This window comes from Sinohyriopsis cumingii, chromosome 3, assembly GCF_028554795.1.
Source record: "Sinohyriopsis cumingii isolate HCF-2022 chromosome 3, ASM2855479v2, whole genome shotgun sequence".
Taxonomy (NCBI): Eukaryota; Metazoa; Mollusca; class Bivalvia; order Unionida; family Unionidae; genus Sinohyriopsis; species Sinohyriopsis cumingii.
This window is the reverse complement of record NC_142963.1, coordinates 80,317,978-81,471,410: the sequence shown is the minus strand read 5'-3', so window position 1 is coordinate 81,471,410 and position 1,153,433 is coordinate 80,317,978. Positions and strand designations below refer to the sequence as shown.

The 1,153,433-nt window shown below is 35.5% G+C and overlaps 15 protein-coding genes and 1 long non-coding RNA gene across 25 annotated transcripts in view; 7 read left to right on the top strand and 9 right to left on the bottom strand.

The window, feature by feature from the left end:
* Nucleotides 1-10,672: 10,672 nt before the first annotated feature.
* LOC149803196 (phenazine biosynthesis-like domain-containing protein 1) lies at nt 10,673-39,668 on the bottom strand. Of its 2 annotated transcripts, none has more exons than XM_089952817.1 (9): nt 39,271-39,668; nt 31,346-31,451; nt 28,525-28,623; nt 26,615-26,724; nt 23,834-23,863; nt 15,641-15,729; nt 14,736-14,929; nt 14,310-14,372; nt 10,673-11,066 (listed from the first exon to the last, which is right to left on the bottom strand). In XM_089952817.1, the coding sequence occupies exons 1-9, from the start codon at nt 39,388-39,390 to the stop codon at nt 10,957-10,959; spliced, it is 921 nt and encodes a 306-aa protein (XP_089808943.1). In that variant the 5' UTR covers nt 39,391-39,668; the 3' UTR covers nt 10,673-10,956. The 2 variants fall into 2 exon arrangements, with proteins under 2 accessions (XP_089808943.1, XP_089808944.1); XM_089952818.1 differs by lacking the exon at nt 39,271-39,668 and adding an exon at nt 38,844-38,973.
* Nucleotides 39,669-153,962: 114,294 nt separating this feature from the next.
* LOC149803195 (uncharacterized) lies at nt 153,963-161,208 on the bottom strand. 2 transcript variants are annotated; one of them, XM_089952816.1, is made up of 2 exons: nt 161,077-161,208; nt 153,963-157,215 (listed from the first exon to the last, which is right to left on the bottom strand). In XM_089952816.1, the coding sequence occupies exons 1-2, from the start codon at nt 161,174-161,176 to the stop codon at nt 157,061-157,063; spliced, it is 255 nt and encodes an 84-aa protein (XP_089808942.1). In that variant the 5' UTR covers nt 161,177-161,208; the 3' UTR covers nt 153,963-157,060. The 2 variants fall into 2 exon arrangements, with proteins under 2 accessions (XP_089808942.1, XP_089808941.1); XM_089952815.1 differs by lacking the exon at nt 161,077-161,208 and adding an exon at nt 158,552-160,048.
* Nucleotides 161,209-206,647: 45,439 nt separating this feature from the next.
* On the bottom strand, nt 206,648-702,276 carry LOC149803185 (uncharacterized). The gene is made up of 2 exons (XR_016420152.1): nt 701,458-702,276; nt 206,648-207,796 (listed from the first exon to the last, which is right to left on the bottom strand). It is a non-coding gene; the product is annotated as an uncharacterized LOC149803185 (long non-coding RNA).
* Nucleotides 208,266-218,734, bottom strand: LOC149803194 (uncharacterized). The gene is made up of 3 exons (XM_089952814.1): nt 218,537-218,734; nt 210,509-210,679; nt 208,266-210,128 (listed from the first exon to the last, which is right to left on the bottom strand). Exons 2-3 carry the CDS (start codon nt 210,677-210,679, stop codon nt 209,220-209,222), a joined length of 1,080 nt encoding a protein of 359 aa, XP_089808940.1. The 5' UTR covers nt 218,537-218,734; the 3' UTR covers nt 208,266-209,219.
* Nucleotides 286,259-346,494, top strand: LOC149803193 (transcription factor A, mitochondrial-like). The gene is made up of 7 exons (XM_089952813.1): nt 286,259-286,362; nt 294,932-295,062; nt 305,284-305,354; nt 310,414-310,575; nt 322,839-322,946; nt 323,850-323,906; nt 339,567-346,494. Exons 1-7 carry the CDS (start codon nt 286,286-286,288, stop codon nt 339,738-339,740), a joined length of 780 nt encoding a protein of 259 aa, XP_089808939.1. The 5' UTR covers nt 286,259-286,285; the 3' UTR covers nt 339,741-346,494.
* LOC149803192 (uncharacterized) lies at nt 349,772-383,038 on the bottom strand. Its single transcript, XM_089952812.1, has 4 exons — nt 382,934-383,038; nt 379,379-379,770; nt 378,510-378,575; nt 349,772-356,638 (listed from the first exon to the last, which is right to left on the bottom strand). Exons 1-4 carry the CDS (start codon nt 383,031-383,033, stop codon nt 356,465-356,467), a joined length of 732 nt encoding a protein of 243 aa, XP_089808938.1. The 5' UTR covers nt 383,034-383,038; the 3' UTR covers nt 349,772-356,464.
* Nucleotides 383,225-442,434, top strand: LOC149803191 (mitochondrial coenzyme A transporter SLC25A16-like). 2 transcript variants are annotated; one of them, XR_016420151.1, is made up of 9 exons: nt 383,225-383,562; nt 396,398-396,490; nt 398,105-398,238; nt 399,822-399,888; nt 403,824-404,012; nt 411,417-411,579; nt 413,622-413,693; nt 420,602-420,902; nt 437,359-442,434. XR_016420151.1 is itself a non-coding variant. In XM_089952811.1 (8 exons), the coding sequence occupies exons 1-8, from the start codon at nt 383,502-383,504 to the stop codon at nt 420,771-420,773; spliced, it is 951 nt and encodes a 316-aa protein (XP_089808937.1). In that variant the 5' UTR covers nt 383,225-383,501; the 3' UTR covers nt 420,774-429,380. The 2 variants fall into 2 exon arrangements, 1 of the variants encoding a protein (XP_089808937.1); XM_089952811.1 differs by lacking the exon at nt 437,359-442,434 and having other exon boundaries at nt 420,602-429,380.
* Nucleotides 456,479-502,588, top strand: LOC149803190 (carboxypeptidase E-like). The gene is made up of 9 exons (XM_089952806.1): nt 456,479-457,001; nt 457,913-458,121; nt 463,770-463,931; nt 480,408-480,571; nt 485,024-485,154; nt 489,378-489,517; nt 492,117-492,252; nt 494,637-494,890; nt 495,636-502,588. The coding sequence occupies exons 1-9, from the start codon at nt 456,698-456,700 to the stop codon at nt 495,675-495,677; spliced, it is 1,542 nt and encodes a 513-aa protein (XP_089808932.1). The 5' UTR covers nt 456,479-456,697; the 3' UTR covers nt 495,678-502,588.
* Nucleotides 507,000-601,724, bottom strand: LOC149803187 (mitotic spindle assembly checkpoint protein MAD1-like). Of its 2 annotated transcripts, none has more exons than XM_089952804.1 (17): nt 601,604-601,724; nt 599,189-599,395; nt 589,715-589,872; nt 570,782-570,964; nt 568,695-568,819; nt 567,664-567,745; nt 557,609-557,739; nt 552,628-552,742; nt 546,153-546,211; nt 544,297-544,383; nt 535,610-535,754; nt 534,651-534,845; nt 528,841-528,926; nt 526,266-526,356; nt 516,916-517,138; nt 514,329-514,519; nt 507,000-510,187 (listed from the first exon to the last, which is right to left on the bottom strand). In XM_089952804.1, exons 2-17 carry the CDS (start codon nt 599,364-599,366, stop codon nt 510,029-510,031), a joined length of 2,208 nt encoding a protein of 735 aa, XP_089808930.1. In that variant the 5' UTR covers nt 599,367-599,395; nt 601,604-601,724; the 3' UTR covers nt 507,000-510,028. The 2 variants fall into 2 exon arrangements, with proteins under 2 accessions (XP_089808930.1, XP_089808931.1); XM_089952805.1 differs by having other exon boundaries at nt 601,626-601,655.
* On the bottom strand, nt 592,615-599,164 carry LOC149803188 (uncharacterized). Of its 2 annotated transcripts, XM_089952810.1 has the most exons (4): nt 598,740-599,164; nt 598,242-598,475; nt 597,884-598,028; nt 592,615-596,303 (listed from the first exon to the last, which is right to left on the bottom strand). In XM_089952810.1, exons 2-4 carry the CDS (start codon nt 598,436-598,438, stop codon nt 596,295-596,297), a joined length of 351 nt encoding a protein of 116 aa, XP_089808936.1. In that variant the 5' UTR covers nt 598,439-598,475; nt 598,740-599,164; the 3' UTR covers nt 592,615-596,294. The 2 variants fall into 2 exon arrangements, with proteins under 2 accessions (XP_089808936.1, XP_089808935.1); XM_089952809.1 differs by having other exon boundaries at nt 592,615-598,028.
* LOC149803189 (uncharacterized) lies at nt 597,077-597,715 on the top strand. The gene has a single exon (XM_089952807.1). It carries the CDS (start codon nt 597,077-597,079, stop codon nt 597,713-597,715), a length of 639 nt encoding a protein of 212 aa, XP_089808933.1.
* Nucleotides 616,621-694,642, bottom strand: LOC149803186 (uncharacterized). Of its 2 annotated transcripts, XM_089952801.1 has the most exons (9): nt 694,452-694,642; nt 694,268-694,370; nt 682,742-682,861; nt 673,049-673,185; nt 646,391-651,658; nt 630,588-630,681; nt 628,147-628,196; nt 626,858-626,908; nt 616,621-624,791 (listed from the first exon to the last, which is right to left on the bottom strand). In XM_089952801.1, exons 1-8 carry the CDS (start codon nt 694,542-694,544, stop codon nt 626,864-626,866), a joined length of 5,910 nt encoding a protein of 1,969 aa, XP_089808927.1. In that variant the 5' UTR covers nt 694,545-694,642; the 3' UTR covers nt 616,621-624,791; nt 626,858-626,863. The 2 variants fall into 2 exon arrangements, with proteins under 2 accessions (XP_089808927.1, XP_089808928.1); XM_089952802.1 differs by lacking the exon at nt 682,742-682,861.
* Nucleotides 702,277-710,266: 7,990 nt separating the features above from the next.
* On the top strand, nt 710,267-761,642 carry LOC149803184 (uncharacterized). Of its 3 annotated transcripts, XM_089952798.1 has the most exons (8): nt 710,267-710,397; nt 731,482-731,832; nt 735,167-735,490; nt 736,710-736,778; nt 740,221-740,358; nt 741,876-741,986; nt 749,508-749,653; nt 751,059-761,642. In XM_089952798.1, the coding sequence occupies exons 1-8, from the start codon at nt 710,322-710,324 to the stop codon at nt 751,155-751,157; spliced, it is 1,314 nt and encodes a 437-aa protein (XP_089808924.1). In that variant the 5' UTR covers nt 710,267-710,321; the 3' UTR covers nt 751,158-761,642. The 3 variants fall into 3 exon arrangements, with proteins under 3 accessions (XP_089808924.1, XP_089808926.1, XP_089808925.1); XM_089952800.1 differs by lacking the exon at nt 735,167-735,490; XM_089952799.1 differs by lacking the exon at nt 741,876-741,986.
* Nucleotides 761,643-816,737: 55,095 nt separating this feature from the next.
* Nucleotides 816,738-872,794, top strand: LOC149803183 (synaptotagmin-1-like). Of its 2 annotated transcripts, none has more exons than XM_089952797.1 (8): nt 816,738-817,186; nt 846,454-846,625; nt 849,856-850,062; nt 851,417-851,547; nt 856,667-856,800; nt 862,933-863,094; nt 863,645-863,765; nt 869,502-872,794. In XM_089952797.1, the coding sequence occupies exons 1-8, from the start codon at nt 817,090-817,092 to the stop codon at nt 869,834-869,836; spliced, it is 1,359 nt and encodes a 452-aa protein (XP_089808923.1). In that variant the 5' UTR covers nt 816,738-817,089; the 3' UTR covers nt 869,837-872,794. The 2 variants fall into 2 exon arrangements, with proteins under 2 accessions (XP_089808923.1, XP_089808922.1); XM_089952796.1 differs by having other exon boundaries at nt 849,853-850,062.
* Nucleotides 872,795-888,312: 15,518 nt separating this feature from the next.
* LOC149803182 (GLIPR1-like protein 1) lies at nt 888,313-905,683 on the top strand. The gene is made up of 8 exons (XM_089951351.1): nt 888,313-888,368; nt 889,319-889,469; nt 893,143-893,367; nt 896,150-896,262; nt 899,471-899,562; nt 902,854-902,994; nt 903,369-903,488; nt 905,555-905,683. Exons 2-7 carry the CDS (start codon nt 889,329-889,331, stop codon nt 903,485-903,487), a joined length of 831 nt encoding a protein of 276 aa, XP_089807477.1. The 5' UTR covers nt 888,313-888,368; nt 889,319-889,328; the 3' UTR covers nt 903,488; nt 905,555-905,683.
* Nucleotides 905,684-946,999: 41,316 nt separating this feature from the next.
* LOC149803181 (cadherin-23-like) overlaps nt 947,000-1,153,433 on the bottom strand; it is a 287,768-nt gene continuing 81,334 nt past the window's right edge. Inside the window, exons 18-77 of the mRNA XM_089953899.1 lie at nt 1,148,566-1,148,737; nt 1,147,968-1,148,079; nt 1,146,939-1,147,060; nt 1,146,450-1,146,568; nt 1,139,706-1,139,884; nt 1,136,805-1,137,037; nt 1,135,250-1,135,458; nt 1,122,642-1,122,777; nt 1,117,885-1,117,958; nt 1,111,574-1,111,661; nt 1,107,736-1,107,864; nt 1,095,588-1,095,649; nt 1,094,770-1,095,022; nt 1,092,046-1,092,273; nt 1,090,992-1,091,080; nt 1,085,443-1,085,614; nt 1,084,135-1,084,246; nt 1,077,327-1,077,445; nt 1,076,114-1,076,235; nt 1,073,255-1,073,427; nt 1,072,587-1,072,822; nt 1,070,329-1,070,494; nt 1,067,703-1,067,839; nt 1,064,887-1,066,140; nt 1,061,889-1,061,996; nt 1,060,129-1,060,269; nt 1,049,819-1,049,941; nt 1,047,100-1,047,225; nt 1,046,477-1,046,570; nt 1,042,736-1,042,860; nt 1,041,558-1,041,648; nt 1,036,718-1,036,860; nt 1,034,440-1,034,574; nt 1,031,989-1,032,157; nt 1,029,985-1,030,103; nt 1,025,961-1,026,179; nt 1,024,363-1,024,461; nt 1,018,799-1,018,918; nt 1,014,856-1,015,026; nt 1,012,758-1,013,010; nt 1,012,172-1,012,438; nt 1,007,669-1,008,283; nt 1,004,431-1,004,543; nt 999,572-999,682; nt 998,642-998,816; nt 994,799-994,893; nt 985,108-985,245; nt 984,292-984,394; nt 977,607-977,861; nt 975,983-976,122; nt 971,590-971,755; nt 967,765-967,923; nt 965,696-965,829; nt 960,646-960,843; nt 959,824-959,912; nt 958,868-958,963; nt 954,060-954,128; nt 951,220-951,420; nt 950,437-950,577; nt 947,000-949,739 (exon numbers count right to left, since the gene is read on the bottom strand). Coding sequence (XP_089810025.1) covers nt 949,094-949,739; nt 950,437-950,577; nt 951,220-951,420; nt 954,060-954,128; nt 958,868-958,963; nt 959,824-959,912; nt 960,646-960,843; nt 965,696-965,829; nt 967,765-967,923; nt 971,590-971,755; nt 975,983-976,122; nt 977,607-977,861; nt 984,292-984,394; nt 985,108-985,245; nt 994,799-994,893; nt 998,642-998,816; nt 999,572-999,682; nt 1,004,431-1,004,543; nt 1,007,669-1,008,283; nt 1,012,172-1,012,438; nt 1,012,758-1,013,010; nt 1,014,856-1,015,026; nt 1,018,799-1,018,918; nt 1,024,363-1,024,461; nt 1,025,961-1,026,179; nt 1,029,985-1,030,103; nt 1,031,989-1,032,157; nt 1,034,440-1,034,574; nt 1,036,718-1,036,860; nt 1,041,558-1,041,648; nt 1,042,736-1,042,860; nt 1,046,477-1,046,570; nt 1,047,100-1,047,225; nt 1,049,819-1,049,941; nt 1,060,129-1,060,269; nt 1,061,889-1,061,996; nt 1,064,887-1,066,140; nt 1,067,703-1,067,839; nt 1,070,329-1,070,494; nt 1,072,587-1,072,822; nt 1,073,255-1,073,427; nt 1,076,114-1,076,235; nt 1,077,327-1,077,445; nt 1,084,135-1,084,246; nt 1,085,443-1,085,614; nt 1,090,992-1,091,080; nt 1,092,046-1,092,273; nt 1,094,770-1,095,022; nt 1,095,588-1,095,649; nt 1,107,736-1,107,864; nt 1,111,574-1,111,661; nt 1,117,885-1,117,958; nt 1,122,642-1,122,777; nt 1,135,250-1,135,458; nt 1,136,805-1,137,037; nt 1,139,706-1,139,884; nt 1,146,450-1,146,568; nt 1,146,939-1,147,060; nt 1,147,968-1,148,079; nt 1,148,566-1,148,737 — 10,843 coding nt within the window. The 3' untranslated portion in view covers nt 947,000-949,093. The remainder of the gene's footprint in view (nt 949,740-950,436; nt 950,578-951,219; nt 951,421-954,059; nt 954,129-958,867; nt 958,964-959,823; nt 959,913-960,645; nt 960,844-965,695; nt 965,830-967,764; nt 967,924-971,589; nt 971,756-975,982; nt 976,123-977,606; nt 977,862-984,291; nt 984,395-985,107; nt 985,246-994,798; nt 994,894-998,641; nt 998,817-999,571; nt 999,683-1,004,430; nt 1,004,544-1,007,668; nt 1,008,284-1,012,171; nt 1,012,439-1,012,757; nt 1,013,011-1,014,855; nt 1,015,027-1,018,798; nt 1,018,919-1,024,362; nt 1,024,462-1,025,960; nt 1,026,180-1,029,984; nt 1,030,104-1,031,988; nt 1,032,158-1,034,439; nt 1,034,575-1,036,717; nt 1,036,861-1,041,557; nt 1,041,649-1,042,735; nt 1,042,861-1,046,476; nt 1,046,571-1,047,099; nt 1,047,226-1,049,818; nt 1,049,942-1,060,128; nt 1,060,270-1,061,888; nt 1,061,997-1,064,886; nt 1,066,141-1,067,702; nt 1,067,840-1,070,328; nt 1,070,495-1,072,586; nt 1,072,823-1,073,254; nt 1,073,428-1,076,113; nt 1,076,236-1,077,326; nt 1,077,446-1,084,134; nt 1,084,247-1,085,442; nt 1,085,615-1,090,991; nt 1,091,081-1,092,045; nt 1,092,274-1,094,769; nt 1,095,023-1,095,587; nt 1,095,650-1,107,735; nt 1,107,865-1,111,573; nt 1,111,662-1,117,884; nt 1,117,959-1,122,641; nt 1,122,778-1,135,249; nt 1,135,459-1,136,804; nt 1,137,038-1,139,705; nt 1,139,885-1,146,449; nt 1,146,569-1,146,938; nt 1,147,061-1,147,967; nt 1,148,080-1,148,565; nt 1,148,738-1,153,433) is intronic.

The following is a 1,153,433-nucleotide window of genomic DNA, read 5'->3' as shown; positions in this document are numbered from 1 at the left end:
TTTAATTATATGTGTTGAAGCTTGTCGGCCTGGTCTGCATTGCCATAAAGTTGTATATTCGAGAAGTATCAATCGCGCATGTCCCGCATTTCCAGGTCAGTATCCTTATCCCATATCTGTATCACTGGACATGTACCACACAATAGACTTTGAAGCATTTTAGTCCACACGATTCTATTTGTTTTCAAGGCATCCATGTACAAGTGTACTTCGTGCTGACTTTTAATGAATGATCATAAGATCAATTTAAATAAATAAATAAATAGATAAATAAATAAATAGATAAATAAATAAATAAATAAATAAATAAATAAAACAAACCAATTCATAGTGAAATTGAGAGTTTCGAAATTTGATAATGAATACATATTCAGCTTCACAATATTCAGGTCACATATGTATTGCACATGCGCTGTGATATTTCCAATCGAAAAGAGACGAGCCTGATCAATTGGAGAATCAGACAAATACTTTCCCTTAAGAAATGAATGAATCTCGTAGTAGATAGTAATACCACAAGAACAAATTGACAATGATAATTATAGTTTTTTCGAGAATTGCTTTCCATGAATTTTTTCCTGTATTCATGGATTTTACAAAATTATTCATAATTTTAGATATATATTTTCTCTGTAGTCCGTTGTCAGGTAAATTCAGGCAAGAACAATAGACGTGTCTGTTGTTACTGTCACTGAGTTTGCTGTTGAAATTTTACTATTGGATTGCTTTGACGATTCTATTGTTATCCTCTCTATAATGGAAACATTCTGCTGAATCAGTTGTTTTCCTAATATGAAGTGGAAATCCGAATGATTAAAACCAACAACCAGTCTATAGTTACCGTATTAATTTCACCATTAGGATGCAAAGAGAATACATAAACTTTGGACTTTTCGACAGAAATTTTTTAAACAAATGGCTATTTTTTATGCCCAAAGACATATTAGGTTGTAAATTGCTTAAATGTAAATTTATCTCTGCATAAGAGCGCGTCGTCTGTATCTCCGATTTATTCAGTTCGATGAAATTTTTCAACGGCGTCTATGTTGTCATGAACTGATTGACATGTACTTACGAAATCGAGGGAATAAGTTGATTAAGTCGCGCGTTTTAGATACTAATGTCAATAAATGAATGACATTTAGGATTAGAAAAAGAAACCAAGTTATGCTGAATCACATAACCCATGCCCATATTGTTATATGGCAAACAATAATACAATCTCATCTTGTGTAATGTGGAGATACACTGCATACAAATAGAGCAAACGTTTCCCTTCGTGAACATACGGTTATCTGCGTTGTCACACGAATCGTCTTTGTCTTCTGCTTTGACTTCTATTTTCAAGTCGTCGTTATATTGTTTTGGGTTTAATTACATTTTGTTCAGCGCAAGATTAGCTATATACGGCGGCCAGTGTAACGCATATAAGCAAAAAGTACCAAAGACGAAAATTAATACCTGTACTTCACTAGCTCAAAGGTCAATATCTACACCAGTAAAGTAATTCGATGCTGCATAATATGTGTTATACAATCCCATATCATATTTGCATATATTGTGGTCTACAGTTAAGTGCATGAGAGTTCAGACACGTGATAGTGCCAGCTTTCTATATTCTAAATTCTTGCAGCAGAAAGCATGGCATTGCAAAATGATTTATATTTTTTTATTTATCTAGACGCTATGACAAGATTGGCATCTATACCAGACAAAACGGCCTTTTCTACAAAGGCTGCAAGATATCTTCGTGACTTAATTTATAAATTGTCTCCCATATGCTAGACTTCATATTGATGCACTTGTGCCTGACTTTCCGAGTTAGCGTTGTCTGAAATATGCAAAATTCAGAAGAACTGCAAATCAACTGTCATTATTTGACACGCATTATCGTTTCTTTTTAACAGTGAGATTCAGTAATAAAAATTTTAAAAAATTATTTTGGTATTCAGCTAATTTATAGTTTGCCTACTTACCGCAGAAAGATTATCATAAGTTTCTAAAAATTATATCAAAAAGTTCATATCGCTTTCATAAGTATTATTTGTTTATTTACTTATTTATTCATTATTTCTTATATATATATATATGGGGGGTGTCTATCACTATAAGTTTTCTAGGAAAACAATACCTTCACACCTGGTTAATATGCAAAGAACTAAATCATTATTACAAGAAGAGAATTTGGTAACTAACGTTCAGTGGATGTGGTTTAGAATGATATAACGAACATGCTGCGACAGATTTCCTAACTGTAGCGAAGTTACACTAGGTATTTGCCAGAAAGATTTTAAAAAATGCACTGTGGTTGACCTGTAAACAACAAAGTTATAAATGTATATATAATTAAAGTAGGTCACTATAAAGTTAAGCTGCCGCTAGTGGATTACAGTAGTGCAATGAAATCTTTGACCACACAGTAAAAGTACAGAATTGCTAGCAAGACCAAGCACGGTCAACAACCTTCATCAATGTAAGACAAGAAAAGTAGGTCACTGTAACCTATATTCAGCAATGATAGTTGAGAATGATGCAAAACATACCCTAATTCAGTTCTATTAGCATAATATACGTGTAGCTGGAGATTTGCCCGAAAGACAGAACATTACCCTCGGGATCAGTGTTCAGTTTCTTTCCCCTCTGGTGGTTGGAGCATCATCTGATGATTACCCTAAGTAAGTTCCATGAGGAAATTTTGTAAACAGCTAGTAACAATGGCTGTAAAACGTATCCAATAACAACCTGACTGCAGAAGACGCAGGCTTCAGCGATGAAGCAAAAGATTTCCGGTACTTCGCATGAGTTAGCTAAAGACAGATCAGCTAAACATTGAATAAAGAACTGCTGGTAGCGCATAACAATCACGAAACCAATCTTTGTCGATTTATCGATAGTCATAAACTTCATATCTCAGTATATCAGACGATGATATATCTTGACATTCATGGATCATTATTAATTGTTTTGTTTGCTGATGATGGAATGTTCTCCAAGTCAGCCTGTCATGAACTTGAACAGTACTTATGGCATCCATTTTTGATCATATCTTCATAGGGTACCATTAATAACAGAGGTCAAGGGCGTATGCCGCTCTCGACCGTGCCTATTAAGGCCAAAATTGGTTTCAAAAGTCAAATGAGAGTAAATTTTCGCATAATTATGAATTAATCAGTTCATCATTGTAACGATGTGAATCAAAATTGCAAAGGAAAATGTATAAACTGTTACGTGTTTTTTCGGTGATAATTGATTGTGTACAGTATCGAAGACATAGACTTACCGTATGTACTCACTTATAAGTCGAATGTAACTGCAAACAACACAGACATCTATATATTGTCGTATAATGAACCAGCTGATCAAGCCTATGTTGTTTGTTCTACTGATTACTCCTAATAATTATATAGACATAGATGTGCCGGCAGATCTCGGTCTATAGAGTTGGCAGTTGGATTTGGCTTAGAAGTAAGCACAGACGGTTCTAAAAGTAATGAATTCGAGAGATGTGCTTTCTGAATATTTATCCAGGTTCTAATAATACAGTTGGAACTCTTACTATAGTTTTGAAATAAAACTGCATTTTAATCACTGAAACAGTAATACGCTAAATGATACTGAAGGCGATTTTTTCATCATTCAAAAACAATGTTCGTAATAAAATAGTAAGAGGATCAAAAAAATCTCGCCTCGCTTGGTTGTGCATTGTAATATGAACTGTCAGAAAAAAATTTCAAAATCTCATATATCGGGTTTACTCTGTATCTTGGCAAACAGTATGAAAATCATGTCACTTTCTTTGTTTCCTAACAAACAGAATGAAAATCATTTCACGTTTCTTGTTTGTATCCTGACAAACAGAATAAAAATGCTTTCACTTTCCTTGTCCGCATCCTATCTTGTTCCGTGTCAGTATCCTGTCTCGTTCTTTGTCTGTATCCTGACAAACAGGATGAAAATGCTTTCACTTTCCTTGTCTGTATCCTGTCATGTGCCCTGTCTATACCCTGACAAACAGGATGAAAATCCTGTCACGTGACTTGTCTGTATCCTGTCACGTGACTTGTCTGTATCCTGACCAACAGGATGAAAATCCTGTCTCTATCCTTGTCTGTATTCTGTCACGTTCTTTTTCTGTATCTTGACAAACAGGATGACAATCATTTTCACTTTCCTAGTCTGCATGCTGACAACCAAATGAAAATCCTTTCACGTTCTTGTCTGTATCCTGATAAACAGGTTGAAAATCCTTTCACTTTCATAGTCTATATGTATCCTGTCACGTTCCTTGTCTGAATCCTGACTAACAATATGATAATCCCCTCACTTTCCTTGTCTGTATCCCGCCAAACAAAATTAAAATCCTGTTACTTTCCTTGTCTCTATCCAGTCACGTTCCTTTCTGTATACTGTCACTTTCCGTTTTTTGCGGGGGGGGGGGGGGGCAGAGCATGCAATATTTTTGGCTTTGCCTATGTTTACAGTCAAGTAAATCAAACATAAAGGTAGGTTAGCAAGTACTTAGCCCAACCCTAAACCCACACATATAGAAACAAATAAACTGCAATAACTCTTAATCTAAATTGTTTTCTTTCTTAAAAATACAAAACAAATAATTTAAAAAAATAAAAAATTATTAATTATTTTTCTAGGGCACGAAAATCCTACAACATGAAATTAAGGACACTGACATCTTTTCCCACTGCAAGGTGACCGCAGATTATCTGCAGTACAACAAACGCAACTGCACTAAGGCACAGCCTCTCTTCGAGGCAGTAACAACAATTAGAACACCTAGATAAGACCCAAAAAACTAGAATATATAAGGTGGTCTAAAAAGCCCAAAACCACCAGGCCCCGCTTCACAAGGCGGCAAAGTCTATCAAGATAGGAAAACTTATTATAACCCTAAAAGTAATACCTATAAGGTGGTCGAAACCCAAAGGACCAACAGGCCCGGCTGCACAATCCGGCAACCAAATACCTAGCGAAACCAGTTAGGACCCTAAACATAAGAATATATGAGGTCCAAACCCCAAGGACCATGAAATCAGACGCAATAGATAAGTTTAAATAACCTACAAACTATCACTGGTGCGGTACTATCTTTAATAAAGAGAAAGGAAATGTTGTTAACCACTATTCTTTCATTGCACGGTATGAGAGTAGAAAATTTGCTGGACATATCTAGGTCCCAAGATTTGCTTTCCCGTCATGCTATGTTCGATGATCAATTTTTATCTTTAAACAAGACTAATAATTTTTATTTAAAAAAAACTACCAGTGTAATCTCGTATTGATTTTAAAACCCATCAGCAAATAATACTCCGTATCATCTGAACACCTATTTTGTTTTTAATTACGTTATTGAATCGTTTGTACGAATTATCATGAATCTAATGTCACAACAGTCAGTCAGAATTAGCATCCCGTTAACATTTATAACTTTTCAACCGCTCGATATATTTATGTGTTAGTCCCGTATTGCAAATCAATATTACCGTCACGTTTCATTACCAAAGCGTGAACAATTTGCTCACTGAAAAGTACAAATGTTCTTTCAAACTCTTACTACGGAAGAATAGAAGGAACATAAATATATTTCTAGGTGGCTAATGAATCATGTCAGCCAAGTGAGACATTTTGAATGTGTCAAGGAAGCTGGAAACCTCACAGAAAACTTAAATCTGACAAATTTGATAGCCAGTCAAATTGTTGTCAGGCTAACGTCAAGTTTCAAATATATTTTTAGTTTAACGTTTGAATTTGGTCGAATAGCTTTTTCTCTGTCAGTAATTTAATTTCGTTTAAATTTGCAGTTAGAATTTACACTTATAAATCACGTCTAAAACATACACTTTTATATTTACTAATACTGAGGAAAATAACCAACATTGAACAGGTCTTGACAAAGTAACAGGCGTATTTGTTTCAAGAGGTAGCACACACGTCACTTGAAATTCAAGGTCGAGAAAGTGAGTGGGGTGGTATTTGCATTGGAACACTATCCATAAGCATCCACGAATGAGCAATAAAACAATTTCAGATTTTTTTAAAAAACAACATATACTAGTTTCATCACCGCATGTACGTGAACACATCTTCTGCAACTAGCATAGTTTCTACATACTTTTTTCTTGATATGCCTCAGGAGGAAATTACACGGAAGACACATCAGTATGAATGTATTGTACACAACAAATTATCTTTTAAAACCAGATTTGTACTAATTTTTTAGAACCAGTCCGTAAATAAAACGGGGAAGTTTATAAGCCGTCGTTGAAAGTGAGTTTTGAAATTCGTCAAGTTCAAAATTTTCGTTACTCTATATGTGATATCTTGAATAAAAAGTTGACATACGAAATTAAAAATTCTAAGTCAACTATTAAGGTCAGCAGATTTTATCCGCTACACAAAATATATTGAAAAACTTGCAATGAGATGGAACAATTGTAAAGAAATCTGATACTGACATCATCGAGTTTAAAATGAAGGTAATTAATATTGAACTTTGTCAAAGTAATTTACCCTCAGCACCACAAAAGCGGTCAAGAGTAAACTGAACTCTTTCTATACGTATAGCATTCGACTGGAATTATTTATTTCGTTTTGATCATAATTATTAGTTCCGGTTCAGTGCTTCGTTCCAGTTCAGTAGCCACGAATGTAGTCCCAGTCTATTTTAGAGCATTTTTTTTCTTCTTCTCGTATTCTTTAGATGGTGATACAAGAGTTAGATTTAGGCATTTCATGATGTTGCCTTAACGGTAAATGTTTAGTCTTTAGAAGATGAGTATTATGGTGTGGTTGAATGTCTGTATTTCGGCGGCAGTGCACAGTGAGTAATGAGGCAGTGGCAGTGAAATCTGTGACACAACATACCGTGCTTTGTTATATGATCGACATGAGATGGACGAAAGGTCATTCACCTTAGTTAAAACTAAATAAATGAAGGCATAAAAATCTATACTTTTTAAAGTGATCAAGTATATCATTTATATTCATAGCTGCAGGAAAAATTCTAAAGTACTGCTAATAGATTCGACTGTTCACATAATACTAATAAATGTCGATGGAAGGGTGATATTTATGTCCATTGTGAGTATGGTACTAAACATCCTGCTCTCAAAAATCTAGATATTTTTATTCATTCGATTTTATTTGCTTTGTCTGCCAAATGATAATTTACACTGACATCTGAAACGTTTCAAAACAAGCAAGGTAAATATACAAGGGAAATTACTAATAGGAATAATAATGTGCTTAAATATGAGTTGTCTCCCTTGACATATGAAAATACTTTCAGTGGCATTAAATTTTGCTACTTTTAGTAACACCAAATAACTACTATTAGTAATGATAACTACATGTTGAGGAGGAAAAACTACACTAAGTCGTCAAGCCAAAAATGAGTTCACTTTAACTGTGTACATCATGATACATATCTTTATTTGCTTGCGAGTTGATATACTTTTAAAAAACACCTCGTTTGAAACATCTATTTATCTATTTATTTATTTATTTCACTTTTTCACTCAACTTCATTCAATGGAACAATGCCTCCCCTTTACCCCTCAAATGCAAATACCTTAGAATCAAATCTTCTCATGCAAAGAGTAATGAAAGGAGATAACAATGTAAAAGTACTCTATGACACAATATATGAATCTGCACTTGAATGAAAACAAGAGGATAAATAATTACAAATACGAAATTACTCGTTATTCACAAAATTAAACTTCATTTTGCAAACAAGCATTTCAACTATAGTGTACTCAGAAAGAGGAATAAAGATGCGAGTTATAAATTACAATAATAAACAGATGTTACTTTTTACTAAGGAGTTTTAATTAGACCAAAGAAATAAAACAGTGGCCATAAGGCATACATGATATAAACATTCAACGTAGCTGACCAGTGACTAATTTTCCCTAATTAGAGGACACAGAGACAATCAAATCAAAAATGTATTTCTTTAATTTAATCTACTCCATCAAGTGTTAATTTAGTCCATGTCTTTTTTTTTTATATACATTTAGACATTTTAGAAAACTGTCCAGTGACATAACAAATGATCACCTTTGTTAAAGATACATTCAGTACATAAAAAGTTGTTTACCTATGATAAAGTAGGGCTCCTTTGTTGTTATCTTGGAGGCAAAAACTATTTATGTTTTAAACAAAGAGTTAAGAATTTGCAGAGTCAAATTGTTCTTCGTTAACATTGTCTTAATGGACTGCGGAGGAGATGATAGATTTACCCCACCCATACCCCCAAGTGAAACCCCACTATTCCCAAGGTGTTTACAGTTCCTTGAAGGTTACTGGGCAGAAATTATTATCATACTTCAAAGCACACCTGGCACAAGGGCAAGGAAAACGATGCAACAGCCTTGGGACACACACTTTCAGGCAATGCATTTTTTGGCTTGGGGCCCCTTGCTCATCAGTTGCTGCCTTGGGCCAACAACATTTTAAAGGTCTTTCTACCCGGATGCTTTCTGTCAAATTTGGTCAAATTCTGTTCACACTTTTTGAAGTCATTGAAAGGGTTTTTGCTACATCCTTCTCTCCAGTCGACCTTCCAGACATGTTTGCAAATTTCTTCCGTGACAAAGTACAAACCATTAGAGATAAGCTTGACACCACAATTTCAACTGATTCGTCACCATACAGTTGGGATACAGAATTTGAGTGGCAACCATTAGCAGCATTTCAACCTGTCTCTATGGATTTCGTGCGTACAATCCTGATGAAGAGTGCACCAAAGTCATGTGAACTTGATCCAAATCCAACATCACTAGATCCAGTATTGCCTTCACTAACTGTATTAATACCTCTCTCTCATCAGGGGAATTCCCATCATTTTTCAAAACTGCATTGTAAAGCCTCTGCTGAAAAAACCAACACTAGACCATAAGGATTTAAAGAACTACCGCCCAGTTTCTAATCTCCCATTCATATCAAAAATCTTAGTAAAGGTTGTTCTATCCCAGCTTGTATCTCATCTGAATTCAAACAGTCTTTTTAGCAATGTACAATCTGCATATCGCCCTTGCCACAGTACTGAAACTACTCTTCTAAAAGTAGTTAATGGCATTCTCTCTGCGTTGGATAGCGGAAAGAATACAGTCCTCACCCTCCTTGATTTGTCTGCAGCATTTGACACAATAGACCATAATATATTACTTCACCATCTCCAGCATGTATTTGGCATTCATGATACAGCCTTACTGTGGTTCAAGTCCTACTTGGTCAACAGGATACAAATTGTATCTGCAAATGGAATACACTCCAGCCCAGTTGATCTATGTTGTGTTGTTCCACAGGGGTCTGTTCTTGGACCTGTTCTCTTCATTCTGTACACTCAGTCGCTCTCAAGTGTCATAGATCATCATCCAGTGTCTCACCTATTGTACGCTGATGACACCCAAATATACAAATCTAGCCACCCGACTGAAGTTGATGCTACCATCCAAGGTATAGAGAGTACATTTCTGATGTGAAATCATGGATGACATGTAACAAGCTGCAGATGAATGATGATAAAACTGAGGCCATTCTGATCACAACACAAAGACTTTCTCATTCACATCATTTACCTCAAACAATAAATATCAGGAACACCAACATTAAATTCAAACAATCATTATGAAACCTAGGTGTTACTCTGGACAGTACTCTCACACTGCACCAACATGTCATGAACATATGCAAGGTTGCATATCTTGAGCTGAGACACATCAGCTCAATTCACAAATATCTTTCAGTTGATGCCACTAAAACACTTATGTGTTCATTAGTACTTTCAAGACTGGACTATTGTAGCTCAATTATGTCTGGTTCATCTCAATATCTGCTCCAGAAACTTCAAAAAGTTCAAAATACAGCTGCTTAGATCATACTTAGAGTACCACGATCAGAGCACACCTCCCCTCTGCTCTGTACCCTACACTGGCTATCCATTCGATCCAGAATCAAACACAAAATTTGTTCTCTATGCTACGTTTCAATGTCTGACTCTAGTCCAACATACCTATCCGACCTCACCCATGTGTACACACCAGCAAGATACTTATGCTCCTCTTCTGACAATCGTATACTCATTATTCCCACTATGAAAACAAAGTCACATGGACCATTCTTTTGCATACCACGGCCGAGCAACGTGGAATGAATTGCCCACCGAACTTAGACACAGTGATCCCATTTAAGAGGGCTCTCAAAACTCACTTATTTCAACTGCAAGAATAAACTTAAAGACCTAATGTTTCCTACCTTAAATATTCTCAGCATGTTTTTTTAATGTTTTCTAATTTCGTTGTGTTTGTTTTTGTAATAATATGTTATATATTATATGTTTTTTATCTTATAGGTGTTGTCTAATGTTGTAAAGTACTTAGAGTTTCTTAAGATTAGGCGCTATACAAAGTCCTCATTATTGTTATTATTATTACTAACAGTGGCCATATTTGACAGTGGATCAGACTCATTTGAACAAATTTTAAAGTTTTTTTTAAACCAGGATGCTGTTTGTCAAAATTTGGTCAAAAGAGGGTGTTGAGAAGACATTTAAAGTAGCAACTGTTGATGGATGCACAACACAACACAGACACAGGTCCATACCATAATCTCATTTTGGCATTACCACAAAGGCAAACTGAAAACAACAATGCCAAGTTGGTTTGATTTTTATTATAGTGACATATGCATGAAATACATTATAATATGTTACAAAGCACAAATGATAATTAGCACCTAACCTCATGGACCTACAAGTTACTTTAACTTTACACAAAAATCTGCCTGTTTCTATTTTAAGACACAAAACACTACTTATAATCCTTTCCTGCCTTGATCAATTAAAAGAAACATAATTTCCAGATCAAAATATAAACTTATTTAAATTTGCAATGTTTGTAACATTCTGCATATTTAAGCACTTCACTTTCCTACACATCATATGTATACATGCCCTGTGAGAAAAATGTTAGCTCTTCCCATGAGTTTGACCCGGTCTCCTTGAATCTTGATTCTTATATCACCCCCACGTGCTGAGCACTGTCGAGCTGCAAAGTAATTCATAACACAGCATTAAGTATTTCTGAAACTACATGCATTACTCAGTGACATGGCAACTGCACAAACTACCCCTGCAACTGAGGGGGAGGGGGAGACAAGACCCAGGCTTAATAGGGGCCCAAACATCCCATCAGACTTCTTTGTTAATTGAAATGTGCACCACAATTAAATTTTGCAGAAAAGCATTGATGGGTTATGATTTCTTGTTACGCCACTGCTATTACTGTAACATAATCAGGACAGGCCGACAGATTTTGGAAGAGAAGTGTACATTTGTCTATATTTAAGATGATAATCATTAAAATCAATATAAATAACACAAAAATCAAGGTACATATAATTTAACACAGAAACTACCCTGGGATATTTTTAAAACAAACTAAGCCATGCAGGCAAACTTTCAAAAGCAAACAAAGTTTATTATATCAATGTAAATTCCTTGATGAAAAAAAAAAAATCCGCATTCCAAGACTATCCATCCATATATCTGAAACTACAATGAACAATCTAGATAATACTGAAAAATCTGTACATACTGTCAGCCTGACACGACCATATCAGAAGCATGGCTGCATGTATTACTGTAGTATCATTTATTTTTGTTGGGCTAAATTTTTGTGGTTTTGTATATAAAAAAGGCATTTTTATGGATACTTAAATTCGTAGTTTTTCCTGTCAAAGTTTGCATATTAGTAGGTATTTAATTTTATGGTTTAACCTCTACAAATACCCAAGATAAAGAATACAAAAAAATAAAAGCAAATGGCAGTCACTTTAATGTTTAAAGCAATACTACCACATGTATGAGCACAAATCAAAGACCTGGCAAGTTCAATACTTACACCATGTTTTCGACCAAGCAAATAACATCAGTCGAAGCCAACAACACTAAAACAATACTTCCATCTATATGAGCACAAATAAAACACCTGTCAATATTAATCACTTTCGCCATGTTTTCGTTTGTGTGCTCAACATCAAAGGAAACCGATGCAGCCAACAACACTAGCCCAGTTGGTTATTAAAGAAGAATTAAAGTCACACTTCCACGAGTGGTATGCTACACAGTCATGGATGCCATGATGGAAAAAGATGTTACTGGTGATAATCAGTGCACAGTATTAGTAAACCTTGCAACCTCATTAATTAGGCCAATCCACACTGAATGGATAATTGATGCTCACGCGACAATGAGTGAAAGATCAGACCTAATTATCAGTGGTTTTGAGAAAGCTGGACTTGTTTAATTCAGTAATTTGGGGATTATTTACCTGAGAAGCATTTGTGAGTACCATGAGACTAGACTGACACAATGTTGATACAGTGGCTTTGTCCAAAAATCTGTGAATGTGTGAGCTTTAATACTCTGCTGTAATTAGTGTATATACATAATGTTTCATTAATAAAAGTGTTTCAAGAAATAGTTATAGTATTTTACAGGATTGTTGTTTTGCATGCATAAAATGAAATGTGCTTTCAAAAGGATTTAAATGTTTCAACAACAGTTGTACTCAAATGAAGGATTGATTTGAATAAGTATTAAATTTAATTTTCATATACTGTTATTTTGTAATATTCTTTTCTTTCATTTTCAGTATTACTATTGTGTGAATGGTTATGTTTTTTCTCTATGTTTTCTCTAACCTTACTTACCTCACTTATCGATTTAAGGAAGTGAGTGTAAAATTACAGCTATCAAATACCTTATTGAACGTGTGCAATGAGACAATAGAAAATGACTTATAATTCTTGCTTCAAATGGTAAAAATAAAACAATAAAACAAATACATGTAAAAGCTAATGTTTAATTATCAGATTACAGTAATGACCTGGATTTATCAAATACCAGTAGCTGTGGTAATCTCTAGGAATGAAACACTGTAAGAAAACCGGGGGAGGGGGGCATCATCCTATGTGGCTCATTTTTTGTTGGGGATTTAAATTTGTGGTTCAGGACAACAAAAACCATGAAAATTGGACCCCCCATGAAAACTGATGTTACTACAGTATTACTGTGCTATTATTATGTACTACAAATCAAATAACAGAAAGCACAACAGAAATGTCCAATTTAACTAATGCTGTTTTTGCCACAAGTTTGTGACCCTGGAGTGTGCATTAGCTGTTCAAGTCAGGGCTGCTGTTCACATGATGGTTTACTTAACTTTTTTAAATACCCACACAACAGAGACTTTTACGATGGCAAAGGCAATGCAAAAACTTGGTTATAATACAGGCACTCCTTATACCTTCTTAGGAAAAATAAATCAAATGGGCAACTGTACAGAATGATATTTTTCAATGAAATATTTAAAAATAAAAGTAAAACTCTTTGTTATTCAATAACATTAAAACAAATCTTATAAAAATTCACCACATGTGTAAATATGGTAATTCTATCAAAAGTCAGAAAGAAAAAAAGATTTAAAAATGTATCTTAGTTTTCTTCTTTGATATTTTTGTCTCATTGTTTAGTTGTAGTTCATATGCATGTAAAAGAAATGAAATACATTACAGATGCAAATATAAAAAATATAATACATATAAAAATATAATAATACAAAAAATGACACATATTGGTATAATTTTCACATTCCAATCTTACATCATGTGGCATTTATTTCAGGGGCACAAACCATGGATGTATTTCCAGAAACAGACAAATCTTGATACAGTTGTGAAAATGGTAGCGGGCAAAGAATTTGGCGAGTTTATAAACTATGAATGAATTAAGCAGATATAATTAAACACTTTCTATTGTGAGCTAAATAGTTTCACACAATATTAAAATACAAGTGTTCCTATTCACAGTAAGGGCACAAACCATGTCAGGTCAAGGATATAATTACACTGTATTTATAACTGTAATTGAACATCACTATTACGGTGTAATTGTAATTATAACTGAACAGTCATAACTTTTGAGTAACTGAAAATGTAACTGTTATTGAAATCTGCAAGCCACTCAAAAGCAGTTCCTGGGACACAATCAGTAAACTGCATCACGTTATCATGGCACTTGGGAGATGAGGGAGGTTAAAGTACAATGCGTTACTGTGGAGGCAGGGGTTAATAAGTTAATGCAGGTAAATCTATCCTAAATAATCCATGCATATTCTTAATATATTTACAAGTTGTTTCTGATCTTGACCATATAAGACAGATGTTTACTGAAATTATTATGTGTGCGTTATGGTGGGTTATTACATTTTTTACATACAGAAACTTACCATAGAGCAAGGATTTCTTCAAATGACGTCCCCAGTAATCGGCCAAAACAGTATGTGCGGAGCCTGAAATATTTGAATGAAATGACTTGTTAGCAATCTTCACATGTTTTACATAGATAACACTGTTGTCTTGTACATCATTAATCATAATTCTTGTAATATAGTTCCTATTTTATTTTAATCATCCAAAGAATGTGACATTCATATTTCTTATTTTGCTCACCGTTCCACAAAATAATGCTGAAAATTTAAGGTAGAAAACTTTACAATTGTATTTTCCAATATGATTCATTTCTTCTTTCACATTCGAGTTTCTTGGCAATTATCTTGGTTGTATGACACATTAACTGGCATTGTGATTCTATGGTATGACGCATAAATGAAAATATCTGATTATGAGATCAAAAAAAGTAAGTGCAATACAACCTGTCACTGGGTCCTCAGGGATGCCAACCCACGGTGCAAAGTATCTGGATACAAAATCATACATATTTCCATGTTTGTCAAAGGAACCATTGTTTTCAGAACCCTTTAGTGTCACGATGACTCCTTTTATCTTCCCAGTACATTCATGAGCCATAAGTAACTTTGTATCGATTTTCATTTCCTCGAGTGCTGACCTTATATTGAAAAAAGGACATCCACATATGTAATGATTCTTAGTCAATTTAGTCTGGGTAGATTTATAGGGGTTTGGGGGGGGGGGTCAAGGTGTTCAACTAACTTTATTTCTTTCAGTTAAAATAATATGCAGTAAAATGAAGATATAATTCTCCATTTTAAGCAAAACAAACACAACCTGATCTAAAAACTGTATTCCTGGGGAACGAGGGAATTCAGGATCCATCCCGATTATTTTCATTACATGCAGCTTAAAAAAACTTGATCCATAGGGAGCTAGACAATACATAGAGTAATGTTTGGCTTTATCACAGATAGCTTCCCTTCAATGCATGAAGAGAGTTTATGTCTCTTTTGATACCAAAGGTAGGACAGGAAGATGCCAACCACCAATACATTTTCCTAATTTTACAGCATACACTGTTGTCAGATACAGACCGTGCCTTAATTACTATGGTTGAGCAACTTGCACTTATACAGTTCACTGAAGGAAATTTGTATAATATACTAATATATCAATAGTCTTTTAAGCTGAGACCAAAATTATATGTCATCATTGCAACAAGTGCTGAAAAATGTCTGAGAGGCATATACAAGCAAAACAAGACTAAATAAATTTACATTGCTGTATTATTTCTATTTCTTCCTAAGATCAGGAAAAGTATAAATGCCATGGATGTGTGCACAAAAGATTGGATGTATTTTGATACCTGGATGTTTCATCTTTTAGTCGAACCAGCAGTTTCTTTGTGGTTGGGGAATATTCCACATCAAAAATAATGGAAGCATCACAAATCTCCTGCATAAAATGTCCTGGATTAGGGCTTTTAAAAAATCCTAGATTAAAAGTATTTACTGAATATATGGCATAAATGTTTTAAAATTTTAAAAAGAGACAGTTTACAAAATAATGTATGATGCATTCTATAATAACAGAAAAATTGCTTGTTTCTGGAAACTTAATCTACGTGGACATGTTGTTACTTTATTTCAGCTTTTCAGTTTTAGCATGTTTCAAAATGAAGAATGTCAATTTTGACACCTAAATCGCTTGTAATATGTGTGAAATGATTAAATGTATAGGTGATTATATAATATTGTATAGGTGATTTTATATATATATATATATATATATATATATATATATATATATATATATATATATATATATATATATATATATATATATATTACATAATCAACATTCATGTTTTTCATCTGGTGATTTAACAATAAAAAACATCAGCTGACATATATTTACCATGCAATTCATTTTGAACAAGATACAAGATAAAGCCAGAGCAATAAGGACTATTTTCTTTGATATTTGCAAGGCTTTTGACTGAGTCTGGCATAAAGGGTTGCTTTCAGAATAAAACAATAGAGGTATCCTCTGAAATTTGTTAACATGGAAGTGATGAATAAAACACAATAATCAAATTTAACCTGGTAAAATCTTAAAAGCACATATGTTATAAAAATGACTGATCCAGATCTTTAAAGTCTCATTATTATCAATAAATTTTGGGTTAAAAATTGGAAACAATCTACTGCTACAGTGGACCATGATGACCTCCACGATACCTACACCAATTCACATAAATGATTCTCTGCTAGCACTAATAACATGACACACATTCAGTGCACTGGAATTAAATGAAAACTCCCAATTTTGCTGCAGGTAAAGAAAAGCCCCAGTATGCTTCATTATAAGACTCTTGGTGCCAATATAACCATTCATTCAGAGGGTGTAGTGACAAGATTTTCAAGATGGTCATCATGGCAGCCATACTAGATGTATGATTGGCACCAATTTCTATTCAGGACCAACTAGGTATCATAAGAAGTCTATTGTTGAACACCATATGTTGGTACATGTATCACCATCCATTTGAGAGGTGCAAAGATAATATTTTCAAGATGACAACTATGGGGGCCATTCTGAGGTCCAATTTCTATGATTCTCATTTAGGATGAACTATACATCATAAGAATTCTTCTGATGAAAACCCCTTGTCAAAATGACTTGTCGATTAAGAGCAGCAACAAGATTTTGATTTAGGACAAAAAACACAGCTTAAGAAGTCTCCTGGTGAATACCCATGCTGATATGACTTTGTTTTCGAGGAGTAGCACAAGATTTTTCAAGCTGGCCACTGTGACGGCCATACTAGATATCCAAGCAATATCATTTTCATTTAGGACCAACTAGACAATGGGATGAACGTGTTTGTAGAATTTCATGGCAATAGTGCAGATAGTTTTGAAGGAGCACTGATAACAAACGTGTCCTAATGAACAAATGACGAACAACAGACCATCTCATAAGGTTACCTGGTACATGACCAGTAGAGCTACATCTTATACTGGCTCATTTGAATTATGAATCACATGATATCATGACAAAATAAAATATTTACTGTCCAAAGAGCTATATAACACAGGTTGTTTATACAACAAATTTCACCTTTAATCCAGATAAGACTAAATGAAAATGGAACCAGATCCACCATTCTACATTATACATTGTCAAAACAAAGCTACACAATATTGCTCAGCACAAACATTTGGACATTATCTTAGGAAGCTGAAAATTCAAAATAGATCATTTATCTTATTGACCACAAACACTTTAAACAAAGCTGAAATCACATGTCTAAACATAATGAATATACATTTACAACAAGAAAATTGCCAGTTGCAGCATGGCTGGATAACAAACCATGAATACTGAACTGCAAAATTCATTTTTATTTTTGGGATACCATAATACTTCAAGATTGTTTGGTTCATTAAAAACAAACACATCCAAACACCAACGTATGTGACTCTAACAACAATAGTGCCTGCGAAAATGACATGATCACAAACCCTAATCCCTATTAACCCTTTACCTCATGCAAGCGTCTTTGGTCACTCTACTCCATTTGCATGGAAGCGCCTTTTGACGCCTTTACTCCATTCGCATGGAAGCGCCTTTTGATGCCTGCTGTAAACATCAGCCATTTTGAGCTGTTTTTTGTAGCGCCACCTTCGGGGAAAACCCCCCATTCGATACTACAGTCATTTCTGCAAATGACAATTACGTCAGATCACATGGTCACTGTTTATGCACTGGTTGATATCTGCTATTTAAAGTAACTGGGTCATAATCTCCACTCTCCAAAACGGTGGTCGCGGATTTCATTCAGTACTTACGAAGTTTTCATGATTAGAATCACAACTATGAAAGATTCAATAACTTTGGTAAAGGCTCTGATATTGATGAAGGCAGCAATTAGTTTTTATAAATTATCAAATTCAGATGACTTAGTGATGTTGATGCAGATGAAAAACTTGTAAATTTTGAGTGAGAGAAATGGCAGCTATGGTTGGTCACACGGCCTCACTGACATGACGGTGAATGAGTTCTCTCAAGATTCTGAAGCACATACAAAATTCTTCCGTGAAAAATAATTACACAGCTATAACAATTGGACTTTACTCTTAAATTTTTCTACATATAATAGATGTGTACCAAAAATGTAAAATGGTTAAAATGGCTGTTAAACGTAACATACTCTACATTGCTTAACAGTTCACAGGCAGGCTTATGCATATCGAGTCAACTAGGTAACAGGTGTTCTATTTATAGTGTAACTATTCTCTATCAGGTAAAGGGTTATCAAAAGAAGTGGAGTTCAATGTAGAAGCACAAATTTCTGAACCATAAAATATAGGCTACACTTACCTAGGTTTTTTTGTGGTTTAATTATGGCTCTAGTACTTCTCATCACACAGTTATACACCAAAACTTAAATCATTCCACTGGTAATTGAGCCTGAGAAAATGTCCTAATTAATTTGCCTCATTTTCAGTGAAAGGTGAAGTGACCGTTCCCGTGGCCTAAGTGGTTAGTGTGTCTGCCTCAGATGCAGGAGGTCACGGGTTCGAACCCCGGCTAAGTCATACCAAAGACAAGACATAAAAATGGTACTAGCAGCTGCCTCTCATGGCGCTAGACGTTAAGAGGTCAGTGTTCAGACTGGTCAACCTGGTGTCAGGATAATGTGACTGGGTGGGACATGATGCTACATGTCTGCAACATGATGCCCAAGTGCTGGACAGCACTATAAACTACCACACTGCAGACATCGTAGAGATATGAATGAAAAAAGCTATGTTAAAAATCCAAAACACACACACACACACACACACACACACAAACTCTCTGAAAAAATAACCTTAATGTAAACTATAAACTAGGAGAGTGGAGCTCAATGCAAAGGTAACCGGACAAAGAAATAAAGGTCATTGTGACTTAGTTTTCACTGACGGCTGCAGTACTCTTCATCATGCAACTGCATACCAAGTCACGTGACTGTAATAGTTGCCAAACAATTAACTCAATGCAAAGCTCGGCATAAATCACTGGACTTTAAAATAAAGATCACAGAGGCTGTCAAGGAATTGTGTATATCTATTGTGTATGTGTACTTGGAATAAAATGTACTCAGGTTTCGTTTCTGAGTACACAGATACCCAAGGGTGGTTTATGTATATTTATATCATACATTATTTCAATGTAGTGAGTTTGGTTCACTCCTTGCTGCACAAGCGAAGTGCTTATGATGGGAAAACCATTACATCATGAGCACAGGTACTACATTGCCTATGTACATATAGGCTCATAGTAGAAGCCAACTTTACATTATAAGTAAGTGTCCACTTTATGGCACATATCTCCAGCTGTAGAGGTATGTGAATTGTTTATATCTACATATGTTATATGATAGAATTATTTTGTTCTGTTCTAATATTTAATGCATTTTTTTAGATAGTTCCGAGTAAGGCAATGTTAGATTTATTATAGTCTGTTTTCAAATTAACCAGTATGTAACTGGACAGAACGATTGCATTCACTTAAATGTTGGCTGTATAATGAGGGACAAGAGAATGTTACTATAACGTTATGTAAGATTCTAACTGTCAGATGCAGATTCATATACAAACCTGATTATCGTGATAATCGTGTGCAGTAGTCCCATTGAAGTAATTAACTCCATGTTTGCACATGCATAATGTTTGTCATTGCAATTTATACAGTACTGTGTCACATGTGTTACATGGTTTTAGGATTTGTATTTTCAGCTGTTCATGTTCATGTTTGTGTGTTTCTTTTTTTGACGTTTGCCATCGTTTGGCTGTGAGGACAGATGATGTGTTTGTCATGGTTTATCCAGTCTGTTTGATCTGCCTGTATTGGGCAAAATGGCAGCTGTAGAGCTGTCGCTGCTGTCCGGTTTGGAGCTGAGATATGTCTGAAATGTGTTGTTGGTGACGTGAAAACCATCGTGTGACTGTTCATGTTGGATGTGTGTTGGGCCACTGTAGAGCCATTGGGGTTCATGTTGTCAGCTGTGGAACTATGTGTTAGATGGGTGTTTTTAGCAGTGTTGCTGGTTTGGATGTCAAGTGGTGGTTCTTTGTGACTTGATATGTACCTTGTGTGCTGCTGTCAGTGGTGGCATTGGTTTGGAGGTAGATTGTGGTTATCTCAGGTTGAGGAACCATGGCTCTGGGACCACTGGGCTCGCAGGGTCTAAGGGAGCCATGAGTAGGGTGGAAGGAGTGGGTCATTCTTGGCAACTCCTTGACCATTCAACAGTGGTGGGACTGAAGGTACCATGTGCGTGTCATTTGGATACCACAGTTTATCCCCCACCTTTGTGTTACATATCATTATCACTACTCAAGCACATAAACCACCATCATAGCAACAAGATCAAAAATACTATCATTATAGCTATCTGAGCTAATGTCATTATTGCTACACCTCTCCATCAATAATCTGTGCACAACGGGACCGCAAACATAGACTGCACTATAAGCGAGGTGCGAGTTACCGAGGGACCTCCAAAAATTGAAGAAGAAAAAAATGGCTTTTACATTGAGAAAACCATGGGGAAGAAGCGGCATTAGGGAACTGGGCTGTTTATTGACTGAACCCTCATTTTACAATCACGTTGATAATAATTTTTAATAACGCGCTTTTTCTAATGAAGTTCTTCATTATTCTGTTTAAATAACATTTATTTTCAAAATGTCCAACTTATAAAAGATCGTTCCAACTGGTTTCAACAACCATCATGGGTATGTGAAAAAAATCTGTGTATTACATCACTGCTTTTTGTTTTCTTGATGTGTCTGGTTCCCGTACTGGTGTTTAGTATTATCCTGCCAAATCGGGAGTCCATAGAGCAGGGAACTGGACTAACTGTTGCTACACCTCCAAAGGGGCCCAGTGTGGCTGAGTGGTCTAAAGTGCTCTCCGTTACAGATCACTGCCATCTCACCTCTGTCTGCATATGTTCAAATCGCGGATTCGGCTAATGTGGGTATGTGAGAAAGCTTGCCAGTAGCTTCTCGTGGGTCGGTGGTTCTTTCCAGGGTTTTCCTCCACCATTAATACTGGCCACCATGTATAGCCTATTGTGTGCTGAAAAATGGCGTTAAACCCTACAGCTACACCTCCAAAGAAGATTCCTTTTTTTTTTTCAAAAACACATGACATTTATTCATGACACAATCGTCTACGTTGAAACTCAATTTTTGTATTGCTCACTTAGTACAACATTGATGTTGTGACTTCAGTGGAATTAATAATGAAACGTCTTATCATCCTAGAGGTTTTCTCTAAGTGCCAGTTCAAGAATTCTCTGAAACTCACTTGCTCACAATGGTTCGTATCTGTGAAAGCAAGCTCTTTATTTTATGAAGTATTCATTTCACATAGCTAACTTGTTATGAAAGAGTCGGTTAATTTAAGGTAGTTTATGTTACATACACAATAACATTTATAAGTGTTCGATTGATCAAATGAAGTGCATTCACCCAACATATGAGTAGGGCTGCTAAATTTTAAATTTGTATGATTTTTTGTGCCTTTTAACTTTTCTTTTATTCCACCTTCTTTATTTGATTTAAAAGACACAATAAACATTATAATACAAAGGATACCAGCTTTTAATACAGTGCAACAATACAACAAATACTTCCGGAAGTCAGTTATCATAACACAGTCAGCACTTAATTAGGTTCTCAGAGAAACGCTCATGGACATGGCTGTTGCAGTAGATCGACGCATTTTACATTTAATTACAAGAGAACACATTGCATTTATGATGATTACATTTAAACGGAACTAAATGATAGAACTAGAACACAAATTTCAATTGATAAAAAAATTAGTTCATTTGTTTTTATTTATTAAAGTACTGCCTCCACTCGGCATAAGTGACATTTTCATTGATCAAAATTTCCATACATATCGTTAATTGCAATGTGCTAGGAATGTCGTTTGGAAAGAAAATGTAAAAATTTGTATTGCTTATTTTTAAATTTGATATTTCAAAGTGTTAAAATTAAAATTTCCAGGTCCTATCTACCATTTTCGATAATAAAACGAAAGATAGATCAAAGTTTCTGTTACCGATTCTGATTGCAATTTTCTTTAAGTTCAACAAATAGGGATCAATTTTGGGGGTATTTTTTGGTTTAAAAAATGGGATCCATGCCTGACCCAGTGTTATAAGCAGGTTCGCGAGTTATCAAGGGAGTGGTGTAATTAAGCAAACAACTTTTTTGCTATTGTTAACATCATTATTGCTGTCTGACCAAGTCTTTGTTACATGTGTGTGAAATCTATCATTTGTGTGAACTTCTTTATCATTATTTATTTGTAAAATCATAATCATTAGTTTCATTTTCAAAATCAATTGTCACTATTTGAGTGAAAGCTTGTGATTGGCTGTATGAATCATTTATCATTATCTGAATGATAACTTACGGTTTACATGATTCATCATTATTTGAGTGGAATCATATTGTTTGAGTCATTTTCTTGGTTTCTTTTTGCATTTAATTTTTTATTTTATCTCATTTCATAATTCGTTCCAGTTAGGAAATGTTTTATTTATATCAGATATTTAACTCGGCACACATCGTTATGTTAAATGTCCAATATTTTGATTTTGTATGCGCACGAGTTGGATATGGGTTCTTTCTACCTTCAAATCATTCATAAATAAACATCGTGTTTTTTGCCATTGTTTGTATTCTTTGTTATAATTTGACCCCAACCCAGTGATCTCGTTACAGAGAATAAACATTGTATTTTTTTACCATCGTTAGTGTTCTTTGTTATAATTCAACCCCAACCCAGTGACATTGTTACAGAGAACAAACATTGTATTTTTTACCATCGTTAGTGTTCTTTCTTATAATCCGACCCCAACCCAGTGATATTGTTACAGAGAATAAACACTGTATTGGGTTCTTTCTACCTTCAAATCATTCATAAATAAACATTGTGTTTTTTACCATTGTTTGTGTTCTTTGTTATAATTCGACCCCAACCCAGTGATCTTGTTACAGAGAATAAACATTGTATTTTTTACCATCGTTAGTGTTCTTTGTTATAATCCGACCCCAACCTGGTGATACTGTTACAGAGTCTTCATTTTTGCTAAAAGGTGCACTAATCCATCTGACACATTTAAACACTCACATGCAAGTCTCTGAACCAAGTCCAACCCTTAGAAAAATAAACTGAGCTTAAGATAAAAGAACAAATCAGTAAACCATGAATATTGGTCAGTGACGTTGTTTTAAATGATAGCTATGATACTCTTCATAATGCACTTATATACCAAATCATGTGACATCTATGGATTATTTTTGTACCAATGACCTAATCAAAACTGTAATTTCTGTGGTGATGCCCAACACACAGATGTATGTACAGGTATCATCAATTCATAAGGCATGATTGCTTTGCAATTTGGCCAATTACAACAAAAATCTTTTATATGGTGTAATTCAGTGAGTATATATTGTATTATATGCTACTAATGGAATCTTACCTTCAACAATTCTTTGATTTCATTCCAGTCCTGCAAAAACAAATATCATTTATTACATACAATTTACCATGCACACCATATCCATCCAAAATGTATCAACATTCATACCTATCTACCACTGTATCCATCCATCAAGAGTTCATACATATTTATGCTGTGTGTTATGTACCACATGAAATATAAGATACAAAAAGTTTGATTTATTGTCAGAGTTATGTGTATAATACACTAGCTCTATATTTTACCAACATGACATAATAAAGTATATCATAATTCAACAGATAGTACATATTTACATTCAAACACATCTAATCATTACGCTGCCAAAAGTAACAGCAGATTAAAAAAAGAAATGTGGTTCCTAATATTTAGTTGATAACTCATATCTACTCCAAGGAATTACACACAGTCCTCACAAGGCAAAAATGGGGGGGGGGGGCGGCGAGTGACAGAGTGGTCTAAAGCGCTCTCCATTACAGATCACTGCCATCTCACCTCCAACTGCGTGGGTTCGATTCTCGGATTCAGCCAATGTGGGTATGTGAGAAAGCTTGCCAGTAGCTTCTCGTGGGTCGGTAGTTCTTTCCAGGGTTTTCCCAGGTTCTTCCTCCACCATTAATACTGGCCGCCACGTATAGCCTATCATGTGCTGAAAAATGGCGTTAAACCCTACAACAACAACAGCAAAAATTTCTGATGGTTTGCTCACATCCCATTAGCTGCAAACTAGGCAGTCAGTATTTTGCTCTCATTTTGTTGAAGAGATATTAAATTATTTAGATCTTTATGATGTAAGAAATGGTGTTGTCATCAGCATAACTATACAATGTTGTTTGTTTTGTGAAGTAGAATATGTCAATTATATAAATAGTAAATATCAAAGGTCCTAATAGTAAGTCTTTGAGTATGCATTTAAATCCGAGTTACTGTATGAGGATCCAGTTTATTGTGTTGTTTCAGTTATACAAACAGTTTCATAGTTCAGACTGATACTATATGCTTTCATTTTTTTGATGATGAGACTCTGCAAAAGACTGTCGAAAATCGTGGACAGGCTCATTAATATTCAACCCACACTTAAGCCTTTATCCAGGGTGCCCCTCCAGCCTTCCACCAGTTCACTGGACTTATTTGACATCCATACCCTGTTCTAAAAGCAGACAGAAAGTGACAAAAGTTTCAAAATACAACTGGAACTGATTTACATAATGCCTTTCAAAAACTTTGGAAGTGCAAGGTATCATGCTGACTGGTCTGAACTTGCCCTTGTCATACAGTAAAATAAAATGTAAACTAGGGTTCCTTGTGTTTCTCTAAACAATCTGGAAATTTCCTTTTCTCAATACAAGTATTAAAAAGTATGCTAACTTCTAAGCAAAAAGCTGGTACACATAATTTCAACATTTTAGGGGGTATGTTATTACATATCAAATTCTTTTTATCAAGGCCTTTCATAACTTTGAGAACTTGTTCTGGCAGTATATGTTTCAATGTGAAAATTGGATATCTTTCACAATGTTAATTGTCATGAATAGCTTGTATGCTAGTGTGATCAGTAATATTATCTAGGAGTTTATCTGACCCAATGGTTTTTGTAGTCTTCATCTGACCTAATGGTATCTGCAATGTTCATCTGACCTAATGGTTTTTGTAATACTAATTTGACCCAATGGTCTTTGTAATACATGTACTAATTTGACCCAATGGTTTTTGTAATACTAACTTAACCAAATGGTTTTCATAATATTAATTTCATCCAATGATTTTTGCTTTGTTCATTTGATTCAATGGTACTTGCAATGTTCATTTAACCCAATGGTGACTGTAATGTTAATTTGACCCAATGGTTTTTGCCAATATCATTTGACCCACTGGTGTTTCCAATGTTCATTTGTCCCAATGGTTTTTGGGATGTTTGTTTGACCCAACACTTATTTGCAATTCATTTGACATTTGACCCAACGCTTTTTGCAATGTTCATTTGACACATTGGTATTTGCAGTGTTCATTCAACTCAAGTGTTTTTGCAATGTTCATTTGTCCCAACAGTTCTTGCAGTGTTCATTCTACCTAATGGTTTTTGCAATGTTTATTCAACTCAAGCATTTCTGTAATGTTAATTTGACCCAACGGTTTTTGTAATGTTAATGCAATACTCTCTGAAAATTTCAGACATTAGTTTGGTCAGTAATCTGATCAAACTCATTCAAATGAAGTTACTGTCTGCCCTTTTATTTTTGGTTGAAAAACAAAAAATTTTATTGTAGGCCAAAAGTTCTTAGATTTAGAGCCACCAATGCACATTTCAAAGAAATGAAGTTGGATTGTCTTCCAAGTATAATGACAAAATTTCTTTGGCGGGGAGGGTAGAATTGCTGTAACTTTTCCAGACTCATTATTTCTTTTTTAATTTTGTTAATGGGCCATGCACTTTTTATATATAGCTTTTCTTAGGTTCACTTTTCATGTAAAAAGGTAGGTCTTGGGGTTTGCGGGGGAAGGGGTTGCTTTCTTTAAAGCATAATTAATAACCTCCAATAGCTGCCTTTCAGAAGACTAATATTTATCATCAATTTAACTGAAATAATATATACTAGGGAATGAAAGAACTCTTTAAAATAGCAAGAAGGGCTTCCTGTGACACTTGTTAACTTGAATGCATCGAAGATTGATCACTGGGTTTGACTGCTTTCAATATGTATAAGAGCATAGTTATGATCACTTACCAGACATACATCTTCTTGCTAATATCTCAAAAGTACGAAGCATCCAAGCACTAACCTGTTTCTGGGTAGGATTGAGAGGAAAATCAAGTGATATGACCTCATCCTCCTGGCTGACAATCAATGGTCCACTCTTGGAATCAAAAGTAATATCGGAAGATTTGTTTTCTTCAGACAAAAAAGAAAAGAAAAAACTTCATGAAGTTCATGAAAACATGGCTTAATTTTTTCTATCATAAAGGACATAAATTTGATAACTATATGAATTATCAATCAGTTTACTGTAATCAACTGTGCAAAAGTCTTATTTTCCAGAGGAGTGAATATCAGTCTATGTAGATCACCTTAGCTTAGCTATTACAAGAAAATAGTCTGTATTACAAGGTTGAAAAGTGTTTTACAGTTCAAGGTAGGAAGGTAGATGTGTGTGTATGTCTGTGTGTGAGATCTGGATTAGATAGAGTGTGTGCGAGTGTGAGATTTGGAATAGATAGATAGAGTGTGTGTGTGTGTGTGTGATTTGGATTTTTAACCTAGCTTTAACAATTTTTCAGTCATATTGCTATGATATCTGCAGTGTGGCAGGTTATAGTGATGTCTAGCACTGGGACATCATGCCACAGACATGTAGCATGATGTCCCACCCAGTCATATTATCCTGACACCAGTACAACCAGTCATAACACTAACCTCATAATGCTGAGCACCAAGTGAAGCAGCTGTTAGTACCATTTTTGTAAGTCTTTGGTATGACTCAGTCAGGGATCGAACCCACGACCTCCCACATCCAGGGCAGATGCTCTAACCACTAGGTCAACAGTGCAGTCGAGAAAGAGAGACAGAGAAAAAGAGAGAGAGACAGATAGACTGAAAGAGATGAAAGTGCCCATTTTCCACATTCCAGCTGAAGCATTACAGCCTTTTGAACTAAAGAGAAAGAACAAAAGGACCAGAAATGCGTCATATTGACCAGTGGTGGCATAAATGGTGTAGGGGTGGGTCAGAGCGGGCATTTACCCCAGGTGAAAGGCAAAGGCATGCCACTGAGCTTTTCCTGTTTATTGTTGGGGGTTTTTGCAGCTGAAATTGTCATAGTATGTTATCTTAATTTAACAGGGACAATTCTTCACAAAATTTATACTTTGGAGAAGTTAGGGAGAGAGGTTGGCAACTAACATGAAAACTATTCTCTGTAGAAAAGTAGAGGGCCATTATAAAGCCATGTTTGAGGTACCAATAGAAAAAAATTATCCTTTGCTAATATAATGTTAATGAAAGGCTATGTTTTAAGTCAGAAACAAAAGCACTAAGAGAAGAAAAAAAATCATAGAAAATACTGAAATATGAACTGAGCCCAACAAAATCTGGATGCAATTAAAAATCAAAAGTTATACTAAACAGATGACATAACTCCATTAATACCTTTTGAAAATTACTGAAAAATGAATCTGAGCCAGCTCTTTGAAATATAAAGTAAATTACCAAATTAGCATTCGATCATGGAGTCCTTCAAAAGCCACTGAGCAGAAAGGAAATTATGATGCAATTGAAGGACATAGTGTCAAGTCAAACGGGTTCTAACTCCATAAACCTTCAGTTGGAAAATGCTGAAAATTGAACTGTACCTAGACTTATTAATGCAAAGATTTGTACAAAATTTGGTTTGAATTCATCATTTAAAAATGAATGACAAGTTCACATGACAAGATAGTACAGAATGGACAATGTAAGTAATACTTCATGTCTCTACCCTATGACATGAAAAAAGAAAGAAAGAAAAAACTCTGGCTTATTAATAATTCAACAAGGTGTTTTCAAGATATCTTGCAAAACAAATAAATTATCATGAAACAGATGGGAATTTCTATACACATTTAGTGTTCTGGACAAATATATATTTTTTTAAATAGTTATTTAAAAAACCCTATGCCTACTGCTTTCTACAACTGTCAATAACTATACATTTACCATATATATTAAAAAGTACTGCTGCAGATGCCAGGGTTGCATGACCACAAAGCGGAACTTCATTGGTAGGAGTGAACCAACGCAACGAGAATCTGTCTGCTGTAAAAAGAAGATGTAGCAAGTATAAATAGTGTTAACGCCACTGTCCTTATAAACCTTGTATTTACATACAAATATGAAATTAAAGATCTCAATGCCTTTAGGCTGACTACAAAAAGTTATTAGAACATACCAGTCAATTTACAAAGTGAAGTCATACCAGACCAGGATGTTAGCCTTTGGTACTAAAATTTTATTTTAGCCTTACTTTGTCAATAACAGCCTTGTGGCAAGGAAATCACTTCTCACATCAGACCTAGTTTCAATTCTACAGTCATCATGAATAAAAGTCTGTTATCTACCATCCAATGTCTTCATCTCTAAAGAGTGTGCGATCCCATATGTGACTTGCAAGGACTGTTAATGCCTGAAAATTGCAGTGAACGCTAACAATCAAGAAGCTACTACAATCCCAAATATAAAAAAAACATAAGGTGCCAAACAAGTTTCATGCAGGTTTTATTACACTGTGATTAGATGCAATGGAGCGAGTACTCCACCATTGTTGTATTGTATCAAGGATTCAGTTGTGGTGTTCCTTAAATCACTCCAGGGCAGCGCAAAATGGATCCAGCAAAGGCTTGCCTCACCTGCAAACAAGATTATGACCCACAATGACATCAGTGAGATTTCCATGGTGACACACTGCTGGATAAGTGAAGGAGCATTCAGTTCCAACAATATGCATGATCACACTCACATCACTTGAGTACAGAGGAGCTGCACACAGCACATGCAACCTATAGCTATGAATCTCCCCAGCAAGACAAGAATTTGTGCTTCATAAACGTGTACAGGCATGATGGATATTTAATCATGGAACAAGTCGCAACAGCATCATACACATACCACCAAACAACACAAATAACTACGAGTCATTTTGACTGGTCCATCAGCAGTTCATCGACTCTATAGTTTTTCAACTCCAGCCTGGATTATCTCATGATCAACTTTATGGTGAGATCTAACGATGGCTTTATGGTCACTCATTCAAAAAGTGGAGCCAAAGATGGAACGCTTAATTTGCTTATGCACAAAGGAATCTACCCATTCAAGAACATCAATAAGTGAGAATCTGTTGCCTGCACCAATCAATGTCATCCATTCATTGTCTCTAAGGTATTACCAATGATGACTGCATACATGTGAACAATGTCTGGTCCGTGTTTGGTTGTTGAAATCTCAGTGATTACCACAACTTGTTTTTGTGCAAGAATGTGCAGGAAGATATTTATGACGATTACATGGCAGTTGTACCAGTTAAAGGAAGTTAATTGGTTATAAGTGCATGGGTGTCTTGTACCCAGGCCAGCCTGCCAAGCATTGCACTACAGGATCACATTATTAATATGACCTTGGAAGTAATCGATGCAAGAAAATCATCAAAGCAGAACAGCACCTATGAAATGAAATCACCAAGATAAGTGCAGCACTCACAAAATATAAATGCATGTGTTTGCAGTCACAGATGTGATTGGTGGACTCGCCGTAGTAACTCTTGGCACTACAGGATTCACAACTACAGTGACACCAGTGACATAAGCACACCAATACGATCTGATGTATATATTGATGGTAACAGATGCTGGAAAATAATTTCATTACAACTGCATTTGTGAAATGAAGAAAACTCAGCATAAATTACCAAGCTTTATTTTATGCTAGGCCATGAATTGCTAGATTTTCCAAAATAAATTAATTGTAATAATTTACTGGAGTGAAATTCAATAAATATTTTCACTGTGCATCAAGAATATGATAACCATGAAATTCAAAGTTATTCTTAGACTTGTACGTGGCCAAGGGGTAAACTGCCACCTCCCAGTGAAGACATCTCTAGTTCAAATCCAACAAGGTGCAATTTTTTATTTTTGATGTGCTATTTTACACTGAATTTGGAAAGAGAATTATGTAACGGTTTTTATTTTCTGTGCAAATCATCATTAAACACATTAGGACATACACATTAAACCGCTGACAACACGCAGAATCCAGTAGGAAATTTGCTACTTCAATCTGTTATGCAGTAAATCTTGCTAGCCAATATGTTTGAGCATAAAATAAAAAGAATAAAATGAAAATTTGCTCGCTGCAAGTGAATAATGGATATTTCATCTCATGGGTTCGAACTTTTACTGACTTTTTTCACCCACTTGATCATATATCCATTATTCATTCATTTCAAGCAAATATCCACTATTTATTCAGCAGCCATCAAAGACAGAATGGTTACCAGAGCCACGTTTCAGACAGTGTAGGCGGAAATAGAAAACTTCCGACAACTCAACGCACAAATATGAAATGCTATCACCATTGCAGTACCAAAAGAGACAAGTGGTTTACAGGCAGTAAACATCAAGTAAAGTCTCAAGCAGAGTTTTCACTTTTCATAAACTTGCAAGGTAAAAAGGATTAATACATGGGGTAAAGAAGGCACTGGTCCATACCAGCAAATCCAGTTTCAAAACCTTATTTTACCTTCTTCAATCACAAACTTGGTATTAACTGATACAAGTCACTGTCTAAAACTGGTCCATAATAATACTTTCAGCAAAGCTGGAATATTTCATGATTAGCAAAATCCTGCCCCAAATTACAACTATTAGTGTGTCTTTGTTTTCAATTCCTTTTCTCTTTCACCAAGGTAACTGCTCCAATCCACCATTATAATTAACAAATACACACACAAACATGTACTTCAGAAGATAACTAGGAAACATACAATTTTCAAATGTGGGCTGTTTATCCTGTGGACTGAGTTGGATATAGACCGTTTCTGACAGGTTCATCTCTGCTGCCAACCTCTGCATCTGGGACTCAGACAACACCTGTATAAATGGATATACTTTTTTATTATTCTCCACTTTGCCAGTATTTACTCTGAATCTAAGAAAGATGAGGGAAAAAACCAATGAAAGTTCCAACACACACACATACCTATTGTACAGGGGGCCCCAAGTGGCTGAGTGGTCTAAAGCACTCACTGTTCTGGATCACTGCCATCTCACCTCTGTCTGCCAGCTAACATGGGTACGTGAGTGGGTCAGTGTTTCTTCCCAGGGTTCTTCCTCCACCACTTATACTGGTCACCATTATACTGGTCACCATATATATATATATATATATATATATATATATATATATATATATATATATATACATGTATTGGGTAAAATGATTTGCTTGTGGGCCTAACACCATTTTTTCAGTGCATGATAGACTTTATGTGGCAACCAGTACACTTGATGAAGGAAGAACCCACAGGAAGCCACTGGCAAGCTTTCTCACATGCCTATGTTGGCCAAACCCACACTCAAACATGCATGCATGCACAGAGGTGAGATATCGGTGATCTCTAAAGGCATGCAGCTAAGATCACTCTGCCACCCAGGACCCAACAAAATAAATAAATAAATAAACAAATAGATAAATAAATAATGCAATCATTACCTCTGTAAACAACTGTTTTTCAAAATGAATTAATTTAACTGAGGTACAAACATGAACCTGACAGAATATAATTAGCTGTTTGGATTCTCCAGCTTTTATGTTGTTCCTCTGGAACCTCTTCTTGTTGATTTTGAGTCTCTGGCATCCTAATATATCTGATTGCTGCACAGCACTGATGAGTATTAAAATTTTGTGGAACAATTACACAGTTTTTTTCAATAAATAACACACGGAACTTTTAATTGATGCCTATTTTTATATTTCACAACCAATTCCTCTTCTTACTGCTATTGAGCTATCTACACTGTAACAAAGAATTGTTGTGATGCAATCTGCCAAGTAAATGTGTCAAAAGTTGTACTTGTGATTGAGTCTGTAGTCATTGTCAATTATGATAGCGTTGATTTTCTGCCGCTGTCCATAAAAGAGAGCAGCCATTGTTCTTCAGCGAGTGATGGTGACATTACTTGCATAAACAATGAAAGTTTTGTCAGAATCACATTTCCTTCAACTCCTTCAGCTGGCCAGATAGCATCTGTGTCCATGGATTTTCGAATCAAAACTGTATGTTTTGCACCGAAGATAACCTTTCAAACATTTCTGCAGAAACCAAAGATATTTGACAGTGATACTGCACAACTAAATCTTCCCTAAGCATCAATTTGATTTTTACGTGCTGCAAATCCCAGATTAAATTTGCATTTACAAAGAATAAACTTTCAACATCAGCTTCGTCAGCCACAGCAGTAACCTTTTTGGGGCGCCGAAAAGTATAAGGTCTGCCATCAGCATGATCAACAGGATCTTTTGCAAACATCACTGATGGACCAGGAGACCGTGAATAATCATCGCTGTATTGGGATAACCCCAATATCATTGTAGCAACATCAACATCACAAACCTCAATTTCCCAACCATCAATAATATCGTGCACTGTTAATGCCATAATTCCGTTATTAACAAACCCACCCTGCATGTCACCATAAGAATTGCCATCTGTTTTTAAAAGTCTACCCTGAAATTCAATAAATGCTTCAGCAGGTAAGAAATATCAGCTTGTATCCTGAACTTGTATTTCGATTTGAATATGTTGGTTTTGTTGTCGTGCTTCATAAGAATAATACTGATAATCACGCATCGATTCATCTTTGTGAACTGGCACATCCATGTCAATGGCTGGATCAGATACATGCTTGAACATTTTATTATAATTGTTATCGTCTAACACAATGACTGCTTCCTGCTATCAGACTAGCAGTTATTTTTTCTTTTTCTGACAAGGGGACACCTGCCAACTTTGCTAATTTTTTATTTTCAGCAAGATTTATTATTTTACTGACATTTGAAGGCATCACTTCTGTGTTGGGTAATTTTACCTGCAGCGGTTTTCATCGCATTAATCATGCTAGTCTGTCCTTGATTGCAGAAAATGCATTACCAGCAACATCACCAACACCTTTATCTCAAACAACATCAATAGCTTTCATTGATAATTGTTTTGCAATAGGTACTGCTTTTGGGGCTATCCTTCTGAATAGACCATGAACAACATCACCAAACATAACTTTATACGTAGGTAATCGTGAATTTATCACCCTGACCATTACAGGTCCACACTGAGCATTATGTATGATCATCTTATTTTCTTGTCATACACTCAGTCACTATGATAATCATCAACAATTTCATCCATGAGAGACCGATAAACATTAATGTCCATGATACCGCCTGTAAATAATCATTGAGAAATATCAGCTGCTTCATTAATAATTTCTGGGGAATTATTACCGGCTCATATTCCACCAATCAAAATTTCTAGTCGATCAACATCAGCAAGGACATTGCTGGAACAGGGTTTATCAAGGCCACCATTGGAGAAACCACTTCCAGTTGTTTCTTCTGCTTCTTTCTTACTTGATAAAGAACATAATTCCCTCCTTTGTCCAATTTCTTTAGATACTAAATCTTTTTGTTTTCTTTCTCATTAAACCTCTTTAAGTTTTAACTTCATTTCTTTTTCCTTTCGTTTGATGTTTCAAGTTGCTGCTCCATTTCTTCATATCTTTGTCTCCTTTAATGATTTACTAGTTCCATATACTCATCTAATTTCTGGTTAAAAATGTTAAACTGATTAATATCTCTTGTCATATCTAATCAGCGGAGTATTAGTAGTAATGCGATATACACCCTAATCAAATCGACAGATCTCATAGCTCTAACATATTCAGATTTTACATATTTATCTCTTTCATAATATCCAAATGTGGCCATATTAATTATTTGGTCTTTGTCCTTGATAGCGGCAATACATTCACGTGTGAATTTATCTGTAAATTCTAAATCTTGGCAGATGTTGTGGCTGATCTTCATGTTGTGGTTGAGGAGGTTGCTGGGGTGGTGGAAGACGGCCAGTAATATCAACAGGCAATGTTTCAAGAGCTTTTTGAACCACCTCAGTTGCTGTTACAATTTTCTTTGATGGTTCAACAATGGGTTTAAATAACTGTTCTGTAAGTTCTGCAAATTCTACCTGAGACTCCTGACACTCTTGTAATTTTTGCTTGACAAAATCATGGACTGGTATATATTTTTTAACTGCCTATAGTCAGTCTCAAGCTAATCTAGCTGTGTGAGATTCCATTACTGATATAATAATGATTTAATTACTCACACACCACAGAAGCAGGAAGGGTGTGACTAAAAATGTGTGTCCGACAGGTATACAAACACACATACAAATTTCAAAACATGAGCGACAAAGATAAAGTAACAAAATGAGCTAACCCAATTAAAGAAAATCTTGGTTGGTTAGAGGCTTAAGTTTGACATTATTAACCTTGCTTTTTCAAGGAAGACTTTGTTCCAAAATTGGTCTCTTCAACCTCCCTGCTGCTGCAGTCATGTGACTACCAGAGATTAACCAATCTTTCTTTATTGGGAATAGTCATGAACATATGCAAGTCAGATCAAAGGTTTGCCTTGTTTCTGTATCTTTAACGAAAACTCACATAACACTGGTATTTTCATAATGAGAAATCTTGTCAGTGGGCTTCAATGCAGATGTCGAGTATATTATGAGAAATCTTGTCAGTGGGCTCCAATGCAGATGTCGAGTATATTATGAGAAATCTTGTCAGTGGGCTTCAATGCAGATGTCGAGTGTATTATGAGAAATCTTGTCAGTGGGCTTCAATGCAGATGTCGAGTATATTGTTTTCTTTTTGGATATAATCATTCATTAATGCCTAACACGACAGAATAAATAAATAATTATCTTGGATAATTTTGCAATTCATGTACATGTGATCTTCAAATACAAATGTAAACATATCATGATGGATCTTCATTGATACTGCTAACAATAGTTTCAAAAGAAGCATGAATAAATAATGCAATCCATAGACAGAGATTGATAGAACTTTTTTTTCTTATACAGTAGTAAATTCTGACCTTCAAAACTGGTCTTTTTTACACACCTCTTAATTGAGACCAGCTGTCTTGAGGGACCAATTTTTGTTGGCCATAGGAGTGGTCTCACAAGACAGGTGTTAACAATGACAATGAAGTTGCAGTTAATAATGTACATGGTAATAATTTTCTTGTTATGTATTATGTAAATTTGGCAAATTAAGGAAACTTTATTAAGGTTAAAGTATGTTTAGAGTCCAAGTAGCCTCCAAAATTGATATTATGCAATTTATGACTATGACTCCTGCATGCAAGAAATCAACAGTAGGTTTTTCTTAAGTAAAGTAAAACATTATGCAAGTACATGCACAGCAGCAGTGTATATAACCATATGAAAAAGAATTATCCCCTTTAAATTAAAATTGCTTTTGTTTATTTACAGGCTACATATCTCTGGGAGTGACATAAATGTGATTATAAATGATATTAGGATATATGAATTTATTGTACAGAATTATGTATATTAGATTAAATAAGTGCATCATATTTTATTATGCAGAGAGTGTGGTGACTTCATGCTTTTAATGACTAGGTTTTATTTTGATGTATCATCAGTCCTTTTTGAGATGATATTATATCCCATTCTAGCGTCATGTATGTCATTATCTAATCACACTGCTTCCTGTCAGCTGTCAAGTTTCACTAACTATGCATACCTATTAATGTACCTGTTTAACTGGTCTGTTAAAAATATGCACAAGTACAAATCAGTGGTCATGTGCAAGAGATTAGAACTAGGGCAACAATTATAACACAGTGAGAACTGGCATTCTACCAGTGAAATGGCCACACTTCTCTAACTAGTGTAGCAGGGTAATTTGTAACTGAAGTAAGGCTATGGGGTTAAGATAATTAAATGTGTTAATATAGTTTATATATTCAGACACACAAAAAGTAGATAAATTGAAAAAAGTGGTAGAAAATTACTCGTTGGTCCAATATTTAATGATGTCAGATTCATATTCAAAATGGACGTTTGATGGAAAAACGATACATTCTGATTACTCTGCTCTGATGGATATATTCTGTTTTGGTATTGTCACCGCAAGCTCCAGGTCAAGTCAAGTTATCACTGAATAAAAGACCCTACCTGGTACTGTATCTAAAACTTCATAAAATTAATCAAAAAATTTCACAAACCATTAAAGTGAGCCACAAGCTATAATAATTTTAAAGTGGACCGTATGCATTTGATCACTCACCCACCCACCCAATGGGTCAATTACCTTGTACAGTTACAACTTCAAGGTAAATTCTTAACTTGTAATAGATCAAACCTGAAATATTAACAGATAGCTGCCATTTGGCCCACCTCAGTTGTTTACAAAACAAGCACTGACCAAGAAATTGTGAATGTATGTTTTTTTCCTTTGCAACTTATGTCAATCAAATAGATGAAATAGCTGAAGTGGTCTGATAAACAGAGTTTTTTTATTTTGCAATGACATTTGCTATAAATTACTGCACCACATACATCCTGGGCATATTTTTGTCTCTCAGAAATAGCCCAGGTAGTGAAAGGGGACTTGCAATGATAAAACTATAGCCATGTTGTCAAATGGGTCTTCCTTGAAGGGTGAGCTGGGTCTAAGGGTGAGCTGGGTCAAACCTCCAAGATCATTTTCAGTCAGTAAATATTTCAATCATTTGTGTTGAATATTGTGTTTGTTCACATATAAGTCTCATTTTCTCCTGAGAAATCCTTAAACATATTATTACATACAAAATTATGTTTACAAATTATGACACTTCCAACAGTGGATTGCTAAATCAAGCCTGGAAGATTATACCATCTTTTATACTTAGAAAGCCTTGACCTTTCATTGGTTAACTGAATGAGTCCTATACACATTAATATGTATAAAAAAAAACAGAATGCCATCAACTTATCATTGTCTGTATTAAAAGATCTCCATCCTTTTTACAGGACATGTTCAAAAATACCTACAAGACCATTCATACTGCATACCCATTGTGCTTATATCTTGCAAAATAATGCAATTTTTTTAATTATGCTGCCCTCTTCTAAATATTAGTCTGTCTCGTACTTTAAAAGATATGCATAATAAGAAAAACTATCCACTGGTGAGATGTCATCAACATGGCAACAACAGGTATATAGCTAGAACTGGTAGGGCCTTATTTCCTCTTACCTTGCGATGTAGAAGTGTTCATTAAATAAAATTAGGAGAGCAATATCGATTGTACTCAGCGCTGTTTATAAGATATTACAGGAAAGCATTTGACAGTGATCATGTAGGTATAAGTCATTGTGCACACTAGGGATCATCTCAAAACAGTTCATTTTGGCTAAATTGAGCAAGTGGGTTGCATTTTATGGCATGCCAACATGAAACTGTTTGTATGGCATCACATAGGACTAAAATTATTGATTACGGCCACATCTCATTTTCAACAATGAAAGGAAGTAAAACAACAAATTAAAAAAAAACTTTCCCAATTTTCTTATTTAAAAATATAACCTGTACAAACATTATACAACTGTTAAAATACAGTAAGATTCTCTTCCGTGTCATTTTCAGCAATGTCAACATTTTTGTTGAGGTATTCCATCAGATAAAATAACCTAGACACTAGTGCTCAGTTACCTGCTGCTGCAACAAGACTGATCCATTGGTCATATGCATGTAAGTATATTGATGTTAATTTCAAGACAGACTTTTTAATAGCTAAGATGTTGTAAATGTCAACATGGTCCACAAAGTAGGGGTACTAATATAAGCATTGAAAATATCGGCATGGTCCACAAAGTAGGGGTACTAATATAAGTCTTGTAAATGTCGATATGGTCCACAAAGTAGGGTACTAATATAAGTCTTGTAAATGTTGATATGGTCCACAAAGTTGGGGTACTAATAAAAGTAATAACGTAATAGCCTTTTTATGTAAAGAATGATGCATCTCATCCCCCCAACAACAAATTTTTTTAATAAATAATATTGGAAGCATTTATTTCAATTCTTTGTATACTTTTCAGCAATAATCATGGAAGCATATTTCTCATCAAGGCTTCATTCAGATGAATGCACTTAAGTTTTACATAAAATTCACCCCCTCTCTGGGCAGCTTGTATCCCTCCTATTGCAGTCAGAAATAATAAATTGCTGAATTAAATGGCTAAGTGTCTTGCATATATTTAACGCTGCCTAGAGGGCATGTGAAAAAACTTTAGACTGGAGGCTAGACCAAGTTGTTATCCGCCTTTTATTTCTGAATGGTGGCAGATAACAACGTCTACATTTTAGTCAGTCAGATAGCTTCCTACTAATTAATAAATTTACTTTAACTAGGGCCTATCCTTTGTATCCTGGCGGTAAGCATAATCCATCTTTTATTGATCCATTGCGTTAAATCGTTTAGAACATTCACTTTCTGTCACAACAAAACGTGTATTGAACGTTTGTTGACCTCGTACGGAAAACATCCTGTCCCAAAGGTAACAGTAAGAGGTCGAAAAGGTATAGCTAAGTCCATATCACCGGGATCTGACTAATGTATGGACATTAAGAACGCGTTTGCTTTGGGGTGATGCTTCTTTCCGCCTCCAGTCATGTCACACAAAGATATATATTTTATTTTATTTTTAAATTAAAAAACCGTACAACAACTTCTTGGAGCAGCCAGCCCCACATCCTTAAAAATAAGGTCCCTTACAATTACAATGATTCATCGGGCTTGATATCAGACGACAAAATAAGATCAACTTACAATATTCTTAGGAACAGGACAAACAGCTGCTGGGTTTCCTCTGAATGCCTCGTCAGTGAAAGCATGTACAACATACATCGGCAGTTTTGTTTTACAAACGAAGTCCACCATAGTAGCCATTTGGTCCGCTTCTTTGTGATGGCTAGGTCTTGCAACTCTCTTTGTGTTATGCAAATGCTGTTCACCTAACCCAGGTATAAAACTAACTGCAAACGTGACCGTTCCTCAAGACCGATTCTATTTGTTTAAGACGAGGTGTTCAAGATCATTTCGGCCCAAAAACAGTTGTGCCCGGGACCGTCCGTCGGGATGCTTCTGTCCACTGTAAACCGGCGCGATTCATCCAACCGTATAATATAGACAGTATAAACAGGGCCGGATTAAGATTATGGGGCGAGGGGGCTTACGGTGCTACTGTCGCTCAGCTGTTATCTCAATACGTGTGTGTGTGTGTGTGTAGGGCGTTGATCTCACTGGGATGGATGAGTCAGTTTACAATAAAATTCTAGATGATACGTTTGAACTTACTTTATTTTTAAGCAGGCTCCCCTATATAACGAATTGAAATATACAGTATAGTTCTTGTTTTTGTTCCAAATGCAATATTCAGCCTATCAAATTATATTGGCGGCTTTTTACATTTTTAAATGGTCGTCTAATTTCTTCATTTTGCATTCTTATTTGACTTTAAAAATTGCCGTTATCTTTAGTACTTTCTCGACAATGTGAGATTACAGATAATGTCTATAAAAAAATATATATCAAAGTTTAATTTCATTGGGCGAAAACGTTGCGTATTGTTTTCATTGTGGTTTGGTGTTTTTTTTTTTTTTTTTGACGTCTTTAGAAAAAGACTATCCCAGAAAACATTCAGCCAGTTTCCAACAAACAGAATAAAATTATATTTGGGGCACTTTTTGCATCTTAATTATCACAAAAATAAGGTAGGCCTTCGTTCCAACCCTCCATTACAGACAAAAATTAAGACCACAGGATGGATATACATAGCACTGTGGCCCATGGCTATTACGAACCCTGCAGGAGTTTAGTGACATGTAAGAGGGTCGATTTTACGAGATGGTCTATCCCATCAAACATTTTGATTTTTTAATGATGAATGGTCAGCTTAGTTTCATTTTACTTTTATTTAATTTTGCCATGGGCGAAAATTATATTTCAGTACTAAAAACATTATTATTGTTATTACAAAATACATTGGGATACTTGATCAACTTCATTCCCAACAGTCATTTTTGACATCGCTCTAGTAATTGCATAAGCTGAGTACGAATCAGGGATTTCATTTTTAATAGGATTATTGTTGTCCAAAAAAAGTATTGTCAGTCACAAGTGGATTAACCACAACCTTGTCTCTAGTTTAGTCATTGCCTAGCATAAATGAACACCTTTAATGGTCAAAGAATATAAGCGCCGATAGTCACTGGTCCAGAAACTAACTCTGACGACAAATTAACATTATGAAGTGGAATTTAAATAAAACCACACTCTTCTCTCTGAATAACAACACTCTCATTATAAAAAGACTTCTCAGACAAAGGCAAAATACCTGATAATAAGAGACTCTGTCAAGCTCCAGTGTCTTTAATATTTTCGTAGGAATAGGATTGGCCGAATCACCAATATAGGATATAGAACCTTTCGACATGAATGGTTCATAATTATCCGTTAAAAAAAAATAATAATCTGACTGGTGTTTGTTTGAACCCAACAATGTATTGTTTCCAAGACATGGCCATGACCTTCACGTCATTGAAACCACATCATTTGTAACAACTCTGTTATGTTCTGTTGCTTATTTTTTTAACTTAAAGCAACAAGAAATAGAATGGCCTATTTTCTTTCAATAGGTCCACTTAGGAAGAGATAAGGATTCCTGATCGGTTTTATCAGATGTTTGATTCTTATTAGTGGTGCCAGATTGAAATTTGTCAGTACTCGCTTGAGACTGAGAGGTTACTTTTAACCATCTGCTGAGAGGGCACCGTATTGACAAATGAAACTTTGTGAATCAGGGAACAGTTGTCAGCTGCACGAGCAGCGTTTTCCAAAGTGGCTACATGGTCTTGATAAAGGTATGTCTTGACGTCACTACGGACGCAATCATTGAACTCTTTGACTAATATGAGTTGTCTCAGTTTGTCATAGTTTTTATCAATCCTTTTAGATGCTCACCACCTGTCAAACAGTCGTTCTTTCTCCATAGCAAACTCGACATGAGTTTCGCTATTCTCCTTCTTGCAATTTCGAAACCTCCGTCGATATAAGACCATGGAAAGTTCCAGCTGCAAAGAGCTCTTCGAGATTACTAACAAGCTAATGTCAAGGAACAAATTTACACCACTTTCAACTACTTTCTCTCCAGTCGACCTTCCGGACATGTTTGCAAATTTCTTTCGTGACAAAGTACACACCATTAGAGATAAGCCTTACACCACAATTTCAATTGACTCGTCGTCACCATACAGTTGGGATACAGAATTTGAGAGGCAACCATTAGCAGCATTTGAACCTGTCTCTATAGATTTCGTACTTACAATCGTGATGAAGAGTGCACCAAGATCATATGAACTTGATCCAATTCCAACATCACTGATGCTTGAGTGCTTAGACCCAGTATTGCCTTCACTAACTGATGTTATTAATACCCCACTCTCATCAGGGGAATTCCCATCATTTTTCAAAACTGCCATTGTAAAGCCTCAGCTGAAAAAACCAACACTAGACCATAAGGATTTAAAGAACTACCGCCCAGTTTCTAATCTTCCATTCATATCAAAAGTCTTAGAAAAGGTTGTTCTGTCCCAACTTGTATCTCATCTGAATTCAAACAGTCTTTTTAGCAATGTACAATCTGCATATCACCCTTGCCACAGTACTGAAACTACTCTTCTAAAAGTAGTTAATGACATTCTCTCTGCGTTGGATAGCAGAAAGATTACAGTCCTCACCCTCCTTGGTTTATCTGCAGCATTTGACACAATAGACCATAATATATTACTTCACCGTCTCCAGCATGTATTTGGCATTCATGATACAGCCTTACTGTGGTTCAAGTCCTACATGGTCAACAGGACACAAATTGTATCTGATAATGGAATACACTCCAGCCCAGTTGATCTATGTTGTGTTGTTTCACAGGGGTCTGTTCTTGGACCTGTTCTCTTCATTCTGTACACTCAGTCGCTCTCAAGTGTCATAGATCACCATCCAGTGTCTCACCAATTGTACGCTGATGACACCCAAATATACAAATCTAGCCACCTGACTGAAGTTGATGCTACCATCCAAGGTGTAGAGAGGTGCATTTCTGATGTGAAATCATGGATGACATGTAACAAGCTGCAGATGAATGATGATAAAACTGAGGCCATTCTGATCACAACACAAAGACTTTCTCATTCACATCCTTTACCGCAAACAATAAATATCAGCAACACCAACATTAAATTCACACAATCAGTACGAAACCTAGGTGTTACTCTGGACAGTACTCTCACATTGCACCAACATGTCATGAACATATGCAAGGCTGCATATCTTGAGCTGAGACGCATCAGCTCAATTCGCAGATATATTTCAGTTGATGCCACTAAAACACTTGTGTGTTCATTAGTACTTTCAAGACTGGACTATTGTAACACAATTCTGTCTGGTTCATCTCAATATCTGCTCCAGAAACTTCAAAAAGTTCAAAACACAGCTGCTCGGATCATACTTAGAGTACCACGATCAGAGCACACCTCCCTGCTGCTCTGTACCCTACACTGGCTATCCATTCGATCCAGAATCAAACACAAAATTTGTTCTCTGTGCTACGTTTCACTGTCGGACTCTAGTCCAGCATACCTATCCGACCTCACCCATGCGTACACACCAGCAAGATACTTACGCTCCTCTTCTGACAATTGTATACTCATTATTCCTACTATGAAAACCAAGTCATATGGACAGCGTTCTTTTGCATAACAGGGCCCAGCAACGTGGAATGAATTGCCCACTGAACTTAGACACAAAGACACAGTGATCACATTCAAGACGGCTCTCAAAACTCACTTATTTCGACTGCAAGAACAAACTTAAAGACCTAATAATGTTTCCTACCTTAAATATGCTCAGCATGTTTTTTAATGTTTTCTAATTTGATGGTGTTTGTTTTTGAAATCATATCATTATATGTTTTTATCAAATAGGTGTTGTCTAATGTTGTAAAGCGCTTAGAGCTTCTAAAGATTAGGCGCTATACAAAGTCCTCATTATTATTACTATCATTATTATTATTATTATTATTATTATTATTATTATTTTCCTCAGGTACCATCTCATAAATATTCACGATACATTTCCTGATCAAACTATGACCAGCACTTGCTTCTACTGACAGTAAAGTGTACATTTCACGACCTTTACCAATAAGTACACTCTGCTCTAATTGCCATTTTAAATTCTCAGCTATTTATTTTTCAAATTGTGAAAAATATTGATCTACTTCTTTTTTTTCTTTGAAAAGGTTGCTAATCTAATATTTTGTGACATTAAAAATGAACTTTCGTGAGTGGGGTATTTTATATTTGCCAGTCATAATTATTTTAACTTTAATTGCATTTCTTTGTTCTTTTGTTTTTAATTCAATCTCTCTGCCCTTTTGTGTCTGCATCTCCATATCCCGTTATTCCCTTTCTCTTTCTTTTGTTTCATCTTACATCTGCAATTTCATCTGCATCTCTCTTTCTTCTGTCTAAATTTGTCACTCTCTTTGCGTTTTCTTAATTTGCCTCTTTTTATTTTTCCTGTGTTTATCTCTCTCTCTCTCTTTATCCTACATTTTCATTTGCATTTTCGTTTCCATTTCTTTTTCTTCATTTTGAATTTTCATTTGCCTATCTCTGTTCTCTTTCTGAAACTCGAGGTTTCTTAAATCCAATTCATTCTTGTATTTTCATTTCGATTCCAGAACTTGCAAGTTAAACCCAGATGGAGACTTACTAATCCAACCCAAATCACTTTTATCCAGAATATTCTTTTTTACCAAATATGGAACCAAAATGTTTTTATTTATTGTTTTAACAAAGATCTCTTTGCCTTTGAGAGATAAAATATATCTGGCAAGTAAAAACAATCCATCTTTTTTCAAAGACTAGCCGTTCCTGGATAGGATTTTAAATAGAGTTCTCCACTTTAGATGACATTGTGAAAACTTATTGATTTCACTATACCAAAACTTCCGAAATGAATTTTTATAAATGTTAATGAAAAAATTTCAATTCCTCTTAAATATTCTGAAATTCCTATCCAGGTTGAGACCCCAAGTTCTTTTACGACTCTATGGCCATAAACTAAGTAACAAAAAGAAGTAATACCAACAAGGCTTGTCAAATTTAAGGAATAATTTAATTATCAATGTTATAAAATGAAACTGTGAGAGGAACGTATATTATTATTAATGTGAAACCAAAATAACCCTAAAAATGTTACATTTAAGTTAAATTTCACAACCGTAAATGTACTGGTACGCCAAGAATCGTGACGTTGCCAAAATGACGTTGTCCAAAACTCCTTTGAATAATTCACAATAGTTCTAGAATAATATTATAGTTTCAGAAATGAGTACTTTATATTTCCACTGAGGAGTCCAAACAACTGGGGTTTCTTTTCTCTCAAATAATATTTAAGTACAACATAAAACATGTCTGCAGGTTGATGTCGCAACAGGATCACAAGAAATAAAAATGACTCCAAAATAGGAATGAATCCGATTGCTCAATTGTCTCCTTATATACACATTCAAGAGTCTATTAGGATTATATATGTCGCAATGTACCTCACGTGCCAGATTGTACTACTCAATTTGATATTTCAAAATACATATTTATGTGATCTAACTCATTCAATATGAATAAACTTAATCCAGAATATTATCTGACCGATCAGCCCATTAGGAAAAGGGTGAATCTCGTCAAGATATTTACTAATAATTGTATTATTACTAACTGCCAAGACATACGTAATCATCTATTGATAGAGCATATGCTTTTTTACACTCTTATTATTCCGATAACAGACCCTAATCACATAGGCAAAATCTAGCAGAAGATAATCACTACATTGTACAGTCATGAATGCAAATTATAAAACTTGGAGTTGCCTCGTGGGCACCTATAACGTAACCCCGCGACTGGGATTTGCTTGACTCAGTCCCAATCCCAACGTAGAATATTTTTCTCACCCAATATTTTCCTTCAAAATAAAATGAACTCTTCATTAGTGTAATATAGTTCACGTGCAAATGTTTTCATACGGCTTCATTAATACAAATATGGGGGCCCCTAGTGGCCGAGTGTTCTAAAGTGCTCTCCGTTACGGATCACTGTAACCCCGCGACTGGGATTTGCTTGTCTCGGTCCCAATCCCAACGTATATTATTTTTCTCACCCAATATTTTCCTTTAAAATAAAATGAACTCTTCACTAGTGTAATATAGTTCACGTGCAAATGTTTTCATGCGACTCATTAATACAAATGTGGGGGCCCCGAGTGGCCGAGTGGTCTAAAGCGCCCTCCGTTACGGATCACTGCCATCACCTCTTTCTGCGTGGGTTCGAGTCTCGCATTCAGCCTATTTTGGTATGTGATAAAGCTTGTCAGTAGCTTCTCGTGGGTCGGTGGTTCTTTCTGGGGTTTTCCCGGGTTCTTCTTCCACCATTAATACTGGCCGCCATGTATAGCCTATCGTGTGCTGTAAAATGGCGTTAAACTCTACAACAACAACAACAACAATACAAATATGTCAGTGAGTGCTGTGGTGTGACTGTTGCATTCGAAGTACACAGTTTATAAGCATGAGCAAAGAAAAACAACATAAGATCCCGCATAGCAATTAGGTATTATCATATTTAATATATGATGTTATTTAAAATTGAGAATAAATAATTAATATTTGCTACAAGAAATTGTTTTATTTTCAACAGTTCTAATTTTGGAAAGTTATGTTGTAAATAACTCAGCTTTACTGTAGTTATACTTAGTACAAGCTGTAACGAAGAGTAACATGTTGCATTAGATTATTCATGGGTAATTAGTGATCTGTGTCACTATTGTACATAGCTCTCCTTTTCTTTGCAGGGGGTGGAACTGTTTGTGACATACATTGGACATATCCTCATGAGATCTTGGTATCACCACCTAACTGTTACACAGCATCAGTGATGATCCAACTATTCCGCCTTGTTACAAATACCAGGCCAGACCTGAAAAGAATTTTAGAAAACGTATAATTTCAAAGATCACAAAATTGTCGGCAAATAAAGCTAGATATGGGTATTTCACAATGTCAATAAATGTGAAAGTACGTGAGAGACATTATTATTCAAATAGAGACGATCGCATGTGTTAACAATGAATATGTATTAAAGTGACTATTTATCCCCAAATATAGATTAGGTTTCAAGCAGTATGTTTATCAAAGCAACTTCAGCTACTTACAGATTAAATAACTAAATTTTGTGAGAGTTTCTAGATTTGTTGAAGTTACAAGTTTAACTACTTGTAGACAATGCATTAATTTACTGTCATCGTTTTATGAAATACAGTTGCAGAGAGGGTAAACATACAAGAATTTCAGACCGAAATAAAGCTTCCTACGGGGGGTAAAAAAAATATCAGGGTCAATAACACTAAGGTGGGGATTGTAAATATACCAATATTTCAGACCGAAATAAAGATTCCTACGACTGGTGAAAAAATACAAGCCTCTAATCGGGTTATATTTTGTGCGTCAAATATATTTACTTGTGTCGACATTGTTTGTGTGACCTGACAGAGTCAATAGTGTGAGAAAGGTGACAGGTCCAAGACTTTTATCGAGACCTCACATTATCGTCTACTACGAGATTATTAATACATCCATCGACAGCATCCACAGATGGAGCTTCATAAGTATTGGTAATAAAGTCAATAATATCGTTACCTTTGTCGTCCATAGAATTTGCAAAACTTTGGTAGCGCTGGATGATGCTTGAATGGTTCATGCTTTTTTTTGTCGCTGAGAAATCAATGATATCCATGTTGTACTAATATAATACATAATACAAATTTATATTGTGTTAGATACAGAGTCCCCACCCCCACCAATGGATTAACAATAATAACAACGAGGAATAAGAAACGTGCATTTACAGTCAAGTGTGTAAAATGTGGTAGAAAATACAAATTTATCTCTTATAAAACAGGTGGAGATATCGCTGCTTCGCCTGGGAAAATTGCCAGGGGTTCCATGGGCTAAGTATCCTGGTAAAAAGTATCTTCCTGGATATAATTTTTGTGGTCCTGGAACGCGACTTGTTATCCAACTCGATGAGCGAAATCAATCTGGAGAGCATCCAACAAATGCGACTGATCAAGCGTGCCACGTTCATGATGTCGCTTTTAAAAATAAGGATTTACAAGAACGACATACTGCGGACGAGGACGTGGACGTGAAATTGTTACACAGGTTAAAGTCTGTAAAGAAAGAAATATGTGAGAATCGCTTGCTAATTTTTTGGGAAGATCTGCGATGAAAAGTAAAGTTGTGCTAGGGGATGTTAATCAGTCGGCCGATTATTATTATTATTATTATTGAATCGATTTATTATAGCCTGTTACGGGGTACAAAAGTTGCAAACAATAACATACAACACAAAGTATATTCCCAGCCAATTTTTAATGTTCACCCAAGCTAGGGCTCAAGACGACTGTTCTTTACAGAGAAAAATTCTTTAGTTTTACACCAGGGCAATAGTTTATCAAAACAACTGTGATGACAAATGCAGACTCCAACTCCAATGGGTCAGAATCTTTATCAGTATCAGATGTGAACTAGGTAGAATTTGTTTCTAACATTACCATATCTGACCGCTTAAAATCCTTTAAACTAAAACTACCATGTACACCACTGTCTCTTGTCTTAATGATAATCCATATTTATACAATAAATTGGAGGGAAATGTTAAGCATTAATATGACGGCAACACCTTCCCCCTTAAGAGAAAACTAGTTTTCGAACAAAAGTATAAAGGATGGATAAGCAAGATCGAAGGGTTAATATTTGGCTATATACAGTTCTATGGAATTACCTTACTTCAGAAAATTTAAACGTTCTAGCATCTCCCTGGCAATTAGAGTTCTATCAGATAGCATACGGTGCAAGTATTCAATGACTCGCTAAATATTTCCATATTCCGAGTACAACATTTAGCACAACATCTAAAACAAACATTTTGGATACACTTAAAATCAAACTGATCTGCATTACGAAAGTACTTCATTAGTACACAAGCTATAATACACATCATCATATGGGTCTTAATTCAGATAAGTCCAACAAGAATGAACACTAAAACACATAGTCTTAGACTCCAGCACGTGACAATCCATCAGCATTTGCATTCTCTGCTCCCCGACGGTGTTTGATCGTGAACTCATATGGTTGCAGACACAGGGACCATCTCAGAAGCCGTTGGTTTTCTTCCTTTGTTTTGGCTTCGCCAAGTTAGTGGGTTACGGTCAGTTTCAACACTGAATGGAGCACCACACAAGTAGTAGTGAAGAGATTATATCGCCCATACTATCGCAATGCATTCTTTCTCAATTGTAGAATAATTCTGCTCCCTGGGCAATAGTTTGCGGCTGAGATATGCTATCGGATGTTCGTCGTTATTGTCATTGTACTGACTCAAAACAGCTCCAATGCTCGCATCACTTGCATCCGTTTGCAGTACAAATGGGCGTTCAAAAACAGGATTGATCAAGATAGGTGCCTTTATAAGTGCATTCTTTAAGTCACTGAATGACTTAACAGCTGTCTCATCCCATGTAATACGATTTGGCTGACCCTTCCTTGTCAAAATACAAAGCGGAGCCGAGAGCTCAGCGAAATTCCTGATGAATTTTCTATAATAGCCCACCATTCCTAGAAAGGATCGAACCTCTTTCTTTGTTGTCGGGAGTGGGAAGTCAACCATAGCTTTGACTTTGCCATGGTCTGGTTTAATTTGCCCTCTGCCAACAACGTGACCAAGGCAAACAATAGTATCCTTTCTAATGTCACACTTAGAAGGTCTAACTGTCAGATTGTTTTCTCGCAATCTCTCCAAGACTGCTTGTAGATCCTGAAGGTGGTCATCCCAGGTCTCACTATAAATAATGATGTCATCAAAGTAAGATGCAACATTATGTAATTTGGCCAGCAACAGGTCCATCATGCGCGAAAATGTAGCAGGTGATGTTTTCATCCCGAAAGGCATAACGGTAAATTCATAAAGTCCAAAGGGTGTCACAAAAGCAGATTTCTCCTGCGCTTCTTTTGACAGATGTACCTGCCAGTAACCTTTGGTCATATCGAATTTGCTAATATATTTTGCATTTCACAACTTCTCAAAAAGTTCGTCTATCCTTGGTGTAGGATAGGCATCAAAGAGTGTGACGTTGTTCAATTTTCGGTAATCAACACAAAGTCGCAGACTTCCATCTTTCTTTTGAACAAGTACAATTGGTGAACTCCATGGACTTGTAGATGGTTTTATCAATTCTTGCTGTAACATTTCGTCTACTTAGCTCTGACTTAAGCCCTTTTGCATGGGGAATACGATAGGGTTTCTGCGTGATTGGAATGTCTGTTGTTGTTCGACTGTTGTGAGTGATCAAGTTGGTTTTGCCTGGTTTTGAAGTTAGCACGTCTTCAAACTCTGAGCATAATTTTCGCACCTGTTCTCGCTGTTCTTTCATCAGTCTACCATTCAGACTGATTTTGTTCAAACTCTCCATGTCGGCCAGTGGGAAGTCAATTCGTTCTCCTCCATCAAATTCATCACACACAGTTGCTGATAACAGTACAGCTCTCTTGTAGGGTCCCTTCCAGTGAGCTTTCATCTTCGATGCATCAGATGGCAACAAAACTAGGACCTCATCTCCCGGCCTAAATTCCCTTTTAGTAGCATTTTTGTCGTGCCATGATTTAACTTTCTTGTGACACTCTGTCAGATTTTCTTTCACTAACTCACTTACATCAATCAATCTCTGACGAATCGAAAGCACGTGTTCTACAACTGACTTATGCGCCTCACCCTCACCGGTGAATAGATCCTTAAGAATCTCCATCGGCCCTCTTACTGGCCAACCATACAGCAGCTCAAACGGCGAAAACTCAGTTGCTTCATGTGGTACCTCCCTATAGCAAAATAGTGCGTAAGGCAGCATCACATCCCAGTCTTCACCGTTCGTGGAACACAGTTTCTTCAAGACAGCTTTGAGTGTGCTATTCAATCTTTCGACCTTTCCATTGGATTGTGGCCTGTAAGGAGAAGTTGTGATCCCCTTGATGTTCAACATGTTGTAGAGTTCTTTCAGAAGTGTACTTGTGAAGTTGGTACCTTGGTCTGTAAGGATAATCCTAGGTATACCAACCCGACTAAATAGGCCAATTAAGGCGTTGGCCACTGTTTTGACATCAATGTCATTCAAAGGAAATGCTTCCGGATACCTGGTAGCTTCATCTACTATGTTTAGTATATATTTGTTCCCCGCCTTTGTGCGCTGAAGTGGGCCAATGATATCCATCGCAATCTTGACAAAAGGGTCAGACACAATTGTTGGACACACCATTGGAGCTTTCTCCTTTCCTGTTCTCCTTGCTGTCTTTTGACAGATGTCACAGGCCTGACAGTGCCTCTGAATATCCCCAAACATTCCTGGCCAATAAAATGCGGTTGTTATTCTTGCTTTCGTTTTCTCCCTTCCTAGATGACCAGCAAGCGGTCTATCATGTGCCAACTCCATCACTGCTTGACATAACTGCTTTGGCAAAACTAATTGGATTCCATATTTTTCTCCATCCGACGACTTCCACTTCCGTTTTAAAATTCCATGCTCCCAGAAAAATGCATTGTCCACGCCTTCTACTTCACTTGCAGATGACAGGGCCTTTTCTCTCACTCCAGCCAGTGAGCTGTCATTTTTTTGATACTGAGAAATTAATTCCACATTAACATCGTGCAGCTGATCAAGCGACAAGTTCTTGTCATCAACCTCATCTTCACGATGGATGTCATCCTCATCCTCATCAGGACCATGATCACTATCTTCGTCCGAAAATAGCCTATCTAGATGCACGTCATCCAATTCATGGGATCGGACCCCACATTCTTTTATTTTCCTTTCACTTTCTTCAGCACCCTCTTTCTGCGCTCTTGCCTGGTTCCTCGTTACTACCATAGTCCTTTTTTTCCTACGTAGAATGCCCATACCCAGCAGCGCTTGCCAAGTCAGATACCAGTCCAACCTGGACATGACCCTTGTAGTATGGCGTGTCTATTTCTACTATGGCTAATTTCGCCTCAAAAGGCTGTCCAATGGCAGTGTAGAGTGTCAGGTTCTGTCCTTCAAGGATACATGACTTATCGACAAGGTCCTCGCGTATCAAGGTCATTTCTGCACCTGTATCTTTAACAAATAATACTTCCTTGTTGTTCACTGTTCCCGGTACATTTATTAACCATTCACCAATGGTATTCTGGACAAAGTAGGTTGCTTGATTTTGTTGTTTTCTGCTGGGACAGTCACGCAAAACATGACCCTTCTGGTGACATTTATAGCATTTTTTGTCTCCATAGGAATTTTCTATCAAACCAGTTTTCTTGAACTGAGGTGAACTTGATGCTTGGTTATTTGCTTGTTGTCGGCTGTGCTTAGGGTCGAACTTGCTGTCAATGATGGGCACAACATAATCCTCAGCAGCATCGACAACAGAGCCATTGCCTTTATTGCGCCTTATCCACTGGGCCTGCACTGGTGGGAGAGCCTTCAAGAAGTATTCATCTGCTAAACATATATGTGGATCACGACTATCAATGAACCGTATTAAATACTGCTCTATACGTGCCATCAGACCTCTGTATGTTTCATTAGCATCCCTTCTTATGCTAACTAACTGGCTAAAATATTCATGAGGTCTTTTCCCAAACCTATCTATCAGAGCCTTTCTTAGCTCAACATAGCTTTTACTTGTTTGCTGTGCTACCTCTCTTGCCTCCCCTGTTAGCAGCGTTCTCAGTTACAGGGTTTTCATGTCTTCGCCCCATTTGGTGCTATCAGCCACGGCGTCAAATTCTGAGAGAAATGTAAGAATGTCTTCATTCGCTTGATGATTGTAAGTCTGAAGCTTGACTTTGAATGGGAGGCTGTCATTCTTTTTATCTATGTCTTTCTGATGTTTCACTCTCTCTATCTCTAACTCCAGCTCTTTAAGTTTAAGACTGTGCTCCATTCGCAACTTCTCCCTTTCAAGGTCTAATTTTTGTCTCTCAATTGCACATTCCCTCTCTAACTGTAACCGGTCACGTTCAGTTTGCTTGTTGGTGTCCTTGGATGTTTTTAGTTTGCTCTGTGTTTTCTTTAGTTTTCTTACCGGATGCTCTTCCTCTATTTCCATGTCATATGGTTCTTCACCACTGAAGCCTCCCTCAATATCTGTGAATTGCATCAAATTTGTTTGTTGTTTCCGTCTGGTTCTATCCCTTGCAATGCTGTGCTCTTCAACAATCGCTCCTACTTCCTCATCGATAACGCTACCTTGGGTCGTCATTTCAATCCTTATTTTGTTTATCCTTGGCTTAACAGTAATCACACCCACACAAAGTTACATAGTATATCCAATAGCAATTTGCAGCTACACTACTCAGACAAAACCTTGGTACTTGTGCTGTTTCAACGTTACTGTCAAATTTCCAACAACTTTGCTATCCCACCGCTGCCACCAAATTTGTTACGGGGTACAAAAGTTGCAAACAATAACATCCAACACAAAGTATATTCCCAGCCAATTTTTAATATTCACCCAAGCTAGGGCTCTAGACGACTGTTCTTTACAGAGAACAATTGTTTAGTTTTACACCAGGGCAATAATTTATCAAAACAACTGTGATGACAAATGCAGACTCCAACTCCAATGGGTCAGAATATTTATTAGTATCAGATGTGAACTAGGTAGAATTTGTTTCTAACATTACCATATCTGACCGCTTAAAATCCTTTAAACTAAAACTACCATGTACACCACTGTCTCTTGTCTTAATGATAATCCATATTTATACAATAAATTGGAGGGAAATGTTAAGCATTAATATGACGGCAACATAGCCCAATAGGGTATTGGAGGGGTACAACGGCGGTTAGTAAACTTGCTGATGCAGCAGGAGTTGCACGTTCTGTTGCTGAAGATTGGTTAGCACGACTGGCAATATGGCAAATATCCACCACCAAGACAAATTCAGTATGCACATTTTGATGTTAGCACTCCCATTGAGGTTCATTAGGCAGATATTTTGTTTTTACCACATGATACTATTAAAACTGGTAGACGTCAATCGTACACATACAAATACACGTTGACTGTCGTTGACGTTGCAAGTAGATGTTAAGAAACAGATCCTATACAAAAAAGATAGCAACTGAAATTGCAACCGCGTTTGTACAAATTTATTAACGAGGTCCACAAGGTGGTCTACGACGGCCAGAGTCACTACAAGTTAATCCCGACAAAGAATATATTGGTGCAGTAGCATCTCTGATGAAACAACATAACATCAAAATCAGACGAGGGCACACCGCAAGTCATCGAGATCAAGCAATCGTTGAGCTATTATCTATCGAACACTTGTTGAGCGATTGTTTGGCTATCAGTACACGTAGGAAATCTCCCTTAACAAAGTTCAGGCGGACAAGAAATCTCATGAATGGGTTGCAAGACTACAAAGTATGATAGCTGCGTTAAATAATGAAATTACTCGCGTATTTCGTATGAAACCTACCAATGCAATCACAAAAACATATACCAATACAACGACATGGCTCTTTCTCAAAACAGCCAGTACTAGGTAATGTGACTGTCAGATATTTATATGAACCTGGTGAACCTGAAGGTGGTAAAATCGGGCAACTGATCATATAATGTTCAGCGTGGCAAGATCCACTGGTAGACCTGCAATATACATACTAGATTCACCTGCTCCTCAACGTGGATTTGTACGTGAACAATTACAAATATTTTTAGAAGATACACAATTACCACCGCCTTCACTTTTGTGAAATCAGGGCCCCCGGGCCCCGACGTCGGTTACATTCAAGACAGGTCAGTATCACATTTTCGCGTGTGTGACCAAGACTACTATTAATTCTATCCAAGGTAAACTGTCTTGGATTACTATTCGAATACTGTCACAACATTACTTTTTACAGCTCGCAAAATGATTATTATTTTTTCTTTATGCTGTTAAAGTGTATCACGAACTACCTTTCTACTTGAAAATATAAGATCAGCAGGGCTCCACATATTCCTAAAATCATTCATACGAGTTTCTGGAATTACTTCAGGCATTATTTCACGCTGTATTATATCTGGCTGAAGTCTGATTAATTTTTCAAACTCCCTTAATTCAGGATCGGTAACACTGGACAACAAATTTTTACAAAAGTCATGTTACTGAAATAAAATTAGTCAATTGTTATCAATTTTTATGTGCTGAACACGAATATGACAGTCAAATTGCAAAATTGGCTCTAGTTTTTTTGTAATCTGCAAGAAATTAATGTTTACATAACGAAATGCATTCCAATGGTAAAAGGTCAACTGTAATAGCCTACCTATAAAAAATCAAGTCATTGACTACATCTTAGATTTCTTCGCCTGTCTCTTGTACAGCTGTTCGGGAGCATCTCTGAGGAGTGTCCAGCAGTAGTCAGCCAGCATTGTAGTGGACCATTTTCCCTGGTATCTTTGTTCCATTGTTGCGATATCTTGATGAAAACGTTCGCCGTGTTCATCACTAACAATACCACAGTTGCTAGGAAAGAAATCCAAATGGGAATGAAGGAAGTGAATCTTTAGAGACATATTGCAGCCAAGTTTCTTATACTTCATCAACATGTCTTCTACTAGTTCCTTATAGTTTTCTGCCCTAACATTTCCGAGGAAGTTTGTAGAAACTAGGCGAAAAGCATTCCATGCTTGTTTCGCGTCACCTTCCAGCAAGTTGTTGAACCGGTCATCTTTGAAAAGCTCTCGAATCTGAGGACCCACAAAAACTCCCTCTTTAATCTTTGCTTCGCTGAGTCGAGGGAATTTTTCATGCAGGTATCGGAATGCTGGCAAAGTCCGGTCAATGGCTTTCACGAAGTTCTTCATCAAACCTAGTTTGATGTGAAGGGGTGGTAGCAAGATTTTCTGAGCCTCAACCAGAGCTGGGTGTTGGATATTCTTCTCTCCAATGGCTACATTCTGCCTGTGAGTCCATTCCTTCCTCATGTAGTGCATTTCCCTTGCTCGGCTATCCCACTCGCATAAGAAACACATGTATTTTGTATATCCTTGCTGCAGTCCCATTAAAAGGGCAACTACCTTCAAATCACCACAGAGGTGCCAGCTGTACTTGTTATACTCAATGGAATTCAGTAGCTGCCTTAAGTTATCGTATGTCTCTTTCATGTGGACAGCATACGCTACTGGAATAGATGGAAGAATGTTTCCATTGTGCAAAAGCACAGCCTTGAGACTCAGTTTCGAAGAGTCCACAAATAGTCTCCATTCTTGTGGGTCATGAGTGATTTTTAAAGCATTCATGAGGCCCTCAATATCGGAACAGAATATCAGATTACTTTCCTTTCTGAAGAAAGGCTCCAATTGCTGGTGGCGCTTTCGATATGCAGTAATTGTGACATCTTCTTCTAGAAGATTCCATTGTTGGAGTCTTGATCCTAGCAATTCTGCCTTGTTCTTTGATAAGTCCAAATCACGAATCAGGTCATTTAGTTCTTCCTGTGTTATTCTGTGTGGGGTTGATGATGCACCACAGTGAAAATCTGGATCACTGCATGCTGATGGACCAGGAGAAGAACAGGTCGACTCACCTTTGTCTTCGTCAGATGAATCAAGAGAATATTCTGCTGGAGGTTCTGGAATAGGAAGTCCCTCACCATGTGGAACTGGTCTCAATGCAGACGGAATGTTTGGGTAGACTATTCTCGACTTCTTTCGCTTCGTTATTCCGCCGGAAAGAGGAGGAACCAAGCAGAAGTAACAGTCATTTAGGTGGTTGCTTGGTTCTCTCCACACCATTGGGACTGCAAACGGCATTGATGACCTTTTGCAATTCAACCACTGTGAAAGCTGTGTTGTACATGTAGCACAGCATATATGCGGAGCCCAAGGCTTGTCTTGGTCACCAACCTTGCATCCGAAGTAAAGATGATATGCCTTCTTCACTTGAGAATTGATACTTTTCTTCTGGTTGGCAAATGTCACTTCCCCACAAATATAGCAAAAATTGTCCGCGGTATTAACACACTTTCGAGGCATTACTGTTCTTTATTGTACGTAAATGGATAAAATAATAAGTTTTATGTAACAGTAGCTTGAACTGTCTCGCACAACGTCTAAAATATTTTAAATGCTGAACCTATCTGATTGGGCTTTATATAGTACACTGCTTACGTCAGCTTCAGCAGCCGCCTGGCATTAGTATAATAGGCCTACACATGTATAGTACACTGCTGACGTCAACTTACTTCAGCAGCCGCATGGCATTAGTATTGCATTGCATCAGAAAATGATGCAATCAACTGTGGATGATGTGAGCATGATGGTATTATGCAATGTTACATCATTATTCCGGATGTTGCTGCAGTCCTACTGGAGAAATTTACACAGTGAAACATAGAAAATGAGGTATATGAATATCTTCAAAACGAGAGCCAATACAAATTTTTCACGGTTATATTCGTGTTCGGCACACCAAAATACTACAGATTAGGGCCTTTTCAAGTCAGTAATGATTTCACTGTTGACCAGTGTAATCGTTAGATATTTCCTCATAATAATCTACAAACGATTTTAGCCATTCATGCGGAGATCTTTGAACAAAAGATGGTGGTTGACCATGATCGCCACGCATAATAATAACAGTATTCCGAGTCGATAACCAATCAAGAATATTTTTAAAATATCTTGCGACACTGTGCTTATTTCATCCCAAATAATGAGCTTGGGAATGTATTTTTGTTACATAATCTTTCATTCATCTCCTTTCCATCTTAAGAAACTGTGATAAGTTTGAGATTTAACTCCATGTTCGCTCGTTTCTCTGGCGAGCCGATGAGTTGGAGTTAACACAACCATTTTTGAACAACTATTCAGAAATAATTCAATCGCATGCAAGACAAAGTTTCTGAGAAAGGAAGTATACGTCAAAAAGGGACCCGCTCCAGGGTCGTGAAATAATAAAATGCAAATAGTAATGAGCAACCCCTGAACAAGAATAATAAATACTTTGTTTCTTCAAAATTCTTTTTCATTTGTTACAGAAAAACAAACACCCACACTGTAGGGGATACGGAAACTCACTGAAGCCTTTAAAAGTGACAACAAATAAAACAGTATACAGCTCACCTTTCGTAAAATAACTCTGATAAACGGTCCAGCTATTGTGGAACGTTATCAATGGATTATTGATGGGTATGACTAAAATATGCAGTGAAAAAATTGAACGCAATGGAAATAAATAATCAATGGAAATTAGTTTTGTTTTTAATTGTTTCATTAAAAAATCAAAAGAAGCTTTTATTCATCAGAATTATACACATGTTTGAAGTGCACAACAGAAAATATAATTAATTTTCAAACCTGAAGATAATAATTGTATGAAACGTGCCCTTTTGAGAAAGTATGCAATTGTCGGAAGCAAATGGAAACTATCGCATTCAAAATTGTTCATTGCTGAATTTTTGGAATAGTATAAAGCTTTAACTTACGCAGTGGAAATTATCTATTATATTTTTTTAATGATTGGTTTGATTAAGGAAGGTTAACAGAAGGATTTCATCATCAGGTGAATATTCTAAGCAGTTTGCATAATATAGAACATCATCGTTAATGAAGGTCCATAACTTGCTTACTTAAATAAAATGCTACTTTCAACATTCAGTTTAACTCTATGGGGGGGGGGTATATCTGTTGTTATTTTTGTTGATTTGCCAAGGAATTTTGTGTTCACTATTTTATTATTCCTAAATTATCTTCTACATTTTTTTTAAACTTTCAATTACAAGAATCTGCAGAGGTTATTCACATACCCATTGATATATGATTTTATCCATTATACCTAACAATTATACATTAATTACTTTATCGCGCATTTATTTACGGCTTTTAATTGGAAAGTTGGCCATGGCGCGAGATATAATTTCATCCACTTCGTTCTGTTTTGCAATGAGTGATTGTCGACCAGAGGCAATACCTAGATGAAATGCTACTACGCAACCTCCATACAATAACGCGCTCGAAAAGAAAGGGCAGATAATGAGGTTTCCGAAAGAGGCTATAGGAATGGTTTGAGCTATACTGGGTTATAAACAATGAAAATAACCGCAGATATCTGATTTTTAGTTTATTACATTTAGATGAACGAGTTTACAGCATCAGTATGGCTTGTCAGGCAGAAATGTGGAGGAGGAGTGTCACTCAAAAGAATACAAAATAAGTTGTGTTCTTTTAACAAAAAATATTTTATAGCTTTATTAACATTGACAAATATTCGAATTCTATCCGAATACAAAAATTGCATATACTTCAGAAGTTCATTTGCAACATGTGCGTGTATCCTTTACCAAAATAAACTCCTCACTTCGTCCTCAACTGTGGTGAGTCCCGCGGCTCTAGATCTTGCAGACGACCGATCTAATCTGTTCTTGCTTGACTCTACTGTCCTTCTGCCCTCATCTATCAAGCTGGCAGCTGAATCCAATCCATTCGTGTCGGCTGCTAGATTCGTTAGAATGTCACCGAGCATAGGGTTCAAGCTTACCCGCCTTGTCATTTTATCGGAAGGTTTGCAAGAATTTTAATAATGTCATTAAAAATAAATAGAATTAAGTCATGCAGCACAGTACTACTGTGTGTTAAAATAAGAGTAAGATCAATACTTTCAGCAGAGATGCACTCGTATTTACGCTCATCGTGATACGAGAAACGAGAGACAACAACAAGCAGCCTGCTTGCTTAAAAATAATACACGCCGTTTTACAAGAGAGATCTATAGCGAGGAAATTCATTCTCGACCTGTGAATGAAATGCATAAAAGGTGCCTCACAACTGAATACACGAATATCTTACTACTCGATATTATTTTTAATTATTAAAGAGAGTATTTTCATCGTGAGATGTAAGTTTTAACACAAACATAACATTTCACTATACAAAAATGTCAATTCTGACAAGCATAATGAAAGGTCCAACCACCGCTGTGTATTTCAGCAGATGCAATCTAAAAACTCGACATCCGAACTGGAACATTCAACTTGAATGTGAATCACATGTTAAATTGAAATTCTCAACATATGACTTTAACATTTCAACAACCGCTGTCTAATTCAACAGACTGGACATCGAAATCTCAACCATCTCTGTGAAATTCAACAGATGAAATCTAATTACTCGACATACGAATGGGACTTTTTACACGAACAGTTTCATTCAACACGTGAATTAAGAATTCTCGACATATAACATTGACATTTCACAAACCGCCATGTAATTCAAACGACACAATCTTAAATCTCGACAATGTAAATGGAACTTTCAACCATTACTGTGTAACTGAACAGATACCATCTAAAATCTCGATCTAGAAAATAAAATTGAACTTTAAGCACAAGAAATTTGATTCACCACGTGAAAATTGAATTATCGACACATGATATTAATATTTCAACAACCGCTGTGTAATTCAAAAGATAAAATATCGAAATCTCAACAAACGCTGTGCAATTAAACAAATAAAGCCTCAATACTCGACATATCCAATGGAACTTTCAACACAAACAATTTGATTCAACACTTGAATTAGGAATTCTCGACGTACGACATTGAAATTTCAGCCGCTGCTGTGTAATTCAAAGAGCACAATCTAAAACCTCGACCTGAAAAATGAAATAGAACTTCTAAGTACATGTAATTTGATTCATATGAGATCAGTGTGAGAGTTTTCAAGTTTGTGGCCTTGTCAGTGTACTCAAAATGAGAAATTAAAGAACCATTAACCACCCCCACCACTCCTGTGAAAAGTACTGACAGGACGCAGTAAAAATTGTTTCCCGGTATTGGTTTTTCAGTACTGAACTCTCAAATGTCTCCAAATCCGCTTTAATCATATATTAATCACAAGTAACTTCCTAGACAAACTTTCTGCTAAATTTTGTTCATATGCTATGGGACATTTTTTGGATAGAATGTACTGTAAACAAAGCAGTGTGTCACTTTTGTGACAGCATGGTATTAATACACACGGGAAATTACTCTATAATCCTCAGTGTCTAAAGACCAAACAATATTTTTGTTAATTCGGTGCGAAAATTAATAAACCTCAGCACAGGATCTCCACCTAAGTGGAAGTATATGCACAAAAATGTATAGGGAATACATTCGTGAACCATAATTAAATGCACCACATTTAATATTTCTTTTTAGCAGAACGTGTTTGCTTTCGCTGATTATGAAATGTCAGCCGAAAATTAGATACGAAACTTACGAACTGCGTGAATTTTGTCTGCCGGGATAAAGTTGCGCTCCTGTGAAATGAGCTTTATTTTACTTGGAGATATTGTGTTTGAGACTCTACTATAGATACATTCCTTCATTAATCTGAGAACAGTGATGGATGCGAAAGTAAAGTCCTACTTACCATTAACTTGGTTCAACTTAGGAAATATGTTCCAAAGAAGAATTATCATAAGTCCACACCAATCGAATACATTTTCCACTCATTTTCAAAATATCCTGACTATGCGGCACACACGTTAACGGCGAAATGTGATTGAATCAAAGGGTATTACTTAAATAGCATCCATGCATCTGGTTCATGGTGTTATCCCTTGAGCCAATCATATTACGTTGCAAAGGAGCGTAATTTTGTCCCGGCGGGCAAAACGCACAAAATTCGTACGTTTCGAAGCCCGTAAGTTCAGTTTGGTGCAGCTCAAAAAAATTAATGATGACTTGATGAATAGAAAAATATTTAAGGAGTAAAAACAAGCCATAGATTATGATCGTGTGCCTTCAAAAACGGAAGTAGCAGAAAGAAATCGAGGGTCAAGCGTTGAACGAAGTTTTTGGAAGTTACTTACCTTAATTCTTTGGGGCCCTGAGTGGCCGAGAGACCTAAGGCACTCACCGTTACGGATCACTACCATCTCACCTCTGCGTGCGTTCGAGTCTCGGGTTCGGCTAATGTGGTTATGTGAGAAAGCTTGCCAGTAGCTTCTCGTGAGTCAGTGGTTGTTTCTGCTGTTTTCCCGGGTTCTTCATCCACTATTAATACTGGCCGCTATGTATAGCCTATCTTGTGCTGAAAGGGGTGTTAAACGTTACAACAACAACATTATCTCTTTTATTGTATGATGGTCAGGGTCCTACGTCAAAACGGGTCATGGGATTAATCTGAGGTAATTTTGTCACTCGGTATGACTTCCTTCCGATTATTGCCTTTTTTTTCAACATCAAGCTCACGTCACGCACCTGTGGTCGAAGCCATTCGACTCGCAGCGGAAAGAGAAGATAAAATTCCCAATAAGTCACACGCAGACGGAATTATTTGCACATGTTCAGTAAAATCCAAGGCCTCTAGTGTGTTCAAGATTGCAGAATACAACTTGGGAATGTTTTGCCTAAGTCTTCTAATACGAGTCGCCCTAATGAAGGAAACTATAGGGTGCGATATGTACATGACGTCATTTGGTAAAAAAAAAAAAAAGATCCTTGTATATGCACTGGAAGCTACTTTAGTATATGCCAGATGTGTATTTGGTCATTGGTAGCAAGGCCCGAATGCGTTCCTATTGAAACACTTTGGCATAAACCGTTTTATATATGCCTGCTAATTGTTCTTCGGTGAAATGTGCCTGCATTTCAGAAGGTAAATAAAGTCAGGAACATAAGTGGCTTGTTCAAGAAAACAAATCACTAATGAAGACAGACAGACATGTTTTGATGGTTCGGACTCATATCGTCCCTGTTAGAAAGTTATTTTATTTTCCTCCCCTTTTTCCGAAAAGTTTTAATTATAATTTGGGGTAATATATACTTCCATCTGCATACACGATATTTTTTTTATTGTTTTCGTGTCACGATTTTTTTTATAATTGTATTGATTCCTGCCCGGGATCGATCATACTGTTCTGTGTATGCTTTGTGTGCTATAATGTTATGGTGTTGCTTTGGTGTTCAAGTTAGGACTAGCCTTTGAATGATTTTAATCTTTCTTTAGTTGTTGCTTATTTTGTTATAAAAATGAAAGAATACTTACATCTAATATATGTGGCAATATTTCCCGGACTCAGATACCGAAATTCTTTTCAAAAATATGGCGAGACCCGAGTTCTATACAAATGAACACATGCATTTTCTCTCTTTATATATTTATGTTCGTTACATCCATTTCAATCCTTCTCAGGGGCTTCACACTCCCTGTCATTTTCTCCGGTGGTATTTCTTTTCAGTAGATGGGGCATGACCAGGTATTAGCGTTTGTATACTAGTCATTCTGTACTTGTTTCAATTTAAATATATATAAATAATAAGTAAACAAAAGGAAGAAAATTCAAACAGATTATAGTAGTATATATGTTGATAGGTGTGTGTCACGTTTGCTCAGCCCCAGTTACTAAGTCGTGTATAAACTAAGGTATTATTACAAGCCATCTTAACATTGCCGCAGGCTAGAGTTAATCTCTTACGCAAGGTTACTGTGACCAGAGAGAAGACCCGACATCTTGATCGGCACAGGCTTTCGATCGAGCGATTTACCACCTATGTGTTACAGCTTAGTCCTAAGATCATAGGAACCCGCGAGGAACGGGGCGTGTTCTAAATCCGTCCCCACATGGACAGACAGCGAGAAGGACTTTGTCCGCTAAATTTCATTGGATCGGGTTAAAGCGGCACCCAGTTGGAATTGGAATAGAGGGCTTGATAACACTTTTGATCCGAATTATAAATTCTAACTAGCAAGCGAAAATTTAGTCTCTCCTAGGAAGATTGTTGAGCAAAATAGGATTACTCCGAGGAAGCCACTCGTAATTTGGCGGTAAAACTTAGAGAAGAAATTTGAAGGAAAAATAAAGCTTCGTAAAGGTCAGTAAATTATTTGTTCAATTTTTGCAGAATATTAAAGCATTGTAATTGTAATTATGTGTAGTATGTATAGTTAATTAATTTGATCGTTTAGTACGTAGAAGTACCTTTGTAGTGTTTAATTTGCATGCGTATTTAGAAATGAGCTTGAGTATTGTGTAGAAAATTATGTAGATTGTTAGTTTGTTGTCAGAATTAATTTTGTAATTCGCTTTTAGGTTGCTTCGTAGTAAACTAGTGTATTTCTGCTTGTGATATATTAGATTTTTCACATGCTTGAATTGTGAATTGGGAAAATGATTGAAGTGTGTAAGATTAGTTAATATGGATGTATGGATATATTAGAGCATGGATATTTGAATATTTGTGTACTTTGTATGAGTTGTAATGTAAAGAAATGCGCCTGATTGTTGTGATATTATTTAGTATAATGGGATTGATGTATGTATGAGAAGTAATCGATACCGTGCTTTTATTACGATGTTGTTTTACCATCCAAGAACGTATGAGTATTTCGACGTGAATGAATGCGTGACCGAAGAAATTTAATTGCCGTTATCTGATAATAGGCTGGGTGTAGTGTGAGATGAGAGGGTTATGGAAAAAATTGTACGTCCTTGTTTTCACAGGAAGCTTTTGTGGGACAGAACTTCCGGTTCAGTTAAGTCCAGAGTCTCTCTGAGGATAGATGGAAGTGAGACTAGCAAAGCAGTCGAAGTCGACACGTCTAGTCGGTATAGAGAGTCGAGGCAGAGGAGGGGGAGGAGGAAAAGGAGTCGAGGAAGAGAAAGCGTAGAAAGAGGAGGAGTATAGAGAAGTCGATAAGGAGAAGAAATTTGAAGAAAGTCGGGAGGAAGAGGAGAAGGAGTTGGGGGAATAGGAGAGAAGAATACACAGATGAATAGAATACAAGGACAGATGGAAAGCTATCTCACACTACTAATCAAATGATGCAATAGGCTATCACAGGATCGAGCCAAAGGAGAGAACTTGGGAAATTTGAATCATTTGCTATTGAATTGTTATTAAATTGTTATTCGTTGAATTTCACTTTTGTATATTCATTCATTTAACAGTCGGAATTGCTGACTGGGGGCTTTACATCTATCTTTCACTAATTAACTTCCAACCAAACTCTAGCCTGGGTGGGACTTCTGTAATAACTTAAATAGTATATTGGGAGCCCTACCCCAACCATAACACCTACCACACTAGCGGTATAACAACCCGTCACATCACAGTGTATCTATTATGATATTTAGCGAAATTTGTTGGTTTCTATTTGTTTGTGAGTGTTTTTGTTCCCCTTTTAAATTTTTGTACTGAAAGTCCACGTTTCCGTGTTTGCGATTTTTATCGACTCCCCCGCAGGCCTGGTCTATCTCGCGTTAGTCACGTAACGTAGCCCGGCAGGGTCAACGTCTATTACTTCCTGCAAAACGACGGATCCCTGTAGTCATTTATTTTCCTTTTTAGTTCCGAAAGTGAGTGTTAAATCTAGGGTTAGTGAAAGTAAATTGTATAATTTTCACTTTTTGTGTATATATTTTATTGTTATTTGGTTTGCTTCGCCAATCAATAAATTGTCAGAGGAGCCTTTAAACCCCTTCGATTGTTAATTTTTAAATATAACACAGCTGAACGCTTTTTCCCACTCATTAGGTGGGATACATGTCTACTTACTTCACCATTTATGTTCCTTCCTTGGTTCGCCTTTTAGGACACATTAAAGAACAGGGAGGCCGCACGTCTAAGGGACACCATCCTGAAGGGATGACGCTCTGGGCCCCTTTTCCTATAAAGGTCCTTCATTGGTCACCTTGGTTAATAGGATACGTGAATTCCCTATTTAGTCTCTGATCAGAATAAAAATATGTTATGAAAATAAAAGTGGAGTAATTTGTATTACATATGTTCCCCTCTGTTTTTATATATTGTGTATATGTTAAGACTATATTATTTGCTTATAGTACGGCTGAATGTCATTTTCTATTCCTTCATTGGCTCTCCTTTCAAGACATATAGAGAGAAGGTTGGCCAGCGTGATTAAGCGACACCATCCAGAAGGGATGACGCTCTGGTCCACTTCTCCTATAGAGGACCTTCCTGTGTCACTTCTTCTATTAGGAATCTTGAAATTGTATTGTAAATTGCCAAAACAAACAGGACAGGTTATGTGTCATGAAAGTTGTATTTTTATGTTCTGTTGTACTTTTGTAACAAGCTACTCTGCATTTATATATAAATACGAATAAGTATATATTAAAATGAATATTGAATTGAAAATGTCATTATAGTATTATAAGTTTGCTTCTAGTTCTGTTTTTATTGTGGTAACTATGTTACAGTCTAGCATAGCCTTTATTATAAAATTAAAACCATATTTTCATTATTTGCTATTTTGCCTAAATCAAGTAGATTTTTTTCATGTGATTTGCCATTTTTCTGGAATTTTTTTTTTTGTTTGATCAAATCTCTATCTTGCTTATTTCTATTAGAATATAAAATCACGTGTCTTTTTGTAAAAGTCCTCTGTTTGCATTTTGGGCATTTAGGCATTAGTCGGATAATGTGTCGACGTATGGTTGTTTCAACCTGTTATTCATACGTCGTATGTTTAAGCAGCATGCTTTGCTGTTTGCTCGTCTGTGTTGTCGACCATTTTGTCCATATGTGTTTCCATTTGGCGTCTGCATTCTGTTGTTGCACTTTAATTGTTATTTTACGAATTGTTTTGTTCTTTCTCCACTAGCTTTTACGAAAAGGCGGAGAGAGAGAGAGAAGAAGAAAGAAGTTCAAGGCACTTGATGATGTTGAAAATACAGCTACATGTTGGGGAAGCTTGGCATGAGAGAGTACACGGGTCGAACTGCAAAGACAAAGCCTGTTTGAGCTTCTGGCCAGCAAAACTTTATTGAAATACTCAACATGTAAACTTACATTTCAATATCAAACTACAACAAGCTCAATTTTCGGATATAAGAAATACATATAAAACTACGATATTCTTTCATTTACCAACATCATACTTGTACAACAACTGCCTTTTTAGAATGTAATACAGATAATTAAATATCGAATAAATTCACGATAGCAAAACAATCTAAAATTCAATATTTCAGACTAGTACCGTAATTGAAATATATTTTACTGAATTAATTCTAAAATGTCAACATATTACACTCTATTATATGAAGAGTATTTTATTTCTAAATTAACTATTACTGAGTATGAAGTTGGTAGCGAACGTTGCTTTTACTATAATCAATAATATAATTATAAGTAAATATGAGTTCTTCAAACAGTTAAACTTTCTAATACATTATGTTAAATAATAGTAAAGAAATATTAAAATGATCTAATGTTTAAACATACTGATGTTAGGTTAACATCTTAACACTAAAAATTCTTATAACACTAAAAAGTCTTATACTATGAAAAATTGTACATAGACGGTTGTCTTGCCTGCAAAGACAAAGCCTGTTTGAGCTTCTGGCCAGCAAAACTGATGTCAGCCCGTGGCTGGGGTTTTTATACCAGTTTCTTAGGACAACGCCAAATATGGCGCGCTCCTAGCTCCCTGCGTTGGCCAGAATCTCAAGTGAGGCTTCGTAGTCTCTTACAGATTATCGTCACGATCTATGTACGTCATTAGACGACAATTCTACAACGTCTGCGCGATTAGTAATAGCTTATGATTTTTCTAGGTTTCCGCAATGCGGTACTTTACATGTAGTTTTTCTTTGTGTGCCGACTTTAGGATACAAGGGAAATGTATGTATAGACGGTTCGTACTTGATCATAAGAGCGCAATCTGTATTAAGTAGTATATAATTGTAACACGAATAAATGGATTCAATCTCAATATATTTTAGTAGAAAATTGCTTCCAATATAATTTATCAACTTAAGAGAAAATGTCAATCTTGTTACTTGTACTAAAAAATTCTGTCCTAATAGTTATATTTCTTGCGAAATCTTGTATAATAGCATTATGTATCTTAGCATTTTCTTCTGTTTTCCTTAAAATTTCTTTTCTCTATATTTAAGAATTATATCTTTTATATAGGATAATTTCCTTGCAGATTCTATCAATTTTAGTATCTTCTTATTTCTGTATATCTTCAAATTATTTTTTCAGTGTGAAGCCTAACCAATGGAAATATAGTGCTTCCGTGCATGAGCTGGGCAATTCTTTAATGATCCTATCCTATTAATAATATGTGCTATTCTATGTTTCAAAGAAGGAATGTCTATACCTACTTAATTCTCACTGTTGTATAAATATTCTCTTGGAAGATAACGCAGTTTCCCTCGCCAAATGAAATGTATTACTTTCTTATCTAAAGCTTCTAATAATGTATTCTCAAACTCTTCGATCTTAATATATTATTTATGTGTGTGTGTGTGTGTGTGTGTGTGTGTGTGTGTGTGCAACCTACATTACGTCAAGTGATGACATATTTCAAATTTGAATGATTCTTTCTGCTGCATTTGTTGTGTTTTCATAGTTGCTTGTCTTGACATTTGTCCAAACAAATTTCCTAGCACTTGGACTTTAGATTTATTGGGGGGGGGGGGGTAGACTATGGAGATTGCCCCTCCGGTTTGCTATCCAAAAGATCTCTGTTTTGTCATGAATAATCCTTGACCATGATGCTTTTCCTAAGTCACCGAATACTTTTCCTAAGTGATTCAACGAGTATTGATCTCTTATAAAGTTCGAACTATCGTCAGCGTGGTATAACATTTTTATTTCTTCTTGCAAATTGGGCATTTTAACACCTTTGATATTGATATTGTTACTTATCTTTATCCATATAACTTCTGTTGCTATCATGTTTAATAGCATGGACAGGGGGCATCTCTGTCTCACTGACAGCGCTATGTCAAATTATTTTGTTAGCGCTCCATTTACATGTACTTTGAAATATATATTTTTATATGATTTTTTAGTCCATGTACGGAAGTTGTGTCCGATGTCAAATTTCTCTAAGGCTTCTCCTACGTAATTTTAGCTCCAGTCTGTCAAAAGTGTTTTATTGATCAAAGAGCATTTGTGCTCCATTTTCCCCCTTTTTTCTAAAAATCTATAACTGTTTGTATATTTAATGTGTTGTTTTATTGCTTCTGCCCTTTTCGCCACAACTCTGTTTTTTTTCTACTACTCTACCTGCTAGTATGTGGCTCAGAATTTTATAATCTATGTTTAATAATGATATTTGCCTCCAATTTTTTAATATAACTGACCTATATAATTTTTATAATTCCGTCTTTCATTGGATTTGCCATCCCACCCCACCCACCTAGTAATAAATTATTATATAGAGAATACAGAATATGCAGTAGTAGTCTGATAAAGGTTTCATAGAATTCTGCTGTGATACCATCCGTATCCGGTGACTTCCCCTTTTTTAAGATTTTAATCGCTTCTTCTATTTCTAGACCACTAGAATACTTACGTTCATTTCCGGAAGGTAGTAGTAAGTCGGAGCAGAGGTATGTCAGTTGCTTTATAGCGTCGGTTTCGTAATCCCAATGGTTACTTATCTTATCAGTAGCCCAAGACCCCCGGAGTCAGCTGCCTGGGTGTGTCCTTGGGAAAGACACTCAACTCCCATTTCCTCTGCATGATGTAGCTGATAATGTCGACCAACAGAAAACAATCTTCACCTGCAACACACACAGCACCCCACCCACCCCCCAAAAAAAGAACAAGGCTACAATCGTTTGGTTACCTGTTGTAAGGGAGGTAGGTCATGCAGGCATATTGAAAAAATGCAAGGTAGATAACTGCACCTGGTCGTGGATTAACACAACGTTCTTTTATTCTCTCGACAAACATGAACGATGTAGGAGAATGTGACTATATATGTAAAAACTTCAGGCTTATTCGTCGACATAGGTTTTATCTTAGAAATGCCGTTACCTCCATCTTAATAAAGGCAGGCATGCATCGGCTGTGTTTTTTGCATTATTCTTTTGCGACCTAATACACTTTGCCGTTAAACACTGATATAAAATCCTAACTTTTGCTAATGCGACAAGGAAATAACTGAATTTTGCTTTTGAAAATGCTAGAACGTTTTGAATAGATAAATAAAATCCACTAAGCCCGATACTTAGGTAGCTATGGATCTCGGTACTGTACCCCAGTATATCCTACAAAGATGTCGATAGAGTCACATGTGTAAAACAAAACTGAATGTATGTAATATTATTTTCTAGTCATTTCTAACAAAAGCACAATAGTTTAGAGTAAATTTGTACGAAGATGTAAAGCCATATTGCTCAATTATATCTTCATTTGCTTTCCTTTGTCATTTTTTTTCCCACTTGCAGCTTTTGTACGTTTAAACCTTCCTGAATTGTAACTATATCATCTTTATTTTTCTCAGTTTCTAAGTTGGTACTTCATTGTGATATTGTGACTTAAATAAGTCTTTCCTTCCAAAAAATAAAATGAAAATTGTAATTTCGTCAGACTTGTTTTGTTTATTTATAACTATTATAAAAACTGCTGTAAAAATTAAAAATATACTGTATGTATAACTATATCATTCAGTCAACTAATATAACTTTTATATTTAGTTATGGGGTATGGCAATTTCCTTCAAGCAAGAATTTTTTTTTTTTTTTTTTCTTCATTTAACTCAAGATAAATGTCTCAACTAATATAATTGATATAATAGTATAATATGTTCTTTTTTCCAGAATTTAGAGCAAGATTATATTTCAAGTTATTTGAAAGTTGGGTCCTTTTTTCAGAACAAATCCCAGTGCTGTCGTATCAAATGGAACTGTGATTTATCAGTTTGTCTACAAAAGGATGATAACTTATCTTGTCTAGTGTTCATTTTGTGTAAACGAACATTTGTCAATAATACTCTTTGAAAAACTTGAAGGTGAATCGGTAGTTTTAATGCATTTATATTTCCATTTTAAAAAATTCCAATCAACCTTTTCATTTTCATTCCTCTCTTTTTTTTTGTGTAGGACCGTATATGAGTCTTCTAATTTATGTTGCCTGAAATACTCTTTAACTATACGTACATTATCCGTACATTGCAAAAAAGTTTGTTCTGCATGAATAAATATTTCATAAGTAAGGTAATCAGTTAAATAATGCTAATGAAATCATTGTTATTAATGAAATCAGCAACTGCCTTTACTCAACGATTATATAAATGTATGTAGAAAATGTTGTAACCACAATGATCCAGCAAGTAACACTTGCCGTGACTCAGCAATGCCTATTTCAGTATGGACTAGGCCTTTTATAAAACTGTACAGACAGATGAACGGGCTGGTTGTGTTTATTGGGTTTTACATTCAAGAGATAAGAAATCGTACATCTTCTTAATCTTGAGATCGCATTCTCGTCGTTTACAACTAAACTTAATGAAAATGATCAACAGTGCAAATTAAAACAACTTTGTCTAATACGTGACCTCGTCATAACCTGACGATTTTGGTTGATGGGTCATGGGTCAAACAGGTGTGGTTCTGCTCGCTGCGCCGGAAAATATTCACCACAAGTTACAATACCCAGACATATTGTTCCCAGGTGGTGAAGTGTCTAATTTAACCGCGCCAACTTGCCTAGACCCCACCTGTTCGCAAAGCAGATTGATGTAAATATCGTCCCATCTTGGTGACAGCTGGATAAAAGTGTATTGACGCGAGAAATTGCTGTCGTTAATCACCCCTCGTACAGTCAACAGTTCCAAACCTCGTCACTGCTAAAGTTCCCTTTTTAATTACGAGTAAACCAGTCAACCCATTTTTTTAAAAAAAAATCCTCGATACGATGTTGCACGAACCTAAGGAAAAGTCCTATTCAAACAACATGAAATACAGTTTAATCAAGGACGTCATTTCAGCTTTTTTCGGGGGGGGGGAAGCAAAACTTGATGGGGGGGGGGGCAAACCTTGATGGGGGGGGGGGGCAAAACTTAACAGGTTTGTTAATTTTCGTATATAGGTAACATCCATTTTACATTTTACAGCACATGCAAATTCGGGGGAGGGCATGCCCCCCCCCCCCCCCAATGACGTCCCTGAGTCAACCCTATATTAAACACCGCATCTTTTATGAGGCCACAGGTCTAAAGATACCATTACATTTGATTATAAACTTGATCCTTAAGTTTTTCCAAAAGAAAAACTGTCTCATAGGACAACCTGTCTTAAGATATCATTTGTTTGGTGTACTTGCATTTTAATTGGTACCATATAGCCAGTACTGTGCTGCTGTACTATTAAACTCTATGCATAAATGTAAACATCGTACGATGGTCGAGTTTAGACTTTGAATGTACAGCGAAAGTCGAAATGGCGAAAACAATCAATATCATGGCAGAGTCTAAATATCAAGCTTATGCAGACAGCTTACAGTTATTCTGGCGGTGATGGGTTGGTATCGCGTTTGAACTAGCTGTTGAAACACACGATGAATGGATAGTATGTCCCTACTTTTGTTTCGATAAGTAGGACTGTTCTGGTATTAATTGTTGAACCATTTCGAAGTTTACCTATAAATGAAAATTTTAGTTAGTAATGAAACAGGTTTTGTTTTTACTCTTGCAATAGTTGGAAAACTGACTCAAAGGAAATTAAGCAATTTGTCAGTAAAGTATCTCTCTTTGTGTGTCCACGACTTTGTGTGTACGGTCGGTCCCATTAACAACAGGTAGGGCTCGACATGACACTTCCCTTTCTTATAACTTGTCTTACGCAGCCATTTGAAAGGCAGACCATTTAATTTTCGGCGAGGGTAGGGGATTGGGAATTTTATGAAGAAAAAATTCCAACCCCCAAACAGCTTGGGAACAAAAAATTATCGGATTATTTGTGTAAAAGACCCACAAGAATAAATTATATCCCACCCCATTTTTCTAAAAATGTTTGCACTCTCCCATCATTTGCTAGTTAAAGGGTACCATTTTTTCTTATATTAAGGACTAAATATAGGAGAAGTTTGGTCAGCTAAAGATGCACCATGAACGAACTTCTGCAAACCTACAGTGTAACATTTACAGTGCATTGCGATTTTGCGAACCTCATTTTTTAACAATGGGGAGCGGGTAACATTTTTTGTGGCTAGGTAGGAAGTTTCCTCTCTTTTTGTATGTTAGTCTCACATCTCGGCAACTGTGACATGCAGTCCGATTATAATCGAGATCAACTTATAAAAAGTAGAACTGACATACATCGATAAAGGTTTGTGTTCTGCCGACGAACGAAATTCCCAGTCGACCTTTTTCTTACAACCTATCAGATAATGTGTTGCATTTCATGTTTGAGAGAGCTATCGTTAGCAACGATTCGTTTCAAATGACGTTTCACTTTAATAAATCTGAAAGCTGTGATTTAATTGGTGAATCGAAAGGTCAGCAGAACAGTACCATCAGATCTCCGTTATGTCGGAGTTCTGTAGTTTAGTCGGATTTCTGTGAAGGTACACCAACGATTATTCATCAAAGAACAGACAATCCATTGAGCATAACGTAATTGTACCCCGACTGACCATCCGACCTTTTCATTTACACTTATTTCAGGATTTTTTAAAGTTGTTTTTTCCCTATCTCAATAACTGACTGTTGCATAACCTCCTTTAAAAAGAAAATATAAAACCACAAACTCGCTCAGGTGGGACTAAGCTGGGTCTGCTTTATATTTAGCTGTGATTCAGTCTAGTTATCCCTACAGTGATACTCCACGATGAATCCATCCACACAACTGATAGATGATAGAAAGAATGTTGACAGTCCCACTCCAGTTTACATTTGAACTGAAGATGATTTATTGATTTCTAACCGCTACTGCTACAAATATAGCTATAGTTCATTTTGGTTGCCCTTTCAAACAGAAATTTGTCAAGATTGCAGCGGTACAAAGGAAAAAAATTACACACAAGTTTTGAAATGAGACTTCTTCCTGCCTGAACAACGTCGCCGCTTAAAACAGCTCTTGTCATCTTCACTCAATCATCACATCACCGGCTCCAGTAATTAAATAATCTAAAGTCAACATTAAATCAATTCGGTATTTACCCTTCAGAACTTTGAATTCGGTGGTGAACACAGCTCTTTTATCGACACTTTTTGTTGTTGCTAGTTTTGATGAGAATGTATCTTAAATTGCAGTTTAAATTATTATTTTGATTTCTCGACATTGCTTTTATTTCGACATTGAATATTGTTACACGATAGAAAGAGTTAGCAAGATGATTTTACTGTCAGGAAACAAGACGCGATTTCATGTGATACTGAACACGAAAATTGTTAAAGTGGTTAACGTTTTGCTTTTAGATCAGAAAACGTGGTTTTGGGAAGAAACAAAATCATACAGACAGACGGACAAACAGGCATGGAAACAGACTTAGAGTTGGTATGCGAATTAGAGGTAGTGCATTGGTTTATGACAACGTCAGTTTGACATTGTTCAACAGTGTTGTAACAGTCCTGCCAGCGGCCATCAAAGCCTCGTTAATATCGGTTCCGCTCTTCAGCGAAGAAAATTCAATAAAATGCCGAAGAACAAAAGAGAAATATAGATTAGTTATTGATATTTGCTTCCAACTCTACCATATGGTACAGAGCTAACAAAACCCTATTCGACCATCTGTTCCAATAAGCGGAACAAACACATTGAATCCGATATTGCTCCGTCGGCTATGTTGAGGTCAAATAAAAGACTTGTGTATTCCTTGTTATTGATTAATCCCACTACTACTACAGCATGTCACATCAAATGTTTGATAAATCCGTTTTTGCCCAGCAACATTGCAAAGACTGAGTTGAGAACTAGACTAATTCTCTCTCTCTCTCTCTCTCTCTCTCTCATGCTAATTTTCGGTTCCAACTAAGAAAAGATATTAAACAGGAGTAAAAAAAAATATCTCCCATTATGGACATCTTGAGTATAAATATTATATATCTACTTATTCATCCTGGGCGAACATGATTGCAAAAAAGATTCGGGGGGGGGGGGGCTATGGAACTAATGATCCTTTTTCCAAGAGTGATGTCCCTTTGCATCAGGTCTGCTGGTCAGTCGGGGTAGAATTACGTTATGCTCAATGAAATGTCTATTTATCACCCTAAAAATATTAAAGAAAAAAATTAAAAGATATATCCAGTCTCAATTTACAGTGGTCACAAACTTTTATACAGCATACATAAAATCTGCACTATTTACACATTTTACCGTCAAAATTCCTCATATTTGAAGACTGTTTGCTCCGAATTACCTATAACCTTTGGAGCTCTTTAGTACTTAGAAAGCAGCATTGCGAGTAATGTGTCGATACATCTATTGCAAAGGTTTTAATGCGCATAATAGCAATTTAGCTTCGGGCAGTCACGAATTCGTCCGTAATTTCAACCTACAACATTCAACCGTGCATTGGTCTCATTATAAAGATGAGTGATACAACGTAATCTAATCAACAGCTGGGCGCGCATTGATCATGTTCTGTATTTCCTTCTGGTCAGAAACTGGCAGCAGAAACTGGTTTAACTTTTCTGCAGACGACTTTTGTGGTTGATAAAGAAACGTGGACAATTTTCTGCCTGTGCACCGCAAACTTTGATTCGTGAGGTCGATATATATACTATTACACGGAATAATTATCCCACTTGGACTATGCAAGCATGATTCGATGATTGGCTGCGGTCCAAATCAAGGAAATTTTCATTACTGTATTTTACACACACACAATAATAGGATTCAGCAACACTTAAGCCACATCCCTCCCTATCCAATGAGCGAGACTACCGATAGTTCTTCAGAAAATAAATTTTAAAAATTCATCATTAAGAACAGTCCTCCTTTTTTACACATCAAAATTCACACTATTTATGTAATTCATTTGAGTCATTACATTAGTCTTTCAAATTAATACAACCCTGCAAGAAGTATGAATCTATGATAAACCCTATGGGCCACAGTTCATATGGAAACAATACGTTGAAATAAACTGATATAATCAAATTCATTATTTTAAGCTCGATAGTGGTCATAGGCCAGAAGAATTTAAACAATGGCTTTCTGTCACCCTTCTGTCACAGTTTTGTTATCACTACTCCTGAGCTACTTGGAGAATTGCCACCAACTTTTAGAGCAGTGGTTCCCAACCCCAAGGTTCGCGAGAAAGTTCTGGAATCTCCCCATTTTTTTAACAAATTTTGTAGGGTGGCAAAACTTATCAAAATGTGGAAATGGGTTCATGAGGCTCAAACAAATATTTTGTATGTTCGCAACCAAACAAAGGCTGGGAATTACAGTTTTAGAGACACATTCATCGCAAGGTCTAGTTGGTCCTAAATGAAAAGGCTGCACCTCGGACGTCCAATATGGCCACCAAGGCAGACATTTTTAAAAAGAAGATTTTGTATTTCACTACTACTCCATCCCCACTACTCATAAACGGATGGGTCATATCGACATGGTATTTTCAATTAAAGACTCCGTATGATGCCTACTTCGTCCTAAATAAAAATGGTGCCGATCTGACAGCCGATATATCTGCCAGGGCGGCCAATTTGAAAAGTCTTTTATCATTTCTCCTGAACGGATGGTTGTATTGACATGGAGTTTTTCACTAAAAGACCTTGCATGATGTCTAGATGAAAATAGTGCTGATTCACAACAGCATTTTGAAAATCTTGTTATCGCTACTAAACACGGGGCTATCAATAAAATACTCCATTTCATGTCTTGCAGGTCCTAACTGAAAATAGTGCCAACACAGCTGCCATGGAGGCCTATTTGACAACCTTATTGATACTTCTCCTAATGGCTCCTAGTTGGTCTTAAACGAAAACGGTGCGATCCGACATCCGAAATGATCGCCATGGCCAGTGCCGGATTAAACCCTGTGGAGGCCCTTAGGCAGTCGAAATCTTTTAATCTTTTAATTTTACCAACCAACAATTTTAATAAACCAATTTTATTACACAATTTTATTATCGCGGTGCCCCTAAAAGGCGTGGTGAACATAGGCCGGTGCCTACTCTGCCTAGTTGGTAATCCGGCACTGGCCATGGCAGCCATCTTGAATGTTTTGTTATTACAACTCCTTCTGAACAGTTGGTCATATCAACATGGGGTTTTCAGACTTGCTAAGATATTTAGTTGGTCTTAAATGAAATTGCCCGATATAACTTCCACTATGGCCGCTATGTTGAACATCTTGAAAATCTTGTTGTAGCTACTTCTCCTAAATGAATAGTTATACTGACATCGGTTTTTACTATTAGCCTTATTTTCATATCTCAAGTTGGTCTTGAATTTTAAAACAAAATGGCGCTGATCAAGTTTCTAACAAGATGGTCATGGTGGATATCTTGAAAATCTTGTTATCGCTAGTCCATTGTTTCAGAAATGGCCATACTGAAATGACACACTTCTTTCTATGTGTTGTTAGTCCTAAATGAAAACTATACCAATATAATCTCCCTAAATTTGGCAAATCTGTTACAAGCAACCGATATTGTTTTAAAAACTACTTTATTATAATGTATAATTGTTACTATATTAAAATGACGTTGCATTGACCGCCATCCCGAAAATGTTTTGCACGGATTCTTCTTCTCAGTGGGTGTTCGTATCGACATGCGTTGTCACCAATAAACACTAGAACAATACGCAGCTAGTTCTAATAAAAAATGGTGATAATCTGACCTCCAACATTCACCATATCTATCTCGAAAATTTGTATTGACTACACATGTATGAATGGTGTCATTAACATGGGGTTTTCATTAACACACTTCTTGCAGTACTGGGAAAGTTTGGAATGAAAATGGTACATACATTATCGCCAACATATCCACACTTTTATTAAGTTTGACAACCAGATCTAATTGACCTTTGATTCAAGTCAAAGGACACTGGTTGCATATTTTTTGTGTGCTTCTCTGAGCTTATGAATACAGAGACTTGTATATCTGCAAGTAAAAATTTACTAGACTTTGTATTTAGTTGAATTCCAATGGAGGGGGTGATAGAAATCCGACCTTGACATCAAGGTCAAAGATCATGACTCAAGTTTTCAACTGTGCTGGCTTCTAAGCATGATAGCCTAAACAATTATGTATGCACTCTGATTATTTAACCCAGTTTGTGCATATATTTGAATAATACACTGAATGCTGCAACTAAGATATCCCCCATAGAAAATATTACTTAAATAGTTAAGCCAACTTAGCATGTGGTTATATCACAGCATTGTGTGAGACAATCTGAGCAATCTTCCATCCATGATATCTAGTTCAAGGTCAAAGGCCATGACACGGAATTTTGTACTGCACTTATGTGTATCTTTTGTGCGTATTAATCCAAACATGGCGTATTAATCCAAACATAAGAAAATAGTTTTGTTACCAAATTTAGTATGTTGGATGTTTTTTCACGAATATCAAAGATGGTTTCGGTAATGTGCATTTAAAAAGAAGAAAAGGTCTTATCTTGGATTCCTGAAAGTTCTTTCTCAGCAGTAAAGTGTCGGTCCCTTGGAGGGACTAGGATTGTGTGTTTGTTTGGTTTTAGCATGTACTCTTTCAGTAAAACTTGCGTATGAAAAAAAACATCATTAGACTTCTGGACACGGATAGAATTTGCAAAATGCAAAATCCATAAAGAGTATGCATGAGTCAAATACTGTTGTTGTTATTATTATCTTGTGAAAATCAAGCCTCGTAAACCTGTGGACTGTAAGCATGTCTATGTCCAATCAACAGGGGCATTGTAACATGAATTAAATGGAGGTCGAAGGGATCAGCTGTAAATAACTAACGTTGTCCTGAACTGTCACTTCGCAATTGTTCGCGATAACCGTTCTGTCATATATGTCACTGCCTGTAACTACTTTTGACACGAAACTGTAATTTGAGACTTAATCTCCATGTCACATTGTTACGAAATAATCACTCACAGTGGAAACGTGTTTTAGGTCATTAGGTAAGCATTTCTTTCTTTTGGTGAACGTTGATTTAAAATGTTTCAATATCGATTGGAAGTTATTCCAAAGAATGGAAACAAATCGAAATCCTACTAATCGTTTTTGCATTACTTTGCTATGTTATTCTGTAAAAAGTATCCATGCCTCTGTTGTTTCATACACTTTTAACTAATTTCTCGGTTCTTTTCTTTTCAAAGAGCCTGCTCCCTTGCGCAGGCGAATTAAGGCCCGTGCATGCGTTTATAACGTAGCAGACATAATCTGCATTTGAAGACATAAACTAAGAACATTATGAAATGATCGGGTTAAAGACGGAAGGTTAGTATGATTAAACAAGGAAAACAACGAGGACAGTGTTGACCTGCCAGTTTCCGATGTTAAATAATCATAATTACGACAGTCTTTTTCAGCGAGACCATCAAGTCGCTCCGACTGGCAAAAGATCTCACTGATTTACACGAACGTTTGATTGAACTAAACTTCTGGACACAGGTGTGAACGCAAAGCTGTGATTGGATGAAAATGTTTTAAGCGGGGCAGGGGTTGGAGGGTTGATACTAGATGACTACTTTCAAAAATCTGAGATATGAAAGTCACAATTTTTTCATTTTAAGCACAAGACGTAGATAACTGATTTATTCATAATATAATTTTATAAAAATATTTCCTTGACAATATGTGCCTTTTTTCATTTTGCAAGTCTGAGTAAATATTCAGTCACAACATTTGATTGAACTTTTATTGATAACTAAAAATGCGACACCATATTTGCAAATATTACATTTTAAAATATAATAAAATCAGCAAGTAAAAGCTGTTCGTGAAAGCAAATCACGTAATTGAATAGTTTTTTCCCACAAATTTAAAAAATGGCAACGCCGTCGAAATATTTTGTAAAGTTTTCAAAAGAATTTCGCCCAACGTTGAATGTTGATGTTGCTATAGGAACAGCTTACAAGCCGTTGATTGTAAAGGTATTCGCTGATCTTGATAATAATCGACAACACTGTCATCCCTTTCCACCAACAGAAGAAAAAAAACATCAAATGCAAAATAAGTGTAGATCAACATGTTGAAAATATTGTACATTCACCAGAAGTCCGCATTCAGAACGTCCTCGTCCTAAGAGGCGCAAATAACAGTCATATAACATGATAGCCTTCAGTCATATAACATGATAGACTTCAGTCATATAACATGATAGACTTCAGTCATATAACATGATAGACTTCAGTCATATAACATGATAGGCTTCAGTCATATAACATGATAGACTTCAGTCATATAACATGATAGACTTCAGTCATATAACATGATAGGCTTTTTAAAAATAGCACTTGCCATTTTAACAATCAATCAAAAATATCCGCATGTTCATTTTTTTGTGCATATTATTCGTTAAACTTTGTAATGAAAAAACCTTAAGAAGTCATTCGGTTTCAGTTGTCTGCATGTATTGCTTGCATTGATGTTAGTGATGAAACGTCAGCTTTGCATGAAGTTATTTTAACCTTAAGAAAAAAAATACGCACGGTTTTCAGGGCAGTTCAAAATGACCATTCTTTACATCTTAATTTTTTGTTTGTTTGTTTGTCGGGAGGGTGGGATTTTTGTTTGTTTGTTTGTTTGTTTTTTTTTTGTTTTGTTTTTTTTTTTGGTTTTTTTTTTTTTTTTTCTATGCGATGAAAATGACAGAACTTTCCGTTTGTAAAAGTCCAGCCAGTCACAGACGTAACTTCACTCATAATATCCCGGACTTTTCCCTACTGAGGGTACAGTCATTTTGTTAATGTTAAGATATGATGTAGTTTTCTTATGGCGATAACTTTATTACATTCGAGGTGATTTTCATGGTTCATAAATCTAAGATACTCCAACTGCATTTTGTAATGTGCCCAATTCATTTTCTCTACAACGATTCTCCATATTTAGGATTCGTGCCTTCGTATGCATCAAACTTAACGTGACAGCGGCTTGGTGACGCAACTGACTCGTATTTCCTACAATTAAATCGTGAACTTTTCTAATACTTACTGTTTCTATGAAATATAAAAAGTTAGATTCACTGAAATGTTTAAACTGATACCCGTCCAAACTTAAAACCATCAACGTGACAAAACTGGAACGTTTGTGTCACCACAGTCAACGTAGACTTTTCAAACGGCTTTAATAAACCAATCCACCCCACCCACATGTCTCCGGTTACAGCAATGGTAATTGCTCCTGGGGTGGAAAGCAGCAATGAATAGGGTATTATGTCGTATGAAGCCATAAAGCCTGGAAAACCGAGACGTAAGAACAGTGAGTATCTGCAGTGGGATTGGATCCGAAACGGAATAGATTTCATGCCTGCGCAAGAGTTTGAGATTTGGAATTAAGGAAGAAAACTTGAGGGGAGAAAATCTCTTCTGATTTAGAATGATTTGTGAAATTAATTTTAAAAAATTCTTATTGTGTTTATAGTACATTATACAGTAATGTTTCGTTCAGTTTGATCTCTTTTAAAAATATATCAGAAAAAAATCATTTCATTTAGGACTACGCCTTTCGCTCCACTTTTTTTTACATTATTTACACTGACATATAAACATGTGTTCTTTTGTTTTACCACCACTTTATTTAAGATATTGTAATACAAAACCTAACGAGAGATCATACGACCATAAAAAGTCTGAAAACGTAATCACAGAACTGTATGCACATGGGACTTTTTAATAGGCAACTTCAGTAATTTATCTATAGATTCTGTATCAATGAAAAGGACATTACCTTTGCATTTCATTATCAAATTAAAATGAATTGTGTCTTGAACAATAATATCTTCTGATAAATCTACCTATATTTTCGGCACACGTAGGTAACTAAAGGATAAAGATAACCACGTGTCTTTAAAACCTTCGTGGTAAGCTTAGTTAATCTTCCATCGCACTTGGAATGGCACCATTTTCACATAATCCTTTGATATTTTAAATAAAGGGCTTCTTTGGTTATTTTAAAACAATGAACTTTGAACCTTTAATACTGAGACTCAAAAGAAAAGATTTTAAACCTTCTAAATATATGTGTGTGTGTATTTTTGTATGTAGCGGACATGGATTCGATTCTCCGTAGAGTACGAATTAAAAATTCTCTAACCTGTATGATGTGTGTGTGATTAGCATTTTTAACGTAGCTTCAACAATATTTCAGTCATATATATATATATATATATATATATATATATATATATATATATATATATATATATATATATATATATATGAGACCATTTGTAGCTTCTAGCTTCGTCTAAAGCACATTGAACAATTAAAATTAAATCAGTACCTTGGCCTAATGTTTACTTATACCTTGTACCCAGACGATCAAACAAGACTAAACCTGAAGATATTTACCCATTGTAAGGATTTGTCACTTGTTTCACGCCTTGGCTTAGCTTTCAACAGGTGTTCGAGCGATCGACAATAGGGCGCGGCGCGATGTTTTGGAATTAGTATGTTAATAGCATTTGCCAAAATAAAATCGAACGCCATAGCTTTAAGTACCCAGACATTCTGGAACCACCAAAGAGGGCATGTCAGTTCAACTTGAACACCGGTGCAAAGGAATTACAATTTGAAAAAGCCAGGTTTGTAAGCAGTGGTGTGAAACGAGATGGCTTACCGACAAACGGCAACGCTCAGCCGTTTGGTGAATGTCAAAATATGACATAAATTACGCTAGTGTATCTATGAATCGTATCTTATTGGTAAATCAAGTGCGCTCGTTGTGTTAAGGAATAAATAAGTCAAAACAACAACAAAAGCGGGCCTTCCTTTACTTCTCAATAACAGGGATAGCAGTTTGCATCGAATATCAAAGAAATATTTTCGGCCAACAAGACCTAATGGCAGGGTTTGTAATCTTACAAATGTTTTCAAGGTAGATACAAAATATTGCTGGCGTTAAGATAAATATGATATTTTTCTTTTGTCAAGACATAGGCAATTTAAACGGTAAATCATTAAATTCTGATACTCCTTTTTGAGAAGTAAAGTGGGTTTTTTATCATCAGCAATGGCACGTACAGCGCAAACAGCACGAAAGTCCACCGGACCCAAGAAGTGAAGATGAAACACGAAACCAGAATGATGTTTTGAAAAACAAATGGAAAACTTTACAAACCTACAGGGGGCCCCGAGTGGCCGAGTGGTCTAAAGCGCTCTCCGTTACGGATCACTGCCATCTCACCTCTGTCTGCGTGGGTTCGAGTCTCGAATTCAACCAATGTGGGTATGTGAGAAAGTTTGCTAGTAGCTTCTCGTGGGTCGGTGGTTCTTTCCAGGGATTTTCCCGGGTCCTTCCTCCACCATTAATACTGGCCGCCATGTATAGCCTATCGTGTGCTGAAAAATGGCGTTAAACCCTACAACAACAACAACAAACCTACAGGATACAAATTCACAATTTAACAAGAGAAAAGAATATTTTGCAACTTTTGGGAAAAACATAGCACGAGCGGCACGCATTGCACGAGAAAGATGGCGTCAAATAAGGAATCTTCCGAACTAGAGAAATACTTTAACACCAAGCGGATTGAGACAGAAAATGGAGATGTTAAAGAATGCACATGCAAAGAAGGCACACAAGAGATAGACGTCTCAATGATACCTCTAAGAAATAGATCAAGCTGTTCAAGAATATTAGTAGCATTAGAACTATACAATAAGGACTTCAGTGACATGGCAGACTCTTTTAAACAGGAAAGGTTTTAAAGGATGGATCTTAAGACCGAAGGGGAACAAGCCCATACTACCTTATGAAGAAATGGAAATTGCAGGGGAAAAGGCACTAATAAAAGAACCGGAACCAGTACGAAGAAAAATCAAAACGAGGACAGCGGAATTACATCTATCTGATATTTCCATGGAGATTCCCTTTGATGCAACGGTTAAACGTTTTGAGGAAAAATTGAAAACTAAAGTAATAAACGCAAGAATGGACATTATCCCTCTGACTTCCATCAAAAACGGAGTAAGGCTTCTAGAAATATTAAAGAAAGATGTACCGAAGATAGAACCAGCATTTTTCTTACATGGTTTCCTAACCATGTTGTTATATAACGGCTGTATATACAATCGGAAATACAATAGATGTGGAACCGCAGGACACACTCCACACAATTGTCCAACCAACAAAGAAGAAAAACAGAAAGAAGGCTCAGGAAAGACAAGGCATCCAAACCAAAGACAAATGGATCAACAGAAACAACAACAAACACAAGAAACACCTCCGAAAGAACAATAGAATATCCAACCAGAGAAGGAAACAAGGACACAATCCAGTGGCAAGGAAGTAATAAGTTCAACAACCAAACAGACACATATACAAGAAGAAAGAAGAATACAAATGGTACAAGGATCAACGAAATAGGCCATAAAGGCAACCAAAGTAAAGGGAATGCTAAATAGAACATCATCACCAGCACTAACATCAACAATGACTTCACCGCAAACAAGAGTAAAAACAACTATGGAGGGAATGGAGCAGGAGTTAAATAAAACACCACCAACAACAACATCAACAAAAACGACACCACCGCAAACAAGAAGAGAATCTTATACCAGAACAGTATTACAGATGATGGAGGAATCCATGCCACCACAGAGAACAACCAAGAAAAACAAAAACAGCAAAGAACCAAAACTACTAGAAGAAAACAATCAAGCGACAAGAATACCACAAATGGGAAGGAGAGAAACAGAACACAACGTCATTTCCGGTTGCTTCCTCTATAGGTGGGAAATTGTAACTAAGGGGGCGCTCACCAATTAATATGTACTTTAGAGAGAGTGACGTATGTAAGGTGAAGTAGTTTGCATTTAAAACATGCACAATGGAGAGAATGTTGGCATACCTATATGCTACAGTAATGTAATGTAGATGATATTTCTTTGGATATTGTACTTTTGGAAATTTTACATGATTTAAGCACACTGCTAACTAAAATGACTGCTCCCTTGTGTTAAAAAATCAGCCTGAATTAGTCTAAAGTACACTATACATAGCAGCTATTAAAATAGGGAAAATGAATTTTGCCAGACTAGACAATACCAGCTTCTGAAAGTGCAATAAATGAATTACCAAATATGTAAAATGTAAAAAAAAAAGTTATCGACTCTTTTTTATACAATTTACCTCTGAAGTTCAGGAAGTGAAAATGACCAAGTGGAGCTAGCACTTTTTTGAAAGATTCACATTTGAAGTAAGTCCAAGCTGTATACTCTATAACCCATAGTACACCCACCAATCATACATCAAAATAAAGGGAATTAAAGGTTCTTTTAATTATACCTAAGATATACAAGGTCTTTTTTAAATAGCCAGTATAACCAGTGAGGTAAGCCGTGGAAATTCTTTTTCTTTAAAATCTTAAAATGGAAAATTGCGAAACTGTATAGCGCCACCTAAGGTGAAGTAACAGCGTTGTATACTTCTATTTCAAGTTATTAAATTATTATTTCTTCTTTACACTTGATAATGTTTTTTGTTCTTTTTGTGCGAGTATAACTAGTTTTAATCATGTAATGCAAATCTGATATAAATATGAAAAATTTTGAGTATGACCGGTGACCTTTAAGGGAAAAGAAGAAAAGAAGAGAAAAGAGAAACTCAGGAAAAGGGGGAAAAAGATGCAGAAGGCAAAGAAGACTACGAGATGATGCAGAAATATTTTCTTGAAAATGATGAATATCTAGAATTAAAAAAATAATAGTATCATATATACTTTATAAAAAAACAAAAACAATTATAGCAAGTATAGCAACACATACAATAACACCAAAATGATAAAATTAAGCTTCGGCAATAATACAGTTAGGGCAAGGGGACTTCTGTGCTGGTCTGAAAAGTTCAAATAAAGGAGACCACCCCACCCCCCAAAAAATCAAATAAAAAGTAAATCATTAAAAAAACATAATGTAATGGTAAATGTCTGGACGGTACTTCTCAAAAGGGCAAAAAGGGAAATCGTTCACTTTACATGAAAATGGACGAACTCTCGACATGTAAAAAATACAATAATTATGCACTTGGTTTTTAACTCATATTTCACAATATCTTGTAGCTACACGAATCGTCGTCCTTAGAGATAAAGTGGCTGATTCAAGATAAAATCTATACTCCCCTACATTAACAACATAAATTATTGACAGAAAAGGTATCGTAACCCTCGTCTCATAGTATAATCATATAGTCTTTATAACCGCCATTGCATACAAGTGGATTTTGCAGAGTTACAAAAGGCAAATTAGGCAAAGTTTTACATTTCTAAATGATACTTATTTAAAATAGACAAGAACAACACGTAATTTAAAATTATCGCATACACACTAGATTATAATTAATATTTGCCTGCATACTAAATGATAATTAACTTTCGCCTACTCAGTGAGAGTTAACTATCATCTAAACACTAAAATGATAATTAGTATTCGCCTAAAGAATAAATGATAATTAACATTCGCCTAAACATTACATTATATGTGACATTCGCCTAAACACTGCATCATAATTAACATTTATATAAATAATGCCTGATAATTAGCATTCGCCTAAAGAATAAATGATAACTAACATTCGCCTAAACACTAAAATGATAATTAGCATTCGCCTAAACACTGCATCATAATTAACATTCGCCTAAACACTGAAATGATAATTAGCATTCGCCTGAACACTGCATCATAATTAGCATTCGCCTAAACACTAAAATGATAATAAGCATTCGCCTAAACACTGCATCATAATTAACATTCGCCTAAACACTAAAATGATAATTAGCATTCGCCTGAACACTGCATCATAATTAAGATTCGCCTAAACACTAAAATGATAATTAGCATTCGCCTGAACATTGCATCATAATTAACATTCGCCTAAACACTAAAATGATAATTAGCATTCGCCTAAACACTGCATCATAATTAACATTAGCCTAAACACTGAAATGATAATTAGCATTCGCCTAAACACTGCATCATAATTAACATTCGCCTAAACACTAAAATGATAATTAGCATTCGCCTAAACACTGCATCATAATTAACATTCGCCTAAACACTAAAATGATAATTAGCATTCACCTGAACACTGCATCATAATTAACATTCGCCTAAACACTAAAATGATAATTAGCATTCGCCTAAACACTGCGTCCCAATTAATATTTACCTAACTAATACATGATAATTAGCATTCGCCTAAACACTACATGGTCATCAACATTCGCCTAAACACTAAAATGATAATTAAACATTCGCCTAATCACCAAAATTATAATTAACAAGGGTTTTAGTTGGACCTTGGATGAAATATTAGAGAATGCTCTGATACTTGTTGCACTTACAATTTTCTTCAAACTCGGAAATCGGCTGCATTCGCAGGTTGTCCATAGTTAAGCACAAAATAAACATCAAATCCCAATATGTTTGCAAATAATAATCAAACTGCTGGATTCTTCAATAAGCTTTTTATTTTTCGTTAATTGTGCGAATTTCTGTTTTGAATCAAGTTTTACGAATTAATTTATCAATTCTTGTCCATTAATCTAAATTAACGTAAGTTAGCTCTATTTGTCTTATTCCTATACAATATCCAAAACAACAAACCGAGGCTAACAGCAAGTCTGGAGAAATCGGCTTCATGTTGGTCCTATTTTCAGTGAAATCTAAATTTAAAACTTGTGTACTCGCTCATAAGTCCAGTACAACTGCAAACAACATAGAACTTGACCTGCCGTCGCATCATGCGCTGGCAGATCGGGGTTTATGCTGTATTGTTCTACTTATCACTCCTAACATACTGCACAGACCCCTATCTGCCGGCACATTGTGTGACGACAGATTGGGGTTTGTGCAGTATGCAACTGCACTCAAGTTATAAGTCAGAATATACGGTAATGCACATAACCAGCAAAAGCGATGTGTAATCAATTGCTCTGAATTTAAGCGATGCTGTGTAAAAAGAGACCAGTTACTCAAAACTGCATGACTGCCATTAACAATTCGTATGCCTATCTTTAGCTCTCGATCTAATGAAGAACTATCTGCCTGCAATTTAAGTCAGGAGAATGATTTGATATTTATGCACCGAATAATGGTCGTATGTGCATGTGTCAAAAAGGTTCATTGCGAACCAAGACTTTAGGAAAGCACGAACGATTGACACTATTGAAGACAGAGCAGGGGCATCATCGCTTAATTTACAGAAGACCTCAGAACGAAAATTCTTCAAAAAATATATTCGTTTACCGGCAATCTGTGTCTATATGGTATAGGGCTTTTCGTGCGCAGAGAGAGAGAGAGAGAGAGAGAGAGAGATTAAAATCTCAATTCAACTCTCTCTCTCTCTCTCTCTCTCTCTCTCTGATGCTAGGTATATACAATCTTTAAGGCCAATATACTCCATCATATTATGTGTTATTTCATATTTTCTCTGTCATTAAAATCGCTCAAAGCAAAACCAGGCAGTTTCTCTTTATTCGTGCAATACTTTTTATTCGTGTATTACAATTGAGAGGTTGTAATGGTTTCCGCCCGATGCATTCCTTATAACACATTATTTCATCGTTCGTGCAATGATTACTTCTCAAATGCTGAGAAGACGATACGACATCTATATTTCTTTTAGTTAAGAAAAGCAAGATAATATCAGTTTTGAAATACTGCAGGCAAAACTTGAAAACCCTGCTTGTAACTTAGACTATGACAATTTGTTCAGTTTTAAATAAACATAACACGGGGTGTTTGGCTGGGATCTTATTCTTAAATTGACGACGCGCCGTCGAAAGTGACATAATAGGAAATGGCATCCCACCTGGGTTAGGTCTAATTTACGGCTGACACTGTCGAAGCTCTCAAGCTGCAACACGCATACTAATCTTTAAAGGTGATGTCCCAGTTACCTTACAGATGCGGTGATAATTACTTTTTAAATTATTTATCGAAAATGATCTCTTTCCATTTAAATTTGACATGTAGGAAAAAAGCTACCCTAGTTAATTCATGCTGAGGCAGCACTCTCTTACCTGAGAAACTAATATTCATTTCATTGGCTAAGCAGAATTTTTTTCTCCATACAAGTAACCCCGCCATATCCTTATCGATTTAAACGTTGATTTGAATAATATCGTTTTTGATTGTATGTTTTCAGATTACCTTTGACCCTAGAGAACTGTTGACAGCATCTGTACTTACGCAACGTGTGACATTTCTAGGGATCAAACATATTAACTTTCTAAGGCGATTGGTTTGCTTTTATGTAATTAATGCCATCTTTTTCATCACATGCAGTGCTATACATGGTGACCAATATATTGTGGTCGAGGAAAAACTTTGGAAGAATCACCGACCCACTGGAAGCTATATTGACAAACTTTCTGGCATACCCACATTGGTCAAGCCGAGACTCGACCTAATATGGACGGAGGTGAGTGATTTGTAAAGGGAATCGCCTTTTCTAAATCAGGCCCTAGTTCGATTTTTTCTATTGTATAACAAAAAAAGGTCGAAGCGGGTCGTGTAACCCAAGTTGAAGTAGATAGGACAGTTTCGAAAATCGGTCCCTTGCTCAATTTTTTCTTAATTTAAGTGTATGGTGTGACTTTTTCAGATAATACTGTTTAGTATTTAAAAATATGGATATAAAAATGTTTCTGGCTTGTGTTGTTCTTGAAATTGATGTGAAGTATGTACGCCACCCATAATTACCTTATAATATGTAGACAGTGAAATACCAACAGTCGACCAGAAAGAAAGCTAGCCACCCATAACAGTAGCTTTGAGGATTCAAGGCAAGTAGAATATATCAAAGACTGTCGGGATAGCAACTAATTTGAATTGCATCAATCTGTGTAGTGCACAATGATTATAAGAATTACCACCTCGGGATTTGGTTTGTGTTTGCCTTCAGGCGTTAAAAATGCAGGTATAAGTTTTAAGTGCACAAACTTCTTTTCCAAGAACTGTCATTGACTTGCCAGGTCAAGTGATTAATATCCTTATGTTTTGTTTTATTATGGCTATCAAAATATATGGGCCTTTTTTACCTCACTTGTGTATCTTACTTTGTTAATTATTTTTATATTAGGTAGGTGAATGCGGCGATAAATTTGTACATAAAAACTGTCCCTTGCACCTTGAGGCTATTTCTTTCGGACAAAATTATGTCTTAGATAAATGTCGGCGCAGTGATTTACATAAAAACTCATGCATATTTTTTCGCCAGAAATTTCTACGCCAAAAAAATTCCAGTCAGTTTGATGTCTTTATCATTCGATTGACTGTTGGATTGATCAAAAAGTTAAAACTGCAGCAACAACAAAAATTCGATTATTTGTAACTTGTCAGTAACTCCTTGTTTCGTAAATATCTTGAGTGGTTAGAATGGCAGCGATCGCCATACATTCTAGGTTTGTGTGGCACACTACAGCTTCGTATTTTGCAGTGGGTTGGTTTTTAGAAAAATAAGTTCCCAGTTTTACCTAATTGGTTATACTGTCTTTTTATATAGAGAAGATCTTGTTTATCTTAGTAAATGTTAAAAGAACGTAATTCCCTTTATGTTGATGTATAATTGATGGGTCTGATTTGGTTTACTTGGCCTTACTTCGGATGTGCACCTATCACAAGAATGCTAGCTCCTCTTGGTCATTTTCGCCTCTTGGACTGCATATGTAAATTAGTAAACAAATTTGATCAAAAACTTTTTCTTCTTACATATTTTTTTTATAATTCATTCATTGCACTTTCAGAATCTGGTATTGTTTATTATGGCAAAATCCGTTTTCTCTTTTCTAATAACTGCTAAAGAGAGCGTACTTTAGACTAATTCGGGCTGACTTCTCGAGCACATTGGAGCAACCATCTTGGTTAGCTGTGTGTTTAGGTCTTGTACAGTTTTCACAAGTACAATAACCAAAGACATTTCAGCCAAAGAACATGAAAGTAACATAGAGGTACGCAACATTCTCTCCACTGTGCATGTTGTAAAGGCAAATATCACCTTACACTTGTCACTCTCTCAGAAGTAGACCGCCCTCATGAAGACCACATACGTATTAGTACTGTATGATTTAATTTTGGTTTTAAAGTTGAAACATTTATGTCGCAAGCATCAAAACAGTCTATTTACATTAGTATCAAAGTCCCACACAAGCCCAGCCCCCCCCCCCCATTCCACCTCCAAGATGAAATGTGAGCTATTTTATAAATGCACATTGCATTTCATCAACGTAACTTCCAATATTTTAGTGAAAGCCATGAACATTAAACTTGGCACAATTATTCCTGAGATGTCACTAATACATCTTACTGTTTGACCAGGGATGGAACAGATCAGGTTCATGGAGATGAAAGGTAAAGGTTAAAATGTTTGCTTATTCTGTTAACACTAGTATATGGAAGAAAGGGGATCTGCCTTGTCATCCTCTTTCCTTAATTTCCCCACATTTTAATGAAAAGGAACTTTTCGCCTTGTTTTGCTGTAACTTGACGCAACAGTTTTAAATTTAAGGCTGACTTTACTCTTGTGCTCTAAAAGTTCAAATTTGCCCTATAATAAAAATCATTGCACACACAAAACTGCCAAAGGGCATATTGTGTAAATCAAGAACATACTAAGCATCATTAGCTTATTTTCATGCATAACATAAATGATAATGAGCTGTTTTGTTGAGAACATCATACATCATGACATGAAAATAAGAAAATAAATTGCAGAAATTTTCATATTTGTTTTAAGGTGGTACTCTACGGTATCGTATTTTGCATAGGATTATATGTTAGGCATTGTTAAAATATCTTTGAATTCCATTTATTTTGGTGCATGATTGATGGATGCAATTTGGGTTATAGATTATACAGCTTGGTCTTACCTGAAAAGTGGACCTGTGAAGGAGAAAAATTGCTAGCTCTGCTCGGTCATTTCACTTCTTGGACTTCACGGATAATTTAGAAAATAAGAGCCGGTAACTTTTTTACTTTTTATATATTTGGTAATTCATTCATTGCACTTTCAGAAACGTGTGTCTAATCTGCCAAAAATTTGTTTTTCCTATTTTAATAACCGCTAAAGATACTGTACTTTAAACTACTTCAGGCTGATTTTCTTTTTCTCTGAAAACATGGGAGCAGCCATTTTGGTTAGCATTGTGTTTAGATAATATACAATTTCCACAAGTACAATATCCAACTAAATTTCAGCCATAGAACATGATACTGACATACGCCAACAATTTCTACCTCTACTGTGTATGTTGCATGTTGCAAAAGCAAACAATTTCACCGTACACCTGTCTCTGTCAGAAATAGATAATATCTGCATAGCGCCCACAATATCAATAATTGACCTCGAAGTTGCAAGTGAGGCTGGGGTTCTATCATCGGACTGTAATGATTGGTCGGTTTCGTTAACATGGATATCAATGTAGTCTGTATGAGATCACAATAACGCATTATATAACTTAATGTTGGCATGTAGACACTGACAGTCTCGTCTAATACTGCTGCATACTCTATGCATCATGTATATGATTTACTTTTTCATTTAAATGACGTTAAAGGTGAATTATATTACACATTTCTGTGACATCGTTTGCGAACAACTTCGTTTAAAAACACGAACATAGCAAACGTAGGTGCAGGCATTCCCGGCACCGCTATGTGCGCGGATGTGACGTATCACTAGGCCAAATAAATCTCTAAAGTAGGGATTATGCTGCGGGGAATTTGCAATTTGATTATTAAATAAACAGCGATCAACACGGTCATCGATAAATCGAGACTAAAGAAGAAAACAAATGGTGACAATTTTGGGAATTGTGAAAATACTGCGCATATGCGAGACCTGTGTATATTTTCGAATTTGTATATTATATAAACGAGACTGAGAGAAAAATACATCAGATCTATACTTTTAGTCAAAATTATTGCTTCACTATGCGATTAATTGTAATGATGTATGTACATTTGTGACGTCTGCGCCGGTAAGCTTGTAACGTTATCAACCCTGCACGCCGTAACCGCAAGTAAAGAATTTCTTATTTTTTCATCCAACATATTAGGCAAAACTTCTACACTAAAGCCATTGTAGAAAAAAGATCGCAGAAAAAAAGCTACCTAAAAATTACGTGTGATCCAATTATCAAGTTATAGGGTTTTCTCTTTACAACCAAATTTACAGTATTGTAGCAGAGGCATCATCCTTCCAAAGGGGGGTAACTATTGCGATCAGTATGCTCATACAAGTTTGAAAGTTTACAATGTCATCAATCGTTTGATTGTAGAAAATGTAAGTGTAGCATAAAATCCAAGGTAAAATAACCAAGCAAATTTTAAAATTATAATAAATCTGAACAAGTGGTTTCAAAAACTGAATTCAAACAAACTGATCTAGGTAAGTAAGATCAAAATTTTCGTTCTCCGTAGTTTTTTTTGGCTGCAGATTGGAGTCCAAACTACCTAAAAACGTAACGGATATTAATGGACATTTCCAAAATATTGTTTTATTTCTATTCGCAAAAAGGCCACATTTTTACAACATGGTATGGAAACCCGTTTAACTTAAACGAGTCGGTTACATAAAGAAAAAGTTAAAGACCTTTCCAGCTGATTCAATGAAGCAATACTTACAACGTGCACGTGCCTTATTACAACTAATTAAATGTGTCGCGGGGTGCCAGTACACTGTATGTATGTGACGTCAATGTAAGTCATCTTTGCTATATATTTTTTGTCTCTGCTATTGGTTATAGTTCTACTGAGTCAAATATTAGTAAGAAGGTGAAACCAGCGATGTAAAGCAAGCAGGACCGTTACCGAGCTCTCCTTCCCACTAATGACAGCCAACCATTCAACTGTAGGGACCTTTATGGACCCACAGATTGAGGACAAACTATCAGGGTTCCTTGAATCCATAAAAGCCTGGGGGAGGTGGCACCATCCCCTTCCTCAGGAACAACTAGCAGGCTGCGGTGCAGTCAGAAAAAGTGGCACATGCACAATTGTGCGCACGCCACTATATTAAACTCAACAACAAAAAGAAGTGAAGGGATACATTTTCTGTCATAATTTCAAGCTATTGCAACAAATGTTTAAGTGTTAATAACATACATATCAAATAATACTTTGACCTTCTTGTGTAACATTGCAAGTTTTCTTGTTTCAACGCTTATCTTTGTTCTTATTTCACAACAAGCTTCCTGTTTGATTAAATTGTACTATGGAAATACTGAATACTGATATATGGTCTATACTCGCGTACAAGTCTGGTTCAACTGCAAACAACATAGACCCTGTTCTGCATCACATTATGGGACGACAGTTCTGGTTCTATATCATTTGATTTTCTGTTTAATCTCAATAAACTTCGTAGAACCAGAACTGCCGGTGGTATGCAGTTGGATCAGACTTACCAGTTAGTAAATACGGTACCGTAGACGTCATCATGTACGCTGATTAGTGGCCTATATGCCAAAAAAGATATGTACAAACCACCATACTAATTAATATTCGAAACCTGAAGTGCTTAAATAAATAAATAAATAAAATAAATAAATAAATAAATAAATAAATAAATAAATAAATAGGAAGGCTTTGCATTAGCGTAAATAAATACAAGTTTTACATAGAAAACAAAAAGAACAAAAAATCTTTATTATGTTGAAGGTTAAATTACATGCAATACATTTTTGTTTCAATGGCTTTGTTAATATATGGGCCCTTTTAATGTAATATTAAGTTTAATAATAATAATAATAATAATAATAATAATAATAATAATAATATATGTAAAGGAAAAATAAAAATGCTTTAAAGTATTTTATTGAATATATTTGTGAATCACTCTTATATACTGTAACGTCACCCTCTTAGTAAGAGGGGTGGTTAATTGGATTTGGCTGGTTTTATCTAGAGGATTACCTCCTTCGGTGGGAGTGAAAAAAAAAAAAATAGAATTTCAACAGAGAACTGAGCAAGAATACTTTTAAGAAATAAAGCAATACGAGCCCCCTTAGACAAGAAAAATAACAAATTTAATCAAAACAAATTAAATGCGGCAATTCCAATTCAATCTAAATTATCTCAACAGAATTTAATAGCAGAGTCCAATTTGAAATTTTTCTATCATAATAACGAGTGGTGAAAAGAGAGTAATGTCCATGACTGATTGCATCACCTTTCTCCCCTTGATCGTGTATCAACGTCTTCATGTTTCCTCGAGCCTTCCCATTCTCTACGCTTCACCCCTTCCTGGTCTTCCTAGTCCTTTGTCCTGAACTCGTCACTCCTTTTTCTTTGGACTTCCGTCTTCAGAATGTCCAGTCTCTCCCCAGAAAGCTGTTCCGTAATGATGTTCCCTTTCAGAACTTGTGCGTCCTAGCACTAAACCCTGTCTTTCTCACAAGACAGCCACCTGGTCCCTTTCTTATTTAACGAGGAAAGCACTATTCTTTTTATGCTTCCTCCGGGGTCAAAACTACTCTTCTCTTCAGGAAATTATGACTAAAGAATTCAGACTAAGGTCGTCACTTTAAATTCTCATTGCTTTTAAAGTGTACGCCTTAATTTACTCTGCCCAATCGTAGGTAGCGGTTCCTAAATTTTCCCCAAGATAACAATTTCTTCCGTCCGATTTAGACAGCCTAATAATCTGTGAACTACGGGGTATATCAATTTCCCTTTGAAAATGATAATTTGACATGGGTTCCTATCAAGCGGTTATGGTTGGTAGCTCAAATGTTTACATTCTCAGGACAGCGTAGCAATGCCCTTTCTCAGATCTCACTCAGTCATAAATTTTAGCCATTCAAGTTTTAACACTGACACGTGGGGAGAAAAGAAGAAATGTCGAGGTGACTCTTCAGAAAGACTTTTCTGGCTTAAATGCGATAACATTTTAGTGCTCAATGCATTCAACATTAAGGTTCAATACAATTCAAAATTCGACACTTTACATATACCATTGGGTTACGCTGTTAGATCTTCACTTTTAGTTCCATATACTAATATAAAAAAGAGACAAACTGATAAGCATAGACTGATAGTGTGTGTGTGTGTGTGTGTGTGTGTGTGTGTGTGTGTGTGTGTGTGTGATTCGCATTGTTAACGTAGCTTTAAAAATATTTCAGTCATATCGCTACGATGTCTGCAATGTGATAGTTTATAATGGTTCTAGCACTGAGCATCATACTACAGATATGTAGCATCAAGTACCACCCAGTAACATTATCCTGACACCAGGCCAATCAGTCATAACACTAACCTCTTAATTCTAAGTTCCTAGCGAGGCAGCTGTTAGTACCATATTTATGTCGTTGGTATGACTAGCCGGGGTTCAAACCTCCCGCATCCGATGCGGACACTCTAACCACTAGACCACTGGGGCAGTCCATATACTGACAGCAATGGTGACTAACGGATGACATATAGAGAGATTACCAAGTACAACTTCATGCCCCCACATACATACATACATACATACATGCATGCATGCATGCATGCATGCATACATACATACATACATACATACATACATACATACATACATACATACATACATACGTGTTTATGTGTGTGTGTGTGTGTGTGTGTCTTGTGGTTATTGTATTGGGGTTGTAAAATTAGGAATAATTTGTACCTAATAAAGACTCGATTTCATTATGGAAATGTCAATGTGAAATCGAGTTAAACAAGCAGAAATAAATATCCCACCGTTAATGTGTTCAAAATATACATGTCTTTGTTTGGTACTCTGCTTATGTAAACCCACTAATATAGTTTTAACAGGCTATATATATATATTTTTTAAAGAATGCCATGATCTTCAACATATTATTTTTTTTTCGTTTTGGTTTAGTTTTATGTGTCTAACGCCATCTTTCAGCACATGATAGGCTATGCATTGCGGCTAGTGTGTTTTGGTGGAGGAAGAAGCCTGGAAGACCCCTGGAAGCTACTCGTTAGTTTTCTCTCGAGCCCACGCTGACAATGGTGAAACGTGAGCGATCTGTTCACGTGGTCGCCCAAGGCCACGCGGACACCTGGGGACTCCAACATTCAACATATTTAAGTTTAATGGAATTCCAGCAGAAAAATAACAAAGAAAAAGCGCACAAGCTGACATTGTCTGTGTGTATTTCCCATAGTAGCTCTTCCACAATAGTCAATATAAAATAATAGCCTTTGTCAATGGCATATATCTTTTTTTTTTTTTTTTGGCCATTTGAGGAATGTTTGTAATGTCAACCAGAGAATGAATGTAGTTGTACATGATACATTACATGGTTTCCTCAGTTTGCCTACAGATCTTTCGAAAATCGGAATTATCTTATTATACTTTATTCATGGATTTTCTGGACAAACCAACAGGTGGAAATATTTGCACTTCACACGGATAACTGTAGATTACCAATGACTAAAATGTTCCTACAATACAGACAAAAGTTCAAAAGGTGTTGTGGGAGGTGGAAGAACATGCACTTTGTAGCATATATTTACCTTCTGTGGATATCTGCAAAAAGTATTATATAAAATATTTGTACAAAAATTAAATCAATTTTATATAAGCAGCATACAGTAGCACTCCAACGTTCGTGCATACTTTTATCTACTCTTTTATCTTGTAATTGTTTCTGGCGAAATAACTTCAGAAGTTTACGTGAACTAAATACAGTTCGCTCATGGCTTTAAAATACTAATATCTTGATAGAGTTTTACTGATGATTTCTCGTCTGTTTTAATATCTTAGCCCTGAGAAATTCGTCTCTTCTGGACCTATAAGAAAAAAATTATTGCCAGATCACTTAGTTATTTTGAATCTATTGTCATATTTCAATAGAAGTATTGGTGTAAACCAGCACTGATTAATGCCAATCTGAATGCAGTCATTCTCTTGTTCGTCTGTCTGTCCGATGATCTTATATATCTTATATTTAATATGCCAAGCAATTTGTATTTTGGTATATCGCTGAAAAACACGTTGTGCTCTTATTATTGCTTCGATATAGTCTTTAGTGTGTTCGTATTGCGTCAGATAACCACCTATCAATCAATCAATACAATCCAGTTGATAATTGTCTCCATCTATTCCACTATTTAATTATGTTGATTTTGGGTTGTTGCTGTTCTTTGTTGTTGTTGTTGTTGTTTTGTATCTTGAATGTAAACCACCAAAACATTTAGGCATTTTGGCAAAATGATGAATTCATTAGAATATTTGTGTGTTACAGGAATTCTGGAATTGATTAAATTAAGTAAGATAAAGTTAATATTTATTTGGGGTTTTTTGTCTGTTTTTTTTAAAGTAAAAGGTGCCGTTGAACGCCACAAAAACAACAATGTAGCTGACGGCACCTACCTGTAATACAACCTGTCTTACGAGGTCAACCAACCAGCACTTTTCCAATATATTTCCTTTCTTTATGTATTAAACAGAGTGTGTATCTCTGCCAGTCTGTCTTTGGCACATACACTTTGTCTTTATGTATTAAACAGAGTGTGTATCTCTGCCAGTCTGTCTTTGGCACATACACTTTGTCTTTATGTATTAAACAGAGTGTGTATCTCTGCCAGTCTGTCTTTGGCACATACACTTTGTCTTTATGTATTAAACAGAGTGTGTATTTCTGCCAGTCTGTCTTTGGCACATACACTTTGTCTTTATGTATTAAACAGAGTGTGTATCTCTGCCAGTCTGTCTTTGGCACATACACTTTGTCTTTATGTATTAAACAGAGTGTGTATCTCTGCCAGTCTGTCTTTGGCACATACACTTTGTCTTTATGTATTAAACAGAGTGTGTATTTCTGCCAGTCTGTCTTTGGCACATACACTTTGTCTTTATGTATTAAACAGAGTGTGTATCTCTGCCAGTCTGTCTTTGGCACATACACTTTGTCTTTATGTATTAAACAGAGTGTGTATCTCTGCCAGTCTGTCTTTGGCATATACACTTTGTCTTTTTTCTTGCATATAATCTCATCTAACGAAACATATTAATTAAAACTAGATAAACGAATATGTCTTAACCTTATGAACATGTATGTATGTATGTATGTGTGTATGTGTGTGTGTATGTATGTATGTATGTATGTATGTATGTATGTATGTATGTATGTATGTATGTATGTATCTATGTATGTATGGATGTATGGATGTATGTATGAATGTATGTATGTATGTATGTGTGTGTGTATGTGTGTGTGTGTATGTATGTATGTATGTATGCATGCATGCATGTATGTGTGTGTGTATGTATGTATGTATGTATGTGTGTATGTATGTATGTATATGTGTGTGTATGTATGTATGTATGTATGCATATGTGTGTGTGTGTGTATGTATGTATGTATGTATGACACAGACAGACAGACATATATATATTTCATCGTGTGTTACAAAAAGACGATGTGTTAACAAGTGGTTTTGTTTCTCCGCTAATCATGCACGATATGTAAAATACATTAACCTTTTTTACCAATCAGTCGGGAAAGTTTCTACCTGTTATAGGGACGGACAATTTAATTTTCGGAGAGATTGCGCTTTTCTTGAATATATAAAAATTCTTACTTTGTATCGCTAACAGAGTGTCGCGTAAGTGTATAGGCAACACATGTTTAAATAGTTGTGCAACCAAAAGAAGGGTTGGCGTCGGAACACGACAATTTTCAGTAAAATGTGCAGTTTTAGATAAGAAAGTCCAGATCCACATATCTAAAAACAATGAGATCGGACTGCATAAAGTACTGTACATACAGGTTTGAAAAGTGACCAGAAACTGGAGTATTAAAAAAAAAAAAAAAAAAAAAAAAAAAAAAAAAAAAAAAAAATTTTCACTTTTAAGCACTGAACCTATGAAAATAAATACATAAAACTAATTTAATTAGAACCCAACAATACCTATGCCGCTATTGGTTAAGAATATGTTTCTTAATAAGACTGGTTACGTCAACACCAAGAATAATGAGCAATCAATTTGTTACATTATCAGTTCAAATTTATTTCTAAGCTGGGGGGGGGGTGCGAGTGGCCGAGTGGTCTAAAGCGTTCTCTGTTACGGATCACTGCCATCTCACCTCTGTCTGCGTGGGTTCGAGTCTAGGATGTAGGTATGTGAGAAAGCTTGCCAGTAGCTTCTCGTTGGTCGGTGGTTATTCCGGGGGTTTTCCCGGGTTCTTCCTCCACCATAAATACTGGCCGTCATGCATAGCCTATCGTGTGCTGAAAAATGGCGTTAAACCCCACAACAACAACATTTCTAGACTGAAAATGAGTCATGATAAATGCATACTTTCAAAACGTCTTATACATGTACAAAACCTACTGAATCTTGCGTAAAATCAATTTTAAAATTTTCGAACGAAATCATTTGCATTATGACAACACTAATATGGCAGTATTGTGAATTTTCTCTCGTTTAAGCTCTCATCCCCGTTGTAAGTAGTTCAGTGATTCAACAAAGAAAAGAAAAAACAACACGAGGAAATGTTTGTTACACGAACGTCATCCGTGAGGGAAATGATTCGACTGACAGGTGGCGCCAGCTTGTACATCTTCCATTACCGTAATTACCCCGTATTTACGTCCGAGCTTTATTGTCATTATTTACAACATGTTTACCGTATATACCTTGAAATGAAAACCGAATTATATACCTTTGTAACATATTATCAGTAAAGGGACATTTTCATTGCTGTTTTAATCAGCTTTCAATGGATAATGTTGGTCATAATAGGCATTGCGTGCGTATTAAATGATTTTATTGATATTTTTCATTATTTTTTCTCCCACTTCGCTATCAGATTTTTTTTGTGTCTAACAATTAGCATCATTAAATTAAATTCTATCATTTACAGAATACCAAAAAATCATGTTCAGAATATCATTACAAACAGCAATCAGCAATCAATACGACATGCCAGCATGCCTGAGATCATGCGAGATCGGTAGCAAGATCACGTTATAAAACTAAGTCTTTATTTGTCGAGTAGGATTGGTGTCTGGGAATCAGTTGTACAATTTCAATAAAGCAAAATATGTCAAGTGAATTTTTTAATTCAGAGATCGTTCTACATGTTTTTCATAGCTTCAACGTCATTTTTTGTACAGCCATGATTGATTTTCATGCCGAGACACTTTGCACAATTCGGTGAAGATTTATCCAGCAGGATTTGGTTATATAGAAGTTATCACAGTGTTTGTTATGTTTTAACAATAGTCATTGAGGGATGGATTAATGAATAACCCGTTTAATAAAAAGGGAGGGGGGCTTGAATGTTCAAACGATATTATGTAAAGTCTTCCTGCAACAATGCTCCCTTTCCAACTGGATCATAATTTTATTGACTTTTGAAGAACAATAAAGTAAGTATTCCCGCTGGCCACGCTGCATAACTAACCAATGGATTCTTCAATGCATTAAGTCAAATTCTATTTTTAATAAACTAATATTATTGATACCATAGGGATCTTTTGTCAAATAGATATAATGCATCCCCCTCCCAAAAAGTTTAGTAAATCTACCTTGTTTCTCCCGCCCACCACTTAGATCACTTCGTCTGTTCCAAGACGTTTGCCGTATATACTCACTTGTAAGATAAGTTCAACTGCAAACTGCACAGACCCAAAGCAGCCGTCGCATAATGCGCCGGCAGATCTGGGTCTGTTTAGCTTTTTAGGAGTAATCAGTAGAACAAAAATCAATGACTCAGATATATAGGATAAGGCAGATCCGAATCGTTGTTGTTTTCAGTTTGACACGACGTATAAGCGATAGTAGATGGTATATAATGTAAGCGTGAAAAGTATGTATTTCGATAAGTCATCATTGCTGTTCATTCCGCAAAACTTTTTTTGGTTTTAAAATACGTTCTTTTTGTTCACCTAAACATATGACTACATCTAAGCATGGGTTTTTATGCGGCAAAGATATCTACTTCCCGTGTGTCCCGAGGGCATCGACAGCAAAATAGCCACTCCGTGCACACCCTCAATTCTTTTGTTGTTGTTCTTTGTTTTTTTTTTCTTTTTTTGGGGAGGGTGCTCTCCCTGGTTGATCTTCTCAGACCATTTAGGGAGGCCCTCCTGCCCTACTTGTGGTTGTATGTGCTATATTTTTCTCTTTATTTATATTTTTCCACTTTTATATGAGTTTCATGTTATAATATTTGTACACATTTATATTTAGTATTGATTTATTTGTTATTTTTGTTTGTAATTTTTTGTTTTAAATTTTTTTAAAAATTTTTTATATATTTTTGTATACATATTGTATTTATTTTTTATTTTTTTTAATTATTTTTGTGTGTGAATAAGATGAAAATTCTATTCAAAGTATTCGTCGTCTTCCAGAAGGTAGGTTTCGTTCATTTTTGCCTCTTCTCTCTTTTGTCTCTTTAATGCTCTCTTTCTACGTCTGTCTCTGTTTAATTCTTCTTCCAGTGGTGTTGTTGGCTTTGGGTCTTTTGATGTTTCCGTTATGGTTTCCCGGTTATCCGAATTATCTTCTGGACAATCTACATAATCTTCCAGATATATTTCTATCTCATTTTGCATTGTTTCCCTCTTTTGTGTTTTTTCCCCGTTGTTTGTCTTTTGGCTACTCTGCTCTGGTTTTGTTTCCTTGTTGTATGTTTCCCTAAAATTTTCGTTCATGTTAGCTTCCAGATATTTTTCTATCTCATTTTGCATTGTTTCCGTTGTTTTTGTATTTTTGCTACTCTGCTCTGGTTTTGTTTCCAAATTTCCTTGTTGTATGTTTCTCTTCTTCATAATTGACGCTGTATATTTCTTTTGTTTCTTTTGAAGTACTTCTACTGGTTTTCCTGCTACTTGTTGTTGTGCCTTCTGTTGTTGTTGCTGGGTTTGTTTTTGTACTAACTGGTGTTTTTGTTAGTCCTGTTGTTTTAAACTCTTAGTTTCTTGCTTTTCTTGTTGTTTTAAACGCTGTGTCTCTTGTTATCGTTGCTGTTGTTGGAATTTCCTTTGTCCATTTTGTTGCCTTTGTTGTTGTTTTGTTCTTCTACATGGTGTTGGCGTTCCTGATCACTTTGTATGTGTTGTTGTTGTTGTGTTTTTCCTTGTTGTTGTTTTTGTTCTTGTTGTTGTTGTTGGAGTATTGTTTGTCCTTGGTGTTGATGTTCCTGATCCTGTTGGTGTTGTTGTGTTTCCCCTTGTTGTTGTTGTTGTTGTTCTTGTTGCCTTATAGTCGGGAAGATTTCCATCGTAGTTGTGTATACTTGTTCTGTGTTCGTTAACTGGTTTTTCCCCGGGGTTTTGGGGCATTTATGTGGGGTGTACCCTGTCTCCTCACATCTGGTGCACTTCCGGTGGTATATACATCCCTTATACCAAGCTTTCGTCAGAAAACCATGTAAGTAGAAGGCTCTTTTGATCCCTCTTAGTTTTGTTTTTTGAATTTCCTGTATTCTGATGCCGTTGTATATGGAGAATCCTAAAACCGTTGCCAGTCTAGATTTTTCTATCCTCATACCGAAATCTTTTTGGAAATAGGCGACAGTTTCTTCCAGTAGTATTTCCATGGCGATATCCGATCAATGGAGTTCTCCTGTCTGTTTCTTGATCGTTTTTAGAATTGGTGCTGGGTCTTTAACTATTACAGTCTCTCCCGAAATACTTATTTCTCCAGAATGTAATACCGGCAATTTGCCTCTCGGTCGTATTATGTATCCCTCATATCCTTTCCTGTTGATGGAGTAAATTTGTTCTAAAATGTCCGGATTCCTAATTTTTAGGGCTACTATTACTGTGGACGAAGTAGGAACTCTTTCTCTCGGTATGTGTCTCATATCTAATTCCTGGGTACCTTCCTGATACCTGCATTCAAGATATGGCCCTTCTTCAGTCTCAATTCTTCTTGTTTTAAAAAAGATTTCTAGTTTCCTTATTGCGTTGTGACCCTCCGCCATGTTTTCTCGTTTTCCTTGCTCGTGAGTTGTATTCACTGTCTGTTTTCTTCTTCTGTATTTTTTGTGAATTCTTGTTTATGGTATTATACTGACGTATATAATTCCATCGATTCTGTATATCTATCTTGAGAGTTAGTGAGCTGCCTTGGTTGCCAATTTAAAGAGCGACAAAATCCACGTGTTGACTGTTTGGTGTTCCTACGAGTCTTGTTTTCATTCATTCATCAATTTCATAAAAAGGTAATGTCAACCGTAAATTCGAGGTATCCATCTAAAACGTCACTCACAGATTATCGAACGGTTAACTTGAATGTATTTGGGCATTGTGCTCCTCGTAGGACGCGCTTTCTATCTCCTAGAAACCTCACTCCACCACAAGTTATATCTTCAATAATTTGTAGATACGCACTGTTTTTGTTGTTCGTCTCTATTTCGAAAGGAATTTGCAAATTTAATGGATATGTATAACATTTTAAGCTTGAAGCGCTAGGTCAAACGCTTTGATTTTTATTTTACCAATTTTATTCGTCAAAATTCAGCACAAGATTATTTCAATTTCAACTCAAAATGATGAGACTGACACACAGGCAGTAAGCTGTTTACCCAAGTAATCTGTGGAGCATCTATGTACTAATTAAAACGCCGTTTTGGGACTAATCTCGGCTGTCATCATTCGCAGCATCGAGATCAATCCTGCAGATCATACCTTTACTGTATGCCGATAACTGCCATTTTGGACAACATCGGCTATCTTCGAAACCAAGATTGACAGAGACGTTGCAAATGCATCGATGTTTTTTTTTCACTTCTTTTTTTTTCGTTCGCATCTTCTCATTTAATCCTACAATCAGCCAAAATGCAGAAATAGCAGAGATGGTCCAAATATATTGCGGTGTTTATTCCGACGACAGTTTCACCTAAAAAATGTTATTCTTTGGCAAATTATTGCGAACACGCATCTGTGGCATATTTGTGTCTTGCAGAAATAGCCATGGTGATCCGAATAGGTTGTCATAATGGTGACTCGGAACACTCTGCTATAATCAGGGCTGCCCTGGCTTGTTGGAGACTGGTTCCATTGCATAAGTGCTACACTATGCAAATTGTTATACAGAGGAAACAACGACCGAGAAAGAATGGCATTGCCAAAGTTTTAGAGTAAAATTATATTTGTATGCGCATTGACACAGTATCATTTAAATGCTTGTCTCCTTCAGATGTTAGGAAATCAGTCCACATATTATACACCGATTCCCCACCCCCACCCCATAAAAAGATTCCATAACCCTTATAAAATGTAATCTTTTAGATTACAATACATACCTTTGAAAAGGGTCGGCAGCGTGCAAGATGTATTGTAAATTGCATGTGTTTGTGTAAGGTCATTGTCATACTTTTCAAGGCATCAAAGAACTTCCCTGTTCTGGAGCTAACTGGGTCATGAAAGCATAAACAGGTGTTTTAATAACAAATTCATTTTGCTTTAAATAAAAACAGTTTCCAAACTGATGCGCTTCATGGAGACATCAGGAAGGGCAGTTGAAAAGGAGATGAAAGTGTGTGACATGACATGAACAGCCATCAATATATAGTCCGCAGACCGGCAGCAGTGGTACTCTCTTGTTGAAGCCTTATGTGCCGCCTGAGACATGAGATTGAATGACTGAATGAATTTAACAAACGATATTCACAAAAGGTTGGGAAATTCCGATTGCTAAATCATGTCTTTACATATGTTCCAGTTGAAAGTACTGACCAAAGAGAAAGGGAAATGCAACATGTCTTTTCTAATTCAGTTAGTGAATTGACGACATGCACCTTTCTGTCAACTTTATTAAACGAATAGATTAGTATTCAACGCAATCTCGACACATGAACATGATTGGGCCGCGTATTCTCAAAATACCTTAAGCACAAACGCAACATTTATCTGTAATCAATGATTTTGTATTCAGCTTAATATATTTAAAAAAAGACTAAAAATGATACTTTCAAAACATGATTCTTGCACTGAGTCCTAAAAAGAATATGCCTGTGTGATCTATCCAATCGAATAGTCAAGAAAACACATGTGTGGCTACTATTTTTGTAATATAACAGAATGTGTTCTACATAAGAATACTCTTTTATGTTTGCTGGAAATAAACGCGCCCGTAATGCAGTTTTACATGTGCATACTCTGGTGCAGCTCGTGCACATCGAACCACTGATTACTGAAACCAAGATGTCGATAGGTTTTACGCGTCTGCATTAAATGTCATATATTAACCAGTTAGCACAGAACAACACTCAGCCTCAGAACAAACATGAAAGTGTTTATTAACGCATGACACAGACGTAAACGCGTCATTTCTCAATATTCAAGACAGGGAGATGTAGAGGAACTATATTCATCCTTTGACCTCAAAATTGTCGCAATCTTAACTTTTTCTGCATGTATTGTTAACTTTGTAGTACATGTTGTGCGATAAGCAGTTTCCCTATGCCCTTTGCTAAAAATATTTCAAGTTAAAACATAATTTAAACACATCACGCAAATAAGAAAATTAGGGGGAAAAAAGAAATCACAGAGAACTGCTGCAACTTTCAGATAAGAATCTATTTTGAACGCGATTTAACCAGCGTAGTAGGTGTAGGTCAACCGAATGTGCGTCACATAAAACAGGTGGCGTTTCAGGAATGTACGAGATATCCAAAGGTCAAAAAAGCACTACTGTGGTCAGTCGAAGTGGAATTGGACTAACTAGAAGGTGCTTCCCGGGCCACCTACTGACTTGTTTTATGGCAGATACAGCTGGTCTGTTAAACGATAACCACTGAGCAATAAAAACAAATAATTGCCGAGGAGATGCACTTGAGATACAATGGGATTTATTATGGCGGGAAAATCCATGCCTTCGATTGCGACCATCTGGGGAATAGCTACAGAAACCCACAGCTAAATTCACGGCCTTATTTCATTACGTTTTGCTTTCGTTCATTACATTTTTGGCGTCCTTTCCATTAATTTGCATTTCTTACTCTTCTAAAAGTTGACATAAAACAAGAATTTTCTAATTTTAATCAAAACAAGTAGGAATATGTGCGAAACATTGAAGGGTAAGTGGATACATTTATACTGACGTCATGAAAATCTACAAAAGTTTTCAGATCAATACGTACTTTTGGAGTATATCACTAAAGGGTCTGTAAATATGCTTCTCGGTTTGGGGTTTTCTCTAATATTATAAACTTTAAACCTTATTGAAACGCTTAAAATAGCATGCAGTTTAATGGTGATGCTAATATACATTTATAGCTAAGGGAGCAACCAATTCATTTGGTGGGAGGGGTGCTGAGATTTTCTTTCCGACCAGAATGCTATTTTCCTTTTCACTGTTCGACTAAACTGATGGATGGAGCGAGATCCATTTTTTATATTAAAAAAATCCGAGCAAAGGAATTTTATTCAAGGTTTATGTTGGTCGGAATTTTTTTTCCCAAGATATAAAAAGTATGTTTTTCTCTGCTTTAAGCACAATATAATTCTTTTTTCAGCTAAACCAGTTGATGGAATATTAACCTTTTTTTCTAAAATCATAGGAAAGAAGGTCATTTCGTTCGTACTGAAGGCCCGGATCATTTTTTTATTAAAAACCCGACAATATCCCACACCCATACCCACAAAATAAATTGTTGTTGTTGTTGTGGGGTTTAACGCCATTTTTCAGCACACGATTTGTTTTGATGAGGCTATACATGGCGGCCAGCATTAATGGTGGAGGAAGAATCCGGGAAAACCCCGGAAAGAACCACAGACCCACGAGAAGCTACTAGCAAGCTTTCTCACATACCCACATTGGCCGAATCCGAGTCTCGAACCCATGCATTAAATGATCGGTTCTTGAGGATAAAAATTTCAACAAATGTGTGAAAAATGATTTTTCAAGTCCACTGCACCATGTGATTTTTTTTCATTCGTATACAAAGCGACAAAACTGCATCTGCAAATATTTATTGGCTCAGTATAGGAACATGCGTTATTTTTTCCTACAGATTATATATCTACCGAAATAATAAACAATCTAAGCAAACACAACTTCTGCTACTACTGTTACCTTCAGGACCACCAGCGACACCACAACCACTAATATTGTTTTATTTTTCTTTTATTCACTTCAGTCAAGTAAGTCAATGAAAATAAGAGTCGTCGTCCTTTTTGTTTATTTGTCATGGATCTTCAAACGCAACTTTTTCATTACATTTGAGAAAAACGCATCATAGCCGTACGGAGTCCAAGCTACGAAGAACGGATTTAAAGATAATTCTTGATACAAATGCAGAGGTTTTTTACATCTCACTCTGTGAAATTCTGTACTGCTGACGTGGCCGCGGGTGATACACAGAACACGTGCATTTTATACTTAGTCTTTTTCTAGTACAATGCTGTTTATGCCATTTCTACCGCTGCTGATTTTTTACATTGTGGCTTCTTCAATTACCACAGGACTCTGACGTTAGATCGTGTTAAAATTCTTTGGATTGTACCCTCTATAATAAAGACACGGACAGACAGTCACCATATTATTTCCCTTCTCGAAGAATCATTTCGAATGACATTTCATACCGTTCCAACAGATTTCTCGCCTTTTCAGCGAATATATTCTCACATGCTTATTTGGATTCATTCGTTTTAGGCGTCACGTGACAGTGAAAGTGGAATGACATCTCTTGCCATTTCTTGCCTCATTAGACGTAATCTCTGGCTCTTTTTGATCAAAATGATGAGCACACCAATTTTAGCGAGTTGCTATTTTTTATGTATAATTAGTTGCTCCTTTCTTCTAAAAGCAGAGTAAGAGTAAATTTCTCAAACTATTTTGAGGCATAAATATTTTCTAAACAAAATCTCAGGTCTCTCGTAGATAATTAAATGGTCGGTACATATGTAAAGTGTACGATCCGAAATGAGAAGCAAACACAATACTAACGTCAAGATCCTCTGGCTATTATTACGGCTAATACTACTTCAACTTACAACTGCCGCTGCCAATAATACAGCTGCTGCTACTTCTACTACAATCACAACAACTTTACTACTAAAAGCACTAAGGCCACAACAAAGTAACATCTACTAGGACACAACTACTATTTCTATTGTCGCAACGGCATATGCTGTGCTGTACTTTTTCTTCATATCTTCCTTGCAATCTTGCAATACACTTTTTTTTTTTTTACCCTTTACGTATACAAATATGGCAAATACTTTTCGATGATTACTATCTAGTTGTTTGTGGCGAGAGAGAATGAAACGAGGTGGCAAAAACCATAATCTTTACCACCATACTCCAGACACATCTGTTACCCTACATGTACGATAAAACAATATGGCGTTATGCCTTGGAGCAGTTTAATTACAGGTCTACGCCAAAATGGCGCCGAACTGGCGGTGGAATGCATGTAAAAGCAGCGCCGTGTAACAGGTGTTTTACGTTAGCATAATATGATCCTTCGATAATTAGAAAGCGGTGGAAATAGTCCCAGTCAAATGCTCTGAAAAGAGATAAGCTCAGTGGTCGACATTAATTTGATTAACTGTTGCCCGTATGATGAGGGAAAACACTTAGCATATCTGGGTCATGATTACACAGAAACATTCGTGAACCTTGGAAATCTGGGGAAAAAAAACAGCAATACATATAACTGTTTAAAATAACTACGCACTTATCTAGCATATGCATGAGATAATTTACCAAAACAATAGGAATGTATTGACAGTTTCAAGTTGTTTTGGTTTCCGTGACGACGTAAGTTTCCATTTATTAATATTTATACCCCAAAAATACAATTCTAAAGAGAAGACTCATTTGATGTCAGCCAATGGAATCGTAATCAATTTGTTCCCATGGTTACAAAAAACAAAAAACAATAAAGATATACATGCGAAATCGCACTAGGGTCTAAATTTATTCCAGTGGTAAATATTGTTCGATTCCTTTTTCAGTTGTATTACATTAAAAGGTATTATAAAACCGATACAGGACGCGCATCCCCCTCTAAAAGATGACCAAATTGCAAAAACAACCTGTTTCCTTCAATTTGATAAAATCTGCGACCTTATTCAGATAATATTACCAATATGTGTCCTCAGAGAAACAACTTTTTTCCTCTCTTTTCTTCGTGTATCTAAAATTAACATGCATCGTGCTTTTGTTTATTTTGTAGAATACCCCCTTTTAGCTTAGTAATTTGGACTCTAATGTTTCGAAAATAGAAACATCTTTTGATCTAACCTATAGTAAATATCACACATTTCTAACATCCGTTTCTTCTTTCAAATTCACTCTTTAAGCTTATGTAAATACAGAAAATTAAATACTGATATCTCAGTGAAGTCATATCGCTAATTTTTACCCTTACTTCAGATCAGTTACAACCCGATGTTTTGAAAACATGGAAACCTGGCAATCGTACTACCACTCTTTCCCATTATTCTCCCTAGCACAGATGGTACCTGACCTCCCTTACACTTGTTAACAAACCTAAACTGCATTCAACAATGCTATATCTTGTTCTATGCTCTCGACATACTGGGGTCCGTGCGGCGCCAGGTTGCTCGTAATGATCGCGATAATTAGAAACTGGAGGCCATGTTGAAGCACCGGGGCAGAACACACACACACACATACACACACCGGCGCGGATTGGAGTTGAGGCATCAGGTTTCTCAGTGTACAAATAGCTACATAGATGTGAAGTAGTTATCACTTTTATCCCTCAACGCCTGCAAATAATAAACATACTATCGCAAGGTTTATCCAGATATTTTCGTTGTCGTGCGTTAAGTGATTTTTATTCAGTAATTAGTATTTGCTTAGATGTAAAATATAACATCTTAGCATCTTGCTATATAATCGCTTTTTGAAGTAGATTGTCTTAATTTTTTTTTTTTCATATTTAAATTGACCAATATTTAAACATTCCAAACAAAGAGATCATGTACAAATGGACGAAAGTTTGTTCCACCCTATTACTATCGTCCAAGATTCGATATTTTGCCACGAGGCGAATTGATTATGCGTATGCTATCAAGCCTTCCAGAATATATCGACAGTATAGAACACTGGTTTTAAATATTGATTGCTGTGGAAAGCAAGTAAATAGTTCCTCTATAATTTTTGAAGTTAATGTGGAGACTATTTCATTCTGCCCGACTGTACATGCGTGCGTAAGTGTGTGCTGAATATAATTTTTATCAGTCCAAGAAGGGAAAGATTCTACCAAAGAAGATGTGCTTGAAAATGATAGGAGGGTGGAGGGAGTAAGGAGAGTATTGAATTCCAGGGAAGAAAAGGATGAAGACAGCAATCTGCTTTGCTGCAGATTCTTACTTTAAACAAGTCTCTCAGAAACAAAATATTGTATACTTTTTATAATATAGCTTGTAATTTCAGTCTCCTCTGGGAGTGAAGTGACCAATATGAATGGGCGAATTTTTCAAACTACATGTTTTTTTAATGGAACACTTTACTCCCAGACAAATTAGGCTCGATACATTATATTTTCACACGCTCGGTATAAATCGGATTTTGTTCAGACACAGTCGCAGACGCAACGGCTGCGTTTCAATTGGGCAGATTTATTCATATTAGAAATCAGCGGAAATTAGTTCTAACAGCGACGGACATAAAACATTAGTTAAAATATCAAAGGGGACTGTTTACTCCTTTCAACTGACCAAATACATAACTTAAACATGAAGGTGTATATATATGTATTTTATTAATTACAGGAGCAATTCGTCTATTTTAATACATTAAACACCAGGGACGTCATTTCAGCTTTATTCAGGGCAAATGCGCCCCCCCCCCCTTCCAATGACGTCCCTGTTAAACACCCCCGGTCCACTGAACTCCACTCCACTCCCAATCACCGCTACCAGCTTCATATATACGAAGGTTAATAAAAGTCGCATATCCGAGCGACCACAAGCTGAGAGTACTTGTGCACACGTGCCTACACAAAATATTTTACTAATATTTCAAACTGCAAAATGTACGGAAACATACGATTATGTTTTCTATGAAGTCCTCACCATCACTAAAACGATAGCAAGGGTTAAAAGCCCGCATATCTGAACTAAATGCGTGTCACCAGGACAGATCGGTTCAACGCGTTTCGGTGTATGTTGTATCAGAATTTAACAGCGATACTAATTCTTCCTTAAAATATTATGATCAAGACGCTGTGAGTTTCGTATCAGCAATACATTACCATTGCGGTTTCGGATAATAAAATATGAAAACAAGAGTTATTTTTACATTATTTATATAAATTATGATATTTGACAGTGTGTAATGTCTCTGTGATAAATTTATATAATTCATACCCTTCATAGTCAAATAACAGTATCGTCTCAAAAAGAATAATTTACAGAAACTATGGTGACAGATTACTACAATTAACCAGTAAAGTGTTACCAATCGGTCTCTAGGAAGGAGGGAGGGAAGCTATTTTGAAAGATACTTTCTGTAGATACTCAAATTTATTGATTGATTAGTTTGTCGTATATACTTAAGTACAGTCTTATATGTCTTTAATGTCACTGCTTGTAATAGGCCACCTTAAACTGCTTGTGAGAGACCACTTTAACACTATCTAATATGTCTTTAATGATACTGCTTGTAACAGACCACCTTAAATACAGTCCAATATGTTTTAATGTCACTGTTTGCAATAGGCCACCTTAAATACAGTCTAATATGTCTTTAATGTCACTGCTTGTGAGAGACCACCTTAAACACTATCTAATATGTCTTTAATGATACTGCTTGTAAACAGACCACCTTAAATACAGTCATATGTTTTTAATGTCACTGTTTACAGTAGGCCACATCAAATACAGTCTAATATGTCTTTAATGTCACTGCTTGTGAGGGACCACCTTTAATAATGTATAATGTCTTTAATATCACTGCTTGTAATACGCCACCTTAAATACTGTCAAATATGTCTTTAATGTCGCTGCTTGTAATAGGCCACGTCAAATACAGTCTAACATGTCTTTAATGTCACTGCTTGTGAGGGACCACAATACAGTCTAATAGGTCTTTAGTATCAAGTGCTTCTAATAGGCTACCTTAAATACTGTCTAACATGTATTTAATCTCGTTGCTTGTAACAGACCACCTTAAATACAGTCTAATATGTCTTTAGTATCACTGCTATTAATATGCTACCTTAAATACAGTATAATGTCTTTAATATCACTGCTTGTAAGAGACCACCTTAGATACAGTCTAATATGTCTTTAATGTCATTGCTTGTAATAGGCCACATCAAATACAGTCTAATATGTCTTTAATGTCACTGCTTGTAATAGGCCACCTTAAATACTATCTAATATGTCTTTAATGTCACTGCTTGTAATAGGCCACCTTAAATGCTCTCTAATATATTTTTAATGCCACTGCTTGTAACAGACCACCTTAAATACTGTCTAGTATATATTTAATGTCGCTGCTTGTAATAGACCACCGTAAATACAGTCTAATATGTCTTTAATGTCATTGCTTGTAATAGACCACCTTAAATACTGTTTAATATCTCTTTAATGTCACTGCTTGTAATAAGTCACATCAAATACAGTCTAATGTCTTTAATGTCACTGCTTGTAATAGGCCACCTTAAATACTGTCTAATATGTCTTTAGTATCACTGCTTGTAACAGACCATCTTAAATACAGTCTAATATGTCTTTAATGTCACTGCTTGTAATATGCCACATTAAATACAGTCTAATATGTCCTACTTGGTCAACAGGACACAAATTGTATCTGCAAATGGGATACACTCCAGCCCAGTTGAGCTATGTCGTGGTGTTCCATAAGGGTCTGTTCTTGGACCTGTTGTCTTCGTTCTGTACACTCAGTCGCTCTCAAGTATCTTATATCATCATTCAGCGTCTCACCAATTGTACGCTGATGACACCCAAATATACAAATCTAGCCACCCAACTGAAGTTGATGCTACCATCCAAGGTGTAGAGAGGTGCATTTCTGATGTGAAATCATGGATGACATGTAACAAGCTGCAGATGAATGATGATAAAACTGAGGCCATTCTGGTCACAACACAAAGACTTTCTCAGTCACATCCTTTACCTCAAACAATAAATATCAGCAACACCAACATTAAATTCACACAATCATTACGAAACCTAGAGTGTTACTCTGGACAGTACTCTCATATTGCACCAACATGTCATGAACATATGCAAGGCTGCATATCTTGAGCTGATAGGCATCGGCTCAGTTCGCAAATATCTTTCAGTTGGTGCCACTAAAACACTTGTGTGTTCATTAGTACTTTCAAGACTGGACTATTGTAAATCAATTATGTCTGGTTCATCTCAATATCTGCTCCAGAAACTTCAAAAACTTCAAAACACAGCTGCTCGGATCATACTTATAATACCACGATCAGAGCACACCTCCCCGCTGCTCTGTACCCTACACTGGCTATCCATTCGATCCAGAATCAAACACAAAATTTATTCTCTGTGCTACATTTCACTGTCGGACTCTAGTCCAACATACCTATCCGACCACACCCATGCGTACACACCAGCAAGATACTTACGCTCCTCTTCTGACAATCGTATGCTCATTATTCCCACTATGAAAACAAAGTCATATGGACAGCGTTCTTTTGCATAACAGGGCCCATCAACGTGGAATGAATTGCCCACTGAACTTAGACACAAAGACACAGTGATCACATTCAAGAGGGCTCTCAAAACTCACTTATTTCGACTGAAAGAACAAACTTAAAGACCTAATAATATTTCCTACCTTAAATAGTCTCAGCATGTTTGTTAATGTTTTCAAATTTCATGGTTTTTGTTTTTGTAATCATATCATTATATGTTTGTTTTTTTTCTTATAGGTGTTGTCTAATGTTGTAAAGCGCTTAGAGCTTCTAAAGATTAGGCGCTATACAAAGTCCTCATTATTATTATTATTATTATTATTATGATTATATATCTTTAATGTTACTGCTTGTAACAGACCACCTTAATACAGTTTAATATGTCTTTAATATCACTGCTTGTAATAGGCCACATTAAATACAGTCAAAATGTATATAATTTCACTGCTTGTAACATGCCATCTTAAATAATGTCTAACATGTCTTTAATATCACTGCTTGTGACAGACCACCTCAAATACAGTCTAATATGTCTTTAATGTCATTGCCTGTAACAGACCACCTTATATACGGTCTAATATATATTTAATATCACTGCTTGTAACAGACCACCTTAAATACAATCAAATATGTCTTTATTTTCACTGCTTGTAACAGACCACCTTATATACGGTCTAATATATATTTAATATTACTGCTTGTAATAGTTCAACTTAAATACAGTCTAATATGTCTTTAATATCACTGCTTGTGACAGACCACCTCAAATACAGTCTAATATGTCTTTAATGTCATTGCTTGTAACAGACCACCTTATATACGGTCTAATATATATTTAATATCACTGCTTGTAACAGACCACCTTAAATACAATCAAATATGTCTTTATTTTCACTACTTGTAATAGGCCATCTTAAATACTGTCTAACATGTCTTTAATATCACTGCTTGTGACAGACCACCTTAAATACAGTTTAATGTCTTTAATGTCATTGCTTGTAACAGGCCACCTTAAATACAGTCTATGTCTTTAATGTCACTGCTTGTAACAAACCACCTTAAATACAGTCTAATATATCTTTAATGTCACTGCTTGTAACAGACCACCTTAAATACTGTCTAATATGTCTTTAATGTCACTGCTTGTAATAGGCCACCTTAAATACAGTCAAATATATCTTTAATGTCACTGCTTGTAACAGACCACCATAAATACAGTCTAATATATCTTTAATGTCATTGCTTGTGTGAGACCACCTTAAATGCTGTCTAATATGTCTTTAGTATCACTGCTTGTAATAGGCCACCTTAAATACAGTCAAATATATCTTTAATGTCACTGCTTGTAACAGACCACCATAAATACAGTCTAATATATCTTTAATGTCATTGCTTGTGTGAGACCACCTTAAATGCTGTCTAATATGTCTTTAGTATCACTGCTTGTAATAGGCCACCTTAAATACAGTCAGATATATCTTTAATGTCACTGCTTGAAAGAGACCACCTGTCCTAAGAAAACACTAAATCTGATTCTGTATTTGACCCCTTTAATATTCCAAAGAATGTGTGAAAAACAAAATCAGGCAAGAAGTGTTCGGTATTTGTTCATATTCCAAAGAACGTGTGAAAAACAAAATCTGGCAATAAGTGTTCGGTATTTGTTCATAACTTGTTTGACACAGTCTGAGACAATGCTTGATCAGTCACTGCTCCTATTTAACGTATCGTTCCAATCAACCGGTCTGTTTTCGAAGCGACAATTAAGACAGGTATGTCTGTATATATGACTCTTTGATGAGAATTACTTTATTTTATTTTTTGCACGAGGTAGAAACACTATCCGCATTAAACAACCTTTGGAGCTTGAGTTCGAGTTTAGGATTTAGTGTTAACCATTAAAAAAAGCTTACTTTTTTAAAGTCTATTTTGACTGGATAAACGTGAAAATCAATTTTATAGTCAGGCTGAATTTTATGTTCCCGATGCATTTTATGTTCCTGTCAGAGAAAAAGCTGGTAGAACTTTTCCCACAACTTTCCCCCCTGTCTTGCACAAGAGACATCAACGATACAAATGCATTGATTTCTTGTACATTCGGAATATTTGAAATAGTTATAGTGGGTGTTTCTAACATTAATTAATGTTACTATGTAGGTGACAGTTTTACAAGAACGTATATTTTATTATTTGAAAGGCAACCTGCATGTTTGGTTATTACGTGGAACGATCTTTTAATGATTTGTTAAACAAGACGCCTTTTTGCGCTAAATTCAGAAAAGAATTAGATTTGTGGGGTTCTAATCTTTTTTAATTTGGATTTACACTGAGGAAAAAAAATTGTTATTCAGAGTTCCTTTAGAATGGTTAGTGATTTTTCGTTCTACCTAAAAACTATAACTCTATATTAATGTTTAATTTATTATAAGGAACATTTTTTTAAACACAGATTAATCTTTTTCTGAGCAATTGAATTAAAACTAAGATACCCTTAGACCGATAAATCAGTTGCATACCTGTAATGATATTAGCTGGTGTTTTAGGAGATGAGATCGCTTATTCATTAAAACCTGCAAACATCTTCAGACAATTTTATCTGCACACATTATTGCACATTTTATACACGTTCCGGTACTTCCCACTTTCGTTGAGATACCGTCCGCTGAAGGGTTCTTTTGGCGATAGGTACATAATATCTCCGGATCAATTTCTATGTTTGGCGACTTGTAAATCCAGGCGGAATAGCACAACCCTCTGTCTTGTGGCCATTTTTGTTTCGCGCTAGATATTGATGTTACCAATAATTGTAAGTATTTAAATTGTACTCAGGTGTGTTCAAGAAGGTTTGTCATGCATCAGACTTGCACGTTTTAATAAACAGTGACATATTTGGAGGAGCAGATTTATTGGACTATGATACCCTTTTCAGTCTAAGTGGTCAAAGTCAACGATACACGACAAAGATGTGAAATTGTGCAGATTTTTTTTTTTATACAAACAACAGAGACCTTGCAATATTCTTTTATACAACTATTTACCTTAAGGGATAAAATAGCCACATTCAACTTATTTTGACAAGTTCTGCATTGAAAATGTACTTATAAAGAGTTTGCATTACAAGACTTAAATAGTTGCATTGTTGAGCCTTTTGAAATGGCACCATTTCGTGTACCTTAGTTTCTGATCAATACTTTTAAAAATGAGTCTTGGCATGGTCTCATTTCTATTGAAAGCATTTTTAATTTAATGTTTTCATTGTAGATAGGTGCATAATAAAACAACTATAGCGTATGGTCTTCAAAGCATTGTAACGGGTAGGTACATGTACGTGCAAAATATTGGTTTCTCACGCACACTTTTGTCTGCATAACAACAAAAAATAGTGTTACAGCTAGGTCGTTCGTTACTTTCAGTATGTCACGGAATTGTATAAATCCATTTATTTATTAAATACATGTACTCGGGTTTCGTTTCTTGTGTACAACGATACCCGAGGGTGATTTATGTATATTGTACAATATTTCCAAACAGTGAGTTCGGTTCATCCTATGCCACACGTGCGAAATGCTTTCGATGGAAAAAACTGAATACTTCCAGCGCCTCACCGTAAGACTAAATCTTCACATTACGGAACGTCTTGTCAGTGAGCGGTTTACTCATTGTTGATTACGGAATACAACACAAATGGTCTACACCACAAACAGGCAATTTGCCAGAAAAAAATGAACCACCAATTCACCAAATGGAGCGAATACGGATTCTGATTTAAGACAAAGGACTTAATACCTTATTTAATCATGAAATGGAACGAATACGGACTTCAGATTCAAGACAATACTTGCACAGTTATTTATGGAAAATTCAATTCAAAATAACGGACTACAAAATCGTATGATTACGAAATGGATTACCAACAAAAATTTTTATTACGAAATGGCTACAATTTATGGACTACAAATGAACATTCTTGATTACGGAATGCAAAACAAATGGACTACAATATAAACAAGCAATTTGCCAGAATTCTTACTATTTCTGTACTAATCACAAACATGCAAACACCAAACAGACGTGCTCATATTAGTCACATTATTTATTTATTTGTACTAAAGAATTACTCTCAAAACTGCCCGAATTACATTAGACTTGTCTCGAAATAACTCCTAAAATATATATTTGTTACTCTAATTTCACCAGATTTACTATTAATTGCCATAACTCGAATTTCCTAAACAAATACCTACATACGGTGTAAAAAGAATCTAATCCAATGTAATAAATCTTTCAATTATATTTGAATATACACGCACAGCAAAAACTATGGGGCCAAAAAATCACATGATATGTCCCTTTTGTTTTCATCATTTTACTATTTGAGTAAAATACCTCAGTTTTCACTATTTGAGTGAATTCATTTGTACTATTTGAGTAAAACGCATCATTCTTTTCGTCGTGTGAAATTACTGTGAAATCATTCACCTTTGTCCTTGTACTTTGTAAGGTCATTTATTTGTATTTTCATTTGTCCAATATTTGGATCTTATACACGCACGTATTAATCATAATTCTTTTCTCATTCAAGTCATTTATCATTAAACATTGTATATATATATATATATATATATATATATATATATATATATATATATATATATATATATATATATATATATATCACCATCAAAAGTTTTCTGTTATAAATCCGAAATTCAACCTGGTTATCTTGTTACACAGTAATTGTTACACTTCGTATTATATCCCATTTCAAAACAATGGCATAAAACGTCCACTGTGCAGACACATGCACAAAAGACTTAAAATAAAACAAGAAAAAACACTGGATGATCTCCTGCTTTGAACCAATTATATATATCAAAGAAAGTTCAGTAATATTTTAAATATTTTCATTAGTTTCTAATAAGAATAGGATTAATAATAAGAAGAAGAATACAAGAGGAACAACTACAATTTAATGACGAATCCCTTAAGTTTAGTAGTCCTATATGAAACCCTAAATGAGGCTTTTTTACTGTTGGGTTCTGACGTATATACGGTTTTCATATCTTTCCTGTTTTAGTATTGCATTATACACTCACTGACCCTAGTGTATATGAATGTTTGCAAAACAGTAAACCATAGCTTGACCAACACAAAACTACTTTATTTCATGATATTGTAAACATTTAAAAAATCACCAAATTACTTGAACACGTGTGCACCCTCTACTCACTGTAATATTTCACTTTTATATTTTCCATACCTGAAAATACTGAAGTAAAGTCTTTATTGGATCTGGATGACAAATTGCTTTTATGTTCACAATAATATTGTTCTGTTGTTCTATTTAGGTTTCCATACTTTATATATATATATATATATATATATATATATATATATATATATATATATATATATATATATATATATATATATATATATATATATATATATATATATATATATATATATGTAACATGTATACTATCTTAATACGTAAAGATTGAGTGATATAGAAGTACTATGAGGTTATTTCTGAGTCGGAATTATTATTTTTAAAATAATTTCACTACTCTACTCTGAGGTTTCGTCACATCAAACAAGTATTTAAGGCAATATAATACGTATGTTTTTACATTAGTAATCATTTAAAATGAAATTTTAAAAACCTGTGTAATAAAAATTCAACTCTTTGATCACCAAGGCTCGAATGTGATAGACATTTATGAACTAATTTCATAAATTTTTATTTCAAATGCGTGCTCGTGTACTATCATTTATTTGTGCAACTTCGATATGAAACATTGTTCGGATGACAGTCAACGACTTGAGAAAAATATCTTATCATGGGTTTGTCACTGTCATTGAGACGCCTTATTGTCTGTGTGACCTTTAAAGACCTTGATACATACATAGCTACAAAATAAATGTAAACAAGTGGAATACAACAAACATGTTAATCTTCGTACAGAATGTAGTCTTGTTTTTACACTTTACTGTTTTAGTTGCTGCACTGACAGCAGTACCACAAAGAGGCCAGGGCTCAACTTAAGTCATATTCTCGTTTAATATATGAATCTTCCATAAAGAAAGTGTCCTCTTGTAGCCGAGTGGTCTGAGACACTCGACTTCACTATCTCACCTCTGATTGCCTGAGTTCGTGGAAAAGGGTTGCCTGCAGCGTCCCATGGGTCGGTGATTCTTCCCGGGATTCTATCTCTTTCTTTCTCAATTAAATATAGTGGCCGTCATGTATGATTTCTATTAAGCGGAGAAATAACGTTAAAACCATAATAACAATATCTCAAAAAATGAAACCGTTACCATTATAATCTTTGGTAACGTGAATATGGTAATTTTTTACGTGACGTCATTTTGTGATCACTTATCTCGTTGTTCCGATCAAGAACTTAATCGTTAAATGTTATCAACTGATCTATGTATGAGCTCGTTCTAAATGTATCTTATGACATTTATTCCATTGATTATACTGATACAGTGACTATACTGATACCTTGATTATATAGGTATGTTGACTGTACGGAGGCATTGATGATACTGATATACTGACTATACTGATGCATTGACTATACTGAAACACTGACTATATTGATACATTGACTATACAGTACACTGGTTATTTAGATATACTGACTATGCTGATATTTTGATTACATAGATATGTTGACTATTCAGATGCATTGACTATATTGATACATTGACCATACGAATACCATGATGATATAGATTGATTGACTTTACGGATGCATTTAGTATACTGATGAATTGACTATTTGGTTTCTATACCTTTCTATTCGAGGTTAATATCTGGATAGTATACCTTTCTGTTGTGAGACTAATATTTGGTTAGTATACCTTTCTATTGTGGGACTAACATTTTGTGAGTGTACCTTTCTGTTGTGAGACTAATATTGGCTAGTATACCTTTCTATTCGAGACTAATATTAGATGGTATACCTTTCTGTTGGAAGACTAATATTTGGTTAGTATACTTTTCTATTGTAAGACTAATATTTGGTTAGTATACCTTTCTGTTTTGAGACTAAAGTTTGGTGAGTATACCTTTTTGTTGAGAAACTAATATTCGGTTTGTATACCTTTCTGTTGTGAGACTAAAATTGTATGCCTTTCTGTTGTGAGGCTAATATTTGGTGAGTATGCCTTTCTGTTGTGAGACTAATATTTGGTGAGTATGCCTTTCTGTTGTGAGACTAATATTTGGTGAGTACGCCTTTCTGTTGTGAGACTAATATTTGGTGAGTATGCCTTTCTGTTGTGAGACTAACATTTGGTTAGTATTCAGAGCATTTTTATCATGAAGCTGTTTGCTCCACACAGGTTTGTAAAAATTTTGATTTTTTTAAAGAGTGTTTACCAAACTCAGGGACCTGATCTTGACTTTATAACTCGTGTATCCTTCTTTTCATGTGAAGCACAGCAAATTCATACGGCACCTACAGCGACCGTCAAGCCTAACGTTATAGCCAATATTGGCATAGGGAACGCATTTAAGACATATAATTAAAATTCTTCTATGTTCGGTCATCCTCAAATAAATGCACTCCATTCTGCGTTGATGTTCTACTGTCAGAACCATTGACAAAAATGTCAGCTGGTGTAGGCGCCTTTTATACGTGGCTTATGGTAAAAATCAGGAAACTGTTAGCTATGAGATGCTTTTACAGTATTCTCTGTTTACGGAATTAGAGCACTATTTTAAAATTTATTTTCACAAATTTACTTCTTTGCGATGTTACTCCACAGTATCTTTAAAATGAATAATTTCAAACAAGATTTTTGTCATTACACTAGAACTTGTTAAAACTTTATGTGTTTGTATCGCACATCTTTTTTCTATACTTCTTAAAAATTACTATAAGCTTTTACTTAGTAACGTGCGTTCTACACTCATGGTTTTCTTAGTCCATCTTTCACTTTCACGAGGACATTCGTTAACTTCAGTTATAGTCTAGTTTAACGTTTCACCTTTTGTTTTAATAATGATATGGCGAGAGTCCTTCAAGCCATTTAATTGAAAAGTTCTTTGAAGCTGACTTTTTTCTAAAATTTCAAAATAAAATTTCTTCCTACTCTTGTGATAGCTAAATGGCAAAGATATATGTCAGCCAGTAAAGACACATTCGCAAGAGGCTTCAGCAAAACCCAAAATTACCAAATTAAACACCTGCAGAATCCTTAAATGTTAAGAGCATTCAAGTACATATCACCACTGTCTGGATGACCTACTAACTAGATGACATCTGAGAAATCGTTACCATCATTTTTTGTTTTTGAGTATTTAAGATCTAATTTCATGAAAACATGTTCATTCCTTTTCCGATTAATGCAAATTTAGAGAGGCTGAATAAACCCTAATAAACAATCTGCAAATGTCAGAAGCAGATATCCTCGTCTTGTTTAATTTTTTCTGTTTGCTGTCAGTATTTTCCCTTAACAGCAAAAATGTATATCTTTAACATATAAACTAGTTTGTGTCACCTACTCAAAAAAAGCTATTAAGACGGGATACAGTGAATCTTGATTGAAAATACACTCACTATAGAAGTTAACATCATCACAGATTTGAGTTAACGTCATATGTCGGTACCTGCAAGATATCTCTCAGACGGGCACCAACCGATCTATCGTTGGAGCCGAGATTATCACTCCTCCTCAACAACTTTCGCTTCCTTTATAACACCTATTCGAAACTCGAAATTAAGTTCAATATATATTAAATTCTATTTAATTTTGGCCATAAATGGTTATGTTATGTCCCATGAGATTTGTATACGACCCTACCTGGATGTCAGAGCATTAGACGGTATTCAGACCTGAATTTTCCGATACGTTATAGTGAGCCTGTACGTGATGCCCACATGGACAGCAACGGTACTGGCCAACGGTCCATCAGTAATTTAATACCTTAACGTTTCACACTAATAACTTCATTGTTGCCAAGCTCACATCAACACTTTTTTCGGGCGGACGATAAAAAAAATTCCAGCTAAGATCTCACGTAAAGGTTCCAAGGGGATCCTAAATTTGCACTAGACTGAATGTATCCCGACTACATGACTACACGCTCGATTAAAATCCGATCAGACAAATCTCGGAAATTATGAATAATAGCTTCCATTGAAGAGTTCCAGAGCTTATATTTTTGCGACCTTGATATATCACCAGTCGATTTTGAGAATAATTATGACTGAATTTATTAATACGAAAGCAAACGACACCACGCACAAAACAGAATTTAGTATTACATCAACGCGCTTCTAGATAAGAAAGATACTGAAAAAAGCCTGTATAGCAATAACGTGATTGCACATATAATTGAGGGTTTTTCTTCCATCCTATATACTCGTTTATAAAGATTACTACAAAACATGCTGGGTTAAACAAATAACCTTAAAAACAAGGTAATGTTAAAACTGCGCATATTAATGAGGCGATTTAGCACAAAATTTCATGAATGCAAGTTACGTCGAATTCTGAATGTTCTGAATATGTATGTATGTATCCTTAACAAAAATATATACGTGCTTTATAGGAATGAGCTGTTATCTAGTCACGTGAACGTCTCACTTGACTACAGTTTCTAATTATAAACATCTTTGATGAAACTTGGTATCGTGGCTTATATCGATATGGTCCTTAACATTAAAATCTATATACATTAATGCTGTAATGTGAGACACGATTTGATGGGCTTGTTGTTAAGCAACAGGCGTTTTGAAATGCTTAAACTTTAATTAATCATGTTGTATCGGTTTGTTCTCAAACAAATGAAGTGGGTAAAGAAAGCATCTGGACTGTTTTGAAGACATGCTTTTGCAGTTGACAGCAAAAAGAATAGTGCCCATTTTCTAGGCAAAGTTAAGGTTCCTGTGCTGCAGTACTTCATAGAGATAACAGTCAACTCCGATCCCTCTGTAAAGAAAACTTGACTGGATCGCATTTCAAGTATATAATGACATAAAATTAATAGCAGCTACATTTGTCTTTTTTCACTTTTAAAGTCTTACATATATTTATATGTATCGTCTTTGTCTGGTTTCCTTAAATTTCACAGCGTCGAATTTGTCCTTTCCATGAGAGTTTATCCCCTGTCTTGTGCGAGCTGAATGTAAACCACTCAAGTCAATGTCGTCTCCTTGTTCAGATGTTGATCGGAAAGAATGGAATAATATCGATCGATATATTAGGTCCGAAATTGCCTCGAAACTTAGCTGTCTTCTCCCTGAATAAACTGCCAAAAATAAATTAATGTAGCAAACCGATGAATTTAAGAATGTTTTGGTTTTCCGTACTTAAAATTTAAAATTCAAAATATGGGTGCAAGCTGTTCTCTGATCTGGCCTTTCCGTTTTGGCTTTCTAGTATCCTAGATATTACATTACAAGAAGGGAGTTTAGGTTTTCCTTTCACGGTTTATATTTTCATTCAACCCTTGATTAAGTGTCAACCTTGTGTAATGTTGTTGGCTTGTTCTGTATATATATATATATATATATATATATATATATATATATATATATATATATATATATATATATATATATATATATATATATATATATATATATATATATATATATATATTCCTTTGGAAACTGGTCAGTAACTTTCGAGATTATGCGAAAATTATTTTGTCAACACTTATAAATGTGAGATTTCCATGGCTTCATGACGTTAAGGTTCTACTCTACCCAAATATTTGTAAAAACATGGTAATTTGTTTTTATTTAAACGTATAAAATGTAACTTACACATGACGAAATCTTTGACTTATATTTTAAACATAGGCAATCTATTTTAAATCATTAAATCACGGCGATGGACATACGATAGATCATACCATGATTACAACTTTTTGAGAAGAGTATGCAATCATAATTCTAAAAGACGTTATAATCTTAACACATTTAGCCTTTTCCGTTCCATGTCAGAAAGACTCGGTTGTAAATAGTCACTATTTTAAACACCCCTTAAGCTTCACATACACCAGTATCGCACTTCCGGTGCTCCTGAAACTGGAGATAACTATTATCCTCCAGTTTAATGAAAGTGCACTAATTTTATTTATTTTCTCACGACGTACAACGCCGATGTGAAGCTACCAACCAACCTCTGTAGGTCAGTAAACCGTTCCGGTGGCCTAGTGGTTAGAGCGTCCGCCTCGGATGCGAGAGGTCGTGGGTTCCATCCCCAGCCGAGTCATACAAACTACTTACAAAAATGGCACTAACAGCTGCCTCGTTTGGCGCTCAACATTTAGAGGTTAGTGTTAGGATTGGTCGGCCTGGTGTCAAGCTACTGTGACTGGGTAGGACATCATGCTACGTGTCTACGGTATGATGCCCCAGTGCTAGACATCACTATAAACTGCAACACTGCAGACATCGTAGCGATATTACTAAAACATTGTTAAAGCTACGTTGAAACTCCAAGTCACACACACACACACACACACACACACACACTGTATGTCAGTGGGAAGTTGCCAAAGTAGCCTTTATGGAATTGACGTCACTATTGTGTCAATGATGTCAGTGATTAACCAGCGAGCTCTCAAGTCCATGTTTGTTATTACATCGCAATAATTTAAATATTGTCACAACGAGATGCCATGTCATCGCCCCCAATCGAAATGTAACCAAAGTTTAGTACTAATGAAACCAAATGATTTCTTTAATGTTTATAATTCAAATGTGAAAGGAATCATATTAGCAAAAAATAAAAGGGCAAGAATTTTACTCATTTTCAAACGTTGTCGAGTGTAATCTTCAACACCTATTATCACATCATGCCGGATATTTGTCCGCCAAAGGTTTACCAGCTGTAGTTGCTGACGATTTCCTCCGAATCTCTGACCTATATATATTGCTGTTCTATACTATAATTGCAACATATTGTGGTATGTGCCACTTTATGTTTAGAAATACCGTGGTATACAGAGGTATACAATTTTGCGTGGTACCCGTCTCTAACATACGTACATATACGTGCATACTTTAGATTAAAATATACGCAAGATATACATAAGGATTTTGGAGATAGGCAGATGGTAGATAATTATTAAGATTTATTATTTGCCTTGCTTTTGTTGTTATTGTTGTCGTTGCCCATATTATTCTTATAAAGTCTTGTAAATCGCTTAGAAAATAATATTAGAGAAACCCAATGGCGTAGTTGCACGTGTACAGTAAATAGGGGCACGTGCATTAGCAGATAGGGTCACGTGCATTTTGTCGCACCGTTTTGCACTTGGCATGACCCCACGGTCCCACCTGGTCTCCAAGCCACTGGGAAAACCAATAACAAAACCTAGTCTATAAATTCGTTGGTGGTGGAAAAGTAAAGTTCGGATAGGGCCTGAAATTGAACCTTCTTTGGGGAAAAGCAGCTAGTGAATCGATTAAATGTGATTATACTTTTATTTTATTTTCACAGTTATTAAAATTACTTATGTTATATTTCGATGGCAGACGGAATATTTCGCGGATTATTAAAATGACCACATTGCTGCATACATATGTTACATAACTATGAATGCGTAACATTCCTATCTAGATAGGTTAACATATTGCAATCTTGGCTAGCGAAGATAGCTTATCTTTCGGTATTGGTTTTCGTCCGTACGCACCTAAAAGATGAATCCAAATGCAAACAACATAGACATTGATTTGCGTTCGTATCATGCGCAGGCAGATCACAGTCCTTGTTGTTTGTTCTACTGATTACTCCTAACAAACTGTACAGACCCAGTTCAGCTGGCGCATTATGCCACGACAGATCTGAGTCTGAGTAGTTTGTAGTTAACTAGACTTATAAGTGAGTAAAGACGGTTAGCCAAAATGTGAAGTTCCAATTTATATCAGTCCAACTCGAATTTGCATTTTAAACTTGTTAAATTTAAATTATCTGGCGTCTAAATGGATTAGAAATAATATAAAAAAAAACAGAAAACGGCTTTCAGTTCGAAAAGAAGCTCCGAAATACAAATAGTAAGGATTAGCAAAGTTTGATTATTATTATTATTATTATTATTATTATCATCATCATTATTATTGTGGTTGTTGTGGTTGTCGTTGTCGTTGTTTCCCTTGACTGAGTTTTATAAATCTTTTCTTATATTAGGCGATTCAAGATATATGGCAAGTCTTTCTAAAAAAATTGTTTTGGTTTTACAAACTACAGAAACATTTATATCTCCTTTTTATTCTGTATGGAAAAAAAATCGGAAACCAATATGTCACATACAGTGATACTAATTACCTTTGTCCTGACAAACACGAGACGTGAAATATCGTGCTTTGTTGTTGATATACCTGTACAAATAGGTTATTCGTTTCTTTTAAATAGCGCTGCACCTCCAAAACCCGCTCTCGATCAAGATCACCTTTATTCAGCCCTTCGGTGTAAGGAGGGACATCTAAACACCTGTCAACACTCTATGGCGCCAATGTTCTGTATTAATCGTCACGGCTTCTTAGCTCCAACTGTCCAATATCGTATATATATCACGATAAAAGTTTACAGGATTCAGACCAAAATACACTGAAATGAAAGGTTCAACATCAAACAAAAAAGCCCATAGCTTCATTACAGACCGTGCTTAAGCAGTGCATATATACGGATGTAAAGATAAGACAAATAATTGGTCAGTGACATCGGTTTAATTTAAATTTGGAATAGATGGTTTACATAAATGAAACAAGCTTTTTAAGGGCACTCTTCGGTAACATTCAAGAGTTAAAGTATGTAGCACCTGGCTACAGGTAAGATGTTGAGCTTTTTTTGTTCCATGTGGGTGTGGTGTTATGCCGAGCACGTGAAGAAGCCCATAGAACACTAAATTTATTTCAATCACGAGCTCGGGTCATTGAAAGAAGATACCGTCTGCTGAAACATAAAAGCATACAAGTTGTTTAGATTTGAAGGGTCTTTAATAATGTAAGATGTTTTGGGCAAGTCAGGTGGTATTCCTCTTCTTCATGATTGATAAAGGTATAATTAGGTAATGGCTGGGTTTTTTTATATGTAGGACGACAAAATCTGATACTCTAGGAAATAATGACTGATACTCGGTTATGCGGCATGATGTATCGTGTAACAAATGACGGCTCGTGAGACGAGAGTTGTTACAGTGGCATTGATTATTCTGAATGCAGCGAGCAAAAATATACATTTCCACTTTACAGTTTCACTTATATTTAGGACCGACCATTTATTATTATTTTATTTTTTGAGGGATTGGGGAAAATATTTTTGCTCTTAGTCGTAGAAACAAAGAACAACTGATAACCATTTATTACCATTACATCAGTTTAACAATACATTATATTGAAAGAAAAAACACCCTGGTTCGGAAGAAAATCCTCCTCCTCCTCCCTTTGTCCCTTCCCACATACACCAACCAAAATGTTCAATCCCTTAGTCATGCAACCTATGCTTACCTTATAATGCTTAAAAGTCTATTACGGAATAGAATCGTATAACTTTTTAACCCTTTCTCTTTTATCTTTCAAAAACGACTAAAAGAAGAAGCAACAAAAGACAAAGTCTAACTATTTTGGGCATTCTCTGTTTAATTTTGAAGGGACCTTCAGAGTTTCTTTTTGTAGAGCACGAGAAAGGAGACTTGTATTCGCCATTCTCAGACCCGGCCCTAGGATGTGCGAGGCCCAAGGCAGCAAGCAATGAGCGCGGGGCCAAAGCAAAATAAAAAATTAAAAAATACTGCATTGTTGAGAAGCGCGGGGCCCAGTGTGGTTGCCTCGTTCGCCTTGCCTTAGGGCCGGCCTGGCCAATCTTATCCCAGTGAATGAGCCTACCTTCTCAATATTAAATGTTTTAGCCAATAAATTATTACGAAATAAACAAAACCATCAAGCTCCGATTAAATTTCTAACATCACCAGTATTTCTTGTGGTTATTGTTAAATCCTACAAAAAGAATTTATGTATGGCTACAGTTTTTATAATATTCCGGGTGACCGAGTTGGTCTCGCCTCTACAGATTACTCACTCATCGAGTCTCGGCGCGACCATCGTGGATATTTGAAAGCTTGCCAGTACATTCCGGTGGGTGGGTGGTTCTTCTCTGGGTCTTCCCATGCTCTTCTTCCACTAAATATACTGGCGGCCATGTGTATATCACTGAGCGGCCGAGTGGTCTAAAACGCTCACCATTCCGGATCACTGCCATTTCACTGCTGTCTGCGTGGGCTCGAGTCTCATGCTCGGCTAACGTTGGTACGTGATTAAGCTTGCCAGTAGCTTCTTGTGGGTCTGTAATTTCCGGGGTTTTACAGGGTTCTTCCTCCACCAGTTATACTGACCGTCATGTATAGCCTGTCTTGTGCTGAAAATGGCGTTAAACCCTACAACAATAGCAACAACAATTAAATCCGACAAAACCAAGATAAAACCGGTTGATTACTTGAGTTAAGAAAGTTTTACTGTCTTTTTTTTTTCATTTACTAGCTTGACGCTTTGATACATAGGGTAAGAAAAGGCTCGGAAGTATTACTTGCTTAATGCAGCTTCCTTCCAACAGTCCTTGGCCAAAAACAGAACGTGTCAAGTCAATAGCACTCAGGTGTGTTCTACAAGCACTGTACTAACATTGTAGTTGTTACATTTCTTTCACATAAGATGTACAAGAGATAGTGTTTAAGAACAACAGTTTACTTGAAGTGTTTTCTCCAAAACATACTATATTTTAATGATTAAACAGCAACAAAAGCTTAGATGGACGATTTACTATTGTTATCGATGATAAATAAAAAAAGTTTGAACATATGGGCTCGTATTGTTGCTTACAATTTTGCCAATACAAGCTCCTGAATCGAAAAACAAGTCAAGAAAGACATCTCTAATATAATTCGTGGCTATATAAAACTATATTCTGAACTAATTTTGTTCAACGTGGCACAATATGACCTCGGAATGGGAACAATTGTACCATGAGTCCTCAGAACACAATTATCCTTCCTATATAACCCCTACATTTGTTTCTCAGTTCTTAACATTAAATTGTGCCCAAATCCTAATAAATCATATCTTAATCCAAAATATCTTCAAATGTGAACTAAATGTCATGTTCTTGTGATGGGTCAGCCGTCATTTGTTTTGAGAGACTGGACGGTAAACAAAACAGCATGCAGTAGGTCAGATTTCACTTCTGGAGCAGAAAAAATGCCTCATTACTCAATGTGCACTGTCGCTAAAATACACATACAACCATGCCGTAACGATCATATTCTCGAGAATAAACCATTTCCTTTAAATAAGAACCAAGAATGCCTAAATATAAGGCACGCATCACCACAAAAATGAGAGGAATAAATGCTCTAAACGCAGACTGGGACTACATTAGCGAGTACCAAATCTGAAGTTATAATTGTGACCTATCATGCCAACTTATTTACAGCCGATTTCAGTCATACTTTTATATTCGCATGCCACACGTATTTCATCTTTCCTCACGAATTCTTTTTGAATTCATAGCAAACAAGATGTGTGATAACTCAGAAAATGTGTAGTTTTGGTGTTCCACAGGGTGCAAGTTTTGGACCATTTGCCTTTGATAAGCAAAAAGTAAATTTGCTAAGCTTTCCTTAATGATAGGACTTTTTGAATGCAATAAAAACTTCATTGTAATTCAAGATAATTTGTATCTGAAAATATGTTTTAAATAGAAAGACACTGATCAATTAAAGTGTAATAGAATTTAGAAAACTCAATTTTGACGCAAAATTAAATTTTCAAGGAAAAAGAAACTGAAAACTTTTAGACGCCAAAGCTGACTAATGACTGGTATTTAAAACAAGTGGTAGTATGGATCTGTACAACATATAACATTTTGTCCAGGGTTAGGAACGCAAGATAGCTCACTGTGATTTTTGTGGCAAATTCAGATATGCCTGTTAAAATGTATATAAATGTACACACTCAAGAACAATGACTAATTATATGTTCCACATTTATTCTGTCAGGCCTTATGACAGCTTTTAGTATAAATAATAGTGCACTAAAATTTCCCATTTTGATGGTCCAGTACCGTGTTTAATATATAAAACAAAATTGATGCGTTTCAATGTCAACAGCTACAAAAGGCGCAAATGTAATCGGAAAATACAGCTCAGGGAGGTTCTGTCTCACTGAACAGTAGTGACTGTCTCTCTCATGAAGACCTAAGTTATGTCATTAAGGTGATATTTATCAGTGTGATAGTATGAGCTAATCCTAGTAACTTGTGGCGGGTACATTGGACAAGTCTTAATGAGACTTTGGTATCACCACTGTAGAGCATCCAAGCCAAACCAAAACTTCCATATTGTTCGAAATACCCGGCTAATTAAAAATAAATATAACATATTTTATTTAATCTTATAAGTCAGTGAGCTGTAGCTAAAAGATGTGAAAATGAGGTGGATTCAAACACAGAGGAAGAAAAAATTGACATAGCGACATTCAGAAATGTGAAGCGATGGGCATGTATTGAAGTGACTATTCATCCCCAAAACACACGAGATTTCTATAAACACGTTTATCAGATTATCATCAGCAATTTACCGGTTAAATAAATAATACGGTAAACTAACTATCACAAAGTTTAAGGCAATGTGGGGAATGATTTTGGATCATTGGTGCAATAATTAGTATATAACAGTATAAAAGGAAGTTAAGTGAAAATGAACTAAACTACTAAACTAAAAGACAGCACCATAAGTAAGCTAATTCATTATGCAAATAATAATTTGGGATATTTCAAATGAATATAGCCAATTATGTGCCTCACCAATAAATCCTATATCATCATGTGAAATTCTGATTCCCAAAATTGGTAAACAGAGATGCACATTTACGTATGTGGGACATTTACAAAGTACTTTATTAAGATGAACTGTGCTAACGTAATTCAAACGTTTAAACATTTCAAGTTTATTTTTAGGAGCGTCAGTTAACAATTATTAAATATTAGATAAAATCGTTCATTAGAATGTGATATAAGGGGTTGGTACAAAACCGCACACATAGTAAAAGTACTAAATTAAAATATATTATCACACATATGCAAATTCATGATGGAAATAACATTTGGGATATTTTAAGCGTATACAGCTAAATATGTGCCTTACAGATCAAATTTACTGACAGTGAGATCCAATATAATTACTCAATGCGAAATTCTGATCCAAGACATTTTGAAATAAATGGGGCTATGTTGCCATGTTTCTGTCAATTGTGGAAGATAATTCTTTTTAAAAGAATCTAGCCTAATGTTCAGATTGTCAGTTAACAATTATTATTATTAGTAATTAATAATGCATAAAGCATAATGGTTCATTAGAATGGGATATTAGTTTACGCCACAATGCCGAAAAGTGTCAATCAATGTCTTCGCCAATATGAAAAATAAAATACAGTACATTTTGTTTTAGATCTACATTATTTGGATGGTTTCTTACATCAAAGGTAAGTAGGCTTTGGGGAATGTACCTTTTATCTCTTTGACCTATATTTCTTTTGACATTTTTTATTCTCTGACAGTTTAAAATGACTTAGTAGACATCCTGAGTAAGCTCTACTGTAGAAGTTTCATTTCCATCCTTTCATCAGTACCATATAACTATGTTTATCAACAATTACTGAAAGCCATACAAGCAAATACGTCTTCTTTATATAACCACCCCATTATAAACACATAAATTAACTACTTGGACCCATAATAAATAGTGCAAATGACCAAAGGGCACAGTATCAACTAGAAAGATGTCTTCGTGTATTCTGAATAAAGATACCATTGTGACTTGGAAAAATATTTTCTCTGATAGAATTTTAATATTTTTCATAATCTGAACTTTTATATGGTGTAGTAATACATGCATGACCATAATTATGAATGTCATCACCATATATATTATAAATATAAACATATTTGCAAAATTGGAAATATTAAACTTTTTAAGAAAATTCATGAAAAATATAATGTTTAATTTGACAATTTTAATTTTAAATTAATATACACAAACTTTAAATTTCATGCAACTACCTTTACTAATAAAATTCCTATTTAAATTATAAATGTTCTGACCAAGTCATTGACAGACATGAGATCATGATTATTTTTCGTATATAGTTTCTACGTTTGTTTGTCAATATTGAACTTTTCCAGTGTGCCCAAATGCAGATAAATCTTATTCTAAACTCTCTTCAAAGATGAACTAACGGTAAAGTTTTTGTCATAGGTTTAGCGGTATGTTTCAGAGGCTGGATTATAAACAAAAAGCGAGAGGTGCGACAAACATTTCACTTCCAGACCAGCAACATGCCTCTTTCTTCACTTTCGAAAATTACAAACACACAACCATACCAGCATGCACATATTCTAAAGAATAAACACTTTCGTTTAAATAACTATCCAGAATGCCCAAAATCTATCGCATGCATTGCCACCAAAATCAAAGGAAAATATACTCTAAAAATAGACTGGGATTATATTCATGGGTACTGAACCGGAAGTAACAATTATGACCTTAGTCCATCAGAATATTGTCTGCCTTTTCTGTCTTAACATGTGTGGTGTACTCCGCCATAGGCTAATCGCCAAACACATCAAACTGATCTGTATTTCCATAACCACTTCCGATGTGTTTTCGTGTCCTGACGGAAATGGTCAAGTGATGTTCCGATCGACGAACTGAGTTGTAAAATATGTTGCACAGGAAGTATTCTTTACAGCCACCTTTCGCAACATCAACCATAATGTCAACAGTTACAATGTATAACAAGATCATCAAAGTATATAGGCCTAATGTCAAATAGTCGCTTTTCTGTTTTCTTTATATGTATCGTTATAATGTATCATATCATCCACCGAGTCGATATAGAGCCCTTCGTTAATTCTTGATTCCACGTCAAACCGAAGCTAACGTCAGGATAGTCAGCTCATATGACAGGTATTGATTAACAGTGACGACATCGAGTTAGTAAAGAAATTAAACGAAAATAAACAAAACTGCTTGTCTGGGAGAGCTATTGTCTTAATATTGGAGGTTACTGGACAGTTCTGCTCTGCTTTTCTGGTTTTCAATCTGAAAACGTGGACGTCTTTTACTCGGCATCGTTGCACCAGAGGCCTAAATTCCTTAAGCATCCTTCTGAGGTGTACATTGGATATTTGCTTTTTTATTTATCTTTTATTAAGAAAGTGCCCTATGCTCAGCATATCTGGACTCTGACGTTTATCATTTAATGATGCAGAAAAACAAAACAAGTCATCCTTGAGTAGCGACATTTAATGAGATCAACACTTCTAAATCATACCACATATACTTGGTTTTCTTGAAAATAACGTTCAGAACTGACGCATCTCTGTGGAATGACGCTTTCTGTTCAAATTTTATTTTGATTCCTCAGTACTCTTTCTGTCCAATAAACAAATAAGCATAAGAGTTAGGTCATAAAGTGTTGCTAAAAATTATTTTTGAAGACAAGAAACAGCCTTGCAAAATAGTATTTTAAACTAACTTTAGCAACGACCTTTTTCCAAAATACATTTGGTATCGCGATTTATTCTGTTATTTCATATTTTTTCTTATCATGATTGTGTGAATGTAAACGTTAGTAACTTGCTTCCCACAAAAAGATTGTTACTTGATGAAAGGGACCGCTTAGGTGGCCTAAGTGGTTAGAGTGTCCACCTGAGATGCGGAAGGTCGTGGGTTCGAACCCCGGTCGAGTCATACCAAAGACTTATAAGAAGTGTACTAGCAACTTCCTCGCTAGGCACTCAGCATGAATAGTTTAGTGTTAGGACTGATTGTCCCCTGGTGTCACGATAATGTGACAGGGTGGGACGTGATGCTACATGTTTGTGGTATGATGCCCCAGTGCTAGACATCACTATAAACTGCAGACATCGCAGCAATATGACTGAAAAATTGTTATGTCTACGTTAATAATCTAATTCTCTCTATCTATCTATCTATCTATCTATCTATCTCTCTCTCACATACACACATACATACATGCATACATACATACATACATACGTACATACATACATACATACATACATACATACATACATACATACATACATACATACATACATACAAGCATGCATACATTCATGTCTTTGAATGGACATACATACATACATACATCCATCCATCCATCCATCCATCCATCCATCCATACATACATACATACATACATACATACATACATACATACATATTATCATTGCGAAAGATCGTCCACTACACTGCTGCAGAATATGTCTGTGTCAAAGATGTTTTGTACATAGTTGTTTTATATATAACACTGGTCAACAGTGAAATCATTACTGACTTGAAAAGGCCCTAATCTGTAGTATTTTGGTGTGCCGAACACGAATATAACCGTGAAAAATTTGTATTGGCTCTCGTTTTGAAGATATTCATATACCTCATTTTCTATGTTTCACTGTGTAAATTTCTCCAGTAGGACTGCAGCAACATCCGGAATAATGATGTAACATTGCATAATACCATCATGCTCACATCATCCACAGTTGATTGCATCATTTTCTGATGCAATGCAATACTAATGCCATGCGGCTGCTGAAGTAAGTTGACGTCAGCAGTGTACTATACATGTGTAGGCCTATTATACTAATGCCAGGCGGCTGCTGAAGCTGACGTAAGCAGTGTACTATATAAAGCCCAATCAGATAGGTTCAGCATTTAAAATATTTTAGACGTTGTGCGAGACAGTTCAAGCTACTGTTACATAAAACTTATTATTTTATCCATTTACGTACAATAAAGAACAGTAATGCCTCGAAAGTGTGTTAATACCGCGGACAATTTTTGCTATATTTGTGGGGAAGTGACATTTACCAACCAGAAGAAAAGTATCAATTCTCAAGTGAAGAAGGCATATCATCTTTACTTCGGATGCAAGGTTGGTGACCAAGACAAGCATTGGGCTCCGCATATATGCTGTGCTACATGTACAACACAGCTTTCACAGTGGTTGAATTGCAAAAGGTCATCAATGCCGTTTGCAGTCCCAATGGTGTGGAGAGAGCCAAGCAACCACCTAAATGACTGTTACTTCTGCTTGGTTCCTCCTCTTTCCGGCGGAATAACGAAGCGAAAGAAGTCGAGAATAGTCTACCCAAACATTCCGTCTGCATTGAGACCAGTTCCACATGGTGAGGGACTTCCTATTCCAGAACCTCCAGCAGAATATTCTCTTGATTCATCTGACGAAGACAAAGGTGAGTCGACCTGTTCTTCTCCTGGTCCATCAGCATGCAGTGATCCAGATTTTCACTGTGGTGCATCATCAACCCCACACAGAATAACACAGGAAGAACTAAATGACCTGATTCGTGATTTGGACTTATCAAAGAACAAGGCAGAATTGCTAGGATCAAGACTCCAACAATGGAATCTTCTAGAAGAAGATGTCACAATTACTGCATATCGAAAGCGCCACCAGCAATTGGAGCCTTTCTTCAGAAAGGAAAGTAATCTGATATTCTGTTCCGATATTGAGGGCCTCATGAATGCTTTAAAAATCACTCATGACCCACAAGAATGGAGACTATTTGTGGACTCTTCGAAACTGAGTCTCAAGGCTGTGCTTTTGCACAATGGAAACATTCTTCCATCTATTCCAGTAGCGTATGCTGTCCACATGAAAGAGACATACGATAACTTAAGGCAGCTACTGAATTCCATTGAGTATAACAAGTACAGCTGGCACCTCTGTGGTGATTTGAAGGTAGTTGCCCTTTTAATGGGACTGCAGCAAGGATATACAAAATACATGTGTTTCTTATGCGAGTGGGATAGCCGAGCAAGGGAAATGCACTACATGAGGAAGGAATGGACTCACAGGCAGAATGTAGCCATTGGAGAGAAGAATATCCAACACCCAGCTCTGGTTGAGGCTCAGAAAATCTTGCTACCACCCCTTCACATCAAACTAGGTTTGATGAAGAACTTCGTGAAAGCCATTGACCGGACTTTGCCAGCATTCCGATACCTGCATGAAAAATTCCCTCGACTCAGCGAAGCAAAGATTAAAGAGGGAGTTTTTGTGGGTCCTCAGATTCGAGAGCTTTTCAAAGATGACCGGTTCAACAACTTGCTGGAAGGTGACGCGAAACAAGCATGGAATGCTTTTCGCCTAGTTTCTACAAACTTCCTCGGAAATGTTAGGGCAGAAAACTATAAGGAACTAGTAGAAGACATGTTGATGAAGTATAAGAAACTTGGCTGCAATATGTCTCTAAAGATTCACTTCCTTCATTCCCATTTGGATTTCTTTCCTAGCAACTGTGGTATTGTTAGTGATGAACACGGCGAACGTTTTCATCAAGATATCGCAACAATGGAACAAAGATACCAGGGAAAATGGTCCACTACAATGCTGGCTGACTACTGCTGGACACTCCTCAGAGATGCTCCCGAACAGCTGTACAAGAGACAGGCGAAGAAATCTAAGATGTAGTCAATGACTTGATTTTTTATAGGTAGGCTATTACAGTTGACCTTTTACTATTGGAATGCATTTCGTTATGTAAACATTAATTTCTTGCAGATTACAAAAAAACTAGAGCCAATTTTGCAATTTGACTGTCATATTCGTGTTCAGCACATAAAAATTGATAAGAATTGACTAATTTTATTTCAGTAACATGACTTTTGTAAAAATTTGTTGTCCAGTGTAATCAAAAGAAGACTGGATGACGAAACAAATATGTTTTGATGTCGTAACCATTAAATTTGCACTACCATTAATTCTTGTTTGTGTATGTGGATGAACCTTGCTAATGGTGAAAAGAAATATATTAACTTTAGAGAATTCGACAAAATTACTCTCATAAAAGGACCAAGCCGAACCATGTTGCGGGTCACAAGTCCATAAGCACACGCAACATGACATGGCTATTGAACTAAAATACATACGTCTTGTTCAAGTGTTGCTGATGAAGACTCCGAAAAGGATGTCATAAAGTTTTCATAAAAGAAAACTTTACCAAATTGTACTAATGGTATCTGAATTTTAGCAATCATGGTTTTTACTTGTTATGATTGGACATTTTCTTTGAATGGAAATTTTCTTTGAAGGGACATTTTCTTTGAATGGACATTTCTTTGAAATATAACTTTTTTTTATCAGATTGGTGTCAAAAGAGGCAAATAACAAATAACAAGTACTTAACTGAAAGTAAACAAATGATGAACATAAACATATAATGATCTATGTTATTATTATTCATCAGTGCGAAAACCTTGGTGTTTGCAATTGACTTGTAAGATCATACAATAAAAACTGTGATTACTTCTACTCTGCGATTCAGATAAACAGATAATAACAAGCATATGAAGACAAATAATGAGTTGTCATCATTTATTTACATTAGTCAATTCCGCTTGTATGCCTAGCCTCGGGACCGGACCCAAGCTATGCATATAAACGGAGTATGCATTTAAATGGAATTCATGTATATTTACAATATAAAATTGGACCATACTTTCGCTATGCACTTAAGCGATCTATGCAATTAAGCGATATGCATTTAAGTGGGGCATACATATTAAGCTCAGTGTACACTTGTTTCTACTTTACAGTGTGAATAACATTTTAGCCTCTGAAGATTTTACTTACAAAACATTTAAGCAAATAAGTTTTACGGAGCGGTTCAAGCGGTCTACACTCGCAAACCAAGTGGTATTCCGTTTTAAGATCGGTCTACACTCGCAAACAAAGTGGTAATCCGAATAAAGATCATTGCTACTATTTTGTAAAAATGGTGGAACTAAATTAGGACAGATGCAAATATATATATATATATATATATATATATATATATATATATATATATATATATATATATATATATATATATATATATATATATATATATATATATATATATATATATATATATATATATATATATATATTGTAGATGGTTACTGTTATGTAACAGTGGTGGAACGGAATAGGAACAGATAAAGATATAGTGTAGATCGTTATTGTTATGTAACTGGTAGAACTGATTAGGGACAGATGGATATATACGATAGATGGTTACTGTTATGTAAAAGTGGTGGAGCTGAATAGGGACAGATGGATATATACTGTAGATGGTTACTGTTATGTAACAGTGGTGAAACGGAATAGGAACAGATAAAGATATACTGTAGATCATTCCTGTTATGTAACTGGTAGAACTGATTAGGGACAGATGGATATATACGATAGATGGTTACTGTTATGTAAATGTTGTTGTTGTTGTTATTGTGGGGTTTAACGCCATTTATCAGCACGCGATAGGCTATACATGTCGGCCAGTATTAATGGTGGAGGAAGAACCCGGGAAAACGCCGGAAAGAACCACCGACCCACGAGAAGCTACTGGCAAGCTTTCTCACATACCCACATTGGCTGAATCCTAGACTCGAACCGCCGCAGACAGAGGTGAGATGGCAGTGATCCGTAACGAAGAGCGCTTTAGACCACTCGGCCACTCGGGGCCCCCTGTTATGTAAAAGTGGTGGAACTTATTAGGGACAGATATATATATATATATATATATATATATATATATATATATATATATATATATATATATATATATATATATATATATATATATATATATATATATATATATATATATATATATATATATATATATATATATATATAGATGTTACTGTTATGCAAAAGTGGTAGAACAGAATAGAGACAGATGGATATGTACTGTAGATGATTACTGTTATCTAAAAGTGGCGAAACAGAATAGGGACAGATAAATATATACTGTAGATTTTTATTGTTATGCAAAAGTGGTGAAACAGAATAGGGACAGATGGATATATGTGATAGATGGCTACTGTTATGTAAAAGTGGTGGAACAAAAAAGGAACAGATGGATATATACTGTAGATGATTACTGTTATGTAAACGTGGTGGAACTTATTAGGGACAGATAGATATATACTGTAGATGGTTACTGTTATGCAAAAGTGGTAGAACAGAATAGAGGTAGATGGATATGTACTGTAGATGGTTACTGTCATGTAAAAGTGGTGGAACTGATTATGGAAAGATGGATATGTACTGTAGATGGTTACTGTCATGTAAAAGTGGTGGAACTGATTATGGAAAGATGGATATGTACTGTAGATGGTTACTGTCATTCAAAATTGGTGGAGAATGTAAATTATGAAATGTATTTTGTACATTTATAACATATTCTCAGATCCTTGTACAATGTGTGTTGATGTTAAAACAATGTATCATGAATTGTGTATTAATATTTATAATCAATGTAGAGTCCTATTATATTTCAAGACCTAAGAATTTCACGCTGTGAGTTTACTCTTTGGAAGCAATAGCGGAAACGTACATTCGTAACCCAAACTTTAAGATTTGTTGGTACTGAATTTTAATATATACTTAGCAATTTTTAGAAACGAAGTGTATTTTGAAAATGTCACCAGGTATAGTTTCAAAAATAAAGTGGTTTTACATCATCTTTGGATTCTCAGTAAATCGCTATATTTTCTTGCATGCTCTAAAAACTTGTATTGTCCTCTGTGAAAACTGCCATCGTCAGTTTAATTCTGGCAATAAAATATATTACTTTGTGCTTTGTTTAAAGAAAACACCATAAACGACACACCATACACTTAATTAAATCGTAAGAATTTCACGCACAATTAGAGCATAGACTTTCACATTTATGGTACAAGAATTTGTCTCTTTTTTTGGGACATAGAATCTTTCACATTTATGGTGCATAGAATTTTCTGTCCACATAGAGATGTCTTATTTTATTTTGTCACTAAAACATAACTATCGAAATAAATAAAGATATATTTTACATTTAGCTAAACGTTGTGCAATATTTAGCTAAACTTTGTCCAATGCTGTTTATAGCTATGTGTCTTGCGAAGCTGACACCCACTCCCCTGCCTTCAAGAATTGTTATATGTATGAAATTGAACGCTTTACGATTCCACATAAACAATGTCGCCTCAGACACAGCACGTTAATTAATACTGCCTCCTTGCCGACGGGGTCCCCCGGATGGCAGAGTGGTCTAAAACGCTACCTGTACCGATCACTGCCATCTCGCTTCTGTCCGCCTGTGCTCGATTCTCGGGCTCGGCCTATATGAGTCTGTGAGAAAGCTTGTCAGTAGCTTTCCATGGGTCGGTGGTTCTTCTCGGAGTTTTCCAAGGTTCTTCCTCTATCAGTTATGCTGGGCGCCATGTATATACTATCATGTGCTGAAAAATGGTGCTAGACCCAAAACAACAAACAACAACAATAACTTCTTACCGGTTATGAAACTTGCATATCATTCAGCCCTATGATTAGCCCATTAGAAACCTTTATGTAGAATTTTGTTTTATTTTTTCATTTCTACTGTAACCTGGCTGGTCGTAGGGGCGCCACTAATGACTTTGCGAAAACGTATCTCCATTTTGCCGTGTTCTCCACTGCTCTTTGATTTTATATTCCTATCTATTATTCTGTCTTTTGCTTTTATTTCACTGTGCCCTATATAAATGTCTTTGACATGTCAGATGAGAGTGAGACGTGACCATACCATCTTAGTTTGCGTGTATTAACATGATGAAAAGATCATCATATGGTCCAATTGCAGCTTGGATTCTAATTCGTGCCTCCTCATTAGAGACGTGGTCTAAGTGCGAGATTTTCAGGACCCTTCGATAACATCTCATCTTCTAAGGATGGATTCTTGTCTCTAGTTCTGCCGTCAAGGTCCAAATCTCTCAGGCATACATGGATATGGACATGACGAGGGAGCGCATAGGCTTGATCTTGGACCCAAACGAAATGTTACTCTCCTTGGAAAAAGGCTTTAGCCTATACAGTGTAGCTGTTGTTTGCACAGTTCTGGAAAGAACCTTCGGTTTTGAACTTTCATCAGAGGTTATAGCACCAAGATACTTGAAGCTAGTTAATGTGTCCAGTTTCTGTCCATTCACCTTATTTCCTTTTGGATACCGCTCGGGTTGTTTGTCATTAGCTGTTGTTGCTTTTTTTCAGCGCTATTCTCCATCCCATACCTTAGTCATGTTTGGTCGAGACGGTTCACTAAGGTTTCCAGTTCAACTCCTGCTATGCCACCAATACCATCAGAGAAGCGCATTGTGGTGATTGTTCTGCCTCCACCACTGACAGTGCCCTCATGGTCTTCCAAGACATTGGACATGACCCTTTCCAGGTAGAGGTTGTAGAGAGTGGATGAGAGAAGGCACCCTTTTCTGACTCCGACTGTGGTTCAGAACCAATCTCCTATAATCTCCTAAAGTGCCATTAACTAGAACTGCGCTAGTCGCCTTGACATACAAGATTTATATGGTGCTGATTAGATTTGCTTTTATGTTGTATCTCTGCATGATGGCCATTATGGCGTGCCCCTGTCGAAAGCCTTCTTGAAGTCAATGAAGATATGATGGAGATCCCGTTGATGCTGCTGCCAATCCTTTTCAAAGGATTCTAAGATAAAAGATCTGTTCTATAGTACTACGTCCTACTCTGGAACCTGCCTGTTCTTCAGCAATGATGTACTCTGTTTGGGGTTTCATTCTGTTGAGAATGATCATAATCAGAACCTTGCTTGGGTGACTGATGAGGATGATTGTTAGGTAGTTCTGGCACATCTGTAGATTCCTTTTCTTAGGAAGAGTGGTGATCACGGACCGGGTCCATGGGGTGAATCATTCTCCTGTTTGCTACAGTTTGTTGCAGGATGATGTGAGGACATCTATCATGAACGTTCCTTCTGCTTGAACAAGTTATGCTAGTATGTTATCAACCCAAGCTGATTTCCTTTTATTTAGCGTCATTACTGCCTCTACTTCTTCTCTGAGGATCGGGTGGTCAGCCTCTGTTGTGGCCAGTGGGAAGTTTAGTACAGCTTGATCTACAGAAGTCTCCCGGCTGTAAAGCTCTTAACAGTATTCTGTCCGTCTTTTAAGAATCTCTTGATCTCCTGTGGGAGTCTTACCAGACTTGTCCTGGATCGTGGTAGATCGCCCTTGTTTTTTCTGTTGTCAGGTCTTTCACCAATATGTATGCCTTTTTACTGTTATTCTGGTTCAGGCTATTCCTTATATTGTTCCTCTATCCAGCGTCCCTTCGCTTTCTTCAAGTTCTTCTGAATCCTGTTGTTAATCTGCCTGTATTTGTCTGCTCCTTCGTGGTCTTCTCGCTTCCTCCACAAATTTCTTTTCACATCAAAAGTCTATGATATCTCCTTTGAGCCAGGGCTTCTTTATCTTCCGATGCTTGCCAAGATCTTATTGGATGTGGCTAATACTGCCGTGTTGAAGATGGTGATCAAGGAGTCTATGCTTATTTCTTTAGCAGCGAGCATTGTGAGTGGTACAAATTTGCCGCCTATTGCTGCATCATATGCTTGTGCCACGCTTGGATCTTTACGTTTTTCAAGTTCAAACCTGAGAATATCTTGGTTTCTTGGATGGCGCTGTCACTGGTAACCCGGGCTGTGACCACTCCCGTATCAGAACTCTGTCCATTATCATATCCCCATCCCTGGCGTATCATAGGCAGCTGCTACCTATATGTATGTATGTATGTATGTATGTATGTATGTATGTATGTATGTATGTATGTATGTATGTTTGTATGTATGTATGTATGTATGTATGTATGTATGTATGTATGTATGTATGTATGTATGTATGTATCATCGTGCACAATATTTATATGCTTCCCAACTCCGTGGTCTGAAAAACGTGAGTAAATACGAAAAAATAGTTTTTAACAATAGCCCGACGGCGACAAATGTGATTCAAAGATTCTTAAAAGATACAATGTAGCTGCATAAGTGCCAAATTATTATGAAGCTGATTTATGGTCAGTGTCGGATTACCAAATAGGCAGAGTAGGCACCGGCCTAGGGGCCCGACGACGACGGATCAAAATAATATTGATAAAACGTATTAGGAGATAATTTGCGAGATGGCCCCAAGATTTCGACTGTCTAACGGCCAAAGGGCCTCCACGGAGTTTAATCCGGCACTGTTTATGGTGAACTTCTTCCCAGGCGGAGATTTATACGCCTACTAATAAACACGGTATGGGTTTAAAACATAGGGGTCAAACTGTGAGAATATTCAATGAAAAATGTTAAATATATCCCAACATAAATGTGTAAAGGTTTCCAAGGTAAGTGATACAGCTCCAAGCTGGAAACTGCTGACTAGTTTTAAGGTAATGACACTCACGAAAATACTTAATGACCGACGGCTACTTGTTGATACGACGGGTTAGCTTCCTACAGTGTTTTGCAATTTTTCTTTATGGCCGCAGACTGATAACGCTGTCAAAGTTCTTATATCACGTGTTTAGGCTCGAACAAACAGCAACACAAGAAAAAGTGAAAACAACAAGCTTTGAAAAATTTAACAAATAATTTATTTCCCTGGAAAAAATACTGTAAAAAATGAAGGAAAACAAATAAGAACTTAGGTTTTAAGAATAAAAACCCAAAATTATCAAAGAATAATCCACAAATACAATTTTTGAAGTTCTAATAATGAAATGTTCTAATGAATTCAAGTTCGAGTCCCGACGAAGAATCCAAGATGGATGGAGATGACGTATACAGTATCCTTTACGGTATTGGAATGTCTATAGTTCTGTTTTATTCACAAATAATAATCCGGTGTTGGAAATCCGAATAAAACTTTTTTAAGAAATGTCTTAGTTCAGGAATTCTTTATGAGCACACATACATTTCGAGGAAAAAAGAGTTAATCCTTTTGAATCCAAATAATTCAAAATAACTCCAAACTGACACAACAAAAGAACACCTTGACACCAAGTGGCTTAAGCCCAGCCCGAGATTATTTCTCTAAGACAATGGTTTAAAACCTGAATACTTTGCAAAACAGATGCCCAGATGATGGTCGCGTGATCATGTTTACATCACGTACTCTCAACGTGGCCCTGACTAAAACCGGTAATTTTACTCTAAGAATAAAATTTTTAAAGTTTTTTGCTTCACTAAAAACTATTTACAAGTCGAGGGTCACGTATACTGCATCTATCTCACTCTTATTATTCCAAGAATAAAAAAATTATAAAAAAAATTTTATGGAAAAAAGTATTGAGTTCCTAATAAACAGCACTACATTATTTTGATATATAATAAAATTAAAAATAAAAAGATTTTAAAACTTTCAAACAATTAAAACATAAATCAAATATACATAACAAAGTGTATACTACTAAGATAACGTGAATTGACAAAATATAACATGTCGGTTTTGAAACATTACAATATTTGATGCGTTGTAGCCATTGTACATATAAACCCTTGCAAATATTGCAGAGTATATGGCTTGTGTACTATATTCATTGTTTATGCTCATCTTCTCAAGTTGATATCCTTTGTCATTATGTACAGATTGCTTGTAATGTAACCCCTTTACAACAATGTATCGGATTCTGATTATTGGCAGAAAAGAGACGGGAGAAAAGCAATAGATACAGAAATTTTTTAAAGTGTGCATGTAAATGTATGCTATAAAATATACATAATTCATATTTATGGAGAAGCAAATTCAGATGTGATACAGTTTTTCCTAAACCTGATCAGACAGCAGTTACATAAACTGATATAAGTGGACCACATAATAGGTCATATAAAGTGAGAATTAACGAATAAACATGTCTGTCAAATGAAAATTAGCATCATTACTTCAGTCCATGGTCCATAATAAATTGGCTGTCAAACGTTTCCCATTCACTACTTATGTATGCAATGTATTTTTCGACGTTAAAATGATATTTACGTATCTTTTTAAAATATGACAAATTATGTCAGTCCCTAATATATGTACTATTTTAAAAAGTTGCTTTGCAAAAATAGAAGTAAATTTATTACAGAATAGGTTATTGTTTTGCACATTCCGCCTGAGTTAACTCTCTGAGTCTTAATTTTTTTTAATGGGGGATTAGGATGTGGTAAGTGGTTGGTGGAGGCATGAACGGCCTTTTGGGGTGGCAAGTGGGGCAACCGTCCCAGGCTCCGCTCTTGAGGGGACCCCGCGCTTTAGGCCTAAGGTCGTCCTTATGAGTTTGTCAAGCTATATTCTCCGGTAAATTGGAAACGTTGACACAGGCCGCACGTAATGCACGCAAATTATTGTTCTTAATTCGTGCTTTCATGATATTTGAAAAATAACAATAATAATCAGTTTATTAGGCCAAAGGCATTGTCGTCATGTTCTTATCTCGAATTTTTTAAAGCATGCAACATACACAGAGAATTAAGATGATTTGAGACAGATTACATTTTTTTAAAGTGAAGGATATGTAGTTAAGGTTCTGAGCAAAATATTAAATTGCATTCATTTAGGAACTGGGCTCTTTGTAAATTTTTATAGAAGCATCAAAAATGTATTCCAAGTACCTTTTCATCCATATTTTCTTCTATTACCAATGGAAATCAGTCTCCATTATTTTCAATTAATTTTACATCAAACATGTTGCATTCTTTTTAATATTTTTAATAGTAGTGTGTGCCAAAATATTTTTTAAAGGTTGAAGTAAATTGCAATTGCAATTTGATTTGGTAAAAGAAATTAACAAAATTAAGCCTTTCTAAGATAGCTATACTTGTTATCAAGTCTATATTTCAAAATTTTGTTCAGTAACGAGCTTGCTTCATTGTAAAAGAAAATTTACAATTTCTCCAATTTTGATGGAAAAATTAAGAATCTGAATATTCTCTAAAATAGATAAAAACTCTAAAGTAGATGAAAACTCAAAAAGAGATAAAACTCTAAAATAGATAAACTTACACCCAAGAAAAAAAATTCATTGCTGTCCAGTTAAGTTTTTATTCTGGACAATATTTCAATTTGTTCCCTGTTCCTGCTTCAAAGTCATACCGCTGCTTTTTTTTCCCTCACTATTAATACTAAAATCTTAGAAATGTAAAGTACTGATACAAAATCTCAGAGGCAGATTTAAATAGCATTTCTGAACAATCAACCTTACGTTAAGTGACGCACAGTCTGCATGTTGAGAAATAACGCGAATTGCACCACCAACACATTTCTTTAATGTTCTTAACTTTTCTTATGATAAGAACTATATATATATATATATATATATATATATATATATATATATATATATATATATATATATATATATATATATTAGCATGGTTGACAGCAAACTAAATGAAGATTTGTTACGTGTTATGAAATAGATGTTTGACAGTAAACTTTGTTTACATTGACAGAAAACTTGGCTTACATTGACAGAAAACTTGGCTTACATTGACAGAAAACCCAGTTAATGATTATCTGCTCTGCACAACAAGCAGTCAGATGTAGAGAATTTTGTATTTTGATACAATAGTACAAAAAGTGGAACTGTTACGTGTGCCAATTGATATATATTCTTTTAAAAAATACTAAATATTGGTCCATTCGAGTTTTACAAAGTCGGTGAACCAGGATAAAGTATAAATATTCTCCAAGTTACGGCTTTTCTTTGCTCTTTCTTCCCTCAGTTTTTACTTTGTCACGTACTTTGTTTTGTATTTTTCCGAATTACTCGAATTATCAATGTTAATAAATATTATTTTCATGCGCTTTTATACTTTTAGAATCAAGTCATCCGATTTAAAACCCAAAACCCCTTTTAACAGTATTTAAAAAACAGGAATTATATAGTATATCATCTCAAAGATATGTACCGTAGTATATGTACTGCGCTTCGTGACAAGGATAACATGAGTATCGTCATATGAAATGTCTCCAAAGCAATTTGATCGATAACTTCTCTACTGCGGCTGGCGTACCACATGACTCTGCTTTAGATCCATTAGTTATTTAGTGTGTATACTAACGATATAGGCGACGACCTCTTGAGAACGTCGAGGCTCTTTGCTGATGACAGCTCACTGTCGTATTCATTAAATGATGCTTACGAAATCGACTTTGTACTGAACACAGATTTACGAAGAATGACGGTTTGTCAAGGCAGTGGTTAGTTGACTAAATTCCAACTAAAACCGACGTATTGTTGTTATTCACGCGTTAGCTAGACCCGGTTTTTCCTTACCTAAAATTCAAAAACGAAATCATCTCTTTTGATGACTTATATAAACATCTTGGTGTAACTGTCAGTAGTCTAGGCAAATAGACGAAACATAATGATGACATATTTATGTCGAGCTCAAAACTGACGACTGTCTTGAAAATACTGAATTATAAATTTAGCCGAACGAAGTTAGAAAGGATAAATTTTACATACATCCGCCCCTTACTAAAATATGCTGATGTTGTGTGGGATGGTTGCTTGGCTGAAGACTCCCTTAAATTAGGAAAATAATAATTCAAGGCAGGGAGAACTATGACTGCTCGTACTAGAAGCGTTTCGAGTCGCAAGATTTATGAAGAAACTATCTGGTCTACCTAAGCAATGTTTCATGTTACTTTCATACAATTTTTTGTGTCTCTTCTTATCTTGTTGACCTTCTACCACCACTGTTTTGGTGAGACCTAGCTAATCGTATAAATAGGAATAATTTTAATCGACTTAATGCCAGACTCGAAATAAGTATTAATATATTCCTACACTCTAATGTTCAAGTTTGGAACTCGCTCAAATAAAATGTGAAAGTAACTATTCTATCTTCAGAAGTAAACTACAGGCTAAGACAACACATATTAAATTATATATTCTACAGACTAACATTAGAAATAATTGTAGTGTTTATATAATGATTAATATTCAAAACATTTTAGAGCTAAAACAGTACGTGCTTGTCATGATGATATAGAAAATGTATACCGTTATATATTTACTTGCAAATACTATATTGAACGCCGTACGAAATTAGTTCAAAATTTAATTCTTCGCCATATGCTAGCTACTACAAATAATTTGTTATTTGGATCATCTAGTTTTACAAAGAATGTTAATATTCGCTTATTTAACTTGTACAAACAGATATTAAAGACATGAAAATGTTTTACGTAATTAAGGAGTATTCAAAATTTAATTTCTGTACTCAATTAATTACTGCCATATTGATAAAGAAAGACATGATGATCTTCACTTGTAGCCAGTGTATTCATTTTTGTGTATCCACCCTTGATCAGTTTATGCTGCAATCATCCTCATAGTCACTTTGCCGGCGCCCTGTTGCGGAGAAACTATCCAGCTTACAGACAAAAGCACTCGTTGGATTTTTAATGTCAAAGACAATATGCATCATCTCTTTTTACCACTCTTAAATTATGCAAATTATGGATTATATTAATTTATTTTATTTTTTAAAAACTGTGTTTACTTTCATGGTCTTAAATAAATTTGCGCCTAGAGTATCATCATGTATTTAAGTTTGCAGGAACCATTACCACAATGAATACATGTTCAAGAGAAAAGAATGATTTATACCTATCAAAAGTTGGAACAGAGTGAAAATTTGCTCCTAGACAAGGAAGAAAAGTGAGAAAAATAAAAAGTATACAAGGGGACAAACGCCTCTTATAAAATAGATTATATGAGCTATTTTGTAAAAAGTATATATATTTTTTAAAGTTAAAACATCCATCATCATTGCACTGAAATTTGATATTTGGAATGTTCACTGGAAGGTAGTCACAGTCTGTAAGCCATCAATCATATGTAAGCGATGTTTATTTCAAGAGAGTAAATTTCAATCTGAGGTAAAACATGTCGAAGCATAAAGAACATTTTAGTTATCATTTTGAAAGAAACTGCAAGTTTGTTTCTTCACAACCATTTGTAATTAAATTCATTTGAGACTTGTACTGGTAAATATATTACCATATATATTAGTTTATTAGTCGAATCCAACTGCAAGTAAAGATCCTACTCTGTCGTAGCAAAATGAACCAGCAGAGCAGGGTCTATGTTGTTTGTTCTACTGATTATTCCTATAATTAAAAAAAATTCACAGACCAAGATATGACTGTGCTTTATGCGACTGCATATCTGGGTCTGTGCAGTTTGAAGTAGGGCTCGTCTTATACAAACCATCTTATTATCCTTGTACACCTCATGTTAATAATGACCTCGTTTATCGGAAGCATTTCAAACTTTTAGAAATTTCATAAAACCATGCAACTCAAAAAATCTCTTTGACAAACAGTTTTATGCAATTTCTGCTCTGTAATTAAATGCAAGGCGTAACATTAACATTTTGTCTTTTGGCCAAGAGATTTACACACAAGGAAACAAATATAATCGGACATATCGACCTATCCAAAGATTTATGTCCTTAAAAAAATTTGAAAAAGAGTACAAACTCCATTTGCTGATGACAGTACCTCTGACAGACCTTCTATGCCTGTAATTGGGATAAATTTGCTTGTGCGACAGGCCCGTTGGCGACATGGTTAATGATAGAATTTTCGAATGATTGATTGTTTCAAAAGGCAAGTAAAGTCAAAGCTTGCTTCTGTCCCACAAGATGTCTTAAGTTTTTCCTGTGTTTTAATTTAAAATTCTAAAATTGGCACCCAGCAAAGATTCAACCTTAACACCTGTCAAGCACTCTAACATACCGTCCCAACCTTCTATTCATTATAATTTATGCTCTATAGCTGTGCATGTGATTCTTTGTTTTTATGTGTGTTTAGGACATGAACACTTTTACAACAAAGATAAAGACGATATAACCACGGTGATGAAGAAGGATAATGGCGATATCTCTCACTTTATTATCGAAGCCATCCCTGGAATAAATGAACCAGAAGTCGATTTTATTTACCAATACTCAGCGAGTTTCCATAGAGTTTTTTTGGGATAATTTTAATGACGAACATAATCTAGAAACAGTGTTAGGTTTGTTCTTGTTCTGTCTTGTTTTCTCCTCTCATGAAAAGCATCAAGACATTTCTTTCCAATCGTCCGAACCTGAATAATACAAAACCAATGAAAGGATCCGAGTAGACCGGTTGTTTTCACCTACCGGAAAGAAGTCTTTGACACATATGGTAAAATTATGGATTTCTTCATTCCATTCCTCTGGGTTTCCTAAAGGGTGGGAGTGGAGATTGAGAAGCAAGACATCTACATCAGCTTGCTCCAATGTTTATACACAGTACAATATAATTACAATTTATTCTAAATCTGAGTTATCTCGATTTTGCATCAGATGACGCTTGACAGCTCATTTTTAAAAAGAATAATAGTGAAGTTAAACATTTGTTTTCCGAACGGGAGAATGCATTATCAGACAAATGTATAAGACTTACATGATGTATAAGTGGTTGATATGATACGGCCTCTTCTTCCTAAACTAGACTTAAGGGTAAAATAAGAAGAAACATTTAAGCCATTATTTTTCGACTTCAGTACAAATGGGGGCCTGCGTGGGTTCGAGTCTAGGATTCGGCCAATGTGGGTATGTATGTGAGAAAGCTTGCCAGTAGCTTCTCGTGGGTCGGTGAATCTTCCCGGGAAATTAGGTTGCACGTGCGAAGTTATTGAGATTTCTTTGATTCCAATCCTGGAACAAGTAGAGGTTTCATTGAGATTTCTTTGATTCCAATCCTGGAACAAGTAGAGGTTTCTGTAGTTAAATTGTAATGTTGCATTAGCAAAGCTTAAGGGATTTTCGTTTTTCAAAGGAGCTCTCTAGCGCCGACCGAGTACTGGTAGGAATTTCAATTCAGTCCAGGACAGGAGAGAAATAATATCATGACGGCCATGATACATATTTTTAAAGCCAGTATATACGAATATACGATTACGGTTATATATATATATATATATATATATATATATATATATATATATATATATATATATATATATATATATATATATATATATATATATATATATATGCACGAGTCCTGCATTGACCTCTCAGCTTTCCAAGACTCATTTTGGACCTCATGTCTCATCAGCGGCGTAGCAACCATCTAAGCAACTTCGTAACTGGCGGGAGGGGTACAGGGGCGGGCCTAGTGGTGACCTGAAATCTTCATTACAAGAAAAATTATTGTAATAGGGTCCCATAATTAAGTTTTGCCACTGTTTTCCAACGTTTCTTTAATCTGCAGGTTGTAACAAATCCACGTTGATTCAATATAAGTTTACCGCAGGAAGCGACTGCAATGCATTTAATTCAATAGGCAAGTTTAAGTTCTGGTTTTATTTATCTCCCCCTTGAGACTGTTATGTCTGCCAATTTTTTTGACCAACTTTCCTTAGCATTGTATGTCAAGCAGAAAAAACGGACTTATCCTGCATATATTATTAGTTGGAAATTTTGAGCAAGAGGCCAAAGCAGGTGTGTTATCATTCACCTGTCGAATAACCAAATGAGTAATCTGGATCAGTAGGATGCTCTCTGTGTATTAAAAAAAGCCTCAAAATCAACTGATTGCATGTGCTTTGATAACATTTGTTTCCAGATGTTTCTATATTTGTAACTTCATCTTTATTTGATAATAAATCAACAACATTTGTCCCATACCTAAATACTTTTATGTCAGGATGATGCCAAAATTGGGGGGGGGGGGGGGTAATAAAGTTGCTAATGTAACTTTGTTCTTTTAACAATACCTGACGGCATGTCGGCATCATTGGAATAAATTTGTAAGGTCTTAAAACAATGATATTTTCTGTCAAATTATACTGAGCTTATTTTGAGAAGTTCATTAATTTTCTGTTTTCAGTAACATCAAACGTATATGAGAACGGACCGGCATAATTTGAGCAAATCTGAAAGCTCTTTATGCCAGTGTGATTTCTGCCAAATCTGGTAAACGTCTGTCGAATGCTTTGTTTTCTTTTCTTTCTTTTTTTTCTCTTTTTTCTTTCTTATTAGTTATTTAATTCTTTTACTTTGGGTAATTGTTGCCATATTGCAACGCTAATTAACATATTTTTATAACTAAACATGAATATCTTTAAGCCATAATGATTTCAATGAAATTTGGTCAAACTTTTTGCTGAGTGATTTTGAGAAGTGGTTGTTTTACTGGAGATTTATCTTCAGTTTTTATTAACAACGGCCATATTCGATTGCAGAATGACATCGGTTGTATCAATTTGAAAGGCCTTTATACCACGATGCTTCATGTTTAATTCTGCCAAATTCTTTTTAACAGTTTTAAATAAGTCAATTTAACGTTTTCTATTTTTAGTAAAGGTGGCCACGTCTGATGATGGATCGGCATCATTTGTTTGTGCCATACTTTCTTTTATACTTGCTCAAATTGTGCTCAGTGGCTTTTGGGAAGAAGTTGCTTAAACTCTTATCGATTTTTCTTAACAGTGGCCACATTTTATGAAGAATCGGCGTCATTTGCAAAAATTTCAAGGACGTTTATACCAGATAGATAATCTTGTCGGTTTACTTTTTATTTTGAAAGACTTTTAACAAGAAGTCTTTTCAAGATTGTTCGATTCGATAATGCTATTTTGTCAGGATATCTGCCAAATCTGGGCAAATTCTATTGAGAAGTTGCTCCCAAGAAGCTCAAGACGATTCAACATCATTTGTACCAAAATCTATCTTGTTTCTTGAAGTACTTTATATGCAAAATAAAATTCCTGTTCTCCTTTAAAATATACCGAGCTGAATTAACGAAAATTACCGTGAAAACTAATGGAGTTAGAATGTCCAAAAATGACAGATTGCATTGCCTCCCATGTACTACGTAGTACGAAAATAGAACATCAAGTTAAACTATACGTTTGCAGATTGTGAGCAAAAACAGAAACAAAGGAATATTTTTCCTTAAATTTGTATTTTCGTGTAATTATTACTTGATTACAAAAATATAATATAACAAGAAAAGGAAAGACGCAGAAAAGGGGTCTACCGAAACGAAAAGGAAAGACGCAGAAAAAGGGGTCTACGGAAACGAAATGAAAACAGAATTAAGACATATCTTTTAGGCAAGAGAATGAGAAAGAGAGATATCTTCATATAGATGTAAACACATATCTGTATTAATCATCTACTTAATTGATTTATGACGGAAAAATCAGAGAAGCATGTAGTCTCCATGTTAGCTAGTTCTGTTTTAGTAATGCGTCACTTCCGCATATCAGCGGTAGGTAAGACCTTCTCTAAGTTTTGTATGAGTCATACTTTAAACGAAATTATTCGTAAACTGCAATAGAAATTCACCATAACAACGAATTTAGGTTTCAGGTATAGACAATAAAAAAACTCAGTGTAAACAGAAAACACCATATTTAATCTTATAGTGGTTCTAAAGAGGAATTCACTTAATTTTTTAAAAGAAGGCTGCCATGTCATGACGGATCGGCAATTAATCTTATAGTGGTTCTAAAACAGAATTCATTCATTTTTTTTTTTCAATGAAGGCGGCCATGTCATGACGGATCGGCAATTAATCTTATAGTGGTTCTAAATGAAGGCTGCCATGTCATGACGGATCGGCAATTAATCTTATAGTGGTTCTAAAGCAGAATTCATTCAATTTTTTAAATGAAGGCTGCCATATGTCATGACGGATCGGCACTGTGTGCACACTTAAAAGACCTAGGCCAGGATCCTTCCAGACAAGTTTAGTTTAAATTGGTCAAGTGATTTTTGTAAAGCTAAAATTATGAATTGATAACGGATTCAGAACGCACGAAGGACACAAGGCCATGTTATAAACTCACTTGGCACTATGACCAGATGCGTTCAATTGGTGCCGTCTTGATTTCAGTACAGAGACTGTCTGAAATCATTTAATGTCATGGTATCTGGACTTTTGTGCCCATTTAATTGCTATGTAAGGATGACGCAAAAGATGTTGAAAGTTTTTATGAAGCTTAATACATTAACTAAATGATATTTATTGATTCTTCCGAAAATTATGATAATGGTCCAATTATCAACTGAATAATCTTCCGTTTGTTTTCTTGAAGCTTGTGTGTTTAAATGCATCATAAAAAGGTACTGGCTTTTCAACACTGTGACAATGCAACCCGATCAAAAGTCTTATTTTATCCTACACCACACCCCAAGAAAATCCACAATGGTCAATATTAAGTTTGCAGTAACTGCTAACCTGGATGGGTCAGCAACTACAACGATCACAATCTGAAGCCACTGTCGGTGTGTATTTACCTATGTATGTACGATAGCGAGATGAAGATAAAGAAATCAAAGCTAGGGCTAATGTAAACATATGCAGTGCACGACAGACAGTCAGACAGATAGATCAACTGACAGACAGCAGATAGGTGAAAGTTAAGATTAATCGATGCTATGACCAACGTGAATGTAGGTAATGCACCAAGAGAAACAGATTGAGAGCTAGACAGACATACATACAGATAGATTAAAACCAAGGTAAATCAATGTTGTGACGATTGCGAACACAAGTAATGCAACAACGATGAGTACGAGAAACATAATCGAAAATAAATACAGTAATGAAAAATTCCAGCGTAATTCTTATCCCATTTTTTGAATTCAAAGGTCCATTAACAGAAAGTTCAGATATCTATAGACCACACCTGTTAAATCCAAATAGGTAAAATCCAAGATGAAACAATCTGATTAAAATAGGATCTCCACTGTCCTACTTAAGCAGTCACATAAGACTGTAGGTATCTGATTTTAATTAGACTGCGATGAAACATCATGCTTCAATAAAACGGAACTAAAACTGTTTACACTGGTAACTGGGGCATTCTGCAGTTTTAAGACTCAGGGTCCTGTTAGAAAAAGATATTTTGTAACTAACATACACCAACTATTAGAGTAAATTATTTATATTTTGTAAAATGAAAAATATTTTTCTACCCATGAGGGCATCTAGTGCTATAAATACAGAAAGCATCTGCATTTTGAAATGCAATGCTTCCTGTGTCCAAAAATGTTCAATAAAATAAAATTAAATAAATAAGGCAATACGATAGCTATTGAATGACTACATCGCCTCTATTATAATAAAGGAAAAGATTTCCGAAGATCTGGTACTTAGTATTTCATCTTTCATTAAAATTTAATAGAGATAAAAACTAAAGGGACACAACGGGTAAATAAACCTAACAAAATTATCTTGCATATTATCCACCAATTTTTACGATTTACCAAGTAAAGTCCTTATTATTTCTTATCTATTAACAATATTCTTAATAATTTCATTTTATTTTCTTTCAAGCAAGACCGTTCCGGTGGCTTAAGCGTCCGCCTTGGATGAGGAACGACTGGTCGCTGGTGTCAGGATAATGCGACTGAGTAGGACATGATATGTCTGCGGCATGATGACCCAGTGCTAGTCATCACTATGAACTGCCACGCTGCAAACATCCTACCGATATGACTAAAATTATTACGGCTACATTAAACACACACACACACACACACATTCAAGCAAACAGTGTTTCTATGGTACTGATCGTTCATTGAAACGAAAAAAAAAAAAAAAAAAGAGCTCCCAAAACGGATAGTGGAAAAGAAAATAAACCCGCTTGCTCTGATTTGTATGGAGAAAAAAAAACTAATTATATTCGTAATATTAGTAAGGAAATAAAATATCTAGAGGTAAAGAAAATCTTGGTTGTAAGGACAATCCTTCCCCCACATTACATGATAAAATGGTCAGTGATCAGGTAGTGAAAAAATGATTGTTACATGAACAATGAGCGTGACACCAAATCTTCAAATGCTTAAACTTACATAATTTGGCCAAGCGAGCCAAAATAAACTAGCACGGTCTACCTAAATCAGAATACATTGGTAGTTTGTTGAAACACAAGAAGAACCGTGTCTAGCACATTTTTAGTGAGGAGGCGGGAGGCAATATTTTCCAGTCTGTAAAGTGCAGCAGTAATAGCGTGTCGAGTTCTATAAATAGTTCAATATGGCGTCCGACCATCTGGAGCTGCCGATAATGATCTGCGGAATCCCGCTCGCTCTCGAGGCTGTTTGTGAGATAACAGGTTCCTTGGCTCAACTTCTATCCCTAACCACAGCAGCAAGTTGTTGTGCCGGATTGGCGTTTGCCCGTATGCTGCAGAAAAATCGACAGCAGTATTGAAGAAAAAAATTTGCAGCATACAATATCGTACATGTTTCTACGAATCAGAGCTAAATTTAGAGGTTACAATGGTTTTGACGAATATTAACTATCGCCTCAAAAGTACGATTAGAAATGATTAACTGTATTTCATCAAATAAAATACCCTACGAGAAGTATACTTTTTTCTTCTTCAGAAATTGGAAGATCGTGCAAATGCATAACAATGATTAGAGGAATTATTTAACATTTTTAAAATAATAAACCGGTTGAATCAATTCTACAATTATTCTTTTCTGATGCAATTTATTCAACCACGAAAATCTGTAACAGTTTGAAAATTAAATAAAATGGACTTTTAATAAAAAGATTCGTGGGAAATTAACATGTGATTTAAACTGGTGTTAGTAAACAGTTTCTAACTTGAACCACTTTTGCCACTGAAAATTATAAAAGTATCATTCGCAAAATACTAACATTTTTAACCTTGCACAAAAATAATATTAAGAACAAAAATATACACTGCTAGCGTGAGGTGTGCTGTTAGTGCACGAGGAAAAGAATATAATCGACAAATCTTAAAGCACTTGTCGAAAATATAGCAATAAATAAAATTGTGACCAAAAAAAAATCAGATACTTGAATGAATATGCATTTCAATAAGGAATCTGTAACTCATTGCAAAGAAACAAGAGGAAATTGTGCATTTATTAAGTCAACATGTCAAGTGTAACTTATTAATACTAAACAAATCAATATCGCCAGCACTTGTCAGTGTTATATTTTCTATTCAACATATTCAAGACGCTTGATCGATGTACACTGTTTCCTAAGAAATAAAGAAATCGCTGCATAAAAGGTATTTACTGCATACATTAAAGATGCGGGTGTTTTGTACTGTGTTTTCGTTTACGGTTCAACTTAAAAATATCATCATAAGACAAATTCAGATAACATAAAAAAAATTACTTAAAATGTGGAATTGTACTCCCGTGAACTTTTATGACATATCTAATAGACAATACCGATTCATTGAGGACTGCGTCAAAATAAGATAAAATATAGCACAATCTTAATGAAAAACGTTAAACATTTATTAATAGTTCCCCTCAAGAATTCTCATATTTCCTCCTAGAACATGATACACAATTACACACACGAAGCAACATGTGAAAATGCTGTTTGTATGTAAATTATGTACTCGATAGTTTTTTTTAAATTCCTTTTTTTGGTATAAAATTGACACTAAATACTCTATAAATATGTTCCTTGAAATGAAAATTGCACAATACCCTACATGTACACACTCGGCAATGTCGTTAGTGAGTACCTGTCAAGATCGATGTCCCAATATTCCTCATGATCTGTGGTGCTTGCAAGATTGTTGTCACCAGTCGATACACAATCATGTTCAATCGATCTATTAGAGGTAAATTATCACAGATATAGAAGCTGGCACTGAAATTATTCGCCTATCAACATATATTATCTTAATGACAAAATCACAAATGAGACATAATTGATAAAGAGGATGAATGCCCTTTCCATTCAATTTTAATGTCTTCTCCTAGCCTTTCCCTCAGTTTGAATTGTCCGAGTGCAGTTGTCAACACACTCTGCAAAAGACAACCCTGTTTTCTCGTCGTCCGTAAGGCAGGTTAATGCATTAATATAACTACAAGCAATTCGCAATATGGCTAATTTTGACAGTTTCTGGTTATACGAATAAGAGGGCACTGCTCGCCTAAGACTATCGAATGCTGCACTAATTGTATGTACTCTAGATCTCTCCCTGGCATTAGCTTCCACTCGCCTTTCCCTGGTCATATTTTTGTAATTTTTCCGAGGACGTTTCCCATCTTTTACTGAATCGGGTGAAAGTGACTCCTGAGAATTCGACTCCTTTTCGGAAAGGTCATGTCCATAAAGTGATAAATCCCTGGGCCTTTGTGAATTTGTAGGATTAATTCCACTGAGTTCGGGCAATCTATGAACACCGTCACTTCCCGGAAAACTTCCTGGAATTCCATTGTAATAAAAGTTCGGAATAAAACAATGTGGAGTCCTGAATCCCGGATAAATCAATGTATTTTGATGCAACACATGTGCGTCATCTTTATTACTTCCACTAGGAGAGGAACACTCATCCGAGGCAGACTTTCCAACCGGAGAATCCGGTGGATTTTCCTGAGACCTATCTGACAGACTTTCATCACTTTTAACACTATCTGAACATGCACTTCCAGGGCTGTCCGGACAGAAACGCTTAATACTAAAATCTGTCCTCTTTTTCGGCTCACTCAATTTTCTTTTATTTTTCCGTGGTGTGTCAAGAGGGGAATGGTCTAAGTCCCTCCCATAATCCTCTCTGGTAGGGGACGGGAGCGAATCCTCCGGGGAGGGCACGCTGTATTCACAGGTGGATGTTAACACTGACATATCCCACAGCGAAATAAATACTTGCTCTAAGTGTTAGTAGTGATTGTGAAGGGCTTAGCGCGAACGTGTTTACATTGGCAGGCCGCGCCAAGTCGTCTGCCAGATGTTAAGTGTTAAAGAATTCCTCGGATGCGTGTTATTTATTGACTAATCTCATTCAGATGACTATCTTTCACACAAGCAATTGAGGCCATATAAAAATAAGCCGCACCACCCGTTGACTCTGATCCATGTGACATGGTCCGGTCCCGTTCTACACGAATACTTGTAGCAGACGACAGAAAGATCTACTCGCTAATGTAAAATAATTAGAATATGAAAATTGGAAAGCGAGCGATTTTTTATATCCATTTATAGGGCCCCACATTAGTAAGAGCACCAGGTGGTGAAGTGAAGGCTTTCCACTCGTTCTTAACAAATTCAATATGTGATTGTTCGCACACTGCAATACACGGGACGGTCTACTACAAAATAAAGGGGTGACAGTAGTTTAAGCAGTCCTTCAGATATCACGTTGTTAGCTATCGAAATTAAACGTTTAAACAACAAGTGGTAAAAGTAACGCGTTGTAGATTGATTTATATATGTATCAGCCATTTAGCCTCTTTATGAAAATGTAACCGCGTTTTTGTGATTTATAGAACCACAATGTTCTAATTATTTTGATACCTTTCTTGAATTCGTGTTAAGTCTGCATACATCATTTTGCATTAAATTCCAATTATTTTATTGTTGCTTCTTACATGAAATGTTAACAAGTAAAAAAACGTTTTGTGGAGCTTTCTTTATCAAAAACGTATTACACTGAGTATCACTTAAAATTAGTTTCGTAACGAAACTTCGAATTATACAGGACTAATTTAATGATTCCATCACCCCATCCGTGCACACAGACAAACACTACACACACACACACACAAATGATTTATTCGGTTGAACCTAACTCCAATTTCATGTCCTTTTACTTCATTATGTTGCAAATTGCAAGCACAACGTAATTACGACAGTGCGTCGCCAGCGATGGGTCGCCGCCAAATTATGATCTGCTATTAACATTAATACCGCCTTCAGATGTCAGGGCGAGCATGTACCTATATAACACCGCTGCAACAAACCGCCTCGGCAAGTGGAACAATCAAATTAGCCGAATTACTATTTGCAAGTGTAAGGTTTTAATAAAGAGCTTGTTTTTGAAAAAGAAAAGGAAAAAAAATGAACAATCTTCCTTCTACTGCTAGATAACGGTTTTCAGTTCTAAAGATTTGCTGTTGAGTAGTATACAAACCAATCGATTTATCAAACCACCCGACGATCTCCCAGTTCGAGGCGCCTTTTTATCGCCATAGGCTTTGATCCTATCTCGAAAGGGGGAATATACCTGGCGGTTACTCGTCACGGTTAACGTTTAATAAGTACCTTTTGAATCCAATATTGCCTCTGGTTTCTTGTCTTCACCCAATTCACACCTCCTCCTATAAAAATCTGTTGACCGCGCACGGCGCCGCACTGTCTGCATACCTGTTAGTAGACAGAAGTGCACAATGCGGCTTGTTTATTCTGGGGGCTCACAATGCGGACAAAACCCTCTTCGAGTAGAGATTACGTTAGCGAAAATATTTCTCAACAATTATTCTGATGAGAAAACCTCTCAATACATCTTAAGCAAGCTAATCACCTGTACTTTCTTCAAAAGTTTTTGTGAACATTTAAGCAATTTCATAAATCTCCCCTTGACGGCCCTCCGGATTTAATCATGTTTTATGGAGTTGTCGCCAGGTGTGAATCTCGTAGGTGAAAGAGGATCAGCGATCTTAAATACCGCCCTCCGTCGCCTAATGTGATTGTACTTCATGAAAAGTTGTGTTCACTTCTTAGGTTTTGACATCTATACCGCACACTAGTTTGCACAATTGGGGACAATCTATTTTAAGTTTGCCTTTTTTAAATTTGAAAATCAAACTATACTTTTCACGTGTGTAGTAAGAATATATAAAAAATGAAATTGTGATAAAATACATATTTTTGTTGAAGATGAGTGTTTTTGAAAGTCAATGATTTATTCAAAATTAAAGATGAATTTAATACAAGTGTTAATTCAGCAGTGTGTATATGTGCATGTGTGTGTTTGCGAATTTTGTTCTAGATTGCATGAATGGGAGGTTATGACAGTAACAAAGTACAAGACACCCGATTTTTCCATTCATTTCCTCAACCACCTTTAGCTGTCATTTGAGGAGCTTTGTCCTTTCAGTTTTTGAAGTCTGCAATGAAATAATAAGTTAATTTTTGGGTTCCATATTTTGGAAATTATCTATCTTAGCAGACCAGAATAAGATTAAACATTCTGTTCAACATCACACTTTGGAGAGAAAAGGAATAATTAAATAAAAATAAGATTATGGAGAAGAAAAAAATTGCGTTCCTTATAGGGCAAAACAGATTACAGCTAAAACCGACGAAACATGACAACCGAAAGACGATGATGACGGTGAAAAAAATTAACAAAACACTGAGCTTTGAAATTAGTAATGATTGCAATATATGAAGATCCATAACGCCCAATTTGTTTTAGATATAAGCAAATATGTACCTCTTCCCGCTGTTATCTTTTGCGTGTGCGTGTGATTTGGAGTTTTAACGTAGCTTTAAAAAAAATTCAGTCATATCGCTACGATATGGTAATATTGTGATGTCTAGCAGTGGAGCATCATGCCACAGACATGTAGCATCATGTCCCACCCAGTCACATTATCCTGACACGAGGCCAACCAGTCCTAACACAAACCCCTTAAAGCTGAGCGCCTAGCGAAGCAGATATTAGTAACAGTTTTATAAATCTTTGGTATGAAGCGGGCGGGGTTTGAACCCGCGACCTCCCGCATCCGTATGTATGTATGTATGTATGTATGTATGTATGTATGTATGTACTATTATTTTTATTATTATTACAAAGAATTGTTTCATGTTTACATTGATCAAAGGTGTCGGGTAAACAAAATTTCCATTTGTAAAATAAGTAAGTAAATTAGATAGTGGGTACAAAAAAAAAACTGTAAAAACTTATCTGAATGTTTTCGGCACTTTTAATTTTAATGTACAAACAAAATAATTTGCTTTATGTTCATGTTTGCAATGGTTCTCATTGGAAACTTTTTTGGCCTGACTCTTTCTGATCATGTTCGACATATTTTTTATTGAGACTGATCTGTCATTATTTGATTGACAAAATTATTTAAAATTTATAAATGCACTGTAAGACATGTATGTTTTGAAAATAGTCACAAAAACTGTGGATTTTTTTTAATTAAAAAAGCCCGGTACCAATACTAGTATTTTGGGTGTTGGAGGAGTTTCGGAGAGTCAAATTGTCTGCATGGGCACCTTTAAACATATTTTGCCTTACATCCGTAAAACTTAAATGCTGACCAATACGTGTTTGCCCCTTCCCCTCCCCTTGTTAATTCTGCGGGCGCCCCTGATTGTCTGTCTAGTATATTGAGATTATTACAGATTCTGTACTTGAATATATGTTGTTGTTTTTTTTTTCTTTTGTATGTCTCAAGAGAGGAATTACTGGTACTGGAAGAAGATGAAAGATAATTATGTTCAACGTCCGCCATTACACTGCAACAGTTACAGCACGAACATCAGTTTCCCTTACTTGCAAGTTTTGCCTTTGTAAATGTTGTGCAGTATGGATAAAGGATGAGCTTGCCTACACCAAGAGAGTCGATTACGCTGCCATATCAGGGGTCCTTCTCGCCTCGATACTTGATCTTGATATAGTACAATATCGACAGCCACCTGTGCGCTGCATTACGACATATAATCAATACTACCGTTCTCACCGTGGTGAGAGACTACAGCCTCTGTCAAAATTACGTTTACTCAACGCTTAAAACCGCCTGGAATAATTAGGCAGGATATAAAGACTAAATCTAAAAAGGGGGTTAGGAGCAGGACTTTTTTTTTGTTTAAAGAGCTCTTAAAATTTAATACATTTCAATTTATAAACCATTTTTAAACATTATTCTTAGCGTTATGTTTATATAACTGACTTGATGCTCCAAGGATTAATGAAGGGACGGATTCCGAAATATAGTTGGCGTGGGGGGTGGAGGTGGGTGAGCAAGTAGGCAAGGAGTATGTGGGATGGAAATCCTGGTGGAGACCCAGGGTGTGAAGCCGCTGGAAGCTGATGCATTTTAAGAGTTTTTATGGGATGGTTTTTGAACAATTTAACAGTACATGGGTACCCGCACATAGGGGTACGTTGAGGGGGAGGAGGAGGGGGCACTAGCCTCACCTCTACCTCAGGTTTCACCACTAAACATGTTTTGGCAACTTAATAGCTGACCACAACATGTTTATCCAACCCCAGAAAATAATCCAGCGGGCGCCTCTGTAAACTGTAAAGAAAACTTTGGGGGCGGGGTATGCCAACCAAATCTCCGGATAAAAGTTTGGTTCTCCTGTCTAGCTCCGTCTCAGGATCTTCGGATTTGTATTTTTTAAAAATTAAATCCTCCGGGTTTTAGGTTCAGGTTAAAGCGTGGGTTTATGATAATAAATTTGATTGGATTAACGTATTTTCATCAACCAATCAACACTTCAGATATATGTTTGGAGGCGATTTTGGATTTCCTGTACACACAATAGGTAATTTTTAAATTATTATTACTAACAATAAAATCAACAAATAGTTATGATTACTTTATCAACATATCGTCAAGCCTACCAAATCTCCAGATAAAATCCAGATACAAAATAAAATCTCTGGATTTCTTACCAAAGACTTTTGGCAGGCCTCAGTGGCGTCACTAGGGGAGGGGTACGGGGGTGTGGACCACACCGAGTGACACCATCAGAGGGGTGACACCAAAATGATATTACTAAGGATTCTGCACATATATATGGAAGGAGGTTCATGGGGGTGACACCATGAGTTACCGCACTGGGTGACACCAACCATAGTGACGCACCTGGCAGGCCTGGAGGGGGAGAGTGGGGGGTAGCTGGTGTAACATTAGTTGTTTCAATTGTTTACATTTCTACAAGGCCACTATTTCTTAACCAATCGCAAATTCATGAAACTCTTTTCTGTACGTTTATGAGGTCTTTCATCTAGCACAACGTCATTGCGGCACATATATCAGCCGCAGGTTATAACTGCGCTAACTTTCGTGACAACCATACTTTTAAACACAATAGTTATTTATAATGACGGACGAATTTGGGGCTTTCAGAAATGGGATGTTAAAGACAAAATTTAAACAGAAACCTGTACATTTGATCTTTAAAGAAACACATAACTTTTACAATAATGGAAAACTAGACTTTTTATAAAACATATAGAAAAATTCGTGAATCGTTTCTCTGCTTGAGCCATGTTTTTTGCTTTGCAAGTAGTGACACTGCTCATTTCCGGGTATATTATTGGGGTTGCGGGGGGGGGGGGGGTCAAAGTTAAGCGTAAAATAAATCGAACTGAATTTGTAAATCGTGTAAATTTTTGTCCTTTCTTGATGCAAACACAACTTCATACAAGCTTTCATCTATATTCTATGTTTTAAAAAATAACCAGGCACAAAACTGCTTTAACATCCAACGCAATACTGTCAAAGGAACCAGATTACGCCAGAAAAACGGTCTTCCATCATTAAAATTTACTGACCTCCGAACTTCAAATTTTACGAACATTTCTTATCTCAACATGACGTGTGCGAGAAGTTCATCTACGACACTCTTTCATATCGGTCAAAAGCAGTGTTGTTGGGGGGGGGGGGGCTGTCAGAGGTTTATGGTCATTGGTATCATATTACACCGTACTTTTAAAGGACTGATTTCGATGGTACTTCTCGCCCCAAGAATATTAAATCCATACATTGATATATATCATTTAAAAAAATTTGAGCTTGAGTTTCAGTTTCAGATTCAAGGACGATTTTAGGCATAAGCTAAACAAGCTACAGCTTAGGGCCTCTCAGTCTGAAGGGGCCTCTCAAAATATCATAATTTTTTCAGAGCCTTATTCTATATTAACACTCACCAAATAGGACCTCTAGAGCTTCCCATCGCTTAGTCCGAGTTTCCTCTGACCCTTGCCATCGCATTTTTGATATTTGGATACTTATGTTGGGTTGTAGGGTAAGAGTCCATTACCTATCGAAAAGTTGGAATTCGCCGACACCATTTGGTGTGGGGTAGCCGCTTACTAGCCGGCCCAGCAAACATGAACCACCTTTCATCGAGATATATCTGCATCAAATCAATAGGAATATGATTTATTTTCTCAGAAATTGCGATCATAGCATTCGTTATGTCTTTAATCTGCTGACAGACGAGACCAAATTTCATTGTTGTTGAAATTGGACCTAGATCTGGCCATTTGCATTCCTAGTCACGTGACTACACATCTTCGCAACCTACGGATGCTATGCTCACGATTTCTTACAAAATAAAATCATTTTCCTATCAATTTCTTACAGGTATATCTTGATGAAAAGGTCGTTCGAGTTTGCTGGGCCGGCTGTTAAAATCGAGATTTTTAACTGCCTTTCGCGTGCCACACAAAACCTCTTGACGAGCCACCTTGTGGCACGCGGCACCGACTCCAGACATACATCAGTCACCTTTTGTACAATTCGATCCTATGCCAGATATAGTTTGTGTTACTGTTGGAGATAGAATCATCCTGAATTTTATATTTGTATCTAATCCTTTTAACTGTATTTATATTATGGCACTGAAATGATCAGTAGGGCGCACTTCTGGAAGATGGATGTTACTTCGTGTTGGTTAAAAATTTTTAAAAACTATCACTAATCAAATTTTTTCATTACCAGTGAATATGGTGTCGATATATATATATATATATATATATATATATATATATATATATATATATATATATATATATATATATATATATATATATATATATATATATATATATATATATATTCTGTACTTAAGCTATTTGTTATGCATCATCAACATGGAACAAAAACTTGCGATACAGCTTCGGATTTAGTCAATTTCTTCAAATACATCTCACGTGCTTCCTTTAATCGTAAAACTTATCTGTGTGAATTGGTTTCGTTTATGGCAAAATTATTTCAACGGCACCCTTACCTTATAAGCATGAACTTAAAACAAAATAAAAAAAAACGAATTGCTGAGATGTGCACTAAACGCGAAGAAAATATTATTAGAAAACTTATTTCAGTAATTCTTTCTTTTTCAGAATAATACATATCAATAATGACGCTAAAGTCTGAAATTTAAATTTTAAAATGTGAAGTGATTTTGTCTACAGTGCCTTTAAAGACTTTTTCGAAAATGACAATGATTTTCCATTCGTTGTATTTTTTTTTAAACATGAAGGGTTTATTCTTGTTTAAGGACTAAATTTTCCAGTTGTCAATTTTCCGTTAGAAGATTCATATTTAAATTTTCAAAAGACAACTTTATATTCCTCTCATCTGTCACCTTCATTTTCATAAAACCGGCTTGATGCACGCGTTGACTACACATCAATAATCTTTCCCTGCATCACTTGTGCTATATCGCTCTTCGTTCATTGACAGGTGCGATGTCAGGCATATATTGCAGATGCGCCCACTCAGGAAATCGGTTGCTTTTACTTTGTTTGCCGGGTTTTGTTTCAATTTATTTCGAGTGGCATTACCTTTAGAAAATTCATGCCACCAGATGTTTCTTTGATATCGACGATCTTAATATTTGGCCCGGTGCATATAATTGAGCCGCGTATTGTTCTCGCGCGGGTAAACACCTGGTGCCATAATGAAAAGTACACAATGAAGATGGTGCTGATGGGATTTTCAAATCAACTTGGCGCACGTGATCATATGCAGATGATGTTCTTTATGTGCAGCAACCATTTCGTTTACCGTATATGTAATCGTATTTAAGGCTGTTTTGTGTTGTCAAAATGTTCGCTATTTCATCGCTATCGAAGATTCGCGCATTGAAACTTCCGCCTTAACTTATATGTTATATAAACTCTGTGTGGTAATTTTTTTTTGCGGTTTTATAAATTTGGCACCGAAATGTTAGAAACTTAGTCTCTTCGAAAACTGTCAAAGTATGGTACTTGCAAAAAGAAGTGACGCCATTTTAACAACGAACATTTTCTTGAGAGCTTTTTCAGGTAAATTGACAACCAGACTAAAAAGAATATCCCCTCGTCATTATGGAAAGTACATGTTTATTGACTGGCCTTCAGTGTTAACATATAACAATAATCAAGTCGTCTAATTAATTCAAACTGTGCATTATTCTGAAACAGTATTGCAAGTAACAGCGCTGTCCATAACGGCATCGTATGATTTGCATTGGTGTGTGTGTGTGTGTGTGTGTGTGTGTGTGTGTGTGATATGGATTTTTAATGTAGCCTTTATATATAAAAATTCAGTCAAATCGCTACGATGTCTGCTGCGTGGCAGTTTATAGTGATGTCTAGCACTGGGGCATCAAACCGCAGGCATGTAGCATGATGTCCCACCCAGTCACTTTATCCTGACACGAGGCCGACCAGTCCTAACACTGCTATTACCCTTTTTATACGTCGTGGGTATGAATGGGCTGGGGTTCGAACCCGCGACCTCCCACATCCGAGGCGGAGTCTCTAACCACTAGGGCACCGGAACGGTGACTTGCACTGGAGCAATGAAATGTACAGTTCTAACACAACGTAAACTGAACTAAAATAAAGTGTCTAGCTAATTTCATTCCAAATGTGCCTGATTTTAGGGCAACCTCTCAGTTAAAAATAGTATGCATGTCATATTCATTTTCAACAGGCTCAAAAAACAGATCGCGAACAAAAGAATTATTGTCGCTCTTAATAATAAGCATAGATGTCTTTTGTTTCGAAAACCCATCTCTTCCGTCAAGAAGGTAAACCAGCACGAGCCTTTTGCTAAATCAGAGAGAAAACTCGAACCATACATTGATAGACCTTCATGTAAAATGTACGTGTGATGCCCTCCAAAGAAAATAAATCATCGGTCCATGATTATTACACGTATATGACTTATCACACCCTCTCCACAAGGTATGCGATTTTTTCTGCTTCTATGTCATCTTATGTTACGTGTTTAGGCTCGAATTACCAGTAAGAAAAGAAGAGTGAAAACAACAAGCTTTGAAAAATTTAAAAAATAATTTATTTCCTTGGAAAAATATTGTAAAAATGAAGAAAAAAAAAGAACTTTTGTAAGAATCATATCAAAAACTAATTCAAGAATAATCCACGAATTAAATTTTAGAAGTCCTAATAATGAAATCTTTTAAGGAATTCAAGTTCGAGTCCTGAGGAAATATCCAAGATGGAAGGCGACTACGTATACTGTATCGTTTGTGGTGTTGTAAGGTCTACAGTTCTGTGTTATTCGCAAACAGTAATCCGGTGTTTGAATTAATGAAATGTCTCTGTCCAAGAATTATGTATGAGCACTCATATATTTCCACAAAAAATCAATTATCCTTTAGAATCCAAATAATTCGAATAAAAATTAAATGTAACTCCAACTGACACAACAGACACTTTCCAGTGTAAGGTAAAAGCCTTGACTGAGAGATATCTCTACAAAAATGATTATACAGTAACTTGAAACGCAAAACAAATTCCCGGATAAGGGTCAACATTCCAGAACCATCCAGAAGTATTTACGTATAAAAGCACGTAAACACCTTGACAAAAACCAATCATTTTACTTTAAGAATAGGATAAAATAAAAAGTTGCTTACTTCTCTCACTGATTTCTGATAAAATTCCTAGTAAACAAAATTACATTATTTTTTGACATGTAATGAAATTAAAAATAAAAGATTTTAAAACTTACAAACAATTAAATTAAATCAAATATACGTAACAAGCATCTGCACGTGATTTTTAGACATGTCATGGACGTGGCAAATTGTAAATTTGGTTGTTGAACGCGGATATGTGTGATGTCGTGTTATCCAGTCAATCACTGGAATTTAGAGGATAATCCCCCCAAAAGGGGTAAGAGAACTTCGTGTTAACTTCAAGATAATTTTACATCTTAACGGCATGACTTATCGGATTAATCATAAATTGTTATATAGATACCTTTATTTGAAGACAAAGCATCAGTAAACAAATGTTAACGTGACAATTACATTGATTGTCGTAAATCTTTGATGGATACTATGTTTAGAAAATTCTTTAAGTGTTTCATTATGTTTCAGTCGTGCAATCATTTGCATTTTATTGGTACATTGGAACAGTTTCAAACGCAGATACGTTTAAATGCAAAGTACTTAACGTCTAAACTAAATTATTCATATTTTGATCTTTCTATGGTAACGATTAAACCTAAGGTAAGCAAATGTTCTGATGCTCATACAGCAAGTTAGGACTACTTTATTAAGGAAAAACAAGCCAAGACAAGACACCAATATCGTTGTAATGTTCCAGTCTTTTAAAGGGATACAATTATAGATTTATACAATGACTGATTCCTCTGCATCATCCACAATGGACCTTTCCTTCCTTGTGATTTCGACATTGTAAAATATCATATCCATGTACATTGTTCTGCGAATGCATGACAATCTGTATACTACACAAGATGTCCATTACATTATGTATGAAACTTATCACGATGACATATGACAATCCTCACCTTTGTTTTATATTTTTAGCGGTGAGCTCTTCTGTATAAAAGAAACAGTTGGCGCATCTACGCAGGCATCATCGAGTTCCCTACATATTCCGCCGAAGACCCTGCAAACAGCAACGTCTTCCAAACTACTGAACAGAAATAAACCTGTTATAACTACTCAGCAGAAAGAAAGGGAGAGTTGTTTCTAGCCAAACAAGAATACCATTCATTTGTCAATCCAGCATTTTCAAACTCGTGTAGACCGCTCCCGTTGAACTCATAAAGATCCTTGCCTCACGCAGACGTGTTGAACCGATCGCGAAATATCATGCTGAAAATCTGGTCATCGCATTTTATAGCGCCTTCCTTACTTCCGGTGTAGCATAAACTATTCGGCATATCAAAGTCACTGAAGTCATTAAAACACTGAAGAACATTGCACACATCTCTTCCAAAATTCTGTAAATATCTTAGTTATGGAGCTCATGAATATGCGGTTGTGATCGGAATTCTAAACGCACATTAACCTTTTATATCTGATTCCTTTAGATCATAATCCAGAGGTCAGTGACATTGATTGTTTGTCTTGGCACTGATTGCTACCTAATTTAAGGTGGCAGGGGCCAGTTTCGTAAATTGGCTTCTGGTAAATTTCTTAACTTAAGGATATTGTGTGACTTTTTCAGCTCTTATTGTATATCAATTAAAGATATGGATATATTTGTGAACTAGGTGTTTCGGGTTTGTGTTGTTCTTAAAATTGATGTCAGCATGTACACCTTTCATAGTTACTCTGCAGTATGTAGATAGTGAAATACCACTAGAAGAAGAGCTAGCTTCCCGTAGCAGTAAACACGAGGGTTCGGGGCAAGTGGAATATCTCAAAAAACGGCTTGGATGACAACTATTTTCACTTGCATCAGCCTGTTTAGTACTCACTGTTTTGCAGAATTAGCATCTTGGAAAAGGGATTGCGTTTGCACTGTGCGCATCACACGGTTTCAAAAATGACACTCGAACGTGAAAATTGCAGGTATAAATTTGGGATTGGGGTGCACAAACTTCTTCTATGAACTGCCATTTACTTCTCTGGTCAAGTGGATAATATTCTTATGCATTGATTTAATATAGGTATAAAAAATATGGACCTCTTTGCCTTCAATTGTGTATTTTATTTTTTTACGATTTTTTTATATATACATCGGGCCGGTGATTGCACAATTAAATTTGTGCATAAAACCTGGCCCGTGCTCCCTAAACTTATTTAAATTCCCAAGACGAATGACTATAAATATTGTCAAAACTCTACTGTGATGATGGCGTCTAGTCGCTGATAAAAAAAAAAATGGCCAGATTTCCTATGTGTAAAGGAGTGCCTATATATTTATTCCGAAGCTTTGCGATAAAATATCTTGATTTGTTTCAACAGCGTAGAAAGATTGGTGAGCTTTGACCCCGTTCAGACGACGTGATAGAGTTTGTTTGCTATTATCATCTGGCGAAACAACTCTTCTATGCCTTTTCATTTTGCAAAGACGAATGCATCTTAATGAAAACTACCAATTGACAGTTATTCAAATTTAAACATATTTCAAGTTTGATCACATGAACGGTAGACATACATGTTGACAATAATGTCACTTAACATGGTAATAGGTTTATACGTACAAAAATTACGACATTTCTTATGATGTAGTGGTCCGGCGCCAAAAAATGGATGTTTAGTATATATCAAGCAAATTTGATCTATTAATTTTATGTTTTATGATATTTAAAAAAAAAATATACAAGAAGCAATGTGAAAAATAAGTAATGACTTGTTGAAACCCCCTATATATAGAGCACCGCATCTGCTGGGTGTGATGAAAAGGGAAATAACTCGTGTACAGTCTTATAGGTGCTTGCAACTCCAGAAAAGACCACCACCAACCCTCTACTGCGTCTTTGCGATGTTTGATAAGAAATTCACACATGTTACTTCTCGTTCCCAACGTCAACATGTGGAGGTATTTGGATGCGTTCTATCTAATCACGAGTCTACCAGCAAGTAGTGCAATGCGTGCGACAGGTTTACATAGGTAACCTTACTAAGGGGTGATGTTCATGTCTACCTGTATGTACCATGGAGTCATTCACTAAAAATTATCTTCTTTTATCATAGAATGTAGGACTAGTTGTTATGGATAGGGCCAGGTCATTGGTCCTGTAGGATTGCAGGATAATTTGAGGACTTTCAAACACTGGCAATAACTCTATAGAAATGGTGAGCGGTCACTCGGAATTTCGTACATGCAATGCAATGCAGTTCGGTGTTTCTTCGAACCTAATAGCGTTTGTCCTACTTAGCCGATTAATTTCAAAACATTCCCATACAATTTTGGAATTGTTAAACACAAAAACGGCACCCAGTACAATGATATCAAACTAGATGATAAATTGTGAAAATGAATTCAAGTTATGGAGATAAAACAGGAAATTGGTTGTTAAGCTGTCAAATATATGCAACTGACTGCGAAAACCTACCAATTTTTACTACGGCAAAATAATTACTGATTCGTTACGTATGCTCAAAACGTTATCAAGATATTATGAGGGAATGGTTGTTGTTGTTGTTGTTTTGGGTTTAACACCATTTCTCAACCAAGAAAGGATATACATAGCGGCCAGTAGAACTGGTGGAGGAAGAACCCTAGAAAGCCTCGGTAAGAACCACATACCCACGGGAAGCTACTGGCAAACTTTCTCACATACTCATATTGGCTGAACCCGAGACTCAAACCCACGCGGAAAGAGGTGAGATGGCAGTGATCGGTAAAGGCGAGCGCTTTAATAGACCACTCAGCCACCCGTCAATAGGATTTCTCTATTTCTCTCAAAGCTTACTAAAATCTGCCAAAACTCCGAACCACTTTGGGGGCGCTCACCAGCTATTATGTACTTTTGAGAGAGTGACGTATGTAAGGTGAAGTTGTTTGCATGTAAAACATGCACAGTGGAGAGGATGTTGGCATACCTCTATGCTACTTTGATGTAATGTGGCTGACATTTCTTTGGATATTGTACTTTTGGAAACTGTCCATGATCTAAGCACACTGCTAACTAAAATGAATGATCCCTTGTGCTCAACAAATTAGCCTGAATTAGTCTAAAGTACGCTATCTTTAGCACCTATTACAATAAGGAAAATAAATTTTGTCAGACTAGACAATACCAGTTTCTGAAAGTGCAATGAATAAATTACCAAATATATAAAATGTGAAATAAGTTAACGGCTCTTATTTTTACAATTTACCTCTAACGTTCAAGAAGTGAAAATGACCAAGTGGAGGTAGCAGTATTTTTAAAGATGCACATCTGGAGGAAGGCCAAGCTGTATGCTCTATAACCCATATTACACCCATCAATCATACACCAAAATGAAGGGAATTAAAGGTTCTTTGAATTATACCTAAAATATACAAAGTCTTTTTCAAACTGCCAGTATAACCAGTGAGAAAATCTGGGGAAATTCTTTTTCTCTAAAATTTAAACTATGCAAAATATGAAACTGCCGAGTGCCACCTTTAAACCGATTGACGACTTGTCACTTAATCAGCAACATCACGCTAAGGACTTTTTCTTTTTTCAAAGGCGAAGAGCTTAAGAATATGGCGACATTTTATGCATCGGAATAATCGACACTTCCTTACAAGAGCGCTAAGAAGGCAAATTTTGCAATGTATAATGTAACTCATTTTATATGCATTTTATATTTATTGAGACCGATTGCTCAGATGCAGTTCGTTTTCCTTTAACAAAAATGTCTTAGAAAGAAATTGGCTATATATTCCCTACATGTTATTCTCGTCCAAAACTTTCCACTATCTTCGGCTTCAAATAAATCATATATTAATTAAAATTATCGTCCTAGACAGTCTTATACCTGACATATTCTTTTAAATTCTTCACTGTAAATACAACAACGTGCCATGGGTCACTGATTTAAATTCCGGAACAGCATCAGTGAATGATTATTGTACACTGCTAAAATACACAATCAGACAACAACACATTTATTCTTAAGAATAAACAATTACCAAGAATTACTACCTCCAAGCCAACGATCAACACCAAAAAAAGAGGGAAAAAATAAACTGCTACTTCATTTATGGGAACTGACCCGGAAGTAATAAGTGTGATACGAGTCCAGATGAGATCCATTACTTGAAGCGGGTTATTGTCATTTTCTTTTCAATATCAGCTGATCATCACTACCCCGTTAACTAACTATACACGCGTAAGAAGCGGCAAGCGGGCATAAAATCACGGAAATAAAAATAAAAAAGATTATTCCGGGAACACCGATCTCTTATTTATTTAGTCAACCTTTCTATTGATTAATGCTGTGAGATGGTCCAATTTCGTCGTGCACACCATGCTATTTACAGCGGGCTTGCAGAATGTGTCGTAAGGAGGTACTCTTTCAGAAGAAAAAAAAGACCAAAAACACTCGTATGCAACAAACCAAATGTAATAAATATGACCATAAGGTGCTCCCTAACGTATACTTAAACAAAAGTATACAAAGTTTCGAAATATGTTATATTATATGCCAAATGCGGTATAGAAAGTATAGAATGTGAGACGAAACGGAATCTTATTCTCAGTAGAAAGATGGAACCTGCTACACATTTTACAAGAAAGCAGTATCCAACACAATTCATATTCATATACGCACAATTTTAGCTGTACTCATTTAGTTATTCATTGATTTATATGGCTATCATATGGTATTTGTCAAAAATGGCAACTAATTCTCCGTATAAGTACATATAAATTTCTTTGCTAGTACATAAATATTTAGGAATCGTATAATGATTCCGTATGTATAGCATGTAAATCTAATTATTCTAATTGGTATATTTTTGTATTTCTCTGTGAATTTGTTTTAAATGTTTATGATGCAAATTATATAGACCAAAATAGCGTGTGTGTGTGTGTGTGTGTGTGTGTGTGATTTTGATTTTTAACGTAACTTTAACAATTCTTTAGTCATATTACTACGATGTCTGCAGTGTAACAGTTTATAGTGATGTCTAGCACTGGGGCATCGTGCCGCAGACATATAGCATTATGTCCCTCCCAGTCACATTATCCTGACAACAGGCCGACCAGTCATACACTAACCTCTTAATGCTGAGGGGGCCCGAGTGGTCGAGTGGTCTAAAGCGCTCACCGTTACGGATCATTGCCATCTCACCTCTATCTGCGTGGGTTCGAGTCTCGGATTCGGCCAATGTGGGTATGTGAGAAAGCTTGCCAGTAGCTTCTCGAGGGTCGGTGGTTCTTTCCGGTGATTTCCCGGTTTCTTCCGCCGCCATTAATACTGGCCGCCATGTATAGCCTATCGTGTGCTGAAAAATGGCATTAAACCCTACAACAACAACAATCTTAATGCTGAGCACCAAGCGAGGCAGCTGTTAGTACCATTTTTGTAAGTCTTTGGTATGACTTGGCCGGGGATCGAACCCACGACCTCCAGCATCCGAGACGGACGCTCTAACCACTAGGCCACCGACCAAAATAGTAATGTAACAAGCCAGAGGTTTAAAATAAGTTAGTTCATAAAGGACTGACCATTTCATTCTCACAGGGGTGGATGGTGGTGGTGGTGGGGTATATTCTTTCGAGCAGTGATATTTTTTTTTCTTTTAATTTTCTTTCACTTGAAGATAATTTTTAAAACCACTAAAACCAGTAAAATGGATTGTTATGAGTTGCTCAAAATCAGAGCAATAATATTTTTGAAGCTATCTTAGAGTCGGGACAAAACATTCAGGTCCCCTCCAATTAAATGGTCTGTCACTTAGTTCACATGAACACCAAGCGGAAAAGACAATGCCAAATACATTCCTTGAGTTCGTATCAGTCATTGTTTCCCCTATGTGTCCAAGAATCATATGACAAATTAATTGCAGTGGAGTAACAAGAAATTCTGGAGCCACGTACCAAATAAGTCTAAAAAGATTTTTATTCTTCTGCCTCCTTCCCTTTTGCTTGGGCCGTTGATACGTCACTTAATTCATTTTCACTGAAGGGTTATATAAGCTACGCTAATACCACAAATATCTTTCTTCAAATCAAAGTAAGGAAGACACATTTACTTGACCGCTCCGATGGTATAAGTGGTTAAAGCGTTCGCTTCGGATGCAGCAGGTCGTTGGTTCGAACCCCAGCCAAGTCATATCCAAAGGATTATCAAATGGTACTAGCAGCTGCCTCGTTTGGCGCTCAGCATTAAGACGTTAGTGCTAGGACTAATCAACCTGGTGTCAGGATAATGCGTCTGAGTCGGGCATGATGCTAAATGCCTTTGGCATAATGTCCTAGTGCTGGACATCACTGTAAGCTGGCACACTGCAGACGTCGTAGTGATATGACTAAAAATGTTAAAGCTATGTTAAAACTTCAAATCACACACACACACACACACACACACACACACACACACACACTTGTTGACTGATTTCGCAACTGAATGTTTTTTCTTACTTTACATTGATTCATCAATACACAATTCTAAGCTAAGACCAATAAGTACTTCGGGTTACGTAGCACGAAACAAGACCCAAACATCTTATGCACAGACTTATTCATATCTTTAATTACTAAACACTTAAAAGCGAGAATACCTTTTTAAAAAATCCATATATTAACAAATCTGATAGGAACCTTTTCGCGAAATACAAACATGGAACCATTTTAAAACTAATTCAGGGCAGTCTTTTATGAAATTAATCCAAGGGTCCATTTTAAGAAATTAAACCATGGGACCTGTTTGCAAAACTATGGGATCATTTAAACAAACTAATCCATGGGACCATTTTACGAAACTAACTCATGGGTCCGTGTTACCAAAGTAATCGATGGATCCACTTTAAGAAACTAATCGAAAGGCCCATTGTACCAAACTGACCTTATGGGCCATTTAACGAAACGAACTCGTGGAATCAATGTTCGAAACAAATCCATAGTGTACTAAACGTATTCATGGTAGCATTTCATAAATCTAATCCATGCTAATATAAAGTCCTACAGTTTCATATTTTGCATAGGGTTAGATTTGTAAAGAAAACTAATTCCCAGGTTTTCCTCACTGGTTATACCGGCCATTTAACATTAAAAGACCCTTCATATCTTAGGTACTGTTAAAATAAGTTTTAATTCGCTTTAATTTGGTGTATGATTGGTGTGTGTCATTTAGGTTATCGAGCGTACAACTTGGCCTTACTTCAGATGTGTACCTATAAAAAAAATGCTAGCTACTCTCGGTCATTTTCACTTCCAGACCTTTAGAGGTAAATTGTAAAAAAGAAAAAAGAGACGATAACTTTTCTTTTACTGTTTATATATTTTGTAATTCATTCGTTGGACTTTCAGAAGCTGGTATTGTCTAATATGGAAAAAAATTCGTGTTCCTTATTTTAATAACTGCTAAAGGTAGGGTACTACTAATTCAGGCAGATTTTTGAGTGCATGGGACCAGTCACATTGGTTAACTGCATATAATTTCCGTAATTAAAATATTAAAAGAAATTTTAGCCTCAGTACATGAAAGTAAGGTATAGGTATGCCAACATTTTCTCCACGGTGCATGTTACAAATGCAAACCGCTTTACCTTACACCTGTCACTATCTCAGAAGTTCATAATGTCTGTAGAGCACACCCATAAACACGTATTCAGAGCGGCACATGTACCTAATAACTATTGGGAAATATCTTCAAAACGTCAATTCCACATGTTCAAACAAATAATTACTAACATCCATTAAAAAAACAATAAACCGTTACGAAAATGAAAATAGTGGATGCCCGCCGTTTTGTTTTAGTGTGTCAGACAAAAGTAAAGAAAGCGTTAAATAGGTATGCCAATTAGTATTGATAGGTAGGTGGGTATATATGTACATCTCTCTTTCGTTCTGTGTCCTCACATATTGCTATATTTTGTATTGTATTTATTATTTTATTGTTCAGCTAATCTTTTCATCGCTGTACAAAAAAGCACACAAGTGGACGACTTATAGATACACAGAGGGTAAGATGAAACAGCGTAATAAACAGGTAGGGACGAAAAGCAGGCTGTCAGACGTAAGACTTACGCAGATATAGTTTTGAGTATGATTTAATTTTACCCATTGCTTGCTGCCTTGGGCCCCGCATGCTGTCTTAAGACCCGCACATCCTAAGGCCGGGCCTAGTCCCGTGATGATACTAAACATTTACGATTAGGGATCGACAATTTGGTGGTAGTGGGGGATGCATTTTGTTTCCAACCAGGTTAATTTTTTTCCCATTTTGCCTCAAAATAAATATTAAAAACTAATATGATGGATGGAATAGGTAGCTTGGGCTTTTTGTCTACAAATTAGAGGAAGGGTAATTTTTCAAGCTATATGGGGGACAGAATTTATTCTCTTAAAGAAATAAAATTGTCCCTCTCCCAAAACACACAGCCCGAAAATTAAATTTTCGTTTTCTTACAACCACATAGCAAGAAATTCTGTCCCTCCCCCAACACGCAAAACTTAAATTCAGGGCCCACACCCAATATTTAAAAAAAGTTCTTCGATACCAGCTTTGGATATGGTTCCCCTTCCCGCCGCTCCCATATAAGCAAAATGAATCTGTCCATGTGCCAGATAAGACAAGGAAAAATTAGTTAATGTAACAGAAAGGTCAGAAAAATATCCATGCTGTATTTCTTCGAGTGCTTTTGCATCAGAAATGATGCATTCAACTGGAGAACAACCATAAGGATGATGCGAAAGCACTCGAAGGAATAAAGCAAGGATGTTTTTCTGATCTTCCGTTATATTAACTAATCAATCTCTCTCTCTCTCTCTCTCTCTCTCTCTCTCTCTCTCTCTGGCTTTTAACTATCGTTAGTGTATTCTAATACACCCCCACCCCCACCCCCATGCATCTTTCGCTTCACAATTGACTTGTGTTTTTTAACGATATAAAATTATATACACATGCCGTAAAATTATGTCAGCAATTTTTGAGATGGCAAATGATAAGAAAACAATCACCACCATCGGCCGGATTTGAGAGGCCCCAAGCCTTACGGACTGGGTCATTTTGATGTGTTATCACACAGGATTGATTATTTTGTTATCAAACCTTGTTAGTGTACAAGTTAGTTCCAGGTGTTGTATGAGAGGCCAAGTTCACAGGGAGGTGAGCTCTGCGATAAGCCTAGGCATACACTACTACCCTTTTACATGTCCCCTCACCAGTCTCTGTTAAGTTTAAGACCTAGACTGGGCAAATATTTGACTTTTATGACTATAGTTTAACAGCAAGATTGTTGTTTCACTATTTGTATCAGATCAATAGCATTAATTTTGCTACTTATGCAGAGTACCTTTCATACGAAGATCTGATGAACCTTTGCCAAAGATGCTTTTATGTGAATAATTATGGTAACAGTGCCTGATCCAACTCTTTAACTCATGCTGCAAACTGTGTGGCCAGGTGGTTGCCTTAGTCAACCGTAAATACCAGCAAATAAGTACCCATACCTATACCAATCTTGAAACCCCTTTATCTCAATAGAAAATTTCTTATGTTTATACTTGAGGTGAACACCCAATATAGCTTCCAACACATATTTCATGACAAATTTGGTGATATCTGCGGGTGATTTAGTGCTTTCGTATCTTCATTATGTTGCACTATATGGCGTTCACCTAGTGTGTGTATTATTTCTTTCATATCGTCTTCAGTTAGACGTAGGTCACCTGAGATAAGATAAACATGTCGGCCGCAGTAACGACATAACTTCGTACCAATCGGGACAGCCTCTGTCTTATGTCAAGCAATATCAAACGTCGGATTTTCCAACGTTAGCGAAAATAAATAAATAAATAAATAAATAAATAAAAACTACAAAATTATCGCGAAACAAAGCAACAAAGCCTAAGAACGCGCGCGTGTGTGTGTATGATTTGGATTTGTAAAATTATTTTTGAAATTTTTCAGTCATATCGCTACGATGTCTGCAGTGTGGCAGTTTATAGTGATGTCTAGCACTGGGGCATCATGCCGCAGACATGCAGCATCATGTCCCACCCAGTCACATAGGCCGACTAGTCCAAACCCTAACTCTTAATGCTGAGCGCCAAGCGAGGCAGCTGCTAGTACCATTTTTATAAGTATTTGGGATGACTCGGCCGGGATTCAAACCCGCGTCCGAGGCGAACGCTCTAACCACATAGACCACCCGAGTGGTCCACAGCCTAAGATATGTACATTGAACTTACATGGACTAAATAGCATGTCAATTTGACATAATCAAGATAATAAATATATTATTAAGTGAGTTATCTTTCGATTTTTTAAAAAGTAGTTCTCATTAACACAGCGTTTTAGTATTTCGTCACGTGATCATGTCCAATACTGATCACAGTGGGTTACCTCCCCTTAAATTTCAGATTATGTCACTGTGGTTGCGAGTTAAAATCTACTAAAAACTTGCAGAAAGAACCAGTCGCGATTTGGCTGTGCTTTCGAACGTATTTGCCAAACGAAACGGATAAAATAAAAGGTTAAATCTTAATATTGCAGATCTAGCAAACTTCATAAGTTCCGCCGCTTTTCTATTTAGACACTATGGTTGTGCTCTACATTTCATATTAATCATCTTTTTAAAGAAAAGAACAAAAATTCCCAGGATTTTTCCTCACTGAATATACTGGCTATTTAAAAAAATTGCACATCTTTGTTATTGTATATATATTTTTTATTCCCTATATTTTGTTGTATGATGGATGGGTATATTTTGGGTTATAGAGTACACAACTAAGTCTCACTTTAGATGTGCGCTTATCAAAAATCTGCCCGGTCCACCATGTCAATCCCACTTCCTTGACTTTACATGTAAATTGTAAAAAAGTAGTACGAATAACATCTTTACAATTTATATATTTGTACTTCATTCATTGCACTTTCATACGATGTTTATTTTCTAGTCTGACAAAATTCTTTTCCCCTATTTTAATGACTGCTAAATGTACTGTACTTTAGACTAACTTAGACTGAGTTCTCGAGCACGTGGGAGCATTAATTTTAGTTACCTGGATGCTTAGGTCATGTACAGTTTCCGCAAGTACAATATCTAAACCAATTTCAGTCACATCACATTATAGTAACATAGAAGTATGCCAATATTCTCTCCATTATGCATATTCCAAATGCAAACAACTTAACTTTACACTTGTCACCCTCTCAAAAGTTCACTATATCTGTAGAGCGCCTCCTATGGGACTACATTTGGACATAGGACACAATTAATTTTACTAATTGTTCTCTACATTTGTTTCTCAGTACTGACCTTTCCACTGTGTGACAATCAATACAAATCATATGTTAATCTAAAATACCTTCAAAGATGACTTCACGGTGAAGTTCTCGTCAAAGGTTAACCTGCTCTTTTTTTAGATGCTGAACTGTCAACATAGCAGCATGTAAACAGAACACAGATTTCACTTCCGGATCATCACCAAGGCCTTATTATTCACTGTGCACTGTCGCCGAAATACACACATACAACAACACCCTGAGCTCATATTATCAACAATAAACAGTTACCTTTAAATCCCTACCAAAAATGCATAAATAAAACTCTTCTATCACCACCAAAATGAGAGAGGAAAAAATGTTCTAAAAATAGACTAGAACTACTTTTCGTGGGTACTGAACTGGAAGTATTAATTGTGAACCGATTCCATTTCTCCTTTTGGACTACATTCAAGATTTACTGACCTCCAAAACCGAAGAGCTTGATGACGTGGCAACACTACGCACCTTAGAAACTGAAGATTAGACCAGGGGTCTCAAACACGCGGCCCGCCAAGCCGTATCCAGTGGTCCGCAAAACGATTGGCGTCACAAGGTCTCATGAGAGATAACAAAGGTGGTGCGGCCCTTGGACCATCGAAAATGCCCTCATTCGGCCCTCAGGGTGGTTTGAGGTTGAGATCCCTGGATTAGACAATGGAAGTACTCCAATGAGCGTAGTTAGTCAATTTTATGTTTTAACAAAAATACATGTTTAACATATTTGTACGTTTTTTTTTTTACAAATATCATATATAAATTAAGACATATATTAGAACGACTTTATTAAGTCGACATAACAAAATAGATAAACTGCCAATTGTTTGAACCTATTTTATTAGACTTTAAATCACAATTACTTTTCCTATATTGGCTCTGCATTTGTAGTACTGAACTTACCATTGCGTCTAAATATTAACAAATCTCAAGCTAATCTGAAATACATGTGAACTCAGGGTGAGGTTCTTGTCATAGGTTATCCGACATTTTTTAAGAGGCTGGATTCTAAACAACGTGCAATGGGTCACAGATTTCACTTCCGGATCAGCATCATTGCCTCATTACTCACTGTACAGTATCGGCAAAATATAGACAGACAACCACTGCATAGTGATCATATTCTAAAGATTAGACAATTACCTTTAAATAATACTAAGAATGCCTTAATCTAACATTCTCTCGAGAGAAAAATGCTCTAACAATAGACCGAAACTCGATTAGTGGATACTAAACCGAAAGTAATAAATGTTTCCTGAGTCCTATCACCCCAAATTATTTATGGCCAAATTTAAAGAAACGTTTATATTTGCATGTTCCAGCTATTTCAACTTTACACACTGTGTCCCTTTTAATTTCTTAGCAAAAGAAAGTGTTTGACAGCAGTCAGAAAGTTTGTAATGCTCGTATTGCACACTGTTAAAGTTTCGGTCCAGATGCTCTTGCTACGATAAAACTAAATTCGTTATATCTTCCTTAATAATAGGCGTTTTTCAATGCAGTAAATTCCTAATTGTAATTCAAGATAATATCTATCTGCAAATTTGTTTAAATTTAAAACATTGATAAATTAAATTTTAACAGACTTTTAAATGTAGAAAACTAAATTTTAATGTGAATTAAATTTTCGTAAAGTTGTAAAATGCAAACAGACAAATTTTAGCTTGCAAGGCTGACTAAAATATAATAGTTAAAGCAAGTGGTGGATTTTTTCTGCACACCTTATAACATTTTTTCTAGAAATAGTGAAGTAATATAGCTGAGGTATGTTTAAAGCAAATTGCAATATGCCTGTTAAAATGCATATAGTGTACACACTAAAGAAACGACGACAAGCGCTACATTCCACATTTATTGTGTCAAATGCTCAGTCAGTTGTTAGTATAAATAATAATGTACTCAAATTTCCCATTTTTATGGTACCATTACTATGGCAGAAATGGTGCAGAGTGGTAGATATAGCGCTGTTGTAATTAAGCGTATTTATGTCTCCAAAAAGGAAAACAGAATCGCTAAGACAAAAAAAATGGCATTTCAGAACGAGACTGACCATCGGGTAAAACGGTTTATTGCATGGAATGGGGCCATCCATAACTGACGTCACGCGATTTAGGCCGATTTTTTACGCGCCCCCCGTCACACATTTTTTAAAGAAATTCCTTCCCCTCGTCACAAATGTGTGACCCCCTCCCCCTAGGTGCGTGACGTCATTTATGGACGGTCCCAATGGCGTTGTTTTTGACGTCATATGCAGTGTAGTAATGATTACACAGTCGAAGTTTTTAAAGACAAAGGGGAGAGAATGCTCCAATTGAACCTGGGGCTCTCGGTGGCAAAGTGGCCAAAGGCACTCGCCTTTACAGATCACTCACATCTCACCTCTTTTCGCGTGGATTAGTGTCTTGGATCGACCACGTGGTATGTGAGAAAGCTTGTCAGGAGCTTTTCGCGTGTTCGTGGTTTTTCCTCCGCAAATTATAATGGACGCAATGTATGGCTTGTCGTGTGCTGAAAAATGGCGTTAAATCTCACAAAACCCCAAACCGACCGAACATTGCACTTGCATTTGGAAGCAGATACCACTATTACTACTTTGACTGCTACCGATACTGCTACAGTAGTAGCAGTTCCAGTTGTTATTTTATTTTGTTTTTGACCAGGAGGTCAAAGGAGTTGAACATGTTGCCAAAATCTCTCTCTCTCTCTCTCTCTCGTAAGTGAATACAGGCGTCTCATTTTTCAAGTTGATATAACGGTTTATTCATGTCTCTCGAGTAATATATCCGATTGTCTTTGTTGCACAATGCAACCTCGTTGCCTTTGCCGCATAATGCAACTCCTGATTTCATGACTTCCTGTTGAGACTCCCGACTCAAATATTAATCTTATTTTTGTATCCTTTTTGTTTTTGCATTCCTCTGTTTGTTAATCATATTTATTGTAAAATTATATTACAGACTTTGCTTTCCAAATGAAGAGGTATCTGTTTGTTTTACGTATTATTGGAAGATTGATTTCAATATTTTTAAACCTTAATGAGCGCTCTTGTAGCCCTACAAGACATACAAATGTTGGACAATGTGCTTGATCTATATAATACTACTGCATTATCCCCTAGTTCTGTATTTTCTACACGATTTCATGGCAAGCCGTCGTGACTCATTTGGTTATGCGGTTGTGCTCGTGACCAAAATTGTCCGAACTCCATTCACAGATCGGCTATAGTGATGTATCCTTGGGCAAGGCGAATTTTGCCAAGAAAGCCTCGACTTCGGGAATCAGTTTTTGCAGTTTGGCCAAATAATCCTTTTAGTTTTTAATGGATGAACCTTGCGCTTTATTGTTAACACCTGTATTAGTATTAGTAATAGTGTTGGTAGTAGCAGTTGTAGTGGTCGTGTTGTTGCTGCTACTGCATTTGTTTTTGTGTTTTTTTTTCTCCCTCCATTATAGCAGCTGTTCGACTCATCGGCCTATATACAGACAACTCTTGCAAAGTAATGTCGTTTTCCAAGAGTTAATTCCCTTAAATTATTACGCAGAAGAACAAAACCCACCATACTTAAATTATTAACTCGCGCGTTTATGATGGTCCCATGAATTATATCGTGCTTCACTAATATGATGGAAGTCTCACGGCTTTTTTTTTTAAAGATGAATTAACATAATGAATCATTTAGTTAATGAGCGAAATATTTTATTTTTAAAAGGGGTTGAAAGGAGCACTGTTCTATACATATCATGAATCTGAGTTTGCATTGTTTTTGTTCGTGTGTTTCAAAATGTCGAAAACATTCGATGTTATAGATGTCTCTGCTTAGAAATTACATAGCGATTTCCTCGTCTAAAACTAGCGATTGACTACTTATAATATGGCCACGTCAAGTCTCAAAGTGTTAGTCCGAAACGAACGGCAGACTTCATGAGAGTGTATATTAGTGTATGCCGTTTATTCTTGTGATAATAAAAAATTATTTACTGCTATCGCGAATGGGTGAAAGAGTTTATATTGATAGTAATACGCAGTCTCCTAGGGGTTAAGTAGTTTTGATTGGTTGTCTTAGAACAATATATAAAGCAGATTATTTGTTGTAAGGGTCCTTTCAAACTATGATGGAGTGAAAGTACTTGTTTTTCATTCGTCAAGAACAATGTAATGAAAAACTTATTTTCTCAAGGAATACTCATCTCACATACGTCCTTGTACAATATTACATCCATTGTCTGTCAACTCACCCGTACAGACAGGGTGGAATCTGAGATCAATAGTTGCACACAAAGCATAGGTCATGGAGTTCCATCACATTTAGATTGGTTTGGAAATACCGTGATTTTGTTTTAAGGTGCACATATGTCAAGTTTGATAAAAAAAATTCTTCATCTCTAAAATAAAAATGCTAAATACATTACAATCTAATGATAATTGTTTCTGCAAAGGACCCTGATCAATTTAAACTCATTAGTTGTGATAACTAAAGAGAATTGTGTTTCAAATCATGGCTACAGTGGCCCAGTTTTATTGTGTAAAATGTTTTCAGTCTAAGATATAGTCATAGTGTCACTTTTTTATAGCAATAGGCGAGGAGGTAGTGGAATCAGGGCCAATACTCTCATCACATTTATGTTTTAAAAGTAGGTCATAGTGATCAGTATTTGTGTCAGATACGTTCCTATTACCATTCCAACATAATTTTGATATTAGTAGTTGTATACGTTTGAAAAGGAAAAGTTCAGCTTTGACTGGAAGTATGGACTCAAGTATTTAGCGATTTTGAATCGACATTCCGAAAATAGGCTATATTGACCCAATTTTGGTTTGAAAAATGACCATCATAAGTTGCACTCTTAGTAAAACTTTAATTGAAGTAGGTTAGGTCTTAGCAATATCGCTTGGATACAATACAGAGGTACTTGTTAATAAATTCTGCAAAAGAGAATACAGTGACACAATTTTTATGCGCATTATATGTTCACTCCAGTATGTATTCAGTGCAAGTTTTAAAATTGATGTTTTAATACATACGAGTTACAGCCCATATAGGAAGGATGGCCACTTATTTATAGCAAATTTCAATATACACTGAAAATAAGGTCTCAACAACCTAGCTCTGCCAAGCATTACGTATTCATCCTAAAGTTTCAGTGTAGGCTTGGTGGCAATAGATGGAAAGGTAATGGAAACGGAGCCCAGACTCAATTTAAAAATAATTTAAAAATTCTCAATAAATCCTGTTACGTAGGTCACTGGCAATTTTGGTGCACAGCACATGCTCATCTCAAGTTCACAGATAGTGTAAGTGTTATGTTAACAAGTGAAGTTAATATAGGAGTTATTGCATACACAAGGATGACAGACGAACAGAAGGACAAAGTAAATTCCATACACCTTCCACGTACTGACATGACGGTATAAAAAGGAAATACCTTTAAAAGGCCACAATTTTTTAATAATGGTCAATATTTAAGAATTTATTATTTTTCAAAAACTGAAGTGATACGTATATGGGGTTATGAAACATACTTATAAAAAACGCAGTTCACAGAGGTCCAAGTGGGCATGAGACTCAGAGATGGTTCACTTGACTTACATTCGACGAAAATCCAAATATAACAACAAACGCGCAGGGTAAACAAGGTTTAAAAGGCATTTCTACCCTGGTTACATTAAGCTCTGCAAATAGTTTATCGGTCTACATGTTGTCCAAAAATGTAAAAATCAAATGTATAGACTTTTAATTAATTTGCCAAGTATTTTTAAACACGTCAAAATGTATTTTCCACCTGGTTGATGTAACAAGACTCCCTGGAAGCGACTGAAATGAATGTCCAGGAATCCAAGATAAAATCGGAGCAATATTAAGAATTTTTAGACGGCCGCCATCCATGTCGAATATAAGATTGGAATATTTTTTATTTAAAACCAACTATATTTCTTAAGAAATATATTGCGAAGACCGTATGTTAATATGACCACATGTCAAGGAAAAGTAGTGATAACATGAGTTTCCAGACGGCCATCATGGCGACCATACTGAACGTAAGATCGGAAACATTCTCGTTTAGAACAAATACGATATTTTAAGAAGTCTTTTGGTGCAAACCTATGTCAATATGATCCATATACGGGGAGCAGCGATAACAAGATTTTGAAGTTGTCCTATCGGATGTCACATCGGCATCATTCTCCTTCAATATCAACTTGACACCAAAGAATGTCTTCTAGTGAAAACCATAGGTCTGTATAACTTCCTGTTGAGGTCAAAATGGTGGTTATGGAGGATATTTGAGAGGTCAGATCGGCACAGTTTTCATTTAGGACCAACGAAAATAACACGACGTCTTCTCTTGAAAATCAGATTACAATGTGAACATCCGCTTGGGAGGAGTAGCGAAAACAAGAGTTTCAAGATGGCTCACATTTCGACCATATTGGATAAAAATGACAAATTTTCGGTGAAGTGTATATTTCCGTTGATGGTGTATAACTATCTTTCATTTTATTTTGTCAACTGTTTAAGTTTTCGTTTGGAAGAAATCTTATAGTAAATGATGTCACACTATAGATTAAAACACCTGACAGAGACTTGGAAGTTTTAGCAGCTTTAGCATCTACACAATTTTCATACCTCTTTTCTGGTTGTTTCTTTTCTAACTCTTCACAACGCCGTCCCTTTGTATCTTCGATTTTTAGTTGCCTTGTTAAATTTTTGTGTGTACTCTTTCGATTCTGGATCACAATTCGTTTTCTAACTATTCTTGTATATTTGATCGCTATTTAAGTAACTGAAAACAAATGCAGGCAGTGATGAAGATTTTAAAACGAAAGAACTTGAAATTCTTGCAAACGAAGATGATTATTTAGTCGATACGAACTCCCGAAACAGAACTGTTTATCTGCCTGGTAGTTTTGCAAAGCGAAATATTACGTGTTAACAGCAACAAAAACAGGCTATAATTAAAATCGAAATTTAATTAAAGACATTAATGGCAAATTCAGTTTATAAAGTGACAGCTGGCTTTGGAAGCAAATGTGCAAGAGGGTCTTATATAGATAGTAAGAGTGAAATATGAATCAAATCTAGTAGAAGATACAATCATGTAGTTTATGTAAAGATCTCCCATGACGGTGGTACAAAACATTTAGCAGCTAGTACAATAGATAGAAATCTAAGAGAATCTGCTTTGGCAGCAAATAAAAAGGTAAGGATGTAGCAAACCAGAATATACTTCCGCTGTAACAGATGACTTTTCAATAGGTTAAAAAGGCTTCGAGACACAGAAGAAAAACAGAGCTTGGTACAACACAAGCTAAATATCCGATTTAACCATAAGTTACAATCAGACAATCAACACAAGCACATGAAGAAAAAGTTGCAAATAGTAATAGACACAAATTAGCCGTTTGATGCAAAGTGTATTAGACACAAATTAGCAGTTTGATGCAAATAGTAATAGACACAAATTATCCGTTTGATGCAAATAACAATAGACACAAATTAGCCGTTTGATGCAAACAATAATAGACACAAATTAGCCGTTTGATGCAAATAGTAATAAACACAACTGAGCAGTTTGATGCAGGTAGTAACAGACACGATTGAGCCGTTTGATGCACATAGTAATAGACACAAATTAGCCGTTTGATGCAAATAGTAATAGACACAAATTAGCCGTTTGATGCAAATAGTAATAAACACAACTGAGCCGTTTGATGCAAAATAGTAATAGACACAGAAGCGCCGTTTAATGCAAATAATGTTAGACACAAATGATTCGTTTATTGAACATATAAGACAAGCTGAAGCTATAATTTACGATTATTACGAAAAAAACATTCAAGGCGGAGAACGTCCACGTTCAGAGAAAAGAGTATTCACTACGCAAGAGAAAAGGAATACGTTACCTAGGAGCTGTAGAAGTTGTCAAATATAAAACGGAGTTCATGAAACTTGATGCTGGAATGGTCGGAAAATATACTGAAGAAGTAACAAGTGACAACATCAAGGAAATATACACAACAAAGGCTGCGTTGAAAGAACAATGGGAAACGGTTGAAAATATAAAAAGCTCAAGTAGATGGGCATTTAACTCGTATGGAGGGCAATTTTAGAGAAAGTATTGGCAGAATCAATTCAAAAGTGAGGGGAAAATGTTATTGTGTGAGAATGTGAGACTGGTATCCAAAGCTGTAGCGACATCTATCACTATATTGTCAATTGGTTTATCTGTAGTAAATATTATAAGGAGTGTTGTATTCTCCACTTATTCCACCTCACCATCTCCACATACTCCAGCTTACCATCTCCTCTAATTCCACCCACTCCAACCTCTCCAAATCCAGGCGAATGCTTTTCAGACAGAATCAACTAAGTTTTAAAAATTAGTCGATTATTTACTTGAATTAGGCACAAAGCAACCGAAGTAATAATTGATACTGTCAATGACGTAATAAACTGATTTCATGGGTGCTGAAAAAATGTTTCTCTTCTAGCTGAACATGCTATTTTACTTGATGAAGCAGTAGTGGGTTTGTTACTGCACTGTTGATCAAATGTTTAAATAATTGAACTAGCGGTAGTAAGGCTGGTAATCTATTTAAAAGAGTAAACGATAACAGCTCACAGAGCCTTAGAATATGAATATATTATTTTTTTTCTTGGCTTGGTTGTTGAGTGATCAGACATTGTCATTTCAACGTCTGAGAGTCTAATAGAATCGACTGAAATAAAAAATACAAACCGCAGAGCCCGTGCGAATCGCAACTTTTCTCGAAGAGACGCGCCTTGTGAGTGAGTGATATCGTCGTAATATTGACATCGTGGTCTTTCTTCTCACATCGTGGTCTTTCTTCTCCACATAATTATTACGCACTTTGTCTTCTCTTTTGTCTTCTACAATTTGTTGTTGTGCTGGCACTGACTGTTACCATGATTCTGAATACCGTATGTTTTGCTACGTTGAACGGGGTCATTAGATTTCTGTCAATTATTTTTGAATTTGAACGATGCTACTGTTCCAACGATTATTTATATGTTATTCGGTATCAGAAATATACCGTCACAACCTATAGCACAGGCCAATTTCACCTTATTATCTCTTATCTTTTGTTGGAAACGTGTGATATTTTAATCTTGATCTTTATTAACTATTGAACAGTGTCTAATACAAGCCGTGCTACTTGGTTCGTTCTGAATTTGTGTATCTAAACACAGATTGTCATGGTTTCATAATTATTCATGGTACCAACTTTTGTCGATCTCTTGGTTGCTCCGAATCTAGATAAAAATAATTTTAACAAATATAAAATGAACCATGTATGATACAGAAAGGATGCAAAATAATCCGCCATCACCTTACTGATCTTTTTTTCTTGTGATCACAGAATCTCATGTATTTGTTAATTTAACATGATTTCTGTTTTAAAATGTTATCTCTTTCACTTGTTTATTTTATTCTGACCCTTTTATTTGAAAACAACATTTATTAAACGATTATGAAGTATTTCATGTCATGAGTGACTTTTTTTCTCTCAGCAAATTGCATTAAATGCAATCATTTATTGTTGTAATGTAAATATGTGTTATTTCAATAAAGATTGTGCTTTTCATGTTGGAATTGCAAAACCACTCGCATTGCTCAACGCATTTATTCTTATATTCTAAATCGTCAAATTTAGACTCAGTTGCATTGATACAAGGTGTGCTTGAGCAAGCAAGATTCCTTTCTGCTGACAGTATCAATTGAAGAACACGTGCTTCTTGCAAAAAGCTGTTGCAGCAAATTTTTATGTAATGACGTGTGCAAACCCAGAGAACAGACAGTAAAAAGGGTTTGAACCCCGACGTCAGACGGAAACTGAAAAAGTGTATAGTCAGCAATTATACGATGAGCAGCGCCAATAGTAGCCTAATATCCGTGTATGGTATAAGCGATATGCGGCTCTGCCTAAGTAGGTCGTTGCGTCAGACTCCTGAGGTAAGAAACTATCTGTATTTGTAGGAGTTTCTTTAATGTAGCAATCAAGGGATTTTAATGTTCTAAGACGTTATGGAGATGTGTTTTGGTAGCAATATAGGGATTTTAATGTTTTAAGGCGGTAGGGAAATGTGTTTTGGTAGCAATATAGGGATTTTAATGTTTTAAGGCGGTAGAGAAATGTGTTTTGGTAGCAATATAGGGATTTTAATGTTTTAAGGTCTCACTGGACAGTTTATCTGGTGAATTTTCATCCGACAATGACCAATTACAGAAAAATGAGAATAATTTTACACTGAAGATACAAAAAAAAAAACTAATGATTTTTGTAGAAAGCATACATTTGAGATTTTGACTGCAGTAATCAGGTTAATTCCTGATGCAACTGGTGGTTTCTATACTGAACCAACACTGCCACCAACCCCTAAATTTTACATTCATTTTTGACAAGAAATAGCTATTTTGAATATTTTTCTGTGACAAGGCAGCTAGAAGAATCAGTATGTGCCTTATGCATGAATAAAGTTCACTAGTACTCTAACAAATTAGCATACTTTTCATCACCCCTCAACCATCTAGATTTTTTAAATATTTACCTCTGTAGCAGACACACATAAATACGTAAGCCAAGTCGGTATCTCATTTGCAGCCCAAGTTACGCATTTGATCTTCAATGCTCATCTAACTGTGACAATTATTTTGTAGATAAGTATTTTACTTAAATCTAAACCACATTATAGATTTAGCTTATGTGTAAATTTTATAAATGCTAGGCTTGTGATAATTAGGTTCATGCCTTCTATCTTAAAAATTAGGGGGGTGTCAAAATACGAAACTATCCAGTGAGACCTTAAGACGTTAGGGAGATGTTTTTGGTAGCAATATAGGAATTTTAATGTTTTGGTAACAATTCAATCTTATATCGACACGTTTAAAACATTTTTGTATTCGTTCAATATTCTTTTATTATTCTTTATTTTCATGTATTGAAAAGTTAAATTATATTAAGAATTTATATTTATCTGTAATCGTAGAATTAACTATTGTAAAGACGAGTTCACTAGCAACTTCATGATCAGAATAATATTTTATCATTTTAGGTCAAAATTTAGTAAAATACTTATCTACAAAATAATTGTTGCATTAGTCTGAAATATTGAATTTTGAAGCATTCTGGCTATCGTTAATTTACTCAATATTTCATTATTTATAGTATATTATATAAAACACACAGAAATTCCAGAATTGTATGAAGTTGGTAAACTTGAAGCATTATTGCAATTTTATATGCATTTCTTATATCTAAATTGTAAGGTTTATGTAGATGTATTTCTATATCTAGAATGTAATTCATTATATCAATAATTTCAATAAAGTTAGTCCCGTCAAACTCATGAGATTTATCTTTATTACGATTGATTCCAGACCTATATCTGCCTTCCCCAATAAGGTAGATACGATCTACACTGTTAGAGGTGACACCTACAGAAAGTATCAGTTCTTTCCCACTCTGAGTCAAAACAGTTTATAACCAGACTTCATGGGGCGAAAGACATTTCATTGAAAGTGATGGGAATTATCTCATATCATTTACAGTGTTACAGTTTACACTTATGTATATGCATACGTTAACTGTTGGTTACACCCACGGCCGAAGGATAGAGAGAAAAGACAGTAAAGTATTTAAGAACGGATATTATTGAAAATTAAAGAAATAATAACGAAATTATTTACGAACGTTAGATTTAATGTTTTTGTTGTTGCTGTTGTTTTCATATTGATCTTCCATTATATTTGGTGATATAAATGTGGACCTACTTACTGTATGTAAGATATTACAAAATGTAAAATTCAGTAATATTAAATAATCTAACAAATATCATTCAACAGCCGACCAGAAGTACATAAAGAAGACCATCTCTCTTAAACCTGATATTTAGTTTCAAATTCGAAAAATATTAGAAAAAGCGGTGTTTTTAGAAATATCAGACTATTATGACATCGTTAAAGTGGATTTTCAGATTAAACAAACTTATTTTTGTAAGACATGGTTACATTCTGGTGCATCGAAATTACTGGACAAGCTTTAACTTACATGCTAATTAAAATCATTACTGTGCGTCCACGTGATCAATCTTGGTACGACGTCATATTAAGAAAATTCAGTAAATAAAGAGACAGGGATAAAAGTCACGTTAGAGACAGGAATAACAGTCACGTTACGGACAAACATTCACTATAAATTATATATTTATAAGAAACTTTAAAAAAGTTAATAAACAACGAAAACATTTGTGGACAAGATTCAAACTTTAAACTTTACTTTCTAAAATTCGAAACAATACAGGAAGATTTCAGTTCGGTTCCTCTTCTGATTGTGAAACAAAGAAAATGATTGAAACAAACTAGTTTTTGTTTAAAGAATATCGAAAAAGCAATGACTGAATGACCATTTTGCTACAGACTTTGTCAATGATAATAGGGAATTTTAAAACCTCCAAAATTGTATCGTAATGACAAAACTTTTGACCATGTACAAATTGGAGAACAAGATATCTATGATGTCACCATGTCACTGTCGCTTGACAAGGAGGCAGATATAGATTTTAACAGAGACTGCTCAAGCGAGTCTAAAATTATATTATCAAACCCCTCGTACTTCTCCTTAATAGATCTTTAAATCATAGAAAGTTTCTTATTCTATGGAAAATAGCCGATACCAATTTTTTTGGAATAAACATTTGCCATAGAATTATCCCCAAACATCTTATCTGCGGGTGAAGGATTTTTGAAAGAAATGTACTTATGCTTTTATTTACAAAATTTTGAACGAAAATAAACCTTATTTAGAAGTTACAGTCAGGGTTTCAACCGAACAATTAAAACGTATACCAAATGATTGACATTCGTTATCATATTACACATGTGGTAAAAACGCAAACTTAATCTGTATTAGATTGCGACATATCTCAAACATTTGATCGCGTTTTGCGCAAAGGATTGTTGCACATACGTTGAGAATATGAGGTCAGAGGAAACATACTAAACTCCTATCATGATAATTTATCAGCATGAAGGCAATGGGTTCTTTTAAATTTATGATGCAGCGTGTATGAAATGCATTCGAGGAGGAGTCATACAAGGATCCGTACTTGGTCCATTATTTTTCTTATCTATATTAATGATACTGCAGAAGGTTTGTCTAGTATAAGAAGATTACTGGAGGACGACATTTCTGTGTCTTACATTTCGACATATAATAATATCACTGAATACCAAATGAACCAAGATCTAGTGAGATTACAGAAATGGATAAACCAATGGTTGGTGTCTTCAAATTCATTTTTTTCGCACAAAAAAAAGAAAAAAGAATCCGTATTATTCCAAATGTTCCACGTACTCAAATATCTCATCCTAAGCTACAGATAATGTACCCATTGTTTTTGTAGGTAACCAAAAAACTTTTAAAAAACTCTGATGATGGAAGCTGGCGAAACCAACTTGAAGTTCTTATTTTGAAAAACATAAATAACGATTGGAATAATGAGACTTCCCAAGTTTAAAATTAATATTCACTAAACCAAATATAAAGCAAGGTTTAGATTATGCCGATGGCGTATGGGATGGGTGGAACACGGCCAAATCTAGTCGATCTGAAAATTTACAAGAGGAAACAACATAAATTGTAACATGATGGTGTGTGTACTTGTGTAGCGGATCTCCCACCCACCTCACAGCGTAACTATCATATTCCGCGTCTTATATTGTAGGACTGTGAATCCAATTGATATAATGATATTAGTCTTTGAACCTCCTCCTCCTAATACATATACCCATTTACCTATAGTTTTAAATTCATTTGTAATGTTCTGCGTTGAAAGTGCTGTAGCCAAAATGTTCTCGGCAGATTTTGAGTTTCCCAGCTCTTATTTTTCAAATTTAGTCAAATCAAGAGTTGTTTATATTCAGAAAAATAGCAAATATGTCTTATTTGATTCTATTTCGGTTAAAAGGCGTGCAGTTTGCATGCCTTCCCGTTCAGTGTTTACGTTAGTTACTTTGCACGTGACTATATTTATATAGTTTAGCATAAAGTAGTTCTCCGTACAGTTTATACCGAACTAAACTCAACTGGTTTTGTATCACATGATTATGTTCTGACCAATGGAAATCTTCCCTTCGTTTATTAATTGATGCAACTGCAAATATTTAAGTTATCAAGGTTTCTAAGGTAGATATTGTAAAAACTGTAGAGCATTTTGGGGCCTCTTTATTGAATCGATATGATGCTTTGAAGCTTACGTGTTGTTGGTCCATCGGTTTCGGAGAGTTGTATGACAATGTTCATCTTAGAGAACACGCTTACCTATCACGACTCCCCAGCCCACGAACCTCTGACGCAGCTTCCGCGCAAGAGAAGCGAAGCTTCCACGCAGACACACGCCTGTAAAAAAATTCTCCAGCGGAGAAAAGTTATGGAAGCTAGAATGGGTTCTCAATTGGGGAGTCGAGATAAGTAACTGTTGTCTTAAACGCCCATTATGATACTACTATATATATGGCAATAATTATACGGTACAGAAGACAAAATACTGTCTGATTTAATCGGGTTTAATCCAGTTTACTTCTTGCTGAATGCTAGAGCACTCACATATATCTAGCCAGCAAATTTACAAGAGTGCGAGCACTGTCATATGCACAGCCGTAATAGGAAATATCTCAAACGTTTGAATTATCAGTGCATCATTTTGGATTTGCCTCCATGTGCATGGGAACGAATCGACGCCAAATAGATCGTCCTATTTTTAATTTTCAGATGCTCTAGAAATGTCATTCTTTATCTACTGTCAGTTATTTAAAAAGCATTTCCAAACTTTTAAATGGACCTTCCTATATGTTTCTAGTGGGAAAAGGCAGTTGAAAGATCATAATATTGACTCCCTGGGAATCACGGACCCAGGACCTCAATATAAATGAGAATATTTACCACCCAATAAATCCAAACTACAGAATAAAGGACCACATGCAATTAATTCTAGTTCTGATCACATTCGTGTTATTTTCTGTGTATCATGGGCTAATTAACCTCAACCAGAGGACTATGACTCAAAACCTAAGTGATAACAAGATATGATACGAGCTATGCGATAAGTTAACAAGTGTTCCAAATGTAAGTTCGTCAAGAAATTATATGCAAATTGTAATGACGATGGTTTTCCTCCCATAACGTCGACGAAAGTAGCTATTCACTTCGACCAAATGCTGTCTGTATTCTTTAATTTAGACTGCTTGGAGAAACCCTGCCATTCTAATGTTTCCTTGTATTGTGTAATTCTAGCTGACATTGGGGTGTTCCTGTATTGGCCATAGATAGAAAGATAAGTGACATAATTGCCTCAGATACTTTTATAGTATGATAGACGGGTCGTATTTCAGAACGGGTCATGGGGTAATCTGAGGCAATTTTGTCATTCGGTATGATTTTTTGAAGTTTATTTACATGATGGAGCAGTTATTTAAGTCACGCCACTCATTACGTTTCAGAAAGATGCATTTTACAAAGAGAAAACAGACTGCCTCCAAACATTCAGATTCATCTTATATTCTAGAAGGATATAAAATGCAGACGAAAGATGGGATTCGGAGTGGACTACCCTTGGCTGGCGAATAAATTATGAAAGAGACGGTGGTTTGATGAAAACGGAAAACTTTCTTTCCTATCAAGTCTACACGTTCTAAGAATGCGATTTGATTTTTTTCTTCATCTCTTTTCTTTTGTTATGTATAGCATAACACTGATCATTGTGAAGTAAAGACATACCTAATAGAATATGCACATACACGAGACGTAGGCCCCTTCAGAGGTTGACAGAGGCCCAGACTACTTTGACAGTTTGAGGCCCAATGATCATAATTATATTGAAATTTGGAAATGAATCGAATGCCAAAACCAGCCCGTAAAATTTATTACATAAAGATTTGAAAGACAACTAAGTACGCAAAGATGGTATTTAAGAGTTATAAAAATAACTGGTAAGAAAACGAGGCCACTTAGGGGTTGCGGTACGGCCAAAACTCCCATCTCCTCCTCCTCTGATTTGGCCTGACGAGAGGTGTCACACACACACACACACACACACACACACATCAATTTCCTTTGCAATGTTGGAGTCTCATAATTAATAATTGCTCGATATTTCAGTGAATCGGAAAAAAAAGTTTGCTGGTATTATAAATACTCGGGAGGACAGCAGAGGGTTCTAAAAGATAACTCCACTAGTTATTACTGATAGTGAGTTATTTCTACTGATGGAGAACACATAAAAGAACCCCATTATATATCGTCAATTAACAAGTCAAGCCACCATGATCTAACTTTCCATAAATATTATTAAGTACCTTACCATTTGACCATTGACCGTTTTTCTAAATTATTTGTATTGCAAGATGGTACATATTACAATTCATCTAATTTGCCCTATACAGAGGTTCTAATCGTAATCTTATGAAATTTCAATTTTCTTTTTACTCTTTACTTTACAAAACTTCATTCAAAATAATAATAAATATTATTTACCTGGTAATGGAGAATATTCTTTCTTTCATATGGGGAACATTAGGTTCTTGTTTAATCCAATCATGGGGATGTATTTTTTGTGTGCTTGTTTCTCTATTGCACAAATTTTAAAATGTGCCGAACGAAACGCAGGCTTGATGTAATAAGCGATAGCATCATATGATTTCATCATTATGTTTGTGGTCATGATATGCTTTTTTTCTTGATAATTTTGAATCCATATTGAATGCTGAAACTGTTTGAATTGAGTGTGTTTAGTTGGTTTTTGCAAATGGCCTTATATTTTTTTTTTTTTTGTATAGGTTTATGCATATAACCCTACACAAACTCTCTTGTAAATTTTCCCAGTGCTTATATATGACTGAAATAACATATGCTTAAACAAAATATTGGGGAAAAAAAAACTTGACACGTAAGCTACCATCCTAAGTTTTGTTCAAGTTTTAAATTCTTTCCAGTTATGTAGCTCCTCATAACAACGCATACTCAACCATTAACTCATTAGATGACTTTGTTATTTTGCTCAACATCAACTCTGTTTTTATATTAATACGCACAAATATTATTTATTATTTGTTCCAGATCTTGACGTGATAACTTTACATATCTCGTTTTATCAAAATATCGATACAATTAAAACTTTCGTGTTGGGAACAAGTTAGGTCACGCTCCAATAAATAATACATTTAAAATACTCTTGTAGTCTAAAATGCTATGTTTCATCACAAATACAACAATTGGGGTGAAAATAAGTGGTCACTCACAGATAGAGAATGGACGATGGAGGCAATGCAATTTTTTTCTCTCAGCCAGACGAGCCTATTCTCAGATTCCCGGGGCTCAAGAACTCCATTTACCTACAATCGTTGCTCCTGGAGCTCACGAATTCCGCTTACCTACATCCATTGCTCCTTGCACACTGTCGGGCTTGTGAATAATTCGTGAAGCAATTCGATGGATTTGATTAGATTCTTCTCAAATTGCTCTGAGACGTATAATTGCTTCCCTAACTGCTTGGTGACGCTATAATAGGGTTAGATAAAAGATTAGCCAATCAAAATGTACTGCTAAGATGTTTTTATCTAGTACTGTTTTGTCTACAGTTCTTTGTTGCTCCACAGACAATACTATTCCGGTGTTTCAATTCCGAATAAATTTCAAAGAAATGTCTTTGTCCAAAAATTCTGTATGAGCACTCAAATATTTCCAGGAAAACAAATTAATCTTTTAGAATCCAAATAATTTTAATAGAAATTAAAATGTATATCCAAACTAGTCACAACAAAACGAACACTTTGACATCAAATGTTTAAACGTCCAACTGACTAAATTCTCTATAGACATCGGTATAAAACCTGAATGCTGCGCAAAACAGATGCCCGATGAGGGTCAACCCTCCAGTAAAACCAGAATTTCTAGAACATCGTAGAAGCTATTTACATCCAAAGTCAATTAGTTCCAGTCAGCCTCGATTTCACTATTATCAATTCCATATTGCGAATGAATAATAAAAAAGAAATTGTTTACTTGATTCTCGATCAAGGTCAGGAACTAGGTCAGCATAAGGATACAAAGTTCTTTTTTTAGGTGTTTTCGACAGAACAGTCAGATCAAACTAATTTCTGGAAAATATCAAATTCCAGTAAACAAAATTACATTACTTTAACATGCAATACAAACTTCTTTTTTAAACTTAAAGACAATTAAATTAAGTCAAGTATAAATTAAATTAAATATACCTAACACAATACATCTTTTTTGCTCCATGGACATCCTATCCGTCTTTAGTGAGATGGATTTTATAGTATCTGCATAAGATACTTTTTATAGGGTCGAAACAAAATAGATTTGTGCAAATTTACATTATTAATTTAAGGAGCTTAAGTTAAGAGAGATACTTCGTGGAGCAATGTTTGAAGAAAAAATTTCGTAAATTTTGCTTGAATTTGTTTTGTTTTTCTGTCTGATGTAAAATGTCGAAAAATCGTGAAATAAAGATTTTATTACGTACCTATCGATTTTCTACCCAAGAATGAGCCAGAATTTTAGGAAGACTATAGTGGAGTTTTCTGATCCATTATTACCATACTCTCAAAGGAGGCTGGAACTCCTTTTCTTAGTTACAACTGAACGAGCGTGAATGACTACCGATTTGACGGAGCTTCACCTGGCATATAAATGGAAATGAGTAGCCTCCTCTATAACAAATCTGTATCATCTTGTTGCAACAAATGTCTAATCCCGCTGCAAATAACTGTCAAACAATGATGTCAATCCTAGAACATTTCCCATCTGAGCCTCTCAGAATAGTTAAAACGCTATCAGCTGCCCTGGATATAAACTTTTATAGTCGTTACAATCATTTAATCTTCCATTTGATAAATGCACAATGGCTGTAAATCATATATATGGTTATCCTGCCCCCTTGCGTCGAAGAACTCCTGTTATTAACAGTGATAGTAGTAAAATTAAGTGACTATTATTACACACCTTTCGTTTATAAAACTGATATTCATGCGGGTAATGGCTTAACATGAAATTTGTTTCAACAAAAGTTGCAATGTTAAACAATTTCTTGTTTTTAAGTTAAGTGTTGGATTTTATTAATTTATATGAAAACGTATAGGTATATAACAAAACTGTCAGTATCATAGTAATTCGATCTTGATTGCCGGATCACGTCTTGTTGTCTGTTTTCATCATTGTAAATTCGGATCGCGGATCGCAATGATCCGGATTTTCTGATGATGACATCTAGACGTGATCTTGTAATCAAGATCGCATTACTGTGGCAATATTATATATGCATTCACTGTAAAAAACAAAGGTAAAAACAAACAACAAATACAAAAGGGCCAACAATCGCCTTGAAAAGATGTTCCAGTTTAGACGTACGTAGGGGTTTCCCCGTCTAAAAATAGAGCATTACCATAAGTAGAATGGTCACATGACGCCTCCATGCGTAGTCTGAGAGGCGAATAGCAGTTATCGGTAGATCTCGAGATGCTTTCACTTTAATTCCTAAGGTAGTAAAAGATAATTTGCTAATGCAGCCGATGGAATGAACTGTTTAAATACACAGTAATATATTCTCCAGTGAGTAAAGCAGTAAAATACATCAAGTAAAAGTAACTCGTGGTCGTAATGGCCGACCGTTGTCGCTAACAGGCCCGGCCCTAGGGCAAAGCGAACGAGGAAACCGCCTTGGGCCCTGCGCTTTCAAGCAATGCATTTATTTATTTTTTTTTTGGCTTGGGGACCCGCGCTCATCGCTTGCTGCCCTGGGCCACGCACATCCTAGGGCCGGACCTGGCTGCTAAACTGGCCATGCCAAAGTCTAGAATTGACTACTATGCATTTATGCAGGCCAACAGGCGGAATCGGGTCACAATTAATACTTCCAGTTCAGTACCCACGAATGTAGTTTCTAGTCTATTTTTAGAACATTTTCACCTCTCTCATTTTGGTGGTGATAGAAGAGTTTTATTTATGCTTTTTTGGTAGGGATTTAAAGGTAATTGTTTATTCTTGAGAATATGAGCTCAGGGTGTTGTTGTCTGTGTGTATTTCGGCGACAGTGCACAGTGAGTAATAAGGCCTTGGTGATGATCCGGAAGTGAAATCTGTGTTCTGTTTACATGCTGCTATGTTGACAGTCCAGCATCTCAAAAAAGAGTAGGTCAACCTTTGACGAGAACTTCACCGTGAAGTCATCTTTGAAGGTATTTTAGATTAACATATGATTTGTATTGATTGTTACACAGTGGAAAGGTCAGTACTGAGAAACAAATGTAGAGAACATATGGTAAAATTAATTGTGTTCTATGCCCAGGCAAGACGTTTTTCTACAAAATTTCCTGCTGGAGTATTCTTAGCACAGTCCTTTAAAGGCATATCCAATTATAGGCGTGAAAGAAGAGCATCATGTTTTATTTCGATTGAATATGTGTTTCATGGAATATTTTACTCTTCTTAAACGAAGGCATTGCCGGCCTAGGTAAGCAGGGATATGAATATTTAGCAATTGGAATAACACTTGGCCATTTCTGTCGAAGCCGAAAATAACCTGGAGTATTGCACGTTTGTCACATTCAAAATTATTTACAGGAAAGATATTAATAAATCTTGCCTATTCTGCCTGCACCCTTAACTTCAGGAAAACATTTTACATCGATTTGATCATTCATAACTTCTAGGACAATCATATCAAATGCATGCTGATAGCTGCCGCTCGGACCGCCTCGGTTATTTGTTAAACAAGGAATGACCGAGAAATTGCGACTGCATCGAAATATGTTTTCATTTCGCAGCTTTTTAGTCAATCAAATCATTGAAATAACCTGTGCGGTCAGAATATATTGGGTTTCATTTTTGTAAAGAAATTTCTGGAGATCAAAATGTATGATTTTTCTGTAAATTACGATGCCGACATACATCCAGGGCACATATTTCTCTCGCAGAAATAGCATAGGGGGTCTGAATGCGGTATGTACGATCACTGCGCCTGGCAGTATCCAAGTTTCTCTCAGATGTAGAAAAAGGAGCAAGCGAGGTTCTGAGTGAATGCAGAAAAGTGGAATTCGTTAGCCCTATATATCTGATGAAGAAGTGTTCCAAACTATCGTGCAGATTCAACTCTGTTACAGTTTTCAGCTGAATGATTTTATAATTTTGAAATTCTAATGTAACAAAAATCTTGATCACCCACTGAAAATTTGCTAAAGTTTTATTAAGACAGCTGTACTGTATTTGTCTTGTCGAAAAGGTTGGGACCGCGGATGACATTTCAGACCAACTTTAAAACAAATGAAAACTGCATCAATGCGCTGAAAATAATTTAATTAACAACAACAACACAAAAGAAGACAACAACAAAGACAAGTCATATATTATGCACGTACTAAAGATGGTTTCATCGCGAACGATACTGGTGTTACATGTAAAAATGTAGTTATGCAAGTAACTTTACTAGCGGACAAAGTGAGTTCGTTTTGAACAGTTCGGTATGGACTCAGCTCGCCTTCTAAACGCCAAGGTCCTCGCACTGTTAAAATTGCCATCAAATTGTCAAGTGCTTTTTCGCAAGGTCGGCTACAACATCGAAGCTGATTTCCGGAGAGTTGACTGTTTCAGTATTTTGTGTTGAATTTATTGTTTAAATTTGTAAAAGTTTTCATTTTTCCTGTTTTATTTGTTTATTTATTTATTTATTTATTTATTTATTTATTTATTATCATTATTATTGTTATTATTGTTATTATTATTATTATTAAAAAATATGTTCTCAAATTACGATCCAGTCGACAGTAAGAGGTGAGTATTTAAAGGAGGTCACCACTGCGAGGGTGGGGAGTGGGATTTTTATTTTTATTTTTAAAAAATCCAATTCTCAGACATAAATATATATATATATATATATATATATATATATATATATATATATATATATATATATATATATATATATATATATATATATATATATATATATATATATATATATATATATATATATATATATATATATTACTCCCTCTGAGCGAGCCCATAGCTCGAGGCGCTCTTTTTGCGGCCTACTTTAGACATGTCTGGCAGGCAACGATCACCTTAATTGGCCATGTTAAGCTAAGGGCGACATTACGTTGATCTACATTTTGCGATCTCTGCGTTGTATTAGACATGACCTTGGTATTAGCCTACACTTCTACATTTAGTTTGATACAGTGTTCCAGGAGAGACCAGTCTGTTTTATTCTACTGACTCATCACAACCACAAATCATCAAGTCCTTCCCGACTGTGTTTGCTTTTTATTCTTTTGTTATAGGTTGCGTAACATATCAGTCGAAGGAGGAATGGCAAGATACAATTGGAGCAAAATGTTTCTCTCTCTCTCTCTCTCTCTCTCTCTCTCTCTCTCTCTCTCTCTCTCTCTCTCTCTCTATATATATATATATATATATATATATATATATATATATATATATATATATATATATATATATATATATATATATATATATATATATATATATGGGATAATTATTCACTTTAATAAGGGCCCATTGATTCACATTCCTTAATGTAACTATGCCAAGTTTCTTTTATTTTTTACTGTGATTACACATTTAGTGCTATTTTAAAATCTCCATATCTATCATTTTTTAAATTCATTTGACTACATCTTATTGATCTGTTAGATTAAATGAAACAAATTGTATTTTTTTTAGGTCTAGCCTGGTATCTGGTGGATGAGTTAGATTAGTTTTGAAACTCTCCCGTAGTCAGGTGGTGATACTAAGGTTTCATTAATACATGTCCAATTTACCCGTCATAAGTTACCAGGATTACTTAATACTACGGAGCTTATATGTAACACATTAAATACATGGCTTAGATCTTCATATGAGAGATAAGCACCCTTGTTCAGCAGCGTAGAGCTACCCCTCACCCGGAGCTGTGTTTTCCTATTACATTGTCACCTTTTGTAACTATTGAGACTGAAACACAAAAATCAGTTTCGCTATAAAGCATGATACTGGTATTATAAAAATGGGAAACTGTATTGCTCTATTATTTGTACCTAACACAATAAACGTAAGACATAGCACTTGCCCTCGGTTTTGTCTTTTTAGTGTTCACATCTATATTCATTAAAAAAAAACATTTGTAATTTGCTTACAAAATCGCTGTGAGTTATCTTGCTTCACTGTCACTGAGCATCATGTTATAAATTATACAGACCTAAGCTACCGCTTACTTTAAATACCATTTATTATTCAACTTTGCTGCGTAAAATTTGAAGTTTTAACTTTTGAATTTTGTAATTAAAAATATTGAAAATATTAAGTTAGCGGTAAAAATGTATTTATCCAAAATGTAAATGATTATTTAAGATTCGAATAAAATTTAATTTATATTTTTTTTTAAAAACAGATTGTCAGTTAGAAATTATATTGTATTATAATATAAATTTTACTGTATTTAAAAATTCCAATAATTATGGAAGATATAGCAAATTTTGTTATGGTATATCAAGAGCATTTGGCCCAAAACTTGCACCCTGTGCAACACCAGCACTACGTACCTTCTGACACCTGTCACACACGTTGCTTGCATTTAAATTAAGATTAAAAACAACTTCGTGTACAAGTTGCAGTAGGTGTGTCATGAAAATATCAAAGTTTGACTAAACTTGGCCATAAATAATTCGGTCTGATAGGGCTCGGATCACAGTCAAATCTTCCAGTTCCGTAACCACGAATACAGTCTACCTTTAGAACATTTTTTTCCTCGCTCATTTTGGTGGTGATACAAGAGATAGATTTAAGCATTCTTAAGACCGATTTAAAGATAATTGTTTATTCCTTCGAATATGAACATTATGATATGATTGTTTGTGCGTATTTCAGCAACTGTGCACAGTGAGTATTGGGGCATTAATTCTGATCCGGAAGTGAAATATGTGCCTCAATGCACATTGCTTTGTTTACAGTCCAGTCTCTCAAAAGAAATGCCGTATAACCTTTGACAGAAAATTGAGCTTTGGTTCATCTTTGAAGATTAGCATATAATTTATTAGGATTTGGACACAGAGAAAGTTCAATACTAAGAAATAAATGTAGAGAAAATAACTGTGATCTGAATCTAAACAGAAAAACAAAACTGGAGTGAGCACAATGTGATGCTTACGCTGGACTATGTCATATACTCTGTGACCTATGTTACTCTGCTTATATCATGTGTTACCACTCCGGTGGCCTAGTGGTTAGAGCGTCCGCCTCGGATACGGGAGATCGTGGGTTAGATCCCTGGCCGAGTCATACCAAAGACTTACAAAAATGGTACTAATAGCTGCCTCGCTTGGCGCTCGGCATTAAGAGGTTAGTGTTAGGACTGGTCGGCCTGGTGTCAGGATAATGTTACTGGGTTGGGCATCATGCTACAGCAAATCATAAGGGATGCGTGGATTTTCGTCTGTGTCCAAATGATGACACACGCAAAGTAATCCAACAAAATTGTTTGGATATATATCCTTTATGACTCTCACAAAACGGCGGAACACGTTATACATATATACATTAAAAATAGCATGGCTTTTAAAGTGTTGGTAGAAATCAATTTGATACACCAGTACTATTGTTATATCAAACTGTTATCCCCCCCCCCACCCATGGCGCAATAAAACGCATATATAAACATTTTTTGCAACTGTGTTCTGTCCATTCTAGGCCTATAGATCGATATTAATTTAACATGTGTCCCCTCCTCTCTCATGCACAAGGGACAAAATACGCAGAAATCTGAAGTGAGAGATAAAAAAAGAATTTGGGCTGGATGAAAACGTTGAAACTGGACTTACACCAAGTAACCAACAAGAATATGATTCGTCCTAACGGTATGCGTGCACTTTCCTTGGGATTTATTTACAATATTTATATAATCAATGATACAAAATTGCAACATCCTGTCGAACAATACGGTACATTTCTTGATGACAAGGCACGCATACTGTAATGTATTTACTGATTTGTTGTCGTTGTTTATTAAACTTATTATAATGATCTAAAAATAGATTATTCTCAATTAAATATGAAAGTCTGTCTTTGTCATCCTAGCAGCCATCATTACATATGAAATACAAGTTTGAAATGGGTTCAGATTTACAGAATCATGCAAAGAGAAAAAGAAAAAATACGAGTACTAAAACTAAAAATGTGTAGACAAAAACCATGCAAAAGTGTAAAGTGGCTCAGCTAGTCATGCTCATTTTAAACTTTTAGGATACTCCTTGCTACACAAACAGGTATCTTCACACCATAGTGTTCATGATCGTCTCATGCCACGGGCAATAATCCGCTACGCTCCTTTAATCACCCGTCGTTTCTGTGCTGAGATTTCCTCTTTCCTCACGAGTCTGCATTAAAAAAACATTGTCTTCGGCAACACGTTTCCTACGCACCAGTTTAATGACTGATAAACTTTTGTGCTTGGAAAGTATACTTTGATCAAATCATTCTAAAAAGCTTGAAAGAACACGTTGGGTCACAAGGGCGAAAAAAATTTACTTGCGCTCTCAAGTTCATTCATATTCGTGAAAAACAACGCAATCTCTGCACAGGCAGCCATGGTTGATGAAGCTGCGTAGCGAATTATCTTCCGTGGCTTGTAACAACGAGTGCTCATCAATGTGTGTGTGTGTGTGTGTGTGTGTGTGTGTGCATGCATGCGTGCTTGGGTATGTGTGTGTATTTTAGAATTTTAACATAGCTTTAATAAATTTAGTCATATCGCTACGATGTTTGTAGTAATTGTGTAACACTAGGGCATCATGCTGCAGACATATGGCATCATGTCCCACCCAATCACATTATCCTGACACGAGGCCGACCAGTCCCAGTACTAACCTCTTAATGCTGAACGATGCAGCTGCTAGTACCATTCTTATTATTCTTTGGTATTACTTGGCCGCGGTTCGAACCTGAGACCTCTCGCATATAACCAGTGTTCGTCCATTCAATCCATGGTGGTCACTGATGTTATAGATTAGTAATCTGAACTTTACGACATCTTTTGACGGTTAATTCAACGCTAAATATGAATCTTTTGGACTCAGTACGTTTGGTGCGGTGAAGTTTTGAAAACTAACAAAATTTAAGTCCTTTTATTCTTGTGGACGTTGATTAACTATTTAAACCTATTTGTAATTAAAATAATGTATTATATATGCTCCTATCAGTAAAATTAATTACATTGTAAAAAAAAGTTTCCGTTGTGATCATTTGAAATCATATGGACAAATACGAATTGTAATGACAAAGATGTACACATAAACCTCAATCCTGGGATGGTATACTTATTGTGTCTAGATCAAATAAATCTGCCTGGATTTTAAAACATTTCTTGAAAACTGTTGACAACTAATCATGAGTTTAGCGACAAGGCATAACATCTTCACACATGTGTGCTTTGATTAAGCGTAAAGAATCATGTACTATAATTATACAGTATAATGCTGCTATGAAAGGTTTCTCTTGAGATAATGCACTTTTATTTCCAGAAACAGATACAAAAATAGTAAATGTTCATAACGCCATATATAACTCAGTTCAAAAGGTGTCTTTTTGTTTTTTTTATATTTATTTTTAAAGAGTGCTCTGTCTTTATACCTTAAAACATTTGCGAAGATAACACACTCCCTTCTTAGTTTATGAAATCCAAAAGGCCCTATAGAAACAGTTCTCAAAAGCCCGGGAGAAGCACATTTCGTCTTGGAGAAAATGCACCTACAGAAATCTGCGAGATAACAGAATGCAGCACTTCGATGAGATGTCGGTTTTCCTTTTGGCACATCGTGTATTGATTGACTCATAAATCTAAAACACTTCTAAAATTGATAAATAATCCTGGAATATATGTGTTAAAAGGTGATGTGAATTTAAATCGATCAATTTTCCTTCATCGGAAAAGTGTATGAGGAGCTGAAACCCAACTATCTTCAAGTTCAGGTGATTCCTTTCGGATTTCGATTTAACACATGCTTAGTACGTTGGTTTAGTGTATGCTCTCTTTATTTACTATGTAGCTCCATGCAAATGTAGATCCCTACCAGCGATGGCGTCGACGGGTATAATTAACAATAATACAGTGCATGGTCCAACTAGAGTTTTCTTTACATTGATATATTCAGGTAAATTTAGCCGCACACGTGGACGTTTTTATAAAACTGTTGTATCATTATGTGATTGGAAGAGAGAAGCATTGCTTCGAATTAAAACGCAGTAGTTTTGACTGCTGAAAGTTTCTTGGGAAGTTCAGTCGACGAGACATTTCTTTAACTTCTTCAGGAACAAAAAAAAATCATTATTTTAGAGTCTCTTCGAAAGAATAAAAAGCGACTAAATACCGTAAACAACCACAACTATCTCCAATGGACATAGTGTTTAAAAACAGAAATGTTAGTACCTCATACGTTATCTATCTCCTCCATAAAATGTAACTGAATAAAAAAACAATCACAGGAGTAAAAAAAGTCAGGAGACCAGGATTTCTTCTACTGGAAGAATTGTTCTGACACATACACATGCACATTTGGCTGTCATCATCTCCTTCAAACATTTTTAATTTCAAATCACTGCTTGCACCGCCATATAAGTGTATAAGAGATTTCTTACAGACACATAAACACGAACTCATCGTTCCTCCATTTTGAACTGACATGAATCTGAAATTATCGTTGTTATTCGTTGTCTGTGAATCTGAAAAACCGGGAACCACTGGACTGGGATACAGATGCTGATGATCGTCTACATCTGGGTCCATGTCAGGTTTCTGAATCTTCTTTATATCGTTTTTAACATCCTTAACATCCCCCGGAAGTGTTTTGTGTTTTCCTATCTCGATGTCATCATATCCGATTGCAACGTCAGCACAACCGTAAAATTGTTCTTGGGGTCCGCAGCCGACACAACTTTGACCAGTTTTTTTATCCGTACCCCAGCTATTTCCCGCGTTGTACTTCCACTGAAACACGCAAGCTCTGCAAACAACATTTAATGGTAATACTAAATTAATATTAAACTTTTGATATCCAACATCCGGAGGAACGATAAAACGTGTTTCGCCGTTTTCTGCGAGTCGTAAAGGATATTTATCCAAACAATTTTGTTGGATTACTTTGCGTGGGTCATCATTTGGACACAGACGAAATTCCATGTATCCCTTATGATTTGCTGTCAGCTCTACAACAACTGTGATGACCTCTCCAGGTGTGTACTTTCGGACTATTATTCCATTGGCAAATTTTCCACCCGGCTCATTATCACGTGGGCCTTGCCACGGATCGCCACATACACCACATTTTCCACCATTCTGTTCCCACTGAACCTGCAAAGAATTTCATAATAGCAAAATTGAATCTGCTACTTTTACCAGTTACTCAGTTACTCGACTTATTATTTATGCCATTACGCAGTATTTTGTAAGTAGCTGTTATTTTATAGATGCAAATGAAAATGCAAAACTGTTTTGCGCTTGACACAGTATTTCTTCCCTTTCTAGTCTGAATTCTTGAAGCAACCACATTCTGGCGACCATTATTGTGATTCGGGTAACTACATCTTTCATATAATAGCTATAATATAATTAGCAACATTACATAAATATGTCGTCATCATAACATTTGTAAGAATAATCACACACATATACACACATTTATTATTGTTGTTGTTATTATTATTATTATTATTATTATTATTATTATTTACTTGCACTCCTCCACAGTAGACTTGGTTGTCATCATAGTTTGGCGGGTTGGGAAAGCCATAACGCCACATGCTGGATCTAGATGGTGGATCCAGCAGACGACCATGACCCGAGCTCAAATCGAGGTAGGTGATTACTATAAATCCGAGAATTTCCGCTATTTTCCAGAACATCTGCAAAATGAAAAGCACAGTAACAGTGAAATGTTGAAAACTCAAACTTGGCTGTAAATTTTGTTGATAATTAAAACTCGTATGAGTGACTACTGATTTTACATCACAGCCTCACATAACTGGAACACGTACTTTAAACGTTCATTCTTAGATGTAGACATTTTTTTTTTGTTTGTCTTACATATCATTATCTGACTTAAGATAAACTTGTATAGTCCTAGCAATGGTGGGATCAGGGAGGCTGCTAACGTCTGTTGACAAGAACAAGCGTAAATATCCAGTGAAGAAATCGTGCTTGGAGCATCTCTAAATCATTAAAAGACATGCAAAACACCAACGTTAAATTATTTCCAAAACTGCAACTGTCCCATCAGATCATCTGTTCTAAGATAAAATAATATGAGGTTTACTGTCATCGAAACAAGAAAGCGCGTCTTTTTCTTTTTTTTAAAACTTGGTGGCCCTCAAATAGTGACGGCTTGAGGGGAGTCGGGGCCATTGTTCCTTAGCGCCAGGCATAGGGACTGCCTCTGAGAGCTTTTATAAGATGAAATTTTCATAATATTTCACTTCACCTTAGTAAAACGGGGGCAATTATTGACAACACGTATATTTAAGAGCGGGTTAGGGAAGGATGGAGGTTGCTAACTGATAAAAAAAAAACTGTTCTATGTGGCAAAGTAGGGGCGCCACTAAAGAACATTGCCCCCGGGAGTATCGAACCCTCGTGCCGCCACTGCCCTCAAGAAATTGTGTTAGTAAACATGCAATGCCCAGAACAACTACAAATTCTCCGCATTACAGCCCAATATTGACCTGACTGCGCATGGGATGATCCCTATGTCAAATTACGAGGTTTATTTATTTTCGCAGTGACCGAGTCCAGCAAATCATCTGACCGAACGTGTTTGTCCTTAACAAAATGTGTATTGACCATTAATATACCCCCCCCAACACACACAAAATCCCTGCCACTTTGTACAGTCATTCAAACTTCTTTCGATGGATGACAGTCTCAGTTGAGAAATTTATTTCTCAGTCTAAAAGGACTCCTATGAGAAAGTGGCATTTGAAATCTTGATGTCGTATGTCGAGAAATCCAATATCACGTGTTGGACCAAGTTGCATGTCCTTAAATTTCCGTTTTCTAGATCGAGATTTTAGATTTTATATGTTGAATTATACAGTAGTAGTTTAAAGTTCTATTTCCTATGTCGAAGTTTTGCAGTGTATAGTTTGAATTACACAGCCGTGGTTGAAATTTCAGTATTTTATGTCGAGAATCCCTAATTCATAAGTTGTATGTAACTGTTTGAGATGAAAGTTACATTTCATATGGCGAATATTTAGATTTCATCTGTTGAATTTCACAGCAACGAGAAGCAACCTCCTTGTTTGAAAATAACGCGGTCCGTTCACGAGAGCGACCTCTAGCAAAGAAATTCATAGTAATTCTCGACCTATGAATGGCAACTTTCAAACTGTCAATGAATGAAATGTAATGACGCCTCATACTTAAATACCCGAATGATGTATCGAAATATTCGATATTATTTTTAATTGTTAAAGTGAACATTGTGTAATACCAACACATCATTTCAAAACAGAAAAAACACAATTCTGACAAGCACAGCAAAATGTCCAATCACCGCTCTGTAATTTAACAGATGCAATCTAAAAACTCAACATATGAAATGAACTTTCAACATAATCACTGTGATTCAACATGATAAGTTAAAACTCTCGACATATGACATTAAAATTCCAACAACCGCCGTGTAATTCAGAAGATACAATCTAAAAACTCGACACTGGACATCGAATTTTCAACCAGCGATGAAACATATGAAATGGAACTTTCAACATAAACTCTTTGAACCAATACATGAATTGGGAATTTTCAACATATGCCATTGAAATTTCAACCACCGCCGTGCACTTCAAGCGACACAATCTAAAACATCGACATAGAAAATATAACTTTTAAGCACTACTGTTTAATTCAACAAATACAACCTAAAATCTCGACCTAGAAAATGGAACTTTAACGACAAACAGTTTTGATACAACACGTGAACTTCGAATTCTGGACATACGACACTAAAATTTCAACGGCAACGTTCTGATTGGACCAGCCTTTGTCCGCTACGGCGCCTCATACGATTGAATCGGATCTGATATTTGATACTACATTCAGTTTGAATTAAGCCATATAACACATACTCTGTGTTTTCGCCTCCTGTTTCATATATACCTTCAAAAGATAGTTTCTCACATTACGATTTCTCATATCAGCAACTTCTTCCTCTCAGTTCGTCCATTCTTTTGTAGATCATCCAGGTAACTTACACTAGTTTTTGTATTTGTTTCTACACAACCTGTTTCCTGTAATCCTTTGCTTATGTCGGTCATACTTTTATGCAGCGCAAGGTATTGACCAGTAACAAATGACAATGGCTTTTAACCAAAAAACCTTAGAGTTTCTGTCTTTCAGACGATTTGTTCGTTTCACGGACAGTTACATACGGTTTCGAGAGTTCGTAATTGACAACTCGCAAAGATTCCAGCTTTTTCTAAACGGTATATACATGTACAATTTATTTTACAGCTGCAGTGGCATATAGAACACCTATATATATCTATGCTGTGGTCAGTATGGTCAGTTTGGACCGGACACTGCTTCTATATAGAACTCCTCATTCTCTGCAAAACGTCGCACGGAACAATACAACTACTTTAAACAGAGTGTTACGGATAAATATAAACAGTTAATACTCTCTAGTTCATATGTGGTGGTAGATTTTATTTCTGATATGAAGAAATACAGTACACGAAATGAATCTATAACATAGACCTTGATACCAAGTAAATAACTTCTAGCAATGTGCAGGTAGTATTGTTTCTGACTGGTTGGATGAAAGAGATGGTGCAATAGTAATATTATGAATTTTGACGTAAAATATTAAAGTTAGCAGCATCTTCAACTGTATCTCAGTTAAGCACGATTTCATATCTGATAAGTGTCTCCGCCTCCTTAATATCATCTCAACGTCTTCTCACAACATTTCCCCCCTCCTTGATATCATCTCAACATCTATTCACAACATGTTTTCCCTCTTTAATATCATCTCAACATCTACTCATATTTTCCCATCACCCCATCCTTAGCATTATCTCAGTATGTACTCATATATTCCCATCACCCCATCCTTAGTATTATTTCAACATGTACTCACAACATTTCCCCTCTTTAATATAATCTCAACATGTACTCACATTTTCTCCTCTTTAACATTATCTCAATGTCTACTCACAACATTTTCCCCTTTTTAATATTATCTCAACGTCTACTCACAACATTTTCCCCTCCTAAATATCATCTCAACATCTACTCACAACATTTCCCCTCTTTAATATTATCTCAACGTCTACTCACAACATTTCCCCCTCCTAAATATCATCTCACCATCTACTCACAATATTTTTTAATATAATCTCAATATCTACCCAGAACATTTTCCCCTCCTAAATATCATCTCAACATCTACTCACAACATTTTTTCCTCTTTAATATCATGTTTACTCACAACATTTTTAATTTCATCTCAACATCTACTCACAACATTTTCTCCTCTTTGATATAATCTCAACATCTACTCACCTTTTCCCCTCTTTAATATCATCGCAACATCTACTCACAACATTTTCTCTTCTTTAATATAATCTCAGTATCTACTCACAACATATTTCCGCTCTTTAATATCATCTCAACATGATTGGATGGGCACTTGCGAAATTCATTGTGTTAAAACCCCAATTCCAACTCTAAATCGAAATGTAATGTCTAAAAAAAAGCACCACCACCCCCCCAACAAGTCCAGCTCCAGACTGAAGCCAGATCAGTATTGCCCCGTGGTTCTTTTTCATTCCCATTCACATACGCGAGTATGCGCTCCTTGTTTCAGGGCCTGGACCCACATTTAGGGGGGTTGAATCAACAATATAAGACCGTTCTGATGACTGCACTTAAATGCATATCGCTTAATTGCATATATCGCTTAAGTGCATAGCGAAAGTATGGTCCCATTTTATATTGTAAATATACATGAATTCCGCTTACATGCATACTCCGTTTATATGCACAGCTTGGGTCCGGTCCCGAGGCTAGGCATATAAGCGGAGTTGACTATAATAATCGCTATAATATCCAAACAACCGAAGATTCCATTCTAAAGTTTAAAAGAAATGGACAAAAAGTTTAAAAGAAATGGAAAACACAATGTGCATGGTCATACCTCTGTTATTGTAATAAGTATGCTTTAGAAAATGAAAAGAAACAAATGGATTTGTAAACAAAATCTCGTGTGCTCCGTACGCTGCATAAAAGCTATTTGTTTTCATAGAAACTGCCTTGCAGATGAAAACATTTACCTACCTTTTTATGCTCATAGTTCGAGCATTTAGGACATCACTGTGTGTTTATTTTGGGGATTTTAAAAAATCAAACACCAAAGTTATTGAAAACGTGTAAATTATTTAACACAAAATTCGAACAACGCAAGCAATTACTTTTCTGTTCGAATCGTTGAAGGTCTTGACGTATTTACTCAGCAGAGACAGTTCCCTAGTCGTTGCATTGTAACATAAACTATTTACTAATTCTTCGTACTATAAAAGTGACTAAATACATGTAAAAAATATGTTTCCAAGTGTAATCAGTCTTGTATAATTAGATTCAGAACCTTAATTTTTGTAAGTATGTCATCTGTTTATCTGAACTGGAAATTATTTTAAAAAAGACTGCTTGTTGTACCATATTTGTGCAGAACAGAACTAAACAGAACTTTATTTCTAAGATCAGGTCCAACAATATATGCTTTAGAATGTACAGAAATTATTAACGCCTGTACAGTAGAGGATACCGTACACTATAGAACAGGGTAGAAAGAGATATATTCTGAACGATATTTTAAAAAATTATATCACAAAATGGAAAGAAAATAATTCTAATAGAAATAACTATTTTGAATTAATATGGGAACATACTAATTTGAATATGAATTGTAAAAAAAAATCATAAAGTCAAAAGTACCTTAACGTTTTATGCTATTTAGCTAGATTTTAATAGCATTTTGTTTCTTATGCTTCTATAAGTTCCTTAATTGCTAATAAATCGAGCTCATCTTTTTTGGTCTACAGAAAACCACAAAAATCGAAATGAATGAAACTAACAAAGTATGGGCACACCAGTCTGTTTTGTAAGCCCAAGCATTCACAAATAAAAAACTTATTTCATTGCTTACTTTATTAAGATCGACTTCATTTGTTGCATTGTTCTATTTCAAGGACGCATTGAAAGAGGAAGTCATTTGAAAGAGGTAGTCATTTGAAAGAGGTAGTCATTTAAATGAGGTAGTCATTTGAAAGAGGTAGTCATTTGAAAGAGGTAGTCATTTGAAAGAGGTAGTCATTTGAAAGAGATAGTCATTTAAATGAGGTAGTCATTTGAAAGAGGTAGTCATTTGCAATATTCTCTTTATGACATCTATGTGCTGATCCAGCTGTCCGCATGTAAGAAAGTCAGACTGGGGACTACAAGGTTTTGTTTGTTTTCTTGGTGACAGTCAAGGGAATCACCTGGGTGAACTTGTTAACCCTGGAAAAAAGAGATTATCGACTACTAACTGACCCCAAAACCCCATTTACGTGCATCTGTGTATATTGATACGAGCTTTTTTGCCTCATGTTACCGTCTCAGGTGCATGCTGCTAATTAATGCAATCAATGTAAAGGCCTCACGCCGCTCTTGTTTGTGGAGTGTAAACTGTACAGTAACCCTAGGCAATGACCTGGTCTAATTAGCAGGGGCACCCATCCGATGTACACGATTGAACTGGATTTGATACTGGATCCTAACTTTAGTTTTTATTAATCTACTAATGTATCGGTGTTTTCACCTTTCCTTTCATGTATGCCCCCCACCCCTCAAAAAAACCCCTCAGATTATTTCTCATACTATTATCTTCTCATAAACAAACTTCTTCCAATTTTACCTTCTCATTCTGTCATTAAGCTAGAAGAAGAAAAAATATATTAGTTTTTGTACTAGTTTCTATGTTCTGTGTGTCTTTTTTTTTTTTAAAATTAGACCAAACCTGCTTCATGAAGCTCTGTAAATCCCTGTTGATGTCGACCAGACTGTTGTTTGCATTGCATCTTATTGTCCACTAACAATCTTAACACCGACTGCTAACACCAAAAACTTACATTTTCATAAGGTTTTTGTTCCTTCACAGGCAGACATTACAACTTATGTTAACCATGCGTTGTTCAAGAGTAAAGCGAGTCCAGTACCAATAACATATACAGTTAAGAAACTGTCGATCGAGCAAATGAAAAGAGATTAATGCGTTCACATCATAGATCTAAAGGTAACGATAAAATTCAAATTCCTGTAAATAGAATAGCCAAACAAAGATTAATTAGTGTAACATCTAAAAGCAACTTTTAAACCAGTTAATCGAATATTCGAACAAACCAATGAATATAAATAACATCTATAGTTAACTAATGATTTATATGGTATAATTTCATATCATTCTCCATAAATCTTGACATGGTACGATCATGTACTAAATAATCTAGCACTGCAGTTGGCTTGTTTATAATTATCAGTTACGAAGAGGTGCTGTGCATTTTTTCGGATCCTATCGTGTACTGTGTACAGCTGCCATTTTTACGTTATTTCTAAATATCAGCAATGTATTTGTCATGTTTTAACACTTTTCTCTATGAATCACTTACACTGTAGGTAGAAGAATATGTCAAATAATAAATTAGTGTTATCTGGTGATCATTCATAAATGACAAGTTTTATGTACATTTGCATTTCATATGTGTATAGCACACGCACTAATTCCTTGAGAAACATGTATATAGGCGTTTGAACTTGAATAAACATCAGATGATGGTGACTAATAAATGCATGTCGGTGTATTACAATATTCAAAATCTACAATATATGTCAGTACAAGTATATTCGAACACAACTATTTAGCAAACTCACACAGTACGAGATCAATGAAAAATCACACAATGAACATTCTCAAGATGACGTAAGAAAATATTTCGTACATGTTCATCTTATTCATACACACGAGAGATTTTTAATTTTAACTTTCGTTATGTCACCATGCCAATTAAAAGCGTTAAAAACCCACTGTATACAGTCATTTCCGTTATGACATATTGCATATAAATTCCATACATTTCCCTGAAATTGTCGATACAGTTTTGTCAAATATCTACCTACCTACATACTAACCCACTGTGTATATTTTACCCTGACACATTCCTTGTTGCAGAATGACAGAATACAGTATATAAAATTAGCAATTAGTAAATAAATTTCATTTCGACAGACTGAATAACAAGTTTACTTTGAGCCCAAGTCATAAATGTAGAAGTTTTGAAACTGCGTACAATTTTGAATTTACTTGAAGTTTCAAGACTAAATATATCAGAGATATTATTACACGAAATTATAGCTAACTTGATCAAATGCAATGTTTATGAAATTTCAGCGTAGGTCAATCTATGATTTAAAAACACTTTAAGATAAGAATATCCAAGATGTTTATACAAGTACAGCAAATCTATTCAGCATTTCACGACATTTAATAATAAACTACATAGTTTAACGTTGGAACAGAGCAAATAAAAACAAATCCAATATATTTATAAATATACGTATATCGTTTCTAAAATGCTTTCCCTCGGCTCTTTAATAATAGTGTCGCAGGTGTGAGTAAGACATAACATAACTGTATAGCTTATTACACGGGCAGCTAGCCTTACCTTATGCTAGGGAAAGTTGCTCGTCTGTCTTTCACTTTAACCCTCTCTCAACCGAATTAAGACGTCAGTGAAATACAGGGTATCCTTCATCACAAGTATAGTCTGTTTAATTTTGTCATCACTATGTTTTTGAACTATGAGTCAAGTTAGGGATCATCCGTTATAATGTCATGTCATTGCCAGTCATGAATTCTCGGGATAGCCACATCGCCGCGAGGATAAGCGTGGTTTGACATACGTCACTATGCAATGAGCTTCACACTGTTGAATTTCTACGTGAGGGTCTGAACAATGAAGTAATAAAAAGGATGCCGTTAAAATTAAGTGAAGTGTAAGCTTGCATGTCTTCGATAATTTTCTGGTTCAAGACTTTAAATCAGTTTTTTTGTTGTTTTTTTAAAAGTGTAATATATGCATAAATAAGATACAATAATTTCAGAACAAACATTTAAGACTAGAAAACCCTCATTAGCCGAAGGATTGAATTGTTGTATGTCTACTTGTTAACATGCTTTGCAAAGAACTGCTTATGCATATAGACCGGAATCTGCCATTAAGTTATTGCAGTCAAAGTTGTCTTGAAAGACCACTGTTTTGGAAGACCACCTGTCATGAAAGATCAGGCCTTGCTTGCACAGACTGGCCGTTTTACGTGATGTGACGACCTCTAACAAGTGACCGCCTGTTTGAGACATCGCTTTTTAGTGGCACCAGTCGTTGTCTCTCAACGCAGAATTTCATTGTGTTGTTATTATTGTTGCTATCCGTCTTCTGCTTTTTCTTCTTCTTCTTCTTCTCTTTCTCCTCCTTCTTCTTCTTCTTCTTATTATTATTATTATTGTTATTAATTTCGGGATATAACTTCCTGTTTTAGTTTATAACACTATTTATTTTAGTTAACGATTCAATTTCGGAAACCTGTTCTAAACTGTACAACGAAACCAGCTTTCAAATATCTTCTTCAAACACGATCTCTTGCATACAGTGCAAGAGATCGTGTTTGAAGAAGATATTTGAAAGATGAAATATTCCAAACGATGAATTGAGACACCAAAAAAAAAAAAAAAATGCAACAAACAGCTAATACCGTTATTGCAGATTCATATCCTGGGTGATGTTTGCATTCTACCGTCATATTATTAAAGTGTTCACTTCTAACTTAGATCATGTACATTGTTATCAATAAAAATTACCAAAAGTTTTTCGTTTTCCCAGCTTAATATCTGTCTTCATATTTACCACTTTCGTATTTGAGATGCACCATTAACCAGTTACAAAGTGTAATATGATAAATATTTGTAACATTTGACGAAATATTCCAAACGATGAATTTTCTAAGCAGTATTTTCTTTTGGCCATTGTTTACTTTTTATTTTCTTGTTCTAAACTTTAATCGGAACTCAAGAATGTAAAATGCAAAAGTGTTTCAGATCTTCAATTTTTTTAAAATTTCATTCGTGATAGCGGGAGGGTCGCTGTCGTAGTAAATTTTGTGCAGTCACATTTTTAGAACTCAAAACCGTCATAATAGGTGTGTGGTTTACATAAATTGCATTCAGGTAAGATTAAACATGCAAGAAATTTTTGTAAAACAAAAACACCAATCGATGAATAGAGATGAGGACGTTTGAAAACATGAAAAAGTATATCAGTACGAAGTTCCAGTGTGACTGGAAATGCTCGACAAACGGGAAACGTCTCAAGGAACACAAAGCCGAGACATGAACATACGCGGACAGAGGTGAGATATATGCGATGGGAAAAGGCGAGCTAGCGTCTTAGACCATTCGGACACCCGTGGTCGCTGCTGGAATGGAAAAAGAAAAGACCAATGACATTGTGCTATTCAATAATATAGTTATATCTGAAACTTTTTAGTGATATTATCTGGTAAAATGTTTTCAGTTTTGTGGCCGCCGAGAGAGAGAGAGAGAGCAGGTGAAATATATTTTTGTGAGATCGTAATTTTAATCCACGAGAAAATGACTGTCGTCAGCAAAATCAACGCAAAGTCAAGAATTTGTGGGAAATTCCTCCTGTTGCGTTTCAGCCTGTTAAAGCGATAATCTCGCAAATCGTTCTACGGTTTTATGGGGTTATATAATTCACACTAAAGGTGGACAATTACATAAAGTGTATTGCTTTGTTAATAAAGTATATTTGCCTAGTAGGCAAGGTGGCAACATCTAAGTAACAAAGTGAATGTCACTTCTACCACGTAAATCATGTACTCCTGCACAAATATCCCGTAGGGTAGTAATAAAATCTAAAATGGCTTGCAACGTTTCTTAATAAAAGACCAAATGCCTGCTTGGGTCGAGTAATACATTGTTTAACTGAGGATGCACGGTGACCCACAAGTGACCCATCTACATATTATCTTAGGATATAAAGTTACATTCATTTACAATAGGTCAACGGTGATTCGGAGTGTCCGTGTGCCATACAAGTATGAAAATGCGCTGAATGTATTTGAAAACCAAACTATTTCAATATGCCTTTCCTAACCGCTGTATTATGCAGAAGACAATAGAAAACACAAACAATAAACCCCCCCCACACACACACACTGAACAATCCAACAATTACATGATGCGATAGAGAGGCAAAACTATGAAAAAGCAAGCAAGACTAATACAAAATTAAAGTAGAAAAGTGATTATTAGCTACATATCTAAGTGTGCTAACAGTTAATTATTTAGAATAAAGAGCCAAGTACAACCGAATACGTAGTATATTCAAAATGGGCAGTAAAGCATATAAATACTTAGTTAACTATATCTTGAGCTGAACTTCAGTTGACTTTATTTCTAGTATGGCTTTTCTTGTTTATTCTTTTCCCGAAGTCAGTCCTTTCCTCAGAATCCTGGATCGCACAGAGCTTGCACGGCAGGCGGAAATGACGTTTTTATCGACAAATCATAACTTTTGGTTGATATTTGATGCGACTCCTATTGTTGTTATTGTTGATCTTCTTCTTCTTCTTCTTCTTCTTCTTCTTATTATTATTATTATTATTATTATTATTGTTATTATTGTTGTTGTTGTTGTTGTTGTTGTTGTTGTTGCGGCACTAACATACTATGGTTAATTCAGATTAACCATAAGTGTGAGTTAAAACTAATTGATTAGAAAAATTTTAAGTGCTTAAAATAAAATATTTAGCTTCACTAGAAGATGAAAGGCGGTCCCGAGTGGCTAGTGTTCTAAAGCGCTCACCCTTCCGGATCACTGCTGTCTCACCTCTGTCTGCGTGGGTTCGAGTCTAAGGCTCGGCTAATATGGGTATGTGAGAAAGCTTGACAGTAGCTTCTCGTGGGTCGATGGTTCTTCGCGGGGTTTTCCAAGAGTTCTTCCTCGACCTGTTATACTGGCCGCCATATGCTGAAAAAAGGCGTTAAACCTACAACAAGAACAACAACAAGAAGAAGATGAAAGTAAACAACATCCAAAGTTATGTTTGAGTTCAACATGTAATCCCAGAATTATCTTCTACGCAAAAAAAAAACAGCATCAGGTGCTGCTGGATATACTGATATCGGTAAATACTAAATTAATCCGTCAAGGCGAAAAGTTGTATCGGTAAACACCGAAGTGATCCGACAAGGCTAAATCTTTGGAGTAAGAAAAAAAGAAATATTTTATTAATTAATGAAAGCGGTATATGTAAATTTTTGAGGCATGTCTACTTAGATTTGATTTAAATACCGATAAATATGTTAGTGCATATTGACCAATGTTATAAATATGCTCTTAATCAGGGGTCTCAAGCACGCGGCCCGCCAAGCTGTATCCTGTGGCCCGCAAAATGATTGGCGTCACAAGGTATCAGGAGAGATGACAAAGGTGGTGCGGTCCTTGGGCCATCGAAAATGCCCTCATGCAGCCTTCAAGGTGCTCTGAGTTTGAGACCCTTGATCTAGTTTTACCTGTGGCGACGGATTGGTTTTGCATGTACAATAATACAGGTGTAAGACTTTCAACATATAATTGATATCAGATGCGCCCACAGTTAAGATGTGATGTGATGTGATTTGGATTTTAACGTAACTTTAAAAAATTTTCAGTCATATCGTTACGATGTCTGCAGTGTGGCAGTTTATAGTCTAGCACTGGGGCATAATGACGCAGACATGTAACATGATGTCCCACCCAGTCACATTATCCTGACACCAGGCCGACCAGTCCTAACACTAACCTTTTAATGCTGAGCGACAGGCGAGGTAAATGCTGAGCAACAAACGAGGCAGCTATTAGTACCATTTTTGTAAGTCTTTGGTATGACTCGGCCGGTGATGGAACCCACGACCTCCCTCATCCGAGGCGGACGCTCTAACCACTAGGCCACCGGAGTGGTTGCCCACAGTTAAGAATACTATACTTTAAATACACCGTGTAAGCATCACCTCCTAAACAGCAACTATACGCGCACATTTTGCTGAAAGATCCGTACAGCTGGTGCGGTTAGCATAGAATCACTCTTCATTGTTTGGGTATACGCATGAAATAAACTATACTGTCAAACCTGATATCTTAGTATTTACCTTATAACATAAAGAAAGCCACTTTGAGTAGGCAGGTGGTATTTTTCGGACTATGATAATCCTTGATAAGGACAGCACAGAGTAAATTCACAAAATTCTATTTTTAACGATCTCAGCTACATAGTTTTTAACATAAACAACTAATAAAATTATTACGAATTCTATTACTATCACCGCTGCTGCTACTACGACAAACTACTACTACTACTGGCATAAGTAACTCAAACGCCGTTTATATATTTAAACTGTATATACATAGCAAACTGCTTTCCTCGAGTTTAATATTGCTATAAATGTTGCCATGGAAACAATTTAAAAGAGGTTGACATGAATATTGGCAAAATAGAAAATCAGTGTAGTATGATGCTTTATGTAGAAATTTCATCACGATACTTTTAATTTGATGCTTTATGTAGACATTTCATGACGGCACTGCTAATTTGATGTGTGATTTAGATATGTCATCAAAGTACTCTTAATTTGATGCTTTATGTAGAAATTTCATCACGGCACTGTTAATTTGAGGTATGATTTAGAAATTTCATTCAAGTACTGTTAATTTTGATGCTTTCTGTAGAAATTTCACGAAGCTACTGTTTATTGGATGCTTTATGTAGAAATTTCATCGAAGTACTGTTAATTTGATGCTTTATGTAGAAATTTCATCACGGTACTGTTAATTTGAGGTATGATTTAGAAATTTCATTAAAGTACTGTTAATTTGATGCTTTATGTAGTAATTTCATCACGGTACTGTTAATTTGAGGTATGATTTAGAAATTTCATCAAAGTACTGTTAATTTGATGCTTTATGTAGAAATTTCATCACGGTACTGTTAATTTGAGGTATGATTTAGAAATTTCATTAAAGTACTGTTTATTTGATGCTTTATGTAGAAATTTCATCTAGCTATTGTCAATTTGATGCTTTATGTAGAAATTTCATCACAGTACTGTTAATTTGATGCTTTATGTAGAAATTTCATCAAGCTACTGTTAATTTGATGTGTGATTTAGAAATTTCATCAAAGTACTGTTAATTTGATGCTTTATGTAGAAATTTCATCACGACACTGTTAATTTGATGTGTGATTTAGAAATTTCATCACAGTACTGTTAATTTGATGCTTTATGTAGAAATTTCATGAAGCTACTGTTAATTTGATGCTTTATGTAGAAATTTCATCATAGTACTGTTAATTTGATGCTTTATGTAGAAATTTCATCAAGCTACTGTTAATTTGATGCTTTATGTAGAAATTTCTTCAAAGTACTGTTAAGTTGATGAGTGTTGTTAATTTCATCGGTTAGGAAAGCAAATATTTAAATTTTCTCAAGTTGTTGTATTTTCAACCATATTTGCTGGTACATAAAACTCATTTTGTCCAATATACTATTGCAGGTTTCCTTAAAATTGGTAAAATGCTGTGTGGGGTGAGGTGTCTGCCTTGGTTGGTTAGTTGATTTATGTACAAAGTTGTTTGAATGTTTTTTGTGTGTTTACGTCTTTTTTAAACTTTGGTAACGAATGTCGTTTTCGATGGCATCGGTTGTATAAATTGTAAAGGTTTTCAGGATGAAATGCTTTCTGTAAAAGTTGGTCAAATTCCTGGAGGCGTTGTTCTTATTTTAGAAGAAATTACTAAATAAGTTTACATCTTTAGTAAGAGAAGCAATATTTAATGGCAGATTACCTAGTTTGATACAGACTTAGACACTTTTCATGCCATGATTCTTTCTTAGAGTTTTTATCATATTCTGTAAAACGGTTTATGAAAAGTCACTGAAAGGGGTTGTTAGTAACAGCGCCCATGTTTGCCAAACAGGCGCCATTTGTATACATTTGTATCGGCATTATTTATACAAATCAGAAAGTCATTCATGTCTTGATGTTTCACATCAAATTTGGTCAAAGACTGTTGAGCGCCTTTTTAGAATAACATAGATATTTGTTGTTTATTTTAGTAACAGCGGCCATATTGATGGTGGATTAGCATCATTTGAACAAACTTGGAACTGCCGTCATGCCATGGTGCGTGTCGTCAAATTTGGTAAAATTATTTTAAGCGTTTGTATGTAAAGAAGTCGTTTCAAGATTTTCGTATTATTTTTAACGGTCACATTAGATGGCAGATTGGCATAGTAATTTGGTAAAAGTGAAATGCGTTTTTTCTTCAAATAGTCTTTGAAAGAGTTGTGCTGTTGACCATATTTGATGGGAAATTGGCATCATTTAGAAAAGAAAAATGTAAGTCTTCTATTTAAAACGTGGTTCAAATTTTGGATTTTGGTCAGCGTCAATGAAACACATTTGAAAAGCCCCGCTGCAATGATGATTCTTTAGCGTTTAGTCAAACTGGTCAAGCTGTTTTTGCAAAATTGTGAATAACAATTGTGAACAAACAGTACAAAATGGGCAATGGATGACACACGACGTACACAAGCTAATATTAAAAGCTCATTTAGCTTCAAGGCCAGGTTAGCTAAAACCGCATGACTTCTCATTGACAAATATATTACACATTCATGTCTGTAGAGCGTAACTCAAAACCCGTTTACATTTTCATTAAGAGAATTTGGTACACATATCTAGGCGGAACCCATTTCAGAACGTTTACGAAACGTAATTCATGTCAAGCCTGTATTCTATATGAAAAAATTTCCAAAGTTAACACTTCTTTTGCGTTGTCGCGGAAACGTGAAGCAATTTCTGAGAAGTTGGTCCTTTCCAGATGATGAGGATAATGACGATAACAATCTTAGTAGATAACAACTACATAGTTATTATTGTCTATCTTCCTGAGTTTACCCGAAATTCGAAAGCAACGATACAGTGTTCCGTATTTTCTGTGTCACTTGGCCAATTCTGTACCCGCAGGTACTGTAGCAGATGACACTTGTCACTGTCTCGACACGTGATATTTGGAGCAATAAGAGGTCACGCCGCGTGCTGAACTTTGTTAATTTTTCATAATGACACAATATCCTCGAGCGATTTTGGTCGACAATGTCTTTACATTAGTGTCACAACCATTTTAACGTTCATTCATTTGCTGTTTTATACACACCGCTGCGATGGCAAAATAGGGAATATTGCTTTGTTGCTGCCCATCCATCCGCATTTAATTCAGTACAGCCGAACGTCTATACGTCGGTACGTCCGCCTCGAAGCTGTTTAGGCGCGACATTACTAATTAGTTAGTAAATATATGCCAACATATTATTAGCAAAATAATAGATGGGATATGATCGAGCAAGAGATCATTGTCGCATAAATAAGGTAATGTGATGTATACGAAACGTTATACGAGTCATTTGGTAGGATTTGTAACGTTCACTGAAGTGAACATCATACAAACTTCATATTAAGAATTGATTGCAGGACTACAGCAAATATGTAGATATTAAAATTGTTTATTTTATAACATGCGACTGGTTAATTGTCGCCTCGGCAGTTGAGAATAAAACCCTTGATGCCACACGCAGGTATCGGACACCAATGATATGAGATTATAATCTTTAACTAAATGTTTGTTCATGTGATGGTTGGGAGCCACAGTAGTTCAGCTGGTAGAGCATTAGCATCATAATACAATTATCGTGGGTTAGATATCCATTCATAACAGCCCGGGTCGGCTACTAAGATACGCGTAAATCCCATTTCGCTGGCATGCTAAAGCTAACAACATTTCCCATTTTTCTGCGCGTTCACTTAATTTAAACTCAATAGTTCGATCATATATATATATATATATATATATATATATATATATATATATATATATATATATATATATATGTATATATATATATATACTTGCCGTTCTTGCTATACAACTGAGAGTGCGAGGATACGCACAAAAAATTTAACAGTTACCATTTGATCTAGGGTTACGAGACTAGAGTGAGACAGCAACCCAATTTTTAATTATCTTCTCGTGTACGACGTTATTGCTTCGCCATACTCGCGGAAACTGCATTTGGGAACATCCCAGGAACACTTGTAATTTTAAAATTAGTTAGGTAGTCAGTAGTTAATGGGGGCGATATAACGTCATTGGGAAAATACATTACGGACCCCCTTGGGCCGTATAGCGTCAAGACTTTTCAGATCACCCTGGGCACGATTAGCGTTAAGATGAATTGAAGATGGGAAAATATTGGGCCTGTATAGCGACATGGGAAAGTGTGGTTGTGGTATATGGACAATAGGAAAGGAACAGGTGAGGGGACGTCACGGTACTGGAGATTGGTAACAATGTAGCAAGGGGCTGACCTCAATTGGGCGGAACACTGGCAACAAAATGCTGCAAGTGGCTGATCTGAATACGCACTACCCTAGGTTGAGACAAATACAGTAGAGACATAGACATAAATAACACTAATAATATACTATCCACCCAGAGGGAAGAGGGGAAAAACAACACTCTACTATCCACACAGAAGGGAAGGGTAAAAAAATCAAATATCTACTATAAAGATACTCAAATATTTACTATCAAAAACCGCAACATCTACTATTTTCACAAATGTACTCGCACGCATACCAACACACACTCTACTATCCACACAAATGTAGGCTAAAGCATACAAGCCCCAAATATACTATCCACACACGGGAAGATGAAAATAAAAGACAAAATATACTTTCCACACAGAGGGAAGAGGGGAAAAAAGCCCAAATATGCTATCCACACAAACTTACGCGAACGCATACAAACCCCAAATGTACTATCCACACACGGAAGAGGACAAAAAAAACCCAAACCAAACCATAAATATACTATCCACACAGAGGGAATATGGAGAAAAAAAAGAATATACTATCCACACAAACGTACCCGAACGCATTCAAACTCCAAATATACTATCTACACACGGAAGAGGACAACCCCCCCAAACCTAAAATATGTTATCTACATAGAGGGAAGAGGAAGAAGAGTGTGTGTGTGTGTGTGTGGGGAAAAAACACGAATATACTATCCATACAAACGTACGCGAACGCATGGAAACCCCAAATATACTATCAACACACGGGAAGAGGATAAAAAACAAACCCAAAATATACTATCCACACACAGGAAGAAGAATAAAAAAATATACTGTCCGCACAAAGGTTACGCGAACGCATACAAACACACACTCTACTACAAACACAAAATATATTATTCACACACGGGAAGGAGAAAAAACCCACAATATCTACCATAACACATGGTAAGAAGAAAAAAAACAAATATACTATCCACACAAACGTACGCTAACACACACACACACACACACTAACACACACACACACACCACAGAGGGAAGAAGAAAAACAAACCCAAAACATGCTATCCACACAGAAGGGAGGGAAAACAAACCTAAAATATACTATCCACACAGAAGGGAGGAAAACAAACCCCAAATATATTATCCACACACGGGAAGAGGAAAACACAAACCCGAAATGTACAATCCGCACAGAGGGAAGGGGAAAAAATTCAAACGCACACTCTCCTATCCAAACAGAAGAGAAGCGTAAAAAATATCTACTATAAAAATACCCCAATATTTACTATCCAAAAACCCCAAGATCTACTATTCCCACAAACGTACGCGAACACACACACACACACACACACACACACACACACACACACACCATTAAAAGGGCTAGTGCTTAATCACACTACTCCACACTCACACAAATTGGCAACATGATGAATCTCTTTACTAGCGTTCTGGTTAGCTCTGAGAACGGTTGAATTTTTTTAAAACTTCAGATGTACCCGGTTAATGGTGACATCTCCCAGGCCGGGCACCACATATACAGAGAGTGGAGCCAGCTTGAATGGCCTCATCATCTCATTTTTCACTTTGAGGGACAGTGAAGGCTTCTCTCCTCCTATTCCACACTTGTGGATGCTGCCTCCTTAACTCCTGCAGACACTGAGGCTCCCGCTCTTGAGTCTGCCTCTCCAATTCTTGGTCACATTTCTCTATTTGTGGGACCACAGGTCTCTGTGCTGGTAGTGGCTGTGGTGCTTGTCTCTGTGGAGATGTCCTCACCATCAGATTGACTCCACAGCTCTGCCTTAGCATCAAGTGAGGCAGGATAATTTCTTTCTTTTCCTTTTCCTCTTCTTTCTTCTTCTACTCCTCCTCTTCTTCAAGCCTTGCACTTTCCTGGATTGCCTCCTTGGCCAGCGTATCCAGGTGGCGCCTGGCATACTCCAGTTGCATCTGAAGCTCCAATAATTTGCTGACTCTACTCATCTTGAATGCTAACGAGTGAACGCTGGGAAGCCAGACTAACAAGCGTTTCCCTTTATTTTTGTCAAGCATGGACATGAAGGAAAACATACCCATGATACCAAAACTTGCAAGACCCATATCATTGCCAAAACAAATCAGGAAAGCAAGGACCTAAAATAAAAACACTCACGTCGACATTTATTACTTACAAACACATACACACTATCTGACAAGAAAGAAAAACGAAATGTTGATTGGCACACTTCTATTATTTTTTGGACATAAAACAAAGAAACGAATTGCTTATAGACGCACAAATTAATATGAAATAGGATCTTGTTTCTAGATTATTGAGTTAGCCCTAAAAAGGGTATATTTTGTGGACAAAGATTATGACAATCTTTCATCGTCTAAGATTGCGTCCCAGTCTGGCGGCAGGCTTTCCCACAGGATAAGGTCTGCTTCTTCGGAAAGAGAAGGAGAACTCTTTCGTGTCTACACGGCAGTCGACAATACTCCTTCTGGTTCCTGGCTGGTGATGTTGCTGCTGTTCTCTATGCTCTCTTTGCTTCTGAAGTCTGTACTTCTACGTCCATTCTTCTTTCTCCTTTTCAACATTCTGACATTATCTATCTCTTCATGTCTGGGTATCAGTCTTTGTCTGACACGATGCAAATGCAATGAAGCTTCGTTCAACTTGGCTAGTCTTGAACACATCTTCATGGAAGGATGAGTCAACGATGGATGATCAGACTGTTTTTGTTGAATTGAAGTAATATCGATTTTGCCCGTTAGGGCATGCTCGACATTTACTCCAGCACAGCTGGATTTTTAATTGCTCCTGGGGGAAGGAATTAGTGCCTCATCCCCCAGGCATTTATGTGTTCAAGGAACACTTATTAATTTGGCCATCAGACTGTGGGACTAATTAGACCCTAACGACCTGAATGTAGGGTCGCCATGAGTGAGAATGAACCCAAAGCGCGCTCATGACTGAAATGTTGGAATTCAGTTGCGATTGAACGCAGCAGGTGTCAACCCAAGCAGTATGTAACGTCCACTACGATTGGTCGGCAGCGATGACGTCACATTAGGACACCTGTTTTTTGATGGTCCCACATTCCGTCAATGGTACGATATCCGAGTGAGGTCAAGAAGATGGGCATCGGAAAGCCAGCCATGGATGTTGTGTACTCCCAAAAAACGCCAGCCCATACTTATTTCAAATCTAGTCCAGTTTGCTAATGGACAATAAAAATGACAATAGTGTGCAAGCCACATGTGCAACTGTTTAAATCAAATAAGTCTTTACATTTTGAAAAAATAATTCATTCAAAGTTGGAATTTAGTGTACAAAGTGTACATTCGATATACTAATTAAATTAGGTTACTAAAAATAGAGATATTATCAAAAGCAGTGTCCAGCCAAATGGGAACTGCATGACGCCCTACGGCAATTTGTTAGGCACTCGATCTTTTTAATTTGAGTGATCCCGGGGTTCTCATATGTAATCAGCACATGATTTACAGTGCTGCTATCACTCAGTCCCAATACATCAGTGATCCCACTCTTGAAAGGGCCTCTCCTGAGGGATCCAAACCGCGACCGGACTGCTCCTTCCCAGCCTGGTAGGTAATGGCTAGTATACTTGGAGTGTAAGGTCACCCTTTTACATCAGCAGTACTCCACTATTATTCAATAGTAGAGACCTTTGACAAAATAGGTATTATCGGCCAGCTTTCTTTGTTCTTCCGTAATTCTACAGGTCCCCGTGCTCGCTCATGCCGCATGAATTTTATGGACCTAATGCAACTTGACAAAGTACCAGTCTGAGGCTCTGAAGAAAAGGACCCCTAAATGGCGCCGTAGAAACCTGATTCCATCCATCCCCAAGATATAGTTTTCCGGTGAAGTGGTTTAGCAATACTCATTTCCGTCACGGGCAAACAACTTAGTCCTTGTATTGCTGGTGGCTGGAGACTGCCTTGCTTTATATGGTTCAAGCGCGGACGTGATAGAAATCAGGGTTGGTAGACATTGTGGTCAACGACAAAGTAAAAGTGACAGAGAGAATGAGACATCGTAGTCGATTAGCGTGGTTTTCTGGAGTACATACGTGTCCTAACGGCACAGTACCGTCTCTAGCACTCTTGATGACACCAACTGTAAATTTTTTATTTCGTCTTGCAATGTTTCTTTTTCGTGGTAGGTTTTGAATCGAAGGGATGTCAGCTTCCATGTCACAGAAGATAGAAAGACACAGAAAAAAACAGATATTTCAAAGAAAAGGTCACAGAAAGAGTGGTGACTCCAAAAAGAAAATTATTTTGTATGGGTACAGAACATTTATTCACTTACATACACGAACTCTACGACTTGTGCTTTGATCCAAGCAGTATCCATTTAACACATGCCAATTGGAAATGTAACAAACATATTTACAAGTTACGTACATGTTCATCTGTATATAGCATTGCAAAGTACTTTACACATTTCTCATTACTCAACACGTTTAATTTTTAAACTCCCAAATCCCATTTACACTATGATCTCTCCATACTTCAGAGTCCTTTTACAAATCAATGTATCATTCTTATATTCCTCACGTTTATCCGTGTAAAGTCTCTACATATTTCCTTTCCGTGTGCTGCTTTATCCACATGTAAAGCCATAAACTTTCGCTGTCTTTTCTCTTCCACCTTTCAGTTGAAAACACTTTAGATTCACTCAGCTTCACATCAAAAAAGGTACTGTTAAACTCTGATACAATTATTGAATTAACCTCAAATTCTAACATCTACTTCCTCATCTTCTTCACAAAACAAATACTCAGCCTCATTCTGCTTCTGCTCCATTGCGCGCACGTTGAAGTAAATCTTCACAGAACATAATATATATACAAACTTCTCCAGTAAATTCAATAGGATACCTGGAGAGAATATCACGCTGTATTTGAGCTGTCAAATCTGTTCTTGACAAGTACAGGCTTCAAAAGAAAGTTCTAACAAATATGAATCGATTATATTTGTTCACTGGATCTGCCTTTCTCCTATGCAAATCTTGGCTAAGATCATCTTTATTCACTAGCTTGGACTTCTCCTCTCCCCTTGACATGTAATCAAACTTGTAGATAAAATCTTGTATTTCCATTGGTAAGCTTTTGATATCACCAGTTACATTCCTATCACGTAATGCAACTTTCTCTCCAATCCAGTTCACGTCAATTCCAAGGAAGCTAACCGGGCAGTGACCAAAATGCCTAAAAACTCTCACTCAGATATATCCCATATTTGTTTTAAAAACCCAGTTCTTGGTCCTAGAAAAGGATTTTTAAAAATTACAATTCATATCTTAGGAGAAAAAATCACTTCATATACAACGCTTACATTTACATTTAATAAAAGAATGCCATTTTCTTGCACGCTACATTAAATATTCGTTTATAAGAAAAAGCTAAAACAAACAAGAAACAAACAAACAAATAGGACAAAGTTCATGTTTCTCTCTTTGTCCGTCACACATGTTGTTTAAAATCTGGTCAGCTACCACTTGGGTTCCAACGTAAATGTTTCTATCATGTTTTAGTGTTCGTTTAACCAACAAGCTACACAAATCGTCTTAAGCATCCAAAGTCACTAAAGTTTTTACGAATCTTTTCTTCATGTAGTAGCGAGTGAGATGTATCGAGATGAAACCATAAAGCTCAGAATGAGTGTCTCGTGCACATTTAAAGGAGCCACCATAATGTCTTTGTAGGTACTGTTCGTAATGAGTCCACAATGAATCGGCTCATAAACGAAATCCCAGAAAGGAAGTCACTAAGACGCACACCACACGTCAACCCCAATTCATGGGACACGGTTCTCGTAATAAGTGTTGGTAATCCTTCACCGTTTGAATACTCTCATTGATTTCCTTCCATGGAATCTGTTGTAACACCACTGATATCGGCCGTGGCATGGTTGTCTGTTTTCATACCTCTTTTTTGTCGGAGGCAATAAGTGTACTTTCTGCACAGAGATGAGCGTACTCCAGTGGGGAATGTAAATGGTTTAGTCACTAACTTGCACATCACACTCCGTTCAAAAGTTTCCACTTGAACTACGTTTTCGTTATGTAAAAGATTTTGGTAAGCCTCTAACTCTTCCTCTGGAATTCGTTGCAGTAATTCTACATTGTAGCAAAAAGAATGAGTCACAACAAACCAATCCTTCTCACCCACGTCCAGTTTAACAATGTCTGACCACTGGAACACGTTCATCTGAATCAGCCATCTTATAGCATTCAGGCACCAGTGGTTTCAACATTAATGACGTAACGGAAGCAATTGTTCTTTTCGTTGAACTTGTATCTTGACCAGCTCTCGGTAAATGCGTTCTCTCAGCTCCACAGGAAAACCATGAATGTTGTCTTGTAAAGTATCCATGATCATGTCAGTCAGTATTTATATCCATGTTGGGGTCGCTACTAATTGTCCTGATTTTAATTAATATGTTCTCCTAGAGCGAAAGTAGAGGACATAGTGAGTAATTTCTGACCACTGTCATTCAGGGTAACTGTCAAGAATGCTAATAAAATCTTCTGATGTAAACGGTATAAAGCTATATAATCGGACGAACGCAGACTTGATCCAGAAAAATCTGACGAGTTTGTTGACTTTTGTCAATTTAATATTTGTGAATTTCTCGACAAAAAAGTTCCTCAGTCACCAATTGAGATTTTGCTCTGGCTAGTCCGTGCCAAACTTCCTTGTAGATCTTCTCTTGCAATTCGTTTGGTAATCGTTGAATATTATTTTTAATGGAGTTTAAATACTTGTCTAGGTTTGACTCCTAGCCAAGCTGGTTTCTTAAACGAAATGGTATGCCACGTCACTGACTAGGGTCCCACTAAAGGTAGGTAGTGACTTTGCGGAGACCACTGAGCATATTCCAGGTAAGCCGAATCGTTCTGCTCCCACTCGTGAAGTGACACACCGCAACTGAAGCACTTGACCTTTTCCCCTTAGCTTAAGTAGAAAAATCAGACTCTGGCTAATTCTTCGGGGGGTAGATCCTCCCATATGTTTAGTCCTTTTTCCTTGGAACGTTTGAAACCGACTTTCAAAGTTGCAGTATTCCGGCAACCGCACAGGGAACGAATATATTCGTCTTTCACAGGCTCATTTCGATGAGAGTACTGTGAAATCCACAGATGTTTGCTCATTTTTGGATGACATCCGTAGGTTGATAGACGCATGGTCTCGCGTGGAGGATGACATTGACAACGAAAAACAGTAAATAGTCCACGATAACGAGTAGCATCGCTTTCGCATCAGTCAGGTTTGACACGCACACCATCACTTTCCATGGTAGGTATGGTAGTAGTAGTAGTCATAGCAAAGTTCCCATGATGTAATACTGAATCTCTGCGGTCACAGCGTACGGCATCTCTGCAGTCGGAAGGTACAGCATCGCACTCCACTTAAGAATCTCCAAACTTGAATAATATCAGTTTAAAAATATTCATCTTTCTCGAGTGACTTTGGTAGTTACAATGAACTATCGGTCTTTGACGTTTTCCTCTTTCATGCTGATCAATATCGACGTGTCTGTACGGTAAAGTGAAGTGGTTGGGAAGTCATACTTGCTTCTGGTACACGATTTGATATACAGTTTGTTCTCTACTGACTAACTCCATAGTAGTTGATGTAATCGATCCAGAGAGCTCCAAGGAATGGATAAAGTGCAAGTTTGAGTCGCCCGAACATCTGAGACCGTATCTGCTATAATCACAGGATGTTACACCTCAGCTCTTTTAAAGACTAGAAAGAATTACCTCAAATGCCTAAGGCTTGATAATCAATTTCAATAAAGATTCAATGAATACACAAACACGTTCCGTTTGCCCACCGTTCTAAAAGACCACTCGAATATTACCTAATTAAGATCATATATACAAATCGGTCACACTGATCTGGTATTATTTTATTCTCTTTTTGGAAAGGTTATGTACACGATATAAACTAAATTCTAAAACAGCACACAATTTGAAAAATTTCAACAATTTTAGCGTGATCCTAATTACTATACATGGCTAACAGACAATTGGTTGTAGCGAACAGCCCAAAATATATGTCTGGGCAGAATTTTATTGATAGTACATCCTTGGTGTCGTGGAAGGATCGCACTGCCGCTTGGGGTCTCCAACCGGACTTCTTCTTTCCCTCTTCCAGACATGCCAATTAAGTAGTATACTTTGCATACATTAAAGAATAGCGTGGATAGTTGCTACCCATTTGACGAGTAATTAAGCAGTGTGCGGTGTGCACATTCATTTGATTCCGGTTTAGCATGCCTTACATGCATGGCCGATAAAGGTCTCATATTCAAGCTAAGTTAGCAAGTAACAGTCGTACCGTTCATAGTCAATAGTGATTACACGAAGAATAGATAGCCAGCACTGCAAAGTGGGAAATTAAAAATTTGCCATGAATCCATTGGACTGGGCGCAACACCTCTTACACCGTGTGGAAGAACTATACATTTGTTCCCACACGAGTCACACGAATATTACGTCGTTATAAACACTGAAGACCTTTATGAGAGATATCATCAGTGAAGATGTGAAGAAGATAATGAGGTTGTGGGCAGAGGAGATAAAAGAAACGAAGCGTCAGAAGAGAGAACGGGGCTCTTCTCGATACCAACCTGATGAAGATCCAGCAGAAATTTAGAAGAAGGGGCCATCCAGGCTGGATCCCAGAGGCAGAATACTGGTGGTGGGGAGGAAGCCAACGAGCCTATTTGGAAGCTAGTGATCTCCACCAAGATAGGTTGGATGAAACGATATGCGATCTGCGGCGCCCGACCTAGGAGGTGCAGTGGTCACTTGGGAAGCATGCTGTGAGAAACCTGCAACGAACCTTTTCAGGGTCATCCAGATCTCTTAAGAAGAGATATACTAATCTTATTTGCCAAGACAACTATGAGTTTTGTGTATGTATGTGTTTGTTCGTATATGTTATTGCCAACTTAAATTGTAAACCTCCTTTTACCCTTTCTTTTTTGATAGCGTGTATGTATGTATGTATGTATGTATGTATGTATGTAGCAGCAGAGAGGGTGAACAGACCACTTAAGGGAATGGTCACCCTTGTGTTTAGACCAAAAAAAACAGTGACCCTTCATAGAGGTCAATACCACGTCTACGATTATTGTTTGTCCCAAACAGAATTGTAGACGAACCCTCTCTGCTGCTATCAATCTTGGGAATCTTCATCTGAATCATGGGAATCTTTTGTTTTGTTCTTCAAGTAATATTCAAGTTCTGATGGTGGTTTTTCTATTTTTGGATTTATGTTCTTTCTTTTTCTGTAATAGTTCATCAAACTTCTGTATCGATCTCCACCGCAATTTTTACAAATCTGATATAATCCTCTAACGCCGTTGTTACATCCAACACAACTTCGTGAACCAGCATGAGGATTTTTCTTTAAAATATAATTATGTTTTTTACAATATTCTCCACGACACCTTTTGTTGCATTTATCTGTTGTTCCTTGAATTAACCACGCACAGTTATTCATTATATTAATGATATCTGTTTAATTAAATTTACACCCTCTCTGCTGATATCAATTAAAAAATTGTTATATTTAAAATAATGGTACATCCAGAATCTCATACTGCAAGAATGGCACGAGAACGATTAGAAGCAATTAAAAAATTTCTTCCTGTCAGAGACTCATTTAGAAAAAATCTACAAGCGCAGCAAGAAGCACAAGTTGAGTACGAAGAAGAAACTAAAAAACTGTTTAAACCCGTCACTGCAGCTACTGAAAAGGTTACAGCTGTCATCAAAGAAGATCTTCTTCCGGTATCAAAACAAACAGCAGAACAAACTGAAAAAATAGCAAGAAGAACTAAACAGACAAAGAAGATTTTACGAGATCTTCCACCTGGCATAGCCAGGGAAATAGCTGCGGCTCAACCTCCACCTGTTGGCGAAGAAATACTTGAAAGTATTGGAAAACTTCGTACTGAAGTCGCCGACGTGCAACAAGAACATGCACCTGAACCCGAACTAGTAGAAAAAAACTTAGAATTGATTGCAAAATTTAGGAAGGGAGTTGTTGAAGAAATTAGAAATTCTAAAAGAGAAAAATTACCCGAAGCAATATTAAATATACTATTTAATAAATCTAGTATTTTAAAACCCCATTATGAAAAAGTAAATGATGATAATCTTATTAAATATATATATCGCGTATATTACAACAAAAAACAAGCTAAAGGTCAAGAATATAAAATTATTAATGAAGAAGTAAAAAGACTTTATAGAGAGAGACTGAAACAACAAGAACAACTCGCCCAGCAGAAACTTCCTCCACCTTTACAACAAATAGAACAACAGCAATTGATGTTGAAACCATCTAGAGAGAAAAGGAAGCAGATGGCAAAGGAAATGAAGCAAAAAGCAGAAGAAAAATGGAAACAACAAGAAGAAATATTTAGAGATATAGAAACTAAACAACAGGAGAAATTACGTTCACTGGGTAAAGAAAGAGATCCTGACGATGATCCTCCAAGCGCTGTAGGAAGTGGGTTCCTGACTACATCAGAAGGAAATAATTTTATTTGTCCTGATAATATCCTCAATGACGTGTCACGGTTAGAAGTTCTCATAGGAGGAAAACGTGCCGGAAATAATTCACCAGAAATAATTAATGAAGCAGCTGATATTTGTCGGCGATTATTTCAAGGTGGTATCATGGATATCGGAGTTTACCGAGAACTTGTCGATGAACTTGTTGATGACTAATTGTTAGATAAATGGTAAATTAAAAAAGATGATCATACATAATAATCATCGTAAACCTGTACAGGTCAGAGCGGTGAACTCACGATTACCAATCTACAGAGCTACTTACGGAGATGGACTTGGTGATGTTGTGCGGGGATTATTCACAAGGATAGCTCCAAAAGCAGCACCCGTTGCAAAACAAATATCGATGAAAGCTATCGATATTGTTCGTGAAAAAGCTCCTGGAGCAATTGTCAATGTTGCTGGTAAGGCGTTTTCGGCAATCAAAGAAAGACTAGCACGATTATTGCGACGAAAACAACAACCACCAGTGAAACTGGCAAGTACTGAAATTATGCCCGCAGACGTAAGTAAAATAATAAATCAGGCTGCAAATCAAAAACTAGCGGAATTATCTGAAGAGGCAGAAAGAAATATAACATCAAATTTGATAGATCAAAGACTCAGTGAATCAGGAAATAATATTTCAAGCATGATATCAGGAAGTGGAGTGTCCAAACACGGTTTTCGTGTTAGACGAAAATAATTATAATAAAATGTTTAAACGTGAATCCGATGAAGCATTTGATATGGAGGCACCTGTCCTTAAAGATGAATCGGTACGTGATTATCAGTTTTATTCTTATGAGGCACGAATACCAGATCAATGTGGAAGAATTGAACTACAAGTTCATAATACAAGTAGATACTTTTTACCCGCTGAGGCTTTTCTTGAGGTAGAAGGTACAATTATAAAAACGGATGACACTAATTACGGAGGTGCAGTAAAAGTTGGTTTTGTCAACAATGGGATTATGGCGTTGTTTGATAGCGCCACTTATATGATCGATGGAACAAATATTGAATCGATTCAGAAAGATGTAGACGTTGCTACAACAATAATAGGATTAGCAAGATATTCTGATGATTATACAAGATCAAGCAGGTCCTACAATGATGTTTGTGAAAGATAACTCCAATAACCCTGAAAGCGATCCGTATAATATAAGACGACCAAGAAATTTTGCCAATAACGCTGATGCTGATGTGGCCCCAGTGGTTCATGGTTCTAGCGAAAATTTCAACTTGGGATTTGCAGCACGTAGAAGTATGTTACTAGGAGACAATAGAAGATTTTCATGTACAATTCCACTATCACATATTTTTGGATTTTGTAGAAATTTTAGAAAGGTTATTTTTGGAGCTAGACACACGGTTGTTCTTGTGCGAAAAGGTGATGATAACGATGCTCTGTGGAGACCTGTTGGTGATGCTGGTAAAGTAATATTGTCTAAACTTTCACTGTGGATGCCGGTAATGACTTCAACGATCGCAGTAGAACAAAAATTAATTTCTTTCACGGACACTGGTGGTAAATCCTTATTGTCATGGTTAACAACAAGCACAGATAGTATGCAAACTAACGTTAACGGTCAGTTCACATGGCATATAGCATCACAACAGGGTGTTTCTGCACCGCGACATATTTTTGTTGCTTTTCAGGAAACTAATCGATTAGGCTCACAAGTTCACTCTCATATGATATTTGATAAACTAGGTATCACAGATATTTCTTTACGGATAAACGGACAACAAGAACCAACAGAAAATATACAACTAAATTATGAGCAGAATCGTATAGGACGTGCATATCATCGTTTAATGTCATTCATGGGACGTGATCAAAATGTTGATACTGGATTGCAAATATCACAATATGATTTCGGAACTTTGTATCCGATTTATTATTTTTCACTGGAACATCTTGATCTATCAAAACAATCTGTCGTTGATGTACATCTTAAAGCAACATTGAATACAGGTGGTGCTAATTATAGAGCAATCGCGGTCATACTCAGCGATAAAGCCATGTTACTTGAAGGTGGTAGTGGTCGAATGAGAGTCGTTGATGCACCAGTGGAAAATCTCTAATTATTCAGAAAAATATTATTTATATAAAAATGTCGTATAGTCATGTTAATGTTACTCTGACTCCCGGTCAGGTCAAAAAGCTTCAATCAAAAACCACCAGCAAATGCGGAACTAAAATATCACTAAAACGAGATCAGATGGGTGGTGGTCCAAACAAATTATCGTTGACAAATAATCAGATTAAACATTTCAATAAAGCCCTAGAATCAAAAACTGGAGTTCAATTACGTCTTTCTCCGAGCGCCATCAAAGACATGGTTAAAACGGGTGGTATATTTCCACTTCTTGAGGATATTTCAGCGTTAATAGCTCTGCCGCTCCAGCCGTAACAAAAGCAGCCGCGTTAGGTGCTGTTGGAACAGCTGCTGGAATGGCTCTAAAGAAAGCAACTGGTGGACGATATAGCAAAAAAAAGGGACGCGGTCTAAGATTACCGGGATCTCGCTGGAGAAGCGGTCTGAGGCTCCCACGTTAGATGTTCCAGCATCAAATTTTGATTTACTTGATGCTGCTAAACGATTAAAAATAAAAACCTTTAGAGGTGTTTTTATGCGAGATCAATTACTAAAACAACCAAACAAACTCGAAACAGGTATTATTAATCTAGACTCGACTTCAGGACCCGGTACTCATTGGGTATCATACGCGGTTGATCCACGTGGAATCGTTTATTTTGATTCATACGGGTTAGCACCACTCCACGCAAGAACCAGAGGTTCCAAAGTTTGGTATTCAACGCTACCCACACAAACAATGACAGATCCGCCAATATGCGGCCGTGAAGTAATTAATGTACTCGACGCTATATCAAAATCATCCAAACCGCCACATAAAGTTGTGCATGATTATACAAGCAACCAATTCGTTGCGCGTAAAGCGTTTTAAATAGATCTTGGATCTTAAAATATAATGGTTGATATTTACGGAAGAAGATCTTCCCGGGTTAAGAGAAAATCCGGCGATGTTGATCTGTCGAAGTATGCGACTAAAGATGAACTCGCTGATATCATGAGCCTGGCTGGAGTTGATCCAGATGAGGTCGTTATTTTTCAAGATCGATATGGTAAACTAAAAACGAGTAATATCAGATGGAATGATATAGTTCGACGAGTACTTGGTGCAGCTACAGATAATATTCCTGTGTTTACTGACGGTGGTAGAATCAGAGATTCAAGTGTATCGTTTACAACCATCAGAGATGAAATTGCAAGAAGCGTTGCTAATCGCGTGAAAAATACCGGTGACACAATGACGGGTGAACTCAGCATGAACGGAAATAAAATAGTAGTTTTAAGAGATCCAACATCCGACGAAGATGCAGCAACAAAAAAAAATACGTCGACAACGTAGATAGTAAATTATCCACGTTGCGGGTCGAGTATGACGTTCACGTGGGCGCTTTTGCAAGATTTCGCAGAAACCATCAAAGAACCGCAGAAGAATTCTTCGGCACTCCGCACTCCGTTGACATAAATCTCGCTGATATCAATACGAACGTCGACACGATCAAACGAACACAGCAAGACATCGTAGCGGAGATTCCTGAGATCGTTAATAAAACCAATTTGATTAAAATTTCAGCCGGAATAACTCCTGGGCATATCACAAACATCGTAAGCACTGTATCATCGGGATTCGCAACATGGTCGCAGCAAAATAAAACCATCAAATATACCGCAACAATCACTGGCGTGTACAGGTTGTCTGTGTTCAGTGCTGCGCGATTTGAGATATTTACAACGTATCCATGGCGTCATTCAACGGATAGGTTTTCCGGAGTTGTATCTGTTATATTAAATAGCGGAACTGAAGAAATATTTATCCTGGAAGCAGATGATAAGAAATTAACCGCAACATCTTATTGGTGGTGTTTGGAATTTGTAGCTGAAACACCTCAATTGGTTACTGCATAAAAATATATGGACGGTGCACAATACAGATACAATCAAGCGCGTGAATGGCAGGCGGCGCTAAAAGATGAAGTCGAACAATATACAGTAAAAGTACAAAAATATCGACGACGATTAGTTATCGTTGATGTGATTGTTTATTCAGTAGCCGCCGTTGTTGCTGGAGCAGGTGTTATATCAGCGGTGACAATGATGGCACCAGCAGCCGTAACTATTTGTATTTCAGCAGCAACAACGATTGCAGGTGTGCTTAATATCATCACAAAAAAAATATGCACCTGCATGAATGAAAAATTATCTGATTACATGATAAGATTGCATACAGCGACGGTCGCATACTCGAAGTTATCCTCGTTGTTATCAGCGAGTCTCAGTGATGGAACTATATCTGATGTCGAGTTTTCAATGATGACTAAAATATACGACGAAGGTATCGGTATTAAAGATACAAGTACTAATAATGACAGAATTACTCCAGCAGATCGTGACTAACACAACTCCGCCAAAGATAACGATGATCTCGGTAAGTTCAACTAATCCTGAATTTAGTATTAACTTTCCTACTGCAATTCCAGTAAAAGAAATAGCATTAGCTCAATTACGGGTATATTACAGCTGGCCAAATATCAGATCAAAATCATTTAATGGTACACCAGCAAATAATTTGCTTGTATTTGCTAACAAGAACAAACCAGATGGTACTCCTGACTGGATAGATGTTGGAATACCCACTGGCAGTTATGAGATCGAACAAATCAATGAGGAATTTCAACGTAGAATAAAATCAATAACCGGAAAAGAAGCAAAAATATCAATTAACGTTCATGAACCGACGCTGTCCTCGACGGTTGAGATACATTCTCCTGATTATGCCGTTGATATTTATCAATCCACGATAAGATCCGTACTAGGTTGGCCGGATGTTCCCCCCGTGTATGAAGGACCACCAGAACCGAAAAAATCTGATTTTACGTCAACAAGTAGCTCTCGTCACGAAGTTACAATGAGATATCTTTGGTGGTGGTGGCGTGGACCTCGAACTTGGGATGATAGTTTGGATGATTTAATTGGTTATGGTGGTGACATATTTTCAGCTTTACCAGAAGATAAAACCCCTGGCCATATTCATGAACACGAAATTGAAAGAACTATTGACGTTTCCAATCTTGATCATAAAGATCAACTAAATAAACTACGTGAACGTCTCACTGAGTATCTTTTCGATATAACATCTCACGAGACACGAGGGGAAATTATCAAACAAATAGAAATTCTGAATTATATCGCAGAAGCTATGGAACGCACTCACAACAAAATTATAGACATAATTTTAAAATCATCTCCTGCTCCAAAAAAGTTTTTAATTGATAAATATAAAATCAAGGAATCTGATATACCGACGTTCAAATTTCCCGATTATGACCCGGACGCTCGGAGAAAATCTGTCAATGATGTCATTGATGAAAATTTTCCTAAAATACTCGATGCGTGGAAAAAACTAACACCACCTCCAACTGTTCTCAGACATAATAATGATCCACACGGCGGCGGCAGGCACATATCTCCGGGAATCGTTAATATAACCAGCACGATTGTGGTCAATCTGGTTTGTGACGTAGTCGATGGCAGCTATCAAATAGACCTCGGAAAATCAAATCAGGCTCAACAAGGATACATCCTATATACATTTACACCACAAGTTCCCCCTGGAAGTTTAATCGTGCAAGAACCAACTAATCCTGTGTATCTGCGGTGTCACAATAATATGTTAACACGAATAAATTTTAAGCTCACAGACCACCTTAATCGCTTAATTGACATGCGTGGAGAAGAGCTTGTGATAAATCTGTATGTGGAATCTTAATTAATCCAGTAAATGTTATATAATGTACCAGCACGTGATTGTTTTTATACACTTGAAAAACGCCATCAGAACAGTGTTTTCAAAACACAGAGCAATTTAGTTATTGATGAATACGGAAGCGAGAACAGTTAGATGAGCTCCGCCGAGATCATCTGTAGAGAGATCAGATTCTAAATTATACACACTCCTGTATTAAAGTCGATCAACTTAAAAAAATAAATAAATATAATCACTGATGGGATAAATTAATCAATTTTGTACAATCTGATGGGGTGGTTGGTACTGAAAATTGCACAAATCAATCAGTTGCTAATTCTGATGGGGTGGTTGGTACTGAAAATTACATAAATCAATCAGTTTTCCAAAAAATACTACCAAAAAAAATATTGTATTATTATTCTGAAATATTTTTATTATTATTCTGAAATGTTTTATTTTTTTGTGAATCAATCTGATGGGGTAATTGGTACTGAAATTTATGCAAATCAATCAGTGTGCTAATTCTGATGGGGGTGGTTGCTACTCAAAAGTATGCAAATTAATCAGTTTTCCAAAAAATATTTGTAAATTAATTCTGATGTGATATACAGTGAGGGAAATTATATTACTACTCAGTCGTTACCCGCTGACATAATTTTTCTTAAGTATCTTTTGCGGGTACTGATTGTTTTTTTTTTTTTTGTTTTGTATTCGCTGGATAATTCCGACCTGATCTTTTCTATTGCAACAGAAAGAGGAATAAATTCATTTACTTGATCATCGTTCACCATAGCCAGTGACTGAAACATAGCTGCCTGAATCCGCTTTATGAACTTATATTGAGATGATAGAACATACTTATTTTCATTTTTAAGTTCTTTTAACGTTTCAAAATCAGATATTATTTTTTCAGGATTTAGTTCATCAGATATATTAATTCCGTTTTCTTCTAGTTTTTTAATAGCAGAAATAATGTCTTTCATATTTTCATGGTTCATTATATAATATGTAAATCTTTAAAATAAAAAAAATTATCCCTGAACCCCCTATCGAGTCTTTAGCGAGTTCAAGGTACAGGTACATGAAACACTACCCCGCTATGAGAGCCCCTAACCCGTCAAACAACGGTCTAGAGGCCCAAGAGGGCGTGTTTGGTGAAGATATACAATGAAATGGGTATGTACAATGAAATGGGTATGTACAATGAAATGGATATATACAATGAAATGGGTATATACAATAAATGAATGACGGCACAAACATATATTATGAAACGAGTTTTTTTTTAAAGTTCATTAAGTATCAATGAAATGGGTATGTACAATGAAATGGGTATGTACAATGAATGAAGGACATTACAAACATATATTATGAAACAAGTTTTTTAGCAAGTTCATTAAGTTTGAAATGAAATATATACAATGAATAATTGACGGCACAAAGATATACGCTCAGCAAAAACCCACCAACAATAATCAAGCCCGTGGGTGATACGAAAATATGTATCAACCACCGGTTGATACGTGATTGAGTTTTGCTGAGCGGGGGGATCTGGCGGAGCCCCCAATTATTATAAAAATCGCAATTATGCGCAAACCACCGACATGTTGTCAGCCATGGGGATTCGATCCTGGACCGCGAGCGTCAGAGTCCAATACGATGCCGATTGAGCTATCAAATCTTGTTACAAACATATGCTTCGGAAGTTAATATATAGCTAATAGTCATTAAAAAGGAACTAATTTCGAATAATACAATTCTGAATTCAAGAAATACGTTTGTATGATACATTTTTACGAAACAAAGCTAAATTAAGGAATTTCCTATTTACTATACCACGCCATGTATGATAGAACATCCGGTCTAGATCATCTAATTGCTAGACTGGTCAAAGGGAGTTTACTCGATAAATAAATAATCACACATACATACACAATCTCGCATTATATTTCTGCACTGAACAAGGAAAATGCACTGATTTTTAATTCCAAACACTATCGTGGACCTATGAGTCAGTATATTGCCACACGATACAGACTATACATGTCGGTTTTCTGTAGGTTAGATGTAATGATGACCTTGAGAAAGGCAGATAGCTTCCATTTCCTCAGCATAATATAGCCAGTTATGTGTTAAAGATGCTGTCAAAACCAACAAAACAAAACAAAACAAACCATTATGGTCAGTAGGGAGAATAACCTGTCTGTGTCTATGTGTTGCGCTGTTCTAATAGGGCAGAAAAATACACGAACTGTAAGTTAGAAATCTGTAATGCATACTGTATCCACCAGGCATCACAGACCTTGGATGTTGTGTATGATTATGACCATAAATTACCTCCCTTTCGTGAGTCAAAAAATAAGTAGTATAATAATGACAATTTCTGACCCCAAAAAATTAGATATAATTCGAGGTGGTGATGATAGTTAACAGTACTGAAAGGTGATTTTCTGCTTATATTTTTTGAGAAAGCAGATCTGGTTATATTTTCTGCTACTTTTTGCACTGAATATGAGTGAATATCAAAGTATTTCGCAGCAGAACATATCGAACGAAATATAATTGCTTCGCCAGTTTCTGTGTTTGTGGAATTTACCGCCCTCTTTCCGATTGTTTTACATCTTCCAGTATTACCACATGCAGAGTTCACGCTTTGTGTGACAACACGAAGGTTGGATAAGAAGTTGTTCTGAGGATCCCCGTCAACATGATCAATAACAAGACCATCTTTGATCACTCCGAAGAAACACTCATACGTGAATCGATGACACAGATATCTTTTCTTCCCAACTGTAAATCTAAGATAGCCAGTATTAGAAACAACGCCAACCGGTCTCTTCAACCTGCAGTGTCTGATGACACCATTACGATCTGATTCATAGTTTGTTATTGTGGGATGTGGGACAAATATATTTTGCTCCATATATGCAATAATATTATTTGTTCAAATCATTGTTTGTCTGAAATCTTGATATATAATCCTCCACGGATTTTATAGCGTTTTCACTATTATTAATTTTTTTGTCATAATATCTTTTAAGTTCTCTGAACCGTTTTCCACCGCACTTTCCACATAATCCTGTTTTTCCTCGCACTCCAATACCACATCGCAGACACGGTATTGGTCCTAGACTTCCTCGTCGTATACTTTGTAAGTGCATCCAACAAAATTCCTTTCTGCAGGATTTGTTGCATCGATTTACTGAGCCGATCATCAACCATTTGCATTGAGACATTGTATATATATAATTTTCTTTATTTAAATATTTGTTTTAATTATATGAATGAGTTTGAGAGATTATCCCAAACTAGGCCTGTTAAATATAAATTCAACCTCGACAGATTATCTCCAGACTTGCCAGTACGAGATCTGGTTGATCCGAAAAATAAAAGTTTGATCAATAAAATTCACGACGCCAAGAAAGAATTTTACACGGATGGTGCATCTCATACATGGTCAACGTTCAAGATTATACGCAATACTGTCAAGGACGCCACAATGAATGACAAGCGAGCGGCAACTATCATTAACTACATCGCTGTGATTGAGGGCAATCAAAAATATTTCTTCAGAGTAAAATTTATTGTATTAACAGAAACAGGTAGTTGGATTATCCGTGACAAATATGATCCTGTCCTTGGCAATAATAAAATTGCCATATTAAGTAAACATTCCAGACCGGGTCTATTGACGGGTATTGACAAACCGTATTATGAGCGAGCGTATCCTGTAACAGCGGTTATTTATGGAATCTATGAGATAAATAAAAAACCCAACGTTGATAAACTGACACCCATGAAATTTTCAAGGTTAAATTGTGTAGCCGAGCGAGTAATAGAACACTTTACAAACGCGATGCTTGGAAATGGATTAACTGATTTAAGACGTAAAAAAATAAACTCGTGGGCTGATTCAGTTAAGGATACCGGTGCTACAATAAAAGATGTTGTTGAGTTAGGAAAAATATTAAAATTTCCAATAACCGTAGCAACAATAACGGGAGAAGTACTGTACGAATCAAAATATAAATCGAAAGGAGCTTCAATAAATATTATTGATCATAACGCGCACGCATGGACCAGCGCAGTAACAATATTTCCACGTGATCGAACTATTAGATTTTACCCACCAGATAATTCTGGGGCAGATATGTTTGATTTTATCAACGAAATAAGTAAAAACGATCCTGTATCGGTATGGTTATTTAAAAGTAATGAGGAAGGTGAATTTGATCAGTTTGTTAGATCAAACGGTGAAATATATCGCACAGAATCTCTCCACGACGAGAAGAAACATCTCGCGGAGAAGTTTTTAGAGTGCAAGCACTCCGCGGAAAATACTGACAAATTACTAACTAATTGCTTTACCGTTCCATCTGTTGTGGCTCATTTCGCTAGAGAAAGAAATTCATGGAAACCAACACGATTTGATTTACTTGAAGATGTACGCGTAAGTTGCGTCGAATACGGACATGACGGATTGTGGAATACCAAATATAATTACAACGATGTTATTTCGGTTGATATGGTTGCATGTTATCCAGGAAGTTTTCTAGGATACGGAGATTGTTCTGTATACTTTAAAAGATTCGGTCACCCTACAAACGAGATGACGCGAGTGGCAATTAATGGACCATTACCTGATTTTGATCTGACTGGATTCGCTTGTGTTGAATCATTCGAGCTTAAGGAAAATCTTCACAAGATTTGTTATGTTTGGTTTGGCAGACATTTTTGCGAAAAACGTTGGGCGCCTATAGTTTTATTACGATATATGCTAGATTGTGCGGCACTGACATCGTTGGTGGTTAGTGAGGCAATTATATCATATCACGCGCAGACCGAAGTTTGGCTGCCCATGCCAGATTCTATCAGTGTTGATGAAGTTATTAGCGAGGTTAAAGAAAAATGTCCTGATGTTTCCGAAGATGATATTATCAAAGAAGCTCCTAAAATTCTCGAGATTAAACTCAAAACCGCAAAAGATCTCGGTAGAAAAATTATAGGTAAATTTACTCAGGGTGGTGCATATGATCATAAAAGACATCACACACGATTAATTTTAGATGATGCCGAGTACGATTTTATAATTGCTGATACAACAGCGAGAAATATATTTGTAAATCGAGAAAGTGTTTATTTATCCGACGGAACAAAATTGGGTACGATCGTTAGTTACATAAATGATATCTCCCCACAGTATACTCATCTAAGATCTTCCATGATGGCTTATGTTTCTATAAATTTATTATCGATGATTAATAGATTTCCTGAGACCGCAGTCAGAGTCGCAACAGATTCGTTTTATATTTCGAGTAAATATTTAGAGTCTGTTATGAAATTTACAAGTAATGATGAACGATGGAGTTCGTGGAGAATAAAAAAGGAAATATTACACAATTATACAGAATCAGCAGATGTTCCGATGAGACATTTTTATCGTAAGGGTAATAAAATATCAGAAATGTCGAAAGCGCCATCGTTGAGTGATCCAATAACTAGATATAAGACAGTATATCTCAATGGACCTGGTGGATGCGGCAAGACGACTCGAGCGATTAATGTTTTTAGAAATTCAGATATGATCGTGCTGACACCCACACATAGACTTGCACGGGAGATGAAACAACGGCAAGTACAATCGTGCACGTATCATAGTTTCTTTCGGTGGCGCGGGGATACATGGACTCCTGAACGAATGGGAGAAAAGTATATACCTAAAATAATTATTTGGGACGAGATATGTACGGTGTCATTGGATACATTAAAAATGTTTCTTGATTGGTTGTTGACGAAAAATACCGCTGTGGTGGTGTGTGGCGATCATGGTCAACCGCCGTCTTTTGTTGGACCATCTCCACATGATTGGTTAAAAAATTTCGTTGATTATTACGAAGAAATAGACGATGATCATAGAGCTCTCGATCCAAATTTAAAGGAATTTAACAAATTAACCAGATTACAATCAAACAAAATTCAGTGTGAAATAATACGCGGAGTAATCTCAGAGACCTCAATGAGTGATTTTTTGAATTTATGGAGACCCAACGATTTGATCGTAGCAAGCAGAAAAATAGTCAGAGACGATTTACAACAGCAGTTATTTCAGCTGCATAAAGAAAAATATTCAGAATTACCCGTACCGTTATGTTACAGACCATCAGATACACGAAAACAGAATATTAATGTTGATATTCCAGGACAGACTGAGAATCAAAATCTCGTATTAAATGATATTGTCGCTGTTGATATCAATGTGGTCGAAGATGCATTACACGCTGACAAGTCTCCATGGGTGTTGGGATACGCTATGACGATCCAGTCGTCTCAGGGATTAACTATTTCTGACACACGAGTCTGGATTGTAGACGATCACATCGAGTGGTCAAATTTAGTCTATTTAGCGGTATCGAGGGTCAGAAATATATCTCAATTACGTAGAATTATAATTCCTGAAATCGTTAATAAATGTAACGTCATTGATGATGATATAACAAGAAAAAAATTAATCCGATACAAACAATCTGATAAAAAAAATAAACGCGACTTTGATCTTGATGTTGAATTTATTATTGAGTTAAAACAGCAGCAGAATAATCATTGCGCAAGTTGCAATTGTATAATGCTGTGGAGGTATTCGAGTAATGTTTCAAGACAATTTACCGTAGACAGAAAAGATAATAGTCGCGGTCATACACGAGAAAATACCATGTTGACCTGTCTTGAGTGTAATCGACGTCGGGGTGCAGGCACCCTTGGCGCTAGTGCTAGTTAAGTGATCGCGGTGGTAATTGTGTATCCGTGGGGATTATTTGTAGTTGCTCACGTACAAATCCACGTTGAGGAGCAGCCGAATCTAATCTGTAGATTGCAGGTCTACCTGGCGATCTTGTCACGGTGGATATTTTGTGTATGGTAACACTCCAAATAGGATCAGTTGCTCTCGCGTTACCACCTTCAAGTTCACCCGGTTCATATAAATATCTAACTGTAACATCACCCAATATTTTTTGTTTTTCAGTACCTTTTCGTTGTATTGGTATATTTTTTTGTGACTGCGCTAATGGGTTTCATGTTGGTTGTTCGTGTAATCTCGCTATTTAATGCAGCTATCACGCTTGGTAATCTTGCAACCCATTCGCGAGATCTTTTATCTTGAATAAATTCCTTAGCATATTGATATCCAAATAACCGCTCAGCAAGTGTTCGATTAAATCGCTCAACAATTGCCTGATCACGGTGAATTGCAGTATGACCTAGTCGTATTTTGGTATTATGTCGTTTCATCAACGATGATACTGGACCAAGAAATTCCTTACCAGGTTCAACCTGTAGCAGCTGTGGCCATCGCAGACCACTTTGTGGTCCACCACCTCGTTGATAAATTCGTTCAAACGCATCGGCTACTTCAGATGATGTTTTCGTTGATAGCGGTTCTGCCTCTTTATATCTACTTGCAACATCAACTACAGTTAACGCGTACTTGTACGTTTTTCCACGCACAGTATCATGTGGTAAAAACAGAATATCAGCTTGATGAACTTCATTAGGAACACTGACATCGAAATACGCGTACTGAATTCGTTTCGGTGGTGGTAGATAAATTTGCCATATTGCCTGTTTGGATAACCACGCGCTAGCAGTAGAATGTTTAACCGCTGCTGCATCAGCGAGTTTACCAATTGCTGCTTTGCCTCTCCAATATCCTCTTGGTGAATAATAAATTAATTCCATTATTAATTACCAGCCCCAAACGCTAATTTACTTTTCATCGCGGATCTTACTAACCAATTAGCTAATGATTCTCTGATATTTTTATTTTTTATGGAATTTAACGCGTGAATTAATTTCACATCTGCAATATGCCTATGTTGTAGATCTTTATTTTTATAAGCCACATCATGAACGTGACAAGCTCGATCAATAGCGTTTACTGGTTCCTCGCCTGGTTTTGGTTGATCTTGATTATCGAGCCTGATATCGAGTCGAGTACCAGGACCGCAATAACTATATCCTGGTAGATTTTTTTCTCCTGGGTATTTAGCCCATGGAGTACCCGGAAACTTTGACATCAAATTAGCAATATCACCACCGCGCTTATTAGGTAAAAACGAAAATTTCTTTCTACCGCACACAGAACATTTTCCACCATACGCTATTTTTTTATTTTTTGTTATAACTGTAGCTAAATCAGTAGTCGGAGTTTTAACTCTACAGCGTAAACAATATAAATTCATGTTATAATATATATGGATATAATTGATTTCTCAGCAACTCGGCAGCGAGAACCTGTTAAGCATCATCCTGCGTTACCTAATTCCATCAGAATGATTATCATAGGACCATCTGGATCGGGTAAGACGCAGTTATTACTTAATCTGATAATGAGATGGTTGAAATGGGATAAATTATATTTGGTAGCACCATCCGCTGATGATCAACGATGTTATGAAGTATTAAAAGATTTCAACGAAAATGCAAGATTACTGGACGAAGATAATGATGTTATAGAGTTTATAACAGATATTGATGAAGCACCGTCCGTTGATTTTTTAGACGGATTTATTAATAATTTAGTTGTGTATGATGATGTGATGCTGGATAAACAATCAAATCCAGCCAGGATATTTTCTCGCGGCAGACATAAAAATACAGATGTTATCTATGTTACTCAACGATATACACAAATACCAAAAGTAATCAGGGACAACTGTAATATTTTAGTTGTGTTTAATGGCGTAGACACACATACGCTGCGAAATATTCATCAAACCTGGTGCAGCGGTGACATGGATATAATTAAATTCAAAAATTTCTTTTCACGAGCGCAAGCTACTCCGCATGGATTTATAACAATAAATTTACATGATCCTAGAACAAGATATCGTGTGGGTCTTGATAAAATATTTGGATAAATTAATAAATTTAATTAAACATATATCATTAATATAATGAACAACTGTGCGTGGTTAATTCAAGGAACAACAGATAAATGCAACAAAAGGTGTCGTGGAGAATATTGTAAAAAACATAATTATATTTTAAAGAAAAATCCTCATGCTGGTTCACGAAGTTGTGTTGGATGCAACAACGGCGTTAGAGGATTATATCAGATTTGTAAAAATTGCGGTGGAGATCGATACAGAAGTTTGATGAACTATTACAGAAAAAGAAAGAACATAAATCCAAAAATAGAAAAACCACCATCAGAACTTGAATATTACTTGAAGAACAAAACAAAAGATTCCCATGATTCAGATGAAGATTCCCAAGATTGATAGCAGCAGAGAGGGTTCGTCTACAATTCTGTTTGGGACAAACAATAATCGTAGACGTGGTATTGACCTCTATGAAGGGTCACTGTTTTTTTTGGTCTAAACACAAGGGTGACCATTCCCTTAGGTGGTCTGTTCACCCTCTCTGCTGCTTATGTACGTGCGTACGTACGTACGCACGCATGCATGCATGCATGCATGCATGCATGTATGTATGTATGTATGTATGTATGTATGTATGTATGTATGTATGTATGTATGTCTGTATGTATGTATGTATGTATGTATGAATGTATGTATGTATGTAAGGGTATATTACTGTGTCTATAGACCGCTCAGTTGGCTTAGTGGTTAGAGCGTCCGTCTCGGATGCGGAAGGTCGTGGGTTCCATCCCCAGCCTAGTCATTCCATAGACTTACAAAAATGGTACTAACACCTACCTCGCTTGTCGCTCAGCATTAAAAGGTTAGTGTTAGGACTGTTCGGCCTGGTGTCAGGATAATGTGACTGCGTGGGACATGATGCTACATGTCTGCGACGTGATGCACCAGTGCTAGGTATCACCATAAACTGCCACACTGTAGATAGTGTAGCAATATGACTGATTTTTTTAAAAGCTACGTTAAAAATCTAAATCACACACATAATGTATCTATAAACACACCCTTGTCCTTCCTTGTATGAGTGATTATATGTTTGTGTATGAAAATGTGTCTGTTCAATCCAGTTGATTAACTTCGTACCCCTCTTGTGCGATGGTATCTTGCTATGTTTCTTTCAAAATATGTGTATCAAAACTTCCTACCCTTTTCGTTGGATAGTATGGGTGTGTGTTTGGATAGTTATACATAAGCGAGTGCTGGATTGTATATGTGGTGTGTTCGTTTAGCGTATGTGATGGGTTGGATTGTAAATGTTTGTGTGCGAGTGTGTGTGTGTGTGTGTGTGTGTGTGTGTGAATTATACTAAGAAAAATTAAATATTACCATTCCTGTTTCATTCAATAAAATTTCTGACCCCAAGTGTCATCTCCATGTCAGTCAATGGACCACTTTATCATAGGATTTCCGTATGGCCCCATTCCAGTATTTTTATGGCCACAACTATTACAGGTTGATCCTGGCAAAGAATTTCTTGGTCCAGTATCATCGTTGATGAAGCAACATAATGTCAAAATACGACGAGGACACACTGCAATTCATCGTGATCAGGCAACTGTTGAACGATTTAATCGAACACTTGCCCAACGGTTATTTGGATATCAATACGCGAAGGAATTCATTCAAGATAAAAGATCTCGCGAATGAGTTGCAAGATTACCAAATGTGAACTGCTCCTCAACGTGGATTTGTACGTGAACAACTACAAATAATTCGCGAAGACACTCAATTACCACCGCAATCACTTAACTAGCATCCCTACGTCGATTACATTCAAGACAGGTCAGCATTGTGTTTTCTCGTGTATGACCAAGATGGGTATCTTTCCTATCTACGGTAAATTGTCTTGGATCATTTTTCAGATACCGCCATAACATTATACAATTACAACTCGCACAGTGATTATTCTGCTGTTGTTTCAGCGTATTAATAAATTCAGCGTCAAGATCAAAGTCGCGTTTATTTTTTTATCGCACTGTTTATAACCAGCTAATTTTTTTCTTATAATGTCACCGTCAATATCATCATCATTGATCACTGACTCGTTCATGATAATCCTTCGTAGTTGAGATATTCTTCTAACTCTAGATACTGCGAGATAAACCAAATTTGACCACTCGATACGATCATCGACGATCCAAACAACTGTATCAGTAATAGTTAATCCTTGAGATGAATGAATCGTCATCGTGTATCCTAGCGTCCACGGGGATTTATTTGTTTTTAGCGCATCTTCAACAACATTGACATCAACTGCGACAATATCATTCAACATTAAATTCTGTTTCTCGGTCTGTCCTGCTATATCAACGTCAATATTTTGTCGTCGTGTATCTGCTGGTCGATAACATAATGACACTGGCAACGTTGGAAACTTTTCTCGTTGTAACTGAAACAATTCCCGTTGAAGTGTATCTCTGACTATCTTTCTACTTGCAACTATCAAATCGTTTGGTCTCCACGCGCGCAAAAAGTCGTTCATGGGTGTTTCTGAAATCACTTCACGCATTACTTCACATTGAATTTTATTCGACTGTAGTCTGATTAATTTTTTAAACTCCCTTAATTCTGGATCAAGTGTTCTATGATCATCAGTCACTTCGAAGTGGTCAACAAAATCTTTCAGCCAATCATGTGGAGACGGTCCAACAAAAGGTGGTGGTTGACCGTGATCGCCACACATTATCACAGCAGTATTTCTTGTTAATAGCCAATCAAGAAATGTTTTTAATGTTTCTAACGGTACTGTACATATTTCATCCCAAACGATAATCCTCGGAATATATTTCTCACCCATCCTTGAAGAAGTCCAAGCATCACCCTTCCATCGGAAGAAGCTGTGATAAGTACACGATTGTACTCCTCGTTGTTTCATCTCTCGCGCGAGTCTATGTGTAGGAGTTAAAACAATCATATCTGAGTTCTGAAATAATTCGATTGCTCGGGTCGTCTTACCAGAACCCCCTGGTCCGTTCAGATAAACCGTTTTATTTCTGGTTATTGGATCGTACACCGATGGTGCAGAAGATAGCTTTAGTGTTTGATATTTTTTACAATAAATATCTTTGATCGTAACATCAGCGGATTCGGAATAATCGAGTATGTTTTCTTTTTTTATTCTCCACGAACCCCACTGTGCACAAGTATCGATATGTAGTTGTTCTAACAATCCTGAATATATTTTATTGATATAAAACGAGTCCGTGGCAACTCTGACAGCAAACTTAGAAACCTTATTTATCATCGATAATAGATTTATCGAAACATATGCGAGCATCGATGATCTTAAATGAGTATACTGAGGTGACTCACCGTCCATGTAGCTCACGATTGTGTCTAGTTTAGTTCCATTTGACAAGAAAGCTATTTCTCGACTTATAAACGTGTTTTTCTTCGTTGTATCAGCGATTATAAAATCTAACTCAGCATCGTCCATGATCAATCTTGCACAATGTCGTTTATGATCGTATGATCCTCCTTGAGTGAACTTGCCAATTATTTTTCTGCCAAAATCTTTCATAATTTTATTCTCGTAATCTGTTTTATCCGGATTTTCATCATCAGAATACTGTTTTTGTTGTGGTAACCAAACTTCAGTTTGTTTCCGATATGATATAATTGCTTCGCTGATCGTCAACGATATTAACATCGCACAATCAAACATATACCGTAACAGTACTATTGGTGCCCACATTTTTTCTGAAAAATGTTTTCCAAACCAAACATAACAAATTGGATGAAGTCCCATAGCAAGCTCGAATGACTCGATACGAGTGAATCCAGTCAGATCAAAATCCGGTAATGGTCCATTTATTGATACTCGTGTCGTTTCATGCGTCGGATGACCGAATCGCTCAAAGTACACAGAACAATCTCCGTACCCGAGAAAACTTCCGGGATAACACGCGACCATATCAACCGAAATAACATCTCTGTGATCGTATTTAGTATTCCATAATCCACCGTGTCCGTATTCGACACAACTGGATATTATGTCATTGAGAAAATCAAATCTAGTTGGTTTCCACGAATTTTTCTTTCTAGCAAAATGAGCCGCAACTGACGGAACAGTAAAACAGTTGCTCAATAGTTCGTCAGTATCATCAGTATATTGCAGTGCAAGATTTTTCATTTTTTAGTGGAGAAGATCTTTTCGATAAATAACGCCATTAGGTCGTACAAACTGATCAAATTTATTTTTTTCTTCCACGTATGATTCGCCGTTAGAACTCTGAAATAACCATACTGACACAGGATCGTCTTTACTTATTTCGTTAATAAAATCAAACATGTCTCCGCGGTAAATTTTAACAGTTCGATTTCGTGAAACACTGTTACTGCGCTAGTCCATGCGTGTGCGTTATGATCAATAATTTCGATCGAAGCACCTTTTGATTTATATTTTGATTCAAACAATATTTCTCCTGTATCGTCGCTACGGTTATTGGGAACTTTAGTTTTTTTCCTAGTTCAGCCACATATTTGATTGACGCCCAGGTATCTTTAACCATTTCTCCCCATGTGTTTATTATTGTACGTCTTTTATCCGTTAAGCCTTTTCTACGAGTCGAAACTGTAAAATGTTCTATTACTCGTTCAGCCACACAGCTTATTTTTGAAAATTTCATCGGCGCCAGTTTATCAACGTTGGGTTTTTCATTTATCACATAGATTCCATAAATAACTGCTGTTACAGGATACGCTCGCTCATAATACGGCCTGTCAATGCCAGTCAATAGACCTGGTTTAGAATCTTTACTTAGTACGACAGTTTTTTCACCCTTGTGTATAGGATCATATTTGTCACGGATAATCCAATCACCTGTTTCTGTTAGCACGACAAAATTTTATTCTGAAAAGATATTTGCGATTATCAATGTAGTTAATGATAGTTGCTGCTCGTTCGTCATTCATCATAGCGTCGATGACACCGTTGTGTATAATCTTGAACGTTGACCATACATGAAATGCACCATCTGTGTGAAATTCTTTCTTGGCGCCGTGAATTTTATTAATCAAACTTTTATTTTTCGGATCAACCAGATCTCGCATCGGTAGGTCGGGAGATATTCTGTCGAGATTAAATTTATCTGCGCTCCAGGGCTTGATTCGGGACAATCTATCGAACTCGCTCATATTATATTTCAAACACGTATTTAAATGAAAAATATTATATATAATGTCTCAATGCAAATGGTTGATGATCGGTTCATTGACTCGCTGTTATAAATCCTGTAAAAACGAATTCTGCGGACAACACTTGCAGAGCGTTCACCGTGGAAGCTTAGGACCAATACCGTGCCTGCGATGTGGTGTTGGAGTACGAGGAAAAACACAATTATGTTCACGCTGTGGTGGAGAAAGATACAGAGAACTTAAAAGATATTATGATTAAAAAGATAATGACAGTGACAGATCTATAAAATCCGTAGAGGACTATCTAACTAAGTTTTCAGGCAAATTATGATTTAAACAAATACTATTACTATATAAATGGAGCAAAATATAAACGAGTTTGTGAAGCATCCTATAATAACGAAATACGAGGCAAATCTTAATGGGGTGATCAGAAATTGCAGGTTGAAGAGACCAATTGGTGTTATTAGTAATAATGGTTATCTCCAGTTTAATGCTGGGAATAAAAGATATTACTGTCATCGTTTCGTATTCGAATGTTTCTTTGGGGTGATTAAAGACGGTCTTGTGATCGATCATATTAACGGAATGAAACTTAATAATAATTTCTAATCTTCAGGCTATCACACAAAGCGAGAACTCTGCACGGGGAGGGACAGGTAAAAATGAAAAACAGTTGCAAATAGAGCGATTAAATCTGTCAATGTAGAGACCGGCGCCGAGATGATATTTCAGTCAGTGAACGCGGCTGGAAAATATTTTGATATTAACTCGCGTATGGTAAAATATATTGCAGATAAGAGAACGAAATCATCATTTTCATACCGGTTTGGAAACTGGATTTCGTTCTCTTATATTCCATTGGTGTTAGATACAGATAACTCTGCCGCAATTGTGTAAAAGTCAATGATGGAGATAAATCGTCAAATTACCTCGAATTATATTTATTAACTATTTATTTAATATTTGGGTCTATAGTATACGAGCAGACTACTTACCTGAAGAAGGGGGATAACTCCGTTGAATATACACATGTAATTGAGTTACTTCCCTTTGACCGTCTTTACGATCGTAAGCGGAAAATTGCTGTAATACATCTATCTCAAAATTGCGATGTATTTTAACCATCTACGTCGTGATTAATTACTCGTAGAAGGATATTCGTGGTTTCTAACTTACAAACAGAAAAAATAACTTGCAGTTACATTGTATAATAGCAGATCCGTTGCAGAGATACATTTATCATTTTGATGATGAGGAAAAACTCCCCCATTATGGTTTTTTTCGGGTTCCTCCACTATATATACTGGCCTTATATGCTGTGTTTTTGCTTCTAAACTTACTAGTGTGCGGTGGCATAGGGCCGCCTCTAAACTTGTTAGGCTGCGGTGGCAAAAATTGAACTTTCCTGACCAACTACCCACATATAGTTTTTGGCACTATATATAGGGGGAAGTGATTTTGGGGACCTCGCCTCTAAACTTGCTAGGCTGCGGTTGTAATCTAGAAGTTATGGGGTTTAATGTTGTGTTTTGCCTCTAAACTTGCTAGGCTGCGGTGGCAATCTAGAAGTTATGGGGTTTAATGTTGTGTTTTGCCTCTAAACTTGCTAGGCTGCGCTGGCAATCTAGAAGTTATGGGGTTTAATGTTGTGTTTTGCCTCTAAACGTGCTAGGCTGCGGTGCAGACTAGGAGTTATGGGGTTGTACTGTCTTTATATGTATCCTTGAACTTGCTAGGCTGCGGTGGCAGACTAGGAGTTATGGGATTTATATGTATCCTCTAAACTTACTAGAATGCGATGGCAATCTAGGAGTTTATATGGGGATTTATGCCCTTGAACTCGTAGAATGCGGTGGCAAGCTACGAGTTCTGGGTTGTGCTGTCCTTATATGTATCCTCTAAACTTACTAGAATGCGATGGTAATCTAGGAGTTTATACGGGGATTTATGCCCTTGAACTCGTAGATTGCGGTGGCAAGCTACGAGTTCTGGGTTGTGCTGTCCTTATATGTGCCCTTGAACTCGTAGAATGCGGTGGCAAGCTACGAGTTCTGGGCTGCTCACCAAATACACCCTCTTGAGCCTCTAGGCCGTTGTTTGACGGGTTAGGGGCTCTCATAGGGGGTTGTGTTTCGTGTGCCCACTGAACTCGTAGAATGCGATGGCAAGCTACGAGTTCTGGGTTGTGCTGTCCTTGTCTATCCTAGAATGTGATGGCAAACTAGAAGTTTATTTTGTTTAGTTAATATAAAAATAGAATAATAAACTACATATCAGAATAAAAAAATATTTCTGAATATAATAATTATTGCAGCACTGATTGATTTATATGATTTTAAGTACCAACCACCCCATCAGAATCAACAAACTGATCGATTTGTACCAAACCACCCCATCAATTTCTGAATAAATAAAATATATCAGATCATAATAATTATTTTAGAATAAATAAAATATTTCTGAAAAATCATTCAGATTTCACATACAGATTCACTATCAATTCCTCTCCCCTCAGGTCAATTAAGTGTCCAAGGTGGTCAGTTAGTTTAAAATTTATTCGTGTTAACAGGATTGGTTGGTACTTGCACGATCAAATCCCCAGGGGGTACTTGTGGTGTGAACGTGTATAAAATGTATCCTTGTTGAGCCTGATTTGACTTTCCAAGATCTATTTGATAGCTGCCATCGATCACATCACAAACGAGATTAACCGCGATTGTCGATGTTATATTAACGATTCCTGGTGAAACATGTCTGCCGCCGCCGTATGGATCATTGTCATGTTTGAGAACAAGCGTAGGTGGGGCTATTTTTCTCCATGATTCGATGATTTTAGGAAAATTTTTATCAATAATTTTTTTAGTTCATCTTTTTTAAATGTTGGTACCACAAATGTAAAATCTTTATCTTCATATTCTTTTTCTGTTATTCTGTAATAATTGATAAATGGCTTTCTAGGGCGGGAGAAAGGAAGAACACGAGCAGCTCTCTCTACCTTGCATGATTAAGTACTTCCCTAATGAAAGTTTCATTAACGTAATTATAATCTGATTCCAATTGATTTAGATGTTTTATTGACTCAATGATCTGTTGTTTTATATCATCATTATAATGTTGCGATAACGACAAAAACAGATTTTGTATATTATCGATTTTCATAAACCTCCAAATATCTTATTTCACCACTAAAAGTATAAACTTCATATGCACTGGTTCCATTCCACGGATACAAATTTCGGCATTTAGGAGTTGTTATAAATTTCTTTTCATTTATTGTAAAATCATCCCGACGTGGTTCTGGTGGTCCATGATATTTTGGCGCAATGTCAGGCCAACCTAGTACTGATCTTATCGATGATTGATAAATATCAACGGCGTAATCAGGTGAATGTATCTCAGTCGTTGCTGATAGCGTCTGCTCATGAACTTTAATTTATATTTTTGCTTCTTTTCCCGTTATTGATTTCATTCTACGCGCAAATTCTTCATTGATCTCTTCAATCTCATAACTGCCAGTTGATATTCCAACAACGACCCAGTCAGGTGTTCTATCATCTTTATTTTTATTAGAAAATACAAGCGATTTATTTGCTGGTGTATCATTAAATAATTTCGAACTGATATTTGGCCAACTGTGATATACTCGTAATTGCGCTAGTGCAATTTCTTTTACTGGAATCGCAGTTGGAAAACTGACGTTAAATTCGGGATTAGTCGAACTTACTGAGATCATCGCTGTTTTCAGCGGAGTTGTGTTTGTCACGATCTGCTGGAGTAGCTCTAGTGATGTCATTATTTAATATATTTGTGCTTTTAATACCAACACAGTTGTATATTTTAATCATTTCTGTAAACTCAAAATCAGATATAATTCTATCATTAAGACCTGTTGATAATAACGAAGATAACTTCGAGTATGCTACCGTCGCAGTGTGCAACTTTATCATGTAATCGGATAATTTTTTATTCGTGCAAGTACTTATCTTTTTTGCAATGATATTTAGCACACCTGCAATTGATGTTGTAGCTGAAATACAGATTGTTACGGCTACTGGCGCCATCATTGTTATCGTTGATAATAATACGCCGGTGGACACAACATCAGCGGATACTGAATAAACGATTACGTCAACGATAACTAGTCGTCGTCGATATTTCTTTATTTTTACCGCATATTGTTCGACTTGATTTTTTAAGTTCGTTTGCCATTCAAGTGCTTGATTGTACCTGTACGATGCTGAGGAACTCGTTATATTTTATGCAGTAAATAATTGAGGTGTTTCAGCTACAAATTCTAGACACCACCAGAAAGATGTTGCGGTTAATTTCTTATCAGCTGCTTCCAGGATAAATATTTCTTCGCTTCCGCTATTTAATATGATAGACACAACTCCAGAAAACTTGTCGGTGAAATGATGCCATGGGTACGTTGTGAAAATCTCGAATTTTGCTGCACTGAACACAGACAGCCAGTGACTGTTGCGGTATATTTGATAGTTTTATTTTGCTGTGACCATGTTGCGAATCCAGATGATACTGTGTATACGATATTGGTAATATGCACGGGAGTTACTCCGGCTGGACTTTTAATCAGACTAATTTTGTTAACGATATCAGGAATTCCACTTACGACATCTTCTAATGTTTTTTTAGTTGTGTCTAGGTTAGTTTTGATATCAGAAAGTTTTATGTCAACGGCGTGCGGAGTGCCGAAGAATTTATCTATGGATTCATCGGTTTTCTGAAAATTTCTTCGAAATCTTCCAAAAGCGCCTACGTGCACATCATACTCTGCCAGCAACGTGGATAATTTACCGCCAACGGAATTGTAGTTGACGTCGACGTATTTTTTCGTCGCGGCATCTTCGTCGGATGTTGGATCTCTTAACACTACTATCTTGTTTCCGTTCATGCTGAGTTCACCTGTCATTGTGTCGCCGGTGTTTCTTACACGATTAGCAACACTTTTTGCAATTTCATCTCTGATAGTTATAACTGATATACTTGAATCCCTGATTCTACCGCCGTCAGTAAACACAGGAATGTTATCCGTGACCGCACCGAGTACTCGTCGAATTATATCATTCCATTTGATGTTGCTCGTTTTTGGTTTTCCGTATCGGTCCTGAAAAATAACAACCTCATCTGGGTCAACTCCAGCCAGGTTCATAATATCAGCGAGTTCATCTTTAGTCGCGTACTTCGACAAATCAATGTCGGATTTTTTTTTCTTACTGGTACAAGAAGATCTTCCGTAGATATCAACCATTATAATTTAAGATCTGTTCAAAACGAATCGGTTACTTGTATAATCATGCACGACTTTATGAGGTGCCGCGAAGGACTTTGATATAGCGTCGAGTACATTAATTACTTCACTGCCGCATATTGGCGGATCCGTCATTATTTGTGTTGGTAGCGTTGAATACCAAACCGCTGCGTGAAGTGGCGCGACATACTTGATAAACTCACGAGGTGGAGCTAACCCATACGAATCGAAATAAACGATTCCACGTGGATCAATTGCGTATGCGGTCCAATGAGTACCAGGTCCTGAATTATCATCGAGATTAATAATACCTGTTTCAGCGCTGTTTGGTTGGTCCGGTAATTGATCTCGCATAAAAACACCTCTGAAGTTTTTTATTTTTAGTTGTTTAACAGCATCAAGTAAATCAAAATGTGATGCTGGAATAATTAACGAAGTGATCCTGGAAGCCTCAGACCTCTTCCCCAACGAGATCCCGGTAATCTTATTCCTGTCCCTCTTTTCTTAATTTCTTTAGAGCCATTCCAGCAGCGGTTCCAACAGCACCTAATGCGGCTGCTTTTTCTACGGCAGGTGCCGCTGCAGCAATTAATGCTGGAATAGCCGCGAGAAGTGGAAAAATACCGCCTGTTTTAATTGAGTCTTTAACTGCACCCGCAGAGAGATCAAGTTTGACACCTGTCTTTGATTGATTAGCGCTGTTGAAATGTTTAAGTTGACGTTCTGATAATGATAATTTATTTTGACCACCCATGATCTGATCTCGCTTTAGTGATAATTTCTTTCCGCAATTTTTTGCTGAATTTGATTGAAGGTTTTTAATCTGACCAGGAGTCAGACTGACACTAACGTGATGATATGGCATTTTATGATAATACTCGCCATTTTCCAAATGGTGATTAAAGATTTTCCACTGGTGCATCAATAACCCTCATTCGACCACTACCACCTTCAAGTAACATCGCTTTGTCACTGAGTATAACCGCGATTGCTCTGTAGGTGCCGCGAATAAGGGGTGGATCAGCTATATCAGGAGGAGGGTCAGTAACACGAGCTCGAAAGTGTATATCAACAACAGATTGCTTGGATAAATCAAGATGCTCCAGCGAAAAGTAATAAATCGGATACAGATTTGTAAAATCTAACTGTGATATTTGCAGCCCAGTATCCACATTTTGATTACGTCCCATAAATGACATCAAACGATGATATGCACGCGCTACGTGATTTTGACCAAAATTTAACAATATATCTTCAGCTGGTTCTTGATGTCCATTTATCCGCAAGGAAACTTCATCAACTCCAAGTTTCTCAAATATCAGATGTGAACGTTCTTGTATTCGTCCGATCATTATTTTGCAGCGCAATAAAAATATGTCGTGGCGCAGAAACACCTTGCTGTGATGCTATATTCCATGTGAATAAACCATTAACATTACTTTGAACACCATCTGTGGTTACTGTTAACCATGATAGCAATGATTTACCGCCTTGATCCGTAAAAGAGAGTAATTTTTGTTCTTCAGCAATAGATGGAATCATTACTGGCATCCACAATGAAAGTTTCGTTATATTTACTTTACAAGCATCAGCAACACCAACACCTCGCCAGATTGCATCATTATCATCACCTTTTCTTACGAGCACAACTGTGTGTTTAGCTCCAAAGATGACCTTTCTAACATTTCTGCAAAATCCAAAGATGTGAGACAATGGAATCGCACACGAAACATTTCTATTATCTCCTGACAACGCTGCTCGGCGTGTTGCAAACCCTAAGTTGTAAGTCGCATGAACACTTTTTATAATATCAAAAGCAGCACCTGGTCTGGCTGTATATTCAGGACCATCAGCAACTGGTTGTGGATCAACTGCAGTACCTACTGGTGTCCGTAATTTAACATATTGAACATGATCAGCGTTGTTGGTAATATCTTTAGCAAACATCATTGTTGGACCAGCTGATCTTGTGTAATCATCAGAATATCTCGCTAAACCAATTACTGTTGTAGCAACATCAACATCATTCTGAATTGATTCAATATTTTTTCCATCAATCATGTATGTGGCGCTATCAAACAGCGCCATAATCCCGTTGTTGACGAAACCAACTCGCAAATTGGCATCATATGGCGTATTAGCCGCAACATTCGTTACAAGTTCACCTTCTACTTCAATAAACGCCTCAGCGGGTAAGAAATATCTACTTGTATCCTGAACCTGTAATTCGATTCTCCCCCGCTGATTTGGTTGTCTTGCGTCATAGGAATAAAATTGATAATCACGTACTGATTCATCTTTGAGGACCGGTGCATCCATGTCAAATGCTGGGTCGGACATACGCTTGAACATTTTATTATAATTATCAATTTTCCAAATGGTGATCTAAATTATCGTTGAAGACCACTTCCCGCCATTAAATTTGCAGTTATATTTCTTTCTGCTTCTTCAGATAATCCCGTTTGTTTTTGATTTGCGGCTTGATTTATTATTTTACTGACATTTGCAGGCATAACTTCAGTGCTGGCCAGTTTCATTGGTTGCTGCTGTTTTCTTCGTACTAATCGAGCTGGTCTGTCCTTGACAGTCGAGAACGCTTTACTAGCAAGATTACCAATAGCGCCAGGAATTTTATCACGAACAACCTCAATAGCCTTCATCCCTAATTGTTTTGCAATCGGTATTGCTTTTGGAGCCATCCTTCTAAATAGACCCTGAACAACATCACCAAGTCCATCTCCGTAAATTGTTTTGTAATTTGGCAGTCGTGAGTTTACTACCCTGACCATGATTGGTCCACGTTGAGCAGTGTGTATAATCATTTTTATATACTGATTAATTAATTGTTTAGTCGCTGTGATAATCATCAGCAATTTCATCTATAAGAGAACGATAAATGCTACGATCCATAATACCGCCTTGAAATAATCTTCGACAAATATCAAATATTTCATTAACAATTTCTGAAGAATTATTTCCAGCTCGTTTTCCTCCAATCAGTATTTCTAGTCGTTCTACATCAGAAAGAACACTGTTAGGACAGGCAATAAGACCACTCCCCAAACCGCTTCCAGTAGCGTCAGGAGGATCATCATCAAGATCTTCCTTTTTAGAATCTTTTTTACTTAATAAAGAGACAATTTCTTTTTCCGTTCAGTCTCTCTCTCAATCAATTCTTCTTTTATTTGTCTCGCTCTTTCTTTTTCTTGTTCCATTTCTGCCAGCCTCCGTTCCCTTTCTCTTTTTAACTCTTCAATTGACTCCCGCCTCGATGGAGAAGATTGTTGTTGTTCTATCTGTTGCAGAGGTGGAGAAAGTTGATAGGAAGGCTCTTGCTGTTGTTCTATTTGTTCCAGCCTCTCTCTAAGTCTTTTTATTTTCTCAAAAAGTGTATTGTATTTACGATCATTACGCTTTACCTGTTTTATGTTGTAATATATACGATATACCCATTTAATAAAAATATCATTTTTTATTTTTTCATAACCCGATTTTAAAATACTAGGTTTATTAAAAATACTAGTTAATATTTTTTCAGGTAAATAATCTTCTTCAGTATTTATAATTTCTCTGATAAATTCTTCATTAAATTTTTTGATTAATTCAGTGTTTTCTGTTATTGGTTTATATGCAAATTCTTTTTTCACGTCGGCGATTTCAGTACGAACTTTACTAGTACCTTCAAGTATTTCTTCATCGACGGGTTGAGGTTGAGCTGCAGCTATTTCATTTGGAAGATCTCGTAAAATCTTTTTTGTTTTCTTGGTTCTTTCTTCTATTTTTTTAGTCTGCGCAGCAGTTTGTTTTAATACTTGAAGAATACCCTTCTTCTTTTTCTTCTCCTCGTCCTCGTCATCCTCATCATCCTTAAAATCTCCCCATACAGCTTTTTTAGTAATTGTTGTAATAGGTTTAAATAACTGTTCTGTGCCTTCTGTAAATTCAACTTGGGCTTCTTTTCGTTCTTGCAATTTTTGTCTAACGGAATCACGAACAGGAAGAAATGTTTTGATTGCTTTTAGTCTCTCTCGAGCTAATCTAGCAGTGTGAGATTCCTTGGCTGGTGGCATTATTAATATGATAATTTTTAATTGATAGCAGCAGAGGGGGCGGGGACCTCTGGTATGTAAACACAACTCTCGGTCAGGTTAGTAGTGACCTTATTTTTTTTTATTTCGGAAGAAGCTTATATTTTAAGCAAATTAGGTTTCAGACAAGTGGTCTGTTCGCCCCCTCTGCTGCTCATTCTCCTTTATAGATGAAACGCAAGTAGTATAAGGGGTGAGATTAGCGACAATGGGAATTAGCATTAAAAACACCCCCTGGGTAAGATTAGCGACAATGGAATTTTAACATTAACCACCCTGGGTAAGATTAGCGACAATGGAAATTTAACATGGGCAAAAAACCCTGGGTAAGATTAGCGACAATGGAATTTAACATTGGAGAAAGGAAGAAAAGGAAATATTGAGATTAGCGACAAAGGCATTCGAACAATGGAAAAAAAATATCGATTCTAGGGACAAAGGCAATTGAACATGGGGAATAGAGTTTGGGTCTGTCTAGGGACAAGGGGAATTGAACATGGGAATAGAGTTTGGGTTTGTCTAGGGACAAAGGGGAATTGAACATGTTAGGACAAAAACTACTTTACGGACAAGGGGAATTGAACATGAGATTTTTTTTTTTAAATTTTTTTTAAATTTAAATTTAAATTTAAATTTAAAAAAAGGGGTAGGCAATTGAAAAGTCATTTTCTTTTCGAGAAATATGGGTGGCCCTGAAAAGGGCCTTTGGTTTTTCTTCTTCTTCTTCTGCTTCTAATTTCTTCTTTTTCTCCACCAACTTCTTATTTTCTCTCCTACACTCTTTTTCTTCTTTTTTTTCTCCTCCTCTTCTTTCTTCTTCTCTTCCTCCTCTTCTTTCGTCCTCTTCTCATTTTCTTCTTCTTTTTCAATTTTTTCATTCCATTTTCGTATTCTTATCCTTTCCTCTTCATCCTCCTTCTCCTCCTTTATCTCTTTCATGACACCACTTATTATGTACTTTACTTTTCTTAAGTTATTAATTTCCATCTTTAGTCGATGGGGACTATAGGAATAGTGGTCTTCATTGAGTCTCACTAACATCTGCTCCATTATTCCTAAATTGTCTAAAACGTCTTGTAATTTTTGCATTTTGTCAAGGTGGTTCGAAGCCATCTTCTTTGTAGAATGGTTTGAACGACGAATACTGTGGGTTCTTATACGAAACGCGCGGACGTGAAGGAAAACATCCCCCCTAAGACATAAAATTGATCTTACCTAGATCATGACCAAACAACGCGCGAACGTGAAGGAAAACATCCCCTACTTTTCACATTTCATATAATATACTATCCACATAAGTGAAGCAACAATAAACAAACCCCAAATCTACTATTTACACACGCAAATCATTAAAACAAAATCCATAATCTACTATCCACACAATCGTACGTGAGCGGTTACAAAACCCAAACTATACTCTCCACATACGCTAAGAAACAATAAACAAAATCCATAATCTACTATCCACACAATCGTACGTGAGCGGTTACAAAACCCAAACTATACTCTTCACATACGCTAAGAAACAATAAAGAAACCCATAATCTACCATTCACACAAACTTACGTGAGCAGTTGCAAACACAAACACATACACTCGCACTATGAAAAAAGAGTTAGTGTTCATATTCACACTACTCTACCTACACACACACACACACACACACACACACACACACACACACACACACACACACACACACACACACACACACACACACACACACACACACACACACATTGGCAAATTGATGGTTATTTCTTTTCTAGAGTATTGGGTAGCCCTGAAAAGGGCTGTTTTTTTTAACTTCATGGACACCTGGTTAATGGTGGCACCTTCCAGGCCTGGCGCCACATACACATCTTGTTCCCCAGTTGCTTTTTACTTTTTTGGGGGAGAGAGCAGAGGCAGGATATGTGGCTTCAAAATCCCAATTTTCGGTTTCTGGGATTCTGAAATTTCTTCTTCTTTTCTCCTTTTCCTCCTCCTCTTCTTTGTATCTTCTCTCCTCCTCTTCTTTGTATCTTCTCTCCTCTTCTTTGTATCTTCTTTCCTCCTCTTCTTTGTATCTTCTCTCCTCCTCTTCTTTATTTCTTCCTTCCTCCTCCTCTCTCATCCTTCCTTCTTCCACAATGGCCTCCGCGGCCAGTTCGTTCAACAGGCGCCTGGCATATTCCAGATGCACATGAAGTTCCAACAGTTTCGCCAGTCTCGTGTTCATTCTGGTGTTGATCAAGCAACAAGGGTAGCTGGACTGCCGAACGAGTTTCAATTTATACTAAAACTGCGGACGTGAAGGAAAACATCCCCCTAAAAAACATAAAATTGATCTTACCTAGATCATGACCAGAAAACAACGCGCGGACCTAAAAGAAACACTCACTTTTTTATACTACCCATTCCTATTCTAAAAAATTTTTTCATTAATCACTCCAATATACTATTCACATACGCAAAGCAATCCAATCAAACCCCCCCCCAAATCTACTCTCCCCACACCTCAAACAGCCAAAAAAAACATGATCTTAATCTACTATCCACACCAACGTACGTGAGATGTTACAAACACAAACACACAAACACATACCCTCACACTATAAAAAAGAGTTAGTGTTTATATTCACACTACTCTACCTACACACATTGGCAAATCGATTGTTATTTCTTTTCTAGAGTATTGGGGTAGCCCTGAAAAGGGCTGTTTTTTTTTTGGTTTTTTTTTTGTTTGCTATGGCAATCTTTTAGTTTCTAAGAATGCGATGTCCTCTGAGGATAGACTTTCTGGCGATAGGTCTGCTTCTTAGGAAAGAGAAGAAGAACTCTTTGGTGTCGATACGACAATCGACAAAGCCTCTCTCAGGTTCAGGTTCCTGCTGCTGTTGCTGCTGCTGTTGTTGTTGTTGTTGCTGCTGTCTCTGAAGTCTGTACTTCTCTGTCCATTCTTCTTTCTCCCTGTTCACTTCTTCTCTGAAGAGTTCTTCTATCAAGTCTTCGGTGACTTTTAGCATTCTCACATTCTCTATTTCTTCTGGCTTCGGTATCAGACTGTGTCTGACCCTATGCAAATTCACGTAGGCTTCGTTCAGCTTAGCTAGTTTGGAGCACATCTTCGTAGGAGGATGAGTCGACAATGCATGGTTAGACTGGAAACAACCCAATTCTTAAAGTCAAAGCGCGGACTTGAAGGAAAACATCCCTCCACGGTTTTCGAGCCGCAATGTTCAATGAGTGTCATGAGAAGGATAGTAAGAAGTCAAAGAGCATGAATCAAACATTCTTATAGCCAAACAAATCACAAAGGCATTTTTTCAAAACACATCATTTATTATTCAAAAATCACTTAACACTAACCAACAACTCTAACATTTTTTAACAATAATCCAACAATATAACATCAAACATTTTTTCAATTTACACTCTACTGTAAACAGGGTTGGCAACGTTGTGAATGAAATTGTGATTTCCACTGTTGCAAGTCTTTGAGTCATGGATGGACACTACGTTTCCTAGCTTAAGACAACAAAATAAGCATACTAGTCACAAAATCAACGATTTACTTTCTCATCGTTTCTAGAAAAATCACGATCAAAATAAGTCACTAAATGTTCTTTTGCTGATAATAAGTGATCAATTTCGATCTCGACTTTCTCTTTGAATTTGTCAAAGAGGGATTTGATGTAATGGATGTCTCGAGTCGTTAATGGAGGACAGAAATGTTCACGCAAGTCTTTATACCACCAACGTAACACGTCTTTTTTAAACAGACTCCAAGCTTCGTCCAGATATTCGTTGAATTTTTCTTCTTGACTGATGTTTTGACATCCATAGTAATCATGCTTCATCCATGTCGTAATTGTGTCTGCCAGGTATGTAGCACAGTAGGAGACCAATTGCTGTTCTTGTTCTGGACATCTCGACTTGATCACGATGTCCTTTTCGTCTTTGTGTTGGGATTCTCCTTCCACGGTCTCCTCACATTCCATCTTCAAAGTTTCTCCACTAGGTAAAGAGGGATAACAGTCTTCCATAGCTTCTAGTAATCTAGAATGACTTCTCTCAAACTGTTGATTTCTATGGTATTATCGAATTCTGCGTACAGGATGACGTTCACTGTCTCGTCCAGTGGCTTTGCAAACTGAAGTTCCACACGAATCTGGCCAGATTTTATAGGGTGGAAATGTCCCTCGTCGCTGCCTTGGTCTGGAGTGAAATCGAAAGCCCACAAAGAGTAGCCTCCTCCATAATCCTCGTACGTAATGCCGTGACTGGTGTTGGTTCCTAACTGTCCCGTGGCTTCGTACAGCGACAAGTACGACCTCAAATAATTCTTCTTGTCAAAGTTAGGTTCGAAAGGTCGGGTACACAAGGTCTTGCCATCGCGACTGAATTCGATCTTGGACACGTCAAAGTGTTGAAAGTAGAAAGGATTTTTAGCGATAGCTCCGTTGAAGGCTGTATTCTCGACCATACCAACAATCAAACGTTTGGGTAACTGTCCTTGGAACAGATGATCTTCAATCATGGATCGCTGTCCCCTAGGAATGGTGAAGGTTTTCACTTCTCCGCGTCGGATCGGATACTTGGCGGTCGGTCTGCTCAACGTCTGACTGATGTCGTTTCCCACTTTAGGTAACACTTCCACACGGCGTACGTAGAGTCTGGCTTCTTGGATTTTGGTTTTGTAATTATCGTCACTATCAGCTATTAAATGCAAAGCGGCACTGCTCCGATTCAGTCTCAGGCGGACATCCACCCCGTTCAGCAAATATTTTTCTTGCAACCACATGTCCAAATGCAAACGATCCATCAGTTCTAAACTGTGTCCGTCTTTGATTCTGTCTCTTCGTTCTATAAATCCCGCATTGTGGTCTTTGGCTGTATCAGTTTTGAATGTTTCAAATTCGCCTACATCGTCAGCTTCCCATACCACACAGGCATTGAGATGAGTGTTCTTGACGTCTATTCCGTACGTCAAGAGATTTTCCAGGTACGCTCGATAAGGGTAAGTATCCATGCTGCTACTGACTAGTTTGTTATTCAAGTACAAGTCCACTCCGCTAAACAAGGAATGCATGAAATTGTTGACGGGAGCTACTGGCTCAGTGTCTATAGCATTTCCATCCTTATCTTGAACTTTGACTTTCAAGTACAAGTAACTGCTATTCAAATCGATGTAATCTTCGGGCTGTCCTTTGATTTCAAACTCGATGGGAGCGAAATCGGTCAATGAGGAGACGGGATGAAATTCCACCCATTGGGATTCTTGCATGGTCATCATGGTGGGTGGCATGGCAAACAGATCCAGTTCCGTCTTGGAACAGGCGCAAGACTCTCGGTGCATCATTTTTTTTGTTGCTGTGTCTCAATAATCGAAAACGTCTAAGTCTCGAACGGTTCTTCTTTTCTTTGCCTTTCTAGCTTGAAGTCTGGTGAAAGGGTGTTTTCTTCGTCGTCTCTTTCTGCCTTGTCCTTGCTGAATGCCTGACTCGGTAGCGTGCAGGGCATTTATAGGTGTTTCGCGTCGGCCCAAAAGGTCTTTGCCTGTTTGCAGCAAGACATTTTTGCCTGCCCTCATGAAGGCTTCTTTAGGGTTTTGTTTGCCGATGATGACATTTTGGAGAAATTCTTTGCCTTGCGTCAGTGCGGCATCTTTCAAGGCGTGCAATCCGCGTGTCACCATCGGTTTCAACACTGGGGCCACCGAACGAAAGGCCGATTTTAACATATCTCCTAAACCGTGTCCTCGCTGTCGAGCAACCCATCGATACACTGGATACATGACTTACGAGTCGTGAGAGAACCGTTTTCGAAAATGGAGTTTCACCGTGACTTTTCCTTTGGTGAATGGAATATTTTGTCCCAAATCTCCTTTTATAGCAATGTTGACCGTGTCCAAATACGACTTGCTGACAGGCAAATAATGAGGATGTACAAATTCCCGGTGGACGTGGTAAGTGTTTCCACCTTCCTGGTCACTGGTTGTGGTACTATCCACTTTGAAAGGAATGACACGCAGTAACGGCACAGAGGTGTGTCCAACCACGTTATACTCCACCACATCGGAGTACACGAACATCAAATTCAGTCCTTGGTTCAGTTCTACACGGAATCGAAAAAACTTGTAAAATTCCGTATTGCTGTTGATCTTCGGTTTAAAATTTGGAGCCATTTTTGTGTCTCCACCTAAAATATCAAACAAGTCACGATTAAAACTGATGGACAACGTTTGGGTATCCTGAAATTTCATCAGTAAGCGACGAGCCACTTTATGGTACTCCAGGGTGACACTTTTTTGACTCTGTTCAGGGCTTTGCCAAAGGCTAACTCGAACCTGGAAGTAATGGTGTCCACCAAATGTTGACCACTAAAATAAAACCCTGCCGGAATTTTCAAGGTGTAGATATTGAAGGGTGAATTGTTGGATGGTCTTGTGTCCCCTGAAAACCCGATGTCATTCATGACTTCTTGTAATTGTTGGTTCAGGATTTCGACCTCAAAAGTGTTTTGCTTTTCGGTGATGTTTTGGATTTGTGTAGGGTGAATCATTTCTACCAAAGCCACTTCCCAATGGGCTTCGTGATCTAAGGGGATGGCTTGAGGTAATTTGGCCGTGTAACAGCACAACGTGTTGTTGGGGAACACCTCCATGGAACTGTCACTGGGTAAGGTCAAGTAAAATTGGTTTTGGTGACTCATAATTCCAGAGTTCTGTGGCTGTCCGAGGGGTTACTGGACGTCAGAGGCGTGTCTCCGCCCAAAATGAGGTTCTGGTTGTGATTGTTGTTGGAGTGGTGACTGGCACTGGCACTGGACACAAGGTTCCCGTGGTTCCCGTTCGAGGAGAATTTCAGGGAGGGATTGGGAAGCAGGTAACCGATGCAACTGCTCAATAAAATGGTCCACAATTGTTTGTCTCCTTGTTGCAAACTCAAATTGGCGATGGCTGCCCCGATGACACAATACACCACGAAGATTTGGCAGAAAAAGACGATTTGCGTTTTAGGCACACGTTCTCCACACCACACACACAAGGGTTGTTTTTGTAAATCTTGCACAGAAGAACTAGGTGAAGGAGGAGTGGTCGACGTAGCTGCGTCTGTGTGAAAGGGCATGATGGTCACTTCTTTTTATAGTCGATGACTTGCGAAGCGTCGATCCAAGAATTAAAACTGGGTGGATATCCTTTCCAACGTACTTTGACTTCTTTGACACGTCGTTTGCCCACTTTACGGGTTCTGCGTTCGAGAATGCTTTCGATGTCGTACACGTCGTCTTCTTTTTTGGTGACACGTTGTAACTCGGGCAAATAAAACGTTCCTTTGAGCACTTCTCCGTTCATGTCTTCCAATTTATAGACGGCAGGATGACGGCCATGCACTCGTCCAGTGATGCGAAACAATTCGGTCGTCCAGTTAGGTAAGTAACCTTTGTCGAAAGTGCGTTTGGTTTTGCCAATGCGCACCCAATCTCCTACGGCCAACTCTCCACTTTTCTTGGGGACAGCCCTCGTCGGGGACGTACCAAAGAGGCGCTCAAACACCAACACTTCGTTGTCGGGAGTCACGTCTTGCGGGGCACGTCCGATGCTTCGATGGTAAGATTGGTTGTACACTTGCACCAGGTGCGGTAAGATGTCGATGTACTTCAGAGTGTGGTGATGCGTAAAATATTTCCACATGCGTTCTTTCAAAGTGCGTTGAAAACGTTCCACGATGCTGGCTTTGGTTTCGGGATTCTCGGTGGTAAAAAAATGAATGTCACGTTTCTTTTAATTCTTTTTGGAAAGCTTGGTTCAGAAATTCGGTGCCTTTGTCCGTTTGCCATCGAAGAGGGTGACGGCCACTTTGTTTCAACACTCGTTGCAGGGCTCGCACTAACTCGCTGCTTGATTTGGAAGTCAAGGGCACGACCCAGGCAAATTTGGAAAAGACGTCGATGACACAAAACAAATATTTGTAGCCGCGATTGTAGCTGGCCAAATGAGAGACATCGGCTAAATCGTCTTGCCATTGATGATCGATGCCTTCCACTCGGGTGCGACTTCTGGCAAACTTGCGTCGAATGGGTTTGTGTAAAGTGTAGGTAGCTTGTTCTTGTAACCATCCTTGCACTTGAGGTAAACGGAGACTTTTCAGTCGCGTTTTGGCAGCACGATACAATTTTTGAACTCCTGCGTAACCTGCAGGATGGGAGGGATCGTAGTAAATGCTGGCTAAGACTTTTTCCATTTTTTGTGTTGGTTGGTGTGTTAATAAGACACCCACTCTTGGAGGATGCTACTCTTTTTCTCTTGGGGTATTTTCTTGGATTGCAATGCTTTGCGTGTGCGACCGGCAATAGGTGTTGAAGAGGAGGATGTCTGAGCCGGGGATATCGGTTCTTGTTTCACTTCTGTCTTCACTTCTGTCTTCACTTTCTTTTTCTCTTGTGATGAAGAAGGGGTGGCCATCATCTTTTTAATCCATCCAATTCTGGAGGTAGGTGGTGTTGTTAACTTGCGTACTTTTTCTGGTGGAGTTTGAAACCCTTCCTCTTCTTCTTCTCCTTTTTCTGTCTTGTTCACCGGTACTGGTGGTACTGGTACTGGTACTGGTGTTGGACTTTTCATCAAGGTCTTAAAATCTTTTAGAGTGGGTAAAGCTGTTTCGTCTAAAGCTTTCTGGTGAAAGAGTTGCAGTCGTTGCAAGAGTTGACCGTACTTTTGCGATTTTTCTGTTTCGGACAAATCTTGGCGATCCATCAAGGACTGCAATTCGTGTTGTAACTGGGACATCTCGCTTAAATGGGGATTGGGAGGTAAATGCGGGGTGCGTTGTTCTTGCCACCGATGGTATTCCATCCATCGTTTGTAAGGCACTAAAGCTAGTTTTCGTCCTTCCATGGGGTTGTCAGGGGTCGATTCTGAAATCTTGGGACTTCCGAGGGCCTTTTTATCTTGCTCCCACCAGTCCTCCCAACATGGTTCCCAAGACTCCTTTCAGTATGGGGCCTAACAAGAGAGGTAAAATGCCTCCACGTTGGACCAACATCTTCTTTTTTTGACGAATCGGAATTTTCTTTCGAACCATTTGGCGAAGAACGTGACGATGTTTGCTTAAGCATTGTTTCTGGTGTTTGGACAAAGGGATCGTGCCTTTCAAGACGTTCAAACAACATTCGCACACGGTATCGATGACCTCTTTGGAGGCCGATTGAATGAGTTTTTTTCGTAGAGGTGGAGAAGCTTTGGACGGGACAGATAACATGTCCACATGTTTGATTAAACGTGGTGGTAGTCCTTTTCTTTTCTTTCCTTGGGGTTTTCTGGAGGGTGACATCTTTGAGTCTTCAGGAGCACCAAAAAACACTGATACCCTACTTGGTCACACACCTTTTTTATACTGGAACGCGTCGCCACTGATTGTCTTTACGTCGTGTCAATTTGAGGACAGGCATGACAAGTCGTGCAGGGGTACGTAACGGACTAAATCGAGCCAGTTCTTGCTTGGACAAATCCAGTAAACTTTGTAACATGCCCGATCTTTCTTGGACTTTGATTTTGGGAGAAGGTACTTTGTGAGCAGCAGCCACTGCCACTAAATTGGAGGGTCCTACCACTGGGGAAGTAATTTTTGGGGTCATCAACGGAGAAGTTCTTGGTGTGATCAACGTCTCCAAGTACTCTTCAGTTCTTGGTGTCATCAACGGAGAAGTGGATGAACGTGAAGCTGCCGGAGATGCGGTCACCGCCGTGGCAGGTCGTGGTTTGCGAGTGTAAAGTTGCGTCCTGGCCGAAGTGCCTCTCTTGCGACTAGTTTTCTTTTGTGGACTTTTCTTTTTCTGGGGACTTTTTCTCTGTTTCTTTTTCTGGGGGCTTCTTTCCTTTTTCTGGGGTGGTGTCTGGTCAGAGGAGGGTCCCGCCACTGGAGAAGTTCTTCTTGGGGACCTGGTCTTTTTCTTCTTCTTGGGGCTTCGTTGGACTTTTTTCTTGGGGAGAAGTTTGGAGGCATTAGGATCCCATCTTAAGAGAGAGCGAATGATGACCCCTCCTAGAGTACCGCTCCCTCCAGGTTTCAAAATGATTTGTTTTTTGGTTTGAGTGTCGATGCGGGGATCGGCCAGTTGGACCAAAGCGACTTTGTTTCGATCGAAAAAGCGTTTGGTTTGATGAGGATTCTGAATGATTCCTTGGAGTAATTGACGTGCCGTCACCGTGAACCATCGTAAGACTTCTTTGAGACTAGCTTCTAAGACACGAGCTCGTATTTGTGGATTTTTTTCTCGACTGATGCCATACAAGGCACGAATCAATTTGACGGGAAGATGCGACTGAAGGGACGTCATGTTGACGCTGTGTGAGACAGACGAAAAGGGTCTGAGGTTTTTATAGATTTTTTTTGTGGAGTGAAATGGAGTCGAGGACGGAGACGTGTACAGGACAGGCCCTCCGTCTTGGCACCAGTGGTGAAACAAGTGGGTACGAAATCGCAAATCCTCGGGGGTCGTAGGTTTCAAATCGACGAGTAAATAGGCGTGTGGAGTTTGAGTGGCATCGTCGTACGCCTGAGTCAGCCAAGGCGTTCCTAACTGTTTGGCTAAGACTTGCACTTACGATTTATCTCGAGGGCTTTTAAACAAGACCACGTAATGCGCATTGAGACTGATGGTGCGATGGGCTTTACTTTGTTGAAACAAATTTTGGGTGATGTAAACGACACTGGCATTACGGTGATGCCCTTTGCGCGTGAACCACAGTTTAATTTCTTCTTCGTCTTCTCCTAACATGTCGTCAAAAATGACCAAATGGGTTAGACGGGAGTCAGAGACGATGCCGTCGTCTTCTTTAGGAATGCCTTCCACAAACACGATGGAATCGCCTTGACTTTCTCGCAAGAGGCTGTACGCCGATTGCCACTCTTTGTAACACCACACGATCCGTTGAGGTGGCCGATCGATCAAATGATGTTTATGTTCGATCAAACGTTTGACGAATTCGGTTTTGCCTGAACCGCTAGGTCCAGCAATGAGCATGTTAAAGGGATGGCGAAGATACAAAGCCTCCCAACTGGCACGATCTAAGTGTTCGTCGATGACTTTGACAGTAGAGGAAGAGGGAGCAGAGACAGCAGAGGTAGCCATAGTGTGAGAAATGTCACTTGTGACACGAAAACAAACAAGACAAGAGTTTATATACTTTTTTTCAGAACACGTTTATTGAATGTTTCAAACATGAATACGAAAGACAAAAATACATAAAAGCCAAAGGCTTAAGTATAAGGATAAAAGGCACATGATAACCATTAACGTGGAATAAACACAAATGTCTGTACAACATGTTTTGGGTAATGTTCTAACCAGTTCTATAGTAGGGGGTAAGGTCACACAAGTGTCCTCCCGAAAGGGTCTTTCAGGCCTGTCCACGACAGTCCCGTCCTGGGTGACGGGTTCTTCTGGCACCGTCACTAACACAGGTTGAAAAGTCGCAAGGCTCACAATCGCATTCCACTTCAGAAGCCCCACACTTGAATTGTGCCTGTGTAAACTTGTTTTGTGTTTCTCTGAAAGTATTCATCTTGTTCGCTCGGTCTTGGTAGTCACAATGAACTATCGATCTTGCCTAGGGTTTCTTTTTATATACAGACCAATACCGACGTGTCCATACGGTAAGGTGAAATGATTGCGAAGTCGCACTCGCTTCTGGTACACGATTTGATAGACTTTTTCCAAGGGTCGACTGACGATGTGGTGAGTGGGTAAACGTACAATTTTGTTCGGTTGATAGGTGGTCACTTTAAAGTTTGCATCCTCTCCCGATTGCAAGGCTTCTCTCAATACCCCAAAGTTCACCACACGACTGGTACGATAATTCAGAGTCAATCCTTTCACTTTACACGTCGTGTGCAATTCTCCTTGTTAGTCCCTGTATTCGTAGCCGTAATTTTTGGGACCACCACTGACGAAACTTAGAATCTTGTCGTCGGGATGTTCGTCTGTCCAGGCTCCTAAACGGTCTCCTTCGATGTCAGGGTGCTGTTGACTCGGGTGATGGATGTAAATGCAACTGTCCGTGTCAAAGTACAGGACACGTTCCCCTAACAGTTCTAAAGCTTCGTACAATTTTAAGCGAGCAAGAGCTGTCACGTAAGCCGCAATGATGACATTTCCAAAGGGGTCGTCTTGTACAAAGTCCAGATCTTCTTCGTAATTGACCAAGATCAAATCCTCGCGAACGACGTCCACGTGTTTCATGTATTTGGTTTTGTCGTGAATCATCTGAAAGTAGCGGGAAGGTTCTGTCAAATATTCCGTCTTGGGTAAACACGGTCGTTGTGCCATTTTACCCCACAAGCAATTTAACATCACTTTGGCAAACGACCGCCTGCCTTCGTTTTTCTCGATATGGTCTAAATAGATGCCTTCTTGTTCATAGTATTTCTCTTTGAATGTCTTTTCGTCTTCGGAAGTGTGACACCAGGAAGGATAGCCGCTGGCTTCTTGCTTCAGTTTCAAAAAGGCATCCACGTAGTCGGCGAAAATGCCTTTCTGACTGGGGTCACCCTTGTGGTATTGTTGTGTCTTGGGAAAGTGACAAATTTCGTACACTTCTAACAGTTGGTATCCCATGTCCAGAGCTTTGAACAATTCTACGCTGATCCAGGTTCCCGTCAAGGCACGTTCTTCCTGGGTGTGCTGACAAGGTTGGTCTTGGTTGCACGTTTCGGCACAAGTACAGCACAATGGAAACATCAGTTTGCCTTGACAATGGTGAGGTAAGACGGGATGGTATAGGTTCGTGGGAGGCAAAACTTTACACTTGATCAAGCCTTCGTATTGTCGAATGTTTTTCAGGTCGATGTGTTCCGTGAACAATTGCGGGTGCCCTGCAGGAAAGGGACAATATTTGCACACGTAAGGATACAGCGAACACACGTCCAAGTATTTGATTTCTTCTCCTTTCTCTTCGTCGGCTTGGTACAGCAAACAGGTGGCATTGGTCCTTCCTCCGTACAAACTATCCCTCGGGTTTAGGGGGTCCATCAGCTTGTAACTTTCCACGGCACGTTTAAACTCGGGATCGGTTTTCATACGGTGATCGTACTCGTGTTCCCACATTTCCACCACTTGGCATCCTTGCTGTTCTAACTTTAGGCGTCGCTGAAAGTGTCCTCGTACAAGTCTTCCATGGTCCGTTGTAAAAACTGATTTTTAGTGCTACGATCAGGGTAACAGACGGGACATCCGTGAAATAAGGAACCGTTAAACTCGTACACGATCTTGGGGTTTTCTAAGTCCCAGCCATCTACCGAATACGTTCCGATGGTCTTTTCGCCTCCTCCGTTGCGGGCATGCTGAATCCATTTGTCTTCCTTGTCGCACAAGTAATGTAACCAACGTAGGGCTTTGACCGAGTATTGACGTTTGACATAGTGGTCGTTTGAGGACTGATGACAGCCACGGTGTTTTCAGGCATGAATCGTTGTCGATACACTAAGGAACACGCTTTGGCAATGGTGCAAGCTTCTTTCAAAGGATCGACCCCTCCGTGTTCCATGAACAGTTCTCGAAATTTTCCACAGCAACGCCGTAAAATGTCCACGTCAGAACGACAATACTTTAGCATTTCTTCCTGAAAGTCGAAAGGGTCGGAGGCGTGAGTCTGGTACCAAGCGTAGAAAGCTTATCGTTGTTCGGTACGCATGTTGGCGGTGTCGTAATAGTGAGCCTCAGGCAAATGGGGTAGAACGGCGTGTTGATTGGCTTCCGTATTGAAAAAGTGAGGAAAATAACCTTTAGCCATTTCTGTCATTCCAAACGTTTTAGGCATTCGACTCAAAGGCATGGCCAAGTAACTCATCGAATCTTTAAACTGCACTTGTCCCACTTGCATGAAAATGATTTTGGCTCCGTTCAAAGTGACTTTAGGACGTTCGGTGCCATGTTCCGTATAGTACCTCAAAAGAATCTGTCCATCGTATCCGGAGAAATTGTGAGCCATCACCGTGGCATGACGATGACAATCTCCGTAACGTTCGATGTCCTCTTGGCTCCACGTCTTGTCGATGGGATCTAAGACCCATTGGGCAAAATCGGCTAACGTGTTCGGTCCTCGAAAGATTTTTTCACGCCCTCCGGGAATCTTGCTGCAGTGAGGGCAATGACTGAAGATAGGTTCTTGAATGCACTTCTCGCACGCTCGATGAGCCACGCAGAAATTAGGAATGTGAATGCCAGTCTCTTGCATGCATTCGAAATCGAAAAAGATGCAATTGCCTTTCTTCTTGTGACCGTCCTCTTTCTCTGGTGGGGGTTGGTATTTTTGCACGTAGCATTGGTGTTCCAAGTCCACGATGTGGTGACAAATGTGACATTTTTTCTTTCCTGAACATACGTGTGCCTTGGTATTATTGGTACGTAGGCCTTTTCGACACGTAGGGCACAATCTCAGCAGTTGACAAGCACATTTCTGCTGTGAACCTTGCGTCTTCAGATGTTGTTGGTAACAGGCAGGGCTGACAAACGTGCGCAGACAAGCAGGACATTGTACTCTTTCTTGTCCTTCGCTCAGACAGGGTGGAGAGGCCAAACATCCTGGGCATTTCCATCCGCAATGTTTGTGTTGCTCTCGATTGTTATAACCATAGTCACATTTCTCACAGTAATAACTGTATCCCAGGAATCCAGTGATAGTGGTAATGGTATCGAAATGGTCATCGTGATAATAGACATGAATGTATTTTCCGTCCTTAAAGTCTTTCCCTCGAAACAACAGAGGTGCGCGCATTTCTTGAGGGTGCACTTTCAAGGTGTAGAGTGGAGCTAGGACATCTTGCAATTTCTGCATCTCAGGAATGCCACAGGGTGTGTCTTTGGACAGTCCGGCTTGTTGTAACAGGAGTTCTGCTTCGTTTCGTTGTTTGGCTCGGTCGGATCGTTGAATAGTTTTCCAGGCTCTTTTCCATTCTACCGTGTCGTTCTTGTTGGCATAGGTTCGTCCCACCACGATGGCTCGGGCTAAACACATCTGGTCTTGAGAATTGTGAATTTGGACGAGACTCTTTTTGGTGTTGCGAAGGTCGTTCACCAATAACACCTTATTGCGTTGTCCGGTCCCTTGAGGAGGAGAGACGTGGGCCATTTTCAGTGTGGCTTTACCATCGGTGATGTCAAACTGGTCATTAGATTGTTGTACGTGTTGAATCTTGTCCATGACTTTGGAAGGGGTTAGTTCTGCGGGTCTGCTAAACTCGATCCAAACAGGGGATTTCAAGCTGTCGTGATCTATGGATAGTGTCAAGCGATCGTCTTCTTTGGGTTGACATTGTCGCTTGAGTGAGGTGAGCAAAGAATCCCACATCTCGGTGATAAACCCTTCTTCTTTCTCCAATGGTACGTCGGACTTGAAATCTTTAAACTTCACTGTGTAGGTGTAAGCCGTGGTTCTAAATTTTCTAGAGGAGCGCTTTTCCGTCTCTCGAATGTAATAGTACTTTTCAGGGTTGACTAAGAGTGGTGAACTTTGTTTAGAGGGTTCGGATTCTGGTTCACTCATGTCCTCTTCAAAATCACTGGCATGAATTTGTGCCAAGACTTCAGCTCTGGTACGAGGCGATAGATCACGTTTCTGCCTCTTATTTTCTTCTTCTTCTTTCTTCTCGAATGAATAGGATCGTTTCATCTTGAGTGCAATACGTCAAATGACTCAAGTTTAAACACCATAGACTAATTTATAGTCATGGCAAACCAGCGTATATAAAAAGGGTGTGTGTCTTGTCCTTTCACTATTCATTTCACTCTCAAACCGAGCACAACGATGGAAGAGACTACCCAGATGGAACGTTTCATCAGAGCTTTGCGAGGGGTCATTAGAAAATTCTCTTCAGACCAGCCGACGGACTACTCTCCTTCCTTTCGAGATAAAAGTCAAGATACTTGCTATATCTGTCAGAAGAAAGGGCATTGGTCTTCAGAGTGTCCAGACCGTCAAAAAAGAACAAAAACAGGGGCTAGAAAAGACAAAAGTCAAGATACCTGTTATTATTGTCAAGAAAAAGGACATTGGTCTCCAGATTGCCCAAAAAAGAAACAAGAGGAGTCAGAAGAAAAGAGGGATTCTTCAGAAGAAGAGAGAGATTCTTGAGAGGAAGAAAGCAGCCAGGTGAAGAAAAGAAGAAGGGAAGAAAGTGAGGAGGAAGAGGAGTAAAAGACTGTGACGGTGAAGAAAATGAAAAAAAAGAGAGAGTAAAAAAAGAAACAGAAGAAGTGAATGTAATTTATAAAGTGTTCTGTTGTGAATTGTGAATTGGATTGTAACTATGGAGAAAAGAATACATTAATTATATAAGGTAAGTGTCTTTGAGTTTTGATTTTAAAATAAGAAGCTACACTCACGCACTCATACACAGACATGTACTATAAGGGTAAAATGTTTTTTTTTGTTGTTGATTTTTGAGTTATTGGCAAATTGAAAGGCTATCTCTTTTCGAGAGAAGTGGGTGGCCCTGAAAAGGGCCTTTTTTGGTGTAGGGGTGAGTGTAAGCAATCAACTTTAACTGTATTAAGCCTTTGCCACGGCCGAGGCCTACTTCTGATGATGATGATTGGGTTGAAATCACTAAGGGTGGTACGATAGGCTTAGTCACAGGGTTGGCGTGTTTAGCTCGGGAAGGTCGTATTCTCTTCGGTCGTGATAAAGAAGTCTGATACATTTGTTTCAGACTTCTTAACTCCGCTAAAATGTCCAACAGTACCGTAGCCGTTTGATTTTCACCCTCTTGTTTCTTTGCTGCTACTTCTTCTTGTTGTTGTTTTTTTCTTACCTCTTCTTGTTGCTGTTGCTGTAGGAGAAAAGCTTGTTCCGTTTCCTTTTGTCGTTGCATAAATTTCTCCAATTCTTCTTTCTGTCTCTGTCTAAAATTCTCCACTTGCGGTAATGAAGAATGAGACGAAGGTTCCGGAACAAATTCTTGCGAGGTAAGAAAATCCACAAAATCCCAATGTACCTCTTCTGAAAGTAAGTCCGGGTTCCCTTGGGCGGTCTCCACTGCTGGTGCACCCCAATGGATCGTTTTCTGAGTTTCCGTCATGTTGAATCACTGTCGCATAGATTGACAGCACACAGGCGCTAGCGAATCTATATAGACCACATGACGTCACAGACTGCTCTCTTCGGATTGGATGCGGACTGCCTGAATTTTGTAACGCGTGTTTGGATTAGTGAATGAACTCAATCCGTTTCAATCCTTCCTCTACCTATAAATAAGCGCAGTTCACTGCATTGATTCACCTGTTCTCGTCGCCTCACGATGTGGACCACAGTTGAATCATCCAGCCTTGTGTCTTCAATGATGTTTAGGACGGACATGCTCATGTATGTCCGGTCCAAGTGGACTGTTGTTGATAGGACAGATACTAGTCTATGGATGAGAAGAGTTTACATAGAAAGACAAGGATGCCTCAAGAGGGTACTTGTGTATGGACCTGCAGTTAGAAGGAGTTTAAGAAGAAGAAGATGTGACAGATGCCGTCTATGTTAATATTAATATTAACATAAATCCAAAGGCCCTTTTCAGGGCCACCCACATTTCTCGAAAAGAGATAGCCTTTCGATTGCCTACCCCTTTATAAAAATTTAAAAAAAAAAAATCCCATGTTCAATTCCCCTTGTCCCTAAAGTAGTTTTTTTTTTTCTAACATGTTCAATTCCCCTTTGTCCCTAGACAAACCCAAACTCTATTCCCATGTTCAATTCCCCTTGTCCCTAGACAGACCCAAACTCTATTCCCCATGTTCAATTGCCTTTGTCCCTAGAATCGATATTTTTTTTTCCATTGTTCGAATGCCTTTGTCGCTAATCTCAATATTTCCTTTTTTTTCCTTTCTCCAATGTTAAATTCCATTGTCGCTAATCTTACCCAGGGTTTTTTGCCCATGTTAAATTTCCATTGTCGCTAATCTTACCCAGGGTGGTTAATGTTAAATTTCCATTGTCGCTAATCTTACCCAGGGGGTGTTTTTAATGCTAATTCCCATTGTCGCTAATCTCACCCCTTATACTACTAACGCAACTGAAATTGCACATCGCTTGAAGCGAACATGACGAACATACCAACGTGTCTGACTTTGTTTCAGTTATTCACAACCCAAGGGCAGCTTTGAAATTCTTTCCATACAGTAATAAAAGTTGGAATATTGGATACAAAAAGGAAAGATAACATCCTCAACAGAAAAATATAATTGGCAAGCTTAGCAAGTTGTTCGGGGTGGGTGGGGTGCAATATCAATATTCGTAATTATTTCGATGCCATTAAAATATTTTTAAAAGTAATACCTTGCCTAAGAGAACGAACCGTAATCGTCACACCGTAGCATGACTGTAAGGACAGAAGTTCCAAAGCAATCCCGAACAAGTAATTGTGAATCGAATGTCAGAAAATCAGGGTGATACCATTTCTGAAGGCAATGTTGGTTTTCTACGAAGAATATTAATATTGCACACATACCCACCAAGAAAATACTTTGCCATCCTTGCCTAATATTTAATTGGTTAATTTCATTTCTCTGTTATTACTGTACTTTCTTAATGCAGTGATAGAATTTCAAATGCCTCTGTTGTTTGTTATATACTGTAATACTTGTTTATCTTTGAATCGTCTTTATTAGACATTTATTCTAGATGCCTTCCTCAGAAATTTATTTTTACGTCGTATTGCAGGGTAGCTACGATATCGTAGCCTCATTGAGACAGGAGCAGGGGTACTAATATTAGTACTAATTGCTGGGTACAAAATTGTGGTCGGGGTAGGGGGAATAAGTTCCTGGGGAAGGTAGATGTGCCGAAAAAGCCAAAAAACGAGAGTTGGTTAAGAATAAGAAAATTAGTTATTTATTACCCTGTGAGAAATTATGTTTTTTTTTAAATATATTTTTTACATTATCATGTTTTTTTTAATTTAAATTTGCATATTATGCTGAAACATATTTTCATTCATAAAATAATTTTAGTTAATTATCAGATCATATGCACCAGGTTGAAATGAAACCAGTCCGTATTTGCATCCAACCAGTCTGAGTTTGGCGCCAAGAAATGTTTCAGTTTTCGATTACAACGTCAATATATATAAAACAGTTAATTTTTAAACCATTCATGCTACGATGCGCACGGTAAAGAGTAAAAACATAATATTTTAAGTTCATATTGTTATATAAGTCAATTGTTAAATACGGATGGAATGCTCAAGTACATGTGTAACCTTTTTTGACTGGAGCTTAGCGGTCACCTAATTTCGATAAACATAGGATTTTCCATATTTATGACATATTTAATGAAACGATTTAAATATAAACAATTTACTAGCATACTTTACATTTTTCTCACGCATGTGATTTGTACGCTTGATCATGTCAGTCAAACAGTGTTTATTTCGGTCATGATGTCCACACGCAAGGACTGCTTTTTAAACGAAGAAACCAGTTTTCGGCTGTGCCTGCCGGAGTTTTTATGAAATCAAACAACAGCAACAACAGATATGTAACAAAAAGAAATTCACTCATACGGCAAGTTAAGGTCTTTCCAACCACGATAACATTTTGAGAGAGACACGATGTCGAACCATTTGGCAGAGCTAAAAAATGAAAGCATATAACCCAAATTTGCAAAGACTATCAATGCTGATCACTTGAATAAACACATTGAATTCTAGCTGTTGGACCCTAACTCACCATCAACTTTACTAAATACTTTTCGGTTTAAGATTAGTTGCACTTTGGGGTATGGTAGTTGGTTCCTCATCATTTTGTTCCAAAGATATGTATGATTTGAAACCTTTTTGATAAACGTTATGTAGCACATTTGTAATTCATTTTCTAAATCCTTAAGTGATGTTTGGAACATTTGCATTTTATTGTATACCATATTTAGAAAAATAGTATCAAGATATTGGGACCTATTTTGTTTTGAGGAAGAAAAGAAAGTAATCTGATTACTTAATTAGTAAATTAAAGAATAGCAAGGTAAAGCCTTGAGATTTGTTATAATTTAACATCACAAAGGTAAGGCATTGAGATTTGTTATAGTTGTAACATCACAAAGATATGGTATTGAGATTTGTTATAGTTCTAATATCACAAAGGTATGGTATTGAGATTTGTTATAGTTCTAATATCACAAAGGTATGGTACTGAGATTTGTTATAGTTCTAATATCACAAAGGTATGGTATTGAGATTTGTTACAGTTCTAATATTTCAAAGGTATGGCATTGAGATTTGTTATAGTTGTAACATCACAAAGGTATGGCATTGAGATTTGTTATAGTTCTAATATCACAAAGGTATGGTATTGAGATTTGTTATAGTTCTAATATCACAAAGGTATGGTATTGAGATTTGTTATAGTTCTAATATCACAAAGGTATGGTATTGAGATTTGTTACAGTTCTAATATCACAAAGGTATGGTATTGAGATTTGTTATAGTTCTTATATCACAAAGGTATGGTATTGAGAACTGTTATAGTTGTAACATCACAAAGGTAAGGGCTTGAGATTTGTTATAGTTGTAATATCACAAAGGTAAGGGCTTGAGATTTGTTATAGTTGTAATATCACAAAGGTAAGGGCTTGAGATTTGTTATAGTTGTAATATCACAAAGGTAAGGGCTTGAGATTTGTTATAGTTGTAATATCACAAAGGTAAGGGCTTGAGATTTGTTATAGTTGTAATATCACAAAGGTAAGGGCTTGAGATTTGTTATAGTTGTAATATCACAAAGGTAAGGGCTTGAGATTTGTTATAGTTGTAATATCACAAAGGTAAGGGCTTGAGATTTGTTATAGTTGTAATATCACAAAGGTAAGGGCTTGAGATTTGTTATAGTTGTAATATCACAAAGGTAAGGGCTTGAGATTTGTTATAGTTGTAATATCACAAAGGTAAGGGCTTGAGATTTGTTATAGTTGTAATATCACAAAGGTAAGGGCTTGAGATTTGCTATAGTTGTAATATCACAAAGGTAAGGGCTTGAGATTTGTTATAGTTGTAATATCACAAAGGTAAGGGCTTGAGATTTGTTATAGTTGTAATATCACAAAGGTATGGTATTGAGATTTGTTATAGTTGTAATATCACAAAGGTAAGGGCTTGAGATTTGTTATAGTTGTAATATCACAAAGGTATGGTATTGAGATTTGTTATAGTTGTAATATCACAAAGGTAAGGGCTTGAGATTTGTTATAGTTGTAATATCACAAAGGTAAGGGCTTGAGATTTGTTATAGTTGTAATATCACAAAGGTATGGTATTGAGATTTGTTATAGTTGTAATATCACAAAGGTAAGGGCTTGAGATTTGTTATAGTTGTAATATCACAAAGGTATGGTATTGAGATTTGTTATAGTTGTAATATCACAAAGGTAAGGGCTTGAGATTTGTTATAGTTGTAATATCACAAAGGTAAGGGCTTGAGATTTGTTATAGTTGTAATATCACAAAGGTATGGTATTGAGATTTGTTATAGTTGTAAAGGTATGGCATTGAGAACTGTTATTGTTGTAACATTACAAACAATCACAATCATGGTTTTCATTTGTTTATTAAAATATTCAGTATTTCACAATGAATTAGCATTGGCAATCTGATGACATATTATGGCAACACAGCATTATATACATAATGTTCTGAATTATTGAATGGAAAAAAAATATCGTTATTGGGACTCCCAAGTTTTAGGGTTGGGATTGTGGAACTTTTTCCAGGAAAGGATTCCTGGACTGCAACATTAGAAAGCCTATATAGAATGCTGTTGTCATGAGAAGTGGTTTGCAGATAAATAGTTGAGGCAAATGGGTATGTGAGAAAGCTTGCCAGTAGCTTCTCGTGGGTCGGTGTTTCTTCCTGAGGTTTTCCCGGGTTCTTCCTCCACCATTGATACTGGCCGCCATGCATAGCCTATCGTGTGCTGAAAATTGGTGTTCAACCCACAACAACAACAACAACTACAACTGTACTGTGCATTTAGGAAATGAAAATAAGAATTGAAAGCATTGACAATGGGGACATTACCTCTGCATTGAGATTCCACAGGAAATGACTGGGGGGACATTACCTCTGCATTGAGATTCCACAGGAAATGACTGTGGGGACATTACCTCTGCATTGAGATTCCACAGGAAATGACAGTGGGGACATTACCTCTGTGCATTAAGGGTCCCCGAGTGGTCTGAAGCGCTCTCATTTACGGATCACTGCCATCTCACCTCTGTCTGCGTGGGTTTGAGTCACGGATTCTACCAGTGTGGGTATGTGAGAAAGCTTGCCAGTAGCTTCTCTTAGGTCGATGGTTCTTTCTGGGGTTTCCACCATTAATACTGCCATGTATAGCCTATCTTGTGCTGAAAAATGGCGTTAAACCCCACAACAATAACATCAACCTCTGTGCATTGAGATGGAGTGGTACAATAGTCTGATCAAGTCTAAGAATCTTTAAAGTGACCAAAATAAAAAAAAATAAAAAAAATTCTTCAGCTGCTAAAATCATTCACCCATGATGGAGCTTTATGTATTCACTACTATTCATTCATGTGTTTATTTGTTTTTTCTTTACACTCAGTTATACTCCAAATATCATGGACCCTGTTGTGTATGCATTTATGAAAGTTAGTATGTGATTGCATTTCAATGAATGTAACTTCACCTTACCCAAACTCTAGGTCATTGTAACATACTTTTTATGAGTGAGATAAGTTTTTAGCATTTCATTAATTACATCCTGAATACATTAAATCAATTTTTAACATGAAAATTAGTATTTGGATGGATCTAAATTATCTTGAGCATATCAACACATGCCAATACAACCAAATATTTATGCTTGGGTATTTTTTAATATGCCCACCATCGCTGTCCATCGCTTTGTTTCTAATTTTCGATGCAATGATATCGGTTATCCTCCATCTGTGGTTTATGTGGATGACTTGCATCCAGTTTAAGAAAGAACTTGATTGATTTTGAGTTCACTAGTGTCAAGGTCACCCACTGGAAGAAGGAAAACCGTTTCCACACAATAACTCAAGTTCTCCACCATCTACAGTTATGAAATTTCTATATTGAATTGCTCATGGGGTAATAATATACCCCGGGACATCAGGAGCAGATTAAAAAAGGTCAAGGTGACTGAGAGAAGGTAAACAGTTTATAATAATATACAATCAGGAAATATCTGCTGTTACCAAACTTTCAGGATAGTTTGTACATGGGGGGGGGATACGGATTTCCATCCTAAAAGGTCAGTCACAATTTAATTGTTTTTATATAACAGACCAGATCAACATGGTTGATACGGCATTAGGTAAGAAGGCTATTGATTTTAGGGGTCACGAGTTCAAAGGTCATAGTTACTTTTAAAAATAAAATTGGTTTCAGCACAGAAATTTCACATCTACATAGGGTGAGATGATACAATTTTTGCTGCATATCGATACAATTCATGATACTGTCTTGAACTCCCCTACACTTAGTCAAGTACTTACGATAGGGGAGGGTTAATGTTTAGGGCAGGCAGTAATCACTCAAAAGACAAACAACAAAAAATACACGAATCATATTAGATTTATTGACATTTAACACTAATAATACACACACACACACACTCACACACAAACACACATTCTCACTAACACTACGTCATGTGATGATAATAAAATATTGAATTAATTGAGATTAATAAACTTATTCAAGTCCTGTTATTCAGTTCGCTTTCATTTGTACAGTTCTACAGTTTATTATCAATACACATTCATAGATACATGGTTCATAATACATTGTATTATCAATACATATTGACAGATACATGGCATAGAAACATGGCTTTTAATACAATGTTTTATCATTACACATTTACATACATGGCTTAGAAACATTGTTTATAATACAATGTGTTATCAATAAATATTGACAGAAACATTGCTTATAATACAGTGTATTGTCAGTGCATATTGACAGATACATGGCTTAGAAACATTGCTTATAATACAGTGTATTATCAATACACATTGACATATACATGGCTTAGAAACATGGCTTACAATGCAATGTTTTATCATTACACATTGACATACATGGCTTAGAAACATTGTTTATAATACAATGTGTTATCAATACACATTGAGAGTAACATGGCTTAGAAACATTGCTTATAATACAGTGTATTATCAATACACATTGTCAGAAACATGGCTTATAATACTTTGTACATGTATTATCAATATACATTGACAGATACATAGTTTATAAAAATGGCTTATAATACAGTGTATTATCAATACATATTGAGAGATATGTTACACAGCATATAATACAGTGTATTGTCAACTTAATGGTCTTTTTTTAATACACATTGACAGTAACATGGCTTAGAAACATTGCTTATAATACAGTGTATTATCAATACACATTGTGAGATATGTTACACAGCATATAATACAGTGTATTGTCAACTTAATGGTCTTTTTTCATCTTTAGAAGGCCTGTCGGTGGTATGTTGTGCACATTTATCTGTTGATATATTAGTTGTATTTCCTGTATGCAGATTACAGATATGCATAGACCTAGCTATTTATCTGCCATTGTCATCCATGACAAGAAACAAATATACTTTCAAACAGACTACCTATTGTCAGTGATTTTAATTCAGCTTTTGAAGTCCTTTCAGGCTGGTCTAGTTGATAAAATGCATAACTCGTCTTGATCACCATGACCTTTGTTTTCTACTGCATGAATGTTTTAAAAACCTCCTATTACCAATTTCATGTCTTCACTTGGAAGACATTACAGTATTATGTTCAACAAGAAGTTCATCTTAAACCTGTCCAAGTTTGTGAGTAGGGATGAATACCTGTGAAATATTTTGCACTGTTCTTCCTGCAGATACAAAACAACTGCTGTGTCCACAGGCACTTGTTTTTGTTAGTGAAGAAGGAAAACAACTCCCACTCAAGTTATGTGACAAAAGTTAAAATGTATGCAAGGTGATAAACTTGTGCAGTTTGAAATTGCCACTTTGCTGATTCTGTGCTAATTTTATTTATCCTGTCAACAAATTCAGTCATGGATAAAATATCCCACCATAAGAAAGCTATTCCAGATTTGCTCCCCATGCAGTATTTATACACTGTACTTTAGGGATTGTTTAATAACCACTTTTTCACCATGTTGCTCTGTTGCTTTGCCAATACTTTCTCTGTGTAATGCAGTGAATAAGCTACATTCAGTTCTGATAAGTGGTTATTGTTTACCTTGACTGGAACAACCAATATACAGCAATCAGAATTCAATTTAACATTATTCACTGCGAGACAAAGGAGGTATAGCCGTCAAACTTAGACCCAAGTAAACAAGATGAGAATCATCAGCTTAACTTCACTTAAAAATGGTTATTAAATGATGAGTTCACTACTTCATTATACATGGATAACACATTCGGAATGTTTCCTTTATGATGGTCATGCAGCTAGGATGAGATAATTTAATTGGAATGTCTCCTTTATGTTGGACATGCAGCTAGGATGCAAACATTTAATTGGAATGTCTCCTTTATGATGGATATGCAGCTAGGATGAGAAAATCTATTTGGAATGTCTCCTTTATGATGGACATGCAGCTAGGATGAGAAAATCTGTTTGGAATGTCTCCTTTATGATGGACATACAACTAGGATGAGATAATTTAATTGGAATGTCTCCTTTATGCTGAACATGCAGCTAGGATGAGAACATTTAATTGGAATGTCTCCTTTATGATGGACATGCAGCTAGGATGAGGACATTTAATTGGAATGTCTCCTTTATGATGGACATGCAGCTAGGATGAGAACATTTAATTGGAATGTCTCCTTTATGATGGACATGCAGCTAGGATGAGGACATTTAATTAGAATGTCTCCTTTATGATGGACATGCAGCTAGGATGAGAACATTTAATTGGAATGTCTCCTTTATGATGGTCATGCAGCTAGGATGAGATAATTTAATTGGAATGTCTCCTTTATGTTGGACATGCAGCTACGATGCAAACATTTAATTGGAATGTCTCCTTTATGATGGATATGCAGCTAGGATGAGAAAATCTATTTGGAATGTCTCCTTTATGATGGACATGCAGCTAGGATGAGAAAATCTATTTGGAATGTCTCCTTTATGATGGACATACAACTAGGATGAGATAATTTAATTGGAATGTCTCCTTTATGCTGAACATGCAGCTAGGATGAGAACATTTAATTGGAATGTCTCCTTTATGATGGACATGCAGCTAGGATGAGAACATTTAATTGGAATGTCTCCTTTATGATGGACATGCAGCTAGGATGAGAACATTTAATTGGAATGTCTCCTTTATGATGGACATGCAGCTAGGATGAGGACATTTAATTGGAATGTCTCCTTTATGATGGACATGCAGCTAGGATGAGATAATTTAACTGGAATCGACAAGATGGTGGGGGACAATATGAACTGTGTCACTTTGTGTTATTTTGTATAAGGTGAGCTGGTGTTGGCAGTTCAGTTTTGGTTTTCTTTTTTACTGACAAAAATGAGTGCATATGCCTGCAACATCTGTCTCAGATGAATTCTTAATTTACAGCAGTGGTTCAAACTCAATCGCTCAGCGGGCCAAAACTCAAATCACACGTAAGGTTGCGGGCCGAACAGGATAAACATTCAATAAGTGGAAAATTAAACCTTTTTTAAACATTAATATAAATTAAAACAGAAAAAAAGTTTTAATAATAAAAAATCATTGGCATACCCATTTTCGCTCTTATGCCAATTTGTCAGAGCTGGATGTTTGGCAAGGCTGCTAATTAGGGAATTTGATTTGCACTTTATATCGCAGGGCCATTAAAAAACATTTTTGCCTAAAATTCTCTCTCAGGCCGGATATAATTGTACGCCGGGCCTGATGTGGCCTGTGGGCCTTGAGTTTGACACATGTGATTTACAGAATAAAAAGGTAAATGACTAATATTATGACTGCTGAATATTAAAGCAACTGTATAGGGTAAGTATTGCAGTAGCTGATTCATACCTCTTGTATCAATATATTTTTCAGCATGGCAAAAATATCGATGAATCTTTCTACCCCAATTATTTATATTAAGGACTACTAAATATGTATTGCGTGTGTGTTTAATCTGTGATTCACAGTACTCTTGTTATTTTTAGCTATTATAGACCGTATAGCACCTACAGTTGAGGATGCAGATGCATATCAAATGAAGCAATTATAGAGTATCAGAACTATGTCATTTTGGCTTGATTTTAACACTTAAGTGAGTTTTGTGTTTTAATTTGCATTTTAAGTTTATATGCAGATTTGTTATTTCTTGGCACAGTTTTTATTTTTTTATTTAATTTCATGTTTGTTTATTTCAAGGTCAGCATTTTTGAAAAGTAGAAATCATTAATTTTACTAATACCTTTGAAGTGTGTACAGACATGATATAAATGTTTGATTTATAAATAATGCAGGAGTGTACCAATTATTTGAACTTATCTTAGATTTTTTTTGGCCAGAAAGTCTGTCATCTGGATAATATCTTAATAGGAATTTAGAATTTTGGGGACATGATGCAAGTTTATAAAGTGAACAATTCATATAATTTGTGTTCAACCGTATTAATGATAACATCATCCTGTTTAACAGTCTGTTAATAGCATATTTCAATCTGCATTCAGACCATATGTGGATTTTGTACGACAGCTTGCCACGAGTAAAAGTGAGCTTCCTACACCACCAAAGAGATCACCTGGAAAGTTCTTGCTGTTTTTACAAGATAAAAGAGAGCAAATTGTTGCTGAAAATCCAGGTTTGCATTTAGCAAAAAAAATTCTTCCAAAAGATTATATGTAGATTATGCTTTGGATGTGTTATTTTTTCTTCTTTATTCGTTTTACATTTTTACATTTAACAGTATTAAATCATAAAATAAAAATTGATGTGTGTGTGTGTGTGTGTGTGTGATTTAGAATTGTAATGTAGCTTTAACAGTTTTTGTCACATCACTGTGATGTATGCAGTGTCTGTTCATAGTGATGTCCAGCACTGGGTCATCATGCTGCATACATGTAGCATCATGTTCCACTCAGTCACATTATCCTGACACCAGGCCAACCAGTCCTAACACTAACTTCTTAATGCTGAGTGCCTAGTGAGGCAGCTGCTATTATCATTTTTATAAGTCTTTGGTATGACTCAATTGGGATTCAGACCTGTGACCTGCAGCATCTGAGGTGGATGCTCTAACCACTTAGGCCACTGGAGTGGTCAATATAAACTGAAGTTTATTGTGAGAGACAATAGCATTAAGTGTAAAATGGAGAAGTCTGTTGTTATTTTGAGGGCACATCTGACCAGAATTTATAATTGGTCTGATTTATTCATGTATGACCATCATGCTCCATACGGCTTTAAAGAATCCTTGAATTTTAGGGGTGGCCTTGAAAACTTTCACAAAGTTTCATAAAAGCTGGTTTTGTCTGTGAAAAGTCTTTGAATTTCTCCTTTTTTAATATTTTCCCTGATCTAATTAACATTAGGAATATAAGCCTGCTACCTCCAGAATCCAGCTTTTCTAAAAGATAAAAATTTGTTTTCTGTCTGTATCATTTAAACAAAGGGCAGCAAATCATGACCATCATCTTCCCATGCCACTGCTAGGTATTGTCAGTTTATAACCTTTGCATCCATCTACAACACTGTACAGAACAAACCTCACATTATCCAAGTCCTTGTTTGTGAAAGTTTCGATTTAATTGGACTAATATTGATTCATAAACTTGTAGTATACAATATTATTTTTATTTTGCAGATATTTTTGTGTAATGTATCACTTTCTTGAACTTTGTCTTTTTAGACCATATAGTACCACATGCCATTGTTGATGCATGATGACTTTCAGGTGTTTTGTATGCTGTCTTGATTTCATGTGCTCTCTATTTTGCCAATTATTTAATGAAGTATTAACACGCTGACATATTTTATCTATTATTTTATTGTTTTCTGAAACATGTCTTCAGAATGTACTAAAGCATGAAATACAAGGCAAGGGAAGACATGCATTAGTTCTTCCTGGTGTGTACAATATGTAATTCCTCTTTGCCTTGCACCATGTGCAGTTTGTGGTCTGACAACACATTGTCTGCCATTCTGCAAAATTCAGCAAAAGGCAAAGAGATGAGGCATAAGGCAAGCAAGAACAGTACAGATGTACTAAGTATACATCTGAATACAGAACCATGACTTAAGCAGATTTGGGGACGAAGAATGCAGATATGTTGCAGTCACAATTGGATATGACAGCCTTTCAGCAACATATGCATTGAATGGTACAGGCAGCATAGTTCCTGAATTCAGACCAAATTTAACCTCTCTTGTCATATTTCACTCATGTAGATAATTTGGATACATTGGGGGATTGTTCCCCCATTATTTGACAACCCAACGAGTGTAAGTCTCCCCAGCAGATCCAAGCTTGGCGTTTGGGCCTATAAGATTGGGCGCATTAGGTATTTTTTGAGTCCAGTATGTATTACCAAGTCGCTGTCTGGCACTGTCCAGGCTCTCTAAATCTGGACTTTATAATGGGGAGTTAATAATAGATCTAAATGTTTAGCCAGACCTATGGCTTTGTATATTTATAAGGCTTGGAATCTTAGTGAAAGATCCATCTGTGTAGCCAAGCTGACAGTTACACATATAGATTGGGAAGAGGGTTGTTAGAGGAAAATCCATATCTCCATCCATATTTCAGGCAATGCTGGTATGAAAGCTGTGAACTGCAGCTTCTAAATGTCACACAATTGCATTGACCATTCTCCTGACTAACCAGCCTGTTCGCCCAGGTGCAACAAAATTGCCTGGCAGAACTGGCTATTCCTGTTTTCACTGTGTACCCACAGGGTATTAGCAGTAATTTATTTAGGGATGATGGTCTCCGAGCATCATTTATGTCAGAATTGAAGAAGACAAGGGCAAAGATTATTCACACAGTAAGTGTGAAGATACTTCTGAGCAGCAGCTTTTCTTGGATCTGACCTTGGAGAGAGAGTTTAGTTTTAAGGCTGCTGTCAAAGAAAAATATTTTGTTGGCTTTATAATGCCCATCACCCCTTACCACCATGCATGACTATAAAGTCAAGTGTTGGTCGACATCAACAATAGGAAGAGTCTCCTTTTCCTCAGTCAGCAAAACTCAAGGAGATTAACAATCGGCTATCCAAACTTACATGACCTGTGGAATGTTAAAGGCTTCTTTTCGGAGAGAGGCAGGTACCTTGTACATTCTTGTTATGCTGACACAGGACACATTCCATCATCTACCATAATGAACTCTTGATGCTGGATATGAATGTGACAGCAGTCTGCCCCATTATTTTATAAGGTGATTAAGAATGTATTTCTTACTACATTGAAGTTGGTTTGAAATGTTGTTGCCTTGTCTTTGATGCAGGATCTGGCCTCATGAGAGATTTTCTGACTGGTGGAAAAATCAGCAAACCATCATGCATGGGAGTCCATGTCCCAAATTGTTTGGGTCACTAACAGAGCTACTCACCATACAATGGATAACGCATTGACTGTCGCTGCCAACCCTGATTTTGATCTGCCATGGTGAATGTTTATATGCTGAATCACTACAACTGAATCACACCCTACCTTTAAGAAGGAATCCATTTGACTCCACATTCCTGTTTGGAGGCAAAATTGAAGAAGTTTGAAGGCATGTAGCTAAGGAACTGCCCCTTCATCTGGCTATCCTACACATGACTTTGTTTAGAATCCCTCCTTCCATGCCACATCGGAGGGGTGGAGGCAAGTGTCTGAATGGTCTAAAGCGCTCACTGTCACAGATCATTGCCATTTCACCTTTGTCTGCAAGGGTTTGAGTCTTGGGTTTGGCCATTATGGGTATGTGAAAAAGCTTGCCAGTATGGGGCTGTCCATTTAGTACATACGCATGGAGGAGGGTTAACCCAAATGCATACGCTTACATATGGTATGGGGGAAGTCTTCTGATAATGTAAGTACGCATAGGAAACGGGGGGGGGGGGGGGCAAAACCTCGATAATAATTTGTCTAATACATAACATGTTCGACTGGGTTCAGTCGCCATTTGAATTTTAGCGGATATTAGACAAACTTGTTAAAGTTATGCAGCTTATTTCTTTGATGCAGCCAGACATTCAATGTTGGTGGACTTTTTGTTTTATTAAACATGGTAATATTATTAATCCTTGATCATTTCTGCATGGATTAAGTCTATGCCATTTTATAGAATTTGGGGTTGTGTGTGTGTCAAGCGTACATACACAGTTGGGGGGTGGTGTAAAAAATGTATGAATGTGTACAGGGAGGGGGAAAGGAATCAAGCTTTTGCCAGATTTTTGCATAGATACTAAATGGATGACCCCTAGCTTCTCATGGTTTGGTAGTTCTTTCTGGGGTTTTCCCCATTTCTTCCTCCACCGTTTATACTGGCTGCCATGGATAGCCTATCTTTTGCTGAAAAATGGCGTTAAACCCTTCAACAGCAACAGCAGCCACAGTGGAGGGATGACCGGCAATCCAGGCAAATTGCATTTTTATGCTCCAAGGGTTGTTCAAGTTTCAGCCTTGTGCCAGCAGACAATAGCCAAATCACTCTATGAGGCAGTTTTACAGGGGAGGTAAAAAAATTAATTTTCTACCCCCAATCCTCCTGTATCTCGATGCTGACTTCACCCCCTACCACCCATAGACAGCTTACTGGTAGGCTTCAGACTCCTGGTGTTCCAATTACATTGGGTCAGCATATTCTCACAAATTGGATGAATGACCCAAGTCATTTGATAGGGGCTTTGGAGTTTGTTTATCCACCCCACCCCCTTTCTTCTCTCATTTCGAATGGATGTACCATCAGATTGGCAGAAGGACATATGCTTCAGCAGTAGATACAGTCACTGACTGACAAATGGACAGTGTAAGACAGCAACAAGTTCCTAAGTTTTATTCACACTTTATCAAAGATGTCAGCTGTAAATTAAGACTGATGAATTCATTCTTATGCTAAAGTTCAGTATGGAGACTGAGGTGAATCAGACTTCCCATTCGTAGGGACTTGTATGCAATTAGCCTCGATCTCACTGATGCTGAATTTCATGTCCCTATTCATAATTTGTTAGGGAAGTTTCTTTGGTTTACTTACACCAACAAAGTTGACATGTTTTTGAATCCTTCCAGTTAGTCTAAATAGCAGCCTCTTGGTCTCCACCGAAATAGCGGATCGTATCAGCATCCTCTATATCAATGGCAGCATATCTGAACAATCTGAAAAACAACATATGATAAGTGCTATTCTCCTCACCGGAAGAAACAATTTTCTATCCCTTTGAATCATCTCGGTTTTCAGGTGAACGGGGAAAGAATCCAACCATAATGCATCCCATTGTTTTGTCAACCTTGGTATAGAGTTGGTTATAATCTCAACCTTGTATGTTTTCATCAAACTTGTAGAGCCTGTTTCCATCAAGACTTTGATTTCAGTGAGATCATGTCACATTGGGTTGCCATTATATGCACCTGTTACAAATGACCAGTGACTGAATGTTGCCTCTTTTCCAGTCCACATAAACAAGAATTCAGTATCATGAACAATTCCTGTGCCAGTGTTTCAACCATGTTTAACTCATGACAGGTTTTCCCTTGGAGAAACCCGACAGGATCTGACTGTATGAACAGCTATTCAGCCTGTTCATGGCAAGGTGCCCACCTTTGTCTCACCGGTCCTGGACTCAGAAGCTTGGGCCATTTTGTGATGTGATTAGTTGTGAGGGGGTTATGGGCCCCCTCAGTGTACTAAAATTAATACAAAAAATATGGGGTCACAATTGAAAGATTATTCTTATAACCCCTCAGATGGGATGAGTCCCAAGTAAATGGTCTACTCGAGTTAGCAATAGATGGCCAAACCAAATCTTCTCATGCAGCCAAGGTCATAAGTGTCCAGACTGTCTTCTTTTTCATACTTGGTTGTTATCGAGACAGCTTTTTGAGAGAGAACTCAAACCTTTGATTGTGAAGAAAGCCTTGATAAAGGGGCATGTTTTCAGGGACTGGTACAGAGTCAATACCATTGTCCCTTGATTGCCTTGATCCTTCATCTACCCGATTTTTTTCTCTTTTTCAATGAAGGGAAGACTGGCCAACGTTACCGTAAAAAATTACAACTCCATATCTTACACATTCAGGCACCATGGCAGAGGAGATATCGATCATGACAAAGATCTGGCCTACTAGCCAATCTTGAATTAATAGACCAAAACCTCTCGCCCTGTTTTAGACTGCTCCAGTGGCCTAGTGGTTAGAGCGTCTGCCTTGGAAGTGGTAGGTCATGAGTTTGAACCCCAGCCGAATCAGACCAAAGATTTACAAAAATTGTACTAACAGCTGCCTCACTAGGTGCTCAGCATTAAGAGGTTAGTGTTATGACTGTTCGGCCTGGTGTCAGGATAATGTGACTGGGTGGGACATCATGTTACATGTCTGTGGCATGATGCCCCAGTGTTAGACATCACTATAAACGGCCACACTGCAGACATCGTAGTTATTTTATGATCAATAGACCAAAACCCCTTGCCCTGTTTTATGATCAATAGACCAAAACCCCTCGCCCTGTTTTACACTTCTCCAGTTGCCTAGTGGTTAGAGCGTCTGCCTTGGAAGTGGTAGGTCATGGATTCGAACCCCAGCCGAATCAGACCATAGATTTACAAAAATGGTATTAACAGCTGCCTCACTAGGTGCTCAGCAGTAAGAGGTTAGTGTTTGGACTATTTGGGGGAATGTATTCAAATAACAAAGCCAATTTTATAATAAATTATGTTTCTCCAAAAATATGTCCCTAGTCAAATTGTTTGAAGACCCTCTCATCAACCCAGCTATGTGAGCATCCTTGTTAGTTTTTTGCTCAGCTTAAAAATAGTGACACTTGGTGGAGGCAAGAGAAGGTAATATGTAGTAGTTACTGCTTTTTGTATGATATAGACAGAAAAGACAAATTTTCACCTTTTAGTACAGATATGATTTTTCTCCGTTTTAAAGCAGAATTCCACTTTTCTCCTGACCTGAATCAGATTTTTCTTGATATAGTCCATTTTTTAAATATATATTCTCTGATCCAGTTTTTTAAAACAGTCTGTCTGCTCCCGTTCCGCAACGACCCTTGTAAATTATTCATTCCATATATTAGTTTGCACACGACTCTTATAAAGATTATTCATTTTGGTCGAAGGTTTAAATTCATCCAGTGAATCTTCGGTTAATGGAAACTGATGGCAATGGAAAGAAGAAGCATGCTTGCAAAACATGGTGTCCCGAGTTGAGAGAGACCATGACACGAAAAGTTTAGATAAAGGTTTAAAAATCGTATGGAAATGGTAATGGCCGGCACGAAATTTGGCGGAAATTTAATTGATCACTTGATAAGAAAACTGAACGCTAGAGGACTGGCATTTTGTGACCTCTGCAATAAAGATCTGAATTACGGTAATCGCGGTTGGAAGAGTTTGGAACAGCACCTACGTGAGAAGCTGCATTTGGAAAAATTGAAGCTCAGAAGGCATCTGGAAAAAGTGCAGTTAATTACAATAAGAAGAAAGATTTCTTGCATGAGAGAACAGATGTGGCCCTCTGTCATAATATGCGCACAGCGTGTCGCCAGTACAAGGACTAGCTTGAAAGGAGAAAGGCTCTCATTGAGAAGGAAAAGAAACAATTGCACATTGAGCCAAAAAGGACAATGGTGACAGAAAGGAAGGCTAAAGTTTATTTTATGATCATAAGTTGCACCAGGAGCAGTTTTTTATGAGTGTAAAATGCGTTTTTAATGAAGGGCCTTTGGCCTCCATGACTCCCGGATCAGGGGTGCTGACCCTCAAGACCCAGTTAGGGGAGGACCCCCAAACCCCCCTTAACATGTTTTCAGCTTTTTTTTATGGAAGACCAAAATCATGTCTGTTTGTAGGACTGCATATCGGAGGTATCAGGTTTATATTCCAGATCTTAATGTGATTGGACAAGTATCCTCAGGGAAACGTAATTTACTATAAAATTTGCTTTATTGGCAAACTGATGTTTTTTCCTTCAAAAATCCCTTCAGTTTATCTTGTGGGATTACAAACCATTACAACACAATCAGTATGTTTTGCATTCTAAATTTTTGTTATTTGCATATTTTACAAAAATAATCAATTCATAAAATGGGTTAAAAATGGGTTGGATCAAATGACACATGACTTGAATATTTGCCTTTTGCACTAGTGGCATGTTTAAAAAATTGTCTGTTTTTTTCCTCTCCATTTTTACCTATTCTTGCAGTGATAGCCAATGTAACATGTATAGAAAGTTCAGTTTCTCTAAGAACAAATTCTCCTTGAACACTTTTTAAAGTCCACGAAAAGGTTTTGAAAAACAACTTGCTGCAGCTTTGCAAACCAAGGTCATATAAATTGTAAATTTTTAATTTTTCAGTGAAAACAATAATTAAATTCCAGATGCTTTGCAGTTTACATGTCATCCATTTTATTAATGTAGAAAAGGTATGTAGTTTTACCTTTGTCCATCCATCCTTCTGGTTATGTTTTGTGTTGAAGTCTCAGTGATGTCATATTTATGTTCCATGAACATTCTTCTAGTTTTTGCAGTTTTTTGTGCTCTGGAGAAAAACCTTTCAACTTGTGTTGTCAGTGTCATTATTTTGAGAAGCATTCTTATGATTCCATCCCTCCATCTGTCCTTTCTGAACATACTTTAAATCCTGTTACAATGCATGTAAGCCAAAATTGCAGTGTGAGTACATGTTGAAATAAATGTTTGTTTTACAGTTAAACTTAGTCATTGTGATACACATATTTTTGGTTTTTATATTTGTGTTTTACCCCAAAAATTAGACTCTACACCTTTTTGTTGCCAACATTATAATGGTGGTGCATCATGGAACCAGTAAGTATTGTATATACTCTCTTATAAATCAACTTGACTAAGTCACACCCACCTCCAATTTTAATGCTACCAAAGGCCAATTTCTCTTTAACATTCCTTTAAGTCAGATGTATTTTGTAAGATAAATAAAAATAAATGTAAAATACAGCTATATTAATGAATGCAATGGGTTACTAAGAAGTTGATAACTTACGATTTGTCCATCTTTGCATAATAAAATCCATTAAAATCATAATGCTCGACATTTTAAATCTATGGATTCAGTTATAGGTCACGTACTGGTGTAGAAATTGTAGTTCAGAATGATCCAGTTCACAATATCCATATGTTAATTCCATATATCTTACACATAAGTAGAAAGTTAAGTCCACATATTTACACATTGTTATGAACCACAGTATCCTATATATGTCGATATCTAATATCATCTCATACAAAGTCAAAGAATTCATCACCCTTCCGAACTCCTCTATATTGTCATCTAGTCATGGTGAATATCATCCAGCTCCATTTCTTTGGCTTCACTGTCCTCTGCAGTGCTTTTATATAGACTTAGCATGGGCTCTGTAAGTAACACTTTGATCATACAGCCTGTGAAGTCCATTAAAAGATGCAACTATACATGTGTCAACTGTGCAAGATCACATGGAGTTCAGATAACCTTCTTTTAATTGCCACTAAGCAAGTATCACAGCCACTTAGGGCAGATATACTCTAATTTCAGATTCCAAATCTGCCAATTCTGATTTCTTTGGTTTAAATGTGATTTCCTGGGTTTCCTCAATCTTTATAGCAATTTCCAGCTTCTGTAACACAATTTTTTAGCTGTTTGCGGTTTTCTGAAAACATTTAATGGAAAGCACTAAAGCACACAGATGATGTACATATGCTTAAGTCTGTAATTGAAAATGGCATTGAAGTCAAATCATTGGCAGATATTTTCAGTGAAATAGAGTGAAGAATTTTCCTTAATAGCAATTTCTAAATGTTCATTATTATGCATTTTTCAAGAGTTGTAGAAAATAGTTTTGATCACATGGGAGAGGCAACAATGTAAAGCATGCATCTATGGATAAACAAGAAATTTTGAAGCAGAGTCAGACCTGCTAAAACTTGCGATTTTGCTGTAAGTCTTAGAAAATAAAAGTAGGAAGGGATACAGTTATGTTTATTGTACATCATGTCTTGATTTGACTGTGTCTTGTGGCAGGAGATATGATTTCTGTTGTTGTGTGAAATGAAAGCAAAAAAATCCAAGAATTATGTTGAGGTAAGAGATAGCAAAAAGTCATTGAGCAGCATAGGGGTTGGAACTGAAGTTTTTGCAATTGTACTAGAGGTAAATTTGGTCTCTCTGTACTTTACAGACCGCTCAGATGAACTTTGCTGGTAATTCAGTTTGGAATACCAGACATTTTTAACATTCATTTTCCAACTTGACAATAGTAGTACATGTACATGATATTTTGTTACACCTTCTTTTACCTATAATATTTTCAAATTATTAAAATCCAAATAACTGAAGATACAGGTATTGTGTATTTAATGCCATCATGAATAAGATAAAAATAGTGCATATTATATGTGCATTTTTGAATGGAAAAAGTGGCATGAAAACATAAAAAAGATATAAATATTAGAATTTACAATAGTTGTATGAACTGTAAATATCAGATTTCCAATATTACCCCTAGGTTTATAAAAAAAAGAAATGTATGTCACACTTGCACAACAACCCCTACTCTGCATGAATCACATATTCAGTTAAAAAAAGGTTGACTGTAAGCGAGAATATATGGTACTGCCCACCAAATGTATGTCACTTTGACCTATATCCTGGAATTGTTTAGAATTGTTTCAGAAATACTTATTCATACCAGAGAGACATTGCTATCTTGTGAACTCAATATTAATTGTAGAAAACCTAGTAGAAAGCTTTGTACTTTAAGGGGTGTGGATGATTATATGATTGTATATTTCAGTAGCTAAATTGGATGTTGAAATGAAGACAACTCAGGTTTGTTTTTCCGATCTTTTTGTATTAATTCAGGTAAGAAGATGACAGAGTTGGCAAAAATAGCAGGTGCCATGTGGAAAATGTTAGATGAAAAAGAAAAAAAGGTTTGTTCAATTTTGTTGATTCCAATTATGCTTGAGAACCTTTTTTAATATATTTACTCTTATCTCATTTGCTCTTATCTCATCTGCCCATTTGCTCTTATCTCATCCGCTCATTTGCTCTTATCTCATCTGCACTGAGAAAACATTATTTTTATGCCAAAATTTGATGAAGTTTCGATGTAGAGAAAATTTATGGGAAAGAAGCACACAGAGGTATATGCGTCTTTGCAGATACCATGATTAGGCTAGAAATGTTTGCCTTAGTCGGTGTAGGTAGGGATGATGTTGGTTGCTATGGTTCTGTGTTTTATGGCACAGCACATAAGTAACGTTTTGTAGCTTATTGTAGGCTATTTTGTGCCAAAGCAGTTGGTGTAAAGTACCTTGCCAAAGGACATGCAACTGTAGGCAGCCAGGGCTGTTCATTGGTAGGATTCTGACCCATACCCTTTTTGGTAACAAGACTGGCATGCTAATCACTGAGCAACCATTGCTTTTGCCACTGATGACACATGGGAAACCACAGTGGGCCTATTTATAGCCTCAGAGATCACAACTTGGGGAGATGATGATATGCTGTATATTGACATATTCATTGTACTGATTTTAATGACATTTCTACTTGAATATTTTGCACCAAAAAAAACTTAGGCAACTCTTTTGAATGTAATGTGTGCTGATGACTTTACATCTTTGCTGTGGTTGAACAGTTTATCTTGTCTGTGACAATTTTCATAAATTTAGTGGTCACTACAAACTGAAAATTGAAAGAACCTATGAGCTATAATCCTTCTGTGAAAACAATAGTACCCCACAGGGTTTAACATGGTGTAAAATCACTTGCCCAGGTGGGAAGGTTCACACAAAACCTTGCCCTTACTGATTCATTAATTGCCCATCTTTAAAATAAAGCCACATATCATGTTTCCACCTTTTAGAAATGATCTTTATTAGTATTTTTCATATTTTCTCCACATACATTTTTTCCCCCTGGAATTTATCTTCTTTTGTTTTTCTATGGGCTTTTGATAAAGAAAGTCCACATGAAAATCATGCCATTATCTAACATAGCTGACCAACAAATGTAAACATTGGTTGCTTGTAAGTATTTTCATAAAGTTCTGTTACTGTATTTAATCATTTATAAGTCATTTTGATTATAAGTTGACAGCCCCCTCATTTTAGGGCTGCAAAAAGAGGTTTGCTAAGACTCCTATAAGTCAAGGTGGGTTTTTTCTCTCAAGTCAAATCTGTCGGTGGTCAGTGAGTCGGAGCTACAGTTGGGGAAAGTTAAACAAGTCAAACTGGATAGATGGAAAGACAGATAGGACAAATAAAGACAAAACTAATGTAGAATAAATACATTTGTATTATTTAGTTGAATATATACAAATAAATTGACAACTTACAATTCGTCAGTCCATTTAAAAAATAAATCTTTGCATTGAATTATATGTGATATACGGGTATAAACTTTCGTCACCATTAGCCTTGGAAGTGGAAAGGACCTTCAGTGTTATGGCATTTCCGGTGACATCATGCACATTTTGACACTGCTCTGGAACCCACTCATTCAGACCAAACTCCCAATTTGCAGGAGGGCTTTCCATTGTTTGAATTTTCTTAGGTGTCTGGCACTATCAACTAGAACTGACTTTTTCTTGCGCCAGTCATGCACCTGTTTCTCTGACACAACAAAATTCAGGTTTTGCTCTGTGGACTTAGAATATGCCCAGTGTGTACCCTCAAAAATGTAAAAAGCAACTAATGGTGGTTTATGTTACTGTGCTGGAATCATGACTGAAGGTTGCAGGTTTGAATCCTACTAACAGATCAGCCTTGGTTTGGCAATGGGCAATACAGTTTACTGCCATTGCTTAAGCACATAATGACCTTGCTGTGCCTTAAAGCATCAAGAACAAAAAATAGTTGGTCCTGAATGAAAATGGTGCTGCTCAGACACCCAGTAAAGCCGCCACAGTGGACAGCTTGAAAAACTCGTTAAAACTACTTCTGAATGAATATTCATAGTAGTCAGTGGATTTCACTGAAAGTCTTCTTATGCTGATTTTTGTAAATAAAAATGATGCCAAACTGACTTACAATATGACTGCCATTATGAAGCTTAGATCTACCGTAACAGCTATGCCTGCGAGCATTTCTCTGAGAACCTAATTAAGTGCCGACTGTGTTTTGATAACTGACATGAGGAAATATTTGTTGTATTGTTGCACTGAATTAAAAGCTGGCCTCCTTTGTATTATCACATTAATTATGTCTTTTGAATAAGAGGTGGAATAAAAGAAAAGTTAAAAGGCACGAAAATCCTAAAATTATTCAGCCTTGGTCGTATGTTGGGTGAACTCATTTCATTTGATCAGTTGAACACTTATAATGTTATTGTGTATGTAACATAAACTACCTTAAATTAACCAACTCTTTCATAACTGTGATCAAAGATAGCAAGGCAGCCAAGTGAAATGAATACTTCGTAAAATGAAGAGCTTGATTTCACAGATTCAGACCATTATGGGCAAGTGAGTTTCAGAGGATTCTTGAACTGGCACTTGGAGACATCCTCAAGGATGATAAGTTTCATCATTATTTCCAATGAAATCTCGACATCAATATTGTACTAATTGAACAATACAAAAAATTGAGTTCGACGTAGATGATTGTCTCATAAAATAAATCTCGCTTGTTTTTGAAAAAAAAGGAATCTTCTTTGGTGGTGTATCAACAGTTATTCAAGTTCCCTGCTCTGGGGACACCTGATTTGGCAGGGTACTATTTAACATCACTATGGGAACCAGACTCCTCAAGAAAATAAAAAGCAGTGACATAATACAGAGATTTTTCGCATACACTTGATGGTTGTTGAAACTGGTTAGAACAATCTTTCACATACTGGACATTTTGAAAATAAATTTTATTTAAACAGAATAATGAACACTTCATTAGAAAAAGCGTGTTATTAAAAATTATTATCAACGTGATTGTAAAATGAGGATAGTCATTAAACAGCCCAGTTCCCTAATGCCGCTCCTCCCCCACGGTTTTCTTGATGTCAAAAAGTGGATTTAAAAAAAAAATTGAGGTCCCTCAGTAACTTGCGCCCTTGCTTATAGTGCTGTCTATAGTTGTGGACCCCGTTGTACACAAGTTATTGAGGGAGAGATGTAGCTTGATGCAATTCAGAATAGTTGTCATCCAAGCCGTTTTTGATATATTCTACTTGCCTTAAACCCATGTGTCTCCTGCTCTGGGTGACTAGCTCTACTTCCTAGCTGACAAATGGTATTTAACTGGCTACATATTGTGCAGTGACTATGGGAGGTGGACATGCCTCACATCAGTTTCAAGAACAACATGAGCCTGAAACACCTAGTTTACAAATACATGTATATCCATCTCTTTAAATATTACACAATAATAGCTCAAAAACCTTCACCATATCCTTAAGTTAAGAAATTTGCCTGGGGCCGATATGCAAAACTGGCCCCTGCCACCTCATCCCTTTTGACCCTGGGATCAAGGTCACATTTTATGGTTAAGCTTTGATCAGGGGCTTGATGTGCAGGTTGTAGCGTTCAGGTTTTATGTGTGTAAGTTTGTTTGAACCTCTGTTTTGAAAATGTCATGGAAATATGCAATTTTTTGGTGTCATGATGTAAACAAGAACTCCATATTTGTAATAAGTCAGTGATGTAATAGAATACATTTTTTAGTTTTACCAGTATTTACCACAATGCCATTGCATGTGCACCACTTGTCCAGTTTGTTTAAGGCATTCTGTAAAGAAATTTCAAGTTCATGCTTTGTGTTTTGGATGTCTGACAATGTTGTGTCATCTGCATAGAGATCTGTAGATGATATTGAGTCCCTTAGTAACAGTGGTAGGTCATTAAAAATAAAATAAATAGTGATGGACCTAGAATTTAGCCTTTTGGTACTCCATATCTAATTGTTCCAGGTTCCGACAGAACATTATTTATATAAACATGTTGCGTTCTCTCAATTAAGTATGAAGTAAACCATCTAACAGTGTTTTCATCACATTGGTAGATTTTCAATTTCTTCAAAAGGCTTTCATGATCCACCATGTCAAAATCTTTCCTGAGATCTACAAATACAGATCCTATTATTTGACCTTGGTCAAGTGCTTGAAGCCATTTATCAGTTAGGGAGATAAAGGCAGTCTCACATGAATGTTTATGTCTAAAGCCTGATTGATTAGGGTGTAACAGCGAGTGTTTGGTTAAATATGACATGAATGAGTTCATGGACATGTTTTTCAATCAATTTTGACGAGTTTAGTACTATTGAGATTGGTTGGTGATTATCAGCATCATCCTATGAACCAGATTTGATTTATGAATAGGAGTTACTTTTGCAGTTTTGCATATTTTGGGGACAGATGATGTTGCAATAGTTAAATTGATTATGAATGTTATACTGTCTAAAATAGCAGAGGCAGAAGATTTAATGAGTCATGGACCAATCTGATCAATTCCTGTAGCTTTCTTGGTATCAAGTTCACTGAGACATTTTTTAACAAAGATTTTTTTATACTGGTGGGATAGAGAAACAGACCTTCTTAGAGATTTTGCTGCTGCAGAATTTTTTCAGTTCATTAAAGTTGTTTTCTATCACTGTTTCTTTTAATTTTGTGGTAATATTGGTGAAAAAATCATTGAAAACATTTGCAATGTTAGTGTCATCAGTGACTATGGTGTCATTTACCAAAAGTGAGTGAATTTTATTTGGACGATCTTTGTGTGTTCCTCCAGTGAGTTCATTGAAGACTTTCCAAATGGAGTTTGTTTTGCTCTTTTTTTTTTAAAGCAATGATTGATAATACATTTTTTTTATAGCTTTTAATCATACTTTTTACTTTATTTCTCCATACTTTATATTGTGGATGTTTTCCCATAGCCCCGAATTGGTCTTGTGTTTTCATAGCATCTAGGATTTCAGTAGTAAGCTAATTAGGTTGGTAATATGCACTTTGATGATGTCATGATGTTCAAAAAGTGATGTATGAACATTTTATTTTCAGGTTTATGAGGAAAAGGATCAGAAAAGAAAACAGGAATATGCCGAGGAGTATGAAGTGTATATGGGATCCTTGACACAGAACCAAAAGAAACAACTGCAAGAGGAACAAAATCAGAAAATATTGAGACGGAAACAAAAGAGACTAAACATTGTACTTAAAAAGGTTTGTTGAATTTTCAGCAGTGATAATTTATTTCATTTGTTCTTTTTCTTATGGAATGTAGCTCTACTGGTCATTAACCAGAAGTGCTTATGAGATGGCCTGTCATCCGTCCGTCCATTAACACAAGTTTATCATTGCTATTCCTTCTGAACTACTTGAGAATTGCCATGAAACTTTACACACACACTCATCCCAAGGTCTAGGGGCCCTTTAATGGCTGAGTGGTCTAAATTGCTCACTGTTCCAGATAAATGTCATCTCACCTCTCTCTGTGTGGGTTTGAGTCCAAGGCTCGGCTAGCGTGGGAAAGCCTGCCAGTAGCTTCTCGTGGGTCGGTGGTTCTTCCTTGGGTTTTCCAGTTTTCTTCCTCCACCAGTTATACTGGCCGCCATGTGTAGCCTATCTTGTGCTGAAAAATGGCATTAAACCCTAGAACAACAATCATCCCAAGGTCTAGCTGGTCCTAAAAATGGTGCTGGGACATCCAATATGGCCACTTCAGAAGCCATCTTGAAAATCTTGCTGTTGCTGAGATGGTCATATCAACATAAGCCTTTCAGTAAAAGACTTCTTATAATGTCTAGTTGGTCCGAAATGAAAATAGTGCCAATATGGCATTAGTATTGAAAATCTTGTTAATGTTACTCCTGAATTGAAAGTCTTATCAAAATGTGGTTTTCATCAGAAGACTTCTTTTGATATCTTGTTGGTCCTTAAAAAAATGGTGTTGATTGGATATCTAATGTGGCTACCATGGTGGCCATCTTTAAAATTTTGTCGCTGCTTCTTCTCCGGAATGGAAGTTTATATTAACATGGGGTTTTCATTTTAAAAAAACTTGTATAGCTCTTTAGTTGGTCCAAAATAAAAATATTTCCAACACAACTTTCAGTGTGGCAGCCGTCTTCTTTTTATTGCTATTTCTTCAGAGTGGAAAATAATTAACATGATTTTTAACCAAAGATTTCTTATGATGTGTAGTTTGTCCTGAATGAAAATGCTGGGACATTAAGTGTTACTCCACAGTGATCATCTTGAAAATATGTTTTTATACTTTATCACTATTACATAGCTTACCTTTCGGGGATGGAATTGCTCTTGCCTGTATTACAAAAGTGCATTCTCCCATAGATGAACCATTTCAGTTGAGTTCTGGAATGTTTCAGACTGTAGAACACAGACACAGTTTGTTCCCCCACCAGATGTCACTGGCATGTGTGCAGTAGCCATCATCTATTGTGGATTCCATTTGTATTGGTTAATTTCAATTGCTCTGCAGAATAATTTGCCTTTAACATGTGTCTTAAATGTGCATAAGGCATCTTACTACAGTTTTTCTATAGTCTAGAATTTTATACATGTTATACCTATGATGCATTTTGTTGGTTAAATTAGAGAGCTTATAAGAAATTATTGTTACAGTTTGCAGCATTACTCTTTAAATATCATCCCTGCTCCAGCAATCAGGTGTTTCATGTTATTATTCCAGATTCTTGGGTAGGTATTCTCTCCCATTTCACTATTTGATTGTGATCTCTATTTCAGTTATTTGATCTTAATTTTTTTTTTTAAACTGAGGTAAAATGATTAATTGATTATATGGTATTTTGGTTTTTAGGTTTGTAGAAGGGGATCACACATCACACTTTCTTTTTGTGTATCTAGGTAGGCACACACTATTGCTTCACTTACATTGCGCTGAGATGGCACTCTACTTGACTCCACTCATTTTAGTCCTTACTATTATATTTTGCTATTTATAATAATCAAGATTAAATATTGTTGTGTTAGTAAATTGTGCTTGACCACAAATAGCACACATCCATTATTATCACTAGAGTGAGTTCGAGATTGCTCTTTGTCCTTTACTGTATAATTGTTGTCAGTACTCTTGTGGCAATATTGAACTTTAAAATGTTTATGTACAGGTCTCACATCACTCAGCCATTGTTATTATACCCTACATGCAGGTTGGGTATTACTATTAATATATAATCAAAATGATACATTTTTAATTCATTTTTTCTGACATTTTCTTTGCAAAACAATATGTCTAAACAGAGAGGGGGAAATGTGTATGAAAAAAAATGCCTCACGGGATAGCCACCTCACCTGCCTTTCTTGTAACAATTGCAGACAGACAGATAGATGTCTGATCTGCTGCATTTGGTGAGATGAACTTTGACCATGACAGAGAATCTGTGTATTTATTATACATGAGGAAGAAAGCCTTTCTCTTCATTTCATTACTCCGATTCCTTCAATGAGTCCCTAAGGTCTGAGAGGGGAAGATTAGCTCTTTGGCACAGAAAGGCACTCCTTGATCCCAGGAGCATATTGGATCATATTTTGAGATGCTAAATGCCCATGGATACCTGCCAGTTGAACCGACGAGGGAGGACCGACTAGGGTTAGGTATAGGGCCCATCTCAAGGGAGGAAATATCAGTTTAATGGAGAGCAAATCACCCCATCCCCTGGAGGAAGTTGCAGTACCTTCTCAGAGCCCATATGGTGATGGGTAAATCAATAAATCCTAATAGGGTAGAGTTCAGTTCTAGCGATAAAATATCTACAGATCATAGTCGCCTTACCAGTCAGTGGCAGTTAATTGGGCACCAATCAGTGGTGTTCAGGTATAGGACACCGATCATTGGTACACCTATAATGTGGGGACAGATTGGATTGATCTCACCTCCAGGCTATTCTTTAACCTTGTGGGTAGTGGGATCTGTGTACATGCACCAAATAACGGTAGAGATCACCATACGCCCTTTTCTTTTAATCTCAACTAATCCCTGTGTAATGTCCTTCCATCTTATGCCCCACCATGGGCATCAGGGCCTCGGCTGCACTGCAGGGGTGATGTTGCCTGTTGTGACCCTACATCACCCTGTCACAAATCGGAGTCAGAAATGAAGGAGGGAGGCAGGTCAAGAAACATTCTCATCCTCTAGCTGAGTCTGCCACTAGAGACAGCCCCTCATGATGAGTTGTAGGTCAAGGATCTCCTCCCCCTCCCCCTACATCTTCCCAGCACCAGAGTGACCTGAGATCACAAAGTCCTGTCAGAGATTTTAGGTGAATACAGTTGTGGAGGAGATCCATGCACATCACTGAGGTGATCTTGTGTCAGCAACTGTTTCTGATAGAACTTTGATCAAACTTGTTTATAAGCCTTGTACAGTATGACCCTGCTATAGTGCGCTCTGTTATGACACGAATTTGGATATAACACGGTTGTCGTGTAGCTCCCGAAATTTCATATACATGTATTTTTCTTGTATACACAAAAAAAATATCTTTCTTACAAGTACAAAATAAACCCATAAAAACTTTATTGTCATTTGGGGGAAGAGATCGCGTATGAATAATACAAGACGATTGTGGCGTGGCTCCTGAAATTTTATATGTATTTTTCTCATTAAAGGTACAAAAAATAACGCAGAAAAAGTTTATTCTGGGACCACGTAGGTCTTCGCCAATGTTGCAAACTTGGATTGTTTTTCCTAATTGGCGACAAAACATACCTTGTGGCGATATATTTTTTTATTGGCGACGTTGTTGGCTGTTTAAACTTTTATATACAACCATCAGTTTGGAGTCCAGGAATTCAGAGGCCCCTGAAAGGAAGCTGCAAACTTGATATAAAATGCACTGAAATTTATCTATTATTACATAAACAAATTCTTTGTCCATATCGGCAAATGGCTCTAAACAGTGCATTGTTATATTATAATCCACTTATCTTGACATCTAGCATGAGTACTGTATGTTGTGAAATATCCGCTTTTTTGGTAATGGAGATCAACCAGATGAGGTATTATCTCGTAATCTATCTTTCATAGGATTTTTGGTCGCTTGCTAGTAATTAATATATTTACAAAGACTGACATTTGTATGTCAGTGGTAAGTAAAATTCCTTCTTTTTTTTCACTCAAAATTAAATCCTTCAGAACACTCATGTTTTCTGTAATAATCCCTATCATCAAACCAGAACACCTGTCTCTATCATCCGTTGACCCTTTGTTAATTACGCTGCTACCACAAATGAAAAAAAAAATAATAAAAAAATAAAAACTACATTTTACTTATTGGTTTATTCAGTAGGCATGGAGGGACAGTAAATGGAATAGTCCAAACGACGGCCAATTCCTTTTCAAAAATATACCTAGATAAAAAAAAGTTTGCTGAAATTTCAAAGGAAACAGATTACTTTTGAAGCACTGATTGATATGAAAATTTACTCAGCAAATGGAGAAAATAAATCAGTCTCAGTCATGCAATACAATTGTTTGATGTTGCCAACACAATAAGAAATGGGCATTTGTTTGCTTCTCCAAAGCTGTCCTTTAGCGATGACTTCAATAACTCATGCACCCTTCATCAAAGGAAGCTGACTACAATCTTTCAGTAAAAACAAAGAACTTTTCATAAAAGGAAGTCAGTACCAAACTTAAATAAAAGTGATGGAATCTGATGGATTTTTGCATTTTCCAATGTGACTGGAACACGTTAACTGTGTTGTGAAAGTTTCTTTTTTGTAGGGAAAAAGTTTATGCTTTCGAACACTACCAGTGGCGGCTTCGAACACTAACTTTTACTAACTTGGGACGTACTGAAAAGTAAATGTGCTTCGTCATTCGTTACGTGATTGTGCTATGCTTTTCCACTGAATTCAGACCAATATGACCTGTGACAAAACTGTTGAATATTTTAAAGCTCTATGTGTACATATTTTTGTTGGAATCACTTGTATTGTTAATTTAATGTATATGATGAGCTTCGCGGGTGAGTACACGGTGTTCATACTATTCATGCTATACACAAGACGTATATATAAACAGTATTCATGGTTCTCTAAATAAAGTAAACTATTATACATGTCTTCTGTTTTCACTACATGTGTATTTCTCATTTAATATGCATCAATTTAAGATGGTAACTTTGCCGATGAAGCACATATTTTACCACCTGCATTTATTACCTACACTCACCCCGCAATTTTTTTTTTGGGTACAGTAGTCCCCCTCTTGAACGGCCCCCCTGACCAGTGGCCACCCGCTCCTTACGGCCAGAATCCGTTGGCACCGACGAGTTTGTGTTCAAAAGTACCCCTCGCGAAAGGCCACCTGGCTAACGCGACCAGCGGCCAGCATGTTAGTGTAATAATTTTTAAATTTACCCCTCACAAGCAGCCGCATTTTATTCGAATATGTATCCAGAACCAGTATTTTATTCATAACGTGTGTTAAGTAATCTGATTTCTGTTTCCCCGATGTCAGGTTTTCGTTGCTGAAAGAAGTGTTGAGTAAAGTACATTTACCACTAAAGTTAATATTATATCATTTACGCCTCACGAGAAGCCAAATTTATTCCATAAAAACCGAGAAAGACTCAACTTTTAATCGATACAAAAGGGTACGTACATGTAATCCAATTAGCCTTACTGCTGTGTTATCATAAGATGTCCGGTTTAGTCACTGATAATTGTTAAAATTACAATTATTGAACAGTAGTAACAGCTGAGAAGTGGCAGTATCGATGTGCAATACCGAAGTCAGCAGGAAATGGCTTGGTAGCCTTTATGGCTTCCCTTAGTAAGATGTTGAGCTTGTTCACTTTGATAATCAGTGGCTATTACTACTGACAATAATTGTCAAAATTATGAACCCTAACGGCCGCGAGGTCAAATCTGCTTGATGTTAATGGTACATATCGAAGCCGTTTTGGCTTCTCTCACTTAGTGTAAAGAAATGTATAAAAACAGTAGGGTACCAGACTGCGACTAACGAATCACGTGACAAGATCACTTCCTTTAAAAACACACTGCAATTTGTTCAGATGCATACAAAATTGTTTTATCAGTAGTGTAGTTGGCAACATGAATAACTTACTGCAAAAAGATCAACATGTCATCGAGGAAAATAAAAATTCTCAGTTTAGAGGAGAACGTAAAAGTAATTCAACTGACCGGGGGATGGGGGTGTCGTTGAGGATCCTTGCAGAAAACTAATGTCGGGAAACTCAGATAAACAATATCGTGAAAGATAATGAAACAGTTCTGCAGAAGTGGGAAGGTGAAATGGACAGAGAAAGGAAGATTGTTTGAGCCAGGAGACGTTTATATCCTGATTTGAATGACAAGAAAAAGCAACAATTTTGTCAGTTGAATTAGGATATGACGACTTTACCGCAAGTAACGGATGGTTGCACAGATTTCAAGTGCGACACAATATCAAGTGTTCTGTCCTTAGTGGAGAATCAGCTGATGTTAATAATGAAGTTGTCGAAGATTGGAACAAAAGACTAAACGATATATGCAGGGGATATGACAGCAAGGATATTTTTAATTGTGACGAGACTGGTTTGTTTTTTCGACTGTTACCAACAAAGTGACAGATGATGTGAACTGTAACATATTTATAAAGACAGTTTTAAAACAATATCAATGGTTATTCATAGCATTCTTTTGAAAATGTTTTACATTTATTTCACATCATGCATGTGATTTTTTAATTAAAATATTAAATATTTAAAATTAAATGTACTTGTGACTTTCTTCATATGTATTTACTATTTGCATTTGTCATCCCCCTCTAGAAAGGCCACCCGTATTATAAGGCCACTTCCCTGCTGCATTAGGGGTGGCCTTATAAGAGGGGGACTACTGTACATGCATCATTCTCTTCAGGTAACTGACCGGATTGCTTATGACATGGTTTGGTCTATAACGTGGTCGTGTTCTATGGCTCCCAACTACCGTGTTATAGCAGGGTCACACTGTACAATGCAAACATGGGATGATTTGAATTTGAGCTTAAGATTTAAGTTCGTTATGAATTAATCTTGTATCTGATTTCTTGAACTTATTTCTACTGTGGATACATAATTTTTATCCAAGTTTGCTGAGACCTGGTAAATATCTTATATCATCATGATATATTACTTCACCATCTCCAGCATGTATTCGGCATTCATGATACAGCCTTACCGTGGTTCAAGTCCTACATGGTCTCAGGACACAAATTGAGTCTGCAAATGGAATACACTCCAGCCCAGTTAATCTATGTTGTGGTGTTCCACAGGGGTCTGTTCTTGGACCTGTTCTCTTCATTCTGTACACTCAGTCGCTCTCAAGTGTCATATATATCATCCATTGTCTCACCAATTGTACACTGATGACACCCAAATATACAAATCTAGCCACCCAACTGAAGTCGATGCTACCATCCAAGGTGTAGAGAGGTGCATTTCTGATGTGAAATCATAGCTGACATGTAACAAGCTGCAGATGAATGATGATAAAACTGAGACCATTCTGATTACAACACAAAGACTTGACCTCAAACAATAAACATCAGCAACACCAACATTAAATTCACACAGTACAGAACCTATGTGTCACTCTGGACAGTACTCTCAAATTGCTTCAACATGTTATGAACATATGCAAGGCTGCATATTTTGAGCTGAGATGCATCAGCTCCATTCACAAATATCTTTCAGTTGATGCCACTAAAACACTTGTATCTTCATTAGTACTGTCAAGACTGGACTATTGTAACTCAATTCTGACTGGTTCATCTCAATTTCTACTTCAGAAACTTCAAAAAGTTCAAAACACAGCTGCTCGGATCATACTTAGAGTACCATGATCAGAGCACACCTCCCCACTGCTCTGTACCCTATACTGGCTATCCATTTGATCCAAAATCAAACACAAAATTGGTTCTCCGTGCTACATTTCACTGACGGACTCCATTCCAACATACCTATCCGACCTCACCCATGTGTACACACCAGCGAGATACTTAATGCTCCTCTTCTGACAACCATATGCTCATTATTCCCACTACGAAAATGAAGTCATATGGACAGCGTTCTTTTGCATACCAGGGCCCAGCAACGTGGAATGAATTGCCCTCTGAACTTAGACACAAAGACACAGTGATCACATTCAAGAGTGCTCTTAAAACAAACTTATTTCGACTGCAAGAACAAACTTAAAGACCTAATAATGTTCCCTACCTTAATTATTCTCAGCATGTTTTTTATGTTTTCTAATTTCATGGTATTTGTTTTTTGTAATATCATTATATATGATTTTTTATGTTATAGGTGTTGTCTAATGTTGTAAAGTGCTTAGAGCTTCTAAAGATTAGGCGCTATTCAAAGTCCTCGTTATTATTATTAATATTATTAATATTATCATGGTCTTATGTTTTATAGTAAGTGAGATCTTTATGTGTTAATAAGGCAGTCTTGCATCTAATTGGTTCAGGTTTTTACCTCATGGTAGACTTTTTTCTCATCTAATTGTGATCAATAAGTTTACAGCTTCACAGTCTTGAATGAGTTCAGTTTTTAGCAAAATCTATGCATATTATGCCATTATCTTTGCAAAACACTTTTAAACAGTCAGTCACTGTCAAACTTGGTGCATATTTTGGTCGTCTTTTCTAGCTAATGACCACTTCATTCTAGAGTTATTGCCCGTTTGATTTGGAGCCATCTGTAGTCAGAACGTTGTGAATTCAGCTCATCTTCAGACGATTGCCATGAAACTTGAGAAATGCTATGACCTTCAAAAGCTATGCACGTGAACACAGTTACTGCTCCTATGATGTTGTCAGTGTTGTTACTCTTATTTTTACTTAGAGCCTGGTGTTGTGTACAAATCTAAGGAATGGAACTACAATAGTCACACACTTTCTTGTTTGTTTGTTACCCCCACTGATTTAAAAAGCAGATAGCATCAATGATACAAAAAAGCACAAAACTTAGTCATTTCATTCATCAATTTGGAATTCCTATGCCTGTTGCTGGGGGGGGGGGGGGTCCCAAACACTGTCAACTTGTTGGCATTTCAAATCAAATGTTAGTTCTTTTGTTATATAGTCACCATATTTCCTTGGCATATCTATGTTTTCAAGCAGCAGATGTGATTTAGTACATTGTCTTTGTTAATCTCAATCCTTCTATGAATTTTGTGAGTTATATCTTTTTGAATACGTGTATGTTTTTAGTTTTGTTCATGTACCAGATAAATTTGTTATGAAACTAAGAAATGTCATTCTTCAACAGCCTTATTCAACTTCTTCACCTTCTGTCACATGTTTTATAGCAGTGTTTTGAACATAGATTCTACATGGCATTCCTTGGCCATCATGTTATCATGAAACCAGAAACACATTTCTTGCATTTCTCATATGAAGCATCCCAGTTTGTGTATTGATGAATCAGCCTTTTAAAAAAAAACGATCTAAGGAAATAGTTTGTTCAAGCTTTATTATGATTGGCTTTTTATTGTGACAGGTAATTACCTGTAACACAAATTTTGTTCCTGGGTAGTAAATGTTATTTTGTAATTGCTTATGCCTGAAAAGTATAGAAAATGGCTATTATTCCCCACAAACTTTGCTTTTATGACCAGGACAGTGATATTTTGAAATTTACCTATTTCCAGTGAGAAAATGGGCAAATTTGTGTAATTTCTTTCACATAAAGTCAGAAGAAAAAAAAAACAACATATGAATCAAAATTAAGATGTATTTATACTAAAGTAACACAAAAATTACCACAAAAGATTCAGAAGTGTGTGGTCTTTTCAGATTTACAATTATACTGTAAATCACTTTCACAAATCAGTCCCTAAATGTAGTCTCCCATCATGTTCTCGTTAAACTGTCCTTGGTAGTGGCATTCAAAGCTCAGTATATCCTGGTGGAAGCACTCAACCTTGTTCCTTCGAGTATGCTGCCATGTTCTCCTTGAATTTATCAAGATGAGTATCAAGGATATGGACTTGGAGGGACATCCTGCAGCCCATTGTGCCGTAGTTCTTCATCAGTCTCAACCAGCTCCACATAGTGTTTGGCTTTGTGATTTCCCAGGAAGCCCCAAAGCACTGCAATAAAGCTATTCCAAGCCACGTTCTCCTTACTAGTGAGCTTCTTGGGGAATTCATTGCACTCCAGGATCTTCTTTATATGTGGACCGACGAAGACACCAGCTTTGACCTTTGCCTCAGACAGTCTTGAAGGTACTTGGAGGCAGCTGACTCCTTATGTAGAGCTGACAAATTGTTTCATAAGGCCCAGTTTGATGTGCAATTTTGGCATCAGCACCTTCTGGGGGTCTACCAGTGGCTTCCACTTGACATTGTTGCTTCCCCCAGAGATCTCTGTCCGCTGTTGCCAGTCCTGCCTGTGGTAGTGCGCTTTGGTGTCCCAAAGGGAGAGATAGCAGGGAAACTTGGTAAAACTGCCTTGGAGAGCCATCAGGAATGCCACCTTTTTGAAGTCTTCGATGACCTCCCTGCCATACTTATCATACTTTAAGGCACCCAGCATGGTCTTGATGCCATTGTAATCCTCTTTGAGTGAACCAGGGGAAGAGACATGTACTTGATCCCATTATGGAGTAGCATGGCTTTGAGGCTCCTGGATGAGCTGTCAATGAAGAGGCGCCATTCATTCTGGTTACAGGCGATTCCGGTTGCCTCAAACAGACTGGCCACATTGTGGCAGAAACAGAGCATATCTTGACAGGTGAAGAAGCTGGAAAAAGTTTGATGATGCTTCCTCTGATCTGTGACTTGCACACTTTCATCCAACAAGTTCCACTGCTTGAGCCTTGACGTCCAAAGCTCGGCATTGGACTTGGTGAGACCAAAATCTCTGATCAAGTTGTTGAGGTCTTTTTGGTTGGGGTAGTATGGGTTTCTGTCCTTAGCTCCACCTCTGAAATTGTCATCTGGATCTACAGTGTCTTCCTCGCTCGACTGCTCCGGTGGTCTAGTGGTTAGAGTGTTCGCCTCGGATGTGGGAGGTCATGGGTTTGATCCCTGGCCAAGTCACTCCAAAGACTTATAAAAAATGGTACTAACAGCTGCCTCACTTGGTGCTCAGCATTAAGAGGTTACTGTTAGATCTGGTCAGCCTGGTGTCAGGATAATGTGTCTGGGTGGGACATCATGCTACATGTCTGTGGCATGATGTCCCAGTGCTAGAAGACATCAATATAAACTGCTACATTGCAGATTTCATAGCGATATGACTGAAAAACTGAAAGCTACGTTAAAATCCAAATCACACACACACACTTGTCCTCGCTCTCTGACTTGCTGCTCTGTTTGGGTACGGGGAGCTCAGGGCAGTGTGGCACTGAGGCGATGGATGAAGGAAGGTCCAGATACGTGATAGCAGTTGCACTCTTGCCAGTCCAATGTTTGGAAGGTTCCACCATGCAGAAGTAGCATTTGCTTGAGTGGTTAGTGGGTTCCTGCCAAATGCTTGGGATAGCGAACTTCATGGCTCTCTTTCCCCCTCTGTACCATCCTACAAAAATACATTTATTTCACCCATGACTAATGTGTAAGAGATTCTCTCACCATTTTTAATATATATATATTTTCAGAAACATTGAAAATTGTTAAAACATTTTAAAATTAAAACTTTTACAATTTTAAAAATATTAACAAACTTTATTACATAAAATTCTGAGCAAGAATTGTCCATCCTACCTTCCAGAGATTTTTGCAGTGCTTGCAGGTGAAATGAGCTGCCCAGGGTTTGTCACCAACAGGCATGCCGAAATATGCCTTGTAGGCCTCACACATTTTAGCAGATGCTTCCACGGAGTACTTTTTCGCTCTTGTCTTGATAAATTGACTGCAGACATAGCAAGATGCATGTGCCGGATGCTTGCATCCTTTTAATACCATCTCAGAAAAATGCAGACATGTATTCACATAATCAGCTGGAACTAAACTGAACTGGTGGGCTTAAGGCCCCTGTATTGATACTATTATTTACATTACTAGAAATTTATAGAATTTACTCCAAGTTTACTTAGCACTGAATCTATCTGCGATGTTCTGGAAAATAGGTAAATTTCAAAATATCGCTGTCCTGGTCACAAAAGCAAAGTTTGTGGGGAATAATAGCCATTTAATATACTTTTGAGGCATAAGCAATTAGGAAATAATACTTACTACCCAGGGAAAAAAATAAAAGATTTGTTACACAGTGTTGGAAATTGTTTTTCTTTTCAAATCTTGAAATGTTAATTAACAGAACACTAAAGCTTTCTGCATGCACAGTTTGCTGAGACTCGTTATAAAATACAATCTTTTTATCCTTTTAAATACAGGAATTTATTAAACAAAAATCCATCACATTGGGAATCAGTGTTAAAACCTTTCTGAGGAAATCAGGAAAATCACATGTATGTCTACAAATCTTTGTTTATCTTTTAAAGGAAGAAAAGGAACTGAACAAGCCAAAAAGACCAGGCTCTGCATATATTTTGTTTGTCAAGGATTGGTATGCCAAGAATACATTAAAAGATTCTGGTAAAGGTATCATGGTAGGTATCAGCTTGTTTACTAAAATGACATAGGTTTTGGTGGAGTTGCGTTTGGATGCTTGGCCAGAAGGCACTGTAAAGAAAATTTTATGAATGGTTGATAATTTTGTTTTAAATCTTCTTCAAATTCATGATTAATTATAACTTTTAAAAAAATATGATGGTTGACAAACTGATGATAAATAATACATTTTGCAGTATTCCTCCCCTCCCCATACTTGACATATTTCGTCAGTCTTTGCAGTCTGACTCACAGATGTCCCATATGGTTACCATAGTGGCCATCTTGAAAATCTTTTTATTGTTACATCTCCTGAATGAATGTATGTATTGACATTTGGTTTTTACAAAAGACGTTTTATGATATCTAGTTGGTCCCAGATTAAAATTGTGCCACTGTATGTCTAGTGTAATTACTGATACTGTTTAGTGGATGAACACATACATGTGAGATTTTCACAAAAAGACTTTTGGAAGCTTAGTTCATTTTTAATTGAGATAGTACCAAAAATTATCTAAAATTGTGTTAATGTGATATGTGCAAAAGTTGATATGCATAAGTTGGCGGACTCTTGTGCAGGAACATTGTTATGGAATTCTGTCATTAATGAGGATACCTGTGTAGGAACATTGTTATGAAATTATGTCATGATAGTATTTTATGAGAATGTCACATTGTAATTTGTGATGTAAATGTTATACAGTGGTTCCCCTTCCATTTAGGGGTGCCACTGTAAATTGGTATTACATTCCTCCTGTACACCTAGAACTTGCATACAAATAAAGATACGTTTTATGTCTTAAAACAAACAGACATGCCACTAGATCTGGGTCTATGTTGTTTGTCATTTTATCCAAGTGACTGGAATGATGTAAATGTTGGTATCTCTTTTTTCTTTCCAGAACAGTTTTAAAGTTGTAGCAGATTTATGGGTTACCTTGCCAAAAGAAGAAAAAATGGTATTTACTCTATTAGTTAAGTCTTTGTTTTGACAAATGTGCAGGGGCTGAAAATTTTTCTAGTCTGAGGCCCTCAGCTCATAAAAACTGCTTAAAATTTTGAGTCTGATTGATCTCCTTTTTTAAGACCTAAATCAGTAAGATTTCTCAGCCTACTATCCCAGTTTATAAAGATTGTTTTGACATTTTAGAAATAACATCAATACAGACTGTTTATTACTTCCCAATCAATATAAATAAATATTGAATAACTGCTGTTCCCTACATATTGCACACTTTGAATAGCAAAGGTCTTGAAGGATAATATCCAAGTTTGAACCAAATATAATTAGTCTTGTTTGCATCAGCAGTCACCAAAATTGCCAAGGGTGATGATCTTATGAATATAGATCTTTTGAATTGAAACATCAGATTTTTAGATTGGTAATTTCAAGGTTTGTTCTGTTGTGGTTGGAGTTGCAGTGTCAAGTCACTCAGCTGCTAGTGAGAAGTATTATCAGGGTTGAATTGATTACAAAATGGACTCAATTTCAGAAAGTTGCATAGGATGATTTGTATTAAATCAATGAATTATTGCTTAAAACAAAGAATTCAAGCAAAGTGAAAATTAATGAATTAAAATACTTTCATTGACTGAAACTGGAAATTCTCTTAGCACAGCACCTGTATGCTCAACCAAAAGATGGAACATATCAGTGTTTTTATGGGGTAAAATTTGCCAGCTGCTATGTATATTTGATTGCCAGACTAGACTAAGTATAAACTTAGAGCATTTATGTGATATTCCTTTAACATTATTAGAGTGAAAAATTATTACAATTAAACAAGCCTTGTATTTTGGTTTATTCATTTATTGATAGAAATAATTGAAGAATGTCTTGTCATTTAGTAATTTGATCAATAATGAATAGCCATTACAAAGGTAACATCAGTTCATCTGTTTAATAATAAGATAAATAATATAGACTCCCATATTGGTCTGCATCATTATTACCCACGTGTACAGGCAAGTTGGCAGGGGATAATGGAATGTGTTCCATCCACATATCAGTCTGTTCATCAGCCATCACAGAGTACAACTCCAAAACCATGGAAGATAGGTCTTTGAAATTTGGTACATACATTAAAATAATAGTCTGGATGTGTCCGTTGCTATTCACAATTCTTCACTTTTGGATGTTTTTGTACACAATCAGATCTTGGTCTGTGCATTTTGTTATGAGAAAAGAGTTGAACAAACAACACAGACCCGGATCCATCAGCACAGCAGATCTGGGTCTGTGTTGTTTGCAGTTGAACACGACATGTATGAGAGTATATATAGTATCATCCATTTCAAACAGCTTGTCAGATCAAGGGCACTAAAATGTCTTTTTCTAATGATTGAATTTATTATTATTATTATTATTATTATTATTATTATTATTTTTATAATTTCCATGCAGTTTGAAAACAAAATAGTGAAATTAGGGATTTAGTGAATTGTAAATGAAAAGAGTATTGTACTTGCTTGCCAATAAGTTGATACATTGTTTTTTGGAAGTCTGGTCTTTGTCTTTTGCTCCAAATCGACTTGTATATTGATTATGCCATTTAAATCACTTTATCATGTGTCATGTAATTTTTTGCATGTAAAAAAAAAACATGTTTGCAAAGAACAATTAATAACTGTCATTGTGGGGAAGAGATTGTGTCCCCAAAAATATAGGACATAACATTGAGGCTCATTAAATTCAGTATTAAATTCATGTGCATCAGATGTAATTGCACATTAGCAAAGCATTCTCTAATAATTATTGCTGTTGAAATTTGGTTGCATATATTTGAATTAGAATAAACAAGTTAGGAAATAAAAAACCATGACAAAGGTATTCCCTTTGTCTTCTTGCACCTTGTGATCAAATTAAAATATCCCCCGATATGAGAGAGAGGTTTCAGGGTGATTGTAATTTGTATTGTTCAGTTACAAGGGCAATACTATATTCCATTATCAGTTAATACCTCAGAATAAACAGTTCCTTCTAGTTTTAATTACGATATCCATTGTCACAAGAACCACATGTCTTTGCAGTGATGTTTACATGCTAATTAAATATGCTATGGCTTTGGCCAGGTAATTCTAATTTTTTTCCTTTTTGGGCGGGCACCAGACAGATGTCTCTCCCCCAATTTCCCCCCAAAAATAAAAGTGTTTTCATGTTTCTATGTTTCCCCCTATGGTGCAGGTGTGTGTTTTTCCAATTTATAATAGAATTTTGATCAAAAATTTTAAATTAAATTTTTTTGATGGAGTATTTCTTTTCCCCAGTATTTTCTAAAGGGTTTTCATCCAGCCTAGGTTTCAATTGCCTGGCTGAATTCCCTTCCCTTGTTATGTTCAAGTGACCTTTGCTAAGGGTCTTCTATGTCCTCTGTATGCTATATGTTTAGTGCTATTTTGTTTGTATGTTATAGATTTGTGTCTAAGGACAGTTGTTGTTGTTGTGGGGTTTAACGCCATTTTTCAGCACATGATAGGCTATACATGGCGGCCAGTATTAATGGTGGAGGAGAACCCGGGAAAACCCCGGAAAGAACCACCGACCCACAAGAAGCTACTGGCAAGCTTTCTCACATACCCACATTGGCTGAATCTTAGATTCAAACCGCTTTAGACCACTCGGCTAAGGACAGCATTGATGTCCAATTTTCCCTCTATTTTTCTATAGTTTGGTTGATTTGATTGGTGAGAGAAGAGGGAGAGAAAAATAAACCCATCCTTCTTCTCTTCTCATTTCTAAAGGATTGTTATTCAGTCTATAAATTTATTCTCTAGTTTTCAGTTATGATTTTAAGTTTGACTCTTGTATTGAATGGGAAATGGTTGCATTTCTAAGTTATTGGAAAATAAATCCTATTGACTTAAAGAGTGTAATCATGATGTGACCTTTCTTGATAATACAGATTTAAGATAGACAGCCATGCCCTGTTTTAAGAAACCGCATTTCTTTTATTTTCTTATGCTTCTCTTAAATTTAGGCATAGAGATGTCTACATGTACGAATAAATTTGGCCAAAATATCACCTAAGACCCTAGAGTTCAAATTTTTATTTTATTTTATTGGTTAAAGCTTTATAAGTTATTTGGGTAACCATGAGTACTATTTTTATCCTTATTTCCCCGTCTTTGTGTCCTCTCTGTCAATGTCCTTCATATGGGTTTTTCTGAGACTCTTTCACAGGCCTGTCCACTTCGCGTAGCACCATGAGAATTAGCCCTGTGGCATCTCTGCCTCATACTTTCATAGGTTCCCTGTCCTTTATATCACAAAAAGGAAAGCAGAAAGAGCATTATGTTCTAGTTTCGTACTGCTTCCTGGTTCCCAATCTTTGTAATGTAGATTATTTATGTTAGTTATCTTATTTGAGGCACTGAAGGAACAATTAGTTTTCTTTTAAAGGATTATTAGTAATGGTTTGTTTGTCTTATTTCCATGTGGTGATAGATGAGGTGAAGGCTCCAGCATATGCACAAATGGAACATACCCCTACTTGGGCAGTAAACCAAAGCCCTACCCCCAGCTCTTCCCTCCCCCAGTCCTAATGTCCTGTTAGTCATTTCCCAATGGTAATTACCTGTCCACATGCCATCGTTGTCTTTGTTATGATGTCTGTTATTTTAACTACCAGTTTTTTATCAAAATTCTCATCAAAAAAATAATATATTGTTCCTTTGATACCTCTCTTTCTTACAAACTGTTCTTGTGGCCTAGTGGTTAGAACATCTGCCAAAGACTTACAAAAATGGTACTAACAGCTGCCTTGCTTGGCGCTCAGCATTAAGAGGAAAGTGTTAGGACTGGTCAGCTTGGATTCTGTATAATGTGACTGGGTAGGACATCATGCTACATGTTTATGGCATGATGCCAGTGCTAGACATCACTATAAACTGCTACACTGCAGACATCGCAGTGAAATGACTGAGAAATTGTTAAAGCTACATTAAAAATCCAAATCACACACACATACTCTTTCTTACATATTTCCATTATAAGCTTTATTCTGTCTTGTTTCTGTTTGTCGTATTGCACCATTGTATGGTATTTGGTGAAGTCAGCTTGTTTACACATTGGGCATCTTGGTATAATTCTAATCATTCACCTTTTCATGGCTACTTCACCCGTTAACCAAGAGTTATACATATATTTGAACATTAGGCTATGTATTTTTAAAGAGTTAATTTTACTCCAGTGCCCCCCATGCTCCATCCCAGTTAATTTCAATATGTTCTTGCTCTATCTTACACCGTAAATTGTGTGTAGTCTTTTCCCTTACCCATTCATATGTTTTGTCTTTACTTATTTCCCATAATTCTTTTTTGTTCCTATATTTAGTTAAAATACCTTTTATGTATCTAAATTTCCTGGGAGCTTCCAGTATTTTTGTTAATCTATTGTTTGTAAATATATGTTTTTCATTTTAAAACCAAACCAGTAGATATATAGTCCCTCACATGGTGTTTTGGGCTCCAAATTTATCATTTTTAATTTATTAAGAATGTTTAACATTTAATTTGTATTGGCTAACCCTCCTCTTGTTTTTTCCCTGTATATTTCCTTTTTAATATAATGTATCTTGTTTCCCCAAATGTAGTTAATTATTTCGTTATCTAATTTGTCTAGTTTTTTATTTTCTATGTCTATAGATTTTAGTGTATAGTTTATTTTAGAATACATGTAGTTTTGGCCACTTGGGCCCGCTCCATTATGCATAGAAGATGGGCCTCCAGTTTTTTAAATCTTCTCTATCTCTCTTCCCTTTATAGATTAATGTGATTAGCCCTTCCCTCACTGTGTTTGAGACAGTCTTATTTCTTAAATTAATATTATTATATAAACATTCAAGAATCAGCGATAACTCACCTTGGAATTTTTGGTAGAATTCTGCAGTGAGTCCATCTCTACCTGGGATTTCCCTTTTGCCAGTTGGTTAATTGTGTTTATTACTTCATCCATGGAGATAAAATCATCACACAAGTTTTTATGTTCTGATGTTATTTTCTAACATGCAGTTTCATCGAGAGAAAAAAACCTTAATAATTGAATCTATATTCTGTGTTGTATATAGTTCTCCATAGTATTTCCTAATGTACTTCATAATCTCCATTTTCCCTATTATATCCATATTATTGTTGTCTCTTAATTGTTCTATGTTTTTCCCCCCTGTTCTGCGTTCTTCCCATTTATACAATCCCTCTGCTTTCTTATATATCTTTATGGATTTCCCAGATCTTACTTCCCTTCTCTTGCTTTCTTCTTCTAGTATTGACTTTAGCCTGTATTTTGTCTCTATTCTTCTAATTGTTTTTTTATCACCTTGACCATTTTTTGCAATTCTTTTCTTCTTTCCAAAAAATTTTGATAGCTTTTCTCTTGAATTTATTTTTTAAAATATCCCACTCCTTTAAAATATCTTTATTTCCATTATTTTTTGAATCCCTTATATCTCTATTTATTATTTCAGTAAACTCATTTTCATTACAGATTTTGTTATTAATTTTCCATATCCCTTTCCCCCGATTTTTTCATGCTTTTTCTACAAAGTTTAATATTGATTAGTTTATGGTCAATTATTTTAACTTCATAATTTCAGTGCTCTTATATAATGTATTGTCGTAATTTGTGCCATATAACCTATCCCATTTGTATTTGTACTTTCTTGTTTAGTTTTATATACATATGTGAATTCTTTCCTTAGAATATTCAGCCTTCTATATATATCTACCAATTTGTGTTTTTTTTATTAGGTTTTCCATCTCCCGTTTAGATCTTATATCATCTGATGTTAGTTCTCCTACTCTATATTTTCCCCCACTCAGTTAAAATCCCCTCCTATTATAAGATTTTTCATCGAAAAGTTATTCAAATATTTATGTAAGTTTTCTATAGATGGTTGTTTTTATATTTATATGCAGGAAAGTATATATTTATTATATGTAGTTTTTCTGTTAATACCATTCTACCAGTGAAAAAATCCCCTCATTTATCCTTTCCCAATTAAAATTCCTTCTATTTTTTATAATAGTTGCTACCCCTCCCCTTATGTTATCATGTTTATAATTGTTTAAAAGAACTGTTGCATTTAATTTATCCTCAATAATTGCAATTCTTTTGACAATTTATTTTGAGTTTCTTGAATTAAAATCATATCGTATTCTGTTTCCTCAGTTAGTTTTAGTAAGTTTTCCCTATTCCATTTGTATTTGTAGAAGCTATTCAGAAGTTTTTTTCTTTCCATTTCTGTTCTCGAACCAGGCTGCTGCATTTCTTGACCTTATTATCTATTATAGCTTATACACTATTAAAGTGTTACTTTGATTTATGGGGGACCCCAAGTGGCCGAGAGGTCTAAAATGCTCTCCGTTATGGATCACTGCCATCTCACCTCTGTCTGCATGGGTTCGAGTCTAGGAATCGGCCAATATGGGTATGTGAAAAAGCTTACCAGTAGCTTCTCGTGGGTCGGTGGTTCTTCCCGGGGTTTTCCCGGGTTCTTCCTTCGCCATTAATACTGGCCACCATGCATAGCCTATCGTGTGCAGAAAAATGGCATTAAACCCCACAACAACAAAAGCAACAACAACAGATTGCTAGGGACACTAGACCCCCCATCACTTCCACTGTTTCGGGTTTCATTTACTTTAGTTAATTGTTTTCAGTATTGTTGTTTGTCTCATTTCCTATATCTAATTCTGTTTCAGATTCCATGTCAATATCCGTCTTGTCATTGTCTTTATTTTTGTCTGCGTCTGTACTTCATTGTCTTCATCACTGTTCTTTTCATTGTCTTGTGTTGATTGATCTTTTTGGAGATTTTCCCCTTTTTTCTTTTTTGGGCCTTTTGTTGCCATTTGTTTCGTTTTGCCTTCTGCTAGCCTGTGACGAGCTGGACATGGCTGATGTTGTTTTTTTTTTTTTTAAAATTTTTAGTCACAGTTTGGGCATCAGTGTGGATGTTAATGGTTTGATGCCAATAAGGTCCACCGAGCTGTGCTTCATTTTGGGGAGCATTCCCTCCACCCTCCAACGAGCTTTCCTCTTCCTCTAAGAGGGCAAACCTATTTTTCAGCTTGATGTGCTCCTTTTGTGGTGTAGCCATCTTTCCTGTATTATTTGGGCTCAGGAAATTTTTTCCCATTCCAGACTTTTTGGCGAGTTGTCATCCTCCATTATGGCCATCACATCAATACTTGGGATTTGTGTGATGTGCATGGTATCCAATGTTTGTCTTCATTCCTGACCAGCTTATCTTCCTTCTCTTTAGTTTTTTCCATCTTAGTATTTGTGTCCGGTTTTTCATTTGGTGTAATGTCTTATCATATTTCCTATCTTTGTTTGTATATCTGCTTGTTCATTTTCATTCAGGTTTGTTATGTTGCTTGCTACTTTGTTGGCGTAAGTAGGTGCTGTTGGCAGGTTTTTGCAGTCTTTGGGACTGAGCCCAGTTTGCTAACAGTGCGAGCAGACCCTGTCATGCTTACACCCTCTATACCATGTTTTGAGCAAGAACCCAATTACATAAAAGTATCCTGATATTTTTTTTGTATCATCCGTTGGGACTGTCATTATTCTTATTCCAGATTTTAAATCCCAGAATCCCCAGATTGTGGCCATCTCATTTTTGACTTTGGTTTTTAACTTCATCTCATTTTTTCGACTATCTCTTTATTCTCTATTTCTGGGGGTAGACCCGAGAGGAATACATCTATGGCTCTTGTCTCAACCCCTCAGATCTGTCTCACTTCTGCCTTGATTCCCTTAACTTCAGTTTGTTGAGTGTTTAGTATCGGGGTTTTGGGGATATAAAATGTACTTATTTAACCCCGCATTTTGTAATCTGTCGATTTTCTCTATTTGAATTCCCTGGGCCTTCAATGCCATCAGTATTTCCAATTGCCAAGGGCAGTTTTGGATATTTTCAAAGTCAAGTGTTTGACATCCTGGATGGTGGAACACCAAAAGTCTTTGGTTTTCTCCACTCCCCTCCAGTTTTGTATGGAAGTACACACTCAACTTTGTCCCAATTGGTTGTACATGTCCCATGTTTGGCATTTTCATTTTCCATTTTGGTTTGGAATGAGTTCACTAAAATAGAGCTCACTGATATTGAAAATGAATTTCAGTGAGCTGGTCTCACACCAATGTATATGTATATGCTTTCAAATAACAGTCTAAATTTTATCAATGTTTCTGCTCCAATTGGGCAGAATGAATTACTGAATTGAATTCAAAATTAATATAAAGTATTGTCAAAAGAATCTGTCAGTTATGCGAGTGAAAATACAAGCAACAGTTAAATGGTGAAAAATGAACAATGAAAAATGCAAATGAGAATTATAGCAATAGAAAGTGTATGAGTGTAATATTACAACCCTTTAGTGGTGGACTTCGTGCTGTTTGCTTTGTATGTGCCATTGCTGATGATAAAGGAAGGCTTTACTTCTCAAGAAGGAGTATCAGAAGCCAGGGCATTCCAGCTGACACCTGTTGATGTCAAGATTTGGCAGTTGAGATAAAATTAGTGATGCTACCAATAGAGAAATGAGGCTACCCATAGGAATTGTGAATACAGCACCATGTAATGATAGGAAATGACAGGTGCTTGCTCTTATAAGTTTTTCAGTCAGTGACACCTTTTGTTCTTACTGTCAGAAGTGTATGAGCATGAGCAAAGATCAAACCAAATGGTGCCTAACTACATGAAGTGTACATACACATACCGATAAAGGGTAATCTTATTTGTTGGGAATGGAGAGGTCTTCATACTTGCAAAGAAAATAATAACATGCTAAATGGTCTTTCTTGGGATTTAATCTAAATTGAGTCAGTATGGATGTAAATATAGCGAATATTTAATTATGAATTATATATCTTTGAAACTGAAGGAGTTTGTCAGATTTGCTGTTAAGTCGGATGGAAATTATGCTTAAAATACAGACTAAAGGAATGAAATGACACTTATGGAAATATGATTTGTCTGTGGTAAAATCAGGATACTGGCTTGTCTGTGTATGATTCAAATCCTGGTTTCATATTAGATTCAGTGGAATTAGGAAACCAGACTAACTTGATTGGAGTAATTCAGATGCTTTAAACTGCACATATTTAGTGATGTAAATGTCTGCATGATCAAGTTTTATTACACATGATGTCTAGTAAGCAACAGGTCAGGATGATAGGGACAATAATATTATAAACCTCTTAGAAAGTTATATTAAAACTGATGAATAAGAGGGAATGTTAACATTCTTAGGGGAAAAAAGCAGGAAGGGAAACAGTTACATTCAGTGGACATCATGTTGAGTATGCCACGTGATGGGAAAGATGATTGCTGTCACCACAGCCCACATGAAGTTTTTTTTAAAGGATTACATCAACTATACTGGGCAACTTTTGCGCTGAACACAATGTTTACCATCACTGCATTGGTATTGAATCGTACTTCTGGACGTTTAAATGCATGTTTTCTAGCTTGACAATAGCAGTACCTAATGTTTTATTACACATTACTGAAAAATGGGTCAACATACGGAAAAAGAATTGACTGCCTTACTTAAAAAGTCTTGTTAGGGTTGGCAGGTCTGGTATGGTATGTATTTCAAGTTCCCATTTAATACTTTATTACTATTTTCTCTCTTTAACAAAAGCTTCAGCTAAACAGGGGCAGTTATGTACAGAATAGCATGAAGAAGGACTGAAATCTCTCTCTTATATTGGGGCATATATTGTCTAGATCATGAGGTGCAAGAAGTAAAATATGGAATACCTATGCCTCTCTTCAAAACAAAATTTTGGAAAAGCATGACAATATCAGTGATATAGTTTCCCAATTGCTGGTAATCTGGAATATCAATATTATTCATGAAACAGGAAGTTACTGGTGAAGCAGACAAAGTCAAGATATTACTCTGGCCTCGTCTTATGCTCCTGATCAGCTTGTATATGGATGAAGGATGGAAGAGTTACAAAATTAGCAAACCTGTCTTGCACATTAACATCAACTTATAGGCAGGCAAATATGTTAAATGAAATGTATATACTCAAGTTAAATAAGAGCAAGATTAGGAAGTTGCTTATAGGGTGCATGATAATATTGAATACCGGTATATTGTGGTATTAAACCGACAGTACAATAATCACGATATAACTTTCTTATATTGATTTAGTGTGATATTTTGATAAGACGTAAGAAACGAACTCTATTATTTTTTTTAATTAATATTGGCCATATTTCACTGCTTATAATAGTTTCTGACTGACAATGACCTATTCCATACCTTTACCTCCTGTAATCAGCTTCAGTAACATTTCTATTTCGTTTCCTGAGCAGTTGCAGCATGGTTAATCAGAAGTTGCATGTTTGTGAATCTTCAACCTTCTGAGCTTTTTAACTTCTCTTTGTCAACAAATAAGCACCTTGCTGACTTTGATGATAACTGACATTGACCTTGAGCCACAAGTATTTCAAGCATGGCTGAGTATGACCTGGTACAAAATTCAAAAGCGCGGTCTGCCATATGGACTCATTTTGCATTAAGAAAGAGTAAAAGGGATGGAAAAATTGATGAGGCAATTGCTGTGTGCCATCTATGTGGTGCTCATGTTAAGTTTACTGGTGGAACCACTAATCTAGCATACTGCATGATCAAGCACCATCTGGGGAAATGTAATTACAAGATGACAGACAATAGATCATTGATCTCAGCTAATGCGAGTTTGTCATGTGAAGATACTTCTGATCATTCTAAAGCTAAAAATATGCAGCCAATCCAGAGAACTTTACCAGGGCTCATTGGTGCGAAATACCCCTCACATTCTTCTCATGCTTTACATATAACTGACAGGGTGTGCAGATTTATAATAAAGGACATGCGTCCATACCGAATATTGGATTCGCCCGAGTTTAGTGACCTTTTATATACACTTGACCCCCGATACAATGTTCCAGGTAGAAAGAAGTTTGCAGAGGTGATCATTCCTCAAAAATATGCTCAAGTCAAGGTACTGGTAACAGAAGACCTATGAAATGCTGAGAAGGTTGCATTGACACCATGTAGTTGGACGTCGAGGTCAACTGAATTATATCTGACAATCACGTCAACTCAGATTGATAAAAATTGGAAGATGGTAAACTATGTTCTTCAAACTCAGCCGATATATGAAGGGCACAGAAGTTAGAATATAGCTGCTGTGATTCATGAGGCCCTCAAAGAATGGGAGATACAGTCTATCCCCATACCACCTATTGTATCAGGTAATGCATCTAGCATGGACAAGGCAGAGACTCTTTTTGGATGCAACTTTCACATCAAGTGTTATGCACATACAATTAATTTAGCTGCACAAAAGTGTCTCAAGATGAGACGAATTGGAATTCTCCTCAGCAGGATTTGTCAAATAGTTGGGTTCTTCCACCGAAGTACAGCTGTAGCAGCTAAACTTGAGAAGCCAGACTGAACTGCTGGGTCTACCAGATCATAAGCTTTCAGCTGATGTGCCACTGGATGGAACAGTACTTATGATATGATTTCAAGGTTTTTTGAAATGCAGTGTGCAGTAATTGAGATCCAAAGATCTTGCTAAAATAAAAGAGAAAGATTTGAACTCATTGTTTTGCCTGGCAGAAGAGGTAATGGTTTGTCTAAAACCTCTTTGAGTGGTGTCAACCACTCTTGGTGCTGAGTCAGTTCCAACGATTTCTGTTAACATGCTTCTTCATCGCAAACTTACTGACAGCATTTTCCAACATAGCGATGATACTCTCTAGTAATAGCTCAGATGAAAAGGGCTGTGGTTGATGATCTTCAGGATAGACACACTCATCAAGAAGAAACTCTCACCATTGCTTGCTGCCTTGGATCCACATTTTAAATCCTTACCTTTCCTCAGCGATGCATGAAGGAATGATATCTTTACCAAAATTTTGCAGAATGCATCATAAATCATTGTTAGAGTGAAGGCTCAACATGACACTGATCACTCACCTGTGGGTGATAGTGGGCAGTCAGAACTGCCACCTTTACCACAGCTAACCAAAAAGTTTTATGTGTCTGCCAATTCTGCTGCTAAGGATGCTTAACCAATTTGCAAGAAGCGCTAGCCAGACATTGGTCAGAGTGATATGATAGATAGAGGTACCTATTGTTCTGGCATGCAGGAACCTCTTGGTGATGTCTACATTGCTGGTGTTGAGACATCAAAAACACAAATGGAAGAAGTAGAAGGAGAGCTTCAGAACTATAGAGTGTTTCTGTCGAATAAAATCCTCTTCCATGGTGGAAAAATCATGAGCAGAGATTTCCTAGATTAGCTATGCTTCCTAAATCATTATTGTGCATCCAGCAACAAGTGTCCCTTCTGAGAGGGTGTTCTCCACTGCTGGAGATACAGTAAATGCACAATGTTCAGCCCTAAAACCAAATCATTTTGATCCTCTTATCTTCTTTTTTAAAAAATAGGAAGTTCCATCGTGTGATTTTCAAGTCAGTTCAATTTGAACTACACTGGGTCAAGTGACAATGAAGAGACCAATCTGCAGTTTTATGCATTTTATGTTTATCAATAAGTAAACCACAAACTGTGAAACGTTCAGACAAAAGACTTAAATTGTTACTCTTTATTTCTGTGTTAGATTGCAACTACTGTACTGCAATTTATTCATTTTCTCTACAGTATTTTAATTATGAGAATAAATAATTTTAAGTAATTTTTTGCAGTTTATTTCAATAAATTAACAGTAATCTGTAATTCTTTCTTAAACCAATATATTGCAATAATATTGCAATATTTGACTTAATATTGTAATATATTGCAATATGATTTTAATTTCAATACCCACCCCAAGTCGCTTATATGGTACACCAATTCAATGTATCTAACCAAATCCTGAATGTTCTTTTTTGTTGATATTATTATATAAGAAAATATATTGTACGTAAGTTGCTTCTTGAACTATCAATCATCTTTAATCTATTTTGTACTGTCACTCTTCCACCCTCTACAGTCTGCCTCTAACCTTAAAAAAAAAAAAAAACAGTCTGCAGGTAGTTGGGATCAGTCAGTTTTCTTCTCTTTTCATACACAAGAAATGGCAGCATACTGCTTAGTTGAATGGTTAAAATACAAACATCAAAGATGTCAACTGAGGTGTTAAAAATATATGGGAATGTATATGACAGGAAATTGATGGCAAATACAGTAAAATTTTTGTCTGTTTTGACTCTGTGGTACAATGGTCTTCAATTATTTAACAGAAAAGAATGGCAAGTTTTGTCATATTCAGCCTGTACTTTAATATTCCTAGAATACAAAGTGAAAATTTAAATTGAAAATATAGTATTGTGAATTAAATCTTGATAGGTCTTGATGTGTCACAATTATATAATAAAAAATGTCCCTAAATCACAATATTTCCAAAATAGTGATTTAGTCTGAATGGTACTAATGAGCACCTTGTAATTCCAATGAATAATTTAAATAAATCCTGTCAAATTAAAACTGAACACAATTAAAAGACTGATTCCACTTTGGATTTAGATAGGAATGAGTAAATCTAATATAAACAACCTTAATATAAAAACCTAAGACACAATAAGAGGACCATCATGAGGGTCAAAAGTTCATTTCCAAAACATTCAAAGTTGTCAACAAGATCATGTATATTTACTAAAGGTGTAATAACGGACATGTATCAGATACACCATGAATTTCCCAAGGGGAAAACCAATGTCCTGAACTCAAATCCAGGTAGACCTGTTTTCCTACAAATAATATTCTTAAAATATTATCTACAATAATAGACAAGGTATGTAATGTGTTATTTATAGTATAAAAAAAACATTTGTCAGGTAGGTGCAAACTCCTACCCTCAGTTTTGGACAAATGTCAGTTGTACAATATAAATTAAATATACATAATACTTCCCCTCAGAAAGAAAAAGAAAGCTTTATACAGTAAAGATTTTTATTACATATTAATCAGATATACATGTTACTACTATAATTAAAGATGTCTTACGAATATCGCAAGATATACACAATATACACAGAGAGAGAGAGAGAAAGAAAGAGAGGTTTTGTTCTTAACACATTAACCCCTGGAGCTTTTTGTCATTTTCGCCTGAGAATCGAGTAGGAAACACATTTTGAAAGCAATTTCTGAATATGCTTGAAAACACCAAATCCCCGGTCATTTTTCAATAACATACCACCTAGTTGTGTTAGAAACATTGTTTTTCGTTGGCTATTTGACTCGCGCATGAGCAGAAGGGTAAAATTTGGAGTTCTTTTTTTTTTTTTTTTGCTAAATGGAGCCATTATTTTTGTATGGAAACCACTCTTTATTCCAAATGCCCATCTTATCCTACTTTTTGCAAAGGCTCATCTGTTTGTTTGCAGTTCATACCGGTTTACCTTGGATCTGAGACCAAAAAGTCTAAAATCCGGACACAAAATCAGATTCCGACCACGGGCGAATTTTGGGTAAAACAAAGTCAGGTCCAAAAAATGAGGTTTTTCTATCTGTTTTTTGTAGTGCAACTAGATATTCCAGATTATTTGGTATCATTGTAGAGCTGCATCTGTCTACCTTTCTATAATACCACCCACTTTAGTGTATCTTGCATGACCATGACGCTACAGAGCTTGGCAGTAGGCTACTACCTCCTGCCCTGTAAAGTCGTCGCTAGGGGTTAATGTGTTAACACAGTGATTAACAAATGAGTCTTTACATCTGTTCAGATAACTTACTCTGTCATGTGAAATGGCTATACAAGGAAGATAATCCACAAACAATGCTTAATGAACAGATGTTTGGATATTTACATGTTGTTGAAGACAAGTAGGTAACTAATTTTCACGTATTGAACATTTAGTTCAAATGTAGTAACTAGCCAGTGTCATTTTTTATATTTTATCTCCTTTTTTGGTTTATTGTTTAACTGACAAACTGTTACTGAGACGACATTATAAACAATGCCACTGCCTACACAAAATCATATGAATCTGTTTGCCCAAATTTTAAAATTCAGTTCTGTTATTTAAGCAATGAAAATATGACAAAAAGATCTATACATTTTCTAAGGTGTTGCTAGCTTAAATTATGGAAATTTCTGTTTTATCTCATACATTTGGCAGATTCTTGTGATAGCAAGGTTAAATCAAGAACAAGTAGTTCTGCAAGTTTCAGGCAGATTTTAATTTGTGGCAGTGACATTTTCAGATTTGTAAAGGGAGGTAACCCACCAAAGATTTTGGTGTTAAGATTGCCACAAAAAGCTGCCGAATTTTCTGTTTAATGAGTTATTATAACAGGTATAAAAGGAAAGCTACAGAATTATTAGGAATACAAAGCAAATCTACTGAACTGTTTTAATGATTTGTTATTAGGGGTATAAAAGCAAAGCTGCTGAGTTATCTCTTTTTATTGACTTGTTTTTAAGGGTATAAAAGCAGAATGGCTCAATTTTTCTGTTTTAATGAGTTGTTATTAGGGGTATAAAATCAAAGTGGCTCAATTGTTCTGTTTTAATGAGTTGTTATTAGGTGTATAAAAGCAAAGCTACTGAATTATTATTGATTTAAAAGGAAACTGCTGAATATCTTTTTTTATGACTTATTATTAGGTGTATAGCAACAAAGCTGCTGAATTGATGAGAGAGTACAAAAAAGATATTTTAAAGTGGTACCACAAAATGGAGGCTCAAGGAAGACTAGAACTAGTGCCCGAGATTTATCAGCAGAAAGCTTCAAAAAGTAAGATGGGAAGAAAAATTAAGAGTGGGGCAAAAGAAGAGTGAAGATAAAACCTGAAAGAACAAGAAAAGAAAAATGATGGTAGATCAAATTTTCTTTATGAAGGATAGCAGAGTGTGATAAAATGTAGAAGGTATTATCCAAATATTAATATCCTTCAAGGAGTGAGAAATTTGGTAAGTGGAAAAATGTTATGTCAGCATAAAGACTGGAGAAATGTTAATTGCTTTATGAACAGAATGTTGTGAACATGTTTTGTAGAGTGCTAGAAGCTTCTACCATACAAATAAAAGACAATTTTTTAATATGTTTTTCAGTGCAACTCAGAATGGCATATCTAGAATATGTACAAAAACAATGTATTGTATGAATTGTATTTTTGGAAGAAATTAATAGCTATCTAAAGTTTTGTTGAAAGTTATTTATGTAAATGATTCTGTTTTTGTATTTCTGTGAGACTAACTTTTTCACATAGATACAATATATTGGGATGTTTTAAAGGGCAGTAACAAGGAATACTTTTTCAACCAGTTTATGTATTATTTGGATGCTTAAACAGGTTATATTTTGCCATTTAAATTTTTTTTTTTTGCGAGTTGCCCATGAAAACAGTCATGTAGGTCAGGAGTTAAGAGATAGGTGCACCTACCTCTGTTTCTGCAGTTACACTTCAGAAGAGAAACTGGTGTTAATTAATTGTATTATACAAAATCTATACTTGTGACAATTTTGAAAGCTTATTAAACTGCCTTTGATTATTTGGTATGAAATTTTCCACTTCTTTCAGCAAATCAAAGAAATTTCTGTTTATGCATTGGTTAATTTGAAAAATATGTTTGATCATATTTTTAAAAAATACCCATAAAATAGATTTCATTTGACAATTTTTTAAAAATAAGTTCGAGTTGTAGCTATTGTACACTTTCTGCAGTGTATTACATTATATGTCCATCTATGGTTGTGGATGGCTTATAAGGAAGTACCCATTTGATTATGGGGTCAAATATCAAGATCACTTTTATGTATAAAAAAAGGGAAGAAAAATGGTTTCTGCACAATATTTCTAATTCTGGATCATCTGCAGATACCAAATTTTGTGGACACTTTGTACATGGGTTTTGAAAGAACCCTATCAAATTTGGATTTGAAAAAAGTCAGAGGTCAAGGTCACTGAAAGAAAAATAGATGGTTTCAGTACAATGAGTTGAGGTCTCCACCATCAACAGTTACCAAACTATCTGCATAACTAGCACTTGGTTTAAGGAAAGATTTTATGGTCAAAGGTCAAAGATTAAAATCACAGGTTGAAAGAAGACAAATGGTTTCTGCACAATGTCAGTTCAACATCACAAACCTGGACCAAACTTTCTGGATAGCTTGATTTTGGGATCAGTGAGAAGCCTATGTATTTTGGGTCAAAGGTCAAGGTCACTGATTGCAAACATACAAATGGTTTCTATACAATAAGTATATCATTAATTCTGCATCACTTACCTGGACCAGACCTTGTGGATGGCTTGCACTTGGGGCAGGGAAGAAGCCTATTAATTGTGGTGTTAAAGGTTAAGGTCACTGGTGGAAATGAGAAAACTGGTTTTTGAGAAACATTTCAGTTATTGACTCTGCCTATTGATTTTCAGGTACTAAGGTCAAAGATAACTCACTTTGAAAGAAGAAAAATGGTTTTTACACACTGACTTTAGTAACTAATGTTTGTAAAAGACTTGCACTTGTTGTATGGAAGAGACATATTGATTTTGGGGTCAAAAGGTTAAAGGTCAGGGTCACATTTGCTCAAGGAAAATGGGTTTTGTGGAATAACTTTTGTTCAAAAATATTTTGCTGACCAAACTTTGGATGGGTTGCACAGGGCTTAATAAAGAAACCAACAGATTTTTGGTCTAGAGGTTAGAGGTCACAATCATGGTAAGTCTAATAAGAGAGCAGTGGTTGCTGCACATGAACTTTGGTTCAAGACCATACATCTTGACATAAGGTCCATGTTATTGAGAACCACTGGTCATTATTCTAACAAGTCTACCATATCATGCTTTTGCTACATAGAGAACTAGTAAACATGGGTTGGACACATTTGCTGTATCTGCATTTTTAAATGTAATATTTTTAAAACCGCTGAACATCAGCTTGTAAAATTAAGGTTTTGCTAAGTGTATGCTGTACTGATGATATTTTAATCGAGTTTTTTTTTGTTAGATTGAGAAAGACTATCAGGATTGCTAGTTTCCAGAATGAAAAAGAACATTTGTTTAAACTGAAAAGACCAGGTCATACTAATTCCATAGTGGATGGACCAGCATTTATTATGAATAAATATTTGCAAGAGATTGATGCTAAAGAATGGAAGAAAACAGACAATATAAATTGATGAAGTGACCCAGGTTGATTTCCATGTGATTGGTTCATGTGTAGTAATTATTCTCTTTTCTAGGATGCCATTGTTCATATTGGTTGTGTTCAAATTACTCTCAGAAAAATGGCCTTTTTCTCATGTCCTGAGAAGATACCAGCAGTTTAATCAGTTTGTGTACTAATAGTTGAGTGATAATATCCTCAGTTCTTTTAAATTAAGTGAAAGCTCTTTCATTAGATTTGCGATATTTATTGTGCCATTTTTTTTATCTAGCGGAACTCAGTTATATTATACCCTTCCTCTTCTTCAATGATAGGGTAGTAAATAAATATTCCTATTGGCATTTAGTTTTAGAGCAAGTATTGACTCTTCCCCTTCACATCTGGATTTATTGGGCCTCCAATATATATATATATATATATATATATATATATATATATATATATATATATATAATTAATTGGATGGTTCATTGAATAATATTATCTTATAATTCTACAAAATGTTCTTTGGATATTTCACACCGTTTTTGTCTTGATCGATGTCGTTTCTATTGCTTTCCATTGCAGGAACTTATCCTTTGCAGGAATATTATAATATTGCAGAGTGTGGGAAGTGTGGGCATAAAAAAGACCCCATTGGGAAGCACACCACATGGTCCAATGATTTTTGAGACCTTGCTTCAGTTTGGCACACCTATCTTGGGAGGAAAAGTCCCTTCTTCCTCCCCATCTAGTTTATTCCAAGAGGGTATGGGATCTTTCTGTGTATCCTTTGGGGCTGAGAAGCACACTTCTCAATCCCAGGAAAGGGCATTGGATTGGTACCTCTCCCCCACTTCCTAATCCTTGTGGGATGTAGGGGCTATCCTTTTCAGGAATTGAATGTTCCATCCCATTTATGCTATTAGCAGAGATGCTGCCAGGGCAGGCGAGTGTGTGAATAGCACAAAATTTATATGAATCCATGCATTTGGAGGGCAGTGACACTTGAAAACTCCACAAATTAGTTGAAAGTTGTGCATATAAAAATGAACTTGACACAATTTATATTTGACTGTTAACCATTAAAGTGTTGCAACATGAGTCATGCTGGCAGCAGAGATCTCAAAATACTTGCTGCGACATCTATCTTTTTTCAGGTAGGGAACTGTTTACATGTCTAGGTTCTTTGGCCTGACGCGAACGATTGTTGAACTTAATTTGATTGGGCTTTAGAACAAGCATTATGTTATAGTTTGAACCTTACATCATGGAATTTTTACAAACGGTTGTTTAAAATATGGGCTATCTAGGAAACCTAAATGTCCGAGTCCTAATATGGTTCATCTTCAGGCATAAGCAAATACTGGCTGATGATGGTAATGACGACAGTGCCAAGTTCGAAGTGTGTTAGATCATTGGAGCTGGGAAAGTGTTAACGAAAATACCAGTGAATGATTTTTAACCTGAAAATGATGCTGAATACAAATCCATTGTACATGCCAGATGGACAAAAGCAGACGGCATACCCGTTTCCCATGCCCCCCTCCAGTGGTATTTCAGAATTAAATGTGGAAAAGACACAATACCAAACCTGTTTAAATTATGGACAGTTTAAAAGTAGTATGCAGTTATTTTATTTTTTTATTTTTTGGGGAAGCATGTGAGCCCTATGTGGGATCATGTGCTACAAAACTATATAGCCTGATAAGGTTTAAGGTCGATGGAACAAATAAGAATCTGAAATGAAATTAAAAAATAAGAATGTTTATTTTATCAAAGTACCTCTGCCTGAGCAAGCAGACTTATGGCTTGATGGACTTGAAACCATAATACAGCATAATGGAACTGATCAGAAATCAGGTATTGTAGTCGGCAAAGCACTGACTGATGTAATACATATAAGTCTTTATTGCAAGGTTCCATTTTCCCAACCTGTTCATATGTCTGACAAGTAGGCTGGGTACAAGTAAAAGAGGATGACCACAATGCATGTGCCTGTCATATCAGGGTTAGACTGGGTCTTTGTTCTATTCTGTTTTTATACATTCTGAAACTTTCCATCTAATGTGAGGATGAAAATTTCTAATTTGAACAAGTGTAATTCTGTCCCTGTAAAGGTATGCAAGGCAATAGTGACTGGTAAGTCTAGCATCATTAATATTTGTTTTGCTCCCCCAACCCTCATCAATGAATACATTTGCTTTCAGTTTTAGTGAGATTCATTTATGCTACTGCATGATTATAAAATCGAAACATGACATCCGAGAGCTTGTATGCTGGAGACCGAGTTTATTCTTACAAGTAAATATTTGTTTTCATCAGGGATAGTTGTGTAATAAATGCATTGAAAACAGCCTTGCAGACTTAAATCAGTGGTTTTTAATCAACAGCATTTTATTATTGTTTATTTACTGATAGATGAATTTTTTTCTTTGAATGATGCTTTTTAAGTGTTGTTAACAATTAATTTTTTATGGTTCCTATGAAAAGCTACCTTTTAAAGAAATTTGTCTTTGAAAGCTCCTCTTGGTGTTTTCTATAATTTTCCAGATTCTTTTTCCTTCATTTTAAATATTATTTCAGGTCTAGCTGTATCTTGTAATTTGGATATCGTAGAAACTAGTGATTTATTTTATTAAGACTCTATATGTGGAAATGATTATATTACAAGCTTTGGCACCCTACTTTTGTGGTTAAAAAAAATATATAATGTTGGTCATAATGATTGTCATCAGCATCCAGATATGTTTATTAAAGAAAAAATTCAACTTGTGCTGAAAATACTGAGAAGACACAAATGTTGGTGAAATATTAAGCATTATGTCACCTCATTGATTGATTTGTAGCACTTAGTTCCTTGCATTCAAATCAGATGAGGTAAAGAATCTAAAGCTGTCGGAAGCATAACAATACAATTTGTCGCTCATTCCTTCCCCCCTTTAAAAAAAAAATAGAAAACTAAGCTTGCAGGAAACAGATCCCAGTTATCTTATTGATAAAGATAAAAAAAGTTCTAACACCCCTGTTTAGTGAATCCGAAAATAATAATGTAACTTAAATGTTCCACGCCATTTATTTTGATCATTAGGTGACACTTAATATACAAGACCAGATTAAGCACCTGTTTAACTCTGGAACTGTGTTCTCTTCAAAATTAAATTATAAAAATCAGAATCTTTTGTTGACTAAATGTTTAGATTCATGCACCATTTTCCTTCAAATGTATACTTTTTCTGTCGTAAATCTTTTCAACACTGCACTTTGGAAACATATCATTTTTCTTGGTTCATTATATTCATAAATGCTACTTGTAGCACCTCCTTGACTGGAACTCTAAAACACTGTCCTAGATAGAATTCTTTGTGCCGGGATCTTGGAGTGGTCTGGAACCTTCTTAACTCATATCGAATGAACACGTATGTTTTTATATTCTTGGGCAGTGCTAGATTGATGAAATAAAACAGAAATTGGCCCTTACAATTTGTCTTGTTTGCATGATTTCACAAGTTTTCAGGATAACTCCAAAAATTATAAATTGGGCCAGTTTAAACAAAAAAAAAAAAAAAAGCTGTTTGATTATCAAATGGTTGTCTTCTAATTAGTCATCCTGTCATGAAAATGAACCTTGTAATATTTTTTATTTATATCTTTGTATATGCAAAGTATATCATATAGGAGCAGTTTATGCCATCCTGTTCTGATCCATGTGAAAATCTGAACTTAATTATGGTAAAACGAATCTGTTTTCATCACTATATTGGAAAAGTAAGTCTTCATGATTTTCTAAATTATCATGATGGACAGAAGTAACTTAGAAGTGATTTTCTTATTAAACTGGTACTTTCACTTTGAAATATGCATAAACTTGGAAGTAATCCTTTCTAAAAAATAACCAGAAGAAATATTTACTAATGAATAATATTTGCTTCAGGTTTTTAAAAATTTTTTTTAGAATATTTAAATGTTAGCATTAGTACTCCTTTTCTCCAACTCTATATGTAATAAAGTATTTTTTATTAAACTTTTTTCTATCTTTTTTTGAGGTCACCTCATTCTCATTGAAATAAAATCGTCACCTCAAATCCATAATGGGCAAAATTATGTATTTCTTTATTCATCAGTTGCCATTGTTATTCACTGATTTTTCTCACTTGTTAATGAATGATTCACAGTTGAAATGTTTTGTCTTTTTTTTTCATTGTAAAAAGTTTAAGATGGATGATAATGAACAGAATTTTGTATGTTGCACTCATTAGTATTCTGAGATAGTACATGTACCATGTTCACCTTGACAACAAGCAAAAAGCCAGTGGTTGTAACACAAGCTGCATTATACAGTTCTGTAAGTTTATGCAGTTATGATTAAGTTCGGTATGGTTAGATTGCACCTATTTCATTTATGTACACATTGTCAATTTGGAAAAATAAATACTTTGCAGATAATAGCCTTGCTGCTTATTTCATATAAATTATGAATATTAGACCTTGCATTCTTAACCATTTGTAGTCTCATTTTTTTATCTAGCAATAGCAGTGTCTGATGACAGGTGGTTTCCATAACTTTTAGTTTGTTTTGTTTCTCAATTCTCATATATGGCTTACACATGGATAAAGGTGGAAGCCAATCAATTGTGTTGTTGTTAGGTTGAAGGTGAAGGTCAAGTTTCTCCATAAGATACAATACCCGCTCACATTATCATTAGGAAATTACTCTTTGGTATCTTAGAATTTAGCTCTGCCTGAAAGACAAAATCATCCTTCTCCAATCTAGATAAGGGAACAAACTCTTACAGATTAGCTCTTCTTGCTAGGAGGCTACCCGAATCCCAGATGCTAGGAGACTACCCAATCCCAAATGCTAGGAGGCTACCTGAATCCCAGATGTTTACCAAATTAAACTTTCACCTGCAAAAGTAAACAGTACCTCAGAAGAATCTGTTGCAATTTATATCTCATTTTGACCACCCAACATTCATTTTCAGTGGTATAGCAAGTCAACAGAATGATGCATCAGGTGTCTACAAAATCTGTCCTCATTTACCTGAACACCATTGTCCAAGAAAGAGAATCGACTGGTACCACAAATCTAAGATCATTTAATTTTCACAATTTCTAAGTACCCAAGCCAGAAAGGAAGCCATTCAAAAATAGCTTTAGAGATTCTGGTGCTTTTGTTTGTAACATTATTCCTCATATTAAATAAACTCCATGTACCTCTTCCTTCCGCAATAGGTGTAGTAGATGGATGAGATCATTGAAAAATAAAAAATATGCGGTCCTTATTACAAGTTGCACAACCCACCTCCTGTTTTCCATTTTCATTTCGTACAAGTATTTCCTTGTGTGTGCATAAACATCATTATTAACTTGTATTATACATGTACATTATACAGGTCATCTAGGTATATTTGTTTGCATTTTAATTCCCCCCCACCCCCTGATAAAGTCTTTGCTATTATTATTATTATTATTATTGCTACAGGATGATGTGCTAGGCAAGACAACTAATTCTGCAACAGACATGTAGGATCTTGGATACCTAGATGCTGCTTTTTGAAAGAAAAAAAAAATTACAAACCCACTTTTTCTTTTTCAAGTACTCTGGTAAAAAAGATATTTAAGAAAATTAAGTTGAAATGTTATAATACACCATTTAGGAGGCTGTTTTGTGGAAATGAAATTTAGCAGCGTGTCTCGAAAGAGGGAGAGTTCTATTTAGGGACTTAACATGGGTTGGAGTTATTTTATAGGCAACAACCAGCAATATTTTCTTTTCTACCTCAGCATAAGTTATCCTTTTAATGAGTATTGCATTATTTCTCAGATGCAGAATATACTCACTACGGACAGGTAAAATATGGGTTATTACCAAATAATGAGGGAAAGCTGGGAAGAAAAAATTGTTCTACCAGGTTGTGTCTTTTTACTGACATGCCAATCCATTTCATTAAGAAGAAGAGAAGAAAAAAAAGTCAAATGGTGTTTAATTTATCTAAGCAACTGGATGGAACTAGAAACATGAAATATTCCTCAAACCTGTTTAGCTGGCATGGTTACAATTGCCTGTTATGGCACATGACATTTTCACAAAACAAACTCTAGGTTGAAAATAAGGCTCCACTGCGAAAACTGTTCTATAGCTCACCTTTTGAAAAGACTTCTAATGTAGGTGGTGCAAAATGAAATTTGTGCTTATCTGATATCCAGCATGGCAATCATCTTAAAAATCTTGTTACAGCTTCTCCTGCATGGATTATTATGTCAACATGTGCTTTCCACTTAAAGGCTTCTCATCATATCTAATAGTGGATCTGCGGAGTTATATAACTTGATAGGCAACAGTATATGGGAAACTTAAGTTTAATGCAAAAGTCAACACAACTGTCTGGTGGAAAATAAAGGTCACAGTGATGTAGTTTTGACTTGGGTGTAATGCTCATTATACATCTCTATCACAAGTTGCATCATGACACAATCACATATCATGTGGCAGTAGAGGTATCAGAGTCGGACAAAATGAACTAAATGTAAAAGTGAACCCAAATCAATTGACTGAAATATAAGGCACAGTAACATAGTTTTTACTGAAGATGAAGTATGACACATTCTCAGTAACTGATTCTACAAGAAATAGTATTTAAGAATATGACCTAAACAAAAACCGTAAACTAGAGAAACAGAGCTAAACACAAATAAAACACTGGGGTAGCACAGATTACTCGACCATAAAACAACTGGTCACAGTGACTTTTTAACTGAAATGTGAAGTAATCCACATGAAACATCTAAACAGTAACTTCAGTGTTGATGCCAGACAAATCAAATTAAGGACATATGTCATTTTGGATTGGGGTCATTATTTAAAACATTAAAATTGTCAAGGTACACAAAATAGACTAAGATCAGTGATTATTTTAAGTGTCTGTGATGATTTCATTTATAGGATGGATAAAAGTGGCATCCTGTGTAGAACACAAATTTGAGATAAATCAACATGCACATGTATTTTATGAATTTGTTGAATAATGCACATACAATTGATAACAATAATAATAACAAATATAATCATATACACTGCAAGGTTATTTGTGTTTAAAAAAAAGATTTTTAAAGGTGAACCTGTGTACAGAGGCCAGTCCTGTCTGCTTCCCATAGGTGGCTGTTATTTACAGGTTCGACTATATGAGCACATTTTGATTTCAGCTTTCCTACATTGCTGACTGATGTTGTTTACCTTTCATTGTTTTTTTAAAGCACATTATTGGATATATTGTGCTGATAAGATGGAGTTAAATGCCATTTCCAAGGTCATGCTGAGGCAAGTCTGACTGAGGCAGGTATTGAATCCATGACTCTTAGATTGTGAATCTGATGGTCTACCATGGCTTCCTGCTACTTAAAGTGACTTTGGTGATGTGTGTGTGTATGTATGTGTATACATATTTGGGGCTGTCCATTTAGTACATACATATCAGGGTGGGGGTGTTATAAGTTGGAATAAGTGTGCATAGAGGAGGAGGAAGTAAGACCAAGTATTACATAGACACCTAATAAGACAAATTACATTATAGCTATTATGAGTAAAATCTATGCATCTTAGCCAACAACAAACAACCTATAGTATTTGCACACCTTCCCGTTTATTTGTAAACCACTACCCACAATTACCGATTTTACATATGAAAAGCATCAAGGATATAAAAAATAAATCAAAACTTGGTGATTTCACTGATCAATTTATAATATGACTGATGCCAGCAGGTCCACAACAATGTCAGTGCATAATATGACTGATGCCAGCAGGTCCCCAACAATGTAAATGAATTGGTGTTTCAAAGCAAATGGAAGCTCTTGATTTAAACAATCATCCAGACTGCTCACTGTACTTTTCTGGTTTCTAGAAGAATAGTCCATTACTATAGTACCCCTTTATACATCTTTCAAAACAACATTTGTCCACAAAGAAGTAGATCATGCAGCAGAGTGTACATCTTGACGATGAACGGCCATGTACAACAGGAAATTTAGTGGGGTGGGTGGGTACCAATCAAACGCATATGTATACACATATTTTTTTGCATACATACTAAATGGATGGCCCCTATATATATATATATATATATATATATATATATATATATATATATATATATATATATATATATGCATGCATAGTGGAACTTTCCATAACACTTTAAAACCAAAAAATGCAAAGACAACACAATAAGAGACAATTACAATTTGATTTTTCCATCATAGAAGCAAAGGCATGGCAGTTTCACTAACAAATGTATATATAAATTTATATAAATAACAAAATGCTGACAAGCCTAAAAATTAAACAAATCAAGCAATGATATTTTGGAAAAATATATTTCATATTAAGGTATGCAAAATACATATTTATGACCAGTAATGTTACTATTTATACACTGCAACTCACAAACATAATGATGATAAAATATCTTCATATTAGAATTAAATAAATTTTTTTACCATTGTGATGTGGTCCCAGTGACCTTAGATATTTAACCTCTTGGATAGGATTATAAAATATTGTTAGGAATTCTCTATTACAAAGTCTGATAAATATCCACTGACAGAAGCAAGAAAAACACACAACATCATAAACGTCAACAATAAACTAATGACTTTAGGCTGACAGAAAACCACTGTGATTACATTATCTCACTTACTGTAGAAGTAACATCATTTTCCATCCATCCCATAAGATCATAAGGAACTTGCCCTGGATATAAATAATACTTGCCCAAATTGGCCATATTTTAAAACTGTTATTCTGACAATATTGAAACTGGTAGTTTAAATTTTTAAAAAGCAGAAAATGCTTTAAATTGACTAATATTCTGTGTGCATTTGCCTCTCAAATGGTGTACTTAAGAAATAAAATTGTATGACCTTCTCTACTAAAATTTTGATTTGGTTTATTCTCTTAATAACAATGAAAACTCAGTACCAGAATAATTTATTCTTTAGTGTTTTCACACATCACTTTTTTTTATTAAAATTTTGATTTCTTTTCACTTAAGGCAGTTTTTCTCTTTAGTTCCCCATTTCAACTAGTATCCAATGCTGAATCACTGTTCTTACCGACTGGACCATCAGTGTTGATGTTCAATGGGTTAGAAGTGAAATTCAGTTTTTACATGAGTTTTTTTATATACAAGGTCTTTGAATGTTTTTTGTGGTCCAAGACACAAACCAATTACAATATTATCTCCATGGTGAGCATAACGTTTATAAAAAATATGATCAAGTATGATTTGATTTAATAGTTTTTACACAAAATGAAAGTAATGTGAAAATTAATAAATAATTTTTAAAAATTTACCTGTAAGTGCTAAGAAATGTATGCGTTTTCTTGACTGCTAAGCAAGCCTAATGATAAACCATGTATAAACAATGCATTTTTTGTGAGGTCGCGGTAGTGCCATAAACCATTTTTTAAAAAGTTGTTAGATTATTTTTTTTAAAATTTAGGTTTCCTTCAAGCTTTTTGGATTTTTTTTCATTTTTTAGGTCCATTTTTAACATTTTGTTTATATCTGTGGCATATCCTGCTTTAAACTGTTTCTCTGTGTAGTTTTAATATTATTCATGAGAATGAACCATTTTCACATTTGGCTGAAGAGATCATAGCTAATACGATTCACAAGTTCTGCATGTTGAGCTCCTGAATTCTTAATTTTTGGGGGCATACAACTTTGCTCTTGTGATGTCTGACTGTCTGTCTGTCTTCATTTTGATGTACAGTCTGCATATTTCATCATGATCTGTTGGAATGAGTCTTTGGAGGCCCTGGAATACATGTCTGAATGCTGCAAAAATCTAACCAAGTTGATGTCTGATTAAAGCGGAAAACAAATACTGTACAAGCTAGAAAGCCAATGGTCTCCTTTTGTATCAATCCAAAAGACTAAAAACTGCTAGTTTTGTAATGTGTACATGTCACAATGCAATGAATGTGTAACAATTACAAAAAACAATCACTCCATATGTCAACAGAATCAGTGGCAGCCAACTATTTGAACTAAATGGATTAAATTAAAATCTAAGTACCTCTGTTCCTAACGGGTGAAAACAAATTATATTGAACACTTTTATAATTCCCTAATCCTCCTACCTAGCATAAATGTCAAGCAATCACAAAGCTACTGCTCAATTTATTTATTTAGTGATGCAATACTCTGCAAGTAAGAGATAGTGGTAGCTCATTGTTATTCATGAAGGACAAAAAAGCAGTGGGGGTACCAGATGGCCAAATGGTCCAAAGCGCTAGCCTTTATAAATCACCCGCATCTCACCTGTATCTACATGGGTTAGAGTCTCAGGCTTGGCCAGTGTGTGTATGCGAGAAAGCGAGCCAGTAGCTTCCTATAGGTCATTGGTTTTTCCCCGGATATTTCCAGGTTCTTCCTCCACTCTATATACTAGCCGCCATATAGTCTATCATGTGCTGAAAAAGTGGTGTTAAACCCAAAACAAAAACAAAAAGGCAGTAATTATATCTCACCAAAGAAATAAAGAGAACAGAAACAGTACTATTCACAGGCTATGTGCATTGTTATGTATACAATATCAAAGCTTTCTGATACAATTAAGATGATCTTCCTAAGGATGTATAAATGGAACCCAAGGAGCAGGCTGGATAAAAATAATTTACCAATGTCTTCAAACAACTTGAAGATGATACTGAAGTATTTCATCAGCACATTCAAGGTTTCTTTCAGGCAAATTAGATAACATCTTTTTCTTACAGGCATGAACAGAAACACAATAAGAATGCAGAATGCTGCTCAGTCTAGATTTGGATCGACCCCAGGAACTGGGTTATCTAATTTTTTAGCTCTGCAAATTCAATTTTTAAATTGATATCCATGGTGATGACGTTTCTTGAATCATTTTGGGTTTTACTGAAAGACCATTCTCTGGCCACATACCCTTATTAAATTCCAGCTTTATATAGTTACATTTAGTCTGAAATTTATATCTGGGACGTAAAATCTCTACTGATATTCAGATTGAGATAGAGGGGTTTCAGTTGTTCACAGAGTTAAAATTGTATTGTTGTTAAAAAAATTAAAAAATTCAGAACCAGAAACTTTATTCTATCTCAAAGGGATTTTTATGTCTTTAGACATTCTGAAGTCCTCTTGGAGTTGGTGCGATGAGGCAGCAACAGTTCTTGATTGCCTGGCATTGTCATACTCTAAAATAAGGCACTGATGCAAAATCACCTTTAAAAGATATGTAAAGAGAAATGTTGTAAAACCTTGTGGATATATTTTCATAATTTTCTAATGCACAAAGGTGCTATTAGCCAAAAGACGATGCAAGAAAGACTCTTATGGTAATAAAAAACAAATAGACAATGTAAATGTTTTTTATCATCCATGTTCAATTTGTGATTGGGATAAAATGAGACACATGTGTGAACTGAAATGTCTAACAAGAAGCTGGCAATAATTCTGTATGTTATATTTTCAATGGGATTGATAAAATGGCACTGAAAAGGAAAGTAAAAAACTTGAAAAGTGAGGTTAACCAAGAGAATGAATGGCTATATTGATGGACAGACAGATATGTATGCCACAGTAATCATGATGTCGTGTTTCTACCATGCTGCTCTCAATCAAAATGAATTGTTCATTGTATAATCAAAATCTCGAAAGGAAATGTACACAAGCATAAAAATAAATACAACCAATACTGCACTGACATCGAAATTAAGATCTAATTACCCGTGATCACACATTTTTATATAATAATGCCCCTCTATCCATATTATATGTTTCATTTAGAAATGTGCTTGTATAACACAGATGCTTCACCACAGTGCCTGAAAACTTACCTAAACTGCAAAACCTAGTGAAAGTGTGGTGGTCAGACAGACAAGGGTAACACTATATATCCCCTACTACTAACAAAGTAGGACATACAATTATTATTTAGTTTGAATAAACAATTAATATTTGTGGTAACCATTCTTCTTCGCAAGAATAACACATACATAAGGAAATATAAACAAGTGAATGCTATAAGAGATTGCAGTTCTAGTATATACATCTACAAACATACAAAAATTCAAGTTTTACTGAAAAAGTACTATCACATTACCAAAGCACTTTAAAAACAAAAAGAGATCAATCAATGGACTGAAATTAAGTAAAAGAAAAGAGTGAAAACCAACAAGCTTTGTAAAAATCAAAAAATAATTTATTTCCCTAAAATACAAAGCAAAAATTAAAAAAGAACTTATAGTATTGCAAATTAAATCCCAAAAGAGTCTAAAAGTTCTATCACAAGTTCTAATGATAAAGTTAGAATTCCAGTGGTGTTCAAAATAACATCCAGTGCAGAAGGCACTGATGTGCCCGTGGTCTTGAATGTACTAATGTATCAGTAGCCTCAAGTGTAATGATGTACTAAAGTCTTCCAATTAATCAGAATAATATAATCCAAAATATCATTATCTGAATTCACTTTAATTCCAAATTAATGTTTCTGTTCAGCAATATTATTGAAGAGCATTTTGTATTTATAGTAAATAATAATTTGAATACGTTTACACAACTCAAATACTGAACACAACAATATCACAGGAATGAGTAATTTCTCAGGTAAACATGATTATAAAACCCTTTACTTGAGCTTGGTCACGTTTAGCATTTTCTGGAAATACTGCAACTTAATGGAATTTTCCATTCTAAAACATTTCAAGTTGTTTACAAGAAAAAATCTGCTACTAAAATTATAATAAGGATGTGGTGGGCACATCAGGTAGGCTTGGTATTTTTTATGGGGGATACCAATGTCCTAGACCCAGACAATGAATAAAAATGCTCACTTCTATTGATAATGATCCTAATATTTAACTGAAACACCAAAGAGAAAATATTAGCTATGTATTATTTGTTTACCAAATTGAAAGTTTGTGGTCAGGAACACAATAAACTTGATTTTGGACAAGGTCAAGTCCAAATTACATTAACACAGAACATACAACCATGAAGAAAAACTAATAAAACAAAATACAAATACAGAATAATGACAGAATACAGCCATAACTCTATCTGTCACTGCTCAAATACATAATGAAATTATGTGACTTAAAAGATTATATCAAAAGTATAACTTGCTGAAATAAATGGAGTAATAAAATTTGCAATGTCAATGAAATGCTATTTCAAATAAATGTGCCATTGTTTTTGTTGTTAAAGGTAATGATGACAGACAATGATAAAAATATCTAGTTTTTATGGGTGGGGGGGAAGCTTTTTGTTAGGAGTTTAGGTACATTTTAATGAAATTGTTATAATAACCTCATGGATACATGAACTTATGAAAAATTCTTCATAACCTGAAAATCAGTACAGCTTAAATATTTCATCACAAAAATCCATACTTTTTAAATTATTCATTGCCTAATTTGAAAATGAAGAAAAAAGAATTTATACCTATACTTTCCATCATACCTCCATCAACTCTTGTGTCTTAATGGATGCCTCTATCCAGCAATCAGCTGTCTCAAACAGTTATTCTATCTAGGTCCCTTACACACTAATTACTGTAGAAAAAAAAACTTTATAAGGCAACCAACTTTTATAAGCATAGTTAAATAAACCCAAAACTGGCTGCTTAATACAGGCTCAGCCATACATTATATTTTTTTTCCAGTTATGGCTGCTGAAGTAATGACTGATAAAATAACATATTTGAAAATGGCACTAACTTAAATTTTTGTATTTAATCTCTCAATCCCTCTCAAGGCTGCTGGCTAATAAATTATTCCCTCTTGGTCATGGTTACCACATGAGTAACTAATGTACTAAGTTTGGTGGGGGCCCCAAGTGGCCTAAAGCGCTCTCCGTTACAGATCACTGCCATCTCACCTCTGTCTGTGTGGGTTCGAGTCTAGGATTCGGCCAATGTGGGTATGTGAGAAAGCATGCCAGTAGCTTCTCGTTGGTCGGTGGTTCTTCCCAGGGTTTTTCTGGGTTCTTCCTCCACCATTAATACTGGCCGCCATGCATAGCCTATCGTGTGCTGAAAAATGGCGTTAAACCCCACCACAACAATACAACAACAACTAAGCTTGGTAAATTTCCATCCAGTGGTTTAGAAAAAGTTGGGTTACTAACAGACAGATTGACAGATTACTGAGGGTATCAACATTATATTGTAACAAATGTATACTTGCTCACAAGTTGGATCCAGCTACAAACAACACAGACCCAGATCTGTCATCACAAAATGCATAGTTGGGTCTATGCAGTTTGTTGGGACTAATCAGTAGAACAACATAGACCCTGATCTGCTGGTACAGGGTTAGATATGGATCTGTGCTTGACATATAAGAGAGTACATATTTCTGGCATGAACTAAATGCATCCTATGACACAATGATATTGGACATTAAAAATGAAAAGAGGAATATAACAAAGTCTTCAGCCACGGCACTGAAATAACCCATGATTTTGGTGTAAGTCTCAATGACATCCTGCCGCAAACCACACAGCACTAGAACTCCCATCATGAAGGATGCCTTGTGTGGCAAGTCTATATCCTGAAATAAATTTTTTAATAAAAAATCCATTAGATTCAACTGCAAGAATTGGTCCTGAGCTACCACTATTTAGCACATCTAAAAACCATGTGTACTTTAAAATTAGCTGCTATGGTGGACACACTGTAAGCCAGATTGGACTATTTTCATCTAGGACCAACAACTTATCTTAAGAAGTCTTCTGATAGAAGCCCGATGTTAATATGACTTTCTGTTTTGGAGACGTAATGATAACAGGATTTTCAAGATGGCTATTGTGGCAGTTGTGTTATAAGTTGGATTAGTGCCATTTTCATAAGAAGTTTTTCACACAAAACCTCTGACTGATACAACCATTCCAACAGGAAGAGTAGCCGTAAGATTTTCAAGATGTCTGCTGTGGCAGGTATAATAAAGGTCTGAATGACACAATTTTCATTTACTACCAACTAGACATCATAAGAATTTTTTTGTGTGGTGAAAGTCTAATTCTCATATAACCAATTTAACATCCATTCAGAGGAAACAGTGATAACATTTTTTTCAAGAAGGCTGCTGTGGTGGCCATATTGGAAATAAAATCAGGACCATTGTCATTATGACCAACTATACATAATCAGAAATCTTTTAGTGAAAAGTGACAATTCATTTAGGAGCCATTTTCAAGATTGTTACTATGGCATCCCCACTCGATTTCTGAATAGCACCATTTTGACTTAACAAGGAACTAAGCTAAATGATGAATGTGTGTGATATTTCATGGCAATCGTCCATGATTTTTATGAGAAGTAGCAATAACAAACTTGTGTTAACCAAAAGACGACAGATCATCCAATAAGCTCTCTTCTTCTATGACCAGGAAAGCTAAAAAAAAGGAAATTTTGAGCAAGACTGGGTTAAAAACTCAAGAAATATTGCCACAAGCAATTTGAATCATCAGAAATTGTCTAGATACACCTGTGTTAAAATCGCTACAGTTTCTTTTTTTCAATTTAAGTATAACATTAATGGCAGCATTGCTTAAAAATGGGTGATGTGTGAATAGCGACTGAAACAGTGTGTGTGACTTAGATTTTTAATGTAGCTTTAAAAAACAATCAGTCTTATCACTATGATGTCTGCAGTGTGGCAGTTTATAATGATATCTGGCACTGGAGCATCATGCTGCAGACATGTAGCATGATGTCCCACCCAGTCACATTATCTTGACACCAGGCTGACCAGTCCTAACACTAACCTCTTTATGCTGAGCACCAAGTGAGGCAGCTGCTAGTAATAATAATAATAATAATAATGAGGACTTTGTATAGCGCCTAATCTTTAGAAGCTCTAAGCGCTTTACAACATTAGATAACACCTATAAGATAATTAAAAAAACATAATGATATGATTACAAAAACAAACACCATGAAATTAGAAAACATAAAAAAACATGCTGAGTATATTTAAGGTAGGGAACATTATTAGGTCTTTAAGTTTGTTCTTGCAGTCAAAATAAGTGAGTTTTGAGAGCTCTCTTGAATGTGGTCACTGTGTCTTTGTGTCTAAGTTCAGTGGGCAATTCATTCCACGTTGCTGGGCCCTGGTATACAAAAGAACGCTGTCCATATGACTTTTTCATACTTGGAACAATGAGTATACGATTATCGTAAGAGGAATGTAAGTATCTTGCTGGTGTGTACACATGGGTGAGGTCAGATAGGTATGTTGGACTAGAGTCCGACAGTGAAACGTAGCACAGAGAACAAATTTTGTGTTTGATTCTGGATCGAATGGATAGCCAGTGTAGGGTACAGAGCAGTGGGGAGGTGTGCTCTGATTGTGGTACTCTAAGTATGATCCGAGCAGCTGTGTTTTGAACTTCTTGAAGTTTCTGGAGTAGATATTGAGATGAACCAGACAGAATTGAGTTACAATAGTCTGGTCTTAAAAGTACTAATGAACACACAAGTAGCAGCAGAGGGGGCGATTCGGACATTTTGTCCAATCGTTATTTTGCTTAATTATTACCTTCTGCACTCAGCGGATCCGGTGTCGTCGGCGCCTGGTAAAAAAAAAAACGACGACGTCGTTGGGGGATCGTCCAATCGTCATTTAGTTTAATTAACACCTTCTGCGCGCCGATCCCCAGCGTCGTCAGCGTCCGGTAAGCACATCGACGACCGCGTCGATGTCATCGCCCCCTCTGCTGCTTACAATGAAAATTATTTACAACTAACCGAATATTTGGTCAAGTCCGATACGATATCGTGTCCGAGGATCATGTAAATTTATCGTTACGAATCCATGTGGGGTCGACTGAGCATGACTAAAAAAGTTTTTAAAACCATTAAAGTCCATGTCACCGCCGCACCATGTCTGCCAAATATTTCGTAGCGTGTGTGTATCAACGCCGTTGAATACAGCAAGAATATTACAGTTGTCTCTGATTACTTTTGGAATCTGAGTGTATCGTTGAGTGACATATATCACGTCAGTGTTTTTATGCCTGCCTCTGGAAAATATCCTAGCTGGGTTTTTTTGATTGTCTAACATAACATCATCGTACACGACTAGATTGTTAACGTTGCCATCAATATCATCAATACCTGGTGCATCATTGATATCTGTAATAAACTCGATGACATTTTTTTTAGCGATCGCTGATGCATTCTCGTTGAAATCTTTTAACACCTTGTAGCATCGTTGATCATCTACGCTAGGAGCAACCAAATACAACTTATCCCACTTCATCCATCTCATTATTAAATTGAGTAACAATTGCGTCTTGCCGGATCCAGATGGTCCGATGATAATCATCCGGATCGAGTTTGGTAACGCTGCAACATGCTTAACTGGTTCTCTTGTTTTAGTCGCCGAAAAATCAATTATATTCATATCTCTATATATAAATTATGGATCTATATTGTGTGAAGTGTAGAGTACGTACTGGCACAAATGATATGACAACCGCTACAACAAGAAATAACAGATCGGCCCTTACTGGCAAGTGTGTACAATGCGGTACAAAGAAATTTAGATTTATTTCTATTAAACCCGGGGATGTTTTAAAAAAAAGCGAGGAGGTGACATCGCAGCCAGGTTATCAAAACTCCCCGGAACCCCGTGGGCAAAGTATCCAGGAGAAAAACACCTCCCAGGATATAGCTACTGTGGCCCCGGAACACGATTAGATATCAGACTCAATGATCAAAATCAGCCCAAACCCGGTGAGTACCCAATAAATGCTATCGATAAGGCGTGTCATGCTCATGATGTTGCTTACAAAAGTAGCGATCTGCAACAGCGTCATATCGCGGACGTAAAATTAATTCACGCGTTAAATGCTATTCCTGATAAATCCGTCAAAGAAAAATTGGCCTCATGGTTGGTAAAATCGGCTATGAAAGGTAAATTAATGATTGGAAGCGGGGCTTCTCGCGCTGGTAATTGAATACGCTAGCGTTTATAATAACAACATGGAATCCATCTATTATTCTCCGAGAGGATACTGGAAGGGGAAGGCCGCAATTGGTAAGCTTGCAAGCGCTGCAAAGGTAACAAAGGCCACTGCGGCTAATTGGTTATCCAAACAGGCTATATGGCAAATCTATCTACCACCGCCTAAACAAATCAACTTCTCGCGCTTTGATGTCAGCGTACCCAATGAAGTTCATCAGGCTGATATACTATTTCTGCCGCATGACAACGGTTACAAATACGCGCTAACCGTAGTTGATGTTGCGAGTCGATATAAACAAGCGGAACCGTTAAAAACAAAGTCAGCAACTGAAGTAGCCGCTGCGTTTGAAAGAATTTATCGAAGAGGTCCTCTGCGCTGGCCAAATCTATTACAAGTTGATCCTGGTAGTGAATTTCGCGGCGCTGTTTTATCAACGCTGAAACATTATAGCGTCGCGGTACGACGAGGTCATACTGCGCTACATCGTGATCAGGCAATTGTTGAACGATTCAATCGGACTCTCGCTGAACGGTTATTTGGATATCAATACGCGAAGGAATTCATCCAAGAAAAACGATCTCGTGAATGGGTCAAAAGGTTGCCAGGCGTAATTGCAGCGTTAAATAACGAGATTACCCGAGCAATCAACATGAAGCCCAGCGACGCGATTAAATACGAGTATATACCCGGAAGATCAAAAATAGATAGCGTTTCCAAGCCGATTCTCGGCGATGTCACTGTTAGATATCTATATGAACCAGGAGAGCTTGAAGGCGGTAAAAAAAGGGCTACTGATCCTATTTGGAGTGTTACCACGCATAACATATCAACGATAACACGATCAACTGGTAGACCACCGATCTATAGACTGGATTCAACTGCCCCACAGCGCGGATTTACACGCGAGCAACTACAAGTGATACCTGACGATACTCAATTACCCCCGCGTGGTCTTAACTAGCGCCGTTGCGTCTATTACACTCAAGACATGTCAACCTCACATTGTTTTTGACATGACCGAGACTGTTATCGATCCTATCCACGGTAAATTGGCGAGTGTCTTTATCCGAATAACGCCAACTCATTATACAACTGCAACTCGCGCAGTGATTATTCTGTTGTTGTCGTAACGCAATTATTAATTCGGCATCAATATCAAAACGCCGCTGTTTTTTTTTATCCTGTTGGCGGTAACCCGAGAGTTTTCTATCAATGACGCTTGCATCGATGGTGACTTTGTCGCCGGCTTCGTCACTGACTTCGTCAACAACAATTCTTCGAAGCTGATTTATCCTTCGTACTCGGGACACTGCAAGATAGACTAGATTCGACCATTCGATGCGATTATCAACCATCCAAACAATTGTGTCCGTGATGGTTAGTCCCTGCGAGGAATGTATTGTCGTTGCGTATCCTAGCGTCCACGGGGATTTATCAGCACGTAGCGCGTCCTCGACGACGCCGATATCAACGAGCACGATATCATTCAGCACGAGAATTTGTTTTTTTGTCCCCGACGCTGTCGGGCCTGGAATTTCAACTTCAATGTTTTGCCGCCGTGTATCCGCGGGTCTATAACATAACGGCACTGGACGCGTTGGAAACTTTTCCTTATGCAACGTAAACAACTTCCGCTGAAGTGTGTCCCTGACTATCTTTCTACTCGCTACAATTAAATCGTTTGGTCTCCATGTTTCCCAGAATTCATTTAACGGCGTTTCCGGAATCACCTCGCGAATTATTTCACATTGAATTCTATCCGGCTGTAATCTGATTAATTTTTTAACCTCGCGCAGTTGTTCATCAAGTGCTCGGTAATCAGTATCGGTTTCTTCGTAATAGTCCACAAACCCCTTTAACCAATCATGTGGACCCTCGCCGACAAATGGTGGTGGTTGACCATGGTCGCCACACATGATCACCGCTGTATTCGCGAGCAGCAACCAATCAAGAAACATTCGTAAAGTATATAACGAAACAGTACATATCTCATCCCAAATGATAACCCCAGGAATAAATTTTTCACCCATTCGATCAGGAGTCCACTCACCACCGCTGTATCGAAAAAAGCTGTGATAAGTAACGGCGTCAACATTTCGTTGTTTTATCTCTCGCGCTAGTCTATGGGTCGGTGTAAGCACGATTATACTTGCCCGCGTTCGAAATAATTCAATTGCCCGAGTCGTCTTTCCTGACCCGCCACAGCCGCTTAAATAAACCGTCTTGTGTCTACAAATTGGATCAGAACACGGTGGTGCATTAGACCATTCTGATAATTTATCACCGCGTAAGTAGTCGTTCTCAACGGTGACATCTGCTGACGGGGAATAATCGCGTCGTATTTCATTTTTAATTCTCCATGTACCCCAACTCTCGTCCGGACTAGTAAACTCGGCTACGTTTTTCTTGTACTTTACGTCTATATAAAATGAATCAACGGCTACTCTAACCGCGGTATCGGGAAATCTATTTATCATCGAGAATAAATTGATAGTGGCATAACCCAGCATAGACGCCCTCAAATGCGGGTATGCCGGGCTGTCTCCATCGCTGTAGGTAACAACTGTACCCAACTTTGTTCCATTGGACAAGAAAGCTGTTTCGCAGTTCACGTATCTATTTTTTGCCACTGCGTCCTTGATTACGAAATCATATTCTGCGTCATCTATAATCAGCCGTGAGCAATATCGTTTGTAATCGCAGTTTTTTCCACCTTGTGTAAACTTACCAATTATTCTTCTACCGAGATCTTTTGCCTCGTGGTTTCGTTGGTTGAATATCCCCCTGGACCATTCAATGATATATTCCTCGTCGGCATCAATGTTTTTTCTGGACTCGTCAATTATGCTATCTAGACGCTCCAGTTCTGGTAACCAGACTTCAGTCTGTGCCCGGTATGATATAATCGCGTCACTGACAATCAACGAAACTAGCATGCTACAATCAATCATATACCGTAGCAGCGCTATTGGCAACCACTTCTTTTCAGCCATGTGTCTACCGATCCAAATATAACAACAGCGATGAAGTCCTGCTGCGAATTCAAATGATACTATGCGAGCGAATCCGGTTAAATCAAAATCAGGCAGTGGTCCATTAATAGCAACACGAGTCATTTCATGTCTGGGGTGTCCAAATCGTTTGAAATACTCAGCGGCGGATCCATACCCGAGAAAACTCGCTGCATAACAGGCAACCATATCAACCGAGATCATAGCGTCGTGGTTGTATTCAGTGTTCCATAGTCCACCGTGATAGTATTCCAAACAACTGGATTGTACATCCGGCAGAAATTCCTTGCGCGTTGGTCTCCACGCATTTTTTCTTGCTGCAACATGAGCTACAACCGATGGAATCGTAAAACAATTTGTTAGCAGTTGTTCATCATGCTCTTCAAATTCCATGGCGGTTTTTTTCATCCTGTTGTGAAATGCTTCAGTGCGATATAATTCGCCGTTTGGTCTTACAAACTGATCAAAGGTATCCGCATCGTTTTCAGCGCTGCGAAGTAACCACACTGATACAGGGTCGTTTTTACACAAGTAGGCAATAGCATCAAATAGTTTCCTCTCCGCGAGAAAACCATCCTTGGAGAATTGTTCTCCCAGGAATTCTTCGGGTATATACTTTACTGTTCTATCCCGTGGAAATATTGTGATCGCGGGCGTCCATGCGTGTTCGTTATGATCAATAATTTTGATTGGGGCTCCCTTCGATTTATACTTCGATTCGTATAATACTTCACCGGTTATCGTTGTAACGGTTATTGGAAATCTCAACGACGTTTCTAATCTCGCTATGTCGCTGATGGTTGCTCCACGCTCTTTTACGGTTAGTTCCCACTGGTTGATTTTGCTACGTCGTAAATCAGTCAATTTGTTTCCTCGACATGCATTTGTAAAATGCTCTATTATTCGTTCTGCTACACAATTTATCCCCGTTGACTGTTTCATCGGTTTCAGTTTTCGGATATCAGGTTTCTTATTTAGCGGGTATATTCCATAAACAACTGCTGTTTCAGGATACGCTCGTTCATAGTATGGTCTGTCAATTCCGGTTAACAACCCCGGCTTGGAGTCGCGGCTGACAATGACTGTTTTCATGTCGCTGAGAACTGGTTCAAATTTATCACGTATGATCCAATCACCTGATTCCACCCGGACAATGAATTTTACTCTGAAGAAATACCTTTTACCGTCAAGTTGTGATATTATCATTGCTGCGCGGTTGTCGTTCATGGTAGCATCAACAACACCATCAATTCGAAATGTTGACCAACTATGAGATGCACCATCACGCTTGAATTCATTGATACAATCGCGTATTTTATTCAACAGGGTTCTATCGTTTATTAACGCTTTTGGTGTGTCCTTGAGGACTCTATCGAGATTGAACTTAATATTTTTCCGGGGCTTAATTGCTGCCAATCTCTCGAACTCATCCATATAATTAAAACAAGTATTTAAATGAAAGAATATAGTATAATGAATCACTGCAAATGGTTGATGATTGGGTCGACAACCCCGTGCAATAAATCATGTAGAGGTGAATTCTGCGGGTACCATTTACAAAGCGTTCGTAATGGTTCTCTTGGCCCCCTCCCGTGCTTGGTTTGCCACGTCGGTGTAAGAGGAAAATCACAGTTATGTATTAATTGTGGCGGAAAGCGATACAGGGAACTAAAACGCTATTATGACAAGCGAATTAAAAACGCCGTCATTGACCCCACCGCCGATTTCGTCATCAAAACCCCCCAAGACTACGTTGAAAGATTCATAATTAAACCAAATAATAAATTAGACAAATAGTATTATTATACAAATGGACCAAGAGTTCAGACCTCACCCCTTGCTCGTCAATTACGAGGCATCTCGCGACGGCATTGTTAGAAACCGCAGACTAAAAAACCCAGTTGGTACCGTAAGTAATCAGGGGTATTTGATGTTTAGTGCCGGGGGAAAAATTTATCTTGTTCACAGGGTGGTATTTGAAGCATTTAACGGATTAATCGAGAATGGACTTGTGATTGATCATATTAATAATAATAAGACTGATAATTCTCTTATAAACTTGCAAGCTGTCTCGCAGAGTCAAAATACCAAAAAAGGCCAAACCGGTAAATACCCAAAGAAAGCAAAACCCGTAAAGTCATTTGATACAACAACTCACGAGGAAAAAATATTTCAGTCGATGAATGAAGCCAGTAGATATTTTGACATTTGTAGAGCCTCGATACGATTTGTTGCAGAAGGAATACAGAATTCAGCAATCTCAAAAAAGACCGGGCATAGAATTCGATTTTCATATATAACAGAAATTAGCGAGTGACGAAGTCACCGGCGCCTATGGCGCTGACGAAGTCGCCATGACAGTGTGAAACGTTATTGTCTGTTCCGGAAGAAAACAAAGTATGAACACCTCGGGATTGATACACGGGGGTTTCATTTTTTTTTTATTTAAAAACAAGATGTTTTATAAGAATAATGAATATCGAAGACATCAATAATATATTAGCCGAGATTTCAAAATTAAAAAATCAAGGAATTGAATTATCTGATGGTCTCGACAGCGAAAAAATATTATCCGATTATGAGATTATTAACGAACAATCGAAACGGGGGCGTTTTACCCTGGCCCGCGAGTACTTTTTTATAAAACGATTACAACATACGATTAATGAAAACTTGTACCACAATGACGCAAATGCATTCATTGGACTATTCACTGCCGTTGAAATAATACGAAAAAAACTTGGACGTGTTTATGAACGACGCCGGGAGATTTCTAGCAAGATCAAAAACATTAGAAGGATTATAGACGAAAACTCCGGCGAGAAATTAGAAATTGCTTCGCAATTGCAATAATGGTAGGCGAATCACTTACTACTCGGCTAGCCAGAGAGCGGCTAGCGGCGCTTAAAAAGTTCATACCGTTACGAGACAGGGTCCGAGAACAACTTCAAACGCGGCAACAACTACAAACTGATTTTGCTGTTGGAAGCGAACAACTCTTTGCCCCGGTAACTAAAGCGACCAAAGATGTTACGGCGGCAACTGTACCCGTCCTCGATGCGCTTGAAAAGACAGCGGCAGAGACAAAACAAACAAAAAAGTCTTTAGAAACACTAGCGGCTGCTACAACACGGAGGCCACCACCACTCGCTATAACCGAACCACAAGAACCTTATGTTACAATGGCCGACGAGGAAGAACTAGGTGCTACTGCGAAAGAACCAGAAGAAGAAATACCGGAAGAAACACCAGAAAAAGAAACACCGGAAGAAAAAAAGAAAGAGGGGAATATACCCCGTAATGTTCTTAAAAAGTCCGCAATAGATCAAATTAGAGACATCGACGACGATGAAGAATTAGTTAATTTTGTTGCTACAACATCAACTAAGAGCATTCGAGATGAGTATATCAATGAAGGTTACAAGAAAAAAATAACCTCGACGGAGAACTGGGCAAGAATAGTGTATTTAGCGAGTAAACATAGAGATGCATTACCACATCGTGGTGATCCCGATTACGATAAATTCCTCGAGAAAGTAAAAAGTAGAACACCAAAAAAAGGAAAAGGATACCCTGTTGGTAAAGAATCCTACGGCGTTACCTGTCCTGGTAGTGTTCTCAGTGATATATCACGGCTAGAGGTACTAATTGGAGGAAAACAAGCCGGAAATAACTCTCCGGAAATAATCAATGAGGCCGCTGATATTTGCAAGCGGTTATTTGCAGGCGGTATTATGGACATTAATGCATATCGAACGCTCATAGACGAACTCGTGGATGATTAATTGGAAAACTGGTGTTTTTAATAAGGATGATCATACACTACAACCACGATAAACCAGTACTCGTCTACGTGGTAAACTCGCGATTGCCTGTTTACCGCGCGTACTATGGAGATGGTCTCGGTAGCACCATTGCGGGGTTATTTACAAGAATGGCTCCAAAAGTAGCGCCGTTAGCCAAACAATTAGGAATGAAGGCTATTGATGTTATTCGTGATAAGGGTATTAGTGCTATTGGAGATGTTGCCGGAAAGGCGCTTTCAGCCGCGCGGGACAAACTAATGTCGTTGGTGAAATCTAGGGGATTTTCGAGAAAAAAACAGATGCCATCAACGACAGTGATGCCTGCAAATGTCAGTAAAGTAATAAATAACGCCGTGGAAGAAAAATTAGAGTCGTTGGCGGCGACTCAGTCGTTGGCGACGACTCCGTCGTTGGCGACTTCGCCATCAGCCGATGCGGCAACCAACGCGCTCATGAACGCGATAGCGGGGAGTGGTCTACGACGAAAACGACGTTAATGGATTTCAATTGAAAACGTCAACATGATAAATAATAAAATGTTTGCGCGAACCGCTGACCCCGCGTTTGATATGGACGCCCCAGTGCACAGGGATGATTCTGTCCGTGATTATCAATATTATTCTTATTATGCAGCGCAACCCGACCTACGATCGCGAATTGAACTTCAAGTCCAAGATACCAGTAAATATTTTTTGCCGTGTGAAGCGTTTATCGAAATTGAGGGAGAACTCGTGACAAATGCCGCCGATAATGCACCATACGCAGATGACCATCGTGTTCGAGTTGGCTTCGTCAACAACGGTATCATGGCGTTATTTGAGAGCGCCAGATATCTTATTGACGGGCGAGAAATTGAATCAATAGAACGCGAGGTTGATGTTGCAACGACGATAATTGGGTTAGCGAGATACTCGGATGATTATACAAGATCGGCGGGCCCATCTATGATGTTTGCGAAGGACTCCACCGATAACGCTGACCATCTTCAGTACGTTAACGTGCTGGTGGAAAGAGATACCGCAACTGACCCACAGGCTGAAGCAGCCAATCCAGACCGCAGAGCAAGACCAGGCGCTAATTTCAATATTATAAAAAGTCTTAACGATAATTACAATATGGGATTCGCAACACGAGTAGGGATGTTGCAAAGACCACGCCGACAGTTTTCATGCGCGATTCCACTCCATCACATATTTGGATTCTGCAGAAATGTCAGAAAAGTTATCTATGGGGCTAAGCATACAATCGCGCTGACGCGAAGGGGCGATGATAACAATGCAATATGGCGTGCTGCTGGCGTCGCTGCCGGTAAAGTCATTTTAACTAAAATGGCATTGTGGATGCCGGTGCTGACTCCATCAGTTACCACGGAAGCACGATTGTTAGCATTTATGGAACAGGGAGGGAAATCGTTGTTGAGTTGGCTAGCGGTAACAACTGATGCTAAAGAGGATAACGTCGCCGATACGTTTACATGGCACTTGGCGTCAAAACAGGGTGTTTCAGCCCCGCGTCATATATTCATAGCGCTACAGAATAGGGAACGATTGGGTAATCAAGAACGCAGCCATATGATATTTGATCAATTAGGAGTCAGGGATGTTTCGCTGAGAATAAACGGACAACAGGAACCATCCGAGGATATACAGCTTAATTACGGCGACAACCATATCGCACGTGTGTATCATCGATTGCTGTCATATATGGGTCGTGATCAAAACGTCGACACTGGTTTGCAAATATCACAACTTGATTTTAAAAACCTATATCCGATTTATTACTTTTCGTTGGAACATCTTGATTTAACGAGACAATCCGTCGTTGATATACACTTCCGAGCTCGTGTAGCCCCGGGTGGTGTTAATTACAGAGCGGTTGCTGTCATTCTCAGCGATAAATCAATGCTGCTAGAAGGCGTTGGTGGACGAATGAGAATCGTTGATGCGCCAGTGGAAAACATGTAATTGAAAGCACAAACACGTTTACAATAAAATGTCGTATAGTGTTGTCAGTGTAGAGTTGACTAATGGTCAAGTCAAGAAATTACGATCAAAGTCGGCTAAACAATGCGGGACCACAATAACGCTAAAGCCGTCGCAGATGGCAGGTGGTAATCATAAAATATCGTTGACGGCGCGTCAAATAAAACATTTCAATGATGCGATGAAGAATAAAAAGGGTATTCAAATACATTTCTCGGCCGCAGCGATTAAAAACATGGAAAAGACCGGTGGGATATTTCCGCTGTTAGCTGCGATTCCGGCGTTGATTGCCGCGGCCGCACCAGCAGTGGCTAAGGCGGCGGCGTTAGGAGCCGTTGGTACCGCGGCGGGGATGGCATTGAAGAAGGCAACCGGGAAAGGCTATAAAAAAAAACGATCCCTGGCCGGAAAGGGTCTAAGACTACCGGGAACCCCGTATTCATGGTACTCGGGAAAGGGTCTAAGACTACCGGGAACCGTTTAATGACTCCTATGTCTAATTTTGATTTAATAGACGCCGCCGACGCGTTAGCGATAAAAAACTTCAGGGGTGTTTTTATGAGGGATCAATTACCGGCGGCACCAAGGAATATTGAAACCGGTATAATTAACCTCGATGGGTCCTCCGGAGCGGGAACTCACTGGGTTGCATACGCGATTGATCCGCGTGCGATCGTCTATTTTGATTCATACGGGTTAGCCCCGCCGAAAGAGTTTATGCGGTATATCCGGGCGTGTTCAGCCCGGGCGTTTTATTCCACGCTGCCAACGCAGCAGTTAAGTGACCCAACGATATGCGGCCGTGAGGTATTGAACGTACTTGCGGCGATTTCATCATCGCGAAAACCACCTCATGTGGTTGTAAACGAATACACTAGTGGGGTCGTAGAGGCCCGGCGGGTTAATTAGAAACGCTGGTTTTTTTTACAATAACGATGATTGATATTTGGGGACGACCGGTTTCGGCGCTGAAAAAATCCACGGAAACGCCCGCCACCGATGACATAAAAAAACTAATCGAGGATGAAATCGCTGATACGTTGAATTTAACAAGTGTTGACCCAGGCGAAATAGTTGTATTTCAAGACCGCCAGGGTAAATTGAAATCCAGTAATGTGTCGCTGGATGACGTTTTAATACGACAGCGTGATGCCGCCGAGGACGCTATCGCGTTGTATACCGGCGACGGACGACTCAAACCGGGTGAACATCTATCGACGATAACATTAATCCGAGACGGTTTTACAAGGTTGGATAAATCGGTGACCGAACTTGACGCGCAGGTGAAAAAATCTATCACCGATATACAGCTCACTACCGCTAGTTTTTTCGGGACCCCGACGGTAACCGAACCGAATCTTGCAGGGATAAAAACTACTATTTCGGAGTTTACAACGCTGTCGGGTCAATTTTACACGTTGCGAAAAAATTTTAACAGGGTCGATAACAACTTTGATAAATTCTTTGGTAAAAAAAATACCAAGCTGGATGAGATTACAACAACTATAAATGATATCACTGCGTATGGACAGGAAATAGTAACGCTCAAAACCGAGGTTGAAGCGAACAAAAAAAGTATAGACTCGCATGGACGGGAAATAGAAATACTCGCTGTTGGTACTGCAGTGAGCAAACAAAATATCGACGGGCACACACAGGAAATAAATACACTCATTACTAAGGTTACAGCGAACAAAAAAAGTATAGACGTGCATGAAGGGAAAATAGAAATACTCAAAATTTTTATTGAAGCGATTAAAGACGGACTACCGAGAGTAGAAGAGCAATTCAAAAAAATAAAAATCCCTCATAAGAACACCATCAACACAGTATACACAATTCAGCATGGATCATTCGATTGGACTCCTACACAGAATACAGTAGATATCACCGCAACTGTTAAGGGCATTTATCGATTGACATTGATTTCGGCGATGCAGTTTAGTATATCATCGTCGAGTTCATCCGGGTTTAACAATACAGTGTCAACAATCATTGACAAGGACACAATTGAACGGTTTGTGATTAAGGCCGTTGATAGCAGTCTATTTAGGACAAACATCACATGGTATGTGGAATTTGTAGCGGATCTAAGTAATTAAAAACACTAGCTCTTTTAAAATAAAAATGACCACCAGGGTAATTGAATCAGAGGTATCACCGACGTCACATCAATATCGATTCGATACCGCAAAAAAATTCTCCGCGAATTTGAAAACGCTTTCCGAACAATACCGCGCAAAAATAAAAAAATACCGCAGAAAAATAACCACCATCGACGCGGTCGTGTACTCGGTATCGGGTATAGTAGCCGGTACCGGTGTTATTTTATCCACGGTAACCACGATAGCCCCGATCGCTGTTCCAATCGCTATCTCCGCGATGACAACAATTGCTGCAGTCGCCAACGCAATCACTAAAAAGATATCATCGTGTTTTCAGAAAAAACTCGACGAGTATACAGTAAAACATCAAATAGTATCCGACGCATACTCGAAATTATTAGGGTTGATCTCGTTATCGATTGATAATTTGTTCGTATCCGATGTTGAATTCTCCACGATGGTCCAGTTGTATAGCTCCGCGATGTCAAAAATCGAGGATTTTCAACTGGAAGCCGGAACCACCTGGTTGTTGAAATTAGACACTAAAAACAACGAATAATAATAATGTCGCTGAACCCCGAAGGGTCTCAATTACTTCAGCGGATCGCGGAGAATACCACTCCGGTACAAACAAATATGATATCGATAACGTCAACGAAGCCAGAATTCAGTGTGAACTTCCCGTCGCCGGTTCCAGTGAAGGAAATAGCGCTGGCAAAATTGCGAGTATATCACAGTTGGCCTAATATCCGAGCGGACGCATTTAACGGACAACAACCTAATAACTCGCTGGTTTTTGCATGGACAAATAAGCCCGATGGGACCCCAGACTGGAATGAGGTTACAATACCAACTGGGTCATACCAAATAGAACAAATCAATAAAGAATTTCAACGCAGGATAAAATCGATCACAGGAAAGGAATCAAAAATCGCTATTACAGTTCATGAACCGACGTTATCGTCGACGATTGAAATAAGCACACCGGGGTATATGGTTGATATTTATAACAGTTCAATAAGAACCATACTAGGATGGCCCAAGGAAAACCCCGCGGACTTGCACACGAATGAGAAATCGTATCATAAAATTATTACCAGTTATCGAGATAAATTATTTATTATAAAAAACACGTTATTACCCAGTTGGTTTATATTTCAAGACGGAAATGCCATGAAGTGGGAGTTTCATCATGACAAAACCCCTGAATCGGTCGTCATATTAACAGTTAATTTAAATGATATCACTGATATTTTTAGCGAGATTAATCGTATTTACCAATCACAACTAGAACAGCTACGGGAGACAAAAGCACGAAAACACGTTGAGGTGTTAAATCAACTTATATCAGACATGGAATATATCAATGAACGATTAGTTAAAATGATATCCGATAGAAGCGATAATGATAAACAAAAATTCCTAACCGAGTATAATATCACAGAAGCCGATTTACCCGATTTCAAGTTTCCAGGATACAACGCGCCAGAACTAAGAAAGTCTCTTAATGATTTTCTCGGTCCATCAACTTATATCCTCAAACACGATAACGGAGATGGTGGTAGGCATATTGCCCCGTACAACGTAAATATTGCATCGGTGATAGCGATTAATCTAGTGTGTGATGTTATCGAAGGGAGTTACCAGGTGGATACCAAGCAATCAAATCAAGCTCAACAGGGGTATATCCTTTATTCGTTTTCACCAACAGCCCCTCCGGGATTTTTGATCATTGAGAGTCCGATTAATCCGGTCTATATGCGATGCCATAATCGGTTTTTAACGAGAATTAATTTTAGAATTACCGATCAGTCAAATAACCTAATTGATTTACAAGAGGAGGAGTTAGTGATCACTCTGTTTGTAAGATCATAGCAGCAGAGGGGGCGATGACATCGACGCGGTCGTCGATGTGCTTACCGGACGCTGACGACGCTGGGGATCGGCGCGCAGAAGGTGTTAATTAAACTAAATGACGATTGGACGATCCCCAACGACGTCGTCGTTTTTTTTTTACCAGGCGCCGACGACACCGGATCCGCTGAGTGCAGAAGGTAATAATTAAGCAAAATAACGATTGGACAAAATGTCCGATTCGCCCCCTCTGCTGCTCAAGTATTTTAGTGGCATCAACTGAAAGATATTTGTGAATTGAGCTGATGCGTCTCAGCTCAAGATATGCAGCCTTGCATATGTTCACAACATGTTGGTGCAATGTGAGAGTATTGTCCAGAGTAACACCTAGGTTTCGTACTGATTGTGTGAATTTAATGTTGGCGTTGCTGATATTTATTGTTTGAGGTAAAGGATGTGAATGAGAAAGTCTCTGTGTTGTGATCAGAATGGCCTCAGTTTTATCATCATTCATCTGCAGCTTGTTATATGTCATCCATGATTTCACATCAGAAATACACATCTCAACATCTTGGATGGTAGCATCAACTTCAGTTGGATGGCTAGATTTGTATATTTGGGTGTCATCAGCGTACAATTGGTGAGACACTGGATGATGATCTATGACACTTGAGAGCGACTGAGTATACAGAATGAAGAGAACAGGTCCAAGAACAGACCCCTGTGAAACACCACAACATAGATCAACTGGGCTGGAGTGTATTTTCTTTTGCCAGACCCCTGTGGAACACCACAACATAGATCAACTGGGCTGGAGTGTATTTCATTTGCAGATACAATTCGTGTCCTGTTGATCAAGTAGGACTTGAACCACAGTAAGGCTGTATCATGAATGCCAAATACATGCTGGAGACAGTGAAGTAATATATCATGGTCTATTGTGTCAAATGCTGCAAACAAATCAAGGAGGGTGAGGACTGTATTCTTTCCGCTATCCAATGCAGAGAGAATGTCATTAACTACTTTTAGAAGAGTAGTTTTAGTACTGTGGCAAGGGCAATATGCAGATTGTACATTGCTAAAAAGACTGTTTGAATTTAGATGAGATACAAGCTGGGATAGAACAACCTTTTCTAAGATTTTTGATATGAATGGGAGATTAGAAACTTGACGGTAGTTCTTTAAATCGTTATGGTCTAGTGTTGGTTTCTTCAGCAAAGGCTTTACAATAGCAGTTTTGAAAAATGATGGGAATTCCCCAGACGAGAGAGAGGTATTAATAACATCAGTCAGTGAAGGCAATACTGGATCTAAGCACTCAAGCAGCAGTGATGTTGGAATTGGATCAAGTTCACATGACTTTGGCACACTCTTCATCAGGATTGTATGAACAAAATCCATAGAGACAGGTTCAAATGCTGCTAATGGTTGCTGCTCAAATTATGTATCCCAACTGTATGGTGACGATGAGTCAACTGAAATTGTGGTGTCAAGCTTATCTCTAATGGTTTGTACTTTGTCAAGAAAGAAATTTGCAAACATGTTTGGAAGGTTGACTGGAGAGAAGGTAGTTGGAAGTGGTGTAGATTTGTTCCTTGACATTAGCTTGTTAGTAATCTCGAAGAGCTCCTTGCAGCTGGAACTTTCCATGATCTTAGTAGTGTAGTGGGCTGATTTTGCTGCATGGACTATATTTGTGACATTCTTCTTAGTGGCTTCATAGATATGCTTATGAATAGTGAGTCTGGTGGAAAGCCAAAGCCTCTCAGCTTTATGGCGGTCTCTTTTAGTAGTGCGAAGCTGGTCCCTAACACTGCTATACCATGAAGAACACTTTTTAATTGATACTCTGCACTTGGTAGCTGGGGCATGTTTGTCAAGCAATGAACGCAGGCAGTTATCAAGTTGTTCTGCGGCAGGAGGTAAGCAAGTTGTTAGGTTAGCTTGGATGTTGTGCATTAGTTTGGTTCTATTTATCATACGGAGATTTCTCTTAGTAGCAGATAAAGGTGGAGGGTTAGGGACTGATACATCAAGATGGCATATAATGCAAAGGTGATCTGATGCAACGTCATGGGATACCAGGGAGGATCGTAGAATGTTATTATCAGGTCTATGAAAAATCCAGTCTAAAATGTGACCATGTTTATGGGTGGGTTGGTTAACTGACTGTTTGAGGTTGAAAACATTTATGGAATCTATGAGTTTTGATGTATTTGGGTTTCTGGGACAGTCAAAGTAAAAGTTGAAATTTTCCAGGAGATTCGGAAACTGCTACAAAAAGAAAGAGTCAGTCAGCATGTTTTTTCTACGACGAGGAGGGTGGTGTAGGCAGAAAAAATGGACTGACCATTGCTCCAGTGTGAGTGTGGTTTGGACTAGTTCAAATGATTTGTGGTCGAAATTGAATGTTGTGGTGTAGTTAAGACATTTTATTATGGAATTATTTGTGATGACAGCAATTCCACCTACGTGAGAATTACAGGGGAACGACTTGATGGAGTAACCATTGGGTGTTAGATCCACACACTTGGGCTCATCGCCTGATGTTTTTAGCCATGTTTCTGTCAGGAAAAAGATGTCAATATTCCGATCGGTGATAAAATGAACTATTTCTGTGTGCTTTTCCGGTGGTCCTACTGAATGGGCATTGAATAATGCAATATGCAGAGGTATCTCTTGGATAGTTGATACAAAGGTTGACGAATTAATTGGGATTTGAATTAGGTTATCTAAATTAAGGGTCAAACTTTTTCTAAATTGTTAGCAGAAACAAGGGAGATAACTGGAATTTTTCTTCTTGTTCTACGCCGGCCAGCTTTGAAACAACGTTTCCGCTTCTGTTAACATTTAGGTAATGATGAATGTAGTCCCAGTTTGTTTAGTCTAGCACAATGTAGTGTGGAGAGCCAAGGAGTGATAATTTAAAGCAATTAATTAGGGTCCATAGTACCATTTTTATAAGTCTTAGGTATGACTTGACTGGGATTGAACCCACAACCTCCCACATCTGAGGTGGATGCTCTAACCACTAGACCACCGGATCGGTCGACTGGAACATAGTTATTTAAGGAGTCCATAAATTTTGATCAAATTACCTATAAATAAGTACACAGTAAAGGAGTATACAAATGATTAAAAGTTTTACAAACATTCATAATCAATTACCTGAAATTTTATTACATTGTAACACTGGGTTGCAAAGCCACACAAAACAGTCTACAATGTCATTACACTGTGACATAACGTTTGTGTGTGTGTGAGATTTGGATTTTTAACGTAGCTTTAACAATTTTTCAGTCATATCGCTACGATGTCTGCAATGTGGCAGTTTATAGTGATGTCTAGCACTGGGGTATCATGCCGCAGACATGTAGCATGATCTCCCACCCAGTCACATTATCCTGACACCAGGCCAACCAGTCCTAACAGTAACCTCTTAATACTGAGCGCCAAGTGAGTCAGCTGTTAGTACCATTTTTGTAAGTCTTTGGTATGACTCGGCCGGGGATCTAACCCATGACCTTCCACATCCGAGGTGGATGCTCTAACCACTAGGCCACTGGAGCAGTGTCTGTAACATAACCTATTCATGGTACACACAACATAATATTTAAGACAATTTATGTATAACAGTTCTAAAAACTTGTCAGAATGGGAGCACAGCCTCCAATGTGAAGACTTTAGGAAAAGAATACAGTTTTTCCGTTGCAAATGTTTTAACAGCTCCAAAGACTGTGCCATACTACTATTTATCGGGATGGTCCTGGCTTTTAAAAAGCTGTCGCCAAAAAAATCGCCAACCTCAATATTTTGTCGCCAATTTTCAAAATGTGTCGCCAGAACAAGTAAAGTACATTTTTTGAAGTGTTAATTTAGTCTATTAATGTAACAGGCAATGAAAATTACAAAAGATGGGTTAGTTAATACTCTAATTACAATAAGCATTAACAAAATGTTACAAAGTGTTATATGAACATCCGTCGCGATTTTAGGGCTGCCAACTTGTTGAATGCAGTTTCAAAGTCTAATTTTTCACATCTGTACATGCTGATTCTCATTAAATTCTCGAGAGATGAGATGCAGAGTTTATTTCTGATGTCAGTTTTTATGAGGTTCATCTTACTGAATCCACGTTCACAGTCTACAGTGCTGACAGGTGACACCAGTAGTCTCTCGGCAGCCCCCCCCCCCTCCCCCTTATGGCTAGCTTCACAAAGCTTGAAGTGAATTGCTTCCTAAATCCCAAGAATGATCACTGAATGCTGTATAAATTTTCTCGACAAGCAAACTAGGATCTCCATTCCCATGAATGAAACTTACATGAGTCAACATCTGGCAATATTGGACCGTATATATAAGCATAAATTCACACCCAATTTAGGGATTATTTCACTCCTGTATTTTGAGAAATAAATAATTATTATTAATTATGCAAAACTGTTGTTTTTTTTTTTTTTGCTATTTCTTGTTGCAGAGTTTAAGTCTCTGCAGCCATAACACGGATTGATGGCAAAAGGAAAAGATCAATGAGTAAAATGCTGCACTGGCGACAGATATAATTGTGATTGAGATTTTTTCCATTTGCTTTGTATTTATACGCAATAGTCAGTACTTCAAAGGTTATCAGTTTTCTATGAAGGTTCAGCAAAACTATTGTATTGGTATATGTACAAAAAAACAAACAAAACAACAACAACAGAAGGATTAGCCATTCAATTAATTGTATCTGTTCTATGTGCGTCTTCAGAAGTCGGTCAGTTGTAGGTATAGTTCGGTAGCATGATTGACTGTATTACAGCATACAGTACTCAGCCCAGATGTCAGCATAAGCAGATTATGATGTAACAATGCACTCTAAAGATGGGGTTGTCAATACGAACAAAGGATCGTTTGTGTAACAGATTGATTCCAATGCATTGCTTAGTCAAGTTTGTGGCTTCCTTTCATTCTCCCTTTTAATTTATCCAGTCAAAATCCATGATTGTTTGTACAAATTAAATAACCAAAAAGTCTGTCGCCAAAAAATCGCCAGATGGGATATTTTTGTGGCCAATAACGAAAAAAAATCGCAATTTGCGACATTGGTGAAGCCCAGGACGATCCCTGATTTATTCTCAATTCATAACAGTAAAGCCACAAGCCTCATAAAAGAGATTTTGTTACAGAGGTCCTACTCTTATATGGTCACACCTTTTGCACCAGAAAGTGGCTGTATAAGATGAGTAAACTTTCCAGAGAAGAACTCAACTGCTGTGTAAGCCCAAAACTCTATCACAACATAGTTAACCCCAATTCCTGCAAATGTTAGCATTTATAGAAAATGATATAACATTAACATTAGTGGTACATGTTCTTTAGTGAACACTTCTTTCAGTAGTGAAAACCTGATATCATGAAACAGACATTGGTAGAGAAAATCAAATTACTTACCTTACCATATGAATGAAATGCTAGTTCTGGACACATTAAAATAAAATGTGGCTACTTGTGAGGGGTAAACATGCTGGCCAATGCTCAAGTTAGAGGAGTGGCCATTCCTGAAGGGTACTTTTAAACACAAACTTGTCAGTGCCAGGGGATTCTGGATGTAAAAATGGGTGGATGCTAGTCAGAGGGCCATTCAAGTAGGGGACCACTGTATTACTAATTTTGAAACAATAAATATTGTATTGAGCTATAACATACTTACTGCAAGCATATGTTGTTTGAACAGGTAGAGAGCTGTTTCCAAGCACATAAAAGGAAGCACAATCGTCTGAAATAAATAGTTTATTCATATAGTTGTAAGTAAGTAGTAAAATTTCAGTCCACAAATTAATACTGTTCTTTTTAACAAATAGGATAATAATGTATTATTATATCTACCAAAAGAATGAAAGAAACAAAGCCCAAATCATGGGATGGCTGTCAAAAACTGATGGCAAAAAAGATAGATTAATATTACATATTGGTGCAAGCTGATTTTAACTTTGACAATTAATAGAATCCCCTCAACCCCATCTTTCTGGTACAGCCATACCAGCAATAAATGTCTTAATGTCATGGAACACCCGACTGTACTGGCTTACTTGCACCACTTAGAGCAAAGTTGGAGAAATTAAGTTAAATCACTAGTAGTAAAATAAACAATTTTAAGGTCACAAATGGGGCTATAATCCATAAAACACTGATAGAAACTTGAAAGATATTAATTTAGGACAAATGAGACATGATCTTAAGAGAGTTTTGAAGAAGACCCCATGTCAATATGACCTTCCATGCTAATATGACCTTTCATGCCAATATGACCTTTCATTCAGGTGGAATAGCAATAACAAGATCTGCATAATTTTTCTTCAGGACCATCAAGACATCATAAAACTCAAGCACACCATTCAGATGTCTAAAAAAAACCTGTAGAGACAATAAACTATTTCACTGAATACTGATGGCCCACCCCAATGCCTGAAAACGGAACTAAATCCAAACCTTATCCAAGGTGTGATAGATAAAGACAAGACAAGAATAACAAAATATTCTGTTGTAGTGGGGCATAAGTAGAAAAATCTTAAAATTTACCTGAACATAGAACATTCCATATCCAAGAGCTAACACTTTTCTGCACAAAAATGCTATCAGGAAACAAATGCAGATTCTTAAAAAATCAAACTGCTTCAGCAACATTTTCACATCAGAGTTCTTCATACTCTTATTCAAGGATGTATCAGATTCATCAATATTTGTAGTGTTGGCATCATTTTCCATTTCTGACTTTTGCAAAGGAGCTATTTTAACAGTATTTTTTACTGCAGTCTTCTGTTCATTTTTATGGTCCCTACGTATGTGGACCTCTGTTGAAACTGTATCATGTGCTCTTGATGGTATATCTTTGTTCAATAATGTGACATCTTCCTCCAGTAATTCATTGCTCACGTTCTGCAAGGCTTCATCTACTGAACGATTGGCTTCATCTGAATAATAATTTAAAAAAATGAGAAAATCAACACTTTCGAACATTAAGTAAAAATCATGTAAAACAGTTTAAGATTTTACACAGCTTAAGCAATTTATGACTAAAGCCTCAATAGAAAAGGATGCTTTTCTGTCCAGAGTTGTGTTTAAATGATTATGGTCTTGAGGGGGGGAGTTTCAATGCTTCAGATAAATAAGCACGATCTCTATGAAAAGAAAACAATCCTTATGTTATTAACTTATACCTACCATACAAACTCATTTACCCATAGGGTGCAACTGGAACCAACAAATACCTTGATCTGCCATTACATCATGCATTTGCAAATCTGGGTCTATGTTCTTTGTTCTAATGATCACTCCAGATAATCTGTGGAGACACATCTGCTAGCACATTATGCAAAAGAAGATCTGGGTCTAGCAGTTGGATCTGACTTGTTTATTAGTATAAATGGTAATTATATGTTCTGGCAAGTCATGTGACATAAACAGTCTGATACCAGAACATATAAACTTGTTTCTGAGCATGAAAATGTTTCCATAATCTAAGAATCTTACCTGTGTGGAATTAATACACATCCAGATATGCAAGAAAACACTAAATGACAAGAATGCATTGTTTGAAAATTAAAACATTCATTATCCAGGTGACAGTTAATAATGAATTTTGAATCATCGGGACTGACTGAGCATACCTGACATAAACAATGTTTATTATATGCTCATTTTTTCCCCCGTTAACTTTACATTGTCAGAATCATTCAGTATTCCCCGATAATGAATGCGCTTGACAATACACATATAGCATTCACGTACATAAAGGAACTACTTTCTATTGTAAACAAACAATGAGGCAGATGCCAGCACTTTTGATTTGTACACAAATCATGTACACTCGCGTAAGAGGCTCTTTACGTTGTGGTTGTTTAAATTTGTTTCTGAATGAACTAAAACATGTTTCGTGGACTGCAAAAAAACTGTTTTGGCACATTCAGCGTTGATACAATGTTACGTATTTAGGCTAGCTACATTATATAAAAGACGGAAGATAAGGTCCTTACAAATAAGATACAAGTGACAAGGCATATACTGTCTTCTTTAGCTGGTGACAAGAATGGCAAAATAAAATATACTTACAGTTTTACATCCTGAATTTCCTCAAAATGTATTTTCTTTATTTTGCAAATCCGAATTACATGAGCCATGTCATCGGTTTTCAATCTGGATTACACATTTCGAAACTGTGCTGTAATTTCAATGATAAGTGCAATTGCATCCTGCTTACTGCACTCAAAATGAAATAAGCATTATATTCCATAGCGTCTTTTTGATAATTGCAATTGAAAGATTTCATATTTTCCCCACATTATGTTTTCAAACATTCAATGACAGAAACAGAAACACATTTGCAAACGTAAACACACTTCTCCCGCGCCACTTCAAGCCGATGCATTTCATATATAATTTGCACAGACGAATCCAGTCCAAAATCACAAACTTTCGTCGAAACAAAATACCAAAATATATTCATTCCAGATCAAATGGCACAGTTGTTGAAATGCGCATTTATTCACAATATGACTGCAAATTTTAATTTTAACTAGACACGCCATTTTCTTTCGAAAGTTATGTCGAGTGCACGACTAAGTTCAAATTTATCTGGGCAGAGTTATGTGCGCAGTAATAATCTTGTTTTTGTGTAATGACAAATCTCGCTTGTGTATTTAGTTTGGAATATGGCATTCATTCATGTACGTTGTTTCTTGTAGTGTATTTTGTTTATATAATTAAACCTTAGGTATAATAAAAAAATGAGCATAGAATAAAAAGGTTACTGCATTTGTATGGGAAAATATGAACTCGTTTTGTAGGAAGGATATACTGCACTCACAAGTTTGTGCAGTATTCCATCCCAAAACTCATTCATATTTTCCCATACAAATGCAGTAACCTATAATTAGCATTTATATTTTTTAAAATAAGTATGAGATATTGTCCTAATGGTCTAACTGCACAACTAATTTCCAAGTGATTCAAGACAAATGAGCTTCTACCCCAGTTGACAGTGCCAGCTGATGAAAATCCTATAAAAATTAATCTAACTCAATGAGACAGTCATCACATGCAGTTGTACTAGGCCAAACTGATCTGTTCTTGACCTTTGATGATTACAAGCAACTAACAGAATAAAGATGTGAAACCTTGGTTTCCTGCGCCGGAACCTCCAAATCAACAATGAAGTAAAAAGTGTGGCATATTTCACTCTGGTTCGACCATGTCTTGAGTATTGCTTGACTAAGTGGAACCCACATAATAAAGATCTAATAAATAAAACAGAGATGGTTCAGAGGAGAGCTGCTAGATTTGCCACAAATAAATATCGTTAACACTAGTAGTGTCAGTACAATGTTGAACCATCTCCAGTGGGAATCACTTGAATCCAGGCAAACCAAGGCCCAGCTGACCATGATGTACAAGACTGTGAACAACCTAATAGAAATACCAGCGGATAAATACCTGACAATGGCCAAACTAGTGCAAACCACAGGAAAAAGTTCCAATTAAAGTCAGCATCAACAAATTGTTTCAAGTTCAGCTTCTTCCCACGTACAACTGGGACTTGGAACAAATTACCATCAACAATTGCAGAAGCTCCTGACTCGGTATCTCACAAGCAGGAGCTTTCCAAAATCACATTCTAATGAACTAGTCCGCTACTTGTAAGACCTAGTGATTCTCAGGGCTATGCCGGTTTAGATTCCATAGCTCACTGCCGCTACGCTAGCCGGATTGGTCTGGGTATGAAGGGACGAAAACGTACACTGACACTCCTTTACTTATTTCTGCTTTTCCTATCATTACTCTTCTGACTCTGTGACTGTCCTATCACTTCCATCTTTACTTTATATTTGACCACGCACCACCCGTTGCTTAATAGTTAAGTGTGACTGCGTCAACGTATTTATAGATACAGATATGCAAGGAAAAAAAAGCCCACAAATGCGAATACCACGATACCAGAGAACACAGAGTTTCGTAGAACCTATCATAGCATTAGTGTACAAGTAACGTTATAGCATATGCTTGTGGGGGAGGGGTCTGGAAGAGATCTGTAACTTTATACAATGTTTATAAGAAATAAAATATTAAATATGGATTCACCACGTAAGAAGCCTCTTCCCATTAATCGACTGATACGTTCTCCGGAATTTTCAAGTATTTTTCTTCTACGCGCCTCACGTCTTGCAGCTAAGTCAGCCATTTTTAATATATAAATATATTTATAGCCGTATTTTCGAACACTTTCGAATTTGAAACCTTTTAACTTTGTCGTCTTGGTGTTCCAATTGATAAATCCTTCACGAAATTTATATATTAACATTTTTAATCTCATTTTTTTTTTCATTTTAACGAACGTATAATTTACGTATTTATGGCCAACTTTTAAGCATGCATTTTTTTCGCATAGAATATGACTTGAGAATTTGAGATCGTAGTTTTTTGACACGATATGATTATTTCCAGCGAGATTAATAACCTGGAAGAAGATTGTGTTTCAAAGAGAAAGGATTATAGTTTTAATTATCTTTAAATCCATATATTTTTACTTTTAGTTTCCAAAGTTAACATTTTCTTTCGCCTTGTCAGCTGATGTCATGAAAACATCAACAAAACAGGTGGTGCTCAGCATATATATAAAACTACATCGATTCGAGACCCAAGGTTAAAAATGAGTTCTACTACCCACCAGAAGCAGTTGGAAACAGTGTTGAAAACATTGTGCGCCGGAGGTAAAACTATTTTTTCTTCTTTCATAGTTAAAAGCAATAGCATAAGAAACATTCTTGGATAGAGTTTATATGCAGGTAGGGGTGAAGCGGTAGCATGTACCATTCGTTTATCGATACGATTAACGATACACGGCCTACGATGTGATACATTAGCTATGAACATATCGATGTTATGATCTTTCCATCTTTAGAAGGAATGTAAGTAGTAGGTGGTGACCATTTATGTGTGTTGACATTGGTTGTATTCCCAATATACAGATACAGACATATACTTCTCATCCATGACTAGATAGATAAAATACGTTCAGACAGACTACCTGTTAGTTGGTAGTGATTTTAATTCAACATTTGTGGTCATTTCATTCTACCCCATATAATCAGATGCATGACTCATCATGGCCACCACACCCTTGTGTTGTACTGCATGCATGCATTAGAAAAATATTATTACCAGCTTCATGTCTTCACTTAAACTTTGAAGATATTATGGTAGTAACTTCAGAACAGAAGAAATACTGCAATTTCTTTGTGCAAGTAAAATCTGATCTACAATAAGTCCGGGTGTGGGAGTGGGGATGAATTACAACAGCATTTATCACAGTGTACTTCCTTTAGTTAGTGAAGAAGTAAACAACTCCCATCCCCTTATTTTAAAAAAAAATTGCACAAGTTGACAAACTTGGGTGGTCTGAAATCTGCTCCCAAACCAATTCTGCTCATTTTTGTTTATTCCATCAGCACATTCAGTCACTGATTAAATATCTCAAATAAAAGATGTACGATTTAAATACTTTACAGATCATAATAACAACCTTTGCACAAGGTTTCTCATATGCTTTACCAATACTTCCTTTGTTTTATGTAGGAATAAGCTTCATTAAATTCAGATTTATGGTTTTTGTTTGCCCTGGACTGTAATAAACAATAACCACCAATCCAAATTCAGTGTAACATTTCACTGCATGACACAAGTAGACAAGATACAAATCAGCAAAGTAACTTTGCATTAAAGTGGTTATTAATTGATGCATAAAGTTCTTCATTACACATGGAGAATACATTTGAAATGTCTCCTTTATGCTGATTGTGCAGTAGGGATAAGATAGTTAGCATGGAAGCTTCTAGGTTGAGGGGGGCACCTACTGTTAATTTGTGAAGGCGAACTTATGTTGTCAAAAGGTTTTTCATTCGTAATGTCAAAAATGAGTACATGTGCCAGTGACATCTGTCTCAGATGAATTTTTAATTTTAAAAATAAAAGGTAAATGGTTACTGAATATTAGAGTTACTTGTATAGAATAAGTATAATTTTGTATTAATTTTCCACCTCTTGCATCGGTATGGCAAAAAGTATCAGTTTATCAATAAATCATTTTACCCTTATATACATGACACAAAAATTATGTTTCTGGCTAAATAAGCCAAGCATTATTTGAACAGTAGGTTTTTAAAAATGTCAAAACATCAGAGCACAGTGGAAACACATAAACACTTAATTATGTTGCATATATCACAGTATCATTAGTTGTCTAATTTGTATCTTTTATAATTTCATATTAATTATATAATAGAATAATGTGTACTTTATTTTCTGACAAAAAAAGTGATGCAATAACAAATGAGACAAGATTGGAAAACAAATTAATAAGAAATTCTTCAAAACAGAAAGGAATCTCCAGAATTATGAAACAATAATAGTGTGAGTTTTAGATAAATAATAATCTAATCAGGGCTCTTAGGGACCTGAATTTCTGGGTCAGATATGGATGAAATTCTCAAAGAGCTCATCATTTCTCCCTGTAACCTGTTCCGTGATGCACCTCATTTTCTCAGGGACACTGCCCCTTTTCATATTTTGGTCATCTGTTGCCGATCTGAAGAATAGCTTAAGACTATACTTAAGAAGTTAAGTTAACAGGCATGAAGCCATTGTGACTAATTAACAGTTAATCATTGTCATTGCGAAAAGGACTGCTCCTCCAAAGGCTACCTTAACTCATTAACCCCTGGTGCCAAGTTTACGTGGCAGGAGTTAGTAGCTTACTGCCAAGCTCTGTAGCATCAAGGTCATGTATGATACTTTAAAGTGGGTGGTATTATAGAAAGGTAGACAGATGTAGCTCAACAGTGATACCAAAAAATCTGGAAGTTCTAGTTGCACTACGAAATACAGAGGGAAAAACCTTAATTTTTTTTTCTACCCAAAAATTTGCCCATGTTTGGAATCTGATTTTGTGTCCAGATTTTAGACTTTTTGGTCTCGGATCTAAGGCAGACCAGTATAAACTGCAAACAGACAGATGAACCTTTGCAGAAAGTATGATAGGATGGTCATTTGGAATAAAGATTGGTCTTGATACAAAAATGATGGGTCCGTTAACCATTTACCTCATAGAACATAGTTACAAAGTGCAGCGCGCTATAAATAGAACACATGTTACCTGTTATACGCCATATGTATAGGCCTGCCTGTGAACTGTTAAGCAATGTAGTGTATGTTACGTTTAACAGCAACTTTAACCATTTTACATTTTCGATACACATCTATTATGTGTGGAACAATTTAAGAGTAAAGGCCGATTGTAATTATTTTTCACAGAAGAATAATTTATGTGCTTTAAAATCTAGAGAGAACTCGTTCACCGTCATGTCAGTGAGGCCGCATGACCAACCGTATCTGCCATTTCTCATACACGAAATTTACAAGTTTTTTGTCTGCGTCTACATCACTGAGTCATCTGAATTTGATAACTTATAAAAACTAATTGCTGCCTACATGAATATCAGAGCCTTTACCTAAGTTATTGAATCTTTCATAGTTGTGATTCTAATTGTGAAAACTTCATAAGTGCTGAATAAAATCCGCGACTGCCATTTTGGAGAGTGGAGATTATGACCCAGTTACTTTAAATAGCAGATATCGACCAATTGCATAAACAGTGACTATGTGATCTGATGTAATTGTCATTCGCAGAAATGAATGTAGTATCTAATAGGGGGTTTTCCCAGAAGGTGGCGCTATGAAAACCGGCTTAAAATGGCTGATGTTTCCAGCAGGCATCAAAAGGCGCTTCCATGCGAATGGAGTAGAGGCGTCAAAAGGTGCTTCCATACGAATGGAGTAGAGGTGTCCAAAGATGCTTGCATGAGGTAAAGGGTTAAGCAACAAAAAAAAAATAGAACTCCAACTTTTACCCATCTGCTCATGCGCAAGTGAAACAGCCAAATGAAAAACGATGTTTCTAACACAACTAGACATTAGGTTATTGGAAAATCTCCTGGAAGTTGATATATTAGGATGCATTCAGAAATAGCCCAAAACCTGTGTTTCCTACTCGCATTTCAGGTGAAAGTGACAAACACCTCCAGGGGTTAATGAGTTAATATGCATAGAGAAGCCTTGTTTGTGTGTGTGTGCGTGTGTGTTTTGGAATTTTAGCGTAGCTTTAACAATTTTCCAGTCATATTGCTATGATGTCTGCGGTGTGGCAGTTTATAGTGATGTCTAGCACTGGGGCATCATCCTGCAGACATGTAGTATGATGTTCCACCCAGTCACATTATTCTGACATCCAGGCCAACCAGCCCTAACACTAACCTCTTAATGCTGAGTGCCTAATGAGGCAGCTGTTAGTAGCATTTTTTAAAGTCTTTGGTATGACTTGGGTCAGGGTTTGAACCCACAACCTCCCGCATCTGAGGTGGACACTCTAACCACTAGGCCACTGGAGCGGTCAAAGCCATGTTTATAAGCACCTGCTATTGGTTGGCAAATAAATGATGCCCTATTTTGTAGTAGCGTTGCTTAAATTAAATTCTTGATGATATGAAGACAAATAATGAAAGTAATTAAAAATTTCCCAAAATTTGATTTGGATAATATTGTTAAATCATCAGTATGCAATAATAATAATAATAATAATAGCTTATTTAAGTACTGTACATGTGATTTCTAAATGGCACTCTATTATCAGCAGGGACTTCTTAAATGGGTGCAGAAAAATGTGTTGACTCCTATAATGAATCATCAAAATCTGTTTTATTTTTGGGGAAATGGACTTGTGATGAAATGGACACCATTGCCAACAAAAAGATAAAAAATAGGTGAAAATTCTATTTTGGTGATATTCCATAATTACCTAAGTTGTGTTACAAAAGTTCAAATCTTGACAGAAATTTAAATATGCAGTCCCCAGCCGCATTTATTTAGGTACAGTACTGTAAATGTACTAAGTTGAGTTCATTTTTTCTATTGAGCCCACATTCTTTATTTAGTTGTTTTGCACATTTGTTTATTGTTTCATTCTTTCTTTGTTCCACTTAATGATAGTAAGGTATGTTTATGTATATGGTACAATGTAATACCAGGTGTTTATTTATGTAAATTTCTTTTGTGGGACTGGAGATTTAGATTTATTTGCAGAAAAAAGATGATCATTCTTTGGTTTCAAATTTACTGTTGATGATTTTATTCTTGTTCATAAGATTTTGTTTTTAGTATTGTTATAGGGTTAAAAAAAATTAATAAATTTATATTTATAACATTTAAATTTAACATTCTTTTTACTAAAAAAATATTTTCTTTTTAGTTTCATATTATAAATATGTAAGATTTCAATCCTGACCTGTATTAAATAGGGTGGTTTTTCATTTCTATCCTTTTGAAAGTCAGGGACTCTCAAGTTCATGCTAGGGATTCTTACAAATAGGCTAGACATGTCTGAGTTCCATGAGTGAAGAGTCCAGAACTCCTTAGCCAGAATCTCTGTTGAGAGCCCTGGTTTAGTGTTAAGAATTGTTTAAATTGTTTAAATTTTTAATACATTTTAAATTTACCTACATTTTAAATTTTTGATACATGATTGTGAGAGTGTATTTACTGAAAGAAAACAATGGTAATTACTGAGACAAAAGGAGAAATTACATGAAAAATGGAAAATCCAAATTTATATTTATATGACCCGGTATATTGTTTTATTGCATTTATAACAATTATATATTTTCTTTTCCTGTTCTGTTTCATTTGGTAGAATTGTGTATCAAGACATATCAATACACTTTCTATGGTACCATTTACAGCATTAAGAGAAGTGAATGATCTTATTTTGACATTCAGATTTACAGCTACCACATGCTAGAATTGTGTATCAAGACATCAATACACTTTCTATGGTACCATTTACAGCATTAAGAGAAGTGAATGATCTTATTTTGACATTCAGATTTACAGCTACCACATGGAAGTTCAGCCATCTTGACTGATTAAATAAAGAAGTTAGCCGACTGAACACAGATTTTTAGCACTTTTTTTGTGAAGAGCCTTCAGTTGTTTTTTTTTTGGAAGTTCCAATCCGGAATCATGGTTCAGCAGCTGCAGAAAGGTATTTGTTCTTAGATTCATTGGCTGCAGATTTCTGTAGCAGCTGACAGTGTTCATTCTGAAATAAAGTTTCTTTCAGTGTTTCCATTGTGTTCTGATGTTTCTGTGCATTTAAATGTTTCTTTACCAATTCCACAGAAATGCCTACTGTTATGCAAACTTATTTGTGAAGTGAGTATCAATGTTAGATATGATTGTATTTTATGTCAGTTTTGTTTTAGTTTCGTATAAAGAATCATTTCTTCATATTCATAACATAGCAATATGACTGATTTTATTTTAAAGCTACATTAAAATCCAAATGCAAAACACACACAGACAGACACAATTAATTATGTAAATTCTATTTAAATGAATTGCAACAGTTTACTTACTTTATGTACTTATTCAGAATGAGGAGCAGTATCAATATTTTGTGACAGAATTTTATCAGCAGACTAATTCTGCAGTGAAGATTTTTGCAGCACATTTCGCAAATGCTAACTCTCTCATCATCAGTTTCTGTTTCTGAGTTAGCAATAAAAGTTACAGTGGATATAACCTTTCTTTCTTTCTCAGTGTTTGAAAAATGATAGACTAATTTTTTTAAAAATTGCATATGTAAAGAAAAAAAGAAAGCCTGTATTGTAGTTGAACTTTTGTTAAACATATTGTAGCTGTGTGCTGCTGTGATAGACTTATATTCAATGTGCCGCATCAAATGATTAATGAGGATGATAAAAATGTTGTATGTTTTGCTTTATATACCACTGGAAACTAATTTTATGCAAAAATCTCACAACTTAACCTCATCATGTTCCTCAGATTAGCATGTCCAGAATTTGTTTATCGTGAATAAATATCCGATTAGTTTTACTGGTGACATTTTAATTCAGAAGGTGATGCTTCTTTTGAGAGAAAAAAACAATCTGTGCTAAAAATATCATCGAAGCTCTGCACCTTCATGGCTGACTGTAGTTAACACATTAACCCCTAGCGACGAGTTAACATAGCAGGAGGTAGTAGCCTACTGCAGAGCTCTGTAGCGTCATGGTTATGCATGATACACTAAATGGGTGGTATTATAGAAAGGTAGACAGATGTAGCTCAACAATGATGCCAAATAATCTGGAATTTCTAGTTGTACTACAAAATACAGAGGATATTAAAATAAACTAGAGACAAACAGTCATACATATAATTATATTGTTATAAAGGATATACAATATATCAATTTAAATTATACAATTAATTTCATATAAAGAATCATTTCTTCATAATTCGTAACATAGCGATATGGCTGATTTTATTTTAAAGCTACATTAAAATCCAAATAAAATTGTATAATTTAAATTGATATATTGTATATCCTTTATAACAATATAATTATATGTATGACTGTTTGTCTCTAGTTTATTTTAATATTTTACTAATTCAAGTTTCATTAGAGACTCGTGTATCTTTTAGATCCTGTCATATATAATTGTTATGATTATGCATATCATTTATGACGTTACGTAATGACGTAATTGTTGTTTTAAAATAAAAGACGTCATCCGTTACTTTCAAAACATTTAATGCCTGAAGAAGCATACATTAAATGCGAAACTAGTTGCACAGAATTTTCGGCGTTTGTGTTGTTTTTTATCACAAAATTTTATCACAAAATACAGAGGGAAAAACCTCAATTTTTGGAATTGATATTTTTCTATCCAAAATTGGCCCGTGGTCGGGATCTGATTTTGTGTCCAGATTTGAGACTTTTTGGTCTGAGATCTAAGGCAAACCAGTATGAACTGCAAACAGACTGATGAAATTTTTGCAAAAAAAATAGGTTAAGATGGGCATTTGGAAAAAAGAGTGGTCTCGATACAAAAATAATGGGTCTGTTTAGCACCAAAAAAAAGAAGAAAAAAAAGAACTTCAACTTTTACCCTTCTGCTCATGCGCGAATCATAATCTCCAGCCAATGAATTATTGCAATAATTAAATATGATATAGTTTGTAATAACTTGATAAAGCAACCATTCCATTGTGTTTTTGCATCTCAAACAGAGAGAAGCATCACAAAAAAACGTCATTTACATGAACATTACATGAGTAGCTTGTGTTGGAAACATCTATATCTGATTCCGTACTGATGGCAACCTCTTCAACTTAAGGTGACTTCAGGCCCACACCAAGAAGAACTGATTAGAGAACTTCTCTTTGCAGACGATGATGCCCATTTGCCAACACGGAAGACGCCTTATAGTTCATAACATCCTGCTTTGCAGTAGCTTGCCAGCTCTTTGGTCTTGAGGTCTGCCTATTGAAAACTGAGGTACTTCACCGCCCTGTTGCCAAGGAAGAGTACTGGCTACCAAGCATCTTCATTGACCAGACAGAGTTGAATGTAGTCCACCAGCTCACCTGCCTGAGCTGTGTGATATTCTCTGATGCCAAGATGACAAAGAAATAGACAATAGACTGGCCAAGGCAAACGGCACCTTCAGCATACTTTATAACAGTGTTTCCATTTACCCTCATTTGCACTTCAGAGACCCCCAAATTTTTAATTTGACACCCAGTTTTGATACCAAAGTTTGTTTTTAACTCCGTCTGACCCCCAGTTTTGACACCAAGGTTATTTTTGACTCTCAATCTTGCACCCCTAGGGGATACACTGTATAAACAAGTGTGATACACCACCAGTCTCAAGAGAGATACAAAGATCAGCATCTACAGAGCTATCGTACTGACCACCTTCATATATGGTGCTGAATCCTGGGTCACCTACAGCCACCACCTATCCTTAAATGGTTCCATCAGCGCTGCCTCTGCACCATCCTCAACATCCACTGGAGTGACTTAGTCACCAATACTGAAGTAATCAAGCAAGCAGGGATCAACAGCATTGAGGCCACGTTCATGAAGCTACACTGGGCAGGGCAGGTGTCCAGGATGGAGGATCATCGCACAGTATGGTGAGCTGTCCACTAGCCACCATGATAGAGGGGCACCTCAAAAGAGATTTAAAGACTCCTTGAGAAAGACCCTCACCACCTGTGGCCATTGATCACGGCCCCTTTGCATTACAAGCTGCTTACCGTGAAAGCTGGTGACATACAGTTCACTGGGCTACTGCCACTTTTGAACAAAACAGACAGTCCAGCTTGGAGGAAAAACTATAGTGAAGAAAAAACCTGGAACCATCGGCAGCACCCACCACAACCCAAACATTCCCCTGCAGCCTCTGTGGGTGGACGTGCCTGTCGCGTATTGGGCTCATCAGCCACCAGCATGTGTGCAATAGATGTGGACATCCACCATCCTAAATTTTCGCAAGCGAAGTCAAGCCAACACAGCATGTGAGTAGCTTGGGTTAGAAACCAGTGACTGTCAGTCACAAGGGTCATACATGTTGCAAGTGACAGTATGTCTCTCTAACCTATTTTCTGACCTTATACATTATATATAGTAATACGTGAGAAATGTACCATATGTATTGCACTGCACCTTTGCCTAAATTGAAAATTGTTTTTTTCTGCCATTTGCCAACCCAGCATATCAAGTTCATTTCAACATTTTCTGATGACTCCCATTAAACTGTTTGAGGAATATATCTGGTATTTTAGCATTCTGTTATGCATGCCATGTGCTCTTATCTTAAAGAAACAATTTAAGTTGATACTTGTCTTGCAAGTTTAATTATCCAACACTGTACATAATATAATTCTGAAATATGCATAAAATGACACTCATCCTTTTGGACAAGGGGCATGAAAAAGTGATATCCTTACACATTCACCACATGTAAATAAGAGTGATTGTATGGAATTTTGTGTTATGCAGTTATGTGATGTAGCATGCTAACAAGCTTTTAATATTGCAACAGTGCTATAAGGTGAACAGTATTGTCTGTCCAATTGGATCACCAACCAATCTCTTCAAAAGCACTGTAGATATTGTGAGTAATAGCCATTTTGGATCAATAATTTTTTTCTTTCTTTTTTTGAGAAGTTCAGTGAAGCCAAAGAAGACCACATTAAAAATCGAACAATAGGAATTTGTGCAAAACCTTTATAAGCTCAGCATGACTACATAAAGATAACAATATATGTTATGAACTAGATAGAAATTCTGAATGAAACCGGAAACTTAAATTATATCATTAGAAAATAACCAAGTTATTATATAGATTAGTGGTTTTCTAATCTTTTTTAAATCTTATTGACTAATCATCGGACTCCTGTGGTGATACAAGGATGAAAAGGTTAGTGTCATTTTCGGAAAACTTTGAGTTTTACAAATATGCATTGCCAATGCATATATTATTTTTTTCAAAATGATTTATAGTCATTTATGTATTGTATTTTCAACTGACCCACTGATTTTGATTTTAATTTCACTTTAAACATATTATTGGCTGTATCATGCTATGGAAATGAGAGCAAAGTGCCTTTCCCAAAGCCATACAGAGACAGTAAAAATAGACTGGTCTGTGTGGGTATCAAACCTGTGATTTGTTGGTTACAAGTCCAGTACTCTACCAACTGAGCTACCACAACTCCAATAAATTTATAACCCAACATGTCAGTTAAAATTAATTTACATATCAATTATTGTTAATAGATGTATATTTATATAATTTATTCCAGTTTTGCTTATTGAATCATGATTGTCAGTAAAATGGATGGGCTGATGGATAAAATCTGGCCTCATTTACTTTAAACATCTCATTAAAAAGTTTCTCCTAAAATTGAGATTTTTCAAATGTTATTCTTGCTACTTAGCATTCAGCAGTTAAATTTGCAATTTGAATTAAGCAGTATTAAAATACATTTATAATATCAACTCATCATCAAAGCCTTTCGTTTTCCTTCATAAACTCTATGTGCCACGTTTATTCATCGTGAGGTTGTACCATACTTCTGAGCAATGTACTGTCAACATCATATATGATACAACTGGATGGGTGGTATTACATAAAAGTAGACTGATGTAAGTGGCCATAACATGAATATCATGGGTCCAGTTTTTGCCCTCAGCACATGCGTGAGTGAAATAGCCAGTAAAAAGCAATGTTTTTAATATACCCAGGTATCTAGCTAATCAAAAATCTCTCTGAAGTAGATGTAAATGGATATAATCAGAAGTTACCCCAAAAATGTGTTTTCTACCCACATTTAAGGCAAAAATGAAAAGAAATTACCTGGGGTTAATGAGTTAAATCAGAGGAAAATTTTAGGAATTCCTAATTTTGTAAAATTAAATTCAGGATTACAAATATTCCCAGGTATACAAAGTTGGAACTAAAAGTTATTGTTTTATTATCATTTCCATTATAATTATTATTGTTATTATTATTATTACCTCTGTCTGTCACTGAAATCACAGTGTTTAAGCATTTTAAGTTATGATGAAGTGAAATACCATTTTATGAAAACTTTTTAGAACTCATCTTGAACCTAGTCCTGGACCCTGCCTCATTTTATAAATTTGTTCATTTGTGTTACTCCATTAGTTCAGTAAAATATTTGATCCCTGTCTGGATCTGCAACTTTGGTATAATTCAGGAACTTTAAGGTTGTTTTTTTTCTTTGTCTTTCAAACCTGTGTATTGCTTTGTACACAAAGTCTTCATTATAAACTTGATAGATTTATTAAACTGAGTTATTTTTCATCTTCAGACTTACTGTATGAGGCATTTTGTTATGGGTATAGTAAAAGTATAATTCATATCATGCTCAAAATCATATTTGGAAATGTTTTTCAGGTTTCTGTTTCAAGCTATTCATCAAAACTAGACCTTTTGCATCATTATGTGTCACTTCACAGAAACACAGCAGGAATATCGATATACACATTATGCAACAACATGTCTAAGGTGTTATGACAGATTTTATCATTTTACTAGTTTATCCTAAGAAATCATGTGTGATTCACAACATTATACTCACTTAGATGCAATAAACATATGAATGATAGTGATAAATATTTAGATCAATATTTGCATGCCTGTGGCAGATACATTAGTGAAATATGACGTTGTCATGAATCCTGCCTGAAGTGGATAATGTTTGGAATTCTGTACAGGAAATATTTAGCTCACCAGCCATAAGGCTAATTGAACTTACATATCTGGCCCTGAGTCCATTATGCATTATCCTACATGTATCTGTCCATCAATAATTGCTTGTCTGCCACACTGGAGTCCATATATGCAATTGGTTTTCCTTGTTACTCCTATGGAGACCATATTTTCTATCAAGTTTTGATAAAACTTGTTATATCTGCTTATATCATTAAGAGCTCAAATGATTTCGATATTGAGTGAGATCCATGGATACTAATGGGGTTATGATGCATTTGATTGGCTGTGCTTGTTACCCAATGCAGGCTGCATTTCTGATCCAATTTTGATAAAACTTGGAATATATGTTATATCAATAAGATCTTGGATACATTTGATGCATATTAATGAGGTAACTTTGCATCTGATTGACTTACACTGTTTCCACTCTAGGTTCCAAAACAGCAGTTTGCATAATGAAGCAAGGGAAATAATGATCAGGCCTATTGAGAATCACACATTTTGTAATGTGAAGAGTGTTCCCCCCATTGGAAAACATAGCACCTTACTAGGACAAGTAATTTTAAGATAGATGAATTTCAGTAATGTAAGTTGTATAAATTTGGTAAATAATACACTTTGGCAGGTCTGTATTACTGGAGTTAATTTTTACTGCTTTGCTCATGATCATTGTTTATATTGATCCTTCCATATTATGTACAAATTTGTTTTTATTTAAATGAGACTTTTATGAATCTATTATATTACTGACCATGTACACGACTGGATTACTTGTTGAATGGGTCTCAGATGACTTTTAACTCACAGAACAAGAGCTGTGGCTTTTATTCATGCCCCAATATGTGCTCTCATAAAAAGGAATGTATATTAAATTGGCACTTTTATTTTAACAAGCATCTTTTTAAAATAAAAACCAACATAATTTGGATGTATGTGGCTGTAATATAAATTAAGTCTTTATTGCTCTGCAAAGTGGCCATAATATTGTTTTGAACTGGTGACATAACTGTTTCAGTTTATTTATTGGATGACCATGCATGTAGCCTATTAAAATAGGCTATATAGTATTTGTGAAGTCTGTTTTCATGGCGTATATACTGTATATAGACAACTATTATAAAGACTGTTTTAATAGGCTACATGCATGGTCATCCTGTATAATAGAATTTTGACCAGCTGCAGATCAGTGTTAGTAGCAGTGTTAGTAGGAAAAATAAATGTACAGTGTACTTTAATTATGCATGAAATATATAAATTGCACCTTTTATGCTCAGATTACAATTTTTTCCACTTGTATTACCAAAATTATTCTGCTTCTTGAGTTTGGCATGCATGTAGATATGATCATCTGTTTTATTTTAGTTAAAGTCTTGTTTTTCTAAAGCCTTTCACTTTTACAGGTATTGCAGGATGTTGTGCAAAGACGACAGTAGCTCCTCTTGACAGGATAAAAATTCTTTTACAAGGCCACAAGCAACATTTTAAACATCTTGGTAAGTACTTATGCAGGGTTTGTGTTTGACCTCTTAGGGAAATGTGTGAAATGTGTGAGAATCGGTTTGGAACTCTCCACTGTTGTTCCTACCATGACAGTGGTTGGGGCATAGAATGCTAACCATTGTTTGCTTTACAGAATTAAAGTGTACCCTTTTGTATAAAAAAAATGAAAGGACACAAAATAGTTATGATTTTCATTTTTTGATTGTTTACAAAAAAGATTTACAGATAATGATAGTTGTTTATAAGGCTGAAGCTTTTCCCAGTTTACTTGTTCAGAAGCTGCGATGAGTTTCATGGTGCCTCTGCCCCCGACTGAAAGTCCATCTCATGTTAATTCCTTTTGGAATGTGAGTACCCATTTATAGATGGCTTAACTGGAGCCACTGAGGTGAAGTGCCTTTCTTAAGGCCATACCTTAAATGGTGAGGGCAAAATTTGAACTTAAAACCTTCTCATGCCGAGAATGCATTGCTTACCACTACCCCACTTTTACCATATTTACTCACTGATGGATATCCAGTAGATACTCCCATACTAAATTAATATTTAGGACATTTATTATCCTGGACACTGCAGATACCTTGGCTTATTTGAAATGCATATTCCAAACCCATCCCTCCTTTCTCCCCATGACCCAGGTTTTATATATATATATATCACCTGTGACTACATGTATGAGACTCTCTAGTGGTTAGAGCATCTGCCTCGGAAGTGGGAGGTCATGGGTTCAAGCCCCAGTCAAGTCATACCAAAGACTTTAAAAAATGGTACTAACAGCTGCCTCGCTTGGCGCTCAGCATTAAGAGGTTAGTGTTAGGACTGGTTGGCCTCGTGTCAGGATAATGTGACTGGGTGGGACATCATGCTGCCTGTCTGCGGCATGATGTTCCAGTGATAGACATCACTATAAACTGCCACACTGCAGACATCGTAGCGATATGACTGAAAAATTGTTAAAGCTACGTTAAAAATCCTAATCACACACATACATGTATGAGGTTTGCTCTGAACATAGGGGAAAATATTGTTATACAGCATAAATGAAATTTGTGTATGTTTGACTTTTGACCCCCTCCCAAGGACCCCATGGGTGAGAACCAAGAATGACACTCTTTGCAGATGGTTACAACAGGACATGGAAACTTCAAAGCTTTCATCAGTACACCATGTGGCTAAGGTGTAATAACAGGCTGAGTGTATTATTGTGTCCACACACATGCTGCTATAGCATGGCAATAATACATTAACTCTTCATACACTGTACTAGTATTTAATCTAGGAATTTACTTCCAATAAGCAAGAAATACCATAGCAGATTTATTACTCAGAGTCACTTTAATTATAAGTGTCTACCTTGACTTAAGCGAAAGTCATTCCTATAAGTCAGGTTTAAATTTTTTTAGAGTCACTCTCAGTATTAATCACTAACTTCACTGGTGTACAAAGCCAGGCCTCTAAGTCAAACATTTATAATGTTAACAGTCTTTAAAGTCATCTCTCCATTAATTTTAGTCAGTTTATTTTGGGATAAAATCTTTTAAGTGAGTATAAATTGCATACCATGACAACTAATTGATTGTATATATTTAACTTATTTTTTGTTTTAGGGGTATATTCTTCCTTGAAACAAGTGAAGCAGAAGGAAGGATTTTTAGGTTTTTATCGAGGAAATGGAGTTCAGATGGTCAGGATATTTCCGTATGCTTCTATTCAGTTCTTCTCATATGAACAATACAAAAAGGTATATATTATTGATTGCTTTATGTGTTGTATTTATTTATTGGTTTTTTAAAATTTATTTTGTAAAATATTATATTCATAGTGTTGTATTTATTTATTGGTTTTTTAAAATTTATTTTGTAAAATATTATATTCATAATTGAAACAGTATTTTGAACTATGTTGATTGCTTCTAGAGAGTAAATATTGATATATTTCCGCTTGCCCTATGTATGTACTTATAAGTCAAATCCAACTGCAAACTGCACAGATCCAGATCTGCTGTTACATAATGTCTTGTCAGATGTTTCTGCAGTTTGTTAGGACTAATCAGTAGAACAAACAACATAGACCCTGATCTGCGGGTGCATTATGTGATGGCAGGTCAGGGTCTATGTTATTTACATTTTTACTTGTAGATGAGTATGTATGGTATTACATTTTTGCAAATTTTGTACATATGCTACATTCATCACATAAAAATATGGTTAACTTCATGTTATATCATACAGTCAAACCTGTCAGTAGCAGCCACACATGAAAAAGACAGAATTGGCCTTGACTTCTGTTTATATGTTCACCTTTCAGAATTGGTTTTTGAAAAAATACTTGCATTGAATAGCATTATTATTATTTTTTTATTATTATTTTTACATTATCAAGATTGTTATATGTGCAGTATTCAACAAAATCATAAAATAAATGCAAATGTTGCTCTCTTCCAAATTTTTGGTCGGTGCAGAATTACTATTTCCTGCTCACATAAATCCATTTTGAAATTAGGCCATCACCAACTTCAAATAATCACTGATTTTAGTTTGTTATGTGCACCATGACAAAATGCTAGTTTTGCTACTGATAGACATTTTACATGTGACTTTAAAACAGAGGCCAGCGCATGGAGATCAAAAGACAGCTTGTGTATGTGAGAAGCCTGTGGTGAATTGGGAACCAAAAGAAATCCTTATATGGCTATTTTTGTGACCTATAAACTGAAACTATCTGCATTTACAGACATGTTTAAATATTATATAACCCCTGACTCTAATGAAAAGAGACATAAGTTGTATATCTTCTCGTAGATGAACATTTTTCATCAGAGATAGCTTTAATTAACAGGCAAATAAATGAACATGTCAAACTGTACCTATCACTCTATCACAAAAAAACGATGTCCGTTTTTGCTCTAATGACTTAATTCTTTATCAAAACAAGTTTAATTTGTGTACTTGGAACATCACTGTTAAACAGGACATTTATACAAAAAATTTGCCAGGGCAGAAATTAGAGTGGCCATTATGACCAGGAGACAGCTGTGCATAAGTGTTAAAACTGGCAAACTGGTTTGGCTATATTATGCTGCATCATACAATTAAAAATGAATCATTCTCATTAATTTAGTTTCCTCATTATACTTGTTAAACTTGTTATGAATTGAGCTGCTGTTATTTGCAGTCATCATGATCTATAATTAGTCCATTCTGAAGAGACAAATTGTACAGTTCATAGTCTTTTTGTGTGACTAGAACATTATTGTAAATATTTGTATATTTTTTTATTGTTTCCTTTTCTTGAATGATTTTGTTGTTGTTATTTTTTTATTAGATATTCAAGTTGCTAACAAGTCAGCCACACCCTCATGTGGATAAGTTGGTATCGGGTTCAATGGCAGGTAAACTATATTAATTCTGCACAACACAAACCTAGAAGAGGTATTTTAAAAAGAAACTGATTAATGTGAAAGTGATAAAAGTCCATGTGATAATGGGTATTACCTACACATTAGATGTGATGTACCAGAAAAGTCTACACGATGGATGTTTCCAATCTAGATCATGCTCTCATTCATTTAGTACTCACCAATCATAAATTAGTATCATCTTGATCAATACATTACAATGGTGGCAACCATGTCAGAATTGACTGTCACCAGCATAATGAACTTTGAAATTTATTGTTTAAGTTTAAAACGGTTATCATATGAAAATGATGATTGCTCTGGATATTTAGTAAAATATTAAATCCTAGTTTTCTGTTTTTGTTGTGGATTAAGACTTTAAAATAAGGTCATTTTATTAAAGACATTATATAGTTTTAAGATACAAGTAAACATGTTGATGGGCTTTTAGTTCAAGTCATGGGATTTTTTGAAAACCAGACTGACCTAATTCCTGATTGGCCAGATGCTAATGTATCTGATGTCAAGGTGTTCTTTTGTTGTGTCAGTTTGGAGGTATTTTAAAGTTTATTTGAAATATTTGGATTCAAAAGGATTTTTTAAAAAATTCCTGGAAAAATGTGTGCTCGTTAGGGCTGTCAACGGGTACTCGGGTACCCGGGTACCCGACCGTATTGAAAAACCCGGGTATTGAAACGTAAACGCGGGTACCCGTAAAAAAAAGGTGTGACAGCTATGGCTTTAATTAGAAACGAGATCCCTGCTTAATATAAATAAACAATACATCAGAGAGTCTGTTTGGATTAATAAAATTCATTGGCATTGTGCAACAGGACAAACCGTTATCCCCGAGGCATTATATACCAAGGTTAAAACATAGCATTGTTCTACAGGTAATAAACCTCTTTGTAGACGATAAATATTGATTGTGGGTGCTAAATGATCGGTACATTGCGTGCTCTTTTAATGAAATCCAGATGGATACCTTTGATTTCCGAACACACATGTCGAAGAAATCCCACAATTTATATTATGAACAATTATCACCTAGACACCTTGAAATCTTCGTACACACACACACAAAGACGGTTTTAACGCATTACTCTTGACATGTGGTAAAGCTGCTTTACACGCATGCGTGGGTAATTCAAATCTGCGGTCAAAAGCCGATGAATAAACGTGGTCTGTTCTAACAAGGACTTATACTTCAAAAAAAGGTGAGTGTTCTAAAGGATTTAATGCGGCTGATCACAGTGATCATTAAAAGTTGGATTATACCTACCATCTGTGTACAAAGGTCATTCTAAATAAATGTATTAATTAAAAGCGTGCGGTCAGATCATTCGCAGCTACATCGGTGCGGACGCATCAGACCGAGTAGTGCATTACACGGTTAGCCTCTATCGCCATATAAAATATTAAAGAAATGGGGATAACAATTAGTTGGTCTACGGTTGTACATGTCATTCATGTGCTAACGGGTACCCGGGTACCCGTTAAATTTCGCAACGGGTACCCGGGTTGGTTTTTCGTGATTTTTGACAGCCCTAGTGCTCGTACAGAATTCCTGAGCAAAGACATTTCTTAAAAATTTTATTTGGATTTTCAACACATGGAGTGTTATTTCTTGTGTTTCTACAAGGAACTGTAGACAACACCACAGTACAGGATACAGCATACAGCATCGCTTTCCATCTTGGATTCTTCGTTGGGACTCGAACTTGAATTCTTTAGAATATTTCATTATTAGGACTTCTAAAATTTTATTCATGGATTATTCTTTATTTTTGGATTTGATACTTAAAACCATAAGTTCTTATTTTTTCATTTTTACAGTATTTGTCTAGGAAAATAAATTATTTGTTAAATTTTTCAAAACTTGTTGTTTTCACTCTTTTTTGTGTTACTGTTTATTCAAGCCTATATACATAACATAAGAAGTGCAAAAACAATTATATTATGAGATACAAGTAGAGATGGAATAGATGAACAACCATTTTATATTTGTTTTCTTCTTGCCAAATACTACATCTGTATATGAAAATGAAAGGGGATATGCCTAGACTGGATGAGTTGAAAGCTTTCTTAAAGACCACTATAATCTGGAAAATATATTGCAATGAAATCTGAAAGGAAAGAAGCATTTATATTGATTTGGAAACAGTGGGGTCCATTATTCTGCCATTAACTAAGAATGATGTTTTATAATTCAAATGGATATTGAATAGCATCATGTTACAGTGTCAGACATGATTTTTCTCTGTTTTAAAGTGGAATTCCGCTTTTCTCCTGACTTGAATCAGATTTTTCTTGATATAGTCCATTTTTTAAATATAATTTCAGATCCAGTGTTTTAAAAACAGTCAGTCCATTCCCATTCCACATTGACCCTTGTAAATTATTCATTACATATATTAGTTAGCACACAACTCTTGTAAAGAGTGTTCTGATTGGTCAAAGGTTTAAATTCATCCAATGAATCTTCATGTAATGAAAAATGATGGCAATGGAAAGAAGAAGCATGCTTGCAAAACATGGCATCTCGAGTTGTTGAGAGAGACCATAACACGAAAAGTTTAGATAAAGGTTTTAAAAACATTATGGAAATATGTATGGCTGGAGCAGCAAAAAGTTGACGGAAATTTAGTTGGTCATTTTATAAGAAAACTGAATGCTAGAGGACTGGCATTTGGTGACCTCTACAATAAAGATCTGAATTATGGTAATTGCGGTTGGAAGAGTTTTGAACACCACCTACAAAAGAAGCTGCATATGGAAAAACTGAAGCTCAGAAGGCATCTGGAAAAGGTGCAATTAATTACTATAAGAAGGAACATTTCTTACATGAGAGAACAGATGTAGTCCTATGTCAGAATATGTGCACTGCATGTCGCCAATACAAGCACCAGCTTGAAAGGAGAAAGGCTTTCATTTAGAAGGAAAAGAAATGATTGCACATTGAACCAAAAAAGTCAGTGGTGACAAAAAGGAAGGCTAAAGAAATCTTTGCCACAGCCGCTAAAGAGCTTGACGGACATATCAACAGGTTGTGTCCATTGGAGACAAAGACAAGTGAATGTATGGGATTATTTGTATATAGTTGATGTACTTGGGTGTTTATTTTATAGATTAGTTATGAAAAGAGTGTGAGTGATTTGGATTTTTCATGTAGCTTTAACAATGTTTCAGTCATATTGCTACGATGTCTGCATTGTGGCAGTTTATAGTGATGTCTTGCACTGGGGCATCATGGCGCAGACATTTAGCATGATGTCCCACTCATTCATGTTATCCTGACACCAGGCCGATCAGTCCTAACACTAACCTGTTAATGCTGAGTGCCAAACCAGGCAGCTGTTAGTACCATTTTTATAAGTCTTTGGTATGACTTGGCTGGGGATTGAACCCACGTCATCTTGCATCCTAGATGGGCGCCCAAACCACTAGGCCACCAGAGCGGTCTATGAAAAGAGGGATGTATAATATATTTCCTGCAAAAATTTAGAAATTATTATGACTTAATTACGCTGTGAACACTGACATGCACATGAAATAACTTCAGCATCAATAGTATTGGAGAACAAATTCATGTAATTATAAATATTGTGAAATTATTGAAGTCAAGTTGAATATTTTTGGTAAGTTTATTAATTTTTCAAATGATTATTTTGGTTTATTTTATGATCATAAGTTGCACCAGGAGTTATTTATGAGTGTAAAATGTATTTTTGGCAGGGGGCTGAAATTTGTAAGCATATGTCTGGGTCAGCTCAACTTGGGAAATTTTTTTATTTTTTACAATGTTGTTATAATTTGTGAAAGTAGAAAATTTATAAGCTGATTTCTGACTGCCATGAAGAACATTGATGTATGATCCTTTTATTAGTATCCTTGCAAAAACTCAGATGTTATTTATTTTATCAATACAGGTTTGACAGCAGTATTATGCACATACCCTCTTGACATGGTGCGGGCTAGGTTAGCATTTCAAACCAAAGGAGAGTATGTTCATGATGGCCTTGTGGGAACTGTCAAAGCCATTGTGACCCTAGAGGGTGGACCGAAAGCCCTTTTTCGAGGCATTGTTCCCTCCCTGCTTGGAATGGCTCCATATGCAGGTTGGTAGATCAAAATACTTTAATATTAATTATCTTGACACTGTCAAAGAAACGTGGGGATGCTGTGATACAGAATTCATACATATGTATGGGCAAATATACATACATGTGTGATGTCCTTGGTTCTTCATACATTATTAATGCTGAATTTGTGAAACATGGGTCAGTGATGATCCTATGAACATGTAAGATTTTTCAGGATTTTAATCTCGTCTTGAGTTGCATGCCTGACATATCTGAGAATCGGCACATGTGATTAATGACCCAAGTGTCATACAATCAGTATTGGTGTCACTGAATAAGCTTGTTTATTTATTTAAATACTATATCCACAAAACACAAGACACAAGAGATGCGAAGGTTTATCACATTGAGTTATAAACAACCCTTTAATTGAATGTCTGCCCCAGAGTTTGTGTTATTGACATTGTATTAGTCTCTCACACCACATACTAGTATGTGTCTTAGTTTGATAGCACATAATACCTTTCAGAACAAAATGTATGAAACCTAAGCCTAAAAGAAGAGTTGAGTGAAATAAAATACTGTTGATGGATGAAATTCTGTTGTGTTAATTTTTCTGAGTTAAAAATAATTTTATATATAAATAGTTTAAGACGTAATCAATTAACTATGGAAAGATAATACTAACATCATTGCAACGGCAAATTCAGAACTAAGAAATGACACAAAAATCAGGTATATAAACATTTTTTTGGTCACAACTTGTTATATCTATCTGGAATATCTACCTTCATGCCAAACGCTGGAGAGATTTAAATAAATACAGTGTGACCCCACTATAGCATGCTCTGTAATAAATTAAATTCGGATATGACAAGCTTGTGGTGTGGCTACCAAAATTTCATATACATGCGTTTTTCTCGTACATGAAAAAAATACTTAAAAGTACGAAAAAAGGTAAAAAGTTTTATTATCATTTTTGGGAAGAGATCACATATAAATAATACCAGATGATTGTGGCATGGCTCCTGAAATTTAAAACAAAAAATATTGTACCCGGAAAAATAATTTTGTCCTACTTACAAGTACAAAAAATAACAAAGTTTATTCGCGGATCGCGTAGGGCTTCATCAGTGTCGTAAATTGTGACTTTTTTCCTTATTGATGGCAAAATATACCATCTGGCAATTTTATTTTATTATCGACGTTGTTTGCTGTTGAAAATGTATATACAACCATTAGTTTAGAGTGGAGAAATTCAGAGGCCCCATAGAGGAAACTGCAAACTTGATATAAAATAGACTGCAATTTATCTGTTGTTACATGAACAAATTCTTTGCCCATATTGACAAACCATTCTTAACAGTGCATTGTTATATCATAAACCACTTATGTTGACATCTAGCATGAGTACTGTATGTTGTAAGATATCTGCTTTTTTGTTGTTGACATTTCTGGTAGCATGAGGCATTATCTCATAATCTAATTTTCTCTTATTTTTGGCCGCTTGCTGGTAATTAATATATTTACATAGACTGATATTTGTATGTTTATGGTAAGTAAAATTCCTATGCTTTTCACATTTTCTGTAGTAATCCCTATCATCAGACCAGAACACCTGCGTCTCTGTTGTCTGCCTACCCTTTTTCTTACGCATGCATAGAGGCAGCAGCACTCTGCTACCAGAAATGTAAAAACAAGAAAAAAGAAACAACAACAAAAACAACATGTTTTACTTGTTGGTCTATTCACTAGACAGGGAGGAACAATAACTACAATTGACCAAACAACAGCCACTTCCTTTTTTATAAAAATGTATCTTGGCTAATAAAACAGTTTGCTGAAATTTCAAAGAAAACATTACTTTTGAAGCACCGATGGTTATGAAAACGTACTAAGCAAATGGGGAAAAAATTCAGTTTCACTCATGCAGTACAGTTGTTTGATGTTTCTGCCACAATAAGAAACTGGCATTTGTTTGGTTTTCCAAACCTGTCCGTAAGCGGTGACTTCAAAAGAACATGTGACCTTTATCAAAGAAAGCCAATTACAATCTCCAATAAAAACAAAGAACCTTTCTTCAGAGGAAGTCAGTACCAAACTTAAATAAAAGCAGTGTATTCTGATGGATTGTTTCATTTTCCAGTGTGACTGGAACACGTTTACTGTGCCATGAAAGTATATTTGTGCTGGAAAAGGTTTATGCTTATGAACGCTACCAACGGCAGCTTAAAATGCTAACAAACTTTTACCGACTTGTGACGTGCTGAAAAGTAAATGTGCTTCATCATTCGTTATGTGAATGTGCTATTTTTTCCCCACTGAATTCAGACCTATATGACCTGTGACAAAATCTTGAATATCTGAAATTTGTGTCTGTGCATATTTTCGATGGAATTACTTGTATTGTGGATTTAATGTATGTAATGAGATTCTCAGGTGAGTACATGGTGTTGATACTCTATTCATGCTATACATTAGACATGTCTATATAAACAATATATACATATATGTAAAATGCATGGTTATCTGAATAAAGTAAATATTATATATGCCTTCTCTGTTTTCACTACAGATGTATTTCTCATTTAATATGCGTCAATTTAAAATGGTAACTGTGTCAATGTAGCACATATTTTTTCGCCCGCATTTAGTACCTAACACATGCATGCGCACTGCAAATTTTTTAGGGTTTATGCACCATTTTCTTCAGCTCACTCACCAGGTTGCTTATAACACTGTTCGGTCTATAACATGATTGGGTTCTATGGATCCCAACTAGTATGATAAAATGGGTCACACTGTATCTGTTTCTGTCTGTCACATTTTCTTTTATGCACTATAACTGTAAAGCCATTTGACATTAAGGCATAAAGTTTGGTATAATCTTACATCATCATTAGAAGGTGCATCACATTTCTCATTGATGGAGGGGACCTTTTCTTCAAAGTCAGGATCGTGTCACAGTATTTAAAAGTTTTCTGTCACAATTTCGATTCTGTTCTATAACTTTGAAACCATTGAGATTAAAGAATGAAATTTTATCTACGTCATCATTAGAAGGTGGGTTGAGAACCACATTCTTGGTCGTATCTTCACAATCAAAGTCACACCATTTCAAATTTTCCTTCACACTTTCCATCCTGCTCTATAACATTGGAGCTGTATGAGATTAAGGGATAAAACTTAAACAGCATGATGCAAATGTTTGTTGCCCATCACATCGGGGACCATATATTCTAAAATCAAGGTCATGGTTTAATTTTTTATTCACAATTTCCATTCTGGTCCTTAACTTCTGACCTTAACAAGATTAAATGGTGTAACTTATACTTATGTTGTCATTAGAAGGTAAGGTGCTACTATAATACAGGGCACTTCATTATTACACATTACTTGTTATGAGCCAGGTTTAGTTATGGATCCCATTTCATTATTCATTGTTGAAGTATTTGTATAATTTATTTCATTATAAGGCAGCCTCACTTTAAGCTAGTGCACGCACAGTTGCCATGGAGAGGATTATAATGAATGAGAGTTGTATGCTCTGTACAACATTAGTGGTCCTATCTCCATGATGAAGGTCACAGGTCATTATTTTATTGATCCCCTTAAGGTATAGGAATAAGACTTGGCATACATGTATATTATCATTAGGAAGTGTCTTGTATACCACATTAGAGGGTTGTATCTTCAAGGTCATGGCCATGTATTAGTATTTTAAGTTTTCCATCACTGTACATAATTTAATAGCTGCTTGGTATACAGTGGAATCCCACTACGATTTGATAATTGGGGTCCCAAAAATTGGATCGCATTAATAGCAGGGTCACATTAATGCAGGGTTTTAAAATAGTTACTTTTTTCAGAGAACAACACATTGGCACATGTACGTTTATTCATGTCTAATGTATATCATGAATAGGGTATCAACACCATTTACTATCGTGCCGTCATGGCATGCAATTCATCTATAATGCATATAATTCCATTGAAAAATTGCACACAGATTTAAAATATTTAATAATTTTGTCGCAGATCATTGTGTCTGAATTCAGCGTCTAATATATAGCATGAACAGATTAACATCGTTTACTTACTGTCTGATATCGTACCATCGTTGCATGCAATTATTCCATAATATATGTAATTCCATTCCAAAACTTGCATACATATTTAAACTATTCATTAATTTTGTCACAGTTCATTATGTGTCTGAATTCAATGGGAAAAATTAACAGCAATATTAGGTTAAGAAAGACGAAGCACATGTATGGTTCATTATGTTCCAGGGTTTATGAATGGTGTCTGTACAAATTTCATACTGCTAAAATTTTATCATATGCATTTCTCTGTACCTTTATCCATTGTAAATTTCCAATAATTAACACTTGTACGCCTATTCATTTGAATGACTACAGCAAGAATAATTAACAAATAACACATGCTTTCAGCGTGCATATAAATTTTACTTCAGATTTTGTGAATATCAAAAGAAACATGTGAAAATACTTTTATAAAGATTTTTAAGCTGAATGCATATACAATTTCATACCCTTTAAATTTCGAGCTAATAAAGTGGACATTATTTACTGGTCAACTGATTGCGTCTAATAACACCGCCAAGCCCAGCAAACATGTTGGCGGCTTTTGTTTTTGATGTTTATTAAACTGTGAAAATCTTCTATCAACCACCACAATGTCTGCTGCTTGGTTGTGTATGCAGTTAAAGAAGAAACATATGTTGGCTAGTGTTTGAGCAATGATGGTATACAGAATTATTTGAAGACAATCACAAAGACGACTTACTGGCTATACTCATGGATCAGTAATAAGTAACATTTCCTATAATGTTTATTTTGGCATAACATTTCAAGAACCTGGTAATATTGTTTAATTTCAGAAGCCATGAAAATTTTGTATTATATTTGAATTCATACATGAACTCTTCCCCCAAATGATAATAAACATTTTACGTACTATTCTTGTACTTGAGAAAAAATAATTTTCCGGGTACGAGAAAAATACACGTACATGTATTTAAAATTTCAGTAACCATGCCACGATTGTATTATATTCAAATTCACACACGATCTCTTCCCCAAAATGAAAATAAATTTTGTTATTCACTGTTTCATGTACTTTAAAAATAAAAAGTTCTGGTTACAAAAAAAACTACATGTACATCAATGTAAAATTTCAGGAACCATGCATGCCATGATCATATTATATTTTAATTCAAACACGATCTCTTCCCCAAAATGGTAATACATGTTTTATACATTTCACGTACTTTGAAGAATTTTTTCTTTCTTTCATGTGCAAATGAATATATGAAATTTCGGGAGCCACACAACCACATTATATCTGAATTTTGTATTATAGCGGGGTCACACTGTACTTACACATCATCATTAATAAGCATGTTAAATACCATATTGGGGGTTCTGTCTTCAAGATCAAGGTCATGGGTTACTATTTTAAGTTTTCCTTCATGCTTTCCTTTCCATGCATTTACATTACAGTCTGTTGCGATCAAGCAATAAAATTTGTTATATTTATCACATACAACTTTGGGGTTATGATTTCAAGGTTGAGTTCACAGGCCATTAGTTTAAGTTTCGTTGGTAGTTTTGCTTTCTGCAGTATATCTTACAATCCATATAAAACAAATGAAATTTGGTACTCACATTAATTGTTACTGTAAGATGAGTTGCATTCAAAATTTGGGGTTCTATCTTGAAGGTAAAGTCATAGGTTTATATATCATGATTGCATTTGTTTCTGAATTGAGTCTTAAAAGCTGTTTGCATGTCAGGGATGAATCTCCTTCATTACAAATTTTATCATCTACGGTTAAGATTTCTAGTCCATATTTTTCCCTTTTATGCTTGTTTATGCTAATACCCATACAGAAACATGAAACTTGGTTGCATCCCATGTCTGCCTGATAGTTCAGCAGCTATGTCACAAAGGTCACAGCCGGATTTCAACATTGTATATGTTTGGTGACCTCACCACAGATGGTAGGAGATAAAAATTCACTAAATTTGCTTGTTTAAACTTCCAATTGGCATTGCATTTTGAGGTCCATCCCTACATCCATTGACTTAACCCCCAGGATCATAACTTTGAAACTAACTATAAACAGTATTCCCTCTCTCTAAAGCCTCTCAGTATAGTGCTGACCTTTATTTATATAACATAAGTATGATCATCAATATAATTAACTTAAAGAAATGGAAAAATACCTTAAAGACTATATCATTAATAACAGTTGCCCCCCCCCCCATTTTTCATAGGATGGGGTAAGTAATAATAATAATAATAATAATAATAAAGGTAACTGAATTAGACAATAATGAAAAATTATCTGCCTTGATGCGTTTATAACTTATGAAAATATTGATATGTACATGGATGTTTATATTTTCTAACATACCCTTTCTGCCTCTCTCTTTTTCCCTCTCTTATCCAACCTTCTTTCTATTTCTCAGTCAGTGTCATCCAACACCAACACACACCCAAATACACAAATCATAAGCCAAAACATTAAAGTGAACTTTTACCATATCATTCTCTTAACCAATTGTTCTCACATAAAATGCATGTTAAATCAAGACTAACTATAGTGTATAGAAAGCTTGAAATGAGCAGGTAGCTAGTATATACAAGTATGATGGAAAAAGATGAATTGGAAATACATGGGTAAAAAAGAACAGGAAGGATGATGGTCACTTATATGATGGGAGGTAGATATGTTTTATTAATGATGGATAATTAAAAATGAGATGTTATAAATGAAATAATGAAACTGAGGGAATATTTCTTACATCAAAAGGTATGTAGTACCACAAAAAAGCTGCTGAATATTTAAAACCTTAGAGTTCCTCATTGGGTTTGAGGTTTTATTTTGTATTGGTTTGCAGAAATACGTTTTAGACATGGAAAGTTTCCATGTTATCTTTGAAGCAACAATGATTGCATATTATTTGGGGCAATTTTATTAAAGATGAGCAACATTTAAAATGGAATGCTGCAAATGCCTTTTCAGTTATTCTGTACAGCATGATTCCATTTAGTAATCATGGCTTCCTGAAATTATTTCAGCCAAATTTAGTATTAATATGACAGTTCACCAAATAGTTTGTTAGTGACTTGGACATTATTTTGCCAAATCATGGTTCAGTCTTGGTTCTAATTGTCACCTCTGGAAAATATCCCCTCTTCAAGTCCATATGTTATCAATATACATACCATTATGTAGTATATTCGGTCATTGCCTGATTGAGTTTTATGTTATTGTACACATACAAATTGTGTTTGCTTAATTAAAATCAATTTTATCTTATGATTACAACCATATTTGTTGCTCACCTATAAAGCTACAAGAGAGCTAATGTGTAATATTATTTCCAATTTAATGTTTTCTCTTTTCAGGTATTTCATTCTTTACTTTTGAAAGTCTGAAAACATTTTGCCTAGACACATTCCCTGAGACCCTTGGAAAACCATGTTCCTCTAACACAGGAGGCTTGGTCTTGATTCTGCCAGCCAAGTTACTGTGTGGAGGTTTAGCTGGGGCAGTTGCACAGACCCTTTCGTAAGTAGATTATAATAGAGGAGTTTTATTATTTTGACTGTTTATTAGTTAGGAAATTAAGGAGTTGTATTATATTATGTACCAAAAGGCACTAGCAGCAACTGGTAGATTGTACTTTTTTTAAAGTGACATATGCATTTTGTATGTGGTATATTACACTGCAGGTTTTTTCACTATCAAGTACTCAGTGAGATGCATTTTATATGCATTATTTTACACTACAAGTTTTATCAGGATGCAGTACTGAGTGACAAGCATTTTATATGTTGTATATTACCCTAAAAGTTTTATTAGTTACAAGTATTGTGAAAATAAGTTTGAGATTCTAATAACGCAGAAAATATATTGCTCAGTGACGTTTCTGTGTGGTGTCATCATGTGCATTTTCACAATGTGACATGTAGCTTGTATGACCTGAAGTTACACTGCTAATAAATATGAATGTTGTGTGATAAACATTTTCTAGTTGTTTTTATACCCAAACTTCCAAATTTTTTTATGGTTATAAGGAAGTACATGTTTATGCTTTCTGTTATTTCTGCCAGTCCATGCTGTTATCAATTGCTTATTCTTGTATAAGTCAGTCCTTTCCAAATGCTGTAGTATAAATCAGTCCTTTTCAAATGCTGTAGTATAAATCAGTCCTTTTCAAATGCTGTAGTATAAATCAGTCCTTTTCAAATGCTGTAGTATAAATCAGTCCTTTCCAAATGCTGTAGTATAAATCAGTCCTTTTCAAATGCTGTAGTATAAATCAGTCCTTTTCAAATGCTGTAGTATAAATCAGTCCTTTTCAAATGCTGTAGTATAAATCAGTCCTTTTCAAATGCTGTAATATAAATCAGTCCTTTTCAAATACTGTAGTATAAATCAGTCCTTTTCAAATGCTGTAGTATAAATCCGTCCTTTTCAAATGCTGTAGTATAAATCAGTCCTTTTCAAATGCTGTAGTATAAATCAGTCCTTTTCAAATGCTGTAGTATAAATCAAAGTTAATATAGGAAGATCATGTGCATCTAAGTTTGTGGCAAAGTTCATGAAGGAAGATCGCATGTATCTAAATTCCTGGCAAAGTTCATGAAGGAAGATCGCATGTATCTAAATTCTTGGCAGAGTTTAATGTAGAATGATCTTCCAAATGATGTGTTAGTGGAAAGTTGTAGACATGTACACTTGCTTGATTTCTAGATTCTCCAGATCCTGATGTGTTGGTGCATCCATTGACAGTAGCTGTAAATGATGGTTATACTTTAGTTTCTGTATTTGATATTTGTTCTTATTTTTAAAACTTTTTGAAATGACGAGTGAACTTCATATTTTACAACATTCATCAAGTCATGAAGCTTGAAAATTAATTACATAATATGTATGCAGCCTTCATTTTGTTATGGCTGTTCATGTGGTTTGGAATGGTTTTCAACCTTCATAACTTTATGAACCCTATAAAATATGAAGTTAAAGTCTTTAATATTATCTTCCTTTGAATGAGATTGCTTACATTCCAGATTTACAAATCAGACTAGTGGGTGAAAGAGTCCACAAAAGATGCACACTTTTTTACTTAAATAAAAATGATATCTAACTATCCCATTAGCTGAGCTGTGTAAAGAAGAATATCAAAAAATCTAATTAGCTGGGCATTGTAAAGAATGATATCCAGATATCCAGTTAGCTGAGCTATGTAAAGAATGTCCAAATATCCAGTTAGCTGAGCAATGTAAAGACTGATTACAAATTTTCATGTGAAGAAAGAGGTGAATATATAGTGTCATCTTCAGAGTTATTGTTCCCCATAAAAGTATTTTTGGCCAAGTTTTTGTCATTTTTTAATTCTCAAACTTTACTTTCTTTGACAAGCTCTTTTGTTGATGTTAAATATTATTATACTTTTTCCTAATCGGTATAAATTGAAATGTTGCACTTAAATATGGCAAATTGTTTGATTGATTTTATTTGGAAAGCTGTGATTAGACATGGAGGAAGGATCATGTTATTCTAAGGCAAGGGCACTGTAGAATGAAAAGAGTATATATTTTTTTCAGTTATCCACTAGATGTTGTTAGAAGGAGAATACAGCTGGCAAGCATGCTACCAGAATCTCATAAATACACAGGGTAAGTACCATCATTATGCCAGCCATTGTATAAAAGGGTAAGTACCATCATTATGCCAGCCATTGTATAAAAGGGTAAGTACCATCATTATGCCAGCCATTGTATAAAAGGGTAAGTACCATCATTATGCCAGCCAGTTTAACAAACAAAAGAATGTCTGATAATCATAATATTTTAGCATCATTAAATTTTGTTGTCTTTCTTTAATTTTTACTTGAAATTTTCATGAATTACTCATTACAACCAGTGTGAGTCTCTTCCCTTAATTAGCAAACATATGTACTTGCAGATATTTTATTAGTTTGGTACATTATTTCTCCCTTGAGAAACTTAGATGACTTACTAGATAAAACTTTTTGAAAAGTTGTGCGTGGGATTGCAGACCTCCATTCCTTCCAATTTTACCAAATAGGCAAAAAAAAAAAATGAAATCATTCCAGTCAAATCCAGATTTTAACTTGTCCAGGTTTGGTCCAGAGCTAGGTTTTCATATAATAGACTCCATGGGTTTGATCCAGGAGCCAGACTATTTAACTTTACCAGGATACCTCAGATGCTTAAGTCTGCCCATGTTGTTCATATAAAATGCCAGTGCAATAAAACTTTTGCATTATAGCATTATCTGGAAATGCCCAACATACAAAAACACATTGAAGGCAAAATGTGCAGTCAGCCTCTTCAAAGGTCCAGATATATGATACAGGTACCAATCTTTACAACTGTGTACAACTGTTCTTCTTTTTGAAGTAATAATTTGTATACAACTTTTAAGCAGAGCTCATGTTCAGATTTAAATGGATCTGGTATTTTACTCCTTAATTAGAAACTAACTGGAATTTTAAATATGGCAGTGTGGGATTTTGTGGAGATCATACAGCAAACTTAAGATAACAGACTGAATATTCTCCGTCATCATGCCTTTGAATCAAATAGCATTGTGTCCAAAACTAACTCATTGGAGTGTGGGTACACTCAGTTATATGGCTTTTTTCATTTGTGTTCATATGATGTTAAAGTATTATCATTTTAATTGTGAACATGTTCTTTATATCTTTGAATGTGTCATAATAAAACATTGACTGCCCTTGCAACAAAATAAATATTCTGACAGTTTTGGGCTTAATGCTTAAAATTAAACTTTTTTTGCGTACTTTGAATGGGTTTAAAACAAACTTTTGGTTTTATTCAATTTATTTGCGTATAATATGCACGTATGCTGCTTTTCTAGAACTCAGCTTGTAAGTCATTACTGAATGTTATGGTGTGACATATATTATATTAGGGCAATCAGATATTCCAGTCAAGCACATGCTGTTTGAGTTGAAATTTACAGAACTGTTTTCTGCTACTATTTCACTGTCAGAATTTTTGTGTGGAATCTTACAGTAGATTTACTGTTTAAGATAGAGCATTCTTCTTATTGGCTGTTGTAAGAATCATTCTTCTAATGGTTGTATATAAAATTTATTATTATTTAGTCTTGTCTAGTATGTACAAAATGTACATCTCTTCCAGGCAGTTTGCGCTCTATGTGGTCAGAAGAAGTTCGGACTTTGGTTCTTCCAAAAGCAGCCGAAGGGACAGAAAAATAAAGTATCATAAAGATAGTCTAAGCATCATCCAAAGGCAGCATATCGTTTGAGCCTTGTGGTGTACGCTGATGGAGTCACCAACCTAAAGTGCAACATTAACAATCACCAGCTATGGTTACTTAAGTGGTGATGGGGGAACAAAACATAGATGTTTCACAAACCACCATGGAATGTATGCATCTTCTGATTCGGAAGATAATGCAAATATTACAGTTGGGTCCAATTTTACCCTTTTTCCATCTCTTTTTGATGCAGGTTTTCCTGACTCATTGGGGGAGTGTTCCCCCAATTTTGGGCAGCCCAAAAATTGATTTGGCTTCATAGGTGATTTTCTGACTTGAGGAAAAATGGAGCAATGGCCATATCTGGGAGGCAGTGGCCCAAATTGCTTGGTTTATTAACAGGGCAGCTCACAATTCCATGGCATTGTACTGGCTACCTCTACAAATTGTTTGACTTGACACAGGTTTGTGCACCATAGCGCTTAAGCCACATCATACCCTGTCATTACAGATGATCCTATTTGGCTCACCTTTGCTCTTTGGGGGTAAAATTGAAGATATATGGAGGCAGGCAGCTCAGGAACTGTCCCTCCAACTAGCTGTTCAACCCGCTCATGCTTTTGATACCAATCAGCCCCTTCCACAGCAGAAGGACAATCAGTGGGCCAAGAAGAAGGGGTCTTTTCGTTCAGACATTCAGTTCAGATCCCTGCCTAATGTCAGGAGGCAATAACCTAACCAGTTTAAGATGCAACTAACCAGTTTAAGAGGTAACCTTTCAGGGAATGCAAGAAAACAAGTTTCTCTGCCTCCAAGCTTCCTAACACTAGGTATTGACCTGTCAACCCCACAGACAGCCACCACCATACTCCTGCAATTCCAGTCTCACTGGATCACTCGATTTCCTCAGAATGAGTGGGAGATCCAGGTAATTTCATAGGGGCTCCACCTCATTCCTCCTGTCTCCATTTCTCTGACATACTGTCAGATGCGGAGGACAGTTTTCTACAGCAGGAGATACAGTCATTCATCGCACAGTGGGCAATGAAGATTGTGTGAAAAAAGCAATCTCCAGGGTTTTATTCCAGACTCGTTCTTATCCAGTAGGCAAATGGCAAGTTGAGGCTGATCTTCAACCTGAGGCACTTCAGCCAATACACCTTACATTAGCATAGTATGGATCGTTGAACTCATTCTTGCAACTCCTTGGATTATTCAATGCAGCAGCGGGCTTGATCCTGCTTGGACATCTTTTTATGCATTCCATACAAATGACCTTGCCTGCCCAATGTTGCCCCTTCTCAGGTCCCCTTGAACAAATAGTTAAGATTGTGCATGAGGTACAATCATTCCTAGGTCAGTGGCACAACTGTGATTGGTTCATGCCTGTCAGTTCTGGAAGGATCAACTGAGAGGAAAAACTATCCTAATTATGTTGTACAACTCTGTAGTGGTGAACTACATCCTCAAACAAGGGGGCACCAAATCATCTGTGTATTCTGATTTGGTAGTTTCTGTGTTGCTACCCAGGAAGATTGCAGCCAAGCCAAATCTTCCCAAATGTGGTCACAGGTGTTCCACTTTGCCTGGACCATCTTCTTCTTCACACTTGGCTTTTGTGCATACAGCTTTGCAAGAGAAAGAATTTAAAGCTGGGATTGTGGAGAGAATCTCACAAGAAGGTCTGCCACTTGGAAAGCCTGAGGGAAAGTTGCAGGTTATTATGGGCTGCTGCAGAGTTAGTAACATCATCCCATTGAATGTCACAATCCCTCAACTGGCCATAATATTGGGCACATTTCAGCATCATGGTTGATGCATTATCAGTCAAAATAAAGATTTATCAGTCATTTTAGCTAATTTTGAATTTGAATTGGCCAAAATCGCTCACCCTGTTTCCAAAATAGAATCTATCCTGGGACAAAGGGGATACATCATAGCATGACTTACAGATACATAATGTTATGAGTTGCTTAGGATACATCATATCATGGCTTTTAGTGGGGTACATCATAGAATGGCTTATAGGATATACATCATAGCATGGCTTATGGGTGGTACATCATAGTATGACTTACAGGGGATGCATCATAGCATGGCTTATAGGATATACATCATAGCATGGCTTATGGGTGGTACATCATAGTATGACTTACAGGGGATGCATCATAGCATGGATTATAGGATATACATCATAGCATGGCTTATGGGTGGTACGTCATAGTATGACTTACAGGGGATGCATCATAGCATGGATTATAGGATATACATCATAGCATGGCTTATGGGTGGTACATCATAGTACGACTTACAGGGGATGCATCATAGCATCGCTTATAGGATATACATCATAGGATTGCTTATAGGATATACATCATAGCATGGCTTATTGAGGGGGGGTACATCAATATGACTTACAGGGGATACATTATGGCATGGCTTATGGGGGGTACATCATAGCTTGGCTTCTACGGGGGTACTTCATATCATGGCTTTTAGGGGATACATCATAGTAAGGCCTATAGGGGGTACATCTTAGTATGACCTATAGGGGGTACATATTAGTATGGTTTAAGGAGGGTACTTCATAGTATGACTTACAAGGATACATAATATCATGGTTTATAGAGGATACCTCATAGCATGGCTTACAAGGGATACATTTTAGCATGGCTTATGGGGGTACATAATAGCATGGCTTATAGGGGGTACATCATAGGATGACTTACAGAGGATACATTATAGTATGGCTTATAGGGGGTACAGTATAGCATGACTTACATGGGATACATACTAGCATGGCTTTTAAGAGGTACATCATAGCTTAATTACATGGGATACATCTTAGCATGGCTTACCAGGGATACCTCATAACATGGCTTATGGGGGTAATCATATGCAGCAGAACCCATGGTAAGATTGCCATTTTTCCTATTTTCCAGTAAGCTTGATCTTGTTTCCAGTGTGGAACACTTGTATTGGATTTTTCTTTCCCAAATTGTGATATGTTTATGATCATGTGTTCCAGTGTAAGTTACCATTGGAGGATATTTCTCTCAAAACGTGATTGCTCTCTTTCATCACAGAACCCTTTACAGACAGCATAGTAAACATAGTGGTAAAAATCTCCTTGATTTCTAAGCACCAGAGCATTTTTGCACTGTTGTAAAGATAAAACATTAATGAATGCATTTACATACTAAAAAGAGAAGCAGTTGGACTTAGTGTTCTGCAAGCAGGATGTTTTGCACTGATTGACCTAGCTACATGTCAGATTTTTAGTTAGAATTAATTCTTGTTTTGGGTGTAATTTTTGCATCTTACACCAATGCATATAAAGGATTGTATTAATTCTTCCTAATGTGACTGATATCTCACCTCACTTGATGTTAGATGTGTGTTTGATTTGTAGCAAATTTCTACCCTGATTTGTAATCACATTAATAAGCATGGCAAGACAGTGTGATCAATGTCCTGAGAATAAGCTTGGCAAGACACTCATCATTGTCATGAGAATAAACTCTGTGAGACAGTGTCATCAATGTCATGAGAATAAGCTTGGCATGCTTGGTGAGACAGTGTCATCAATGTCATGAGAATAAGCTTGGCATGCTTGGTGAGACAGTGTGATCAATGTCATGAGAATAAGCTTGGCATGCTTGGTGAGACAGTGATCAATGTCATGAGAATAAGCTTGGCATGCTTGGTGAGACAGTGTGATCAATGTCATGAGAATAAGCTTGGCATGCTTGGTGAGACAGTGTGATCAATGTCAAGAGAATAAGCTTGGCATGCTTGGTGAGACAGTGTCATCAATGTCGAGAATAAGCTTGGCATTCTTGGTGAGACAGTGTGATCAATGTCATGAGAATAAGCTTGGCATGCTTGGTGAGACTGATCAATGTCATGAGAATAAGCTTGGCATGCTTGGTGAGACAGTGTGATCAGTGTCAAGAGAATAAGCTTGGCATGCTTGGTGAGACAGTGTGATCAATGTCAAGAGAATAAGCTTGGCATGCTTGGTGAGACAGTGTCATCAATGTCGAGAATAAGCTTGGCATTCTTGGTGAGACAGTGTGATCAATGTCATGAGAATAAGCTTGGCATGCTTGGTGAGACTGATCAATGTCATGAGAATAAGCTTGGCATGCTTGGTGAGACAGTGTGATCAGTGTCAAGAGAATAAGCTTGGCATGCTTGGTGAGACAGTGTGATCAATGTCAAGAGAATAAGCTTGGCATGCTTGGTGAGACAGTGTGATCAATGTCAAGAGAATAAGCTTGGCATGCTTGGTGAGACTGTGATCAGTGTCAAGAGAATAAGCTTGGCATGCTTGGTGAGACAGTGTGATCAATGTCAAGAGAATAAGCTTGGCATGCTTGGTGAGACTGTGATCAGTGTCAAGAGAATAAGCTTGGTGTGCTTGGTGAGACAGTGTGATCAGTGTCCAAATAAGCTTGGCGAGACAGTGGCATCAGTGTCATGAGAATAAACTTGGCAAGACAGTGTCCTCAATGTCATGAGAATAAGCTTGGCAAGACAGTGTCGTCAGTGTCACCTGAATAAGTATGGTGAGAAGAGTGTTATCAACATGTAGGTTTAGCATAGGGGTACATTAGCACTCATGTGAGACACTGGGTTCAGCAGACATCAAGTTTGTTTGATATCATAACATTTTAATATGACAGTTGTCTGCTATTTTTCTAAGTTTAATTTCAGAATTATACTTCTTTGTTTTTATCACATTGTAGAATTTACACAAAATTACAATATAATCCTTGTATCCGCTGTTATTGGATGAGCTGCCGTTTTATTGCCTTGTGTTTGCTTTAGGAGTGCCATGTTTTTGGTAAATGATGACTTTTGCGTTACTAATGTGAGAAAAATAATCAACATTGTTTTTTGGTGTGGAATATGGAAACATCCCCTTCAGGGTCATATTCATGGGCAGGAACAAGACAAAGTGCAGTGATGGAATATGGAAATCTCACCTTCAGGGTCTTATTTCATTGAGAGCCCCACATCGATAGGTATAATGTTTCTATTGATCTGCTGTATGTGTCACCAGGGTGTCTGCAGATTACATGTATGTTTGCTCGGGACAATATAGAGACTCATATGATTTGTAGACCCATAGTTTGAAGGTCAGGATTGTAGTAGGAGGAGATGAAACTCCAAATATTAAAAGACAATGCTGTACACAAAAACATGTTTCGATGGATGGAGAGATATAGTAACATTGTGACAATATGTAAATATATGTCTGAATTGTGTAACCTCTTGAAATGAACAGGCCATCTCCTTCTTTCTGCAGAAGCTGGTACAAGATCTTGATGGTCATCTACAGGGAAGATGGGATCGTGAAAGGACTGTTTCGAGGGATGAGCGTTAATTACATAAGAGCCATGCCAATGGTTGCTGTTTCATTCTCCACTTATGAAATGACCAAACAGTTTCTTGGACTGGACACAGGGGTGGACAGATGATGATGTCAGAAGCTCATGATTTTATTTCTAAACATGTGATTTAATTAGCCTACCTGCGATCTCATCATAAGTGAGAAGAGTGAAAAACTTTACATAAGTTATTAAAGAGCCTGTCACCAAAACTTTTAGGTACCAGAAAATACACTCCAATAACAAATATTTTCTATTAGCAAAAAATATTTATTTATATTTGTCAGGGTTGGATGTACTGCCATCTTTGTTTTAAATCCTACCACTAATGGGTAAAATTATATGTACAACCTTTCAATGAATGAATACTAGTTAATCTTGCTTAGAAGTCAAGTGCAACTGCAAATGGCACAGACCCAGATTTACAAATGCACATTGCACTGGCTGATCTAGGTCAATGCAGATTCTTAGGTGTAATCAGTAGAGCAAACAACAAAACCTGATCTGCCAGCAGATTATGCAGTGGCAGATCAGGGTCTATGTTGTTTGAAGTTGGACTTGATTTAGTATATACGGTGGATTAAAAGGGTATACATATCATTTTGCTCAGTCCTTAATTTAACTCCACCCTCCAAAACAGAAGGATATATCAGGAATTCATTTATTTTCATGGCTTAGCAAAAAAATCATGTTTTCATTGTTCTTAAATTTGTATATATGAGTTAAAGAACTATTTATTGCAAAGACATTTTATATTAAGTGTTTAAATTTATGGTTGGTAGCAACCACACAGTCCAGAAAAACTGGAATCATATAAATATAGGTCGATTCTATATAATATTGCTGTGCTGAGATTCATGTAAAAGAGATGAGTAATGGGAGCTTTTGTTGTATAAAAGATTTTTAATAAAAGTTCAGATAATAGTTGAATTAAATTTTTTTGGTAACTTGAACAGAAATACCTTTACATCAACTAGATGTGTGTCAGTGTGATATGAATGTTCCCTCATATAATGCAATTGAAGAGCTAAATTAAAATTCACCATGGGGCCATAACTTTGTTTGGAAATTAGTGAAAATTTAATTTGACATCTAATTTGGTTTTGATCCATGCAGTCCTTCAGAAGTTATTGACGGGGGAAAAATTGCAAGAGACTGGATGGATGGATATGAAGAACACTATGCAATATTCATTGATAGAATAGGATCATAGAAACTAATGTAACTCTGATTCCTTTGCATGTAATCATTGAAAATCTAACTTTCAGCCTCAGGGAATATAAAATCCTAATCAAAATCCATGTTCATTATCTAATAAATTGTAAAAACAATGACATATTGCATCTTTTCATAATTAAAAATAAGTCATTTGGAATGTGTGCTTATAAGTGAGTATATATGGTAATTGTTTTAGCATTTATCACTTTAAAATTCAGTAATTGCCTTTGAAAATCTAGTACATTTTGATGATCCTTTAGTCATGTCATTCTGTTTCTGTCTCACATTTTCTCTTGAAACTGAGACTTGTGAATAGGGCATTGCGTCAAGATTTTGGCACCCAGTAGTAAGCACCTTTTCTGTGTGTCTGTCTGTCTGTCCATCGACCATTCTAATAACCCAACTTTGTTCAGCAACATTTTGACATTTGATATATAAACTGCTATGTTCATGAACATGTGCCTTTTTAAAGTTTTGTAATTCCAATTTAATTTTTGGCTAGTACTAGTTTCTTCTAAGCAGCATAGCTGAGGAAGACAGCAATACACCCTTATACAGTTTAATGTGGGCACTGTCTCGTAAGATGTAAATGTTGAGGTCTTCTTAACTGCATTTTTTGACAGAGTTATTGGCCTTTCTTCATCAATTTCATTTCATCACTTTTATTACTACTTGTAACCAGCTTATCTCTGATTTGTTCAACATATCCTGATACAGTAATGTTGTGAACACTGTTTCCTAACTCTGTGTAATCCTTTAAAGATCAGATATGGAGGTTTCTGTTTAAACAGTTTTTTGATCTTCTGTACCTGAAAACCCAATATTCATTTTTATTATATTTTCTAATGCATCATCTATGAATTATTGAATTTGAAATTGTTATCCTAACTAAAGTGGCCATGGGTATAACCAGCCTCAGATTTGTATGAGGGAGGGATGTATTACTAGAACAAAGGACACAAGCTTACAGTTCTTACAGTACATAAGCATGGTGAGACATATGTATCTCTTTTCCAGCAGTAACATTAGCTTCAGCATGAAATTTTTTTATCAAGTTTTTGCAAGTCAGTTATAGTGGAGATAAATCATTGCAAGGTTACATTTGAGACACTGGGTTACACAGAATATAGGTTTCTAATAAAATGGAAGTGTGACAACTCTAGAAACAGAAAGGGTATACATGGTAACATTGTTAATTGGAACTCTGAAGAGAGCATTAAAATGGTTTGTATAAACGGAAGCTTGATGACTCTTTAAAAGTGTTATATAGTACTAGGTTTAATAAATTTTGTCATTTCAGATTTTAATAAATGCCATGCAGATAATCAGAAAAATATATGGTAATATTTATGTTTCATCCAGTGTTCATATTGTACTTTATAAAATAATTATGTTTGAAAATTTGAGCAGAGTATTTGCTCAGAGCTGTTAAGTTTTATGAGAATGAGGCATGAGGTGCTACCAAAAAATGGCATCAGCAGATCAGGGCTTTTGCTTTTTTGCCTGAAGCATCATGTAGAACAAGAAACATGGACCATGAACTACAAACACATTATGCTCAAAAGTAATCTGAATGCATTGCTATGCCAATTAACTGGGTGTGCCTGTCACTTAAGTTGTCCCAAGTGTATGAAATGAACAGTTGTGAGGTTTGGTTGTTAATTTTGTAAGATTCAACATACATATTTCTAAAGTTCCCATTTAAACATATCATTGTATTAAATGCAAGTAGGAACAGAATAAGGAATGACAAATCTAGTCAATTTTCATTTTATTCTTTTTAACTAATCACTGTACAATTTATAAAAAAAAAAAACGTTTTTGGATTAAATGTGCCAGTAAGTGAAGGTAAAAATATTCTGTCTTTCATTCCTGTGTATGGGTGAAACAATTTTTGTGGTCAGAACTCTTTAAAGACAGAGTGGCCATTTTCCAGAACCATCAGGAATTGGTTCTGGAAAGTCTTATATGTACTGGACTCTCTTCAGGGGGATTTTGTTGGTAAATTTTGCTTTTGACTTTTATTGTTAAAATTCTATAGCATTTTTTCAGTACATCTTCTGCATAAGTGTACCTAGGTAGCAGCTATATTCTTTATAATTACATAAAATTTTCTTTGCCTTACTCGCCACTTTCATTGTACAAGTAATATGATTTTAGAATGTTACTAGTGACATAACAATGCCATGTTGCAATATTGTCAGAATACAGTGAATTTATCCTGATGGGTATCAATTTTTGTGGTTTAACTTCAAGTACATTCATTGATACATAAATAGTGGTTAATGTATATACTCATGAGTCCAGTCCAGCTGCAGACAATATAGACCCAGAAAATGTGTCAGCAGATAAGGGTCTTCATTGTTTGTTTCTATTGATTACTTTTAACACTCTGTTTAGACACAGATCTGTTGGTGCATTATGCAGTGGCAGATCAGGGTTTGTGCAGTTTGCAGTTAGACTCAAATTACTACTGAATATATACAGTATGCCTATGTTGGGTAGTTAAGAAAGTCTTATTGACTTCAGTGGTCCATACTTATTCTCAGGCTGTTATATTTTTTTTCTTATCAGCCACAAAATCCACAGAAATTGGTATCCAACCAAATCCACAGAAATTGGTACCCAACAAAATCCACAGAAATTGTTACCCAGTTAAATTGGTACTGAACCAAATCCACAGAATGTAGTACCCAATCAAATCCACAGAAATTAGTATCCAATCAAATCCACAGAAATTTTGTACCCCACAAATAACAGCAACTCATAGTATTACTTTATACAGTCATTTATAAGTCGAGTCCAACTGCAAAAAAAAGCATTGACCCTGGTATGCCATTGCGTAATGTGCAGGCAGATCAGGATCTGTGTTGTTTGTTCTACTAATTACTACAAACAAACTTTATAGACCCAGACCTACTGGCACATTATGTGCCAGCAGATCTGGATCTTTGCAGATTGCAGTTGGACTTGTCAGCAAGTATAAGTGCTAATTACCTATTATAATAGATTATACATAAACATTTATGATAATTGGTTCTTGCTATTGTCCAAATGTAAAATTTATATTTGGTTTTTTTTATCCCTCTTTATTGAATTTTTTAAAAAAATTCCACTGGTTGGTGCTTTTTCATTACTTGGTTTGATCTGTGGTTTTAAAGTATTTTTATGTAAAGAAATTGAATTTAAGCTGTGTTTGTTTCTTTCTTAATGTATATGAAAATTAATGTGTGTGTAGATATATAATTTAAAATTTTCCACTCTTTGAGAAATTTCAGTCCTTTTTTAGGGTGCTGTAGTGCTAGTATTGGTTCTTTTACAGTTTAACTCATTCATCATTCTTCTTTATTGCTTGATAGTGTGATTGTAATTTTGTATTTCTAGACTGGTTGTCAGTTTCAGCTAAAAGGCTTTATTGATGAGCAAAATTTCTAAAACTGGAATTCAAAAGATTATTAATATCTGCCACCTAGAGAAGTACTGTTTTGCTGAGTTTCATTACATCTTTCATTCAAGTCTTAATTTTACTCCCAATCCTCAATTTTAAAACTACTTTACAAAGTATGGTGCTTGGTCCTGTCTTAGGAAAAGATATAACAGAGTATGTGAGAATTGTCTTGTGATTGTGTACTTGTCATTGTTATGATATTTTTTTATTATGTTGTTGGCTTTATAAATGTGCCTCTATCGAGGAATCCTCATACACGTCTGTTACACAATCTTGATAATGCCACTGGTCTCATTTTTTTTTATTTGATGGTCATGAGGCTTCGTAATGTTAATGGTGATCATAAGAAGATGCAAATATTCATTGATCTCTTTGATTCTGCAATTTTTTTCAAGTCATTGATTGCCCTTTTTAACAACTGAACGCAGTATATGACGGAATAACTAGTCTCTCATTGTTTTAATAGATTGTCATGAAAGATGGTAAATGTTAGAGTCATCATATTAAGATGCATGTATTGGCAAATCACGGTGCTCCTGCAATTTTGGTTAGAGTTATTGCTTATTATGTCTCATAGCTTGGTGCAGTGCTTCACACAATCTTTGCACAGCCACTCTCCCAGATTTTGATCAATTTGTCAATATCATGGCCATCATCTAAAGATGCACATATCGACAATCAATTTACTCCTTTAATTTGTATAAGAGTAATTGTTATTTTTAACTTGCAAGTGAATGTAGTGTAAGAAAAAATGATGTGAAGACAGCTAGTCTGACAGTTTTCAGTGGATCAGTATGAAACTTGGGAAATGTAATGATCTTCATTTGAAGATGTGCATTTGGACAGCTTAATGCTTCTTAGATCTTTTCTTAGTTATCCCCCTTCTTGACTTGGAGCCAGATGTAGTTTATGACAATGATGTGAACACAACAAGTCTCTCAGTTTTTATTGGATTGCAGTGGAACTTTGTATACGTTATTGTTAACATTTGAAAAGTTGCATATGGATAAATTACTGTCCTCTAGCAACTTGGCCATAGTCATTACTGTCCTCTAGCAACTTGGCCATAGTTACTGTCTTCCAACAACTTGGCCATAGTCATTAGTGTCCTCTAGCAACTTGGCCATAGTCATTACTGTCCTCTAGCAACTTGGCAATAGTCATTACTGTCCTCTAGCAACTTGGCAATAGTCATTACTGTCCTCTAGCAACTTGGCCGTAGTTATTAGTGTCCTCTAGCAACTTGGCATTAGTCATTACTGTCCTCTAGCAACTTGGCCAGTCATTAGTGTCCTATAACTTGGCCATAGTCATTATGATCCTCTAGCAACTTGGCCAGTCATTACTGTCCTATAACTTGGCCATAGTCATTACTGTCCTTTAGCAACTTGGCCATAGTCATTACTGTCCTCTAGCAACTTGGCAATAGTCATTACTGTCCTCTAGCAACTTGGCAATAGTCATTACTGTCCTCTAGCAACTTGGCCGTAGTTATTAGTGTCCTCTAGCAACTTGGCATTAGTCATTACTGTCCTCTAGCAACTTGGCCAGTCATTAGTGTCCTATAACTTGGCCATAGTCATTACTGTCCTCTAGCAACTTGGCCTGTCATTACTGTCCTATAACTTGGCCAGTCATTACAGTCCTTTAGCAACTTGGCCATAGTCATTATTGTCCTCTAGCAACTTGGTCATAGTCATTACTGTCCTCTAGCAACTTGGCCAGTCATTACTGTCCTATAGCAACTTGGCCACAGTTATTGTCCATCAACTTGGCCAAAGTTAATACCATCCTTCAACAATAGTTGTTATTATCCCTTTTTTTTTAATGTAGTGTATGACAGAATTTGTGTAGTGTATGACAGAATCTTGAGGACACAAAAGTCACTTTGAATCTTGGTACCTGTTGTGATCACCTAACAATGAGCACATCAGCACAGTAATGTTGTTGTAGGGTTTAACGTCATTTTTCAGCACACGATAGGCTATACATGGCGGCCAGTATTAATGGTGGAGGAAGAACCTGGGAAAACCCCGGAAAGAACCACCGACCCACGAGAAGCTACTGGCAAGCTTTCTCACATACCCACATTGGGTGAATCCGAGACTCGAACCCACACAGACAGAGGTGAGATGGCAGTGATCCGTAATGGAGAGTGCTTTTGACCACTCGGGGCCCCCAGCACAGTAATGTGCTTGTACAATTTATGTTAACATAATTGCCCTCTTTGTCCTTCAGCTAAATGCATTATAAGACAGACTTGTGAATGCAACTTTTCTTGCCTTTTTATGGATCACTTTGAAACATAGTAAAAACTGTGATCATCTTTGACAAATGTTTGTGCTTCTTTAATATTTGTCAGAGTTATTGCCCTTTTTTACTTGTAGCTGGATGCAGTGTAATACCTAATTTGTAAATGTAACTATTGCAGTGGATTGCTTTGGAACATAATACATATTCATCAGAAGATGTGTAGGTTGAGCAGTCATTGAACTTACACTCTTTTCAGAAGAGTTGTGCACTTTTTTGGACTACATGACAGGAGAGTTATGACCCTATTTTATCAATGATATGGGTGGGATGCAGGAGATTCTTTGGTATATTTTCATGAGCAAATTTTTCACCATTCCTTGAGTTATTATTGTTATGTGTTATAGTTTTGTTGAGGAAGATTAACATAAACTATGTATGCCCACAAATGGATCATTACACCCACCCAAACATGAGTACCAATTATTGCTCTTGAGTGTACAACTTTAAATAACCAACAGGCTCAGGAAATTTTTATAAAAGTATGATGTTAATGGTATGTTTACATATTCCTTGTATGTTATTGGTGTCTTTCTATCATTTAGTCAGAAAAACTGTTATGTTTTAAAAAATTATCCATGTTTGCTTTTATAATTTAAGGAAACAGTTCTTGTTTTGTACAGAAGTTTTACATGCACACTGCAGTAGCAGAAGGGGACAAATTATTTTTTCTGTTTTCTGTCTGTAAGTCTACAGAAAGTATTTTATTGTCATAGTACAGCAACCTTTAAACTTAGAAACATGACATTTTACATTTATTTCTTGGTCATAAATAGATACCCCAATTACTTTTACGCAGTTTTTTTTGCATTCTTATTTAAACTCCAAAGGAAAGAAAAACTAAATGAAAAATGTGACCTTAATCTTTTTTTAAAATCTGTATTTGCATTTATTTGAAATAAATAAATAAAAAGAATGACAATGACTGTAACTGGGCTTATGAATTTCATTTTAAAAACAATTTTTGTTGTTGAAGATTGGTATTTTGAAAATTTCATCATATAAGGCTAATTTTGTGTTTAAACCTAAGCTCATCCTTGATACTCAAGGTTTTTCTTTTACCTAGGGTTAATGTACACTTTCTTTGCATATTTTATCAAGTTTCCTATTCCTGCTTACTTTTATTCTGCAAAGAGAAATTATTTCAAGCCCCGTGTTGTTGTTTTTTTTAAAAATTGAAATGCCTCAGTTGGCTTCGCATATAATTAGATTGATTCTTGCGTATTGGTTAATTATGGTTTTGAGGGCAAGATTTGAAGCAGCGTGTTATTTGGCATGCTCCTTTCACTTCCAATGAGAATTATTTGCACTGCTTTTTTTAACTTTTGGAGTTTGTGATGAAAACAATGTTAGCATATTTACACAAGAGTCACTTAAGATAAAGAAATTTTAGTAGACATGTTTGCATACATGGATAACTGGATTAGATATTCAGTCAACTGCAGAAATTTGTTAACATGTTGTTTTACTCATTCAGATTTTTTAAATATGAAAACAATGTTAGCAAAATCCACTTGACATTTGTTATGTTTGTATGCATATGTTGATGACCAGATTAGATTTTAATTCCTATAAACTAGCAAGTTTCAAAATTGTCTATATTTATGAATGTTTTGAACCATGTCTTTCTGGTCTTCACTTGGGACATATGTGTTTTACAAAGACAGAATTGGGGGGTCTTTACTTGGAATAATAAAACACTTTTAAAGAAAGGCATAAAAGTTTATTTTCTTAAAGGGGAGGTCACCCTATATTATTTGGGGGATTTTATTACCGTATATACTAACAACGCAAGTTAAGTCCAACTGCAAAAAACATAGACCCTGATCTGCCATTGCACAATGTGCCAGTAGTAGGGTCTGTATTGTTTTTTAACGGTTTAGTACTAACAATACTGCATTGACATAGATCATCTGCCAGTGAATGATGTGGAAGCAGATCTGGGTCTTTGCAGTTTGCACTTGGACTCGACTAATAAGTGAGAATTATATGGTATACGTATTGTTATTTTTTAGGTCACTGGTTCGAACCCCAGCCAAGTCATACCAAAGACTTATAAAAATGGTTAAAACAGCTGCCTCGCTAGGCGCTCAGCATTAAGAGGTTAGTTTTATTACTGGTTGGCCTGGTGTCAGGATAATGTGACTGGGTGGGATATCATATTACATGCCTGCAACATGATGCCCCAGTGCTAGACATATAGAATCTATGTTGGGGTTTGGACAATGAATCTGTGTTGGGGTTTGGACCAAGACAAGGAAATCCCAGTCAAGGGGTTACATTATTTGTCTCCCCACGAAGCTTGCTAAGGGGGGAAACATATAATGTAACCCAGTGACTGGGATTTTCTTGTCTTGGTCCTAACTCCAATGTAGATTCATTTTCTCACCCAATAATTTCCTTTAAAGTAAAAAAGAACTCAGTTGTGCAGTATAGTTCACACACCAATGCAGTGCATTAATACAAATATGTTAATGAGGACTGTGGTGTGACCGTGTAATCCAAAGTACAGTTTTTATGTGTGAACCCAAAAAAATAACAACATAAAACATTGCATAGTATTGAGGTATTATCACATTTAATATATGGATTTTATATGAAATTAGCAATAAATAGTTAATATTTATTACATGAAAATGTATCAGTTTCATCAGTTCCAATTTAGAAAATTATATTGTAAATAATGATATTGGGTCCACATCTCTGTTGTAGTGTATAGGCTATTATTATAACAAAAAGTTACACGTAGGATGAGTATCCATGCTTGGGTTCTTCATGGTAATTAGTGATCTATGTCACTGCCTTAAATAACTCTCCTTTTCTTTGGAGGAGGTGAAACGGTTTGTGACATACATGTACTTGTGTTGTTCTTAATATTTATTGTAAAATAACCCCCGTGTATAAAAGACCCTCCAGATACAGACACTAGCGTTTAACTATGTGCTAAACTTTCAAGTTCATGTATTCTTTGAAAAATTATTTTTCTGTCTTGGAAATATGGCAAGTGCTACTGTGAAATTTGCTTATGGATTAATGTGTTGACAGATAAATGAGTCCTTCTGGCTGGTAAGTGCATTATTTGTCATAAAATATCATAGGTATATTTTTATTTTAACTGGGGCACAATGGAGATGCTTAACAAAATTAGAATAAAGCATGTTTTGACATAACACATTTCTGACTGTTACCAAGTTTTCTGTAGTTGTTAAGAGAGTATTTAAAACTAGTTACATAGCTTTAGCTACATTTAATGACGCTGACCTGAAAATGTACTGAGCTAGGCCTGCAAAAAGGATAAAATTGACCATGCTGTGTGGAACAAACTAGCATAATACCAAAAAGCTCAAAATCATATGTGCATGTGTCTTTGTCTCTCAAGAAATGTTTTTGTATGGTGTGTTCTCAAAGATGGATTTACCTTAAGTTACTATGTTTTTGTTATATATTTGTTGTTGTTTGATTTTAGAACAACTACGTCAGGCACAGCAGAAGACAACACATTTTTTTTTTAAAAAGTAGTTCTGAGCACATGGAAACCTTGACTGAGACGACTGGTCTGAGATGACTAGACTTGAGATAAGAAAAGTAAGGTTAGCAAAACAGCTAAATTATTATGTAGCATGGGTTAGAAATCGCTATAAACTGCCATACTGCAGACATTGTAGCGATATGACTGAAAAGTTGTTAAAACTAGGTTGAAAATCCAAATCACACACACCCATCCTTTTTGTTAGAGTTATTGCCCTTCATGTTATAATTATTTTTGTGTTATAACTTAATGCAGTTTTTGACACAATCTTGTTAGCATAACTTTACTTGTAGTTATTGATGGATTGCCATGAAACTTGGTAAAAGTCATGGTCATAACCTGCAGATGTAAGGAAAGGTGTTTGTGTGGTTTTTTGGGGTATTTTTTATGTAGACTGAACAGTTTTAGTCATATTTCTATGATGTCTGCAGTGTGACAGTTGATGGTGATGTCTGGCACTGGGGTATCATGTCATAGACATTTAACATGATGTTCCACATATAGCATGATGTTCTATCAAATCACATTATCCTGACACCAGGCCGACCAGTCCTAACATTAACCTCTTCATGCTGGGCATCAACCAAGAACAGCTGCTAGTACCATTTTTATACGTCTTTGTTATGACTCAGCAGGGATTCAAACCCACTACCTCCCATATCCAATGCACTTTAACCAGTTAGGCCACAGGAGCACTAAATTGAGCCATGATGGCTCAGTGGTTCACTTGCAAAAAAAACTTGTGACTGAAAAAGTGCGAGTTTGAATCTTACCACTGGATAAACCCAGGTTGGCTGGTGTGTCCTTTGGCATTGCACTTTACACCAATTGCCCTGTAACTGATCTGTGAGGTCATAGGGGACTGTGAATGTGTCATCGAGGACACTGGGTTGGCTGGTGTGTCCTTTGGCATTGCACTTTACACCAATTGCCCTGGAACAACGTAACACTACAAAAGTCAGCAATTACAGTTCTGTTTTTAGCTTAATCTGACAATCTCATAAACTTCGCATAATTATCTGCAATGATTCAGCAAAGATATAGAATGTATGGAGGAAAAGGATTTAAAAGAACACATGGTGATTTAATATATATTAAATAACTTTTGGAATCAACTTTAGAAATGGAAAAAATTTGACACAAATCTACAGTCATTCATACCTTTGAAGGGATTGAACAAAACAATGCAGATTGCTAAAAAAAATAAAGCTTCCTGTTTTAGAAGGTTGCCCTTTTGGAATGTTGATAATACCTGAAGAAAGTTTATCAAGCATAAAGTATTCTCATAATGTGTTTACTTGTAATTTGAATACAAAGAACGATATTTGAGATATTTTTATTTTGATATTGCTTTACAAATATAACTGCAACAAAATGATGACAAATATTAAAGATAATACCATGAATGGAAGGAATGGCTAACAGCAGTCTACCTACTTATTACACAATCAAACATGATAATAATTACACATAGAAGGGACTTTGTTAATCAAGTGGATGGCCAGTGGCAGGCAGACATTGTTGACACACAGACATTAAAAAAAAGTCTTTAGCTGAAAAGGTGAAAACGAAAAAGAAAGGTGACAAGCACAATTTTGAAAATGAGAAACCTTAAAAAGGTGCATTTTAATGAAAGAAAATAGTTTAACAATTAGACAGTTTAGGAAATGCATTCATAATTTTTCAGTTTGCTCAAAGATTCATATAATACACAGGTTTAACAGAACCCAAAAGTCTAGAAGTTGGAAGTATTTTACTCAAAATGAAACGACATGATGTGTTGATGTTTTACCAAGGATAGGTGAAGAGACATGACTCCCTAAAGTATGTATATAAGAAAAAGATCGAAAGTAGGATTAAATATATTAATTTACTTGATGATTGGTAACATGTGAATAAACTAAATTTAAATAGGCGAAGCCATCGGATTTTTAATACAAAAAATACATATTTCAAAAGAACTGTCTTGTTTTATGGAGGAAATCTTTAAAATCAAGAGAGTAAGTTTTGTTCATCCAGTCTCATACAGTCTGTCAGATTGAAGGGAGACGATATAGATGGCATGTTTTACACGTGTTGTCTTTGTGACTTGCAAATTTCATGTGTAATAAAAATTTATGTAAAACAGCTGATATATTCAAATTTAAACAAATCTTGAAGACCAGAAGAATGAATAGTAGAAGTATGTACCGTATATACTTGCATATAAGCTGACCCCCCCCCCCAACTGAACAGGTATAAACACTGAAAAGTGCATCACCGCATATAAGCCGACCCTCAACTCTGAGACATCACAAGATGCATGCAAGCTAAGTTCTAAATGCATTTATTTAGGCAAACTTATATTAACAAAACTTAGATTTATACTAATATCAAGGTTGGCATGCATGATTATTAAAAAGAAATGGTATAAACTTGTTTGAAAAGTAATTTTTAATTTTCTGTTTTCTTAATGTTATTGCCAAATTTAGATATGTCCATAATTTGATCAAACAATGACAAGAATTTAGCAATTGCAAGTTGCTGTAACACTACCTCTCCCTTGTGACTCAATTAATGTTTGTGTATGCATTATTGCATTGTACATTTTATATCAGTGCACCAGTAATTACATTTTTACTTTGCCAACAAATTGTAAATACATAAATCATTAAAATGTAATCCCAGTATGACAGTACATTAAATAACAATACAGTTCAATTCAGTGCTCGCAGTTAGGCTTTTGAACATATTTATATAATGGCACCACCCGCATGTACATTCTAGGTTTGAACATGCACTGAAAGAAGTACACGCCACTTAATGAAGTACATCCCTTGGAGTCGAATCATGGGCACCACTGCGCTAAACTTCAATGCTATCTCCAAAATACAATAATGATGTTTCAGAAATAATGCTTAGAAAATTATGCTAATACCATAAAAAGACGAGTTGTAGTTTGCTTTGATGTAAGTGACCTTACACCATACCTAGAATCGGGTCACAATTAGTACTTCCAGTTTAGTACCTACAAATGTAGTTCTAGTCTATTTTTAGAACATTTTTTCCTCATTTTGGTGGTGATAGAAGAGTTTTATTTATGCATGTTTGGTAGGGATTTAAAAGTAATTGTTTATTCTTGAGAATATCAGCTGAGGGTGTGGTTGTCTGTGTGTATTTCGGCGACAGTGCATAGTGAGTAATAAGGCCTTGGTGATGATCCAGAAGTTAAATCTGTGTTTTGTTTACATGCTGCTCTGTTGACAGTCCAGCATCTCAAAAAAGAGCAGGTCAACCTTTGACAAGAACTTCACCGTGAAGTCATCTTTGAAGGTATTTTAGATTAACATATGATTTTGTATTGATTGTCGCACAGTGGAGAGGTCAGTACTGAAAACAAATGTTGAGAACATATAGTAAAATTAATTGTGTTCTATTGCCTGTCAGTGCAGTATTTGAGTAAAGTTTAAATTGGTTTGAAATCTGTATTATTAATGATAGACACATGAAATTTGAGTATGTTTTGTATATTGACTTTGAAAATATAACAATTAAATTAAAAATAAAAAATTAATTTTTATTTTAACATTTTTAATGCAATTTTAAAAAAATTAAAAAATTTGTCCCCAAAATGCACATATATTTTTTGGGAATGATATTAAATGATATCAGCTTGTATATATTCCTACGCCATATACAATCTAGAATGTTGGATATTTGTCAAATTTTGTCAGAGAAAATATCTTTGTAAGTCAATATGAGACCTTCATTTAAAATATACGAAGACAAATTATAATTTGTATTGGCCATTCAGACTATTTATTAGGGGCCCAAGCAGTTAATTTATGTGTTTATAATGGGGTCACTTCCTGAGTAACACATCTGCTTGTATAGCCTTCAGTAATTGTTTATAAACAGTTATAAGGTATTTAGTGAGAGAGATAATAACTTTATACTAGAACCTACTCCAGTTCTCTACTAAATAATTTTAAACTGTCCGAGAATGAAATACAGGTCAGAGGGATAAAATACACTTTTCCCAGGTATATTTACCCTTGGATGTAAGAAAACAGCAAAATGATGTAAGTTGAGCACAAAATGCTTTCCATTTTATTGTTCAGTGTGGTTAAGATACTGATTGGTGTAGTGCGACATTGTGACCTATATGTTATGGGAATTCTAATGATTGATGTTATGGGAATTCTAATGATCCATCTTGCTTTATGCATTATTAATTACTAATAATATTTGTTAACTAACACTCTAAAGATTTCATAAGAAATATTCAAACAGATTATTTGAATTTAACTTTGTACAACTGATCTTAACATGGTTACATATCCCACATGAACAAATATCCATATATTTTAGAATGTTTGGGATCAAAAGTTCACATTCAGTACATTATATAGGCTGACATTGTACCTATAGTGAATCTGTAAGGCACATTTTTGGCTGTGTGCACTGAAAATATCCCAAAATGTTATTTTCATCATAAATATGCCTGAGTATGGTAACATATTTCAGTTTAGTACTTTGACAGTGCGGTATTGTAGCATCAGCTGATATCTGATTCCATTGAATCAATGAGCTTAATAATTGGTAACCAACACACTTAAAAATACACTATAAATGTTCAAAAAGATTATTTGAATTATGTTTGCACATTTGATCCTAACAAGTACATTGTATATGTCCCACATATGCAAATGTTTTTTTTTTTTTTTTTTAATGTGAAAATCCTTTTATTTTCTTTCTTTTCTTTCTGAATATATACTTCCATATAAGTCTATTATAACTGCAAAACAATGTAGACCCAGATCTGCCATCACATAATAAATCAGCAGATCTTGGTAAATGCAGTTTGTTAGGAGTAACCTTAAGAACAATCTTCTGACACCTCATGCAAAAGAAGAGCAGGGTCATACAGTAGGACCAATTTTCATGGATTGGTACAGGATCATTCTTTGTCTTTATTGGCACACTATTTCTTCTAAGAGAACCCAAGGAACCCTCCATGTAGATATTCTGAAAGGCAGTTTTCTGACTGGACATTGAAGGGGGGGATTTACTTTTGATCTGAGATGTTGTTTTTTTTCTTCACTTTAAGATAAATATTTTTTTAAGCTATTTGAGAAGTGTAGTTTATTGCCCTGACAGGATCAGTCACTTAACAACCAATAGATAATTTTTTAAAAATAAATCACCCACAGTTTGCATGAACTTCCATATTTCTATGAGTATTAGCTAATCATAGAATCATCACTGTGTTTAAGACCATGTATTATTTAGGCTTCAAGTAACTGGATTTTTTTTGTTCTATAAAAATATTAAGACTTGCGCACTAGTAGCTGGATACATCCTTCAACCAAACATTGGTAGCAGCATCTCTTACTTGCCCAGGTTATCATCTGGACTGAACCCGAGTGATATGCTAGAATTATTCTTGACTCAAAATTAAATTGTCAAAAAAACCTGAAAGAACATGTAATTAATCTTGTTGTACATGAATAGAGTGAACAACAGTGGTTCCAGAAATTATTAGAAATATAGTGAGCCTGGAAAAAGGGGACCTATTTTTTGTCAGTTTACACTTTTTTTTTTTTTTTTTTTTATTAACCCCGTAATAGGTTGACCACCACATATGCAAATGTCCATCCTTATCCTTGTTTACAAGTTCTGGGGATCAGAATTTCACATTTAGTTGATGATATAGGATTCACTGGTACCTATAGTTGATCTGTGTGGCCACATTTGGCTGTATTCACTTGCAATATCCAAAATTGTTATTTCCCTCATGAATAAGATTGCTTATAGTAATACATTCTAATTTAGTACATTGTCACTTGACTTTCCTGTATACTGGTATGTACTAATGTTTGCACCAATGATCAAACCTCACCGCCCCAACATTGCCTTAAACTTTATGATACATAGTCTACCTGATTAGTTATTTAACCTGTAAATGGCTAAATATGCTTCTTGAAACCTCATATATTTTTAGGATGAATTTGTCACTTTAATACATGTCCATTGCTTCACATTTCTGAGTGTCTGTCAAATTTAATATTTTTTCCCATGCTTGCAACCTTAATGTTATTTTGAAATCACCATATCTAACACATTTTAACTTCATTTACCTAGATATTACTGTTTTCTAGAATTAAGTGAAACATATTATATCTTTTCAGGTCTAGCCTGGTATCTGGAACAATGTGTTAGAGTTGGATCAGCTTGGAAGCTCTCCAGTAGTCTGGTAGTGATAGCAAGGTTTCATAATGGCATGTGCTGTGTACTGCCATAAGTGACCAAGATTAGTTCATATCACCACACTGATATATAGCACCTCAAAGACATGGCTTAGGTCTTCATGAGAGAGATTAGCACCATTTTTCAGTAAGGCAGACCCTCACTAGAAACTTTTTTCCTATCCCATTGTCACCTTTTTTAGTTATCGACATTGAAATGGAATGCATTTTTGCTATAAAACATGGTAGTGGTCCCATCAGAAATTTAAATCTTAGTGTGCTATTAGTTATGCAAACAACTGCCTAAGTACCTGACACATAAATGTGGAACATAGCACCTGTCATTGTTTCTTTAGTGTGCACACCTATATGCATCAGGACAGGCATATTGTGGTTTGCTGCCAAAATCACTATGAGCTATGTTGCTTCACTACCCCTGGGAAAAATGTTATCAGCTGTACAGACCCAGACTACCATTTGTTTTAAATACCATTCATTTGTCAACTTTGCTGTCTAAAATTTGTCTAACTGTTTTAAAACTTAAATGTTTATTTAAATTGCCATAAAATTAAATTTATCAGTATTTTTAAATTTCAAACATATTTTCAGACAGGCCTTATCTTTTATTACAATTAGGCTTTTACTGCATTGAAAAATTCCTTTAAATAAGGAAGATATAGCAAATTTAGTTTTGGTTTCTCAAGAGCACTAGGACCAAAACTTGCACCTTTGGAACACCAGCACCACATACTTTCTGACAGGTGTCACGTTTTGTTTGCAGGGAAAATCAAGAAGACTTTATGTATGAAGTTGAAATAGGTGTAGCATGGATATATAAAATTTAGACTAAAATTGGCATCAAAAATGGGGCCTGTCAGGAATCGGGTCACAATTAGTACTTCCAGTACAGTACCCATGAATGTAGTTCTAGTCTATATTTAGAACATTTTTTCCTCTCTCATTTTGATGGTGATAGAAGAGTTTTATTTATGCATGTTTGGTAGGGATTTAAAGGTAATTGTTTTTTCTTGAGAATATGAGCTCAGGGTGTGGTTGTCTGTGTGTATTTCGACAAAAGTGCACAGTGAGTAATAAGGCCTTGGTGATGATCCGGAAGTGAAATCTGTGTTCTGTTTACATGCTGCTCTGTTGACAGTCCAGCATCTCAAAAAAAGAGCAGGTGAACCTTTGACAAGTAAAATTAATTGCGTTCTATGGCCACCTGTCAACTTTCACGCCGGGAGGTTAATAAAAAACAATTTTGGGAGTCGTTCCACGTCTACCTCCTGATTTCATATCTTCGATTTTTGCAGAGAACTTCCGATTATTACATTATGTCTTCCGTTTTCATTTCTCCTAAAAAAAAATGTTCTACATTTTCTGTTGTATCACCTGTGAATTATTGTTGTGATGAAATAATACTGGAAAGAATTCGCTCCTTCACTAAACCGAATGTTAAGTTTAAACATTATTCATGTCAATTATTGATTTGTTTTTACCTCTGGAACAATAAAATAAATAAATAAACCAGAACAAAAAATAAACCACAACAATAAAATCATCAACAATTAATTTAAATCCCAGGAATGATCACTATGAATTACGAATGTTGTAACCCCATATGCTATATAGCGCCATTCCCACCGAAGAAACTTACACTAGTGAACTGGCATTTTTATACCGTATTTACCAAAATTAATTACGATCGTTAATTTAATAGAATGAATGAAAATAAATGCCACACAACCAATTTGTCCTCAAAAAACTAATTTAGAATAAATATATTTTATATTAAACAAAACTAAACGCCTTACGAGTTGACAATAAGGGAATATGGTCGGATATACAACAACGGGAATATAGCTGCCACATGTACGGTACCGTGAGACAGCCTTCCGTTCAACAAAACTTGAACTACTTTATTTGCCAGTCAATTGCTGGTGCTAGCATAACGCACTGTAGTGTAGAACCTGGTTTCTTTGAATTATGACAGAGGGCCAGTCGTTTTCACAAATAGTTGCATTGATGAGGATTAATTTTAATTAGTAGCGCTAGCTTTCTTGCTTGTTGATTTAAGACCAACCTTTAGCTATTGTGCAGTTTGGCCACAGCTAACCAGAATATTAAAATATGGCACGTCCTGGGGGCAAACGGCATGTCACAGGGAGAAACGGCGAGTCCTTTTGCGAATGTCACGCATATTGGACCAGGAAAATCGATCAATATTTAGTGAAAACAAGGCTTAAAAATGCCACATAAAGCCTCCCGATTTTTGGTCCCAATTTCTATATTTTTTTATTCAGTCTCCCTGCTTGGCTTTGACAAGTTGACGGGTATGCCTTGCACCCCGTTTTACAAAACTACGGTAATCGTGATAATATTATGGAATAATATGCAATTACACATCAATGTACTGGTTAAGTTACTGGTCAAAATTTCCTCATTACAAGCCAGTTTCAGGGTTTTAATGATTCACTGTCCTTTATTGCTGTCGGAAAACGAAAGGCAAATTCATCGACTATCAACAAAGGAGATGCTGAAATATCAAGCTTTCCATTGTGTGGAAAGTTATGATGTTGTTCAGCCAAAACACAAAACTAAAATTGATTGATGTTGATATTAGTTAATCTATAATGAGACTTTTAGCCTTTATTATTACTACTCTTCGTGAACATGTAAGTTATGCTGGTTATGTGCCCATTGTCGGATTACCAAATAGGCAGAGTAGGTACCGGCCTAGGAGCCCCACAACAACGGATATTAATAAAACGTATTAGGAGATAATTTGCAAGGGGGCCTAAGGGCCTTCACAGGGTCTAATCCGGTACTTTATGTGCCTTGTATAATTAAATGTGTGTACATTTTATAAATATTACCTCAAGTTGTAGGACCACTATATCATTGAAAATGAGTAAGTCATGAGCACGTGTTGCACATAAATGAAACAGCTATCGAGGACTATCTGAAATGTTATCTGGAAGAATGCAAATTGGTCGAAGCAATGAATAAAGCAAAATCTGCATCTAATATGTTTGGGAATAAATAAGGATTAAGTGATGCTATGCACGCTTTGCACATTGTAAGTACTGTACATTACAGTTTAGCTTGGTCTCCCGGGTAAACTCGGCCCGCGAATTATGAAGTCTGTATTTACCTTTATTTAATTTCATGTTGGAGAAATAAGAAAATATGCACATGCAAAACAAAAACAAAAATTACAAAAAAATGTCGCAGAATAGAAACCGAGTGGGTCTTTGGACTAAATGAATAAGACAAACACAATGTGAGAAAGATGGAAATTTATGAAATGAATTAATAAAGAAAAATACAATGATTCTCTCACGCTCTCGACATACAATTGACTCAAATCACTACACAACATTCACACATTGAAAATAAACCAAAATATGAAATCAGTATGAAGTACAGATCCAAGAAACCTCATGGACTGCAAATACACATCAAACAGTATTAAACCAACAAGAGAGATTCACATAATCTCAAATATGAACTCCGATTAAGATTCAAAATAATCTTATGAACACAACTAAGATTCAAAATAATCTTATGAATACGACTAAGATTCAAAATAATCTTATGAACATAAAAATGCAATTGGAACAAAAATTGAACCAAACGTATGCTTCTAGACCCCTTGTACAGTTGCATGATTCCTTGGGTTAGCCCACACTCTTATCAGCCGCTCGCACCCATTATGGATCCACCACATGTACAGTCATATGTATACACACGTACAGACAGCATACAGCACCCTTTTGAATTTGCTACGTCTACGTCCATGGCACAAACATACGTACATACATACATACATGCGTATCGACAGCACACAGCCTTAAATACTCTGGAAACTCCAGACATCTCTAAACAACTTCAGACAGCTCTAGATATCTCTAGTAAACTCTAGTCGGCTCTAGTCTTAGTCACAGTCACAATCACAGCGACAGTCACAATCACAGCGACAGTTACAATCAGCCCTATGGCTGGAGAACAATGGAGAGCATACACTCCTTGACATGGTCCAAAATGACCAGTCTCGGTTCAGAAATCGATCTTACTTAAATCCATAGGAGAGTGAGCAAAAGTCAGGGTAAAATACCACGAGTAATTTCTGGCAAGGTACATGTTAATACAGTCGCTTACCTGGAAAAACATGTATTCACCCTAGATAACGTTGTACGCATGTACAATGAGAAATAGTCAAATAGTTCTAAGGCAAAACCAAGTTATTTTTTTGGTGCCTAATTCTGTGACAAAAACATTCATAGTGCTTTATAAGTTTAATAAGGGTCGGGGTCAGCAAAAATGATTTTTGTTTTACATGCATATGTTTTAGGACACAGAAAAAATTATTTTTTGTGTCCCAATATTTTACAGCAAACACAGTAGTCAACAAAAAGACTTAAAAACTAAAGTTTAGACATTGGCCCACGGATAAGCCGACCCACCTCTTCCAGACCTTTATTTTTTTCCCTAAATTATTCAGCTTATACGCGAGTATATACTGTACTTGTTAAATTAAAACTATATGGTAAATCATTAAACCTATGTGTACCACATGCTAATTGTATGCCTTTAAAAAAATGATTTGTCAAAGTTGCATCTCTCTTCCTGAGATAATGTACCCAAAGTGCACCTGCACCAGGGATGAAGGAAGTAAAATGCATAAATAGCAACATCCTTCTTGCATCTTTGAAAGATAATGACTTCCCAGAATATGAATGGTGTTTGATAAAGTGGTACATTACATCATGAAGTTGTTCAAAAAATGTCTGATATGTGAAAAGGAATATCACCCAAACTGTAATATATATATATAACAAAATGATACACATAAAAAATCTGATAGGATGACTTCAATGTAGATACATTAATATCTTAGCAGGGTAATAAATGACATCGTAAAAGCAATAAAATTAAAAGAAACATTTTTTTTAAATATTTGTATTTATTCCTGCTGCATATTAAAAATGTTGAAGAATAAATATGTTGCAAAATGAGTCTTAGATTTTAAACAAAACAAAAGGTTATGACTCAGTCGCTCTCAAGTGTCATAGATCATCATCCAGTGTCTCACCAATTGTACGCTGATGACACCCAAATATACAAATCTAGTCACCCAACTGAAGTTGATGCTACCATCCAAGGTGTAGAGTGTTTTTCTAATTTCATGTTGTTTGTTTTTGTAGTAATATTATTATGTTTCTTATCTTATATGTGTTTTCTAATGTAAAGCGCTTAGAGCTTCTAAAGATTAGGGGCTATACAAAGTCCTCATTATTATTATTATTATTATGAAATTAACATAAATGTTTAGACAATCTTGGGGAAATTGAACTAATCTCAAATCTCATACAAAAAAATATTGAAGTTATACAATCAACTATGCAATTTTACTATACACATTTTTACCATGCTCATTGTTAATACGTACATAAAACAGTAAATAAAACACAACTATCAAAAAATAAACAAAATCAGTTGTTGTAGGACATAATTGACGATGTGATTGGTGCTTGAACGGAAATAAGACACATGAGAAAATTTTCACAAACGTGTGAAGCAATTAAACGACCATTATAGATATATACAGTGATAAAACCTGCCAGCGATTGTAAAGCAGCGTACGCTGACTGATGCCGCAAAGCTGTTCGCAAACAGCAGTAACTTATCTGCGACGTCATAGGGCACTGCGAATGTGTCAAAGATATGCTTCTGTCACAGCAATCATCACGGAAAGATCTCAGAGCTAATTACTCAAAGCAGGCCTCAAACAAACATTTCCATCAGTGTTTTAACTAAGAAAAGAGATCGCAATCGCGAGGGTAAAATCCGAGGAACAAGTGGCAACGATGCTGGGAGCAGGGGAAGACCCTGTCCGGATGTCACGATGGCCAAATGCGCCGAAGATGCCAAGAAATCCGCGAGAGAAACCGCGGAGACTATTGGACGTTTTCCAGACGCGTTTACATGTAATCAAGAAAGCATCGAGGACACCGGAACGGACGTTCGTTTAGTCGCATAAGGCCCCCAATATACTCGAAGAAGATTTATGATAACCTTCCGCAACTGACATTCTTCTGATCCGAGACACTGCGAAATAAACTAAAATCGACCATTCAATACGATCATCAACGATCCAAACATTTGTATCAGAGATGGTTAATCCTTGTGATGAAGGAATTGTCATTGCGTATCCTTGCGTCCACGGAGTTTCGTCCATGGTTAATGCGTTGGTAAGTCAACGTCGATATTATGTCTTCGCGTATCTGCTGGTCGCTAACAAAATGGCACGGGTAGATTTGAATTTTTTTCTTTATGTAACAAAAATAATTGTTGTTGAAGTGTATCACGAACTATCTTTCTACTTGCAACTATCAAATCAGCTGGTCTCCATAAATTCCAAAAATTATTTATAGGAGTTTCTGAAATTATCTCGCGCATTATTTCACACCGAACTTTATTTGGTTGTAGTCTGATTAATTTCTTAAACTATCTTAATTCTGGATCAAGTGCTCTATGATAATCAGTTATTTCTTCATAATAATCCACAAGTTTTTTCACTATTTATGTAGACAGTCCAACAAAAGGCAGTGGCTGACCATGATCGCCACACATTATTACAGCAGTATTTTTTGTCAATAACCAATCAAGAAATATTTTTAGCGTTTCTAATGAAACGGTGCGTATTTCATCCCAAATAGTAATCCTTGGAATATATTTAGCGCCCATCCGTTCATGAGTTCATTTATCTCCCTTCCATCGAAAGACTTTTTGAGAAGTGCATGATTTAATATTTCTTTCTTTCATTTCTCTTGCGAGTCTGTGTGTAGGTGTTAATACTACCATATCAAAATTCCGAAATAATTAAATCACACGAGTTGTTTTATCACAACGGCCTGGTCCATTGAGATAAACAGTCTTACTTCTGGTCACATGATTCTATACTGATTGCGTCGATGACAATTTTAATATTTGACTTTTTGGTAATAAATATCCTTAAGTTGAACGTCGGCTGATTAAGAATAATTAAATATATTTTCATGTTTTATTCTCCATTCACCCCATGATGCATAAGTGCCCATGTGTGTTCTAGCAATCCTATATTTTTTATTTATATAAAATTAATCAGTAACGACTCCGTCAGCAAACTCAGAAACTTTATTCATCATCGATAATAGAAACATACGAGAACATTGAAGATCTTAAATGAGTAAACTGCGGTGACTCGCCATCAATATAACTCACAGTTGTACCTAATTTAGTTACGTCTGATAAATTAACATTGATTTATAAATGTGTTTCTATTTGTTGTATCGGTAATTATAAAATCGAGTTCAGCATCATCTATGATTAATCTTGTCGTTTATGATTATATGATCCTCCTTGGGTAAATTTATCGATTATTTTTCTGCCAAGATCTTTTGCGATTTTATTCTCAAAATCATTCATATCATGATTTTCATCATCAGAATATCTCTTTTGTTGTGGTAACCAAACTTATTTCTGCCAAGTATATGATATAAATGCTTCACTTACAACCAACAATATCAGTATTTTTACATCGAGCATATATATCGTAATAATACTGTTGGTGCCCACATTTTTTTCTTCTGAAAAATGTTTTCCAAACCAGACAACAAATCGGATGAAGATCTTCGACAAACTTAAATGACTCGATACAAGCGAATCCAGTCAGGTCAAAATCTAGTAATGGTCCATTTATCGATCCGTTGGTCATCTCGTGTGTTGGATGTCCATATCGCTCAAAATATTTAGACCATTTTCCCATAAAAAGAAAACTTCTGGGTTATCATGCAACCATATCAAGCGAGAACATATCCTTATAATCGTATCTTGTATACCATGTCCGTATTCGACACAACTCGATATTATATAATTGAGAAAGTCAAACCTCCTAAGCTTCCACGAAATTTTCTCTCTAGAAAAATGATCCGCGACTGATGGAATCGTAAAACAATTACTTAGCAACATTTTCTTCGTGGAGAGATTCTGTACGATAAATATGTCCATTAGGTCGTACAAACTGATCATAGTTTCCAACATCGGAACTATGAAATAACCATACTCATACAGGATGGTTCTTACTTATTTCGTTACTAAAATCAAATATATCTCCTTGATAAAATTAAACAATTCGCTTTCGTGGAAATATTGTTTTATATTAGTGCACACACGCGCGTTATGATCAATAATTCCAGTCGAAGCTCCTTTCGATTTATACTTCGATTCGCTCAAAATCTCTTCGGTTATCGCTTTTGCCATTATTGGAAATTTAATTTCTTTCACAGCTCAGCGACGTCTTTGATATACGCTTCTGTATCTTTAACTATTTCTGCCCAATCATTTATTTTGTTAAGTCTCTTATCCGTTAAACCATTCGACGAGTAGAAATTGTAAAATGTTCCTTTACTCGTTCGGCTACACAAGTTAGCTTTGACAATTTCATCAGTTTTAGATCATGAACACTGGGTTTATCATACAGCGGATACATTGCATAAATAATTGTGGTTACATGATATGCTCTTTCATAATACGGTTTTTCAATACCAGTCAACATTCCTGGTTTGGAATTTTTACTTAATACGGCGATTTTTTCATTATGAAGGATGGGGTCACGTTTGTCACTAATAATCCAAGTATTGTCGACTTCCATAATAAGCTTTACTAAAGAAAAAATATTTTTGTGGAAATAATAATCGTCGCCGCTCGTTGGTCGCTCATTGTAGCGTCGATAACATCCATGTTACGTATGATTTTGAATGTTGATCACATTGAAGATGCAAAATTGTCGCGAATTTCTTTCTCAACATTACGAATAATTTAAATCAGAGCTTCCGTCGGATCAACCAGAGGTCGTCTTCGTGGGTCAGAGGTCCTTCTATCAAGATCGAATCTATAATCAGAATGTTTAATATTAATCGCTGATAATATCTTAAATTCATCCATATCATAATTAAGACACACACACACACACACAGATATATATATATATATATATATATATATATATATATATATATATATATATATATATATATATATATATATATATATATATATACACAGATATATATATATATATATATATATATATATATATATATATATATATATATATATATATATATATATAATTCAAACAAACAATACTGCAAAGGGCTTAGGATAGGTTCTGCAACTTCCTGTAACAAAAGTTGCGTACACGAATAATGTGGGCTTAACTTACAAAGTGTACGAAGAGAGAGTTTATGACCTAAACCGTATTTGAAATATGGTGTTGGGGTTAGAAGTAAAACGCAGTTGTGTGAGTAATGTGGTGGTAAAAAAATAGAGAACTGAAAATATATTACAATTTAAAAAAACATTTATGACAGTTATAAAAAGCGCTGAATATTATCTCACCAGATTTTCAAAATAACCATTTAGACAAATAATCATTTAAACAAATAGTATTATTATATAAATGGAGCAAAAAGAATTTGGAAAACATCCTATCATCAAGGGTTACGAGATATTTCCTGATGGTGTAATCATTAACTGTCGACTAAATAAAACAGTTGGTAATGTCACATATACTGGTTATCCCATGATAAATACTAAGGGGAATAAACATTATTTCAGTCATAGGTTTGTCAACGAATGTTTTCGAGGGGTAATCGAAGACGGTCCTGTGATCAATCATATTAGTGTCCAAAAACTTGATAACTCTTTAGATAATTTAATAGCCGTTACATAAAGTCAGAACAGCAGATATGGACAAACCGGTAAAATTTTAAAAATTGCAAGAATTATTAAGTGTGTAAATACAGAAACTGGCGAATAAATAATATTTCAATCAATGAACGCAGCTGAGAAATACTTTGATATTTCAATGCGTTCGGTAACATATGTTGCAGATAATATCACCAGATCTGCTTTTCCCAAGAAATATAAACATAAAATATTTCATTATTCTTGAAGGGAGATAACTTTGTCAAGCTAAGCTCTCTCTCTCCAGCAGAGTTATTAAGTAGTCATCTCGCATGTTACGACGTAACTGACCGCATTTTTATCATCGTAACTAATTATATACAAATATACAATAATTTAACCATCTATATGACAATTAGTATCATTGAAGTAATATAAGTTTGTAATAGTAGTGAAAGGATATTTACATCTTAATTTCGTCTCCCTTGACAAAGTCAATCACCCGCTTTGCAATGCAGTAGATATTTTTATATATCTGTTGTACAGAAATACATGTATTTTAAACCTGACTTAGTCAAAAGCAATAATATATACATGTGATTATTTTAATACGATGTGTTCTGAAAAATGGAAAATAAATCCACGCCTTGTTTCATTATTAGGAATCCAGCACATGTAACTTATAATAATTTCTGAAACATATATCTGTTTATATCCTGTGACTGACAACTGTCGACGGTGGCAATATTTCACAATTTTTCATTTAAAAAAGTGGGGTCTATTCCAAGCTCGAACTTTAACAGAAAGAAATATACCCCCCCCCCATCATGTCACCACGTGGTGGGTGTTATATTGAATGTATTGTGCCATCTTAGAATTAAGTTAATTATGTTAATGTTGTGTTGTCATTAGAACTAAGCTTGTATGTAGTGCTCTAAATAGCTTAATACAATCCGGTAAATAGCTTGATATATGTTGTGCCGTCCTTAGAACTAAGATTGTATATAATATGCTGATTTTGAATCAATACAAACACTAAAATTCGAAGATAGATATACACTGTCAGCAGAGTACAGATTTATTAAGCCCATCTAACAGTCTATGTTCCAATCTTTGGCTATGGTTAAAATACAGAAGTATTAAAAAATTTGTATCTCTCACGCGCGATTGAAAAAAAACAGATCAGAATTAGCTGACGAATACGAAAGGAAAAAAAGATTATTAACAAACGCGTGAGACAGTTGAAAAAGATTGTCAAATCGTGAAAAGAAAGTCATTGTGAAAGTTTAAGTACTGTCAGTGACTGAAGTAATAACGTCACTAAGGGGGATTGTGAAAATGAAAGTACTGACAATGAAGGTTATGGCAACTGGGGTCCCTGTCATGGCTAGTGAAAGTTAATATTTATCCTTGACTTTGTCAATTTTGTTTAATTCTTTTATATAATTTTTCTTCTTTCTATTTTGATGAGATTTTTACAGTTTCGAGTACCTATTACCCCATCAAATTACAAACTCTTACTGATTTTAATATTTTTTAGTATCTGTTTCCCCATCAAATTACAAAATCTGACAGATTTTCATAGTTTTTAGGAACTATTACCCATCAAATTACAAAATCTGACTGATTTTCCTTTTTTATACCGTATTTACCGAGAATCAGTAAAAAAAAAAATAATTTTATAATCCCTGATTGAAAATCAACCGCGAACGTGAAGATCTATTATCTTTTATATAAATTAATATTAAGAATTTCATTTCTAAGATCGAGTAAATGTCCGTTCTGGTCAGTGAGTTTGAAAAGTATTCTTGATAAAAATTATTATGACAAAGAAGATAAACCGGATTAATGGGTTCTTATACAATCAAATATTCAGGAGTTACTTGAGGCGTATATGAATACAGAATATATCCTTGCTGATCCTGATTGGAGTTTCCAGGATCTATTTGATACCTGCCATCAGTTACGTCATATACAAGATTAACTGTAATAGTTGAAGTTATATTAACAATTCCCGGTGAAGTATGCCGACTTTCACCATAGGATTATTATTGTTATGAGGGGTTCCTGGAAATCATAGGCCTCGGCCGCGTCTTTTTTAAAAAAAAATCCATTTCCTTTTATTATTTTCTTTGCTGCTAATCCACCAGCAGTTACAGCAGCACCAAATGCAACCGCTGTTGCAACAGGTGGGACTGCAGCGGCTATTAAACCTGGTATAGCTTCAAGAAGTGGAGATATTCCACTGCTTTAAATCAAGTCTTTAACTGATCCAGCTGAAAGATTAAGTCTAACACCGGAATTTGAATGTTTGGCGCTATTGAAGTGTCTGTGTTGGTGTTCAGTTAATGATGATTTATTTTGACTGCCTTGAGTTGTTATTTTTTAGTGAAATGTATAATCCACCATTTTCATTTGCTGATGATTGAATGTTTTTTTTATCTAACCAAGAGTCAGACTAACACTAACATAATGATATGAAATTTTTATAATAGGTTAATTAGAATTGTAAAGCAATTTACATGTTTTCTATCGGTGCGTCAATAACTCGCATTTGTCCACCAACACCTTCAAGTAATATTGCTTTATCGCTGAGTATAACTGCGATTGCTCTGTAATTAACACCAGCTCTGGGTTTACACGAGCTTTATAATGAATATCAACGACAGGCTGTTTGAATAATTATATATGTTGATTTGGTATACACGCTTCATAAGAATACTACTGATAATCACGTACAGATTCGTGCGTCCATATCAAATGTTGGATCAGATATACGCTTGAACATTTTATTATAACTCTCTTCGTTTAACACGAAGTCCACTTCCTGAAATAAAACTTGTATTTACCGGCATATTTTCATTAGTCAATTTTTCTTTTACAATTTCAGGAATAGACAACACTGCTAGTTTTTGATTGGCAGCTTGATTTATTATTTTACTAACATCTGCAGGTATAACTTCAGTGCTGGCTAATTTTACTGGTTGTGGTTTTTGAGGTTTTCGTACTAATATAGCTACTCTTTCTTTGACTGATGAAAGTGCTTTACCAGCAAGATTACCAACAGAACCTAATGCTATATCTCGAACAGCTTCAACAGTTTTCATCACCAATTGTTTTCCAATCGGTACTGCTTTTGGAGCCATCCTTCTAAATAAACCCATAACAACATCACCAAGTCCATTTCCATAAATCGCCTAATACTTTGGTAATCGAGAATTTACTACCCTAACTATTAAAGATTCACGTTCAGCATTGTGTATAATCATTTTTTTTTAAATACAGTAATTAAGTAATTGAGTAAATTTCAATCTCTAATAATCATCGACAATTTGATTAATGAGAGAGTCATAGATGTTACGATCCATAACACTGCCTGTAAATAATCTTCGGCAAATATCAGATATTTCATTAATAATTTCTGGATAATTATTTTCTGCACGTTTTCATCCGATCAGAATTTCTAGTCGGTCAACATCGGCAAGAACAGTGTCAGGACAAGTTCCTTGAGTAACAAAACCACTTCCAGTAGTACCATGAGTTGTGCAAGACTTTCTTTGTCTTACATCTTTTTAAAATTGATTAAAATTTTGTGTCATCTTCAGCAAGTTTATTAGTATGCATGGAATATACATCTTTAACCCAATTATCTTTTTTCCAAGATCCAAATATTTAGGTTTTGCATATTGTTTTGTTTGATTGTATCCCTATGCGGCAGTATCTACTGCGTCTATGTATTCTGATTTTGTGATATTGACTAAACCATTAGTTGTAAATTTATTCTTAATATCAATTAGTAAAAATTGTGATTTAGGAGATTGTAGTTTAAAAGATTGTGGTTTAAAAGATTGCAGTTAAGGTTGTTTTTGAATTTTTTGTGTTTTAAAAATGTGTGGCTCAGGTTGAAAAATTTGTGGCCCAGGAATTTTGATTTTTGTGGCTCAGGTTGAGAAATTTGTGGCTCATGAATTTTGTTTTTTTGTGGTTCGGGTTGAGGAATTTGTGGCTCAGGTTCAGACTGTTGTTCACATAAATCCGCGTAAAAATTCTTTATTTTTTCAATATATTCTCCATATTTTAGATCATCATTTATAGCCTGTTTTTTGTTGTAATATATACGATATATCCATTTAAGAAAATTATCAACATTTACGCTAACATTTTCAGGTTTTAAAAGTTCAGACTTTCTAAGAAAACTTAACGCTGCAGTACTAGATAATTCTTCCTCTTTTAACTTTTTTCTTTATTAGTAAGTATTTCAATAAAATCATTTCTAAATTTATTAATCGATGCAATATTTTATTTTCTTACTTTAGGTTTCGGTGTAAGATCTATTTTATTTCACCAATACCTTCAAGTATTTCTTCCTCTCTAACAGGGGATTGAGCAGCAGCTATTGGAAGATCTCTTAAAAATCTTTTCGTCTGTTTAGTTCTTCTTGCTATCTTTTCAGTTTGCTCGGCAGTTTGTTTTAACGTGGAAAAAGACATCCAGTATCTTCTGCAGCTCTTTCTGTAACCTGTGTAACAGGTTTAAATACTTGTTCTGTACCATCTGCATATTCAAATTGTGCTTCTTGGCGTTCTTACAGTTTTTGTTTGAGAGCATCACGAACAGGAAGATATCTTCTGGTTGCTTCTAATCTTTCTCTAGCTAATCGACTAGTGTAAAATTCCGTGACTGATATAACAATGATTTAATTACTCACACAATACAGCAGCAGAAAGGGTGCGACCACAAATGAGTGTCCCGACGGGTAAACAAAATTTTGAAAAAAACAAACGACAAAGATAGAGTAACAATAACAACAACAAAACTAACCCAATTAGAGAAACTCGATTTTAGTTTTCGGTTTTGTGTTGTTGACCTTATATTTTTCCTTTATTTTTCGTATGAAGTTTTATGTTCATAAATGGACTTTAAAGCAAGTGGTCTGTTCACCCTCTCTGTTGCTGAAATGCATGTAGACATTCACGGACGCTCCAGCGCAGCAAGCCTACGCATCGCAGATGTGGCTCTGACCAGGTTTGCAAGCAGCGCTGATTTGATACAGTTGACCAACCAGCTTGTTGTTGGCGTCGACCCAAACGAGCTTGTCATCTTTCACGATCGAACCGGAAAACTGCACAAGTTCAAAGTGGACATCGACGACGTTGTTTCAAAGCTGCATGATACCATCGTGAAAAACCTGGTTGAAATCACCGAGAACGAGGAAATCAGACTGGCGTGGCGGTGGCCTTCATCAAAGATAAGTCGATGTAAATAAACAACTAAAGGTTTCTAAAATTTGGCCATGAAACGAGCGGAGATCTTATCATCAAGAGAAATCGAATCCGACAAATACAAGAGCTCAGCGGTGATACTGGTGCTGCAACGTAACAATACGTGAATGTAAAACTAGCAATAAATGATATTAAGATTGGGACTGACAATCTCAGATTGTTACATGAAAAGAGTAGGAGGAGAAGCAACTTCTTCATTATTTGGTGTATCGCATATAAGTACTGATCGGTTTCATCCAGGGTGTAATTTTAGACTTATTGCTGGTAGATCCAGATATAATTTCTTTATGATGTACACGTTTGCTAATACATTCGGGTCTCTAAGTATTCGATTAGTTTAACAAAAACAATCGTTTGAAGATCCTGGTGCTAAAGCTAAAATATTAAAATCTCGGGATTCTTTATTTAGGTCAGATTCCAATGACGTGTCAATAAAATCTTTTACGGTTGCAGACTCGGTCAGGATCAACAAATTTGGAAGAATATATATATATATATATATATATATATATATATATATATATATATATATATATATATATATATATATGGCACAAATGTTCGGAATAACGAGTTATTAACTGCCTTAGGTATTTGTATTTGAAGATCGATGACCCTGTATACGTGGCGGACATGTCGCTTGCAGAATTTATTTCGGGCGATGATTGATCTGGGAAAGGTGTGTATTATCAAATGATGATTTTGTGCCACTTGTTGATGGATATCTGGGTCAGAGTGACGTTATATTGAATCATATACGGTCGTATACGATTCATATAACTTCGACGAGAGTCAGAAAATAATAGTTGGAATTACCCTAAAATATCTGTATCAACTCAAGGCCAGCCTATAATCCTCGTACATGTACGCGAAAACGCCCAATCGCTGTCCACATTAGTTGTGAAAACATCTGGGGATTGTTTCTACAACGACGAAGTGAAATTCACCGACATACCCACATAACCAGCGCTAAAAAATTTCCGACAATTATCTCAAACCAGTATTACCTCGATCAATTAAAGACAGATCAAGATTGGTATTTAACAAAGACGCCCATGTTCGTGTAAGTTCTCGGAGAAAAACCATTAAAATCGTTGACGACACCAAGCAGAGACGCAACTTATATAGTTCTAACTTCAAGCTTGCAGACCATCACTGGCAACAAAAATATTCACCTGGAAGATATATTGTATGATTGCATAGAAGTTGTTCTAGTAAATAATAATAAAAAATACTTATTTGTAAGTGCGTGTACGTTTTGCAACTGAACAAAGTCGGTGTTTATACCTTGCGATCACATTATTAATAGAAAAACGACGAACAACTGCGAAATTAAATCAGCTAGTAATGTGGTCTACTGACAAATACACACGTGCGTGTGTGTTGTGTGAATTCGTGCGTAGACCGTTGGTTTTTATGGTGTTGGCATACGGCAACTATCATATGCACGCCATTGGGAATTATTGTCTGAGTCATATCTATAACAACTTATGTGGCCGGTGGCACCGGAAAAATAATGACAATTACATTCGCGAATACATGTTTATTTGGAAAATCTCGCCGCCACACAAAGCAGTCTCAGCATATTTACTAAGATGGTTTTGGCGGTCATCAAAATAAACGAGTACAATGGCGGAGTTCAAAACGATGCTGGTCGAAAAATGGAAAACCAACAACGACTCCGCGCAAAGATACGGAACCGGGGTGGTAGTTACCCAAGGCAGGTAACTGATTTGAAGAAATCGAGTAAATGGTCGTAAGCTTCTGTCGATCTTATGTCACTGTAGATCCCCAACTCGAAAACCATGACGGAGGCTAAAAAAGCGAAGCGTCCACGCAAGCTGCAATAGTGGATTACGCGTGTGCAAAAATTCCCCAAGGGACCGTCCGTAAATGACATCACGCACCTGGGGGGGGGGGGCAAGGGGGTCACACATTTGTGACGATGTGTGACGAGGGGAAGGAATTTGTTTAAAAAATGTGTGACGAGGAGGGGGGGCGGTAAAAAATCGGCCAAAATCGCGTGACGTCATTTATGGATGGCCCCCAATAGGCAAAAATCATGAGGAATCATATAGGGGTTTCGATTTGGTGAGAAATCTCAAAGCCCCATTATTATACTACTGCAGAGGATTTCTACGATGAAAGTGTTTTGACCCTCGGTGATATTTGTTGTTGTTCTAGGGTTTAACGCCATGTTTCAGCACAAGATAGGCTATACATGGCGGCCAGTATAACTGGTGGAGGAAGAACCCTGGAAAACCCAGGGAAGAACCACCGACCCACGAGAAGCTACTGGCAGGCTTTCCCACGTACCCACGCTAGCCGAGCCTTGGACTCGAACCCACGCAGACAGAGGTGAGATGGCAGTGATCCGGAACGGTGAGCGCTTTAGACCACTCGGCCACTCGGGGGCCCCCCGGTGATATTTGTGGTTTGAGTAATGATTGATTTCTACCAAAGCTTATTCCCAATGAGCTTCGTGATCCAGCTGAATGGACTGAGATAATTTGGCCGTGAAAAGAAAATGGGTTTTGGAAAACAAATCCATAGAACCCACACGTGGTAATGTTAAATAAAACTGGTTATTTGTCACACGCACTTGATCCAGGGGAAACTAACATGTACATTCATCTACTAATTAATGCGTAAATCTATATAAAAGATACCGTACATATATAAATATATACATATACACATACGTACACAAATGTGCACATGCATGCATATGTATATATATATATATATATATATATATATATATATATATATATATATATATATATATATATATATATATATATGCACATACACACTTACATATCCAGAGATTGAGAGAGAGAGAGAGATAAACCGATAAATTAGCATTTAGTTTGAGAACTAAATTTGTCATTTTGTATCAAAATATCCCCGTGTATATGCATAATGGAAATGAAGAGATGTAAATGGGTTGGCATGGCTACCGATCTTGTTACAGTTTTGTTATGCAATTCTTACAGTAAAGGGCGAACTTTTTCGAAAAACATAAACAATATTTTTCATTAAACAAGTATATTTAGAATGAATTTAAACTTCATTACCACTTAAGAAAATAAGTCATTATTTAGACTTGAATTAAAAAGATTATTTGATACCGAAAAAAAATGTTTTAAAAATGTTAATATTTGTGACAATTATTTGAAATTTTTTGTACATTAATAGTAAAACTATACGTGCTCTATCACTAAACTGATCACTGATTTTATACGTATGAATTAAGGAATACTGAATTATTTTTTTTTAAACCACGCTTAAACAATTGGCACTATCGATGCACACAGAGTTCAGGCCGATAATAATTTAAGAACAAAAATGGGGGTGGGGCTAAGATAAAAGTGTTTAAAAATTATTCTTCAAATCGACTACATCGTGTGGAATTGTCTCATCCCGTTAAAATGAATAATTAGTCTTTCCTGGTATAACCTTCGCGCAAGTGTGTCTTATAAAGGAGAGATTGTACTTGAGCAGATTCTACTTGAATTTGTAAAAATTCAAATTGGACATTTAAAGCTCTATAATTATAAAGTCTTCATATTTAGAAATGAGCAAGGAGCAAATTCAGTTCCGAGAAAGACAGAATAATTGGCCAAGTAATCAAAAGTCGGATATTTTTAGAAATGCCTACTGCAGTATTTAATAACAATAACATTTGCAGGAACCAAAACTGAGAACACAATAGGTTGTTCACCTATCCGTATGTCCGACTCAATGTAAAAAGATTAAGTGTAGAATTGTGTTCGACTCAAAATCAGTTTATCCCCTCACATTTTTAATTTGTTAAAAAAAATGTAAGCGAGGGAAATATTTTAAATCACAACTTGTCGTAGAACAATATTTAGAGATAGACTACGATGGTACTCGTGCAAGTGCCAAGCAGTTTTCCGATAGACAGGGCAATATATTTGACATGTTACGAATGGAGACAACTAAACACTTATCAAAATGTGTTTTACCTACACTGTACTTGTACTTTTTTCATTCACGAGATGGCCGAGGAGGCTGTGATTTGTGTTACTGAAGTGTAACGTTGGGAACTGCCAACTCACGGTCAGTTTACAATATCATTAAAAAGAAGTCTGTATCGATTACTAGGCCTAACTTCTCCCACACATTTGATGACGTCAATCGCACTTGTCCTTTTATACGACATACATTACCATCGTTAACTGAGTTTACTTGCTATCATTTGATCCACCACGGCGGCAACGTAACACACAGGCAAAATTAGTATGAACAGATTCTTCTTTTGGTCGGCACTTTTGCCAACCTTTGCAGTTTTATCACTATTCTGTAGTGGATTTGATATCGCCAAGCACCACAATTATGAAGAACTTCAAGAAGAGATGCGACTGGTAAATCAGGACGAGAAATGCAAGGATATAACTCGGTTGTACGATCTGAAGGAAGGAAAACTGGCAACTCTTCCAGATGGAAGGAAAGGATTCCACGAGAACGATCCACCAGGTTTGACCGTCCAAGGCCGAAAATTGACAGTTATCGAGCTCAGCAAATATGCTGGAAAGCACACTCCAGGTATACCTGTCACCTCCCTGATTTCGATAACTAATATTTTGATGACAATAAAATTACTGCTGTCACTTATGACTTGCTTATTACAGGCATGTAAACTTAGCTGAATATTTGACGGAAAACCCATTGAATTTAAATGATAGGAAGCAAATAAATCTTTAGCAAAAGTATATTGGGCTAACTTGTACTGCCTGTTGATGCATTGATATTAATGACCATTCCACTGCAGAAAGACTAATACAGTAAAATAAGAAATACAGTGGTTCTTGCTGGTTGGTTTTAACAGCACGATATTGGCTATAGAAACAAGAGTGCCTTTCCAACAGATGCCTACCCTGATGTATTTGTTTTTTTATTTTTCAAAACCACAGATATATTGGAATGACATTTTACATTGTAGGACTAACAGGCACCCTATTCATGCTGACCTGGGGGGTAATGAACTCATGACCATTGGGTTACAAATCAAACACTCAAACCAATCATGCTGCAGTTCGTTTTTCAACAATTGTAATTTTAAATCACATGTAACATTGTAAGCTAATTAGGATTCACTTTATTATTTAAAATTAATGAGACTGTCAGAAATATTATTTTTAATATTATATTTTGCATGTTATGCAGTTAGTCATAGCAGTTATCATGAGGGTATGTTGTTTATTTTTTCAGGAAAATGATACTTTAGAACATACATGTAATGTACTGTTATACTCAGTATAACTAATTTGAATTTTCAAAATGTAACTTTAATTTGGTGACCCCAGTGTGGATAAATTTAACACTGTCAGATAGCATGCAAGTTGAAACAGATATAATACCAGTTGGAAAATTGCAAAAGATTTCATTTTCCATTACCTTTAGAAAAATTAACAATAAATTGTAAAGATTACAGTATTTTTGCCCTCTCTGGTTAGGTATTCCTGAGTTCAAGTATATTGGAAACATGCATGGGAATGAGGTTGATGGTCGTGAGATGCTGTTAAGGCTGATGTGGTACCTATGTGATGGCTACAAGAGTGGCAATGAAACTATCATGTGGCTCCTTGAAAACACCAGGATTCACCTCATGCCCAGTATGAACCCTGATGGATGGGAGGAAGCAAACAAGGGACCAAGAAATGAGGTACATTTACACATTTTTGTGTATATTTTTAAAATCTTAGCAAAGCATTTTTAACTACAAAGGAATGCGTCAGGTAGATGGTAAGAAATGCAGGGTCGTTACTCCCCGCTGCCTCAGACAATCTACATTACCCTTAAAGCCTACATTACGATTTGCTAAAATATCTAAAAGCTGCAGTCATATATTTATTTCATATAATTCTCAGTTTATTCACCCTCGATGTTGGTGTTGGGATATTTTATCCATTTAATGAACAAGATTCAAATTACAAAGTATGGTACACAGTCAGGGATTAATCCTGGTCATTTTGACTTCTAACTCTGGTTGTTTTAGTTTCTGTTTATTCCTTGTACATGTGGAAAATCTAAGATCATCTTCTGCTTTCTTGAAATATCCTCATCTTTACCAAATTTAACATGTTTGTGATATATTAATGAAGGCAGAGTATTACCGTCACAATGTCATAAAGTCGACAGAATGCTCCTGGAGAATTGGGAATGAAATGTTTAAGGAAAGCATTGTAATGAAAATCTCAGTCAGGATTCAGAACTAAAAGGAGAATACAGAACTTCCCCAAAAGAGAAAAAGTTAGGAAATAATGCAAAAATGTTTTTTTTTAATTAGCTTATACCATTACCAGTATGATTGCGCGTGAATCCTGTTATATATATATATATATATATATATATATATATATATATATATATCCTGAAATTCTTTGTGTCTGAAACTTCATATTTTTTGAAAACTAAATAGAAATTGATGCTGTTTTGGGCATATGTGAAGTATAGACACATGTTGCCTATTGTTACATTGTAAAGTGACATATCATTCAGTATTTTCTCAAAAGATGTTGTTACTGTATTATTACTTTTGGTGTGCTTTATTTGAGACAGAATTGACCAACATTAATCCTTATTTATTATAACTCAAATAATTTTCTTTGATTTTCTTGCTTAGCAGTGAGAGAAACCTATCAAATGAATTTATTTTACCCAGTAAAAGAAACTGCAAAGCAAAATTTTTTTTATGTAATATATAATTGGTGGGTTTTTTAAAATCATACAAAACATAATTGTCCTTATGTTGCTCCTATTTTTAAATGCCACATGATCTCCATCTTGAATGATGGGCAATTGGATTTGTGTAACAAACATGAAGACTGTCCATTTTACTTCAGGGCCTGGAGCGCTATGTGGTCTAAAATGATTGCCTTTACCGATCAGTATTTTCACTGTCTGGGTGGATTTGAGTCTCAGGCTTGGCCAATGTGGGTATGTGAGAAAACCAATTGTTTCCCATGGGTCATTGGTTCTTCCTGGGATTTTCCCAGATTCTTCCTCCACCAGATGAAACTGTCTGCCTTTTATGGTTTATCATGTTCCAAAAAATGGCATTAAACCCAAAGTAAAATATTACTTTGTTCTTCATTGACCCAAAATATCCAAATAATAAAAAAATAATTACTTTTCTATCTGGATAGTGTGTATAAAAAATGAAAATGATTTATTTCTCTAAATATTGCCTGAAAATATCTTTATTTACATGACTGAATATTAGTCAGCCCAGCAAGTATGCATAAATGTGACAACATTGAGGTCAGCTTAGGACAGTTCAGCAAGTAGCATAAATGTGACACAACATTGAGGTCAGCTTAAGACAGATCAGCAAGAATGCATAAATGTGACACAACATTGAGGTCAGCTTAGGACAGATCAGCAAGTATGCATAAATGTGACACAACATTGAGGTCAGTTTAGGACAGGTCAGCAAGTATGCATAAATGTGACACTAACATTGAGGTCAGCTTATGACAGATCAGCAAGTATGCATAAATGTGACACAACATTGAGGTCAGCTTAAGACAGATCAGCAAGTATGCATAAATGTGACACAACATTGAGGTCAGCTTAAGACAGATCAGCAATTATGCATAAATGTGACACAACATTGAGATTAGCTTAAGACAGATCAGCAAGTATGCATAAATGTGACACAACATTGAGGTCAGCTTAGGACAGATCAGGAGATCCTCAGAATTTGGTCAGGCATTTTGACTTAAGAGGATTTCATTAACCTGATTTTTAACATGTAATTAGACACAAATTACAAGTAATGAATACATTTCCTATTTCTATTATTAAAATATGTGCATCATCTCGTCACATTAGTTCTTTCAGAGTTAGATTTTGCCTTTCATACTGCCCTTATATGTATCACAAGCATTTGTAGCCTTTGATATTAGATGATTGCCTTTATTATATTTATGGCAGTCCTCTTCATCAATGTTGATCTCAGCACTTAGGAGATGACATACTGTTAATGGATAAAGGTTTCCTCTAGAGTTTGCCTGAATTTTCCTCAGAATAGAACATTTCCTCTGCTGAGTCCACAAAGAAGTTCAGATCATTTCCTGCCAGTGGGTAGAATCAGGTTGCTGCTGATTCCTGCCAGAATTAATGAAGATTAATGCTGTTTGGGTTGAATTTGGGAATTCTTAAAATTGACTTCACAGGAATTGCAGAATGTGTACTTTATTTACTCACTTATATGATGAGTCCTGCTACAAACTGCACAGACCCAAATCTGCTGTCATATAATGCACCGGCAGATCTGGATCTGTGTAGTTTGTTAGGAATAATAAGTAGAACAAACAACATAGACCCTGATCTGCAGGTGCATTACGCTTAGGCATTTCAGAATCTTTCTTGCTTTTAGTTTGATTTGACTTATAAATGAGCACACCATAAACTTGTATCCATATATGGGTCCATTTGAACTTGATACCATCCATTCAGATTCCTGTTTCTGGCCATTTTTGAGTTCTGTGTAGTATCTTGTGTGATATATTGGTGTTTAGATTTTGATGTTTTAGCATTGGAAGATAGCACAACTTAGATATCTCAACAAATTTTAAATACTGAAGGCAAACTGATATGTTTTTGCTACTTCAGCTATTTAGTGATAACTAATCCAGCTATAATCCATTAACATCTTTTTAATCCTGTCCAATTATTTCTGAACACATAGTTTAAACCGTCTCAACAAACTAATCCTGCAGAAAGAATACCAGAAATGTTAAATTGTTTCTTTTATGTTTCAGCTTTTTAGTAATCAAACCATGATCTATTAGCATCTTTAATCCTTTCTGAATTACTACTAATCACACATTATAATTCAGAGGTTACTTTTAGCTTATTGGTTGTGGAATTAGCAATTAATGTCCTGTTGTTCAAGTATAAATAATTGTATAAAATAAATAATTTACTACCAACTAAATGTGGTTCGTTTGTTGTATTTATTATTATTATTATTATTATTATTATTATTATTATTATTATTCTTGTTGTGTTTGCCATTTGTTATTGTTATTCATTAACTTCCTGCATACATATTTGTATTCTGAAATTTGTATGTGTTCCTAAAACAACAGAACAAAGGCTTTGTGAACAAATTTGTATTATCATGAGAATACCTATTTCATTGACTGTAGAAATACCTAGACCAGGTGTATCTTAGCTTTAATTGAATGATTATACCTAGACCAGGTGTATCTTAGCTTTAATTGAATGATTATACCTAGACCAGGTGTATCTTAGCTTTAATTGAATGATTATACCTAGACCAGGTATATCTTAGCTTTAATCGAATGATTATTCAGATTATTCTTCTGTTCTTCACTCACTGATTCCGATGTCAAATCATGAATTTCAGCATCACTCGATGATATTTATATTCCTTTTTCAGCTAAATGCTTTGACAATAGGTAGATCTTTTGGTAAACTGAAATGGAGAATAAAATGATAAATTTACCATATATACTTGTTTTTAAGATCAGACCATTAGCAGATCTGGTTCTGTACATTTTGTTAGGAATAACCATTAGAACAAATGACGTACCATATACATGTATACTTCATTAAAAAATGACTCCAGCTGCAAACTGCACAGACTCAGATCTGCCATGACTTAATGCACCAGCAAATCTGGGTCTGTGCACTTTGTTAGGGGTAATCAGTAGAATAAACAACATAGACCCTGATCTGCAGGTGCATGATGCTATGGCATGTCAGGATCTTTGTTGTTTGCAATTTTACTTGACTTATAAGTGAGTAAATCTGGTGGTTAATATTTGACCTTGGTCAATCAACAGAGTTATAATTTGCTTCTGACTGGGATACAAAAATTAAGTTTTTCATACTAAATTGTTTCAAGGATTACATGTGAATTTTCAGTCTGAATTCCATTGCTGTAAAAAAATACTTCTTTTATCAACTTTCCACCTTCATCTTTGAAGGGAAAATTGACACAAAAGTAACTGGAGGAAATGGAAGGCATGGTGTATTAGGAAAAATGATTGGCTCCTAGTGTGACTATTTCGCTTAAATTGCTTCATTGCGTGGCCTTAAAAAAAGGAATGCAGATGTAATGAATTAGGAATTCTCCTGTGAACTGGAATCACCACAAAGGATGAACTGAATGGTTATTGCAAAATCAAATTTGAAATCTGCCCATGATTCCATTGTTCTTTGGATAATCTGTATTGATTTTTGTACATAACCAAAGATGAAATCATTTTTGCCATGTGGAGTTTTCTCTTGATTGGTTGGATGCTGCGTGTGCTATCATAAGGTTGTAACCATATTTATTGATATTGATTAAAGAACAAAAACAAGGAAGAAAAGCAGCTCGACCTGTGATGTAGTCATTGTTACTGTATATATAATATAGTCTTTCCCCCAGCAAATATGAATATGGGGCAGGGAAAAGGATGGAATGTGGATGTTTTTGATGAACATGGCTGACAGCAATTATCAGTATAGTTAGCTTCACCACGACAGGACACTAATGTATTTATAAAGTAACTGTTATTGACTCGCATTATTATGACTATGGGCAGCAGGAGTAACAAGGGCCGCAGTAGTTAAAAGTCTGAAACATTTGCGGCAAAAAATAATTTTAATGTTTATTTTAATGCTGTCCAATTTTTTAAAGCTTTTTTTCCTTATTTTACTATATGCAGTGTTTTGTGAATGCGCACAAAAAACATATGTCTCATCTGGTTTTCTTAGCTAATCAGCTGATTTCTTCCAGCGCTGAAAAACTAACACGACATAGGGTGGTGGGACTAACTGTATTTAAATGGGAAAAGACTGTTTTGAAATGAAGAACATGAACCACTTTAGAAATTATTATAGTATCATTGAGAAACATTAGCATTAGTGTTGTTTGAAAGAGGAGAATGGATCTGTTCAGAAATTTTTACCATAGTGATCTGCTACATCCAATGCAAAATCATATGAAAATACTGTGTCATTATTACAATTTTGTTTTAAAGCCATTCACTAACAAATGTCTGTTTCTGGTAAACTGACATCCCCCCTGACCTGTTGACTTCTTATAATGGATGGAAAGGAAAGAATTGGTACTGACTATGTCTTGTTTTTCACCTGCAAATGGCTTTTTTTAAGTTGGAATCAGCTAGATACAAAAAGGCAATAAAAAAATTAGTACTGACCTTTGTACCTTTTTTTAACACTGTTAGCAGAAACACATTTTGGGGGTTCAGCCAAGATTGTTTTGTGTTACCATTTTTATTGGAAATTACCGGAATTTTTTTTCTTCTCTCAAAATAATTTCATTTTCAGAAAGGTGAAAAGGATTGGTTGAATGGCAGAGCCAATGCCAATGGTGTTGATCTCAACAGAAATTTCCCTAACCTCAACAAGATTATGTACGGCTATGAAAAGGAAAGATACAGCAGGAACAATCACCTGGAAAAGCTGTCACAAGCATTTAGTTCATATGATGTAAGTCTTTATGCTTATCATTGACACTGTGCCCCTATTTTTGTATCAGGTGCATCTTGAGAGAAGCTTGTTAGCAAAAGCCATTGAACACAGGCACATTAAATTTAGCTATATTATGCATTTGCAATTTTCGTTCCTGAACCATTTGTCAGTCATGATGATGCTTTTAACCAGCTGATAAGCTTTTCTATGTTCATCTTTAAATATTATTCATTTAAATAAACATAAACCCTAATTCCCAAGCTCCATCACTTAAATGACACCCGTTTTTATTGCTTCTTACAGCTAATTAAGATAGTCCAGGATAATTCACAACTCACTTTGCTGTTATCTCTTGTACCTGCATTGGCCCAACCGATGATGTTTTTGCTTTGTTCAGTCATAGTCATCTGATTGGCATGTAATGTTGGCGTCTACTACTTGATTGTATCACAGACATTTCTACTGCTAGCTCAATAGGTGTGGCACATATTACATTTAAAATGAGTAAAATACTTACAATATTTACTCACTTATAGCATTAGTCCAAATGCAAAAAGCACAGACTCGTCTGCTGGCACAATACACACAAGCAAATCTGTGTTTGTGCAGTTTGTTCGGAGTAATCAGTAGAACAAACATAGATCAATCTGCAGGAACATTAGATAGACAAATTAAATTTATATGCACATTTGTATACATAAGATTACCAGATTAAATTTTCATGCAATTATGTCAGTATGTTCAATTTCAGTATTTTTTGGACTTCAGCATTTGATTTTCATGTCTACATTGGCGCCATATGTTTCACAAGCACAGATCTTGTTTTATGCATTTTAAGTGTCATCTTATGGTTTCATACATACATGTACATGCATACATTCTGCCATCATTAGTTGGTTTTTTCCTTTCACAGTTTATTGAAGAATATGTACAGAGGGTAGGGTCATCCATTTCTAGTTTCACTGGAATCATTATAAGCTTTCCTTGTAATCCAGATGAGGTAGCAATACCAGAGGTGATGAAAATGTGTAACTTAGCTTTCCGTGGCATCCAAATGATGTTAGGTTTTGTATCTGAGTCAGTTTTTCAGATGGGCATTCTTTTTCCATGAACACAATGTTGTTGTTTTTTCCATGGTTTTATTATATATATCTTAGAAAATGAGCAAGAATTAGTTTTTTCTAAAGAAAACAAAGTCTTACAGCAGAAAAAATATTAGTATTGTATAAGCTGGCAGTTCACTGATTTTATCTTTTTCTCATGTTAGGATCCTTGACTGAATAAACACCAAACTTAGGCAAACCAGGTACTTAGGAAAACAAATGATAATTGTGTTTTCTGTTGCACTTGTATTACAATTAAGGTAGGCAGGTCTACTTTTTGTAACATTATTTATATTTAATATGAAATTACACTGTTTGAATTTCCTTTTGGATACCATATATATATATATATATATATATATCCAATGTTACGTAGAGGTGCAGGATGGCTGGTTGGCAGAATGGTCTCAAGTGCTTGCCTTTACCAATCAGTGCTAATTCACCTCTGTCCACACAGATTTAAGTCTCCACCTTGGCCATTGTGGGTATTTAAGAAATCTTGACACTAGCTACCTGTGGGTTGGTGTTTCTTAGTGGGGTGTTCAGGGTCTTTCCTGCTGCTGTGTATAACCTTGCATTGAGAAATGATGATAAACCCAAAACATCAGCAACAAGAGGTGTGTAGCATTACTGGTTTACCCTGCTATTTTTACCAGTGGTACATACTATGGTACTTTTTCACTCTACTGGTACTTCATTAGTTTTCATCAGTGCAGAATGAATGGAAATTCCATTTGTCATTTTGTTATGAATTTAGTTATATTAAGAGGATGTTTTCATTTTTCATGATAAATAATTTCAAAACTTTTTTCTTTACAAAAACAGTAGCATTAATTTCAAATTAATTGTGATTATTACATGTATAATTATGTTGTTTAACCTTACATGTCATATACATCAATATAGTATCCAAATATGATGTACTTGATGCCTGGGCCAAATCCATATTTTGGCTAAAATTTTGGATTCCTCTAAAATCATTCCCATCAGTTTCACTTACTTACTAGCAGATGTTACTTTGTTTATGTTGTTGTTGTTGATGTTGTTGTAGGGTTTTAATGCACCAGGTAGGCTTGTAGGGTTTTAATGCACCAGGTAGGCTTGTAGGGTTTTAATGCACCAGGTAGGCTATACATGGCGGCCAGTACAAATGGTGGAAGAATAACCTGGGAAAACCCCCCAAAAAACCACTGACCCACGAGAACCTACTGGCAAGCTTTCTCACATACCCACAATGGCCGAACCCGAGACTCGAACCAACGCAGACAAAGGTGAGATGGCAATGATCTGTAACGGTGAGCACTTTAGACCACTCGGCCACTGAGGGCCCAGATTTGTTTTTGCATGATAAGACCGCGAATCTTTAGATTTTCAGGAGAGGAGTTGTTTTCTGTTTGAATTTTATGTAGTTTCTCAAGTCCACTAAATATTTTCTCATTTGTTGAGTAAGTGTGATTTATGTTTACTCATCTACTCTGATAAATATCTTGCTTGGGTGTTGACATCCCACTCAAAGTTTCCCTGCCTATTATATCAATGGCATAGCTATAGAATTGTAGGCTTTGGTGTTAAACACTTCCTATTTTTATCAACAAGCTCTCTATTGTTAGCACATTGTCTTTCATGGGGCATCTTTAGTGTAAGCATAATCATGTTTTAGATCACAAAATATGTAAGAATTCACATTCACATAGAACATTCGTCTACAGTAAGGTACTTAGGCAAACAAAAATACATGTTTCCTATTGTACGTATTTTAAAATTAGGGTAGGCAGGTCTGTTTTGTTTAAACATTAGGTATAATAAACGTGATTTTTGTGATTATTTTTTTTTTAACCATCTGGGAAAAATGTGCTAGTCAGTAATGAGAAACAGGGATGGTAGACTGAATGGAAACACATATTTTTTTGTCCTTCTTTTTAATTTTCACTGGGGGTGGGGGCTGTTATTTTTTTATTTAAATCTATAGATAACTGTAGCAGGGTCTTCAAATAACATAATGGCAATAATATGGTATTTATATTTATTTGCTATAAATCAGAGCAAGATATTTTTCCAGATATTGACAGATGGAAATGTTTAAGATGTCAGGCTCATGCCCAAGAACATTAAATTGTTTGTCTAATATAATTGCGATATACCATAGTACATATTGCGGTATGTTCAGAAATGCCAATGTATATAAATTTTTGTGGCACCCAGCTTTACTGTAAATTACAAATTTTTCAGCCACAAATTAAAAGAATTGGCAAAAATTTATAACAATGTAAAGAAAACAAGAAACATTCCCACCAGAGACATTTGCATGAATTTAAGTATAGTACAGTACAGTCCAGTACAATACAGGTACACTATGATAGTACAGTATGATACACGTACAGTATAATACGTTACAGTGCAGTGCAATACAGTACGGTACAATAAAGGTACAATACAATAAAGGTGCAGTACAGTGCAATACAGTACAGTACAATACAGGCACAATACAATACAGTTCAGTAAAGTATGATGGAGTACAGTGCAATATGTTGCAGTACAATACAGGTACAATGCAATACAGTTCAGTAAAGTATGATGGAGTACAGTGCAGTACAATACAGGTACATTACAATACAGTTCAATAAAGTATGATGGAGTACAGTGCAATACGTTACAGTACAATACAGGTACAATACAATACAGTTCAGTAAAGTATGATGGAGTACAGTGCAGTACATTGCAGTACAATACAGGTACAATACAGGACAATACAATACTGTACAGTATGTGCAGTACATTGCAGTCCATCAGAGACCCTCAAAGTTTTAATTTGACCCTCAGTTATGACACTGAGGTTTGTTTGTTTTACTCAGTCTGACCCCCAGTTCTGACACCAAGAGGATTTTTTCACTCAGAATATTGCACCCCAAGGGGAAACTCTGCAAATATTCTGTTAAATGCCAAAGCAGTTATTTCCAAAGTAGTATACATAGGGGAGAAAATGTAAACTTGCATGTCTAAAACAGAGGTGAATTATTACTCAAGCATGAAGAATTCAATCCTAGTTTGGAAGGTTAATGATATTCAAAGCTGATAATGATATACACATGTGTTTGAATTTTTTGAATAAATAAGAAATAGGTAAGGATAGTTGCAACAATTTTTCTTCTTAAATGACCTCGCTTTTTCAGCTTTCAACCACAGCACACTTTTTCCGTTTCTGGAATGAAAATCATACTATGTGCTGAAGCAAGTTTATAATATGTAATGATCATGTTTATGATATGTAATGATCATGTTTATGATATGTAATGATCATGTTTATGATATGTAATGATCATGTTTATAATATGTAATGATCATGTTCAAAAAACTGACAGTGGAGGACTGTCATGTAACTACTAAAGTAAGTTTGTTTTTATAAACAAGTGTCCATTATAAAAGGTCATTTGAAAATTATCATGAAATGAAGATAAAAGGTTGATAACTGTCCATTATGAGCAGGCATCCCTTGTGTGGTTTCACTTAATGCACCCATCTGCCTGTCATAAAGGTATCAAATCGGGACTGTCTTTTACTCTATAGTGTGTCCTGTGATGATGTTACAGGTGAGAAAGACTTCTAATTTTGAAAAGAGTGCAGCTTACATTTTTGAATAAAGGGATTTATTAGTTTTGTCTGTATCTTTGTTTTGTATTCTGAATGCACAGATTTATTGATTATATAGTGTTATGACCTGTTATTAGAGACCACCTGTCTTGAGAGACCATAATTTTCTGGCAGAAGGGGTGGTCTTTCAAGACAAGTTCTACTGTATATTAAAAGTTTCTGTCCACCCCACCTCTCAAAATTTTCTACACTGGTTTTAGCCACTTGGTTTTCAAAGAGGTCTCACCACTCCAGTAAGTTTCTCTTCTTTCACCTCTACCATCACTCTTCATTCTAACTAGAGGGGAATGCAACTTGCAAGTACATAAATGTCAGAACAGAAATTGCCCTGAGAGTTTAGCTAGTGAAAAAACAGTCAGTTTGGCCAAACCTATTGCAAAGTGATGGTTTGTTATAGGGCCACACCTTCAACTCATTGAGGGCCCCCAATTGGTCTATAGCGCTCTCTGTTATGGATCTCTGCCATCTCACCCCTGTATTCATGGGTTCGAGTCTCGGATTTGGCCAATGTGGGTATGTGAGAAAGCTTGCCAGTAGCTTCTCGTGGGTCGGTGGTTCTTCCCAGGGTTTTCCCGGGTTCTTCCTCCACCATTAATACTGGCCACTTTGTGTAGCCAATTGTATGCTGAAAAATGGCGTTAAACCCCACAACAACAACATCAACTCACTGAAAACAGTTTGCACCCATTATTTGTTGTTTTTTTTTTTTATTGGGGAGAGAATGTTACATTAACACTGATACATTATTAATACCCTCTTTGGCAAATCAGCTCAGTCACTTTTGGCTAAAATCCTTGAATGTCATGAGGTGTATGAAGAAATCACTGAGGATAAAGTTCAACAGGCTCAGGCTAAGTAGAAAGAGCTGCATGATAATACAGCCAAAGCATCTTTGTTTTATTTGGGTCAGAAAGTGTGGTTACACTGCCCTTATGTTCATTAGGCATGTCTTCCAAGTTGTGTCATAAATGGGTTGGCCAGTACTACCTCAGCCATTTGTTAGATAATCATAGATTTAAACTGAGTAATTACAAGACAGATAAGCTTATTAAGTCTTTAATCCATGCCAGCAGGCATTAGGTATATATATATATATATATATATATATATATATATATATATATATATATATATATATATATATATATAAGACACCATTCAACCAGGTCAGTGGATAAATAAAGAAAGGGAATTCATCCATTGTTAATCTGCTGATAAAAATACAGACACAACCTGTTGACCCAAATCATGATTCATCCAGGGCAACAGGTAATCAGACAGTCTGGCAAACTGTAGACAAGATTTTGTGCTGTAAACCTTGTTAACAGGGTAATGAAAAGGTAGAAAGTGGTACCATTTTAAATGAAAGAAAAACAAGAAAATACCTGGGTACAGGAGATGGATTTATCCCCTTGTTTAATTAGGGAGTTTCAAATACCCAACATAAAACTCTTAGGGTTACAAGAAACCGTTAAGTGCAAACCACATAATTAGCAACAGAATAAAATAACACCTAATTACTTGTATATGATGAGAAAACAAACATAAAAACAAAAACAAATACTACTTACAAAAAGACAAACACTATTCTCCATTTAGCTGTTGAAGCCTTCTTTTTTATATTTATGAGAACAAACTAAATGCAAGATAAGACCCAATTCTTTTTGTTTGGATTTTTTTTTTAAACATAGGTTTAACAATGTTTCTGTCATATTGTTACAATGTCTGCAGTATGGCAGTTTATGGTGATATCTAGCACTGGGGCATCATGTCGTAGACATGTAGCATCATGTCCCACCCAGTCACATTATCCTGACACCCGGCCAACCAGTCCTAGCACTAACCTCTTTATGCTAAGTGCCTAGTGAGGCAGCTGTTAGTACCATTTTTATTGGACTTTGGTATGGCTTAGCTGGGGTTTGAACCTGAGACCTCCTGCATCCGAGATGGACACTCTAACCACTTTTCCACTGGAGCGGTCTGAGAATAATAGGATGGCATGGATTGTTGTAGTAGAGATAACATGAGAAATACATGTGTGTGGTATGAAAGTAAATGTGACACATGAAGTATTCATTTGGCTAGACAAGACAAAATTGAGTGAAGAAATACCTGCAATTTCTAATTGTCCTAATTTTAGAAATATACATAGTCATATTTTCCCTGTCATGTAAGATTTATAATTGTCCTAATTTTAGAAATATACATAGTCATATTTTCCCTGTCATGTTAGATTTCTAATTGTCCTAATTTTAGAAATATACATAGTCATATTTTCCCTGTCATGTATGATCTACATTGCTTGCGTTATAGTGCACACTGGCAGTCATGCATGTGTTGATGATGCTACTCAACTAAAAGATCAGAAGGAATTTGGATGTACTTTGTGATGGACAATGTCAGTGATGATACTATTGTTGTATTGATGTAAATTTAGTTTTCCCGTCCACCTTCATCTTTTCATTATATTATGTTGCTTAGAAACTTAGATTAAATATTGTTTTACAAATGTTGAATTTTATGTAGTGGAGTAGCAAATGCAAAGTTAATTGGTTGATCTTGATGCATGTAAATAGTACTTCCAAGGAACAAGTGTTGTCTTTTGTTTAGGTTTTTAAAAATCCTGTTACATTTAAGAAATTCTTAATATGCATAATAATACTGAAGGATATATGTAAGAAAAAGTTAAGTGTTGTGAAGGTCAAATAGGGCAGGATGGCTAGAAATACATGTAACCGAATCAACAGTTACCATTATCAGGTTTCAAATTAGCAAGAAGTACAGAGGAGAAATTTGGAAAGCAAATCAACGTGCAGGGACAGTTGAAAAGATGTAGATTGTGGGAGTCGGTAAAACATTGACAATCTTGGGAACATGGTCATATTCTCCTAAATGCTGGGTTAGCATTTAGTTGCTGCATGGTCTGTAGGACCTATCCTTCATTTAGTAAGGGTTAGCCAATCATATTTCTGTATATAAGGGAAGTGAGTGTTGGTATGCCATATAGTATAGGTAATGGGTGTTGGTACATCATATAGGGGGGCCCCAAGTGGCAGAGTGGTCTAAAGCGCTCACTGTTCCGGATCACTGCCATCTCACCTCTGTCTGCGTGGGTTCGAGTCCAAAGCTCAGCTAGCGTGGGTACGTGGGAAAGCCTGCCAGTAGCTTCTCATGGGTCGGTGGTTCTTCCCTGGGTTTTCCAGGGTTTTTCCTCCACCAATTATACTGGCCGCCATGTATAGCCTATCTTGTGCTGAAAAATGGCGTTAAACCCTAGAACAACAACAACAACAACAACAACATCATCATATAGGACAGATAGTGGGTGTTGGTATGTCTTATAGATAGTGGGTACTGGTATGTCATATATTGTAGATAGGGAGTGTTTCTATGTCATATAGTATAGATAGTGAGTGCTGGTATGTCATATATTGTAGATAGGGAGTGTTTCTATGTCATATATTATTGATAGAGAGTGTTGGTATGTCATACAGTATAGATAGTGGGTGCTGGTATGTCATACAGTATAGATAGTAGGTGTTGGTATGTCATACATAGATTGCGAGAGAATGAGGAGGGATTGTAGAGGTAAAATGAGGGAAACTAAGTGGAGTGGTGATTCATATGGTGTAGCTGAAATTGTAGTGTAGAATATTTGGAAGTGTTAGTTAGGGATAATTATTTTATTATTACTTATGACTGAGACCCCCAAGGTTCCTTGGGTGTGCCAAATGGTCTAAGGCACCTTTACAGATTACTTAGATTTCACCATTGTCTGTGTGGTTAGAGTCTAGGTCTCTGCCAGCATGAGTATGTAAGAATGGCTTCCAGTGTGTCTCTAGTTCTTCCTGGGGTTTTCCTTGATTCTTTCTCCTTGTACCATTATAAAAATGTAAAGATAACTTACACATTGGTTAGAATAGAGCTTATTGATTTTGGAATTGTTTTGGAAAAATGGGTTTTGCAGAGTAACTTACGTTTTAGAGTATGTTCCTTGATCAAAGTTTGTGCGTATACTGTACTTAGGGAAATAAAATACCTTTAGATTCTGAGGTCTAGTGCAAGTCAGAGATCATGGTCATTAAATGAAAATACTGGTTTCTGCACAGTAAGTTTAGTTTGAGACTATATTGACCAGTGGTTCAGGTCATTGAGTCCCGTTGGTCAATAGTCTCCAGAGCCTTCCGTGCCTTATTATTAGCGCTTAAGTATGGGACAATTAAACATGGGGCAGGAGTATAATATGCTGTTCACAATACTCTTATTTTACTTAATAATTGCTTTTCAATTTGTTGTGAAAGTCAATATCCTGTTTTATGTTAGCATCAGTTACAGACATATCAAGTTAGCAAATTAATAAGGCATAAAGATACTATCAATTTTTGCATGCTAGTTTTGATGTTTAATCAATATGTATTTAACACTATTAGTAAGGCTATCATAAATGGACTGTTATTAGTTGTAAAACTTGTGGGAGGAAGGGGAAATGTCAGTTTAACTAGTTACAGCTTCAATACTTCTATTTTTACACCAGATGTATTGCTAATTGGATAATATGCCATGCACTACAGAGAAATTGATGACAGCTAAGGTTAGAAGAATAAAAAACTTTCAGATAAGGCAATTCTCTTCCCACGATATGTTAATTTTGGAAAAGGTTTTAAGACATCTGCAATTCCGCTGTCTTCATTTATGACAAAATAACCAAGTTATATTTTAATTATTGAAGCATGTCTTCACCCACTCGTCATAATTCGAGTTCTCCAGTTGTTTTTTTTTTTTGTTTGGCACAAATCACTGGCATTTATTATCTAAGAAGACAGTAATGTCAGATTGGTTGTTCTGGAACTGTTTTGCCATCTTTGGTGAATTCTTGGTGCAAATTTCTTGGCAGATCTACAAATTCAACGCTGTTGGTAATCCCCATAGTTTTACTTGTAAATGTAGGCATAAAATGATGTAACTCCTTCGATACCTGTAAAGATTATGATTTAAAACTCTGAAATATGATTTAATTAGTAATTTGCCCATGTGCACAGAAGTATGAGAATACTGTCATGTTACATATGTGTATTGGAGTTGTACTGCTGTAAATTACACTTATTTCAGTGACACTTTGTGGAACCAATAAATGATACAAATGATGACAATACAATATAACATCTACTGTACATGCTTGGTTTAAAGTCAAATCCAGCTGCAAACAACATGTCGTGTAGATGTTGTGGTGCAGTGTATGTGGCTAAATGTGTCTTGTAGATGTTGTGGTGCAGTGTATGTGGCTAAATGTGTCTTGTAGATGTTGTTGTGCAGTGTATGTAGCTAAATGTGTCTTGTAGATATTGTGGTGCAGTGTATGTGGCTAAATGTGTCTTGTAGATGTTGTGGTGCAGTGTATGTGGCTACATGTGTCTTGTAGATGTTGTGGTGCAGTGTATGTGGCTAAATGTGTCTTGTAGATGTTGTGGTGCAGTGTATGTGGCTAAATGTGTCTTGTAGATATTGTGGTGCAGTGTATGTGGCTAAATGTGTCTTGTAGATGTTGTGGTGCAGTGTATGTGGCTAAATGTGTCTTGTAGATGTTGTGGTGCAGTGTATGTGGCTGAATGTGTCTTGTAGACATTGTGGTGCAGTGTATGTGGCTAAATGTGTCTTGTAGATATTGTGGTGCAGTGTATGTGGCTAAATGTGTCTTGTAGATATTGTGGTGCAGTGTATGTGGCTAAATGTGTCTTGTAGATATTGTGGTGCAGTGTATATAGCTAAACATGTCTTGTAGATGTTGTGGTTCTGTGTATATGGCTAAACATGTATTGTGGTGCAGTGTATATGGCTAAACATATATTGTGCAGTGTATATGGCTAAACATGTATTGTGGTGCAGTGTATATGGCTAAACATGTATTGTGGTGCAGTGTATGTGGCTAAACATGTATATATTGTATAGCAGTTCCATTTAAAGGTGCATCAAAAGTTTATCAAAAGGTATTTGTGCTGATCTTTTTTTGTTGTTGTATTTTTTAAATTGTATCAAGGTCTTGTTTGAAACAGTTTCTGCATATATTAAGGCCATAATCTGGCACTGGTTGAATATATACAATAAAATATAGGATTATGTCATTAGGAGTTAGCTACTTCTTAAATTTGGCCAGCAGTGCTGTCTTAGAAGAAAGCGGTATACTTCATTATTAACCTTTACACCCCAGTGATGAAAACGGCCAACAAGAATGCCAAGAATTACATGATTTGAAACATTTTCAGTACTTGTATATATTCTTAAGACTTAGGTCTAGATGCTTCTGGTTCATGTGAACCAGATTCTGATGCATGCTTATTAACATGCAATTAGTCTTATTTTGATTGAGAAGCATTTTTTTCTTTCTTCCAGTAATCTCCAGATCTTAGTTTAACTTGATTTGGCTTGTATAGTAAAAGTTTTACTAAAACCTGTCTTGAAAGACCACTGCTGTGTGAGACCACCTGTCTTGAGAGACCACATTCTCAATACACAAATTTATTGATTATATAGCAGTGTGACCTGTTATTGAGAGACCACCTGTATTGAGAGACCATAATTTTTTGGCAAAAAGATGGTCTTTCAAGACATGTTCTACTGTATTTAAGGTTGGAGTATTTGGGTCACAGGTAAATTCAGTATTTACAAAACTTGCTTGTAAAGGCAGGTAAAGTTCATGTATTATTAACAATAGCCATATTTCATTCCCTATTCATTACATGCCTCTTGCATAAGCATACTGTCTAGAAATCTCAGCAAGGAGTACAACTGGTTAATCTACTGTAGGTATTATTTTTGAGAGCAGCAGTTTCTAAACCTAATTATCCAAGTTGGTGGAGCAATGAGTCAATCCTTACTTTCATAATCATATGTAAGCTGTTCATTAGTAATAAAATTATTTTGTCATAGTGCACAAAGAAACTAAGATCAGTGATTTATTTTCAAAGATTAAGTGATGATTTAATTTCTTGGCTGAATTAAAGTGGGATACTTTAATGTTTTATGAAATATAACTTTAGGAGAGAAAGACATGTACTGTACTTGTATTTTACAATTTGGTTGAAAAGTGCAGTAAAATAAATAAATAATAATAATAAAAATAATAAATATTATGGTATTGGTTCACAAGCCATGTTTGGAAGGTAAACCTGCATACACCTGTGTACAAAGGACGGGTTTTTCTTGTTTTCTTTTGTTCTTTTTTCATCTAGTAGTTAGAGGGTCTGCCTGGGATGCAGGAGGTCATGGGGCAGAGAGTTCAGGGTTTTAGAATCTAATTTTTACAGGTTTTGCTGCGTGCAGTTATACTGATCATGTATTTGTCAAGATGGAAGAGACAGATGGTATTAAAAGGGTTTGTAGACTGCTTTGCTGGCCTAGTGGTTAGTGTCTGCCTGGGATGGGGGGGTTTGCGGGTTTGAAACCCAGCCAAGTCATATGAAAGACTTAGCAAAATCGTACTAAGAGCAGCCTCGCTGAGTGCTCAGCTTTAAGAGAAGTGTTAGGACTGGTCTTCCTAGTGTCAGGATAATGTGACTAGGTGGGACATCATGCTATATGTCTGCAGCATGATGTCCCATTGCTAGACATGACTAGAAACTGCCACACTGCATACATCATAGTGATATGACTGATTTTTTTAAAAAGCTACGTTAAAAATCCAAATCACACACATATTTGTTTCCCCATGGGTGGCTGCTATTAACAGGTTTGACTGCAATGTCAATTGCAATTCACTTGCCAAAATTTTTAAAAGGAATTGTTGCACATGTTTGAATTGTTTTTCAATTTAGATGTCAAGGAATGGCCATGATTGCAATTATTTATCAGAATAAAAATTGTAAGAGTTCAATGTTTTAGAATGTGATTTTTACAGGTTTTGCGATGTGCAGTTATACTGATCATGTATTTGTCAAATTATTAACAAGGTTATGGTAAGTAAAGTTTTTTTTGCAACCCACACAGTAATCGAGAACTTTCCATTTTCACAATACTGTACTGAATGTTCAAATTAAAATTTAAACATTTATATGCGCTACTTTTATATTATTACCCCATGGTAAAATCTTTGATAAGTGGAGTCTTTAGATGCCAGAATCCTGTTTTGTTTCTATAGAAAATGGTGCTTCACTGTTATATTATTACCCCATGGTAAAATCTTTTGATAAGTGGAGTCTTTAGACGCCAGAATCCTGTTTTGTTTCTCTAGAAAATGGTGCTTCACTGTTATATTATTACCCCATGGTAAAATCTTTTGATAAGTGGAGTCTTTAGACGCCAGAATCCTGTTTTGTTTCTCTAGAAAATGGTGCTTCACTGTTATGTTATTACCCCATGGTAAAATCTTTTGATAAGTGGAGTCTTTAGACGCCAGAATCCTGTTTTGTTTCTCTAGAAAATGGTGCTTCACTGTTATATTATTACCCCATGGTAAAATCTTTTGATAAGTGGAGTCTTTAGATGCCAGAATCCTGTTTTGTTTCTCTAGAAAATGGTGCTTCACTGTTATATCATTACCCCATGGTAAAATCTTTTGATAAGTGGGGTCTTTAGATGCCAGAATCCTGTTTTGTTTCTCTAGAAAATGGTGCTTCACTGTTATATTATTACCCCATGGTAAAATCTTTAGATAAGTGGAGTCTTTAGACGCCAGAATCCTGTTTTGTTTCTCTAGAAAATGGTGCTTCACTGTTATATTATTACCCCATGGTAAAATCTTTTGATAAGTGGAGTCTTTAGACGCCAGAATCCTGTTTTGTTTCTCTAGAAAATGGTGCTTCACTGTTATATTATTACCCCATGGTAAAATCTTTTGATAAGTGGAGTCTTTAGATGCCAGAATCCTGTTTTGTTTCTCTAGAAAATGGTGCTTCACTGTTATATTATTACCCCATGGTAAAATCTTTTGATAAGTGGAGTCTTTAGACGCCAGAATCCTGTTTTGTTTCTCTAGAAAATGGTGCTTCACTGTTATATTATTACCCCATGGTAAAATCTTTTGATAAGTGGAGTCTTTAGATGCCAGAATCCTGTTTTGTTTCTCTAGAAAATGGTGCTTCACTGTTATATTATTACCCCATGGTAAAATCTTTAGATAAGTGGAGTCTTTAGACGCCAGAATCCTGTTTTGTTTCTCTAGAAAATGGTGCTTCACTGTTATATTATTACCCATGGTAAAATCTTTAGATAAGTGGAGTCTTTAGACGCCAGAATCCTGTTTTGTTTCTCTAGAAAATGGTGCTTCACTGTTATATTATTACCCCATGGTAAAATCTTTTGATAAGTGGAGTCTTTAGACGCCAGAATCCTGTTTTGTTTCTCTAGAAAATGGTGCTTCACTGTTCAAAAATTGTTGGTTAAGATGACATTGAAGATATGAAAATTTTACGGTTACCACGGCAAGCAAGAAAGGTGCTGGACAATACTTTAAAATTAGGTTATCCAGAAACAATACAACCATTTGAAATTAGTGATTTTCTTGCATTTGAAGGAAACATAAACCATCAGTTGACCATTTTAAGGCTGTCTCAAAAATTGCCATTAGGGCTCCTATTGATAATGTTTTATTTTGATACTGTATAAAACTGCAAAGAAAATCAAAATTAATCAGATGCACACACTTATATATATCAGTAAATGTAAATGTAAGACAGGACAAAGTCAGTATAGTTTCTGTTGTACAGAATGAATATGATACTTTCAACTTGAAACTCTAAATACCATATATACTTGCTTACAAGTCTAGTCAAACTGCAAAGAACAAAGATCCTGATATGAATAGCATAATGTACCTGTTGGTCAGGGTCTGTGTTGTTTTTTCTGCTGATTACTCCAAACAGACTGCACAGATCCAGATTTTCTGTTGCATTATGTGACAGCAGTTCTAGGTCTATGCACTTTGCAGTGGACGTATCTTATTAGCAAGTACATATGGTAGCCTAAATGTTACCCTTATGGAGCTGCAAAATTTCAGGTTGCTGAGGTCAAATGGCTTTATCTTTTAGCATGATGTATCCTGTTAAGGGCTGTTGGTAATGCACATTTCTGTAAAGTTGCGTAGGGTATAGCAGTCTGATTATGAAGAAATCACTATAACGTTGGGTGAGGTATGGCAGTCTGATTATGAAGAAATGACTAATGTTGGGTAGGGTATGACAGTCTGATAATAAAGAAATGACTAAAGTTGGGTAGGGTATGACAGTCTGATAATGAAGAAATGACTAAAGTTGGGTAGGGTATGACAGTCTGATTATGAAGAAATCACTATAACGTTGAGTGAGGTATAGCAGTCTGATTATGAAGAAATCACTATAACGTTGGGTGAGGTATGGCAGTCTGATTATGAAGAAATGACTAAAGTTGGGTAGGGTATGACAGTCTGATTATGAAGAAATCACTATAACGTTGAGTGAGGTATGGCAGTCTGATTATGAAGAAATGACTAATGTTGGGTAGGGTATGACAGTCTGATAATAAAGAAATGACTAAAGTTGGGTAGGGTATGACAGTCTGATAATGAAGAAATGACTAAAGTTGGGTGGGGTATGACAGTCTGATCATGAAGAAATGACTAAAGTTGGGTTTTTTATGGCAGTCTCATTATGAAGAAATTACTGTAACGTTGTGTGGGGTATGATGGTCTGATTATGTAGAAATGACTAAAGTTTGTTTATGGCAGTCAGATTATGAAGAAATGTCTGTAAAGTTTTTTTTTTATGGCAGTCTGATTATGAAGAAATGTCTGTAAAGTTGGGTTGGGTATGGCAGTAAGATTATGAAGAAATGTCTGTAATGTTGGGTTGGGTATGGCAGTAAGATTATGAAGAAATGTCTGTAATGTTGGGTTGGGTATGACAGTCAGATTATGAAGAAATGACTCTAATGTTGGGGTGAGTATGACAGTCTGATTATAAAGAAATGACTAAAGTTGGGTGGGGTATGACAGTCTGATTATGAAGAAATGACTAAAGTTGGGTGTTTTATGGCAATCGGATTATAAAGAAATGACTAAAGTTGGGTGTTTTAAGGCAGTCTGATTATAAAGAAATTACTGTAAAGTTGGGTGGGGTATGACAGTCTGATAATGAAGAAATGACTCTAATGTTGGGGTTTTTTTTATGGCATTCTGATTATGAAGAAATTACTAAAGTTGGGTGGGGTATGACAGTCTGATTATGAAGAAATGACTGAAGTTTTTTTTTTATGACAGTCTGATTATGAAGAAATGACTGAAGTTTTTTTTTTATGACAGTCTGATTATGAAGAAATAACTAAAGTTCGGTTGGGTATGACAGTCTGATTATAAAGAAATGACTAAAGGTATTTTTTTTTTAATGCAGTCAGATTATGAAGAAATAACTGTGAAGTTGGGTGGGGTATGACAGTCTGATTATGAAGAAATTACTGTAAAGTTGGGTTGGGTATGACAGTGATTATAAAGAAGTGACTAAAGTTTCATGTTTTATGGCAGTCTGATTATAAAGAAATGACTGTAAAGTTGGATGGGGTATACAAATTCAATAGAGACAAAAGTCTGTCATTTGTGGTTACTGTCTCATGTTGCAGTTTGTTCTGTTGTTATCATTTTTATGTAGTAGTCAATCACTGGGCAATATATTGTGAATTGGATCTTTTGTATATCATACTGATATTTTGTATATCATACTGATATTTTGTATATCATACTTATGTCATACACAAGATTAACATCATTCTGATCTATCCACAGCTTCAACCTGAGACAAAGATGGTGATGAGATGGCTGTTTGAAATCCCATTTGTCCTATCTGCCAATATGCACAATGGTGCTCTGGTTGCCAACTATCCCTATGATGCCACCCGCAGTGGAAAGCAGCAGGAATATGCCAAGTCACCTGATGATGCATTATTCAAGTAAGCTATAGCAGTTGTACAGAATCGCATCTACGTCACTCGGCACTGATGTTTTCTAAAAATAGCATCACATGCTTTGGGACAAGAAGACACAGGATAATTAAAATTATGATAAAATTACAATTAAAACTGAAAGTTTTGAAACATATTCCAATACAGTAACTTAATTACCTACTTAAAGTAGCTGGTAGTGAGAACTTGTGGCATACCCCCTTGCTGATTTGAAGGCAGTAACATACATACATACATACATACATACATACATACATACATACATACTCAAGATAGGACAAAAATTTGATTGTAGCACAAAAAAAATTAACAAAATCATTGATACATTGTTCTAAAATTGCAGAAAACTACTGAATTGAGAACAAAAAGGCACAGCTATTAGACATAATAGTTACACACTGTGGAGACTTTTAGTTTTCACTGTTTTTTTTATATATCATCATCATCATCAATATATTTCACTTTTTTTTCTCCTTTTGAAAGACATTTACAGATTTACTACATTAACTGATTCGTTGAGGAAAATAGGTGATGATAATAGTATTGTTTTATTATTATTGTTGTTGTTGTTGTTATGGCAGATCTAGGTCTGTGCAGTTTGTAGCTGGACCTGATCTTTAAGCGAGTACAGACAGTGTATTATTGTTATTCTTTGAATAAATGGTTAATTTTGAAATTTTATTCATTTAGGTCAAAATTAGATTCAAAAGATACAAAGGGTAGATACAACCTTTAAAAAAAAGCTCAGAATTTGAGGGGTTGCCTTGGAAGCTCCTTATGTTTAAAAAAAGTTGGTTTCATCTCTGAAAATTCCTTGAATATTCAAAAAGTCCTAGAAATGTTTGTAAATTCCCCCCATATTTCCCCAATGATGCAAGACCAAGATCAAAATTACGAAAGTGTTGGCACATGTTACAGCCATGTGACTATCAGTGACCCAAGTTTCATGTGAACAAATTTTACCCGTGTACAAGGAGTTCAAGGACATTAAACATGTACAGCTGTATGTATGGACGGACTGTATCACACTGTCCCCCACACTGTTTTGAAAGCACACAAACAAAAACTCTGAAACTGCTAGTGCCAAGAAAATAATGCAAATTTTCTATCTCCAGAAAGAATAAATTTTGTTTTTCTTTCATTTTTTAAAGTCTTTTTACAAGTGGCCATGGTTGTGTATTATATTTTCACAATATAAGTACTTTTAACCTTTCAAACTGAAATCAAAGCATCAATCAACCCCAGTTCCTTATAGTTAAAAAAAAAATTATCTGTTTCTAAATGGTTACTTTTAGAACATGAATGTTGAGTTGCTGACTTTCAGAACTTAGGGCTAAATTTATGCATGACTTGTAGTGTCATTTGCATCATGTCTCGGAAGCACAGATTGCAACAAACAAATCTAGACTCCTGCCAAAGTCAGGATTTCAAATCAAAGGATGCTTCCTGTCTGATTAGGAGACCTAATCTTTTAGGAATAAGATTGATGAAACACTTCCTCCACCCAGTGTTAGTAAAACAATAAACATTTTTCAAATTCCAGTGGACTACAGTGTAATACTGAAACTGACTAGTTATTAGTCATTACATAATGTTCAAGCTTTCCTTATTTTACTTAGATTGTGCGATAAATTTTTCCAATTTATACAAACACACTCTTAATGTCTCATATGTTGGCATTATCTGGTCTTTCATATTGGAGGAAACCAGGTACAGCCAATAACCTAGGATGGGTGAACATCTACCCTTGTACATGCTGAAGCATAGTACTGAACTTGGCACTTCAAAGATGCAAAGTGAGCACTCTTTTTCTTTGTCTTCCAGTTACACTATAAGCATGTCTGGTGAAACATTCCAATTTCAATTTATAATTGTTATCCATACAAAATTTAAGCAAGCATAATATGAGCTCTCTTTGATTTCGGGTTGAATGAAAACACTTGCTTGTCGATTGTGGGATTTATTACGAGATGAAATGGTATGAAATAAACCAAAAACAATACAAAATGCATACTTAGAATACAAGAAAAATACAATACAGAATATAACCGACACAAATAAAATACACAGTATACAACCCACCCGCCGACATTTATAATTTTATCACAGAAAAATATAAATCATACCTTACCAGAGTCGAAGAGTATAATTTTTCCAAATTATATTAAATCCTTGGTCTTTCACTTACGTAACTCTTTGCAAGCCAGTTTACCAACTTGCGTGAAAGACAAGTGCTCTACATCTTCACAACTTGTACTGTTTGAGGTGTTGTCCATTTCAAGAACTAGAGTAGGAATGCCAGAAGCTTTTGTTAGTTTTAATATTCATGAAGCATGGGAATCATGTACCATGATCGATCACTCACTCGCTCAGTCACTCATAACAAACAAGCACATTGGTACATGACACGAGTCTTGGATCACAATAATGTTAAAAAATGTTAAGCCAGTTTTGCATTTTCATTATCTACTTAAAATAATTCTTTGTGTGGCATTTGTCATCAGTGGGGGAAAAAATGTTGACATAAATGCTAAACCTGTGAGTAGGCATGGTAAGCTGAGCTTCTGTCATAGGTTAACGGATTTACAAGACTACTTGCCCAACTCCTGGGACAAGCTGAACTTCAGTTTGGGCAGGCACATATTTGGATGGCATTTGCCCATGGGCAAGTCTAAAAAATGTGATAGAGACAAGAAATTTTATTGAATGTTGCTGGGCTGGGTAAAATACAGTAACTCGTTGCAAGCCAGTTTACCAACAAAGGGGTCATGCTTTCTGTTCTGTAAATTGATACCCTGCAAGTGACAATACTTATGTCAGCACCTTTATTTAGTGTTTATTTGTAGCGCATTTGTTGTATGCATACCTTTTTACAGTTTCTTTCATCTACCACATGTGCCATTTCCACCTTGTAGTCAATGTCAAGGTCAGTCTCATTTTCTTGTGCAGACATGATAATGTGAATATTTATTTAAAGCAAGTTTTGACAGATAAAGAAAAAGTATTTATATTTTAACTTATCTGCTAAACTGTAATCATAATATTTTGTACATATCAATGTTTCACTGACTTTCTCGTCCTAAGTTAGCTTTCCAGCAGTTTGTCAAACTGCCAACTCTAAACAATGGCTTTTCAAAGGTTATTTTTGATGCATGTCAGCAATTTTATTGCATGTACGTTTTAATTATCAGGAGGACTTCCTTCAAAAGCATGACCGATGTTAGGAAAATGTAGCACCATAAGCACTGTTTGATACATTTGATAATTATGTGAGACTGGATACATACTGCTTGGCAAACAATTAAATGGACAAAAATAAGTGTTTTTAAATCATTCTCAAAGTTGGATTTAAATATTTTGGTGTAAGTTGTTGATTTGAAGCAACAAGATAATTATTAAGGAAATGGATAAAATAAGTGTTCACAAATCCTTGAGTTGAGAGTTTAAATAAATCATTGCAAACAGTCTTGATTTAATTCTATTGTTCCAACTCACTTAAAAATGTAGTTATTTCCAAAATCATTTCTATCTATCCTTTTATCTGACCATACACATCTATACGTCTGCTTTTGCTATTCCAACTATATCTGCATTCTCTTTCTAATCTACATAGGTAATCTGATCTGTGTATTTTTGGATACTTTTAATTATGGGTATATGGTTTTAAGGTGCAAACAGATACAAAGGAAACAAAAGTTTCAATAAATATAACATGATTTCCTTAAAATATATTTTATCTTCTTGTTTTAGCTCACATTAGGATGTTGTGTTTGGGGAAATCTTACATTTTCCAAGAGCAAGTTACATTTTCCAGTCAACTTGACCCTGGCTAGCTAACTTTAATAAAAGTTGTAAATCCCTGATTTATTTGTAATGGTAATTCAGTCAGCCTCATCTCTGAAACACATCCTTTTCCTACCTGCTGGATTTCTGGATCCAGCTTGTGGAAAGGATTTCTGTTACATTTACATAGATGTGCAACTGGATACCATCTGTACTTGCTTATATGACGAGTCCAACTGCAAATTGCACAGACCCAGATCTGCTATTGCATAATGTGCCAGCAGATCTTGGTCTGTTTAGTTTGTTAGGAGTAATCAGTAGAACAAACAACATAGACCCTGATCTGCATGCACATTATGCTATGGCAGATCAGAGTATTTGTTGTTTGCAGCTTGACTTGACTTACCGGCAAGTATATATGGTATATATAAAAGCAACTGGTTTGTTTCCATTATTAGTAGCTATGGAATGGCAAGTTTCCAAGATGGCTACCAAATTTCATGAAATGTTCGTCTTGGGTAGTTTTTTCTTTCTTTAAGATTTATATAAAGGAGACATCTGTAGCAATTACCAACTGAAATTATTGATTTAATCTTAGCTGCTGATGAGAATGATTGTGGCAACCGAATAAAAAGATTATTCCATCTTGAATTTCAGGTATCTTTCACGATGTTACTCTATACCTCATGGAGAGATGGCCAAAAACCACACCCCATGTGACAAGAATGAAGATTTCAGCAAACAAGATGGCATCACTAATGGTGGAGACTGGTATTCAGTTCCTGGAGGTGAATTTGTGTTACTTTATCTCCATAGTTACAAATGATATGTTTATTATCAGTAATATATTTGAACCACTATAAAATAACATGGCTGTTGCCTTATTCTCCCAAATTCCTGTAGGAATGAAATTTTCTCTCATTTCTGTACATGTATGATACAGTTGCCCTAGATGGGATGCCTTTTCTCTAGTTTTGGTACTTATTTATTTACCAATGGCAGCATTTTTCGCCAAAATAATTTTTTCATGCCTCGTAATTTTTTGTTTCTTTGTTTCTTTATTTTCATGCTTTGTAATTGTTGGATATTTTTTAAGATAATTTTATTTATATGCTGATGTTTCTGACAGTATCTTAGTTCTAAAATGATAAAGCCTGGGAGGGAATTGGAAGAATGGCTTGCATCCAAAATAGCCTTGATTAGGCACATGTACAATTCAGATTGTTGTAAATTCATTAGGTTCCTGACATAAGAAATAGGTCGCTGTTATTATAAGAAATAATATTTATTTAAAACTATTCCTCATCAGTTGAGAAACAAAATCTAAACTGTACAAAATACTGAGTATATATTACCTTTTATAAAAGAGAAAACCATTAAGTTGAAACCTTCATCTCGACAAATTCGTTCAACACTTCATTTGTGGATAATGATATAGGAATTAGTGTCATTGAGTAGTAATGTAGTTAAAAAATAACCTTCAACATAGCAAGGCCCTATTCCATGTATATAATACACTGTAATGAATTTATAAGCATTGGAATGTAATTTAGATTGTTATAAATCTTATATATCTGTACCAGATTACAAAATACTGGGATCAGTTCATTGGTTACTTTAGTAATATTTAGAACTGACCTTTTGATCTCCTACCTGCTACCATCATATTCGCTGTTTTAGGACCAGGAAAATAACGTATTTGGAATCAGAATTTATGAGCAGACCTCCATAACACGTTTCAAATACTGAACCTTATGGTGGGATTTCCCAACCCAATCTAAAGGATGTGTTGGATTCTGTTTGTCCAGCACAGAAAAGACTTCAGTCTTATAGTCATAAAATGATTCAGATATTCAGTATCTTTATATTGAAATGATCACTTTTCTTTGTGCCTTCGAATTGTGAGAGTTGTCACTATTCTGATGGTGTTGTCCTTGATGTGGCCATTGGTGTCAGTGCTAAGGTTTTTTATTTAGGTCCATTCTGATGTGGCCATTGGTGTCAGTGCTACGGTTTTTTATTTAGGTCCATTCTGGTTTTGTCCTTGATGTGGCCATTGGTGTCAGTGTTATGATTTTTCATTTAGGTCCATTCTGATGTCTTTTTTATGGTCATTGGTGTCAGTGCTAAGGTTTTTTATTTAGGTCCATTCTGGTGTGGCCATTGGTGTCAGTGTTATGATTTTTCATTTAGGTCCATTCTGATGTCTTTTTTGTGGCCATTGGTGTCAGTGCTAAAGTTTTTCATTTAGGTCCATTCTGGTGTTGTCCTTGATGTGGCCGTTGGTGTCAGTGCTAAGGTTTTTTATTTAGGTCCATTCTGATGTCTTTTTTGTGTTCATTGGTGTCAGTGCTATGGTTTTTCATTTAGGTTCATTCTGGTGTTTTTCTTGTAGTTCATTCTATCTGAAATTGATGACAAAATTTCATAAAGTACTTCTCACCACTAGAAAAAGTAGGCTGTCATGACATACTTTTTACCTCTGATTATAGTAATGTTTATACTGTATACTGTTGCATATGCAGTCATCAGATTTAAACAATCCACTCAATCACAACTTTAAAAGTAGGTCACTGCCTTACATTTTTGCCGCAGTGACTATAGAGCCTCAAGCATTTTAGAAATTTTATTAAACCTCATCTGTCCCGTTGGAGTGGAGGTTAGAGTTGGTATATTGGTCTGTCCTGTTGGAGCAGAGGTTGGAGGTGGCCATAGTGGTCTGTCCCATTGGAGTGGATGTTGGAGGTGGGGTAAGTGATCTGTCCTATTGTAGTGGAGGTGGAGGTAATGGTCTGTCTCATTGGAGTGAAGTTTGTGGAATTGTGAAGATTTCATTCATAAATTAGAATAACATTTTGATATGAGTCTTTTCTTAGATTTCAAACTGGTTGATATTTTCAGGCAAAAATGAAGTCTTAATATTTGAATGAATAGTAGTTGATTGAAACTAACCCATATTATCCAGGAATTTAAGTTTTTGTTTGATTGCCAGGAGAGTCACTGGGACTATAAAAGGACAAATGTAATTAAATCTTATGAATGATTTTAAATGATGTTAATGAACTGAGTGTTTTACTTAAGGAAATACTTTTAAGCATCTGTTGCAGAACTGTAGATGTGTACTTTTAATAGAAGTGTACTTATTTGATACTTGTATTCATATGATTGTACTGTACTTATTACATGCTCATTTTTTTCTCTGTTTACTTTGTCAGAATTGGGCAGTATTTTTTCATACTGCATGGCTTCATATTGCATGACATGTGTGTCTAAAAATAGTATTGTGTATTACGAACCACTTTTGATTGTAAACAGTGTATGCTCATGTAACAGACTTTTTAGCTTCTGGTTTATTATATTTGTTTGTGGATGAACTAAGAAGCGGTTTTCGTCCATTGGGAAGTAGAGATGATGCAGTTAATGAAGTGGACAAGTTTACTGAGTCGCAAATGAAATTTTCAAACAAGCAAACAAATGAACATGATATTTGCAAAGTTCACAACAAATGAGAGAGACACAGTTTTGAAAATACCATTTCATCATTTAAATAGTTTTTTAGGAGAAATGTCTTTTTTAGCTGGTAATAAGAATGGCAAAAATACACTTATATTTGTGCATTTTTAATTTCATCATAATGTACTTTCTTATTAGGTCTGCAAATCTTAATTACATGACCTATTTCATGGGTTCCAAAACTTTATACACAATGCAAAATGTACTGTAATATCAACTACATTCCAACCGCAATCATGTTCTCCTTACTGCACTCAAAATGAAATGAAAATGATATTCCATAGCATCTCTATGATAATTTCAATTGAAAAATTTATATTTTTCCCACATTATGATTCCAAACAATCAGTGACACAACAGAAACACATATGCTCAAATCACATGATATGGAATTGACACAATAAATCCAGTCTAGCACAAGCAGAAAAGCAGAATTGAGTTGAATCAACAGAAAAACAAAATCAATCCATTCCAGACCAGCTGAAAAGTTATTTCAATGTGCATGCATTCACAGTGTGACTCTTAAATTTCAATTTGAAATAGACAAAAATGAGAATTATTTTTTAAACTGATAAACATGCAATCAAGATCAAAGGTCGCTGGGTGGTGCTATATGCACCTTAATATTTTTAATGTGTATTGATGAATGTATGGATGTGTAATTATTTTGGAATACAGCATAAATTCAGTTATTTTGTTTCATGTAGTGTTTGTTTTTATTTTTAAGCCATAGAAAAGAAAATTGAGTATATAATAAACAGGTCACTGCATTTGTAAGGCAAAAGATTAAATCAGGTTTTTTTTCGGAGTAATACTTCACTCCCAAGGTCATACAGTATTACTTACAAAAACTAATTCATATTTTCCTATACAAATGCAGTAACCTATACAAATTTTTGATACTTGTATTCTGATAATTGAAGTGTACTTACTTTATACTTGTATTCTGATAATAAAAGTGTACTTATTTGATACTTGTATACTAGATGATAGAAAGAAAAAACAGTGTGGATCTTTATAAAAAGTCACTCATTAAAATATCACATTTTTTTTCCAATTTGGTGAAATATATCTTGTATTATTGTAAGACAGGAAAATATCCTTTAGGTATCGATGAAAACACTGTCAGATTTCGGAAAACACAAGATGTTATTACTATATTCAGGTAATAGATAATCATCTTGTAACACTGTCTCTTGATTCCAGCCCTAACCGTTGTACATTTGGTTAAGGTAGAGTATGCAGTATTAATTGTAAACATGGGGAGACATAGCTGTCACATTTTCAGTGGTGATGGCCAGTGTCATCAGCATTACAGTTTTGTATTAAAGTTTGTTCAAATCCAATAAATGGGTATAAATCAATGTACACAAAGGTGAGACACCAGGTTCTGTAGAACACTTGGATAGAGTTTTCTAATCTTTGTAGGTATGCAGGATTAGAACTATCTAGAGACCAACTGCTTTAACACTTGGATAGAGTTTTCTGATCTTTGTAGGTATGCAGGATTATAACTATCTAGAGACCAACTGCTTTGAGATAACCCTGGAACTGGGATGTGACAAGTTCCCACCAGCAGATAAGCTGCCATCGATCTGGGATGAAAACAAAAACTCACTCATCTTCTTCATGATGCAGGTGAGGAATTGAATTCCAAAATTCAGTTTGTTCTTGATTTTGCTGGTATAGCTGTTAGTAGAGTTACTAATGTAAAATTAGGTTATGCAAACCAATGATTGCCTATCTGGTTTATTCTAAGATTTTTTTACTTCACCCTCACCAGGGGTTGGCAAGGTAGCTACACCTTTGTAGAGACCCTGCCTGTTAGATTGCACCTCTAATCACACAAATAAGAATAGGGTTCAACTTGAAAACAGTCTTAGTGATTATTACTGTATGGTTATCATGCATTCGTTGTATATGGTTATGTGTTGCACATTAACGGATACATTTATACACATGCTAAGGAATGCAATGATCATGATTGGGTCCACCTTTACGTAACAGGGGTTACTAGTTGAGATATTTTGCACATGCCATTAAGAATTATCTAAGACATATTATTTGTAATGAGCATGATGATGTCTGTCTGTCTGGTGTGCCTCATTTCACCTGTCACTAATACCAAAGCATATATGTATGTCTCTGATTTATTGTACTGCATATACTTGTTTATAAGTCATATTGACTGTAAGTCGGTCCCCCACCCCCTTTTAAGGGCTAAATAAAAACATTTATCATTTACCCTCCTATATGTCTGGGTGTATTTTGCATGTCAGATCAGTCAAAAGGGGTGACTTGTCAGTGGATCAGAGTTGCATATTGGAAAATTAAACAAGCCCATCTGGGTACATAGATAGATATGAAAAATAACAACATAACCAATGTAAAATTGAATTATAATACTGATAGGAACATGTCAAAAATAAACTTATAATTTGTCCTAATTAAATCCATTAAAAAATAAACTTATAATTTGTCCTAATTAAATCCATTAAAATCCATAATGATTGACATTTTAAACCCATTTATGTGATGAAATCATGAATTCAATTGTAGGTCACATACTGGTATAAAATAGTTCAGAATGATCCAATTCACAATATCCTATAACATGTTAAATCCACGCTGATAAAGTTCTGAAATCCTTCATTGCTGTCACCCGACTTCATTCTCTTGGATTCACTGTCATATGCAGGTGTTTAATCAGAGACTTAGCTTGGTATCTATAACTAACACTTTGATCAAACAGTCTTCTGTGAAATCTAATAAAGGCTGCGTCTGAACACTAGTCAATTATGCAGCAAGATCACATGGAGTTAAAATAACCATCCTCTATTACTTGGTACTTAGCAAGCATCAAACCCATGGCTCAGTCAAAGGTTGTCACATGGGATAATAAAGAAGGTGCTACTTTTACAAGCTAAAAGGTATTATGGTCAAACATTGACTGGAAGGTGTACTGGACAAGTATTAAATCTGCAGCTCATCAATATAAGTATGGTCTAATAAATAACCATCATGAAATGGATAAATGCAGTGCATATTATATTCACATTTCTGAATGGGAATAGTTGCATAAAAATATAGATATGTTGTTGTTGTTGTTGTAGGGTTTAATGCCACTTTTCAGCACATGATAGGCTATACATGACGGCCAGTATTAATGGTGGAGGAAGAACCCAGGAAATTCCCGGAAAGAACCACCGACCCTCAAGAAGCTACTGGCAAGCTTTCTCACATACCCACATTGGCCGAATCCAAGACTCGATCCCACGCAGACAGAGGTGAGATGGCAATGATCCGTAACAGAGAGTGCTTTAGACCACTCGGCCACTCGGGGCCCCTATAAATATATTTAAATTCACATAATTTTTATGTACTGCAAGCAATTTGTATTTTCACTATTACCACTAGATATAAAATATTTTTGTATGTCTTGCTTATAAAGTGACATACACTTGGAATTAATAAAATTGTCAATAAAAGTAGGTTGATGTATGAGTGAATATATATGTTATGTCAGTATGGATTTGAATGGATGCTGGGTCATTTCTCAGATGGAATGCATACTGGACTTGCTACTCAATGGCTGTGGGTTGGAATCCTGCCTTTTGATCATCTCGGGTTGACTACCGTGGTGTATACTTTACACCAACTGCCTCAGCACTAAATAAACAACTTAAATTACTACTTTTGTTGTTGTGCCATAAAAAACCAAATTTGCAACATTTCTCAGACATTCTTTGCATTTCAAGGGGATATTTATAGTGATGATGAGAATAGAGATGATTTTAGTTTGGGTCTATGCAAAATGTGAAAATGAATGAAACACTGAAGAAAACATTAAGGTCATAAAATTTCATCCAACCTAGTATTAGAAGTTTCTGATCAGTAAAATAAAGATCGTCTTTTTAAATTACTATATACACATACATATTTGAAAATGCTGATTTAATAATGACTCCCTTATCAAGCTGTTTTATTTTCATTACTTATAGACCATGAAGTGTTGTCCTTTGCCAACAGATGTCAGTGATATTGAAGTTTTTTTAATCAAAAGCCAAGATGTTTATTCTGAAATGCTATAATTAAAATGCACAACGCATGTTCTAAATAAGAAACCTGCTGATGCAGACATCATATAAAAACCACCTTTTTCTGTATTTAACTTTCATTCGACTTAATACTTGTGTTGTTTCACTCAACATGTTCAAGTACATTCCTTATGTTTCAGACCCACATAGGTGTCAAAGGAACTGTGCAGTTGTATGAGGGTAATCCTGTGCCAAATGCTGAGATTATGTTGTACATTTTGGCAGACATAGACAACAATTGTCAGGAAACATACATTAATCATGATGTAATCTCAAGTAAGTAGTCAGGGACTAGATTAATTGTAACATTATCCACTTTATGTTATTATTTCCATTCATCCATCTGTTCATGTTTTGCCAAATTCATACAGTAGTAGGTTGAGTTCTCCGCTATCTACCATTACCAAATTTTTTAAGTAAGGTCATTGGGACTGAAAGGTAAGGAAAATTGCTTTCGATTTTGGGTTCAAGGTCAGAGTGACTCTTAGAAGAAAAATAGTTTCTGCATTATATCTTGAACTTTATTCACCTATTTTGACCAGATTTGGTGGATGGCTTGCGTTTGAGACAAGGAAGACAGCTATTCATTTTAGAGTCAAAGGTCAAGGTCACAGGGACTGAAAGAAGAAAAAAATGACTTTGACAAAACTACAACAGTTCTGTACCACATGCCTCAACCAAACCTAAGACAAGGAAGAAATTCACTTGTCAAGGTCAGAGATTTCAAGAAGGAAAATAATTTCCACACCATAACTTAAGTCCTATTTTTGTAGAAAACTATATGATAAACAACTCCGTTTTCATTAATTAACAGTATACTCATATTAATTATCATTGTAACATTGTCACCAGAATCTGAATTAAAAATTGCTGTTTTAGTATGAAGAGAATACATATTATAGCAAAAAAAATGCACTTTTGTTTTGTTTTCAATCCTCTTAAAATGCAAAATTTGTGCCAATAAAACTTAAACTGGTTTAGAAGCTTATCTAGTCATCAAAACTGGTAAATCTACTGCTTTGTAATCCTGGTATGTCAGCCTATCAAGGGAATATTGTGTTCTAGACGATGTACCTTGTCCCAAATTTGTGGAGGGCATGCACTTAATGTATTGAAGAGGTCTATTGATATTTAACTCAAATGGTCAAAGGTTAGAGTAACTGCGATTGATAGAAAAATTAGTTTTGCAGATTAACTTTTATTCTCGAGTAAGTTCCATGATCAAACTTTGTGAATAACTTGCACTTAGTGTAATAAGAAACCTATCCATTTGGGGGTCTAAAGGTCAGAGGTCATGGTTATATTAAGTCTAATAAGAAAAAAGTAGTTTAAGAAACCTATCCATTTGGGGTCTGAAGGTCAGAGGTCATGGTTATATTAAGTCTAATAAGAAAATAGTAGTTTGTGCAATTCATGGTACATCTTATTTTGTTATGAAAATCCTTTTTTTTTAAAGGTAAAAATACAGATTGTGTTACTGAACATTTAAGAATAAAATACCAATCATACTTACCAAGTTAAAATGCTTGCAAGAAAGGTCTGGAAAGCCATAAACATGTACCATGTTTTGAATGAGTTTGTCTGACACTGAGGCACATTCAGATTTTAATTCATATACAGTTGTAACACATATTCTGCTTAGCCAGACATTGAAAATGTACAGGAAATGTTAATATACTGTTGGTCCCATTCCCTGTGACATGGTGCTATGGATGAATACATCATGACACTCACTGTGACATGGTGCTGTGGAGGAATACATCATGACACTCACTGTGACATGGTGCTATGGATGAATACATCATGACACTCACTGTGACATGGTGCTGTGGAGGAATACCTTTTGTGCTATTTTGTTGATACAATTTTTCAAAGAGTGTTACAATGAGGGTAACAGTTAATATACTGTTGGTGCCATTCCCTGTGACATGGTGCTATGGATGAATACATGATGTCAATTTTGTTAATAACATTTTTCAGAGAGTGTTACAACGAGGGTAACAGTCTTGTTGGAGGATTTAGTGACATTGATGGTTGATTTACTGCTGTCTCAAATTCTTTATTTTTGCCATCTTCGCTGACACATGGCTGCTAGAACTCAATATGTAACAATAAAATATTACTGACTTAACGATTGTTATATGAAGGACCACAGTAGACTGAGGCAGTTGGAACATCCTTGTTTCTTTTTCATAACAATCAGATATCTTCAAATATCTAAAAGACTCAGGGGTAAACAATGTAGTCCTTCCCATATGGCCAAGATTTTTGGCAGGTAAAATATCCAGCTAAGTGTGCAAAGGATAAATGGTCATAAAAAAAGATAGACATTGAAACAAAAAACATAAAATAATGCTTAGACCAATATTTACCTGCATTTTTATTTTCAAAGTTATCCTGCAACTTTTACATGAAGAAACTGAAGGGATCTAGTCATTAGTTTCAAATATTGCTTAAATTGCTCTATACATGTATGTCAAAAAGTTATTTTGATGTAATAATAATGACTGGCATGAGGTAAGTTCCAAATGGCCACTATCTGCATTGGAGATATTTTTCTTGTACAGGATGGAAAAGGCAGAGGTTGTTATGGTTGTGTACTTAAGTGCTTAATAGTAAGGGACCTTGGTACATTTTGTGCGGTTTTATATTATTTGCAGACAAGGATGGCGACTACTATCGCCTTCTGAAAGATGGCATCTATCGTATCGGTGTGGAAATTGATTATCCAGAAGGCAACATCATTCAGGCCTCCAAATGTGTGGTGGTGAAAAATAAACCTCTACATGAAGCCCTGGTGGTCAATCTGGACCTCATGAGCCTCGACCAAGAAAAGGCCATTATTGAAAATGAGTGTGCCCTACTGAAACAACAGGCACAGCAGACATGCTTAAAAAATTTGGACCAGATTCAGGTATGATCCTTTTTGAATAAGGTTTGTTTACATGGGAGTTGCATTTTGGAGGAAATATTTGCTTTAATGGTTGAAGTATGAGCATTCTGTTCATAGAGCACACTATGGTATACAAACTAGAAAAGGCATTAGCTTTAATTAAGAATAAGATGAACTTGGTTAAGTTTTAATTAAGAAAAGATCTATACAAGCTTAAAAACCTTTTTGCCTCTTACACAATTTTAAAACATACAGGTAATGCCATTCCACCATCAAATATGACTGCCAGTATTAAAAACACAAATATCTGAACAACTTTATCTTAGAGGGTTGCTCAGCAGAATTTGATCAGCTTTGACATAAAGTATTAAGCTATGATGGCCTTTCAGTATTGGATAATGATGCTGATTGTGCCATCAATTATGGATAAAGATGCAGAAATAAAGAAATCTTCATGACTTAAGCTATCAACAGCATTGGAAGTATTTTTTTACAGAAAGCATCCCACTGATCCAGATTTCTTGGCCAGCTATTTGGCAGTTAGTAAAATGTCATCCAGGTGAGAAATTTGGGGCCACTTAGATCTCTTGTTCTATTATACCTCTTATTTACCTTTAAACCAGTAACAAATCTTGTATTATATCTCACAACTGGCCTTATCTGTGAATATTTCTTGCCATTGTCTCTACTGTCAGATATGATTTAAACTACTTTTGTTGTTGTTAGTTTGGTTTGTTCCTCACAGGCCTCTTGATTCTGTTTTCAGTTGAAGAGAATGTTTGAGGCATTCTATGATGAACTGCTTTAAGAACATGGCCTGTAAGATCACCATTAAGAGCATGCACCACTGGTATGGAAGCCTAGCATTACCTCTCATCTTCTTGAAACAGCAGCATCAATAGACTCTTATTTTTCAAACAGCTTTCTACAGACCAGTTTATTTACCTTTACATTTTAAAGTTGTATAATAATTAAAAAATGGTTACTTTTTAGTTACTTTGCATAAGAGTGTCATAAAGATGTCTTTTCTAAAATGCAGGACAAAATGGGCTTATACCTGTCTGGTCTGCATTTATATGCATTAACAATTTTACCAATTAATTCCACTGTTGGAAGCACCCTGACAATTATAATATATAAAGATATAAAGGATCTGTGACACCAATAATATGAATGCACGAAAGATAAATTGTAGAGATTCTAATTTTACATTTAATTTTAAATCTCATAAAGATCTGTTTTATTTTCTAAATCCTGTATCAAGTGTTACAGTAATTTATTGCTAGATTTCCTTGATAGTGAAACTACTTTTGCTTCAGAAAATTAGAGTCCACAAGCTGGTGTACTGCAGTACTTTTGAAATTATCATAAGAGTATTTCTTTTTATCTCATCTTCAGGAATCTGGCATACAGGTGTTGTATTTTTGCTGTTCGTGGTAGAGGGGTCAGTGTTAGGATTCTTTGTTAAAGTTTTCTAAGTCAGTTGACACACCCGATTCCAATGAACCTTTGTTAATTATCTAAGTAATGAAAATTTTATTAATGATTTGATAATTTGTTGATATTATTTCAGTTTGGAAAATACTGGCTTTTATGCCTTGGCAACAGATTTTTAACTACCAGCATACAAAATCATGACCACTATTGGAACTGAGACCCTGAGACTTGAAACCATAAAACTAAAAGGCTATAGTAGTAACAACACATTTTGGGGACACATTGATTTAACATATTATTATGCTTGTGAAAGACTACCCCTTTCTGGGAGGAATTGGTTTCTCACTTAAAGTAGGAAGACAAGAACATACATATGCTTTTTACGTCAATTGGTATTAACATGCCGATAGGGTTTATGTGCTGACAATTTAATTCCAAATATTCATTGCTTATATTGGTGAATCATTCGATTTGAAAATTCACTGTGCATGAAAAAATGATACAAATCAGACAACAAAATAGTACCTCATTTTATGCGATATATTTTTTAATGTAACCAAAAATATCCTTTACATGGCTTTTAAATTATTTTAGAATGCATAGTTTCAGTCTTCCTTATAATGCGTCAGACATGGTATAGAATTCACCAGTGCATCAGACCTGACATAGAATTCACCAATGCATCAGACCTGACATAAAATTCACCAATGCATCAGACCTGACATAGAATTCACCAATGCATCAGACCTGGTTTAGAATTCACCAATGCATCAGACCTGGTTTAGAATTCACCAATGCATCAGACCTAACACAGAATTCACCAATGCATCAGACCTGACATAAAATTCACCAATGCATCAGACCCGACATAGAATTCACTAATGCATCAGACCTGGTTTAGAATTCACCAATGCATCAGACCTGGTTTAGAATTCACCAATGCATCAGACCTGGTTTAGAATTCACTAATGCATCAGACTTGACATAGAATTCACCAACACAAGTCTAACACTTAAGACTTATTTTAGACTTGTGATTTGTCAAGTTTCAAGTCAGACTTGACATTTTAGCTAATCATATTGCTGGATTATAAACTTAAATTAAGGTCTTGATTCAAGTTCTGTTGATAAAATGCAGGCCTGTACTGGTAACAAAGTTGGCATTACTAACTGCCATATTCTAAGTTCACCATATATTCAGTTATTAGAAGGGAATTTAAAAAAAAATAAAAAATCTGCCTTTTTGCCCTCCTTGGTATTAAGAAAAAAAGTACTACTGAGGCCATTAAATAATTTTATGTATTTTAAAAGAAGGTACCTTTTGCTGTGTATTGTATGTATATACTACAAAATGTTGAGTCAGCACATCTTTTTAACTTTGTTACCAGAATGAGCAAGACTTGTGTCATACTCATTTATAGTATGTGATTTAAACTATTGAGGGTTTAAATCAAATTTTTCTCATCTCACAAATAGATATATTCTCAAACAGATATATTTTCTCTCAAACAGATGTATTTCTGTAACAGTAGTGCGATAGAATTTACCATTTCTTCCTCATAAAATATTGTTTGTAGTTGCTGGAACATTTTGAATCTTATCAATTTAGGTACATGTATATGCAAAGTGAATTATGCATACAGAAATTGAAGGACAAGGAGTGGTCAGAATATTAATGCATTATAAAGTTGTACAAGTTCAGTGATTTCAAGATTTCCTAAACTGACATGAAGTACACCATATGCTCACTTGTAAGTATGGTCCAGCCACAAACTATAGACCCAGATCTGCCATCTCATAATCTGCTGGCTGATTTGGGTCTTTGCAGTTTGTTTTAGAGCAAAAAATAGGACAAACAAAATAGACCCTGATCTGCCCATGCTTAATGCAGTGGTACATTAGAGTCTGTGTTGTTTCAGTTGTTCATAAGTATACAAGTATTCAACTTGTTCTGGGCTAATACTTCAACACAATAAAATGGGCACAGATTGCTACATGTAAAAAGAGCAGTAAGTAGAACCAACAATATAGACCCTGATCTGCTGCTGCATTATACAATAGTTCATCAGGGTCTGAGTTCACTGTGATCTGGACTAATACTTTAACACGGGCATAAATTGTTACAAGTGAAAAGAGCAACAAGATTTTACCTCCAATGTGGTGGTCAGAATTCACCAGTCCTGCATGGCATTTTGAGAAGTACACAGAGGAACCAATCTGAGAGCTTTTCAAAAGAAATAGAAGTTAAATATTAGTTTTATTTCTGTCTTTCTGTTCCACTTACGAATCCTTAAAAAACCTTTTTTAAATTATAAATTTTATAAAGTTTAAAACTTGTTTTATTGAATATTATTTATTTATTTATTTAGCTCAAGCAATTTAAGTTTCGATCTCTGAGCAATATATTTAACATGATTTGTATTAATATATCTTATGACACACAACTCTTAAAAATAAAAAACTTTGTGCTACTTTTTGTGCAATGTAGATTACAGTGAATAGCATGTAGTCATGACTACTGTAAATGTCTCAAACAGAAACAATATTTAGTATCAAATGGAAGATGTAAAAGAACATGGTTGCATTTTTGGAGGTAATTTCTCTTCGTTTCATGTTCAAGTGTACATTAGGTATTGAATACGTACACACACATTCCATTAGATTTAACTCTTGTGCAAATTACATTAATCTCAAAGCACAAGGTTACAGTTATTGTTAATGTATTTTGGTTTTTAGATAAAAACGTTATTTAAATATTTGCAAAATAATTGTACAGTATCTTTTATGTTCACTTTATAAACTGTTACTATTGTTTGTCTTATCTTTATACTGTTGTTGCATAATACAAATTTTAAAGTTTTTTAACAGTTGTTGCAAGAGAAATGTATTTTAAAAAATGTAACCATCAGAGATACTAGCTTTATGCAAATGCAAACAGCATAGACTCAGATCAGCTGGCTGCCCACAAAGGTCTACACAGTTTGCTTGCAGTTATAAGAAAGAACAGCTAGGTTCTCAATCTACTGTTATGTTATACAACAGCAGATCCAATATACATTATTTCCAGTTGACCTGGGTCTTCACTGATGCATTTGATCAGTCTTTGGTTGATTCAGGTCTACACAGATGCATCCGATTAATCGACTCTGTTTGCAGTTGATCTGATTCTAGTTTCACTACAGTTTGTCATTATCCAAGACTTTTATCCTTACAAATGATCAGTTGATGTTTGAAGTTCATCTGAGAATTCATTGTTTGCAATTGATCAGTCCGTGTTTGCTGTTGCATAGACTTGTTGCATAGTAATCATTTTTTTCAGGGAACATTCATTGTGCAGTAAGGATTTTAATAATCATAAAATCTTAATTCTCCTTCAGGGAATTCCTCATAACTTTTTTTTAAAGATTAAAAAGCTTTCCATGTGTCAAATTTAACAGATAAAAAGTGATTGTGCTTCTTTCTACTATCTGTACCCATGACAAAAATATTGTTTTAAGTATCATAAAAAAGATGATATAAAATATGAATGTGAAAAGAAACTTTGAAAGTCTTGGTGAAACTGCAACTGAATGTTTTTTTACAACAGGTCACTAATCAGGTATTTCCATTGCTTTGGAGGTTTTCATTTTATCCTGGAGTCTACATTTTCGTCTTGATAATACATCATAAGAATTCTACACAGTTGGATGCCTTTTTTTCTTTCTGTTAATTATTTCAAAGAAGATTAACAACAGGTATTGGTATATTTTGCATCTAACACTAAAAAGATTGGTCGATATATTAATCAGTTAAATAAAATTATTCCAATTTTGGATACATGATTGTATATACCATGTTCAACAATCATTTAATGTGTGCACAGTATCAAGAAACTCTAAAGCTTTCAGGTTTTTTTCCAAAGATTGTTTTTATATACAACTACAGCTGTCAGCTGTTCAAGATTGGGGTGGGGGTGAGTCCCTTATAAACTTAGATCATACAAATACAAAAATACAGGTGTTTATTATCTTTACTATTTCACAGAGTGCTTTTTATTTGTCTAGACATGAAAGATTTTTTTTTTCTTAAAGGTGCAGTTTTTGACATTGGTGTAAACATTTTTTATTGTTGCCTCAGAAAATATACGAACTTTGGGTACATGTGTTTATCAAACTTCCTTTCATGGGAACCATGCATGTTTAAAGTGTAGTAGCCCTAATCTAGTACTGAGGGTATTTAAAAAAAACAAAACAAACAGCTATAACTAATTCTGCATAATAATCCTACTAAACCAATACCCTGTAAACTTATTTCTGAAGTTTTATTCTGCTTTTATGCCAAACCCATTAAAATTATGAGCCAAAGCTTCATCTAAATAACTTATTTTGCAAAGACCATTGCAGAATAAAATAATGTTTATTTTGTACCTTTCATATTTACCCACTTATAAGTCAAGACAAACTGCAAAATGCACCGACTCAGATTCTTCACCGCATAATAAGCCAGTAGAATTGGGTCTGTGTAGTTTGTTAGTAGGAGTCAGTACAACAAAGAATATATACCCTAATCTGTTGGCACATGATGCAGTGGCAGATCAGAATCAGTGTTGTTTGCAGTTGGGTTTGACTCATGAGTGAGTATATACAGTACACGTTAGAATCTCGATGGAATTGTATGAATTTTGCAAAAGCTTGGTTTCTATTGCCAGTTAAGGGTGATGGTTATAAACTGGTTTAGGCTTTCCATATCCAGGTATATTAGTAATATTTTCTTATGGGTACTTACCCTTGTTTATTGTTGTGATTTTTATGGTGTTTAGGTTTAGGTTATTACATTCCTAGAAGCACATATGTACTTTTTAAGCCATTACAATATTATTAAACATTCCCATATTTCAATTAGAAATCCTGTGAGCAATAACTCTCCAACTTAATAAAAACAGAGTAAAGACACAGATACATGAATGTTAAGTATTCAGGGCTTTATTTGTCAGGTCTTGCACAAGATACATCTTTGGGATCTAATACATGTTCATTTCTGAGGCCAATAAATTGTGCAGATTTTATTTTCCAGTGCTTAGGATTGTCTCATTATCTGCCATAAGCATCAAAAAGTTATATATAATAGGGTGCAGTTGATCAGTGTAGCATCTGAATGAAAAAAATCAAAACGTTCTCATTTTTTAACTGGAAAATTGGTTTTATGTATTTTGAAGAATACTGTCATGAGGTTTTTTGTAAATATTACTTTTCATGATCTTGCTGAAAAAAACATCTGAATTGGTTCATAAATTTATGGATGGACCATAGATCCCATTTTGCTTAATAGAACAATCCCATTTTGGTGGATCTTAAAGTTTGTGGCAGCCACAAAATCAACAAAAATTGGTAACCCATGAATAAAAGTGAATTCAGAGCAAAAAACTTGCATTGTAAAAACGATAGGACAGTTTTATAAAGGTCAGTTTTAAGGCGGTTTCAGTAAAACGTACTTCTGGCCATGGGAAGGCACTTTCATTATGCAGTGGTCACTCATACGATCCCATTAAGAATTTTGTGTCATATTCATATGAACTCTTTCAGTATTCAGAGCACCCTGGCCATTCACTGTCAGAAATAGAGTAATGAGGCCATTCATTGTTAGAAACAGAGTACTGAGGCCATACATTGTCAAAAAAGTGCCTTTCTTTGGTAGTATGCATATTTAATGGAACAGCCCTATATATATATATATATATATATATATATATATATATATATATATATATATATATATATAACACATATGAGCCAGAAGCTTCTACCTAATTGTTAAGAATTTTGTTTGAAAACAATCTCCAGCAAATGGAGGAAACTAATCAGGCCTGGAAGATGATTAAATGTTTATAAAAATGTGAGGCTTCATTTATTACAATAATGATACCGGTCTTGGTGTTTTGTATGATTTCATCATAAAAGAATAGGTTATTTTATGAAATTTACTTTGAGCCAATCTGTTGATTTCAGGTAGTTGGCAATTTTTTATTCAGTGAATCTATTTTGGAGCAATGAATTTTTGAAACAAGTTTTTTGCAACTGGTAGAAACTATTTGCATGTTGCCACAATGCTGAATATCTGCATCTACTGGAAATTTACCATTTAAATCTGTATGAAATTTTTTCTGCTATATTCACTGAAATCCTGTTTTTAAGAACTGATTGCAGGGACCAGGTCTTATTGACATTATTTACATATTTGTTTTTCCTGTTTATGTAGTTTTATTGTCCTGTGTTAGTAATAAAATAAATTGAAAATGCACAACATATTTTGTTTTACTGTTTTTGTCTTTAAACTTTGCATGTGCTGGAACACAATCCAGATCCATTATTAATGACACAAATGTTTTCCATAATATTCCACTCTCATCTTCTCTAAAACCACTTCTAGATCTAAATGCATGGAAATCTGATATCAAGTTATTAATTGATGGAGCACAGACTAAACCTTACTGCCAGTCAACATTTAGTATATTCCAAAATACAATGGCTTATGACTACTATTTTTGAGGTATAGATGTTAGTCTAATCAAATGAAAGTGTGTTCGTGCAGCTATGATATCATTTATACATAAATAAATTTTAATAAATTAAAAAATGTTTCCAATTTTCAGGAAATTATCAATATAAAATAACTTTGGTTATTTAGTATATATATATATATATATATATATATATATATATATATTGTTCATGACTAAGCAACACTATCACATCTGGCAATCTATCAATTCCAATTAAAGTTTCAGTGAAAATATCAGACAAGTCCTTTTCAGTTGTATAAAAAACAATGAATAAAATAATTTTCAACCAGAAAGTATAATTGTCAAACCCTACGGAGGTACAAGTGTAATCTAAATTGACAAAAAAATGTACAAAAAAATTAACATATTAAATGTAACTGTTACAACTGTATTAAAATGTACATTTCTTTTCTTTACTAAACTAACTGCAGCTGATCAGCTGATTTATGTTCTTGAGACAAATAGGGAAAACTTGGTTGATAAGTTCAAACCAAAAATATTTTTCCAGGAGTCTGTATACACTTAATCTTGTCTACATATCTATCTTTACACTGCAACTGTCTTAAAGTCTACTCCACAAGTCTTGCCATGAGCATGGTGATATCCTAAACTTGAACACTGTCTTACACTTCTCATGTATTCCTAAAATTCTTTTCTCCCTTTTCTGATCTACTGTTTAAACTTGAAAACAAACTAAATCCTAACATTTTTCTGTTATTTCACACTAAAGAGTTACATCCACAAAGCCCACATTGCTTGACATCTTGTGCTATTCTTTTCTGATAAAAATGGTACTCCTACAAATTTTTATTCAATACAATAAATCTGAGCAGGCTTCCCACGCTATCAGGAAAAAGTAGAGAGAAATTATAATTTTTTCCTGACCGTGAAAAGTTCTTGAATTTCCCCAATACAGATTTAAGTTGGGAAAAACCCAGGAATTTTCTGCCACCACGTGACACCCGTGACAATCATGTAATTGAGTCGTAACTAGACTGACCATGAGTTAAATTTATCGAGTTCTAACCAGAATATTTGGAGGATGCAGTATGGATCATTTGGTTGCTTGCAATAAACATATGCTGAGTCCATCCAAATGCGCAGTGGATTAGATTCATCTAGTAGACTTATTTTCAAAGTCAGCTCGATATCCATATCTTTCCTTACGTGGAAGGTATGAAAAACAGTCTGGTAGTGGCAAAGTGTAGCTGCTAACTGGATGGCCTAGCAAACTTTAAATATTGTTAGTTCGTGTGATACATGCATGAAATCGATATGAAAATTACTTATTCTCTCAGAATTTGTGAGTATTAAAATTGTTATGTCTTTAATCTGCTGAAAGACAAGATAAAACTACGTCGTTGATCAAATGTGACCTGGTACTCGTGATTTGCATTGCTAGTCACATGAATACACAAAACTAACGACAAAAAAATACAAAAATATTAAATGAAAGTTGTATACACCACTCCCTCGATAACTCGTGTACTGATAACTCGCGAACCCACTTATAATGTGGGGGCAAGCATCGAGCCCATTTTTTAAACCAGAAAATACCCCAAATATTTATCGTTATTTGTTATTGTGTATGTAACATAAACTACCTTAAATTAACCAACTCTTTCATAACTGTGATAAAAAATAACAAGGCAGCCATGATTACTTCATAAAAGAAAGAGCTTGATTTCACAGATATGGACTATTGTGGGCAAGTGAGTTTCAGTGAATTCTTGAACTGGCACTTGGAGATATCCTCAAGTTTCATTATTCATAACAATTCATGACATCAATAATGTACAAAAATTGAGTTTCAACGTAGACGATTGTGTCACGAAATAAATGTCGCATGTTTTTGAAGAAACGAATCTTGTTTGGTGGTGTATCAACAGTTAGTCTAGTTCCCTGTTCTGGGGACTCCTGATTTTGCAGGTTAATGTTAAACACCATTACGGGAACCAGACACATCAAGAAAACAAAAAGCACAGATATTTTACGCGTACACGTGATGGTTGTTGAAACCAGTTGGAACGATCTTTCATATGTTTGACATTTTGAAAATAAATGTTATTTAAACAGAATAACGAACAACTTCATTAGAAAAAGCGTGTTATTAAAAATTATTATCAAAGTGATTGTAAAATGAGGATTCAGTCAATAAACAGCCCAGTTCCCTAACTCCGCTCATCCCCCAGTTTTCTCGATGTCAAAGTGATTTTTTTTCTTCAATTTTTGGAGGTCCTTCAGTAACTCTAGCCTCGCTTATAGTGCAGTCTATGTTTGTGGACCCCGTTGTGCGCGAGTTATCAAGGGAGAGGTGTACTGGTTGTAATAAAAATATGAAAAACGAAAGAACACAAAATTCTCCATATTTATATTTTCCGAGAACAACTTCTGAAGTTTTGTTGTATCAAGAGACTACCACGCTGACGTATGATCTCTGCTTGATAAATCAGACCGACCAGGTTGCTGGTTTTGCAAAAAGTATCTGACTTTCATTTAATATAATTGAATTTCTGCACAACAACATTATACAGGAGTTTGTTGTTGACATCACATGACTATTGGACTTCCGATGTCATTTGAGATTTGTGAAGTCACTTGACTAGTAATGTAAATGGCAAGTAATGGGTCTGGTTTTTATATACGCTGCAGTTTCGTCTTGTCTGTAGTTGGATTAACAACATAATGATTATAATACTTGCCATTTCTGAGAAAATAAATCATTTTCCTATCGATTTCATGCAGGTATGAGTTGAAATAATATAAGTTTAAATTTTCTAGGCTCACTGGTAAGCGACTACCATGTCGCTACCATACGGTGGTGGCAAATTCCAAATTTTCGATATGAAGTTGCAATGACCCCACACCCCAACCTAAATGTCCAAATATGAAAAATGGGGTGGGAATATTTGTAGGAAACTCGGATTAGAAAACGGACTGTTATTTGTTTTAAGCCAAATTTGGGGTTCAAACTGCTGAATCTCAGAGCTGAAACAAGAAATTGTTGTCCCTTGCATTATATATCAATACAGGTTTTGGGGACTGGTTTAATGAATTACAAGACAAGTTAATTTTACAGAAAATTTAGTCCTTAATACAACAGTATCTAATTTCGAAGGTCTTTTGTCAAAATTTAAATTAACTCTTATGAAAATGTTTTTTTAAATGATTGATTTTTAACCAGATCGTCTTAAGGAGATTGGGTTGTTTGAAAAATCTTTTTTGGAATTTTATTGGCACAGATACATTCAGGGTTAAATTCTTTTTGTACAAGACAAGATTCTAATTATTGGTGTTTATTGTTATGTTTTTTATATACTGTAATTGGATATGTTCCTTTCTATGTAATGCATATATATAGTACTAGAGAATTCTTTATAATTAAAGGTTTGAAAGAAAACATAATTTGTGTTCATTATGTTGTTCCCACTTAGCAACATAATGCAGCAAAATAAAGTTAGAATTTTTATTCTGTACTTTGAAATGACTTTACATGCCAATTTATAAGAATATAATCAAACTTGTTTTGTGTGATATATTTTGTGGTTTTGTTCATGATCATCTTTTCTGGCTTCGATGTTTTTGGAGAGTCTTGAAAGAGAAACATCTTTAGATTTAGAAAAAGCATGTTTTATAATCTAAAATGTTCTTTAATTCCATTCAGTAATGGTCATATGTGAACACTGAAAAAAAGTAATTTCATCTTGGAAAAACCCTGGAAATGACCTGGAAATTTATCTTTAGAAAAGCATGGGAACCAGGTCTGAGGGACAGGTTTTCAAATTTAAGAAACCAGTCTGTTTTCTAGGAATTTTGTCATATACCACTGCTACAGTAGAACACTGAAAGTATATCTTATGATTAGTGTACTCCTTCAAATATGAAAGTGCCACATTGGTGTTTTCATTCTAGACTATTACCTAGCATATAAGTAAGACCTGAGGCTGGAGTCAAAATGACTCAATGATTAGTGTACTGGACTTGCAACTGAAAGGATGTGCATTAGAATCCTACAATTGGATCAGCTATCTTAGTGTGTCTTTAGGCCAAGGTACTTGACTCCAATTGCAAACTGCTAATAAAAACCTACTTGCATTGCCATACCATAAAACAAAAAACAGAAACAAATGTGGATAATATAGGTGTAAAAAACAGCTTTTTATTCTTTGTTTTATTCTGGTCCTGTACCTAAGAACATAAACTATAAAGCATAGTGTAAAGATGTACATGATATTGTAAGGAACACACTGAAATTGTAATGACTAGCAGGTATGAAATGTGCAATCATCAGCTCACCTGAAATTCTGACTTAATCCACAGCTTTACAATCTCATAGCTGCAACATTTATATAAATATTCTCAAGATACCAGCTTGAACTTAATCTGTTAATTAATTTGCATGTTATGCATACACCACTCCCGCAATAACTCGTTCCCTGATAACTCATGAACCTGCTTATAATGTGGGGTCAGGCGTCGATCCCATTTTTTAAACCAGGAAATACTCCAAAAATGTATCCCTATTTGTTGAACTTGAAGAAAATCTTGATCAAAATTGGTAACAGAAACTTTGATGTATCGATCATTTTATTGTCAAAAACGGTAGATAGGACCTGGAAATTTTAATCAACACTTGAAATATCAAATTTAAAAATAGGTCATCTAATTTTTTACATTTTCTTTCCAAACGACATTCCTAGTACACCACAATTAATGATATGTAAGGAAATTTCGATCAATGAAAATGTCACTTATGCCAAGTGGAGGCAGCACTTTAATAAATAAATACAAATTAAATTTAAAAAATTATCAACTGAAATTTGTGTTCTAGTTCTATCTTTTAGCTGCTTTTAAGAGTAATTGTCATAAATTCAATGTGTCCTCTTGTAATTAAACGTAAACAGATCTGTCCATGAGCGTTTCTCGGAGAACCTAATTAAGTGCTGACCGTGGTTTGATAACTGACTTCCAGAAGTATTTGTTGTATTGTTGCACTGAATTAAAAGCTGGCCTCCTTTGTATTATCATGTTAATTATGTTTTTTGAATGAAATAAAGGAGGTGGAATAAAAGAGAAGTTAAAAGGCACAAAAGTCCTACAAACTTAAAATCCAGCGGCCCCAGTCATATGTTGGGTGAACTCATTTCATTTGATCAATTGAACACTTATAACTATTATTGTGTATGTAACGTAAACTACCTTAAATTAACTGACTGTTTCATAACTGTGATCAAAGATAACAAGGTGGCCAAGCAAAATAAAGAGCTTGCTTTCACAGATACGGACCATTGTGGGCAAGCAAGTTTCAGAGAATTCAACTGGCACTTAGAGATATCCTCAAGGATGATAAGAAGTTTAATTATTAATTCCAATGAAATCACGACATCAATATTGTACTAATTGAGCAATATAAAAATTTAGTTTCAACGTAGATGATTGTCTCACGAAATAAATGTTGCGTGTTTTTGAAAAAAAGGAATCTTGTTTGGTGGTGTAGCAGCAGTTAGTCTAGTTCCCTGCTCTGGTGACTCCCGATTTGGCAGCATAATATTAAACACCAATGCAGGAACCAGACTCATTAAGAAAACAAAAAGCAGTGATGTAATACACATTTTTTTGTGCATACAAGTGACATTTGTTGAAACCAGTTTCAACAATCTTTCATATATTTGACATTTTGAAAATAAATGTTATTTAAACAGAATAACAAACAACTTCATTAGAAAAAGCGCGTTATTAAAAATTATTATGATTGCAAAATGAGGATTCAATCAATAAACAGCCCAGTTCTCTAACGCTGCTCCCCACCACCACCATGTTTATCTCGATATCACAGCCATTTATAAAAAGATTTGGAGGTCCCTCTGTAACTCATGCCTTGCTTATAGTGCGGTCTATGTTTGTGGACCCCGCTGTGTGCAAGTTATCGAGGGAGAGGTGTACATAGGTTCAGCTTGTAATACCATGCAGAGATAGATCCAGTTTCTATTCTAATATTGCAATCATCCATACAAGTGTCAACTGGAATAAGGAGTCTTGAATGACTGTATTAAGCATTTTTTATTGATGCAGGTAAAATAGAAACTACTAGCATATCAGACAAGAAATTTTAGCCATGTAGTAATAAAAGTTTCAGTTGAATATAGCGATTGATGTAGAAGCTATAAAATCTGACTTTAAAAATTGTAACAAGAGTCCATTGAAGGGAATGATGCTCTACTGACTCTAAGGCATTTCCAGAAAATCAAGATTGAATTATTTCTTTTTAACTGCCTAATGCTGAAACCATATCTGAGATTCTTCAGCAATAGCAAGATTTTCAAATTAGCTGCTGTGGATGCCAGATTGGCACCATTTTTATTAAGGACAAACAAAACATCACTTAGGGCCAACAAGAGTTAATTTACATCCATCAAGACATTCTAATAAGTCTAATGGTGGAAACCCTATGTTTATATTTTTCTGGTTTGGTGAAATTACAATAACGAGATTTTCAAGATAGTGCCATGCTGACCATATTAAACATCAGATTGGTACCATTTCCATTTAGGGCCAATGAGACATTGCAAGAAGTATTTTGGTGAAAGCACATTACCAATATAACCAGCTGTTTATTCAGGGTAGTGATAAGATTTTCAAGATGGCCACTTTGGACATCAGATTGGTACCATTTACAACTGGACATAGTAAGAACTAGTCTAGTGAATACCCCATATCAATATCACCATAGTGATAAGAATTTGAAATTGACCACTGTGGCAAACATGAGAATGGCACCATTTTTTATTGGGACCAACAAGAAGATATTATAATAGTTTTAGTGATAATCTCATTTTTATACGACTTTACCATTCAGGAGTAGTGATAATATGATTTTCAAGATGGCAGCCATATTGGGCATCAGATTGGCAATTACGACCAACTAAACAATGAGGTAGGTGTGTGTGTGTGTGTGTGTGTGTGTGTGTGTGTGTGTGTGTGTGTGTGTGTACAGTTTCATTGCAAGCCTCTAAATAATTCACAAGGAATAATGATAAACTTCTGAAAATGGACAGATGGACAACAGACCATACCACAAGCTCTTCTGGTTTATGACCAGCAGAGTTAAAAAAAGACATTGGCATCAGAGCTAGAAAATTAATACCCACGTCTCACCAATCACAAGTGACACAATAACATGACAATTCATCCTATACTGATTGTTTGTCTGCTCACAAGATCCAATGTCACACTACTAAGAAATGCTGGAATACTGTCATATCGGGCCAGATACATGTCAATATGGTCTTTTAAACTTGTAGAAAACTCTGTCTCCAGCATCTGGATCTCCCCTGATGAACTTTGCTGAAAACAGATGAAAACATTCCTAATGATAGAAACCTATTTGATTTCAGTGAAGCGTACACTTCTTCTTCAGCCTAAATCTCATGCTCTAACTTCAGACACTTAGTATATATATATATATATATATATATATATATATATATATATATACTCCATCATGGACATAGATATTTATTCATGAGTATGCACCCACACACATGTAGAGGAAATTTCAAAGAATTCCAGTTTTATAAAAAGGAATATTATCAAACTAAAACAAAAGTGTGAACTACAATAGCACTTTCATACATACTACAGTAATGAGAAGTCAGTTGTATTCTGACACCAGATATGTCTTGTGTGTTAAATGATTTTGGCTTGGCTTGACTTTGTGGTTAGAGCATCTGCCTCAGATGTGGGAGGCTGCAGGTCGAGTCATACCAAAGACTTCATAGAATGGTACTAACAGCTGTCTCGCTTGGCACTCAGCATTAAGAGGTTAGTGTTAGCACTGGTCAGCCTGGTGTCAGGATAATGTGACTGGGAGGGACATCTTGCTACATGTTTGCAGCATGATGCCCCAGTGCTAGACCACTATAATCTGTCACACTGCAGACACTGTAGTGATATGACTGTAAAATTGTTAAAGCAACATGAAAATCCAACACACACACTTTGTGGATTTAATGTCATTTTTCAGTACATAATAGGCTATACATGGCAACCAGTATATTTGGTGGAGGAAGAACCATCAACCCACAGAAGTTACGGGCAAGATTTCTCATATGCCCATGTCAAGGTGAGACTTGAACCCATGCAGAATGAGCTGAAATGTGAGTGCTTTGTAAAGTCTGGCATTTTAGACTACTCTGCCGTCTAAACAAATGATGTAAATGTAAGATATCAAACCTCATTCCCACCCCTGACTAAACTTCCAATTTATTAATTATCATGTGTGTGTGTGTGTGTGTGTACACACACACACACACACACACATATATATATATATACATATGATCTATTCTATGACCGTGTAATATTTGTTAAATATTTTGCATACCTTTTTATAATGTTGGCTACATCTAGAAACTAGTGTTATCAGTTAGCAGGAGCACACAAGATACCCCCACTGTTGTAGCACATGACAACAGAACACCAATTCTAAGGGATGTTAAGAGATCACTGTGACCAAGTACCCAAAGACAAATCCTCAGTGCAAATTTGGCATCAATAGGTGAAGAATGATGGGTAGTTTAGTGTGTAAACATTTTTTTAAGTAATGTTAAATAAATCCTAGAAGTTAGATCACAGTGACCCAGTTTTAGAGTACAATACAAGTCCATTTCATGATGCACCTCACTGAACTGTATTGGCAACAGGTGCTATTAGAGTTAAAGCACAATCTTTGATAATACTTGATAAATGTGGCCCTGCTTTGGTGCATGAAAAAAGTTCATCCCAAAATGCAACTACTTTGCAATTTTTGGAGCAACTGGTGAATGTTCGGAATTGAATTATAGGATGAAATGTTTAAGCAGTGCCAAGTCAATGCTGGAAAGAAGGTAAATGTGACAGTAATTAGTGCATTACACCTCCCAAATGGCACCCTAACAGCATGTTACAAGCTAATAAATACTCTAGGAAGAGTTATGGCCCAGACAGTAAAGATGGTCAGATAGATATATGCATGGATGGAACTGTATTGTGCTGAAACAAAAAGGGTGCCAACTTTTGACAACTAAAGGGCAGTTAACAGGCCTGCCAACCCTGATGAATCCATCTTAGTAAGGCAGTTGATTTTTTTCCGTAAGATTTACCAGTTTTCAGTAAGGTGTAACAAAATATCAATATCTGCTATTGTAAAGCTATTGTAAAGCTGGAAAACGTAATTAAAAGTTTGATGCATCAACGATAAACATTATGTTCAACTGAAAAGTTCATAATGTACACGTAGACTTTATTTACCACTAGTACAGTTGCACAAACTCTAGTTCCAAACCCTATGAAGCTCAATGACTTATTGCTAACTCTCAACTTTACATAATTCTTGGAAATTCTTTTCCATTTCACATGATGACTGCAATCATATATCCTGCCACAAGACACTCAAATTGGCATGTGATGTCCAATAAACGTAATTGTGTTCTTTCCAGATTTTATTCACAAGAATCTGAATATTCTTTTTTTATTCTTCTGTGCTGATTATTAACACTTTTCTAGAAGCTTATTTTCCCTTTCGTCTTAAACATGCATCACTTTCTGGGCACCATTTTAAAAAATTCTATAATCAACAGTTTGATTATGCAGATGCTTTGTGTGAACAAATAGGTGCAGTTTAAAGCATCTGGGGTTCTGCTGTAAAGTTAGTCTGGTTCCCTGACTAATTTCACTAATTCTAAGATGAAACCCAGATCCAAATAAAATAAGGATGAACAAATTATCTGGATTTTTCAGCAGTGATCATTTTTTCATAGTTTTTGCTAGTATGCCATAAGTCCATATTTTAAGGATAATTTCCGTAAGACTTACGGCAAGACACGTCTTTACAAAAGTTGATTATTTTCTGTTGAAAAGACAGATCTTGTACCACGTGGTAGTTACTGTTTTAGCGATAATGAAGGAAGTATAATACCTTTCTATATGTACACTGTACTTTTTTATGGTCATGATAGAGCACATAATCTTTGTAAAATAGTCTTTTATATATATATATATATATATACAAGACAATTTACTTAAAAAAGAAATGGAAAAATGTGAACTGCCCTCATTGGATATAAAAACACTAATTTAACGAATGCATAATCAACCCAATTTTCATTAAAGTCAACAGATGATTATGTTGAAAATGTTGGCAGGCAAGCTATTCAAGGCTATTCCATTTAAACATACAAGGTACTCTGGGATGGCAGTTTTTAAAAACTCTATGCTGGATACATTTATTTCAAAGAGTTTATACTAAAATGATAAGAAAATTCTAAACTGCATCTATGGGTGAGTACCCCCCATTAAAAGTGGGTCCCTGGGTCCCAGATATGTTTTACGGGAACAGCCCTCACTATGGATCACTGAGATGTGATTTGGTTTTTTAACGTAGCTTTTAACAATTTTTCAGTCATATTGCTACGATGTCTGCAGTGTGGCAGTTTATAGTGATGTCTAGTACTGGGGTATCATGCCGCAGACATGTGGCATGATGTCCCACCCAGTCACATTATCCTGACACCGGGCCGACCAGTCCTAACACTAACCTCTTAATGCTGAGCGTCAAGCGAGGCAGCTGTTAGTACCATTTTTGTAAGTCTTTGGTATAACTCGGCTGGGGATCGAACGCACGACCTCTTGCATCTGAGGTGGATGCTCTAACCACTAAGCCACCAGTGCGGTTATCACTGAGATGTAGAAATCAACAGAAAATTTCTAGGATCTGACCATAGTAACATTTCTCTGTCTTTTAAAACCCAATTCCATTTCATATGTATAGAGGTTTTATTTTTCTAAAATGTTATTCCTTATATCCCAACTAGTCTACTTGGTCACCTTTTCATAAGCGACTAGTTGACTGGTCAACATTTGTTACAGTCCTAGAATTATGGACAGACAAGTTAAATGAATCCTAATATACCAAACTTTGTCAAGCTGGTTCAAAAATTATTTCCAACAATCTTGAATGCTGACCTAACTAAACCTATTGCTATGGGAACCAATCACTACACACTAGCCACTGAGTGTGTAATACATTGTGTTAACTTGAAATAGTGTTGGCCAAATTCACATCAAGGATTAGAATCTGACAGGCAAGCTACTGACAAACTACATGTATACAAAATTGTATAAAAAATGTAAGTGAATATGTCAAGTGAATATTCTCATGAATAACTAAAAATGTAAAAAAATATTGTGCATACATACAAGTCAAACAACAAACTGCACAGACACAAATCTGCTGCTGCATAAAGCATAATGCACTGGCAGATCAGGGTCTATGTTGTTTGCAGTTGGAGTTTACTTAAAAGTAAGTATATACAGTAACTGGATGACTAAACCCATATGGTTGTTGGGTAGTATTGATCATGACTGGGGGAGAGGGAGGGAAATATACTAACCAAGCATTTTCATCAATAATTTAAGATTAGTCTGCAAAATTCTCAGGACTTTATACCTGGAAGAGTAAGAAGTGGCTGGGCGACTCAGAATACATGCTAGTCAAACGATACTGATTGGTACAGGGGATGTCTATCTTGTATCCCATCAATCTATAGCAAACTTCACGGAACTCCTGGCTTGTCTTCTTAAATGCCTCCATTAACCTCTCATTCTTTAGTTTAGCGCTATTCAGCTGAGTTCTCATTTCTGCAATAAATGATGTATCTATGTGTACATAAATTACAGTTTAATGGCACATCACAACAATAATGTCAATATGGTGCAAATCATAAGCAAAGATTAAAAACTAAAAACGATGAACTGCACAAGACATTTTGTGCAATAAATGATTAAAAAATCCTGATCTTCAAAAAAATTAGATCAACTGATGCGTTTTAGCAACAACTATGCCAATCTCTAATCAATTTGGTGTTCTGTAAGAAACTATATATATTAGATGTGAATGGAGACGATTCCACTGCAACAGGACTGTCAATACTGACTTGTAAGCTGGATCCAACACAGACCATAATTTGATATAGTATAATGTGTAGGCAGATCAAATAATGACTGCTGTTTATCCTACTGGTTACTCTTAACAAAATATATAGACCCAGATGTGCCAGCACATTATGTAATGGCAGACCCAGTACTATGCAGTTTTGCATTTTGGACTACCTAAAAACAAGTATATACTGTATACTTGATGAAACTGTTAAGAAACATCCATTGCCCAGGAGTCCAGAAAAAATTATTAATGCTGGGAAAACCATTTTTCCCAATGTGGAAATCCAATCAGGCAACCGATAAATATATTATTAAAAAATGATAATGTTAAAAATTAGATATTAAATTTTATATATTTTCTAGGAATAAACATTTGATCATTACACTGGCCCCCAGGGTAACTACAGAACAGTGACTTAATTATATCCACATAGTCTACAATTACAATGTACAGTTGTTAGTGGCAAGAGGCCATATAATCCACTTGTTACCAGATTAGTAATCACAGTCAATACTACCAATTCTTCAAGGTAAATCCTCAACACTACAACATAAAGTAATTATTTTTGGAATTAATGAAATTTTTAGATTGCCAAACTTTATATAGATTCATTTTGATCTTGGGACAGATGATTTATTTTCATGCCATTTTCATCTTGGGACATGATTTATGGTCATGCCATTTTGATCTTGGGACAGATGATTTATTTTCATGCCATTTTGATCTTGGGACATGATTTATGGTCATGCCTTTTTGATCTTGGGACAGATGATTTATGGTCATGCCATTTTGATCTTGGGACAAATGATCTATGGTACAAAGAAAATACAGTCCAAGGAATCAAGGCAAGTTCATCCTACCTGCAAATTATTCCCACATTTTACATTGTGATACCCTGCATCTGTCTATCCATCCATCCATCCATCTGTTGTCCATAACATGATCTCCTCTTAAACCCCTGAGTGGAAACTCACAAAACTTGGTACCTGGATTGCCCCTAGTGATGGATGTCATTTTGGGGTCCCTTCCAAAACATCCAATTGGTACTTGTGGGTGGGGAGATAGGGGGAGGGGTGTGTATAATCAAATAAAAGTATCGAGAATACCAGTAGCATAAATGAATGAAGTGATACTAATTTACAAAAAGGAATTGGTAGGGCATGATTGACCCTAGAGATCACATACCGATCAGTTTCAATGATCTGGACAATTGCTTAAGGCATGCAGTATTGAGCTATAGTTACTGTGCAGAATTTTTTAAATTTTGTTTGGCTTACCATGACAGCAGCCTCTCAGCTCTAAATCCCAGAATCTGTAGGTTGATTTATAACCCCATGTGCAAGTCATCTGCAAATTTTGGTAAAGGAAATTGTGCTAGAATAAAAGTTGTTCTGCAAAACCCATTTTTCTCTGAGTCACATTTCTGGCCTCCAAATCATCAGACTTCTTCCATATCTTAAATGCAAGCCCTCCACAAACTCTGTCAAAGTAGACAGTCAAGAACTAAAATTATTATGCAAAACTGGGTGGGGTGGGGGTGGGGGGTCATCTTAGAGTCACACTGACAATGACCTTTGTTATATCTCAAACCAGTAAGCATCCTAACTGAATATGCAAGCCATTCGCAAAGTTTAGACAAGGTATGTGATGTAAAACTCCTGTTATTGTGCAGAAACTATTTTCCCTCTCTCTTTCAGCCAGTGATCATAATATTAGACCTTTTGACCCCAACATCAATAAGGTTCTTCCTTATCAGAAGTATAGGCCATTCCCAAAGTCTGGTATTTGTAGATGGTGAAGAACGCATCATAATGTGCAGAAACCATATTCCTTCCTGTAGTCAGTGACCATGACCTTCAACAATTTGTTCAAAATAAAGGTAGGGTTCTTCCTTACACCAAGTGCAGTCTTTCCACAAAGCAAGGCAGAAGTACATGCCTTAGAACTAATATCATATGGAATTAGAAAAAATAATGGATGGACAGGGTCATAGCATAATACACTTCACCAAAATGGCAGACATCTAAGCATGGGGATTTGCCATGGTTAGCCATAGATGTAGCTCTAGTTACTCAATGCAAGCAAGACAATATACCTTCTATATCTTTGGCAGAACCTGGTTCCTGCAGTTTTTGCTCCACTTGGACAGTAAGATCTTCCACCTTCCCTCCAGACTCCTCCAAAATCTTTAGTCTCTTTTTGAGTCTCTCATTCTCCTCTTGTAAGGCCTTTACCTCCTCAGTGCGCTGATTCTGAGCAACTTTCACAGGGTTCATTTTGAAATGAAGCACCTTTGTTGTTGTTGGATCATAGTCACCCTGCATAAAGCAAGTACAATTTTCTGTAATGGCCACAAGTGGAGCTGACTTTGTCATCAACACTTACCATATATACTTGCTTATAAGTCAAGTACAACTGCAAATTGTACAGACCAAGATCTGCCAGTGCATGATAAACCAACAGATCCAGATCAATTTGTCAGTTTGTTAAAAGTAATCAGTAAAACAAAAATAAACCCTGATCTGTTGGTGCATTGTGCTACAGGGTCTATGTTGTTTTCAGTTGAGCATGACTTACATTTTGAGTATATATGGTATTTAATTTTGTCTTTGATGCATCTCCTGAGGCAGAGATCTTTTGGTATTAAATGTCTGTTTCCACACGTGATACCCAAGATAGAACTTTCTCCCTGAACTATGCACAAGACATAGCTACCATTCAAATTAATGGCATGAATTGCCATAAAAGAAGGAAATATTTACACAAGAATACAACTATAATGCTTTACCATATCCATTCTGTACCAAAAAGGTTAAAAAATTATTTTAAAAAATTAATATACGGCATAAAATATCTGATAAGGTCATCTACATATATGTGTAAATATGCATAAAAAATTTCATTTCAACAAAGAGTGCCTTTTAAAAAGTTTAAAAATCAGTTTTAAAAAATGCTGCAATGGCCTTAAAATCCTACACAGTCTTTAACATTGAGATATGAAATATTCTGTCAAATCAACTGTTTATCAAAACTGGTTTTGACTTAATTAGGCAGCCTTATTTGACGTCAGATTGTATCATTTTCATTTAGGACCAACTAGACAAGTCTTTAAGTGGAAACCCAATCTTGATATGAACATCCATGTAGAAGGCACAGCAATAACAAAATTTCCAAGATAGTCACTTTAGTGCCTATAATGGATGTTGAAGCAGCACCATTTTTATTTAGGACCAACTAGACCATGGGATGAATGTGTGTGTAAAGTTTCAAGATAATCTTCCAAAGTAGTTTAGGAAGAGAACTGATAACAAACTTGTATTAAAGGGTGGAGGACAGACAACAGCTGATGGAGAAACAATTGGCGCACAAAGAAAAGAAAAAATGTGAGCATGAAACAATTGGCATCATAATCGAACAATGAAGTGAACTATAAATGTACATGTTTAAAAAAAAATTATTTACATGTATGTCTGAAGAATCAGCTGCAATTCCAAGTATAGGAATACTTCTCTGACAAATACTGTATTCCTATACATTGTATGTATGACAGAGGGGTGCATGTGGGTGAGAGAATGAGTACATAGATTACGGTAAAACCTGTTTCAGGAGACCACCATTGTGATTCGTGTCAACAAAGTGTTTTCTCAAGACAGATTGTCTCTCATAACAGGCTTGTACAAGTTTATCTTTTTTTCAAGGTCAAAATGCAGCAGGTTTAAAAAGAGAAAATATCCACGATTGCTGTACATTTTATTTGTTATCCAAAATTCTTGTCAAAATACTGCAATCATTTCATGACAAGGTAATTTTTTTATAGCAATATAAAACACATCCATCATAAAACATTTACAATTATACCTGAAGATCACATGTACATGTAGTTTAGCATATGAAAAATTAGTAAGGTTGTATTGATCTATCCAGTCCATAAGTGCAAAATTAAAAAGGTAATATTTATCCTGCCAATAAGTTAGCTTGACATGTCTATAAATTTCAGACTTGCTTCAAATGTAGTATAAGAATTACAGTTAACTTTGATAACACTTACTCATCCTGTGTATGTGCTGAATCCAACAATTCCAGGAAGATTTTGTCTTTCATGTCAATATATTGTATAAAAGGGAAGAATGTATAAATTCCTCCAGAGAAGGATAAATCACTCTCCTAATATGGCATTAGCACAACCAATGTCTTTCAGATAAGGATAAAGCATAACTTTTTTCTTACTGAGCAAAACAAAAACAACAAAAAACTAAGCATTAAATCCACACCTGTGAGAAGATTGTGCTGACCTCAAAATAGTCTGCTGACAGTATGGGCCACAGCCACTTGACCCACCAGAAAACAACCACAGCCACTTGACCCACCAGAAAACAACCACATCCACATGACCCACCAGAAAACAACTGGCATCTCATTGATGCTAGACAATGAGTCAACAATTAAGTCCTTTACAATGAGATGATACAATTTACAGTTCTGAATACACCAATGAGGTGTCATAGATTTAGTCCAAAAAGTAGAACATGACATTGCTCATTTGTTCCTTTGAATGTAAATCAAAGGAACATGCCTATAGATAGATGGATTGGGACTGAAAAGTATATGCCGGACTCAGTGAATTTTCAATCTTTAATTCTGGTCTTCATTCATTTAGCCAGCTGAGGTATATCACTAGACGGAGTTTGCTACGGGCTTTTGTTACCAGGAAAATCCCAAAATAAAAGAGTTTGGCTTTCAAATTCTCTCCAACGCTCATCTGGTGAGTAACAAGGTAATTTCATCCTTTAAAATCTCCTTCATGGGCTCTGTTAAGATGTCCATCATTAAAGGGGAACATGAGAGATTGGGGGTGGGGGCTGGATAAATGAAACCCACAGCTCCTCCAAAATTACTTAGATCACCCATTTGTTGTTTAGTGGGAAAGGATGATCCAAGCATGACTGTATGACTGTTATCTGGTATCAACTAAAAGATGCAGTGGGCAGGTTAATGGGTCATTGACAATTGTTGGGAGGCTTGGGGAAAGAGAAACTTTGTTTCCATTCTCTCTTACTGAACTGCCTTCAATGCCAGCTGAAGCCTTGTTGCAGTTGCGATTGCTGTTGTTGAGAAGGACAGTGCCATCTATCCTTCTGCTTCCTGACATCTACTTTGTTGGGGACCTTTCAAATCACCTGCTTTGGTACAGCCTCTTTACGACCCCACAACATCAGTGAGCCAATGAAGAAATATGTAACACCATATCAAATTAAGATTAGACAAAGCTGTATGGGTGTTTTGTCATGCAGTGGTGAGTTGCCCTATAAATTGATTTGGCTCATTACCTGCTTATTTAGCAAAAACATTAAAGATATTATATCTAGTATCGATGATATCACTAGCATATTCTACATCAGTTTCAATGTTGCCTTTGTGGTAGTGGGTTTGATGTGCACTGCTGCTATGTTTTTCTCAACATTCAAAATGTCAGTGAGTGTTCAAGTGTGTGGGGTATCGCCATGTGTTATACAATAATGGTAACAGATTCTATGAGTAGAAGGTTTGTGAATTCACCAAGCCATCAAATTTGTCTGAGAGACAGCTGGAGAGCTTGCCAATTTTCAAAAATATTTGACTTTATTTCTTATCCTCGACATCTACCAAAGCTCCGACTTTCTACTTGTGGCTTGTAGACCAAGGTGGTGGGTAATCTGAAGGAGTTAAGATTTCTTCTACTGCAGCATTAAAACTGATTTCCATCCTTTCTATGGTAGAATCAGTACAAATAATGATTCAGGTTTCCATTGCCTTTGCTAGAGGATGCTTCTTCATCTTCTTTTATATTGACATACGACATGTCATGTGACATGGAAATAGTTGTAGCATCACCCTATCAAGTAGCCAATAATGTTGGGCCCACCATCTGTACTGAAGGTCAGGCTACCAATGATGCTTGTTCTGTTGGCCAGAAGCTAGGAAGGAAGACCATATAAAAGCATCAATGATGGTAGGACTGGAAGGAAGGCTCAGCAGTTAGGTAGAAGGTTGGCTGGTCAGCCAAGCTGGTTATCCTGATCCCTGTAAGGTTTAACATGCAACAGAACTGATGGCCAGTATGTGGCACATTCCAATGAGAAAATTGATTTCCTTTTACCAGGCTGGAAAGAAGGCATGAAATGGTCATTTTCAACCAGATGGCAATGATGACTGGAAACATATTAAGCCAAATTAGAATCAAATTATACATTGCTCTGACTTTTCTGCTCACATAAGGTTTCTGTCACTAATATTGACACAAAACACATACTGAATTCAACATTTGATGAAAATAAAATACTACAATGCTTACCATCTGAAAAGAGGCTATTGTCACAAGAATATTCTGTTCAAAATAATATAATTTTTGGACATGCAGGATAACACCCCTGTGTTTTCATGACTAGCGATATGATGGCCTATGCAGTTATGCGCAGAGCATAACTTTGAAAAGATAATATTTAACCATTGGGCTATGGAAATGAAATATATTGCTTTGGACTATTTCTGTCAGGTTTAGAGCTGGTTTTACAACATCCAATGCAACAATGCCACTAAATGACAAGATATATTATGTAAACTAAATTAATCTTGTAAAAAAATTAGTAAAAGTTCAACATTTTATAAAAATAAAAACTATCATGTGGAAAAGAAACAACAATGAATATGACATAAAGTGTTTACAATGTCTTGTTTATGGGGGGGGGGAATTACTAAAGAATTTAGAAACAGACTATAAGCCAGGGAATTTCTTGAGAATCCAATTCTAGTGGCAAGTTGACTTCCTGGCTAGCAGATAGAAAAGTATATGTGGGGCAACTTCTTGCAAAATCAGAAAATTGGATTAAGATGTGGTATTGTTCTAAGGTAAACATTTCTGTCTTTTAAATAATGTATTTATTTCTATGATTCTAAAAGATAAATATTAAATAGGTTTTTCTGGGTTACAATTTCAAGAAGGTCATGGAGTGGGTCTTTATGCTGACATTTAGAAAACACATTTTCATATGCATCTAGAGTAGAAATGTGGGATATTTTTGTACACTTTATGAATATTACATTCTTTAATTTAAGGACAATCATTCTGTCTTGATACAAATGGGATTTTCAACCAAAAATAACACATGATCCAATTTCAGCAGAATTGACATATCATTGCACAGAGTTACCCAATGCGCAGAATTTGCTAACTTGGTGGCATGCATCCTGCTTTACAGGCCCAAATGCCATTATCAGACATGCAGAGGGATTTGCACCAACTGGGCTGCCTATAAATTCCCCTCAGAGTGGCTATGTCACTTTCTTGGTCAACCTCTTCATCACTGACTTAACAAAGATATTGAGACGGCATTGTTCAGTTGCATCCAGAGACACTGCACTGTCCATCTCAAGCTGACTGAATGTGATGGTAGTTGTTGGCTCCTTCCTACTTCCTGGACATCTTTGGCAGGGGCGGATGGGAAAGGGGTGTCAACAAATCATCTCCCACTACACTGGTGAGGGAATTAAAGTTTGGGTAAATTCCCCAGATGTGTGTGTGTGTGTGTGTGTGTGTGTGTGTGTTTCATGGCATCTCAGCACAAATGTGGTTATGTAGTGCCAACTAAAGTTTGAAAAGTAAAAATGAATTGCACAAATATAAACATTACTACAAAAGCTAAAGTTATGCAAAACTTATATAAAATAACAGAAAATGGCAACTCATGTAGAATCCCTTTAACTTTTTCTCAAAATCATATCATGGTTAACTTTCATCTTCCTCTCTTGATGCTGATGTTGTTTCTGTGGATGGAAGACCATGTCTCCTCTTACCAAGACTTGTAAATGTTATAAGGTGTTTAAGAAGTATATTTCATCCAGGAGGCAAGACTCATGATAATCCTCATATACCAAGTACTTCTGACAACAAAGATATGGGAATTAACAATTCAAAACAGGAAAAGTTAGCAGCATCACCAAATAACACATTCAGCCATTTTCACAACTGAATAATACAGCATGCATGTATTTGACATTAGTGAGTGAAAAGAAACACAAACAAATAAAGCTAAAAATCTGGGAAAAAATATAAAAAAATATATATATATTAAAAAAATCAAAACAAAGGTTACCAATCTGTTGTGGAAAACAAACAATATTTTACCACACTTACAGATGGATGCTTCTAAATCACAAGGATTTTTGAAGAATTTAATGAAGCAATGCAGGTTGATATTACTCTTACCACAACAAAACCTTAGACTAGCGCCACCTAGCAGGAGTAAAGGGGAGGTCATGAGTAAGAGTTTCTTCCCTTTTCCAAAAAGTAAATAGACCTGAAAGACAACATTTATGTCTTTCTATAATTGCTGAATTAAAGTTGTGACATTTATATTCCAAATTTTACCACTCAAGATCTTAAACTATTTAACAAAAAGATGTGAAACCAACAAATTTAGTAAAATCAACAAAGAATTTATTTCTCACAGTTACAAAGTGAACATTTAAAAGAAACTTACAGTATGGTGAATAAAAAGTAATCCTGAAATGTCTATCCATGTTCTGAATGAAATTTAATAGTCTTTAATATCCTGATGTATCACAATAATATAATCCAGAAAGTCTTCGAATGATCCCTCAATAATTCCAGAGAAGTGTTTTAGTAAATAATGTCAGTAAGCACTTTGTAATTCCACACAATAATTTAAATAAGTAATTCCTCTCAAATTAAAACTGAACACAACAAGCTTTGATAGTAGATTCCCAAGACTGATATGAAATAGAAAGAAATGCTTGTTTACATAGTATATGTCACTTGACCTAAATCACAACAGAAAGTTCAGAAAAACTGAGTCTCTAATGGAAAATTCCATAAAATATGTAAACAAGGTCAAACCTTGAACTCAAATTTAAATAAAGATCTTGTTTACTTCTTAGAATCATGGCAGAGATGTTGCCAGAATTTAATCTAAAGGGGAAGAGCTCACCCGTATCACAAACATAATGGGGGGAGCAGAACAAAGAGGAGGGTGTGGAGAAAACAGTCTTAGTCCAATATATACTTAACATTTCAATATCCGCCTCTCTTTCTTCCCACTCCACTGTTAGTGAAATCAAAATCTTTAAAAAATGTTGCCTCTAGTTATAGAAGCATTAATCTGTTGATTGTTTCTGGGCTTAATTTGTTCCTTACATGTGTATGAATACTGTTCTACACTGACAATCCTCTTTCACATTCATAGCTACTTAGCCAGCTGGAACAAGTTTGTAAACTGGGTTTTTCTTGTGGCTGTTATTAAAAAATGTCCACACCTCACTGGGTTTTGAATACTTCACCCCCAAAATAAGACTTTTCATGAATTTTTCATTAACATAAGCTCTGCCTAAGTTTTACTTTCTTAAATCAGTGCTTTACTGACTTCTATACCAGATTAAACATCTGTTCCATAATGCTCTATTAGGATTTTAAGTCCCTTCATGCCATAGTCTGCTTTTTTTGACAGGTATTTTGATTAAATAAACATCTTTATTTCTTAATTTCATTTTTTTAGATTCTTATTTATTAAATTTATTTTAACCCTTACACTAGGGCTATATGATTTTGTAGCACAAGATACCGCAGGGATAAACTGTCTGAGAAAAAAAATATGAAAATTGCACACTTTTAAAATGTATTTTAATTTGGCTTTTTATTCTGCCTTTTGTACATTTAATTTTGAAATAATGGTAAAATGGGGATGGGGGGGTGACCAGAATGCTGTCTGTTTTTGTCCACCAAGCGCGTGTACATCAGATTTATATTTAACACCATTTTTTGGGATCACTTGTATCTCCATTAAAACTTTCCCAAATCCAATAAAATGATACACTTCCCAACTTTAGAAATAAATTACCCTCATCACTATCATTAGTCAGTATCTGCCAAATGAAATCATCATCTAAAGATGAACCATGCTGGAATTTAGACAATTTGGGTTATCTAACCTACATTATAAACAAACATTTGTAAAACCTCCTTGATGCAAGGTTCAAACTATGGCAATACTTGTTCTGGGTCCCTACCAATAAGTCAATCAAATTTAGTTTAATAACCATTCATGACAAGCCAAAGAACCCAGATGTGTAGACAGTTACCAAAAAATGACATGATGCAACTAGTGTTATAATACCATGGTTACTTATGTTGTGACCTTAAATGTGAATAGCTGAATACGAATTGTAAACTATACTGAGTACATTTTCATATGTACAACTAAAAAATAATTTGCAGTGGTTCTCGTACATCACCAGACCTGCCAACCCTGACAAGCCTGTCTTAGTAAGGCAGGTGATTTTTTCTGTAAGATTTACCAGTTTTCAGTAGGGTGTAACAAAATATCAATAACTGCTACTGTAAAGCTGGAAAACATAATTAAAAGTTCAACTGAAAAGTTTGTAAAGTATGTGTAGAATTTATTTACCACTAGTACAGTTGCACAAGCTCAAGTTTCAAACTCTATGCAGCTCAATGGCTTCTTGCTATCTCTCGATTCTTTTCCATTTCACATGACGACAGCAATCATATCTCCTGCCATGAGACACACTCAAATTGGCACATGATGTCCAATAAACGTAATTGTGTCCTTTCCAGCTCCAGCTTTTATTCAAAAGAATCTGAATACCCCGTTTTATTCTTCTGTGTTGTTAACACTTTTCAAGAATCTTATTTTCCCTTTTGTCTTAAATGTGCATTTCTTTATGGATGCCACTTTTCAAAATTCTATAATCAACAGTTTGAACATGCAGATGCTTTGCATGAACAAATAGGTTTAAAGCATCTGGGGTGCTGCTGTAAAGTTAGTCTGGCTCCCTGGCTAATTTCACTAATTCTATGATGAAACCAGGATCCAAATAAAACATATGAACCAATTATCTGGATTTTTCGGCAATGATCATTTTTCTGTCGTTTTTGCTAGTATGCTGTAAGTCTGTATTTTTAGGGTAATGTTCGTAAGACTTATGGCAAAATTGTAAGAGTTGGCATCATTGGTCTCCAATTTCATGAACTTGTACAAAGCCTGTCAAATTCATGCAATCACATGTACTGACAGCATCTCTGAATCAGGTAGATACAACCCTCAATCATGCGAAAATATACATAATACTAATGTTACTGTGATCAGGGAATGTATCTGAAGAAAAATATACCACACACACTTGAAGCAATTTAAAAGATATAGTATCCTCATTTAGACACAACTGTAGTTGTTAATATCACTAGATTAACTCAACTGTTGGATAAGCGACCAAAATGACAATAAATCATTCCTATTATGGCACTGTAAAAATGTACAGTTAGGTATAGTTACTAATGATGGCAAAAATATATGAAATCTACAGACCTGTATGTAGCCAAAATTATTAAATACCTCCTTCTAAAATAAGGTAATATCACTAGTATATATTAACCTGTAAGCGTCTCTGTTCAATGCGTGCTTCCAAGACTGCCACCTTCTCTTCTTTGGCTTCCAACTCTTTTTCTAATCCAGCTATCTTCTCCCTGAATTCAAAGACAAACACCACTTGCAATTCATCATAAATTTTGCAATGTGAATTCTGCCTTAACAGACAGCTTTATATAAAGAATACCTGCTCATAAGGAAAACATTTAAGAACCACTTTTGATACCGGTTTCCCTGTAAATGCCTAATATTGCCTCTGGACAACATGCAAATGAAACATGTACATTAACAACTCTGACCAACACACAAATGACAATTTGCATGAACAACTCTGACCAACACACAAATAACAATTTGCATGTACATTAACAACTCTGACCAACACACAAATGACAATTTGCATGTACATTAACAACCCTGACCAACATACAAATGACAATTTGCATGTACATTAACCCTGACCAACACACAAATGACAATTTGCATGTACATTAACAACCCTGACCAACACACAAATGACAATCTGCATGTACATTAACAACCCTGACCAATACACAAATGACAATTTGCATGTACATTACCAACTCTAAACAACCTGCAAATGACACTTTACATGAACATTAACAACTCTGAAAAACAGACAAAGGACACTTTGCATGTCCATTACTGATTCTGAACATAAAAATGACCCTTTACATGCATATTAACAGCTCTAAACAACCTGCAAATGATACTTTACATGCATATTAACAGCTCTAAACAACCTGCAAATGACACTTTACATGCATATTAACAGCTCTAAACAACATGCAAATGACACTTTACATGCATATTAACAGCTCTAAACAACATGCAAATGACACTTTACATGCACATCACCGACTGATCAACATGCAAACAACACTTTACACATATCTAATACCAACTTTGAACAACATGCAAATGACAATTTACATGCATATTACCAACTCAACAGTTGGTTGTCAGGTAAAGAAATATACCTGGCTAAAGTTTCATTAAAATATATTGTTCCAAATATTATACCCATACATGGATTGAAGTCACTGATTTATATTTTCCCTTGTCATGGCCTTGACATTGAGGCAGGTGATGTGACAACAGCATGTGGCATACCATCTATAGAAGATGTATAACTGACTAAACTTTCATTAAACTACCTTCAGTGGTTCAAAAGTTATTCTCTGAACAAGGATACAAGCCAGAGTTACATTTTCTCTTGCTGTGAGCTTCACCTTGAGGCAGTGGGCAGGATTATGGTATGCAACATACCAGTGTTACATGCATTATACTTGGCTAAAGTTTTATTAGAAACTATTCAGTGGTTCAAAGCTGCACTCCAGACAAGGATACAAGTATATACAAAAATTACATTTGCCCCTGCTGTGACTGTGACCTTGAGGCAGGGGTGTGGCTCTTGTATGCAATACAATGACAAGTGATGACATACATTTGGGCAAAATTTCATAAAAATATCTTCAGTGTTCAATACTTGTATTTTGGACAAGTATACAAGTCAAAGAATTATATTTCCTTTGGCATGCTCTTAACCTTGAGGCATGGCTATGGTGCACAACACACTGTCTACACATATTATATAATTTAATTAAAATATATTCTCTGCTTACAAAGTTGTACTCCAGACAAGAACACATATCACAGTTGTTGTTGTTGTTGTTGTAGGGTTTAACGCCATTTTTCAGCACACAACAGGCTATACATGGCAGCTAGTATTAATGGTGGAGGAAGAACCCGGGAAATCCCCAGAAAGAACCACCGACCCTCGAGAAGCTACTGGCAAGCTTTCTCACATATCCACATTGGCTGAATCCGAGACTTGAACCCACGCAGACAGAGGTGAGATGGCAGTGATCTGTAACGGAAAGTGCTTTAGACCACTCGGCCACTCGGGGCCCCTACACATGTCACAGAATAGTTGGTTCATATTTAATTAAAGTATATTCAGATATTAAAATGTTATACTTCAGACATGGATACAAGTCACAGAATTACATTTGCCCTTAGCATGACCTTGACCTTAAACTTAAAACAGAGGTGGGCACATGGTGCACGCACGCACGCATGTACACACATACACACTTGGGAAAAATTTCATTAAAATATTTTTAACAGTTCAACTGACACACCAGAAACAGACATGATTCACTGTTACATTTTCCCTTGTCATGACCCATTCACCTTGAGGCAGAGGTCATAGTTGTATGACACCTGACACACAATCTACAATGATATATAACTGGCTGAAGTTTCATTGAAATATCTTTGGTGGTTCCAAGTTTACTTTGGACAAGGACAAAAGTCACAGAATTCTCCTAACATGATCTTACCTTGGGGGTATGGGCATGGCATTGGTATGCAACACAGTCAAGTCATAAAATTATATACTTGGGGACAGTTTCATGAAAATCTCTCCAGTACAAAAAGTTATAACCAGAAATGCAAGGTTATTGGACAAACAGATAAAAGGATGGATGTCCAACACCATAACGTGTCTTACTAAAGAGGAAAGAGGTTGATCAGGCCTTGAATATTTTAAGATTTACCTTAGTTGAAGGATGATTTCTTGATCACACTGACTGGACTGGTTTGCAAGTGCTGCTGGTTCAAGTTCCCTTATTCTTCTCTCCAACTGAAAGTAGATTTATTGCATATAGACTTCAGGCAGAAATAATGAAAAAACAAAAAAGGAATAAACAAACAAAACAAAAGAAATAACTGGAGTTATCAGCAAAGGGTGCATGGCTAATGGCGCTGCACACAGGAATTTGCTCTATACCTTCAATAGAGAAACTTGTGATAGAAAATCAAAGTATGAAGAAGCAGGGCATTCAGGGACACCTCTAAATGATGCCATGGAATGCTTGAAATCCAATTTCTTTATGGACTCATCAATACAACAATGTCCCAAGTAATGATATTAAGCTGAGCAGAAGGTTCATAACTCAATCGAAAATGAAGTAGACAATACATAACCCATAAAAGGGTTTGTAAAATATGTTCACATAATTAACACAAAAAAACAGTAGTGTTAACTACCCCAGTCAAATTACAAAGTCTTCATATTTGCATTTCATAATGATTAACTCTTATAGAGCTCATTTAGACCTTTTCAGAACAATTTTAATTTTTGAAATATGTTGATTAGTTCAGAAGTTATGACTATTTGAATATTGGCAAAAATTGGCTTTTCAGTGAATATTTGCCTTATTTAAATGCATGTTTAATTAAGTTGTGGACCCAACAAGTTTAATAAAACAAGCATTTCCATCATAACTTATGATTAAGAAAAATATAACCAAGAAAACTTGGCAATCTTACAGCATTTTTCCTGTAGAATTCAAATATATACAGTAAATTAAACTATGTCCACTAGATTTCAGTGTAGGGAAGAAAATAAGGGATTAAAATCTTTATTTTTCTTGTACCAGACAATTCACATACTGGACAACATATTTCTTAACAAGTCATTTAATTCAGAAGAAAACATTGGCATACATTGTAAACAGTTCATCAAATTTTCTATGATCTGAGAATGCCCACTGACATCCAGAATTTAGACATTCTGGAAGCATTCCAGTTGCTATGACAAAGTCTGGCTTAACTTTCTGAACATCAGCTCTGCTGGGCCATATAAAAACTCCCACTTTCCTACATGGTGCCATGAATATAGCTATCAAATTATTAGTACTGTCACTTTTAATTTCATGAACACATCCAGGGTACCAAGCATTCTGGTATGCTCTGACAGCATAATCATTTACCTTAAGCTGGTCTAGAATAGGCAACTACTGACATACTGCATTGAGTTCATCTATTTCACTTTCAAAGAATTCATCAATGTCACTTGGATTTTGTTTTCTCTTCTTTGGTGGCGGTTCACTCACTTGGTCCAATATTTCATTGCACACGTTTCTGGTGTTCTTTATGTTTAAGATGCAAGTCTTTTCCACCATGGCGTGCACTCTTCCACAATGACTTTTTTTATGTGGGAGTCATACTGTCATACAACTCTTTCATTCTGAGACGGTTTCTTTTGAGTAATTGAATGGAGGAGTGACGGTGCAAGGAGGCATTTTGCTTCTGACTGCTATCAAGGTCATCAAAGTGGTGCTCACAGCCAAGATTGGTCACCTGCATGAACTGTGTCTTCATCGGTGTCTTTGGATCGCCTGCTTCGCTGTACTGCCCATCAGGCAAGAAATCAGAGTTCTTTTTCAATAGTTCCTACCACTGACTTACACATGAAAGTAATAAATAAAATTTGGTATCGAAAGAAAGATTATCATGTGTATTTTGAAACGGTATATTGACAATTGAAATATATCGTTTGTGAGTTGAAAAAAATTTAGCAAGACTTTAGAGACTATTTTCTCAGCATAAGGTCATCATGTGCAAAATTTTCAAAACACCATCAGAAACGGCATTCATTTCCCATTCAATTGATGAATACCTCATTAATATTAATGAGGTTCTAGTGACCTGCATTTACAAAACAAAAACACTGGTATCAGTGCACGCAGACAGGAAATAGCAATTAACTGAATGCTGTCAATTTTGATAACTGATTCATAATTACATGACCATATGGTTATATAATAAAACATATATATTAATGAAATTTATATGCTTTTGTAGATAATTTAAAGCCCTTTTAAATAAAGTTTATTTCATAAAACCGTTTTTATCAGTATTGATTTTAATACAAATTTAGTGCACACAGTATAAGAAAAAGTTGATTTTCACCCAGTTTACTGATAAGGAATAGGCACTATCTGGGGTTGCTAGTAGTGTAAATTGCACATTATGTACCCACCTGTGTTTAATAATCTTCCATGTATATAATTTACATCTTTTCTCAGAAACCACTTTCTTCTTTCAGTCACAGTAACTCTAACCTTTAACCTTCTGACCCCAGAACTGAAGACTTCTTCCTTGCCACAAGTACAATCCAGCCACAAAGTTTGGTTTAGGTCTGTGATATAGAACTTGAGTTACTGTTCAGAAACATTTTTCTTTCAGTCAGAGTGATCTTGACCTTAAAATGGGCTTCTTCCTTACCATCAGCCATCCACAAAATTGGTCCAGTTCACCTTGACCTCAGCATCTTAACCCCCAAATCAATACTGCTTTACATAACCACAAGTACAAGCCATCTACATAATTTGGTAAATGTAGATGGTGGAAAACTTCAGCCATTATGCAGAAATATTTCCAGCTTTCAGTCATAGTAGCCTTTACCACTGACCTTTTGACCTCAAAATCAACAGGGTTCTTCCTTACCCCAAATGCATTACATCCACAAAGTCTGATGACTGTAGATGGTGGAAAACTCAAGTTATTGTGCAGAAACCATTTTTCCTCTTAACTCAAATACCATGACCTTTTGATATGGTTCTCCCATACCTCAAGTGCAAGCCATCCACAAAGTTTGGTAACTGGAGATGGAGGACAACTAGTGTTATTGTGCAGAAACAATACTGGTACAGACAGATGGATGGACAAATGGACATCGCAACATATATACACACTGTTTTATGGTTAGCATATCAAAATTGCAACAGAATATGTTGTGCTATGCTGAATACAAGCAGCATCCCATGAAAAGATGTGAACTTGATAGACAGGGCCAATAACTATGCCCAAAATGGTGTCAATGACAAAAAACTTGTAAAAGAAACATCTAGGATAAAGATACAATATTCTTACTAAATTCCATGATAATATGTTACCTGGTTCTCAAGCTACTCTGAATGCAAGCAGCATTCCAAGTTTCCATGTGAAGACAAGAACATTCTTAAAAATAAGCATAACTCACATACCAAAATCTATCAAAATATGTTGAATACTTCTTGAACTATGCCAGTAATGGTGGCGTTCTACAGTTTCGTATTTTGCATAGGGTTAGAATTTTAAAGAAAAGACTTTCCCCAGCTTTCCTTGCTGGTTATACTGGCTATTTAAAAAAGACCTTGTATATCTTAGGTATAATTCAAAGAACCTTTAATTAACTTTATTTTGGTGCATGATTGATGGGTGTAATATGGGTTATAGAGTATACAGCTTGGATTTACTTCAGATGTGCACCTTTCAAAAAGTGCTAGCTCCACTTGGTCATTTTCACTTTCTGAACTACAGATGTAAATTGTAGAAAAAAGAGCCAATAACTTTTTTACATTTCATATATTTGGTAATTCATTTATTGCACTTTCAGAAGTGGTATTGTCTAGTGTGGCAATATTCATTTTCCCTATTTTAATAGCTGCTATGGATAGTGTACTTTAGACTAATTCAGGCTGATTTTTTAGCACAAGGGATCAGTCATTTTAGTTAGCAGTGTGTTTGATCATGTACAATTTCCAAAATTACAATATCCAAAGAAATATCATCCACTTTACATTAATGTAGCATAGAGGTATGCCAACGTTCTCTCCACTGTGCATGTTTTAAATGCAAACAACTTCAACTTACATATGTCACTCTCTCAAAAGTACATAATAACTGGTGAGTGCCCTCATTAAGCAACATCCCACAAATAGATATGAATTTCTGTCAAGGGACATAACTGTATTCAAAATGGTGTTGATTGGACAAAACCCATGAAAAGAACATCCAAGTATATGAGATAAAAATTACCCAACTGTATCAAAGTATGCTAAATGATCCTTGAGATGCATCAGTTAAAAGCATCATCCAATGTGAAAATAAGAAATAATTCTCAAGGGCCATAATTCTATCCTAAATATAGAGACAAAACCCATAAAAGGAAAATTGGGCATATTAGACAATTAAAATATCAAGTTGAATCAAAATAAAGCAAGTTGCATCAAAATAAAGACAATAATTCTTCTGCTGTGCTGGTTACAAGCAACATCCCATGAGAAGATATTAATTTAATTTTCAAGGGATATAACTCAATCAGAGATGGGATTCAGAGACAAAATCCATAAAAAGGCACATCTAGGTCTATGAGACAATATATAAAACCAAGTTGCATCAGAATATGTTAAATGGTTCCAGAGCAATGATTTGGTTTGGGGATTTGTGGGGTTTGTCACCATTTTTCAGCACATGATATTTGTAAGTTGTTTTTTTTTGCTTTACAATAGTCAAATAACAGTACAGATAACACTGGGAATGATCATTAAGTGGTCCGATGAGACCCTCAGCAATGTTCAAGTAGCCAGTGAAAAAATAATTTTGACAACCACTGCCTTGAACATTGCTGATTTGAATCTATAGGCCAATGGCCTTCTGTGTACTCCAAATAACATGACAATTTTGTGAATGCTCTAGAAATTGCTCATTTGAATGTATGGGCCAATGGCATTCTGTGTACTCCAAATGACGACACTTTTGTGAATGCCGTAATGGTCTGACTGTATGGGCCAGAGGCATATATTGTACTCCAAATAACATGACAATTTTGTGATTGCTCTAAAAATTGCTCATTTGAATGTATGGGTCAATGGCCTTCTGTGTAATCCAAATAATCAAACTTTTGTGAATACATTACACATTACTGGATTGAATGTATGTACCAGATGCATAATTTGTATTCCAAATAACATGACAATTTTGTGAATGCCTAACACATTACTGGTTTGAATGAATGGGCATGAGGCATATTTTGTATTCCAAATAACATGACACTTTAGTGAATGCCTTAAACATTACTGGTTTGACTGTATGGGCCAGAGACATGTTTTCTATTCTAAATAACATGACACTTTTGTGAATGCCTTACTGGTCTGACTGTATGGGCCACAGGCATATTTTGTACTCCAAATAACATGACATTTTGGTGAATACCTTAAACATAACTTGTTTGAATGTGTGGGCCAGAGGCATATTTTGTATTGCAAATAACAAAGTTCTTCAAAAAGAATATATGAACAGTTGGACTGATAATGTAGTCAATGACAGCTTATAGCAAGCATTTTTCTTTTCCCTGGAAAAATGAACCTAATTTTCTATACCTGAACAAGATCTGAATATAACATGATAAATTTTCATGTTCCCAGGACCACATTAGAGCAGAAATATACTGCATTTATCCAGCAGAATTATTTTTGTTTCTCAATTACTGTATTATTTTACTGATTTTATTATAAATAAAATGAAAATGTTTATTTTCTTTTAAACAAAGATGAATTGACGTACCATTATCAAAGTCTACAAAATCTGCATCCCCAAAGGAATAAAACTAGTGCCTAGGACCCAGACTGACCAGAGTGGTATCAAACCCACAACCCTTAGACTGACTGAGAGAAAAGTTGATAGATAAATGAACAGAATGACAGATAAACAAAAAGATGAGAGAGTTTAATTCATAGAGGAAATGTAATAGTCCAACCTGTATGTTCTGCCTTCTAGACTCACTAAGCTGCTCTGTTAACTTGGTCAATTCTTCCTCCTGAAACTGTATCTGTTTCTTGTATCCCCCTATACCCTCCTCAAGCTGTTGAATGTGTGTACTGGTTCCTGCTTGAATGTTCACTGTCACCTCACTCTCATACGAGTCAATTATACTCTTGTAACCATCTCTCTCCTGAAACAGTAGGAATTAAGAGTTATTTAAATTCCCTGCAAGCATAGTTTTAGTTGCTGCCATTGAAGTTCATGTCTAAGAAGTGTACATGGACAGAAAACAGCTGAGTGTGCCATGAGTGCTGAAATTGCCCCGGATTGCTTGCAAATCCAAGGCTGGTTATAAATACCTTTCAAAGCTTAACTTGATGATTTCTAAACCAGCCTGGAACAATTACATTTCATTTTTATATGAACTAAACTGTAATGCATCTATTGTATATGGTGACATTACTGTAGGCAAAACATATGTAGTCCTGTGTACAGAACTCCCAACACACCACACACCACCCAAGCTGTGTTTAGTTCATGAATATGTACTGGTTTTTAATGATCCTGATTATATTAAACAATTACAAGTCAGATTAACAGCCAGAATCTGGGATGCAATGACACTTTCCCCCAAAGAAATACTGTCCAAGTTAAAGATTGTCCTTATTAATGTTTAGTGCTATAAAGTAAACTTTGAAGAAATAAAATCCAACAAAAACAAATAAACAAAAACCGTTGCTAGTTTTTCTAAACATTAGCCATTAGCAAGAATATATTACACTTCCAGTTTTCAACTTGTACAGATAAATGGAAAGATCAGAATTTTAAATACAAAATAAGAATTTTAATGTGGAGGTAGAAAATCGTAATTCTGAACAAATAAGGTAGAAAATCGTAATTCTGAACAAATAATGATTATCATGTATGTTTTAGGTTATAAATAAACAGTTTTGCCTTTGTGACAAGCAGCAGTTTTTTCTGCAGCCTCTTGATGAAGTCTGCTTGCTGCTGGACCTTCTGTTTCTCTCTGGTCACTTCTGTCTTCAGGTCCTGACACTCCCCCTTCACTATCCTAAGCTCACTTTCACAGCTGGTCATGCTGAAATAGTGCGAGCAAATTATTAACTAGATTTATTTTTGCAAAGCACATATGCCCACACTGCTGATACAAAAATTTAAAAAACTACAAAAATTGCTACAATTGCAAATATAGTTTATCTACATATAACGACATTTGTACCAACCACAATCCGGGGCCCCGAGTGGCCGAGTGGTCTAAAGCGCTCACCATTACGGATCACTGCCATCTCACATCTGTCTGCGTGAGTTCGAGTCTCAGCCTCGGCTAACGTTGGTACGTGAGAAAGCCTGCCAGTAGCTTCTCATGGGTCGGTGGTTCTTCCCTGGGTTTTCCAGGGTTCTTCCTCCACCAATTATACTGGCCGCCATGTATAGCCTATCTTGTGCTGAAAAATGGTGTTAAACCCTACAACAACAACAACAACAACCAACCACAATCCAATTGTTAGTCTCATGATCTTTTCACTTCACTGTGCTAGTCAAAAAGAGCCTATGCACTAAAAGTTAAAAATTATGTTAAAAAAATTTAAATGAGTAAAAGAAACAATCATCCATGAGGCAAAAAGAGTATGTGTTTCTGATTGGCCCACCATCTCTCTTTTTTGTTGCTGACCATAGTACTTCCCCCATGCTGCCATCCCCCGCCCCCATTTTTAAATTAAAAAAATAAAAATAAATAAAATCCCGCAATTCCTTTCTGCTTCTAACAGTACTGGTTTAGCCAAGCACTTCTTGTGCTTAATACATTATGTTTACTAATCATTATAATATATATTATGTTTTCAAAACAAACTACAAAAGCTCCCAAAATTGATTTGTGCATCTAACTGAGCTGGTTTAGCACAGCACTTTAAGTGGTTAGTATATTATTTATACTAAATATATATATATATATATATATATATATAAAGAATACAAATCATATGGTGAATAACTGTCCTTTCAAGTGTACTGGATCCAGCAAGGGATCAGTTTGTCAAGGATTGATTAAGATAAATGTAATAAACTGACTACAAACAGTGCAAAACTATCTAGCTAGCCTAAATGCTTTCGACTCTTTACATGACTAAATAAAGTTTTACAAATACAACGGTTTATCTGTTTTATTTGTTTGTCCTGTCTATGTTTTGTATTTGCCTTTGATAAAAACTCATTATGAGTCGAAAGCACTTAGTCTAGCTAGATATTAGGTTTGCACTGTTCACAGTCAGTTTATTATTATTATTTTATATATATATATATATATATATATATATATATATATATATATATATATATATATATATATATATATATATAAACAGTGCAATAGTGGAGTATAGTTGGTATTTACTAAACAATGGGTCTCAATGACTGGTACCTTTAGTCAAACTACATGGTCTTGAAGTAAACCTAATTTGCAAAAACCACTAGTTTTTTATTAGACTAACCATGACCATATTTGAACGCAAGATCCCAAACTCTGCAAGTTTCTTCATTAACCCTAAGTGGACATCAATAAAAAAACTTTGGTTAAAGAACTTAATTTAAAATGAAAGTTATTATGCATAACTCATGTTTCTCCATTACCTATCTTACATGGTACATCTATTTTCTTGAACATTCAGACTTCACTGTAACCGTTTCAGTCATCATTTGTACTACACCCGCCCCGTTATACTTCCTGCTTAAACTGCTTTTATTATCTTACTGTTGCCTTCTTTCAGCAATTCCTCTAGGATTAGCAATTTTGTCTGAACTTAAAATTCTTTCCATTACAATTCTTTTTCTTCTGACAGAGGATCTTCCTTTCTTAATTTTCTTCATCTTGTACCCTCTTATTTCCAAACTTAGCTTTTTCTTCTTTCCTTTGTTTTTTCTGTTTCAAATGTCTTTTCTCCTGCAATATATGTCTCTAGCTGCTGTGAACAATTTGTGAATAACACCTCCCTGTTCAGTGAGATTTTCTCTGACTGGTTGTATTCAGGATCACACAACTTCACAATATCCTTCATCTTTTCTCATCCCATTTATCGTTTTCTCTCCACTGCTATTACTCTCCACTATAACCAAAATGGTGTTCTCTGACAAATTTCCTTGCACAGTAGTGTTTCCATGGTGTTGGTGTTGTGTGGTTTAACGCCATTTTTCAGCACATGATATACACAGCGGCCAGTATTAATGGTGGAGGAAGAACCCGGGAAAACACTGGAAAGAACCACCAACCCAAGAGAAGCTACTGGCGAGCTTTCTCACATACCCACATTGGCCAAATCCGAGACTTGAACCCACGCTGACAGAGGTGAGATGGCAATGACCCATAACGAAGAGCGCTTTAGACCACTCGGGGTCCCAGTGTTGCCATGAAGTAGTACCAAAATAACGTATCAGCATTACCATGAGGTAATACCAAAGACAGACTCATTTACACATCAGCATTGCCATGTGGTAGTACCAAAGAAACAGACTCCTTTCCACATCAGCATTGCCATGATGCACGACCATGGAAACAGACTCCATTCTTAATCAGCATTGCCATGATGTACTACCAAAGAAAGAGACTCATTTATACATCAGCATTGCATGATGTACTGCCAAACAAAAGAGACCTCTTTCCACATCAGCACTGCCATGAAGTAGTGCCAAGGAAACAGTCTCCTTTCTACATCAGCACTGCCATGATGTACTACCAAAGAAAGAGACTCCTTTCCACATCAGCATTGCCATGAGGTACTACCAAAGAAAGAGACTCCTTTCCACATCAGCACTGCCATGAAATAATACCAAACAAAACAGACCTCTTTCCACACCAGCACTGCCATGAAGTAATACCAAACAAAACAGACCTCTTTCCACATCAGCACTGCCATGAAGTAATACCAAACAAAACAGACCTCTTTCCACATCAGCATTGCCATGAAGTAATACCAAACAAAACAGACCTCTTTCCACACCAGCAGTGCCATGAAGTAATACCAAACAAAACAGACCTCTTTCCACATCAGCATTGCCATGAAGTAATACCAAACAAAACAGACCTCTTTCCACACCAGCGCTGCCATGAAGTAATACCAAACAAAACAGACCTCTTTCCACACCAGCACTGCCATGAAGTAATACCAAACAAAACAGACTTCCTTCCACATCAGCACTGCCATGAAGTAATACCAAACAAAACAGACCTCTTTCCACTTCAGCACTGCCAAAGGTAGTACCAAAGCACCCTCAAAAAACACTGAAAGAAATATGTACTTCAAGCTATCTCTGCCCCTTGAGAACATCTGTTTCATATACCCTCCATTCATCAATGTTAGATATTCTGTTCTTTCTGGGTATAGATAACTTGTTAAAACCTCTGCTGCTGATACAGAATCTCTAACGAGTGATAAACATGCCAGTACTTTATTCAAATGCAGAAAAAAAGGATTCCCATAATCTGTGCTATTATGCATCTTCAACTACTTAAAACAGTTCCTTCCTTGATTCTCCAAGAACAATATCTTCATCACTCAGATGGGGATTTTTCATGCTGATTTCAAGGTCTTTCAGACCTACTGGAACAGTAACATTCAGAACATCTGCACTTACACACTGCCTCAAAACTGTATATACCAACTTTGTCTTTCTACTGCAAAGCAGATGCAACATTAGTAAATATGTCTGAAACTCACTGGGAATACTCTTTAAATCCTTCTCCAAACTAGTCACATACCCCTGGATCCCTGTCAATTGCTGTCCAGTCTAATCACATACCCCTGGATCCCTGTCCATTGCTGTCCAGTCTAATCACATACCCCTGGATCCCTGTCCATTGCTGTCCAGTCTAATCACATACCCCTGGATCCCTGTCCATTGCTGTCCAGTCTAATCACATACCCCTGGATCCCTGTCCATTGCTGTCCAGTCTAATCACATACCCCTGGATCCCTGTCCAATGCTGTCCAGTCTAATCACATACCCCTGGATCCCTGTCCAGTCTAATCACGTACCCCTGGATCCCTGTCCATTGCTGTCCAGTCTAATCACATACCCCTGGATCCCTGTCCATTGCTGTCCAGTCTAATCACATACCCCTGGATCCCTGTCCATTGCTGTCCAGTCTAATCACATACCCCTGGATCCCTGTCCAATGCTGTCCAGTCTAATCACATACCCCTGGATCCCTGTCCAGTCTAATCACGTACCCCTGGATCCCTGTCCATTTCTGTCCAGTCTATTCACATACCCCTAGATCCCTGTCCATTGCTGTCCAGTCTAATCACATACCCCTAGATCCCTGTCCATTGCTGTCCAGTCTAATCACATACCCCTAGATCCCTGTCCATTGCTGTCCAGTCTAATCACATACCCCTAGATCCCTGTCCATTGCTGTCCAGTCTAATCACATACCCCTAGATCCCTGTCCATTGCTGTCCAGTCTAACCACATACCCTTGGAGTATTGTCCATTACTCAACTATATGCTGTAGCACTGGTCGATTACTTGATTATATGCTGAAGCACTGGTCCATTACTTGACTATTGGCTGCAGTGCTGGTCAACTGCTAAACTATATGCTGCAGTACTCATCCATGACTCAACTATATGCTGCAGTATTCATCCATGGCTCAACTATATGCTGCAGTACTCATCCATGGTTCAACTATATGGTGTAGTACTCATCCATGACTCAACTATATACTGCAGTATTCATCCATGGCTCAACTATATGCTGCAGTACTCATCCATGGTTCAACTATATGGTGTAGTACTCATCCATGACTCAACTATATGCTGCAGTACTCATCCATGGTTCAACTATATGGTGTAGTACTCATCCATGACTCAACTATATGCTGCAGTATTCATCCATGACTGAACTATATGCTGCAGTACTGGTCCGTTACTCGACTATATGCTACAGTGCTGGTAGACTGTTATTTCCTCTCTTCCATTCAATCAGTAACAACTGGAATCTTCACATGAACCAAGATTAACTTCTGAAAATGTCAAAGTAATAATGTTAATACCACCCTCTAGCTGTATTATCATTATTCTGTTGACATTTTCAGAAGTTATTCTGTTTCTGATTGCAGTGTGAATCTTAGTGTGTGCAGAAAAACACTTCTCATAATCTGCAGCTGGAGAGGCATGTGTACACCTACTTTAACACAATCACAATCTCTGAAATTTTTATTCAAATTTGTTCTTGTTCTTTGGGGAATCATCACATACAATCCAAATCCAAGCGAAGTCCAATTCTGAAAAAGTTCAATTGTTTCTGTTTGATCAGAGATCTCCAGAAATGCCTCCAAATTATTAATAGTCTCCAAGTTATCAATGGCATGTTCCGTATCTTGTTCCAAGTCAGAAATTTTACTAGTGAGACCTTTAAAGCAATCCTTAGCAACTTACAAGCCATTGTCTTAAACACACCTGGATGGATTTCTGATCATGCATGGTCTGACAGTGTGACTGTCCATGCATGGAAAGTACAGCCACACTCAGAAACACCCTAGTAATGAAGACCAGGGTAGACAACTTTACACTTAGCAAAACAGTGTCAAACTTCATTCAGATTATTTGTGCATTATTGATTTTTATTTGTAGGAATTCAAGTTTCACTTAAGAAGTTCTCACTTGCATGAGAGTCTATTTTGCATGATTGGCAAAAGTGCCTAACATCATCACTGTATGTGCTATGAAACCTCATTTAGGGGCATGGTTTGGTTACAAGCCTCATTCAAGCAAGGATTATATTTTGCTTAACTATATAGCCTATGGGTGTAGCACTGACATCAGAATATGATAAACTGACATTAAATCTCATTGGGCTCTGAAGTGATTGGGGAGTATGGATAATGAAGCAATTGTATTCCATCATAGAAAAACACAACAAAAGGATCAGAAACAATTCATCCAGTAATCTGAAGAGAATACTTTTCTGAGTAAAAGAAATCACTGATGAATCAAATGATTAGAGTCTCAACATTTGAGAAACCATATCCAAGCAAATTAGTTAAACACTGCACCAAGCTTAAAGTAACAATAAATCATGAGAAAGGTACAAAACTGGTCTTATTTTGAATTACAAGATATAATTTACAAAAGGTCAAGTACTGAAATAAATTAGTAAGTACTACTGATTATCAGGGTAGCCAATTTACATGTCCAATTTTGCTTTTCATATAATGGAAAAGATAACTTAAGTGCAAATTTTATGTCTAACATAAAGTCTGAGATTCTGTAAGAAAATAAATGGATAATACTTCCCTGTGATGAGAAAAAAACTGAAGGATCATTCAAACTGGTGAAAATGGAAGGTACTAACAAGACTTCTTGTGTGACTGTGCTGACCAGGCAAAAGTGAAGTGGAAACTGATGGCTGATAGGATTGGGCATCAAGCCCTCTATATACAAGGGGAAACCACTCATGTGATTTCCATCTTAGTAAGCAGATTTTTCTTTTTTGTCATTGCTTAAACAAGCCAAAAGATGTGGTTAACATCTTTTCTATTGGGGTGGGGGAGCTGCATTTGCAATGTAGTGGATGTTCTCCTAACACATTATTATCAGGCAATGTATTTGAAGAAATGCATTCATGGAATATGAATGACCAACCTTCGATGTGAGACCAATGGACAAAGGTAAAACAATTTGCATTCCCACTGTCATGGGGCACATGAAATCTTCAACCAAAACCTTAAGAAAACTGTGGACAATGGTAAACATTACTACTGTTGGTGCCAGAAAATTGAATGATATGTCTTGCTGACATCAGCTGAACAATATGTAGCAATTTAGGCCCTTCTCTCTGGTTCAAAAAAGTTTACATTCATTAACCTGTGGAAATTTTCTGGGTATCAGATGTATGGATATTGAAAAAAAATAATAAACTATGTGGTTAAAAAACAGAGTAATAGAAATTAGACATGTGTACCAAACAGCAGCTGATATCTGTCTAACAGCCAAATGGTGTTTTCATTAAATTTTTCTAATGATGTTGATTTTATAAATAACAGAGACAAAATTTTCAAGGTTTCTCTAGGTTTGTTATATATATCTTCATCCATACTTAATGGCACATCAACATTATTTGTCCAATATTTAAAGGACCATATGCCAGCAAACATTAGGTAAAAATTTGTCAAATTCTCTGCAGTTGTCTTAATTATCAAGTTAAAAAAATGTCTGCTACTTTTTGTAATGGCAGCTATATTTGACGGAATGGAATCATTGGCATAGATCTGACAGGCCTTCAAACTAGGACACTTTCTGTCAAATTTGGTCAAATTCTGGCAAGCAGTTATCAAAACGTTTAAAAGCTTTCTTATTCTTAGTAACAGCAGTCACATTTCTTGGCAGATTGCCATCATCTCTATAAACTTGAAAGAACTGGATGCAAAAATGCATTCTGTACAATTTTTGATAATATTATAGTTTTTTTTAATATAATTTGTAGTAATGGTGTCTATATTTCAAGTCAGAATGCCATGCTTTGTGAAAATTCACAAGTCCTTAATACCAAAATGTTTTGTAAAATTTTGTCAAATTCTGCTTAGCAGTATCTGAATGGAAGTAATTTCAAGTTTTTACTATTTTAGTAATGGTTGCCATATTCAATGGAAGATCAGCATTGCTGCCATTGGCCGATTGTCATCTTTTGTAAAAAAATGTGAAAGCCCTCTAAGCCTGGATGCTTTCTGTCAAATATCATAAGATTTTGTTGAGATGTTTTCATGAGCAAGTCATTTAAAGGTGCTTCTATTTTTTATAAGCCATATTTTTATGATGGAATGAATATTTTTTGTAAATAATTTAAAATGTGTTAGAATGCTTTCTGTCAAATTTGGTGAAGTTCTGTTCAAGAGATTCTGGAGAAAAATTCATTTAAAGTTCTATTTTTAGTTATAGTGGCCATATCTGATGGTGGATTCGCATCATGTGTATAAATTTCGTAACTAACAGATCAGTAAAGTGTCATATCAGAAACCTATGGCCCCGTTTTAAACTTATGCTGCATGCTTAGTTAAAAACTCCACTATAATTCTATCAAAACAGTGTGAAATATGAAATAAACTAATCATAATTATCAAGCAGCACTACATAATTTCGCTATTAAATGCTCCACAATGGATGGAGTACATGAATAAAGTAAAATGTATGCCAACTCGTGATGACCTTGTGCAAGGTCAACGATAGTGTGGTGGGATGTTGGTCCTTCAAGATGAAGTCCCAACAAGTGGCAAATCTCTCAAAATATTGGCAGAAATTGTAAAATAAAGCATACAACCTGCAGTGGATTGATAAATCCGCAACATAAATGCAAAATGAAAAGCTAAAAACTGGTGCCACTTGGTGGTAACAAGGGGAGGTAATGTGCAAGAGTTACTGTCCTTTGTAACTCTAAAAATAGACAGGATAAGACAGTTTTCGTTTTTAGTAGGGCTGGATTCGCAAGGTAGCAGGCTAATACTCCTAACATAATGTGATTGGGGTACATATTCGAAGGAGAAATTAACAAATAAACACTACACCCCCTGCCACTTGTGTTGGTGAGTGGATAATCAGCAGGGACCTGGCTTGGATTTGCAAAATAACTACCTGGATTGCATCTGTCCCTGTTTTGCCAGCATTAGGGCCTCTGTTCTCTGTAACTCAGCTATTCTCTTACTCATTTCTTCCGGAGACCTGAAGTTAGAGAAATACTATAAAAAAATATGTTTGGTAACATATTTCCTTAAGCTCAACTTATTTATTTACATCCCACTGAAACAACTTTTAAGTCAAATGTTTTTAATATATTCTCTAATTTACAGAGATGCTGTCTGGAATTTCCTTAAGAGGGGGAGGTCTTCCACAACTACCTCCAGAGGAGGGAGGAATCGGAGGGACAATGCCGAATGGGAGCTGATGAGTGACAACATTATTATAAGGTACAGTAAAACCTGTCTTGAGAGACCACTGCTATGAGAGACCACCTGTCTTGAGACCAGGTTCTCCATGTACAGATTTAGAGATTATATAGTGTTATAACCTGTTATGAGAGACCACCTGTCATGAGAGACCAATTATGTTTTGGCAGAAGGGGTGGTCTTTCAAGACAGGTTCCACTGTATATTCGTATTAAATTTAAAATGTGCATTTAATAATTTTATATCATGCCTTTGACAACAAATATGTAAAATATCTGTATTATCAATTTAGTGTCCTGCACTCGTAACTATTCTTCTCTGCTTCTTATCACTCTGCTTCTTCAAAGCTTCTGAAAATGGGAAATGGTCTATATGACCCCCTTGTATCTGAATACTCATCAGTTTATTCACTGTTTCTAATTTTAATAGCAGTGAGAATTCTGCTTTGTGAACTAAATCCCCTCTCACAATCTGCTGTTTGTAATGGAAGAACCAATGCGATTTTAGCTAAATTAAACAATTTAAGAACTGGTCTTCATGATATTCGAACATATTTTCCACAATTTGATCAGGTTGTCCCTAGAATATTTCTGTTGTAGGATAACATTTGTTGCAAGGCTGTATTCAGCCAAGGTTGCAGCCTTTGAGTGGGTCAGATTTGGATCTGTAACATAGCTTTAACAATTTTTCAGTCATATTACTACGATGTCTGCAGTGTGGCAGTTATAGTGGTCTAGCACTGAGGCATCATGCCGCAGACATGTAGCATCATGTCCCTCCCCAGTCACATTATCCTGACACCAGGCCGACCAGTCCTAACTTCTTAATGCTGAGCACCCACCTATGTCTCCTTTTTAGTGGGTTCCACTGCCTTCTTAACTAGAATCAGCATATATATATATGTGTTAACTTTTATTACTTTCATGATCTAAAAGTATTACAGGGATAGAGAAAGCAGTTACCTGTGGTTTCATATCAGGTTTTTACAACTGTAAGTGGCACTACATACCATTTTTCTTTTGGTTAAAAACATTTCTAAAACAGGAGTGAAAGTTCCTTTAAATCATACTTAAATTTGTTTTATATTTTGTCATAAATAATATACCAATTTGTTCACATGCCAAGCTTATTCTCTCACCAAGAAATATGGATTATACTATTGGGTACATTTCTGGACAATCCTAAGCTTTGCTATATATGGCATTAGGAGAATAGAAGGAAAAATGGATAGTCTGAGCTTGATAAATTTTGTTAATATTAATAAAACAATAATGGATCAATTTGGTGATTCAATGATTCATTGGTACATCTGAAAATATAATGTTCATTTTTTGTGCCACATTTGTCATGGCTGAAACACTAAACAGGCATTACACTAAAACAAAACATAAACTAGTTAGCATTTTTATTTTATACAAAATTCTGGCTTTACATTCTTTACAAAAATGTATAAATTAACAGAAACATGAAGATGTTATAACTAGTTTTTGTTAAAACTGATTTCCAGCTGAATAAAACTGATATTACCCATTCCTTTCAACTTACTGAACTTTGGATTTTCCTTTTTCAGCATTTTCCCACTTTTCCAGTTTTAACTTCATGTCCTGATTCAATGAAAATATAACATAGGTGAAATTAGGTTAGTTTATTATGAATTCACCAGGAAGGAGTTCAACATCTCTTCCTTGACAAATACTGAAATTTGAAATCAAAGTATCATTATAGAATAAATCAACTGAAAATGTACAGCCTGTAGTCCAATTAGGTTCAAAGTTTATACCTGAGGGTGAAATGTTACTTTAAAAAAGCAAAAATCAAAGTACTGAGAATAATGATCACTTGAAAGATTGAGGTGATAATAATTTACACAAGATCAGATGGAAGAATATTCATTGTCCCTTTTATCATTGTAAATATGCAAACAATCTTTAAAATATTTAAAACATTTTTTTTTCTCTATGTGTAACTAGAGAATTAATATTAAAATTAAAACAAAGAAATTACTGAGATTTCTTTTTTAAAGCATTTATTACTACTGGTCATCTACAAATTACAATCAGTGAAACAGATAACTTCAATAATGTCCAATCAATTTATCGAAATTTGAGTTGCCTCCCATGACAAAAATATACATGAATGGCCATAGATATACATCATTACTAATTTTAGTAAGACCGTAAAGTTTGCTATTTTTACAAACCAGTGTTCCAGCTAGGTGTAAAATGAGCAGCACTGCACTGTGCTTGATCTTTTTTAGTGACCCTGTCAAATTTATGAGCAACCCCTATCAACTTTTTGGATGCCTTTGTTAAATTTCCAATCATTCCATCTATTCACTCCCGACCTTTCCTTCTGTTCTGGCACCATGCTCTTGGCTGGTCTTGCCACAGCTTTTCCAGTGTTTAAGGACTCACTGGATAGTATTTCTGATACCCTGATAATTTTTAAGGCAGACAGCAAAAGCCTAATGAGCATGAGCCTTGTGTTTATGAATTCACACAGGAACTAAATGTAATTTTTTGAAAATTTACTTTGAGCTAGGCTTAAAAACGGAAATCAAATGCGTAACTTGGACTTCAAATGAATTACCAACATGGTTTATGTGTTGATATATGTCTGCTAGAGATGTAAATATATCAAACTGGAAGGGTAATCAGACGGATGCCAATTTGTTACATCAACAGTTAACTTAGTCATGCATGAGGCCCATATTGTTGTTTGAGCCAGCTTGTCATAGGAAAATATTCAAAACAGTCCCTGACTGACGAAAATTAACACTATAAAACTGGGTTGAATAGTGCTGGTTCAGTGCAAAAGTTATCAGTTGTTCAAGGAATGATGTTGTTGTTGTAGGGTGTAACTACATTTTTTCAGCACAAGATAGGCTATACACGGTGGCCAGTATAAATGGTGGAGGAAAAACCTGGGAAAACCTCAAAAAGAACCACCGACCCATGAGAAGCTACTGGCAAGCTTTCTCAAATAACCACATTGGCCGAGCCCAATACTCAAACCCAAGCAGACAGAATTGAAATGGCAGTGTTCCGTAATGGAGAGCTCTTTAGACCTCACGGCCACTCAGGGCCCCTTCAAGGAATGAACCTGAATAAAGTAATAATCAAATGTATACAAGTAAGCTTTTTGCGAAAATCATTTATTAATTTTTATAAACAGTAGGCCCCCTCTTGAACAGACCTCCTGATCAGGGACCACCAGCTTCTTATGGCCAGAATCCATTGGCACCGACGAGTTTGTATTCAAAAGTACCCCTCAAGAACGGCCACCCCTCTAATGCGACCAGCTGCCAGCATATTTGTACAAAAATTTAAAAAATCACCTTACAAGCAGCCAGATGTAATTGTCAAGATCATAACAGGTTCAGCATAGGCTAAAAACAGATTTTGTGCATTACCACACACACACACACACACACACACAGAAATTAGCCTTGGCCTCGAACAAAACAGGGTACCAGACAAAGACCAATAAATTATGTGACAACACATTTATCGCTTCCTTTATGAAGAAGGCATTTCATCCATTCGACAAAAGTTTTGTCTGCATAATTAAATCGCATACAGTTAACAGCATCCAAATAAATCATTACCAAACATTAACATGTCATCACGTAAACAGAGACATATTATTTTAGAAGTCAGTTATTCTACTCGACGACATCAGGTGAGGTGGGGTGGGGGGACTTGTCAAACAATTTTATGTAGAAGAGGCTCAAATAAACAACATCGTAACCGACAAGGGGGCTATTCAGTAACAGTGGGAGATTGGAGCAAATGGAAAGAGAATTATGTATGTAGCAAGATTTAAATGACATTTTTGAATGGTTTTGCAATGTGCATGACAATAATACCTGCTTGCATATCATACTTATGTCAAGAATAAGAACTACTAATGTTAATTCAGTTGAATTAAGTCTATTATGATAACAAGAAGAACCTTTTAATAATTAATGTTACTTTTAAATGAAGATATTAAATGAAAATATTAAGTGCTTTGAAGTATGTAGTTTTTTTACTATGTAAATTACATACACTTCTCACAAAAATTGTTGTCCCCCTCTGGAAAGGCCACCGGTCTTATAAGGCCACTTTCCCAGTGCAGAAGGGGTGGCAGTATAAGAGGTGGACCACTGTACATAACTGTAAATGAATTTATTCTGCTCTTCCATTATCTATATTCATCATCAAATCATTATATAATTTACACTTCTTGCATTCAGAACTCATGAAATACTGAGCCATATTTTTTCTCACTGTCAATACAATATTAAAATGGAATACTATTCTGATAATTATAAGAATGAAAAATGAATGTTTTCGCATAAAAATAACCTTCTGTTTAAATTTCATCGCAGTGACACTGCAAGTATTAAACAACCTCTGCACATGTGGAGACAGACAGACAGACCCGCATAGACAGAGAGAGAATTGAAACTTATACTTCACTATTTATATTGAAGGGCATATATATTGCATAGCAGTGTGCAGATCATATTATTATTATTATTATCCATTACAAACTTGAAACATTGGATAAGTATTATTACTGAAGCAGGAAGAGTAAAATAACATTTTATATTTGTTTTAGAGTCTCTAAAATGAACCTACTGAGGAAATCAGGATGATACAATTCACTGATCTTCCTTTCCCCTGATATTCTCCATGACCTATTTTAGCATACCAGTTGTGGAAATGTGATTTTAATTCTTCTTTGAAGTCTTTATTTGTTGTAAAATCTAGTGGTTGAATTTAGTTCAGTACGAAGCATATTCAAACAAAGGAGTTATTCCAATGTTTTTCAATTTAGTTAGCATCATTGCACTTTCATGGACTCAGAACACAGTATAACTGCACTGAGCATGGCACAGTTGGTCCCATGTTTGGGCCACATGTGGAATGACAACATTATCCAAACGGACAGGGATCCAAGTTGAACTTTACCACTCTTATGGAAATTAATTAAGGCCATGATCATCACAAAGTAACCAACAGTGCATTTTTATGGGCAGTGTTTTAATAAAGAAATCATATACATACAATAATCAATTTGCTAAGCATTGTTGGCTGCATCATCTCCTTTTGATGCTGAATGGAAGTGACTGCTCCTGACAGGTATTTCATTTGTGCTCATACAGGAGGTAGTACTGTTTTAACCACTGAAGTGACCACCATTTGTTTTCCACATAATTTTTGTTTGTATTTTTTTATTTTGGGTATATGCAGAGGTTAAGCCTTATCCAGAAATATGCAAACTTTGACCATGAATTCAACTACCCATGAAAATGTCTTTCTTATAACAAAACCACACAAAAACGACACCTTGGGACAAAAATCAAAAATGGCAAATGAGCAAAAATATTAACACAATGGCAAACAAGGCAGTTGGGTATTTCATAATTAGGAATAATCTGTCACTGAATATTTTTACTTCCTTGACTGACTTGTGCATCTATGTTGGTGCATCAGACCCAAGCAACTTCAGACTAGCAAACAATTCATGCATAATGTTCAAGAGCTGCTGATACTTCTTCGAGATGCAGCTAAAGACAAGAATGGGGAACTTGAAGTGAACCAGTGCAACGACCTTAATTAACATTGGCCACCTGGGACTTCTCTGCATGATTGCCAGCAATGAAGAAAAAAGTGGCAGTAATTTTTTTACTGACTGGCGCAAGTTGCTGGCAACAAATTATAAAGTAAATCTTTTTCATTGATGTAAGTGATTCAGGCCACTTAATACCTGTTTTCACTATCTGCCGCAGTCAGTGGATCATGTCGGTAGATGATGAATAAGACATTTGTCGAACATGATTGCAGCTAACTGCAAGTTGTCAGTTGGTTTTGAGAAGCAATTAAATGTGATTAATAGGAAATAAGGAATGACCGGAGGATATGCTATATTGTTCAACAGGTTGGCAAAAAGATTTAGTGTCATTTGCACATGTTGTTAATGTATGTTTATTGAAAACTGTGAGTATGAGACGCACTTGGCACTGCTTAGTGATTTAGGGATTATTTACTTAGATAACACATTTTTGTGGTCTGAACTTAAATGAGTAACACAGGATGCCACTAAAAGGATGCCAGTCAACGACTGTAAAGGGTCCAAGCCACTTGCATCAATGAAAAATTAAAAATTTACTTGATACAAAAGGTCTGTATCAAGCACAAAGAATATGGCTATTCTTGCTCTGAAAAACAATGATTTATATCCAGCAGCATCTGAGGCAGCTACCAGGTTACTTGTTGCACCTATTTCTACTGCTGACTGTGAGAGGGGTTTCAGGTGCCAGAATCTGATCAAAACAAACTTACAAAATTCTATGGGTATATCTACTCTGAAAAATTTAATGAGAATTTCTATTGATGGACCCAATGTTGATTTCAGGAATGAATTCAAGAAATGGTCTGGGGAAAAATGAGGCAGGTATTTCAGTGACATTGTTCATAAAGACTAAGCAGTATTTTGTATCGTCAATTAAAAAGAAACATTCTTATTCATTCTTGCTTTTCATTTGCTATATATTAAACTTCATGTGTATATAATGATATTGTTATATTCATTAATAATTATTTTTGCGCTTTGAAATGTAATAAAACATGTAAAAACTGTTTTATTGTCATGTTTATATAGATTAAAAATAGGGTCAATATAATATTATGCATATATTTAAGTCCCTGCATCATGGCATAAAATGGCTCCTTTGGCTGAAAAGTGGCTCCAAATTTTTAATCTGGCGAATTTCATGGTGCAAAGAAAAATATTTCCAAGGGAGGCCCTATCAATACTGAATGTTGCTGTAATAGTTATCTATATTCATTCTTTTAGTAGCAGAACGTATTTTGGACAGCATGATAAAATCCATGTTCAATGGTACTCATCATAAATACTGCCTGTGAGCCTGAGTCTCTAACTACATATCAAATTCAATCAAGTGCCTTACACAATGGAGCCTGAGTCTCTAACTACCTATCAAATTTAATCAAGTGCCTTACACAATGGAGCCTGAGTCTCTAACTACATATCAAATTCAATCAAGTGCCTTACACAATGGAGCCTGAGTCTCTAACTACCTATCAAATTTAATCAAGTGCCTTACACAATGGAGCCTGAGTCTCTAACTACCTATCAAATTTAATCAAGTGCCTTACACAATGGAGCCTGAGTCTCTAACTACCTATCAAATTTAATCAAGTGCCTTACACAATGAGCGTTTTCCTGGTATTGTTTCCCTGTACACTTTGTTTCACTGGTCCATCACACAATCTCAGTATTCATCAATTTTACCATGATTGAAAGTGCATACTAACAGTTGAGATCAGTAGGTTTTGTGGGGTTTTGTTTTTGAATGTTCTTTCTTCAGTATTCCAAGAATCTGCCAAACTGCACTGTGATTACTGTGCTAGTATGTAACTAAATGTACCACCAGTATATGTAAAGTTAGGTGTATTTTTCATATTTTAATGAATATTTGGTAATAATTAATATTTGGTAATAATTAAATGTTTCCTCTTAATTAATTTTGGATGAAATAGTGATTAAAATCATTGCAAAAAAAATGATTTTGAGTAAAAGTTACTTATTTTTCTCGCCTTTATTGGTTATTAATGACATCCTTTTGAACTTCAAGTGCCCTAATCTTGACTTTGGATGCATTCTCAAAATGAAAAATTCCCTGATCATAGTCACAGTGTCCTGTTCAGCACTTCTGTCAGTTTAAATCATAGCTGGAATGATGCAAATTATGTATGGTAACACCAAACTGATACTATGCCATTACATGGAGGCACTGACAAGATTCTGATGAGGTTCATAAAAAAAATATGCAAGATGATAACTATAAACTTTTATAGGATGGGAAAAGCATTCATCTTAGACAACCTTTTTATGGAAGAATATCCTCCTTTCATTCCCGAAAATATCATACAATCATAATCTGCTCATGAATGAAAACAAAGGTAGAACATGATTCTATTATCAAACATATTACTAAAAATATTACTTCACATTCTATCTGTAACTTGCTGAAATCTGACATTCTTTGTTCTGATCTCTCTAGTTTCCCCTTCAAACTCTCATTCTGTTCTTTCAAAAGCAGAATGTTCTCTTGAATTTCCCTATAATAAAAAAAGAACTGTAAATTTTCAGAATTTGATTATACTGTAAGACCTATAAAGCAATGTAAGCATACAGTTCGGTACAGCCTCATTACACATCCACAATCAATCCGAACCACATGCATTCTCTGAAATGTGTTGCTTTTACATTTTTCACAAATGTGCTGCCTTTGGGAAAATCCTGCTAGAGTGAATTTAAAATACTTTTTAACTCTATTCAAACAAAGAATAACTGATTATTTTAATTATAAATGGAGAAGTGATTTATGTGAAAATCAAAACTTTTTTAAGGATAAAAATCTGGTTTAGAATATGTTGTTGCTCTTTTGGGTTTAATGCCATTTTTCAGCATGATAGGCTATACATGGTGGCTGGTGTATCTGGTTGCGGGAAAGCCTGGAAAATTCTAACATATAAGGTTAAAAGTGAAATTTGGTTTTAAAATTTGAGGAATTTTTATAAAGGTTTTTTCAAGGTTTTAAAAGTTGGTTTGCAGTCCAAGACACAAATCAGTTACTAGATCATCTCTTAGATAAACATAACATTTATAAAAAATTTGATAAAGTATGTTTTGATTTTGTTTCTAAATAAAATGAAAATAAAGTTAAACTTAATAAATAATTAAAAAACAAATACAGCCAAACCCACTCTTCTCGACCGTGGTTATCTCAAGAACCCAGGTTTGTCGAGCATTTTTGTCCAGTCCCAAAAAACTCCTCCTTTGTTATGTTAATTTTTCCCTACTTATCTCGACACCTGTTAAGCCGATAACCCCGTTATGTCAGGCATAAGTTTCGGTCCGAAGTAAACCGCTTAATTCAAGGAAACGCAGTTTTTAATGTCCATCTCATAGAAATTTTACATGATCTGGCATTTCTGCTACTAGTGGTACCATACAGACAAGGATGGAAAAAGTCAGTTCAAGACCAAATTTTACAAGTAAAAATGCTAATCAACGAATCTCATCAATACACGGTTTATCACTTGCATAGAGTGGAGAAAATTATGTTGTAAACAATACTTTGGGTAATGAAATTGAATGAATGTGTTTTTGACCTTTACAGGAGCTGCGTTCATAATGGACACCACCACATGTCAACACCACAACAATATTGTTTGTTCCAGAGTATTGCAAATTTCACCTCATCTGTAACTCAGCAAATTATCAGATCAACATCACTAAATGTAGCTAAAAACACCTAATTCATTTTACACTATATATTTAAAACAAATTAGGTACTTCTAGCTACATTTAATGACACTCACCTGAAAATTGATAGAATTATCATGTGCTGAAAAATGGCGTTAAACCCTACAACAACAACAACAACAACGAGATATGATAAAATTAAGGATGCTTTGTGAAACAAACTCTAGTGTAATTCTATTCCCAATATCGTCATGGTCAGTCACCAACTGAAGCTATAAACAATTAACAAGTTTTGGTTCAGAGTTCACTTATAAAGTAAAAAGTTAACGTGTTTCCATGCTTAGCGTGAGTGTAAGCCTTCAACTTCAGCATGGCTGATCACAAGACTTACAATCATCCATAAAAAGAAACTGTCTAAATTCCATACCAAGCTGGTCGCCCGCACCCCCCCCCAAAACAAACACCTGGGTTTTAATTTGTTATGAACAGGATTAAATCAAACCACAAATTGTTTTGTTTTTTAAATCATTGCGCCCAAATTTGTTTTGTTTAAATGAAGTTGTCTATCGCTATGCCATGATTACAGATTCTTCAACCCAAACAGAATGAAGCAGAATGTGACTGATAGGAGTAACATCATTGAAACAAAGAGGAGTGCTTTCATTTGTGTTGTTTTATCTTGAAGTTTAATCGAGTATCAAAGCCATGCAATCCATCAAAGTGATACGCCGACTCTCCTTCTGGAGCTCTGTTATTGCTGACAGTCACTGATCTAAGTCTGGAAGGACATGGGACAATAACTGTATGAATAGACTAAGTCAGCTGCCACTTACATTCTGCTACTAGTTAATGTCAACACTAACAAAAGAAAATACTTCCAAAAAAAGTACGACTCAACATGTACATGTACTTAAATTGGTCAAATGAGAAAACTAATCCCTTGTTGAGGTTACCAAAGGGGTAAGGCTATTCACAGGGAAATATATAAAAAAATTAAACCACTGACATTATTACAGTAACGTAAGTGTTGTAATACTGTCCGACTTGTTACTTAATCTCATTTAAAATACCTCCAATCTTTTTTCTGCAACCTGGCATGAATGAATCATGATTTTTATTAAGCTTTAGAAATGCCATTTGGTTTTAGAAAGAAAACTCCTCATTTTTTGGTGCTTCAGATGCATAATCATTGTTCTGCAGTAGATTTGTCAATTAAACCGATATCTCAGGACCCAATTATGTCAAGGATTTTTTGACACCCCCAACATAGTCAAGATAACCAGGTTTGACTGTACCTGCATGTGCAAAGAAATTGTGCAAGCATGGGACTAAGAGAGATGTATACAATCATGAAATTTAATGTATACAATCATGAAATTTAGTTTGATGATTCTGTCATAAACTGTGCTTAAGACCGAACCCAAATCAGTGAAGCATGAAATATGAGTTACAGTGATCTACTTTTGTAATAAGGGTAAAGTTCTCAACAAGCTGCATCCTATCACCAAGTTTTATGATTCTAAGTATAACAGTAAACACTGTTGTTGTGGGTTTAATGCCATTTCTCAATGCAAGATAGGCTATATGTGGTAGCCTGGAGAACCCCAGTAGGACTCATTGATTCAGGGGAAGCTATTGTCAAACGTTCTCACATACCAACATTGGCCCAGCCCAAGACTCGAACACAGATAGAGGTGAGATAGCAGTGATCTCTACATATAAAGCGTGCAAAAAGTATTTGGTCATGAGCTAAATACGAAAACTTATCTAAACCAGTAAAACATTAAATGTGGGTCATATTGACCTTCTTTCATAAGAGTGTTGTGCGTGCAGAGATGCATACAATCATATAGCCTGATGATTCTTGCATGATAAGAGCTTCAGAAATAATCTTCAAACAAAAAATCTAATCAAGCTAGTATCACATGAAATATGGAACAGTAACCTATTTTTGTGATGAGGGTTTAGTATCAAAATTCATTGCCCCAAAATGTTTTATCATTCTTGGTATAACAGTATATTTTTAGGTATATTTAATTTAATTTATATTTGATTTAATTGTTTGTAAGTAAAACAAAAAATCCATTACATGCTAATGCAATGTAACTTTATTTACAGGATTGGAGAGAGTTCAGTTCTGACTGATTTTTTATATATTTTTGATGCTGTTGTTGTTGTTGTGTGGTTTGACGCCATTTTTCAGCACACGATAGGCTATACATGGCGGCCAGTATTAATGGTGGAGGAAGAATCCCAGGAAAACCCCAGAAAGAACCACCCACCCACAAGCTTATTTTCGATGTAAATAACTTTACAGAGACATTGTATCTAATGCTGATAGTTCCTGACCCTGATTCAGAAATCAGTGAGATTTGTAGTAAACAACTTTGTTAAATTTTTTAAAAATTCTCTCAGAGTAAGATTCATAAAGTGAAATCGAGGCCATAGTTGGAGTACATGACAAATAACACATATGAATTAGATTTTTCCAGAGGAATGACCCGCGTCCGGGCATCTGTTTTGCACTGTAGGTAGATTTATTATTGATGTTTTGAGAAATAATAGTTATTCTTGCCATAACACTTGAGAAGATAAAGTGTTTTATGTTGTGACCAGTTTCTGGGCTAATTATTTTATTTTTCTTCAAATTATTTGGATTCCAAGAAATTATTTTTCCATGGAAATACTTGTGCTCAAAATTAATTCTAGGACAAGGAGAGTTATCGAAATTTACACAGAATTCAAACACTGGAATATTATTTTTTGTGATTCAACAAAGAACTGTTGACACATCAGTACAACACTGACCACAGCATATGCCATCGCCTTCCATTTTGGATTTCACTGGGATTCAAACTCAGTTTTATTAGGACTTTTTATTACTAGGACTTCTATTTTTTAATTCTTGGATTATTTTTGGATTTGATTCGTAAAACCATAAGTTCTTTTTCTCATTTTTGCCTTGTTTTTGTAGGGAAATAAATTATTTGTTAAAGTTTACAAATCTTCTTGTCTTCACTCTTTTCTTATTACATTTTGTAAGAGCCCAAACACACAATATATACAGGTGCAAAAATCGTATTTGGTAATGAGTTAAATGCAAAAAAAGTAACATAAACCAGAAAAACATTAAACATAGATTAGAATGACCTTCTTTTGTTGTAAGGGTGTGGTACTAACTGAGATGCATATAATCACCAAGTGGCATGATTCCAGCATAAACAGTTAAACATGGATCACAGTAACCAACTTTTCTGACAAGGGTGTAGTACTCATGAAGATGCATTACCTTATCAAGTTTCATGATTCCAGGTTTAACAGTATATAAACAGTGTGGAAAATGTAAAATGAACATCCATAAACAAAAGTTAGCTCCTTCACCCCCATCATGATAGAGTAGGTGTAATGAGACCAACTCGAAAGTTAGCCCCTTCAGCCCCCTCAAAAAAGGGTAGGTGCCATGAGATCAACTCCATACTAGTACAAAGGATCAAGGCAGAAAGAATGCTTGAGCTTCAGTGAAATTGTACATATGTATATGCTGTTATCTGTGTGGATGCCACCAACACTAGTGGGTAGTGCAGCAGCTCTTCTCCACTTGATAGGGGTGAGCTAAAAAGTAAGAATTCCATGTAATAGAAAGTGACAGCCATATACAAGTAGTATTTCAAGTTCAACTGTCTAAATATCTCTCTGCAGCAAACTTATCATCTCACTTTAGGTAACTGTTTTCAACACTAAGTTTACGATTCTCCCTCTCTAGTTCTTCAAAGGATGTCAGCTGACTTTTCATGGCTTTCACAACTTTCTCATCTTCTTCCATACTGGTGATCCGAAGCTCGAAATCCTACATAAAAGGAAAGTATAGTTTTTCTCAACAGAGTGAAACTTATCCTGACTGGTACTTGAATAAACCAGTAAATTGTTTAAAGCATTAAGTAACTTTTGTTCTGATTTTACAAGTGTATTAATCATTAGAATATTTACCTTAACATACTAGTACACTGTCTAATGTTAACTGGTGTCGTATATACTTGCTTGTATGCCATGTCCAACTGCAAACACCCTGATCTAATGCCAGATAATGCACTGGCAGATCGGGTCTATGTTGTTCTACTAATGACTCATACAAACTGCATGGACCCAAGTCTGCCTGCACATTTTGCAATGGCAGGCATGGGACTGTGCAGTTTGCATTTGAACCTGACATATAAATAAGTACTCATAAATACATTAGCAAAATATCTGGTCCCAATTAATGCAATAAAGACTAATTAGCATTTTGCAAACTAGTATGTCTTTGATGATTAAATTATAAAGGGTTAACTCCTCCACATATTTATTGCAACTGTGTGTACAATAAACAGTGTCCAACTAAAATTAAAAAAACTCTGTCATTTGCTGGCAAAACACTGAAGCATTGTCAAGTTCAATGATCACACTAGGCACTGATTAGACAGAGTAGGGAATAATAATTTCATCACCTAACTGCTAATGTGTTATCCAATCATTATGAATTTGATACTGAGCACGTTAATTAAGCAACTGATTCTAATAAAAATCTAAGTAACATGACAAGTTCATGACAAGTTTATCACCTTTCAAAAATCATCACTATCATTTACAATAATTTTCAGTTTGATTACATTAGTTTAATCATTTGCAAAGATAAATATGGTTAAAACTCCCTCTTCTAAGTGGGCACAGACAGAAATTTCACCAGCTGATAAAATAAAACTTCTGAAGGATTATCAAGGTGTTATCTGTACAGATCACATGCAATAACTGAGTAATCATCATGGTTATTGACCAGTATTTTGCAGTTAATGAAAATCACAATTTTTGGACAGACTAGGTAATAATATCAGCTTATGAAAGAGAGAAAAATTCATGAAACCAAATAAAATGCTAACTGTCTAAAATGATATTTCAAAATGGTGCCCACGTGTAACAGTTGGGACATGTTTTAATGTATACAGATTTAAATTATCTCACAATCCTGCAAATTTGACCGCTTTTAAAAGTACTAAAAAAATTCTCATAACTTATATTATAATACTCCATACAGTAATATAGATACAAATGTCTATCCATTCTTAATTACTTTAACCCTAATGATGGGGTAATTTTGTGTGAAATATGTAACCTCAACTAGACACTAATACATTATACACAAACCACATTAATACCATATGGGTATATGCAGTTTGTTTATCAATAGAACAACACATACCCTGATCTGCCAGTGCATTAGGCAACATCAGATCAGGGTCTATACTGCCTGCAGTTGATCTCAAGCTATAAGTAGGGCTGAAATTACGCACCTGAGCTGCACAATTCACAATACATGACCTACAATATGATATACATTATTGATGCATACAAGAATTTTATGGTTTTTCCATCTTTAGTAGGTGGTGCCCTTTTGTTTGTAAACATATACTTAGCATCTATTTATATGCCATTCTCATCCAAAACAAGATAACAAAACAACATTTTCAAACAGTCGACTTGTACCTGTCAGTGAGTTTTATTCAACATCTGATCAGATGATGGACTTACTTTAGCCACCTGATTGAGGTATTTTGACAAATAAATATCTTTTATTTTTTAATTTCATTCTTTTTCCTTCTTATATATTCAGTTTATCTTAACCACAACAGAGATATATAGCTTTGTAGCACATGATCCAGCAGAGCTAAATTGTTTGAGAAAAGAAATGAAAATTTGGCTTGGTATTCTGCCTTTTTACATTTGTCAAAATGGTGACTGACTGGCATGCTATTTTTGTTCATCCAGCATGTACATCGAACTTGTATTTAATACTATTTTTGGGCTCAAAATCACCCACTTGTTTCTCCAATAACACTTCCCATTTCCAATAATTTGATAAGCTTCATAACTTTAAAAATTACTGTCATGATAACTAACATTAACCAGTATTTGCTGAATGAAATTATCATCTGAAGATGAACCATGCTGGGACTGAGCCATTTGGTGTTTTCTATGTGCAAGGTTCAAATTATGACACAATGTGCCAATCTAATTTAGTTTAACAACCATTCATGTTAAGCTTAAGAACCAAGATTTGTAAATAGTTGCCTACCTGAAAAACAGATGTTATGACAAGCACTACAATACATCTGCTGGTCTGAGTAATGTCACACCAAGTACATTAAGGGTGATCAGTAAAATAAAAATGATATACTGCACGAAGCACATTTTTTGCACAAGGTTTCTCTGTTGCTTTACCAATACTTCATGTTTGTCATTCAGCAAATAAGCTATATTAAGTTCTGATTTGTGGTTATTTTTTAATCTGGACTGGAACAAATAATAACCACCAAACAGAATTCAGTGTAACATATTTCACTGCATAAAACTGGCTGAGTAGCTATCAAATTCAACCAAAGTAGACAAGATACAAATCAACAAAGAAACTTCACATAAAGTGGTCATTAAATGATGAGTCAAGTACTTGATTATAAATGTGGAAAATGTCTTGAATGTCTACTTTATGCTGAACAAGCTGTTAAAATAAAATAATTAGCATGGAATTGGTGGAGGGGATTGGCAAGATTATGAATGTCACTTTGTGTTAATTTGCAGAAGGTGAGTGAATGTTGTCAAGTCTTTTTCATATTTACTAACAAAAATGTCACAGACAAATTGTCAATTTAAAGAACGACAAGGCAAACTACTAATAATTATTGACTGCTGAAGATTAAAATAGTTTGCATATGGCAAGCATACCTTTTTGTACTGATTTATCACCTCTTTATCAATATGTGTACTGGTACAGCAAAAGTATTAATGTATTGATGATATATTGATGACTCCAACTTGTAAGTATATATTAGCATAATAAAAGTCAGAGCAGCACATATTTTTCATAGATAAGAACAAAGAATTTCAAAGGATAACAAGAAAGTAAGCCAAATCCAAAGCCAAAAGCAGAAATTTGCTCTTTCAAACATGAGTAGTCAATTTGTATACAGAAATTCTGTGACCAAATATCATATATTATAATCCTTCTGACTGATCAGATGATTACTTTTCTCACTGAACCCTTTTGCTGCACTACTTTTACAACCTGTCATCGCTGATGCCTCATCAGTGAAAAAACCTGGAATTTTTTAAGAGCAATCTCCTATTTATGCAAGAACTAGAAAACTTCATTAAAAAGAATTTCTGCAGTTGTGATATGCCTTCCACCGAAGAATTACCAAGTAAATGAGTTGCCAAAACAAACATGGTTGGTTTAATGATACTGGCATAAATAATTAGCATTCTGGTATTTTAAATGAATGTACTCTCATGCTGTTAAAGCTACTAATTAGAGTCATGCAAGTCTAGCAATGAGGAAGAGATTATGCCTTATTCGTTCTCTATACAGTACTGTAATTACACTGAATATATACTGAGGACAATTTTGAAAACAAAGACCTTGGTGGGTCTGCAACAAATGTACATATAAGTAGATCAATGTTAATTACTGCAAAGATGATCTGAGCAAATAATATGAACATTTATTTGCAAAAACATTATGTCAGCATCAATCTATGGGGTTCATCTGACTAGCGTAAAGTATCACAATGCCAACAGCAAATCCATACATGCTCAGCAGATTCAAACACAACTGAACTGCATCATCATTTCAAAACTATGACAGACAGGAAGCCATTTTATGACAAACGAAACATTTACCAATAATCTAGATTGATTAAAAATAAGAACACCAATGAACATTTCAGAAGAAGTTGTGATGACATGCAAAAGAATGCGATTTAATTTGCTGATTGGTGCTATTTTTATTAACAGGGATTTCTCAAGATTTCTTAAACTGATAGGTACCTAGCAGACCACATATCAGTTGCTTGATAGTGAATTTATTTATATATTCCAAATTTCTATTCACTGCATGTATATAAAAGAACTTGCATGAAATTCATATGTACAAGCCTTTGATGAATGTTTCGTTTCCTCCCATTCTCATGTTTCCAACAACAAAACCCAGGAAGTACACAAAGTCCAGCAAGTTTCATATTTTTGACAAGAAATGTACTCCTTCACTAAGGAATAGGCAACTAATATAGCAAGAGCAACTGAAATAAAATATTTCTGCTGATTTTTAAAATAATGAATTGCCTGTATGTGAGCTGGAAATTCAAAATGTCTGTCAAGGGCTGATGTCCAAAAAGTAGTACTTCAAATGTAAAGGACTTTTCATTACCAGTTTTTACACACCAACTTGTTTAAAATTTATTTCCAGCCATGGTTGATTAGCATATCATCCCAAGCATCATCTGATACATGATCAGCCAGAGGATTTGTTTGTTCAATATCACTGTGGCTACCGACAGAAGGAAAATTTTTTTTGTAGTAAATTATGTTTCTCCAATAATACTTATCTGATCACATTACACAGGACAACTTTGCTACCAAACATTCCAACCCTCATGGAAAGATGAAAAACATCTCTCTGTCAATATATTAAATAGTCACAGGGAAGGAACTTGTACAGGATAATAGCCCATTCTAACCGCTATGTGGCCACTGATACACATAAATATTTCCATGAATATGTAGTGTGTGTGGAAGACACAGAGAATGGTTTTTATTTCCAAGAGGTTAAATATATGAGCCTTCTGTTAAAGAATCCAAATGACACTGACCATCAAAGGTCCAGTTATAAACTGGCATTTTAACATGTTGACACAGTGAATATGAAGAGGAGCTGTAAAAACATCCTTGCCTAATAATTTCTTGTCTGATGCTTTCTCTGAAGCATGACCTATACTTCTGATGCATTTGGGAGAAAGAAACCAAGTTCATGTGTTAAGAATTCTATGTCTTGATTTAAAATAATATTCAAACGGGATAAGGTCAGATTTCTCTACACCAATTATACACTCTGAACTTTTAATGAGGGAAGTAAGGTTGTTCGTGTTATGAACCAAAAACCATACCAACCAAATGTTTTTGTAGTGTCATCCAGGAATACCCATTTTCTCTGTCGAGGACATCCTGAACTGAGATATGACTTGGTATAACATCATCTTAATGGTATGTCTTTAAAATATTGGTTGATGCCTTCTCTGATGCATAATTTCTTTTATGTATTTGGAAGGAAGAGTCTGTGTGTTTGGGATTTTTAATGTAGCTTGAAGAATTTGAGTCATATTGCTATAATGTCTGCAGCGTGACAGTTTATAATGATGTCTAGCACCAAGGCATCATGCAGCAAACATGTGGCATCATGTCTCACCCAGTTACATTATCCTGACACCACACCGAACAGTCATACCACTAATCTCTTATTGCTGAGTGCCAAGCAAGCCAACTGTTAGTACTATTTTTATAGTGTTTTGTCTGACTTGCCTGGAATTTTAACCTATGACTTTCAGCATCCAAAGTGGAAGTTCTAACCACTTTGGCTACAGAAGCTATCTTGGGAGGAAGGTACCAAGCTGATATGTGTTAAGCATTCTATAACTAGATAGATCAAACAAGAAGAATTCTGAGAAAATGACATGGTCTAATTTCTCTGTACTGATTATTCATCACACCATGAGAGAAGTAAGATTCATGACATAAACCAAATACCAAACTTGCCCAATGTTTTCTGGGTGTATCATGCAGGAACATCATCGCTGCTATGGCAGACATCATGAACTCTGAATGAAGTCCCAAGGGTTTAGACTGGTGCCATATGGTTCAGTATATGGAAGTATGTCAAACACGACAAGACCAATCAAAAATACTCTCTGCATCTATGGAGTATCAACACCGTGTACTCACCCGTGAACTTCACCATATACATTGAATCCACAATACAAGTGATTCCATCAAAAATATGCACCCACACACAGCTTTAAAATATTCAATAATTTTGTAACAGGTCATACTGGTCTGAATTCAGTGGAAAAACATAGCACAATCACATAACGAATGACGAAGCACATTTACTTTTCAGTACATCCCAAGTCGGTAAAAGTTAGTTTGCGTTTTAAGCCGCCGTTGGTAACATTCATAAGAATCAACTTTTTCCCTACATAAATCAAACTTTCACAGCACAATTAATGTGTTCCAGTCACACTGGAAAATGCAAAAATCCATCAGATTCCATCACTATTATTTAAGTTTGGTACTGACTTCCTTTGAAGAAAAGTTCTTTGTTGTTATTGAAAGATTTAGTCAACTTTCTTTGATGAAGGGTGCATGCGCTAATGAAGTCACCGCTAAAGGACAGCTTTGGAGAACCAAACAAATGCCCATTTCTTATTGTGGCGGCAACATCAAATAATTGTATTGCATGATTGAGACGTATTTTTTCCATTTGCTGAGTACATTTTCATAACAGTCAGTGCTTCATGGGCAATGTTTCCTTCGAAATTTCAGCAAACTATTTTATCTGGGTACATTTTTAAAAAGGAATTGGCTGTCGTTTAGACAATTCTAGTTACTGCCCCTCTATGCCTATTGAATAAACCAATAAGTAAGACATATTTATTTATTTTTTTACATTTGTGGTAACAGCGTGATGCTGCCTTCCATGCATGCATCTGAAAATTAACAAAGGGTCAATGGAAGATAGAGATGCAGGTGTTCTGAAGACAGGGATTATTACAGAAAATGTGAGTGTTCTGAGGGACTTAATTCTGAGTGAAAAGTAGAGGAATTTTACTTACCATCCACATACAAATGCCAGTCTTTGTAAATATATTAATTAGTAGCGAGCGGCCAAAAATCCGATGAAAGATAGATTATGAGACAATGCCTCATCTGGTTGATCTCCGTTATCAGAAATGTCAACAACAAAAAGGCGGATATTTCACAACATACAGAACTCATGCTAGATATCAAGATAAGCAGATTATGATATAACAATGTACTGTTTAGATGGTCTGTCAATATGGACAAAGAATTTGTTTATGTAACAATAGATAAATTTCAGTGCATTTTATATCCAGTTTGTGGCTTCCTTTCATGGGGCCTCTGAATTTCTGCACTCGAAACCAATGGTTGTATATAAAAGTTTACACAGCCAACAATGTCGCCAATAAAAAAAAAACACTTGGCATGTTTTGCAGCCAATAAGGAAAAACAATCCAAGTTTGTGACATCGGCAAAGATCTACGCGATCCCAGAAAAAAATACTTTTCGTGTACGAGAAAAATACATATAAAATTTCAGAAGCCAAGCCACAATCGTCTTGTATTATTCATATGCGATTTCTTCCCCAAAATGATAACTGAATGTAAGCTGCATCATCAAAATGACTTAGATGTGTAATACTTTAGTTGACAAGTACAGTGCCCAAACAGTTCTCTGCTGAAACTAAACACTAATAACACGTACAATAACAAACAGTAAGATAAATGCACAAATATGAATAAATACACTGGAATTCATAAAAATGTAGTATATACCATATAAAAAAAACATTTTGATTTACTTTACCATGGAAATGCAACATGGATATTTGAAATTTCAGTCGAAGATAAAAATGGATTCAATCGAGGGTATCTTTACAGCATGACAGCAAAAGCAAAAACTGGTTTATAACGATGACAACCAAGCAGTAAAAATAGTTAACTTGTAAGAGTTATTTCCCTTTATCTCTATAATGTATAAACAGAAAGATAGATTATTTACCTCTTTCCAGGAAGGTTGGATCTGGCGGTAACAGATAAATTTATCCTAATGTAATATGATCAGGTAATGTATCTGATGGAGAAGTATATACACTTTCAGACTTAACAGAAGTACTGCTGCTAAAATAATAAAACAGTATCATGGTTTTCACTGGTTTTGTGATTTAACGCATTGTCGTTTCAAGATAGCACTAGCATTAAACGAGCTCTCCGGTCTTTTTTTTCAGTATGAACTTGTAACCAATCAGAATTGAGCAAATGACACCAGACGTATGGGATGCAATTAAAACTAAACAAGGGCAATATATTCTGAGAGTGACAATATGTATTTCACATTTTTTTTATAAAGTGCATTCTCCATGAAAAAATACACTCAATACTTTTTTGTATCACTTGGCATGCATTTTGGGAAATCATTAATGAGGTGGGGTTCACAACTTCATGTCCTAGATGCAAACCTGTAACAGAGTCTTTATGTTTATGTTGACAATACTAAAATATAATATCTTAACATGTTTATGAAAAGAATACTTAATGATATACGCTCAAAGACTTCATATCTGAAAAAGGCTTTGATAGTGAAATAGTGACCACACACTGCACCTCATTAGTCATGGCTTCAATCCTTTTTCACCAGAAAATGTGTGGGTCCGAGCTCATCACAAACACCACTTCATAATTCAACTGGCACCACTGAGTGTATTTAGTGTTCAAAACTGAAGTGTACATCAGAATAGCTAAAGCAAATATATGACATGGAGAAAAAAGAACCAGAACAAATACTGCATCATGGTCCAACACTGCAGACAAAATCCAGAAAAAGTAGAGAGAAAAAAAAACACACACATACCTCATTCCACATACTTTATGTTAATTACAACTTATGGCTGTTCCATTTAAACATACATGGTACCCACGGAAGCCTGTTTTTTTTAAGTATATGCCTGGGTACTTTGATTGCACAGAGTTCAAATTAAAATGGTAAGAAAATTATAAATTGCATCTATGAGTGAGTACCCCACATTAAAAGTGCCTTTCCTGGATCCCATGTATGTTTTATTGAAACAGCCCTTAGCATTTAAACATAGGATCAGGGATCAACCAAAAAGACTTACATTTTGCCTTTGACGTATTTTTTTCAGTTGTGGAAGCTTTTATCCCATGAAACCTATCTATAAAGGACACTGGAAAGACCTCAAAATATTGTTTATCATCACGGGCAAATGTTCTTTGTAACAAAGTGAAATATACAAAAACATGAATAGGTTATTCAGAGCAAAGGAAATTGGAGCAAAATGCATTGGGGGACATCCATTTAGTATGTACGCAAAAATCTGGAAAAGCTTGACCCCTCTCCCCTCCCAAGACACATGCATACTTTTTTACACACACTCCACCTGCATATGTACACTTGATGCACACACCCCACCCCCAAATTCTATAGAACGGCCTATATTTAATCCACGCAGAAACAATCAAGGATTAATAATTTTAATGTGTTTAATAAAACTGATAGTCCACCCAACACTGAATGTCTGGCTGCATCAAAGAAATAAGCTGCGTAACTTTAAAAAGTTTGTCTAGTGTCTGCTATAATTCAAACGCCGTCAAACAGGTTACATATTAGACAAATTATTATCGAGGTTTAAAACACCCCCATTTCCTATGCATACATACATTAACAACAGAACCCCCCCCATACACAAGCCTATGCATCTGGGTTACTGACCCTCACCCCTCCACGAGTATGTACTAAATAGATCGCCCCTTGCCCAAAAACACACACAATAGCTGAGTGCAGCTAATCCATTGGTGAGATTTGCTTTGCAGCCTTTTGGCCATAAGTCTGGCACACTAACCACCAGTGCCAAGTCTCCTGCCCCATTAGTGGTCTGCAGGATGGTGCATCAGGCCTGTTCTATCCTTAATCCCTGAGCCTGCATGGAGGAAGAACAAGTTCACACATTTTGTGCTTTATAGGTAGCTGTCATATATACTGAAGTCTCGGTTAAGTTAGGTTTCTTTTATTAAAAAATGTTATGCAACAGTTTTCACAGAATTTAAATGTCTGAAAACCAAGTTTATGTTATGTGCTATGTTAATGTTTCCATTACCTTGACCTTCTGTTCTGCTTGTGCTGCTTTGTTTTTGTAATCTTCCAACTCTTTTAAATGATTTTCATGGTCTGATGAATGCCTACAAACATAAATTAGAACCAGAAATGTGTGAATATAATATGAATGACCTAGATAAAGAACCTAACACTGACCAAAATACAAAATTTAACTAAAATGTGATGGACAGATATATGGTTAGTCAGATATATGTTTAGATGGAGAAGGGTTGCATAAAAACAAACATTATTCACCTCACATAAATTGATACTGACTGCTCACAACTTTATTAGATGATACTATGGTTGAGAAAGATGTCATTACATTTTATCAAAGTCATAACTTCCTAAGCATCCCAATTTTGCTTCACTTCATTATACTATACTGCCATTTTATTGCATTAAATCTGTACTTTCCAATGTTCCATTAGGTATTTTACTGTTTCAAATGAAATCTATAAAACTCACTTCATAATTCCAATCTTCTGCCTTACATGGTTCACAAACAATAGAAATTAATCAATTAATAACATTATTACCTGAAATAATCATTCATATAAGATCATGTAATTCCATTATTTTCATGAAGCCAAATTAGTTCAACACATAATCCAATGGTCCTAGGTTCAGTACCCATCAAGGCCAGCCCAGTTTGTCCTTGGGAAAGAAACATAGTTCCCATTTCCTCAGCATAACATGGCCAGTAAGGTATTAAATGTGCAATTAAAAAAAAAATCACCACCAAATAAATTTCTTTATTTCCATATCTCCAAAACTTTAAAGGTGAATATTGGTCTTTGAAATGTCTACAGTCTTTTTGAAGTACAATTAAAAGAGCTATATAGGAAGATACCAAAAGTATCGGTCATGTCGTTGAAAAAGGTCAGTGCCAATGTAACTTTTTTTTAAAACAAGTTTTTTTCAGGAAGTTGATAATCTCAATTCCACATGAAGCAAGTGTCCAATCAATAGGAATGTTCACCATCTTTGCCAGAGTAAGTGGCTTACCACATCAGGTACAAACTAGTTTACCTCAACTGAAGCAGGAGTTGTGATTTGGTATCATCTAGTTCTTGCTGACAAATGTTCAGTTCCTCTGTAGTTCTCACCAGCTCATTTTTCACTCCTGTCAGTTTTTCCCATGCTTTCTTTTTGGCCTACAAGAACAAGGAGGATTTTAAATTATAAGCAAATAGTAAGAAAGTTAAAATCTTACATTTTTTTATATACTGTTATCTGCATAAAAAGAGTGAAAGAATTATCCATCCAAGGAACACATCTCACCTGCAGAAAGCCCTAAGATATAAAATGTTGTACAACTTTAATGAACTGTATAAACTATTCTTGACATATTTTGAAAACAATAATCTCTGCCACTTGCAAATAGAAAAAATAATAACTATGTCTCATTAAAGGACTTAAGGAAAGAAATAATTCTGCCTCAGGCTTTATAGCTTCACCTTGAAACTAAAGTTCTATACCTCACCATGGACAATCGCCACGCATATAATTATAGCTTTTCACACCCCCACCCCACCTTTGCCTAGCCAAGATCCCTTTATCCTTTTCTGGACTGTGACCAAGGAGTAGCAACCCCAAATCATGTATATATATGATATCATGTAGCAAGTTGTGTTAAATAGAATATATGCAAAAATTTAATGGAATTGCAATTTTATGTATTTGACCTATGACCCATCCAAGGAACCCAAGCCAAGAGAGCCAAAAGCTAAACACCTTTAGTAGATGGTTAAAGTTTGGTAAATTTTCATCCAGCAATTAAGGACATAGAGTTATAGAGTTATTCACAGACAGATGAATGAAGGGTATTACTACAAGTTTTGGTTTGATTTTGTGGGATTTAATGCCATTTATTTCACCAAATGATGGGTTGTAAATGGCAGCCAGTATATTTGGTGGAGGCAACTGGCAAGCTTTCTCACATATTCATATTGGTTGAACCGAGACTGAAACACATGTGAACAGAGGTAAGATCTGTAAAGGCAGAAGCGGGCCTAACATCACTCGCCTAGCTGGCATCTGCCTAATAGCCAAATGTAACAGCAGTTGGCCAAGAAATCTGAGCAAGTATGATGCTATTTGTTTAAATTTATTCTACTATTATATTATTTCTCCATTTATTCAGCTATATTTTATCACACATAAACTTTCATTGTAAAATAACTGAAAGGCCTTTATGCATGAAAAGCTTGCTTTCAATTCTGATCAAGTTATCTTGAACAAGATTTTGATATTAATTAAAAGAAAGTTGCTTCAATGTTGTCGTTATTTTACTTTCAATAACAGTGGCCAAATCTGATGAAAGATGGGCATAATTTGTACAAATTGGAGTCCTTTATAATTTTGGCATATTCTAATTAGCAGTTTTTGAAAATATGTATTTTAAAGGCTTTTCTATGTACTTTGTTGAATGGCAGCTATATCTGATGGTGGAATGACAACATTTGTTCAAATCTGAATACCATTCATGCCAGATTACTCTCTACTCAGTTTAAAAGAAATTGGAAAAGTGGTTTTTGAAAGCTGAAAACAGCACATTTTAAATGGTGATGGACAAATAATGATGGTTGATACATGCCAGACATAGGACTATAAGTTTGCCTGGACTCTAGTTATGGCCAAGTGAGCTAAAAACATAAATAGATTAGAAGGCCTTCGAATTTTTTGTATTTGTTCTAGTTACTTAAACAGAGTTCACAGTCAAGAAAAGTATGCATCTGTGTTTGCATAAGTGACAGGTTCAATCTTCAAGAAAAATAACAATGAAAAGGGTAATGGATTTCTCTACATATTTCCTTGAGTACATTATGTTACGGATTATGAAACAGTCATGTTTCTGAGTAAGAGAATGAAGCAGCATGTTGCTCAATATACACACAGAGAACTCTATGCCAGACACTACTGCATTACTGATGGCAGGAATTGTCTTACATGGTTTGAAAAGAACCTGAACCAAAGAAACTGAAGAAAAAAATCTTTCAGAAACAAACTATTTCAACAGAAAATTATGAACTGCATTACAAAATTTTGAGAATTGTAACCTATTTACATTAGAAATGGGGTCTATTTTGGAGCACTAAGGACTAAAACTTCACAACCTCTTGTAATTCTTGTTCCAGTTGCATCTTCTCTTTCCGTGTGATATTTATTTTCTCTTCATAAGAGGCCTTTCTCCTTTCTAACTCTCTCTGACATTCCAACAGTTCTTCTCGTGTCTGTTTTTCTTTATCAGCCATATACTGAAGCTGTGCTTTCATCTCAACAACTTTCTCCACCTCTTGCTGAAATTAAGAAACCACAATCTCCACTTGAGTTTGCATATCACCAGCATTTGCAAAAACTGAAATGTAAAGTTTTTCTAAAATAATAATACAAATAAAAAAAGCTCAAACAGACTTTTCATGCTTTCAATTATAAGATGCAACAAGCAATGTCCTTTGGTTAATGTTAAGACAAAGATCAACTTACATTAGCAAATTTAAAACTATCCCTTGACCAATGTCAACTCTTTAACTTCACTGCCAATGCCAAGGGTATCATCATCATAAGCAAGGGCAGACAATCTGCTACATCCCTTTTTCACTAGTGGCTGCCTGCAACAAGATTTCCCAATCACCAATAACACCATGTAACAATCGTCTACAAATCAAAGAAAGTGTCTATTTTTGCTGATCAATAAATGACTGCCCGGAAGAGGCCCTTGGGCTCTTTCAAATGGCATGCAACATCAAGTGAAATAGGAAATCTTATTGCAAGTAGCCACAGGTGATATGAAAGCATTGCAAATGTTTTCCCTATGACTTGAAAAGATTCTTAGTGTGCGCTGTATTGCATGGTCTAACAAATCAACAATACCTAATAATCATCCTGTATCCTCATGGTATAGTCAATTTATATTTCAATTGTTAGTATCACAGGTGTGACATTGTCACTATCTGATATAACGTGGTCAAAGAGATCAATATCTTTGTAATGTTGGTGTTATGCTTAATAGTAAAGGAAGCATCAGCAGCAATATCACTATCACTGGTAATCACACTGGTTTGATCACTAAATTTTACCTTAATCAGAACATGCACAATAAATCACACTGATCAGAGACATTACAATTATTTCACTCTCACTCTATATATATATATATATATATATATATATATATATATATATATATATATATATATATATATATATATATATATATATATATAATGGAATTATACATAAATGTTTGTGCATTATGTATGAATGAAAGTGTGCTCAAGATTCATTGCTCCATGCAGAGTTAATCAAGGGTAGTTTATTTTTAGCCAAAGCTAATTAGAAAAACTCTGGTTCACCCATTGCTGAACACACAAAGTGCCTGCAGCAAGAAATACAATTACCTCAAGTTCTCTTGCTGTGGATTTTTGCCACAACCAGGGTTATTTGGAAAGCAAATGGTCATAGTCTTATTACCATATTAGTTTTGTCAGGAAGATGTCCACTTTACTGAAGAATATTCAGTCGTAGAGGCATGTGAACTATGAAACTGCATTAATGCTTGCTATCTATATTATGCAATCAAATTGTATTATTTATGATGTTTCAGAATTTATTCTAATTTATATGGAGGGTCATACCTAGGTCACAAAACTGCATGTTATCAAATAGAGTATAGTCTGTTTCAAGTGAGCCATTTTTGTAACTGAACAAACAAAAAGACTGAATTGTTTGCTGCATTCTTTAGAGGGTGACTAATGTTAGAGTTCTTATAATTCTGCGAGATTATTCTGGTCAAACAGATTTATGTATGAACTTGGTTATTATAATAATAATCTCTGTACAGTAGTTCTGTTGGAATGATTTCAAGTGTAACAAACCCAATTCATGTGCATGCATGCATAATACAGTGGTCCCCCTCTTATACGGCCACCCTTCTGCACTGGAAAAGTGGCCTTATAAGACCAGTGGCCTTTCCAGAGGGGGACTAAATTTTTTGTGAGAAGTATATGTAATGTACGTAATAAGAAAGCTACATACATCAAAGAATTTAATATCTTCATTTAATATCTTCATTTAAAAGTAACATTATTATTAAAAGGTTCTTCTTGTTATAATAATAGACTTATTTTCATCTGAATATACATTAATAGTTCTTATTCTTGATGTAAGCTTGATATGTGAACAGGTATTGCTGTCATGCACATTGCAAAACCATTAAAAAATGTCATTTAAATCTTGGTACATACATAATTCTCTTTCCATTTGCTCCATTTTCCCACTGCTGCTGAATAACCTCCTTATCGGTTATTATGTTAATTATTTGAGTCTTTTCAACATAAAATTGTTTTATTCGAGTCTATTCTACATACAATTGTTCGGCAAGTCCCCCCTCCCCACCTCCCCTGATGTCGTAGAGTAGAATAACTGACTTTCTTCTAAAATAATAGTCGCCAATTATGTGATGACATGTTAATGTTTGGTAATGATTTATTCGGATGTTGCTAACTGTAAGTGATTTAATTATGCAGACGAAACTTTTGTTAATTGGACAAAATGCATTCTTTGTAAATGAAGCCATAATGTGATTTTTCGGTCTTTGTCTGGTACTCTGTTTTGTTCAAGCTTAATTTCTGTGTGTGTGTGTTAATACACAAAATCTATTTTTAGCCTATGCTGACCCTGTTATGATCTTGACAATTATGTCTGGTTGTAATCATCAAAGAGAAGAACTCAACAGATGTGTGAAGTCCAAAACTCTATCATAACATCGTTAAGCCCATTTCCTGTAAACGTTGGCTTTTATAGACAATGATACAATATTAATCTTACTGTTACATGTACTTTAGTCAACACTTTTTTCAGTAACTGAATCTTGACATTGGGAGACATGTATCAATGGTAGAGATAATCTGATTACTTACCTCGATATGAATTAATTATAGGCTCTGTGTATGTTTGAAATGGCCACTCGTGAGGGGAATATTTTACATTTTTGTACTAATATGCTGGCTGCTGGTTGTGTTTGTGGGGTGGCCATTCTTGAGGGGTACTTTTGAATACAAACTCATCAGTGCCAAGGAATTCAGGCTGTAAGAAGCGGGTGGCCACTGGTCAGGGGGGCCATTCAAGAGGGGGACCACTGTATATATTACTGTATTCATAGTCAACCATGTTTGTATTTATAGTTATTTGTGTAAAAGGTGCCCATGGAGGGGTAGTACCTCTGGTGTGGATAGCAGTCATGCTCTCTTGGGGGTAGTTAGTCCACCTTTGGTCCCCACTTGGCACTCAGCTCTCACATGTGACTACAAGAAGCTGTAGCATGCGCAGCAGCCCTACCACGGGCAATGGCTTTGACTGGACGGCTAAACCAGGTTGAGGGTAATCGATGGTTTTCAAACCCTTGGTGAGTCAGGGCATGTCACTCATTGCATGTGAGGACTAGACCCGGCAGACTGTGCAGAGGAACCACCAGCTAGTCAACGGGCAGGAAGGTGGACCCAGCAAAGCGATATGGAGAGCTAAGAACAGGGCAAGACATGTAGGATGCCTTGGTCATCCACTCCATCCAGTCTCCATTCCAGCCATCTTGACTACATCTTGCCACTGGACAAATTGGAGCCAGGACGAGAGTGAGGCTGACAAAGCGCAACTCTCCCACACTTTAATCCAACTCATGTGCAAGTCATTTATGTCACCACCCATGCCCAAGGCCTGCAGCAATGGGCGAGCTGCGATGCGGCAGGTGTGGATGCACTGGCAGCCACAGTGGCGGACCTGCATGCAGGCGGCTCAGGCCATAGGGTCATCTTCCACTGACCTGATGCGGAAATGGATGCAGGCATCCGTCTGAGCAACTAAGCAGACCTCTTTAGAATAGCATTGCTTACCTCTGTAGCCTGAGTAAGGGGCTAGAAAAAGGTGCCCTAAAAAAAGCCTGCTTCAACTACCCTGACCAGCTTAACATGGCTGGTGAGAATCCCATTCTTGTGGTCAAAACACAATTAAAAATTTGAAAGGTTCCACTCACTCTTGGTGCGTGGAACATATGCACCCTATTGGATCGTGCAGAGGCTGTCAGACCAGAGAGAAGAACTGCCCTGATTGCAAGAGAATTTGCTCGCTACAAGATAGAGATAGCAGCCCTGAGTGAAACTCGCTTCACCAATGAGTGCCAGTTGACTGAAGTTGGAGCAGCTGAAACCTTTTTCTGAAGTGGACATGGCATCGATGATCGTCATGAGTCTGGAGTTGGTTTCGCTGTCAAGTCGAGTTTGGTGAATAAGCTCTCCATCTTACCAAAGGGAATTAATGAATGGCTAATAATGCTGAAGCTACCCTTACATGGAAAAAAGCAAGCCACACTCATTAGTGCTTATGCACCAGTCAAGACCAACTCGGAGGAAGCCAAAAGACAAGTTCTACCAGGATCTGGAAGCTCTAATTGCTTCAGTACCAAAGTTAGATAAGCTGATCATTCTTGATGAGTTTAATCCCAGAGTTGGCACTGACCACATCTTGTGGGAGGGAGTTACTGGTAGACATGGCATTGGCAGCTGCAGCAGCAATGGACATCTGCTCTTGAGGATGTGCGCAACATATGATCTCCTGATTACAAACACCATCTTTCGTCTGCCTAACCGTAATAAAACAACTTGGATGCATCCATGGTCTAAACATTGGCATCTGACAGACTACATCTTAGTCTGTAGGAATGACAGGCAGGATGTCCATGTGACCAAGGCCATGTTGTTGTTGTTGTTGCTGTTGTAGGGTTTAACGCCATTTTTCAGCACATGATAGGCTATACATGGCGACCAGTATTAATGGTGGAGGAAGAACCCGGGAAAACCCCGGAAAGAACCACCGACCCATGAGAAGCTACTGGCAAGCTTTCTCACATACCCACATTGGCTGAATACGAGGTGAGATGGCAGTGATCCGTAACGGAGAGAGCTTTAGACCACTCGGCCACTCGGGGCCCCTACCAAGGTCATGTATGGTGCTGACTGCTGGACAGACCACAGGCTACTGATTTCCAAGATGAATCTTAGAATTCAACCTCCCAGATGTCCACAGGGAATTAAACGTCCCAAAGGGACTCAGTGTCTCCAGGCTGAACATCTGCAACACTGAGCAAGCTCTGTCTGAAGCTCTGACAAGCCAGATGGAAACCACAGACTCTGATACCAACGACGTAGAAAAATGCTGGGCAGCGTTCAAATATCTGGTGGACTCTACTGCATCTGAAACCCTAGGCATCACTGTGCAAAAGCACCAAGACTGGTTTGATAAGAACTGTGAAGAAATACAGTCCCTGCTATAGGAGAAGCATTGTCTCCATCGTGTGTACAACATCGACCCCAAATCCACTGCAAAGAAAGATGCCTTCAGCAGAGTCCCCAAGCTGTGTAGAGGAAACTGTACATGATGCAGGACACAAGGCAGAGCCGAAAGGCTGATGCTTTATTCAGTCCTTTGCAAACAGATATGACATGAAGAATTTCTATAGTGCTCTTCATGATGCTTATGACTCAGTTGCTCAGTAACATCAGGCATAGCCCCACTCCTGAGTTCCAATGGCAGCACTCTCATAACCAAGAAGGAGAAGATTCTGGATCGCTGGGTGGAACACTTTGACGGTATTCTCAACAGACCCTCTTCAATTAACGATGAAGCAATCAACCATCTACACCAGGTGGAGATCAATGAGAGATTGGCTGACCCTCCAACAGTGCTGGAAACTCTTAAGTCCATTGAGCTCCTGTCTAGTGGGAAAGCTCAAGGAGCAAAATCCATCAAAGCTGAGACAAGTATGGTGGGTCTAAGCTAGTGGAAAGACTAACAGATGCTCTGTGGGATGTGGAAGCAGAAATGCATACCCCAGGAATTCAAAGATGTATCCATCATCCACATTTACAAATGCAAGGTAATCGCCAATCCTGCGACAACCATAGAGGAATCTCTCTATTCTGCATCGCAGGCAAGGTCCTCACCAGGCTACTACTGAACAGACTCACAGAGCACCTTGATCATGGCCTAATGCCAGAAAGTCAGTGTGGCTTCAGAAAGGATAGGGGTACCATTGACATGATCTTTGCTGCCAGGCAGATGCAAGAAAAGTGTCTTGAACAAAATGTCCAGCTATACACCACCTTCGTGGACCTAACTAAGGCATTCAACACTGTCAGCTGGGAAGGCCTTTGGAAGAACATGGCCAAATTTGGATGTCCAGAAGTCTTCACTGAAATGATGAGGCATTTTCATGATGGCATGCTTGCCAGAGTCCAGGACCTGGGTAACTATTCCAAACCCTTTGCAGTTATGAATAGTGTGAAACAAGGATGCGTCTTAGCCCCCCACTCTCTTCAGCCTCATGTTCTCCACAATGTTGATGGATGCTTTTAAGGACATTGACGTGGGAGCAGGTCTCCAATACCATCTGGATGTGAAGTTCTTCAACCTGAGGAGGCCTCAAACCAAAACCAAAGTCCAAGTTGAGAACATTTGCAACCTTCTGTTTGCAGATGACTGTGTCCTCAACACCAGCACTGAGGCAGGCATGTAACATAACATGAACATTTTTTCCACAGTATGCATCAACTTCAGACTCACCATCTCTACCAGCAAGCCCAAAGTTCTACATCAACCAGCTCCTGGAAAAGATTACCTGGAACCATCCATCACTGTCAATGGACAAAAGCTTAATAATGTAGACAGGTTCACAGCACCCTCTCACAAGCAGTCCACATAGACGATGAGGTCAACACCAGGACTGCCAAAGCCAGCGTAGCATTTGGCAGACTCTGCTCAAATGTCTGGGACATGAAAGGCATCAAGCTTGCCACCAAACTTTAAATCTACACAGCAGATGTTGTCCCCTCCCTCCTCTATGCTTGTGAGACCCGGACTTTGTATAGCTGCCATGTTAAAAAACTGAACCACTTCTATATGAGCTCCCTGAGAAAACTACTGAAAATCAGATGGCAGGACAAGGTACTGAACACAGAGGTGCTCACTCAGGTTGGCATAACAAGCATCCACACCATGCTGTGCATGGCACAACTCTGATGGGCTGGCCATGTTGTCTGCATGCCAGTAGAACACCATCCTAAGAAGGTCTTCTATGGACAGCTACAGCAGGGCATGAGATTTCACAATGGTAAAAAAAAAAGAGGTACAAGGACACTGTCAAGGCCTTGCTGAAGAACTTAGGGATTGATCCTGTCAGCTGGGAGAGTGTCGCTGCTGATCGATCCGCTTGGTGCAATCAAGTCAATGCCGGTGGACGTAGCTGAGAAATGTGAACTGCGCAAACCCAGGAACAGCAGTTCTGCAACTCCCAGTCAGCAACCTGTACATCCATGTCCCCACTGCAACAGACTCTTCCAGTCCCGGATCAGGTCAGACTGATCAGACGTCTCCAGACATACACCCAGTGAATCGACGACATTAAATGGTCCTCATCGACACTGATGGAACATCATCATCATCATTTGTAGTTAAGACTGTCTCAAGTACTACAATTATATTTTATACTGTTTAAGTCACAGAACTCTAGGGAGTTGTGTAACCCATTTACTGGGGTTAACGTTGATGAAGGATGGGAGGACAGTCTTAATTTACTCATAGTGATAAATCAAAGCTTCGGGACCAATGGGTCTGTAAGGAATGAGGATGCTCTTGAGAGATCCTCCAGCAAACTGGGAGGGACTGACCATGCATGGTGGATCCTTGACTATTCAATTATGATCATCACATTGATGCCAAGAGATACACATGTTCCATTTTTTAATAATTACCTTATTCACCATGTATGTTGGGACACGATAAAATAATTATTTTTTTTCCTGTCCCAGAACTTATGGTGAAACATTTTTTTCACTTTGGTCATATGTCCCAAGACTTAAGAAACGAAATAAATTTGTATTGCATTTGTGTTCCCCCCCCCACAACTGCACGTCGTAATAAAATAGATAAATAAAACGCTTAATTGATAATAAAAAGAAAGAAACTAACCTTGTGTTGTTATCATTTATTCCTTTTTTCAACATGAGCATTAAAGAATAAAATATTTCCACGAAATCCGTATAAGTAGCGTAGGCTTCCATACTGTAGCGTGTATCAATTATGTTCGATATCACACACCATGTTGTTCATTGACATGAACACTGAGAAACAATTGTGTGTGGTTGTGCTCAAAGGTTTGAACGTTATCCAACTGAAAACTGCAGCCAACAAAATCGCATACAAGAGGGAAATAGTCAACTGATTTCTTGACGCCATTCACGCATGACATGGTGTTGGGTGCAAAATAATCAAGATTGAATTATATCCAGGTCTACTGTATGACAATATCTTGCACACAAAAAATCATCATTTGAAAACACATTCACTTGAGTGCAAGTGACAGTCTTTTCACCAGCTAGGGTTACATAATTATCCTTACTATACCAAGCACATATAAGCCCTGGTGGTGAATAAACACGACTGGCAGCAAGCAGTTAACTCCTTCTTTGAACCTACTGACAGGACATCAAAGACAAAAGGTTATTTTTATTACAAAGCAGGCGATCTCAGAAGCCGACCCTGGTTACTTTATTTTGTAAAGGATATCATTACAAAGGTTATTTTATTGCAAAGCAAGCCGACATCGGAAGTTGACTATGGATTCTGTGAAGTGAGCCGATTTTTTTTTTTTTTTTTTTTGAATATACAAAGACGGATGAGATATGGAAGCATACTTGGGTTCCTTTTCAACTGTATTCACAGGAATTGTGAAAATAAATTGAAACAATGGAACAAATTTTAAAGTGACACAATATAGTGCTTGTGCACAGATGTTGATGACCCAGCATCACCCAGAATATTTGGAGAAAATAAAATCAAGTGATGAATTCGTTAAGGCCAGAAGTGAACTATACTGTATGCCAGTATCTCGCATATAAAAATCATTATTTTAAAACACATTCACTTGAGTGCAAGTGACAATCTTTTCGCCAGCGCAGGTTACATAAGAATCATTAATATTTACCCGCAGACATCAGTGCACCTTTGTATTAATTATTACTAAAGATGCCAAGCACATATAAGCCCTGGTGGTAAATAAACACAACTGGCAGCCAGCAGTAAACTTCTTTGAACTTGCCGACAGGGCATCATAGACAAAGGTTATTTTTATTACAAAGCAAACAGACGCTGAAAGCAGACTTTGGACTCGGAAGCTGAATTTTTTTTAAAGGATATCAATACAAAGGTTATTTTATTGCAAAGCAAGCTGACCTCAGATGCCGACTACTGGATTCTTTTAAGTGTGCCGATTTATTTTTTTAGCTTTGAGTATACAAAGATGGCCGAGATATGGAAGCTAACTTTGGTTCCTATTCAACAGTATTCACAAAAAGTTTGACAATAAAGTAAAACAATGGAACAGTTTTTAAAGTTGCACAATATAGTGATTCATGCGCGAACATCGATGACCAAGCATCATCCAGAAGATTTGGAGAAAATAAGATCACGTGATGAATTCATGATGGCCAGAAGAGAAACAGATCATTTCGCCAACAATATGATCATTAACATGGATGAAACTCTAGTGTACTTTGATCGCATTCCTGGATGGACTGACGATAAGATGAGCATCAAAAGTGTGAGAATTAGCAAGACTAGTGCAGATTTGAAAAAAAAATCTTCCTTTTGTTCTTGCAGTTTCCACTTCAGGTGGTGTGTTGCCTCCAACAATTTTTCACAGTATAAGAAAGTTTAAAAAAGTATTCATGTACCAAAATAATAGACCGTACATGTGCAGGAGAAGGGTTGTGTTGATGAGATGCTGCTGCAGTGGATTAAAGAGTTTTGTCTCAAGTACACTTTTATATTTAAAAAATAAAATTTCAGTTGGATTGCAATTTCCAACATGTAATTTTCGAATGATTTAAAAGGTGTCCCACAACTTACGACTCGAAAAAAATGATGTGTCCCAGAACATACAGTGCACAAAAAAATTACTTTTAAAATTAATTTATGGTGTCCCAACAAATACGGTGTCCCAACATATGCGGTAAATATGGTAGGTCATATGTTCTGAGACTTAAGAAATGAAATAAATTTGTACTGCGTCTGTGCTTGCCCCCCCCACTGCACGTTGCAATAAAATAGATAAATACTTAACTGATAATAAAAAGAAAGAAACTAATCTTGTATCGTTATCATTTATTCCTTTTTTCAACATGAGCTCTAAAGAATAAAATATATCCACGAAATCCGTATATGTAGCGTATGCTTCCATAATGAAGGGTATCAATTATGTCCAATAACACACACCACATCGTTCATTGATGTGAACACTGAGAAACAAATTGTGTGTGGTTGTGCTCAAAGGTTTGAACATGTTATCCAACTGAAAACTGGATCCCACAAACTCACAAACAAGAGAGAAATAAATCAACCAATATCTTGAAGATTCCATTCATGCATGACAGCATTTATGTGCAAAATAATCAAGACTGAATTATATCCAGGTCTACTATATGACAGTATCTCACAAATAAAAATCATTATTTGAAAACACATTCACTTGAGTGTAAGTGACAATCTTTCCACTAGCTCGGGTTACAAAAGTATCCTATTTACCCATAGACATCAATGATCCTTTGTATTAAGTGTAACCACAGATGCCAAGCACATAAAAGGCATGGTGGTTAATAAAAAACTGGCAGCGAGCAGTAAACTCCTTCTTTGAACCTACCGACAGGACATCAAAGTCAAAAGGTTATTTTTATTACAGCCAATTTTGGTTACTTTTTTTAGTAAAGGATATCAATACAAAGGATATTTTATTGCAAAGCAAGCCGACATCAGAAGCCGACTATGGTTGTTTGAAGTGTGCTGTTTTTTTTTTTTGAGTATACAAAGACAGCCAAGATATGGAAACTTTGTTTCCTTTTCACCAGTAATCACAGAAATGTTGAAAATAAAGTGAAACTATGGAAAAAAAATTAAATTGGCACAATACAGTATTCGTGCATGGATGTCGATGACCAAGCATCACCCAGAATATTTCAAGAAAATAAAATCATGTGACGAATTTGTGAACAAGAGGAAATAATTAACTGATCTACTGAAGACAACTGCCATTCACACATGACACAGTGTAAGGTGCAAAATAACCAAGACTGAGTTATATCTAGATCTACCATATGACAGTATCTCACAAATAAAAATCATTATTTGAAAACACATTCACTTGAATGTAAGTAACAATCTTTTCACCAGCACGGGTTACAAAAGTAGCATTACTATTTACCCACAGACATCAATGCTCTTTTGTATTAATTATAGCTGCAGAAGCCAAGCACACAGAAGCCCTGGTGGTTAATAAATACAACTGGCAGCCAGCAGTAAACTTCTTCCTTGAACTTATAGACAGGACATCAGAGACAAATGTTATTTTTATAACAATGCAAGCCGACCTTGGAAGCCAACTTTAGACTCTTTAATTCGTTTTTTTTAAAGGATATCAATACAATGATTAGTTTATTGCAAAGCAACCTGACATCAGAAGCCTACTAAGGATTCTTCTAAGTGTGCCGATTTTTTATTTTTTAATATACAAAGATGGCTGAGATATGGAAATTTTGTTTCCTTTTCACCAGTATTCAAGAAATTTTTGAAACTGAATTGAAACAATTTTTAAACTGACACAATATAGTTCTACGTGCATGAACATTGATGACCCAGTGACTCCCAGAAGGTTTGGATAAAATAAAATCATTTTGCCAACAATATGATCATTAACATAGGAGAAACTCTAGTGTATTTTGATCGCATTCCTGGACAGACTGACGATAAGATGATGGTCAAAAGTGTGAGAGTTAGCATGACTGGTGCAGATTTGGAAAAAAGAGGACATTAGTCCTTGCAGTTTCCACTTCAGGTGATGTGTTGCCTCTAACAAGAAAGCTAAAAAAAATATTCATGTACCAAAAGAATGGATCGTACATGTGCAGGAGAAGGGTTGTGTTGATGAGATGCTGCTGCAATGGATTAAAGAGTTTTATCTCAAGTACACAGTTTTATATTTTTTAAAATAAAATTTCAGTTGGAGTGCATTTTCTGAGAATGTAATTTTCAAATGATTTAAAAGGTGTTCCACAACTTACCACTCTAAAAAGTGATGTGTCCCAGAACATACAGTGCAAACAAAACTACTTTTAAAATTAATTTATGGTGTTCCAACATATATGGTAAATACTGTACTTATATCACTATGCAAGTAAAATCAATAATTCAGTATCGCTATATGAATGAAATTCTATCATACACACATCTTACTTGTGGATAAAGCATACATTATTTGTATTTTAGTCTAAATTTTATACACTGATCTCCCTTGGTGATAGAATCATATACTGTTCATATCTGTGTATAAATCATACACCTTGATAACACTTAGTGATAAAATAATATATGTGTACAAATTATAAACATTGATCATCCATGGTGTGAAATACATATATCAATCATATTTGTTTATAACTTCTAAGGGTTGATTCTCATTTGATTAATCATTTAAAACTGCTTGCACTGTCTTTGCTAAATCCAACCCCAGCCTGGGTTCATCCTGTTAAATTTCTGTGCATAAACAGGAAATGTCTATTATATAACCATTACTGTCAACTGGATTTTTTCCAAGCTCCTGGGAACTTGCCTCTAATTCATAACTTAGAATTTTGAGTTTGCAAGGTGCTAATTTACAGATAAGTTAACAAATCAGACAGAGAGAAAGGTTGTAATCAGTTTACTTCATGCTCCTATCTATGTACATATCTAAACTTACATTTAGATCCATTATTCTCAATCTGCCATAAACGTCTGACACTTTCATACTGTAGTCAGTGTCAAGATCAGTCTCACATTTTCTCTGCAATTATTGTCCTCCAATGCCCTGCTGACATTAGCTTTTGGGTCATATTTACGACAGTAAAAATAGTTTGACCATTCACAATGAGGCCATTTTCGGGATTGGTGTAATGTCGGCTGAACTGTCCAAAACATGATAAATAATTGCTAGCATTATCTAGATCTATAATTTCAATCTAATTTTGGATGCAAAAACCATGGATCTATTTTTGGCATAAATTAGCTAGAACTAGTGAAAAAACTAGAAAAGAGCTTGGTAAGAGAAAATGAGAGTCTAACCTCTGCTTTTGTGTTTGGCACATTGTCTTACTTCATAAGAATATATGTCATCATAGCTTTACTGGCTTTTGAGTGGTATTCCCTGCTTTGAAATTTCTTTTGTGTTTATTCACAGATGCATGCCTGACAATGTCACCTCTTCCACAACGATTAATTTTAAAGTCTTGTCAGTAAATCTTGCATAAAAAATGTGTAACAATGACCATTTCAAGAAGATGCTGTGAAGGAAAATTTTGTTACTGCATTTCACCGAAAACATCTGCCAATGATTTGACTTCAATGTCATTTTAAATGACTGGCTTAAGCACATGTGTCACCCAGGTCCATTAGTGCTTTCTGTTAATTCCAAAAACCATAAACAGTAAAAACTTGTGACATCAAAGAGGAAAATCATCGTAAAGACCAAGGAAACCTGGATTTTGAATGTAAAACTGGAACTGGTGGATTCAGAATAGGAGATCGGTTAAATCAGACAAGAGTGAAACAGTTGGCAGCTATGTGAAAGTCTATGCAAGGAGTATGAAGAGGCATTATCTCCCATAACACAAAAGATGGGTAGTTCTAAAGTAGCACACCAGAACTTGTACTGGGTCCTGTAGACAACCTTAAGATGTGTCCAGAGTAGAAGGAATTTTATTACAAAAATCAGATTCTCCAAGAATGGAAGCTGTTTTTGGCAATGAAAGCATTATAAGTGATAATTACACACCTTATCGAAACTGCATGCAGTTTAGGTCCACTGACAGAGCATGTATTTCACTGATTCAGCCTGCCATTTGTTAATACAGTGTAGAAGCAAGTATCATGGGAGAGGTGAACCAAGGACTCTCTTGAAAGCAGTTCAAATGGTGTCTTGTTCAGTCAGGTTAGTACTCATGAGAGATTTCATTAAGGGCAAAGAGCCAAGTCTTTGGATGTGTGTAAGCAAAACTGAACAAAAGATCTGATAGATTTTAGTTTTGTCCAGTATCCTCTCTTCCATGATGATGCAAGGTGTCAGAGATTGTAAAAAGATAGCCTTTAATTGTGATTGGTGCAAACTGTCTCTCATCAAGGTGTTAGTGATTGTGGAAAGATAGCCTTTAACTGTGACTGGTGACAACTGTTTTGTCCAGTATCCTCTCTTCCATGATGATGCAAGGTGTCAGTGATTGTGGAAAGACAGCCTTTAATTGTGATTGGTGCTAACTGTTTCTCATCAGAGAACGATAGTAGGAAGTTAGCTATCTGAGGTATTGATGCATGCAGTGATATAACGTTTTCTTCAACACACAACTTTCTGAAGATTTTCCATTTGCCTTTGTACACCTTTAAAATGGAGGGCAATCTCACTTGAGAGATTTTTCCACCACTGGTTGTGAGAACTGTTTCTTCCTGAGGGCATATTTAATAAGATCAGGATTTGCAGATTCAGTAACAATGGGTTTGGATAAAACACGTGCCATCGTGGATGCTTAAGCAGATTGAGGGACTATCTTGATCTTCCGGTAGATTTCTATTGCAAGACTGACAAGGTGATTGATGCATGATTTCTCCCATTTGAGTGAAGCAATCAGGAAGAGGCAAAACTCCATTTCTCTTGCTTTCAGTATCACCTTCAGAATCAGAGGTGATGGATGGTAAGTATATGCATCCAGGTCATTCCAATCTATTGAAAAAGCATCAAATGCCCAGGACTTTGTATCCATCACTGATGAGACAAAGGTTGGGAGTTCCAACTTGTAACAAATAAGTTCACCATTGATTGATCCCATCTGGCACATATTTGAGTCAAAATCAAGGGATCAAGAGACCATTCTGTTTGTATTAGTTGAGTATTCCAGGATGAGTCTGCTAATACATTTAGTGGCCTGGAATATAACAAACATGAACATTGACTTGCCACTGAAGACACTACCTTAGAAAATCCCAAACAAGAAACCAACAGCCTGGGGACTTTGGAAACTTGGTTCCACTTTGCCATTTGAGTGGAGTTGTCAGGCAACTTTTTTTCCAAATAGATTCTCCTGCCACCAATGAAAAGCTTTCAAAATGGCATTCATCTTAAGACGCCAATATTTAAAATGATGAGCCTGAAAAGGCCACACTCAAAGGCTTCAAAGCATGATGGAAGGAAGTGTGAAACCCAGCCCTCCATGTTCGTATCAGTACAGATTGTGATTTACAGAGGTTGTGTTGCAGAAAAATACCACATGTGAGTTAAATGAGGTTGCACCGTCTACTGATATAGAACCTCATATTTGTGCAGATTATGGGCAAAATATTGGCCTTGATTAGGCAAAAGAACCATATGTAACTGGTGCATAAATAAGCAACCTAGGGCTATGAGGTCCACTGCCACACTGAGCAAACCCAGCAGGTGAAGGAATTGTTAAGCAGGTAGATCTTCCTGTATAAGCAATGATGCCACCATTGTGCTGATTTCCAAGGCTCATTCCTGATGGAGACAAAATCTGTTTACTTAGTTTTAAAATCCATACTAGCTGAACAAAATGTTGAGATGGTATGAGGTCAGATTTGACTTTGTTGACAAGGAAACCAAAGTTGACAAGGAGATTAAGATGCCTTGCTCTAAGATATAACTCACCTGATGTTTTGTAGAATGTAGCTTGTAGCTGATGTTGCCATCACGGAGGTGGTTTGGAGATGGGCCATTTCCCACCCAGTCCATCAATCGAATGAAACCCCTGGGACTGATGCTGCGTCCAACTGAGAGTGCACTGAACTGGTAAAGTGTCTTTGTAGGCAAATTGCAGGAAGTTCCTGGAAGCCATGTGAATGGGGATGTGAAGATACTGTCTTTCAAGTAGACACTTATTGCATAGTCTCCCTCCTAGACAGCATTTAGAACCTGTTGTAGTGTTTTCATTGTGAACCAAGGGCCACAAATGAACTGACTGAGTGTGCATAGATCAATGACATGGCAAACAGTGCCATATTTGTAGCTGCAAGAACCCTGGAGGAGGTGTGTTGTAAGTGATATTGAGTCTCTCAGAAACCACTTGGTCATCGTGGCATATTTTGTCCCATTTGGCAGCGAAGAAATGGAGCCTTCCCACTGTGTTAAGAGCAATGTAATGATGTCATTTTTTTTTTAGATATGGTGAGAACTGCTGGTGAAAATCATTGCCCTCTCTCTACCTTTATCCACTTCTGCCAGAAAGAGCTTTAGTTTTTGATGTTTGTAGAATCTGAACTGCTTCTCGATGTTTTATGTCCTTTAGGGTACTCCTGCAAGCTTCCTGTTGATTACCTTGAAAATCCCTCCACTGTAGCTGAGACCACGAGGAAGGGAAATTGGTCTCATTGGTGGCATGTTTGTGAATTCTCATCAACCTCACCAATAAAAAAGAGATTAGATGATAAAGGGTGTGACAGTTTTGAGAACAGTGGAAGTTGAGAGCACTACAGCTCCTTCCGCCAGAGTATTTTGGGAAGCTCTGTCTGAGATGCATCCATTCTGGACATACTCCCACAGTTGTCCCATGAGAGTTATGGTGGCAGAAGATACACAGTGTTCTACCTGTTGAAAGATATTCAGAGATCTAACATAAAGCCCACAGCCATGACGTTGCACATCAATGGCTGTGTATCAATAATAGACTTCCAATCCATGTGTACAGAGAATGGATTTGTTAACACCAAAGTTATCAAAAGATGATATAATCAATTGGAAGACTGGTGTGTGGGACTTGTGGAACTGCTGACCAATGTTTGAAAGAAGGCATCTTTGTGAGAAATGAGCTGGTTGACACTTGGGTCATATAATTTATGTTATAAGCAGCATACAATGTCAGAAACACTCTCCAGTCATGACAAAACAGGGCCATCTTGGTTGGCATCACATTGTCTAGTTCTTCAGACCAGAACAGAGTACATGATACTGCTCCTTGCAGCAGGTTCTTAATTCTGATGGTAACTGAGACTGTTTGTTTGCTATCTCGCTCACCAGCAAGTGATATGGTGTTGAACCCTAACATACAAACTGATAACATCCTCATCATTCACAGTGTTTCTGCACCTATGCCTTTAGTACCCCCTATACTGCTGCCCATTGACTTCTTCTCCGTACAAGGCAAGTTTGGCATGTATTCATAGACTGGCTACCGGAGTAAGCTATATGTTTAGAGTGCTTGTCAGTCTGGTGTTACCCATGGTCTAAATATGTAGGCCAAAACAGAGGTGACAATATATACAGGTGTTGCACATCCTACTATATGCAGTGTTACACACTATGACAATTACCTGTAAAAAGGCGTATGTGACTCCCATATAGGAAGAGGATTAGCACATCACTAAGAATACTTAATGAATCAGAAGCTAAAACATCAATTCTAAAAAAAATTACCTGTAGAATAGACCAAATGACTGCCTATACCTATAAAATCACCAAGGTGTCACTTCTTGCAACTCTATGTGGATTCTATCACTAAACTATACACAGAAAACTTATCTATGCATATCTGACTGCAGCAGAAATAATATAGCAATATAATTTCTAAAGTACACACCATACATGAACATAAAAAATGCAATGAAGCATGAATTTGATACTTATGAATTGGATGCTATAATATCAATTGTAAGACAATGTTACCTGCAGAAAATGACAGCCTCTACAGGTAAAATCAATAGAGCATCACATATATACAGTCAAACCCGGTTATCTTGATTACGTCGGGGGTGTAAAAAAGATTGTCAACATAACCAGGTCAAAAGATATCAGGGTTTAGTTAACAAATGTACTGCAGAACAATGATTATGCATCTGAACCACCATAATTAGGAGTTTTGTTTCTAAAAACATATGGCATTTCTAATGCACAGTAAAATTAATAATTCAGTCATTGTTGTTGTTGTTCTAGGGTTTAACGCCATGTTTCAGCACAAGATAGGCTATACATGGCGGCCAGTAGAACTGGTGGAGGAAGAACCCTGGAAAACCCAGGGAAGAACCACCGACCCATGAGAAGCTACTGGCAGGCTTTCCCATGTACCCACGCTAGCCGAGCCTTGGACTCAAACCCATGCTGACAGAGGTGAAATGGCAGTGATCCAGAATGGTGAGCACTTTAGACCACTCGGCCACTCAGGGCCTAATTCAGTCATAAAAGGTTGCAGAGAAAGATTGGATGTCTTCTAAATGACATTAAGTAACAAGTCACAAATTTTTACAACACTTAAGATACTGTAAGAATGTCAGTAGTTTAAATTTCTTCTTATTTCTCTGTGAGTAGCCTCATCCCTTTGGTAGCCTCAGCAATTGTTTTCCCACGCTGACCAAAATCTAGGCCAAGTTAAGTACATGTACATGTAGAACTGTACTGGTTTTTTGTGTTGTTTTTAAGTTTTTTCTTTTGTTAGTGTTGACTTTAACTAGTAGCAAAATGTAATTGACCAAAACTGCGTGAAAATCGATCACTTTTGTTGATCATCAGAGGTTCCTTTACACCGGTATGCCAATTTTACTGACAAAATCTGCCTCTGTTCCAGAAAAAAAAGATGAGGCTGCTAGTATTCATGTACCAACAAACTGTAAAATGTGTTTCAACTGAAAAACATGGGATTTGGTGCCAAACCCTTTGTCATGGGTGATCACTCTAAGTGCTTGGCAGATAACTTTCAGCTTTAAATTATAAATATTTAGCCAGGGAGGGCTGGATTTGTGAGATAGGAGTTAGTTGTCCTAAAGTATTATGATCAGGAAACGTATTTGAAGAAGAAACTTCATATATTTGGTATGACTGGTAATCCACAAAACCATAGAACATTAAAACTTATTGGCATCAATCAAACCTCTATGTAGGATTGTGGAGATCTCATTTTAATCAGACTGTAGGTCTATAGTACCTCTCTTTCCATCTGCATCATCCCACAGTCCTTTTCAAGATCAATTTTCGCTCTCTTGTTGGCAGCTTGCAAGGAAGATAACTCTAACTTCAATTTGGTAATTTGACTCCTTAGAGCAATCATTTCAGCCTCCTTTGACTTGTTTTCCTTTTCTTTATCTGTCAGGAGAAGAAAAAAAACACTGTAGAGGTTCTCCTTGATGCAGAATTTTAATTTGAGTGGGTCTGACAATCAAAAGCTTGAATTAAAGAATACATGGTCAAATTTGCTCTTGGACACAAATGGTCCTCAAAGCCAGTGTAGGGTAAAATTTTCTTATAAATATTCAACAACTAAATGTTCTTCTAGTTAAAAAATGACTTTCAGTTTCACAATTTCATCCCAAACCAAGAAAAACTCTATGGACAGAATTAATGCGGAATGTTTTCATCAATATAAGCAGCAGAAGAGGAAGCATCTGGGAAACACTGATTAATGTCAACATTACACTGATAAAAAGCAACAATTCACTGTAACCAGTTCCAAAGTAAACCAATCTCATTCTTTGTCTAGTGCAAAATGTTGCAATACTTTGATCAACATATTCATTCGAGAAAGTTCAAATTTAGCAATTTTACTAAGATCATGTCACAACAGTCATGCTGATTAATTCTAGTCTGGATACCTCAATTTAGTACCTTCATTTCATACATCTGAGTGTCCAGAAAACAGAAAAGGCACTTACTGACACTGACTCCACGGCCATCCTTATCCCCAAGGGACTTATCCAATAGTCATATTTTTGCTAATTATTGGGATCCCCATCCTCTAACCAGTCAAACCTATCCTGTCAGTCACCCGTGTTGCACAGTTATGTGGTCACAACAGCCATTCTTATTTCCCAACAGCAGATTTCCTTTAAAAATGCCCTGTATTTAACAGTTAGCAGCCTTCGGTAATCAGCAGCCATGTGTTTCCTAACCAGACAATGTAATCAGCAGCCATGTGTTTCCTAACCAGACAATGGTTTCACCCTGCCTTAAGCAGTCACTGGAGCATATCAGCAATGACTGCTCCATTTAGGCAAAAATTTAACACTTCTTATGTGTGATGCACAAGGCATTGTTTAGATAAGGGCATATAATATAAATATATGTTTAAGCATTTCATATTTAGATTGTACTTGCCATTCCCCAGTCATACTAAAAGTCAAACTCAAACGTGTCAACATGTCGGCTTTAAAAGCAAGGTGATTACAATTCTTACAGGAGAGGATCAAGCCATTTCTAGATTGTGGGAAAAGCAGTTGTGTTATTGTAGCAGAAACGGAGGTCACTTTTGTGCTAGTGTGACATGTACTTAGATAACTTATTCTACCTACCTGTGAATGAAAGCTATCTCTGGAGAAAAAAAGTTGTCTTGAGGAAGAGATACGCGTTGCATCCCTTTTCATTTAGGTCAGGGGGTCAGTCATTATTCAAAACATATCTGTGAAGGCAGGTGACATTTCAATTCATAGGTCACAACATATAGCCATATATGGCTTCTTCTGACTTTCTGATTATCAAAGGCATCTCACAAAAGCAAGTAATCTTGGGGAGATATAGTTTTCATACATAAACCAACTGCGATGTGAGCCAGTGATGATTTCAGGGATGGATTAAAGTGTGCAGGAGAAATCTTGTGTGGAACATAAATCTGGGAGTGAACAACATACAACATAATTATGATTCTGTTGTTATTGCACACAAACAAATCTTGGTAATAATTAATAATAATAATAATAATAATTGGTGCCTATTTGTTCTAAAAACTATTTTAAAATGTGATTCTGTGTACAGCTTTCTCTAGCGTGCAACAGCCATTTTTGCATTTTCCCACAAGTGACAGCTATTTATAGGTTTTGTGTGCATGTATGTATGTATGTGTGTAGATAGAGAATTTTTAAAAAATTCAAACTATGCAAAAGTCTCATGAAAATTAAACTGCATGCCAAACAAAAAATTGTTGAAATTCATTAAAGTTTCATCTATATCAAGCAGCATATGAAATTTGGTTGAAATCAAATAATAATCAAAGTGCTTTACTGATTGAGAAATAAAGTGTGTGTCTGACAATCAGGTGCTACAACACTGCTAAAAGATGATGCAAATGGCTGACAATCAAAAATGGTAAATATCTTATCAAAATCAAGCTGTACATCAAATCTAGCTTAAATAGACAATAATATAGGGAGTTGTTGTGCAGAAATGAAAGTGGATGACAGATGGAATAAAAGAAAGGAAGGACAGTCCCAATTCAACCTCCTTAACCCTTTTCTATGAAAGCACATGACATCTGGATTATGTGTAAAATGCTGCAACTTTTATTGCTTAAAAAAAATACATTTCTTTGTACACAAACATTATTCATTTTAAAGTATGATTAATTCCACTTTAAAAAAAATTATTTTTTCAGTATCAACCATGTATGAAAAATACAGGGTTCAGACCCAAACAAAGATACCAGCAAAATGCGATACTTGCTGACCTAAAGGTAAATAGTATATAATAATAAATGTACAATTTTTATCTCATTTAGCCCTCAACTCATGAGACTAATTATGACAAAAATAAATTACTCAATCATTTGTTCATATTAGTGTGTGTGTGTGTGTGTGCTTGTGTGTGAGAGAGAGAGAGAGATGGGTGAAAGAATAACACTGTGTCATTTCTTTGCCACTGTTAAGGTTTGTCATGGTACCAATGTGATTAAGATGGTTAAAGTCACAGGGGTCCATATAGATGTTTACAGTTTACCAATAAATAATATAAAAACATGTTTTATTTAAAGGTAAATTGTAAGCCACAACACAAGCCCCCATTGTCGCAGAATAGAAACCGAGTGGGTTTTTGGACTAAATGAATAAGACAAACACAATGTGAGAAAGATGGAAATTTATGAAATGAAATAATAAAAAAAATATATGATGTAAAAATACAATGATTCTCTCTAGCTCTCAACATACGATTGACTCAAATCACTCTACACAACATTCACACATTGAAAAAAAAACAAAATATTAAATCAATATGAAGTACAGAACCAAGAAACCTCATGGACTGCAGATACGCTTCAAACAGTATTTTACACTATAAGAGAGATTCACATAATCTCGAATATGAACTCTATTAAGATTCAAAATAATCTTATGAACACAACTAAGATTCAAAATAATCTTATGAACACAACTAAGATTCAAAATAATCTTATGAACACAACAAAGATTCAAAATAATCTTATGAACACAATGAAGATTCAAAATAATCTTATGAATATAAAAATGCAATGGAACAACAATTGATCCAAACATATGCTTCTAGACCCCTTGTACAATCGCACGATTCCTTGGGTTGGCCCACACTCTTATCGGCCGCTCGTACCCTTTATGGATCCACGTGTACAGTCATACGTATACACATGTACAGACAGCATACAGCACCCTTTTTAATTTGCTACGTCTACGTCCGTGGCACAGACATACGTACATACATGCATACGTATCGACAGCATGCAGCCTTAAACACTCTGGAAACTCCAGACAGCTCTAAACAACTTTAGACAGCTTCAGACAGCTCTAGTCATATTCACAGTCACATTGACAATCACACTTCACAGCGACAGATACAATCAGCTATAATAAAACCAAATTGGTCATAATAAAAGTTTCGGTATAATCTCTAGATATATGATAATACTTTAACCTCTAATAGTGACTTGTAATTCAAAGTTCAAATCTGCGTTGTAATAAATGCATTATTACGCGATAAGACATTACAAACCGAATAAGCTTCGCATATCAAATGAAAATGTAAATTTAACACTTACCCCTATGGCTGGAGAACAATGGAGAGCGTACACTCCTTGACGTGATCCAAAACGACCAGTGTCAGTTTTAGAAATTGATCTTACTTAAATCCATGGGAGAGTAAGCAAAAGTCAGGGTAAAATACCCGTGCGTATCATGTTAGTAATTTACTTCTTCACAAGTAATCTCTGGCGAGGTACGTGTTAATACAGTCGCTTACCTGGAAAAACACATATTCACCCTAGATAACGTTGTATGCATGTACAACGAGAAATAGTCGAATAGTTCTAAGGCAAAACCAAGTTATTTCTTTGCCTAATTCTGTGACACCCATTGTCTACTATATGTGCAACCTGTCTACTTAGAGCAACAGTAACCTCATTATCAATTACAACTTAAAAAGACTTCAGCTGTTTTTAGTGACCAAAGGGTTGTTAAAAATGATGGTCAAATTTTTCAAAGTAAATAAAAAGTCGAAAAGCACTAGTCTAAAAAACCTGTTCCCAAAGTTTCAGTTCCTTTGGTCATGTGACTCAATTTGAGCATCCCGAATTTTGTCAACTTTAACTTTCAAATAAGTAAATGAGTGGAAGTATCATCTGATTGAACATAGCCATGGCAATCAGGATTGTTTCACTCCACTTGGATTTTGCTGTCAAACACAGGATTTGATCCAGGAAATATTCTGGATATATCGCTGTATGGACCATTCAACTGACAGTAACTCAAGAGCCAATAAAGAAAAACTGGTAAATGTATACCAATAAGTTGTGGACACATCTGTCTGAACCAACTGCACAACTGACCTATCACCACTTGTCAATCATTCTACTCGATTAACCAATCAGCAAGTGCTATCATACACACCTCCAGGCACTCTTTACTTCAGAGAAGTACAAGCGATGGATAAAGGCATGTGGTCGGCCACATGATCAGCTGAACGTGGACAAAGTTGATGGCAATTGCCACAGGTTTGTTTGCACAAAGGTATGTAAATAGCATGCCCTTTTTGTTAATTTAATATAATTTAATATAAAGAAAATGAAATCTTTAAAAAAAACAGAAAATCGATTGTGTGTGGAGCAAGCACTGCACCTATAAAAAAATGTAATCGATCACGTGTGGAATATAGCACATAAATAATGCATCATTGTCTCAATCTTTCAGACACTTCATCAACTCTGTACTTTTAGTCATCTAACCACTGGCAGCAAGCATACTAGATACTCTTGAAGTAAATTTCCTTTTTAAAGCACATCATACATCTTTTCAGCACTTCCCTGATGGACAGCCCACAGATAGATACCCTGACACAATACCAGCGGATGCAATACTCACACAATTCACACCTGCAAGACCGCCACCGAGAAAAAGTGGAAAACTCTATCCAATGTAACAAACATGTAAGTTGCAAATTATTATGGAAAAGAAATTGATGCTTAGTATATCAAAGAGAAACCAATAAAATGAGAGAGAGAGAGAGAGTTCATGAAGCATGTGCATTTCAGTGAGGATGAAAAATTGTAACTGTATTCACTATTGCATACTATATACGTTGACTATGTGGCTTTATATGTTTGGAGGAGTGTCAGTGGGTGGGAGAGAGGAAGGAAATAAAGTGAATAGATCTATATGCAGTCTGCTGTGTGTATACAGCTATGTCTGTATACATACTATTAATATTGTGTTCCTTTTTAAGAGACCTGCAAGGTAGATTAGTTCATGACACTGGGTCACCTTTTTTAAAAAATAAGATCACTATGACCATTATTCATTTTATTACAATAAAGAATACAATCAGAATTTCAGCACTTTATTTGAATCCAATGAAAGCAAAGCCCTTGTTATTTCAGTTCAGAAGAAAATGCTGAACTATGTCTGGCTGTTGCTGATGCAAGTCAGGAGAATGATGACAGTCTGCAGAAAGATGTCACTCTACAAGAAAATTATAATCTTGGTACATGTTATTTATGTTTGTTACATTTCTTAAACATGTACATGAAAAGTGAATGCAGAACACAACTTCTCTAAAATACCCGCCATCACCTTTTAATCTGGCAAAATCCTCTGTATGTGGAGCTCCTGTCTTGTGTATGTGACAAAATCACAAAAATCTGCACAGTGACAAACAACTGGCCTTGCACTTGAAACCAGTGGGTATGATTCCTTTTGAGTACAATTTCTCTTCCATTCTTCTCAAGAAATAGTGTGTCCTTCTTCTCATATGACTCTAAGGCATCAGCGATAGTAATTCCCATATAGAAAATGGACACTTTACTTCCAGAACTCCAGACTGCCCACCTTCACATATTTTTCCATCTGGTGATGCACCCAATCATGAAAATAATGGGTTCACAATGAACCCACAGTCACGAACATGATTATTTGTCTTCATGTACATAGTTTTTGCTACTTTTTCACTGGAAATACCATGACTTGTGGCAGCTGATTTAAATGGCTTTGGTATAAAAATACTATTCAAGAATTTATCTGTCATACATGCTTTTCTTAGCATAAATCTTCCAAAGTTGGATGTAGTAATTCTATTTTCTCTCTCCTTGTACCACTGGTCACAAACATTCTGGTCCCTTGTGTCCTTTCTATCAATATGACTTCTTCCTCCGACAAAGCCAGACTGAACCATTTGTCAGTGTTTTCCAACACAGAAGAAGGTATCTTAATGTGTTGTTTTTTTTTTAAAGCCCAGATCTCCGCAGTCTGTACGCTTTTGTCCTGAAACTTCTACAGCTTTAATTACGGGATCTGAAAGTGGACAGTTGGATAACTGGCATAAATGACTACCGTAAGCAAACTGAAAATTTAGGTTATACTAATTTTCTTGTACATTGAAAAATAACTGTATTGGTAAACTTTCTACATTCAGGTGTACCAACACTGGATCTCCTTGCCTTGGCTGCAGAGAACAGAGCATTGACAGAGAAACTTGCTCAGCAAGTACTTATTAATGTGTGTGTGTGTGATTTGGATTTTTAACGTAGCTTTAACAATTTTTCAGTCGTATTGCTATGATGTCTGCAGTGTGACAGTTTATAGTGATGTCTAGCAATGGGGCATCATACCGCAGACATGTAGCATGATGTCCCACCCAGTCAGATTATCCTGACGCCAGGCCGACCAGTCCTAACACTAACCTCTTAATGCTGAGTGCCAAGCGAGGCAGCTGTTAGTACCATTTTTGAAAGTCTTTGGTATGACTCGACCAGGGATCAAACCCACGACCTCCCGCATCTGAGAGAAATGCACTAACCACTCAGCCTCCAGAGAGGTCTACTTATTAATGAATAACTGAGGCCTGAAAGTACAAGAGTGGAGAAAAACAAGAGAAAACATGTCTAAGGGAGCTAACATTGAACAAATGTACAGTAACAACAGTGAGGGATAGCCATGTTAAAGATAACTTTAAATACTATACTGGATTTATTTATGAACAATTTAGGAACATTTTCAAATTCCTTGTGCCAGATGAATCTGAAATACCTCTTAGCTTCCCAAGGACTATAACCAGCATTCAGAACATGCCTTTGGAAGATCAACTGCTGCTGACACTAATTAAGTTATGCTTGAATTTTGACTTCAAACATTTAGCCAATTTGTTCCATGTATCACAACAGGATGTTGGTGCCATTTTCCAAGGATGGATCAACTACATGTTTTACAGGTTTGGTTCAGTTCCTATCTGGCCTGACAGAGAAGTGTTGTTGCAACAAATGCCAGTGAAATTCAAGGAGGACTTTTCAACAACCTTTGCAATTTTTGATGGTACTGAACTCAAAGTGGAAAGGCCTAGTGCCCTGAGAAGTCAGAGTCAGTGTCATTCTGACTACAAGTCAGCAACAACCCTTAAAGGCCTTGTTGGAATTGATCCAAGAGGATCTTTAATTTTTATATCTATATTGTTTTCCGGCTCAATTTCAGGCAAAGAAACTACCTCACAGTGTGGTTTGCTACCATTATTGCAACAGTTGCTGGACTGTGAAAAACTGAAAAGAGGCGATGGTGTGATGGTAGATAAAGGTTTTTTAATTCAAGATGAAATTGAAGAACTTGGACTAAAACTCACAATACCCCCATTTGCACCCAGTGGAGGTCAGATGTCGGCAGCAGATGTAGCTTTGACTAAGAAAACCGCAACACACAGTGTCCATGCGGAATGAGCAATCTCAAGGGCAAAAAAGTTTTAAATTATCAGCAATAGACTGGACTTGTGTTTATTTGCATGTGTGAATCAGGTTTGGTTTTGTTGCTGTTTCTTGACTGGCTTTATGCCATTACTCATTCAAGACTGACACATGGATGAAAAAGCAAAAAGAATAAGAACTTACATGATAACCCAGAGGACTGTCTACCATATTCTGTGGACTCTGTTCCGTCTGTATTGTATGATCAGGGGAAGCCACAAGATATGATAATGGATAACCCTTCAGACCTTGTAGAAATGATATGTCTGTTTTCCGCAGTTGTATCTTCCTATAATTAAAGCACAAAAAATGTACATTTAGCATTGTAAATAACTGCTTAAATGCATTGCCACAATCATGTTTTTGACTGAAGGAAAGATTACTCCTTGTATAATTATGAAGAAATAAATATTTAAAAAATCAACAAGCTTTTTTTATGTATGTTGCTTGTACGAGTTTTGTATGCACCAACAAACAACAAATGTAAAAAATGTTTTATTACCTGTTGTCTTCAAACAATGCTGTAAGTGGCTTCCGCTTCCTGTTTATGTTTCCTGGTTTGGCAATGACCATAGTCGAGACTGGCTCAGTTTGTATCTTTGCACCTCTTGGTTTGACCCATTGCTGAGGCAAACTTGTGCATGATGGTTGTGCTGGTATGTCTTTAAATCCTTCCAAAATCCAGTCTTTGAGGGTCATTAAAAGTGTGAGAACACGATCACACTGACCAGAAACTCTGAAAACATCACAACAAGAAAACATGAATCCACTAGTCTGACAAATAGAGATCAAAGGTACCCAGGTCAAAAATGGGGCACATACAATAAGGTCATTATATACATAAAAAGTGTACATGTACACAACATACATGCATATAGCACTGAATCAGGTGATCGACAACACAGCAACATTATTACCAAAACCAGATTACACAGGATACTCCTGTTTAAAAAGCAGCTTTCATATAAAAATATATAATCAAAAGGGTCCTGATACTTACCTCGATATACAGCTACATATAGCTTCAGTCACTCATTTCTCTGAAGTATCGATTGCCTTGATAGTTTTATGCAGTTCTTCTCTCTTGCTCTGACTCCTAAATATCCTGCATTTTCCTTGAATTTCTTCATTCCTGATATGGAAAAGCTTCATATCATCAACGTAGGAGCCTTTACTAAATGCTCTCACTTTCTCTCTCTGTCTCAATGTTGTTTCATATGGCAAATATTGCTAACCAATATCATCTGGTATATCTCTTAATGTTATCAAGCCCGCCATTTTCACAGAATGTTTGTCGGAGGTCAAGAGGTTGTCAAGTTATGTGATCGGTAGGCAGAGCGATCTACCTTCTCGCGTGAGGTCAATTTAATGAATGGGTGAAAACAGACCAAAAAAACATAAATCAGTATCAGTACAGGTTGTGGGGTAGTTTACGTAACTAACTCTTACCAAGTAAGAACTTAACAGACAAGGCTGATGATGAAGACTGCTCTAGATGACTGTCGCCCAAGATATCACTTTGATCCAATCGGAACATTGGAGTTGATTTGCTACCAGTGCCATGAATGAAGGCATCAAAGTCCCTCTTCATTCTTATAACTGCAGTATTATCTTCTGTAGTGTCCATGGTAGTCACAAGAGTATCTAATGTTCAAACTGAAAAAAAAAAGAATATTGTACATAACATTCACTGATGAAGGTAAAATTTCATTTAGTCCTTACCCTGTGTAGCATATTGTAATGAAGCCACAACAATATCAACAAGAGTCTCTTGAAGGAACTGATGCTATACTAGCCAAAAATGATGTCCAGGAATTCAAGACAAGACCATTTGTTTCTTTTAAATGCTGAGTGTTGAAACCATTTCCTACACAGTTCATCAGTAACAAGATTTTCAAATCAGCTACCATTGTGGATTGTGGACACAACCAATGTCAGATTGGCATCATTTTCATTCAGTAATAAAAAGACGTCATAAGAAATCTTCAAGTGGAAACACCAGGTTAATATGACAATATTTTGCCTGAGAATCAATAACTATATTTTCAATTTGACTGCCATGGTGGCCATATTGGATATCAGATATATACCATTTCCATTTAGAACCAAACAGACATAATAAAAAATATTTTGATGAAAGTGCAATATCAATATGACTACCATATTTTCATGTATATATCCCAAAGGGTTTTAAAGATATAATTTTTTACAACTTCATAATGATTATCACAAGTTTATAATTAAACAGGATTACAACATAAGACTAGCATGAAAAATGGATGCTGATATGATCAGGAGATGGAGTGATAACAATATTTTCATGAAGGCAACTTTGGTGGCCATACTGGATGTTCAACTTTAAGTGGCACTGTATTTAGGGCCAAATGAAACATGGGATGAATGTGTCCTTAAAGTTTCATGGATAACCATTTAGATAAAGCAACAACAAACTTGTGCTAACAGATGGATGGATGACAGACAACAGACCATTCTCTAAGCTCTCTTGGTACATGACAAGTATAGCTAAAAATATGAGGCTACCAAATGGGAAGTTATACAACGTAAAAAAAACAAAACCACCATGTGCTATGTGTTACATTGTAGGGCTACCGAATGGCTAAAAAAAGAAATATTTGTGCAGGGTCTATTCTAGTCCTACATGTAAGACCATGACACTGATATTTATGTTGTGGGTGTCAAGGTCTTACAGCCTAATTAACGGCGCTGTGTAGCGTGTTTTGATGTCAACTAACATCATTACGAAAGTCAAATTTTCAGGAATATTTCAAACAACTGACAACTAAAATAATGATGCTTTTCTACAAAGTAAAGTCATAATGTTTTAGTCAGACTTTACTTACTCTGATGTCTTTTCTCTAATAAATTCAAAGTCTCACAAAAGAAATGGACCTGTTTTCAAGTTTCATTGGTCTACATTTCAGGTGGATGGAAAGCGATGAAAGCCGGGAATGCCAACATCAGGTTAAGTTGAAATATTATTCTTTAATGAAACAAATAAAAATATACCTATTGGAACAGTAAACAACGGTTCATTTCGTTAAAAAAACATATCCCCAACATGAACCTACTTGAACTTACTTCGATGTACCTCGACTACTGTCGCACTGCAACAAATTCAAATGCATGTCAACGAAATGTGAAAATGCATCCATTTGTTAGTCATTCCGCCAGGATAAAGACAGCACAATAAGTATATTAATTACAAATAAATTAGTGGAAGAGTGTTGATATAAGCTGCCAAATGTTTGAGATGTTCCTGAAACTTTCATTACATCGGAACACGCTATACAAGGCCGTTATTTGGATAGTAAGACATAGCACTAAAACAAAAGCAACATGTGCTGTCTTACATTGTAGGACTAGGTTTATTCCAGAAAGCAAATTTGTAAGTAAATTGTGTGTCTCCGAGAAAACTTATCCAATCAAATTCGTGTTAGGAACATAAGCCTGCTACCTCACGAATCCAGCAATACTAAAAGCAGGAAACATCAAAACAAAAATATCATGTGATACGTCTTAAGTTGTAGGACAACTTGATAACGAGCCCCTGCGACAATACAGCGTTCAGCTATGTACTTGATGTGCATATAAATTTGACGTAATGTTGTTACTTGGTATAGTTTTTTTTTATTCATTCAAATTATTTCTTTTTCTTTGTTTTTTAACCAAGCTCGCTTCAGCCACCGATGTTGTGGACACGAACTGTGACAGGTCGGTCACAACACTGCGGTCGAGTCAGCTATGATCCAACCAACAGCAACAACGTATTGAGTTTAATAACATACATATGAGTAATTCTTTAAGCAAAGTATGCAGTTCTCAGCTGCCTGACAACGAACTTACAGGGTAACTGTTAAAGCATTACCACTAAATCAGCGTGATCTATCGTTTTAAGACAGCCGCTTGCTACAGAATAGACTGGAAATATCTCAAATTTCCCATGCAAATGCTAAGTGTAAATTTAGTCTTAAACCCGCCTGGAAGCTTAATAGTTTGGAAACAGGCCCACTTCGGAAATGGAATCGACGCATCATAAAAAAAAACAACCTTGAGAAGACAAGAGGTGGTGACCATGATATCGACAATCTGCTCTTAATTTTTATGTCTTATTTTACAAATTATTATTATTATTATTATTATTATTATTAGTCGTAGTAGTAGTATTACTATTGAAGTTTAGCATTGCTATATATAGTGGAATTTTGATAATCAAGGAGTCAAAAAAGTGAATAAACGCCATTTAGAAGTATGCTAAATCAGATTCTCCAAATTGACGCCTATAGCTGCAGAAAGTGACTCAGAGCGCGAACATGACATATATAAGTTGTACTATAGATGGTAGGATGATACGCTTGGACGGTGCCTTTTAATTTGATTGCCCACAATGTTGAATCATTGTTTACGGCGTTCTACAAAATAAAAAATAAAAATGAAAATACTTGAATCGAACTTGTCATTATTCTTTATCCCAACGAAGTATAATCCTGCCTGTCACAACACGTGAGTGTTCGCGGATGACAGTATCCTCCCAAACCATTAAATACATAAACTTCAAATTTGGGGTGGCTTAAGATGTGCACCACAGTTTTAAAATTTCAATCCATCTTCTGGAGCGGAGCTAGATGTTGGGGTACTTATGGTTGTATGTAATCGATAAAAAATTTCATGGATATAGCATGGCGATAAAATTAATGCTGCGGACATTTAATTTTTAATCTTACACAGTGGAAATAGTTGAACTGCGCGTATATGCTACCAGTGGTGTATTTCTAATTAAAGACTTGATAAAACGAGAGAACGCAATAAAGAAATGAGGGAAAGCACGTTACTCACATGCGGGATGGGGGCAATGGCAAGCACACAAAAATAAAGGAACGTGCAAAAAAGTAAGTGAACGCAGTTCCCTCAGCACTACACTTTGCATGCTACATATACCAAGTCCTCTGTACCGATGCAGAGAAATTCCATATTTGACAATTTATACCCGCAATTCTGGTACAGTCGCATCAGTCGCATTCTCTTATATATATATATATATATATATATATATATATATATATATATATATATATATATATATATATATATATATATATATATATATAACAGTAGTGCCACTTCAGGGTAGCTCGTCCATCCCTTGGGTTACCTGTGTCTCCAAGAATATGTAACATGCGCAGCAGCCACAACCCGGCAAACCTCTTCGACTGGCGGGCTAAACCAATTGAGGTTAACCGGTGGGTCTTAAATCTTCTGTGAGATATGGCTTGCCTATCCAAGCATGTGAAGTCTGTATTCGGCAGGCTGCGTGGAGGAAAGAGAATAGATGAATCCCAGCAACGCGCTGTGGAACGCATAGAGGATGACGAGGCACGTAGGTAGTCCTGATCATCCATTTCATCCGATTCCATCTCCAGCCGTCTTGACCTTCTCGTACCACTGGATCCAGATGATCTCGGGAGAAAGAGTAAGATCGACAACGCGCAACGCTTCCTCACTTTAAACCAAGTCATCGCGCAAATCATGTGGTCATCCTTCTCACCAAAGTCCCATGGCAACGAACCAGTGAGGAACCGGAATGCGTGGGTACACTGACAGCTGTAGCCGCATACCTGCACAGACGCGGCTCTGGCCATATCGTCGTTCTTAACTGAAACGGAGCAGTAGTGGAGTTCAAAAGCCCCCTGAGCGACTGAACAGTCTTTTTTACGATTCGCACTGCTCACCTCCATGATATGAGGTAAAAGATGAAGATCGTTCCTCTCACCCTCGACGCATGGAACGCGCGCACACGTTTTGCACGGAAATGATGTTTTCAGACCACATAGAAGAGCTAGCCAGATATAACATCGACATTGCAGCCTTGAGTAAATACAGCCTTGCTGCAGGGGGTGAATTTTGTGAATGGGCGCTGGCTACACCTTTTTTGGAGCGGAAGAGGAAGTGAGGAGCGATTTGAGGCTGCAGAGGCTTTGCAGTGAAGTCAGTGTTTGCTAGCAAGCTAGCTGGACTTGCAAAGGATGTGACAAACAGGCTTATGACTATGAAGCTCCCCCTGTCGAATAGAAGAAAGCATAACACGATCGTCAGTGCCTACGCTCCAGCCTTGACCAATCCGGAATAAGTAAATGACAAATTTTATAACGAACTCCGCTCTATCATAATCTTTGTTCCTAAAACTGATAAGCTCATCAACCTTGGTGACCTGAATGCTAGAGTTGGCTCTGACAAGATCCCTGAGAATGGGTAACTGAAACGTATGGCGACGGCCGCTGTAACAGCAAAGGTCTTTAATTGCTTCATACCTGCGCAGAACATGAACTGCTCATCACCAACACTGTCTTTCGCCTCCCAACCCCGAAACAGAATGACATGGATGCATCCCATATCTAAGCACTGGCATCTCATCGACTACGTGGTAGTCAGAAAGAGGGACAGGCTAGATGCACGGGTGACTAAGTCCATGTGTGACGCAGATTGTTATACTAACCACCACCTTGTAGTCTCCAAACTAAATATCCGTATCGAACCTAGAGACGCCCACAAAGCAAGAAGATTCCAAAACGGCTGAACATCGCCATGCTGAAGAACTCCAACTCCAAAATGACCTTTGTCACCACTCTTGAATCCACACCTCTGGACACCCAGAATGTTGAAGCAGCCTGGGCGACTCTTAGAGAACTGTTCATAACACAACTACAGAGATCTTAGGGTCCTCCTCCAGAAAGCACAAGGATTGTTTGATGAGAATTACGACGACATCAAGCAGTTGTTGACTGAAAAACATCGCCTCCACAAAGCTTACCTAAATTATTCAAACTCCACTTCAAAGAAAGGTGCCTTCAAGATAATCCGTAGGACTGTTCAACAGAAACTTCAGCAAATGCAGGACTCTAGGCTGAGTAACAAAGATGATGAGATCCAAAGCGACGCTGACAAGCATGATATGAAGGAGTTTTATGACGTGCTGAATGGTGTATATGGCCCCTCATCATCAGGATTATCCCCTTTCCTTTGTGCAGATGAAAACACGATGATCCCTGACAAAGAGAAGATCCTCAAAAGGTGGTCTGGGCACTTCATCTGCATCCTGAACCGCCCAACATCCGTTGATGATAAAGCCATTGATTGTCTGCCCCAAGTGTCAGTCGATGAATCACTGGATGACCCACCAATCCTGTTACAGACCAATAAAGCGGTATGTCTGATCTCTTGCTGCAAGGTTCATGGCCCAGACTCAATTTCAGCAGAGATATACAAGAAAGGCGGTCTCTGGTTCAAAAGCTCCATCAGTTGTTACATCACATGTGTCAAGAAGAAAGATCCCACATGAATTAAAGGACGCTACTATTATACACCAGTATAAGCACAAAGGATATCATCAGGCCTGTGACAACCACCGAGGTATATCTTTACTCTCCATCGCAGGCAAGATATTCGCCAAGATTATCCTCACCCGTCTCACATCACACGTTGACGAAGGACTCCTATCAGCAAGCCAGCATGGATTCCGGAACAAGCATGGAACCATCGACATGGTGTTCGCTGCAAGACAGTTTTAAGAGAAGTGCCAGGATCAGAATGCTGATCTTTTTTTCTCTAGCTATGTCGACATGACCAAGGCGGCTTGTGGAAGATCATGGCCAAGTACGGATGCCCAAGGAAATTTATCACCATGGTGCAGCAATTCTACGAAGGCTTGGAGGCTAGTGTCCGGGACAGTGGTGAGACATCTGATCCTTTTCCTGTCTCGAACGGAGTGAAGCAAGACTGTGCACTTGTGCCAACACTTTTCGGTCTCATATTCTCAGCCATTCTCACTGATGTTTTCAGAGATGGTGACGTGGGAATCGGCATCAGATACCAAATTTGTGGCAAACTGTCCAACCTCAGAAGGCTTCAAGCAAAAACTAAGGTCACAAAAAACATCATCGAGACATACCATTTGCTGATGACTGGTCCCTCAACACTGGCTCTGAAGCTGGCATGCAACGCAGCATCGACAAGTTCTCTGATGCTTGCATAAGTTTCTACCTTACGATCAACACAAAAAAAGACTGATTTAATGTATCAGCCAGCTCCAAAAAAACCTTATGTTGAACCCAACATCACAATCAATAGCCATAGACTGAGCGAAGTGTGTAGGTGTGCTTATCTTGGCTGCACTCTCTCCCAGAACGTCGTAATCGATGACGAAGCTAATGCCAGGAGTGCAAATGACAGTGCAGCCTCCTGCAGACTACACGCCGATGTCTGGAACAAAAGAGGCATTAGTCTACAAAGATGAAGGTGTACATAACGGTAGTAGTCCCTACACTATTATATGCCTGCGAAACCTGGACAGTGTACCAGCGTCATGCGAAGAAGTCGAACCACTTCCATACAACTTACCTCTAAACACTTCTCAACATCAAGTGGCAAGACAGTATCCCGGATACTGAGATACTTGCCTAGACAAGCCTGCCCAGTATCTACTCCATCATGATGCAGTCACATTTGCGATGGGCAGGTCATGTAGCTCGTATGCCGGACTACCCGCTTCTAAGTATAACTTTTTTTAAAATGGAAATCTTGAAGAGGCCAAGTAAAACGATACAGGGACACCCTGAATACATCACTGAAGAACTTTGGCATTAACTATGACACGTGGGTGCAGACTGCCAAGGACAGGGCGTGTGGCCCTCCTCCATTTGTAAAGGTGCTAAAGCTTGCGAGGCCAACAGGACGGCCTCGGCAAAATAACGGAGGCAGGCCAGGACATTCCGAGCCAGTAACCCCACTATATGCGATAGCCTGTCCACAATGCCATTAAACATTCAGGGCACACATCAGACTCTTCAGCCATATGCGTATCCACATACTTCGTTCCCTCTGTAATACTGGTTTACTAAAGTTGTCCTCATCGACTCGATGGACGGACTCGCATGTCATCCTAGGTCCAATATTTCGCTGAGCTGGCTGTATGTTAAAAATTGCATGAATTTATGTTCTAGAGCATAATTGCATAATTGAGTTCGTAATATTTAATAGCTTAATCAACGCTTTTTAATAAGTTTATAAATATGTTTGTTGACATTTTTACATAAAAATGATAGTTACGATCACATGTCTGAGAAGGCGAATAAATGTCAGGAAAATTTGAATTTGGTAATCTGTAAGTTTCTTGTTACCTATGCATTGATAAGTGGCCGTTTGGATTATTCCTGATTTAAGCCGCTGAGTTTGAGTGTACGCAGCCGGCGAATCCAATAGCCTTGTTTGGATTTCCTAATGTATGTGCTCCATGATGAGTTATGGGCGATCCTAGTCAGGATTACATCAAAGTATGGCCTGGAGAAGATAAATGTTCAGCCACTGGATATATATATGATCGTGTGTATGTGAGCGAGGCTTTTTGCATGACATTTTATTATTTATGGAACCTTTTTAGCATAAAAATTGAATCATGCTTTAAGTAAAGAAAAGACTGACATTTTTAATTTAATCTGAAGAAATCTATACAACTACAAGAAAGCATTACAGAATTTGCAATATAATCCTAATCTTTTGTCAGCAATATGACAGACGTTCCACTTTTCAAGGAAACAAGTCAGGAAATCGATGGAAAATACACCCAAAAAAACAAATAAAAAACCCCTCTAGATGGAGTCGAAGACATGGATATCCATGCACTTTAGAAATTATAATTGTCCCTTTTCGCGTTACATAAACCACGTATATAGCCTACACAATGTAACTACAACCCGCCTTATAGTCGAGAAGAAACGATGACAATCCTCCCAAATTTTTTTTTATATATAATACTCCTTTTACATATTTCCCACAAGAAATTTTCTCAAAACAAAAAACACTTGAAAATGTGACATTTTATTGTCATTTTCACATTTGAAATTTCAGTACAAACCTTCTATGATAATGTTTAAGTAAATCTGGCTACAAAGGAAAGGTATACGTCAAACCTTGCTGTGCATCTATTTGGGCTACAACATGATCGTAAAACTCTTCAGGCAGTTTTCGGCAACAACTAAAAAAATGACGAAATTCACCTTACCCTTTGACTTCTCAAGCTGCCCTTTATGAGATTTGTTTTCAAGAAATATAAAAGTGGCAGGGAAAAAAGTATAATCGTAACCACTTATTTAGCGTACAGTTTAAACGTAATCCTTCGAACACGTTTAGAAGAGCGACGATAAGCTTCCTAAAACTTAACTTAAAAATTCCCCATTTTTAACATTTTTTTTAAAGAATATAAGCGATTAGAAAAAATGTCATAGAAGAAAGTAAAATCTTACTATACATTTACAATTACTACATATCTAGCCAATGAAACGATGGCAAGCCTTGCCACGGGCGGATGGACAAAAGCATGGAGAGGGGAAGATCATAATTTATTTTATGATAGTCCGTGAATTAATGGATTTTCCAAGAAAATATTTTTTTACAATTCATTTATCAGTTTTATTTTTTCACTTGAGAACACTTTGTTTTCAACAGGCATCGATTACATTATGGCCAAAGAATTTCATCAGTTATGTTGTCAAACGTATAGTCAAATGGAAACATCGCAATATGTTACGAACGAGAACCACGTAGAAATCCCGCCATGAACTTAATTTCTTTGTAATTTGTTTTCCTCCTAATTATCTGATTTCTTTCCTTCAGTTAGGAAAGAGAATTATGTTACTACTAATGTTTTATGTGCGAATGCACTCAAACCACAGGAGAACATAAACGGAAAATCGGCTGACTTTACCTTTAAAACTTCTGCAACTTCAATATTTTACACCTTTTCGTTAGCCAACACGTTTGAGTATAAAATAAACAGGAAAAACGAAGTATTTGATCACGTTGGTGAAAAAGAAAAAAAATTATTTTCTCTTGCGGCTTTACCACTCCGTTATTTACTCCGTGCAAGCAAATATCCCATCTTTACTAAACGCTGACGGAGCGGAGATAATCTAGGTAAGTATTTTTTTTTTTTTCCATACTGAATACGAGAATGGGTTTCCTCTCTCTCGGAATATATTTTGATATTTATCAATTAGATCTACCGCCCATTTCCAAAACTGAGAGTAAATGCCAATTGATTTTCAAAATAGAGGAAAATCAGCCCAGACTCAACACCTGCAATAGTTTCGAGTACCAGGGATATTTAAACGTAATTAAGGGTATAGCGTAAATGACCCATATCCGCGGATATGATATAATGATTGTGGATATGACATTTCATTTTGTTATGCATCACAATTGCATGCATAATTTGTTCCATTTTTTATTTCAGGAATTAGACAGACAATGATTACGAAAATATATTTCTTTACTATTATTATTTTTTGAAAATGATTATGTCATATTACTGGAATCATTCCCTGGTATCCTGTATATATTTGCGATTATGACCGGGTGTCATGTGTACATGATTATTTTCGATTCTTCATAGGAACGTAAAATAATTAGTTTATTCTATTACGCATGCTAAATTAATAATTTCAAATATAGAAAAACAAAATAGTAAATTGAACAGCGATCGTTATCATATCGAATTCGGATTGTGGATATGAACAGATATTAAACGGAAGCGACTTAAACTGCGGTTGTATATGAACCGCGTCACGCAAAAAGTGTCATTTGACAAATGTACATTTACATTATACTATATCCCGGTTGTCATCTTTAACTTTTTATTGCCAACTGAGTTTTACATTTTTTTAAAAATAATAAAATTCTATTTATAGGCAATGTTACAGTTCTTATCGTGCAAACAAGTATAAGCAATTTTGCCAGTGATTTGATTCACTCATCATTTCGACGTATTTATTACTTTTTTAGTTAATTTTATTCTTTACACATACACACCCGTACATAAAAGGATACATACATACATACATACATACATACATACATACATACATACATACACACATATACTTACATACATACACATACATATATATGCATACACACACATACATACATATACACACATACATACATACATACATACATACAAACATACTGTAACATGGCATACCATAATAATAAAAAATTCTTCATGATATAATAGAAAACAAATTGATAAGAACTGGAAATTATAAATTTAAAAAATCAATTGTTTGTAAAATTTGCTCTAGAAGCCAACTCAAATCTTACAGGGGAATTTACAGGTTTCAAGGAATCTTGGAGCGACAGCCATTGTTACAAGCACTGTTTTACCCTGAGTGGCCACAACTGCTATGGCCTCACATGAATGCAATGCAGTCCACTTTTGTAATTTTACACTCCTTCACAAGTGTAGTATCCACTATATACTGTTATTTATGGAGGGTAACCTATTATAATATACAATGTTTGGTTATTAATATGTAAATTTGACCAGGTGACCTTCTTTGTCCAAGTACATATGAATCCTTTCCCCACGTTTCAGGACTCTAAATTGAATTTTATGCTTACCGCTTATAGCGTTTCAAAAACGCATGAGCTTGAGCCAAATGCAAAATCTTCATCAAAGCCAATAAATTATTAAATACTGGCCATGATGAGATTCTTTTACTGCAATAGTGTGGTACTAAACGAAATGTATACTACCATAAATTTCATGATTTTAGCATGAACAGTGCCTGAAAAAAAATATGAAATACAAAAATTTGACCCGAGGCAAAGACCATAATGACCTTCTTACTAGTTCTCATCAGAATGCATCCATTCAGAACGTTAAAGATGCTAGACAGGATAGTATGTACATAGTATGTAAAAACTATGTGATCACAACCTAAATGCAAAACCAAAACCAAATCATGTAAGCTGTGAAATGTATGTTACCGTGACATATTTTGAATGTATGTAGTACTAATAGAGATATATAGTCATCTTGTACAATGATTTTAGCAAGAACAGTTTCAAAATTGAACCCATCATTTAAGTATGAAATATGGGTCACAGTGACCTACATTTGTTATGAAGGTGTAATACTCCTCAAGACACTTCCTCTCGCCAGTTGTTATAATTCTGGGTATAGATGTTTTTCTTCTTTCAGTGAAACAGTCTTTGTTCTTAAGCTTTTGATCCCAAAACTGACAGGATGCTTCTTTATCCGATGTGCATGCAATCCACAAAGGTTGATCCAGTTATATGACACAGAACTAATGCTTTTGTGTGAAAATATTTCTTTCAGTCACAGTGAATTCAACCCTTGACCTATTGACTCAACCATCAATAGGATTCTTTCTTACCAAAAGTGCAAGTCATCCACAAAGTTTGGTTATTGTGGATGATGGAGAAGTTATTGTGCATAACCTATTTTTCTTCTTTCAGTCACAATGACCTTGACATCTGAGCTGTTGACCGTTATATCCACAGGCTTCTTCCTTACCTCACAGGGCAAAGTTGGTGACTGTTGATGGTGGACAATTTGTAATGTTTGATATGGACACACAAGCAGCTGAATAGACACTATAACACTATACACTAAACCTTATTATGGGTAGGTCAAAATTAACCCAACAAAAACTTACTCTGATTCACTGAAGCTTGAAATATGGGTTACATTGATCTACTTTTGTGATATGGGTGTAGTTCCCCTCACATTTCCAGGTATGACTTTATGTATACAGGGTGCAAAAACTCATTTGGTCATGAATACAAATGCAATATAAGGTCTGGCTTATATAACAGTTGACCATTTCACTAGACTGGCTTATGTAGTATCATGAGAACAAAATCTATGTAAAGCAGTCTCCCAAACTTGATGTCACATTGACCTATATTCCAAAAGTCTAATAAACAGTTTTTATAAATATAATGGCATAAATAATATAGCATCATCACAATATGTTTAAAAGTGATGTTTACCAATGTTTTACAGAGTCAAAAAATGTTCAGATGAGATGAAATAATTCAATTTTTTTTCATCCATGTGTTTCTTTACATTAGTAATTAAATCTGGATGTATTTCAGAAGAAAAGCATATTGGGGTATTTCATGGATTTTGTTTATTAAAAGCTAAAGATACAGAATACAAATTTAAAATAATCTGCAAGTCATAAGCACATGACGTGCCATAAAAAAATGCACAATGCATGCTTTAACATTAGCATCAATGTCAAAATAGTGTATTGTAAATACCAACATAAATTTAAAACAGCAAAATATTCATTGAAAATTTCCTCACCTTCAGATAGGCTTACAATGAAAAATTCAGTGTAAATTTTAAATGATCTTTAAACAAATATCAGCATTCAAAGAACAATGGGGTTGAGATTGCTAATGAATAAATGATGTACTGCAAATAAGCTTGAACAATGACACAAATGTAAACAGACAAAAAAAAAACAAAGTAAGTCCCTTTATATTAATGAAATTATTCTAAACTGACAAAAAATGATGTAGTACACAGTTTAACTTTCATAATGATTTACCATTTGTAAATAATAACGAGAAAATGAATTATACAAAAATAACAATTACAGTTATGGCTCATTCAACTTGAAATCAAATTACAAAAGCTGTACATATAGCTAGGTTGATCAGTGCTAAATGTCCGGATTACACAAAGCTAGGTTGATCAATGCTACATGTCATATTTACATTTAGCTAGGTCAATGGTGCAAATGTGAACTGCCTTGTTTTAATGTTAGAATTACTGTTTATCTTGATTCTGTGAAAAAATTGTCCAGCAATGATGAAAGTCTTTTGCCACTCTGTACAAAACACTTGCAGAAGGTCATGTGACCATGACATACAGACTGCAGAATGTACAGGTTTCTATTTTGATCCTATGAGAAAGCCATCTGCAAAGTTTGGTCAAGTTACTCACGACCAAATATTATTCTGCAATAGCCAGTGATCTTGACCCTATACTCAAAAGTAAATGGGCCTCTTCCATACCTTTCATGAAAGCCCTCCTCAAATTTTGGTCTAGTTTATGTCATATTATTGTCCAAAAACATTTTTATTTGTCCACCACATTGACCTGTGATCTTCTGACACCAAAATCAGTGATCATACTTATCTCCAGTGTAAGCTATCCACAATGATTGGTAATTGTAGATGGTGATTTTGAGTTACTGTAGAAAAACAAATTGTCCTCTTTCAGTCATAGTGACCTTGGTGTATGGACCGCCAATATCAATAGGGATCTTTTTTAACCCAAGTGCATGCCATCCCGAAATTTTTAGCAAAATTTATTATATAATTCCATGTTGTAACAGTGTGAATTTTACAAGATGTTATGTAAACATAGAACTATGTACATTGCAGGGTCAGCATGACATGTAGCTAATTTATTTGATGAATGTGTTTAGATAATGTGTTAAGGCTAGGGCCATGCTAAAATACTGTACATTGTTTTAATGTCACTGGTTTGGGGCGCGATTGATTTTTAATTAGGGTCCATCTAATAATGAGTCGACTGATGGACGAGGAAATGTGAATCAGGGGTCTAAGTATTGAAAAATATTGTTGAAATGACAACTTTGTTAGGCGTGTTCATTTTTGGCAGTTATATAAATTTAATTCCGACTGGCTAAGCTAAATAAGGGGTGTGTGTTTCCCAGACAAAATTCATGGTTTTAAGTATTCTCTATTGCAAGAATAGTCAGTTTAAGTTTTCTGCAGAAGAGAAAAGATTTCCAAGGAAATAAGCCAGCATTATTTCTCATTTCCAAGGGACAGGTGTCTTAAGCTTTTGGGGAATGGAACCTCAAAGTTACAGAGATAATTCTGCTGATTGAAGCTAACGAGTCTTGTAAGTACAAGGCATTTTGTCTTTATCTCATGCAATTTTCGTGATACCAGTTTGCAATATTTGTTTGAATTTGGTCTAAATTCATGCATCAACTTTCCTATTATATGAGTTTGCTGATAATTGCTTTAATTTGTTTTGATTTTAGGGAATAATGTATTCTAAGAATTTCATGTATTACTTTTACTCGATACAAGTTTGAGATAACTGAGTGAATTTGTCTTGAATGAAATGAATCATGTATGCCAAGAATTAAATATTCCTAAGTCTATTAATTGAGAAATCATGTGCCTGCCAGCCAGCAATTAATCCAATTAATGATTTATAGCTCATGACAGGGCATAGGGCTAGTCTCCGTTATATTGTGGCTGGTCTCTGTTATAATTCAGTTATATATAGCCCATTTGGGAAATAATCTTCTTTTACTATAGTTTGCTTATGAGCTGTCATGCTGCAAACTGACCCATAGTAAATATAGTTTCTGTTGAATTAAGATATGATGATATCTGATGTAACAAAAGAGAGAATAATATTCAATCCCAGAAGTAAAAACCTAAAAAATATTTAGGTTGCCTATTTATTTATTTTAAAATGGAAATAACTCCATATATGGACTATAGAGAAAGGGCAGAGTGGAGACAACCCTATTACAGCTGATACCTGAATAAATTTCATATCATACTTATATTACTTATATTATTTACTTGATCCGGGCTAAAAAATACGAGGTCAATCATCCATTAGATAAAGAAAACCAACCCAAACACCCTGTTATGCAAGTTTAACAGTACATATACAATGTGCAGAAAACAGAAGATAAATGCAGAAGCTCCACCAACAATGTACATACAATGTATATGTATAAAGTTAGCCCACTTAGTGCCCCAACCATGGGCAGGTGCTGTGCTAGCACTCCAAACTGCTGCCTACCTGCTATGAATGGTTGAGATGCACTGAGTCTGAAAACTGGTACATGTTTTTATATGCAAAGGTGTTGATGCCAATGTCAGGGATACTACAAGTACTCTCATTTAATTTGTAGACACATGCCAAGTATGGAGAAAAATATAGGAATTTTATTATATACCTAGCGTTTGACTTCTTGTGCAAACAAACTGTACTGGAAAAAGTCGGATACTATCAAGTACTTATTATATGCTGTTAAGCACAAACAGATGCCACTGTCTGGAAAATTTTCCACTTCTTTCAGCACCAACCTGTCAAAAAATATTTTAACACAATAATAAATATTGCTGATGACCATCACAAAACTGAAAAAAACAAACATACGTCTCACTATCTTCAAACTCAAGCAAGACAATGGGGATTCTGTCGAATTTAATGTCCTATTTGTGTACCATTCAATAATGTACTGGTAACTGGAGCTAAGTGACTAGCAAAAGTGTTAATGCAATACTTTCCCACAGATTTTGAAAACTGACATTGCTTACACCAACACTGTCTATTCATCCCCACCCAATCCCAAACAATACTCATGTCTCAACATTACCTGGGAAATAGTGTGCGTCATTTGGATTTTTAACATAGCTTTAACAATTTTTCAGTCTAACTGCTACGATATCTGCAGTGTGACAGTTTATAGTGATGTTTAGCAATGTGGCATCATGCTGCAGACATGAAGCATTATGTCCCACCCAGTCACATTATCCTGACTCCAGGCTGAGCAGTCCTCTTATTCATCCCAGTATTCATTGAAAGAAGTTTATGAAATAAGGTGGATGGCCTTGTGTAGAGTTCAAAAAGCTATTTTTCTGTCTCTAAAACCACTAGACAATTGGAGAAACACAAAAGTAGATTTGGACTTGGACTTTTGTTAAATGTAGCTTTAAAAAAATTAAGTCAAATCGCTATGACGTCTGCAGTGTGGCAGTTTTTAGTGATGTTTAGCACTGGGGCATCATTCCGCAGACATGTTGCATGATGTCGCACCCAGTCACATTATCCTGACACCACACCGATCAGTCCTAACACTAACCTCTTAATGCTGAGCACCTAGCAAGGCAGCTGTTAGTACCATTTTTATAAGTCTTTGGTATGACACCGTAGGAGATCTAACCCATGACCTTCCGCATCCGAGGCAGATGCTCTAACTGCCAGGCCACCGAAGCAGTCACCTAGGAAAGATGAGACAAAAATGAATAAAGATACTGAATCCAGATAGATGCTAAAGCAGGTCTCCCAGCCATTTTTGTTGAAAATTTAAAAATAAATTATAAGGCAATTGGTCAAACCCTGAATTAAATCAACGATTACCTAGCTTGCCTCAACAAAGCTTGCAGTAATCTTCAGCAGTTACTGTAAACATTAGTTATCATGCAGAAAATGAATTCCAACTAAAATGATACTGACAATGAAATGTTGGCCATTGTTGTAAATACATTTTTTGTGGGGTAAGGTACTGCAATTTTGTATCTTCAAATACTTGGAGCAAAATCTGAAATTATGACCATTCAGAAACCATTACTACAAGTATGACCTACAGACCCTTGCATGTACAGGTTTCTCTTTTACTCTATCCATCCACCAAGTCTGGTCGAGGAACTAGAACAAACATTATTCTGCAAAACAAAATTTTCTTTTACCCACAATGACCCTGACCTTTAACTCCAAAATAAATAGTTCTCTTCCATACCTTTCATGAAAGCACTCCTGAAAATTTGGAAATTTGGTCTATGCGAAGGTATGTCATGTAGAATTAATGTTATTGTGCACAAACCATTTTTATGCTTTCAATCACATATATATATAGACACACACACACACACAATAATTATCCATAAGTTTTTTTTCTCTATTGTATCTAATATATCCATCATAAAGAATCATGTCCTGTTCATCCTTTTTCTTTTTAACAAAAAAACAAAGACATGTGCTTATCACCAAAAATTATTAGGATATTATACGGATTTTTAAAACAATTACAGGGAAGAAAAAAATATTTGGGGATCTATACCACATATAGGGATGGTTGGGAGGTATGTAAGCATTACTGTTGTCGGTGGCATCATGCTAGGTTAGGACTGTTTACAACATTTTATGACAGATGTTTCAAGTGTGTGCATTTTGTTCCTTTAAGTGGACTAAAGCAAACAAAACAAACTTCATTGTGTAACCTTTAATTCAAAAGGAATCTGCTTGCAAATATACAAGATATGTTCATATATCTATGAATTTGTGAATTCATAAGTATGGGTAAATTACAGTTGGCAACTGAAAGCACAAATGGTGTGACAGTCAAAGACAGAGCATTTACAAATCACAATGCTGAACAATGAAGATCAAGTGTTTACCATTTGTTGACATGTTATACACAAAATGTTTATCAATTTCTAATTCTGCAGTCGGACTACAAATGAATGAAATGAAAAACTAATATTCAATAAGGTTCACATCTTATGAGGATATATAAACAACCTATAATGATGTATGTAAAGTTCTTCACAAATCACAACCTTCTAAAGAGGTTTGATTCTCAAAATTAAATTTAAATCTTTTGTTTCATGGCAGATTTATTAACTATGCCAAATTTCACCTGATGGCAGTGTCAAGTGTTCGAGTTTATGCATTGTATGATTGATATATATATATACATATACACAATAGTCATTTGACATTAGGAAAATTCATGTTTGTTTCTGTATACTTAGTCAGTATGGCGGTATTTTATACTTGTCTTTGTCTTTCCATAAATCACATTTTATTACAACATAAATTATTGTTGAAAATGTTAATATTTAAATGAAAGATTTTGTTATATTGTGCCAATATATTCATAAAGTGATGAAGTTCTGATCAATGAATCTGTGAAATCTTGTGTGCTTTACTGGTTACAAGACATCTTTGCAGGGAAGAACAAAACAGACCCCCTAATACAAGCAATTACTTGTAAGGGGTTCCAACAGTATCCACTATACATATCTAAATGTAGCCACTGAGCAACAGTACAAATTTTTTAAGTTGCTTCAAGTTTGCAAAACTGCTTAAAAAAAGGTGAAAATTATTTAATTTTTAAAAGACTGTAAATATCACCAATTCTAACTCTGTAACTTTTCTACCAATGCTATTATATGCCTGGCCCTCTCCAAAACAAAACAGTAGCCAAAACAATGAAGGTCTGAATGAATCTACAGTTAGTTAAAACCCAAAACATTAATTTGTAATGACCAGGCCAATTCATGGCCTCTGTGTATAATGTCAGACATGTCAATTTGAGACAAATATTTGATTAGTTTGGATTAAAAACTACACAAATATTTCCAAGTGCAATTTAGTCAGAGTGAAAATATAATACCTGATAACATTATGACATTTTGTCTCCTTGTAATTACTTCTGTTTAAATAACACAAATGCCGACCAAAAGATATTCCTGCTTCAGTAGAGATTAAAAGATTGCTGCAGTATTTCTTTAATGTCTATTTGATATAGAAAGCAATCTTGTTGGGAAAATGACCAACACAATTTGACTATTAATTATGCCATATACTGCATTTTGTCTACAAAAGCATAGAAAAAAATTCCATCAGGTCTTTTGATAAATATATAAGCACCCCATTTTAATGTTTTTTCTTTGTGGCACATCAAATGCAATCATTCAATTAATATTTACCACATAACAGCATAATAAATGAATAAGAGCCCTAAGTGAGTTTGAGATAACTCACTTTGCTGTAATCTGCCTAACAGCCTAAGGGAATAGCAGCTGGCCAAGAAATCTGGATCAGCAGGTTGCTTTCAGCAGAAATGTCTTGAAAGTTGCAGACTGCATATATTTTTGCATTTTCATCCCTATCTGACTGATCATCATAATATGTCTCAAACTTTGAACCCATTTGCCAGGATGCTTTGTGTCAAAGTTGGTAAAATCATGGTCACTTTTTTCTTGTATTATGAAAATGTTTTCTACTTCTAGTAACAGCAGCCATATTTGATGGCAGAACAATATCATCTGAATAAATCTGAAAGGTGTTCAAGCTAGGACAATTCTGTTAAATTTGGTCAAATTCTGTTCAATGGTTCTGAAGAAGTCATTTAATGATTTTTCTATTTTTAGTAACAGTAGCCTTACCTGACAGCACACTGATCATTATGTGCATCAATTTGAAAGCCCTTAGTATCAAATGTTTTCTGTAAAAATTTGATCACATTCTGCTCAACAGTTTCTGAGAAGTCAGTTAATGTTGTTTCTTTTTCAGTTATGTCAGCCATATCTGATTCAGAGATGCTGCTCCCACTGAAATCAAACTGCTCCTAAGGATAACGTTCTGTGCCAAGAATCCCCTTTCTCAGTCTTCTGTCTAATGGTGGTTGTTTTGTAGAATTTTCCACTTTTCTCTGGTACTTTATCTTGGATATTTCAGCTCCAAAATAGGATTTTGTTTTTACACTAACATGAACTCTGCCAAAGTTTCACTTCCTGAATCTGTGCTTTGATGACTGCAATGTCGTATTTCTTATCTGCTCCATGAGTCTCTACCAAGGTTTCAAGTCCCTCAATGCCATAGTCTGCTTGTTTATCTTTGTTCTGAAATGAAAGGCTTCTAAGTAAAAGTAATTGGAAACTTGTGGCATCTGATCTATTTTCCTGACTCTGATTTATTTCAGGTTTTAAGCCTTCAATGAAATCTTCTCAAACTGCTTCAAATTCGGACTTCATAAAATGCAAGTCCTTTTCCTCTTTACCAAGTTTAATATCTTGCAAGGTGATGATCACATTTCCACCAATGTCCTCAGATTTTAGTTTATAGCGCAATTCTCAGCTGGTAAATATCCTTTTCTGGCTTAGTCCTGTCAGCAGGTAAAATAAATTCATCAAGTGATGGTTGGACAGGTGCAATGACAAGATGTTTCTGAAAAACTGTATTTAAAGCTGCGGGTGATGAAGTACATGTAGGACCAGAACAAATCTGTAGCTGGTGAGCTGCAGCAAGTAGTTCCTAACAACTCTTACTTTTACTTTTGTAGACTGCTCCATTGGCCTAGTGGTTAGAGCATCCACCTCATTGCAGGAGATCACAGGTTCGAACCATGGCCGAGTGATACTAATGACTTATAAAAATGGTATAATCAGCTGCATCACTAGACACTCAGCATCAAGAGGTTAGTGTTATGACTGGTTGGCCTGGTGTATGGATAATGTGACTGGGTGGGACATCATACTAAGTGTCTGTGGCATGATGTCCTAGTGCTAGACATCACTATAAACTGCCACAATGCAGACATTGTAGTGATATGACTGAATTTTATTTATAGCTGTTTTTACAAAAATCCAAATCTATTTTTGTGTTCCTCTCAGTGACAAGTGGTTTCAGAGACTGAAAAATAGCTATTTGAACTCTATACAAGGCCATCCACCTTATTTCATAAACTTCTTTCAATGAATACTGGGGGATGAATAAAAGCACTGCTCCGCCATCCTTACAGAAAATATATTGAAACAAGGAAACAAATCTTTGATAACCTCTTGAAATATTGCTTTTCGGAAATGTGCTTTCTTGTCAGCTTTGGCTCAAAACAGTAAGTCTGTGTACCATGCAATGAAAAGCAGTAGAGTGGAGGTTTATCTGTTTCATTTTTGTTGCTACATCACTATTAGACACTCTTGACTGGTGCCCCAATCATTACCAATGACAATACCCTTCTCCGTATAAATGCCCCTATCTTAAACAAATACGGAAAACAAACCAAATAAGACCTCTGCCACTGTATTTATGTTCTACACTTCAAGATTACCAAGAAACAATGACTCAGCACCTCAATTGTCACTGACAACTTTGCGAGACATGTCTCAACTTTCATCTAACACTATTGTGACAAGTGCACTCTCTTTAAGACAGCATGCATAATCTCAGCAAAGACTTGTACAAATCCTTTCCAGAGCTTCACAAACTCATCATTGGCACTGTTACAATCCTTAAGAGACTGAAGTACATGCTGCAAGTTCTACAAAGAAGGGTACTTTAAAGTGGGAATAATTTTCAAGGCAGTGTAATAAGCCATCTTCATTGCACATAAAATTGCATTCAACTCTTCCTTCATAACACGGGAGCTGTGGCATGAACTTCAGACTTCAATCCATTAGCCTTTGATCCCTGCATGTGACCTGGTGTCTTCGCATGTCATGTACAGGTTAACATCCTAAATTTCAAATAGCCAATTTCTGATGTACAAAGGTCTTTTTTCTCAACTTTTGCAAATATAACACAAAAAACCTCTAGTCATGGTATTGTGTTGTAACCATTTGTACTGAAACGGTCAAGATTTCTTAAACTTTCCTTCAAATGTTTGTTTCTTCTTTGGCAGTTCATCAAACACAGCATCTTACTTCATTTTATAATCATTTTCCTCTATTCTGCAAAATACACCACTATATCCTTCACTTTCTTCATTCTGCCGATTCCAACCAATACTAACTTGAAGTTGAAAATAATCTGTTATTTTCCACCCAGTCATACTTAACAATCATTTACCACCTCTCTGTCAGTAAACAGACCAATGTTAATGCTTGTGCAAATGAAAAGGAAAAGGATCAATTGCAGATATTCCACGTCACTTCTGTACTAACTGACATCGACACACTTTGGAATAGACAATTCTGATCAACTGCGTATCCTTGTAAAATTTGGTTTATACTCTTATCTAGGTCCCTGGTTGGCTGAGTGGTCTAAGGAACTTGCCTTTACTGATCACTCGTGCATCTCACCTCTGCCTGCACGAGTTTTAATCTCAGGTCAACCAACATGGTTGTGTAAGAAAGCTCCCCATGGGTTGGTGGTTCTTTCCATTTCTTCACAGGGTCTTACTTCACCAAGTTCTTCTGCCACCCTTAATACTGGCCGCCATGTATAGCCCATTGTGCGCTGAAAAATGGTGTTAAACCCTACAACAACTACAACAACATTGCTCTCACATAGCATTACTTTTCAAGTTCAGAAATGCAGGCATGATTTGCAAACTTGTGTGCCTTGGCAGCATCCATGTTGTTAGTAGATTGACCCATTTATACACTTAAAAGGTCTTCATGCCAGGATGCTTTTGTGAAACTATATCAAATTGTATTAGAACTTTCGGAAAAGACGCCATTTAAAGGTTTTCGGTTTTTAGTATCGGTGGCCTATCTGATGGCTAATTAGCATCATTTATTAAAAACTGAAATATGCTAGTATGCTGCTGTGTCAAGTTTGGATGAAAAACAGTGGGGCATTTGTTTTTGTTTACCTTGAGAAGGTGGTAACTGGAACTGTTGACAGACACAGGATGGATGATGTAAGCTGCACAACAAAGGGCCAAACCATAACCTTACTTGGCCTTATGACCAGGTGAGCTGAAAATGTCTGTCCAGCACCAAATAAACAATAATAAACTCAAAACTTTCTCAATAATGTCAAAATACAAATATGTTATAAATAATGTTATTATGCTATGAAGAAAGAAATCTATTTATAAGAAACTGAACAAAAAACATGAGATATAAATTGGATTTTATCACAAGGACTGAAAGGCCAAAAAGAGCCAACATGGAAAAGTAAGACTTTGAACACAAATGTTTCACAATTTGAGATTTTTGTTTTAATTAATAATCAAGTCATAAGAATTGAATACCCAACAGATTCTGGTTTAAATTAGATCACATATTAGAACAAGAACTTGTCCATAAAAGACTATTGGCTAAAAGATCATTAAGTAAATATCTTTTATCACTGAAAGGAGTAAGTCCCACCTTTCAACAAATACTAAAGATTGCAGCTTTAATGTCTGATACTAAGACAGTATCCTTTAATTTTTCACAAAAAAATCACAGACGTTACAAACACAAATTATTCTTAAACCTCCTTTTGTCACCTACAAACAAAACTTTAATCATAATTTGAGGCTTATTATGTTTTTTAATATTTATCATGAAAACCATGTCTACATTTCTGTATAATTTTATGCAGCTTCTTCAGCATATCTCTCATCATCTTCATAGATCAATGAGCTTTGCTGTTAAAGTAAATTCCTTGGATTTGCAATCTATGGCTCTGCATTAGGAACAATCAGCTTTGCCTCATCTTTGCTAGTCAAGGGTGATCGATCTTCTTAGTTCCACATTGACCCTTGGTATATATAAGTAGCCAAAACAGGCTCTATAGTTCCAGTATCTGCTAGGAAGTAGAACCTCCTCAGATTGGTTGTTACATTTAAACAGGAAGCAAGGAATAGAACAGATGACATATGTTGCATGCAAGTTTCCCCCAAGTTAAACCATTAACACAATTTTTTCTTTCAAGTCCAGGCACGTGTAGATTTTCAAAGCTGCCATATAAAATAAACAACAGCTCACATAACAAGCTTCTCATTAAAAAAAACTGACTTGACTTGCTAAGGGCAATTCCTCTTTATCTGAAAGAAGGCACTTGTTCAAAATACTGTTTTGGCTGGCTACACGTTACAGGTCAATGTAGACTGAAGTAGATCAACAACACATATCTAGTTTAGATAACTTCACCAGATATGTTATTACAAAAAAGGAAAAGTACCAGCTAACATCCTTAAGAACTCCATCAATATTGATAGTGCTACAAATGACAGTCTATAATAGCTTAAGTTTAAAAATTTAACTATTGCCAACACTTAGTGCAAACATGGACATTTTCCAATTCATGAGACAATTTATTTAAAGACTATTAAATGCCGTTTCTTTTGAAGCACACAAGATATTTTTAGTGCAAACATGTATCTAAAGACTAATGCTGCATTTAATTTCATAATTTTAAAAAAATATCCATAACAAAAAAAAAGCTTCAAATAGATATGCAGAATTCAGAATGAATTAAACAAATTTGTTTTGAACAGTAAAAATATGTAAAAGTAATGTTCATTACAAACTCTGCCTTAATTCTGAGTGTAAATATACCACTTGAATGTAGCAAACCCATCAATGTATTGAGTCAAGCAACCGAGCCAAAGAAATTCTACTTATGTGAATTACAGACACATATAAATTTATATTTTTCAGCAGTGAGTTAAAAGAAGATGAAATTTGCTCCTGAAAATAACTTCTGCACAGACTTAAGACATGAAGTCTAAATGTTGCTTTTGTTGTATTTGTTTTTCTTCATTAGGAAAAGTGGCAAGAAATGACTGGCCCTTTTTGTACAATCAGATTCCACTGAAAGTCTTTAAATTGGCTGTAATTACTATTCTTGTCAAGTCATTGCAACTTAATTAGGCATTGAGTCTATCTCTTTAACCTATGATCTTTGTTTTGTTTTAAATAACAAATTAGCTTTGCTGTAAACTTCTAAAGGGCAATGAAAAAGAAAACTAAAGTTTTGGGGTCAATTTTTTTTATTACTGAAAAGTGAAAAGATTGGTAATGCAATGAATGTAAGTCTGAATTATCTGCCTGAGTACAAAATGTACTCAAAGCTCAGTTTGTTCAAGTCTTCATATAACAATATCACAAATAGGCTCGTAAAATGATTAAATTATTTTCAACCTTACTGGTTCTTATTTGTTCTTTTCTCCATCATCCTAAATATGACAAATACTCACAACACACTGGAAGAAAAGTAAATTTAAAGCGAGACATCACCTGACCTGTTGATGGTCTTTCTTACTTTGATTCAGCTAAATCTTGCTTTCATGTATGTAGGAAGGAAGCTAAACAGTCTGCAAAACTGCAACAAGGGGGTCTCGAGTGCCATTTTGACCAACAGACAGATTAAGTTTAGAACCTCGTACATCAAAGATTAATTTCTAATCATTTTCTAGATAAAGACATTATTTGCTTTATTGGATCCATGAATGCCCTCAATGAACAAGCAGCGTTAGACTAAGTTATGACACTTTTGTGACAACAGATGGTGATAAATGTAGTACATGTACTTTTTATATGTGCGATGAATGAAAAGGAGAAATGAGAAAAAGATAATATGTATCTGAACATCTTTTCTGCTGCAGCAGCAGCACATTTAGGAAGAACACACCAAAAATGCTTAAAATGCACATTAAAATTGCACACTAATGTTTCTACAATAGCAGTGGTTTGTACAAAAGATGCAAATGGGACAAAGATTATCTTCTTTTCACCAAGTACTGTCTCCAGTTAAGAACCTGATCCTGAGATCTATGGCCATTTCTGCCTGCTTTTATTTTTAAAAACAAAATTCTTCCAGTATCCTTAATGTTCAAGCTTACAAGGCTGATTTATAAAGGCCCATCTCATGTGAGCTGTGGCTTTGCACACCGAGTCACGAAGGGTTCAAACATGCACTGCCTCCTTTGTTAAGCTGAAAAGAGAAAGGGATAACCATGTAATTTAAGTCTGAAGCAACCTATAGTTGGCATTAATCATATAGATTACCAATTTAAATCTAACCAATCTCTGAAATATTACATCGTGTCATAAAATTGTCATCCACACTGGCATCAACCTTGGCAATTGCCACATATCAATTCAATGGATAATGACGTTCATAAAGTTAAGTGATAGGATCTCAAACTCAAATTTATCTGACATAAAATTCATCAAATTCATTTAAACCTACAATATGCTGCCTGATGCAAGCAGCACATGGCATATTATTCAACCAGTTTCATATCCAATAAACACTCATGTGAGATCTGCTACAATCAGAGGGTCTTGTACAAGTGCTTATTTCAAATGAAATTTATGAATTGGTTCAAAATAACTGATATATTTTGCAAGCCTTGGTGAGTGAAAGGATTGAAATTATAGGAGTTTTATAAAAAAAATTGAAATGAGCACATATGTACAATTTTATTTATTGAATGACAAAAATTACTCATTTTATGTGACAAAACTACATAATAGTATAGTGAAACAACCTCAAAATATATTTGGATGCCTACATCATTATGCCTTTGTGTTACTTTATGACACCATTTGTGATGTCAGGATATCTTATTACATTTGTTATGTATTTAAAAATATTGATATGGGTATATTAACAATTATAACATAGTAGCAATGTGATAAACAATCTTATACGAGTGTTCATTTGAAATTAAATCTGTAACATAATTTTAACAATTTGTTTTATTCTGTACTTAGCACTACCAATCCTGACACAAAGATTATTGAAATGTTTTCTATTTATTTCAATATAAGAGCAAAGCTGTGAAAATGAACATATCATGAACAGGAATAGTGTCAAATTTTTTTTGTTTACCTCAAAAATCATTTGATATTCAATCTTATTTGCCATGAGTACACTGTAGAAAAACTTATTTGAACCTACATTTCTATGGTTGTACCCACTAAAATAGCAAACAGTAGACTCCTCTCATGGTGTTGCTGTGCACTATACAGGAATTGAAAACAAGTATCAATGACCTGAAACTAGTGTTGGGAATCGCTTGAAATTTCAGATCGATCATCGGTTACACCAACTGACTGATGGATTAAATATGGCTGCCACATGCCAGAAATTATCAAAATAGTACATCAGTTTTAGCTTGGGTCTAACAGGTATATATATAATCCAAATTTCTGTAATAGACTTAATTGTTGAGAATAGCTGTTTCTTATATTTCTTTAAATAAAACAAAATTATCAAAATTGTGTTAATTTATTAACAAGTTCATAAAAAAAGAATATCAAAATTGTATTTATTTGTTAATAAAAAGAACTTGAAAACAGGTGAACAGGTAAATTCACTTCTCATATAAAGGATGCAATGACTATATAGTAGTTACTTGACTAGAACCAAATGATTATGATGATAATTTGATAATGAACTTAATTAACATCAACATTAGTTTTTTATAACTAGAAATTTTGAACTGAAGAGTCTTCAACATTTTGACTAAGGTAATACATGTAGGTACAAATAAGTCATTCAATCAACATTCGGAGCATGACCGTATGACTTCATATTCTTATGGAGAACACCATCACATCCACTTTTTCGGGTTTGAGCTGAGACTGCTTTTTGTTTTAGATTACCTGGCAAGACTCACCAGGAAAAGATTGTAAAATCAAAACAAAAACACTTTCATTTGAGATCACATACATCTCTTTCACTAACCACTGAACGTGTATCACCAGCCAGCATACTAAATAAAATCACAAGTACTCCACTGGGTCCATGCAATACAAGAACAAAAAATGTTAAAAAGTTGCAAAAGTAGGTAGGTAAACTTCTAAAGTAGATAGATCAGCTGGATGTAAACAGCTGAATACTGAATATCCAGTGATGCAGGTGGCAAAGAAGCCCACTATAATTTGGTTATGCTTATTTCTCAACTGATTTTGTGAATTTTGTTTAAAAACAGTGATATGTATTGTAACTGGGTACAAAATGCTACCCAAATTAATTTAACAATATCTCACCCTTGGTCATCTAATGTCTGATGCTGTGGCCAGTGCTTTCAACTTCTTCTCCTACAATGTCAATAAAAAGGACTGTAGTAAATTTACAATAAGAAAAGCGTACTAATGAAACAAGGAGCATGTAATTACATAACTTCGTCAAACTTTTAAGACAGTACTAAGAGAGAGGTATTAATACAAATATCAACACTTCACAAACTGTATATACTTGCTTACAAGTAAAGACAAACTGCAAACAACAAAGTTCCTGATCTGCTGTAGTATAATGTACATATGGATCAGGATCTACGTTGTTTGTTTTACTGATTGTGCCTAACAAACTGCATGGACCCAGATCTACCAGCATGTCATGTGGCAGCAGATCTAGGCCTGTGCAGTTTGTAGTTGGCCTTGACTTACAAGTGAGTTTAAGTGGTACAAGTGTGCTTGTTTGTTTTGGGTTTTTGGGGGGTTAATTAAATTGAAATCATTTACATTAAGTATGAAGTAATGACTGGGTTAACATGAAGTTAACTGCAACTTGTTTTGAAGTGTTTCCTTGTTCTTTCTAAAGCACATTTTTTTGAAATGGAATATATAATAGATATAAATTAACATCGTGATTGTATCTATTGAAGAGTTTTATAGGTTAGTGGTCCTTTAGGATACCCATCTCCATCTATACTAAATTTTAGCATTTGGTAGAAAATTTCAGAAATTGATCACAACACTTTTTGCTGGTAGGGAGGCAACACAGTTCTGTACAGGAAAGGATTAGGTGACACTGGTAATATAGTGAGTTTGACAGTTTGTAAAGGAAGATAATATTGATGATGAAGACCACTGATGACAGATAGTTTAGTTATGGTTGCTGAATTTTGGACTAAGTTTCAGTGAAGTTATATCAATACCAAGCTGCACATGGCATCTGCTTGAAATCCAATAACAATAATGTAAGCAATTATGCACTGAAGCATTAAATCCCTTGAAGGGTTGATCATCAACGTGGCTGCTCTGGCAGACATTCTGTATACTAAATTTAATCAAAATATTTAGAAATTAGGTGAAACCTCTGACCCCACCCACCTTTAAGAGGCAGGAATTCACTTCTATGGGGAAAAAAGAAACAATCCTCACTCCATAAACAATAAGAACTGCATGTTTAAAAAAAAACACAAATGGTAGTTTTAGAAATCAGGGCTTGCAAGAAAAGAAAACTGGGCCAATCAATTGATGATGACATTGCCACAGCTGACTCCTATATTTTTCTCTGAAAGGTGCAACATGATCTTATGTATAACCAAACATACCTTGTGTTTGGGGCACAACAAGGAGAAATTTTCCTCATCCAAGTAGCATTCTGTAAATGGAAAGTTTCATCTAGTTAGGTCAGTACAAAGTATTCTGGATCAGTAAGAAGCATTAAGCTGGCTATGACTTCATAATAATACAACTCCTTCCATAGCTTGTAAGAATTTTAACACTGGATGGAAGGAAGGAGTTAAAGGATGAAGTTTCTAACCAAATTTTAGCCAGTCTAAATAATATCTACATGTCTTTTGTTTAAATCTGAAAATGAGGAAACATATTGACTTCTAATGCAAAATGATGAATGCAGCACATGGAAGACTAAGCATATACTCTACAAGTTGAGTCCAACTTCCAACTGCACAGATCCAGAACTGGGTCTATGCAGTTTGTTAGGAATAAACAGTAGAAGAAAAAACACATGGACCCTGATCTGCAAGTGCCTTATGCAATGACAGATCAGGGTCTATGTTATTGGCAGCTGGACTTGACTTGGCAAGTATGTAAAGAATCATTCAATACAACAAGACTTGTAAATATCATGTCTGAAGGACAAAGTGTGAAATTTTATTTCTTACTGCACAAACTCTGAATTGCTCAATACCAGTCAACATGCAATAAATGCTGAATTGGATAAAGGTACACAAAACATCAGCCTACAAAGGAACTTACTAGTCATAAATAGGTCTTCCATACTACTACTTTTGAAAATATTTTTTGAAAGTGAAGGTAATGCCTATAAATTTTCACACTGATCTTTGTGTACAGTACATCGAGACAACCTTGGATCCTTAATCCAACTGAATAAATTTCATCTCATGTTTCTACAGTGATGACCTTGTGTACAGTACATTGAGACAATCTTGGATCCTTAATCCAACTGAATAAATTTCATCGCTTGTACAGTGATGACCTTGGATCTTTTAGATCACCTAATAAACTGAATGAGATGTTTATTGTACACAATAGCATTCAATGTAAAACAGTCATGGCTGAGACAAAGAAATTTGGCTTGCATGAAAGATGACTACTTAATTCCCTTTTTTATTTATTTGTAAGGACCCTGAGTATAGCTCTTTAAAGACAGGTAGTAACTTTGTAAAGAACTTTCAGGCAAGTTTAATTTTATAAGTGTCCCAACATTGTTTCACATTCATACCTGTGCGTCATGTACTCAGCTTTCTCATCATCTGCTGGTAGTCAGCTCAAAAACCTTCTACATTTACAAATTTAACACTGCAGGTGTCTGCTTTTAGGGGCTTCTGTGTGTGTTTTTTTATACTGTTGCACTTACACTACCATATGTGCTCCAGGAAATGTTTTCAAACAGGCCCATGGCAACTGGCTTTAAAATGATCACTTGCATGGACTAAAAATCCACTAGTCCAACAGGGCCATATTTTTACTATTATTCTGCCCACCCACCACCCCAGTTAAATGGTCAGACCTTTATACTTGTGATGCTATTCATATAACTGAACCCTTAATCACATTCAGCTGTTGAGGACTCAAAACTAGAACTTTCCAACAATTTTAGCATGTCCAGGTGTGGATTTCTAATTGTGGCACATACACCTTGACCTCTGCTCTTGTGAACTCTGTATCTTCAGGTCTGCATCCAGGTCAATATACACATTCTGTGTATTTCATCATGATTTATAGAGATCTGGGGACATTGCTGAAGATCTGTTTTCTGAATGCTACAAAAATCTCCATGTTTCTCAATCAAAAATAAAAACAGAAAAAAAAGTTGGGCATTTTCTTTCCTTTTAAATCATCGAGGAAATACAGTAGCTTCAAGTTTGGTAATTACTTCTATCACAGTAGTATGGATGTGTCACAATTACAGAAAACACTCCATTTATCAGCAGAATCAGTGGCTACCAACTCTTTGAACTAAATATATTAAGTTATAATATATAATGGAAGTATTGTAGAAATTGAGTTGTCTATGTCAAAATATAATTAGAAGGATATATACCTCAATCAACATGCTTCTGAGACTGAATATTTTATTTTTTGGAAGGGGGGGTTGGGAGAAAAATCTCACTTACTGCAAATATTTTTCCTCTGACTTGAAGAACATAACTAATTATATCCACTATATTAGCCAAACAAAGGTAAGTTATCCTCAGTTAAAAGAAAATAAAATATCTTGGTTCAGAACAAAATCCCAGGACACTTCCACCAAACCCCAGTCAGTACCTTACCTTTCATCTAGCTTTTACCTGAAAAACAGGTATAACTGTATGAATATATTGTGTACTCAAGAGTCAGGATAATTGTTCAAATCATGAACATAAGAAGTATGTACTGTATTACCTATTTCTGAAGTGGATCCAGTAATTATTTAAACCACTGAGAGGTTAAATGGGAAGGTCTTTCAGGTTGGCCTATAACATTTATATTAAAGAGTTGCAAGTGAAATGGTAAAAAATCTGACCTTTTTCAACAGCACATGCATAATGGAATTTCTGTGAGCATCCTTTGTGAAGACATCCCACCATAGCACCATTTTCCCTGCAATGTGTACATACCTGCAACACAAAGAATAACCATATGGACATGTACATTATCTACTAGTCAAACCTGAGTATAAAGTCATGCTTGGGTACTATATATATCAAAAAAAGGTTTTTATAGACTGGTGACCTATATATAGTATCACTTATTAAATGGGCATACTGTCATTGTGGAAAGAAGTCCTTACAATCTGAGTACCATATATGCTTTCTTATAATTTAAGTCCAGCTGCCAACTGCACAGACCCAGATCTGCCATTGCATTTAGCAGTGGCAGATCTGGGTCTGTACAATTTGTAAGGAGTAATCTGTAGAACAAACAAAACAGCCCCTCTTCTGCAGGTGCACTATGCTACCGCAGATCAGGATCTTTGTTGTTTGCAGTTTGGCTTGACTTATAAGCAAGTACATACAGTATAAAGAAAATATAAAGAGCCATCTTTCTACCTTGGTAGAGAGAGGGGATATTTTATGTACCTCTGTCCCCTTGCACTCACCAATATATTAGGATATTAGGATTTGTAAAATTTAGGAGGATACTGGTAAATGGAAGTGGGAGAAAGCCCCCCCAGCTCACTTAAGGTATACCAGTGAAAATTTTAGCATAATAAAAATAAAAATAGGCTACAGATGACTTCAGATGAGCACAAAGCCAAATCAATTCCAAAAGTAAGTCACTCTCTCTCTCACACACATCATCATAATTGGTAACAAAAATATTTAAGCAACTGTCACAGGAACATTTAATTTTCTTTTCAGTTTCCAAAACTTTATATAAACAAATGATTATGCTAAACATTGAATCAGTTCTAAACTGACACCTCAAACATATAGTTGTAATGTTGAGGCTACTTGCCTGTAGCAAAAGTGACCACTATCGCTTTTAATTCATGACCATGATGGTGTGAAGACACTCACTGTTCATGTGCTCTCAAGTACATTTATTGGGGTTGTTCCCTAAACAGCTCTGAAGTTTCATTTTTAATGAAGATTCAGAGACTTTTTTTTAAAATGATAGTTTATTAAATTTATTATTACCTATTAGCAATTATCATAATGTAATCTAAGCAATCCCATCAGTTATAAGGGATAGACAATTTAACTGGGGGTGCAGGTTAAGGTAGGGTGTGTGTCAATTTTTCCCCAAATTTATATATTTTACAAATCAGTGCAATTTTTTGGCACACAATTTGGGGAAAACTATTTTCTTTGTGAATCCCAGCCCCCAGCCCCATCCCACCCAATTAAATGGTTGGTCCCTTAATTAAAATGTATAGTTTCTGCCGCTGTTGTTAAGTCTCAAAATTCACCCCCCCCCCAAAAAAAATGGTTTTACAGTAATGGCCAAAATAGTTATATAAACCTTAAGACATTGATGGATTTATGCAAGCATGACCTTTATACAAGTAAACAGAGTACATATTTTGGAGGAAATAAACTGTTGCCACTGACATCAATAAACAAGTGACCAATATATACAGAACATTTATAAAGGTTATTGTGATTGGAAAAACTAAATCTGACCTTATGATCATGTGTCCTGTATATGGCGGTGACCACAAATACAGATCTAATATTGGCAATTCTTTGAGGAAACAAGCTCTTACAGGTCTATACCAGTGAAATATGAGCAAATTAAAAGAAACAAGAAACAGTGTTATTATGTGTACTGATTCTGACCTATAAATACAGAAACACAGCTTTATACAGTAATATTTTAGTCATATTTTACATATGCTTTAAAAGATTTATGTTGGTTTGCTATCAATGTTCAGTCCACATTATAAAATGCTATTGACTAGAGAGAAATTCACTTAACAAAAAAAAAAAAAAAGATGCCAAATGGTGGCATGGCTGGATTGCAAAGTTTTATCTAAATGGTGTTCTACTTCCTATGATGCATCCTATGAATCAAAGTCATATATACAATGCTGGGTACAACAGTATGCCTCAATTCTATTAGGACCAACAACTGAATATTCTAGGGCAAGGGACTAATCAGATTTATTAAATTATAGCAAAATAACACCAACTGATATCAATTATATTAACTGGAAAAAATGTAATAATCATGAAATTAAAAGAAAATATTTCAGCTTAAAGGAACATTGTGGCCCCCCTCCGCGAAAATGGCCAGTACCTGCTGGGTACCATAGTATAGCAGAGATCGACCAACACTGTTAATTGCTAAAAATAGCACGCCTATTTATAATTCGTAGACTCAGCTGCAGAATGTAGGACAAATAAACCTTTTTCTGTACTACAATATAAATGGCAGAACACACTGAAGAGATTGCATCTATCGCTGAAAACCGAAAAAATCGTGGTGTTTCAAGACATTGTTGCTGTGGACTTTGTAACAGTGATAGCAGATATTCAGGTCATGAACATATGACGTGTGTATTTTGGATTCCATTTCCAAAACCAAAAATAATCTCGAGAAGTGCAGGTGTCAGGTGTGTGCTTGTGAAAGGGGAACAAAATCACAAGATGGACATATGTCTGCAGTAAACATTTCATAGGTGGGAAATGACCGAAGACAGATCATCCCAACCCTATCCCAGCAACTCTTACACCAAATCAGGTTTGTCATTTACATCTATTTAGAAACTAGAACATATTCGATTAACATCAGGGGTGGGGGATGTTTTTAATCAATTGATGTGCTAGTAGTGCAAAGCCTTTCAGTTCCATGATACAGGGGCGGATCCAAGAATGAAACAGATGGGGTCTAGATAAATAAATTTTAAAAAAGTACACAAGAGCTCAAACTTTAAAGAATATATATATATATATATATATATATATATATATATATATATATATATATATATATATATATATATATATATATATATATTCTTTAAAATTTATATATATATAACAGACGAATATACAACAGAAATAAGAAAACACACTTAAGATTTATTGAACTGAGTAACTTTATTGCATAATTTAGAATAGACCAGTTATATATATATATATATATATATATATATATATATATATATATATATATATAGTACTGTCTCCTCGCTCATTTGTATACTTCAGAATTATAAACAAGCCTGCTCAGTGGGGGGGGGGGTACTTAGGGTCCCGCCATCAACTCAGAAATCATCAGAAGAAAAATATTTTAACAATAAATTTTCAAATGTTATTGTTGCAGGTGTCTAAATAATGGTAGATTACTACAGGCTTGATATACAAAACTGTACAAAGATGTTTATATACAAAAAAATAAACTACCATTAGTAGTGGGACCCATGGGGCATAATTTATGTATTACCAAAATTTGCAGTTTATATATTACATAGTAAGACAATGTTACTGTACAAATAGCAGTTTATTTAATATGTAGGAACCTTTATTTAGATATTTCTTTTTAAGTGTAAAAATAAAAACACGAGTAAACAAACTTATAAATCTCACATAATCAAAATTCAACTGTGATATGACTCATATTTACTTATGTCTCCACACCTGAAAATAGTCATTACCTTAGAGTAGAGGAATTTGCTATGTGTATGTTAACTGCTGCACAAGTTATAATCTAAAATTAAAAACTAAAGTGGGATGATTAAACTTGCACTATTATAACTGATACTGCTGTTGTAGAACCTGAACTGATGCAACTGCACTAAGGGGAATTAGTCACATGGACAGGGCTTTTCTTTTCCACATTAATTTAACCCTAGTGCTTCCAGAGATACATGCTGACCCCCTGCCCTTATGTCTGACCTTAGATTATAAACAATCCAAGGGGACTTTAGAGAAAGCATTCCCTAAAGAACTATTCTAGAGCTAAACCCTGTCTACATAAAAAAGTGCACAAACCTAAGTTTTATAACCAAACTAGCCATATATCCACTATCCACACTCTCCTTTGCATCCTTTATTAATAGAATTTCCAAAACTATTAAATGAGAAATTACTTGTACAATTTATCCTTATGAGTTAATTAATTCCAATTTAAAACGTTAACTAACTCTATTTTAAGCACTTTATATCTCGATGAGAGCTTCAAAATTCACAACAATTAGTGATTAAAGTAAATGTTTATCACTGATTTATAGTGGTCAACAAACACATAATCCTACTACTATAATGACTTCTTTGTTTCAATTTCTCAGCCTAGGCAAAAACACCATTCAGTGGCTGCTGATAATACCATATTTAACAGGAATCATGACCCTTAAATTCAACAGTAAATAAAGATGTACAGTACATATATAATCAAGAGAATTTAGAAAATTTATATACAAATGTATGTTCTCTTCTAAAACCTATATAGATACCATGCCACCTGAGAAAACTATATTTAGCCCTTTAATACTGTGAAAGTCATGGTGCTGACATCTGAGAGCCTATTCATAAAAAATAGGAAGTGTTGAAACTGAAGCCCACAATTTCTATCTATACTACTGATATAATAGACAGGGAAACTTTGAGATGGATGCCAACACCTGGGCAAGGTATTTATCAGAGTACCATTAAGTATAAAACACACTCAACAGAAGATACTTTTATTTTGTCGACTTGAAAAATTACATAAAGATAAAACAGAAAACAAGTTCACACCTGAAAATCCTATGACGATTCAGGCTTACAAAGGAATATATATTTAACACATTCACATATGCTTGTAAATAAATAAAATATGACATGGGGTTTGTCTTGGCTCAAGTATTTTTAAATCCAAAATGTTTCCTGAAAGTTAAATTTGGCTCCAATGTTTTGTAACATTCCATCTGGCCACTGCATCCACATACATGACGTATGACAAACATGTGACTAGAGGATCAAAAATACAATTACATTTGTAATATTCAAGATTAATTTGTGACAGATATTTTGTAAACGAAAATAAATTTCATAACCATTTTGTCATTGTGAAGTGGCAAATTTTATGTCGATCTAACAAGAATACGTTAGTTGAGACCAGAGAACCATTAATTAGATTTATGGAGACAAGCGCGTATCATATCGCCATACTACCGTGTACGGTAATGTCCTTTAGAGGGAGAATTCTGTTCCTAATTAAACATTTGTTTATACAGCAGCCAGGCGGACAATTTAGGACAAGGAAAACTTTATTTTCATAGTAAAGTTGTCACAATTGAGAGAACGCAGAAACTCTGTTACTCAAACTACCAGGTCAAGTTGACCCTGACTTTGGCGCCTCTGGGAAAAGGCGGCAGAGATATTTGATTCTGATTGGTTACGTTAAATGAGGGGGCGTGTTCCAACACAAAATTTCATAGGTTTTATTATCGCCCGCATCAAATTTTAATCAGTCTAAGCTTTTCCTGCAAGAGGAGACCCAAAAAGTAGGACTCTGGGAATTTGCAAGAAATTTCCGTAAAACAACTGTTGTCCAAAAAGGGGACGATTGTTGAAAGGAACCGACGAACTAATTTACCAATTAGAGGGAGGAACATTGAAAGCAAAGGTAGTGTGACAATTCCATGTAATTTGCTGATGCCATATATAATACTTTGCTGAAGTTATTTACTTGTATCTGCATGAATCTTTTTTCTACATTCGTGTAATAATTTGCTTTATGAAGTATAACTGTGTTGAGTTTATGCATAGGAATGTCGTACATTAATCTTCTTTAGATAAGTTTGACGAATTGTTTGAATTTGTTGTCTTGTTTGCATAAGAATTATGTCCTAAGAATTTAATACATTACATTAGTTAATATGATTACGAGAATCTGTGTGAATTCACTGAATTTAGAAGATTTCACGTATGATTAAGAATAAGTGTGTATCGACGGAAATGATCTAGTAATTGATTGATGTGATGTATCCTATTTATTCGCGGTGTAAATTGAGGCTGGCTCAGAACCCCAGGCCTCGCGTATGTGTTAATGTGTAAGGTCAAGGCGTAACGAATTAGCCATTTGACTAACTAGGGTCATTATAGGACATGTGGAGTCGATTGATAGCCTTAGCATCTGTTTAGCACTGATAGTGAAATCTGGTAACGAGGGAGAATAATGAAGAATTAACTGTTTCATAAATAACGGGAAATTTAGGTTGTCTCTATTTATATTTATTTAAAAGGGAGAAAATAGCTCCTGAGACGTATGGGACGTATGAGACGTATTATCCTGTGACGCAATCCTGCGACATATTAATTTCTGAAGACGTATTCTGAGAATATCCTGAGACAGATGGTAGAAAGTATCATCCTGAGATCCAAGAGTCTGAACAGCTACAGAGGGAGCAAGCCAAACTGAGGACGAGCAGGTTATGAAATTGTACAAGACGTTGACTTCGATTGTCCACTCGATCCTATGATGAACTAAATCTATCAGTAAACAGATCGACTATTTTATTTAAATCTATTTGCATTTTCTTTGTATTTCGGTGAAAGTTTAAATTCCTAAAAGCAGAGTACATTCCTGATGTAATGAATTTTCACAGTGTTTGTATGTAATTGATTAAATTGTTTGTTTACATGTGCGGGGGCTCGTGTTGGTTTGTTCTATATACCTGCTCAGATCTCTATCTATTTCACCTATAAGTTTCACCACTTATATTTACAACTACTCTAACCGGGCAATGACATCGAGGGCAGTCAACCCCTAGATAACGAAAACCAAATTCGGAGGAACATTCACTCCCCCCGTTTAACAGTCATTAATAATGAAAACATGGTTTAATTTCATTAAAATCATAACAAGATTCCTAGGGAATTCCGTCTATTCCTTACTGATGGAAACTACCAATGTACTGATGCAGTGAATAAGTACCGTGATATGTACAAAAGGAAAAAAGTATCAGAATAAACCAGTATATCAGTAATGATGTCCACGTGAAATATCATCTAAGAAACTAAGCTAAATTTTTATAAGGTTAATGCAGATTAATGCAATGATAAATACGGGTAAAAAAGACCTGGTTTCAACTGAAGAGTGCCGTGCTTCTCATGAAGCATATACATACCAGGTTATCTGTCTGGAGGCTATAGTGTTTGAGAAAATGGAGTTAACACAAAGATTATATCATTATGATAAGAAATAAAAGTCACAGTGACCCAGTTTTGATTAAAAGGTATAGTATTCTTCATGATGTATCTTGGATTTAATACAAAAGTAAACACAAATGGCTAAACCATGAAATAAATAGTACACTATGACACATCTACATACGAAGTAACATTGCTGCAAATTTTAATGAGTGACAAACTAAACTAAGCACAAAGGTTAACATGATTTTGGTGGGGTAAGAAGGTCACAGTGACCTAATTTTGATAAATGGGTATATTATTCCTGATGATGCATCTTGGGCTGAATACAAAGGTAAGCACAGGTCTCTAAACAATGAAATATAGGCCACAGTGATCTAGTTTCACTAGTGGCTATTATGCTCTAAACAATGTACAGATCATGTGACTCTACAAGCAATAGCATCTGAAGAAATGACCCAAATGCAAATGCTAAACTTACGCGTTGATATCAGACATTTTGATGGACAGACACAGACATCATAGACATAACTAACACAGAGGGTGACATATTTTGCAATACAAGTTACATGATATGATGATGTGGGGAATAGTATCAAAGAACTAAAGTGAAATGCAAATGCCCAACTCAAGGTAACTGAACTTAATGAAAAGACAAGCATAAATAAATGAACCATGAAACGTTTCACAGTGATTTAGTTTTGACTAAAGGCTGTAGTGCTCCTCATGAAATATTTACATACCAAGTCATCTGACTCTATAAGCAATTAGCCTATTGTCTGAAAAATGACCAATACACAAATCCTAGTCTCACTGTTGATGCCAGAATGATGGACTGCAGGACAGACAGATGGACTGACAGATATACAAGTCGAATTATTCTGCAATCTGGCTGAAAATAATTCCTTGAGGGTACTTTATTAAACAAACTCCTGAAACAGGGTATTCAATTAATGTTATATCCTGCAGTTTAATATGCATTTTTGCAATTTTATTTTTAATAATATGATAAAGTTCTACAGTGGTCAATTAAAAACCTTTTAGGCAGTGTAAAACTTTCAACAATTAGAATTCCTTTACTTAATGCCAATTCTGACCTTTTGAAACTCGTAAATTCAACCATATATGACTAACAATGGATTAAAATAAAACTGCCCACATACTGACAAAGTAAAAATGAATCAAATTACAGAGCTGCCTCTTTATATTGATACTAATGATTTAAAAGAAAGACCAGCATGGTAAGTGAAGGATTCTTATAATGAGGTATGTTCCAACATAATAGTACATAAAAACACAGAGTCAAGGTATGTTCCAACAAGGCTGTGTCTTAATAGCGCATAAAAACACAGACAAGGTACATTCCAACAAGGCTGTACCTTAATAATGCATAAAAACACAGAGTCATGGTATGTTCCAACAAGGCTGTGTCTTAACAGCGCATAAAAACACAGAGTCATGGTAGGTTTGAACAAGGCTGTGCCTTAATAACGCATAAAAACACAGACAAGGTACATTCCAACAAGGCTGTGCCTTAATAACGCATAAAAACACAGAGTCAAGGTATGTTCAAACAAGGCTGTGTCTTAATAGCGCATAAAAACACAGATAAGGTACATTCCAACAAGGCTGTGCCTTAATAATGCATAAAAACACGGAGTCATGGTAGGTTTGAACAAGGCTGTGTCTTAATAGCGTATAAAAACACAGACAAGGTACGTTCCAACAAGGCTGTGCCCTAATAACGCATAAAAACACAAAGAGTCAAGGTATGTTCCAACAAGGCTGTGTCTTAATAGCGCATAAAAACACAGACAAGGTACGTTCCAACAAGGCTGTGCCTTAATAATGCATAAAAACACAGAGTCATGGTATGTTCAAACAAGGCTGTGACTTAATAACGCATAAAAACACGGAGTCATGGTAGGTTTGAACAAGGCTGTGTCTTAATAGCGTATAAAAACACAGACAAGGTACGTTCCAACAAGGCTGTGCCTTAATAACGCATAAAAACACAGAGTCAAGGTATGTTCAAACAAGGCTGTGTCTTAATAGCGCATAAAAACACAGATAAGGTACATTCCAACAAGGCTGTGCCTTAATAATGCATAAAAACACAGAGTCATGGTATGTTCAAACAAGGCTGTGCCTTAATAATGCATAAAAACACGGAGTCATGGTAGGTTTGAACAAGGCTGTGTCTTAATAGCGTATAAAAACACAGACAAGGTACGTTCCAACAAGGCTGTGCCTTAATAACGCATAAAAACACAAAGAGTCAAGGTATGTTCCAACAAGGCTGTGTCTTAATAGCGCATAAAAACACAGACAAGGTACGTTCCAACAAGGCTGTGCCTTAATAATGCATAAAAACACAGAGTCATGGTATGTTCAAACAAGGCTGTGACTTAATAACGCATAAAAACACGGAGTCATGGTAGGTTTGAACAAGGCTGTGTCTTAATAGCGTATAAAAACACAGACAAGGTACGTTCCAACAAGGCTGTGCCTTAATAACGCATAAAAACACAAAGAGTCAAGGTATGTTCCAACAAGGCTGTGTCTTAATAGCGCATAAAAACACAGACAAGGTACGTTCCAACAAGGCTGTGCCTTAATAACGCATAAAAACACAGACAAGGTACATTCCAACAAGGCTGTGCCTTAATAATGCATAAAAACACAAAGAGTCAAGGTATGTTCCAACAAGGCTGTGTCTTAATAGCGCATAAAAACACGGAGTCATGGTAGGTTTGAACAAGGCTGTGCCTTAATAGTGCATAAAAACACAAACAAGGTACGTTCCAACAAGGCTGTGCCTTAATAACGCATAAAAACACAGAGTCATGGTACGTTCCAACCATGTGGCGTCATAACAGCACATAAAAACACAAGGAGTCAAGGTATATACCAACAAGGTGGTGTCCTAACAACGCATACAAAACACACATAGTAGAGGTATGTTCCAAAAATGCTGTGTCATTATAGCACACAAAAACAGATTGATTCAAGGTATGTACCAACAAGGCAGTGTTTTAATAGCGCATAAAAACACAAAAACAGGTTAGGTAATAGTGAGAAGTCACCTTATAATCTGATCCTCATTTGCCAAGAAGTAAAACTGTGTGAAATAATTCAAGTAGCAATGATGAAATAAACTTCAAACAACTGAGAGGGATCCACAGCAACACCCATATTATGTGAGGCAGTGCTATAGTGAGGGGCTTCATAGTGAGGAATTGTTGTAGTTCAATGTTTAACTGTGACCAATTTAGGTTGCAAAAAATGTTGACAATATTTACAACTGAGGAATACATGTGTCATGTCAATGAACAAAAAGGTCTGTGCATCATAGATACATGAGATTACAAAACTGAGACATACAAAGTTGTGTAAAATGCCTATGCCAGAGAAAGCCCATATTACAATCACTATAAAAATCTGCCAGCAGCCTTGAGTAAAATCATAACTTATGATGACAGTTAAGCCTGAACCACACAAACCAAGTATGAACATATTTTGTGAGGCATTCTGGTATGAAAACTTGTACAACCAAAACTTAAGATACATTCCAGCATTTCTTAAATTAAGATGTCTGTCTCTTTGCCAGCCTAGTAAATGCCATCCTGTATAATAATGTGGTAAATTCAGTGAAACACGCTCCAGAAGAATTCACTGCCACTACTGTATCAATAAATCTGATTAAAGTCTGAAAATAAGCATTCAGTAAATCAATCAATTTTAATCTAAGGCAGAGCAACTACACTGTACAAGCTGTCAGAGTAAGAGATATCTGAAGCATAAGTACTATTCAGATTATCTGATGCACAGGCACCATGCCACATTATCTGGTGCATAGGGACCATGTGCCACATGGCTCACATTATCTGATGCATAGGGACCTTATGCCACATAGCTGTCATTATCTGATGCATAGGGACCATGTGCCACATGGCTCACATTATCTAATATATAGGGACATTAAGCCACATAACTCACATTATCTGATGCATAGGGACCATGTGCCACATGGCTCACATTATCTAATGTATAGGGACCATGTGCCACATGACTCTTATTATCTGATGCATAGGCACTGTGCCATACATCTCATATTATTTCATGCTTAGGGACCAAGTGCCACATGGATCCAATTATCTGAAGCACATGTACAATGTTGCACATGGCTCAGATGTTAGTGTGATGTATTTATGAGGAAGGAACAACTTAAAGCTCTAACAAGTGACAAGTGAGAATATAAAAATTAGTTAATTTTCATCTGGTCAGTGTTACTAGTATTTTCATGACTGTGCTGCTTTGTGGATACATATCCATGTCAAAACAACAACACCAGCAGATATATCTACCAGTATGTAATGACTTCTCATAAGCAATATAATTAGGTGTCCCAACTTTTATAATTCACAACTTGCATTCATTATTGTAGTTTGTGTTGATCAAAAAGGCACGTACCTTACTGATTCAGCCCTCTGTAGCTAGCTTGACTAGAAATAATCTATGAAAGGCAAATCATACAGTGGTACCTTGTTCAGCTACATCAAAACCCATTGCAGATCAGGTAATGGACCAAAAACTTCAGTCATGACAGGTTAAAACTGATGAGAAGTTCAGAGAGGTCCTTATTCTGGCCTACCTCTGCCCTTCCATCATGACAAAACATGTCTGAGATCATGGAATGGTTGTTCTTGATTATGAATGGAGCTAACTACCTTTCAACAAGGCAGATCAGCAAACTCTGGTGTTGTGGCTCTTAATGGGAATACGTGTCTATGCACACTTTTGAGAGAAAAATTTCTGTCTCCCCTTGTAAGCTTACAAAGTGTTAAGACCTCTTTTTCTAGCAATTTACTCCTCCATTAATGGAAGAAAACACGCCATCTAACCTCTTAAAATTACAGAATGATTGGTCTTTTTTTTCTGCACAGTTCTGTCCATCACTTGTATAAGAATAATTTCTTTTTTGAGGGATTGTTAAATATGAACAAGGTGAGCCAGTTCAACGTCTAGGGGTTGGGAAGGAAAAAATGCTTCCATTTTGTCTCAGTGGGTGAGAAGTCAGTGTTTGGAGGGGGAATCTCTGTGCACATATGACTAAGGACGCCAATGATTCAGGACTTTTCCAACCTGACAGGAAGAATCACAAATTTCTGAAAAACTGCGACTCAGATGGGTGGGAGAAATTATATGTGCATATAAATTATTTCAGTTCAGTATAAGGATATCAACTCCCAGGCTGTTGGATCTTTGGTGGTGCAACAAAGTTTTGTAGCTTGGCATTCTGCCTCATCAGCAAAAAAAAAGTACAGAAGATATTAACTCCAAGAGTGTAAATATTACTAAAACATGAGGGGTAAATGGAAGATTCCATCTGGATCGTCAAATTCTCTTGAGACAGATTTTCCAAGGACACTGATCCTGCATGGGTCATGGTGGTCTTGAATATCTCTGTCAATGATGATACCACCATCATCGCTAGCCAAGGTAACAATATGTTAACCTGCATGTATCTACGCATTGGCAGCTCAATCAGATATTTCAGCGCTTCAGGACTGTGAATTTCACTGGATGCAGCAGCAAGCCACAGCATCCAAAGTCAAAGTCAAATTGTTCAAATTTGAACACTGCTCCTACATGATCAAGACATGGGGAGCAAACAACTGGAATGGACTTGTAAATAAGCAATTTTCCAGTGCCAGTCCGTGTTTTCACAAAATACAACTTTTCTCAAATACACCTGTAATGGCTTCTCACTGTTACATATTCATACTTTCAATGTCAAACTAAAAAAGTATCCTTTGAAGCCAATTGCTTCCACCATTATTGGCCAATATACAATGCCTCACTGTTACACGCTATTGGTTAGTTTGTATTAAATACAAAGGGAGGCATCTAATGAAATCTGATAGATGCCACTAGGACAAAGCAGTGAAATATCTGATCAAATTGTCACGGTGTAGACTGGTTAACATATCGGAACCTTGACTAGCAAATATGTGATAATTTCAAAATCAAGTCAGTGAAGATTGGGGATTTGATTCTCCTTTGCATTCTGACATATTGATAACAGCTGAGTTCTCAGACAAAATGAGAATACAATTTCCAAACACTGCTGTGATCAAAAGGTATTTTACTGTTGTCTTCATCTTTGACATTTATGTACAAGAGTGTTCCTGAAGAAGCCAAACTAATCAGGAGATAAGCACTCCTACCTATCATGTTGGCATCTTTGCAGATTATTTTGTATTGGTTAATCCTGCAGTGAGGTACTTGCCAAAAGCCAGGTAAGATCCCCCCATTTTCAGAAATAAGACCCTACTGTAAACATTCCTAATCTTTGATCAACTGGTCTCAAGTTTCAGCCACCAGTGGCATGAAAAAGTATCTGCAAGAGTCTCATAAATGGTTGGCCCAAAACAAAGTGACCTGTGACTACACTGAGATACCCTGGGGGCAAAAAAATTCCCAAAGGTGATAGACACAAACAATATCATTATCAAGGCATGTTCTTGAAGGACACAGACTCTGTTCAAAAGAGTTCTGAACTCTATGGCCAGGTAAATGAAATGTTGGGATGCAATGTCATCAGATTGTTCCCTGTTGACAAGGAATACCAGAGCAAAGGGACAGTAAACAGAAGGGATTTCATGTCTTGGTACAAAAGATGGTTCAATTGATGATTGTGCTGAAACTCATCTAGGTACATTTGGTATGATGTGGATGTAGATATGGTTCTGAAGTGTGACATAACTTTGACAAGTGAGTGCCCGAAACTGATACATAGTGTGTGTTGGTGTATGATGAATGAAATCTCCATTCTGAACATTGGTGCCAGAAAGTGAAGGTTGAGAAACTTTCAAAAGCTTAGCTTAGGAAAAATCTAGAGTAAAATCTCTGCAAGTTTGTGTTGTAAATAATCTATAAATAAAGATCGAACTTCAGTTTTTTGGGGGCTGGGTTTTTAAAGTTGCTGACTGCTCTCCAGTTTTCTATTTTTAGCACCAGGTTAAGGCATTTAAACATTCTTTGGACTATAACATGTATCAACTTCCATTAAATATTTCTCGATAAACATCTTGCACAATGCAAGAACAATTCAACAATACAAAAACAAAATCAAAGGTCACCCATTTTGTATTAAAAGTCTTAAAAGCCATTATGGTCTACATCTGATCCCTTTATAACTTATAATGCCTCAAAAAAACATCCAGCATTTGACCTTAAATCAATCAATTAAAAGCTTGTTGAATATACATCAGTCTTTGCAAACTGATTACAATACATCAATGCACCGGTATTACATTTCCCGTTTCCAGTAGACTGGTTCCCATTGTATACTGTAATCTGGGAGAATAGCCACAAATATGATTCTTTTTGTGTTGAAAAAAACACTTTTTATATTCTGAAAGCGACATATTTAACTATAAAATGGTATGCGCTGTACACAGCCTTTAAAATGTTATTTCTGTCCTACTGCAGCAAGAATAACTTGTATGTTGATGCCCAATCAAATGACAATATTAGATTGAAAAGTTAAACCACTAGAGTCATAAGTGATTCCCTCTTCCTCTATCATAAACATCAAAGATAATCTCAAAACAATCTAACCTTTATTCATGTCCACCCAAGCATGACATCAGTGACCTGTTGGCGTTGCCAGTTCATAATGATTTTGCATCGGCACTGACAAGGTGTAAATAGTAGTCAAGCAAATGTTGATCATTAGCACATACAGTCAGTTTATTATGGACAATGTACACTCCATTGGAAATTATGCCAGAGCTTAATTAATCAAGGATCATTAAGAATGATGCTATAGCCCAAATGAACATGTATCATAGCAATACATCAGCTGGAATTTTCATGTGTCAGAAGTTTTTAGTGAAATTGTAATTCCACACATCAAAATCCACAGGTACATGTCTATTAAAAACCCTGATGGCAAATGTCATTTGGAACCACAATATTCTGAAATATGACATTGCAAATGAGACCAAATGTAAAACTGAAGTTTCAGAAATTTGGTGCAAGATGGCAAATCACCCAAATTTCAGTTATTTCAGTTTATAACTCAGATTTGAATTGCTGCAAGACTATAAAAATATATAAAGGTAATGGAACATTCATAAATTCAGTCATGCTGTAATCAAAAAATAACCTTTATTACAGAAAATTTTGAACTGTAACTGATTAAATTCCAATCAGGACCCTGGGTAGTTGTGTGGATTGAAGTTTTCACCTTTACCAATCACTGCCATCTCACTTCTATCTGCATGGGTATGAGCCTCGGGCTTGGCCAATGTGGGAATGTCAGAAAGCCTGCCAGTAGCTTCCCATGGGTAGGTGGTTCTTACATGGGCTTTCCTAGGTTCTTTCTCCATCAGTTATGCTGGCCATCATGTATAGCTTGTCATGTACTGAAAACTGGCATTAAACCCAAAACAACAAGAACATTAAATTCCTATAACCTGTAATAAACAAACATCAATTACTTGAGACTAATAAAATAAAAGAGTAATCATTACTGATAATTATGATCAATGTTTTGATTATCCCATGTCTATTGCCTTTAGAAATGGAAAATGAATTTGATAGCTCACCGTTTTTAAGTAACACAGTAAGTGGACCCAGAAGTGGATGCCATTAAGATCAGAATGTGTTGCATTTCTTGACACAAATGAAATAAAACTTAATATTCCACAAGGTGGAAGAATGCCTGAATACTCACTGTTTGATTGGCAACACGAAAGGCCTCTTCTAATCCATATATTTTTTTGCTTACAAGAAATACCCCATCTGACCAGACTAAACAGTCCTCATGCACCCACACTTCCAGTGTCAGTCCTGAACTCCTACCACTAGGACCCGGACTTCCCAGTTTTGATTGGCTCTTCCGTTTATCAGACAAGTCATCGGTACTACCCGAAGTCCTTCTTTTTCCATGAGACCCTATTGGGCTTTTGCATGGTGAAATTTTATGACTGTCAAACTTTTCAATTTGTGACTCCAGTGTGTATGGTCCAAACAAGTCACCAAGAAATTTGTAACTACTGTGTTTTCCACACAATACACACTTCCAATTCACTTCCTCCTGTAACTGGTTTCCAGGAAGGAATACTGACCTATTGGAAGGAATGTTTGATAATTGTATTGATGGCACTGGGGCACTAGTCAATTTTCGCTTATTCCCTTTCAGGTCTGAATAATCATCCAGTGGTTGATTGATAACAATACATGTAGTGGGGTGGTTTTTATTTCCTTCTAAATGAATATAGGGTCCTTTTCTCTTCTGAGAAGCTGATCCCAATGATAGGTCACTTTTATTATTCTGTTTTTTCTTTGAAGACATGAGACCCATTGTTTTGCTCAATTTCAAAGATTTCATGGATTCTTGATGTATGTTATCATCCTCATCCTCAAATATTGGTTTTTTGGGTCTACCACGTTTCTTTTTGCCCCTTTTTCCTGTAGTATGTTTACTGATACCCGTGTTATTTAACTTACTTTTGTTTCTCCTTTCTTTATTATCCAATTTCTTTCCTGACATATAATCACTGTTAGCTTTGTTATCTGATAACAAAATAGATGGCAGATTAATGACACTTTCAGTATCTCCATCAGGCCGGAACACATCATGGTGGTCTTCAAATTTTGGTGAAGACTCCATGTTTAATACTTTGCTATCTTCTGCATCACAACTTCCCTCCAATCTAGACATATCCATATTTTTATTTTCATCAGAACCACTCTGGTTATTTGAACATTTGGTATTGTTAACATTGGTATTAGTGGTGTTGGTGGGACTATTAGAACTGGCACATATACTACTAATAGACATTATTAACTTTTCCTCTTCAAATTTCTCCAATTTTATATCAGTGTTCTTTTCCTTAGTTGTCTCACTGACTGTTGCACTGACAGACTTGGGTATAATAACTTCTTTAACCTCTTTATCTTCATCCCTGCTGTTATCTAAACAGATATATGAGGTTTGCTTGACATTTTTTTCATTAGCTGAATATGGTTTTAGAATTTTACCATGTTGAAAAGGATTATCCTGTTCCTTTAAGTCACCTTCAATTGGCACAGTTTGATCTCCCTTTGAATTTGTTTCCTCCTTTGCTGAAAGGCCATCATCTGAATCATCTCCTTTGGTCTGAATTTTGGCACAATTTTTGGATTTTCTTCCCTTTTTGGCATTTCTAGCTGATTTATTTGTTACATCTGGGATGCTGACAGAGTCATCAGGCCCATTTCTGGCAACTGAATTGCCAGGGACATCACCTGAAGATGATGCACTCTTACGAGGTTTTTTCTTAAATTCTTGAGATCTTTCCTCCTCTTCTTCATCAAAAATAAAATCTCCCTTGAAATAAGCACTGTCTTCATATTTAGACCAAGCAGATTTCCTCTTTCTGCGATTTAACCTTAATATTAAGTTTCCATTTTTAACGTTATCCACTTGTGGCACCACACTAAAATGCCTTGATCTCTTGTTATTGTCATCCTCTGTAAAGGCTGCCTCCATTTTGTCAGAATTTTGTTTCCTTCTCAATGAGGCCTTTTTATTACTCACTGTTTGTGCTGGAGTAGACAGATGAGATGTCTTCATATTATCTTCAACAGATAAAACATTTTCTACCCTATCTGAATTCTCCTTGTTCAATGCCACAATCTTTTTCACGTCTTCTGCTGGGATAGACAGCAAAGATATCTCCTCATTAGAGTCATCAAATACCTCTTCCATCTTGTATAAAGTGTCATTCTTTCTCAATGATGACTTCATTTTATCCACTTTTTCCAGTGGAGTAAAAGGACCAGATGTTTTCTTGTTATAATCTGACAAGCCTTCTTCCTTTCTCTGAAAAAGTTCATTCTTTCTCACTGCTGCCTTTCTCTTACCCACATTTTGTGCTTGATCAGGTTTAGACGTCCTGCAATTTTCCGCAAATAAAACCTCTTCTGCTTTTTCAGAACTTTCCTTCTTTCTTGATGTGACTTTTTTCTTATCCACTTTCTGTGCTGCGCTAGGAGTTTTAGATGACTGAGCATTATCATCATTAGATAAGACTTCTTGAATATTCTGACAACTGTCCGTTTTTCTCCCTGGGACCTTTCTCTTACCCATTTTTTGTGCTGGATTAGAGAGTTCTGATGACCTACCTTTATCATCATCACCACCACCACCACCACCACCACCATCATCATCTGATAATGCCCCTTTAAGCTTTCCAAAATAGTCCTTTTTAGTCAATACCACATTTTTCTTATCCAGGAAAGAATTCCCGTTTGGATCATTGCCAAAAGTTGTAACTGCAGCAACACAGTTTGTTTCACTAGCAATAGTGTTAAGGTTAATGATTTTAGTTTTCTTCCAATGTGGACTGCTTGCAAGTTTTGTTGGGGAAAAGACATTAACAACAGGTGTTGGATCTTTGGGTTCAACTAAATGCTCCTCAATAATGGTGCAATCAACCGAGTTGTCAGATTTGTCTGAAGTAAAGATATTCACTTGTGAATCTAAATCATCACATCCAATATGATCCCTCTGCTCAAATTCCATATCACTTGCATCCAATTCATCACTAAAGGAACCAGTGCTATGATTACGAAATCGCGAAGAACTTGTCAGAGAGTCATGGTCAAATTTACTGTAAGTGGCATGATTATCCTTTCTAACGATTAAACGTACATCATCATCACTATCAGTTATATCAGAAAAGTATGGATTAGATAAAACAGTTGATGATTTGTCTGAGGGTGAAGCACATGTAATATCAGACGACTTTTCCTGATTGCTGTCGAAATGGTCTTGCATTTCAGCTCCACTTGTATTTATGCAGTTCTCCTCTCCTTTTGGTGTATACCCAAATGTGTCAATTTTTATTACCTTATTTTCCAAACCTGAATTAGCAGACATTTGCTCAAATTTGTTCACAGGCAGTGACTTTGTCATTAAAAAATCATTTCCATTCTGTGAATCAGCTATCAAAGCAACTTCTCCATTCCCTGAATTAATACCTGAATGATTTCCATTCTCTGAATTGGTTGTTGAAGACTGATTGCCATCTTCCAATTTAGCTGCTGAAGATGTGTCTTTTTCAGTGTCAACTGCTGTTGACTGTTTATCACTCTTTGAACCATGATCAACATTTTCGTTGCTCAAAGCGGCAGACTTTGTATCATCCTGGTTCAACATTTGAGTGGCACGCAAAAGTTTTGTCTTTTTGCTTGGGAAAATATCTTTTGATATGGCACCATTAGTGAGTGGATTGCTGGGATTGTCTTTATGGTTCACGCCTGAGGCATTCTTTGCAAGATTAATATCTGGCTTGTTGCTTTTCTTTGACTGATGTTTGCCAACGCTTTCACTCTCAACATTTTTGTCACTTTTTTTCTGACTGTTCTTTGATTCACTTCCTCTTCCAGCATTGTCATCATTCTTGTCAACTGGAGATTCTTTGGCTGTTACATCTGAAGTTATATGGTCTTTGTGCATTTGATCAGAAACTGAAACAGTAGGTGACTTGTTCACAGACTGTGGAGAAACCAATTGTTTGTATGAATTTTTCGCTTTTTCTTGAACACAGTGTTTTCCATCTTTACAACCAGAGTCATTCGGGTTTGACTTTGATGCTGATTCACACTTACTCCTCAGGCACCCGTAACCAGAGTTTTGCAAATCAGCATTACTATCACAGTTTTTTGAATACTCATTACTTTGTGGAGAAGGAACACATGCATCATTAACAACACTTTTGGGATCAATGACTTGTGTTTCAGGCAGCATACACAATTTTTGTAACGACTGAAGGGGATTGGTTTGTTTCAAATTAGGTGCCATTGTATCTCTTTGTGATACTTCATTCAAGTACTGTGAGGTAGATAAAGTTGATATGAAAGACTGTGAGTGAGTAGGACTATGAATTGAAGACTTTGAACCTGGAGTATATGGGGAGCTGACATTACTGAATCGACCACTTGGGGAATTCATGGGAGGCATCCCTGGGGAGAAATGACTCGAGTTCTGGGGGTGTGAATGAATGGGAGACACTATGTCCTCTCCATAACCATGTGAAGATGAGTGCGATGAAACATTTGATAGCACAGAAACATGGAGCTGTTGGCTAACTGGAACTGGTGACTTCATATGTGCTCCACTCCCATGTGGTGATGAGATGGACTGACCATATCCTGGTGGGGAACGCATTCCCATCATGCCTCCCTCAGAAACTGGAGACCTCATGTCTCCATGGGCTGGGCTGTGAAGGGAACTAGGGCTAGAAGTGGGGAGGCTCTGTCCACTGTGGTGCGAGTGAGGACTCTGCATTGGCATGGAGGCCGGGCTGATGGGAGACATGCGAGACTGCTGGGGATGATGTGGTGAGGAACAAGGGTAGATAAAATGCCCCATTTGCTGTAGTTCCCCACTCATCATCCCTTGCTGATGCTGTGACTGCTTTTGGGTCTGCATACCATACACTGGGGAGCAAGGTGGGATGTGATATGGAGCAGGTCGGTGACTGTGTCTAGAAAGGGGTACCTGTACAGTGGTCTGGTTAGGGTATGAGGATGCTGCCATCTGTAGAATGGAGTTAGCAATTTCTTGGGGGTTTTGTGGAGGAACATTTTTCAAGTGGTGATGAACAGGAACTTGTCCATAGCCAGATCGGGTGCTATACATCTTTCCCCCACCACTAGCTCCACTTCCAGTGCCAGAAGAGTAGCAATGTGGTGGTCCTGGTTGTGACCCCTGAACAGAGCTTGGTCCAGGTCCATGAGGAAAGTAGCCACTACCAGGATGGTTGAATGGCTGTGACATGAGCTTCTGTCCCTGCCCTGGGAAACCACCTTGAGATGAATAGCAATTCTGCTGGCCAATCATCATATGCTGTTGCTGTGGTTGCTGTTGCTGTGGTTGCTGATGTTGCATCCCAGGATTCCCATAGGCTGAAGTCTGTGATGCATATCCTGACACATTCAAAGGCATCGGCATCTGCAATCAGAAATATAATCAATTTTAACCAGAACATAGATTCCAATATCATATGTTTAAGATTGACCAACAGAAACTAACAACCAAATTCAGTTAATCTGGTGCCTGGCTCAGATCATGGGTATCTCCACTCTTACCTGACTTTAAAGTGAGAAAAAAAATTGTGATCAAGTTTATTCTTAAGCAGCCAAATGCAAATATAAATGCAGTAATAATTAAAATTTCTCTGGCATGCATAATTGGCTGTCATAATTTTTGCATCAATTAATGAAAGCAAACTATTTTGAAAATTTGGGTGATTTTGTACAACACCATTTTTTTTACATAATGATCATCACTTTCTTTGAAGCAGCTCTATGTAAGTTTACCAAAGTTAAGAGGAACAAAATACATCATTATGAACTTATTAAAGACAACATAACATGTAGTCAAAGACCACAAAAACATACATTTAAAATTTGCAATCTTAAGACCCCAACATTTTAGTCATGTATATAACTCATTTCCACTAAACTATTTACTATTTGTCATGTATAATTACTACAAAGACATTACAATGAAATTAATATCCCACAGATAATAAAACATGCCAAAAACATTTTTGTTAAACAGTTACAGTCCATATTTTGAAACTATGTGTCAGTGTACTGAATTTTGTGTCTGCAGTGTTATATGCGGATTGAATCTGTTCACGATGGGACCTTTTATTGTGGTGCACAAACAGTTCTCTAAACATCACAACTACAGCACATATAACCACCTTACAGCACATGTAACTACCTTACTTAGAACATGCATCGATACTGCTATTCGACTACAAGCACTTGCACAATGTCTGTGTCTGTGGAGTTACAAAATTGTTACATGCTGCACCAAAATGTATCATGGGAGCACAAATTTTGTCCAGGCAGCAGAAATTTCACCTGAATCAAATGGTACTGTTGTTAAATTAGGTCACTGGTTGTGGTAATTTTAATGTTAGAATCAATATTTCTTAAGAGAGGATGTTTTCCACTGTAGATTTATGTAGGCTTGGTTGAATCTGTAAAAATGGCGTCACATTGCCAGTAGCATTTCGTGACAATTATCAATACCTTTATTACTTTCATGAATTTGTTAGTGTGTTTTAATGTTGTGAAATGCAATAATTGTCATAACTTGTCCTCTCTCCTTTACATGTTTTTGTATAAAAGCAACATTAAGAAAATATTAGGTCTGCATATCATGATCATGACAAGTATGTTGTATCCATGTTATCTGCAATACTTCCAACATACCATATTACTGGTTTTATCCAAGTTATATGTGTAACAAATGTAGTTTTTAAACAAATTATGGTTAATTAACATAAACTACTGTTTTTTATGTGTATATATGACCAATCAATACAAAGAAATAGCAAAGATCAGATTAAATAACAAAATGTTTTCAGAATTTTTAAGTAGGAAAAGTTACTCTTGTGTACTGTATTTGCATGCAAGCTTTATTTCTGTGTAATTAAGATATTAATACAAACTAAATAAAAAGATTTTGGGATTCTAATTCTTAAGCTTTTTATGACAGAAACATTTTAGTATCAAAAGTAGAAATACCTGTACATGTATGATGGCTAATCTTAGAGCACCAAGGGTGAGAGGCTCCATATGAGGTGAGTATTGCATGTACGCCTAGGAAGGGTAAAAATAACAAGCAGGTTGCAATGTACGAGTCGGCATGATTAATATGTTGGTATTTTTTTAAATAAAGATGATCTATTTGTTGTGGTTCTCTCATCTTTTTTTCCACCTAGCCAAGGGTAGCTTCAAAATGAGCAAAGCTTGCCAACTCAGAACAATCGACTGCTCAAAGACTGTTTTGATGCATGTCGGAGATCTCAAGGTATCTAGGTGATAATTGTTAATAATATAACTTGTGGGATTTCTTTGACAGGTGTGTTCGAAAATAAAAGGCAGCCATCTGGATTTCATTAAAAGAGCACATGATGTACCAAACATTTAGCACCCACAATCAATATTTATCATCTACAAAGAGGTTTATTACCTGCAGAAGTACTAGAACATTAGCTATGTTTAAACTTTAGTATAAATACCTCATGTATAAGGGGTTTGTTTTGTTGCACAATGCCAATGAATTTTACAATTCCATACAAACTCTGATGTATTGTTTAATTGTATAAGGCAGGGGTCATGATTTCTAATCAAAGCCATTACTGTCAAACCTGTTTGAAGTGGTTTAATGTGCAACAATGTCTACACTGACAACCAATCAGATTTTTGTTAGCTGAATCAAGCTATTATAATATAAAGTATACATAAAATACCAACCACTATCAAAAGTTTATATACTGGAAAGCTGTTGCTGTGAAACATAATATTGTTAGTACTGTAATAATTTTGATGGATAAAAGTTTATCATACATTATGCAACAAGCGAGGAGGCACTGCCTAGTTCGTGGAGGGACTCTTCCTTGCCAAAATCGTCTCATAAGAGGCCAGTAGGCCGTCTACAGAAGCAACCTCAAATTAATGATTCTGAGGATGCATCATATAAAGAACCGCCTACAAAGAAAGCTGCTCTAGATGACGAGTCTGATTATCTTGAACCCGAGAGCACTCCACCCGGTTCTGTATGTGGTCACTATAAACATTATACATTAAAGCAAAAGCAGGATATCGTTAACAATGCAAAACTACTGGGAATTAGACCTCGCTGAAAATTGACTTTTCTGCAGATCTGAACTTAACGGACATTTGCCTAAGTGTGGACAACCCATTTCATATGGGCAAGCTATGGATGATAAGACAGCTCAATGGGTGCTCACTCAGCATGACTTACAAATTCCAGTCAGTGTTGAGGGAATATGTATATATGCCAAGGAGCTTGTCTCAACAAAATTACATGAGAGCAAATTCCATGCCAGTCATTCTTGGGGAGAGTTTCATGAAAAGACGTGTTTGTGCTCAAAACCAGGACCCCTCTTGCCCAATGTTTACCAAGGGATTTGGGAAAGATTGCTTCGTTCCACAAGTTTGTGATGGCTAGACGTGAGGAGGTGGAGTCTCATGATAAGTTAATTATTAACATGGACTAGACACAGATAAACTGATCTTGTGCCAGGGAAAATGGTGAACAAAGAAGAAACAAAAAGCATTCAGATTCATACAACTGGAGCAGAGAAGAGACACATTATTGTCATTTTAGCTGTTGCAGGTTCTGGTGACGTATTACCCCCAATTATTATTTTAAGGGAAAGAGACATATAGATCTGAAGGCACTAAATGGGTGGATTATCTCAGTTCAAGAGAAAGCATGGATGGAAGAAAGGCTAATGCTGTGCTGGACTGAAGAAATTTATCTGCCATTCACCAAAAGTGAGTGATCACTATTTGTTATGGACTCGTTCAGGACTCACATCACTGATGACGTGAAAAAACAGTTGTGGCATGGAAATGTTGTGCCAGCAATAATGCCAGTATGCTGCACATCCAAGTTGCAACCTCCTGATGTGAGCATCAATAAACCTGTCAAGAGCTACCTCCGCTGCAGCTGGATGGAATACCTCAGGGATGCTACGAATTATTTGACGAAAGCAGCAATGGATGGATCAAGACAGGCAGCAAACAGACATTACTGGACTGAGTTGTAAATGCCATGGACACATTGAAGAAAAAGTGCAAAATGATAATGAAATCTTTCAAGGTGTGCGGCATCAGTGTCAATCTGAGCAGAAGTGAAAACGCGCTGATCAGAAATGACAAACATTTAAACAATATGGATGATGACAGTTATAAAGAATTTAAGGGCTTTTCACCTGAGGCCCTAAAAGAGGCTATGGACAAGCTACCTGAACTGAATATTTAAATATATTATAGCATTAAATCATATTTCTTTTCATTCTTTGATATTGCTATTTATTGTGTATGGCTTAATATAAAAATGTTTATCTATCTATCAATTATCCACACACACACACACACATAATTAAGAATTTTAAATGATATTAGTTCATGGAAGTTCATGATCACATTAAATAATTGGTGACCAAATGAAGCGAACTTTGTATCAGTTAAATTAATTGCAAACATGCTGTGAATTTTACATTAAAACGATGCAAGAGATCTTCCTAGATTGTGTCCAAAAACATAAATTGTAGAAAAAATGATAGCGGAGCAATGTCCGAAAACTTACAAGGCATTTAAATATTATATTTCAAAAAGCTAAAATGTTGTCCGCAAAACATTGGTAAGTACAGTAGATATAACTTTTGTGAATATTTAAACTGTAAAGGAGTATGGTATGTATTTTCATAGTTTACATTTACTGTTTCATTTATTAATGTGTTCTCTCTGACAAAAGCTTCAGCAACACGGGGGCAATAAGTTTTAAAAAAAGAACAAAAAATTCCACAAAGAGCTGAACTCTCTCTCTCTCATATATCTGACCATATTTGATTTGATCATGAGGTGCAAAAAAGAGGGTTTAACACCATTTTCAGCACAAGATAGGCTATACATGGCGGCCAGTATAACTGGGAGGAAGAACCCTGGAAAACCCCGGGAAGAACCACCAACCCACGAGAAGCTACTGGCAGGCTTTCTCACATACCCACGTTAGCCAAGCCCGAGACTTGAACACATGCAGACAGTGGTGAGATGTCATTGATCCAGAACGGTGAGCGCTTCAGACCACTCGGGGCCCCTCGGCAGAATGTAACCTGTTGGATATTTGTTTAATAAATCTTAATGCATTATTTTTCTCTTAGGATCACACTGTGGTTTTTAAGAATTAAAATAGTGGACTGATGTTGTTCATTTACACTTGGTTTCATTGTATTCATTGCCTATTTCTGATAAAATATTAAACTTGTCATGGTTTATTTTGTTAATGGGCTTATGGAAAGTAATATTCTGACATGAAATACCATTTCATCAATCACAGGTGTCACTGTCAAGTGAACTGTATTATACATGACATTAACAGATCATATGATAAGTAGGTTCTTATTCAGTAGTACTTGTTTGACTAGTTTACTTCCAGAACAGAAGCCAGCAGTTTAACAAAAAAAATTCACCTGTGTACTCCACACTCATTACTGAATAAATTTCAGTCCAGACAGTCATCAATGATAGGTCTTATTAGTCAGTCTGTAGAAGAGCTGGTGGCACAGAACAATTAGAAAGAAATCTCAGCACTGTATTCAGATGTTGTGCATGAAACCGTGCACATTTTCATGTTAAAAAAACTAGCCCCTTTCTATATGATATTCTGACATGCAGATTCATCAGTTTTGGGATGCATTTAAAATGTCACAGAAGTGTCTCAGTGAACTGGTGCCATGAATAATTTCTACCAAAATGTACACTTGCTGCAATGGTGATAAGTGAATACAAAAAAAAATACAATCTTTACCTATCCAAAACAGGGCATGCATACATTTGCAGGGATTTACCAATCCACCTGCCCAACTCCCTGGACAAGCTCCAATTTGCTTCCGATTAGCTCAGGTTTGTTAGGTACTTGAATGCAGCCAAGTCCAAAAAACTGATAACAAGATATAAGGTTTATTTAATGTTAATAGTCTGGGTAAAATACATTTTAAAAACCCAACTATATGTGAGCTATTTTATTGACAAGGGTATGTTCAGTTCCTAATGTTTATGTTCAGCAAGTTTTATACACCATGATCTCACCACAGTACATATATCAGTACATTTATTTATCATTTATATATAAAGCAATCTTCTTCATAACTGGCCAGTTTCTTTCATCTATTTTAAGTGTCATTTCCATACCCCAGTCAATGACGAGTCTCATATTTTTCTCGCACAATGTGATAATGTGAATATTTACTATTTAAAGCAAATTCTGACAAATAAGAAATAAATATTTATATTCTGACTTATCTGTTACATTTTCCTCATATCTGTATGTATCCGGGATTCATCAACTTTCAGGTCCTTAGTTAGCCTCAGGCAGTTTATCAGACTCTGACAAATCTGCTTTTCAATTTGTTTCAATGTATGTCATTGATTTGATGGAGATTTGCTTCGATGTTATATCACTGATTTTATGTGGAGTAGGCGTTAATTGCTAATAATACAATTTGTGAGAATACTTTTGGAAATGAAAGGTACTCCTCTCTAACAATTAACCTCCAGGATGACTTTGTTCAAAGCCTCATTAGTGTTACAAAAATGTAGCACCCACATAGTTTATGACCCATTTACATGATAATTACTGGAGACTGATACATAGTTAATGCTTGACAATTAAATGGACAAAACAAGTGTTCTCAAATCATTCTAAAAAATTGGAATGTCAAGTATACTGTTGCCAGTTTCACGGTAACTAGATGATAACTGTAAAGAAAATGGATAAAATAAAGTGTTCATAAATCCTCAACCTTATAATATCTCCCCCCCACCAGCTATTTTCTAACCCTTTCCTACCTATCCTTTTTCTTTTTATGCACATGTACATATTTGTTTTTACTCTTCTTTCTAAGTATATCTGTACATTAGCTCCTTCTAAGGGGCCCCGAGTGGCAGAGTGGTCCAAAGCACTCTCCGTTATGGATCACTGCCATCTCACCTCTGTCTGTGTAGGTTCGAGTCTCGGATTCGGCCAATGTGGGTATGTGAGAAAGCTTGCCAGTAGCTTCTCGAGGGTTGGTGGTTCTTTCCAGGGATTTCCCGGGTTCTTCCTCCACCATTAATACTGGCCACCATGTATAGCATATCATGTGCTGAAAAATGGCGTTAAACCCTACAACAACAACAAGCTCCTTCTAATCCATATATCTACATGTATTTTTTTTTTTAAATTTAATAATTTGTTTATAATTTTTACTATAGGCATATGGTTTGAAGGTGCCAACACAGATGAAAAGGAAATTTCAAAAAACATATTGTGATTTCCTTAAAATATACATTTTATCTTGTTGATTTATTCATTTTGAAATTATGTTTGGGGGAAGCTCAAATTTTCCAAAGGCAAGTTTAATTCTCCAGTCATCTTGCCCAGGGCAAGCCGACTTTTACACAATTTGTAAACCCCTGATACATGGTACATGTAGTTTTAGAAGAGCCTGTGTATTTAACCAAAACTATACACCAGCTCATCTGTACTAGCTCCTATGTGCTAAATTGAAAGGCCAAGTTGCCTGGAAGGTTTTGGCAAATTTGGTCAAAATTTGTTTTGCAGTTCTGAGAAGCTGTTGAAAGTTTTAGTATTTTTAGTAACTGCAGCCATGCTTGATAGTGGATGAACATTATTGGTAAAAATTTGAAAGGCTTTCTATGACATCCATTAAGGAAACACCCACCCCCCTTGTTGAAATAGTCACCCATTTGAGATTAGTGATAGCATTTTCAAAATGACTACCATGGATACCACTGAGGGTAAGTTTACATCATTTTCATTTAGGACCAACCAGACACCATAAGAACTCTTCTGATCAAAAGCCCCATGTTAAAATGAAATTCCATTTAAAAGGAATAGCAATAACCAAGATTTTCAAGATGCACCCCCCCCCCCCGTGACCATAGCAACATGGTCATATAAGAAGTCTTCTGGTGAAAACCCTATGCTGATAGACTTTGTTTTAGTGTAACAATAACAAGAATTTTAACATGGCTGTCATAATGGCCATACTGAATAATCAATCAGGTACTTGGAGGCCAAACAGAACAAGTAAACTGACAATTACATACTACTTAGTTAGCACTGGGAAGGATTAATGTGAAATGTTAATACAGACAGATCCCCAAATACCAACAGTGTCAGATGTTGTTCACAGTTCATACCTATCAGCCAAAAAGAATGTAGAATGCCTATACAGGTCACAAGCAATGCACAAAAAAAAAATGCACACAACAGTAACCCCACTCAGAAGCATAACAGCAGCATGATTACCCTCCCACCCACTGCCTTGTACTCAGACAAGCTTCAGCAACAAAATTACCCCAGCTCAGATATGTGTCAACACCAGCTCTACTAGCTCACACAACCAATTTATCAAATTCAGCACCCCTTCCTCAAACAGATATATCTGCAACATGAACCTGAATCCAAAAGCAGAAATCGCAAACCAAAAGAGACAATACTCCCCAATAGTGAAAAACATTGTAACAAGGACACTTCTTAAACAGATGTACATACTCTTAAAGGTGACAAAATCAACAATACCAAAGAATAATCAAAAGACCTAATGAAATATAACCCAACTATCACTTTAACAGGTGGAAATGATGCTTCTTATGGATGGTCACTGGAATAAATTAGAACCAATTTTTAAAGTTTACTTTATGCCGCTAGGTCATGTAGCCCAGCTACATATAAAATAATATCCAGACTTCCTCCTTGTTTGAACATCAGGGTAAAAGTGAGGTTAACATAATTTCCCTTTGTGAACAATTCAATATACAGTACATCCCACAATACACATCTTTCTTTATTGAAAACCAGGACACTTGAGACTATACCAGAGATAAAATTCATCTGAGCAGAGAAGGAACCTCTAAACTAATGAGGAATATTGACATGCATGTCCCCATTTTCTGACACTATAATGATGAATATTGTCAAAACTGTTGAGATAGGTACTGTTACACAGGTATGCCATCATGGAAAACTGAGCATGAGCAGACAATAATTTGGACAAAAAAAACTGAAACTATGCCAATAAGTTTATTATACAAACAAAGAGGAGAATGCCAGTGATTCATTTATAACAAATAATCTATATCCAACTGTACCTAGTAAGACTAGTTATTACTAATTCAATTGATACCACTGTACATGGTCAAGTTCATGGATATTCTGGTTCTTTGTGACTTAGCCAACTCAAATACTGTATATATGAACATTTAAACAGGGAAAACTTAATGTACTGGGTAATGTTGAGAACTGTAATATGGAAACAATCTCCTTGAGTCCTCTGTGCACGAACACATACATATAACACTGGACAACAAATTTTTACAAAAGTCATGTTACTGAAATAAAATTAGTCAATTCTTATCAATTTTTATGTGCTGAACACGAATATGACAGTCAAATTGCAAAATTGGCTCTAGTTTTTTTGTAATCTGCAAGAAATTAATGTTTACATAACGAAATGCATTCCAATAGTAAAAGGTCAACTGTAATAGCCTACCTATAAAAAATCAAGTCATTGACTACATCTTAGATTTCTTCGCCTGTCTCTTGTACAGCTGTTCGGGAGCATCTCTGAGGAGTGTCCAGCAGTAGTCAGCCAGCATTGTAGTGGACCATTTTCCCTGGTATCTTTGTTCCATTCTTGCGATATCTTGATGAAAACGTTCGCCGTGTTCATCACTAACAATACCACAGTTGCTAGGAAAGAAATCCAAATGGGAATGAAGGAAGTGAATCTTTAGAGACATATTGCAGCCAAGTTTCTTATACTTCATCAACATGTCTTCTACTAGTTCCTTATAGTTTTCTGCCCTAACATTTCCGAGGAAGTTTGTAGAAACTAGGCGAAAAGCATTCCATGCTTGTTTCGCGTCACCTTCCAACAAGTTGTTGAACCGGTCATCTTTGAAAAGCTCTCGAATCTGAGGACCCACAAAAACTCCCTCTTTAATCTTTGCTTCGCTGACTCGAGGAAATTTTTCATGCAGGTATCGGAATGCTGGCAAAGTCCGGTCAATGGCTTTCACGAAGTTCTTCATCAAACCTAGTTTGATGTGAAGGGGTGGTAGCAAGATTTTCTGAGCCTCAACCAGAGCTGGGTGTTGGATATTCTTCTCTCCAATGGCTACATTCTGCCTGTGAGTCCATTCCTTCCTCATGTAGTGCATTTCCCTTGCTCGGCTATCCCACTCGCATAAGAAACACATGTATTTTGTATATCCTTGCTGCAGTCCCATTAAAAGGGCAACTACCTTCAAATCACCACAGAGGTGCCAGCTGTACTTGTTATACTCAATGGAATTCAGTAGCTGCCTTAAGTTATCGTATGTCTCTTTCATGTGGACAGCATACGCTACTGGAATAGATGGAAGAATGTTTCCATTGTGCAAAAGCACAGCCTTGAGACTCAGTTTCGAAGAGTCCACAAATAGTCTCCATTCTTGTGGGTCATGAGTGATTTTTAAAGCATTCATGAAGCCCTCAATATCGGAACAGAATATCAGATTACTTTCCTTTCTGAAGAAAGGCTCCAATTGCTGGTGGCGCTTTCGATATGCAGTAATTGTGACATCTTCTTCTAGAAGATTCCATTGTTGGAGTCTTGATCCTAGCATTTCTGCCTTGTTCTTTGATAAGTCCAAATCACGAATCAGGTCATTTAGTTCTTCCTGTGTTATTCTGTGTGGGGTTGATGATGCACCACAGTGAAAATCTGGATCACTGCATGCTGATGGACCAGGAGAAGAACAGGTCGACTCACCTTTGTCTTCGTCAGATGAATCAAGAGAATATTCTGCTGGAGGTTCTGGAATAGGAAGTCCCTCACCATGTGGAACTGGTCTCAATGCAGACGGAATGTTTGGGTAGACTATTCTCGACTTCTTTCGCTTCGTTATTCCGCCGGAAAGAGGAGGAACCAAGCAGAAGTAACAGTCATTTAGGTGGTTGCTTGGCTCTCTCCACACCATTGGGACTGCAAACGGCATTGATGACCTTTTGCAATTCAACCACTGTGAAAGCTGTGTTGTACATGTAGCACAGCATATATGCGGAGCCCAAGGCTTGTCTTGGTCACCAACCTTGCATCCGAAGTAAAGATGATATGCCTTCTTCACTTGAGAATTGATACTTTTCTTCTGGTTGGCAAATGTCACTTCCCCACAAATATAGCAAAAATTGTCCGCGGTATTAACACACTTTCGAGGCATTACTGTTCTTTATTGTACGTAAATGGATAAAATAATAAGTTTTATGTAACAGTAGCTTGAACTGTCTCGCACAACGTCTAAAATATTTTAAATGCTGAACCTATCTGATTGGGCTTTATATAGTACACTGCTTACGTCAGCTTCAGCAGCCGCCTGGCATTAGTATAATAGGCCTACACATGTATAGTACACTGCTGACGTCAACTTACTTCAGCAGCCGCATGGCATTAGTATTGCATTGCATCAGAAAATGATGCAATCAACTGTGGATGATGTGAGCATGATGGTATTATGCAATGTTACATCATTATTCCGGATGTTGCTGCAGTCCTACTGGAGAAATTTACACAGTGAAACATAGAAAATGAGGTATATGAATATCTTCAAAACGAGAGCCAATACAAATTTTTCACGGTTATATTCGTGTTCGGCACACCAAAATACTACAGATTAGGGCCTTTTCAAGTCAGTAATGATTTCACTGTTGACCAGTGTAATTGATTGATATGAAATTAAACAGAAATGGTTTTAAAACAAGTCACTTAAATATACCTGTCCCTTGATAACTCATGCACAAAGGGATACAAAAAATAGACCGCACTATAAGCAAGGATACAGGTTATTGAGGGACCTCCATGATGTCATCCTCGTTGAACATCAAGAAATCCGCTGAGGGGGATGGGGAAGTCTGTTTAATGGCTGAATACTCGTTTTAAAATCTCATTGGGAATAATTGTCAATAATGAGCTTTATTTTTATGTATAAAAAAAGACATTTTTCTTCAAGATGCCCAACCACTGAGAGATTGCTAACATTATTCCAACTGGCTTCAACAATCCTTCACGTGTACGCGAAAACATTGTGTATTGTTAACACTGCTTTATATTGTTGTTAAGAAGTGTGACTCCCTGATCCATATGTTCCTTGCTTTGCTCTCAACTATCATGGAATACAATGCAATGATCATAACAATTGGGGGAACCAGACTATTTACTTGTTCAAATTCAAACAAGATTCCATTTATTTTTTTAAAAATTGAACATTTAGCTAGTGAAATAGTAGTCAACATCGAAACTCTTTTATTATATATTGTTCTATTACTACAATAGATGCCATGATTTCATTACAACTGATAGTGAAACTTCTCAAAACAATTACAAACTCTGAAACTAGCTCTCATTAACACATTAACCCCTAGCGACGACTTTACAGGGCAGGAGGTAGTAGCCTACTGCCGAGCTCTGTAGCATCATGGTCATAGGTGGTGGTGGGTGGTGTTATCGAAAGGTAGACAGATGTAGCTCTACAATGATACCAAATAATCTGGAATATCTAGTTGCACTACAAAATACAGATAGAAAAACCTCATTTTTTGGACCCAACTTTTTTTAACACAAAATTCGCCCGTGGTCGGAATCCGATTTTGTGTCCGGATTTTAGATTTTTTTGTCTCAGATCTAAGGCAAACTGGTATGAACTGCAAACAGACAGATGAGCCTTTGCAGAAAGTATGATAAGATAGACATTTGGAATAAAAAGTGGTCTCCATACAAAAATAATGGCTCCGTTTAGCACCAAAAAAAAAAAGTCCAACTTTTACCCTTCTGCTCATGCACAAGTCAAATAGCCAACGAAAAACGATGTTTCTAACACTTAGGAAGTATGTTATTGAAAGCTGACCGGGGATTTGGTGTTTCGAGTCTATTCAGAAATAGCTTTCAAAATGTGTTTCCTACTCGATTTTCAGACAAAAATGACAAAAAGCTCCAGGGGTTAATGTGTTAATAAAATGTAAATGTGAACCAGAATTTTATTTCATCAAGTATTCATTTTGTTTGGTTGTCTTTCTCATTTTGATCACATTTGTGAACAAGTATGCTATTTTAAGGTAGATAAATTATATTACATTCACAAAAGAATTGTAACTGTTCAATTGATCACATGAAATGAGCTGACCTGACACTATCGGGGCAGCTATATAGCTCTTACGCATTCTGGATTTTGGAATTGCAACTTTTCACACACCCTTTATTTGATACAAAAGATGTAATTAACGTGGTACTATAAGAAGGTCAGCTTTTAATTCATTGCAAAAACACAACAAATACTTGCACAATCAGGTATCAAAACAAGGTCAGCACTGATTTAGGTTCTCACAGAAATGCTCAAGTTCACAGCTGTAACAGCAGATTGATATATTTCATGTTTTAATGCAACTGGGGGCACATTTTATTTAAATTCATTACACCTAAACTGTACTAAAAGATAGATCTAATACTCAAATTTCACTTGATCAAAAAACAACTTATTTATTTGGTATTTATTTATAAAACTACTGCCTCAAGTAGGCGTTAGTGACATTTTCAGTGATCAAAATTTTGTACATAGTTATTTTTGGTGTGCAAAGAATGTTGCTTGGAAAGAAATTTGAACAAAATACATGACTTCTTATTAAAAGTTGATGATTTCATAATATTGACTCATATTTCCAGGTAATATAAACTATTTTTGACGAATGAACAAGCGATATATATCAAGGTTTCAGTTACCAATTTTATCCTGATTTTCTTCATTTTCAACAAACAGGGGTCAATTTCTGTGTACTTTCTACTTTAAAAAAATGGGATCCATGTCTGACCCTGCATTATAAGTGGCTTCAAGAGATCAAGGGAGTGTTGTATACAAGATGCAGGAAGGGTAAAATGGATCAGATTAAGTTAATGCTGTCTTCTGTGAAGAACATTATAAATATTAAAGGTCTCACTGAAACCAAATTAAATGAAAACCAGGCTTCAATAAACCATTATGCAGGAACAAGGAGACTGCAGGGGAAGGTCTTGATGAATACATTAGAGAACATGCTAAAAGGCAAAATGAGTTTCAAGAAATTCAGAGTATTTAGGTGAAGATGAGTCATAATAATGTGAAATCATTCCTAGTTGATTTCATTTACAGGCCAACGTCCTCCAGAGCAAGCTAGAATATCATATACAAAATATTCTTGCACAGGAGAAAAGGCAATGTAAATAAGGACGTGCTCGATATAGTACTCAGATAAGAGACAGCTAGCTGGAACTTAATTAATCATTTGGCTATGAGCAGCTTGTAAATGTACCCAAAAGGTTAACCGAAATATCAAGCATTTTAACTGATCACATTAATAGTTTAATACAGTACCAACTTATCAGACAATGTGGCAAATTATACAGTACTGACTATTGGTCCAAGTGCCAAAATTGACTATGTGATAACAAAACAGTTAAATGGTATACTTCAAACATAAATAAGAGACCATGTCGCATATATGATCATGGAAAGGTCAGATATAGTGTTCCACAGGGCTCAGTTCTAGGTATATGACTATTTTTATTATTTATTAAAGATCTACCCCTTTCCTTGTGGGGGGAAGACTCAACTTCATCTACACAACTAAATGCTAAAGACACCATTATCAGATATCAAAAACATAAAGCATGAATTGTAAATTTTTACATGCTTCCCTAGACAAACTGGACAGCTGACACACAAGTAATGGCAAATTAGTTAATAGTGGTAAAACTAACATATCATTTATGTCAACAGGGTAAAAAAAGAAAAATCTTGATAGTGATGATCTGTCTAATACGGAAGTAGTTAAAGTTGCAAATATTCTGTCAAGTAACTTTGTAATACTTCACACCTGAGATCCATTTTCACCAACCAGTATAAAATTATCAAACAAAATGAGGAATTATTCAAAGTAGTTTCAAATACATGGGAACTTTGCTCTGGAAAAGTATTCCATTAGAGATTTGAAATGCCTACTGTATTTCTTACTTCAAAAATCAATACAAGCTGTATGAATGTATGTGTGTGTGTGTGTGTGTGTGTGTGTGTGTGTGTGTGTGTGTATATATATATATATATATATATATATAGTGTTACGAATTTTACATGAATACAAATATACTAGTTTCATATGCAGATGGATATTCTGAGACTATGTTAAGTTCGATGTATCACAAAACAAATGTTCTGTATGATTGATATTATGTACAACGTTCAATGTATATCACGATGTCCGCCATCTTTGTTTTGGAGGCAATTTACGTATTGGAGGCACCTCCAATGTGTCATATCATTGGTTTACATTGTTTCAATGCTGTAAATCACACATATACTAGTTTCATATACAATTGGATATTCTGAGACTATGTTAAGTTCGATGTATTACAAAACAAATGTTCTGTATGATTGATATTATGTACAACGTTCAATGTATTTCACGATGTCCGCCATCTTTGTTTTGGAGGCAATTTACGTATTGGAGGCACCTCAGATTTCCACTACGCGGTATATGCAGTCATTATCGAACAGCAATAAACTGTTGATATAACTAGTTTTTACGTAGAATAAGTTATGCTCAACAAGAAAATAATGAACTTACCTTCACCTGCGAGGATAACGCATTAGGATGGTGCATGTTTTAATTTTCCCGCACCACCAACTTGTTTGGAGGCCAATGTTTACTGTTCATACATGTGACATAAGGATTTTAGTGTTTGACCACACGTTTGCGATCAAGATTGTAATAATATAATTAGCATTTAATGTTTGTTTTGTATCTCAATAATTTAACGATATTTAGTATTTACTGAGTCTTAAATACTTGTTAACAATATGTACTATTTTGGCAGAGTGTTACACTGTGTAGTGCAACCAAGGTTATAAATATGGGTGTCGCACAAACCAGTCAGTTTCCCTTCAACCGGCATCGGGTTCGTATACAACTAAAATATATTATTGGCTTCCAAAAGTGATAGGGAATGTTATCATTCTCTAAGTAGAAATAATAATATTAGAAAATATACATTCATTTATGCAATATAAAAATTTAATAATAAATTTATGTACTAAGGAAAATCAAAGCCAAAGATAAAGTGTTGAATACTCTTACGTAGGGATATAGGGCCTCCATAACACTATTTCAGTACATTTGTATGACTTTATATTTTTATCGTAAAAGAAATGGTCACCCGTTTCGCCTGTTAATTCTATTTATTTGAATCCGTTTGTGTTGGGATTTTAATGTTACCCCTATAAACATTATAAAAGTATTACAGTAAATTATATTTGATCAATATTATTATTTAATACTAACTGTTGAGACTGCTGGTTATAAGTATATGTACATTCTGTTATACTAATTTATTTATTGACTAGGAAGAGAATATGTGAATTCTATTATATTGAAGTGTTTATTGACATGTTAAGACTAAAATAAATCCTCTATTTTTCTCATTCAGATTTTATGTTGTTTATTTACTTAGATAAATAATCTCCTCACGGATAAGTAGCTAGTATAAGAAGCCATTATTTCTACAGAGATTTCGTCTGTTATCAGACGACGTACTATGTACTACCAGTACATTATACTATTGCAACCAATTCAAAGTCTCAGTTTGAGGATTGCTGAACCATCGAAACAGGAAGAAATTCTCTAAATATAAGGGAGCTTGCGCTGGGAAATTAACCCCGGGGCAGAGCACGTTACAATATATATAGGCATGTACATTTGAGTGAGAATGAAAACTATTTCCAATCATGAACCCTTTGGAGAATGATTAAATAGACTACCCATCTATTTGTATTTGCTGCCAAGTGCATGCATATTGACTATGTGGGTACATGTGTACATGTATTGGTGACTGTCTATGTTGGCTATATAACCCATTTATAATGTGGGGTCTGGAGCGTATCCTTCTTGTTTTTAATACTAGAAAAGATACGAAAATAGCGCCAATTTGTTGAACAAGAAGAAAATCACAAACGAAATGGGTAAATTAAACATTAGTATATCACTCATTTTACTGCTGAAAATGTTGGTTGGTAACCAGAAATTTGAATCAACATCATGAAATTCTCAACTTTTCATAATAAGTCATAGATTTTGTGTTTTCTTTTCCAAACACCATTTTCAGTACATTGTAAAGTACAATATTCAACAAAATATTGATCAATGAATATGTCTAAAATGCAAACTTTTAGCAACATTTTAATAAATAACTACCAGTTAAATGAAATTTGTGCATTTTGATCTCTGACTTGTAAGATGTTGTATTGTCACTCAGTTAAAGGCATACATGCTTTGTACTATGAAATGAGTTACATCTTTTGTTTCAAATCAAATAAAGAGGGTGGAATATAAGAAAAATTAAACGGCATGCAAATCCTACTTGCATAAGAGCTAGCAGTCATGGTTTGTGTCAGATCATCTCATTTCAAGTGACCAATCAAATAGTGTTCTAAACATTATTATGCAAGTTATATAATTAAAATACTTAAATTAGCCAACTAATTCACAATGTAATCAAAGATAGCAAGGCAACCTAAAGAAACCAGTACTTGGTGAAAAAAAAGCATTCTTTCACAGATGCAATTCATTATGAAGAAGTGAGTTCCCAGTTTGCAGTGGACTTGAAATTTCTGAATTGGCACTCAGAGAATTCCTCACAAATGAGTTAGACTATTACTTGCAATGAATCCACAGTTCCAATATTTTACAAACAGAACAATAAAATAAGCTTTTCCATGAGTTTAAGAAGAAAAAAAAACTTCTGTTTTGTTGTAAATCAATAACAAAAAGCAGTGATCTAATACTGTCCATGTACTGTCTGACATTTGTAAATTTATCAAGGAATCAAGAAAAATTTCACATCATCATTCATTTCAGAAATAAACTTAATTCAGTTTAAATAGAGACAATTATAGAAGTTCTGATGATATCTGCTGATTATAATTACAGCTGTTAAATATGACACTTCGGGCCTGATGGCCTTGTGAAAAATAGTTGGCACCATTCACAAGCCAAAATTGACATCCTCATTTGACGCAATTCTTGCCAATACTTCATAGTGATGACGATGGCTACTACTTTACTTAATGAAGAACATCCACCAAAAGTCAAGTCTCTTGTATGTTCAGACCATTTAATTTCCATCGGGTATGGGGAAGGACTGAGTGAGGGAGGGGAGAAGCCTAAAAAAAAAAAACTGTTATGCTTCTGATGCATAGAAAAAAGACTAAGTTATTGTTTGTTTTTGTTGAGAAAAAAAATTGTCATAAAAAGATAACAAAATATCCCCACTGGAAAGAAGATCCCAGCCCATACGAACACCCACCGCCAAGTAAATGGTCAGTCCAACACAGTACAGACACAGTAGACCCTATTGCATAAACATCGAGCAGGTTCAACATTATGTACATTCAACCTTGTGAACACACTTTTGGCAGTGTACCAAGACTAAGCACACGGTTTGCATTTCAATGCAAATTTCAGGGGTTGGGGGTATTGCAAATAGCAGTTTTACATCTTATCTGATTACTTTTCCTTTGTAACTCTGAGGTAAATTCATACTGTCAAAAAGAAGATAAAAGGTGCACCTGTCATCCAATCTGTGCACATGTAAATTCTGATTTCTTTGAATAAAGAATAAACATAAAATTGCTTAAGTGATCTACATTCCAGTGGTCTTGATGTAAAAATCTTTGGCTACATTGTTTAAATTAAACTGGGAATGCTCATTAACTTTGACACTAGCAGTAACTGCAAATGGAAGTACTGCAAAGAAACAGAGCAATCTTTGCTAAACACATGTTTAATATACAAATATCATCTGGAATGGTTTTTCATCCAAATGTACATTAGACATCTAAAGATACCACTCCACCACAGAACTTCAAAACAAAGCATGCATGTAGTTTATTGACTGCCCCACCACAATACATGCAGAAAAAAAATCTTATCACCTGTACTGCTAAGCGTGCAAGAAAACTTTGAATTTAATGTGGCAAAACTGCCAAAGCAATTAAGATTATCTCATGTTTTACAACTATTAGCAGGGCCCCGAGTGACCGAGTGGTATAAAGCACTCACTGTTATGGATCACTGCCATCTCACCTCTGTCTGCATGGGTTCGAGTCTAGGGCTCAGCCAATGTGGGTATGTGAGAAAGCTTGCTGGTAGCTTCTTGTGGTTTGGTGGTTCTTTCCGGGTTTTTCCCAGGTTCTTCTTCCACCATTAATACTGGCCACCATGTATAGCCTATCTTGTGCTGAAAAATGGCATTAAACCCTATAACAACAACTATTAACACATTAAATACTTTGTCCCTTAGACATTTCATGTCCCCCAAATTTGGAGAATGGAGGACAAAATACTAGTTGCAACACTGCTGTTATTTCAACAGGAAGTTGCAAGCCATGTCAAGATCTGGTGTGTCCCTGACTTTTTATGTTAACAGGAAGTCACGAGTCATATCAAGATCTAGCATGCCCCAGACTTTTGATAATTTAAACTTGATACAAGTATTCAGTGATACAGGACAGATTTCCAACCAGATAACTAAGATAAAACATGACACATTTGAATGGTCAAACTCATTGCACATTATTCCACATTTTGCTTGGTTTTCCAAGTCATACTGGGCAACTGGTTATTGATCTTGCTGCTGTAAACGACATTTAGGGTGTTAACCCTTTAGCTACTATAACTGTTGTGCAGTTTCACTACTGCTGAGTGCTATCATTATAAGTTACTGCATTTGTATAGGAAAATAGGAACAAGTTTTCGGAATGAATACTGCATGAACTTGTGAGTGCAGTATATCCTTCCGACAAAACGAGTTCATATTTTCCCATACAAATGCAGTAACCCTTTTTATTATATGCTCATTTTTTAATTCTAACTAAGGTTTAATTATATAAACAAAATACACTACACGAAACAACGTAAATGAATGAATGCCGTATTCCAAACTAAATACACAAGCGCAGATTTGACATTACAAAATGACATCATTATTAATGCGCACATAGCTCCGCCCAGATAAATTTGAACTTAGTCGCGCGCTCAATATAACTTTCGAAAGAAAATGGTGTGTCTAGTTAAAATTGAAATTTGCAGTCATATTGTGAATGAATGCTTTTCCATTTGATGTGGAGTGAATACATTTTGGTATTTTGTTTCGATTCGACGAAGGTTTGTGATTTTGGACTGGATTCATCTGTGCAAATTATACATGAAATAAATCGGACTGAAGTGGCGCGGGAGAAGCGTGTTTACGTCTCCAAATGTGTTTCTGTTTCTGTCACTGAATGTTTGAAATCATAACGTGGGAAAATATGAAGTCTTTCAATTGCAATTTTCAAAAAGATGCTATGGAATTTAATGTGTATTTCATTTTGAGTGCAGTAAGGAGGATGCAATTGCACTTATCATCGAAATTACAGCACACTTTCGAAATGTGTAATCCGGATTGAAAACCTATGACATGGCTCATGTAATTCGGATTTGCAGAATTAAGAAAAAACATTTTGAGGAAATTCATTATGTAATACTGTAAGTATATTTTATTTTGCCATTCTTATCACCAGATAAAGAATACAGTATATTCCTTGTCACTTGTATGTTATTTGTAAGGACATAATGGTCCGTCTTTTATATAATGTAGCTAGCCTAAATCCGTAACATTGTATCAACGTGGAATGTGCCAAAACAGCTGGGGGTTTCTTTTGCAGTCCATAAAACATGTTTTAGTTCATTCAGAAACAAATTTAAATAACCACAACGTAAAGAGCCTCTTACGCGTGTATATGATTTGTTTACAAATCAAAAGTGCTGGTGTCTGCGTCATTGTTTGTTTACAATAAAAAGTAGTTCCTTTATTCACATGAATGCTATATGTGTATTGTCGCGCGCGTTCAGTATCGGGGAATACTAAACGATTCCGACAATGTAAAGTTAATGGGGAAAAAAATGAGCATATAATAATATCAGTTACTGAGACTACTGAGGCTGGTTGCTAGACTGAATACTAGAGCATCATCATGGCTGACCACAAAAACTGACAATGAAAACATGGTTACATTTATTTCATTATCTCATTAGTTTTTGCTGGATTTTGATGAAATAAAAAACAGCATACCTTGTATAGTGTCTGTTATTCATATATTTCCAGGTAATATACTCCTACATCCCATCATACAAGAAATCCCAGTCACACATAAATGATGATGCATATTCCAAGATGATACAAGCTTTTCCATCAGACATTCATGAAAAAACTTGAGAATATACATTCTCATTGCTTAGTGGTCCAAGCTCAATTACTGAACCAACATGAGAATCAAAATCATTGATCTCGAACACGGCAAGGTCATAACGCCATTGTGCAGGTAGCACTATGTCCACCTCGTCATCCGTGTTGAAATGGGACTAACATCAATATCTGATCCATTTTCTAAGAATGAACCAATAAACCCTTCGATATCACTTGCCCTTTAAAGTTGCTCATATCTGAATCAGAATCCATCTTTGTTTATCTCAACTACACGTGTTTCGTAAAGTGCAGAAAAGCCCTGACAGTGTCTAAATTTAACCTGCCGAACAGTGAAAAAGCAGCTAAACAGTTGTTAGACCATTTATGGAGTTTTGTCATCACGTATGGATTTATCATGTGGGAAATAAAGTAATCAGTCTTACCATGCCTGGGTTGTTGCCATCTCTGATGGGTGGGGGATGGTATCCCATACTGACCATTCTCTGTGCCTGTTCATAAGCAGCAGCGGCTGCAGCATGTTGTTGCTGATGCATTTCATCTGGGTAGTGATTCATGGCACCTGTAAAACAGTTATTGAACCTCAAGTATAACACAACTAGAAATATGTTCATGGATTACAGACATCCCACCAGTGCCTGCAAAACCTTAACCAAGATGTAATAGTCTGATACACATCAACCTACCACTGTTGTGAAAGGAAATAAAAGGAAATGAAATAAAAATGACCTGGTAAAGTTACCATTCATTTCATCATTTCAGCTGGTTTAGTTTTACTCAAGAAGTAGATCAAGTGGTGTGTATGATTCATATGAGCATGGTTTATGTCTGAATGTTGTATATATGAATAATTTAATATATGAACACCACTCCACATATTTTTTCTGTCAACTAGGTCTTAATGAATAATGTGGTGACAAGCAAAGGTGATAGCATAGATTTCCTTGGGATCTCAGCATTTACAGAAATAAGAAGAGTCCCAATACTATTTAAATGGAGTTTCTGCAAAAATGGCAAATCACATGTCCATTTTTTCGCCTTTATGAAAGGCTGGGACTCGTCCTATGGGGTTAAAGAGAAACCTGATATTGGTAGCTTTTCTGTGAACAACTATTTTTATTAACACAATTCTACATAAGTAAAACTAACCTTCCTCCGAAATATACATCACATAATTTTCAAATGGGAATTTTGACACAATGGCATATCAACACAATCTAGGTTATGTAGTGCCAAGCAAACTGATAGGCAGCAACAACAATAAAGGTTTGCCATTATCTTCCAGTGGGTTGATTGTTCTTGCCAGGATTTGCCAGGTTTTTCTCCCACTGGTTACACTCGTAGCCATGTATGGAATGTCATGTGATGAAAAAATGCATTAAACCCAAACCAACCAATAGTTAAGACAAAATCCTTGCCAAATTAAAAAAAAACAACCTCCAACCAAACAATAAATTTGTACCATGACAAAGGTTGCAACCATATTCGAGGTTAAATAAGCATCATTTTAACATGGGAATAGTGATACACTGCAAGCAAATAAGTGCTGATTATTGGGGGGGGGTAGGGTGGGGATGCGGGTTTAAACATCACCATGGATATTGTGGCTGCAATGATATTTTTCATGTTTTGGGAGGTCATTTTTATTTTGGACCAACTACATACAGTAAAAAGAGTTTCTGTAGAACCCTATGACAATATGACCATTCCTTCAAGAGTAGTGAAAAGATTTCAAGATGGCCAATACTGTTTATCACCATTTGTATTTACAACCAACTTGCATATTAACCTTTTACCTCATAGAGCATAGTGACAAAGTGCAGCGTGCTATAAATAGAACACCCGTTACCTAGTCGATCGCATACGCATAGGCCTGCCTGTGAACTGTTAAGCAATGTAGTGTATGTTACGTTTAACAGCAATTTTAACCATTTGACATTTTTGGTATACATCTATTATATGTGGAAAAATTTAAGAGTAAAGTCCGATTGTTATAGCTGTGTAATTTTTTTTTCACGGAAGAATTTTTTATATGCTTTAAAATCTTGAGAGAACTCATTCACCATCATGTCAGTGAGACAACGTGACCAACCGTAGTTGCCATTTCCCATACTCGAAATTTACAAGTTATTCATCTGCGTCTACATCACTAAGTCATCTGAATTTGATAATTTATAAACTAATTGCTGCCTACATCAATATCAGAGCCTTTACCTAAGTTATTGAATCTTTCATAGTTGTGATTCTAATCGTGAAAACTTCATAAGTACTGAATGAAATCTGCGACCGCCATTTTGGAGAGTGGAGATTACGACCCAATTACTTTAAATAGCAGATATCGATCAGTGCATAAACAGAGACCACATGATCTGACATAATTGTCATTTGAAGAAATGAATGTAATATCTAATAGGGGGGCTTTCCCAATGGTGGCGCTATGAAAACCAGCTCAAAATGGCTGATGTTTACAGCAGGCGTCGAAAGGCGCTTCCATGTGAATGGAGTAGAGACGTCAAAAGGCGCTTCCATGCGAATGGAGTAGAGGCATCCAAAGATGCTTGCATGAGGTAAAGGGTTATGACAAGTTTCTCATGAGAACAGGTCTATCTGCTCTGAAGACCTAGCTATTACAAGACTTCCAATATTGCTGGTATGTACATCTAATTGGCTGGGGGAAGCAACAAGATTTAAAAGATGACCACCATGGCCATGAAATTGGAGGTCTGATTCGTACGTACCATTTTCAATTAGGGTCATCTATTATATATTACAAGTCTGGCTGGATGTCAGAGGGACAACATTTTCATTTCAGAACAACCAAATATCTTAAGAAATTCTTTATCGAAAACCTCATGTTGATATGATTATCCATTCAGGTGCAGTAAAATTAACAAGATTAACATTTAAGTTAGGCACAATTAGACATAATAATAAGCCTTTTCATGAAAACTCAATAATATCTAAAAATTGCTCAAGAGGAATAGCAACAAGACTTCTAAGATGTCCACAATGATGACCTAGTTGGTTGACCATGTGAAACCATTTTCACTTTTGGACCAACTAGGCAGCATAATGTCCTTTAGTGAAAGCCCACATCAATAAGACCTTTCATTCTAAATTAATATTAAAAAGATTTTCAAATGCCAACCACAATAACAATACCGGATGCCTAAAGGGGCACACTTTATTTTCAGGACCAATTAGACATCACCTTTAACCTTTTTGTGAACACCCTATGACCAGCGATTTACAAATCCATTCACCCAACTCCTATGACAAGCTAAAATTTGGTCCACACACGCATAAGATTTCAAGGACTTAACAAGCAGGCAAGTAAAAAAAAATTAAGAGTGATACAAGATATGAGAAATTTTATTGATCATAAGAGGTCTGGGAAAAATACATACACCATTAGCTCTGTACAAGCTGTATTTTACGAACAGCTACTTTCATCTTATGTACATGTTATTTCTATCATGTAGCCAATGTCAAGGTCTTGCACATACATCAGAATGTATCTACTATTTAGAGCAAGTTTTGACAAATAAGGAATAAATATTAATATTTCAACTTATTAGTCGCATTTTATTCATAATATTTGTATGTATCCATGATCTGCACACTTTCAGGCCTTAGGCAGTTTTCCAGAGTATTTAAGTATTTACAAACACTTCAGTTGTGATTATAAATAATTAGTCAGGATTCTCTCTCTCCCTCAGATCTACCTATTTCCAAACCTATTATACCTATCCATTTATCTATATACCTGTACATGTCTGTTGTTGCTCTTTTGACTAACTTAATCTTCATTTTAAGCTTTCTAATTCACACACACACACACACACACACACACACACACACATATATATATATATATATATATATATATATATATATATATATATAGAGAGAGAGAGAGAGGGAGAGAGAGAGAGAGAAAACCTTAATTATCAGAATGTGGTTGCCAACAAAGAACAAGACAACATAAGTTTAAATAAACATGAAACTATTTCCTTAAAATACAACGTTATCTTATTATTTTACTGATGTTGGTATATCATGTTTGGGGCAGGCTCAAGTTTTCCATGGACAATGTTTGAATTTCCACTCAGGTTGCTTGGAGCAAACAAAATTGTCTTCATTTCAATTTGGCTTGTTTTTCTACCTTTTACTTTTCATTCTGAAATACCACTGAAATGAGGGGATGACTTGCACGCTGTCTGTTTTTGTGCAAACAGCATGTACATCAGACTTGTATGTAACACCATTTTCATGTTCATATGACCATTATCACCTTCCCAGCTTCAGTAATCTGATATACCTCCTTACATTAAAACTAATTGCCCTCATCACTGTCATCAGTATTTGTCAAATGAAATTATCAGCTAAAGATCAACCATGCAGAAAATCAGCAATTCTGGGTTTTCTAGGCCTGTAAAACTTCCCTGATGCAAGGTTCAAACTATGACAGAATGCTTGTTCCTAGGTGCAATGTGCCAATCAAATTTAGTTTAACAACCAATGAAGAAACCAGATGTGTAGGTTTTTTTTAAAAGACAGTGTGACAAGCATTAAGAGTGTGACCTTTGCTGCAACAAGCTCTTTATGAGTGAATAGATGAATAAAAATCGTATACTGTACAGAATACATTTTCATAAGCAAGACTAAACTAATTTGGGCGAGTTCTTGTGCTTCACTGGTCTCCAAGTGCATGAATTCATACAAATTCTGATTGACTCACACAATCATGCACTTTGGCAGCATGGTTAAAACACATGTTAATGACCATCCATTCAGGAATATCAATATTAAAAGACACTGTCATACTGGATGTCACATTAGGCACCAATCAGTCATCGTAAGAAGTCTCTGTGAAAACCATAAGTCAATATGGCCATACCTTTGGGAATAAGTAGCAACAAAAAAAAAGAACAGATATTCAAATGGCCACCATGGTGGCATGCATACACATTACCAAATGAATTTCTAAGCTTTATACTGATTCATCCCTTGTTTGAAAGAAAAACAAACACAATCTATCAAGGTTTTAGGAAATACAAGCAAATGAAAAACAAACGTAAAGCAAAATATCTTTGAACATGACACTGAACCAAGGTCAGTGGGACAAGCATGCCAATGAATGGTCTTGGCTTCATTAGTAATTCATATTGAAAGAAATCCATCAAAGGGTTTAAGAAAAACAAGCAAATGAAGAAAACAAAAACCAAAAAAAACGACTGTTAATGCTGCTGCCACCAAAGCCATGAGAAAAGTGATCTGTTTCACTTTTCACTAACAATGAAAAACTGGATTTGAGAATATTTGTGATAATTCTTTGTTTTCCTTCGTATTGCTCAAATGCATGCCATCTCATATGCCATCATATAGGGGTCACTACAAATCTATATATATCTTTTCTTTTGGTATGCACATCCCTTTAACTGAATTGTTTAAAACTTTTTAATTACTCCTTAAAGAAGTGGGGGGAAAAGAGCCATTATCTAAATATTCCCCATCACAATGAGGGTAAATTTATGTCCACTCTATGGTACAAGTTAAGATAGCATGGCATTTAACAGACAAAAGGATGGAAAGATGGAGCTAACTGAATATTCCCAAATTTTTTATAAAGTTCAGAGATCTATAAACATCTGAACAAACAGCACTGTCAAATTTAATTCATTACATCAATGATGTGACATTTTGTAAGCACATGTTTCTCTCACAGGAGTAAATAATATTCTGATATCACAGAATGTATGAGCAACAATAGTTAAGCAGACATATGCCCATGCACCATGTTATGATGTAACTCCACTCCCACTACATCTAATATGTACACATATAGCACAGCTGTCACAAATGCTGCCATGATCACTGCAAAAGTGATGCATGTCTTTGCATTTGCTGATGCAGGCAAGACAATAATCAGATGCTTGCAGAGATATGAATTTTAATGAAATTAAGAACTCCACATACTGCTGTCCCATCTGCCCTGCTAAGGCATATTCAAAATAAACAGCAAGTCACTGCAGTCAAAAGTATGTCACTCTGAACTCAATCTGCCTCTGACAAGTTGAACACTATAATGAATACATCAAGTTTCTTGACTAGACTGTCACAGAAACTGAGCTACACGCAAAAACATGACAATGAAACATGTACCAATAAAACCCATACAAAGTGTTATCTATGAGGGACATTTTACAAAATTATAAATCCTCAAATCTCTAATTGAAAGACTTCTATCATACTCAAAATGTTATGAAACAATGAAACATTCCTCATTACAACAATTTGTAACATGTAAACATGTGGCTAAGAGTGACATGGTATCTAACTGTTCACATTAAATGTTTCCACATCTATGCTGAAGCAAACTTTTCAATACATGGAAGAGTTTTCTGTTAATTCTTTTCAAGAATGAATGATTTTCACATCAATACTGGCATCACTAGAAAAGTGGAAGTTTAATAGAATATGTTGTACAGCATATTTCACATCAATACTGGCATCACTAGAAAAGCTGAAGTTTAATAGCATATGCTGTACAGCATATTTCACAATAGTATTATCAGGCCAATTTACTTAAAGCGCAGGGAAAATTTTAAGCTGCATCATTTACTATTGAATAACATGTTCATAACAGAACCTTTGATGAGCAACATTTTATTTTTAGAATAGAACCCCTCAAAGGGATTAGCGCTCTACTGGGCAAAATTGATTTCCAGGAATTTAAGGCAAGAAAAAATCTTCCTTTTAATTGTCAGGTGTTGAAACCATTTCTAATATTCTTTAAAAAAACCAAGATTTTTTATTCAGCTGCTATGGTACAATATTGTATGTCAGCTCTGCACCATTTAAACCATACCGGTACTGATTATCCATTCAGAGAGAATAGTGACAAGATTTACAAGAGATTTATCATGGCAGCCAAACTGAATGTACAACTTGCACCTTTTTCATATAATATCAACTAGGATTACTGAAAACCCCATATTGATATAGCAGATGTAGAAATAACACTATTTTCAACATATGATTTTACTATTCTGGACTAGCAATAACTAAGATCTTCAAGATGGCTTATGTAGTGGCCATATTGGAAGTCAGCTTGGAATCTTTTTTACTTAAGATCAACTTGACATCATAAAATATCTTTTGCTGAAAACCCTGTGACAAAACGACTATGATTAAGCAGAGCTGTGACAAGATCTTTAAGTTGGCTGCTATTACAGCCATATTAGAGGTCAGATTGGCATTACTTTTATTTCAGATCAGACATCAGATAGGCAACATTTTTATTTAGCATCAAACTAGACAACATAATGTCTTATGGTGCACACCCCATGTTGCTATGACTAGTCATTCATGAAGAGTGACAATAACCAGATTTTCAAAATAACTGCCATGGTGGTAATTTTAGATACAAGATCTGCACCGTTTTTTTTTAAGGATCAACTAGACATCATACAAAGTCTTTTTTTTTATATAGAAAACCCAATGTTGACAGATATGCAACATTTGTATTTTGCACCAAACTAGACAACATAAATGCTGCTATGACCATCCAATCAGGACAAGCGATTAAGATTTTCAAGATGGGTTCCCTGGTAGCCAAAGTGGATGTCAGATTGGCCCCATTTTCATCTAGGACCTAAAAGACAGTATAAGAAGTCTTGCAGTAAAACCCTAAGCTGAGATTTTCTAGATGTATGTCACGGTGTCAAATTAACACCTATCTCATTTGGGATCAACTAGATTTCCTGACAAGTCTTTTAGTGAAAACCCAATGTTAATATGACTTTCTATTCTGGAAGAGTTGAATGATTTTCAAGATGGCCACCATGAAGCCATACTGGATGTACAAGCAGCACAATTTGTATTTATGACCAAGTAGACCATGTGATGAATGTGAGTGTAAAGTTTCAAGGCAATCCTCAAGTCATTTCAGAGTAGTGATAACAAACTTGTGCTAATGGACATATGGCCAACCGACAACAGACCATCCAGTAAGCTCTTCAGGTCTATGACCAACTGAGCGAACAACACCATTTCAAATTTTTTAAGTCATGGCAGAGTTCTTCTTAATTACTGTTTATCCTATAAAAACATCCTGCCAACATGTTCAGGCTTTATATCTGGCTGCATTATATGTTTTCATCAAGCACATGTATCTGACTCATGCATATGTTCTAAAGGGTGAACTTTGACCTGTAATACCCTGCCAGTGGAACACATTCTTGTCAAGTGTCAACTTCCACCCTGAGAAATGAAGTTTTTTAATGTAAATGTGATGAAGAAACTGTATGATGATGTACTACAAGAGAAAATCTTGGACTTTTGAGGGAATGTGCTCCATACAGCAATATCTGACAAGTTTATAATTTTAAATTCTGTATGGTTATCGTTTATTATATATTATAACTTTTACAGAATTTTAACATTGTTACCACTCAACTTTTATCATGCAATGCTTCATTTATAATGTTATCTGTAAAGCTTTCTCATCAATTCATTTATCTAGAACTTTACTTTTATTCATCACTATATACAGAGGTCTAGGAAATGCTTAATCACGCATATTTTGATGCAAATTTTCTCTCTGGGATGCAGAAACTCATGCAGGAGTCATCATTACACATGCCATAACTGGGCAGCAAATTCAAAGGCTTGCCAGTCCTGCTTCGACTACCTGCTGAATAGGAAAATATGTGTATCAATTGATCTTTTAACAGTGCAGACAGTGGCTGAGAGATCCCTGGATGTGCATGTTGTCATCAAGAGGAAATCACGCAACAGCTGGGCGGCAAGTTCAAGTACTTTGACCAACTGATGAGTGGTTGGAAAACATGCTGACATTTACAATGACCGAATTCAGAGGCAGAAAGACCCAGAGATGTACATGTGATCATTATAAAAGTACATCAAATGAACAACTTCAGCTTTCATTACTGTGTTTGTTTTCGAGTGTAGCCAAATAAGTAGTGCACGTGACCTCAAAATCAAGACACATTCAGACTTAGACAAAATGCAGTTTGTAAATTTGGATAAGTACTTTGGGGTTGAAAAGCTGATTGATGAAGATGTAATGAGATTCAGAAGAGTGCTAAAATTGCTAGAACTGAAAAAGTTCAAACAGAACAGCAGCCGAGTGAAAGAAAGTGTGTGATGCTTGACTTAGTGTTTGGAATAAGACCTTTCCAAGGATTGACAAAATTTTGTGTTACTATGAAGGACTAACAATAGTTACATGCCAGTGGTGTAAAGAATTTGGAAAATTAAACTCAGTGGCAACCACTGGTTCTTCTCATCTGGACATTTAGCCACTTCAGGTATGTCCAATATGCTTCTGGGAGGGGACTGCAACTTTTTTGGTGGGACTCATATATTTCCCAAAACAGTAGTCCTGGACTCCGAGTTTTAAAATCCTAGCAAGACCTCTGTACATAGTTAACATTATGCATGCATGCATCCATCCATGTATGCATTATTTCTCCAGAACTTTTGCAACAAGAAAGCATCCCTGTTCTTAATACAGAACCTAAGTTACAAAACTAATTTACTTCTCCTTAGTTTAGGTGAATGTCAACTGTAAATCTTGTAGAAAATTCCCTGGACAGTCTTTACAGTACCAAAATGAACTTGTGCATCATTAAAGGGTAGCCATAAAAAAAGGGTAACAATGTGCCCATGCCGTTTTGTAAAGATGTCTGCCTAGACAGTATCACCATGGAAAAACTTTTCAGTTAAAAATTAATGGAGTGGAAACTAAATTTTACAGATGGAGAGGGACCAACGTTACATAGTACACCCCATCTTTCAAATAGGGTTGGATGGTTTATAACAGCACCTTCAGCACTTTATTGTGGCTAAATCATGCTGAGGAAAAGGGAGCTAAGTGCCTTTCCCAAGGACACAGATGAAGCTGACCCAGGCTGGCATGGGTGGGTAGTAAACCTGCAACCATTTCATTACGAGCATGATGCTCTACCAACTGAGCTACAGTGACTCCCAGAGGACATATAATAATTGTCTAGACAAATGTGTACACACTGTTAGTCTAATCAAGTGTAGAGTTTGGCTGGGATGCGTAGTAAATCTGCCTGCATGCATACCTCTGTTCATGTTTGCATTCATTGCAACTGATCGAAGGGCAGTGCTAGCTGGATTAACTGTGGGGTCAAAGGATGATTTTAAAGGTGGTGGATCACTGGCTTTTACGCTTCCTGTTCCAGCTGAAATACATTCAGAAAAAAAAGCAAATGTTATTTCAGAAGCTGCAACCAAGTGTGAATCATGCTATCCAAATTAAAACACCTATCACATATCTGAATATGTTATTTTAACTCATAATGCACAGTACAAAAGTACATGTGCAAGTTCCAGTTTCAGGTTCTTAGCTGTTTTTAGTCTCAAAACTACATCATGTGTCTTTGTAAAAAATCAATTTGTGTATAATATCGGAATATTGCTTGCAAATGTTTAAGAGCAACAGCCACCAATACATGCAAACAAAACAGCCATACCTGTGTGTTAAAAGATAAGCATTTAGCAGCCGTGAATGTATATCATAAATGCCTGCCTAGCTACATATTACATGTAGTTTTTATTCTATTCTGATGACAAACTTTTGAAAAACATGTAACTGGTAAGGCATAAACTAGCACTTGAATTCCAATTTGAAACAGTTCTATAACTGTGCAAATATTGGAGTTTTAGTACAAATTCTGGCTCAGGTTTTTAATACCTCCGGAGCTAACTATAAATAGATGCCACAGGTGTGTCAAGTAGTTTCATACTACAGCCAAATTGTTCACTCTCCTGCACAGCCATTCTATTGGGACTACTCTCAGCTTTTAATTTAAAGACCTTTCTGCTGGTCTATTATTGAAGTGTAACTTTTGTGGGGAATTTTCTGTTTTTTAAAACAGAAATTATTATTATTCCCACTATCACAGACCTACCTACCAAACAGGTCTTTCTCAGTAAGGCAGTTGATTTTCTTATGATAGGCCAGGTTTCCGTAAGTTATGTGTATAACAAAGTATCATGTACTACTATTGTCAAGACCTATGCATCAACAGTAAACTTTAATTAAAACTAAAAAGTTTGTAAAGTACACACAGACCATAATTACATCCAGGATAATTTCATAAATTATAGTTCCAAACTCCATGGAGCTCAATGGCTTCCTGTTATCTCTCAACCTGATAATCATTGGCTATTCTTTTTTCAGTTTCAAAAGGTGACAGCAATACTGACTCCTGCCATAATTAAAACAACATTATTATTCAATAAACATAACTGCTACCCTTTGTCATTTTTCCCCCCTCAAAAACCTGAATATTCCCTTTTATTCTTCTGTATTAACAAAACTTTTTAAGAGGCTTCTTGTCCCTTTCATCTTGAACATGTATAGACTGCTGGACAAAAGTTGTATAAAATTCAATAACTGCTTGATCATGCTGATGTTCTGAATGAAAAACAAAAAATATGTGCAGTTTAAATTGTCTGAGGTATTCCTGCAAAATTAGTCTGGTTTCCTGACAAGCTCAGGCAAATCTAAAATGAATCCCTGATCCAAATCAAAGAGAGATATACCAGTATCCAGATTTTACAAAATAACATTTCCTCTATTATTGCTTTTCTTCCACAAGTCTGTACTTTAAGGGTCATTTCCATAAGACGTCTGGTAAAACCATAAGGGTTGACATCAGTTTTCTGTGTAAAGGACTCTCAGTTTATGACACACTGCAATCTTGGGGATGCAGAATAGGTAAAATGTGTTTTCCTGTATGTCATAAGAGGTATTGGAGACAGAAGTCACTGTGGCTCAGTGGTGAACAGGACAGACTAGCAACTGCAAAAGCACCGATTTTATATCAGCTGGCATCAGCTACCATTGTATGTTCTTGGGGAAGGCACTTTACCCTAACCTCATCGGCACTTGTGATGCTGTGCCACAATACATCAAACTCAGTTATCAGAAGATATAAATCTAGGCTTCCATTTCAAAATCATACATAATGCTGCCTTAAGTTTGGTCAATGCTAAAACCAATTTATTTCTCAAATTCAAGTCCAACTAAACTTTCAGCTAATGAGGTGTATCTATGGTAATTGCTACTTACGCAAAGACTTGTTTTTTGTGTGAAATATTGACCTGATTATAGTTAAATAAATTTGTTGTTTGTGATATAAACACCTTTATTTTCATTACTAAAGACTCATATTTTAGTTCTTGTCTATTAATGTTCTTAGGATGAGCATGAAGAAAGAGATTTGACTGTACTTCCATAAATTAAGTGATTCATCATGTTCTAAGTAATCTGATATGAGCCCTAAGCTTTAAGACTGAGATAAAAGTAACAGACAAATTTTCATCTCAGAGAGTAAACAGATCTCTACAAAATACATAAATGTATAAAATATCCTCAATTGGAATTCAATACAAATGCAATTCTAAAAAGGTGCAGAAATTTTCCTTACAAGATCACCAAATCCCAATCTGGCACAGCTCAAAGAATAAGAATTACCCAGAAAAATATGCATTGGAAGCAATCATTCTTCATAATTCTACCATCCCATCAGCCTGAAAATTAGTCAATGTACTCATATGCACAGTACCTGTGTTCCTTATAAATACAGGTATTTCTTTCATCATTTACAAAATAATTAAACATTGTAGCATTAGGTTTTCCTATGGCACAGTTTATTTAGTTTGTACACATGGGGGGGGGCATGTCTCCTTTTTGTGTGCATACTAAATGGACAGCCTCTACAGTATTTGCTTACCTTCCCATTTGTTAGAACCCCTAAAGAAAATGGGAAAATTTATCATGTCTAACCAGATTGTCACCATGGGGTCCCTAACACTGTCACCTCATTGGTGTTTCCAACTAAACAGAATGTGTTGAGGCAAATAAGTAATCACATATATGTGTGTGCGTGTGATTTGGATTTTTAACGTAAATGTTTCAGTCACATCGCTATGTTGCCTGAGGTGTGGCAGTTTATAGTGATGTCTAGCCACAGACACGTAGCACAACGTCCCACCCACTCACATTATTCTGACTCCAGGCCGACCAGTCATAACACTAACCTCTTAATGCTGTGTGCCTAGCATGACAGCTGTTAATACCATTTTATATAAAATCTTTGGTATGACTCTGCTGGGGTTTGAACCCGCAACCTCTCCTAGGCAGATGCTCCAACCACTAGACCACCCAAGCAGTACCAATCAGTGTATTAACTTTCTTTTTCTGGTTTCAAAAACAGTCAATTTCTGTCAAAGCTGTGGTCTGCATCCATTTTTTGTAACATCTTACACCTCTCAATTGATAACTCGCGCACATCGGGATCCAAAAACATTTCACTATAAGTGAGGCACGAGTTATCGAGGGACCTATAAAAAAAAAGCCAAAACCAATAAAGGGATCAACGTATAGGGAAAAAGGGGGGGGTGGGGGTGGCAGGTTATTGTGTTGAATACTCAACTTACAATCAAGCTGTGAATAAATATCTCTTCATAAAGGTGTACTTTATTTTTTCCTCGGAGAGCAACATTAATTTCAGAATAAATTACAGTATACTGAGGAGATCATCAAAAACATTATTCCACATAGTTTCCATTCGTTTAACACATATACCACTTCACACATTGTGTACTACATCACTAATTTGTTTGTTGAATTGGATACATTCTAGTTTTATTACTTGATTAAACTTGGATGGGTTTTTAATACAAAAGATCAACAGTCTTTTCGAGAAACATTGTCGATCGAACGAACAAACAAACGACAGACTTGATTCAGGTAGAAATGAAAATAAATCACTAGGGTTAATCATTACCAACATGAATTTAACGGGTCTACGAATCTGAAACAATGTAAATTTGAACACGATAATACTTGCCATTGTGACACGCTTGACAGATATAACATCACATTTTGAAAAAATCTGTTAATTTTTTGTATGTGTTACTCCTTGATTTATCTGTTGCCGAGCAAAACCCTTCAGATTTCTAAACTGTATGATCTTTATATAGTCAACATTTTGGTCTCCAGCCACCATATGGCAATATTAAAAGATTTGGTCTTCTGTGTATTGTTCACAGATGATTATCTCTGAGCTGGTTTGGATAATTACATGCGGCTTCCTCATTCACTGAGCGCATCTCTCCCGAATTTTGTTTAATTCCATGTCGGCGCTGGACTCTCCAAAGCCATCCTTGGGCTGCCCTAAAATGAGATTCACTGTCCATAATTTTTGCCATTTTCTCTGCCTGAGCCTTGAGAATTGTTCCAGAGATGGGAACACCTTGTTCACGTTGCTGTGTAAACCATGTGTACACAGCATCATCTAATTTGGTATCTTGTGCAGTCCGTGCTCATTTTCATTTGATCCCATGATCTGAATCAACATCATGTAAGTAATCCCAAAGTTTCTGCTCATCATTAGTCCAACCTCAAAGTGTCAACACAGCAATTTTTTCTATATATTTGTGTTTGAAGGATTTTATAATTTTTTTATTTCAATTTTCTATGGTGGGTAGGAAATGCATTTACAGATTGCATCTAACTGTATCCAAACAATCTGTTTCAATCTGTATCTAAACAAATATAAAATCCTTCAAACACAAGATATTCAATATACAGTGTGGCCATGCTATAGCATGCTCCATTATAACACAAATTCAAATATAACATGGTCATGGTGTGGCTCCCGAAATTTCATATACACGTATTTTCCTCGTAAACGAAAAAAAAACTTTCTCAAAAGTACGAAAAAAACATTTAAAAAATGTTTATTATCATTTTGGGGAAGAGCTTTGCATATCAGTAACATATGACAATCGTGACGTGGCTCTTGAAATTTTGTATGTATTTTTCTTCTAAAAAGGATGAAAAATAACATGCAAAAAGTTTATTCTGGGATCACGTATGGCTTCGTCAATGTCGCAAACTTGGAATTTTTTTCCTTATTGGTGGCAAAATATACCATCTGGTGATTGTTTTATTTTATTGGTGTCATTGTTGGCCTTTTAAACATGGTTTGGAGTATGCCCCATGAAAGGAAGCTGCAAACTTGATACAAAATGCACTAACATTTATCTCGTGTTAAATAAACAAATTCTTTGCCCATATTGACAAACCATCTTAACAGTGCATTGTTAGATCATAATCCGCTTATGTTGACACAGAGCATGAGTACTGTATGCTGTGAGATATCCGCTTTTTTTCATATTTCTGGTAGCAGAGATCAACCGAATGAGGTATTATATCATAATCTATCTTTCATTGGATTTTGTGCAGTAAAATTGGAATCTTTATCCAGTAACCAGCTCAAGATGGTGCCATGGGGTATTACAATGGCTGCTGCAACCATGTTACTATCTATTAACCATCTGTATGCAGGGTCATATGGTGGCTTTGATTTCAGGGATGTTACTTCTGAAAACAAGAGGATCAGCTGTTTTCAAACTGTAATTTCCACACTCATGCAGAAATTCAATTACACTAAAAAGTATGATGGGATTACTAAATGGCAAATGCATCAAATGTTTCAAAAATTCAAACTTAATGATTCAGAAACGGGTCTGAATTTCAACTATGGGTGACTGACGTCACTGACGACAGATCATGTGTACAGTAAAAAACTGCTATAAGCAACCTCTGCTATGAGCGACCACCTGTCATTTCCAACCACAATCATAATGCATGGATCCATTTTATTATATAAACGCTGTTATGAATGTGATCAGCGACCACGATGTCTTGGCATAATATGCATTTTGACACTGCTATGAATGACCACATCGCAAAAACGAGAATAAACTCAACCGATCTTTATTTAATCCCCGTAAGAACGACCACTCATACCAATCAACAACAAAAAATATTTAAAAAACAGACTAGCTACATCTGAATTATTTTAGCTACGCTTACAGTATTTTATAGTTTCTCTCATAAAAAAGACTAAAGAATATATAGATTATTTCCTAGTCTGGTTCCCTGCTTCGTATGCTCCCTGCATTGTTCTCCGCTATTTGTATAGGCGTGAGCAATGCAGGAAGCATACAAAGCAGGGAACCAGACTAATTATTCCCACACTTAGCCTGCTTCCCCACCTTATCATAGGACACAGCATCCCTATGAACGACTGTATCACAAGTGCAGAAAGACATCACTGACCTATATGTAAGCATTTGTTACAACGACCGCTTGATTAGTAATGATTGTTCTGATCAAAAACAAAAGGAATATTTTTAAAAAATGATTGTTGCTACCGAATGAGAGATGCTACAGTCCATAAACCAAGTTAATGTACATGTCACAACTTGCTGTTGTAGTACCAAAGTTGATGTAGTTGTCGCGTATATTGTTTGTCTTTAGCGTTAATCCGTACTGCTGGGGGTGAATAAGGTCATTGTCCATTAAACCAGCAAGAGAGAATCATTTGCGGGATTTGATTGATAGTGTTCAAGACGTGATGTTTGTTGTTTTACCCCCAATGTCAAGTGATTACATTCCAATCACAAAACTGTCTTCTATTCAACTTGGTGCGACTGGGTTACTCACTTTGCTTTTAGAGTTAATCACTGTATGTCATCTTTGAATGACACCGTTGACTTTTGTCTCTGAGTAAATGGTTCTGTTTCTGGATGCGATAATTGTTTCTTTTTCTTCAGTAATTGTTAGATATGCAATGCACATGTATAGATTTTTCATATTTTCCCACAGCCCTGTCAAAACTGTCTCATCATTCAATATTACAAATGAGCACTAATAATTTTAACACCTACAACCTTAATAACAATGGACGAACCTCCAACTTAAAAGAGACAAATTTTAAGGCCGGAGAAAATAATTTCTATAACTGAAAGTGAAAAAGAGCAGACCACTCACAAAAAAGCAATTTAAACGAAAGTAAAACAAGTTTAGGTTGTTATAAAGGAAAAGGAGTAATTCAGAAACGATTTTATATGCTAAACTATGTGATCTTCAAATGTAAATGTGGTTCCATGTTTAAAGATAGAAGTATATCTTTATTGCTTTATACTTTTGTTTTTAGATGAATGCATACAATATTCTAGCAATAATGAATAGAATATATGTACAGTAATTGTTATTTTTCTTAAAATTGTTCTGAAATTGCAATTTGGAAACTGGTCTTTTTGTATAAACCTGCTATGGGAGACCACCTGTCTTGAGAGACCTCTTTTTGTTGGCAGAAGGGGCAGTCTCTCACAAAAGGTTTTACTGTATTGTCATTTTATAGTGCCAGTTTTGTTTTACTAGCATACAAAAAGCATAGAATACTACTTACTTGTCAACAGAATCATTTTTCAACATCTTTTTCAATCTAAAATGTTTTCAAAAATCACTTTTCTTCACCTCATCTACCATTTTGGAATGATGATTAAGGAATACTCTTGCATACCTGCCAACCCTGACGAGTCCATCCCAGTAAGGCAATTGATTTTATTCCATAAGAGTGGCCAGTTTTCAATAAGGTGTAAGAAAATATCAATAACTGCTATTGTAAAGCTGGAAAACACAATTAAAAGTATGATGCATCAACGATAAACAATATGTTCAGCTGAAAAGTTTGTAAAGTACGCACAGACTGTATTTACCACTAGTACAGTAGCACAAACTCTAGTTCCCAACCCTATGCAGCTCAATGGCTTGTTGCTGTCTCAACTTTACATAATTCTTGGTGTGTGTGTGTGTGTGATTTGGATTTATAATATAGCTTCAACAATTTTCAGTGTGGCAGTTTATAGTTATGTCCCACCCAGTCACATTATCCTGACACCAGGCCAACCAGTCCTAACACTAACCTCTTAATACTTAGCACCAAGCGAGGCAACTGTTAGTACCATTTTTATTAAGTCTTTGGTATGACTCGGCCAGGGATCAAACCCACAACCTCTCACATCCGAGCTGGACACTGTAACCACTAGGCCACCAGAGCGGTCACATAATTCTTGGAAATTCTCCTCCATGTCACTTGACGACAGCAATCATATCTCCCGCTACAAGACATACTCAAATTGGCACCTGATGTCCATTAAACGTAACTGTGTCCTTTCCAGCTTTTATTCACAAAAATCTGAATACTCCTTTTTATTCTTCTGTGTTGATTTTTAACACTTTTCTAGAAGCTTATTTTCCCTTTCACCTTAAACATCTCTTTTTGGATGCCATTTTAAAAATTCTATAATCAACAGTTTGATAATGCAGATACTGCGCATAAACAAATAGGTGCAGTTTAAAGCATCTGGGTGCTGCTGTAAAGTTAGTCTGGTTCCCTGACTAATTTCACTAATTCCAAGATGAAATGTGGATCCGAATAAAACAATGATGAACCAATTATCCGGATTTTTTGGCAACGACCATTTCCATGTAGTTTTTGCCAGTATGACATAAATCCATATTTTAAGGGTAATTTTCTTAAGACTTATGGCAAAATCGTAAGAGTTGGCAGGTCTGTTCTTGAGAAACAACCAATTCTAGTATCCAAGCCATACATGACCTTAGACAATTATTATTTAAGATCTTGCATGCAAATTGCTGTTCAACAATTCAGTAGGACAAACATTTCAAACTAATAACTCAAGGTCTTAAGACGTCAATTAGCTCTTAGTGATGTTTACATCTCCATAAATGTACCTGCTGTCCAGAAATCATTTAACTCTCACTGCAAAAGGGCTATTAAAACTGTTTGCAGTTTAATCCATATAAAGTGAATTAAATGACCAAAATGCAGTCCCTATGACCTTTCTCACCATTTTACATATTTAGACAGTTAGTTACATTGCATCCCGGGGCCCTGAGTGATCTAAAGCGCTCTCTGTTACAGATCATTGTCATCTCACCTGTCTGCGTGGGTTCGAGTCTCAGATTCAGCCAATGTGGGTATGTCAGAAAGCTTGCCAGTAGCTTCTCATGGGTCGGTGGTTCTTTCCGGGGTTTTCCCGGGTTCTTCCTCCACCATTAATACTGGTCGCCATGTATAGCCTATCGTGTGCTGAAAAATGGCGTTAAACCCTAAAACAAGAAAATTGCATCCCCCATTTTAAAAGTTGAAATTTGCTGAAATTGTATGGTAGCAGCAAAGGGCAACTGCCAATCATGATAGGGCCAATTAATACTGGTAGCTCAGGCCCACAGGGACAATTAAATTTTTCCAAGTCATTAAATTATGCTTATGAGGGACAGCTGATTTTCTGTTGGGACAGTTTAATTCTTTGTCAGCTGTGTTAAGTCAACCCAACTCCAGATTATCAAAGAAACAAAGCAAGTTTTAACAATGAATGAAAAGATAATTATTTGTCTAATTGTCGTCTCTGTTAGGTATGGTTCTATACAATGATACTAATTTTTGCCAGCCACTGTTTCAAGCAACCACCAATGCTGACAATGTGCTCTGAACTGAACTGAACTGTCAAAATATTTCAAATATGGACTTAAAGGTCATCAAAAATGCATATTATTAAAAATACGGGGAAAAAAATAAATAACTGAAGCACCTTCGTACTGCAATACATACAATCAGCAAAATCACCATTGCTGTATCAGTTTATTATATGCTTCTTCTATAAATCATAAACTGATAAAATGATGCTGGAAGATTTAAAAAGTTTAACAAGCAGAATTTTGCTGGTGCAAATTTTATGAGCAACTAGTTGTATAAAAAAAGAAGACAGTTGGTCCCCTTCCAAATGAGTCATTCATCCACGAAACTAATGACCAGTGAAATGACAGTGGCAAATTACATCACAATGGAATTAAGAATATGCATCATTTTCATGTATTGTTACACTTGTGTGGAACAAGACTCAAAGGATCCTATATCATATGGAACGAGATTCAAGACCCATGTATTATATTTCAATACCTCAAGTATGTTCAATGATGCAGTGTTGTATCTACCCATGTGTCATATACGCAGACCTTTCCAATCTGACGCACAAAAATAATTGCCGGTACATAAATTGATGCACCCCAATGTTACATTTTACTCATCAACAAAAAACAAAGGTTCGGTCTAAAAATTGTCAATGGTAGGTAAATTTACACACCCCAATATTATGTTTTGCTGATTAAAACAAAATTAAGGTTTGGTCTAACTACTTTAATGACTAGATTACAACTCTCCCAAACGGAAAACACTCGCACATCAGTTCCTTATGCTAATGTTATCATAACACATAGGGTTAAAACTGTGCGTGGAGCTTGGAGCTGACCTTATGTGACCTATAACTGTCACATCATTTGTTGCAACAGATGTTAGAACCGTATAATCACCACACCCAAGAAAGAGACAGAAAATAAACGTGATTTTAAAGTGATTCTCATGAGAAACAATAATTTTATGTGCACCTTTGTCACGCAGTGAGACAACAATTTCCATTTGCTCAATTTTATGCCTTGAGTTGTTCCAATATACTGTCAGCATTTGATTGAAAATAGCTTCCAAGGCAAAAAAGTTAAAATAGATCCAAAACAAACAAAATTATCTTTTGGACCGTGTTTATGACCAACCAATGATAATAGTATTGTTATTAAACTGGTGGAGCCTTCATCATCCAATGATGAGGTAACAGTCACTTGTAAGATAAAACGTAGTTTGTGCAGCAATGGTTGAAACACATTGGCTACATTTTCAAAAAGAAGTCATGTGAAGAATGTCACAGTTACAGCGCCTTTATATTTTACCATATATGTACAGAGGCTATAGAAAATCCACCATGACCAAAGGTGCAAAAAACAATAACTTTCAGAATAGTACACTGGCAAGGCATGCTGAGTGGCCAAAACACAAACTGCTGATCGAGGGTCCACAACACCAGGCAGATTTGAATGCAGGGTTACAAAAACATTCTTCCAAACAAGACATAGCAGTGAAAGTGCAATTAAAGTGTATATATTGCCTGAGTGTAGAAGACATTTCTTGTTTAAAATATAAAGAATTCTGCCAATCAGTATGACTCAGCTACTACCTGTTCAGAATTACTGGAGCGCCTATCAAACGTTGCTGAGGACAGTCTTATACGCAACATGCAAAATTCGTTATTTGTGACAGCAATGACAGATGAAAGCACTGACAAAGCCAACAATAAACACCTTATCATATATGCTGAGATTATGTCTGATGAGATGAAACCTTCAACAAGATTTTTAACACCTATATAATGTTCAGATGCTTCTGGCAAGGGAATTGCCTTATTGGCTTTAGTTACATTATATAACTATTATTTTCGTCGTGTATTTAAAAAAATATAACTATATTTTAGAAACTATTGAGAACTGATCATCAGCCTTTATAAGACTCATAAGTTTGGATTCTGACTCACTTGTTTTTTTTGCTTGATGAGTCAAATGGCTTACATGAAGCCATTTGTAGATAAAACACTATTGACGTGATAGCTTTACCTGGCTTAATGTTTATTTTTTCCAATTACTGTCACACTTTCGTATACGATGTTTGTTTATTATATCTGTTTTTTATTCACAGTCTTCCTGGATCAGCCCTAAGGGCTAACTTCTACGGCATGTAAAATTAATTACACAAAGCTTTTCAGAACATCTGAGAATGAACGTGTAAGAATGGCTTTCTCTGACTGTAACTCACCAATTAATGTTTGCCTTAGAACATGGACATTTTCAAGAATCTTTTCACAATGTTCTTGTGCAACGCCCATAGCCTGTAACTGCGGCAGCTGTAATTGGCATACCTGCAAAACAAAACGTGTATTACAAATGAGGCAGATCTATTTTTGGAAGCCATATTGAAATCAAACTCTGGCTTTACTTACAGATTGCAGGGTCTTAAAACCGAAGGCTTCAAATCTATCTGCATAATGTTTGCACATAAATGTTTCAAGCCATCGTTCTACAGGCCCTGGCATGATTTAATTGCCAATTTAAGGAAGTTAAGGACTCTAATTGTCACTTTTTTAGCCGCTTCATTTTGCGACTTACGCATAATGGCTGATTATCACGTGACCAGGTCATGGCGAATCTAAGCCTGTATTCAGAGGAAAAGTGTAATTTGAACCACGGAAAAAAAATCTGGATCTTGTTATTCGGCAACCGATACAGACCTGATATACGGTTGCCATCATGACCATCTCCATCTTCATATATTTATCCACTTCATATATTTCGTTTTGAAAACATTGATAAAATATTAATTTATTATAATAAAAAGGTTTGCAACATAAATTTTAAAAAGTGTCCTTTGCCTGTCGTAAGTCAAACAAGAGTTTACATAACAATAGTTACACAGCTAAAAGATAAAATAAAATAAAAACAATAAAAACAAAACAAAACAAAACAAAACAAACATATATAACAATATCAGTCAATGTTTCAATTTAACACAAGGTTTAAGGCGACAGTTTGGATTAAAATAAAACCATTTCGCTTATTTTGTCTCGAAGGTATTCAAATTACATATTTGGTTTGTTTATTCTTATGGGACAAAACCATATCGAATGCTACTGTATCGGAAGAGCGAGATCGTTGTCTGTAATTGTTCTTTGTACGACAAGATGTGTCAAGTATTGGCTTAAAGTTTAAAAAAGAAGAAACAAATTAGTAAATTTTATCCGCATGCTACAAAATGTTATTGTCATCGGATGAGTTACTCATTTTAACAACCTCCTATCAAGACTATAATCTTTGAAGTAGTGGGTGGGAGATAAAGTGCTGTTTCTCAGAACAATAGAAGATACAAACATATATGATAACTTCCAGATTATATATATATATGTGTGTGTGTGTGTGTGTGTGTGTGTGAGAGAGAGAGAGAGAGAGAGAGAGAGAGAGAGAGATGGAAACACATACTCACACTCATACAATTCAACTTACAAAACTAAGAAGCCGTTTAATTTTAGAGTTGCGCTGCACTGCACGAACTAAGATGTGCAAGTCAAAATTGGGCTATATAAGTAACAAAAACAAATACAATTAAAAGAAAAGAAAGGAAATTAAGTATGGATATTGTCTCTTCAAGGCACTTACGAGATCGAAGATGAAGTTTTTTTAATATAAAATCCAACGCCCTCTGTCTCAAGAGATTAAGGTTAAATTTATAAATTTTCATAATTAATGCATATGAATAGACCAGCAGTTATCAAAAAAAATTATCAAACCTTTCGTATCCTGCCTTTATTTAAGAAAAAATGTACCGATACTTTCGTTGTTTTCGTCAATAAGGATTTCTACGGAAATTACAAAGTAATTTTATTATAAATTCAATTATATTAACAGCAGGTTTTCATTTTCCATGACAAAATAATTCAAACATTATTTTTATTGTTTTATTTTTATAAAACAGTTGTATTTGTCACAAATTAATTTTGAATATTAGAAACAAAATTATATTTACGATCCTTTAATCGACACATATCACGTATGTCAACACCGTTGCCAAATGGGATGTTGTGATCGATCTTCGATCCAAATCAGATTTTTTAAAACATTATCCGATTAAAAGAAAATATATTTTTTTCTAATTTACTAGCTAATGCTAATGTGTCAGTCAAATATATTCCTTTCACTTTTAAATTACAACTTATACAAAAACTAATACATGCATAGCAAATTCATCTATGATAAGGAAGATCTAGATGCGCAGCAAATAAAATAAACATGATTGATTGATTAATTCAAATATCAGCTCTCTCATATACAGTCAGCTCTCTCATAAACAACCTGCTCAACAACTTTTCTTCCTTCTGAACGAAGCAACATTAAAACAATTGCAATGTTGGACTGTATTACTTACTACTACATAAAATACCTCAATATCCCAAAACTCCATACTATTGCATAAAACACCCCCTATATCCCTAGACTCCATACTACTGTATAAAATACCTCCGTATCCCTAGACTATACTACTGCATAAAATATCCCCATATCCCATGACTACAGACATATGCATAAAATACCACCATATCCCTAGACTCCATACCCCTGCATAACACACAGTCATATCCCTAGACTTTATACTACTGCATGAAAAACACCCATATCCCTAGACTCTGTACTACTGCATAAAATATCCCCATATCCCATTACTACAGACATATGCATAAAATACCACCATATCCCTAGACTCCATACCACTGCATAACACACAGTCATATCCCTAGACTTTATACTACTGCATGAAAAACACCCATATCCCTAGACTCTGTACTACTGCATAAAATATCTCCATATCCCTGGACTACAGTCTTGTGCATAAGATACCCACATATCCCTAGACTCCTTACTACTGCATAAAATGTCCCATATCCCTAGAACTCTGTATTACTGCAAAAAATACCCCGACGTCACAAGACTCCATACTTCTGCATAAAATACCCCTATATCCATAAATTCCATACAACTGGACCACTTCCTGGTAGTCAGGTTAGTTCTGATACAAAACAACACTCGTGAGAATACAAACTTGATTTGACTAATTAAGACATCAATTATACATGTTATTATATATTCTTTTTTTTCTCCGTTAACTTTACATTGTCAGAATCGTTCAGTATTTTGCGATATTGTAATCGCGCGTACTTCATATCGCACTCATAAAGAAACTACTTTATATTGTAAACAAACAATGGACGCAGACGCCAGTACTTTTGATTTGTAAACAAACCATGTACACTCACGTAGTAAGCGCTTTACGTTTTGGTTGATTAAATTTGCTTCTGAATGAACTAAAGCAGATGTTTCGTGGACTGCCACATACCAGCTGCTTTGCTACATTCCGCGTTAACTTTTTTGATACAATGTTTCTGATTTAGGCGTACGATACACGCCAGATTTCATAAAATTGTTGAGTCCCTACAAATAACATGCAAATGACAAGGCATAAACTGTCTTCTTTAGCTGATAATAACAATGGCAAAAAAATTATACTTACAGTTTTACAACCTGAATTTCCTCAGAATGTACTTTCTTAGTTCTGCAAATCCGAATTACATGAGCCATGTCATAGGTTCTCGAGCTTGATTACATATTTCGAAATTGTACTGTAATTTCGACTATATTCTAAGTGCAATTACATCCTCCTTACTGTACTCAAAATGAAATGAGCATTATATTCCACTGCGTCTTTTTCATAATTTCAATAGAAAGACTTTATATTTTCAGACATTATGATTTCAAACATTCAATGACAGAACAGAAACATACTTGCAGATGTCAACACGCTGCTCCATTGCCGCTGAAATCCGATGTACTTCATGTGGAATTGGCGCAGATAAATCCAGGCCATAATCACGAAATGAAAATGTATTAAAAATAATGAGTGTCTGAAAGTATAAAGTATTTGGTTTTAATCAATAACTGCAATATCAAGATTTGGGATCGTTATATCAAAGTATGGAGTAGCTTTTTGATCGACAACTGCAATATATAGATTTGGGATCGATATCTCAAAGTATGAAATAGCTTTTTGATCAACAACCGCAATAGCAAGATTTGGGATCGATATCTCAAAGTATGGAGTAATTTTGTGGTCGACAACTGCATTAGCAATAGTTGTCATCGATATCTAAAAGTCTAAAAGTATGGAGTAGTTTTTTTTATCGACAACTGCAATAGCAGTAGTTGGCATTGATATGAAAGCATTTATCTGTAATGATTAAACAAATGGCGCAAATTTAGAAAATAAATGTACAATTTGTAGATGTTCCGATGGTCTTATCATTATGTCAAAAGACATTTTGTTACGAGTAATCTGCTCTTATGATATACACTGCTGTCGGGCATTTCTGCGCACCTAAGGTTTTCGTTTCCAATATTGAAGCAAAACGCATACCGAATTCGAGCGATTGACAAAAATAAAATACAACAATGATTACCATTTGAAAAGATGCAATTGTCACCAGAATATTCTGTTCAAAATAATATTAATTTTGGACACAGGGGATACCACACCCCTGTTTTCCTGACTCGCGATATGTCGCCCTATTCTGCGCATAGCTTTGAAAATATGTAATGTTTATCCATCTTGCTACAGAAATGAAATATATTACTTTGGACTGTTTCTGTCAGCAGTTCAGTCAAGTAATTAGGTCAGTTTTATAGCTAATTTTACAAAATTCAACACAAAAATGACAATAAATGGCAAGAGATATTAAACAAACTTAACCGATCTTGTAAAAAAGCTAGTAAAGTTCAACATTTTATGAAAAATAAGCTATTGTGTGGAAGAGAAACAACATTGAATCGTATGTAATGTGTTTACAACGTCTTGTTGATGGGGAAAAATTATTACATAATTTAGAAACAGATTATACGCTGGGGAATTTGTTGATAATTTATGTTCATGCGGCAATTAGACACGTTGGGTAGCAAACGATTTTGTACGTGTGGAACATCTTCTTGCAAAATTGGAAACTTGGATTAAAATACAGTTTTGTTTTAAGGTACACATTTCCATCTTTTATATAATGAATTTATCTGTATGATTCTAAAAGATGCATAGTAAATCGAATTTTCTGGGTTACAGGTTCAGGAAGGTCATGGAGTGGGTCTTCACGTTGCCATTTAGAAATCACATTTTTATGTGCATTTCGAGTCTAAATGTGGGATATTTTTGTACACTTTATGAATATCAGTTTTCTTAATTAATGTACGATTCTTCTTTCTCGATACAAAATTTATTTTTGACCCAAAATAGCACGTGATCAAATGTTTACAGAAATGAAGTATCGTTCGCAGAATTACCCGACGCGCAGAATAGGCCGACATGGCGGTATCCATGCTGTTTTAAACGGTTGACAATTAGCATCATTTAAGGCAACTAAACGACGATCCTGAAAGTCCACTTCCGTAGACAAACGTCCATCAAGTAAAAGAACGAATTAAACTTGAGAAGATAGATTCAAATATGAATAACTCAACAATTAACAAATATTACACAAGACAATGAGTTCCCTATAGAGGGTCATATGATAGTGACGTGTATGATCAGAGGCAAGTAGAATTTATGACCTTCAAGAGTATCAAACACACATCAGTGGATATAAACACATCTTGATAATTACTGTATTTTTAAAATACGCATGGATTGCAGGTATTAAAATCAAATATGAAGATCATATAGACGACGTTTCAACAGACACTTTCAAACAAAGAAATCCTAAATGTACAGTTTGATGAGGGACACGGTTTTAAAACAAAAGAAGTAAAGAATTCGATGGACAATTAAAATATTGAGTACCTTTCAACTTAACGATATATAAAATCGCCTGTAGTGGAAACCCTTATAAGCAACCCAAAATTTGTACATTGACGTATTTCACTCTAAATTACACAAGAAAAAAGAGCTGTGTTTTAACGAAACTATGTGATACAATAACACTCATTACACATCAATAGACTGACCCACATTATCAAGCAGCTGTTTGATTCCTTGATAAATGATATATTTGGAGCACCAAAATTACAAATCGGTGAAACATTCAACATTTAAAATTCAAAACAATATTCTCGAAAGGGTATCTACACAACTTCACCGATACAATATTTAAAATCAGGCACGTAATACCTGGTAAAATAATACTTTACAATGTGATTTGAATGGAAGGGATATGGAGGGCGTTTTTTTTTACGAGCAATATTTAGCACTATAAGACAAATAGGATGACATATACAAGGTATAAACGCTCTTGAAGAGCAAAGAACTGAAAAGAATAAATTATGTTCTCGTTAAATAAAATCAGTATGATGACTCGTTTAACAGTTGGAAATCAGCAGAACGCGTTATTCAATCCAAAAAAGCTTCGACAATATTCAAGGATAACGAGTGTTTAGAATGCGACAGGTACGGTATAAACAACGCATTAGAACATTTGCGTGATCAATTTTCTAAGAATTAATCACTTCTGTGTTGCCTATGCTTATTAGCCAGTCAGCTCACAGCGCCTGCATTGATCTCACTGGTGCAATTCGTGGGACCATCGCTTGAGGGCTCACGTGGGTTACAATCGTGGCTGTATCGTGTTAACATCCTATGTGGGGAGGTAGAACCGGGGTTTTCTCGCGCCATGTTCACTGCGCGATTCCGGTTGGAATTTAAAAGAATAAATAAAAAAGAAACGTCCTACATATTTTTAGTTTGCATTTGATCACCAAGCGTATATATAACATCAGGATTCGTATTCTACATACACACACAACAACAACAACAAAGGATACGTTCAAAACAGTGAAAACAAATGTTCTAATTGTGAATAATAGGATGCGAATTTGACGAAATTCTCTAAACACTGAAGCATGAATAATTTGCTTCCCACAGATGTATAAATGTAACAAGTGAGGCTCCCGTCGTTTTTATTTTTTTTTAGATTGAACAATGCAAGGATACTTCTTGTTTTCATGTCTTCAGCTTATATATGGACTCATAATTTATATTTTCTCTCCTAGTCATATTACCCTGTCTCCATTTTTTAATTTACCTTATCTGATATATGACACAATTTTTCTCTTATTATTTTTTCTTCATTCGCAGCAAAGATGGTATATTCCGCAAAGGAAATAACGGGAAAATGTCTTTTGTGGCGAAAGTGAAATTCGTATAGAAAAGTATGACGTGAGTTGAGGCAACAATTTTATTCACAGAGGAACATACTTTCTTCGAGTGGAAAGGAAATTTATTTTCGAAAGAAACAAAATGGATTTTCTCCGGAGAGAAAATGTATAATTTTCACTAAAATAAAATCCACTAGCAGAAAAATAAGTTTTGTTCACCTTTTGCACGGAAAAGATGAACCGTACTTAGTGTGCTATGATTACATCGGTAACACTGGTCAACAGTGAAATCATTACTGACTTGAAAAGGCCCTAATCTGTAGTATTTTGGTGTGCCGAACACGAATATAACCATGAAAAATTTGTATTGGCTCTCGTTTTGAAGATATTCATATACCTCATTTTCTATGTTTCACTGTGTAAATTTCTCCAGTAGGACTGCAGCAACATCCGGAATAATGATGTAACATTGCATAATACCATCATGCTCACATCATCCACAGTTGATTGCATCATTTTCTGATGCAATGCAATACTAATGCCACGCGGCTGCTGAAGTAAGTTGACGTCAGCAGTGTACTATACATGTGTAGGCCTATTATACTAATGCCAGGCGGCTGCTGAAGCTGACGTAAGCAGTGTACTATATAAAGCCCAATCAGATAGGTTCAGCATTTAAAATATTTTAGACGTTGTGCGAGACAGTTCAAGCTACTGTTACATAAAACTTATTATTTTATCCATTTACGTACAATAAAGAACAGTAATGCCTCGAAAGTGTGTTAATACCGCGGACAATTTTTGCTATATTTGTGGGGAAGTGACATTTGCCAACCAGAAGAAAAGTATCAATTCTCAAGTGAAGAAGGCATATCATCTTTACTTCGGATGCAAGGTTGGTGACCAAGACAAGCCTTGGGCTCCGCATATATGCTGTGCTACATGTACAACACAGCTTTCACAGTGGTTGAATTGCAAAAGGTCATCAATGCCGTTTGCAGTCCCAATGGTGTGGAGAGAGCCAAGCAACCACCTAAATGACTGTTACTTCTGCTTGGTTCCTCCTCTTTCCGGCGGAATAACGCAGTGAAAGAAGTCAAGAATAGTCTACCCAAACATTCCGTCTGCATTGAGACCAGTTCCACATGGTGAGGGACTTCCTATTCCAGAACCTCCAGCAGAATATTCTCTTGATTCATCTGACGAAGACAAAGGTGAGTCGACCTGTTCTTCTCCTGGTCCATCAGCATGCAGTGATCCAGATTTTCACTGTGGTGCATCATCAACCCCACACAGAATAACACAGGAAGAACTAAATGACCTGATTCGTGATTTGGACTTATCAAAGAACAAGGCAGAATTGCTAGGATCAAGACTCCAACAATGGAATCTTCTAGAAGAAGATGTCACAATTACTGCATATCGAAAGCGCCACCAGCAATTGGAGCCTTTCTTCAGAAAGGAAAGTAATCTGATATTCTGTTCCGATATTGAGGGCCTCATGAATGCTTTAAAAATCACTCATGACCCACAAGAATGGAGACTATTTGTGGACTCTTCGAAACTGAGTCTCAAGGCTGTGCTTTTGCACAATGGAAACATTCTTCCATCTATTCCAGTAGCGTATGCTGTCCACATGAAAGAGACATACGATAACTTAAGGCAGCTACTGAATTCCATTGAGTATAACAAGTACAGCTGGCACCTCTGTGGTGATTTGAAGGTAGTTGCCCTTTTAATGGGACTGCAGCAAGGATATACAAAATACATGTGTTTCTTATGCGAGTGGGATAGCCGAGCAAGGGAAATGCACTACATGAGGAAGGAATGGACTCACAGGCAGAATGTAGCCATTGGAGAGAAGAATATCCAACACCCAGCTCTGGTTGAGGCTCAGAAAATCTTGCTACCACCCCTTCACATCAAACTAGGTTTGATGAAGAACTTCGTGAAAGCCATTGACCGGACTTTGCCAGCATTCCGATACCTGCATGAAAAATTTCCTCGACTCAGCGAAGCAAAGATTAAAGAGGGAGTTTTTGTGGGTCCTCAGATTCGAGAGCTTTTCAAAGATGACCGGTTCAACAACTTGCTGGAAGGTGACGCGAAACAAGCATGGAATGCTTTTCGCCTAGTTTCTACAAACTTCCTCGGAAATGTTAGGGCAGAAAACTATAAGGAACTAGTAGAAGACATGTTGATGAAGTATAAGAAACTTGGCTGCAATATGTCTCTAAAGATTCACTTCCTTCATTCCCATTTGGATTTCTTTCCTAGCAACTGTGGTATTGTTAGTGATGAACACGGCGAACGTTTTCATCAAGATATCGCAAGAATGGAACAAAGATACCAGGGAAAATGGTCCACTACAATGCTGGCTGACTACTGCTGGACACTCCTCAGAGATGCTCCCGAACAGCTGTACAAGAGACAGGCGAAGAAATCTAAGATGTAGTCAATGACTTGATTTTTTATAGGTAGGCTATTACAGTTGACCTTTTACTATTGGAATGCATTTCGTTATGTAAACATTAATTTCTTGCAGATTACAAAAAAACTAGAGCCAATTTTGCAATTTGACTGTCATATTCGTGTTCAGAACATAAAAATTGATAAGAATTGACTAATTTTATTTCAGTAACATGACTTTTGTAAAAATTTGTTGTCCAGTGTAATTGCTGGTCTGTGCGCCTCATGCTTACACAAACTATTACAGCAGCAAAAAGCCGTGGGTGATATTATAAATAACTTCATTATGCGCATCGCTATATATGCCTTTTGTGATACTCTTAATTTATTATTTTAAATGTATGAATGGACATAATTTCTAACGTTTTAAGTGTTCACACTTGATATAAACAATCACTTTATGAGGGTAGTAACGATCTTTTTGTTATTAAACTACAGATGCATAAGGGGCCCCGAGTGGCCGAGTGGTCTAAAGCGCTCTTCGTTACGGATCACTGCCATCTCACCTCTGCCTGCGTCGGTTCGAGTCTAAGATTCAGCCAATATGGGTATGTGAGAAAGCTTGCCAGTAGCTTCTCGTGGGTCAGTGGTTCTTTCCGGGCTTTTCCCGGGTTCTTCCTCCACCATTAATACTGGCCGCCATATATAGCCTATCGTGTGCTGAAAAATGGCGTTAAACCCCACAACAACAACAGATGCATAAAAATAATTCGGGGTCTTGTCGAGCATACATCAGGTAATGCAAGTAAACGAGTTAAAATGAGCATCACAGAAGCAAAAACAAAAACAAACCCAAAACAGTCCATGTGTTGCTAACGTGTGAGCGAGGAATGTTGGTATTCGCTATCAGTCGATACTAATATGGACACATATGACATTGTTTATAACACACAATTGCTCAAAGGTTTACAAGCAATATGTGTCAGAAAATTTTAGTTTCTCGTTGATACAAGCCATCTGTAGCATAAATATACACACCCGGATACCTTGGGTCGTCGGTTAAAACAATAGTATTTCAACCGACGACTCAGTTATCCGGATGAAAAAACATAGGAATAACATAAGAAAAAGTTGGATAAGTATTAATCGTTTATTTATTTTTTTACTATTGAATGCTTGTGTGCATTTCCAGAACTGATCCGTCTGCTCTCTTTCTTACAATCACAGTTCATCAAGACTCCAAGCAGTCGGAGTGAAAACGCTCGTTTTAATATCTCTATCATGCAATATTCGTCCGATAATAACCCGACTAATGTTAATCGTTATTTGGGATGTTAAAGATAGCATCGGTTAAGAATGTACGTCCCACTGACGAGCACTAAGAGTGCACGGTCCATTGACTTGTACGAAAAAATATCAATTCATTCTTGTCAGCTAATAACGTAGCAAGGCATACATTAGATATCTGAAAATTAATTTTTCAGTAGATAGTCGTCGATTCCCTTTTATTTATTTTCAGTAGATCGTCGTTCGATGACCTTTTAATAAAATCAAAAAAGATCACATTCTTTACCCGAATAGCCAGAACAACGCACTGCCATCTTTCCGGATAGTGTAAGAACGAGTTTGTTCCATTGCAAACGTGAAGTGTTATTTCCTCTAAGTTTGGTGGGTTAGCTAATAACTGGAATATTCGTTGAAATCGTTTAAAACGTAACCATCACAAAAACTAGTTCATATTCAACACAAAATTCAAAACATACTACTTTTATCTTTTTCTATTTTAAGACTAAGATCAGAGGAATATTGCTGCAAAAGATCCAAAGCAAATTTCAAAAACCTTTATGAATCATCACGAGTAAAACCGTCTGCATATTGAGAATGGAAAATAAGTTTTACAACCACCATTTATCCTTTATTATTCTTATTTATTTATTATTATTATCTAAGTCTATATCAATCCAGTTTGAGATACATTGTTTACCCTTCCCACCACGTGATATACATAGTATAATTCTTTCTGGGTTGGAGATAATTTCCAACTTTCATATCCTAAACTTGTTCATTTTGCATATACATGTATATTAAATTATTTAAGTCAGTTGTCAAGGTTTGTGGCCCTATTTTTATGAATATTATTCACATTTTAATACAGACACACAGTAACAATTGATAGCATGTCAACACGCATTCTTAAAAGTAATTTAACTCCACAGGAGCTGATAGATTTCAGAGGAATCATATATAAACATACTGTTGTGAATGCTGAACGTCACCAGTGGAACGGTCTTAAAAATAGTGATGCATATTGCATGTTGCTTGATATATGTTGGTGAGAAGAATGAAAGTTTTAGCACACCAACATAACTTTTACCTTCATGACCCCACTGTGAAGTTGACATAAGAGATTCATATCTCACATTTGGGTGCTAATAAGAAACGTTTCAGTGTTACGTATATATCTTGAAATTTCTAGGTTCAGTTAATAAAGAGGGTTAAAGCTTAAAATTAGGTGGCAGTTTCATGCATTTGTCAATACACACACAGTTTCTCTTCTGAACTTCTTATGTTTACACTGAATGTTAAAAGTACATCAATATCACTTGTTTCTATTCTGTTTGAAGGTCTCAATTTGCATGGTAAAAGATTAGGATTAATTGGTTAGTGATGTTGAAAGAAACAATAGCTTCAATCTCATCCAGATACTCATTTGGATCTCAGTGCACAAGAGAGTGAATTTGACGGACGATTTAGCTTCCATAGGGATTGTTTTATGGTACGTGCATATTAAAAGCCAAGCTAGTAAAATGCTTTGACCTTGAACTGAATTTTCCACTGTAAATATTTGTTCTATTCCTTATTTTATTATTTACTATGATTTTCATTGGCTATATATCAATTAATTTATTTAATACGTCACTTTGTAAGTATAACAAGGTCGCACACATCGGTATATCAATATTCCAGCATGGTCTAATGTTAATTGATTAAACTTTGATCTCTCCAGATTAGCTAGACTGTTGTTGTGATTACACTCCACCCCCAAACACACACCCACACAACATTGATACGGCTATTAGCATCTCCAGAATGATAATGAAAGGTTAGAAACTGCTTGTTTTATATCAGTCTAAACGTACTTCTAAAGCACATTATTTACTTAAATGTGTGATTTCTTTAAGTTTGCTAGAAGAATTTATAGAAACTTTTCATTTCTGTCACTGACAAATAACATAGCATTTCTGTCATTCCCTCCTAAAATTTATAACTTCTAAATCTCTTCTTAACGTTCATGAAACATTGCAAAGGAATTTTTATTATCTCCTGATGCTATGGTGGTAAACAAAGACCAAAAGCATTGTAAGTTGCAAACAATTTAAAATTTTTCAAGAAATGCAGTCATAACTCAAAATGTAAATTATGCAGTGCTTTTTGCCGCAAAGTAGTTCTGTGCACAAAAAGTTTTCCTTTATACCATTTTACTAGATAATGTCTAAATATGTGATATGTACGCAACTTTTGATATAAACCAGTTTCAGACAAATTCTTAAGGTGGCAGCGGACAGTTTTGTGAACTAGGTGTTTCAGGCTTGTGTTGTTCTTGAAATTGATGTCAGGCATGTACACCTTCCATAGTTACTCTGCAGTATGTTGATAGTGAAATACCAATAGTCGGTCAGGAAGAAGAGTAGCCTCCCATGACAGTAAACATGGGTTTGGGGCAAGTAGAATATCTCAAAAACGGCTTGGATGACATCTATTTTCAATCGTATCAACCTTGTCAACCTGTTTTGTACACACTGTTTTGCAGAATCGTCATCTAGGAAAAGGGCTTGTGTTTGCACAGTGAGCATCATATGGTAAAATTTTCCTACGTCCTAACAATTGGACAAATTCTAGTGTATAGTGCACGTTGTAGATGCTCTACAAATTTTTAATAACTAATATGTGTGAGCGACATATAAAAAGTATCGTCACTGTTATTTCATAAAAGGTTTAAATTTTGAAGTGGTCAGGATTGAAGGATCAAGTTAGTGTACATAATAGTTTTATCAAAACGGGAAACCAAGCCAAAATGGTTCCCTGGATAAGAGGCAATATTGGTAGCCCTTAGAAGGGCTTTTTAAGCAAAAGTTCCCCATTTTTTTTCTGCTTCTTTACATTTCCCCGCAGTCCTTTTTCCTCTCAGGTAATTTCGGGGAAATGGTAGGTGTGTAGCATAGAAATGTAGTTAGCTGCTTTTACTAGCTGCTGGACTGGGTAGTTCTTGTAGGCCTCTTGATAGAATTGTGTAAGGATTCTGACACCATAGCGCCACTCGCTACTCATTTAGTTTTGCTTTAATTTATGTTAGGCGTTTAATGTGTGCGTTGCACGCTTATTTGTGTCCGAATGAGGCAAGGGAAAAAAGTGACCAGGAAGGCAGGCGACCATCTGCAGGCAGGAGTCCGCTCATTCCAGGATACTGTGATGTGATGTGATTTTGATTTTTAACGCAGCTTTTACAATTTTTCAGTCATATCGCTACGATGTCTGCAATGTGGCAGTTTATAGTGATGTCTAGCACTGGGGCATCATGTCGCAGACATGTTAGCATGATGTCCCACCCAGTCACATTATTCTGACACCAGGCTGACCAGTCCTAACACTAACCTCTTAATGCTGAACGCCAAGCGATGCAGCTGTTAGTATAATTTTTGTAAGTCTCTGGTATGACTCGGCCGGGGATCGAACCCACGACCTCCCGTATCCGAGGCGGACGCTCTAACCACTAGGCCACCAGAGGGGTTTCCAGGATACTGATCTAAATGAATGTACTTGCACGAATTTTGAGTTTTGGTTCTTGTGTTCGAAATTGTTCTAAAGATGAGCTAGGTTGGCTTGGATGGAAAACTCTGTGCTGCTTTAGTGTTACTATTAGTATGGTATGTTGACTATGAACTTAAGACAATCGGCTAAAAGAAATAGCGGAGAACTCGCCCCATGGAGAACTCGCCCTGGGAGAACTCACCCCAGGTGTCGGGATAAGTCGCCCCACTTCGCCTGGAGAAGTCGCCCCAATGATCATATATAGTAATTCTGAGATGTCGCCACATGGTTGTTAAGGCTTTATTTATTGTTCTTTTTATTAAACTTAATAACTTATTAAATCTATAAAATTTGCAATTTTTCAACTTTTTCATTTGACGAAAAATAAGTGTTATCTGTCTCTTTTGTTCTGCTCTTCAAATCAATAGATGCATTTTATTTGGAAAAATAGAGAGAGTGTAAGCATGATGTGATGTCTGCAGTTTTATATAAGTAAGGGTTCCAACCTAATAACCCAAGTCATCCTGAGATGACTTTATGGCATGGACCTCTATAACCCGAAATCGACTGAATTGGCGATCACCGTCAATAAGCCAAAGGGTTATAGTATCATTTCTCTAACTGAACAATTTAATCTGATTGTTCATTGATATTTGCTAACCATTGACGAATGCTACTTGAACTCGATAAAAAGCATCATTGATGCCTACTCAGAAAATGCGGTCGCTACCGAGTTCATCATCATGGCTAATGCGCAGAATTCGGACGGTTTCTGAAAGATCACTTGTACTACGCTAATCATTTAGTTTATTTCTTCTTTTTTGTCAGTGTTCGTAACTTATCCCATCCTTTTTAATCACTATACTGTCGTCATTCATTAGATTATATAAAGACTTAATTTCGTCCTTTGAAATATTACTATGATATTGCTTTTATGATTACCAGTTAATATCTTTTATGATCGCGTATATAAAAGAATCTAAATATGAATCACGTAAAAGATCATTTAATTCTGTTATTAAAAGGTTATCTGGGTGACACGTTTTGGGGTGACTTTTCCAACCAATTGGGGCGAGTTCTCTATTTGGCGAGTTCTCCGCATACCGGCTAAAACTATATATTATCTACTGCTAATTATTTATTTACATTCAGACCTACATGCCTTCATGTGCTCTTCATTATTTTTTTTGTCCTTCCCATTTGAAAACTGTGTTCTAACAACAAAAATAAAATAATACTCGCCCGTGATTTGCGACCCCACAGTCGCTAAACAAAACATGTAAACTGTACATAAGATTATCACGTATCAGGAATTACATCACAATTAATACTTCCAGTTCAGTACCCACGAATGTAGTTCTAGTCTATTTTTAGAACATTTTTTCCTCTCTCATTTTGATGGTGATAGAAGAGTTTTATTTATGCAGTTTTGGTAGGGATTTAAAGGTAACTGTTTATTCTTGATAATATGAGCTCAGGGTGTTGTTGTCTGTATGTATTTTGGCGACAGTGCACAGTGAGTAATAAGGCCTTGGTGATGATCCGGAAGTGAAATACGTGTTCTGGTTACATGCTGTTATGTTGAGAGTCAATGATCTAAAAAAAGAGCAGGTCAACCTTTGACAAGAACTTCACCGTGAAGTCATCTTTGAAGGTATTTTAGACTAACATATGATTTGCATTGATTGTCACACAGTGGAAAGGTCAGTACTGAGAAACAAATGTAGAGAACATATAGTAAAATTAATTGTGTACTATGTCCATCAGTAGCTGCCAATAATAAAGCCTGGTAACTAGATGGTTGTTGGAGAACCAGTCTAATCCAGTCTCTCCTATACGGAATATCTCTGATTTGTTCAGTATAATCGTAACGAAATAACATTACAACTGACTACGTTTAAGATTTGGACAAGGAAAGAATGTCTCGTCCATTTTTATTTAATTCGGTGGTATTTTTAACAACACTAGGCATTTATTGTGGATATTTAAGAGGAGGTAATAAGCTTAAGTTATTCTGTTTAGATAAATTCCTGTGTTTGCGTTTGAATGTATAATTTGAGTAATCTTCAAAGAGTATCACTGCGTATAACCTGGAAGTGTACTATAACCCTATGGGTTACAGTGCAAGTCTGTATGACGCCTCCCCTGATATTTGTTTTTGGGGTCGCAATCCCAAAAACACAAATATCAGGGTAGGCGTCTTAAAGTGTAGTGGAATCTCGCCACGGTTCATATATATCTCAACATGATTCTGGTCACGCTTCAATGAACCGGTGCTGGGGTGTGTTGACTACTGTTTATTCCCCTTCAAGTAGGATTACTGGTCTCTTGCATATGATTCATCACCATATTTAAAGCAGCAAGTTCACGACATATTTACACAACTGGTAGCATAGGACAATCTTGTGAAGAAGTAGTCAATTCTAAAGGGTCCGCCTAGATACGGATTTTTGGGTCGCTCGCTATTAATAAATTTATTTTGATTGACCGTTTGTATCCATGGGTACGTAAAATTTCTGGGGTTTTATTTGGTACATGTTTTTAAATCTTGTACAAATTAATCCCTGTCAAAAGAGAACACCTGCTTATTCAATGGTTCTTAATCTCTGGTACGAAATGCTGACACATGCATCCCAGGCATCATCACCCCAGGGCAAGAGCAGTGCTACTTAATCATCTAGCGAAGCCTATAACACCAGGAGATAGCTAATGTAATTGAAAGAGTTCACACAACCTATGCCTCACAAATCAAATACTCTCATAAACTATTGTCATGGTTGATAGAATGATAGGTTATACATGTTGATCTTGGGAAATAATACACCGATAAACAGTTTCATCAGTGCTGCCATTTGCTTAGGAAAGCCTGTATGTACAAGTAACCTTTCCAGGCTCTGTATAAAATGACAGTAAACAAGAAGTAAACTTGTGATTTTGCAGTTAGTTCTAACTGAAAACAAACAACTTCATGATGTATGAAAGTAATTTTTTATTTGGTTTTAAATACTAGTAAAAAAAAGATATTTAGACACAAATTAGTATTTAAAAAATGACTTGTGAAATAAAATATTGTTTTTGACTGAAAAAGGCTGTGATGTTTTTTACTGTTTCATTAATTTTAAAATTAGGTTGGCGTTTTTTTTTTCATTGTGTATATAAACATCTATAAATCAAATAATATTTCTAGCACTTCAAAGTACTGGACAAAACTGGCTCAGTTATAGTCTGACTATACTGTTTGTTTGTTGGGAAAGTCCATTTAGCATGAAATGTGCAGGGGATGCCAGTATTAGTGCCAATCTGGTCACAGTAAAGTTAGAAATTATAAATCAGTGATTCAGTTGACTTAGCTCTGTGCATTTTTTATCACAGTAAATGTTTTCATTATTGAAATCAGTAGGGGGTACAAACAAACGGGGTATGTATAGTCAGACAATAGATACACAAATCAATTTTGGCAATGTGGTTTTTTTAAAAACAAATTTGATACCATTGGGGAAAAAGTCGAGGTTCAGCAATGAGAAACAGGGATATTCCGCCAACTGGAAACACATTTTTTTATTATTATTGTTTTATTTGCCTAATCAGATATAACTTGACTTCCTACAGTTAAAGCTTCACAGCACACGTCCATGCCATTTTTTAATATGCTCACAATTCAAGAACAACAACTCTTGCATAACTCGACAGTGTACACATGTACACTTTGAAATTGTTTATCTGTGTATTGCAGCTTTCATTGGCAACATCTCTACAGAATATGCTTAAGTGATACTCACATCCATGTTTGTAGAGAAATGACTGAAACTAATGAACATTATCTCTTTTTGTGTATGTTAATCAAAGACACAGTTTTACTGGAACTAAATAATTTGAATTTAGATTTGAATTTAATATTATTACTACAAGGAAGTCCCAAACTAACCAAGTGCAAAATCAAATTAAGGTTTGGCTACAAAACTGTTTGTTTCCAATAGTGCTTGAATCTCTTTATGTGTGTATGTAGGGATCCTGGGACAAGAGTAAAGTCAAGTCTAGCAACCATTTTTCTTTATGTGAAAACAGTCAGGCAGCCTCAGATTATTTTTATAAAAGTATCCTGTGAAAAATTAAACTAGGATTTTGTATATTTTCCATGGAAAAACATTTGATGATTTGATTGTCCTTCTGGGTGTCTTCATTAGGGTGTCTGAGGTACCTTCATATAATGCCATACTTGAGTATATTTTGTGTGATTTAATTTGGTAAGTGGCCACACTAATCAATATATCCGCTGCTTACTATCAAATTAAGCACATTCCATACTACCATCCTTTCTGATAGAACCCCGTAAAGAAACATGATTGTGAATATTTGTTTTTTGTCACCACACAACAGATATTAGTGGTTTCTAACAGCTTTGACTTGACATACGGAATTGGGGTCAAATTAGATTATACTTTTAGAAAAAAGTGACATCTTCTTTTGGACAGAGTAGAGAGAAATGAGAGCTGAATAGAGACAAGTGGGAGCAAAGCAAGAAACACAATACACGAATATGTATGTCTGTATGTGTTTTCTTATTTAAATTTTATCTTCTTCTCAGTATGCATTTAACATTGCTTTTAAGCAATACTTTATTTTGGAAGTTTAAATTTTTCTGTGCTATATATAATGTATGTTATAAACACATTCAGCTTGTGTATTCATTCCCATTGTATTCATACCAGAAAATGTGTATGTTTGTCTCTAGAGATAAAACATGCAGTTATTTCAGCCACATGACATTAAAAGAGCTCAGCAAAACTCATACATTGTAATTAACTTTAACAGATTGAAATAGTAAGGTTATAGTATTATAATTGCAAGTTCGTAAAAATGCCTAATCAACTACCACTTAAACATGTTTTACTTTCTGGAAGTTCACAACAAAATGGCGTCCAATAATTTCTAAGCTACTTTGAAACAACCCCTGTAACTTGTACATGAGAGCAAATGCCCACATTACTGTAATTATTCATAGACAACACATTGAAACATTCAAATCAAAATATTGATGACCTTGACATTTCATTCAAACTGAATCAACACAATCAAAAGCAAGTATGGCACCATGCACAACATGCGAGTATCTATTTTTTTAAGAATGATGGAATTTCTTAATATAGCCGCTCAATTTCTAGCTTCAGTATGATAATCCATCAATAGGATTGTAAATTTATGTTTTATTTGCCTACATACTTGTAGTAACATTATGCATTGATTTTGTCATATTTTCACAAAAATAAGTCGGATAATAATCTTTACAGTGCTTTTCAGATTCCACAACATAGTAATGTCCCATATGTTTCTGAACTACATCATACATGATTACATTTTTAGGCTAAATCTTCTACCACATAATATTTAGACTTTACAATCTAAGAATTGTGTATTTTTTCCTTACTCTGTGTACTAAATGGTTTATGAAAACAAATTATCTAATGAAGTGGTATTTCCTAGACAAAGCGATGACTGCCATTACAAGTTCACCTGTGGTTTTCAAACTGATTTTATAAAGATAATATTGCAAATACATGTATGGCTGTTAAAATCTTCATTTTTGTTTTGGTTTGAATTAGAAAGTGCTCTTCACTGATTCTGTTCTTATAACACAAATTGGTATATAAGTATTGGTGTTTAAGTTTCAAATCAGAAGTTGGTTTAATTTTTATTGTCAAATAGTACTGAGTAGGTCTAACCTGTGGAAATTGAGCATTGATAACTTGCTGGGGAAAGGGTTAGTGGTCTTTACACTACCAAAACACATGCCTGTAAATGTACAAGAGTTTGTCAGCATAATTGTTATCTACACTGCATGCTAAATAACATGATTTAGCATAAAATCAGAACTACCTGGCTACAATGAGGGAGAGTCACAAAAGTCATAAGCTATTGTCAAACATTGTACATGTAAAAAAAGAAAACCCCCGTTGCCCACTTCACCAGCCACCAGTAGCATGACCCCTGCTGAATGACTGTGATCTAGTACTTATGTTTATTTGTTTTGGAATCTTGAAAGAAAGGGCCATATAGTATGTGACAGTTGCTTTTCTCGGCTAACACTAGCTAAAGTAATATGGCATTTTAAACAATCAAACCAATTGCAATTGTTGTTGCATGTGATGTTGGTTGTGAGGTAATGGCTATACAAAACATTTTATATGGAAAGTAACTGCTCTTGTTTCGACACATAATTGTGTTGGATTAATGATACTGTGAACCTTTATGATGTTAAATCAACTACTGTAATACTAACAGGCATGAAGCTGCTGTCAAAAAAAAGGAAATTGTTCAATTATCTTTTATTTTTTGTTTACAAATAATTTACTTATACATTTGTGGAAATATTTGTTACATTTTCCATTTGTAGACTGATGATGAGTCATTGTGTGCAAATTTGGACTAACTGTGTAGACAGAGGAATCTTGTTAACACATTAACCCCTGGAGGTTTTTGTCATTTTAACCTGAAAATCGAGTAGGAAATACATTTTGAAAGCTATTTCTGAATAGATCCAAAAACACCAAATCCCAGGTGATCTTTCAATAACATACTGCCTAGTTGTGTTAGAAAGATTGTTTTTCATTTGCTATTTGGCTTGCGCATGAACAGAAGGGTAAAAGTTGGAGTTCTTTTTTTTCTTTCTTTTTTTTTCTTTCTAAACGGAGCCATTATTTTTGTATCAAGACCACTCTTTATTCCAAATGCCCATCTTATCCTACTTTTTGCAAAGGTTCATCTGTCTGTTTGCAGTTCATACCGGTTTGCCTTAGATCTGAGACTGAAAAGTCTAAAATCTGGACACAAAATCAGAATCCGACCATGGGCGAATTTTGGGTAGAACAAAAATGAGTTTTTTTTTGACTGTATTTTGTAGTGCAACTAGATATTTCCAGATTATTGGGTATCATTGTGGAGCTACATCTGTCTACCTTTCTATAATACCACCCACTTTAGTGTATTATGCATGACCATGACGCTACAGATCTCGGCAGTAGGCTACTACCTCCTGCCACGTTAACCCATCACTAGGAGTTAATGTGTAAATCTAGACTCAATTGATCCAGAAACTTCGCTATCTGGACATATTTCAATGGGAATGGAATTGCTAAATGTTGATTTCCTCTGTTAATCCAGAAATCCACATTCTGGATAGGCAAATTAAAGTCAGGGACAAAAGTGTAAAATTACTATAAATCTTGCCTTGATAATCCCAAAATAGTCAGTGCAAACATAAGAAAATTTGAAAAATTATGTCCGAAAAGACCGTCATATAACAGATTCACCTACGCAGATTTGGAGGTGTGTCAATTTATCAATCTCTGATTGGTCAAATTCTAGTAGTATTTTAGAGTTATAAATTGATCATGCAATCATGCTTGTGGGAAAATAAAGTATCATGACCATATTGTGACCAGTCATTGTATAAACTATGTCCATTTTTGCTGCTTGCAATGAGGGTGCTAATAATTAAACAAGCACACTGGGATCAAATCATCCACACTTCAGACATAACATGCAGTTAATAAATTATGTGTGTCATTAATTGTTTAAAATGGTTTTTTGATGGCTGTACAAATAGAGTTGATTGATTTAAGCTTTGGACTGTATAGAGCTTCATTTCAGAATAAAAACTGTTGTCAATTATTGGCTCATTAGCAGCTATAACAGATGTAAAATATGACTTTAAAAAAACCCCAGCATTTTATTAGCTTACCGTAAAGCAGTTAATTGTAAGATATCAGCTTGTATTTGTTGTACCTTTTACATTACATAAATTATGGTGACACTATCAAGCAAGCACAGATGAGTGGAGATACTGGCCAGCTTCAAAGATTTGCCAGTAAAAGTTAAATGAAAATAAACACAAGTCAATTGATGTATTCATTAATTTGCTTCAACCATTATTGAATATACATGTATAGCTAGCAAGTACATGCACATATATATGATATGATAACATTGTAAAAAAAATTGCATGATTCAGTTATCCAGAAAATTAATTTATCTGGACATATTCACTGGGAATGAAGGTGTCTGGATTAACAAGGCTTCACTATGTGCCAAAATTTGATGGAAAAATGTTGATTACAGCAATTTTGGGGGTGATTGCAGTAATTTACAAGGCAACTAGAAAAAATATGCTGGGCAACCAGATCTTTGTAGCTGGTTTCCCAAGGACAACCTTGTATTTTTTTAAGCTCAGTATGAGCTAGATTCTTGTCTTTTGTACCTTTTCATACCTATTCATGATTTTTGTTTGTTATATGCTTGTCAAATTAAGTATTTTTTGTCTTGGACTTGAGATAATTAGTTGTTAAAACTATCAACAAAAATATGTTTAAATCATTTTGGCATCAAGTATCAAGTAAAAGAAACGTGAGTATTGCACAAAGGCTAGTAAAACTCCAGTGTAAACAGTAAGCTAAATAGGGCTTCCAACCCACTAAAGTTGATCTGAATTATTTATTCCCTGAACAACTTACAAATATCAAACCTTACCATATTCCATAGGTGCAGATTTTCATAATTTGGAGCATATAGTCCTGATTACACGTTTAAGCTGTTAAATTGTCAAGTTAATAAATTTTAACACATTTTTATGATTTCATTCAGTTTAAATGTAAAGTCCTTTACAGTATTTGTAAATAATGACAAACAAGAAAACTGTGACCTTCTATACTTTAAATTATGGACATATGTGAATGAAAGGGTTTGGGGGATTGCAACAGTATTTCAGTTACATAAGACTGATCAGCCATAAAATGTTGCTTTCATTTAACAGAGTGGTAAACAAAAATAATACATTGCAACAGAAAAAATGTAATATTTGATCAGGCTAAAATATACATGTCATGAAAAAATTATTCCTGCATATTTATTAACATTTTGAACTCCTGAGCAAAGATATAAATGTATAACAAACAAAAATTAAAATCTGCTCCTAGTAAGCGATTATAATCGATTATCAGTTGGTTAAGTGGGACTAATTATCGATTATAAAATTCTGACTGATTATGATCACTACTGTTGTTCATTTTGACAATATAAAATCACAATATTGGGGGCCACATTACGCTTTATAGGCTAGGCGGCTATGTATTTGCTTCAGTTTGCAATGTATTCCTTTACTAACTTTAATCTGTACATTCTTCCTTAAAATATATCAGTTTAAATGAATTCGCCTTATTTAATTTAAAAGACTACTATTTTGACCTTATTAATTTGAAGAATTCCTTTGGTTTTATGGTAATCAGATGTTTATCATACTTTTTTGCATATGTGATAAATGGTAGCAAAGGAACCAAGCTAAGGGTGTACCATGTTAATCAGCAGCTTAATTTCACACATATGTGTAGGATTCATTATGGAGAAGTGAGTTTCGAAGTTTATTGTTTACTTATAATTCCTGAATTGGTACTCAGAGGATCACTCAAGGATAAGAAAGCAAGTTCACTGTAACTTTGTAATGAAACAAGAGCATACATATTTAACTAATATAAAAATATTTAGCAATTCTAGTTTGTAGATTATTGTTCCTCTAAATAAATGTCAATCTTTTTTTTAAATAAAGACTTGCTTTATTCTGAATCAACAGTTAGATTTAAAATGGATGTATATTAACATGTACAAAGCAGTGATTTTGCTGGTACACATTTGATGTGCATTGAAACCACTTGAAGTAATGTTTTAAACAATCATTCAGACATTGGGTATATTAAAAATAAATGTGATTTATATGGCAAAGTAAGAACTTAGTTCTATTTATTGATAATTATTCACATTGTTATGAGTCTAGGCTCTTACAAAAAGTATTAGGAAAAAAGTGACGACAACAAGCTTTGTAAAATTTAACAAATAATTTATTTCCCTAGAATATCAAGTGAAAAATAAGAAAAAAGGAACTTAAGGTTTTACAAATCAAATCCAAAAATAATCCAAGAATTAAAAAATAGAAGGCCTATTAATAAAAAGTCCTGAATGAAACTGAGTTTGAATCCTGATGAAATCCAATAATTTGAAGAAAATAAAATCTTAACCCAAACTGGTCACAACAAAACAACTTAACATGTCAAAAGTTTAAAGCCCACTGACTACTTCTATACAAAACATTAGGTATAAGGCTGTCTTAAGATGCAAAACAGATTCCCGGATGGGGGTCAAGAGTTTAACCTTCCAGAAGAAATGGTAGTTTGTTACATGAAAATTATCACATAGTCCAGGTATGACCTTGGCTCAACTTAACATTCTTACTCTGAGAAAGAATATAATATTTTTTTTTAAAGTTGTTTGCCAAAACTCACTGATTTTAAAATAAGGTGAAGATCTAGGTCAGCATTAGATACAATGTCTCTCTTATTAGTTGTTTATGTCAAAAATATTTTAAAAAATCATTCAGAACTGAACTCTATTCTAGACAATACCAAATCCAGGAAAGAAAGATACATTTACAATAGCATGTAATAGAATTAAATTTTATAAAAAAATAACCCTAACAAACAAATAATTAAATTAAATCAAATATACATAATAGCATGATGTTTATTACATGAGTAATCAATTAAACTCACCCCTTCTCACTGCTGATATCAGACCTTTTGGTTTTTCAGAAGTCTTTCAAACCTGTGCTCTTCGTTATGCTCTTGTCTGTTTTGGGACTTCTTTGTGTACAGGTTATAAGGGAGTGGTATGGTTTGAAACCAGGTATTGTAGTTGTGTATTACCTATACTGTACCTGGTGGTTTTTAAAAAATTTTTATTGCTATTCTTTTAAAGCTGTACCACTCTCACTTTTTGCCGATTATGCCAATACAATGTATAGTCGATTATTAAAATTACCGATACCGACTATGAGACCGATTATTTCAAGAAACCGCCTGTTCTACAGTTAGTGAAAGCACTATCATTTGATTAACAAGTAAACCATGCCCTGTTTTTGTTATAACTAACAATGCCTAAAATGGTTGTGGATTTATGTTAACAGTTCAGATGTGGTTTCAAGCTACTATACATGTGATAACTATTTCCCACATTTTATAGCCCACCTTATTTCTTATTATTAACTCGTATATGCAGTAAAACTCTTTACTAAATAACATATTTATTCTGAATTAGTTTTATGGGGGCATATGCTCTGTGATATGTTTCTTCATTCCTTCTTTTAATTTAATGATGGTAATCAATGGGGACGTCCATTAATTATGTCAACAATTTTTAGGCAATTTTTTACCCCCCCCCAGTCAACAACTGTCAAACTTTCAGTGCCCCCCCCCCATAAAATTATGTCAAAATTCCCCCCCCCCACTAACAATATTTTATATGGCTGGCTTTTATGCTAAAAATAGAATTATGGAAATTAAAAGGGCTACAAATAAATTTTAATACATTTATTTACTTGTTTAACCGATTTGGCCCCGATCCCGTCTGTAGACGTGAAGAGGCTGTACCCTACCTCAAAGCCCTGCAGCATCAAGGCCATTTAAGATAGACCAACGTGGATGGTATTAAAAAAAAGCAGACAGATATAGCTCTAAAATGGTATAAAATAATCTGGAAGTTCTAGTTGCACTACAAAATACAGTTAGAAAAAGCTCATTTTTTGGACCCGTTTTTTTTTCCAACCAAAATTCGCTCAAGATCGGAATGCGATTTTGTGTCTGGATTTTAGACCTTTTGGCCTCAGATCTAAGGCATACCGGTCTTAACTGCACACAGACAGGTGAACCTTTGCAAAAACTAGGATAAGGTGGGCATTTGGAATAAATTGCGGTCTCCATACGAAAATGATGCGTCTATTAAGCAAAAAAAATATAAAAAAAACTCCAACTTTTAACCTTCTGCTCATGCGCAAGCAAAATAACCAATGGAAATTGATGTTTCTAATACAACTAGTCATTATTCTCATGGATAATCCGTTGAGGGGGCAGGGTCCAGTTTTTATGTACAAATTTAATGCCGCAATCAGCGACCTAGTATAAAAAATCATAAAAAATCAAATACACAAGTGAGGTCAAAAAGGTCTATATTTTTAGATACCTATATGAAAACAAAGCATAAGAATAGTATTCACTTGACCAGAGAAGTCAATGGCAGTTCACAGCAGAAGAGGTTTATGCACCCCAACCCCTATTTTATACCTGCATTTTTCACATCCAAATGCCAATTTTGACAGCATGTGGTGTTCACAGTGCAAACGCAAGCCCTTTCCCTGGATGAAAATTTTGAAAAACATTGTCTACTAAATAGTGTGATGCAATTCAGAATAGTTGTTATCCAAGCCGTTTTTGAGATACTCTAGTTGCCTTGAACCCACGTGTTTACTGCTATGGGAGGCTAGCTCTTCTTCCTAGCCAACTATTGGTATTTCACTATCAACATACTGCAGAGCAAGTATGGAAGGTGTACATGCCTGACATCAATTTCAAGAACAACACAAGCCCAAAACACTTAGTTCACAAATATATCCATATCTATAAATACTAAACAATAATAGCTGAAAAAGTCACACCATAACCTTAAGTTAAGAAATTTGCCAGGGGCCAATTTACTAAACTGGACCCTGCCACCTTAAGAATTTGGCAAAAAATGGTTTATGTCAAAAGTTGTGTACATATCACATATTTAGACATGATCTAGTACAATGGTATAAACGAAAACTTTTTGTGCACAAAACTAAAAATGGTATTATGCTTTTGAAAAAGTTACCTCTTTGCGGCAAAAAGCACTGCATTATTTACATTGTGAATTATGACTGACTGCATTTCTTGAAAGATTTCAAATTGTTTGCAACCTACAATGCTTTTGGTCTTTGTTTACCACCATAGCATCAGTACAAAATCAAAATTCCTTTACAATGTTTCATGAATGTCAAGAAGAGATCTGGAAGTTATAAATTTTAGGAGGGAATGACAGAAATGCTATGTTAGGTGTCAGTGACAGAAGTGAAAACTTTCTATAAACTCTTCTAGCAAACTTAAAGAAATCACACATTTAAGTAAATCATGTGCTTTAGAAGTACTCTGAGACTGATATAAAAGAAGTGGTTCCTAACTTTTCATTATCATTCTGGAGATGTTAATAGTAGCATCAGTGTTGTGTCAGTGTGTGTTGTGGGGGGGGGTGTAATCGCAACACAAGTCTAGCTAGTCTGGAGAAGTCAAAGTTTAATCAATTAACATTAGACAATGCTGGAATATTGATATACTGATGTGTGGGACCCTAAAACTTACAAAGTGACATATCAAATAAATTCATTGATACATAGCCAATGAAATTGACCATACATATACAAATTACTCAATACAATTTAACAGAGAAATTTCTTCTCTGACACCAATTTACTTACAACTGACTTTAATGTTTTCTGGAGTTTACAAAATCATAGTAAATAATAAGATAAGGTATAGAACAAATATTTAAAGTGGAAAATCCAGTTCAAGGTAAAAACCATTTCACCGGCTTGGCTTTTGATAAGCACATACCATAAAACAACTCCTGCAGAAGCTAAATCTGTCCGTCAAAGTCACTCTCTTGTGCACTTAGATCAGAATGAGTATCTGGATGAGATTGAAGCTATTGTTTCTTTCAGCATGACTAACCGATTAATCCTAATCTCCTACCATGCAAACTGAGACCTGCAAAAAGAAAAGAAACCAGTGATATTGATGTACTTTTAACATTAAGTGAAAACATAAGACTTTCAGAGGAGAAACTGTATGTGTATTGTCAAATGCATGAAGCTGCCACTTAATTTTAAGCTTTTCCCCCTTTGTTAACTGAAACTAGAAATTTCAAGATATATACATAACACTGAAACATTTTCTATTATCACCCAAGTGTGAGATATGAATCTCTTATGTCAACTTCAGAGTGGGGTCATGAAGGTAGAAACTATGTCGGTGTGCTAAAACTTTCATTCTTTTCACCAAAATATAGCAAGTAATATGCCATATTCATCATTATTTCTAAGACCATTCAACTGGTGACATTCAATATTCACAACAGTATGTTTATGTATGATTCCTCTGAATTCTATCTGCTCCTGTGGAGTTAAATTACTTTAAAGAATATATGTTGACATGCTGTGCAATTGTTTAGGTGTGTCTGTATTGAAATGTGAATATTATTAATAAAAATAGTGGTGCAAAACCTTGACAGCTACAGAAAATGCAAGACAATACATTATCGTTACCATTTTGTTCCCATATTTAGTAAGTTAAGTCCAAAATATGCTACTTTGTCATGATGTAAACAGTTCTCACATGGAGGTACAAAACACAGTTACCTTCCTCTCCAAAGAGCATTACATACAACACTAAGTGATATATGGAAAAAGGAAGGAGATATAATAAAGTTAATGCATACACATTATTTAAATAAACACAAAGAAACAAAAAAAGTATAATAGATGTGGCTGACTGCACCATCCTAGTTCACAAATATATCCATATCTATAAATACTAAACAATAATAGCTGAAAAAGTCACACCATAACCTTAAGTTAAGAAATTTGCCAGGGGCCAATTTACGAAACTGGACCCTGCCACCTGAAAACTGCTGTATTACGATGTATTCAGAAATAGCACCCCAAATCTCGTTCCTATGCACATTTCAGGCAAAAACGACGAAAACCTCTGGGGCCGAATGAGTTAATGGGTGAATTTTCGTGACATCACTAAATCGGAATATTACTTATTTATTTCATCATTTGTGAATCAGTATTGCACATAAGTTACAAAAAGAGCCATTCTTTGACAATTTCTAAGAAATTTCCATAAACTTGATTAACAGATTTCAAATTGACTATAACACTTTAAATTCATGAAAAAATCGAGACTTTATAATCTAGCTTCTATCATCTTCCCATGGGGAAGCCAAATGTTCCTCAATTGTTATAATGGGCATAGTGGCTGATTCATTAATTTCTTCAGATTAATACCATATGTGGTTAATCTGTCTACAGTCTACAATTTACATTGAATAAAAACAAAATATGATGATGCAAGACTATGACTTCCTTGGCAAGAGCTCAACCAGTTTAGGATTAAACTGGTGGGCTGTTGACGGGGGAGCGAGTGTGTGCCATACCAACGCACCGACTAATTTCCTATTTTTTTATTTATTAAATTTATTGTAAAAAATAACATTGTTGACATCAATTTATCTTGAACTCCCCCCTCCCCCATGTCAACAATTGTCAAACTTCTTCAAACCCCCTCCCCCCATTTTGTTGACATAATTAATGGATGACCCCTATGCTTATATATACGGTACAGTAATGCCAGGTCAAGTTGACGTGTGTAAGTTTCATTAGTGGGAATGAAGATCATAATTTGCTTGTTGAGAAAAAATCTTCAGCATTCAGTGATCATTCTTGTGATTTAGGAAGCAATTCATTCACAGACAAGCAAATAATGTAAAGCACGGCAAAAAAAATTTCTGAACTCCTGGTTGACAGAGATGTACTTTAAAAGCCAGGACCATCCCTGTAATTTGTATGCTGGAAGTTCAGTGGCCACACAAGGCCTCATTGACTGATAGGCTGCTGTGATTGGGATGAGTGCATGCATGGTATTGATAATTTATTGTGCACAGACAATCAAGCTGTAGTTTGTAGCTAGCATGTTAAAAAGTATTTACTTTTATGAATATACTGTCTTTCAATTAACCCCCAAATCAAATGTTTATTCCTTAAATTCCACTATTTAATTCTGATTTAAAATTCAAGCCACGTCAAGATGAATGTTATGATTAAATTTATATTTTGGAAATTTGTTTACATCGGCACCGATTATTTCTGCCGATACCGATTGTTCCAGTAATTGGTCCGATTATGAGTATGGCCGATGAATCTGTACAGCTTTATATTCTTTATTCTCAGTTAATGTGTTATTAGAAATAATATGTATATGTTTTCGGAAAAGAAATAATATGCATACATTTTCAGTTTTATTTGGATTCAAAGTGATTTTCCTGTGTTAAATAATGTATTGTTAAATAAGTCATTTTCTCCATTCAAATGGGATTTAAGATATTCTCTCAAAATATTTGTCAAAAGTGGAATTTCTTTTAAGTATAAAAAGTATGTCCATTTTTCTCTCCACTGATAATTATCATAACAAGTTTGTTCCAAGAGTTGTTGTTGTTGTAGGGTATAACACCACTTTTTCAGCACAAGATAGGCTATACATGGCGGCTAGTATTAATGGTGGAGGAAGAACCCAGGAAATCCCCAGAAAGAACCACCGACCCCCGAGAAGCTACTGGCAGGCTTTCTCACATACCCACATTGGCCGAATCCAGTACTCAAACCCATGCAGACAGAGGAGAGATGGCAGTGATCCGTAATGGAGAGCGCTTTAGACCACTCGGCCACTCAGGGCCCCGTTCCAAGAGTCAGTCAAATAGTTTCTGATAAAAATCCACTTTGATTCTTAGGATCTTTATATTCAGATCAGTTCTCTATATGGTAAATAACAGAATTTAATGTGTTATCATTTAAGAAATTGAGGTGGGATTCTGATGCATTAGTATTTAATTTGTAGAAAATGGGCACTACTTTTGAGAAAAAAATGGCTTATTAAATATATATCAACTCTGCTATGTATCACAGCTCATTTCAGTTAAACTCAGATATGCAAAGATTACATGTATATTCACATGTCCTTGGGCTGTAATATTGGCTGATAAAAATAGTGATCATGATTTATGGCATGTTCATATTCTGTTTGATTTTCTCCCAGATTATCTTATACTGGGGATTGGTCATATGCAAAAATGTTTCATGATATACCAATGGTACATAGCTATGTTACCGTAATTACATATACTGTGCATGTGCTTATGCAGTCAAATTACATATTCATGTATATATTGTTGCCAAGTTCATTAATAAAATAAGTATAATTGTTGCTTGCTTAGAGAAAAATATATTTTTTTCCAGTATTGTAAAACACATGTAGATTAACTATAGTATAGTTATCCCTCACTATAAAGACCCTCAGTATTACACTACCCTTATAATGCAAACTTAATCATAGATCTCATCATCATTGCTAGCTAGGGAGCATCAGTTCACTTTGTTCCATATGGACCCATGTCATTTATATGGGTTGTTTTCACAGACGTCATGACTGAGTACGCAAATACCCACATTGCAATATGCATGCACCTTGCCCTGCCGTTTTGAGTCCCTAACACACCTTTGTCAACATTAGTCATGTATATTCAAGATAATAATCTGATTTAACTGTCGATAAGGACATTTACTTCATCGAAACGATACTTAGGTTATACTTGAAATTAAGTGCCCTATAGCACGAAAATAAAAATAAAGCTGGAAGTTCCCTTGCTTATGTCAAAAGACAGAATAGTGAAATTGAACGTTAATTGTGCATATTGCTATCAAATAGAAATGCAGTAATTTTTTTTATACAAACAAACATTATTGACATTTTTAAAAAGTGTTTCTTATCATATCCCTAAGCTTGTCATCTTGAAAGAGTATTTCTGGACAATGATTTTTGGGATACAATATTAGTTACAAATTAAAATTTCATAGCATGTGTTTTATGCCAGAACTATTATGTACAAATACTTTTCATGATGGCAGGTGTTTGTGCTAAAGACAGTAGACTAACCAATTTACTTAGTATGGTCAAATATTGTATTTGTGGTTGAGACGTTGGACGTAGGATGATAATGAATGAAAGTGATAACCATTCAAAGAACTTTCATCTTCAGTGTGTTCAAACGAAACACATACCTAATGAAACATAACTTTGTGTCGAATGTCAGAACAAAGTATTCCTGAAATGCTTTTAGAAATATGATATTATATATTAACAATTGCCTTTTAACTTGAACGATAGCCAAATTATTGATTTCAGCCCATGAAAATTGAAAATCATTACATGTTTCTACTTGTTTGTGTATCCATTTGTTTATGTGTTGGTTTATTGATCGATCTATTTCTTTATGAAAGAATAACAAAGATGGTTGAAATTTAAATGTTTTACTTGAAGAAAGCAAGTAGAAAAGTAACGCATTCTGTCTCGTGCGGTTGCACAACAGAATGTGATGTATAATAATATTTTTACACACAAAATAAAATGTGCCTTCCTAATTATGCGGGGAAAACAATGTTATTAGGTGCCAGTTTGCAGTGCTATGGATGTACACACGTTTTGTGATGTCACATGAAAACAACGGATAGCTTCGTATTTTGTATTGGTTGCAGCTGAAAGAAACTAATCAACTAATTGCTTGTTACATTTACTCAGCAGAATAATTTGAATAATCACTGCAGCCTTTATAGATGATGTCACACATCAGTGTCTCCAATTTAAATCGGTTTTAGAAATTTTCTTTTGAGTCATTGCATGTAGACTATATATGTCACAGCACTTGTTTACATACCCATTAGAAGGCTCTATCCCTAATAATATAGATCACTTTTATTGCCCATGGACCTAAGAGGTACCTTCAGTAGAGGGTTTTATTCTTTTTTGGATGAGCAATAAAATAATTATCTTCTGGGCTGGTCATCCTTAGAAGTACACTATGAACTGTAAAAGATGTCAGACAAGCCACAAATCTCCCATTATTAGAGGACTTGAGACAATGAAAAATGACTTCTATTTATTAATTGGTATTAGGTCATTGTGTGTACATTATATGCATTAATAAAGAGTAGTAGTGTAAAGCTGGTTACTTAGATCTTTGACACTAGGTGACATAATAACATGAACATTTTATAAGTGGTAAAGTTAAAAGTTGCTGTGTGTGATGTATTGTAGGTCAGTATCTATTGTCATTGGTATCTTGCTGGAAATAAAAGTACTGTATTAATGTATACAATGCAAGTTAAAGCATGATGTAGGGTGTGATTGCATTTTGTTAGTAATTTCCCAGTGCTCTTCAATAAGCTTGATAGATTTGTTTCCAAAGTGAAACTTTGCAAGTTCTCACTCAATTTACCATCACATGAAAAACCATGCACATACAGTCAGAAATCTAGAAAACTGAACTTCACAAAATTTAATTAAATAAACAATAAATTGCAAAAAGAGCAAATCAAATATAGAAATTGTTCAGATTTGGAAATTTGGAGAATTTTCCTACTGTAGATATGGTAGATTACCAGTGCACATTGAATGCATGTTCTAATCAGCCTTCTAAGTTTACTTGTCCATGACAAGTGATTTCACCTGCCGTTTGAATTCATTGGTGCTCTACATGTAAATCAGGATATTTGCTCTACTGTGTTACCATATATACCGGCATAATGCAACAACTGATCTGTGCAGTTGGATCCAGTGTGGTTTGAATGCATACAGTATAGTGTAATGTTTGCAAGTTCCCACAGCATTTACTGTCACTTGAAAAACCATATAAAGACATGGTTGAAAATCTCAGTAATTGAACTCAACAAAATGTAATTAAAAGAAACAAGAAATGAAATAGAGCAAAAATCAAATACAGAGATTTTTCAGAATAGGAAATTTAGAGAACATTCCTTCTGTAGATATGTTTGATTACAGGTGCAGTTTGAATGCCTTTTCAAATCTGCAATGTAATGTAAGTCTACTTGCCCATGGCAAGTGAATTTGAGATATAACTTGTCCATTCAACTTAATGGTGCTCTATATGTAAATTGGGATATTTGTTAAACTGTGTGACAGATGTTTTGCCTGAAGCAATAGGATTATTCAAATGCATGCAATTATTATATACAGTAAAAATTTACTTATTGCTACACAACTATATATGACTATAAAGTCTGAATCTGTGACTCTATGGAACTGTATTTGTGATCATTTGACATGGAAGAGAATGCACAGAACAAAAACTTGGTATAGAAACTGCTAAGACATTTTATCTAAAATATAAGCAGAATGTGTTATTATTACTTTTCAGCTTACACTTGTTTTCTTGCAACTTTTTTATTTTTTAGCAGATGTTTATTAAAATTTTCTTTTATTTTTTATATTCTGGATTTATAGGCATTCCATGTAAATTGCAGCTTGTTTTACCATATATACTTGCCTATATATCAGGTCCAACTACATACAACATATACTATGATTAGTTGTTGCATACTGCACTTGCAAATCAGGGTCTTGTGTTGTTTGTTTGCACAGATCTGATGGTACATGTACATAATGCAATGGCCAATCCTGATCTATGCAGTTTGCAGTTGGATCCAACTTGTATTTAGTATATAAGGTAGTTTTGATATGCATTTGTATTTAGTATATATGGTAGTTTTAATGCACACTTGTATTTAGTATATATGGTAGTTTTAATGCACACTTGTATGTAGTATATATGGTAGTTTTAATGCACACTTGTATGTAGTATATATGGTAGTTTTAATGCACACTTGTATGTAGTATATATGGTAGTTTTAATGCACACTTGTATGTAGTATATATGGTAGTTTTAATGCACACTTGTATGTAGTATATATTGTAGTTTTAATGTGCACTTGTATGTAGTATATATGGTAGTTTTAATGCACACTTGTATGTAGTATATAATGTAGTTTTAATGTGCACTTGTATGGAATATATATGGTAGTTTTAATGTGCACTTGTATGTAGTATATGTGCACTTGTATGTAGTATATATGGTAGTTTTAATGCACACTTGTATGATGCAATAATTTTTAGTTCTCACAGTATTTACTGCATTTACTGCCACTTATAAAGCCATCCACACTCAGTCAAAAATCTTCATAATTTAACTCCACACAATATAATTAGATAAACAATAAATTGCAATAGAGCAAAAAATCAAATACAGATTTTTTAGAATTGGAAATTGAAAGGACTTTCCTTCTGTAGATATGGTAGTGCACTTTGAATGCCTGTTCTAATTAGCCCTCTAAGTTTACTTACCCATTGCAGGTGAATTTCAGATATAAATTGCCCATTAAACTTAATGGTGCTGTACATATAAATAAGCATATTTGCTTGTCTGTGGCAAATGTCTTGCCTGATGCAATTTGGAATTTTCAAATGCCAGCAATTATAATGTACCATACAAATTTACTTATTGCTACAAAACTATATGTATACAGTAATACCTTGAACATTCGTGAGGTTAGGTTCCAGAACCAGTCACGGATCAGGAGGAATCGCGAATGTTTGGTATGAGTCACTAAAAATGCTAATAAATGCTTATTTATAGGGTTTAAACCCTAAATATGACCCAAATCATGCTCCCAAAGCACTTTAATTTCATTTAAAAGTTAGCTTTTTACATTACCCTTAAAAAGAGAAATAAATGGTTGACGTAAAAATAGAGTACAATATCGCCTAATGGGTATTTGCCACACTAGCGCATTTACAGTACGGTACATGTATACTAATATTACCCCTATCCTAATTCATTGGCTGCCGTTTTCTTTTGCACTCACAGTAAGGTAAAACCAAGTAACGAATGGGACTGTAAACTTAATGACTGACGTTTTCTTTGTCATTGTCAGGAAGGTAAACTAGGTAAACTTCATATGTCACAGAAGTCATATAACGAAGGTACAATTCAGTAAAATAAAGAAAACATGTACGTAGAGGGTACCAATGAACATTTCGTGAATCTGTGAATTCGCGAATCCAGAAACGCGAATGCACGAGATATTACTGTATGTGACTATAAGTCTGATTCTATGACTTTAAAGTTTGATACTGAACTGCATTTGTGATCATTTGACATGGAAGAGAATGCACAGAGCAAAATCTTGGGTTAGAAACTACTAGGATACATTAGCTAAACTATGAGCAAAATATACAGTTTAATTATTTCTTGTCATTTTTTTTTAGCAGATTTTAATTCAAATTCTTTTAAATAAAATTTGTAGAGTTAAAGATATTCCATATAAATTCAGGTTTGTGTTACCATCTATACTTGCCTATACATCAGATCCAACTACATACAGCATATACTGTGATTTGCTGTCACATGCTGAACTGGCAAATCAGGGTCTGTGTTGTTAGTTTTACTTGCTAATCCTGACAAACTGCATAGATCTGATGGTACATGTACATAATGCAATGGCCAATCCTGATCTATAAGTATGCTGTTGGATCCCACTTGTATGTAGCATATATGGTAGTTTTTAATTGGCACTTGTATGTAGCATATATGGTAGTTTTTATTGTTGTTGTTGTAGGGTTTAACGCCTTTTTTCAGCACGCGATAGGCTATACATGGCGGCTAGTATTAATGGTGGAGGAAGAAACCGGGAAATCCCCGGAAAGAACCACCGACCCTCGAGAAGCTACTGGCAAGCTTTCTCACGTATCCACATTGGCCGAATCCGAGACTCGAACCCACGCTGACAGAGGTGAGATGGCAGTGATCCGTAACGGTGAGCGCTTTAGACCACTCGGCCACTCGGGGCCCCTGGTAGTTTTTAATTGGCACTTGTATGTAGTATATATGATAGTTTGACTGTACACTTGTATGTAGTATATATGATAGTTTGACTGTACACTTGTATGTAGTGTATATGGTAGTTTGTACACTTGTGTGTGGTATATATGGTAGTTTGACTGTACTCTTGTATGTAGTGTATAGGTAGTTTTAATGCGCACTTGTATGTAGTATATATATGGTAGTTTTAATGGGTACTTGTATGTACATATATGGTAGTTTTTAATTGGCACTTGTATGTAGTATATATGGTAGTTTGACTGTACACTTGTATGTAGTATATATGATAGTTTGACTGTACACTTGTATGTAGTATATATGGTAGTTTGTACACTTGTATGTGGTATATATGGTAGTTTGACTGTACTCTTGTATGTAGTATATAGGTAGTTTTAATGCGCACTTGTATGTAGTATATATATGGTAGTTTTAATGCACACTTGTATGTAGTATATATGGTAGTTTTAATGAGAACTTGCATGTAATATATATGGTAGTTTTAATGGGCACTTATATATAGTATATATGGTAGTTTGACTGTACAATGCAATAATTTATAAATCTAAGTTTTGATAAATGCTTGATTCCTTACTTCATTAATCTTTAGTGCATTTTTTCCAGTTCTAGGAGCTGATGATGGCCTTGTTCGCATTCCATTGCAGAAGTCCCAAGATATCACTTCAAAAGATGACAGTGTCAGACCAGATATAGAATTAAACGGTTCAACCCTTGTCCCTTCCAATGCCTTTAAGGATCAGATATCAATTATTGAGGGTCAGCTTAACACTGGTCTCGATGCTCTCAACAAGAATGATGTAGATAAAGACAAGTTTGCTGATGCTAAAAGAGAAAATGTGCCATTGGAAACAAATCCTGTACCTCTTGATGCTGCTGTACAAGGTCAGATTGGAATAACGCAGAGCCAAATGAACACAGTTCTTGATGCCTTTCAAGCTTCTACCAAGCAGCCAGGTAAATTTAGTCTGGGTCCATGCATTTTCACAAGTAGATGGCAGCCTAGTGGACTTTAAAGAAAAGAACCTGGCAACAAGCCAGAATTCAACATCAAAAGGGATGCATTTTTAATATGGAAACCTAAAACCCATAAGACTTCCCTTTTTCTTTATTATAATTAAGTCCTAGATATTCTCTTTGATAAAATGTTGTATTGTATAGCAGCCCACTTTGCACCTTGAATTCTACATATGGTAGCCCAGGTCCTACACTCTGGTAGCTCCTAGGCTTTTTGTGCTGGATGGCTTGGATTCTTATAGTACATTCAAATTTTAATTACTGACAGTAGTTTCTCCATGACAGAGAAAGAGGGAAGGACATAAAAGGAAAAGACCACTTGAAAGGATTGTAATAAGTATGCCGTGACATAATAAGTTTTATCATTGTGTATGTAAGATGTGCTTATGTACATTGACATGCTGGAACCTATTTTTGGCACAGAATATTTTTATTCATCCTTAGGAAGGACGGATTAAAATTTCAACCTTAGAATGAAAAGTTTTTGTTATTGAAGCAGAGGGGAAACATTCCAATAGTAGAAACATTCCAGTAGTAGTAATTTACCAGCCCCAAGAGACCGGTTTGATTTTTTTTCCCTCATCTGAAAATACTAAAATTAACTATGCTTTGAACATACAACATCAAACTCCTGTAAAGATAGTAGACTGACTTAATTTCATTGTAGTATTTCTTCTTGATATTTGATTGTGAAATTCTCTTGTTTTTTTTATTCATTTTAAGAATTGGGCAAGTAAGAATTGAAATAACATTGACTTCATATAGATCCACATGGTTCTGTTAGTGTGGGTAGGTGAGAAAGTTTGGCAGTAGCTTCCCATGGGTAAGTGGCTCTTTCTGAATTCTTCCTCCCCATATACATGTATAATGGCCACCTTGTATAGCCTATAATGTGCTGCAAAATGGCATTAAATCCACAATCTTTTTAAATTGCTGCACAGCTGAAGAAAAAAATTAAACCAATTTTCAGTTTGATCATTTTGAAGCTACTTTTTTTATTTGGGATTACTAGCAATTGCCCTGGGACAGAACTGATGAATTTTCAAGATAAAAATTTAAAAATGTAAAAAAGTAAACAACCAATGAGCAAGTTTGAATATAAAAATACAAAAAAGTATTTTGCAAAATTGGGTCCTCTTGTTTGCAGCTGGGGCACACATACAAATATGGATGTTTATATATATGATTATCAGTTTACAGTAATGATATTTTCTGAAGTATTTATTGCAGATATTTCAGAACTGTCACCCCTGATCATGGTATCAAATGTTACCTTTGAGGCAGTGCTGCCATAGCCAGCATCAATTTGGTCATTTTCAGTTGACTTGCATTGATATCAGCTTATCAGTTGTTATCACCTTCATTGGCTTAAGTATTGAGCATGAAAAATCCAATATTCTTTGATTCCTTAGGATTCACTCATTTAGAACTCTGTCAGGAAAGGACTAATCTTGATCAATGAAAAGCTTGCCATATGGTCCCAGTCTTAAATTCAAGACTTTTTGTACTTGCCTAAGGGTCAGAACACAGTACAAATTTATAAAAGATACAGACATTTAATATTTATGTGCAGCTTTTGTGTTGCCTCTGTTTATGCGCATCCTTTTGAATTTTGCTGTTCTAAAAGTGCAAGGTAATGTCTGGAGAAAACACTGCTGCATGTGGAATCAATAGACATGATGATTCTGTTGTGTTAATAATGCTGCTTAATATTGATGCATGGCAAATTTGTCATAACTTTGACCTGAAATTACTTTTACATTAGTTGTTCGATTTCTTTTAAATTTTGAGACCGCTCTGGTGGCCTAGTGTTTAAAGCGTCTGCCTCAGATTCAGGAGGTCATGAGTTCGATCCCTGGCTGAGTCATACCAAAGGCTTATAAAAATGGTACAAACAGCTGCCACGCTTGGTGTTCAGCATTAAGAGGTTAGTGTTAGGACTGGTCGGCCTGGTGTCTGGATAATGTGACTGGGTGGGACATCATGCTACATGTCTGCAGCATGATACCCCGGTCCTAGACATCACTGTAAATTGCCACACTGTAGACATTGTAGTGATATGACTGAAAAATTGTTAAAGCTACATTAAAAAATCCAAATCACGTACTCACTCACTTCAAATTATGAAGCTATCATGTCTCTTAAGTTGGTTTTAAAAAATTCAATAGGTAAAATTTTTCTTACATGACAGAAAGTTAGGCAGGCAAAAAGGCAAACACGTGAAGTCATTTATTATAGGACTAAATTATCATGGTTATTTATCGATGTGTAAATTTTAGTTAATCACACTAAATTTTAGCTAAATACCAAAAAGTTAAAACAATGTAATCACACCGACCTTTCTGCAGTCCAATACTCACCCCTTCTGCCAAAGAAAGCGCATAGCAATTTTTAGAAGACAATCTTTAGAAATTATCACATTTTGCTTCAATAAATATATTCCATCAGTTGTTATTAAAGGTCAGGGTCATGATGAGCAAGGGATATCACTACAAATGGTCACAAATTTGTTTTGAAAGATTGAAATGTGCAGAAAACAAGAACAATGAAAGCTAAAGCAACACATGCCATATGCAAGCATAATGTTGAAACAAAAGGAATAGCCTGGTTTAAACAACAAACATCCAGATATAAAAAAGAAATATTACCATAACAAGTTCCTTAAATAACTGGCTTGATCTGCTGACACTATCCAGTAATACTATATAAAGAGTCAATGACTCTTGGCTAGTGAAGATGGGGTCATACATTCTGTTGCAGTGATGAGGCTATGAAAGAAAACTTCAAGCTACCCAAAAGTGAATGCTTAGTTGATGAAATCTGCTGATATGGCAAACAAAAAGTAAATTGGAATTGTAAGGATTAAGATCATGTATGGGTATTTGTTGTAATTGTTACATAATTGCTCACAAATTGTTACATCATCACTCACAAATTTACTTTGTAAGTGGTTATGTCAGATTTAAACATCGATAAATACCCAACGATGATCATCTAATCCTGCAATATGTAAAAGGACAAGACTTTAAGATATTTAAATATTTCAGTAGCCTCAGTTACTTGGACTCTTTAGATCTCTTTGCTACACTCATTAAAGTAATCTTTGAAAGCCAATATCTAGTATAGGACACATATTTTTATGAAATATTTTGATTAGGAATTTTCACACTCAAACAGGGATAATTTTTGGCATTGGGAATAGGACTGAAATTGCATCTCTAAAACAATCTTGATATTTAATAGAACTGTACTCCCATTTTGAACTTTCGTCTAGGAGAAAATACAGAAAAACAGGCACAAATTGCTGTTGTACAGAACACAAATGAAACTACCCTAGTGAAAGAAAATGTGAACACTCCAGATGGTGCTCAAGTGGGACAGAATGGTGTTCAGCAATCCACTAATGCTGAGGCCAACACACAGGATAGAAAGCAACCAAACACTTCTCAACAAGCAAGCATCACTCAGAAGTACGAAGCTGTGGATCTAATTGATTTTGCTGAATCTTCAAATGAATCTGATCCTGAAGTGACTGATTACAGCAGCGAGTTGTCAATCGAGTTTACAAGCTCTTTATATCCATTCACACAGACTATAGGTATGGTGTAACACACTCCAGACTCCTCACTGCAGTATACAGTAGAACTTTCATAATTAGAGCATCATTGACTTGAATACTCCCCATGTCTTGAATGACTCATTTACTCTAGTTTAAATCATTTTCTTGACAGTGAAAACAGAAAGCAGTAAGCTAACATTTGAAATGAAGCACTTGGAGTTTTTGAAGTTTTACTGTGTATACATCATGTATGTTGCAAAAGCAGCAAGTCATTTTCATCTATTGTATATACTCACATATATGTTGAGTCCAACTGTGAACATCATAGACCCTGATCTGTCATTGCATGTTGTGCATGCAGGGCAGTGTCTGTGATATTTGATTTGCTGATTAATCTTTACAAACTGCATATGTCCAGATGTGCAAGTGTATTTACACAGTGACTGTTCTGGCTCTGCAGTTGACAGTTGGATCTGACTTACAAGCAAGCAAATAAAGTACCTCTTTTAGCATGTGTGCTACTTTTCATTCTTCATCATCTCCTCCTCCTCCTCCTTCAAGTTCACCTGCAGCTAATACTAATGCTACTAATTAATTACTACTAATAATAAAACCACTACTAATACAATGACCACCACTGCCACTAATACTGTTACTGTTGACATAAAACTGTACCTAAATATCAGATTGACTCATTTTCTTAAAAATAAAATATGCAGTGATTTCTCCAGAATTTTCACACCATGGGATGTTAGTGGGGAAGGGGATCCATATGACATAAAATGAGCACAGTAGAAACTATATATTCCGAGGGTCATGTGTTAAGTACACACCAAATGCTATCCTGGGTTGGCCTTCCTTAAGAAATGCACTTTGCGCCAATTTCCTTTAAATGATATAGTAGGTCATCATTAAAGTCAATCAACTAACAATTTCTACAACATATTTGAATTATATCTGTATCTTTACCCTTCCTGTACTGTTATAATAAGTAAATATGTTGCAGAACACAGTTTCTTTGAGACCTTTAGCTTTAGCTTGTGGAACTCACCAAATTTTGCCATTTTATTTCTGGAAAAATAGATGCTGGTGTGTGCAAGGGGCTTTAATGGAAATATGCCTCAGACCTCAAATCACATCTTATCTGAGACAAGTTCAATTGTTTAATATACCAGTATACCAAAAGTGTTTGTGTATTTATTTTACCAGGTACAGGTTGTACTCTTTTAGTTGTTTTTGCCGTTATTTTATCAAACAGGTGCAGCAAGTGGTGAAAATGACAAAACGGACATGTTGGATTCAATGCAAGATGATGATGACTTTCAAGGTATGCATCTTTCAGTAATTGGTTGTTATGCCGCTCCAGGTCAGTGATATGGGTATATATACTACCCTTGTGTGTGTGTGTCTGTGTGTGTATATATCACACCTTAAGTTTAGTTCTTAGGTTATTTCTGGCATTTTGGTTGGCATCCATGTACCATGATAAAAATTTCTAGTTTCTTTGTTCTTGTTTTATTTATTTTATATGATCAATGTCATTAAAATGGTGTTTAATGAAGTAACTGCTCCGGTGGCCTAGTGGTTAGAGCGTCCGCCTCGGATGCAGGATGTCGTGGGTTTGATCCCCGGCCATGTCATACCAAAGACTTACAGAAATGGTACTAACAGCTGCCTCACTTGGTGCTCAGCATTAAGAGGTTAGTGTTAGGACTGGTCAGCCTGGTGTCAAGATAATGTGACTGGGTGGGACATCATGCTACATGTCTGTGGCATGATGCCCCAGTGCTAGACATCACTATAAACTGCCACACTGCAGACATCATAGTGATATGACTAAAAAATTGTTAAAGCTACGTTAAAAAATTGTCCAAAGTCCATTTCATGAACTATTCAAAGTGTTCCTTTTACATACTGTATTAACTGTCTACAGTAAGTCCAAGTTCAGATGTTTTTCCTACTTTATTCTTTTTAAAAAGATAGACATATATTTGGAGTTGCTGCTAGATACAATGAACAACTTCAAGTCCTTTTCATTGTACTTAAGTGTAATGAGGTATCTAGTAATATCCATGTGACTAACATTTATGGAATCCAAAGTGGGTGTTTCTTCCGTCCAGAACATTGTTGTTTTTTTTAAGTTATAAAGAGGGATTACTGTTTCTACATGTACTTACTTTTATAATACACTCAGGATGGAATTGTGTCATAAGGACCCTTATAATTATTAATTATGCATGAATATTAAAAACTACTATAAAATCAGGATTTTATTTATATATATATATATATATATATATATATATATATATATATATATATATATATATATATATGATTATTATCATAATTAGTGATGGTCATATGCACTTATTTCACTACACCTGCCATGAGGTGGACCATATTATGTTATAATGTCATCTTTCTGTCCATCTGTATTTTACCAATTTCATTTTCACAATAACTCATCTTTGTGGATGCCTTGCACTTGGGATAAGGAAGAATCCTATTGGGAATTTGATGGTGAAAATATCAAAGGTCAAGATCACTTTGAAAGAAGAAAAAAAGGTTTCCACATAATAACTCAAGTTCTCCGCCATCAAAGTTATCAAACTTTATGGATGTCTTGCACTTGGAGCATGGAAGAAGACTATCAGTTTTAGGGTCAAATGATCAAGAGTTAAGGTCACTTTGACAGAAAGAAGACAGATGGTTTCCGTGCAGTAACATTAGTTATTATATGCTCATTTTTTTCCCCGTTAACTTTACATTGTCAGAATTGTGCAGTATTACTCGATATTGAATCCGTGCGACAATACACATATATAGCATTCACATGCATAAAGGAACTACTTTCTATTGTAAACAAACAAAGGACACAGACACCAGCACTTTTGATTTGTACATAAATCATGTACACTCGCATAAGAGCCTCTTTACGTTGTGGTTGTTTAAATTTGTTTCTGAATGAACTAAAACAGATGTTTCGTGGACTGCCACATACCAGCTGCTTTGGCACATTCCGTGTTGATACAATGTTACGGATTTAGGCTAGCTACAGTATATAACAGACGTGAGATAAGGTCCTTACAAATAACATACAAGTGACAAGTCATATACTCTCTTCTTTAGCTGGTGATAAGAATGGCAAAATAAAATATACTTACGGTTTTACATCCTGAATTTCCTCAAAATGTATTTTCTTAATTCTGCAAATCCAGATTACATGAGCCATGTCATAGGTTTTCAATCTGGATTACACATTTCGAAATTGTGCTGTAATTTAAATGATAAGTGCAATTGCATCCTCCTTACTGTGCTCAAAATGAAATAAGCATTAAATTCCATAGCGTTTTTTTGATAATTGCAGTTGAAAGACTTCATATTTTTCCCACATTATGATTTTAAACATTCAATGACAGAAACAGAAACACATTTGCAGATGTCAACACACTTCTTCAATCTCATGTATTTCATGTGGAATTGTCACATACAAATCCAGTCCATAATCACGAAATTTCCTAGAATCAAGAAAAATACCAAAATCTATTCATTCCAGATCAAATGGAAAAATTGTTGCAATGCACATTCATTCACAATATGACTCCAAATTTCAGTTTTAACTAGACACGCCATTTTCTTTCAAAAGTTATGTTGAGTACGCGACTAAGTTCAAATTTATCTGGGCGAGTTATGTGCGCAGTAATAATGTTGATTTGTGTAATGATGAATAAGCGCTTGTTTATTTAGTTTGGAATGTGGCATACTTTCATTTACTTTGTTTCTTGTAGTGTATTTTGTTTATATAATTAAACCTTAGGTAGAATAAAAAAATGAGCATATAATAAAAAGGTTACTGCGCATTTTTATGGGAAAATATGAACTCGTTTTGTCAAAAGGATATACTGCACTCCCAAGGCAATGCAGTATTCCATCCAAAAACTCATTCATATTTTCCCATACAAATGCAGTAACCTGTAATTCTCCATCACATATCTGGACCAAACATTGTGGACAGTCTGCAGTTTTGGTAAAGAAGAAGAATATTAATTGTTGTTGTTGTAGGTTATAACACCACTTTTTCAGCACAAGATAGGCTATACATGGCAGCCAGTATAAATGGTGGAGGAAGAACCCAGGAAAACCCCCAAAAGACCCACTGACCCACAAGAAGCTACTGGCAAGCTTTCTCACATACCTACATTGGCCAAATCCGAGACTTGTCAGTCATAGCTATATCCTCTGCAACAAGGTTAAGATCACATAATGGAGAAATGTAACTGACTAGCATCTTTGTCGATGGTATACTTTTGAACCAATGAAGATATTTTAATGAAAGTTCGGCCTGTTACATGTCTTGTCTTGACAGCTTTCTTTGTATTCTTGGTTAAAATCCCATTCCTCAAGGTCAAGGTCAAGAGTAACCTGTTTCCCTATCCAGGTAGCTGTTCCTTTTTGACCCCAGTAGAAACATCTTATCATACAATAAAGGCCTTTTGATACTGAATCTGGTTTAATGTACTGTTTGTGGCACTCTTGTATAACAGATTGGTAAGTTGTGTTGAGAAATTCAGATCTAGTGGGTAGAAATGTGAACGAATGAATAAAAGGTCGTGGATGTTTTTTTTTAAATAGAGCTTTCACATTAGCCCTGGGAGCTCATTCTTTTCATATTAAGAGCAAGTAAGAGATGGCTTGAATTCCAAAGAGCCATCCTAGTTTTTTGATGACCAGCATATTTAAAAGTAATTCTTATTTATTAATTCCAGTCGACGATAATGATGATGATGTTGATAGTACCAAGGAACAGACCAAACCCAAATGGTTTGATGAGATGATGAAGGATGAGGATGAGGAGAATAAAGAGAAAGAAGATGAGGAAAATGAAGATTACATTAACTATGATGGTTTGTTACCTTTGGCTTTTAAAATGTTGACCACATTAGCCTGTCTTCCATGTTCTAGTATTTATGTTTTTAGCTCCTCTGGCCATAAAGCTAAGCGAGCTTACATTATAGCCTTGCATCTGGATTGGATCTTTCATCATACTTCTCAAACACCACTGGGCCAATTTCAATTGAACTAGGTAGAAATGTTACTCAGGAATGCTAAAATTATATGGGTCACTGGCAGTGATGTGGCTTCCATAACAACCACAGAAACAATTTTCTTCCAATTTCTCCTGAATTCTGAATGCCTCTGGTATGTTTGATCAATCTTGGTTGGAATATTTATTGCCACATGTAATATCAAAATTTTGTTTGGTGCAGTTTCCCTATTGAACTGAATACAGTGAGCACAGAAATACAAGAATGCACAGGTCAGTGAAATTTATCCAGGATCAGAAAAAATTATAATATGGTGATCCTGTGAATCAGTTATAAGAAGTTCTAGTTTCAGGTCTGGAGGTGGGGATGCCAGTGCAATAACTGGTCCAGCTGAAGTTACTCAGAATAGAAATTTAACTGTGATTATGTCAGATACAGTTATCCATCATTATAACTTGTTTTTTGGGGTCCATAACCACTGACAATGTTATATGCAAAACTGCAATATAGGGAGAACTTTGTTATTTGCCAACTGGCTATATGTTGAGAATAGTGTGATATATTGAACTGTGGCATAGTGGACATTGTCAGTTTCTCTTTAAATAAGAGTGTATTGAAAAGGAAATTAATATATCCTGTGCTAAGCTTCACATTGTTTTCTTTCAACCAAAATTGTTATTCATTGGTATGTTTCTGGTTATGGGGTCCATAGTGGTACAACATTGTGTCTAGAATTGCATTAAGATCAGAAACATTATAATAAAGAAAAGGTGTATCACCAATTCTACTAATTGTCTGGAGATAATCCTGACATGTGTGTCTTTTACTACATTTGCTTTTTAGACCAAAGTTAACAAGGTTAGCAATATCAGGCCCACATGGGTGGCTTGTTTGGATTAAGGCTCTCTTTTTTTTACCTTGTGTTTGTACATGTAGTCTTGAACAGTCCCAAAACGAGTTTTATACTAACACAAGAACCAATCTCTTTTCAGCTCATAACTTTTGTACATGCATGTTGCCTAGTTGAACTTTGTAACTTTTAAAGAAATTGTACATGTTCTGTCATTTTTTTTAATTTCTCTTTCTAATAACATAAATCTAGTTCAGTAATGAGGTCAGATTAAAAGCCAATACAGTAAAACTTTGATAACAGAAACATCAGTCACTTATACATGGCTTCACTTACTCTACATAACTTGAAGACCCACTTAGTCCTGGTGTAATACATTCTTAGTCTGTGAACACAGTTAACTCAAAACTAATGAAAACTCTAACCAGAATTTCGGACTTCTATCACTGGATTTATTTTGAAGTTCTATTGAATTTGGAATGCCAGCAATGAAAGTTTGAGAAAGAAGGTTAGACTGTTTTTGCAGATGAAGACAAAAAGGTCACTACAGCTTCAGAGGAAGACTCTGCAGAAAAGTCCATGCTGTTCAGTCCTTATCATTTTGATTCCAACATAGACCTAATGGGGGCTGCAGCGGGTAAGGAGTGTCTGAACTAAGAATTGAAGAAATAGAGAGTGAGAGAGAGATTCCGTCATATTTCAAAATGTTATGGTAACATTTCCTAATTAATACCTAGAATTTGAATTGATGATAAGTTGTTGAAGTTGAGAGTATTTGGGCTAATTTTTACAGGGACAAATTTGATCTTTTATAAAGTAAATGGGAATAACCAAGTGTTGTTGTAACTGGGGTGTGGTCTCATTTAGGGTTGGTTGCAGAAAGAGGTTTTACTTATCCGTGATACTGCAGATATTAAATACTGCATAGAAGCACTCAGAATTATTTCAGCTTTGATAAGAAAGTATGGTTTACATACGGGTATTTAATGTTAATCAATCCTGTCAATAGCACCTACCCACGGGTAAGGCAAAACTGGCATTTGTCAACAGATGGCATGTCATAAATTAAATCATCACTGATGATAGATCTTTGTTTTGTGCACCATGCACACGAATTTCACTACTGATTGACAGCTTTCATATGAATATGAAACAGAGAACTCTTTTTGGTCTGACAGCTACAAAACAGGATTGACTTTTTGGTTACACAGCTTGTATAAATTTGGCTTGAAACAGCTGTTCATGCTTCAAAAATGGTATCTGAATTAGCCAGTTGTTCAGCTCGCCAGATCAAAAGACAATCAGCTTATGCGAGAAGCCTGTGATGAATAGGAAATTAAAAGAAGCTGTATTTGGCTATTTTTGTAACCCATGTACTGAAATTTCCCCAGCCCTTAAGAACATGTTTTTAATATTGAATGACCCCTGACCCTAACGAAAAGGGATGTAACTTGTAACTTCAGTGTCTGCTTCAGTGGTATGACTACTTTTTCCACTATCCAGCAAGCAAAAAGCAAAAAGACTCATTTTTTAACTTAACATATTGACACCTTTTGAATTAGACTAACAGAGTGATTGGAGTTCAGTGAGTGCATCATTTTGCATCACATGCTTTTACTCTAAACAATGCCTTGCGTACTTAGAGCGGTCACTTTTGATATGATCTGCTGACCACTAAAGGGAGGAAGAAACCACTGTTGATTAGGAAATACATGGTTACTTTCTGAAGAAGGCAGGAAACAGTTGCACACAGGACTTTAAATGACTGACCAGGTGGCAACTTTCTGCAGGTGACCATTAAGACAGGTTTGACTGTATATGTAAATGCATGCATACCTCACATTGGCTATACATATATCTCTACTTTGATTATGTTTGTGCATGTAAAATTTAGATCTTAGTCACATGTCATTCTGGTAAAAAGTCAGTTGGTCAAAATTCTTGATTTATTTATTAGAATAGGCACATAAAGATTTCATCATTCAAATATCATTTTAAAAAAATATTTAAAAAAGCAATAGAATTTTTTAGATTGCCTTGTACAAAGTTCGTGGGGGATTATTCTATGACCATGGTGATGGCATATGATGGCAGCAAGCCAGAGTGTATGTTTGGGTTTTTGTTTATAGCTTGTAAGAATGAAAAGATGAATTAAAGATGCCAATTCTGTTTGTTAGATAGCATGTGCTTGGCCTTATTCAATTCTTATTCACCTAATTTTACTGAAGTTTTGCAGTTTACAAGGAAAAGTTTGAGATTAGACTTCACATTTAAGGTTTCTTCATTGTAGACAAAAAGTTAAAGCTTTTTAAGGTTTCTCCTTTGAATACATTCCCCAATCAAATTACATTAGGAATATTAGCCTGCTACCTCAGGAATCCAGCCCTACTAAAAGATGAAAATTCGTCTTTCCCTGTCTATATCAGTAGACAAAGGCATTAACTCTTGCACATTACCTCCCTTGTTACCACCAGGTATCGCCAGTTTTTAGCTTCACTGCTTTACAGACTACACATCATACAATTCTTCCTCCACCAATCCAGCCATTTTTGGGTTCCTGTGGATCCATCCAGTGTTCACTTTGGATTTATTGTGCAGATTTATTGATCTGCTCTAGGTTGTATATATTATTTTTCAATTTCTGCCAATTTTTGAGTGATTTGTCACTTTTCAGGACTTTGTTTTGTAAAATCACAGTCCTACCACACTATTGTTGACCTTATACAAGGTCATTCACTACCGTCAGTGACACCTGGGAGCCAGGGTAATGGCCTCTACACATCAACATCCTTAAAATGAAGGCTGTCATCAGTACCTTTTATTTCTGAAAAGATTGACTCTGAGGCGATAATGGTCCTCATTAGGTTTGATAACTCTGTGGTGGTGACTTATCTCCTCAAACAGGTAGGCACCAAATCTCTTGATCTGTGTGTTATGACTTGGCATTTTATATGTGTGTACAACAATCTCCATATCAACATATAAATCAGACACATTCCCGGCAGTCTCAGTGTCATGGCCAAGAATCGATCCAAAGGTGGTCATGTCCTTCACATGGAATAATCTCTCCATCAATAAGTCTTCACTCGGATTTGTGCACTCCGGGGGCATCCGATCATCAGCATCTTGGCAACAAGATGGAATCACAAGCTACCCACCTTTCAACATTGTAGTTCCAGACCCAAAAATTTGGGCCGTGGATGTGCTGTCAATCATTTGGTAGGGGTTGAGGGCATTTGGACCCAACCAGATCAATCAACACAGCCTGTTAGCTTTGCTGGATTCACAGGTGAAATTTTGTGGGTAAGAAGATATCATTAGTCATCTTCTTAACCATATGTTAGGGTCACAGGTCATAACCATATGTTAGGGTCACAGGTCAAGTGACTCCAAGCTGTGTTGCTTATGTAGTTAGGAGAATGGATTACCATTTGCATGGATAAATTCAGCCATTCTTTCCTATTAGGAAAAACCAAGGTAGAGGTCGGATGCTCAGCATCCCTTTCTCCTATAACTTCTTCTCATAATGTAATGTGATTGGGGAACATATCTGAAGCAGAAAGCAAGTTTTTAAGTAAATAATGTTTCTTCAAGAATATTTACCCAATCACATTACTTAAAAGCCCTCCCAACACCCCACCATGTGAGCATCCTTGTTAGTATCTCGCTTAGCTAAATGGCGACACGTAGTGGTATCAAGGGAACGTTATGGGTAAGAGTTATTGCCCTTCATCTATTGATATAGACAGGGAAAGACAAATTTTTCTTTTAGTAGGGCTTGATTCGCGAGGTTGTAGGCTAATATTCCAAATAAAATGTGATTGGGTTAGTATTCTAGGTGACATTTACAAGATTTCTTCATTGTAGTCACAGGTTAAAGTTTTTAAGGTTTCTTCAGTGCAGACAGCAATTTAAAATTTTTAAGGCTTCTTAAGTGTAGACAGCAGGTTAACATTTTTAGTGTTTCTTTGGTGTAGAAAGCACTTTAAGGATTTTAAGGTTTCTCTATTGCTTGTTGAAAAGAACTGCATTTGAATTTCATTTCTTTATCTTAAATAATGACTCACTTTAATCCATACTTGTTTACCCAATCTTACTTAGTTCAAAAATTAAGTTTTAGTTCAAAGTTTGTGTTGAAACTGTGAATTTAACTTCTATTATTAAATAGCATGTACTTGACCAGATTAATTACCTTTTTATCCAATTTTCTACTGTTTCTTTTTTGGCTAATTATGTGGAATTTTTTTAGGTTAAAGTCTGCATTTAAGATTGGTTATTCATAGGTGATTAGTTTTTGAGTTTAAAGTTGGTTATATGTAGAAATTATGGCAAAGTTTGATTTTAGGTTGCTTGTATGTAGACAGCATGGTGAAGTTTAAGATTGGTTATATGTAGATTACATGGTAAATTGGTTATATGTAGACTGTGGTAAAGTGTTAGTTGTTTTACAATAAACGTGAAAGGGGTATTTATTGTTAACCTCAGTTGTCTTTCCATCTTGTGTCTATCTGTTCTTTTGTCCTTGATACTTTTGTTTAATTTTGCATTACTTTAGGTGATTTTTCAGATCATCTCACTTGTAGGGTCTTGTAATTTAAAGTTTGCATCCAACTCGGAGAGAACTAAACTGTCATATGTAAGTAGGTCATATATGGTCAATATGCTAATTAGTACTGATAATCTATAGAGTGTAGATACAGGTAAAACCCGTTATAACACAATGCTCAGGGTCCAAAGAACAAGAGCACATTATAAGCAGGATCGCGTTAACAAATTCTCAGAAAATATCAAACTAGCTACATGTTAACTTCCTCCAAATGTTCAACAGTGCTGACCATATTAAAAAATCCTTTAACTTGTCTGAACTCTATAGCTTTTCTTTATTTTCATTAACAAATATAGCCCTTCATTTTTTGGGGGAGAAAATTTTAGAAGTTATGGCAACATTAAACGCAATGCTGGGATTAAAAATCTGCTAGGAATATGAATAATCGGCTTTTCCGATAGCATGTATTTAGGATGTTAAAAAGAGAGGTCACCTTAAATTAAAAAATGGGAACCATGCTGCCATCACATTTTAAGTGGAATCACATTATAATGGGTATTACCTGTATGTTCAGAGCTCAAAGAATATTTTTTTTAGACACAGGCCCTGGGCTGGTGACTTAAATAAACTCACAAGCCCCGACTGAAATTCCACAAGCCTGGACAGTTCATATCTGTCAACTTTCAAGCCAGGAGAAAAACCTCCCAATTTTGGCGGTATTTTTAACAGAGAACTCCCGATTATTACATTATGTCTGTCAATTTTCTAAAAACAAACAAAAACAACCCATACATAGTAGTTATATCGTATGCAATCCACAGATGCCATAATCTGTTTTATCACTTGTGAATACTGATGTGACAAAATAATTAATATCACACTACAAAGTTTTTTTCTTCAGTAAATAGAATGTTAAGATTAAACATTCATGTAAATGTCAGATTTATTAAACCCATACATCAGTACTATATTTTAAAAAATTCCATGAATGATCGTTGTGAATGCTGAGTCATTTTCTCTGAAAACAAAATCGCATCTCCATTTCTGCCAAAGAAACTCGGCCAGTAAACACCTGAATTACGTGCTTAGTCTCTTTCAAACAGTAACAAGAAAAGAGTGAAGACAACAAGCTTTGTAAAATTTAACAAATAATTTATTTCCCTAGAAAAACAAGGTAAAAATGAGAAAAAGAACTTACAGTTTTATGAATCAAATCCAAAATAATCCAAGAATTAAAAAATCTAAGTCCTAGTAATAAAAAGTCCTAATGAAACTGAGTTCGAATCCTGATGAAATCCAAAATGAAAGGTGATGAAATAAAACAAAATATTAAATTAAATCAAATATAAATTAAGTCAAATAAATATAACACCTGGCACTCCTCTGCCATGTATATAAATTTTAATTACCATGATTAAGTTAAATGAAGGAATAAAACAAAATATACCAAGCAGTATATGTGCCCCACTAAGAACTAATTCAGAGTAAATGTTTTATTTAGTAAACAGTGTTATGTGCCTTAAGAGTTAAACCTAATGAAATAAGGTGGGATATAAAATGTGGGAAAAACAGTTGGTATGGTAACTTATGACTGCAGATTTTAACTGTTAAAATGAAGTCCTAGGCATTGTAAGTTGCAACAAAATATGGCATCATTTATATGCCAATCAATTGCTAGTGCTTATATAAACACACTAGCACATGGTTTCTTTGAAGTACTGTATGTCCAAAGGGCAGTCCTTTTCACAAGGTAAATGCAATGATAAGGATTAATTGTTAATTAGTCACACTGGTCTTATGCTTCTGGACTTAAGTTTAACCTTTAGCTATTATGCAGTCACAGCTGACCAGAATATGAAAATGGGGGCTTGTTCTGATGGAAAATGAGGTGTCTCACAGAGAGAAATGGCGCTTCCCATGAGCGCTCACACATTGGGACCAGGGGTAGGGGCAATAACTGCCTCACCCGATTTCACCTTTAAACATGTTTTGACCTACATCCATAAAATGCCATAGCTGACCACTACATGCCCCACTCCAAAAAAGTTTCTGCGGGTGCCTCTGGCCCGTCCTTTGAGAATTTCACCCTTATTGGACCTGGAAGATCAGTCAGTATTTATTGAAACTGGCACTTAAAAAATGCCACATAAAACTCCCTATTTTCTGTCCCAATCTCCATTATTTGTTATTCTCCCTACTTGGCTTTTGAAAAGTTGACAGGTATGCCAGACTCCAGTTTCCACAAGCCCAAAATTTCCCCTTTTTTAATATTGTCACACAATGTTGAAATAGCTACAATTCGAATATAAATTTAATAAAAACGAATTACACTTGAACACTATTCCTGTAAATGAAATGATCATGCTTTGTATTTTATATATGCAGTAAAACCCAATTTCAAAGAAATGCTGCTGCTGTTCACAAACTTTTCAAAATTATATTACATAGCAGCTTAAATATTCTCATTCAAGGCAATAATATGTAATAACTTTTGTTCTTGTACATGCATCTATCATCTCTTTGGTTTACCTGTAATGGGTAGTTCCACTTCCTGATCCTACCTGTGCAGATTGGCAACCTTCAACACATCTCAATAACTATTGTTAATGTTAATGTGAAACTTGGATTTTATTCCTGACCTTTTTTCCTTTAATTGTTACTATTTAAACTGCCCAAGAGATAGTTTTATCTCATGTCCAATCATTACGAGTACCGTTTATAAAACCGCTCCGGTGGCCTAGTGGTTAGAGCGTCCGCCTCGGATATGGGAGGTCGTGGGTTCGATCCCCGGCCGAGTCATACCAGAGACTTAAAAAATGGTACTAACAGCTGCCTCGCTTGGCGTTCAGCATTAAGAGGTTAGTGTTAGGGCTGGTCGGCCTGGTGTCAGGATAATGTGTCTGGGTGGGACATCATGCTACATGCCTGCGGCATGATGCCCCAGTGCTAGACATCACTATAAACTGCCACACTGCAGACATCGTAGCGATATGGCTGAAAAATTGTTAAAGCTACGTTAAAAATCAAAATCACATCACATCACCGTTTATAAATAACTGCATGTAATGGGCATAAACTGAAAGTTTCTTCTTTTTTTTTTCTTCTTTTTTTTTTAAGATTACTGAAAATTGTGTTTTCTGTAAACACAACCCTGTCAGGTACAAAATCTTATTTTTTGGGAGTACAAAATCATATTTTTAGCAAAGCTTCATTTGATTAAATCAGTGATAATCTGATTTAGATTGTATCATGTTATGGCAGATATGTCAACATCTTGAAAGTACATTTACTCATTTCATTATCATGAGCAAAGTTTCATCAGGCAAACAATTTTTTTTTTACAAGCCCGATGGGCACCTCACTTGGAAAACAAGACAGGCCCTAACTAAAATTAGAGGGGCCTTGGGTGTCGAACTATCAGATTTTTTTAGCTCTGATGTTGTCGTGTGCTGCATAAACTATGTCAAGTGAACTTGACTTACAATAAATGCAGCAATAATTCACTAGTGAATTAGTTTTCAAAATTCATTGAGTGAAATTATAAAAACAATGATGTTGATTAGTTTTCCAGTAAGTTGGTTTCACTTGTATAAAGAATCTTTCTGCTTTTAGGTAATGGTAAATTCAAGGTGAAGGAAAACTTTGTTGCAAACAGACCCATCAGAGCTGAACAGGGCATGGTCAGTTTCTACACCTGGATTCTACTGGTGATCGGTATGGCTGTGTTTACATTCTTAGTCTTCAAGAATAGGCACAAGGTAGGTTTTCAAGCACAAAGATGGATCTGCTTATCTGAATAATATCATTACTATGAGATAGTGATGAAATGTGTCATTGTATGATTGGAAATGCTTCTTCTTAGGTTGGGTTGAATAAATCGGTAATAAGGCACAGCATTTTGTGTTATGGTATTGATCTGTGTACCTGTCACCTGCATAATAGGCACCACTATCCCCATTGCCAGACTTTGTAGATATCTGGATTTGGGGTAAGGAAGTAACTTATTGGTTTGGGGAATCAAACTGTTTTGGTCACTTTGACTTGGAGGAGAGTAATGTTTTCACACAGTAACATTAGTTCTACACAGTAACTAGTTTTGTATCAATGGACTAGGTTAAACTTTGTGAATGGCTTGGAGCAAGATAGAAACCTTTTGATTTTGGATTGAAAGGTCAGGAGGTCAAAATCACCAGAGTGGTTTCTGCACACAAATTTCAGTTCTCAGAAGTTTACTTTTAGCAATGCTTTTGGATGGCTAACATAAGAAATATGCCTATTTATTTTGGGTTCAAAAGAAAAGGTAACTGAAAGAAAAAAATACTAACTTTGGTGCTTGGCCATGTACAATGACCAAAGTTTATAGACAGCTTGCACTAAAAGTAAGGCAGGTCAAAAGTTAAGGTCATTGTGATTAAAGGTTAGTGGGTTTGAAACAATAATCTCCTCTAGAGTAAGTTCCCTCACCAAGGTTTGTCAGTGGTTGGAAGAAAAAAAAAATATACATTTTGGGGTTTGATGGAAAATAATGATTTCTAAACAATAAGTCAATGGGACCGATTTGGTCAATAATCTGCAGTAAGTCATGCCACACTACTGCCTAAGTAAAACACAGGGTGGATATATAGTGTGCCATTCAGTTATCAAATACAATAAGTGGTTATGTAAGTCATGCCACGCCTCTGCCTAAGTAAAACACAGGGTGGATATGTAGTGTGCCGTTCACTTGTCAGATACAATAAGTGGTTATGTAAGTCATGCCACACTACTGCCTAAGTAAAACACAAGGTGGATATGTAGTGTGCCGTTCACTTGTCAGATACAATAAGTGGTTATGAAATTGTTATTTACAACTCCTTTGTTGATAAATAAATAAAATATATGTGTTAATTGAAACGTTAATGTATTATATAAAAGTCCTTTTTGAATGAAGAACTTTCATGATCAGACTCGGAAAAACTTTGTTGTTTAAGCAACATTACAACAAGTGTTTTAAGATGTTTAATATTTTATTTCAGGTTTCATTTTCAGTGTAATGATAAACATATAGTAAAACTGGGATTTCCAAATTTTGTGCTTTTCAGTATGTCAAATCAATTTGGAATTGTGTTGATTCCAAACATTGTTGCACAACCATAAAAAGAGTTGTCCTTCTACTATTTTCAGGTGCAGGGGTACATTTTGCATTTCAGCAGGAGACGGTCAAATGGATCAAAGCTGAATGGAGAGGAGGCCAAAAATTTGATGACTCATGAGTATGCTTAAATGGGGTTTATTCCACTACCATATGGGTTCATCAATAATAAACGCTGAACTTCATACAAGGAACATTTTGATCTGTCATCATATAATATGCTCATGTATAAACACCCAGCTGCACACAAGGAACTTTCTGATCTGTCACCACAGTGAGCTCATGTATAATTAACACCCAACTTTGCACAAGGAACACTGATCTGTCACCACAGAGTGTGCTCATGTATAAATAACAACACCCAGTTGCACACAAGGAACACAATTATCTGTCATCACTCAATGCACCAGTGGTTCAGGGTTTATACAGTACTTCTCTGAAATCATCAGTAAAATGAACAGCACAGAAGACCCCGGTCTGTTGGTGCATTATGTGACTGTAGATCTAGATCGATCCTGGCTACAGTTGGTGTCAAATAATGAATCAGATAATACTGTATTTCAGCCGATCTTTACTCCTGTACTGGAGAAAGTTTGAACATGTGCATTTTCTTTGAGTTTCAAGTGCCACAGACAGATTATTGTCAGACCTAATATTATTTTTGTGAGGTAACTCCTGAAATTATATATATAGAGTTTGAGAAAAGTATTTTTGAAAAATGATTTTAGAACCAGTCTTACTTAAATATTGCTTGGGTGATATATACGTTTGCATTGGGATATGTATATTTTTCGTGGTAATAAAATAAGTGTATTTCTGTATGTAATGAGATGCCTAACCTTCTGTTTCCTAAGTTTGTAAATTTAAATTGAAATGCATGGATTCAACTGCATGAACTTAAGTATTTCTTATTCAACTCATAAGGTTAGGAAATCTATGTATGTAATGAATATGAAATTTTTTAAAGATTGATAATACAAAGCATTGAAAGTTTATTTTCATATGTATTTGAAAAATGTATGTGGAAAGAAGAGATCTGAGCAGAATTTTCTTGAAATAAATACTTGTACTATTTGCTATTTTGTAAAACATGCTTATGCTTATAATGTATATTTTGTTCTGTATAACACATTTAAATTTATTATACTTTATGCACAGTGTAAAAGGCTTTCAGAGGGGTTAATTTTTTGTTTACTTCCCAACATTAGCTTTCTGTATGTCTTTTTATTGTTCATATGCTTTTTCTAAATATGATATCTCCATTTTCCCATGAAGGTATCCCGAGTATTCTTTTTAAACATGCCCCTGTATTAGCCATACTTTTGTCACATATGGTTTTCTGGAAAGACAGGTATGATTTTGCATGTGTTAATATGAGAAGACACTAAGTGTACCTTGTTTGTGTATTTTGTCTTTTTGTATCTATCTATCCTACATCATTGTAAATCCATAATAGTTTCAGTAAAATTATTTCTCTTTAGCTTAGCTGGCTGTAAGGCCAATTGAATTTAATGCATAACCCTGTATCCATTGTGCATTGTCCATAGTACCTCTGTCAACATTTTCTATTTTAATCGTGTCCTCAAAACCCACCTGACCAATTTCGACCAGATTTGGAACAAACATTCTGGCTTAAAAGCCTTTAAGGTTTACACAAACAGTGATATTTTTAGATATGACTGCCACTGCTAAAATTAATATAACCTCTCCCTCAATAACTCGCACACAACGGGGTTCAGAAACATAGACTGCACTATAAGCGAGGTGCGTGTTACTGAGGGACCTCCAAAAATTGAAAAATTCACTTTGACATCGAGAAAACCTTGGGATGAGGGGAGATTCAATAGGGAACTGGGCTGTTTCCTGTCTGAATCCTCATTTTACAATCACATCGATAATAATTTTTAATAATGTCTGAGTAAACTACCTCATTTCACAGGTTAGGAAAACTGCCAATGACGTTTAATAACATGCTGCTGCTGGTCCGTGTTATAAATTGTCCTTTTTTCTAATGAAGTTGTTCGTTATTCTGTTTAAATTACATTTATTTTCAAAATGTCCTACATGTGAAAGATGGTTCCAACTGGTTTCAACAACCATCACGTGTATGCGAAAAAATCTGTGTATTACAGCACTGCTTTTTGTTTTGTTTTGTTGATGAGTCTGGTTCCTGTAATGGCATTTAATATTATCTTGCCAGATTGGTAGTCCACAGAGCAGGGAACTAGGCTAACTGTTGATACACCACCAAACAAGATTTCTTTTTTTCAAAAACACGCAACATTTCTTTCATGAGACAGTCAACTACATCGAAACTTATTTTTTGTATTGTTCAGTTAGTACAATATTGATGTCATGATTTCATTGGAAGTAATAATGAAACGTCTTATCATCCTTGAGGATATCTCTAAGTGCCAGTTCAAGAATTCTCTGAAACTCACTTGCCCACAATGATCCATATCTGTGAAATCAAGCTCTTTATTTTACGAAGTATTCATTTCACTTGGCTGCCTTGTTATCTTTGATCACAGTTATGAAAGAGTCAGTTAATTTAAGGTAGTTTATGTTACATACACAATAACATAAGTGTTCAATTGATCAAATGAAGTGAGTTCGCCTGACATATGACCGGGGCCACTAGATCTTATTCCACCTCCTTTATTTGATTCTAAAGACAAACTTAACGTGATAATACAAAGGAGGCCAGCTTTTAATTCATGCAACATTACAGCAAATACTTCCGGAAGTAAATATAAAATGCGGTATAAACCTAATTAGGTTCTTGGAGAAACGCTTGCAGACATAGCTGTTATGGTAGATTGATGCATTTTACATTTAATTACAAGAGGACACATTGCATTTATGAGGATTACACTTAAAAGGAACTAAAAGATAGAACTAGAACTCAAATTTCAGTAGATAAAAAAATTATTTAATTTGTATTTTTTTATTAAAGCACTGCCTCCACTCGAAGTAAGTGACATTTTCATTGATCAAAATTTCCTTACATGTCATTAATTGCGGTGTACTTGGAATGTCGTTTGGACAGAAAATGTAAAAAATTGTACGACCTATTTTTAAATTTGATATTTCATAGTGTTGATTAAAATATCCAAGTTCTATCTACCGTTTTGGACGATAAGATGAGCGATATATCAAAGTTTCTGTTACCAATTTTGATCGGGATTTTCTTCAAGTTCAACAAATAGATATCAATTTTTGCAGAATTTTCTGGTTTAAAAAATGGTATCCACGCCTTACCCCATGTTTTAAGTGGGTTCGTTTGTTATCAGGGTGCAAGTTATCGAGGGAGTGGTGTATACCTTTAAATGACTTCTCCAGAACTGTTGAACAGAATTTTTTGACCAAATTTTACAGAATCCATCCTGTTATTAAAAGCCTTTTGGGTTTGTATTGATGATGATGATGATTTAGCATCAAGTATGGTCAATGCTACTTAGAAAAGAAAAATCTTAAAATGACACTATAAAATTTATCTGCAGAATTTGACAGAAAGCATTGTTGCATGAATGTCCGTCAAGTTTCTACAAATGATGCCATCCAAAGTCCAGTAGTGACACTGTTGCTAAAATCTATTTTAAGAAACTTCAGAGCACTTCTCAAAGTTCGTCAACTAAATTTGATAAAATTTGACAAGAGCTTTTTTGTATCAAGACTTTTTTTAAATGTATGCAGATGATGCGGATCATCTATCCAATATGGCCTTTGTTACTAAAAATAGAAAAGCCTGTGAATGACTCCTTCTCAAAAACTGTCATCATCTTTTGATCAAATTCAACAAGAAACATCCCAGTTTGACTGCCTTTAAATTTTATAGAAATGATGCTGATTTACGATCAGATACTACTAAAGATGGTGATGAAACCATCAGACAATTCTTTTTTTAATCAGACAACAAAATATGAAGAAATTTTGACACCACAGTATTACCCCAGTTTTCCTTACTAACTGCCCTTCAATTTGTCTTGTAAGTTGATCTCAGTCATGTGAGCATTTTAAAGCCATCTTGAGCCTCTTGCTTTTTATTATGATTCTCAGTATTTATTTTTACATTTTCTTGTGAAATTCATGTCATCATCGTAAGTGAAAATCTTGTTGAATTTTGTCTACAAGTAGTTAAACAACAAAGTGAAATTTCTCATTTTTTGTACCAGAAATCTACAGTATATACTCATTTTTAAGTCCAGACAATTTTCAAACAACATAGGCCCTAATCTGCAATCTGCCATACCATAATTTGCCACCTGATAGATCTATGTTTGTTCTACTGATTACTCCTAACAAACTGCACAGACCCAGATCTGCCAATGCATTATGTTGTGGTAGATATGTATCAATTTAGTTGGTCTCAACTTATAAGCTTGTATACATTGTAATTCATAGTATTGATTTAAATAAAATCTAAGGCAGCACTATGGAAAAGTAAGCCTTTGTGTATATGTTCATCATTATATACATGTATTTTATTGATATCATAAATGTGACTTATTTTTCAATTTCTTTTAAATCTGACTTATTTTTCAATTTCTTTTAAATCTATGCATCTGAAGTTTAAGATAATTAGTTTCATCATAGTAAAATTTCCAGTTTTTACTGGAAATAAAGCATTCTGTATTAAAAACTTTTTTTCCCCCCTCCCTTCAGTGAGTTTTCAAAATGCATCTAATTTAACTGGGAAAAGGTTTGGTACTTAGTAAAGGAATGTCACTCAAACATAATGCACATTTTTTGGAAAGGAGTCAAGGAAGTTGTTTCGCCATGGATAATTTTATTCATGTATCCATTCAGTTGCTTATATAAAGTTGCCCTTTCACCTACGTTATTAAGTTTTAAATATTATCTTCAAATTTAATTTTTTTCCATTTTGAAGAGAGATTTATAATAGCAATTATAAGACATTTATTTTCCAGATGTGACATCATTATTGTCAGTATTCAGATTATTTTTACAAGTGTTACATTGAAGTCATAGATATTACCCTTCAAGCAGCAGTGGCATCAGTGTTTTCTCTCAAAATGTGTTCTTTTAGTGTTTCATTTTTCTATGAAAGTTCAGTTGTATTTCAAAGTTTCTGACAGTGTTTCAATTCCTTGTTCAAGTTTTGAAGGTCTCATAGTAAGGGTAGCTCATAACACAATTCACAGTCAGTAGAACTTTTGTTTTATAGTACCAATGCTTCTTTTTTTTATTGTTTGTCACCCCATTCCCAGTGAGAGGCTTTGAATATAACCCAGTTTATATCAAAATGGCCATATTAATTATGTATTCTATCTTTTTTAGCAGTTTTTTTTATTATTATGGAGTTACTCCACTCCCAAAGACATTTTTACATGAGAAGTTCAATCCCCTTATGTCCCTACTGTCAGTCAAGAAAGTGAGTTGTAAAATATTGATTTCTGATATAGAACTGTTTCAAGTCTCAGCTAAATGAACAAGTTTTTTTATTTTATTTATTATTTTCCAACCATATTAGCTGCTATTTCTACCAGAAAGATAAACCATTTGATGGTATTCATTGTGTGTGTTCAGTAAAACCTGTCAGATGCAAACTGGGTACTACACTTTTTGTTAGCTGGAAAAGAATCACAGTTTTTGTGATTCAGTTGAATACAGATTAAACCTGTCTCTTCTAATATTAGAATAGGATTTGTTTTAAAAATGAAAAGTTTCATGATCTGAAATATACCAGTATAAAGTTAGACCTTTATGTGACAGTCACCACCCAGTGGACAGTATATAGGTGATTCTAATTAACAGGTTGTGTTGGTAGTCATGTAAATTTGTATTTTTCCTATTCCCATGAGACCTTTGGAACTTGACCATTATACAAATGTGGTCCATTTTTGTAAGTGGGTGGTTTGACTGCACTTTGGACTCGGTTATTTTAATTGACAATTGTTACATTTTGGATAATATGCATCGAGTTTTTATTCTTTTTTTTAAATATTTGTTCATTTATGTGTGATTTATGAATAAATTTCAGTCACTTAAGCTTATACAGGTGAAATAAATTGGAAATAATAAGAAATGAATATTGACCTTTTGAGGCAGTGCCCTTTTTATGAAGGTGTCCGGTAAGACCGATTTTTAGGATCATTTTTTTTTTCAACAGCAGCTTTCTGTTTGTAACAACAGTCTGTAGTAGTTTTTACAGGCATTTTGTTTCATGTTTAGAGCAGACACTTTCAGTTCACTAATTGGATGGGATTTCATATAAAACCAATGGAAATAAGAGTGTTTGGAGTATGTATATTTTTCATTTGTCTAAGCTGTATGCATACACATCTGTCTTGGTTACAGAAGGTTTATCCAGAGTTGAGTTTATTACCATTTTTCTGCTACACTATTTTTAAGAGTTTTCATCTGCATCTATTTGTATTTATTGCTATTTATCCTGGATATTGTAAATCTCCATACAAATGCTAGTTGTTGCTTTGTTTGCTCTAGCTTTGCTAATATAAAGATAACCCCTCCTTCCCCCCACCACCACTTAAGCATGTCAGCAAGACACTTTTGTTCCTTGTTTGATGATTTGTCTTATTTGTGAAACAGATGTTGCTATATTGTATTGCCAAATGGATTTATTAATTTTTTTCTGGTTTTCTTTACAGCTGTCACCAAGGGTTATTAACAACAGTTTTCCTTAAGTATTATGCCTTTGTATGATATACAATTTTATAATTTTTCCTGTGCTTTTAATATACAATAGACACCTCAGAGCCTTGGAATATTACAGTATTTTTCCATTTGTGAGTCGGGGGAGGGGGGCAGAAACCTAAGAAGTAATGGGTCAGCTTGATAGAAAAGCCTCTCATATATGAAAAGGATAAATTGTCATGTAATTAAGAAAATGGACTTAATCATTATCATGAACTGTATGTAAGAGATTTACAGTTTTAGGATTTATTTGTAAACTTTTGTATGCATAAAAGTCACTCCAGGGGGAGGAATTTACTCTGTTAAATCATCTGTCTAATGTGCACTCAACTCTAAACAGTGTAGACTTGTGTATTTTATTGCATAGTATGCCAACAAATGTTTTCTCTGTTTATTCCAATAGAATAAAGAATGGAGACACTGATCCTCCAACACACTAGTACAACCACACATCTGGATCTCTATAGTGTACTGTTTGGTTTCATGTTATATACATATGGTATGAGGGTAGATCGATCCTCCAACACTTATTACAACCACATCAGACTCTCAAACATTTGGGTACATGTTTTGCAGTACATGATATGACTTTTGAATGATGGATCCTGATGTGGTGGGACTTGTCAGTGTCTTGAAGACATAATTAGATTCTTTAAATGCAGATGTAGATATTTTTCAAAAATAAGATTACTGTAATTTGATTGGCTGATCTTATCTGTAAGATATCTTTAAAACCTTTTAGTGGTATCAGTTTAATGATGAAACATTTCTTTAATTATCAAATCTTATAATGTACCCCTTACTGTAACTAGATGTTACGTATCCACTGCTGATGCTATTAAATGTACCTCTTTCATTTTCTTAATTTGACCAATCAAGGTTAACTACATTTGCTTTCTAAAATTAAATATAGTCTCCATTAATGTCACTTCCCCAAGACTCCTGAACATATGGCAAGCCAATAATCTCAACAGTCAGTTTTCACATTGATTAATAATTGATTTGCTTGAGGCCAAGACTCTTATCGAGTGTTGTAATCTTTTTTGAAGCATACAGATAAACAAACTGATATTTTGAACAATGTTATTAATCTTTTTATCAGTTACATGTACTTGAAAATGATTTTTGTGTAATTAGTTGCAGTCTGAAAGTTTGTTTATGTATTTTAGTTATCATGTACTTGTTATTGGTGATTACGTGAGTTACAGCTGAACATATCCATTACTCCCTCATTATAACACTATCCAAGGGGGACAATACAGTATACCTCCCCATGCTGAGACCCCATATAATGAAGTACATTATGCATATAATTGTGTTACCTCTAAAATGTAATGGGGTCTATGACCTAGTTAAAATTGTCAAAATAAATGACATCACAGTGAGTTAATACCATTCTCTGTATTTGTCACAACAAAGGCATGTTCATTGGTTACACGAAAATATGCTTTATTGGATAAGATATTGCAGATTGTACAAAATTTCAGGTATTAGAATCAGTCATTTTCTTTGATTTATATTATACTTGATACAAAAAAAACATGAAACCATTAAATTAATTAACTTTTTATTCCCTAATGGATTTCATGCATCAGTGTCAGAACAAGTGACAGTGGTATAGCAGCTAATATGTACCTGACACATAAAAATATCTGTAAACTTTGTCTACTGCAAACAAAAATTAATCTTATAAAATATACTGAACTAAATGTTATTTGTGAAAGTCCCTGTTGATATCAAATCAGTATTATTATTATTATTATTATTATGTACATCTCAGATATTATCTCAAATCATATACTACTTTGTATTTTGATGTGCTGTAGAAAGGGTATTTAATGGTATAAGTAATTCCTGCTACCCAATCCAGACTCAGTTGGACTCATTTGAAATAAAGCAAATAATAATTAGAGCAAATGAGTGAAAAGTATATTTATCTGTGCTGGTATTCTTTAAATTTTTGTTTGCAGAAAATCAGAACTAGCCTTTGGGCAAACTGTGCCCAGAAGAAAGATGCAACAATTAAAATTTTAGATTTAGTTTAACTTAAGTTGCTCTTCTTGATTATTAAACTCAAATGATGCAGATAAACTTAAGTATCTTTTCACACTATGGGGTACTGAAATTAAATGCAACAGTAGACTGCATTTTGCCATTGGTCTGTGGTTGTAGAGCACATAATAATTTACTTTAATTTTGTATTAACCATTCATTATTCTTCACCTATGCTTTTTGACCACTGCATCTTAATTTACAATGAAGTGTGCAGGGGTTTTGTTGGAATTGCAAATTTCACAGAGTAATATGCATCCTGGAACTATCACCCAATATTTTGCCCGTTTTGTTAAGTATACATAGAAATCCACCAGGTATGTAAATGAATTATGGTGAACATATGATGTTAAAAATGTTGTGATGTCAAAATCTTTTACCTGATGACTGGATTGTTTTCAAGACCAAAAGTGCATCACCATGTAACACAAAACTGCATCTAGCAACACCATTACATAAGCAATACACCTCCATGCAATCTGTATTGATACACAAATTGTGTATTTTGTTAGAGATAATGAATAGTCTGTGATTTCCTGGTACATAGATAATTATTTAATCTAGGCCCTTGTGAAGGTTGTATTTTTCACTGATGGAACCATCATGTGATGACATTCAGTCACTGAACAATTACTTGAATCTCCTACAGCTAAAAATATGTGTCTTTTTTGTATTAAATCAAGTAAGTTTGTATTGGTACAATTGCTATGTTACATTAGTTCTGTATTACCTGTATTTGCCTGGTCTTGTACTCGCCTGTTTAAAAATAAGTGTAAATGTGCACTGTGATACAAATTGTTGCATTTTTTTGTTCAAATAACCTTTTCTACAAATTTTGGTATGAATAACCATATAGTGTCGTACTTAGCAGTGATAAGTATTCACAAATATATATGAATGAAGTTTATACACAGTAGTGTGCAGTAAACAACATGGACCTTAATTTGCCATTGCATAAACCACTGGCAGATCCAGGTCTTTGTTGTTTCTTCAGTTGATTACTCATGAAAACTGCAAAGACCCAGATCTGCTCTCACATTATGCGAGAGCATATCAAAGTCTGCACAGTTTGCAGTAGGACTTAACTTGCATACATGTATATATGGTATGTATTCAAAAGAGATTTATTTTTAGCATTGGTCTCACAAGTACTTGTCACAGAATTGTACACTATATCCCAATATTAAAAAGTGAATGTTCTATGTTCAATTTATGCCAACGTGCTAGATAATCGAGTCTCCATTTCAAACAGGACAGTTTTAAAATCAAAACTAAACTGTGGAGCAGAAATATTTGCTGTTTTATTCTGTTTCCAGTCATCTCCAGACAATGATTAATACTACTGTTTTAGTTCACATCAGGTCCTGGTTTCACAAAACTTCTCAAAATTTCATATCTCGCTAAAAATGCTTCAGACAATGTCAGCATTTTTATCAGTGGTAGCGGTAGTGTAAAGAATAAAAAAAATTGCTGTTTTGGAGGAAAATAAATGTCATCCACAGGAATCTTTAAATTCCTGAAGGAAGAATTGAGGAATTATTCTGACATGAGAAAATCTGAAAAATTTCCTTTGAGATATAGTAAAAATCATGAATGAAATTTCAAGATTTTATTTTCTGATGTCTGCTTAATATTCTATGGAAACAATCCTAATTCCCAACCAAGGAATTAGAAAGATATTCAGATATCTTAATTTGAGGTAGAAAGTTTTAGATGTTTAGTGAAACCTGAGCTGCTCTTTTAAGTAAGTTTAAATGTAATTTGAACTAGAGAGTTCCATTGGTGTAAAATGGCTGCTATGTGTTTGTATGCTGCTTCACTGCTGTGATAATTTCATTCATTGTTGGACATCCATTTTCTAAATAAAAGTTTATTTGTGTAGAACATATCTGTTATGATGTTTCTTTTCTTTACTGTGTGGATCCATTAGAGTCAGGTTATTTTGCTGGCAGATTTGTTAGTGTCAAGTTTTCAAGTTTCCACTTTCAACAGAAGAAAGCTCTGCACAGCAACACACTTGATGAATGTTTCATTAAGTTGAATATGCACATGTTCCAACCTTGCATACTTGTGTACATTGTTTTCCTCAGATCACCTATTTTAAAATATATGTCCATTTGGTTTGAGGCATGTCAGCCTTTTTAAATCTTACAGTGGTAGGGAAAGCCAGAGGACATCCCATATTTCATGGCTCACAGCGACTTAAGAGCAAGAGCAGGCCAATGTCATGTATCGATACATCTGCATTATGCTGAGATTTTACAATTAATGCAGATATTGGGACAAAAAAAATCGCACTGTGGACTTTTTTATGATTGAAATTTACATTGTTGAACTGAGCATTTCTTTCAGATTTTTGCATTTAATGTTTCAGTCTCAGTTTTTTTTTTGTTGAAAAACTATTGATAGTATTGGTTACTTTTACCAGTTTTCTTCGTGCTTTACCTACATGATGATTTAATTTACTAACTGCAGATAAAAGTGAGAACTTTGAATGAAAACTCTTCCATCACCATTTAAGATAGTAAACTTGGATATTATGCCAGTGAACCATCTGACATATCTGTTTATTGTTTTGTTTGGCAGCAATAGCAAGCCGCAAACTCAAAACATCTTCATCCCGTGGATACTTCGGGTTTTTCGTACTAAACAGTTGAAATATAAAAATAGTTACTGCTCATCTTTACAAGAGGCGCAGTAGTGTGTTTGGTAAAGAGTCGTACTTTTAATCCAAGGATCGCGGGTTTGATACCAGCAAGGGTCGACTGCCTAGGTATGCCCTTATGAAAGGCACTTGGCACACATTTTCACGGAACGATGTAGCCAATAATGTTTTGAAAGTCCAGTTAAACAGTGTTCTTCTCTCTCTCTCTCTCTCTCTCTCTTTTGCAAAAGGACAGTCTTTCATGTAGGCAGCAACATATTTACATGCAAGGTAAAATCGAATTATATAAAACTTAAAATTAAATCAGAAAGACAGAATGAACAAGTAAATGTTAACAACGGCGAATTCTGCCATCTTACTACAAATCTATCTGATTAAATATGACTAGAATATAATATTGATAGTGTAAATATCTCCATTTTGTTTTGAAACTAATTGTAGACTAAACACTTCGTTTGTCAATAATGAGATGATTAGTGATCAGTAAAATTAAGTTTTCTTTTTTAAATGAAAAGTGGAATAATTATCAATAAGTTGCGGACATTGCCCTATTAAAATTAATTCATTTCAGAAAATGGTCCATTTTGATCACGTCAGACTAGCACCCCTATATTATCACGATTTCTTCCGGTTACCAATCAAGCGAATCTTGGGTTAATGGAGTTTGACCGTCAAAAATTGGTAACTCCGGAGTCAAACATGGCCATTATCTCGCTTGGTTCAATATTAGTAATTACAATTCCCTGTAATACATAAGTAAGATATAAACATACGTGTGCGTATATGAAACATCCTAAGATATACATTTACTAACCATGACATGAATCGTTATATGGGATTATATGAAATTGAAACCATTTTCATCAGTTACTGTATACAAAACGTGTAGAAGTCTGTAACAACGAATGATGTCATTCAGCCAGTATAAACTATCATTTTCAGTGTTAAATCTAATTACATCTAGAACTTTTTTAAAACATTGAATGACAAACTTGTTATTTCTCAAAATGCACAGTAATTTTTATATCGTCTGTACCAATTTCTTTAGTAAAAGAATTAATTTTTTTACAGGAAAGGGGCACTCATTGTAATAATTATGCAGATATTTTCTAATCTCCGTGTCTACTAATAAACAATAAGTATCCCTCTTTAACATATTTCAAACAGATTTTCTTATACCCATCTAATGTGTTCATTAATTGCCCTTGCGAAGTTAATTATTGGTATATATTGCCTACCGTATCAATTATTTCTACAACAATATTTTATATACGATTTTTGCTTAGGGTTTGTTTTCTGAATCTTCATCATTGTTATTTTTCCAAGCAGCAGAGAGGGTGAACAGACCATAGAATTCCGACAAAACAAATAAAACAAACAAATAAATCGTCTTGTAGAAAGGTCAAGATTTTACAAATGAACTTTTCCTTGAGATGTTTTATTTCTGTAATGACCGATTGTACTAATGAAACCTCAGTTCGAAATAGTATCTGAAAAAATAAAGTACTCTACGTGTTTATTTATTTCTTGTTTATTTGTTTGACGACCAACGTTGGTAGGTACCCTCTCTGCTGCTCCTCTTCTGCTGATATTAATTAAATTATTATGTTATAATAAAATGATACATCCAGAATCTCATACTGCAAGAACAGCTCGAGAACGATTAGAAGCAATTAAAAAATTTCTTCCTGTCAAAGACTCATTTAGAAAAAATCTACAAGCGCAGCAAGAAGCAAAATTTGAGTTTGAAGAAGGAACTAAAAAAACTATTTAAACCCGTCACTGCAGCTACTGAACAAGTTACAACTGTCATCAAAGAAGATCTTCTTCCGGTATCAAAACAAACTGCGACACAGGCTGAAAAAATAGCAAGAAGAACTAAACAGGCAAAGAAGATTTTACGAGACCTTCCAACTGGCATAGCCGGGGAAATAGCTGCGGCTCAGCCTCCACCCGTTGGTGAGGAAATACTTGGAGAAATTGGACAACTTCGTGCTGAGATAGGTGATATGAAAGATCGTGAATCAACAAAATCAGAAGGAAGAACGATTATGCTGAGCAATAAATTTACTAGTGCGGGTATCAAATTTATAAAAGAAATTGAGGATATTAATACGTTATCAAAACTTGCAGTAGAAAGTTTTAATAAAAAAGAAGAACTTTTAAGACCTGAATATAGTTCCACTCGTATTAATGATCCTGAAATCTGGTATAAATGGATATATCGTATATATTACAATAAAGATAGAGTTTACTCCAGTGATGAGGTATATAATGATTATCGCAGAAAAATAGACATGTATCTTGCACAAAAAGAACCAAAAGTATCACAATCTCTCAGAACAATAAGTGAGGAAGAAGAAGAAGTATCACCCTCAAGACTATTTAAGAAAAGATCACCCTTAAGACTATTTAAGAAATCAGAAGAAGAAGGAGCTACTGGCAGTGGTCTGGGAAATAATTTTATTTGTCCTGATAATATCATCAATGACGTGTCACGGTTAGAAGTTCTCATAGGAGGAAAACGTGCCGGAAATAATTCACCAGAAATAACCAATGAAGCAGCTGATATTTGTCGGCGACTATTTCAAGGTGGCATCATGGATATCGGCGTTTACCGAGAACTTATTGATGAGCTCGTTGATGACTAGTTGTTAGATAAATGGTAAATAAAATAAGATGATTGTGCATGATAATCATCGTAAACCCACACAGGTTAGAGCGGTAAACTCACGATTACCAATCTATAGTGTTATTTACGGAAATGGACTTGGTGATGTCATTCGGGGATTATTCACGAGGATAGCTCCAAAAGTAGCACCTGTTGCAAAACAATTATCGATGAAGGCTATTGATATTGTTCGTGATAAAGCTCCTGGTGCAATTGTCAATGTTGCTGGTAAGGCGTTCTCGGCGATCAAAGAAAGACTAGCACGATTATTGCGACGAAAACAACAACCACCGGTGAAACTGGCAAGTACTGAGGTGATGCCCGCAGACGTAAGTAAAATAATAAATCAGGCTGCAAATCAAAAACTAGCGGCGATATCTGAAGAAGCGGAAAAAAATATAACAGCAAATTTAATAGCAGGAAGTGGTCTTTGTCGACGATGATCATCATTTGGAAAAATGGTAACTATAATAAAAATGTTCAGGCGCGAATCAGACCCAGCATTTGATATGGAGGCACCTGTCCTTAAGTACGAGTCTGTACGTGATTATCAATTTTATTCCTATGACGCAAGACTACCAAATCAGCGAGGGAGAATCGAATTACAGGTTCATGATACAAGTAGATATTTCTTGCCCGCTGAGGCGTTTATTGAAGTAGAAGGTAAACTTGTGACGAATGTTGCAGCTGATACGGCATATGGTGCCAATTTGCGTGTTGGTTTTGTCAACAACGGGATTATGGCACTGTTTGATAGCACCACATACATGATTGATGGAAAAAATATTGAATCAATTCAGAAGGATGTTGATGTTGCTACAACAATAATTGGTCTGGCGAGATATTCTGACGACTTTACAAGATCAGCTGGTCCAACAATGATGTTCGCTAAAGATATCACCGACAACGCTAACCATAATCAGTATACCAAGGTACTCACTCCAAGGGCTACTGCAGTTGATCCACAGGCAGAAGCTGCCAACCCCGATCGTGAAGCTAGACCAGCTGCTGAATTTGAAATCATAAAAGATATTACCTCGACTTACAACCTGGGATTTGCAACACGCCAAGCAGCGCTGTCGGGAAATGATAGAAATTTTTCGTGTGCAATTCCATTATCTCACATCTTTGGATTCTGCAGAAATGTTAGAAAAGTCATCTTTGGAGCTAAACACACAATTGTGCTCGTAAGAAAAGGTGATGATAATGATGCAATCTGGCGAGGTGTTGGTGTTGCTGATGCTGGTAAAGTAAATATATCAAAACTTTCATTGTGGATGCCAGTAATGACTCCATCTATTACTGAGGAACAAAAATTACTATCTTTTATGGATCAAGGAGGTAAATCATTGCTATCATGGTTAACAGTAACCACAGATGCTGCTCAGAGCAATATTAATGGTTTATTTACATGGCATATAGCATCACAACAGGGTGTTTCTGCACCACGACATATTTTTATTGCATTGCAAAATATTAACCGGATAAATGATCAAGAACAATCACATATGATATTTGATAACCTTGGAGTTAGTGAAGTTTCTTTACGGATAAATGGACATCAAGAACCATCCGAGGATATATTGTTAAATTATGCACAAAATCATGTAGCGCGCGCATATCATCGTTTAATGTCATTCATGGGACGTGATCAAAATATAGATACTGGTTTGCAAATATCACAACTAGATTTTAAAAAATTGTACCCGATTTATTATTTTTCACTAGAACATCTTGATTTATCCAAACAATCTGTTGTTGATATACACTTTCGAGCTCATGTTACTAACCCACCAGCTGGTGGTGCCTTTTACAGAGCGATCGCGGTCATACTTAGCGACAAGGCCATGTTACTTGAAGGTGGCAGTGGTCGAATGAGGGTCGTTGATGCACCGGTGGAAAATCTTTAATCGTGTTATTTAGAAAAATATTATTTATATAAAAATGTCGTACAGTCATGTTAATGTTACTCTGACTCCTGGTCAGGTAAAAAAGCTTCAATCAAAAACCGCCAACAAATGCGGAACTAAAATATCACTAAAACGAGATCATATTAGTGGTGGTCCAAACAAATTATCGCTGACAAATAATCAGATTAAACATTTCAATAAAGCTCTAGAATCAAAAACTGGAGTTCAATTCCATCTCTCCCCGAGCGCCATCAAAGACATGGTTAAAACGGGTGGTATATTTCCACTTCTTGCGGCCATTCCGGCATTAATAGCTGCAGCTGCTCCAGCCGTAGCAAAAGCAGCCGCGTTAGGTGCTGTTGGAACAGCTGCTGGAATGACACTAAAGAAAGCAACAGGAAAGGGATACAAAAAAAAGGGACGCGGTCTAAGATTACCGGGATCTCGTTGGGGGAGAGGCCTAAGGCTTCCAGGGTCATTTCGTTAGACGTTCCAGCATCAAATTTTGATTTACTTGATGCTGCTAAAAAATTAAAAATATCTGCCTTTAGAGGTGTTTTTATGCAAGATCAATTACCGAAACAACCAAACAAACTAGAAACAGGTATTATTAATCTTGACAAACGTTCCGGACCCGGTACTCATTGGGTATCATACGCGGTTGATCCGCGTGGAATTGTTTATTTTGATTCGTACGGGTTAGCTCCACCTGTTGAATTTATCAAGTATGTCGCACCACTCCACGCAACAACCAGAGGTTATAAAGTTTGGTATTCAACGCTACCCACACAAACAATGACAGATCCGCCAATATGCGGCCGTGAAGTAATTAATGTACTCGACGCTATATCAAAATCATCCAGGCCGCCACATAAAGTCGTGCACGATTATACAAGCAACCGATTTGTTGCGCGTAAGGCGTTTTAAACAACGGATCTTATTATAATGGTTGACATTTACGGAAGATCTTCTTCACGCGTTAAGAAAAAGCCCGGCGACGTTGATCTGTCGAAGTATGTGACTAAGGATGACCTCGCTGATATTATGAACCTGGCTGGAGTTGACCCAGATGAAGTTGTTATTTTTCAAGATCGATATGGTAAACTAAAAACCAGCAATATCAAATGGAATGATATAGTCCGGCGAGTACTTGGTGCAGTTACGGATAATATTCCCGTGTTTACTGACGGTGGTAGAATCAGAGATTCAAGTATGTCACTTAAAACCATCAGAGATGAAATTGCAAAAAGTGTTGCTAATCACGTGAGAAACACCGGTGACACAATGATGGGTGAACTCAGCATGAACGGGAACAAAATAGTAGTTTTAAAAGATCCAACATCTGACGAAGACGCAGCAACAAAAAAATACGTCGATGTCAACTATGGCACCGTAGACGGTAAATTATCCACGTTACGGGCTGAGTATGACGTTCACGCAGGAGCTTTTGGAAGATTTCGAAGAAATTTTCAAAAAATCGATGATGCCATAGATAAATTCTTCGGTACTCCACGCGCCATTGACATGAAACTCATTGATATCAAAACTGACCTAGACACGATCAAACAAAAACAGCAAGACATCGTAGCGGGAATTCCTGAGATTGTCAACAAAACAAATTTGATTAAAATTCCAGCTGCAATAACTCCCGGGCATATCACAAACATCGTATGCACGGTATCATCGGGATTTGCAACATGGTCGCAGCAAAATAATACTATCAAATATACCGCAACAGTCACTGGCGTGTACAGGTTGTCTGTGTTTAGTGCTGCAAAATTTGAAATATTTACAACGTTTCCATGGCGTCATTCCACCGACAGGTTTTCCGGGGTTGTATCTGTTGTATTAAATAGCGGAACCGAAGAAATATTTATTCTGGAAGCAGATGATAAGAAATTAACCGCAACATCCTTCTGGTGGTGTTTGGAATTTGTAGCTGAAACACCTCAATTGGTTACTGCATAAAAATATATGGACGGTGCACAATACAGATACAATCAAGCACGTGAATGGCAGGCGGCGCTAAAAGATCAAGTTGATCAATATACAGTAAAAGTAAAAAAATATCGACGACGATTGGTTATCGTTGATGTGATTGTTTATTCAGTATCCGCTGTTGTTGCTGGAACCGGTGTCATATTATCAGCGTTGACAATGACGGCACCAGTAGCTGTAACTATCTGTATTTCAGCAGCAACAACTATTGCAGGTGTGCTTAATATCATCACAAAAAAAAAATATGTACTTGTACGAACGAAAAATTATCCGATTACAAAATAAAATTACATACAGCGACGGTAGCATACTCGAAATTATCCTCGTTGTTATCAGCGAGTCTCAGTGATGGAATTATATCTGATTTCGAATTTTCAATGATAACCAAAATATACGATGAAGGTATTAAAGATACAAGTATCAATAATGACAGAATTACTCCAGCAGATCGTGACCAACACAACTCCGCCAAAGATAACGATGATCTCGGTAAGTTCAATTAATCCTGAATTTAGTGTTAATTTTCCTACTGCAATTCCAGTAAAAGAAATAGCACTAGCACAATTACGAGTATATTACAGCTGGCCAAATATCAGATCAAAATCATTTAATGGTACACCAGCAAATAATTCGCTCGTATTTACTAACAACAACAAACCCGATGGAACACCTGACTGGGTTGTTGTTGGTATACCAACTGGCAGTTACGAGATTGAAGAGATCAGTGAGGAATTTGCGCGTAGAATAAAATCAATAACAGGAAAAGAATCAAAAATATCAATTAATGTTCATGAACCCACCCTGTCCTCGACGATTGAAATAAACTCGCCTGATTATGCCGTTGATATTTATCAATCCACGATAAGATCCGTACTAGGTTGGCCTGAAATATCACCACCGATAACACCGATACCACCAGAACCGAAAAAGTCTGATTATGTCACGGATAGACAATCATATCATGAAATTAATCCATCATACGGGGAAGAACTACGTATTTTAAAAGGTAAATCGATGCTCAGCAGGTTTTTCGTTTTCAGTTATGATGAGTTATGGGCTTTTAACAATTCCGGGGAAAAAGCAAATAGTTTTAGTCTTCATCGGAGTGATATTATTAAATATTTTCAGGAAATCAATCAAGAATGTAAAAAACAACTAGATCAACTAAATCAATATTTTAACGAACATATTTTTGACATATCAGCGTCATCGCGTGAAAAAATCATCACGCGTGTGGAAATATTAAATCAGCTTATATCAGATATGGAATATTTTAATAACCGAATAGTTCAAGCGATGGTTAGTTTAGAATCATTTGAAGGATATGATGCAAAAAGATGGTTAGAAAAATATAAATTAACAGAAGCCGATGTACCAAATTTTAAATTTCCCGGGTATAGTGTAACCGAGTTAAGAAAATCTGTCAGTGATGTCATTGATGAGTTTTTTCCTAAAATACTCCATGCATGGAGAAAATTAATTCCACCAGCAGCTGTTCTTAGATATGATAATAATCCACATGGCGGCGGAAGACACGTATCTCCGGGAATCGTTAATATAATACCGACTGTCGCGGTCAATCTGGTTTGTGACGTAATCGATGGCAGCTATCAAATAGATCTCGGAAGATCAAATCAGGCTCAACAAGGATACATCCTGTACACGTTCACACCACAAGTTCCCCCTGGAAGTTTAATCGTGCAAGAACCAACTAATCCTGTGTATTTACGGTGTCACAATAATATGTTAACACGAATCAATTTTAAACTCACAGACCACCTTAATCGCTTAATTGACATACGTGAAGAAGAGCTTGTAATAAATCTGTATGTAAAGTCGTAAAGACTTCCGTCGTAAGGATTTCTGTCCTAAGGACTTTTGTGGTAGATCTTCATGTAATGGAGGGTTTTTACACGGGAGGATTTCTTAACAGTTAGAAGAACATTTGTAACAGAGATCAGAATCAAATTCGATCAACTTAAAAAAATAAATAAAAAAATATTTTATTATTACTGGCACAAATTTGTGTTTGGTACAAATTAATCGGCCCAGGCAACTAAAAAAGCTGGTCGATGAAAGTAAAATTAAAATTTCTATCACAAAAAAAAATAGGATTTATTAATTTTCCTGATTTTTACTGAAATTGTACAAATTACTTGATTTTGACTACCAACTACCCCCTCAGAAACATAAAAATGCACGAATTACTTGATTTTGACTACCAACTACCCCCTCAGAAACATAAAAATGCACGAATTACTTGATTTTGACTACCAACTACCCCGTCAGAAATAAGAAAGTTCTAACCTTGTCAAATTGTTCCTAATAAATTTTATTTATTATAAATTAATTTTATTTATTAATAATATTATTTTTACTGAGATTTTTTTTTTTTTTTACTAAAATACAACGAAATTGCTCAATTTTCCTGATTTTGACTACCAACTACCCCGTCAGAAATCAAGTAATTCGTGCATTTTTCTTTGATTTTGACTACCAACTACCCCGTCAGAATCAAGTAATTCGTGCATTTTTCTTGATTTTAGTAAAAAAAAAATAAATCCTCAGTAAAAATAATATTATTAATAAATAAAATTAATTTATAATAAATAAAATTTATAATAAATAAAATTTATTAGGAACAATTTGACAAGGTTAGAACTTTCTTGATTTTGACTACCAATACACGTGGTCAGCGTTGACATGGACCCCAGTTACCAAAACTTTCATTTTCATTATCACCAGTAACGAGGTTACTCTGGATCGTTTCACCAGTAACGAGGTTACTCTGGACCGTTTCACCAGTAACGAGGTTACTTTGGATCGTTTCACGATCTGACATAATTTTTCTTAATAGTCTTATGCGAGTACTAATCGTTTTCTTTGCCTCATACTCGTGGGATAATAACGATTTAATTCTTTCTACGGCGGTAGAAAGAGGAACGAACTCCTTCACATGATCATCTTCTACGGTAGCTAGCGACTGAAACATTGCCGATTGAATCCGTTTCATGAGCCTGTATTCAGATGATAGTGTGTGTGTCCCCATGGTTTTACGTTCTTGTAAAATCTCAAAGTCAGAAACTATTTTTTCAGGATTAAGTTCATCAGATATATTAATTCCATCTTTTTTCAATTTTTTAATAGCGACAATTACATCATTGATATTTTCATGGTTCATTTTATAATATATGAATCTTTAAAATAAAAAAAAAATATCCCAGAACACCTATCGAGTGTATTAGCGAGTTCGTCGGGATGTTTCAGGGACAGCACAACCAAGAACTCGTAGCTTGCCACCGCAATCTACCAAGTTCATTAGGCAAATATTCCCTCTACGAGAGCCCCTAACCCGCCAAACAACGGTCTAGAGGCCCAAGAGGGAGGACAGCACAGTCCTCATTAAACTCGTAGCTTGCCACCGCAATCTACCAAGTTTAGAGGATATACATATAACATATAACTAACTAAGGACGGCACAAGGACAGCACAGTCCTCATTAAACTCGTAGCTTGCCACCGCAATCTACCAAGTTTAGAGGATATACATATAACATATAACTAACTAAGGACAGCACAATCCTCATTAAACTCGTAGCTTGCCACCGCAATCTACCAAGTTTAGAGGATATACATATAACTAACTAAGGACAGCACAAGGACAGCACAGTCCTCATTAAACTCGTAGCTTGCCACCGCAATCTACCAAGTTTAGAGGATATACATATAACATATAACTAACTAAGGACAGCACAAGGACAGCACAGTCCTCATTAAACTCGTAGCTTGCCACCGCAATCTACCAAGTTTAGAGGATATACATATAACATATATACAATGAAGTGGATATATACAATGAATGAAGAGCCCCTATCGAGTGTATTAGCGAGCTCAGATTATGAATGAAACGGCACTAACTAAGGACAGTACAAACATGTACGCTCAGCAAAATCCCACCCACAATAATTAATCCAGTGGGTGATACGAAAATATGTATCAACCACAAGTCAATATTGTGGTTGGGAATTTTGCTGAGCGGGGGGTTTTTTGCGGTTCCCCCCACTATTATAAAAATCGCAATTATGCGTACACCACCGACAAATTGTCAGCCATGGGGGTTTGATCCTGGACCGCGAGCGTCACAGTCCAATACCATACTGATTGAGCTATCAAACATTGTTACGAACATATGTTTCGGAAGTTAATATATAGTTAGCTATATAGCTAGCTATATAGCTAAGGAACCAATATTTACACTAAACAGCGGTTTCTGAATAATAACAGTTTCTGTATTTATAACAGTTTCTGAATAATAACAGTTTCTGTATTTATAACAGCGGTTTCTGAATAATAACAGTTTCTGTATTTATAACAGTTTCTGTATTTATAACAGCGGTTTCTGTATTTATAACAGTTTCTGAATAATAACAGTTTCTGTATTTATAACAGCGGTTTTCCTAAGCAGACTGAGAATCAATAACAACAGTTTCTGTATTTGTGGCGGTTTTCCTAAGCAGACTGAGAATCAATAATAACAGTGGCATGAACACACAACTGCAGGTCGATTACCATGACAACGGTTTCTGTTTCACACACAGCTTCCTACGGATCAATAACATTATCATGATCTCTCGTAATGTTGTATGATGGGGAAATATTTAAAAAACATAAATAATACTTCTACGAGTAATTAATTACGATGTAATTAATTACGATGTAATTAGTTAAACTGACTAATTACGATCATAAAAAACCAACCATCTACGAAGAAACCTATATATTACAAAGTAATCTCCCCTTATATAATCAAAAATTCAGTAGTGTATGGAGGACCTACTGTGACATAAATTAAAAAAATTAATTCAATGTGGTGATGATAGTTAATAATGTGGTGATGATAGTTAATAATGTGGTGATGATAGTTATTGATACTTAAAGATAATTTTCTGCTTATATTTTTTCGATAAGGTGGTTTTATACATATTTTCTGCGACTTTTTGTACTGAATGCGAGTGAATATCAAAATATTTTGCAGCTGAAGATATTGAACGAAACATAATTTCTTTGCCAGTTTCTATGTTTGAGGAAATTACCGCCCTCTTTCCGATTGTCTTACATCTTCCTGTATTTCCACGTGTATTATTCTCGCTGTGAGAGATAGCTTGTAAATTGGATAAATTATTGTTTTGAGTGTCCCCGTCAATATGATCAATAACAAGACCGTCTTTGATCACTCCGAAGAAACATTCATACGTAAATCTATGACACAGATAATGTTTCTTTTCCCCCCCGCATGTGAACATTAGATAACCAACATTAGTAATATAACCAACTTGTCTCTTCAACTTGCAGTGTCTGATGATACCATTAATATTTGATTCATAGTTTGTTATGACAGGATGTGGGACAAATATATTTTGCTCCATTATAATAATATTATACGTTTAAATCATTGTTTGTCTGAAATCTTGATATATAATCCCTCACGGATTTTATAGCGTTTTCACCGCTATTATTTTTTTTGTCATAATATCTTTTGAGTTCTCTGAACCGTTTCCCGCCGCACTTCCCACATAATTCTGTCTTTCCTCGCACTCCAATACCACACCGTAGACATGGTATTGGTCCTAGACTTCCTCGTCGTATGTTTTGTGAGTGCATCCAACAAAATTCCCTTCTACAGGATTTGTTGCATCGATTTACCGAGCCGATCATCAACCATCTGCATTGGGACATTGTATATATATATATAATTTTCTTTATTTAAATATTTGTTTTAATTATATGAACGAGTTTGAGAGATTATCCCAAACTAGGCCTGTTAAATATAAATTCAACCTTGACAGATTATCTTCTGACTTGCCAGTACGAGATCTGGTTGATCCGAAAAATAAAAGTTTGATCTCGAAAATTCACGACGCTAAGAAAGAATTTTACACGGATGGTGCATCTCATACATGGTCAACGTTCAAGATTATACGCAACACTGTCAAGGACGCTACAATGAACGACAAGCGAGCGGCAACTATCATTAACTACATCGCTGAATACGAGGGCAATCAAAAATATTTCTTCAGAGTAAAATTTATTGTATTAACAGAAACAGGTAGTTGGATTATCCGTGACAAATATGATCCTGTCCTTGGTAATAATAAAACTATCATATTAAGTAAAAATTCCAGACCGGGTCTATTGACTGGTATTGACAAACCGTATTATGAGCGAGCATATCCTGTAACGGCGGTTATTTATGGAATCTATGAGATAAATAAAAAACCCAACGTTGATAAACTAGCGCCGATGAAATTTTCAAGGTTAAATTGTGTAGCCGAGCGAGTAATAGAACACTTTACAAACGCGATGCGTGGAAATGGATTAACTGATTTAAGGCGTGAAAAAATAAACTCGTGGGCTGATTCAGTTAAGGATACCGGTGCTACAATAAAAGATGTTGCTGAGTTAGGAAAAATATTAAAATTTCCAATAACTGTGGCGACAATAACGGGAGAAGTACTGTACCAGTCGAAATATAAATCGAAGGGAGCTCCAATAAATATTATCGATCATAACGCGCACGCATGGACTAACGCAGTAACAATATTTCCACGTGATCGAACTGTTAGATTTTACCCCACAGATATGGGGGCAGATAGTATGTTTGATTTTATCAACAAAATAAGTAAAACCGATCCTGTATCGGTATGGTTATTTAAAAGTAATGAGGAGGGTGAATTTGATCAGTTTGTCAAACCGAACGGTGAAATATATCGCACAGAATCCCTCCATGACGAGATGAAAAATCTTTTGCGACGTTTTTACAGTGCAAGCACGCGGAAAATACTGACAAATTACTAACTAATTGCTTTACCGTTCCATCTGTTGCGGCTCATTTCGCCAGAGAACGAAATTCATGGAAACCAACACGATTTGATTTACTCGAGGACGTACGCGCAAGTTGCGTCGAATATGGACATGGCGGATTATGGAATACCAAATACAATTACAATGATGTTATTTCGGTTGATATGGTTGCATGTTATCCAGGAAGTTTTCTGGGATACGGAGATTGTTCTACGTACTTTGAAAGATTTGGTCACCCTACAAACGAGATGACGCGAGTGGCAATTAATGGACCATTACCTGATTTTGATCTGACTGGATTCGCCTGTATTGAATCATTCGAGCTTAACGAAAATCTTCACAAGATTTGTTATGTTTGGTTTGGCAGACATTTTTGTGAAAAACGTTGGGCACCTATAGTTCTGTTGCGATATATGCTAGATTGTATGATACTGACATCGTTGGTGGTCAGTGAGGCAATTATATCATATCATGCACAGACCAAAGTTTGGTTGCCCATGTCAGATTCTGAAGTTATTAGCGAGTTTAAGGAAAAATATCCTGATATTTCCGAAGATGATATTCCTAATAAACTCAAAACCGCAAAAGATCTCGGTAGAAAAATTATAGGTAAATTTACTCAAGGTGGTGCATATGATTATAAAAGACATCACGCACGATTAATTTTAGATGATGCCGAGTACGATTTTATAATCGCTGATACAACGGCGAAAAATACGTTTGTAAATCGAGAGAGTGTTTATTTATCCGACGGAACAAAATTAGGTACGATCGTTAGTTACATAAATGATGTATCCCCGCAATATACTCATCTAAGATCTTCCATGTTGGCTTATGTTTCTATAAATTTATTATCGATGATTAATAGATTTCCTGAGACCGCAGTCAGAGTCTCAACAGATTCGTTTTATATTTCAAGTAAATATTTAGAACCTGTTATGAAATTTACAAGTAATGATGAACGATGGGGTTCGTGGAGAATAAAAAAGGAACTATTATACAATTACACAGAATCAGCAGATGTTCCAGTGAGAGATTTTTATCGTGAGGGTAATAAAATATCAGAAATGTCGAAGGCACCATCGTTGAGTGATCCAATAACCAGATATAAGACAGTATATCTCAATGGACCTGGTGGATGCGGCAAAACAACTCGAACGATTAATGTTTTTAGAAATTCAGATATAATCGTGCTGACACCCACACATAGACTTGCACGTGAGATGAAACAGCGGCAAGTACAATCGTGCACGTATCATAGTTTCTTTCGGTGGCGCGGGGATACATGGACTCCTGAACGGATGGGAGAAAAATATATACCTAAAATAATTATTTGGGATGAGATATGCACGGTGTCATTGGATACATTAAAAATGTTTCTTGATTGGTTGCTGACGAAAAATACCGCCATAATAATGTGTGGCGATCATGGTCAACCTCCGCCTTTTGTTGGACCATCTCCACATGATTGGTTAAAAAATTTCGTTGATTATTATGAAGAAATAGATGATGATCATAGAGCTCTTGATGCAAATTTGAGGGAGTTTAAAAAATTAATCAGATTACAATCAAACAAAATTCAGTGTGAAATAATACGTGGAGTGATCTCAGAGACCTCAATGAGTGATTTTTTGAATTTATGGAGACCCACCGATTTGATCGTAGCAAGTAGAAAAATAATCAGAGACGCTTTACAACAGCAGTTGTTTCAGCTGCATAAAGAACAATATTCAGAACTACCCGTTCCATTGTGTTATAGACCATCAGATACACGAAAACAGAATATTAATGTTGATATTCCAGGACCCTTGACAGAGTCAAGGAAACAGATTCTCGTATTAAATGATATTGTCGCCGTTGATATCAGTGTGGTCGAAGATGCAATACACGCTGACAAATCTCCATGGGTGTTGGGATACGCTATGACGATCCACTCGTCTCAGGGATTAACTATTTCTGATACACGAGTCTGGATTGTAGACGATCGCATCGAGTGGTCAAATTTAGTTTATTTAGCGGTATCGAGGGTCAGAAATATATCTCAATTACGTAGAATTATAATTCCTGAAATCGTTGATAAATTTAACATCATCGATGATGATATAATAAGAAAAAAATTAATCGGATACAAACAATCTGACAAGAAAAATAAACGTGACTTTGATCTTGATGTTGAATTTATTATTGAGTTAAAACAGCAGCAGAACAATCATTGCATCAGTTGTAATTGTATAATGTTATGGCGGTATTCGAGTAATGATTCAAGACAATTTACCGTAGATAGAAAAGATAATAGTCGCGGTCATACACGAGAAAATACCATGTTAACCTGTCTTGAGTGTAATCGACGTCGGGGTGCAGGCACCCTTGGCGCTAGCGCCTTGGGTGCTAGTTAAGTGATATAAATCACCGGAGTGATCGCGGTGGTAGTTGTGTATCCGCGGGAATTATTTGTAGTTGTTCACGTGTAAATCCACGTTGAGGAGCGGCCGAATCTAATCTGTAGATTGCGGGTCTGGAAACGCCTACATTTCTTCCAGTGGATCTTGTCACGGTAGATATTTTGTGTGTGGTAACACTCCAAATAGGATCAGTCGCTCTCGCTTTACCACCTTCAAGTTCACCAGGCTCATATAAATATCTGACTGTGACATGACCTAATATTTTTTGTTTTCCAACATCTTTTCGTTGTGTTGGTATATTTTTTTTTGTGACCGCGCTAGTGGGTTTCATGTTGGTTGTTCGTGTGATCTCATTATTTAATGCAGCTATCACGCCTGGTAATCTTGCCACCCATTCGCGAGATCTTTTATCCTGAATAAATTCCCTCGCGTATTGATATCCAAATAACCGTTCAGCAAGTGTTCGATTAAATCGCTCAACAATTGCTTGATCACGGTGAATTGCAGTATGTCCTCGTCGTATTTTGGTATTATGTTGTTTCATCAGCGATGATACTGGACCAAGAAATTCCTTACCGGGATCAACCTGTAGTAGCTGTGGCCATCGCAGACCACCTTGTGGTCCGAGTCCTCGTTGATAAATTCGTTCAAACGCATCGGCTGCTTCAGATGATGTTTTTGCTGATAGCGGCTCTGCTTCTTTATATCTACTTGCAACATCAACTACGGTTAGCGCGTATTTGTACGTTTTTCCACGCACAGTATCATGCGGTAAAAACAGAATATCAGCTTGATGAACTTCATTAGGAACACTGACATCGAAATACGCGTACTGAATTTGTTTAGGACGTGGTAGATAAATTTGCCATATTGCCTGCCTGGACAACCACGCGCTAGCAGTAGAATGTTTAACCGCCGCTGCATCAGCAAGTTTACCAATTGCTACTTTGCCTCTCCAGTATCCTCTCGGTGAATAATAAATTGATTCCATTATTAATTACCAGCCCCAATCGCTAATTTACCTTTCATCGAGGATCTTACAAACCAATTAGCTAATGATTCTCTAATATTTTTATTTTTTATAGAATTTAATGAATGAATTAATTTTACATCTGCAATATGCCTATCTTGTAGATTTTGACTTTTATAAGCTACATCATGAGCATGACAAGCTCGATCAATAGCGTTTATTGGTTCCTCGCCTAGTTTTGGTTGATCTTGATCATCGAGCCTGATATCAAGTCTGGTACCAGGACCGCAATAATTATATCCTGGTAGATGTTTTTCTCCACTGTATTTAGCCCATGGAGCACCTGGAAACTTTGACATCAAATTAGCAATATCACCACCCCGCTTATTAGGTAAAAATGAAAATTTCTTTCTACCGCATATAGAACATTTTCCACCGTACGCTATTTTTTTATTTTTTGTTATAACCGTGGCTAAATCAGTAGTTGGAGTTTTAACTCTACAGCGTAAACAATATAAATTCATGTTATAATATATATGGATATAATTGATTTCTCAGCAACTCGGCAACGAGAGCCAGTTAAACACCATCCTGCGCTACCGAACTCCATCAGAATGATTATCATAGGACCATCTGGATCGGGTAAGACGCAATTATTACTTAATCTGATAATGAGATGGTTGAAATGGGATAAATTATATTTAGTAGCACCATCCGTTGATGATCAGCGATGTTATGATGTACTTAAAGATTTCAATGAAAACGCGCGATTACTGGATGAGGATAATGATGTTATAGAGTTTATAACCGATATTGATGAAGCACCATCCGTAGATTCCATAGACGGATTTATTAATAATTTAGTTGTATACGACGATGTGATGCTAGATAAACAATCAAATCCAGCCAGAATATTTTCCCGAGGTAGACACAAAAATACAGACGTGATCTATGTTACTCAACGATATACACAAATTCCGAAGGTGATCAGAGACAACTGCAACATTTTAGTTGTGTTTAATGGCGTAGACACACACACGTTGCGAAATATTCATCAAACTTGGTGTGGTGGTGACATGGATATAATTAAATTCAAAAATTTCTTCTCACGAGCGCAAGCTACTCCGCATGGATTTATAACAATAAATTTACATGATCCAAGAACAAGATATCGTGTGGGTATTGATAAAATATTTGGGTAACAGGGGGAGCAGCAGAGAGGGTACCTACCAACGTTGGTCGTCAAAAAAATAAACAAGAAATAAATAAACACGTAGAGTACTTTATTTTTTCAGCTACTATTTCGAACTGAGGTTTCATTAGTACAATCGGTCATTACAGAAATAAAACATCTCAAGGAAAAGTTCATTTGTAAAATCTTGACCTTTCTACGAGACGATTTATTTGTTTGTTTTATTTGTTTTGTCGGAATTCTATGGTCTGTTCACCCTCTCTGCTGCTTTCCATCTTCATAGAATTCATAAATTGAGGTATGGTGTATGGAATAAAATTGATGATATTTTCTTATCCAAAATGTTTTAAGAAAATCGTATTTCTGAATCAATTCAAACGGTAAAGCTGATCTAAAATAAGCCCCGCAGCCCCCCGTTTAGACTGTAAGCAATTTTCATTACAATATTGCAACGCACCAGATACACTGAACCAGTAGCCGTTTATCTCCGTTGACATGTCTTTTTGTGTTGTGAAAGGGAGAGTGTCTGCTGAGAGGCTTTGATTTCCTCAAACTCTTGGATGATACAAATCATCTGCCGAAAGACACGAAGTATTCCACGTGTTTGTGACGTAAGATGGGGCAAGTGAATATTATTTCTTTCGTAGGAGTGCTATTAACACAGACTGTAGGTGAGATCGATTCCAGTAATGCTGGAGATATATCATGTATACTATTATCCTATTCATAAACGTCATACTTCAGATATAATGTTGACATTACCGTCTTATCGGACGGCTCCCATGATGGTCAATGAGAACCTAGTAAAGTTTGGTTCATTTTCTTCTTGGAATATTTTTCAATAAAGCGGTGGTGCGGAGGGCTATCAACGTGTAGATTCAGTATTCACAGCTTCTGTAATCACATTTCGTTAAAGGCGAAAATAGGGCACCGTGGACGTATCATCAAGTCCCGCACATGTTTTATAATTTTATAAATGCTTCTATATCGAATGCTTAAAATGACGCTGATATACGATGTGATGATGTATCCATAAGATGGCGCAATACATTGTTTAATAACCCCTCTCAATCTATAATAAGGTCTTACTGAAAAATCTCATCTAGAATGTCAAGCAGTGACCCCTCTAGATACCCTCCCCCAATCGTCACAATTTAACAAATTTTATAAAGAGAAACAAATGAATTGTGTAGAGAGTGAATTCATACTAGTTACTGTTCGATGAAGATATTTGTTTGTTTCTTGTTTTTGTTGGTTTCAAGACACATTGGACACATTATTTGCTATATCACGCCAAAATATCTTTTCAAATGATATACTTAAACCCGAACTGGTTTGGGTGGTTACCAAACCCCCCCCCCCCCGAGTCCGTGGCTCCACCGACTGAGCTACCGCAGCTCTCTTCGAGATATTTAAATAAAAGAGAAGAATATTCAGACCTTATAGAGATTTTTTATGATACTTTGTTCACCTCAAATTTAAAAATATTAACATGAAAATTTAAAAATATTAACTTGAAAGGATCTTAGATACACTTTGTCAGGAATATTGTAGTCAGTTGATTACTTGGCGCCACCAATGCTCCGGGACATGTCACTCCCAACGGGGATTGTTTGTATTGCGTGTGAGTTACTGACGATGGCAGCGTAAACAACATTAAGATATTAAGTAAATGTTGTTGAAAATCGCATAATCATTGACTGTATTCAACTAAACCGTTTGTGTCAAATTTATATATATATATATATATATATATATATATATATATATATATATATATATATATATATATATATATATATATATATATATATACCCCGATATGAAGAACGCTTGTTTCGGCTGATTCTATCAGAAATATACTTCCGTTCACAGTCAAGACACAGCGTTCTACGGAAACCTTGTATTACTATGTATACTTTTTAATTCAGTTTGTCACACGTTTTCCTACTTGTCTTTCATGTTAAACAGGAGGAAAATAAATTCCTCTTAAATACATAAAGCACGCAAAACCCTGGTATAACAGCTCAAAAAAGGTAATTTTTTCGTTTATAGTGATTAATATTTTATTAAGCATGTTGAAAATCCTCTTGGCTACAGGAGGAACAAACAGCAGATCTGATCTATTAGGTGATATTTATTATCTGCCTTTAGGGAAAATAAAAGGCCTTATTTCACACGTATAATCTGATTGAATTTTCTGCCGCTAACGTTATCTGGTATACTCACAAAAGTGAAACTTGTTTAATGATCACTGTACAGTACGGCATGATTCAGGCTAGATGTTGATTATAAATATCGATAAGTCTGCCTGTTTCTCTCTCGATTAGATCGAGAGAGTGAGAGAGAGAGAGAGAGAGTCTTTCACAATGCATGCTTCTGACTGCTAAGTCTTCGCCTTTCTTCGTCTAAAGTAGCATCGCAGTCTCTCGCACCATTTTCAAGAAACGAGCAAAGTCACTAAGGGCCTTCAAATTAATGTGAAATCTCGGATTACTTGCAAGACATTAAGCACCTTTATCAAAAGTTGGAGTGAAATAACCCATGATGCGTATTTGAAACCCACAGTCCTACGTAAGGTAAGCCACTGAAAAACTAGAAAGTGAGTTAGCTTCTGTTTTCACACAGAAAAATTAAACAAATAAATAAAGATAACAGAGATTGTCTGTAAGGTTTAAAAAAAGTTAGACAAAGAAAATTTGAATGACACAACCTGTAACAAAATCACTATTGTGGAGAACCGTCAACCAAGAAATATTCTTCTTTCATGAAGACAATTTGTCATGTAAGAACGAAATGTAATCAGTCTAAAACGAAAATTCATTTCCATGATATCCACACAGTGGTTACAATTTCAACTGTAATTGAGAGACTTGAGCTTCTGTCACGCCCCAAAACATACAGCATTGGTATGCTTTTAAAAGAGCATTGAAAACTTTTCTGTCACGCACCAAAACATACAGCATTGGTATGCTTTAAAAAGAGCATTGAAAACTTTCACCGCAGACTAAGAATTAATGCTCATTTTGTCCTAATGATTTTTTGTGCCTAATTGAGAATGTATGCTGTGACGCACCCAAGTTTCAACTAAAAGTAGTAGGACGCCATCAAAAGCTCCAATGCACATCGCGAGACCTTCATCACTTCAGTTGAAAATGACACGCAAGAATATTTAGCCATGCTAACAAATATTTCAGACTGATCCAAGAGGAGAAAGAGACCTTACACTCAGTGATAAACAGGATAGATATCATAATCATGCCAGCAGAACTGGGCTCCGATGTAGTTGTTATGAATAGGGAAGGGAAGACTACATAAATAAAGCAATAGACAATGAATCTACCTAAGACTAGACCAATATCCAGTACTAGACTATGCAAAAACTATTACAAATATCACCAATAAAATGTACCAGACATGTCATGTGTAAAAATAGCTCATCCCTAAGGGTGTAAAACAAGCAGATTATCTTCAGCTTTCTTTGCTGAATGCAAAATGCTGAGCATGTTCGGCACTTCATCTAGTGCGCTGAGGCGTTTCAGTCCTATTTAAAATTATTGCTATTTGCATGGCAATGGAAGCATTGTTTATTGGTGGAAGATACATATATTAAGAAATACAAATGGTTTTATTTCTCTTTAAATATGAAGGACTAAGTAAGTATTATGATTGTGTCGTTGAACATTATAAAAATGTTTTTAATTATAACTTTTATAAATAATCTTATAATTAGAACTTTTATAAATAATCTTATAATTAGAACTTTTATAAATAATCTTATAATTAGAACTTTTATAAATAATCTTATAATTAGAACTTTGTAGATACGTCTGACATTATCCAAAAGGCGAATCCAATGTTTCCACAATCAAATATCAATAAGAAATAATTCCAATTATTTCCCTTTGTACAATTATTGACCAAGGCTTCTAAGATTGTACAATTTTTGTAATATCAGACTTACACACAAAAAATAAGAAAAAGTTTTGAAAAAATATTTTTTGTAATATTATTATTACAAAGTTGAAAAGACAAGGTTGCAGGTTTCTAAATTGCACAATAATTTTGCATTAATACTTTTGTCAGTTTTCCACAAATACTGTTAAAAGAATTATATAAAATTTCAGTTCCATGTTACGGGTTAGGCGATTTTATTATATATACAGCAGTTGAGAAATACTGTGGTTTTATTATTGTGGGTACATTTATGTACGTTTCATCCAGTCTATATGACAATACATTTTTATGTGAAATAAATATAAATAAAATTTTAAAAACGGCTGTGTTCTTGAGGTTACCCTTAAGAAGTAGAAATGCTTCAACTATGTTAGGCAGAATACTTTCAAACGGGATCAGCCCAACGAAACTAGCTATTGATAATGTGTTTTTGACCCATACCAGTAATCACAGAAGTGACCAAATACAATAAATTTATAAATCCAGTTCATAAGTGATAGTAGAACCTACTGGATAGAGAGTATCCATACCATGAATCCATTATGTTTCTTTTAACAGGCAATCTCTTTCCGACTGAACAGAATTAATTGCCTTGAATAAATGTTTATAAAATATAAATTATGGAATCCGTATACAAGAGGTTAAAAACATGGATCGATGATGTTATTTATGAATATTCAATGTTTATTTCCTGCGGCTAGATACTTGCTAACGTGTTTGTCCAACGTGTTTTTTTTTTTTTTATATACAAGTCATCTAATAATTAACATCAGATGTTGCAGAGTTAGTATCATAATGCATCGAAAAATGCTTCTTCGATATTACTACAACAACACGAGTGTTTTCATCAATGAAAGAACCGTGCGAACATCTGGGTTTATTCTATTTAGCTGATGAACCATGACTTTTAAACATTTATATGACCTTAACTTGTTTAGCATTGAAATATTCTAAAACAGTGAAATCTGATTTCAGAACTAAAATGTTATACTCCTCATTTATATTTTTTATACGTAATAGACAGTTATATTTCATCATCACCTCCTAAATCTTCGCTAGAGAAGGTTCCGATATGATAACTCTATCTACATCTTGGCGTATCGAGCCGATATGTCTGTGCTTCGGGTTTGTGAATTTCATTTGATGAGGCGGCAAGCCAACGGATCCAAATGAAAATGAAATCGTTCAAATTCCTATATAATCGAAACGGGGGGGGGGGGGGGCACACAACTTTAATGGACTTGTAAATAAGCAATTTTTCACTGCGGGTCAGTGTTTGTACAAATACTTTTCAAATACACCTATAATGGCTTCCCTCAAGTACGTAGTCATACTTTAGATGTTACAGTTACAAAGTATCCTTTCTAAGTCGATTGCCTCCACCATTTCCGGCCGTTGTAAAATGCACCGCTGTTACACGCTTTTGGTTAGTTGGCATTACATACTAAGGGAAAACCAATAGATGCCATTAAGACAAATCATTCAAATATCTGTTCGATCCGCCAAGGTATAAATAAGGTTATCATATCGGAACCTTGGCTATCAAAGATGCACATCATATTTTATTTTTACCTATGCGCATGTGTTATGTTCTTCGGTTTTTCTTTATTTGGTCTTTTTTTCCCTTATATATATATATATATATATATATATATATATATATATATATATATATATATATATATATATATATATATATATATACATACATGCCTACATACAGCGTAAGTGACATCTACCTATTACTTCTGTAATTGCATTTTTTCCCCTTCAACTTCTATCATACTTTTCTTCATGCAATTATAAATAATTTTTTTTTGTTTGTGTTACAAAATATCACATAACAAATAGTGCCATCACTTCATATACAAAAAATAATATCCTAGAAATACTTTCAAAACAAAACCTGCAACAAAACCGTATATGCAGCTAATTAAATTACGTTCTCTACAAGTACTTCATCCATGTTAACCTCAGTTACAACGTTGTTACATGCCTTTATTATTGCGTCCTGTCTTTTCTAAAGTACCAGTCTTATATCTGTATTATCTCAACTTGGTTTCTTTTTACCAAGAGAATCCAATAGAGCGTGGTGTGACCTCTGTCTTCTTCTGATTGTCCTTGACACCATTCACGTAATAGATAATGTAACTTTACGAAAACAGCAATCATCTTTAATGTAAACAACCAGGGTCACCGCGATCCTGATGGTTAAAAGAGTCAGACTGACTGCACTTACATAATTAAAAGAGAGCCAATGTAAACTCGATTAATTTCTTTGTGTTTTAAATGGACTAGTAAGTAGATGTCTGTCCTCTCAATATCGAGCTATAAAGTCAGTGAAAGACTGAGCCGAATAGCCCCAAGTTACATCCGGTACGATACGTTTTTTTCAAGAATTTTTCGTAATTATGCGAGAAACTTAATTTAATTAAAAATTAAACCACTATTGGCTTTAACTGTATTTGTCATTCTCTCTACTGAGGGATCAAGAAATATCAATTGAGGGTGGGGGCTTAAACAAATAGACAAAAGGTCCGTTGGATGGAAGCCCTCAGGAGCTTGTGCATTTTAAGCGTGTCCAGGGCATAATTAAGCCATCTAAGTGTATTATTAAAAGGGTCAGCCCGATTGCACTTTTAGACAATTAAAAGAAAGCAGATGTAAACAAGAGTAATACTGTCGCAAGATCAGTTTTGGAGTTTCATGTGTTTCGGAACGGTCATTTTATTTCGTTGATAGCACGTGCTAAGATGTAACTGATGGCACATTTTTTGAAAGTTTTCTTGACATGTTACGCTTTAATGCAAATAACAAAATGCTTCGAGCTTGTCCAAATCCCGTAAGTATACTCATTATGCATAAGAATGAGCTCCACCCCCACCCCCACCCCAAAAAACCCACAACAAACACAAAAATAAAATTAACGAAACGTCACATTACCTAATACACTTTTACACCCATTCAAAATACCTTTATTTTCCGACAATGTTAATGAATTCAAACAATTGATGCAACTTGTTTATAGATGAGTGTCTAATGAATGAAATCAGGCGACTTCATGTCTCTGTCCACTTCGCCTTTAGTTATCCCTATAGAAGCCCATTAATCAAATAATTATCAATTTCGCTGTTGAATTTAATGACATTTTCTCTTTCGTTTTTTCCTTATTTCCAGTATTGAATAAAGAAAATAAGCAATCTAATATACTGAAATCAAGATATTTTAAAAAAGATAAATATTTATATTTTGGTACATTAACAATTACGTAATGTTTGATACAAAACAGTATTAAACGTTTCTAAACCTGTCATTAAAGCATTACGGACCGTTTGCATGATTTTCAGAATGGTATAAAACTGCATAGTTGTTATTACTAAGAAGCTTTAATAACAAAACTATACACAGATGTAAAGGAGAAAAAAATATTGATACATATTACGATTATTTATTGTTATGTTCGCCATTGTTGACATTTCCTGTGATCGAACATTTATTTTTTCATCTCTATTAAGCCGCGAGTGGCGCTGTGATCAACCGCTCCGAACAAGATGACATTACAAACAAGGAAAGTAAAACGTGGGACTCATAAATAAACTGTCACGGACCAAATGTCTGCAGCCACGGATAGTTTTTAGTTTTTAATTTTAATACAGGTATACTGATGATTCAAAGTGTAAATGAACTTTTAATGAAACTTACATTTTTTACGTTTCATTACGCGATTTGTCCTTAACGGCTCCGAAACCTATATCACGAGAATATCATTGTGTTATAAATGTAGGGGCATGTACATATCTGCCCTCTCAATTTCGAGTTGTAAAGTGAGTGAACGATCGAGTCGAACATGCACAAGTTACATCCGTAGAGAAATCCTAAGTTGTTCCAAGAATTTTCCGTATTTTTGTGAGAAGCTTAACTGAATAAAAAAATTATGCCACTATTGGGTTATACTGTGTTTGTCATTCTTCTATGGAAGTATCGAGGTATATCACTGGGGGTGGGGGAGAGGCGTAAACTAATAGACAAAGGGTCTGTGGGATGGAAGCCTTCAGCTTGTACATTTTAAGCGTTTCCTGTGCACACTTTTAATCATCTAACTGTAAAGAAGCTAGGAAACATTCCGATTGTTTCGCGCTCACCTTCTATCCCTCCCCGGCTCAAATCCACCGTAGCTATCAGACGAATCTCTATCGTCCGCCATCCTTTGCTTGTGAGAAAAACATGTTTTTAATCGAGGGAACACTGTAGAAATCCGTCTTCTTTGCCTTCAAAGGCAATTGAAATAATTCCAATATTCTAACTTACAGTATGTGACCTTGAAAGAGTCCGCATTACACAAGTGTTCATATAGTATCCTGATCAATTTGCATAGTCGTACGTATTAAGTGTACATTATCATGAAAATTCATGTCTGATCTACCAATATATAAACTGTTTTCTTTCTCAGTATATAATAACAATCAAAATTTCTCTCAAATTCAAATTTTTATGATATGAAACTCTCATAAAATTCTATTAATTCTTTTAGATAATATAATTTTTTTAGATAAACCCTTGAACTTGTAATTCTCAGTGAAAAATGATGAAAAGGATCCATTTAAGTCCCGCAGTTTATTCAGAGAATAAGTTGTACTGGCTCTCTCTGGCAAAAATAAAATGCGTGAATAATTAAAAGAATAATATTATCCTTAACTCTGTTTAGACGCAAATGTTATTATTATACATTAATAAAAGACACACATTTCACAATAATTTTGCATGATGTCAGATTTCCACAAATATTTTTAGAAAAGTGTAAAATTTCAGATTCACGTTACGGGTTAAGCAATTTTCTTGATATATACAGCCGTAGGGAAAAGCGATGGTCTTGTTATTGTGGATACATGTATGTGCCTTTCATCTTGCATATATGACGACAAAAAATTATGAGAAAGAATTACAAACAATGTAAGAAAAAACCAGATGTGTTCTTTAGGTTACCCTTGAGAAGTAGAAATATCCCAAAATATTGTAGGCAGAATACTAGCGGGCTCAGTCCAACCAAACCAGCTATTGAAATTGTATCTCTGACAAAAACCAATGATAATGGAAGTGACCAAACACAACAAACTTATAAATCCAGTTCATATGTAATCGTGGAACCTACTGGATAGAGAGTATCCATACCGTGAATCCAATGTTTCTTTTAACATGCAATCGATTTCCGAACGAACAAAATCAATTAACTTGAATGAAAATTATGTGAACCATTACGAACGTGCGTGGAGACATGAGATTAGAAACATGTATCGATACAGTTATGTATGCCAAATGCATTGCTTGTTCTGTGCGTCTAGATACTTGTTGACGGGTTTACCTAAAATATTGATGTTTACAAGTCATCTCATTATTGACCTCAAAAGTTGCACATTTAGTATCAGAATGCCTCTAAAAATGTTTATTTGATATTGCTGCAACTGACATAAGTATTTCCACCAATGAAAGAACCGTGCTAACATCTGGGTCTATTCTATTTAGTTGATAAACCATGGCTTTTGAACAACTACACTACTAAGATCATGGAAAGTTTCAGCTGCAAAGAGCTCTTCGAGATCACTAACAAGCTAATGTCAAGGAACAAATCTACACCACTTCCAACTATCTTCTCTCCAGTCGACCTTCCGGACATGTTTGCAAATTTCTTCCGTGACAAAGTACAAACCATTAGAGATAAGCTTGACACAACAATTTCAATTGAATCGTCGTCACCATACAGTTGGGATACAGAATTTGAGCGGCAACCATTAGCAGCATTTGAACCTATCTCTATGGATTTCGTACGTACAATCCTGATGAAGAGTGCACCAAAGTCATGTGAACTTGATCCAGTTCCAACATCATTGCTGCTTGAGTGCTTAGATCCAGTATTGCCTTCATTATCTGCTGTTATTAATACCTCTCTCTCATCCGGGGAATTCCCATCATTTTTCAAAACTGCCATTTTAAAGCCTCTGCTGAAGAAACCAACACTAGACCATAACGATTTAAAGAACTACCGCCCAGTTTCTAATCTCCCATTCATATATAAAAAAAAATCTTAGAAAAGGTTGTTCTATCCCAGCTTATATTTCATCTGAAATCAAACAGTCTGTTTAGCAATGTACAATCTGCATATCGCCCTTGTACTGAAACTACTCTTCTAAAAGTAGTTAATGACAAAGATTACAGTCCTCGCCCTCCTTGATTTGTCTGCGCATTTGACACAATAGACCATGCTATATTACTTCACCGTCTCCAGCATGTATTTGGCATTAGTGATACAGCCTTAATATGGTTCAAGTCCTACTTGGTCAACAAGACACAAATTGTATCTGCAAATGGAATACACTCCAGCCCAGTTGATATATGTTGTCGTGTTCCACAGGGGTCTGTTCTTGGACCTGTTCTCTTCAGTCTTTACACTCAGCCGCTCTCAAGTGTCATAGATCATCATCCAGTGTCTCACCAATTGTACGCTGATGACACCCAAATATACAAATCTAGCCACCCAACTGAAGTCGATGCTACCATCTAAGGTGTAGAAAGGTGCATTTCTGATGTGAAATCATGGATGACATGTAACAAGCTGCAGATGAATGATGATAAAACTGAGGCCATTCTGATTACAACACAAATACTTTCTCATTCACATCCTTTACCTCAAACAATAAATATCAGCAACAATAACATTAAATTCACACAATCAGTACGAAACCTAGGTGTTACTCTGGACAGTACTCTCAAATTTTACCAACATGTCATGAACATATGCAAGGCTGCATATCTTGAGCTGAGACGCATCAGCTCCATTCGCAAATATCTTTCAGTTGATGCCACTAAAACACTCGTGTGTCATTAGTACTTTCAAGACTGGACTATTGTAACTCAATTCTGTCTGGTTCATCTCAATATATACTCCAAAAAATTCAAAAAGTTCAAAACACAGCTGCTCGGATCATACTTAGAGTACCACGGTCTGTACCCTACACTGGCTATCCATTCGATCCAGAATAAAAACACACAATTTGTTCTCTGTGCTACGTTTCACTGACGGACTCTAGTCCAACATACCTATCCGACCTCACCCATGTGTACACAACAGCAAGATACTAACGCTCCTCTTCTGACAATCGTATACTCATTATTCCCACTATGAAAACAAAGTCATATGGACAGCGTTCTTTTGCATACCAGGGCCCAGCAACGTGGAATGAATTGCCCACTGAACGTAGACGCAAAGACACAGTGATCCCATTCAAGAGTGCTCTCAAAACTCACTTATTTCGACTGCAAGAACAAACTTAAAGACCTAATAATGTTTCCTACCTTAAATATTCTCTTATGTCTTTTCCATCTTTTCTAATTTCAAGGTGTTTGTGTTTGTAATCATATCATTATATATGTTATTTTATCTTATAGGTGTTGCCTAATGTTGTAAAGCTCTTAGAGCCTCTAAAGATTAGGCGCTATACAAAGTCCTCATTATTATTATTTATATTTTACATAGTGATATTTCATCTCCACCTCCTATTAGTATTTCTACCTATGTATATGTGTTATATATATTGCTTCTGCTTCTATGATACTTTTATACTTTTATCATACTTTTCTTCATGCGACTACAAAACTTTTTTTATGTGCTACGACATATTAGACTTTTTCCCGCTCATAACAAGCAGCGCCATCACTACATATACACAAATAATGTCTTAAAACTGACGTTCACAACAAAACATGCCACAAAACCGTATATGCAACTAATTAAATTACTTTCTTTTCAAACACATGATTCATGTTTCCCTTGGTTACAACGTTGTTACATGTCTTACTCTTGCGCCCTGTCTTTTCTAAATCGCAACTCTGATTCCGGTATTATCTCAACTGGGTTTATTTTTACCAAGAGAATCCAATAGAGCGTGGTGTGAGCTCTGTCTTCTGCTGACTGTCCATCAGACAATTCACGTAATAGCTAATGTAACTTAACAAAACTTAACAATGACAGCAAAGATCTTTAATATAAACAAACACGGTCACTGCGACTCATTATTAAAAGGGTCAGCCTGACTGCACTTAGATCATTAAAAGAAAGCCAATGCAAACTCGATTAGTTTCTTTGTGTTGTAATGGAGTAGTATGAAGATATGGGCCCTCTCAATATAGATTTATAAATTCAGTGTAAGACTGAGTCGAACTGACACAAACTACATCAGGTGAGATAGCGAGAAAGTGTATGCTGTCCCAACATTTTTCCGTAAATATGCGAGAAGCTTCACTGAAATAGAAAAATAATTGTAATGATCCGCTGTTGGATTTACCTTTGTTTGTCATTCTCTCTATGAAGTGATTAAGGAATATCACTGTAGTTGGGGTGGGTAAACAGGTAGACAAACGGTCTGTAGGATAGAGTCCCTTAGAAGCATGTGCATTTCAAGCGGTTCTAGAGCGTAGTTGTAATCATCTAACTGTAAAAAAAAGTTAATCTAGGGAACATTCTGAATGTTTCGCGCTCATCTTTTATCCCACCCCAGCAGTCAGACGAATGTCTATCGTCCGACTCCCCTTGCTTGTGCCAAAACGAGTTTGTAATCGAGGGAGCACTGTAGTGATCTGTCATCTTCACCTTCTAAAGGTATATAAATAATTCCGATATTTTAATTTACAGTACGTGACCTTGAGGTAGTCCGCTTCACACAAGTGTTCATCTGTTATCCTTATCAATTTGCATATGCGTACGTACCAAGTGTACAGTATGATGGAAATTCATGAGTAGTGAAGGGGGATATTATAGGGTCTATGGGATTTATCATTAAAAACACCCTTGGGAACATATAGGGTCTATGTAAATTTAACATGGAGAAAAATCGTGGGAACATATAGGGTCTATGGGAATTAACATGGCCAAAAACCCTGGGACAATATAGGGTCTATGGGAATTAACATGGCCAAAAACCCTGGGACAATATAGGGTCTATGTAAATTTAACATGGCCAAAAACCCCTGGGACTGTATAGGGTCTATGTAAAAATTGAAACATAAAAAAATAAAATAAAAAAAGGGGTAGGCAATGGAAAGGCTATCTCTTTTCGAGAAATATGGCTGGCCCTGAAAAGGGCCTTTGGGTTTTCTTCTTCTAATTTCTTCTTTTCCTCCACCAACTTCTTATTTTATCTCCAACACTCTTTCTCTTCTTTTTTTTCTCCTCCTCTTCTTTCTTCTCTTCCTCCTCTTCTTTCTTCCTCTTCTCATTTTCTTCTTCTTTTTCAATTTTTTCGTTCCATGTTCTTATTCTTATCTTTTCATCTTCATCCTCCTTCTCCTCCTTTATTTCCTTCATCACACCACTAATCTTGTCCTTTGCTTTTCTTAAGTTGTTAATTTCCATCTTTACACGATGGGGACTATAGGAATAATGGTCTTCAACGAGTCTTATTAGCATCTGTTCCATTATTCCTAAGTTGTCTAAAACGTCTTGTAAGGTTTGTATTTTGTCCATTTGGTTTGACGCCGTCTTCTTTTTATTCTTTGCAGAATGGTTTGAACAACGAACACTGTGGGTTCTTATAGTGAAAGCGCGAACGTGAAGGAAAACATCCCCTAAAAACATAAAATGGATCTTACCTAGATCATGACCCAACAACGCGCGGACGTGAAGGAAAACATCCCCCTACTTTTTTCATTTCATATAATATAACCCAAACTATACTCTCCACATTTGCTAAGAAACAATAAAGAAACCCATAATCTACTATTCCCACAAACATACCTTTACTCTTACTAACACTAACACACCAACACATACCCTCACATTTTTAAAAAAAGAGTTAGTGTTTATATTCACACTACTCTACCTACACGCATTGGCAAATTAATAGTTATTTCTTTTCTAGAGTATTGGGTAGCCCTGAAAAGGGCTGTTTTTTTTTTTTTTTTGAACTCCTGATGCACCTATCTAATGGTTGCACCTTCCTGGCCTGGCGCCACACACGCATCTTCTTCCCCAGTCTTCTTTCACCTTTCTTCTGGGGAGCGCAGAGGGAGGATGATTCGCTTCAACACCCCAATCCTCTGTCTCGGGAATATTGAACGACATCCTCTCTTCTCTTTTCTTTTCCTCTTCTTCCCTCTCTCTTCTCTCCTCCTCTTCTTTTTTCATTCTTGCTTCTTCTATGATAGCCTCCGCTGATAGTTCGTTTACTATGCGCCTGGCATATTCCAGGTGCATCTGGAGTTCTAACAGTTTCACTATTCTGCTATTCATTCTTCTGGCTGTGTTGATCAATCAACAAGGGTAGCTAGACTGCCCAGCTAGTTTCAATTTATAGTGAAAGCGCGGACGTGATGGAAAACATCCCCTAATAACATAAAATTCATCTTACCTAGATCATGACCAAAAAACAACGCGCGGACCTAAAAGAAACACTCACTCACTTTTTATGCTACCCATCACTATTATAAAATTTTTATAAATCACTTCAATAGACTATCCACATACGCAAAGCAATCCAATTTAACCCCAAATATACACCTCCAACACCAAAACAAACATCATTTTAATCTACTACCCATACCAACTTACTTAACCACTTACTAACACAAACACACAAACACATACACTTCCACCATTCATAAAGAGTTAGTGTTTATTTTCACACTACTCTACCTACACACATTGGCAAATCGATAGTTATTTCTTTTCTAGAGTATTGGGTAGCCCTGAAAAGGGCTGTTTTTTTTTGTTTGCTATGGCATTCTTTTTTTAGTTTCTAAGAATGCGATGTCCTCTGAGGATAGACTTTCTGGCGATAGGTCTGCTTCTTCGGAAAGAGAAGAAGAACTCTTTGGTGTCGATACGACAATCGACAAAGCCTCTGTCAGCTTCAGGTTGCTGCTGCTGCTGTTGCTGTTGTTGCTGCTGTTGCTGCTGTCTCTGAAGTCTGTACTTCTCTGTCCATTCTTCTTTCTCCCTGTTCACTTCTTCTCTGAAGAGCTCTTCTATCAGGTCTTCAGTGATTTTTAACATTCTCACATTCTCTATTTCTTCTGGCTTCGGTATCAGACTGTGTCTGACCCTATGCAAATTCACGTAGGCTTCGTTGAGCTTAGCTAGTTTGGAGCACATCTTCGTAGGAGGATGAGTCGACAATGGATGGTTAGACTGGAAACAACCCCGGTTCTTATAGTGAAAGCGCGGACGTGAAGGAAAACATCCCCCACACGGTTTTTGAGTCGCAACGTTCAGTGAGTGTCATGAGAGGGATAGTAAGAAATGAAAGAGCATCAATCCAACATTCTTATAGCTAAACAAACCACAAAGGCATTTTTTTTCAAAACACAACATTTTTTATTCAAAAATCACTTAACACTAAACAACAACTCTAACATTTTTTAACAATAATCTAACACTATAACATCAAACAATTTTTTTCAAATCACAAACATTTTTTTCTTCAAATACAATCTACTTTAAACAAGGCTGACAACGTTGTGAATGAAATTGTGATTTCCACTGTTGGAAATCATTAGGCCATTGATGGACACTACGTTTCCTAGCTTGAGACAAAAGATAAGCATAATGGTCACAAAACCATCGATCTACTTTCACATCGTTTCTAGCAGAAGAACGAGGATCGAAATGAGTCACTAAATGTTCTAAGGAATAGCCCAGGCTGCGATGATGCAGAAAATACACACAGTACTGTCCACACACCAAGGAATCTGTGCCTTGTAATTTCACATTATTGAATCGGGTGGTTTGAGCATTTCTTCTCATAAAGTCGATGATATCGTCTTCCAAAGGGGGCAATCCGTACGAATCGAAATATTCCACACATCCTTCTTGAGGAAAGTAGACGGCTACCCAGTGGGTTCCTGGGAGATGACTGTCGTCCGTGTTGATCACGTAAGCTTGATGGTCTTTAGGTTTGCGATGAGGGAGTTCATCTTTAGCACAGACGACAGGATTCCAAGAAGACGTATACGAACTGTGGTTCAAAAGGTAATAAAGTTCCCAGGTATCCATTGTTTTGTGTTTTTTTCTTCTTCTTCTTCACAGGTAATAATAAGTCGTCAATTCGATCCTGACTTTTTGCTTGAAAATGTCTGACGAATAAACGGTTATTCGTTCTGTTTCCTCACTCTGATTCAGGAGAGCTTCGATACGATGGATCTCTTGAGTGGTTAATGGTGGACAAGAATGTTCACGCAAGTCTTTATACCACTGGTGCAACACGTCTTTGTTCGAGATGAGACTCCAAGCTTCGTCCAGATACTCGTCCAATTTTTCTTCTTGACTTAACATCAGGCATTTATCGTGTTGAATTTGACTGGGATGATCGTTTTGACATCCATAGCAATTTTTTCTTGATCAATTCCGTCATTTTGTCGACCAAGTGTTTGGCAAAACAGGAGACTAAATGGGCATCTTGTTCTGGCCATCTTGACTTCATCATGACAACTTCTTCGTCTTTGTCTTGGGATCCTTCTTCCACGATCTCCTCACATTCCGTCTCCAAAGTTTCTCCACTTTGTAAAGAGGGATAACAGTCTTCCATGGTTTCTAATAATCTAGAATGACTTCTCTCAAACTGTTGATTTCTATGGTATTATCAAATTCTGCATACAGGATGACGTTCAACGTTACATCATCTTCAGAGGTTCGGTTTCCAAACTGAATTTCCACACGAATCTGGCCGGATTCTATAGGGTGGAAATGTCCCTCGTCGCTGCCTTGGTCTGGAGTGAAATCGAAAGCCCACAAAGCATAGCCTCCGTCATAATCGTCGTACGTAATACCGTGACTGGTGTTGGTTCCTAACTGACCCGTGGCTTCGTACAGGGACAAGTACGATCTCAAGTAATTCTTCTTCTCAAAGTCGGGTTCGAAAGGTCGGGTACACAAGGTCTTGCCATCACGAATGACTTCGATTTTCTTCACGTTGAAGTGATGAAAGTTGAAAGGATTTTTAGTGAAGGCTCCGTTGAAGGCTTCATTCGAGACCATGCCAACGATCAAACGTTTGGGTAGCTGTCCTTGGAACAGATGATCTTCGATCATGGATTTCTGTCCCCTAGGAATAGTGAAAGTTTTCACTTCCACGCGTCGTATGGGATACTTGGCGGTCGTTCTGCTCAACGTCTGACTGATGTCGTTACCTACTTTAGGTAACACTTCCACACGGCGTACGCAGAGTCTGGCTTCTTCGATTTTGGTTTTGTAATCGGCACTGTCAGATATTAAATGGAAAGCGGTACTGCTACGATTCAGTCTCAGGCGAACATCCACCCCGTTCAGCAAATATTTTTCTTGCAACCACATGTCCAAATGCAAACGATCCATCAGTTCTAAACTTTGGTTGACTCCCATGATTCTCTTTCTTCGTTCTACAAATCCCTCATTGGTGGTTGTTTTTGATTTGGGGTCAGCTTCAAGACCTGTTTTATCAAATTCGCCCGCTTCGTCAGGTTCCCATAGCACGCAAGCATTGAGATGGGTGTTCTTGGCATCTATTCCGTACGTCAAGAGATTTTCCAGGTACGCTCGGTAAGGGTAAGTATCCATGCTGCTGCTGACCAGTTTGTTATTCAAGTACAAGTCCACTGAGCTGAACAAAGAATGCATAAAATTGTTGACGGGAGCTACTGGCTCAGTGTCTATATCATTTCCAGCCTTATCTAGAACTTTGACTTTCAGATACAAGTAACTGCTATTCAGATCGATGTAATCTTCGGGTTGTCCTTTGATTTCAAACTCGATGGGAGCGGAATCGGCCAATGAGGAGACGGGATGAAATTCCACCCACTGGGATTCTTGCATCGTCATCATGGTGGGGGGCATGGCAAACAGATCTAGTTCCGTATTGGAACAGGCGCAAGATTCTCGGTGCATCATTTTTTGTTGCAGTGTCTCAATAATCGAAAACGTCTAAGTCTCGAACGGTTCTTCTTTTCTTGGCCTTTCTAGCTTGAAGTCTGGTGAAAGGGTGTTTTCTTCGTCGTCTCTTTCTGCCTTGTCCTTGCTGAATGCCTGACTCGGTAGCGTGCAGGGCATTTATAGGTGTGTCTCGTCAGCCCAAAAGGTCTTTACCCGTTTGCAGCAAGACATTTTTGCCTGCCCTCATGAAGGCTTCTTTAGGGTTTTGTTTGTCGATGATGACATTTTGGAGAAATTCTTTGCCTTGCGTCAGTGCCGCATCTTTCAAGGCGTGCAATCCGCGTGTCACCATCGGTTTCAACACCGGGGCCACCGAACGAAAGGCCGATTTTAACATATCTCCTAAACCGTGTCCTCGCTGTCGAGCAACCCCTCGGTACACTGGATACATGACTTAATTACGAGTTGTGAGAAAACCGTTTTCGAAAATGGAGTTTCACCGTGACTTTTCCTTTGGTGAATGGAATATTTTGTCCCAAATCTCCTTTTATAGCAATGTTGACCGTGTCCAAATACGACTTGCTGACCGGCAAATAGTGAGGATGTACAAATTCGCGGTGAACGTGATAGGTGTTTCCACCTTCCTGGTCACTGGTTGCGGTACTATCCACTTTGAAAGGAATGACACGCAGTAACGGTACGGAGGTGTGTCCCACCACGTTGTACTCCACCACATCGGAATACACGAACATCAAATTCAGTCCTTGGTTCAGTTCTACCGGTTTTCCAAAAGCTCTGTAAAAATCCATATTATTGTTGATCTTGGGGCTCATATTTTGTGCGACCATTGTTGAATATCCACCCAAAATTTCAAACAAACTACCATTGAACCTGAAGGACAACAGTTGAGTATCCTATAATTTCATCAGTAAGCGACGAGCCACTTTATGGTACTCCAGGGTGACACTTTTTTTGATTCTGTTCAGGGCTTTGGCAAAGGCGAACTCGAACCTGTCCGCAATAGTGTCCACCAAATGTTGGCCACTAAAATAAAACCCTGCTGGAATTTTCAAGGTGTAGATTTTGAAGGGTGGATTGCTGGCTTGTTTTGTGTCCCCTGAAAACCCGATGTCATTCATGGCTTCTTGTAATTGTTGGTTCAGGATTTCGACCTCAAAAGTGTTTTGCTTTTCGGTGATGTTTTGGATTTGTGTAGGGTGAATCATTTCTATTAAAGCCACTTCCCAATGGGCTTCGTGATCTAAGGGGATGGCTTGAGGTAATTTGGCCGTGTAACAGCACAACGTGTTGTGGGGAAACACCTCCATGGAACTGTCACTGGGTAAGGTTAAGTAAAATTGGTTTTGGTGACTCATAATTCCAGAGTTCTGTGGCTGTCCGAGGGGTTAGTGGATGTCAGAGGCGTGTCTCCGCCCAAAATGGGGTTCTGATTGTGATTGGAGTGGTGACTGGCACTGGCACTGGACACAACGTTCCCGTTCGAGGAGAATTTCAGGGAGGGATTAGGAAGCAGGTAACCGATGCAACTGCTCAATAAAATGGTCCACAATTGTTTGTCTCCTTGTTGCAAACTCAAATTGGCAATGGCTGCCCCGATGACACAATACACCACGAAGATTTGGCAGAAAAAGACGATTTGCGTTTTAGGCACACGTTCTCCACACCACACCCACAAGGGTTGTTTTTGTAAATCTTGCACAGAAGAACTAGGTGAAGAAGGACTGGTCGACGTAGCTGCGTCTGCTGTGTGAAAGGGCATGATGGTCACTTCTTTTTATAGTCGATGACTTGCGAAGCGTCGATCCAAGAATCGAAACTGGGTGGATATCCTTTCCAACGTACTTTGATTTCTTTGACACGTCGTTTGCCCACTTTACGGGTTCTGCGTTCGAGAATGCTTTCGATGTCGTACACGTCGTCTTCTTTTTTGGTGACACGTTGTAACTCGGGCAAATAAAACGTTTCTTTGAGTACTTCTCCGTTCATGTCTTCCAATTTATAGAAGGCAGGATGACGGCCATGCACTCGTCCAGTGACGCGAAACAATTCGGTCGTCCAGTTAGGTAAGTAACCTTTGTCGAAAGTGCGTTTGGTTTTGCCAATGCGCACCCAATCTCCTACGGCCAACTCTCCACTTTTCTTGGGGACAGCCCTCGTCGGGGACGTACCGAACAGGCGCTCAAACACCAGCACTTCGTTGTCGGGAGTCACGTCTTGCGGAGCACGTCCGATGCTTCGATGGTAAGATTGGTTGTACGCTTGCACTAGGTGCGGTAAGATGTCGATGTACTTCAGAGTGTGGTGATGCGTAAAATATTTCCACATGCGTTCTTTCAAAGTGCGTTGAAAACGTTCCACGATGCTGGCTTTGGTTTCGGGATTCTCGGTGGTAAAAAAATGAATGTCACGTTTCTTTAATTCTTTTTGGAAAGCTTGGTTCAGAAATTCGGTGCCTTTGTCCGTTTGCCATCGAAGAGGGTGACGACCGCTTTGTTTCAACACTCGTTGCAGGGCTCGCACTAACTCGCTGCTGGATTTGGAAGTCAAGGGCACGACCCAGGCAAATTTGGAAAAGACGTCGATGACACAAAACAAATATTTGTAGCCGCGATTGTAGCTGGCCAAATGAGAGACATCGGCTAAATCGGCTTGCCATTGATGATCGATGCCTTCCACTCGGGTGCGACTTCTGGCAAACTTACGTCGAATGGGTTTGTGTAAAGTGTAGGTAGCTTGTTCTTGTAACCATCGTTGCACTTGAGGTAAACGGAGACTTTTCAGCCGCGTTTTGGCAGCACGATACAATTTTTGAACTCCTGCGTAACCTGCAGGATGCGAGGGATCGTAGTAAATGCTGGCTAAGACTTTTTCCATTTTTTGTGTTTGTGTGTTAATAAGGCACCCACTCTTGGAAGAGGCTACTCTTTTTCTCTTGGGGTATTTTCTTGGATTGCAAGGCTTTGCGTGTGCGACCGGCAATAGGTGTCGAAGAGGAGGATGTCTGAGCAGGGGATATCGGTTCTTGTTTCACTTCTGTCTTCACTTTCTTTTTCTCTTGTGATGAAGAAGGGGTGGCCATCATCTTTTTAATCCATCCAATTCTGGAGGTAGGTGGTGTTGTTAACTTGCGTACTTTTCTGGTGGAGTTTGAAACCCTTCTTCTTCTTCTTCTTTTCCTTTTTCTGTCTTGACCGCTGGTACCGGTACTGGTACTGGTGATGGTGCTGGACTTTTCATCAAGGTCTTAAAATCTTTCAAAGTGGGTAGAGCTGTTTCGTCTAAAGCTTTCTGGTGAAAGAGTTGCAGTCGTTGCAAGAGTTGACCGTACTTTTGCGATTTTTCTGTTTCGGACAAATCTTGGCGATCCATCAAGGATTGCAATTCGTGTTGTAACTGGGACATCTCGCTCAAATGGGGATTGGGAGGTAAATGCGGGGTGCGTTGTTCTTGCCACCGATGGTATTCCATCCATCGTTTGTAAGGCACTAAAGCTAGTTTTCGTCCTTCCATGGGGTTGTCAGGGGTGAATTCTGAGATCTTGGGACTTTCGAGGGCCTTTTTATCTTGCTCCCATCAGTCCTCCCAACATGGTTCCCAAGACTCCTTTCAGTATGGGGCCTAACAAGAGGGGCAAAATGCCTCCACGTTGCACTAACATCTTCTTTTTTTGACGAATGTGAATTTTCTTTCGAACCATTTGGCGAAGAACGTGATGATGTTTGCTTAAGCATTGTTTCTGGTGTTTGGACAAAGGGATCGTGCCTTTCAAAACGTTCAAACAACATTCGCACACGGTATCGATGACCTCTTTGGAGGCTGTTTGAATGAGTTTTTTTCGTAGGGGTGGAGAAGCTTTGGACAGGACAGATAACATGTCCCCATGTTTGGCTAAACGTGGTGGCAGTCCTTTCCTTTTCTTTCCTTGGGGTTTTCTGGAGGGTGACATCTTTGAGTCTTCAGGAGCACCAAAAAAACACTGATACCCTACTTGGTCACAGGCCTTTTTTATACTGGAACGCGTCGCCACTGATTGTCTTTACGTCGTATCAACTTCATGACAGGCATGACACGTCGTGCAGGGGTACGCAACGGACTAAATCGAGCCAGTTCTTGCTTGGACAAATCCAGTAAACTTTGTAACATGCCCGATCTTTCATGGACTTTGATTTTGGGAGAAGGTACTTTTTGAGCAGCAGCCACTGCCACTAAATTGGAGGGTCCTGCTACTGGGGAAGTTCTTTTGGGGGTCATCAACGGAGAAGTTCTTGGTGTGATCAACGTCTCCAAGTACTCTTCAGTTCCTGGTGACATCAACGGAGAAGTGGACAAACGTGAGGCTGCCGGAGACGCAGTCACCGCTGTGGCAGGTCGTGGTTTGCGAGTGTAAGGTTGCGTCCTGGCCGAAGTGCCTCTCTTGCCACTAGTTTTCTTCTGTGGACTTTTCTTTTTCTGGGGACTTTTTCTCTGTTTCTTTTTCTGGGGGCTTCTTCTCTTTTTCCGGGGTGGTGTCTGGTAAGAGGAGGGTCCTGCCACTGGAGAAGTTATTCTTCTTGGGGACCTGGTCTTTTTCTTTTTCTTCTTGGGGCTTCGTTGGACTTTTGTCTTGGGGATAACTTTGGGGGCATTAGGATCCCATCTTAAGAGTGAGCGAATGATGACCCCTCCTAGAGTACCGCTCCCTCCAGGTTTCAAAATGATTTGTTTTTTGGTTTGAGTGTCGATGCGGGGATCGGCCAGTTGGACCAAAGCGACTTTGTTTCGATCGAAAAAGCGTTTGGTTTGATGAGGAATCTGAATGATTCCTTGGAGTAATTGACGTGCTGTCACCGTGAACCATCGTAAGACTTCTTTGAGACTAGCTTCTAAGACACGAGCTCGTGTTTGTGGATCTTTTTCTCGACTGATGCCATACAAGGCACGAATCAATTTGACGGGAAGATGCGACTGAAGGGACGTCATGTTCGCACTGAGAGTGAGACAGACGAAAAAGGGTCTGAGGTTTTTATAGATTTTTTTTATGGGGAGTGAAATAAAGTCGAGGACGGAGACGTGTACAGGACAGGCCCTCCGTCTTGGCACCAGTGGTGAAACAAGTGGGTACGAAATCGCAAATCCTCGGGGGTCGTAGGTTTCAAATCGACGAGTAAATAGGCGTGTGGCGTTTGAGTGGCATCGTCGTACGCCTGAGTCAGCCAAGGCGTTCCTAACTGTTTGGCTAAGACTTGCACTTGCGATTTATCTCGAGGGCTTTTAAACAAGACCACGTAATGCGCATTGAGACTGATGGTGCGATGGGCTTTACTTTGTTGAAACAAATTTTGGGTGATGTAAACGACACTGGCATTACGGTGATGCCCTTTGCGCGTGAACCACAATTTAATTTCTTCTTCGTCTTCTCCTAACATGTCGTCGAAAATGACCAAATGGGTTTGACGGGAGTCAGAGACGATGCCGTCGTCTTCTTTAGGAATGCCTTCCACAAACACGATGGAATCGCCTTGACTTTCTCGCAAGAGGCTGTACGCCGATTGCCACTCTTTGTAACACCACACGATCCGTTGAGGGGGCCGATCGATCAAATGATGTTTATGTTCGATCAAACGTTTGACGAATTCGGTTTTGCCAGAACCGCTAGGTCCAGCAATGAGCATGTTAAAGGGATGGCGAAGATACAAAGCCTCCCAACTGGCACGATCTAAGTGTTCGTCGATGACTTTGACAGTAGAGGAAGAGGGAGCAGAGACAGCAGAGGTAGCAATGGTGTGAGAAATGTCACTTGTGACACGAAAACAAACAAGACAAGAGTTTATATACTTTTTCAGAACACGTTTATTCAATGTTTTTTTTCAAACATGAATACGAAAGACAAAAATACATAAAAGCCAAAGGCTTAAGTACAAGGATAAAAGGCACATGATAACTATGAACGTGGAATAAACACAAGTGTCTGTACAACAACCACATGTTTTGGGTAATGTTCTAACCAGTTCTATAGTAGGGGGTAAAGTCACACAAGTGTCCTCCCGAAAGGGTCTTTCAGGCCTGTCCACGACAGTCCTGTCCTGGGTGACGGGTTCTTCTGGCACCGTCACTAACACGGGTTGAAAAGTAACTTTTTTCCTTGAACAACTCTCGTGCATACTGGGCCACTTCTTGGGTCCAAGCCTCAAAACCCCATTCTTTCCAGGCACGGACATCTGTCCAATGGGGATGTAAGTCACAAGCTACACACACATCGTCATACACGTCTTGGGTAGCTAAAAGTTGACGAATCTTTTTTTCCTGTTGAGGTCGAGAAGTATCCAGATGAAACCGCAAGGCTTTGAGCAAAAGGAGTTTTTCGTGACCATTTAAGGCCATTGAGGTGGTAAGTACTGATCGTAAAGAGTCCACAAAGAATCGGCTGGTAAACGAAATCCCAAAAAACAAGTCACTAAGACACACACCACTTGTCGTCCCAAATTGAACGGATACAGTTCTTGTAATAATTGATGGTAATGATCCACGGTTTGAATATGGTCATTGAGTTCCTTCCACGGAATCTGTTGAATGATATGTGACATAATCCGTGGCATGGCAACTTGATTTTATAGTGTCTTTGTTTCGGAAGCAATAAAGGTAATTTCTAACCAAACACGTTTGTTCTCCAGTAGGGAATTTAAATGTTACATACTGTAACTGAAACGTCAGAGTTTGTCTAGATGTTTCGTCTTTTTCTAAGCAGATTCCATGTAACAAATGTTGGTAATCCTTTAACTCGTCTTCCTCAATACGTTGCAGTAAGTGAATCTCCAAGTAACCAAAATTACGAACGTCTGGCCCATCATCATTCATATACTGAAAGTATTCAACAAGGTCTGACCAGTGAAAAAATTTCTGACGAATCAGTCCTCTTATACCATTCAGGTACCAGTGGTTAAAGATCTGGTGACGTAACGGATGCAATTGTTCTTTACGTTTCACTTGTATTTTCACCAACTCTCGATAAATCCTTTCTCTCAACTCCTCAGGCAAGCCCAAAATGTTCTCTTGTAAAGTATCCATAAGTATATACACTGTTTTTGGAATCGCTGGGTGGTGGCCAATAGCCTCGTTTAACTTTGTGCCTAATGTAATATCCACTCATAATCAGTCTTCTTGTACTTTGGAACATAGCATAATTTAAAAACGGACGAATCACTTTGAGTTTGCGTTTCACTTGTATTTTGATCAGTTCTCGGTAAATGCGTTCTCTCAACTCCACAGGCAAAGCACGAATGTTCTCTAGCAAAGTATCCATGAATAGGTCATACTAAATCCTCTTTGGTCTGACACAAGAAATGTACTCTTTGCACAAACATGGTTTTACTTCAGTGTCGAATTTAAATCGTTGAGTCACTAATCTACACATTACAATTCGTTCAGAAGTTTCCTCTTTCACCAAGTTGACATTGTGTTCAAGATGTTGGTAATTCGTTAACTCTTCCTCTAGAATTCGATGCAGTACGTTTACAATGATGTAACTACAATCGTCCATACCAAACCAATCCTTTTTAAAACTAGAGGATCGTTGATCAATGTCTGTCCGATGGAACACTTTCAATTGAATCAATCCTTGTATAGCCTTCAGGTACCAGTGGTTCAAACACCGGTGACGTAACGGATGCAATTGTTCTTTACGTTTCACTTGTATTTTGACCAGCTCTCGATAAATGCGTTCTCTCAACTCCACAGGCAAAGCACGAATGTTCTCTTGTAAAGTATCCATGAACAGATTATTATGGTAAGAAGTTACTTCAATGTCTCGGTCCCACTAAGGGTAAGTAATGACAATTCGGTGACCATCGAGCATGTTCTACGTAGGCCGAATCTTGCGGTTCCCAGTGGTGAAGTGACACACCGCAACTGAAGCACTTGACTTTATCTCCTTCGCCCAAGTAGAAAAATCCGGCTCTGGCTAATTCTTCGGGGGTCGGTCCTCCCAGATACTTAGGCCATTTTCCTTTGAACGATTGAAGACGATTTTCAAAGTCGCAGTATTCCGACAAACGCACAGGAAACGAATATTCGTTTTTCACAGGTTCGTTTCGATGAGGGTTGGGTGACAGGAACAGGAGTTTGCTCAGGGCTGGATGACATCCGTAGGGAGGTAAACGTGAAGGTGAACATTCCCCTTTAAAACGAAACCCAGTAAAATGTCCAAGAGGACGAGCGGCATCACTTTCGCATCCCTCAGGTTTGACACGCACAGCATCACTTTCCATGATAGGGGTAGGGACACTAAAGTTCCCATGATGCTTTACGGCATCGCTCAGGTCACAACGTACAGCATCGTATCCATCGCAAGGCTCACAATCGCACTCGTCTGCAAACTCCGTTACGCAATTACAATGGTAACCACATGGACAATCGCAGTTTCCTTCCGGACATTTTCCGTCGCAATGCATGGGTCTTATCCATCCAGTATTAGTCACACTAGAGGAAGATACAACTTTTTTACAATCCCCAAACTGGAACGATGCCTCTTTCAAAGTATTCATCTTGTTCGCTCGGTCTTGGTAGTCACAATGAACTATCGATCTTGCCTAGGGTTCCTTTTTTATATACAGACCAATACCGACGTGACCGTACGGTAACGTAAAGTGATTGGGAAGTCGAACTCGCTTCTGGTACACGATTTGATAGACTTTTTCCAAGGGTCGACTGACGATGTGGTGAGTGGGTAAACGTACAATCTTGTTCGGTTGATAGGTGGTCACTTTAAAGTTTCCATCCTCTCCCGATTGCAAGGCTTCTTTCAATACCCCAAAGTTGACCACTCGACTGGTACGATAATTCAGAGTCAGTCCTTTCACTTTGCACGTCGTGTGCACTTCTCCTTGTTTGTCACGGTATTCGTAGCCGTAATTTTTGGGACCGCCACTGACGAAACTTAGAATCTTGTCGTCGGGATGCTCGTCTGTCCAGGCTCCTAAACGGTCTCCTTCGATGTCAGGGTGATGTTGAATCGGGTGATGGATGTAAATGCAACTGTCCGTGTCAAAGTACAGGACGCGTTCCCCTAACAGTTCTAAAGCTTCGTACAATTTTAAGCGAGCATGGGCTGTCACGTAAGCCGCAATGATGACATTTCCAAAAGGGTCGTCTTGTACAAAGTCCAGATCTTCTTCGTAATTGACCAAGATCAAATTCTCTCGAACGACGTCCACGTGTTTCATGTATTTGGTTTTGTCGTGAATCATCTGGAAGTAGCGGGAAGGTTCTGTCAAATATTCCGTCTTGGGTAAACACGGTCGTTGTGCCATTTTACCCCACAAGCAATTTAACATCACTTTGGCAAACGATCGCCTGCCTTCGTTTTTCTCGATGTGGTCTAAAGTGATGCCTTCTTGTTCGTAGTATTTCTCTTTGAATTTTATTTGGTCTTCGGGAGTGTGACACCAGGAAGGATAGCCGCTAGCTTCTTGTTTCAGTTTCAAAAAGGCATCCACGTAGTCGGCGAAAATGCCTTTCTGACTGGGGTCACCCTTGCGGTACTGTTGTGTCTTGGGAAAGTGGCAAATTTCGTACACTTCTAACAGTTGGTATCCCATGTCCAGAGCTTTGAACAATTCTACGCTGACCCAAGTTCCCGTCAAGGCCCGTTCTTCCTGGCTGTGATGGCAAGGTTGGTCTTGGTTGCACGTTTCGGCACAAGTACGGCACAAGGGAAACATCAGTTTGCCTTGACAATGGTGAGGTAAGACGGGATGGTATAGGTTCGTGGGAGGCAAAACTTTACACTTGATCAAGCCTTCGTATTGTCGAATGTTTTTCAGGTCGATGTGTTCCGTCAGCAATTGCGGGTGCCCTACAGGAAAGCGACAATATTTGCACACGTAGGGATACAGCGAACACACGTCCAAGTATTTGATTTCTTCTCCTTTCTCTTCGTCGGCTTGGTACAGCAAACAGGTGGCATTGGTCCTTCCTCCGTACAAACTATCCCTCGGGTTCAGCGGGTCCATGAACTGGTAACTTTCCACGAGGCGTTTAAACTCGGGATCGGTTTTCATACGGTGAATCTTTAAACTGTACTTGTCCCACTTGCATGAAAATGATTTTGGCTCCGTTCAAAGTGACTTTAGGACGTTCGGTGCCTTGTTCCGCATAGTACCTCAAAAGAAACTGTCCATCGTATCCGGAGAAATTGTGAGCCATCACCGTGGCATGACGATGACAATCTCCGTAAAGTTCGATGTCCTCTTGGCTCCACGTATTGTCGATGGGGTCTAAGACCCATTGGGCAAAATCGTCTAGCGTCTTTGGTCCCCGAAAGATTTTTTCACGCCCTCCAGGAATCTTGCTACAGTGAGGACAATGACTGAAGATAGGTTCTTGAATGCACTTCTCGCACGCTCGATGAGCCACGCAGAAATTAGGAATGTGAATGCCAGTCTCTTGCATGCATTCGAAATCGAAAAAGATGAAATTGCCTTTCTTCTTGTGACCGTCCTTTTTCTCTGGTGGGGGTTGGTATTTTTGCACGTAACATTGGTGTTCCAAGTCCACGATGTGGTGACAAATGTGACATTTCTTTTTTCCTGAACATACGTGTGCCTTGGTATTATTGGTACGTATGACTTGTTCACACGTAGGGCACAATCTCAGAAGTTGACAAGCACATTTCTTCTGTGAACCTTGCGTTTTCAGATGTTGTTGGTAACAGGTAGGGCTAACAAACGTGCGCAGACAAGTTGAACAAGGCACTGGTTCTTCGCTCAGACAGGGTGAAGAGGCCAAACATCCTGAGCATTTCGATCCACAATGCTTGTGTTGCTCTCGATTATTATAACCATGGTCACATTTCTCACAGTAATAACCATATCCCAGGAATCCGGTGATAGTGGTAATGGTATCGAAATGGTCATCGTGATAATAGACATGAATGTATTTTCCGTCCTTAAAGTCTTGCCCTCGAAACAACAAAGACCCGCGCACTTCTTGAGGGTGCACTTTCAAGGTGTATCGTGGAGCTAGGGCATCTTGCAATTTTTGCATCTCAGGAATGCCACAGGGTGTGTCTTTGGACATGCCAGCTTGTCGTAACAGGAGTTCTGCTTCACTTCGTTGTTTGGCTCGGTCCGATTGTCGAATGTTCTCCCAGTCTCTTTTCCATTCTACCGTGTCGTTCTTGTTGGCATAGGTTCGTCCCACCACGATGGCACGGGCTAAACACATCTGGTCATGAGGATTGTGAATTTGGACAAGGCTACGCTTAATGCTGCGAAGGTCGTTCACCAATAACATCTTTTTGCGTCCAGTCCCTTGAGGAGGAGAGACGTGGGTCATGTCCAATGTGGCTTTTCCATCGGTGATGTCAAACTGGTCATTAGATTGTTGCACGTGTTGAATCTTGTCCATGACTTTGGAAGCGGTCAATTCTGCAGGGGTGCTAAACTCGATCCAAACAGGGGATTTCAAACCGTCGTGTTGTATGGAAAGTCTCAAGCGATCGTCTTCTTTGGGTTGACATTGTCGCTTGAGTGCAGTGAGCAGAGAATCCCACACTCCGGTGATGAACCCTTCTGCTTTCTCTAACGGTACTTCGGACTTGAAATCTTTAAACTTCACCGTGTATTTGTAAGCCGTGGTTCTAAATTTTCTAGAGGAGCGCTTTTCCGTCTCTCGAATGGAATAGTATTTTTCAGGGTTGACTAAGGGTGGTGAACTTGGTTTAGAGGGTTCGGATTCTGGTTCACTCATGTCCTCTTCAAAATCACTGGCATGAATTTGTGCCAAGATTTCACCCCTGGTTCGAGGCGATAGATCACGTTTCTGCCTCTTACTTTCTTCTTCTTTCTTCTAAAAAGAATGGGATCGTTTCATCTTGAAAGCAAAAAGTCAAATGACTCAAGTTCAAACACCATGAGCTACTTTATAGTCATAGCAGACCAGCGTATATAAAAGGGTGTGTGTCTTATCCTTTCACTATTCATTTCACTCTCAAGCCGAGCACAACGATGGAAGAGACTAACCAGATGGAACGTTTCGTCAGAGCTTTGCGAGGGGTCATTAGAAAATTCTCTTCAGACCAGCCTACGGACTACTCTCCTTCCTTTCGAGATAAAAGTCAAGATACTTGCTATATCTGTCAGAAGAAAGGGCATTGGTCTTCAGAGTGTCCAGACCGTCAAAAAAGAACAAAAACAGGGACTAAAAAAGACAAAAGTCAAGATACCTGTTATTATTGTAAAGAAAAAGGACATTGGTCTCCAGATTGCCCAAAAAAGAAACAAGAGGAGTCAGAAGAAAAGAAGGATTCTTCAGAAGAAGAGAGGGATTCTTCGGAAGAAGAGAGGGATTCTTCAGAGGAAGAAGAGGAAGAAAAAAGACAATTCTATTTACAAGAGGCAAAGAAACATGAGAAGAAGAAAAGAAGAAGGGAAGAAAATGAGGAAAAGACGGTGAAGAAATTTAAAAAACAGAGAGAGTAAACAAGGAGAAAGAACAAGTCAATGAACTTTTTATCAAAGTGTTGTGTTGTGAATTGGATTGTAAAAAATGGATAAAAGAATAAATGAATGATATAAGGTAAGTGTCTTTGAGTTTTGATTTTAAAATAAGAACGTACACTCACGCACTCATACACAGACACGTACTATAAGGGTAAAATGGGTGGGTTTTTTTTTTTTTGAGTTATTGGCAAATTGAAATTGTATTTCTTTTCGAGAAATGTGGGTGGCCCTGAAAAGGGCCTTTTTCTTCATGGTGAAGGGGTGAGTTTAAGCAATCAACTTTAACTGCCTTATGCCTTTGCCACGGCCAAGGCCTACTTCTGGACTGCGTGATGTTGATGATAATGATTGGGTTGAAATCACTAAGGGTGGTACGGTAGGCTTAGTCACAGGGTTGACGTGTTTAGCTCGGGAAGGTCGTATTCTCTTCGGTCGTAATAAAGAAGTCTGATACATTTGTTTCAGACTTCTTAACTCCGCTAAAATGTCCAACAGTACCGTGACCGTTTGATTTTCACCCTCTTGTTTCTTTGCTGCTACTTCTTCTTGCTGTTGTTTTTTTCTTACCTCTTCTTCTTGTTGCTGTTGCTGTAGGAGAAAAGCCTGTTCCGCTTCCTTTTGTCGTTGTATAAATTTCTCCAATTCTTCTTTCTGTCTCTGTCTAAAATTCTCCACTTGCGGTAATGAAGAAGGTAACGAAGGTTCCGGAACAAATTCTTGCGAGGAGAGAAAATCCACAAAATCCCAATTCACCTCTTCTGAAAGTAAGTCCGAGTTCCCTTGGGCAGTCTCCCCTGCTGGTGCACCCCAATGGATCGTTTTCTGAGTTTCCGTCATGTTGAATCACTGTCGCATAGATTGACTGCACACAAGCGCTAGCGAATCTATATAGACTACGTGACGTCACAGACTGCTCTCTTCGGATTGGATGCGGGCTGACTGAATTCTGTAACGCGTGTTCGGATTGGTGAATGAACTCAATCCGTTTCAATCCTTCCTGTACCTATAAATAAGCGCCGTTCAATGCATTGATTCACCTGTTCTCGTCGCTTCAAGATGTGGACTACAGTTGAGTCATCCACCCTTGTGTCTTCCATGATGTTTCGGACAGACTTGCTCATGTATGTCCGATCCAAGTGGACCGTTGTCCACAGGACAAACACCAGCCTGTGGATACGTAGGATCTACGTCGAAAGACAAGGATGCCTGAAAAGAGTGCTGATGTACGGACCAACAGTAAGACGCAGCCTAAGGACAAGAAGAAGACCAATGCGGTGCCATTTATGTTAATGAATACATTAACATAAACCCAAAGGCCCTTTTCAGGGCCAGCCATATTTCTCGAAAAGAGATAGCCTTTCCATTGCCTACCCCTTTTTTTATTTTATTTTTTTATGTTTCAATTTTTACATAGACCCTATACAGTCCCAAGGTTTTTTTTGGCCATGTTAAATATACATAGACCCTATATTGTCCCAGGGTTTTTGGCCATGTTAATTCCCATAGACCCTATATTGTCCCAGGGTTTTTCTCCATGTTAATTCCCATAGACCCTATATGTTCCCACGATTTTTCTCCATGTTAAATTTACATAGACCCTATATGTTCCCAAGGGTGTTTTTAATGATAAATCCCATAGACCCTATAATATCCCCCTTCACTACTTTCATGTCTTATATACCAACCTACAAAATGTTTTCTTTCTCAGTACACAATAACTGTGTCAAAATTTAGTACAACATCATATTTTTATTATAATTTTACGATATAAAACTATAAAAAAATTAAATTATTTTCTCCTAGATAATTAAAAATATGTAATTCTCATTGAAAAATGATTTTAAAAAAAAGGATACATTTAAGCCCCTAAGCTTATTCAGAGAAAATATTGTACTAACCCCATTTTCGATTTTAAAAAAATTACGTGCATATATATTAAAACTATAATATGATCTTTTACTCTCATTAAATTTTATTGCTGTACATTAAAAAAAGGCAGAAATTGCACAATAATTTTGTACGAATACTTTTGTCAGTTTTCCACAAATACTAACAAATATTATAACGTTTCAGTTCCGTGTTACTGGTTAGGCAATTTTCATTATATATACAGCCATTGGAAAACGCGGTGGTTTTATTATTGTAGATACATTTATATACCTTTACTCCACTGTATCTGAACATAAATCTTTACGAGAAAGAATTACAAATAAAATTGCAAGAAAAACAAAACAAAAGAAACTCCCAAAACAAAACATTCTTAGATCACCCTAGGGAAGTAGAAAGAATCAGCGGGATCAGCCCAACCAACCAGCTGGTGATTTCTGACTCACACCAATAATAATAGAAGTAGCCAAATATAATAAACGTATAAATCCAGTTCATATGTAATCGTAGAACCTACTGGATAGAGGGTATCCATACCGTGAATCCAGTATGTTTCTTTTAACAGGCAATTCATTTCTGAATGAACAAAATTAATTACTTTGAATGAAAATTATGTGAACCGTCATTAAAGTGGGCGGAGACATGAGATTAAACACATGGATCGATAAAGTTATTTATGTAAAAGAATAGTAGTGACCACGTGCAATACACGTATAAATCCACTTCATATATAACCGTAGAACCTACTGGAGAGAGCGAGTATCCATACCCTGGATCCATTTCAGAATGATCAAAATCAATTACCTTAAATGAAATTTATGGGAATCATCAATAAAGTGTGGAGACATGAGATTGAAAACATGGATCGATAAAGTCATGTATATAAAATCTATGCTTATTCCTGCGTTGAGATACTTGCTGACGGGTTTGCCCAACATGTTTTTTTTTTCCAAGTCATCTAATAATTAACACCAGATGTTGCAGAGTTAGTATCATAATGCATCTCAAAACTCTTCTTTGATATTGCTGCAACTGACATAAGTATTTTCATCAAGGGAAAAACCGTGCGAACATCTGGGTCTATTATAATCAGTTGAAGAACCATGACTTTTGGACATTTATACAGCCTTAACTCGTTTGGTATTGAAATATGCTAAAATTGCGAAATCTGATTTCAGAACGAACATATCCTACTTTCCATTTATATTTTTCTTACTTCATAGACATAGTGTTATTTCATCTTCACCTCCTATTATTATTATTATTATTATTATTATTTACAGATGTTAAGTTCTTCCTTTCAGCTTATGTTGTAAATGGAGATGTATGTAGGTCAATATCGAATTATAAATTCAGTGAAAGATTGAGTCGAATAGTCATATGTTATATACAGCTGAGACAGCGAGAAATTGTGCTTTATTGCAGCAAATTTCTGTAGCTTAGTTGAATTTAAAATTGATTTATAATGATCTACTATTGGATTTAACTGGGTCTGTAATTTTCTCGGTGTATCTATATGTCGAACTAGGGACGCGTCCAGGAATATCACTGTGTTGGTGGGGGGTGAGGATAGGGGTAAACAAGTTGTCAAGGAGTCTCTGGGATGGAAGCCCTCAGAAACATTTGCATTTTAAGCGTTCCCGGGGTATAATTGAAACCTTGTAACCATCTAACTGTATAGAAAACTTACTATAGGAAACATTCCAATTGTTTTGAGACATCGCCACGAATTAGCACAAGCTACTAGTTCTATCTCGATCGTTCGCCACCCTCACTCTCCCGCCATTTGGCTGCTTGTACAAAAATGAGTTAGTAACCGAGGGATAATTGCATCTATCTTCTTCATACTCAAAAGCTATAGAAAGAATTCCAATTTTTCTAATTTACAGTACGTGACCTTGAGAGAGTACGAGATACAAGTGTTCATCTGTTATCCTTATCAATTTGATATTCGTACGTATTAAATGTACATTATGATGGAAATTCGTGTCTTATATACCAACATGCACGCTGAGTTCTTTCTCAGTAGATAGGAATTGTGTCAAAATTTCTCACGACTTCAGATTTTGTTATAATTTTCATGATATGAAACTCTTTAAAAAAATTATAAATAACAAAGAATCTTTTAAACCCCTGACCTTTTAATTCTGAGAAATTATAAAAAGGATCCATATATAAGCCCTAAGATTGTAACTCTCGTTATCCACACAGCTCTGAAAATATATGAAGTCTTACTTTCTCCTTAGAGAATAACATGCACTCACTCTCTTTTTCTTAAAAATAAATAAATATGATTTATCAGTTTATAGCAAAATAGCACCATATTATATTAATTAAATTATTTGAAAAAATTAATTTTGAGAAAAAGGAAAAGAAAATATCACAGCGCAAAAGATATTTGCAGTCCAGTAAGCAAAATAGTGCAATCAGACTAATAAAGGGCGACGAAACATAATAAGCAATATTAATAAAGAGGGGTGAGGAAACAAGGCGGTACATTATGTGAGTTGGTCCACTAAAGGGTTTGGACACAGAATAATTGGTGGAGAAACATTATGGATAAAGCAGGGAAGTTAGCCAGTAAAGGGTTTGGACACATAATAATTGGTGGAGAAACATAATGGATAAAGTAGGGAAGTTAGTCCAATAAAGGGCAGGGAAACGGATGAGTAAAATAGCGGAGTACGTGGAATAATAATGCGTGGAGAAACAGAATAAACAGAATGCATGAATTAGTTTAATCAGTTATAAGGAAACATATCAAGTTAAATAGAGGAGTCAATCAAATACGTTAATAGAGGATTCGGTTCAATAAAGTGAGACGAAACAGAATAAGTAAACTAGATAAACTAGTGCAAGAAAGAGTAAGGACAGTGAATAAGCAAAATACGAGAAAGGGAAAAGGGCGGGTGCAGGAAGTTTCTTTTGAAGCAGGATATTATTTTCTTAGATGTTAATACAATTGTTCTTAGAATATTTTTCAAGCTCTATTACGTCATGACATTATTTTTTAAAAATCGCATGGCTCTCGTCCCCGTTTTCTCCCCCCCCCCCACTACATACCCGCCAACCGAAAATGAATAGGTCAGCCCCGTATGTTATGCACGCGAGTGAGTGAACCCTGTTGACATTTGATGAAACTGTCCCAAACTTCTAACTTATCCGTGCCGGAATAAAATAGCGAAAAGTGAATAAAATGCCTGACTAATCTAATCAATACTAATTATTTTTCATGCAGAAATAGAATGTTTGTGTTTGTGCTTTCTGGATTTTTAACGTTGCACTAATAAATGTAGTCATATCGTTACGATGTCTGTAGTGTGGCAGTTTATAGTGATGTCTAGCACTGGGACATCATGCCTCAGACATGTAACATCACGTCCCAGCCAGTCACATTAACCAAACACCGGGCCAACCAGACGAAAAGCTAACCTCTTAATGCTGAGCGCCAGGCGAGACAGTTGCTAGTACTATTTTTTAAATAGTCTTTGGTATGGCTCGGCCAGGGTTCGAACCCGCAACCTAACGCATCCAAAGGCGGACGCTATAACCATAAATAGATGGAATAGATTCTTTTAACCACTCGTTATATCTGTTGTTTTGCTTTTTTAAATGGCTCGATTGATAATTACTGAAAAAACATTGATGTTGTTGGTATCCTTTCTAAAGATTATGTATGGATTGACGTCTTTTTGACGGTTAGAGTATGCTGACTGTGTAGCATCACGCTGTTATTTAAAACTTGAACTAGTGCCGTTTATACCGCTTAAGTAAATGAAAACCTTCAACGAAAGAAAGAAAGAAAAATCCGATCACTGGACATTTCATAAATGAACGTTAATAATACGCAACTTTACATTTAGAAGTAAGATATATTTTCGAACACAACATTTGTTTTGGCGTCCGTATCCAGCTGCCATTATGTCAGGTTATTTTGCTATCACTTAGCGCACTCAACATCTGCCAGCGGTAGTGCCCGCATCGATTTGATACAAGGACGCTTGACTTAAGAAAAAGGTGGCGCTTCAGTCTTTTACTCAAAGTACAGACGAGCATAGTAAAGAGTGTGAGCATTATAAAATCGAAATAAACTAATTAAATTTAAATTTAGTTCGACAAAAGGTAATTCGAATTTGTTTAGATTCTTATGGGAATCAAAACATGGAGTGTACGGGATCAGGACAAATGTTTCACTTCAAGTTTATGGACTTGACATCAAATTGATAATCCGTTCTATCGCGCTCTCTGTGTGATCTACCTACCACAACAGGTAGGATCAGCCAGTCACATACCGCAGCTCGAAAGGTTATCAGTGATGGACATTCAGTCATGGAGACAAGACATAGCTGATGATAGCCCGATGATAGTTTCAACATCTAGAAACTAATATTTATACAATTTGGTACCTCCACGTGGATACATTTGGACTAACCATGTCTGTCTCCGAGTACAATTTCTTAAACTATGACCAAAGCAACAACGGAACGAACGTCACCAAAACTTTGGAAAGTGTAGATACGTGGACCAACAGTGAGTAAAGACTTATGTCTATATAAATATATATATATATATATATATATATATATATATATATATATATATATATATATATATATATATATATATATATATATATATATATATATATATATATATATATATGTACGTGTGTGTGTGTGCGTGTGTGTGTATGGATGTATGTAGGTATGCATGCATGCATGTAGGTAGGTAGGTAGGAAGGTAGTTAGGTAGGCAGGTAGATAGGTATGTATATATGTATGAATGTGTGTGTGTGTGTGTGTGTGTGTGTGTGGATGGATGGATCATGGATTTATGCATGTTGGTATGTATGTTTTTGTTTGTGTATGTATGCATGTATGTATGTATGCATGAATGTGGCTGGATGGATCATGGAACTGTGCATGTATGTATGTATGGATGGATGGATGGATGGATGGATGGTTGTTTTTGTTTGTGCATGTATGTATGTACGTACGTACGTACGTATGTATGTATGTTTTTGTTTTTGTTTATGTATGTATGTATGTATGTATGTATGTATGTTTTTGTTTGTATGGATGGATGGATGGACGGATGGATGGATGGATGGATGGATGTTTTTGTTTGTATATGTATGTATGTATGCATGTATGTATGTATGTATGTATGTTTTTGTTTTGGATGGATGGATGAATGGATGGATGGACGCATGGATGGATGGATGGATGGATGGATGTTTTTGTTTGTGTATGTATGTTTGTATGTATGAGCTTGTGTGTGTGTATGGATATATGATGTGTGTATGTAAGTTGGTAGGTACATAATTATGTTGGCAGAAAAGAAGGTAGATGAGAAATAGTTGATAAGATTCAAGTTGATATACAATTTTAAATTCGTGCATGTAATTCGGTATTCTATCTGTTTTTCACTCACGTGGACGTAAGGGCATGTGGATATATTTTGCGACTGCGTCTACCGTGCGTCTTGCATCTTCCTTCCGTCAATAATGACTATTTTAAACTTTTTTTTAGAAGCACTTGACCTGTTTCAACCAAATTTGACAGAGCATCACGGCATTGGCATTTCGAATTAGTACAAATGAGGTTAATGACAGCCGTGATTAAAAATATTTGTTAATAGTAGCGTTTCAGAAATACCACTTAACACAGTTTGACCGAATATAAACGTGATACATAATAGCATTAAAAGACTTTAATATTTCAATTTTGTTTAGAAACGATGCCAATCTCCACGTCAGATATGGCTACATTTATTAAAAACAGGGCAGTCTTTAAGTAACTCCGTGTCAATATCCTCTCAATATAATCTCAATACAAAATGCCTTATAATGATGGATTCACAGTCTACTATGGCTGCCGTACCTAAAAATAGAAAAACCTTGCCATGGCTTGAAGAGTTCTCAAATTTATGCCAATGGTGCCAATCCAGCGTCAAATATGGTTAACATTACTAAAAGAAAGAAACAATTAAACAACTTTATCTATTAAAAATAACTCTCAACAGAATCTGACCAAGGTTGACAGAAAGCATTTAAACATTAAGGCCTTTAAATGTTGGGCAAATTAATCAGATACGAATGAAGATGCTGAAAACAAAGAAAAATTGAAACAATTGTTTTCTTAACGTATATAATCGACAGCAAGTAAGAAGTTCTGCCGAAACCATCCTTTTGACCAGATTGTTTGATCAAGTACTTTTGCATTTGGCTATTAGGCAGATGGCAGTCAGAATAACGATGTCAGGTCCATCTGGGTCTCTTTTAACTCATTTAGTTACTGCATTACTTACTTGATTACTTACGTACTTATTCGCCTGCTTACTCTCTCACTCACTTTGTTGCCTTCCTTCTCTCTATAATTTAATATTTATCAACACTTTAGACCTTCCTTCATTAACTTTTTACAGTCAGAGCATGTTTCAGTGGGGGCATGTTGTTTTTTTTTTTACTAATATCATTATATGGTCTTTTTCTTTGGTTGTTTTTTTTTTTTTGTTATAGGTGTTGTCTAATGTTGTAAAGAGCTTAGAGCTTCTAACGATTAGGCGCTATACAAATTCCTCATTATTATTATTATTATTATGTCTTACATATTCCTGCCATCCGATAAAAAATATACCTGCAGTGTGTATCTGATATTTGTTTGTTACTAAGCGGGAAAGTATCTCGATTTCAGCGATTGTTCTGATACGTCCATAATTTGTATGGAAAGTATAACGTACACACTAATCCTAGCAATGAACTGATTGAGTTTCCTCTGACTTGGAATTCGCTTCTTATTTTATTACGTTTGTGCAAACCGAGGCAGAATCTGGAACATCTAAATCATGTTCGGAAACCGTTTGCGGTTTGCCACCGTTTTCAATGAAAACGAGACGCTGTGATCTATAAAACACAAACTTAACAAGGCAAACCCTTGACACAAGGGTCGGTACGAAAATAGTTAAAATATTGGGGGGGGGGGGAGTGGTCTAAACCGATCACCGTTACGGATCACTGCCATTTCACCTCTATTTGCGTGGGTTCGAGTCTCAGGTTCGGCTAATATGGGTATGTGAGAAAGCTTGCCAGTAGCTTCTCGTGGGTCGGCGGTTCTTTCCGGGGCTTTCCCGGGTTCTTCTTCCACCATTTATACATGTCCGACATGTATAGCATCTCTTGTGCTGAAAATGCCATTAAACTCTACAAAAACAACAACAACAACAAAATGCTGTGAAGAGAAACCAAAAGTAAGCAAGTTGTGTTTACTATGTCCAACATCTGTTACTAAAACCCAAAAGTTTAATTGACATTACTTCTGCCGACCAAGGGGCAGTGACCGTTAACAGCCATTGCCTGACCGTATTGACGAATGTAAACAAGTGTCATCTTCAACCAAGTCCGATGAATCATCCTGAAAACCTGTACCGATACTGATGGTGGGTGTCAGTACAGTTCTTGAGGCTGATTTATCGGACTATATTCAACTTATTGAAACAACAAATTCTGAACACTGCATTTTGTTGCTGCTGTTGTAGTTGTTGGCTTAACGAACACAGATATAATTTGTATCAATCATCATTATTCATAGGGGCTACAGAGATTAATGAATGCGAGAAAAATGCTGTTGGTGTGTGATCACGTGTTTTGTATCTTAGAAGTCGGGCTTTCGAGCATTAAAAAAGTTGCAGTTTTACCAGTTTGATCACAGGGAAAGCGATAATAGTTGTACTATAATTTTTGTGTACGTTTTTTAAACAGAAGAAGAAATAACACAATCATCTGTCGTGCTTTTTATTTCAACTTTGAGCATCATACATTATGTTTTCATGTTTTCTTTAAGTAGTTCGACTGAGCAGAATGGTATGGTTTACCCCACTCACCCCAGCTTAATACCGTCACGAAACGCCCCTCTAGGGTTTGCTTACCGGCATGATATCATGTGACATAAATCTATCGGAAAAGGACGAACTCCTCCGCCTACAAATTACATTACATATTTTTAATAAATCGGTGTTGTCTTTTTTATATGAATAGTGGTGATAAAACCAATTTTTAAAAAATGTGGTGATTATGTGGGCACGAGATGTTTAATTATACAGATTTTGAATCTGAATGGTTATATACTTGAGGTCTCATAATGCCCATTTCTGAGAGAGCCTACATTAGGCATCTTCGCTACCCAAGGTATCGATATGATAACCCTATCCATACCATGGGTATAGTGCATACATGTCTGTCATTCAAGTCTGTGAATTTCAAGCAAGCCACCGTATCCAATCAAAATGAAGTTGTTCAAAGACGGAGACAAGGGGAGCATACATCTTGAATGGACTGATAAATAAACAATTTTCCACTGCTGGTACGCGTTTGCCGAAATACTTTTCACTCAAATGCACATGTAATGGCTTCCCTCTGGTACATAGTCATACTTTCGACGTTAAACTTACAAAGTATCCTTTTTAGGTCAATTGCTTCCACTATTTTCGGCCGATGTACAATGCACCACTATGGGTTAGTTAGCATTACATACTTGGGAGGTAACTCATGAAATCTAATAGCTGTCGCTAGGACAAGGCACTAGTATATCTGTTCCATCCGCCAAAGTGTAAATAGGGTTATCATATGGGAACCTTGGCTGGCGAAGATGTCAAATAGATGTTTGATTGACTCACAATCAGTTACTCGCGGGTTTGAATGCGACCCAAACCGGCTCGGCTGTGGTGTATTTACCCCCAGTGCATCGACACTTATTTGTCTTCATGTGGTCACGTGTTGTTAAACACACAAACACAAACCAATCAACAATTCCACTGAGCCCCTATCAGACCATTAAGACTAACCTTGCTCTTGGTTTAGTTTTATGGGCTCTGACGCCATTTTTTTGGTCATAATAAGCTATAAATGTCGACCAGAATCTTTTGGAGGCCGGGTTTTTTCCCCAGCAAAATATATTGGCCGCTCCTGCACGTGGAGTCGAGTAATCAGAATGTCTCTGTGTGAGCTGAATATAACAGGAGCCGTTGTAGTTTTTTAATAACGATACGTAAATGAACAGAAGCACAAAAGTGTTCCTCAATATACATTTCGTGGTCAAAAGATAAGAGTTAATGTACAGTATCTTCTGCAGAGGAAAGTGTGTGTGTGTGTGTGTGTGTGTGTGTGTGTGTGATTTGGATTTTTAACGTAGCTTTAACAATTTTTCAGTCATATCGCTACGATGTCTGCAGTGTGGCAGTTTATAATGATGTCTAGCACTGGGGCATCATGCCGCAGACATGTAGCATGATGTCCCACCCAGTCACATTATCCTGACACCAGTCCGACCAGTCCTAACACTAACCTCTTAATGCTGAGTGCTAAGCGAGGCATCTACTAGTACCATTTTTGTAAGTCTTTGGTATGACTCGGCCGGGGATCGAACCTAAAACCTTCCGCATCCGAGGCGGACGCCTTATAAAACTAGGCCACCGGAGCGGTCAGAAGAAAATGTTTGGATACTAAAGCTTTAGAAAAAGTTGTTTTTCTGTTCGAGGGAAGATAGCACTATGTTGTTTTTTGTGTTTCTTTTTGTGTTTTTATTTTGTGTGTGCCAAGTATATTCATTTATCTGTAGTTTTATCCGCACATCTTTAAAACAACCATTTCAAATCACACAAATACCAAGCTTTAAAATCGCCTGGCTGCTAAAGATCGTGTTTGCAAAATTTCCCTACTCTGAAAAAAAACAAATATATATATATATATATATATATATATATATATATATATATATATATATATATATATATATATATATATATATACATATTACGATGATGAATAAGCAAAGTATAGTGAGACATTAGTTTACTAGTCTGGTACCCTGCCTGAACGTCTGTACTTGTAATGGTTCGATGTGTCCTGGAGATGGCTAGGGTACCAGACTTATAGTTTACTCACGCAAAAGCGTAAACAAGCAACAATTTCTGTATTAATGGTGGAGGAAGAACCCGGGAAAACGCCGGGAAGAACCACCGATCCACGAGAAGCTACTGCAAGCTTTCTCACATACCCACATTGGCCGAATCCTAGACTCGAACTAAACAAGCAACAAACAAAAATTAAAGTTTTAAATAGAAAGTCAATGTTCTGAAACATTTATTCAAATTCTTTTAAAAAGGATGCGAAGTTTGTTTCTTTGTGATTGACAATATTTATAAGCACTACTTTAACTATCGTTCAGTTCTTTATTTATAAAGATATTTTTTAGATTTAAAAAATTATTCTATGCATGTTTGTCATTATAAGACTTAAGCTTACGATTTTACAGGATTCTTAATTCCGAGGCATAAGAAATCAATGCTAACGATGTCGCATATATATGTATGTGTACATATATATATATATATATATATATATATATATATATATATATATATATATATATATATATATATATATATATATATATATATATATATATATATATGAAACACATTTAAAATCTAGGCTGATGTTGTATCGGAATTCAGCTTATAAGTGTCGTGAAAGATACCCCGATAATGAAGTAACAATCTATCTTTTGTTATTATCACAAATATATGTTTGAGGTTATATTCAGCAAGGTGGGGGGATTTCGGGGACAATAATAAATATCCAATATACTTGTTATCAGCAGAGGTGCAACAACTTATGAAAGTCACGGTTCTGAATCGATGGGAATTTATTCTCACTTGTCAGGACTTTAAACGACAAATGGGAAAAGAATCCTAACATTGCGTGGTCTAGAATCTAACATACGCGTGACATATTAATCTCATCCACTTGAATGCGAAACTTGGGTCAACCAGTTTACAGCTGAGTGTATTTCAGCAGATGATAATTCCCAGATAGATTAAATATCCATTTAAGACAATTTATAAAGTGTTTCCTTTCCTGTACTGACGTGTAAATTCAATTTCAGTGGTTCACAGCTGTCACAGTGATGCACCGACTTGCTAACTTTTGTTATGTTAATTTATGTGCAAAGACTTGCCAACTTGAGTTATATTAATTTATGTGCAAAGATCTGTTTCAGTACAGTTAAGTTTGAGAATCTGACGAAAGTATTAGCTCAATACTATCGAATTGATTAACATTTGGTAACCTCTTTGTTTACTTTGCTCGCTGTCATGCAGCAGCTGTGAAGATATCATCTAGTTTACTTGTCATTCGTTCTGATTGAAATATTTTCGCTTTCGTAATAAAAGAAGACATCCCGCACACACGAGAGAGAGAGAGAGAGAGAGAGAGAGAAATAAAACCCACCTTCACGTCTTTTTAATATTGGAGCTGTCTATGTTATTGCCACCCCACCCATCCACCCTCCCAATGATTCAAATGCTTGTAATGATTTTCTTAATGGCATGATAGTGGAACTGTTTTGCGAGGGAGGTGGTAGTAAGGCAGATGTATAGAATACGTTTTACACAGTCAGTGCTTTAAGATATTTTAATTACAGCTACATTCTGATCTTAACTGTCGTATTCATATTTGTACTGAGTGATTTAAGATTTGCATATTCACTTAGATATGTAATGGGAAATGTAGGTGCATATATACAGAGACAGACATATACTTAGACAGACACATAGACAGACAGACAGACAGATAAACATACCATCTGATAGATTAAGAAACCGCTATATATACACACATACATACATACATACTGACTGACTGACTGACAGACAGAATGACTGATATACATACATACATACATACATACATACTGACTGACTGACTGACAGACAGAATGACTGATATACATACATACATACATACATACATACATACTGACTGACTGACTGACTGACAGAATGACTGACTGACAGAATGACTGATACACAAATAGATACATTGAGGTCAACTCTGACAAAATTGATCACAATTTTAAAAGAAACGGTTCTGTTAGGGACGTCAATTACTGCATTTATGACTGCTATATATCCTTTAGTTTAAACATTTTATAACAAAAGCAACATCTTGCATGAGTCATTTGCTTTTCAACATACATGTAGAAATCATTGAACTTCCTAAAGATCTCATGTCGATTTACTCAGACGGTCAGAAATTATATTTGCACATATTTATATGCATGCTATATTTTGAACGGAAGTTTAAGGAAAAAACCCACATACTGACATAAAAATAGTTGAATGAATTTTTGTCTTTTGGTTATTGACCAACTGTTTCTAAATGCTAAGGACTTCCCAAAACATCCCGCGATAAAGTTTACTACGATTCCAATCGCACTTTCATTGCCTCAAGAATATCGTACAAGTCATATGATTATATATTTCTGAACGTGGACGACTAATATTCGTCGTCTTTTCTGGGTAAGGTCGATGACTGAACACAATATTTCATTGTCAGATGCTCATTGAAAATGACATGGAGCATCATGAGCTCGCATGATTAGGATAAAGGTTTAAGAGTGAGTTACTTATAGGTTAGAGCTTTTATTATCTCGTATTACTTTTATGCAACAGTAAAAGGTTTAAGACTGAACTGGTTATAGGCTGCACCTTTTGTTGTGACGGCCTACCTTCATGGATGGGTGACTAACTTTGTAACCGGTTACATAAGAGCGATTGCGAGCGAAGTCAAAGGTTCAAAGTAACCGCGACTTGCCAGCAATGTATTAAACACTCACTCCTTGCACTTTCTGATGATTGTGAGCCACCGTGTCAGATTTTCTTCTTAATGTGGTTAGTTGGATTGTAGAATCACAGAACAAATATACATTCCGATTTAATCAAATCCATCTTTATTCAAAACTGTATTTTAGAAGTTGTTCGGCATTCAATACACTTAAAAGGCATAATACGAGGAACAATTGCGTATTCTATAAATTTCATAACAGTAAATCCATTTTGACCTTGGCAAGCTACAAGTTAATCTCTCTTTCGCCTTCTTATCAAGTCTGCTTAATGTTCTCGCTTTATTACACGTAGCTATCAGCAATGTTTTACTTTCACGTATTTTTCATATATTATGATATCTACCTATCTTCCTACTGATATTCCGTTTTGATGTATTTTCATTCTCTGCATATATTTGTTTCTTTATCTTTCTATCTATCGTTCTGACCGTCCGCTTTGCCTGTCGCATTTTGTTCATATTAATATATTCGGAATCTAATAAAGCCATTGTTTTAAAAAACTGAAATACATTTTAAAACCACGAAGCATTACGCCAGTATCCCATGTACCACGTTTAATATTTACGACATGCAAACTGTGTGCACCAACTTTGTGCCATGAGCACACGAATCATGCATTGTATTTAAAATATAGATTATGATGCTTATATGCTAATCTCAAAATTGTAGTATATGTTTATTTTTTAAAAAAACGCAGAAACATCTCGAAATATAGTTTTTCGAAACATCGTCTCATTCCCTTTACTTAACATCAATTATATTAGTGGCTGTGTTTGCCAATGTATAGAAAATGTTATTTTTTTCGCCACATTACCAATACCTTGTCCACATATAGACGGGTTTTTATGTTGGCAACATATGCTTCAATGATTGGTACGTTCTAGCTGCGAGGTAAGCCTCCAGTCGCTGCATTAATATGATAATGCTGCAGAGCACGTCGAGTTCCCTGATCTTACGATAAAATGAGAATATCGAGACTGTATGTTTTCTTTCCTTGATTCATCGGTATGTTGGAGAATAATTGCAGATTTTACAGCATACTGCGGAATTCTCGTCGTTCCTAAAGATCTGCTCAAAAATAGAATGTCTCCGATTTTTTCACGAAAAGTGACCAAATGAATATTCATTTGTTCTTTGAAGTACACTATTCTGTAACCCAAAACACGTTTGAATTTTGCCTTCTTTGCAAAAGAAGCAATACTGCTTATGAGAACTCGTAGAGCGGAACGGAACATGTTTTAAAAACAATACAAAACCCGGAGTAGGGTCATGTGAACACGTATAGCTGAAATACACTTTTTATTTACTCTCTTCGTTAGACACATCAAAGATGCTCAGCTTCGGGGATAAGGGTGTGAATGAGGAAAAAGAAGACCGGTCTTAACTTAAAAAGTATGTTAAGGAGCATTCAATATTTACGGCGTCGCACATTATCTTTATGTGTTATCAACAAGCCAGCAGGACATTGGTCTACAACGGGAACGTATAAATTGTTTTATCTTTATTCCAAATTTCGCCATTTCTGTGGTTGATTCAAATATATCAACTTCATATGCTGCATCAGATAAGTCAATAGCAGTTCATATTTATTTATACTTGCATTTTTCATATCCGAATGTCATTTTTGACACCATGAGTAGTTAAGTGGGATACATTAGCGTCAATGGGAATTAGCATTACAGAGACCCCTGGGACAGATTAGCGTCAAGGGAAATTTAACATGGAGAAAAATCGTGGGTCAGATTAGCGTCAAGGGAAATTAACATGGAGAAAAATCGTGGGACGGTTTAGCGTCAAAGGAATTTAAACAGGGTGGGACTTTATAGCGTCAAGGGAAATTGAACATGGGATTTTTTTTTTTTAAATTTTTTTTTTTAAAAAAAGGGGTAGGCAATGGAAAGGCTATCTCTTTTCGAGAAATATGGCTGGCCCTGAAAAGGGCCTTTGGGTTTATGTTAATGTATTCATTAACATAAAGGGCACCGCATTGGTCTTCTTCTTGTCCTTAGACTACGTCTCACTGTTGGTCCGTAAATCAGCACTCTTTTCAGGCATCCTTGTCTTTCTACGTAGATCCTACGTATCCACAGACTGGTGTTTGTCCTGTGGACAACGGTCCACTTGGATCGGACATACATGGGTATGTCCGTCCGGAACATCATGGAAGACACAAGCGTAGAAGATTGCACATCGGTCCACATCTTGAAGCGACGAGAACAAGTGAATCAATGCACTGAACTGCGCTTATTTATAGGTAGAGGCAGGATTGAAACGGATTGAGTTCATTCACCAATCCAAACACGCGTTACAAAATTCAGTCAGCCCGCATCCAATCCGAAGAGAGTAGTCTGTGACGTCAGTTGGTCTATATAGATTCGCTAGCGCTTGTGTGCAGTCAATCTATGCGACAGTGATTCAACATGACGGAAACTCAGAAAACGATCCATTGGGGTGCACCAGCAGGGGAGACTGCCCAAGGGAACCCGGACTTACTTTCAGAAAAGGTACATTGGGATTTTGTGGATTTTCTTACCTCGCAAGAATTTGTTCCGGAACCTTCGTTACCTTCTTCATTACCGCAAGTGGAGAATTTTAGACAGAGACAGAAAGAAGAATTGGAGAAATTTATGCAACGACAAAAGGAAGCGGAACAAGCTTTTCTCCTACAGCAACAGCAACAGCAACAAGAAGAGGTAAGAAAAAAACAACAGCAACAACAGCAAGAAGAAGTATCAGCAAAGAAACAAGAGGGTGAAAATCAAACGGCTACGGTACTGTTGGACATTTTAGCGGAGTTAAGAAGTCTGAAACAAATGTATCAAACTTCTTTATCACGACCGAAGAGAATACGACCTTCCCGAGCTAAACACGCCAACCCTGTGACTAAGCCTGTCGTACCACCCTTAGTGATTTCAACCCAATCATCAGAAGTAGGCCTTGGCCGTGGCAAAGGCTTAAGGCAGTTAAAGTTGATTGGTTAAACTCACCCCTACACCAAAATAAAAAGGCCCTTTTCAGGGCCACCCACATTTCTCGAAAAGAAATACAATTTCAATTTGCCAATAACTCAAAAATAAACCCCACCCATTTTACCCTTATAGTACGTGTCTGTGTATGAGTGCTTGAGTTTAGCTTCTTATTTTAAAATCAAAACTCAAAGACACTTACCTTATATCATTCATGTATTCTTTTATCCATTTTTTACAATCCAATTCACAATTCACCACAGAACACTTTAATTAAAAGTTCATTGACTTCTTCTTTCTCCTTGTTTAGTCTCTCTGTTTTTTGAATTTCTTCACCGTTTTTTCCTCATTTTCTTCCCATCTTCTTTTCTTCTCCTGTTTCTTTGCCTCTTTTAAATGGAATTGTCTTCTTTCTTCCTCTTCTTCCTCTGAAGAATCCCTCTCTTCTTCCGAAGAATCCCTCTCTTCTTCTGAAGAATCCTTCTTTTCTTCTGACTCCTCTTGTTTCTTTTTTGGGTAATCTGGAGACCAATGTCCTTTTTCTTTACAATAATAACAGGTATCTTGACTTTTGTCTTTTTTAGCCCCTGTTTTTTTTCTTTTTTGACGGTCTGGACACTCTGAAGACCAATGCCCTTTCTTCTGACAGATATAACAAGTATCTTGACTTTTATCTCGAAAGGAAGGAGAGTAGTCCGTAGGCTGGTCTGAAGAGAATTTTCTAATGACCCCTCGCAAAGCTCTGACGAAACGTTCCATCTGGGTAGTCTCTTCCATCGTTGTGCTCGGCTTGAGAGTGAAATGAATAGTGAAAGGACAAGACACACACCCTTTTTATATACGCTGGTTTGCCAAGACTATAAATTAGTCTATGGTGTTTAAACTTGAGTCATTTGACATTTTGCACTCAAGATGAAACGATCCCATTCATTCGAGAAGAAAGAAGAAGAAGAAGAAAGTAAGAGGCAGAAACGTGATCTATCGCCTCGTACCAGGGCTGAAATCTTGGCACAAATTCATGCCAGTGATTTTGAAGAGGACATGAGTGAACCAGAATTTGAAACCTCTAAACCAAGTTCACCACCCTTAGTCAACCCTGAAAAATACTATTCCATTCGAGAGACGGAAAAGCGCTCCTCTAGAAAATTTAGAACCACGGCTTACACCTACACGGTGAAGTTTAAAGATTTCAAGGCCGACGTACCCTTGGAGAAAGCAGAAGGGTTTATCACTGAGATGTGGGATTCTTTGCTCACCGCACTCAAGCGACAATGTCAACCCAAAGAAGACGATCGCTTGACACTATCCATAGATCACGACGGTTTGAAATCCCCTGTTTGGATCGAGTTTAGCAGACCTGCAGAACTGACCCCTTCCAAAATCATGGACAAGATTCAACACGTACAACAATCTAATGACCAGTTTGACATCACCGATGGTAAAGCCACACTGAAAATGGCCCATTTCTCTCTTCCTCAAGGGACAGGACGCAAAAAGATGTTATTGGTGGACGACCTTCGCAACACCAAAAAGAGTCTCGTCCGAATGAACAACCCTCAAGACCAAATGTGTTTAGCCCGTGCCATCGTGGTGGGACGAACCTATGCCAACAAGAACGACACGGTAGAATGGAAAAGAACCTGGAAAACTATTCAACAATCCGACCGAGCCAAACAACGAAATGAAGCAGAACTCCTGTTGCAACAAGCCGGACTGTCCAAAGACACACCCTGTGGCATTCCTGAGATGCAAAAATTGCAAGATGCCCTAGCTCCACGCTACACCTTGAAAGTGCACCCTCAAGAAATGCGTGGAACTCTGTTGTTTCGAGGCCAAGATTTTAAGGACGGAAAATACATTCATGTCTATCATCACGATGATCATTTCGATACCATTACCAGTATCACTGGATTCCTTGGATACGGTTATTATTGTGAGAAATGTGACTATGGTTATAACAATCGAGAGCAACACAAGCATTGTGGAATGAAATGCCCAGGATGTTTGGTCTCTCCACCCTGTCTGAGCGAAGAACCAGTGCCTTGTTCGACTTGTTTGCGCACGTTTGTCAGTCCTACCTGTTACCAACAACATTTGAAAACACAAGGTTCACAGAAGAAATGTGCTTGTCAACTCCTGAGATTGTGCCCTACGTGTGGACAAGGCATACTTACCAACAATGCCAAGGCACACGTATGTGGAGGAAAGAAAAAATGTCACATTTGTCACCACATCGTGGACTTGGAACACGAATGTTACGTGCAAAAATACCAACCCCCACCAGAGAAAGAGGACGGTCACAAGAAGAAAGGCAATTTCATCTTTTTCGATTTCGAATGCATGCAAGAGACTGGCATTCACATCCCTAATTTCTGCGTGGCTCATCGAGCGTGCGAGAAGTGCATTCAAGAACCTATCTTCAGTCATTGCCCTCACTGCAGCAAGATTCCCGGAGGACGTGAAAAAATCTTTCGGGGACCAAACACGTTAGCCGATTTTGCCCAATGGGTCTTAGACCCCATCGACAAGACGTGGAACCAAGAGGACATCGAACGTTACGGAGATTGTCATCGTCATGCCACGGTGATGGCTCACAATTTCTCCGGATACGATGGACAGTTTCTTCTCAGATACTATACGGAACAAGGCACCGAACGTCCTAAACTGATTTTGAATGGAGCCAAAATCATTTTCATGCAAGTGGGACAAGTACAGTTTAAAGATTCGATGAGCTATTTGGCCATGCCTTTGAGCCGAATGCCTAAAACGTTTGGAATGACAGAAATGGCTAAAGGGTACTTTCCACACTTTTTCAATACGGAAGCCAATCAACACGCCGTTCTACCCCATTTGCCTGAGGCTCACTATTACGACCCCGACAACATGCGTACCGAACAACGAGAAGCTTTCTACGCTTGGTACCAGGCTCACGCCTCTGACCCTTTCGACTTTCAGGAAGAAATGTTAAAGTATTGTCGTTCCGACGTGGACATTTTACGACGTTGCTGTGGAAAATTTCGAGAACTGTTCATGGAACACGGAGGGGTCGATCCTTTGAAAGAAGCTTGCACCATTGCCAAAGCGTGTTCCTTAGTGTACCGCCAAGGATTCATGCCTGAAAACACCGTGGCTGTCATCAGTCCTCAAACAACCCACTATATCAAACGTCAATACTCGGTCAAAGCCCTACGTTGGTTACATTACTTGTGCGACAAGGAAGACAAGTGGATTCAGCATGCCCGCAACGGAGGAGGCGAAAAGACCATCGGAACGTATTCGGTCGATGGCTGGGACTTAGAAAACCCCAAGATCGTGTACGAGTTTAACGGTTGCTTATTTCACGGATGTCCCGTCTGTTACCCTGACCGTGACACTAAAAATCAGTTTTTACAACGGACCATGGAAGACCTGTACCAGGACACTTGTCAGCGACGCCTAAAGTTAGAACAGCAAGGATACCAAGTGGTGGAAATGTGGGAACACGAGTACGATCACCGTATGAAAACCGATCCCGAGTTTAAACGCCTCGTGGAAAGTTACCAGTTCATGGACCCGCTGAACCCGAGGGATAGTTTGTACGGAGGAAGGACCAATGCCACCTGTTTGCTGTACCAAGCCGACGAAGAGAAAGGAGAAGAAATCAAATACTTGGACGTGTGTTCGTTGTATCCCTACGTGTGCAAATATTGTCGCTTTCCTGTAGGGTACCCGCAATTGCTGACGGAACACATCGACCTGAAAAACATTCGACAATACGAAGGCTTGATCAAGTGCAAAGTTTTGCCTCCCACGAACCTATACCATCCCGTCTTACCTCACCATTGTCAAGGCAAACTGATGTTTCCCTTGTGCCGTACTTGTGCCGAAACGTGCAACCAGGACCAACCTTGCCATCACAGCCAGGAAGAACGTGCCTTGACGGGAACCTGGGTCAGCGTGGAATTGTTCAAAGCTCTGGACATGGGATACCAACTGTTAGAAGTGTACGAAATTTGCCACTTTCCCAAGACACAACAGTACCACAAGGGTGACCCTACTCAGAAAGGCATTTTCGCCGACTACGTGGATGCCTTTTTGAAACTGAAACAAGAAGCCAGCGGCTATCCTTCCTGGTGTCACACTCACGAAGACCAAATACAATTCAAAGAGAAATACTACGAACAAGAAGGCATCTCTTTAGACCACATCGAAAAAAACGAAGGCAGGCGATCGTTTGCCAAAGTGATGTTAAATTGCTTGTGGGGTAAAATGGCACAACGACCGTGTTTACCCAAGACGGAATATTTGACAGAACCTTCCCGCTACTTCCAGATGATTCACGACAAAACCAAATACATGAAACACGTGGACGTCGTTCCAGAGGATTTGATCTTGGTCAATTACGAAGAAGATCTGGACTTTGTACAAGACGACCCTTTTGGAAATGTCATCATTGCGGCTTACGTGACAGCTCATGCTCGCTTAAAATTGTACGAAGCTTTAGAACTGTTAGAAGAACGCGTCCTGTACTTTGACACGGACAGTTGCATTTACATCCATCACCCGATTCAACAGCACCCTGACATCGAAGGAGACCGTTTAGGAGCCTGGACAGACAAGCATCCCGACGACAAGATTCTAAGTTTCGTCAGTGGTGGTCCCAAAAATTACGGCTACGAATACCGGGACAAACAAGGAGAAGTGCACACGACGTGCAAAGTGAAAGGACTGACTCTGAATCATCGTACCAGTCGAGTGGTCAACTTTGGGGTATTGAAAGAAGCCTTGCAATCGGGAGAGGATGGAAACTTTAAAGTGACCACTTATCAACCGAACAAGATTGTACGTTTACCCACTCACCACATCGTCAGTCGGCCCCTGGAAAAAATCTATCAAATCGTGTACCAGAAGCGAGTGAGACTTCCCAATCACTTTACGTTGCCGTACGGTCACATCGATATTGGTCAGCATATAAAAAGGGACAACGTCCAAGACCAATAGTTCATTGTTCATTGAAGTAACTTACCATGTCGTTGACGAAGAAGAAACCAGATTGGTTAGGAGTCAAATGTTGGACATCACCGAGACCAGGGTTTTGAGGCTTGGACACAAGAGGTGGCCCAGTATCCACGAGAGTTATTCAAGGAAAAAAGTTACTTTTCAACCTGTGTTAGTGACGGTGCCAGAAGAACCCGTCACCCAGGACAGGACTGTCGTGGACAGGCCTGAAAGACCCTTTCGGGAGGACACTTGTGTGACCTTACCCCTACTATAGAACTGGTTAGAACTTTACCCAAAACATGTGGTTGTTGTACAGACACTTGTTTTTTATTCCACGTTCATGTGCCTTTTATTCTTGTACTTAAGCCTTTGGCTTTTATGTATTTTTGTCTTTCGTATTCATGTTTGAAAAAAATATTCAATAAACGTGTTCTGAAAAAGTATATAAACTCTTGTCTTGTTTGTTTTTTCGTGTCACAAGTGACATTCCTCACACCATGGCTACCTCTACTGTCTCTGCTCCCTCTTCCTCTACTGTCAAAGTCATCGACGAACACTTAGATCGTGCCAGTTGGGAGGCTTTGTATCTTCGCCATCCCTTTAACATGCTCATTGCTGGACCTAGCGGTTCTGGCAAAACCGAATTCGTCAAACGTTTGATCGAACATAAACATCATTTGATCGATCGGCCCCCTCAACGGATCGTGTGGTGTTACAAAGAGTGGCAATCGGCGTACAGCCTCTTGCGAGAAAGTCAAGGCGATTCCATCGTGTTTGTGGAAGGCATTCCTAAAGAAGACGACGGCATCGTCTCTGACTCCCGTCAAACCCATTTGGTCATTTTCGACGACATGTTAGGAGAAGACGAAGAAGAAATTAAACTGTGGTTCACGCGCAAAGGGCATCACCGTAATGCCAGTGTCGTTTACATCACCCAAAATTTGTTTCAACAAAGTAAAGCCCATCGCACCATCAGTCTCAATGCGCATTACGTGGTCTTGTTTAAAAGCCCTCGAGATAAATCGCAAGTGCAAGTCTTAGCCAAACAGTTAGGAACGCCTTGGCTGACTCAGGCGTACGACGATGCCACTCAAACGCCACACGCCTATTTACTCGTCGATTTGAAACCTACGACTCCCGAGGATTTGCGATTTCGTACCCACTTGTTTCACCACTGGTGCCAAGACGGAGGGCCTGTCCTGTACACGTCTCCGTCCTCGACTTCATTTCACTCCCCATAAAAAAATCTATAAAAACCTCGACCCTTTTTCGTCTGTCTCACACAGTGCGAACATGACGTCCCTTCAGTCGCATCTTCCCGTCAAATTGATTCGTGCCTTGTATGGCATCAGTCGAGAAAAAAATCCACAAACACGAGCTCGTGTCTTAGAAGCTAGTCTCAAAGAAGTCTTACGATGGTTCACGGTGACGGCACGTCAATTACTCCAAGGAATCATTCAGAATCCTCATCAAACCAAACGCTTTTTCGATCGAAACAAAGTCGCTTTGGTCCAACTGGCCGATCCCCGCATCGACACTCAAACCAAAAAACAAATCATTTTGAAACCTGGAGGGAGCGGTACTCTAGGAGGGGTCATCATTCGCTCACTCTTAAGATGGGATCCTAATGCCCCCAAAGATATACCCAAGACAAAAGTCCAACGAAGCCCCAAGAAGAAAAAGACCAGGTCCCCAAGGAGAACTTCTCCAGTGGCAGGACCCTCCTCTGACCAGACACCACCACCACCCCGGAAAAAGAAAAGAAGCCCCCAGGAAAAGAAAAGTCCACAGAAAACTAGTCGCAAGAGAGGCACTTCGGCCAGGACGCAACCTTACACTCGCAAACCACGACCTGCCACGGCGGTGACTGCGTCTCCGGCAGCTTCACGTTTGTCCACTTCTCCGTTAATGACACCCAGAACTGAAGAGTACTTGGAGACGTTGATCACACCAAGAACTTCTCCGTTGATGACCCCCAAAAGAACTTCCCCAGTGGCAGGACCTTCCAATTTAGTGGCAGTGGCTGCTGCTCACAAAGTACCTTCTCCCAAAATCAAAGTTCAAGAAAGATCGGGCATGTTACAAAGTTTACTGGATTTGTCCAAGCAAGAACTGGCTCGATTTAGTCCGTTACGTACCCCTGCACGACGTGTCATGCCTGTCCTCAAACTAATACGACGTAAAGACAATCAGTGGCGACGCGTTCCAGTATAAAAAAGGCCTGTGACCAAGTCGGGTATCAGTGTTTTTTGGTGCTCCTGAAGACTCAAAGATGTCACCCTCCAGAAAACCCCAAGGAAAGAAAAGGAAAGGACTGCCACCACGTTTAGCCAAAAATGGGGACATGTTATCTGTTCTGTCCAAAGCTTCTCCACCCCTACGAAAAAAACTCATTCAAACGGCCTCCAAAGAGGTCATCGATACCGTGTGCGAATGTTGTTTGAACGTTTTGAAAGGCACGATCCCTTTGTCCAAACACCAGAAACAATGCTTAGGCAAACATCGTCACGTTCTTCGCCAAATGGTTCAAAAGAAAATTCCCATTCGTCAAAAAAAGAAGATGTTAGTGCAACGTGGAGGTATTTTACCTCTCTTGTTAGGCCCCATACTGAAAGGAGTCTTGGGAACCATGTTGGGAGGACTGGTGGGAGCAAGATAAAAAGGCCTCGGAAGTTCCAAGATCTCAGAATCGACCCCTGACAACCCCATGGAAGGACGAAAACTAGCTTTAGTGCCTTACAAACGATGGATGGAATACCATCGGTGGCAAGAACAACGCACCCCGCATTTACCTCCCAATCCCCATTTGAGCGAGATGTCCCAGTTACAACACGAATTGCAGTCCTTGATGGATCGCCAAGATTTGTCCGAAACAGAAAAATCGCAAAAGTACGGTCAACTCTTGCAACGACTGCAACTATTTCACCAGAAAGCTTTAGACGAAACAGCTCTACCCACTCTGAAAGATTTTAAGACCTTGATGAAAAGTCCAGCACCATCACCAGTACCAGTACCAGTACCAGTACCAGTACCACCAGTACCCGTGACCAAGACAGAAAAAGGAGAAGAAGAGGAAGGGTTTCAAACTCCACCAGAAAAAGTACGCAAGTTAACAACACCACCTACCTCCAGAATTGGATGGATTAAAAAGATGATGGCCACCCCTTCTTCCTCACAAGAGAAAAAGAAAGTGAAGACAGAAGTGAAGACAGAAGTGAAACAAGAACCGATATCCCCCGCTCAGACATCCTTCTCCTCTTCGACACCTATTGCTGGCCGCACACGCAAAGCCTTGCAATCCAAGAAAATACCCCAAGAGAAAAAGAGTAGCATCCTCCAAGAGTGGGTGTCTTATTAACACAAAAAATAAAAATGGAAAAAGTCTTAGCCAGCATTTACTACGATCCCTCCCATCCTGCAGGTTACGCAGGAGTTCAAAAATTGTATCGTGCTGCCAAAACGCGACTGAAAAGTCTCCGTTTACCTCAAGTGCAACGATGGTTACAAGAACAAGCTACCTACACTTTACACAAACCCATTCGACGCAAGTTTGCCAGAAGTCGCACCCGAGTGGAAGGCATCGATCATCAATGGCAAGCCGATTTAGCCGATGTCTCTCATTTAGCCAGCTACAATCGTGGCTACAAATATTTGTTTTGTGTCATCGATGTCTTTTCCAAATTTGCTTGGGTCGTACCCTTGACTTCCAAATCGAGCAGCGAGTTAGTGCGAGCCCTGCAACGGGTGTTGAAACAAAGCGGTCGTCACCCTCTTCGATGGCAAACGGACAAAGGCACCGAATTTCTGAACCAAGCTTTCCAAAAAGAATTAAAGAAACGTGACATTCATTTTTTTACCACCGAGAATCCCGAAACCAAAGCCAGCATCGTGGAACGTTTTCAACGCACTTTGAAAGAACGCATGTGGAAATATTTTACGCATCACCACACTCTGAAGTACATCGACATCTTACCGCACCTGGTGCAAGCGTACAACCAATCTTACCATCGAAGCATCGGACGTGCCCCGCAAGACGTGACTCCCGACAACGAAGTGCTGGTGTTTGAGCGTCTGTTTGGTACGTCCCCGACGAGGGCTGTCCCCAAGAAAAGTGGAGAGTTGGCCGTAGGAGATTGGGTGCGCATTGGCAAAACCAAACGCACTTTCGACAAAGGTTACTTACCTAACTGGACGACCGAATTGTTTCGCGTCACTGGACGAGTGCATGGTCGTCATCCTGCCGTCTATAAATTGGAAGACATGAACGGAGAAGTGCTCAAAGGAACGTTTTATTTGCCCGAGTTACAACGTGTCACCAAAAAAGAAGACGACGTGTACGACATCAAAAGCATTCTCGAACGCAGAACCCGTAAAGTGGGCAAACGACGTGTCAAAGAAGTCAAAGTACGTTGGAAAGGATATCCACCCAGTTTTGATTCTTGGATCGACGCTTCGCAAGTCATCGACTATAAAAAGAAGTGACCATCATGCCCTTTCACACAGCAGACGCAGCTACGTCGACCACTCCTCCTTCACCTAGTTCTTCTGTGCAAGATTTACAAAAACAACCCTTGTGGGTGTGGTGTGGAGAACGTGTGCCTAAAACGCAAATCGTCTTTTTCTGCCAAATCTTCGTGGTGTATTGTGTCATCGGGGCAGCCATCGCCAATTTGAGTTTGCAACAAGGAGACAAACAATTGTGGACCATTTTATTGAGCAGTTGCATCGGTTACCTGCTTCCTAATCCCTCCCTGAAATTCACCTCGAACGGGAACCCCGGGAACCTTGTGTCCAGTGCCAGTGCCAGTCACCACTTCAATCACAACCAGAACCCCATTTTGGGCGGAGACACGCCTCTGACGTCCACTAACCCCTCGGACAGCCACAGAACTCTGGAATTATGAGTCACCAAAACCAATTTTACTTAACTTTACCCAGTGACAGTTCCATGGAGGTGTTTCCCAAGAACACGTTGTGCTGTTACACGGCCAAATTACCTCAAGCCATCCCCTTAGATCACGAAGCCCATTGGGAAGTGGCTTTAGTAGAAATGATTCACCCGACCCAAGTCCTCAATGTCCTTCCCAATCAAAATTTTTTTGATGTGGAAGTTCATGACGAACAATTGCAACAGTGGATGGATAGCAATGTCAAATATGACAAGAAAACCCGTACACAAAAGTACACCACCTATCACTTGTTCATTCCCCCAGGCTATTATTTTAGTGGTCAACATTTGGTCAGCACCATAACCTCCAGGTTTAATGTCGTGTTTCTGAAAGCTTTGGAACATGTCAACAAAAGTGTCACCATGGAGTACCACAAAGCAGCTCGTCGCTTCTTGACGAAATTTGAACGAAGTAAAATCCTGTCCATTTTATTTTGTCCTGAATTGTTTGACATGTTGGGCGGAGACATGGACATGAGAAAGACCATGCTCAAGAAAAATGAATTACCCATCGTTTACGACAACGAGTCTTTTAGCAAGTTATTTCGTGCCCCGGTAGAACTGAACCAAGGACTGAATTTGATGTTTGTGTATTCCGATGTGGTGGAGTACAACGTGGTGGGACACACCTCCGTACCGTTACTGCGTGTCATTCCTTTCAAAGTGGATTCTGCCACGGACCCTGACGAGGAAGGTGGAAACACTTACCACGTCCACCGCGAATTTGTACATCCTCACTATTTGCCTGTCAGTAAGTCGTATTTGGACACGGTCAACATTGCTATAAAAGGAGATCTGGGACAAAATATTCCATTCACCAAAGGAAACGTCACGGTGAAACTCCATTTTCGAAAACGGTTCTCTCACGACTCGTAAGTAAGTCATGTATCCAGTGTACCGAGGGGTTGCTCGACAGCGAGGACACGGTTTAGGAGACATGTTAAAATCGGTCTTTCGTTCGGTGGCCCCGGTGTTGAAACCGATGGTGACACGCGGATTGCACGCCTTGAAAGATGCGGCACTGACGCAAGGCAAAGAATTTCTCCAAAATGTCATCATCGACAAACAAAACCCTAAAGAAGCCTTCATGAGGGCAGGCAAAAATGTCTTGCTGCAAACGGGCAAAGACATTTTAGGCCAACGAGAAACACCTATATAAATGCCCTGCACGCTACCGAGTCAGGCATTCAGCAAGGACAAGGCAGAAAGAGACGACGAAGAAAACACCCTTTCACCAGACTTCAAGCTAGAAAGGCCAAGAAAAGAAGAACCGTTCGAGACTTAGACGTTTTCGATTATTGAGAAAAAAGAGACAAAAAAATGATGCACCGAGAATCTTGCGCTTGTTCCAAGACGGAACTGGATCTGTTTGCCATGCCCCCCACGATGATGACGATGCAAGAATCCCAGTGGGTGGAATTTCACCCCGTCTCCTCACTGACCGATTCCGCTCCCATCGAGTTTGAAATCAAAGGACAGCCCGAAGATTACATCGATCTGAATAGCAGTTACTTGTACCTGAAAGTCAAAATTCTAGATAAGACTGGAGGTGCTATAGACGATGAAGCAGTAGCTCCCGTCAACAATTTCATGCATTCCTTGTTCAGTGGAGTGGACTTGTACTTGAACAACAAACTGGTCAGTAGCAGCATGGATACTTACCCTTATCGTGCCTACCTGGAAAATCTCTTGACGTACGGAATAGATGCCAAGAACACTCATCTCAATGCCTGTGTGGTATGGGAAGCTGACGAACCTACCAAGTTTGAAATATTGGAAACTGATGAAAAGAAAGACAACAATGATGGATTTGTAGAACGAAGAAAGAGAATCACGGGAGCCGACACAAGTTTAGAACTGATGGATCGTTTGCATTTGGACATGTGGTTGCAAGAAAAGTATTTGCTGAACGGGGTGGATGTCCGCCTGAGACTGAATCGTAGCAGTGCCGCTTTCCATTTGATGGCTGATAGTGACGGTTACAAAACCAAAATCCTAGAAGCCAGACTCTACGTACGCCGTGTGGAAGTGTTACCTAAAGTGGGAAACGACATCAGTCAGACGTTGAGCAGAACGACTGCCAAGTATCCCATACGACGCGTGGAAGTGAAAATCTTCACCATTCCCAAGGGACAGCGATCCATGATCGAAGATCATCTGTTCCAAGGACAGTTACCCAAACGTTTGATCGTTGGTATCGTCGAGAATACAGCCTTCAACGGAGCTGCCGAAAAAAATCCTTTCTACTTTCAACACTTTGGCGTGTCAAAAATCGAAGTCAGTCGCGATGGCAAGACCTTGTGTACCCGACCTTTCGAACCTGACTTTACCAAGAAGAATTACTTGAGATCGTACTTGTCCCTGTACGAAGCCACCGGACAGTTAGGAACCAATACCAGTCACGGTATTACGTACGAGGATTATGCAGGAGGCTACGCTTTGTGGGCTTTCGATTTCACTCCAGACCAAGGCAGCGACGAGGGACATTTCCACCCTATAAAATCCGGCCAGATTCGTGTGGAAATTCAGTTTAAAGACCGAGACCCTGATGAAACGGTGAACGTCATCCTGTATGCAGAATTCGATAATACCATAGAAATCAACAGTTTGAGAGAAGTCATCCTAGATTACTAGAAACCATGGAAGACTGTTATCCCTCTTTACCTAGTGGAGAAACTTTTAGTGTTGCATTGTTGTTAAAAAATGTTAGAGTTGTTGTTTAGTGTTAAGTGATTTTTGAATAAAAAATGTTGTGTTTTGAAAAAATTGTTTGATGTTATATTGTTGGATTATTGTTAAAAATGTTAGAGTTGTTGTTTAGTGTTAAATGATTTTTGAATAAAAATTGTTGTGTTTTGAAAAAAATGCCTTTGTCCATTGTTTAGCTATAAGAATGTTGGATTGATGCTCTTTCATTTCTTACTATCCCTCTCATGACACTCACTAAACGTTGCGACTCAAAAACCGTGTGGGGGATGTTTTCCTTCACGTCCGCGCTTTAACTTTAAGAACCGGGTTGTTTCCAGTCTAACCATCCATTGTCGACTCATCTTCCTAAGAAGATGTGCTCCAAACTAGCTAAACTCAACGAAGCCTACGTGAATTTGCATAGGGTCAGACACAGTCTGATACCGAAGCCAGAAGAAATAGAGAATGTGAGAATGTTAAAAATCACTGAAGACCTGATAGAAGAGCTCTTCAGAGAAGAAATGAACAGGGAAAAAGAAGAATGGACAGAGAAGTACAGACTTCAGAGACAGCAGCAACAACAACAACAAGAGCAGCAGCAGCAGCAACCTGAACCTGACAGAGGCTTTGTCGATTGCCGTATCGACACCAAAGAGTTCTACTTTTCTTTCCGAAGAAGCAGACCTATCGCCAGAAAGTCTATCCTCAGAGGACATCGCATTCTTAGAAACTAAAAAAAGAATGCCATAGCAAACAAAAAAACAGCCCTTTTCAGGGCTACCCCAATACTCTAGAAAAGAAATAACGATCGATTTGCCAATGTGTGTAGGTAGAGTAGTGTGAAAATAAACACTAACTCTTTTTTAAAAAATGTGAGGGTATGTGTTTGTGTGTTAGTAAGTGCTTAAGTAAGTTGGTATGAATAGTAGATTAAAATCATGTTTTTTTGGTGTTTGAGGTGTATATTTGGAGTTAGATTGGATTGCTTTGCGTATGTGGATAGTCTAATGAAGTGATTTATAAAAAATTTTAAAATAGTGATGGGTAGCATAAAAAAGTGAGTGAGTGTTTCTTTTAGGTCCGCGCGTTGTTGTTTTTGGTCATGATGTAGGTAACATCAATTTTATGTTTTTTTAGGGGGATGTTTTCCTTCACGTCCGCGCTTTCACTATAAATTGAAACTCGCTGGGCAGTCTAGCTACCCTTGTTGATTGATCAACACCAAAAATGAACACGAGATTGTCTAAACTGTTGGAACTTCATGTGCATCTGGAATATGCCAGGCGCCTGTTGAATGAACTGGCCGCGGAAGCCATTGTGGAGGAGGGAAGGATAAGAGAGGAGGAGGAAAGAAGAAAAAAAGAAGAGGAGGAGAGAAGATATAAAGAAGAAGAGGAAAGAAGATACAAAGAGGAGGAGAGAAGAAACAAAGAAGAGGAGGAGGAGAAGGAAAAGAAGAGAAGAAGAATAAATTTCAGAATCCCAGAGAGCGAAAATTGGGATTCTGAAGCGACATATCCTGCCTCTGCTCTCTCCCCCAAAAAAGTAAAAAGTAACTGGGGGATAAGATGTGTATGTGGCGCCAGGCCTGGAAGGTGCCACCATTAACCAGGTGTCCATGAAGTTCCAAAAAAACAGCCCTTTTCAGGGCTACCCAATACTCTAGAAAAGAAATAACCATCAATTTGCCAATGTGTAGGTAGAGTAGTGTGAATATAAACACTAACTCTTTTTTAAGATAGTGTGAGGGTATGTGTTTGTGTGTTTGTGTTTGTGTGTTTGTGTTTGTACCCGCTCACGTACGATTGTGTGGATAGTAGATTATGGATTTGTTTATTGTTTCTTAGCGTATGTGTTTGTGTTTGTGTGTTTGTGTTTGTACCCGCTCACGTACGATTGTGTGAATAGTAGATTATGGATTTGTTTATTGTTCTTAGCGTATGTGAAGAGTATAGTTTGGGTTTTGTAAGCGCTCACGTAAGATTGTGTGGATAGTAGATTATGGATTTTGTTTATTGTTTCTTAGCGTATGTGGAGAGTATAGTTTGGGTTTTTATTATATGAAATGAGAAAGTATAGTTTGGGTTTTATTATATGAAATGAAAAAGTAGGGGGATGTTTTCCTTCACGTTCGCGCGTTGTTTGGTCATGATCTAGGTAAGATCAATTTTACGTTTTAGGGGGATGTTTTCCTTCACGTACGCGCTTTAAGTATAAGAACCCACAGTATTCGTCGTTCAAACCATTCTGCAAAGAATAAAAAAAGAAGATGGCTTCTAACCAAATGGACAAAATACAAACATTACAAGACGTTTTAGACAACTTAGGAATGATGGAGCAGATGTTAATAAGACTGGTTGAAGACCATTATTCCTATAGTCCCCATCGTGTAAAGATGGAAATTAAAAACTTAAAAAAGGTAAAGGACAAGATTAGTGGTGTCATGAAAGAGATAAAGGAGGAGAAGGAGGATGAAGAGGAAAGAATAAGAATAAGCAAATGGAACGAAAAGATTGAAAAAGAAGAAGAAAATGAGAAGAGGAAGAAAGAAGAGGAGGAAGAGAAGAAGAAGAAAGAAGAGCAGGAGAAAAAGAAAGAGAAGAAGAGAAAGAGTGTTGGAGATAAAATAAGAACTTGGTGGAGAAAAAGAAGAAATTAGAAGCAGAAGAAGAAGAAAACTCAAAGGCCCTTTTCAGGGCCAGCCATATTTCTCGAAAAGAGATAGCCTTTCCATTGCCTACCCCTTTTTTTAAAAAAAAAAAATTTAAAAAAAAAAAATCCCATGTTCAATTTCCCTTGACGCTATAAAGTCCCACCCTGTTTAAATTCCTTTGACGCTAAACCGTCCCACGATTTTTCTCCATGTTAATTTCCCTTGACGCTAATCTGACCCACGATTTTTCTCCATGTTAAATTTCCCTTGACGCTAATCTGTCCCAGGGGTCTCTGTAATGCTAATTCCCATTGACGCTAATGTATCCCACTTAACTACTACCATGTGATGCTCACATGCAAACACAAGCCCTTTTCCCAGATGACAGTTCTGCAAAACAGTGTATACTAAACAGGCTGATGTAATTGAAAAATAGTTGTCATCCAAGCCGTTTTTGCGATATTCTACTTGCCCCAAAACCATGTGTTTACTGCTATAGGAGACTAGCTCTTCTTCCTAGCCAACCAACTATTGGTATTTCTCAATCAACATACTGCAGAATAACTGGGGAAGGTGTACATGCCTGACATCAATTTCAAGAGCAACACAAGCCCGAAACACCTAGTTCACAAATATATCCATTTCTTTAAATAGTAAGCTGAAAAGGTCACACCATAGCCTTAAGTTAATAAATTTACCAGGGTTCAATTTACGAAACTGGACCCTGACACCTATAGTCTGAACTACTTTCGTGCATATGGAATAGTATGGCAGCGGAAGGAGACAAAGAACAATGAGCTGAATGGAATACTACCTTCTCATTGGTCAACTTAAAATAGGTTATAAATAAATACAGGACGTCATTTTCTTTTAACCAATGATAAGAGAATATTCCATTCAGCTTGATCTCATTTGGATATTAAGCGACCGCGATCATGGCCATGTCCAGCGGTAGTGTAGAAAAATGATCTGGCATTCCTTAAAAGTATGATATTAAGTCAAACTTTTTGTAGGGATATCCAGTCGAATGTCTGAGCTAATTATCGGCACCAAATTTATTAAGCTACGCAAAGCGTAGCGTGAAATATCAGCGTTTATTCTTAAACAGGTCGCGCGAGGAAGGAGACAAGTGTCCGCCGTTATAGTTTATTACTTATTACATAGTACATGTATGACTGCTCAATTGTAAGCAACGATACGAGCCCACGTGGACTGAGCAGTATCGCCACAGATCAACAGTATATGCCGAACGGTTAGATTCATTTTCAAATTTCTCAAAGCTTCATTTCCATTGGCAAATTCAAAGATGACCAGAACATGACCCCGATGCGGTCGCTCTCACATGCTAACGTAGGACTGTGCAAAATCTGATTTTAATGATATTGGGGTTATTTCACAAACTGACAGAAATGTCCGAGCGATGTTCATATTGCAACTGAATACCATGGGAGACAACTTTGTTGTTCTAGTGTTTAACGCCATTTTTCAGCACAAGATACATGGCGGCCAGTATAACTGGTGGAGGAAGAACCCTGGAAAACCCAGGGAAGAACCACCGACCCACGAGAAGCTACTGGCAGGCTTTCCCACGTACCCACGCTAGCCGAGCCTTGGACTCGAACCCACGTAGACAGAGGTGACATGGCAGTGATCTGTAACGGTGAGCGCTTTAGACCACTCGGCCACTCGGGGCCCCTAGGGAGACAACTTTGATCAAAATTTTCAAATCGTAAACAAGAGTTGCGGGTGACCCCCCCCCCCCCCCCAAGCAAACGAACTAAATGGCTCTGAAGCATACAAGACTTACTAACGTATGCGAGGAGAGACAACATTGCTCAGGATTGTTCAGTATTAAAAAAAAAAAGACTCATGGCTGATTCTGCAGTTTTGGCGTGAAACATGACATAATAAAAACAATTACGTACGTGTTCTAATTGACACTATTTCCCAACACGATATGGTGATTCTGTTTTCGCTCAGTAGTACGGAAGTGTGTGTGTGTGTGTGTGTGTGTGTGTGTGTGATTCGAATTTTTAACGTAGCTTTAACAATTTTTCAGTCATATCGCTACGATATCTGTAGTGTGGCAGTTTATAGTGATGTCGAGCACTATGTCATCATGCCGCAGACAGGTAGCATGATGTCCCACCCAGTCACATTGTTCTGACACCGGGCTGACCAGTCCTAAAACTAACTTCTTAATGCTGAGCGCCAAGCGAGGAAGCTGTTAGTACCATTTTTGTAAGTCTTTGGTATGACTCAGCCGGGGTTCGAACCCACGACCTTCTGCTTCCGAGCAGTAGTAGTGGCCCAGCAATGTTGACGTCCGTAGACAAGAAGGTGATACAGAGTAGATGATAAATGTTGGTTATAGGACCTATAAGTTATTATTGCTAACCTTTAATGTTGGTTACAGGACCTATAAACTATTATTGCTAACCTTTAGTGTTGGTTATAGCTACAAAAACTAACCTAGTTCTTCTCATGTAACAAATAACCCAGAACGATCACTTTTTTCGTTCACTATTGGTAAATCATTACTATTAAATACTGAATACATTTTCAAGTGCAGTTGTATTGTGATTAGCTCGAGTAACAACAATTAAACTGACCACGCATTAAATCTAAAATAATGGTATGTGAGATGCAAGGGAAAATGTTGGCGATGATTTATGTAGTGCACCAAATGCGTTAACATACTTCCTCTCTCTCTCTCTCTATCTCTCTCTCTCCCTCTCTCTCTCTCTCTCTCTCTCTCTCTCTCTCTCTCTCTCTCTCTCTCTCTCTATATATATATATATATATATATATATATATATATATATATATATATATATATATATATATATATAAAGGGACGTGTGGGTTGACTTTTCCAGGAAACATGACTGCTGTCGTTGTCGCATGCGGTACCGGATTATTCTTCATGTTCCTTGTCATTACCATCCTTCTGATTTATCGGAAAAGACGCCGGAAACGACGCAATTTGGATTTCTTGCTCGAAGATTCAAAGGATAAAAATGCAGTTTATAATTCAGAGCCCATGTCAAGGTATTAAGATCCATATGTTATGGTAGAGGAGATTGTGAATATCGTTTTACTATCAATCACTTTGTAACTCCAGTTTGGGTGGAAATTCACTAACCTTGGTACATTAGTACACAGCAAGTAGATCACGCCTTTTTTATTACATTACTGGTGGTGGACACCAACGATGTTTGGTACCACTTGTGATGGACTTTTCTGTCCATGCTGTGTCGGGCTATCGACCGCTCGCTGGTAATTAATACATTTATTTGGACCGATGTTTCTATACGGGTGGCAATTAAATCCCTTTTCCTTGGACACATGGCATTAAATCCTTCAGAACTTTCACTATTATAGTATTAATCCTTGTGAGATCAGAAAACATGTTTTATTCATCGGTTATTGACCTAAAAGTTTAAGTTGCTGATGGATGCGTGGAAGGCAGCATCACTCCAAGGCAAGAATAACGCCTGGAGACCTTGTAGCAAGGAAAATAACACTAGTAGCTTACTTATGCCTTCACGCGGTACTCATACCTCAAGGTGATGCTGCATTCCGCGCATGCGTTAGCAATTTAAAATTTCAGGTCAAGGTGGCAGGAGATTAGTAAGGGTTCGAGATAAAAAGAAGAAGAAATGCGAGATAATTTTGCTTATAGCTAAGAAGTGGTTACATGTGCGAACAGATTAAAAATATTTTATTGAGACTCGCAAAAAATCCTGCCAGATTCTCTCCACTGGAGTATTAATTCTGTACCTCCATCGTTTTCACTTTTTGTATATCAGGTACATGCATAGAGATTACGCCAACGGTAATTCGATACTAGTTTGTTTTTGTCCTAACTGTGTAAATTATGTTGCAATTGTATATGTCAAATATATCTAAGAATTTTTTTGGGGTCTGTTTGAAGTCACACTAGTTAACCAATGCATCTTTCAGCTTTGAAATTGTAAGGATTGCATTTGGAATGAATCATAACACTTTTTTTATCGTATAGCATATTTTGGATGTTTCTAGCAAACGTTGCTTAAATTGGTAATAATGAAAATATTTTGCGAAGCAAATCCTACTTACATATTATAAATTATGTTTCTTGCAAAGAGAGAGAGACAGAGAGAGAGAGAGAGAGAGAGAGTATGTAACTCATAATTGGCAGATTCAACAGTGTACCCAACATACTGACTTCACTAAACGAAATTACTATAATAGAAAAAGAAATAAAAGATATTATTCATTCCATTTCTGCCAATAAAGCTACTGGGCCTGACAATGTAAGTCGTATAATGCTTAAATGCGTTAGAGAAACAGTAGTAGCACCACTTGCAATGCTTTTTACTCAATCACTGAAGGAAAACGAATTTCCAGATAGACAGAAACTTGCGCACATTTTTAAGAAGGTTATCCACACGCTATTGCCAATTATAGACCAATATCTCTACTTAGCTGTGTCCCAAAAATCTTTGAAAGATGCATTTTTAAATATGTATGTAATTACTATCATACAAACCGTCTTTTTTTATAAGTATCAACCAGGGTTCCTTTCTGGTCACTCCACTGTTTTTTAACTTAATGAAATATATCTTGGTATTTGCAGTTCATTAGAACAATCCCAACATTTTTATATTGTATTTTAGGATCTATCAAAAGTTTTCGATCGGGTCTGGCATATAGGCTTATTATTTAAATTGAAGAAATACGGAGTTTCAGGCAATCTGATAAAATGGCTTGAAAGTTATTTAAGTAATAGAAAACAAGCGTTGGTTTTGCATGATACTTATTCACTTATAAATGCTGGTGTGCCGCAAGGATCCGTGCTTGAGCCACTATTGTTTTTAATCTATGTAAACGATGTTGCAGATTGTATGAGCTCTCTCACTCGTCTTTTTGCAGATGTCTCATCTCTGCATTATTCATCCCTTTATTGTGCTGAAATAAAGCTTGTCGTGAATAATGACCTAATAAAACTGCATAACTGTTCCAAGAAATGGCTCTTAAAGTTTAATCCATGAAAAACATTTGCTATGTTTTCCATGAACAAAAACGTAACAAACAATCCCCAACTTGTTTTTGATAATATCAAACTTAAATATGTGGATTCTCATCGCCATCTAAGATTGTTACTTTCACCAAATACCAAATGGACTTGTCACATTGTTAGTATTTTAAAAATATTTCATGTCGAATAGCTAATATACGAAAACTAAAACAAAAAGTAAGTAGGTAAATTTTTATCAAACCTGTATATAACTTATATGAGACCTATCTTGGAATATGCCAGGGTAGTCTGGAACGGATGCTCGGTGATCGATTAAATTTTTTTGGGAAAAACTACAGTTCGAAACGGCAAGGATAGTTAAAGGACTTCCAAAACACACTGGTAGGCAATCTCTATATTTTGAAACAGGTTGGGAAAGTCTGCAGTCTAAAAGAAAAAGAAAAAATTACTAACATTCTACAACATTATAACGAGACAAACTCCGGACTGTATCTTTGAATTAATCCCTCCCTCTGTGTCCGAACAAACAAATTATAACCTTAGACGTTCAAATAATATGGTCATTTGCAGTTTCAGGCTAAATTCTACCAAAATGATTTGTTATACCTTCAACAACATCTTTGTGGAACAATCTAGAACAATACACTCATTGTAGCATGTCTTACAGTGCTTTGAAAAAGTATTAATGTCCAAAAATTGTATCTAGCAAAATGCCAAATTTTATTAATGGAACATTGGATATTATCCATACTATATTACGACACAGTGTAAGTTCATTAAAAGCTGATCTTTACCGTGTTCTACTTGCTGACACACCTTTTTGTTCATAAGGTGGGATCGAAACCACCATGCACTTTTTCATGTTCTTTCCCAAGTAGAATAGACAACGCGCTGAGTTGATGAGAAATTTACTTTCAATGTCATATGCAATTATTAGCTTTAGATTTACTTCTTTCGGGAAAGAGCGATGCGAATGAAAAATATATAAAAAATTTTTCATGTATGCAAATATAAAACAGCTGCCGGACGATTTCAATAACTTTCTCAAATAGAGAGTACAGTCATTTTGCCTCCCCACCTCTCTCCAACTAATTATTTTTCATTATTATGTTATCATGTTGAATATGTAGCAATACTTGTGCCATGTCGGGAGTGGGTTAATTTAAGCTGTTAGAATTTGTGGACAATCATATTGTGTCCTACTGTCAGAATAAAATATGTTTAAAACAAATCTGACTTGACTCTGTCTAAATAGCAGCATGTCGCCGAAGTCAGCAAAGCGGATGTCTTGCCCAGACGCTTATGGATCTGTTAGAGAAGTTCGATCGAGTTCTGCAGCGGGGAAAAAGATCAGAGACATCACAGACAGGATAGAAGCAAAAGGCATTAAACATAAATCTTTTAGCATACCCTCTACGCAAAATCAAAGCAGCTCTCTTGGAACCTTGCGACCAGAAATTTATAGGTACACATCAAAGTTTGCTCACATAATTTGTCAGTGTTTGTAATTTATTTGCTTGTTATATATATATATATATATATATATATATATATATATATATATATATATATATATATATATATATATATATATATATATATATATATATATATATATATATATATATATATATATAATTTCGTTTTATTTTTTCTATTCCCTACTACTACTCATCATACGTCACAGTATGGCCCTTTGTAGTATTCTTTTTGCTAAATTTCTTCATCAAGAGCGTCCTTTTTTCAAAATATTTAAGATTAAATCTTTTTATGCCAACATGTCATTATGTCGGACAACAATTACGTTTAAAATAAACAAAAACTAAACTAATCAACCAACCACCTCAACAATATATGTTCGATCTTGTTCTACATACAGTATCATGACATCACCATTTTTCAAGATTGTTGTATGACTGGTGTTGATATTGAGACCTTTATAACACAAAGTTAACTTTTGGGATCTGCAAAAACGGGGGAGGTGTGGGATGTGCTTCATCAACGGTAGCAACCGGAACATCGTTGCCATTTGTTTTGTTAAGTTGAGAAAGAAACATCGGATGTAATTATCCGCCATTTGGGAGCTATATTCGGAACTAGTTTGGTTCACGTGGAAAAATAGTCACAACTGGAATATTGAGACCCTTTTCTGTGGCTAGATACTTCGAGCACTCCACTGGAAGCTAATCACCAAACCTGTCAAATTTAAATATGTTCCTAAAAACTATAACCGAAGTTACTTTCCTCCCGTAATGAATTAATCTTGAAATCCAGATAGCAAGACCAACGAGCAGCAATTGTGACAAAACTCTAAGATGCTAATATTTTTCAAACGTGATCCGAATTCGTCGTTAGAGAGAACGTACCATAAACTGTACTAAATTATTTGAGAACTTAACGTTACTTTATGATGAATAGAAACAGTGTCACTTTGCTATAAATACTGCTCGTTCGGCGTACAGGTCGACCCAGTTTGGAGATTTGTTTTTCCTTGTTAATTTTCAACTTTTGAAGAGGTGTATCAGAATCCCAGAATTTTGATAAACTTTTAGGAGTAGTTATACTACATAGGAACACAAAGATTCAAAGAAATGATATAAATACTCATTTGATCGACTTCTTTGAAAATAAAGCAATATGAAGAAGACGTAAAACAATCAGACTAGTTTCACTTACAAGGTTCTTGCATTAGAGATCTCCATAGCATGTACGTTAAATCAATTTTAAGTATGTCATACAGGTGTCGCGCCATTACATACACACACATGCACATATATACCAACTGGATTCTAAATAAGGTCTTAAATATTTGCTTGCAGTTCCAGCAACGTAGGCACAGATGATGGACACTTGCCACCGAGTCAAAATGGCCGTATCTGGTTTTCCATGTTGTACGATGCCACCGTGGAACAGCTGACTGTAAACCTAGTCAAAATAAAGGAATTACATGGTGAGTCTGTTTATATACGTCCGCTTCATTAAATTATCATGTTACAATAATTGCGGAATGCAACAGTGGCCAACAAGTGCACTTGTATTTATTTGTTTTTATTAAACTTACGTGGAACTTATTAGATACCAGTCGACGAAGTCAGCGTCAATAATAATCACGTTTTCCGTCCGTCAACAGTTTGTTTTCTGCAGTATAACTTTACTGGGAATCGTTGGATTCTAGCCTAATTTGAGAAAAATGAACGCAACCAAAATGTAATTATGGTACAGACAGGGATTAATGTGACTCTCAGAAAATATATACTACTAATACATCACGGTGTGTTTCATATAAGTATACTTATGTCATTGAATTAATGGTTGTATACAGCGGAATACTTTAGCTGTTGGCATCACTTTTCCATTCAGATTTCAATATAAAGAGACAATGCTGTCAGGCACAATGGCATGTAGATTCATTTTTAATATGCACCGCCATACCAACCCTCTATCAAGTTAACTTGCTTATGTGGAATAGGAATGGGCTGCATGAGCGCCACAAGGTATTTGTGAATTTTTAATTTATTCAGTGCAGCTGAGAAACAAAGTGTGGTAGAGAATAACAGATACCTTTAGGCGAGGTTACCATACACTCACAACTTTATATGCAATCAAATGCTCATACTGAGCACGGTAATATGGTGACAAGCATATAACATATAGAGCTAATATTACAAAATGCCTTTTAAACTTTCTCTGCATTCTTTTTCAACTTTAGTTTATTTTCAAGCAGTTGAATCCACCAAAATATAGTAGGTTCTCTTATTTACAGTGTTTTAAAAAAAATTATTACATGTTTCTGTCGTGTCGCAAGCAGGTGACAAAAGTGATTCTAACTCTCAAATACTCATCAATTCACGCTCTGTTATGGCTTTATATACACATGAGTGGTTATTACCTTGTATAAGTCATGTAAATGTAACAAATAGTGTATAAGACAGTATTTTCAGTACTTTGCTTTTTTCATCATTTTTCCATAACACACGTCTTTACAGCTTCATAGCGCCAATAGTCAAGACGATACTCTGTTTCAAAACTATAACCAATAACTTTGTATTGCAGTATTAAACCCGGACAAAGATTTTGTATCAGTAAGTTTGCGTTGCAATGTTAAACCTGGACAGAGATGTATAATGCATATCCCTGAAATTCTCATTTTTCATCCTTCAGAGTTTCAATATCGCCTTCCTCCTATCAATCTGCATATCGTCCTTGCCACAGTACTGAAACAACTCTTCTAAAAGTAGTTAATGACATTCTCTCTGGGTTGGATAGCGGAAAGATTACAGTTCTCACCCTCCTTGATTTGTTTGCAGCATTTGACACAATAGACCATGATATATTACTTCACCGTCTCCAGCATGTATTTGGCATTCATGATACAGCCTTACTGTGGTTCAAGTCCTACTACACTCCAGCCCAGTTGATCTATGTGTGGTGTTCCACAGGGGTCTGTTCTTGGACCTGTTCTCTTCATTCTGTACACTCAGTCGCTCTCAAGTGTCATAGATCATCATCCAGTGTCTCACCAATTGTACGCTGATGACACCCAAATATATAAATCTAGCCACCCAACTGAAGTTGATGCTACCATCCAAGGTGTAGAGAGGTGCATTTCTGATGTGAAATCGTGGATGACTTGTAACAAGCTGCAGATGGATGATGATAAACTGAGGCCATTCTGATCACAACACAAAGACTTTCTCATTCACATCCTTTACCTCAAACAATAAATATCAGCAACACCAACACTAAATTCACACAATCAGTACGAAACCTAGGTGTTACTCTGGACAGTACTCTCACATTGCACCAACATGTCATGAACATATGCAAGGCTGCATATTTTGAACTGAGACGCATCAGCTCAATTCGTAAATATCTTTCAGTTGATGCCACTAAAACACTTGTGTGTTCATTAGTACTTTCAAGACTGGACTATTGTAACTCAATTCTGTCTGGTTCATCTCAATATCTACTCCAGAAACTTCAAAAAGTTCAAAACACAGCTGCTCGGGTCATACTTAGAGTACCACGATCAGAGCACACCTCCCCGCTGCTCTGTACCCTACACTGGCTATCCATTCGATCCAGAATCAAACACAAAATTTGTTCTCTGTGCTACATTTCACTGTCGGACTCCAGTCCAACATACCTATCTGACCTCACCCATGTGTACACACCAGCAAGATACTTACGCTCCTCTTCTGACAATCGTATACTCATTATTCCCACTATGAAAACAAAGTCATATGGACAGCGTTCTTTTGCATACCAGGGCCCAGCAACGTGGAATGAATTGCCCACTGAACTTAGACAGAAAGACACAGTGATCACATTCAAGAGGGCTCTCAAAACTCACTTATTTGGACTGCAAGAACAAACTTAAAGACCTAATAATGTTTCCTACCTGAAATATTCTCAGCATGTTTTTTATTTTTTAATGTTTTTCTAATTTCGTGTTGTTTGTTTTTGTAATAATATGATTATGTTTCTTATCTTATAGGTGTTGTCTAATGTTGTAAAGCGCTTAGAGCTTTTAAAGATTAGGCGCTATACAAAGTCTTCATTATTATTATTATTATTATTATTATTATTATTATTATTATTATTATTATTATTATTTAGTTATCAATAACCACCTTTAAATAATCTCTAAACATTTAAATAATCTCTAAATCATCTCTAAACATTTAAATAATTTCCTAAATATTTAAATATTATCTAAATAATCTATCAACAATTAAATAATCTCTAAACCTTTAAATAATCTCTAAAAAATTAAATAATCTCTAAACATTAAATAATTTATAAATATTTAAATATTCTCTAAATAATCTCTAAACCTTTAAATAATCTCTGAAAATTTAAATAATCTCTAAATAATCTCTAAACATTTAAATAATCTAAAAAAATTTAAATAACCTCTAAAAATTTAAATAATCTCTAAATCATCTCTAAACATTTAAATAATTTATAAATATTTAAATATTCTCTAAATAATCTCTAAACAATTAAATAATCTTTAAATCTTTAAGTAATCTCTAAAAATTTAAATAATCTCTAAATATTTAAATAATCTTTAAACAATCTCTAAACATTTAAATAATCTCAAGACATTTTAATAAAATAATTTCTACAAATTTAAATAATCTCTAAATAGTCTCTAAACATTTAAATAATCTCTAAACATTTAAAATAAAATAATCTCAAAAAATTTAAATAATCTCTAAAAATTTAAAAAATATCTAAATCATCTCTAAACATTTAAATAATTTCTAAATATTTAAATATTATCTAAATAATCTATCAACAATTAAATAATCTCTGAACCTTTAAATAATCTCTAAAAAATTAAATAATCTCTAAACATTAAATAATTTATAAATATTTAAATATTCTCTAAATAATCTCTAAACAATTAAATAATCTCTAAACCTTTAAATAATCTCTAAAAATTTTAATAAGATAATCTCTAAAAATTTAAATAACCGCTAAAAATTTCAATAATCTCTAAATCATCTCTAAACATTTAAATAATTTATAAATATTTAAATATTCTCTAAATAATCTCTAAACAATTAAATAATCTTTAAATCTTTAAATAATCTCTAAAAATTTAAATAATCTCTAAAAATTTTAAAAATCTCTAAATAGTCTCTAAACATTTAAATAATCTCTAAACATTTAAATAAAATAATCTCTAAACATTTAAACAATCTCTAAGTCATCTCTAAATCTTTAAATAATCTCTCAATAATCTCTAAACATTTACATAATCTCTAAATATTTAAATAATCTCTAAACATTTCAATGATATCTAAACTTTAATTAATCTCTAAAAATTATAAAGCCTCCTTCAACCAATCTGATTCACTTAATAACAGTACTGAACTAATTTGTCGATGCATTAGCAACTTTGACCATCGTTGTTGACACATTTGGACTATGAATATAAAACACAAGCTCCAAGTCAGCAATTACTGACGTTCTGTTAATTCTATCAACATACCTTTGGAATCACAAATTTTACATGTATGCAGAGAAACCAGTAATTGGATTGAAATCAGATCTCCGCTGTCCTACGTCAAGATCTGACGACGACCGCTTAGGGGTCATGTTCTGTTGACCTTTGAATTAGCCAATGGAAGTGCAGCTTTCAAAATCTGAAAGTGAATTAAATCGTTCGGTACACATACATACTCTTCATCCACACTGCTCAGTCTCCAAACGCAGAGTTATAAGACTTCATCTGACTGGACGATTTATGGTAATAACATAGGTTGCCAGAATATGACCCCTAAGCGGGTACTGTCAGATCTTCATGTATAACAGTGGAAATCTGATTTTAATCAAAGTGAGAGACCAGAGAATTGTACGCAGTTGTCTACAACCATTCGCCATCTACTGTATATGCATGATGATTATGGAAACCAACGCAGGTTCAGAATCCCTCAAGCAGGTATGTTACTTCATGTACACGTATTTGAATGACGTATAGCAATTGGAACCTAGCAGAAACGGTACGACAGTTTTTAAAGTTATGATCTTACTCTTCATTCAAGAGATAAGTTTAGTATTGTGTTTGTTTGGTTTTATGGTACATCAACACATGAAAGGTTTTATCGGCAAGTGGAGTATAATACCTTTTCGAAAAACTCACTATGGCCCACACGACCTGGTGTGTGTGTGTGTGTGTGTGTGTGTGATTTGGATTTTTAACGTAGCTTTAACAATTTTTCAGTTTTATCGCTACGATGTCTGTCTGCATTGTGTCAGTTTATAGTGATGTCTAGCACTGGGGCTTTATGCCGCAGACATATAGCATGATGTCCCACCCAGTCACATTATCCTGACACCATGCCGACCAGTCCTAACACTAACCTCTTAATGCTGAGCGCCAAGCGAGGCCCAAACACTTATGGTTGCGAGAACCACTGAGTTATCGCGGCTTTCAATGTTTTGGGAGATTGTGCTAGAGTTTCGTATTCAAAATGTGTGAATAATATGATCCTAAAATTTCCATATCCGAAATGGTTTCTTATCTTCTTCATTTATATATTATATTATGCTTATAGAACGAGAAAAGGACAAATCGTCACCTGATCCATTTGTAAAGATTTATCTCTCACCCGATGAAAGAACATGTCGGACGTCGAAAGTTGTCAAAAAGACGCTGTTTCCAGTTTTCAACCAAACATTCTATTTTCAGGTAAGTGTCGAGAACATCAAACATCATACATACATACATACATACATACATACATACATACATACATACATACATACATACATACATACATACATACAAATGCATAGTAGTTAGCTGATACTACTACTACTACTATTATTATTATTTTTTAATTTTTATTATCATCATTGCCTTTTTCATGAATTGCTAATTTTGTGTCAGCTGCTACATCAGTTCAATACTGCATTTGCGCCTGGAATGCCATTCTTGTATTACCACTGGGTCCCTCGCTCTAATAGAGCTGGAAGGATTTATGTAGAGATTGCCTTCACTGGCTGACTATCTCAGCCAGTCAGACGCATCTGCATATTATAACACAGAGCTCGTATTTGATTGGAGGAATCCATTATTTAACAAGCAATGCAAACATTGTGGTGTTGACATTATTCAAAACTATCTCAGTCACATTTCAGAAAATTGACATATCCACTCACAAAGTGAAGCTATGACTTATTTTCTTTCTTCTTTGCCTAAAATGTGATAGACATCTTTAGGCTCATTTCGCAGGTCATTTCGAACTAGACGACCGCTCCGGTAGCCTAGTGGTAAGAGTGTCTGCCTCGGATGAGGGAGGTCGCAGGTTCGAACCTCGGTCGATTCATAGCAAAGACTTATAAAAATGGTACCAGCAGCTACCTCGCTAGGTGCTCAGTTTTATGAGATTAGTGTTAGGACTGGTCGGCCTGTTGTTTGGATAATGTGACTGAGTGGGACATTATTCTATGTGTCTGCGCATAATGCTGCAGTGCTAGACATCACTATAAACTATCACACTGCAAACATTGTAGCTATATGACTGAAAATTATTAAAACATGTTAAAAATCCAGATCACACACACACACACACACATGCGAGCACGAACTAGACATATTATGAGTGGTTTCGGAGTTTTTAAAAGTCATTAATGTTGAAAATCTTCAAATGTTACATTATTATACTTTTTGTATTATTATATTTGTAGATTCAACCAAACCAAAAACTTCAAACAGCATTCCATCAGTGTTCTGTTTTCCTGGGTGTCATTAGCCAACGATCTATTGTAATCATGGGTCTTTTACGAAAGAAAATTAGCAGTAAGATTGGATTTAAATAAATGATTAATTTTATTACACCTTTTTTAGAATTGCAGTTTAGGTAAGAATAGAGACTTTTGTAGAGAGTCGTTGTTGGCCAATTTATAAAGCAATAAGTGAAAAAGCGTGTAGACGCACCTGGCAATGGATACAAAGCAAGGGAAAGGGAAAGGTTGCAAGTTAGCAAGGAATAAAAAGCGATTAACATTGAGAGAGTACATTTCCATAATGAGTTTCACAAAGTATAAACAGATTTGATCTCGAATAAAAACTAAATAAATAAAAAATCAATACGAACTGATGTCTTTAGAAAGAACAAGCACATTGTCCGAAATTTGAGTCTATTTTCATAATCGTCTTTTCACTCTTCGGTAGGGTCGTCGGTTACTTGTGGACCTATGGTAACAGCCGTAGGTTTGGACCTCACCGATTCAGAGGCCGGAATTGTAGCCCTGGCACCATCTTGGGATGTGTATTTTGCGGTGTGTGTGTGTGGGGGTGGGTGGGGTGGGTGGGTTGAACTCACTGTCATTGCTGTTGCAGAAGATGACCCCCTATTTGGACGGTCTTTTCTAAGATCTACAGATTGTCGGCATAAAAAACGGGGTCAATTGATGCTTCAAATTGATGAGTTCCATAGCGTTCTAGATAAATGATGATGGGGATTTGACATAAGTCTGTTTCCGTCGTTTACATTGGCACCACATTCAGTCCGGTTTCCACCATAATTTCCTTCATATTTATATATTTATGGTTTTCAAATTCCTGATAAGTACTGTTCCATGATAAGATCTTATATCTCAAAACATAGCAATACGTACAAGGACAGCAAGTGTATTCATTGGTCAGCTGTTAGACTGGCTAGACAATGGCGTCCGCCGAGCGCCGCACCCCGCTTTGTTAAAATTTCGTTGTGCGTTGTTGATGTGGTTTCGACAACATTCTTATTTTATTATACTTCACGCTGCTACAGTGACCTCAGGACGGAATGCTGCAAATTCGTTGACGAACGAACACAAAAATGATGCAAACTTATTCCAGAGCATGAAAAATTGCTTGTCTCTTTGTTAAATCGGCAGTTCCAACCATTGGATAAACACAGGGTAATTGTCGCTTAATTAAATAGGTTTCTTTTAAACTCGACCATCAGTTTTTTTAAACAAAAGAATTGGATTACACCAGGAAAATGTGGAATCCCTGATAGACATAGTGTGTCTGACTTCGATATCGAATATTAGTGACGACCGCAATAAAAAATTTGTCCAAAAAAATGCACAGTCCGGAGCTCGGCTCCCTTGATTATTAAGTCAACATTGGTTAAGTAATGCCTTGACAGGATTTCTATTATAGATCAATTCAAATCACTTTATTCAAAATGCAGTGTATATTTGAACGCCTTAGTTTCTTTAATAGAGGTGAGATATACATTCCTGACAACTTTTTTCTACACTTATTTCCGAATAGTAACATTTTCACATGGTTTTATTCAGATGGAGACAAAAGGAAGCCAACCTCCTTGCAAATGATATGTACAAGTAGTATGATAAATTATACAGCGTCACTACATCACTACTAGCTATTAGCGAGACAAATTTTTCAACGCTCGATTGTACATAATATACATCTTTTTTAGAGATAGTCTTTTCATTATCTGGGCAAACGCAAAGAAAATGAAATTTATCATCTATTATATAAATATTTCTTCATGTAGAATTCACAAAATCTGAATGCTCTGTCGACTTTTCCCTTCTTCCTGTTTCAATCATTAGTTTAAGGCTTGAACACCTCAACTACACTAAATGTTGTTTTTTTTTTAAATTAAACGGTGTACTGCATGAGGTATTTCTCACAGTGTAGTAGGGATTTATACTGACTATAGTAATAACATTGTAGTAGGGATTTATACTGACTATAGTAATAACATTGTAGTAGGGATTCATACTGACTATAGTAATAATATTGTAGTAGGGATTTATACTGACTATAGTAATAACATTGTAGTAGGGATTTATACTGACTATAGTAATAACATTGTAGTAGGGATTTATACTGACTATAGTAATAACATTGTAGGAGGGATTTATACTGACTATAGTAATAACATTGTAGGAGGGATTTATACTGACTATAGTAATAACATTGTAGTAGGGATTTATACCGACTATAGTAATAACATTGTAGCAGGGATTTATACTGACTATAGTAATAACATTGTAGCAGGGATTTATACCGACTATAGTAATAACATTGTAGGAGGGATTTATACCGACTATAGTAATAACATTGTAGCAGGGATTTATACTGACTATGGTATTAACATTTTGAGGAATTAGTAATGTGCTCTGACCAACTTTGAAATGCAGTGTCTCTAATCCTTTGTGTGAACTCCGAAATAACTGCTTTTTCATCGCTACCATATTTTGCTTTTATGAAAGCGTTTCTTTTTCATAGTGAGATACTGAAATATATCAGTGGGAGAAATATTATAACGATACAGTGACCATGCCACTTTTTGAACTACTTTTTCCCCATTTAGGAAAAGTATTGATTGTTATTCAATATTAAATATTTAGGCTCATTTCATTTTCTTCTTGGAAACCACTGCACTATAGTCTGACTATACCTCCCCGTTTGTTTGTATCCCCCTGCCGACTTCAATAACGAAAAGTATAAATAAGACCAGAAATACACAGAACTTAAATTGATTTATAATTTCTAACCTGGCTGTGAGCAGGGAGATTCTAACACCGTCATCGTCTGCGGGTTTCATGCTTAACGAAAGTTTAAAACATTAACGACCGACATGCTCGAGATCCATTTCCAGTTTCTGGACATGTCCATTTTCAGCGAAAGGTGTATAAACGACTACACATGTATATACGTAGAACGAAAATACTATGTTGTCTGCTTCCGATATGTATAATGTCGAATCAAGCAAAGGAAAAGAATGACAATTACAAATTTGCGTTTCACGTGTACACGTGTGCAAAGGATATAACTCTAAACTGTCAACATTATGATAATTTACGGAATTTTCCGGCAGTTGCCAAATACGATGAACCACGTCACAATGTTTCTCTGAGGAAATCAATTTGCGCATAGTGTACGCAACATGGCGCCGTGTTCGTATGGAAAGTCCGTTAAGCATGAAAGACGCAGAGAATGCCAGTTTTAGGGCCATTCTGGTCACATTCAGTTCTGTGCACTTTTTATCACATTTAAGATTACCGTTATGGAAAGCGGTGCGGAGGTACAAACAAACGGATAGGTATGGTCAGACTAATGTGTACATTTATGCATTCAACGACGTCCATCAAAAAATGCCTAACAACAAACTCCAAACACCAAAATGTAGACTTCAAGTATTAACTTTTTTTCAAATCATTATTTCTTTTAAATATGAATCATGGAAACTCAATTACTAAACTTACACGACCTGATGCTATGTTACCCATACAGTATTGTATACATGTAGTACTCTACAGCAAACGGTACACTTATTTTAAGAAAAATATTGTGATTAAATATAGTAATAAACTTTTATAAATCGTGTTTGAAAACGACGAATAAATCGGGCGTTGATTAATGTTGATTGTAAACCGAAATTAAGTGAAAATTTAAAATTTCATACGGCGTCTGCTTTAAAACTAGACAGCAAGCTTGCAAAGGCCACACAATAATTAAAATTTTAATGTAAAAACAAACAATATAAAGAACGAAAATCATCACAATTAATCTCAAAATCATTCAAATCTTTTATTACACTCCGATGTCCGTCAGATACAACCGCTCTGTGATGTTTCTACAATTTAACACCCAACAGTATTAATCCGTCTTTGAAAATTGTAATCTAAAATAAAAATATATTCGTTACCATACGAATATAGTCATAATTTTGACAAAATACACAATCTGAAACGTGAAATGTACAAACTACATTTGTACAACGTTGCTGTCCCACCTTTATTGTAAAGTTTATTAAATTTGTATTGGTGTAGCAATGCTGCTGTTAATCGCATTGACATATAATACACAAAATCTTCGCAAGAAGACTGTATTTGCCTTTAAAAAGATATATAATAAAAGTTGAAGATCGAAAGCATCTACAACTGAAGATACTCTCTGATTTTTTCAGGGCTTAACAAGAATATCAAAATACTAAAACATCGGAGAGATCGTAAACTCAACATTGTGCAGACATTGTAAAAGGACAACTGACTCTGAAACATTATATAGCTTATAACGCTTAGATTATTTCATTTACTTTTGGTTTCTTAACCAATCAGAATGTGATGCAATATTATTGCATACCCTGTTCTTGTATGTGCCTTTATTATGACAGAGCTTTGCTGGAAAACCCCTCCATATAAAGTTCCCTCTCTTAAGTTTGGTCACTTGTGTGATTCCAATGAAAAGCTTTATTAAGATGTCACTTTTGTGTTTCCCATGAAAAGCTTTATTGAGATGTCACTTTTGTGATTCACATGAAAAGCTTTATTGAGATGTCACTTTTGTGATTCCCATGAAAAGCTTTATTGAGCTGTCACTTTTGTGTTTTCCATGAAAAGCTTTATTGAGGTGTCACTTCTGTGTTTCCCATGAAAGGCTTTATTGAGATATCACTTCTGTGTTTCCCATAAAAAGCTTTATTGAGATGCCACTTTTGTGATTCCCATGTTAAGCTTTATTGAGATGTCACTTTTGTGATTCCCATGATTTTTTTTTATTATTGAGATGTCACCTTGGTTTCCTATGAAAAGCATTACTGATATGTTACTTTTGTGTTTCCCATGAAAAGCTTTGTTGATATGTCATTTGTGTGTTTCTCATGAAAAGCTTTATTTTGACGTAACTTTTGTGATTTCCATGAAAAATTTTATTGAGGTGGATCACTGTTAGTGTGAGGGCTGTGTTATTCGGCAATGGCTGTAATATTGATTCATTCACAACCGATATCATCTTTTTAACAAATTGGCATTATATTATAACATAGTTTAAAAATATGTACCTCTTCGCCAGGTGCCACCATTGGAAATTGCCTCACGGAGCATCCGGTTTTCTGTCTATGACGTGGATAAAAGACGTGTGCGACACTCTCTTGGCCATGCCTTCGTTCCCCTAAAGGACCTCGATCTAACACGTGGAGACATCTGCTGGCGAGATTTGGAACAAACTATCCAGGTACACACCGATCATAAAAAGCACACATACAAATACACTGTGAAATGTTTATCTGGATTCACTGTCATAAAAAGCACACGCACAAATACACTCTGAAATGTTTATCTGGATTCACTGTCATAAAAAGCACACGCACAAATACACTGTGAAATGTTTATCTGGAATATGGTCGGAGTAATTGGTCACGCTCGAATATTTGATGTCACTGTAATACTCAGATATTTGATATCAATGTAAAACTTGAATACTAAATATCACTGTAATACGAGAATATTCGACAAAACTGTAAATTTCATTTTTCGTTGGGAAAACTATAGAGTATTTGCATCAAAAAGAAGTTTCTTTCCTTCTTCTTATCTTAGACCTCTGTATCATAAATATATGATTATTTTTATAGTTCAACAACCAAATACATTGATTAATTAAGTCACAGGTGTGCATTTTGTACGCAAGTTCCTGGAACGTGTATTAAAAGAAGTGGTAAAGATGTACGTTTGTTAGCCATGCAATCGAGTTTTCCTTACCGAACTTATTCTTTTTAATACTGCAGAGTTCAGCGCCACTCGGGGAAATACATATTGGTCTCACATACCTGCCAAATGTCGATCAGATCAAAATAACTGTTCTGTCAGCCAGAAATCTCAGAGAGGCTGATCTCGAAAGTGAGCAAGGTAATCAACACAGATGCATGCTAACCAATTAACCTTTCTCTATCTGTCATTCATATTTCAACCTTTGTAGATTCACCTTGGATCATATATCAACAGTACATGAATCACTCACACTGTTGTGAGCGATTATTTTAATCTTAGGCACACCACAGTTGTGAGGGAACAGCACGGGAGGTGAACAAACCTTTTGCTAGAACGTCATTTTTGAAAAATAAAGCTTCCTACGAAAAACAAAAAGAATAGGTCAATAACGCCGAACCGAAGCCTCTAACTTACCGAGAGTTTCTCTAATTGGGTTTTTAAAAAAATTGTCGTTTGTGTTTTTCAAAATTTGTGTAAACCTGTTTTTGCTTTCGTTTCGCTGAAAAATGAATAATATCATCATCGTCTTCATTCAACAATTTGACGTTTTATTAAATTTAAAACAGTTAAGCGTTAAGATACCTTTACAAATGTCTGAAGAAATCGAATCGAGTGAGTTTAGGTTAACTTATCCGTATACTTGTGTAAGCGTGGATAGGTTTATTAGTACATGTAGTGATATGTTAAAAAATAATTAGAACAAATAAAAAAGAAGAAGGAAGAACTGACTATAAAGGAAGAGAAACTTCTGTCAGATATAGATACGGATATATTAGTCCCTTCCACAGTAATAAATTTTATTGAAGATGAATTTGTTAAAAAATGTGAAGAATATCGTACAAAAGTAGAGCAAGCTGTAAGCACAAAAAAAGAATAACGGACAGCTGAAGAAAAGAAACTTGATAATCTCTCCTTTAATAACTGCGAGATAAACTATTCACCAGTCGATACGGTCATCAACAATCCAAATACAATCCTATCTTCAAACGTAGATTGGTTTATAAGTAGACTGGTTTATAAGTACTGAATTCGTTTTATGTTTTTTAATTATATGGCGAAAAATCTTAAAATGTCTTTGTAGATAGAACAATTATTTACTCATTCTGAGGCTTCGTTGGTGGGAAAATGCACATATCTATAATAATTATAATATTTGTGCACTTTCCCCAGTCGTGAAGTATGTAAGGTATATTTTTGTGTGTATAAAATGTCAAAATACAATATTTATTTAATCATTCTGAGGCGAAAGTGCACAATTATCTATAATAATTATGATTTTGTGCACTTTCGCCAGTCGTGAAATGTGTGAGGCATTTTCACATTATATTTGCTCTCTTCTCCGTGTTTTTTTTTTCCTGATCTGATAGAAACTGTTCAGCTGTCGGATGTTTTTCTCTTAACTTAAAATATTTAGGATTTCTATTCTCATGATGAGTTAACATCGATCTGTACTTGTTTCCATCACATCTTCTACAAATTTTTATATAACCTCGTAAACCTCTCTTACTGCCTAAACACCGTTTAGGTCCAGTAGAACCTTTCTTGACAAACTGGTTGTGTAAACCACTGTATTCACCGTAACATCTACGATTGCAAAGATCAATTGATCCTTCTGAAAGCCATTTACAATTGTTCGTACCAATTTGCTATATTTAAGCAAGATTAATTGTTTAATTTTTAATTAAATAAAGAATCTGTCTTTATATTTATATATACATTATTGATATATGCGATGTTTTGTGTGAAACCATTCCAGCGGATTGTCCATTTCACGCAAATGATAACACAAAAATTATTGACACCAATCAAATCTATACCATTAAACAGACTGATGAGTTTTATCTTTGTTTGGAAAATGGTCCTGATTTTTTTCCTATTATTTTGTTTGAGGAGGAAACTGAGGAAGAATTAAGGGATATTGCTGAAGACAATTACTTTACACTGAGAGACCTATACTTATTGATGAATATAAATTCGTTGGAGACATCTGTTTATGTCAAAAGTAAAATTGATACAATGAATGTTCCGAGAGGTACGTATATGCGTGAATATGTACTTCAAGGATTAATAATTCAACATTTTGACAAATTTTATATATTTTCGTCTGATGATGATTTTGAACGAGTTGCTGATGATTTTATTAGTGAATATTCAGTCACTGAGATTATACCGCAGTTTAGATTAAGATGTCCGATTTTTTATATCGATTCGTTTTGCAAATGTAGAATCGAACACATAAATTACGAGGATAAATTAGAACATTTACATACACTTATTAAAAAATAGACACAGAAGATATTATTGATTATTTTAAGAGGCTATGTGATTGTTCAAGATCGCAGGTCAATCTTTTTTTAAACGAATAGTGGGTATCATATTATGTGTAAATCTATACTTGTAACATTAGAACAACAATAAAATCTCACCAAAAAAGTTTAAGAAGATAATCCATAATGGCATGTAGATTTACAAGCTGGACATCATAGTATAAAATTAACAAATACGAGATCTTACAAACCCTGTAAAATAACAAGATGTAAAGGATGTATTTCATACGAGAATATTTCATCATCTGAATTACTTGCGTGTCCCACTCGCATTCAGCACAAGGAAGTAAAATACACCGAAAAAGAGAATATATCTCATAATCATTATTCTGATGATATAACGGATGATGATTTGAGGATAATTTCTAGCGAGTTAACCATACATATCGATCAATTATTAGGTATAGTTTCACGTGGCATTAATTCGTATAATGTGCGACGAAAACACGGTCATTATTGCAACATCTGCGAACGAAATCATGGAATTACTGTTAACGGTCTAATCGATATTAAATGTAATAAGTGTATCGTTATAGTCAATCTAGATCGTTATGCTGTAATCTATCCCAGTTCCATGGACGGTAGACGTGCAGAAACATTTGCTAATAAGTCGTTCACTTACAACCTAATTGAGGATGTTTGCTGAAATTTTGTATGGCGTTGTCATCTCTTTGATGAAGACTGATTATACGAATGCTTAATGTTCATTCATGTTAGCCAGTGCTAAATTTAACAATATCCTCTCTAGGTTAAAAATAACGAAGTTTTTATTATTCCTTGAAGTTTCGACAAGGAGTAATACCCTGGCAGCTTCCTAAAATAGCCGAGAGCATTACTCGTCATACAGTGTACGATGAATTTGAACCTGAAATTCATTTTAATAATAATTAATCGCGGCGAAGAATCACTCGATGAAGAGATAAAGAAAATAATTTCAGGAGAAGTTTACAATAACCCCGAGGTAAACAAATTGTTGAGAAATTGCCTGACCATCCCAAAAAAATCCTGATTACATAAAATTCTTGTTAAGATTTAAAGGTACACAAACTTATCCGGGAGAATTTACTGCAAATACACTGGGCTATAAATATACATCAATCCCTGCTCATGAAAACGGTCCGGACTATCGAGTAATCTACAACAAGGACTCTATTAACGGATCTGCATGTGTAATGGAAAAATCTGAGGCCGCATGGAAATCTGTACCAGATCAATCTGCATTGATCATTAGCTACAGAAAAGCTTTCACTGAAAAAATGAGATCGGATTATAACATCGAATCTTATATGAATATCACCGGTGATATAATATTTAAAGCCGGCGATGAACGCAGAGTTATCATTCAAGTTGACGAATGGCACGGATATTCGACGACAGATGTACAAAAGCGTGCAGTCGTACAATAAATATTGGAGTAAGTTTTCAACATTAATTAGTGCATCTAGACGTATTGTTGTTCTTGATGCCGATGCTAGTAATGATGGTCTAAATTTATTCAGATTATACCGATCACATATGAAATTTATCGTTAATGATTATAAACCCGATCATGATAAAAGATTTATTGTTGAAAATTCCCATAAAGATAATCTACTGACTGTGTTAGATAAAATAAAACAAACATCTACATGTGGCGAGAAAATAACTATATTTACGCATTATAAAACCAGTGCAGATTACTCAGTAGAGGGTCTTGCAAAAATATTACAGTCACGAGGATTTCGTGCGAGATATTATCATGCTGATACAGATCGAGAACAGAAGCGAATAGACTTTGCAGACGTGAATAATGCATACAGTGATGTAGACGTTGTTATATACAATTATACACAGGAGGCCGGAGTTAGTATAACAGATCCGAGATTTACTAGTATGTTCGTATTTTCATACCAGTGGAGGCATCTGTGGAGGCAACGAAACAAGCATTGCATCGATTCAGGTTTGTTAATGAGATTCAATTTTCAACCCTAACAAAATCACATCATGGTAAAATACCATTGAATTGTGCTGATATCAGAAAATTAATAATCGATCGCGAAAAATTAATTACCGACGAAGTGAAGTTACGCATCACTCCAAATGCAGATGAACTATCAACTCCATGTGGACTCGCGTACATGGTGGATATTGCCGAAGAAAACAATTCCAAGAAATTTTTCACCCCGAGATTAATTGCTATGATGAAAAACACTGCATACGAAATAATACAAACTCCGCCAGATGACTATGATTATTGGCTGTCGAAAAAAACAAGAACATTAATCATGATAATTTTTTTCTTCTTGATTTTATCAAAAGTCGAGGTTGATGAATTTTTGAAGACCAACATCGGTAATCGAATAAAGAATGAACAACTAGATATTAATAAAATTGAAAAAGTTGGCGAGGTAAAAACCACAACAAAATATTACAAATACAAGCCTGAAGAAAAATTAACAACATAATGCGTCAATTTTTTTTTATTATATCTAAACAATCTATTCCAATGTGATTTTGGAAAGTTACCGGCGGATGAAATCAAAATACTGTATAAGAAATCTAATCAACTAAAACGGGCTCAGCAGGTGATTGTTGACAAATTCAATAACGCCCGTGTGATAGATAACAAAATGTTTCGATCGGATTAAATCAGTCCTCGTGAAAAACTTAATACGATAAGAGATTTACTGACGATGCTCAATTTACCATATGTAGTTCAGGATAAAGATCTCAGCGAAAACTTAGTCACGATATCCAGAGAAGATCTTAAAAATCGTATAGAAGTGATGATACTCGATGAAGATCAACTGGCTAAATATAACGATCTGATCAGGCCCTGGTTAAATATATTCCCCGAAACAAGGATTCAACCGATGAAATTAACAACTAAGAACGTCATAGAAAAAAATCAAATCGATATACAAGGGATTCGGAGCGACTGTAACCTCAAACGATAAAAATCACGCGGATCGAGGTGATTATACTCTAGCTTATCCTGTTTGGCTGAAATCGGATTTTATTGATAATGAAGAATGAAGGAACATGAAAACAGACTGTCAAGGATTTTATGGAGGAGATGATATAACCGCAACGGATAAACACTCAGAAATATTTAAATTTCATATCTGGAGTGTAAACAGATGGTTTAGTATGTTTGATGAGCAAAGTATGATGGGATAGTCATCTTCTAAATGGTTAAATACAACGGTTATTTTGTTATTTTGAGGTCTGTATCGTCGGTGGCGAAAGTGCACAATTACGAATAATATTGTTTATCGTCATTTTTGTATCAACTTCCTTATCATGTTTATATTCATGCTGCGACCAAACACTTCACTTGAATCGACCCTTTATATACCGCATCATCATCATACCAAAATATTATCATCGTGGTTTTTGTCATTAGCACATAGTGATGATAATGACTTCGTAGTGTTCTTCTTAAATGACACAAAAGACTTTATTGTTAGTATATTTTTATTTATTTATTTCTATTATTATTATTATTATTATTATTATCAAATACACAACTTAATATTTGAAACAATAAATCCTTTTTTCGCTTCAGGCTACTACGTCAAGTTGAATTTCCGCTACGGACGGAAAACTGTCAAGTCCAAGAAAACAATTGTCAGGAGAACACATGGACCAGAGATCACGTTTAACGAATCTTTCACTTTCAACTTCTCAGGGAGACAACTGAACTCTTGTAACTTTGTTATCTCTTTGAGAAAGACAGGCCGAAGTCGTCAAGGCAGTGGTGGAGTATACGGTCTTGTTTCCTTTGGGTCATTCATGTTTGCCCGTGGGGAAGACTTATTACATTGGCAAGATATGCTCGCCCAACCTCGTATGACCATTCGGAAGTGGCACAGCCTTTCATTCTCTCCGGCAAAACGTTAAACTCTTCTTTGTGATACACATCTTAAATCTCCACCGATATGTGCCTGTATTTATTAATTACTGCTTACAGAACATTCCAGAGAACAGCATTCAACGCGATCTTCAGATTTTTTATCAAACATACAGAAATTTCCTTAGGACGAAAAGTCCGAGAAAGGTCTATGGAGTATGAGACTTGTACCAGTTATTTTTTAACTTATAAGATCGAAAATTGTAAACAGATGAACATTTTTATATATTTTTGATGACGTTTTCAAAGAATTTTACTTTTTTACTCAGTTAAAAAATGAGTATCGGGTTATCAACAAAGAACTGTGCTGAAACATTTGCTAATAAGTCGTTCACTTACAACCTAATTGAGGATGTTTGCTGGAATTTTGTATGGCGTTGTCATCTATTTGATGAAGACTGGTCATACGAATGCTTAATGGCCATTCATGTTAGCCAGTGCTAAATTTAACAATATCCTCTCAAGGTTAAAAATAACGGAGTTTTTATTCTTCCTTGAAGTTTCGACAAGGAGTAATACCCTGGCAGCTTCCTAAAATAGCCGAGAGCATTACTCGTCATACAGTGTACGATGAATTTGAACCCGAAATTCATTTTAATGACATTTTTGCAATTTAGACGAGTTCTTTCATATGCACAGAAATTTTCATAACGACGCTAATCTAAATGCAAAGGAAACGTTACACTTTTGAACCTAGCTAAGTCTATCCTTTATTTAACTGATCATGGAACTTATAATAAATCTTTACCTAAAAATTGTTCTTTCGAATCTTTAAGTCAGGCACTTGTTCCATCAGCTTCCAGTTTAAGATGTTTATCTATTCACATCTGCTTTCTATGCATTTAGGTACTTGTCAAAACGACAGGGCAAAAAGAGAGTATCTGTGATATTTATTAATTTATCTTTTAATATCAAACACTTCCCGCACGTTAAATACGAGAACTGTTCCTTTACTTTCGAATTTCAATTCCTTTTCGATTCAGATTATAAAACAACCAGTTTGTTCGGTCTATCGTTACGTATACTAGACAGACAACACCAATAAGTACTTACAATATCCCGCGGTTTATACAGCAATAGTGTCCAGCCACTGCAGCATTTGAAGCATGTCCTCCAACATTAAAAAAATATAGTCGCTTTATGCTCAGCAGTAATACAACTCTGAATGCTCTGTACAACAGTACCTTATGCCACGACAGGGCATGCTATTCTTATAAACTGCACGTTATTTTTTTTCTTTCAAAACCATTCACTTCCATTTAGGCATAGTGCGATTGATTAGTACATACAAAAATTAATTACCTCCGAAACTGAAGAGATTGACAACACGCAATAATTTTTTTACCTCCAAAACCGAGCATTTACAACCAGAAGTGCTCTAATGAGCATGGGTAACTTTGGGTTTTGCTAAAGAATATGTTAATAATTTTACGAATACTTTCACTTAGGTCAAATTATAATCAAGAGATATATTAGACTGACTTAAGCAAGTCATCACATGAAATAATGCAATGGGTTAAAGTGTTTGGAACTATTTTGAAAAATCTTATTAATATTGTATATGCGTTGGCAGAGCTGGTTGGCGTAGGGAAATATAACATTGTACATACTGAATCGTCAGATAGTAGAGGCGCCGATTAACGTGGAAGGTGCAGAGTGACTATTCCTGAACACAAATTGATGTAAACATTGTAAGGTATACGTTCGAATGACTTTACTTGAGCAATAGTACCAGTCTGAGTGCCATATTTGTCGCATGTGAGACAAATTTATCTGTGATGCTGTAATCAAGAAACGTAATGTCTTAGTCATAATTGTCTGTTAAAGGTACAGTAGCATCATCAGATACAGATGTAATAGTAGTACATCAAGGTCAAGGTAGATGATACCAGTTTTTTTTAATGGCACTTAAAAAATAATCATCATGCTGAGGAACTGGGGGATAAATGCTTTTTCCAGAGACACAATGAGCCACCTACCCTGACTGGCCGAAGCGGGTATCACACTCGCAACATTTGGTTCAAGAACCCGAAGTTCTACTAATTGACCTACCGCGGCCCCTTTTGGGGATTAAGAATTACCATTTTCTTTTTAAACACTATCGTCATTAGTTTTGTCCGGACTTACCATAAAATCAACAAAAGGTAGAATAACAATAATGTTTCTAGTTGGGGGGGGGGGTAGCGAAATTGGGTCGATGGGAATGAATGTAGCATTACTTTTGGACTATTATAGATTCTAATGGGAAGGTAACATTGGGTTTAGGACGTTATGGGTCTACAGGAATTTAACATTACGTTTGGGCAACTATGAACTCTAATGGGAGTTTCGCATTTCGTTTGAATGGTATATCACCCTGTAGGAATTTAACAATAACTATACCACTGTATTTCTACATGGGAATTTTAGCATGACGGATAGAAATACCAATATACGTTTATTGACAAATATAAAAGTACTTTAGCCAATATTTTGTTGTGTATAAAAATGCATTTTGATGAATTTGACTTCAAGACATTGATACAATTTGTTACAACAAGGTTACAAATTGTTAATTTTCTGTAATGTTATGTGTGTTATGACAGTATGATTGTTAATGAGAGAGAGAGAGAGATTATTTCTATTGATATTGTTGTGGAGAGGGAAAGAAAGACATACATAATTTTACTTCAGTTGTTATTGTTACACGGATAGTAAGACATACACATTATTTGTATTGATATTGTTATGCAGAGACAGAAAGACATACATAAATTATATTGATATTGTTACATAGACAGAGAAAGTCAGACATTTTTTTCTCCATTTATATTGTTACACACAGAGAGAAAGACAGACATATAGTGTTTCTGTTTAAATTGCTTCAGAGAGAGAGAGAGAGAGAGTTGTTATTAATTATGTTTCATGTATAAATAGAGAGAATTAAAGATAAACAAATGATCACAACAGATGATGAGTTTTTCTTTGTACTCTTCAATGTACACATCTCAACCAACAAACTAATAATATATAAGAAATACTGCGGATTTAGACAGTCCCTGATCTTCGTGTACAAGTTCCAAATGAGAAGTTTTCTTTATCATTTTGCTAACTACCTCTCTTAAAAAGTGAATACCATCCTTGTTAATCGAAAAGCCAGGCGATAAATTGCCAAAACTTTGTTGTGATTCAAAAGTGCTGAACGTATTTTGAGAAGGAAGTCAGGATCAATAAAACCCTGAAAAAAGCATAGGAGTAAACTATTAACTGGATAAATCGAAATGTGGAAGTCTATTCGGATTATTCATTTCAAAAAGTAATTCTAGTTATGATTATTTATCGAGATCTCCAGAATAATGACCCCCACTCATTTTAATACTCGCTGTTGATCAGAAATACATTTATTTAATCGGTCAGAATTATATTTGGCCAGAATGCCACACGGCCACTCATTTTTACTTCTTATGCAATGCAAACGTACAAGTTTATAATCAAAACTTTGTAAAAGTACTGAAATAGTAGTTTCCTTCCAAAATTATCGAATTTGCAGAGAACGAGATATCACAACTAAAACCTGTTTTCATCCTTTGTTACACGTGTACCTTTATCAATTTGCCCTTGTCCTTGCGTGACCGTATATTTATATGGACAAACAGTTTGCCTATTTCCACTTCTTCGCTTATCATTTTTCCACAAGTTTCAAAGTGAGTGCATTCTTATTTCCCCTGGTAGCCTTATCAACTTGTTGGTAAGTATCATTGTGTCATTGTGTATCATTGTATCATACGTATCATTGTGTCATTGTGTATCATTGTATCATAAGTATAATGGTGTCATTGTGTATCATTGTATCGTAAGTATCATGGTGTCATTGTGAATTGGCATTAAACAATACACGTTTTCTCCTACTAGCTTGTTTGGGACCATTCCGATGGCCTAAGTGGCGCGGGAGGTAGCGTGTTCGAAGCTCTACCGAGGCATAAAAAAGACTTACAAAAAATAGAACTAGTAGCTGCTTTGCTTTGACGCTCAGTATTAAGAGATTTGTGTTGGGGCTAGTCTGCCTGGTGTCAAGATAATGTGACTCGGTGGGACATGATGCTACATGTCTGCGGCATGATGCCCCAGTGCTAGAGATCACTATAAACTGCCACACTCCAGTCATCGTAGCGATATGGCTGAAACATTGTTAAAGCTACATTAAAAAACCAAATCACTCACACACACACGCACACACATACATTGTTAAAGCTACGTTAAAATACAAATCACACACACACACACACATCACATTGATTTGTTTGGTAAGTGTCATTGTTTGTTCGAATTAAAAATATTTCCCCTTCTCCTGACCTTAGAACGATTCAGGCTTCGGTAAATGAAATGCATGCTTGTACAACGGTCATTTTAAACCAAATACAAATTCTGTCAAACAGAATGGAATCAAAATTTGCAAACATAAACGACCAAATATCCAGCATCACAAAACACATGGCTGTGTATGACAAATCAACCTCAATACAACTTGAAGAAATCAAACAGCAAACACTAGATGCCAAACTTGAAACAAACAAAAAGACAGCTTTATTGTTGAACAAAACACAAAATGCAATCGAATTGCTAAAAACTAATACAAAATACCCAAAGTCAGGTAATGAAATGGCCAATAGCCAGACCGACAGGAGTCAACCAAGAACTGATAAACCAACATGAGCTAATGATAGATACGAACACCCTCAAACAGATCAAAATCGACGTAGTCGTTCTCTTCCAAAACCATCAATGACACTGATTACAGGATCATCTCTCCTGAAAGGTATCAACATCAGAGGACTTTCACGTGAGGTACATGTGAAGTCATACCCTGGTGCCACCATTGACAGTCTCAAAAGAGAACTGAACAAACTTGACCTAAATAATTATCATACGATTATTGTACAAGTAGGTGAAAATGACGCCGATAGAGATCTGGAAATCAACCAATTTGAAGTCAAATACATGTCCCTCATTAACCAGTTGCTAGCCCAAGTAGACAATGTCGTTATATCTGGTCTTATTCCAAGACGTGACGTTGATATGACGCAATATGATGACATCCTCATAAATATCTTCAACCTGCCATACGTATCAAACCATGACAGCTTTTTGCTAGCGTCGGGTCAGCTACCATCTACTTTCTTTCACTCTAACCTGATCCACCTGAAAGATGCGGGCACAGCAAACCTATTGAAAAATATGCATAGTGTTACTCCTGTACTCAAAACAACACCTACCAACGTGAGTAAGCACTACCCAACTGCTCAATACCAACATAAGCAACAGAAAAGCCACAGACTTGCAATGCAAGCCCGAAATGGGTGGGAACAGAATCATCAACATAATACACAGAATACATGGCATGGTTATCGAGGCAGACTCGAACGTTATACAAGGCCTTGGAAAAGTGACACTTCGATCATACAACAGTACGCACGTGACAGACGTGGCGTACCAAACTATAATTATAACCATTAGGTATGTCCATCTAGATACAATGATTATTATACATACACCTCAACCAATAATAAGTATCATGTTTTTGGAGATATTTGTTCCGACGGCATCTCTGTTCAAAGTACAAATTCTAATTGTACGGGAGCAGGACATTACCCCCCTGTCAATTACCCCCCTGCCATTACCCCCCTATCAATTACCCCCCCCCGTATATTACCCCCCTGCAACTACCCCCTGCCATTACCCCCCTATCAATTACCCACCCCCCGCATATTACCCACTAGCCATTACCATCATTTAGACATACAGATACAAAATCGAACTAAAGCAAATACGACGAATTTAAAGTGTACACAAACACAATCTGATAATCCGTGCTCAGTCTATACTATTGTTTTGTCTTCAGCTCACTGAATAAAATTCGAGCAGAAATGGTTTCTAATTAAGTGTACACAAACACAATCTGATAAGGGTATTGCTTCACCTTAGAATACTTGCGAGGGATTGCACATAACATTCAGCTGTAATCTTATAAATATAACATATTTTATGGTAATATAACATTATGATATGATGATTTTACTATTGAATATTCCAGGACAAGTATATGTTTTCAAGGCTGAGATTCATTTACTAAAATAAAAATTTAAAATAAATTCTGTTGAAATTTATTTTAATTTATTATTTACTCTTGGGATATAACAATTATATGGGGGGGGGGTAATGGCAGGGGGGTAATATACCGGGGGGGGGGGTAATTGATAGGGGGGTAATGGCAGGGCGGTAGTTGCAGGGGGGTAATATACCGGGGGTAATTTCCTAGACCCAATTGTACATGCCAAGGTTATGAGGTCTCTCCCACGGACTCGGGAATAACTAATAAATCTGTCTTCATTCCTATAACGACTGAGAAAAATTTAAACTGTACATCCTTTGGTCTGAAAAAGAAAGGTTTGCAACTTATCAATATCAATGTAAGACACATCTTACCAAAGATCGATGAACTAAGACTAACGATACAAAATGAACCCAACCTTGCAGTAATTGGACTATGCGAAACGTTTCTAGATTGTAATGTACCTGACAGTGCTGTCTCTATTAGCAACTTTTCTTTGGAAAGACGAGATCGACCACAAGGCATAGGAGGAGGGATAGTCATGTACGTTTCAAATAACTTAACATGCAAGAGAAGAACAGATTTTGAAAATTCTACTATCGAATCAATATGGATCGAGTTAAGTTTCCTCAATAGCAAATCACTCTATATCTGCTCAGCATACCGACCCCCAAACTCCCTCTCCTCATGGACTGACCAATTTGAACACGAGTTACAGGCTGCTTTATCTTCCAACAATGAAGTAATTATCATGGGAGACTTTAATATTGACCTCATCTCTGATACTAACACTAAATGGCTACATATGATACAACTGCACGACCTTACACAGGTAATATATGCTCCAACAAGAGTAACAGCCTGTACTTCTACTCTGATCGACCACATCTATACTACCCATCCAACCAATCTCTACGAGATAAACGTACCATGTTTCCCTATTAGTGATCACTATCCTATATGTGCAACTCGTAAGCAACAGAGCGCAAAGAAAAACAACTTACACTCCTACATGCAGTACAGATGTTTCAAAAACTTTTCTGAAAATGAATTTCTCTCCGAACTATCACAAAACATTAACGCAATATATTTCTCTAACATAGACCCAGATTATGACTTGTCTAACTGGAATCACTGTTTTCTTACTATCCTAAATAAACACGCCCCCATACGTATCAAGAGAATTAAACGATCAAAACAACCAGAATGGTATACTAATGAAATCGCAGAGGTACAACGCAAACGAAACTACTACCATAAACATAAAGACTTCACAAACTATCGTTTATGGCGAAACAAAGTCAAATCAATCATTGTAAAACACAAACGCTCCTTTTTCAAAGAAGCCATCATATCAAAGTCCGAAAACAGATCCATCTGGAATCACTTACGAAATCTAACTTCAACGAAACATGCGCCTCCAGCTTCATGTGAAATTATAGTCGATGGCACTAAATATACTGAAGAGCTCGATATTGCAAACCAGCTGAACAATTTTTTTTACTAATATCTCCCAAACGCTTGACAGGTCTAAGAATACAGAGCCTAATTTAGACAAACTTACTAAATTCGTGAATGAAAGGGTACCCGATCATATTAGTTTCAACATTCCCTTAATAACAATAAATGACACTTTTGATATTATAAATAAACTTGACACAAACAAATCAACTGGTCTAGATGGAATTCACCCCAAAACTCTGAAAATGTCGGCTTTATCAATCTCAGAGTCGTTGAAAAAAATAATTAACTGTATTATCACTTCCAATAAATTCCCGGAGTCATTGAAGTTAGCAAAAGTATTCGCAATTTATAAGGGAAATGAAAAGAATGACCCATCCAACTATCGACCCATATCTGTTCTATCCGTACGTTCAAAAATTATGGAAAAACATGTCAGCAAGCATATTTTCAGATAGCTTGACAAGTACCAACTCCTCCATAGATCACAATCAAGTCTTCGAAAGAATCATTCATGTCAGACTGCAATGACAAAACTTACAGACCAATGGCTACTAGCAGTAGAATCAGGTGAACTTACTGGTGCAATCTTCATTGATTTTAAAAAAGCATTCGATTTGGTTGACCATTCAGTGCTCATTAAAAAATTTTCAACCTACAAGTTTTCTCCAAACTCAGTTGCCTGGTTCACGTCGTATCTCACAAACAGACACCAGGTTGTTTGCACGGGTAAACATATATCCGAACCAAGTCATATCTTAAGTGGTGTTCCTCAAGGATCTATATTAGGGCCTCTTCTTTTTCTACTATTTATCAATTACTTAGCCTTGTATCCAGCGCACGCTAACACAGATCTTTTCGCTGACGATTCGACATTGCATTTATCTGATAAATCTCTAGATTCCATTAAAAATAAACTTCAAACCGACCTCAACAATATATTAGTTTGGTGTCATCAAAACAAAATGCATATTAACATCTCTAAAACGAAATGTATGACAATTGAAACAAGGCAGCGTCTATCTACTAACATGGATTTACTTCTAACTCAAAATGGCTTAGACGTATCTATTGTCAAAAATCAAAAACTTCTTGGTATCTACATTGATCAACACCTCAGCTGGAATGCGCATATCGATCACTTATGTGCAATGGTAGTCAAAATAATAACTCTATTAAAATTGCTTTCAAAATTTCTACCTCCACAATCACTTGAAATTTATTTTTCGGGTTATATACTACCACTCATAGATTACGGCTGTACCATATGGGGAAACACACCAAATTATAATCTGTCCAGAATTGATAGATCCCAGAAAAGGGCAGCCCGAATAATACTGAAACTTCCTGTTATGACTCCCTCAAATGTTTTGTTTTCACGTCTGAAATGGCTACCTATACAAAAACGTATTCTTTATTTTAAAGGAATTCATGACATACAAGTCTTTAAACGGTCTTTCTCCAGATTATATCTCTAACATAAATGAACTAAGATAATCAAATACTGAGCGTAATCTCCGATCGACGACAAACAACGATCTCCAGATTCCTATGTCAAAAACCAATCATTACAAAAGCTCATTTTCTGTATCAGCACCTACTGTATGGAATTCCTTACCAATGAGGATACGTAATTCAACTTCCCTTGCTTCTTTTAAAATATCATTAAAGAAATTCCTTCTAGACAAGCTGGAATGATATATTACAAGCTCTGAATAGCAACGTTTAAATCATATCCATAATTGATATATATTTGTATGTTTCCCAGTATAGTCACACATAGTCATTCATGTCAAATATGTACGAATGAGTGTGCGACGATACATGGTTATGTGCATGAACTTCTATTTTTTATTATTTTGTTACAAAAACTGAGGACCACATGGCAGATGGGTCAGCCATGACCAAATGTGTTATCCTCGTTAAAGATAGTTTATTATTATTATTATTATTATTATTATTATATAGGTTTATTTGTAAGCGAGTATGTGTTTAGTCTGTTGAGGTATATCTTAAATATTTTACCCAGCTGTCCATATACAACGTTGTGTTTGTTTGTAGGTGTGAATGATGGGTTGTAAGTATTAGTCTGTTTCTCATCGTAACGTATCTTACCCGTTCTCTTTTTTTTTTTCTTTTCCTTTCTATATTGCAGTGACGTTCCTTGATAACTCTATAAGCAGTAAGCAAAATTATGTGTTTGTCCCCTCTGCATTTAATTTTCACGTTAGAAATAAGTCCTGTATTTGGACATGAGACAGATGAGACCATGCTTCTTTATGATATGTCGTTTTGTACAAACAAATTAATTCATTTAAAGAAACTAAATTCTTCACGTACATTCGATCATCAAGTTTGCAACATTACAGGTGTTAAAGTAAGAAAAACTTAAAAAAGTGTCTAAAATAATGGTGTGTGTGGACATTGTCAGTTTACTTATTCTAATTATTGCGTCTACTTGTTTTGAGTAAATATAAGGAAATATTTCACGAGTGGTACAAGTGACAATACAAAATTGTTCCTCTTTTATCTAAAAGAAGTGGATTTTATTTATATATTTAAGACAAAAACAATGCATTTGCATGTATTTTTTCTCCATTCTGTACGAATACGATTAACGGTTGTAATACATCATTGATTAAAATATTCCGAAATTTTACAATCATTTTAGAAGAGTGACTTTAAAGCAGTTTAGCTCTCATGTATAATGCTTCAAATTATGTATTTCGTCAGATTAATGTCTTTCTCGTGGAAAAAGATATTTAAATTTTATTGGCACATTTCTTGTGCGGATTCGTGTTACAGTGAACATTGTTGCGCGAGCGTATTGTAGAAACATCACGTGTCCAACAAACCTCAGATGGTAGCGTCTTTAAACAAAAGATTTCAACTATCATAAGTTGATTTGTATAGACCGGTTCCTTGCGATGTTTGTTCGTGCATTGAAACGTGCATTGTATATTTCAGTTGTCTTTTACTTTCACTTTGAAATCAACACTCATCTATCGGCTATTTCTCCAACAATTTCAAACATGAATGTGATGAGTGTTCAAATCTCTAATTAAGCAATGTTATTACGATATGAAATCAGAAGTTTTTCCTAAAAATGTATAATGTTTGTCGGAGAGATTCAAAGGTATACGATGGGATATCACAGAATATAGAATAGCAACAAGTTATGTAAGTTATGTCACTGACAATGACAGTTTGCATGATTTTTGTGGAAAACTAACTAAATGAAAAGATAATACTTAAAGTATACCTTTTTATGTTGGTGTTATGTTTTGTTCTTTGGAATTTTTTCTGCATTTTTTGACATTGTCTCCTCATTTGTTACATAAATGTTTACTAGATGGTCTACAGTCTTGACGTAAATTTTGATATTTTTTTATCCGAGAGAGAGAGAGAGACACACAGACAGACAGACAGAGAGACAGAGAGAAAGAGGAAAAAGTTAATACTCAGAAATATGGAAATAAAAGGGCGATAGAGTCACTAAATGGAAAGAGATCGTATTAACAAAGTGGTATCGCAACTTTATTATTCTCCAGCTGTATAAGTTTCAATATCTCATGATGAAACATATATATATATATATATATATATATATATATATATATATATATATATATATATATATATATATATATATATATATATATATATATATATATATATATATATATATATATATATTGGAACATCATAATATAAGATTATAGATAGTCAATTTATGGAGCATTTTTATTTCATATCCTTCAATTTGTTTGTTTATTAAGAGGAAAAACACGTGACCCGAATACTAGATTCGCGACTCAATTCGATTCGAGTGATCAAATCTCAAAGCTGTTGTTTTCTGCAAAATCTATCTATCTATCTATCTATCTATCTATCTATCTATCTATCTATCTCTGTGTGTGTGCGTGCGTGCGTGTGTGTGTGTGCCTCAGTCTCTTTAAAAAGAACATACATTGGAATTACTCTGAAGCAGTTTTCTTCCCATTCTTTCCAAAACTCCATTGAATCCAATCACCTCTTTTATTCTTCAATTTATACTATTTGCTCCTCACTTTAACTCGGTTCACTGGAATAGTTCACATTCCGTTGATACGTCAGTTACTTCCCATTCAATTGACACAATTCCATCCACAATAAACAAATTTAGATATTATGCATGTGGGGTTTTACTTTGAGCAGTTTAATTTATGCCAGTTGCTGTTTCTTTGAAGCGCATTTAACATTTTTATAAAATGGAGCCTAATTACTGATCACGTTCCGATTGCAATTACATAATAGGTATATGGCTTTTAACATTTATACATTGTATTTTTAAGTAATGGCTATATTTTTGTAACCGTATCTTCAACTCGGTCTGAAACATTTATCCGGCAACAACGTTCCAACACATTTTTTATTAATTATTCAACAGACGTTTTGTCAGTATATTTTTCCCATGTAATAAAATTTTCGATTGTTAGGTACTTTTAAAATACTTGCAACTAACTGTTTCACAGAGTATAAATATCCGTTGCAAATGAATAATGTTTTATGATATTTGTGATCATTTTTAAACAAAATATCACATTGTAAATTTAAAAAGAACCATATTGTCTGAAATACGATAAACAAATTATTTTGAAAAGAAACTGCAAAGTTATTTAATATTTTTGAAAAATCTTAGTTTTAAAATATTTTCCTGTTAAATTTACATTGCATAAACTACTATTTTGAATATTCATTGACAATGCCGAATATAAATTCATACTTGGAAAAATTAAAACCTGTCTGTGACAAAAGAAAAGCTCTTTAAATTTTTTTTTAGCCATAGCCGCGATCTTGAATGTCTTGATGTCTAGTTGGTCCTAAATGACAATGGTGCCGCTCAAACGTCCAGTGTGGCTGCTACAGTACAGTAGCTATCGTGACAATTTCCTTGCCACTACTCCTGAATGAATCGTTATATCAACATGGGGTTTTGACTGAAAGACCTTTTTGATGATTGCATCTAGTACGTCGTAAATGAAAATGGTGCTGATTTAGCTCCAATATGGCCTTCTTGAAAGCATTGTTATGACTACTTCTCATAGATAACCGATCATATAGACAGCGCGTTCTCACTAAAAGATTTCTTATAAGATCGAGTTGATCCTAAATGGAGATCGTGTCAGTCTGGCATCCAATATGGCCACCATGTCAGCCATTGGGTTTCCACCAGAAGAATTCTTATTATACGTTGATGGTCGTTGATGGTCGTAAATGATATATTGTCTGTCGTGAGGAAAATAGTGTCAATCTGATATCACAGTAGATAATTTTAAAATAATGTTCTTGTTGATAACTATCAAACATATTTTCAAAACTTGTCAGTTACAAGAAAGAAAAATGTCTTATCTTGAACTACTGGAAATCTTTTTGTCGAGAGTCAGATACTTCGAGAGACACTTGGCTAATTGTTTAATTTTGAAAATTCAGTTAAGCATTGCGTAATTCATTCAAGACCACAATTCCTAATAGGGGTAATTCTGCGACCGCTGTTAATAAATTAAGTTATTTATTTACTGTAAAGAGTGATAAATAAGGATTAAATTCAGATTATTTGTTCAGCATAACTGTCTGTTCTCCCCCCCCCCAAAAAAAAATCAAAATTCTAGACACATTAGCCACTAGCCATTTAGACTTTAAATTGAGAGGTCGTCAAACACGAGACTGTATGCACTGAAGAAAGCTGTTGTCTCTCTGTTGATATGAAACTTCGAATGAGTCGAAAATAAAACTTCTATGGAAATAAAATTAGTCCTATTTTCAAACTGTTGTTATATAGTAGCATAACCTAGTTTAAAAAGAAGCTGGCACAATCGAATTTAATTCTCTCTAGAACGGTGCTGTTTCGCAAGCTACAAAGATCGATACACACATAGATACACATACATACATACATACATACATACATACATACATACACACACACACGCACGCACGCACACACACACACACATACATGCATACATACATACATACATACATACATACATACATACATACATACATACATACATACCTACATACATATCCAAAATAAACTCTTTACAATTAATGCTACAACGAAATGAAAAGATGGAATTATTTTGCTTAAGGCTTTATGTTGAATAAAACAGGCAGATAACTGGATACATTAAAATGATCTACCGAAGCTTTTTAAACCAGAACTTACCACCAAACAGAAAATCAAACTTCCATTAAAGTCAAATTAACAATTATACCAACACTAAGAGAAACAGAACCTTGTTAATCATCGTTTTAGACCGCCTTTTAAAATCAGAAACTTGTTAATCAGCTTTTAGGTAGCCTTTTTTTTAAAAACCAAAACAAGAAACTGCTATTAGAGATCAAATAAAAGTCCCCCAGGAAAGACAAACATTTAAACAGTTGACTTACAATTAAGATAAGCTGAAACTTCTTCTATGTACCTTTACGAATCACAATTAAATGTTTATTAATTAAATTAAATTATATATATATATATATATATATATATATATATATATATATATATATATATATATATATATATATATATATATATATATATATATATATATATATATATATATATATATATATATATATAATTTATCACTCAATGGCCAGGTTTTATATAATTTATCACTCAATGGCCAGGTGTTATAAAGAGCCCTAAGAGATAGATATTGCTCAAAATGTACATACACATCAACTTTCAGTTATGAGATTACGTAATTCCGTTTCTTTAATAGCTTTTTCGCGAGGATCCGTGTTTGTCATTTAAGCGATAATAAATCTGACACTTTTGTGATAACCAAGAGCCACACAAAATTCTTTCGATAAATATATTTATATATTTTTCAAGAATCCCTCCTGTGTATCAGCCTAAAATCTTATCTCCTTTTCAATGTTCATGTGCATTGTTCGAGCCAGAAATACATGTTTCCAGAAAAGATTTTTAAAATATCTTTCAGCCAAGTCAATTACTTGCGATGCGCTTAACTAAAAATTATTTAAAAAGAAATCAAACAAAAGAAAATAAAAATGCTTTCCTTTTAAATTTGTATGGATCTTCTAAAAATAGGCGCACAATGCACTTTATTTACGAAATTACTATCCTATACGTCGGGGCCAACTACACAACTTTTTGAGCAGCAGAACAAATATTAAGGCTGATGATGATCTATACTCCGACTGATATTTATTTCTGCATTTTATCTCCTTTAACCCAGTTGATAATGTCTCATTGCATTACAAATTACCGATTACAAATAGATAATATCTCTCTGCATTACAAATTACTGATTACAAATTGATAATCTCTCCTTGCGTGACAAATTGCAGATTATGTCCTCAATGTTGCACTTGTAATGAAACAGCAATTTGTCCAACTAAAACTTGCGATATACAGTTGTTGACATCGAAAGCTCTCTCTCTCTCTCTCTCTCTCTCAAACTTACCTCAGCTCTGTTTCAATTACTACGACTCTATTGTCGCAAAATAATTGATAGAAAAGGGTGAGACGCAACAAACTCCGTAAAATGCAACAGATAATTTATTGCCTTAGAATGAAAAGTAAAAAATGTAAAAAGAACTTACGGTTTTGCGAATTAAATTCCAAAAAAACATGATTTCTAACACAGGTCATAATTATTAAAGTTGTGCATACACTTTAGTGTTATTCAAAAAAGAATCCAATGCAGGAAGCGTTGATGTGCCTGCGATACTCGGTGTCGTATTTATGTGCCAGCAGTAATACAATCCAAGAATATATCCTTATTTGAATTTCAATATAAATCCAAGTCTCTATTTCAAAAATGTTATTTTTGAGCACTTTGCATTTCCAGAGACGAATATCTTTAATTAAATAATTTGAATAATGAAATGAAATACTGGACACATAAATAATACAACTAATTCTGCTAGATCTTACAGCACGAATGAATAATTTTTAGATAAACAAAATTATATAGTCTTCTATATAAAAAAAACTATTACATAATAGAAAAGTTCATTCTCAAAGGTTCCAAACGTTTACACGATACGATCTTAGTTATAATTAGAAGCCGGATGCTAAAATTATAATACAGAATGTGGTAAACAACAGCTAGACCTGGCATTTCAGGGGGAATTTCCATTGTTCTGGACTGAGACTGCGATAAACATCTTGTTTACAAAACCAAAATTAATGATTAGGTTAGGTAGAAAATGATATTGATTTTGGACAAGGTAAAGTCAAAAGAACGATTATCCGTAACATATAATGAAGAAAAAAAAACCAGAAAAACAAACAATGCAAAATAAAAATACATTACACAATCAATATTCAGGACCCTGGGTCTCAGATGTAAAGTTAGTGACTCGAGCGAAACAAATATCATGTTCTGTAATTAGGTGTGACCAAAGAAATATGACACAACTATTTTTTTCACAAATCAAATACAATATAAAGTTTTTTAATGATTAAAAAAGGTATGCGATATGGTGCAAAGAGATTACTTTTTTAACCAGCAGCACGAGTGCTTTCGGGATCAAGTTACCCGTTTCGGAAGGGCCAAGCACAAGTATAGACTTTATATACATTTACCCAAAAGACGTAGAAGTTAACGTTTTATTGTTTGAGTCAATGAAGGCTTTTAAACCACAAATAACAGACTCAGCATCTTCCGAGAGTGCAAAAAAGTGTTTGTTGATGACCGAATGAGCCTAGTCTATGATAACGACACCTCACCTGGATCCATCAAGTAATGCACCTGATGACCATAGGTTCACCAAAGATTCCTAGCGAGAGAGGAGAATTGGAATTAAAATTGATTATATAAAGCACAGCCAATTATATGAAACTTTGGTGTGGTTGATAGAGCTCGTTTCCCTGCTCTGATGCCGTCATTCCTTTCCCCGGTGAACTGTCACTTCCATTTTCTTCCTGTTCTGCAGTTCCTCAATTCCATACTCTCATAGCCTCTCGTCTCTACACATTCAACTATCACTTCCGTTTTCTTTCTGTTCTGCAGTTCCTCAATTCCATACTCTCGTAGTCTCTCGTCTCCACACATTCAACTACCACTTCCGTAATCCTTCTGTTCTGTAGTTCCTCAATTCCATACTTTCATAGTCTCTCGTCTCTACACATTCAACTACCACTTCCGTTATCTTTCTGTTCTGCATTTCCCAGATTCCGTGCTCTCATAACCTCTCTCCAGTCCCTGGCCAATAGCCAGTTCCTTATCTTGATGTTCCGCAGTTCTTTTTCGCTTATCATTATTCTTAGAACTGTATATTGTTTGTTATTTTCAGCAATCCCGAAACATAAGAATTTTATCCAGACATAAAGTTGTAGAAAAATGCAGGAAATTACATAACGAATTAACTACCCCACTCTAATATTTGCCATTGAGCAATTTATTACCTGGACTTTCACTTGATAAGCCGGAATTTGTAAGTCAGTAATTTCTTTAATATCTATGCATTTTAGCAAGCGTGTTTTTTTTTAAAGCTGTTATTCAGGGTACCTATACAAATTACATTTCCTTTCATTGGGGGCGAAAAGGAATTGCAAAACAATAGCCACTTGACTGCAGGAGCCAATTATTAGTTAAAAAATTTCAAGATAAAACATTAAATAAATTTGTAAGCTTTTTCATTATTTTATAAAAATTTCAGGCACGACAGACTATTTCCATCAGAAATTTATAAAACAACGACATAGAATATTGAACGTTAAAAAAAAGGAGCAGATAGATGAGGGAGATACAATCAATTCTCGGTATATTGGTGGGCAATATCTAATGATTGTTTGCTCGTATGACACAAGACAACCGATCTTTGTTTTTCGTTCTGAATTCACCTTTGTCTTTTATGAATATGTACCAGTAGTTCCCAACCTATGGGGGTCCGCAAAATTTGTTGATGTTTAAAAGGGGTCCTCATACTCGAAAAGGTTGGGAACTAGGCGGTTTAGGGATGATATATCCTATTCATTAAATCCTGCGAAATTCTGCAGACAGTTTTGTCTGCACACATTGATGTACATTTTATACACGTACCGGTATTTCTCGCCGCTGTTGAGCTACCGTCTGCTGCAGTGTTCTTTAGGTATTATGTACATACGATTTCCAGATAAAATCCTGTATTTGGAGACTTGTAAATCCACGTAGAATAGTATAATACCCTGTCCTGTTGACATTTTGAACTTTGCGCTAGATAATGGCGATTTTCCAAATACCGGTAAGTGTTTAAAATGTACACAGATATGCTCCTAAAATATTTGCATGCATCAAAATTGCACATTTTCATAAACAGGCTACATCAGACCGACATATCCTCTATCAATATCAACACAGATTTAGGGGCTTGATTTATCGGACTGTTTAGGAACCACTGATATATACTATAAAATACATTTCCTGCTTCACATATCGACTATCCAGCTTCTTGTCCCCCCCCCCCCATATCAGTTTGTCAAGTTGGTCTTGAAAGAGACTCACTAAGGATAGAAAACACTTTTAAGATATGTATCGATCCTAACTAAACATTATACAATATATAAGGTTGGATGGATGTAAATATTGAGACCGAACAGACTTCGATTGGCCGGAACTAGCATGATGTGTCATTCTTACACATTCTATTCACATTTCTTTCTTTTTACGCACTGATCGGATTTAAAACAAAATAAAATACCACACACAATTGTAATGGTGTATCTGGAAGTGACAGATTGCTATCAAAAGTTAATGTTGGTCATAAACTATCAAAGTAGGTTTTATTATTAAATTGGTCAATTATTCTTTTTATTATTGGTTAATCAAAGAAAAGCTAATTATGTCATTCCATATAATTATATAATATGAATGAGATCGGCTCGCGCAACCGATGGGTATAAGAGAGGCAGATCAGCATCTTGTTTTTCGAAACGAGAAAAACAGTGTAACCTATGACAATTTACTTAGGTAAGTGAATTTAGTATATCATTTTTTACGAGAACTTTAGCTAAAGTAAACTGTATTAGTTAGCGGTATCTCAAAACACACGAAGCGCTTATGTTTGGTTTGGGTTTTGTGGGTTTAACGCCTTTTTCAGCACATGGTAGGCTGTACATGGCGGATAGTATAGTTGTTGAAGCAGGAATCCGGGAAAACCTCGGTACGAACCACCGAACCACGGGGAGCTGCTAGCAAGTTTTACACATACCCACGTTGGCTGAGGCGAGACTCGAATCCACGTGGTCAGAGGAGATCGCTTATGTCTTCAAATTGTAGCAAGTGCACCGTAATTTAAAAATGGAGGCGTTAAAATAGCCTATTTTAGTCTAGCATTTTAATGATAACACATTTTTTTTAAAGATTTTTAATTTCAATTATGATGGTCCAAAATATAATTAAATTGTTGCGACGTCACTAGGTTGCATAAAAAAATCAACGTTAAAACCGCCCAAACTTAAATTGGAATAGTAAAAACAACTCACACAAGACAATGATTTAAACTAAACAATAAGTAGTAAATATGAACTCAGATATTCTAAATAAAGGAGAAGCTAGATTATAGAGAGTTTCAAATTAGCGCAACCTTACGTTTTTCACTACCGCAAGTGAACTACTGCTAGATCGTTAATTAGATTCAAAACAAGTTTGGAAGACACTCCAGGATAACCTTAACCCGTGTACTTTTCAATATGTCATACAATTTGTTACAAATCAAATTCAAACGGTCTAGCACTTAACAAACTTTTAGTCACATTCAAATGACTTTCAAATTACTTTAATTTTGCTATTGCATCATTTGGTTAATGACTATTTTCTTTTCCCTTTTGTAATTTTAAATAAGTTTGATAAATGTCACAACTTTTCTTGCAATACTGGTTTGAGATACGTATCTGACGACAGATCTTTTTTCCTTACAGACTTTGCAGCATGCAGACACTAGCAGTGTTGCTTTTGGTTGCATCTATTTCGTATGTCAGACCAAAAACCGCAACCGGGTACAAGGACCTGATCACAAAACTTCATAATGACTACAGAAAACAACAGGGTGCATCTAATATGAACTTACTGGTAAGGCAGGGATAAAGTCAAACACTATATTTTTAAGAACACCTATTTTTAAATATTCAAACCGTTGTATTATTGAGTACAATATTAAATCTCTGTCGCATAAGAAGAAAGTAAATGTTCATATTTAAGGATGTTTCGTACTATTAGTTCTTCCAGATGTATGCTAAATTTCAATTACACTAATTAATTTTCAAAATAGTTCCTTACTACGTGCTCTGCAGCGTTGCAAGAACACACACACACACACACACACAAAAGTGCTCAGGCTAGTTAGATACTAGTATTGAACTATTCGTTGTTAGTTTATTGCATATATATATATATATATATATATATATATATATATATATATATATATATATATATATATATATATATATACTCACACATTTTCCTCAATAATGGAACATTTTGTAACAATTATCTCTCATATCATGACCATACAAACACTGCAATTTTTTATTATTATTATTATTATTATTATTATTATTTAGGAGGGTTTTAATGAAAACAGCATTAGGTTATGAATGAGAAAACAGCTCTTTAACATGATCGAAAAGAGAAACAACTTTTATTAAACTGGTTTTCGGTTTTGTAAAGAATGTTGCATTCGCTTAACAAACACACCGAAGTTATTGAAAACTTTCCTCTCAATAATTTCATAAGCTTCTAAAAAATATTTTAGAATTCATTGGTACGAAATTTACGAGACGCAACTGATTTTTTTATATTATCCTGAGAAAGCAAAGTGTCTGTTTATCGTTTGATTCTATTTCGTTTTGAATGAAAGTCTCGCACAACATTTTCACTGTAGGTCTCGTACAAAGTAAATACAGAATTACCACCCAGATATCTACGGAACCTTTATCGTTTGGGATGTAATATTAATCAAAATGATCATCACCTGTCATCAGTATGAATCAAATTTAATTGTCATTAGCTGGCACACTAAGCGAGGTCAGCAATTTACCTAAACATCATTAAATATGGTCAGCAATTTACCTTACATGATGTTGAAACACTAATTTTGGTCATCAGTTTACCTAGACATGATGTTAGCACACTATATATGGTCATCAAGTTACATAGACATCATGTTGAAACACTAATTATGGTCATCAATTTACCTAGATATGATGTTGACATTCTAATTATGGTCAGCAGTTACCTAAACATGATGTTGACACACTAATTATGGTTAGCAAGCCACCTAGACATCATGTTGAAACACTAATTATGGTCATCAATTTACCTAGACATGATGTTGACACTCTAGGGTCAGCAATTTACCTAGACATGATGTTGAGACACTAATTTTGGTCATCAGTTTACCTAGACATGATGTTTGCACACTAATTATGGTCAGCAAGCTACCTAGACATCATGTTGAAACACTAATTATGGTCATCAGTTTACCTAGACATGATGTTGACACACTATGGTCAGCAGTTTACCTGGACATGATGTTGACACACTAATTATGGTCAGCAGTTACCTAGACATGATGTTGGCACTAATTATGATCAGCAGTTTACCTAGACATGATGGTGACACTAATTATGGTCAGCCACTACTACATACGAGGACAAGCACAACTGATCAGTTATAAATATGCAAAGAATATTTCATGTCATCTGTCATGTTCTAGATATTTCACAGTCACAACTTCGAAATAAATAAATTCTGTTGAACCATTCAGGAATATTTTCAACCATTTTCTTATTCCCGATGTAGACGCTTACGTCAAACCATGTAAACATTGCATACAGCTGGGTTCTACGTGTTGATCAAAGGAATTTAAATAAACATTCGTATATAAAGGGTCAAACAGAGCAAATAAAGACAAAAACATGCGTATTACAATTCTAGAAAAGGTGTACTACCCCAAAATATACGTTGTTCGAAACTTCAATTTAGAGATCACTGCAAAATTATCATCATCATGGAACTAATCCCACAGACGATACGATTAACAAATTTGAACTGCAAGGGTATCCACTAGAACCCAACTCCATTCAAACTCTGCTACCGCGTGAAATGGGAATCACTATATATTTATATATTTTCAGGACGGTTGAATACATGTGATCTAGGTGGTCATTATTTTAGTTCATCTAGCAGTAAAATGTTAATCACTACAACATTACTAAAATTTGTTTTGATCCAACATGCACACAAAAACAACAACAACAACAACACACACACACACACACACACACACACAGATATTTGAATTATATATTTTCAAGACTGTTGAATATGTGGTCATTCTTTTAGTTCATCTAACCGTAAGACCAGGTGAGCTAATGGGATTATGGCATTTACGTGGGTCTGTCATGACTAGTTACTTGTGCGTGGCCCGTTTTCCATCCGCCGATATTTGCTTTGCTTGTTTTCAAAAACTGCTTGACAAATTTAATCAAGATTTCTTTTCAGTTTTTGTTCAAATGATGCCGATCAGCCATTAAATATGACCGACGTTGCTCAAATAAGTAAGCTTTGAACGACTCCCCCACCACCAAACAAAAACAACAACGGCTCAGATGAATTTGACCAAACTTGGCAGTAATTATTTTAGCAAAAAAATCTTTCAAGTTTGACATATTACGTCGATTCAAGCATTATAATTATTTAAAGCCTTTATGCAACCTTTTCTCAAGAATCGTGGACAAAACTGGACCTAATGTACAAGAGACATTTTGACAAAACCAACTTTCAAATTTTTACAAATGTTGCTTCGGCCATCGAATATAGACGCCGTTATCTTATCGAAAATAGAAAAAAACATGTTTTAATGACTCCTCCAAAACAGCTCACATAATTTAACAAAATTTTAGATAAAAATAATTATAGCAGGCAGATCTTTTCAATCTATACAAATCTCGTACGTACACAGTCAAATATGGAGAAAACTTATAACGAATGTCTGTATAACCGATCAATAACATTTGAAGAAAGTCTGACAATACAAAACCCCGAATTTCTTGGCCAACAGCTCTTGGATTGTAATAGTAAGTGTAAGTCATCCCGATGAGTAATATCATACAAAAATAAGCTTTGTTTTTAATTATTTGCTTCTTGTTTATATTTTTCTTGCGGGGGAGGGGGGCACGGTCTATCCATTCTTGAATGGTAAATGGCGCCTATTTTGTACATACAATCATTGAAACAATCTAACACTCAAATCGTGGACAATTCCCAGTACCTGAAAAACCGTGATCTTTTCAATAAAACGGAAATTACGCTAATGACTATATATTTAAATTCCCTTAAAAATATAGGAGGAGAGGGACTACAAATTAACAAATATAGGATTTTTCCTTGTCTTTGTTAATTTACATCAAATAAATCTTCGGAAACCTGAGCGTAACCTTTTGTACGATTGTCGTTTGATACAGCTTTAAATACAATACGTTTGTATCTGCTGCATTGGATAGTTTTCATGCCTTTGTCACTGCGATTAGTAAATGAGCAAATGAAAGTTGGTGAATGAGCGTGAACGTGACGGCACGAATTACTCGTCACTTAAAATCAAACCAGATCATAACTCGTCATTTAAAATCAGACCAGATGAAGACTGGGACACGTTGGTTAAAATAAGACCAGATAAAGACTGGAGCACGTCATTTAAAATCAGACCAGATCATGACTGAGGACTCTTACTTTGTTCCAGGAATGGGATGACACGCTGGCCAATGAAGCAGAGACTTGGGTACTTCGATGTGCTTTTGAACACAACAACACAAATAATATGGAGGGGCGAGGGGAGAACCTAGCCTTCCATGCGAAACTGACCGATGAAGAACTTATTAAGGACTCTATGAATATATGGTATGATGAAATCAAGAACTACAACTACGCTGGCAAGGCTTGTTATGCGAGCTGCCACTATACACAGGTATAGCACAGGAATTAGTTTAAATAAGTATTATGAAAGAAGAAAACATGAGATTATACCATCGTTTCTTTAGTCTGATATATATATATATATATATATATATATATATATATATATATATATATATATATATATATATATATATATATATATATATATATATATATATATATATATATATATGTGTGTGTGTGTGTGTGTGTGTGTGTGTGTGTGCGAGAGAGAGAGAGAGCAGCAGCATTATGCATTGTTAAACATTATGATGTTTATTAACTTTTCTTGGGAATGTTTATTACTTCAAAGTGATAAATCTAACGTCCAGCCGGGAGCATATTAAATATTAAATTAAAGCATATTTGTTACAATTCATTTTTCTGTTATAAGTTGGGCACGACATAAAAACGGAAAGAAAAAATGATTTCCACACCTCCATTTGTAAGTCTAATACTAGTTTTCAACAAGTTATCAATGAACACCAATACTGAATTATGGCCTGGTGATCACCGTGTATAAGATTAGATTTCCGATCTTAGGCGTTATGGTGGATTTTAAATGCAATTTCAATATAATTCCATAATACTACAGGTGAGGGGATAAAATACAGTTTTTGTTTATAATCTTCAATAGGTGATACACGTGCTACTAGAGTGTCGCTGATTTTATACTGGAGACTGCTCATACCAGCGATATGAATAAATCGGTTGTGTATTCAGAAGTTTACCCATTTCAGTCTTATAAAGATAAATATTTTGTGTTTGCTACGTTTCCTACCTTGTTTTCAAGAAATATGATTGGCCAGTCAGTTTTTGTGAAACGGTAAACGAGCACTCATCCCAAGTATGCTAAATATAACTTATGTGACATATTAATGGAACCCGGTGTCTTATTAACTTAAATTGATCAAATAACACACACACACACACACACACACACACACACACACACACACATATATATATATATATATATATATATATATATATATATATATATATATATATATATATATATATATATATATATAGGATGGTTTGGCTCAAATGACCGAGGCAAATTTTTTTTGCTCAAGAATTGTGAATTGAAAGGAAAGTATTATTATCGTCAATGGTAGAAATTAATGTCAAATAATTGTTCAAGAAATATGCCTTTGTCTTTTTTTAATGTACATATAATCAGGCTGATTGTCAGCATTTGTAAATATAATGGGGCAATATAATTTGAAGGACTTTTATATTTCAAGAATTATTTTATAATTTTCCAATACACTGTTAATTTTTTTAAATCTGAACTTGACGGCTATGCATTAAAATTATATCTGAAATTTTCTTTAGTACACTTTTTCATGATATTAACTGCATTACCGTATTGTTTATCTGATTAGTTACCTGTTATAAATGCAGTTGCAAGTACTAGATTTCTTTTCTAATCATATATCTATGTTGAGAATGGAGCCAATATTGATCGTTTGAACGTACGGGTCACTATTTTAGGGGGAATACACAAACGGGCGAATTCGACAAATTTAGAACTAAATATATGCGTGAATACCACTAACCAATTAGTCTTCATTAGGAGGTCATATAAAGGTTTGCAGTCAACCTCACAGTAGTCTTACGTCACTCATATTTCATTTTTAGGTTCCCATTTATGTCGTAACAACAGAAAAAAATTTTGTTACATTTATGTGGCAACAACAGAACTAAACGTAATTACATTCATATCAGTCTAACAATGGCACACGTGGCATTCATAAAATACACTTAGCCGTCAAGTGCACTTTCGTTTTAATTTTCAAAATTACGTAAGCATGCAGTACAAGAGAAATAACATCAAACATTAGTTTACAACTAACAAAAATTTAAAAATTATTATTTGTTTAAATTTTAACAATTCTGAACTTGTACTTTGAAGCAGGTCATGTAACTTCAAAGCTCCCCAATCAATTTTTGTGATGTATCCCTCTGTTGTTATAGTAGTTCGCGCTGAGTGAGATATCAGATGTCATAAATTCTGTCTGGTCATAAAATCGGTAAACGTTAGAAGAAATAGAGGGCATCGGAAGGTTAGTATTCAAATCACCAATAATAACTATATATATATGTCTTCGTCCTAATTATGTCAATTAAGGTTTCACAGCTGTCCCAGTAGTCACATTGAGATCCCCACATCCACAGCTACTTTACAACAAGGTAATTCAACATCAGCGCAAACAGATAAAGTATTTTTACAGCCGAGACTATAATCAGTTAGACGGCAACATGTCCGTGAATCCAACCAGTTTTAAGTCATTTGCATCCACACCAGAGTTGACATATGTTTCGCTGAGACTTAATATAGAAAAAATTTCTGCCATATTTCTTAAATACTGTATTTTCCCTTAAACACTCGTAATATTCAGTGGAGAAACCTCTCTTTTTTGGTTGAGTCACGTGTTTCATTATTTATCCCTGCCCAGATTCAACAAGAAAACAAACAACACAGGATAAACTGAGTATTTGTGATAAATCTAATTTTAATTAATATACTAAGAACAAATAATAATAATCGTTAACAATTACTAAGTCTAACATGTAATTCCCCATTTGATTTGAACATTGTATATTGAAATTAGAAACGGAATGGCTTAGTGACTTATTTGCACACGAAATTGAAAATACATCTTGTAAAAATCACAGAACCAACCAACATGTGAAACATCTGACTATAAATTGAAAATTGCTCGTCCCTAAAGGATTTTGTTTATTTGAAAATAAGCTTCTATCATGTTCCCCCTTTCATTCAGGTCGTGTGGGCAAAGACAAAAAAAGTTGGTTGTGCCATCAACACTTGTGCAAAACTAAAAAACTCTGGATGGAGTGGGGCGGCTAATTTTTTCGCTTGTTGGTATCATCCAAAGTAAGTATATTTTTTTTAATAACAAGTAAGATTATAAGTGATTATCATGTACATACACCTGAAGTAATAGTACAGTCCATCCTCACCTTCTGTATGCTTCCAAATATCCATACTTTTTTAAACACCACTCTATGTTAAGAGGTTCAGATCTTTGAGATAAAAGTATACGAGCCTGTATAGCATCACACGATAGAAGAAATTGTCCAATGTTTCCAGATTTACTCAGAGAGATCATTTTATGATGCCGTCAAAAAGCGAATAAATTCAATTGTTTGACTATTTGTTACACGAAAAGCAAATTTAAATGTTTCGTCCTGGTCGACTTTAAATATATTTGTTTCCCAATTGTTAAAAGTGGTGACTGTGGTTTAACTGTAAAGTTGTATGATTGAGCTATCAACACGTCCAATGAGTTTATACGGCAGTTTTATGGCATAATAATGTGTCTAAATAACAAGACTATGATAAGGAGGAATCCGAATCAGCTCATCTAGAGATAATGAATATACGCTTAGATATCATGGAACTTAATGTACTTGAGGGTCATTATCTGTTTAACTTTTTAAATTGAATTGAATTAACTGAGATAAAATATGAGAACATGTGTTCTTGTCATGTAAGAAACATTGTTACCTTCCGCATTGCTTACACACAGTTCTATTCCCATGTGATTTACACCATTTACCATATACAAAAGTAAGGTCTACAATAAAAACCCTTCGATGATGACACATTCATTACAAAGCAAAATTTACTAATCTTTCATAAATAACACTGGACAACAAATTTTTACAAAAGTCATGTTACTGAAATAAAATTAGTCAATTCTTATCAATTTTTATGTGCTGAACACGAATATGACAGTCAAATTGCAAAATTGGCTGTAGTTTTTTTGTAATCTGCAAGAAATTAATGTTTACATAACGAAATGCATTCCAATAGTAAAAGGTCAACTGTAATAGCCTACCTATAAAAAATCAAGTCATTGACTACATCTTAGATTTCTTCGCCTGTCTCTTGTACAGCTGTTCGGGAGCATCTCTGAGGAGTGTCCAGCAGTAGTCAGCCAGCATTGTAGTGGACCATTTTCCCTGGTATCTTTGTTCCATTGTTGCGATATCTTGATGAAAACGTTCGCCGTGTTCATCACTAACAATACCACAGTTGCTAGGAAATAAATCCAAATGGGAATGAAGGAAGTGAATCTTTAGAGACATATTGCAGCCAAGTTTCTTATACTTCATCAACATGTCTTCTACTAGTTCCTTATAGTTTTCTGCCCTAACATTTCCGAGGAAGTTTGTAGAAACTAGGCGAAAAGCATTCCATGCTTGTTTCGCGTCACCTTCCAGCAAGTTGTTGAACCGGTCATCTTTGAAAAGCTCTCGAATCTGAGGACCCACAAAAACTCCCTCTTTAATCTTTGCTTCGCTGAGTCGAGGGAATTTTTCATGCAGGTATCGGAATGCTGGCAAAGTCCGGTCAATGGCTTTCACGAAGTTCTTCATCAAACCTAGTTTGATGTGAAGGGGTGGTAGCAAGATTTTCTGAGCCTCAACCAGAGCTGGGTGTTGGATATTCTTCTCTCCAATGGCTACATTCTGCCTGTGAGTCCATTCCTTCCTCATGTAGTGCATTTCCCTTGCTCGGCTATCCCACTCGCATAAGAAACACATGTATTTTGTATATCCTTGCTGCAGTCCCATTAAAAGGGCAACTACCTTCAAATCACCACAGAGGTGCCAGCTGTACTTGTTATACTCAATGGAATTCAGTAGCTGCCTTAAGTTATCGTATGTCTCTTTCATGTGGACAGCATACGCTACTGGAATAGATGGAAGAATGTTTCCATTGTGCAAAAGCACAGCCTTGAGACTCAGTTTCGAAGAGTCCACAAATAGTCTCCATTCTTGTGGGTCATGAGTGATTTTTAAAGCATTCATGAGGCCCTCAATATCGGAACAGAATATCAGATTACTTTCCTTTCTGAAGAAAGGCTCCAATTGCTGGTGGCGCTTTCGATATGCAGTAATTGTGACATCTTCTTCTAGAAGATTCCATTGTTGGAGTCTTGATCCTAGCAATTCTGCCTTGTTCTTTGATAAGTCCAAATCACGAATCAGGTCATTTAGTTCTTCCTGTGTTATTCTGTGTGGGGTTGATGATGCACCACAGTGAAAATCTGGATCACTGCATGCTGATGGACCAGGAGAAGAACAGGTCGACTCACCTTTGTCTTCGTCAGATGAATCAAGAGAATATTCTGCTGGAGGTTCTGGAATAGGAAGTCCCTCACCATGTGGAACTGGTCTCAATGCAGACGGAATGTTTGGGTAGACTATTCTCGACTTCTTTCGCTTCGTTATTCCGCCGGAAAGAGGAGGAACCAAGCAGAAGTAACAGTCATTTAGGTGGTTGCTTGGCTCTCTCCACACCATTGGGACTGCAAACGGCATTGATGACCTTTTGCAATTCAACCACTGTGAAAGCTGTGTTGTACATGTAGCACAGCATATATGCGGAGCCCAAGGCTTGTCTTGGTCACCAACCTTGCATCCGAAGTAAAGATGATATGCCTTCTTCACTTGAGAATTGATACTTTTCTTCTGGTTGGCAAATGTCACTTCCCCACAAATATAGCAAAAATTGTCCGCGGTATTAACACACTTTCGAGGCATTACTGTTCTTTATTGTACGTAAATGGATAAAATAATAAGTTTTATGTAACAGTAGCTTGAACTGTCTCGCACAACGTCTAAAATATTTTAAATGCTGAACCTATCTGATTGGGCTTTATATAGTACACTGCTTACGTCAGCTTCAGCAGCCGCCTGGCATTAGTATAATAGGCCTACACATGTATAGTACACTGCTGACGTCAACTTACTTCAGCAGCCGCATGGCATTAGTATTGCATTGCATCAGAAAATGATGCAATCAACTGTGGATGATGTGAGCATGATGGTATTATGCAATGTTACATCATTATTCCGGATGTTGCTGCAGTCCTACTGGAGAAATTTACACAGTGAAACATAGAAAATGAGGTATATGAATATCTTCAAAACGAGAGCCAATACAAATTTTTCACGGTTATATTCGTGTTCGGCACACCAAAATACTACAGATTAGGGCCTTTTCAAGTCAGTAATGATTTCACTGTTGACCAGTGTAACACCTTCAATACATTTTCTTTTGCTGTGTTCAGAGGCAACGACATGTCCGAGTACCCATACGAGAAGGGAGCAGCATGTTCCACGTGTCTAAAGGGACAAACATGCAAAGACCAGTTATGCGCCGGTAATGTTTTAGGCATTTTCATGTTACTTCAACATTTACATTTGTCATATAACAGAGTTAATTGTGTTGAACCCAGCTTGCGTTTTATGTCACTGTGCCCTGTGCCACATATATGTATTCCGCACACGGTACAGATTATTTCAGTACACATAAGGTCAACAAAACTACTTTTTTAAATGCAACATTCATTTATGATCTGCGATTGATAAATATTTTAAAACACCCCCTTTTAGTATATCGCAGAAGGAAAAGTTCATGTTTATAAGATTTTTTTCTCTCTCGCCAAGACAGATTAGTGGTAGCCGATGTTTATGTTATCATGGCTGATTACCAATTCATTTGAAAACATACTGCTGAGATAATAAAAAGAATAGCATGGAAAAAAGATAAGCCAAAAGGTAAACAGGCTGCTTTTTTCACGGCGTCTCGTCAAGAATAAAATTAGACTGATGCGCATGTACGCTTAAGGCTGATAGCAAGAATGTTCCACGCTGGTAATAAATCTAAAGAATCTCGTCCATCAAAGTTTTAACATAAAATTCCATATAACGTTATGACACTTACACAATCCTTTTCAAATCTAGTACACTGTAATAACTTTTCCAGTATTGTAATTGGTGATATGCAATTTGGAGATTTCATAGAAAACTGGTGCCAACCGATACGAGCCATTTTTTGAGATCCATAGTTGTCATTCTGGCTTTACCCCCCTCTTTGTTCCGAAAGTACCCCCAACCACCCTTTCCCACCGAAGGGTCTGACTAAGAGGTCGAGGTTGATGTACACATTCCTTGGCTGGCAGACGGGATACTAACCTTCTTGATTAATTTGTTAAGTCTTTCAATTACATCCCTGCCACTGAGCCAAGACTGATTAAACGTCTCTCAAAATATCGCCACATACACGGTTGAGCCACTTAGCAATTCTGTGACATCAACGAAAATCTCTGTTCTCAGCCAACACTATCTTACAGCCTTCAAAAGATAGTGGGACAGTACAAAATAATTAAAGCAATACTGTAGCCGTATTAATATCAGAGGGGTCAACAATAGTTGGCATCCAATGATAGGGAGGACACAAATGAGATGGGATGCTAAGGTAAAAGCTTGGTGTACTAATGAACTATATCGCATCAAATTTCCTAAATCTCGAATATAGATTCATGTACAAGAAATCAATACAGAAATAATTGCTGAAATGCAAACACTCGCCTTCTTTTGACTCAAGCAAGATTTGTAACAGACTGCCTTACAAACCAATAAATCAAACCTGAAAATAATTAAAATTATATGATTTTAGTACTTTAAATATCATTTAATTACAATAATGCAACCATGCTAGGAAAAATACAATCATAATAGGCAAGAATGGTTTACATCAATAATTATTGTAATCGTTCCACAACAAACTTAGTTTGCAAGACATAAAATACTACGGATGGTTACGCGTTATTTTCACCACGTCAGTTTTCAATACTTCAGTCAAAGGCGAGAAAGAGTCACTATTATTAGTAGTTGTAGCAATGCTTACATAAAAAATAACGTTTAAGTTCGAAAGATTACAGCTGTGAAAAACTTGAAAACAACTAGAAACAGCTCTTAAGCTCTTGTAATTATTAATGTAAAACTCATTTTATTTTCTCCAAACATTTTAAAAAGTTAGTGTTATAACTTTTTAGCAGACAGAAGAGTCGAATTCCACCCTTTGTTAGTTGGTAAAATATATGGGGTATGCAAATTTTTCGGCAAAAATGTTTAGCGTTTCGATTTCTACAATATCTACAATATTTACGAAATGTGTTCATTCTGTATTACATCTAAAATATGTAATGACTGTTAATTTAAAAATAATATGTTCACTCCATCCATTAAAAAACGTACCCTAATTTTTAATTGAGAGATCTATTGTTTTATTTGAAAGTTGTTGAGTATTCACGATAAAGAATAATAATGAAAAGCAATATTGTCTACATGTCTTTCTTGTCTAAAACTCCATCACGCATGTCTTGTCTAAAACTATCAAGTCCATCACGCATCCACATAAAAGGGTTTGTACGTACATATACTTAAATATTTACATGATACTTTGATAGTTCCTGTAACAGTTTGTTATTTGAGTTCAATAACAATCCTTGATGTCAACTATCATTTAACTATTTGTTATAATAACTTTTGCCATATATATATATATATATATATATATATATATATATATATATATATATATATATATATATATATATATATATATCTGTTTTTTTTTTCTCCTCCCAATTGTTTGCTTATAGAAATCGGTTTGGACATATGTATTTTTTGTCTTTAAATACCCACTGTAAATTAAGTTACGAGGACTGAAGATGATAATAAGAACTTAACGTTGTAAATCACCAGACGCAGGGCCCTCATAAATACGTATATCACGTTAATCAAGGCTTTTCTATCCACTTTAAAACCTTAATTGCATATGAAAACCAATTAGTATAATATCTAGTGCGGGAAAACAAAAGCATGGCGACTGGACACAGTAATTTGTATGATCAGGAAACATATGTTAACTTACAATGCACCATATGGCAATTAAAGTGTCATAATATTTACTGACCTCTACCTGTTAATATTTATTATCTCCATGAGCTTCACACGATACATGTCGTCACGTGAATATATTAATAAAATTAATAAGGTATAACAACCAGTATGCCTTTGAAAATTAAAAACATGAGGAAACTTTGTGCATTTAAAATACGATGAATTCTGTAAAATACACTTTGTTAAATATTACAAAAGTTGTACTTTTGACATTCAAAAACTAATAATAATAATAATAATAATAATATTATTATTATTATTATTATTATTATTATTGCTGTTGTTTGCATCACATTTTAGGTCTCTGATCTGTACACTAGTTTGTATCGTAATGTTTCGGGGGCAGGGTGTTATAAGGCAGTGCCTGCCACCAAATGCCATGTCTAATGCAATAAATAAATAAATAATATTGAATACCTCTGTTTTATTTTTGAATATTAATTGCAAAGTATTTTAAGTCATAACACATTACGATGACTTAGACATCTGTTTATAACATGTAACTGTATAGATTTTAATCAGCATGTCTGAAATAGAAGGGAAAACGAGAATCAGAATCATTTTATTAGAAATGAAAGGAGCAAGAACCATGGAACGAATCTCTGCAACAGTGTTCACGGAGAAGCAAATATAATATAATATAATATAATATAATATAATATAATATAATATAATATAATATCACAACGAGTGAATGTTCCAGGAGAGGGTCAGGAAGAGTGTGTAGACAAGGAGCCGGCCATGTGCCCTACTTGGTCGGCCATGGGTCACTGTACATCCAACAGACCATACATGATCAAACACTGCCGACTCTCTTGTAAATTCTGTCAAGGTCAACAGAAGCGTAAGTTTTCCTTCAGTTAGAACAATTCTTTTCAACAATGTAATTAAGTTACTACACTCATATTTAAGATTTCTCTCTTTGAAAATTATATGAAACATGACAGATGTTTAATGTTGTAAACATCAGTGTGAACTATAAATTTTACGACTCGTGTTTCACTTTGTAATTTATCATATATTTATATTTAGAGTTATGAAATCGAATGACAATGCTATTTAAAAATATTTTATGTAATATGTATGTATGTATGTATGTATGTATGTATGTATGTATGTATGTTTTCTTTCTTTGCTTTCCTTTTTTTCCACCCGTTTTAATTTGTTCATATGTGCATTTATGCCAATCACTTGCGTAAACATTTCTTCTGTGTCAAGCTGAGGACTGCAAGGACATCTGGCCTACTCCAGGGGATTGTGCATCATGGAAGGACACCTGCCAGTCCAATAAGAGCTTCATGTTGGGTAACTGCAAGAAGACGTGCGGATTTTGCTAACGTAAGACGCGTCAAAGTGCATGTGCTATTTGTTTGTCTATAGATGACAGTGTTTCACATTATCACACTGATCATGACTAATGTATGCAACAATGGCATTAGAAAACGCGAAATAATAATAATCTCTCAAAGCATTTTAGAGTAGCATTATCAGAGTAGGCGTTTTGCCTTTTTGGCTACATTTGTGGTCCTTACACCCGTCCTGGTCGCTACCCCTCCCCCATGACAATTTAGCCTAAAAGTGAGCATTTCCTGTTGATCACTTTTAATTGTGTCCATGGAGGTGAAAACACACCAAATATGCGTTACGTGAGTGAGACATTCATGGGTGGTAGAATCTCGTACGGGTTGATGTGCCCCAAAGGGTTTCCAAAAAAGGGCAAAACACCAGCCTTTGATACTATTATGTGATTGTAGAAGCACATTCAGGAGAGTGTACTTATTCAGACAAGCATATGGTACCGATCAATATTCACATGGAATGATTCTACTCCATACAAACAGGCTTGTATAACTGATTGTAACTACACTATATCACCAAACGTTCTCTCTTGAGTTTTTCCACAGCTGACAATTCTTCCAGTCTTTATACCATGTACTGATTACCAATTCGTTGGCAAAATACAGGAAATTAATAGATGAGTTCTGAATATTTTCATAGTAAAGAAATGCTCGTGGTGGTTTATATACAAATGTTAAGCAGCTGCATGTCCATTGACTCCCAGAGTATTCTGAAGGAATTTATAGAAGAATCTGTACTAGCGGCATAAACCTGTCAAATTGTCGGAATATAAAAAAAAATGTGACATGTTAAATGAGGTCATAATATTTACTATAGCACATATTTTTGCCGAAACCATCATGACTTTGGGCTACTAATTTTTTTACCGTCTTGTAGCATGTTTTCAACAACTAGTATCTCGACACCGAAAACCAAATCCGAAAACCAAACACAAAAGACAAATCCAAAAATCAATTCCAAAACAACGAAACCAAATCCAAGACCCAAACAGAAAGACAACAAAAAGCAAACATAATTATAAAAACCAAACAAAAAATCCCAAAACCAAACACAATCCAAAGACGTAGAAGCAAACAACAAAAATCCAAAACTCGCCCTACTATACAGCAACAACAAAAATGGAGTAATACGATAGGATGTATATAAAAATGAGAAAAGGTCTCTCAAAAATGCGAAGCAACCATGCAAACAACAAATGTGACACACAAAAACACCATATATGCATCGTTCCGAAGTGTGGTTTCTTCGGATGCGAACATCAGTTGTACTACATATTCTCCGAGAAAACGCACATGAAAGCAATCTGTTACCAGAAATATCCACCGTCGACTGTCTTATAAGGGTACCAGGATAGGCACACATTTGCAGACACTACCAAAGACTTATAAAAATGGTACTAACAGCTGTCTCGCTAGGCGCTCAGCATTAAGAGGTTAGTGTTAGGGCTGGTCGGCCGGGTGTCATGATAATGTAACTGAGTGTGACATGATGCTACATGTCTGTGGCACGATTCCTTAGTGCTAGACATCACCATTAACAGCCACACTGCAGACATCAACGCTACGTTAACAATCCAGAACACACACACCCACACACACACTTATCCATAGGTTTCTTACATATTTACACGCATAAAATAGATGCATATTTTTTGTTTCACACACAGCAATAAGTATGTAACTGTCACAGGCAGTTTTCATTTCATCAACTAAGCATTTGAATAAACAACTCTGGTCTGTACAGTTGGTTAGGAGTAATCAGGAGAACAACTGACACAAACCCTGATCTACCGGCGCATTATGTGAAGGCAGATCAGGGTATATATTGTTTGCAGCTGGACTCGAATTATAAGTACATACCGTATGATCCTTAATATTACAAGGGCCGGCTGATTTTCATTATTTATTTGTCTGAATTTAAGTAGACCCTCAAGGTTTAGAACTTTGCTTCAATGACATTGCAAAACTCTGCCTTTAGTTCTCAATAATATTATACATAACTTATATATAACGCTGAAATATTGTTTTATCTTATGTTTCTTTCAGTACCCACTTCCAAGAAATACAGATCTACATTGTTCCAAAGCCTGGATGTACAGAAGAAAGAGATATTTCAACATTTATAAGACGCAGTAATTTTCATCCTTGTAATTAGTAATAAATACTAAGTGACGATCCAGTCGTATCCTCTTCTTTTCGCCCTTATTTAAACATGAATCTACCAGTAGAATAAAGAAATAATTTTCTTGCCTCATTTGACAGCGTTTTTAAAACTGTCGTCTGATCTTATCCACTACAGGAAGACGCTGTGACGTGTTTATTTAAAAGGTACGTTCTCAGTGTCATAGATGAGGCTAACTTCTCGTATAAATTTCATATTAAGACGTGTTGTTGATTTGATATATTAGAAGCTGTATGCAGAGTGTAGCAATAGGAACAATTTATTTTTAAACATGAAATCATAATTGCTCGACTTCATTTTAATTAGCGTGATTCTGAACTCTTTATATAGTGTGACCCAGCTATGTGTTAGTCATATATATTTCTATTCAGCTATATTTTTTATTTGTTCAATGCTCAAAAAGGAAGACCCCATCTCTTCTAGGAGACTTGGAAGACTAGACCCATAAGATAAATTCTGGGGTACTATGTAGACAAGACTCACCAGGTAACTTCTGGGGGACTTGCTAGACCAGACTTTAAGGCAAATCCCGGAGTCTTAGATTTAAGATTAGAAACTGAAGGTTGTCTTGGTTTTATTTTTTTCTGAACATCAACCGAAAATATTTGTTGTTTTTTTTTTACTTAATATAAAAACCAATAATTACATGCAAGACATTATCACTTTAACACAGGGTATGGTGCAAAGAGACCTGTTCTGAAATCTGGGCATGACGTTAACTTTCAATAGCATATTAGAGTTATCCCATCCTTGCTTGTGCATAGCTTGTCTCAGCCAACACTGTCTGACAGCCTTCAAAAGATAGTGGGACAGTGCAAAAGAATTAAAGCAATACTGTAGCCGTATTAATATCAGAGGGGTCAACACTGGTTGACAGGTAGGGAGGACACAAAAGAGTCAGTAAATGGGATGCCAAGGTCAACGCTCGATGTAGAAATATCAACTAATGAACTAGATCGTATAAGTCTGATTCATCAGTCAACCAAACGCTTGAGAGGTATTGTCACATTTCCTTAAATCTCTAATAAAGAATCATGCACAAGAAATCAATGCAAAAATAATTGCTGTAATGCAAACACTCGCATTCTTTTGACTCAAGCAAGATTTGTAACAGACTGCCTTACAAACCAATAAATCAAACCTGAAAATAATTAAAATTATATGATTTTATTACTTTAAATATCATTTAATTACAATTATGCAATCATGCTAGGAAAAATACAATCACAATAGGCAAGAATGGTTTACATCAATAATTACTACAATTGTTCCACAACAGACTTAGTTTGTAAGACATAAAATACTACATATGGTTACACGTTATTCTGTCCACGTCAGTTTTCAATACTGTAGTCAAAGGTAAGAAAGATTACCTATTATTAGTAGTTGTAGCAATGCTTACATAAGATATCACTTTTAACTTCGAGAGATTACAGCTGTGAAAACTCGAAAATAACTAGAAAGAGCTCTTAAGGATTCACTGTACTAATTCAGTTCCCATAGTAAACCTATGCAAACACCATGATATTAAAAACTCAATAACTTAAAAGTTTGGAGTGCTCATGATCAAACATTTATTTATCAGTATAGATGAAACGTGGATGTCAGCTTCTGTGTAGAGGAAAGAATATGATCCGCGGCATTTTCTGGACATGCACGTGTTTGAAACATATGCTTTCAATCCGCACCAAAGAGTCAGGTGCTAATTTTAGTAATGAGTGTTCCAAGCTCAAGACCGTTAAAGGACTGAAATTCCATCAATAAAACAGTGTCTCTATTTTTTCTCTCACCTACAACTAGGATAAGCTCTCAAAAGATTCTTTTTCCTAAAACAAAACTTACATTATTATCCAATCCTGGTCATCCAAACCCATATATAATCTATTTTATATTCACCCATTTCCAGACTGGTCCCATTTTTCCATATCATTAGTACCGTGTGACCTATATCCACCCTTGATTTTCTTGACAGCCCTAGTAATAGTATTTCAATACATAAGTAAGCAGCATAGTTCTTCTTGTCAAAGATTACACTAGTGAATATTAAATTATATTGCAAGTTCATGTCCTCCTAAAAAGCAATGGTGCATCTCAGGCAACATTTAAATATTTTAGATTTATTTAAGAAAATCAGAAAAAAATATTAAAATAAATCTGTCTAAAAAGAATCATCTTTTCTAACAGCACCATTTATCGCTCTTCAATTTAATGCTGAAATATATTACCATGCTTGTCATGTTATGTAATTAATGAGTAAAAGGTCAAGGTGACCATCTATATGTACATGTATTATTACAGAAAAACAGATTTAAATGACAAAAAGTAACTAAAGTTCCTCCCAGAAGACATATAATTTAAAACAAAATAAGTCCATTGAAATGCAAAATGTGAACTTTCAGAAGATTCACTGAAAGCAATTAGTGGGATGCAAAGTCATGAGAGGTCATCACCATTAAGCATGGTGGAAGAGACCCAAGTGATCATATCTGAAGCATTATGTTTCAAAACACAGCTAGGAAATATCATATTGTTTGCTGTAATTACTCTAAAAATGGTAAATTGTATAAATTTTATATATGTATTGTTTAGATATCAACCAAAGTGAAAAACACTCCACCTAACATAGTCAAAACTACACACTGTTCCCCCTCCCCCTTCTCGGCAACAGCTGATATATCTGAATATTGTTTAATATCCCACTGAAAGTCACTCTGTGGTTTACAAAAGGTATTTTGCTTGTTATCCACAAATAGAACCATATGACTGCTGACTGCATTTATAGTAAAGTCAATTGCAGTTGCATATGTGTAGTCACTGTATTGCTGTGGCTGTCTATAGGACTCACAGTGCTAATTCAGTTCTCATAGTAAACCAATGCAAACACCAAGATATTAAAAATTAAATAAATTAAAATTTTGGAGTGCTCATGATCAAACCTATATTTATCAGTATAGATGACGCCTGGATGTCATCTTCTTTGTAAAGGAAATGATATGAGCCGCGGCATTATCTGGACCTGCATGTATTTGAAATATGTGCTTTCAATTCCGCACCAAAGAGTCAGGTGATAATTTTAGTAATGAGTGTTCCAAAAACAAGACTGTTAAAGACTGAAATTTCATTATTAAAACAATGTCTCTATTTTTTTTGCCACTTACGACTAGGATAAGCTCTCAAAAGATTCTTTTTCCTAAAACATAACTTGCATCATTAAATAATCCGGGCCAGCCAAACCCATATTTACTCTATTTTATGTTCACCCATTTCCAGGCTGGTTCCCATTTTTCTATATCATTAGTACCGTGTGTCCTTAAGCTCTTGTAATTATTGATATAAAAATTTCGATATTACATTTTCTTTTCTCCAAACATTTTAAAATGCTAGTGTTGTAAATGTTTAGCAGACAGAAGATTCGATTTCCGCACTTTATTAGTTGGTAAAATATATGGGGTAAGCAATTTTTCAGCCTAAATGTTTAGCGTTTCGATTTCTACAATACCTAACATATGTACCAACTGTCTTCAATAATAATAATAATAATAATAATAATAATAATAATAATAATAATTGATAATAATAATAATAATTAATAATAATAATAATAATTTGAAAATCAAAAGGTACAACTTTTGTAATATTTAACAAAGTGTATTTTACAGAATTCATCGTATTTTAAATGCACAAAGTTTTCTTATGTTTTTAATTTTCAAAGGCATACTGGTTGTTATACCTTATTACTTTTGGTAATATATTCACGTGACGGCGTGTATCGTGTAAAGCTCATCGAGATAATAAATATTAACAGGTAGAGGAAGTAAATATTATGACACTTTAATTGCCATATGGTGCATTGTAAGTTAACATATGTTTCCTGATCCTACAAAATTACTGTGTCTAGTCGCCATGCTTTTGTTTTCCCACACTAGATATTATAATAATTGGTTTTCATATGCAATTAAGGTTTTAAAGTGGATAGAAAAGCCTTGATTAACGTGACATACGTATGTATGAAGACACTGTGTCTGGTAATTTACAACGTTAAATTCTTATTATCATTTTCGGTCCTCGTGACTTGATGTACAATGGGTATTTAAAGATTACAAATACATATGTCCAAACAGATTTCTATAAGCAAACAATTTGGATGAGAGAAATAAACAGATCTATATGGCAAAAGTGATGATAAGAAATAATTAAATAATAGGAGACATCAAGAATGGCGATTTGGCTCAAATAACAAAATGTTGCAGGAACTATCAAAGTATCATGTCAGAATTTAAGTATATGTACGTACAAACCCTTTTATGTGGATGCGTGATGGACTTGATAGTTTTAGACAAGACATGTTGACAATATTGCTTTTCATTGTTATAACTTATCGTGAATATTCAACAACTTTCAAATAAAACATTAGATCTCTCAATTAAAGATTAGGGTACATTTTTTAATGGATGGAGTGAAAAATATTATTTTAAAATTAACAGTCAGTACATATCCTAGATGTAATAAAGTATGAAGACAGTTCGTAAATATGTTAGGTATTGTAGAGATCGAAACGCTAAACATTTAGGCTGAAAATGCATACCCCATATATTTTACCAACTAATAAAGTGCGGAATTCGAATTAAACACAAAATTATTTCCTTTCTAATTTGTACGGAATAGTGGAGCAAATATGATTACGATATTGACCAGTAATGACAAGCTTTCAATTTACGCGCACACACTAAGACAACTTGAAAAATAAAAACAAACAATAAAATTAACTGGTAAGAGCATCATACTGCAGCAACTAAATACGGACAAAATGCTCAACATTATTCTCTCTCTCTCTCTCTCTCATATGTAATCTAATATGTATTGTATGCAGCTGTGTTCCAACGTGAAACCTAAAATTAAGTATATTTGTCATAATATCTTATGTACACTGCCCTTAGCAAAATGTATACGTATTATGTAGAATATTACATGTTGCGTATTTTTGTTTTATAAATGATTATTGATCATTTGACCGGAAGTCTTAATTGAGAATGTCGCTGTGCAGATGCATATATCTTTTAGCATAAAAATGTATATAAATATTTTAATTAGAACAAGCAAGATATATCAGTTTGTGTTTTCTCTCATGAATATGTACGTTACGAAGTATGATTATTTTCTTTCAAAGAATATCAAAATAGTTTGTTTAAATTTAGTCTTTTTCCTAAAACCTATCTTACATAGCATCTACTTTTTTGTTGAAGAAAAAGAACGTGCAAACTATTATTAAGTTTGGCTGAATTGTCTTTGGACCAAATTCACTGTAATCCGGCATAAATTATACAACTTTCCCATCCCTCCCCTATTCGATCCCACAGATTAAATCCACTTTTTTCTGGTAAACATGGCTTTTCGGAAAAAGAAAGAACGCTTTTCCCCCATCATCACTCTTTTGGTTACATCCGTATGCAACACAGTGCACCATATTTGCTGTACAAAAGCACGATCGTACGCTATATCACATAGACATTTACGTGGGGAAATTAAGCACTTGAATGGCTAGGTTAATTAGAAGGGATAGAGTACGTCATATCCGGTTTTGGCACGCGGAAATTACCGATTGTTTACGGAGATTGCCGAATAATTTTTTCATTTTATCAAGCGGAGTTTTAAGTCTAATTAAACATTTTTATGGTGTGCATACATAACCAGTACGTTTTGTTTATAACAATAATAATATTACACTTTTGTACAATATTGGTGGCCAGTGACCTTTAAATAAATCTCAAATATTTAAATGTTGCCTAAAATGCACCATTATTCACTAATGTAATCTTTGACAAGAAGAACTATGCACTTTGCATACTTATGTATTGAAATACTATTCCCAGGGCTGTCAAGAAAATCAAGGGTAGATATAGGTCACACGGTACTAATGATATGGAAAAATGGGAACCAGTCTGGAAATGGGTGAACATAAAATAGATTATATATGGGTTTGGCTGACCAGGATTGGATAATAATGTGAGTTTTGTTTTAGGAAAAAGAATCTTTTGAGAGCTTATCCTAGTTGTAAGTGAGAGAAAAAATAGAGACACTGTTTTATTGATGGAATTTCAGTCCTTTAACGGTCTTGTGTTTGGAACACTCGATACTAAATTTAGCATCTGACTCTTTGGTGCGGATTGAAAGCATATGTTTCAAACACGTGCATGTCCAGAAAATGCCGCGGATCATATTCTTTCCTCTACACAGAAGCTGACATCCACGTTTCATCTATACTGATAAATAAATGTTTGATTATGAGCACTCCAAAATTTTAAGTTATTGAATTTTTAATATCATGGTGTTTGCATAGGTTTACTATGGGAACTGAATTAGTACAGTGAATCCTTAAGAGCTCTTTCTAGTTATTTTCGAGTTTTCACAGCTGTAATCTCTCGAAGTTAAAAGTGATATCTTATGTAAGCATTGCTACAACTACTAATAATAGGTAATCTTTCTTACCTTTGACTACAGTATTGAAAACTGACGTGGACAGAATAACGTGTAACCATATGTAGTATTTTATGTCTTGCAAACTAAGTTTATTGTGGAACAATTGCAGTAATTATTGATGTAAACCATTCTTGCCTATTATGATTGCATTTTGCCTAGCATGATTGATTGCATAATTGTAATTAAATGATATTTAAAGTAATAAAATCATATAATTTTAATTATTTTCAGGTTTGATTTATTGGTTTGTAAGGCAGTCTGTTACAAATTTTGCTTGAGTCAAAAGAAGGTGAGTGTTTGCATTACAGCAATTATTTTTGCATTGATTTCTTGTGCATGATTCTTTATTCGAGATTTAAGGAAATGTGACAATACCTCTCAAGCGTTTGGTTGACTGATGAATCAGACTTATACGATCTAGTTCATTAGTTGATATTTCTACATCGAGCGTTGACCTTGGCATCCCATTTACTGACTCTTTTGTGTCCTCCCTACCTGCCAACCAGTGTTGACCCCTCTGATATTAATACGGCTACAGTATTGCTTTAATTCTTTTGTACTGTCCCACTATCTTTTGAAGGCTGTCAGACAGTGTTGGCTGAGATAAGCTATGCACAAGCAAGGATGGGATAACTCTAATATGCTATTGAAAATTAACGTCATGCTCGGATTTCAGAACAGGTCTCTTTGCACCATACCCTGTGTTAAAGTGATAATGTCTTGCATGTAATTATTGGTTTTTATGTTAAGTAACAAAACCAAATATTTTCGGTTGATGTTCAGAAAAAAAACCCAAGACAGCCTTTAATTTCTAATCTTGAATCTAAGACTCCGGGATTTGCCTTAAAGTCTGGTCTAACAAGTCCCCCAGGAGATACCTTGTGAGTCTTGTCTACATAGTACCCCAGAATTTATCTTATGGGTCTAGTCTTGCAAGTCTCCTAGAAAAGATGGAGTCTTCCTTAAGTCCTTTTTGAGCATTGAACTAATACAAAAATAAAGCTGACTAGAAACACATATGATTAACACATAGCTGAGTCACACTATATAAAGAGTTCAGAATCACGCTAATTAAAATGAAGTCGAGCAATTATGATTTCATGTTTAAAAATAGTGTTGCTATTCTACACTCTGCATACAGCTTCTAATATATCAAATCAACAACACGTCTTAATATGAAATTTCCACGAGAAGTTAGCCTCATCCATGACAATGAGAACGTATCTTTTAAATAAACACTTCTTGTAGTGGATAAGATCAGACGACAGTTTGAAAACGCTGTCAAATGAGGCAAGAAAATTATTTCTTTATTCTACTGGTAGATTCATGTTTAAATAAGGGTGAAAAGAAGAGGATACGACTGGATCGTCAGTTAGTATTTATTACTAATTACAAGGATGAAAATTACTGCGTCTTATAAATGTTGAAATATCTCTTTCTTCTGTACATCCAGGCTTTGGAACAATGTAGATCTGTATTTCTTGGAAGTGGGTACTGAAAGAAACATAAGATAAAACAACATTTCAGCGTTATATATAAGTTATGTATAATATTATTGAGAACTAAAGGCAGAGTTTTGCAATGTCATTGAAGCAAAGTTCTAAACCTTGAGGGTCTACTTAAATTCAGACAAATAAATAATGAAAATCAGCCGGCCCTTGTAATATTAAGGATCATACGGTATGTACTTATAATTCGAATCCAGCTGCAAACAATATATACCCTGATCTGCCTTCACATAATGCGCCGGTAGATCAGGGTTTGTGTCAGTTGTTCTCCTGATTATTCCTAACCAACTGTACAGACCAAAATCTGCCGGAGCATTTTGCGACATCAGATCCAGATATGTGCGATTTGCAGTTGGGATAGATTGATAATGGAGTACAGACTGTACCAAATTTGGTTTAATTCCATGCAGTGCTCTCAAATTTAATGTTGTGTCAGGCGGAATAAATTTCATTATGCAACGTTAAAGTTCAAGCTAAACGTGTACGATAACTCTATAACATCTTGACAATAAAAGCTTCATTTTTTAAAAAGAAGCATCAACTGTCGATGGTCATTTTAATACGAAGAGTCGTACGAAATTTAGTTCAATTCATATAGTTTTTCAAATGGTTTGAGTGAACACAAAATTCCTGAGGCAACGGCAAATATATAACTAAGACAGAGGCCATAACGCATTCAAATTATGGCGATAAAAAGTTATCAAAGTTGACCTAGAACACTTTTCTGATTCTAAACCCTAGAACAAATGAGATTTCAACCAGAAAAGTCCATTAAAAGTAACTGAACGAAAAGGATTTTGTGTCACAGACAGATAGCGTACATTAATGCCAAAGACATAATGCCTAGGTAACATTAATGCCAAAGACATAAAAAACACGACACAAAACAATTTCTATTGCTGCCTTAAGTGTATATATAATTCAACCATACACCTGTACTACGTGTCTGAGTTTGTGTGATATAATATTACGAACTCTTTTTTCAGACGTACTATATTTTCCTGTATAATCCAATAAAGAATTACGTTAAAGGTCATATTCACAAACGAGTGTGTCCTTGAAATGCATCGATCAACAAAAGGAAAGGGAATTTTAAAATTGCATAATATCCTGTTAACTACGATACGTTAATCACATCAAAGAGTTTATTAGGGATGCAGTAGATCAGAGCCAAGTAAATTAGGTCGAGTATGTATTAAAAAGCAATGTTATGTCAATATCTAACATGAATAGTGCCAACCCTTGAGATTAAAAAATAGGATTAAGGTTCTTCAAGGTCGGAGAAAGTAATTAATACATATGTCACTCTTCTTTAAAAAGATGTTTAAAGTCACAAATATCCTTTAAAAACTATTATTTCATATAATTGTTTTCGAAGAAGAGAACGTTATGAAAAATGGTGTTAGCTGTTGGAGGCAAATTTACTATATAACGCTGTCAAAATATCTGACAAAAACCATTTGCACTTAGGGACAATTCTATTATCTAATCATTTCAGTCTTCATAGAGTTGTTTATTCAAATGCTTAGCTGACGAAATGAAAACTGCCTGTGACAGTTACATACTTATTGCTGTGTGTGAAACAAAAAATATGCATCTATTTTATGCGTGTACATACGTAAGAAACTTATGCTGCAATACAACTAGTTTTATGTCATATTTGTGATGCTTTTGACATTAATGTTACCCACTCCAAACTGAACGATATCCGTCTGTGACACAAAATCCTTTTCGTTCAGTTAAATTTAATGGATTATTCGGATTGAAATCTAATTTGTTTAGAATCAGAAACGGGTTCTAGGTCAACTTTGATAACTTTTTGTCGCCATGATTTGAATGTGCTATGGCCTCTGTCTTAGTTATATATTTGCCCTTGCCTCAGAAATTTTCTGTCCAGTCAAACCATTTGAGGAACTATATGAATTACATTTAGTACGCCTGTTCGTATCAAAATGACCATGCTTTTTTGTTCTAGCTTTTATTGCCAAGATTTTGCAGAGTTATTGTACGCATTTAACATGAACTTTAACGTTGCTTGTTCAATTCTATTCAGCTTGATACAACATTAAATGTATAATTTGAGAGCATTGCAGGAATTAAACCAAATTCGGTACAGTCTGTACACACTTATCAGTCTAGCCCACCTGCAAATTGCACAAACCTAGATCTGACGTCGCATAATGCAGTTGCTTAGGAGTAAGTAGAAGAACAAATGACACAAACCCTGATGTACAGGCGCATTATGCGAAAACAAGTCAGGGTCTTTGTTGTTTGCAGCTGAGCTCGACTTGTAAGTACATATAGCATGATCCTTAATATTACAAGTCTTATGTTACGTGTTTAGGCTCGATAAAACAGTAACACAAGAAAGAGTGAGAAAAAACAACAAACATTGAAAAATTTAACAAATAATTTATTTCCCGGAAAAATACTGTAAAAATGAAAAAATAAGAACTTACGGTTTTAAGAATCAAATCCAAACAAAAAAATCCAACAATAATCAACGAATTAAATTTTAGAAGTCCTAATAATGAAATGTTCTAATGAATTCAAGTTCGAGTCCCGATGAAGAATCCAGGATGGAAGGCGATGGCGTATACTGTATCGTTTATGGTGTTGTAATGTCTAAAGTTCTGTGTTATTCACAAAAAATAATCCGGTGTTTGAATTTCCCAATAAAATTTAATGAAATGTCTTTGTCCAAGAATTCTGTATAAGCACTCTAATATTTCCAGGAAAAAGAATTATCCTTTAAGATCCAAATAATTCGAATAAACATTAAAATATAATTCCCCAAACTGGTCACAAACAAACGAACACCTTGACATCAAGTGTTTTAAGCCCAGACTGAGAGATATCTCTATAAACAATGATTATACAGTAACTCGAAATGCAAAACAAATTCCCGGATGAGGGTCAACATTCCAGAAACTTCTAGAAGTATTTACGTATAAAAACACGTTGTCCCAGTATGACCTTGACAATAATTAATCATTTTACTAAAAGAATAAGATAAAAATAAAATGTTCTTTATTTCTTTCACTGATTTCTGAATTAAGTTCGAGAACTAAGTTAGCTTTAGATTTTTAGAACTGAAGAGTCAAGGTCAAACTATTTTCTGAAAAATATCGAGTTCCTAGTAAACGAAACTACATTATTTTGACATAAAATGAAATTAAAAATAAATTGATTTTAAAACTTACAAACAATTAAATTAAATCAAAGATAAATTAAATAAAATATACGTAACAACAAGGATTGACTGATTTCCATTATTTGTTTGTTTGAATTTAAGTTGTTTATGGCCTCTCAAGATTTGGAATTTTGCTTCAATATACGTCATTCAGGGAGGATGAGTCTATAATTCTTTAAATTTTCTAATCGTCAAAGTACACTACACAAATGTTAGTGACACTACGGATACTTGGAGCTCTAGTATGAACAGTTCGAGAAAGTAAAACTAGTTTGATTTTTGTCACCTAAGGAAGAAGAAGAAGAGGAAGATGAAGAAGGAAAATAGAAGAAAAAATTGTATAAACTTCTTTGATTATGACACTGCAAATATCTGCCTTGAGTTCTCAGTAATATTATACATAACTTATATATAACGATGAAATATTGTTTTATTGTTTGCTTCTTTCAACACCCACTTCCAACAACGACTATGCCATACAGATCCATATGCCCCAAACCCTAGATATACAGAAGAAAGAGATATTTCGACATTTAGAAGACGTAGTAATTTTCATCAGTAAATCAGTAAATAAATACTTAGTGACAATCCAATCTCATGCACTTCTTTTGTCACTTATTTCAAAACAAATCTGCCGGTAGAATAATTTCCTTGTCTCAATTGACAGCGTGTCAAATGGTCGTCTGATCTTTATCCGCCAACAAGATGCTGCAGAAGAATCACGTGATGCTGCAGCAGAATCACGTGTTTATTTAAAAGGTACGTTCTGATGATCATGAATAAGACTAACTTCTCTTGGAAATTTCCTCTTTACTTAAGACGTGTGTTTTATTTTAATTACTGTGATTACGGACTCTTTGCACAGTGTGACCCAGCTATGTGTAAATCATATATTTTTCTGTTGAGCTATATTTATATTTAGTTCAATGCTCAAAAGGGCCTAAGGAAGACACCATCTCTCCTGGGGTACTTGCTAGACCAGACTCAAAAGGTAACCCCTGGGGTACTTGCTACACCAGACTCAAAAGGTAACCCATGGGGTACTTTCTAGACCAGACTCAAAAGGTAACCCCTGGGGTACTTGCTACACCAGACTCAAAAGGTAACCCCTGGGGTACTTGCTAGACCTGACTCAAAAGGTAACCAATGGGGTACTTGCTAGACCAGACTCAAAAGGTAACCCCTGGGGTACTTGCTAGACCAGACTCAAAAGGTAACCCATGGGGTATTTGCTAGACCAGATTAACAAGGTAAATCCCAAAGTCTCAGATTCAATATTAGAAACTTTAGTCTGTCTTGGTTTTATTTTTTTTCTTCAAACATTTGACTTTCTGCCTTTTTCAAAATGAGAGATAGAGAGCAATTTTAAAGTGTTGAAGCAATATAAATATTATGTATTAGGAAAATAGTATTGGCCGGTACGTAAAACATATATTTACCTGATGTAAACTACCCACTAAAATGCATCCTTACTTCACAAAATTCTGATCATTAAAAATACCTACCATTAAGAAGAGGATTATAGCCTGACTATACAAATTTTTTAAATATTCGTGTTTCTGTATTTTTAAATTTATTTGGTACTTTTTTCTGTCGAGCTATTATTATAAATATGACTTTTAACGTAGCATTCAAAGTTCACACGGGTAATATAATCACCCATGTCTCTAAATAAAGTACAAATGTTAAATTATATATATCAACATAAAATGTGACATTTGATCAAGTGTTTGTAAACATAACGTAAAACGGACGCAGATCAATTAAATTTAACCTTTATTCATACATGGCTGGATATGTTGTATTATCAAATATAATATTACACAGTGTGTGTATGTGTGTGTGCGTGTGTGTGTGATTAGGATTTTGAACATGGCATGAACAAATTTTCAGTCATATCGCTACGATGTCTGCAGTGTGGCAGTTTATAGCGATGTCTAGCACCGGGACACCATGCCACAGACATGTAGCATCATGTCCCACCCAATTACATTACCGGGACACCATGCCGCAGACATGTAGCATGATGTCCCACCCAATTACATTACCGGGACACCATGCCGCAGACATGTAGCATGATGTCCCACCCAATTACATTACCGGGACACCATGCCGCAGACATGTAGCATCATGTCCCACCCAATTACATTATCCTGACACCAGGCCGACCAGTCCTAGCACAAACCTCTTAATGCTGAGCGCCAAGCGAAACAGCTGCTAGTACCATTTTTATGTCTTTGGTATGACTCGGCCGGGGTTCAAACCCGCGACCTGCCGCATCCGCGGCGGACGCTCTAACCACTAAGGCACGGGAGGGGTCGGGAATAGCAATATTGTACAGTTGTATTTTCTTCTTCTTGTACGATAAAACAATTTTGGCGATACAATAGCTTGAGTAGTTTTTTTTGTATTAACCATGGTTTAATTTATGTTTTTCTATTGTATTTTGTGATTTTAAAATTTGGGTTGAGCACATTCTCAAAACTGCAGTTAGACATTTTTACGAACGCACGTACCAGTTTTAGTTCCATTGTTAGTTTAACTCTGTTTCGTCCAGTTTAGGTCAGACAGTCATTTTAGAATTTAAGATATCGTATCCCTATACCATACCTTTTCTGGACCACTTATATTTTTTTATAAACAAAACAAAAAAGTACCCGGAAAATAGTATGTATTGGTGCTGTCTTTGACAATGACATGCGTAACCACTACTACTTTTTAAGACAGAAATATCCCAAAGTCCCTGTAACATGGTATATATTGGCACTGTCTTTGACACTGATATTCAGAACATTAATATGAAATTATTACAGAACATAAAAGACAGAAAAATACAGCGATGTATATGGAAAAAGGAGACAAATCTATTAGTATGCTAGGAGTTATAGTTATGCTGTCACGACTTAATTTTCCTTGATGAAATTTATTTAAAACATCAGTACAACACACACAATTTTTCCTACACCGTGATCATAATCTGTTGTACACAACACATGCATAACACAACACACACATAGCATGTATTAGCTATATGCAAATGCATTATTAACAGAAATATAGTGATGATGATCTTGCAATTCAAAATGCTTCACTGTCCACCTAGAGTTAGATTTACTCAAGCCGACAGTTTCTGCACATTTTAACACCACAAATTGTGTGTGTGTGTGTGTGTGAGAGAGAGAGAGAGAGAGAGAGAGAGAGAGAGAGAGAGAGTGTGCGTGTGCGTGTGTGATTAGGATTTTTAACGTAGCTTTAACAATTTTTCAGTCATATCGCTACGATGTCTGCAGTGCGGCAGTTTATAGTGATGTCTAGCACTGGGGCGTCATGCCGTAGACATGTAGCATGATGTCCCACCCAGTCACATTATCCAGACGCCAGGCCGACCAGTCCTAACACTAACCTCTTAATGCTGAGCGCCTTGCGAGGCAGCTGTTAGTACCATTTTTGTAAGTCTTTGGTATGACTCGGCCGGGATTCGAACCCACGACCTCCCGCTTCTGCGGCTGACAACAAATAGTAACTTCTTAACTAAGAATATTGTACCATCGCATAGTTGTTTCTTCTCCGTCTGCTTGAAGTACAATAACACACTTTTGGACATACAGTAGCTAGAGTTTCAGTTAAGTTTTCTGCTGAGTTTTGTGATTTTAAAATATGGGTTGAGCACATTCACGGAACTGTAGAAAGGCATTTTTGCAGGTCTCTGTTTAGTCTCCTTGACGGTCTATGTACAGGCCAGTAGTTTATAAATGCTTTGTCTGGACAACTCTCTTTGTTTAACTATGTTTCATCCAATTTAGGTCAGACAGTCATTGTAGAATTTAAGATATCGTGTCCCTATACTAGAACTTTTCTGGACCACTTATATTTTTGAAAACAAACACAAAACGAAAAAGTTCCTGGATAATATTATATACTGGTTCTGTCTTTGACAGTGACATGCGTAACCACTACTTTTTTTTAAAAGACAAAACTATCCCAAAGTCCCTATACCATGGTTTACATTGGTGCTGTCTTTGACACTGATATTCAGAAAACTAATATGAAATTATTTACACAGCATTAACACACATAATAAAAACAACAGAAAAACAGCGATGTAAATGAAAAAGGAGACAAATTTATTAGTATGTTTGGAGTTATAGTTATACTATTACGACTTACCTTCCTTGATAAACTTATTTAAAAAATCAAATGCAGCATATGCAAATTTTCCTACACCGTGGTCAGTATTGCAGGGAATAGGATTTAAAACAAATCGTGTTTTTGTATACGTCTCAATGCAAACAAAAAAATATGCGTTACACATATTATGACCATTTCGAAAATGGACTAAAATCCTTCTAGAGTACAGGTAAATGGAGCCAGAACAGAAAAATTTGACATTAAAAGATCATTGAGGCAAGGGTGCCCACTATCGAAGCTATAATATGTAATAGCAATTGAAATTCTAAGTATAAGCATCAAACTCAACAAGAACATTGAAGGTATTAAGATACCAAATATTAAAGAAGTGAAAATGCTGCAACATGCTGATGACTGCACTAACTTTATAAAGGATCAAAACTCCTTTAAACACCTGATCAAAGAATTTGAAAATTTTGGAAAAGCATCGGGATCTCAGATTAATCATGAGAAAACAGAAATACTTAAAATAGGAAACTGGAGAGGTAATCACCCAGGGTTACCTCCACACCAAATAAAAAAGAAGGTCAAAGCTTTAGGGATATACTTTGGGGAAGGAGAATAAAAGGAAAACTGCAAAAAATAAAAGAAGCCATAGAAAGAAATGCGAAAATCTGGGCACTCACGGCATTATGTCTAATGGAAAGAGTACAAGTTGCGAAAACTTATTTGTACGCTCATATGAACTGTATTTTAAAGTCCTTAGAAATCAGTAATACTGAATTAAATATAATTGATAAAACCATAATTGACTATATCTGGGACTTCAAACTACATTAAGTAAATAAAGAAACGCTTAAAAGGCCACAGAGAGGGGGTAGCACTCCCCAGCCCCATACTACTGAAAGCCACTAATATTTTAAATAGATTCAAAAGATTAAGTGCAGAACCGAAAAGTCCATGGGAAGGTATTTATAAATACCGTTATGGTTTCACTTTAAGAAATAGAGCGGACATCTATAAAAATAATAAACTAACTAAAATGTTAGTAGTTCCTAGGAAATATAGAAGTATTAAAGAACTTTTGATAAAATACCGAGATAAAAAAGACTTATGGGATAGAGAAGAAAAACTGACATATGACTGGATACGGGAAGATGTAACAAAACCCATAAAAAGTAAAGTAGAGAAAGAAAATATATACGTAAATTGGAATAAAGCATGGGGGCACTGGAAAAAAACTAGGGTCCCTGAAAATACAAAGCCTCTGCTTCAAATACATGCATGATGCGTGGTTGACAGGAGAGGTAGCAGTGAGACGGCAAATGGTCAGATAACCGCCAAAAATGTCCACTGTGTAACAAAGGTCCTTTTTCTAAATATCATGTAATGGTACAATGTCCAATACCACAAATTAAGAGAGATAAAGTTATAAGTGAAATTAATACAAATAACATATATAAACATCAAATTTATTATATATAGATGGGAAATTTACAAAGAAAACTTTATATATGATAACAAGCTATATTGTAGAAACAATGAGGGCCTGTGGCCAAGTAATTTGTATCGGAAAATAATTGCCTTGTAAAATTTAGAGATACTAATATCTTCTTCTTCTTTCTTTGAGGATAACCAAGGACAGGGACCACATGTGGAGAAAGTACGAGATGAGGATGCCATGGGGCTATGTCACATGGCGCTACGCGAAGTGAACAGGCCCGGGTTGAGTCCGGAAAATTCTCCACGTGAGGAATATCAGGACAAACAAAAGAGAAATATCCAGCACCCTCTACACACCAACCCCATACAGTCGTTAGACTGTATAAGCTACCTCATTCAGGAAAATTACTAACTCGTTCAGGAAAATTAACAACCTTTTGGCACCATTCGATTTAATAAAATGGAATTATAAAAGGCAGCAACCCTTATAAGGGCGATGTATATGGAAATGGAAGCCCAAATAAAGGCTGACCTAAAAGAAATAATTAAAAAAATAGCACGCATTAAAACAATAAGCTATTTTTTTTTTTAAAAAGCAGTACACCGTAACTTCGCCAAAATTCAAAATTTCAAATAAAACAAGTAAAATTAACAGGCATTCTTTATAAACTGTGGTAAGAAAACTGGGAACAAATTTGATTCAGAAGGCTGTCCCAACATAGACATACTATAGCACGAACAAACAAACAGCATACTCACAGATAGCAAACACGGGACATAGGAGACCTCTAGCCAAGGTCACCAAAATCTTATTAGGGGAGTGACCCCGGTTTTAGGTGATAGAAACCAAACCGGAAGAAGAAATCTATAGAAAACACTAGGAGTTAAATACCCTGTCAAAAATTCATAACATAACATTTTTGATCCAAATCCTTTTTTTTAAAAAAAATATAAACAGAGCCACATATCAAGGGGTTTCAAGTATACATAAAAACACTTTCCCATTTTTGGCTAGGATATGGGGGGGGGGGCATCTGTCTGGTGCCCCCCACCAAAAAAAAAAAGATCATAAAAATCAACATCCACACGAGCAGCAGAGAGGGTAAACAGACCTTTTTGCTGAAACGTCATTTTGAAAACTAAAACGTCATACGAAAAAAAAAATGAAAACAATAAAGTCAATAACGCTAAACCAAAGCCTCTAACTTACATAGTTTCACTAATTGGGTTAGTTTTTTGGCTTTTATTTTACTTTATCTTTTGTCGTTAGTGTTTTTTTTAAAAAAGTTTGCGCGTTTTTGTTTACCCACCGGAAGTTTCATTGAGGTCGCACCCTCTCTGCTGCTATAATTAGATCATTATTATATAAACCTAATATTTTATCAAGACCTACAAGTTATCTTGTTCTGGGATCATGTAAATTTATTGTTATAAATCCGTGCGGAGCAGATTGTGCTTTTGAAAAGTAGTTTTTGAACTTAATCATGTCCATATCCCCACTTCACAAAGTCTGATGAATATTTCGCAGAGTATGTGTATCAACTCCATTAAACACAACTAAAATATTACAGCTATCTCTGATCACTTTAGGTATTTGTGCATATCGTTGAGTAACATAAATCACATCAGTATTTTTATGCATGCCTCGAGAAAATATCTGAGCTGGATTTGTTTGTCCAGCATTACGTCGTCGTATATTACGAGATTATTAATAAATCCATCTAATTCATCTACGGACGGTGCTTCATCAGTATCGGTGATAAAATTATTAATGTCGTCACCATTTTCATTTAACAATCTTGTGTTTTTATTAAAATCTTTAAGTACATCGTAACATCTCTGATCATCAACTGACGGAGCTACTAAATATAACTTGTCCCACTTGAGCCATCTCATTATCAAATTAAGTAATAATTGTGTTTTACCTGATCCTGATGGACCTATTATAATCATTCTGATAGAATTCGGTAATGCTGAAATATGTTTGACTGGCTCTTGTTTTCGTGTCGCTGAGAAATCAATGACATCCATCTTGTAGAAATATTATAAATATACATGAATCTATATTGCTTACGTTGTAGAGTTAAAACTCCAATCACTGATTTAGCCACGGTTAAAAAAAAAAAAAAAAAAAAAAAAGAAAAATAGCATATGTTGGAAAATGTGCAATATGTAACATATTTTTTTCGTTTTTACCTAAGAATCAACATAAGGATGGTGGTGATATTGCTACATTAATGTCAAATTTCCAGGAACACCATAGGCTAAATACTAAGCAAAAAAACATCTTCCTGGATATAATTATTGTGGTCCTGGTACCCGACTTGATATCCGACTTGATAACCAAAATCAACCAAGACCTGGTGAATATCCAATAAATAAAATTGATAAAGCGTGTCATATTCATGATGTTGTGTATAAAATCAATGACTTACAAAAAGACATATTGCAGATGTGGAATTAATTCATCTTTCAAACAAAAATTAGCTAGATTGGCAATAAAATCTGTGATGAAAGGTAAATTATTATTCATAGCCGGTAATTAATCAACCAATTATTACAATAATGGAATCGATTTATTATAGCCCAAGAGATTATTGGAAAGGTAAGACAGCAATTAGTAAACTAGCCGATGCAGCAAATGTCACACGTTCTGCTGCTGAAGTGTGGTTAGCACGACAGGCAATATGGCAAATTTATTTACCACCACCTAAAAAAGTTCATCATGCACATTTTGATATCAGCACTCCTAATGAAGTTCATCAGGCTGATGTTTTATTTTTCCACAAGATACTATCAAAATTGGTAAACGTCAATTAATATACAAATACGCGTTGACTGTCGTTGACGTTGCAAGTAGGTATAGAGAAGCTGAGCCACTATCAATTAAAACAGCTGTTGAAGTTATATCTGCTTTTGAACGAATGTATCAACGAGGACCCTTGCGATGGCCACAACTCTTACAGGTTGATCACGGAAAAGAATTTCTTAGTGTAGTATCATCTCTGATGAAAATACATAATGTCGAAATCAGACGAGGACATATTGCAATTCATCGTCATCAGGCAATTGTTGAACGATTTAATCGAACACTTGCTGAGCGGTTATTTGGAAATCAATATGCAAAGGAAATAATTCAGAAAGATATAAGATCTCGCGAATGGTTTGCAAGATTACCAAGTGTAATAGCTGCGTTAAATAATGAAATTACTCGAACAACTGCCATGAAACCCATTAATGCGATTACAAAAATAAAACATATACCAATACAACGATTCAAAACAACCAGTATTAGGTAATGTGAATGTAAGATATTTATATGTACCTGGTGAACTTGAGGGTGGTAAAAAAAGAGCGACTGAACGATATCTGGAGTATAACGACACATAACATTTCTAACGCGGTAAGATCTACGGGTAGACCTGCAATCTACAGACTATATTCAACTGCTCATCAACGTGGATTCGTACGCGAGCAATTACAAGTAATTCCTGAAGACACACTATTACCACCGCATTCACTTTTGTAAACTAGCACCTCGACGGCGATTACATTCAAGACAGGTCAGCATTACATTTTCGCGTGTATGACTAATACTTCTATCTACCGTATATTGTCTTGGATTATTATTTCAATACTGCCACGACATTGCTGTTTTATAGCTCGCACAATGATTATTCTGTTGTTGTTTTAATGTCATGATAAATTTAGCATCAAGATCAAAGTCGCGCTTATCTTTTTTGTCACAATGTTTATAACTAACTAAATTTTTTCTTAATATATCTTTGTCAATAACATCGCTATTACCAGTAGTTTCTGTGAAGTCTATGACAATTCTCCGCAGCTGAGATATTCTTCTGACTCTGCGAGATAAACAAAATTTGACCATTCGATACGATCATCGACGATCCAAAAATTTGTATTAGAGATGGTTAATCCTTCTGAGGAATAAATTGCCACTGCGTATCCAAGCGTCCATGGAGATTTTTCTATAGTTAACGCGCTCTCAACAACATTGACAGGAACTAAAACAATATCATTTGATATAAGATTTTGTTTTTCTGACGATCCTGGTATATCAACGTCGATATTCTGTCGTCGCGCATCAACCGGTCGATAACACAATGGTACGGGTAGATTTGAAAAATTTCGTTATGTAACATAAATAATTGTTGTTGAAATGTATCATGCACTATCTTTCTACTTGCAACTATTAAGTCATTTGGTCTCCATAAATTCAAAAAAAAATTAATAGAAGCTCCTGAAATTATGTCACGCAATATTTCACACTGAACTTCATTCGGTTGTAGTCTGATTCATTTCTTGAGCTCACTTAATTCTGGATCAAGCGCTCTATGATCATCGGTTATTTCTTCATAATAATCTACAAGCTTTTTTAGCCATACGTGCGGAGACAATCCAACAAAATGATCGCCGCACATACAGCAGTATTTTTTGTCAATAACCAATCAAGAAATGTTTTTAATGTTTCTAGCGACACTGTACATATTTCATCCCAAACAATAATCATTGGAACGTATTTTTCTCCCATTCGATCAGGAGTCCATTTATCTCCCTTCCATAGAAAGAATTTTAGATAAATACATGATTTAATATTTCTTTATCTCTTTTCTCTTGCAAGTCTGTGTGTAAGGATTAAAACAACCAAATCAAAATTCCGAACTAGTTCAATCACACGATTTGTTTTACCGAAACATCCAGGCCCATTAAGATAAACTGTTTTATGTCTAGCTACGGGATCATACACTGACGGTGCAGATGGCAATTTTGATATTTGATTATTTTTGTACTAAATATCTTTGATTTCAACGTCATCGGATTCAGAATAATCGAGTATATTTTCCTGTTTTATTCTCAATTCCCCCCATAATGCATAAGTGCCGATATTTAATTTTTCCAATAATCCTGAATATTTTCTATTGATATAAAACGAATCCGTAGAGAATCTGACAGCAAACTTAGAAATTATATTAATCATCGATACTGGATTTATCAAAACGTACGCGAGCATTGAAGATCTTAAATGAGTAAACTGCGAAGACTCACCATCAGTATAACTCACAATTGTACCCAATTTAGTTCCGTCCCACAAGTTAACAATACTTCGACTTATAAACGTATTTTTTTTCGTCGTATCCGCGATTATAAAATCTAACTCAGTATGGTCTATAATGATCATATGATCCTCCTTGGGTAAATTGACCGATTATTTTCTGCCGAGATCTTTTGCGATTTTATTTTCGTAATCGGTTATATCAGGATTTTCATCATTAGAATATTTCTTTTGTTGTGATAACCAAACTTCTTTCTGCGGACGATATGATATAATTGCTTCACTTGCTGTCAGAAATATCAGTATTTTTACATCAAGCATATATCGTAACAATACAGTTGGAGCCCAATGTTTTTCTGAAAAATGTTTGCCAAACCAGACATAAGAAATCGGATGAAGATTTTCGGCAAACTTAAATGACTCGATACAAGCTAATCCAGTCAGGTCAAACTCTGGCAATGGTCCGTTTATCGATACTCTGGTCATCTAGTGTGTGTGATGACCAAATCGATCAAAATAGTTAGAACACTCTCCCATACTAATAAAACTTCCAGGATAACATGCAAACATATCAACTGAAATAACATCTTTATGACCGTCTTTACTATTTCACATCCACCGTGTCCGTATTCGACACAACTCGATATCATATCATTGAGAAAATCCAATCGTGTTGGTTTCCACGAATTTTTCTCTCCAACAAAATGAACAGCAACTGACGGAACAGTAAAACAATTCCTCAGTAATTGTTTAGCATCATCGGTATATTTCAACGCAAGATTTTTCATTTCTTCGTGGAGAACGTCTGTGCGATAAATAACTCCATAGTTTCCATCATCAGAACTTTGAAATAACCATTCTGATACAGGATTGATTTTACTTATTTCGTTAATAAAATCAAATATATCATCATTATATTATTTAACATTTCGATCTCGTGGAAATATTGTTACTGCATTAGTCCACGCATGCGCATTATGATCAATAATTTTGATCGAAACTCCTTTTGATTTATATTTTGACTCGTTATTGGAAATTTTAGTTTCTTTCCTAGCTCAGCGACATCTTTGACAGACGCTCCGGTATCCTTAACTATTTCTCCCCACCCATTTGTTATTTTACGTCTTTTATGCGTTAGACCGTTCCCACGAGTCGAAACAGTAAAATGTTCCGTTACTCGTTCGGCAACGCAATTTAGCCTTGAAAATTTAATTGGTTTTAAATTATTAACGCTGGGTTTATCATTCATCAGATATAACGCGTAGATAACCACGGTTACAGGATACGCTCGTTCATAATACGGTTTGTCAATACCAGTCAACATTCCTGGTTTGGAATTTTTACTCAGTATGGCAATTTTTTCACCATCAAGGACAGGATTATGTCGAGATAATTAATGATCCTTGCCGCTCGTTTATCGTTCATCGTAGCATCGACACCTTTGGTGTTGCCATGTGATTTTGAACGTTGACCACACATGTGATACGTCATCTTTGCTAAATTCTTTCTTGGCGTCATGAATTTTATTAATCAAAGCTTTATTCATAGGAGCAACCCGAGCTTTTATCGGTAAGTCGGGGGATATTCTGTCAAGATTAAATTTATCTTTAGAAGGCTTAATTGTAGATAATCTTTCAAGTCCGTTCATCTGTTAATTATGAATATTTAAATTGAAATATTATATACATATATATATATATATATATATATATATATATATATATATATATATATATATATATATATATATATATATATATATATATATATATATATATATATATATATATATATATATATATATATATATATAATGATGCAAACAAAGAACAAATGCAGGTGGCTTATGATAGGTTCTACGAATCCTTGTAACAAAGCCTGCGTAAGCGAATTCTGCGGCTACCAATTACAAAGAGTTCGTCATGGAAGTCAAGGACCAAAGCCGTGTTTGAAATGCGGTGTTGAAGTTAGAAGAGAAACGCGATTGAGTGTGCAATGTGGTGGCAAAAAATACAGAGAACTGAAACGACATTATGATAAAAAATATATAACAACGACAATAATGACAAAGTCATAAAAAGTGCAGAAGATTATCTAGCAAGATTTTCAAAGTAATGATTTAAACAAATCATTATTTGAACAAGTGATATTATATATAAATGGACCAAAAACAACTTGTCAACATCCTATCATAACGAATTACGAAACAAATCGTGATCGTGTAATCAGGCACTGTCGACTTAAAAAACCAGTCTGTTATGTCATTAATACTGGTTATTTCATATTCTAAACTGGGAAAATAAAATATATCTTTGTCATAAATTTACTTACGAATGTTTCCGGGGGTAATCGAAGACGGTCTTGTGATCGATCATATGGACTCAAATCGCAAAAATAACTCTTTATATAATTTGCGAGCTGTCACACAAAGCCGAAATTGTAAATCCGGTAAAACTGGTAAATGTAAAACAATTACAAAAAGGGCGGTTGAATCTAGAAATACAGAGACTGGTGAAGAAATGATATTTCAATCAATGAATGCAGCTGGCAAATATTTTGATACTTGCATGCCTTCGGTACATTCTGTCGCAGAAAATATAACCAAATTGACGTTTTCAAAAGATATAAACAAAAAATAACGTTTCAGTATTGTTGAAAAGAGATAAATGTCAAGTTAGGCTTTCGCCGGTAGAGTAATAATTAAATAGTTATCTCGATTATATTAATAACTCTTTATTTAATTTTTTTGTCATCATTCAGAAACTAATTAATTATGATACAACAGCTATTTTATCAATTTAAGGTCTTTATCATTAATGACTGTACGAATTTATCAAGCAATGATTAAACAAATTAGAAACAATATATAATTATAATGATTGTCGGTACTTGCATGAGAGAAAAACCTATACCAGTATGTAAAATTACCTACAAAAGAATAAATGATTATTTAACGACGGTGTCCTTTAAAGAGGAATACTATCCAGGATTTTTACAAAAACAAACTATCAGATTTTTAACACGAGATGAATTAGCGTGAAAACGATTACAAAACAAATATTCTCTTTTTAAAATGATCCAAAAAAATAATTAGGTATATGTATGTATATATGTATATATATATAATATTTCACTTCTATCGTGGTGAAAATCCGACAATTACTATAATAATTATATAAATTTTGAGACTTTTCTCAGTCACAAGAATATCGAGTTAGAATAAAAAATATTTTCCTGATACCTCTGTAAAATTTCAGTATTATTAACTCTTGTCTCTTTGGCAGAGTAAATCAGTAGTTACTTCCCTTTCTTGATGTCAATGACCTGATAGAAGAGAGATAACTCTGTAGTTTATCTTTTTCCGTAGATCGTAATTCATTTTGTCATCTTAATTAATTAACCATCTATGTCATAATTAATATCAGTGAAGTAACATAATTGTATAATAGTTGAAAGTAGTAGAAGGATAATTTATGGTTTCTAACTCACAAACAAAATCAACACAGAAAAACATGTGGTTACATGTACAATATAACAAAGCTATTTTTAGATGTCATACGGAACATACATATTTTTCAAAACCTGACTTTGTCAAGGCAGAAATATATAATATACAATTATTTTATGAAGTGTTTTTGGAAAATAGAAAATAAATCCACGCTGTAATTTCACTCAGTATAATAATCATCTGTAGCAATCCAGCATAGGTAACTTTATAATAATTTCTGAAATATGTATTTATAAGATTGGAACGTGGCGCAATGCAAATGCGGCTAAATCTCATCATTGGGGATCAGGGTTCGACAGAACCGATAATCACGGTTTTCTATAGAAGGATGGGGGCGCCAGCCCGATGCGATATTATGTACACCTCCTCACCACGTCGAACAATGTGGTGAGTGCCGTTTTGTACTCTCCCCGGGGTTTGATATTGGGGGAGGTGTACATGAAATTGAAAGGCATAGACAACCTTCTGAATATTCTAAAATTTCGTTTCGTTTAGATAATTCGCTGGTGGATATTTTATGAAAGCATTTAAGGCGCCTCCAAAAATAAACAGTAGCGTCATGTGAGCTCTAAATCTTACTGAAGGGTACCCCACAAAAACATTCAGAAAGAAAGTCGGCCAAAAGAAAATCATAAGAAAGACCTCAGAAAAGGACCCTATCGAATACAATATATATATATATATATATATATATATATATATATATATATATATATATATATATATATATATATATATATATATATATATATATATATATATATATATATATATATATATATATATATATATATATACACACACACACACACACAATAAAATGAATTTTGAAAACACTAATACTAAAAAATTAAAACATGACGGTATAAAAATTCAACTTGATCCTGAAAAATCATTTCTGATTTTGAATCATTACAAAATCGTTAGTTTGAAGGTGGATATACACTATCAGCAGAATATAAATTGATTAAAACCATCAAGCAGATTATGTTACAATCTTTATCAACAGTGAAAGATACAGAAGTGGAGAAATTCGTCCCACTTTCGATCGTAATTGCGAAAATTAGATCAAAATTATCTAACGAATATAAAACATAAAAGACGGCTGAAAAAATTTATATCAGATCGTGAAAGCGAAAACGCTGTCACTTATGACAGTGATTGTAGTAACAACGTCACTAGTGATGAAAATGAAAGTTATGACTAGTGATTAGCGGGAATGAGTAGTAAAAAATATTCTGTTATAATATATTTTTTTATGTTGATTTTCCGAGATTTTAGTGAAATTTAGTCAAAATTCATCTTAATTTTTCACCGATTTTAGTCGATTTGTCAGTAAAAAATCTGTGAAATTGCAGATTTTTGAAGGGTGAAAACCCTAGCGATTCTCTAAATGATTTATCGATAAATCGAAAAAAATTCCTTTTTTCTCTAAAAAACGCAATCAAACTCGTATATATTTTAGTAAAAAAAAACATTACTTTGGACTGTGTTTCATGAAAATTTATCGATTTATCGATATATCTTTTGGAGAATCGCCGGTTTTTTAGAATCATATAATCAATCAAATTATAAAATCTGACTGATTTTCATCATTTATCTGAAATCTGAGAGAGAATCAGTAAAAAAATATTCTGTTATAATATATTTTTTATTCTTTTATTTTTTAGATAATATACCCATCAATTTAATGAAATCAGATTTTTTTAATTCAGAATTAGACAATATTTTTTGAGTTGATTTAATTTAATACAGGAATGTGCATAATTCAGGATCTGATCTCTGTCACACGTGATCATAATAATATGTTCTCTCCGCATTTCATCTAATTGTTCCTGCATCAACAAAAAGACTTCGCTACTGTGTTCATCAATAACTATATTAACACTAAATTGTTCTGTGTTGATTGGAGACTGAGGCATTATTGTTCTTATGGCGTTTTCGAGTACATCCTCCTTGTCATGTATGAAAACTCTGACATGTTGGTACATTATATAATCCACCTCTTGATTTTAATTAATTGTAAATCACTCTACAAAAATATCTCGTTAAGATTTGACATACAGATTTATATTCAAATTTTCATTTCTTAAATCAATTAAGTGTCCGGATTGGTTAGTAAGTTTGAAATTTATTCTTGATAATAACGGATTATGACATCGTAGATAAACAGGATTAATAGGTTCTTGTACAATTAAATATCCAGGAGGTATTTGCGGTGTAAAAGTATAAAGAATATATCCTTGCTGAGCTTGATTTGTTTTTTCAAGATCTATTTGATAACTGCCATCAATTACATCGCACACAAGATTGACTGCAATAGTTAAAGTTATATTAACGATTCCTGGTGAAATATAACGACCTTCATCATACGGATTATTGTTTAGTTTTTAGAATACCTGGAGGAGGGGTTATTTTTTTTTTGTGCATGACTCGATTATTTTGGGAATGTTTTCGTTGATAATTTTTCTTAGTTCATCCTTATTAAATTTTGGTACTGCAAATGTAAAATCACTTGGTCCTTCATATTTTTTTCCTGTTATTTTATAATGATTGATAAATGGTTTTCTAGGGCGGGGGAAGAAATAGCGTGGTTAAATACTTCCTTAATGAAAGTGTCATTAACATGATTATAATCTAATTCCAATTGATTTAGATGTTGTATTTGTTCAATGATTTGTTGTTTCATATCATCATTATAATGTTGTGATAACGACGAAAACAGATTTTGTGTTTTTTCGATTGATTGTTTGACTTCAGAATTGATGGGGTCGGAATACATTTTATAAACGTCCAAGTATCTTATTTCGCCACTAAAACTATAAATATCGTATACATCATTAGTACCATTCCACGGAAAATGATTCGATATTTTGGAGTTGTTATAATTTTTTTCTCATCTGTGATAAAATCATCTCGTTTTGGTTCTAGTGGTCCATGATACTCTGGTGGAATTTCAGGCTTACCTAAAAGAGATCTAAGTGATGACTGATAAATATCTACAACGTAATCTGGAGAATATATTTTAATTGCAGCCGATAATATTGGTTCATGAACTGTTATATCTATTTTTGCTTCTCTTTCGCTAGTAGATTTTATTCTGCGGTGAAATTCATTATTGATTTGTTCAATCTGATAATTTCCTGTAGGAATAGAAACTACTAACCAGTCGGGGGTTCCATCTGGTTTATTTTTTGGCAAATACAAGCAAATTATTCGCCTGTAATCCACCCAATGAGTTTGATCTGATATTTGGCCAACTGTAATATCTTCGTAATTGTGCAAGCGCTATTTCTTTTACTGGAATTGCAGCTGGAAAGTTAACACTAAATTCTGGATTAGTTGAGCTTACCGATATCATTGTTGTTTTTGACGGAGTTGTGTTCGTTACGATTTGTTGAAGTAGCTCGCCTGACGACGTCAGTAGAGTTGACATTCTTATTTAAATCTTGATTTTCTAAATCAATCACAGACTTTGCTTCTTTGTAGATTTTGATCATATCTGTGAACTCAGAATCTGATATTCTTCCATCACTAAGACTTGTTGATAATAACGATGATATTTTTGGAGTATGCTAACGTTGCTGTGTGTAATTTTATTATATAATCATGCAATTTTGTATTTGTGCACGTACATATTTTTTTTACAGTGATATTAAGAATACCGACAATCGTTGTCGCAGCTGAAACACAAATTGTCACAACTGCTGGTGCCATTACAAGTGATGGTGTTATTGCTGATAATAATACGCCGGTTCCAGCAATAACAGCAGACGCTGAATAAACAATTATATCAACAATAACTACACGTCTGCGATATTTCTTTACTTTTACTATATACCCGTCAACGATATTTTTTAATTTTGTTTGTCATTCACGTCTTTAAATTGTATCTATAATGTTGCGCTGCAACATCACGTTGAACGTTGATCGGAATAGTCATTGTATTTTAATTAGGTGGGAATTTTGCTACTAATGCAAGGCACCAATAATAAATCAAGCCGTATTTTTTTCCTCAGGTTCCACAGTAAATGTTACCTCGTCATTTTGATCTAACATCACTAACATAGATCCAGGAGATCCGGTCAGTGGATAACGCCGTAAAATCGTGGTAGATATTATAAATGTTACAACACCAAGTGCTGAGAACCTGTATATACCGGTAACCTCAGCGCGATGTTTAATGGACTTAATTTGACTGGTGACCATAATGCTTGGTCAGACGCTACTGTATATACCAGGTTCATAATCTGCTTGTGGGGAATTTTAATCAGTTCAATTTTGTTTAACGATATCAGGAATTCCACATATAACATCTTCTAGGGGTTTTTTTTCTAATCGTTTCAATGTCTGACATAGCTGTCTTAATATCGCCGAGTTTTGTATTAATATCAACGAGTTTCACGTCAACAGTCGACGGGGTGCCAAAGAAATCATAAACATACTTACGTGAACGTCATACTCAGCCCGCAACGTGGATAATTTAGTATCTACTATATTATAGTTATTGTCTACATATTTGTTTGTTACAGCATCTTCATCAGATGTTGGATCTCTTAAAACAACTATTTTATTTCCATTAATGCTAAGTTCATCTGTCATTATATCACCGGTAGATCGTAAACGATTAGGAACACTTTTTGCAATTTCATCTCTAATATCTGCAATTGATATATTTGAATGTCTGATTGTACCGTCAATAGTAAATACCGGAATGTTATCCGCAGTAGCACCAAGACCTCTACGAACTATGTCATTCCATTTGATGTTACTAGTCTTTAGAACACCGTGTTTATCCTGAAAAATAACGACCTCATCTCGATCAACTCCAGAGAAGTTCATACTATCGGCAAGTTCATCTTTAGTTGAGTAATTTGACAAATCAGTGTCATCTTTTTTTTTCTTTCTTGTCCTTAGTGGCACCACTAAGAGAAGATCTTCGGTAAATATCAGCCATTATATTTTAAGATCTGTTTAAAACGACGCGGTTACTTGTATACTCGTGCACGACTTTATGAGGTGCTAATGTTGATGAAGACATAGTATTGAGTACATTAATTACTTCACGGTCACATATCGGTGGATCTGTCATTGTTTGTGTTGGTAATATTGAATGCCAGACTGGAATATTTTTAATTGTGTTTGTATATTTTAAAAATTCAATTAGTGGCGCTAGCCCATACGAATCAAAATAAACAATACCACGGGGATCCATTGCGTATGCAACCCAGTGAGTTCATGGACCAGAACTGTAATCTAGATTAATAATTCCTGTTTCAAAGTTGTTTGGTTGTTTTGATAACTGATCACGCATAAAAACACATCTGAAAATTTTTATATTTAATTTTTTAGCAGCATTGAGTAAATCAAAGTTAGACATTTTACGGATTAACGAAGTGTTCCTGGAAGTCTCAGGAAAGGGGTCTAAGATTACCGGGAACCCCGATATGGGGTTCCCGGTAATCTTAGACCCCTTCCCTTTTTTATATCCTTTTCCTGTTATTTTATCAACAGCCATTTTAAAACGATCTTCAGCAGCACCACTTAAAACACCAAGTGCAGCTGTTTTTGCAATAGTCGGAGCTGCAGCAGCTACTAACGCTGGTAAAGCTACAAAAAGTGGAAATATGCAACCTGTTTTAATTGAGTCTTTGATGGAACTCGGAGAAAGATGAAGTTGAACTCTGGTTTTTTATTCTAAAGCCTTATTAAAGTGTTTAAGTTGAGTCTTGGTTAATGATAACTTGTTTGGACCACCACTAGGAATTTGATCTTTTTTTAGTGATATTTTTATTCCGCATTTACTTGAAAGTTTTGATTGTAATTTTTTCACCTGAACGGAAGTCAGAGTGACATTAACGTGACTATACGACATTTTTATAATATCATGAGCGATTTAATTACATGTTTTCTACTGGAGCGTCAATAACTCTCATTCGTCCACCAGCACCTTCAAGTAACATTTATTTATCTGAAAGAATAACTGCAATTGCTCTGTAGTTACGAACAGCTCCAGCGTCTCTATTTACACGAGCTCGAAAATGAACAACAACGTCAGATTGTCTAGATAATCAAGATGTTCCAGCGAAAAGTAATAAATCGGATACAGATTTGTTAAATCTAACTGTGATATTTGTAAACCAGTATCTATATTTTGATCACGTCCCATAAAAGTCATTAAACGATGATATGCACGTGCAAGTGATTTAATTCAAAATTGAACAATATATCTTCAGATGGTTCTTGAAGTCCATTTATCCTCAGTGAAACTACAGAAACTCCAAGTTTGTCAAATATCATTGGACTTTCTTCCTGCGAGTTTACTCGTTCAGTATTTTGGAAAACAATAAAAATATGCCTTGGCGCAGAAACCCCTTGTTGTGATGATATTTGCCATGTAAATAAACCATTAACATTACTCTGAACACTATCTGTAGTTACTGTTAACCATGATAATAATGATTTACCGCCTGAGTCCATAAAAGAGAGTAATTTTTGTTCTTCGGTAATCGTTGGAGTCATTATCGGCATCCATAACAAAAGTTTTGCTTTGGGGTTATCCTTCTAAATAAACCAAGAGCAACATTACCTAGTCCATCTCCGTAAATCGCTCTGTAAGTTGGTAATCGCGAATTTACTACTCTATTACAGGTCCACGTTGAACATGATGTATAATCATTTTATGTATTACTTATTTATCTAATCACTGTGATAATCATCAGCAATTTCATCAATGAGAGAATGAGAAACATCGATATCTACAATACCGCCAGGAAATAATCTTCGACAAATCTCAGATATTTCATTAATAATTTCACGCGAATTATTTCCAGCACGTTTTCCTCCAATCAGAACTTTTAATCTATCTACGTCAAAATGAATGTTGTTAGGACAAGCAATAAGACCGCTTCCTCCTGGCGTAGTTGAGCAAAAACCACTTCCAGTAGCGCCTGACTTAGGTTAGTAAGTTTCATCAGGGTCACTATATTGCTGTTTAAGTTCTTCAACAGTCTTATTTGTTTCTTTAGCTAGTTTTTCATATCTCCTCTCTCTACGATTCATTACTCCTTGTTTAAAGTTAATAAATCCTGACTAGTAGTATCTAAAGAATCTCGATTTTTATGGGCGGCATACACTGTAGCAATCTATTTTCCAGGTTCTACCCGTTCAACAAATCGTCTTTCAAATATTTTTTTCTATTTACAAAAAAGCAGCAATAGTTGCTGATAATGTTTGATTATCAAGTGTTCTATGATTTATTTCAATAAATATATTTCTATAAGCACTAGATTTTTGCTCAGGAGGTTGTGGTTTTAATTGTGACCGAGTAATTCGTGAAGGAGGTTGTGGTTTTAATTGTGACCGAGTAATTCGTGAAGAAGGTTGTGGTTCTGATTTTTCTCGCTCTATTTGTTGCTGCGGTGGTGGACGTTGATAGGAAGGTTCCTGCTCAGGTGGTTCTTGCTCAGAAGGTTTTTTCTTCTTTGTCTTTTTTTGCTGGTTTTTCTCCTTCTTCTGCAAGTCTTGCATGATATTGTCTTATTTGATTAGTATAAGCTTTATCTAAAATATCAGTTGTATCTACTTGATTAAGATTCTGATGTATACAAAAAATCCAATTTTGCCATACTACACGACCTACATTATCAATATATTCGGGCTTTAAATATATGTGTCTTTGAGAATAAGTTCCGGCAGCAAACGTTTCTAATTCAGTTATGTCAATCTTTTTTATTACTCGTATACCTTCCTTAGTAAATTTTTCCTTAAAATTAACTCCTTTCTTTCCTTTCTTTATTTTTATATTTTCTGGTTCTATTTTTCCTTCATCTCTACCTTTAGCAGGAGGAGGCTGAGAAGCAACTATTGCGGCTGGAAGTTCTTTTAAAAGTCTTTTTTGTTTTCTTGGTATATTTAGCAGTCTGTTCTAACGTTGGACGAAGACTTTCAGTAACTGCTGCATCTTTTTCAGTTGCTTCTGTAATCGGTTTAAATACAAAAATTTATCTTCGGCAAATTCTACCGGAGATTCTTGACGTTCTTGACGTTTTTGTCCAACAGAATCACGAACAGGTAAAAAACTTTCTGATTGCTTCCAATTTTTCTCTAGCTAATCTAGCAGTGTAAGATTCAGCACCAGGTGCCATTATTGATATAATTATGATCTAATTATAGCAGCAGAGAGGGCGCGACCTCAATAAGACGACAGGTGGGTAAACAAAAACACACACAAATTTCGACAAAAGATAAAGTAACAAAAACAAAATAACCCAATTAGAGAAACTCTCGGTAAAGTTAAAGGCTTCGGTTTAGCGTTAGAGACCTTATTTTTTTTATTTTTTTGTATGAGGTTTTAGTTTGCGAAATGACGTTTCAGCAAAAGGTCTGTTCACCCTCTTTGCTGCTTCTCGAGTCAATGTAAACAAAAACAACGATGCTATGCACAAGTGAAAATAGTTGTGGACATAAAATAGATTGCAGCCAAATGCAAAATAGCTGTTAAATATATACCTAAGTTGCAAAATAGCTGTTAAATATATAAGTTTTTCTTGCTTAAGTAAATCAAAATAGGAAAGGAAGAAAATCATAATGACGAGCTATAACTAAAAAGCAAACAAATTAGAAACAAATAGTTCAGCCATCTTTAAAACGCATTCAAGTTAGTAAAGAATTGAGATGTCTGAATAAGCAAACATTAAACAAAACTCCTAACAAAAAGCCAAATAGATTCACTGTTTTGAAGTTAAATGAGCACAGATTTTACGGTTCTAACAATCAATATAGGTACGAAAAATTATTTTAATGACACTGAATCATATTCGCACAAAATCATGAAAGCTCCATTAGACTTCATTATAAAACTTACGAAGAAACTAACCCAGAAGGGAAAGAAAGACTACAATACCAGAATGATGGTACTACAGAGAAATGGAAAACTGTTAAAAAGTTCAGAAGATATTGTAATGGTACCATATACGGAAGAAAAGGCAGATTTAGAGTTTATCAGTCTTGTGGAAAGATTACCAGCATTTACAACAACAACAACAAAATGGAAAAGGAACGAATCTACTTTGGATACTTTAATACTACCAAGAACTGGATATAGACTGAATAGAAGCAGACCATTTAAAAAGACTAAATATTACATTTCAAAGTTCTATTATAGATAACAAAACAGTTTAAATAAATAGTATCACTAGCGTTAATATTTTGTACTGTAGTTAGTTGTGTTGACTGTGAAGGCATTCAACTACTGGCTTTGTAAGGATATTATACTTCATCAGGTTTTAACACATTAACCCCTGGAGCTTTCCGTCATTTTCGCCTGAAAATCGAGTAGGAAACACATTTTGAAAGCTATTTCTGAATAGATCCGAAAACACCAAATCCCCGGTCATCTTTCAATAACATACTGACTAGTTGTGTAAGAAACATCGTTTTTCGTTGGCTATTTGACTCGCGCATGAGCAGGAGGGTAAACGGAGCCATTATTTTTGTATGGAGACAACTCTTTATTCCAAATGCCCATCTTATCCTACTTTTTGCAAAGGCTCATCTGTCTGTTTGCAATTCATACCGGTTTGCCTTAGATCCGAGAACAAAAATTCTAAAATCCGGACACAAAATCGGATTCCGACCACGGACGAATTTTCGGTAGAAAAAGTCTGGTCCAAAACATGAGGTTTTTGTCTATCTGTATTTTGTAGTGCAACATGATATTCCAGATTATTTGGTATCATTGTAGAGCTACATCTGTCTACCTTTCTATAATACCACCCACTTTAGTGTATCATGCATGACCATGACGCTACAGAGCTCGACATTAGGCTACTACCTCCTGCCCCATTAAGTCGTCGATAGGGGTTAATGTGTTAAAAGAAAACAATTTCACGTTTGACCAGAACAGGTACACCACCACATCTCAAACAATACAAAATTCAGTTTTAACTATAATTTTGTTGAAATGTATAATGACACATGCTTAATGCAGAACATGTGATGTTTTATAATCTTACTGTTCTTATCTAAAACGCTAAGGTTTGGCTTTTTGCCGACTTTCGTTCACATCGACATTGATTTTTATAGCTTTTGTGCAGTTACTTTCTCTGGTGCATTTTCAACCTAATATTATTATTGCTGTATGTGTTCTCATCTTCAGTTTATTTGTATCTAAATTTGAAAAATGAACTCAAGATAAATTTGATTGCAAGATTATTTAAAACGCTTTTTCTAAATGATTAAAAATTAATTAAAATGTAACTGGATAAGTAAAATGTTTGATTGTAAAACATGTCCCAAATATGAAGAAGAAAAATATATTTCTGCATTTTACAGAACTAACAGTTATTGCAAATCGTGTCAAAAGGAATATGGTAGGCAAAGGCTTGACGAAAACAAAGAGGACTCCAAAAGAACAAACAAAAAAGTTACCAATGTGAGGGAAGAAAACGTCATTCTTTAATGACTACAGATGTTCCATAATGATGAAGGCATCAGTTTAATTAACATTATCAAGATAAAACTTCAAAACTACTCGGTGTTCGAACTACTGACTTCTGCAGAATTCGTTTAAACTTCGCTTAACATGATGGTGTCAGCAATGATAGTTTAGACCTTGATCATATCATTCCATTTTCATCACATGAGTTGTCTTATCCTGAGCAACACAGAAATATTTCCACTGCTCAAAATCTAGACACACAATAACCGCTGAAAAAAGACCAAAAAATGAAAAAAAAATGCCTTTTGAAGAAAACATTGAAGAAGAGCATATTAAAGATTAAATCGTCTGAGATTGCAAACATCATGGCTGAGATTTTCAACAACATCCATTAGTATGGTTTACCTCTTAATTTTTTTCGCATATATTTTCCTTTTCAGAAAAGTAACTATTCCTGTAATGACAGCCACTGTAACAATTGCTGTTACAAATCAGCCAATATTTGCTTTCTTTATAATACAGATTTTTATATATGTTCAGACTGATTGTTTAAGTGCATCTTTTTGGAATGATTATATCTGAAAGTTATTAAACCAGCACATAATATAGACAGAGATAATTTCGATTTATTGGACAAAATTCACTGCTGTATCTGATACCGTTAGATTCACCAATTCATGTTTCAGTTTAGTTTGTAAACTGTGAAAGTTGTTGATCAGAGAAAATATGCACAAGCAGTGATATTAAAATATAAATAAAACATTGATCACTGATCTGGAAATTTTAGCAGCTCTAATTTTCATAGAAAAATTCATATTTCCTCTATATTTATTTCTCTTCCATTTTTCAAACTATATTTTTACCAGCTATTTCTTTGTATGTTCCATTTTTTATTCAAGTTTTATTCATGCTTTTACTCTTCCACTTTTGGAGAAACTAAGTTTGTACAATATTTTTTTCCTCGGTAAGATGTGCTACTGGCACACGAGAGATCCATCGTTTGTGTGCTTCACATCTCCGACACTACTTTTGAGTAGTTCTTTGCATTTTAAATAGCCGAAAGCTTTATTTTTTTGTGGCAGAAAGTAGAAGAGTTAATAATATCTTTTTGGACATAAAGGGTAGTCATTTCTATAGTTATTCAATTGAAAATCTTGTTTATGAATATGATAATATAATGAAAGACACGTGAAGGTTTTTGAATGAGTGAATTTCCTTATCAACTGGAAAGACATAGATACAGAAAAAAACAACCAACCAAAACAAAACAAAACAACCTCAAAACCCCACAAAAACAACAACAAAAACAAAGAAAACAAAAACAACAAAAGAAAACAAACAAACAAAAGCTAACAAACAAAAGCCTGTTATGTAAAACCAGATAGTAATATTGTTCAAATATCCAAGAAAGCAGAGAATGCTACCACCAATAACTTTGTTTTTCAAAGAAAACCCGACCAAATAGAGATGCGAACAATAGACACTAATGAATCATTTTGATAAACAGACAAAATAAGCTGACACTAAAATTGACGAATACCGTGAATGCTATTCAAAACCCAGATCTTCCATGTGTAGTAAAAAGAATATTAACCGATCAAATCAATAGTAAAGAGAACTAAGTGGATATGAAAATACTGTAGAAATTTTCAATTTAGAGGAAAGAACCCATGAGATTTTATGATGAAATGTCTGAAAAACAAACTGAGGATATAAAAAAGATGCAAAGAAATAGACACAGTGAAACTGTTGAATTTGGAGAACTATTATAAAGTGATGAAAGCAAAAGATCGCGATTAGCTGAGACCTACCACTTATACAGAACATATATACAAAATCAATTCAAAAGTTAGAGAAAAACCACCATGAGGAGAAGGCGTAAACAAGCTGTTTAACAACTGCACTTATACCAATAGCTGATATTAAAATTTACATAAAAACTTGCTCTATCTAGAGCAAATCTGGAAAATATGCTGTTATTTTTCCTACTATACAGTCTCTTCATTCATCTTTCCTCCATTTCCTCCTAATACAACTCGTTCTCCTGGGACCGCTTCGGTGGCTGAAGTGGTTTGAGCGTCCGCCTCAGATACAGGAGGTCATGGGTATGAACATAGGCCAAGTCATACCAAAGACTTACAAAATCTTACCTCGCTAGGCACATTGCATTAAGTGGTTAGTGTTAGGACTGGTCGGCGTGGTGTAAGGATAATGTGACTGGGTCTTACATGATGCTACATGTCTGCGGCATGATACCCCAGTGCTTGACATCACTATAAACTGCCACATTGCAGACATCATAGTGATATGACTGAACAATTGTCAAAGGTACATTAAAAATCAAAATCACACACACACACTTTCTACTGTTATGACTCTATGGTCTTACACTAAGCAATAAAAAGAAGCGTAATCAACAAGTTGATTAAAATCAATAAGTAAACTTTCTCTAAGTTATAAAGTGAACATTTCAGAGGAACTTACAGTATTGTGAATTAAATCCCAAATAATCATAAAAGCTTTGTTATAAGTGCAAACATATAGAATGGTCCGAATGTTATTCAATGCGCTTATTTACCAACAATCTTGAATAGGTTGATTTACCAACAGTCTTGATGAATCACAATAATATACATGTAATCCAGAATGTCTTTGAGATATTGCTTTAGTTCAGAACATCAATGAGCGTTTTGTAATTCCAATTTTTGAATAAATGATTCGTCTAAAATTATATCTGAACACAAACAAAAATTATTACACATACTGATTTAAAATGGAAAATTATTCCACATACTGATTTTAAAATGGAAAATTATTCCACATACTGATTTTAAAATGGAAAATTATTCCACATACTGATTTTAAAATGGGAATGAATAATCTTGTTCACCACAACCTAATACAAAACCAAAGACATGATGAAATGACCAGAATGTGAGTCACAAGTTTTCTTCATAAATATTCTAAACTTGTAAATAAGGCAGGACCATGAACTCGAACATCAGTAAACACTTAATTATAAGTTACAACATGACAAAACCATGAAAATAATCAGGTAGGCCAAACCGCTACCATCAATTACGCAGAAAGGTCAAGAACATGATAGAACTAAATATACATAACACTTTCAAAGTGAATACTATTTTGATGAAATGAAAACTGAGCAGAAAAACATATCAAATTATTTGTTTGACTTGGCAGAAATGCTGCAGTAGCAATACCTGGTATTATTGGGAGCATGATAAGTTGCTTATTTAATAGTGGTATCTATACTATTTATATTTCTTGCTGATCAGGTCATATTACTTGTTTTTTTGGCATTAGTGTCATTTTTGCTTTTTTGTAAGCCATGTATCTACATACAACCCAGGATCTGGTTTTATCTTCTTATTTACATCATAGTGTGTGGCTTTAAAATTTGCTTATCCTGCCTGTGCCCTGGATGAAGTAGCACATTCCTGATATACAACAATCAGATGCTCGTCAATGTAGTTGAGGTTTTCCTTCAAAGGAACATAAATTGTAAACAAAAACTTAAGCAACAATTATCAACATCAATGAATGTTTATTTCATGATAAGTATTGTGGTTTCTGACATTTCTAAATTTGTGTTTTTCGAACATCTGAATATCGGATAGGAGCTGAGATACTTAGACTACCTTCGCCCAATATGTGTTTCAGCACAGCGAGATATTTACAATAAATATTTTCTTTTAATCCTTTTTCTCCAAATAAAGTTTACTCCCTTTGTCTTTCTCTTGTCCTCTGCAAATTTTTGTCATACCATCAGGGATTACATATCAGCCTTTGAAATAACGCATTCTTTACTACATCAATTTTGATGGTACAATTCAATCCCAGCTTGAACGATTCTTTGGAGTTTTAAATTGCTCTTGTAATCGACGATGCAACCCATTTTCATAACTATTCCATACAGAAACCAAGATATACCCTCACCATGGAATTACTTTCACTTATGAATATGTCATTAATTGCTAATATTTACCATATTATTTTTATATATGTAATAATCATGATGTCTGTGAAGTTACACATGCCTGCTCTACAATACACAAATGCTGTGACACTGTGCTCTGTATCTCTTCATGGAGCCAAATTTAGAGTGTAATTATCGAAAATGCCAAATTGCTTGCATGTGAAAAATTGAGTATTAGTTTAAAATAGTTTTATCTCCTCAGAGGGTAAAGTTCTGTACTCATCTGGTTTTCTTGTTTAAAGCTTAAATATACCACTGGAAATGAGATATCCCCCTAAAGGAGAATTCTTTAGCAGCAGAGTACATAACTTTTGGATTGGAGTCATCTAATGATGTTGCCACATTTATTTAGAGTTTGACAAAGACATCTTAAAATTAGTCTACAAAACCTCATTTCTATTCAGTTTATTGTATGTATCTTTGTAATGTATAATTTGTTCCCATATTTAGTGATATCTGTGTGACTGGACTTTTGGGATCAAAGTTAATATGTTTTACTGATACTTGTCATTCATCTCTGATACACACATATATATTTTATACATTTAAAATTAAATCAAACATCAAAAATAATTCCGGGCCCTTGATAAATTGTATCTGGCATCATAACAAGCCAAAAGGGCACCCATCTATAACAGGTATTTATTTTCAGCAAACGTTACATTCCTTCATTCTTTGAAACATATGGGTTCAGATTTACATAAAAATTTGGCCATTCTGATTGTTGATTCAGAGATAGCTATTGTATATACCGAGTCAGTATTAGTTTATTTATATCAATTTTTGTTTAATCATTGTAGATTGACCTTACAAAATTTGTGAGATCTTCAAGTGTTACTGTGACTTTAGCCAAATCTACATTTATATATACACAAGTTTTTTCCCTGATGCTGTATGGATTTTATTATCAAAGTTTATAATTTCAACGTTATCATCAATAAATTTAATAATTAATGAGTATTGTTTCTAAAGCAATGTAGTAAGTATTCTTTTGTTTGAAATCTAAAAACAATCCCAACAAATCAACATTTTTATTCTCCTGTCCTTATTTTGCAATACAACTAGTTTGGACTAACTTTTATCCCATCCGAACTTGTAAAAAAATGCACATTTTTTTTCTTGATACTCACATTATTGCTAAATATCTCCATGGCAACTCTAAATTCCTTAAATTCCAGCTAATGCAGCTCAGTGGTCTGCATGTCAGTGTCAAATACAGCAACAGTAGTTTAGGAAGTGATCACAAACTTGTGTTAATGAACAGAAGATGCTGAAAGTTACGCCCTGTCTATTTCGTCTTCAAAGCAAAGGAGATAGGACAAATTGTGTACTTGATATGCTTTACACTGCATTCAGCTGCAGGACAAAAAGGACAACTTAAGCAAAAACTGTGAGAGAGTAGTGATGTCTTGATAGGAACATTGTTAGGTGATGACTATCCGATGCATAAAGTTTCATGACAATCCCTGGAAAACTAAGACTATAGTTGTGTTCATCGTTTACCAGATTGAGCTTAAAGTAGAAACAAGCAATAACTGTAGCAATAACTGTAGATACATAGTGATTTATTGACTTTATTCAGATAACAACAATAATATGTATCAAATTTCACAGGGATTCATAAAAAGTGAGACACAGGCTGCATTCATTATATTCTGTTATGAAGTGCATTATGCTGCAAGACAAATGGATAAAAATCTAAGAAAATTGTAAGAGGATAGAAATTTGTTGAAATGCACATCTTATAAAGACAACCATAACATGTACAAAGTTTCACACTAGATACTAGTTGCATTTACAACATTCTGTCATACCTTATAGCAGGCTCTGAGCCAAAATGGGCAACAACTCTAACAAAACTTGCAGATGTCATCACAGTGATTTCTTGATATGATCTTCTTCATATGATGACCATAGTATTTGTCAAGTTTTCTGGTGATCCACTGAAAAGTGTAAGACTAGTTGCAATCTCAAGATGACACAATGCACCTTTGTACTTAGCAAATTATCATTTCTGTGGGTTTGATGTCATTATTCAGCTTTTGGTAAGCTATACATAACAGCCAGTTTATCTGGTGGAAGAAGAACCAAGGAAAATCCAGGGAGGAACCACTGACCCACAGTAAGCTACTGACAAGCTGTCTGACATACCCACATTGACTGATCCTGTGACTCGAACCCATGCTGACAGAGGTGAGATGGCAGTAATCAGTAAAGACAAAAATCTCAGATGACTCAGCCACCTGGGGCCTCAGACAAATTTTTGAGCGAAAAGGCCGACCATCCTTTCATAGACCAAATTTTTCCCTGATTCTCTCTTTATATCAATGATTAATTGAGTAAAAGATTAATTGAGCAATAATTTATTAGGCAAATGATAACAAAACTGTCAAAGAAATGGATAAAGAACTGGAGAGCCATTATTACAAATGAGCAATAATAATAGATTGAAGTATATAACATAAATCTGTATTCAAAAAACCAATAAGTATTTTAATTAATAAAATACAAATATATGATCTTGGTATAAGATTGATACATTTTACCTTCTTGCATTTGTACATCTTTTAAAATATGCCAATCAGTACATATTTAAATAAACAAATCAACAAAAATCGGATATTGCAAACAAAGTACAATAGATGAGAACATATTACACCAACACCACACACACAGACACAAAACCCACACAGATTCTTAATTTTAAAGATTGTGTGTTACTTTGTTCACTTCTCTTTGTTGAATTAAAACTCAAGATATAAATGAATCAAAACACTTATGACATAAAAATATAAAAATGGTAGAAATAGTTTGAAGAGCAAAGAAAAGTGAAGTTATATTATGTAAATAATATTCTTCCAGTTGAAGTGACAAGCATACAAGCATTACTACCACATATTGTATATAATTCATACAAAATTTATTATGAACTGTAAAAGTTTTACTTTCATAGTTTGCATTTTTGGCAGCCTCTTTTTTGTCCAGAATATTGTTTTATTGTGTAGTCTTCTATTAGTTCTCAAAGCTTTGCTATTTATAACTTGAACAGACATAACAATTCAAGGACTCTAATTATTCTAAAATTTCCACTCCTGCAGAAAAAACAGATTTTCGTGAAATTTAATTTGATTAATACCGGTAATATTATAAAGATACAAGGGAAAGTATGGGAATTTTCAAAATTTTTTAAAATAAATTAGTTGCCAGTAAAGAATTCAAATAGATGAATGAAAGATTAGCTAAATCATCCATTTATAACTCTCAATTATATCTGACTTATCGCACATACAATTTTCAAGGTTTTCATCTTTTTAAAAATTTTGTACTAATTTAATAAATATTTTAAAAATTAGTTGTTTTGCATAATATAATATATTTCAAAGATTAATCTCTACAGTAATGAAATGTCAAGATTATGATATTCACTGAGAAATATATGGAAATCGTAAAATAAGAGCCATAGGTTTAATAATCTTAAGTAAGTTAAATCTGTTAAAATTTAGTCAAATCTTGATTATTTTTAAATTCTGAATACAGTATTCTAATGTTTTGTTCTGAGAATGACTATGATACAAAGTTAAATTCTTAGAAAGAAGAAAACCTGTATTATGCAAAATTTGCAACTTGGATTATTTTACAATGAAGTGACAATACTCTCCTCAAATATAAGCTCGTCTACATTTTCTTGCATCCAACTTTGCTCTCTATCTCTGCTTGATGCATTTTCTAACTTTGCATCATCTGCAAAGATTAATTTTGATTCTGTATCACCAATAGATTTTGATGTGGACTGAGAAAAATCAGTCTCTTTCTCCTTCATCTCCTCCTCTGTCTCTCTCTTAGTCTCAAGAGTGGGATCTGTATCTTCTGTGTCACCAGTGGTGGCATCAAGCAAAACCTGTGACCCATAGAAAGTCAGTTTCTCAAGCTTGCCCTCATTCAAATTTCCCTCATCAGCATTCCAAGAATCATCAGTTGACTCTGGATGATCCTTATTCTGACTCAAATCAGCATAATCGTTACTGGCATTGTGACGGCGAGGTTTTTCAACAGACTGAATGTTGATCTGTATGGCATCAAAGGAGTGATCTTCATCTGACTCTTCCTTAGAAACAATGCTGTGGGTTTCAGACTGTGGCCTTTCTGATCCTGATGATTCATTGTCGACTCCACTATCTGTTCTCTCATCATCGTTAGCAGGAATCTCACCCGGGAGTTCCATGTGAATCTCCTGTGTCTCATACTCCACCTTCCTCTTTGCATGGGTTGTCTCATCAACTCTGTATTTTTACAGAAAAGGGCAGATTTATATAAAGGGGTTTGACAAGCACACCATTTTTCTTATTCTCTTTCCAAGCCAGTATCATTTATATTTCATAGAGTACATTTATAAATATATCATGAAAAGTAATGTCCTTAGATTACAAAATTTGTTTTCAAAGTGTATAAAGTAAGACCTGATGTATGAGCAAAAATAAGGAAAGAAACACAAAGAGTAAATGATCTTACTTGATTATAAAAAAAGTAAATCTTTAGTAAATGCTTACATTCTGGATGACGACCAGTTCTTGGCAAGAATTAACAGTTGCCATGTTTCTTTATTTATGAATGCATTTAAAAGTACCTCATAGTACCACCTTATAAGGTAGGGTCTCTGTAAGAACTGGTTCTCATCCAATGTTCTATGTAATTTTTCCTAAACATTTTAATTAATCACTTTTCATGTATACTAATAATTATAGAAAAAGTTTTGATTATAATTTACAACATTTGCTTAAATAGGAAATTTGAATTTAAAAAAATAGATCATCAGTGTATGATAAATTAAAGTAAATTGGTAATTATAATTTGTATAGATCATCAGTGTATGAAAACTTAAAGTATAAAGAAACTGCACAGAATTCAACATAGCATTTAAATAAATGGTTTGCCATCACTGCCTTAAAGTTATGAAATCATACAATGCACAAAACCTACCCATCTCTTTCATTAAAATTTGTCTCCGAGAAATATGGATTGATTGCTTCTCCTGGTGAAAATCGTCTTGTAGACCCATGCTGACTTTCCAGTTCCCATATTTCTTCAAAATTTTGTTTCAGGTTTGGTTTTCCATCATCACTGTCAATAATGTAATTTTTAAAAATCAAATATTTATTAGTTTGGAAAACAGAAATATCTGAACCACTAAAGTGTTATGAAATGCAAGCTAATACAGGGACTTGTTATATATCAAACGACACTTATTATACAACATGTAGGGTGTTTATCAAATATGATAAGCCATTGGCTAAATTAATCTGCATAATATATTGGGGACATTATTAACTTAATTCATAAAACCAATCCGAAAGTGCTCCTGGAACACAGATGTCCTACCAAAGTTCCTGAAAACAGAATACAGTTGTTTTTTCCCTGCTATGATCAATTAATGATTGATGAGATGATGAACACAGTAGCTTATAATTCTATACATTGCACTGAATGTGAACATATTTTGGCGTTACACAAAAGAAACACCTAACTAAAAACAAAATAGTTCATCTGTACAGCCTTGAAGATGGGACATCAAAAGTATCATAAGATACACAGCTAGTATTGATACAGAAGAAAACCAAGGATCAACCAATTATTATGAATGGCTGTTAAATTATGGAGTCTGATACAAAAGTGTGACAGATGTAGAGATGGAAATTAAAATTCTACATTCCTGCCTGTTGCAAAAAGGCTTGGAAAAAAAACCCACCCTAGCACAACACTTACCTTTCATTGTCCGACCATCTCACGAAGCACACTGCAGCAATGCCACCAATTCCTATCAGTACAGCAAGGCAAATTAAGGCTATTTCTGCTGGTCCCATTGTAGAGGCAGTGTGAGGTATATTCCATGGCACTACTTGTACAGATTTTACCTTCATCTGTTTAAAGAAGTCAGCCAGGGCTCCACCATACTTGTTCAACAGCCTTTTCAAACATACAAATCATTCCAGTTACAATCATCTCTCATTGTAATAACTGGGTCACAGGAGTAATATAATGTTCTATAATATAGAAAAGTTGAACTTGTTGCCATTTTCCAATGAAAATTATTTTTCAGTCTCACCATCCAAAATAATAAGCAACTTGATGACTTTGGAATTTTCTGCATTAGCTTTAAATCTCAGCAGGTTAAAAAAATATAATGAGATGTAATTGTTTGTAAGAAATCCAGCTAAGATAAGTAGTTCTACTTTCATTTCTTTGGTACACAACACTGTTTCCACAAAACACTGCTTCAGACAAAATTTGAGGCAAAACCTTATTCTGAACAAAGAATATATTGTAAAAATGGAGGAATCTGATTTGATGAAAGTCTATCCTATTAATTTTATTGTAAACAATGTTTCATCAAAATTATGTAAGGTACAAATACACAGCAACAGCTGGTCGTTGCATCTGAGCAGCTCTGATTTTTTCAAATGCATAGACCAGCTGTTGGAAATGACAGTCACATATAGTCACTGCCAAAGAATCAGGCATATTCCATATACTACTGATGTAGGATGATGAGATTGTTTCTATTTTGTCCACAAAAAATTAATACTTTTCACAGAGTCTCTTGTGCACAACATATTATTATACAGATTAAAATCTCAAAATTTATTTCTGGATCAATTGTTAAATCTGAATTCATGCTTATTGTCAAATATTCTTTCAATTATGTATGGGGTAAATAATCTACAAAAAATTCTCTTAAATTCATTGGGCACCAATTTTTCCTGGATTTCAATGGTTGCCATAAATTATTAATTTTAAAATTGACTAAAGTTTCCGCTTATAAAGAACTGAGAACATAATGTGAAGAATACATAAATTTGAGCATTTCTTCCATGGAAAGCCAAGCCATGTATATTTTCATAAAATGGGTGACAAGCTTATTATCAATGATTGACTGAGTGATTGCATTTGATAGAAAATCAGCATATGAAATATTTTATAATGCCAAGTAAAGTCTCTTGTCATGTGACACAACATAATCATGAATCCAACCTGGTCTGGGCAGGTTTCAATCCTGTATTCTTCTCATTGCATGTCTGGCACGTTAACCACTAAGTCACTACAGCTCTATGGTGATAAGTGCTTTGCAATGGGTGTCACTTACAACAATTTGCTTGACAGGGCTTTTAACAGGGAGAGTTGAAAGCAAAGTTTGGATAATTGGAATTCAGGGGCCATAACTCTTGCAAATAATGTTGTGGAATGCTGCAAATTCAACTCATTCATGAGCTCATCATCAGTACAAAGCTGCATAAGAAACCTGGTTTAAATCCAACATTCCTTCATACAGTTATGCTGTGGAAATCTTACTTAGGAAGACAGATAATCAGGGGCAATAATTCAAATGATGATCTGAAATGCTGGAAATCCAACTGCTTGAAGGTCCCATCAGTATAAAACTGTATGAAAGATTTGGCTCAAATCAACCATTCTTGGAAAAGTTGCAAAAATCAAAGCCAGGACAACAATCAAAGGGCCTACTCCTTTAAATGAGGTCTGAAAATGTAACCCAATGAAGGTCTCATCAACCAGAAACTGCATGCCAAATTTAGCTGATATAAAACAATCCTTGGCAAAGTAATGCTACAGAAACTAAAGACAGGATGATGAACAATTAGGGGGCATAACTCCTGTAAATGTCATGTAACTCCAGAATTTGAACTTGCTCAGGATTAAATCAATATGAAACTTCATGCCAAATTTATCTGAAATTCAAGAAGACATGGTAAAGCTATGCTGGAAAAAACCAAAGTCAAGAGGACAGTCAATTACAGGGCCATAACTCTGGTTACAATGTCATAAAGCTCTGGAAATGATATTCATTCAAGCTGCATGCTAAACTTTTTTGAAATTCAAGTATCTTTGGCCAAGTTAAGCTGTGAAAAAATAAAATAAGGAGACTGATAAATTATAGGGTATAACTCATAAATGTCATAAAACATTTGAAATCAAATTCTTCCAAGATCCCATCAAATTAAATCTGTAAGCCAAGTTTGGTCGAAATCTAATCATTTTTAAAAAAGTAAAGTTAAGCTGCAGAAAACAAAGTCAGGAGAAGGGGCAATCAAGGGGTCTAACTCCTGTAAATGGTCTCATAAAATGTTGAAAATTGAATTTATTTCAAGGTCTCATTAATATAAACCTGCATGACATACTTGGTTAAAATCCAATAATCTTTGGTAAAGTTCAACTGCGTAAATGAAAGTTAAGGAGGTCAGGCAATCAGGGGGCATAACTCTTTGAAATGATAACATGGCAGACTGAAACTCAAATTCTCTTGATGTCTGATCAATATATATCTGGATGTCAAATTTTGTTAAATCCAGAAATTACCAGTTAAGATGTCATGAGGAAAAAGAAACTGTTGATGGACTGATGTATGCAATTAGTAAATTACAGTCAACAATGTTAAGCAGGACTCTGATAATTACCATGGGAGAATCATGGGAGAATTATGGAACCAATATAAATATCAAGATTTGTAAACCAAGAAAATTGATGCCAAGGAAATTAAATGATTCCAAAGAATTGCCCTTCAAAAGAAAATATTTGTGTAGAGAAATTACCTCTGAAGGTCATCTCTTGACAAAATCTCTCCGTTAGTTTTATTTGTGGCATGAATAAATACATCAGATCTACAATATAACAAACAAAAAAGAATATATATCTTTCAATAAATTTTAAAGAAAACTTTCAATTAAAAAAATCATATCTTGCTTGATAATGAAATATAGGTCTTGTTTGAGAAATTATTTTCAGGTGTTCCAGCCATGATTTTCAAAATTCTCATAAATATATGCAGAAATATATAGGGGTTTATGAAAAAAGTATAGAGATGGTGGCATGCTAACATTTCTATTTGTATTCAACATTTTTTAAGTGAACACACAAATTAGCTAATATTAATAACATAACGTACTGAAAGAATAATTTAAACAAATATAATCCATTACTGCCTCAATATACAATTGCATAAAAGTCCAGTGAAACTGCAAATGACATTGACCTGTATTTCATTAAATTTTAAAAGAGAATTAAAAAATTTCACTTTTATGGGACAGACTTCTTACCTGATTTTCATTAAGCTTTTGAATTGCATACTTGTGATACTAGATATTCTTTCCCAACCTGACTGTATCTATGTACCATATATACTTACTTACATGTCCAGTCCAAATGCGAAAACCCAGATCTGTCATTGCATAATACACTGGCAGACCTGGGTCAGTGCAGTTTTTTTAGAAGTAATTAGTAAAATGAACATAGACTCTGATCTGCTGTTGCATAATGCACCAGCAGATGAAGATCTATGTTTTTTTGAAGTTGGATTAATCATTTAAGCGAGTTAATATAGTAATTACAACTGTTAAGCAAGCCAGTCTTAATGATTCCATCTAGTAATATGGCTTATCAACTCCATTTTAAAGCCTAGATAACTTTAAAACTAGATAACTTTACAGCCGAGATAACTTTAATGCCTAGATAACTTTAAAGCCTAGATAACTTTATTGCCTAGATAACTTTAAAGCCTAGATAACTTTAAAGTAAAGAGATGATATTAGATAATTAAAAACCTAAGAAGATACTCTAGTTATGAGTTACTCAGTCTCACCATCATGCATCATAGGCATTTGGATCACTTCAGGCTTTTCTGCATTGGCTTTAAATTTCTGCTGACTGAAACATGTTTTCGACAGTTTTGAAAAGATCAAAGATTATTAGACAAGAAAACCAGCTAAGACAAACATCTACAACTTTGGTGTCTCTGGTGCACTATACTCTTGTCACAAATATTGCTTATAACAAACTTTGAGGCACAATTTTACCTCAAATAGAATATTTTACAGATGTCAGCATTTAATTCTAAGCAAGTGTTCTGCACATAATTTAACTATAAGCAACGTTTTGCGAAAATGATGTAGTGTGCCAAAGACAAAGAAGTAATCATGATTAAGCTTGGCTGGTTTCCTTGTCTGAGCAGATCTTGGTTTCTTCAAACACTTTAACCATATGTTGTTATACACAGAGATATAAAGCCACTGCCATAACAAGCTGTGTCACAGAAAACATGATTTAATACTCCCAAACCCCCAATATGGTCATGTTAAAAAAATCCCATGATTTTCAGGAATCTTAACTCCAAAGTGTTTTTAGCAACAAAATGACCCCTATATTTCTTTACCACCACGATACAAGCCTGTAATCTGTAGTATGTATGAACAGTAAACAGTCCTGCTCAAAGCTCAGCTAAACTGAGCAATTAAACAGTAAGGTGGTCAGAGATAAACAATCACCTTTCATAGGTTACTTAATTGGCTCACAATAGCAGGGTGAGGTGTTGTGTCAAATTCTGCTGTGGGAGAGTCCATTTAATTAATTTATGTAGGAAATACGTAAAGTAAAACAACCCAATTTGTCTGAAGTTAAGTACATTGATCAATAAGACAGTGCTGAAGAACAGATATTGTTACACTGCATTGAATGAGACTGTTGAAGACAGCTTTAATAAAGTTTGTGATTAGTGGCAACATTTCTTTGAAGTCAAATTTTTACTCCAGATGTAAAATGCAAAACACGGTTATTTCACTTGTTGGAATAGTGTTCAAGTGTGATTCATATTTGAAGAGTGCAATTCAGGAAGCAATATGATATCAGCAAAGCCCAGCAAAAATAAATTTAAAAACTCCAAAATGGTGAAGTTTTATTTTGACAAGTACGGCAGCAAGGGGGAAAAATTAATTCTTGCACATACAGCAAAGGTCTTATTGATATTAGTCATTTCAAAGTATATGACATTTGTTGAAATAGGAGCACCACAGGATCTGATGTTTATTCAGTAAAATACAACCATTGTTTATTTATAGTAAAAATATAGTCATTTTGTGTTGACACAGATTTTCATCATATTTTATTGATTAAATGTTAGACTCGTGTGATAGCATATTCAACACGCTGAATTAAACATTTGGATTAGTTCTCTTTATTATAATTAATTATCTTAATCTTGTTAAAATACAATTAATTAACCATGCTTTTCAGGATGATTTTACCTATGACATAGACTGATTGAAAGACAATAATCAGCACACGCTCATGTTTGCACAGTTGATTTGTGTTGATAAAGCATTAACACCCAAACTGGACAGAGGCTTTTATTACTGCTGTATTACTAGTAATAACCATATTAAACTTGAAAATAGTATGTTCTCCCCTTTCTCACAATGAAAATGGCAGTTCCGAATATGATATATATTCATTTTTCTATAGAGCCAAGCACATCTTGTTCTGACCAGTATTTTGCCCCAAGAATCATGTAGGGAATTTCAGACAACTGTACCATCTGGTCTCTAGTGAGTGCTAAGGTGAACATTAATGACACTTGCATTACCCCCTTCAAAGCCACTTCAGAACTATTGAGACACTGCATTACCCCCTTCAAAGCCACTTCAGAACTATTGAGACACTGCATTACCCCCTTCAAAGCCACTTCAGAACTATTGAGACACTGCATTACCCCCTTCAAAGCCACTTCAGAACTATTGAGACACTGCATTACCCCCTTCAAAGCCACTTCAGAACTATTGAGACACTGCATTACCCCCTTCAAAGCCACTTCAGAACTATTGAGACACTGCATTACCCCCTTCAAAGCCACTTCAGAACTATTGAGACACTGCATTACCCCCTTCAAAGCCACTTCAGAACTATTGAGACACTGCATTACCCCCTTCAAAGCCACTTCAGAACTATTGAGACATTGCATTACCCCCTTCAAAGCCACTTCAGAACTATTGAGACACTGCATTATCCCCTTCAAAGCCACTTCAGAACTATTGAGACACTGCATTACCCCCTTCAAAGCCACTTCAGAACTATTGAGACATTGCATTACCCCCTTCAAAGCCACTTCAGAACTATTGAGACACTGCATTATCCCCTTCAAAGCCACTTCAGAACTATTGAGACACTGCATTACCCCCTTCAAAGCCACTTCAGAACTATTGAGACATTGCATTACCCCCTTCAAAGCCACTTCAGAACTATTGAGACACTGCATTATCCCCTTCAAAGCCACTTCAGAACTATTGAGACACTGCATTACCCCCTTCAAAGCCACTTCAGAACTATTGAGACATTGCATTACCCCCTTCAAAGCCACTTCAGAACTATTGAGACACTGCATTATCCCCTTCAAAGCCACTTCAGAACTATTGAGACACTGCATTAACCCCTTCAAAGCCACTTCTGAACTACTGAGACACTGCATTACCCCCTTCAAAGCCACTTCTGAACTATTGAGACACTGCATTGACCCCTTTAAAGCCACTTCTGAACTATTGAGACACTGCATTACCCCCTTCAAAGCCACTTCTGAACTATTGAGAGACTGCATCAAATTAAGCATATTTTTGCCATCCAAATGGATTTTGAAGATGGAAACTTGATGTATGTTTTTATTTAATGCCAGTATGGTTGTAATGATGTGTTTGCACATGTATATGTGTATGACACAGGCATTTGTCAATTCTAAGTCTACCAATTATTTCTTTCTTTGTAAGTGTAATAAATGCTTTAATAAAAAAGATAAGTTGAATTTTTTTCAGATTTGAATTTCCAATCATTTTCTGTTACAAGATGGGTTATTCTCAATTGGACAATATCACTTTTTTAGTTTCCTGCCCACTGATCCCCCTTTGGACCTCAGAACACACTTTTTGAGGCTCAGAAACCATCAACACTGTCTGGGAATATGGCAGGTGCACACTGTCATAAAGCCTGAAGTATTCCACATCCCTCAGATATAGGATGGTGAGACTGTCATTGCAAACCTTTGACAGGCATAAAATCTTGTTCAAGACATGATATTTATAAAATATTTTCAATAATAATATTTTGTAATTAAGCTAACTGCTAATGTTTGGTGTAGTGAAATAGCTAAATAGTACTGAATTTACAAAAGTTCGATCATGGTACAATACTGGTAATTAACTATTTTTGCATGTGTACAGATTTCAGTGGATTTCTCACTGGCTTTAAACAATGAATTTAAATAAACAATAAACAATAGTTCTTCTTTGCTAACAACAGACCACATCCCAAGTCTGTTAAATTTAATATAAATGAAAACATAATCTTGTTCAAAATCAGCAAATTTATACCCACAAAAATTCAGTGAATTACCACATATACTCAAATATAACTGGATAAAGCACCTGTGTTGATGCAGTTTGTTAGGATTTACATAATCTGATCTGCTGGCACATTATGCGATGATAGATCATAGTTTATGTTGCCTGCAACTGGACCGGACTTGTAGGCAAGTGTCTAAGGTACAATACAAAACAGTTGTATATAATTTTATTATTTAACTTACTTGTCTAGATCCAGCAATTCTACACCTCCATTCACCTCTTTATGGTATTCTATGCTTTCAATGAACATGCTGACACCGAGGATTTCACTCATGTTTCTGTCAAATTTAGGAAAAAAAGATGTAAAAATGAATTACTGTAGCATTTAGATCATGCAATAAGCTCAGCAGAAACCATGATAGTTTGTACAGCAAGTGTGGAGATTATTCCATTTCAGGGATTAGTAGTTTATGTGAATAAAGTTGACATATTATGGAGAGATTCTGCAGGGACTTGCACACCACTCCCAAGTGTTTTAAACTTTATTTGTTCAAATCTTTTATTTGATACAGAGTGTCAGGAGCAAAAGAATCAATTATTTTCTAGAAATGTTTGATGCAACAATATAAAGATGTCAAATTACATATGTTCACAGATCCTCTAGTGGAATCCTGTATTGTGGATAAAAATATTTAAAACTTTTATATGTAAAAGAAATTTACCTGTAATTATCAGATGAAATCTGAGTGAAATCTAATATAAAATATTTATCCATGTTATCAATTAATAATAATAATAATAATAATAAAATAATTTTAGATTTTCTGATGGTGACTTAATTACATTACTCTATCCCAGTAATATCATGGCTGGAAGTCATAAAAGCAGATTGCCTTCTACATGAGGTTAACTAATTTCAAAGTATTTTGTGCATACTATTAAAATTAAATAATGAAATGGAATCCATCACATGGACTACTTTATACTGAGGAGTATTCTAATGAGGAAGTAATGTTGCTACAAATAAAAAGTAACCTTGAGGCCCTCTATTATGTACCAATACGTAGAATAATCTGGCATGGCACAATACACAAATAACTGGATCAAATAGAGGTATAGTGCCTGATCTGATGGTAAATAAGTCACTGTTGTCCCATTTGGGCTGTACATGTGAAAATTGTGTCATTTATATTCTCACCTGACAAGGATATCTTGGGATTTGTTGAATTCTGATTTATCCATGTCAGTCACTAATATCAGCCGATCTGACTCTGGTACAACCAGGATCTAAAAATAAAACGTATCAACACGTAGCTCGCATTTGAACATGAAATTGACATACATGTCTATACAAATACACAGACCAGACATAGGTCTTTTTCCATATCCATCTATCCAACAATCTAGCAAAATTAAAATATACCACCGTAAATACTATACTAAACATTATATACAATAAAACAGATGTATCTGACTAGTTATAAACACAAAACAGACATATCTACCTATCCCAACCGTATATAATTATTTACCTAAATATTTGTCCCTTAATTTGTCTTCTGATGTAAGAATGCTATAAAATAGGTGAAAGAACATTTTACTACTTTCTAAAGCTCAAAATAATCTATCATTTGACATAGTGAAGATACTGCTAAGATTATTTGGAATTTATTTCATTTATGCAATGTCAGCATCATTTAATACTGTCAAAAATGTACTTTTCCTATCATACACTATAGGATAGCCCTGGAGGTGGGGTGGAGTGAAGTGTCTATCACTGAAATCAAGTTTTCTCAAATAAGGGCTTTCTAAAAATTTATAAAATAGGAATGCAGTTCATCACCTACTTAAGTGAGTTATTATGGTCAGATAACTGGCATCATTTCCATTGAATTCATCAGACTTCAATTTGGAAAGTCATGAAGTTGGTAATAATGCACTAGTCATCTTATTAAATTGCCAGCAAGAAAGAAAAAGATAAAAGGTAGGATAAAAAGAAATTTAGAGGAATAATAATTACGGTAATATTAGCATCTGAACTGAGTCCACGTCCATCTTGATCTGTTACATAAAGATGTAGCATGAACTTCATTTTATTGGTACTAGAAATATCTGTTAATGTAATTATCTGTCCAGTGATGGGATCAATATGGAATGTTTCTTCTTCTTTTCCAGTGATGTTGAATCTTAAATCTGTATCACCATCTATGTCTTCTGCCTGTAAAATTATATATATATATATATATATATATACACGATTTATTAACAAATAGAGATAAACAGTTTTAGTAATATTAGTATTATGTATAATACACGCTTATTAGAAGAAAAGAAAATAAATTACAAAAAAAAAAAAAAAAAAAATTACAAAGATAAATGTAATCAACATATATACTAGTATAATCTTTATAGCTGTTAAAGTGGTTATCAGAACTCAATTTATTTAATAAAAATATGATAAAAATATGGTGTGCATTACGGTTACTATCAAGTATTTTATAAATAATTAATCAAGTATTTTATAAATAATTAATCATATTATATTGATAATTAATTACAAATTCAATTTCATTTTTTAAAGAATTAGTAAACTTATTTTTATGTTATTAGATTATACTTTTACCAATTAAGATTTTCTGCAAAGTAAAATAATATGAAATATTCATATCTAATTGTAAACAGGGGACATAATTCAGAAAAAAAAAAAAAAAAAAAAAAAAAAAAATAAAAAAATAAAAATTAATAAAAAATTACTAAATGTCATATAGTGTTTTTGAATTTAGACCTTTTGGATATACCGTGTTAAGACGGTGAATCCAATAGGTTTCCTTTAGTAGACGTTCCATTTCAGAATCAGCTTTAACAATAGGTTGGAAGGAGAAATCTTGCAATGTATGGGAATTTTTGTTAAAATGTGCGGCAACATGAGATGAAAATGGTTGATCGATATAATTTTTTATATCTGATCTATGTTGGTTCATACGTTTAGATATTTGTTGACTGGTTTGTCCAACATATTGGATGCCACATTTTTTGCACGTTATCAAATAAATAACATTTGATGTTGCACAATTAATGTCACAACGCATATTAAAAGTTTCTTTCGTATTATTACTATTGAAAGAAGTATTTTCATTAATAAATGAACAGTGTGAACATCTAGGTCTATTACATTTAGTTGATGATCCTATTTTATATGATGGTTTTTCTAATTTGGAATTAGTTAGGAAATCTTTCAGATTTTTAGTCCTTTTATAAGCAAGTGTGGGTTTGCTTTCGTGTAGCGATTTAACACTTGCTTTACATGATAAGTTTAATAAATCCCAATATTTATTGATAATCTTACCTATATTAGGCAAACTTGGATTATATTCAATAACAAAAGGAATGATATCTTCATTTCTATTTTTGATTTTATATTGTAAAGATTCAAGCTGTGTAAGAGAAGATACCTTTTGGAAAGCAGTATTAATGATGTCAATAGGGTAATTTCTATTTAAAAAATGCTGACCTAGCTCTGTCAAGGATGATTTAAAAACAGCATCATCCGAAATAATTCTTCTGTATCTTTTTGCTTGACTATATGGTATCCCATTTTTACATGATTTAGGATGGCATGAAGAATATTCAACATACTGATGAATATTCGTGTTTTTAACATGAACCATGGTAGTAATTTCATTATTTTCATTTTTCATGACATCAACGTCCAAGAATGAAACTTTAGTTTTAGAGACATTGAATGTAAATTTTATTGTTGGATGTAATTTGTTTAAACTGTCTATAAAGTAATAAAGGTCTTCTAATGAATAACTCCAAATCATAAAAATATCGTCTAAAAACCTTAACCATACATCCGGTTTTAAGAGGCATTTATTTAGAAAATCATTTTCTAATTTTCCCATAAATAAAGATGCATAAGCAGGTGCCATAGGACTACCCATTGCTGTTCCCATTTTTTGGAGATAGTTTTTATTACCAAATTGAAAAAAGTTATTTTCGAGCACAAGTTTTATCAAATCACAAATATGTTCTTTGGATAGTTTATACGTAAATTCGTTATCTTCAAGATAATATTTACACGCTTCGACACCATCATTGTGTGGTATATTCGTGTAGAGTGAAACCACATCAAGTGTAACAAGGAATGAATTTTCCGTTAGTTTCGGTAAAGATTTCAATTTGGTAATGAAATCAAAAGTATCTTTGACGTATGAAGGTAGTGATTTCATTAGTGGTTGTAAAATGTGATCAATATATTGCGATATATTATTTGTAACTGAGTTGTATGTAGAAATAATGGGTCTACCTGGATATCCTAAAGGTAGTGACTTATCAACAGCTTTATGTATTTTTGGTAAAATATAAAACTGAGGTGTGCGTATTTTATTTGGGAAGATATCTAGTTCATCATATATAGAACAGTTGTGTACAGAGATTAAATTAATACATTGGCTTATTTTTTCTTTCGTTTCTTCAGAAGAAATATAGGAAAGTTTTGTGTAATATTCTTCATCATTTAATTGTCTTTCCACTTCTTTAATATAATCCTCTTTATTCATAATTACTATGGTGCTAGACTTATCCGCTTTTTTAATAATAATGCTTTCATCTTGCGATAAGCTACGTAAAGAATTTAATTCTTCTTTAGATATGTTTGTAAAAAGTTTTCTTTTAGGACTGCTATTTAAAATTTCTTGTTTAGTTGCTTCAATATAAAAATCGAGATAAATATCACGTCCACTAGAAGGTGTAAATGTTGATTCTTTTTTATTGTAAAAGGGCTTATTTTGTAGATGGAAACTATTTTCATACTGTGAAGATGTTACATGATTGTGAGAAAAATTCTTTTAATTTTAATGATCTTGTGTATTTATATATATACAAAAAATACTATCATACAGGTTAGATAACTTTTTTAATCATACTCTGTGGAGATTTGAACCCAGGTCTGCAAGTAAATAGCACCCATTGTCTTGCCTGCACACACAAGCCCATATTCCCTCATGACTAAGCATATGAGTGCATAAAACACAGACTGAGTAACATCATTTTTTGGTGATGTGTGCTTAGTAGTGAGGGAATATGGGCTCATGTGTGCAGGCAAGGCAATGGGTGCTGTTTACCCATGGACCTTGGGTTCGAATCTCTGTAGGGTATGAATTAAAAATCCTATTACCTGTATGATAGTATTATTTGTATTCCAATATTATTCTGCCTACTATTATCAAGCATTCTTCTATAGAATCCAGGGATAGCACTTTCCGTTCTGTCTGGTGTATATTTATAAACTTTTATATATATATATATATATATATATATATATATATATATATATATATATATATATATATATATGCACAAACATACATACATACACACACATAAGGACATATAAAATAATTATTTGCAACCCACTTTAAAGGGCAATTTTACACATCACTCAGATATTTTTGTCCATGCAAATTCTTGTTTATTCTTGCCCCTTGATGAGTTGGAATGAAGTTATAGTTACCCAAGCTAAAAATATACTTCTATCTGAAATACTGTGAATTTATTTGCTGCCATTTCACTTTTTCCCAAGGGGCACTTATCCTTCATGTGGTACTCATTCTCATAAGGCGTTATTTTCTGTGGGGTATTACTTTTCATATTTTTTGGGGTACTGATATTCATAAGGTGCTATTTTTTGGTGGTGTACTAATTTTCATGAGGTGTTAAATTTTGTGGGGTATTAATTTTCATTTATTTGATGATTGCTCCAAACCATGAATTTAAAGACCAAATCCACAAATATTTGTGCACGATGAAAATAGGACCCCATTCCCTGATCAACAAATATTTGTCTTTGAAAACAATAATACCCAATTCTGCAATTCACAAATGTAAGTACCAAAACTATGAAAACTGATATGTACAAAAATAAATGAATTTGCAATGTGTTTTCATGGGCATCACTTTATGTGGTTTTGCAAAATTAATTACAATTTTGATGATGCAATACAGATACCTGTGGATTTGCCACAGATTGGGTAGTGGATCCTATTCTTTTGACAGATGGATCTTTCTATGTTTGATCCTTAAAGCCTCTGAAGGGGAAGTGGATTCTACTGTCTTGACAGATAAGTTATTGTTTGTTCCTTAAAGCCTCTGAAGGGGAAGTGGATTCTACTGTCTTGACAGATAAGTTATTGTTTGATCCTTAAAGCCTCTGAAGGGGAAGTGGATTCTACTGTCTTGACAGATAAGTTATTGTTTGATCCTTAAAGCCTCTGAAGGGAAGTGGATTCTACTGTCTTGACAGATAAGTTATTGTTTGATCCTTAAAGCCTCTGAAGGGGAAGTGGATTCTACTGTCTTGACAGATAAGTTATTGTTTGATCCTTAAAGCCTTTGAAGGGGAAGTGGATTCTACTGTCTTGACAGATATGTTATTGTTTGACCCTTAAAGCCTCTGAAGGGGAAGTGGATTCTACTGTCTTGACAGATAAGTTATTGTTTGATCCTTAAAGCCTCTGAAGGGGAAGTAGATTCTACTGTCTTGACAGATAAGTTATTGTTTGATCCTTAAAGCCTCTGAAGGGGAAGTGGATTCTACTGTCTTGACAGATAAGTTATTGTTTGATCTTTAAAGCCTCTGAAGGGGAAGGGGATTCTACTGTCTTGACAGGTAAGTTATTGTTTGATCTTTAAGTCAATGGACCTGCCTCCTTGTTTTGATAAATGGATCACTTTTTGATCTTCAGATCAGTGGACCTGTCTCTGATGGGAAAGTGGGTCTCCTATTGTCTTGACAAATTGATTCTTATTACTTTCATATTTAAATTGGTGATTTGTAAGAAAGAAAATATATCCACAAAAAAGTTGTAAGAAAGAAAATATATCCACAAAAAAGTTGTAAGAAAGAAAATATATCCACAAAAAAGTTGTAAGAAAGAAAATATATCCACAAAAAAGTGAAGTGATGGTGAATTAATAATAACCTTCATTACCATGGTAATTAATTCTCAGTCAGGAATTTTAAAAAAATATCTTTAAGGACTATTTTGCATAAATTTCAAAATACTTACATTGACTTTTCCCACAACATAATTTGCTTTTGTATTCTTGAAGACATGAAAGAAAAGAGAGTCTCTCTGGACTGTGGGAGGGTTATCATTTACATTGGTGATGATAACAAGCAATTTTATGATTCTTGCTTGACCTGAAAAATACAAGAAAATGAAGAATAAAAAGTAGCCAAAAGAAAGTTCTTTCCAGAAGACTGAATTATACATGAATCCCTCACTATAACACCATTCATGGGAGCCATAAAAATTAGGTATGTTATATTTAAGATCACACAATACTGATATTAAGACATACCTATTATGAGAAAGGCAGTCTAATAATGGGATATACTTCAACTGCACAATAAGAAAGGGGCATTTGTAACTGAAAATGGATTTGTTTTTAAGGAAAATGATCTGACCAATCTGCCACCACCACAAGACAGTTAATGTAATTCTATGGCAATCAAACTTAACAGAAGAAAAAATCTTCTAATGAAGTGAACATTTTTTTAGAAGTGTGATTTACAAAATTTCTAAATTCTAAGGACACAAAGCAATATTCTATGCCCAGAAGAGGAAGTTAGGATGTCAGAAAGATATTTCTAGCATCGATGTCAAAACATGACCAAGTTTGGGTTTGTGTGATTTGAAACAGATTTCCAAGATCGCTGGATTATATTTTGTAAAAAGGTGCAAATATTCAGTTACATGTTTGTTAGAGATGTTGGAAACTGTGATAGAAAATGTGTCATTTTATGTTGATAGTAATGTGAAGACAAGATACTAGTTAATTTGAAACTTGTCTACAAATGACATGCAAGAGATCACTCAAACTTGTCCATTATGGACAATTGTAGTTTATATAAAGGTTCAGAAAGAATGAATCATTTAATGGTAAAGCATATAGGAATGCTAGCAACTAAATCAATGTAAATCAAATGTTATCCTGTGACCATGGAAATTTGGCTGGTCACTAGAATCCTAAAAGGTCATGGGATCCTTTAAAGACACCTAAATATAAAAAACGGGTCAGATTTGTCTCGATTGATCTTGAGAGATTTTGCTTCCATACTAAGTAGGCCTCTGCCATCCAAGCACAATGCATAAACCCTCACTCCATACAGAATGAATTCCTGTGACCTAGAAAAAGTGCACACAGCCACAAAAAACTATTAAAATAGGACATGAAAATCTTCTATGACAAGGCATTTGTGAATCAAACTAGGTCCAGTTTACTCCATCTATATTGGACACATCTTAATTACTTACAAGATGAGACATTTACTTGCTTACAAACTTATTCTTTGCGGAACAGAAATTATCTTCTTGTGGACGCCAACAATTTGATCAAAGTCACCATAACCCAGTCTGATCTAGGGACCTTCACAAATATCTAAATATAGAACTAAAACTGATGTTGTTCACTAATTTGTTTTAGATAGACACCCCAACAGAATTTCACTGTGACCTTAAAGCTGGTTCAAGACCATAAAATGTAATCTGACCATGCAGTCCCCTAAGGCATGTGTGTATCAAATTTAGTCCAGTTCAGTCAACCCATACTGTAAGGATCTTGTATACAAGCTTGTCCTTCGCTTAACACAAAATATTAACATGTATCCTTGAAAATAAGGTTATTCTCACCAAAATTGAATCAAGTCTTGAAACCCACTAAAGGTATCGAAATATAAAATTGGTCTGGTTTCGTTCAATAGTTTGTTAGATATGTTATTTCCATGGTAACTATGATTGATTCATAGGCAACATAAAACCCATCTGATTTCCTTTTGGGGAATAAGGTGGGAGGTAGACATACATACATCTGAATAATCATGCAACCTGCAGGACAGATACTGGCTTATTATCATAAAACACTACCAAACAAATTTTAAGCAGTCTCAAAATGATGCACACTAAGCAAAGAGATGATGGTAAATTTTTGAAAATGTTAACAATGGCTTTTAGAACATAGGATACAAATTCAATGAAAAGTGAATTTCTAGCAACAATCAAAGGTAAATATTTTGTGCAAATATGTTAATAACACTAAATTGTAGTGTACTGATTTTATTTCAAACTCCTTATACCTATTGTGTCACGCTTTTTCCTTATGCGAACACTCTGAGAATCGACATGGCTTATTCTAATGGTTAGGACATACTGACTCTGCTCCTCTCTATCAAGTTTTCTTTCACAGTACAATATTCCACTTGCATTCTCTATCTTGAATAGTCCAGCTGTGTTGTCTATCACAGGAAAAATAAAATTTGCAAAGTAGATATAAGTGTTGGAATAGAATGCATGAAAATATAATTTTCAATATTCATGAATAATGATGAACTTCATACTTAAATCTCTGCTTTCATCAATAAGAGACATCTTTCTGTTATTTCACCTTTTATTTAACTTGAAAAGACATATATATAAATGGAAAGTAAGATCTTTCAAATTGAAGTCAAGCACAGACATACAGCGAATGTCCAGATATACATACATATCCCAAAATGATCACCATCTTGAACTTCTGTCAAAACAGGCTTAAAAAACGAGGCTAATGACAGAACAAATAAATTCTTTTTTTCTTCAATTTAAATGGACATAACAGAAACAGCTTTTAGTATAAACATATGTTTGATTGTAAGTATTATTTAATAAGTATGAAATTTATTTAGCAGTATATTTGTTTTACACTTTTGCTCCGGTTAATAAGCACAAAATACAAGATTTGCATCACTGGTAATTTGACATATTCTTGACTAGATTGTAAGAAATATGAATACCAGGTATAGGGATCATGAAGGGGAAAATAGAGATATGCTTGTTTAAAAACTGTCATCTTTGATTTTTGAGTAAATGTGAGGTAATATTTTAACAGTGAGTGGAAACATCATATTTTCACTTAGTGTTTGCCACTCATGAACATACAAAATATTTCCACTTCAGGTTTGTCACTTGTGACAAATTGTTATGCATAGTTAATTTTAATGGTTGTTGGCTTTTCTTAATGATTCTGTGTTATGTATACCTGTATTTTGTCATTGACCTTTGTCCAAAATCAAGTTAATTGTCTACCTGACTAGTGACATTTATGTTATAAACAACATAATACATTAATAATATTTATCTAAGATTATATATTAAATATTCAAATCATTATTGAAGGAGGTAAACATGTATATTTGAATCTGAGTCTCGGACATTAGTTTTCCACATAGCATTTCCTAAACTTGCTGACAACTTTTAATGTTTTAGAGAGGAAACTGACCTGCATTTGGGCTCTATTACTGTGCCATACTGTTTTTTATGTCAATGTTGTTTACTTGAAAAATCACTAATTCTTACTTTAGCATCTGAATCAGTCTTACTGTTGTATTCAGTTTTTAATTTGCTTGGATTTATTTATTTATTCAAATTATTTATCCACTGGAATAACAAAGTACTCAATAATAGTTTTGATTTAAACATTAATTTGGAATTATAGTGAATTCAGAAAATGACATTTTGAATTAACACATCATCACATTCCCAGCCATTAGTACATTCAAAGCATATAGGCACAACAATACATTTAATACTGGAACATATTTGGAACATCACTGGAATTCAATTATTACTTCATACATTTCATCTTGTGATACCATTTTTAGGACTATTTGGGATTTAATTCACAATTTTTAAAGTTTTTTTTGAAACTTCATTTTGTATTATGGGGAAATAAATTATTTGTTCCATTTTACAACACTTGTTGGTTTTCACTCTTTTCAGTCACTTAGCTTAAGACCAACACATCATAACACAATATAAAATGTTTCCACTTTCCTTTTGCCACTCATGACAATAAAAAATGTTTGCACTTCATGTTTGCCACTCATGACAATACACAAAATGTTTCCACCTCATAAGAGAAATATACCCTTATATCTATGACAAAAACTTAGATTTTCTTTTCAATATATATTTTAATGCATAAATCATGAACTTCCATTGACATTTTTTCTCCATTCTGTTCCAATATATTGATCAAAAGAATTTCTGAAATATTACAATTTAGGACGTAGACTTTTTACAAATTTAATTCCTACATATAATTCTTCAGATCATGTATTTTGACAGTTAATGCAACTTTGTTACAAAAATGAAGTGATTTCTATTTTTGGCAATAGATTTATTACACAGATTGATATGGTGAAGACTGTTGGGGGTGGGGATACAATATAAACAAAACTGAAACTTCAGAGTAAAAACATCTTTAAACTAAACAATTTAATGATTGTGACTTTACCTATAAGGGGTTTGGGTTTTTATTTTGCTTATTTCTACATTCAAATGTGCAATGCAGCAGTCTAGTTAATTAACAGACTCAGCATGCAAATTTTGATAGTCACTTAATTTTGGTTTGCAAGCAACACTTATCTATCCAAAATTTCTCCTTCCTTTTTAAACATAATTATTAATGCAATAAGACTAAAATCACTAATTAAACAATTTTAGTATTATATTTAATGAAGAAAATTCTTCCCTAAAAGCATGTACCATTTGTTGTAGAGTGTACTAGGTACTGAATGGTCACTTTTTGAATGGCAGCTCCTCAATGCATACATATATAGACAGCCTTGACACATTGAGAGATCTGTTCATCCTGATGGACAGAGATAAAGAGAGAGGTCTAAATATCACCACTTCACTATAAAAGTGGCATCAACAGTGTGGCAATAAAAGTGGTATCAACAGTGTGGCAATTAAAGTGGAATCATCACTGAGGCAATACAAGTGGTATCATCACTGTGGCAATAAAATTGGTATCAACAGTGTGGCAATCAAAGTGGTACCAACAGTGTGGCAATAAAAGTGATATCACCACTGTGGCAATAAAAGTTTATCACCACTGTGGCAATAAAACTGGTATCAACAGTGTGGCAAAAAAGTATTATTAACAGTGTGGCAATAAAAGTTGCATTACCACTGTGGCAAACAAATTGATATCAACAGTGTGGCAATCAAAGTAAAAGTATCAGTGTGACAATAAAAGTGGTATCAACAGTGTGGCAATAAATGTGGTATCAACTGTGTGGCAATAAAAGTGGTAACATCAGTGTGGCAATAAAAAGTGGTATCAACAGTGTGGCAATAAAAGTGGTATCAACAGTGTGGCAATAAATGTGGTACCAACTGTGTGGCAATAAAAGTGGTATCAACAGTGTGGCAATAAAAGTGGTATCAACAGTGTGGCAATACAAGTGGTATCAACAGTGTGACAATACAAGTGGTATCAACAGTGTGGCAATACAAGTGGTATCAACAGTGTGATAATACAAGTGGTATCAACAGTGTGGCAATACAAGTGGTATCAACAGTGTGGCAATACAAGTGGTATCAACAGTGTGACAATACAAGTGGTATCAACAGTGTGGCAATACAAGTGGTATCAACAGTGTGATAATACAAGTGGTATCAACAGTGTGGTAATAAAAGTGGTATCAACAGTGTGACAATACAAGTGGTATCAACAGAGTGGCAATACAAGTGGTATCAACAGTGTGGTAACAAAAGTGGTATCAACAGTGTGGTAATAAAAGTGGTATCAACAGTGTGACAATAAAAGTGGTATCAATAGTGTGGTAATAAAAGTGGTATCAACAGTGTGGTAATAAAAGTGGTATCAACAGTGTGACAATAAAAGTGGTATCAACAGTGTGGCAATAAAAGTTGTATTACCACTGTGGCAATAAAAGATGTATCAACAGTTTGGCAGCAAAAGTGGTATCAACAGTGTGACAATAAAAATGATACTGTCAGTGTGGAATATATACTGTCCCACACTGATGCATTCCAAATAAGTGGTCATGAAATACTAATCAATAGTGACATCAAGATGACCATTAATTGGTACAAATAATGATAAAAATTGTTACCCTTCGGATTGGGGTCAATTTGAAGCAAGTCATATAATACATTTCCCTGTTGTTCTTCTGTTGAGTTGAGGTCATATATAATCTGAGGAAATGGCCCATTGTAATTTTCTGGTACAGACACTGTGTAGTCAGTCAGAACTTTCCCACCAATTACATGGATTATTACCTAATACAAATCAAAGAAAGAAAAAGAAAATTTTAAGATATTTCTTTATTGCTAATCTACCTCTATATACTCAATTAAATGCATACAACTGCAGTCTACATAGACCCTGTTGTATAATGTGCTGACAGATCTGGGTCTATGCAGTTTTGTTAAGCATATCAGTAAAACAATGAAAACAGACACTGATCTGCCAGCCCATTATGCCAAGGCAGATTAGGGTCTATGATGTTTGCAGTTGGACTTGACTTATAAGTAAGTACAAATGGTATGGATATAATTCATAGTGAATCTTGCATCTCCATCAAGAAAAGGTTATATATATATATTCACTTATAAGTTGAGTACAACTGCAAACTGCACAGACACAGATCTGCCATCATAGCATACACTGACAATGTAGGTCTGTGCAGTCTGTTAGAGTAATCAGTAGAATAAACTGGATCTATTTTCCATGAATCTGATACAAAGCAACTATGTTCATCATTCAGATATGCATCATACAATGTATCTTCAATTTTCATCTTTTTGGACTCCCACCATATATGTACTATTACCAGGCCTTGTATGCTCTCAGACTACCACCATATCATCTACTATTATCAAGCCTTGTATGCTTTTGGACTACTACCATATATATATACTATTACCAAGTCTTGTTTGCTTTTGGACTGCTACCATTATATGTACTATTATCAAGCCTTGTATGTTTTTGGACTACTACCATATATGTACTATTATCAAGCCTTGTATGTTTTTGGAATACTACCATATATATATATATACTATTATCAAGCCTTGTATGCTTTTGGAATACTACCATATATATATATATATATACTATTATCAAGCCTTGTATGCTTTTGGATTACTACCATATATATACTATTATCAAGCCTTGTATGCTTTTGGACTACTACCATATATGTACTATTATCAAGCCTTGTATGCTTTTGGATTACTACCATATATGTACTACTATCAAGCCTTGTATGCTCTTGGACTACTACCATATATGTAATATTATCAAGTATTGTATGCTTTTGGATTACTACTATATATGTACTATTCAAGTCTTGTATGCTTTTGGAATACTACCATATATACACTGCTCCCTCGATAACTCGCGCCTGGATAACGCGCGATCCCACTTATAACGCGGTGTCCATCTTGGCTCCCGATTTTTTCCAGAGAAAATGTATTTTAAATATCTTTAAAATATGCTGAACATGAAAAAATTATGATAAAAATTGATAAATTAAACCTTGATACATTGCTCGTTTTATCATCAAAAATGGTGATTAATGCCCGTAAAAATATAATCCATATTTTGAAATTTGCAAGTTCTAAAGAAGAATTATTTTCAGAGATCTCAAAAACACTTAATTACACGTATTTGGATGCCAATTTTTTATCTGGGATGCAGAAAATCACTGAGGCAGGAGTCCTCCGTATGCATGTAATAGGTGCGTGGGAAAATTCAAAGATTTGCTGGTCCTGTTTCAGCCACCTGCTTTGTGGGAAAATGTGTTGATCAGTTAACTGTGCTGATATTTACAATGACAGAATTCAGTGACTGAAAGACTCTTTGATGTACTGTTGCCATTTTATAAGAGTACATTAAAAAAAAAAAGAACATGATGCAACAGTTAGGCATCTGTTCAAAGGCTTTGACTGGCGGCCGAGTGAGAAAATGTACTTGATATTCAGTGATTGAATTCAGAGGCAGAAAGACCCAGTTTTAAAATCCTAGCGAGACCTCTGTTTAAAGATATCATATATTATGTAAGTTTTTATGATAAATAGTTGTCCGTATACTGTAAATAAACAGTCTGGTGAAATAGCGATCAATGAAAACTTCTGAGAATGAAATAAACACCAATTAAACGTCTTCCTGTGTGAAAGTCACGTTCTAATCCTTTAATTCCATTTCAGTGTAAACATTATAATCACAACATATTATGTTCATTGAAAACATGAAAAGAGTCAATCGACCGTCACATTGAAACCCGTGAGTACTTCTGTGAGAACCTAATTACATGCCGGCTTTGTTTTGATCAACAACTTGGGGAAGTGTTTGTTGCATTTTAAAAAAATCAATTACAAGAGACCTGGGATGCTGGATTAAGGGTCTTGGAGCTGCCATTGACGTAAAGCAAAACAGTAACAGAGACAGCGACGATGATAGTGACTTCGAAGGTTTCAGTGAAACTGATGTCATTAATGCCGAGGCTGTTTGGGAGAAATTCATACAGACTCATGGTCCTGAGATGGGTGTTCCTCCTGATGATATGCATGAGTGGATTTGTGCTGACAATGATTGCCCAACAGCCAAATACATGTCAGATGAAACTATAATTAATTCTATAACGAACAAATTTGCAGCAGAAGACGATTCTAACTGGAGTAACACAAGTGTTGAAAGTGATGCAGACGCAGATGTTGCACCCCCCCTGCACAGGAAGCAATCAAATATTTTGATATTGCCATAAGGTGGCTGGAGACCCAAAATGTTGACTACGTAAAGCTCATGCAGTTGAGAAATCTGAGGGATTTTGCTTGGCGGCAGAGAAACCAAGGAGTAACACAAAATAAATTAACCGATTTTTTTCAAAAAGTGAATTGATATTTGTCAAGCGTGGCACAAACGGCAAGTATTAACTTGTTCTAATTTACATTGTTTTAAATTTGTAGACCAATTAAATATGTTAGTACTGATTAACCCTTGTTTTTTTGTTTTCCATTTAACTTCTATCGCATTCAAATCTACCTATCTATCGTTTGATCGACACTGTTTCTCAAAAAGAGTCGATCTTTTGTATATAAAAAAACGTCTAATTTGGATCAAACAATAAAACTAGAATGTATTCAATTCAACATAAAAATTAGTGACATAGTACACAATGTGTGAAGTGGTACACATGTTAAGCGAATGGAAACCACGTGGAATAATGTTTTTGATGATCGCCTCAATATACTGTAATTTATCCTGAAATTAATGTTGCTCTATGAGGAAATAATAAAGTACCCCATTATGAAGAGATATTTATTCACAGTTAATCTCAGAACGATTATAAAGTGAGTATTCAACAGTATAATCTGCCTACCCCCCCCCTTATTTTTCCTTTATGTCGTCAATCACTTTATCGGTTTTGGGCTTATTTTATAGGTCCCTCAATAACTCGCGCCTCACTTATAGTACGGTAGATGTTTCTGGACCCCGATGTGCACGAGTTATCGAGGGAGTGGTGTATACTATTCAAGCCTTGTATGCTCTTGGACTACTACTATATATGTACTATATTCAAGCCTTGTATGCTTTTGGACTACTACCATATATGTACTATTATCAAGCCTTGTTTGCTATCAGACTAGCATCATATCATCTATTATTTTCAGGACTCTTTCACTTTCAGACTATCACCATATATGTATTATTTTCAGGCCTTGTATGTTTTTGGACAACCACCATGTTATGTACTATTTTCAGGCCTAGCAATATACAATGTTAACAAAAATATATACCCCACCCTACCTTTGGAATCTTTTAAAAATAAACTTATGACTATGGCATTAGCTTAAGATATTAACTCTTATGATAGTCTTATACTGTGCAAAATGGTCATAAGAATGTGCTATACAATTTATTTTGTCTACAAGTAGCAACTGAGTACCAATTTTGTATTAAAGTTACAGTAAGAGACTGACACATAGCTCTAACTCTATCTGGACCATGTGGATGGTCAGAATATTTAAAATTACATGCAATTCATCAAATACATAGAAGTTATTTGTTTTCAATTTCATCCTGATATTAAGTTATTTTGTGCTGAATGCAAGATGCTAAAAATTATAATACTATAAACCAGTAATTGTATAGCGCTTTAAAAAGACATCCAGTATGTTGTGTTTCTTGTCATGTGCTGTCTCAAGTGAGATGTATATACTGTAACAGACACAAGTGTGTTGCATCCAAGACTTTATTTCTTAGAGTGACTCATATAAGCAATCCACAGGACATGTGTATATAAGTTGGAGAAAGATGTACACATGATGTAGCTTGTATAGTGCATTTCAATAATACAACAAGTATACCCCAAGTCATAAAATAACAGACACATGCAATACAGTAATCCTGAATTATCCTATCTCTAATCTATTGCTTTTCCTATAAGGCTTTTTTATGTTTGCTATTACTAATTCGCAGTTACAAATTAAAAATTTACATACCATGCATGAGTCATTAGCATTTGTTATGCTATCAGTTGCAACCACACCGAAATTGTACTGCATAATGTCTGGAGAGAGCTTATCTTTCAAAGTGATGTGGCCTGTAGTCTTATTTATGTCAAAACTGATGGAGTTTGGACCTAAATAAATTTATATACAAAAATTAAACAGCAAATAAAGAATATGAATGATATTATTAAATTATTAATATAGAAATACACTATTAATATAAGATGTAATAACACCCATTAAAATTAGCACTAAATTATAGCAATACACTATTACAAGATGTAATAACATCAATTAAAAATAGCACTAAATTATAGCAATACACTATTATAAGATGTAATAACATCCATTAAAAATGGCACTAAATTATAACAATACACTATTACAAGATGTAATAATATCCATTAAAAATAGCACTAAATTATAGCAATACACTATTACAAGATGTAATAACATCCATTAAAAATAGCACTAAATAAATGTAAAGTGTTGGCATATTTTGTAGTTTAACAGTCATGTACTGATTTGATTTCATTTCAGTTGCATGAAGGCCATCTATGATTGAATATATCATCTGTACCCCACCATACACAGCATATTCAACCTACATACTTACATAGCTACCTGGTATCCTTATATTTATCTACAGTAATCCCTCACTGTTAAACTCCTCTGTATAACCACTTACAAAGTGGGGACAGTCATGAACCCCATACAAATGTTTTATTGTTGTGCTTGATTTTTATTATACAATTGATTTTGATTCTTGGCTGTTGAGAACCAAATTTTAAAAAAATCATACTTTTGTGTTCATACACTACTATAACACAGCTTTCTCTGAATATACCTCACTGTAAGGTGCCCTTATTTATATGACTAATTGTTTGAGTGGTGTTTAATGTCACATCAACACAAGAAAGGTTATAACATGTTGAAGCAACTGGAGTAAAGAGTACTGCCCAATGATACACCATGGTGGCTGACCTAGCCTGATCTGGGCAGGATTTGAACTTGCACCCTTCTAAGTCTGGAATGCTAACCCATGAGCCACTACAGATGAAGCCTAGAAGTTTGCTGACAACTGTCTACAACTAATTGGCCTGGAACAAGAGTTGTCAGTAATGTGCAATAAAATCCTGAGAAGTAGTTTTTTCAACTTCTCAACTCAGTTTTAGTGTCTGACATAGCTTGCTTACATCATGCATATAGTGCAAGTTAACAGTAAACATGTGTTGGAATATGAAATTGAACACATGTTTGAAGCACGCTTCAATGAACCCTGGAAAGCTGGACACAGTAACCCAGTTTTGGGTCTCTCAAACCCATTCTTCCCATGCACAAGTTTTGGAGGTTACTAAATAAAAAGATAATGAAACCATAGCCTTGATGTGATTATTAAGAGTGTACAACCAGCTCTGCAGAGCAGATCATAACAGTAATGTTTGGGTGTGCCAAAATAAAAATCAAGTTTGATTTTAATGGGTTTAGTAATATTAGTAGATTACTAATAACCTAGACAGGGGGGAGAGGGAGGAGGCACAGTTTGAACATTGGATCAACAGATGGTGAAATGCATATAACCCCACATATTAAAGAGGATGAATAAGATACTCACCAGTCAGCTTGTATGTAATTTTCCCCTGTCCAGCACTGACATCAAGGATGCTAGTACTCAACTGACTTATGTTGTAATTGACTTCGTACACATTTTCAGGAAAGTGAGGAACAAAGTCATAGACATCATTGACATATACAGTCACATTTGTTGTTGTTTTCCTGGAAAGTTTCCCAAGATCTGATGCCATGATTTCAAATAGATATTGATGCTTAGCCTCGTAGTCAAGTGAAGTAATTAAGCTCAGTGTGCCATCTGGAAGGAAGACATGATACAATTAGTTTGCAGTAAGTACAATTAATTGCATCTATTTATTTGTAACATTTATTTGTAATGTAACACTAGGAAAAAGACTGCAGTATAATTATTGACAATTTTTTAATTTCTAGTACAGTTACATGGAAATGCAATGATTGATGAGTACATTTGCTAATTAAAATTAACGGTAAATACAACTACAGTGTACATGGAAATGCATTGATTAATGAGCACAGGTGTTAATTGGTATTATGGGTAAATACAACATTTGAAATGAAATGATTGATGAGCATGGGTGTTGATTAGTCTTAATGGTGAATCCAACAACATCGAAATGTAATGATTGATGAGCATGGGTGTTAATTAGTAATAATGGTGAATCCAACAACATGGAAATGTAATGATTGATGAGCACAGGTGTTAATTAACATTAATTGTAAATACAACATGGAAATGCAATGATTGATGAGTACATGTGCTAATTAATATTAATGGTGATATATGCATAAGAAAAAGTTGAGTTTATTTTTATTGATTTTATTTTTTCTTAATGTCTGGAGCATAAGAAAAACAAAGCTTGACATGCTGTATCAAGGATGACATGAACATTTTAGACTGCAGTTAAGAAAAGCATAAATAGGTTTATTGTCAGTTCCTAATGAATGTTGTTTCTGAGCACCTACATATGTACTGACATTTATCAATTACGAAGCAGTCAATAGCTTAATGATATAATGCCAAAACTAATCCTTCCTTCTACATCAGGAAAACATTTATTAACAACCCTGAATGTTTTCATGGATGTCACCTTTTATAATTAATTTCATGAACATTCATTCCAAATTCTGTAAATTCATATATTCTTGGGGTTATCCATCTTTGTTGATTTTTGGTTCCTTTGGATAATGGATTGACACATCTAAGTGCCAACAAATGTGACGATGTGAGAAAATGACCTGAACACAAAACCCCAGCCTAGAAAAAGTGAACTGATCACAATGATAACCACAAATCATTGAACCCAAAATATAGGTCATAGTGATCTAGTTTTAAATTATGGCTACAGTATTCCTCTAGATACTATTACATTTTGTCAAATTCTATTGATCCATTTTTGACATGAGATCAATAGCTTTTTCTATTTGTCATAACTAATTGTCATATTTTATGACAGATGAACATCAATTGGATAAACTTTTTGAAAGCCCTCTATGCTCAAGTGCCTTCTATCAAATTTAGTCAAATTCTTTTTGATGTGTTTTTCTTTTCTTATACAAGTAATTTTAAAGTTTTTCTGTTTTTAGTAATGGTGGCTTCGAAATAGACCCTTTTCTAATATTGTCTCCAAAATGTTTTTGTTTGTTTGTTGTTTTTTTAAAATAATAATGCTCTATCCAGTCCCATTCTGCAACAAGCTTTCTAATAAGTATCTGTTCCATATATTATTTAACATATGATTGCTGTAAAGAGGTTTCTGATTGGTCAAAACTCTTGAACTGGCCCAATGAATCGCCGCATAATGGAAACTGATGGAAATGAGCATGCTTGCTAAACATGGCAAGTCAAATGTTTGAGCAGGATAAGAGTTTGAATAACCATTTGAAAAATGTGCAGTAATGAGAATAGCTTGAACGCAAAGTAGATGGGAACATAATTGGTCAATCTGTATGAAAACTGAACACCAGGACAAGCATTTTGCTTTTTGTGCCATAAAGAGATTTACAGTAGTGGCTAATATGCTAAAAATGACAAGGAATTGAACCAGGATGATTTCAAAGTTATATAACTCCAAACTGATTAACTTCCAGATAACTGGTGGGAACTGTTGATATTGTCACCAGATATCCATGTCTATCAAAGATAGCCATATCTCTGCAGAGTTTTCTTGGCCTACAATATTTTGAGTGGTATTATTGTGTATATCATCAAAATATTCTAGGTGTGTTGGAATTCAATGTGAAATAAGAGTAATTTTATCATGATAAATGTTTGTCATGGCTGCTTATGGAACAAGGACTAATTCAAGAAACCACAACAGCATCATAGTTTGTACATTAATAAAAATCAAGTCTGCAGTACAACAGTGACATAAGGCAGGCACCTAGCATTTCTTCTTTTCATAATCAATGTCTCAAATGGATGCTTTTCTGTAATTTTGCATCATTTTCACAGTTGAAATTTTCAATGCTGGATAATATTTGATATTTTATATATGTTTATGTGTTCACAGATGCCTGTGCATATGTTCCAGGCTTGATACTTTGATTTTTAAAATCACTTAATTATTTAGTGTCTAGCCAGATTCTTCACATCATGTTGTATATACTGTATATGTTGTACATAACAGATAGAAGGCCTCAAGGTAGATTAGTTCTGTAACTAATTGAGTTACCTTCTTTAAAAAAAGTTTTTTTCATTATTATTATTATTATTATTATTAACTCCAATACTCCAATATCTCTTGTCTTGGATGTCATACAATTATAACATCTGTATAATTTTGTGAAAGTTGTGGTCAGAATTTTAGTGAAATTTCAACTATTTCAGTTAAATTTTCAATGAATGTTTTGGACCAAATATTTGTGAAATCTCACCAAACTTTCAGTGAAATACAAAAGACTTAAATGATGCCATCAAAGAATAGGTTTTGTATGCAAGAAAGAAAATGACAAGAAAAACCTAAATCTTATTTGATAATGTCTGTAAAAATAAAATGTATGATCCATTAAAAAAATTATTTTGAATATTTATCATTGATTCCCAATAATGTCTAAGAATCATTAGGCAGATTAATAGAAATCTGAAGCAGAGTTTTTATTGGATGATATTTATCTAGACATTTTAGGCAACCTTTTGAGATGGAAACCTTAGGCCGATTTTTTATTTCAGGTGGAAATTTCAGACGTTTTATTTTCAGGTAGAATTTTATTTCAGGCAGAAATCCTAGTTGGATTTTTTTGTTTAAATAGAATCTTAGGACAACTAATCTGCATACTTTGACAAAAATTCCACCAGAAATCAACCTAAAGTCTGCTTGAAATTTGCCTAAGCTTCTTTAAGTTTATGGTTAGGCAGAAAATGCTTAAGAAACTCATCTGAAGTCTGCCTAAAGTCTGCCTGGAAAATTTTGTACAGGATTTCAGGCAGATTTTTATTTCAGGCAGAAATCTTAGAATGGATTCTTTTTGTTCAAGCAGAATATTAAAACAACTAATTTGCATATTTCGCCTAAAATTCTGCCTGAATCTGCCTGAATTCCCCCTGAAATTAACCTAAGCTCTCTTAATATGAGCAATTATGGTTTAGGCAGAGAGTGCTTAAAAAATCCATCTGAAATCCGGCTTATGTCCACCTGGAAAATTTTGTATGGTTAGTTTCACCCAAAACTTTTGATTTGACATGCCGACACTCTGGATAGATCTGGGGGGTGAAAAAACAAGTTATTATGTTGAAAACTGTTTGAAACACTTCCAGTAATAAGTGGGACCTCCAGCAGCTGCTACAAAAAGTAAACAAGTATGTGCAGATAAAACATAAATATCTTAGATGTCAGAACATCCCCGACCCTGTTTTAGTAATTCTTCTCTAAAATACTAAACAAGAACATACATCTGATGATTTCAGTATTAAGTATATAATAGCCACTTCAAATAAAAAAACAAAGAAATCATAAACAGCAATATATATAATTTATTTCTTTTAAATTTACTTAAAAAACAGACAGCTATTCCATTGCTGCATACATTGTGGAAGGGTAAAATCAAAGGGTGAACAAATGACTTACTTCCTCCTTGGACTGGTTCCCTGTCATTGTTATAATGACAGTGAGCCAGTTTAGCTTTAAGCTGACTCAAGATTTTATATCAGGCTATATATGTTGAAGAACACTAGGATCAAATAATATCCAGTAATGATTTGTATTTTAGCGATAACCTTAACATCAATAACAATGCTGCTGTTCTTGATCCTATCAAATAAGCAAACACAAAACTGAAATAACTTTACACCACAGCAGTAGCTGTAGCAGATATAAGCACTACCATTGCTACAGTTATTATTATTATTATTATGAAAAACTATAATACATTGCATTGGCATAATGATTAGAATTCATCTAGTCTCTAATTGCCTCTTACTAATTCTCCTTGTTTTGACTTGGAGGAAAAATGTAATCTCTCTGTAATATGGGTGCCTAAGGATGGTCACTAATTTGCATACAAGTCAAAGGTAATTTACTTGCATGGATGGTTTGTGTAAAATTTGGTGAAAGTCTGTTGTATTGGTTTTTGGAAGAGGTAATCATTGGGTTTTTCTACTTTTAGTTACACGGTCATAATAGACAGCATATCAGCATCAAAAGCCATTGTGCCTTGCAGCTTTCTGTAAAATTCCTATAAAGTTTTTCTATTTTTAGTAATCCAGATTTGATGATGGTGACACTATGATTTGTAAATCCTTGGAAGGTGTTCATGCCAAAAGTGCTTTCTGACAAATTTCCTCCAATTCTGTTTGTTAAGGATGTTGTTAAAAGGTTTTACTATTGCTTTTATCAGCCAGATCATATTTGACTGTGGATTGCCATCATTGGTATAAATTTGAAGGGCCTTGACACGCCATGATACTCCTTGCCAAATTGAGTGGAAATGATCCAGTGCTTTTTGAGAAGTTTAAAATAGCAAACATTGACAGACAACAGATGGATGATACATTATAAAGGATACAAGACCATTCTATCAGCTTGTTTGGTGTTATGGTCAAGTTAGCTAAAACTGAGTTTCATGATTTACAGACAACAACAAGAACAACAATAAGAATAAATAACTCTTTGCTCCCACAGCCTAGTTTAGAACAACAACAACAACAATAATAATAATCAATAACTCTTGGCTCCCACAGATTTGTTTAGACAAATTTGTAGAAAAAGCTTTTAGTCCAGTTCTATTGAATACTTACATAGGTTAAGAGATCATTTTGTCACTTGTATCAGTGTATTCCCCATGGGTGTAAAATTGAGGGTAAAAAAAACCCTTGGTGTTAGAACTGGGAGTCAAATAAAAAATGTGGGGGTCAAAAATGTACTGACAAATTTACATCTGACCTGTACTTTTTCAACTTGAAATAGGATATTGCAACTTGCACAACATACTCTCTCTTTCTCTCTCTCTAACATACAAATAAACCAATATGCCACAATTAACAAAAAAATGCATCATCCATTCAAAGATTAATTGTATTAGTACGTTTTTCTTTTAAAGTTGTACTTTAAACAGTCTCCTTATAATCTTTTTGAAGCAAGATTATAGACCAACACATTACATATAAGCCAATACAAAAAGCCAAATAAATCTTTAACCAAATGGCAGTTAATTTACTGCCTGTCATAAAATGTGTACTATCATCGGTTTCATTGTACTTCGTCCTAGAACACATTTATCCAAAAATCAAGGAGGCTAATTATTCATCTTCTTTTTAATAAGTCACACTTGAACTTTAAGATCTTTCTTTTATTGCAGCAAAGTTAAAAACCAACAAAATCTGCAATGACCCCCTGACATTGTAATCCAAAAAATGCATTTGTCTCTGCATTTATCTCTGCAAGTTTACTGATTTCTTTGTTGTGAAAGAATGTCTTGGGTTATAATGTGTTCTCCAGTTATCTTGTGGCAAACGAGGGCAGATTTGTTAAAATTCTTAAACCCTGTCATGAAAGATTATTCACTTTTGCAGTCTTTGCAATCAGGCAATCAGTCAAGGGAATTATTTTTCCATTTTTCATTAAAGATAGATCCACAGTTACTCTTTTGTGTTTTGCTTCTTTCACTTTCTTCACTAATGATTCTTAATGCATGATGTTTTAATCTGGAGATCACTTTCTAGTGTAACAAGCATTGAGGTTAAACATCTCGATGACATCTTGCTGAGCTCGATGGAAATCATGTGAGAGCTTGCGAGATATGGGGAAACTACTTCGTCATAACAATGCCTATGCTAGTCTGGTTCCTTGTTTCGTATGTTCCCTGCATTGCACTATGCTATACGAATAGAGAAGTCCAATGCTGGGAGCAAACAAAGCAGGGAACCAGTCAATGCCTATGCTCAAAGTATACATGATGCCATCTCTCTTCCAATGCATTGGATATTAGATAAATCCTGATTGCATTATGCAAATCCTTTTCATAAAAAAAATGCATAAAAACAAAATGTGTGCGTTAAATTTCTCCAGCATGTGTCCCAGATGCACAAATGTGTGTAAAGGGAAACACTGCTTGTATATTGGTTGATGACTAATACTGCAGTTTTTGGGTCTGCTATTTCCATTTAATATAGTATACAGAATAATAATAAATGAAGCCCATTGTTTCAATATAGTCACTTGTAATTTTTGTCTTGCAAAATACATATATTCATCATTAAGAAAACAAATTACCAAGTGGGTTGATATAAAACAGAGCCCTGCCATCTCTTGTCATTTCATAAACAACAGAACCATTTTCTCCAAAGTCACTGTCATTGGCATACACTCTGAAGCCCTAAAATAATAGCACATGATTAGCAAATAGATTAATTAATTGGTACTTAATTTACATTTGATAGATTTCATCAAAGCGAAATTATTTGTTTGTATATTTGCATCAATCTTTAGCTATCACTGAAATATCGGTAATGAACTTGTCATCTGTGATTATTGGTGAGCTTTTATTTTACACTTTTGTCCAGAGTAGTATTAACATAAAAACTGACATTTATAAATAAAGGAATAAAATATATACTTCTAAGAACTTTTATAAGAATTTTTAGCATGAACATGAAAAGTTCTGCTAAGTTGTAAACAGTTACATTTCTAAACAGTTCATAACTGGTACTGGCTTTTTCAAACACATTTTAGATAGACATTTAAAAGTTTTCAAAATTTAGAAGGGATCTAAACAGTTTAGAATCCATTCAAACAATTTCTAATTAGTTCAAATAGAAAAACAAAGACCCTGATCTGTCATTGTATAATGCACAATCAAATAAGGATCTATTTAGTTTGTTCTATTTATTATTTCTAACAAACTGCATAGACTCAGATCTGCCCATGCATTATGTGACAGCAGACTGGGCAGCATGCAGTTGGACTAGACTTACTGGTGTATACAGTAAGTTCAGAAAATAGAATTTAATATAGGAGTGAGGTTTAATATGCACTTATGATTACTTAATAACCTGAATTTGTGAGATTTTTCTGATGCAAATGATATACCTTCACATTCATGTCATTCTCTGATACATTGAAGACATAAGGTTGGCCATAGAATATAGGACTGTTATCATTCGCATCAAGGACTCTAATCACCATGCTGGTGCTTGAATTCAGTGGTGGAGATCCTTCATCAACTGCCTGTAAATAGTTTGAATAATTCTAATAGTACAAAACCTCATCTATTGCAAATATTTGAAAAAATGCAATCTTTGTCAGATAAGTATATACAATATTGATTAAATAGTCAAAATTACAAGAAATATTAAAACTGATTAGTGTAGTCCAGAGTTTAAAATGTAATTTCATTTGCAAATGTTTCACACAAAAATTGTTGTACATGACAAACCACTGGTAAATCCCATTTTTTAAAGTGAGATATATGTTTCTTCAATAATACTTATTTGATTATGATACATTAGGAGCAACAAAAGTGCAAAAAGTTCTGTCCCACCTATTTGGAAGTCAGAGATCAGTGATCACCTCTTAAATAAAGAGACTTGCATAAACAATTGAGCCATTCTGCAGTTACTAATGGAGCAAACAAGCATGCTCTTTGAGGTTTTAAAATGTAATGGCAGGCAGGCTCACAGAGAGCTGCTCACACTATAATTGATTTTCAACATATTTATCTCCAAAAATTGGCTTCAGAGTCTTTGCTCCCCTATGTAATTCAGCTTCAAATCTTGGTCTGGAGTTAGCATACAGATATACATGTACCTGGATATGGCTTGTAGGAACAATGCCACCCCACCCCACCACTTGCAAATTGTGTGAAGTTGAGTGACTGCATCATTGTGAAGCTGCTGTATAACTTCAGAGATTTCTGCTTTCATACAATCTCCACTGCCCACTTGTTGATGAGTGATGGTACAGTATCTCCCACTTGAGAATAGACACATCTTTAGAATGGGAGAGGATGAAAGAGGAGGGGATTAATCAACACAATCCAAAGCCCCTCTGAATGACTTGGGTCACCCATTTGTTTTGCAGAAATAGGTTATAAACATATTCAGAGTCACAGAAGTCTGGCCCCCACTAGTAGAATGTCTATGGTGTTGCTAAGTCAGCATTGAAAATAAGCAGGCAACTTAGGGTAAAGAAATTTGGTTTTTACCTTCCCTGTAACATTGTCTTTAGACTGATATAATGGCTGGCTGCTGGCATGTGCACAAACTTATGCCTTTTGCCCAGCTGATCTGTCTTTCAACCATTATGGCAATGATGGCAGGTTCTTAAACAAATATACAGGTGGTGCAGCCAGTTGGAGGGGTAGTTTCAGAGCTGCCTGCCTCTGACCTACAATTTTGCCCCAAAACAGTAATGGTGAGCCAAATGGAGTTCTCTTTAAAACCACTGGCATGAAGCTGTTTCAGCAATGTTGCATATAAACAAGCATCAGTTAAAGACTGGCAAAAGCAGTCTGTCACAGAATTGTATAAATTCTTTTATTATTAAGTACATGTACTCGGGTTTCGTTTTTTGTGAACAACGATACCTGAGGGTGATTGATGTATATTGTACAATATTTTGAAATAGTGAGTTTGGTTCATCCTCTGCCACATGTGCGAAGTACTTTCAATGGGAAAAACTAAATGTTTCCAGTGCATAAACAATGTATGATGACTTCATCTGTGTATAAATGCCTCATTGTAAGATTAAATCTTCACCTTACAGAATGTCTTGTCAGTGAGCAGTCTACTTTAAGGACTTGCACATCTTCAGCTGAAGAGGTATGTGAATCATTAATTTCTTGTTTATAAGTTATAAATATGGTACTACCACATTTATTTTTGTGTGTTTGCCATGTAGCTTCGGTTTACAAAGTGTAATGCAAATATTTTCTATTCTGGTTTGTGGCTTAGCAACCAAGGGATTTATATAAGCAATATAAAGTTACATTTTTAAGAAATATTTAGTAACATAGGATTCTTGTCGGGTATGGTTAGGTTTACTTCTTAACCTGTTTGTTGTTTTGTAATTATTGTGCTGATAATGTAATATGTATATCTTACCATATATAACATCATTACATTTTATCATATATGCCCATGTCATGCATAGTACATGGTGTTAGATGTATTTTCAGCTGACCCGAGTGACCGTAGCGATTCAAGTTACTGGAGTGATTGGAGTCAACATGGTGCCAGCTGCAGAGCTAACCATAGAAGTCAACCATAGCTGTGAAGCTGAACCATAGCAGTCATAGAGCTGAATAGCAGGTGATCGGGCATTGCTGATTGAGATTGTGGGTGCTGACTGCTTAAATTGACCAACCTGGAATACTAACAGCTTGATTGGCTATGACTGGTAGCTGAGAGTCCTGGTGACAGAGTGTGAAACTCCATACATGTATTCTTTTAACCGTGGGATAATTTTGGGGGTTTGTAAAACCCAGTGTGTTTTGGGGACCATAAAGATAATTTGTATATCTGTCCCTTTTGTTTACATAATTTCACTATTTGAAGTCATACATTTTTACTATATGAGTAAAATACCACTTTTTACTATTTGAGTAAAACACATTGGTCTTTTGTTGTGAAATAACTGTGAATCAATCACCCTTGTGCTTGTACTGTGTAAAGTCATTTATTTGTATTTTTATTATTTAATTTGAGTGGATTATATTAATTGATCCAATATTTGGATATTATATACGCACGCATTAATCATAATTATTTTCTCATTCAAGTCATTTATCATTAAACACTGTATTTGTATCACCATCAAACATGTTCCGTTGTAATTCCGAAATCCCACACTGTTATCTTGTTACACAGTCAATGTATTAGCCATGGTATGGTGAGCTCCTCAGTTAATGACCCAAGTAATATGGGCCATAGACTCCCAGGTATGCTGGTTGGCTGAGTTTTCCACCAGTCAGAAAATTGCTCATGAGGCCAGATCCATCACTGAAGACATGGCAATAATGTTTTGAACCGGATTTGATGTGGCAGGAAATACATTCTTATCATACCAATTATAAAATCATGGAGCAGACATGTTTACTGCAGTTATATTCTTATCCAATGGGACCATAGAATGATAGGCATTGGAATGTGTCTTGTACCACAGCTAGTGGCTGGTACTTTGCTTTCCAAAAAAATGCTTTTGCATGCCCTGGGTCACTGATATGTTTGGACAACTGATCATTAATCTCCATGAGTTTGGCTGACTTGGTAATTACAGGTAAAGGAGACCCCTCCTCATCACTGATGTTGACTGATGTGTTGACTTTATAGTCATGCGTGGTGGAAGGGGTGAAGGGCATTTTTCTTGACCTGGCAACACCCAGAATATCTCATCTTTTTGAAGGCAGCCTTAAAATTAAACTTCATCCTCTGAACTGGAGTTGAGCTGTTGAGTATCCTCAGACTTGCTGTGTGAATTTTCTTGGTCCTCGTCTGTTTCCATTTGGGGATAAACCATGCCCTGAAGTAATGATGATGCAATGCCATCATCCCTAAATAAACCAGTGCAATTACCCTGTAGTAGGCAGTGAGAATAAAGAAAGATGGCCCTGCTGGACAATTTACTTGCACCTTTGTTGATATGATACAGGGGTCAAGCTAAACTTGAATTTTAGGGAGAAGTGGCTTCTTTTGGACAGAGTAGGGTACAGAGCTGAACAGGGATAAGTGGGAGGAAAGCAAGAAACACAATATGTGTGTGTTCTCTTATTTGAATTAATCCTCTATTTCTCAGTAGCATATTTCCATCTAGCAATGGTTTTATTTTCAAGTTGATAATTCTGTGTTAAATGTTTAATTAATATGAACACATGTTTTATGTGTATATAAATTATCATATTCATAATCATTATTGTATTCATTCTATAAAGTGTGAATGTTTCGAAGGAGAGATACATGTAATGTATTTTGGCTATATGACTTTGAAAGAGATACATGTAATGTATTTTGGCTATATGACTTTGAAAGAGGTACATGTAATGTATTTTGGCTATGTGACTTAAAAAGAGATACATGCAATGTATTTTGGCTATATGACATTGAAAGAGAGTTCCTTTGAAACAACCCAAGTAATATATTGATGTTAAAGTTTTGAAACAGAAACTGATATGTTTTCATCATCAAATGATAACTTGCAGAAATCAGGCAGTGATAACTTGAAACAGAAACTGATATGTTTTCATCATCAAATGATAACTTGCAGAAATCAGGCAGTGATAACTTGAAACAGAAACTGATATGTTTTCATCATCAAATGATAACTTGCAGAAATCAGGCAGTGATAACTTGAAACAGAAACTGATATGTTTTCATCATCAAATGATAACTTGCAGAAATCAGGCAGTGATAACTTGAAACAGAAACTGATATGTTTTCATCATCAAATGATAACTTGCAGAAATCAGGCAGTGATAACTTGAAACAGAAACTGATATGTTTTCATCATCAAATGATAACTTGCAGAAATCAGGCAGTGATAACTTGCTTCAAAAAAAGGGTTAATGGTCAGTCAGCTATTAAATAAACGTGCCTATAAATTTGCAAGAGTTTATTGGCACAATTGTTATCAACACTGCATGCAATACTTTTCGCCTTGTGCTACAACACTGTCAGAAATACCTGGCTATGGTGAGGGAGAATCTCAAAAGTCATAAACTACTATCATTTGTTGCATGTCTACAAAATTCACATGGCATAGTTGTTTTTACTTTCCTAACAGAAGAATGTGATGCTCACATTTTTTAGATGACTTAGTCATCCACTTCATGTGACCCTTGATGAATGTGTGTGTGTGATTTACATTTCTGACGTAGCTTTAACAAGTTTGCAGTCATATCCCTATGATATCTGCAGTATGGCAGTTTAAAGTGATGTCTAGCACTGGGGCATCATGACGCAGATATGTAGCATGATGTCGCACCCAGTCACATTATCCTGACACCAGGCCAACCAGTCCTAACACTAACCTCCTAATGCTGAGCACCTAGCGAGGCAGCTGTTAGTACCATTTTTAGAAGTCTTTTGTATGACTCGGCTGGGGTTCGAACCCAAGACCCCCTGCATCCGCGGCGGATGCTCTAACCACTAGGCCACAGAGCAGTGACCCTTGATGATATAAACAGAAAAGACAAATATTTGTCTATAAGTAGGGTTGGATTTGGAAGGTAGAAGGCTTATATTCCTAATGGTAATGTAACTGGGGAATGTATTCAAAGAAAAAAGGAGCATGCAGGACTGTTTCTTTACTTGGCATGCCCTTAGAGGTGGAAGTGGTCCTTCCTGTTTCTCTAGTCTATATTCAGAAATGAGGGCTGAGCTCCAGGATATTGGGCCTTTGCAAGGTTTGCCTCTTTGGGTGGCACTCTACAGTTTCATATTTTGTATTGGGTTAGACTTTTAAAGAAAAAGATTTTCCAAGGTTTTCCTCACTGTTTATACTGGCTATTTAAAAAAAGACCTTGTATATCATAGATTCTTATATCTTTGATGCTGTTAAAGGCACTTTTAATACCCTTTAATTTGGTGTATAATTGATGGATGCAATTTTGGTTATAGAGTATATAGCATGGCCTTAGTTCAAATGTGCACCTGTCACAACACTGCTAGCTCAGCTTGGTCATTTTCACTTCCTAAAATTCAGAGGTAAAATTGTATTAAAAAATGCTGATAATTTTTAAACTCATTTTATATTTAGTTCTTCATTAATTGCACTTTCAGAAATTGGTATTGTCTTGTCTGGCAAAATGCGTGTTCCCTATTTTGATAACTACTAAAGATAGTGTACCTTAGACTAATTCAAGCTGATATGCCAAGCACATTTGGGAGTAGCCATTTTGGTTAACTGTGTGTTAAGATCATGTACAATTTCCATAAGTACAATATCCAAAGAAATTTCAGCCACAGTACATGAAATTAACACAGAGGTATGCTAACATTCTCTCCAATGTGTATGTTGTAAATGCAACAACTTCACATTACACCTGTCACTATCTCGGAAGTTCATAATATCTGTTGCGCAGCCCTTGGTGGATTGTTTCTAAACTAATTCCACTAGAAGATCATGTGAGAGTAGGTTGATAACAATTTGCCACAATCACAGTGTGCTTTCATGGTATTCCTTATATGGAAAGTGAAAAAGGCATGCTGTAAGTTCACTGATGCAGCTCTGGAAATGGCAAGAGAATATATATGTACTGCTCTGTTTTGAAACAAGTTCCAAGACTGACTCCCATAAATGACTGGTAGGGTTATCAACAAACCTGGCTGAGATATGTTTAGATGATGAAATATATACATGGATACAAAGCTGAGCATAGATTCCACTGTAACAACATTTCAAAACAGCTGTGTGTTAAAAAAGGACTTCCTTTGATAGAAACCAATACAGGTTTTGACATTCACAAATCTGATATGTTCATTTTCATTGCCGGGGCTTAAAGTCTGAAAAACTGGCAATTACAAGTCTTATTAGAAAGCCTTTTAATAACTGTATTGGAGTTGTCGCTGCATCATGATAAATCAGTGACTTGACTAGAATGTAGTAGATTTTTGAATGTCAGTTCTTGGCCAATAGATCAATAGAGTATGGAAAACAAAACTTATGAGTGGATATTCTTCAATTCTATTATGATCAGGTAACATATTTGAAGAAACAATGTTTAACTGTGCAGAATTATTGCTAGAATATTATTTTATATGAAAGCATTATCTTTACTGTATCTACATGTACCTCTCTCTTGATAACTTGTGCACAATGGTGTCCAAAAACACTGCAAGAATAAGACATGCCATCCCTGCTGGACATTGAGAAAACTAGGGAGCGGTAATGGAAATGTTTAATGGCCAAATTTTTGTTTTATGATCATGTTGGGAATAATTATCAATAATGAGCATTTTCTAATGAAGTTGTTCACTTTTCTGTATAAATATTACCTTTATTTTCAAGATACCCAACCTCTGAACGAACTGGTTTCAACAACTATCATACATATATTACATCAATTCCTTTTGTGTTTGTTGATTCATGACCAGGCAAGATTACTTTTTTTTTTACAAAAACTAGGAATATTTATCTTGTGAAACAACTGTCAACATTCAAATTCCATGATTTTTAATTGAAAGTAATAATTAAACTTTTAATCCTCCAAGGGGCCAATTTACAAATTGAGAAAGTTAACAACAAAATCAGACACTAGCTTCTCTGCAATGAACTGTATCTGTGAAACGAAGGTTTTTATTTGACCAAGTACTCATTTTGCTTAGTTGCCGTTTTTGATGACAAGTGGGAATAAGGAGGTTAAGCTAAGGTAGTTATATTTTTACTTACACAATATTTATAACAGTGTTCAACTGATCAATTGAAATGAGTTGACCTGACACATACCTGTGACCACTAGTTCTTATACAGGTAGGATTTGCGTTCCTTTTAACTTTTCTTTTATTCCACCCCCTTTATTTGATTTGATACAAAAGACATTATTGATGATACAAAGCAAGTGAGTTTTGGTTCAGTACCACAGTAAAACAAATAATTCTGGAAGTCACATATCAAAATATAATTGGCACTATACTCACAAAAACAAAATAAGACACATTGCAATTATGACGATTACCCTTAAACTGAACTAAAAGATAGAACTAAAATATGAATTTCACTTGACAAAACATATTTAATTGGTATTTACTTATTAAAGTACTGCCTCCAGTAGACTTTAATGGCATTTTCATTATCAAAATTTCATTGAATATTGTTATCTATGGTGTTCTAAGAATTATGTTTGGAAAGAAAACATAATGAAATATATAAATGCTTATTAAGAGTTGAGACTTTCATGAGGTTGATTCTAATTTCCAGGTAGTATATACCATTTTCAATGATTTAATTCAAATTTCCAGGTAGCATATACCATTTTGGATGATATCATTCAAATTTCCAGGTAGCATATACCATTTTGGATGATTTCATTCAAATTTCCAGGTAGCATATACCATTTTCAATGATTTCATTCAAATTTCCAGGTAGCATATACCATTTTCGATGATTTCATTCAAATTTCCAGGTAGCATATACCATTTTGGATGATTTCATTCAAATTTCCAGGTAGCATATACCATTTTGGATGATTTCATTCAAATTTCCAGGTAGCATATACCATTTTGGATGATTTCATTCAAATTTCCAGGTAGCATATACCATTTTTGATGACTTCATTCAAATTTCCATGTAGCATATACCATTTTTGATGATTTCATTCAAATTTCCAGGTTAGCATATACCATTTTCGATGATTTCATTCAAATTTCCATGTAGCATATACCATTTTCGATGATTTCATTCAAATTTCCAGGTAGCATATACCATTTTCGATGATTTCATTCAAATTTCCAGGTAGCATATACCATTTTCGATGATTTCATTCAAATTTCCAGGTAGTATATACTGTTTTCAATGATTTAATTAAAATTTCCAGGTAGTATATACCATTTTCGATAATTTGATTAAAATTTTTGGGTACTATCCACTGTTTTTGATGATTTGATTCAAATTTCTGGGTATTATCTACCATTTTTGACAAATATGATCAATATATTAGGTTTCAGTTATCAGTTTTGATCACAATTGTCTTCATGTTCAACAAACAGGTGCAAATTTTGGGGTATTTTCTAGTTTTAAACAAAGGGAGTCTGTGCCTGACCATGTGTTATAATCAGTTCATGACTTATCAGGGCACAAGTTATCAAGGCAGTAGTGTATATGTTATGAATAAAAGTTAAATTGAAAACTTGCAGAAAGTCACAATGACAGATGCAAGTGACCCTGAGTTGACTCAACTGACTGACATCTATATGATGGGGAAGAAATCTGGGTTAGCATGATCCTTTCTGACAATTAAAGGTCTTTCTATTCTTAGTAATGGCTACTATATTAGACTGGGGATCAGCATCTTTTGTGCAAATTCTGATCAGGAATTTTTTAGCAAAAGCTGTTTAAAGACTTGTCTATTTTGAGTAACAGCAACCATTTGTAATAGCAGATCAGCATCAACTGTACAAAACTGAAAGACCTACATTATAAGTACAGTGGTTTATGAGAAGTAGTTTAACTCTTTTCTGTTTTTAGCAAAGGCTGCCATATTTGATGCTAGATAAGCATTATTTGTTCAAAATTGAAATGCTTTCATGCAAGATGCTCTCTATCAAATTTGGTCAGAATTTATTCAGCAGTTTTGATAATCTTTTTGATGGTTTTCATACTGTAGTACTGGTGACCATTTATGATGGTAGATTGGCATCAATTGTACAAACAAGAAACCATTCACATCAATCTACAAAAACTGGTATGAATACAACAAGACTAGGAAGAAAATGCAGAGTAGTGGAATATGCAGTTCTATTTCTTTGTATGCAGTGGTTCCCTTGATACTAAGGTAGAGACTTTGCAAAAGCAACAAAATCAAAAACTCAGCAGACCCTGTATTATCTAGACATTACTACAATAGGAGATCCAGAAGTGGTGTGTGATCAGGATGGAGGAAAGACTGAAATCCTTTTTCCCTTTACTACAGTTAAAATACATGTAGTACACATAATAAGCTCATTTTAAGCAAAATACCCCCTCCCTTCTCATCATCAAATCACCCCAAACCCAACTCTGCATAGTAAAATTCACGGTTTCACCGCATCTTGGATTACTATTTGCCAACTTAGTCAGTGAAAAGTGTTACCATGATTGTGAATTTGTATTCAGCCCTTGACTCTCTGTCCAGAGTTCCAACCATCTCCAGTATTCCTGTACTTTCATTCAGCTTGAAGTTACCACCTGTAGATAAATTTAACATTGATCATAAATTAAATCATTCATTAAATTTCAGGAATCTCAACAATAATAAGAGGAATTAAAATAATTAATACAATTCAATATAATTGCTTTTTTATGATGACACAAATGGGAACAACTTCTTAAAATTCATTCATGAATTCAATCCATTAATCTAAACAAGTTTTTAGTGGCAACAAATGATAAATGAGATTAGATAGTATTTATAATTTGTAATGGTGAGTGACTTTCCCAGTTATATATGGGTTACGTTCTGCAACCAACAAATGAAAACATTACTTGGGTCTTATCATGTATCCATTTTTAAATCCACAAATGACATAATAGCATTATTTTTCAAACTAATATTAGAAAATGATGAAAATAATTGTTAACATGCTATTTGTGACATATGTTTACACCTAAATATAACTGACAGTCTCCATGGATCAAATCTGTCTAAAACAGTTAAAGAAACACAAAGAGACAGTAACCAAATAAATCAGTTTTTCGATTGAGGAAACACATATAAACAAGGTTTTTCATTGGATGAATTTTTGATGCGTAATTTGTATGACAAATTCTGCAGAATGTACTGCCTCACCTGCTCCACTGAGGCAATTTAGAATATGCAGCAGAGTCACTTGAACATGATGGGTTAATGTGATCTACTTTTGTCTGTGATTAGCACTACCATTCATGATGAATACACATATCAAGTTTCATCACGGTATATACAACAGTGTCAGAAAAGCAGAGCTAAATGCATATATGTAATAATTACACCCATATCTGACATTACCACCGTGTCACATGAAAAACATGATTTTGGACTCCCAAACTACCTGACACAGTCATTTTGCAAAAAACACGATTTTTCAGCACCAAATTTTTTTCAACACCACCCCCCCATATTTCATGACCACTTTGATACACGCCTGTAATCTCTAGCATGTATGAGCAGTTAAGTGTCCTGCTGAAAGCTCAACTAAACCTATCCATTGGGCATACAGCTAATATAGACACACTTAAAACACTTAAAAGATAAGGCATTCAGAGATAAACAACCACCTTTCAGAGGTTAGTTAATTGGCTCACAATAGCATATGTGTCATGTCAAATTCTGCAGTGAAAGAGTTGATTTAACTAATTTATGAAGGAAACACATAAAGTAACACAACTCAATTCATCTGAAGTACATTGATCAATAAGACATGTTGAAGAACAGATGTTATTACACATCACTACAATGAATGAGAATGCTGAAGCCAACTTTAATAAAGTCTGTGATCAGTGGCAACCTTTCTGTGAAGTCGAAGTTTTACTCCACATATAAAATGAAAAACATGATTATTGTTGGAATAGTGTTTAAGTGTGATTTGTTTTTAGGAGCCTATTTCAGGAATCAATATGCCATCAGCAAAGCCCAGCAAAAATAAACTTCAAAACCCCATGTTGATAGAGTCTTAATTTGTCAAGTACAGCATCAAGCTGGGGGAATTTAATTCTTTGCACAAACTGCAAATGTCATATTGACACCTGTCATTTTGAAGTATATGTCTATTTAAATAGGAGCACCACCTATATTTAGCATCACAGGAGTGTGACATTTTATCATAAATTATGACTGATCAATATTTATAGTACTTATATGGTTATTTTGTGTTGTCACAAATTTTTGTTGTATTTTAATGATAAAACATCAGACTCCCGAGGTAGCATATTTGACATGCTGAATTGAACATTCAGATTGGTTGACTTTATTATTATTCATTATCTTAATCTTGACCCAGGATGACCTTAGCCATGAAATAGATTGATTAAAATACAGATAATAAGCACATGCTCTTATTTTACAGTTATCTTGTGTTGCTAAAGCATTAACACCAGAGCTAGACAGTGGCATTTATTACTGCTGTATTACATGTAAAGACCCCATTAAACTTAAAATATTGTGTTCTTCCCCTTCCCCAGTGAAATGGTCAGACCCAAAGGTGATATATATTCTCTTTCTATAGAGACAAGCATATCTCATGGTCTGACAGCATCAGATACAGTTCTGACAATGCTAACATTATGGCTGTTGTAAACAACACAGATATGATCAGGTTTTGCTCAAAGAATCCAGCAGGGAAGTTTGGATAAAGGTAATATCTGGTCTCTAGTGATTACAAAGATAAACACTAATGACACTAGCATTATATTCAAGCCCCGTACTGAACTATCGAGATCAGCAAAGACTGCATCAAACTAAGCATATATTTTGCCAGCCAATGGATTTTAGACTTAAACTTGATGTATGTTTGTATTTAATGTCTCAGTAGTTGTGATTATGTGAGTGCTTGCTCATGTGTATGGCATTGATATTGGACAATGCTACGTTTACAAGCTATTTCTTTCTTTGTAAGTGTATAAAAAGATTTGAAAGGCCAGATTTGAATTTCCAGTCACTGTATAATGGGTTACATGAAATCATAGCTTATTCTCAATTGGTCATATGCACTAACACACCTTGGGATATCACAACAACTTTCTGAGGTTCAGAAACCTCTCAGCACTGTCTGGGAATATGGCAGGCATGAACACCTACACCAGCGATAATGACAGTTCTGCTGGACAAGTGATACCTCTGTTTTGCCTATGCTTTGAAGCAAGCAAGATAAAAATCATGGCTAAAATTGATTGAACCCTTGAATGATGAGCACCCTGCAGCAATCAGCATATCATTGCATAATAGGCAAGAACAGCAGTGTCACCATTGTTTACAAATTATTACCACTTATAAAATTTTGGACTATTTTATATTTTTGTAAAAAGTGTTATCTTTATATAGCTAAGGATCCAGTCAATACAAAATCAATGAAAAATTACATGTTGGCATGCATTTTCTTCCATCAGTCTTAGTTGAATATCCTTTAGTAAGGTGAATTACACAAAAAAGTATGGGAAAAAGGTCAACTGTCACATAATAGTTAAATGAATATTTAAAAATCCATAAAATATGCACAGATTGAACATCATTGATTCTCATATCAAATATACAAAGAAAGGTCAAAAGCACACAAAAGAGTGAATGTTGATCATTGATGTTTTTCAGTATTATGTAATTACTGAAATTAAATATAGCATGATTTCTAATAGTCTCATATAGTTTTCAGTGACCATATCATTTTATTTCAGTGGACTGTTCATGCAATTATTTAAAATGGTGCAAGAATTTTTCATTTTCATTGTTTAATAAGCAACAGAAGTCACAACCATATCATTCTGAATCTTTCATATATATTTGCTTACAAGGTGAGTCTTACTGCAGACTGCACAGACCCTGATCTGCTATCACATAATGCACCAGCAGATCAAGGTCCATGTTGTTTGTTAGGAGTAATCAGTAGACTCTGATCTTCTGGCACATTATGTGATTGGAGATCAGGGTCTATGTTGTTGGCAGTTAAACTTGACTTGTAAGCTAGTATATTATATATGGTAATTTTCCCAAATTCATAGCGTATCTATTATATATTCCAAGATAAAATATGGTAATACTGATGACATAATAATGTTAACTGATCATAACATTCTAGGTTGTGCAAATGATTTTACAAAAGCAGATTACCTTAAAATCAGAAGCAGATCAAACACATTTCACCTTGATTTGCTGACCCATCATGCAACAGCAGTTCTGGGTATGATATATTTTTCATTGTGAAAGTGATCTATATGAGTCATATAATATTACAATCTATTACAATACCTGTCTCCCCTATTAATATGTAATGAATCCTGCTATTCGTCCCAGCATCAGCATCAGTGGCACTGATACTCATTACTTGATTTGTGGAATTGACATTTTCAGGGATTTCAAATTCATAATGCTTCTGTGGAAACACGGGATTATTGTCGTTGACATCCTCGATCGTCAACTCAACCTGCAGTCAAGAAAACATATGTTAATACTTTGAACATTTGTATGTGGAAACATTAAAATAGAAACATGATCCAGATGAAATTGACTTGAAATATATATCTTTGTGCAAATTTATCCATCTGCTAACTCCCATTGCTGAAATAATCAGAACAAATTGTTCATGCAGATATAAATATATTTTGTCTTATTACATGTATTTATGAGAAAATAATCAAATTGTGTCATCAATATTCAGACTTATGACTTTATAAAACCCTAAATTTTAATCAACATTACAAAAAATATATTTTTTCATTGTCATCCTATCATTTTAAAGTTTTCTGCTTTAAAAAACATGAACCTTTATCTCCTTTAAGCCTTTTTAACAATCCACATGAAAACAGTTTCTTCTGCTGTAAATAGGTTGCATTTGTTGAGATAATCCACAGAAAAGGTTTCTCAATGATAAAAAGTCAAGATAGTATTTTAAATTCTTACTTTCTTTTGCATTAGTTGTGTTATTGTTTATGCATTTTCTCTTTCTGTATGATGCCTTGATGGATGTGAACAATGTAATTAATGTAACCTAAATTTGGAGTAACTTGTTTGATAGTTTGGCAAGTCTGACAGTTTTAATAGGAAACAAATTTGTCAGATCTTTAAGCAGTCCAGATGGGAAATTTACTTTATCTGTATTCAACAAACAATTGCTTTATTTGGACAGAAAGCAGCAATGGACAATGATTTAAACACTGCCATTTTGAATTTAAAACTTACTGTTGTGAATGCTGTTCTCTCTGGTGTCCGCCCATCTGTCACTTGGATTTCAAAGGTATAGTGGTTCTTTATTTCCCTGTCAAACATCTTATCTGTTGTTGTTATATTGCCCTGTTAATAAAAACAATATATTATTCTAAAACATGACATGGTTGACAAATTTTTTCATGCTGATGTATGTATAGAGTCTAGATTGCATATTTAAGTTAGTTACAAAAAAGCAAGGATTGTCAGTCTGAAAAAAACATTTGTTCCAAGTGTGACACATGCTATGATGTATGCTGTATATCTTTCAAGAAATTTAACAAGTAATTTAAGACTTTAATAGCTCCTGTGCACTTCTCTTCCTACCAGAAACATGATTGTCAGGTCTTGCAATTTGCTAATTTAGATGAGTGTTGAGTGTGTGTGTGGCTTAGGTTTATAATGTCGGTTTAACAATTGTAGTCATATTGCTACAATGTCTGCAGTGTTTCAGTTTAAAATGATGTCTAGCACTGGTGCATCATGTTGCAGACATTTAGCATCATGTTCCACCCAGTCACATTATCCTGACTCCAGGCTGACCAGTTCTAACACTAACCTCTTAATGGTGAGCACCTAGCAAGGCAGCTGTTAATACCATTTTTATAAGTCTTTGGTATGACCCAGCTAGGGTTCGAACCTGCAACCTCTCGCATCCATAGTGGATGCTGAGATCTAACCACTTAGGCAACTAGAACAGTCACTAATTTAGATGAGACTATAGGCCCAGTAACTCACAGTTCAAACTTCAACATATTGTCAACATTAAGGTTAAAATTATGAGGACAATCATCACATATTAATGACACAGAATTACCCATGTATAAAAAAAATGGGGAATAAAAAGAAAATGGATATGATCAGTGGTATAATTCTTAACATCTGGATAGACACATAAAATCATTTATTGATAGTGTGAAATACTGTACAATTCTTACAATGTAAAACACCTAAAAACTGAAAACCTACAGGACCAAAATTTCATTTATTGATACTGTGAAACACTGTACATCAAAAGAGCGCAGTAAAACATATAAAAACTGAAAACCCATGGGATCAAGTTTCACTTATTGATACTGTGAAATACTGTACAATTCTTAAACAGTAAAACAGCTAAAAACTGAAAGCCTATGGGACTAAATTTCATTTTCAGTTTAGGAGGGTCTTCAGTTTATCAAGAGTTTCAGGGCTGTGAAAAAATGTTTAAAGGCACTTGCAACTTAAAAGAGAGAGAGATTGTAATTGTGAGAATACATCTGTGTCTGTGTGTAAGAATGCAAAAAATTAAAAAAATATGATGTTAATCCAGTTTTGTCAAAAATTCATTCTCTTTGATCAGACTATTAATATTGAGTACAGATAGTTCAATTCTACAATTCTTAGCTGGTTGTTCTGACATTATGCTTTGTGAGTGAAGACAAAATCTGAAGTGATGTTTAAGCATTATAGCAGCAGTTTTAGAGTAAAATTGAGATTTAGGATACAAATTTTGTTTTTGTTGTCAGAGTTGAGGGATTTCTATTTACAGGAAAATAGTTGTAATGTTAGATATGGAAAAATGTGGAACACCCCAAAAATTTATCTCGAGGTGATTCCTGTATATAGAGTATAGAGGGTTTATCTTTCATGGGTTCCAGTGTTGTATATTTTTTCTGAACCTTTAATATCTTAGTTCTTATAAGTAAAATGCAAAATATGTCATGCTGATTGTGAGTTGACCGTTAAATATTCTTAAATATAAAAATTTATTTTCTATGACCTCATTATGTATATTTCTGTCTGAACTTTCACAAAAGACTTAAATACGTTAATTATCTATACACCAATTAGGACTTCCATTTTTCCTTTCTTCTATCTTATTTCCATATATACTTGCTTATAACTTGAGATCAACTCCAAACTGCACAGACCAAGATCTGCTTTCACATAATGTCCTTGCAGATATGGGTCTATTCATTTTGTTTGTAGATAGTTGAACAAACAACATAGACCCTGATATGCCAGTGCATTATGCAATGGTAAATCAGGGTCGATGTTGCTTGCAGTTGGACTCAACTTGCAAGTGAGTACATATGATATAAATATTAACATGATCATGTCTTCTTTTGTATTCATGTGTAGATGTATTTTTGATGTTGATGAGGACTAACATGGAGCTAAAAATATTCAGTCATACATTCAGCATAATATATATTGTCAACAGTTGTATAAGTGTTGTTATTATATGCTCATTTTTTTCTCTGTTAACTTTACATTATCAGAATCATTCAATATTTTATGATATTGCACACCTTCATATTGCACCCACGCACAGGACACGTGTACCCAAAAGCGTCATAGGAACTACTTTGTAAACAAATCATGTACATTCGCATAGTAGGCGCAATACGCTTTGGTTGATTAAATTTGTTCCTGAATGAACTAAAGCAGATGTTTCATACCAACTGCTTTGCTACATTCCACGTTAACCTTTTGATACATTGTTTCAGATTTTGTGATAGACACCAGATTTCATAAAACTGCTTGGTACCTACAAAAAACATGCAAGCTATAAAGGCATAAACTGTCTCTTTTAGCTGGTAATAAGAATGGCAAAAAAATATACTTAAAGTTTTACATCCAGAATTTCCTCAAAATGTACTTTCTTAGTTCTGCAAATCCGAATTACATGAGCCATGTCATGAGTTCTCAAGCTTGATTACACATTTCGAAATTGTACTGTAAATATCGACTATATTCCAAGTGCAATTACATCTTCCTTACTGCACTCAAAATGAAATAAACATTTAATTCCACAGCGTCTTTTTGATAATTGCAATTGAAATGCCTCATATTTTTCCCACATTATGATTTCAAATAGTCAATTGACAGAACAAACACACTTGCAGATGTAAACACGCTTCTCCCACGCTGCTTCAATCCGATGTATTTCATGTACAATTTGCACAGATGAATCCAGTCCAAAATCACAAACTTTCATAGAATCGAAACAAAATACAAAAATCTATTAATTCCAGATCAAATGAAAAATTGGTGCAATGCGCATTCATTCACAATATGACTGCAAATTTCAATTTGAACTAGACATGCCATTTCTTTCAAAAGTTATGTCCAGTGCACGACTAAGTTCAAATTTATCTGGGCAGAATTATCTGGGCGGAGTTATGTGCGCATTAATAATGTTGTTGTGTAATGATGAATATGCACTTGTATATTTAGTTTGGAATACAGCATACATTCATTTACTTTGCTTCTTGTAGTGTATTGTGTTTATATAATGAAGCCTTAGGTAGAATAAGAAAATGAGCATATAATAAAAAGGTTACTGCATTTGTATGGGAAAATATGAACTCGTTTTGTTGGATTGATATACATGTACTGCACTCCCAAGGTCGTGCAGTATTCCATCCAAAAAACTCGTTCATATTTTCCCATACAAATGCAATAACCTATAATTCCTGCTTATTAATGTCATAAGTATAGGTGTGAAATATTACCAGTGTACTGGTTTACTGTGGCATGATACGTACCAAAGTACTTTTCACGTACTGGTATTTTGATCTAAGTTTCTGCCAATAAGGATTGTACAGAAATTCCTGAATAAGCTTGTTATCAATATAATGACATTGTAAGTATCTTTTTTCATGGAACACTAATTCCAAAACTTATTAATCATTTTACAAAATAGCTGCAATTTTCACAAATTAATTGGGACTACAAAAATCACAGCAATATTTATAAACTCTAAATCACATGTATCACATGAGTCTTGTATGGCATCATAGCAGAAGAAAGGGATCTTGTGAAAAATATTCAGTCCAATCCAACTTTTGGAAAACTTTCGAAGTTAAAAGGAGGAAAAATGTCATTTTTTTAAAGTTAATTGTTATTGTATGTTAATGGATTAAGGACAGAGAATCATTCTAAGAGTTTCAGGGGACCAGTTGTTTTCTGTTTGAATTTTACACAATTTCTGTATTCCACTAATTATTTTGTTATTTATTGAATCAGTGTGTTACTGGCCCTCTCTGATAGATGTCTTGACCCGGTGTTAACATCCAACTCATTGTTTCTCTATTACGTTAATAGTGCCACTAATAAATTATTGGGTCGACTGAACTGGTGGCCTAGTGATTAGAACATCCACCTCAGATGCAGGATGTCGTGGGTTCGAACCCCAGCCAAGTCATACCAAAGACTTAAATGGTAACAGCTGCCTTGCTAGGCTCTCAGCATTAAGAGGTTAGTGTTAGGACTGGTTGGCCTGGTGTCAGGATAATTTGAGAGGGTGGAGCCATCATACTACATGTCTGTCGCATGATGCCCATTGCTAGATATCACTCTAAACTGCCACACTGCAGACATCATAGTGATATGATTGAAATTTTTTAAAAACTATGTTAAAAATCCAAATCACAAACACACAGTAAATTATAGGCTTCAGTTTCCATTCCTTAATATTTTTTATCAACAAGCCCTTTACATGGCAATTAACATCCATCTATAGTGAGGTACTGACCAAACAATTTTTGAGGCTGGTGGTAAGGCTGTGATTTTCTTTTGAGCTGGGATATTTTATTTTATTCTTATCTGAAGATAATTCACTTTTTTAAATAATGTAATGTATATAACATGGTGTTATCTTGTTCTTAAGTCAGATATTTTTCAGCTATATGAGAGCTAGAAATTAAAAAGATTCCTGGCCCCAGAAGATTAAATTGTTGATTCCTGATATAATGGTGATATGGTGTGGTACATATTGTGGTATGGTCAGTAATACTGCAATATAAACCTTTTTTGTGGTACCTAGCGCTAATTATAAGCATTATACTTACAGTGTAACTGTCAATTTGAAGGTATTGTGAATCTTGACTGGCCAGGATGTGGTAGGTCAGGTGACTAATTGATTCATTGACAACAACTGCAGATACTTGTCCAACGAAGTTGTCTGAAATGAGATTCAAGATATCCACTCCCTTATTATTTCATGCCAAGATGTCTCACAAACCTGAACATAATTCTTCAGGATCAAACTGGAAAATTCCCTTGTCCAGTGTCCCTGGAGTCATCTTAAATATTTTTATGGGCAGGTAAACTTTTGCATTAGTTGCCAAGAATTTTATATAAAATGCAAGAATTAAGTCAATGGCCTGCCTTTGAAATAAAAACTCTGTTTCCACTCGGCTCATGGCTTGACCAAGGGGTCAGTGTTGTAATATTGCATAACAGTATGCTTTTTGGTGTCTTCATTTCCAGTAAGATAGGATTGGGTTGTTTTATGGCATAGCAACACTCTGAAGGTTATATCATATTGATGTATTTAAAGTAAAGTGCCTAACCCATGGACACACCACAGTAAGGAAATGGGGATGATCTGATGATGGGAATCTAACCTGTACCCTTCTGGTCAAGAGTCCAATGACTTAACATTTTCGTATTTTTATTACAACCAGTACACCTATCCCTCAATAACTCACACACAACGGGGTCCACAAACATAAATTTTAAAAAAATTGCTTTTACATCGAGAAAACCATGGAAGGGGAGCAATGTTAGGGAACTGGTCTGTTTATTGACTGAATCCTCATTTTATAACCAAGTCGATAAGAATTTTTAATAATGCCCTTTTTCTAATGAAGTTGTTCGTTATTCTGTTTAAATAACATTTATTTTCAAAATGTCCAACATATAAAAGATTGTTCCAACTGGTTTCAACAACCATCACGTGTACGCGAAATCTGTGTATAACATCAGTGCTTTTTGTTTTCTTGATGAGTCTGGTTCCCACAGTGGTGTTTAATGGTATCCTGCCAAATCAGGAGTCAAAAGAGCAGGGAACTAGGCTAACTATTGATACGCCACCAAACAAGATTCATTTTTATCAAAAACACACAACATTTATTTAGTGAGACAATCATCTACGTCTAAACTAAATTTTTGTATTGTTCAATTATTGATGTTGTGATTTCATTGGAATTAAAAATTAAACTTCTTATCATCCTTGAGGATATCTCTAAGTGCCAATTAAAGAATTCTCTGAAACTCACTTGCCCACAATGGTCCAAATCTGTGAAATCAAGCTCTTTATTTTACAAAGTATTCATTCTGCATGGCTGCCTTGTTATCTTTGATTACGGTTATGAAGTAGTTGTAGTAGTAGTTGTAGGGTTTAACGATCACAGTTATGAAAGAGTTGGTTAATTTAAGGTAGTTTATGTTACATACACAGTAACATTTATAAGTGTTCATTTGATCAAATGAAGTGAGTTCACCCAACATACGACCAGGGCTGCTAGATTTTAAGTTTGTAGGATTTTTGTGCTTTTAACTTTTCTTTTATTCCACCTCCTTTATTTGATTCAAAGGACATAATTAACGTGGTAATACAAAGGAGGCACACTTTTAATTCAGCACAACAATACAACAGATACTTCTGGAAGTCAGTTATCAAAACAACGTTATTGTGTATGTAACAGAAACTTCCTTAAATTAACCAACTCTTTCATAACTGTGATCAAAGCTAACAAGGCAGCCAAGCGAAAAGAATACTTCATAAAATAAAGAGCTTGATTTCACAGATACAGACCATTGTGGGCAAGCGAGTTTCAGAGAATTCTTTAACTGGCATTTAGAGATCTCCTCAGGGATGATAAGAAATTTCATTATTACTTCCAATGAAATCATGACATTAACATTGCACTAACTGAACATTAAAAATTGAGTTTTGACGTAGATGTGTCACGAAATAAATGTCGCGTGTTTTTGAAAAAAAGGAATCTTGTTTGAGGGTGTTTCAACAGTTAGTCTAGTTCCCAAATTGTGGACTACCGATTTGGCAAGACACTATTATATACCACTACGGGAACCAGACTCATCAAGAAAACAAAAAGCAGTGATGTAATACACAGATTTTTCATGTACACATGATGGTGGTTCAAACCAGTTGGAACAATCTTTCATATGTTGGATATTTTGAGAAGAAAAAAAAAGTTATTTAAACAGAATAACGAACAACTTCATTAGAAAAAGCACATTATTAAAAATTATTATCAACATGATTGTAAAATGAGGATTCAGTCATTAAACAGCCCAGTTCCCTAATGCTGCCCCCCCACGGTTTTCTCGATGTGAAAGTGATTTTTTTCAATTTCTGGAGGTCCCTCAGTAACTAGTGCCTCACTTATAGTGCGGTCTATGTTTGTGGACCCCATTGTGCACGAGTTATCAAGGGAGAGGTGTACCTACTGTTTAAGGTTTTGTCAAAGGAAGTAATAAACTCTGAAAAGTACCCAAATCAGGTTATTTCTTCAAAGGAAGATATGCCCCAACTTCTCTTTGTACTGGAAGCATATAGGAGAATTTTTATTTTTCTATACCCTATTATGTTAGAGGGATGGGTAGTTTAGAATAATATTTTTTGGGTAACATTAAGCCCATTGACTCAGCAGGTACCATATACACTTGCTTTAAGTTGAGTCCAACTGCAAACAGTATAGAACCTGCTCTGCTGTTGCATAATGTGCCAGCAGATCAGGATCTATGTTGTTTGTTATACTGATTACTCATAACAAACTGCATACCTAGATGCTCTGGCACATTATGTCTGTGCAGTTTCCAGCTGGACTCGACTTAAGTGAAGATATACAATATGTTAGATGTAATTTTTCACAAACCTACAAAAACTGATGACCACTCCAGTGGCCTAGTGGTTACAGCATCTGCCACAGATGTGGGAGGTCAAGGATTCGATCTCCAGCCAAGTCATACCAAAGATTTACAAAAATGGTACTAACAGCTGCCTTGCTTGGCGCTCAGCATTAAGAGATTAGTGTTAGGACTGGTCAGCCTGGTGTCAGGATAATGTGACTGGGTGGGACATCATGCTACATGTCTGTGACATGATGCCCCAGTGCTAGGCATCACTATAAAATGCCACACTGCAGACATTGTAGTGATATGACTGAAATTTTTTAAAAGTTACATTAACAATCCAAATCACACACACACACAAAATTTGATACCCACAAAAACATGAATTCATGGTATCTATCCAATATCAACATTTATACTTACCTGCATCAGCATTTTCCTTTACAGAGAAATTATAGGTCTCCTTCTCAAAGCCAGGTGATGCCTCGTTAAGTGGCTCAATGAAGACAGTGAGTAGAAGTGTCGAATTTAGAGATGGCACTCCATCATCCTGTGCCATGATGAGGACATGCAATGTTTGATTGTCGGTCATGTTTGATGCAGATATATTGCGCAAATGAAGAAGGGTATTAATTTCTATCCTTGATGAAATTTGTACAGCACCTGTAGTAGGATTGATTTTAAAATAATGTTCATCAAGACCTTTTTCAAAGGAGTAGGTCACACGACTGTTATTTGTATTCTCTTCATCATTATCTCTCATGTTTGGCACCAGTAATATTGATCCAACTGGAGACTGATCTACAATGTAACTATTTGCATGTGTAATATTCGTTGTACCGTCCTCGCTGTAAAATATCGGTGGATTGTCATTTTCATCCTTAATCTTGATTACCACTTTTATGGAGCTAATGCAAGGTGGATCACCATGGTCTTTAGCATATATTTCTAGAGCATAATGATTTGTCTTCTCTCTGTCAAATTCCTCAAGAGATCTCAATGTTCCATTACTGTCCACCCTAAAGCTGCTCGTCAGACCTGCAGGATATTGGAAAATGTAAATTGTTTACAGTTACACAAAATATGGATGCAGAATATACTTTTTAAGTGCAGCATGCAGCTGAAGTAGAGTGTGAAGAAGAGATCAATTTCCCTATCAAAATAGTGTGCTTAGTGGTGGTTCAAAAAAACATTTCAAAATTGTAAGTCAATCATGGCCGCAAATCTGTCAAACTTGTGAGAAAAGATGAAAATCAACTCTGACCCAAGGTGTTGTAAAGATAATGTCCTTTATCATATTTGGTTTGACTCCACAATGTCCTTTGAAATGTTTATAAGTGGAAACTGAAGTTATGATACAGGGGCAAACTTCTACACCAAACAGAAGATGCAAGTAAGTAAATTTTCATGCGTAAATGAGACAAAATTGAATTGTGATTATCAACATATCAAAATTAGTTTCAATTTTATAATCAGGTCCAAAAAAAATTAATGAATCAGTGGAAACAAAATACATGATGCATTAGAAAGGTCAAACAAGAGACTTGACAGAAAGATACAGAAATTGAATTGAAGAATTGAAATGAAATTCGTGATGCAATAAGGAGAAACATCCAAGTAAAAAATGTGTGGTTAATTTTGTTAAATTTTGACAGAAATGAGTGAAAATTAAACATGACCTATGCAAACTTACCAAAAATACCATGTACCTTACATTATGCCCAAAATGTGTTTACTGTGGAGGCTCTAGTATGGTATGGTAGACTACAGAGACTCATTATTGATCAAGAGATCTCAGTCTGCTTGATGCAAGCTTGAAGTAATCATAAAATGCAGAAAATGGTTACCATGACCATGACCTCTAACCTTTAGATCCCATAATCAATAGACTTCTTTATAAGCTTATGTACAACTCATCCTAAACCTTTTTTTAAAGAACTTATTCTAGAAGAAAGTTATTTTGTAAAACCAATTTTTGTTTAGCCTCTGAAAGAACCTGACCCTTTTACATTATGATCTAAAATAAATAGGTCTCTCACATATTTTAGGTACAAACCTTCCACACACTTTGGTCAAGGTACATCTTATAGTTATTATACAAAAATCACCATTTTATTTATAATCATGGTTGAAGTTATAAAAAGAAAAATGGTAGTACCAGGTTAGGTAAATTTGAGAAATGGTCAAGTGAAAACACAAAAGATGTGGGTTGTCCAGAGAAATGTGTCAGGGACATGAATGACCTGCCAAATTTGTATAATCAAAGAAACTTTTAACCAAGATTAAAATGAAAGCAAAAACAAATAGGGGCATAATTAGAAAAACATTGACAAGAAAATAAATCCCTAACTAACTTAATATAAGTCTTGTTAATATCATGTCCAGTTCTTAAATGACTTACCCAAATAATGGTTGTTTTCAGCCCCTTGCAGGTTTTCTTCATATTATGATGAACATGGTGATGTTATTTAATTACTGATATAATTTTTGTGTCATTACTATGAAAATGGCAGTTAGAGAAAGATAAAAAAGACACACAAAACTGTAAACTTTTTATCCAATGTTATTTTGATGCATTTTAAATGATGATATAAAAATATGTTTTTTTTCATTTTTAAGTAGTGAAGTTACATATCAAGATTTAATTACAAAATTACAAATAGGATATAAACCTGCTTGTAAGAGTCAACAATGAAACAGATTTGCTCTGAAGAGTCAAAAAATTATGCACTTGCTCCTTGTAGTCAATAATGATACAAACTTGTACCCAGGAGTCATTGATAAATAACTCATGCTTACAAGTCAACTTAAAAGTATTACACATTTCCATGAATTTTTTTATAGTTGTTATTAATATTACATTAAAAATATAACAAAGAAATTTAAAACTTAAAAAAAATCACTCCCATCATGAGAATTAAACCCATTTCTCCAGCATGTTAGCATCCATTAAAGAGATAGCTGCATAATGTTCTTCAGAGAATCAGTTCAGTTCAGTACATGGAGACAGCCATCAAGGACACCTCTCAATTACCTTCTGAACTTTTATCATTTCATGCCATTAAGGATAAGGCATGTTATGATAGCAAAGGGATCTCTCACAGAATATATGGATAAAAGCATATTTATTTTGATTTAATATTTAACCATAAACTGTAACAATAATTTATAATATAATAGTCAAACATTATCTTTTTAACCCTCACATTTTGTCACTAAGTTGTATATCATTATGTATATGCAGACAGTGGTGTCACAATATATACATCCCTCCACAGAATATGGCATGGGCAAAGAAACCAATTTTTCTGGTAAATTATGTTTCTTTGAGAATACTTATCCAATCATAATACCTTAGGAGAACTACTACTATGGTACTATGATCTGGTAACACATTTGAAGAAGATACCAATTTTTCCAAGTCAACTATGTTTCTTCAAGAATACTTACTGAATCATAATATCTTGGTAGTACTTCTCCTAAGGTGTTATGATTGGGTAACATATTTGAAGAAGAAATATATATATAAGCCTTTTCTTTTGGAGCCTGAATAATGAAGTGGTTACATGCTCTCTCCCCACATCTGTAGTCTCAGGTTTAATGCCTGATTTCAGCAAATGAAAGGGTATTGGATATCAACCTAAGAATGTTAATTTCCTATGGATTCTTTGGTTTCTCCAATTTCAAGATCACTTGAGGGATTGGTTTTATCACATTTTTACAGCACATCAGCACTTAAAAGATTGTATTGTCTTGACCAACTACACAACACAGTAGCTGCTGTGGGCTGATCTGATAGTGGGAATCAAATGTGGATCCTTCTGGCTGGGAGATAATAAAACTGACCTTGACATTGTGATTGGTTATCTACTACCTGCCTAACAGAAAAGACCCCTGAAAATGAAACATCATTAATGATTGGTGGGAACAGATCTCAAGCTAAGCTTGAGCTCAAGAATATTGTGATTTCCAGGACTGGTTCTGTATCCAAACTAACCACTAATGTGGTTCATTTGGTTCAGGGTACATGGTTAAAGTTAAAAATTCTAGAACAATTTACATGACATAAATGGAGTGTAGAGAAACTTACCTTACTGAACACCTCTACATATTGGACACTTGCTCAAACATTTAGACTACTTTTCTTATATAATTTTAACCTCTTTATACTGGCCATTATAGGAAAGATTTTACTGTAAATGCAATTGTTTAAATTGAGATCCATTTAAATATGTGTCAACAATTAACGTACATAACCCAAACATTCAGTGAAGAAACATCATCTCTACACATTTTTAAATTATTCATTGTCACCTGATTATCATGCCCCATAACCCCCCATTCCCAAACCAGTATTCAGAAGATGGCTCTATCTGTAAAACTGTTGTGCAAACCATGCACAAATCATCAAAGTCAAGTGCCAAGGCTAAAAATAGATTATTTTCTGAGCTTTTGAAAAAAACATACAATTTTATTTTTAATTTGGAAATGAAGTTTTAACTATCACAAATGACACATTGTCTGAAAAGCTCTATCTGAATGTCTGATGGTGAGAACTGAATCCCAGTGTTTTATGATCTCCAGGCCTGATCTTGAAATTAAAGCCATTTAAAGTCAAGAAAACTTTAATCATTTACTTCATACAAGTCATGCAAAAGATATTTTATTGCTTTCAGTATTTCTCAAATGATATGCATGCAAGGGAATTGCTTTTAAAAGTTTTGAAAAGTAGAGGGTGAGGTTATAATTGGTGAAAGCTTACTGATTTGGAAACTTGCCATATTTTTGTAAAAGCAAGGAACCAGGTGGGTTATAATATTAAACTATAACCATGCATATGCCCATATTATGTTGAATCATATTAAGAAGTACTAATTGTTTAATCAAAGAAAAAATTAAAATCCATTGATAAATTTATCTACTTACTTGAGTCATTCATGAAGATGGTTACATTACCATTTTCCCCAACATCTAGATCATATGCAGTAAAGTTGCCAATAAGTTCAGGAAATGAGTTTTCAGGAACAGAATACTCCAGAGTTTTGGTGTAAAATATGGGACAATTGTCATTAATATCATGGATTTGTATGGTAAAACTGGTGAAGTTCCAGTGTAAGCCATCGCTGGCTGTAACATTTAAAATGTACTGTGGTGTCTCTTCTCTATCAAGCATCCCTGTCACATATATGTCACCTGAAAAGAATGACAACTTTATTTAAATAATAATAACAATAATAATAATAATTAGAAATAGCTGGAAGAGAGATTTAAGGCACAAAGGCTATATGGGTAGATTTATAAATCTGAGTAGGGCAAAGAAATCAATATGCACTACAATTCAACAAGCCTAATCTGACAGGCAATTACTTAAATTAGTGAGATGACAAAGAGTAGGGCGTGGGTCATAGGTAATAATAGGGTGAGGTGGTAAATAAGTAATATCATGTATATGAGACATTTTAAACAATGCAGGAGAAAGAAGGTATTAACAGGGTGAGGTGCAGAAACTTACCTTTTTGAGAATCAATTATGAATTTGTCATAAGCTCCTGAGACAATACTATATTGTATTGAAGTATTTCCATTAACATCCAAGTCATATGCAATGACTTTGCCAACAGATGATGATGTGTTGGTATTCTCCTGAAGCTCTATTTTATATGACTGGTTTACAAACTGTGGAGTACAATCATTTTCATCAAGAATATCAATTGTGATTTGGGCAAATGAGCTCCTCCCTTGTCCAGCTTGATCTCTAGCAATAACCTAAAATACAAGGTAATATTGTGTGTTCATAAAGATGCTGAAAATAGTGAAAATAAATACAGTACAACATCAATTACTTGGATCTATCAGGAGACCCAGACTATGAATGGTAAACTTTAAGCACAATAAATTATGTACATGGGTACACCTCTTAAGATCATATATGACTGAGAAATCTGGATTATTGGCATAAAAATAATCAAGATTTACTCTAGTGTATCAAATTATATAGCCACATGATGGTCACAGGAAGACAGCATTAAAGGGACACAATTCATATGATAGTGCTGACTAATTCACATCTATTGCTTTTACCCATGCAAATTCTGGTATCTAATCATGGGTCATATATAAATTCTGCTAATAAGGCACATAATTAAAAGCACATTCCCAATGGAACACTTTCCCTCTCCTGCAAATATTCATCTAATGCATATGACATGACCTCACCCACCTAAAGATAAGATGAAATCTTGAAATGACTAATGCAGATAATATATTGGTGAATGCATGAAACTAAAACAGCTCGGATTTGAGCAACTTAGATAGTCTGCTATCACAAGTCCTACATATTTAAACCTGACCCCAAATCCATGACTTCAGGGCTGAAGTCCAAAATACATCATGCATAAAATCTGGTAACCAAAAATATGTCTTTGTTATTGAAATGCAAGCACATTTAATAATAATAATAATAATAATAATAATAATAATAATAATAATGACTTTATTTAGAGAAGGTAACTCAGTAAGTTACAGAACTAATCTACCTTGAGGCCTTCTATCTGTGATGTACAACATATACAACATGATATGAAGTGTCTGACACTAAATACTTAAGTGGTTTTAAAAATCAAAGTATCAAGCCTGGAACACATGCACAAGCATCTGTGAAGACATAAACATCAACTGTGAAAATGATGCAAAATTACAGAAAAGCAGGCAGTATTTATTTTAATAGAACTGTCAATTGTCTAAAGATTTCATCCGTTTGAGACATTGATTATGAAAAGAAGAAATGCTTTAATTTTTTCATCCCCTTCACAAAAATCCTCTGGGAGGAAGACCAGCATAACATGCATTTTGCACATGCTTACCCTATGAACAAATAAAATACCAGGCTTGGGTGAAATTCTGTCCATCAGTCAAGGAGGATGGACAGAAAGACATACTAATGGATGAATAAAGACTATTACAATATCTGCAGCACTAAAATGTGGGGATGCAAATACGAAACAACTTTGAAGAAATGTGTTTATCACTATGAACTAAAATATGATAACTGTGTGACAGCCCTTTAAATAAATCCACTTTTAAAAAACAATATAAAATTGACTGTCACCATATTATAGCTCCTTATTAAGTCCAACTCCCATTTTTAGACAATTCTAGAACCAGCTACTAATTTTACCTGTGTCTGATTCAAAATCCAGCCCTAACATTAGACAAATTTTATTAGGCTGCCTTCTTTAGTCTTATCACAGGAAAAAAATTATTATAATATGTATGTCCAGGTAAAACCATGAATTGACAGAAAATGTTTTCCTGCTGTAAAATTTATTGAAATACCAATTAATTTCTTGTACCATCATATTTAATTTATTTGTGAACTATTATTTATTGATAGAACATAGCGTTTTAAACACAAAATCTTTATATACTTGCAAATTCCAAAGACCTTAAGATATGCTGTTGCATAAATCTGGGTCTATGCAGTTTGTTAGAAGTAACCAGTAGAACAAAAAACATAGACCCTGATCTACTGATGCATTTTTTGGCAGCAGATCAGGGTGCATTTTCAGTTGGACCCAACATATAAATAAAAATATATGGCATTCTACCTACCATAAAGTTGTATTGTGACTGTGTCTCCCTATCAAGCTCTTTATTTGTGTGTATTGTTCCAGTAGTGCCATTAATTGTGAAGGACTCTGACCCTGTACCATTCAATGAATATCTTATTCCAGCTGTTCCGTTTTCTCCAGAATCTTTGTCCTCAGCATGTATGGGGAAATTCTGAAAAAATAGTTAAGAAAAAAATTAAAAAAAGAAAATAACTAACAGTCTTTAAAGATTTCCTTTCAAGCTGTCAGATATATAAAACAATAATGCACAATAATTTAGTTTCCTATCCAAAGAATTACTTTGGCAGTTTTTTCCCTCTTGTCAACACAATATAACCTTAATAATTTTGCTTTGTAATAAAACACCAAACCAAACCAAATTCCCCCATTGATGGAACCACCCTCACCCCAAATACTGCATTGTTTGTTATTCTTTGTATACTTTTAAATAAATATTTCTTTAAGTATAGAATATGTATAGATAAGACAATAATAAATATTTTCATGAATACCTAAATATTAATCCTGTATTTCTCTGATAATAGGACCTGGCACCAGCCTAGTTTGTTTTTCAAAAAGTGTGGATGCGCTTATTCTTATAATAGAGTCAAATCATCAAAAATGATATGTATCATGCTCACTTTATTAGACTGTGGGCATCATGCTCACTTTATTAAACTGTGGGCATGATGCTCACTTTGTTAGACTGGGAAATGGTAGTGAAGTGAGAACCATTCCTTTTAACAATATTATTTACTTTTTCAATCAGACATCTTAATCATAAAATCCTTTAAAGTTCCCAAGCCTCTGTCATGAAGGTATTGTCTAATCATCTTTTGTGAGTACAGTGCAACCCCACTATAAAGCACCCCGCTATAATGCGAATTTGCATATAACGCGGTCGTGGTGTGGCTCACAAAATTTTGTATATTTGTTCGCACATGTAATAATATTTTTTATTCAAAGTGCATGAAATAGTGTATAAAAAATGTATTATCATTATGGGGAAGAGATCTTGTATGAATATGAGTTTAATATGATAAGTACAAGAAATAGTGTGGAAAATGTATATTATCATTTTGGGGAAGAGTTCGAGTATGAATTTGAATATAACATGATCGTGGCTTGGCTTCTGAAATTTAACAATTCACCATGTTCTTGAAGAGTTATGCCAAAATAAACATTTTTGGAAATGTTACTTGTTAATAATCCAGGCATAAAGCCAGTAAGTCATCTTTGTGATTGTCTTCAATTAATTCTGTATACAATCATTGCTCAATCAATAGCTGACATGTGTTTCTTCTTTAACTGCATACACAAACAAGCAGCAACAATGCGATGGTTGATAAAAGATTCTCACAATTTAATAAACATCAAAAAATGAAAGCCGCCAATATGTTTGCTGGGCTTGACGGTGTTATTAGACACAATCAGTTCACCAGTAAATAATGTATGCCTTATTAGCTGCAAATTGAAAGGGTATGAAATTGTACATATGTTCAGCTTTAAAAAAATTATTTTTTGAGAGTGACTCTTGACCATTGCAGGCTAATTGCACTTAGTTCTTGGGTTTTACATGGGTATGGTGTTTGTTTATGAACTTGTTATTAATTTCCTATTTTTTATTTAAAAAATCACCATTATGGAAAAGCAAGTTCACAAACACAAATTGTTCTCTGCACTTTGCACAATGATTAGTTTAGTAGTTTTCACACGTTTCTTTCGATATTCAGAAAATTGGAAGTAAAAGTTATATGCATGCTGAAAGGATATGTTTACTGGTAATTATTCTTGTTGTAGTTGTTCAAATGAACAGGTGTACAAGCGTTAATTATTGGAAATTTGCAATGGATAAATGGACACGGAAACACATATGAGAAAATTTTAGCAGTATGAAATTTGTACAGACACCGTTCATAGACCCTGGGACGTAATGAACCGTACACATGCTTCATCTTTCTTAACCTAATTTTGCTGTTAATTTTTCCCATTGAATTCAGACACATGATGATGTGTGACAAAATTATTGAATAGTTTAAATATGTATGCAGTTTTGGCAATGGAATTACATATGTTATGGATTAATTCAAGCCCCAACGGTACGATATCAGATGGCAATTAAACGGTGTTGATACTCTGCTCATGCTATATGTTAGACATTGAATTCAGACACAATGATCTGGGGAAAAAATATTGAATATTGTAAATCTGTGTGCAATTTTTAAATGGAATTACATGCATTATAGATTAACTGAATGCCACGACGGCATGATAGTAAACGGTGTTGATACCCTATTCATCATATACATTAGACATGAATACACGTATATGTGCCAATGAGTTGTTCTCTGAAAAAAGTAAAATACTGTAAAACGATCCATTAACATGACCCTGATATTAATGCAATCCAATTTTTTGGACCTCAATTATCACGTCATAGCGGGGTTCCTCTGTACTACTAAAACCCATGCAAGCACATGGAGTTGTCACAGATCAAAGAATCGATTTCACTCTAAAATATTTATTTAAAATAGTAACCACACTTTAAAAATATTGTCAAATCAAGTGTGATTCACATAGTTTTGAATGTATAAGCATCTGTAGGTCATTATTTTCTTTTGTTTTGGTACAAGACTATAAACCAGACACGGTTTCCTTTTGTTTTTCACAAAGATTTTGACCTCACTGGAACAGGAAAGCATGTCAGCTATGAAAGTGCAGTTTTCTCCAAGTCATTACACGTCCCACTAGTGATTTTTGTTATCAATTTGACATTCTGATAGGTTTTTAAATGAATTTTTATACATAACACATTTTAACAGTGTTTGAATATCAATATAAGTTTTTGTAGTTGTCGTGGGCTTAATGCCCTTTTTCAGCACAAGGTAGGCTATTCATGGCAGCCAATATTTCTGGTGGGGGAAGAACCTAGGAATACACTGAGAAGAACCACCGACCCATGGGAAGCTACTAGTAAGCTCTCTTACATACTTGCATTGATCTACCCCAAGACTTGAAGACAGAACTGAGATGTCAATGATTTTTAAAGGCAAGCACCTTTGACCACTCGGTCACACAGGGCACCAACATCATGTCAAGAAACAATATCTGTAACTATTTATGAAGGATTATTTATTGAATGAATGATGTTTTTCATGACAATGGGACTGCAAAATTTAAATGCTTATGGAATATTTAAATAAATTTACAATAAGAAATTTGATAATGCCTTTAACTTTGTGTAGCCTCATACACTGAAAATTGATTAAAATGACATGTTTATTAATTATTTAAAAGTATCATCCTGCAGCTGTGATTTAACTATTTTTCACATGCAATTTATTTAATTTTAGAAAGATACCTGTTGAGGTGACAAGAAAATTATATTTGTCTGTGAGCTCCTAAGTATAATAGACCTGTTATGGTTTCCAGCATGTCATTAGAGGTGACTAAAGGGGGTATGAGCCATGGTGGTGCAGTGGTTTGAGTGCCAGACTCATGACCAAATGGTAGTGGGTTCAAATCCTTCTATTGACTCAGTCCCATCTGCTACTGCTGAATGTGTGGCCTTGGGCAGTGCACTTTACTCCTATGGCATTAAATATCCAAGCATGCCTAGATTTTTTTTTACCATGCCTAATATTTTGCTACCACATAACTTAGTTATATCACTCTTACTAATGTATCTTTCATATGTTTAATTCAGCATGACCATACTGGGATAAAGAGCCTCCTCAGTGGAGAGCTTCCAACATACATGAAAGGAGCACACTCTTCTACCCTGTAGTAAATACACATGTTGCAATTATATATGGCTTCAATGAGATGTACTTATTATGTAAAGCTTTTTAAACTCATTAAATTTACCAAAATATGAATAAGTGTGCAATGGGGGTATTACATTGAATATAAGTTAGGGTAATATCTTCTTACTGTCCACATACCATTGTAACGTCTGTATAGTTTATTTGTGATTCCTTTACAGATCCCACATATCTTTCCTTGTCAAACTTTGGATTGTTGTCATTTACATCCAGCACTGTTACTCGTATCTCACAAGTGCCCTGTAAGATAACAAAAGAAACAAAAATGCTACATTTTCTTGCATTATAATGAATATCAATCCACTCAGGACCTTAATTCAATCAAATTGATCATCAATTCTACTTCCCTGTTATAAAATGTTGGATGACAAGGATATTGGGAATGCAGTAGGCAGTAAAACATGTTTAATCTGAACTACATTTGGATTGGAAGACATTTGGGGGGGGGGATAGACACTAGTTCAGGGTACAGTAAAAGTTCCATTTCTGTGATCAGTTTACTCCATGATATGAGATCAGGCAATACTTCTGTGTTGCTAGGGTTCAAATTTGACAGGCTTCACTGTAAATCACTTTCTGTAATAAAAGATTCATCTGAAATTAATGCTGGGTGAGACCTAAGATTACAGACAAATTATACAAGACAATGGATGACATTTTAACTCGTTCGTCTAATCACCGCTCTGGTGGCCTAGTGGTTAGAGTGTCTGCCTCAGATGTGGGAGGTTGCTGGTTTGAACCTCAGCTGAGTCATACAAAAGACATAAAAATGGTATTAACAGCTGCCTAGCTAGGTGTTCAGAATTAAGAGGTTAGTGTTAGGACTGGTTGGTCTGGTGTCATGATAATGTGACTGGGTTGGACATGATGCTACATGTCTGCAGCATGCTGCCCCAGTACATGACATCACTTTAAACTGCCAAACTGCAGACATCATAGCGCTATGACTAAATTTTTTTGTTAAAAATCCAAATCACACACACATACACACACATCTATTTCACACAATAAGATACAAATAAAATGCTGTAAAGATTCAAGTTCAGTACATTTATGAAATTAGCATTCTTAATAAATGGTTGAACATTACAATTTGTGTCAGGAAAATCAGGAAAGTAAAATGATTAAGTTTCATGGTGATGTCACAGTGATTTGTCTGAGACAGTATGACAAAAATATATTTATAAAATGTTGTAAAATGACTTATAAATAAGATATTAATGTGTTTTAGAAGTTAATATCTTTTTTACATTCATTGAGAGAACTGACTTTAAAACTTGTCATTTGCAACAGTAAAACCAACGTTAATTTCCTCAAACCCTTGAACAAGTGAATGTTAATGGCGTTGACTATTGTGAAATGAATGCTTATTGCATGGTTCAAAATGAAATGATCATTATGTTCTATTATCAGTATGTGTATCAGATAGAGACTGGATTCACACATACATACATACATACATACATACATACATACATACATACATACATACATACATACAGTCATGCATACATAGTCATACATACATATATACATTCATACATACATACAATGATACATACATACATACATACGTACGTAAGTAGGAATGTCCATACATACATACATACATACATACATACATACATACATACATACACATATGTATATAGTGTGAAAAAAATCCCAAATGTTAAAAGCGACCATCCTTAGATATTTATTCAATTAGTGGATACAGACAGATATTTAACATCAATCTTGCTAATTTCATTTACACTCTAAATGGCCCCACTCAGGGGTATCAAGCTCAATTCACCATGAGGGACACATAAGGATTTGTACACTGGGCCAGGGGTTGCATCAGTGAAAAATTTTCACATAGCAAAGGCGGCTCATATAAAAGGTAGCCAGTTGAAATGTTGGAAACAAGAAGTAAACAATGTAACAATTGAAATTTATAAAAACTGGCCAGATGTCAAGAAAAACATTTGCATTATTTATTATTTTACAAATTCCAAGTGTCATTGCTAGCCACAGGAAATAACTCCATGAGCTATATGTTTCCCTCGGGCCACATGTTTGAGACCCCTGTACTACTGTTTGCTCAGCAGGGTCTCAAACAAAGGAACTTGTGTTAGGGGATGAAAGTTAGGAAAATGGCCAATCAGTGTACACTTATATTTTTATATGATGATATGGAATGCTGAAAATCCAAACATTTTTAATTTCTTATACAGGTCCTTTATACATATGGTTGAAATCCTTAGTAAATTTTTGTTGTGGAAAGCAAAGGAGGATAGGCAATCTGGGGCAAGAATTCTACAAAATGCTAATATGGAATTCTTGAAATAAAATTCTTTCTCTTCATTAGTGTAATGCTGAATGCAAACTTTGGGTGATATCAAATAACCTTAAATAAAGAATAGCTGCAGAAATCAGAGTCAGGAGAATGGGAAATCTAGGGCCATAACAAATGTAAATAATGTTGTGGAATGCTGAATTTCAAACTCATCCAGGACCTCATCAAAATAAAGCCTCTCATCAGATATGGTTGAAATCCTATAAATGTTGATTGAGTTATATTGCAGAAACCAAGATAATGAAACAATAAGGGGAAATAACTCCTGTAAACAATGCTGTGGAATACTAGAAATATAATTCTTACAAGGTCTCACTGAGATAAAAATTTGGCTGAAATACAAAAAGCTTGCTAAAATGCAGCAGCTGCAAGTCATTTTTCGTGGTCTATCTGCAATTATTGAGAGAATTCATTTACCATCATGCTAGTGAAGCAGTGTGACCAACTGTATCTGACATTTCTCACTCTAGAAATCTACTAGTTCTTTGTCTATGTCTACATCACTAAAACATCTGAATTTTATAAATTATCAAAAATTTATGTGATCTACATCAACATTAGAGCCTTTATCTGACCTACTGAAACTTTCATAGTCATAATTCTAATCATCCATTTAATGGAAGAAAGTACTGACCAAAATCTGTTCCTCCATTTTGAAGCAAGGAGATTCTGACCCATTTATTTGAAATATGACCATATCATAAATAGCAACCATGTGATCTGCTGTAATGGTCCTTTACTTCAATGCCTGTAGTAACTGGGGGTTTTCACCAAAGGAGGCACTATGAAAAGCTGCTCAAAATGTCTGATGTTTACAGTAGGCATCCAAACACATTTGCGTGTGGATGGCACAGAGGTGTCCAAACATGCTTGCATGCAAATCAGGTTGAGGCATCCACTAGCGCTTCCATGAAAATAGGGTGGAGGCATCCAAAGAGGCTTACATGAGGATAGGGTAGAGTCATCCAAAGAGGCTTACATGAGAATAGGGTAGAGGCATCCAAAAGAGCTTACTTGAGAATAGGGTAGAGGCATCCAAAGGAGCTTACATGAGAATAGGGTAGAGGCATGCAAAGGGGCTTACATGAGAATAGGGTAGAGGCATCTAAAGGAGCTTACATGAGAATAGGGTAGAGGCATCCAAAGCAGCCTACATGAGAATAGGGTTGCAAAGGGGCTTACATGAGAATAGGGTAGAGGCATCCAAAGGGGCTTACATAAGGTAAAGGGTTAATCCTTATCTTAATATGTATGATTCAAGAACATTATTGAACACATCCAGTATCTTAATCATACAGGCCTATATATTTGCAGCTAAATCAGTTAAAAATATGGGTTACAGAGTGGTAACAAACTAAATCAGGCATGTGCAACTTACAGCCTGTAGGCCAGATCCAGCCAGGTTTTATCTGCTTAATTATGCCTTGCTTTAAAAGTCTGACCTGTGCCCTGGAGGAAGTTACACATACCTAAACTAAACCAATCATATCTGAGATCACCTCATTAATATACATGGATCATGCTCATTATCAGACTCATCCAGGATCTTAAAGATATAAGCCCACATTGCTAGTTTGATCGAAATCAGATCAGGATTATATTGGTAATTATTAAAGCTCAGTCAAAACCATCCTTATTACTATAAGTGCTTGTCACTCATTATGAAAAGAATCCAATATCCTGATGATGCAAGCAAATATTTAAAAATATGGGCTCTAGAGTGACAAAACCTCAGCTAATCCTAATGCAAGATTACCTTATTCACATATGTGATTCTTGCTGATTATCAAGCCTATTTCTTATAAGCCCATGCTTTATGTTTGATTAAAATTGATTCAGGAATATGCTTTCTCCACAGTGGTAAAATTCTGCTCAGCTGATCAAATGCAATACCATTTAATTAATATCTGTACATTCTTACATCTTTATGATCTAATTCCATATTTCAAGTTTTAACAAAATCTGATCAGTTATATATGGCTTCCATATTTTTTTAGCAAGTGTTAGCCAATCACAAGCAAGATCAATGCATTAATATGCTTGGATCATAAACTGGCCCAAGATTTTGATGATATAAACCTATACTCCAAGTCTGACCAATATTATATCAGAAATATGGACTCCAACATGGTGACAAACAATTGCTGATGGATGGGCAACTAATGAAGGATGATGAATGCTGGGCCATGCCATAACCTCAGGGGCCTAAAATGGAAATGTTCCTTCAGTGGCCTGAGATTAGAAATATGCACATATTTCAAAATTGATGAAAACTGGATAAGAAGTATGGATTCGAGAGTGATAACAAGCTCAGCAAGATTACATCATTAATATGAATGGATCTTGCTTAAAATCATGCTCTTCCAGTATCTAGATGATATAAGCTCATATTTCAAGTTTGATCAAAACCAAATCAGAAACATAGAAAGGCAATAGACTCAGCCAGTCAGATGCATAATCACCCGTTAATAGCCGTGCTTCTTGGTCATTAGTAAAATTGTCCAAATCTTGATGATACATGTAAGCATATATTCCAAGTTTGATCAGAACTGGATAAAAACTTGTGTCCCCAGAGTGGTAAGAAGTTCATCCCATCTGATGCAAAATGACCTCATTAAAATATGTGAACCTGACTCATTATAGAATGCAAATAATATCTTGATGCTAAAGCCTGTATCACAAGTTTCATCAAAATAAGATCAGAAATATGGCTTCCAGCTTGATAACAATTTCAGACAGTCAGATGCAAGATCACCTCAAAAAACATGCATGAATACTGCTCAAAGTTGTCCAGAATTTTAACAAAAGCAATTTTAATCAAAATCAGATCAAATTAGGATCAGAAATATGGACTCCAGAGTGGCAACAAGCAATTGTTGATAGATGGAACACAAGAAGTAGCGGTTGAGAGATGCAGGGCCATGCTATAAGGCCATGTGAGCTATAAAATAGAAATATTGCTTCAGTGGCCTGAAAAACAAATTAGGTCATATATAGGGCATACAAATATGTTTAACATATTTCTTTTGTCTGGGTATATATTTTACTTAAGCAATTGTGATACCAAGGTTTTCACCAAAACAAAGTACAAAAAGTTTAAAAAATGCAACAAAAATGGAAAATATTGCTTTAGTGGCATGAAAATCTAATCAGGTCATCTAAAATTCCATAAAACCTTGTTGAGCAAATTTCATTTGTCCACGTTAAGTTGTGCCTGTGTAATCCTATTAACAGACAGACAGATGAATGTATAAAAGTAGTAATATGGATGGATGGAAGGACAGAACAAAATCAATATGTTGCTATTCAATCATAAGAGAACACAATCAAGAGAATGAAAATGTACCTGTCTGCTTCTTGTACCATTATCTCTTGCTTCAATCAAAAGATTGAATGAGGTTACATTTTCCCGGTCTATAACACCAACTGCAACAAGAGTACCATTCTGAAAAAAATAAAACACAAGCAATGCACTGAAAAATGAAGTCTTCTTATATTAGGATCAAAAAGTAAACAAGAAAAACCAAAACTAACATAAAATAAAAATGTGTGCAATACTGTGGTTGTTACTTTCAATTATCTCTTGCAACAGAAGCTAAAAGATATAGATTTGAAACACAGCTTTAAAATAATAGTTTTATGTTAGCTGTGAACCCTTTTCCTGTCACAGGTATTTTTAAAAAGAAACTGATGAATAGATCAAACATGATTTGTTATGTGAAAACATTTGCTGATCATGGCAATTCATGGGCTAAATCCGCTAAGCTCTTTCCACAAGTGGCTGCCATCAATAATATAATCAGTAAGTGACTGTGTTTGGAAGAAAAAAATCTAACTAGCTCATTCAGTCAGCATGAAAGGTCAAGTAGGTCATCCTTCTGAGAACTCTTTTTCTTGGGTTCACGATAATTGGTTAAGTAGGTTTATGCATATTCATGAGAAATGAGGAAATCTTATCACAAACTGGTGAAAAGAAAGTGAAGTGGATTTCTGCCCATGGCTTGTGATGCTGATAATAACTGCATAGTGGGGAAGAGTTTCAGCCAAAGGACTCAAGGGTCTTTCCAATATAATCTGGTAAACCTTTCCACATAGCAATCATGATCAATTACTTAGTATGATAATGTGATATACAAAATGCAAGGGAATTTTAAATGACAACAAGGTACTAAAAAAGTATGCCAAATTGAAATAGCAATATTATAGTCCAACAAATATCACAAAATCTCCTACTTCAAACCAGCTAAAATTTGCCTGAACATGTAAGAAAGTAATAAAGTTGGGTCCTTCCATTTAAATATTTTCTATACTCAATTTGAGAAATGTTGACAGCTCAAAAGACACTCTGATTGAGAAACAGTTAAACACACTTCACAAGATGGGGGCAAAGCTATGGCAAAATATTTGCAAAAAGAGTTAAAATCCAATACACTTACCTGCATATAAGAACATTATTTAAATAACATTGTGCTAAATGTCAAATGCAGTCTGCAATATTATGCCAAAAGAACAGCATGAATGGGAGCCAGTCGTAAGTTGTGAAAGGGTCAAAATTAATAACAAGGAAGCATGATAATCTAATCCAGGAATTTGGTTAAAAGAAGTAATCTAATTTCTGCTTCCTGGATTTTCTTGTACATGAACTGAAATCAGATCAAAATTTTATTTCATGAAAGGAAGATAATCACATTTAATATTCTAATTTTCCTTTGACCAGGAAAGCTAAAAACTGTATAGAATAAAATTTAATGATGTGATCAGTCATGTAGTTTTGATAACTGTCATTAAATGATTTCTGGATTGATAGATAGATGCACACACGACTATCATCCACTGGGAAAGATCATTACAGCTAAGCAAAATATCACAAATGAGACTTGAATGAAAAACATAACTGTGTAAACTAAATTTGCTACAAACAATTTTCTTTAGAAAGATTCTTACTGGTAGAATTTTAAAAGCATTCATAGGTGTTAGAGGTGTTTGCACTAGAATTTTATAAGAGATGTGTCCATTCTCTTTTTTGTCTTCATCGGTAGCTACCACTTGTCCAATTGACACGTCATTTTGCATTACATTTTCAGGAACAGAGAAGTTGTAGATTGCATGGACAAATTGAGGGTCATGGTCATTTGAATCTGTCACAGTAATGTTCAGATCAACCTGCAAAAGAAAAATACCATATTTATTCAATTATAAAACCGAGTCTCATGATAAGCTCAGTCCCACATTTTTATAAATTCTAGCAAAGATTTACTATAGGCATATATTTGTTTGATTATAAGCCCAACCTTATTTTTTTAAATTATTTTATATTAGGTTCACACCCTGTACTTTATCAGAGGAGAAATACTGTATTCTGAAATGTGCATGCAAATCAGTAACAATGTGTAATGATGTAAAACATATACACCTCTCCCTTGATAATTTGCACACAATGCATCTTAAAAACATAGACTCAGCTGCATAAGCAAGGGAACTACCATATATACTCGCATATAAGCCTGTTCACATATAAGCCAACCCCCAAACTGAACAGGTATAAACACTGAAAAGTGCATGACCCGCATATAAGCCGACCTACAACTGAGACATCTGAAGATGCACAAGGTAAGTTCTAAATGCATTTATTCAGGCAAAGTTATATTTAAAAAAAATTACATGTATACTCATCTCGAGGTTAGCATGCATGATTATTAAAAAGAAATGGCATAAACTTGTTTGAAAAGTAATTTATTTAACTTGTTGTTTTCTTATTGTTTCTGCCTAATTTAGATTTGTGTAATATTTGATCGAAAGATGACAAGAATTTAGCATTCGTGAGTTGCTGTAATACTACCTCTCACTTTTGACTTGATCATTGTTTGTTTATGCATTATTGCACTGGACATTTTATATCAGTGGACCATTAATTACGTTTTTACTTTGCTTTGAAATTGTAAGTACCTAACTCATTAAAATGTAATCCCAGTATGACAACACAACAAACAAAAACAATACGGTTCAATGCTAATACCGTAAAAGCTCAGTTGTAGCTTGCTTTGATGTAAGTGACCATACACCATACCTGTCAACTTTCATGTTAGAGGAAAAAAAACTCCAGATTTTTGGGGTCACTCCACGCCTACCTCCCAATTACATAATATCTTCCAATTTTTGCTGAGAACTCCCGATTATTACATTATGTCTTCGATTTTCATTTCTTCTAAACAAGAAAAGTCCCACATGTTCTGTTTATCACCTGTGAATAATTGTTGTGACAAAATAATTACTTTTCTATAAAGAATTTGCTTCTTCACTAAATAGAATGTTAAGTTCAAACATTATTCACGTAAATTAATGATTTTTTTTAACCTCTACAATATTAAAAAAACTAAAAAAATAAACCAGAACAAAAAAGTAAACCACAACAATAAATTAGTCCACAATTAATTTCAATCCCAAGAATGATCACTATGAATGCTGTAACTTCATATACTATAGTGCCATTCCCATGAAAGAAACTTAACAAGTGAACACCTGTCATTTTTATACCATATATACCAATAATAATTACCCTCATTAAAAGTATAAAAGAAGGCACGAAAATGCATACCAAAAAACAAATGTTTCTTCAAAAAAACTAATTCAGAATGCATGTTTTATAATAATCATTACTAAATGCTTTATGAGTTTACAATAAAGAAATATGGTCAGATATTCAAAGAGGGGAAAATAGTTGCTACATGTATAGTACCATGAGGCTGGCTATTTTGGTATGCCTTTGCCCCGTTTTACAAAACTATGGTAATTGTGCTAACATTAAGGAATAAAAAGGCAACTACACATCAATGTACGTGTGTAGTTACTGGTCAAAATTCCCTGTTATCACAAGCCAGTTTCAGGGTTTTAATGATTAACTGGCCTGAATTTCTGTCGCAAAACTTAAGAAATTTGCCAACTATCAATATAGGAGATGCCGAAATATCAAGCTTTCCATTGTGTGGAAAGTTATGATGTTTGTTCAGCTAAAACACAAAACTAAAATTGATTGATGATGATCTTAGTTGAACTATATGAGAATTTTAGCCTTTATTATTACCACTCTTCGCGAGCATGTAAATTATGATGGTTATGTGCCTTGTACAATTAAACGTGCGTACCTTTTTAAAAATGTTACCTCAATTTGTAGGATCACTTATATCATTGAAAATGAGTAACTTGTGAGCATGTGATTCAATGTAAATGAAACAGCTATTAAGGATTTGCTAAAAGGTTAACTGGAAGAATGCAATTTGGTCAAAACAATGAATAAAGCAAAATCTGCATCTAATATGTTTGGGAATAAGTAAGGATGTAAGTGATGCTATGCATGCTTTGCACTGTGTAAGTACTGTACATTATAGTTCAGCATGGTCTCCCTGGTAAACTAAACTGGCCTGCGAATTACGAAGTCTGTATTTACCTTTAATTAACTTCGTGCTGGAGAAATAAGAAAATATGCACATGCAAAATAATAACAAAATCAATCATAGTACTGTGTAATAGTTTAATAATTGTCAGGTCACCGAAAGTTAATCTTGTTTTACTTGCCCATGTCTTAGGACATGGACAAAATTATTGCTTCATTTCCCAAGATTTACAGCCATTACAGTAGTCAGCAACAAAAAAATTGTCAAGTTTAGACATTGGCCTGCGGATAAGCTGACCCCCCTTCTTCCAGGCCTTTATTTTTTCCTAAATTATTTGGCTTATACATGAGTATATATGGTAGTTACCAAGGGATCTCTGAAAAAGTAGGAAACTGGATATCAACAGTGAAAAGTGCATGGGAAGTGGGATTCAAATGGCTAAATACTTATTTAATAATTTTGTTGGAATAGCCGTCAATAAATAGCTTCTTCTAATGAATTCTTCACTTATCTCTATAAATTACCTTTATTTTCAATATATCCAATCTTAGAAAGATTGTTTCAAACATAATTTTGAGTGATTTCAACATACATCACATGTGTACCAACAAAAACATTGTGTATTACATCACTTGTTTTACATGTAATGAAGATACTTTCTGGTGTTACTGTAGATTAAAAAGGAGTGTTATTTATTAAAAGAAACAACAACATCAAAGCTCAGTTTATTTTTTTATTTTATTGACAAAACATTATTGCTGTGATTTCCTTCCAAGTTATAGCACAATTTCTGGGATTTATTACTCAAATTTTAAACGATCAAAATTTTGCCAGATTTTTTTAAAAAGAGTACTGAGAATTCTGTTTATAAAGAAAATTGAACAAAATATGTGACTTCTTATTAGCAGCTGTAAATTTCATGGATTTGATTTCAAATCTCTGGGCTTTAGTCACCATTTTTTACAATAAAACAATCAATGCTGCAAGGTTTCATTTACCAATTTGATTGCAATTTTATTCATGTTCATCAAACGGATGGTTTGGGGTGGGGTATTTTCTGCCATATCTGCATCCACCTTGTAAGTCTGTCCCCAAGTTATCCAGGCATACTACAGCAAGGGAGTGTTTTCATACTCAGAATATTTAATTGTGAACTTCAAGAACCAAAATAACTCTAAATTTGTGGAAAATTAATAAGATAAAATAGACAAAATAAAGAAAAAAGATAAATAAGAAAAAGTTGGGAGAAAGAGGAAAAATAAGTGGAAGCAGTGATGAGATCAAAGAATTTCTGGGCTTGACTTTAATCAGATATTTTGTGTCAACCATACACAAAAGATTTTACATTTGAAAAGTCTCTTTTGATTTAAGGACATTGAAAACTCAGTTTCAAATTCAAATTCAGAGTAGAACCTGTAGTGATGTAAAACCATAAATGACGCAAAAAAATATATACTGATTAAAAAATATCATACTTAGTATATATAGCCATTCACTCCATGTATCCACCCATACGTCAAACTGCACAGACTTACCTATCTACATACATTCATATGCACATGCAATCATCTTCTTACCAATGTATAGTGGACACCATCTGATGCATTGATTTTCAAATGTTCAAAAGTAGTGCTGTTGTCTATTGAAACTGGTTTTGTCAATGTTATTTCTCCATCATTATCAATTCGAAAGAAACCTGAAATTACATTAATTAAATGTTTACCCCAAAACAATTATCACTATCTTTCCTAACCAGACATTTTCACTTTAAAGGACAAGGTTCTATAAGAACCAATTTTGCCCCCCCCCTTTAAGCAATAAATAAAAAATTATATGTAACAGAATTTGTTATGGTTATGTCATATCCACTACTCTGTCTACTACAAGATAATCTGACATGATATAATGAAAAAGTGCAAAATTTAAACTTAATTTTCTTCCAAAATTGGCATGTTCAAACAAAAACTAACATTTTGCCAGATTTCTTCATCTTCAAAGTCCTTAAAAATTAGCAGTGCAATCAAGATTGCATCTGATTTTCTTTTTTACAGAAGACACTTTTTGTAACCAACTAATGGATTATATGTATTCTTGTGGTGTTCATCCATTTTGAACAGAAAAATGAAGCCAAGCTGCATTTCTTAGACCAACCGTTCTATGTTCATCACCATATAGGCCTACTTTGCAGTATCACAAAAATGATATTTTATATTTCTTTAAACAAAACTGACATTCAAATCTTGATTGTTATTTCTGTAGGATTTTTTTTCTTCTTCTGTTTCAGACTGTATTTACAGCATTCTTTAGGGCAAATCATAATTTTCATTAATAAATAATATTTGGATGAGAGTAGATAAATATAGAAGACACAAGAAGGAATGATAAGAACAATAAGTAACTGATTATGCTATTTTTGACTAAAACGGTCTGAAGAAGGACTTATTGCATTGTTCATTACTTTCATTAGTTTAAGTCACATTTATTATCTATATTCTACCCTTTTATGATTTCATATATGTTGGAACTCTCCAACAAACAGGATCAGAATATGAAGAACATTGTGAGTCACACCCATACATTAAAGTTACGAAATCAGTAATATTGATTAATATCATTGTTCATTTATTTTAATTTCATGAATTATTTCAATACATAACTTCAAATTACTGTCTGCAGACTAGATATAGGCATACACAGTAGGCTACTGGCACAGTATGACATGCACTAATATAATTGATAGTAGTTTGCAAATATATATTTCTTGAAGAAAGGTGTTGTCCTTTGTTTTTTATTCTATACTCAAAGGCAATTTAACTACTGAGAAAGGTATATATATATATATATATATATATATATATATATATATATATATATATATATATATATATATATATATATATATATATATATATAGTGGGGATTATAGCACACATAATAGCATCAGAAAGAAAAATATATATATACAAACCAACTTTGCTTACATGTGTGTAACTGGCTTGCATACAGCATAAACGAAAGTCAATCATGACATAATCTTACTGCAGATCAGGGTATATGCTGTTATTTATATGTTTTCAAGGGATAGATCCACACTTTTCCATGCATAATTGAACATAAAATCTAGGTCTACAATGTTTGTACATAATGTTGGGCAGCATTACACAAGTGGTGAAATGCCATATTTATTCCAATAAAAATGCAAGATGTATGAATTTACAGAGGCAGGTGCCTTTATTATATACAGTTCAATCAGTTTTGTAATTTTGCTAAAATTGACTAGATTTATTTTTAAATTAATCAGAGTTCATGGTTTAATTTTATTTATCAGTATACATAAAAAGATGAACTATTTCATATTAACATTAGAATATGGTGACATTTTCTGTATGAACTTGGATTTATGACTGAATAGGGAACATTCTTAAAATTACATGTTTGGCTCAGATTTCAGCAGCCACATGTTTATTGGACAGGGTACATCTATTAATATAAATATGGTATTGTACAGTTTCAAACAGTCATTATAGTCTTTAGGCTTGTAAAATAAATTTCAAAATGCTGAAACAAAAACATTTTATTACCTTGTGCATTGACAAGAGAATAAGTAATATTAGGGTTGAAATCACGGTCAGTTGCTTTCACATGTTGAATGGACTTTCCAATTGCTGTTTCTTCTGACAATGATGCATAATAATGAGCATTTTCAAATTCTGGACTGCAGTCATTGATATCTGTCACAAAGATGTTCACCTGGTCAGGGAAAAAGATATAGAAACAATTTATTAGATAACTGGATTAGTGTTTGCAAATCATGTATAACTCACTGCAGACCAAAAGATCAAAATCTTAAATGTAAAACAAAAATAGTTTTAAAACATGTGAAAAAATTGCTACGATGGCCCCTCAAAAATCTAGTTCAGTCTTTTACATATGTATGCAAATATGCCTGTAAAAGGTTATTGTCTGCCTCAAGTGTAATTTTTTGTTTAATCATGCAAAAAAATTTTTTGTCAAAGAGTCAAAATCTTACAAATAAAAAAAATGCTCCAAGAAAATTGAAAGTTGTTGTAATAGCCTGACCTGGTCATCTACATATGCATACAAATATGCCAGTTCTGTGCAATTTTGTAAACTACCTTATTTGAATGTATGAATATAGATTAATAGTTAGATGTGTGAACAAGACATAATAGGGACAGCATAACACATATGCACCTGGTGTTATTGAAATGGCTTTGCAATTTATAGTGACTGATTTAGTCTTAATAACTTTTCTTAATCTAGCAGAAAATAGATATGAACAAGAGCTCTGTAATATTGTGATGTTCCATAACTGTGAGAGCAAATCCAAGATAGCAAAAATAATGTATGTATGTATGTATGTATGTATGTATGTATGTATGCATGCACACACACATGCATGCACGCATGCATGTATGTACGTATGTATATATGTATGTATGTATGCAAGAAAATATATGTATGTATGTATGTATGTATGTGTATGTATGTATGTATGCAAGAAAATATATGTAGGTTTGTATGTATTATGTTTATTGGCATATCAGCACAATCAAGTCCATAAAGTGCCAAGTAAAAATATGGATGTACATATGTCAAGATTGGCAAATGCTATAATCTTCAAGAAAACAAACCCTTCCAAACAAAATTGATCCTATTTTTTAAGATGCCTTTTATTTAGGAAAGTACAAAATGTTAACACTATGGTCATTCCATGGTGTGGACACTATGGTCATTCCATGGTGTGGACAGATGTTCTTATTGATATACAAACATTTACAAAGATGCGAGAGTGATTGCTATGTAAACTTCTGCCAAGGTGCACTTGCCAAAATGAAAGCATGTGCTCTTTAATAATGAAAGATAAAAATCTTTAAAATTGTAACTGCCACAAATGGAGGAAAGACAAATGTACCATAAATACTTGCATATAAGTTGCATGCAACTGCAAACTTCATAGACCCAGAACTGCCATCACATAACATACTGGTAGATCGGGTCCATACAATTTATTAGAAGTAGTCATTATGTGAGGACAGATCAGGGTTATTGCTGAGTGCGTAAGGACCAGACTAATAAGAAAGTATATATGGTACAAAAATATTTACCATGTTCAACTACATAAAAACTTGTGAATAACATAGACCTAGATCTGCTGGCAAATCAGTTCTGAACTGTTTGCCTTAAGAAGTATATGAACAGACCCTGATTTACCAGCATATCATGCAATGGCAGGTTAGATTTACAAGTACTCTTCAAATAATAATGTACAATATACAAGTGCAAATATGGTCCATATTATAGCATACAAAGACAGGCATGTCGCAACAGTTTTCTTACATGGACTAAATATATTATGCTGTACATATCTATCAATGATAGAAGGACATATCTTTACTGTAATATACAAGGAAGACTTAAAAATGCTAAGGAATTCATGATGAATTTCTATTCTAACCATTATTTAATAACAGCAACCTACAGTGCCAAATCAAATGTGACTAGACATCAAAGTAAGAAAAGCTGGTGTTAATTGTGAAAAATGCAATTTGAAATGGTCACTGCATGGATAAGAATTATTTTTATATTTTTTGTGTGTGCACTAATTAAAATTTTAACTGGTGTCTAAAGTACTATTTTTAGACCTCCTGGTGATGTAAACAAAACATGGCACCCTGAGTAATCAACCCACAGTCATCAAGAAATTGCCAATAATTCCATCAGTCAAGAAAGATTTTAGTTGTAGAAAAAAAAAAAATGAAATAATTTTTTATATGTTCTTTGATTCAGACACCTTAGGGAAGGTTTAAAAAATGGGGTCCATAAGCAAACGGAGAAATAAGTGGTGCAATAAAAAATCATGAGTAAAATGGCACAAAAACAGTACAGTTATCAAAGACAAGTACTGAAAATTCAAATGAAAAGTTGTAGATTAGTTAATGTCATTAAATGCACACTGAATATGTGTAACAAACAATAAACTGTGATATAGGTATACAAATCTTGTTTACATCTGCTATAGAGGATTTTACAGGTGACCCATGGTCTTCGGCCTTCACAATGAGATGATACAGAGATGTGCCATTGTGTAAATCTGCTACATTGTCACCTTCCCGATCCAGTGGTGTGATAATGGTTATTATTCCCTGTAAAAAATTTTTAAATACACAGCCATTAACATAAAAAATTGTACAAATTTATTTTGTAAATGATTTGGCAAACAAGTCACATACATTTTTGCTATATGTATGTATATGAAAAAATGCACTTAATTTTATATATTGATTTATAAGAATCAATTTAGATCACATCTTTTGACAGTCTTGTTAAGTTCAGTGTTTTCCCTCCTCACATATATCCTCACCATAATCACCATCAAATAAAATTAGATGAAAATTTTCTGGGGGGTTTGAAATAAAACAAAATGATGGAATCCTACATTCAGCATGGGGCCTTTGCTGCAAAATTCCTTTTAGTATAACCTATCTATATTGGAGTTAGTATGACCTATCTTAGATTGGGTATGGCCTATCTATGTGGGATTTTGTATGACCTATCTATATTGGGTATGGCTTATCTATGGGGTTTGGTATGACCCATCAATATTGGATTAGGTATGACCTATCTATTTGTGGTTTGGTATGACCCATCAATATTGGATTATGTATGGCCTATCTATATGGGGTTTGGTGTGACCTATCTATATTGTATTAAGTATGGCCTATCTATATGGGGTTTGGTATGACCCATCAATATTGGATTAGGTATGGTCTATCTATATGGGATTTGGCATGACCTATCTATATTGGATTAGGTATTGCTTATCTATATTGGGTTTGGTATGACCCATCAATATTGGATTAGGTATGGTCTATCTATATGGGGTTTGGTGTGACCCATCAATATTGGATTAGGTATGGCCTATCTATATGGACTCTGGCATGACCTATCTATATTGGATTAGGTATTATCTATCTATATTGGATTAGGTATGGCCTATCTATATGGGATTTGGCATGGCCTATCTATATAGGGTAGGTGGTGGGAACAATTCGAGTGAAACAATAAAGAACAACTATATCTATCTGAAAGTTAAATTGCATGTTTTGCTAGCTGATAACTAGCTAATCTCAGATTGTTCTGCTTTATAAATGTTTATAAATGAATAATTATAGGTTACTGCATTTGTATGGGAAAATATGAACGAGTTTTCAGATGGAATACTGCACGAACTTGTGAGTGCATTATATCCTTCCGAAAAAACGAGTTCATATTTTCCCATACAAATGCAGTAACCTTTTTATTATATGCTCATTTTTTTATTCTACCTAAGGTTTAATTATATAAACAAAATACACTACAAGAAACAACGTAATTGAATGAATGCCATATTCAAACTAAATACACAAGCGCAGATTTTACATTACACAATGACATCATTATTAATGCACACATAACTCTGACCATATAAATTTGAACTTAGTCGTGCGGTCGACATAACTTTCGAAAGAAAATGGCGTGTCTAGTTAAAATTGAAATTTGCAGTCATATTGTGAATGAATGCGCATTGCAACAACTTTTTCATCTGATCTGGAATGAATATATTTTGGAATTTTGTTTCGATTCGACAAAACTTTGTGATTTTGGACTGGATTCATCTGTACAAATTATACATGAAATACATCGGATTGAAGTGGCACGGGAGAAGCGTGTTTAAATCTGCAAATGTGTTTCTGTTTCTGTCAATGAATGTTTTAAATCATAACATGGAAAAAATATGAAGTCTTTCAATGGCAATTATCAAAAAGACACTATGGAATTTAATGTTTATTTCATTTTGAGTGCAGTAAGGAGGATGCAGTTGCACTTATCATCAAAATTACAGCACGATTTTGAAATGTGTAATCCAGATTGAAAACCTATGACATGGCTCATGTATTTAGGATTTGCAGAATTAAGAAAAAACATTTTGAGGAAATTCAGTATGTAAAACTGTAAGTATATTTTATTTTGCTATTCTTATCACCAGATAAAGAAGACAGTATATGCCTTGTCACTTGTATGTTATTTGTAAGGACCTAATCTTCGGTCTTTTATATAATGTAGCTAGCCTAAATCCATAACATTGTATCAATGCGGGGAATATTGAACGATTCTGACAATGTAAAGTTAATGGGGAACAAAATGAGCATATAATAATTATTTTTACACATCCGACTGAATACTGACCAAACATTAAGGTATGTCTTACTTCCATTTCTTCTCAAAACACACAAACAATAAACTTACTGTGTTATTTACTGTCTCTATTTTGAAATGTCCTGTCAGATTTCTACCATCAGTGCTTCCAAATGAATAGGAAATAATTCCATTTATACCATAATCCTTATCTTCAGCAGAAACATTGATTGTCCTGCCAACACTTGAACTACCTGTGTCAAAAAAATACAAAACATGCATAAATAAAGATATTGCTAAATGTTGAGATCACAATTCAAAGTCAAGAGTAGCATTAGGAAAAATTGCAAACATGAAGATCAGTTTTCTAAGCATTATGTTATTGAATACCTCACAATTCTCCTAATTGTTGCTACAGCTTATATTTAACACCAATAAAAGACAGATTCATATAAAATATTCAACACTTTATGTGCTTGAAAAATTATTAACTGTGTAAATTTGTGTGTGTATGTGTGATTTGGAGTTTTAACATAACTTTAAAAAATGTTCAGTCATATCACTATAATGTTTGCAGTGTGGCAGTTTATAGTGATGTCTAGCACTGGGGGATCATGCCACAGACACGTAGCATGATGTACCACTCAGTCACATTATCCTGACACCAGGCCGACCTGTCCTAAAACTAACCTCTGAATGCTGAGTGCCAAGCGAGGCAGCTGTTAGTACCATTTTTATAAGTCTTGATATGACTTGATTGGAGTTTGAACCAGTGACCTTCCGCATCCAAAGTGAATGTTCTAACCATAATCATAGCTGCCATAACATGATGTGCCATTCTAAAAACACAATATTTTTTACTCCTGAACCCCTTAACAGTCATGTTTCAAAAAACAATATATATATATATATATATATATATATATATATATATATATATATATATATATATATATATATATATATATATATATATATATATATGAAATGTTCTTTAGAAAACACAATCTGAAAGACTGCAAAATTCAGGGTTTTATTTATTTATTAAACCAGCACAACTGATACTTACATGTGACATTATATTTCCAAGACAAGAAAATTCATATTCATTAATAATTTGTTCACATGCAGTATCTGTGCCTTGAACAAGAACTTTAGAACTTAAAAATTTGTTTTAAAATCCAAAGAGGGGTCAGTGTATGTTGCCCAGTGTCACATCATACAAATTGAAACTAAGTGACCTACTCATAGACAAGAACTGAATAAAAGAAAAAGAAAATACATGTTTAATACAATCTTAAACAGAACATATATTAGTTTGGACCTAGGGACCTACCATCATTCAGTTTTTATTTTGGGGGCTGCAGTATTTTCTTTTGAATCGGGATACTTTTTATCTTTCACCTCTATATAATTTATTTTGGATTCATTTAGTTCTTTTTTTCTATAAATAAAAGTAATAATATTTTTTAAAGCTATTTGGGGTCTGTACATTTTTTCTTAACAAAAAAGACCAGCTGTGCCCTCCTCCCCCAATAAAATTTATATGGTTGGTTCCTTAATGTTGATCAAATGTGCCTCAAGATCTTGTTGAATTTTTCACTGCGTAGAAATTTATCTTTCTGCATCTGCATTACTGTGAGGGAGTGTCAAACATGCAATGGCCACACTAGTTACAACGTTGAAACATTTTAGTTACTTTTGGGATTAAGTTCTGCATTTGTGTATTTTCCTGATGCTGCTCAGTGTTTATATGTCAGCAAATGTCATACTTGTAAATAATAATAATAATAATAATAATAATAATAATAATAATAATAATGACCTTATTTAAAGAGGGTAACACAATTAGCTAAGAACTAATCTACCTTGAGGCCCTCATACAAAGGAATTTATTTATTTTAGCTGCATCTCTGAAGCCACTGGATATATTGGGTTTGGAAGAAGGAAATAGAGTGGGCATTTCTAATCTCAACTGGAATACTATTCCAGAGCAGAGTTCTAGAGTGTTGGAAACTTTTTTTTTAAATAACTACTTATTTGGTGGAGGAATTTTATACTGTTTGGTAGACATGGATTGCAGGTGGGGAGTATTACCAGGTAGCCTATATTGGAATAGTGATTGTAAATATTCAGGAGCTCTATTATGGGATATCCTGTACATTAATTTGGCTTTACTCAAACAGATTCAGTCTTTAATAGGTAATATTTGAAACTTACCCGCTAAATTTTCCTTGCTTTCTTTCTGGATTGATAATAGCCCATATGCTCTTTTTTGAAGATGTGCCAACTTTGCTATATTTTTATCATTTGAATTACCCCATACTGTATTACAGTAGTCCAAATAGGGTTGTATGTAACTGTTATAAACTAGTTTTCTGTGCCTTTCAGGGAGAAAATGTCTTATCCTACTGAGAAGCCATAAACTCGAATTTACTTTTTTACTAATATGTTTGATATGTTCAGTCCATGATAGGTTATTATCTACCAAAACACCAAGTAGTCTATAATGACAGACCGTTTGCAAATTTGTATCCTTCCATGTCAGACATAGTTCATCACTATCAGGATTTGTCCTTTTTTGCTGTGTTGAGATAAGTAATATTTTAGTTTTACCAATATTTATCAACATGCCATTGCATGTGTACCAGTTTTCCAGTTTGTTTAGGGTATTCTGTAAAGAAATTTCGAGTTCACAATTTGTGTTTTGGATGTCTGACAATGTTGTGTCATCTGCATAGTGATCTGACTAGATGATATTGTGTCTCCTAGTAAAAGTGGTAGGTCAATAATAAATAAAATGAATAGTGATGGACCTAGAATTGAGCCTTGTGTTACTCCATAAATGACAAATCTTGATATGGTATTCACAAAGAATAAAATTCTCCCCCATGCTGTTGCACTTCATTAAGTTAATCTTTATCAACCAGAACTTCTAACATTCAGTTTGGCTGGAGACTGCTTCTTTTGCCAACGGTCCACCTTTTCCTGAATCACAACTACGTTCTTAAGTTTTGCCTTCAAAAAATGAATCACAGCACACTATTATGAATATTTATATAATCATGTCTTGCAGATTATATTATATATATATATATATGTATATAAGGAGTACAATCTGACTTCAAAGAAATGTTGCCAATAGTCATGATAGCTAATAATCTTTGACAAAGATTGACTAATCATTCTCATTTTAGGCAGTGATATGTAATAACTTTTGTTCATCAGCATGCATCTCTTTAACTTTAAATGAATTTGGTTGTTCCAATTCGTTTACTTTACCTATGCAAATTAACCTAATTGTCTCTAATAGCAATGCTCATAGGACCTACCAGAAACACAACAGCACACAAACTGTTGTCAGTCAATTAAGTAAGAAGTAAAACAGTGATGATTGATTTCTGATTGCCTTATGTTTGAATTGCCTCTGTGACAATCAGCTATTTAAACTGCCCGAATGATACTTTGAAGAAGCACTTAAATTAAAGCAGGGTTATTTTACTATTTATACAGCTTACAGGCTTATACAGTGGTCATCATGAAGGCTACCTTTCTCTCTCTCTCTGTTGGGGGATTTGGGAGTCAAAATTGTGCTTTCATATGATACATCATGTCATGGCAAGCACGATGCAGAAAAATGTTACCATCAATAAGCCAGATTTAAAAGGAATACAATTTGTCATTTTAAAGCATTTTAGTTGCAGCAAATGTCCACCTAAATGTATCATGTAAGATATTCATTAAAGCTTTAATTGTATTTGCAGTACCAGTAAACAGATGTCACTGATCAGTCATACATTCATGAGGATGAATATTGACAACTGTCCACAATGTATCTTGTGATACTTGCATACTACCACTGTATTGCTATAGAGTTTATCGTAATTCAAATCTTTTCCTGTGTGTGTGTGTGTGTGTGTGTGTGTGTTTGTGATAATCAAAAACTGTTCCTTTGGACAAAAGTGACATCATAAGGAATTTATAACATAATAATGTTATTGCATCACATATTCACATCATTTTAGCTCCATTATTATTCATGATAGTTTCATGAAATAGTGCATTATATTCATAAAATTAATTCTTTTTTAAAAAGAAGAAATTCCCAGATTGTTAATTTTATGCCCAAAGGGACATTTTCTTGTGCCATCTCTCCCTCTCTCTCTCTGAGGCTCTCTCTCTGGTGGCCTAGTAGTTAGATCATCCACCTTGAATGTGGTAGGTTGTGGGTTCGAACCCCAGCTGAGTCATACCAAAGACTTATAAAAATGGTACTAATAGCTGCCTCACTTGGTGCTCAGCATTAAGAAGTTAGTGTTATGACTGGTTGGCCTGGTGTCAGGAAAATGTGACTGGGTGGGACATGATGCTATATGTCTGTGGCATGATTCCCCAGCGGTAAACATGACTATAAACTGCTGCACTGCAGACATTGTAGCGATATGACTGAATTTTTTCTAAAGCTACATAAAAAATCCAAATCACACACACACACACTCTCTCTCTTTCAGGTTTAAATTTATCCTTTTAATAAAACCTGATTTTTACACATGAATGATGTCCATTGTGCAGGATCATTAGCTTTTTTCTATTAAGAAAGAAGAAACCATCCAAAATAAATGTTGAGAAATCTATTCTGTGGCACATGAAATTAGAATAGGTTAATAGAAGTAGTGAAATCTGATGACAGACACATTCACAAAGGCAATGGAACATTTACTTTCAAAGGGATATGAAATGTTTACCTTCACAAGGGCAATGAAATGTTTACCTTCACAAGGGCTATGAAATGTTTACCTTCACAAGAGCAGTGAAATTTTACCTTTGCAAGAGCACTGAATCATTTACCTTCACAGGGGATATAAAATGTTTACCTTCACAAGAGCAATGAAATTTTACCTTTGCAAGGGCAATGAAGCATTTACCTTCATAAGGGCAATGATATGTTTACCTTCACTGAAAGTATCAGTATAGACTTTTTGTGAAAATTCTGGCTGGTTGTCATTGACGTCAACAATGTTGATTTTTACTGTACAGTTTCCCTGAAAAAAATCAGAACATAACTTAATGTATTTATGTGTATGACCTAATGTCAAGGCTACTTACCCTTCACCAGCTTGCATTAAAATGGTTTATTCAATCACACCAACAACAAAAAAACATTAAGTAGTCTTTGAAAATGTTGTGATCAAGGACTATTATTCTGGGACAGAGATAACATCATTCCTATGTAACCTCCTGGCCCAGCCATGAGTTGGTCTGATAAGTGTTCAACTTCCTGGTCTCCTGAGAAGGAGATGAAGTCTACTATTGACAGAAAAGCCTAGCAACATTTATGTAAGCTTTAGTAATTTTATGCTGTTGTACTACACAGGTGTTGGTAATTTTCTGGTATTATAGATGACAAAATGAAACAAATGTCATCATTTGTCTGATGGTGAGTATACAATAAGTGAACCATTTTTAGTGTGATACAATTTTAGTGTATCTGTGACATTTAGATCCCCACCATGATACAATTTTAGTGTATCTGGTACATTTTCAGTTTCTATGATCTTGACACTACACTGTCAAGTTCCTTCACAAAGTACTTTATGGATAATTTAAAAATTTTAGCGAATAAATGTGTATAGAGTAAATGATTAAAACATATATTTATAATACTGTTATACTCGTATTCATTCTCATTATGGTGCACATTTCTGAAAGTGTAATCAACAAAATGTAACCAAGAGACTGTAATGAAACATTTGGAGGGCAGTTTTTTATAGTCTAAAAATATTCAATGGTGGAGAACCAGCCTGATTTGTTTTTTGTTTTCTTTTTAAAAACTGCCAAATACAAATTAAAGTGTAGTGTCTGAGCAGAATCATGTTGTATGATTTTGCCCTGGAGAATCATTAAAAAGTGGGTTGTAGTTTATTTTGCCATAAAGTAACCAATTTTCTATTTTAAGTAAGAAATGTACTATGTTAGATGGAAACAGAGGTTTCCACTGAATTTCCCATAACCACCCAGCTTGTTGGATGTTTCAATTATTCTTAAACTGCCAGTATTATCAACTGCTGAAAATTATCTCAAAAACGTAAGCACAGTTTGTGTCTGGAATTCAAAAAAATGTTTACTTACTGTGTTGTTTGCTTTGTCAAAAGCCACTACAGTGAGGGAATACGAGGTTGTATTTTCGTAGTCAAGAGAAGCAGTGGAATAAATATTGCCAGAGTCCTCAATTTTAAAAAGTCCATTTCTATCTCCTGAAAATACAAAATTTGTTACAGTGCATTTTTGAAATTGCTGAAAAGAAGAAAAGCTTTGTTTTGTGTGTGCAAACACATGTACTACTTTTGTGGTGATTTGCTAATGAGTTGAGTGCAAAGGAAAATTATAGGTTATAACCACTGGATATTGTATTCAAGTTCATGATGCAGTATTGTTATATCTCCAATATATTACTGAAGCCTTTCTTATTTTGAAATCTCCAGCTCTTCTGTGATGGAGAAAAGATCTCCAGTATTGATGTGCTCAATTTGACTACCATTAAGAATTTATATTTTTTAAATGTGTCATTTTATTAACTTTTGTAAAATAAAACACAAAATAAAGAAGAACTAGGGAGATTTTTTCCCGAGACAACTTCATCCCAATTCAGTCCCATGATGGCGATGAACCTATTAAAGAGAAAAAAATCTGTTCTTGTTTTTAAATGTTAGAAAATTTCTGCATCATTTATCTCCAGACTCCTGTGTTGTTAAACCTGTTGTCTAGCATCTTGTTAAAGCAAGAAAAGTTTGAAATAAATTTGCATTCTTCTCAATCATAAATTTCAACTGAGACACAGCTAATGAGAAAAAGAATACAGTAACCATTAAAATATAAAAGACCATGTCCCCAAACAGTGGGGCAAAAAAATGACTATGTCAAAGATGTCCCCCAAAATAGTTACAAATTTTAATTCAGTGACATAAAATAAGCATACAAGGTCTGGGCCTATTTCCCAGCCAATGATCAAAGAACTGCTGTTAAATGTAGCACTTTGACAATGAGATCACTTGGGCTGAGAGAGATAGAGGGAGAGAGAGAACTGTAGACTTATCAGACATGCTTTAATTCCAAGTATGAACTGAATCTAACAGCTGGTTTATGAAATACAGTCAAATCTCTCAAAACAGTCTGTTGTACACAGCAGTAATTCCTAGTCACAATGGCCATTCTAATCCCCCCCCCCCAGCAAATTTGCTATAATAATGTCCTGTACCTGCCTTCTGTGGTCAGTGGCCAGTTGTTTCCTAACCAACAGTTGTTTTTGCCTGCCTTAAGTGGTCATTCAAGCAAATCAACAGTGACTGCTCTAAATATACAAAGTGAACATATGTTTGATGATGTGTGAACATTTCATATCTCACTTCTAATTACCATACTCCAGTTAAACTAAGTCAAAGGCATCAACATACTATGTTGAAAGTGAGGCAGTAAAGTCAAAGCAATTAATTTGCTACAGATAGCAGAAAAAGAAGTTGTATAGTCACAGCAGAAATGGTAGTTGGGTGAACTCTGGTCAAAGGAATTATTAAGCATAAGCAAGATGTTATGGCCAATTTTGAGAACAAAGTTCATAATTTGAGAAGAGATACAAGTTACAGTGGTTCCCCACATGAATGGCCCCCCTGACCAGTGGCCACCCACTTTTTATGGCCAGAATCCATCAGTACTGATGAGTTTCTGTTCAAAAGTTAACCCCTCAAGAAAGGCCATCCTTCTAATGCAACCAGCAGACAAAATATTAGTACAAAAATGCGGTCACATATTATTATTAACATGTGTCCAGAACCAGTATTTAATTCCATGGCAAGGTAAGTAATCCAACTATCTTTAGGAATGTCTGTTTCCAGATGCCAGGTTTTTGTTACTGATCAGAGAAGAGCTGGCTAAAGTACATGTACCACTAAGGATAGTATTATTATTGCTGATGTTTATAGGAAATGCATAGGGTCAGCAAAGTTTTGATAGAGTTTTAGGCTTTACACAGCGGGACTATATTTTTGTTTTTACGACTGGACAGAGTTGTCAAAATCATAACTTAGGCAGCTTAGGCTAAATAAAGATTGTGTAGAATAACACACACAGAGAAATTAAACTTAAACAAAATAAAGTATCAGACAAAGACCTAAAATAATGTGATTGTAGTACATATATCATATTATTGATAAACAAGGAATTTAGTTTACTCTACAAAGTTTTGTCTGCAATACTGTACAATTAGCAATATAGGAAAAAATTGTTACAAAACTTTAACATGTCATCACCTAGAAATGATAATCAAAAAGGAAAAGTAAAAGTTATTTGACTTGATGACAATAGGGAGAGTTCACCTGATGATAAATTTCTATGTTGGGAAGACTCAAATAAACAACATCATTACAGAAAAGGAGAATATTCTGTAGCAAAGGGAAATTGGAGTAAATGTAAAGATAATTATTTCAAATATGAAACAATGTATGAACCAAATTTAAATAACCTTTTTGGATGGATTTTCAATGCTGATACCAACAATACCCAAATCACATTCCATGCCTAAGAATAAGAACTATTAATTTATGTTACCTTGAAATAACTGATTTTAAGACAAGAAGAACATTTCAACAATTAATGTTACTTTTACATGAAGATATTATCTGCTTAAAGTGATATGCAAATTTTTACTATATGCACATACACATACATCTCACAAATATAGTCCCCCTCTGGAAAGGGCACCCATCTTGTACGGCCACTTTCCCATTGCAGTTGAGGTGGCCGTATAAGAGGAGAACCAATGTAGATTGCTTTTCACAAAGAGTCAGGAGTCATTCAATATTTAAAACTTGTTTGCAAGGGCAGACAAAATTCTGGATCATGGTTCACAAAAAGGACTATATATGGATACTTTTTATTCCATATTCTTCACAGGCCTCTCACATGCGACAAATATATTCTGATCTTGGTGAACTAAGCAAATATCTAATCCAGATATTGTTTTTGAAGTATGAACAGTTGTTTTCAGCTAAATTTATACAAGCAGGCTTACCAAAGAATCCTTTATACAAAGAATCAATCCTCTGTTTCATAGTCAAATAGTCTTTTCATGGAGTACAAAGTTCAGTGATTGTTTTAAGGTAGTGATGATTTAATTTATAGGATGGATTAAACTTAGCAGAATACAGCAATTGTGTATGGAACATAAATTTTGAGGGAACAATATAATATGCATATTGTCTGATTGCTGAATGGTGTACATACAACAATTTTGATATGTAATAATAATATGTAATAATAATAATAATAATAATAATAATATTTAATGAATGGTATTGTTCAAAAATCATTTCTGAAAGGTGAACTTCTGACCTTGACCTTTGACCTTGACTCTATTATCAAAAGCGGCAAGTAGGAGTGTCCCAGAATGAATTGTTTTAGCTTCATGATGTTTCACGCCAAGTATGATAAGACTCTTTAGGATATATATATATATATAAATTTTGACCAGAAAGTTGCACAAATTGTTGATAATATGGTACTGGCAGAAAAGTGACTGTTGTGTCTTGTTTTCCCACTATTTAATGCTCAACAATAAACAGGCTTACCAAACTTAATTTCTCTATAGGTCTATTTGTCTATAAGTGAATTGTGTGCAAATGTGCTAATATGGATTTGAGATGCATATAAGATATGTAGATGTACAGATGTATAGAAATGTAAATAAATGTATATGCTGATTAAAATAATATTCCCATACTGATTAATATTGTTGTAAACCACTAAAATGTCCAAACATTCCAGTGTCTTGATGCTTAAAAGGCACAAAGGTCTTATACTATATACCTCATCACTCACCTTTAGTTATCTGATACCTGATTACATCATTCAAGTCTTTATCATAGGTTTCAACTTTGCCAATATAAGATCTTATGTTACCAGGGCCCTGAGTCTGGAAGAAAAAAAAACAGCAATAATGACAAAAAACATCTGTACAACAAACCTGTGGAACATTGTAAATGGAGTTTCATCAACAACATGACAAAAAAAAAATATTTACAAGAACAGCTTTAATTAGGTGTGTCTGAATTAGATACATTTCAAGCACTCAGGTTTTGCTGTAACTGAATTTGTTGTACTTGGCTTTTCCTGTAATTTTTTAAGTCTCTTTCTCCCTCTCTCTATCTCCAAAATGATGATGCTACTTTTATTTTAAAATAACGTACATACCTCAACAGCAATACTAATGGTTTAAAAAGTTTGCAGAAATTTAAAATAAAACTTGTTGAACATGAATGAAGAAACTATAATTATTTTCAATGCTTATTACTTCTATAGACTTAGTAGACTTTTGAAGTTCTGATGTCAGCATGGAAACAATGAAGAAATTGATAGAACAGATAAATGGATACATTTAAGAATGGATGGATGGATAGGTGTTGAAAATGAAGTTTCAGAACATATACTATTGTTAATCATACCTCAGAAACATTAAATTCATATTGGGTGAGGTTGAAAACTGGAGACGCATCATAAACATCAATGATGTTGATGGTGAAATTTCCGGTGGCATTGTGTGTTTTGTTGTTGTCATCATATGCCACAACCTGTACAAATGAATACATAACAATAAAAATGAAATTTAGCTTAATCAACTCATAAACCTTAATCAAGTGAGTTACATGACTTTGATAAAAGGTTCATGGTGGAAGAAATGAATCTTAGAACTGATTTTTGTACTGCTGTAATAAATATTCATGGGATATGATTTCTGTGGATGTGATGGCCATTAAAAACCACAAATTTAAAGACCCAGTCAGTAATGTTCTCATGCTTTTAGAAAAAAAACATTGCAGGTATTTTTTAATGTTTTTTCCTGGATGAAACTGGCTTTTCTAAGGTTCATTTATTGCCCTTACCAAATGGAATAAATTTTATGTACTGTTCTGTAAGATCCCCAAATACAACTGTATTTCCCTTCAAAATTTCCTGTCCAAATATATGGCTCAATCAGATTTCAAACTCCAAATGTTTAAATTGATTTATTTTAAGTCAAATGTTTGGCTCTGTAAAAGATCCCAATAAAAAGAATGCAAAACTCTTAGAAATTTCTATGTCTGAATATATTGTTGTTACATCGTCAGAATGTAGAACTCTTAGAAATTTCTATGTCTGAATATATTGTTGTTACATCGTCAGAATGTAGAACTCTTAGAAATTTCTATGTCTGAATATGTTGTTGTTACATCATCAGAATGTAGAACTCTTAGAAATTTCTATGTCTGAATATATTGTTGTTACATCGTCAGAATGTAGAACTCTTAGAAAAGTCATAACATTCAAATCTATGCTGTTCTTAAAATACTGTCATTCAAATGCTGTACTTTTCTTTCCAAAAAAATGATATCAATTTATATAAACAATTCTTTCACATGAAAAGTTTAATTAATAAGAAGAGGTTATGATCAGCTTCTACATTTTTGGTAGACTAGGTCAGTGACTGCCAACCTTCTTACTTAACTTCAACAAATATTTCGCAGACGGCCCCCCACATGCTAATACTTGCATTTTAGGCTCCCTTGGAATGACTCCATGCAACCCCCACCCCTGTGTATCCATTGCCCACAGGTTGGGAACCTCTGTTCTAGGTTACTAAATAAACCATCCACCTCATCAGACTGGTCTTGGTTTGTATCTGATATCAATTCTTATCAGACTGGTCTTGGTTTGTATCTGATATCAATTCTTATCAGACTGGTCTTGGTTTGTATCTGATATCAATTCTTATCAGACTGGTCTTGGTTTGTACCTGATATCAATTCTTATCAGACTGGTCTTGGTTTGTACCTGATATCAATTCTTATGTTTAACCTTAGTGCACTTCAACGTCCATTTAATGTTCAACATTAGTGCATGTGAAATGATGACACTGCACTTCTTTAAATTAATCTTGTTTCTGAAGACTTTATGCACCATAAAACCATAAGGGCCCACAACTCTTCTAACCATGTGTAGCCACTTCTCATTTATTTCTTACATTAGGCTTGTTTGATGTGCAATGCAAGGCTTTATGAAAATGTAAGTTATGAATAAAAAACAACTAAAAAACTCAGTGTGTCTATCATACAGTTTTTCACCCCATGACTCTACTTGAAGGCCAAATCCATGGAACAGTACTGGTGCTGAAAGAATAGATGTGTGGTGATACATATTCTGAATATCTAGTGAGTTACCTAAATGGTAACTGAGTTACATGTGCTGTAAAAGTGCTTTAGTAAGAACTGTCCACAAATACTAGAAGCTCATATTTTGGTGGAAAAAGGGGAATATACAGAATGTTTCATCTTGAAAATAGACACAGGTCATAGTTTCTAATTCTCTCTGTTGAAAATATGCTTCCATTCATCCATATTACTCAATGAAATAACCCACAAAAATATTGCCTAACTTATATACCATATGTTGTCAAGTCTTAATCAAGATGCTCAGACCTAGATCTGCCTTTGTATAAAGCAATGGCACATATGGTCTGTGCACTTTGTTAGGAGTAATCAGTAGAACAAACAACATAGACCCCTATCTACTGGTGCACTGTGTGATGGCAGATCAGGATATATGTTGTTTGCAGTTACACTTGACTTAAAAGTAATAATATCTGGTATAGATTGCTGCTAAATGGTTACCCAGGGGTGGCAGAGGGAATGGAAATAATGAAATTTGGACCAAATAATGGTCCCAAGTATTTCAAAAACTGATTGCAGTTAGGAAGGGTATTCTGTAAGAATGTTTAAAAGATAATTGCTGAATGCTAAAATATTTTAAAACACACTAAAATTGAAGAGTCAATAAATTTCTTCTTTGTAAAAACTACTGCCAGGTGTAAAGACTATCATAATAATGTCAGGAATACACAGACAGTCAAAGGCTTCAGGAAAGTCCTTCAGAAATATTACCAAATGTCCCTCTCCTGTGCTTATGCCCAGGCCCATCACAAGCTTGTATCACCTTCAGCACCCCCCACCCTCAGACAAAATACTGCAAACTTCATGAGATGACACCCTCCAGGCTTGGATCCCAAGGCAGTCACCTAGATCACCTACCCCTTACAATGGCTCTGTTTATGTCTTAATAGTCTCTACACTTTTTCACCATTTGGTCACATAAACCTTACAAAAACAGACTAAAAATGATAAAACTCACCTCTATGATGTATGTATTTCCCAACTGCTCTCTGTCAATGCTGCCATTTACAATTACACTTCCATTCATTTTGTTTATGCCAAACAGACCTGGATGACTTTGCCAAACAATATAATAGGTTATCTGAAACAAATATTTAACATTCATTACATAACAAACAATATGATTTGCTTGTAAATTGAGTCCAACTGAAAACAACATAGACCCTCATATGCCATTGCATAATGCACCAGTGAATCAAGGTTTATGCTGTTTGCTCTACTAAATACTCATATCACACTGCATAGACCCTGATCTGCTAGTGCGTTATTGAGTGGTAGATCTGGGTTTGTGCAGTTTGCAGTTGGACTCAACTTGCGGGTGAGTATATACAGTACTTGTAGAAGTGTGTTGATTCTGATTTACAATACAAAAGCATAAAGTCTGTTTGTGATGAAGGAGAACCAAATTGTATCTAAAAATTAATTTAAAAGGTCTTATTTATCTATATAGCATAGTTTGTTGTCAAATGAGTTACCAAAACTGAATTGTAGTAAAACACTGTTTGTTCCTTAATATAAAATTGTACATCATAACTTGGTCACTTTTTATAACAGAGGTATGGTCATTTTTGGGATGGTTGTTTGGCTTTATGGAGGCTAACACCATTTTGCAGCTTTTGGCCAGAATATTCTAGTGGATTTATTATGACTTTGGGAAGAACTACTAACCCATTGGAAGCTACAGATCACATACAGATGTTGACTGAGCTGAGACTCAAACTCATACAAAGTGATCTGTAAATGCATTAGCACTTTAGACAACTCAGGTACATGGGGTCTCTGGGATGATTGATGATACTAAAACCTATTTCAGTACAAGGTGATCTCACTTGTAACACTGTACCTGAGCAGTGCTTAGTTAAAAGTGAGTGTATTGATTTATCATTAAACTCAAGAAATGGTGAACAATTTGCTGATATAAAATATAACCTTGCCTCCCCATGGAATTAAATGAGAAAATAGAGTACATATACCTTTATATTGGAGTGCACACATACATGTACACATATATGAGTAATTTATTAAGCAAACTGTTCTTTTTGTCAAGTCTGCTATGTACAGTTGGAGTCTGAATTTCATCTAAAAAGTTATGAAATCACAACACTTGTTTCCAAAACAAAACTTTATACAAATAAAGCAATAATTAATTTTAAAACTATTACCTGTTTATCAGCAATGTTCCAAGAGTAAGAGACAGGAATAAAGGGCAGGGACATCTTTAAAATTACATTGTATGAACACTGTTATCTCGAGACTATATATATATATATATATATATATATATATATATATATATATATATATATATATATATATATATATATATATATATATATATATATATGTATATATATAAATATCAGGAGTGTCAAAAAATAATATTATCATACATTTTTTATAATTTTTAATTAATGCTGTCAATGGAGATTCAAACCCAAGTCTTCAGATAAATGGCACCCATCACCTTGCCTGTAAGAGCCAACCCCTATATAATCTTGACCATGCACACATCACCAAAAAAATACATATAATGGTCACCATAATATGCACTAAATAGCAAATCTCTAGTTGGATTCACAAAATTCTGTCATAAATTGCATCCATCCAGGTGTGAGTCAGGAAGGGAAATATTGATAACTCTTGCAAAGACTGAGTCATTATATATGGGAGCACAAATAATTACAACTCTTATATCTCTTTCAAACATCTGTCAATTTGTAAAACTTTAAATGATGTCCATAATGGTTACCAAGTTCATAAAGAAACATACTGCAGGAATAGTTGCACCAATGAGATGTGTGCCATTGGGAGCATCACAATGGACTGACTGCTTAGTGCAGTAATCCCCTTAGGTCCTTAACGAGAATATTTGAGTGGGAAACCAATAAAAAGCCATGAGACAATGGCGAATAACCCTCAAAATCCGTGAGAGCAAACTGACTTGTTTTTATTTTATAAATCTCCAAGTTAATACCAAAATAATAACAACATTATGTGATACACTGAATTAAGCTACCAGACTAAAAGGGCAATAACTCTCAGCTAAAAATGGGAGAGCAAAACAATTTATCAACATGTACATCCAAAGGTAATGCCATAATATTTACCAAATTTTATGATGATTAATCAAACCTATCAGACTAGTTGCACTTACAAGATTTTGTTCTTACCCTGTGCTAATTAAGTTACAAGATGAAAAGATCAATAACTCTAACAAAAATTGTGGGAACAAAGTGAATTGTTGAAAAGTGATTCTTCAGGCACTGCTAGTTTCTAAAACATTAGCCATATGAAAGACAGATTGCTGGACATGCAGACACAAGGATTACAATAAATGACAACATATATTAGTTTGGGTGCATCACAATGGACTGACTGTTCAGTGCAGTTGGCCCCTAATTAGGTCCTTAATAAAACAATTTGAGTGGGAAACCAAAATTAAAAGATGATAGCTATCAGGAACTATTATTGATCTAAATGATGGTGTGGAATGCTTGAATCAACTTCTGCATGGACTCATGCAACATCATATGCAAAGATATGAAGCAGATCAACACTGGCCAAAATTCTATCCAAAATAGAGTGGACAAGACATAACCCCCTAAAAAGCAAATACAGGTAAACAAAATAATGTTCACAATATCAAACTGCATTAGACTGTATAGAAAGGTTCTTGAGCTGTGCTGATTATAAGATCCCTTGTACAGATACAAAGCTGACTGACCAAGGTCATAACTCTGCCCAAAATGGTGTAGATGAAACAAAAGTTGACTGACTAGTCATAACTGTCCAATATGGTCTAGATGAGACAAAACTCATATAAGAGGTTCATCTAGATATAAAAGACAATGTTCTTTATGAATTCCATTGGAATATGTTGAATGATTCTTGTGCTATGCTGATTGCAGGCAACATTCCAAGTTTTCATGTGAAGGCAAGAATTTGCTTGACATGGGGCATAAATCTGTTTAAAATGGAGTAGATAACACTAAACCCATAAAAGGTACAAAGTCACATCTAGGTCAGTGAGACAATGTTCATACTAAATTGCAATTGCATATGTTGAATAAATCTTGAGCTGATCCAGCTACAAGCAGTATTTCATGTGAAGATATGAAAGTAATTGTTAAAAATAAGGCAAGGCAAGGTCCATAATTCTATCAAAAATTGAAATGTTGAGACCAAACCCATAAAAGACACAGCTAGATTTATGAAGCACTGTACATGTATATACCAAATATTATCAGAATGTACTGGATGTGTCAAAAGCTTATAATGATCTGCTGTAGATTTAAAAAAAATTAAACCAATAAAGACAAAACCTTTAAAACTATTTGCACTACTGCAAGGATATTTGTGATGAGGAGTGAATGTTTCTTCTTGGTCATTGTAAACAAAGCAATATAGACCTTCTGGGGACAATCAGACCCAGAAATGGGGTCACGTGACTCATTCAGCCAATGGAATATAGTTTTAGGGTGTACAAATATATGGGTCATTATTCTTAGCATTACTTGCAAAAGAATTCTTGGAGATACAGGTTGCATATTTAGTGATCATATTTGTTACATTTTTCTTCTTTCTTCCTTGTGATCCCTTTACTTGTTCCTGTTTCTTTGTTATTCTATTATATGCTATTATAATATAAATTTATATATTATTATTCCTGATAATTATAAGGATCATTTTCTTGCTCGCACTCTGGGAAAGAGAGGTGAGTAGATTTTTCTTTTTGTACAAAGCCATCATCTATTTTGGAAAGAGAATGACACCAGCACTTATTATGGGTCATTCCCTTTGTACATGGTTAGATCAGTATTTGAGTTTCAGGATGGATCTTAGACTCGTTCTGTCTTTGAACATAGCGGAAGTTTGTAATGTAAACATAAAGGGGGTTGGAGGACATTGTAATTCTACTTATCAGGGACAATGATGTAAATGCCGATACATCACCAGAGGTAACTGCACATAAGATGGTCACATTTGCTATGCTTTTACATATGAAATATTGTGTTGAACATATTGTTCTTTGTCATCTCATGCCAAGATTCCCAGGGAATGTTACACCAAGTTGGGGTCACTGGAATACATAAACAGCCAATAGAAACTATAAAGATATATACTGTCACTTAGCAAAGGAGATTAATGAAGTGTCTACTTACCCTTACTTAACATTTTGGGACCATCAAATCTGGCTTTGATGGGCCTCAGGTCAGGGAGACATTTTGTTCAGATGTCATTCATTTGTCTCCTAAAGAACAATGACACCTTTATAAGTCACTTTGGGGAGATCTTCTCAATGCATGTTATAATACATAAACATTGAACAATAAGTAGGGCTGGCTAGTGCTTGTACTAATTCCACTTTTGATTTCAGTTGTATCTGCCCAGGCCAGGTCCCATACCTGTTCCTTTGTTTTTGGTAAGCATCCTAAGCGTCTGCCATTGTGGAGGCACTGGGTCAGGTCCCATACCTGATCCTTTTGGATTTGTTCCTGGCAAGCCACTCAGGCCTACATAATATGGGGTCCCTGTAATATTTTCTTTCCCCCCTAACATTAATGATCATATACAAGGTATCCTTGTTCTTTATTATTCACAAGTTGTCTTATATTAGTGGCTTCCCGGAACAGATTCCAATGTCTTTTGTTATCTGCCCACCTTGGGAGATAACAGGCCAGGTCCCATGCCTGTTTTCTTTTTCTTCTGATCCACCCACCTTGGGAGATAACAGGCCAGGTCCTTTACCTGTCCTCTTTTTCTTCTGCACTTTTGTACCAGCCTGTTGGGCTGATAATAGGTCAGGTTACATACCAGACTGACACCTTCTATATATGCCTAAGGAACATTGGTCAAACCAAACATACCCGGTAATTCGTTCCCTGGTCAGGATATAGCTTACCATGTAAGCATGCTATGTATTTTAAGGGTGAGAAAAAAAATTAACATGATTTTCTAAAAATAACATGATTTATATCATGTAACCATACATACATACATCATTTTGCCAATCACAATCTGTTAGTGTATACTCTCCATTTAATAATACTATGCCTTGTGCATAGTACACACACATGGTAGTCCATGTTGCCTGTTTCTTACTGTTCAATACAGTAATTTTTCTAACTTTACCAGATCATGCCAGCCAAGCACAAAACATCAGAAGGGATTATGCAGGCTGTGAAGAGGGTTTAGTCCACCTGTTGATGGATTCGGTCAGTTGACCACCAGCAACAGCAGCAATGAATCTGGAGCAACACCTTCACCAGCTACAGTGGACCAAGCTACCATTGACTGTATAACACAGCAGGCAGTATAGCAGATTACACCAGTCATCACTGCACAAGTGGACAGTAAGTTGGACCACATCTTGGAGATGCTGTACAGGACCACTCATCTGCAACAACCTGCCATTGTCCTCCTTACAGGAACTGGAGCAAGGTCCATGTGCCTCATCCAGTGTTTGGCCTGAAAGCAATGTTCAACAGGCAGTCGGTGGAAGCATTGCACAGGCTACCTCAGCCTTAACAGGACTCTCATATAGGTATAGGCACTCTGAGTGATTTCTTAACACCTATTACTGCTTTATAGCAGATTACACCAGTCATCACTGCACAAGTGGACAGTAAGTTGGACCACATCTTGGAGATGCTGCACAGGACCACTCATCTGCAACAACCTGCAATGTCCTCCTTACAGGAACTGGAGCAAGGTCCATGTGCCTCATCCAGTGCTTGGCCTGAAAGCAATGTTCAACAGGCAGTCAATACAACTTTGTAGTCATCAGTTGATATAACTGCCTCTGTGCCTAACAAAATTAAGCAGCAGATTTGGGCTGGGACATACATAGATTTTCACCTCTCCTTTCCACATCTACAGACAATACAGTTTGATGTCACATCAGATGCATCTGAACTGAACTTAGTCCCCATGGCCAAGAAGTCCTTGGTCTCCATCACTCACTGGTTAACAGCAAGGAATATATTTGCTACAGTAATATGCATGAAATCCCCCATGTTGAGCACTGTGCTATCTCACCACATGGAAGTCATCATGAAGTTGGCTATGGGCAGGGCTCTTTGGAGATACTACAATGAGTAGTTTTGATGCATGATAGAGAGTTATGTTCTTGATAACATGGGTGACAAGGTGGCCACCAGCACTGCCACTTTACCATCCTCATTCTCAAAACTGAATTCCCCAAAAGGAGCCTGCTTTAACCACCACAGGGGGCTGCATTGTTCTGCAGGGCTAGCATGTAAATACCAGTATAATTATTTTAATTGTTTGGAAGCTCATCCCTTCACCAAATGCAAACTGCCCATTCAACACCCATTAAAATTGTTGCCAAAATATGCCACAAAACAGGCTAGACCTGATGGCAATGATATTGGTGTCAAAAATCTACTCAGTTCCAAGGACCAACAGCAAACTCTCTACAACACAGCCAGTAACGGAAAGGGGTCCTGAGTAAATAGTACACTTCCTACTCCTGTTAAAGCTGACAGGTTACAACACTGGTTGAAAGGGTACAAAAATGCCATGATACATTTCTTGATACATGGATTTATGTTTGGATTTCATGTGGGGCATGAGGGTTCTCTTTCACCTACTTATTCAAACTCATAATCTCAAATCTCGCATCAGCTACACAAAATACAGAGATTGTTCAGGACAAAATAGACAAAGAACTTTATGCTGGCAGGTTTATGGGTCCTTGCAAGAGCCACCCTTTCTCACTATTTTAAACATTCCCTCTTGGCTTGGTTCCAAAGAAAACACTTGGTACTTTTTGCATGATTCACCATTTGTCACATCCTCAGAGGTCTTCTGTAAATGATGGTATACCTCCCCCCAAAAAATGTTCTTCAATATCAAAATCTGGAACATGCTATTACAATCATTAAAAAACTTGGTACAAGTTGTGTTATGGCAAAAACAGACATTACAAGTGCCTGTAGATTGTTCCACTATACCCCAATCAGTATCATGTTTGGCTTTGAAAGACATGTATTATTATGACAAGTGCCTTCCTATGGGCTGTAGTTCCAGTTGTCAAACCTTTAAATATTTAAGCACTGAACTGCAGTGGGTTGCAAAACACAAATTGGTCATTGTCCAAATGGTACATGTTTACATGTTTTAGATGATGTTCTGCTGTTGGAATCAGACTGTAACACATGAAAGAACAAATTACCAGTAGACCAATTCTTAATTCTTTGTGCAGATATTGGTATTCCCATGTTTGTGGACAAAAACTTATCTTCTCTGCATAACAATGACCTTTTTGGGCTATGAATACTGGCACTTACCTCAATACCACTCTTTTGGGCTAATTAGGCACTTTTTATTTCTCATCTGGTTAACAAGCACTATGCCTCAGCAACACTATCCTCATATGCATATATATATATATATATATATATATATATATATATATATATATATATATATATATATATATATATATATATATATATATATATATATATATCATTATTTTCATGTACACATAAATACTTGCACAAATGTTGCTTTCCATTTCAGGTTTAGTGGGTACACAGACCTGAACACACTGCATAATCTCATCAGAATGGCAAGTGGGTTCACTGCAAATGAATATGACAGGCAACGTACACAGGAGGAACATGTGCCAAATAATTACAACAGCCGTGAATCACTGAAGGACTTAATTCTGTGGAACTCAGGAAATATAGAACTCTAATGCTGATATAACAGCATTAACTTTTTTCAAATTTTCAGTTGGCACTGATGTCCTTCTCACTTGGGAGCAATGAATGTCTTTTGGCAGAATGCCATATTTTGCATTTTGAAAAATCTACCATTCAACAGATTAAACACATGCTTGCCTAAATCTTAGGATGTATGTTTATTATCCTTTCTATTTCACTCGCCATATGCCTTTTATATCTTGGTGTGTGTGCATACTGCATTACTATCATTCTTGGTTGAATGGTTTTCCCAAGAAAAGGATGGAAGCTGGGGTTGATGCAGGTCACTGTCCATTTTGGGTCTGCACAGGCCCTATGCAAGGTGGATGACTTGCATGGTTCTTGTGTTGTGTTGGTCTCAGCTCCCAAATGGATTGTTTTTGGTTTGATAATTTACAAATTTACATTCAGGTCTGAATTTCAACAAAGTAGTTTACCACATACTCTAGTAAAGTCATTTTGTAAATAACTTTATACATGTTATATCATATGACCATAATACTGTTTTCAATACAATTGTCACTTATGTGGCCTGCATCAACAAATCATTTTCCAGTGTTATTAGTTGTGCTTAAATACTTACTTTCCTCCTTGCTGTCTTCAACTTAAAATTTTAAAAACTATTAATTTTGTAATCTAATTACTCACATACAGTGTACTTAGATTTCTTGTCATCCTCTCATACACACTTTGCCTTAAAAAGGTACATTTATATGTAACAATAAAGTCACCTAGCAAATGGTATCCAGTTATGTACAAGAGTTGCTGAGCTTTGATGGTTACAAAAAGTGTGAATGGATGGACAAATTGATGGATGAATTGATGTGGGCACTAAGGATATATTATCAAAAAGCTGTACTAATAATAATGACTTCATGGATCCAAGTGACTGACATACTTATGTTAAGCATTCATGATAGTTTATCTTTCAATAACTGTCAACAAAAATATTATTATGCATAAAGTACAAGACTAACTGCCGGTGATAAATAATAAATAATGTATTACAACAGAGGTCAAAGTCAAATTGCTCTCTATCATTGAACAGGCCATGATTTTCATCTGCCAAAAGGTGTATTTCAAAAAGAGAATACACCTAACTTTCCAAACTTGGATAATATTGGACTAAAAGGTTTTGCCCTTATATTGAGGTAACCAATTAATACAAAGGATTTTAAAGTTTATTAATACCACAGGACATTATATCTCACCTGTCCTCTGCTTGATACAGACATGTTTTCACTTTAAAATAACCTTGAACTATGTATGTATGTATGTATGTATGTATGTATGTATGTATGTATGTATGTATGTATGTATGTATGTGTGTGTGTGTGTTTGTGTGAGTGTGATTTGAATTTTTAACATAGCTTTAACAATTTTTCAGACATATCGCTACAATGTATGCAGTGTTACAGTTTATAGTGATGTCTAGCAGTGGGGCATCATGCCACAGACATGTAGCATGATGTCCCACCAAGTCACATTATCCTGACACCAGGCCAACCTGAGTCCTAACACTAACTTCTTAATGCTGAGCGCCAAGCAAAGCAGCTGTTAGTACCATTTTTGTAAGTCTTTGGTATGTATGTATGTATGTATGTATGTATCTATGTATGTATCTATGTATATATGATCATATGTCTGAGACACATTGTCTAGTCATGATGTATAAATGAACAAAATTTTATAAAAATAGGTATGATCCATTTGATTTCCAGTTTTACAGGCCATGATGAAAAAGGTCACAGAAACAGGTCTCATATTAATATTGTTCTCTTACTATATCAAGGACATTGCTATGTGTCTGACACTGTTTAGTCATAATGCACACCTGGGTAGAGTCTCATTATGACAGCTAGCAGTTTGTCACAGCTCAGACACAGAAAGATTCCATATACTTGTAATTTTCCTTGTAAGAACATACATACTGGCAGGAGACTTGACCATGATCCAAAGCACATTGTCTAATAATGATGCCTATTAGGTTAAAATCTCATCAAAATATCTCATGATTCAAAAATAATTCAAGTTTCAAAGACTGGTCCAAAAGTTACTTTGATTCCTAGTAATTATCTTGACCATTCAATAAGGGACCAGACTATGTATGTATATGTGCACAGTCCAGATACTTACCTGGGTACATTTTCATAAAAATATCTCCCTAGTTCAGCAGTTACAGTGTAATCAGAGAAACTGGTAAAAACTGTTATAGTTTCCCTTGCTCTGACTTTGAGGTGACCTAAGCTACTCACTGTAGTGCAGGACCCATTCCAAGCATCATTGTCACATCTGTCATGTAAAATCATAACAACTAAAAAATGTTGTAATTCAAATTTTGTTGGGATTAATTAACTTGGGATACACGCATATACTGTATACCATAATATACAGCATTTATATAAAATCACCACCCTCTCTGAGTCAAAAAGTTTTGTTACATATTAAGAGAATAGAATTTGGGTACATTAAACTTTGTCCCTATATTTATGAAAATTTCTCAGTGTATAGCTTTATATAAACCATTTATACAAACCACTGCTGAACTGTCATTATCCTTGGCTTGAATATTTGGAGTGACTAGGCTTTCTTTTGGAGCATTCTCCATAACTTTAAGAGAATTCTGTGTCACAAATACTGGATTATTGTCATTGATATCTTGTAGCAAAACTGTGAGCTGAAAATAAAATTAAAAAAAAAAAAAAAATGTGTCTGTTAATTATGTCATGCATGTAATTGAGTTTTCTAATCTAATAAAATTAGTTTACAAAAGCTGACTTCTTTTCATGTAATGTTTTAAGACATGTGTTATGTGTTAAGGCTCAAATAAACAGTAACACAGAAAGAGTGAAAAGAACAAGCTTTTTAAAATTTAACAAATAATTTATTTCCCTGGAAAAATTCTGTAAAAATGAAAAAAGGAGAAGAACTTACGGTTTCAAGAATCAAATCCAAAAATAATCTAAGAATAATCTACAAATTAAATTGCAAAAGTCCTAATAATAAATGTTCTAATAATTTCAAGTTTGAATCCTGATAGAAAATTCAAGATGGATGACGATGATGTATGCTGTAGTCTGTACTGTGTTTATCTACAGTTCCTTGTAGAAATACAAATAATTGCACTCTGGTTTTGGAAATCCAAATTAAATTTTAAGCAATGTCTTTCCAAAATTTCTGTGTGAGCACTCCTCAAAATATTTCCAGAGAAAAAAGAATTAATCCTTTTGAAATCCAACTGATCTAAAGAAAATTATAACTCAAAATCTAGCTACAACAAAATAACTTGACATCAGTGTAAAAAACCCCAAACTGAGAAGTCTTTCTCTACGCATCTCTATTAAAACTAACAAATGCACAGTAATGGAAAAACCAGAATTGCAAAATTGAAAGGTGGGTGGGGTCACATGATCGTGCTTATGTCACATACACCAAAAATGACCCTGACAAAAACCAATCATTCTAAAATAAAATAGAACTTGTTTATGAAGGTTGCTACAAATTCTGAAACAAGGTCAGGATTTAAATCAACACCTGGTGTTTACAAAAAGAATGATTCAGGTCAACCGATTTTCTGGAAAAATATCATCTCCAATGAATAAATTTATATTATAATAGCATATAATATAATTTAAAACTGACAAACAATTAAAATAAATATGAATTAAATCAGATATATGTAACATATGACATACTTGTAATTGACTTACAAAAATTGAGTTCTGACCCATAATATTTAAGACTTCATAACAATATACCAGTAATTTGCTCTCTTAAAATTTCCCTTATCTTTCACAACAAACAAGATCTTTTAGAACTGATGAGGTGTACAGAGTATTTGGTTGATAAATTCTGACTTATTTTATGGGACACAATAATTACATGAGATTTCTTTGAAAACAGGCCTGCAAAAGATTTTTCCCACAATATGTATTCAAAACAATATAACTGGTTTAATTAAGTTGATTCTTTTCATGTAATGTGTATTATTTAAGACAAAATAATAATTACTTACACAAATTAAGCTTTGTTCACATGTGACTTGCCTTAAGAGGCTAAATATAAAGGATGACTTTGTTACCAAATATGATGTGTAGTACATGATATAATTGTTTTTGCAATGTAACATTTCCAGATTTTATTTTTTTAGATCTAAAAAAAATATTATTATTTATATATCCATCAATTTTATCAAAAGATGGATCTATTACAGGACTTTATCCATTCATAAACAATGAAATTAAATAATGTAATTTACTTTATTAAAATAGTAACATGTAAATTACTCAAACATACCTTCAGTACGCTGATCTTTCGTTTGGTTGATTCGTCCTCTGCAAGAATACTAAGCACATAGTGGTCGGTAGCCTCCCTGTCCAGTGTTGCAGTTGTGCAGACTGTTCCCTATTTTAAAAATAAGAATGTTTTCTAACAATAATATTGTTTTATATTTAATCCCACTTGACTGTCATGGTATGAGTCTTGTTAAGATACTTATCCCACTTGACTGTCATGGTGTGTGTCTTGTGAAGATACTTATCCCACTTGACTGTCATGGTGTGTGTCTTGTGAAGATACTTATCCCACTTGACTGTCATGGTGTGTGTCTTGTGAAGATACTTATCCCACTTGACTGTCATGGTGTGTGTCTTGTGAAGATACTTATCCCACTTGACTGTCATGGTGTGTGTCTTGTTAACATACTTATCCCACTTGACTGTCATGGTGTGTGTCTTGTGAAGATACTTATCCCACTTGATGCATGATGTGTGTCTTGTGAAGATACTTACTCTATCTACTGCAGTATAATGTAACCTATCATATACTGATGTGCTATTAACAATGACAGAATCAGTGATCAATAATGTCATGACCTGTAACCTACTTGATAATGTATATTTCTGAAGTTGGAAAGGAAATCAACCTTAAAATTAATTTAAGACAAAGGTGTATATAAAACATTTACTTTGCATTACCATTAACAGAATGAACTTTAAAAACGTTGATGTAATTTCATTGCTTATCATCAAGCATTCCAATTGCATGTGCATTACGGATGCAGGGCAAAACACACTGAAGTATGTTACTTCTTGTTAGTCTACCTGTCACTTGATCTGCACATTACACTGCCCAAGAGTGTGTATATACATAACAAAACATATCAGCCTGCAAGGATCCAGGTCTTGTCAAAATGTAAATATTCATGTCATTAAAACATGGAATCATCTAAAAAAAAGGTGTGTACAGCTTTTATGCATGTGTAACAAATGCCAAACATCAAACATACTTCTTGTACACAAACAGACATGTACCTCAGATAGACATTGAAATGATACAGGTACAAGGAATGCTATTATTAGTATCTTTATGTTATAATATATTATACTTATTATTCAATGAACAGTTCTATGGAATGTGTAACCATAATAAGAGTAGTATTATTGTTTACACAATGTCCTCCGATGTTGACAAAAATTGACTTCTCTGTATTTTAAAATGTAGACCTTTAGAACAGGTGTTGTGCTTGTAAAACCATATGCACCCAATGCTGCTGCATCCAACAAAACAACCCAGTAAAACTTTTAAACTTCATTCAAGTAGCACAATAACTTAATCAGGTCTTCAACATATGCATATAAACAGGACATAGGTCAAGTGTATTTTAAGTAAAATTTGTGCTACTACTAAATGCAAAGATCGCTTAATGATGATCACTTATGGAATGGAGTTTTAAAAAAACTTTATGAACAGTTAATTATATTAGGAAGTTAACAGTTCAAATAGAGTCCAAAATCAAAAAGTTTTAGGTTGATCAGAAATTTTCTTGAATATCTATACCCAATTATGGGGTCATTAAATAGAACAGTACTGAACAAGGACCCAATCAACAATTGTTCATAAAATAATAATTGTATTAAAAAATTCGTCAAATTTGCACACACTGAAGATAATTCCATTCCTTGCTGAGATCACATTGGTTTTCTGCAACAGAAAGCATACATGGCTAATTTACAACTGGTTATAAATCACTAATTGTTTCCCCAAGGTCTTGTATACTTTACCAATAAAGCCTCAACATAACACTATAAAAATATGTTTACAAATAAATCAACAAAATAGCTTCTTTCACTATGAATCAGTCAATTATACATTACATAAAGTCATGGTTTGGTTTGGTGATTTACAAAATAAAGTGATTATTGTCATGATGTCGGGTAAAACTGCTCAAGACCTTTAAGTAATTTTAAAATTAGAAAAAAGAGCAGACATACTTCTAAAAATAAACCTTTTGATTTCCCTCTGGAACCCCTATTAACAAAATTAAATTGGATGGAAATTGATAAAAGAACTGATTACAGTATAAAGCTTTATCTACAAGTCATGTTTGGCCACCTGGAAGGTGAAAATCCATTGCTTACCAAAATCCTAAAATACCCTAATTCAAGAAGAGTTTTATTTTTTTCAGAGGTTTTTGTCTGGAACATAGCATTTTAAAATACTACAATCAAATTGTCTCAGTGCTTTTAAAAATATATGCTCTGAAAAAATTAAAAATGTACCAACATGCATGCAAAATTGTGCAAGCAAAGGTTTCTGACCAAAAAAAATCAAAGCCCAACAAGTTTAAAACGAGTTTTACAAAATGGAAGAAAAAATATAATAGAATCATGTGAACCAAACTCCATTGTTTACCTCAAGTGGTTTTTGCTTATTCATACATAAAAGTTTAAAATGAAAAAAAAAAGATAAATGCAAAAATGACCATATATTTCAATCAGTTCATCTACATATCAATTCAAATAAGCCTTTCAACTTTTATTGGTCTATCTCATTTTGCCTTAATTATTTTTGTCAAACATGTTTTAAAATTTGTAACAAAAATAATTAAAAGTGCTATAATGGTCTAAAAGTCTAATAAGGTTATCTACATTTTAATCCAAATATATGTAGCAGATTTCATATTTCTACCTGAAGAAATTTTTGCTTACACAATTTTGCAAAAGTTTTGGCAAAAAGGTCTAAATCCCAAAACTTCCAAAATTAAAAATCACAGTCACCAGAATCTTGTCAAATCTTGGATCCACTCGAGATTTCTAAGTATCAATTTTTTTTTAAAGCTATATTGCTTAAAAAATGGTATAATGAATGGAGAGATGACATGGATGGATAGCACAAAGGCAATTTGTAACTCTGTTTTGAGTTGGGAGGAAGGGAGTCATAAGAAAATAATGTAAAGTCTGTGAGACAGTCAAATAAACTAATATGCATGCAATTTCTGACAGATAGTACTTACAGTTTCCGATATCCTGAATGAATCACGTTGATTTTCCAACTCGAATACAACTCTTCCAACACTGGCAGCATTCTTTGTTGCATTGTAGAAACAATAAGGATTATGTTGCTCACAAACTGTAACATTGTCATTGGTGATTTGAATATTTAATACCTCAATGTGTACACTTTCATTTATGGACAGGTTACCACCATCTGTAGCAAAAACCATTACAGTGTAGTTTCCAGCTTTATATAAATCATGTGCTGCTGTTATTTTTCCATTGCTGTCAATTGTAAAATCTGATGTATCTTGAAGAGAGTATGTGATATTTTTAAATGTCAATTCATGATCATAATCCACAGCATGTACAACAAGGATCTCCATCCCCCTGAGTGTCCCATTATTCACATACACTGGACTGTTTGGGAAAGAGACCCAGACTGGTTTCTCATTAATATCAGTTACATTTATTGTGACATTGACAGTGACAAAGCGTGGATGAGTTGCACTGTCTATAGCTTTGACCTCAATCAAGTATGGAGTCTCCTTATACAGTGCACTTTCTTTGAATCTGATCATTCCAGAAAACTTGTCTATTTCAAATAAGATTCCATCATGCCCTGGAACAATTGAGTAGCTGACATTGCCAGCCAGACCTTCATCAGCATCAAATGCTGACACTTTAAATGTTTGGTAAGTACGATTTTCCTCTGTGCAAAAGATATATGATGATTGGTTAAACTTTGGGCTATGCTTATTTGTTTCATCAACATTTATTATGATTTGAGTTTGACTTGTTTTGGGTGGTGTTCCATGATCATACACACGCACTGTCAAGTTATAAGCTTGTATTTTGTTAAAATTGAGATTGTTAACCAAACTGATAGTACCATCTTGGGGATCTATTTCAAAATCACCAAATGAGTGCAATAGTACATAGGTAAATCCATTATTTGTAACATCTTTATCAATTGCAGATACATTAGCAACATGTGATCCAGGTTTTGTGTCTTCCTGTATTAATGCTGGATTCTTACTAGTTTCCAGAGTAGGATCATTGTCATTCACATCTAAAATTGTTACATTAACAGTTGCATTGTCCTGATGGATTTGATCAGTTACTTGTATATGACAAATAATACTTTGTTTCACATCAGCATCAAGCTTATATGCCATTAAGTTATTTCCATCAAAGTAGAATACTTTAGATTCATCACGGCTCATTACATAAAATGTAAGGTTGCTATTGGCATCAATATCACTGGCAGAAACCTGGAATCAGAGAGAATAAAGTTTGTTATTACCCTTCTACTCATATATACATATACATATACATATATGAGGCATCTTATTGAGGACTATTGATTCTAAACACTTCTTCTTCCAGACCAGTGGTAAATGGGGGGAGAGGGCCTAATCAGCACATATTATCAGATAATTATGGGATATATGACTTATGCAAATGATATGATGTTGATTCACAGTTATAGAACACTTTACAGAACAAATATCACAGGTGATGAATCTGCTTTGCACTTTGGTATTTCTGAGTTTGATAATTGGTTGTCACATGCAAAAAGTAAAAAGTTATCCATTCAAAGTCAATGGTTTTCTGATGACTTTCAAGTTCTCACACCAAAATGGCCAGTTCAATCAATTTAAGCAACTGAGGGGTCATAATAAATGTGTGTGTGTGTGTGTTTGATTTGGATTTTTTATGTAGCTTTAACAATTTTTCAGTCATATCGCTATGATGTTTGCAGTGTGGCAGTTTATTATAGTTTATTATGATGTCTAGCACTGGGACATCATGCCGCAGACATGTAGCATGATGTCCCACCCAGTCCCATTATCCTGACACCAGGCTGACCAGTCCTAACACTAACTTCTTAATGCTGCGTGCCTAGTGAGGCAGCTGTTAGTATCACTTTTATAAGTCTTTGGTATGACTCGGCCGGGGTTTGCACCTGTGATCTCCTGCATCTGAGGCAGATGCTCTAACAACTAGGCCACCAGAGTAATACATAATGTAAGTTGTTAAATGCTGTACAATGATATAGAATATATGAAATCTTTGTCAATATCAGAGAGCTGAACTTTTGTTAAGTCAGACCCAAAACTAAAAATTAAAGCAATTGGTCCCCATGTATATTGACCTTGCTACCCATACTCTGCTAAAAGGATAAATGCATTGCAAGTAGTGTCCACCATAAGTAGAGATTGAGTAAGTAAAAAACCATGAATATATTCAACTTTTCATTTAATCCTATATGCATACCTGAAAAGTATATACCTCAGTCTTTAATTGTGATTGTAATTATATTTTTCACAGCAGAATCTATAAACAAATTTTTTGAAACCTACTTTCAAGCCAAATATGAACTGGTAAAAATACTCTAAAACTGCTACAGATAATACTTCTTTAAATATTGACAACATCCATGAAAGTCTTTTTGAGTTTGAATCTTAATGGTTGTTACGTTTGTATACTGAAGAAATATTTCTTACATATAATATGCATTTTTATATAATATCAAAATATTTTAACACAAGCATTCTATTTGACTAATAATCAAGCGTCTGAAAAAAGGATTATTGTCGTGTCTTATCTTAATCTGTAATATATCAGTACTGTATATTGGTATTGACAAAATCTCGATGAGGTTTAGAGTATGCAAGTTTCCTCTCCCTAACTCTATTGATCATAACACTGTAACACTGCTGAAATGTCCATAAACTTAAATCTCCAATCTGTAACATGATAAAAGATACTAAAAGCAATATTATGATGCATGCAAATATCAAATTTTGCAAAACACTTTATTAAATTTTACCGTTAATACTTTAGCTGGCTTTTCAGTTTCCATAACCTCTGCCCAATAGACTTGAGACAAGAATCGTGGAGGATTATCATTCACATCATTCACAAAAATAGTAACTGATGTCACATTCATTCTTGGTGGTTGTCCTCCTGTAGTTCAGAAAAATGAACTTGGTGTCAAATGTAAATGGAAATAAAAGGATACATAAATTTGACTTGTAATTAATTACGTTGGATAACAGTGTCAGAGGTCTAAATGACACTGAGTGGTTTCCTTCTTAAGTAGCTTATACTAATTATGAGAGGGAGAAACTGGAAAGAATGCATATCTAACACTTTGATGAGACAGTCATCTCATTGGGTGCTGGTATCTTTGTAATTAAATAAAGGCCAAATAAAGACAGATCACAGAGACTGTTTGTATAGCTATGTACTGTCATTTAAACATTTTCTTTCATTTTTAGCAAGGAAACTAAATTTTCCAAAATGTTCTGTAGAGGAAAAAGTATGCTGTAATATGGTACATACTTATTTCCAGCATTAATGCACCAAGATTATTTTATGTTATGATTATGATGCATGTACTAGATTTGCAAAAATCTAATTATGCTACTGTATAATTTTTTAATTTACATTTATTTTAACATCTGGAGAAAATAAGCTTTCTTACATCATTATCAGCTATAAGGTCTCACTGCTTTTTAAATGTTACTATGTTACTAGCATCCATTTGATATGTTTATGACAATTTCCTACTCATCAGAAAGAAAACTTGTATAATTGTACAGTCATGTGTTAAGTAAATATGTTAAAAAATATGCACTGAATTGCTAAAAGAACACATTCATGTTAAAACAAAATTGGTGCATACATAAATACCAAAAAAGTTTGAGCTCTACTTTTAAGTAAAGAAGTTTGAAAAGAATCATTAGAGTTAGATGAGTAGAGAACATAGCTTGTTAAGTACAATACATTAAACATTTGTAAGAGAAAGAGCAAACTGAGGTAAGAGATAAACATGATATTGTCGACAATGGCACGTACAAAGCAAACCATGGAATAGCAGTGAGGAATCCCCCGCCACATTGGTATTTCGTCCATGGACACGTATAGCCAGGAAAGATACTACTTTAGAATGGACTAAGGATCGAGAAACAATATACATTAAGTATAAAAACTCACACAACTTGTACAATATTTACAAAACTGAAAAAATCTAGGTATCAATTGACTGAACAACAATCATGTGCTGCTCGTGCAAAGTGCAAATGTTGAAACATAGAGAAGTAGCAGAAATGGAGAATTTTTTTCACACCAGGAGAATTGAAACAACAGAAGGAGCCTTCTTAAAATGTACATACAAACAAGGGGCACAAGAAATAGATATGAGAGAATTGTATTGCTCTATGGGGAATTAGACTGGAAATTTCACCATAAACATAAGAGAACCACCGCCATTTATAAGGAAGATCAAAAAAAAAAGGACAGCAGAGTTACACTTATCAGAGATTCCATTAGAGATTCCACTCGAGGCCACATTAGAGAAATCTGAAAAGAAGTTTCAAATAAAAGTGACGGGGCAAGAATGGATACACATACCGGTTTTTCCATAAAGAACGGAGTGAGAATTTTGGAGATAGAGAAAGACAAACTAAAGACAATACAGAAAGACTTCTTTCTACATGGTTTCCTTGTGCTGTCATGGTACAAGGGCTGTATATTCCATGGAAAATGTAAAAAGTGCAGGAAAGTAGGTCACACTCCCTGGAAATGCCAAACAACAAAAATTCTATCCAATACACTAAACAGAGAACATACTACCTCCAGGCAAAGTAAAATAAGGGAACAAGAAGAAGAAGATACACAGGCACCAAAACTGAAACCAAGGAACAGGAAAATTGCATACAGCAGACAAATGCAAGAGAAAAAGAGACACAAGAGCATTCAAACAAGCAACTAACAACCCAGGCACTCAGTGAGAAACAACCCAAAGATAAACAACAGGGACATAAAGACAGAGAGGAAAATCACATGAACTGAAAACAAAAGAACAGGAACAGACAGAACAAGCAAATCCAAAGAAATAGAAATGAGGATGAGCAAACAGATAAATCAGATAAATCACAAACATCGGATGATAGTGAAAGGAAAAGGAAAATTAGAGACGCGCACAACTAACTTGCGATGAAGTATTAGATACAACAGATTTCGCAATAGATACATTGAATTTGCAAAATGTAATTTGAATTGGAAAAAAATAATAAAAAAATCGACAAAATAAAAAAATAAAAAAATTATGTATATATAAAGACATGTACATGTGTGTTTAAAAAAACATATAGCATACAAATATGAGCAGAGAAACTAAATGGAAATACATTAAAACATACAAATAAGCCTTCAGGCACAGTGTACATGTAAGCCTTCAGGTAAACATAACAAACAAGAGGGGGCCAACTCGAATGGTCTGCAAAGATAAGATGGGGAACCCCACCCCAAAAAAAGTCAAGTACAATACATTAAACATTTGACAGAATACATGTCAATATAAAGTGGAGAAAATAAAAATGTAGGAAGAAAGAAACTGAAACAAATCAAGCAATAGCAATAAAAACAAGTTTTTCATTTGTTACACTTACCATCTACTGCTTGTACGATGAGGTCATATCTGTGAGTAATACTGGCATTTAGGCGACCTGTACATTGAATTCCACCACTTGAATTGTTGATCCAAAATTTGTTTTCTTCATTTCCTTCAATTATTTTGTAACTGATACTGCCATAATCAACATCTGTAGCAGTAACCTGGTAAATATACAATGACAAAATATCATGGTCAATTAAAGGAAAACTTCATTCTTGTGTACTTTAAATGCATGCACTTTCAAGGGAATTCACATTAATTGTGTGTATTAATTGTGTATTAATTGTGTGTGGATTATGTGTATTTTCAGTCTCATTGTTCCAAATTTTAGGACATCTGTTTATTTGCAAAATATTCTGAAACAAACAAAGTCTAGAAATCCCTTCCTATGGGTGAACTTGATTGATGCAATCATGACCTCCACAGTCTTTAACAGAAGATCCAAAGTGCAGAATCTCCTGCAAGCATGCTGCTAGGATGTACCCAAATGAAGAAAAAAAACATTCACAAAAATTTTTAATTCTGTCTCACTATGCATATGAAGTTGAGAGAAACAAAGAGTAGGTAATTTCTTTTCTCTGAAATGATCTCAAATACATTCTATCAAGAAGGAATAAGATTGTTATCGATTCATTAACATGTAAGATGCACCCTTAATTTTGTTTTTTAAAATATTTTAAAATAACAAAAATGAAATCTTATATTTTTAAAGACATAAAAAAGTAAGAGAATAAAAAATAGCCAGCTGATATGGTTAAATGTAAAATAATTTAAGACATTTCACTGCTCACTGTAGGGGCCCTGAGTGGCCGAGTGGTCTAAAGCACTTTCCGTTATGGATCACTGCCATCTCACCTCTGTTTGCATGGGTTCAAGTCTAGGATTTGGCCAATGTGGGTATGTGAGAAAGCTTGCCAGTAGCTTCTCGTGGGTCGGTGGTTCTTCCCGGGGTTTTCCCGGGTTCTTCCTCCATGATTAATACTGGCCGCCATGCACAGCCTATCGTGTGCTGAACAATGGCATTAAACCCCACAACATCCACAACCACAACTACTCACTGTATATTTTATGAACATTTTATTAACATGCTAAAAAATCAAACTAAAAACAAACTAAATACAAGATTAGCTCTGGACTTACAGATGGACAAAGGAAAAATATCAAATCTTGGTGTCTTTTTGGCAGTGAAAGTATATCTGTATAACTTGAGCTGCCTGCTTGTCACATAAAGATTCGTAAAGAATAAAAATGATGCATGATAAAACTTCTGTCACCAAAGTTTTATCAACCATCATATTTAACTGTTGTGACAGTTTATGTATAACAAAGCAAGAAATTCTTGTAACCACTGGGATAAATAGTACTAACCAAATAAAACATTCAAGTTTGATTCTCATGATTTTGCTTTCTTCATGTCAAACAAATTTGCAAAAGAAAGCTCAAATCACAATAAAAATTTGCAAGGAATGAGGCGATAATTAGTTAACAATTTGGGAAATCACAATAATTTACCAAAAAACATCTTCAAGCAAAAAAATAAAGGCAATTTTCAAAGTGTGCATTGTCTAACTCATATGGGGTCCAAGGAAAAAGTTGGGCAGTAATCCACAAAGGCCTATTATGTGCGAGTTAGACTTGGTTTGTTTTCTTCATGTTCTAGGTGTTCTACAACAGGGCATCCAACCTTTTTTGGGTGGGGCCAAAACAGATAAAATGCTTAAGGTCATGAGCTGCTGGAGCAAGAACAGTTTCTTATCATTAAGTATGCATATTAATTAAAATGCATATTGTCAAAATGACTGCTTACATGGCCATGGGCCACACAATGTGAAGGATTGGGCCACATGCAGCCTGTGGGTTGGACACAACTGTTCTAGAACTTTCCATCTAATGGGAGGTTAGAGTTATGAGTTTGGACAAAAGGGCTTGCATCCCAGAAGAGGTAAGTAAAGCATGGCAATAGTGACAGGTTATGTATTATTGCTATTAAATTACATAGATATACCAAACCATTTCTTATGTAGCATGCTTTTATTTTCTTAAAAGGTACAGAACTTGTGACCAGCACAATAATAAGAATTTAGTCTGCTATAGTGTTTATCAAATTATTTTTCTTTAGTATCATGTATGCGTGGTTGAATTTCAATTGTCTGCTGCCTGAGGAGTACTTGACATGCTGTACATGCAATGGGTCAAGAATTAGGTTAATAGAACTGTATAATTTATGATACTCAAAATGTCAAAAGTACTTACTGTTATAATTACAGATTGGCAGCTGGATGTCTCATCTATGTCTTTGATGTAAGGTGTTTTCTGGAACACTGGACTATTATCATTAGTATTCAATATGTGGACCAATATTACCGTATCGTTAGCATGATTTTTCTCATCAGTTGCTGTGACTTTGATATTTACAGGATTCCATTTCTGTACCTCATAATCAAATATCTGATTGATGAACAAATTTCCTTCTTTGTCTATAGTAAAATCTGCAATGAGATAAGATAGCAAAACACCAAAAATTCCATACAACTGTACGTTTTTCACATCAGAGTAAAATTTTTTTTTGAGAGGTGATACCATTCATGTGAGTGATTTAATAAGAAACAACAGCAGCTCAGTTTCACAGATATTATATGACATTTATAGACTGCTGCTTGTCTGAGCAGACTACAAGAAGAAGAATTTCTAGCAATCAAAAATTCATTTTATCAGGGTTTACATAAGCTTTTGCCATAGTAATAGAAAATAAATTTTCATGCAAAAAAGATTATTCTTGATTTTCACATGAACATTTTTCTCATTTATTTATGTACAGTGGTTTCAACTCATTCAAACAAAAACAAGGTGGGGGACAAAAAGCTACAATTCCATAAGGCCTAATGTCATCAGTATAAGTCTTTAGATGATATGCAACTTACTAGATGTATTTAATGAGTACACAAAGTAACTGTTGTCCACATCCACAGCAAAAACAGATCCAATCTTGGTCCCTGGCTCTGAATTTTCATCAACTGAAAAGTTGTAAGGACTGTTGATGAAGTTGGGTGCAGTATCATCTATATTGATGATCCTCACAACCACTACGGCAGTGCTAGAAAAAGAGAAGAGAAGGGCATCATACTCTATCACATTATCTATACATGCATATACAGAATTGAATTATGAGAAGGAAGATAAAAATGAAGAATGATGAGAGACTGTGCTTCAAAAATGGAAATATCATCCAATTCCTTGAAATTATTCTTTGTTTGTAAAAATGAATAAGTATTCATAACACATGCATCATTAGTAAATATAAGACAAAAATTAATCAACTTGTATTTTGTGCCCAAATGTAATATAATTGTTCTTATATTAAAATAAATTAACCTCCATATTACTTGCATTATTGGTTCTTATGTTATGATACTAGAATATTCCCTCATGGCAAGAAACAATATAGTATTTCAACCATATGATATTATCAAGGGGGCCAAACTAATAAATTTGTCAAAATAAAGGGGTATCAGACAAACATCTATTGAATATTTGCTAAATGTTGGTAAAAACAAGGGTGGATTTATCACTGAGCATGGGTTTATTATTGGGCAAATATAGTAGTGTTTTGGACTAAATTAATAACCTAAATAATCAGTCATTCAATTTTTCCATTCACTATATTTTGTTACAACTCTAGGACTTAAATTAAGTAACAGAAAAAAGTGCAACATACAATTAAAGTAAAATCAACAAATTAATTCTTTCTTGAAGTTACAAAGTGAAAATTTAAGAGACACTGAAAGTATTGTGAATTAAATCCCAAATAATCCTAAATGTTGTATCATAAGTCCAAAGATATCGAATGTTCCAAATGAATTCCAATAGTCTTGAATGTCTTGATGTACCACAAAAATGAAATCCAGAATGTATTTCAATTAATTAACAATAATTAAAAAATAATGTGATAGTCCAAAGCCAGAATTAGAAATTCCAGTGAATAATTCAAATAATTTTGCTCAAATTATATCTGAACACAACTGTAAACTCTGAAAACATATGGATTCCAGAGACTGATTGAAGATAGGAATGAATTATTTGTTCACCAAGTCCCTATTTATACACATTTTCACTTTATCTAGACGTGAGTCCTCCCAATGGAAAATTCCAATAAAATTGTAACAAGTCGGTTTCTAAAATATTCTGAACTCAAATGCTATGTCAACATTTTAATTACAACCTACAATCATGGACAAATGTTAGTCATGTAAACATCTTGTTTACAAATAACCATCATCTTAAAGTATAATCAACAACCATGGACATAGTTAAGCACACAATATAGATATACATAATAATTTTCAATTTTTTTAATAATTTTGAATAGTACAAAAACAGCCCATGGAAAATAACAAAGCTAAATATGGAATGTAAATGAGGGAACTTTTTATCTGTACCAAAATAACTGATGACTGAATAGTCAACTGTCAGGAAACTGCTTTGATTAGCCTAATTATCATGTAGATTAAATGAAGTTGTTGTCAATCAGCAGCAAAAAAAAAACAGCTGTCATGTTCCACAACTCAAGATCAAACAGTTCCCAAAACAGTGAAATGTTTGTTTGTTTAAGGTAATGATAAAGGAAAAACAACCTTTCATCTTCAGGCAAGTGGCAGAATTAATTAATGAATCACTCTGATAACTATCAAATCAATGGTAATCAACTTTACATTGACTCAACATATGATTGCAGGTTTTTTTATTTTCACTGAGGGCAACCATACAAAGGGAGACAATTTAATAATGTAAAGCAACTCCTATTCTTATTAAGGTAGAATAACCTGTGTGATGTAAAGTATTTAAACAAGTCTATAGGTTATTATTTTTATATTCCATTTTTCAATTAAGTAAACTAGGTTTACATTTATCTGAGATAAAGGGGTCAATATCCCAAGTTTCACAATTTCTTGTGGTCTTAAATTTAGTAAATGGCAGATTTCCCCTTGATAACCTGGTTTTGGATGGAATTGTCAGCTTGAATTCATATCAATAATGGCAGTAACAATGTTATTTCACAATTAAATTCCTTTACCACTGACTGGGCTTGCTTTTTAAGGGCAATCATAGCCATATTTGTAGTGTAGTAACAAAATTGCATCAATAATCTTTGAAGGAAAATTTGGATTTTGCGATAATATGAATATATGTATATTATTTTGGTGATACATTCTTCTGTCAAGGACAATCTTTACATTCTGAAATGATATTGATATTATAACCAGGTCACATTCGTAGACTAGTTTCTAACAATACTTATCATTAGTGGCAGTGCATGTGCACAATAAATAGTCTGTCAGTTTAATAAATATAATAGATAACAAACACCCAAAAATGCAACCATAATTCTTTATTTGTAACAAAACATACTGAAATATTATCATGAAATTATTCTTTATTGGCAAACAAGGATGTAATTAATACAACCTAATTTACCTACCATGCCACTAATGACCAGTATTTAACTTGCTAGGTGCAACAATATGGAATCCTGACAATAGAGATATTACTTTTCCTGACAAAATGTTTGGTAAATTTAATAATTCTCATTAGTGCACAAATTATCTGGAGAGAAAGAGAAAAGTAATTATTTTGTACTGCATGCATAATTAGGTCAATGATTGTAATTAAGTTTTAATGTTTGCTTTTTTGTGAATTTGATTAATAATGAGGAATCAATACAAATAAATAATTAAAAGGAAAATATACAATTTTAGTAATAAAAAATGAAAGAAAATATTTACTTGTTATGCTGGACTGAGTCAATAGCTTTGACTGTCAGATTAAGCTCCTTGGGATATGGTAAAGTTTCAAAATCAACTTTATGCTTAAGTGATAGTTGTCCAGTCACAATTTCAAAATTTTCCTGCAAGACAAACAATTTGTTTTGGTAAATTGTTTACATTTGTAATGCATATGCTCTACACCTACGTTAATACATGTAGCATGATGATAAGCTATCATATGATGCCTAAAAGTTAGTGTCCTTGAAGGAATTTTTTTATATACAAAACTAGAAATGTTTTCCTGAAACATGGAAATCAAACCTTAGTGCCTGAAATGATCTAAACACAAGTATTAACCAAGATGCAACAAATGGATCAATGGACAAAGAATGTTTGGCATAAAAGTGTACATTTTTATCAAATATGTCACATTAGTAATCATCTTATATAACTGCTAAAACAAAATATTTGACAACTAAAACTAGAACTGTGTATGCAGAACATGCATACAACATCTAAACATGAAACTTAACCGACGTGTGACAGATGGACAATGGTGACACCATATGCCCAGCCACTGTCATGTTTTTCCTCATAGCATTAGATTACTGTACCTCTCATGCAACTGCTAAAACAAAACAATTAACTTAAAACAGAAATGTGGCATGTTAAGCTCTAAGATGAGTCCTAAAATAAAATCCAGTGCCATTCACAAAGCAGAGTTTAGAAGGATGAAAAAATAAAAAAAATGAGCAGAAGTTTAATTTCATATTGGTTACATATAAAAAACCAATATGATAAATATATCTCATTAACCAAGAAGTAATCTTTAACTGAAATGACTGAAATGAATTAAGCGGAAAAGCCAACATATAACCCTTTTTTATGGTCTTCACAACCAAACCTGCTTTTAAAAAGAGACAGAAATATAATAAGGGGTTCAATATTTTATTTAGGAAAAGATTAATGCAGGAGTAACAGCAACTAATAAAAATATATTCCTGAGCCTTTAATTTAAAATATCAGATAAAATACACTGTGATTTTCAGTCAACATGGAATCAATTTTATACTTTTCTTAAAAAACTAAAACTTTGTCTAGAAAACAACAATGGGCTATGATTGAAGAAATCTTATGTAAAGATGCAAGGGTTAAATTTCTAAGTGAGACTGGGTATATAACTTGAAAATTTTTGTATAATACAAAATAGCAATGTTAAATTTTTACTTACCTGACCAGTCACAACTTGATATGCAATATTACCATTGTCCATCTTGTCAAGGTCTGTGGCATTAATCAAACAATTAAAAATTCCACTGGTATCTTCATTCACCGCACACCAGTAAATATCTGCAGCATGATAGGTAAAATAGAAAGTGTTTGTAAAACAATATCCCTGTGCATCCATGTTTTATCCAACCCATTAAATCTGTGCAAAGAGGTGGTAAGGATAGGATCAGGGACCAATGCCACTTGCATATCAAAATTTGTCTTTTCATGTCTAGTATGTTATAGAGTGGGAATCTCAAAACTTTATAAGTAGTGACCCATGTGCCATATCCCCAACCCTCCCAAACTCCACCTCCATTTGGGAGCATACAAAATTCAGAAAGTCTGTGCACATCTACAAACCACCCTCATATTGCAAGGTTTATATTTAGAGTGATACAGAAGGAGTTGCATGTCAAACAAAACTCATGAAATTATTATACATTTTATTCATGACTAGAAGTCTGCATCAACGCAGCATTTTTTCCATATTTTCTTGGTTATCTTTGTCCTCCCCCCACATCACACATGCATGCATACACCTATCCATTGCACACACATCAGGCTCTACAACCAAATTCCAATATCAGTGTGCACATCCACAGTCCATCCCAATGATATCTCGAAATTTGAAGCCTCCATTCTAAATAATGTAGGAGGATTTGCGCAACTTTATTCATGCATGCATGCATGTCCTGATGAATAGGATAGCACAATCCCCACATTTTCTTCTAAAAGTGATGAAATAATTATATAGCTGCAAACGTATCCCCAGATCCCAAGCTCCATCCCCAGTGGAAGGATTACAATTCTAAAACCACTGTGCACATTTACAGACCACCTCCAATCAAATCCCTGGTAGTGCTGTGTTGTTTTGCTTGACCTTGATTCCAGTGCTGATTTGTTTCTAAGTGCACCATCTGTGCATGCTGAATTGTTTCAGAATAATGCAGACTTTTTTATGTGTTATTTAAAATCAGATTGCAGTGAAATTGTACAGAGTGATGCATATATGCATGGAGATTGCAAGCACTAAAAATGTTGGTGAAATTGATGTGTATTCATGGTTATCATAGCAACCAAATAGAGAAAATGGGTACAAAGTAGACTTTGACCAAAAAAAATTGAACATAGTGTATACTTTTCCATCAAATATAGTTATTCTGAATATGTACATGGACAGTTAATTTTGTTCTACATATCACATATCCTCAGTTCATTACTTTTAGGCCTATGCTAGATAATTAAAACTTTACTTTCAAACACGTCTCTACATTTCAGTATGTTGCAATATTTAGATGATGCAGTATTTATGTAGTTATTATTTACAACTTTTCTCCACATATAACATAATTCTATTCACTTATATAGTTCACTGATAAGGAACAAATACTAGTCATACTAAAAATGATGAATAAGTATAAATTTACTTTGGTTGCCACAGCAACCAAAAAGTAATGTTAGTATTTGAAAGGTTTAAAAGACTGTTTAAAATAATATTGTTGGCAGAATCATGTATCCAACTAAAGACAGAATTCATTGTTAAAAAAACTCAATGTTATCAAGTTGTTTTAATTATGAAGGTAACATAATAATTATCATAATGTAGAACATTTATATTGGTCATGTTTTAGGATGAAGAGAATACTGTTTATGCAATTAAGTCAAACTAACAGAAAACTAGTTTTCTCATTTGAAAAATGTTGAAAGGCAGCTGTCTTACAGATTTTTATGTAAACACCTCTTCAAGCAATTACTGTTGGTTGCAAGAATAAATTTGATGAATACAGGTATCTCTATACATGTGACAAATGTAATAACTGACACAAAATCCATCTGTAGGTTTGTTATCGACTGCAGTGGACAATTATTTCATCACATCATGTAAATGAAACAAATCTAAATTTTTCTTTCAAAATAAAAAATCATGTTAAAAAGTTAGGATTTCACACATGGAATTAATGACTTTTAGTGTTATTTCTAGACTCGTACTACATAAACGTTTCTTTTGCCAGCGTCATTACTAAATCTTATGAATATCATAACTTTCCTTTACTATCTATTAACATGCAGACTGAATCTGATTTCTTTAATAGCTTTGATAGTTAATACATTCTTTAAAATATGACAGCAGATATAGTTTTTGAATAACTTTTTTTACAACTCAAGTTGTTTTAAATTCTCATTTTTAATACATCTTCTAATGTTCTGCTAGTTTGAGCACAACTGTCAGTGGCCTATCAAATAGACATATTTAAATATTTTACATTCTAGTGTCTACATCCGAATTATTTGAATGCAATATCATCAGATAGAGCAATATTATCACAGCCAATGTAATTTAGTCTGGGTCTTCTCACGACACAATAGAGTAGTGTACCAATTTTCAGTTATATATGGTAATGAAACAGCCAAAAAATGCCAGTGTGCTACCAAGTTAGCTCTTTGATCTTTACCGTCACGTGAGGCAGAAATAAACAACAGTATGTATGAGATGCCATAGCGGAAAAAGGCTGGTCCAATGAGAAAGTTGCAGTTGAAAGTTTGATGTTGTATGTCGAGAAATCCAACATCACATGTTGCATCAAATTGCATGTCCTTAAAGTTCCATTTTCTAGATCGAGATTTTAGATTTTATATGTTGAATTATATAGTGGTGGTTTAAAGTTCAATTTCCTATGTCAACGTTTTACATTGTAGATTTTTAATTACACAGTGGTGGTTGAAATTTCAATATCATATGTTGATAATCCCTAATTCACACATTTTATGTAACTGTTTGAGATGAAAGTTCCATGTTCATATGGCAAATATTTAGATTTCATCTGTTGAATTTCACAGCAACCAGAATCAGCCTCCTTTCTTAAACATAACATGGTCTCTATCAAAGAAATTCATAGTAATTATCGACATGTAAATGGTAACTTTAAAATTGTAAATGCATGAAATGTAATGGCACCTCATACTTGAATACATGAATGATGTATCGTAATATTCGATATTATTTTGAATTGTTAAAGTGGACATTGTGTAATGTTACTTTTAACAGCAACATATCATTTCACCATATAAAAATAAAAATTCTGACAAGCACAATAAAATGTCCAACAGCTGCTATGTAATTCAATAGATACATGTACAACCTAAAAACTCAACATCTGAAATAGAAATTTCAGCACAATTAATGTGATTCAACGTGATAAATTGAAATTCTCGACATATGACATAAAAATGTCAACAACCGCTGTGTACTGCAGAAGATACAATCTACAAACTTGACATTGGACATAACATTTTCAACGAGCAGTGTGTAATTCAACAGATGAAATCTAAATACTCAATACATGAAATGGAAATTTCAACATAAACTCTTTGAACCAATATGTAAATCAGGAATTCTTGACTTATGACATTGAAATTTCAACCACCACCATGTAATTCAAATGATCACAATCTAAAACCTCGACATAGAAAATATAAGTTTCAACCACTACTGTTTAATTCAACAGATACGATCTAAAATCTTGACACTGGACATCAAATTTTCAACCAGTTGTGTGTAGTTCAACAGATGAAATCTAAATACTCAACATATGAAATGGAATTTTCAACATAAACTCTTTGAACCAATATGTTAATTAGGAATTCTTGATGTATGACATTGAAATTTCAACCACATCCATGTAATTCGAAAAACACAATCTAAAACCTTGACATAGAAAATTTAAGTTTCAACTACTACTGTTTAATTCAACAGATACAATCTAAAATCTTGACCTAGAAAATGGAACTTTAAGGACAAGCATTTTTGATACAACATGTGGAATTCTGAACATATGACATTAAAATTTCAATGGCAATGTTCTGATTGGACCAACTTTTGTCCGCTAAGGTGCTTTATACACTGAGATGGAGTTTGAAACACTTGGGAGCTATTGTGTCCGGTACACATGTATGATAGTGATATTGGTTATCAAGTATTCTTTTGAGTGAAGCTGTACATTTGAGAGGCCTGAAAGTCATTATTACCAGAAATTAACATAAATATTTCTCATTGATTATAAATTATAGAGCAAGAGTTGTGAGGTTTTCAATGATAAATAATAATTGCAACTTGCCAAATATATTTGAAATAAAATTTCTCAGCAACAATCTTAACATATAATAACTTCTACATTGTCAAACATTTGAGGAAAAAAATAAGAGATCAAGCTTTTTATGTTGCCTACCTCAAAAACTAGCTCTGTTAAAATGAAACAAAATGAACTGATGAGGAAAAAAAAGAAAGATTTCCACCAGGTTGAAAGTTCAGATAATGGATGAAGGTCTTGATTATTATATTCCAAATTCACTTACATTTCACACTGCTGTCGTAAGAATGGGTTAAATTAAGAAGTGAATCTCTCTCATTCTCTCTCTCATCCATTTCTTTTTCAATTTAATTGTTGAGAGAGAAAGAGAGAGATAAGCAGAGCAAAATGAACTTTACAATGTGATAGAAATGTTATGATTTTTTTTTCTTAAATGATAGGCAAAGATGGAATATGTTGGAGTGGACACCTGACACAACCCCATAAAATAAATGGTTGGTCCCTTTCAAGCTCGTACAGTTCTTGCTCTTGATGATACAATGTATCACCCCATATAAGAAAAGGCTCTGTACATGACAGACTCATTGATAAATTTAGCTACTACATGTATATAGTTTAAGCTCGATTTAGTGGAACTTTAAAGTTGTTATTGAATGGGATGGCCAAGTCATATCACTTATATATATCAACATGTGATAGTGTCAGAGCACTTTCATATCAACATGTGGTATATTCCTGCAGAAAATTAATTCTCAAATTTGGAAAACCCTGAGTATTGCTATTTATGCCTCTACACAAAGCCCTAACAAACTTTATTCTAATTTGGACTATACCATACATATATACAGTAATCAGCACCAACTGGGTATGGGACAGCTGTGAGACTGCAGCTACTTAACAGCTACCATAGTGTTTACATCAACGTCCACTGTTGACAACAGACTTTCCTGAGCAAATAAGTCTGTTTGAATATTTGTTTCACTGATGTTCTATTACAGTGTTGCTGACCCGTGATCTTCGAGACTATTACATATGCTATCTACCTGCTATTTATTAGCACATGATTAATAGTTGGCCTAGATTTGACATCCGTAGATGTCACTGTCCTGTGCCATAAGATTATGGTATCTGCACACAGAGCTAGGTGACACTTGACCATAAATATATGGTTCCTGCATACACAGCTAGGTGACATCATCCATAAATATATGGCTTCCACACTCCCAGGGTTAAGTCGCTATCATGAATAGTGCGATGAAAGTTGTGCAACATTATAAATGCAAACATGTCTAGACAGGCAGTATCATGTGACATTTTACTCAGATACTTTGTTTTCCAATGTTTAGAGCTAAGAGTGTTTAATAACATCATACTCTTTTTTTAACTGTAAAAAACATATGTGACTTACTTATGATTCATTTGCAATTTTTACATGTACATTTTGGGTGATTTCACTTTTATTCATGGTGTAACATTTTTTAAAGGTATCATGGCTGTGAGTTTAAAGGCTCAATGAAAAATTATCTGTCTGTAAATGCAGATGGACCATTGTTCATTGGGCTATTACATTTTTGGTTTGAAAGAATATTGTCACCATTAATAAAAGTGAATTTTGTGATTGTTACAAACCAAAACTCTTTAGCTTGATGAATAAAGATTCAGTGGTGAAATCTAATTCCCCAATCCAAAAAGGTAAGAATCAACAAAAAAATCCAAACCTATCATTGTTTTTGCAGAACCACAAAGATATATACTCACTAAATAAATAAATTTACAGAAATATCAATAAAGGCATACATATACATTATATGATAAAGACTTTTCACACAACTGATGTTACATTACAGCATCACTAATTGAGATGCACTATGATGCAGTACATGTATTTGTTTTGATAAATGATAAATAAGACGATATTGTGCAAATGATGTGTATATGTTGGTGAAACTCCATTCAGTATGGCTAAATATACTCAAGTGTTTGGACAATCACACTTGACCTTAAGTTCACTAGGAAAACCACACAATCAGATTTGTCCATAAAGCAGATTTTTTTTTTACAGAGTTTAAGGATTGGTTGTGCAATAAGCAATTATGCACATTTTGTATTATCTGTGGAATGTGTTATTCCTTGTTTCTGTTAATTACTAGGACAATATTAAATTTCAGAACAATCTACAATAATTTACCTTTTGCTAATGACATATTCACATCCAGATGATGTTAAGTAACATATAAAATTGATTGTGTTAAGAAAGAAAGGATAACAAAATGCTTAATATATACTTCTGAATGACAGGTGTTTGATTCTATATCCAGGAAAGTTTGAGACTTAGTTTTTGGAGGTTTTGGTCCTATTATGGTGGATTTTCTAACAATTTCTAATAATTTTCTAAAACACACAAATTCTCTTTATCTGTTTTTTTTTTCAGAGTAAAATCTGAATTATGAAACTTTCAATATTTTCATGGATTGCTATATCTACTTTTTTTGTGCAGATTTTGAATATTTGAGATACTCAAACTATTATACATAAATACAGGCAACTGAACTAAAGTTAAACTTTTTTGCTCATGCACTCTAAATCATATGCATCCAGATTATAATGTTTTATTAATTTTGATTTAAAATAAAAGACAGAATTTTAATGTAAACTCATTCCATGTTGTTTCATACATACCTGACAAAAAGACTGGTGGATTATCATTTACATCTTTCACTGTGATATTTACTGTTGTGCTTTGATTTCCAGTTTGCTTCACCACCAGAGGCACTATATCACTTGCATACACCTATCAAATGAAATTGACATATGGTCTTACAGCATGTGAATATAGAGTCTACAGCAATTGTACCTTCATACAATTTTACTCAGATTAAGAGTGTAAGAAATAGATATCTTGTAGTGAATATAGAGATATAATAAATTTCCAGATTTTCTGAAAAAATAATTATGATATTTCACAAGTGAAAAATATTTTTTCATTGGCCATCAACTGACATAACCATGAAATTCAAAGTTATTCTTATATGCTTACATAGCTGAGCACTAAATATGGACACCAACATTTAAGACAACTCGAGTTCAGATCCAACAAGGCACAAATGATCTTTCTTTCTTAATGTACTATTTTACTTTGTATTGGGAAGAATAATTATGTTATATTCTGTGTGAATTATCACAAAACACAGAAGAACATAAACAGTAAACAGCTGATATTGCATGGGATCCAGTATGGAATCTGCTACTTCAACATTTTGCTAGCCAAAACATTTGAGCATAAGATAAAAAGAAAATTTGTTTGCTACAAGTGAATAACAGATATATTTCATACTGTGAAAAACTTCAGCAGTTTGGCCCATGGCTTTGCCACTCATGAAAATACTGAGTTTTTCACTCACTCAATGAAATATATCTGTTATTCACTTGTTTCAATAAAATATCCCCCATACAGTGCACGTATCCAGTAATTCTGAACTTCAAACTAAAAATGAATTAAATTAAAAAATTAAATATAAACATGGTTACATGCAATGAAATTCAACACAACAGTGCATTGACTCCCTCCCCAAATCATGAATTATTAGATGTAAAAAATACTATAATTCTTGAGACACTAAAGTGTATTGTCCCAAAAATCCTGAAGCAATACATGTGAAAAAAGTAAAATTTCTGAAAAACAAGAGTGAATTAAGCCCAAAATCCATTTTTTATTACGTGTGAAAAAACCCTCAAGTTATTAAGACACAAAAGTAAATTGACCCAAACTATTATGATACATTACACGTAAAATGAATGGAATTTCTTGAGACACAAAAGTATATTGACCCCAGAAATCATGATGCATTACATTGTAAAAAAACCTTTAGTGATGTAGGAGATGACATTTTTTGTTAATTATATCTTGTGTTTATAAAATATTTATTGACCAGAATCTTCAAATGATGAGACAATTAAGTTTAGCTTCTATTTTTTTGGTGTCATTACCTGTAGACTGTACTTTGTAATACTGCCCTTCTGGTCGACATCTAATGCTTTGATCAAGTAAATGTCTCCTGTATACCTGTCTATGCGAAATGCATCATTTATGTTTCCACTTCCAATCCAGAACATGACCATGTTGTATTCTGGGGTAGGATCTGGGTCTGTTGCTTGAACTCTGAGAATATTTTTTAAAAGCAAAAATACAATTATATTCCAAACAGCAATTACATGTTCACGACAAATAAATTTCTCAAACTACCAGAGTGCTTGTATGGACAGCTTCATTATTATTTGTATATGCTATAGTAATTAATTGCCGTAATGAAAATCAAGGCAAACAACCAACTTTGGCATTGAAATACACACATGTTGAGATAATAATAACAAACATAATAATGGACATCTCAAAACAAATCATTTACAGAAGTCTAAAAAATATTAATGCAAGTCAGAGGTTTCTGTGGGATTCTAAAAATGGAACTCCAGGACATATTTCTGACACATTCAAGGGCTGAGCAATACAGAAAACAATAAACCAATATTTGAAAACAAAGAGTCCATGACTAAACTGGAGGTCCTCAAAGCACAGACTCACTACAGAGAACTCTCATGGATAAAATTTAATCTAAAGATTTTGTAAAAAAAATTGTTAATTCCTAAATCAGCATTCAGTACATATTGAGTATGAACCAAAATATTAAGAACTGAGACCACCTGTCATGATAGAAAAAATTGTGTTGGTAGAATAGATTGTCACTACAGTGATTTAGATACAACTTTAATAAAATGTGAAACTTATTGTTAAATTTAGATCTACCTCTTTTTAAATTCAATTTAGCATTTTGTGAACACTGCAAAGCCAAACTTGCACTACAAGACTAAATCTTAATCATCAAGATCTTAATCTTGCTTTAGACTGGTACAGGTACATTTGATTATACAACTCTACTAAATACTGTACCAACCAAATAATTTATATTCCTTACATGTGCCATTATACATGCAATAATTATTCAGTGATATTCATACTTCAGTGTATTTTATTTGGAGAGAATACAATGATTTTCATTAACTGCAACATTAAAAAAGTGGTGAAATTTTGTGGGCAAGTAAATTTATTTATCAATTAAAATAGAATGACACTGGCTAGTGATGTAAACTTGCATTTTTTTATAAATTAAACAAAAGATTAATCTCTTCAAAACAGAAGGTTTGGAAAAGACTATTACACTGTATTTGTGACCCAGATAGTTTTTCATATTTTCATGGAAGGATTTGCCCTAAGTGAGCAAAATTTTACAATAAATGAATGTACGGTAATTTGCCCTCAATGACCCAATCAAACCAGTAGGTTGGGGATGTAAAATCCTACAATTTTTTATGCAAATTTAAGAAACGGTAGATTCCAGGCCACCATAAGAAGATTTGTTCACACACTTTGCTACAAAACTGTGTGACCCAACATTTGGATACTCACCTTGTTATCAGAGTCACTAAGAACAAGTCAAGAGAAGAGAGATAATATATAACACTTATAAATACAATTTAATTTGCTAAAGAATGGCAGTTAATCTGAAACCTTAAGTCTTCTAACTTACCAAGTGTTCCATAGAACCCCATGTCTCACCTACATATCTATATGCTGTCAATATAACTCCTGTATCTGACTTTCATAATGTTTCACACAAATGTTAACATTGTTGACTATAATATTTAAGTAGTGGAGACAGGTAATACAGGAACTCCTTCTGTATCAGTGTGTAAATTTTAGTCCTACAATGAGACATAATTTTAAGTTCAATACACCAACTGATGCTGAACTTGTGTGACTGTAAATATTGCAAATCAAATCTGTACCATTCTTCAAAATGATAACACATGCAAAACAGGAACTCCTAAAATATCAGCATATAAACTTTAGATCTATTCCAAGAGAATCCAAAAGCTTCAATTGATTGCAGCTACTGATGTAGAAGGTAGGTGATTGTTTAAAAACTTTAATGCAAAACCCTAGTACTGTTCACAATCATGCAACAATTTTCTGCTTAAGCAGGAGAGAAAGGCAAGACAGGAACTCGTAGCATATCATGATGTACACTTTAAATGTATAGTAATATGCATCAGAGTTTCACTTGAATGCAGCAAATGATGTGGAAGATATGTCATTTTCAAAAACCTTAATGCAAAGAGCTTAAACATAATTGATGATGCCAATGCCAATAGAAAAGTGGCTACAATCTTTCACCCTCCATATGCAGGTGAGACAATAAAATCATGGTAATACATACGTGCAGTTGTCTAGTTAATAGTCACTTATCCCAAAGTACATCATTTGATGGCAAAGAAAACAAAACTGCAGAACTGCTGACATTGCACTTTTAGAATTATCAGTTCAAGATGAAATTTGAATTAGACAGAGCTCAAAATAAGTGTAGTTGTTTAAAATGGACTATGGTAAAAAATGCTTACAAGCATATAACTGAACCTTCTGTTATTACCAATGAGACCTACTGTACTCATTCATCTATCTCTTTTTCTGTAGAACTACTGTGTTTCCAATTAATTCCTGCCTTTTACAATACAATCATGGAACACATTACCAAGAGAAATTATAAGTAACTCATCTATATAAATTTTCAAAACTAAACTGAACCAAGATAAACATATTGCTCCTATGTATTCTGACACTAATGATACACCAATGGGAACTAAATGAAGTAGTTTCAATAACAATTTATTGTAAACTCATGTTTCCAACAATAGATACTGTACATGCATACATATTGAAATAACTGAACCGTTTCTATTAGAAAGACAACAATATATAGCTCCAAGACATCATTTTCCTTTCACTTTAAGAATTTTGACTAGTAAGAAATTATTATTTGGCAATTCCATGAACTCTGATGAAATTAATACACATATGACAGTGCAAACCATCCTAAAATTGTTTAAACATTTCACAAAATAATGCATAGATCACAACCAGTATACCAGTGAGGGTCTGAACATAACCATATCAGACATGGATAGTGAAGAGATAATATCATTGTTTGCTGATGAATAGGTTGTTTGTTGTGTAACAGTATATCAACAGACATCTAAATTGTATTCAATGCCAATCTGAGTCTGATTGACTTTTACAGGGGTCTTGAAACACAAGGGGACACCATCAAACCAATGGAAAGAAACTACAAAAAACTTCATCAGTAGCTGAAACCATGAGCTGATCATCATTTTGGACTTGTGTACCTAATTGTGATGTGGCCTATGCATCATCTTGCAGGGTCCCTTATGATATGACAGATTCAATGAAATTTATATTTTACTTTTCGTTTTTTCTGTTTGTTTTCCTACTGCATACTACAGAAATATGAAATGAACCTGCTCCAAAGCATTTGTAAATAATTAGTTCATTTAGTAAAGTTCCTCTCTCTCTTTTTCTTTCTCTCTCTCTTAAAATATGGAATCTACAACACTTATGCTCCAGTCATCATGATCAATTGCACTTAACAGCAGAAACATTTTTTGTACATGCCTTATAACAGATTTATTATTCCCAGGTGATTGCCAAACTTTCCTCAGTTAGCAGCCTCATCATTCACACCAAGTCATGAAGATATTCCTGCCATGAAAGCTTTTAGTGATTCTGCTCATGTTTTGAAGAATTTGTCACAAACAGGAGTTTAACAAACAATGCTACAATGCTTATTAACTTTTCTTGTGCTTGATATGTTGACATATCTAGGCAATATTCAGAATTAAAATATTAAAATCTACCAATTATAAATCTACACATACACAAACTGAAATCTGGAAATGTTTGTAAGTGGATAGACATTATAGCATCATTAGGGAAAAGAAACAAAACTTCCTGCCATTGGGCTCAAACTCACAACCTCATGCTCCAAAGTCAAATGTGTGTGTGTGTGTGTGTGTGTGTGTGTGTATAAGTAACCTACTTTATACACTCAGCTACAATAACTGTAGCTGTAAAGCAATAATGCAACGTAAAGAAACATGCCAAATAATATTCAAAGAAATTAGCTTGTAACTGTTTGCTCTCAATAACCAAATGCTCCAAGAAACATAAACAGGGCATTGCATAATTTAATATCTGTGTCAATACAATTATATATATATATATATATATACATGTGTATATATATATATATATATATATATATATATATATATATATATATATATATATATATATATATATATATATATATATATATATATATATATATTACAATTAGGTGATTGACATATCACTTCCATATGATTAACTATTTTTTCTTTGAGGATTACAAATTTAGTTTTATATTTTTCCTTTCAGAAATGAGCAAATAATAGGATACATGAGGAGACAATACATTCATGCAGACATCTCTGAACTTGGAAACTAAGATCTCTGGCCATCTTAGATTTGGAAAATTTCTTTAATTAATTTCAGCAATAAGTTTAGCTCTGATCAATTTTCAAATTTCCATTGTCAATTATGGGATCATATGACTTCTTGGTAAAACATGTAGTTATGTGGTTAATAGCCAACATTTGATGGCAGCTGGTAAAACATGTAATTATCATGTTAATAGCCAACAGATCATGTCAGCTGTTAAAACATGTAGTTATCATTTTAACAGCTAACAGATGTTGTCAGCTGCTAAAGCATTTAGTTATCATGGCAATAGCCAGCAGATGATATCAGCTGTTAAAACATGTTACAGTAGTTATTTTGTTAAAAGCCAACAGCTGATATCAACTGGTAAAACATGCAGTTATCATGTTAATAGCCAACAGCTGATATCAGCTAGTGAAAAATAAACAATTATAATTTTACAACCAAACAGATGTAATTTCCTAATTGAAAATTGCTTTTCCTACCATTTATACCCAGGTCCAGTGCAAGGGTATTTGGCACACTAAGCGAACATTTCACTTTGTGCCCACCATTGGAACATTGCTTATTATAAACTGTTCATTAGTATTAATACATGTTTGGCTTGATAATTTATTAATTTCATTATTTAGTTTACATATTCAATGATAATAAATGAATAACCTGATGGTGTACTTTGTTTATGGTGCCCCACCACACCAATCTAGGTGCTCTAGGCAGCCACCTAGTTCACCTATTGGGTTAAACCAGCCCTATTTATACCAATCACTATATTCCTTTTCAAACTTTTAGCAAAAACACAGAGATGATACATTTATTATAAATTTAAAATTGTATTTAGTTCCATTCATTACCATCATATACACTCTTTGTACATATTTTGCCTGATACATGTATTGCTTTAGCCCTGTGTTTTAATTTTTGTAAAACTTTAAAGGCATATTTGGATTTTTTAATAAATGCACATGAAATTAACATTTGACAGAAGTTTGGAGAAAATAGTCTCATATGCACATCATATGAAGGAATTCTTAAATGTTAATGAATTGCTTCTTTATGTATGCAAATTGATACATATTCTCCTGAATATATGATATCCTCAAGAAACATGTAAATGTGATAAAAAGAAAAGAAGAAAAGAAAGTACCTTCCAATAATAGATCCAACTGCTAGTGTCTCATTTATTTCAAACTGGTATGATGCATTATTGAAAAATGGTGGTTTGTCATTAACATCCTTAAAAAAAAGAATAAAATAGTGAAGTACTTCATCATGGTAAATAACACCTAGAATTTAACAAACAATATCTCATGAACAAAATGTTTATAAACAATGAAACATCTCTATTTTTACAGTGGTCAAATAACTTTTCTTGACTTCATTGCATAAACAATACATGTTTGAGGTTATCCACACAGATTATATACATTTTATGGTTTGTTCTTTAAGTTGAAATATTGTTTGTTGGCAATGATATTTTATGATAAATAGAATTAAACTTTTGGATTCTGAATATGCTGAAATAAGGATTGGAAAGAATTTTCTGATATTATAAAGGGAAGGAAATGTAATTAACACCACCATCACATGATTATTACACACATTAATTATTGAATTTAAATCGTGATAATGATTATAATGCTGCATTAGTATAAAATGAAAATTCCCTAATATTTGTTTTCATAATTTTTTAATGTATTTTTATAAAATATTTTATGCATATTCATAAATTTGGTTGATGAAAATATCCCATTTTCAATGTTATTAGACCCACTTAATACTGCTTCAAATATTAACTTAAATATATAACTTGGAAAAGCAACTTATAAGAAGAAAATTTAAAATACTGTGAATTCACTATTTTTGTAGGGTTAATTGTTGTCATTGATTTATCATTGCTATAAACAATGAATTAATGAATTAATGAACTAAACAAAAAATGCCCATTCTCTGGAATGCTTTTCTCATCCAAATCAATGAACTCAAGTACCAAACCAAATGCAATTTTTAAAAAAAACACAAAAACCATGAAAATGAATAAAGTTTCAGCATTTTGAGGTTTTGTTTCACTCAGTCACATCAAGCAGAATAAATGTACGACATTTTTGTTAACATTATTTGTATAACTGGGGTGTGTAATGTTATGATCATAATTAGATCATAATAAAGTTAAAACATAAAATAACAATTCAGAAACCTACAGTGATATTAATCTCTATAAGCTGTACTGGATTTTGGAGGGATAGGTTTGCATATTGTACTGCGTTGTTAGCTTCAACATAGAGTTCCAACATCCCATTTTTGGTTCCATTAATTGAAGGAGACTGTGCTATTAAAATTGCTCCTGTCCCATTTACATCAAGGAACGATGACCCATTTATCTTTCTGTATTTGACTATAGCATTGTTTCCTTCATCTGCATCCGTGGCCTAAAACAGAGTTGTGAGAATATTACTATTTTGTAAAATTTTATCCACCTTTCCATCTATACCTTCAAGAGACACAAGGAATCAGATATGATTGCTGTATGCAAGCATTTTCCAAAGCAAATAATGAACCTGACAGTTCAAAACCTTTTCTGATTGCTCTACCAAACATTTGCACACAGCAAACCATGTGTTACCAATGCTCTTATCTGACTAATTACCAGGTACTTAAATTACATACCAAATAACAGAACCTACATTAAGGAAAATTAGAAAATCCTGTATTTATGCAGCACCTGAAACTGAGATTTTTGAGTACAGATGACATCACCAAAGTGGACACTGTTTGAGTACAGCTGACATCACCATAATGTATATGTAAAACTATCTGGAAATGGCCTGATGTTTGAAGACAACTGACATCACCAAAGTGTATATGTAACACCACCTGGAAATGACTTGATATTTTAGTACAGTTGACATCACCAAAGTGACTATGTCAAATCAGCTGGAAATGATCTGATGATGTAAGAATAATAAATCTTTCAAAATTTTGTTTCAATCAACAGAATATTTGAAAATAAATCAACTAATCAAAATTACAAAACAATTCAATAATGCTGTGTTGGTGATTAATTAATACAATGAAAAGAATGAATCTCCAACATTCAAATGCAATCTACTGCTAAAATACAAAATACACAACTCCTTTTCAGACTTACCATAACAGAAAAAATGGTTTGCAGAAGGTGCTATATACAATGTCATGGTCTACTCTCCTCATAAGATAAAGTACACTTTGTATGAAATGTTACACAAATAAAACTTTTAATGCTATCAACCATTAAGCAAGACTGACAAATATGGCCACAATAATGACCCAACAGAATGCCATTCTAGTACAATTTTCATGTTGATGAAATAAATGTGTAATTAATCTTGTGGTCTTTCAATGCTAAATACCCATCTATTTTATTGGTTTTGAGTACCACATTCATTAAATGGGTATGAAGATGGATACTAATAAAATATGTAGATGTACCACTGCATTCTACTGAGTTATTAAAAAATATTTTGGAAGTATTTTTTTTATAAATATCAATAAACAATCTACAGCTCCATCTAACAATGATTATTTTCTGTTTTGGTACCACACTCATTAAAATGGATATAAAGCTGGATACTGATAAAACAAATATCACATGTTGCTCTGCATTGAGTTATTTAAATCTTCTAAAAAGTATTTTTAAACAAATAGCAATTTTAAAAAACTACAGCTCCATCAAACAGTGAGTAAATGCTGGTTTCTAAAATACTTCTTTATTTATATAGTAAAGTGTGACCCCGCTATATTAAGTTTGTTGGGTTCCATAGAACCTGACCGTGTTATAGACTGAACCATGTTATAACCACCCAAATCAGGTACTTAAGAAAATGATGCATTTACCTAAAAGGATCATCTTATATTAGAATTCATACATGATCTCTTCCCCAAAAATGATAATAAACTTTTTACATGTTACTTTTTGTATTTTTAAGAAAGAAAAAAAATTGTGTATGAGAAAAGTACATGTATATGAAATTTCAGGAGCCACACCACAACTGTGTTATATCTGAATTCATGTTATAATGGAGCGTGCTATAGTGGGATCATGCTGTATATGAAAATCATTATGTGTACACTTGTGCAAAAAATAAAGCAACTAATCTGATCAAACTAAAACATTTTTAAAGATACTTTTCTTTAAGAGATAAAATGGAAAGAATATAATTATTCCCACTAGTAATTCGTAAAGGGCAAAATAAAACTTTTGAAATCTTTTATGAAGAGAAGATTATATGCATATAATTGGAGAAAATACAGTTGAACAATGACCATGCTATCAATTGGATAGCAACAAAAGTTAAGGTTAGCAAGAGAATTAGCTTCCCCGTACAAAAAGTTTTTAACATCAGCTTGAGTTACTTCACAGCATTTACAAAGGAAGCAACTGATAAAAGAAAGGAGAATAAACTGCTGTTCTTTCCCTTTTTAGCTTTAAAGGACCCTAAAGCATACACTCAGTGTCATGTTAATCAGTTATTTATGGGTAGCAGTAAAAACAAGGGTTTTGATGCCATACTGAGAGTAATGGAGCACAATGTTCTACAGCCCAAACTAGATTTCATGGCAAATATATCAAGTTTCACAGCCATTATTTCAAGGGTATGGGAAGAAATGGCAGGCAAAACAAAACTTTTATGATGTGCACCTTGGTAACTTTACCAAAGGACAAATCAACACACTTTTAACAGAGATCAAATATATTTTAACTGTCTTGAATGGTTATGTGATTTGATCTAGACTGAGAGAAGAAATCCACAAGATTGTTTTTGTCACAGTTATGAGAATATCACATATCTTGCCTGCTGAACTAAAACTTTGCACTTCTTAAAATATCAGTAACCCTTAAATGATGAAAATTTTGTACACTTTCATTTATTAAGAAAACTTTTTACCTCTAACTGATACACACAGGAGCCCATTGCCTCTCCTTCTCTGACTTTTAAATGAATTCTTCTGTTCCTGAACACTGGAGGATTGTCATTTATATCCTGTATGTCGACCTCCACCATTGTAACATTTGTCATCTGTGGTGTTCCTTGATCGCTGGCTCTGATGATAAGATGAGCTTTACTCCCAAATGTTTCACGGTCTATTTGGTCAGCTGTGAGTTCCCCAGTCAAAAAGTTGATGTGAAATTTTCCAAGGCTGATTGCACAAAAGAAAAAAAGAAAAGGAAAATTAATTCTTTTATAATTTTGTTCTAGCATGAAATTACAGCAGTAATCATTGTTTTGTGAATAAAATACAAATTATGATACATATCTATAAACATATCAAATAATAATGGCTAGATTACAAAGAAATGTATGATGACTCACTGAACACATAATGACTAATTTCTTGCATTTGAAATGGAAGTGCTGATGAAATGAATAAAATAAAACACTATCAGTTACATGTACATCATCCAAGTAACAATATGGAAGCAAACCCAAAGGAACTACATCACTGATATAGGAAATCATTCACAATCATATGTCAAGTTTGTTAATAAACTATGAACTAAGGTAAAAATGTTGCTCTAATAAATCATGTAAATTTCCATTTTGAAAGATTGATAATATTCATACTTATTCATTTGACTGGTTCATTATTGTCCTTGGAGACAATTCACTGCAAAATCTGAAATTACTGTCCTACAAAACAAACATTCTGTCAAATATCCTTGAAGGAAAAAAATCATTAGAAAGATGCTGCAGATAATACTTACAAATTTCCATCGAAGATTTCATATGTTAAGTTACTATTCATACCATCATCAGCATCCACAGCCTAGGCAGAAATCAAATGAAATTAGATGATTACTATAAACCACAAAATATTCACAATTTATTTAAGAATAAATAATAAAATAGAGGAATGGTAAACAATTTTCTCACAAAAATATACTTCTGCCATTCCTACATCACATCCCTACCCTGTAATGGAGATGTTATAGTGGAACAAGAGTCCCTTCAGGGGACTGATGGTCCAGGAAAAAACCCAAAAGGCTATTTCTTTATTTTAACTGCTGAGTATTGAACCATCTCTGATATCCCTGAGTGATAACAAGATTATCAAGATAGATACAGCAGCCATGCTGGATGTGAGATTGGAACCATTTTCATTTAGGACTAATAACAGGTGTTGTTGGAAAATATTCTGGCAAAAAACCTATGTCTGGTGAAAAATATATGTCACTATAACTATCCATTCAGTAAAAGTAGTGATAACAAGATTTTCAAGATGGCCAATATAGTGGCCATATTGGATGTCAGATCAGCATCATTTTAATTTGGGACTATCTAGACACCATAAGAAGTATTCTGGTAAAACCCAGTGCCAATATGAATATTTGTTGAGGTGGTGTAGTAATAAGATTTCAAGATCGATGCCATATAGATTTGATTGGCATCATTTTCATTCTGGACTAACTAGATACCATAAAAATTCTTTTGGAGAAATGTTGATATCGGTATGACAATCCATCCTGTAGTAGTGATAAGATGATGGAGGCCATATTGGAGATCAGTTCAACATCATTTTCAGTAAGGACATGAAATGAAGTCTTCTGGTGACAACCCTATGACTTTCTGTTCATGAGGAGTAGTGACAGCAAGATTTTCAACAAGGCTGCTATGGTAGCCATACTGGATGTCAGATTAGCACCATTTTCATTTTGGATCAACTAGACATTGTAAGAAGTCTTTTAATGAAAACCCCATGTTGATACATGTATGACAATCCATTCAAGAGGAGTGGTGATAACATGGTTTTCAAGATGGTTACTATGGTGGCCATATTGGATATCTGAGCAGGACCATTTTCATTTGGAACCAACTAGACCATGGGATAAATGTGTGTTTAAAGTTTCATGGCAATCCTCCAAGTAGTTTCAGAGGAGTAGTGATAGCAAACATATACTAACAAACAGATGAATGAATGGCAGAGAAAAGAAGAGGTCATCCTTTAAGCTCTTCTGGTCTGTGACCAGTAGAGCTATAAAAAAGTGCAGAACTCTTCTAGAACTGGTGTGAGTACAATAAATGGTCTTTCGATGATGACAATAACTTTCACAACAATCCAATGAAAACCACAAGAGTTCTTGCATTCATAAAAATATGTCAGATATTCGATCTAGATGTAAGTCTAAAGGGGCAATAACTCTTACAAATTAAAGGAAGGACAAAAATCTGTCAATATCTGCATCTTTGGATAATGATTCAAATATTTACCAAGTTTCTATGTGATCTATAAAAAATGGCAAGGTAACTTGCATTCACAAGATTCTGTCTTACATTGTATTCAGCTGCTGAACAAAACGGGCAATAACACTGCCAAATATTACATGAGCAGAATCATTTGTCAGTATATATCTCTTCAGATAATAACCATAATATATACAAAGATTCATGGTGATTCATCAAAAATGGTGAAACCACTTTCTATTCACAATATTCTGTCTAATACTACAACAAACAGAAAGTCAACAAGGGCAACATTGCTAACAAAAACTGCAAAAGCACAGTGTTGTTGTTGTTGTTGTAGGGTTTAATGCCATTTTTTTAAGCACAAGATAGGCTATAAATGGTGGCCAGTATAAATGGTGGAGGAAGAACCTGGGAAAACCCTGGGAAGAACCACCAACCCACAAGAAGCTACTGGCAGGCTTTTTCACATACTCACATTGGACGAAAAAAGCAGTGATTTGTAGACATGTGCAATTTCACATCATGACCATAATATGTGCCAAGTTTAACAGCAATAAATAAACAAAAGACCCATGTGGGTCTGATATTGCTCACCTGACTTACATTTATCCTAATAGCTGACCATTTCAATAAGCAGGCTTATATACTATTGTAAGAACATGAGCCATAAAAACTGTTCCAAACTTTATATCATGTTGATTTTGCCTGTTTCAATATATCCCAATAAAAAGTCTTTTTAAACATAAAGGCATCATTAATATGCACAGTCTAAGACTTGCTCACAGCTGCTATTTACTAAGTTTGATAGATACTGGGTAAGAAATACAGTGTCCAGATCCAGAGATAACAAGCTCAGCCAAACAGATGCAAGGTATCTCATTAATATGCATGTATCGCACTTAGTATAAAACCTACCCGCATCTATGATGATAATAATATAAGATTATTTACCAAGATGGTGCACTCATCCATGACATTGATGACATACATGCATATTCCATGTTTGATCAGAATCAGATCAGAAATATGGTCTCCATACTGTTAACATGCTCAGTCAATCAGATGTAAGATCACTTGATCATTATGCATGGATCTCGCTCATTATTGAACCCATCCAAGATTTTGATGACACAAGCCTATGAAAACTGGATAAGAAACATAGCCTCCAGAAAGGTAGCAAGCTCGGCCAGTCAGATGTAAGATTACCTCACTAATGTGTCTACATCTTACTCACATTTGAACTTATCCAAGATCTTCATGACATAAACATAGGTCAGTACAGAAATACATCTCATGAGGGTTAACAAGCTCTGCCATTCAAATGCAACATCTCCTCACTCAGTATCACTCATATAAGATAATAAGTATATTCTAATTTGATCAAAACCAGATCAGAACACAGTCTCAAGGGAAGTAACAATATCAGCCAATCAGAAACAAGATCACCTCATTAATATGCATTGATCTCACTCATTACTGAACTTTTTAATGAAAATTAGATCAGAAACATGGACTCAGAGAGGTAACTAGCAATTATTGATGGACAGATGATGGCCAACTGAGGCAAGGTCTGGTGAACCAAACAAAACTGCATTATTTTTTATGTACAACACAATGTCAATATACAATATAACTGCATAAATTTTAATTCAAATATATTCAATGGTTCAAAAGTTATACTCCAGACAAGGAAAGAAGTCACACACTTGCTGTGAGTCTGTGATCCTGATCTTGAGGCAGGGTGTGTGACTATGTTAGGAGACATACCATCAATACACAATATATAATTGACTAAAGTTTTATTATAATATTTTCAGTGGTTCAAAAGTTATCAGACAAGGATATAAGTAACATGATTACATCTTTCTTTGCCATGACCTTGAGGCACAGGGCTTGGCTATGGTTTGTGGCACACTGTCTAGTCATGATATGTATTCAGGCAAAGATTTTTTATAAATCTCGCTAATGATTACAAAATTGCAACCAATGAAACAAATGTTAATTTGCTGGACAGACTGACAACACTATAACATAATGTGCTGGACTGAAGACATATGTATAAAAGTATTTTAATTATGCTGTTAGCATGATAATGTATAACCCTTAATTTGAGCTGTGGAACAGAACCTTCCAAATTTAGACCTTGAAAGGTGTCCATCTGACACAGTCAGCCTACCAAATTGATGCATTTAAACAAACCTATGCAAGGTTTGCAATGGCTGTACAAAAATGGACACAAAAAAATTAAGAAAAGACATGTCCTCTTGATCTTAAACTCATACCAAATTTTATTTCAGTCAATAAGGTCTTTCAAAGTTATTAAGTAGAAATAGAAATAAAATTCTTGATGCAAGACAAACTTCTAAGCAATGCAGTGACCATATTTTGGGACATTTTGATCATACTTGACTTTCACTTACTGGAATAAAAATCTGCTTTCACTCAATTAAGTCTTCAAAAGTTTTTGAGTGAATGATAAAAATGATGCAGTGGCACAGCTCATAGTTAGACAAAAGTCTCATATCAAAGCTTGCTTTAATCCATGAAGTCCTTTGACATGTTATTGAATAAAACAAAAATCACAGATGTAAGTCAAATTAGAGTGTAGAAGATGAAAAACCTAAGAACAAAATTAGTTTCAATTTTGAAGTCCTTTAAAAGTTATTGAGCAGAAACAGAAATCATGATGGGCATAGGAGACTGAATGAGATGGGTGACAAAACATGATTATCCAAGTTTCTCAGAATAATGTACCAGTACCATATATACTTGGTTATAAGTCAAGTTCAATTGCAAACTACATCGATCCAGATCTACTGTTGCATAATGTACCAGTATATCTGAATCTGTGCAGTTTGTTTTGAATAATCAGTAGAACAAACAAAAAGAACCTGATCTGCTGATGCCTTATGTGATGGCAGATCAGGGTCTATGTTGTTTACAGTTGATTTAAATTATAAGTGAGTATATACAGTTTATTAAGTATATTGTTAATTTTTAATGAGTGTGATGTCTATTTTCTGTTTCACCATATAAAAAGAATCCATTTAAGGTGCACTTAAGGTGCTCACTTCCAAAGAATAATGCACAATGAGTATGTTTGACAGACTGTGATCTGGACTAATATGATACCTTTTTTCAGTTCTACCAAATGAAAAACATCCCATGACAGGTTAGGGAAACACTTGCACTGTGTTTGCAATCAGTAAGCCTGCATCAAACACTGTGATGATCTATTATTACACTGGTCAACAGTGAAATCATTACTGACTTGAAAAGGCCCTAATCTGTAGTATTTTGGTGTGCCGAACACGAATATAACCGTGAAAAATTTGTATTGGCTCTCGTTTTGAAGATATTCATATACCTCATTTTCTATGTTTCACTGTGTAAATTTCTCCAGTAGGACTGCAGCAACATCCGGAATAATGATGTAACATTGCATAATACCATCATGCTCACATCATCCACAGTTGATTGCATCATTTTCTGATGCAATGCAATACTAATGCCATGCGGCTGCTGAAGTAAGTTGACGTCCGCAGTGTACTATACATGTGTAGGCCTATTATACTAATGCCAGGCGGCTGCTGAAGCTGACGTAAGCAGTGTACTATATAAAGCCCAATCAGATAGGTTCAGCATTTAAAATATTTTAGACGTTGTGCGAGACAGTTCAAGCTACTGTTACATAAAACTTATTATTTTATCCATTTACGTACAATAAAGAACAGTAATGCCTCGAAAGTGTGTTAATACCGCGGACAATTTTTGCTATATTTGTGGGGAAGTGACATTTGCCAACCAGAAGAAAAGTATCAATTCTCAAGTGAAGAAGGCATATCATCTTTACTTCGGATGCAAGGTTGGTGACCAAGACAAGCCTTGGGCTCCGCATATATGCTGTGCTACATGTACAACACAGCTTTCACAGTGGTTGAATTGCAAAAGGTCATCAATGCCGTTTGCAGTCCCAATGGTGTGGAGAGAGCCAAGCAACCACCTAAATGACTGTTACTTCTGCTTGGTTCCTCCTCTTTCCGGCGGAATAACGAAGCGAAAGAAGTCGAGAATAGTCTACCCAAACATTCCGTCTGCATTGAGACCAGTTCCACATGGTGAGGGACTTCCTATTCCAGAACCTCCAGCAGAATATTCTCTTGATTCATCTGACGAAGACAAAGGTGAGTCGACCTGTTCTTCTCCTGGTCCATCAGCATGCAGTGATCCAGATTTTCACTGTGGTGCATCATCAACCCCACACAGAATAACACAGGAAGAACTAAATGACCTGATTCGTGATTTGGACTTATCAAAGAACAAGGCAGAATTGCTAGGATCAAGACTCCAACAATGGAATCTTCTAGAAGAAGATGTCACAATTACTGCATATCGAAAGCGCCACCAGCAATTGGAGCCTTTCTTCAGAAAGGAAAGTAATCTGATATTCTGTTCCGATATTGAGGGCCTCATGAATGCTTTAAAAATCACTCATGACCCACAAGAATGGAGACTATTTGTGGACTCTTCGAAACTGAGTCTCAAGGCTGTGCTTTTGCACAATGGAAACATTCTTCCATCTATTCCAGTAGCGTATGCTGTCCACATGAAAGAGACATACGATAACTTAAGGCAGCTACTGAATTCCATTGAGTATAACAAGTACAGCTGGCACCTCTGTGGTGATTTGAAGGTAGTTGCCCTTTTAATGGGACTGCAGCAAGGATATACAAAATACATGTGTTTCTTATGCGAGTGGGATAGCCGAGCAAGGGAAATGCACTACATGAGGAAGGAATGGACTCACAGGCAGAATGTAGCCATTGGAGAGAAGAATATCCAACACCCAGCTCTGGTTGAGGCTCAGAAAATCTTGCTACCACCCCTTCACATCAAACTAGGTTTGATGAAGAACTTCGTGAAAGCCATTGACCGGACTTTGCCAGCATTCCGATACCTGCATGAAAAATTCCCTCGACTCAGCGAAGCAAAGATTAAAGAGGGAGTTTTTGTGGGTCCTCAGATTCGAGAGCTTTTCAAAGATGACCGGTTCAACAACTTGCTGGAAGGTGACGCGAAACAAGCATGGAATGCTTTTCGCCTAGTTTCTACAAACTTCCTCGGAAATGTTAGGGCAGAAAACTATAAGGAACTAGTAGAAGACATGTTGATGAAGTATAAGAAACTTGGCTGCAATATGTCTCTAAAGATTCACTTCCTTCATTCCCATTTGGATTTCTTTCCTAGCAACTGTGGTATTGTTAGTGATGAACACGGCGAACATTTTCATCAAGATATCGCAACAATGGAACAAAGATACCAGGGAAAATGGTCCACTACAATGCTGGCTGACTACTGCTGGACACTCCTCAGAGATGCTCCCGAACAGCTGTACAAGAGACAGGCGAAGAAATCTAAGATGTAGTCAATGACTTGATTTTTTATAGGTAGGCTATTACAGTTGACCTTTTACTATTGGAATGCATTTCGTTATGTAAACATTAATTTCTTGCAGATTACAAAAAAACTAGAGCCAATTTTGCAATTTGACTGTCATATTCGTGTTCAGCACATAAAAATTGATAAGAATTGACTAATTTTATTTCAGTAACATGACTTTTGTAAAAATTTGTTGTCCAGTGTTATACGGTCAGGACATAAAGCAAGAGATGAACCAGTCACTCATTGTGCAAGACATTTCTTTATCACCTGTTTTACAAATTGGAAATTATTCACTAACATTTCTGATCAGGGCTAGTGAACATTTATTGCAAAACCAGTCACTGTTGCATTGACTTCCTGTAATCATATGATATTTTATTATGGTTAACATTAGAGGTGCTTTTACATGAACAAAACTGTATTGCAATATATAACAATATAACAAACCCATTTTGCAATACATACTGCAATACAGTAACACTTAATAAAAATAATAAAATAATCACTATAACATTTACTACTTGAAAAATAGAACATCCATAAGTGTTGTTACCTTGTAAGACTTCAAATGGTAGCTTAGTCAATTGAACATATAAATTTAGCATAAAAATTAAAAAAGTCTACAATGCAGTAAAATTAACAGCAATAAAAAAATCTGTCATTTCATGTCTCTTTTAATTTAAACTTCACAAGAGCATTGTTTTAAATGTCTCAGGACATTTGAAGTATCTTTTATAATTTCTTTTAGCAAGATGCTAGATAAGTCACTGCATATTTTTCTCAAGGAAAATTAACATAAAATCATAACTCAGAGCAGCTCTCTGTGAGGTAACAATATCTTCTACTGTACTAAAGACTCTCTCCAATAGCAATAAAGTTGCAGGAATGCATAGCCTTTTCCTGCTACTTGTGCAAGGAGTGGAAACTTCTAATTCTGAGCTTTCTACCCCTTCAAAGGATACTCGTCCAACATTATTAGGATTCATTCCTGAACAAGTCAATCTCATGCTTCACTGTGGAGTCTGGATTGAGTACATTTCAATAAGTGTCATTAGGAACAGGACATAAACATCTGAGACAAAGTGTAGTTTATAAAAATTATTATTTTTAACTGGAAAAATATCCCCAGGACTTGATTTGCCACCCCCCCCCCTTAAAATTTGTCTGAATACTGAATAATTGTACTGTGCATGACATTTTACATTCTCTTGCAATCTCATGGTAAGTGTGTGTCTAGGAGAAAAATAAAATATGGCTCTTGAATTAAATTGGAAAAATTGTGAGGAATACACAGATTTGTAAAATGAGAGCAAGACCATGAAAAAAAAAATGGTACAGAAAATGTTATTGCGGTATGTACCGGTATTGCCACAATAGCAAACTGCAACATATAGGTATATCATTGCTCCACTAGATCACATGAGTTTTATTTTCAAAGAATAAACAAAATTGGCTGTGATAGTACAATATGGAAGACAATAAAAATCCCAGAGAGAATGTTGCTATTTTTCAAAACCCCAGATGTATAAACATTTGAAATGCACAACTGTGAGGAAACGAAGAAGGCTAGTCTGTTAATCAGGGGCAATAACTCTGCCAAACAAAGATGCAAAATGTTGACAATTAAACTCATTTAAAGTTTAAAGAAAATCAAGCAGTATAGCAAATTGGGTTGAAATCTAATAATAACTTAAAGAGTTATTCTGTAGAAACCAATTTTTCCTGGTAAAATGTTTTTTAGAATACATTTCCCTATCATAATACCGTAGGAGAACTACTAGCCAGCCCTCCCAGATACTATGTTTAGCTAAAGGGAGCTAAAGGTTGTCTGCTGACCTATGTGTTGGTTGGGCAGAGTGATCTCCCCTTAGATACAAGATTTGGCAGTCACTACTTCCGCTCATGCCAAGAAGCATGTTCTTGTCATAAGAGTCCTCACAAAAGTCAGAATCTATATGGAAGATACACCAATATACAAGTTGGAAGATTTTTTCACTTCTAAGGAAAGTACACTCCATCTATATTTCATACATTTTCTCTCACAATTTGCTAACACTTTGTCATTGTCAAACATTTAGGTACTTGCATGGAGGGCTTAAGGGTCTTCACACTCAGCTTGGGCTATAATTATTTTGCCTCAGGTCCCTTCTATGTGAAGATTTTTGTGTGTAATATAGACACTTGTGTACATTACTCTATTACTTCAGCTCTGGCTAGACACGTACAGATTAGCTTTCTATACACAGTTTATTCAGTTGCATCTATAGCTGACACTTGAGTGATGTTTATCTGCATAAGCATTCCATCATATCTAAAGAGCACTTAGTCACTCACACAGGTAGCCTATGTGACTTTACAAGATTTCTGGGTCAGCTTTTTAAGATTTAGCTCTGTACCGACATTTCATTCTAAAAGACAGGTGCAGGGCTACAGTTTTATACATTTTGCTCTATTTGTCTTACATATTAGAACTATGGGCAAAGCGCAGAAATGCACAACTCAGGATGAAGATGTCACCAGTCTGCATGCTGAACTTTCCTTAGTGTTAGAATTTCTGGCAGGCAAGGAAGATAAATCAACTCTTACCTTTAGCCATAAAGCACCAGACATTGACACACTCTTAAAAAAACTCTGGCACTGACGTCACCACCACAGGAATCAGCGTTATTGGCAAATCCCTGTAAATTGCCTCCTTGGGGTTGAACTTGATTCCTATTACAGAACAGCAAGGGACAGGGCTAACAAACAGCTAAGTTTTCCCTCTCACTCAGCTGACACAGGGACAGGTTATGTGGATAAAACATCCCATAACACATCCCAAACTGCTGATCCTAATGATATCCTCCCCCCAAAAGATGGCCTTTTTCCATCATGACCTGCCTAGGCCATACACTAGAGATCACAAAGCTCCAAAACATCAATATTATGGACTCAATCACTAACAGTCTGGCTTCCAATATATCAAACCTAACTTTTGCAGATATGTTCAGGGACCAGTCTAACCCACATACCACCTCGAGACACCCATTCAGTATGATGCCAAGAATAGTTTCTCATGCTTCAACTGATGTTGCTTCACAAGTTTTCAACACTCTGCCATGAGAAAAGACTCTTTAATCAGCAACTGTCTCAAAGTAAGTTTCTAATTTAGGGCATTCTATGAGTTTAGTGAGTGGCAGACCTTGTCACTCTTTGCCAACTAAGTCTCATTCTCCAGCCCTAGAATTCTAGCTTTCTCCTCCTACTTTTTCAGCAACCTGGACCAGAGCTCCAGCATCTCTTGACCAGGTGATAATATCTAAACATGACATGATAACCCTTCATACACTGCTTACCATTCTTGGCTTCTCATCAAGAAGGAAAAATCCAACCTAGTACCATCTCAGCAATTTTGTTCACCTAGGTATGAAGTTCAATACACAGGCATCATTGTTCATCTCCCTCAGGATTGGGCATTGAAAATCCAAACCATGTTGGCTTCTTTACGTTCAAGGAAAATTCTATCCACACATTAATTCCCTTGCCTTCTATGCTTGCAATGCAGCAGCAGACCTTATTGTCATAGGTTGCATTTTTATGTGCCCATTGCAACGATTATTCTGTCCCAATGGACCAACCTCTCCCCCATCTGCTCATATTTGAGGCACCATCTGTGGAACTGGGGCATCCAACTTGGCTCACGGTGGATATAACTCTGCAAGAACAACCTCCTGAGATTATAGTTTGTACTGAGGCAGCTACAGAAGGATGGGGAGTCCACCTACTACCATCCTATTAGCAAGCCAGTGGCACATGGAACAGCATCTGCATATCAATCTTCTGGAGATGAAGGCAATTATGAAAGCCTTTCACTGGTGGCAGGAATGTTTAAATGACAAGGGAGTTCCCAGTCTGTCCAACTACAAAACCCAGTTCAAGTTTTGAAGTGGTACATTGTTAAAATAGACTGACTGCATTGAGGGAGTTCATGCCTCTTTCTACCTCTCAAGACAGGATGGGAGGATATCTCAACACAGACTATCTCATCCTGGATTAAGTGGACTATCCACTCAGCATATATAGAAATAACCCCAGCTCTCATAAACTTATTATGCATTTTGGGTCTTGAGGTTAGAGCAGTTGCCAATAGCTTAGCATTCATCTGGAACTGTTCGCAAACCAACATCATTCAGGCTTTGGGAAGGAGATTGAATTCCACATTCTCTAGTTTTTATCTCTGAGATCTGTCATCCCAAGTACCCATTTCAATCTGGTTGGACCTAGATCAGCAGTCAACAGGTCACACTTACAGGTGATTCAACAGCTTCTTAAGATGTGGCTTCACGACTTCCACTGGATCTGCAGCAGGGACATCATTTCAACTTTTTTTTTTGGGGGGGAGCAAAATTTGATTCAGGGGGACAAAACTTGATTCAGGGGGAGGGGCAAAACTTGATTCATGCAAATATCAATGCACTGGCTCAGGCTGAATAACAGATTAGAGAGATAGTAATAGCAGGGATGTCATTTCAATTTCTTTCAAAGGGGGCAAAACTTGACGGGCTTGTTAATTTTCGTATATAGGCTACAGCAATTTTACAGTACATGCAAATTTTTTTGGGGGGAAATGCCCCTTTAGCTAAACGTAGTATCTGGGAAGGCTGGATTTGTGAGGTAGCAGTAATTCTTCTAAAGTGTTATGATTGGGTAAGTATTCTTGAAAAAGATATTTGAGTATTCACATGATTGGGGAATGTATTTAAAGAAGAAACAACAGTGGGTAGGCCTGTCAATTAGGGGCTGTACCTCCACTCAATTATTACAGCAGGCAATCAAAGTCATCAAAGGTCACACCTATGTCCAGTTGTACATATAATTTGTTTGAGATAATTAATGGAGTTATCATACAGAAATGAAAATGGGCAACTGAGAAAATCAGGGGATATAACTCTGCAAAATGATGATGCAGAAATGCTGACAATATAATTTAGCAAAAGTCTCTTCAATATCAAGCTGCACACCAAATCTAGTTAAAATCCAATAATAATTAAGGGAATTATTGTTAAAGGAAAGTTTATTGGCAAAAAAATCTTAACATCATGCAGTAATGCAAAAGTTAGACTAGTAAACTAATGAAACTATGACAACATTCACTTTTATGTATTTATCAACTGGGATAAAATAACCACCAATCATGGCATATATAACTTTAATGCTTCAGGACAATTTTTTGTGTATAAAGAATACCTTAATGACACCAAGCTGTTCTTTATTAGTCTCCTCTCTTATGCTGAATGCGTAATTTGTTTGACTGAATACAGGACCATTGTCATTAACATCAATGACAATTACTCGGACTCTAGCAACTACTGGTGGCTGAAAATAAATAGACAAATATATATATTTTCATGATTAGAATTATAATCAGTTATTAAATTAACTAATTCATTCATTCTTTAATAAAGATATAGATACAGATAAAAACTATCAATGTTTTAAATCAAAATCTATGACTTAGAAATTATAAAGAATGTAAAAAAGACTTGGCTTATCAATTTGAAGAATCTAAAATTATTTAAAAGTTTCATGTGTGTCGAACATTATGCATTATTAACAAGTATACCGGTGCTAAAAATAAAGAGGGATGGACAAAACTGTCTGGCTATCATTTGCATCTATAAAAATTTCTTTAATTATATACAGTAAAACCTTAATTAGCAGACACCTCAATATGAGGAACACATTTGCATTAAGGACAACATCTAATATTCCTTTAGCTTTATTTCCTTAATATATTGGATCTCAGGTTTCACTGTGTTAAAGGATTAAATATCTCCATTATGAATAGTGAAGCTAACCAGCATGAGCAGAATGGAACACTAAATCCTAAACATGACTCATTGTAAACGTGTCCTCCCTCATTAAAGCATGCAAAAACTATTTGAGAGCTGGTCCCTTGTAATGAGCACAAAATGATAAAATCTCCACCACTATTTCTTCAGTAACATTATAATAATAACAATGGCAAGACTCATCCACTCCACTGATGTTGTATGAACTCCTACAAAAAGTGTTCATGATCCAACACTATCCATTTGTATACAACTTATGCTAGTACCCTGTTGGAAATTAAACTAAACCAATAAAAGTCACATGTAGGTGTAAATGACACTCTTCATAGCTAACTGCATCAGAATATATTGAATGGTACTTGAGCTATGAAATTAACTGCCAAGGGTCATAGCTACTAACTTTTAGATCTTTACTTTTAACTTGAACCATACATCCAGAATTGTGTTGATATGCTCTTAAACAATAATAAATACCCTTAGACCAAACCTCTACCCAAAATGGGGTTGATTTCCAACTCAACTTCAGTAGCTCTTTTATTAGCAAATGGATCTTGTATGTTTGAAATGATCACACTAACTGTGGTTGGTTGATGGCAAATGTTTTCAATGAAACTTGTTTGATTGCTTTAATAATATCTGCTATTTATATCATAATGACATGGAACCATCAATTATCATATAGTTGTAAGCAGAACATTAGATGGATTCATCTCTATACCCTATCCCATCAGAATGACTGATAGACTGTGGGACAAACACATACAGATTATTGAAAATGAAGAATACCTAATAGCAAAGGCACATCTTTAGATATTTTGAATGATGTTGGAGATTTGTTCTGAAAACAAAATTATGAATGATGGTTGGACAGACTAATGGATGAAAATGTTAAAAAATACTGAAACTAAAGAACTCACAATAGCAAAAGGCATATCTGCATGACTTGTCTAAAAGGCATATCTGCATGACTGTTCTAAAAGGCATATCTGCATGACTGTTCTAAAAGGCATATCTGCATGAGTTGTCTAAAAGGCATATCTGCATGACTGTTCTAAAAGGCATATCTGCATGACTGTTCTAAAAGGCATATCTGCATGAGTTGTCTAAAAGGCATATCTGCATGACTTGTCTAAAAGGCATATCTGCATGACTGTTCTAAAAGGCATATCTGCATGACTGTTCTAAAAGGCATATCTGCATGAGTTGTCTAAAAGGCATATCTGCATGACTGTTCTAAAAAGCATATCTGCATGACTGTTCTAAAAGGCATATCTGCATGACTGTTCTAAAAGGCATATCTGCATGAGTTGTCTAAAAGGCATATCTGCATGACTGTTCTAAAAGGCGCATGCCTGTTCTAACAGGCATATCTGCATGAGTTGTCTAAAAGGCATATCTGCATGACTTGTCTAAAAGTCATATCTGCATGACTGTTCTAAAAGGCATATCTGCATGAGTTGTCTAAAAGGCATATCTGCATGACTGTTCTAAAAGGCATATCTGCATGAGTTGTCTAAAAGGCATATCTGCATGACTGTTCTAAAAGGCATATCTGCATAACTGTTCTAAAAGGCATATCTGCATGACTGTTCTAAAAGGCATATTTGCATGAGTTGTCTAAAAGGCATATCTGCATGACTTGTTCTAAAAGGCATATCTGCATGACTTGTCTAAAAGGCATATCTGCATGAGTTGTCTAAAAGGCATATCTGCATGACTGTTCTAAAAGGCATATCTGCATGACTGTTCTAAAAGGCATATCTGCATGAGTTGTCTAAAAGGCATATCTGCATGACTGTTCTAAAAGGCATATCTGCATGACTGTTCTAAAAGGCATATCTGCATGAGTTGTCTAAAAGGCATATCTGCATGACTGTTCTAAAAGGCATATCTGCATGAGTTGTCTAAAAGGCATATCTGCATGACTTGTCTAAAAATGTATATTTCTTAGAGATATTTCGAAATGTTTAGGAGTTTTGCCCAGGAAACAAATGTGTAGCTAATGAGACAAATAGGCAAAACATCAAAAAGTGTTGACAACAAAGAATTGTGATAGCAAAATGCAGCACTGCTGTAGTATATGTAACTAGTTTCAAAGAGATATCTGGAATGGTTTTGGGTTGCTTTGGAAATGAATGTATGATGGATGAATGGATGAAAATGAGATGAAAACAAAACTAATATTTAAACTATTAGGATTTGTGAATAGAAAAAATGCATATCTGTATCACATATATATAGTCTAATATGTGTAACAAATTTCACAGAGGTATCAAAAAAAATTTTGGTCTTTTGTGCATGAAATAAAAGCTGGGAGCATGAATGGATGATGGACAAATGGGTATAAAGACAAATGGAGAAAAACATGAAAAATACTGAAACTCACAAATTTTGAATAGCAAAGGGAATGTCTAGTCCACTAATCTAATAAGTGTGCCAAGTTTCATGGAGGGTGTTAAATGGGTTTGGGAGTTCAACTTCAGAAACAAAAGTGTGATGGATAGATGGATTAACACAAGATGAAAATACATGTATAAAAGATACTGAAACTAAAGAACAAGTCTAATAAATGTACCAACATTTTGATAGAAATATCTTCAAAGGTTTTGGAATTTTGCCCCAGAAACAAAGTTCTTGGATGGTTAGATCAACAGTAAAATTTGAAATAGTTAAAGTGAACAATTGTAAACATCAAAAGGCTTATGTAGTCTAATGCATGTACCAGGTTTCATAAAGATATCCTGAAGAGTTTCAGAGTTATGCTCTGGAAATGAAAAAATCTAATGGATGGACAGAAAAATAGACAAAATATTAAAAAATACCAAAACTGAATAGTTGTCAATAGTAAAGTGGCACATCAAGACCACTAATCTAACATGTGAACAGAGTCTTACTGAGATATTTTGCACAATTTCAGAGTTATGCTCCAAAAATGAAAATGTTTAATGAATAGACACATACATACAGACACAGTAGTTACTATATCCAGCCCCTCCCTCACCCTCATATTACATACTAGGGAACAATAATAATAATAATAATAATAATAATAATAATAATAATAATAATAATGCAAGAGATTTTTTATCATTGTTATCATCATCATCAGTCCAATAAATTATCCCCCAAAAGCTGTAATTGGTATGACAGTGGTGTGATGGCTGATTCATTGGACTACATCATTATCATTATACTAATAATAGATCAAGATTAGCAAACTTTAAGGTCCTTACATGTTTTCCATCTGTCACTGAAATTATTAAGATGAATGTTTTATTTTTCTCTCTGTCTAAATCCTTCTGCACAGTAATGACACCAGACCTGCAATATATAATATAAAGGAAACTTACTGACTGATTAAACTTAAGAAAATTAAGAATTTGTACCAATGTATCTATCAGAAAACTTCTAAAAAATTTGTTAAGCTAATGTGGTTTTTGTGAAGAACAGAGTACAGAAGCTAAAGACCAATCACATCATTTTTTATGTACATTCTAATAAACATACTATTATGTCCTATGTCATGACATCACTTACCTGTTTTTCTGAACAGAGCATCACATCTGTTACTATGTGAAAATTTACTCATTACAATAAATAAATAAAATATTTATAAAATATATAAATAAGAGAAAAACTATCAAATAAATTAAAGGTTATGATAGACAAAAGTCAACTCAATTTATTTAAGCCATTGATGGAAGAGTGAATTGTTCAGCTAATGTTATTATTATCAAGTTATTTATGCAAGGAGCATGTTATACTTTTATATAACTGAGAACATTAATGGTAGTAATTAGCTTGTGATGATAGACAAAAAGGAAAAGCAATGCCACATAGTTGTGTATTCAAATTCTTTTGCAAAGTAAAGGAAAACAAATAATAATTTGAAAAAGTGAAAAAAATACAAAAATGGAAACTTCCATATGACAAAGATATTTACACATTATTTTATAGTCCAGACACTTTCTCAATGGTATTTTATTGCATAAAAAGAATTTAAAAACAAAACAAAATTGCATCACTCACTTTTCAGTAATGAAAAGAAAATCATAGATATACTTTTACTTTATTTAATTGAAGATTTTTAAAATTCTAACTACAGTGTGACCCCACTATAACACGGTAGGTGAGAGCCATAGAACCTGACCATGTTATAAGCAACCAGGTCAGTTAGCTGAAGAAGATTATACATGTACCAAAATAAAATTGCAGAGGGTCGGGTGTTAGGTAATAAATGCAGGCAGTAAAATACATGCTTCATTGGCACAGTTACCATCTTATATCAATGCATATTAAATGAGAAATACACCCGTATGGAAACAGAGAAGGCATATATAATATTTTACTTGATTTAGAGAACCATGGATTGTGACATGTTTAATGTATAGCATGAATAGAGTATCAACACTGTACTCCCCCGTGAATCTCATCACATACATTGAAGCCACAATCCAAGCAATTCCATCAAAAATATGCACACACACAGATTTAAAATATTCAATAATTTTGTCACAGATCATATAGGTCTGAATTCAGTGAAAAAACATAGCACAATCACGTAATGGATGATGAAGCACATTTACTTAGCACGTCCCAAGTTGATAAAAGTTTCTGTTTTAAGCTGCCGTTGGTATCGTTTGTAAGCATAAACTTTTTCCCTGCAAAAAGGAAACTTTCATGGCACAGTAAACATGTTCCAGTCACATTGAAAAATGAAAAAATCCATCACATTCCATTGCTTTTATCGAAGAAAGGTTCTTTGTTTTTAGTGAAGACTGTAGTCAGCTTTCTTTCATGAAGGGTGCATGCATTGTTGAAGTTACCACTAAAGGACAGCTTTGGAGAACCAAACAAATACCTGTTTCTTATTGTGGCGGCAACATAAAATAATTGTATTGCATGATTGAGACTGACTTTTTTTAATTTGCTTGGTACATTTCATAACAATTGGTGCTTCAAAGGTAATCTGTTTTCTTTGAAATTTCAGCAAACTAATTTATCTAGGTACATTGTTAAAGAAGGAATTGGCTGTCATCTGGTCAATTGTAGTTACTGTTCCTCCCTGCCTACTGAATAGACCAAAAAGTATGGTGGTGTTATTTTTTTTTGTTTGTTTTTTATTTTTAAATTTGTGGTGCTGCCTTCCACACATGTGTCAGAAATTTAACAAAGGGTCAATAGACGATAGAGACGCATGTGTTCTGGTCTGATGACAGGGATTACAACAGAAAATATGAGTGTTCTGAAGGATTTAATTCTGAGTGAAAAGAAGAGAAATTTTACTAACCATCCACATACAAATGTCAGTCTAAGTAAATATATTAATTACTAGTGAGTGGCTGAAAATCCGATGAAAGATAAATTACAAGATAATGCCTCATCTAGTTGATCTCCATTACCAGAAATGTCAACAACAAAAAAGCTGATATCTCACAACATACAGTACTCGTGCTAGATGTCAACATAAGCGGATTGTGATATAACAATGCACTGTTAAGATGGTTTTTCAATATGGACAAAGAATTTGTTTCTCTAACAACAGATAAATTTCAGTGCATTTTATATCAAGTTTGCGGCTTCCATTCATGGGCCTCTGAATTTCTCCACTCCAAACCAATGGTTTTACACCACTCTCTTGATAACTCATGCTCTGATAACTCATGAACCCACTTATAATGCGGGGTCAGGTGTGGATCCCATTTTTTTAACCAGAATATACAACAAAAAAATGAATCCCTATTTATTGAACTTGAAAAAAATCATGATCAAAATTGGTAACTGAAACACTGATATATCGCTCGTTTTATGGTAAAATATGGTAGGTATGACCTGGAAATTTTAACCAACATTTTAAAATTATCAATTTTTAATAAGAGGTCACATATTTGGTTACATTGTCTTTCCAAATGACATTCTTAGTACACCATAATTAAAAATATTCAAGGAAATTTTGATCAATGAAAATGTCACTTACACATAGTGTATGCAGTACATTAATATTTTAAATGCCAGTTAAATAGTTTTTATTAAGTGAAATTTGTGTTTTAATTCTATCTTTTAGTTCCACTTAAGTGTTATCATCATAAATGCAATGTGTATTTAAACATAAAATTTGTCAATCTACCATAACAGCTATGTCCGCAAGCATTTCTCTGAGAACCTAATTAAGTGCTGACCGTGTTTTAATAACTCACTTCTAGAAGTATTTGTTGTATTGTTGCAATGAATTAAAAGCTGGCCTCATTTGTATTATCACGTTAATTATGTCTTTTGAATCAAATAAAGGAGGTGGAATAAAAGAAAAGTTAAAAGGCAAGAATTTCCTACATACTTAAAATCTAGTGGTCCCAGTCATATGCTGGGTAAACTCATTTCAGCTGATCAATCGCACACTGTTATAAATGTTATTGTGTATGTAACATAAACTACCTTAAATTAAGTGACTCCTTCATACCTGTGAACAAAGATAGCAAGGCAACCAAGTGAAATGAATACTTCGTAAAATAAAGAGCTTGGTTTCACAGATTTGTGGGAAAGCGATTTTCAGAGAATTCCTGAACTGGCACTTAGAGATATCCTCAAGGATGATAAGAAGTTTCACTAACACTTTCAATAAAATCATGACATCAATATTGTACTAATTGAACAATACAAAAATTTAGTTTCAACGTAGGTGAATGTCTCACAAAAGAAATGTTGTTAGTTTTGAAAAAAAGGAATCTTGTTTGGTGGTGTTTCAACAGTCAGTCTAGTTCCTGGCTGCTGTGACTCCTGACTTGTAGTATACTATTTAATACCATTCCGGGAACCATGCTAATTGACAAAACAAAAAGCAGTGACGTAATGCACAGATGTTTGATGAAACCAGTTGGAACGATCTTTCACATGTTGGACATTTTGAAAATAAATGTTATTTATACAGAATAACAAACAACATCATTACAAAAAGTGTGTTATTAACAATTATTATTGACGTGATTGTAAAATGAGGATTCAGTCATTAAACAGACCAGTTCCCTACCCCCCCGCAGATTTCTCTATGTATAAGTGGATCTTTTTCAATTTTTGGAGGTCCCTCACTTATAGTGTGGTCTATGTTTGTGGATACCATTGTTCATGAGTTATTGAGGGAGAGGTGTAAATACAAGTTTAAACAGCCAACAATGTCAGCAATAAAAAAAATCGCTAGATGGTATATTTTGCTGCCATTAAGGAAAATAATTGCAGTTTGTGACATTGGCAAAGCCCTATGCAATCCCAGAATAAACTTTTTACACGTTATTTTTTATACTTTTAAGAATTAAAAACTTTTCTCATGTATGAAAAAAGTACATAAAAAATTTCAGGAGCCATGCCACAATCATCTTGCTTTATTCATACGCGATCTTTTCCCCAAAATGATAATAAACTTTTATGTTTTTTTGTACTTTTAAGAAAGAATTTTATTTTCCATGTACGAGAAAAATACATGTATATAAAATTTCGGGAACCACACCACAACCATGTTAAATTCGAATTCATGTTATAACAGAATGTGCTATAGCGAGGTCACACTGTAGTAATAAAAGATTTCATACATAAACCAACCAACACAGGGCAAAATGTGCACAGTCAAATTTACTTCTAGTGTTTATAAGTGAACATATTTCATAACCTACTGAAAACCATCAGTCTGTAATTAGCAAACTGATGTGTATCTGAAAATAAAATCATGATGGATCCTAACTTGTACAAATCAGAAATACACATCATTTATAAAATTACTTAATCATGATCTTTAATTACTCACAAATTAATGACTTTGTACATTACCAAATAAGAAAAGTATTATTTTTCAAATTCTTTGCTGCCAAGAGTATTTTTCAAACTATAGACCATGTGCCTTCCTTCCATAAAGATAATTGTACATCAAGTGCTAATTTGCTCTTTGCCCTTTCTTAAAGCACATCAACACATTAAAAGTCTAATGCCTTTACCAATGAGCCATCACAACTGTCAAAGGTGGGCATTAACTTCATTTTGTGGATTTGATGTAATATAATACCATGACCCTCTTTCCATATTTAAACATGTTCCGGCTTCACTGGATAAAGTAGCAATTATTTTATTTCCATATGTATGGGGAGACAACTATGAATACCCCTCTATCCATCCACCACAAAGGCAGCTACTGGTAATTATGGCTCATTGCTACAGCATTTCCCTGGAAGGCCAATGACATATCAATTGCATTAGTTATGTCTAATCAAATGGTCATTAACTCACAAGACCAATTTTTTTTCAGTGGTAGGTTTTGCTTTACTGCATGTCATGTGTGCCTCTGTTAGAAAGTAAACTCTGCAGATAAAAATAATTTTTATAACATTTGATCACACACACACACACACACACACACACACACACACACACACACACACATTAAATGGATTGCTAGAAAGGTTTAAGTTAAGTCTGGTCTGGGTGCCACCTCCAGTAATAGATAAATTACAATTACTGTTAAAGCAAGAATATATAGAAGAAGTTATCAGATGGAAACATAACTGGACAATGGTTACTAATGAAGCTAACCCAATACACAAGTACACAGATGGATTGATGGATTTTGTAGTGGTGATGTTACTGAATAATAGGCTTATAAGCTCTGACCTTTTCACTGAAAATTTGATTCAAGCAGAGTAGTGGTCATCCTATAAACACAACATACAAATATTTTACAATTCTACATCTTCCAGTGAATGTTTGACCTTAATTCCTTTGCTTGTAAAGGCAAACCTTCTTTGTTTTCTCATGTGACAATCCTAAGATATTAATCAAGCCACAAGTTTGATACCTGTTCAGTGCCAAGCAACAGAGGGTCATTATGGACTCCCTGAGATCTTGCCGCACAACTGACATGTTCAGCTGCAGCCTTTAAAAGATTTCACACACTGTTACTGATTAAAGTGCACTTACAAAGCCCAAGCACAATCTCTACATGAGCACCAACATATGACAGTGAAGCTGAAGAAATGGAGTTGGACAATATTTATGATGACTAGACAATGATGGAGGATTTCAGAACTTGATCAGACAATGAGGATGAATTCTTGGACTTTGTACAAGAGGACAGTAGATCTGGTATTGAATATTGAATATTGGACTTTGTACAAGAGGACAGTAGATCTGGTATTGAATATTGTGAATCACAAAAATGTGGATTTAACAGTCATTGTTTGTTTGTAAGATGTGTGGAATTAACATATTACAGGAAAGAATTAATTAAAAAGCAATCAACCAGATCAGCACCTTTACTGGGAAACACTGAACTGCGTCTGGAAATTTCAAAGTTTTTCATTTTTATGTAAGAATAGCATTCACACAATTTTTGGTATCAGTGTTCATCAATCCTTCAGGTGTATAGAAACCCTCACCTTCAGGTTTGGGTTACAACATCATTTTAGGCTACAACATTCTTTAGAATTCAGCAAATGCTGATACCAGTAAAACCCAAGTATAATCCCTTTTTACCAATTAGTAGTTTTGAAGTATCTCAAGACTCTACCTGTTGTCAATTTTAAAGTAGTCCTGCATTCCATTCAGACGGTAGGTAAGGATGTCAAAATCTTCATCTGCAGCCTGTTAGAAAATTTGCAAGATACAAGATCATAATACAAAACATGATCATCTTCTTTTTCATCATAATTGCAAAATTTACAAATCAAGTGCAGTGAAACCTGTCAAAACAAAAAACTCTTGAGATCAAATGTAATTGTTTGGTTTTGGGAGGTTTTCGGTTTTTGAGGGTTACAGATATGAAAATAAAATCTCTTTTTTATATAAGTAGAAGTGCACATCATTATTGATACCAGTCTAAATTTAAACAAAAACAAATTCATGTTGTTCCTAGGATTTGTGAGAGAAATAATCTTGTTCATATGTGCATAGCTTTAAGCATCTATTCATATTTACTTTTAAAAAACAAAGCAACAGACAATTCATCATTTATACAAATGAATAACATCAACCAAGGTTAGATAATAAGAAGATAAACATAATGTTTCCTAATTGGGATATATGCATTGAGTCAATAAGAATTTACCTTTAAAGCTGACCCTTTTTAAAGACCTCAAACTAGAAATATGTCTGCCTTAATCTGTGTCAGCAGATGTGCCCTTCTTTAAGGTGCAGATACTCTGGATTATATTATTTTCTGCCCCAATCTGTGTTAGCATGCATGTCTAGTATTGTTTTTATCTTGATTCTTCTTGGAACTCACCAACAAACTTGATACACTATTTGCCAATCATAAATAATCTGTCCCAGTGTGTGTCAGGTGAGAGTTTTATATCATGCATGACCACATGCTATTTCTGAATTAAAAATATCCATGTTTTATGGAAATTAGATAGAATATATTTCCAAGTTTTGAAGTGACTTCTGTTTTACTGGCTTTTATTATAGTGTAAAATTTAAATTTGGGAGCAAACAGTTTTTAACTTTCAGAATATTGGGGTTTGATTTACTGGGAAAGAAACTGATGATATCAAAGAGAAAATTTAGAACCAAATAACAATTTGACCATATGTGGACTTCACTATACCAGGGGTCCTGTTTATAGGTGTTTCACTGTATCTTAACTACAAAAGAGAAACATATTACTTCATGCAAATGATTTGTGGTGGAGGATATCACCACAATGCTCTTACTGCTGAATACATTACTTGGGATCCTTTCTTGGGATTCTTTACATTGGAACATCTGCACTTTTTATTTGCAATACTTCTGGACTCAGCCCAATTATACAGCAGGATCACACCTAGATTTTGTGCAGATAGGCTATGATTCATGTTATGTTTAACCATTCAAGAAGCATCTATACTGTGGGAAAAACCAACAACCTTTTGATTATTAGGCTAGGATCAAATTGGAATACCAGATATTTAGGATAATATGGGATCATCCCAGCTCTGATGGTAGAAGACCACTGAATGATAGATTATTTACATCCACATAATGTTCATTTTGAAATAAGTTGAAGATTGATCTTTAAGTGTGCCAAAGTGAAAAATTTTGCAGGTAACAACCAGTTCTACCACAGTAATGTGACTCACACAGTTCAATTTTATATAAGTTTTTCATGGAGTTTGCCTTTGTGCAGTATTTTATATTTTTCTTACCTTCAGATTTTATAAATTGATTCACAAAAATATTTTCAATGCTATAAACTTACTATTGATGACTGAGCTTGAAAACATATAAACAAAAATTTTAATTTACAGAATGCAAATAAAAGAATAACAGGTTATGGAGCCACCAAGATCCAGTTTTTAATATTTTCTACGCCTGAGACAAACCACACATTATTCTACAATTTTATGTTGACTTAAGACCATTGACAATTGGTAGCTCAACTTTGAATCATATTTAATAGAGAAAAACTATTAACTTCTTTGCTTTGTTTCTGTAATTTTATATTTTAACAACATTATGATCAAATAAAATTTTGACCATTCTCTTGATGTTATAAAACCTGCCATAAATTGGTGGTCTAATTATAAGTAGTTGTCCCTCACTATAAGGTACCTTATGAACTAGTATAACAATACTTTCATAAAGTGGGTACAGTCATGGATCTCATTATATTACTGGTAAGTAATAATAATATTACATACAATGTAACCCTATGTAACACTTTTATGGCTCCCATGAATGGCATTATAATGAGCGAGTACTACACTCTCACCTTGATCTTGGAATCAGCCTAGTACACTCTTTTGTGAAGGTCAGGAAATCAAACCCATGCAGGGTCTTATCAATATAAAACTGGACACCAAATCTGGTTAAATTCCATCTGTCTTGGTAAAGTGCAGTGGAAAGGAGGTGGTTTGTTGGCTTAACATCATTTTTCAGTACAAGTACCACCAGCTAATAGGAAGCTACTGACAAGTTTTTGACAGACCCAAATTGGCCAAGCCTGAGACTTGAAATCATGTTACCTGGGTAGATGGCAGTGATCAGTTAAGGTGATTGCCTTCGACCACTTGGCTACCCAGAGCTGTTGTAGTGGAAAGGACAATGGGTAATAATAAGATACGACTCCTGCAAATGATGTAATGGAACACTGGAAATCAAATCAGTTCAAGGTCTCATCAATATAAATCTTTATACAAAATGCTGCAGAAATCAGAGTCAAGAGGGTGCAAGAAGGGAGAAATGTACAAAACTGGAAAAACTAATTTATGGTTTCATCAACATTAAGCTGCATACAAAATGAAGTTGAAATCCAATAATACTAAGGTCAAATAAAGCTGCATAAATCCAAGTTAGGAGCATGGTCAATCAGGAGCTTAACAAACTTGCCCAGACAGATGGTCAACTGGACGATGTGGTTATTGTAGGGCTTCCTTGTCAAGCAGGAACCTAATAATTAAAAGTGCAATAGATCCAACTTGTGCAGCACCATAAATACAGGTAAGGTCAGAAGCTGTTCCTTGCTGGTCAGATTGAGATATGCAGTACAGTAAATGGCATAAATTACCAAGAAATGTGAGATAAAGTTTTTATTCCCCTTGCTAACTCACTTATTTAATAACAGACTGGATCATTAAATACTTTATAAATACAGAACTACTCTATTTCAGAAAATAAGGTTCTATGCCATGTGATAACTTTAACTCATTGTCCCCTGGAGATAATTTTCATTTCTGCTTGAAATTGGGATAGGAAAATACATTTTCGAGGGGTTACTTCAGACTGCATCCAAATACATCTGTTTCTGAGAGCTTTTTGTTTGTCTGGAATGTTTAGGCATAAAAAAGATACTGTTTTCCACTGCCTGCACATTTGACAAAGGTGTGGACTTTTTTAACTTATTGAACCCATGATTTTTGTGTCCTGACTGCTTTTTACTACAAATCTCAAACTAATATCCAACTCTTTCCAAAGGTTCATCTTACTGTCTGCAGCTTGGATCAGTTTACTTTAGATCTACAGCCAATAACTCAAAAATATGGACACAATTTTTCTGAATCCAAAACTAGTAATTTTCTGCCTAAATAAAATTGGGTCTCAAGACTTGTTTTTTTCAATGTATTTTTTAATGTGAGTAGAAAGTTAAAATTATCTAGTACCATTGTAGAACTACATCTTTCTCCTCTTCTCTAATACCACCTGCTTTGGTATCTCATAAATGATGTTTATGTTACAGAGCTCAGAAGTGTATGATTACCTGATGATGTGCAAATGTGATATGCAGTGATACTGAGTTGAGCCCAAAATTAGGAGATTTTTAAGCAGAAAAGTGGCTTGTGTCTAAACAAAAAATGTATATTTCAAATCTCATTTTAATACACTATAACATAACATTTGTTTTTAATAAAATGATGATTCTGCTTTATCCTGCAATGCAGTTTAATGGAATAAATTAAAGATATACAAGTCTGGTAGTCAAAGCTGATACAATGACAATGGCATAAAAGGCTAAGAGAGGTAAACAGTTCAATTTACTCTGTTTTGAAAATCTAGTCCTGTACCAGAATCTGGAGAATCTAAGAGGGATGAACTCCCATTCAACATGGGAGGCTAATGATCTTAGAACCTCCTCATCCTGGTAAAGGAACTGTTGAAAAATGAGATGCAGATCATTAGTGGAATCCACATCAACAACGACCACATTGTCAATAAATTTATGTTAAAATGTTATTCACCATTTTACATAGAATGTAGCTTCTCATCACTCAAGCCATAATTTCTGTTATGTTTAAAGATTTCAGTGAATATTCTTTTCAACAAAGTGTAGTACACTCACCATTTTTTGGAATTGCCAGATAAGACACTTTCATTGGTTTAAATCCCAGCTGTGCTTATATCTAGCATGCTAGCATAAGGTTCAATTACGTTCTATTAATAACTAAACTGCATTACCCATATGGACACAAGTATTGTATCATCTACTCCCCAGAAATTTCACATCATATTTTGTTTTTCAAACAGAAGACGAAATTTTTAAAAACTGACTGGAGGGTTAGGAGGCATTGCTGATACTGGAGGACAATTCTAGAACTGGAGTCATGGACATATTATAGTATTTCATCTCTTTACATTGCTTATAAAACATATGCAAGACAACAAATTTATTTAAAGCAATAATCATACATGTAGAAATTATGATGCATGATTCTTAGATATGTAGTGAACAATTTTAGACTGACAGCAGGATTTGATGCTTTTTTTCTTGCATCTGATTCAAAGAAAATCTGACCCAAAGAAATTACAAATAATATAAAATATTTTCAGAAACAAGTGATTGCTGATACATACATTTACTTGCAGAAGAATACTGTTTACATTGGCTGCCTCTGATATTTCAACTTGTGCCCAGTCTGTTGGATGGTTTATTACAGGTGGATGTAAGTTGATGCGAATTATGTGTATTCTGACTTCACAGCTACTTGTTCTGGAAAAATAATATGAAGAAAGAAAGAAAATCAGTCTGGGGCTCTCACAACCAGCCAGCTATTAAACCAGGTAGAGCAGTTTAAAGAAAAATGGAATATTGACAGGAGGGGGATAAAAGTCTACATCAGATTGGATATAAGATGTGGACACTCAAAGAAGAATTAACTGCAATATTAGGCACTATAAAAAGGAAATGTTAAATTGTATCACTCAGTTACTGACAAAACAATATGAATTTTTCATGTTATTATAAAAAGTAAAAAAAGGAAATGAAGGAAAATTATTTTTTCAGCTTTCTGTGGATAATTAAAAAGTATTTTCTCTCTCTACTTTTTCAACTACACTATTCCACATCTGTGTAGCAAAGATTTCTCCTCAGGTTTCACATGGCTTCTGACCATTGGGGAGACATGATAATATATCATTTGCAGCACACAAAAATGTGCCAGGGGAACAAAACAAAGAATCAGAAACTACACATGAGCCTTTTCATGCACTGTGTAACATGGTCACATGACTCATCTTTTTGGATCTGACCCTGGGTGTCAGGTTTACAAAGAATAAACATGAACAAGAAATATTATTGTTTAAATCTGCCAACAAAGAAAGAAGATATCTGATTCTCAGATTGATTGAAATATTTTTAAACATTCTTATTTGACAACAATTTACAAAAGAGTCATCTTAAAATGTGTTCAGGTTTTGAATTCATCACTACTCTGTACAGTTCCTATATCTTTTGTGTCCACTGTGGTAGCACTGTGACATCACCTACATCTTTCATAAAAGTCTTAATACATGTACATTGGAGCAACTAACCAGAGTGCTGGAATGCTCTATAGCACAAACTTTAGGCCAAACATAACAGTGAAGTCATGAAATGTTTTTACCTGTTCATATGACCATATGCTTTAAGATTTAATACTTTAAATGATGATGGCAATAAAATCAAAACAATGACAAAATGTCAATTATTAGGTTGAAATGCATATTTGCTTAGACATAGGAATTTCCAATGATTTACATTTATTCAGATAAAGTAAATGGAGTTTTCTCAACATGGTGTAAGTCAGCCTACATGTCCTATCTGTTTGACCTTTCATTGGAATAGTTATTATGGCCTTACACATCCAAGAAATACATAGAGCAGTATGCATGTACTGGGGATAATTTATGTGAGCAATATAATTATGTCATACTATGATGCTTAGGAAGATCATATCAACAGGTCATTCAGATCAACCTTTTTCTTTATGTTTGTCCACTGGTATGTAAATATCAGCCAGATTATCTCTTTCATGCACTTTTACAATAAGATCACATAACTTATAATTCAGATTCAACCCTGGGTGGTAGGATTACCTTGGTTTAATGTGGACATCAAAGTTAATCTCTCTTAAATTTAACAACGCCAATGAAATTTTCCAAATGGATTAAAATATTGCATAAAAATACTTGTTTGACAACACATTAAAAAAATGTATAAAGGTGTTCCCATATCTTTAGCTGTCATGATGTTATCAAGCTCATTCACAACTGCCCTAATACAAATTATTGCTAACAAAAAGGACACAAAAATCATCTCTCTGTTTTCCTAGTCAAAATTTCTCATTTATTTGCACACAGTCATGCTAAAACACACTAGAAATTAACAAATGATTATAAGTATTCGTTACACAAAATTTAAATCATAATGCATTTGCAAATTTGGCTTGCTGGACAAACAAAATCTAAGTGTTCTGAATACTGATGTCATAGAGAAATGAAGTGATACTAATTAATGTAAGATCAGATGGAAGAAGAGAACTACAGATACTGCAATTCATGGGCCTTTCAATAATATTGTAAACATGTTTTAAATAATCTTTATTATTTTTCTACATTTCCTTTTATTAAATTACATAGAGAATTTAAACTAACATTTAAAAAGATTCTGATGGAATTATTATGGTGACTTCCTTTAAAATAATTCTCTGCTGTTGCTTTAATTATTCCCATCAGGCGAACTATATTCAAGGGAGAACACTAATGTAGGTTATAGGTCTAATCATTTACATAAATTTGATTTATTTCCCTTTGAACATAAAATTTACCTGAAAGCCCTGTGGATCTATCCTAAGATTGTAAAAGTTTCTTACTATTTTTAGTAGTACAAACTATATTTGGAAAAAGAAATGGTTACTATGACTAAGGCATATTAGGAATGAAAATTTCTCCAGGAGAGAATCATAATATTAAGTATCAATTTCTTGTCCCTATTAAAACGTTCAACAGCTCTGGCTAAGTATGGATGTATTTGTGCAGGTATACTAATTTCTCTTTGCCTGTATCCATATCTAATCCACCTAAACTAGCTTCACTGCTGTATATAATCCAGTGTATTGCACTGTTGACTATGTGTTAATTGTGCTGTTGTTTACATGTAACCATGAAAATGATGAGAGCATGTGTGTCTTTTATCACTTTTGCATTTAGATTACAATCAAATGAGATAACACAATGGCAAGAAGAATATTTTTTTTTCACAAGGCATTCATATCAAACCTATGTCATCATGAAAACATGCCAAATAATAAAAATTTCTTTTGCATAAGAGGCATATTTCAAAGTCACTGCATTGTATTATATTCAGTATGTATAGTCTTACTCCATTGTTTCTTAAATTCTAATATAATAAGCCACACACACACACAGTTTTCTTAAAGGTGGCTTTTCTCCTTTCTGCCCCAAATGAGACTTTGGGTCAAATGCTTCTTTTAGCTCATATCATGGCAAAAATGTCCTCTTTTGATTTTTAAAGTTTATTACTAAAGAGTATTTTGGAAAAAAAGCTGAATTGAATTAGAAGATTGACATTACTACCACCGGACTACATGTATATGGAAGAATTTACTAAAACTCCGGGGGCCCCAAGTGGTCGAGTGGTCTAAAGCGCTGTCTGTTTCGGATCACTGTCATCTCACCTCTGTCTGCTTGGGTTTGAGTCTCGGATTCAGCCAATGTGGGTATGTGAGAAAACTTGCCAGTAGCTTTTCGTGTGTCAGTGGTTCTTTCTGAGGTTTTCCTGGATTCTTCCTCCACCATTAATACTGGCCGCAATGTATAGCCTATCATGTGCTGAAAAATGGCATTAAACCCTACAACAACTAAAACTCTGTGTATTACATACCTGGTTGAGGCAGATCTGCAATTAGGGAAAATTAATGTGCCAAATTTACTGGTATACCAATTTGCCACAGTATTTTTTACTGGTGGTATGTACCATGGTACATTTTCACTGTACCAGTACTTCAGTAGCTTCCATCAGTAAGAAATGTAAAGAAATTTCCAAGTATCTTGTCATGAATTCAATGATATTAATAGCATATCTTTCATTTTAATGACAAAATAATTGCAAAATATTATTTTCATTTTACAAAACAGCTGTGAGCCTAAGCATCACACTTTAATTACAGTTCTTTGTATGACAACTTTAATAACAACTGACATGCACATACCAAGTTCATCTTCGCATCTACCACAATGTACTTACCATGTCATTTTTGAGTTGGGGGATGCAATTATCTTTCAAGGAGATATATTATATTTTCTTTTATCCCAAGAAAATGAATCTCCCTGATATAATGGTGGTACACTATGGTTCATATCATGGTATGTTCAGAAATTCCATGATACATAATACCTGTCAACTTTTCAAAGATAGGGAGATTGGGACCTAAAATCAGGATGTATTTCATTGCATTTTTTAAGCATTGTTTTCACTAAATATTAACTGATCATCTGGATCCAATAAATGTGAAATTCTCAAATGGACATGCTATTTCTCCCTGTGACACACCTTATTTTCCCCCAAGAGGTGCCCTCTTTCTGGTCAGCCGTGGCCAAACTGCACAATAGTGAAAGGTTAGAATTAAGTAAACAAGCAAGAAAATCAGTCTGACTAATTAACAGCTAATCCTTATCATTGCAATTATCTTGTGAAAAGGACTGCCCCTCCAGCATACTTCAATGAAATCATGCTCTACAGTATGTGTATTTAAGCACCAGCAATTGATTGGCAAATAGACGATGCTCTATTTTGTTGTAAGTAATGGTACCTAAAGTGTGTGAATGTCAACTTAACATTTCAAATCTGCAGTCTCAAGCTACCATGTAAGTTTGCATCACTTATGTCAGATAACAAAATCACTGAAGGGACAAGAATATCACTCGACTGTTTGAAGGCACATATCAGCATGGCTAACATCAGTGGTTCCATCGATATGACAGGAAGTAAAGGAGCTCGTAAGAGCACACCTCTTTGAGTATTAGTAAATTTTCACATTTTGACATTTTCATTTTGTGTGTTTTGTGATTAAATTTTTTATTACAATTTTGAGTGTATTTTCAATTACAAGTTTGCATTGCTTTTTCAATTTTCATTATCTTTACTAATCTCATGTTAATTTCAACTATCTTGTGCAACTGTAGTTTGCATTTTGCATTTAGCTTTATTTATTTTGACATTTTTCAATAGCAATTTGCAGTCTAGTTAGACTGGTTTTTGTGCATTTGGTAGAGCAGGACCCACTGAGTGATATTCACTGTCGCTGGGTGAGCTCTAATTATACACTAAAATTAAGACAGAGATTAGTACATGTCTAACACAGAATTATCTCTGAAGCAAAACAAAATGGAGACAGCACCTAAGTATACATACAAAGAGGCAAAGTTAGAAAATTACTTCCATTAAAAGCTTGGAGAAAGGAAATGGAAGAGATATCTTGGTAGCACAACATCCCTCAGGCTGCCAGATGTTGGACTTTGGGGTGGTAAATGACTCAGCCCCCGACAGTCCGACATAATTACTGTCTTGAAATTAAAAGGGATTTCAATAGAAAAAATAGAGGGAATTCAGAATGGGGGTGGGGATAAGTAAATTTATTATTTACCCCAGAGTTTGATATTCACCTAATTGACGAAAGTGAAATAGAAGTCAAGGGATTTAAAGCACTGGTATCAAGAGCACCACCCATAACAAGGGAGGTAGAGCCAAAAACAAGAGAGATTTTCATATCCGGGCTCCCTCTCAAAGTGGATGGCAAAGTATTAGTAGAAAAGATGCTACACAAATTTAGAACAAATATCAAGGGACAAAAAATGGCAACGGTATGGGGGTATCAGACCATTAAAACGGGAGTAAGAATTATTACTGTAGCAAAGGAAGACACAGGCAAAATCCTAACATTCTTTTATGTACTGGGATTTTTAGTCAAATTCTGGTAAAAGGATTGTGAGAAGGAAAGAGCCTGTACATGATGTAGAAAAGTGGGACATGTGTCTAAAGATTGCCCAAACCCCTATGTCCCTATGTCCCAAAAACCTATGCTAGAGTTGTAGCAGCAACGTTAGCACCAAATGAGGGGGAAATTGACAAAGATCCAAAACCCCAAATTCCTACTACAGATGATCAAACAACGAGGAAACTAGAGAGAAAGTAGGTCAGATGGACTTAATGGGGGTTATACCCTTCACGTCCACCCCAGGCCCAAAAAGAGGAAACACCAGACTGCCTCATTAAGCTCTGCCTGGAAGGAGAGTTGAACTTAGATGACATTGGACAAAACAAAACCCAATAAACAGTAATTCTGCCAGTAAGGACAACAGTTGTGACAAGAACAAGAAAGAAAAATAGACAAATGGACAAAATGGAAAGCAAAACAAGGACAGACAACAACAATGATATGGAAATGGACCAAGACTCTCACTTAGAAATAGATACTGAAGAAGGAAATGACAAAACAGAAGATGAAACAAGCTTAGAGGAAATAACCGAAGAGGAAGTACAAAAATCAAAAGAGGCTCTGGGAAGAGCCCTACTAACATATAATAAATAAACTCTAATCCATCAAACTTAAGATAACAATAGATACATGTGAATATTATAAATTACAGTGATGCAGCACCTGGTTAAGTGTAGCCTTAAAAATGGAAGTGGTAAACTTCCGAATTGCGACTATTAATAGTAACGGAATAGATAAAGCAAAAGTAGAAAACCTTACCAAAGAAACAAACATTGATGTGATCCTGATATATGAAATGCACAATGGAATTTCACCAGAACTAAAATACTTATTAGAAGACAAACTAAATGTGATTGTTATCTGCAACAATTATATAAATAAGGACACTAGGGGTGGAGTAGCTACAATTATAAAAAACAAACAAGGAATAATTTGGGAACGTTTTGATGAGGACATTTTTTTTTAAAGGGCATCTAATACATATTAAAATTTTAAAAAATGGCATATAATAAATGTAAATATACCAGCAAACAGAAGCAAAAAACAAATTTTACTGAAAACCTTTTTATTTATTTACAGGAATACTCAATGGAAAACTTAATTTTAGGGGGTGATTTTAACTGGGTAGGAGATGAAATTGACAGAATATCTGATTTGACAACAAATGATAAGCTTTTTAAAAAAGAAATGATAAACCTAATAAACAAACATGAAATGTGTGATATATATAGAAAACTGAATCTAATAAGAAGAGAATATACCTATGAATACAAACTTGGCCAAACAAGCAGACTAGATCGATTCTATGGGACAAATTTTATTCCAACAATATATAAAAATGCAAAAATACCTTATTTTAAATTATCTGATTACAATATGGTGTTTGTTGAACTAAAAATAAAAAACAGATGTAAGTGGGGATCAGGACAGTGGAAAATAAACAATAAAATTTTAAATGACGTAGAATTTACAAATATAATAAGAAATGAAATTGATGCCTTTAAATATGTAGAGGCCCTCAATATAATAAGGAATGGACTTTTTAAAGAAGATAATAAAAAGAAAAGCCATACATAATTCAAATACAAGGGCAGAGAAATTAAAAAAAGATAAGAACCTATTAAAAATAAATTTAGATAAAACAAGGATTGAAGAAAAGAAACAATTGAGAAATAAAATAAAGGAAATAGAAGAAGAATTCCAGGGAGAACTATCAGGGCGGGGAAATTCACGGAAATATATAAAAAAAAGCACAGGGGATATATAAACAGGAAGAATTGAGAAGGGGGGGGATACAATTCTTGACAAAATAAGAGTAAATAATGTAATCTATACAGAAAAATTGGATATTTTAAAAATTATTTTCTCTTACTATAAAGATTTATATACCTCACAATGCATCAATCATAATACAATTGAAAACTACCTAACAAATACTGAGTGTGAGATAATATCAACAGAACACAAAGACTTGTGTAATGATTTCATCTCAGATGAAGGAATTACGAGAAATATCGCTACACTTATGAAAAAGAAATCACCAGGGAAAGATGGGCTCATTGCAGAATTCTACCAAAAATTCCTCGCTAAACTAAAGCTGATCCTGAATGCTTTATACAATAATATTTTTTTAAGCAAAAACATGTCTAAATCAATGAGGGAAGGGATTATTACAATTATTTATAATGGGAAAGGAGATAGGGATGACATCAAGAATTGGAGACCAATATGACTTTTGAATGTGGATTATAAAATTAACAACCAAGAAATACAAGGTATCCAAATACTAAACCTTAAAGAGGAATTTAAAATGCTCCAGCATGCTGATGACTGTCCAAACTTTATAAGAGATGCAAAATCCTATAAACATCTAGAGAAAGAATTTGAACATTTCAGGAAAGCATCAGGCTCAAAAATCAACCATGACAAGAAAGAAATCTTGAAAATAGGCAACTGGAGAGGGAACCACCCCGGGCTACCTCACCACCCTGAAAGATACAGTGAAAGCTCCAGGAGTATATTTTGGGGAAAAAGACACTATAGAAAACTACAAAAATATATTCAATAAAATAAGAGAAAATGCGAAAAAGTGGGCCCTAATGCCACTATGCATCAAGGAGCAGGCCGAAGTTGCAAAAACATACTTGTATTCAAATAATAATTATACAATTAGACCAATAGACATTGAAAATAATATTCTGAATAATCTGGATAAGGAAATAATAAAGTACATATGGAATTACAAAACAAATTATATTATTAAAGAGACTCTATATAGAGCACAAAGTATAGGGGAACTGGGACTGCCAAGCCCACTACTACTAAAAGTAACTAATATGTTAAATAGATTGGAAAAAGTACAACTCAAACCTACTGGTTTGGCTTCACCATATGGGTCCGACTGGAGATATACAGAAATAATAAAATTGCAAAAAACTTGAAGTGCCATGAAAATTCAGACATGTTAAGGAAATACTTTTAAAATATAGAGATCAAGTAGAATTATGGTCATTGGATACAGGAAAAACATATGACTGGATAGGAGAGGATGTATTGAAAAGAATAAGATGTAGAGTATAACAAGACAACTGGGGGGGTAAATTGGGAAACAGCTTGGAAAAACTGGGAGAAAATAAGATCTGTCAAAATTCAAAGCATAATTTTTAAATATCTACACAACACATGACTTACAGGCAAAGAAGCTATCAGACGTCATATGATCAGAACAATACCGAAATGACCTTTATGTGAAGTTGCCAATTTCACAAAACTACATATGATTGCCCAATGCGACCCAAAAAAAATAAATAGGATATTGCTAATTATGGAAATATGTAAAAAGTACAAAGTATCACAGAAACAATATTTTATATCTAGATGTAAATTTTCAAAATAAAGTGGTTTTAAAAATAATTGACTACATTACAACTATAATGCTATCTTGTGGTCAAGTAATAGAAATAATTAAATAATGTTTTTTTTAAATATTTTTTTATATCTACTCCATACTAAGAATCCTCTCTTTAACAATAAGTCTACTTTTCAAGGTTGTATATTTTGGCCAGGGAGAGGGGAGATGCAGGAGGGGATTTGGTATAATGCCCAATTAGGGGTGAGTAGCGATAAATATGGGCTAGAGCCCAGCCTTCATCTCTCACCTCACAGTACCAATATACAAAACCAAACTATTGCAGAATATTTAGAGAAAACAATAAAATCTAACCAACAACGCAATACTAAGTAACTGTTTGTGACGTTCTCACGTATTGGGGTGGGGTACTTCCAATATAATTTAATTAAATTATGATGAAAGTTCCACCCTGGCTCGTTAGGTTAGAAAGTTAAATTAGTGATGATGTAGATTTACAGCTCTGAGCCCCCAGTCAGCAATGCCGATGGTTAAATTATAGAGAACACGAAGATGAAATTCAATCAATAACAATTTAATAAATTTGATAATTTAAAATGATAACTTCCAATCACTCGTCTTTCCCTCAACCAAGTGACAGCCTAATTCATCCCGTGATTTACAGTGTGAGTTCGATTTTCCCCCTGTCCTTGCTTCTATTCATCTATTTCTTCCCGCTGATTCTTCCTTCTTTCCATTCCTCTAACTCCTCCTTTGTCTCTGTTTCCTCTCTACTATCTCCTCCAGCTTCACTCCAGACTTCAACTTCTCCTTTCTTCTCCTTTCCCTCTCTATTATCTCCTCCTCCAATTCCGCTCCCAGACTTCAACTCCACCTTCTTCTCCTTCCCTCCTTTCCTCCGTCTCTCCATCCGAGACAATGGGACCAAACTTTAACTGGTCTGTCCCTCAAAGCTTCCTGTGAAAAACCACAAGGCATTAACAAATGTTTTATCGAACCTCACCTCACACTATAACGACAATTAACCATCAGATAGCTGTCACTGTTTCGGCCACGCATGCATACACATCGAAATTCCCACACACACTTCTTGCAGGGTAAACAATGGCGTAATAACACAGTATCAGCGAATTGTTATACAGACATCAATACATTGCGTCACGTCAGTATATACACATATATATTTAATCTCATCGTACTACAATCTGACAAAATCAGACGCATGTCTGTACATTACAAATATTCAACAATGGCAAAATCTATAATCATATGAACATATGTGTTAGTCTACTATAAAATACCCACATAGTAAATTACAATATTAACTCTTACGACGGCTAGCAAGTTATATAATTCTTTACAAATATCAACTCATTTCTTCAAAATATGCAAACATATTAACAAAACAAAGTAATTCTTTGTACTACGATTCTAGTACTAATAAAGTATACATACGACCTACAATTAAAATGCAGTCGCATTCCACAAAGACCGAACAAATATCTACTGACCTTTTGAAGCTTTCTGTACTTAGAATTTCCCGCTCTAAGATTTTCCCGCCAATAACGAATGGCTATTCAGAGTTACGCTAACCTCTTCTCTGGGTAATTTCTCTCAGCGAACTAACTTTTGCCGGAAAACGCAGGAATATCATTCTACCCAAATCAAGGTCTCCCCCCATCTCGATTCTGATTGGGTGGCGCTGTGTCCCTGTCCAATCGTCTTAGCAGCCAGTTCAACCTGTCTGTCTGTTTGCAGGGGAAAGAAGTTAGGACACTCCCACTTCTTCATGCAATTTCTTTTGATCTGGGAACATTTCGACACCTAGGTGATAATTGGCTATCGGGCGCCTCGCAACTCCGATGTCCAGTTTTTCGATTCTAGCCACAACAGTCTTACGTAACGGATTAGTGCTAGCCTTCGGCAATGTTCGACATCAAACAATGGCCCGTCAGAATTACCTTGATTATACATGTTTCAAACTGGGCTACTCTGGGTCGGGGTAAACATGACACTGTTTCCACTAAATAATACTAATAAAGCACTGATACAGTATTCTGTCCTCTGTACTTTTTTCTAATGAAGGGATACATGGAACCATCTATGTGGGAGAAGTATGATGCACAGATGCCAAAGGGCTATGTCACATGGCACCACGCAAAGTGAAAAGGCCTTCAGAAGAGTGTCAGAAAAACCCACATGTTTGGAAATGGACAAACAGAACAAATATATAAACTATAAATTTAGCAAAATAACCAAGAGTTACCCATACTAACGTTTAGGGACTAACCCAAAAATAAAACCCTTTTGGAACTTTTATATCTTTAATGATAAACGAGATGGCTAAAAGCCCGCAGATAAGGGATGCATAAATGAATAAAGAAAATGCAGCTCCTTACTCAGGATTAGACTTCTCTGCAATTAAGATACAAAGAGAAAACAACACACTATGATCACGCATGCGAAACATTAGGATCTTTTCTTTTATAAACCTTGAAATACACCGTTTTCTCTACAAAATTAAAAATTTAAATAAAAACAAAACTAATTATCAAAAATTTTGGACAATTTATAAGTCAAAAAAATTTAAATGATAAGACAACTGGGATATAATTCGACTGAGACTGCTGTCCCTACATCTAAATCTATAGCATACACACAATATTTAGCAAAAACACATATAGCACTCATGGGACTTAGAAGATCTTTGGCACAGATCACAACAAAAAAAAAGGGGGGAAGGAACTCCGACACTGGGGACAAAGCCCACAATCAGACGAACAACCCTTTAGATAACACTAGGGGGGACAAAAATAATATCCAGATAAAAATTTTTGTAGTTAACTCAATTTTTTTATTGAAATTCTTTCGTTAAAATAAGACAAACATACATACCTTCAGGGGCAACATACACACATAAAACACCTTTTATATGTTTGGGGAAAATTGGTGGTGGGGGGGTCTGTATGGTGCCACAAAATAGAAAGTAAGTGGGTGGCAACTATTTTTCCCATGTTTTATATCCCAACTTATTTTCTTATTGTCATCTATTAAGGCATTTAACAGTGTTTACTAAATAATATTCTGAATGAATTTTGGAAGGCACATACGCTGTATGGTATGTTTTTTCAGTTTTTGTTGTTGTTGTTGTAGGGTTTAATGTCATTTTTCAGTACATTTCTTCTTGTAATTTAGTGATGGTAATTAACATTTGTATATACAATACAGTAATGCTAGGTGTTTACTCTTGTAAGTTTCTTTGGTGGGGATGGAGATGGTATTTTGCTTGTAAAGAAAATTGCACTACATTCACAGTGATCATTCTTGGGATTGAAACTAATTGTTGGCAATTTATTTTTGTGGTTTTTATTTTTTAGTGTGGTTTATTTTTTTATTCTAGTATTGTTGAGAGGTAAAATAATCTATAAACTCACATGAATGTTTAAACTTACCATTCAATTTGCTGAAGAAAAATAATTTTCTGTAGTGAGATAATAATTTCTTCACAACAATATACATGGGTGATAAAATAGAACATGGCTTCTATGGACTGCATAAGATATATGTATTTATGCAGGATTATTTTAGAAGAAATGAAACTCGATAGACACAATGTAATAATCAGGAGTTCTCTGCAAAAATCAGGAGACATTAAGAGATTGGGAGGTAGGCATGGAACAACCCCAAATATTGGGAGCCTTTTTTCTTGGCATGAGAGTTGACATGTGGTACAAACTTTCTGTGGTGCCAACTCTAATGAACATTTAGTTGTTGTCATCATCTTCATCATTATTATCATCATGATCATAATTACTCACCTTCTTTCACTATGGACAATTGCTTGGTCTTCAGCCATTACATAGAAAATGTATAGGGCCTGATAAGGATTTGTCAAATTCTGTGCCACCTTTACATCACCAGTTGTGTCGTTAACAGAAAATGGAAACTGCTGTCCATCAGCTTGTAGAAGTTTGTATTTAACAAGGCCATTACTTTCTGTTGATATGTCTGTATCATTGGCAGTCACCTGAAAAATTAAGAAATTTCAAAATTAAATGCTGGCTTTAGTGACAAAAATGTTGACTGCATAGCGGTAAAAATATATTTCAGTATCCTAAATATATTTTTTAGATTTCCAACTTACAATATGGTAGAAATTTAAGTGTAGTGGAAAATATCTGTGATGTCTTCAGAACAGTTTTGACAAACTTCATTTGCACTAATCAAGGGTTGTGACAAAATTGACAGGTGAAAAATCCAAAGGAACTGCAGTATTTAAATTTAAATATTATTCTAACCTAACACAATGAGATTTAACAACAGAGAGCATAATCTGATCAACAATTTGCTTTAATGCACAATGCCAACCTATTCTGAATCATAGTCTATATCTTGTTCAATTACAATCTAACTTATTCTTAAATACCTAACAAATTTTCAAACTATAGCTTCCTCCATCCACACAAACTTTTGTAGTTGGAAGCATTTTTGTGACAGAGAGCAACCTAATGTACATAATGAAGTGCAGTGGTGTTATGCAGACTCTCTTGCAGTTAATAAAAGAAAATCCCAGTATATAAATACTGAATGCTACAATGGCTACCTTTAAAATAAAATGGAGATAAAACCACTGTAACAGCTCTCTGAACCTTAAAAAGGTAGTGTCTAAAATAATTCATAATTTTTGTATGCACTATTTACTTTTCAATAATACATTCTAAGCATAAGTGGTTTTAACATAACAAATGTTTTCTTTATTATTGGTGATATTTAAAATATCACCAATTGGACCAGTATGTTTAAATAAGTAATTGAGACATTACTGTCATTAGAGAATACAGAAAGAACTATTAACATATGCATATGTTACATAAGTCATATGACTCAGTAAAACTTGAAATAAAAATAAAGAATGCAAGTAAAACTAAAAATAACATTTTAAAATAATGGATCATACCTTTTAATAATTAATTTTAACATTATAAAACCAAATAAGAATTTGATATCAACAAAATATTGGACTATTACTACTACCACTACTAATTTGTACATAGAATACAAACAGACTAATAATTTTATATTATTTATTTATAGTTTTGAATTACTTTTGTCCTACTGTCACAATCACAATAATAATAATAATAATAATAATAATAATAATATGTGTGTCCTTGGGTACTTTAATATATTTTTTTTACAAACAACAGAGAAAGTGCAGGTAATACATTAGTGCATGTTATACTTGGATGTATTTGCAAATTTATTGTATTGAATTGGACAGTCCAACATGGGTAACATTACAAGCCCCTTTCTAAATTTTCATCTATAAGGAAAAAGTTATACTGAAATACCAGACAAAGGTCATAATTATACCTTCAATACATGGAATCCAATGGCAACTGATTCATTGATAGTTTTCTCATAGAGATTCTGAACAAAAACTGGACTGTTGTCATTTTGGTCAAGAATATAGACAGTTACATTTGTAGTCTGAATATGCAGGCTGTCAGTTACTTGAACAGTTAAACTCTTTACGATGCCAGAATGGTCCTCACAGTCAAAAACTTTGTTTGTAAATATTTCCCCATTTTCAGTTATAATAAAATCTGAAAAAGAAAACAGAATGTAACATTCGTCTAAACTGCAGAAAAATACTGCAGACTAAAAGAGCTTATAACCAGAAAAAAACCATGTTACTTGAATTCATTTATTATAGTGGGTATACATTTTTGTGGTTCTGTGGAAAAATACAATTTCAACAGTAGTTAAATTGGGGAAAAGAACCACCTTGAATGTGGTAGGTTGCAGGATTGAACCCTGGCGAATCATACCAAAGACTTATTTAAAAAATGGTACTAGCTGCTGCCTCATTAGGCACTCAGAATTAAGAGGTTAGTGTTTGGACTGGTCAGCCTGGTGACTGGGTGGGACATCATGCAACATGTCTTTGACATGATGCCCTAGTGCTGGATATCACTGTAAATTACAACAGTGCAGACATCACAGCGATAACTGAAAAATTGTTAAAGCTAGGTTAAAAATCCAAATCACACAGACATTTCTGTAGAAAGATACTTCTTTGTTTGACTATTAAATCCACACAAATGTGTACTCCATGAAAAACAATGAACCACAGTTATTAATATTTATTCTATTAATCAACTAAAGTTCATAATATCATACAAAAAACCACCAAGATATTTCCCTGTTTTTAAACTCATAAAAAATGGTGACAAATGCATCTTCTTCCATAAAATTTCATATTAGTCAATGTCCTCCATAATTATATACAAATAATAATAAGAATATTTAATGCTTTGAATGATGTAGGAACATGTATTCTGAAAATTGTATTGATTACTGCATATGTATATCACCTGATGGCTGACTTTTTTTATGCTGTCCTAAACATATTTTCATGAAACATATTGATCACCCACCCATTCACACATATCAACTGCAGAAGAATCACCACACAAAAATAAAGATAAATTCTATGGGGGAAAATGTGGCCTTAACTACTTGAAGCTTAATCAATGATCATTGCTATTGCATCCAGTCATCTATGCACGTAGCTGCTGACATACATGTTAGACAGTTATAGAAACCCAAGAAAAGTAATGGTCAAAATTTGCTTGTCCAAATGCCAGATGCATTTGTCCAGATTTCTATGACAATATATATATCACTATCTTTCTATGTATGATTATCTAATAAAGAAATTGTTTGGCTCATTTTAGATTATGGATATGGTCTTTCCTGTTTTGGGGATTTAGCATTTGAAAACAAATAAGTGGAAAAACACCATTTTGGATTTCTGATAGTTCATCTATATTAGCCATAGTTAGACCCAATTTAATCATACAGTAATCATCTTAGAAATCAAGATGATGTACATACAAATGAGACCTCTATACATTTGTATGCAAAAGTAGATAAAAATGAGTGCACTGGGTAGCATTTAAAAAAAATAAACTCCTGTGATTACAATATGGATGCCTCAAAATTTTACCTTGTGCATTTAATATCAATCGGTGATATGAACTGTACTTTTTGCAGCAAGTACATTATTGAATCATAAAATTGTTTAATAAATTTTCTAATTGTTCACCAAAAAAATCTAAAACAAGGCGTTTAGGCATAAATACAGTTAAAGAGACCATCAACAGACAAACTCGTATGGAGGATTGATGGTGTGGCAATGGGAGTTAAGTGTAAGCTTGCAAAAATATAAAAGTTTAAAATTTATAAAACAGCTTTGATTGCAATGGTTATTCAACATAAAAGAGTAAAAATTACTGATCACCATTTGTATGTTTGCATAAACTGTTAATAACATATGCATATTTAGGCATAGTTTATTCTCAACATTAGAGAACAGTCTTGATTGAGTATCCTCATATTTTGAATCAGCTCACTGGGGTTCACAACTGCAAAGTAAGGAGGCCAGGATATTATCATCAAAAATGAGATGGACAGCGATCAGTGCAGTCTAACTAGTCAAGACAAACATATTCTAACCCATTAACAAATTCAGATACGATGTGATCAGTCTGTGTTTTCATTAGGTCAGCTTCATTGTCTAACTTTATGTGGACTATAAACCAAAATAACAACCACTGCCAGACCATTATACAACACCTAAATTGTCAACTGAAAGAACATGGTATCTTTTGATACTAAATTTGATGGATAATCTGTTTTCTGATTCTCTGATTACTTGACAGCCATTACAGTGAGAATTACATATCAATAATCAACTTCATATCATCAATTCAGGCACTATCTAAATTCAATTCAGACAAACGGGTCATCCTTTTATGCCAACAATATCAAACTATAACTGTATTTACTTAATTACTTTGGTGAATTCAAGGAATTAAATATCAGTTCACTTGTAGGTGAACCTGCTGAGTAAAATTATTATGGGCACCACTGTGAATGTATTATGCACATCTAGCATTTACATACACAGTCCAGTTATTGATGGGCAGCATTCAGTCCACTGAATATTACTTGATAAAAATTTTAAATTATGCTATTCTGCTGGCAAGTCCACAGGTCTAGTTATAAACCCTCACACAATTTGGCTTGTATCGATTCAGTTTTCATTGAATCAATTAGTGACAGAATAATCTTGGTCACTTTAGAGCATATGGAGACTGTACACCACTTGATTGCCTAGACACAGTTAATTGGACTGACCACTGTACATCTCTTTATACATAAGCAACATTTTATACCATTCATATTCTTAGTACATAACAAACTCACCTCCTTTATTGGGTAAAGTGTATGTCAAATTACTCCCTTTGTCTTTGTCCATAGCAACAACTCTTCCAATAAAAGTATTTGATCTTTCATTCTCTGGTATTGAAAAGTTGTATTTCATGTTGATAAACTGTGGAATTTCATCATTTTCATCTTGAAGGTAGATTTTCAATTCCCGATACCTTCAATTGAGAAAATTAAAAAATTAGTTGAAAATTAAATTTAATGTGTCCAAATGATAGATCGAAAATTAATTCTGCGGTAGAATAATTTTTTTTATTGCAAGTTTATTTATCACATACAATGATAAATATCTAATAACCAAATAAATTAAATTTCTACATGTGGGAATCAATAAACTGCTATTTAGCCAAGACATGGAACAAATTCATTATCTTGGCATATTTTTCAATACAAAGGTATCAGATATGTTTTTCATGAAGAAATGTTTGCTGGAATACAAGAAAATGCATTCAACTCTGTAAGCAAATCCTTGTGGTTAACTATTTTCCCAATATTCTGGCAAATTGTGAAGCACAGCAAATTTTGTTACATGATTTATCTGAAACATAACTTGTTTGTGAAATACCCAGCTTAAAAAAGAGATTTTCTCTACATGCTTTTATATGATACAGATTATTTCATTTTTATAAAGATGTTTTGTTTGGGATCATTTTCTTTATTATAATGTATGGTGTTCTCATAATAGGGCCATGGCCCCATCTGTCATAGGTAAGCGAACATATTATTCAATTGACACATCATATTACAAATACAGCAGATGAATAAACACACCACTAAACATAAAACATGTGCAGGACATTATTACAAAATATGGAGAATAAATAGATATAATTCTCATTTTAGAAAGATACTCAGATTTTAATGACTGATTTAATTTTGATAATGAATCAATGATATGTTACACAAATTTGAAAATTGTACAAACATGTATCTCATTACATATGAATTTTTGTTAATGTTTGCTGTACATAACTTTCATCAGTTTTTTTATGTTGTAAAATGTATGTAACTTACTAAGCCAAGACTTTTAGTAATATAGCATTTATATTTAAGGTGTTGAAATCTTTTGTTTCAATCCTATTATTATGACAGAAAAAACTTAAAAGTAACATTTTTCATTCCTGTTGGTATTGTATACATATGTAATTGTCTTACAACAGGTTAACTATTTGTCAAACCAGTCTATATCAGAAACTCAGTGCGCCATATTGTCCTTTATGGACCGGTATCCGGAATATACATGTTAAATATTACTGTTAAATTAGGTAATGGGTTTATAAATGCTGCCCTTTAAGAGTGTGCCTTTAATATGAAGTTGTCTTCAAGTAAAGGTTCACTGTATTATGGGATACATAATTTCATCCAAGCTCCATTCAACCAACTATATGATGACCAGTGTCCTTTCTTGTATCAATGTGGTATGTTGGTTTGGGGCCTGAGCAGGTTGGGTTACAATGTGAAATTACTCCATTTTGTAATTTGACAACACATTGTTGAGGCATGATAATAGTCACATGACAAGATATTCCTGACAAGACACTAATGTTACAAATCCACACTCAGATCAATAGTAGGCCATGTTTTCTCAAGAGATTATAGAGCAATGGGTCTCAATGACCTGAACCTTCTGTCAAGGTACATATATGCAATATTGAACTAAACTTACTTTGTGTAAGCCAAGCAGTGTACAGCTGATAAAGCCAATGGTTTCTTCACAGTTGATGGAACATAATGCATTGGTTCCCAATGTGAAACAACAGAACAAAATCATAGTTCTATAGTGGTATCTAAATCAAGGAGAAATTCCAAGTTTGCAAAGACAATATTGGTACCATTTTAAGGTTTTTTGAAGACAGAGTATCACATGGCACACATTGTTTCAATTCATGCAAGGTGTTCCTAGTGAAAAAATGACACTATAACAATGTTGGTACCAAGCAGAACATTTGCCTTAACAACAAGTCATCCACAATCAAGTGATGTGAGACTGTCAGCTCAAATTGCTAATAAATTTCTCAGCAGCTGTGCATAAACTGAAGACATATGTTGATAAACTTAAAGGCACCAAATCCTCAGTAGACTGAAGGAACTGCCACAGAAACATGCCTGAGAAAAGAGACAAAATTCATGAGTAGAATTTTGTTCTTTTAAGCCATGACATCTTGAAAGAGCTTTTCCAGTTCATGGTGCATAAGTTGGCACTCTACAGTTTGGTATTTTGCATAGGGTTAGAATTTTAAAAAAAAAGAATTTCACTGGCTTTCCTCACTGGTTATACGGGCTATTTAAAAATAAACTTGTATATCTTAGGTATAATTCAAAGAACCTTTAATTCCCTTCATTTTGGTGTATGATTGATGGGTGTAATATGGGTTATAGAGTATACAGCTTGGCCTTACTCCAGATGTGCACCTTTTCAAAAAGTGCTAGCTCCACTTGGTCATTTTCACTTCCTGAACTTCAGAGGTAAATTGTATAAAAAAGAGCTGATAACTTTTTTTTACATTTTATATATTTGGTAATTCATTCATTGCACTTTCAGAAGCTGGTATTGTCTAGTCCAGCAAAATTCATTTTCCCTATTTTATTAGCTGCTATGGATAGCGTACTTTAGACTAATTCAGGCTGATTTTTTGCACAAGGGAGCAGTAATTTTAGTTAGCAGTGTGCTTAGATCATGTACAATTTCCAAAAGTACAATATCCAAAGAAATATCATCCACATTACATTAATATAGTATATAGGTATGCCAACATTCTCTCCACTGTGCATGTTTTAAATGCAAACAACTTCACTTTACATACGTCATTCTCTCAAAAGTACATAATAACTGGTGAGCGCCCCCTAAGAAAGATATAGACCACCCATTTTGGAAAGTGCTTTTTTAAGGCATATATCTCACAAGATAAATTTAAGGAATTGAGTGAAAAACATTTAAGGCCATACAATTGTCAAAATTTAGCTTTGCCCAAAAGTTAAGTCTAACATTTGGACAAAAAATTAATAAACCCATCAAACAACTGGATGCAAAGCTTGAAATTATTCAGGAAAATGTCCCAAAATTTTGTTTTCTCTTAAGCTAATGGATAAACTATTGCAAAAGAAAAATCATGTCACAATTGTACAAATGTTAATAAGCTGCTTGCCAAGCTGGTGAAAATATGTCATGAATGCTTTGAGTTTTATTACATGTATATGTTGCAAGAAACAGAAAGATCTAATAAAAAACCTGATATCTATTGTAGTTATGAACCTATATGTGAGTTTTAAAACAGGGTCATCTGCCTAATGTTTCTAGATAACTTGGCTTCAGAAGTGAAGAATATTGCAAATGCTCAAACAAACAATGAGAAATGTATCATGGAAGTTTTGCTTCTCCAAAAGGCTTTTAGAAAAGATAATAGCAAAGGTGCCCAAGGATGACCCAAATCCTTTTTATTCAAGGTGGAGAGGGGCTATATCTTGGTCCTATCAATGGCAACAATATCAAAAGGGCCCATAATATGTCAAAAAGAAAAGAAATTACAATACACACTGCACCCCTAGTAAGACTCAAGAACAGAGGGTGCAACATTCTTTTGCACACAATGTATAACAATTTCCTTTTCTGTACCAGATTTTTCTTTGGTTTTTGCTGGTACAGTTTACTGTGCCAGAAAATGGCAGAAGATAACTTCTGATTTTGATCACAAAGAATCTGCCTTGATCACAACAGAAATTGATAAATTGCTGAATCAGAGAGCAATTGGAGAATAAATTTAAAGTATATAAAGTATTTCCTTAAAGACAAGTATGATGGAGGCATCAGGATGTGATACTCAACATGCATGCTTTCGATGCACATGTTGGACATCACCTATTCAAAATGAAGAAATTAAAAACAGCATTCACAAAGATGTAATTTGCTTCAAAAGTTCCCACAGATATTTATTATTCTTTTCCTATTCATGCTATTAACCATGGATATTTATGTTTTCTCTGAGATGGAAAATTTTAACAATATACCTGCTTGCCAAATGGACTGGCTGACACACAAAGAGTATACACCAAAATAATGAAGCCTGATTTACTAACTTGGCTTAGGTATCCTGGGACTGTATATTCAGATCATAGTTCAGAGTTAACTGCTCCAGTGGCCTAAGTGGTTAGAGCATCTGCCTTGGATGTGGGAGGTTGCAGGTTTGAACCTCGGCCAAGTCATGCCAAAGACTTATAAAACATGGTACAAGCAAGTGCCTCACTAGGTGCTCAGCATTAAGAGATTAGTGTTTGGACTGGTTGGCCCGGTGTCAGGATAATGTGACATCACTATATACTGCCATACTACAGACATCATAGCGATATGACTTAAATTGTTAAAGCCACACTAAAAATCCAAAACACACACACACCAGAGTTAAATTTACTTCAATGGTAAGAACAATGAATAATTGGATGATTTAGCTTTTACAATACATTCCATGAAATCTGTTGCTGAACAGACACAAACTATCAAAAACACATACAGCAAAACTCAATGTTAAAAAATATGGACATTTCTGGACATGGTCAACCTAAAGGCATGGTCAAGTACAAACCTGAATGAATGTCGCTCTGTTATGTAACAATAAAAGCTACACATGAATTTGTACTATGCTACAATGTGATGATTCAACCTGTATGCTCTTTTCTTGACCAAGCTTAGTACCTGATTACCAATGTAAAAGTCCATAGTGATCAAAACTTTTCATCTGGAAGTTAATCTTGATGACAGTTAAGGTGCAGAGCACTCATTAATCAGGACTGAAAAAACTTTGCTTAAACTATATTAGTATAAATTTTAGAACAACCATTAATATTTATTTAAGATAAGTAAATGCAGCTACATGACCACACAAACAATATAGAATATGTCACTTTTCTACAAACCTTTACAAAGGGATAAAAACAGATTACTGAAACTGGAGAGGAAATTTGGATGAATCAATTTCTCTTCCCAACAATGCCAAATAAAACACACCAATGAAATTGTGGACACAAAATGTTGATATCAGTTTTAAACTTATTTATTGACACTGTCATTATCCATCTATGGTATCATAAATAATACTACAGCAGATGTGCATTAACAAGTTTTCAGCCCCCAGTCAGCAAAGCTGACATCCAAAATACATATAACAATTCAAGATTCAATAGATACAAAACTTATGAAATAATAATAATAATAATAATAATAATAATGCTTTATTTATAGAGGGAGACTCATTAGTCAAGAACTATTCTCCCTTGAGGCCCTCTTAAATCAAATACATATTTCTTGCTTGTGAATACATGTATTATCATCTGGGACTTGTTAATATACAGTTACCTTCTTGTTTTTGATTGGATGTAAACTCTAAAATCTCATGTGATCCCATTGCGAAATAATGTCTCACAATTAAACAAGACTTACCAAAGTCACAGTTTGATTGGGATTTTTATAAAACTGTAAGTACCTGAGGGATCACATGCCCACCCATCTGCACAAAAATTAGCTTCTTGCATATATTTTCCCTCACTGTTGTTTTTCTTTGATGCATCCAAGCTGATCATACTTTTAAGACTGACTCATCATGTGGCCAATTCCAATGTGATACCTCAGGCATTAATGGTTCATAAAATCCCATTCAAACTGTGGCTTTGTCAGATTTCTTATTAAGCTCACCATGACCTTGAGCTTTACACCCCACAATATATAGTTTTTTTTGTTGCCTTAAGTACAAGATATACACAAGATATGCACAGATTTTGTTGGCAAGGAACTTAATCTGAAACAAAATCGTGGTACAAACCCATTTCCTTTGAGGCATAATGAACCTGACTATTTATATTGTGACCCTAAAATCAACAGACCTCATCCTAATACCTTAAGTGCAAGTCCCCAACAAACTTTGTCAAGGCATATGGTTTAGAACTAAAGTTATTAGACAAAAATAGCTTTCTTCTTTTAGTCACAATTACACTGATCTTTGACCTTTTGACCCCCAAATCAATAGGCTTCTTTTTTTACCCTAAATCTAAGCTATTTGCAAATTTTAGTGAAGGTACATGGTTGAAAATGAAACTATTTTATTTTCCAAGAAACCATTTTTATTTTTCAGTCACAATGAAGTTGACCTTTGACCATTTGATCCCAAAATCAATATTGCTTGTTGCACCTTGCTCACAGTGCATGTCATTCACAAAGCTTAGTCCAGGTCTGTGAAATAACACTAATATTATTGTGAGAAACCCATTTTTCTTCTTTCTCGATTACCCAGACCTTTGACCTTGTGACCTTAAACTTATTATGCTCCTTCATCATCCCAACCTTAAACTATTTACAAAGTCTGGTAATAGCAGAAGGTGGAAAACTCAAGTGTGGAAACAAAACAGAGAACATATGCAGGGTCTATTGTATGATACATAATTACGTGGGTGACACTAATTCTGTAAAAAATCACACTGAAAAGTCAGCCAAATTATTTTTGAAGCCCTACCTTTATTTCTTCAATAAATCTCTCATACTTTAATCAAATTTCCCATTTCATTCAAACGGAGGTGGGGATTTCTGTTTTAGATTTTCAGTTTAATATACGCCTGCAGACAGATGGAAAGATGTAGCAAGTCATAATGTTGTATGGCAGGTGTATAAAAATGATATCCTAAAGAAACACAGTATTCTGTAAATTGAAAAAAATGTTCTCAGGTGCATAAAACACATACCCAAGATGCTTTGCTGTGTCCACAGCCAACACATTGATGGTGTATTCTGTAACATTTCTTTCATAATCCAAAGATTTATTTGCTCTTAGGTTGCCATTTTTCTCATCAATAGAAAATATCTGTAAAATGAAAGATCGAGGTTAAGCAGAACACTATATTTCACATTCAATTTTCTTCCTCTAGGTATCATTCTAATTTGCATGGCAACAATTTTACTTTATAAGAGAGAGAGAGAGAGAGGGAGAGAGTATGTACATTATCTATTGGTATTAATTCTGAGTCCATAAGGTAAACTACTTATTGTATATGCTAATTATGCAACAATGGATAAAGAAAGGAGAGGATGATGATGATAATGATGATGATGATGATTATTTTTATTATTAAATTGATTGAGCCAAGTAGATATTTTATACAATAAGCTGTCTTATGATAAAAAGGTTTATTTGTCAAGAAAGCCAAGGTAGAACATGGGTATCAAACAGGTACCTTATAAGGATCAGTAATTTTGTAAGTTACATCATTCAGATCCAAACTATCAGCATCAGTTGCTTTAACAGTGCAATTAAATGTACCAATCTTATTTTCTGGCAATACACAATTAATTGGATCTGTAAGGAAAAAGAAATGACACTTATTACTAAACAATATTAATAAAAATTCGTATTAAATTCATAAGTACACACAATTTTAAAGCACATCTATTCAAGCTAGTTACATCTGTAATTATGTGTAGAAACTGGTTAAATTATGACAAAAGAAATTACATACAGCATAGGTACAAATAATGTAATATCAACTCTAAAATATATTAAATTTTCTGTATAAATAATAAATTAAAACAACAAATGACAGTTTTCATATCACCCAGTTAGAAAGCATCTACAGTAGCATGCATTTATAGTTGTCCAACTACAGTATATACATTCATCCATCCAGCCATTTATTTCAAAAATAATTAGTACCTATCCATTCATACCTATCAATAAATGCATGATAGCTTACAACAAGTACAATTAAATATGAATGAATTACATTTGTGAATTATTTCCTCTCAGCATATGTGTTTATGTATAACAGATGTACTTGAGTTTAAAAAATCTTGTATAAATTTAATCTGTATATAATATTCATTCGGAAATTGTGATTTATCATTTTATTTTTCTCAGAGTTAAAGTGTTAATGAGATAGGATGATAAATAAAGACATGGGAAGACTTGTTAAAATATTATGATTTTCATTTGTACTTAAATTTATTTATTTTTGAAGCACATGAAATCTGCAACTTTTAGTAATTTTATCAAATTTATGCTGATGGTGTTGTTGTTTGGGGTTGACAGCAGAAGTATCAGCTCAGTTTTAAAGTCACACCTAAACTTAAAGGCAAGACTTAGTGTTACATGGAACCTTGTCTGATACAAAAAAAATTCCCATAATTTCCATTCATTCTGTCCTTGCTGAAGCAAATTAAAAATTTACAAAATATTATATGTCAATTATCTCCTTGTTCATACATACCTTTCTTGAAGATAGGAATATTGTCATTCTTGTCAATGACTCTTATATTCACTGTGGTGCTTGCATTGAACATAGACCTATTCACATTTTTGTGCAGATCACTTGCATAAATCTAGGCAGAAAACAAGAAATAATATATATCTTAGAGAAGAGAAAGCAACTGCAGACTGATCACAACCATTTTTCTGTGCCAGGAAAAAAATGAAAAGGAGGAATCAGTCAACTTATTTCCCTTTAATCTTGTACATTTGCAGTTGTATTTCTAATACTACTAGTAAATAGTGAATAGCCATCTCTGGTCAAAATGTTATTTTATATTAGTATTTAAAGTTACTCAAGCTCTACATTTAAGATTCAAATACTGTGTATGAAATCATTAATATTCTGGTATCCAATACAGTCCCATGAATTTCCAAATGCCAGTTTTCCTTGTCTGGTATAGCATTTTTTTCATCATTTTCATTCATTCTGTCTTTATATCTTTTGCTTTTGTCCCAAAACATGCCTAAAGTTAGTAGACATAAGATGTGTCTGAGAATAAAAGAACAGAAAAAATACTTTTGTTTTTTAATTAGATACATGTATTAAAAAAATGTACCACAAGACTGAAGCCTTTTTGATTACTTGGAGGGTCAAAATCAACTGATTTTTCCAAATAAATTTTTCCAGTTCTTGAATCGATGTAGAAAGTATTGTTATCATTTCCGCCTTGTATCCAGTAGGTGACTGTGTTGAACTCAGAGCTGTAATCCTTGTCAGTTGCAAGTACACTGAAAATATAGACATACAAAACTTATTTAGTTAGGCAAACACATGAGACCAGTAAGGGAGAGTTTAGTTTAATTTTAAAATATCTGTACCCCTCCAGTAGTGTGAAATGGGGTTTTAGACTTTTATCACTGATATTGGTCAATGTTATTAACAATATCACCACAGAGTACAATCACTTGACAGGCAGACTTTATCCAGATGTATATATGTCACACCCAACCAAGTGCAACATGCATGTGTACTTTCAACCAAGTATTTTTCTTTATTGTTACAACTGCTATATAAAGAAAATATTTTCCTGGGGAATATTTATATTTGCTGCAACTGTGTGCACACTTTTAGGTTTACCTAGAACCATGTGGCCTATGCCATTGTTTGGTGTTGTCAATGATCCAAGAACTTTTACATGGACAAGAGCATCTTTGTTGAATTTCAGTCTCAGGTATAGTCATGTTATTGTTGGTAGTTCAATATAACTTGTGGAGAATTGTTTCACAGTGGTGTTTTCAGTGAATTCTACTTCACCACTGCTCATGTTTTTGTTGGAAGTCTTTGTCAAATACATTCTGGGTCAAAGTCCCTTGAATTCCTTTATGGGTTTGCCTGCACACTCATGTTTGAATTTATCTGCAATTTTCTTGTTGGCATGAGTGCTTCAGATGCCATAAATATGGACACAAATAAAGACTTTGTCCATTAATGTTTTATACATATTAGGAAGCTGGCAAAGAGGAGAATGCCAATGCTTCATTTACAACAAATCTAAATGTACCTAGTGAGACTCTTGACTCTAACTATTCAATGGACACTACTGTAGATGCAAATGTAAATGGATTTTCAGGGTTTGTATGTGACTTTGAAGATGCTAATATATATGAACATCTAAATATGGAAATAAGATGTCAGAATGATAAAAGTAGTATGGAGACAATCTCAGTGAGTACCCCATTGCATGATGACATTATATATTTGATATGAAACTAAATACAAAAGGTTTTAACATAGGTCACTTAAATGTACATGGTATAGTGGGGAAAATAGACCAGATTAAGTTAATGTTGTCTTCCAAGGAAAATAATATACATGTTTTAGGACTCACTGAAACCAAATTAAATGCTAATCACAATGATGATCTATTTCACTGTCAAGGCTACAATAAACCATTACGTAGGGACAGAGAGACAGCGGGGGGGGGGGTCTTGTTGTATACATTAGGGAAGATGTAAATGTAAAAAGGCGACTTGACTTGGAGTCACACGAAATTGAGAGTATCTGGGTGGAAATTTTTCAAAATAATGCAAAATCATTCCTAGTTGGTTTCATTTATAGGCCACCTTCCTTGAAAACATTTTGGAATGATAACTTTTTGAAACAAATGGAAAATGTTCTAGCACAGGAGAAAGAAACATACATACTTGGAGATATAAATAAGGACCTTCTCAATACTCAAATAAGGAACAACTGGATGGAATCTATTGAATCATTAGGCCTAGACCAGCTGGTAAATGAGCCTACAAGGTTAACAAAAAAATCGAGCACTCTTATTGATCACATTTATACCAACCTACCAGACAATGTGGCTTGTGTTAATGTACCGAATGTTGGTCTTAGTGACCACTATCCTACTTTTTTGACAAGAAAGGTTAAATGCAAGAAAAATAAGGAAAATACACACAAAATGATCACTTACAGATTGCTCAAAATTTTTAATGAAGAACAATTTCTCAATGACCTATATAAAGTTCCATGGAATATGATGCAAAATTTGGATGACATAGATGAAGTTCTGAGGGTGTGGACTGACTTATTCATGGATGTATTCTCTAAGCATGCACCACTGAAAGTACATCGAGTAAAGACTGAAATTCAACGTAACTGACTTACTACTGAAATCCTAGATGCTATGAAAACACGAGACCAATTTAAGGCTATTTGAAACCATGCACAATATAAAGTATGGAGAAATATATTAACAAGTATGATGAAAAAAGCTAAAAAAATGTATTATCAATCTTTGCTTGAAAACAAAAAGAGCAACACAAACTCCATTTGGAAAGTCTTCAATGAACTCACTGGAGGAACACACAAAGATCAGACAAATAAAATTCACTCACTTCTGGTACATGACACCATAGTCACTGATGACACTGACATTGCAAATGTTTTCAATGATTTATTTACCAACATTCCCACAAAGTTAAAAGAACCAGTGATAGAAAACAACTTTAATGAACTGAACAAGTTCTGCAGCAGCAAAATCGCAAAGGAGGTATGTTTCTCTATCGCACCAGTATCAAAAAAACTTTGTTAAAAGATGTCTCAGTGAACTTGATACCAAGAAAGCTACAGGACTTGATTAGATTGGTCCACAACCCTTTAAATCTTCTGCCTCTGCTATTGTAGATAGCATAACATTCATAATTAATTTAAGTATTGCAACCTCATCTGTCCCCAAAATATGGAAAACTGCAAAAGTAACTCCTATTCACAAATCTGGTTCTAAAGATGATGCTGATAACTACCAACCAATCTCAATACTACCAAACTTGTCAAAATTGATTGAAAAACATGTCCATGACTCATTCATGTCATATTTAACCAAACACTTGCTGTTACACCCTAATCAGTCAGGCTTTAGACAGAACCATTCCTGTGAGACTGCCTTGATCTCCCTAACTGATAAATGGCTTCAAGCACTTGACCAAGGTAGAATAATAGGATCTGTATTTGTAGATTTCAGGAAAGCTTTTGACATGGTGGATCATGAAATCATTTTGAAGAAACTGAAAATCTACCCATGTGATGAAGGAACAATTAGATGGTTTACTTCTTACTTAAGTGAGAGAACACAACATGTTTACATAAATAATGTTCTTTCTGAACCTGGAACCATTAGATATGGAGTACCACAAGGCTCAATTCTAGGTCCATTACTATTCATTTTATTTATTAATGACCTACCACTTTTACTAAGAGACTCAATATCGTCTACAGATCTCTATGCAGATGACACAACATTGTCAGACATCCAAAACACAAAGCATGAACTCGAAATTTCTTTACAGAATGCCCTAAACAAACTGGAAAACTGGTGCACATCCAATGGCATGGTGGTAAATACTAGTAAAAATAAAATATTTCTTATCTCAACACAGCAAAAAAGGACAAATCTTGATAGTGATGAACTATGTCTGACATGGAAGGATACAAATTTGCAAATGGTCTGTCATGATAGACTACTTGGTGTTCTGGTAGATAATAACCTATCATGGACTGAACATATCAAACATATCAGTAAAAAAGTAAATTCAAGATTACGGCTTCTCAGTAGGATAAGACATTTTCTCCCTGAAAGGCACATAAAACTATTTTATAACAGTTACATACAACCCTTTATAGACTACTGTAATACAGTATGGGGTAATTCAAATGATAAAAACATAGCAAAGCTGGCACATCTTCAAAAAAGAGCATTTGGGCTAATATCAATCCAGAAAGAAAGCAAGGAAAATTTAGCTGGTAGATTAAAAATATTACCTATTAAAGACCAAATCTGTTTGAGAAAAGCCAAATTAATGTACAGAATATCCCATATTAGTGCTCCTGAATATTTACAATCACTATTCCAGTATAGGCTACCTGGTAATACTCCCCACCTGTGATCCATGTCTACCAAACAGTATAAAATTCCCAAACCAAATAAGGAGTTATTTAAAAAAAGTTTCCAATACTCTGGAACTCTGATCTGGAATAGTATTCCAGCTGAGATTAGAAATGCAGACTCTATTTCCTTCTTCCGAACCCAATATATCCAGTGGCTTCAGAGATGCAGCTAAAATAAATAAATTCCTTTGTATTAGGGCCTCAAGGTAGATTAGTTCTTAGCTAATTGTGTTACCCTCTTTAAATAATTATTATTTTTATTATGTTGGCTGAACAGTTGATGATCCTTTGGGTATTTGTTGGTGTCAAATTTTCACATCAGCACTGTCTCATTCATGTCCAATTGATATCATAGGTGATAATGTGCAAGTGCATGTCCATGTACAGCATACGTATATTATCATGGAACCATGATTTAATCTTGTCACAACAAAATTGGTGCATGAGAAGTTTAGATAGGTACAGACTTGCAGATGTAAATGGGCTTCATCAGTTTCAACTTTGATGTTTTTACTATGGATGGAAATGAGTCCACCATTAATTTATCTTCCAGAATTTAATACTTGGTCCACAAGCAGGCTACAAAGTTTAGCTTGATCAGTTTTGCACACAAGATCAACACACATTCCCAACTGCCGATACAACTGAAGGTTTCATATGTGGACAAAATAGTGTTGTTTCTGCTGCAGATTTGTAACCAGTTTGGCACATTCAGTAAACTCCTGCCCAGAACTGTTCATGAGCACACACTGGTATGGGGACATTCACTTGTGGGCACTAACATTCCTTCTGGGGCCACTGGATAATTGTTGTGGGTGCGGTGAAGCTTATCAGTGTATTCCAGGTTTACTTTGAGGTTGCTGTTACTGATGTACTCACAAAATTGTATGAGAAGCAAAACTTCTGCTGAATCAAATTCCAGGTCGACTTTGAGGAAGTACCTGATGTTGATGTTACTGGTATACTCATGAAATCGTATGAGAAGCAAAGCTTCTGTGGAATCAATCCATGTGAATTCACCTATGGGCATCA

Bases quoted from the DNA above. Each gene is read 5' to 3' on its own strand.
- LOC149803196 (XM_089952817.1), bottom strand. From the start codon at position 39,390: ATGGCTACTATGGTGGACTTCGTTTGTAAAACAAAACTGCCGATGTAT. The intron at 28,624-31,345 runs GTATGTTTCCTA...TTCTTTTTACAG, and splicing joins ACAGCCCACATTTGAAAATT to CAGACAGATTCTCGTTGCGT. The intron at 14,930-15,640 runs GTATCAAAATAC...TTTCAATATAAG, and splicing joins CTAAAAGATGAAACATCCAG to GTCAGCACTCGAGGAAATGA.
- LOC149803195 (XM_089952815.1), bottom strand. From the start codon at position 159,660: ATGTCAGTGTTAACATCCACCTGTGAATACAGCGTGCCCTCCCCGGAG.
- LOC149803194 (XM_089952814.1), bottom strand. From the start codon at position 210,679: ATGTTCTGGAAAATAGCGGAAATTCTCGGATTTATAGTAATCACCTAC. The intron at 210,129-210,508 runs GTAAATAATAAT...AATTCTTTGCAG, and splicing joins TCTACTGTGGAGGAGTGCAA to GTTCAGTGGGAACAGAATGG.
- LOC149803193 (XM_089952813.1), top strand. From the start codon at position 286,286: ATGTTTCAGTTTTCGATTACAACGTCAATATATATAAAACAGTTAATT. The intron at 310,576-322,838 runs GTTTGTTGAATT...TATCTTTTAAAG, and splicing joins TAAACATTGTACTTAAAAAG to GAAGAAAAGGAACTGAACAA. The intron at 323,907-339,566 runs GTATTTACTCTA...ACTTATTATTAG, and splicing joins TGCCAAAAGAAGAAAAAATG to GTGTATAGCAACAAAGCTGC.
- LOC149803192 (XM_089952812.1), bottom strand. From the start codon at position 383,033: ATGGCTGACTTAGCTGCAAGACGTGAGGCGCGTAGAAGAAAAATACTT. The intron at 378,576-379,378 runs GTAAATTTTAAG...TATTTATTTCAG, and splicing joins ATGGAATGTTCTATGTTCAG to ACGATTGTGCTTCCTTTTAT. The intron at 356,639-378,509 runs GTAAGTATGTTA...AATTTATTTCAG, and splicing joins TCAAACAACATATGCTTGCA to GATATAGACTTGCCACACAA.
- LOC149803191 (XM_089952811.1), top strand. From the start codon at position 383,502: ATGAGTTCTACTACCCACCAGAAGCAGTTGGAAACAGTGTTGAAAACA. The intron at 399,889-403,823 runs GTAAACTATATT...TTATCAATACAG, and splicing joins GGTATCGGGTTCAATGGCAG to GTTTGACAGCAGTATTATGC. The intron at 404,013-411,416 runs GTTGGTAGATCA...TTCTCTTTTCAG, and splicing joins TGGAATGGCTCCATATGCAG to GTATTTCATTCTTTACTTTT.
- LOC149803190 (XM_089952806.1), top strand. From the start codon at position 456,698: ATGAACAGATTCTTCTTTTGGTCGGCACTTTTGCCAACCTTTGCAGTT. The intron at 458,122-463,769 runs GTACATTTACAC...TTTCATTTTCAG, and splicing joins ACAAGGGACCAAGAAATGAG to AAAGGTGAAAAGGATTGGTT. The intron at 494,891-495,635 runs GTATGATCCTTT...TTCTGTTTTCAG, and splicing joins AAAATTTGGACCAGATTCAG to TTGAAGAGAATGTTTGAGGC.
- LOC149803189 (XM_089952807.1), top strand. From the start codon at position 597,077: ATGCCTTTGGAAGATCAACTGCTGCTGACACTAATTAAGTTATGCTTG.
- LOC149803188 (XM_089952809.1), bottom strand. From the start codon at position 598,438: ATGACCCTCAAAGACTGGATTTTGGAAGGATTTAAAGACATACCAGCA. The intron at 598,029-598,241 runs GTAATAAAACAT...CTTTAATTATAG, and splicing joins GCATTGTTTGAAGACAACAG to GAAGATACAACTGCGGAAAA.
- LOC149803187 (XM_089952804.1), bottom strand. From the start codon at position 599,366: ATGGACACTACAGAAGATAATACTGCAGTTATAAGAATGAAGAGGGAC. The intron at 570,965-589,714 runs GTACTATAGACC...TCTTAATTTCAG, and splicing joins TGATGCAGATGGAAAGAGAG to CAAGAGGTGGAGAAAGTTGT. The intron at 517,139-526,265 runs GTTAATATATAC...TGCTTTATGCAG, and splicing joins TTGAACAGAGACGCTTACAG to GGTGACTATGATCCAACAAC.
- LOC149803186 (XM_089952801.1), bottom strand. From the start codon at position 694,544: ATGCCAGGGCCTGTAGAACGATGGCTTGAAACATTTATGTGCAAACAT. The intron at 673,186-682,741 runs GTATGCATGCAG...ACTGTTTTACAG, and splicing joins GAATGCAAACATGAACAGAG to GTGCCATGAATCACTACCCA. The intron at 630,682-646,390 runs GTGAGTATTCAG...TTTGTGTTGCAG, and splicing joins TTCGTGTTGCCAATCAAACA to GTATGTACACATTGCAGGGA.
- LOC149803184 (XM_089952798.1), top strand. From the start codon at position 710,322: ATGTCTCGTCCATTTTTATTTAATTCGGTGGTATTTTTAACAACACTA. The intron at 731,833-735,166 runs GTAAATTTAGTC...ACTTTCGTCTAG, and splicing joins AGCTTCTACCAAGCAGCCAG to GAGAAAATACAGAAAAACAG. The intron at 749,654-751,058 runs GTAGGTTTTCAA...TACTATTTTCAG, and splicing joins TCTTCAAGAATAGGCACAAG to GTGCAGGGGTACATTTTGCA.
- LOC149803183 (XM_089952796.1), top strand. From the start codon at position 817,090: ATGTCTGTCTCCGAGTACAATTTCTTAAACTATGACCAAAGCAACAAC. The intron at 851,548-856,666 runs GTGAGTCTGTTT...TTATGCTTATAG, and splicing joins CAAAATAAAGGAATTACATG to AACGAGAAAAGGACAAATCG. The intron at 856,801-862,932 runs GTAAGTGTCGAG...CCTCTTCGCCAG, and splicing joins ACCAAACATTCTATTTTCAG to GTGCCACCATTGGAAATTGC.
- LOC149803182 (XM_089951351.1), top strand. From the start codon at position 889,329: ATGCAGACACTAGCAGTGTTGCTTTTGGTTGCATCTATTTCGTATGTC. The intron at 896,263-899,470 runs GTAAGTATATTT...TGCTGTGTTCAG, and splicing joins GCTTGTTGGTATCATCCAAA to AGGCAACGACATGTCCGAGT. The intron at 902,995-903,368 runs GTAAGTTTTCCT...TTCTGTGTCAAG, and splicing joins CTGTCAAGGTCAACAGAAGC to CTGAGGACTGCAAGGACATC.